We start from the raw sequence: 1,068,630 nt of genomic DNA on the forward strand, positions 1-1,068,630 counted from the left end.
CTTTGACTTTCATCAAGAGGCTTTTTAATTTCTTTTCACTTTCTGCCATACAGGTGGTCACCTGCATATCTGAGGTTATTGATATTTCTCCCAGCAATCTTGATCCCAGCTTGTGCTTCTTCCAGCGCAGCGTTTCTCATGATGTACTCTGCATATAAGTTAAACAAGCAGGGTGACAATATACAGCCTTGACGTACTCCTTTTCCTATTTGGAACCAGTCTGTTGTTCCATGTCCAGTTCTAACTGTTGCTTCCTGACCTGCATACAGGTTTCTCAAGAGGCAGGTCAGGTGGTCTGGTATTCCCATCTCTTTCAGAATTTTCCACAGTTTATTGTGATCCACACAGTCGAAGGTTTGGCATAGTCAATAAAGCAAAAATAGATGTTTTTCTGGAACTCTCTTGCTTTTTCCATGATCCAACGGATAATGGCAATTTGGTCTCTGGTTCCTCTGCCTTTTCTAAAACCAGCTTGAACATCTGGAAGTTCACGGTTCACATATTGCTGAAGCCTGGCTTGGAGAATTTACAGCATTACTTTACTAGCGTGTGAGATGAGTGCAATTGTGTTGTAGTTTGAGCATTCTTTGGGGTTGCCTTTCTTAGGGATTGGAATGAAAATGGACCTTTTCCAGTCCTGTGGCCACTGCTGAGTTTTCCAAATTTGCTGGCATATTGAGTGCAGCACTTTCACAGCATCATCTTTCAGGGTTTGAGATAGCTCAACTGGAATTCTATCACATCCACTAGCTTTGTTCGTAGTGATGCTTTCTAAGGCCCACTTGACTTCACTTTCCAGGATGTCTGGCTCTAGGTGAGTGATCACACCATTGTGATTATCTGCGTCGTGAAGATCTTTTTTGTACAGTTCTTCTGTGTATTCTTGCCACCTCTTCTTAGTATCTTCTGCTTCTGTTAGGTCCATACCATTTCTGTCCTTTATTGAGCCCATCTTTGCATGAAATGTTCCCTTGGTATGTCTAATTTTCTTGAAGAGATCTCTAGTCTTTCCCATTCTGTTGTTTTCCTCTATTTCTTTGCATTGATCACTGAGGAAGGGTTTCTTATCTCTCCTGGGTATTCTTTGGAACTGCATTCAAATGGGAATGCAGAAAAACTTTCCTTTTCTCCTTTGCTTTTCACTTCTCTTCTTTTCACAGCCATTTGTAAGGCCTCTTCAGACAACCATTTTGCCTTTTTGCATTTCTTTTCCATCGGGATGGTCTTGATCCCTGTCTCCTCTACAGTGTCACGAACCTCTCTGTCCATAGTTCATCAGGCTCTCTGTGTATCAGATATAGTCCCTTAAATCTATTTCTCACTTCCTCTGTATATTCATAAGGGATTTAATTTAGTCATACCTGAATGGTCTAGTGGTTTCCCTACTTTCTTCAGTTAAATCTGAATTTGGCAATAAGGAGTTCATGATCTGAGCCACAGTCAGCTCCTGGTCTTGTTTTTGCTGCCTGTATAGAGCTTCTCCATCTTTGGCTGCAAAGAATATAATCCATCTGATTTTGGTGTTGACCATCTGGTGATGTCCATGTGTAGAGTCTTCTCTTGTGTTGTTGGAAGAGGGTGTTTGTATGACCAGTGCATTCTCTTGGCAAAACTCTGTTATCCTTTGCCCTGCTTCATTCTGTACTCCAAGGCCAAATTTGCCTGTTACTCCATGTGTTTCTTGACTTCCTACTTTTGCATTTCAGCCCCCTATAATGAAAAGGACACTTTTTGGGGGGTGTTAGTTCTAAAAGGTCCTGTAGGTCTTCATAGAGCCGTTCAACTTCAGCTTCTTCAGCGTTACTGGTTGGGGCATAGGCTTGGATTACTGTGATATTGAATGGTTTGCCTTGGAAACGAACAGAGATCATTCTGTCGTTTTTGAGATTGCATCCAAGTACTGCATTTTGGAGTCTTTTGTTGACCATGATGGCTACTCCATTTCTTTTAAGGGATTCCTGCCCACAGTAGTAGATATAATGGTCATCTGAGTTAAATTCAGCCATTCTAGTTCATTTTAGTTCACTGATTCCTAGAACGTTGACATTCACTCTTGCCATCTCCTGTTTGACCACTTCCAATGTGCCTTGATTCATGGACCTAACATTCCAGGTTCCTGTGCAATATTGCTCTTTACAGCATTGAACATTGCTTCTATCACCAGTCGCATCCACAACTGGGTATTGTTTTTTGCTTTGGCTCTGAACCTTCATTCTTTCTGGAGTTATTTCTCCACTGATCTCCAGTAGCATATTGGGCACCACTGACCCGGGGAGTTCCTCTTTCAGTGTCCTATCTCTTTGCCTTTTCATACTGTTCATGGGGTTCTCAAGGCAAGAATACTGAAGTGGTTTGCCATTCCCTTCCCCAGTGGACCACATTCTGTCAGACCTCTCCACAATGACCTGACTGTCTTGGGTGGCCCCACACGGCATGGCTTAGTTTCACTGAGTTAGACAAGACTGTGGTCCTGTGATCAGATTGGCTAGTTTTCTGTGATTATGGTTTCAGTGTGTCTGCCCTCTGATGCCCTCTCGCAACACCTACCGTCTTACTTGGGTTTCTCCTACCTTGGACATGGGGTATCTCTTCACGGCTGCTCCAGCAAAGCGCAGCCACTGTTTCTTACCTTGGACAAGGGGTATCTCCTCACTGCCGCCCCTCCTGACCTTGATCGTGGAGTAGCTCCTCTCGGCCCTCCTGGGCCCTCACAGCAACCGCTCCTTGGAGGTGGGGTTGCTCCTCTCGACTGCGCCCTTGACCTTGGGCATGGAGTAGCTCCTCTCCCGGCAGCAGCCAAGAGGTGCCGGGGGTGAGGGGCGGCGGCCTGGTAGTCTAGTGGTTAGAATTCAGTGCTTTTACTGCTGTGGCCTGGGTTTGATCCTTAGTGGGGAAACTAAGTCCCTGCAAGTGTGGTCCCACCAAATATAAATAAATAAAAAATAAAAATAAAGTGCCACCACCAACTTTCTTTCTATTACCATCATCTCCTTTTTTTCTCTAACAATCTCTAATCTTGCTTTGCTCTCAAGATCTTTCCAGCTTCTCTTTCTCTACACAACCTTTAATGTCCATTTGCTCTCAGGAAAACTAAAACAGTTTAGGGAAGAAAAAGGTCTTACGAGTGAGGAGAAAAAGACTTCTTATAGCCCCACAAATTGCCAAAATCACTCACTTTCCTTCTGACTATACTTCTTAATCTGTTACTCTTCTCCCATATTATTTTATTTTTTCTCTTCCCCAGTTTCTACTGACTACTGTGTTCTTTGGATGTGAATTCTAAGACCCGACCTGCCCCAAACCACCCACAAAAAAAATGAATGGCCACCAGGTCAGAGGAGAGAGTAAAATTGATTTCAAATAGGGTCATGAATAGTAAGCATACTAGAAGCTTTAAAAAAAAATTTTTTTTTTCTTTCCTGATGGACCGCCGTTTCTGTGTTTCCTCTTTTGATTTTTCTTGCAGGTGATATATGAAAGTACTTGGAAAAACTTCTTTTTATAAAAAGAGGAGAAAAAGCCAAAATATAAACTAATCCCTAAACGAAGAACACTGAGGTTGTACTGAAATAAATTGCAGCAGCATTGTCCTGGTTTTACTTACACATTTTTCCAGGAAGGTATAGAAAGAAAGCAATAAAGTGGAGAGCCATTGCTTTATCCCTACTTTCTTATATCCTTCTCTCATTTTTAAAAAGTTGAAAATTTCCAAACCTGTAGAAAAATTGGAAGAATGATGTAATAGGTCCTGATATGCCCCTCCCTTATTCAACAGTTGGAATATTTTTGTAGAATACTTTTACCTGATATACTTCCACATATATTTCCTAAAAATAATTACACCCTCCTACATAGTCACAATACATCTATCACCATTGTCATTATATTGATGGTTGGTGGGAGTGGATATAGAATTAGGCTCATTTATCTATTCCACAAAAAACATGCCTTACTAAATAAGTGGTGCTTGGTGCTTACGTCTAATTAAAATTTTTTAAATATAATAGGAAATTTACGTTTCTTCATTCAGTGAATATTTTGGAATGATCTTTTCTCTGGAAATAAGATTTGAGAATATTTCCCAGGGGATTTTGATATTCATAGCTAGTTTTGAAAAATAAATGCTGTATCTTCATTTTTTTCCAGTTTCATTAATGTATAACTGATGAAAATTGTATACAGTTAGGTGTACAATGTTATAAATTGATATCCATTGTGAAATGATTACCATAATCAAGCTTAAAAACACGTGGGACATCAAACTACAAAGTTTCTACAGAGGAAATGAAATAATCGACAAAAGAAAAAGGTAATCAATGGAGCAGGAGAAACTACTTGCAATGCAATATTTATCTAGTTTTGATTCTCAGATGGCTCCAGTGTTCAAAGCATTCTGGACAGAAAGTTTCCTCTCCCCAAGCCTTAGTGATCATGAGTGGAATGACTGTAGATAAAAGAGGCTGAAATATCCCTAAAGTATGCTAATACACATTGAGAAAGAACCAAGGCTACTGAGTAGGAATTGTTCGTGAACTAGAGGGACACCAAGAAATAGTCACTCCCTAGGAAGCAAGTGAATAAAATCTAAGGGAAAGAGTAGAAAGCAATACCAAATGCTGTTGAAAGGTCAATAAAATGAAGGCTAAGGAGTTGATAGACTTTATTTGGGGGGGGGGGCTCCAAAATCACTGAAGATGGTGACTGCAGCTATGAAATTAAAAGATGCTTGCTCCCTGGAAGAAAAGTTATGACCAACCTAGACAGCATATTAAAAAGCAGAGACATTACTTTGCCAACAAAGATCAGTCTAGTCAAAGCTATGGTTTTTCCAGTGGTCATGTATGGATGTGAGAGTTGGGACTATAAAGAAACTGAGCGTCGAAGAATTGATGCTTTTGAACTGCGGTGTTGGAAGAGACTCTTGAGAGTCCCTTCGACTGCAAGGAGATCCAACCAGTCCATCCTAAAGGATATCAGTCTGAATACTCATTGGAATGATTGATACTGAAGCTGAAACTCCAATACTTTGGCCACCTGATGCAAAAAACTGACTCATTTGAACAGACTCTGATGCTGGGAAAGATTGAAGACAGGAGGAAAAAGGGACAACAGAGGATGAGATGGTTGGATGACATTACCCACTTGATGGACTTCAGTTTGAATAAGCTCCAGGAGTTGGTGATGGACAGGGAAGCCTGGCATGCTGCAGTCCATGGGGTCGCAAAGAGTCAGGCATAACTGAACTGAACTGAAGGAGTTGACTTTGGTATATTAGAGGTCTCTGGTAACCTTGACCCAAAAAGTTCTAGTTGAGTGGTGGGGGTCAATGTTTGAATGGATTTGAGACAGAGTGTAGGCAACTCTTTTGAGGAGTTCATTTATATAGAAATAAGGCATGAAAAAAATAAGGCATGCAAGAGAGAGATTGGAATAAAGGGGGCATGTGTCAAGGGAAACTGTTGTGAGGTGGGAGAAATTACAGCATACTGACATGCTGATGGGAGTGGTGGGGAGAAAAGAAAAAGTGGTAATGTAGAAACAGAAATTACTATAGTAATTTCCTCGAGTAGGAAAAAGGGCTTGGGTCTAATAAAGAGTCGGAGAAGGCAATGGCTCCTCACTCCAGTACTTTTGTCTGGAAAATCCCATGGATGGAGGAGCCTGGTGGGCTGCGGTCCATGGGGTCACACAGAGTCGGACACAACCAAAGTGACTTAGCAGCAGCAGCAGCTAATAAAGAGTGGACTTAGGAGAATTCTTACATATACATTTTTAAACCAATTTGTACCGCAGTCTGAATATATTTTCAAACTTATCTTCCTAGTCATGCATTCAACTTTCTGAAATGGAAAGGTGCATTTAAATGGGTTTATCAAAACAGTCAGGAAGCAGAAATGGATACAAGTACACATAGCCCTGTTAGACATGGTTCTGGCAAGATGCTGAAGTCCTTTTCTTATTCTTTGTATATTCTCATTAAATTGGAAATAAAGTAAAGTTCAGGGTGAGCATTAGGAGATGTAAAAGCCTTTTGAATGAGAAAATATAAGTTAATCTTCAAAGAAGGATAATGGATGAATTAGATAAATATAGTGGGAAAGGGATAGAAACATACTGAGATTTTGAATCTGGACAGCACTTTTAAAAAATCTATGACATTGCCCAGAGAGAGCAAAGCTCTGTATAAAAACTGCAGAATTATAGGGATAGGAGAAAATTAGTGAGAAATATTTCATTCTTGCAAAAAGGGTCAGTGGGGTTAGGATGATCTGAGGGGAAAATATGTATGCCGAGGGCTCCTATGCTCCTCATAGAAGCAATATTTCACCCAAAATAGAGGATATACATGTTGTGAGATCACTGAAAAGAGTAGCTCTGGAGACCTGTGTTGGAGAACGTCAGTGGGACCTCCCTGCTTGTCAGCCCTTGCTTGTTGTGTTTGGAGATGAACCCTGTTGTTAGGGTCTTCAGGTTCTTTGTGGGTGGATTTGGACTCTTTGCAACTGGGGATTGGATACCAACCTTTTAGTAGAACTGATTAGAGACTTGCTAGTCTTGTGATCTAAAGCATTTAATGTAATGAAAAACTACTGTAGCTTCAAATTAAATGTCAGTAAGATCAAAATAAAAGCCCAAATTGAATCTCTGTTATCATGAAAACTATTTAACATAACAAATTCCTCCTGAATTTGATGTATTTTCCCAAGTGAATTTGACAACCTTTCCATTTTGCTCTTCCAGGTGAACATTTCCATTCTATAATCTGTATATATTAGAATGGTCCATAATGGTGTCTTGCCAACTTGAAGATCAAAAAATAAGTAATTGTTGATTTTGATATGAAATGCATGTGAAGTTTGTTATCAAATTTTAGAAATAGAGATCTTAACCTATGAAAGACAGAGGTAATAGTCTTGGCTCAAAGAAGAGCTAACCCAAAGACAGTCCTTTAAGCTATACTAAGGAATCCTCCTCTGTGTTGTGGCTGTTCAGTTGCTAGGTCGTATCTGACTGCGACTGCATGGTCTGCAGCATGCCAGACTCTTCCATCCTTCACTATCTCCTAGAGTTTTCTCAAATTCAGGTCCATTGAGTGAGTGATGCTATCTAACCATTTCATTCTGTTTCTCTATAGGAATCTCTATTAATTAACTTATGTTAGTTGTGCTAACAGACTTCAACATCTCAATGACTTTACAGAATAGAAATATGTTTATTGCTCACTCCATAGTCCAGGGAAAATGTTTCAGTTGTGTTGGCTCTTATTCAGGTGGTCACTCAGGCACTCTCACAGTTTATATCACATGTTTCTCTTAACCTTTAAGGTCTTATAATCATTAGCTCCCCACTGGAGACACAGGAAGAGCCTAGAGGAGCCCATGAGAGGTTTTATGTGCCAGACACATTCATCATTTTTAGTCATAATCTGAGTTGTCAAGAACTCAGAAACTTGGTTGTAACTAACTTCAGGGGAACCTGGAAAACATAACTTAGTGTTATTTTGAGGAAAAAGAGGAAAATTATTTTGGTGAACTACTTAAAATCTCTACCATACTAACGAAGGAAAGAGCAAATCTGGCAAAATAAGGACTTTGCTGATGATTTTGTTTATTGGAAGTCAGTTGTAAGAGAGATGCTTGAGAGATTTCTGACTTTTAAAATATACATTTTTAAGAGGTTTATTCTTATGTGTTTTAAGCAGAAAAATGGGTAGTACAGGAAAATAGCTTTTGATGAGAAATTTATAGCTTGAGTCACTTTCACTTCTTGAATTCATCAGGAGAGGAGAGAATTTAAAAGATATTAAGAAATCAAAACCCAAGGTAGAAAAAGGGTGTCTCCAAATTATTTTTTTTATTGAGATATAATTGACATATAGCATTATATTGACTTTACATATACAACACAATGATTCCATATTTTCATGTATTATGAAATGATCACCACAGTAAGTCTGGTTAACATGTATCACTGTATATAGTTTTTTTTTTCTAGTGATAAGAACTTCTAAGATCTATTCCCTGAAATGCTCATATATGTAATACAGTATCATTAGCTAGAGTTGCCATGCTGTATATCATATCCCCATGACTTATAGCTGAAAGTTTCTGCCTTTTGACCCCCATTACCCATTTTACACCTCACCCCTTCATCTCTGGCAACCACCAATTTGTTTTCTGTACCTGTGAGCTTCTTTTTTTCATCTTCTTTTCCTTTTTTGGTTTTCACATATAAGAGAAATCATACAATATCTTTCTTTTTCTGTATAAATTATTCCACTTAGCATAATGTTCTCAAGGTCTATGTTGTAATAAATAGCAAGATCTCCATTTTTTAAATGGTTGAATATTATTCCATTGGATATATATCCCATGTATCTTTGTTCATCTTTCAATAGATACTTAGGTTGTATCTATCTATGCTTGGCTACTCTACTAGGGCTGCAATAAAAATGGGGGTGGATGTATCTTTTCGAATTAGTGCTTTTGTTCTCTTCAGGTGAAATTTCCAGAAGTGGAATTGTTGTATTATATGGGCTTCCCTGGTGCTCATATGGTAAAGAATCCACCTGCAGTGCAGGAGACCTGGGTTTGATCCTTGGGTCAGGAAGATCCCTTGGAGAAGGGCATGGCAACCCACTCCAGTATTCATGCCTGGAGAATCCCATGGACGGAGGAGCCTAGTGGGCTACAGTCCATGGGGACGCAAAGAGTCAGACACGACTGAGCGACTAACACAGCAACAGCTTATGGTAGTTTTAATTATTTGAGGAAAGTCTATATATTTTCCATAGTGGCTGTACCAATTTACATTCCCACGAACAGTTCATAAAAGTTCCCTTTTATCCATATCCTCCCTCTTCTTTTCTTTTTGGCAGATGTTTTATCTGGTGTAAGGTGGTATTTCATTGTGATTTTGATTTGCATTTCCCTGATGAGTGTGAGGTTGAATGTCTTTGTATGTAACTGTTGGTCATGTATGTGTCTCCTTTGGGAAAATGTCCAAGAGGCTTTGGAGTTTTTTTTTTCTTTAGCTATTGAGTTTCATGAGTTTTTTTAATATGTTCTGGACATTAAACCCTAACAAGATATATATTTGCCAGTGTTTCATCCCATTTGGTAGGTTGATTTTGCTGATAAGTCTCCTTTGCTGTGCAGAAGCTTTTAGTTTAATGCAGTCCTACATGCTTGTTTTGCTTTTGTTGCTTTTCCTTTTGGTGTCAATTCCAAAAAACCATCACCAAGACCAATGTCAAGGACCTTACCACCTATGTTTTCTTCTAGGAGTTAACGATTTCAGTTGTTCAAGTTTTTAATCTATTTTGAGACATTTTTTGTGTATGGTGGAAGATGGTGGTCCAGATTCATTCTTTTTCCTGTGGCTGTCCACTTTTCCTAACATTTATTGAAAAACTGTCCTTTCTCTATTGTATCTCATTGGTCTTTTGTCATAAACAAATCACTTCATGGGAAATAGACGGGGAGAGAGTGGAAACAGTGGCTGACTTTAATTTTTTGGACTCCAAAATCACTGCAGATGGTGACTGCAGCCATGAAATTAAAAGACACTTACTCCTTGAAAGGAAAGTTATGACCAACTTAGATAGCATACTAAAAAGCAGAGACATTACTTTGCCAACAAAGGTCCTTCTGGCCAAGGCTATGGTTTTTGCAGTGGTCATGTATGGATGTGAGAGTTGGACTGTTAAGAAAGCTGAGCACCGAAAAATTGATGCTTTTGAACTGTGGTGTTGGAGAAGACTCTTGAGAGTCCCTTGGACTGCAAGGAGATCCAACCAGTCCATCCTAAAGGAGATTAGTCCTGGGTGTTCATTGGAAGGACTGATGCTGAAGCTGAAACTCCAGTACTTTGGCCACCTCATGTGAAGAGTTGACTCACTGGAAAAGACCCTGATGCTTGGAGGGATTGGGGGCAGGAGGAGAAAGGGTGACAGAGGATGAGATGGCTGGATGCCATCACTGACTCGATGGGCATGAATTTGAGTAAATTCCAGGAGCTGGTGATGGACAGGGAGGCCTGGCGTGCTGTGATTCATGGGGTCACAAAGAGTCGGACATGACTGAGCGACTGAACTGAACTGAACTGAATTGATGATATAGGCATGGGTTTATTTCTGGGCCATTTTGTTCCTTTGATGTATGTGTCTATTTCTATGCCAGGACCATTCTGCTTTGATTACTATAGTTTGTAGTATATTTGTTGTTTGGTCACTCGGTCATGTGCAACTGTTTGTGACCCCATGGACTGCAGGATGCCAGGATTCTCTGTCCTTCACTATCACTTGGAGTTTGCTCAAACTCATATCCATTGAATCAAAGATGCCATCCAAAAATCTCGCCCTCTGACACCCCCTTCTCTTCCTGCCTTCAGTCTTTCCCAGCATCAGGGTCTTTTCCAGTGAGTCAGCTCTTTGAATTAGGTGGCCAGAGTATTGGAGCTTCAGCATCAGTCCTTCCAGTGAAAAATCAAGGTTGATTTCCTTTAGGATCGACTGGTTTGATCTCCTTCCTGTCCAAGGGACTCTCAAAAGTCTTCTCTAGCACCTCAGTTTGAAAGCATCAGTTCTTTGGTGCTCAGCCTTCTTTATGGTCCAACTCTCACATCCATACATGACTATTGGGAAAACCATTGCTTTGACTTTACAGACCATTGTGATATCTCTGCTTTTTAATATATCATCTAGGTTTGTCATAGCTTTTTTTCCAAGGAGCAAGCATCTTTTAATTTCATGCCTGCAGTCACCATCCATAGTGATTTTGGAGCCCAAGGAAATAAAATCTGTCACTGTTTCCATTGTTTCCCCACCTATTTGCCATGAAATGATGGGACCAGATGCCATGATTTTAGTTTTTTGAATGCTGAGTTTTAAGCCAGCTTTGTCACTCTCCTCTTTCACTTTCATCAAGATGTTCTTTAGTTCTTTTTCACTTTCTGCCATTAGAGTAGTGTCATCTACATATCCGGAAAAGGCAATGGCACCACACTCCAACTCTTGCCTGGAAAATCCCATGGACGGAGGAGCCTGGTAGGCTGCAGTCCATGGGGTCTCTAAGAGTCCGACACGACTGAGCGACTTCCCTTTCACTTTTCACTTTCATGCATTGGAGAAGGAAATGGCAACCCACTCCAGTGTTCTTGCCTGGAGAATCCCAGGGACGGAGGAGCCTGGTGGGCTGCTGTCTATGGGGTTGCACAGAGTCGGACACGACTGAAGTGACTTAGCAGCAGCAGCATCTACATATCTGAGGCTATTGATATTTCTCCCAGCAATCTTGATTCCAACTGTGCATCATCCAGCCCAGCGTCTCGCATGATGTGCTCTGTGTAGAAGTTAAATAAGCAAGGTGACAGTATACAGCTCGACGTACTCCTTTCCCAATTTTGAACTAGTCCATTGTTCCATGCCTGGTTCTAACATGTCTTGCTTCTTCACTTGCATACAGGTTTCTTGGGAGGCAGGTAAGGTGGTCTGGTATTCCTCTCTTTAAGAATCTTCCACAACTTGTTGTAATCCACAGAGTCAAAGGTTTTAACACAGTCAATGAAGCAGAAGTAGATGATTTCTGGAATTCCCTTGTTTTTTCTATGATCCAGTGGATGTTGGCAATTTGATCTCTGGTTCCTCTGTCTTTTCTAAATCCAGCTTGAATATCTGGAAGTTCTCAGTTCACTTATTCATGAAGCCTAGCTTGGAGAATTTTGAGCATTACCTTGCTAGCTTGTGCGATGAGTGCAATTGTGCAGGAGTTTGAAATTCTTTGGCACTGCTCTTCTTTGGGATTAGAATGAAAACTGACCTTTTCCAGTCCTGTGGCCACTGTTGAGTTTTCCAAATTTGTTGGCATATTGAGTGCAGCACTTTAATAGCATCATCTTTTAGGATTTGAAATAACTCAGCTGGAATTCTATCACCTCCACTAGCTTTGTTCATAGTGATGCTTTTTAAGGCCCACTTGACCTTGTACTCTAAGATGTCTAGCTCTAGGTGACTGATCACACCATCATGATTATCTAAATCATTAAGATTTTTCTGTATAGTTCTTCTGTGTAGTCTTGCCACCTCTTCTTAATATCTTCTGCTTCTGTTAGGTCCATGCCATTTCTTTCCTTTAGTGTGCCCATCCTTGCATGAAATGTTCCTTTGGTATCTCTAATTTTCCTGATAAGATCTTTAGTCTTTCCCATTCTATTGCTTTCCTCTGTTTCTATGCATTGTTCACTTGAGAATGCTTTCTTATCTCCTTGCTATATTCCCTCTCCTTATAATATATTGGGTTGGCCAAAAAGTTTATTTGGGCTTTTCTGTAAGATAGTTTGGAAGCACCCAAATGATCTTTTTGGCCAACCCAGTAGTTGATGTCAAGGAAGATGGTGGCTTAAGTTTGTACTTTCTCAGGATTGCTTTTGGATATTCAGTGTCTTTTGTGGTTCTATATAAATTTTAGGATTGGTATATTTCTGTGAGAAATGCCATTGAAATTTGGTAGGAGAAATGTTCTAATTTCAATCTACATATAAGTGTCCAGTTTTCCCAGTACTGCTTATTGAAGAGATTGTCTTTTCTCTATTGCATATTCTTGCCTCCTTTGTCATAGATCAATTGACCAAAAGGGCATAGATTTATTTCTGGGATTTCTATTCTGTGTCTCTTCTTGTGCCAGTACCATACTGTTTTCATGACTGTAGTTTTGAGTATAATGTGAAGTCAGGAAGTGTGAAACCTCCAGCTTTGTTCTTTATTCTCAAGATTGCTTTGGCAATTCAGGATCTTTTGTGCTTTAACATTTTGGCAGCATTTGTTCTAGTTCTGTGAAAAATGTTGTTCATGCATCTTTCATAGGGATTGCAGTAAATCTATAGATTGCTTTGGATGTATAGACATTTTATTTAGATAATATAGACAATCTCAGTGTTGTTGTTCAGTTGCTAAATCATGTCTGACTCTTTGTGACCCCATGGACTGCAGCCTGCCAGGCTTCCTTGTCCTTCATTATCTTCTGGAGTTTGCTCAGATTCACGTCCACTGAGTCAGTGATGCTATCTAACCATCTCATCCTCTGCTGCCCTCTTCTCCTTTTGCCTTCATTCTTTCCCAGCATCAGGGTCTTTTCCAATGAGTTGGACTCTTTGCATCAGGTGGTCAAAGTATTGGAGCTTCATCTTCAGCATCAGTCCTTCCAATGGACATTCAGGGTTGATTTCCTTTAGGATTGCCTGGTTTGATCTCCTTGTAATCCATGGGACTCTCACGAGTCTTCTCTAGCACCACAATTCAAAAGTATCAATTCTTTTTTAATCTTGGGTATCCTTTAATTATTGTGACTAATAGTTATTTTTATTAGCATTGTCTTTTAACCTTCATACTAGTTTTATAAATGATTCATCTACCACCTTTACATTAGATTATTCTGAATTTTACTATTTATTTAACTTCACTCATGAGATTTATACTTTCATGTTTTCCTGTTACTAATTAGTACCATTTCATTTTAGATTAAAGAAGTCTCTTTAACTTTTCTTGTAAAGTTGGTTTAGTGCTGATGAACTCCTTTACTTTTTGTCTGGAAAACTCTTTCCCTCTCCTTCAACAACTTTGCCAGGTAGAATATTATTGGTTGGAAGTTTTTGTTTGTTTTCTTTCAGGATTTCAAGTATACTGTGTCACATCCTTCTAGCCTACAAAGTTTCTGTTGAAAAACCTGCTAACAATCTTCCCTTGTATAACATGTTGTTTATCTCTTGCTGCTTTGATTTTCTTCTTGTCTTTACTTTTGACAGTTTAATTATAACATGTTTTGGTCTCTTTAGGTTCATCTTTTTTGGAACTTCTAGGTTTCCTGAATCTGGATGTCTGTTTCTTTTCTCAGGTTTGGAAATTTTTCAGCCATTGTTCAAATAAGTCATCTATAGGACCCCTATAATGTAAACATTGGTCTGCTTGATGTTGTCCCATAATCCCTTTCGACTATCTTCACACTTTTTCATCTTTATTCTTTTTGCTGCTCTGATTGTGTGAGTTCCACTGCGCTGCTTTCAATTCCATTGACCCTTTCATCTGTTTCATCTATCTAGTCTGCTACTGAATCCCTCTAGTGTAGTTTTCAGTTCAGTTATTGTATTTAGCTCTGTGACTTCTCTTTGCTTTACTTTCTTATATTTTCTGTCTCTTTGTGGAAGTTCTGTGGTCATTTATCCTTCTCCCATGTTTGGGGACCATCTTTATTACCACTATTTTGAAAACTTTTTTAGGTAAATTATTTATCTGTTTCATTATCAACTTTTTATCAGGTTTTATTTTGTTCTTTCATTTGGAATATATTCCTATTTCTTCATTTTCCTTGACTCTCCATGTTGGTTTCTATGCACTCAATAAAACAACCATGTCTACCAGTCTTAAAGGAGTAGCCATGTGAAGGAGATAAACCTTACTGTTCTGCTCTGCCTTAGTGCTGGTTATTTCTCAATCCTTTGTGATTGTCCCTGCAGTCTGTCTTATATCTAGTGGCTCTTGCTAGCTGAGGATGTGCCAAGACCTGTCAGTGGAGGGGAGGATTTCAGTCAGCACCTAGATTTAAGTGGTTTGGAAGCTAGGCCTTCATGCAGCAGCTTTTAAAGTATGTAAATGCATATAGTCCTGTGGGATCACAAGTGTAAATCTTACTGTCCTCCAGAGTCATGCAATCTAGAGGGGTCTCTTGTGTGGCAGTCACAAAAATCAGAGTGTCATACAAGCTTTCTTCTGGAAGATGTTGGCAACCTGGAATGAGGCAGAGGGAGAGTACAAATAAGGCACCCACCCACCTCTATCCTGGTGTCCTTATCTCAGAAGGCCCCTAGATGTGTGCCAAACCAGACCCCTGCCCTCAGACCAAAGTTCCGGGTTAAGCAAACAGGTCACTTTCCCAGAAACAGTGGTCATCTATTTTAGGCACCTATCTGTGCCTTGCCCGGGGGTGACATTCAGCCAAGAAGTGACTCTCCAAATGTTAGTTCTGTGGGACACATGAATGCTAGCACTGCTGGCCATCAGAGTCAGGTGATCAAAGAGTATCCCAAGAGTGGCAGTCACAAAAAACAAAGGCACCAGACATGTGTAAGGTTCTTCTCTGGGAGATACTGGTGCTCTGGAATGTAACAGATGGAGAGTGCCATGATAGTGCCTGCCTGCTGAGGTCTCTGGAAAGGATTACCTCTTAGATGTGTTTAGTTAGAAGCCTGCCCCTGGATCATAGCTATGAATATAAGCTAATAGGCCTCTTTCACAGAAACACTGGGCTACTGGGTCTATGACTTCTTGCTGTGCCCTGGGAGTGTGGACAGTTAATAACTCTTTCTTCTTAATATTTAGAGTGACTGATGGACTCATGAAAGTACATACTAGGTAACACAGTTATAATCTCTGCCAAGAGTTGCATCTTTGAGGAGGTAGCTTATGAGCTGAGTTGTTCAACAAGCATCACATATTAACTCTGTTGGTTATGTGCTAGATGGTTTGAGAATACAAAAGCAAATAGAAAGAGCATTTGTCTCCTGTCTTGAGATTTACAATCTTGAATTAATAGTTGGAATAGGAAGACACAGTCAGTCAATAAGGTAATAAGGCTGACAGACCGTTTGCTGAACTGTTAAAATACCAAATTCTTCCATAGCAGGATAAAGTGAAAAGTGAAAGTGAAGTTGCTCCATTGTGTATGACTCTCTGTAACCCCATGGACTATGGCCTACCAGGCTCCTCTTTCCATGGAATCTTCCAGCAAGAGTACTGGAGTGGTTTGCCATTTCCTTCTCCAGGGGATCTTCCCAACCCAGGAATTGAACTCAGGTCTCCCGCATTGCAGGCAGACACTTTACCATCTGAACCACCAGGGAAGCCATAGCAGGATAAGTAGCAGCTAATCCAGGTACCCCTTTGTTCCTTCTCTGTCTCGCTTCATTATCTCCCCCAATCCTATCTTCCATAGTCCCTGAACTTTCCTATGTTCTAGCAACTAAAGGGTTAATACTTTTATGCACTCAATATTTTACAAATAATCCTAGGGGATGCACTTTACCAAGGGAAAAAAGTTACAAGCCTTGAAATAGCAATGAGAATTTGGTAATTTGCAGTTAAAGGCCAGAGTGTGAAGCTTATGTTGGGGAAGAGAGGGAAGTGGAATAGAAGAACTCATAAGGATAATATAGATTCATCAAGAGATATTAAGCACGTCTTTTTTTTTAAAATGATAATGGTGACCAATCTTAGTGTATAAGTATTCACTGATGTGCGTTGAACTAGCTATTATGATGCTAATGAATTATTATTAGTAACATATGCTCTCAATATGCATATGTTTTTTGTGGTTGCTCTTTCTGTGTCTGCTAGCTAATAATGAGTTTGCGTCCACATTTGCAAGATGGTCAATTCTTGTCTGGCATCTTATCTGCTGATGAAACAAAAGGAAACGAGACCAGGCATGCAGCGGAGATTGATCTAGAGATGCAGTTTCCACAAGCACAAACCTCCAACCAATGGGAAGAAAAAAAAAAAAAGAAAGCCTTCATAAATGCAGACGTGCATACAGAGAATCCACCTTCTTAGCTATACAATGATAAAATCTGTCAGTATTGCCCCCCCTGTTTAGTAGGTGATTTCAGAACTATAGACAGGAGCACTGAAAAATCACTAGGAGGGGAAAAAAAAAACAATCAGACTTGGTTGAAGTGATTTTTCCATTTCACTCAGAACATTGTACCAAATAGTGGCCAAATACTGAAAGATAGGTTTACTCATCAGTGTGAATAGGCATGAGATTACTAAGAGATTTTGGATTAAAAGAGGGCCAGGAAGAAAGATTTGGTTGTGTAAAAATACTGAGAGACCTGGTTCCCCAACATTTTAATTCTTTATTTCCAAAAAGAAAGAATATATTCCTTATTAATGGACTATTACCGGTTTAATGATAAACACCCAAAACAGTACCTGAACAAATCAATGTTTTATTTTTGTGTCATAGTTTGCTGTTCTTCCTAACTGGCAGTCACTGCATTGTAGATCCTGTCAATTATAATGTTTTTCCTATCACTATGTGTATAATGTTTCTTCATGCTCCGTCTTAAGAGTAAACGAATAGTTATCTACTTTCATCAAATATTAGTTTTCATATTCTTCCAGCAGAAAGCTCCCAAATCAAAATCTAACAATGAATAGAACATGTATGCATAAAAATCCAAACTGTTTCCCCCTTGAGACATTTAGGAATAAAATTGCCATATTTCCAAAAGTCTGCATTTTGGGGACATTAAACACAGTATTACAATTTAACATAAAATCAGGTGTCATTTAACACTGTTTAATATTTTAAAACTCTAATAATACAGATCATCTTAATGAGATAGAAATATTTCTTGCAAGAAGCTTTGCCCTTTTCAGTGCTGTTCTTCACCCCACTTCGGGGACTGGCGGCCGTGGTGCCTCCCCGTGGCAGTAGCTTAGGGGGATCCTTGAAGGCAGTCCTCTTCACTCTGAACCGGCGAGCGCTCTGGAGGAAGAACAGACTCTAGTTTCTGCCAGCGCTCTGGAGGCCACAGGATATGTGTAGCATGGGCATGCAGGAGTCCTAGGGAAACCTGAACTCACGAGAGACACAAAGAAAGCAAGAAAGATATTCTTTTATAAAGGCTCATCATTAACATTTTGAAAGCAGAATTTGATCCAGGTCTGATAGTCCATGGAAAGATGATGAAGAGAATAAACACTTACTGTGATTTTTCTAGGTTCTTTATATATGTAAATACCTTCAATACAACCTTTTGAGGTAGGTACTGATATTATCCCCTTTTTTGCATAAGCGAATACTGGAGTAGGCTGCCATTTCCTTATGTCACATAGCTACCAAGCCATGGAGGCTGGCTTTAGGGCTTAATAGTCCTGCTTTAGAGGCTGCAAACCCCAGTGAGTATGAATCTGGTTTATATTCTCAGAGTTTCTGCCAGAGCTCCCAGTATCTCAGAAAGGCATTTGAGGAGGCAGGGGGTGGCAGGGGGTGGGGGAAGCAGAGATACCTTTAAAAAAAAATCCATACTTTGTTTAAAAAAGAAATACTGTCCCACCTACTGGATGAGTAGCAGGAGTTAGGTGTGAGACTGGGTAAGGTGCTTCTACAGAGTACATGGAACAATGTGAATTCAGTGCTCACGGAGAAGGTGGGAAACAAGGGGAAAATCCAGTATGTGGTCCTCAACTGATGATGGTTCGACTCAGGATTTTTTGACTTTATGATGTGTGAAAGTGAGATGTGTTCAGTAGAAACAATATTTCCAATTTTGATTTTTTCCCAGGCTAGCAATATACAATATGATACTGATACTCTCTTGGAATGCTGGGCAGTGGCTTTGGGCCAAACAATCACAAGGGTAAACAACTGATACACTTAACAAACATTCTGTTTTTCACTTTCAGTACAGTATTCAATACCTTGCAAAAGATATTCAGTACTTTATTACAACATAGGCTTTTTGTTAGGTAACTTTTCCCACTGTAGACTAATGTTTAATGTTCTGAGCACGTTTAAGATAGGTTAGATGAATTAAGTGCAGTCTTTTACCTAAAATGTTTTTAACCTTCAATGACTTCTCAGGGCATAACCCCATCATAAGTGGAGGAAAATCTATGAAGATCACTGCAGATGGTAAAAGGATGTACCAGGGTGGAAGAGGAGATAAGGGAAGGGAGCTTTCCCTAGAGGTTGTAAGACTGAGTCCTGAGAAGGAGGAGGCCCTTAAAGATGTGTCAGGGACATGAATTTCAGTGCTCAAAAGACTGTGGGAAATCTGATGAAAATGCAGATCTAGGCTCTATGCTCAGAGATTATTACCCTTCACAGGTCTGAGGGAGGGCATGGAAATCTGTATCCTTTGTTGGTGTTATCAAAAATCAAAGCCAAAGTGTTAGTTGCTCAGTCACATCCAACTCTTTGCAATCCCATGGACTGTAACCCAGCAGGTAACTCTGTCCATGGGATTTCCTAGGCAAGAATCCTGGAGTGGGTTGCCATGCCCTTCTCCATGGAATTTTCCTGACCCAGGGATCAAAGCCAGGTCTCCTGCATTGCAGGCAGATTCTTTACCACCTGAGCCACCAGGGAAGCCACAAGTATTGGAGGATAATTGCTTTACAATTTTGTGTGAGTTTCTGCTCTGCAAGGAAGTGAATCAGCTATATGTATATTTATATCTCCTCCTCTTGGCGCCCCTCCCACATTCCCTATCTACAATGGAATATTACTCAGCCGTAGAAAGGAACAAAACTGGGTCATTTGTTGAAGAGGTATGGATGAACCTAAAGTCTGTCATACAAAGTCAGAAAGAGAATAACAATTATCATATATTAATGCATGTATGTGGAATCTAGAAAAATGGTACAGATGAATCTGCTTTCAGGGCAGGGATGAGATGCAAATGTAGAGAAGGGACATTTGGATACAGGGAAAGTGAGGGTGGATGGAATTAGGAGATTAGGGTTGACATATATACACTACCACGTGTAAAACAGCTAGTGGGAATCAGCTATCAAGTAATATTTTAAGGGATGTAGAAAATTATAAAACACACTCATATTGAGTATCATCACTAAACCAGGTAACTATGTGTCCATTTTATTTTCAAATGTTTTTCCTATCAACTGGAGCTCCATAGAGATTGACATACAACATTGCTTTCATTAAAGTTCTGTTTATATGTATGTGAAGAATCATATTGCCCAGAAATTTAGATGTGAAAGTCAAGGGAGACACTTCCAAAGAGATAACCACAAACATTAAGAAAAAAGAAAACATTCACAACAACTTGAAATATAAACAAAATCAGCCCAAAGGGAAATAAGAAGCCCATGGGCCCAATAAAGGAATTTTTCTTCAAGTTGCTACTTTAAAAAATCAAACCTACAAAAAATTAGAAAATTTTAAGTAAAAACCAGTTCTAGTCACCAAAACTTATCAGTTATTTACATTTTGCTGCCTTCATTCCCCTTTCATTATGTCTGTATATGTATTTGTACACATACTTTTCCCTGAATCACTTGAAGTTGTCACCATGCTGAATTTATCCCCAAATTCTTCAACATAAACATCCTAAGAAGACTCTTTCCTACAGGAACACTTTATATGCAAGGTATTTAATATCGATATAAAATTACTCAATATACAACCCATGTACAATTTTAACTGTCCAAATAATGTCTTTTAAAGCTCTTCTATTTTTAGAATTCTTAATTGAGGATCACAAATTGAATCACGATTGTCCCTGTGATGCTTCAGTTTACATTTGGGTTAATCTTGAGGTCCTACATCTGTAATTGCCCAATTTTCCCCCTCCTGATTAGAGTCAAATGAAGTGTTCTTGGCAAGAATATCATATAACTGATATTGTACCCATCCCATTTTATCACATCAGGAGGCACAAAATACTAGTTCATCCCATTGTTGTCATGTGAAGTTTGATCATTTGATTAAGGTGATGTTGATCAGGTTTCTCTATTGTAAATCAGTCTTTTTTTTTTTTTTTTAACTAAAAAGTAACTGAGGGGGTGATATTTTGAAACATGTAAATACCACCGTATGTTAATAACATATCTCACTGCTCTCTGAAGGAAAATGGTTTCTAAAGCATCTAAAATAATTTTAACAGCCGCTGATTGGGCTGCCTGCAACAATTACTACATGGAGGATTATAAAAGAGTGGTTTTCCAATTTTTTTATTTCTTTCACATTTAATAGTTTCCATTCTTCCTTTAAAAAGTGCTGTCCCTGCCAGTCTCAAATGCTTATATTTTAACATAAGAGATTCCTTTTTAAATTAAAAATCTTACTATCTTTGGGGGCTTCCCAGGTCTCTCAGCAGTCAAGAATCTGCCTGCGAATGCAGGAGATGCAGGTTCAATCCCTGAGTCAGGAAGATCCCCCGGAGAAGGAAACAGCAACCCACTCTACCATTCTTGCCTGGGAAATCCCATGGACAGAGGAGCCTGGTAGGCTGCAGTCCATGGGGTCGCGAAGAGTTGGACATGACTTAGTGACTAAACAACAATAATCCTTCCCATTTTATCACATCAGGAGGCACAAATATCGGTTCGCCTCATTATTGTTTGATCATTTAAGGTGATATTGATCAGGTTTCTCTATTGTAAATTAATAATTTTCCTTTCGTGATTAATATAATCTCACTGCTCTCTGAAGGAAGAGGATTTAGAAACCATCTAAAATTTAACATCCATTATCCTGCCTGAAACAATTATTACATTCATGATTACAGAAAAGTGGCTTTCCAAATTTATTATTTCATTTATATTTATTAGTTTCCATTTTCTCTTAAAAAGTTCTGTCCCTCCAACCTCAAATGCCTATATTTTAACATAAAAGACTCCTTTTTAAATTCAAAATCTTACTATCTTTTGGTTTGTTTGATACTCAAATATTCTACATTGGGCCAGTGAAAGTTGTTAATTTTTGGACATGTCTCCATGGATCTTTAAGCACATCCTAACGTTTTGGTCCCACTAGGTATTGTTGGCTTTCAGTTCAGTTGCTCAGTCATGTTCAACGCTTTGTGACCCCATGAACCGCAGCATGCGAGGACTCCCTATCCATCACCAACTCCCAGAGTTTAACCAAACTCATGTCCCTTGAGTCAGTGATGCTATCTAACCATCTCATCCTCTGTCACCCCCTTCTCCTCCTGCCTTCAATCTTTCCCAACATCAGGGTCTTTTTAAAAGAGTCAGCTCTTTGCATCAGGTGGCCAAATGTTGGAGTTTGATGTTGGAGTTTCAGCTTCAACATCAGTCCTTCCAATGAACACCCAGGACTGATCTTCTTTCGGAGGGATTGGCTGGATCTCCTTGCAGTCCAAGGGACCCTCAAGAGTCTTCACCAACACCACAGTTCAAAAGTATCAATTCTTCGGCATTCAGCTTTCTTTATAGTCCTAATTTCACATCCGTACATGACTGCTGGAAAAACCATAGCCTTGACTAGATGGACCTTTGTTGGCAAAGTAATGTCTGCTTTTTAATATGCTATCTAGGTTGGTCATAATTTTCCTTCCAAGCAGTAAGCATCTTTTAATTTCATGGCTGCAGTCACCATCTGCAGTGATTTGGGAGCCCAAAAAAATAAAGTCTGACACTGTTTCCACTGTTTCCCTATCTGTTTGCCATGAAGTGATGGAACTGGATGCCATGATCTTTGTTTTCTGTATGTTGAACTTTAAGTCAACTTTTTCACTCTCCTCTTTTACTTTCATCAAGAGGCTCTTTAGTTCTTCTTCACTTTCTGCTGTTAGAGTGGTGTCATCTGCATATCTGAGGTTATTGATATTACTCCTGGCAATCTTGATTCCAGCTTGTGCTTATTCCAGCCCAGTGTTTCTCATGATGTCCTCTGCATATAAGTTAAATGAGCAGGGTGACAATATACAGCCTTGATGTACTCCTTTCCCTATTTGGAACCAGTCTGTTGTTCCACGTCCAGTTTTAAGTGTTGCTTCCTGACCTGCATACAGGTTTCTCAAAAGGCAGGTCAGCTGGTCTGGTATTCCCATCTCTTTCAGAATTTTCCACAGTTTATTGTGATCCACTCAGTCAAAGGCTTTGGCATAGTCAATAAAGCAAAAATAGAAGTTTTTCTTTTGCTTTTCTGATTGTACTTTAGTTTTTAAAACTTTATTTTATTGTTTATATATTATTTATTTGGCTGTGCTGGATCTTGATTGCAATGTGTGGACTTCAGCAATTGCAGGAGGTGGGGTTAGTTGCTGCAGGACATGTGGTATCTTAGTTCCCTGACCAGGGATTGAACCCATGTCTCCTGCATTGCAAGGCAGATTCTTAACCACTGGGCATCAGGGAAGTCCCCCCTTGTACTTTAAACCTGTTCCATCTGAAATTAGACATCTCTTTAAGGAGGCTTTGATTTCTCTTACCAATGAAAGCTGTTTAGAAACCAAGGTAGTAGATGTGCTGCTTGCTCCTGGTGGTGTCAATCTATGCCATTTCAGGGGATGGACATAAAAAGTCCCATTCCACAGGCACCCTTCTCACTTTCCTGCATTTCAAATTTCTGTCTCCCTTATTCCAAAGTGAATGCTCTGTCTCCCCATAACAACATTTACACTACCCTACAATACATACAAAAAGGTAGTTTTGAGTTCACTATAACTAATACCAACAACAAATTTATTCAGTAAAAATCGAGATTTCTTTGCAATTATTTCAGTCTTTAAAATAATTCCAGTATATTGGCAAAGTCCTGTGTTCAAAAAAGCTTGCTTGAATCTAGTCTGTTTCCTCCCCAATACAGTTATGTTTCCTTTTGACATATGGTTAAGCCCATTTGTTTCTATTTGTATTCAATTTTAGAGTTTGCTTTTGTTATCCTTTTTGATTCAGTTTTATTTTTGAATAAACATTTAAATGGTTCATAAAGTATGGCATGCAGAATAATGCTCCCACACACACCTCCAAAGACGTGCACATACCGGTCCCCCAGACATGGTGAATATGGAATATCTCAGGACAAAATGGGAATTAAGGTTACTAAGCAGTTGATCTGAGGATAAGAAGACTATCCTATATGAGCCCATGGACACATGTAATCACAAAGATCTTAAATGTAGACCAGCTAGGTAGAAGGGTCAGATTCAGAGAGAGATTTGAAGATGCAGATGTAGAACAGGGCCATGAGCCAAGGAATTCAGGTGGACTCTGCAAGCTGGCAAGGAAACAAGTTATCCCCTAGAGCTTCCACAATGAAGCCAGCCCTGCTGACACTTGAATTTTAGCCCAGTGAGACCCATTTTGGACTTCTGACCTCCAGAACTGTAAAGTTATATACTCATGTTGTCTTAAGCCACTAAATTTGTGGTCAATTACAGCAGCAATAGGAAACGAATAAACTAACAAAAATGCACACAGAGAAATTCCAGTATCTGCTATCTTACCTCTCTAGTAGGATAACTATATTCATTAATTTCTGGTTTATCCTTCTTTTCCAGTAAAAAAAACCAAATACATATATTTATCAGTTTTTATCTATCTCTGTATATCTATATCTATATATATATATGTTTTATGTGTACATATTATGTCTATATATATTATGTATATGTATTTATATATACACACACATATACATTATTTCCCTATCTTTCATACTGAAGGTAGCTACTATTATGCATTTTCCCTTTTGATGGTACTTTTATTCTTAACAGCACATCCTGGAAACCACTTCCTATCATTTCATAGAAATGGAGCCTGTAGTTTTTACCAAAGCTCTACCCCACACCCAGGCAATCCTGATTGACCCCACGAGAAATCTAGATCTGGGTTTTCCACTTGGCTTCACACCAAGAAAAGGTAAACCTAACCAACTCTAAAGACTTTTAAGTATATTTGGAACATCCTAAGTAACCATTCTAACCAAATTAACTGCAGAAGCCTAGCTCTAAATGGTCTGCCACACTGCCGTTCTTATCTATTTTTGTTCTTGTCTGGGCTCAGCTAAGCTAGAGAACAGCTGGTCTCCATCCCCTCCACAGTAACCCTTTTTAGATTTGATAGCTGCTGCTCGGTTGTTCCTCAAACCTTTATTTGCTTTTCCAACTTGTTTAACTTTTTTCCTAAGGTTTGATCTGCCCGTCTTTTAACTTGGCTGAACTCTTGCCAACATATCTGCCTGATTTCCTAGTTGTGGAGCTCAGTTTTAACATAGTGATTCAGTTTTTTTAAAATCATTCATTTTACCAAAACCTATTATAATTTTATTCCATTTATTAAAGATACTACTCTCACTTCCTGAAAAAAATGATTCATCTTCATAATTATAAATAATGGTGAAAATTCCCACAGATGGATAATGTCAGTATCATTTTAAAACATGGTATGTGAATGCAGAATGTAAGTGTTTTTTAAAGACTGTGATTAATATAGAAAGTGCCTAGTCACTCTCTTAGCTATCTTGTCATATCATCTTTTTTATTGGTATGTACATAGACATGCAAAGAACACAGTGAATTTAAAAGGGCATAAAAATCCAGAAATATATTAAACTTTAAAAATTATAAGTTCTTTTCAGGTACAGCTTCGGTGTCCACACATACTGTGTTAGGGGTGGTCCTACAGAGGAACAACCAATAAGATGTGTGTATATATAGAAACAGAATTAAGAAATTAGCTCACACAGTTATGGAGGTTGGTGAATCCAAAATCTGATGCAGAAGACCAGTAGGCTAGGGACTCAGGAAAGAGTTGAAGTTTAAGTTCAAAGGTAATCTGCTGGTAAATTCTTTCCTGGTTGAGGGAATGTCAGCCCTTGTTCTCTTCAGGCCTTCAACTGACTGATCTCCAATATGTGAGTGTGACTTATCCAACCTGCTTTCAAAGTCCACCATCTAAATGTAAACCACATCCAAAATGACTCTCATAGAAACATCCAGAATGATGTTTGACCAAACTTGGGCCCAGCCAAGTTGACACACAAAAGGAACCATTACACCTGACAAATATAGTCACCCCCGACAAACATCTCCTCTGTGCTCACTCGGGGTCACACACACAGTGCTGACTATACTCAGGGCAGAGTTCCAAGCAAATTATACATACTGACTCATTTAATTCTCTCAATAACCCTGATGCAAGTACTACTATTGTCTCTGCTTCATAGTTGAGGACACCTAGGTTCAACCACACAGATTTTGGAGCTGAGGCTCTAATACATGCCCTCTGGAACTCTACAACAGGATTACAATATAATTTATCATACAAATGAGAGACTTCTGACAGTCAGTGGGGGCACTTTTTAAATTAAGTCAGGATAAAAATTTGTTCAGGACCTTCCTGGACAAATCAAGATATGGTCACCCTAATCATACTTCCTGATATTGCTGAGTCCCACATACTTTCCTGTAATAAGTAGATTTATCAAAAAGAAATGCACATTATGCACTGAATTGTGTTCCCCCAAATTCATATATTGAAGCTCTAACCCAAACACCTCAGAATGTCACTGTATTTGGAGATAGGGCCTTGGCCCTAACCTGATATGATGGTATGCTTGTAAGAAAAGGAGATTAAGACACACAAAGAGATAACAGAGTTGCATGTGGACAAAGGAAAGACCATGTGGGGACATAGCAGAAGGATAGCCACTTGCATGCCAATGAGAGAGGCCTTGGAAGCAACCAGACTTACCAACACTATGATCTTGGACTTCTAGATTCCAGAACTATGAGAAAATTTGTTGCTTAAGCCCTGCAGTTTGTGGTATTTTGTTATGGCAGCGCTACCAAACCAATACAGGCATAAATAAAAGACACATTCCTGGAAGCCAGTTCCTGAGATATCCCAATATTCACCCAAAATAGGGGAACAAAGGAGGATGAGAAAAAGGAAAAAAAAAAAAAAAGTCTGTTATTAAGGAGAGAGAGAGAGTTTATGCATACACAATTTTTTTCAATAGCTTAAATACTCTGACCGACCAACCTAATATTTTATTGGTACCCGATGCTCCTGTCTCTTTGCTCTTTTGTGACCCTGTGTAGATGTGTCTCCTCCAATAGATTCACAATATTCTTAGGCTAGAGGAATTCACTTTTACAGTAAACTTTAAAACAGAGCACTAAAACTATATTAAATAAAACATTATAAACCCTTAGCAGATTATTGTATTTTTCATATCTACTGAATGAGAAAATAGGTCCATTTACATGCATTAAGGAGCCTTTACCAAACTCTGTTGCCTAAAGATGGGGAATCAAGGATCTAGAATAACAAACAAGTTTGACTGTGTACCCCACCAAAAATACTTGTATTCACATATTTTAAATTATCCATATAATATGTAAATATAAAATATATAAAATTATATCAAAATAATCTATACATATATTAGTATTAATACTCTATAAAAGCAATGTTAGGTAAAGCTCAAATTCTCATTTTTTAGATACAAAGTTCTACTTTATTTTGTATCCAGGGGATCATTATAAATACCCGCTGTATAGTCCTGCTCCTTCTTTAGCAATCCCTTCTCTGGGAAACACTGGGATTGCTGGTTGGAAAGTGATCAGTGTTATCAGTCAATTGGTTTGTTTGGTCCACATGATGCCAAGAAACCACATGGACTAAAATTACAGTGAACTGACTGTCTTTGATTGACTTGGCTCCACTGAGAAGTTATTTTGGCATCTAATAAACACAGCCTCCACGGGCCCCGCTTCTGATTCAAGTGCCAGGGGCACAGGTATGTTACTCTGGTTCCTTTCACCCCTTTCCACAGGCTACATTTTATAGAACACTCTGCCAGTTTTTGGCTTGAGGACACCCTCCCTTGAAGTAACAGCTTGCAAGAACAAGCTGTGAGTGTGGTGATAAAATAATAAAAACAAAATCAATTCCTTTGTACTGGTCATTGCTGACCAAGGACTAACATAAGCACATAAGTCTAGAGATAGGGCAGAAAGAAAGTGAAAGTGAAAGTCACTCAGTTGTGTCGGGATTCTTTGCAACCCCATGAACTATACAGTTCATGGAACTCTCCAGGCCAGAATAATGCAGTGGGTAGCCTGTCACTTCTCCAGTGGATCTTTCCAACCCAGGAATGCAAGCAGGGTCTCCTGCACTGCAGGCGGATCCTTTACCAGTTGAGCTGCCCTAGCAGGTAGGGCAGAGGGGAAACACAGAGAAGAAACTAAGAAAGAAAGAAAGATGACTGGTCATGCAGCTCCTTTTAAAAAAGACGTTCAGAACTAGAACCAGGGTCAGGAGAGAAACGGGAAATGAGATGAAGCACAGAACTCCCAGGGTTATTTGACAAAAAGGTTTTCTGAAAAGAGCGGTGTTTTGTCCAAGATGAGGAACTGCTTGTCAGCAACAAATACTTGCTGAGTGAGTGAATGCTCACTAAGGAGGAGGGCTTCAATCTGGAAATGCTACATTTTCTGATCTGGGCATCAAGGAGATTCCCTAATTTAAGAGAAACATCCACAGTTTGCTGGAAAACAATATTATTTAGGCATGAGAGCTTTACAGACGACGTGCCACAGTGGACTGACCATCAGCTAGTGCTATCAGATGACTGTGATACCGTTCTTCATCCAGTTCTTCAGTGCAGTCTCAAATCATGTTTTAAAGGTACAGTATGGATTTGAAAAACATATTTATATAATACATAGATTTTAAATTTGTATATTTTCTGCAGATTAAGAATTTTTAAAATATATTACACAGGCAATGAAAATTGGCTTGGCTTGCCTCTGGAGACCCCCATTTACCTCCAAAACAAATGAACAAGATTAGTAAGGAGAGAAGCTTATAATTCCCTGGTCTTCATTCTCCTGGGATAAGTACCATTGATGTTTTGAGTAATAGACCAGAATCCTGGCGGTTTGTCCTCTTCCACACATGAAAGTTTTCCTGAATACAGCATCCGCTCCAGCCTGCTCACAGTGGCAGCCAGGGAACACTACTCAGCGGTACCCTGACAGAGCACTCCAGCTGTTTCTGGGCTGGAGCACCACAAGAGAGGCTGTTGTCTCCATAACTACTGCTAAGACCAGGGATGGGACGGTACGTGGAGAGCAGGCCACAGGGAACATGGGACTGCACTCGGAGCCTGCTTTCTGGTACTACGGTTCAATCTGATGCTGCAGATGGGGAGTGTAGGGCAGAGTCCTGTGCAATGGTGATGTATCCCAAAGGAGCAGGGCATCATACACCAGGTACTAATCCCCTGGAAGGACTCTAGCTAGATGGAGGACAGCAGAGATCATCACAACGCCAGCCACCAGGAATAGACATCTGACACCTCGCTCACTGCATCTTGGTGTCAGAGTTATGAAGGAAAACACAGCACCGTCAAGCACTGGATAGAACGGTGTATTACTCATACAGATAAGAGACAGAGCAAGATCGCTGCCTTCATGGGTGTCGGGGACACTCAGCTTCACGAGAAGGATGCCCCGACTGTGCGGAGACTTGCCTTCCTCAGCCTATCTCTGCAGTCACCACTTTCTGGTAATGTCAGTATTATATAACAACATCAACACTAAAAGCAGTTACTTAAAAATAACCTACAAGATTGAGAGAAAAAGGTTGAGGAGGGCAAGATAATTCCCTTATCAGGTAGCATAAAAGTGAATTTTCTTGACTATATGAACAAAAAAGCAGACGTATGGTCTAAGTAAATCAAACAATTAGAAATAAAGACAGGCAAAAATGTATCATATAGAAAAAGCAACAACACTGTTTCAAAATATTATGAAAAAATATTTTTTAAAAAGTCTGAAGGATAGAGATGCTGCAACCTACTTGATTCTTAGACATGGATTAACATATAAAGATTTGACATTTCATTAACACTGTCTGATGCAGTAGAGAAGGGTCATAAAGAGAAGAGTAGTGGCTTGTCATCCAGCTCACATTCCCAAGATGCTTATCAGCACAGCACTGAGCAGATAAAACATAGTCCTCCAAACAAAAACATGCAGGGTGACTGCTTCCACTCTAAGCAAGCACTGACGGACATCTACTCCAAGACAGACAAACTAATAACTCAGAGCTTTGGCTGTTGAGGTGAATGAGAGGCAGGAGGGTCATGTGCCAAAGAATCATGCAGAAGACAAACAAGGAAAATATCAGTACTCCTAAGACCTAAGCTGGTAAGCAAAAAAAATATATTTAAGAATAAATGAGGGGAGAAGGAAAACTAGAAAAATGGAGAAGAACAGAGGGAAGCAGTAGCCAATAAAGTAGAAGGCACAGGAGCAGCACAATGAGAAAGCTTTATTTGTGGGGCATGAACCACTTCCACCGCCCCCTCCCACAGGGACCCAAGTACAGCACCAGTTATGAGGACACATCACCATCTAGGAAAAAACCCAGCACTGTTCTCATTTTCCTCCTTGAAATGACAAGAGGAAAGGTCCCTGTGTTGGGGAATAGTTCCCTTAGATAAGAACACTTCTCTTCCTAAAGATGCAATACAGGATGACAATACCTTATCTGCAATTCCAAAATCCAACAAGCTCCAAAAATTCACTGTTGTGTAATCTCTAGTAGCAAAAACCAGACATGACCCAAACTGTTAGAAAATTATACCCTTTATTTATCCCCTACAGTGTACTTATTCATAATTTTCGCTCCAGAAATATTAATGTGCTTGATTATAGACATTACCCCAGATTCTACTGGGGGCATTACATTACATATGGTATAGATATCATTTAGTTGCTGTTTCTACACACTGACACTACCTTCCCAACATCCAAACAATCTGATTTCTGAAGTATCTGCCCTCCGAGGTTTTAGATCTGGTATTACTGTCTTTGAATATTTGCAAAAATCAATATTTACCAGAGGATAAAAGTCACCAGAGTTTTGGCTCAGTCCTAGGTGGGATGGGACCCCCGTCTAGGATCTCAATATCTGACAAGAAAGAGAGATACTTAAACAGAGCATCAAACTACAACCCGATAGAGCAGACATAAGAAGAAGCCTGGCAGCAGAGACTGTGGTCATGCCGTGGGAAGTCTCCTCTGAGCCGATGCATCTGAACTGCCTCCCAGGGATGCTGGTGACCTCTCTCCTGAAGGTAGATCTTTACCCAATGACATCTGCTGCCAGATTTTTGTCTAGAGCATCCTCCTAATCCTCCATACCCTCCACTGAGGTGCAGATTTGAGACAATGTAATAGGTTGATACGACCCAATATTTTGCCATTCAGAAGGAAAGCCATGTGATTTACAAAAGATTCCAAGAGAGATTCTCTCATCTAAAGGCCTCATTCTAGGACAAGTGTTTTCCTTCATAACCAACAATTTTAACTTTAATCATTTCAAAGCAATTTCCCTGTTCAAGACTGAGCTTCAATCAGAATGTATTTTCAGGTCACTTCATAGCCTCTTCACAATGCTCTCTAGATAACTATAGAATCATGCATAATCATTCTAGTCCCCCCTAGACTCTTTGAGTAAGTAGTTAGTTCAATTTTTTTGTAACTATTTTATGCAGAAATAGATACAAAACAGGCCTCTAGGGGTATCTCCAGCTAATTCTCATGAATTAATTTCCCAGGATTAATGTTTATGCACCAGTCTCCTCACCACATAATCAAATCACTGGAGTTGAAGTGGTCTAACTCCTTATTTTGCAGCTTGATTAAGCAGGTGATGAAATACTTGAATATAATTTGGAGAGTTAGAAACTCACAGTATCCACAATAAACCACAGTGGAGGATGACTTACGATGTCTTGAATGTTGACTGGTGTTCTCTTTAGCAGCTCATGTTTCATAGGCTATTTTTATGTACGAGATAAAATAGTTTGCATAAATACATGAGGGGAGAGGTGTAGAAGTCTTTACTGTTGTTGACGTTATTTTAAACCAGGTTTAGACCACTGGGCAGACAGCACTCAGACGACCTAGAGGGCCATTGGCAGGAGAGGATTTGGGACAAGGAGCTGTCCAACAGCCATTGCCAGCCCTGCTGCCATGGCAGATGCAGCCACTCTTGGCCATGGTAAGCTCCGTTTAAACCTCTGTCTTTCCTGCCAGATGGTGAGATCCTAGATGGGTCCCATCCCACCGAGGACTGAGCCGAAACTCTGGTGACATTTATCCTCCTGGTAAATATTCATCTTCGCAGATCTTTAAAGACAGTAATACCAGATCTAAAACTGTGGGTGGTAGTCTGGCATCCAGCCTCTCTCTAACTATCTCTCCCTACTTCCATCCCTCTTTTATTCCTTTTTTCCAAGAGAAAATGAGGAGGCTTTCAAAACAATGAACCAAAAACAAGAGAAGGCCCATAAAAATGAAAACTCTGAGGGCCAAAATGGTTGCTGTGGAGAGCACACTTGGTATATCTTCTTCTTTGTGGAGACTCTCAGATAGCCAGCTTACACAACCCTCAAAGGATGGGAGGGAGTATCCCAATTTTTTAAAGGAAACTAAGTTTTTGTCTGAGTAAATTTCTACAAGCTCTCACATGTGGGCTCTGCCACAAGATACTTAAAGCCTCAAAATGGACAGTGTGCATGGAAGTAGGTTCCACCCAAAAGACTGTAGAACAATTCAATTTGCTGGCAATTAGTTGAATTCTGTTCTGCAAGAGATTAAGGCAACGTCATCTTGTATGTAATCTAGTTGTTCAGTCTCTAAGTCGTGTTTGACTTTTTGTGACCCTATGACCTGCAGAGTGACCGACTTCCCTGTCTTTCACAATCTCCCAGAATTTGCTCCAACTCATGTCCAGTGAGTTGGTCTAACTTATTGCAGTGGTAAGTACTTGGATTACCTGGTAGCACAGATAGATAGAATGCCCTTTAAATGGTCTTTTAGAAATATCATTTCTTTCCATTGTGTTGCTGATATAACAAGATCTGTTTAGTGTGGTTTGTGGCTGGAGATAATCCCTGACCCCCAGAATCTTGCTGTGTATCTACGAGTAAGTGATGAGTGGAATTAGTGATCTACTGAACTCTGCGCTTCTCCTCATCCCAGAACAATGTCTTAGTGGTCAGAGCTATAACTACTGTTCTTAAATTTAAGCTTACCAAAATCTAAAGAATTGAGTTGACAAGGAAAAAAATAAAGTACACAGTATGATAAAAGGTAACTGAGAGAATGGTCTAAACCATAGCAAAATGGGCTTTTCTAGGAGAAATATCTGCCAGGTGTTTGAAGTATTAAAGGTACACATAGTGAAGTAGGATCTTAATGATCAGTGAGACCATTATAGGTGTGGGCATGGTATGCAAAGGCAACCACCCATCTTAACCACCTTTGTGTGTCTGTATAAGTCTTAGTGAGAAGCAATGCATCATCCACTGCCTACTGCCCAGGTTGGAAGGTCCAGATGTTCCTTCTTTCCACTGCCAGTAGCTAAGGGAAGACACCTGAACAGGGCTCAACCATTCAGATACCCACATCCAGGACTATGAGTGTGGAGTGAGTTAAGCAAAGACACAGGAAGGGTAAGAGATTTCTGGCAGAGACAAGAGTGCCAGGAAGTGCCCAGAGATGTCAGTTGCCAAACCTATCATCCTTCTCCTATGTGTGACATAGGGCATCCTATGTTGCTAATTCCCAAGCCTTGTTTTCATCCCATTCATTCAGTGATATCAAATATCAATACCCTTCCAATGACATCTTTTCTACCTAAATTAGTCAAGATGAGTTTGTGTTATTTGCAACCAAGATACCTGATTGAAGGGAAGGTTGCAGGGAATGAAAGTGACCAGGTGAATAACACAGGCCATTGAAGGATCAAGAGGAGTAACAGGGGCGGCCACCTCTGACCACAGTCTGAGGAAAGAAAAAAAGAGCGTGGAGAACAAGAGAACAGTCAGGAGATTGTTATGATGGTGCTACCGAGAGATATGACTGTGGGTAAGAGAAATGGAAAGAAAGGAACCTTTGGGAATGAAATCCACATTTCCTAGCATGGTGGGCCTGGTTCCCTGCTCCTCAACTTGTGCTCAAATCATGCTCACAGCTCTGCACAGTTGCACAGACTGCTGCTTCTGCCTCCTGAAAGGCTTTGTTTCACCCTTTACCTGGAAAATTCTTCATCCTTCCAGACACAGCTTACATGTTGCTTTCTCCTGGAAGGCTTCCAGGTCCTCTGCCCAGTCTCCGCGTCCAGACGTACTTATGATAACTAGTGATTACCACTCTGTACAGGGAGGGTATGTTTAGCTCATTGTGTCTTACGTGGTATGAACTTCCTGAAGCAGGTATTGTCTCATATTCTATTGATAAACCCATGGCATGAAAGTAGAAAGAAACTCAAAACATGTTGATTGATTAAATAAATGAAACCCGAGAGCGTGTGGATTTAGACTGGTTACAGTTTAGACCTGGGTTAGACCTGGGAGCTGAGAAAAGAACAGGATTTGGAGATGGCTCATTTCTCACCTGCCTAGAAAGACAGTAATGCTATTAACAATAGACAGATCACAGTAGAAGGAGCAGATACGTGAAATAACAAATTCAGTTTTGGATTACCAATCTGAGGATTCTATTGAATATCATGGGAAGACAACCCAAATGCAACTGAAAATTCTGTGCAAGAGTCTAGGCAAGGGTGGGAAGTAGAACTTAGATATTCAGGACTCACCCAGTTGTACCCTAGGAATTAATGTGCTTACCTAGAGAAGAAGAAAGGACATAGCCCGGGGCGCATTGCATTTCAAAGGTAATGTTTGGAGGTTGTCAGCTACATGCAAGAATCAATACATTTTCTTGAGCAGTAACACATCCACCTCCAGACTAGAGCTTGTGAAACATTTGCACAAGTAGAGACATATTGTTCTCAGCTTGTAAAGGGGTGAGAATTGAGAAAAAAGCAAAGATTAAGGGAGGAAATACTTGTAAATCACCTTTAAAACTATAGTTAGTTTTTTTGTGTGTGACTGAGCCTAGAGAACATTTAAAGATCCAGGAAAAAAAAAACTATTAAAATTCTAAAAATGATATTCACCTGGTATGGCTATACATTTGTATATATGTGATGACTCATATGGACTAAATACATAATATAAAAACAGATCAGTGGATTGATCAAACTATATCCTCTAATGGAAAGAAATGTTTTGTTACTTTTAAACATTTTGTTTTCAGAAGGTAAGTAAAATACTTTCTAAGAATTTTAGCTGAGTTTTAAATGAGTTTCAGACTGTGTGAACTAAAAATGCTACTTAAATGGCTGTATTATTTATGAGAAATAATACTGTTTATGAGGAATAATTATAAACCTTTTAGTTTAAATACTATGATCTATTTATTTACTTTTAATCAGGTTCACTCCTATGTGAATAAAAAACAAGAAATTTATTGAACAGATTTTTTTTCCTACTTTTATTAGTTTTAAAGAATCTGTTGCCTTCTTGAGAAGACATCTTGCTAGTATAGTTTGAATCAACAAAGAAATAACGATGCTGTGATCATGTGAAAAGCAGACACACAAAGAAAAAGTTAACTATGTGATGTGATGGGTGTGTTAATTATCTTGGTCTTGGTAAACATTCCACAGTATATATGCATGTCAAACCATCCCATTGTGCACTATAATTGTATATTTGTCATGTATTAGTCAATAAATTTGGGAGGGGGAAACATATTGGCCCATCATCAATTCTAATATTGATATTAAGTCCTTAATATATAGTCTTAATTATTTTGTGCATTAGAGAGAAGTAAATTAATGGAGTCATTTCAGCTTTATATGCTTTGTATTGCTGCTATGATTTTTTGGTTATTTTGAGCTTCTACAAATAATAGTTGTCTGGCTTTCGTACTTTGATTAATTCAGAGAAATCTCTCGAGGACTACTCAACATTCAATCAATAAACATGCTAACACAATGCCAGGAGCTGGGATGCTATGTGAGACAGCAATTGCAGTACATTGAAATCAGGGTAAGAGTAAACAACATTTAGTCTTTTGATTTTTAATATGCACAGTTAGTATCTAAATAACAGACAATATTTAAAGTTGAAGTTTGTATAATGATAGATAATCCATGTCAAAGATGGTGTAGCAGCAATAAGACAAATACTGGCTGGACTACTAAGAAACAAAAGGAATCCCTAAGAGCTAACAGAAAACTTCTACATTCCAAACTATTTGCTCGGTTAGCATGAATGCTTCTAAGTCATATCTCCTTTCTTTATATTGGCTGTGTGTGTATGTACCTTGGAAAGGTGGATAATTTCAGTAGTGGCCTAAGGAAAATTTAATAAGGGCAAATTTATTTTTCCAGTGCAAAATTACAAATTATCTTTGATCTGGCACTATGCATTATACATGACTTTACTCCACTGACTCAGATAATTGAATGCTGTCTAATTTATGAATCCTCTTAATGTGTACCAAACAATTTTGTTGTCTTATATATATGTTAATGTTGACAGTGCAAAAGGCTGATATGCACTGTTAAAACTCGTGATGCTTTATATTAATAAATTCATAGATTTATGTTAAGTTGTCAGGACTTAAGCCTAAGGAGAGACTGGGCTTAGCCCGTGTGGCCCCAGAGCTAGGTGGAAACATTTGCTGCCTTGGGGTGAGGAACAGAGATTTGGCCAATAATGATGGTTTGCACATGTTGGGCGCTCTGTCTTCACGGCTGCTCTGCGCCACCTTGTCAGTGTTAAGACAGTGTCATCAATCATCACCAAAGCAGGGTGGAGTCCACAAAACACCAGGAGTCGAGCTTGCCCTGCCTCTGGATAAAGTCTTCTCATGAAGATCCTGGCCTTATTTAGCCTGTTACACATTCAGTGCTGATAGCAACAGTTCCAATTAGCTTTCCCTTTCCTTTTAGTATTCCCTCCCTGCCCTTGGCCAGCTTTTCCATGTCTTCTTAAACCGGAAAAGCCAACTGCTTCATTACTTTAAAAAGAATTTTTAACTTAAGGAGATGGAAGGGATATCTCAACCCAAACAAATCTGTGAAAGACAAGAGTCAAAAAAGATCCTCTCTAATCATCAAAAATTCTGATGATTCAGCATCAATAGTACATTGTCCATGTTGCTGGAGTAACATGATACCCGGAGGGTCCACGGGAAAAGGAGTAGAGTGAACATCAGTAGCAAAGTGCTGAGAGGAGAAGCTTTGGAGTCAAGAAATCCTACGGGGTGGGATACAGACTGGAAAAATCAATAGCTGTGCATCTTTGGTAAGTACTCCATTTCTTTCAGTATTACTTTTTCCATTGTCAAAATGGGAGCAAAAATATCCACCTTGCAAGGTTGCCATAAGAATGAAATGGCGTGAAGTACACAGGTCTAATCTAACAGAGCCTGTTACATACTACTATGCTAGCCCCATGGTAAATCAAGTGCAGAAGCAGCCTGAAGTATATAATAAAATCACAACAAAAGAGAAGAAAATGAAATTTGAAATAGCTACATTATATTGTATCCCATTGTTAACCATGAGTAGTGTCCAATTATAGGTTATGCCTTTGAGAAAAGTTGTATTTAGTAGCTTATGATATTGGTTTGTAAGTTCAAAAATGATTGCAAGGATTCTTGTCCCAATAAAGTTATTTCTTAGCAGCTCCATCAACAATAGCAATAAAACATGGTGCTATTATGCTTCATTTTTTTTGATACAGGGCTAAACTTTGTAGGAGCTTTTCTATACACTGAGATGAGCTCAATAAAATCAAAATCCTCTGGATTAAGGTAACATCCCTAAGAGACCTCTGGCGCTGGTACAGGCATTTGCAGTAATGAACAAAAGAGGAACAGAGGCCTCTGTTGTTGCTTTAAATTACATGTGTGACAGATCACAAAGAATTGCTCTTAGGTAAATGAGCAATATTTTCCTGATTTTCTCCCAGCTCTTCAATACCAGCTGAATGAAGGTCCCCAGGAAGCATGCATTTTCTTAGCAAAATAATGCTGCACTATAAATGATGCCAGTTTCTGACCACTGACTCATCCCTTAACCTTTGCTGACTTCTGTTTACACAGTTCTGTGGAATAGTGAACTTAAACATCAGTGGCTTGTCTTCAGTCTCCATCTTCCCCACCACTCTGTCAATAATATTCAAATCCCTATTTCTAGCCTTAGCCTCTCTCCTGACCTCCAGAGCTGATTCTCCCCCAACAGAGTGTCCTCATTAGGCAAACACGATATACACAACATACCAGCTCATCAGCAGTCCCCTCAAGTGAGCACCTTACCCTGGGTTCTTGATTTGGAGATCTCCTTATTGCCCAGTCTTAACTATAATATTAAAGCCATAATTAGATGTCTGACTTTGCATCACCACTGTCTTATCAAATTCCTTGCCAGATACTTCCTCACTTGAGTCTCTCTGCTCCTTTCTATTCTCACCACTGTCATCCCGGGACAGGTTCTGATTTCCTGTTTCCTGAATAAACACAGCAACCTCTATCCCAAACTCCCCAGTTCCAACTTTGTTTTATTCCAACTGCCATCCATACTGGTACCAGATTACTTTTCTAAAGCTTGGCTTCCATCAGGTAATTCCCAGGATCATCACACTTCAGTGGTTCTTCACTGCCTCCTCATATAAATAAGAGAAACACAGCATAGCATTCAAGACAACAATAGGCCCACTTAACCTACATTTCCATTCTTTTCCCTCACTCTTCCTTTACCATGTACCTCATACAAGCTCCAGATGAGTTCTTCGGGTGTCCCTCAGAGCTTGAGAACTCCTGCCCTAAATTATAACCAAACTGCAACGGTCACGACTATTGCTTGGTTCATCTGCACCTAAGCCTGTACTCTTGCCTCCTCTCAGGATCTTCATCATCACCTCCACATTCTCATTCTACCCAGCTCTTGACTTCTAGAAACATTTCCTTACAGAGTTTAAGAAAAACTCTCTTCCACTCTCAGTTCCATATATTTCTCCCTCATTACCTTATTTATAATCATATATTAGGCCTTTATCTTCCCTAGATGACTATATGGTCTTCTAAGACGGAACCTGTGTCTAATATATCTTTTCATTCCTTAAATTACTCTGTAATATTTTATCCATAATGGGCACTCAACAAATACCTTCTTTATAAACAAATAATAGAATGTCTAAAATAACCACATTCCCCTAGACAAGTCCAGTTTAGGAAAGAACCACTAACTACATACGGCTGACAACATGAGTCCGTTTACTGATTTTACCATGAAGTGCATTTCATAACATTGATTACTTTAAAATATAGATCTTTTATCAAGCATAGAAATATATCTTTAAACTTTTGAGCTTTTACTTGGCAAAACACCCAAAGCTTGTATACATAAATGATTCTAATTACTACTTTATAGAAACAAACTACCTATGGCACATCATATTTTCCAAAGATGACCACAAAAGTACCTCACTTTCCCTTTAAGAGGTGAAGTCTATTTCTTCATCTGGTTGGGAGTGAGTACCTGTGACTGCTTTGATCAATTCTGGTCAGAGCACTTAAAGTGCTCTGGCAGCTTATGCTTCTTGGAAACTATCTATCATATGAGAATTGTGACTCTGTGAGATCACCATGCTGTGAGCAGCCCAAACCACACTGAGAGGCCCTGAAGAATGAAATGTCACATGAGAGGAGAGAGGGAGGTAACACAGAACACAGAGGCACCAGACATTTCAGCAAAGATGTTCAAAGTGGGTCCTCCAGCCCTTCTCACTCTAGTTGATGTCACATGAGTCAGACACAAACCACCTAGCTGAGTCTTTTCTAAATTCCTGATGCATAAAATTGTGGGCAAAATAAAATGTTTGTTTTATACCACTAGGTTTTGGTATATCTTGTTACACAGCAATATAGAAACACTACTCATCATTGCTTTAGACATGTGTCTGTGCAAATGCAAAATTAAAATAGTATGCCAATAAAGCAGACAGCTAATCTTACAAACAACAAACTGATATGCTGTGCAGCCTAAACACTGAGAAAACCCAATCCTAGCCAGTTAGTACCAATGCCCCTCTGCTTCTCCTTAGCAAAAAAGTAATTTGAAACACAAAGTTCTTATCTCTAATATTTCCCAAGTCCAGCCTCTATTACAGAAGGTACACTAAGAAGTAAGTTAAAAAATAAGCTGTAGAATATCAAATAAACATAGCTGAAGAATATTAAAGAAACACATGATGTAAGTAAATAATTGGAAAAGTTGTCAAACGTATTCTGGTAACTCCATTCTTCAGTTCAGTTGCTCATTGTGTCCAACTCTTTGTCACCCCATGAATCTCAGCATGCCAGGCCTCCCTGTCCATCACCAACTCCCGGAGTTTACTCAAACTCATACCCATTGAGTCGGTGATGCCATCCAACCATCTCATCCTCTGTCGTCCCCTTCTCCTCCTGCCCTCAATCCCTCCCAGCATCAGGGTCTTTTCCAATGAGTCACTCTTCACATGAGGTGGCCAAAGTACTGGAGTTTCAGCTTCAACATCAGTCCTTCCAGTGAACACCCAAAACTGATCTCCTTTAGGATGGACTGGTTGGATCTCCTTGCAGTCCAAGGGACTCTCAAGAGTCTTCTCCAACACCACAGTTCAAAAGCATCAATTCTTCAGCGCTCAGCTTTCTTTAGAGTCCACCTCTCACATCTATACATGACCACTGGAAAAACCATAGCCTTGACTAGACAGACCTTTGTTGGCAAAGTAATGTCTCTGCTTTTTAATATGCTATCTAGATTGGTCGTAACCTTCCTTCCAAGGAAAGTCCATTCTTAGTTTGCATGAATTATGATGTATCCCAATACTAAAATTCTATACATAGCCATTAAAAATATTTATAGAGCTACACTGGCAGTAAAAAAGTGTTCATAATGTGTTAAATGGAAAAAGCCAAATACAAAACTGTGAAGAACACAGTTGTCTTTTTGAAAGTTATGCATTTGTCTCCTTTTCTCCTAACCCCAACACACATATTTTTTCCTGCAGGAAAAAAAAGATGAAAAGGATGCATATCAATCTGTTCCTTGAACAGCAAGGAGACCAAACCAGTCGATCCTAAAGGAAATCAACCCTGAATATTCATTGGAAGGACTGATGCTGAAGCTGAAGCTGCAATACTTTGGCCACCTGATGCGAAGAGCTGACTCATTGGAAAAGACCTTGATGCTGGGAAAGATTGAAGGCGGGAGGAGAAGGGGATGACAGAGGATGAGATGGTTGGATGGCATCACCAACTCAATGGACATGAGTTTGAGCAAGCTCTGGGAGTTGGTGATAGACAGGGAAACCTTGTTTGCTGCAGTTCATAGGGTGGCAAAGAGTCAGACACAACTTAGCAAGTAAAGAACGACAAACACATTCTCTACAGTGACAGCCTGGACCTTCTTTTGCTTTTTGTTGTTGATTTTTTGTTTGTTTGTTTGTTTGTCATTCAGAGTCCTGAGACAGAGCAGACTACCCACAGTGTTAGGAAACAACTAAACAACTAAAGTTTGCCAGTTAGCCTTTCCCTGTGGAGGTCAGGCCTTTCACGGCCCAGGCCTTCTATAGAGGTTTCTGTCTCAGTTCTCACACAGACCTCAGCTTACACAAACCACATTTCCTGCACTGAGACAGGATCTGTATATAGCTTGGTAACCACCCAGACTGCAACACCTTCACATGTTGCGTTTACTTCACTTTGTTTTCTCTACAATTTTTTTCCCCGAGGTCAACTTTGTATTATATTTGGCCTTTTTAAGTGTTTATAGAAAGAGGGAATTTAACATTCATTCAGCCTTCCATTCTGATGGCACATCCACATTTTCTTTAATTTTGTTATATTGCTCTTGCAATTAATTTAAAAAACCTGAGTTATTGAAAATGGGCTAAGCTTAACATAGTATCTTAGATTCTTATCTATAGATTATTAAACAGCATCATTGCACTTGATTTTAGGAATTGAAAATAATCTTTTTTTTTTTAAAGAAAATAAGTCTCAAACCTTGATTATATAAGATTTGTTATTTAATTTTTCTTTTGGTGTATATAATCACTGGGGGTATAAACAGATCTTTCTAGGAAAAAAATTCTGAGCAATCTGAACCAGTGTGAAAACAGCTAGAAGCAGGAAATTAAAATATTGCTTATTCCTATGAAAGGCAGGAGATTCCATTAGATAATGCCAGTGTGACCAGTTAGTGATTTATTAAACAGTATAGTAAAGAGGAACCCATACAGTTCAAGATGTAGGACAGGGAGGTGTGAACGCTAGACCTGCCTGATACTAGCCATGTGAACCTGAACAAAACTTTTAACCTAATATCAAGAATACATTATGTTAAAGTTGTGATGATCAGAAAGGCAGAAGGTGCTGAGTAACTCATTTTATTGCTTTTGTTATTGAGAGCAGTCTGGGACTTAGGAGAGATTGAGACTATAAACAGTGTTTCTCAAAATACAGCCCAAGAGATCTGCATAATACTCTGCCAGAGTCCTTATTTGAATTTCCATTCTAAACAGTCCTTACTGGTGATGTGTCTCCATGTTTCAAGCTTGAGATCAACTGGGTAAGAATATAAAAGTAACAATTTTTGTGAGAGAATACAGGGCATGTAAAAAAAGAAGTGAAGTTCCATTTGAGACAAAGAAGAACGAAAATTAAAGACACCTTTTATGAACTACAGGATGTACACTACACTAACTGGTCTGCTTCTCAAGAAGAGCAGGGGTTTTGGCGTGCTCTAATGCAAAGTGAGCTCCCAGCGGAAGAAAAATCACAGCCATCCCAACCACTCTAGTCCAAGACACCAGCATCTTTTACTAGGACTATTTCATCAGTCCCCTGGCGGTCTCAAAGGTCACCTTGTCAGAAAAGCTTTCTATGACTTCAATATTTAAAATAGCATCATCTGGTTCTCCTTATGCTATGCTACTTTTCTTCACAGCACTTATCAATGATCATATGTAATTGATAAACTACATATCATAGATTTATTTCTTTGTTCTGTAGCTACATCCACTCACTACACTATAAAACTATGAGAACAAAGAAGGACTTTGTTTGGCTAGCTGCTATATCCCTAGTGCCTGGAAGACTGCAGGGCACACATCAAGAAATACTTGTTGAATAAATGAATGAGCCTAAGGAAGCCCTCTCTTTCTTTTGGTTTATTAGAATGGGGAATTACTAGAGAGAATAGGATAAAATACTCCAGAGTTGGGCCAGAAAGGAAGATGTATTTTATTTGGTGGGCAAAGCAAACCAGTGTCATGAGTTTGATGTGAGGAGGAATCTCACACCAAAGGGAAAGAAAGATAGAACTTCTGAGCTCCTGGAACTCTTGACAGAAATCAGTTTCTTGTAAGAGAAGGTCAAACCATTCCTCTGGAATAGCAGCAGTAGCAATGATGCAAAGGAAGCTATAGAGACCCTAGCAAGTGGGAGGTCCTCTGCTCATTTATGGAAGCTTCCCTTTTGAGGGTCCACAGATGGACTATTATTTCAATCAGGTGCTATATTTCCTACCTTGGATGAGTATCCCAAATATAACAGACTTCAGACATCACTATTTCTGATGAATGGCCCTGGAAGAATAAAAATATGAAACTATCTCTCTACAGATTTGTGAAATTCTGGGATACATAAGACATTAAGCTTCTTTTTTTTCCAGTTCAAGCTCTAGCCTTTGAAAAAAAATCACATAAAAATGAATAGCTGGCTGAAAAAGAGGAATATAGTAGAATTTGTTTCTCTGGATAGTGACTTACAATTATGGAATCATTGCCTCCTAGTAGGGACAGAGCAAAATTTCAAGGATATGAGGAAGAAAGTGTTTGGCAGCTTTGCCCACTGGATAAAGATGTTCTAAACTCAGATAAAATAAGATACAAAAGAGAATAGATGTCATATAGAAAAAAAGAACCACAGTGGTAGACAGTCTAGTAAGTGTCAAGGGAATACTAAGGGGAAGGGAAATGAAGTCTAGTATTTAGGCTGATAACTGTGAATCAGAGCATAAATTCTGACACAGGGGAGTAAATGTGATCTCTTAGATATTCTTAAGGCATTATGAGACAGGTACTCAGGACTGAACACACCACTGATTAACAGAGAGTGTGTGTGTTTAGGAGTTCCTCAGAAAGTTAAATATAGAATCACTATATGACCCAGCAATGCCTATCCTCGTTATATTTCCAAAAGAATTGAAAACAGGTACTTAAACACTTGCTCATGCATGCTCATAGCAGCACTATTCACAATAGTCCAAAGTGGAAACAATTCCCAATCCACCTGAATGGACAACATACACACACACACACACACACACACACACACACACACACATACAACAAATTATTGAGTTATAAAAAGGAATGAAGTGCTGACGCATGAACATGGATAAACCTAGAAAACATTGTGCTAAGTGAAAGAAGCCAGACACAAAAGGCCGTATAGTATATGGTTCCATTTATATGAAATGTCCAGGTGAACCCATAGAGATAGAAAGTAGATCATTGCCATGGGCTTGAGAAGAGGAAAAGAGGGGATTAGTTCCTTGATGGGTATGAGATTTCCTTTCAATATCTTAAAAATGTTTTAGAATTAGCTGGAGATGTCAATTGCACAGCATTGTACATGAACTGAATACCACAGAATTGTTTACTTTAAAATAATTTCAAATTATATGAATTTCATCTCAATAAAAAATATACAATCTTTAAGGTGAAAAATATTTCTTAAAAATGTTTTTAAAAGACAGTGAGGGGTGGGGAGGGGAGGAGAGGGATGGGTAGGTGGTACATGATAGAAAGAGAGATGCTTATGGGAAGAGCCCAACTCTGGGAGCACAGCATAATGTGGGGTAGTTCACAAGACTAACAGTGTAGAGAAAGGCAGAGGCCACCAAATGATGAAAGGAAGACAGTCAACGAAGAAGACCATTAAGAACAATGCCTTCTAGTTAAGAATGCAAAACAGAGAGAAAAAATGAATGACGTATTCAGATGGTGACATATATTCTGGACACTGTGAAGGTTAGTAAGGGGCACTCTGTCTCTCTAGGCTAACACTCTAATATAGCTGTGACTTTCAGAAGAAGACCTATGCCATGATGGAGAAAGATGGAAGAATTAGCATCATTCAGAGGAAGAAGAAAACACTTTCCAAAAGTGGGAATAGCAAAAGCTTCATGAACGCTTGCACTGTCCCTTGCTGAATGATCAGAGATGGGGGTAGGAGAAGTGAACAAGCACACAGAGACACAAGCCTGTCACGCGCTCTGAAGGCTCTCTCAGCACCAAGGTCAGCAAAGAGGGCTGTCACTAGACTAGGGCCTGAGTGCCAGGCTAAAGAGTCTAAATTCTATTTATTAGTGGGGAGCCATGGAGGTTTGCGAGTGCTGAATGACATGAGCTGTGCTTCAGGAAAATTAATCTGGCAGGTATGTGTATGGCTGATTAGAGGAACCAGGGACTCAAGGCAGGGTGAGCAACAAGAAGTTGACTCTAATAGTCCAGGCAAGAGGAAATTGTACCTGCCCTGAGATAATGGCCCTGGGATCAGAGAAAAGGGATAGATAAAACAGGCAATAGAAAGCTGATTGGAAGCAGGAGACAAAAAGGGATACTCCAAGAATTTGATCCAGGGAGACCAGGACGGTAATTTGGTCATTAACTTAAAAATTTTTTTTTTTAAAGTAGTGTTGTAGGTAATTAGATAGAAGGTGGAAATGGCACAAACAAGAGTTCTATTTTGCATGTATTATGTTTGAAACGCTAGCAGAGATTCCAATAGATAGTAATAAAGCCTGGGGGAGATGAGAGGCCTGGGAAATAATCATAAAGGTGTTAAGTGTTGAAATGTGACTGAAGTTTGTTATGCAAATGGTTGGTGAGCACTTGGGGAAATGAAATTAACCAGAAGCAAGTACAAGTTTTCTGCCAACTAGTTATGCCAAATTAACCTCAATTCCTTTGTGACAGGTAGCTGGACTGTAAATCAGAGAACTGTTCTAGACATGGTATATCTTGATTGCAGCTAAGCATGTGACAAATACTTTATATCCTTGGAAGCATATCAGGGACAAAAACAGATATAGATGGATTTGTAGTGGATTGAGCAACCATACCTGAAGCACATTGATTATGACATGATTGCAAACACAGGAGAGCCTAAAAAAGCTTTAACTTTATACTAAAGTGTTCATTACCTTAAAGAAATGGCTTATTTATCTCATTTAGTGGTTGAAAGGAAACTCCAATAGGAACCTAACAAAACATTTTGTTGGTTTAAAGTGCCATTCCATGGTTTGGCATTTTAACTAAACCTGAACACAGAAAGATTTTCTAAGAATTTATCTCAAATGAGTAATATACCTGTTACTTGTGAATATTATTTGGAAAGAAACTGCTAAACACAGCATGTTGTTTTTGTACCGTGTATACATGTAAGCTTTCCTATTTCATGATTTGGAAAGCTTACACATTTTTTTGCTTCTAAAATATCATTGCCAAATGTACATGTCACTATATGTTAATCTTTGTCAAAATATTTGTTATAAAAATGTTGCCTTTCAATATTTTGAATCATCAGTAATTTCCATATGTGGAATTTATTAGTAAAATTCCTCGAGGAGTCATCAGCAGGACCTGGGTATTAAACACATGGAAGATGCAGAAATTGAGTTTCTATTCAAATTCTCCAGCATAGTCATTGACTATGAGAGCCGATATATAATTTGCAAAATACACTGAAAATAAAGTATTAGAAAAGTGCCTAACAAAGACAATATGTTCTCTGCAAAGAGAAATCCATCATCCATAACTGCTGCTTAGTGGAATAAATAGGTTTAGTCATTGAGATATTAATGTTATGTCTCAATATAAAACATAAGTTATATTATCCTTACTAATGACACAAAGCAGTTACCCCTAAATACAAGTCAACTTATTTCATTATAATTCTACTTTTAGAATCCAGAATTGTGAAGGATAAATGGATGGATGGATAAGCCATCTTTTCCCCAGTTTAGACACCACTGCAAGACTGAATTTGTAGTATGTGGCAGAGACTGCTACTTGGAAAACCAGCATGCCTCCTCTCCTTATTACAGTAACACTGACTTTCTTCCTGTGGCAATATGCCAGTAAAGACTGTGTTACCCAACCTCCTTTGTTATCAGTTTGGTCAAGGAGATGAAAATGGAAGTTAATCTCCACAAAGGCTTTTATAAAAGGGGGGCTTTTAGAGGATATCCTCTCTTACCCTTGACTGTCTTCCTCTTTCTTCCTTTCTAGAATTCAGAACTGATGGCTGGTATCAGAAGCCTTGCAGCCATAGGAAACTGACATAGAAATTTCAGCTCCCTGCCATTAGGACCTAAAGTTGTGCTAAAAGGATGGCAGGGCCAGAAGACAGAAAGAGTTCTGGATGTCTTGAGTGGGAGAAAGCCAAGTGGATTTTTCATTGTATACAGTTAACTTTAACCACAACTAACACACACTTCGTGTATCCAGCATTCATCTTCTCACCTTTTCACCCCACCTTTCCAGGCATAAGATGCTGTCTAATTCAAAGCTAGAATGTCTACAACTCATTTAAAGGTTTTCACAAATAATGAAGTATAGAAAGACACCAGCACGTGCTTGGATAATTTTTGGCCGTGTGTCCAGCTAAGTTACCTTGAGAAATACCTTGAATTCCTATCGCTTTAAGTAAATGCTAATGCATGGTAATTGTCTTTTCTATATTTACAATAAAGGGTGAAGTGCTTTGACAGCTGTCAGTGAAGTGTCGAATAGACTGTGGCAGTGAAAGGCGAGGGGATGTAAAAGCCCTTATACTTGGTGGTCCTTAACTTGCCATGATATCAAGCTGTTAAAATTGGCACCTGCTGAAGAAAGAGAGTTTACCTTTTCTCAGAGCTTCCCCCCGCTCCTGTTACTTCTCTTTGCCTCAACTTCCCCAAGCCTCTCTCATTCGTACTAAAAGACAACCACTATCGCAGAAAAGCTTCTACCCTAGACCCTGTGCCATTCCTATTTGAGTCTTGCAGTACCTCTTCTTTCCAATATCCCATTTAATGGGACCCAGAATATCAGGACTTAGGGCTTTTTACACCAAGAAACATTACTGGGCTCATTCCCTGCGATAGGAAGAATTCTGAGATGACCTCCATGATCTCTGCCCACCCAGGATGGCTCCCCTCCCCTTTAGTGCAAGTGATTTTATTCTAATCAAAAGAATATGGAAACAGTGATAGGATGTCACATCTATGATTATGTGTTATTAAGACTCTGTCTTAGCACACTGGCATGCACGGGATTCTCCTGTGGACCTTGAAGAACCAAACAGCCATGTTGCAAACTGCTGATGGGGGGTCCTTCTAGTAGGGACAGCCTCTTTGACTTAATGGGGCCTCCAACTAATAGTAAGAAGCAAGGGGCCTCATTTTTTGTGGGGAGGAGGGGCCTCTGTTTTAAAGCCACAGGGTAATAAATTCTAGGAAAAAACCTGAATGAGCTTGGAAACTGAGTCTCCCTCAGTCAAGCCTCCAGATAAAAGCACAGCCCAGACAACATTTTAATCACAGCCTTCAGAGACTTTGAGCAGACAATCCCATTAAGTCATATTTGGGATGTACATGCAATGGAATACTATTCAGTCATTAAAAAAGAACGAAACAATGCCACTTGCAGCAACATGGATGCAACTAGAGATTACCATACTTGCCAAGTCAAAAACAGAAAGACAAATACCATATGACATCACTTCTATATGGAATCTAAATTATGATGCAAGTGAACTTATCTATGAAATAGATAAGAGACTCATAGACATAAAGGACAGACTTGTTACCAAGGCGGAGGTAAGTGGAGGAGGGATGATCTGGGAGTTTGGTATTAGCAGATACAAACTATTCTATGGATGGATAAGCAACAAAGTCTTACTGCATAGCTGTGTTGTTTGATCCCTTAGTCATGTCCAACTCCTTTGCGATCTCCTGGACTATAGCCAACCAGGCTTCTCTGTCCATGTGATTCCCCAGGCAAGAATACTAGAGTGGGTTGCCATTACCTTCACCAAGAGATCATCCCAACCTAGGGATTGGACCCGTGTCTCCTGCACTGGCAGGCGGATTCTTTACCACTGAGCCATCAGAGAAGCCCCCTACTGTATAGCACAGGAAACTATATTTAACATCCTGTGATAAACCATAATGGAAAAGAATATGAAAAAGAATCTATCCATAAGTGAATCATTTGCTGTCTAGCAGAAATTAACACTGGAAATCAACTAAAATAAAATAATTTAAAAAATGTTTAATACGGGTAACATATTAGTATTCCTATGTGCTGATTTTGTATGTATAATTTTTCACAAGTTCAATTTAGGGGAAACTGGAATTGTAATGTCAAATAAGTATCTGCAAAATATCTGAATCCACTTTATAGACCTTACACCATATTTTTAAAAGAGATCCAAGTGGTTTTTAACAGATCTAAAGTATTATGAAACAGTATCATCAAGGAATCTATTTTACGAAATGTGGTACATTTTATCTTGACGTTACTTTGAACAAGAACGTAACAAACACTTATTATAAAATTCCTATGAGAAAGTTATTATCTACTTTAATCTACCATACTGTAGTTTTAATACATTAATTGTAATGATCATTGGATATTTTCTGTATTGTAGTGTATATTATGTAATGTGTAGTATATAGTGTTTACTGCCTCTAATATCAGGTCATCATCACTATAAAGAATAATAAAAACTATTGGACTTCCCTGGCAGTACAGTGGATAAAAATCCACCTGCGAATTCAGTGTACAAGGGTTCAATCCCTGTTCCGGGAAGATTCCACGCGCCGTGGAGCTTCTGAGGCCTGAGCGCCACAACTACTGAGCCCATGCTATAGACCCTACGAGCCGTAACGACTGAAGCACGGTGCCGAGAGCCGACGCCCCGCAGCAAGAGAAGCCACCGCAATGAGAAGCCCCCTCTCACTGCAACCAGAGAAAGCCCGTGTGCAGCAAAAAGACGCAGAGCAACCAAAGATAAATAAAGAATTAGCTGGAATCAAGATTGCCAGGAGAAACATCAATAACCTCAGATATTCAGATGACACCACCCTTATGGCAGAAGGTGAAGAACTAAAGAGCCTCTTGATGAAAGTGAAAGAGAGTGAAAAAGTTCCCTTAAAGCTCAACATTCAGAAAACTAAGATCATGGCATCCGGTCCCATCACTTCATGGCAGACAGATGGGGAAACAGTGGAAACAGTGTCTGACTTTATTTTTGGGGGCTCCAAAATCACTGCAGATGGTGACTGCAGCCATGAAATTAAAGACGCTTACTCCTTGAAAGAAAAGTTATGACCAACCTAGATAGCATATTAAAAAGCAGAGACATTACTTTGCCAACAAAGGTCCGTCTAGTCAAGGCTATGGTTTTTCCAGTAGTCATGTATGGATGTGACAGTTGGATTATAAAGAAAGCTGAGTGCCGAAGAATTGATGCTTTTGAACTGTGGTGTTGGAGAAGATTCTTGAAAGTCAGTTGGACTGCAAGGAGATCCAACCAGTCCATCCTAAAGGAGATCAGTCCTGGATGTTCACTGGAAGGACTGATGTTGAAGCTGAAACTCCAATACTTTGGCCACCTGATGCAAAGAGCTGACTCACTGGAAAACACCCTGATGCTGGGAGAGATAGAGAGGAGGAGGAGAAGGGGATGACAGAGGATGAGATGGTTGGATGGCATCACCGACTCAATGGACATGAGTTTGGGTGAACTCTGGGAGTTGGTGATGGACAGGGAGGCCTGGCATGCTGCGGTCCATGGGGTTGCAAAGAGGCAGACACGACTGAGCGACTGAACTGAACTGAAGTAGCAGACATTATCTTAAATGCTTTAGATACAATATCTCATTAAATCTAGGCAAAATATGATGATAAAACATTTCCCATTTTATAGATGAGAAACTAGAAGATTAAAAACACTAGATAAATTTCAAAAGATAACACCATTGCCAACCAGGATTTAAACCCAAGTTTTACTGACACCAGATTTAATCCACTACTGTGATGTACCAGCTCGAATTCTCTTCCTATACCTACATAGTCAAATAAACTGTTGCTGAAAGATTTCTAAAGTTTTATAGAAAGACAGAATATGTAGTTAATTTAGGACACAAATTTGGATTCTTTTTTGGCTCACATCTTATTTGGCTTTACTGCATGCATACCTATAAAATGTGTGTGTATACACATGTGTATGTATTCACAAAATTTTTTGGTTCAATATTTACCTATGAATAAATATATCACAGGCAATAGTTTCAGGAAAAAGCTAATGCAAATCATGAATATTAAAATTTAAGTGACTGGGATTACATTGAATCTGTAAACCAAATTATGGACATCTTAACAATATTAAGTCTTCCAATCCAAGAATATAGCATATTTTTAAAATTTATCTAGGTTTTCTTTATTTGATAAATATTTTATAATCTCCAGAATTAAAGTGTTGCATATATTCTGTTAATCTCTGAGTATCTTATGGGTTTGTTGCTATTGCAAATAGTACTATTAACACTTTAAAATTTTAATTTCCAATTGTTCATTCCTAATATTTAGAAACACAAGAGATTTTTTATATTGACCTTATATTCCTTAACCTTATTAAACTCACATCTTAGTTCTAGTAGTGTTTTCATACATTCCTTAGTATTTTTTATACATATAATCACATTATTTTCAAAACTTTTTTACATTAGGCTTTCTAATCTTTATGTCTCTTATGTTTCTTGTAGTGTTTGTAGTATCTAGGATCTCTAATAAACACTCAATAAAACTGATGAGATACGATATCCATGCCTTGTTTTCTATCTCAGAGAGAAAGAATTATAATGCATTTGATTATGAAATTCTTTATGATTTATGAAAGCATAGTTAACTATGATGTTGCAGTAGGTTTTTACAGATACCTTGTATCAGAATGAGGCAGTTCCCTTATATTCTTAGATTTCTCAGAATTTTTATTCTGAATGGATATTGAGATTTGTCAAATGCTTTTTCTGCATTGATTCAGATAATCATTTGGTTTAGCTACTTTATTATTTAATATGAAAATGTACATTTAGCTACTTTATTATTTAATATGAAAATGTACATTGATTAACTGCTAAAAGTTATACATTTCATTCCTGGGATAATCCTCACTTGGTCATAACATACTACCCCTTTTTATATTGTACTAAATTCAATCTGCTAATATTTTTAGAAGGACTTTAATGTCTATGTTTATAGAGACATTGGTCTGTAGTTTTCTTTCCTTGTAATGTCTTTGTATGGTTTTGATAAAGTAATTCTTGCCTTCTCAATCAATTTAGGAAGTATTTTTCTTCCTCCTCCTCCTTTTTTATATATTATTGTATTTAAATATAAAATTAAGGTTCAGAATTTGTTAGTTTTCTCTGCTTCACCTTCCCACATATCCATCCCCCAGAGATAATTCCTTTCACTCAGGAGTCCCAAAACCTCATTGTATAGCTCATTCACATTTTGAAATAGATCAATATACAAAATCAATTGACCTTTTAGGAACAACTTTGTAGAACTATGAGCTATGAGAAGCAGAGGGGAGAAAATAAATTATCAGAAACGATACTGAGTTCAGAAAATAAACGATGTTTTCAGATAAGGTTGTGTGTGAAGAAAGCTATACTCACATATCGACTAGGTTTTAAAATAAAATATATAATAGTTAAATCATATTGAATTCTAACTATATAGAGCAGGGCAGTTTTCTAATTGCTACCTCCTCAAATTCCTAATATTCTCCACTGGGGTTTTCATACTCTCGAAAGAAAAGAGTCAAAGTAACTATATTTGTGAAATATGTGTAGTGGGAAAATCAACAATTCAGTGTGTTAATAACAGCTTCCACATTGCTGAATAAGAAAAATCAAGTCTGAGTTACCACAGGTTAGATTATTTCTCTGAGGAGTAGCCCTCTTTCCTAACATTTCCAAATCTCTCTTACAATATTATCTCACCTATTAAAGATCACAACATTTCAATGCAATGTGCAACTATAAACTATTCCCAGTGATGTTTACAGTGCCCTTAATTGCTAAGAGACTCTATCCTAACCACTTTAATATGTGGGGAATATGGCATCTTTGAGAACCACTATTGTGGCAATGCTCCCCCGAAACTGTCCCTTCCAGAACTCAGGTGACAGCAAGGACCATTAAACCACGTGGTAAGCTATTCATTAGACTAGCAACTTTGTCTGACCCAGTTGGTCAAGTTTTTGTGTTCTAAATGTCAATTGCTATTCATTTGATTTCTTTTCACTTGATTTTTGCCAAACTAAGAATAAATTGCCTTTTTTCAAGGAAAAGAAAAGGAAATAAGACTACTAGGAAGGCTAAACTCAGAAGTCTCTCAGGGAAAAAGTCAAGAACAAGGGCGAATCCTCTTTAAGTTAATTAACCAGTTTGGGAGATTATTAAGATTCTTCCTTCATCTTGTTTATCTAACACTGCTCTTCTGCCCTGCATTTAACACTTGGGTACTCACTGCTGTTTACTTTGATTTTATAGCATATGCCAAATGTGAGAAAACTTTCCAGTAAAGCATTTGCTCAGACCAGATCAAATCACGTCCTTTTGGGGGGAAAAAAGAGTCAGCTTATTTCATAATCCAATGATAATAGTCAGTAGTTAGTTTTATATATAATCAGCTCATTATTATTATTTCCATCAGAAGTCATGATAGAGAACTGGAAAGAGATTAAACTAGACATATACTTTCTGTTGTTTATTAACAGGCATCATGAGGGATTTAGTGATAGAGGAATTTATAGGTACCTAAGAAGACAGTTTGAAATGATCTGTAAATGTCTTCCATCCATGCTGATCTATTACCTAAGACAATCAAGAGATCAAGAGAGGCTAAAATACCTCTAACACCTCATCAAACACATTATTTTCAACAGTTGGTTGGATTAGCAGAAACAGACTGTTAAATGTGTCTAGCAGTGTTCCAGGTATGAACAGAAAGTAAATATCTTGATTAAACCCCAGACTAAAAAAAAAAAAAAAAAAAAAAAACCTGCAATTTTAAACTTACTCTATGGTATTTTATCATTTACTTAAAAATCATCATACCTGCCTGCTGTGAGCTGATTTGTCTAAGCCCTAAGAGATATTCCCTCAGGTAAGTAGTGTCACTAACCTGGTATAAGTTTATAAAATGTCTTGAGACAAATGCAAAGGGCTGAAGAGGATCAAAGCATTTTCTTCCATTAATTTTCACTGTTATGCCCATGCAGCCATTTTTGGGGGGAGTCCCAATATTTCTGGTATAAATATTATCAAAGGAGGGAATGATCTCTTCTGGAAAGAATAAAGTTTTTAGAAATGTGAAAGATAAAAGATAAGTATAATCTGCAGAAGTTTTTTGACTGAGTAAGTGTGATTACAAATGGAGGAGGATGAAGGGATAACTCCCAAACTTCTGGTATAAGATGATCATACTACTCACTGAAATTGGAAACTGAAGATAAGAAGTAAGCATTTAGAAATATGGAATTATAACTCATGACGGATGTGAGAGTCATAAAGACACAAGGAACACAAGTTGGTGAAGATTTGGCTAAGTTCGTTTTACAGACTACTTGGAATGAAAAAGAAGGCAGAGGATGAAATCCCACTGGTTGGCAATATCTAAAGATTTATTTGAAAGATGAGGCAGCATCTAAATAGTCAAATAAGCACAGTCTAAAATATAAACAGCACACAGCGTAGGCTTTCAAAGGGCAGGCACCATGTCAGTACTGCTTGTCATCTAGTTGAGTAATCCACAGCACCTTATTAGACTGCCCGGAACACAATAGGAAATCACTTGTTAAGTAAATGAACAAACCAACCAAGAAACTGATGCTATGAAAACCAAACACACAGAACATTTCAAGGGGGAAGTCATTTACAGTGGTATTAAGATATGTCTGTTCTATCTGGCAAATTAGAAAGTCATTCAAAAACCTTATCAAGAACAAAGTTTGTGGAGTGTGGGGACTGTAATCCACTGAGGAGCAGATGCATAATGAAGCAGTGATGTTGAAGACGGGTTTCTCTTTCAAAAAGACTGGCAGAGAAGAGAAGGAATTATTAGTAGATAAAATGAGAGGAGGAAACATTAGTGAGAACTTTTTTAAAGAAATAAGTTGGGGAGCTCTGAGAAGGTGTATGCACTGGGAAATAAGCCAAAAGAAGGAAAAATTGAGAAGGTAAAATGAGGGCAAATGTGGTAGCTGCAACATGGAGGGGATATTTTCTACAGCAGAGATGGAAGAATCAGTCTTTGAGGAGAGGCAAATCCTCTCTATTTAAGTAGTGATTAAAAGTTGAGAGAAACGCTGGTCTGGAAGAAGCACAAGCTGAAATCAAGATTGCCAAGAGAAATATCAATACCCTCAGATGTGCAGATGACACCACCCTTATGGCTGAAGGTGAAGAGGAACTAAAAAGCCTCCTGATGAAAGTGAAGGAGGAGAGTGAAAAAGTTGGCTTAAAGCTCAACATTCAGAAAACTAAGATCATGGCATCTGGTCCCATCACTTCATGGGAAATAGCTGGGGAAAGAGTGGAAACAGTGTTAGACTTTATTTTTTTGGGCTCCAAAATCACTGCAGATGGTGACTGCAGCCATGAAATTAAAAGACGCTTACTCCTTGGAAGGAAAGTTATGAGCAACCTACATAGCATATTAAAAAGCCAGAGACATTACTTTGCCAACAAAGGTCTGCCTGGTCAAGGCTATGGTTTTTCCAGTGGTCATGTATGGATGTGAGAGTTGGACTGTGAAGAAAGCTGAGCACCAAAAAATTGATGCTTTTGAACTGTGGTGTTGGAGAAGATTCTTGAGAGTCCCTTGGACTGCAAGGAGATCCAACCAGTCCATCCTGAAGGAGACAAATCCTGGATGTTCATTGGAAGGACTGATGCTGAAGCTGAAACGCCAATACTTTGGCCACCTCATGTGAAGAGTTGACTCATTGGAAAAGACCCTGATGCTGGGAGGGACTGGGGGCAGGAGGAGAAGGGGACGACAGAGGATGAGATGGCTGGATGGCATCACTGACTCGATGGGCATGAGTTTGAGTAAATTCCGGGAGTTGGTGATGGACAGGGAGGCCTGGTGTGCTGCGATTCATGGGGTCGCAGTCGGACACGACTGAGTGACTGAACTGAACTGAAAAGTTGAGAGTGAGGGGAAAGAAGAGTCAAAGTCCACATCCAGGCTTCGGTGATCTATACCTCTTACCTCACACCTCCAATAACAAGTAAGAATAGGAGCAAATACAGGCATGTTTATTGGTGTAAAAATAGGAAATTTGAGGGCAATTGTTTCTCATATTTTTCACTGAAGAAGCAATGAAGCCATCCTTCTAGGAGGTTAAGGATAAAGCAGGGATTTTGAAGATACTTGGAGCAAACTCTGGTATTGGATTAGGGAAGATAACAGGGATACATAGAAAGGGCTGCTGCTGTGCAGCTGAAGAGGAGATGATATATTTGGGTTCACTGTACCAATCAGCTTCAACAGTTTGGTTTTCTCCAGTGGCATTCAGCAGTGCTGGGATAAGACCCAAAGGGTGAAGGGCAGGTCTGACAATCCAAGGCTGGACAATGGCAGAGAAGTATGATAGGATGGGTCGGAGCTGAAGAGTTGACAGTGCTGAAATCAACACATTTGGAAATCAGGCTGCAGAGAGGAAGGTGGCAGTATCTTAAGTTTAAAAGGAGGGGATGGAAGAGATTAAAAGACTTCAAGAATATGAAGAGGAAGAGGAATTAGAAGGAATAAAGTCTAATATCTGGGCCTGTGACTATCTCAAGGATGAGGAAGGATTATGCTCCTGAATCCTTCCCTCAAGGAGGGAGAATAAAAGGCAGACTTAACTGGGTGTGGTTCCAGACTGGGTGGGATCTTCAGTGCATGGTAGATCAGCTCAGGCTTTATAGGAAAAAGGCAGAAGCAGCAAGATAGGAGGATGGGTGTAAGCACCCTCTGTTACTCAGGACACACATTAAAAATGTTGACATTTGTCTGGCACTCTTGAATGAAAGAAGGAGGCTGCCTGAAGCTGTCAGTGACTGCTGACAAGGGGTCCTTCTGCCCAAACTCATCCCAGACACCGATAACTCACTCCCATCTATTCACTGCCTAGGCAGCAGAACACACTTGGTTTAGGAAATTTATGCCTTAGGAAACACTGAAGGTCAAAATCAGGGAAATCAAGTAACTACGACATAGTTCAGAAAGATAAGGATAAGAAGTTCAAAACAAAGATAATAGGATCTAAATCCAGGCAAACATTGAACTGGGCCTGGGAAAAGAGAGCAAGGATAGGCTACAGAGAAAGAATCTATGACTTATGTAAGTGCTCAGTCGTGTCCAAGTCTTGGCAGCCCCATGGAAAATAATTTGCCAGGCTCCTCTGTCCATGGAATTTACCACTCAAGAATACTGGAGCAGGTTGCCATTTCCTTCTGCAGGGATCTAACCAACCCAGGGATCAAACCCATGTCTCTTGAGTCTTCTGCATTGGCAGGTGGGTTTTGTTTTTTTTTTTTACCAGCTAAGCCACTGGGGAAGCCCTATGACTGTTGTACTGATGGCTTTGATATTTAGAGTCAAGGTGATATTTAGAGTCCATGTATTCAGGAATGAGTATTTCAAGGTTAAGAAGTAAGGCTTCTAGTAATTTTAATTGCTCATGTAATACGCAACCAAGTATTGTAGGCAATTAATCAGAATTTTTTGTTAAAGATAGGTAATTTAAAAGCTGTAGAGTTTTCACAAATAAAACAATAGTGCTTGGTGGCGAGGGGTGGGGTGGGGGTGGGGGACATTGTTTAAATACAAAGTTCACTTCTCAGCATGTATCCCAACATTTTTCTCTTTGGCAACAGCACAAACTAACATAAAGTTCTGTTAAGTCTGGGATCCTTATAAGAATAACCTTTTTTGTGTGTCAGGAGAATATTAGATGCTTTATTCTGCTTGAACATCTTTGAAGGAATGATCAAAGAAGCAGAATGTCATCTGCATTGTCAAATGACCTTGGTCTGTGATCTTCATAGAAAACAAACAGCTTTAAATGAAAAGAAGCTGTCAATTTGGCCATATTACAATAACGAGAGTTCATCACATGCTCTGTCCTGTGATTCTGAATTATAGCACTCTTTCATGTAGTTACCCTGTAAATCACTAACCACTATTTATGGTATTTCTGCACTTCTGGCCAAAGTATCCAGTAAATCAAGTTGGAGATGAAATATTTTTGGCTTAAACTGATTCAATATGTTCTAGCTCCTGACAGCTGTAAAACTCGAGAGTTATTTTACATCTCAGTGTTTGAAGTGTAAAAAAAATCACAATTTTGGATGACCAGATCCACTCCAACCAAAATCCTGGAAATCTCATGATGTCTGCACATTTAGCTAAAAGAGGCATGAGCAGATATTGTTACTGGATGAAACTCACAGGAGAATCATAGTAAGAGGTCATTGACTGAGAAGCCAAAAGCAAGAGATTATGAAAAACAAAATTTTAAGAGAGACCTAAACTGGAATGAAGGTGTGGCTATTACAAGATGCTAAAATACAGATGGATTGATTTATTCTAGAAAGTCAGCTAAGGTAAGAGTCAGAGCCCCAAGTGAGTCTGGCAATTATACTAACAAAACATTTATGTAGAAAGTAATCATTCTTCTTTAAGCCTTTTGTAACAATTAGTACTAAAGGATGAGCTCAAGCAAGAATATAAACACTAATGAAACAGTTCAGCACCAATGGGGAATACTGTTATGATTGTTTGAGGTTTTGTAGGTAAAAATGTCTCTGTCAGTATTATTATCTTAAAATAATTTAATGAAGCCACTGGATGATTTACACATGCACTAAAACAATTTAAATTCTGGAAAATAAGAGATAATGTAGTCTTTGCTCCACTGTTAACATCAGAGAAATATACTGACAACAACCAGAAGTGGGGGGCTGAGCCCATGGCCCTTCTGTTCATACGTGAGCAGTCTTGTATTGATGGGAATGTAACCCCTGGAAACAGAATTTGTGCTGAATCTTTCTGCAATCTTTTAAGTGCATTTCTTTTAGCAATTATGACTACTACTATAAAACAGCAGAGAAATACTTTTTGATTCTCACCACCCAGTTTTACAGCATAGGCTGAATCCAAAGGTGAACTTGCATTCACAACTACCTAGGAACCCAGATTTCTCCTTTTGACTCTGTGAAAGTTGCTCAGTGTCTGACTCTTTGCAACCCCATAGACTGTAGCCCATCAGGCTCCTCTGTCCATGGAATTCTCTAGGCAAGAACACTGCAGTGGGTTGCCATTCCCTTCTCTAGGGGATTTTCCCAACTCGGGGATTAAACCCAGGTCTCCTGCACTGTAGGCAAATTTTACCAGCTGAACCACCACAGTAGCCCATGAACTGCTTAACTAGTAAGAAAAAACCTTGTAAGATATCTTCATTTCCTATAACTTTTCATGGTTACTATTGTCAATTTTTTCCCATTGGATAAGCTATTTGCAAGGGAAAATTGAGAGAAACATGAATACAATCACTAACAATAATATTAAAAATGACTGGCCTTGACTGAGTACTTCCTACTTGCCCAAGCACTTCACAATGCGCTATTTCATGTAGTCCTTACGACTAACCTAAACAATCTTAGACTTAGGGAGGTTAGAAATTTCCCAAGGTCACACACATAGAAAGATATGGTGTCAGTGCCTTTTATCTTGTTTCTGGGATGTGTCAAAGTCCTGATGCCTAGGTCCATGTATTTGACCAGTATGCTACACTGTCACTCATTGATGACACCAGCTACAGGAATGGTCTAGGATGGTGATTCCATTGGATGTGAAGCCAGGGAACTCTTCTTGAAATGGATTTTGCTGAAAAAACACCATTTTTATGTGTTGTGTATGAATCCTGATGTTGTTGGATGGAGGAGAGCATGAGACAGCTGGGAGAAAGAAGAAAGACTAAGCCATCCCAAAGCATCACCTGATTCTACAGTTGCTGCCAATCCAAAGTCAAAGCAACTCCCTGATGGCTGAGCCGGTAAAGAATCTGCCTGCAATATAGGAAGCATGGGTTCAATCCCTGGGTCAGGAAGATCCCCTGGAGAAGGGAATGACTAACCACTCCAATATTCTTGCCTAGAGAACCCATTGGACAGAGGACCCTGGCGGGCTTACAGTCCATGGGTCGCAACGAGTCAGACACACCTGAGAGACTAATACCCTTTCTTTCAAGCAGTACCTAGTATCCCATAGGTACTTTGTATTCTATTACTCATTTTGAAAATTTCATGTGTGAGGAATCATAGTACCATAAGTTATATCAGGGGGGGAGCTAATTATCAGGAAATGAGATTTTCTGGAAAACAGAATGAGTTGTCATCTGTTATGGACTGAATTGTGTTCCTCTGAAATTTGTACAATGAAGTCCTAACAGCTAGTACCTCAGAATGTGACTATATTTTGGGGGGTGTGTGTGTATTAGTCGCTCAGTCATGTCCTACTCTTTGCAACCCGCCTGCCACACTCCTCTGTCCATGGAATTCTCCAGGTGACAATGCTGGAGTGGGTTGTCATTCCCTTCTCCAGGGGATCTTCCTGACCCAGGGATTGAACCCAGGTCTCCTGCATGCAGGCAGATTCTTTACCATCTGAGCCACCAGGGAAGCCACTGATGGCATATTGGATGTTGAGCTTTTCAAGAAGTGATTTAGTTAAAATAAGGCCCTCTGGATGATCTCTAAGCCACTCTGGCTGATGTCATTGTAAGAAGAGATTAGGACAGAGAGAAACCCAGGACGCATGAGCCCAGGACTGCCATGTAAAGCAGCAGCAAAAGGATGGTCATCTTTGAGTCAAGGAGAGAGGCTTCAGAAGAAACCAGTCCTGCAAGAACCTTGATCCTGGATTTCCAGCCTCCAGAGGGATGAGAAAACAAATTTCTGTTTAAGCCACCCCATCAGCGGTATTTTGTTAAAGCAGCCCTAGCAAATTAATACATCATCTATGGGTGACTGACTAGCAAAATAACAATATGACAAAAACCCCACAATTCTAAAACACGGCAAAGGTCATTTGATTATTTAGCAAATATTTCAGTCTCTTATATTGTTTCAGATTTATCTGTATGACCATCAACTTTCATTTTACCAGCAAAGAGTGGAAACCCTTGCTCTTAGAAAATTCTGGATAACGATTTATTTCAACAAGTATTGATTGTGTTATAACCATATGGAGAAGACTTGTGCTCATAGGAGAAGACTGTATGTAGCAGGAGCAGATAAAGATAAGAAAGTATTTCAAGTACCTTACAGTACAATGAGAAAAAGAGAGTTGTAAACAACCATAAGAACAAATTACAGTTCTGTAATAGATGTGAAGACCTAGGGATTTGAAAGCACAGCTGTGTGAAGGATTGATTTCACCGGGGCACACTGATGAAGATTTAGTTGAGAAGACACATTTGATCTGGTACTTCAAAGATGAATAAGATTACAATAGATGCGAAAGAAGAGAGAATTCCAAGAATGAATAGCAGGATAAAAGTATTCTTGAATATTTGCAAAACATAGGGCAATGGTCAAATAAGCAGAATAGAGTGGAGAGGAAGCAATGTTGAAAGTGTGAAGGGGTTTGAGTACTGGTGGACTCTTAACAAATATTAATAGAAACAGCAGTGGGAGCAGAAGCAGAAATTATATTAGTAATAACAGGACTAGTTAAGTAGTTAATGCTTGTTTAGTACTCACTGGAACTTAATAAGAGCTTCATGCTCTTTATCTCAATTATTTCTTACAAACCACTCCTTAAGACATGTACCATCTCTGTCTTTTAAAATGAGAAACCAGATTCAAGGCAGTTAAGAAACTTGCCAGAAGTAATACAGGTAAAAGTGGTAAGTTGGGTTCAAATAGATCTCACTGACTCCAACATCCATTTATTTAATTTATGTGAATATTTTCTTTGATATGAAAAATAAGACATCATATAATCCATCTTTTCCACATAGATGAATCTACTTTTTTTTTTGTGTGTGTGTAAGGGGCAGCAAATAGATGTTATATATTGTAATCAGTTTGAAAATATATTCCAACTTGTGTTTTTATGAAAAAAAAAGTTATTAAAAGTTTGAAAGCCAAACTTAAAAAAGATCCTAACTCAGTCAGTTTTTCTTAAAATTACCTACTGGGATAGTTTGAAGATGTGGTGAATGCTAAAAGAACAGAGTAGGGATTTGGAACAGAGAAATGTGTGGGCAAAACACATTCTGAAAATAAAAGCTAATAATTTTTCATTATGGTGCCTTTCAGGCATCCCTGGTTGCTCAGATGGTAAAGAATATGCCCACAAGGCTGGAGACCTGGGTTCGATCCCCTGGGTTGCATGGCAACCCACTCCAGAATTCTTGCCTAGAGAATCCCATGGACAGAGGAGCCTGGCAGGCTACAGTCCATGGGGTTGCAAAGAGTCAGACATGACTGAGTGACTAAGCACACACATGGTGCTTCTCATGCCATAAAAATCTAGAACTTGTTACAACCTGAGCAGTAAAAACTCAAGCTGGGGAGCTGGAAACCTTGGCAAACCTGTCAAAGTTCTCTTTAGCTCTGTGTCCTACTCACCAAGTCCTCCTTAGAAGGAAGATGTCCTGGTTCTAGGACACTGCAATGAATTCTCTAAAAAAAGACATGCCAACTGAAAGCTGAAAAAAACACTTTTATAATTCTCTAAAAAAAGACGTGCCAACTGAAAGCTGAAAAAAACACTTTCGTAAGTAATAAATAATAAAGTGGCCAATATACTATAGTCTGAAATTTCAGTCATCACACCACAGATGAGGATGCCAAACTGTATTACAGTGAGGATTTTGAGGTGTTCACAAATAGAGACAGAAGTTATGCATGTGTGCAAACATTCCCCTCCAGGCAAGGAAGATAGCTGGAAGTCACTGTCATACCAGCTAATGGAATGAGCCACCACCAGTAAGACCCCAAACCCTGACCCTCGTTTTTGATCCTTCAGTCTGTATGTGCCTGCCACAGGGCAGTCCTGCTCACAAGCAAACTGAAATCCACGTGCTTATGAGTGTCTGGTTTTTAATTTTTTGAGATCGATATTTTCACTGACCAAAGGGCAAAAAGTAGTGGGTAGTGACTCATTGGGGTTATTACTAATTTTTTATGCTCTTAATGAACCTTTGCTGATTAGCAACTGAAGCAGTACTGGTAGAGAAAGATACTGTCCATATGTCTGGCACTATGTTTTAATAAAATGCTTTCTGTAAAAAATATATGAAAATAAAACATTCACAGCATTGAGAGATACTAACTAGAACCTTTACTTTATAGTCTCTGGCTATGGTCATGAAAACAAATGAATTAGAAAACAGAGGTAATTATAGAGGTAAGCCATGTAACCCTCAGCTGCCATCTCCAGTGATCCCCACACCTAAGAATAGATGTTTTGGTAACAACAGGTATTTAGGAGGGAAATACTACTGAGCAAATACTTAGCACACATATTTGCAAATGCTTAGTAGAAAGGGCTTATAAATAATTTATATGAATTATAATAGTAACTAATGTGTTTATGCTAAATTTTGATATCTTACTTTGACTAACATAATTTCTAATTATTTTGTTTCTTATGCAATTTTATTAACAACTCTCAAAATACTGTAGAACACATATGATATCTGAATCGATCTGTGACTGTCAACATATCTTTTCACATTTTAAGCAAGCAAAATTGTTAGAGATTTATAACTAGAAAACAGATTTCGAATGGTCACTATTTGCTTGGTTTGGAGTTTTTGTTGGTGCAGTTTTCCATCTGAAATACAGTTATGCTTTAATAGTTTAGTAAAGTTGTAAAGTCGCTCAGTCATGTCCAACTCTTTGCAACTCCATGGACTGTAGCCTACCAGGCTCCTATGTCCATGGGATTTTCCAGGCAAGAGTACTGGAGTGGGTTGCCATTTCCTTCTCCAGGGGATCTTCCTGACCCAGGGATTAAACCGGGGTCTCCAGCATTGCAGACATACACTTTACCGTCTGAGCCAATTAGCTAGATCCTTACCACATCCATCTTTCCCAAACTAAGCTTAATGAGGGGCCAGGGACTGGGGATGGGGGAGGAAGTATAGTCAGAGTTAACACTTTAACTTCCAAACTGGATCCCATCAATGACATCCCTTGCAGAGCATTCCTATCAAAACATTTTACTGGGTTGCACTCAGGAACATTCTAGAACCAAGGTGTCTGTCTGCTACAGTGCAGGAAAGCAATAGGTACAGGGATATATAATAGTATAGATACACTGTTAAAACATCTTTTATTAGAGTCATGTTGCAAATTCCCTGAGGAATATTGATGTGGCCTCTTCAAGGTTGCTAAGGATGAGAGAAATGTCCTCCACCTTTTTTGTGTGTGTCAGAAAAGAGATACCTTAAAAATTAGATTGACAAGAAAGAATGGTATTCCAATAATTCCACTCATTTTGTAAATGTGGTTTCAAAATACGGTTCTCACCCCTCAGTTTCTTTATTAATAACTACCAAATACACAAGAACTCAACTAAGCCTCCTCCCATCAATAATGGTCTGACCCCTCCCTTTCAGCCAAGAATTACTAACATTAAAGGGATTCTATACCTGTGAGTGGCTTATCAAGACTTGGCAGTGAGATGTTAAAACTTTCACTCAAGTGAAACCTTGACTCAAGTGAGCACATTTCCAAGTGCAATTCATTTAACTGAACCATTATACTGGATGACAGGTCTGTGGCTGAGGGAGCAGGAGAATGGTAAAACTCCAAGTCCCTTGGGGTAGACAGATAAAATGAGGCAGAACCTGTTTAAACAACACATTTGTTATAAGTCTTTGGTTTGAAACTCCACTGATTATACCAGGTTTCACCTTATCATTGCTGCCACAAAAGCATCTCAGACACAGATCAGGCTTGCCTATCTCTGTTTTATACACAGAAAACCAGAGATGATGGTATGTATAATAAACAACTGAATTCAAGCTCACATTTTGCATGGACGTGTACTCAGTTACCAAAGACATTCTTTTTCTAAATATTTTGCTTTTCTACTTTTTTAAGAAGCCAATATTTGGGCAAATGTTGGCTTTTGTTACTTAATTTACATAATAGAATATTTTCTTGGTCTAATATCAATTTCAAATATTTCACAGACTTTATTAATAATTAGAAAACACCTTTCTTTTATCTCACATGGTATTTGCCTTCTATACAAACATTTTTAAAAAGAATATTCTTATTTTATAATATTCTTTAATTTCAATGTTCTAAATTAGAAATGAAACAATAGAAATGTAATAGAAAAAGTCTATAATATATATTATATATATATACATGCAATATTACAATGTATATATTTACATACACTTTTATACTTAACGTATGTTTGAGTGAGTGAGTGAAATTCTCTACATTGTGTCTGAATCTTTGTGACTTCATGGACCATAGCCTGCCAGGCTGCTCTGTCTATGGAATTCTCCAAGCAAGAATACTGGAGTGAGTAGCCATTTCCTTCTCCAGGAGACCTTCCCAGTCCAAGGATCGGACCCAGGTCTCCTACACTGGAGGAGGACTCCTTGCCATCTGAGCCCCCAGGGAAGGCTTACATATGTTTATATCACAGTAATAAAAATAAAATTCAGTAGCCGATCTTAAAGAAAAGTAACTTTGAGATTTTAAAAGTTAGATTCAACCATTCAACAAAAAGAAGAGGGGAAGGAAACTATTGCTTGCTGACCATGTCTGCTGTGTTTGAGCACTGTGTCCAGCAAGAAGCACAATGAATGACCTTGACAGGGCTGGCTAGGAGAGAAGTAACATGCTAGCCCTGACCTGGGCACCTGTGACAAGGGTGGCGACAGAGCAAAGAAAGTGCTTAGAGACCAAAGATTAAATGCTACCCTGTTCGGAGTGGGATAATCCTCAAAGAATTCCCCAAGTGGGAGACATTTAAACTGAATCTTAAAAGATGAATAGAAGGGCTACCCTGGTGGTCCGGTGGTTAAGAATCTGGCTGTCAATGCAGGGGACACGGGTTCGATCCCAAGTCTGGGAAGGTCCACACGCTGTGGTGCCACTAAGCTTGCATGCCACAACTACCGAACCTGTGCTCTGTAACAAAAAGCAGCCACCACAATCAGAAGCTTGCACACCTCAGTGAAGAGCAGCCCCCACTTGCCACAAATAGAGTAACCCCAAGCACAGCAATGAAGGCCCAGCACTGTCAAATAAGTGAATAAATACTTTAAAAAAAAAAAAAAAAAAAGACTAATGGTAGTGGTAGTAGTAATAACAATAATTACATCTACTGCTATTACCCTTACACAGTTCATGCTAAAGGCCAGACATTGTTTTAAGAGTCCTTGATATATTAACTCCTTTAATTCTCACAATAATCCTACAAGGCAGGTACTATTACCCCCATAGGTCTTCCCAGGTGGCTCAGTGGTAAAGAATTTGCCTGCCAATGCAGGAGACACAGGTTTGATCCCTGGGTCAGGAAGATACCCTGGAGGAGGAAATGGCAACCCACTCCAGTATTCTTGCCTGGGCAATCCCATGGACAGAGGAATCTGGTGGGTTACAGTCCATGGGGTCACAGAGTTGGGTACAACTGAATGAGCACTCAGTACATTATCCCTATTCTTCAGATGAGGAAAGTGAGGTTCAAAGAGATTCAATGACTTGCCCAAGGACACACAACTATTAAGTTGTGGAGCTGGGATGTGATCCAGATCATCTAGCTTCAGAGTCTGTAACTCACAACTACTATATTGAACCACCCCACCTATGAAAGTTCACCAAGAAGGAGGGTCAACAGGCCATCCTAAACCGAGAGAACAGTAACAGAGGATGAGTTATGAGATAATCTTCTGTTCCTGGGCTGCTTGAACATCTCCTTTGCTATTTGAGTAGATATGTGAAATATAGAGCAAACCCTTATTCCACTCACCGCACACTGTCAATTCAACTATCTTAATAAGAGAGAGAGAAAAGGAAGAAAATGGATGAAGAAAAGCACACAAAAGCATGGAAATCCAATTTATCTGAAAGTAAATTTTACACATATGTGTGCATGTTTAGTCACTTAGTCCTGTCCAACTCTTTGCAATCCCATGGACATAATAGAAGATTAAAAAGAAGAGTTTTGGCTGAAGCACCAAGACAATAATTAACACATTCCAAAGGAGTAATTAGACCATGTGCTGAATTCCCAAAGGAGGATTCTAAGAGCCAATTACACAATTCTTAAGTCCTACAGCCATGTCCAAATTCTAGAGCTGGAAGTTAGGGAGGAGAATTTGGGGGGAGGAAAGTTATTTTAAGCTGTGAATTTGACTCTGGAATATAGAAGATATCTCCTCCTCACCTCAGACTAGAGAGAGACTTCAATAGGACCTCTTGGAGACCTCATTATTTGTTCCCTGCAATTTGATGGGCACATGGATTGGTGTCTGACTGATGTATGAGAGTGATTGGTTAATTGCCTTAGAGCAAAGAAGAGATTGCTAAGTCAAGAACCACCAGTTCCAAGCATACACTCTGGTTCCTAATGTTTGAGAGTTTTCTTTGCAATAGATGTGGGCATTTTGGAAGAGGGAATCGGAGTGGGTCATATCAAAGAAGACCATCTGGGTAGGGGTAACAGATCTCAAAAACTGGAGAGACCACTGGCTTTCTTGGCCAGAAGAGAGATGTTTTGCCTAGTTAAAACAACTGAAGCAAGAAGAGTCTACCTAGAACCACTGAAACCTTTCACAATAAAGTTTTCTTTAACCCTCAAGTTCAGAGAGTGGCAATGCTAGACAAACATTGAAAAAAGTGAAAAGTGAATGTGTTAGTAGCTCAGCTGTGTCTGACTCTTTGCAACCCCATGGCCTATAGCCTGCCAAGGTCCTCTGTCAATGGGATTCTCCAGGCAAGAATACTGGAGTGGGTTGCCATCTCCTTCTCCAATGCATAAAAGTGAAAAGTGAAAGCGAAGTTGCTTAGTCCTGTCCAACTCCTAGCGACCCCATGGACTGCAGCCTACCAGGCTCCTCTGTCCATGGGATTTTCCAGGCAAGAGTACTGGAGTGGGGTGCCATTGCCTTAGAAAGACTACTAGTAACTCAAATTAAAGTGACTCAAATTAAAGTGATGCAACTTTCATGAAGAAGCAATCCTTCTTTAGTCATACTGAATAAGTATTTCTAGAATATATTGAACATGATGCAGCAAAATCAAACAGACTGTCCTTTAATTTCAAGTGGAAAGTTTTCACTGACGGTTTTGCCATTTAATGGGCGCGAATAAGAAGAGGTAGCAATTTAAATGAATTTAAAGCATAATATCCAATCAGGTAAATGCTTCTGAAAAGTCATTTTTATGCCATACCTTCTTTTAACTGCTTAGCCTCCAATTCCTGATATTTAAAATGGGGATTATTTAAATGAAATAAATACACACACACACACACACACACACACACACACAAAAGGAAAGTATTATATGCATATAGAGAAGTTAAAGTATATATACTTATAAAAATTAATTTTTTAGTCATAAAAGGCTGTAAAATGTAAGCATTTCTTTGTTACGAGATATTGCTATATTTTAATATACAGAATATCATCAAACATTTAAATATAAATATTTAGCTGCCCAAAGGTATACAATGCTTGACAGACAGAAAGTGTTCCAAAACGTTAATTAATAAATGCAGATGTGCTGAGCTCCTTACTAACAGCCGGAACACACCCAGCATTCAGAAATGAGGTGAGCAGTAACCTCAAATATTTGTTATGATAATGAACTCTACCTAGAGCTTCTGTAGTTCAAGGAAAACACAAGAGAGAGAAGCTTACAAAGACACACAGAATATACACTGGTCCTGAATCTGGAGTTCAAACTTATGTTTTTCCTTTTGTAGTTTTTCTTCCCCCCTAAGAGCTTTGACAAATGTACAAATACAAGCATGATAAGTGACACTAAAAATAATACCTTGCAATAATTAGGTGAAGAAATATTGACATGCTAGAATATTATGGTATTTATGTCATGAGTATGAGATCAAGAAATCCATTTATTAGAATGAGATAGATAAAAGTGCCATCACCAGTAACATATAATGTATTCACCATTCCATTGTTATTAAGTACCTACTATGTACCAGATTGGGCTTCCCTGGTAGCTCAGACGGTAAAGCGTCTGCCTACAATGCAGGAGACCCTGGTTTGATCCCTGGGTCAGGACGATCCCCTGGAGAAGGAAACGGCAACCCACTCCAGTACTCTTGCCTGGGAAATCCCATGGACAGAGGAGCCTGGTGGGCTACAGTCCATGGGGTCGCAAAGAGTCAGACACGACTGAGCGACTTCACTTCACTTATGTACCAGATACTGAATTACACGAGTGGCCCCTTTGAAGAGTTTTTAGACTAGTTAGAAACACACAAAATCAACCAGCACTTAGGAAACGGTATGATATCTGCTAGGAATGGGGAAGTAATGAAGAGGAACCCATGAGAGGGATTTTTTAGAAGAGCTCACGGTGCAAAGTGATGTCAGAGTTGCACCTTGGGGCGGGGGGCAAGGGTACTGCAGTAGAACATACAGGATGGTGAATGTTCAGGGGACTGGATAGCATGGAGAATTCAATAACCTGCGAGACTGCAAGTAGGGAGGGACAGACCATAAAATGTCTTAGGAGGTACGACTCCTCCGGAAAAACTTTAAGAATCCTGAATAAAAACAGGATTGAATACTGAATAAGAATCCTTTTTGTCCAACTTTTTCATTTCTGCTGCTATTATTACGAATAGTCAGTTGCTTCCTTAAAAACATCAGAATTTAACTAAAAAAGAAAGAGTTTAGGACCTAAAATAAGCCATTCTAAATCCTTCTCTAATCAACAATAAAGAGATCTTTAGAACTGTGTCTCCCCACTTCTGGCCATGTGTACTAGGATTTGAGAACATGGAAAATGGTTCTGATTTCACTTTCTCTTAGAAAAAATGGACACAGATTGCAGAAAGGAGACTTTTTCTTTGGCCTTACACTAGTGTGTTTTCATAAAAGTTTTATACTCTGTCCATGAACCCTAGGAACTCATGGAAAAATTAATGTTCCCAAAGCCAAATAATGGGGTTTTAGAAATATGTCAACAGTTTCAATTTACTGATAGATGATGATTTCCTAAGTACTCAAGTATCTAGATTCTCTCTACCTGATGGCTCAGGGATCTGGTGTGAGAGTTGCTAAATGGAAAGGAGAAATGCTCAAGTACAATGGACTCCAACTTCTTTAATACCTTTTCAGTTAATAGCACTGTATTAGTTAAGATCAGTTAAGTTACATACACTGGAGTGGGTAGCCTTTCCGTCTCCAGGGGATTTTCCCAACCCAGGGATCGAACCTAGGTCTCCTGCATTGCAGGTGGATTCTCTACCAGCTGAGCCACAAGGGAAGCCCAAGAATACTGGAGTGGGTAGCCTATCCTTTCTCTAGCAGATCTTCTTGACCCACGAATCAAACTAGGGTCTCCTGCATTACATGCAGATTCTTTACCAACTGAGCCAAAGAAGCCCAAGATTGGATTTGGCTGCAAGAAACAGAGCTTCCCTCCATCCCCCAAACAGTGATTTAAACAAGATGCAAGTTCTAGTTATGTTGGCAGGGGCTAGTGCAACAACTCTACAGGTTTATCAGGGACAGTCTTCTTACATGTCAACTTTTTACCATTTAGGTGCTAGTGCCCTCATAGTCCAAACTAGCTGCTGAGATGCCAGGCATCACAGCTGGAGTTTAAGATGTAAGAGAGAGGAAGAAGGAGAGGAATGGCATTCCTGCTCCCTTTGAAGGCACCTTCTGGGAAGTTGTACACAATTCTACTAAAATTTTATTTGCCAAAATTTAGTCACGAGGCTCCAGCTAACTACAAAGAGAGCCCAGGAAATACATTTCTTTTTCAGATGTGTGAAATAAGTATCCAACTGAAAAAGTGTGTTTTTCTAAGTAAGGAAGAAGGAAGGAAGGATAGATATTGGAAGGCAATTTTCAAACTCTGCCATAAGTACACATTTGTGAATTTCAAAATGTGAGCATGTAACCCAATATATGTTTGTTTATAAATTATATACATATTATACTATTATTTTATAGAATTTATAAAATCTGGACAAATAATTTTGTTAGAAACTAAAATAAAAATATAAATAAAATGTCCTATACTGTCCTTTAAACCTCAGGGGATTGTAATGTATATATCACTTTAAAAACTACTGCTCTAGGAGGCAATCAGTAAAAACATTTATATTCTACTTCTTCAGATTGGCAAGAAAATAGTCAGAGACTCAAGGAAGTCTATATGGATATGAGTTATCTCCACTGGGAAAAATGATCACTCAGACAGCTGGACTAATTGATTGGCAAGACAAGAAAAAAGTCTAAGTATCACTGTAAGAATCAGAATATTAGCATGCAAAAATACCAGTACTACAGGACAGTGTGAAAAGTAGAGACTATAAATCACTAGGTGTTAGGACACAAAGATTTTGAAGTTATTTTTGTATAATTCCTCTAAATGGGGACTTGTTTCTAAAAATATAGTTATACCAGTGTTTTTGGAAAGTACAATGACAGTATGTATCCAAAAGCCTTACAAACATTTTTACTTCATGAATAAACTTCTAAACATTAATCCTAGAGAAAGAATCTGAGATGTGGTGATATATTTAAAAATAAATGTATAAATAAAGGTATGCACTGAAAACCAGTATTTCTAATATAATAATTAGAAATAGCTTATACATCCAAAAACATAGGTGAAAATAGTTAAGTGTATCTTAGCCAAACAATTCTGCAAATACTAAAAATTATACTTTCAAAGACTATTATATAACATAAAAATGCCCATGAATATATTACTAACTAGGGAAAGCAACTTAAGAAATTAATTTACACACACACTTCTCCCCTCTTTCTCTCTCACACACACATGTATGTCCCTATCTGGATCACACAGATGAAAGCCTAAATTGAAGCCCACACGTTTTAATTTTGCCTAGGGAGTTATATTAGTGATGCTTCTTACCATTATTCATAGTTTTCTGTATTTTCTAAGCTTCCTAGCACAAATTCATGTTATATTTATATAATCAGAACTCGTTATTGAAAATCAAACTCAATGAAGATTATCATGACAGAAAATATAAGTATGTAGATTCTCAAAGTTAATAAATATTAAATGGAAATCTATAGGTTTATAGTGCTAGACAATGGAGAGACATATGGCCTCTGCGTTGAAGAAAGGGTAAAGGACAATTTAGAGAGTTAATTTTACTTCACATGGCAGGAAATATCTAAATTATAATTTAGCTATAATTATTTATATTATGGGCTTCCCTAGTAGCTCAGTTGGTAAAGAATCCTTCTGCAATGCAGGAGACCTGGGTTCGATCCCTGGGTTGGGAAGATCCCCTGGAGAAGGCAAAGGCTACCCACTCCAGTATTCTGGCCTGGAGAATTCCATGGACTGTATAGTCCATGGGGTCACAAAGAGTCAGACACAACAGACCGACTTTCACTTTCATTCATATTATAGAAACTGTATTATCAAATAATGCATTTGAATTGGAATTTGCAGAAGCCTATATTGTTACAAAGTAACTTTTGGAGTATTAAGTAAAAGTTAATCAGAATAAAGTACAGTGTTTATTTAAACTGTTATATTAAACAACTGCCATTATGCTAAACTTCAGATCAGAGCAAACCTTTTGCAACTAAGATTCAGCTCCCAGAAAGTCATAGTTATACATGGAAAAGCTGGTGGGACCAAGTGGTAACCACTTAAATATATCACTATATCACTAATATGAAAACTTTTCAACAGATAAACACAAGGATTACCTGGTTTAAGTTTCCAAGTGCAAATTCAATTTGAAATGATATTGTCAGAAATCTTTGTGGTCTAAAGGAGTTTTCTTCCTAACATCTACAAAGAGAATGTACAGTTAAAGCTTCTACTCACTGATCTGGGCTTTCAGAAACACATCAATACATGCAGTACATAAGAACCAGCTGTAAGATATTTTTTTTGTCAATACAAAGCAAGGTCGCTGCATTATAGGAAGACTCAGCACTGTTTATTTCACTTCCAAAAGGGATTGTTCAAGGGCAAATTCTCAAAGAATGATTCTGAAGAACATTGAAACCCCTGGAAGAGCAGACAACTTGGGGAATACTCTGAATATCTGTTCGGGTATTTTTGGATTATGTTTTGAATAAAAGCAAAGAGTTATTTTAAGATGTATATTTTTTGCATTTATCTTCATGTAACTAAAAGTCCTTACTACTTATTTCACAACAGTAGAAATATAAATATCATAATAAATAAATGAATGCCAATTATAGTGATTCACACTGGAAAATTTAATATAACACAAAATAAGGAAAACTTGCAACTAAATGCTGACCAAAATCTCAATTCAATTTAAAGATTCAATTCAATTCAATTTTAATTCCCTATGTTAGATACCATACTGGTTGATGAGATCCACTGTTAATGCTTCCTAAATAATGTACTTTCTCTCTACAGAGCATATTAATAGGGGATATGGCCAGTCTAGGGTGAGGACACTTACACATTTACTTCAGGTACCAAATTTAAGGGGCACGAAAACCTCATTAATCAAGATTAACATAACAAAATATTAAAAAATAAAACTAATGCAAGAAATGCATAATAAAAATATCCAAATTTTAATATAGATAAGGTCTGTCAGAAAGCATGTACCAAATACTACTTATTAAAAAAAAAATTCATGCTACAAATGTTTTCCAGTGCTAAATTTCAAGTTATAAAATAAATAAGTCATGGGGACATAATGCATAGATAGCAAGGTTGCTCTAGTTAATAATGCTGTAATTCATATTTGAAAGTTGATAAGAGAGTAGATCTTAAAAATTCTTATCACAAGGGAAAAAAATGTACTTATGTATGGTGACAAATATCAGCTAGACTTACTGTGGTGATCATTTTATAATATACACAAATGCATCATGGCTGTATGTTGTGCACTTGAAACTAATATATATATATATATATGTATACAATATAAAGTTATATGTCAACTATACCATAATTTAAAAAGAAAATTTAATATTATAGGAAAAATGTTTTTAAAACGAACAGAAGATAGACCTTTCTCATAGTGTCTTTAAGATTAAGATCTTCACATAATTCTCTCTCAAGAACATCAAGATGAAACACCACCCAGAATATTTCAGCTTTGTCCCTCATTAAGAGATGGAAAGGAAATCATGTGTAAGACATGGATCTTCAGAAGAAAGCCATTAACAGAAAATAAAACATTGGTATTTACAAAGGAAAGCTCATTCTTTATGAGGGATGGTTAAAGGGAGAGAAATTATTTTTGTAATTATTATGATACTCCTTTAGAAACATGTAGTTAATATTTGGCTAACCTCCTTTCTTTCATTGTCTAGACACTGACTTATTTCCCCAAGCCTTTTACAAACAATCTTTTTGAAAGCCAACATTCAAGCTACTCTGAGAAGCCTTGAGGAAACAAGATGAAATATACACACGAAACAAAAGTAAGAACATTGAAGAGAAAAAAGAATAGCCCCTGATAACCAGCTAGTGCTCCAGGAAATTTTCTTTGGAACACTGAACAAGATCTAGCTGTAACATAATACACTGAAATAAGGAAAAGAAAGTAACCCCAGAGCTGTGGAATATCAAATTAGTAAATAGGGAACTCTGGTATTCAGTGAACTAAAGACTAGTTTGTTTAAACCTGTGCAAATACTTTGAATGAAATTGTGACTTCCAAATAATTAAGTGATTATATGTAACATTTAAATTCTTCACTTATATTAAATGTTTGAAGATTTTTAAAAAGTAAATTAATAGTATTTTAAAATAAATGAATATAGGAATATGACTTCAGAAGATTATACATATACAAACAATTTGATTAACTTCTGAGTTGCTATATTCCACTCTAGATTCTCATAAGTTCTCATATCCTTGATGAGGTAAGATTATCAAAATATTGAAATGGCTAATTCCTAATTCCCATGTCAAATATTCTAAATCAATATTTCTAGAGTTGGGACCTGAGAAACTGCCATTTTCTTTTTTTGGCCACACCATATGGCATATGCGATCTTATTCCCTAACCAGAATCATACCCATGCCCCCTGAATTGGAAGTACAGAGTCTTAACCCCTGGATGGCCAAAGAAGTCCGAGAAACTACATTTAAACATGTATATTATCTAGGGTGAAACAGATCACCAGCCCAGGTTGGATGCATGAGACAAGTGCTCGGGCCTGGTGCACTGGGAAGACCCAGAGGAATCGGCTAGAGAGGGAGGTGGGAGGGGGGATCAGGATGGGTAATACATGTAAATCCATGGCTGATTCATGTCAATGTATGACAAAAACCACTACAATACTGTAAAGCAATTAGCCTCCAACTAATAAAAATAAAGTATCAAACTTAAAAAAAAAAAAAGCACCTGAGGCAAGGCTTATACATCTAAGTTTGAGAACTGTTGCTGAGTATAGGGCTTTACTTTGGATTTTTAAAAAAAGGAACGATGGAAATAGTTCATGGGACAAATTTTTAGGTTTAGTACTATAAAATGATCAGCTACAAAGCATTTTAGAGGATTTAAGCTCTGTTCCTTTGATTCAGTTAAACTGAGGTTGACTGATGGTAATTATAATAGCTTGCTTAGGTAATTACAACAGCATAATTGGCCACTACTACAGGGGCGCGGGGGGGGGGGGGGGGACGGACTAAAAACTGTGTTCTAGTACTTCAGTGTCTCAGTCTTAAAATATCTAAATAAAGATTTAAGAAAACACAGAACACTATAATTTGGTAGTGCCCTACATTATGAAAGCTTGTAAGAACTAACTTCTTCATTATTTGTATGTAAAATGATTCTATTTATATTTTAAAATCTTAGTTTCAATTCTGTTAACAGAAAATGACTGGACACATGCTACTATTAATATTGCTATTATTTTCAAGTCTAGTATTTCAGGACCTTTGGATTCTCAACCCTCCACTGCCATAGTGGCATGATTATTCTACCAGCATGAAGATCTTCTAACACATACTTCTCCAACACTCAAGGGAAGCAGAAGTGGAAGCTTTAGTCAATCATAGAGGTGAGTCCCATCATGAAGAGACCTGGAGAAGAGAAGGGCCAGCTTGTCTAAAGAAGAGGCTGGGCCGAGCATGCATCGCCATCCATCAGTTTGAAACAGAAGGACAACTGAATTTGTAGCAAATCAAGCATCACAGATTATAGACTGTTAATGCTGGAAGTGAGAAAGTGAAAGCAGGAAGCAGCTAAGTAAACTGCTAGGTCTTTGAAAAGAAGAGATCTTAGGGGTCACCACAGCAACACTGTTTATTATGGCCTCCATGAAGTCTCTTCAACCCATAATGGAATATGTGAACTTACTCTCCATAGTAATTATACTCTGTGGGCAATGCTTGCTCAATCTTGGGAAAGTTGAAAGTAAAGGAGCGGAAGAAAGGACTGCAACTGCTCTCTAAATTGACCATTTGTGTGTGTGCGTGTAAATCAAGCTACTTTTAAAATCTCCTTGAATCTTCCTACTTCACATAGTTGACTTAAGGAGTCAAATTAGCTTTCAGACTATCTACTCAAATGAAAGAATGCTCAAAAAAGATCATGTTAGGCAAGGAATAGAAGGGAGTATAAAATGATATAATCCATGGTGGTTTCTCCAAAGAAGACATATGGATGGCTAATAAACAACATGAAAAGATGCTCAACATCACTAATTATTAGAGAAATACAAATCAAAACTACAATGAGGTATCAGCTCATACGAGTCAGAATGGCCATCATCAAAAAATCTACAAACAATAAATGGTGGAGAGGGTGTGGAGCAAAGGGAATCCTCTTGCCCTGTTGGTGGGAATGTAAATTGATGTAGCCACTACGGAGATTCTCCACTGTGGAGAATCTCCACAGTATGGAGATTCCTTAAAAAAAAGAAAAAAAAAAAAAACTAGGAATAATCCACCATATAACCCAGCAATCCCACTACTAGGTATATATTCTAAGGAAACCAAAATTGAAAAAAGATACATGCACTCCAATGTTCACTGAAGCTCTACAATAGATGGGACACGGAAGCAATCTAGATGTCCACTGACAGATGAATGGATAAAGAAGTTGTGGTACATATACACAATGGAATATTACTCAGCCATAAAAAGGAATACATTTGAGTCAGTCCTAATGAGGTGGATGGACATAGAGCCTATTATACAGAGTGAAGCAAGTCAGAAAGAGAAAAATAAATATCATATACTAATGCATGTATATGGAATCTAGAAAGATGGTACTGATGAACCTATTTCCAGAGCAGCAATGGAGACGCAGACATAAAGAACAGACTAATGGACATGGCTGAGTGGCAGGGAGGAAGGAGAGAATGGGATGTATGGAGAGAGTAGCATGGAAACATATATTACCATATGTAAAATAGATAGCCATTGGGAATTTGCTATATGACTCAGGGAACTCAAACTAGGGCTCGGGAACAACCTAGTGTTGTTGGGTGGGATGGGGAGTGATGTTCAAGTGGGCAGGGACATGGGTTAACCTATGGTTGATTTTTGTTGATGTTTGGTAGAAACCAACACAATACTATAAAGCAATTATTCTTCAATTAAAAATAAATTTAAAAGATCTTAGATGGTAGAAAAGAAACAGAAGGAAGTATAAAATGATCCATGGTAGTTTCTTTTGATCAGAACACTTTTTTTTTTTCATTTGCTTCAGTTCAGTTCAGTCACTCAGTCGTGTCTGACTCTTTGTGACCTCATGGACTACTGCATGCCAGACTTCCCTGTCCATCACCGATTCCCGGAGCCTGCTCAAACTCATGTCCATTGAGTTGGTGATGCCATCCAACCATTTCATCCTCTGTCATCCCCTTCTCCTCCTGCCTTCAATTTTTCCCAGCATCAGGGTCTTTTCCAAGGAGTCAGTTCTTTGCATCAGGTGGCCAAAGTATTGAAGTTTCAGCTTCATTTGCTTATTCATAACCAAAGAGCTGAGCTTCAGTTTTCATTACTGATCCCTGCAAATAGGCACATACCCTCTGACATTTAACTCTTATGACAAAATCCCACACAATGTCATACGGAACTATACATAAAGCCCATGCTTCAGTGAAACACAGAATCCTAAACTATCAGAGCAACATGAAGATACCTTGTTTTCTAACAACCATTCACAGAATCATAACTTATTCATGACTGATGGTCCTTAAATGGACATTCATGCTGGGACATACCAAGCATGTGATATGTGATAGCATATCATGTTTGATTTTTCAAAGAACAGTCAAAGGAAAATGGTCATAGAGGTGAGTCTTTTGTTTGAAAATATATGTGTGTCAGTATGTGTGTCTGTGTAGGTAGAGAAACATGAAGAGAGATGAAATAGAAGAAAACATTGGCAATAGAAGAAAACTTTGTCTGAACATGAGTATAATGAAGTCTTTATTCAGGAGATCTTGAGTCACTTTACAATGGATGTAGTTAGGTAGATGGAGGCCCAGCCATCTCTACTTCCCATCATGAAAGCTTTGGGGCCCCATTCAAGCTTCCCAGTAGACTGGCACTGAATTCCTTTCTATGAGACTTGGTGCATAGAATAAAACCACGATCACAGTATTAGGGAAAGTTTTCCGGCTAGAATTTTCTCAAACCTTTCTCTAAGCTTATACATTCCCACCAAATAATGTACCTCTTTCTGAAGACTGTCTTTAAAAAATGAGGTCAAAGGGTGAAATACATCAGCATTCAATTCATAGTGCCAGAGAAGAAAAATAATGTAATGATTTTCCAGTTCTTCTTTCTATATTTTACTATGTTTTAAGTAATCATGATTCAGTTAATATAATCACTGAATATCACTGCTACCCTAAGATGAATAATATCTTATTTCAGAGATGACTGGGGTTAGCTACACTGTCTTTGTTCAGAAAGTCCAGATTTCATAGCCTGGGGATGTAGAATAGTTTTTCTATCTACAAACTGCATTTTTTGTAGAAATCTGTCAGCTTTACTCAGCAGCTATCTCTACCCAAAGGCCTATCTATTCTGGATTAAATGTCAGTCTTCTCGTCTTTTCTCCCTGCTTTTCTATGGGCACAGAAATAGTTTATAGAAAGTGAAAAGTTATTTTTGGATCTAGTGATATTAGCTTGGATTTTTAATTTTGGAAACTCAGTTTAGGAGTTTTTGCCATGTACACATCTGCTTTCTGCTCAGTATACAACTAATAATAATCAAGCTCATAGAATGTTATAAAAAACTAATATACAAAAGGAAATTTTCAGGGTACCATAACACATTTGCAGTAAGAGTCTTTTGCTGGTAATTGGAAGATTCGGCTTCACTTCACTGTTTAATTACCCACAAAACTGTTTATCGCCCTATATATTCCTCCAACAAGAACATAATCCTTTTAATGTGCCCCTCAGCAAACCAGAGAACATGGCATGGGTACAGCACAGGCTACCCTTTTCACACATCACAGCCGAAATTTAACCTGACCTTCAGACTCTGACCATGTATTCTAAAATTAGTATATGTTTGAACTGAAAGGGGTTATTATGTGAAGCTGAATGATATAACTGTGGGGTTAAGACCTAACTAATAATTATACATAAATAATGTGTCAGCCATATTACTTTTAATTAAATATAACTGATAGTTTAGTCTATACAACTTTACTTTTTAAAATTCTTGAAATATTTTGTTTGTGTGATTAAATATTGTGTGCTTGTGTATATTTATTTAGAGAGATATATTTATCTTTCTTTTTAAAGCTTATAAATAAATTGAATAATTACAAACTACTGATTTTTTGTTTAAAAGGTAACCTTTTCATAGTCATTAAAAACAAAATAAAACTAGCTTCCTTTAATACTTTCTACACAAAAATCATTAGAGAATAGTTAATAGTTATATACAATATTGTTTAAAGGACTTTAACATTTAAGTATTTTGAATTACAATTGTGCAGTTCTAGACCTGTGGTTTAAATTTATGCACACGTATGCACTTTGTGTAATAGCCAGAATCAAAATGTGGCATCTGTTCATCTCATTTATTTAGCACTGACAATAATATGTGCTGGTCACTGTGCTAGACAAGGGGCTAGGGGCTACAAAGATAAGATGTCTCTTCTCCACAGGAATTTAGAATCTAGTAGAAAGCAAGGTATCTAATCCAACTGTTACAATGTGTGATGTGAGGCTATCATGGGGTCATTTCAAGGTACTGTGGGAAGAGAGGGAGGGAGGTGGGTTTAGAAGAGAAGCAAAAATTTGCTGGGTTGGATATACTGGGGAAAGCATTCTCTGTAGGAGGAATAACACTGGGTGCTAAGGCAGGGAGAGACATTAAAGACCATGGAAAAGATTCTGCTGGATATGTGCAAGTCATTTGGGTAAGCAGGATAGGCTAGTAAGACATCGAGGGAGATAATATCTTGTAGGATTCTACTTGCCGTCTAAAGAAGCTCAGGTTTCATGTTATTGATGAAGAGAAAATACTGAAACAATTACATAGGAGACATGGGAAGATCTACATGTAAGAAGGAAAGGGTGCACTAGCAGCTTGGTAGATGACAGATTTAACAGCATGGTTAAAGGCAATAAGGCTACTCATGGTACCACTGTAAAAATGAGTGAGGTTAACACATGGGGAGATGAGAAACAGGTATTTAGGAGGTGAAAAACAATAGGCTCTGTGGATAATTATACGGTCGATGAGGAAGTGAGAGACACTCCTAGGTTTCCTGCAGGGCTCATGAGGGATGACGATGCTGTCCTCAGAGGCAAAGCAGGAAGAACAGGCTGGTGGCTGGAGTGGAGAAGGGAAAAACAGTGATATCTATTCTGAGTGGGTTTGATATATCTATGAGACTTCACAAGTAATGAAACTGTAGTAGGAGGTTGGACTAGACCATGTATATTTTGAAGCCCAGGTGAAAGATACAGGCTGGAGATAGTGTCTCAGCCTCATCTAAGTGCTATTTTGATCCAGTAGCTACAGACGAGCTTCCTGCAAAGCATGTATAGTGAGAGAAGTAGGCCAGGCACAGAACTCTGAGAAGCAGTCATTCTGGAATAGACCACAAAGAATAGTAGCTAAGTTCACACCACAGAAATAATCCTTAGAAAACTTGAAAATTATATTCACGCACACATTTCTATTCTAAATGCCAACTGTTCATTTAAGTTAGAGGTCTTATTTTGATTACTTCCTCTACATAAGAGATTATTCTGATAGATCATCTTAAATACAGAGAATTTTAAAAAATGATCCTTTCCAGTGAGAGATACTGGCCTGCAGTCAGCTTTGGGTTTTGGCTTCTGGAGAAAAGGGCTAGGGAAGGGGAAACAAGCTAAGCTAAATCAGTAAGTGTGATCCCTTTCTGGAGCCTTTCTTCTTCTCTTTTCCAGGAGTAGCTGTATATATTTACACAAGTTAATTGCATTTACTATGTATCATTGAGTGTTTGAGACAAGATTTGCCATATGTAACAAAAGCTACTAAAATCTCTGCCTGGGGAGCTCAAATTGACTGGGGCAGAGGGATGATAAATTAACCAAATAAATTAAATTATATAGCAAGTGAGGTTGGGACAGATGTAGTAGAGAAAATAAAGCATGGAAGAAAAACTGGGAATTCAGTGCTGGGGGCAAGGGTTGAAATCAAGATTGGCTCCCTGGGTATGCAGGCTATGCAGTCACACAGGGCTCCAGGTGCAGCGGGCTCCACGTGCAGCAGGCTCCATGTTGGGTGTAACGTCCCACTGCCAATGTCTTAGACTTCTTAATTTTTAAGCAAGTGGCACTTTAAATGGTCCACTCAGTCCTGGTTGTAATTGTCAATATGGTGGGTGAGAAAGCCTGCTTTTAGTGGTATCTTTCCTTTGACTCACCAGATAGATTCTCCACCTTTCACTGAACTCTTCTGTCCCAAGAGGCTGACCACATGGACCGTATCAGGAACCTCCCTTGCCCTCCGGCTGTAGATTTGGTTCCAATCATAGGGAGCCCAAGCAGAAGTTCAAGAGGTCACTGCTTCTCTCAAGAGGTCTGACTACCCACTTCTCTTGACCTAGGTTCTACAGCTGCTTCTACTCCTTGCCCATCTCAGGCCCGTCTAAGACTCTGCTAACCGAGCCTGCCATGGACATACCCCGCTGGGCTACCTATTCGCTGCCCACACCTTTAATACATCATGCTTAAACTTTTCTCATCTAGTATGACACGAGTGCAATGCCAGTACTCTGACTGAAACATACCTCATTAAGAAGGTGACACTTAGTGGATCCTGATGAGAGGGGAGGGGAAAGCAGGGGGCTATCTGGAGAAGGCAATCCTAAGTCTTGGAATCGCAGAGGGTCTTCAAACTAGTCTGTAGGACAAATCTAGCCTGCTGCCTGATAGTGTAAATAAAGCACAATTGGAACAAAGCCACATCCATTCATGTATGCATTATTTATGGCTGTTTTGTGTTACAATGCCAGAGTTGAGTAGCTGTGACAGAAAGCGCATGCCTACAAAGCCTGAATTATGTACCGTAAGAACTCCACAGTCAAACGAGTTCCTTTCAAAGACATGTGAGTCCAGTTTGTTCGTAAGTCCAACAAAGTTAGCCTAGGTACCCAACTAACACAACCAACTATATAATTCTGAACTGTAATAGGCTTCTAATGCTTTTCAGACATATAATACATAAGAAGCAAACACAAAGAATAAAACATTTTCCATCCTACAGTACAGAACCTTGCAGCAACAGCTGGCACTGAGCTGGCATCACATGAATAGACAAGAGGAGCTACTGACTGGAGACGGGAGAGGAGGCGGGAGATGGTAGAGCTGAAGGACCATCACTGACAGGAGACGGAGGGCGAGCTGCGATTTCACTCCACCTGACGCTGATGGCACAGGTTCTGGTTCCGTGCTGGAGCCAGAGGCACGTTCGTGTCTTTGAAAGTCTGCAACTTGGAGGTTTCTATGTAGGGGACTTACTGTACCATCTTTTCTGCTACAGATAGTTTGCTAACTCCCGAATCAGGTGAATAGGAAGGAGACCAAAGAGTCTGGAGTTTAGTGGGTGATGCAGAGAGTGACAGAAGACAATGTCACAGAAGAAATAGGAGGACAAGTGATTTAGGGCCTCGTGAGTCTTATGGAATGCTTTGAGGGAAATTTTACCAGGATAACTCTGGTTATTGCGTTAAGAGTAGTGTTAAGCAAGGATAAAAGTCGAGAGATGGGGTGGGGGAGGGGACACACTCTTGATAAGCCAGAAATGAAGTGATGGCAACTTCGTAGCAGTAGAGCTGCTGAGAGGTGGTCAGAGTCTATCATAGTCATGACAGAGCCAAATTAATTCACTGATGGGTCGAATGTGGAGTGTGAAAGGAGACCGAGCCACAGTTTTCGTTCACGAGCAACTACAAGTACGGAGCCATCATGAAGTGAGGTGGGAAAGTTTGTGGAAGGGGAGGGGGAGGTAGGGTAAGAGGAGAGTGACTGTGGCACAGCTCGTGAGTTCAGTGTCAGACTCTGCGAACTTTAAAGTCTGATTAAGCATATAACTAGCTCTGAGGCAGAAGGACAATGCCTTGTCCTGGGAGTTGAGGAAGAAAATGTTTCAAGAAGGAAGGCAGGCCACTCTACCACAGACAGAAAAGGATTCCGGGCACTGGCCTTTCACTGCCAAGTGCAGCTTCAGGGCCATCAGGACAAGGTTGATGAAGCGACCACTGAGGTCAGCAACTCAGAGTTCACTGCTGACCTTCACAGGAGCCATTTCTGTGGAGTGATGTGGCTACAAGCCTGCCGGGAGAGAACAGGAGGCAAGAGGAAACACAGACAGCGCGCATAGACAACTCTGTTTGGTAATGACGAAAAGATGAAAATGAGAAAAGTAGGAGGTTACTGGAGGTAGAAACCGAGATTTTTTTTTTTTTTTTAAGTAATAGAATAAAACCCAGCATGTTAGTATGCTGTTAGGAAGGATCTTATAGACAGGAAGATATTGATGATGCAGGAGAGAGGATAAGAATTGTCCTTTGTAGGTGAAAGGGGATGCGATCTAGTAAGTAAGCATCGGCCTTAGCGACCAGCAAGGAGGCAGACGTCTCGTGGCCTGTGACACTGAGCTATTCAGTAAATAATCAGTCGATCAATATTGACTTTCAGTCTTCCTACAGTTAAACCTCCTAATACTTTTCGAACAGTTTGGGCATTAGTATATAATCAAGAGCCTGAAGTTCAGTTCACGGTTTTGTCACTGATGAGCTCCGAAGACTCTCAAGCAAGACATCTAACCTTTCTTTGACTTAGTTCGCTTTTCATTAAGAAATACAGTATCTACTGATCAGCGTAGTGCCTGGCAAATTATAAGTTATCTAAATAACCTTCCCAGGCACCAAATCTGATTCTTGCTCCTACAGAATTCCATATAGAGCAAAAAAAATGAAAAATGACAGGTATTTATAAACTCAGATGTCTACACCTGAGTCAGTAAGATCCCCTGGAGAAGAGAATGGCAACCCACTCCATTATCCTTGCCTGGAGAATTCCATGGACAAAGGAGCCTGGTGGGCTACAGTCTATGGGTTCACAAAGAGTTAGACACAACGGAGTGACTAACACACTACACACTATGTCTACATAACAATAGCCACATACACGTCTTGTCATTGTGCATTATTGCCATTTGTATATCTTAAATTTCCCCCAAATGAAATATATTTACTCTCTATGTCTTAACACTCTCTATAATTAAGTTTAATTTCTGAGAAGACTTACCTTTTACACAAACAACATACATTTAATCTTCTAGTAGCTATTATTCCCACAAGGCTGTCACACGTTAAGCTTGACTAAATATTTTAAGTACACCCTGTTCATCTTTGGAGATACAGCACAAATATCACCCCCACCAGGAGGCACTCCTGGGTCTCCTTGGGGAGAGTGCCTCCTCTTCTGTCCCCACTGCAGCATATTCACACCCGTGCTCTGACACTGGCCAGCGTGTAGTCTGTTGACATTTCTGTCTCCTTTTCCAGACTATAAGCACCGTATCCTGCTCTTCCCTGTGCTGTCAGCGACTGGCACAGAGTAGACATGAGATAAATATTTGCTGAATGAATTTCAATGTATACACTTCCGAATGGAGGCTGATCAAATAAAATGGTATGATACTCAAGGAAAGAAAAGGAGTGAACGCCTGCTAAGATAGGAGGCTCGTGTAAATGTTCACTAGAAAGGCAGGCTCGTAGTACACATACTTACAATTCAGAGTATGTGATTCAAAGACTCTAGTTTTCAGGAATTGCTTGGGTAGAGTCAGGAGAGACTTTTTTGACTAGGTTATTCAGTATTAAAAACAAATTTCTGATCTATTCTACTTCCACTCTTGGGAACACTTATATTAAAAAGACTTAGGGGTTTATTTTCTTAAGAAAGTACACATGTGTCCTTGACCAACCTTTATTTTATGAGTGTATTGACAACAATGAACTACAGAAGCCATAGATCTAAGACTCTCAAGTAATAAAGTATATAAGTAGAGTTTATACTATGTGAATTTTCAGCACTGAACTTCCTGGCAGAAGGAAGCGGACTTATCACTGTTAGATTCACTCTTTCCCAACCTAGTCATTCTCTTTCACTCACTGTGAGGTCTCTGTCTGCAAATTCTCTATTAGATTTCTTAATGGACAATCTGCTTCAGCACTTTTCTGAGAAAAAAAAAAAATAGCTTCATTTCCCTCCACAATGGCAGTTAAACCTTCCATTTCATATGAAATCAAGTGGAGACATCTGTGCTTTGTCATCAAAAAAGTAAACAGTTTTATTTTTCTAATTATTATCTGCCTATCAGCCTTTGAGTAAGAATTCACTTGCCTTTGTGCCACCTTGAGAATTCAGCTTAATTCCCCACGTCCAGGCCCAAGATAGACTCATTACCTTTCTGTTAGTGTTTATGTGCATCTGCTTGGCTGTATGCTGTTTACATCCAGTATTGAACCGCCCTTCACATTAAGTTTAAATTAGAAACATTTTTTTCCCAGTAAAGATAATCTATATCCCACTAGTCTTCAGGAAATTTAATCATTCAGCAGTAGATGAAAATGTTTCAGCGCCATGAAGGGCTTTGAAGCTGATGTCTTCCATTATCAGATGCTTGTGTAAGTAAATATACTGAAAGTCAGAAATGAAATGCCCACGTCAACCACTAAGAAGTCCGAAGCTCTCATTGCTCTCAGCTTATATTGAGAGAGAGAGCTTTTGCTGTCCCCAGGTCCCAGGAGGGCAACTACTCAGAAGGAAGGAAGCGTCTGGATAACAGATCACAATGAAAGGGAGAAAAGAAAGTGCTGGTTTTGCTTCTCTCTCGACACACTGCAGAATTGGTTTTCTGGGTGTGTTTTCTTTTTGTTCTGTAATATGATTATTTGAAAATCTCTCACAGCACTCCATACCCGGGAGATCTCAAGAGGTCTGCTGACTGTTTTAACAGCTCTGACTAAACACCCATTTCTTACGACAAGTGTAGAACGTCACACGTGGCAATTGCAACCAGCGCCTCTCAGGTGTCATGCAGACCCTGAGGAAATCTGGGCCCAGCAAACCACAGGAGCTGGACCTTAAGCCAAGCCACTTTCCAAGTTACATAAATGGGCCTACTGGGGTGAAGGGAAAAGAGAGAACAAATGTTGCAATGCAATAATAGCGAGGAAACTAATGAATTAAGAACATTTGCTGGTAAATCACAGAGAAGGGGAACTGGTGGCTGCCTTAGCACTGCTCTGTCTGGACAGTTGAGATGCTAACGTAGTCCAGTGTTTAGCCAATCAGATTTTAAACTGTTGGTCTCTGCTAATACCCCTAACAATGTGAGAGTCCAGAGGGGACTAAGTGGTCCCTCCGTCTTTGGATCACTAGCACTCCACCAGAGACACAAGAGACTGCTTAACAGAAATCATGACATCTGGAGGATGAAGACGGTTAATAAATGTTATGCCCGCTGTCCGAATCCCCCAGCAGGAAAAGAGAAGACCTCCATGACAATGCAACACGCAGAGGAAGGGAAATTTATTGCTGACTCGAGCCAGGGCCCCTGCTGCAACCAACGCAGTGGTGCAAAGTCAGAGAGCCCTGAGCCCCAGTTTCCAGGCACATTTATAGGGTGCTCGATTTCAAACATAAGCAGTGGGCAGTGGGCGCAAGCGGATTGGTTACATGTTTGCGAAGCAATTTTATTGGTACAAACTTTCGCGCGCGCGGGACTTTCCAGGGGACCTTCTCGGAGGTTTATCGGGTGCGTACTGATTAGCTGGTCTCTGGTGGCCTGTTGAGGGCAGATAATTACCCTACCCTCGGGAGAAACTGAAACTTAGGCCTACTCTTAGTTCAGGGCGCCTGTCATGGTGCTAGTCTTGACAGTCTCACAATAAAAAGAAAGGAAAGGAAAGAAAAAAAGAAAAGGATAGCCATACCTTTTTATCCACTTCACACCAAGCCCTCCTGAATGATAAGTACAGGAGAAAGCTTTCAAGAAAAGTGTAGCCATTCCTTTTTATCCATCTGCTGGATAATAAGTACATAATAAAACTTTCAAGTGATCAGGGATGCCATTTCCATCCCAGAAACATTTTGAACTGTTCACCTGGATTGAGAAATAGAATTAGACCCATCTACACCAGTTGTAAGAAATCCAGAATGGTACAACAGAATCCTCCCAAATGATATCCAAAATTCAACATATTCTACCGGGAGATCCATATTGCCCTAAAGTTGAAGTAGATACTGCATCCACTAAGCACCTCTCAAGAGACTTGGAATTTTTACAAAAGTAACTCTCTTATTTATCAGATGCTTATACTCTATGCTGGGAACACACTATGTGTAAATGGCTAAACTAATTTACACATATTGTCTAATTCCATCATTACAACTACCTTATGGGGTACATACAACTATGAATCCAATTTCACAGATGAGAAACCTGAGGCTTAAAGAGTTGAAACAAACACTTAACCATTAATTGGAAGGCTGAGCTTTTAACCTCTATTCTATGTTGACGATCATTCACAAACTATTCATTTCTCTAACTTCTGACCCCCGGTGTCACAACGGCAATTGTCAGGTCTGTATAACACACCTTGTGTTGTTTTCGCTGAAGCTAAGCACTGCTCCTGGCCAGCACTGGGCCCAGCTCCCAGCACCCGACACACTCCTGAGCTTCTATCTGGACCAAGGTCTTAGAAGCAGAGACCACTTTGAATTCTTCCTACAATAAAGCTATTGTCTTTTACTTTCCAAAGGATCAGGAAACGTGACAAATATCTGAACAGCTATTTTAAGACATTTTGAAAGCTTTAATTGCAACTCATTTCATGTGCCTCCTCATGAAGTTCTAAATTTCATTTCTCCTAAATGCAAAACAAAACAAAACAAAACAAAAAAACAACTTTTTTTTGAGAGGTTTTTATCAGGGAAAGAGACTTTTGGTAAATATGCCGTTTTTTTTTTTCATCATTACTATACTTCTAAGTGCTATAAAATGGAAAAAACACTTGAAATAGAGTACAGCTGAAAATTTCTGAACTGTTAAAATTGAGGGTTTACAAAACTTACAAATCCTGATCACTCAATCCATGTAAGGAAAAGGTCACCACTGTCATGGTAGGATCATTACTGGCTGCAAAGTGACAGGGTAAGTGGGTGGTGCAGACCTTCACTTCAACAGCTGATCATATCACCTCAACATCAACTCCCCTACAGACTTGCCTTGGTGTCCAGGTTACCTTCATTTTCAAACTCACCTCAGATCTTGCACTTTTGTATCCTTCTTGACCTCTACACAAGCCCCGAATCTTATTATTTTTTCTTTTAAGCAGCTTTGTCTGGGAGGGCACAGGTCAGAGGCAGGTTGGTAAGAATGGACTAGTGGGGTCTTCTGGAGGTCTCTACGGAAATCTGATCTGCTGAATTGGGTTAATGTCCATTTGTGTTTTGGACAGATGCCCAGAAGCTAGTAGACAGCTGGGTCTTTTAAAACCAACACAATTACAAAAACAGAAAGCAAAATAAATAAATAAGTAAATAAATAAAGGCAATGTTTGGAGAGGAAGGGAGACCATAAAAATGCATTGTACTCCATCAAGTATTTGATTTAAAAAAAATGTTTTCCCATTTCTATTATTAATCAGGATTTTTTTAAAGTTTAATTGTAATCATTTCTCTTTCACGATAACACTGCATGCAATAAAGTCATCCTTCGAGCTGAGGAATAGCTCCATGGTAACAGACTCTCAAACATCAGCTCAGGATGGAGCTTTCAGTGTGTGATCACAGTTCGAAAAGGAGGAGAAGGAAATGATGAAATTCCACACTGGTTTTTTTTTTCCCTTCCTTGGGAATAATATCCTGCGAAAGAAATCTGCAATCTCAGGAGGTAATTGGAAGCAGGGCAGGGTGGAAAATAGAGTCAAGTGGCAGATCACGCTTAAAATGTCATTAAACTAGTTACGGAATTTCTAGCTTTGAAGTAAATCCTTTATTTTAGTTCCCTAGAGAGATGGAAAAAAAAGTATTTCCTACTCAATAGAGCAGAAAAGAACTCTCTACCATGATGCCACACTTTTCAGCACATATAGAAATAGATGAATTCATTCACTCACTCAAAATTCACTGGCTGCCTAGTATTTGCAAACAAATCCCCATGACAGGTGATATGCTAGAGTCCAAGCCTTGTGGGTTTTTATATGACAAGTCTTTGTGAAAAGCTATTTTACAGTACACCTAGACAATGGAGTATTATTCAGTGCTAAAAGGAAATGAGCTATTAAGCCATGTAAAGACAAGAAGGAAACTTAAATGTTATTACCAATGGAAAGAAGTCAATCTGAAAACACTACATACTACTATGATCACAACTATATGACATTCTGGAAAAGGCAAAATTATAAAGACAATAAAAAGGTCACTGGGTGTGGTGCAGGGGGTAGAAATAAATAGATAGAGCACAAAAGATTTTTAGGGCTGTAAAAATTCTCTGCATGATACTATAATGATGGATACATGCTCTTATGGGCTTCCGTGGTGACTCAGATGGTAAAGGATCCACGTGTAATGCAGGAGACCTGGGTTTGATCTCTGGTTTGGGAAGATCCCCTGGAAAAGGGCATAGCAATCCACTCCAGTATTCTTGCCTGGAGAATTCCATGGACAGAGGAGCCTGGTAGACTATAGTCCATGGGGTCACAAAGAGTCGTACATGACTGAGCGACTAAGCACATGTTCGTATAACATTTGTTCAAACTACAGAATGTAGAATGTACTGCATTAACAGTGAACCCTGAGGTAAACTACAGGCTCTGGCTAATTATAAGGGAGTAATGTAGCTTCATTCTTAGTTAAAAAAAAAGAAAAGAAAGTGACATTCTGGTGAATGATGTGGACGATGGGGGAGCCTTTCCACCTATGGAGACAGGGAGTGTGTGGAAAAGGAGACTTCTGTATCTCTTAATTTGGTTGCAAACCTAAAACTCCTGTAAAACACTGACATCTTTACAAGTTTTTAATAAACTTTTAAAAAGTACTGTACAGAGAATGATTTAAAAGTCCTCATCTCAAATGGTCAACTGTTCCAGAAGCTGGTCAGCAAAGGTCCACCTGAATGCTGCTCACTGGGAGGATTGTCTCCACTTTGGGGTCACTGTGAAACACGGACAAGCAACCTAGTCTGTACACAAACTCAACAACTTGTTGTGTGTTCAACCTAGCCTCGCAGATTTGGAATAACTGGGTTTAAAGCAGGGGAAGAGTGAATTAGGGGACTATTCCAAATAAGGGCCATTTATTTAAAATTCTCATCACTGTGGCTGAATAGTGATCCTGCTTAAAGAAACTCTGAGGATAAATTTTGAGATAGGCTTGAGATATATGGCTAGCTATATGGCTAGATATATGGCTAGGCTGAGATAGGCTTTAGGTATATGGATGCTTCAAAAGTGCTTTAGGGTGTTTAACACCATTTGTTCTTCCAGTCTTGTTTGCACTATTAATTTGGTTAATGGGTTAGTAATTCTCTCTTTTTAGATAGTAGGAAAGCAAACTTCAGTCCAGCACTTTTCTAAATTATTACATCCTCTGAACAAATGGGGTACAGATTAATGAAGTTTTACTCAAAGCTTTGAATTCACAGGAGCCTTAAATGAAGCGACACATCCTTGTTTCCATTTAATGAAAATAACAATCAAGAAATGTAAATCTGACTTGAATGCAGGGTAACAGAGCTGGATAACTACGTGCTAACATTGAAAACACCCTCAAAGTCTATCCCCTGGCAAAATGAGAGGGCTCTGATCATTCACTGAAAATTTCAACAACTGTTTGAAGAGGGACAGAAAGTCACTTGGGCTATTTCCCTTTCCTATTTGCAGTCAGGCTCACAATATCACATTGGTACTTATAACGTTACTGCATATTAACCAAAGAGGGTTTCTGATTTTCAGGATTTTAGTTCATTTAAACCAATTAAGAGTTTCTCCTCCTCTGAAATGCCAAATATTCCATTTTATTTATATCACCAAACAACAAATGAGTAGATGAGATAACAGAGTTACACAAAATATTTTTACTCACTACTATATATGAAACAGATAACTAATAAGGACCAACTGGAAACTCTTCTCAATATTCAGTAATGACCCATCTAGGACAAGAATCTAAAAGAGAGTGGATGTATGTATAACTGTACCTGATGCAAAGAACTGACAAATTTGAAAAGACCCTGATGCTGGGAAAGATTGAAAGCAGGAGAAGGGGATGAAAGAGGATGAGATGGCTGGATGGCATCACCGACTCAATGGGCATGAGTTTGAGGAAACTCTAGGAATTGGCGATGGACAAGGAGGCCTGGCGTGCTGCAGTCCATGGGGTCACAAAGAATCGGACATGACTGAGCAACTGCAATAAACTGAACTGATGTGTAATGATTCACTTTGCTGTCCAGCAGAAACTAACACATTTTAAATCAACTATATTCCAATATAAGTGAAGAAGAGCTAAAGGCCTCTTGATGAAATCGAAAGAGGAGAGTGAAAAAGTTCCCTTAAAGCTCAACATTCAGAAAACTAAGATCACGGCATCCAGTCCCATCACTTCGTGGCAGATAGATGGGGAAACAGTGGAAACAGTGACTGACTTTATTTTTCTGGGCTCCAAAATCACTGCAGATGGTGAGTGCAGCCATGAAATTAAAAGACGCTTACTCCTTGGAAGGAAAGTTATGACCAACCTAGACAGCATATTAAAAAGCCAGAGATATTACTTTGTCAACAAAGGTCCATCTAGTCAAGGTTATGGTTTTTCCAGTGGTCATGTACGGATGTGAGAGTTGGACTATAAAGAAAGCTGAGTGCAAAAAATTGATGCTTTTGAGCTGCGGTGTTGAAGACTGTAGAGAGTCCCTTGGACTGCAAGGAGATCCAAGCAGTATGTCCTAAAGGAGATCAGTTCTGGGTGTTCATTGGAAGGACTGATGTTAAAGCTGAAACTCCAATACTTTGGCCACCTGATGCAAAGAGCTGACTTATTGGAAAAGACCCTGATGCTGGGAATGATTGAGGGCAGGAGAAGGGGATGACAGAGGATGAGATTTTTGGGTGGCATGATCAACTTGATGGACATGGGTTTGGGTGGACTCTAGGAGTTGGTGACGGACAGGGAGGCCTGGCGTGCTGCAGTTCATGGGGTCACAAAGAGTCGGACAAGACTGAGTGACTGAACTGAACTGTTATTCCAATAAAATTTTTAAAAAGATAATAAAAACTATTTTCTACCATGTCAGCATATCATGTTCAAGCTTTTCAATAACTCTTTGGTACTGGGAATTCTCTGTATAAGGTGCAATTAATTTCATTTGAACAAAACTTGTGTAAAAAAATGTGAACTTATGAAACCAACTAATACATACTTTGAAATGACTGCTCATAAAGTAGCACTTAATTACAATAATAAAAAATTCAAATCCAGAAGAAATGAGTATGTCAGTAAAAGAGAGTTACAACCTCAAAGAAGGAAAACAAATATCCAGCTTCTTCTCTGTGTTACTAAATTATTTGGGGGAGAAAATGTTAAGATTTTAATTGTAGCATCTCTACCCCTGAATGTGATACTCATGAATCCATCAAACTCAGAGTAAATGCTACTATTATTTCACTTTTAATCTTCTAGCCAACCAGGATGTTATCAAAACTGGCATAATAGCTTTGTGGGTTTTTGTAATGATGCAAAGTGACAATAGGAAGGGACTGAAAACTACACTATTTCAGTAAAGGCTCAAATGTGAATTCCAAACCTTTTTTTCTTTTTTAACCTGTAAAAGGAAGAAATAGTGCTGACCTAGACATTCTACTGGTATAATCTTAGTCAGCAACCTGAAGAGGGAAAGCTTAATGTCTGCACAGCAATGCAAGATCAAGATGCCAGATATTCTGTAGATCTGAAAAGTGCATCATTGCTATGCAAAACTGGGTAGAATAGTTTCCTCTTCCCTTCATAAAGCATTATATGCCTATAATAAATCAAATCACTAAGGTTAATGATGGATAGAAGTTTCTAACCGTAAACATTATCATAGGAAATTAAATACTGATAGAGGAAAGTGATAGACCTATTTATATCCCAGAAGAGAAGGCAAGATTTCTAATGAGATCCCAAGTTTGCCAAAATTGTTGGGGAGGCTGAAACAGTTATCATAAATCTCAATATATGGCCATTAAAAAAGATGGAGGGAGACAGTATGGACACAGTTCAGTTCAGTTCAGTCGCTCAGTTGTGTCCGACTCTTTGCGACACCATGACTGCAGCACGCCAGGCCTCCCTGTCCATCACCAACTCCCGGAGTTTACTCAAACTCATCTCCATTGAGCTGGTGATGCCACCCAACCATCTCATACTCTGTCGTTGCCTTCTCCTCCCGCCTTCAATCTTTCCCAGCATCAGGGTCTTTTCAAATGAGTCAGCTCTTCACTGACTTCGTATGGACACAAGAGAAGGTCAAATAGTCTTCAAATGACTTTCCCCAAACTGACATTATCATAATTACTTTTTATTTGAGTATAGATTCAGTATTCAGTATGCTTTGTCTATACTTAGGGCTTTCCCGGTGGCTCAGATGCCTGTAATTAGGGTATGGTGTCACTAGATGGCAGTAAAGGTTTACTAAGTAAGTAAGTGAACGTCACTCGGTCGTGTCCGACTCTGTGACCCCATGGACTGTAGTCCATGGGAGGATTGTAACCTTATTCTCTAGGCCAGAATACTGGAGTGGTTTACTACCGGGGATAAAATTCATTCATGCAAGACATCTTTGAAAGTATCTACTAAAAATTCTGTTTATATTATCAGTGTATTATATAAATCTTTACATTACCACTAGGGCTGGGAAGATCCCCTGGAGAAGGGAAAGGCTACCCAGTCCAGTATTCTGGCCGAGAGAATTCCACGGACTATACAGGTCACAAAGAGTCGGACACGACTGAGCGACTTGCACTTTCACTTTATTCACACAACAAATGACACAATCCTGGAGAACATTTTTTTTTAATTTCAATATTGAGATTTATCTTATTATTGATTTAATCTAATTCCTAATCCCAGGTAGCTCAGCTGGTAAAGAAGCCACCTGCAATGCAGGAAACCCCAGTTTGATTACTGGGTTGGAAATTTTCTCTAGAGAAGGCATAGGCTACCCACTCCAGTATTCTTGGGCTTCCCTGGTAGCTCAGATGGTAAAGAATGCACCGGCAATGCGGAGGCCTGGGTTGGATCCCCGGTTGGGAAGATCCCTTGGAGGAGGGCATGCAACCCACTGCAGTATTCTTCCTGGAGAATCCCCATGGTCAGAGAAGCCTGGAGGGCTACAGTCCGTGGGGTCCCCGAGAGTTGGCCACGACTGACAGGCTAAGTGCACACACGCTCACCTTCTCTCTCTCGCACACACTCATTCTTATATGTCAATCAGAATAGCCATAACAACTATTTTGAAATTTTCTTTTGGCCCTTCCTATGACTGATTCTCAAAACTGGGAGCAGTTCTGAAACAGTATATTTTGGTGTCTAAATCTACTTCTATCAATGATATTCTATTTCTTTGAAGTATTTTTCCCTATTACCTACTGGATTCTTACACTGCTGAAGTTGTGTGTGTGCATACACACTTTAATTCATCTCACCTTTCTTATTTTTCTATGTTTTTCCTTTCTTGGTTCTTTGATTATGTCTTACAATTTCACTTTTTTTCCCCCACTGATGTGGTAGTTTCTACTTTACATGTACTCCTTTAGTAATTTAAATGGAAATTTAAATATGCCTATTTTATTGATTTCTTCCTTTCCAGTTCTTTTATTTCATTCCTTCTTCTTGCCAAAGACCTTTACTACTGAGTGAACAGAAGTGATGATATGAGATAACCCTTTCTTCCCAATTTTAAAGGGCATGTATTTAAATTTTTACCTTAGAATGATATTTGTCACTGGCTTTAGGTAGATACATCTTATTACAGCCACAGAGCCCTTTTCCATTATTAGTTTGCTTGGAGAATTTTTAAAATAATGTATCAAGGCAAAATAGTATCAACGGTTTTCTTTATCTAATGAGATGATCACATCCTTTTCTCCATTTAAAAATCTAAGATCATGGCATCCGGTTCCATCACTTCATGCCAAATGGAAGGGGGGAAAGTGGAAGCAATGACAAATTTTATTTTCTTGGGCTCCAAAATCACTGTGGATGGTGACTGCAGCCATGAAATTAAGACGCTTGCTTCTGGAAGGAAAGTTATGACCAACCTCGTTTCAGTTCAGTCGCTCAGTCGTGTACGACTCTTTGCGACCCCATGAATCGCAGCATGCCAGGCCTCCCTGTCCATCACCAACTCCCGTAGTTTCCTCAAACTCATGTCCATTAAGTTGGTGATGCCATCCAGCCATCTCATCCTCTGTTGTCCCTTTCTCCTCCTGCCCCCAATCCCTCCCAGCATCAGGGTCTTTTCCAATGAGTCAACTCTTCACATGAGGTGCCCAAAGTATTGGAGTTTCAGCTTTAGCATCAGTCCTTCCTAGACAGCATATTAAAAAGCAGAGACATCACTTTGCCAACAAAGGTCCATATAGTCAAAGTCATGGTTTTTTCAGTAGTCATGTACAGATATAAGACTTGGGACATAAGAAGGCTGAGCACCAAAATATTGATGCTTTCGAATTGTGGTGCTGGAGAAGATTCTTGAGAGTCTCTTGGACAGCAAGGAGATCAAACCAGTCAATCCTAAAGGAAATCAACCCTGAATATTCACTGGAAGGACTGATGCTGAAGCTGAAGCTCCAATACTTTGGTCACCTGATGCGAAGAGCTCACTCATTGAATAAGACCCTTTCCCCGCATCAGCAGGGAAAGATTGAAGGCAAAAAGAGAAGTGGGAGGCAGAGGATGAGATGGTTAATCACTGACTCAGTGGACATGAATTTGAGCAAACTCCAGGAGATAGTAGAGGACAGAGGAGTCTGGCATACTACAGTCCATGGGGTCGCAAAGAGTTAAATACAATTTAATGACTGAGATTTAGTGACTGAATTGCAAACTATGAATAATCTTACCCAGAGAACATTAGGCTAAGAACTTTGTAAGCTTCAGCTCTACTATACATAACACCAGTTACTCAGATGCTGGTATAGCCCCTTCAGTTACAGAATGAATTCAGAAAGTCATGGAAATGACATTGTTTTGTACCCAATTTTCTAACATTTTCCCCAGCAAGAATTAGCTGTTAAACATACTTAAGTATCATTACTGTGCAGGACACCCAGTCATCTCACTCAGTTCTTCCTAATTCATGTTGGCCACACTACCCATCAGAAGAGCTTACTCTTCACCTCTCCCACACACTGCTTCATTTTGTCTGTTTTCATGGTTGAACAGCCTCAGTATTTTCTTTTGCCTCTTACATCAAGCTACCTTCCATTTTTCTTCAACATCAAGTCCTGGATATACTATAATACTCGAGTGTTTACGAAATTGGAATTTAACAAGTCTTTTAAACTGGTATTCTTACTAGTTTTTTTTTTTAATTGCTTTTGATAGTATTCTGGTTGCAAAGTTGTAAAAGTTTGGAGTGGTCTATCTCAAATCTATTTTCCCCCGTAAATGACTATTTTCAGTGTATAGTTTTGCAGATTGTGGGTACTTTTAGGCCCACATATATCACCTTATGGTAGAAATTCTGTATTGCTTGGCTATAATTTATTTGCTATATAATTATTGGTTCCAAAAATTTTATTAAATACTAGAATTTTTTGTGACTGTATTGACTATTGAGCTACCTACAAGTGGAACAAATTAAACATTTCCAAATAACATGGAGATGACATAAGTGAATTAATTGGTGAAACACAAACTAAAGGTAGGCTTGTTCCAACCACTTTTTACTAAATGTGTTCGACTCCAGTCTTAAAGGCTTTATTTGTCAAGTATTAGCGAAACAATATATTGATAAATGTATGTGACCTAGAAAAGTAGTGTTTCATTTCTTATTTGGGAATAGAAGATTTTACAGTGGGGACAGAGAGAGGGAATAAAAAAAAAATCACACTAATTTTTAAATCCCTTCGAATTATTTTTTAATCATTATGAAAGTTGAGAATTTACATTTTATTGTTTAGTTCTTCAAGAGAACATGCTTCACACCTTGATTTCTAGTCTCCTATAAAGAAAACACAACCATAACTAATTTTCTAATTTTCTAATTTCTAATTTCTATTCTGATGAACTTGGACAGCTGTAATCAGAAACTTTAGGCAGTAACTATTCAGAGGGTAAGACCTGATGTTTGGGTTCTCAGTGCTTACGATGAAACTTCTGGCAGTTTTTGCGCTTAATTGGGCCACTGGATCCTGTCTGTGTGAGGGGAGGAAACAAGGTCTTGTTTGTTTGGCATTTAAAATGATTTGATTAATGATTACCTGGAAGTATTAACATTAGCATCATTACGATGCCATCAGCATTTCCTGTTTTTCTTGTGCTAAATATTTATTTTGCAAGATGCAACACTGACCTTTCAGTCTGTCACATAATTTATTTATCCTATTAAGCCATACTGTTGTTGCTCATGAGTCAAGGAGACTTAACTCAAGGTAACCTTACCTACTACAGGCCAGTTTACCTGCTTCAGCCAAGTTGAAAATTAACCAGAGACAAACAAGCAGACAGACCTAGAAAGAGACTTCACACAAAGGTGAAACTTCTCAAACCTAAAATTTTAAAATTACTTTCCATATGGGCTTACACTTTTTTAATTTGATTTTTGAATTTGTATGTGTACCTCAGGACTTCAATGTCAACCCTCTCAGTCTCATTCTTGCCACCCTCTCCCTCGGCATGACTGCATCCTCTTCCATCTATTTGCTGGTGACTCTCAAATCCAGATATCTCATTACATCTGTTTCTCTCTATTCAGTTATACAAGAAAAATGCCTGGATATCATCTTGACTCCTCCTCCTCCCTCCTATGCCTATCTACTTAGTCATCACATGCAGTGTAGAACTGACCCTTGAACAATGGAGGAGATGGAGTGCCAACCCTCCATATGGTAGATAAATACTGTTTGACCTCATATGTGAGATCTAAAATGCTGAACTCATTGAAACAGAGTAGAACAATGCCTTTCAGAGGCTAAAGGGTGAGGCAAATGGGAAGATGTTGGTCAAAGGGTTCAAACTTTCAATAATAAGATGAACAAATCCAGGGGATCTAATATACAGCATAGTGACCATGGTGGTTAATAGTACTGAATTGTACACTTGAAAGCTGCTATGAGATTAGAGCTTTAATGTTCTCTCCTTAAAAATGACAAAATGATAATAATTGAGGTGAAGAATGTGCTAACATTATGTGGTAAACATTTCACAGTATAAAAATGTATCAAGTCATCACATTGTATACTTTAAAATTTGACTTCCCAGGTGGTGGTGTGGTAAAGAATCCACCTGCTAATGTAGGAGATGCAGGTTCGATCCCTGGGTCAGGAAGATCCCCTGGAGAAGGGAATGGCAACCCACTCCAATATTCTTGCTTGGCTAATCTCATGGACAGAGGAGCCTGGCGGGCTAAAGTCCATAGGATCGCAAAGAGTCAGACACAATTTAGCGACTAAAGACCACCACCACCACCATCTTAAATTTACACAGTGTTCTATGTGAATTATATTTCTATAAAGCTGGGGGTGGGGGGAAACCTGAAAGAATTCCCTTCAGTTTTTTCCACTTCCTCCTCTCTCCTCAGACTGTTCTGTAGCCACTTGGTGTCACAAAGCTCCAGGGCTCGTTCCCCAGGTTTGTGCACATGCTGCTCCCTCTGCCTGGAGTATCTAACTCCATCAGCCTGGAGTATCTAACTCCATCAGTGCCACCCTTACTCTATCTCTCCCTGCTGGCTTCCCCTTAGCCCTGGTACCTCTCAACGCAGACATCCTTGCCTCGAGGAAGACTTCTGCTCCCTCCCAGACTGAGACACGCATCCCTGCTTTATGCTTTTAAGCTTCAGCTTCACAGCAGTTATTCCAACATATTGAGATTGCTTAGCAGTCTATCTCCCTCACTAGGTCATCAGCTTCTTGAAAAACTCACATTGCCTAGTCAATTTCTGTTTATTCCGCACCAGTGCAGAACCTTGATGGAGAGCAGGCATTCAAAATGTTTTCTGAATGAATAAAGCAGCTTTTTAAAGCAATAGTGGCTATTGAGTGCTTACAGGTAAAGATGGTTTTATGGAAACAAGAATACAAGTAGGTGTGCTTAAAATGTTTCAAAGAAAATAAACAGAGTATGCACCAAAACTTCTTGTAAATGTCCTGGTATCTCTTTGTCTGATACCACAATTTCTTAAGTACCTCGATATCTTTGATTCAGTCTTTTGAATTCATTTTCATTTTCTCGGCACACATTTCTTAAGTGAACACTGTATTCTCCCGCTGTTCTCTACTATTTTTCTAAATTATTTTCTTGATTACCAATGCTCTCTCCTTGCTATTTTCTTTACCTTCCTCACTCTTTCCTGGTTGCACTTTCCATTTTACATCCAGCCTCTTAAGCTCATGAACTGCCACACCGACTTCTGAGCCACTCATACTCATCTGGCGTGGCAAGAATGACCTCTTGCAGAGAACACTTGCCTGTCCCCTACCACCCTTCATTTGCATATTGGCTTGTAATTTAGTAGTGACCTCATTCCTCATTAAGATCTCCTCCTTCATTTTCCATCTTCTGGCCACAGCATGTTTGTATTTTCACTAAATAATATGCAGAGGTGAAGACAGGCAGTGAAATGCAAATGAATCCATTCTGATCATTTTTAGTGGGCTCATAATAGGATTTGGTGGAAAGCGATGAAATGATTACTTTAATGCAGAATTTTAAACTGTCAATTGATGTCACTTATCCATGCTATTTCTGGTCACCATTTAATATGGATAATTGGAAAGAAAATGGACAGAATGTGGAAATTAGAGACAAATGAAAAGAAAAGAAAGAGCAAGATGTGAGAAAGAAGTTAAAGTGCAATAGATCAAATCAAAGCTAATGTTGGTATAATTTATTAAATAAATAAATAAATAAAGTGCAATAGAGCTCAGCCAAAGACTGAGTGGAGACTGCCCTGGACTCAAAGCAGTTTCCACTGTGTTTTCTGATGGGGAAACAGTACAAACCTGTGGATAAACATCCATCTAATATTTCATGTATCTGATGTACTGAGTATGCACTACACTAAAAAGCCAACAGGTTGACTGTCTGAATTGTTTTGCTTTATAACCATTCTGGTGGAAATGAGCCACTGAAGACACCCCAGTTCACAAATACTGACACACACATACATACACAACTCAGTGGCATATAATTAGTGCCTTCCTAATACCAAAGGGACCTAGATTGCATTTTTCTTTTAAGAAAATTTAGAAGAAAAAACAAATAGTGCTATGAAGTCTCGGGCACTTAAGTAGAGCAATAACTAACTATTTTCTGTGGAGAAGTCAGGGGATGGAGGGTCTAATCCTTAATTCCAATATAGCTAATGTGAAAGCATCTGCATTTATGCAGGGTCATTCCTGCATTAATGCAATCCTCTGTGTGTGATGTGCCCCTCAATATAATGGTACTCATTAGTGAATGCACATTTCTGTGAATATATTAGAAGGTTAAAAAAATTAGCCTTTGTTTATAATTGTTAAACATCAGTGAGAATGTATTTTAATTCATGGACTTTTTTGAATACATTATAATTACAATGCAGTACCCCCTCTCCCACCTCCCCCTCAGACCCCATAAAAATTCAAGTCCTTATACTGGCACGCATTGTCTTGTCCCTGTCAAAACTTTTTGATGTGTTTGGTGGCAGTAGATGTTTCCAGTTATTTATATATATTGTGCTGTGTGCTTAGTCGCACAGTCATGTCCGAATCTTTGCAACCCCATGGACTGTAGCCCGCCAGGCTCCTCTGTCCATGGAGATTCTCCAGGCTAGAATACTGGAGTGGTTGCCATTCCCTCCTTCAGGGGATCTTCCCAACCCAGGGATCAAAGCCAGGTCTCAGGTATTGCAGGCAGACTCTTTACCATCTGAGTCACCAGGGAAGCCCACATTTACATATATATACACAATATGGTGAATGTTCCTTTTGAGCCACTTTGTATCTGCAATGGAAGGTACTGAAAATTATGCTTATTTGGGTAATTACTACCTTAGCGGTGTATAGAAAAAGACAATTGTTGGATGAAGGAGGTTTACTTGAAGGCATTATATTATTAGGTGGACAGAACATTCCTGGAATATGTGCCCCCACAGATGATATTATAGGAAAGTTTGGGACTTCTGTGCAACACACATCATTTTATGGTGAAAAGAATATCACTCTGGCAAAAACATCATGTATTAACATCTTATTAACATGTAGGATTTGTAATAACAAATGGATTATTTGTTATTACAAATTTATCATACCAAATCTTACAGAGTCAATTTGTCCTTTGTAATATTTACACACTTGCTCCATGGACCTGTGTTATACTTCTGGGCTCCATGAGGGACACCCAAAGTTGGCTTAACCATTGAGAACTGCCTAGGCAGGAGACTGAAGGCTGATGGTAAGAAGGGGAAGAAAACATGATAATGGCCAGGGAAACTTCATCTCTGGAGGATCTCAATGGTAAATAATTTTAAGTTCCCTAAAGACAGGATTGCTGTTCATGTGCTTTCAGAGCAAACTTACTTCAAGGAGGTGAAGTTAGGTCAAGAAAGCTGTGGAACTGAGATACTGGATGAGAATCTCCTTGAGCAGGATCCAGTGGAGCATCTGTTGATGCTGTTGGTAAGTTGGATGAGGGAGATGTCCAGGGCTTCCTTGCTAGGGGGCAGTACCTCCAAACAATTAGACTATACCTTTGAGAAATGAGACAAAAGCAAGGCTCATCCTAATACAGGACAATGTGTGTATGCACGTGTCTGCTAAGTTGCTGCAGTTGTGTCCAACACTATGTGACCCTATGGACTATAGCCCGCCAGGCTCCTCTGTCCATGAGATTAGCCAAGCAAGAATACTGGAGTGGGTTGCCATTCCCTTCTCCAGGGGATCTTCCTGACCCAGGGATCAAATCCACGTCTCTTATGTCTCCTGCATTGGCAGGTGGGTTCTTTACCACTATGGTGCCACCTGGGAAACCCAATAGGAGACTATAAGGCAGCTAAATACACGGAAAAGACTTGAAAGTGGAGATTCAGAACAGCAGAATGGTTAGGAAGAGGGACCACTAGACTGCCTGACACTCAGATCTGCCACTTAGCTTTGTGTCCTGAGGCGAGTTACGGAACCTATCTAGATCCCAGTTTCCTCACCTGAAACAAGGACTAAGACCAGCAGCCACCCACTTCTGTTAACCCACAGCTGTTCCACAACTTACATTTCTATCATCTCAACCCTCACTGGCCACGGCCAGCTTGACTGGGTGTCCATTCAATGCATGTGATCCTGAGGAGTCTGCAAATTCTTTCAGAAGATGCTGCTTTAACATTTATGGGTACTGTTAGAGGGGCATTTTGTTTGGGATTCCAAGCTTTAGACAAAGCTGACCAAGTTTCTATTCAATAGCCAGGGCTTCTTGGCTGCTTTGAGATAGGACCAAGTTGGTCTTGACTCCCTCGCTCCTGTTACTTGCAAGCACCACACAATCCCTAGGGTGTAGAACAATGGGAGGGAAAACTCAGACTTCAGTCATCACACTATCACTGGTAGGAGGCCTTAAGTGTTGCCTTGTACGGACTAACTGCAGTGTATTACTTGCAGAGAACTGTGTCAAGAGAAACCCTAGAACTAGAAGAATTATCTGCCATCCTTAATTCTTTTTCCCTCTGTCCTTTCAAATGTGTTGTTACTCCTGAAATAATTACAAACATAGAATCTTAAAAAAAGTAATTCAACTAACATATGTGTGTGCATATACATATATAAATGTGTGCTCAGTCATATCTGACTCTGCAATCCCATGGAACACAGCCCACCAGGCTCCTCTGTCCATGGGATTACCCAGGCAAGAATACTGGAGCATGTTGCTATTTCCTACTCCGGGGATCCTCCCAATCCAGGGATCGGACTTGCATCTCTTGCATCTCCTGCATTGGCAGACAGATTTTTTTACTACTGCGTCACTTGGAAAGCATATATATGTGTGTGTGTGTGTGTGTGTACATACACACACACAAACATGTGGACATACATATACACACACATATATGTACATGTACATGTTTTATATTAGGACTAAATTTCAAATAACAAGAGCTAAAAAATATTCTTGGTCATCTTGGAGCAAGGTTTCATAAGAGACTATCAAGCATAAAATGTGACATTATTAGTCTATCGTATGTTAGAAAATCAATGATTTTCAACTGTATAAACAATGAAAGGGTTAACCTTTCAATATTTCAAGGTCTCTATACTGACAAAGTGTTCACAACCTGCCTGAGGCTATAATCTTGCAACTGCTTTAAGCAAAGAGCACTAAATCTACCTTTTAATAGGTTGAGACACACAGAAATTTCAGGTGTTTCAGAAAACAGTAAAAATGATTCATTAGATCACTCTGAAGCTATTCTGAATGCACATCTCAACTGAATATTATGGAATACTTTACATTGGGGGTCTTGTCTACAAAATTAAACATCAGTCATTAAGTGTCAGGTGCAGAAATAGATACATTTGGAAATTTGGCCAAATGCTATCTTGTATTATAATGCTTTAAGATTTTCCTTCAAATATATTTTCAAAGATCCATAAATATAAAAATAACAATCAGTAAAAAATCTATGATAATATTATTACATCATCTAACCTAGTTGTCCAGAAAGGTATCTAGCAATCTGGCCATCCAGACTAAGAGTTGTAGGTAATAAAGGTCAACATGATTCAATCATCCATTTCACTTGGGGGTTACACCATCCTGGAGAGCAATCAGGCAATTTATTTTTTTTATTTTTTAAATTTTCTAAAGATTCTGCACTCATATTTTTAAAACTATTTTTTGCTAGAGTTTCAAATCATAACATTGGGAAAAATAATCTAAAAATCTCTATGAGTAGCCATTTCAAAAGGGTAGTATTAGAAAGAGATACATTTATTTTCTATAGCTTTAGAAATGAAATTATTTCCCTTTTGTCTTTGATAAACTGTTGTTGTTTGAGATTTTTTATATTTAACAACCCTTTGAGAGAACACCAAGTTGAAATATGGCATGTATGTCCCATAAAAATTGTGTCTAGAGTTTTGGAGTTTCACCAAGTTCAAAGACAACTAGTCTACAGAAGAGTGGAAAACAGTTTGCAAAGGAAAAGAAGATAGAAGCAGTGATTGGTAAACTTTCAGTTACTAAAAATTTGATCATACTCTTTGGTTAGCTAGAAGTAGAAATTGATAGTGACAGCATAATGGGCAAAAGTAGGTGATTACATAGTAAATCCTAGAAGGGATCATAAGTAAAGAAAATAGTATGGGAGACCCCAGGCTTGCCTAACAGCAAAACTGAGCAGACTTGCTTAGCAAAAAAACCCATGGAACAAGAGCATGAGAAATGACCCCAAACAGCAACGCAATGGTAAAGAGAGACCCATAACCTGTCCAGTGAGGTCAGTGAGTTAATAATTCCTAATATATATTCCTCTGCATTCACTAAAGACAAAATATAGGGAAAATATGATATTATAATATTAATAAAATCTGAGATGATTAACAATTTTTAGCATATCTTACCACCCTTCTGCTAATTTAAATAGCACTGTAACAGTCCTGGCTTGATCATGGCAGGACACAAAAACTCCCCCTGCCTGATGTGGAGGAGATGGTGATCATGGAAACTTGACACATGTTCAAAAATGAGGAAGAAGTTGGTTTTCCTCCTTTTCTCAATTTTCCTTTGATTGTAAAATTGTAAAAAGTTCTCCAGGAAGAACCCTCTTGCCCACCTGCTTGTAAACCTCACAAGCATCTTATTCTAATAAACCATTTCTTATCTACCACCTTGCCTCTGTTGAATTCTTTCTGCCCTGAAACATAAAGAATCAGAGTTCCTCAGAGCCTATCCCTACCCTGAGATGCATTTTTGCAGTTTCAAAACTGTTTTTCAGCAGTGCAAAGCTCACCAAGCAAAGATGGGAAAGGCAAAATTCATATGTAAATATGGTGCAAAGTAAATATCCCCAGTTGCTTTTCCACATCCCACAGCAAATGATCACCTATAAAAAATATTATTTTATCTTGAGATAAATTTTTATTACTTTTACTAAGATGTAAACAAATTAACCATCGCTACATCATAAAAAATAATTTAAATGTTTCAAAATCTTTTTTTTACATTCAGTTTAAACACACATGAATATATATGCCCACATCTTTAGAGACTAAATTTTAAATTGTAAACAAAAATTCTAAGTGTCAAGAAGAATAGACAGAGTAATAGGGGAAAGCAGGTGATTACATAGTAAATCCTACTAAGGGATCATAAATAAAGAAAAAAGTATGGGAGACCCCTGTAAGTTAATGATTATCTAGAAAGCAGGCTTGCCTAACAATAAAACTGAGAAGGGAACAAATAAATCATGGGAAATCCACAGAATAGAATATTGTGCAGCCAATAGAAACCATACTTTCATCGATTAGTGACAAAAGAAGATGCTCATAGCAGGTAAAATGAAAGACATAAAACTTTACATATTGTATTACAAACTTTGAAATAATAATGTATGCGTATAGAAAACACTAAGAGGGAACACTAGTGTTAACATCTTCTTGAGAGTGAGATCATGCATGTTTTCTTATACTTTTTTGATTTTTCCAAATTTTTTACTATGAGCATGTAATGCTTAAGTCAATCATGTGTATGTATGGTTCTGATCTAACATTAGCTTGTTTCTTGCTTAAACGTGAACAGGTTCAAATATGAAAATGACAGAGGGTTGAGTTCAATGTTAAGATTAATGTCACCTGAAACAGAAATATTCTATTTAGATTCCAGGTAAATATCTGATAGCAATTGGAAACTTGAAGAAGGCAGCAATTGTATGAAATGTCTTCTAGGCCTGAACTGGTAGAGAAAATGCTTAGTGGAGAAAAGGCCATGCAGGTTTCATTCTGTCATTCCATGATATAAAAATATATCTTGAATTTAAGCTTTCAAATAAAGACATTTGTCTCTAGTTCAAAGGCACTCCTGGAGAGACCCTCAAATACTTTCCTTTATGCTACATCTAATGCTATTCTTCTTCATTTGAAAACAAAATATTTAATGTAAAGCAAATGTACAATTAAAATAAAGCAGCCACCAGAGATGAAGGGAACTCAGTGTTTTCCTATGAGGCTGTGGTGGGGGACGGAGCGGGGGCGGATTGTGAGAGGTACTCTTGAGAAGGAAAGGTGTGTCTCCTTCAGTATGTTACATCCACACACCACTCTGGTTCTGCACAAGCCTGGGGCAACAAAGGCAACTTGCTGTTGGAAAAACAAAGACAGGGCCTACCCTGGTGGCTCAGTGGTAAAGAATCCGCCTGCCGATGCAGGAGACATGGGTTCGATCCCTGATCCGGGAGGATCCCACATGCTGCTGAGCAAATAAGACCCTACACAACTATTGAGCCTGTGGTCCAGGGCCCAGGAGCCAAAACAACTGAGTCCACATGCTGCAGCTACCGAAGCCCCCACATCCTCGAGCCTGCGCTCCGCAACAAGAGAAGCCACTGCAATGAAAAGCTCGGGTACTGCAGCTAGAGTAGTCCCCCTCACCACAACTCACAAAAACAAAACATCTGCAAAAAAATAACTTCTTGAGGAAAGAACTTATAAACCTCAAAACAGAGCTAAAGGTCAAACTCTGACAAATAAGAAATTATCTGTATTAATAATTTACAAAATAAATTTCATGATAGTGTCTGTGCATGTGTAAACTATCTTTAATCTATACCATGTGTAAGTTTAATGAGCACGTAAGTACGCCAATCAGAATTCATACCCCAGGATCTGAAGATCATTATTAAGAGTTCACATTCTAGGGATGGCTATGTCATACACTTCAAATATCACCATCTGTACCACAGGGTTGGAGTAATGGTAAAAATAATTATTCTTTAAAAAAATGAGTGGCATTTGAGAGGTGGTTTCCTAGAAAGATTACACAGTTCTCTCTGCCCTTCCACGTATGAGATAGAAGAACTCAGCAGGACAAATAACACTCAAGGTGTATAACTCCTTTTAGCTCTGTGTCCTTTAACGGAAGACCTTATCAGCTATCTGAGAAAGACACCACCTTAATATCCTTGCATCTTCTTTAGAGGGACCCTTGCATTAAAGCTAATTGTCAGGAGTTCCTAAATGAGCAAAGAGTAGACTAGTTTTGTGCTTGCATGCTGCTAAAAGGTCTGGCAGGATACAGATTAACATTGCTTTCATTTTAACATAGGGGGAAAGACCTGTATCGTCCATTTACCCTCAATTTCTAGAAATGACTGGTATTTAACACAAAAGCCTGACACCTATATAACTCAGTTCAAGGGTCACTTTCTTTTTCAAAGTTTTCCTTTTCTCCTTTATGTTTCCCACCATACAGGGTATTGTATTTATTATATATCATACTGCAAAGCATTGATTTTTTTTTTCTTTGCATGTATATCTTTTCTCATTGTGTGTTTGTTTCTTTATACTTAAAAGTTTAGAGTAGGGGACATTTTAATTTCATCCCAGGATGGTGCTTTTTAATATTTGTAGCTGTAAATTTAACAGTGGCTCTATGTTAAACTTCAGGTTAAAAAAAAAATAGTGAGGGCTTAGTATCGCTGGAAATTCCTGGGGATGTCTCAGATTCTGTTCTGTGTGCCTTCTTCTCATTAGCACACCATTCTGGGCTGTGGGTTTCTTGGATAAAATTCTGCATCCGTATGCAAACATCATAGGGGCCCATCCCAGTACATGTGCCTGACAATCAGCTGGTCAGGCCACATTTGGAAGTTAAAGACAAAAAATATATGCATGTAACTCCTCTAGGCTATTCCAACTCCATAGACTATTGTTTTCCATGAGGAGAAGAATGAGTTTGTAGCAATATTAATAAGTAAGACTCAATTATTTGGGAGAATTGGGGAGCAATGAAACCTGCCACTTACATGTATTTCCTACACTTATTTTTTTCCCTAGGAAAAATAGTTTTAAACTTGCTGCTCCAATAAGACCCCGTAAATCTCATAGTTTCTTTATCCCATTAATTTAGCGTGAACATTCTATACCAAAAATAATATTGAGGAATAATGCTGAGAAGTTGGTGATGGACAGGGAAGCCTGGCATGCTGCAGCCCATGGGGTCGCAAAGAGTTGGACACAACGGAGCTGAACTGAACTGAACGCTGAGAAAGCTGCAGAGCTAGAGAATGAATACTGTTTCTAGAAAAGGATGTCTTACATTATATAAGCTTCGTTCTATAAATACGTTTGGCAGAAGTGTCATTCTGCATTATTTTTGCTACAATATGTTATTCTGAGGATCTGTTATAGTGGTGGCTTGCAGATCCACTATACTAAAATTTCCATATTGACAGTTAGAAGAGAGAATATAATCTAAATACCAAATAAACTGTCAGAAAAGATATGGTTTGGTGGTTGTGGATACAGTCTCTTATTTTAAAATGAATAGATTATTTTAATTTTAAGAGGCAGAAAATAAGTCTTTTCTGTTCTAAGACTTTGACTTGTTTTTCATTTATTGTTCTGCTAGTCTAAAAAAGGAAGTCTAACATTTTGTAACTGATGGACAGCAATGAATTCTTTTTCACTGAAACACCCACACTTAAAACTTCTTGCAGTTTTTAAGGCAAGGCTGGGTTAGAAAGAAGATGATGAGAATATGTCAACTCAACTAAGATGAACATCTGGCTTCTAGAGCCACTGAATAAAGGCAAAAATGTAGGATGTAAAACATATTTCATCATATGAAAGTTTTCTTATGGAAAAACCTAATGGACAGAGAATCTGAAAGCTTTTGTAGATTAACAAAAATGCAGGGTTGAAATTTGTGTTTTTACATATGAGTAAATATACATCTTAAAGAAAATAGTTTTTTAAACAGAATTAACAAATAGAAGACATTGAACAACCCAGAATGTTGTCTTCTTTTCAAGAAAGACCTACTTAGCACCTGTGCCATATATTGAAAGCAGTATTGGTGATATAAAGATGAAGACAATCTCCTAGATACATATGTACATCATCACTTATTTCTGTTGTAAGTTAGTCAGCTTTTATCCTCATTGCTCTAACTTTACTCTTATTAACCCAGGGATCGACCCGAGGTCTCTTGCATTACAGGCAGATCCTTTATCATCTGAGCCACCAGGGAAACCCCCGCTCTTTTTGGAGCTACCATTTTTCAATGCAAAAATAAACTAAAACAGAGCAAAGCAAAATTATTTTTACTTTCTCCATAATTTAGAAGCCTCTATGACAAAGGCTCTTAAATTTTAGTGTAGAAAATAGCTTGCTTGGACAAAAGAACTGTATTGAGAGACAGGGGTGGAACCAAAGAGATTAGTTTTAAACAAGCCCAGGAGAGTGCTGAAACACAGGTGCTATAAAAACCATCAATTGAGATACAACCACTGCCCTAAGAACTGGAACAGCATGTATTCTTTTCCAGCATGTTAGATGACATTCCACAGGCTTACATGGCCTGCACTTGCCTAGCTTTAAGACCAAAGAAAGAGCCTGGGGACAGCAACAGAGACATCAGTGGTTTAAGAGATGGGCAAGCTTACATGTCTGAAGCAAAATCCTCGAGCAAGACCCCATCATGTGTGGTGGATGGTGGGCAGGACATGATGGAAGTCATTGCCCCCAAGTGGAAGGGGAGATTGATGACCAGTTACAGGGAAACTGACATCAGGGGGGCTCATTAGTTACCAGGAAACCAGTAGAGAGGCACACCCCTCACCACCCCTTTGATAAGAAGAATCACTAGCTGGGGCCTGAGGAAAAGTGTGTAGGAAGATCAGTCACGAGCATAGGGCAGGGATAAAGAATCAGCCTGCAGTGCAGGAGACTAGGTTCTATTCCTGGGTCGGGAAGATCCTCCAAAGAAGGAAATGGCAATCCACTCCAGTCTTCTTTCCTGGAAAATCCTATGGACAGAGGAGCCTGGTGGGCTACAGCCCACTGGGTCGCAAGGGTCAGACATGACATAGTGACTAAACCACCACCACCATAGGTGAAGCAGGCACTGGTCGAGCAGGAGATGTATGGAAAGCAAGAGAATAGCCATCCTGGGTGATCTGACCATATAAAACAAAACTCTGCTATTAAAAAAAAAAAAGGTGTGCTGGAAAATTTTCAAAAACTGGCTCTCAGGGTAGAGTGAGGCTGACTTGTAGGGTCTGCCTAGTTCCATGGTGTAAATACTCCCAGCATGGCTAATTTCAAGCCACCAACATGAAATTACTGGATGTGGAGTTGGCAAAAGATGCTTAGTGGCACATCATTATGCTCACCAGGTATAACAGTAAGCTGGAGTCAGAGAATTAGAAAATGAGGTTTGAGAATTTATTACCTTCATTTTAAATTATAGTTATTTTCCAAGTTTATAAAATTTTAACAACGGCTTTTTTAACAACCACTCACAAAATTCCTGAAATTTTTAATAATTGGCTCCCCAAAACAAGTGTAAGTCAGCTTCAGTACACTGGCTGGATGAGCCATTTTATTTTGACTCTTTTATGTGACTATTTCACATCAGTTTGATAGGCATGTAAAAATGAAGAAAAAGATTCTACCAGTTAACCTTATAGCTGCTGCTATATGCAAATAAAATCAAGTCAAAGTTAATATTTTTATACGCAGTGACTAACAAATTGTTTTTTCATTCAAACTTCCTTTACACCCAAAAGATACAGGAAGTTACCACAAAGATGGGGGCAAAGGCAATTTGAGTCACGAGGGACTATCCTTACTAAATGTGAACACTGGAGGTTCCAGGATGGAGAAGGGCATGGCTTGAAGTATGGCATGGGGAATATGGTACTTCTAACTCAAGGGCATTTTTGCTCATGTGCTACTCTACTACTTTTATTTCTATTTTTGCTCATGGTGTTAGCACTGAAACTTTCCAGCAGCCTCCAACCTCTTTAGCACCAGAAACTGGTTTCGTGGAAGACCATTTTTCTACAGACCAGGTTGCAGGGAGGATGGTTTCAGGATGATTCCAGTGTATTACATTTAATGTGCACTTTATTTCCATTATTATTACATCAGCTCCATCTCAGATCATCAGGCATTAGATTCCAGAAGCTGGGGACTACTGCTAAATAGGTATCCATGGGCTGTGGTAACAGCAATAGTTACCATTCCTCTTTCCACAGTAAGGGAAACAGGAATACATGTCCTAGGGAACTTTCTACCCAAGAAGTTAATAGCAGATCAGAACTTTGAAGTCAATGTTTTCTTAAGCCACAGCTTGGCTATAAAGGAAATATACAAAATGACTATTTTCTACAAGCTTTTTAGCATGAATACTATTAACAGCATATCCTCTAGTGCTAATTAAATAAAACTGTTGGTCATATTTTTCTGCCTTTTGTACTGTCTTTAGAGTCATCTTTAATACAGGATTTATTTTACTGCCCTAGATATGAATCTCTTTAGGAAGATCTGAGATCTCCTTGTTCCCTTTTCTACTTCATTATATTTTGAATGCCTTGCACCAAAACTTCAGAAAAAGGTTGATACAATTAGTATTCAGAAACCAAGTGTATTGCTTAATTCCTGAAATTGAATTAGAAACTGATTCTCTGGATTATTTCTCTATACAATAGATGGAAAAAGAGATATTGTGTTTAAAAACCCAACTGTTATGGTTTACACTGTAACAATTCACCATTGGCATAAAGAGGGAAGTACTACTGAAATGAAACAAAACAAAACATAACATCTTCCCTGTGTCTTTCTCTGCAAATGTAGAACTACCTCCCACATAGACATCAATAGTATAGTCAGAGGTAAACTTTTAGACTTTGACTGATCCTGTTATTTTGGACACCTCCCTCTCGATTCACAATTCAAACACACAACCCGCCTGAAAGTGACAGTGTTAGTCACTCAGTCGTGTCTGACTTTTTGCGACCGCATGGACTGTAGCCCACCAGGCTCCTCTGTCCATGGAATTTCCCAGGCAAGAGTACTGGAGTGAGTTGTCATTTCCTTTTCCAGGGGATCTTCCTGACCTAGGGCTCGGACCTAGGTCTTCCTCATTGCAGGCCGATTCTTTACCATCTGGGCCGCCAGGGAGGTGTCAACAACCTGCCTACATCCTCACAACATCTCTTCCCACCGCCATTGCCCCTTCTGCATTCCCGCTGCGGTTTGTTCCTCATTAGGAGTCAATCTACTCATTCTGTCTCCTGAGTTTAGAAGCTGCATAAGACAGTAGCTCCACTGGTGTGGGCTAACTACCTGTTAATGCAGGATTTTCATTAGGAGACTAAAATGTTCAAAGTTAGGGTTTATATGAATTTACCATTTGTTAACCTTGCAAAATGTAAGGATAATTTTGGTCATGATTTTATAAGAACTCATGGAACACTGAAGAGGCTTTTAGTTAGATATACCAGGTTTAATATTAATACAGGGCAAACCAAAAAGCTGTAAATTTTCCTCAGTAAGGTATTTGATCCTGTGCTACAAAAACTGTCCATTTACTAAATAACCAGTTGAAGAAATTAACTCCTTTCTTTTCTCTAATAATGTAGAACATTTATATTAACTACAGATTTTCACTGAGATTCACTAAGTAAAAATTCTCAGTCTAGTGCAGCCTATGTTTTATTCCACATATTGCAAATATAAACTAAAAAAAAAAAAGTACATTTTTCAAATAATTTTTAAATTAATTAAATGCATTGTTTTCCCCTTAATCTCCAGTTTCAGAGACTGGCAAAAAATAAATTACCAAATTTTAGTTTGCCATTATGGTGTTATTAGTCATCAATAATATCAAATATCAGTTCAATATATTATTTTTCTTTCTAAAATAAAGACATTTTATAATTTATTTAAAGAAACCTATGCACAAGATATGTTCCCAATATGAACTAAAATATTCATTTTCCACATTCAGATATAATTTAGGCAAGATATAAATGGAACTTATGTGATAACATGCTATGAATTGTCAAAAATCTTCATCCAAAATAAAACAGACCCATATAAAATATTAACAATAGCCTGTGCCTGAAATAAAACTTTAAAGAGATAATTATAAAGCAAGTCAGCCTATCTAATTGTACTTATTTTAATAACAAAAAGTACATATAAAGTTTCATTATAATTATATACCTAAGGTGATCTGCTATATACCCTTAAACTTCTTTGAAAAATTAATAGGCAATCAAAATCAAATTCCTTTTTCCAACAAAGGAGAATGATCACCTTATGCAATTAGTTTAAAGACACCTTCTTTGGATATGAAGTAAGAAAAGATTAGCTTGTTATCCCAGTTTCTTGCTAACCTAGTTGTGGGTGGAAGACATGAGACCTAAAGATAACTTATAGGATTGAGTCCATCCTATAAGCACCTCCACTCCACCTTATTTCTTGGCCATTTCTGGCCTTTAAATTCAAACATATGCAAAAAAAAAAAAAAAAGATTCTGAGACACTCACTAGACTTATAATTTATATCTGAAAACATACTTTAAGCCTAAGGTAGGCAGGGTACAAACTCCAATCCTCAGGAAGATTATATTTTCAAACACAGACAACATACAAGACTACTTTCAATTAGAACTAACAATAGGGGGAAAATCTACAAACAGGGTATAAGAGTCTATTCTGCCACATGATTCTAACAGTTTCGGGAGATTTTACCTTAGCATTTCCAATTTACAGCTTCCTTTCCTGACAAGTTATTTGCTTAAATATATTGATGCAACTTCAACAGGAAAAGGAAGAGATTAGCATTGGAACCATACAGGTTCTTTCCAAACTATTTTGTTTTTCCATTTATTTTTATTGGTTGGAGGCTAATTACTTTACAATATTATAGTGGTTTTTGCTATACATGGACATGAATCAGCCATGGATTTACATGTGTTTCCCATCCCAATCCCCCCTCCCACTTCCCTCCCCACCCCATCCCTCTGGGTCTTCCCAGTGCACCAGCCCTGAGCACTTGTCTCATGCATCCAACCTGGGCTGGTGATGTGTTTCACCCTTGATAATATACATGTTTCAATGCTGTTCTCTCAAAACATCCCACCCTCGCCTTCTCCCACAGAGTCCAAAAGTCTGTTCTGTACATCTGTGTCTCTTCTTCTGTTTTGCATATAGGGTTATTGTTACCATCTTTCTAAATTCCATATATATGCATTAGTATACTGTATTGGTCTTTATCTTTCTGGCTTACTTCACTCTGTATAATGAGCTCCAGTTTAATCCATCTCATTAGAACTGATTCAAATGAATTCTTCTTAATGGCTGAGTAATATTCCATGGTGTATATGTACCACAGCTTCCTTATCCATTCGTCTGCTGATGGGCATCTAGGTTGCTTCCATGTCCTGGCTATTATAAACAGTGCTGCGATGAACACTGGGGTGCACGTGTCTCTTTCAGATCTGGTTTCCTCAGTGTGTATGCCCAGAAGTGGGACTGCTGGGTCATATGGCAGTTCTATTTCCAGTTTTTTAAGAAATCTCCACACTGTTCTCCATAGCAGCTGTACTAGTGTGCATCCCCACCAACAGTGTAACATGGTTCCCATTTCTCCACACCCTTTCCAGCATTTATTGCTTGTAGACTTTTGGATAGCAGCCATCCTGACTGGCATGTAATGGTACCTCACTGTGGTTTTGATTTGCAATTCTCTGATGAGTGATGTTGAGCATCTTTTCATGTGTTTGTTAGCCATCTATATGTCTTCCTTGGAGAAATGTCTATTTAGTTCTTTGGCCCATTTTTTGATTGGGTCATTTATTTTTCTGGAATTAAGCTGCAGGAGTTGCTTGTATATTTTTTATATTAATCCTTTGTCCATTTCTTCATTTGCTATTATTTTCTCCCATTCTGAAGGGGGTCTTTTCACCTTGCTTATAGGTTCCTTTGTTGTGCAAAAGCTTTTAAGTTTCATTAGGTCCCATTTGTTTAGTTTAGCTTTTATTTCCAATATTCTGGGAGGTGAGTCATAGAGGATCCTGATGTGATTTATGTCAGAGAGTGTTTTGCCTATGTTCTCCTCTAGGAGTTTTATAGTTTCTGTTCTTACATTTAGATCTTTAATCCATTTTGAGTTTATTTTTGTGTATGGTGTTAGAGAGTGTTTATCTTTTACAAGTGATTGACCAGTTTTCCCAGCACCACTTGTTAAAGAGGTTGTCTTTTTTCCATTATATATCCTTGCCTCCTTTGTCAAAGATAAGGTGTCCATAGGTTCCTGGATTTATCTCTGGGCTTTCTATTCTGTTCCATTGATCTATATTTCTGTCTTTGTGCCAGTACCATACTGTCTTGATGACTGTGGCTTTGTAGTATAGTCTGAAGTCAGGCAGGTTGATTCCTCCAGTTCCATTCTTCTTTCTCAAGATTACTTTGGCTATTCGAGGTTTTTTGTATTTCCATACAAACTGTGAAATTATTTGTTCTAGTTCTGTGAAGAATACTGTTGGTAGTTTGATAGGGATTGCATTGAATCTATAGATTGCTTTGGGTAGTATAGTCATTTTGACAATACTGATTCTTCCAATCCATGAACACGGTATGTTTATCCATCTGTTTGTGTCTCTTTGATTTCATCAGTGTTTTATAGTTTTCTATGTATAGGTCTTTTGTTTCTTTAGGTAGATATACTCCTAAGTATTTTATTCTTTCTGTTGCAAAGGTGAATGGTATTGTTTCCTTAATTTCTCTTTCTGTTTTCTCATTGTTAGTGTATAGGAATGCAAGGGATTTCTGTGTGTTAATTTTATATTCTGCAACATTACTGTATTCATTGATTAGCTCTAGTAATTTTCTGGTAGAGTCTTTAGGGTTTTCTATGTAGAGGATCATGTCATCTGCAAACAGCGAGACTTTCACTTCTTCTTTTCCTATCTGGATTCCTTTTACTTCTTTTTCTGCCCTGATTGCTATGGCCAACACTTCCAAAACTATGTTGAATAGCAGTGGTGAGACTGGGCACCCTTGTCTTATTCCTGATTTTAGGGGAAATGCTTTCAATTTTTCACCATTGAGGGTGATGCTTGCTGTGGGTTTGTCATATATAGCTTTTATTATGTTGAGGTATGTTCCTTCTATTCCTGCTTTCTGGAGAGTTTTTATCATAAATGGATGTTGAATTTTGTCAAAGACTTTTTCTGCATCTATTGAGATAATCATATGGTTTTTATCTTTCAATTTGTTAATGTGATGTATTACATTGATTGATTTGTGGATATTAAAGAATCCTTGCATTCCTGGGATAAAGCCCACTTGGTCATGGTATATGATTTTTTTTAATATGTTGTTGGATTCTGTTTGCTAGAATTTTGCTAAGGATTTTTGCATCTATGTTCATCAGTGATATTGACCTGTAGTTTTCTTTTTTTGTGGCATCTTTGTCTGGTTTTGGAATTAGGGTGATGGTGGCCTCATAGAATGAGTTTGGAAGTTTACCTTCTTGTGCAATTTCCTGGAAGAGTTTGAGTAAGATAGGTGTTAGCTCTTCTCTAAATTTTTGGTAGAATTCAGCTGTGAAGCCATCTGGTCCTGGGCTTTTGTTTGCTGGAAGATTTCTGATTACAGTTTCAATTTCCTTGCTTGTGATGGGTCTGTTAAGATCTTCTATTTCTTCCTGGTTCAGTTTTGGAAAGTTATACTTTTCTAAGAATTTGTCCATTTCTTAAAAGTTGTCCATTTTATTGGCATAGAGCTGCTGGTAGTAGTCTTTTATGATCCTTTGTATTTCACTGTTGTCTGTTGTGATTTATCCATTTTCATTTCTAATTTTGTTAATTTGGCTCTTCTCCCTTTGTTTCTTAATGAGTCTTGCTAACGGTTTGTCAATTTTGTTTATTTTTTCAAAAAACCAGCTTTTAGCTTTGTTGATTTTTTTGCTATCGAGTATGAAAGGGGAAATTAACTGTAACACAATAATAGTGGAAGACTTTAATACCCCACTCACAACTATGGATATCAACTAAACAGAAAATTAACAAGGAAACACAAACTTTAAATGACACAATGGACCAACTACACCTAATTGATATCTATAGGACATTTCACCAGAAAACAATCAATTTCACCTTTTTCTCAAGTGCACTCGGAACCTTCTCCAGAATAGATCACATCCTTGGCCATAAACCTAGCCTTGGGAAATTCAAAAAAATTGAAATCATTCCAGTCATCTTTTCTTGACCACAGTGCAGTAAGATCAGATCTCAATTACAAGAAAAAAATTATTAAAAATTCAAACATATGGAGGCTAAATAACACGCTTCTGAATAACCAACAAATCATAGAAGAAATCAAAAAAGAAATCAAAATATGCATAAAAATGAATGAAAATGAGAACACAACAAGCCAAAACCTATGGGACACTGTAAAAGCAGTGCTAAGGGGAAGGTTCATAGCATTACAGGCTTACCTCAAGAAACAAGAAAAAAGTCAAATAAATAACCTAACTCTACACCTAAAGCAACTAGAGAAGGAAGAAATGAAGAACCCCAGGGTTAGTAGAAGGGAAGAAATCTTAAAAATTAGGGCAGAAATAAATCCAAACTCTTTAAAACGCTGTTTTGATAGTCTTTAAAGCAATTTGACCCAGTACTCCGCTTAAGGTGTGTTTATTTTAACACATAATGTCTTTCAATTTAAAAAAATGTATGAGGAAGTTCTATTTATATTGATATAAGCTTAACACTTAAGCTAACAATAGGTACTTTATATGTCCTGGGTACTCAGCTAGCTATATTTACCTAATTTGTTCTCGAGTACTAGGTCTAGGCCAGGATCCTGGAGTATTCTGTTTTCTCCAGGCCAGAATACTGGAGTGGGTATCCTTCCCCTTCTTCAGGGGATCTTCCCAACCAAGGGATCAAACCCAAGACTTGTGGATTGCAAGCAGATTCTTTACCAGCTGAGCCACAAGGGAAGTCCATAGAAGAGGAATAAATAAAAGATAATCGTGATTTTTTTCTGGGAGGATATGGACTAGGGGAGGAAGTGTTGGAAGACACTGGGGTTGGCATAGAGGATTTCATAGGAGTATATGGTAACATGCTTCCTTCTTCTCTATCTTGGGTCTAATTAGCTTAAACTCAGCTGTCAGGAGTAAGCAAAACAGGGAACACCATAAGATGCTCTAACTCTGGAACAAATAAATCTTCACTTTATAAGGACCTAATGACTCATGAGTCCAACTGAAGAATTAACTCTCCAATTTGCCTTTCCCCGGATGACTTACTTTCAGGTAATAAAAGTAAAACAGATAATAGTCCTCTTCAGTGATACAATTCTTAAGCTCATTCAGTGTTACAGTTAGTGAATAAACACTTTATAGCAAAACCTATAAGCTTCTTCAGCAATGGAAAGGTCTTGTACATTTTTAAGTATCTGTATACACAGACTTAACACTCATGATATGCAGAAACTTTCATGTTTGCCTTTTACGACCCTCTCTTCATAATCTTCCTGTTAATGGAGAACAGAAAACAAGTATGCAAAGCTCCTTTCAGGTCTCAAAACGAGCAAATGACTCCTAAAAGCATTTAGTCCAAGATGGTGGCGTAGAAGGATGTTTGCTCATCTTCTCCTGGGAGAACTCCAAAATCACAACTCACTGCTGAACAACCATCAACAGAATGTTGGATCTCACCAAAAAAGATACCCCACATCCAAGGGCAAAGGAGAAGCCCCAGCAAGACTGTAGGAGGGGCAAAATCACAATTAGAATCAAACCCCATACCCGCCAGAGATGCTCAGAGGGCTCAAACAAACCTTGTATGTTTGTATACCAGGACCCAGACACCCTGAAGAGACTGAGCCAGAACTGTAACTGCATGTCTCCTGTGGGTCAGTAGTGGGCTGCAGCAGGGACAGGGGCTCTGGGTACAGTACACCTGGGTATGACATAAGCCCTCTGGTAGGAGGTCGCCATTAAACCTACCATGGAGCCCCCAGAACTTACACGGGACTGGGGAAATAGACTCTTTGAGGGCACAAACAAAAACTTGTGTGCATCAGGACCCAGGAGAAAGGAGCAGTGACCCCACAAGAGACTGACCCAGACTTGCCTGTGAGTTAGTGTCCAGGAGTCTCTGGCAGAGGCGTGGGTCAGTGGTGGCCTGCTGCAGGGTTGGAGGCACTGTCTGCAGCAGTACCTGCATGGGAACTTTTGAAGGAGGTGGCCATGATCTTCATCACCTCCACCAGAGTTTAGCCTCAGGTCAAATAACAGAGAGGGAACACAGTCCCGCCCATCAATAGAAAATTGGATTAAAGATTTACTGAGCATGGCCCTGCCCATCAGAACAAGACCCAGTTTCCCCTTCAGTCAGTCTCTCCCATCAGGAAGCTTCCATAAGCCTCTCATCCTTATCCATCAGAGGGCAGACAGACTGAAAACCACAATCACAGAAAACTAACCAATCTGATCACAGCCTTGTCTAATTCAATGAAACTATGAGCCACGCCCTGTAGGGCCACCCAAGAAGGACAGGTCATGGTGGAGAGTTCTGACAAAACATGGTCCAATGAAGAAGGGAATGGCAATATTCTTGCCTGAGAACCCCATGAACTGTATGAAAAGGCAAAAAGATAGGACACTGAAAGATGAACTCCCCAGGTTGGTAGGTGCCCAACTGCTACTGGGGATCAGTGGAGAAATAGCTCCAGAAAGAATGAAGAGATGGAGCAAAAGCAAAAACAACACCCAGTTGTGGAAGTGACTGGTGACGGAACTCAAGTCCAACGCTGCAAAGAGCAATACTGCACAGAAACCTGGAATGTTAGGTCCACAAGTCAAGTCAAATTGGAAGCGGTCAAACAGTAGATGGCAAGAGTAAATGCTGACATTTTAGGAATCAGTGAACTAAAGTGGACTGGAATGGGAGAATTTAACTCAGATGACCATTATACTTACTACTCTGGGCAAGAATCCCTAAGAAGAAATGGAGTAGCCATCATAGTCTACAAAAGAGTCTGAAAAGCCATACTTGGATGCAGTCTCAAAAATGACAGAATGATCTCTGTTTGTTTCCAAGGCAAACCATTCAATATCACGGTAATCCAAGTCTATGCCCTGACCAGTAATGCTGAAGAAGCTGAAGTTGAATGGTTCTATGAAGACCTACAAGACTTTCTAGAACTAACACTCAAAAAAGATGTCCTTTTCATTACAGGGAACTGCAATGCAAAAGAAGGAAGTCAAGAGATAATTGTAGCAATCAGGCAAATTTGGCCTTGGAGAACAAAGCAAAGCAGGGCAAATGCTAACAGAGTTCTGCCAAGAGAAGGCACTGGTCAGAGCGAACACCCTCTTCCAACAACACAAGAGAAGACTACCCATGGGTATCACTGGGAGGTCAATACCAAAGTCAGGTTGATTATATTCTTTGCAGCCAAAGATGGAGAAGCTCTATACAGTCAGCAAAAACAAGACTGGGAGCTGACTGTGGCTCAGATCATGAACTTCTTATTGCCAAATTCAGACTCAAACTGAAGAAAGTAGGGAAAACCACTAGACTATTCAGGTGTGACCTAAATCAAATCCCTTACGATTATACAGTGGAAGTCAGAAATAGATTCAAGGGATTAGATCTAATAGACAGAGTGCCTGAAGAACTATGGATGGAGGTTTGTGACATTGTACAGCAGACAGGGATCAAGACCATCCCTAAGAAAAAGAAATGCAAAAAGGCAAAATGGTTATCTGAGGAGGCCTTACAAGTAGCTGAGAAAAGATGTAGAAGGCAAAAGAGAAAAGGAAAGATATACCCATTTGAATGCAGAGTTCCAAAGAATAGCAAGGAGAGATAAGACAACCTTCCTCAGTGATCAGTGCAAAGAAACAGAGGAAAACAAAAGAATGGGAAAGACTAGAGACCTCTTCAAGGAAATCAGAGATACCAAGGGAACATTTCTTGCAAAGATGGACATAATAAAGGACAGAAATGGTATGGACCTAACAGAAGCAGAAGATATTAAGAAGAGGTGGCAAAAATACACAGAAGAACTATATAAAAAAGATCTTCATGACCCAGACAACCACAATAGTGTGATCACTCACCTAGAGAAAGACATACTGGAATGTGAAGTCAAGTGGGCCTTAGGAACCCAGAGAACCATGATAGTGTGATCACTCACCTAGAGCCAGACATCCTGGAATGTGAAGTTAAGTGGGCCTTAGGCAGGATCACTACGAACAAAGCTAGTGGAGGTGATAGAATTCCAGTTGATTATTTCAAATTCTAAAAGATGATGCTGTGATAATGCTATACTCATTATGCCAGCAAATTTGGAAAACTCACCAGTGGCCACAGGACTGGAAAAGGTCAGTTTTCATTCCAATCCCAAAGAAAGATAATGACAAAGAATGCTCAAACTACTGCCCAATTGCACTCATCTCACACTCTAGCAAAGTAACACTCAAAATTCTCCAAGCCAGGTTTCCACAATAGGTGAACTGTGAACCTCCAGATGTTCAAGCTGAATTTAGATGGAGGCAGTGGAAACAGAGATCAAGCTGTCAACATCTGTTGGATCATCAAAAAAGCAAGAGAGTTCCAGAAAAACATCTACTTCTGTTTTACTCACTACGCCAAAGTCTTTGATTGTGTGGATCACAACAAACTGTGGAAAATTCTTCAAGAGATGGGAATACCAGACCACCTTATCTGCTTTCTGAGAAATCCGTATGCAGATCAGGAAGCAACAGTTAGAACAAGACATGAAACGACAGACTGGTTCCAAATTGGGAAAGGAGTATGTCACTCTGCTTATTTAACATATACAGAGTACATCATGAGAAATGCCAGGCTCGATGACACACAAGCTGAAATCAAGATTGCTGGGAGAAATATCAATAACCTCAGATATGCAGATGACACCACTCTTATGGCAGAAAGTGAAGAAAAACTAAACAGCCTCTTGATGAAAGTGAAAGAATAAAAAAAATTGGCTTAAAATTCAATATTCAGAAAACTAAGATCATGGCATCTGATCCCATCACTTCATGGCAAATAGATGGGGAAACAATGGAAACAGTGAGAGACTTTATTTGGGGGGGGGCTCCAAAATCACTGCAGATTGTAACTGAGCCGTGAAATTAAAAGACGCTTGCTCTTTGGAAGAAAAGCTATGACCAACTTAGAGGGCATATTAAAAAGCAGAGACATTACTTTGCCAACAAAGGTCCGCCTAGTCAAAGCTAAAGTTTTTGCAGTAGTCATGTATGGATGTGAGAATTGGACTATAAAGAAAGCTGAGTGCCAAAGAATTGATGCTTTTGAATTGTGGTGTTGGAGAAGACTCTTGAGAATCCACTGGACTGCAAGGAGATCCAACCAGTCCATCCTAAAGGAAATCAGTCCTGAATACTCATTGGAAGGACTGATGCTGAAGCTGAAGCTCCAATACTTTGGCCACTTGATGCGAAGAGCTGACTTATTGGAAAAGACCCGGATCCTGGAAAAGACTGAAGGCAGGAGGAGCAGGGGACAACAGAGGATGAGATGGTTGGATGGCATCACCAAAGTGATGGACATAAGTTTGAGTGAGCTCCAGGAGTTGGTGATGAACTGGGAAGCCTGGTGTGCTGCAGTCCATGGGGTTGCAAAGAGTCAGACATGACTGAGAGACTGAACGGAAATGATAGCATAATTTAGCTATCACAGTTTTATAAATTATGAGGAGTATTCAAGCTGTTTTTAATGTTTCCAATTAAAACTAAAAAAAGAAAAAAGAAACATAGAAACATCCTGTAACTTTTACATCTTTTTTTTGCAGCATCCTCTGTCCACAGTGAGCAGCATCTCTACCTTCCTACTCCACAGTCATCTGTAATCAGCACTCTTCATCTACTAAATTACTCTTGATTCCATCTCTGTATACCACGAAGTCATCAGCTCTGAGTTGGGCTACTTCCAAATGCTCCTAAAGATTGGCCAGCATTTATATCTACCTTATTTCCCTCACTTTTGTTCTCTGTGATTTCACCAATGTCCTTATAAAAATGTAAATACAGGCATGCCATATTCCTGTTTAAAACTCTTAAAGGTTTATCATTGTATAAAAGTAAAACATCTCAACAAGGTCTCCAATCCAAAGAGTTGTGAATCACTCAGAAAACTGTAATAAAAATCCTGATGCCAAGGCCCCACCCTCAGAGATTCTGATGTAATTAATCTGGGGGATTACACACTGCTATATTTAAGATGGATAACCAAAAAGAACCTACTGTATAGCTTAGAACCTGCTGTATAATTCCTGCTCAATGTTATTTGGCAGCCTGGATGGGAGGGAAGTCTGGGGGAGAGTAAATACGTGTACATGTATGACTGAGTCCCTTACTGCAACTGTCACAACATTGTTGATTGGCTATACTCCAATGCAAAAAAAAATTTAAAATAAAAATGTAAACACAGTCATGCCATATTTCTGTTTAAAGCTCTTTTTAAGGTTTTTCATTGTTCTAACCCCTCAACAAGGTCCCCAATCCACACACTAGTCCTCATACGTGGCTGCACATTGGAATCACTCAGAAAACTTTAATAAAAATCCTGATGCTTAGGCCCCACTCTCAAAGATTCTGATGTAAGCAGCCTAGGCTAGGCCTAGGCAACTGGGTTCTTATAAGTTCCAGTGAGAGCTCTCCTGTTACACCAGGGCGAGAACTAGTGATCCAGAGTTGCATCATCTGATGCGGTATGGTAGTTTCTTACCACCTGTGACCATTATGCCCTTTAAATGTGAGTGGTCTGAACATTGACATGCTGTGACTATAAAATATAAAGTAGATTTTAAAGACATTGTAAGGCTACCCTGGTGGATCAGTGGCAAAGAATCCACCTGCCAATGCGGAGACATAGGTTTGATCCCTGATCTGGGAAGATCTCACATGCCACAGAAAGACTAAGTCCACTTGCCACAACTACTGAAGCCCACTGGGCCCTACAGCCCATTCTCTAGAACAAGAGAAGCCACTCCAAGGGGAAGCCTGTGCACCACAGCTAGACAGCAGCCCCTGCTTGCTGCAACAAGATAAAAAGCTTGTGCAGCAATGAACACCGACAACAGCCAAAAACAAAATAAAAATATTAAAAAAATAAAGAGTATGAGAAACAATAAAATACATCACTAATTTTCAATATTGATTAAGTGCTGAAATAATATTTTGGAAATATCAGGTTATATAAAACATTATTAATATTAATTCCAAGTTCTTCCACGTTTTAAAGTGGCTGCTAACAAAAACTTAAAAATTACCTATGTGGCTTGTATTCAATTTCCATCAGACAGCACCATAAGAGCTTTATCTAGCACCACACTCCCCCTCTCCTGCTTTGGCCCTCACCTTCTCTTCATTTCTGAGATTTTCCTCCTCCTCACCACAAGGTCTTTGTATGCTCTCTGCCTGAGCTGTATTCTTCTCCTCCTTTTTCCCTGGTTAACTGCAAATTATCCTCCGGATCTCATCTGAAGGGGTAATACACCATACGCCCTTCACACAGGCATCTCTCTCTCACAAGCATGCATTTCTAAGACTATACAATGTCCATTTCTCTTATTAGTAAGCTCTGTAAACACAGGTTAATATACACTTTTGCATGATGACTTGGATTTAAATATGTGCTGAATAAATGACATAATACAAGAAACAAAAGTATAGGAACTGTCACATTAGAAATACTGAATCTGTGAAACATTCATCCATGTGCCAGAGAGTACATTGCTAACACGTAAAATAAACTTTAAACTTTGTGGACTAGGACATACATACTCTTCACCTGTCACAGTGACACCCCGAGAGTGTAAACTAATTATATAAGTTTATATGTGTATGTGTATATTAACATACATATACACATATATACACGCACACATTTCTTTACTCAAGTATACAGGTAAATATATATGTAAAGAAATGTGTGTATGTATATATTTGTATATATGTATTAATATACACATACATGCTAAGGTAATTTTGGGCTTCCCTTGTGGCTCAGCTGGTAAAGAATCCGCCTGCAATGTGGGAGACCTGGGTTCAATCCCTGTGTTGGGACGATCCCTTGGAGAAGGGAAAGGCTACCCACTCCAGTATTCTGGCCTAGAGAATTTTATGGACTGTATAGTCCATGGGGTCACAAAGAGTTGGACATGACTAAGTGACTTTCACTTTTCACTTTAAGGTAATTTCTCATATTTTGATATTGCAAAAAATCTATTCACAGGTTTAAAAACTCACTTTTAGCATGGCAACAGAAACTATATTTTTAACAGAGATATTAAAGAAAAATACTACTATCTATAGGAACAGAAGAAAATCTCTCAAAGAATGCTTCTTGATTCTTCAGAAAGTCTATAAACATTTCAAAGTGGAAAGCATGTAATTCTCCAACGTTTTAACAGATCATCCTTTTTGCCTGAGTAAAATTTACTCAAGAGTAGCCTCCTTCTGTGTTCTTTTTCAATGTATATAATTATTAAGTCTGGTAGTTTACTGTATGTATGTCCCATTTTATTTTAGTCTGAAGAGGTAATGATGATACTCAATGCAAAAAGAGACTTTAACAAGAGCTAACATGTTCCTCATACACAGTCTTACTCTACAAACCCAGCTGAGGAGTCTTAATCAGCTCCTTTGTCTACTAAAGTGAGTCTCCCCTAAGGAAAGCCAATGAGATGTAAGCCTTCTTTATTTCCTTCTTGATTTGTCAATCTGCCAAGATGCAATTTTTGCTATTTTAAGAGTGTGTAATATAACTCCCAGGAGGGTGATCAAGGCAAAGGTATCAAACTATATGGTCACTGACCTAGTTGGAAAAATAGTTTATCCTACGTAATCTCAAATAACTGAATTCAAATTCTTTTGAATATAAGAAAATTAACCTTCCAACATTCTACATTAAATGAAATCCAGCTAAATACAATGATTTAGGTCAGAGGTCAGTGAAATTTTTTCATAAAGAGGCAGATGGCAAATATGTTAGCCTGTGAGGGCCTTATGGTCTCAGTTGCACAAATTCATCTCTGTTGTCATGGCATAAAAGCTGTCACAGACGTCGTGCTGACAAATAAGCATGGCTGTGTTCCAATGTAACTTTACTGGAATATAGGTGGTGGGCCAGGTTTGGGCTGTAGGCTATTATTAGTTAATTCCAGATTCAGAAGGAAAGGAACTGGCTCTATAAAATTAACCATGGACTCATCAAAAGGAAATTATGAAGACAACTTTCCAGCTGACATTTTACTATAGTACTTTAATTCTTAGAGGTTGATGTTTTTTCTTATAACTGCATCTTGCTTTGCAGTCTACATGGTTGCATATATGTGGCCTGATGAATTCTTACAAGAACTTTGCAAGGTAGCTCTCACTGATCCAATTCAATAATTGAGGAAATTGAGGTCAGTTACATGAAATGATTCTCTTAAAATCATACCAGCATAGAAAGCAGAGCCAGAAGTCAAACACAGGTCTAACATCAAGGAGCTGGAAGAGCTCTAATATGTAAGATTTTCCACTCACCTTCGCATTTTATTACTAGACAAATAATCAGAAAATAAACGACTTCTACTATTTATAAAATAGGTAACTAATAAGAACCTAGTACATAACACAGGGAACTCTGCTTAATACTCTTGTCATGAACCATATGGGAAGAGAATCTAAAAATGAGTGGATATATGTATATGTACAACTGATTCACTTCGTTGTACAGCAGAAATAAAAACATTATAAATCGATTATACTCCAATAAAAATTAACTTAAAAAAAAGAAAAGAAATGACTTCAAAGAAAAGATAGAATCACCGTCTTCCATCCCTTATTGGTCTTTTCAAGATAATATCCTTGGACAAAAATGCAAATACACCAATGACAGAAATGCGTATTTATCAGTATAATGTAACTGTAAACTGTATAGGCTTTATTTTATTGTAGTAATGTCTTATCTGTCCAATAGACTACCACTAGGTACCTATTATAACCAAAACTTTTAACGATGGAAATCACTGCAACAAAATGTCTTTATTTTGATCTGTAATAACACCTGTTTGGTTCTGCATAATTTATCAACTGCACATTGATAGTTCTCTTTTTCCATATATTTGGATCTAGTTTTTCAAAGACAGTTTAGATTCCTTGAAAGAGAGGCTCTCATAAGTGGGTTTTTTTTTATTCCACATTTTCTACAAGGCAGCCCAGACCTCAGCACATAAGTCCTTTTAGAAATGAAAGTTATGAATTCAGAGAAGAATACTTATTAGTATGCTTTATTTACTTGTATATATTTCATTGCCAGTATATTTTATTACCATCATGCCCCAAAATAAACTCAAAATGGCTTAAAGACTTAAACGGAAGACATTACACCATAAAACCCCAAGAAGAAAACATAGGCAAAACATTCTCTGACATAAATTGTACCCATGTTTTCTTAGGTTAGTCTCTCAAGGTAATAGAGATAGAAGCAAAAATAAACAAATGGGAACTACCAAATGTATAAGATTTTGCCCAGCAAAGGAAATCATTAAAAAAAAAAACAAACCTAAAAGACAACCAATGGAATGGAAAAAAATATTAGAAAATGATGTGACACACAGGAGCTTAATCTCCAAAATATACAAACAGCTCATACAACTCAGCAAGAACAAAAACAAACAAGCCAATTGAAAAATAGACAAATACCATAATAGACATTCTCCAAAGAAGGCATACAGATGGCCAGTAGGCAAATGAAAAGATGCTCAACATCACTAAATATTAAGAAAATGCAAATCAAAATTAAAATGAAGTACCACCTCACACCAATCAGAATAGCCATCATTAAAAAGTCTACAAATAACAAATGCTGCAGACGGTGTGTAGAAAAGGGAACCCTCCTACACTGCTGATGGGAATATAAATTGGCACAGCCACTGTGGAGAACGGTATGGAGCTTTCTCAAAAAACTAAAAATAAAGCTACCATACAATCCAGCAATCCCAGTCTTAGGAATATACTCAGACAAAACTATAATTCAAAAATACACATGCACTGCTACATTTCTACGTTGTGTGCTGTTGTGAATAGCAGCACTATTCACAATAGCCAAATCATGGAAACAATCTAAATGTCTATTGGCAGATGAATGGATAAAGGAGAAAAGGTACATATACATAATAGAATGCCACTCAGCCATAGAAAAGAGTGAAATAATGTGATTATCAGCAACAGATGCAATTAACATACTTAGTGAAGTACTTCGGAGGAGGAAGTGGCAACCCAGCCCAGTAGTCGTGCCTGGAGAATCCCGTGCACAGAGGAGCCTGTTGGGCTGCTGTACATGGGGTTGCACAGGGTCGGACACAACTGAAGTGACTTAGCATCATGCATGCATTGGAGAAGGAGATGGTAACCCACCACAGTATTCTTGCCTGGAGAAGCCCAGGGACGGAAGAGCCTGGTGGGCTGCTGTCTATGGGGTCGCAGAGAGTCGGACATAACTGAAGCGAGTTAGCAATAGCAGCAGCAGCAGTGAAGTACTTAACATACCTAGCTAGAGATCAACATACTTAGTGAAGTAAGTCAGAAAGAGAAAGATAAATACCATAAGACATCACTTATACAGGTATATATGTAAATCGCTTTGGTTGTGTCTGATTCTTTGTGATCCTATGGACTATAGCCAGCTAGGCCCCTCTGTCCACGGGATTATCCAGGCAAAAATACTGGAGTGGGTTGCCATGCCCCCCTCCAGGGGCCCTTCCCGACCCACAAAATGAACCCGGGTCTCTTATGTCTCCTGCATTGGCAGGTGGGTTCTTTACTGCTGGCACCACCTGGGAAATCACTTATATGTAATCTAAAATGCGGCACAAATGAACCCAACTACAAAACAGAAAGTGGCTCACAGGCATTAGAGAACAGACTTGTGGTCAGCAAGGCAGAAGGATGACAGTTGTGGACTGGAGTTTAGGTTGGTAGACGCAAACTATTACCTTTATAATGGATAAACAACAAAGTCTTAATGTATAGCACAGAGAACTATATGTAATATTCCATGATAAATGATAGTAGAAAAGAATATTAAAAAAGAATATCTATATATATATGTGTGTATGCGTGTGTGTGTGTGTATGTGTGTGTGTATGTAACTGAGTCATTTGGCTATACAGCAGAGTTTGGTACAATATTGTAAATCAACTATACTTCAACAAAAAAATAATGCTAAATAAAAACAGAAACAACAACAACAAAAGAAATACTCCCATATTTTTTTTTACGTTATTTCTTACTAATATGTATATTTTACCTACTGTTAAGTTCTCATGCTTGCTCAAATATTGTATGAGGGAAACAGCCACATAAAAAGAAAATAATTACTTTAATCTAAACAAAATGGCAACCCACTCCAGTATTCTTGCCTGGGATATCCCATGGACAGAGGAACCTGGTGGGCTACAGTCCATGAGGTGGCAAAAATCCTAACTTAGCACCTAAATAATAACAATAATGTTTTAGTTATTTTTCTAATAAACTATGTTGAATATAATGCATGGTTACTTGAATCTAAAAGTATATCATTCAATAAAAAAATCAGGTGAATTTTTAGCTGCAACTTGGCATTTAAAAACATTTACGTGCTAGCAAAACATTATAATTTGCAGGAATATTATGCCTCTGGAAACACATAGGAGTTCAAACAGAATCTGTTCTACCTTTTTCCAGAGTGAAGTTGCTAAAAATAGAGTGGGCTTAAGCTGGGCCACAGTTTTGTGAAATTGCCATCACTTCACGGGAAAATGGAGGAAATGAAAGAAGTCTTCTTTAGTGGGGAGGAGCAGGGAGGCTGCTGTAGACGATGGATGGGCCCCTACCTGCCAGTGCTTTAGTGCTGATATACCAAAGGTCTTTTACAGCTTATAGTTAAACTTAATGCTAAGTATAATCTGAATATACAATACCTCATTGTACTTGTATTACTGTATGCAAATATAAATAAAGTTACCACAAATTGGTGAACAATTAATGAGATTCATTGCAGGGATATTTCATCACTGAACACTGTTTTCCTGCCAACTGAGACATGATGTATTTAATTCTAAATGACACCACCTGCTCCCACCTCTAAGTGAAATGAAAAAGCTGCCAAAGGGCATGTTGGGAATCCACTTGCAGACTTCCTTTTAATCAGGCATTTCTTCATAATATTGAAAGCCAAAAACATCATGAAAAATAACACAGCTTTGTAAGTCGATAGTTGAATTTGGAGTGCTCGCCAAAGAAAAGAAACTTGGTATATACATATATATATATATAGGATGATATTCCCTGACAATAGTATTCATTTCATGTTGTGAAATTACTTTCTTACTCTAAAGGGGAAAAAGAAAAAAAGATAAGTATGAAAATACAATATTATCTGACATGACAAATCAATGAGAAGTGACTTATAAGAGGAGAGTGGACTGAATGTTTTCATTTGTCATAGTTACCAAGATAACAATGCTGTGAACTTACAGATTGTCTGAGCAAAGTGTTTCCCTAACATCATTTCAAAATGTTTCAATACCCTCTTGCCCCAGTGAACTATCAACATATTATCAAGCATTTTCCTAGCAGGTAGGAGGAGTTAGAGGATGGACAGGTATTTTTTTAAGAACCTTGCAGGACCTTCTTTACAGCTTTCCTCTAGACATTCAGCCCCCTCCGCTGAGCTACTGAACTGTTATTCAACATGAGAACTGGAGGGTGTAGGAGGGTACAAAACAAGAGTAAAGATCAATTTATCTTCTAGCGTGTCTATCAAATGAGGATCCATTTTCCAAAGTCATCAAGTTGCTAAGGACAGTGTAGACAGTATAAAATCTGCTGAATTAGTTTCCCATTAACTCATGCGTTCATCCCTAGAATTTTCAAAATGATTTCCTAATTGAAAAGTGGTGTCAAATCACATTTGAACTGCTAATGTTTATAAAATAACTTTAAAAGGTCCTAAGCCAAAACAAAGACTCACATAAAAATAGTCACTCTTGCATTCATTCAGTAGTCATTCACCCTAAACACTTTTTTCTAAATATCCTCTACATGCCAGGTTCTAGGTGCTAGGAACAGGTCAACGAACGAGACAGGAAAAATCCTTGCCCTCGGAGAGTTTACATTCTGAGAGGTGATAGGAAACAAACATCCTCCCATTTGTTCCTTTTTAAAAATATAATTTTATTTATTTATTTATTTTTGGCTCTGCTGGATCTTCATTGCTGTGCAGGCTTTTTCTCTAGTTGCGGAGAATGGGGGCTACTTTCTAGTTACACTGCACGGACTTTTCATTACAGTGACTTCTCTTGTTGTAGAGCAATGTCTCCAGGGCACTTCTGCAGCTGTGGCACATGAGCTCAACAGCTGTGGTTCCCCAGCTCTAGAGCACAGGCTCAGTAGTTGTGTCGCATGGGCTTCACTGCTCTGAAGCACGTGGGACCTTCTAGGGTCAGGGATTGAACCCATGTCTCCTGCACCGGCAGGTGGCGTCTTTACCACTGAGTCACCAAGGAAGCCCCTCCCGTTTCCTCCTGAACCCGCACCAAGCTGGTTGTGACCTCCACCACTCAAAGACAGCTCTCCAGAGTCATCACTAACTTTCATATTGCCAAAGTTTAGTTTTTCTTCCCTCGGTTTTGAGCACACCACTCTGTTAGTGGGACTGGCAACCCACCTCAGTCTTCTTGGTTGGGTCCTTCTCATCTTCGTGACTTGGAACTAGGAAGTGGTTTGGGCCTCAGTCCTGGGACCTTCCATTCCCCATTTATCCCCACTCTGTCTCATCCATGTTTTTAAGTAGATGGATGACTTCCAGATATATTAGCAGCCCATAGAACCTCCTCAAATTCAGACACTCAACTGCTTTACTTGATATTTCTGCTTTGTTGTCCAATACATATCACAAATAAAATGCTGCCAATCTAATTCTCGATTTTGAGATTCACACATGCTTGCTACTCTCACAGTCGTCCCCCATTGAAACAGACAGTGCATCCCAAAGATGGCTGCCACAATATTATCCATTACATGTGCCCTTCTTGCCTTGACATAGCTTCCATTGAGTGGTAATGTGTCTGTCCTCTCTTCTTTTAATCTCGGTTTTGACTGCCTTGTCTAATAGAATATGGGGAATGTAGCATTTCTAAGACTAGGTTATGAAAGTTTCATGTACCTCCATTTGGCTCTCCTGGATCACTCACTCTTAGAACCTAGCTGCTTTGCTTTGTGGAAGCCAGAATTGCAGATTACCTACAGAGGTCATGGGTAGGTGTTCCAGCTAACAACAAAGCGGAGGCCCTAACCAAAGGCTGTACATGTGAATGAAGACACTTCCAGATAACTCTAGCTTCCCATCATTGAGTCAACTCCAGGTTTTGAGTCTTCCAAATAGAGGCACCAGATATTGTGGAACAGAGACCAGTACTTCCTCCTGGGCCATGTTTGAATTCATAACCCAATGAACCTGCGAACAAAATAATATGGCTATTTTGTGCCACTAAACTTATTACAACAATAGTAACTAGGATAGCTTTAGCAACTGCTTAGGACAAAATCCTTAGAATTGCCTTCAACTTTCCCTTTTCTCATACCCACACCCAAGCTATCAGCAGAGCCTATGATATCTAGCTCTTCCTTTGAAATATATCCAGGATCTATGACTTCACACTACTCTCTCTCATCTCAACTATTACAGTAGACTCCTAACTAGTCTTTTCTTGCTTCTATTAACACCTTCTTTCTTATACTGTCTACTCTCAACACAGTAGGAAGAATACTCTTCTGAAAGTGTAAGATCATGTCACTTCAATGCTCAGAACCTTCCGATGAGTTTCTTTGTTATACAGCTAAAAAGTCAAAGTTCTTAATGGCCTACAAAAAGCTCTTCACGAACTGGGACTCCACCACCTTGCTAACTCTGATTCTTCTACTACTCTCCCTGCCTTGATGTTTTATTTTAAGTATGTTGATCTCCTAGCTCTTTCTTGAAAATATCTGGCATATTCACATACCAGGGCCTTTGCATTTGCTGCTCTCACTGCCTGGAATATGCTTCCCTCCAAATAGCCATGTGGCCACACAGTCTCTGTTCTTCTTATACTGATTTACCATCACCCAAACTATTCTTTTCTGTCTCTCTTCTATGTGGTGAAGCTTCCTGAGGACAAAAACTTTGTCTTGTTGAAAGTTCTAGTTCCTAGGACTGTAGTAATACCTAGAGATAGCAGGAACTCAGCAAGTTCAAGACCATTCCAAGCAGAGGGAAGGTCAAGAGCAAAGATCCTGAAATAGGAACTAGTTTGACATGCTAGAGAAATAGGGTGACTATGACAGAATGAATACAGGGGACAGATGAGGTAGCAGAGAAAATCAAGGGCCAGGCAGTTCCTTATAGGCTATGACAGACTAGTGGGAAAAAACCAAAGGCAGTGATATGATCTGATTGGCATTTTAAAAATAAAACTCCTAGGAAGACTATTCCAGAGGATTTTGCAGTAATTTAGACAAATAAGAGATGACAATGCCTTGAATTATGATAGTAATGACAGAGAACTCCAAGGTGATCAGACACATTTTGAAAGCAGAGCTGAAGAGACTTGATGATTTGCACATAAGATAATGAGAACAATCAAAGATTACCCCTAGGTTTTTGCCTTGCAGGCATGCTCAGTAGCTTCAGTCATGTGCAACTCTTTGAAACCCCATGGACTGTAGCCCAGCAGGCTCCTCTTTCCATGGGATTTGCAAGTGGTTCAGCAGTGGCGTCATTTTAGTAGTACTTTTACTCTCAACAAGGGTCCTCTTTTTACAGGATGAATTCAGAGTTGGCAAGCAAGTTCCAAATCAATGCTCAACTGTATGATGGTTTATGTCAACAGAAGTTCTAAGAACCAATGCATAAATTCTTTGATTCTCAGAGAGCCCTGGACATAATACCTAAACTTGAATAAAAATATGCCAAGAGATGAATGGACACCTTCACGTAATGGAGACCAATATATTCCACTGTCTTGAAGAAGCACCCCTGACCCGTGCATGCACAGATGGCCTAACTGGACGCCCTGGAGACTGACAGGATTGATATGTGGCAGGCAAGCCATCAAGAAAATTCCACAGACAGACATCTGTCCACAGAGAGATGTCTCTTCAGAAACACTTACACTCTGGAGGGAAAAAAATCACACTAAAATCCTAATACAATAGAACCCCTCACATAAAGAATTAAGTACTCCCATGTCTTTTTCCCAACTTGTACATAAAAGAAAACAAATTTGTAGGACAGCTGCTGACCAGAGTTAAAAAGGAATGTAAAATATTGAAAGAGCATAAGAAGTACAGCTCTGTAGGGAGCATCCATTAAAATGGGCTCTGCTGACTTGGTGCTATCCAAATAGAAATAGCAAGCTTATCTGGACATCCCTTCTTTTCCATAAGCTCCTAGCTCCTTTAACATTGTCATTCAGTGTCCCTAAAATAATTTGGCAGTGCCTTTCTCTCTCCTCCAGAAGCAGAAGTGAAAATTATTGCTGTATTATCTTTAATGATAATTTAGATAAAATTTATATATAAATATATACATGTGCACTGGGCATAGTTACTTCAGTCTTGTCTGACTCTTCACGACCCTGTGGACTGAAGCCTGCTGGGCTTCTCTGTCCATGGGATTCTCCAGGCAAGAATACTGGACTGGGTTGCCATGCCCTCCTCCAGGGGATCTTCTTGACCAAGAGACTGAGCCCGTGTCTCCTGCATTGCAGATGGATTCTTTACTGCTGAGCCACCAGGGAAACCCATAAATGAATATAAAAATATATAAAACATTTTTTAAAACTATTGATCCCCTCTACTTTGTCCTGTCTATTTTTGAGGTTTCTAGCCACCAAGAGAAAAAATAATTTTATGTTCCCAGTTTGGAACTAGCCGAGAGATGGACTAAGAAGAAGATCAGAACGTCAGCTTTATTATTGATGAAGGTGATCAGAGAATGGGACTTAGAGGTGCCACTCTGGTGATTCCCACTAATACTGCCTAACAGCCCTGAACTGCACAGTTCCCAGTGATCCTGGAGATCGCCAACCACTCTCTCAGAGGAGACCCTGGGCTGAAAGCTCCTGGAGTAGGGGAGCAGAGATGTCTGTGTCACAGAGAGGAGCCAAAGGGCTGACACAGGCACAGTCATTTCTTTCTGCAAAGCTCTGCTGTGAAAAGAAGCCATTCCTCCTGTCCTGGGAGGAGCAAATGATGGGTTGAAGAGAAGAACATATCTTCTTCACATGCATTTCCCTCCTGGACAGAGGAGTGGAAGTTACCTCCCTCCATGAAAATGTAAGGAGTTAGGAATAAATGTTCCTTCATCTCACTCTCTGAAATTGGAGGAGGGAACTAAATTTTATCTTTAGTTGTGGAGCTGAATTTTTATCAACATCTACTTATACTTCTCCCTTTCATTTTTCTTCACATTCATGAATAAGACAGTGGGTTGGGCAGAGAGGCATGAAACCTACTTCTTCCATCTATAGCTTATGGAATTTAGCAAAAAAAAAAAAAGGTGGGGGGAGGTGCTAGGAAGACAGTTTAACCTGAAAAGTGGCTATACTATCTCCTAGGGCTTTGTCAGAATTAAATGGAAATAAAGTTGAAGGGCTGGGCATACGAGTACTGAATTAATTTTCCTCCTTTCCCTACCTGATTCAGTACTGAGACAAGGATTAAATTTTGTGTTAAACCAAAGTCCACAACTTTTTTCCAGACAGTGCCACTTGGTTGATCTCCATAGTCACTGGGAGTAAACCTTAGGCTTCTTCGGTCTTGTTTTCAGTGCTAAAAAAAGATTATTTTAAGAAAATACATCTTCCATTGTTTTCATCTAGTGCTTAAATTCAGTCAGCTGTTTCTTTCTTCTTTTTTTGAAAAGAAAACAGCATGAATCTTTAAAGAAAAAGTAACAGGATGAATCCTTAAAGAAAAAGTAACAACAGAAAGACAAGCCACTACCACAAAACTCACCTCCTCAGCATCCTGTGACTACCACAGTAGATGACCATTACCATTTCCACCCTGGGACAAAGTACCTTCCAGGTTTACATAGTGGGCATGTACAAAGGAGAATGTTTTGCTCATAAGATGAAGATCCTACAGAATCACACATATTGAGTTAGAAAAACTTTATTATCATTCTTACCCTTTAATTAAAAATTTATATTCATATAAAGATAGAGTTTGAATGACTTGAAATTACACAATTAGTAATTGACGACAGGACTCAGCCTTCTGACTCTCGGCTCCATGCTCTTACCTCTGGTTCAGAGACAGGGAGGAAAGCAGAGAGGATAGGTTCAGGACTCAGGGAGACAAGTACTTTGAGAACAGAGAGAATGAGAAAAGGGATGACTGCAAATAGCAGCTAGAATATTCTGAAAACAAAAGTGGCTACCTTCACAATGGGGTTCCAAACAAAACATGGTTTAGGATTATATTGTGCTCCTGAGTTTGCTGTTTGTACCTGGCCCTGCTTCTTGTCCTGACCACAGAAGCAAGCGAGTACAGTTGCCCTGGCTGTCAATTCAACATTTATCACCTGATTTCATATTCTCCTACTTACTATGATTAAAACCTAAAGCAAGCACACCATTTGTAAAAATAAGCATCCTAGGATGGGTTAAATAAGAGGTACTGAGCAAGTAGGCCAGAAACAGGCATGAGACTTCCTCTCCTGTATCAGTAAAGATGAATACTGTCATACAAGTCTCTCTTGAGGACAAGGTAGTGTGCTGACAGCGCTTTTTTCTAACAGCCCTGACAACCAACTCAAGCCTAAGCATAGCAGCCACAGAGGAACATCTGCTGAACCAGAAATAGGAAGACACACTAAATCTATGACCAAAAGAGAAGACAGCTTTGGAAATAAGGGCTCTCTGTAATTCAAGTCTATTCTGCTTTTCAGCCCCAAACTGAGGCTCTGTGCATTGAATCAGAGATCAGTCCAAGACCAGTTATATACCTGGGAATCTAATACGAATTAACTAATATTCAGAAAGTAGCGACTAAATTCCAGGGTCTGGATACAGAGGTAAGGCACCTTTCTAACCCCCAAGAACAGCACTACAAAGTACTTAGCCTTGCAGTGAGGCAGAGATGGATGAACTTAGAATTCATCCGATGTTTCCCCTAGAAGCCAAGGCATGGGAAGGTAATGAGTTCATGGCAGTGGCTGAAATTGTCAGAGCTTCAGTCTTCTGAATCCTGACTTAGCGCTGTTTTTAAAACTCAAAATGAAAACATTCTCTATTTGACCATCCTTTCTGCTCTTCACGGTCCAAGATCTTTGTTTCTGACTTTTAGAAGGAGGCTTGCTAGTCAAAACTTTTTCAGTGAATACCGTTGAAACTTGCACTCATCCTGTGATAGCTTACAACATAATTTCAACTTAAAGAGTTCCCCCCCAATACTAAAAACATACCCTATGTTATATCACAGAATACATTTAAAAGGAAGATGCTGCTGCTGCTAAGTTGCATCAGTCGTGTCCAACTCTCTGCGACCCCAAAGAGAGCAGCCACCAGGCTCCTCTGTCCCTGGCATTCTCCAGGCAAGAACACTGGAGTCGGTTGCCATTTCCTTCTCCAATGCGTGCATGCATGCATGCTAAGTCGCTTCAGTTGTGTCCGACTCTGTGCGATCCCATAGATGGCAGCCCACCAGACTCCTCTGTCCCTGGTAGGAACCCATTTAAGCTAGCTAAAAAAAAAACCTGAACAGATTCTGCATATTAACAGGAATCTGATGTCATAACCCACTGCCTTAGTTACTTCAAAAGCAAGATCACAGGTAAAAAGACAGGTTTTCTTCTTGGAATGTTTGATTAAAATTATTGATTTATAGGGTGCTACCCAAGACCTCTAGAAAATATCCCATTTGCATTATAGAGAGAGCTAAGTGCCTTAAACCACATTCTGCTCAGTCTCTCAGTCCTGTCTGACTTTGCAGCCCTGTGGACTGTAGTCCGGCAGCCTTCTCTGCGCATGGAATTTTCCAGGCAAGAATACTGCAGTGGGGTGCCATTTCCTACCCCAGGGGATCTTCCTGACCCAGGGATCGAACCTGTGTCTTCTGCAATGGCAGGCAGATTCCTTACCAGTAGCATCACCTAGCAAGCCCTAACCCACATTAGCTGCTCTCTTAATGACAATCATTAAGAGCTCAGCAAACAATAAGTTAATTCATTACAAGCCCTTCCCCCAGAAAAGTTCCCTTCAGGGTCTCATTCTCCTTGTTCCCCATAAGTAAACAACTCCAGGTAAGTGTTAACACGCAGGAATGTACAGAGCTAGGCTTCTCAATTTCAAAGGTGAAGAGCAAGGTTATCTTTCATGATCCTTTTGCTCAGGGAATTAGTTCTGTCTGCGTCAGTCTCAGTTCATGCAAAAAAAAAAAGAAAGAAAAGATGCTATGCAACTTAAATTGTCATTATCTTATTTCAACACACTGAAACATCTAAGTGGGAAAAAAAAACCCAAAAAGCCTCTAAATGGACCAAGTCAACTAATTTGAATCCTCACCAAAATCACATGATATGTCATAGGGAAAATACCAGAAGCAGCTTGAGGGGGGAAATAATAAATAATGTTAGTTTTAAGAAACTGCCATTATATAAGGATAAAAGCTAATAGGAAAAAATAGTTTAAAAGTTTAGTGTGAATTAACACAATTTTCATATCTTTCTTGTCCTTATTGTAATTCAGAAAAGCAAAATTAACCTTATTTTGAAACATTCAAGTAAATCAAGCCTGAAAAATAGTTAAAAAACAATTGGTTAGACAACACATTTCTGTTGTCCCAGAGTAACTATGTATGTGTGTGAGCTCACTAGATACTAGTCTCTCTCTCTCTCTCTATTCAGTTGCTAAGTCGTATCAGACTCTTGTGACCCCATGGACTGGAGCCTGCCAGGCTTCTCGGCCCGTGAGAAGAATACTGGAATGGGTTGCCATTTCCTTCTCCAAGGTACTAGTATAGGAATGCCTAATGTTTTACACACCTATATTTTACATTAGGAACTAATTTATTTATCTGATATTTGTTGGTTACTCAGTATTTGAAAGATGCTGTGCAAGGCCCTATCAAGTTATAAGGCAATCCTTGACCTGTTTGAAGTTGAGATCTATTAACAGAAGTAAAGTTTATATCTGAATGTTTACAATGCATCACTGTATAAGTGTCATGTTTGCCTCAAGAAGTGCCAAATTACGTAACATAGTTTATTTGTTTTGAAATGAATTCCTGCATTTGCCTGTGAAAAATTCAATAATGAAGAAGACATCTGAAGAATAACTACCATCCCTGAGAATAACAGAAGGACAAAGTATGGTTCCTTAAGCAAAAGAAATATCAAAGTAAAAAAAAAACCAACAATAAGAAAAAAGAAATATCAAAGTATAAGGTATGCTTTGCAATTAACCACAGTCTTAAGAATTCTTGGAGGTCATGGAGTTAATGGCTAATTTTATTAAGGAAAATATAAAACATTGTATTTGATTCTAATCCTACTATTACAAAATTACAGAAAAAATGCACACACATTTTAAAGTTTAGGTGCTGTAATTAACTACTCAGACATGTGAAAGTTCATCCTATTTTAAAATTCCCACAGAAAGCAAGACTGAAAGATAATTAAGAGAAGACTCAATCAGACAACACATTTCTGTTGAACACGCACCCTGTGCTTAGCTTTATGAGGCACATAGAAGGATCAGAGGGGACGCTGTTTGATGTAGGGAATATACCTCTTCACAATTCTATCCATAGTGTTTAGTGCTAGGCCGAAGGGGATCATCAGTTAGTGTTCATATTTTTAGGAAATGAACTTGGAGGAATGACCAACTGATCGACTGACTGACTGAATCCCTAACTTGGTCTCAATCTATTCTTAGAAAAATATTGTACCAACTTGCAATTGGAAAGCTAAGAGCAATGCTAAAATGATAAGAACACAAATAGAAAAGGCTGAGAAAAACCACTCAGAGCTGAGGAAAGATGGTTACATCAACTGGATATCATCTTTCTTTCTGAGATCCCTAGCAGTCAAGGAAAGAAGGAAGCAATTTTGCAGTTCTTATTGTCTGGCTAAAGGAAAACACCAGTCTTCAGAGAAAGACATTTTCTTGAACTACATTAGAGGTAAATTTTTTTTTTTCTTGTAGAAGCTTACATAGAAGGAACTCTGGGTAACTTAAAGGGCAATGATGTCAAAAGCTTCTTGGAGAAGATGAAGAAAGGCTCTTGTGGTGTTCATGTATTTTAAGTAACTTTTGATAAAAACTAAAAGAATGGTAATGAACTGTAACCCAAAAAAAAGCATTTTCATTGGTAGCTAAGCTTGTTGCTTTCTAGCGATGGTTTTAACATGAATTTGGGGGCAATGGAGAGGAGTAAGTGGTGAATATCACCAATCTCAAATGCCAGCAGTTTCTCTGAGATTCTATTGGCAAGATATTGGCAAAGAATGCTCAGAGAGAAGACTCCTGTGTTTGTTAATTCAGTGTTTACCACATGTACGTCTAAAGCTTAGAGCTAGAAAATAAAGGCCTGAATTTGAGGTTGTTAAAACCAGTTTTTAAACAGAGGACCCTCACTAAAACCAAGTGAAAAGAAACTTTACAGACAATTCAGTACATTTTAAGTGAACAACTTCCTTTTATTTCTGAAAGTCAGGCCAGAGTATATTTTTAAGACTAATTTATTGAGGATATTATACAAGAAATTCAGACTTCAGGTTTTTTAAAGATGTTAAACATTTTTTTCTACTTTTATATATCAGTGAATGTGTTTTAGAAGCACTTCATGGGATGTATGAATTATCACCCATATTGAATTGTCTATATATTTGTCTGAATACTTTAGTAAAGAGGAACATACTAGGATCATGTTTACTCAAGGAACTATGACTATATAATTTCTTGAAGAAAAAAATAAAGATGAGAATTTTCCTCTTTTTTTTTTTTACTATCAATAATTTTATTACACCAAACTAAAGGGAGAAAGTGGGCAGGCAAAGTCAAGATACCATAGGCCAAGGAGATTGGTAATACTGATGGCTTTGTCTGAATTACCAATTCTACTGGTTGATGCTTTGCTGCAGTTCATGCAAGAGTCTCTAAAATAAGCAACTTAGCAGTGATAACTGCTAGTCTAACTCCACAATACATCATCTATGACAGTGAGGGTGGATTCTGAAATTCATTTCCATAAACGTTCCCTGAAGTTGTGCCATAAATTATTTTAACACAAAATTGACCTTAAAGGTGCCCTAAAATATTAAATCATAATGTTTAAAATATTTATTGATCATATATTCTTTATTGCAAAGTCCTATCTGTTCAAAGAATTCATGCACTTGAAAGAGGAGCCTGATGGTTTCTTCTATGGTCCCTATTTTCTTTTCACTTCCAAGTTTCTAGTTCATTGTGGGTGTTGTTTTTTTCACAAACAAAGCATTTAGCTTTGAAGATCATCGTAGAGAAGATCATCAGGAAATGTGAGGAAGTATCAAACCAGTCAATCCTAATGGAAATCAACCCTGAATATTCATTGGAAGGACTACTGATGCTAAAGCTGAAGCTCCAATAATTTGGCCATCTGATGCAAAGGGCAGACTCATTGGAAAAGACCCTGATGCTGGGAAAGACTGAGGGCAGGAGGAGAAGTGGGTGACAGATGAGATGGTTGGATGGCATGACTGACTCAATGGACATGAGTTTGAACAAACTTTAGGAGACAGTGAAGGACAGGGAAGCCTGGCGTGCTGCAGTCTATGGGGTCACAAAGAGCTGGACACGACTTAGTGACGGAGCAACAACTAAGTGAGAAATCTGAAGAAACAGATACAGTTGGGGATTAGGAACAGTTTGAGAATGAATATGACATTGTTGTTGTTCAGTCATCCAGTTGTGCCCAGCTCTTTGGAACCCCACGGACTGTAGCACGCCAGACCTTTCTATCCCTCACCATCTCCCGGAATTTACCCAAGCTCATGTCCATTGCAACAGTGATGCCATCCAGCCATCTCATCCTCTAATGCCCTCTTCTCCTGCCCTTGACCTTTCCCAATATCAAGGGCTTTTCCAGTGAGCCGTCTGTTCATATCAGATGACCAAAATACTGGAGTTTCAGCTTCAGTGAATATCAGTGAATATTCAGGGCTGATCTCTCTTAAGATTGACTGGTTTGCTACGGTCACCTTATCTTCGACAAAGGAGGCAAGGATATACAATGGAAAAAAGACAACCTCTTTAACAAGTGGTGCTGGGAAAACTGGTCAACCACCTGTAAAAGAATGAAACTAGAACACTTTCTAACACCATACACAAAAATAAACTCAAAATGGATTAAAGATCTAAATGTAAGACCAGAAACTATAAAACTCCTAGAGGAGAACATAGGCAAAACACTCTCCAACATAAATCACACCAGGATCCTCTATGACCCACATCCCAGAATATTAGAAACAAAAGCAAAAATAAACAAATGGGACCTAATGAAACTTAAAAGCTTTTGCACAACAAAGGAAACTATAAGCAAGGTGAAAAGACAGCCCTCAGATTGGGAGAAAATAATAGCAAACGAAGCAACAGAACAAGGATTAATCTCAAAAATATACAAGTAACTCCTCCAGCTCAACTCCAGAAAAATAAATGACCCAATCAAAAAATGGGCCAAAGAACTAAACAGACATTTCTCCAAGGAAGACATACAGATGGCTAACAAACACATGAAAAGATGCTCAAACATCACTCATTATCAGAGAAATGCAAATCAAAACCACAATGAGGTACCATTATACGCCAGTCAGGATGGCTGCTATCCAAAAGTCTACAAGCAATAAAGGCTGGAGAGGGTGTGGAGAAAAGGGAACCCTCTTACACTGTTGGTGGGAATGCAAATTAGTACAGCCACTATGGAAAACAGTGTGGAGATTCCTTAAAGAACTGGAAATAGAACTGCCATATGACCCAGCAATCCCACTCCTGGGCATACACACTGAGGAAACCAGATCTGAAAGACACATGTGCACCCCAGTGTTCATCGCAGCACTGTTTATAATAGCCAGGACATGGAAGCAACCTAGATGCCCATCAGCAGATGAATGGATAAGGAAGCTGTGGTACATATACACCAGGGAATATTACTCAGCCATTAAGAAGAATTCATTTGAATCAGTTCTAATGAGATGGATGAAACTGGAGCCCATTATACAGAGTGAAGTAAGCCAGAAAGATAAAGACCAACACAGTATACTAACACATATATATGGAATTTAGAAAGATCGTAACGATAACCCTATATGCAAAACAGAAAAAGAGACACAGATGTATAGAGCAGACTTTTGGACTTTGTGGGAGAAGGCGAGGGTGGAATGTTTCAAGAGAACAGCATCGAAACATGTATATTATCTAGGGTGAAACAGATCACCTGCCCGGGTTGGATGCATGAGACAAGTGCTCGGGCCTGGTGCACTGGGAAGACCCAGAGGGATCAGGTGGAAAGGGAGGTGGGAGGGGGGATTGGGATGGGGAACACATGTAAAACCATGGCTGATTCATGTCAATGTATGACAAAAACCACTACAATTAAAAAAAAAAAAAAAAAAGATTGACTGGTTTGATCTCATTGCTGCCCAAAGGACTTTCAGGAATCTTCTTCAGCACCACAATTTAAAGGCATCAATTCTTTGGCGTTCTGCCTTCTTTACAGTCCAGCTCTCACAACCATATGTGACCACTGGGAAGACCACGGCCTTGACTATATGGACCTTTGTTGGCAGAGTAACGTCTCTGCTTTTCAGCACTCTGTCTAGGTTTATCATTGCTTTCCTGCCAAGAAGCAATTGTGTTCTGATTTCATGGCTGTAGTTGCCATCTGCAGTGATGGAGCCCAAGAAGAGAAAATGTGTTACTACTTCCACCCCTTTCCCTTCTATTTGCCATGCAGTGATGGGGCCAGATGCCACGACCTTAGTTTTTTTAATATTTATTCTTAAGCTGTACTCTGCTCCTTCTCTGGCATCAAGAGGCTTTTTAGTTCCTCTTCACTGTCTGCCATTAAGAGTGGTATCATCCACATATCTGAAGTTGCTGATGTTTCTCCTGTCTATCTTAATTCCGGCGTGTAACTCATCCAGCCCGGCATTTCTCATGATGTGTTCAGTGTGTAGATTAAACAAACAGGGTGACAGCAGACAGCCTTGTTGTACTCCTTTCTAGATCTTGAATCAATCAAATGTTCCATACAGGGTTCTAACTGTTGCTTCTTCATCCACATACAGGTTTCTCAGGGGACAGGTAAGATGGTCTGGTATTCCCATCTCTCTAAGAGCTTTCCACAGTTTGTCATGATCCACACAGTAAAAGCCTTTAGCGTAGTTGATGAAATAGAGATAGATGTATTTCTGAAATTCCCTTGCTTTCTCTATAATCCAGTGAATGTTGGCAATTCGATCTCTAGTTCCTCTTCCTTTTCTAAACCCAGCTTGGATATCTGGAAGTTCTTGGTTCACATAATGCTGAAGCCCAGCATGAAAAATTTTAAGCATGACCTTACTGTCAAGGAAGACAGAGAGCAAATAATCAGACTCCCTCTCATCCACAGCTGAATGGCACGTGCACCTGCTCTAATGATGTTTCTTTTCTGAGTAAACTAATTTTTAGTTTCCCATGGATCAATAGAGAATTTCTGAATGGCCTAGTAGGAATGACAACAAAACCAGAAAACATGCAGACACATCTTAAGGAACACAAAATACTAAATCTACAAAATTCATAAAGTATCTCCTGTATGTGCATACCCACCAACCCCTTGAGAAATTATAAAAGAAAGGAACGAACCATAGTTTCTGTCCCCAGAGTTGATACTCTTGTTTGAATGAAAATATATCTATATAAACCATTTTTCTCATAATAAACTTCCCTAAGATAATACTTTTAAGATTATCATGGTATTTTTAGTCATTGTTACAAAGGGCATTTGTACATTTTCTTGAAAACGATGATAGGCTGGCACCACTTGGCCCCAATTACATTACCACTACAAGTCTCATGTAGCTGGATATTAAACAATTATAACTTCTTTACATGGTGCAGTTGGTAAGGATAGAATGCCTATAATGCAGGGTGAAGAAGTGCTCCCAAGATGAACCTGATCTGCTCCACAGCTTTAGCCCACTACTTTGAAATGGGAGCCACTGGGCTTAGAGCATACCTTAATAGGGAATGTGAATCAAGTATTTTAAAAAATCCTAATAAAACCAAAGCACAAGGCTTACAGTCTATGCTTTGATAGATTCATTTTTTATATATGGATGGCTGCAGGCTATTACCTGTGATTCCTTTTAGATTATTGACTTTGCTGTACATAGTTGAAAATGATGTCAGACCTAAGTTTCCCCAGCTTTCTAGATCTGTCCAGAAAAATCAAAGCCATGCACATCCTGACATAAAGCCCACACATGTTACCTGCTATTTACATAGCTGATACAGTTGTCCTTTTAGTGTTGTCTTGCTGTCTGAATCTAATATCCTGTTCGGATCGAATTTTCCCATATGTTGCTCGTGTTAGCTTTATTCAAACTGCCCAAATTAGAAATGAATGTATGTGCTATATATCTCAGTCTTAAACGTGGATTTTTCAACTATGTGCTTGATTTGTACTTTACGCTGTTGAAATTGTTATGTGGACTAACTTGGCTGAATGAGATTCTGAATAAGGACTGGAAAAAAAAAAACAAACAGCAATGCCCTTTAATCAGATCCTAGAGCAGGGGTCCCCAACCTCTGGGATCTAATGCCTGATTATTTGAGGTGGAGCTGATGTAAGAATAATAGAAATTAAGTGCACAATAAATGTAATGTCCTTGAATCATCCTAAAACCATCATCTGGTCCCCGGTGCCAAAAAGGTTGGGGACTGCTGTCCTAGAGGATTGGGTAAGAGAATAACTGACATTTCTGCTTATCTATGCTACTTAAAATCTAGCTAGAATTAGAAACTGAATAGGACTGTAGAATGTGAAAATGGACTTCATCTTCAATTATTTCAGCTGCAAACCCTCTGAAACTAATAGAGGAGGAAGGTCAGAGTTAGACACAACCGAAGTCCCTTTATGGGTATAAATGGAAGACAGCTAGACCCTGGACACATGCATTTGTAAAGGACAATTTCCCAGGGTGGCACAGCAGGGTTGTCAAGACCTGGAACACAGGATAACAGATACTGGGCTAGTAGCAGATCCTGGATGGCTTTACTTGCTGACCGACAGAATGATTGCCTTATATGTGCTCTCTCTGGCACTGACACGCTGGGACAGATAAAAGACAGCAAGTCCATAATCTTAGGATCTCTTAGTTAACAGTAAGGTCTCATTCTATGCAGCACCCAGATCACCAAACCTCGGGTGTATCTCTTCTAAATACAAGAAGCCCTGGGGATACACGGCGACTCTGTGATATATATTCTTCATTGTGTTAGGAGTGATCATAAGTAAAATTAAATTTCAAACCAACTCCAAGTCAATGATCTTGCCTGTTTTTGAATCTAGGTAAGACTCCTTGGTCTAGCCTAGCACAGATAGAAAGTGTAATTTAGAATGAAAATTAAAGCCAGCTTACATTAGTAAAAATTAGTTTCTGAATTTGCATGAAAGTGGAAGATTTGGGATTAACTTGGTGGTATGATTACATTTAAAAGGAATTTTTATTTCAAAGATAATTTATGTATGTAGTTTCATAGGCCTAACACCAGTTTTTAATTCTATTTTTTCCACATTGTTAGGTAGAATGCTGTAGGTTACTTCAAATTAATATCCCATAGCATTATTTTGTAATTTTATATATAAGTGTATTTAAAATATTCAAATTATAAAAAGTTCATTATCTTGGGATACTGTAAGCATTAAAATATAAAGAAAAATATAATAAAATTGTAAAATATGGTCTTCTATTCAGAATACATATTATTAGCATGTTCTTTCTTATGGGCCATAAAAACCACCAACTATATACAAGGTTTCTTTATCCAGTAAGTAGTAATGGAACATCTGCTTTCTCCAAAGCACAGCACTAAGAACCATGAGAACATAAAGCTAAAAAACAAAAGCCTGTCTTTGAGAAACATGTAAAGAGAATAAAGTGCAAAGATATATAAGGAGAAATAGTAGAGAAATTACAAGGCAACATGAGCAGACTGCAGGGCCCTGTGTAACAGGACACACTTATGGATCAGTTATGTGTTCAAGGATGACTAAAGGTATGATTTTTGCCCTCAGGGAGTTCATTGTCTAGGAGGATAGACAAATGAATACTAAAAATGTTCATTTTTCAATACCACATAATGTTATAAGAAATATGCACAAGTGCAGATTATAAATATTCACTATAATTATAAATAATTACTAAGATATTCTCAAGATCAATACTATAGTGCTTTTCTAGTGAAGGCTTCTTGAAATAGGCAAGTTTGAATCTGAGCCTTGAAGGACACAAGGATTAGGACGGGTAAAGACACAGCTCTGCAGAGATATTTTGGGCTTAAGGCAGGAATCTGTAGTAGGAGCTGTGTAGGGAATGGTGAAGATCAGACAGGAGATTGGGGGTTAGAAAGTGGCTGTGGTCTCTAGAAAGGCAGACTCTGAACAGTTTGGTGTTCAGGATGTTTATTAGAAGTGTCCTTGATGTTAACACTTAGGGAGTAGGAGAAATCAGAATAAAGCCCAGGGAGAAGTCAGCTGACTCCACAAGGAGCTCTGGAGCTGAAACAGCCAGGAAGCCAGGAGAAGTGGTGTTATGTCTTTTTACTGCTGCTGCAAGGAGGCACTACCTATGGGCCATTCCAGGAAGAGAAGTGAATAGGACCACGCAGGTATCTGTCACCAGGGCAATCCCTGAAGTGGCTGACATGCTGGCCACTGGAGTAAATCCATGCAGGTGTGACTCCTGGACACAGAAACCTGTTTCTTTTTGTAGGCACTAGCTTTCAGCCTTCATGACCTTCCCTGAGTTCCAGAGTGCAGTTTCTAATCAGGGAAGAGATGAAATGCAGAGACAAGGCAAGAACAGCCAAAAAACAATAGTGCAGCCTTGGGGCAGGGTCCTAGGACTTCCCAGGTGGTGCTAGTAGTGAAGAACCCACCTGCCGAATTCAGGAGACATAAGAGACGCAGGTGCGATTCCTGGGTCAGGAAGATCCCCCGAAGAAGGGAATAGCAACCCACTCTAGTAGTCTTACCTGGAGAATCCCATGAACAGAGAAGCCGGCAGGCTACAGTCCATGGGGGTCACAAGGAGTCAGACACGACTGAAGCAACTCAGCACAGATGCATGGGGCGAGGTCCTGGTCCCACCTCAAGGGACACGTATAACAGTATCTTTGAGCTGTTTTATGAAACTAAAAGCCTCAACAAGTGAAAGGTGTCAGTATTCTTCATTTCAGAGAAGGTCACAGTTTGACAACCTCAAGAAGCTCATCAGGAGAACACCCGAGGCCACAATAATAATAAAGTCCAGGCCTGCACACACCCTGATCCTTATCAACGCTGCCCTTGAGTAGCGTGTTCGTCACTCTGTCATTTCTGACTCTGCGACCCCACCCACTGCAGCCTGCCACTGCCAGGCTCCTCTGTCCACGGGATTTCCCAGGCAGGAATACTGGAGTGGGTTGCCATTTCCTTCTCCAGGAGATCTTCCCAACCAAGGCATTGAAACCAGGTCTCCCTCATTGCAGGCAGAGTCTTTAACGTCTGAGCTAAGGAGACTCAGGCCTGCCCTTGAACTAGTGCTCAAAAATTCCTCACCAAATCCTGCAGGGTTGAGTGAGACACAAAGTTTTGAGAGGCATAAGCATGCTGTGTTCTGCTCTTCACCTGGCAAAGCAATAAAGCTGTTATTTCTACTTCACTCAAAACGCTGTCTCTGATATTCGATTTGGCACCAGTGCACAGAGGCCAACTTTGGACATCAATAGCACTTTCAGCAGCTGGGACAAATAATTCCTTGAAAGAAAATCTGAGGAGTTATGATTACCAGTTTCATTTAACAGTGCAAGGCAGTGGTTCTCAAAGTGCAGACCTAGAAGGAGCAACATGTGAAGATGGAAGCACAGCATTTAAGGAACTGGGCCTCCAAATGACCTAAAAGTGCAGAACGAAACTGTCACTCTAGGACAAAAATGTCATGTGAGAGAGAAACAAACCTCTATTATTTTTGTTTGACTGCTTAACCTTTACCCTAAATTGTACACCTACAGCTGTGTCAGAAGAAAGTACTTCTAGTTAAATAAGGAAATTAAGTCATTTATGTCCCTCAAGCTCCTGAACTGCTTGGAAAGAAGTTCAACTTAATTTTAAGTATTATCATAGATGCATATTAAAGTATTTCCTATTCATGAAGATAGTGCAAACTAAGTCAAACCAGTTTTAAGATAGGTAATTCAGATGTACTGTTGAATAAATAACAAAAGCATGCAGGAAGTGCTTTATCTATTACTGACATAATGTCAATTACCTAAAGTTGAATAGAAAACTTACTAAAAAGTTTCTGTAAGTAACATAACACCAAGCCTTACCAGCATGATATCTGATAACTTTTGGTTAATAGTATAAATCACTTCTAGAACATAAGCTTCATGAAAGTAATTAGTGGTTTATTTGCTAAATACACAGAACCTAGGAAATATTCCTAGCATGTAATAGGCATGGTATAAGACTGTAGAATGAATGATGTAATTACTTTCATGGTCTAACATTTGTTTAAAAAAAACAAAACAAAACAGAACAGATACCTACAAAGCACTGAAAGATTTTTATTTATCCTTAAACAAATCAAACCTTCTCAAAATCAACCACAATGAAGCATTTGTTTAAATTACATAAAGAAAAAAAATTCCATGATTCTATAACAAAACTTTCAGTATTAGACTCACTGATAAAATTCAAGGTTTATGAACAGTTGTGTCATGGGAAAATATAAGCTCCTAGAACTCAAGAAAAATGTAAAATATATGAAATTGTATTCTATTAAATAAGCAGTGAGTTCCCTTATAATAATGGACCAATACTGGACTCACAGTCCTGGCATGCTTTAAGCATGGCTTTTATTATCTACAGTTATGCTTTAGAAATAGTATTTTGAAACTTTTCTTAAATCTACAAATGATTGAAGTGGTATAATGCTAAACCCAGTGCACATACTTTATACCAGGTAGAAAAGATCAAAAAGACTTTAGGTTTGGCATTATCTAGTCTATCTTTAGGGCTTCAGTCAACTACTCTATTTGGATCAACCCTTGCTAAAGTGGGCAAAACTATTAATTCTATAAGTCAGTCAGTGAACCAGTTATCTTTGTTCCATTTTAAGGCCAAAGAATGCATTCTTAACTGGGAATTCTTGCCATTAGATCACAGAGGGATCCTACTGAGTACTTTGATAGATAGGTAATCTATAAAACTACCAGGAAATCAGCTCAACTCCATTGCACATGTTTAAGGCAATGAGCTCAAGTGTCAGTGTGAGTTTAAGAGAGTTGGCTCAAGTTCTGGCTCTGTGGTTCATCATTCAGGGTGAATCCCTTTAGACTTCACTTTGACATAATTTTTCAATATGTTTACTGCAGATATTATTTTCCATCCATTTAACTCATAGAAACATTAACAGAATAACATGACAAGTTGCATTAAAATAGAATAGGGAATATGGAAGAAAGATATAGTATGAACCTAAGATAGCATTAAACTTATTTTATTACTAGTGAAGATTTATACACAGTTTCAGAAGCATTTCACATCTCAGTCATTATTTGTGTGCTTTAGAAGATAATCCTCTTCATTATACATTAAGAATGAAGAATTTTTCACAAATTTTCCAAAAAGAAATGGCCTCAAGAAATAGATATCCACTGCAATGTATACTGCACACTAAAATAGCAGTTACGATAGTAAAATATTTCTTCGCTCAGACACCTGACTGCTAATTTCTGATTAATGTCCTAATACAGAAATATCTCCAATTCAAATGCTTTTTTTAAAATCCCCTCCTCAAACACTCTGGCATATTCTGAGAATGGTGATATGAAAGATGAGAAAACTTTAATCTTGCCAGAAAATATGGGAATCTTAGAAAGTAAAAAGCAGTCAGGAAAAAATGTTAAATGTTTTCTTAGGGCCAATTGTTAGGTAATCAAGTAGTCCCCACTCTCTGCATGAGTTTTAAGTCACTGTTGACAAGGCTTGTTTTGGGTCTTAGTTTTATAATTTTGCTGGTGTGTACATTAAAGCCAAGAATGTTTTAAATTTAAAATTTTTTATTTTTAATTAATTTAATTAATTTAATTTTAAATTAATTTAATATTAAATTAATTTAAATTTTGCTGGTGTATGCATTAAAGCCAAGGAAGTTTTATACATCCCTTGTAGACTCTTACTTTGGTATACCTTTTTTGAACACCTTTATTCTTTTTTTTTTTTTTCATTTATTTTTATTAGTTGGAGGCTAATTACTTTACAATATTGTAGTAGTTTTTGTCATACGTTGACATGAATCAGCCATGGATTTACATGTGTTCCCCATCCCAATCCCCCCTCCCACCTCCCTCTCTATCCAATCCCTCTGGGTCTTCCCAGTGCACCAGGCCCGAGCACTTGTCTCATGCATCCAACCTAGGCTGGTGATCTGTTTCACCCTAGATAATATACATGTTTCGATGCTATTCTCCTGGCTATTATAAATAGTGCTGCAATGAACATTGGGGTGCACGTGTCTCTTTCAGATCTGGTTTCCTTGGTGTGTATGCCCAGAAGTAGGATTGCTGGGTCATATGGCAGTTCTATTTCCAGTTTTTTAAGGAATCTCCACACTGTTCTCCATAGTGGCTGTACTAGTTTGCATTCCCACCAACAGTGTAAGAGGGTTCCCTTTTCTCCACACCCTCTCCAGCATTTATTGCTTGTAGACTTTTGGATAGCAGCCATCCTGACTGGCGTGTAATGGTACCTCATTGTGGTTTTGATTTGCATTTTTCTGATAATGAGTGATGTTTGAGCACCTTTTCATGTGTTTGTTAGCCATCTGTATGTCTTCTTTGGAGAAATGTCTGTTTAGTTCTTTGGCCCATTTTTTGATTGGGTCATTTATTTTTCTGGAATTGAGCTGCAGGAGTTGCTTGTATATTGAACACCTTTATTCTTGGAGCTGATTCTTCTAGTCATCATGGAGTTCTGCCCCATTTTAACACTGATCAGTTAGCTCCACTCTGTCTAACATGGTATCCTCTTTCTTATTCTCATCCCAGGAGGACATTTCTTTTTTTTTTTTTTACCAGGAGGACATTTCTTTGGCCATGGAAAACTCAATTTGAAGGGTATATCTGAATTTCCTGGGTATTAGAAAATCCTGTGTTTGTTTTAACTATCTCCATATCAAATAAAACAAAAAAGAAACCCCCCCACCTCTTCCTAATGACATCCCTTTGTTAGCTGCCGCTTCTTTCTTACAGTCAATCAGACACAAAGTCTAATTTCTGTCAAGTAAGTATAAGATTATTTGAAATAAATTATTTAGGACTTAGCATGAAAGCTACTCATATTCTGCAAACAGTTATTCAGGAAAATTATTATAATACATGTATACATATGTCTTAAAAATGTCTCTATGCATAGAAATCTAAATTTATCCACCTAAATTATACCACCTTATTAATCTTAGTTATTTCAGATGTCATCCTACATAGGAAAAAGCAAATTTTAAAATTTCATATGTAAGTCCTGTTGTCCTCACAAAACTGCCCCCCAGCTACACCACTGATTCATTCTTGACTTTCCTTCAAAACAGATTGAAGTCACAAGAAATGAGTGCAACTTCTGCCCCGGTTGATGATATGCATTGATGTAATATCCATGTGTTAAGACTGCAATGGTTTCTAAAGCTACACACTGCATAGAGATTTTTGCTTAAGAAAAAAGCTACAAGTGAGTTAGGTCCAGTATTTTCAAGGGGTTTTAATTTCACCTTAAAATAAAAGATTGTTGATGTAAGGATGATAAATTGTAAAAATAATGAATTTTCACGATAATAATGACATTTTACTACATGTCACTCACTCAAGTCTGCTTAAAATATATATTTCGACAGAGACAAAAGCGATCTCAAGATATAGTAAGGATGGTAAAACTTCACTTACATATGTTCCATTGAGAATAATTTCATTTTTAGGGTGTGCCAATATCCTATACACACCTAGGAATTTGGCACGGTGGCAGCAGGCTCTATAACTCAGAGCACCCACCAGGGACTCAGGATCTCACTACACTTGCTGTCATCCGACACTTCAAATCTTTAGCCTAAAATTATAATAGGGGTAAGGAATAAAGAGTTTCCTTATCTTAGGCAGCACAGTCACGAAAAGGCTAATTGTATCTTCTGAGCTATTAATTGACTTAGCTCCAGGATGACTATATAAAACATATGGCGTAAGATTTTAGCAACTGTCCAGGGCTGTGCACAGAGGGCATTTGGCTTCTTTTTGAAAAGAAGAACCGAAGGTAATCCCTTTGCAGCTGCAGTGCAGATGGTTTTCTTTACACCATTTCACTGAATACTAAACAGAAACTGGAAAAAGTTTGAAAACATAACAAACAAACAGCTGAGTGTTAGTTTAAATGCTCTTTGCATCCATCAGAGAGAAGCATTCAGAAACTCTGGATGTTTACCAGATAGTTTGAAAGGAAAACAGAGATGTGAAAACGGAATAAAATGATTTTGAAATTGTACCTAAATATGGCTCTGTGTGGTTTTCTTCAAAGTAACAATATAATTAAATCTCTCTGAGACTTCAATTATGGGTGTCATGATTCATTATCCTCCACATCATCAAAAGTTTAGGTTTCCCTAAAAATATGCTGAGATGAAAAAAGCTGAAATCACCTATTGCTAAAGAAGGTACTTGAAAATCATGTCATCTGTTAACCTTCATTGTTGCTCTCTGGTGTGGCAACCTAACATGCTGTCTTCCTTTTAAATTAAAATGTACAGTGAAGCTCGCTTACCATTTCAACTTCACATCATTTATTCTACTGTGACAGAAAGAAAATGCTACATCAAAGACTGGTCAGTAGGGGAAGAAAGCAAAGTCATGCCAATGAATGGGTTTGGCCTGTTAACATGCTAGGAAATAATAAAATAGTATATTAAGTCCACTGGAAAGTTTTATGATATTAATACACAAAAAATTCAGTTATATGAATGTCCTTAATATTCTTCTAGACATATTGGTTGTTGCAGTAACAAAATATTGTCATATGCTTAGTATTTCATAGGGTGTCAGTGGTGGCTCAGACAGTAAAGAATCTGCCTGCAGTGCAAGAGACCCTGGTTTAATCCCTGAGTGGAGAAGATTCTCTGGAAAAGCAAATGGCTACCCACTCCAGTATTCTTGCCTGGAGAATTTCACAGACAGAGGAGCCTAGTGGGCTACAGTCCATGGGGTCGCAAAGAGTCAGACATGACTGAGTGATTCATACATAACTAGAAAGAACATTGCCAAAATACTGCCACTTACAGTTTCTAATTACGGATAAGATTACAGCGAGTAATTTATGGATAATTTTTCTTAGCTAACTTGTTTTGGTCAGATGCTATCTGGACTTTCTAAAATAAACAACTTTCATATTTAAAAAGTTATTTGAAAAAATGATGTGATATTAATAATAAGCAAACTCCAATCAAAAGTTGATATTTTATGTAAAAGTAAGTTATACATTTGGTAAACAGAATAATTTCCAAACTTCCTAGAAGTCAAGCATTACAAAGCATTCAGTCTCCTCGAAACTGAAATAAACACTGCATTTCTCTAACAGAGCAACTATATGGACTTCATTAATTGGACAGTTCTGGAGTTGTAAACAGCAACATGATTCAGCCAAATTATGTTCTGAAACCCTACTATCGGATGGCACCAAACCCCATGTAACCTAAATGAAAATGAACTCTTCCTCTTCTCTACTGCTCAAGACTTCCCCATACTTGAGTTCCATAAGGCAAACAGAAATTGCCTTGTATCATGAGAAAAAAAAGCAAAGACACTGCATGCCAATGCCAGCTCTAAATGGTTGGTCGTTGGTGTGACGTCTTTTTTCCTAAATGTCTGCCATCTGGAGCAGGCATCCTCACTGCTCTGTCTTGCCAGCATCCATCTCATTCCCAACTTCGAGCTAAAACTGTTTTGCATATCCCTTGTCTAGTCCCCTGAATTCCTTTCTTCTCACTTTCTTGCCTTTTGCTTAACTTGGTGAAACACTACGATGGCTGCATTTAATTATCTTATCAACGTTCAGTTAAAAAGGACAATACCAAATTCACATATGGCTGCTGCTATCATTTGCAGCCCAATGAGTAAAAAGACGCTTTACATTTGAATCCTTCAACCAGAAAACTTGTGCTATAACACATTGAAGAAATAATTGGTTCCAACTTGATAGGCTATGTTTCCAAAGAAGCTGAGAAGACCGTCTTAATATACTTGGAGGCACTTTTTTAGATACATCAGTTACTAACCAGCCTAAAAGAAATGCTGAAGCGTTGGTATGGGAATGAATGCTTAAGTTTGTGACATACAGCTGCTTGTCAGCCCTCTGGCCCTGAAGAGGGCTTTCGTGGGCCTCAGGTGTCCTGAGGAAGTTATTGCTTCTCAGCAGCAGAGCCTGAAGCTGGAGGAGAAAGAGCCTATAGCTTGATTCAGCTTGAGAATGGGTTTGTCATGCTGAGAGATCCATGAATCCATTACATAGTACTGGGAAATTACTTGGGTCTCAGATAATACAGTTTCCCTCAAATTAATAATACAATGAAACAATTAAATCTGTCTGAAACTTCAATTATGGGTGCCATGACTCATTATTAAAAGCTTATGTTTCCCTGAAAAAGCACTGAGCTGGGCAAAGTTGAAACCATTTCCATTTCTGTGAAGACTGCAACACAGAGCATCTTCTATCCTAGGATGAGAAGAGGGGCCCACGTACAAGCACAGGAAGCAGAGCCTGGGGTGAAGGAAGGACATTTCAGACAGGTCTCTGATGACACCACACCCCGTATGTTTGGATATGTTTTACTCACTTGGCAGGTTATGATGCTTAGGTAATGAGACCAGTAAAATGCATCAGTTCTTTGTTGGATTGTTAGTCCTTTTTCCTAGGGAATGCTGTTACTTTTCAGCAATTTTCTCTATTCCTAAAACACTGCAAAATACTTTAAATGTTGCATGAAATCCAAAAGGACCATAAGGTTCAATGAGCAGAAAGACTTTTACTTTGCCAGTTCTAGAATAACCTTAGTGTCTAATAAAGACAATGCCACAGAAAATCCTAAAACTCACCTCTACACAGCCTTAATGCCAAGCATCAGTCTAGTGAGAAATTTCATAAAGGGTAATATATTCATAAACAAATAAGGGGTGACAATCTATTATAAATAGCATACTGGGCTTTTTCATCAAAGTACCTGTATAGATAAAGGGTGGGTATGCAAAATACTTTATGTTTATCCTTATGATTTGTCATAAGTATTAGTTCAACTCTATAAAAATTGAATTCAAATTGAAAATCTTCCATGTATTTTGTTTTACATATATAGTTTAATGTTTATGCTGTGTTACCTTTTGATGAATATAATGGTACATACTTGTTATAAACAAAGCAAGAAATCTGAAGGGAGTATTATCATGCAAAACTGCTGTATTTCCTGTTCAGCACCAACTATTCCATTGGAAAGAGCATCCTGGTGTTCCTCACAGAAAAACCACCCACCCCCAGCTGTTAAGACTGTGGTTTGTGTAGGTCATCTCCTGGCTTTAGGGTGAACCCATCTAATACTAGTACTCTCATCCTCGGCCACAGAGACTGGCTCACATAGAAGCCATTTCATCAAGACTCAATTTTATAACACGGCTGCTGTTTCTGATTCTATTTCCATTCTCCAGGTGTAATCACTGATATCAGTTTGGTACGTTTCCATCCAGACTTATTTCTCTGTCATATATATTTGATAATAAAATAAACCTATATAGACATATGCATGAGTGTATGTGTGTGTGTATATATATATATATATATACACACACACACACATACACACTGATATTCATGTATATACTCCTACCAATAAAGTTTCTAAATAGAGTGGTAAAGTGTATGAAACTAATTTACTTTTTTTTTTAAACTAATTTACTTTTACTCACATCTTTTCCTTCATTTTAGGGCAATAGACATACCTTACTTTGCTTAATCACAGCATAATACTCTATCACATAGAAAAGGCAAGCTTTATATCACTTAGTAGGGTATTTTATCAGTGAGCTATGATGGGAGAAAAACACTGGCTAAAACAATAATCTCTGGAGAAGGAAATGGCAACCCACTCCACTGTTCTTGCCTGGAGAATCCCAGGGACGGGGGAGCCTGGTGGGCTGCTGTCTATAGGGTCACACAGAGTTGGACACGACTGAAGCGACTTAGCAGCAAAACAATAATCTCATTTGTGACTCTCATTTGCAACTAACATTAGTTGGCACCTCAGGAATGGCATAAGATGTTGAAGTAGCCAGGTGGCGCAGTGGTAAAGAATCCACCTGCCAAAGCAGGAGACACAAGGGCAGGAAGATCCCCGGAGGAGAAAGAGCAACCCAGTCCAGTACTCTTGCCTGAAAAGTCCTATGGGCAGAGGAGCCTGACACAGTCCATGGGGTCATAAGAGCTGGACATGCCTGAGAGACTTGGAATGCATTGCTGGGGGGACAGAGTCCTTCTGAAGAAATTGAACCTATGAAAAAGGTTAAAGAGACTCAGCAGAACTCAAGGGAAAAAAAAAAGATGTCATTTGTACCCAGTCTCGCTGCTATCTTCCTCATATTCTCATCTGAGAGAGCAGATCTAACATCAGAAGGCTTTCTTTGTTTAACAGGGAAAAAAAAAAATCACGCTCTGCTTCTAGTAAAACCAGGCTTACATTAGCCTTGGAATTGAGCCCTAACTCCTGAATCAGGATTGAGAGTTTGGATTGAAATCTCAATTGACTTCAAAGGAGATGGAAGTTGGCAGTAATGAATGCAGATCTGAGGAAATTACAAGTATGCAAAGACCAAGACCCAGGGGACCACTGGCTGTTCATAGGTTCATAAGCAAAAATATGTAAATGAGTTGGCTTTATCAAAGTCCAAAACTGCATGTGTCCATTTAATTGATCATTAAATAAAAAGTTTCCATGTGTGGTCATAGCAACTAGCATATACTAAGCATTAATTCCTTAGGTCAGGAATCATATTCATTCAATATTCCATACACAAAACATGTTTTTATGTACACAGTATATTATATTCAGAGAAGTTACTGAAGATTGATATCCCTTACCCTTTATTTTTTCATACTTATTGAAAATTTAATTAACTGCAATGATTTGCTTAAAGACTTTTGTTTCTGAGATTTTAAGTTCCTTTGGAAAAGAAACCACATCTGTTTTATTTGGTGTATATCTCTGGCACACATGCCATGTGGTTGCCCTAGCCAATGCATTTTGTTCAGTGTGTTTGCGAGCAATAATAAGCAGGAGAAAAAGGAGAAGAGGGAAAGAGGAGAAGAAATGAAAAAAAAAAATGGAGATGAAGGATAAAGAAAAAGCCTAAAGAAGAAAAGAAAAAACTTATTTCTAAATCATGCATATAGTCTGCAGTATTATTCCATGAAGATGAGATCTTTTTGCAAAGTAACTAAGAACAGGATGGCTTGAAGGAAGCAGATTACAACGGCTCCCTTTTGTTTTTCATCTATTCATACCTAAAATTCTATATGTAGACTATATTTCCTTACACATTTCTCCCTTCTCAAAAAGGCAGGTCAAGCAAATGCCAAGTCTATTTTTATTATACCAAAGTACATGTATACTTACATAAGTGGCATTTCAAATGGTATTGAGTCTTTCCTATGCCAGCTAGAATACTTAATAACCCCCCAGAACACCTAAAGCTGCACAAAACTGAACGAGAGTTATGTGAGATCACTCGGCAGTTAATTGTTTTTTCCTTTATTTAGCACTATCCTCTCATTTCAGGATTAAGCACATTGTGAAAAAGTTGTAATAAAATCAAAAGATATTGAGTGAAAAGAGGTACATGAATAGTCTTCCTAACTTTTGAAATCATCTTATTTTTATATTTTACTCAATAACTAATTCTCATTCTAAATGGAAACTTCTCTCATTTGAGCAAAAGAAAACAAGGTCAAAGTTTTGTTCCTTTTCGACTGAACCATTTTATCAAGAAAAAGTACCATTTTGCAACATTTACTTCATGTCTGTACTTTGTATGGTAATTCTTAATTGTCTGTAGAGTTTGGATTATCTAAAAACATCAAGTTTAATCAAAATGGAGCTGCCAGGGAGAATGGGAGAAGAATGTATTACTATAATTAATTGTAGCTCTAACATAAGGAAGCTAAAAATTTTAATTTTGCTTAGAAAGAACAGAAATTCCAAGTGAATACTCAGGAATTTCTTCATTTCCATATAGCTATTTTCCCAAGCTAATTTAATATTTATTAAGTCTCTACTAAAAAACATTTTTAGTACTTTTTTAAAACTGAGTTTAAAATTAAAAAAAAACACTTCAAAATTATACTCATAGAGAAGTCATTTTATTGTGCTGTTTCTTCCGATAAAATAATTTGATCTACACTAACTTCCTAGACAGAAAAATATTTTCCACACTTAATTCAGAACATAAACTATATTTTATGCTTTTGAGTGTAGATTAACTAAAGGCCTTAATCCCCAAAGAACCAAATAGCACTGGATTAGATGGGCCAGACTGGGTTCTTTGTGCTTATATGATTAGCCAGGAAATTGCTACATTTCAATTTCACTTTATTCTTTTTAGAATCAGTTCTAGACAAAGAGTCAAGCAACATTCCAAATTTCATTCTGCTTTTCCTCTATGGGAAATTTTTCCAGTGTCTACAGAAATGATGGTGCATAATGCCTTTATACAAAATTCCCATTTCGGGGGAAGATAACAAAACCATTAAGGAGGGCCCGCTTGAATTTTATATTTTGATCAGAGTCTTGCATATATTAGCATCTAAGTTTATTTCATTATGTCTCAACAGAAATTAACTAACATTCACTCCCAATTTAGTCCTCTCTAAGATTAAAACATCCACAACTTTGAGAAAACAGTTCTATGTAGCCAAAACAACATTACCAGAGTATAAAATTTTAATAATTAAATAAGATAATGCTTTTGACTAAAAATGCCATCACAAACCAATAAACTATTTTGGTTGTCCTGCATTTACCAAAAAAGTCTGATTTCTTTTGCCAACAAAGAAATCTGTCAAGTATAGAACTATGTAAATTAAAATTTAATTTCATGTAGATATCCAGTAATTTATTGCTCAGAAAATTTTAATCTCATCATAAATGAGTATTGTAAATATGTAATAAACCATAAGACACAATGCAGTCACAGTACTTAACTTGCTAACATGCATTTATTATGATGTTTAATCTATCTCCTCCTCATTGAGCTGGGTTCTATGTAGGCTACAGAAATGAAACACATGGTCCTTTTCCTATAGAAGATTAAAATATAATTGAGATGATAGCAAGCCTCATAAAACCACACTGAACCATAATTGCTCAACTGTGAGGTGCCACGAAAAAGTGCTCTGGGAGGATAACACAGTAAATCAGCATAGACTGGAGGGGTCCACAGAGGGTTCACCCATTAGCTGAGATTGGTGTGGGCCCTTGCTGGAAAGTAGGGTGTGGATGAGTGAAGGAAGAGAAGCAGCTTGGTGTCTATATGAGGAGGCTCAGGGAGCTGGGGGAAATGAGGCTGAGGAGAAGCTGAGAAAGGCCTTCAAGCTGAAGCCTTTGGGGTGTGGTAAAGCGTCTGTCTATAACGTGGGCGACCCGGGTTCGATCTCTGGGTTGGGAAGATCCCCTGGAGAAGGCAATGGCACCCCACTCCAGTACTCTTGCCTGGAAAATCCCATGGACGGAGGAGCCTGGTAGGCTGCAGTCCATGGGGTCGGGAGAAGTCAGACACGACTGAGCGACTTCACTTTCATTTTCTTTGTGTGTAAATGTGTGGCATAGGTTTTGACTGACATGCGGAAGTATGTCCAACTTGGAGCAAGTGAAGAGGGCTCAGGAGGTCTGGCAGAAACATGGTAAATGCCAGGAAAGGGACCTCTTAAATGTGTTGATGACAGGAGGGTTGCTTTCATCATTTCTTTCCACTCTTTCATCCTTGGGACAAACCTAAGGCACCAAGATCAAAAGTAACAAAAGCAGGGACCACAGCCGCCAAGGTTGTTAGATATTCATTATGAACATCTTAAACTACCCAGTTTATTTTTTAAATAAGCAAGTCCTCAGTGATTTTACTAATAAAATGCCCCACTGCAAAAAAAAAAAAAAAATCCTGAGAATTTTAGAGCTAAAGGAGCTCAGAATGGGAATGAAATGAGTGATAATGCAAATTAAAAGGAAGAAGAGGATAAAACATCCAGTTAAGTAATGATAACAAACTCCATCTTCCAAGCAAAGCTGTGACTATTCATTTTCATGGTGTGCTTAAATTACACTGGATCAAAGTGTGCTCCTTAGATCAATTCCATTTTTTCTCATAATTTCTCTATATCATGTAACTAATTTAGTTTAACACTATTAATTTGTTTATATTTAATTTGCCATATTTATCTTAGTTTTTCATATTTAGGACCTGATGATTAAGCTATTGTTTGTTTTTGATGACAGAAATGTTTTATTTGGCACAATTTATTACAGACAGAAGATAAAAAGCTGTGCTCATTTTTTTTTTTTTTAATCACCACAGCCTAACTCCTAGAGTAGATTACACAAATCCAAGAAGAACCCAAATCTACTTATCTTCAGGGTATAATACAAAGCCTATCTATTTATTCAAGTCTTTGACTAACAGCATTTATATTTATAAAGTTCTCTGGGCTCTGCAGGTTGAAAATATTTTATATGAAACTCAAGTATTATTAAGTAATATTCTATGATGTTATCACAGTGTTTTCAGCATCTATGTGCAAATATTCCATAACTTTAGCCTGAGGTCTAATATTTTAAGTTTGTGAGTTTACAACACAGGAAATTTTCCTCTGAAAGTATGAGTGTACCTAATAAATCAGAAAAAAAAAAAGATAAAATTGAAGATGTATCAAGAAATTACTTTATGGTATCTTGGTGTTCTGTTTTCCATTGAATCTTGGGTAGTCTGCAAACCACTACAGAAAAACTATTATGTAAAATATTATAAATATATATGTATGATATAATGAATTTTATGAATAGTTCTTTCTAATGAATGCATACACACATGTACATAACAGTTAATGTCCAACTTGAACTAATATCCACAAACTTTGAACTTTTGGATGTTAGCAAATCATTAATAAAGAATAATATTATTATTCATATTATATTGTATATAAAACATACTATCAACTAAAATTATATGTTTTCTCAACCTTCTCATGAAGGCACAAGGTCCTACTTTAACAAAGAGTGACAAGAAGGACATGGAGCTGAGGAGGACTACATCTTCAGGCTTGTCTTTCTCTAGGTGATTCCAGGCTTCCTCTTCCCTCATGTACACTGATATGATTACCTCCAACATCCTCTCACTGACTAAAATCATGTCATTTGATGATAATAAATGATTATGATGCTGCTACTGCCTCTGATGCTGTCATTTAAACACTGTTGCCCAATTATTGGTCAGTCACTACCCTGTATACTTTATATGTGCTCAGTCCAACTCTTCATGAGCCCATGGACTGTAGCCTTCCAGGCTCCTCTGTCCATGGGATTTCTCAGGCAAGAATACTGGAGTGCCATTTACTTCTCCAATACTTTATATACACTCATTTAATTTTCATAGCAATCTGTGAGGTGGATATTCTGATTATTACCATTTTAGAAAAGAAGCTAAACAATCTGCCTGAAGTCAAAGAGGTAATAAGTGGCTGGTATTCAAATGCAAGCAGTTTGACCAGGAGCCCTCACTCCTGTTATGCTACTGCATAATAGTCGATCATGCTTTTCAATATAACTAGAGAGTCCTTATCAATGAATTTACTAATAGTTCTATTTCTGCTAATATTAGTCTAATTTAAATCTTTAACTGCTATATTTGAACTCTCTACTTATATATGCAATATTTTAAAGAGATTTCATAGAAAAAGCAAGAGAATTCCAAAAAAATATCTACTACTGCTTCACTGACTATGCTAAAGCCTTTGACTGAGTGGATCACAACAAACTAGAAAATTCTGCAAGAGATGGGAATATCAGACCACCTTTCCTGCCTCCTGATAAATCTGTATGCAGGTCAAGAAGCAACAGTTAGAACCGGACATGGAACAATGGACTGGTTCAAAATTGGCAAAGGAGTATATCAAGGCTCCCTTGATGTGACAATAGGGTACTATTGTCACCCTGCTTATTTAACTTCTATGCAGAGTACATCATGTGAAATATCAGGCTGTATGAAGCACAAGCTGGAATCAAGACTGCTGGGAGAAATATCAATAACCTCAGATATGCAGATGACACCACTCTTACGGCAGAAAGAGAAGAGGAACTAAATAAAGAGCCTCTTGATGAGAGTGAAAAAACAGAGTGAAAAAGCTGGCTTAAAACTTAACATTCAAAAAACTAAGATCATGGCATCCGGTCCCATTGCTTCATGGCAAATAAATGAGGAAACAATGGAAACAGCGACAGACCTTATTTTCTTGGGCTCCAAAATCACTGCAGATGGTGACCGCGGCCATGGAATTAAAAAACACTTACTACTTGGAAGAAAAGCACTGATAAACCTAGACAACATACTAAAAAGCAGAGATGTTGCTTTGCCAACAAAGGTCTGTCTAGTCAAAGCTATGGTTTTTCCAGTGGTCATGTATGGATGTGAGAGTTGGACTGTGAAGAAAGCTGAACATGTGTTGCAGTCCATGGGGCTGCAAAGAGTCAGATACAACTGGGCGGCTTAACTGAACTGAAAGGGATTTCAGTTACAAAAAAATGTGATTCTTAAAAAAACCCTGTGAGGAATATTGAATAGTTTTTTTTTTTACATTTGCATTTCATTTATGATAATTTTGAGCTAAGACCCAGACATTTAAAAGACCTCCAAAGTTAAGCTGCATTAAATCTCCAAGAGAACAGGGAAAGGTAAAACTAGTAGCAAAGTCAATGGATAATGCAGCCCAGTTAGAAACTTCAGATTACTGGCTTCTACTCTTGCCTAAATGTTAAGCATTCTCAAATCCTTTCTGCAATGTAGGTCTCTCTCCTGCCTAAGGAGCTAACAAATCAGGATTGATAATGAAATAAAGTTTATCGTTATCTCCTCAAACCTACTTTTTCTCCTAAATTCCTTCTTCTGATCAATGATGTCAACAATTATTAATCCAAAGCAAAATCAAGAAGTCTTTCTGTTAATCCCACATTGTCACTCAATTCCACAAATTCTACCTTGAAAATTTGCCCACATCTATTTATATATCTCATTCCCATTTCTATTGCTAAAAGTCTTGAATCATTTGCAGGCTGTGAAAGATCCTCTGTGTCTGAGGACCATAAACTCACCATTCTCATTTTTACTCTTCTGTACCCTAGGCATTGCCTCATCAAACTGTATTTAGAATTCCTTATATTTTTACCACAAGTTCAAAGCTCCTGTGCATAAAATTCTCTCTGTCTGGAATTCTCTTGGTTATGCGCACTTCCTTATTCTAAACAGCTCCTGCTCTAAGATGTTTTTCCTTACCTGTCCCCATCCCCAAATGAACCACTTTCTTTTTTGTCCATGCCCATATTATGGGGCCTTTCATATTGCAGTTTTAGGGTAATACATTCCATTTGATGAGATTTAGTTCTAGATCTTGCATTTTGAATATGTTTAATCCATAAAACAGCATGCAATGAGCATATTTTTTCATTTTACAGATGAAATCCCTGAAATACAGAGATTAGAAGGCTATATAATTCAGAAATGAAGTCCAGACTTAAATTTTTTTATTGCCAAAACTCTATGCTCTTCCTATTTACCACAGAACTTTATTATTTGCTTATATGTCTGTCTGCTTCACTGGCAACTGAACTCTTAAAATACAAGAAATATATCTTATTCATTCATCAAGGCCTCAGTACCTGGAACACAATATGGCACTCAACAAATGTGAGTAAATGAATGAGCCCATGAACTGTTTGACTCACTATATAAAATCTTGTTGTTTTATTAAATACCATTTAAATAGCAATGCCAGTTTCATAAGTGTGACTGATGGGGAAAGAAGATTTTAACAATGTTTGAGTTTTTAATGTAATTTTTATTGAGTTCCTTACATCCTAACTCATTAATAAAAGAAATAAAGAATAATATTGCTATGCTTTATCTCCCTACATTATTCAAATGCACTTTTTTCTTTCAATAAGATGTTTGGGATAAATTATTAATCTGTTCTTCCAGAAAGGTACATCCATTTTTCACACAATGACCTAAGCCCTGATTTATAAAAATATGTTTGCACATACAATCTATAGGTGCAATCGTATGTTGACTCTTCAAAAGGCAGTACTGGAAACCACTAAGTGATTTTTTTAAGAAATACAATAAAATCTGGAATTTTCTCTCTGCTCTTTGCTCTATGTTCTCTTTAGGCAAAATGTATCATTTGTTTCCGAGCTTCAACCTATTAAAAAGATAAATTCATCCTAAGAATAGGGGCATTCTACTAAATAAATTATACTTTATGGGACTGGCAATTGTGAGACAAAATTCTTGTCATAAGATCATGAAAGAGTGCTTCCTGCCATGGCGTGGTGCAAAATTAAGTGAATGCTGGCTTCTTTGTCTCAGTGGCCCTTCTGTACTTTGAGAATAAAATTGAATAGGAAAAGTAAATGCTATGAAAATGGCCAAAAATGAAATTCTGAAAAATTTTAAAGTTTCTGAGGGATATGGAAGACATTTGCTGTAGAACTTTCATTTTCAAATACTATGGCTATTCTTGCACAAAAAAAGTAGGATCAAAAGTAATCAGAATTCCACACTAGAGGTCAATTAGATAAACTCACAGAATTCTTTCTTATTTGTGATATTTTTATCAAGCTATCCTTCAGTAATTGCGTGGAGAAGGTTCTACTGATGGCACCACACAAATTCATGAAGCTGTCTTTTACTCACCCACCCCACTGCTCACAGAGCAAATTACTATAGGTCAGAAGATTTAACATTATCTCAACTAATTTTCATTACAATTCTAAGGATTATCACCTCAATTTTTTACACAAAACAGTGAATGTGGTTAAAAAATATCAAATTTGGAAAGGTGTGAAATTAAAAACTAATGCCTCCTTCCACCCTTCCTCAACTATCAATCACTTTCCCAATATAACTTTGGTTTCCAATTTCCAGGCATTTATTTCTGCAGAGATCCACTAATTATTTACAATGAAGTCATATTCAAAACATTTTCCTGCATCCTTTAAAAAATTCTTTAATATTTTAGTATCTTGCAGATATTTTCATAGTTCCACAGATATATATGAGAATGTCTGTTTCCACCACATCTGCTCAGGACCCCTTCCTATTCTTAAAAATGGAGGAACTTCAAGAGCTTGCATTATGTGAATTCTATCAATCCAAACTTCTCATATTAGAAATTAAAATTGAGAAATTAAAAATGTTTAACATTCAATTTTTTCATATTAACCATTTTTAAGTGAAGCATAATTGATGTATAATATTATATAAGCTACAAGTGTTTAATATGGCAATTCACAGTCTTTAAAGGTTGCATTCCATTTATAGTTATCATAAAATACTGTCTATATTCCCCATTTGTACAACATATCCTTGTAGCTTATTTTGTATCTAATAGTTTGTGTCTCTTAATTTCCTATCCCTGCTGCCCCTTTCCTCCTCCTTCTCCCCACTAGTAGCTTGTTCTCTACATCTGTGAGTCTGGTTCTTTTTTGTTATATTCACTAGCTTGTTGTACCTTTCAGATTCCTCATATAAGAGGTGTCATATAGTCCTCTGACTTACTTCACCTAGCATAATGCCCTCCATGTTTATCGACGTTGTAACGGCAACATTTCATTCTTTTTTATGTCTGAATAGCATGGAGTGGGTTGCCATTTCCTTCTCCAAGGGATCTTCCCAACCCAGGGATCGAGCCAGGGTCTCCTGTATTACAGGCAGATTATTCACTGACTGAGCCACCAAGAAGTCGTATAACTACACATGGTATATATACATGATACATCTGCTTTATCCATTCATCTGTTGATGGACATTTAAGTCGCTTCCATATCCTGGCAATTATAGATACTTTAAAGTACTTTAAATGTTATAAATATTTTCCATGAAATATTTTCAATTAAAATGATTATTTATGATATATGATAATATATGATATATATTATATAATGATGATTACATATTAACATGAATAACATTTTGATGATAAGTAACCATAATCTGATCTTTGTACTGAAGTTCAAAGATTAAGTAACTTACTCTAAAAACAAACAAACATACAAAAAACAGTGAGAATAATGACTTTTACATTTTTTGTAAATCTTTTAAATGTCTGTTTTAAGAAAAGACAGGTGAATTTTCATATCTTCATCCAATCTATTGCATTATGCTGTTTTGCTTCAAGTATATGAAAAAAAGTTGGCCTCACATAGCAGCAGGTATGTGGTTGAAGAGGGAGGTGCACTTCAATACTCCTTTCACATAATTGCAGATATTCTTCTTTGATAGCATACCAAAACTCAACAGTGGTTGCTTCTTAAAGAATAATTGTAACATAGAATCTCAAATCCTACCAAAGAACTTAATAATTCTTAATAAGAGAGTAATGACTCACATTAAAATCTATCTATTAGTCTTGAGGCATCCATATTATATTAACACACCTTGAAAAGATCTTTATCTTTGTATGATTTTGACCCATGATTTTGTAACATTATGTATTGGTCACTTGGAAAATCCTAGTTTACTAGATTATGCAGATGTTTCAAATATAGTCTTATTCCATTATATAATAGTTTAAAATAATTTATAATATCACTGATCTTTTCACAAAAGTCCTTAAGAACTGAACAACTCTGGAGTTTATGGTGAAAGATACTGTGTCCAACTCTTTGTGACCCCATGGACTATACAGTCTATGGAATTCTTCAGGCCAGAATACTGAGAGGGTAGCCTTTCCCTACTCCAGGCGATCTTCCCAATCCAGGGATCGAATCCAAGTCTCCCACATTGCAGGTGGATTCTACCATCTGAGCCACAAGGGAAGCTTTCCAAAATTAAAAATGGTGCTTAGAAGCATAATTCAATCATTGGAGACAAAAACTGCTGTTGTTTTCTTTGAAGAGTTAAGTTCACTTTATCAACTTTTGGGAAGATATCTGTCAAATACCAAAGTCTGGGTAACTATACTGCAATTTATCAGTGATTCGAGTAAAAATGATGTTACCATGTACAATAGTGGCTTAGTTCATTTGGCAACTCAATAATAGCACAAGTATTACTCAAGATAGCCATTATACTTCAAAATGCTGCAAAAATAGGTACTTTTAATTTTATCACACAAAATATTAAAAAGGACATTGCACTCTAAGGTTGAGACTTAATAAAACTAGTAATTCTACTCCTTCATCCAGGGCATTCATAGATGAAACTGGCATTTTTCTTTTTTTTCTAACTGTATATAATGAAGAAAACATTAATGCTAGCTTAACTTTGTGCCTTGATTCATGATAAACCAATAGTTTTCCCACCATTGCTTTTGCACCATCAATGAAACTAAGTAAAAAGGGTAAATAATGCCTTAGCATTCTTAAAACAGTTTGTCAAAGAAGTTTTGTTTGTTTGTTTAAGTTTGTTTAAGAAGTCGCACACTTCTTAAAAAGATCTTGGGGATGCTCAGTGTTCTGCCAACCATAGTTAGAAAACTGGTGCCTAAATCATCTCTATTTCAAAGTTAAGGAAACTAAGACATTAAGTAATCTACATAATGACAAACAGTAAAAACACAACAGAGAAATTCAAACCTAGGAATTCTAACCCCAAGTTCTGGTCTTTGAGGACTGCAGCACTGCTTAGGACATATTGCTGCCAATATTATCACAAAGTTCTTTTCACTGAAATTTTGCACTGGCCCTTTCTTTGCCCTCTGATATTATAATATATACTCATTCATCAAGTATTTAGATTGCTTCTACTATGAGCCAGGGACTGAGCCCCATGATGGGGATGCCAAAATGAATAAGGTTTTGTCCTCACTTTCAAGGATTTCAACATTGACTGGCAAGATAAATGAATAAACAGCTACCTGTAATGCAGTGTGATAAATGCTGTAATAGCACTCTGTCCAACATATTTTGGAGGCACAGAAGAGAGAGTGATCAATTCTATCCAAAGAAGGGGGATCAGGGGCTTAACAGAGAAAGTACATTTGAGTTGGACTTGAAGGACAAATACATCATCTAATCTCTTTATTCACAGAATAGTCCTTCACAGACTTGAATACAGCTATTGTGTGTTCTGCATAAGTTTTCACTACTTTGAATTAAGTATTTCCATTGCTTGAAGAATGTATTATGAGGATAAATATAGGAAACAAATCCCCAAATTATGGGGTATGTCTTCTGAAAATATATGCCTATTATTCTTTTGCAAATATATTTTTACATTTGTTAACATCAACTTGCAATTAATCATGAGACCCCACTGATTTTGCCTAATATCCGAATAGCTTAAGCCAAACCACAGTTGGGACAAATGAACAAACTAAAGAGACTATTCACAAAATAATGCAACCAGACTTTTTCAGTCATGTTTCCTCTAAACCAGAGGTCAGAAAACTTTCTGTAAAGAACCAGACAGCAAATATTCTATGCTCTGCAGGCCAGATGATCTCTGACATAACTATTCTGCTCTGCCTTACAATGCAAATGAATGGGTATGGCAGCATTCCAATAAAACTTCATTTATGGATCAGGCAGTGGACCACATATGCCCTCAGGAGAACTGTAGGAGACTTGGAATCAAGAGAACCAGCTTTTAATTTGACCTCACTACTAACCAGCTATGTGATCTTAGGCAAATTGCTTTACTCTGGCCCGTGTTTCTTGTATCATTTCAAGGATCTTTAGATTATATGATCACTAATGGCCCTAAATTCCAAAGAATTACCTCAAAGAAACTCTTGTACCCACAATATTCTTAATCCATTCCATCATGGAATAAACAGTGTGATTTTCGGTGATATTAATAGAAATGTTTACCTCAAATGAAAAGAGGGCAGGTCTACTTCACTCTGTAAAGTTCAATTATGAGTAAAACAATAATAAGACTGTGCAGGGACCTAAAAACTCTGGAAACTTTACCAAATCAAATATATTTGAAAGAATTGTGTTAAAGAATAGAAAGCAGAAACATAGTGGACATGATATTCTTCAAATGCTTTGTTGTTTTAGTTCACTAAGTTGTGACCGACTCATTTGCAACTCCATAGACCATAGCCTGCCAGGCTGCTGTCCATGGGATTTCCCAGGCAAAAATACTGCAGTGGGTTGCCATTTCCTTCTCCAGGAGATCTCTCCAAACCAGGAATTGAACCTGCATTTCTTGTATTGCAGGAGGATTCTTTACCACTGAGCCACCTGGGAAGCCCTTCAAATGCTTAGAATCAAACAAAGATTAGAACTTAAAATATCCTAGGTTTGAATATTTCTGAGTTCTTGGTTCTGACCAATTTTAAGTGCTGTGTCTTCTGAACCTTTGTAATATTTTAAGTCTGTAAAATTATTGCTCATAATGTTAAATTAACATCACTAACCTCTTATATTTGTACAGCCATTTAGTTTATAACTTTGTGTAGCAGATCATTTGAACTTCCTGGCCCTATGAGATTGGTAAAGGTAAATATCGTAGTCTTTTTAGAAATAAGGAAGTCCAAATTCAAAAGAATTGTTCTCCACCCAGAGATTCTTGACATATGTCATTAAAAAGTGGAGGGACTAAAGCAAAGCTCCCAAATCAGCTTTGAAAATATATACTGAACACTAAAACCAGACACCCACAAATATTTTGTAAAGCATCACCTCCTTTTTATTCTAGGAGGGAGAACTTGGGGGAGTGGGATTTTAGTTTACCAGCATCAAAGCAGTGAAAACTTGGAGATAGTTGCCAAGCATTTCACTTCAGCTTTTAGTGTTCAATTTACCTGGTTTTTCTAAGTGCTTCAAGCAAATGTAAATGCTTTATGAATACAGCTCATAAAATGTATGAGGGGGAGGAGGGGCATCCTATATTAAAACAACCTTGACTAGGAAGGATTCTAAAAGCAAAGAATATTCCTTTCAATTTGATTGGCTTCATAGATAAAAGCCATATTCTTATAAAAATAAAATACAAGCAGCTGTGAATAATTCAAATCACTAAATGGCATGAATGGATTAATATTTTAATGCTATACTTGCCTTTTATCCAGACACTGCTTTGAACATAATAAATTTGGTTTCAGAACGAAATCCTCAAAATTCTGAGTTTTTTTTTTAATATGTATAATTAAATTCAACTTTGAAGGCTCCTGAAGGTTGTAGAGGGCAGAAGAAATGTATTTTTATTCAAATAAGCCAATCTGGGGGAGGCCTCCACAGTTCCCTACACAGAAAACTACAGAGTTGAGAAAGCAGCAGCAATTTGAAGCTCAGTTATCCAAAGAGAAAGACTATCATGGATGAGGAAATTCCTCTCAATCAGCTTGTTTTCCTGGAATTTGAGGAGACCAAGAGGGGAGCAGCACTAGGCAAGTCACACGTGTGCCTGCTGCTCCTTCCTTTCACTCACCCTTCCAGTGTTCATAGATTAATCAAATTGCTTATCACTAACACCCCAGGCTACCTTCTAAGGGAAAAAAAGTGAGAAAAGAATAATTTGTGGAATCCGTGAAAAGGAGAAAGGTACATTCCACTCTCGTGGAGCAAGTTGGAGGAATCCATGGACTGACAGTGTGCATACGTGTCAAATGATTCGCAGCAATAGGGAGTGAAACTGCTCTGCTCTTTCTTGCAGGCTGCCTCTTCCTAGAAGTTCAAGTTCTCCTAAGACTGTGGCTGGGAGAGGTGGCATGCAGCACAATGGTTGCATCTTATGTGGGAATTGGTTTCTAAAATCAGTCTATCAAGCCAAAAAAAAAAAAAAAGCCTAAAATCAAAATGCCCTTGAAAATCTCTTGTATTTTCCTTGAAGTACATTAGGTATGGCTTTGGATATATAACCCACTAACTATGCATATACATAATGTACTGGATATTATACAATTTATAATCCAGAAGTCCACCTGGCAGCTGCCTCAAAAAAAACCATTCAAAAATTTAAAGACTAGGATCAGTCTTGTGAGAAACTAATATCATCAGACATGCAATAAGCCACTCAGGGGGTCACAGTCTCCCTAAAAGGAATGGAGGCAAATTATCCCTACTTTGGAATGTTAGACCCCCTTCTCTCCTCTTTCTGTTTTTATTCTCTCTCTTTCTGCATTCAGCCATCTCTCTTTCTGACTAGGTATAGATGACTTCAAGTCATCCTGGGCACTAATGCACTCCTAGGCATTCTGAGTTTTATTTGTACCGGTTCTTTACTTTATTGTTGCTATAACCAATTACACAAACTTAAAACAATTAGATCATATGCAGGCTTGAAACAACATAGATCTATTACCTCACAGGTCTGTAGGTCAGAGGGTGGGACCGGCTGCTCTAGGTCTCTGCTCTGGGTTTCCCAGTGTTGAAATCAAGGTGTCCACTGTTTCTGGGGGCAAATCCACTTGAAAGCTCACTCAGGGTGTTGGCTGAATTTACTTCCATGTGGGGCAGAGGTCATTCTCAGCTTCTAAAGGCCACACATTGGCCTCAGTCCTTTCTCCATATTTAAAGCCAGAGGCAATGGATTGAGTCTGCCTCTTGTTCCAAATCTCTTGACCTCTCCCCCCTGGCTTCTTTCTTTTCCTCTCCTTTCTTAAACTGCATCTCTCTGACTGACTCTCTTGGCCTTTCTCCTGTGATTCTCAAGGCTCATGTGATTAAACTAGATCCACCTGGAAAAACACAAGCTCCTTGTCCTCTTTTAAGACCAGCTGATGATTAACCTTAACTATCTATAAAGTCCTTCCATAGCAGTTCCTAGGTGAGGGTTTCATTGAAAATCATCCTCTTGAGAAGATACCTTTATTATTCTGCCTATACACTGTAATAACAGATTTCCAACGTCTCAAACACATCTTTATATACCCTAAATTATATTATACATTTAGCCAAAAGTCACAGGTGTCCAGGTTGGCAATTAAGATTTCACTGCAAAATGAAGAACCAAATGAAAACATATCAAAGAGGACTATTATAAGACATTACAAATATTTGAATAAAACAAAAGAGTTGAAAGAGCAGGTACAAAAATAAGCATGCACTAAAGGAAGACTGACGAAAATTCTAGAGGGAAAGAGCTTGCAGAAGCTTCATTTGTACTCTAGATATTTGGGGTCAGATATATTGAGAGGTGCCCAGATGTTACATTTTGCCAGGTGAAGTCTAAAGTGCTTACTGCTTTGAAACAAAGAGATTTGTTCAACGCCCAGGTGAAAATCCCTAATTGAATCTAAAGCTTCCAGCTGCGGGTTGAGATGCTTCCAAACAGACTTGAATTCAAAAGTACTATGTCATTCTGATTTATTTGCACCGTACTGTCTTTATCCTGACATATTCTTGGGTTTTGCTAAATGACATTTGAGCAGAGTCAGCCATCCTGAAAGTCAGGATTCCTAAGAGTTAACATGTCACTTGGGCGTCCCAGGTGGCTCAGTGGTAAAGAATTCACCTGTCAATATATTAGACATGGTTTAATCCCTGGGTCAGGAACATCCCCTGGAGAAGGGAATGGCAACCCACTGCAGTATTCTTCCCTGGGAAATCTCACAGAGGAGCCTAGCGGGCTACAGTCCATGACATCACAAAAAAGTCAGACATGATTTAGTGACTAAGCAACAACTGCAAGTTTTTCTAGGGACAATGGTCAGAGTTTTCACCGCTCTCTTCAGCTGACAAGCCAGCCTCCCTTAATTCTTTCACAGTCTAAGAGGGGACTGCTGGTGGCATGTTAACCTTGGGCAGGCATTTCACTGGTATTTGATACTGACAACGGTAAACAAGTCCCCTTCCCCTACAAAAGTACCATAAGGCAACTTAGAATTTTTCATAGGAATTTTAGAGACCAAAAATGACTGAGTAATTAGAAAATGGGGGAGAGATTAAGTTTATTCTCACCATTTAAAGAACATAACCACATATGATACAAAATGACTTCTTGACCTGAGAAGCTGACTTTGGTAACAGGTCAGTAGGAGAAAGGATTAGATCTCTTTTCTCTGCTTCTTCCAGTGCATTTTCTGATCTGTTTTCCTCTGGAAACTCTACAGATGATGCAGGCTGACTAAGGAAATAAGTACGGAGACCCAGATCACAAGCAAGGAATGATAAATCAGAGAAGAGAAACCAGGGTGGGATATATCTAAAGAAACAGAAAACTATAGGACTCCGAAGATGGTAGCAGGGAACACAGCATATTGTCCAAAAGGCCAGGGGGCCCCAGAGCCCAAATGCTTGGAAACCAAAACTCAGAGGCCCTAAGAACTGCTGCCCCTAAGGACACCAGAAAGCATGACTCACTACGAGAATAAACTCCTCGGAGTCCCAACGTGGTGGCCCTACGGGGACCTGTGATCTAAGGACACCAGTGTCCTCTTGGTTGCTTATCTATACAATGGCAGGCATCCCTGGAAACTCAGGATGAAAAGCATGTATGTCTCGAATTAGATTTGGTCCGAGGGCCATTTTATCTGGGAGAAGGGGAGGCTCCAGCTTCATATTTTCTCCCCCAAGTTACAGGAGCAGTTCTAATAACTGGACCTCACTGAGAGGTCTGGATCCACACCTCAGTCCCATCAGGGGGACCAAGTTGGATTATGAAACAGAGGCCAAAACAATACATGTTTGGTTATGTGCAGCTTCCAGGGGTCCTGGGGACACACAGTTTGGAAATGGGGTCAGACATTTCTTTATGTTTCTGCTTTCTGTGGAGTACCAAGACATAAAGCAGGGTTTGAAAACCTCAGAGGCCTTCAGGGACCAAGTAGGTAATAAAAATGTGTGACAAGGCTGGGAAGGAGCCAACAGGATGTGGTGGGGTTTGAAGAGAAATGGCAAGCATAGGCCCACCTGAAGAATCCCAAATTAGTGGGTTTTTTTTTTTTTTTTTTGGTCACACCACACAGCTTGCAGGAACTTACCCCCACCGGGGATTGAACCTGGGTCATGGCAGTGAAAGCCCAGAATCCTAACCACTAGGGCCACCAGGGAGCTCCCCCAAATTAGTTCTTTTACAACAGCTCATTGGCCATACCCCTGGAGACTGGTTTTAGGAGGTTTATGATTTCTGATAAAAGGAAAAAGGGTCACAGAATAGAAGGGGGGCATTGTATATAGCAGGGGTCCCCAACTTTCAGGATCTAATGCCTGATGATCTGAGGTGGAACTGATGTAATAATAATAGAAATAAAGTGTACAATAAATGCTTGAATCATCCCCAAACCATCCCCTCCACCCCCAGTCCATGGAAAAATTGTCTTCCACGAAACTGGTTCCTGGTGCCCAAAAGGCTGGGGACTTCTGGTATATAGGGATTTTTGCCGGCAGGTCTATGCTTGGAGGGGCTTCCCAGGAGGCGCTATTGATTATACAAAAGGCAATCAATAAACCTTGAAAGGCGTTGCTCTTACTTAACTGAAAGGTCATAGAAAAATTTTCACACTGGAACTCAAAATCATGGGAGATATTCACTCCAAAACAAAGGAAAGTGGATCTCTTAAATCAAAGTATCCTTAATTAAGCATGCCCTTCCACATATGGGCACTGTTACACCATTTATGGCATGTCTGATTTCCAGAGGATTCATAGTATATTCATTAAGGTAAAACATAACATTAAATCTCCAGCTTTTTCAGAAGTTCAGTGTTAGAATCAGTGTTAGAAAGACCTTTTATGGCAATGGGGTTTCCCTGGGGGCTTGGACAGTAAATGCAGGGGAAGCTGGCAATGCAGGGAACCAGGGGTCAACGGATAGGGAAGATCCCCTGGAGAAGGGAATGGCTACCTTCTCCAGGATTCTTGCCTGGAGAATCCCACGGACAGAGGAGGTTGGCAGGCTACAGTCCATGGGGTGGCAAAGAATCAGACACAACTGAACAATCAACACTTTATAGCAATGGCCACTTCTGTGCTCTTTTAATCAAATATTTACATTATCCATTTATTTTATATTACAGAATGCCAAATAAACATATATGATGTTTCTCCTGCATTTCAATTCTAGCTCAGGAGTTATTAATTGGTATCTATCCCTATCACCATCTCTGGTTTTATCTGGACAGCAAAGACTCTGGTTTGGTTTGGTTTTAGTTTGAATTTCTTTGGATGGGGCAAACACAAACTGTACCATTCTCCATGGCTCACACCAAGCCTCATCCTCCTTCACCTACTGGCCTGTGCACTGCAGCCCCTGAGATGAAAGCTCTCTTCAGTTCAACACGGAGAACTAGGTAAACCAAAATATCTTCTTTATTTTTTTGCTCTAGTTTTCAATAACTTGAGTTAGGTTTAGTGCTCATCTATATTAATAAACTCATTTGAAGTTGATTCTAACTTTTCCTCCTTAGAATTTCATTGCTTGTTCTGAGTTTATTTTGAATTTCTTAGCTTTTTACTGCAATTTATAGTTTCCTCAAGTCTTTTTCATAAACAATAAATCTTAATTATATTTTATAAATAGGGTCTTCCACATAAACATAACAGATATAGTTGCCTGTGTAGTACACTCAATTTATTACAGCCCTTTTCCAGCCTAGAAACAGCCACCAGACTTAAATCAGGCTTCATCTGCCATAATAACACAAAGAAGTTGCGATGGGCTTAGGCCAATATACACATTACATACTCAAGGGGGTGAGAACATGCTGCTCCAAAACATTTTGGTTTGGCTATTGAGTATTTTGAGCTGAAGGCACTTAAAAGACAGCAGATGTAGGAAGGGGTCTCCAACCTCTTCCTTTCCACTTAATAGCAGTTCATAAAAATTCCCATGGGAGAGATGAACTCCTTGTACCAGGAAGAGAACATTCTTCTCACTGGAAACTGGGAACCTAGAAATGAACCTTAGAAACAAATCAACTAAAATAACATTTGTCTTCCATTAGTTCCCCCTATATATTTCATAATCATATTCCCACAATTTACTGCCCCTATCTGAAACTCCTTTGTCTTGTTATTTCTCCACAAATTTATCATTTGTTCTAAAAAAAATTATATAAATTCTCAGTCCTAACTGCTTATTTGAGCCTCCTTTTTTCTTATAAGGACCGTCATGCGCCCATAAAGTATTTAAATGTTTTTCTCATTAATCTGTCTTATAGCAGTTTAATTCTCAGGCCCAGCCACAGAATCTAAGAGGATGGAAGAAGGATTGTCCTACCCTACCATGCATATACAAATTAGTACAAATCAATTTTGCAAGGATGTGTCTAATTGTTCTAGCAACTGGTCATAAGAGAGACCAGTGACAAAATAGCACCCAGTCACAGGAAGGAAGGAGGTTTTGCCTTCCTTCCTTCCAATTGTGTCACCATTACTGGAACAAAGAACTAAATTTTTATGTTTAAAGCTTTTGTAGTTTAGTATTTATTACATAATGAAAAACATATCACTGAATTCCAGTCAGGTTGAAGAGAAATTGACAGCATGTTGCAGCGCAGCTTATGAAAATAGACTAGGGTTGGGCTTGCTTCCTGCTACAAAGAGAATTGTACAGATTAATAAAAACAGAAAGTAATAAAGGAACTGATCGCAGTCAGCGATGGTGAACCTCTCAGAGATCCTGACTTTATGAAGCAAAACAGAACATGGTTCCACATCACAGGAGCTTTTTGCATCTGCCAGAAGTCCACTCCCTTACCATGTAACCAGTTAGCCTCAGAAGAGATGAGACATAAACACAGACAGCCATCTGCAGAGGTGGCTTCAGTGAAAGCATTCATCTGGAAATTTCTTCCTGATTATGGACCAGTCATATCAGCGCCATGTGGGCTCCTAATGTCACTGTATGAGTACCCCAAGAAAGAATAATTATGTAAAATAGACAATTAAGTCACCTCTAGTGCTCAGAGCAGGAAAAGCATTTGCTTCACCAAAGAAATAAAACATAACAAAAAAGAAAACAAATCCTTACTGCTAAAGTATCCAAAAAAATAAAGTATAGCCAAGGGACCCATCTTAGTAATGATGAGAGAGAACTTCTCTGGATAGGAGTAGTATGACTCTATTATTGTGTGCTGATGAATAAAGGCATTTATTATGTGAGACCAAAGATCTGATCCGCCAACCATATATGGGACATGACAGTACTTTTTACAATTTTTGTCCTCAAAAATCTCAGATTAGCAAGGAAAGACAGAAAAACTACCAAGAAGTCTTCCTAAACATCTATAGAGCCTAGGACCAAGGAAAATCAGAAAGTAGAGAAAATGACCAGGGGTAGCAGAGCCAGGAAAAAGAAGTTAGTTGGTTGTAAATGTCAACTTATTTCCCTGACATATTTACCTTTGTTCCCCAAAGACAGTTCTGAGCTAAACTTAGTAGCTATATTTTTGTTCCTAAATCTTTTTTCTTTCTTTGTGAATTTAACTGGGAAGAAATAAGATCTATCATCATTGCATATATGAAACTATATTCAATAAATGCTAAATAATACAAGAGTTAAAATCTTTTTATTATCCTGTGTATTATTCTCAGTGTCTGTTTTTTCTTATTCTTCTCATTTAACAAATCTTTCTTCAAATGTATCACATTAGGGGGCTGCTGTCTACTCTGATGGGTCATTGACTTTGTAGAGCATGGCATATGCGGAATTGAGCATTGTAATTACATTTAGACCCAGGGCAACACCCAATTGTTCACTCTTATTTGTAGCTGGAAGCACCTACAAATGACATGTTTTAATGAATTACAGATCCTGTGGTGAGTTAATAGGATAACAAATCTCAGTCAGTATTGCATCAGTTGGGGTGGGGAGAAGCTGATCTCTTTGTAAACATATAACCTGGTAGAAACATTTAAGAAATGATAAGGTTGAGTTAATATTAGTCCTTGTATTCTCACTGCTGTGTCAACCTACTCAGTTGGGTAGGCTGGCTGTTTCCCAGAATTTCTCTGAGGGTAAGATCTGAATTTACAAATTTATAATCTGGAGAAGAGATGTGTAAATGTGTAAAAGTTGCTCAGGTGTGTCCAACACTTTGAGACACTAAGTACTATAGCCCGCCAGGCTCCTCTGTCCTTGGGGATTCTCCAGGCAAGAATACCGGAGTGGGTTGCCATTTCTTTCTCCAGAGGATCTTCCCAGCCCAGGGATTGAACCCAGGTCTCCCACATTGCAGGCGAATTCTTTATTATCTGAGCTATCAGGGAAGATCTCCCGCATTGCAGGAGGGATTCAGGAAAGCCCTGGAGAAGGGAGACACACATATAAACACACAAAGGAAAATCCTCTCATGTCAGAGAATGCCTTTAAAATCTTCTGTGACCCTAGGCCTTCTATGTATTGCCCTTGCACTTCAGGTGGCTGGTATGGAAGAATGAAACACAAAGCATTAAAGAGATTCTATTTTAGTGTGTCCCTGGTGACTCAGTGATAAAAAATCTGCCAGCTAATGCAGGAGACTCAGGTTCAGTCCGTGGGTTGGGAAGATACCCTGGAGAAGGAAATGGAAACCTACTCTAGTATTCTTGTCTGGGAAACCCCATGGACAGACGAGTCTGGCAGGTTACAGTCTGTGAGTCACAAAAGAGTTGGACATGACTTAGCAACTAAACAATAGCAATTTTATTTTTACCCATCAAATTTGAAAAATGGAAAAGATGGATAATATCCAGTACTAGTAAGGATGCCTAGGAATGCAATGGAACTCATTCAGTGCTACTGGCCATGTTTAGAGCTATCACCTTTCTGGAAAGTAACATGCTAATGGAATCTTTCTGACCGAGTAATCAAACCCCTGGTCTCCTGCATTGCAAGCAGACTGGTAACCATCTAAGCCACCAGGGAAGCCCTAATATACATTACAACTTAAAGGTAAAGGTACCTTTTGAATCAGCAATCTAAGGTTAGGGGACTTTTTTTCATACACATTTGAAAGAGCATACATAAGGATTTCTATACAAAGTCATTTACTATAGTATTGTCATTAGTGGCACAAGACTGGAAGTAACCTGAAGTTTGATCAATAGAGGAATGATTAAAGAAAACATGTGACTTCCATATCATGGAATATTATACAACTATTAAAAAGAATGGATTGCATCTGTAAGCATTGACATCAGGGGAATGCATGCGACACATTATATAAAAAGAAACAAGTGACAGAATATATGTATAGTATCATTCCAATTTAGGAAAAGGATGGAGGGAAGAAAAGAGGGAGAAAGAAGAGAGAAGCAGGCATGAGGTAGGGGAAGAGAAAAAACAAAACAGGCAAGTTAAGGGAAAATGCAAAACTGTGTTTCTGTGAGTGCTTATCTATCTTTACAAGAGCGCGGAGAAGGAATGCTATGCTGCAGATAGCTATCTAAACAATGGTTACTCAAAGCAATGAGATGGAGGAGGTAAGGTGAAGTTGTTTACTTTTCTTTAGGTAGCTCTGAAGGGCTTTATCTGATGCATGTATATCTGACACATGGATAACTGTTGCTGACCCCACCGTTGTTTAAAAACAACAACACGATCCAAAGAAGACAGGGTGATGCAGACCATGTAGGGACCTCCAAATACTTGGTGAGAAGGAACCAACTTTTAGTTGGATGAAGCTTTGAGATAACTGAAGGGGAATTCAGGTTCAGTCAGTAGTTATTTGAATCTTTAATCCTGTCTTCCTAAAGAACCTTTGAGCATGCCTTCCTAGTAAATGTAAATTTATTTATAGCCAATATGTATATTCTACTATTAATCAACATTTGACTTAATTTTTGATGAAAAATAAATAGAAGTAGGTATATTATTATTTGTTTCTTAATGTATCCCAATGGATCATTCTTTATGTTTCTTGTGAATTGTATACTCTTTGGAATCTATGGTTTTACCGTTCCTAATGATTTATTTATTAGATGCATTTATGAGTTTCATTAGAAACACTGAGGGGCTTCTCTGATGGCTCAGCAAGTAAAGAATCCACTTGCAATGCAGGAGACACAGCAGATGCAGGTTCAATCCCTGGGTCAGGCAGGTCCCTTGGAGAAAGAAATGGCAACCCAGTCCAGTATTCTTGCCTGGGAAATCCCATGACAGAGGAGCCTACAGTCCATGGGGCAGCAAAAGAGTCAGACTTGACCGAGCAACGAAACACAGCACAGAAAAATCGAACAGCTCATTTATCTGAGTCAGAAAAAAAGCACAAGGAGAAATCCCTGTCATCAATTAATGTAGCCTTAAATGTTTTAAGATCTAGCGATTTTACTTCCCACAAATACTCTAGGTCTATCAGATGTCCTTACCAATATGACTGATTTAACAACACAATCAATGTCACATGAATTCTTCAACAATTCATTTCAGTGTTAGTATCTGTCGCTTACATCCCTTGATTTAAGGCACTTTAACATACAAACATACAAATTTAAACAAAAGATAGATTAGGAGACATTGATTCACACAATATAGGGATTATTTCATTCAGTGAGAAACAGATCTTGGAATAACTTTTAGTAACAAAGTCCATTAGTTATTTTGCAAAATTATGCTATTTATATGCATTAGTTGTAGACAGACATCAGCAGAAACATTAAGTGAACAAAGTGATATTCATTAGGACTTGTAAACAATACTTAGCCAATTGAAACAAACAAACAACAAAAGGCCTATTAGACTAATCCAGAGTGTGATAAAAGGTGTATAGATTTACCAAAAAGCCATACTTATGAGAGAAAAGATCAGTCCTTAAACCATATGTGGGGTGTGGCTCCCTGAACTGCTGCCTTCTCTCACAGCTCTCCTACCCAAACACTCAAATATATACACACCCAGATTAATGATTTGAGAGAGTTCAGTGAAGTTCAAGCCCCAGAATTTAGCAAACATATTTTAGTGTGTTGAAACATTTAAAGATTTCACCTTGTTCCCCATTGTTCCACTCATCAACTGAACATCTACTAAGATAGATATTCCCTGTTGGCACACAACCCTCCTTCCCTTGCTTCCATCTATTCTCTTCCTTTCTCCATCTTTCTCTGTGCCCGGAGATGCAGTCTTTGATGGAGTATATCAATAGGCTTCTCTAGTCCCTGGCTGTTTTGGGGGTTTAGTCAGTAATAGGTCAATGAAAAGCATTGTGAAGGCATCAAAGAATGTGGCTGTCTTTCTGCCAGGCTTCAGTTTTGCAGTAGCCTGAAGTCCTCTAAGAGGACTGTCCTCTAAGAGCTGTCCATCTCCTTTAGGATGGACAGGTTGGATCTCCTTGCAGTCTAAGTCATAGCTCTCCACTATTGCTTTGTTGTCCTCCACCCCTTATCCCTGCTCACATCTTTATAAACAGTCCCCTCATTAAACACTCCTCAGTTACACCCATGAAATGAGCCATCTCTTTCATTATGGGATCCTGACCCATACTTTGACATGTTAAGAATCTACTAAAGGAGATCAGTCCTGGGTGTCCATTGGAAGGACTGATGCTGAAGCTGAAACTCTAGTACTTTGGACACCTCATGCGAAGAGTTGACTCACTGGAAAAGACCCTGATGCTGGGAGGGGTTGGGGGCAGGAGGAGAAGGGGACGACAGAGGATGAGATGGCTGGATGGCATCACCGACTCAATGGGCATGAGTTTGAGTAAACTCTGGGAGTTGGTGATGGCCAGGGAGGCCTGGGGTGCTGGGATTCATGGGGTCACAAAGAGTTGGACATGACTGAGCGACTGAACTGAACTGAACTGAACTGAAGAGTGCTGTTAACACATAGAAATAAATTATAAATTGTTTCTGCTCTCAAACAGTATAATTTTTGAGAGCACTATCTGTTATTATTAGTTAAGGTTTGCTTAGATCGAAGTGAGAAGGTGAGTGTATTGTTACATTAATGCAGGGGAAAAAGAATGGTAGAACATTCCATGAAATGATTTATTATCTAAATGCTAGCTTGAAATAATTTAAATTTACATATGACAGAATGAAACTGTATTCAGAAACATTATATCAAGAATTTAAAAAATGTCTATCTTTCTATAATTTGTGTACACACAATGTGATATTTGTAAAAGCAATGAAAAATTATCTGCCTTTGCCCCAACGGATAATATCACATGCATACTTATGAAAAAACTTCTTGTTTATTTTCTATATACTATTTTTTTTTAAACTTTTGCATACAAGCCCACACACTAAACTTTCTCTCAGAGACTACTTAAAACTATCTGGTATTAATGGAACTGTTAATTACACATTTTAGCAATCTGGTGGGGATAAACTCAATTTTGGTAATATTTAATTATAATAAACAATTGGCTGGGTTCTAGCAGTGAGAAGGTACTAAGTATTCAAGTAAAAAAGATACTATTTAATGCCATTCATTTAATTCAGTGGCTCATTCAATAAAATAGAAAAAAGTAGCACCTTTACATGTATAGTTAGCTTTAGACTTTAAAGCCTTGGGTTTGAATAACCATGTAAGAAGGATTAACAAGAGTATAATACATGCTTCTCAACAGAATATTTACTTCAGAAATTTCAATTGACAGTTATATGTTCTCAATGTATAAACAACAGATGAAATGACTAAAAATAAAAAGAGATAGCTCTTATCCTTAAAATCCTATCATGGGAAATCTGCATGAAAATTAATGATAGATTACAAAGCAGGATCAGTTCTCTATAGGTATTTATTTTTAGATAACTGGTAAGGCTAATCTAGTATCATTTAGTTTAATTAGACTTTTGACATATTTTCCCACATGAATATGTTCATGCTACTTTATAGCTTCCTGGATTTCTTTCATCATAATAAATTTGTCATTCACATTGCATTTCAAATCAGATTTTACATGACTTCAGTAGACATATTATAAAATTAACAAATATTAGAATACTGTTGCTTGAAGTTGTCTTTTAAGAAATGGGGTTTAGGGGGAAATTAATTTATAGGTAAGAGTTACTGAATACAAGTTGGATTATATCTGGATTGGCAAAGAGAAGGTGCTTAAGCATTTGCAGAAGTAACTAGAATGAACGAGTCCATTATCAAATTATATCTAAGAAAAGAATTAAGATTTTGAAATTTGCCTCTGTCCCAATGGCCTGGTTTTCAAAAGGGTACAAACATAAATATATCTTCATTAAAATAAACACTAGGTCAGTAAATTTCAAATTCATAAAGTATACTCAACGTTTTGAACTCTAGAGTCCCAAGTGATATATTAACAGTGCAGACATATATTAAAGCACTTAGCATGAAAACCGTCCACTGTAAAATGGGGCAGAAACACATTAAATATTCTTATGCATCTCAAGTCCAAAAGGATTACAATTTAGAACATATGTGGGATCAGTTATGCAAACTGGATTCAATAGCTTCTCCAATCATTTTCTCACTATTTTGAGATTTTGTTCCCCCTATACTTTTGAATCTAATGAACAGGAAGAACAAAAAAAATATTTAAATAATTTATTTTTGTTTATTTGGCTGGAATAGCAAAACACGGAAACATGCGCTGAACATAATTAGCTCCTCTGCACTGTGATTCCAAGTCTCTCTGGATGCTGGGCCAGCTGACCAGATGGTGTGCCTTAGCATAATGCCTTTGAAATGGAGGCGTGAGTTTAGGGCCACAGGCCACAGGACAACAGAGGCAGATTGTGATGGGGAAGTGACATATTCAACTAGGAAAGCCTGGGGCTGGCAAATGCTGCTGGACTCTGAAACCAAAGGGCAAACCACAGGCCACCTTCTACATGCCCCTGCTCTATCTCAGCATGTGGTTGCTCCTGTGTTTTAACCTTAAATTGAGGTTAGAGGGACAGGTCATTTTGAGAGATCAGAGGCACAAAAGAGTGAGGAAGAAGAGGGAAGAAAATCGGTTTCCAAAATATCCATAACTGGTCATGCTGAGAAAAGGATTTGAGGACATTTGCTAAATAGTAAGTTATTCCTCTAAATTACATTGTATACAAAGGGAATTTCTCAAAAAAAAAAATATTTTGCTATTAATTAATGAGACTGATTGGCTAGCAGTCTGCCTTATGACTAAGACTGACAGAGTTTAATGGAAGAGATGCTTAATTGCAGAAAAGCAATGGAAGAAATTCATTAGAGAAGTCTTGAAACCTGAAAATTATAGACAAGGCAGGCTACCCAAATGGAAATTGAGCAATTTAAGATGTCTTAATTAGGTTTAAAACCAGAGCTTAGAAAAACTTAATTAGCTCTATCGAATCAGAGAATCAGATAAAAAAATTCTAAGATAAAATGCATAGTCATTATTGGATTACTCATGACGATCTGTACAGTGTTATGCTGGTGATGTGAAAGTCAACTTTTATGAGGAATAACCACAATGACAAAAAGACAAAGAGGATAGTGAGCACAGACTTGAAATAGTACTGCATTCATTCCTAACCTTGAAGGTTTAAGAAGATGATTTAATAACTGTCTCCTGCCAAATTATCTTAAAGAAATCCAAAAATGGTAGGCAGAGGAGAACTTAATTTCATTTTGTTGGCAAAATATTAGAAGAAAAAACAAAACAAATGTTCCAATTTATTATTCATTCGAGAGCTATAAATTTACATAAACCTGTGATTCAAAGGTGATAATAGTATGTGTATGGAGGGGGCCAGCCAAACAGTAACAGACTTCTATAATTACTAGATCAGAATGGGTCATCAGGGTTGAAAATAAAGGGCAACTAGAGGGGTAGAGCAGTATCTATAGTAACTACAATCCTAAAGCTTGTGGCTCATTCAGTCATGTTTATTGGGCAAATAAGTCTTAAGCACTGTGCTGGGGATACATCTTAGAACAAAATATACAAGGTCCCTGCCATAGTGGAGAATAAAGGCTAGGAAACAGGAGAGACTTTATAAACAAAATGACAGCGGTGAACATAAATCACACATTGAAATAAGCATCATAAAATGTATAGAGCCCCAAACTGAGATGATACTAGGGAAATGTGATTTGGGGAGGTCCTCAGGGAAGTGGTATTGACACCTAGACCTGGAGTTGGAGGAAGGGGAATAGCGAACAGCTAACTGGTGCCCAGGGAAGACTATCGCCTGCTGAGGGGGCTGGGGCAGCTGAGAATAGTTTCCAGGAAAGTGGGGGGAGGGGAGGAGAGACAGACTGGAGGAGGAGGAAGAGGCAGCAGGCCAGAAAAGATTGTGGGTTTCACACCAAGGCTTGGGACCTAAGTGAAGCATGAAGCCTTTGGATAGATTTAAGCAGAAAAGTGACATGATTAGATTTGCATTTTAAAAGATTGCTGTCACTGCCAAGACTGTCAACAGAGAGGTCTCTGGATCCTCAGAGCACACCGATTAGTGCATTCATTTAATATTCATTTGAGAAACATTTTTCAGCATCTATTGTTTGCCAGTTCCCCTGAAGAGATGGGAAATGTGAAGATCAATAAGACTTAGATTTTGCTTTCCAGAAATATAACAAATTAGTAAATAAATATGATTTATTAGAGGTAAATGTGTATTTAGAGGCATGTACAAAATGTTCAGGGAAACAAGGGGAAAGGATACAAGAGTGATAAACGTTGAACTGCATCTTATGGGGGAAAATATTCCAGCTAATAGCAATTGCAAAATAATGGAGGCACATGAGAGTATGGAATGAAATAAAGACAAAAGAAGTTCAGCAATGTTGGACTTAAGGGAAAACAAAACAAAGCAAAAAGGCTGTGAAAAAGTAAACCTGTGACAAACGGATGGGATCGATGGGGCTATTTTATGTGCTAAGGGATTTGAACTTTATCCTGAGTTCAGTGAGGACGCTTGGATGAATTTAAGTCAGACAAGATATTGTGTTTTAGAAAGATAATTACAGATCCACGCAAAATGGTAACTGGAGCAGGAAGGTACTAGTAACAGGGAGAACAGTCAAGAAAATTCTCCAGTAGTTCAGAGGAGAGATGCTGTTACAGGCTGAATTTCTGTATAGAATTTCAGCATTTCTATGTGCCCCCCAATTTGGTACCTGGAGGTGCCACTGGGAGGTAATTAGTTCATGAGGGTGGAGCCCCCATGAATAATATTCGTGCCCTTATGGGAAGAGGCATGAGAGCTGAAAAGCTCTTTCTTCCATGTAAGGACACAAAAAGTCATCAGTCTACAATGTGGAAGAGGTCTTCACCAGAATCTGACCACACTGGAACCCGTGATCTCAGATTTTCAGCCTTTAGAAATCCAGTAAATAAATTTCTGCTATCTATAAGTCAACCAGTCTATGTTAGTTTGTTATAGCAGCCCAAGATGACTAAGACATAACCTCCACAACTGAGTGTGGAGATGCCCTGGATGGATAGAGTTGCTTTCTCAATTCCTTCACACTTCTATCTTTGCTTCTCCTGAAACCACCTATGGCCAGGAATTTTACTGGAGAGCCACCAGGTTCCATTGCATGTTCACCAAAGACAACATAAGGACCTCTGGAGTCAAGCTGCAACGAAGAGGATTAGAAGAAGAGTCCCAGAAATGGAGGCTGGGGAGCCCTGGGCACAAATTTCCCTACTTTCTCATTTTGTCTAGGAAATTGGGTAGCTTGTATTTCTACCTCCCAGTTCTCAGAAGCTGAAATTTTAAAGTAATGTGTGCCATAATTTTAGTATTTCAATCTAAAATTCAAGAGAGCAGCTGATTCTGTGCTAGAGTATGCTCAGACCTCTCTCTCCCCTTCCTTTCGCCTCTCTTTTGTTCATTGGTCTTATATATTATTATTTATTTTTATATCTGTTTTCTTTAGCACCTAGCACAGTGCTTAGCAAGTAGGACACAATATCAGCTTAATGTTCATTTAGGGCTTCCCAGGTGGCACAGTGGTAAAGAATCTGACTGCCAGTGCAGGAAACACAAGAGATGCAGGTTTGATCCCTGGGTCGGGAAGATTGCCTGGAGTAGGAAAGGGCTTGTTCTGGTATTCTTGTCTGGAAAATTCCCTAGACAGAGGAGCCTGGCAGGCTACAGTCCACGGGGTCACAAAGAGTTGGACACAACAGAGCACCGCACCACCACATAATGACAGTAACTGATGAAAGATGAGAGAAAAATACATGTTCATTATTTACTTTTGTTTCAGTCTGAGAACTTTGGAAAAGTATCAGCTCTACTCCCCAACTCCCAGAATTAGAATTATTTATAGTGAGACCTGATCATTAGAATTTTTAAAAAGCTCCTAGGTAATTCTCCTCTGTAGCCAGCTTAAGATCTCTTATCCTATAAACTCCTGTTAGGTCACATTCTCAAATATTGCATTTCTATATATTTAACAACACGGACACAAAAAATGTTGCTTATCCCACAGTCAGAAATATCTGTTGAATTATGCCACTGTTTAAGAATCAAAATATGTATATTGTAACCAATTAAAATTATAGGATTGTTTCAATAAGATTTAGAAAATTTTAGCCAGCATACAGTATTTTGCTATAGAAAGAGACTCACAGACATAAAAAAGCAAACTCGTGGTTAACAAAGGGGGAAGGGAGGAATAAGGGATAAACTAGGAATTTGAGATTAACATATACACACTATTATATATATAAATAAATAACCAACTAGGGTCTACTATATATCACTATATTATATAACCTGTGTACTAGATATATATGTATAGTATGCATACTATATATATATACTATATAACTATACTCAATTCTTATAATAACCTAAAATGAAAAAGAATCTAAAAAGAATATACATATAAATATATATATAAATGGAATCATTTTGCTATACATATGAAACTACTATAATACAACATTGTAAATCAAGTATATTTTAATTTAAAAAAGGTTTGTTGTAAAACTTTAAAAAATGTACAGGATGGGTGGGGAGAATATAATATATGCAAAGCAACTGACTTTCTCCTTGTATTTTTATACTAACATTATATATTTTACTTTATATTCCTTTTAGCCTGATTATAATAAATGTAACACACACTTACTTGAAAAAATTTCAGATAAGGTAGAATATACCAAGGAAAAAAGTAAAATTTATTCTTTACTGACCACTGTAAAATATTTTGGTATATATGTTTTATAATTTTTTCTGTAATAGGGCAGTGAATGAATCTTGACCCAGAATTAGGGAGCAGGACTGAAAGCTGAGGTTAAGAGACGCTTTGTTCCCAAGGGCGTGTCAACCCCACAGCTGACAAGGCTGCACACTGCAGGATTCCGACTACAGTTGACACTTGACCAACCATGTGAACTGCACGGGTGCACCTGCAGGTGAATTTTTGCACTAAATGCATGCTACAGTGCCACATGATCCAAGATGGGCTGACTCTGCAGATGTGGAACCACAGTTAAGGAGGGCCAACCATTAATATAAGTTAGGCTAGGATTTTCAGCTGAGTTGGGCGTCAGAGCTCCTAACCCCCTTCTACCTCCCAAATGTTGTCCAAAGGTCAACTCTACATGACATTCTGGAAAAGACAAAACTATGGAGATAACTAAAGAGTCTGTGGTTGCCCGGGGTTACGAGGGGGAGAAGGGTGAATATGCAGAGCACAGATGTTCAGGGGAATGAATATATTCTGAATGTATCACAATGGTGTACAAGTGTGCATGCTCAGTGACCCAGTTGTATCTGATGCTTTGTAACCCTATGGACTGTAGCATCCACCAGGCTCCTCTGTCCATAGGATTCTTCAGGCAAGAATACTGGAGTGGGTTGCCATTTTCTTCTCAAGGTGATCTTCCAGACCTAAGGATTGAACCCGTGTCTCTTGCATCTCCTTGCACTGGCAGGCAAATTCATTACCACTGAGCCACCTGGGAAGCCCATCACAATTGCACAGTCATAATAAACATTTGTCAAAATTGATATAAAGTATACCACTAAGAACCCTAATGTAAACTATGGACTTTGGATAATAAAAATGTGTTAATGTAGGCTGAAAAATAAAATTAAAAGAGAAATGAAAACTAGAAAACATATGTGCAAACTTAAACACTACTTCTTCATTGTGTACATAGCTAAACCATCAAAAAGAAAAAGGGAATACACCCCATGAAAAAAATAGAAAAATATATGAAAAACAGCTTACTAAAGGAAAATGACAATAATAATCACATGAAAAGAAGTTCACTCTCAGAAAACAAATTAAAGGAAAACAAAAAAAAATATTTTCTGTTTATCTTTTAGATTGATAGCACTTAGGATGTGGATTTGGGATTCCCTGGTGGGTCAGTTGGTAGAGGATCTGCCTGCAAGGCAGGAGACCCAGGTTCGATCCCTAGGTTGGGAACATCCCCTGGAGAAAGAAATGGCAACCCATTCCAGTATTCTTGCCTAGAGAATTCCATGAACAGAGGAGCTTGGCAGGCTACAGTCTATGAGGTCTCAAAGATTTTGACACAACGGAGCAACTAACATACATAGGACATTAGGTCTACAAAACAAGATTAAGTTCTGTGATTCCTTGGTAGAATATACATTGCAGAGAGGGAAAACTAGTAATATTTGTCAATAGACTGCAAAAGTTAAAATGTACATGTGTGATCATTTTGAGATTTCAATCCTATAACTTATGTTAAGAATGTAATTTGGCAAGTACATATGAATTAATCTAGATAGATGATTTTCATACAAAAATTCATGACAGTAAGAAAAATATTCAACAACTCTTGTAAGCCACTTCGGATTTACTGAGTCCAAGGCAGAAGTGGCAGTACTCAAGCACGCAGTGATGCACAAAGGAAAGCATGTCCCACAAGGAGACTGAACAATGGGAAATGGGAGTCAGCAGATAAATTACTCTCCCTTCCTTCCTTGTCCTGAGACAATGTTTATGTCACCTCTTAGAATATGGTTCTGCAAGACTGAACAATCAATTGTGCTGTATACTGAGCATTGGGCAACTCAATAAATCATCCTCACTTTGTCTCTCCTGCCATCCTGTCTCACTCTCTTTTCTCTCTCACGAACCCCCTAGGACTGGACAAACCCATAATGTTACAGCACACGAGCCTTTGCCTTACTCTTTAATATCTTAGGAACCCTAAGCTAAAGGAAAGTGGAAATTCTCAGTGTCCATCAATAAGAATTTAAATTATGCACAAGTTAAATAGAATGAGATATCATCAGCTGTATTGATATACAACTTGTATTGATTAAATTGAGTCCCAGTTGTATTGATATTTTAAAAAGTGTCCCAGCAATATTTCCAGTCTCACATTTTCCTCCAGAATCCTACCACTCTCTTATTAAGAGTTGGTGTCTACTTCCTCTAAGCTTGAACTTGGACCCTTGTAAGTGATCGACCAATAAAATCCATCAAGACTGACACAGCATGGCTTCTGAAGCTATGATATTCAAGGTGATACAGCTTCCACCTGATTCTGTCTGTCTCCACACAGCTGCCTTTTGAACACAGTGACCGCTTTGGAAGGACACTGTTAAGTCAGGTAATGTGAAAGGAATGAGATTTAAACTTATTTGCAATTAAAGATTCCTAGACTGCCACAGTATGTATATATGTAGTATGTACACACATATATACATATAATATTTTGCATTTTCTTTTCCTTTCTCTCTCTCTCACACACACACCACAGAAAACATGAGGCCTCTGGATCAGAAACAAAGATAGCTTATTAGTTACAGTAGAAGCAGCAACTAGAGCAATACCTTGCTTGACTTTCCCAAACCCCAGTCCCTGCAGGGTGACATAGTGGCAGCCATCTATAATGAATCCACGCATTATAGAAGAATCCCCATTCTAGGAAACTCTGCTATAACATAGGGCTGCTGGTGACGTCCAGTCCTCCCCTGAGAGAGACTTTATTTTGGTTCTGGATAAGTACATCTTCTGAGGAAGTGAAGGACAGGATTTTACCTTTACCACCTTGGACTGGGAGGAAGATGTCCCTCAGTTTTACTATCCTTGAAAATCTCCTTATAAAAACATTCTTAAATTGGCTGTAAATGCCTTTGTTCAGAAGAACTGGACCATGTAGAAACATTAAATATTCATGGGGAAATGTCTCCCAATAGAAACCCAGGCCACATGGAGAGCACAAGCAGAAAACATTCCAAAGAACGGGTCCAGCCAAAAGCCAGCATCAATTGCCAGATACTTGAGTGAACAGGTTTCCCCATGATTCCAGCCCCCAGACTTCGAGCCATCGCTGCTGATGCCAAGTGGAACGGAGACGGGCTGTCCCCAGGGAGCCTGCCCAAGACCGGAGACCTTTTAAGTCGTTTTAAGTCGCTAAATTTTGAGATGGCCTCTTATGAAGCAATAGATTACGGAGTAAACAGGGGGAAATGTCTGTGACAAATTTAATTATACAAGTGGTCATAGAACAAAATTATAACTTGGTTTCATTTGAAGATACATCTCTGAGTACATACACGAATATAGACATAGAAATAGAAAAAAGACAAACACAGACATATGCAAACACAAAAACATGGTGATAAACCAAAATGGTTCATTCTGGTGGAACTTGAAATTTCTATTTTATACCTATATATATTAGTTGATTTGTTTTTAAAAATATTTCCACAGCTTCCCCGGTGACTCAGATAGTAAAGCGTCTGCCTACAATGCAGGAGACCTGGGTTCAATCCCTGGGTTGGGAAGATCTCCTGGAGAAGGAAATGGCATCCCACTCCAGTATTCTTGCCTGAAAAATCCCATGGAAGGAGGAGCCTGGTAGGCTACAGTCCATCGGGTCACAAACAGTCAGACACGACTGAGCGACTTCACTCTCACTAAAAAGATATGTATTAGTTTTATCACTGTGGACAGTGACTGCAGCCATGAAATTAAAAGATGCTTGCTCTTGGAAAAAAAGCTATGACAAACTTAGATAGCATATTAAAAAGCAGAGACATCACTTTACCAACAAAGGTCTGTATAGTCAAAGCTATGGTTTTTCCAGTAGTCACATATGGATATGAGAGTTGGACCCTAAAGAAGGCTGAGCATGAAGAATTGACGTTTTCAAACTGTGGTGCTAGAGATGACTCGAGAGTCCCTTGGACAGGAAGGAGATCAAACCAGCCAATCCTAGAGAAAATCAACCCTGAGTGTTCACTGGAAGGACTGAAGCTGAAGCTGAAGCTTCAATACTTCAGCAACCTGACGTGAAGAGATGACTCAGTGGAAGAGACCCTGATCCTGGGAAAGACTGAAGGCAGGAACAGAAGAGGGCGACAGAGGATGAGATGGTTGGACGGCACCACCAACTCAGTGGACATGAGTTTGAGCAAACTCTGAGACACAGTGAAGGACAGGGAAGCCTGGCATGCTGCAGTCCACGGGGTTGCAGAGTCAGCTACGACATAGTGACTGAACAACAATGATTAGTTGCTTTGTTTTTAAAAAAGATAAATATTTGTTTTATTGGGAAAAAATTGCTTTTGTAAAATAGTTAAACACTTTAACCTCTGGATTTTATGTTCATGAGTTTCTATTCTTCCTTATATTTTCTTCCATCCTCCCAAAGTTTCTATAAACAGTACGTATTGAGTGCAAATACAGTGATGTGTGGTAATTAGGATAGCAGTGGGAATGCTCTCAGATAGTAAAAGCTGGTTTCTTTTAAGGTAGAGTGGCAGGCCATTTTCTATAGTATATGAGATGATGGGATGCTCTCCTATACATGAAGATAGATAATGCCTCTTTTATCATTCTTTTGACACTTGATCTTTACTATCATGTTCCTATTTTTCTCTTCAGAAGTACCTTTATAAGATAGACTTAAGAAAATGCTAAAAATTAAAACTATAATTGTTAAAAATAAAATGATAGACATAATTTTATCTGACTTTTTCATGAAATGAAACTTCAACTAAATGGAGCTTCAAAGCAAAATAATGAATAATGGTTATTTATGTGGGTTATTTGGCTTTAATATGAAATAGCCAAAGAAACTATAACTTTCATAGTAAACAATAACCACAAAAATGGATTGACTTTAATACATTTTAAAAATGCTGTTCCCACATTAGGCAGAATAATTTTTCTGTTTTAAGGTGTGGGCTCAATATTTACTAAGAATATTATTAAATCATCTAAAAACAAGAGTATGTTTCTAATGTCTTGTGTTTAGTTGTGTCATGCAGTTCAGTCGTGTCCCACTCTTTTTGACCGCCAGGCTCCTCTGTCCATGGGGATTCTCCAGGCAAGAATACTAGAGTGGGTTGCCATGTTCTCCTTCAGAGGATCTTCACAACCCAGGGATCGAACCTAGGTCTCCTGCATTGCAGCTGGATTCTTTACCGTCTGAGCCACCAGGGAAACATATTTCTTATGATCATCAATAAATAGTACCATATTCTTAAAATAAAATAGTGTTACTCAGATACTGCATACACATTTTTTAAAATACATGCATTCTAATACTCTACAAGTTTCTAATAATACCAAAAATTTAGAAATAGCTATCTACATTTTTCATTTAGCACATTTATATTTTTCTTTTTAAAAATATTTTGACAACCATTATTATCAGCAGGAAAAATAAAGAATATTATACCTATTAGACTTTACTAAACCCTTCTGGAATGAATCCTGTGGAACACTTATTCTGAGTAAGTTTTGAAAATCCATAGGAAAGAATTATGTGGTCTTTTTATTAATATAAAATGCTGGTCTTTAAAAGTGTTCTATGTTAAAGTTTATTGTGTCAAAAATAATACAAATGTGTGTTTTTCTCGTCCATCTTAACAATGTTGTAACTTGAAACATTACTGAATAGTGTAGACCTTGACTAGCCATAGGACTAAACCTTAAATACCATGACAAATAATTAATCTAGCCAAATGAAATAATAAAAAGTAACTGATATGTGAATACACTATGATTTTAAGATTATCATTTTAAAAACATATCTAACTCACACAAACTGAAGACATTTAAGTAAAAATCAACTAAAAGGAGTTTTTACCAAATGGTCAGACCTCAAATTACATGCCATATTTTTGAAATAAAATGGTTTGCCTGAGTGTCTAGTATTGTTTGCTTACTCATATCTGTTCTCTACTGGACTTTAAAGTTCTAGAAGTCAGTGACTATCTACACATGATTTTGTATCCCAAAGTGTAGATGATGCCTGAAATATAGCAAGCATAAAACAAATTTCTCTTGAATAAAGAGAAAAGAAAGTGGGGTTTCTAGAGCTGTGTGTTTTTTCCTAAAGAATATATTCCAAAACTCATGTTAACAATAGAACCTATGAAGGGACAGTTATGTTTTTAAGGACAGCTTCATCACAATTTAAGAAAACACACCAGGATAAGACAGTTTTTAAAAAAAAGTCAGTCAATCTAAGATTACACACTAAGAAGATAACAGGCAAAAATATATAAGTGTCGTGCAGAACCAAGGTTAACTGTAATTTAGAAGAAAATCTTAAATGATTACCAAAGTTTTCCCTAGGAAGAAATAGATCATAACAGAAAAAAATAATAATAACAGGCCACTGAGGTTACTAACCTAAAGTCCTCTACAATAGACACTTCTATCTTCTCTATAAGTCTAAAATGTTCAGGATAATAGAGATCTAAAAATGGGGTGATACAGTACTGCAAGGCCGGAGAAGGCACTGGCACCCCACTCCAGTACTCTTGCCTGGAAAATCCCATGGACGGAGGAGCCTGGTAGGCTGCAGTCATGGGGTCGCTGAGAGTCGGACACGACTGAGCGACTTCACTCTCCATTTTCACTTTCATGCATTGGGGAAGGAAATGGCAGCCCACTCCAGTGTTCCTGCCTGGAGAATCCCAGGGACGGGGGAGCCTGGTAGGCTGCCGTCTATGGGGTCGTGCAGAGTCTGCAGCAGCAGCAGCAGTACTGCAAGACAACCTGCTACACTGTGTTAGAAGCTGGGCGTTCCACCTCCACCAAAGCCAGCAGTCTGGGCAGGGAGAAGTCAGATTACTTCTCAGGGCTTTGTTTCATAGGGTAAAATGTGCAACATGAATGAGACAATCTTCCCAACACCCGATTCTACGCTAAAAACCATTCTCAGCAGAAGCAGACTCTGCAAAAGAAGGAAGATAATTCTTCATGATCCTAAAGGGAACATTTGGTATCCCTTGTATCTTTAGCCATATGTCGATTTACTCAGCTTTAATGATATTTCTATTTTCCCAGTCCAAATCTGTCCCTCTTTCTTCCAAAACTCTGCCAACACTCTTCTCTAAGTTTCCTTGACAAACATCCCACCTTATTTGACCATTATAGTTCAATTAGATATGCCACTTCTTAAAGTTAAAATTAGACATGCACTTGTCAATCTATATTTTAATTAATTAATTTTTTTCATTAATTTTTATTAGTTGGAGGCTAATTACTTTACAATATTGTAGTGGTTTATGCCATACTTTGACATGAATCAGCCATGAATTTACATGCATTTACACGGGACTTCCTTGGTGGTCCAATGGCTAAGAATCTGCACTCCCAATGCAGGGGGCCTGGGTTCAATCCCTGGTCAAGGAACTAGATCCCACCTGACACAAATAAGACCCAGTGCAGCCAAATAAAATAAATATATATTTGAAAAAAATTTTTTTTAATTTATTTATGGGCACTTTCTTTACAAATTATACTCAATTATGGGAGCATTAACTAATCAATCAACTCAATGCTCATAAAATAATATGATAAATCCATCAGTGGATACCTGTGTGTTTATTGTAAGCTACATTATTTCCTAAAGTTTAGAAAAAGTTTTGACAATATGTAAAGTCTCGATTTTCTTTTGCCACATAACTCTTTTAAGTTTTGAGCCACTCATCTACTACAGCGACCATTCTTCTGATTAAATGTACTTTCTTCCAAAGCTACCAAATTTATAAAAATTTCAGTTAAAAAAAAAACAAAACAGTAAGAACTGCATCAAAACTACTACTTAAAAACACTCATCATCAAGTTTGTTAAAGTGAGATTGTAGGGGAAAGCAACCTAAGGGACTCTACCTTTTAAAGGTAAGAGTTCTTTTTGTGTCAAGTTTTTTTTTTTTCCTCTTTCTCTTTAGTTCTCAGCTAAAAAGCATGTACAGATTTTGTACATTTAGTTAAAGGCAGAGTGATGCCATTGTCAAGATAGGTGGAAAAATGATGCTAATTTCTAGAAGGGAAACCAATCACCTAGAACATGCTATCTAAAAATTAAGGCAAGACAGAAGCAGCTGTCCATAAGCCATCTGATGTGCAGTGACAGTGACATTATTTTATCTGCTACAAATTCATGTAAAGGGAAAATCAGAGTATTTTCTTATAAAAGATCAAAAATTATATGGGTCTTGAACAGCCAGCAAGACCTGACATGTCAAATCAGTCTTCTACTTAAGAGACATTGATTTGGAAAAGGGAGAATGTCCATTTTCTTTCTTTCTGGTATAAAATATAATACATATGTTAAAAGAACATTTACATGAAGATATGCTTGGAATGTTGCCAGTTAATCAACAGAGGTTTGGACCAGGGGTTTTAAATTAATAATAAAAAAGTAAAAACTCTCAATATTATCGGCCTCCTAAATGCTGATGAAATGCATAACGCTCATTAAACAGGAGTGGTCTTAAGAGACAAGGAATTCTGGGATCTGCCAGCTGTTGCAAGAATGACTCATCATTAACCTTGATGTAACAAAAACCACTGCCTCTGGCATACATTCATCTGATCGATATTAAATCGCATCATGTAACAGGTCAATGTGTTCAATTGTCTAAGGAACATTTAGCCTCTCACTCATTCTGGCAGACATATCTGGAGACCTGTACAGGGCCATATTAAGGCTTTTTGGATAGATATGGTATGACACAGGTAACACTTTCTTCAAAGATTTCTAAATAAAAACCATCTCTGACTTTGACATTTGAATTCATCAGTGACCCAAATGCTGGAGCAAACTCACAATCGTTTCTTGCAGAAAACCCAGGCTTAACTGTAAGAAACCTTTGGGTAACTGATCTGTCTAGCCTAGGGTATCCGTCTCACTCTGTAATTCTTGTAATAGAATGAAAGCCTTACCATCTGTTGCTCCCTTGTAGACCTGCCTTTAATCAGTGCTATGGAATACATGCCAACCTGGCTGTCTTCAGACAGTATAATACTGAGAAAATTGTTACTCAATTCCTATAAAAATTTTAACTCATGTAAAAGAAATCTGATAAAGAGAGTCCGAATGAGTGGTTTGCAAGAGCTAGACCAGTTGCAGTAGAATCCTATCAGGTATCTGTTAAAAACTCAGATGCCTGGATCTCATCATGTACTGCCTAAATCAGACATACCAGGAACAGAGCCAAAGAACCCATATTTTTAACAAGAACTTTATTTGAGTCTAATGGATACGCAGATTGAAAACAACTAGCCTATGGGATTCAGAATCTAGTCAGTCCTCAGGGTATTCAAGGCTCTTCTGGCTTTGGGTTAATTAAATCTCTGCAGCGATGAATGACAACTTCACTGTATGAAAAATTAGCTTGATTTACAAGTGTTTCGAGGTTATACATCATCTTTTATTTTGATCATGATCACAAAGAGCTATGTGATTTCTGTTACACTCTTTGCCATAAAAATGTTAAGAAGGACACTGCTAATACATCACTCATGGTCAACTCACTTTGTAAGAAATGGTATGAATTCATTTTCCTGACTATAAAAACTATGTTATCTACAATATCTCTCTTTTCTTCTGGGCTGTCAGGAAGCTCACCACCAAACTGATGCTTAACTGCACTTATCACACTCTTCTTCACAGCAATAATTATTGATTCCTCCCTTTTCTTCTCTGTTCCTTTTCAGTGACATCTGTAATATGTTTAGGTTTAAAAGAAAAACACTCCTAAAGTTCTCTTGGAAAAAGACAGGTATGAAAAAAAATCTCAAAAATTATAGTGGTTTTTAAATTTTTATCCTCTTTGATTTAGAATATTCATTGATATCCATTTGGGGATGGCTTTATACTATTTTTCTCCATACATTTATCTGTACAAAAATGTAGGTCTAGATTAGTCATAAGGCATCCTTAGTTCCTAAGAACTCCAGGGAGATGATTATTGCTTCCAAACTAAAGTCTTTGGAACATTTTAAAATAAATAAAATTCTTTAGAATAGCAGAGGGGGAGAGAATGAAAACCAACTATTAACCAGTCTGAAATCTATGGTCCATGACTAACCCAAATTCATGGTTCAGAATTCACCTTTATGTCTTAGAAATACCTGGAACCCACAAGATTAACTGGAATAGAACGGCTAGAAGCCTGTATCAATTTGAGAAAACTAAGAAATCACTGTTTCTGCTTTCTGATCACATCTAAGATCATTAGATCCATCATTCTGTATAGATAGTTCACAACACATAAACAACTGACTGATGTTCTTTTTCTTTATTGTTTCTTTTTCATTTAACTGGAAATGACTAGTGGGTTACTTCCTTTGATTAATATAAAAGGTAAATGTAGAATGCTTTAGGCCAAAGTGACAATTTCATAATAAAACTGAGTGTACTCATCAAAATTCTGAGAATTTCAAGGTTTTTTTTTTAAAGGCTTTTATTTGAAAGAACTGTATTATTAGAGAATTTAGAGCTTTCCAAAGACAGTCTTTTTCCAGTCTTTAACTAGGGCAGCCTCATATCTTCAACACACAGAAAAAATGAAAGTGTTAGTCACTCAGTCGTGTCCAACTCTGCAACCCCAGGGACTGTAGCCCACCAGGCTCCTCTGTCCATGGGATTCTCCAGCAAGAATACTGGAGTGGGTAGCCATGCCTTTCTCCAGGACAGCTTCCCAAACCAGGGATCGAAGCCAGGTCTCTTGCTTTGCTGGTGGATCCTTTGCTCTCTGAGCCACCAGGGAAGCCCAGAAAAACTGTATATCCATTTGCTTAAGATGAATCTAGACTCAGATCCTACACTCTCCTCAAAAATTACCGAAAAATGGACCAGAGACCTACATATAAAACACAAAACTATCAAACTCCTCGAGGATATCACAGAAGAAAATATAGATGGCCTTAGGTAGAATGAGGAATTTTTGATATAACATAAAGGCCATAGTCTATGAAAGAAATAAATCACTGATAAGATGCTTAAACTTCTGCTTTATGGGGGAAAAAAAAAACTGTCAAGAGAGTGAGAAGACAAATCACAGACTAAGAGAAAACAGTCACAAAACACATATCTTATAGAGGACTATTATCCAAAATATACAAAATACTATTAAAGCTCAACAACAAGAAAATAAATAACCAATTTTAAAAAAGGGCAAAAGACCTCACTTCTCAATGAAGACAGATGGCAAATATGCATATGAAAATATGCTCCACATCATATATCACTTAGGGAACTACAAATCAAGACAGTGAGATACCACTATACACCTATATAGCCCAAATCTGGAACACTGACAACACCAAATGCTGGACAGGACATGGAGCAATAGGAACTCTCGTACATCACTAATCAAAATAAAAAATGGTGCAGCTACTCTGGAAGATAGTCTGGCAGTTTTTTTATAAAACCAAACGTATTTTTACGGAACAGTCCAGCAATCACACACATAGGTATTTACTCATATGAGTTGAAAACTTGTGTCCCCACAAAAACCTGCACATAGATGTTTATAGCAGCTTATTCATAATCACCAGAACTCAGAAGCAACCAGGATGTCCCTCACCAAGTGAATGGATATATGGTAGTACCTCTAGAAATGGAATTTTATTTAGTGTTAAAAAGAAAGGACCTACGAAACCATGGCATGAAAGAAAAATGCATATTACTAAGTGAAAGAAGTTCATGTAAAAGGTTCCACACTGTATGATTTCAACCATATAACATTCTAGAGAAGGCAAAACCATGGAGAAGAACTGTGCTTGTCAGAAGTTAGGGAAGAGTGAGAGATCAGTTTGGTAAAGCACAAAAGATTTTTTAGGGCAGTGTGACGCTATAACGGTAAATACATGCTATGATACATTTAAACCCATAGAATGAATGTACAGCACCAGGAAGTGCACCCTAATGTGTAAAATATGGACTTTTGTGACAATGATGCAATGTGTTCATTGACTGTAGCAAATTTACTACTCTGGTATAGGATTTTGATAGTGAGGGAGGCTGTGTGTATAGGGGGACAGGGAATATAAAGGAAATATCTGTACCTTCTGCTCAATTTTGCAGAACCTAAAACTTCTCTAAAAAATAAACTCTACTAAAAAATGTGTATTTTAGGAGTAAAATGTCATGCAAATAAAATCTTAACCACCTCCTTTACCAGGGGCATAGGTTTTCAGTTTGAAACTTAGAATAAGCTTAGTATCCAAGTTATTAGAGACCATTCTTCATAATTATATAGAATTCTGCATTATAAATTTATTACTTGAACTTATTTACCATGAACTTCAATGGTTGTTACATTTTTAGCCTAAAATGTTAATATGAAGGATGTACGAACTAATCTGCAACATAAGTCACTGTTTATTTCTGCCTTTGTTATAATCAACATTTAGTCTGTTCCAAACTGATTAAGTAGAGATCACATCAATGCTTAGGTTGGGCAGAATAAACAAATCAGCTGCTGGGCAGCACCATGTTCTATTTTATAGAATAAGCAAAGTGAATAAATTGGATTGGGGAATAAAGGAAAATATAAGAGAATTAAACTGCTTAATTTATAAATAACACATTTTTCACTTTCCCTATTTCTAAAATATTCCAGTCATTTGAAATGCTTTGACTAGAGACATAAGTTGATAGTAAATACTAATAGTAATTAATTAATATAAATACATTAAAATATATTAATCATCTTCTATAGAGAGACTCTACCTATATAGTATGTCTTGGATTCCCTGAGAATCAAAATGCAATGCCATGTTGAAGGTAATAATTTTTACTGGCCAATTTAAGTTTGACACACGCACACAAATTTGAAAAACGTACTTCCTGGAAGCCAAAGAAAAAAGTTTCCTGTTACTTGAAACCATGTCTGTCACTAAGGTACTGTGTCATCATAAGTTTGGCTCTCAGATTCTTGTAACTGGCTCAGGGATGGTATCATTTCTTATAAAAATGGAGAAAAATAATGTATTCTCTCACTGATGCTACAACTGTGCTGTCAATTCACTAATATAGAGATTGCATTTATAGTATCTGCCTTTAAATCTGTCATCAACAGCTCCAAAATCATAACATGCTCTCTTTCAAACATATTTGGTAAGCGAACTCATCTACATCCTTGGCATTTCTCAGTCATTTTGGAAAAATAAAAGAAAATCTAATAAAACTAAAACAGAGGTTAACTAAATTTCCTTGCATGTTTAAAAAAAAATCAGAGTACTGCTTTCAATTTTGAAAGCTCAAATAGACACACTTGCATGTAATCAATCAAATAATATTAAGGGATAAAAGTGTATATAATGAATGCACTAAATATGCATAGATACTGATACCAATATTTTCTGATTACAAAGAGTTTACAAATTCTTTGAAGGGATTTGTTTCAAAGCCAAAAGGAAAGATGAATGACTAACATCAGAAAATTGTGTTAGGCTAATGGTTTTGGGGCTTCCCTGGTGGCTTAGAGGGTAAAGCGTCTGACTGCAATGCGGGAGACCGGGGTTCGATCCCTGAGTCAGGAAGATCCCCTGGAGAAGGAAATGGCAACTCACTCCAGTATTCTTGTCTGGAAAATCCCATGGACGGAGGAGCCTGGCCGGCCGCAGTCCATGAGGTCACAAAGAGTCAGACATGACTAAACGATGACACACACTAATGGTTTTATGATCGACAAGAAAAGGGTCTACTCCAAGAGAAAGAAAAAACAAATGAGCAAAAATCATTTTGGATAATTTAGTTCCTACCAATAGGAGGAAATCAAATGTATTTCCACCATTAAAACACATTTTGGTGATTTTCATTAAGCAGAAAAAAATCATTTTTAAAAAATTAGGAGGGGTTTATAAACTAAAACTTGGAGCTTGCATTTTGGTAATCTGAAAATACAATTCAAATGTCACCAAAAGCCTGTGCATTAACCATAGGCCAGAAAGAAAAAATAAATTGGAAATACACATTTCTTATTCCTCGACTAATTCTAGAGTTTGGCCAATTGTAAGCATATTTCTAATTTAAAAAATTAATATAATGACCAAAGTAATATAATGTGAAAATATAAGTATTTACTGTAGTATCCAAATGTCGACAGCAGATTCAGAAGACAAGAAAACTGATTATTAACTCAAGTTAACATTATTATATGGGCTTCCCCGTGGCAAAGAATCCACCTGCCAATGTAGGAGATCCAAGAGATATGGGTTTGATCCCTGGGTCAAGAAGATCCCCTGGAAAAGGAAATGGAAACCCATTACAGTATTGTTGCCTGGAAAATTTCATGGAGAGAGAAGCCTGCTGGGCCACAGTCCATCGGTTCGCAGAGTTGGACACGACTGAACACGCACACAGAGATTACAAAAATTATATCCACATGACCAGCATGATTTATTTCTAAAATGTTTTTAATGTAATAAATTTGTATATTAACTTATATTTTAGAATTTTTAAATATCTCCAGTAGACCATATGTCTTCTTAAAAAATTTTTGAATAGGTGTTGAAACAACATATATTACACATTCATATACACAAACACACAAGCATGCATATATATGTATGGATTGTAATCTACCCGCACACCCTAGGTGGGGGAAGGAATTTCTTCAGATAAGTAGACTTTTAAAGTAAAATTCAATAGAGAAAGAAAAACTTCACTCTGGATTCTCAAAAATCACTAAACCTTACCCATTATTCTAGCATGTATAAAGAACTCTGCTTTTTAAACACAGGAATTTCTTTTAGATATGTAGTCCACTTTCCAGAAAAGAATAATTCTGTTTTATAAATGTACTGAATAATAATGCAAAATAATGGCAAACACTGACTTCTTGTCAGAAGAATATGGTCATTTTGATCTAGTTTTCCTAAATTGACTAACGTGATAGTTTGTTCCATAGCCTTACTCTTAGGGATTAAGCAAGAAATATGCATGAAAGTAAGATAGCATTCCGGGAGGTGGTGATGGACAGGGAGGCCTGGCGTGCTGTGATTCATGGGGTCACAAAGAGTCGGACACGACTGAGCGACTGAACTGAACTGAACTGAACTGAAGATGGCATTCAGAATGGGGGAAAAATACAGAGAAAAAGAAAAAAAATGGATCTGATTCCAGCCTTCTGAAGCCATAAAGAAGGAAAGAAAACCGATATCATGCCTTTCCTTAAAGGGGGCAACTCATCCATCACGTCACTCTGGCATTTTGTCTGTTCTTCTTATCTACCGGTGTACCTCTTGGACCTCCCTGTTAGGATGAAAGCTCCTTGAGGGCTGGAATAGTTCTCTCTGCTCAACACATACTTGCTGCTGCAACACCATTCAACAGAATACAAGTCTAGCTCCGGTTTACAGGTTCAGATTAGTGCTAGAGGTGCGAGAAACAACTCCTCTGCTACTCACTGCAGAAAAACTGTGATGATGCTTACTCAACTTGATGACTTTCTGAAATGCAGATTTCTGTCGGGGGAAAAATGTCTATCTATGGCACACTTGCTGTATCTAATCCTCTTTAACTGTGGATAATAATTTTTAAAAATAGAATCTTATTACATTCCCTACAAAGACTAGTTTTCTTTTATAACTTCTTTTGTATGATGTGGGTTTTATTTCCTAGCATTTATTATAGTTATCATTTTATATTTATCTATGTGATTATTTATGAATGAATCTTGCCCTCTGTTAAGCTGTAAATTCTGTGAAGGCAGATACCACTTTGGCCTTGTCCACCTCCCAGCTCAGCATTTGGCTGATATGCTTCACATATATCAAAATATAAAATTTCCCCCAAAGCAGCCCAGGTTATATGAACTTGTATGAATCAGGCCCTTTGGTATGCCATATACAAACACATTGAAAGGATATACATGTGCACTCACTTGTAGGGTTATTTTGTTCTCAAATAGATTCCTAGATTGTTATAGGACTATGCTAAATATCCATTCTTTAGTTTCTTTGTCATGTATGCTAAATCGGCAACAATACTGTTCCAAGTGGATTTTCTCAATTCTAAGCCACTTTCAAAAACCCAAATTTAACTTAATAAAACACATAACAGATATGAAAATGTCCATTACAAAAACTGAGTGCATATACATCCCATTAGAAAAGAAAGCAATGATTTAAAGGACCAACTTTGTTTAATTAGAAAAAGACATGGAAACACACGCCAATCTAATTCATATCTTCTTTTGCAATAGAATTATTCCATGGCTAGGTTGAGTGGCTTGGCCAAAATCCTCTCACAGTCTCTTAAAGGCAAAATAGAACTCTGAGAGATGGATGACAATCCAGTTGGGTGGATTCATAAATGGTTAAATACACCCACAGAGTATTTATTGATGAATGGATAGATATCAGCTATGACAAGAATTTTTTCTTGACTCATTATTTGCTGACGTTTTATCATAGTGAACTAGAAGCATATGTATCTAATTTAAAATAACTAGTGGAAGGAGTGGCTTAGGGACATAGGTTTTGCTGTCTAAAACACTTGAGTTTTAATCTTAGCTTCTCAGATTAATATCACCTTGGGCAAACTATTTGACTTCTTTGGAGTTTAGTTTTTCTATTATAAACAAAATAATACTAACTGCCTTGCAGAGAGTAGTTATGTATGTTTGAGTCCCTAGTACTGTGCAATGCATGTATATAATCGATACCCAGTAATTTATTATTACTGGGCTTCCCTGGCGGCTCACCTGGTAAAGAATCTGCCTGCAATGCAGGAGACCTGGGTTTGATCCCTGGGTTGGGAAGGTCCCCTGGAGAAGGGAACAGCTACCCATTCCAGTATTCTGGCCTGGAGAATTCCATGGACTGTTTAGTCCATGGGTTCACAAAGAGTCGGACACAACTGAGCGAACTTCACTTCACAATAAATTATTGTCATTCACATGATAACTCAAAAAATTAGAGGCCTGGATAGATATGAAACAATAAAAGGTAGTGCATAACACACCGTGTATTTGGTGGCTTTTGCTAGATTTTGCTGAAATAAGAAGTATTGGGAGATAATTCTCCATAGGTCTCTTGCATTATTGCCTATCTTTTGAGCAGAGGCACAGACTGTCTTTGTTCCAGACTGTCTTTCAAGGATGTTTGCATAGTAAACAGCCTAGAAGATGAAGATAACATCCCCCTCTCTGGCAAAGGGCAGGTTTGCTTACAGCCTTAGAAGACAGAGACAGCTCCCTCAGAAGCCTTAAGCTGCCACATTTCCTCCTCTTACAAATGATTCAGATTCCCTAAACTCAGGGTTCTTCTGCTGTAACACAATACACAAAGTTTGTGCTTGTCGCCTGGGCCACTGTCACATCACCTGGTGGAAACTGGGGCTCAGGGAACAGCACAAAATCTGATAATCTGGTTCCTCATATGGCTCTGAATATTAAACTGTCCTTTGCCACTGAACCAAGTGGCAAGTCCTCTGTCAGTGTCCATGACTCTAAACTGGCTAATCTATTAGCTTGAAAGTAGGGTGAAATTTCAACCCTCCGAGGCTCTTAACAAAAACCTCCAAACCCCAGGGACTTATCATAACATAGGATTATTTCTCCTTTCCACAGACACTGCCCACTTTACATGTTGCCTGTGTGTCACTGTAGGTCAGCTTAGCTCTGCTTCAGGTACCTTTCTCTGAGACTGCAAGAACAGACCCCACCTGTCATGTCTGTTGTTAATGGCCCAGGAAAAAAAGCAATGGAGGAGCCACCTATGTAGTTTTTAAAATATTTGCTCGGTCATGGCGTATATCACTTTCACTTATACTCTATCAACCAAAGCAAGTCACGTTGACAGGCCTGGTATCAGTGGGGTGGCAAAGTACACTCTTCTCACAGGAAGAACTGAAGTATTCTCACCCCATATGGAAAAAGGCAAGGATGCATAAACTTCTTACAAGGTGGGAGAATGCATAATGGAAACAGTAATACATTCTTCCACATATATATAACACATGCTCAGTAAATGATAACTATGTTAGGATGAGTTATATTAGTACATGACAGAACGTAATTAGTTATGTTAAGACAAAATAAAAAATTTAAAACATTTTCTCCAGGTATCAAAACTGTTTTTCATAGTTCTGTATTATACCCGTGACAGTAAAGAACATACCAACATTCAAGGATTTTTGTAAAAAAAATCTTGATAGTATGAATGGGTTCAACAAGATGGCATATAAACCGGAGTAAAGAGAGTACAGTAGGTGTGCTTTTGTTCAAACATGTACAGGGACACATAAACATGCAAAACCTATTTTTCAGAGGGATTGAGAGAAATGTTTCACTACTATTAAGAGAATAAACACATATACAATGCAAAGTGTTGATCATGCTGTCATTTAACAACCAAAACCAAAGCTCTAGAAGAATTATTTCACAAATATGCTTAGCAACTTTCTATTCCCTCTTGAAATTTTCTGTTGTTTTTCTCAAAATCACCACCAAGAAATAGAGGTACATGAAGGGTTATTTGTGATTTTTCCACTGGATTGTTTCAGATATAATCATCCTTTGAGCCATCTTTCTACCACATAATCTCTTTGAGCTCATTACCTGTGCAGTGCCACATAAGCAGTCTAACTCAGCATGGAATAAACACACCTTACTTTGAGGCCAATGAACTTCAATGAATCAAAAATGACCTCTTTAGTCTATATGACTAATTTCAAATTGTAAGTCATAATTTTGGGATTCTAAGAACTATAGCAAGCAATTCCAGTCTACCAAGTCTTTTTAATCCTTTACTGTTTTCTCTTTAATAATCCCACATGCCTTGATCTATTGACTATATTCCACCTTTGTAAACTGACTATGTTCCATTCAAGGGATATTTTCTAAATTATCTAAGTGTTTAAATATGCAAATATTTAATATCTAAATATTCATGTCACCACATTATTTGCATAACATCATTTGGGATATTCAATTGTCTCACTGTTCTTCTCCATGTTTAACATAAGTGTTTTTATTTCAGCATTTGAAATTTATATACTGAAAAGTAGATTTCAGCTGCATCCTGTATTACTTATATGAGACTTTAAGGGCATGAAGTGAATAAAGGCACTCAATCGTGCATTTGAGCACACCTGTGTACCCGTGCATATACACACACACATTCTTTATTCATTGTTGGGTCCAGTAAGTATGAATTGAGTGAAAAAAAAAAAAAACAGATTAAGACAAACACTAAATCTGAACCATCTTCTGAAAGTACAAAATAAGACTGAGATTTTTCTGAAATTTTTCCAAAAAGAAATGTAAATTTACTTCCTGTCCTTTGGCATTTTCACATCTTGTCTCAACCTTCCAGTATTATTCTTCTTCTCATTCTTATCAACTACATTCAATCCACATTTACTCTAAATTCTACTTCTTAATTATAAACAATTGTTCGAAGCTCTAGCTATGGCTGATGTATTTTTACCTTACAAACGCTATTCTCTTGAACTTCCTGCTGGAAGAATGTAAGTAACAGATGGTGGAGCTTCTTGAGATATAAAATGAGACTCTGCATATCAATGCAAATCTGACAAGTGACTTAATCACAAAAGACACTCTCCTTCAGAAAAACAATCATCTAGGCAGCAGGGATGAACCCAAAGAAAAAAGTCATCTTAGATATAGACTTTTCTATATTTTTCTATTTTCTTTAATTACACAAACAGTTAAAGCAGCTTGCTATTTATAGTATTTAACTTGATTTTAGCTTCAGTTTTCATGTGGAACATAAAGCAAGAATCTTGCATTTATTCCTCAGTTTTTTTAAGGAGTATGTGGGAATCAGTGCACTTAAGTATAGCGTAAAAAATTAAGGCAGAATTACATCAAAATCATCTAGGCATGTCAAGGTGCATGAAATATTCAGTGATGAGAGTAAAGGGATACAGAGAAGGCAAAAGTATCTTTGGGAAAAAAAATAATCAAGGGATTCTGCCAAGCAGACAGATTTCTATAATCTTTGGATAATATTTTAAGAACATAATTGACACATTTTAAAAATTGCCTTTTCTTTTCCAATAGCAAAGCCTGATCACAAATCCTGATCAAAATCAGGATCACAATACTGATCAAAATCCTGATCAAAATCACAAATTTTGGTTCAGACTTAAGGCTCTTCTGGCTTCCCTGGTAGTTCAGCTGGTAAAGAATCTACTGCAATGCAAGAGACCCCAGTTCGATTCCTGGGTTGGGAAGATCCCCCGAAGAAGGGATAAGCTACCCATTCCAGTATCTTAAGACTTCCCTGGTGACGCAGACAGTAAAGAATCCATTTACAATGCGGGAGGCCTAGGTTTCATCCTTGGGTTAGGAAGATCCCCTGGAGAAGGGCACAGCAACCCACTCAGGATTCTTGCCTGGAGAATCCCCAAGGACAGGGGAGCCTGGCGGGCTACGGTCCAGGGGGTCACAAAGAGCTGGCCATGACTGAGCAGCTAAGTCCGTAAGGCTCTTTGCTATCTTTATACTTTGGGTAATTTCTTATTGCGGTAAAGAAAAGAAAAGATGAAAACCATTCATTTCAGCAAAAAGCCTAAGTGACAGAAAGGGGAATGGAGGTGGGCACAGTTTTAAGGGTCATATAAGTATCTGGAAGATGAGAGTGGGGATTAAAACAACACAAAGGCAGTGACTGGAGAATATTCGAAGTATAAAGGAGGGGCAGAGAGAAGGAAAACTCTGAGCCACAGAGCAGAGAGTGGCGTATTCCAGTCACTCACTGACGATGGGCTCTTCCTTTGTCACCTGAGCTCCCCACGGATGCTCTGCCCTCTCACACCCCATCTCTGTGGACATGTTGTGACCCATCTCCTTTGTGAAACCTCCTTATTCTTATCCCTTCTTATTCAGAGTCTTAACCATCCTTCCTAAAATAAAACTTGCCAACCTCAAAGATTATGCTGAGAAAAATATTAGTAAAGTATCAATACATTATTTTTTGAGGGATACTGACATTTGACTGAGGGTTTCCCAGAGACAAAAGCCTTAAATCTAAAGAAATGAATCTCAAATCCTGGGCATTTCACATCTATCGATTGGTTCCTGGGAGCTTCCAGTGTTCTCTAAATCAAATCACACATGCGGCTGCTGATTTTTCTGTACACTGGCCATGATGTATTTTATAAAATGTTCGAAGGACTCAAAATGAATGAAAAGAACCTCAGTCTACAATTACCAACTGCAAATAATGATACAGCATCATATACTAAAAAAAATTACACCCCTGTGTACACTGTTGGTTAAGGGAAATTTTATGTCAATGGGATTATTTTATTCATACCTCCTAAGCAGAAACCTGGGCTTTCCTGGAGGCTCAGTGGTAAAGAACCCATCTGCCAATCCAGGAGACACAGGTTCGACCCCTGGGTCAGGAGGATCCCCTGTAGGAGGGCATGGCAACCCACTCCAGCATTCTTGCCTGGGAAATCCAATGGAGAGAGGAGTCTGGCGGGCTACAGTCCATGGGGTTACAAAGAGTCAAACACAACTTAGCAACTAAACAACAATAATCTATTCCTATCATAATTAATTATTGTCATAGGCGTGCATCAGCCTGCTTAGGCTGCCATAACCAAATACATAGAGTGGCTGACTTCAATAACTGACTTGCGTTTTCCCACAGTCCTGGAGGCCAGAGGCCAGAGCTGCCATCCTGGTCAGGTTCTAAGGAGAGCTCTCTCCCTGTCTTGCCGAGGCCTGCTTTCTTGCAGTGTCCTCACATGGCAGACAGGGTGCTGGTGTGTCTTCCTCTGCTTATAAGGCAACTAATTCATTCATGAGGCCCTGACTCCCACGTGTGCTAAGTCACTTCAGTCATGTCCTACTCTTCACTGGACTGTAGCCTGCCAGGCTCTTCTGTCTAAGGGATTCTCCAGGCAAGGATACTGGAGGGGGTTGCCATTCCTTTCTCCGGCCAGCTCCCATAAATATCATCTAAAGCTAATTACATACTGAAGGCTCTATTTCTAAATATAATCATATTAGGGGCTAGGGCTTTAACACATGGATTTTGGGAAGACACAATTTAGTCCATGGCAGTGAGAGAACACTCCTTGAAATTAAAAAAAGAAAAAGTATGAACAATAAAATTATGTATACATGGGGAGATTTTTATTACCCCAAATCCTACGGTGTATTTTTTTAATAAGAACTTCCTGTGAGTTTAACTATCCCTGAGTATCTTTTCTTTGGCCTCATCTCTAGATTTCACTTCAGATCAAGCTGAATGGCAAGGCCACTTCTGAGCACATGGAAACAACCACCGCTCCAGGTTCCTCCAGGCTTTTGTTTGAAAGCTCTTTAATTTAGTAGGCAAGCCTCAGGCTCTTAAATTTCAAAAATAAGCAGGATTCCACTCAAGTGCCTTTCTCAGAAGCTGGTTGGTTTCTGAAATGCCTGGACTCATTATCCTCAAGTTGAGGTTTGCGACGCTGACATTTCTCAGCCCCACACCAGTACTCCTCCGTCAAGGGGATGTCACCCTGGGAGCTCCCCAGGGGTCTTTAGGGCTCCAGATGAAAATAATCAACATTCCACGCCAGAAAACACAGCAATTAATTAAAGGCAGCTGACCTTCAAAGAGACACAAACTTAAAGGAAAAACTATCTAACCCAAGTTCTTTCTATTTTGAATACAAGATTCTTGTGAGTTTTTATTTTTAAAAAATGTGTAACTGACTTTAAAATTCAGTGATAGAGAGAAACATGAGGTATTGGATGAGCGAGACTGTGTCAAGCTGAGAAAAAGAACACCTGGCTTATATTATGAGGTTTAAGGATTTCTTTGTTTTTTATACGCCCCCAGTCCATTTTTCTGTTTGAAACAAGAAGCATGAAATTTGTCTATTCAGTCATTATAGCAAGAGTAGCTATGTTGGATCAAGACAACCCTCGGAGCTAGTTTAGCCACATGAACCCAAATCAATCATCCCAAGTGTAACTATAGCCCAGTAGGTTATATCATTATAATTTTGATGTTAAAAGGATGAGAGGGTGTGAATCATAGTACTATGACTGCCTATTGTATTCTAGACTGCACTAGTCTAATCCAGACATGGATTAACCTTGTGAGTGTTAGGATTGGGGCTAGGCAAAGAGAAGAGACGCATAGGTTACTCAAATGTGCTTTATCTTCAGAAAATCCCTAACAGTAGAGAACATGACATATATATGGTATAGGGTAGGAACTGCTCTGTTTATGTAAGCAGTCAGTCATCCCTTGCCTCTAAATTAATAACTGTAATGCACAGAATACCCCCACTAAACTCTGTATTTGGTGCTTCTTATATATATACTTTTCCTTGAATCAACTAGTCTATCTCCATTATTCTTTCTACACTCTAACCAATTTTTGTTTTGGAAAATAGCCAAATTTTAATAGTTTCTAAACTAAATATAAAAAAGTGCAAAAAAATGAAACAATTTCTGGAAATAAATTTTAAACTAAGAAAAATTCCAATTAGCTTAATATTCTCTTGGAAGCTTTACGTTTTTCTAAGAATATTTTTCTCTACATAATGCAATCATGTTTATAATTTAAATAGTTTCTCCAGGTTTTTTGGTCATACATGAACTGCTTACACAAATAACAGTGGAATTTCTGTTCCCAGAGTTCAGGAATATCACAATTGTAATATTGTGCAATTGTGGAGTAGGAAATGGCAATCCACTGCAATATTCCTGCCTGGAGAATCCCATGGACAAAGGAACCTGGTGGGCTACAGTCCATGGGATCACAAAGAGTTGGACTTGACTGAAGTGACCTGGCATGCACACATACAGAAGCAATTGTATATGGGGCTACTAAAACTAATAAGAGAAAATACATATTAAATTAACATAGTTTCTCATTTTTCCCATCTAATGTTATAATTTAAAGTCAGATCCTATAAATTCAAATAATGTATAAGTTATCTGAAACATATTTTTCAAGACTCAACCAAAAAAGAAAAAGCAGAGTATGCATAACTGTAATAATTAAAACACCCAATTCTTAGAAAGAGACATGTATAGAGTTTCACTATGTCTAAATAACCAACAATTAAATACCAAGCAAAACTTCAAGCACTCACAACAATACTGAACTTTGTCTAAATGCTATGTGAGAATAGGCAAAACTGTGAGCTCCTCTAAACCACTGTTTATCAAGTCATGACTGACCTTGCACTAGGATGGTATTAGTTTGATTTGGGGAATACTTGCTACTTGCTAAAATACAGTTTGCTAAAACCCATACAAGTACTACTAAATCAGTATCTCACAGAGGATGGGAAAGCTCTATTTTCAGTTAAGCATCCCAGGTGATTCTGACCCACTCTAAACTTTGTAAAACAGTGCTCTAAGATTTTAGTTATGGATGACAAAGATTCAGTTTAGAGAGCTTCCAAATGGAATCAGAAGCTTTGGCTCTATTCCTCTTTCTATCTTCTCAGGGAGATTTTTTTTAACCCCTACATTTCATATGATTCTATACTAAATAAGACTCCATGGTCTTAACATCCCAGTAATACCTTGAGAGAACCAATATCTTAGAGTACTACTTCTGGCTCTCTACATATGGAAGGTAAGTTTCGGTTGTCACCACAGATTCCTACCATACCTATATATACACTCTTCCATTTTTCCAGGTTTCAGTCAGCCTGGTCCACTTACCTATCACAAAAGCCCCGCACTCTATCTGTAAGAAACCTTGGCTGTTTCTTCTTATTTTATTTGCTTTGATTGAATCACCTTCTTATTTACTTATTTTTTGATAAGTTTGTTTTATTGTTAGTATTAGAGTGTGAATATTTTAGAGCAAAAACCTACTTAGTTGAGCTTTATTTTCCCTATAATCTTTTTAATTAAAAATTATTTTCAGCTTTGAGGTATAGTTGACAATTAAAATTGTAATATATTCTAAGTGTACGATGTGATGATTTGAAATCCATACATATTGTGAAAGGATTCCACTCATCTAGTTATTAACACGTCTGTCTATATATAGACAGTTTGGGGGGTGGTTGGTGAGAACATTTAAGTTCTCCTCTTTTAGCAAATTTCAGTTACACATACAGTGTTGTTAACTGTGCTTGCCATGTTCCACGTTAGTTCTTGAGAGCTTATCCATCTTCTATGCAAAGATGTGTACCCTTCTACCAACGTCTCTCTACTGACTCAATCCTTCAGCCCATGGCAACCCTTTACAACTCTCTATTTCTATGAATTCTTTTTTCTTTAAGTTCCTCATGTAAGAGATAACGTACAATATTTGTCTTTCTTTGGCTTATTTCACTTGGCACAATGCCCTCAAGGTCCATCATGTTGCAGCAAATGGTGACATTTCCTTTTTTCTCACAGCTGAATAATAAATATACTTTTGTGTGTGTATGCATATATATATACATATAATGAATGAAGAAAATATGGTGTGTATATATATGTACATGTTTGTATGCACAATATTTTGTACATCTGTATGTACAACATGTATGTACAATATTTCTTTATTCATTTATCCTCTCATGGACACTTAGGATGTCTTCATATCTTGGCTATTATGAATAATGCTGCAATGAATATGTACATTCATGTACATGTAAAGATACCTCTTTGAGATAATGGTTTTATTTCCTTTGAATATACCCAGAAATGAGATTGCTGGATCATCACTTTTTTTTTTTAATTGCCTTGAAGTTTTTATTTTAGACTTTCAGATATACAGTCATTTTCATCACTTTGTTTTTAAGGTGGAATCCATTATCACTCTCTAGAGTCATCCAGTGCTTCCTGGAAAGTACACCATGCCATGAGCCCAATTCCAACTTCCACTGGCCTCTGCAAGCAGACAGTCTCTTTTTTTCCAAAGATGTCCTTGGATACATTCCACTAACTTATTTCTAAATCAGGAGGCACCATTAGAGCTAAGCTCATTCACAGATCAGAAAACCACTTATCCATTAAAAAAAAAAAAATGTATTAAGTGCTTGTGATGAGCCAAGCACTGTTTTATATCAGTGAACTGGAAAGACATGGTTCTTGACCTCATGAAGCTTAATTTCTATTAGAGGAGATTAAAAAAAAGAAAGTAAATAAAGAAATGAAATAAGATAGTGGTAAGTTATGAAGAAAATAGCACAGTAATAATAGTGATGGCAGAAGTGTGTGTGTATGTGTGTGTTTCACTTTAAACTGGGTACACAGCAAAATCTTCTCCAAACTGGGGAAAATAGGGAGCCAGCTACAGAAAGACCTAAGGGAAGAGAATTCAAGGAAGAGGATCCGGCCAGTACAGAAGAACTATGGCCTGTTCAGGTAACTGAAAGACCGGAGTGGTGCAGAGCATAGGGAAGACTGAGATGCGAGACCCCCCTGATGTGAGACCCCTGAAGGCGAGGTCAAGGGAGTCAGAGAAAACGCTGTGGAGAAGGTTTCTAATTTTAATAGCAACAGGAGGCCACTGAAGTGTTTCTTGTAGGAGAGAGACCTGATTTGTGGTTAAGATGACCCCAGTTGCTATCTGGATATTAGAGTTTAGAAGATGAAGAAGGAAAGCTTGTGGGCCAGTTAAGGAAGCTCTCATGGTGAGACCTCAAGATGACTTGGATGAGGGAGGCAGTAACAGAAGTGGGTGAATAAGGCAAGTTTAGGATAGGAAGCTGGCAGAATTACCAGGTTCTGATGGTAGGTTGCAGATGGGAGTGATAAAAAGTGAGACATCAAGGACTCTGTGCTTTTTGGCTTGAGTAAGTGGGTAGACGGTGATGTCATCTACCAAAATCTGGGAAATCTGAGGAAAGAAGATGGGAGTGGGAAGGAACAAAGAATTTCACTCTAGACATGTTAAATCTGAAATGCTTATTGACTATCCAAGTGTGATAAGATCAATCTGGAGATATAATTCTGAACACCAGTGCATAAAATATATCTTTTAAAGACATTAGATTCATTTTTTTCTCAGGGAGAGCTTTAAATAGGGATGAAAGAATAGGACAGAGATCAGGGGCAGGCCAAGGGAGAGAAAAATGAAAAGAGGCTGAGAAAAAAATGACTGGTTGTACAGTTTCAAGGAAGCTAAGAGAAAAAAATTCTCAATATGTTTTAAAGAGGAAGTGGTCAACTATATAGAATACTGTTGAAAGGCTAAATAAGAGGAATACATGAGAAAGATCATTGGTTTTGGCAACATGAAAGTAACCCTGACAAACCCTAAGCCAAATGAATGAATCATCTCTTCAAAGCCTAGGCATCTAGCTGGGCTGACAAAGAAAATGATTGAAGAAAGGTAGAATGGTGAAAAGGAAGAGGATGCAAAGAAAATCTTAGCACAGCTTCAGACTCAGCACCTTTTAATTTTAAACTGTCATATAAGAACAATTAACAATAAGATTTAAAACAAAATAAATATCATATACTAACTGGAACACATATTAAATCAATCTAAATATGAATCTTAGAATTTATCAGCACAGGATAAAAATGTTATTGCTCCAAGTTCAGGAGACAGGAGATTTTCTGAAAAGACTTCTAATTAATTATTGAACAAAGAATAGCCAAGCAAAGTCTACTAATACAGCGCATCTGTGTCAGTACTCCTATGAGGACTTATCCCTCCCCACTCCTTCAGGGTGAAGCTCCAAAAACCTGATGATTAATATCAATCCCCCATTTGTTAAACAGCCCAAATCACCCTTTGTCATTTAAATTGTACTGAATTTGAATCTGCATAGACTGCAAGTGGAGAAGGAATCTTGAAGCTACATAAAATAACCTCACTTCAGTCTTAAAACAGAATGTATTAATCTTTTCTGGCACTGTTCCCCCACCAAAAACCACAGAATTCAATGCTATTCCTCTGTGAGTCATGCTGTAAAATTTCCAGTTGACTTATCCACAGAGAGATGACACCACATGAAATAGAGCCCATAGAAACTTGGGAAAGAAGGCTTCATGTCTTCAACCTTCTGCTTTGGCTCTGACTTCAGATATATTACACCAAAACCAAGATGAGCAAGTTGCAAGGATGAACCAGGACTCTTTCACACTCAGATCTTAAACTGATTCTCCAGATTACATCCCAAGATCTGCATTTCTCAAAGCAGGGTCTCTTGCCACATTCATCTCGTGCTTTAAAAAAAAAAAAAAGCAAACCTCAAAAGCCCCACTTCATACTTATACACGAAAATCTGTAAGGGGCAGGTAAAGACATCTGCATTTCTAATAAGTTCCCTTTAGTGTTTTTTAGGTATGAACTCTTGGCCTAATTTGTGTACTATGGATGATTACACAGCATTTTTGCAGGGTAAGGTATTTCACCTTTTGCTTCATTCTCCAATTCATTTTACAGCACACCAGTCAGATTAGTGTTTCTAAATTGCTGTTATTATCATTTCTTGACCCTGCCCAAAAGCCTTCTGAGTGCTCCACAGCCCAAAGGATAATGTTCAGACTTCTTTGTGTTATTTCAAGGTTCTTAGTCATGGCTTCAGAATTTGCCCTTCCCACAACTGAGTTTCCATCAAAATATAAATTTGCTCAAATACCCAGTATATGTTCTATAGGCTTCTACTTCCCTGTTTCTAACTTGTCTCTACTTCTAGAAAGTTACTTTCTCATTTGCTCAGAAGCCCAAATTCTGTCTTTTCTTTGAACTCATGGAAGCCTATCCATTTCTTTCCTGTTGGAAGTTCTGTGAACATGATAGTGTTTATCTCTGTCTCTTGCTACAGGGTGTATGCTTTCTACCTTTTATTCTATGACAGTGTGGCCTATTCGCACCCTGCAGAAACTGGGAACAGAAAGTTCTTTCTCTACACTGGTATCAGCAAAATAAGATTCCCATGGGACTGTTAGGGGAAGCACACTGACAAACCGCCCACCCTGGCCAGGCACCATAGTAATCGTTTGCATGAGCTGTTTTACCACAGGAGGTCCTGGGAAGGAACACGGAACTAATAAGCCACCACCAATCGGAAGAGTTGGGAAAGGTCAAAAGGAGACACTACATGTTCAACCACCTCCCAGAATCCTCTTCGCTGGCATCCATCTTGGCTGAACAAGGTGTACACCACCAGGAAGGACTCTGAATCAGAATGATTGGCTAAAGACAACTGGAAACTAATCCCATCACCATAAAACCCCAGACTGCAAGCCATGTGGCAGAGCTGTTCTCTGGGGTTCCCTTAACTTACTGCTCTCTGCCTGGGTGCCCTTTCCCAATAAAATCTCTTGCTTTGTCAGCACGTGTCTCCTCGGACAATTCATTTCTGGGTGTTAGACAAGAGCCCAGTTTCGGGTCCTGGAAGAGGTCCCCCTTCCTGCAACAGGACTGCCACAATTTTTGTGTAATACTGCCTTCTGGCCACACTAGTTGATCTAGAAGTAGAAGCCTGATGCAAGTTATGGCTACCATGGTGTTCCATTACTTGACAAAGATTGATTGTTCCAGGATGGGCATCATAGGCCTGTCAGTCCTTTCTCATCTAGATTTTGTTCCACAGGTCATAGTTAGTTGGCTCAGGATTGGTACATGACCAACCCTCAGGATTGAGAGTCTGAGGCACCAACCATGATATATATTGTAACTTTGGGAAGCAGTGCACAGCTTTGGACACGGATTGGGCTTCCCTCATCTTCAGAAGGCCTTGGGGTGGGGCATCAACTCAGGGTAAGGCTGGGTAAGAAGGCTACTTCAAATTGTTATTCACCATTGCTCTCAGGGACAAGCAAGGGAAACTTGTGATACTTTGAGGGAGCCATCACCACACAATTAACTCCTCTGCTTGCAACCTTATTTCTACTGCTTTATTAGTTTTTCTTTATACCGGGATGTTGAGTGGAAGAGAAAGTTCATGCTACATTTATGAAAAGTTGATAGTAACACTTACAAAAGATAGTATTTATTTCTCTCCCTACCTTCCCTGATGCCCCCACCCTCTCTCTCTCTCTGTCTTAAAAGATTATTAGATCTCCTCCTTTGGGGAGGGGTGGTGGCTGTTGTTTAGTTGCTGACATGTCAGATTCTTTTACAACCCCATGGACTGTAGCCTGCCAGGCTCTGCTGTCCATGGGATTTCCCCGGCAAGAATACTAGAGTGGGTTGCTGTTTCCTTCTCCAGGGGATCTTCCTGACTCAGGGATCAAACCCTCATCTCCTGCTTGTCAGGCGGGTTCTTTACCACTGAGCTATCTGGGAAGAAAAGAATTTTGAGAGCATGTGAGAGCTGGACATGGAAGGCAGAAGGGAGGCTTCTACTGTGTCCTAAAAGAAATAGGGGCTAAGAACGTAGAATGTATAATGAGCTTTGAAGACATTATAGTTTCCTCTAGGCCAGTTTATTTTCAATTGAGCAAGAAGAATGCACAGCACATATCCCATGCATCTGTAAATGATTCTGTTTGGCATGATTCCTGGTGTTTTTGGTTAATTTATTTTTAAACTAGATTGAAGTTATAGGAAAGCACATTCAAACAGATATACTCTGCAAAAGATCATGGTAACAGTCCCTATAGCCATATTAAAGATTTTGAGGAATTAAAAAGAGAATATAGAAAATAACTGCATAAAGAAGGCACTCTTCCTGAACCTAAAGGATAATCACATATCTATTTAGGGTAATGTCCTCATACACAGGTATATCCTATTTAAACCCTTTTCAAAAGGGATATCTTATTCATATTCTTCCTTAAAACCAAATAGTAATTCTCATTTGCTAAAACAAATAAACAAAAAAGGTGCTATAGATAATGAACTCCAAAAGAATGAGTGAGACAGTTAGGGGTAGTGATAGGGTGAAGAAGCACAGAATAAAAATTCACATGGATACAATATGTTATGTGAAATACGTAAAGGCTATAGAGAGATCTCTCTGAAATCAAATAGTAGTTTCATCTAAAGAGAAAAATACATCAGCTAAAGCATGGCAGGATTTTTTTTTCCCCTCCCAAATTAAAATACAAAGTATTAGGTGACTGAAATAAAATCAAATGAAAGCTTACTCTTGAAAATTTATTTAAAGTTCTTATAAAGTATATTGTAACTCAACAGTAAATATTACTTGAAAAGATATAACAGTTAACTAGCAATGTCCACCTGTGCAAAAAGGTAATTTAAATACCATGCACTTTGATGAATGATTTTTTAAATGGCCTTGCCCATTTTGTCCCATTAGTTTTCAGTCATTTCAGGGTAATGCATGGAATATGAAGACAACAGTCCATTGAAATCATGTCTTTAGATTTAAAGAATAATTCATACATTTAATGGTGTTACCATTCCCTATGCAGTACATAAATTTTCTTTGTTTGAAAGACTGAGCAAATACCATTTTTTTTGTTTGCTTTTTGTTTTAATGTCAAAAGAAGCATAAAATAAAGTAATATTGTATTAAAAGCCTCTGTACCAAATATTTTAAGGTTAGAACTTTTCCTAGTCCAGAGACTATATAATTCCATAATGACTTGGAGAAATTACATAATTTATAATCTTATTAGGGTTTTTTTGAAGTGAAACTTAATTTATATGAACAACCTAAATATAATCATGGCTCATTTGAGAAGAATCTTTCATTTGACTGCAGCTTCTCAATAAATACTAGGCAGATAGAGTTTAAAGCCTCTGTAGGGAATAGGCAAATACATTTCACAACAAGGGAGATTTAAGTAGCCTTGAAAATGTTCAGTTAAAGCTCTTTGACTATAAATAAAATCACTGGGGGTCTACGTAAAACTTTAGCCTAATGTAGTTGTTAGTCTAAAGTAAATTCTAGTTAATAAATATTATCTTTATGAAAACAAGGTTTAGTGATTTAGAAAAAAGCAAGGCCCCAAATTCTACAACTTGATGAAGCAAAATAATTTCCCTTTTCCTTCCACTGAACAGAATATCATTATATTTATTTTAATACTAAAATTTTATTTAAAGGGATGATCAGTTAATGTAAGTGGAAATTAGTGCAAATACTCTACATCATTCCTTCATCAAAACTAATGATTTTTTCTTGCTTCCTAAAACTATTGAAATGAAGTATACCCTATATATCTACATTTCAAATAATAATATTAAATAATAACAGTGAAAAGAAAATTTTAAACCTGCTTTTCTGTCAGCCAGCAATCAAAATATTTATTTTACATAATATGTGTCCTTCTCATTAGCCTCTGCAATCTTGGATTCACCATCTCACCTTTTGAAATAGGTGAGAACTTTAGAAAAAGAGCAGAGAAGGCCTGTGAAATGGATGAGTAGTTGATCAGCTGACATGGATGCTAAATGTAAAAGAACAGAAATGGTTTTTGGGGGGGGAGAAGAGGGAGCACTCTAAATGGCATGTAGGATCCTACTTCCCTGACCAGGGGTGGAAATTGCATCTCTAGAGTAAAAGCCTGGAATCTTAACCACTAGACCACCAGGGAAGTCCTGACAACAGAATTTTGATGGAATAATACTTGTCTTTAAGTGCTAATGAGTCATAAGCAAAACTCAGTTCTCTTTCCTGAGGTCAGAACAGCAAGTCTAATCAGTATGAGCACAATTCTCACCAGGTAGCCAAGACTGCCACAACATCTCTACATACATTTTGCTAACCAAAGAAGCTTGGAGACATTGCCTTGTCACTTCCATCTTTTGTTCTTTCACACAAAGATGATCACAAAACCATCATTATGATTTAAGCTCATCATGCTCAATTTTAAGATCTGATCCCTCATAGGTGAGCATGAAGGTAGCTGAGTATTGGAGCTGGGGAACTTCCCTAACAGACATGGTAAGTTAATTCTAGTCAATGGAATCTAGCAAAACTCCAATTGATTCTTGTTTCCTAAGGACTCAAGTCAACTCACTTCTTCATATTTTTATTATTGCCACTTTATCATCTCCCACTTCAACCCATAATATCACTGAGTAATTGCATTCTCTACCTGTGGTCTATTTGCAACCCAATCATTCCTTATTTTCCCACATCAGTCTTGCTGACCTGGCTCTTCTTACTCATTACCCTCCTGAGCAAAAAATTTAAAGGCTTAAAAGTGCCTCTTGAATTTGCATAGGGCTTCCATGGTGGCTCAGGTGGTAAAGCGTCTGCCTGCAATGCAGGAGACCCAGGTTGAATATTGGAGATCCCCTGGAGAAGGAAATGGCAATCCACTCCAGTACTCTTGCCTAAAAAATTCCATGGACAGAGGAGCCTAGTGGGCTACAGTCCATGAGGTCACAAAGAGCTGGACACGACTGAGTGACTTCACACACAGATTTGCATATATGTAGTTCAGGATATGATATGCATAAAGGGTAATACAGACTCTTTTCATGGACAAATCTACCGAACTCAAACACTCAAACTGTAAATAGACATACTTTTATAAAAATATCTAAAAAGATTAAATTCTTTGAATATCTAAAACTTCAATAATTTTTATATAATTTTTATGTTCATTAGTAATCACCTTGCCTTTTGACTTTTAAGAGTTATTTTTGATATTTTCAGTTCAGTTCAGTCATTCAGTTGTTTCCAACTCTTAGCGATCCCATGGACTGCAGCACACCAGGCTTCCCTGTCCATCACCAACTCCCAGTTTTTTGATATTTTACAAAAAATTTTTAGAAAAATTTGAAAAAATTACTTTTCCATTTTTTTCATTTACTTTTCATTTACATTTTGATAAATATATATTCAAATTTTTTATACTTTAATGCAATTAAATATTTTAATCCTTTATATAATTATTAAGTAAAATGCAAATTATGTGAAAATATTATAACAATATAGTGATTTTGCTAAAATGAAAGTCAGAAAAATTTTATGAATAAACATATAATAATTTATGAATTATATGTTTTACATTACTTTTTCAAACATCCCAGGCCTTCCAGTAGAATATGTAGACTTATAATAATTAAATTCCATCATCTTTCATATGTTTGCTGGTTTTAGCCATATGCAGGTATAATTGTCAAGTTAAGAGAAAAGATCAACTTGATTTATAGCTATAAAATATTTAAATGTGTGGTATGTGGACCTCCGTACCCCATGACCAAAACATATTAAAAAGATCTGCCATGAGTTTTATGTGGCCACTGAAGCCAACTTTTAATATTTATGTAGTTATTAAAAATATTCCATTACACTTCAGACATACAAAGTATAACACATAATATAATGAACAGCTACATCATTACCAGACTGTTTAAGGTTTAAGAGAGCACCAGTAATTTGGTGTCCCTGTTCACCCATCTCCACCTACATTCACTCCATGCCTTCCAAAGCTAACCACTATTCTGCATTTTTTATTGCTATTTCAAATGACAAGTTCTTTACAGGTGCTTTATATTTGTTGATGAAGTCTAGACCTGTTTGTCACCATATATGATAGCTCTTACACAAATAAACTTGTGTACTTGTCTGAATAATTCTGCAAATTCCTTTTAGGTTTTCTAACTAGACAATAATACACGAGAACAAAAAAACTTTGGAATTTTCCTTTCCGATTGCCACATTTTCTATTTTTTTCTTGCCTTAATCTGCACTGGCAATGACCTTTAGCACAGTGTTGAACAGAGGTGGTAAGCTAGCCTTCTTGTCTTATTTCTGATTTAAGAGGGAAAGCTTCTAACATTTCTTCATTAAGCATGATAGGTGCTGTCGGCTGATGATATTATTTCAAGAAGTGAAATGATGTGATCAGAGTTCTTTTAAGAAAAACTCTTGCTGACAGGAGGATGAGTTGGAGCAGAAATACCTAGGAACTGTATTATAGGAATCAATGTTATTTTGTGAAAAAGTGATGGGGCCTGTGATGCCCCATCAGTAGAACACATGTCATGATTCTGACTCTGACACTGTAATAAAGAATTCCATTTTCACTTGCTTGATTCATCAAGTTAGACAAATGTTAACATAACACAAACCCACATGGGTCTTCCAGTGGATAATATCTAAAACTATGGTTATTTTACTTCATTACAGACTCCACATATGGCTCCATCACACAGAAAAGAATCATCTAAGTCTCTGACAATCAAACGGATCTTTTAATTCTCTTGCAAGTTTTTTCAGGAAACAGCCCAATAAGATGCTGACACAAAGCAAAGCCATTTTTTAGGACCAGCCAAGAACAGCTTTAGGAAAATTAAAAATTTCTAAAGAAAGTCATCTCTCAGAACCTCAGTAGAAAGACAGAGTCATTTACATTGTTCTGCACTTGCATATTAGGAGAGGTAGACAGGAAACACTCAGTACATATTTTATAAACAGATATCTGTTGAAATGAGGAAATTCAATCTCAAACCTTAAGCTGCAAAGTATTCAAGAGCTAATTTTTTTTCTCCTTATATTGTTTAGGCTAGTCAGTAGATTTTTCTTCTCTTTTAAACTCCTTATATTTTTCATTTTCTTTTTCTATGTAGACATGTAATATAGACACTGATTATGTCTTATAAATAATAAGGATTTTGATCCCACTTAAAATTTTTGAGACTTTGTAAAACTGCTAAGTTAATAATACTGCATATATTTCACTAATTTTTGTCTCCTGACCCACTATCAAATATAACATTTCTAGTGTAATGGACATGCTTAATTCTAACTAAATGGCCCTAAGGGACAGTATCTGCCATAGCAATGAAGTTTAATGACAATTCTGCTGACATCTCTCCTATCTGAAAATGAAATCATGTGGAAAATGATTTCTGTGCTAGCAGAATAATTAAAACAAACAAAATTTGATTGTCTCTGTTTTCATGGGGAGGAAGATGATTACTTCACCACTAGCTCTAGTTGGTATTATGTTTCCATGCTTTTTAAAAATAATCATATATATACATATATAGATATAATGTATATAGATGTTCTCATTGTATTATAACTAAATCCAACCAACAGTGATGCTGATCCTAAGGGATTTTTGTGGGGTTTTTTGTTTGTTTCTTTTTGCTGTATAAACATTTCTCTGTTTTGAATATTGCTCCAGAGAATTGATTCTTTTCTGGGACTTAGCACTTTGGATATACAGATATTTTCATTATTATGGCATTTCTTCTCATTGGCTTTGGCCTTTTATAAAATGCATGCTTTTGTCTATACCAGCCAAGTAAGAATTATACCTAAGGAAAATATGTGAGGTTGCTAGGTTCTGGCACTGTTTAAAAGAAATTGTGAAAAACAATTGAAGGAAAACACCAAAGTAAGCTTTTATGATTTTAAGAACCAAGGGATTTCTATCAGAAATTTTCTTCTATAAAGAGAGATTGCTTCAGTTCCTAACAAAAATTTTAATGAACAACAGCATGTACTACAAGGAAACTGGAAAATACAACCAATTAAAGTCTCACCAACATATTTCAAAGAAAGTGTGAATAGAACACTTTACTTGAATTCTGTCAACATAGTCTAATGACCTTTTTCTTTATTTGAAGATGGCTGATTTTAAATAAAAGTCATTCTATCTGCGGAAGAGAATTTACTCAACAAAAATGCTACACTTCAACAATACATGAAATGTCAATTCATTCTCATAAGTCCACAAGAATATTCTGTACTGTTCAAACAATGTTTTCAATGCAGCTGAAACATATTAACCACTCCAAGCATAAACCACTTCATTCACAAAACATGCAGTGTCCAGATTGTATTTTGCAGTATGAGATTGTACCAAATAATTATTATTTTCATGGATTTCAGAACACTCTGTTTCACCAAATCCTCTCAGAAGATTTTGTAGGTTTTTCTCCTCGGTTTTCAGTACACAAATGTCTACTCTTCTAAGGGGATCTGTCTCACACCTCTACTTAGACTGCTGTGCTGTTTCTGCCCTATCGTTTGTCTGCCTCCTTCCAGGCTGGGCTTATACCTCAGTCGTTTTATTTATTGACCCACGTATGCTCTTCCTAGGCATCAAGGTATCTCTTGATGATAGTGGTGAAAGCGTTGGGGTGACTCCCAAGTTCAGTGCACTCCTATCATCCACAACTTGAATCTCTGTCCTTATACTCTTTGAATCTTTCAAACATGTCCCCAAACGCCATTCCAATGCTTCCCTTTGTCAGTTGGTCTATAAAATATAATACCCCTTCTCTTTCTCTTCCTTTTAGCCTCGTTGTATCTCCAAGAACCTTATTCTGTTGCCCTAATCACATACTGTATTTCTTTTTTTTTTTTTACCAAAAATGCATAACATAGGGAGAAAATTCAAAACAGGAATGACTAATAAACCTCTTTCAAAGTTCATTTCCCACATATTACCTAATCTAGTACTCTCTTTGTAGTTAATACAATCCTCATCTCTCCTGATCCATTCCAGCCAGTGCAATCCAGGTTAAAATCAATATGGATAACTGAAAGATGTTCAAAAATGTGACTTGAAGACAGAATGAAAGACTTACATAATAGGAAAACACATACTTTACTTTTCCTCTCCTTTACTTTTTCGGTACATTTGTAAAAAGTAAAAAATGTTTTGAATTTTGCTAAGTCCAAATGGAGTTTAATGGAATTTTCATCTTCATTTCAATGCTTTCTTATAGATTATCATTTTTAGATCATCAACTCATTTAATTAAGAAAGAATATTTCTAATACTCAATTATTTAAAATCTATTATCTATTAGGCATATTTCCTTCAAGAAAACATTTTAGGGGGCTGGTATTTTATTTAATTAGGTATCTATGAAACAAGTGATTGGATTAGCTCTTTCCCAAATGACTTGGAACTAAAAAGAATTCATATTTAGTATAATTCTCTGGTTTCCACTCTCAGATAAAGGCAGTATATCATACATAGTTTCTGCACCAAATTGTTCAGTTCTGCTTCATGGTTCTTACACACAAATTGTTCACAAGGTGACACTATGAACACAAATCTAAAAGTCAAAGCACTTTCATATAGATTAGAAAGGTCATGCCACCAGAAATGTTTATACCAAAAGTTTTTTTTCTCCCTAATATTCTTTGGTGAATGAAATTAAAACACATTATTTATTTTAGATACTATAACCCAAAAATTTCAATCATGACATACATTCTGACAACAAATCTTTATACAGCAAGTAATGAATGAATTTCAGTGCCTCGTGACTTAAAACTAGATTAAACTAACTGAAAGAAATTCAAAGGTAGGGAATGTACAAGCTAAATGGAGGCCATAGAAAGGGTGAACCTATGTTTTCATCAAAAAGAATGGGTATCTATGAAACCATTTCAAATATAAGTAATACAATGAATATTTATAATAAATCAAAGAAAGAATGGCTGCCTGTCTTTGTAATCAATGAACAGTCTGCTAATCCAAAATGGTTTAAAAATCACTATTTGAAAATTCAATGCTATGTGCACACATATACAAATAAAAAGCTTGACTTTTACAAGCTTTCCTTCTAAAGCAAGCAAAAATTCAACAATATCTATAGTAATCAGTTACTTTTGGGTGGTGGTAAGGAACATACCTCAATAGAAATTATATTAATTCCATCTACACAGAAGCAAGGATGGTAAAGGGAAAGGCCGTAAAGTCTTTGACAGAGCAAAAAATTATTAAGAGAAGTGCTTTCTGAATTTTCTAAGCATTCATTGGCTATCTTTAATGCATATTCCAGTGAAATCAAGCAGCAATATGTACTGAAAAACATTTTCAGACAATAATAAAACCCTTAAAGGATACTAACAAAGTATATTTTTCACACTGGAAACCTAAGCTAAAGTCATACATTAGTGAATTCATATTATGAGAAGATTGGACACTTTCTATCATTGTACAATGATGATATATTCAAGAGGTTTGGTATAGAGATCTTCCATAGAGACATTCATAACTGAAACATTTTCTACCCAGTCACATCTGTGATATCAATATTCTTCCCTTTGGCCATGGCACTCTAAGCCGTTTTTAGAGAATTTAGAATGAAACTTAGAGGTCATTACTTTAATCACCTTTACCTTATTTTTTTGAATACTTAGTTTTCTTCTGATTATAAAGATAATAAAAACTTGCTGCAGACCTTTTACAATATAGTGAAATGCAAAGGTATAAAAAAGAATTGACCATAATCATAACTCCTGGCTCAATTAACATAACATCGCAATCCGTTTTTTAGTTTCATGTATTCACTTAAAACAATATCATGAATGTGCTGTCATTAAATTCTTCATAAATACAGATTTTTAATGACTGCATAATATTTTATCCTATCAATGAAACATACTTAAATTGTATTCCTATTTTAGGTTGCTGAAGGTGTTTTTAAAACATTTTTCTATATATATTCAAAAATACATCATTGTTTCTAGTGAACATTCTCAGCAATCTGAAATAGAAGTGCATTAAATAAATCATATGTGCTGTGGTCCATGGGGTCATGAAGAGTCGGACATGACTGAGCGACTGAACTGAACTGATGCTCATTACATTAAATATCTACTTAAGATGAATTCGGAGGAGAGGAAATTCTTCCTTTTATACATGAAGAAATGTAGACCATACAAGTTATGTGATTGATGAGGTCCAAAACTAAAGTTATCTGATTTTCCGTTTTACTATATCTATGTTCGTAAAGGAGTCTACTGGATTCTATCCATAACATCATCCTCTACAAGTTAAAAGTGCAGATGTTGGATCTCATTCTGTTGAAATGCATTCTATTACTATAACAACTTTGCTATCTTTAAATTTATAACCCATTATTCATCTTTCATCCATAAAACTATTTAATTCCTTCTTGAGCCTACACACAGTGGCAATAAACCAAATCAGAAAAGAAAATTCAAATATTAAAAAATATATAGGAAATTTTAGAACAAATGAGGGAAAAAATAGAGTAAGACATTCTTTTCTTCTTCTTTTCTAGATTACAATTATAAATTTACTTGAATATGGAAAAAGTCAACTCCATCGTGATTACCCATAGGTAACAATTTAAAATAAATTGAAGAGATGCTATGATAAAGTAGAATTACAATTCAAAAAGTTAAAGCATGTTAAACCCAGTTAGCTACAATTCTGAAGTTATTCGGGAGGGAAACAAAGGGTAAAGACTTCAGTCAATTCCTACAAAGTCAAGACAAGCACCCTAGAGCCAATTCTGGCTGATTTTAGATAGGGAGCTTACTTCCAGGAAAAGTGCATGCCCTGTTCTAAGGGGGAGAAATAAATCAACAATCCAGAAACCCTGAAACTTCCTGACCTTCCACAATCTCCAGTATTACTGATGGATAAGCCAAAAATTTCAACTGAGAATTATTGGAAAAATATAACAGCTTTCAAGTCCATATGCGTTTTAAGATTCAAGATTATTTTGCCTTTTTTTAGAATTGTAAAACTTTAGTTGTTATTTTTTAGAATTATAAAAATGTTAAAATAATTAAAATATTCAGATAACCATTAATTGATCAAAAATGTAATATGAAATCTCTGTACTCAAACATCAGAGCTTAGCTTTAAATAAAAATGGTAGGCCTTTAATTCATTTTTTTTCCCCCTCTATTCTTTTAAACTCATTTGGGAACATCATTACTAATCACTATTCCTAGTCATAAATGCTATTGGAACACAAATATGAAATCTACTGTAAGGGTAAAAATATATATACTAAAAGTCATAAATACAAATAGGTTAGTATATGATGTGACAAATGTTTTCCTTCATTCTAGTACAGGTTCTTCATCTAATTTTGACAAATAAAAACAATACAAATTAAGTGAATGGAAATTTATAGTTTATTCCAACTTGTGAACCAAAAGCCATTCTGAATCTATATATTTCTATCCATTAAAAAAAGAAGAAAAACCACTAAATTTCAAAGTGGTTCTATGTCTCTGACTCATATTACTGGTTTCAAGTTGTAAATTGAAGAATATTTAATTTAAAAACTTGATGTAAATCAATGGCATTAAGGTCCTACACAGAATATATTTGCTAATGTTTTGCATATTGTAGTTTCTTATTGTAATAAACCCAATGAGATTGTCCTTCATACAAGTTTCTCACTTTTTCTTTCTCTCTTTTTTTAAACATATAAGTAACAGAAGATATTTTCATAGCTGATATATTTTCAACTTACATAGGTCTACTTAAAGTTCAATGGTTCACAGTACTACTATGAAGTACACAGCAGGAAAGAGAACCCAGAAAGAACTACACAATAGATATAATCTTGAAGGTTGGAACTGCAATTCCCAGTATTTTGGCTATCAACTCGATTATTTTTCTCTCCCAAATAAGAAAGCTTCTGGAATATCAGTAACTGACAATAATACTAATTATATAGATAAGATTGCATTGGCTTCATTTAGTAATAAAGAAAAAGCAACTCAATTTCAAGCTTTAGTATTTATTGCTGCTGCTAAGTCGCTTCAGTCGTGTCCAACTCTGTGCGACTCCATAGATGGCAGCCCACCAGGCTCCGCTGTCCCTGGGATTTTCCAGGCAAGAACACTGGAGTGGGTTGCCATTTCCTTCTCCAATGCATGAAAGTGAAAAGTGAATTATTTACCCCACATGTGCAACTGATAACAGAAACATTTTTAACATTTCATTTCAGAGTCTCTTACCCTCACAATTAAAACCCAAACTAAAACTTACATTTTAATGTGGATTTCGCCAACATGATACACTTAATAGATTTAATTTTATTGATGAAAAAGAAATAAAACTGCTTTTAGGTGATTTATTTTCACTTTCAAGTTGCTACTAAGTTTCTGCATGACAGTCACTTACACTACACTCTCCAAGGGATCCTCTACAACAATTCCAGTCTGTTCATTTCATCTCTGATACACCTTACAATGGTTAAATTGTACTTCTTTAATAATTACTACGCAAAAGCAAGAAAGATCTTAGGTATTTTTATTATTATCATTGCAGCTAGAAAAAGAAGTAGATGTCTCTTAAAGTTCCCTTCCACTTCACAAATAAACACTTATCCAACCCCAAGTCTCTTGTACTTTTAGTCAAAGATGAGCAAACTGACCACTCCTCCAGTGATGTTAATAGTGGGTCCTCACAACAGGTGAAGAAAAATGCTTTATATAGACCACCAACCATTTAGTTTTAGACAAAAGAATGTGAATAATATTTTTGCAAACCTATGTAACGGAGCTCAACATTATCTTTTACATACATACAAGTATGGACATGTCTAGATATAGGAAAATCTAATGGGTTGAAGATCTAGGATTTTAAAGAGACACAGGTGACTAGATAACAGAACAGCAAAACTTTTAACACTTCATTTCAGAGACACTTACTCTCTCAATTAAAACCGAAACTAAAGTTTATATTTTAATGTGGACTTGGTCAACATGATACATTTAACAGATTTAATCTTATTAATAAAAGAGAAATAAGGCAGTTCCCATTAATTAAAATATTCTTTACATAATGAGTTATTGCAGGGCTTCATGGAGCACTTCCATATGCATTCAAAACTGAAAGAAATTATAAAATATGAATTCAATCACATATTTTATGGAATATAAACATGGTATAAGGAACATGAGCATTTCTGTTACAAATTAAAAGCTGAAAAATGTTACTTAGCCAATATAATTTCCATTATAAATGCCTTTTAAACTACTGACTTAGAAAATTGATGTCTATAGGTCTTTTAAGACAGTATTTCTGTTAAATACTAATTGAAAACATAAGGTACAAAACATTTATGTGAGAAAAAAACAACCATTTCTATTGAGATCATAGCAGGCTGAAAGCATCTTTTGGCACTTGACTGAGTTGTCTAATATATATGTCTCACTCACACACACACCTACACACCTACTGACAGCTTAAGTTATCTATATGATACTTAAAAGGAAATTTTCAAACATAAAGTGTTCCACTATAAAATTTGTGGACAACGTCTGTGATGTACTTTTCTTTCTATATTTGAAATCCAATCATATCAGTAATAAGATGACTTACCGGCCCAAATGAATTACTGTCAAAACTGTGCCCATGATGATCACCTTCAACCCAGATGTGACCACGGGGGACTTTGACATAGCGGTTTTTGTGTCCCATAGTTCTAAAAATAAAAAAAATAAATAACTATTGAGAAAAGATCAGTAAAGAAAGAGCTCAAATAGGGAAGCATACAAACTCAGTAAGGACAAAACTGCGATTATAAAGATGCAATGGATTATTACAGGTTAAGTGTAAGGCTACTGTAGAATTTTATTTTTAAATAAGATGTGGTTCAGTTCAGTTCAGTCGCTCAGTTGTGTCCGACTCTTTGCAACCCCATGAGTCGCAGCACGCCAGGCCTCCCTGTCCATCACCAACTCCCGGAGCTTACCCAAACTCATGTCCATTGAGTCTGTGATGCCATCCAACCATCTCATCCTCTGTCAGCCCCTTCTCCTCCTGCCCCCAACCCCTCCCAGCATCAGGGTCTTTTCCAATGAGTCAACTCTTCGCATGAGGTGGCCAAAGTATTGGAGTTTCAGCTTCAACATCAGTCCTTCCAATGAGCACTCAGGACTGATCTCCTTTAGGATGGACTGGTTGGATCTCCTTGCAGTCCAAGGGACTCTCAAGAGTCTTCTCCAACACCACAGTTCAAAAGCATCAATTTTTCGGTGCTCAGCTTTCTTCACAGTCCAACTCTCACATCCATACATGACCACTAGAAAAACCATAGCCTTGACTAGACGGACCCTTGTTGGCAAAGGAATGTCTCTGCTTTTTAATATGCTATCTGGGTTGGTCATAACTTTCTTCCAAGGAGTAAGCATCTTTTAATTTTATGGCTGCAGTCACCATCTGTAGTGATTTTGGAGCCCCCAAAAATAAAGTCTGACACTGTTAGGACCCTGTAAACCTACCCACAGTATTTTGTTTTCATATTTTTGTAGGTAGAATTTTGTGCTTAAACAAGATGCATTAACACAAGAAAATGGTTTGGTACTTAACTCATAATATCCTGTATCTTTTTTTTATAAAACCCAATAAGCCCCAACAAAATACAGATCTACTTCATTTCTGACATTTGCTTTTACCTCACTGGTCATCTTGGCCAGCTGCAGTCCACTTTTTTAGTCAAATAAATGTCTTAAACCAAATGACAGATTTTTTTTATAACCTCTTAATGCTTTAAAATTCAGAATATTTAAGAAAGAAAGCTAGATGATCTCTTCAAAGACAAGCTAACAATGTCAACCAAAAATTTTTGATTAGTGCCATTTGACTTTATAAATCATTCTTGAAAATGAGATACTCCTTAACAATTTTGAAGACAGTATTTGGAGAGCAATGATCAATGATGTACATTTAGTGGAATATTCTATCTTCTGAAGTCTGACAAGAAAACAAATAAGGAAAGGCTCTCTCACACTGTGTTGGTAGCAATGTAAAACAATACAAATTTTTTTTCCTATTTTGCCATTTGGGGTAGATTTTTGTCAAATTTATTAATAAACTAAAATATATGTGTCTTTTAGCCTAGTTATTTACTGTTAGAAATACATTCTGAAGAAATAATGAGAAATACTAATATTTATTACCAGATATGCTCAATATAGACCTTTTACAGCAATAAAAAAGTATCTTTTAAAATAATCAATAAGGGATTGGTCACATAAATTATAGTAACCAAATAAAAGGGAAGAAATTAGATTAAATATTATCCTAAACCTATAATAATTCCTTTTCAGAGACTACTTTTTTCTTCTTTCATTCCCAAAAGAATTCCAGAAAATATCTAGCTTAAAGAAACTTTGCAATAAATGATAGCTGAATGAATAAATGTCACTCCCAAGTCTATAGACTTAACTTAGCTCAGAGTCTGAGCTTTATACATGGTTCATGGAGGTGGAGTCTCAATCAGACCATTTTTGTTAGTAAATTGTATATGTGTAGAAGAATACATTAAAAAGGAAAACTATACACAAATTGGTGCTATAGAAATTGAAACTATTCATTATCTAGAATGGTTTTTAATTTTCAAGATAATTTCAGTGTTGAATTACTTTGCTATAGATCAGTAAATCATTCATGCAAGGAAGCAATGTTGTGGCCATTAGAAGCCCACAGTAAGTAAATGACTGCTATTTATTTTTAATTACTACTGGGAAGAAGAGTTTCAGCTTTTTAAAGAAAAGCAAAACCAAGTTGAGTATATTGTACTGTCATATAAATGTTCTTCAATTAAAATCAGTCAATTAGTTCTTGACATCACTACTGCTTTTATTCTGAGACTCCCTCTAAGAACTACTATCCCAACATCAAGTGTTAATGATGCGGAAAAACCCTTTTACTTACTTGTTGGCAAAGCACATTCTCCTGATAAGTCCAAATATTGGTTTACCTTATTAAATGGGCTATTTTGGATAAGGACTTAGAAAGGAAACAATTACCCATTTTTTCTACTTAAACAATCACTCAAGCAGAATTATGAAATAAAACTAATCATCTCTGCAATGATAGGGTAGGTTTTAAGTCAAGCATATTGTTCTGGAAACTGAATCTGATATAAAACTTAGACTCAGTTTCAACATCAAATAAACCAAGAGGTTAAGATATTTATGACAGAAAATCATAGTATCATAAAATTACCAGTGATAGTTGCACATTTTCTTACATTGACACTCTTATTTAAAAATTTTAAATACATGCTAAAGAATGCATGGTATAAGTGCTCAACAAACATTTGTTAAATAAATGACGAAAGGAATGTATAACTGAAGAATGAAAAATACTGTCACAAAGATTGAATAATATAGTAGAAAGTGCATAAAGTCTTGAAATAGACTAAACCAGTTTTAAACTGGATGCTATTAAAATTACTCACAAGTAATCCTGTGCAAGTTACTTAGTTTCCACCTCTATTTGTCCACTTTTAAAATGGGACAGATTAGACATACCCTAACGGAGTTGAGGGTAAGGGAAGAGGGTATCAGATGATGAGATGGCTGGATGGCATCACTGATTGAACATGAACTTGGACAAACTCAGGGAGATGGTGAGGGACAGGGAAGCCTGGCATGCTGCAGTCCATGGTGTCACAAAGAGTCAGACATGATTGGGTGACTGAACAGCAACAACAACGGGGTTGAGAGAAGGCTTAAGTAGTTAGATAACAATATAACGGAGAGTATAGTCTGCAGACAGTCTATAGAGTATAGTCTGCAGGCAGCCTATCTTGGAGTTGATATTTGACTTAACACTTTAAAGTTTATGTAACCTTGGGCAAGTTGATAAAGGTGTTAAATGTCAGTTACCATATTTGCAGAATGGGGCAAATAATAGTACCTAACTCAAAAAACTGTTCTATGGATAAAAGTAGCATGTATTAAACACTTGATAAATGGATTCTCTTAGAGTTGAGACTTTCTAAGTAAAGCACTCAATGTATTTCTAATGTAGAGTAAGAACTCAGTAAGCTCAGTAAGTGGTAGTTATTACTGCTATCATCTTCTTTGTCCACTATTTTCTTTCATTTTATAATTCAGAATGTGTTCAAGCTTCTACTGCCTATTAACATCAGTCTTTTAAAATTACCTGAGCTATGCTTCAATAATTCCTTTTCCCTACATTTGCACTAGTCTTGTAGACTATTTTTAATGGTACAGTGAATCTTATTTTTTCTTTTATTCTTATGCCCTTCTGGAACATTCTAAAACTTATATGTGAAAACACAATATATATGCTTGTGCATATTCAAACATGCAGAGGGTAGTAGGTAAAAGTACAATCTACCTATTTATGCTTTTACTTACTAATCACTTGCATATTTGAATGTTGCTATGCTAATAGAGAATGGTTTATCTAGACACTAGACAGGGTGTGAAAGAACTCTGAGCTATAGAACCCTGCTGAAATTCATCCCATATACATAGTGTATATTTTTTTCCCTCAGGTTTCAATCTAACTTTTTAAAAAATAACCCAAAGTAGCTTTGAAAAATATGATGTTAAAATATTGAGCTGGTTCTCTTTAGGACTGCCAAAGAAATATAATACTCCTAATAGAATATCTCTAGAGAAGGAATTTTAAATAGCTCTATGCTCCTGAATTCACATAAAAGAAAGACAAGATAATCTTTTAGGTGATTTAACAGTTAAGTGAGGTGTCAGCCTACAAGGTTGTATGAATCTACGGGTTGCAAATAATTTTGATTTTGACAGTCAAAAATGAATTCTGTATGGTATTCTAACTACCTACCTACAAAAAGGCATTTTTTTTTACTAGTTTTACCAAGACAAGTTACCTAGGTCTTATAAATGGAATGAAGAATGACTGCTTCCAATTTGATTTGACCTTGAAAACAATGTTTTTTAAGTCTCTGAATCTTTTGAGTCATCAGTTGAACACAAAATTGTCTATGTAATCCTTGATGTCCCAAGAAGGAAACAAATTCATATTTAAAGTATCTCATAAGCACAAACACATGTATATTCTTAATGTGGGTAATCAGTATTAATAAATAATGATTGTTTACAGTATTTTTAATTATTTTTCAATTAATTACATTAATTTATTTTATTGTGCAAAGTAGATGCTGCCTTGAGGGTGTTCACTGGACACTCCCAGGATCCTAGACCCCTGAGTTTTCATTGTCAAGAAGGAATTAGGAGTACCGAGTTCAGGACTGTGTAAGATCAAGAGCTAGAACCAGGCTGCTTTTATCATCATTAATAGACTGGAGTAGGAAAAAAGATACCTATCATCAGGAAAGGAAAATGAAAAGAACATTGCCTATCTAAGGCAGGGGTCCCCAAACTCCAGGATCTAATACCTGATAATCTGAGGTGGAACAGAAGTGAGAACAATAGAAATAAAATGCTCAATAAATGCAATGCACTTGAATCATCCTGAAACCAACCCCGCTCCCAGTCCATGGAAAAACTGTCTTCCACAAAACTGGTCCCTGGTGTCAAAAAGGTTGGGGGTTGCTGATCTAGGGTGATTTCTGGAAGGGAAAAGATTCTCCCTTGAGAATCCCCATACCACTCTCAAGGTGGGATTGGGGTTCAGATTCACAGTGCTTATGGTTTGGAACAGTTAAGAATTAATTTGAATTGACTCCAAGAATCTGGCAGAAGGAACTATAAATCTCTTCAGGGATAATCTGTCAATTCAGAGTTCGAGTTTTCAAGTTTTCTATAGGTAAGTTCCTACCAGTAGGCACTTACTATCCAAAGACAGAACTCACAAGGAAGTAGTCAGCATTAATGAGTAAGAAAGTGTGTTAGTCATTCAGTCGTGTCCATGGACTGTAGCCCTCCAGCCTCCTCTGTACATGAAATTCTCCAGGCAGGAAAACTGGAGTAGGTAGGCTTTCCTTTCTCTGGGAGATCTTCCCGACCCAGGATGACTATAAATGAAAGAAAGAAGAACTGGCATAGACTTTAGTATGGAGTGGTAAGGAAATGAAAAGTAGGAGAGATGGAGAATGTTATTAGAAAATGTAATGTCAGTGTAATTAGAGTCCCATAGGAAGAGAATAAAAAAGGAACAAGGAAGGAACATTTGAGAGATAGTAACTGAATTTTCTACAACTGATAAAAGCATGACTTACAGCTTCTGTAGTCAAAGTAAACCACAAGTAAGATAAATAAATAGAATGAAATCACACTGTGATATACTGTAATAAAACTGCAGAACACTAAGGAACTTCTTTTCCTGAAAAATTTTATAAAAGCTGCCAGACAAAAAAGAAAAGATTACTTTCAAAGGAACAATGACCTGCCAACAGTTTCCTTGTTAATACAGAAACATAATTCAGCAATTTTAAGTATAAAATTCAATGAGTTTTCAAAATCTACCCAAGCACCTAATCACTAGATCAATATATGAAACACCTGAATCATCCAAAAATGTTTCCTCATGCCTTTCCCCAAGCAAATCTGCTCCACCTCCATCCTTGGCTTCCAGTTGAGCTTTCTGTCACTATATTATTGTTCAGTTGCTCAGTCATGTCCAACTCTTTACAATCCCATGGACTGCAGCACACCAGGCTTCCCTGTTCTTCACCATCTCCTGGAGCTTGCTCAAACTCACGGCCATTAAGTCAGTGATGCCATGTAATCATTTCGTCCTGTCATCCCCTTTCTAGAATTTTATATAAATGGAATCATTCCATATGCATTCCTTTATTTGCATTCCTTTGTTTTCTAACATAGTCTATTTGCTTTTGAGATTAATCCATGTTGCTGTGTATATTAGTCATTTGTTACTTGTTTCTTAATATTATACTATTATAGAGATATGTCAATAACAATTAGTTTATCAATCAGTAGTTCATGGACACTTGGGTTACTTCCAGTTTTTGGCTATTATCAATAAAGCAGCAATGAACATAAAAATATTTGTGTGGATACATGTTTTCATTTCTCTTGGGTAAATATCTACAAGAGAAATAGCTGAGTCATATAGTAACTGAGTGTTTAACCTTACAGCAAATTTGTCAAACTGACTTTCAAAGGAACTGTACCAGTAGTATTTGAGTTCCAGTTTGAAAGGTCACACTGACTGCCCCCGCCAAAATGTCCCAGATAAGTACCAGGGACAGACATCCACCAATCAGCAGCCCGTTGCCAGGCAGACTGATGGACGCGAAGGTGCCAAGACTCCGGCCAATCAAGAAAAACCGACACGGGACAAAAGGCCAATCAGCACCCTAGAGCCTGACTCCAAGCATATTCGAAAAGGTCCCGCCGCTTCCGTATCCGCCAGGGTATATAGGTGCCGCCCCCCTTCCCGCAGGTGGCAGACTCCCTTTGTCTCTTCACTCACCCGCCCCCGGGAGTTCTGCCCGAGAGCGACCGCCCAATAAAGGCCTTCATCAACGGTCCTTAGAGGTGGCTCCTTCTTCCCGCGGCATTTTCTAACACAGTTGTTCCACAAACACTCATGATGTTGTTGTTCAGTCACTAAGTTGCGTCCTACTCTGTGACTACATGGACCACAGATCACAAAGCTTCCCTGTCCTTCATGATCTCCTGGAGTTTGTGTAAATTCATGTCCATTGAGTTGGTGATGCTATCTAACCATCTTATCCTCCGTCACTTCCTTCTCCTGCCCTCAATTTTTCCCACTATCAGGGTCTTTTGCAATGAGTCAGCTTTTTGCATCAGGTGGCTAAAGTATTGGAGCTTCAGCTTTGGCATCAGTTCTTCCAGTGAATACTCAGGGTTGATTTCCTTTAGGATTGACTGGTTTGATCTGCCTGCAGTCCATGGGACTCTCAAGACTCTTCTCTAGCATCCCAGTTCGAAAGCATCAATTCTTTGGTGCTCAGTCTTCTTTATGGTCCAACTCTCACATCTGTCCATGACTACTGGAAAAATCAGAACTTTAAATATAGGGACCTTTGTTGAGAAAATGACGTCTCTGCTTTGTTGGTCCTTTAATGGACCGGAACCTAGTGGTCCGGAGTCGACGATAAGAAAGTAAGAGAAAGAAAAGAGGCTGATATCCCCTGGTTTACGGAAAGCCAATAGAGTCCTGTTCTCAGGGCTCACGCTGCTGCACGTAGGCACCGAGCGCCCTCTCGAGTGGGTGAAGGCACGGCGCGCCTTCTCGAGAGGGGCTTAGAAGCCCCCGCAGGAAAGTGAGCTCAGCGGGCCTCCGCGCTCCAAGGAATTAGCCAGAAATAGAGAGAGACAGACAGACAGACAGACAGAAAGAAGGAATAGAAGGAAAGAAAGAAAGGCACGGGGACCAAAGCTCTGATGAGCAAAGGTGTTTTAAATCAACATGGCATGGGTATATATACTGTTTTACAAGGTGGTTATTCTCAGCAAAGATAAAGATTAAAATTCCAGACTTACAAAACATAAGATGATCCCTATCAAAGAGAAAGTTGCAGACACTCACCTTTTCATAAGAAGGAAGACAGTACTTATCACTGTAGTGAGAAATGCCTGGATTCCTCAGCCCCAGGAAAGGAGTGCCTCTCCTCTTCATTCCTGAATATTCAGGAATTAATAAGGGCCAGAGGGTTCCTGACAGATCCAAACAGCACACAGGAAGCCTTTTGTTAAATGCTTCCTGAAACTGCTTTTTAGTCACCATCCACAGTGATTTTGGGGCCCAAGAAAAGGAAATCTGTTACTGCTTCCACATTTTCTCCTTTTATTTGCCATGAAACCAGATGCCATGATCCTAGTTTTTTCAATGTTGAATTTAAAGCCAGTTTTTTTACTCTCCTCTTTCACTCTCAAGAGGGTTTTTAGTTTCTCTTTACTTTTTGCCATTAGACTGGTATCATCAGCATACTTGAGGTTGTTGATATTTCTCACCACACACTAACACTTGATAAATACCATTCTTTTAAATTTCGGTGGCTGTTGTTTAGTTGTTAAGTCATGTCCCAGGGACTGAGGCTTGCAGGCTCCTTTGTCCATGGGATTTCCTAAACTAGAATACTGGAGTGGGTTGCCATTTCCTTCTCCAGGGGATCTTCCCAACTCAGGGAGCAAGTTCGCACCTCCTGTTTGGCAGGTGGTTTCCTACAGTGAAGGTTGATATTTTAATGACTGAGCTGGCAGGGGGTGTATACTGGTTGTAATGTGCATTTCTCTAGTGATTAGTGATTTGGGGTGCTGACTTATCTTTGCTTTCGTTGTACCCGGATTGCGGAATTCCCCCAAACACGACAGGAGCCGCGGATCGATGCAAAAGCAGTGAGGAACTTTATTACAAGCTCCAGCAGGGACTCTCTTCACACAATGGTTGAAGGAGCCCCGAGTGAAAGCGGCGAGTCTTTTTTATACTGTCTAGCAAGGATGGCGGGAAGGGAAACTTTGGGGGATCGGCTAGTTTATATTGTACAGCCGGGGAAGCGGGAAGTCTTGGTGGGATGGGGGTGGGGTGAGGGACTTCTCCCGCCCTTCTAGATTGCCTAGGGGGTGGAGGGTACCTCCTCTCCTTCTGATTGGTTGGTTTGACGAAGTTTTTTTTCTCTTCTTCTCGGGAGGGTTTCTCGCTCAGAATTGTAATGCTATCTAAAATGGAGTTGTTTTAAATTTTTCTTTCACTTTCTTCATTGGTGAAATATCTATTAAATTTCTTAAAAATTAAATATTTTTTGTTTGTCTTTTTATTATTTAGTTGTGTGATTTCTTTATACAGTCTGTGTAAAACTTACCAGAGTTTTGGCAAGTATTTCTTCCTAATATGTGGCTATTTTTTTTTTTTCATTTTCTTAACAGTCTTTTTCTTCAAAGAACCAATATAGTAAATATTGATGAAGTTCACTTAGCCAATTCTTTTTGTTTCATGGTATGTGCCTTTTATACTTTAAGAAATCTTTGCCTAAACCGAAATCACAAAGATTCTCTCCGTTTTATTCCCGTGTTTTATAGTTTTAGTACTTATAAAAAATACAGTAAGAAAGTTCAAATTTATTTTTCTTTATTTCATCTTTCTTTTCTTTTCTTTTTGCATGTGGAAATCCAAATTTTCTAGCACTCTTCTTTGAAAACATTATCCTTTCTTTATTAAATTATCTTGTGCTTTGGACTGAGTTATGTGCCCTCAGAATTCATATGTTGAACTCTACCTTCCAGTGTGATGACATTTGGATATGGGGGCTTCTTCGGAGGCTTATTATGTTTAAATGAGGTCTTAAGGCTAGGCTCCTTATGATGGGATTAGTGCTTTTATTAGAAGAGACCACAGAGGTGCTCATCCCCTGCCTCCTCCTCTACTACATGAACACTTATACTAATAACATGTAGGAAAGGAGAAACATGTTTGGAAATAAATTTTCCCTGGTGGTTCAGACAGTAAAGAGTCTGCCTGTAATGTGGGAGATCCAGGTTCGATCGCTGGGTCGGAAAGATGCTCTGAAGAAGGAATGGCAATGGCACTCCAGTACTCTTGCCTGGGAAATCCCATGGACATAGGAGCCTGGCAGGCTACAGTCCATGGGATCCCAAAGAATCAGACATGACTAAGTGACCAATACTCAACTCAAGGGAAGAGTAGGCATATATTATTACCTTTAGACTTTGTTAACTGCATACTTTAAAAGTTTTAAGAGTAATAATGTTAATGCAGTGTATAACTTCCAAGTCAAATAAATAGTATTTAAAAATATCCATTAAGGCAAAAGAATGCAGGAGAAGATGAGAAAAATGGGGAAAGTAAGATCAATTGAAAGCATAAAAATCAGATGGCATATAAATACATCAGTGGTCATAATAAAAGTAAATGAACAAAAAAGAATCAAAAAAATAAAATAAAATAAAAGTAAATGAACTAATCTAGCTGTCCGGAGAAAAAAAAAGCTGTGCAACTAAGGAAAAATTCTAGTTATGTGCTGCTTATAAGAGAGATTCACAAATCAAAAGGACATAGATACATAGAGAACTTGACAATATAATAATATACTATAATTAATATTTGGCAAAATGCAAACAGATTTCTGAGATAAGACAAGTTGCAATAGAACCTGATCATGGAACACTATTGATGTCTATTTTACCCTATAGAAAGAATTTAAGCAGGAAAGTGAGCCTAGAAGTCTTTAATGAATAAAGTTAAATTGCATTCCTAAAGTCCATGGTTGGGGTACTATTCTAAAAACTACAAATAATTCTGTTACCACAACAAGACAAGCTTTTTGCTACTCAATTCTCTCTTGTTAGTATACATGTTGCCAATCATTATGCTGTTTAGCAATTAAATGCTGAAATATGGAGACTCAATACTCCTTTCTGTGGAGCTTGACTTGATTTAGAAATGAAATATATGCAATTAATAGAGGCTGAATTTAAGCAAATTAAGTGATAAAATTTCTAGGAAGTTCAATCGCATATAGCTAACTATAAGCATTATTTCTTTTAGGATCACAGTTGGAAAGACCCTAGCAGTGATCTAACATAACTCCTCTTTGCACAGACAAAATGGATGCAAAAAGCATGCAGCTGAAATCACCTATCTAGTCAGTGGCAGGGCAAAGGCAGGCAATGAAAACCAGATTCCATAATTTCCTTTCCATTGCATGGATCATAAGTACTTCAGATTTCAAAGAATATGTCTTAACATATTTTGCTGAAAAAAATTTAATGTCATTTTCTAAATAGACTATAGCCTGTTGCTAGGTAATCAGAGAAAATCTATTTAGCTCATTTAAATTAGAAATTAGATTTACACATCTTCACAATAAAGTTACAGAATTAATTTTATAAATTTAATATGAATGCTCCTACTACAGCTAAGAATTTTTTGAGTGATGGATATTCTTGATATATTTTTTCTAAATTTGAATTATAGGAGTGTGTGACAAAAATTAACTGTGACAATTTCCTTAATATATAGAATGTTTTCTCCTGTTAAACATGCATTCTGAAAATACTGTGTTCATAAAAATCAATGCAACTCTTAGTGAGAACTGGAGAAAGATACCAACAATCAGATTCCACCTGTGCTATATCAGGCACATATTTAACCCACACTGAGGCCATGTCGATTGATCCAGCAATGGGGTGGCAGTTTATGCTATGTTATTTCATGTATTATGGTTAGTTTGTGAAGATAAGGTTATGAACAGCATAAAGGTGTGGGGCAGAGCATGGAAAACAATAAGATCCTGTCCCTTCTACCAAGACTGTAACTTATACCATGATTCAAAACATAAGCTACAGTGAATTATTCCAAGTAAATAAGATAATGCATATAAAATACCTGACAATAACAACTTACGGCAGGACCACTTATTTTGATCTCTCTGTATACCAGGCACTGAGCTAAACATTTTAGGTTTTAAAATTAATTAGTTAATTAGTTTTTGGCTGTGCTGGATCTTTTTTTTTTTTTCCATTTATTTTTATTAGTTGGAGGCTAATTACTTTACATCATTACAGTAGTTTTTGTCATACATTGAGATGAATTAGCCATGGATTTACATGTATTCCCCATCCCGGTCCCCCCTCCCACCTCTCTCTCCACCCGATCCCTCTGGGTCTTCCCAGTGCACCAGGCTCGAGCACTTGTCTCATGCACCCAACCTGGGCTGGTGATCTGTTTCACCCTAGATAATATACATGTTTCAATGCTGTTCTCTTGAAACATCCCACCCTCGCCTTCTCCCAGAGTCCACAAGTCTGTTCTATACGTCTGAGTCTCTTTTTCTGTTTTGCATATAGGGTTATCGTTACCATCTTTCTAAATTCCATATATATGTGTTAGTATACTGTAATGGTCTTTATCTTTCTGGCTTACTTCGCTCTGTATAATGGGCTCCAGTTTCATCCATCTCATTAGAACTGATTCAAATGAATTCTTTTTAATGGCTGAGTAATATTCCATGGTGTATATGTACCACAGCTTCCTCATCCATTCGTCTGCTGATGGGCATCTAGGTTGCTTCGATGTCCTGGCTATTATAAACAGTGCTGCGATGAACATTGGGGTGCACGTGTCTCTTTCAGATCTTATTTACTTGGAATAATTCACTTAATGGACTCATTAATGAGAAGAGTGAAGTTTTAAAATTGAGACATACTTGTTTCTTTACAATTTTAACAAGCTATGTAGTTTTAATGTCTCTAAGTAACAGCAATAAATAAAAGGGTTGCATTCTAACATGTGATTCCAATTTTAGGGAAAAGAATGAGAAACTAATTTTTCTAAAACTTTGTCTTAAAATTATCAACTAAAAGAGACTACTTTTTTAGAATCTGAAGCTTTAAAAAATGGCATATATGTTTATTAATTAAATCTATATTTAAGTGAAGGCAGATAGTAAGTGCAGAAGACCATGGCAAACTTCAGTTTAAATAAAGAGTTAATATAAAAAAAAAAAAAAAAAACATAAGCTACAAAGTGAAAGTGAAGTTGCTCAGTCATTTCCCACTCTTTGCGACCCTATGGACTGTAGCCTACCAGGTTCCTCCATTCATGGGATTTTCCAGGCAAGAATACTGGAGTGGGTTGCCATTTCCTTCTCCAGGAGATCTTCCCAACCCAGGGATTGGACCCTGGCCTCCCGCATTGTAGGCAGACACTGTATCATCTTGAGCTACCAGGTAAGTCATAAGCCACAAAGCAGGCTATAAATAAATATATATATATATATATATATAAAGGCACATATATACATATACAGTCTAAATTACCACAAACAAAATTTCACAAGTTGGAAGCATCTGCCAGAAAATAATTGGTGAGTGAAGGATTACATAAGTGAACGAACGTCAAATGTTGCTAACTGCATAGGTGTTCAAAGTATGGTGGTGTTTTAGCCTGGAATAGTCAGAAAAGACATTGCGTCTCTTTGAATCAAGATGTGAAGAACAGATAAAAACTAAAGGTAAAGAACATAGTGTGGATTTCAAATCCCATTCACTTACAGACCAAAAAAAATGATTTCTTTTTCTTACTACAGTATTTTCTGGAGATATGTCACTGTAAAATAAGGGAGATATTTTATAAATCACTTTCTAATTAAGACATTCAGTTGTTATATAGAAAAATGAAAGGTATTTAAATTACTTTATTCTAAAAGCATATTACTGATTTTTCTCTTAAATATTCTATATGCTATTATAGTATACCCTAACTTAGATCACATTGAGTCAAGAATTTTAAGGCAAATATATTATTGAATGATAGCATAATTATAAACATTATATAAGCTATCTGAATATATAAATGATAAATCCATAAAGAAAATAATGTATCTAACTCATATATATTTAAATTTTTTTTTTGCTAAAATGATCATCAATTACATGAAATGTCAAAGGTGTAAATACCATAATCAGCAGATCTTATCACATAATAAAAATAGTGACTTAGATTGTTATTCCATGCATGGCTTCCTAGAAAACCAATTTAAATAGAACAGTGAACTTGTAATGCATAATTTTATTTTTCAGAAAAATCAATATGTATTATAAATGGTATTGCTGCACTTGTTTACAAAGTTCTCTTTTGAAATAATTTCCTGGGTGTCCACTTCATTCATCATTTAGTTTCAAGGGTTTTTCCCACATGCTAGTTTTAAAGGGGGGAGGGACACATTTCAGTGCTTTTTTAAAGTAAGGTCCAATAACACCTAGATATTAGAGAAACTATGAACAATTTTCCTTCTGTTTGTTCTAATCTGTTTTATAACTTTAACTTTTTAGTGTTAAAAGAAATGGTTACTATTTAATCCCTACAAACAAAATAATGACTCTTTGGATTAATTACCAGTAAAATAAAATATAAATGCCTCAGAGCTAAGGAGATCATAAAACAAGGGGTCTTCTTTAAAAGTATCTCTTTAGAATAGGTACAATAGATAATTTTGAAGCTGGAAAGCAGTGTGGCAGAGGGAAAATTAATGGGGGCTCCCCAGCTAAACAGGCTTTAGGTTGAACTCCAGATGTGCCACTTTCTACTTGCACGGCCTTGAGTTCACCTGTTGTAACAGAGGATAATACTATCTGCTTCATAGAAGTGTGGTGAGAGATGAGATAATGCATGTAACATTTTTAGCATAGTATCTGGCAGAATAAACTCCAATAAATGGTCATCTTTATTATCAGAATTAAGGAATAAGCTTAGCTATTCTTATGATACAGTAATTAATGCAGCTAGGAAAACAAAAAAGCTTTTCTAAATCAAATTAATTCCACATATATTTATTATGTACCCAGTGGTATCTGGAGAAGGGACTGGCAACCCACTCCAGTATTCTTTGCCTGGAGAATCCATGGACAGAGAAGCCTGGTGGGCTACAGTCCACAGGAGCGCAAAGAGTCAGACACGACTTACTGACAAACACACCCCACCCCGACCAGTAATATCAAGAAACTGTTATGCACTAGTGATGTAAACATAAATATGACACAGTCCTTCCCTGGAACAATTTGTAGCTTAGCCAGGTAAATAGACAACTTTTTAAAATGTACAATTTCAACTCAAAGTGGTAAGTCAATGTTATGGGGCAGAGAGGGCAAATTAAGGAGCTGGGCAAGAGATATCCAAGTCACCTAGGACTACTGGGTAGTTTTTCAGGAAAAGCGGACACTTTTCATACATGATACCCATAATTCTGAAATTAACTATCAACATCTATGAATCACATGATGAATATAAATTATCAGCATCCCTGAACCACTAAATTTAAATCAAGGAATAATTTTGCAACTGTGGATGAAGAACATCATCTGCCACATCAGTAAACAAAGGATTTCAAGCCACTAAGGCAGCCCCCTCCCTGACCCGACTGTGTGCCCCGAGAGGGTTCAGGATGGGAAGGCAGGACACTGGCCCTAAATAGTTAAAGTATAAATCAAAGAAGTGATTTTAATGAGCCCTGACAGACTCTGGCAATCTTCCTATATAGAGAAAAGCACTAAATTCATTAACTTGAGATGCCTGGCTTTCTTTAATTAACAGTAATCTTTTGATGTCCTGAGAATCTGGGTTTTGTTGTGAAACCCCTGTGTCTGACTCCTCCCTTACCTCTTGGGAGCAGTCGCTCAGCATTACCTGAAAGGCTGCCTCCCAGTCTTCAGAAAATCTTCGAATAAAACAAAATTCTCAACTTTCAGGTTGTGCTTTTTTTTTTTTTTCAATTTATAAAACCAATTAAAAATCATTTTAAATCATTTTAAAAAAGAATTTGAAAGCTATATGTATAAGCTAGAATTGAGAAAAGCTTTTTAAAGCAAGACTAAAGCCAAAATTATAAAATAAAATATACACATACCTGAATATTTAAGAATTAAAATCTTTTTGTATCATAAGGTTTAAAGTCAACAAATTAACACTACTTTGAAAGGAAACACTGCACAAATGACATACAAAGAGATAATACCTATACCATAAAGGAGCTCTCACAAAGTCACTTACATTAAAAAAAAAAAAAAAAAGGGGGGAAAAACCATCCAACAGAAAATGGGTACAGTATATAAATAGGCAAGTTACAGACATATGAAAAATTCACTAGCAGTCAGGAAAATACAAATTAAAGTAAACACAAGATAATATGTTACAATCAACAGGTGAAAAATTTAAAAAGAGCTTTAACATCTGCAGGTGACAGAGGCATAGGAAAAGCATACTCTTTTACTGGCAACAATATAAAGATTTATAATCTTTTTGGAAAAGAATCTGGCAACACCTATAAAATTCTAAAATTTCATTTGTCTTATGACCTAGTAATTCCACTACTGGGATTCAATGCCATAAAAATGCTTGTATAAGGACACAGGTACAGCAATGGTTATTACAACATTGTTCATGATGGCAAAAAAAAAAATTGGAAGCAAAGATAATGACTACAAACAGAGGAATGATTTAAGAAATGATGCCAGACCCCCTGTCACAGAATGCTATACAACCCAGAAAAAGAACAAAAATAAAGCTATTTATAAGCACCCGAGAGGTTTTTCCAAAAGTATCGTTGAATGATAAAGTAGACAAGTGCATGTGCTATTTCTACTTTTGTGAAAAAATGATGAGAAAATGTCACCATATATGTAAATGTGAATATAGGAAGTATTTTGTCAGAACAAAGAAAACCACATTGAGAAGAGGCTGCAGATCTGAGAGGTGGGTGGGGAAACCAATACAAAGGAGAAAGAAGGAAGAGTAAAGACAAAAAAGAACACACTCAAAAAAATCAAAGAGCATTTCTAAATAAAGCATTATGATACTACCATATGTATGCCTTCCTGTAAACTTTAAGTAGATTCATATCAAAAATAACTAAAATAGACAAAATGCAAATATATTTATATGTGTGTGTGTGTGTGTGTGTGTGTATATATATATTATATATATATATACACATATATAATGTATATATATATACATTATATATGTGTATATATATATATAATATATATATATGCAAAACATAAACATTTAGAGATGAGCTAAAAAGCATTGTTTCATAGCAGGGAAACTAGAGAAAAAATAACAATAAGGAGTAAAACAGACACTAATTTATAAAAGCCAGAAATGTTACTTGGATGTAACATTTCCAGAGGTCCTCCCACTTGGGGTCTTTCCTCTTAGGCTAAATGCATCAGCAGATAAATGTTGCAACGGGGCAGGGACAAAGGGCATACCAGTTTATGGAAATATCTTTCATTTTGCTATACATAAGGGTCTTTAAGTAGTCACTCACCATACTAAGCAAAGGATCTGTCAAACATCATTCCAGTAAGAAGTCTATTAAGATAAGTCGTTTCTATTCAAGTAGTGGTTATGAGATGCATTTGTATTTAAAAGTCAAAAAATTTAGATTTGTCCACAGATACTGAAGGTTAGGGAAGGCAAATTTTCACCTCTACCCTCTTAGAATTTTTAGTAAGGCCTGTGAAGTAAACTGTTTGGGTATTTGAGAGGGGTCCTGGAACCAATCCCCCTCTGATACTGAGGGACAACTAACTGGATACAATTTATGTAAATTTTATGGTACATAGGAACTCTCATAAGCAATGAAGACCCAAAGAAAGGCAGAACCTACCTACATGTTTTTTATAGTTGGCTAAAGTGGCTTAGAGGGTTAAGCACCTGCCCACAATGTGGGAGACCCAGGTTCGATTCCTGGGTTGAGAAGATCCCCTGGAGAAGGAAATGGCAACGCACTCCAGTACCCTTGTCTGGAAAACCCCATGAACGGAGGAGCCTGGTAGGCTACAGTCCATGGGGTTGCAAAGAGTTGGACATGACTGAGCGACTTCACTTCACTTCCAACAAAGAGAGGCAGTTATGGAGAAGTAACTGAATTATGTGCAGAGGCTAAAGGAAGATGACTTATTTTAGAAGGTCCATCTTTGTAGAAATCTCTGGGTCTCAGTTTCTTGTCCTTGATATTAAGAATGTTACTTTGCTTCTATTACAGGGAAGTCATCAATCACATGAGAATTCCACCTCCTGCTTTTAAGAAAAAGAGAACAGGATTTGCTATTTTTCAAGTCCTTTAAACTCAAAATAATCCTTTTGCCAAGATGGCATATTTTGGAGTGGCATATTCTAACGCCCCTCACAGGCAAAAACAAAAATGAAGAAAAATTGAAGCAACAAAAATTCAAACCAAATGAGAGCAACAACAAAAGAACATATTTTCTACGAGAAACTGCTCCTCATCTGTGATTAAAATTGAGAGAAAGACACAAGAGAGGGGGTACCTACTGACAGGCTGAGACTGCTCTGGGTCTTCTGACACAAAATTCATAAAGAATCAAAAGAGAGCCTCCAGCTGCAAAATCAGTAGTTTTTCCTAAGTTCATTTTACTGAAAAAACTTGGCCACAATTCTACATAGTCATTAGATTCAAACTTACTATCCTCTTTGGGGTAGAAAAGTTCTGGAAAACTTCTGCCTCTGTACCCCTGTTCAGAGTTGATGATTTAATGTTTTTAAGCCATTTTTAGGCCTTCTGGGATACAAAAGCAACTCTTTAATTGAGGCATGTGAACTGACCGGTTTTCCTTTCCCTCTGATTTTCGTGGAGGCCTGCAACTTTATTTTTTGAGAATGGGTTTCTCTGTTAACTCTACTCATTATTTATTGCCTACAACAGTTATGAAACTATTTGATCTTCAAAATGTAGCCTGATGCAGCATCTTTTGAAATAACTTATCATTTACTTTTTAGTCACTGTTTCTTTTTAAGATTTAATTAAGATCTAATTAAGATTTAATTACCTAACAATAACATTTTGATACATAGCTATATTACAAGGACCAACTGGACTTTGGTTAAATTCAAATTGAGATTCTTCTTTATACATGATCAATATCGTGAAATCATAGAACTAACTAATCAAAGTCAGCAAGGATTAGTTTAATCATCAATCATTTTCCAACCAAATATTCCTTAATATGTCTCTATTTAATAGTTTCATTCAAACAAAGTACTACAGAGAGAGAATATAATGACTTCTTAAAAGAATTACCATACTAGATTACACATTTGACAGCAATAGATTAGTCTTTATAAAATATAAATATGAAAAGAACAGGTATTGTAAAGTACCAAATAAGCAACTTGCTAATTTAAATCCAAGACTTCAGCCTACAAGAAACTGTATTATAAATCCACATTATAATGCTTAGAATGTCAGTATTATATAAATAAGTGAGTGAATTGTTTGTAGGTGACAAAGGATGATGTTTTTCTTGCCCTAGTCATAGGATTATTACACAGTTGCAGGGCCCTTACATGGGAATTTTCTGGGTTACAAAACATGGATGAAGTTATGGATCAAGTACCTGGAGGCCAAGTGGTTTGCTGTAAACATAAAGTTCACTTAAGGCTTCCTAGACTACTCTGCTTCATAATTATGTTTGGATATTTGCTACCAATGATCTAAGTTTCAGGTAAGCAGCAAGCAATTTTATCCACTTCCAAGAAATGTGCCCTGGAGTGTATATCTGACTTTTCCATTACGGAGAAGAAAATACAGAGAATGTTCAGTTCAGGTAGACAGAATAGGAAATCACTTTTAATGAGGTCTTATTAAACTTCTAATGTAACCCAGAATAATACTAAGCAGCATAAAATTGACTTCTGTATCCACTGAGTCCATATGGTAAAGACTGACCTGTAAGAAACTGAATTCAAGTGGGTAAAGTATATCTTAAGAAGATGTAATTCTCTTATTTTTGTGAAGATATAAATTGAAGTGTAAATCCTCTCTCCATAGACACATCCTCTTGATATTTTGCCATGTAGGCCAACTGCTGTCCTAAAATAAATTTTTAAGTGATATAAATCACCTTGTGAGACTTTGAAACCAGGTGGAAAAACTACAATTAAAAAGAAAAAAAAATCATTTTTAGTTATACTTGGGGGGCGGTCCAACAACTACTTCCTTTCTCCTCAGCTCCCACACTGGTCCAACCTACCAGCATCTACTTCCTGGACTCCCAGTTACCTCCTCATTTCATTGGTTTTCACATCTCTACCCGCCTCTGTATTTAGTCATTCTGTATGCAAGTCCAATCATGGCATATGTCCGCCCTGTTGAAAAATGTCCAGCGGCTTCCTCTTACACTTAGAATAAAATGAAAATTTCTTACTGTAACCTACAAGACCTTACATCTGAGATTCCGGGCCTTAGAACTATAGATATTTTGAACAAGATAATTCTTAGCCATGAGGGGCTGTCCTGTGCAATTTGAGATGTTTAGTAGTATTCCTGGCTTCCACCCACTAAAGGCTAGTCACATCCCTTTCACGGCTGTGACCACCAAAAATGTCACCAGGCATCGCCAAACATACCTCAGGAGCAAAGTCACCCCTTTCAGGAATCGCTGCTCTGCGTGACGCGGCCCCTCATGACACCTCCGTCCTCATCTTCTCTGGCTTACTGGACTTCAGTTCCGCTAGCCTCATCCATGTTCCTCCCACAAACCAAAAGCCCCCTTGACTCTGGCCTTTTTCTGTACTTGCTGCTCTCTGAATAGAATGCTCTATGTGTTCTAATGTCCCTGCTTAAATGTCCTCTCTATCTAAAACAGCTCCTCCTGCCAGACTCTGCCCCTTAGCATACTTTTCTTCACAGCACTTATCTGCTCCTTAGCTTTATAGCCTATCTCACAGTTGACTTAATTTTTGTCTATCTTCCTGACGACGAAATTCCACAATGCCAGAGACTTGAGCCGTTTTGTTCAACACTGTCTTTCTGATTTCTAAAACAGTGCTTGTCTATATTTTCAATAGTTGCTCAATATGTTGACTAAATGGATGAATAAGTATGCATTCTGATGGTAGTCCTATTTATTTATTTATTGCTGCACCATGCAGCACGTGGAGCTTCCGTGACCAGGAATTGAACCTGAAACCCCTGCACTGGAAGCACGGAGTCTTAACCACTGGACCACCAGAGAAGTCTAGTAGTCCTCACTAGATTACTATAAACATTTTGAGGTTGTTGTTTCTCTTATTTCTATAACAGTTTCATATAATGTCTTTAACCAAAGAGGTTTTTAGAAATCTTCAGGTAACACAGTCATTTAACAAGTAAGAAATTCGAGGCCTAGGGATTACTTTGTCAACAATGACATGGTTTACCATTAATTGTTTATCTTAGTTGACCTTTAAAAATAAAAATGATGAAAACCAAATTTCAGGGCTTCTCCTACAGGCTTTCTTGTGGGTATTTTACTGAGATTAATGGACATTTCAATTACAAACTAAATTTTTAGAAAATTTTAATTGAATGAGGTTATTGAGTACAAGATCATTATTTAAGAAGGCTATTACCTGAAACATACACCATAGTTCATGATAATTTTTAACAAGAGTAGTGCGATTACTATCAATTTAACTCAATTTACATTTATTAAAGTGAACACCTAAAATATACATTATTTTAGAGGGTTCAGGAGGATTAAAAACTTAAGTACTGAAAAGTCTCTGACCTCAAAATCCTTTTAGTATAATATAGTACAAGAGATGAAGTAAGTACATAGAAACCACAACACAAGCAGAATCTGATAAATGCTGGATTCAAGATATATTCATGATAATTGCTTACTATCTCCTGAGTATTTATTGTAGTAGTAACAAGTAGTGCACTAAATGATAGCAATTTAGGTTTTGTCAAGCAAAGAAAATAGTAAAGACTTCGAACACAGACACAGAAAGCTGCATACTTAATTACTTATTTTATACTCCTTTAAGAAAAGGATTAATTCTTACAGGATAAATGCAGATCTGGGAAATTAGAAAAAATACAAATATGATCATGGGTGGTACAACATGTGACAAAGGATAGGTAGATGATAAAGTGCATCAAGTGTTCATGTTAGAAAAATTCTGAATCCTTTGGTTTGGCTGGAGTGTATTGATAGTTTAATGGAAGCCAGCAAATGTAAGTTTAGGAAGCAAATGTAATGTGAGTATGGACTGTCCATAGAGAAACCTAAATATCATTCTAATGAAATCCAAACCTAAATATCATATATATATGAATAAATATGCATTCAGAATATATATATATATATTCTGTTTTGTGGGCAATGAGGAATACCTGAAGAGTATTGATCAAAAAAGTTAGAAGATCATATGGAATTATCTGCACAAGGCTACCTGAAAGGTCAGCAGCCAGTGAAAACCATCCCTCCAGATACATTCAACTAATCTCCTCAAGAGTGGAGCCCTTGCTACCTACATACACCAAGTTTCCATTGATTATAGGGACAATAATGTGCCCACTTCACTTGATGGTTGATGGTTCTGAGAGCTAACTGCATTCAGCTCATCCCCCTGATTTGGGGACTTGCTGCAGAAGGCATCAGGGAAGCAAAATATCTGAGCATGGCAGCTTTACAGTTTTTGCACCTTTTAGGTTAAATGGCTTTTTGCCAGTGAAAGTGAGTCCTAAAAAAAGCAAGTTTTCTCTCTTAAGCATCAGAACCACATAATAGACACAATCTCTGTATCTAGAGAAGGGAATGGCAACCCACTCTAGTATTCTTGCCTAGAGAACCCCATGGACAGAGGAGCCTGGCAAGCTACAGTTCATAGGGTTGCACAGAGTTGGACACGACTGAAGCGACTTAAGAGGTGGCAAGAATACACAGAAGAACATTACAAAAAATATCTTCATGACACAGATAATCACAGTGGTGTGATCACTCGCTTAGAGCCAAACATCCTGGAATGTGAAGTGAAGTGGGCCTTAGGAAGCATCACTATGAACAAAGCCAGTGGAGGTGACGGAATTCCAGTTGAGCTATTTCAAATCCTAAAAGATGATCCTGTGAAAGTGCTGCACTCACTATGCCAGCAAATTTGGAAAACTCAGCAGTGGCCACAGGACTGGAAAAGGTCAGGTGTCACTCCAATTCCAAAGAAAGGCAATCCCAAAGAATGCTCAAACTACCGCACAATTGCACTCATCTCACACGCAAGTAAAATGCTCAAAATTCTCCAAGCCAGGCTTCAACAATACATGAACCGTGAACTTCCAGATGTTCAAGCTGGTTTTAGAAAAGGCAGGGGAACCAGAGATCAAATTGCCAACATCCGCTGGATCATCAAAAAAGCAAGAGAGTTCCAGAAAAACATCTATTTTTGCTTTATTGACTATACCAAAGTCTTTGACTGTGTGGATCACAATAAAGTCTAGAAAATTCTGAAAGAGATGGGAATACCAGACCACTTGACCTACCTCCTGAGAAACCTGTATGCAGGTTAGGAAGCAACAGTTAGAACTGGACATGGAACAACAGACTGGTTCCAAATAGGAAAAGGAGTACATCAAGGCTGTGTATTGTCACCCTGCTTATTTAACTTATATGCAGAGTACATCATGAGAAACGCTGGGCTGGATGAAGCACAAGTTAGAATCAAGATTGCTGGGAGAAATATCAATAACCTCAGATATGCAGATGACACCACCCTTAAGGCAGAAAGAGAAGAAGAACTAAAGAGCCTCTTGATGAAAGTGAAAGAAGAGAGTGAAAAAGTTGGCTTAAAGCTCAACATTCAGAAAACTAAGATCATGGCATCCAGTCCCATCACTTCATGGAAAATAGATGGAGAAACACTGCCAGACTTTATTTTTGGGGCTCCAAAATCACTGCAGATGGTGACTGCAGCCATGAAATTAAAAGACACTTTCTCCTTGGAAGGAAAGTTATGACCAACCTAGATAGCATATTAAAAAGCAGAGACATTACTTTGCCAACAAAGGTCCATCTAGTCAAGGCTATGGTTTTTCCAGTAGTCATGTATGGATGTGAGAGTTGGACTACAAACAAAGCTGAGCACTGAAAAATTGATGCTTTTGAACTGTGGTGTTGGAGAAGACTCTTGAGAGTCCCTTGGACTGCAAGGAGATCCAACTATTCCATCCTAAAGGAGATCAGTCCTAGGTGTTCATTGGAAGGACTGATGTTGAAGCTGAAACTACATTACTTTGGCCACCCTAATGTGAAGAGCTGACTCATTTGAAAAGACCCTGATGCTGGGAAAGATTGAAGGTGAGGGGAGAAGGGGACAACAGAGGATGAGATGGTTGGATGGCATCACTGACTCAATGGTCATGAGTTTGAGCAAACTCCAGGAGTTGGTGATGGACAGGGAGGCCTGGCATGCTGTAGTCCATCAGGTCGCAAAGAGTCAGACACTACTGAGCAACTGAACTGAACTGAAGTGACTCAGTGTGAGCATGCACGCTCACGCGCGCACACACACACACACACACACACACACCACACTGTATGTTCTGATTGGATATCTGTCTCATCCTAATAAAAACAACTCTGTGTCACCCTTGTCAAAAATCATTCCACTTAGATAATAAATGCTTGTAATTATATTCTCTTCATGATTACAAAATACCACTTTAATTAGATAAAATAGACTTACCAGGGGAACCTCTACATCCACCTAAACCCTACTTTGCTATTTACTGTCTCAGTTATGGGTCATATTTAGTAACCTGCCTTGAACTACTAACAGTTATCCCTCCCACAAATGATCAACCTAATCATAATATTTTTTAAAAAATCAACCAAACAACAAGTTTTTGGAGCTTATTATTCTCAAATCAATATTTTACAGGATTCCCTTATCACATGAATTCTATTATTAACACAATATTATTAGTCCTTAAGTCATGGGGAAGTCGGTGATTGTCCTGTAGATTCTGGATAGGATATTAGGATAGAAATATTAGTAAATTTATTGCTTATCCTTATAATTATATTCTTTAAAACTATCCTATTACTTGTTCCCCATAAAAGAAACAAAGGCCAAAAGGATGAATGCATTCATCATTTCCTCTAAAATTTTAATTACAATATTTTTTTCAGGTAGTTGTTTCTAATAGACAGTTAGAGAATATAGCCAGTTTGGGGAGATCTGTACAGATACTGCAGAGCAAGTAATACCTAAAACTAAGAGACAAATCAAAGGTAGCAAAGAACATTAGGAAAAGGCATTCCAAGCAAAGACAGAAAATGAGGGATCAGAAAGTGCCTTATAGGTTAACCTTAGAAGAACTCTGAGTTCTGTGCTTTGGCTGGTGCTTGGACATGATGGGACATAAGGTGCCATATCTCAAAGAGATTAGAAATCCTCTCATTCAACACAGTCCTGACTGACAACTTTTCAGGTAATTCTTTTTAAGTTGGCAAGGCACAGATTATACCAATATATCATACATTCATTTTATTAATCATATCATTGTATTATAAAAAATATAATGCCCAATTACTTCACCATCATTTGAGATGTCATTCTTTTTGGGTATAAGTCCACAAATTGAAATTCTCAGAAGTGTTTTACAAACCACACTCATGCTACACTGCTTAAATTCCCAGTTTTAGCTTCTTTATTTTGGAGTGAAAACGTAAAGATTATTTGTGACAAAATCCGAATACAGAATCCTTCTAGACATTTACAAAATTTCCCCAGGCTTTCACAGTTGTCTTGCCACGTTTGACAACCATTTAAAAAAGAAAACTCATTATAAGTCAGTCTTTCAAAACATTTAACTGTTTTTTTTTCCTTTCTTGTTCACATTTCATCAATTTGTATAACATTTAATTAAATTGGATGTTTATAATAATAGGTATAGCTAGCATAAACATGCATGTTAATAACCACAACTGATGTTTTTTAGGCACACAGTTTAGCTGATGGGAACAAAAGTACACAGGATTGCGGAGGATAACCTTTTAGTGGTGAGTATCCTGGGTCACAGAGCTCAGACAACTTTACAGAAGGAATAGAGAGCGTGAGTGAATTGAGCTTGTTCAGGTGGTACTTCATTTAAGAGAGCATCTGCTTAGTTCAGTGCGGCAGATCAGCCAGACAGGAGAATGCAACGTCAAAGAAAATGGAGGTTGGAAAAAAGAGCCAGGTGAGCGCTGTGAGCTAGGCTCTAGACCTAGGGAGCTTGTTAGAGAAGGCTGTGGAGCGTCCAGGCATAATCATGACTGAATATATGTAAAGACTTTGAATATGACTAGCATGTAATAAAAATTTTTGTACTAATTCGTGTTGTTCAAGCCATTTAAATGTTTAAATGAAGAGTGATCAGGTGTGCACTTTAGAAGGAACCATACCAACATGAGAGAGGAGGGATTAAGGGTGAGGTGGGTGTCAAACCAGAAAAAATGCTTGGTCGATTACGGTGCTGAGCTAACACAGCCAGGATGGACAGAGAGGGGACACGTAGAGTCAGGACTTCCTCATGTGGCAGAACTGGGAGAGCCTGCTGCTTGACTGACACAGCTGAGGAGCAAGAGGTGGAGCTGAAGACTTTATCTGGAGCTCATCATGAGCTCACCAAACAACTATTTTTTAGAGAGCGTAGCTGATGAAGCTAGTAAGTGAGGTCAAGTAGGTATTCTTAAGAGATCACAATCTAGCTAAAAGTAGCAGGCTATGATGACTGTTCCAGATCTTAGAGAATCCAAATGGAGGTTGGAAAAAAGAGCCAGGTGAGCGCTGTGAGCTAGGCTCTAGACCTAGGGAGCTTGTTAGAGAAGGCTGTGGAGCCGTGCTGAGAACATGGATGCCAGTGTGAATGCTCTCTATTCATTAGCTGTGTATCTTTGGACAAGCTCCTTACACTATACTGCCCTTAATCATTCAGTTCCCACAATTTTAAAAGAGTCCTTATTCCTGGGATGTTGTTAGGATTACATGAGTTAATATTATAATTATGTGCTCAAAATAGAGGGGCTCAATTAACATCAATTTTATTATTACACACCAAAGTGATGACTCGTAAGGTTCTAGATATGCTGTTCCAGGGCATAATCATGACTGAATATATGTAAAGTACTTTGAATATGACCTAGCATGTAATAAAAATTTTTGTACTAATTCGCTGTTGTTACAAGCCATTTAAATGTTTTAAATGAAAGAGTGATCAGGTGTGCACTTTAGAAGGAACCATACCAACAGTGAGAGAGGGAGGGATTAAGGAGTGAGGTGGGTGTCAAACCAGGAAAAAATGCTTGGTCGATTACGGTGCTGAGCTAACACAGTCCCAGGATGGACAGAGAGGGGACACGTAGGAGTCAGGACGTCCTCATGTGGCAGGACTGGGAGAGCCTGCTGCTTGACTGGACACAGCTGAGGAGCAAGAGGGTGGAGCTGAAGACATTTATCATGGATGCCTTCTTCCATGCAGCTGCACTCAAATACTACATCTATTTTGGTTTAGGGGCGAACTCAGAGAAGTAGTAAGGAGGTCAAAGCAGGTATTTCTAAGAAATTCACAAAATCAGCTACAAAAGGAGCAAAGGCCTTATCCTCATGAACAGTCTCTCTGCATCTAGCAACCTCAGTGACCAGAATAAACGACCCCTTTCTTATTAAGTCATCAAACTTCTCTCTCCCTTTCAAAACTATTTAGAGTTTAATATCACTAAACCAGGCAGGCAGTCTTTTAAGATCCAAACATGAGAAGTCTTGTGGAATAATTCTTTGAACATCTTTCTTTTAATATGAACTTGCTGGATAACTGATTCAGTGTTCATTCTGCTGAGAAAACTCTGTACAACAAAGTCAAGTAGTAAAATCATTATGCTCCCTCTATCGAAACATGAAATCCTTTGAGGATGGTTCAGATTTTTTGGTGTATAATCTTCCCTGGAATTGGGCAAATATTTATTCTTAAAATGTATTTGTGTTTCCCAAAATCCACACAGAGGGAGAAATATACTCTAAAGAACTGCCACCATGTCCTCTTTATTATGTAAAGGACAAAAATTAATATTTGTCTAAAATAGATAACCATGTAACTACAGAAACCCTCTTTTCATCTGTTTAGGATTAGAAGCCTTTTCATACATATTCAAGTTCCTTCATGTTTCAGAGGGTTTAGGTAATAGGGTAACAACTTACACAATAAATCTGGGTTTATGGAGTAGCAAAATAACTAGATTTACAGGTGAAAATTAAGTCCTCAGTTCACTTAATTTAATAAACATTTATTGAGCACATTGTAGGTGCCATGAACTGGGATATAAAAATGACAAAGGCAAATACAGTCTATTCTTTTCAAGGAACATCAAGTCTAGTGGGAAGATAAATATTAATCAAGTAATCATTTAAAATGTAATATCATGTACAACTGACAAGAGTGTAATTTCCAAAATATACAAACAGCTGATAAAGCTCAATATAAAAAAATATCAAAAATGGGAAAAGACATAGATGTTTCTTCAAAGATATATAGCTGGCCAACAGACACACAAAAAGATGCTCAACATTGTTAATAGAGAAATGAAAGCCAAAACCACAATGAGGAATCACCTTATACCACTCAGAAAAACCATCATCAAAAAATCTACAAATAATAAATGCTGGAGAGGATGTGGAGAAAAGGGAATCCTCCAACACTATTGTTGGAAATGTAAATTGGTGCAACCACTATGGAGAACAGAATTGAGTTTCCTTTAAAAAACTAAAAACAGTTACCACATGATCCAGCAATCCCACTCCTAAGCATGTATCTGGAGAAAACTCTAATCATTAAAGATACATACACCTCAATGTCAACAGCAGCACTATTTACAATAACCAAGACATAGAAGCAACCTCGACAGATGAGTAGATAAAGAAGATATGGTGTGGTGTGAGTGTGTATAATGGAATATTACTAAGACACCAAAAATAATGAAACAATGGCATTTGCAGTTACATGGGTGGAGTTGGCAATTATCATGCTAAGTGAAGTAAGTCAGAAAAAGAAAGACAAATGTATCACTTATATATGCTAAGTCGCTTCAGTCATATCTTACGCTTTCCAACCCTATGGACTGTACCCCACCAGGCTACTCTTTCCATGGGATTCTCCAGGAAATATTACTGAGAATAGTTTGCCATGGCCTCATGCAGGGGATCTTTGCAACCCAAGGATTGAATCTGAATCTCTAGGGCTCCCGTGTTGTCAAGCAGGTCTTTTACCACTAAAGGCACCTAGGAGGCCCATATTATTTATATGCAGAATCTGTAAAAAATGGTACAAATGAAATTACAAGACAGAAATTGACTCACAGACATAGAAAACAAAGTTATGGCTACCAAAGGTGATGAGGGTGGGGCTACAGATACTATAGACAAACAACCAGGACCTGCTGCATAGCACAGAGAAAGATATCCAATCTCATCTAGTGAGATTGGAAAAGAATCTGAAAAAGAATTGCTATGCTATACCCCTAAAACTAACACAAACTTATAAATAACAAAACTTCCATTTTAAAAAAATGTAATATCATTACTATGCTAAGAATTATGAAAGAAAGGAACTTGAAGCCACAAATAATAGAGGAATCTGACCTAGTCTGGGAGAATAAAGGGGACAGTGAAGAGAAAGTGTCACACAGATTGACAGCATATGTAGAAGCACTATGTCTAAAGGAAATCCAGGACGTCTGGGAGTTGGAGAGAAGGCCAGAGGAGCAGGAAGGCCAAAGGAGTGGCAAAGCAGAAGAAAATGATGGAAGAGTGATGAGCGGGGACCAAATTGTGCTGCATTCTACCGGGAGAATTAAGAATTATAGTTCAGTGATTTTGTTTATTCAGTTGATTAGGTACCCAAATAAATAGTTTATTCATGGTAGATGAAATAATTGCATACTTAATCACAAGGAAATGAATTCATGTTTCATAGACATGCAACAACTGATGGTCCTAAAAGAAGTACCTGTGGAGACAGGACTGTGCAGGATAGAGTGTAATAAGGTCACAGGACTTTCACCTAAAGGTACTAGAGGGGATTTCTAATGCATTGACACCCAGAGAACAATGCCGTGAAATTGTTTCTACTAACCAGGACACACCACATGAGAGTCTGTAAAGGTAAAATCTTGAAGAAAGAAACATTCATCGCTCTAGCCCTTTTTGAGTGAACTTTCTTTTCTTTTAGAAAATATACTCTCTGGGTCTAACATGAACTAATCCAACCTCCAGGCACTCTTTAGCACCTCTCTGTCCTCCAAAAACAAACTCCCACTTCATCCATCCAGGCATTTCATCTTTCTCCATCCTTCACCTGCAGGCACCCAGGGCTTATAAAGTGTATCTACCACTTGCTCTATTCAATCAACTATATCTGTATTCTCCAAGGAAAGGAAAGGATGGGTTCTCACTCTCATAAGTTGGAAGAAGAAGCCTGACCTTCAAGAAAAGTAGTCATGTTAATAAACAGTGATACATTCAATCAATGAGAATGAGGAAATATTAGTATGGGCCAAAGCTAAGAGAACTTTTAAGTATGAATACTTGAGTTAAGTGTTGAGGTTAGAGAAAGAGACTGGACAGGCTGGGGCATTCTAGAGTAAGCAATTCAGGCATGAAAACATGGACTAAAGGAAAGAGGCATGTCACGCTTGGGATAAAGCATGAGATACTGAGGAAAATATAAAAACTATATACAACTATGTACAACAGAGCATTTATAGGGAGAATAGTGATAACAATAAAATAAGGAGAGCAAGATCTTAATGAACCCCAAACATGACAGTGAGGAGTTTGGTCTTTTTCTCTGTTGTTATCTGAGATCCACAGGGAGTAACTTGCTGAGAAATGTATTTTAATAAATTCCAACAATGAACCTTGTAATATTTACCTACTCATTCATCATATATTTATTCAATTCCCATAATGCCACCAAACAGAGAAATAGGTGCTAGGAGGATACACAATTAACCAGTAAGGAGGATGTTCATTAAAATAAATGTTGAAAAGTCTGATGCAGCGATAGAAAGGAGGTATCAAAAGACTGTGAAATTTTTATCACAGATTAAATCATTGAGTCAAAAGGAGGGAATTAAAGGTGACTCCACTGCTTGAACTTTCAGAAGATAAGACCATTGCATCAAGCAGAAAATTAGGTCATACTTGGGGGAAAATTGATTAATCTCATCTATGAAATTTGAGTTTCAGGTGATGAGTGATTTCATCAAGTGGGGAGGTCCCATTGACACATGTAAGGCCTGATAAGCCCCACTTTTCACTCATTATTTTTGGTTGACAACGCATAATGCTGGGATGTGGGACACGTATTACACTAATCATTGGAGGAGATACTTTCAATTTAGAGGATGACTTTATATCCATATTCTGCCTGCATGTTCATGTTAATGAGATTTAATATAGAAGATACCTAGTGAGAGGATTGCAGAATGTATGAAAATCAAAGATATTTAGGGAAGAACATTTTAAATTACCTTTAAATAAATGTTAAGGGTGTTTATATGTTTGTGAGTATATATAATCACATATATGCATATGCATAAATGTGACTATATACATACACAAAATATATGTATATTTGTGTTTGTACAAATTTCTTTCAACAGAGATGTGGATAGTAGAGCTTTTCAGAATCAAGCAGTGGAAAAGAACCAAACATCTATTCAGGATCCCATTCAAATAAACCATCAATAATTCCACATACACATTTCAAACAATATTTTTGAATATGTTTTAGTATTTAAGATGTCATAAATGTGGGTTTTTATGACCAACTAGAAATTAAAATGATAATATATACAAAGCCACAGAGGAAATGTCTCAACTAAGAATTGCAGGCTTTCTAACCATCATTTACCTAAGCTATCTTGCATAGCAAGAAATTTAAATCTAAAAAAAGTTATAAAGATGAATGAATTCAAATTCAGCCTTACAAGTCAAATTAAAAATACATTACAAAATGTAAATCAAATGGCATTAATTTATGCTAAAATTGCCTTCCCCCCCAAAGGTTTTTAAGCACTCAAAACCTTGATTTTAGCAGTCATGCTCTAATTTGTGTGGGAGTTATTCTGTCCTCATGCACATGAAAACAGAGGAATAAAGAATAAATGAGTTGTTACTGATTGAAACACTATATCAGAAACTGTACAAATAAAAGGATTCATACTTGTAAATACTAAGTACTCTTAATAAGCCAAATTGGCTAAAAGATGTTGAAAGGACAGTTTTGAAAAATCTTCTGGGGGTCAGGTATGAAATGGATGCTATGGAACAGAACTGCATATGTTTTTACTTCCCCATCTTGACAGCAATATCCCTATTCTGTCTTCTGGCAATACAAATAAAATATTTTCTCTAGTTCTACCCATATTTATTAAGGAATAAAGTGACAACTATTATTGCTATCTATTTTAACCTGTCTAATTCTTCAATTTCTATTCAGAACTTCCCAGAAAATTCATGTACTTATTTCCAGGCACTTAATGGAATAGTAAATATGTATCAAAATAATTTCCTCTACTGAAATCACAGTAAATGAAATGAGAAATTTCTCCTGGAAGGCACAAAATGTTCCTAGAAGAAGATGGTTTTGTACAGTATGTATCACTACAGTGTTACAAATATTTGTTAGATACCCACATTGCAAATGTAGGTCTAGCCTTTCCTGAAATCCAATTAAAATGCAAAAGAAGAAACAAATACACAAACCAAAGGAAACACTCTCAAGTAAACTGAAAATGAAAGAAGGCTGAATCATTCATTTTTCCCCACTTTAAAAAAAAAATATGTTATTTGGCTGCACCTATCAGATTTTAACATGTGTGAATTTTTTGACCCTGTAAATCTGAAATTCTATCTGGTGGAAGACGTATGTATGAACATGATTACTGCAAATTTCTACTGCATAAGGACACAGGTATGAACATGATCACTGAAAAATTATTTGTAAGATCAAAAAATAAAAAATAATATGTGTTCAACAATAAATAAATGGCTTAGAAACTATAATGCATTTAAACTGATAACTGTTGTGTATAGATTACACATGAGTTAGATCTGTGATAATATAAAGTTCATGATGCATCTCAGATTGAAAACATGGAGTTACAGAAAATCAAAGTTCTGGATTAAAGAAATATATACCCAGATACATACTTATGTGTTTCTATGAGAATTAAAAATTATAGATGGAAATACATTTAAATGTTAAGATTGTTCACCTCATGGGAGTGGGATAATGGGACCTTCTTTTAGGGAGAAAACTTCTTACATATTTTTTAACTCTAGGAGCAGGAAAGTTTGGAAGTTGTAGCTTTTCATGTTCTGTCACTAAGGAATATCTCGAATCTGATTTAGGATTGCTAGGGTATGTCTAGTTTTCCTCACAGTTAGATAAGAAGGAAATTGGAGCAGATGTCTCACTCCTGCCTAGAAAAATCCTGGTAGATGAATAAATACTGGGTATTGGGCAACAGGTGAGAGGCTATGCATTTACCCTGCCTTTCAGTTTAAAATCTGACGCTGAGATTCAATGAGCACTGGTGGACCCAGAACAAACTACATATCTTACAGGCTAGCAAATTCCAAACAGAGCTGAGTTACACCTTCCTCAAAAATCCATAAAACAAGTTTCCATCAGTGAAAATACTCTGTTATATAAAAGCATAACTTAGAATAAGATTTAGACAAGCTTTAAGGGTGAAAAGTTTACTAATACACTGGAAGCTATTTACTAGTGAAAACTATGTCATCTTTTAAACCATTCTTATCATATGGGCTGAGTAGTGAATTTAAAAAACTAGTAAGACATTTTTAGCCAGTATAAGGTTAACTGATTGTGATGGCCAATATTTTTTAATTCTGACAATTAATAAAATGTTTATTGAAAGGATAACATTATATACAATGCCTCTAGCATACTATTCACTTTGTGGATGTATGGAGTTACTTTAAGTTAAACAAATGTAAAAAACATTATAATTAGAATAGGATATCAGTGTATTTGTCATACAATTTGGTCATACACAAATTAAAGAATACCGCAGTCACTACGATGATACTGGTAGATGAACTGAAATTTTTATAGCATAAGTACCTCTGTTTGAATGCTTGTAATGCAAAGGTCCGTTTAGTCAAAGCTATGGTTTTTCCAGTAGTCATGTATGGATGTGAGAGTTGGACTATGAAGAAAGCTGAGTGCCGAAGAATTGCGGCTTTTGAACTGTGGTGTTGGAGAAGACCCTTGAGAGTCCCTTGGACTGCAAGGAGATCCAACCGTCCATCCTAAAGGAAATCAGTCCTGAGTGTTCACTGGAAGGACTGATGCCGAAGCTGAAACTCTAATACTTTGGCCACCTGATGCAAAGAACTGACTCATTTGAAAAGACCCTGATGCCAGGAAAGATTGAAGACAGGAGGAGAAGGGGACAACAAAGGATGAGATGGTTGGATGGTATCACTGACTCAATGGACATGAGTTTGAGTAAACTCCAGAAGTTGGCAATGGACAGAGAGGCCTGGCATGCTGCACTCCATGGGGTTGCAAAGAGTTGGACATGACTGAGCAACTGAACTGAGCTGAACTGAATGCCATAAAGAACTTTTCCCTTAGAAATGGTTATTTTTTTGAAGCAGAGTGATATGGATTTCAAATTAAAAAATTAACATTTTGGCTACTCTTTTTGTTCCAAAAGACAGAAGTACATCTGGTGCCTCGATGACTTCCACCTCTTTTGTGCCATTAATAAGAATTAATAAGCCATTCTACTAGTATATAAAGGAGGTGGTCACCATTGGGATAAGAAATTTACAACGGAGAGTAAAAGTGACTTTTTGAATATGTGACAAGCCAATTCAAGTTTCAGTTGTGGTGGGATTAAAACCTATCAATTTTTTTTAAAATTTCTATTTCCTCCCCTTTTCCCCACACAAATATACCTAAAGAATTAGAGTGTGGCAGGGAAACCAAATAATTGTAATAGCAAAAAAGAACTCATATTTTTGTTTGGGCCTGCTTTATTACTATAAATTAAATAATTTTATATTTCATAGGTTATCAGTAACTTTTAACTAGGTGTAATATTGACATAATTGTTGTTCACTCACTCAGCCATGCCTGACTCTTTGTGACCCCATGGATTATAGTCCACCAGGTTACTCTGTCCATGGAATTCTCAAAGTGAGAATACTGGAGTGGGTTGCCACTTCCTACTCTAAGGGATTTCCTGACCCAGGGATCAAACCCCAGTCTCCCACATTTCAGGCAGATTCTTTACTGTCTGAACCACTTGGGAAGCTCCCATTATCTCCCAGAGTTTGCTCAAATTCATGTCCATTGAGTCAATGATGCTAACTAACCATCTCATCCTCTGCCGCCTCCTTCTCCTCCTACCCTCAATCTTTACCAGCATCAGGGTCTTTTCCAATGGATCAGCTCTTTGCATCAGGTGGCCAAAGTATTGGAGCTTCAGCTTCAGCATCAGTCCTTCCAATGAATATTCAGGGTTGATTTCCTTTAAGATTCACTGGCTTGATCTCCTTGCGGTCCAAGTACACGACTACTAGAAAAACCATAGCTTTGACTATACATATCTTTGTCTGCAAAATGATGTCTCTGCCTTCTAATACAATGTATAGGTTTGTCATCACTTTCCTTCCAGGACCAAGCATCTTTTAATGTCATGTCTACAGACACCATCCTCAGTGATTTTGTGTCCAGGAAAATAAAATCTGCCATTGCTTTCACTTTTCCCCATTTATTTGCCACAAAGTGATGGGACCAGATGCCGTGATCTTTGCTTTTTCTAATGTTCAGTTTCAAGCCAGCTTTTTCCACTCTTCTCTTTTACCATAATCAAGAGGCTCTTTAGTTCCCCTTTACTATCCCGCTATTAGTGTGGTATTATTTGCATATCTGATGTTGTTGATATTTCTCCCAGCAATCTAGATTGCAGCTTGATATTATATTGACATAATACTGACATAAAACAAATACCAATTGATACTTCCATATTTGCCTTATAATTCACAAGACATTAATGGTCCTTGAGAATACACTTTGTATTAATAAATTAAACATCACAAAACAAATTTTAGAAGATATTTGTAGTGTGTGATTGACGTGCCCTCAAAAGATATGTCCACATTCAAATCCCCAGAACCTGTGAATGGAGCCTTATTTGGAAAAGGGTCTTTACAGATGCACACAAGTTAGGGACCTCCAGATCTCCATTATCTAGGCAGCCCTAAATCTAGTCCTTATCTAGTCCTGATAAGAGACACAAGAAAAACAACACAGAAAGAAGAGAGAAAGCCATGCAAAGGCAGTGGGAGAGACTAGAGTAATAAAGCCACAAGCCCAGGAATGCTGACAACCAGCTTTCCAGGTGGCACTCGTGGTAAAGAACCTGCCTGCCAATGCAGGAGACAAAAGAGATGTGGGTCTGATCCCTGGGTCAGGAAGATTCTCTGGAGGAGGAAATGGCAACTCTTAGCGCAGCACTCTAGCAGAGGCTGGTGGAGGCAAAGATAGAACGTCCTTTAGGGTCTCTAAAGAGAGCACAGTGCTCTAAACACCTTGATTTCAGATTTCTGGCTCCAAATTTGTGAGATGCCATTCCTGCTGTTTTAAGCCATCAAGTTTATGGTAATTTTTTCTGGCATCCCTAGGGAACTAATACAACATTTTTTTCTTTTCATGCCCCTCCTTTCATTCAAGATTATGACTCAGGATAATCATGCTTGCTGAGTATTAGCTGCATGTCAGAAATAGTGATAATTTTTTTTACAGTTTTTTTAAAAAATCATTTGACACTCTTAACAACCCTGTGAGGATTGTGCTAAGTCACTTCAGTCGTATCGAAATTTTTGTGACCCTATGGACCATAGCCCACCAGGTTTCTCTGTCCATGGGATTCTCCAGGCAAGAATACTGGAGTGGTTGCCATTTCCTTCTTTAGCTTTGAGGCTGACATTATTATTAACTCATCACAGAGGAAGAAACTGACAACTAGAATTCAGACCCAAGTCAATCTGATTTTCAGTCTATCATCCTCCACTAAAGATACTAAAGAAGAAAGGACAGTATAAAGTACATGAATACTTCCTTATCTGCACATGCATTAATAAAGTCTCTGGAAGGAGGGGAGGAAGCAGGAGATGAAAGGCAGGGTGGGAGAGTACCTTTCATTCTATTGCATATTTTAAAAAAAATTTCTAAACCCTCTTAATCTATTATGTATTAAAATAATAAATAAAGAAAATAGCAATTTCCTAGTGAAATAAAAATGGTAAAACCCCAAATGAAACACAACAAATTAATAAAATTATAAATTTATGAGCAAAGAATACAATTTCGAGACTAGAAGTAAAATCATATCAGACTTAGAAAACAAGGAGATGGGTCAAGAAAGTAGTAAGTGACTACTGGAGCTTGCTGATTGTAATTATTTAAACAAAAGTCAACCCTTTCCTACATATGTCCTACTCCAACCTTCTGTTCCACTTAGAAGCATCCATGGACAACAAGACAAGAGTGGACAGTGATAACCAAATATCCCAAGGTTCAATGTACAAGTCTCTCCCTCAGGCATTTCTCTCCCTTCCTTTAGTTGTAATTCTCAAAAGTTTAAGAGTATAGCCCGAGAGAGAATTAAACTAGCAGTCTCAAAATTGTGAAATTATTATTAAGGGACTTATAAATCTATTCTCTGGATGTTAGTTAAGAAAACTGAAATTTTCTGTCTTAAGTGATTTACATTTATACTTATAAGGGAATATTTATGATCTCTAATAGCTATTCCTGAACCTACAATTATAACATCTTAGTGCCTTTCACCATAATGTTCCATCTAAACTGGGTGAGCTACAAAAATACCAACACAAATAGGATTCTTATTATTATGTTCTTCTTCCTAGGAGTCTTCCTTATTAAGCACTCCTCTTTACATAAAAAATAATTTCTCAAATAATTTACAAAAGAACAAGAAAATAAATTTTTATCAAAATAGTGACTCATTTTTTAATTATTATCAATTAGCATTTTATCAAGTCTTATACAACTACTCAATACACCAATCGAAGCCAGTGCTTCATCTTTCCCAGAGACATATGCAAACCCCCAAAGATAACTAAGTAGATTAGAGTGTACACCAATAAAATCTAGGTCAAACTTAATAACCTTCAAAGAGCAGCAGCCACAGTGCATACTAAACACACCAACCATGAATAAGATGTTTTGATGAAGCCAAAACCAATTCAGGGCCTTCTGAGAGTGATGTATTTCCATATGGTGACTTTTTGCATGACTTTCCTTTTTCAGTATATTTACTTGCAAATATAACTCTTATTTTGCTACTTTCAATATAGTAATTAAAATGGTAAACTGGTTACTGAGCATTAATCTTTGATTGACTCACTGAAATGAACTATTAGATACAGAAACTGGCTGGGGTAGAAAATTATGCCCATGGTACATTCAACCCACCTAAACTTTCAAGTAACCAGGATTTTACTGCTAGGAATCATAAATGGAACTGAGAAACAACAGAATCAGCAAATATTAATAAACTGAGCTGACACTTCTCAAGGCGTTTCTAACAGCAGTACCACTTGTTTTCAGAATCACTGACATCTAACTCTGTGGAGCAGTGAGGGTGTGTCTTTAGCATCCTCAGGAATACAAGGGCTTCAGTGAAATGTTCATCTCAAGCCTATTCCTCCCTTGAACTCCAGGGAGGACCCTGAACTAAAGGTGCTCTTACAAAAAAAAAAATGCTTTACAGTATATATTCTTCCCACAAATTCACTGATCCTTTGGGGGGAAAAAATTCTACAAATACTTATGGACTAAGGTATTAGTGAAGTTAAACAATACTTAGGTTCTGATCTGGAGAATGGTCCCCCAGTTATGGCTGTGCTAAGTGGTGGTGATGTGTGAAGCCCAAGGTCCACAGAACACAGGGCAGCTGATTTGTTCAGGAGTTCAGAAACGTTTCATATATGTCTTTGAGACAGAAAGGCCGTGGAAGAGCTATTCTTTTAAAGATTTTAGAAGTAATTTGGTTCTTTGCTCCTTTCAGATGAAGTATCTCATAATTTACCCTGTATCATTGAAGTAGTTGCCAGCTAACAGGTAAATTTGAAAGTTGGAATGCTGGGAATTGATCCTATGCATTCCTACACTTTTGAAATAGTGTTTTAATATTTAACATGCTTTCCTAAGCTTCTCACTCTCATTGTGCTTGTAGATTTTAAAAAATAAATCATCACTGTGGGATCTATCCCACTAATTATCATAGTTCTTACTCATGCCACACCTTTCCCCCAGTAAATGGTCTGAGTTTTTGTTAAAAAAAAAGTATTTTCACCTAATTATAGACTTGGAGTGAGAAAAATAGTAGAGAGAGTGCCCATATATCCCTCACCCTAAATTCTCTAATTTTAACAGATTGCATAACAAAGGCATAATCATCAACATAATTGGTTTAATATTATTAACTAACTGCAAAATTGATTCAGATTGCAAAAGTTCTTCCACAGTTATCTTTTTTTTCCTCTTACAGCTTGACTTTGTTGTTTTTTTAATAAATAATTTAGTGAGTGACTAGTTATTTGAGAAAGAAAGAAGAACAGGAATTAGAATTGCCAGCTTCTTAAATGAGACATTCATGATTAAGAATATTTTTGACTTGGACTTGCCTTGTGGCACAATGGATAAGAATCTGCCTGTTAATGCAGAGGGCACAGGTTTGATTCCTGATGCAAGAAGATCCCGCATGCCTTGGAGCAACTGAACCCCTGTGCCAAAACCACAGCCAGCAAGCTGCAATGCCTGAGCCCAAGCGCTGCAACTACTGAAGCCCTCGCACGCCTAGAGCCTGTGCTCCACAAGAGAAGACACTGCAGTCGGAAGCGCACACACTGCTGAGAGCAGCTCCTACTCGCTGCCGGAGAAAGCCAGCACACAGCAACAAAGACCCAGCGCAGCCAAAAATAAGTAAATCAATAAAAAAGAATATTTTTGTTTTATGCTTGAAATAGCAATATAATTGTTCAATGGGATAAGCTCTGTCCAATGTTACTTTATGCATTACTTATTATATAACCTTGGTTGCACTCTGACACATGATAAATAGATGCACAAAAACATGTTTTTCACAATATCAGTCTCTACTCTCCCCTGCTATTTGAAACTAAAGGTAGTTCACTACCCTGGCAGTGGAAGGCTCAGTGCTGTCTGGTGAGGCTTCACAAGAGAGTAGCATCTAGAAGTACCCTGTCCTAGCAGGAGAGGGGCAGCTGCAGGCAGTCACACTGAGATCCACATCTGCTACAAGCACCAGGGCCTCCACTGTCCAATGCCAAGGCAAGAGGTGATTTGCTACCAGCTCCTATGTACGTTCCTCTTTTAACTCTGCATTAGCTCTTCATCCAATTAACCAATGAGCTCTGCTTCAAATTACTCTCCCTTTGAGGAACTGCAATGTCAAGGGCACATAAGAATTCTAGAAGGCCAGGCCAGGGAGAGAAAGGCCTGGGATGACAGCCCCTGCTTGTTTCTTTTTCTGTTCTCCTTCTCAGACTGGCAGCACTAGCTGAGATCACATTATATTTTCATGTATTCCGTAATGTGAAAGCTTGGATCTTGGAATAACAAATGTGCTTAACTACCCATGGCACACCACCAGGAACATTATTTTGACACATATATGAAAACTGGAAGTATAAATTGCTCTGGCACGAGGAGGATACTCCATCTCTCCTAGAAGTTAACAGCAGACGACTTCAGTACAACTGGTTGGGGAGTCGCCTTTTAGTAATTCTCAAGTCCTCGCCACTAGTCAGAAATGATCTTTTCTTGCAGTGTCATTTATAAGGGTACTGCAAGGCACTTACAGTTCTGCTGAAACCTGGAGCCTTATTATAGATTTGGTTCATTAGGTAGAAAAAAATAACATTAACAGCTACACTATTTCCTTCGGTTAAATAAGAGTAAACTTGAGTCTGTTAGTATTTTCCACCACTCCCATACAACATTCACAGTGCCCAGATGCTATGAAAATAAGAATTCCACTCTGCTCTGGAAATAGAAGTATTTATAAAATTGTGGAAATAATTGTTACTTACTTGAGAAGTGTGTTGGGAGGTCCAGAGCTTGAGAGAAAATGTATGTGCTATGTTTACAAACTGTACAAAAGTATGCAAACTTCAGTCTTAAATGCAACCCTACTCCTTCCACAGATAGTTGCATATAAAAAGTCTAAAATGTTTTGTCACTTGTCTACTGTATTTGGTCCAAAAGACCAAATAGGTAGGATGCCAAAGTTATAAACTATATTTAAATAAACACAGTAAAAATATACATATATGATATAAAACCCCCAATCAACCTAGAGCTTCCTATAATTTGATATCAAATTTAGGTTTTTTATATAATTTATGTTTACTATTTAAATCCATCTGACATATTCATACCCTTAAGATAAGATTTTAAAAATTAAATGACTCAAAACTTATAATTAATGTTTGAAGCTATAAAATGTCATTTTTCTCCTTTTCACTTACTCTATTGCTTGGGTTGGGCTTAGGGGACCACAAAACAAAAAAAAAAACTGTGATCTGAAACTGTGTCCTGTTGTATATACTTCAAGCAGGATTTGGAATTATGAAAAATTCTATGACCAACTGAGAGAATACAAGGTGGCCCTGGTACTTCAGATGCATAGTCTGAGCAAGACATGTGACTTCTCATTAAATTCTGGATGGAATGTATTTCTCATCAGATTAATAGTCAAGACTTGCATTTAATGTGTAACAAGGGAGAAGCTGGAAGCTGCTAGTTTGGATTGATTTTCTGGTTTGGCCCACAGCATGGCACAGTCAATAATTAGATTAGTTGTATCAAAGAGTTTCACCATTCTAAATCTTCACCTGGGAAGAGTAAAGCCTGGGGCAGTTGCTACGGCGAGGCCCTCAGGCATAAACACACTGCCCCACCAGTATAACCATCTCTTGAATTTTAGTTATTGGACAACAATAACAACATAAAGTTGGAGAAGGAAATGGTTACCCACTCCATTATTCTTGCCTGGGAAATCCCAGAGACAGAGGAGGCTGGCAGGCTATAGGCCATGGGTTTGTAAAGAGCTGGACATGACTGAAGTGACTAAACAGCAATAGCAGCAAGGACAAAGAATACACAAACAGTGAATCATTTATTGATCATGAATCAACTTTTCCTGATGAAGAAACGATGAATATCATGATTCTTTATAATAGATCTTAATGACCCAGATGTAAAAGATCTTAATGACCCAGATCCTCACCTAGAGCCAGACATCCTGGAGTGCAATGTCAAGCGGGGCTTAGGAAGCATCACTATGAACAAACCTAGTGGAGATGATGGAATACCAGCTGAACTATTTCAAATCTGAAAAGATGACGCTGTTAAAGTGCTGCGTTCAATATGCCAGCAAATCTGGAAAACTCAGCAGAAGCCATAGGACTGAAAAATACCAGTTTTCATCTCAATTCCAAAGAAAGGCAAGGCCAAAGAATGTTCAAAATACCACACAGTTGCACTCATCTCACACACTAACAAAGTAATGCGCAAAATTCTCCAAGCTTGGCTTCAGTAGTATGTGAACCGAGAATTACCAGATGTTCAAGCTGGACTTAGAAAAGGCAGATGAACCAGTGATGAAATTGCCAACATCCACTGGATCATAGAAAAAGCAAGAGAATTCCAGAAAAACATCTACTTCTGCTTCATTGACTATGCTAAAGCCTTTGACTGTGTGGATCACAACAAATTGTAGAAATTCTTCAAGAGATGGGAATACCAGACCCCCTTACCTGCCTCCTGAGAAACCTGTATGTAGGTCAAGAAGCAATAGTTAGAATAGGATACGGAACAATGGACTGGTTCCAAATTGGGAAAGAGGTATATCAAGCTGTATATTGTCACCCATCTTATTTAACTTATATGTAGAGTACATCACGCAGAATGCTAGACTGGATGAAGCATAAGCTGGAATCAAGATTGCAGGCAGAAATATCAATAACTTCAGATATGCAGATGACACCACCCTTATGGCAGAAAGTGAAGAGGAAATGAAGAGCCTTTTGATGAAAGTGAAAGAAGAGAGGGAAAAAACTGGCTTAATATTCAACATTCAGAAAAACTAAGATCATGGCATCCAGTCCCATCACTTAATGGCAAATAGATGGGGAAACAATGGAAACAGTAACAGACTTTATTTTCTTGGGCTCCAAAATCACTGCAGATGGTGACTGCAGCCATGAAATTAAAAGATGCTTGCTCCTTGAAAGAAAAGCTCTGAAAAACCTAGACGGCATATTAAGGCAGACTTTGCTGACAAAGGTCTGTCTAGTCAAAGCTATGGTTTTTCCAGTAGTCACATATGGATGTGAGAGTCGGACCACAAAGAAAGCTGAGTGCCACAGAACTGTTGTTTTTGAACTGTGGTTTGAAGAAGACTCTTGAGAGTCCCTTGGACTGCATGGAGATCAAACCAGTCATTCTAAGGAAATCAGTCCTGAATATTCATTGCAAGGATTAATGTTGAAACTCCAAAACTTTGGCCACCTGATGTGAAGAACTGACTCATTGGAAAAGACCCTGATACTGGGAAAGATTGAAAGCAGGAGGAGAAGGGGATGACAGAGGATGAGATGGTTGGATGGCATCACCGACTTGATGGACATGAGTTTGAGTAAGCTCCAGGAGATGGTGAAGGACAAGGAAGCCTGGAGTGCTGCAGTCCATGGGGTCGCAAAGAGTTGGACATGATTGAGCAACTGAACTAATTTTATTCTCAACATAAGTAATTCTAATTCTTGTACTAACAGAATTTTTTAAAATATCATTTTTACTGGAGTATAGTTGCTTTACAATGTTATGTTTGGAGAGAAAATGTTTACTCCCTAAGCATAAATACAAGAAAAAGATAAGTTCTTGTTATAAAGTACCATTTTAAAGGACTTTCTTGGTGGTCCAGTGGTTAAAATTCCAGCTTTCTAATGTAGGGACCTGGGTTCTATCCCTGTTCAGGGAATGAAGATCCCACATGCCTCACAACCCCCCACCCCCAACCCTAAAAAATGTAAAAAAACAAGCATTATTTTGAAAATAAAAGAAAGTATTTGATAGGGTCACTTACTCAGCAAATTACTTTTCTATATGAAGACAAACTACAAATGCATTTGGTGTCATTATTATCATGAGAAAAGAAAAAGACATAAATAGAAGGTAAACTTTCAAGAGAAAATAGAAAGTGAGTTCATAAAATATCAACCTTTAAATATAGATTTTATCTGAAAGTAGGCTTTCCTATCACTTCACTTTTAAAGAAAATGCTATACTTTTATTACTAGTGCAACCAAAGAGGACCCTACAGGGCCTTCCTGGGACAGACCCTCACCCCCCATGGCGTCTGCTGTATTCCTTCTCCAAAGGATCTAGGTGACAGCATCTGATGCACATGTCCTGAGCTGTTTTATGGATGCTAAACCCTCTACCAAATGGAAGATGTTAATCGCTTGATGACAGTGAGCACATAGCCCCCAGGCCTATCTCAGCTTAAGGACTGATGATGCTACCCACTGTGACTATCAACAAATCAGGAAAGTGTGCACAAGCTGATCACGCAGCCTGGGTCTTCCCTCCCTCACCCGACCTTTAAAAATGCTCCACTGAAACCCACAGGGAGTTCAGGTCATTTGCACACTAGCTGCTCAGGATTTCTTGCCTGTGTGCATGCGTGCTAAGTCATTTCAGTTGTGTCTGACTCTGTGCGACCTTATGGACTGCATCCAGCCAGGCTCTCTGTCCATGAGATTCTCCAGGCAAAAATCCTGGAGTGGGCTGCAGCACCTTCCTCCAGACTTCTTGTATAGGAGAGAAAGTGAAGTCGCTCAGTCATGTCCGACTCTTTGCGACCCCACTGGGCTGTAGCCTGCCAGGTTCCTCCATCCATGGGGGAGATCTTCCCAACCCAGGGATTGAACCTGGGTCTCCCATATTGTAGGCAGACGCTTTACCATCTGAGCGACCGGGGAAGCCCAAATGCTGCACTTTCCTTCACCACAACCCCTGTCAGTAGATTGGCTTTACTGCGCATGGGCGAGTAAATCCAAGTTTAGTTCTGTAACACTAGGACATTCAATAATAATTCACCAAGCACTACTTTTTCATTAAGTCTATCAAGTCAACTTCACACAAATATTTTGGCCACAGTCAATTTGGGACTCATAACTGAAATATACTGCTAACACATTGCTAATTTGATCTAAATTATGACTCAAAAGATCTCAAAAGATTTTAAGTTAGGACACTATTTCTTATCACTTGTAGTGTAACAGTCTTTATTTAAGCTATCCTTGAGGTAGACTGAAACTGATTTTACAGAACTAAGGTTAATGCGAGTGCAATATCCCAAAGTACTGGGGAGTATTTCATGCTGTAGCCTTATTTCTGCCGATGGACAACAGAAATGCAGGTCCACACTTGCCCAAGAATAGTCCCCTGAGTTTGCATGTAAAGCCTACCCTTCTCTGAGACTTTAAGGGAGCATCCAGCTCACCTCCTCACTTGGTGGCAAGTTTACCTAATTGAGTCTTGTGTGTGACAAAGTAACAGTTCACAGGATTATTTTAAATTCTGCCTTCTGTTTAAAACTTTTCTTCCTTCACTTTGTGATCTCACATGGAACACTGCTTTATTTGAACAGTCAGCCTTTATCAGCCTGAAGCCAGGTTTGGGCTGATGAAGACAGGAACAGAACTGTTTCTCTTTCTCCCCAGTGCTTCTATAATCCACTTCATTTAAGCAAAATTGAGAAGAGGCTTCAGGTGACAACATTTTTTGTTCCTTAGGCAGGTAAAATCTCGTAGGTAGGGATCAAGATTTATGTATTTTTATTTTTCCCCAAATAATTTAGAATCAACATCCAATCTCAGGGAAAAAGATCTCTGGGATGTTAGAAGGCCTCTGGAGATTCCAATTTGGCAGAATCTTTTCCAAAGGAGGCCTGCATAAGATGTCTAAGGGCACAGTCTGCCTTGTGTCACAGGGCCCTCTGGCTGCAGGTATCACATTTATGTTTCTGTCACTGTGGGAAACTGAACAGGTTGGTTTTCTTCTAAATATCAAATACTTTAACAATGTAAATAAACAGGAGATCATAAGATCCTCACCTAGAGAACAGGATTCTCTATTGAGAAAAATATAAAGATGGTTGTTGACTGTTTCACTTTTTATCCCATCTCTATGTTATAATTATTACTTCATAGCAGAACTGCTGTACAGTCAATTAACCAATTTGGAGAAATGCTCTTTTTCTAGTCTTCTGCCCCTACACTGCCCTAGAGTCTTTCATATATCATTCAACAGAAGATTGTCTTCTTAAGAGAAAGAAAACAAAAGGAACAGTCAAAAAAATTTAACTCTTATCTGCCCATTTATGGCTATACAACATAATGAAGGCAAAGAATAGGACTTGGCAGGGAAAAGTTCTTGTTAAAAATTGTATTCCTGGGGTAAACAATCAAGAGCAAAGAAAGATCGGGTTTTCTTTTCTGTACAGAGCTATTCAAACATGTAAACCATGCTGTTTTTAGTAGGTTGAATGAACAGAAAATAGGGAGTTATACATAATTTTTTATATTTGGCCTTGATCAGCAACTCTCACTTTAGGGGCATAGCTTCACACAAGGACAACAGTCTTTCCAGGCATGAAGAGTATATGAGAAGCTATCTTTAAAAATGAAAAACTCCAAAGGGTCCAGCCTCCAAATATTCCCATAGCTCCAGCTTGCTATAGATTTTTAGCATAGATGCTATATTCAATTTCCATGTAGATCTACTGACATTATGTCTGAGATAGAAATAGGTTAGGTTATTTGACAGCATTCAGAAGTTCTTTGTAATTTCCTGTTTTACTAGGTAGCAGTAGGGAAAAAAAAAACATAATAATTGAGTATGGATACTTAAATGAAAGAACATTAAAAAGCTGGTGAACTTGGCTTTCTATTAAGTATGCCATGTAATTACCTTTTATTCACTCATTCATTTCACAGTCTGTGTCCTATATTACTTAATTGCAAAGAAAAGAGTAGACCGCTCCTGTGTATACTAACTGCTAAACGTATAAGTGATTGAGTGATCCTGTTCTCAATTCTTGAGAGGAAAAAAATATATATTAATGAAGGCAATATAAAGGAGACAAAAATAATCCACAGGAATTTTTACTACCTTCTTAGAAAAATGTGAATTAAGAACAGATCGTCTAAGAACTAATTTGATTAACTTCCACATTTTTATCTTATTCATTTTATTCATAAATCTTACTGTAAATTAAAAAAAATATATTTCACATAAGATTCAAACATCTGCAAAGAAATGTTAATGATGAAAAGCCAATTACTATAACCATTTTATGTGCAAGGATGGGAGCTCAAGAGTAGCATATGGACATCTGCTAAAAGGCTGTTCCACTGAAATTTGAAAATAACCATGTTCAAGTTGATACGTATTTATCTTCCATATATTAAAAATAGTCTGTGTTGATTTCTGTCTGCAATTGGTGATTACATGAGGAGGAGCACAATTTATTGATTTCATCTGAGAACTCAACACCAAAGTAACTTAAACACCTAAAAACCTGCCATGAACTGGCCACAAAGATTGTTTTTACTTCTGGTTCTTGTCAAGAAATATAATCATGATCTCTTTGATGCCTAAGTCTTTTAAATGTTTTATCATAAAATATAATATTCATAGAGGATCAGCTGAAGGATAGTCCATTAATTTTTCTATAGTCTTTAAGTTTTTGCTTGGATTCTTTTTAGTCCATTAGAGACTTTGGAATAAAGGCTTTAGAAACTTGTACAACTTTTTTCCCCCTAAAATGTACTTTGTTACTAGCACCTGGAAATGCTATAATAAATTTCTCTATGAATTTTGTCATCATTTGTTTTGTGTGCAGACATTTGTGAGGCCATCAATTTTTACATCACATGTAGTGTCCTTTTATGAGACCCATGAAAAAAAAAATGTACTTGTTATCCTCCAGAAAAGCTGGGTCAGGGGACAGTGTAAATATTTTAAGGGGCTGTGGTAGTTTGAATACATGTGTGAAAATTCTTTGACATCCCTTCAATCTAATTCCCATCTCTTGAATTTGGCCTTGCTTCAGTGTCTCAGTTCTAGTCAACAGAGAGTGATACAAATGATGCAGCATGATTTAGGAGGCTAGGATAGGGAAGGCAACACAGCTTCTACCATTTTCTTCCTCCTTATCTCTCTTCCTCGCTCCTTCCTTCCTCATCTCCTTCCTTCCTTGTCTCCTCCTCTCCCACCCCCATACCTTGGAGACCTTAGTCAACATACAGAAGTTCAGCTACCTGGGCCTCTAGGCTGCAGAAGCCACATGGAAGGATTATATGGACAGATAGAGATGCTCAAGGAATGCCAACTGTCCCACCCTCTGCTCTTTGAGTCTTCCCAGCATCAAGTGCCAGCTATTGGAGTCAGAAAACACAGCGATGATTCCAGCCCCAACTTTCCACGCAAACTGGCTAATACCAGGTAGTACAGAAATGAAGTGATCCCGCCTCCATTAAACTGTCCACACTGCAGATGCATGAACAAAATAAATGCTGTTATTCTTGAGTGATAAGCATGGAAATGTGCCCTCTGCTGCCCAAAGATTGCCATATCCTGCCCCCTTGAGTCTACAGGTATGGTAGGTTATATAGAAAGCGGAAATTAAGGTTGCAGATGGGTTTAAGTTTGCTTGGAATTAGCTGCCCTCAAGATAGGGAAAATATTCTGAATTATCCAATGGTCAGTGTAATTACAACATCTTTAAAAGGGGAGGAGAGAGGCAGAAGAGAGGCAGAAGAAGGGTACAGAAGCATGATCAGTGAGATGCAACATCACTCCTTTGAAGATGAAGGTAAGAAACCATAAGCCAAGGAACAGGGTAACCTATAGAAACTGGAAAAGGCAAAGAAACAGACTCTCTCCCAGAGCTCTGCATAAAGAAATAGGGTCCTAGTTGCTTTTAACTTGATAAGATCTATGTGAGACTTCTTATATGCAGAACTTTAAAACAATAAATTTGTATTAAGTCATTGTTATAATTTATAACTTTAGCAATGAAGTGAAGTAGAGTGAAAGTCACTCAGTTGTGTCTGACTCTTCATGACCCCATGGACTGTAGCCCACCAGGCTCCTCTATCCATGGCAGCAATAGAAAACTATATACTCTTATTTTAAGCCTCTACGTTTGGGGGTGAGGGGCTTTTTTATCTATTAATTCTGTAATTGGAACAGAGACCTTGCTTAATTCTTACTTTTGATCTACAGGAAGCTCAAACCCAATCAATGAGCCATCTTGGACAACTCTGCAGGATCTCATATCTCCACTCTAATTTTCCCTTTCTTTTGCTCTATTTTCTCTCTGGCACTATGCTTATATTTTATATATTACTTCAAATCCTTTTGGAACCAGGCCAGAAATAAATAAGATCGACTAAAATGATACATTGATATTTATCATAACCGATCAGAAGTAGTGAAACAGACAGAATGAAAAGCATCCTCTTCTTGTCTCTAGCAAAAACCAAACCAAACCTCTAAAGCAGATCAACAGTTTTGGAGAGCATCAACCCAAGACAGAAGCAAACATTTCATTTCATTTAATATTTCCTAAAATTAGGGAAGTATTTAACTCTTCTTTTTTTCAATTTAAGACCATGAAATAAAACTTATCTAAAATACAATTAAAAACTATATATGTGTATACATGCATTTTATATAGACACATTTCAGCTTTGTATTGTCTGTTAAGAGAGAATAAAAAAGAGAAAAATATCAGGAGTTGACAGAGAAATACACAGAAAGAAAAAGGAGATGTTAAAAAAAAAAGAATGGTGGGGAGAGAGAAAGAGATCCTCACAGAGACACACAGGAGATAGTCAAACAGACATACAACAAAAACAGGTACACTCAGAAGGAAGAGAAAGGCGCTTTCATGGCATAATTAACACTCCCAGCATATTGTCTAAGTGTTACTGAGTATTTCTGATATTACACTGGGTTTTAACATGATATCTCTCTCAGCAGTTATCTATAAACCTAGTGCACCTGGCCTTTCTCAGGTCTTCCCAACCTCAGAAATCACATTCCTTGAAGGCAGCTCAGCCTCTTCTAGTTCTTGAGCCAGAGGTAACCAGGGCAGACAGTGCAGAGTAGAAGCCATCACCTGGTAACTGGGATCCTTCCAGTTGCTTTACATGACTCTTCTGTACCTGCCACCCGGCTGCAACCATCTCCATGTAGATAACATTCTTGTCACTAGGCTTCTGCCTCCCTCAGTTGTCCTTACCTGCCCTTACCCTTACCTGCATATGTGGTCTGGACAGCCTTTTAAATGTGCACCTCTGTCTCGCCTATCTATTTAATGCTACTGGCTGGAGTCCTGCTCCAAAACGTATGCGAAAGGCAAAGCCACTGCAGGAGATGACCTAGTCATAAACTCCCTCTGGAGGCAATTTTTGACTCCCTTTCAACATTATAATTCATAATTTTGGACACCTTCTTGAGATCTCTACAATTTTGCCCACAAGGGAAATGGCAGAAGATTCCTCTCACACAGAGGCAGATGTGGTTATGCTGCTTGTCAACTAAAAGTCAGGAAAAAAAAAGAAACAAAAACACTGCTGAGGTGTATTTATAGTCCCATCTCTGCAGAGACCCCTGATTGAGCAAAACTATTTGCCTATTGAGAATCAATGTGAAAAAAGAAAAGCATCTTGGAAATTCTTAAGGATTACACCTTTGACTTCTTTGTAACTCTGCCATGCTTGGTACTGAATGCCCACAGGATTTAACGGCAACTGAAATTGCTCTCATTACCAAAATTCACAACACATGGAAACTGGTGAAACAGTATATAGGATTAAGTAACACTAAGATGTTTACCTCCATTTAAGAAAGTAATATGTGGTCTGGACAACCTTTAAAATGTGTACCTCTGTCTCGCCTATCTGTTTAAAGCTACTGGCTGGAGTCCTGCTCCAAAATGTATGCAAAAGACAAAGCCACTCTATGAGATGTCTGAGCTATAGACTCCCCCTGGAGGAGAGAAAGTAAGGTCCATCTGAGAAGGTAGGGAAGTCGCTCAGTCCTGTCCAACTCTTTTGCAACCCCATGGACTGTAGCCTACCAGGCTCCTCTGTCAATGGAATTTTCCAGGCAAGAGTACTGGAGTGGGTTGCCATTTCCTTCTTCAGGGGATCTTCCGGACGCAGGGATCAAACTCAGGTCTCCTGCCTTGCAGGCAGATGCTTTACCATCTGAGCCTCCAGGGAAGCCTTTGAGAAGGTAAGGTCCTTTTTAATCCTGGATATCAATAGGAACTCCTCATTTTCCTTGAGATAGGTTCACCAGTGGTCACAGAAATGCTGCCTATCAATTCTATTTTGTATCAGTAGAGTGCTTCCCAGTTTACAAAGCACCTGTACATTAATCATATAGAATGAAGTCTCTTTCTGTTCAGGCTGTTTCTATACAAGTACAGAGTATTATGTGTAGACGATGTGCTTCACTGAGTCTGTACTGAATTGTTCATGCAACAGGTGTAAATCAAGATTGACTTTTTGAACCTAACTTTGCATAATTCAACAAGTTCCTCAACATCTTTTACCTAAGCAGGCTCATGACTTGCAAGAATCTGCAGAGCTAAATAGCTACCCATGACTGTCTCAAAACGATTCAATAAAAAAGGTTTTGCATTAACAAGTCAGGGATTAGTCACTTACTATCTGATTCTTCACTGATCAAGAAGTGACAGAGATGGTGCCACACACGAAGATAAATGTCATAGAATGACTGAACTATGGATTTATTATAGTTCTCAATAATAAGAATATGACCACAAAAAGGAGGTGGTAGATGGGGGAAGGTAACTGCTATTAAATACTAGTTTGTCAAGAGACACATTTATCAGAATCTTCGTGGTAGATTTAGTCTTAGCTCAGGAGAAGTCATCAGGTCTGTAGCTAATGAGTATACTGCGCTTTATCATTTCATTCTATTCAGGACTGAGCAGTGTAAATCAGAAACCTCATTAAGTCAATACATAGTAAATAGGTGTTTCAACATTGCAGAACAATAAAACTTCATTATCATGCCAAAACCTTTACCTCCTTTTCCTCTGTGGTATAATTACTTGGAAAGACGGTGACCAACTCCTGTACCAATGAGATTCCTTCACTGTGTCCTGCCTCTTTTGCCTTCTTCTGAAAGTGAAAGTGTTAGTCACTCAGTTGTGTCCAACTCTTTGCGAGCTCAAGGACTGTAGCCCACCAGGCTCCTCTGTCCATGGGATTTCCCAGGCAAGAATACTGGAGTGGGTTGCCATTTCCTTCTTCAGGGGATCTTCCTGACCCCGGGATCTCCTGCATCACAGACCGATTCTACCATCAGGGCAGCCCTACTTTCTTCTACAGGTCATTATCCTTCCACTGTGATCTGCCCTTGGAAGAGAGGAAACTTTTTGCTATTAACTTTTTCCCCAGCTCCAGGAATTGGCCCATCCTCAGGCAGCCAGTACCTGAAAAGGCTTTGTTGATAAGACTCATGTCATCAAAGGATTGTTACGATATCATCAGAAGGAGAAGAACAAATGTGATGAAGGAGAAGAACAAACGTGATGAAGAATGGTAGATTGACTTTACTGCACCTGGGTGAGCAGACCCAAGATTGGTTTGTTAACACTTACACCACAGTTCATACAGACTCATGAGGGTAGAGACACTTATTAATTTATCCACATTTTGCTTAGAACACCAGTTACATAACAAGACTCAATCAATAACTATTTCCAGAATAATAAAACACACACACACACACACACACACACACAGAGATACACACACACACAGGAAAAGTCTTCTGTGTTTAAGCCCTCTCTGAAACTGCTGCTTAAGAATGTACTTTTTGAGTGTGTTAAATACTTTTTTACACTCTCTGATGATAGTAGAGAAAATATTTGGTATGTTGCTGTAGCAAAAAAGGGAGGATATGTCACCTACATTTTTCTTATCCACATTTTTGAATACTGTGGTCCTCCCTATGGGAATTTAACCTCAGAATTATAATGTGAGGATGAAAGAGATAATTGAAATAGTGTAAAAAATTTCATGTTGCCTTTCTGGAGAATGTAACAGAATTTTCTAAAATGATGTATTACGACACATGCCCTTGGTAATAAGGGGAACCTGCAAAAATGTTATTTAAGAATATTACATCAGGGAAGAGCTCTAACTCTCCACTTTTGCCACAGGGTTTTTAAGATTGCTGTTACTGTGCTTACTTGAAACATAATCACAAATAAGAAGTGTGTTGAAACGACAGCTCTATTAACTTTATCATGTACAGTTAAGTATTCAACACACTTGAAAGTACTGCTCCCTCATTTTCACGGTGTGCTCCCTAAAGAAACAGACTGGGAGCAAGGGCCTGCTGGAGGAGACAGAGCTGCAGTGAACTTGAACAGCACAGCCAGATACCCACAGACTGGAGGCGGGTAACAAGGCACTGATCAAACACTGGGTTCTCTGGCCTACACCGTGGGGAGCAGAGATGAAATAGCTAGAAGCGCCCCAGGCAGATGGCCCAAGGGAAGGTATAGTTATGTCCACAAGGCTTGTCTTTGCATAATTTCCACCTCATTTAAAGCCACCCCTCACCCCACCTATTTCTCTCTCTACTCCCAGGTACTTTTCTTTGACAGCGGTAGACACAAAGGGAAGAATTCAATGAATTAAGCCTTCTTGAGATATCAGAAGGGAGAAATTATATGATGCTTTTGTAAAAGGAATGTGCTCTTTTAACACAGGATCTTGAAGGTTTTTAAAAAGCTTTCAGTCTTGCTCTATGCTTTTCATCTTTGATGCTAAAATTCCAGGCTCTATGATTATTGGTTCAGGAGATATTTTCAGTCTTTCCTTAAATCTTTCTCTATGAGATAGGCCCTTGGGCTTTGACTTGATGTAAGGTCTGCCCTGGCTCCAGCGGCTCTTTTTCAATAAGAAGAAAGTACAGATTTTCCCTCCTCAGATGTCTGTTCCTAATTAATGATGAAAACAAATAGAAAAGGAAAAGATGGAAAGTAATGGCACACTGACAAAGATCTCCTCTCCAGTATGAATGGCAGTATTGAGCAGAGTGGGCCCCTGTGCTCACAAGGAGTCCAGCTGAGTTCACATATCTGAAGACAGGTTCAGAGTACCCTAAATTCCAGGAGTGACTTATAGCCCTGAGATTTAATGGCAAGAGTCTGTTGATTGATACTATTCATTCAAACCCTGATTGCAGACAATTGCTCATATTGGATGCATCCAAATGGCAGCGTTATTTGGTTCAGCCACTCCCAACTGGAAAGCTTCACTTTCAGACTCCTTACACTTTGCAAAGCCAGGTCAGTTTTGCTCCTATCACCAGTCTCTCATTTGTGGACGTACAGATCCATATTTATTTATTATTTTATTTTTGGCTTTGCTGGGCTTTCATTGCTATGTGGGGGCTTTCTCTAGTTGCGGGGGGGGGGGGTCTACTCTCTAGTTGTGGTGCGTGGGCTTCTCCTTGCGGTGGCTTCTCTTGCTGTGGAGCACGGGCTGTAGGCATTCAGGCTTCAGGAGTTGCAGCATTTGGGCTCAGTAGTTGCAGCTACCCAGCCCTAGAGCACAGACTCAATCGTTGTGGCACATGGGCTTAGTTCCTCTGAGGCATCCAGGATCTTCCTGGACCAGGGATCGAACTCATGTCTCCTGGGTTGGCAGGAGGATTCTTTACCACTGAGTCACCAGGGAAGCCCAGTACAAAGCCATTTTATACTTTGCCCCGTGTCTCGACAGGAAAGAACTTTGATGCTCTCAGAATAACTGGGCCTCTAGATCCTCCTCAGTGATTGTTGTCTAAGTGTCAGTGGTACCAACAAGGATGCATACAAAGCCCTGGCTGGTTTCTAGAAGAAATCCACAAACACCAAGCACCTGAATTTTAAAAAGCACTATTGAAAAACTTGGGAACCTTAGGGAGTAGCCTCCTGCCATCTGAATGGTCTTCTTTATCTCACCATCCTCCACCCCCACCATTTCCTTTTACTTTTCCTGCTCCTGTGGTCTCCCTTGCAAGCCTGATCCACACCTATCTCCTTGAATAGTATCAGGTCAACTTGTCCTGGCTTCTCATCTCCCAGCATCCATGTTTTCATTTATTAGGTAGATGGCAAAACAATTCAACAGGATCTACTCTCTCAAAATGCAGTTTGGGTTATCAATGCATGGTTCAACACACCTTTATAGACTATTCATCTACTAGTCTGTGGTCAGCACCATGCTAGGTGCTAGCAGGTGGGGGGACCACATTAAGCAATAGATCCAAAATGCCTCATGGCTGAGAAATTCAGTGTGGCTGGACAGGCAGACATTTCATCAAAAAAGCAACTTGGTCAAGGGACAGAGAATAAGTGCTCTGTGATAACATTTTTCTGAGCCAGGCTGACTGAGAAAAAAATAAGACAGGAAATATGTATTTTGCTGAAAAGATGCATAGAATAAACTCCTTACTTTAAATGAAACAACAGGAAATCCAAACAGCCCCTCTAAAACGAATTCATATATACATATGCTAATTATGGCTTACACATTTGAATAAAGTAAATGCTGATAGAATTTTGGTTGAGAAAATTATTATTTTTTCTAATGGACACCTAAGATGAAAAATATCTTTAAAATGCAATACTCAGTTCCCACTAGAAGGTGAGGTAGCAGAGAGTGACATAGCAGAATGGAGACCTAAATGTTAGATGATTTTATATGTGAATCACTTTCCTTAAACCTATCAGGAAGTCTAAATATACCACTAAATTTAAGCTTCCGATGATACAGATCCTGCAACTGGCACGGAGGTTACCAAACCACTTCACTCAGGAACATACAAATGACAGGAATTCTTTTATTTGCTCCCGAAGAGCAAAGCTTATACCGCTAGATCCTCTAAGCAAAAGAAATGCTTAGAGTAGGAAGAAGGCTTAGAGTTGTTTTCCCACCCCGCCCCCCCACCATGGGTACATGTGAGAATCCCCTGGGGAGTTTTTAAAATGCTGGATCCTGGGGCATCATCTCTATCAATTTGGATCTAAATGCTTTGACATAGAATCCAGCATTTTTTTTTTTTAAGTGTCCCAGGTAAGCAAGTTCTTAAGAATTACAGATTCCTGGACTCTCTTCCTGAGTGTTTCCAATTCAGTTGATGTGAAATGACTTCTAGGAATCTTGGTTCTTAAAAGTGTTCTGAGAGCTTTTGTGCTTGGACAGGTTTTAAAAACCACTGATCTAATGCAAAACTGCAGAAACTGGAGTTAGTTGGTTCCAAAATCATAAAGCTAGTACAAGTACAGAGGCATCAAACTATAACGTACTGGAGATCCTTCTGCTGTGGGATAAAGGCTGGCCTAGGGTCCCTGAAGGCCTCATGATTCCCTGGGTTACGCAGAAAGTAATGTTCATGACACTATGAAGTATGAGTAAACCTCCCCTTCTTGAACCCTCAGCTCTAAAAAGGTAGACATCTCCATTCTCACATAAGGGAAGACAAGTCTGTCTCCCCCTCAAAAAGCATGCCCACAGTAAATAGCCAGATAAGTGAAGTGAAGTTGCTCAGTCGTGTCTGACTCTGCGCCCCCATGGACTGTAGCCTACCAGGTTCCACCATCCATGGGATTTTCCAGGCAAGAATACTGGAGTGGGTTGCTATTTCCTTCTCCAGTGGCATTCCTGACCCCAGAATTGAACATGCATCTCTTGTGTCTCTTGTATTGGCAGGCAGATTGTCATCTTTGCTTAATAAATTACTAAAATAGAGTGATATATATCTGCATAACTGGACCCAAGAATTTATGAGATCAAGTTCAGTTCACTCATGTCATAGATGAGGAAATGGAGACCTGGAAAATTCCATGGGCAGGCTTTAATCTGGCAGGCTAAAGGCCATAGGGTAGAAAAAGAGTCAGACACACGCACAAAGATGACATCTTTAGCTGCATTGACCCACTCAGCAGGTGGCCTATAGAAACCTGACATCCTGGAGGAACTCCCCAACTATCAGGAAATGTTTCTGGTGTCCTGAAAGAGAAAGAAAAACCACAAGATAGAATTGAGACTACTAGATGACTCAGGGAAAAGACAGAAGAACTTAAGTCTTTCTGACTAACATGCTTATAAGTGGGGTTTTAATCATGACCACATAATATGCTGACAGTATGCTTCATGAAGGAAGCAGATATGAAAAAAATACTTAGGGGACCAATCACCACTGTTTCCATTCATCTGGTATGACAGAGGAAACTGCTATTAAGGAGAGTTTCATTCAGCACAATCAGTGATAATACTGTCTTTAAAATGGAAATCAGAACCTAGAGTAACAGCATCCTTTTAGGTTGACTGCGTCTCTCAGAAGAGTGGTTTGCACATATCGCATCTTCAACACAAGTGAAATATTTCATTTTATCAAGAAACCTACTGGTAGAAACATCCCATCTTCAGAGATTCTATTGATGACAGTATTGTGGCTGCATACTATGTCAAACTGAAGCACCACAAGACAACATACCACACAATGTATGTTGCTCAGCATAGTTTGTTTCTAAATCTTCATTTATTTGCAGCTATTGTGACTCTCTGGAAAAACTACAGATGGTCTCAAATATCTTCTTCTTCTTTGGTGGTTTTCTGAATGAACAGTGCCTCTAATCCTTTTGCTCAACAGCAACAAAAGAAATCTTTTCAGCTATGATTAAGTAATGGTGTGAAATTCTTATGATTACATTAATGCATTTAAGTATACAGTCAAAACTTAATTTATTGGTCATAATTCTATTTACAGAATAAAACAGGACATTTAGTGTTCAATGAGAAACAACAGGTTTCAACTTGTAAATAATTGAAATAAATCCCAATTTGATTTTACTTACTGCATTCCTTCCCAGTGGGCTTAATTTAAACACCTCTATGCTTTGAAAGTTTCTCCTGTATGCCTTTTTCATTGAGAAGGTAAAATCTATATCTTAAAGTGTTCCTTCACAGAGTCTATGCATAACAGAACACAAAGGAAAATCATAAACCCAATTCAATAGTTGAATGCATCTGCAGGTTTCTTACCGTCCAACAGTGTTGTCAACAAATTCTAATTCATTAGGGTTTTTTGTTGCTGTTGTTCCTCCTCCTCCACAGATTTCTAAGTGAACTGTTGAGTTCAAATCTTCTGTTAAAATGGTATAGCTACCCTTCAGTGTTTAAAAAAAAAAATTATGTCTTGGTAAAAAGACCTAAGAATAAGTTCATAAACACCACTACTGAATATTAAGTCTGTTGTATTAGTCTTGCTTGGGGGCACAGAATCTGTTGGTGATCAAATATTTTTAAAAAAAAAAACTGATGGGTTGCTCTGGATTATTTTTGTGGCTCACATGACAAATTCTATTTCCGAAGTATAAATCCACCATTTTATTTTCATTGATGAATTACATTTCATTCAAGAGTTACGTTTCTTGCAATAAATATTAACATAATGTGGGAAAGAGCTTATAATTTTCCAACTGACTGGGAAGCCTTGACATCCAAATGCTGCACTGAAATTGTAGAATAACTCATTAGGAAATATGCAGCAGCAGTGTCGAGATTTACAACAAATACATTGGTGGTGTTCTAAAAATTAATATTAAGCTGCCATGCTTGGCTTAATTAGTTTTCTTCTTCATTTACAAAGCATATCTGTCTGGTTTTATGAACTTGGTCTCCAGTCCCCTCTCCTACAAACGTGTTTAATTAAAGTTTAACAGCTGTGTATGCTTTGGAAACAGAATAATGATTTTTCTCCTTTGAAATACTTACTCCTTTCCTAAAATATGATCCTCTTGAATATATATTTAAAAAGCAATGGATGTGGAATCATCTACCAAGAGAAACACACTGACAGCTTAGGGTATAAGCACCATGTATTCAGTGAGTAGACAAGAGAGTAATTCCCAAGCCAGAAAATGCAAGGCCCATAGCAGATCTCTTTCTTCAAAAATGAAATGAGAGCTACACAAAACAACAAAGAAGAGAAAATTAAATAAATAAGCAGAAGGTAAAAAGAATACTATAAAATAGAATATTTAATGGGTTTTACAAAATTTATGCAATGTGTATTCTATGACTCTGCACATACAACACTCAAGGATACTGACTAATAAGGTGACACCAGCTATTTTGAACTGCTATCACTTTATCACCACACATGCAAGTGTTTATGAAATAATTATATAGGTGTGTATATAACTTAAATTTCCAAAATGAGCAGAATTAAAAGACAAATAGACATGATGAACCTTTGAGCAGTACACCTTAACATGCGAGATTAAAAAATAATTATTCAAAAATTTGTTCAGCTATCAGTAGCAAATGCCTACAATTTCGCACTATCCGCTTTCTTTCCTTCGAGTGCTCCTACCAACATATGGACCTGACCACAGTCTAGGGAAGCATCACAAGTATTTTCAGGCCCTTCTAAAAGACCCTTAAAAAGAGTCTGATTTAACCCTGTGTTCAATCGCTCAGTTGTGTCTGACTCTTTGTGACCCTGTGGACTGTAGCCCGCCAGGCTCCTCTGTCCATGGGATTTCCCAGGCAAACATACTGGAGTGGCTGGCCATTTCCTCCTCCAAGGGATGTTCCCGATCCAGGGATGGAATCTGCATCTCCTGCACTAGCAGGCATATTCTTTACCATCTGAGCCACCTGACTTAACTGCAGACCCTGCTATTATGCTCTATTTGTGATGCATCTTCAATTAATGCGTGTTGAATAGGCACACTGATCAGAGCAAAGAAAATTCATTTATAAGAGAAGAACTCTAAAGGAGACTTTAGTAGAGTCTGTCATGGTGAAGAATATGCGCTGCCCACACCCGAGGAACGGCTGTATACACAGCCCTGGTAAGAACAGGCGTGGCCCTGTGACTCATTTTGGCTAATGACACGTGGGTGGAAATGCTATGTGCCTCTTCCTAACAGAAACCTTCAGGTCCCCCTATGGTTGCACCACGCTTTCTGCTCCATCTCCCCTGTGACTCTAAATACCCTGTCAGCCTGTGTCCCTAAGGGAAGGAAATATGGAACAGAGCTGCACACAGCCAATGGCAAACCAAGTGAGAAAAAAACTTCTATTACAATAAACCGTTGAGATTGGGAGGTAGCTGTGTTATCACTGAGTAAGTCAGCGTAAGATGACTGACACAGGGCCTGTGCAAGCCTTTTCAATAATGAACGGGCACATCCTCATAGCCCTTGCTAGGCAGGGACAGGCCCCTGCGGCACTGATGCTGCAGGAGAGAGTAGAGGAAAACAGATGGCTGGGATTCATGTTCCTCACCATTTGCTTTCCTTAACCTTCAGCAACATGAAAAACTAATGTTCGGCAATTTAGAGAGCTTGCATTTTTAAAGATAAGGGGTTGGGATTGATGCTAATTGGACTAAGCTGAAAAATTTCCAGAATAAATAGAATCATTTCACAGAGCAAGATGCAGGACTGAAGTTTTATAAATATTGCACAGAGCCTTCTGTAGTCATTATGTATGACAAATCTTTATTGAGAATGTGTCTTAAGGCGCTCGATTTCATAAGGCTGGACTCTGCTAGATGCTGGGCTCCAGGAATGACATGTTGCCCTTGACTTCAGGCAGCTCACAGGCAGAAAGAAACATGTTCAAATGGCTGTAATACAATTAGATGCATTTTACACCTGTCAGATCAATAAAGTACTATGGCAAGAAAGAAGAGGACAGTCATTTCTGTCAGAGAAAGGGTACAGGATTTTGTTAAATGGATCAAGGATGGAGAAGGGTTTGCTGAGCACGGGAGATTATGTGAGTATATGAAGAGAAGTATTGCATTTTTTAAAAGTTTGGAATAACACAGCTTTAGCACACAGTTTGTTGTGTATGCATATAGAGCTATCCTTTTCCTCTTAATTGTTCCAGAGTGTTTCATTTTATGACTGTACCATCACATCCTTAACTCTACTGATGTGCATGTAGAAGGCTGCAGTCTTTTGCTGTTATAAACAATGATGCCTTGGACACACTCCTTTCCACTCAAGTGCAAGTCCACCTCCAGATGAATTCCTAGAAGTGGAGTAGAAGCTACTCAGACAAAAATAAAATGAAGGGAACAAGACCAAAGGAAGGGTGCTTCCTGCAAAGGTAATGGTCTGTGAAAAGGTGCCTAACTGCCAAGAAACCTCAAACTACCAGGGTGGCTAGAACATACTGGAGAGAATGCAGCTGGAGAGACACTAAGAGATCATCAGGGCATGAAGGGGCAGTAAAGCTGTGCTCCTGAGTGTGGGAGTCATAGCAAGACTTTGTTGTTCTGTTGCTAAGTCGTGTCTGACTCCTTGCAATGCCATGGACTGCACCCCGCCTGGCTTCCCTGTCCTTCGCCATCTCCCAGAGTTTGCTCAAACTCATGTCCATTGAGTCAGTGATGCCATCCAACCATCTCATCTTCTGTCATCCCCTTCTCCTCCTGCTTTCAATCTTTCCCAGCATCAGGGTCTTTCCCAAAACTGAGTTGGCTCTTCACAAGACTAACATTTTAATAAAATCATTCTGGTGGAAGTGTGGGGGATGAATAGGCAACGCTAAAATAGGATAATCAGTTAGGATACAAGTACAGTTATCTGGCATGTGTCGGGGGACAAAGGCCTAGTAACCCATCCTTTATGCACAATGAAAGAAGTTTCTCCCTTGCTTGTCTCCTGTGCTTTCCCCTTTTGGGTGCAGCCAAGGTCAATGTCTCAGATGCCTCAGCAGAAAGCAACAGCATAGGGAATGATGAGCACTGGGATCCACCCCTCCACCCTGGAAGGGGGAAAGATTCTTCCAGTGCTAATAAGTCTACAAAAGTTAGGTATGGACTGCTTCCTTCTTTCCTATAAAAATTATCTAGTATAGAATTTAAGAGCTAGAACACATGCCAAAAATCATTTGGTCTTATATAGTCCAAGAATCTTCAAATTTATTGTAAGTCATTTTCATCTTCCTAAAGGTTGAAATCCTACAGAGAGCATTACAAATAAAGGGGGAGTGAGTTCCTAAAACCTGACACTGATGTCATCTGGAGAGCGCTCTTTGACAAGCATTCTCAAAGAAAATTGCCACTCTCCATGTGGTAACTATGTTGCCTACAGAACGTACCTAGATATATGTATGCTGTTGTTCAGTCACTAAGTCATGTCCAACTCTTTGCAACCCTATGGACTGCAACATGCCAGGCTTCTCTGGCCTCCACCATCTCTCAGAGTTTGCTCAAACTCATGTCGATTGAGTCGGTGATGCCCTCCAACTATCTCATCCTCTGTCACCCCCTTCTCCTCCTGCCATCAATCTTTCCCAGAATCAGGGTCTTTTCCAATGAGTTGGCTCTTCACATCAGGTGGCCAAAATATTGGAGCTGGAGCTTCAGCTTCAGCATCAGTCCTTCCAGTGAATATTCACTGGAATATTCCAGTGAATCCTTTAGGATTGATGGTTTGATCTTGGTGCTGTCCAAGGGACTCTAAAGGGTCTTCTCTAGCACTACAGTTCGAAAGCATTAACTTTTTGGTGCTCAGTCATTTTTATGGACCAACTCTCACATCCATACATGACTACTGGAAAAACTATAGCTTTGACTATTTGGATCTTTATTGGCAAAGTGATGTCTTTGCTTTTTAATATGTTGTCTAGGTTTGCCATAGATTTTCTTACTACTTTTTCCCATCTATTTGTCATGAAATGATGAGACCAGATGCCATGATCTTAGTTTTTTGAATGTTGAATTTTAAGTCAACTTTTTCACTCTCTTCTTTCACCTTCATCAACAAGCTCTTTAGTTCCTCTTCTTTTTCTGCCATTAAGTTCAGTTCAATTCAGTCGCTCAGTCGTGTCTGACTCATTGTGACCCCATGAACCACAGCACACAAGGCCTCCCTGACCATCACCAACTCCTGGAGTTTACCCAAACTCATGTCCATTGCGGAGAAGGCAATGGCGCCCCACTCCAGTACTCTTGCCTGGAAAATCCCATGGACAGAGGAGCTTGGTACGCTGCAGTCCATGGGGTCGCGAAGTCAGACACAACTGAGTGACTTCACTTTCACTTTTCACTTTCATGCATTGGAGAAGGAAATGGAAACCCACTCCAGTGTTCTTGCCTGGAGAATCCCAGGGATGGAGGAGCCTGGTGGGCTGCCGTCTATGGGGTCACACAGAGTCGGAAATGACTGAAGTGACTTAGCAGCAGCAGCAGCAGCAGCAGCATGTCCATTGAGTCGGTGATGCCATCCAACCATTTCATCCTCTGTCTTCCACTTCTTCTCCTGCCTTCAATCTTTCCCAGCATCAGGATCTTTTCAAATGAGTCATCCCTTCGCATCAGGTGGCCAAAGTATTGGAATTTCAACTTCAACATCAGTCCTTCCAATGAACACCCAGGACTGATCTCTCTTAGGATTGACTGGTTGGATTTCCTTGCAGTCCAAGGGACTCTCAAGAGTCTTCTCCAACACCACAGTTCAAAAGCATCAATTCTTCAGCGCTCAGCTTTCTTTATAGTCCAACTCTCATATCCATACATGTCTACTGGAAAAACCATAGCCTTGACTAGACACAACTTTGTTGACAAAGTAATGTCTCTGCCTTTTAATATGCTGTCCAGGCTGGCCATAACCTTTCTTCCAAGCAGTAAGCATCTCTTAATTTCATATCTGCAACCACCATCCACAGTGATCTTAGAGCCCCCCCAAAATAAAGTCTGTCACTGTTCCCACTGTTTCCCCATCTATTTGCTGTGAAGTGATGGGACTAGATGCCATGATCATAGTTTTCTGAATGTTGAGCTTTAAGCCAACCTTTTTACTCTCCTCTTTCACTTTCATCAAGAAGCTCTTTAGCTCTTCTTCACTTTCTGCCATAAGGGTGGTGTCATTTGTATATCTGAGGTTATTGATATTTCTCCCAGCAATCTTGATTCCAGCTTGTGCTTCCTCCAGCCCAGCATTTCTCATGATGTACTCTGCATATAAGTTAAATGAGCAGGGTGACAATATACAGCCTTGATGTATTCCTTTCCCAATTTTGAGTTAGTCCATTGTTTTATATCTGGACCTGTTGCTTCTTGATCTGAATACAGGTTTCTCAGGTTCTCTCAGGAGACAGGCAAGGTGATATAGTATTTCCATCTCTTTAAGAATTTTCCAGAGTGTGTTGTGATCTTCAGAATTAAAGGCTTTAGTGTAGACAATGAAGCAGCAGTAGATTTCTTTTTTTTTTCTTCTGGAATTCCCTTGCTTTTTACTATGATCCAACAGATGTTGGCAATTTGATCTCTGTTTTCTCTGCCTTTTCTAAACCCAGGCTGTACATCTGAAAGTTCTCAGTTCACATCCTGTTGAAGCCTAGCCTGAAGGATTTTGAGCATTACCTTGCTAACATGTGAAATAAGAACACCTGTGGTGTTGTCCGACATGTGTATGTGCTATGTGCTGTGCTAAGTTGCTTCAGGTGTGTCTGACTCTTTGCAACACCAGGTTCCCCTGTACATGGGATTCTCCAAGCAAGAATAGGGGGTTGCTGAGTCTTTCTCCAGGGGATGTTCCTGACTCAGGGATTGAACCTGCATCTCTTACGTCTCCTGCATTAGTAGGTGGTTCTTTACCACTAGCACCACCTCTTCTACAATACCATGTTTCTATATTTTTAAAACCTTAACATATTGAAGAAACATTTTGTAAACTTTAGAGTGAACAGTCATTTCTCTATATTCATTAAACTCATAGATTAGCATTATTGCACTAACTACTCACAGTAGACAAATGTGTAAAATTATTTCAGAGAATTCAATTTCTAAAGTTCTATTTTGGGACTTACAATTGTCAAAAATAAGATGAAATGATTTTAGAAAGACTTACCTCCTTAAATTATCTATGAGAATGAATTAAACTAAATGGCAAATGAAATATTTGATCTAAATATGACAAGGAGCTAACATACATAAAATCTTCAAACTGAGAAGGAAACATTTAATACCTTTGTAAAATGAACAATTCTGGTAAAGACAGCTCTTAGAAAAAGAAATTAAAGGTTAATAATCATATAAAATTATATCCTAATTAGCAGTAATAATACAAATGAAAACAGCAATAACATATTTTTCACCTTTCTTAGTAGCAAAGACTAAAATGATGTTAATACTGCTGACTCAAGACATAGTGAAATTTTCATACCTTGTTAGTGTGAAAATGTGAACAGTAAAACTTTCATACAGATTTTGTTATCATATCCTCCTTGCCTAACTCCATATTATTACTAAGGGTATTGCAAGTTTTAATAAAAAAGCATTATTTTTTGAAAGTCCTAGGAGAATACTAGAGCTCAGAAACATTATAAAGTCAGGAGTCATTTCAATTCCCATCATGCAATAAGCATTCTCTTGATTTTAATGATAGCTGAATTAGATTTAGAATTCAGGCTTGATTTACATAATCCCCCAAAGATGTCCCAGAAATCCATTAAAGGTCACCTTAGTTTCCCATATATATACCAAATTCTAATCCGCTCATTTGCTCCCACTTCTATTATCATATTCCATGCTTTTGTAAACCTTACTGCTTATTATGGTTTCATCTCAAATAGAAAATCTTTCAGTTTGGCTTTCCATCCTACTAAACTCCATTCCAGTATGTATTACTTGCTCCTCTTCATGTTAGAGTAAAAGATTAAATAGTCATTTACTTTTTGATGTATGTAAAATTGAAATTTGGACTCCAGAAATGTTCCTTGGAATCATCAATACACCTGGAGGTGCAGCAGTGTGGGACTCACTGTTTATCACTGCCTGCTCCAGGCTGCATATTAAAATCAGGTATCACATAATAGTCAGGGTGCAGAATTTATTTGTGTAATAAGCAAAGTAGAAAATCTCTTCTGTTCCCAGGTGACCAGTTGTGGAAACCTGAAGTTAATGACTTGCTATTCATCATAAACCAAACCTAAAACTTTCATCACACAATTTCCCCTTCTGAAAGAAAATATCAATTGTCAGTCCCTTAATAATGAAGAAAATTTTAATTATTTTCACTCTGATTTTCATTTGAAGCATAACAAGGATGATCAATTCCACACTCCCCTTTACTCTGCCTATTTAACTGGCCACAGCTAATAGTCTACTCAAACTTATACTCCCCAACTGTTTGTAGATTTAGGAAGAAAGGAAACTGGAATAAACTGATAATTCTGTAAGCATTAGTCTTTCTTGAGGCTTTCCAGAATATAAGACCCATTCTGAACCCTGTGTGGAAAGAGCCCAGAGCAAGGGGGAGGCCTGGTCTCCTACCTCAGAGTAGCCACTGACTTCAGGGAGATGTGGTTTTAGAGCTGAAGGAGTTAACTAGTGCCCTGACCACACCGGAGATGCAGAAAGAGATCCAGGAGCTAAAGAAGGAATGCGCTGGCTACAGAGAAAGACTGAAGAACATCAAAGAGGCCACCAACCATGTGACTCCAGAAGAGAAAGAGCAGGTGTACAAGGAGAGGCAGAGGTACCACAAGGAGTGGAGGAAGCGCAAGAGGATGGCAACAGAGCTGTCTGATGCCATCCTTGAAGGATACCCCAAGAGCAAGAAGCAGTTCTTTGAGGAAGTTGGGATAGAAACTGATGAAGATCACAACGTCAAGCTCCCAGATCCCTGAGAGGCTCCCCCAGCAGGACTGGAAACAGAGACGTCCTGGACTGGCTGCTGTGTTTAGGCCAGCTCTTTTGTTCCTGGTGCTGTCCACCTTTGAGCACACACCAGAGTACTGGGTGGAGGGAGGAAGCGCAGGTGGCCCAGAGAGGATGGGCACACTCATTTCATCAGCCACATGTCGACTGCTTAAACTCAACACTTAGATGTGGAACAACACTAAAGGACAGCATTTGGCAATATTTATTGTAATATCATTTGATATAAAAATATTTCATTTCCTCTGGATAATCACACCTCCCAAATATCAAACCTGAGGAAGGCAAAAGGGAGCTTGGGGAACAAGGGCAGAGAGAGGCTGCCATACACAGCATTCAAGAAGCCCAGGGCCTTACCCAGGATTCTCCTGGGTTCTGCAAGTCAGAAGGCCTTTAAAGAATCTCCTGTACCCACCTTCACCACACCCCAAGTCCTGGGAGAAATGTAGGAAGCACTGAGATGGTAGAGAGCCAGATACACTTGACAGAAAGGTTACAAGTAGTCTGGAGGCCAGTTAATTCTCCAAAATTGTAACTTTAGCAAAACTGCATTATTTAGAAAAATTAAACACTTTGAATGTGTAAAAAAAAAAAAAAAAAAAAAATCTTATTAGTTCTGCTAGCCTGAACCATTCAGATTCTTATGTAGGATCACTTTCCAGGAGGGAAAAAAAAAAAGAAGATTCCTTTTTATAACAAGCAATTTACAATTAATATTTATATTAACAAATATTTTTCAGTTGTATAAAACTTGTAGACTCTAGTTTCAAAATCAACATTTTAAGTATTGGAATAATTACTGCTTGTACCTAAGATGCTCTTATATACATAAATGTCTATCATAATGACTTAGATAACATTTGAATATGCTTATTAAACAATGAAATGAATTGAGGAACAAAATTACTTAAAGGAACAGAACCTCTAGGTTATATCAGCTCCTTCCTCTCTGGGCTCTCATTTTGATCCAGCATGGGAAGACTGAGCTAAAATAAAAGCTAAAAGATAACTGGACTTCTATGTTGGGCTTATAAGAGGAGACAAAAATAGGATGAGCATAATATTTGGGTATCAAATTTTTCCAACTGCAGGGCTGTTTCTCTTGTATTAAAAGAAACTATTTTGGCAATGAATTTATTCTACTCTTTTATGAGCATTTTGACTGCTCCCCACTAAAGACGGTTTGCAGGGTTCTTATAGTGTAATAACTTGGCCCCATCCAGATCAAGACAAATATCTTCATTGTCCAGGTGCACTCATGTTGCTTCTAGCAATTCAGCAAAGACCTCAGAGAAGCAGCTCAGTATTTTCTCTCCTACTGTCCTTTGATTCAACTAACATATAACCAAAGAACCCATGGCTTTTAGGCTAATTCTTCTCTTCTATTTAAAGTATTGGCCAAGACTAGAAGTAAGTTTTGTATTTTTTTAAATTGATTTCCAAGTTTTGAGAATAAAAGTAGGCAACAGAGACCAAGGATTGGCAAACTATGACCTATGGGCCAAATCTAGGCCAACATTTGTTTGTGAATAGATTTTTATGACACCATTCATTGTATCACTGAGAGTTTTTTTCTTGGTACAATATCAGTGTTGAGTACTTCTGAGAGAGACAGTGTGACTTGCAAAGCCAAAGCTATTATTGGACTTTGACAGAGAAAGCATACTGATGTACATATTGTACTACAGTACAATAAAAAACAAACATCAAAATTATGAAATATCTTGCCAATAGGTAACAGTGTGGAAAAAAAAAGCAGGTCAAGATCCTAAAGATAAGGTATAGCCAAGCTGGGAGTACTTGAATGGAAAGTTTTAGAAGTGGTTTTTCTTCCAACTCTTGGATTCACAAAATATGGAGCTATATCTTAGCCTAGCAGCACAATCAAATTATTACAACAAAGATAAAAAATGATAAATCTAAAATGGGCAAGACATTCTTCTAAGCATTGATTTCAGTTCAGTTCAGTTCAGTTTAGTCACTCAGTTGTGTCCGACTCTTTGCGACCCCATGAATTGCAGCACGCCAGGCCTCCCTATCTATCACCAGCTTCCAGGGTTTACGCAAACTCATGCCCATCGAGTCGGTGATGCCATCCAGCCATCTCATCCTCTGTTGTCCCCTTCTCCTCCTGCCCCCAATCCCTCCCAGCATCAGGGTATTTTCTAATGAGTCAACTCTTCGCATGAGGTGGCCAAAGCACTGGAGTTTCAGCTTCAGCATCAGTCCTTCCAGGGAACATCCAGGACTGATCTCCTTTAGGATGGACTGGTTGGATCTCCTTGCAATCCAACACCATAGTTCAAAAGCATCAATTTTTTACCGCTCAGCATTCTTCACAGTCCAACTCTCACATCCATACATGACCACTGGAAAAACCATAGCCTTGACTAGATGGACCTTTGTTGAAAAGGAATGTCTCTGCTTTTTAATATGCTATCTAGGTTGGTCATAACTTTCCTCCCAAGGAGTAAGTGTCTTTTAATTTCATGGCTGCAGTCACCATCTGCAGTGATTTTGGAGCCAAACAAAATAAAGTCTGACACTGTTTCCACTGTCTCCCCATCTATTTCCCATGAGGTGATAGGACCAGATGCCATGATCTTAGTTTTCTGAATGTTAAGCTTTAAGCCACCTTTTTCACTCTCCTCTTTCACTTTCATCAAGCTCTGTGCTAATCAAATTATATCTGCTATTTCATGTAGAAAGTTAAATCATACTACATTTTGATAGCATGTTAAAACTCATAAGGGAGTATTAGTACATATACTAATTTACCTTATTTGGTCTTCACAATAACCCTGGAAATAGATTTTTAAAAAAATCAAAACTCAGAGAAGTCAATAGCTTTACCAAGGTTACACAGCTTGGAAGAAAACAGAGCTGACATTGGATCTCTTATCATTTTAGTTCAAGTGTAACATTCTTTCCACTTTATCATGCTACCTCTATGATTTTTAGACATATTAAAGACATTTTGAGATGAAAAAAATTAATAAAAACTTTAGAGCATCCACAGCTAATTAAATCAATATATCAAATACATCTGCTTCCTACATGAAATTCTTCCTTCAAACATTTTAAAAGAGAAACCATGGTCAAAGTTAAGTTTAAACAAGGTTAGCTGAAATTGCACAAAAATAGAAGAATTACCCGTTCCGTAATTATTAAGTAATTATTCAGGTTGAAATATTCTTGAATCTTCCTGGCATGCTTCTTAAGCTTAGTTAAAAGGTATTTTAAGACAATCTTTTTAGTTTCCTACTGAGATAATTATACTTGTATGTCTTTTCAAAATATTTGACAGACTTACATTATTGTGAGCAGAGGAAAAAAATCAATATTTCGTTCAAAGAAGTGTACAAAAGTTAGCATTTCTCTCTATTTTAACTGGGAGTCCACAACTTCAGAAAGTAATGCTCGTAAGAAATGTAATTAAGCTGGCAGCAAAGAAGGCTAATACACTGATCACTGATACTCCAGCCAGCTTTAAATGTGACACATGTCCTGTCAGGAAGAATCAGATTTCAAAAGAGCCCTTCACATAACCTATCTGCACTGGGGGAACTGGATGAGGCTAATGGCAGAACTGAGGAGCAAAGTCCCAAAGCCAGCTCAAGTAGAGAGAATAGGAGCTTAGTCAAAGCATAGTTAGAAACTGACTACTGTCTTCGAGAAAGAAGCAAGGAGCTGTGGGCTAGGGTGGAGCCACATCGCAACATCCTGCTAGGCTCCCTGGGGCTTCCCAGGTGGCACTAGTGGGAAAGAATCTGCCTGCCAATGCAGGAGATGTAAGACACTTGGGTTCGATCCCTTGGAGGAGGGCATGGCAACCCTCTCCAGTATTCTCGCCTGGAGAATCCCATGGACAGAGAAGCCTGGAGGGCTACAGTCCATAGGGCTGCAAAGAGCCAGACACGACTAAAGCAACTTACCACAAGCTAAGCCAATGGGTTTCCTACCTGAAATACCGCAGTTATTTCAGTGCATGGACTACCTGGAGAGGACATGGTGGTGCTAATACTTCCTTTTAGATATAGTGAGTTTAATTTGAAGAATATTAAATAATGAGTGTATTAGTTAATATTTATTTTCATGTTCTTGCCTTTAATTTTCCATAAATGGTTTTCTCCAGATCATAGATCACAGCTACTGTACATTACTCCTGGGACTATTACTTATTACTTAGGCCTTACTAAATAAGCAATTCTGGAATTGTCATGTTTACAAATACCTACCCAGTGTAGACATATGAGTATACTAGTATAACATAAATATACCTGGGTATATAAACCTTGGGAAACATATATACTTACAGAGATATCTCAAGTATATATTTTTCTTTATGGAGTATTTAGGAGAAACTTCTGCTATAAGATAAATATTTCTCAAATTATTTCATTTTCCTACTGTGTAACACAGATTAGAAGGATATATACCAGATAAACCTCTGTAAGTCTAAGCAAAATGGGTACTTTTCTTTTTACTTCATATGCTCCAGTATTGCTTGAATTTTTTGTACTAACCCTGTAATACTTTCACAATTAAGGAAGAGGCTGGAAATGCCCTATTCATCTCAAACTTCAACCTGAAAGCTGTCACTAACACAGCCCAGCTCCTCAGGTCAAGCAGATGCTCTCCCTCCAATATTCCACGGGCCTTAAGCACATCTCCCTGGGGGCAATTCTTTCATTACATGGTTTTATTTTCTCTTTTTGCTGATTTTGTTGTTTTCAGACCAAACTATAAGTTTAGAAGGCAAAGACTACCTATGACTTTTTATAACCTCAGAATCCTGCAGTGTCTAGCATATTGTAAATACTCCAGGCACTCAATAAATTATCAAATCATGATACCTACTAATAATATCTGATATTTACTGAATACATACTTATGTGCCAAGCATTGTGCTAACTACATTATATTCACTACTGCATATAATCCTTAAGAAAACTCTATGGAGAATGTATTATTGTAATTTCTATTTTAAAGACATGAAAAAATTAAGTTTAGAGAATTAAGTTATTTGGCAAAGTAAAACATCAAGAGGTAAAGCTGGGATGTGAATCAAGGAAGACTGAATTCAGAGTTTGTACTCATAACCTCTACACCACAGGGAATGAACAAATGAATGACTATGCATGAATGAATAAATATGGAAGAGTTTCATGTCTAAAGAAGATTCCTATTCAAGAGACAGGACTTTTTCTAAGATAGAAAATGAAATCAGAGAATCACTGATGGGGAGTGGAGAGAATACCACAAAAATAATATTATTATGGTGTATTAGTAATAGCATAATAATACCTAGCGACTGAACAACAACAAATAATAATATAAATCTCCCTATAGTTCCTAATGGATCACAGAAGTAATCCGAACTTTAAAAAGAAAACAAGGTCAACATTTCTACATAGAAACTTAAAGTAACTACCTCTCTGATGTTTAGAAAGAGATACCTATTGCTAAGGCATAGAGTTTTTATTAGCAATTTCATTTTTATTCACGGATATACCAGTAGGGTGACAAATAATCATCTATGACTACATAAAAGAAAGAAATATTTCCAAAATGGTATGGGTTACCTATGAATCTCTAATTCTTTAATAAAGAAGACTTAAAATTCTCTAGTGAGAAGGTAAAAATGTCCAGAATATATTGACAATTTCTCTGGTTCACAGTGGAGAGAAGCTGATGATTTTTCACAAATGCCTCTAATTTAGTGGTAACTGAACTCTTGGGTAGATCTGGGACACATATTTTCATTATTCAAACTCAGCTATTAACTAACAGCACTGGTTAGACTGTACGTGCTAAGCATAGATGTGCCATGCTATTTTGCTTTGGAAAAGTTAGGGTTCAAATTGAACCAAGCTAAAGGGCCTTAGGACTTCCCTGGTGGCTCAGATGGTAAAGCGTCTGCCTGCAATGCAGGAGACCTGGGTTCAATCCCTGGGTTGGGAAGATCTCCTGGAGAAGGAAATGGCAACCCACCCCAGTACTCTTGCTTGGAAAATCCCATGGACGGAAGAATCTGGTAGGCTACAGTCTATGAGGGCCGAGAGGAGCTACTCCACATTCAAGGTCAGGAGGGGCAGCCGTGAGGAGATACCCCACGTCCAAGGTAAGAGAAACCCAAGTAACACGATAGGTGTTGCCAGAGGGCATCAGAGGGCAGACACACTGAAACCATAACCACAGAACACTAGCCAATCTGATCACACGGACCACAGCCTTGTCTAACTCAGTGAAACTAAGCCATGCCGTGTGGGGCTACCCAAGACAGATGGGTCATGGTGGAGAGGTCTGACAGAATGTGGTCCACTGGAGAAGGAAATGGCAAGCCACTTCAGTATTCTTGCCTTGAGAACCCCATGAAGGACATGAGAAGGCAAAATGATAGAATACTGAAAGAGGAACGCCCCAGGTCAGTAGGTGCCCCATATGCTTCTGGAGATCAGTGGAGAAATAACTCCAGAAAGAATGAAGGGTTGGAGCCAAAGCAAAAATAAAACGCAGTTGTGGATGGAACTGGTGATAGAAATGAGGTCCGATGCTGTAAAGAGCAATATTGCATAGGAACCTGGAATGTTAGGTCCATGAATCAAGGCAAATTGGAAGTGGTCAAACAGGAGATGGCAAGAGTGAATGTCAACATTCTAGGAATCAGCAAACTAAAATGGACTGGAATGGGTGAATTTAACTCAGATGACCATTATATCTACTACTGTGGGCAGGAATCCCTTAGAAGAAATGGAGTAGCCATCATGGCCAACAAGAGAGTACAAAATGCAGTACTTGGATGCAATCTCAAAAACGACAGAATGATCTCTGTTCATTTCCAAGGCAAACCATTCAGTATCATGGTAATCCAAGCCTATGCCCCAACCAGTAATGCTGAGGAAGCTGAAGTTGAACAGTTCTATGAAGACATACAAGACCTTTAAGAACTAACACCCCCAAAAAAATGTCCTTTTCATTATAGGGGACTGGGAAAGTAGAAAGTCAATAAACAACTGGAGTAACAGGCAAACTTGGCCTTGGAGTACAGAATGAAGCAGGGCAAAGGCTAATAGAGTTTTGCCAAGAGAACGCACTGGTCATAGCAAACACCCTCTTCCAACGACACAAGAGAAGACTCTACACATGGACATCATCAGGTGGTCAACACCAAAATCAGATTGATTATATTCTTTGCAGGCAAAGATGGAGAGACTCTACACAGTCAGCAAAAACAAGACTGGGAGGTGACTGTGGCTCAGATCATGAAGTCCTTATTGCCAAATTCAGACTTATACTGAAGAAAGTAGGGATAACCACTAGACCATTCAGGTATGATCTAAATCAAATCCCTTATGACTATACAGTGGAAGTGTGAAATATATTTAAGGGACTAGATCTGATAGACAGAGAGCCTGATGAACTATGGATGGAGGTTCGTGACATGGTACAGAGACAGGGATCAAGATCATCCCCATGGAAAAGAAATGCAAAAAGGCAAAACGGTTGTCTGAGGAGGCCTTACAAATAGATGTGAAAAGAAGAGAAGTGAAAAGCAAAGGAGAAAAGGAAAGATATTCCCATTTGAATGCAGAGTTCCAAAGAATAGCAAGGAGAGATAAGAAAGTCTTCCTCAGCGATCAATGCAAAGAAATAGAGGGAAACAACAGAATGGGAAAGACTAGAGATCTCTTCAAGAAAGTGAGAGATACCAAGGGAATATTTCATGCAAAGATGGGTTCAATAAAGGACAGAAATGGTATGGACCTAACAAAAGCAGAAGATATTAAGAACATGTGGCAAGAATACACAGAAGAACTGTACAAAAAAGATCTTCACGACCCAGATAATCACAATGGTGTGATCACTCACCTAGAGCCAGACATCCTGGAATGTGAAGTCAGGTGGGCCTTAGAAGGCATCACTACGAACAAAGCTAGTGGAGGTGATGGAATTCCAGTTGAGCTATTTCAAATCCTGAAAGATGATGCTGTGAAAGTGCTGCACTCAATATGCCAGCAAATTTGGAAAACTCAGCAGTGGCCACAGGGCTGGAAAAGGTCAGGTTTCATTCCAATCCCAAAGAAAGGCAATCCTCAAAGAATGCTCAAACTACCACACAATTGTACTCATCTCACACACTAGTAAAGTAATGATCAAAATTCTCCAAGCCAGGCTTCAACAATACATGAACCGTGAACTTCCAAGATGTTCAAGCTGGTTTTAGAAAAGGCAGAGGAACCAGAGATCAAATTGCCATTATCTGCTGGATCATGGAAAAAGCAAGAGAGTTCCAGAACAACATCCATTTCTGCTTTATTGACTATACCAAAGCCTTTGACTGTGAGGATCACAATAAAGTCTAGAAAATTCTGAAAGAGATGGGAATACCAGACCACCTGACCTGCCTCTTGAGAACCTGCATGCAGGTCAGGAAGCAACAGTTAAGAACTGGACATGGAACAACAGACTGGTTCCAAATAGGAGAAGGAGTATGTCAAGGCTGTATATTGTCACCCTGCTTATTTAACTTATATGCAGAGGACATCATGAGAAACACTCGGCTGGAAGAAGCACAAGCTGGAATCAAGATTGCCAGGAGTAATATCAATAACCTCAGAAATGCAGATGACACCACCCTTATGGCAGAAAGTGAAGAGGAACTAAAAAGCATCTTGATGAAAGTGAAAGAGGAGAGTGAAAAAGGTGGCTTAAAGCTCAACATTCAGAAAACTAAGATCATGGTATCTGGTCCCATCACTGCATGGAAAATAGATGGGGAAACAATGGAAACAGTGTCAGACTTTATTTTGGGGGGCTCCACAATCACTGCAGATGGTGATTGCAGCCATGAAATTAAAAGACACTTACTCCTTGGAAGGAAAGCTATGACCAACCTAGATACCATATTAAAAAGCAGAGACATTCCTTTGCCAACAAAGGTCCGACTAGTCAAGGCTATGGTTTTTCCATTGGTCATGTATGGACGTGAGAGTTGGACTGTGAAGAAAGCTGAGCACTGAAAAATTGATGCTTTTGAACTGTGGTGTTGGAGAAGACTCTTGAGAGTCCCTTGGACTGCAAGGAGATGCAGCCAGTCAATCCTAAAGGAGATCAGTCCTGGGTGTTCATTGGAAGGACTAATGTTGAAGCTGAAACTCCAATACTTTGGCCACCTCATGTGGAGAGTTGAGTCATTAGAAAAGACCCTGATGCTGGGAGGGATAAGGGTAAGAGGATAAGGGGATGACAGAGGATGAGATGGCTAGATGGCATCACTGACTCGATGGACATGAGTTTGAGTAAGCTCTGGGAGTTGGTGATGGACAGGGAGGCTTGGCGTGCTGCGATTCATGGTGTCGCAAAGAGTCAGACACGACTGAGCAACTGAACTGAACTGAAAGGGCCTTAGAGCTTTCTGAAAACTTTCTGTTCAATTTCCCAACAGATAGGACCCAGTGTGTAAACATGCTGCTGTCCTCAGCAGCAACCATCTATCTCATTCCCATTTGAAATTTATAAAATAAACTGTTGTTTTCTATGCTTATCAAAAACAATGCCCTCACCAATCTTTATCAGGGTTCTGGATACAAGCTTTTTTTCAAGTTCCTTTTTTATTCTATCCATCCTTTTAGGACAGATGAATTCCTCATCTACCAAAAATGCCATAAACCAATGCATGGTCTTCAAAGAGAGCCATATAGACACATCGTATGCATGCGTGCTTAGTCACTCAGTTGTGTCTGACTCTTTGTGATCCCATGGACTGTAGCATGCCAGGCTCCCTCTGGCCATGGGATTTCCCAATTAGGGATACTGGAGTGGGTTGCCATTTCCTTCTCCAGGGGATCTTCCTGGCCCAGGAGTTGAATCCAAGTCTCCTGCATTGCAGGTGGATTCTTTACCATCTGAGCCACCAAGGAAGCCCAATAGACACACTAGCGAAGTAGCTCAGTTGGGTCTGACTCTTTGCGACCCTGTGGACTGTAGCCCACCAGGCTCCTCCCTCCATGGGATTCTCCAGGCAGGAATACTGGAGTGTGTTGCCATTTCCTTCTCCTGGGGATCTTCCCGACCCAGGGACCAAACCCGGGTTTCCTGCATTGCAGGCAGATGCTTTAACATCTGAGTCACCAGCAAAGCCCAATAGACACATTAGGTTCCTATTATTCAGAATATTACACCAACCATAAAAAGAAGTTATCAAACAAACATCATTTTTCTGCTTTACTGGGGAAAACTCAATTTAGTTCTTTTTTCTTCATATAAAGCTTCATCATTTGCTGGAATATAATATGTTCCAACCATCTGTGATAGGTTAATATTGATTTTCCTATCTTCAATAGCACATTTAAGATCAACAAGCTTTACGATGTTTAAATTCCAGTGATTCAATGGATTTTTTTTTTGCTTATACCCGAAAGCTATTTTTAATAAATTAGGGTGTTTTGGCATTTTACAAAGTAAAAGTCTCCAGACTTGAAGGGGAATTATTATCTAAACATTTTGCAGAGAGAGAAGTCTCACAATTGTTTACCTCAGACTATGCTGTAGTATCAATACTTGTGAGAGAAAGTCTTACACTATACTTCACAACAGGAAAAACACTGCTGCGAACTCAACACCATTGATCCCACCATATCTAATACATCCCTGGAGCCACAGAGTGATTGTTTTCTATGAACACTTCTTGGAACTCTCCTGAACAAGGAAGGCTACAGACTAAATAAAATCAATTTGTGTGAAGTGAACTAGAAAGTAGATTACATTTTCTGGTAGGGTGACCACTTGTTGCAGTTTGGGCAGTACTGTTTAGGCTGATTACTCCAAGGTAATAATTAACATCATCCCCTTTTGCTCTAAAAAGTGTCGCAGCTTAGGTGATAAAGTATTTGATTTCCCTCTTCACTAGGGGCTACAAAGACTATTCATTTAATTCATTGAGGTTGCTGACCACATGGAAGCCCAGATTCCAAACGTCTGTAAAGTGTATTTGACCAAGGACGAGGACCATGGATGCTAGATTTCATTTCTGACTGGGCTGACAAAATCTGTGAAATAGAAATACAAATGTCCCAATAAAAAATACTGATGCTTTAGAACTTTCAATTGGTTTGATTCCTAGTGACTTGCTGGAATTTAGTGCTTTGCACTCATTTTATGCTTTTCTAAAACAGGGCTTCTCTGTGAGTCATACTAAATTAATAAGAAAAAGCAAATAACTATGAAAAATATTTTGGTGGAACTAATGAGTCTAGATATTACTTTCATTAGCTTTTGACTGTTAATGTTATAGATAAGCATCCTCATTTGGGTTAACTTTATGACAAAAATTAACATTCCTACCTAAGCTATCCAGAGAATTAAGCAATTGCTTTGTGATTTTAATCAATGTTGACATCAAGATAGAACCTTTGGACCCCTGAAAGTCTCCTCTTTTACAGTCTTAGCAACACTTGTCTGAATTTTTTGAACAAATACTTCAACTCTACTTATCATTTGTCAATATAATCATAATGACAGTGATTACAAATAATGTGACTACTTCTGTGAATCACTCTGAAATAATAAATCAAAGTAGTCATCATTCATGTCATAAATAAGGTTCCCTAACTACTGTTAGAAGAAGCTAGATGTGATTTTTCACAAGAGAAAAATACTTTGACCGGTTATTTGGGTCAGATTGCCTCCCTTTAGCCTATTCTCCTCACAGCAGGCAGAGTGATCCTCTAAAAACACCAATCAGATCATACCACTCCATGGCTCAAAGCTCTCCTCTGGCTTGCCATTCCCCTAGGATAAAATTCAAAGTCCTTACTATGACCCACAAGTCATAGTAAGGCTCTGCAAGTCTCTAAAATCTAATCTCCTACATCCATTTTCTTCCTGCATGAAAATCCATCATGCTGACATCTTGTAAACTCATCTAACATGCATCCATCTCAGATTTGCATTTGTTATTTATTCCTTTAGTCTGAACTGTCCTTTCCCAGACACTAGAATGGTTCTCTTCCTCCTCTTCCCTTAAATTTAGATATCTGCTCAAATCCCTTCTCCTTAGAGAGTTTTACGGGAAACACTCTACCTAAACTAGCAATCAGACTCCCACCATCAGTCTATACTTCGTTTCCTACTATATTTTTTTCCATAGCACTTGTGACTTGTGACATTGCATTATGCGATATGTTCATCTGTTTATTATTAGCTTCCAACCACTAGAATGGAAGCTCCATAAAGGAAGAGACTGTCTCTTTTGCTCAACTACATCTCTCTAGTGTCTACACTAGTGTTCATTAAATGAACAGTTGTAAGGACTGTACTGTCAGCGAACTGATTATGTTAAATATAACTTGATCATCTAGAACTTTTTCAAATTTTGTGAAATTTGCAGTGTTGGTGAGAGTATAAATATACACAAACCTCTTGAGAGGGGAATTTGGCTGTATATATTAGAACTGAAAGTAACAATAGCAGCAACAGCAAAGCATGTGTTGACTATTTCCACTTTATAGGTATCTATTCCACGAGAATAAACACACAAGCATTTGAAGGCCTGTGTGCAAGGTTGTTCATGACAGTACTTTACATTTTTCAAACTTGTGTTATTTCTGCAATTAAAAAAAAAATCTTTTCTAGAGAGTAAGGTCAGAGCAAGTACCAAGGAGAGCAGCTATAGTCTAAACAAAAATGAGGTTTTGAAGGGCAGTGCTAAGGACAACGACTCCTAATCTCACTGCCAGAATGTGGGAGGCTTCAGGGCATCTGCTATACAAGCTCTTTCCAAGAGGTTCCTTATAACTGCAGCATCAGTACCAGGTAAATTACCTGCCTAGACACAGCTGACTAAACCAGGCAAAGGGCACCTACTCCAAAGGCAGCTGACCAATTAGTTGACCAGTGGCCTGTAAGGAGGATGGATTCTAGATCAAAGGGGCAAACTCAGACTTCTCTCAGGTAGTTTAAGCATGGCCCACACCCAAGGAAGTCAGCAGTTGATAATGGAGCGATACCAGGGGGAACATAGACAAGATGGCAGAAGTGCTATGCCAGCAGACGGAGCACAGGCGGACAGAAACCAGAAGAGCTGCTCTGGGCTCTGTCACCCTGCGCTCACCAGGTAACTTTCAAACGAGTGCTCTGTAAGCTGTATTCTACTCAGGTTCGATCCCTGGAGACGGGAACAGCAATCCACTCCAGTATTCTTGTCTGGAAAATTCCATGGACAGAGAAGCAGTGGACTGCAGTCTGTGGGGTCTCAAAAAGTGAGACACAATCCACTTTTAGACACAACTCACTTTTAGCACCTAACACTTTTGGGCTTCCCTGGTGGTTCAGATGGTAAAGGATCTTCCTGCAGTGAAAGAGACCTGGGTTCCAAAGATTCCCTAGAGAAGGGAATAGTTACCCACTCCAGTATTCTTGCCTGGAGAATTCCATGGAGAGAGGAATCTGGCATGCCATGGTCCATGGGATCGCAAAGACTTGGACATGACTGAGTGACTAACATTTAACTTAACTGTAATCTGAAGGAGTTTAACAGAACATTAAATTGAGGGCTTGATCAAATTTTTCAAGGGCTTAACCTTTGAAAAGATGACGGTTTCCTTTATAGCCTCTAATTATGTGTAATTCAAAATAAAAATAGCATAAAATGCACAGTAAGTATAGCCAAGTCCTGATAAGTGATATTTTTTTCCCTTTGGCCATTTAGTGAAATAATACTTAAAAAAAAAGATTTTTTTTTTTTTTTCTGGAAACCTATATTAGTGCTTAGCTTGCCTACTAGGTAATCTGGTATTACCCAAGGTAAAAGTAGGAGTGGAAATTCTAGGTCTATAGCATAGATAGAAGCACCTTGCCTACTACAAGTTAGGACACTAATTGACAAATAATTTCTAGTGATAGCGTGGATACACGCATGCTCAGTCATGTCTGACTCTTTGTCATGTCATGAGCTATAGCTCACCAGCCCCTCTGCCCATGGAATTTTCCAGGCAAGAATACTTTTCTTCATTACCCATTTTAAGCATATGAGAACACATAAAATTTTTAATATGCTATGAGTGGTAGACAGATAGCATATTAATTTTTTATATTTTCTCATACACTTAAAAATGGGTAACAGAGAAAAGAAGTAACCACATTAATAAACACTATTTTATTTTCTAAATATCCCTTAATGTTTTTCAACATTGTTAGAAAATCATTACAGGAATATATTCAATTACTAATTAAAAGTTCAAGAAGGCTAGAGTATCTAGGATATGGAAGTTTCAGATGAATAAAAGTTAAATTTTTCTTTTAAAGCACCAAATAAAAAGATAATTCTCTTTTAATCAAGTAATAATCACCTTTTAGAGGCTACAGAGTAGAAAAGTCTTGAGCCTTGTTACTTTCATGCTTTATAGCATTCATTGCTGCATGATAGAAGAATAGCAAAGAGGGCAGAAAGGGATGTATGTCTCAAGTGTCAGTCTGCAGAATGGAACAAGCTAGAGGTTCAACATGTGGGCTGCTACCATGGAGAAAGAAGGTGTAGATTTACTACATTCCCATAAACCCTTTTCTCATCCTTCAGTCCTATACCATTAGCCCTTTTTCTAGCTCAGCCTCTTGTCTGTGAACAGAGTATTTATATTTACTGAGAAAGTAACAATCCTGCCTTTTTTTCAGAAAGGTCTGTTGTAGGGCTTCTGATTGCACAGGTTTTTTTGTTTTTTTGCTTGTTTATTTTTTAATGTCCAACCAAGCTTTGCAATCTCACGTTGTGGACTAGTTATTTAGTGACCAATGATATTACATCTGAATTAAAGTTGTGTTCTCTTTGAATTATACTATAAAATGAGCCCTTTGCCATTCCTAATCCTGTTAGATTACATAGATGAAAGTTTCCCTGCTTTGTTGATCAATTCTTTTGTTTTTAAAATAGCTTTATTTAGATGTAACTCATATAATTTACCCATTTAAAAAGTGAAACTCACTGATTTGAATATACTCATAGAGTTGTATGTTCATGAAATCAAACGTAATCAGTAATATGAAGGAATAAACTATAGATGCACAACATGAAGAAACCAACAAAAATGCTGTGCTGAGTGAAAGTAACCAGATACAAAGGACGACATATATTAAAATGTAAGTAGAATTTCTAGAAAAGGCTAATCGATAGAAAGCAGATCGATGGTTGTGTGGCACTAGCAGCGGGGATGTGTGGGAACCAGAGTTAAGGACAAATCTGGGAAGGGAATGTCTGAGGGTAATAGGAAGTTTCAAATCTAGATTATGGTGAGGGTTGCACAACTGTATAGATTTATGTTAAAAATTACTGCACAGTATATTTATAAAGTGGGTGAATTGCACAGCATAAGAATTATACTTCAATAAGGACATGACTGGGTGACTGAACAACAAGGATTTTAGAAGGAAAAAAAGACCAAACAAATACTCATGAATACAGACCAAGCACATCATACGCCAATAACTGAGGTCTTGAAGAACCTTTGTTTACGTGGATACTAGCTGTCAATATTTATCATATTAGAATTCATAGTGGAGAATTTTTAGATATCTTTAGTTATTCAATATAAAATAACAATAATAAGCCTGTATGTTAACAAAAAGAACAAGTTGAATGAAAAGCACGGTTGTTTTTCAAAACAAGAGAAAAAATAGTGAGAAGGGAGGCTTTTTTTTCAAACATGTTTGCCAATCTGTTTAGTATCTGGCTTAAAGAAGACAGCCACAGTCCCATATCTACTTCTGCCTTCAGTCAGCTGCGATATCATATATTATGCAACCTCTGGAAAACTCCACTGTATACTCAAGAGAAATGACAGTGAAAAAGCAAATAACATCTTAGTATTACAGGGAAAGTAGTTTTGATCTCAAAGATCCTCACAAAGGGTCTTGGAAACTCCCAGTGCCCTTTGGGCCATCCTTTGAGAACTGCTGGTCGAGATTTTACTCTAGATCATTTTAATGAGATTGCTTAAACTGTACTGTCATTAATACAAATAGCCTAGGATCAAGCTTTTTGGGAAAACAGGATCAAAAAACTTTCTAAACATAGTTTCAAAGCATAGTGAATCCCACATTGTATAGACTTGGCTGTAACATATAATAAAGTAACCAATCAATATGAGACATTGCACACTACATCAGTATTTACTTGTTTAGTCTCAAACATTATTCTATATTTATCAGCAAGCAGAATAAATAAAACATTATTACATATTGTTAAAACAGCTGATTGTTACAATGTTATTTTCTTTTCTTTTGGCCAAGTGTTCTATGGGATCTTAGCTACCTGATCAGGGTCAAACTTGTGCCCCCTGTAGAGAAGCATGGACTCTTAACCTTTGGATTGCCAGTGAAGTCCCAATGTTATGTTCTAAAGCTACTGCTTTTGTCACTGACTCAGAAGTTTCCGTTTCACATTCATTTACATCTTTCCCCATCCTTCTTATAATAAAATCTCCCCTTTTGTTTCTGTATTTGCTTCTAAAATAATAAAGTATTATTGAATTTTTCTAAAATGAAACTTGACATCATAATCTGAAAAAATGATGCTAATTTAAATATATGAAATATAGTTATTTAGTGGTCATTTGACAAAATGTGGTTAATTTCGCTTAATTAATATCTATTTAAAACGTGTCTCCCAGTAAAGGATAAGAGTACCATCAGTCAGCTTATGGACGTATTATATCCTATCAAATGATTGATGATACTCACTAAAGATGTAGTAATTCATTTAGAAAATCTTCAAAGATTTGAAGCCATCAAATACACCTCTCTAGACTGAGATATACATTCTGTGTAACATGATTTAAAACTCAACAAAAATCTAGACATTTATATCCTGAACTCAAAAACCATAGCTTAAGTACTTACTTTACAATATCTCCTTCAAGAGCAATCACTCTCTTAATGATCTTCTGTTCTGGGTTTTTAGGGGACCTAGAAAAATAAAGTTATGTAATCAGTTATGTCTGTTGTTTGAAGAAAATGGCAATAAATATTACAAGAAAATAAGCCATATTAAAGTCATAACAGGACCCTTTGCAACCATGACATGATATCAGTCCTAATTAAGTCTTAAGTGAGAAGGAATTATCAAAGTACCTGTAGGAAAGAGGATTCATGAAACAAATCATTTCAGATATAACCTCCAAATGGTAGTATTTATACTTTCAGTTTTAGTTGATCTTAGGATGATCTAATATTCTATTCATGTAAACATCATCTTAACTTTTTAAATACTTATAACACTAATAAAGGACAGAAATGGTATGGACCTAGCAGAAGCAGAAGATATTAAGAAGAGGTGGCAAGAATACACAGAAGAACTGTACAAAGAAGATATTCAAGACCCAGATAATCACGATGATGTGATCATTCACCAAGAGACAGACATCTTGGAATGTGAAGTCAGGTGGGCCTTAGAAGGCATTACTATGAACAAAGCTAGCGGAGGTGATGGAATTCCAATTGAGCTATTTCAATCCTGAAAGATGATGCTGTGCAAGTGCTGCACTCAATATGCCGGCAAATTTGGAAAACTCAGCAGTGGCCACAGGGCTGGGAAAAGGTCAGTTTTCATTCCAATCCCAAAGAAAGGCAATCCCAAAGAATGCTAAAACTACCACACAATTGTACTCATCTCACACGCTAGTAAAGTAATGCTCTAAATTCTCCAAACCAGGCTTCAGCAATACGTGAACTGTGAACTTCCAGATGTTCAAGCTGGTTTTAGAAAAGGCAGAGGAACCAGAGATCAAATTGCCATTATCCGCTGGATCATGGAAAAAGCAAGAGAGTTCCAGAACAACATCTATTTCTGCTTTATTGACTGTGCCAAAGCCTTTGACTGTGTGGATCACAATAAATTGTGGAAAATTCTGAAATAGATGGGAATACCAGACCACCTGACCTGCCTCTTGAGAAACCTGTATGCAGGTCAGGAAAGCAACAGTTAGAACTGGACATGGAACAACAGACTGGTTCCAAATAGGAGAAGGAGTATGTCAAGGCTGTATATTGTCACCCTGCTCATTTAACTTATATGCAGAGGACATCATGAGAAACACTGGGCTGGAAGAAGCACAAGCTAGAATCAAGATTGCCAGGAGTAATATCAATAACCTCACAATTGCAGATGACACCACCTTATGGCAGAAAGTGAAGAGGAACTAAAAAGCGTCTTGATGAAAGTGAAAGAGGAGAGTGAAAAAGTTGGCTTAAAGCTCAACATTCAGAAAACTAAGATCATGACATCTGGTCCCATCACTTCATGGAAAATAGATGGGGAGACAGTGGAAACAGTGTCAGACTTTATTTTGGGGGGCTCCACAATCACTGCAGATGGTGACTGCAGCTGTGAAATCAAAAGACACTTGCTCCTTGAAAGACAAGCTATGACCAACCTAGATAGCCTATTAAAAAACAGAGACATTACTTTGCCAACAAAGGTCTATCTAGTCAAGGGTATGATTTTTCCAGTGGTCATGTATGGATATGAGAGTTGGACTGTGAAGAAAGCTGAGCACCAAAAAATTGATGCTTTTGAACTGTGGTGTTGGAGAAGACTCTTGAGAGTCCCCTGGACTGCAAGGAGATCCAACCAGTCCATCCTAAAGGAGATCAGTCCTGGCTGTTCACTGGAAGGACTGATGCTGAAGCTGAAACTCCAGTACTTTGGCCACCTCATGCGAAGAGTTGACTCATTGGAAAAAGACCCTGATGCTGGGAGAGATTGGGGGCAGGAGGAAAAAGGGACGACAGAGGATGAGATGGCATCACCGCCTTGATGGACATGAGTTTGAGTAAACTCTGGGAGTTGGTGATGGACAGGGAGGCCTGGCGTGCTATGATTCATGGGGTCTCAAAGAGTCAGACACGACTGAGCAACTGAACTGAACCGACTGAACACTAATTTATTCAACTCTAAAAAAGTAAACCTCAGTTAAAAAACTAAGCTTCAACTTTGAGTCCCTTTTTGAAGTTTTAATTTTGATGGGCTGATTTTCTTCTTCAGATGTGGATTTCCTTATCTTTCAAATGGATACAGGGTTGTGCAAAGAGGATCTTGTGAGAATTACAAATTAAGATACTAATATTAAATGAGGCAATGTATATAAAGCAACTAACTAATTACATAAGAAAATAATGAGGCATTTCTTTAAAATGATAACATACTTGTTTCATTTTATTTAAAATAAACAAAGGAGTTTGATTTAAAAATGAAAACACTGAAGCTGAATTATTTTGAAAAAATGAAGAATTTGGAGTCTTTTTTGTTGTTTTATACATGTTGGTTTATTTTTAACAAAGCACTTGGTTTATTTTTAACAAAGCTCATCCAGGAGAGAGCATATCACTTCCTCAAGGACTTGAAGTTTGGGACTATTCTTAACCCCTTGGTTCCTTGCCACATTTCTCAGTTAAAGCTGCTCTGTCTCTTGTGCTAAAGGAGCAGTTGTGGAGGCGCAGAGCCCAGGCTTGCTGGAATCTTGTCATTGATACTAGCATTATTCTATTAAAGCGCAGAGACTGTGTTTGAGGTTCCTGTAAGCTCTGGGTTTTCCTTCCTCCAAGACCCTACCATCTTTTTGATATAATATTGGACACTGATGGAGGGAGAGGTAGATGGAGGGAGAACCTGGGGTCTGAGTTTTAAGAATGCTAAGGCACAAGAGGAGGAAATTCTTTGAAAGTACACTTAGGTTTAGCCATGTAAAGATTATGTAACACAGAGTGCTAAGGTAAGGCTATGAACAGTTAAAAGAAACTGATACATTCTGATATGCTTAATGTTGCAGAGAAGGCAATGGCACCCCACTCCAGTACTCTTGCCTGGAAAATCCCATGGACGGAGAAGCCTGGTAGGCTGCAGTCCATGGGGTTGCAAAGAGTTGGACATGACTGAGCGACTTCACTTTCACTTTTTACTTTCAAGCATTGGAGAAGGAAACGGCAATCCACTCCAGTGTTCTTGCCTGGAGAATCCCAGGGACGGTGGAGCCTGGTGGGCTGCCGTCTAGGGGGTCGCACAGAGTCGGACACGACTGAAGCGACCTAGCAGCAGCAGCAGCAGCAGCTTAATGTGGACATCATTTATTTTAACCTATGATTAATAGCTATGGTAAATGTTACAAGGTAATACTATTTACTCTAATAAACACTCCCCTCCCCTTCTCGTTCCTCCTCCCTGCTCTGGGATCCCTCACTCTGGGAGAAGCCATGTCTGTCCTCAGCAACCTTCCTGTGAAGGAGCTTAGAGGTAGATGCTTCAGCAGACTCATAGATACAGAGAATAAAAGAGTGGTTGCAAGGAGGGAGAGGAGTGGTGACAAATTGGGTGGAATAGATGAAGGGGATATAGGGGTAGAGATTTCCAGCATCAAAATATAAACCTCCAGGATCTAACATATAGCACAAAGAATATGGTCAATAATATTATCATACTTTTGTATGGGGACAGATAGTTACTAGACTTAATGTGATCATTTCCCAATGTATGTAAATGCTGAATCACTATGTGGTACTCCAGAAACGAACACAATATTGTACATCAAATACATTTCTTTTTTTTTTTTTTTAAGTAGATCCTTCAGCCTCAGTCAAGTCTTCAGAAAGTAGAACTGTAGCCAACAACTTCACGGCATCCTCATGTGAGAACCTGAGCCACACCACCCTCTGAATATGCTTCTGGCTTCCTGATTCCTAGAAAATGTATGAGATAGTGAGAGTTGGCTGTTTTCAGCTGGAAAACAGCTGGAGGTTGGAGCACTTTGTTACACAGCAATGGTTATCGCAATCTTAATATGTCCAAATTCCTGCCAATAACATTTTAAGTCTTTTGATCTCAAGAAACATTTCACACATCACATAAATGATCATTTAATATGGATTTGAAAATCAGCAACAAATAAAAAAATAATTCCAATTCAAGTCACATTTTCAATTGAATTACCTTTAAAAAGGAAGCTAAATGCAAAAATACTAAAAAGATTAAATACATTCAAAATTTAATGCCTCATTAAAGGAAACACGCAGCTTTAATAAGGTGTCTATTTCACATGATTTATTGCAGAGAAAAGAAAATCATCTAAATCATTTGTGGCTTAGATGTCATACTTACTGACACAACTCTTCACTAGATTGATTATTAACATTCTTTATTTTAAAATGGAAATTTGATCAAAGATTTTGAGTGATCTGTCCCCTTCATGAAATGAACTAAATATTATATTTCTACAAATTTAATGTCATTCATGTACAGCTAGAGTGAGGAATCTGGCCCATTTAAGATGATGGAATTCATATTTTCTGTGCAAGGTTACTTATTGACATTTAGGAAAATTTGCCCCCATGTCTCTCTGTTTAGATAACCAAAAATGTATAAAAAATTTTTCAGCCTCAGTGATCACCAAAGAATTGTACATTAAAACAACAGGACACTGTTTTCCTGTTATATCAACAAAGGACTAGTAATAATACCATTAATACAATTTATTATTGAGTGTTTAGGGACACGGGTACATGTCCTAAAGTATATGATCATGTAACATACTTTTCTGTAAACATGTCAAGATTTTATACTCTCCTTAACATATCACACTTTTAGAAATTTATTCTTATGAAATGGTTGTGTATATATACAAAATTTTAGCTACATGGATTCTATTTTTAAAGAGAAAAAAATCAACAAGATTGTTAAATAAATTATAGTTCATTATATAATAAAATATCATTCAAATATTTAAATGTTATAAAAGAATTTTTAATGATGTGGAAATATCAACAGAATATATAGATTAAACATGCAAGTTAGAAAAACATATGTATACCATGACCTTGCATCAGTAATTATAAAAAAGAAAATGTGCATGCAACTGTACTGGGAAAATTTAAGGATTTAAAACCAAAGTGGCAAGCATAGTTCTGTGTGTGATAAAACACATGTCCAGATTTTTGGTTCAGAGTACTGGAAAATCCATTAGAAGAGGACAAATGTTTCTATCACATGACACTACCTAAGAAGAAATGCTCTAAGACAAGAGTGAGAACTGAACTAATTACCAAGTCCCCCCATCTAATACTGTTGCAATGTTAATATTAATGAAATAATATGAAAAGCAACCTTTAACTGCATAAAACACTATTTATACTGACAAATTTTAAGCTTCTGAGATATGTGAAAAGTATTTTATATTTTAAAATAATCTATATATTAAGATCATGAGGCAAAACAGAATATACAAAGTGAGCTACCTATATAATTAAAATTTTATAAATTACCACTTCAAACATATCTATAAATTTTAATGTAATATTAATCTCATGAATCTAATCATATTATGAACATTAATCCCATTACTGCTAAATATCTATATTTTAACCATTAGGCTGCTAAATGCATTACAGGGATGTAAGTAGACTTGTTATGAGAGTTATTACAGATTTACATTGTGAAAGTCCCTGAACTTCCCTTTGTCTAAATTTTCTTGGCCACCTGCCTATCTTCTAGAAGTGTGAAGGATAACAAGTGGAGGCTTATGCCTTACTTTAGGGGCATGATGTATACTGACCAATAAAATTTGCATTTAAATTTGAAATTTAATATTTTCATAATAAACACAGTTTTATAGTATTTCTTGGAGAAGGAAATGGCAACCCACTCCCGTATTCTTGCCTGGAGAATCCCATGGACAGAGGAGCCTGGTGGGCTACAGTTCACGGGGTTGCAAAGAGTCGGACACAACTGAGCGACTTCACTTTCACTTATAGTATTTCTTTCTAGAGCCTGGATTTTAAGCATTCCACTCTATGCTGAAGATTTAATTAGGCAAGTTTCTCCAGAGGTTTGGACAAGATGCCTAGAATGGTCTCTACCATGTAGGTCTCAGCAGATTGGTTTGATGTGGCAGAATTTATCTCTATGGGAATGGTTGTGAGAAGGGGTAAAGGGTTAGCATAGTCATAATAAGATTTCTGTGACACTTAACATTCTTGAACTTCATTTCCTATCTTAAGAGAAAAGTGTCATTTTTACCCTGTGACAAGCCAACAGCGCCATGTCTTTGGCCTCATAATCTCTGTAGCTGACTTCATGTTTTTCACATTTCCAAAAGGTTGTAATTTGGATCCTGTTTGGAACACTGGGAAGGTACTCTGGAATACTCAGGATAGCACCCGTGTGTTCTTGAGAATGCGGAGCTTAGCAAGTGTACCTACCCTCTTTATTCCCAAACCCAGTGCTCATCCTGATGTCAGACCTCTAAGCATACTCACCCTTCTCCCATTTATAGTAAAATTCTTAAATCTTGCTGTGTGGGTTGTGTAGATTTTCATATTTAAAAGCATCAGGATTGCCCCAGATTATTTTAGAATTAACTTCAGGATTAGAAGTTACCATGGCATATGCCACAGAAAGATCTGAATTTTAACTCTTTGTTAATGAGGTAAAACTAAAAACTAATACCCTGGAGATGGCTTATATTTCATAGGCTTTTTTTTTCTTTTAACTGCCAAAAGAATGTGTTATTGTTTCACTGCTAAGTTGTGTCTTGACTCTTTGCGACCCCATGGACTGTAGCCTACCAGGCTTCTCTGTCTATGGGATTTCCCAGGCAAGCATACCAGAGTGGGTTGCCATTTCCTTCTCCAGATGGCCATGCATTAAATTACCTAACTTTACATCATCATAATGATAAAAAGTATTGCTGTTTTAATAATCAAAATGAGAATTAAAAGTCCACACAACAATAAAAATTATATAAAAAAATTTTAGCAAACGATAACGTCTTTTCTTTTTTTAATTTTGGAAAATGTTGCCTGAATTTGGCATGATTTTCGTAGGTTACAGTTAGAAAAGGCTTATGAATGTACCTAGTCTTTTCCTGGCAATATTCAATCTCACTCATTCTCCATGGCCTAAGAACTTCTGCTTTTGTGTCATACAAAAGCATGGACTGGTGGGCAGTAGAAATGGAGTCCATGGTCACGGTCATGGTCCACCTCTGGTACAGACAGCAGCTGCCTGCAGGCAAACTCCACAACCAATCTCAGTCTCATATTCAAGGAGATAAGGCTAGATCAAACCAGAAGCCAGACAATCAAACCTAGCTTGTAGAAATCTTTTGTTTGGTTCATACATCATTTATTTCTGTACTTTTAAATCTGGAGCTGGCCAAGCAAACGAGATCTCACATTTCTTGTTCCTCTTAGACAAATACAAAGATCTAGCACCCTAAAACCTGCATTCTGTCATGAAAGAGAGTCCATTGGATCTGAGAAGCAGATTTTGAGGATTTGCCACAGTGCCAACAGTTTGTTTCATGTGTGTCTAAGGGTCTGAGGACACGTGAGTTTGGGAACCTCTAGAAATCCTGACAATTTCTTCTACCTCTATCATCATATCACAACTGAGAAAATATGTATGAAAGCTCCATTAGAGGGTCTAACATGAATTAAAATGAAAGGAAACAAAGTGAAGTCACTGAGTCGTGTCTGACTCTTTGTGACCCCATGGACTATAGCCTACCAGGCTCCTCAGTTCATGGAATTGTCCAAACAAGACTACTGGAGTGGGTTGCTATTTCCTTCTCCAGGGGATCGTCCCAACCCAGGATTGCACCCAGGTCTCCTGCATTGCAGGCAGATGCTTTACCGTCTGAGCCGCCAGGGAAGCCCTAACATGAATTAGGTTCTCAGTAAATCTTACTGCCATCTCTTTCTAAAATAAATTTCTAAATGAGGTCAGTTAACTGAGCACAAGAAAATCATTAGAATCCTCTTTTTTTAAGACTTACACAGATTTATTTATTTATTTCAAAAACCCTCCACTGATTTCAGTCAGTTGCATTAGAGGGCAAGAAAGGCATTTTAAAGGTTTGGTCACATTTTATTACACAATTAACTAAAGAAACATGAAAACTAAATATAATTGTATTCATATTGGGAAGTCACAGGTCAGTTTTAAATTAAATGGGTATTATCTGATAAAAATGAATAATTTCCATGTTGGATTCTGTATGCTTGCTTCACTATCAGTAGTAGCATGAACTTTGTACATTCAGACCCTTTTATAATGATTCATTTTCTAAATTCAATGCAATTTTATTAATTAGTACTCTAAAAGTTTTTACTTAGGTCAGCATTTCGGCTACATTTTTGTCGCTTGCAGACTTCTCTTTGTATTATGTGAGTCTTTAAAACTTAAATAAAAGAAACTATCAAGATCTTTTTATTGCTTTTGGGGTTTATTCTTGAAATTTTCACAAGTGTGATGTCTATGACTTCAGATACAGTTTAACAAAAATGTGTGTGCGTGTGTGTGTATGTGTGTGTATAAATGCAATCCCTAATAATTACTCTTGTCTAGATACTTCTTAAAATGCTCCAATCCAAGGCATCATTATTATAAAAGTGAATTACAGATGAGGTGGCAGGAACTCAGGTTAATTCTTCAAATTTGTCTTCTATAATACCATATGGTCTTGCATAGGAAACAGGTTTTAAGGAAAAGGGAAAACCTGGGAAAGGATCATCATCAGGAAGGCACAGAGTGTTGTTATGTATAGAGAAAACCCTAGAGAAGTGAGTAGAATTTCAGAGCACTGAGGCCAGTGCTCCTGGGCAGGCTTGTTTCCTGGGTGGGGATGGAAGGAAAGGCTCATTCTCTCCAAGCAAACTCCACCCTAAATAGGCTCCTGAGCAGTAGGAATAGACTCCTTCAGAGACTCTTGAGAAAATCTGTATGCAGGTCAAGAAGCAACAGTTAGAACCAGACATGAAACAATGAACTGGTTCCAAATTGGGAAAGGAGTACATCTAGGTTGTATATTGTCACCTTGCTTGTTTAACTTATATGCAGAGGACATCATGCAAAATGCTGGGCTGGATGAAGCACAAATTAGAATCAAGATTGCAGGGAGAAATATTAATAGCCTCAGATATGCAGATGACACCATCCTTATGGCAGATAGCAAAGAGAAATTGAAGAGCCTCTTGATGAAGGTGAAAGAGGAGAGTAAAAAAGCTGGCTTAAAACTCAACATTCAAAACACTAAGATCATGGCATCTGGTCCCATCACTTCATGGCAAATAGATGGGGAAACAATGGCAACAATGACAAACTATTTTCTTGGGCTCCAAAATCACTGCAGATGGTGACTGCAGCCGTGAAATCAAAAGACACTTGCTCCTTGGAAGACAAGCTATGACCAACCTAGACAGCATATTAAAAAACAGAGACATTACTTTGCCAACAAAGGTCCATCTAGTCAAAACTGTAGTTTTTCCAGTGGTCATGTATGGATGTGAGAGTTGGACCATAAAGAAAGCTGAGCACCAAAGAGTTGATACTTTTGAACTGTGGTGTTGGAGAAGACTCTTGAGAGTCCCTTGGACTACAAGGAGATCCAACCAGTCCATCCTAAAGGGAATCAGTCCTGAATATTCATTGTAAGCACTGATGCTGAAGCTGAAACTCCAATGCTTTGGCCACCTGGTGAGAAGAACTGACTCATTGGAAAAGACCCTGATGCTGGGAAAGATTGAGGGCAGGAGGAGAAGGGGACGACAGAGGATGAGATGGCTGGATGGCATCACTGACTCAATGGACATGAGTTTGAGCAATCTCCGGGAGTTGGTGATGGACAGGGAGGCCTGGTGTGCTGCAGTCCATGGGGTTGCAAAGTCGGACGTGACTGTGCTGAACTGAGAGATCCACAGAGATTTCAGTCAGAGTTCGAATGATCCAAGAAGGTAGCAGCAGGAACAAGAAGCTTATGTTTCAGATTTATGATTAACAATTCCTTACACAAGTAAATGTATTCTTAAAGAACTTATAAAACAACAAAAGCATGAAGTTTAAACAATTAAACTGTTATTGATTAACATTTTCTTGGTTATATTTAAAAGTTGTCTGGCTGTCACTAACTACGATTAAATAAGCAAATAGTGACAACTGTTCTTAATAGTAAATCAGCCTTGATTATGTAAAATCAATTAAATGTGTATTATGACTAACTTCTGTAATTGAAAAAGCTGAAATATTTTTGTAACTGACTGTTTTGATTCTGAAAAAAAAATGTCCTTAATTAACTGTGAAAACTCTAAGAAATACAGTGTAATCATAATGAGTTAATTTCTACCAATGTTTATTAATTCAGTCATTTCAAAGCATAAAACACTGCATCTTCAGGTAGTGAACATAATTGCAATTATACTTCACTGTCTAGAATTGTATGTAAATGAATATACATAGTATATACATAAAATATATAGCACATATGTAATACACATATGTGTGTATGTGTGTGTATTCTACCATACAATATGGAATCATACTATTTAAAGAAACTCCTCTGAACTATAAAGAAACTTCTGGGCTGAAAAATACATTCCCTTATTTATTTTGTTATAAATTTGGGTTTCCACACATTGAATATGCTTCAAGTTGATGTATCTGTGGAAGTGGAGGCGATGAATAGCTAACATCAATATAAATATTGACTCTTCTTTCAGTATAGACTTTCCAAGTGCAGATGTGCACACAGAAATACTACCACTCTGTCCCCAAAGTAGAACATGCACTCAGGAGTATCTGTGTGGTCTTTTGCTATAGTCAAGACAGGTTTTGCCCCTCTAGCCATACTATCTCACTGAGCATGGCATTTTAGTACCACTTAAGGCCATAGAATAAAACAAAATAACTGATCTTCAAATGAATTAAAGCTATCTACCTAGCATCATACCCTAACATTGTGATTAAGCTAACTGGACTTATGCTTTAAGCTTTAAACAAGTAAGGAAATAGTGCCACACGTGTGTGGTAGGTTTGAAGAGGAATATAAAAACGACAAAACATGACAGTGCAAGCTACTGATATTTCCCAATACTGACCCATATCCATATGTATCAATATGACACAGAAAAAGCAGACCGACTGAAATACAAAATTAATACAGTCAGTTTTCTGCATCCCTGAGCTCTGCATCCATGACCATGAATTCAAGCAACCACAGATTGAAAATATTTGGGGGGAAAAATTCCAGAAGGCAAAACTGGAATTTGCCATGCACTGAACACTATGCTAAATCCACCGCACGGTGTGATATGAAGGCTGCTATAGCCTCCTGCCATCCCACGGATTCTCAGGCTCTGTTCAGTGCCTAGATGTATGAACATTGTTCACCTCACACCTGTACACTGGCTGCTTATGCTGTATATACTCTTTGTTTCTGTGGAGAAAACGGCTCTTAAAAAGCAATTAAGTGGTCACAGCATCCCTCAAAGGTTAAGAGAGAGCATAAAGTGCTCTCTTTAGAAGAGAAAATGAAAGTCTGAGATCTTTTGAAAAACTGGCATGCTGCTTGCCAAAGTGGGTGGAAAGGTAGGTGAGAAGGAATCAAGCATTTGCACAATGAAGCAGAAAGAAGCTACAGTTTGTGGAAGGGTTAGTGCTGCTCCTGTAGTGGCAACAGCAGTGTCTCCGGTTGGTGTCAAACTGCTCGCAAAGACTGAGAAAGCATTAAGTGTGGGGCTAGAGGAGACGTCACAGGAGCATATCCTGGCCGATGGCAAATTTTACCCTCATTTGTAGGAGCACTGCTGTGCTCTGTGAGGGAGCTGAGGAGTGTGAGAGGAAGGAGTGGAAGGCTGGTAAGTGGTGACTGGTGAGCTACATAAAGATCACAGGAGAATCAGTATTGGCTGATGCCAAGGCAGCATTAGTGTTCCCAGAAGAGCTCGGAAAACTCATGCAAGAGAAAGACTATCTTCCAGAGCAAGGTTTCATTTGTGATGAAATGTGATGAAAACCAAAAATCGCCTGCCTATGTTCTAGCAATACAACAAGGAGGTTTGGGTGGTGGCCATCTTGTTCTTGGAATAGTCCCACCAGAGCTTCATTCCTGAGTGAAAAAAATTCTCGAAAAAACAAGGCTGTCATTCAAGGGCCTCCTCATCACTGGCAATGCCCCCAGCCATCCCCTATCTTTCTGCTTCACAGACAATTATGCGGATGTAATGTCCCTGCCCTCTTGATACTATGTCAATGCTGCAGCCATTAGCTCAAGGCATCAGGTGTACTAAAACAACTTACACTTGCCTCACATCCTGGAGGACTTGTGGATTTATGGAAGAGCTTCGCAATCAGAGACCATAGATTCCCCAAGGCCCAAGACAGGAGTGCATGTTGGAAGCCATGATGGAATGAGGTTGTCTATGATTTCAGGGGCATCCCCACTACTGATGCAAAAGCCAGGCATGTGCCAAGGAATTTGGTGGGGAAAGCTTCTCAAACATGATCAAGGACAACGCTGAAGCACAGAGAAACCCTTCCCAATAGGGAACTTGAAGGTCTATTGAAATCCTCTACAGACGATGATGATAGTGATGCAGAAGACTTAGAGCAGTTTTAGACTTAGAACCATCAGTTTGGACACTTGAAAAATCTGCAGCAATTTTTCAATAGTTTCAATGTGTTAAAGGATATGAACTTCAATATGATCCTTTGATGGAATGAAGCCTCTGTATCACCTGACAGATAACAACACACCTAGAACCACTGCAAGATCTATTTGATGATGAAAAGAAGAAACAGCTTTCTATAACAATGAGTCTAACTAAAGCCCCTGACCTGTGATTGTGAAGCCTTGACTTTCAAGCTTGAAGATCTCCAGCCTTCAGTCTCCATAGACTCTGATATTAGCATCATTGAGCCTCCTCCAGAGTCTCAACAGCTGTAAGGGAAACCCAGCTGACCCTTCTAACATTCTGCCCGAAGGTTCATGTTAGCCTGATATCTCACCACTTACTACTGCAGTATCAGACATCTCATCCTCTCACCCCATGAACACTGTAACATCATAAAACAATCACCATTGTCATCATCACTACCATCATCATCATCTTATGAGGGTTATCAAGAGAGAAGAATCAGGGTTTTGGTGAGGGTTAAAGACCCTTATATGGAAAGACTGAGGGCAGGAGGAGAAGGGGGTGACAGAAAATAAGATGGTTGGATGGCATCATTGACACAATGGACATGAATTTGAGCAAACTCCAGGAAATAGTAAAAGACAGGGAAGCCTGGGGTGCTATGGTTCATTTGGTCTCACAGGGTCAGACACAACTTAGTGACTGAAAAACAACACAGTGTATGTATCTGAGAGAGAATTTATATTTTCTCTGTTTATAATTACATTTCATATATGTACTTGTATATTAAATATCCTGTTTTATTCTATGTATTTCTCTTTCAAGTCATTAAATGAAAGCAGTCTGTCAGTATTCAAAGAGAGAAAAATGTTATGTTGTTGCTGATGTAGTTAGGCCTATGATGGTTGCCATTGTACTGAATGTATACAGATGTTTCCTTGTCTTTATCCTCTAAATAATACAGTATAGCAAGTATTTACATAACATTTGCATTGTATTAGGTATTAGAAGTAATCTAGAGATGTTTTAAAGAATACAGGAGGATGTGTTTAAGTTATATGCAATACTGCACCTTTTTATATGAGGGACTTGAACATCTGTAAAGTTTGGTATCTGAAGTCCCCTGTGGATACCAGGGGACAAATGCATTAGTATGTAAGAGCTGAAATTAGGACATCTACATGGCCACTCATACAAGATAATAGTGGTATTGGCAATCAGCTGGAAACATGACTCAAGGTTATCCTGTTTCTAACTGAGCTCGCTCACCAGTTTCTCACAATGCTGATCACACTGTAAGGTATGACATGCTAAGTTCAGGACAGGGGAAATCTTGGTAAAAGTGAATAGTGTGTGTGTAGTCACTTCAGTCATGTCTGACTCTTTGCGACCCTTCCAGGGTCTTCCGTCCATGGGATTCTCCAAGCAAGAATACTGGAGTGGGTTGCCATGCCCTCCTCCAAGGGCTGTGCTCGACCCAGGGATTGAACCCATCCATGTCTCCTGCATTGCAGGTGGATTCTTTACCACTGAACCACCTGGGAAGCCCAAGTGAGCAGAGAGAGAAACAAAGACAGTCTCGACCATTTTACCTGGAGCCAACATTTAGCACCCACCCACTTTTTCGCCCAAAATTCATTTCTAACAAGGATGAATGACCAAATATCTGGGGGAAAAAAAGAGACAGAATTTTCATTCTCAGAAATACAAAAAATGATTATTTTATCTACGAATAAATTGAGCTCTTGAGGTTTGCCTAAAAGGGCCCAAAAGGTGCTTGCAGTGGACAGAAGCTGTTGAATTCTACACACCAATCTGAGGTGTGTACTCCACACAACACAGCCAGAATGTCTTCGGTGTAACTTTCTGTGTCCAGATAAAAATGTGATGTGTAAACTGATGCACCACCTCCCAGCCCTATTGTCTCATGATTTTGGCTACTATGGGATAATTTTCAGGGTCAGGCAGTAAATAAAAAAAAGAGGTGGATGGGAATGGGGGCATTTCAGTGGATGCCAGCATGAGAGTGGAGGGTGGCAGTGGTGAGGGGTTGACAACGGAAACCCAGACAGGTCAACACACATCTTAATAGATACCAGTGTGCACTGAGGTTCAGCCGCTCCTCCCCTGAGGTTATCACAATATCCTCAAAGCAAAGATGCTACTCTGACAAGATGCAGAACTATAAACAGACTTAATTTGCCTTGAATTGCCTCAGAAGTTTCTTAGGTTTACCTCAATTTGAAAACAATAGGTTTTGCTAGCAATAAAAAACCTAAATCCAGAAATGGCAAAATAAAGGTATATATTTTGCATACCTGGATTTTATGGCCTGAATATTTGCATGCATTCCATTGTATTTATTCTACTGCATATATCTGTGCATTACCATCTCTAGTTACTGTGGTGACATGCATTATTAATGTACCTACTGTGCCTTGGATTCAAACTTTCCTAGTAAAAGTGAGTTAGGTATATGTGTGACGATTCAAACTTTCCCACTAAAACTGAGGTAGGTGTATGTGGGGGGAGAGGAGAAATTCCACAGGATCATGGAAGCTATCTTAATTTCCTTAAAATACTTGCCTCTTATGGAGGATATCGACATTGCAGAAGTACAATATAAAGCTTTCTGGATCATTTCTGTCCTAACCCTGTTGGACTTACTAATTTTTAAAATACAGTACCACTGTTTTACAGAAGAGTTCTATGGCTCCAATAACCACACACAATTGGCTCCTTTGAAAGGAGCAAGTTTATGCCCCTAAGAGTTCACTGAATAATTATTTACAAACTGTCTTCAGGAAAAAAAAAAAATGCATGAGGTTTGAGATTTTACAAAATCCAACTACAACTGGTCACCACTGAAAGCAGCATTGTCATTGATATTCTCAGCTTGACAGTCACTAACACAGCTCTGACAAGAATCTGCCTGCAACACAGGAGACTCCGGTTCGATTCCTGAGTCAGGAAGATCCGCTGAAGAAGGGATAGTCTACCCACTCCAGTATTCCTGGGCTTCCCTGGTGGCTCAGCTGGTAAAGAATCTGCCTATCATGTGGGAGATGTGGGTTCGATCCTTGGGTTGGGAGGATCCCATTGAGAAGGGAAAGGTTACCCACTCCAATATCCTGGCCTGGAGAATCCTATACAGTCCATGGGGTCCAAAGAGTCGGACACCACTGAGCGACTTTCACTCACCACTATATTATCAGAAACTTCTTCAAAGTATTTTATTTCCTGCTATTTATACTACAGTAACTGATTACAATGATAGCTTATTTATAAAGTTTTAAACTAAAAAAAAAAATATTCTACTGTTAAATCAAATGTCTAATTCCTGTGTGTGTCTATATTTCCCAGTATTACCTTCTTCCTCTCTGTTGGACGGAGTACATAAGAGTTATAGAAAGGGATCAGAGCTAGAGGGCTTAAGTTTTATACGGATTTTTAGTGGCCAAGAAGAAATATCTTTGGAAAAAGGAGGCAGGGTGAGAATAGTAATTTTATGAGGGGTTAAAAGAGTTGTGAGAGACTGTAAGGGAATCTAGGGGACCATAGAAGGAAAAGAGGGGAGAATATTTCTAAGAACTAAAAGAAACTACCTTCGTAGGGTAAGCCAAGCCAAAGAGGTACAGAGCAGTGGCTAGAGAAACAGCCAAGTAAGAGGCAAGAGAGTGCAGGGCCAGTCGATTCGCCGAGGAGACCATTTAAAACAGAAGACCCTTAGAGTTGCTCCGTTTGGTTTCTAAAACTTTATCAGAGCCTCAGAATACAACAGTTATGCTGCTATTACAATGTCATGATTGTCCTTTCCCCTATTAGGTTATCTTGGGAAAGTTTTATTCTTTGTAAGAAAATTCAGAGGTCAAAATTTACCTACTTGCACCATGGCTGATTCATGTCAATGTATGACAAAAACCACTATAATATTGTAAAGTAATTAGCCTCCAATTAATAAAAAAAAAAAGAAAGAAAGAAAATTTACCTACTTGCAAGTGTTTTAGATATAGGACACCAAAGGAATTCCTTTTCAAAAACTACAACTATATCTCAACCTGTGATGCACTGTCTTGCTATTTTTAGTTGGCCGTATACAGTCAACAATAACTATAAAATGTGTTCAGGTATGTCTTTTTAAATAAAAACTGAGTATGCTGAGGCTACAATTTGCCAGATGATTTACCCTTTTCTATCATTCTTTAGTATAAATATATAGTAGAACTTTTTTTTTCTAGTCCATAAAGTTTTATTGCAAATAATGGGAAACCACTTAAAATGGAATAAACAGTGTCTACCCACATGTGTTTTTCCTTACAGGAAGGCACTTTGATTCTGGGTTAAAAGACGTTGATTAATGTGAGAAGGCTTGCCTGCTTCTGTGAGCATCGGTCCTCTAATTCTCTACACACACAGAATGGACTCTAATCTCTCCAGCTGTCATGCGGATGCTCTTCATGAGCTGTACATTTCACAGGCTCTGAAACCACTCTGTGGCTCAAACACGATCAATGGCTTTCCTCAAAACCAGAACAGCAGTGAGAGATTATTAAGTCAAAATGGAAGCAAACTCTGCTCTTCGTGTGTGCAAGAAACTCACAGGGGAACCTGGTTTCCATATGGTCCCCACAGCTGATGCTCAGTGGTTATCTTCCAACACAGGTAAAACCACACGTAAGCCTGAAATACCTCTACAATGAGGTAAAACGAGGCCAAACAGAATGAAGGGAAATAATCTCCAACCGGTCTTACATGACTACAGGTTAAAATGCATGAAGGAGGCTTTGATTTAAATAAAAGCAGATTCTCAGAAACATATGCTCACCACCCACCATTCTTCATCTGAATGGTACAAATGTATGAGTCTCATTGCATTGTAACATGGGACCTTTGCCAAGAAACAAGAACCCAAACACCAGTGATTAAGAAAGATCTCCAGTAAATAATATGTTTTCAGGTGGCTAATCTACTTTGGAGTGAGTTTAAAGGCAATGGCATCATATTTTGGATTGACCACATGAAGAGACATTTTCACTTACACACCATTATTAAACTTTGCTTTGGACTTTTAACTAATGTAAGCCTATTCCCTGAAATAAAATGTCATTCTTGAAAAGATATAACAAAATCACAAAAATACTTCTCACAAAAATCTTCTGATTCAGCTTCCTTGACAAATGTAGAGCCCCAAAGCCTTGCTGATACACACTACCATATCTCTCCCACATTTTATCAGCTCTTTCTTGCCACTGCCATCTGTCGGCTTGCTTTTCCCACCCATAGTCCATCCCTGTAGGCTGTTCACTGGCACTCAAATGCCTCCCTCTAAATTCTTTAATCACATCATCCAAGCAGTGTTCCAGGTCTTCAATTCTTCTTCCCAAAGATTTTCTTCAACATTACCCTAGTTTGGACACTATCCTCCTCAGATAACAGTTTTCAAGTAAATGCTATGTACATTTCTTCTGGCCTTCTGTTTCAAACACAATTATTTCCTGATACACTGTCTTGTGTGATACAAAGGAGGAAAACTTCCTAAATATCTCATCTTTTACAATCATGGTTCCCTAAGTCCTTATCATTTCAGGCTTTAAAGACTTCAAGACAATACTCAGCAGAGTCCTATGATGGAGATGTAGCTAATCCAAGTGTTTCTGGAAAAGTCATATTTTCTTTTTATTAACTTTTAACACATAAAAGTGTAACTGTTCATAATTACACTGATCTAATCACATAATTCAGGCTATAGTTTTTCCAGTGGTCATGTATGGATGTGAGAGTTGGACTGTGAAGAAAGCCGAGTGCTGAAAAATTGATGCTTTTGAACTGTGGTGTTGGAGAAGACGCTTGAGAGTCCCTTGGACTGCAAGGAGATCCAACCAGTCCATCCTAAAGGAGATAAGTCCTGGGTGTTCATTGGAAGGACTGATGATGAAGCTGAAATTCCAGTACTTTGGCCACCTCATGTGAAGAGTTGACTCATTGGAAAAGACCCTGATGCTGGGAGGGATTGAGGGCAGGAGGAGAAGGGTACAACAGAAGATGAGATGGCTAGATAGCATCACCGACTCAATGGACATGAGTTTGACTAAACTCCGGGAGTTGGTGATGGACAGGGAGCCCTGGAGTGCTGCAATTCATGGGGTCACAAAGAGTCGGACATGACTGAGTGAGTGACTGAACTGACTGAATCACATAATCAATATCCTAGAGTAAAGCTGGTAGTTACAAATTTAAAACAAACATGATACATGATTTAATAAAATAAAAAGGAAATGGAACTCAAAGGTCACAACTCTACATTACTAAAAAGAAGATTAAAAAGTAAGGTAAATGATCATTTGTTGAAACTCTGATAGTATCTTTCAAACTCTACCACTACCGTTCTAAATTAAAATCTCATTTTAAATGAGTTCCCAACAATCCAGCCTAATCACCTTAAGACAAAGCCACAGCTGTTTAGAATGCAGGCAGTGTGACTGCTGTGGCCCTGTGTACTTGACCTCCTGCCTGCTAACAAAGAGAGTCAATTAATTATTTGCTGTTTTGAATGGTTATTTCACTTCACCTCCACCTTTCTTTAGGTGTTAAAAGGCTCAGTTGCTTTATCACCTTAACCTTAGCTTTAGTGAATGCACGCAGAATTTCTTAACTGCCAACAAATAAGCCATTTTGACCCAAGAAAGCTAATTTTCAGGACCATAGCGCCTACACGCCTTAAGCTGGAGGCAGCAGAAGTGACATAGTAACTCAGTGGCTCATTCTCTTCCAGGAGAGCCCCCTTGTTTTGAAGGGCAGCTTGGGGTAAAGTTGTTTCCTGGATATAGGTGAGGAGACACACCAGTACTGCAATGGATTTTATGGTCACAGTTACAGTGAAACACTGGTTTCATTAGAAATTTTACCAAACACAAAAATGGAATGCTCTCAGTGTAAACTGGAAGTCTGTTGATTAACAGTGTATTGGTTTCTCCCGCATGCTGTTAGTTTTTCCTATATACTCTTCAGGTTACATTAAGTTCAGCTGTGTAATCTCATAATTAAATTCTAAAACACTAAACTAGAACAAGAAAACAGCTTGAAAATAAATATGAAAATGGTTTTTGCAATGTATGGATATAGTAAAACTGATACTATTTAAGTTTTAAATGTGAACAACTAGCCATAAAGACAAAAGTTAGTCTGGAATCTATCAAGAATATTCTCACTTCTCGTGAATTCCTTTAATATTAATACCACGAAACATTTTAGAAGTTCCCATTTGCTACTTATTTATTTTTAGTCTCCTCCAGTTGAATGGAAGATGTGAAAGTAGTGATTGTCTTAACCTTCTCAATGAATACAGTCCAAAGTCAGTTACCAGGGCTTAAAAAAAGAACAGAAAAGTACTATTCCATAGTGATTAGTTTATAAGAAACATACCAAGATGTTGCTATTAGTTAGCCCACAAAGTGAAATCATATCATATTCTTTGTGTCTGGCTTATTTTAATTAGCATAATGTCTTCAAGGTTTATCCATGCTTTACTCCTTGGAAGGAACGTTATGAGAAACCTAGATAGCATATTAAAAAGCAGAGACATTACTTTGCCAACAAAGGTCCGTCTGGTCAAGGCTGTTTTTTCTAGTGGTCATGTATGGATGTGAGAGTTGGACTGTGAAGAAAGCTGAGCACTGAAAAATTGATGCTTTTGAACTGTGGTGTTGGAGAAGACGCTTGAGAATCCCTTGGACTGCAAGGAGATCCAACCAGTCTATCCTAAAGGAGATCAGTCCTGGGTGTTCATTGGAAGGACTGATGCTGAAGCTGAAACTCCAGTACTTTGGCCACCTCATGCGAAGAGTTGACTCATTGGAAAAGACCCTGATGCTGGGAGGGACTGAGGGCAGGAGGAGAAGGGGATGACAGAGGATGAGATGGCTGGATGGCATCACCGACTCTATGGGCATGAGTTTGAGTAAACTCCGGGAGTTAGTGATGGACAGGGAGGCCTGGTGTGCTGCGATTCATGGAGTCGCAAAGAGTCAGACACGACTGAGTGACTAAATTGAACTGAACTGATCTCACGTATCTATATTCCATTTCCTAATTGTCATTTTCATGACTAACACTAGTCTTTGCTCATGAATGTGCAAAATGATTTATCAACCTAATAGCAATATCTTGGCATATTATTTATGATCTAATAAAATGGTAACTGAAATTTTGGGGGAAAAAAACTCGTAATTCCTCAATTCTTTCCAAGAGAATTTATATTGACATGAAAATGATTCTCTATAGTCTACAGATCTTAGTCTATGAATTAGTAGTTCTGAAACTTTAAAGTCTAGGGTTGAATCTTAGGATTTTAAAAAGCATCTAGATGATGCTGATGATGGTGGTCCTAGCCCACCTTTGATGGACACAACTGGAAACCCTCACATGCAAATTCTATAAACCTTAGCATATTGGATCCTCAGATATCCAATAAAGACATACGCCACAAAGAATAGTCAAAGAATAGTTCCAAAATGAACAGGACACAGAATAGTGATTTCGGAGCATGTACAAAATTCTAAACTGGTGGGAAAACACCATTTCCCATTAGCAAAAAAAAAAAAAAAAAATCCTAATAATTCCATATGTAACCCCAACCTGGAATTGGATCTACAGCTAGTATGGAACAATGCAACTCAAGTAAGAAAGAGCAAAATGTTCCTTTTCCAGGGTTCCTTAGAGTACAAAAACCTCATTCAGTGTAGACATAATGATCAGACACTATGGCATAACAGAGAGGTTATGGTATTAAATACAGATAATTTATTTTTTACAATCATTAGATCATTCAACAAATATTTGCCAAATGACAATCAGGTACCAGGCACTCTTAATGGCACTAGTTTATAAAACAGACCTTATAACAATTCATGGCACTCATGGTATTTTTAGGATTCAAGCCCATATATGAGCAGTAGCATCTTGAGCTGGAGAAGGCAATGGCACCCCACTCCAGTACTCTTGCCTGGAAAATCCCATGGATGCAGGAGCCTGGTAGGCTGCAGTCCATGGGGTTGCGAAGAGTTGGACATGACTGAGCGACTTCACTTTCACTTTTCACTTTTATTCATTGGAGAAGGAAATGGCAACCCACTCCAGTGTTCTTGCCTGGAGAATCCCAGGGATGGGGTCGCACAGAGACGGACACGACTGAAGTGACTTAGCAGTAGCAGCAGCATCTTGAGCAACTCATTTACTGCTCAGAGCATCTTTTGTGGTATGAATAAAAAGAAGGGAGGACAACTGGCACTGCTGACCCCCAAATCTTGCTTCAGAGAGCAAATGAATTCTAAACAAGAGCTTCTGAGCATCTGCTTTTTATAGAATGAACCTCAGGAAATAGTAAATTGTATTGACAGATTCCAAGGGTTCAATTCCTACTTTAGGAAAGAAGTTATAATCTCTGAAACTGAGACCACAAAGTGCACTTCTCACCACAGAGATCACCGTGTAACACTCTATGAGGTGTGTGCTCTGGTCTATTATATGAAAGGATTCGCCACCAAGGAGAAATCTCCACTCTACTTCCAAATAAATGTCAAATGGCTTCTCTCTACAGATTCCCACATCTCTCCTACCTCTCTTCTTTCTACACTCCCGCCTTCCTTTCTCTCTCTACCTCCCTTCCTTCTTAGAAACTCTTCATAAAACCTGTTAATAACTGAAGATGGTGTAGAGAGATTAAGCTATTTTTAGGACCAATAATTTGTTGATTTTTTTTTTCATTAGTTCATGAGCTGTTAAATTTGTAGCTAAATGTTTTCTTACTGGGCAATTTAATTGCTCCAGTGAAATGCAAAATTTCCATCAACCAAGTCTGTGGGGAAAGTGAAGGGAATCTAATTGTTCTGTCTGTTGTGTATTTTAATTAATTGTCCAGTGAAAAACCAGGTAACAAAAACAGTGATACTGTATTAAAAATGTTCAGGAAATTCACCAAATGGTTCACAAAGCATCCTTAGAACAGGTACAAACAGAGAAATCCAAGGCCTAAGAGATTCAGAATAAGCCACCAGAAAGTTGCCACATGACAGGTATTTGCCTACATTTTAGGCTCATGTTTACTGATTCCTCTCTAGGATAATGGACTAGGCCATTTACTGGTAGGTTTTCTAGGCTTTTATCCTGAGTATTTTAAAATGTCAAAATTGACTTAATTATGGTAATACTTTTAAAGAGAAATACAGTAAGTTCCTGACATACAAACTGCCAAGATGCAAACACGTCTTCGCATGTCCAGACACATAAGGTAGTTCACCTGTCTGCTGAACAGTGCCAGGCGAGTGCATCCTCTGCAAGGGACTGGGCTTTTATGTACTTTACTGTCAAGCATTGTGCAGTATAGAGTTCAGCACACCATCGAAATACAGTATCTTTATTTCAAACCCAGGATGCCCAGAAGCAAGTATAAGTGCAGAGGTGATATAGCTGGTACTACTGTACTTTTCAGGGTATTGTATTGTAAGATTTAAAATGTTTCCTGTTTTTTATGTAAGATTTGTGTGAAAAGATATTATAAACCTATTACATACACTACAGTATCATACAGCCAATTGTACTAATTGGGGACCTAGGGCTTCCGGATGGCTCAAGGCAATAAAGAATCCTCCTGCAGTGCAGGAGACCTGGTTTCAATCCCTGGATTGGGAAGATCTCCTGGAGAAGGGAAAGGCTACTCCAGTATTCTTGCCTGAGAATTCCATGGACAGAGGAGCCTGGAGGGCTACAATCCATGGGGTTGCAAAGAGTCGGACATGAGTGAGCGACTAACACTTTCACTCTCAAGCTAACCTTGTTGGATTTAGGAACAAACTGGACTTACGAAAGCACTCTCAGAACCGAACTTGTTTATATGCAGGGGTCTTACTGTAATGAGTACCTACATTTTACAATAAGAAAGTTATGTCATAGACAAATATTTTCCAAAAAGCACAAATCATATTGCTAGAACTGAGACTAGGACCATGTGTATAAGACTCTTCATTTATTAATCAGAACATTTTGTTATAATTTCTCATGGTAAACATTATTATTTTCATTTTTAAGAAGTCAATATAAAGAAATGTTAAGTAACACCAAAGAGAAATTGATGGTGACAGTCTAAAATTATTTTCATTCTTTCTAAAATGTATATTCACTATGAATACTGGTATGAAATAAACAGATTAAGCTGGTAATTGTTGAAAAAGACAAAATCCTACTTAAAATAAGGTTATCATTTATACTAAGCATTCCATATTTCCATAATGAAAGATAAAATTATTTAATCACAATATGTATAGATTAATTATTGATATAAAGTTCCTGTAGAACCCTCCAGTTATTTTTCTGATGCTTTGATTTCTAAAATTCTTTGATAAATGTTTCTATGGTTTATATCAAAAACACTAAACCCTCTCTTAGAAAAATCTACAATTTTGCTAAAACATTTTATAATTCGTGACTTTAAAAACAGATAACTTTAAAATGTAAATAAATGTTAAAGATACATACAGCTTTTCCAGAATACATATATGTACAACATATCCTCATGAATCCATATAGCATATGTTAATTTTTTCTGGGGCGGAAGGTACAGTGTTGTCTGGCCATCAATACAAACTGCTCCAAAGACTTTTCTATTACTTTTAGTTTCCAACTATTTTTTTAATTTTTTTTTTTCTGAAAATACCCTTTCCCTCATCACCCAGAAAAAACTACTAGTAAAATTTTGATATTTACCTTTTTCCATTTTTTCCTAATTCCACACATACTTTTTAAAAATAGAACTACTGCACACTGCATATTGTTTTGTAATATGTTCTTTTCAAAATTTAATACTTTACAATGACAAAATTTTCCAGATCTTAACTCCCACCAGAATGAGAAGTTTCAAGTGGGACTAATACAAATTAACAGTGATCTGTGATTATCTGATTAATTCTATCAATACTGGTCTTCAGTGAGATACTAGCCCAAATTAGAACTTTGAGAGAATTGAATTATTGGGTTTGGCAGCAGTCTCACTGCTAAAATTATGTGGGTAATTAACAATTCTTCCCTACATTTAGGTCTATATTTGGCAAATCAAAACAACTGGTCATGCTTTATACAGTATTTAGGAAAACCTTGCTAAACTTACAATTAAGATCAGGACTGACAATATAAACAATTAAAGCTAGTCTCCTGGGAAATAAAAAGTGTTTAAAGTAAAATTTGAGGATATCTTATTTAAATTTTTAGCAACTTTTCTTTCCCTGCATCTGGTCTTCTTCCACTCCTGCTGCCTTCCTTATTTTTGCTCCGTGGAGACAAGCATTATACAAAATCAACACCTGCCACCTTCTCAGTTAGGAGAGTTGAAACAACTCTATTCAATGTTTGGAATAATAACTACCTTCTCTTAACCTCTAATCTCTCATTTCTTGGGAAAGAAAAAGAATGGGGAAACTAAATATAAAGGGATTAATTTAAAAACTGATAGTAGGATATTTAAGGTGAAACATACATTGCAAGATCTTTTTCAAAGACTTTTGAAAATATTCCAGTGAGGATTGCTCATGCATAAAATGGTCATATCTATTAATGTGTACGTGCATGCATGCTAAGTCACTTTAGTTGTGTCTGACTCTGTGATACTATGGACTGTAGTCTGCCACACTGCTCTCTCCATGGGATTCTTCAGGCAAGAATACTGGAATCAAATGCTGTGCCCTCCTCCAGGGAATCTTCCTGACCCAAGGATCGAACTTCTGTCTCCTGTATTGGTAGGCAAGTTCTTTACCACTAGTGCCACCTGCGAAGCTCAAATCTATTAATACCTGCATCTGATTTCAATTTCCATTAAAAGACCCTAGACAACATAGTGATTTTCCCTGTGTTTTACTCTCAAGGTATCAAAAATAACACAGATATATTCAAGCTGCTGTCTTCCAAAGGCTAGACCCTGCTGCGTCATTGAGGCAAAGGAATAAACTGAATCAGGTCATGTATCCAAGTACACACTCCATGAAGGAGCCATTGATTTGGAACTCCCTATTTAGGGCAACATTTTGACCCTGGCTAGATTACTAGTTACTCAAAGTCAAGTAGTTTTTAGTTGAGTTCTTACTGCATAAGTGCTCATATAGGAGGAAAAATATATACAGAACATCAAAATTTGCACCTCTGTTGGCAGTCTCAGTAGAGAATCCTAGGACTGAATAGAGATGAAGACCTAGTAACTCTCTGATCCCTGGAGGTGGTCCCCTTAGGTCAGAAATGAAGCAAATTGATGGGCACCATGAAGGAACTAACACAACAGGGTCCATGAATTACCTACAAAGACTCTGCTGTTATTGTGCAAGTAGGCTTTGTGAGGACTAATGGGTATTTGAAAAGATCTGAGCAGTACATCCCAACTGCATTTATTTGTTCTTATAAAGCTTTCTTAATTATCATAAATTAAATAATCTAGCTGCAATGTCATCATCTAGATAAAGGTATTTTTTAAGAAGGATTTTTGCAACTCAAATCTCTTACTGAAATGGTAGTTGATGAATTTCCTTAAGTCAAACAATTTTGCTCATCTAATTTGAAAAGTCATGTGATTGAACCATTAACTGTGACCCCATAATCACAACAGAAAGCCATAGGTTAAAGATACTAATGTCTTAAAATTAACTATAACCTCTTAACATTCTCGCCTTTCAATTTAAGACCCTATTTTTAAAATCATGCTTATTATCATGAAATATCACAAAATGCATAATTTTGATTCTATTTATACTCATGCAATTATCAACAAATAAATCCTCTTTGAAGTGAAAGCATCTGATAAATTCCACACAAGTAATTTTTTAAGAAATGTAAATAAATTGGTCAGCTCTGCCATTAAATTGAAATTATTGACAGTTATTATATATGAAACAAAAAACAAAACTAAGTATTGAGAGGAATTAGCATTTGACCCCAGACTTCAAGGAAGCCCAAGAGCCTAACTGTCTAAGTAATGCAGACACAAATAAAAGATCTATCTTCCTTTCTAAAAATAATAGTCCATCTAGTCCTAATGCTAATATTTCCCATGTCTCTTGCAAATCCTGCCATAGAGATGGTCCTCTATTGCCCCCAGAGTGAAGCCTGTCCCAGTTAAGAGAATTTCAAAAAGATAAACCAAGAGGAACAAATGCAACTTCAGGGTAGGGAAACTTAGTTTTGATTCCTGGTCAAATCTCAGAGCTTCTCCAGGGCCCCGGTGGTTTATTTGTAAAACACAATCTCCTCAACACCCCATCCAGTGCTGTAACACTATGACTAGGGTAGGTTGAAAGACATTTTCATATATTTTTTTTAATGTTACACAATAACATAACACTTCCTTCAGGAAAACAACCTAGGATTTTATATAACACTCCACATATTTTATCTTTTAATTGTTTTTCCTCTTAGATTATCTACTTTTCAAAGGAGAAATAAAGAACTACATAATGTTATGATTAGGACCTCCAGATAACTTCCATGCTGAAATAGTCAAAAATTCTTCACTGAAATGACAAATATCAGAGTATGAAAAACATGTGTCAAACTAGTAGAGTGAGAAAATAAAAAATTAAAAGTATCATAAATGTTCTTTACATGATCACTCCGTCATTTTTATGCTTACTTATAATGTTTGGGTAGGTAACAAGTTAAAAGTCAAGAAAGAGACACCTTGAACAACTAACTTAACTGCATTAAATAATCTTTAATATTTATAAAGATGTCAAGAAAGAAAATAATACTTGAATTCTCACAAAACAAGTATTCTCATTTTTAAGCTCTTGACAGAGGAAAGGATAATCAGAGTTGACAGGTGTTTACCATGCACTGTATTCCACTCAATAAACCTGTTTTTCAATATACAGTGACAACTCTTATTTGAATTGGAACAGCTATCTTTTTAAAACTACACACAAAGTTTTAAATGGTTCTTTCCATTTGCTTGTTTGTTAGCCTTTTCAAAGGTTTCTTTGACTCTAATATCCTAGGGTACTGCTCACCAAACTGTGTTTCATGGAACACTAACTTTAGGGATTCAAAGATATTAACAGTACAACTTTAAGGCAAGGGTTCTATGGAAAATTAAGCTTTGGAACACGAGGTTAGAGAAGAGAGATGAGTTTCAGAGTCTTTCAAATGCTAACATGAGCTGCACATTGCAAACAGATGGGCATAGTATGCAGGTGTCTAAAATGTCTTTAAGAATAGAGTCTCTTTTTTGCCTAAGACAAGTTAACATCTCACAGATGGTATGGATAACACTTCTTTATGATTTATTTAAGAAGCATTACATTCAAAGATATTAATTAAAAATTACACTTGTTCCTGACAACGAAGGCCCCGAGTCTCCCAGAATATTTCACTAAAATAAAAATACTCTTAGGAAAGATAGAATATTAGCCCATTATCAATCTCTAACAGCTTGGTTCTAGATTAGTTTAACAGAGAGTGCCAGAAAAATAAGTGGGAGAAAGTAAAAAAAGATATACTTAAGAAGTAGAGTAAGCAGACTATGTAGGGTAAAGCAGAGCCTCAATTCTCAGTCTTTGGAGGCTTAAGAAAGAAGTTATTAGGGCTCTTATTAAGTGTAGTCTAACTGCTCTAGCAAATTGAGTGATCCCCAAAATGTATCATGGTTCAAACCAAAGTAAAGTTAACTTACGGCTCAAATAACAGTCAGCAACCTGACATGCTTTGGTTTGGCAGGAGCCATACAGTGCATGCACCTCAACTCTGTTACACTGTCAATAATAGCCCTTCCATCATCAACACATGGCTTCCAAGGTCACCTTTGGGGTTGCCTCCATTCTAGCCAGTGGAAAAGGAATAGAAATTAGAGGTGCATGCAAGAGGATAGTTTTAAACTAGAGATCTGTACTTGGTATGCATCACTCCTCATATTTCTTTGGCTAAATAGAATCACATGACCACAATAACTACAGGAGAAGCTGTGAAATGCGATCCAGCTGGTGCACAGGGAGATGAGGAAAATACACATTTAAGGAACGAATAGTAACCTTTGCTACATATGTATAAGGAAAAAAATGTAAAAATGAGATTCCACAGTAGGGAAATGTCACAAAGCACAAGGAAAAGAAGAACAAATGTGTTCCATACCATTGCCCAGTGTTAGAATTGTTTGCACCATCATAAACAAACAAACAAACAAGAACACAAAAAGTTAGTTTTGAAAAATTAAAATTAATCCAAACATCAACAATAGAACAATTAAATGAATTATGATTCCCTGGTGGCTCAGTGGTAAAGAGTCTGCCTGCAATGCAGAAGACACAGAGACTTGGATTTGATCCCTGGGTTGGGAAGATCCCCCGGAGAAGGAAATGGGAACCAACTTTAGTATTCTTGCCTAGAGAATCCCATGGACAGGGGAGCCTCATAGGCTCCTTTCCAAACACAACTCAGCAAATAAACAACAATAGATTCATAGAATATTATGTAGTCAGTAAACATCATGTTGCAGAATAACACCATAATGTCTGAAATTTTGCAAGATTTTCACAATATTAAGATGTATAAATAGAGTATGTTCAATCTAACCTAATTTTTCTAAAATATATATATATTATATATATGTATATATATATATACACACAGTTATAATCATGTGAGGAAAAAAGCTAGAAAGACAGTCATTAAGGTATTATTCCTGAGTACTATCCTTGGGTATTAAAATTATGGATATTTAATTTTTAAATTTTTATCTTCAATTTCTTATTTTTTTAAATAAACACATAGTATATTTATCATAAATATTTTAAAATAAAAATATAATGATGTAACTAAATATATATCAATTATAAAATTCTGAAGCTGTTGATAGTAAAAAGTAAAGACAAAAAACATGTATTTGATCTCTTTCCCCACATATCTGATAGGGACATTATTTTAAGACATGAGGTAAAAACTGTGTATGTGATTGCTGGTAGAGAAAAAAATTAGCTTCAACTATTGCTGCAATCTTTACTTTATAATTTTAACAAACAACAACAAACATTTCTGAGCTTTCATTATGAACCTAGATAGACAAAGGCTAATGTTATTTTGTGCCACCAATTATCTGTGTTGATCGATGGACCAGCAATTACTTTCCATCCAGAGCTTTGCTCAGTAAAAACTCATACATTATTTTCTGTTTATTGATTCTCATGAGAAGCACACAGCAACACAGAGAAAACAAAAGCTTATAAAGCAATTATTCAAATATATACATATATATCTACATAGCCACACAACTATGGAATTTTAGCAATATATATGGTGACAATATCCTGAATACTTGGTAATTATAAATTAATTTATAGTTATCTCCCACAATTGTAAAAAGATTAAATTACATTTTAAGTAAGTATATTTGCGAACTTCTTTCAGAATACTATACAATTCATGGCCACTGCCCCCACAAATAACACTAGGCAAAAATTCAAATATCCTGATATAATAGGTTCATAAGAAATATGACTAGGCCTATTAAGATCACAGAATAACTAATTTTACACCTACCTCTATCATCCATACCACACTCTGTACTCCTAGGTAGCACCATTCCTCTAAAGATTTCGTCTCAATTATTTTAGCTATATCCTAATTATATGGTTAAGTACTAAAAGGATAGAACCAATACTTATCTTTCATTGGGTCAGGATTTTGGAAAGCCTCCTTATCTTTGTCACTTTCTAAATCCAAGCCTTTATTATCTGGTACCTGCAATTCACATAAACCTCATTACCAACCCCCTTAACTCCACTGCTGATGTGCTCTTAGCTCCCAAACTACCAAGAAATGGCTTTTAAAAACATAAGCCTGGGAATGTCATCTCTTACTTGAGAACCTTGTTGGTTCTCCAGGTATGGGATATATAGAAAGTTAGATCTATTAGATCTGACCTTAATCTTCTTGGCAATATGGTCTCTTAATGGAATATTCTGATGTGTTGCTGGACAAAAATAGATGCATATTCATATGTGGCACCTTTTTCTTAATGGCACATTTTAAAGCTTTTCTTTTTTCTCTCTTGGAAAGTTTTCTAATTTTCATGCAATAAGTGGAAAATGTGTGTTTCATAATTAAAAGTAAATTTCATGAGTTACACTGGATTAGCACAAATCCTATGAACTGTTTACATAGTACTGGTATTTCAAACCACAACACTTAGGATGATCAAAGCAAAGTCTACAGAAGATTAATAATGATAATGTTTTGTACATACAAGAAAATGTTATGGCCTTGACAAAACCTCTCAGAGGTTGAAAAAAGACCAGGACTCTCATTTTTTTGAGCTTCTCAGTATATTAAAAAGATGGAGAAGGGCCAAAATATAATTGAATATAGCATGACTTGTTCTAAATGTTTATATTTAATAGATTAAAGTGTTCAACATTTAAAAATGTGATGCAATATAACTGTGCTACTCACAAATTAAGATTCATTATCATCACAATGAATATTTTGCAATTTATCAAAGGTGGTGTGGTTCAGTAATAGAAGCAAAGCTTAAAGGTTTTTGATGACCATCTTTCTGCAATCTTGTCAGTATATCTTTGTCACTACATAATAACATCAGAAAAATCCACTTAGGCCCCTTCTGAATGGAAACCTGGATCCACAGGCCACCCTGGCTCTCTTTGTCTGGTTTTTGTCCTCAGACACAGACAGTCAGACCCTGATAATTACATAGGAAGGACCTGGCTTTTAAAACAATAATAACCATGACTGCAATGGCTCCTATTATCTGTGAATTGAAATACTAGTAAGCATCTTCAGTTTAACATGGTTTCCACAGTCACCTACCTATCACACTTCATACTTACTTTTTGCACCTAGCCTATCTATACAGCTGCAAATTTAGATCTTGCTGTCCTCTTTTTCTTTTTGCGAAAGCTGTTCATTCTGCCTAGAAAACCCTTTCCATTTTTGCCACCAAAATCCCACTGGCCAAGCCTTTCCTTAAATTATCTGCTCTTTCATGAAACTGTCACTGTTTTTGAATTTTGCTTTTTTTATCCTTGATTGCATTTTACATATTTTCACTACATAAATTATATGATAATATTATATGCACATTTATTTCCCAAGCAATTATATGTCTATTCAGGGAAAAGAAAATCCTGTATGCATCTCTAAATTATCTCTGTTTCCTGGCCTAATGTATCACACATGGTAAACATTTGATAAATATATATTAATTAGAGATTACAATAGCCATAAGATTTTGGCAACATGCTTATTTGAGTAAATATTTCTGGTGGTTTCATAACATAAATACCCAACTATGTATTTAACAGCTAACTTATTAAATAACATGTATAATAATTATAGATTTACTACTCATTTCAAGTATATCAGGCATAAAGTATGTACATTATAAATATTAAACAAAGAAGAAAGTATAATGATACTGCATTAATTATGTTATCAGCCCTCAAAAGTAAGATAAATCATAATCACATTCTAGCTTAATTTTCAAAACAAAATCTCAGCCATATTTGAAATTTAAATAAAGATGTATTGCTTTTTTTTTTTAAAACTTAACTGACTTCCGAAATGTCTTGGCAAGAGCTTTATAATATACAACAGATTCATTAGGAAGTTTAATCAGATCACTGAAGCATTTGTTCATATGGAAAGTTCATCCAAATGTATCAAAACTCTTAGCCAATATCAATATAACTATAATTAAAAATATATTCAGAAATAATGCCATAATTAATGCGTATTCAAATTGCCAACTTCTTGGCAAATACATTAATGTTGTCCTTGTAGGCCACTTGTAGTCAATCCCTGGAGTTAGGACAACTTGGCTGGACCCCAATGACAAATTACTTAGGACGGAAAAATATCATTTTTTTAGTGAGAATTTATTGCATCAAAGGGGACACATACTGTAGGAAATAATAACCTATTTGTACCATCTGAGTTTTCAACCTTATCTTGTTATATCAAAAGTATACATTTTCAAAATCATAAGGAGAATAATGCAACTAATGGAGAAAGAAGTGATATTATAGTATCATATTAAATAACAAAGAAAGGAGTCAGGCTTTCCTAAGACCTTACTGCCTTTCAGCCCTTCAGCCTAGGCCAGCTCCTTACAGCTCACAGTGATAGACAGACACATGCCACGCGAATGGCTGAAATGAAGAGGAAAAGGAAATGTCGTCACAGATCCTCCTCTCCTTCCTTCTGGTGGCCAACTCTGCACATTAGTTAACTGTGCGGCCAGGACTCATGTTCCTATTATTCTACCAAAACTGGTCTCTTTAAAGTTATAATGATTTCCCGGTGAGCAAAATCAACTGGGTTCATTTCCTTGCCCTTGCTCGAAAAACTCTACCCTGATAACTGAGCCTCTCCTTCATGAAAATCTTTTCAATGTTAATGAAGATTCAGGTTTGTTTCTTTTTTTTAAGTTTCTTTTTGAGCCCTTCCTGCCAGCACCCCCAGGATACAGGACTTCCCCAAAGCTGGCCTTCTTTCTCTTTGCCTTGGTATTCTCATGTGTTCAACTACTAGATCCATAAAAATGACAGGAAGGTCTAAAATCTTTTTTCCCCAAAGTTCTAGAGTTCTCCTTACTTCCTATTGAGTAGGTTGACTTTCTTGTGAACATAGCCACCTAGGTGTCACATTGATAGCTCAAACTCAATGGTCAAAAACCAAATATACTTGCCTCTCTTCTCCCCTACTGCCCCCAAACACAAACCACAAAACCACAGAAGTGGAACCCTCCTCCTGACTTCTCTATTTCTTTGGCTGAAGACACTCTTTCTAGAGAATCGTGTTGGACAGTAGAGTCAGATTCAACTTTTCCATTCCCTCTCTGCCCATTTCAGGGGAACCTGCCTAGCCAATGTCTCTGATGTTAGTCTTGTCTCTGTCCTTCTCACTATACACACTCCAGAGCTAGTTCTCACTGGCTCTTATCTGGAATTAAAAAAAAAAAAAAAATCTCTATTTGTCCCTATGCATTCCATCCTCAAGGCCATTTTCTTAAATATGGACTATTATCCTTTCTCCAGGTCATTTTGCATGGAGAAACCACATAGCTGACTTTCTACTGACAACCCCAAGTGATCTTTGCTCAGGTCCAAAACAGTTTCCTATGATCTCACCTCTTTTGCCAAAGCCATAGGAACTCAACCTACTAGTTAACCCTGCTCTTGGGGTTATTTTCCCCTACCCCCATATTAAGCCTAAATACCAAATGAGATAAGCTGTCCTGAATGTCTACTCTCAGCTTCTTCTTTTTAGCACTAGGAAAAGTGTACTCCTCAGCTAAACACTATATTTAACAGCCTCTTTTATTGCTAGGTGTGATCATGTGACTATATTTTGGCCAATGGGATATGGGCAGAAACCACATGCACGGCTCTCAGACTGTGCCTCTAAAAGAAAGGATCAGGCACTCCACTTCTTTCTTCCTTTCCATCTTTAACCTCGCCAATGCCAGAAACACCTTAGGGGCCAGGGACTGACACAGATTCTGGGTCCTAAACAACCTCCTGGAGCAGCACCATGCCTTCCCACCCCTCTTTTCCAGATCCCTATAATTTGGATATTTATGTGTGAAAGAAACAAGCCTTTGTTATTTTATTCTGTTATTTGGTAGCTGATAAAACAGGTTGTCTAATAAATGGATACAATCTCTCCAACACCTCCTCTCCTTGTGAACAACAATGACATGTGTGACCCCAGAGATACTATAGAGCAAAGATTCAAACAGTAACAGTCCTCAGCTTCTAATGCCAACAGAAAAGTCTAATTGGTATTACACAGAAAGGAACACAGTGCAAGAAACAGAGGAACATATTTTCAGTTTGGACCCTAATAAGAAAATAAATCTTCCTAGAAAAAGGCCCACAGCTACAGGACATTTGAGGCAGATAGAAAATTAGAGAGCTGCAGCAATCACACCACGGCTATTAGAAAGAAAAGGAGACATTCCGAAGAGCACAATAGAGCGAAGTAAAACTAACAAGAACGTGTCATTGGCTCATACAAAGACTCAGAACTTGGAGATAAGGGTCAGGAGAAACAAGCTGCAACCCCAATGTAGGCTGACATGGAGTGAAAATATTCCAGGGCCTATTATGCAATTGTAAGAATCCACCTGCAATGCAGGAAACCCCAGTTCAATTCCTAGGTTGGGAAGATCTGCCGGGGAAGAGAAGGCATAGGCTCCCCACTCCAGTATTCTTGGGCTTCCCCGGTGGCTCAGCAGGTGAAGAATCTGCCTGCAATGTGGAGACCTGGGTTCCAGCCCTGAGTTGGGAAGATCCTCTGAAGAAGGGAATACCCACTCCAGTATTCTGGCCTGGAGAATTCCCTGGACTGTATAGTCCATGCACAAAGAGTTGAACACGACTGAACGACTTTCACTTTCTTAGTGGAATTGAAAGAGCACAAAAGTGTAAGGGAAATTCAGAATAGATCACAACAGATGCTAGAACTTAAGCTAAAATTTAAGACGGTCTCTGTAGAAAGGAAAAATCCTGGGTTCATACCTGAACTCCACTGAAACACATTTACACTTACCTAACTACTGATCATATTTGGATTTATATTAAAGAATAGCTGTAAGAAAACTGTTTCCCCCAGATGCTGACCAGCAAGAGGCAAACAGGTCATCAAGGACACAGTGAAATTACTCTGATTCTTCTCTGAGATAAGGAAGTGAGTTGTGGTTACTGAGTTTCGTTCAGTGACAGGGAGATTCCAACCTCCACAAACAGTCCTTGAAGTGGACGTGTCTGGTGCACAGATTTTGTATTTCAGTTCATTCTGGTTCAGGTTTCTAAGAATTAGCTGTTTTTCTAGTTCTAGAAAGACTAAATAGTCTTGCAGCATCACAAGCAGCTGTGAACCCCATTAGGGATCCTGGATAAAGGAAAACCAGCCCTACATCTCTTCCCCAGCTTTTGCCAGTCTGTGTTGCCTTGGTCAAAAGAATCACAAGCTCTCTCTCTGTGAGTGTGTGTTTCCTAGCTATCTATAAGCCACCAAAAATACTGGAGTAATAAATATAATTCTATGGGTTAGGTCATTTTCAACAAATCCTTTTGCAACATTGATAAAATGCAGAAGTAAGAAATCCCTTCAGATGTAATACTCACAGGATGCCTTAGAACATAGCATTAATTGCATGGATTTCAGTATCAGAGAGGCCTGGGGTTAAATCCTAGCTTTACCGCTGGACTTCATGTATAACTTATAAATCATCTCCAAACTTCAGTATATTCTACTGCAAAATTAAGATCAAGTAATAACACAGACAAGCATACAATTGAATGTATAAGTGCTATTACAAATCAAAATACTGCAGGGAGATATTATAGGAGGTCAGACCTAGTTTGGGAAATCAGGAAATGCTTCCCTAAAGAAGTGAATTTCCAGTAAGAGATAAAGGATGAAGAGGGCTAATTCAGGCTTAGCAAAGAGTGTCCCAGACAAGAGAAAATGCCTTCAGTTCCTAGATATCTGAACATGTCTTCAGGCTGCCTTTACAAAATGGAAGGCAAACACCACTGAATGTTGCAAAGAAGATTTTCCTTCATAATTCTGTCTTCTGATGTCCAGTGCTGGGTCTGAGAAATCAGATGCAAATCTGATCTATGTTTTTTAGGAATTTTTTTCTTTTCTTGAAACTTTTATGATATCACGCTTATCTTTGGTGTTCCAAAAATTTAATATCATAGTGTGGATTACTATATGGGAGCAATCAAATGAGAAATTTCCTTTTTCAGGTCTAGGTTATTGTCTTCTAGTATCTTCTTGCTAATTCTTTTTGTTTGCTTTTTCTACTTGTCTGAGATTCCTATACTGCACTCCCTTTATTGGGGCTACGCCTTGTTGCTTTATTTTTCATGTTTTCATCTATTTGTCCTCTTGCTCTATTTTCTCCAGGATTTTCTCAAAACTGTTTCCTAAATTTATGGATGTAAAGTTTCCACAATAATTTTTTTTTTTTATTCTTTAAGAATGTTCTCTAGTTCTCTAATGAACAGGTCCTTTATTACAGTATCCCTAATTCTTATTTTAGATACATTATATTCTCAAGCTTTTCTGAGTATATGAGATTAAATATAAAAAATAAGACTTATGCTCCCAGAATTATTATATGTTCATCTAGAATCAATTTTCTTCCTTTTTTTTTTTTTTCATCTTTTACTTTAATGTTGCTGGGTCAGAAAGTGGAGTTGCTAATATAGGTTTCATTCACTGTTGTTTAAAAAGGACTTTTTCCTAAGTCTTTTCCTTGAGTGGGAATTCTGACTGGGACATTTGTGTGGCATAGGGAGGCATCAGGGGAAGGATTTGAAGGCAAAGAGTGAAAACTTCCAACCAGTTTGGTTTGGTGTTTAGTGGCTAAGTCATGTCCAACTCTTCTGCAACACCATAGATTGCAGTCTGCCAGGCTCCTCTGTCCAAGGGATTACCCAGGCAAAAAGACTGGAGTTTGTTGCCAGGGGAACTTCCCAACGCAAGGACTGAACCTGCATCTCCTGCATTGCAGGTGGACTATTTACCACTGAGACACCAGGGAAGCCCTGCAGGTTAGGGTATTAAAAGGACAGGGAGCCACCTGGCAGATTTCAGATGGCTGGATTTCCGTTTTCAGGTTTGTTACGTCAGCTGACATAACAAGAAGACTTTACTCCTTTTAATCTGAGGTATTAATATCCATCTAGAAGCTTTAGCTTTCCCAAGTCAATTCATTCAGCTTCTTTACAGAAGAATCAGCGGTTTTGCTGTTCTCAACTGAACACCTGCCACATGACTTTGTTCTAAAAACAGAACTTAGGGAGAAGTACGGAAATTCTCTCAATTTCTGTTTATAGCCACACTTCTTATCAAAACCCCTATAGACCTTGTGAACTCAGCCTAGAGTTCCTCTCCTCTGTTAAAGTTTTATCACCACAACATTGTAAAGTAATTAGCCACCAATTAAAATTTTAAAAATAAAATAAATAAACAAAATGTTTCACTAGGTATGGAAGGCAAGCCCATACTCCTGGTCTACTACTTCTAACTAAAAGTTCTGAATAGTCTTTTATGTGTAGTCTCAATTTAGCTGGGGTAACAGCTCTTGCCTTTAGAAGAACAAAATTCAAGGGATCACCAGAAGATGATATAATAGAAAAGGCAATTAGGTGATAATGCATTTGGATGAAGGGGCACTTCATTTTGCAAACACCTTTTATTACATATCACTTACAATGTATCAGTTATTAACAAACACTCTTTAGAAAACATATGGGTGAGCCCCATGGGGCAGGCTGAAAATATGGAACTTCTCATCAATATTTTGAAACATTTTTGTTTGTTTTGTAAATATACAAAAAAGCTAGAAAAGCCAGTTAGTAGCAAGAGCACTGAACAAGAACTACTTATAAATGTTCTATGTAGACAGTGATATTGATTGGCCAATTCATCAACATGTCACAAGATGGTGGTAATGCATGAACAGAGCATTATCAATAGAACATAGATAAACTTCTGCATGTCCAATTATAGCATAAGGATTCCAGTGTCACAAAGAATATGCAAAGACATCATTTTTTGATCCCTAACACAGGTGCCAAAACACCTGTCAGTTGCTACTGTACAAAGAATTACTTTGCTTCTATAAAATAAAATAATGTAATGTTTAATTATTTCAAACATCTTTTTAAGCCAGTCTTCTATGAGGGTCCCAGTGTAATTAAAATCCATTGAAGCATAACTTCAACTTACACAGTTTTCATACCTTATATGATTGTATTCAATCATGTATGAAACCATGATAAAAATATAAAACTATTAAATATAGTGCCCTTTATAAAAACTTTTGCAATTTAGTTTCAAAGATATTAAAGAAAACTTGAGAAAACAGGTTAAAATCAGTTATTTTTATGCCAAAAAGGAGATCTTGTTTCATCATAACTAAGAATTTGAATTAAAACTATTATGAAATTTGGTAGATAGTTAATTATACCTCACATGGCTCAATTAAAGAAACATTTAGGAGAATTTCTCAATTAATATTCTAGCAAAATCCTTTATTGCTAAAATATAATGAAAATAATATTGGAGTGTTAGGCCAAGTAAAAATATGAACATTTAGGGGTAAACTAAAGTCAAACTATAATACTCAATTTGTAATAGGATTACACTTTTTCTTTATCAAAAGATTTCAGTCTAACACCACTCCCAAAATCAATAATCAAGAAAACAGACATGTAATCCACTTTGATGCTTATGAGAAAGAACCTAGCAATTAGAGGTGAATAATGTACTACAGCCAAGGGCTACAAAGTTGACCACACTCTGATTGCTCCAACATGCCAATACAATGCAAGGAATTACAATGGAACTGAGCAAAGTAAAATAGGATTTTAGTGCCCAAGGTACATAAAGCATTAAGTGAACTTCCTAATTCTATGAGAGGGAAGTGTAAGCAGAGAAGAATGAAGATGAATGAAGAGACCCTGTGAAGCACAAGCAGAATTTGGAAAATAATTTTACTAAAATCAGCATAGATAAGAACTAACATATAGGTAACAGTTACCCTAAAGTGACAGAATTCTTTGCAGGCCCAAAGAGGGAGGATTAAGGCTTACTATTATCCAATCAAAGGCATAAATACTCAGAGAAGGAATGTGTTAACTACCAATGAGGCTGGTCAGGAAAAAGAGCAAGAAAAAAACCTGAAGAAGCAATCAAATTGGCCAAAGTCTTATCCAGTGAAGTCGTCAGGGAAAGAGATGAAAAATTTGGGGCCGTTGGGCCACCTGCCAATTTCATGAAAGATACATGTCTGATTTAAGGTAGAGATATTTTGTCAAAATTCTCTAGAGCACAGATGAGTGGTTTCAAATCTCAGGCCTTGAGTTCTTGCAGCCCCTTCAGAAGCTGGAGTGATAAGGGGTGGGGTGCAGGATGAGAAGACACAAACTCCATTCTGCTTCCATCTGTTACACATTTGACCAAAGGACACGTGTCTTAAAAAATAGAAAAACTCCTGGCTTAGTTGAAATTATTTCTATTATTCTGAATGTAGGTTCAGCACACAGTATTCCAGACAGTTTTTCAGGTCCCATGCATCCTGCCTCTGGAGATAATCCCAGACAGCAGAATCAGCAAATTTGGGTCACTAGAAAGGAAGAATCCTTTAGGAAACAACACCATTGCACTCTGATAATTTTGTTTTGTTTTCATTGACTCTTGTGAGTTTGGTTAGGGTGAGTCAAGACACAAGAGGCCGAATAGCTTGGGAAAGGCAGGTAAAACCAAGTTTTCCAAGCTGCACATTCCAGGACTGCGGTAATGACACCATGCAGGTAACCCTTCCACGTATGTTCTTCTCTGAGAATTCAGAACGCTCTCTTAGTGACACTGCATCTAGAACCCTCACACCATCATTGACCTTTAGGAGGATTTCCTACTACTGTGTCCTTATTGTTGGTGGCTCCCCAGGTGGCACTAGTAGTAAAGAACCTGCTTGCCAATGCAGAAGACTTAAGAGATGCAAGTTCAATCCCTGGGTCGGGAAAATTCTCTGGAGAAGAAAACGGCAACCCACTCCAGTATTCCTGCCTGGAGAATTCCATGGACAGAGGAGACTGGTGGGCTGCAGTCCATAGGGTCACAAAAAGTTGAACACGACTGAGATGACTTAGCGCGCGCGCGTGCACACACACACACACACACACACACACATCCTTGCTGTTATTGTTTTTACCTGATATGAAGAGTTGACACATTAGAAAAGACATGCTGGGAAAGATTGAAGGCAGGAGGAGAAGGGGACTACAGAGGATGAGATGGTTGGATGGCATCACTGACTCAATGGACATGTATTTGAGCAAGCTTCGGGAGATGGTGAAGGACAGGGAAGCCTGGCTTGCTGCAGTCCATGGGGCTGCAAAGAATTGGACACAACGGAGCAACTTAACAACAACAACAGATACTTTTTCCTCTCCATCTTAGATACTTGTATGAGACAAAGGCAAATAATATATTTTTTATAATACAATATATAAAGTATAAAACTACTTATCTTCTTGTTTAATTGCTCATTCATGTCTGACTCTTCTTCTGTGACTCCATGGACTGTAGGCTCCTCTGTCCATGGGATGTCCCAGGTAAGAATACAGGAGGGAGTTGCCATTTCCTTCTCCAGGGGATCTTTCAGACCCCAAGGATTGACTCCACATCTCCTGCACTGACAGGCAGATTCTCTACCACTGAGCCATCAGGGAATCCTTTACTTAATTACATATTCATCCACTTAATCAAAATATCCCTTAGATAAAGCCAGAAGTTATAATAAAATATTTTGCTTTTGTAAACTATGAAGTCTATGTAAATAAAAAATTGTTATTGCCATAAAAATGCTACTGTTCTTAATTATTTTTAAATCTCACATAAAGTATAAAATATCAAATAAACATTAAATTTAGTGAAATAAGAAAAAAGATATTTGGGCTATTCACATAAGTATATATTCTGAAATATATATACTTAATAAATTGAGAGATGCTTCTTTGTATATTCTCAGCTAGTTGTTGTTCAATTGTCTAGTTGTGTCCAACTCTTTGTGACCCCAATGGACTACAGCAGGCCAGGCCTCCCTGTCCCTCACCATCTCCTGAAGTTTGCCCAAGTTCATGTACATTACATCGGTGATGCCATCCAGCCCTCTCATCCTCTGGTGCCCTCTTTTCCTTTGGTCCTCAATCTTTCCCAGCATCAGGGACTTTTCCAGGACTTTTCCAAAGAGTTGGCTATTCACATCAGATGACCAAAACACTAGAGCTTCAGCATCAGTCCTTCCAATGGATATTTAGGGTTGATTTCCCTTAAGATTCATAAAACACCTAGATCAGTGCTTGTCACCAAGTAAAGATCTGATAGCAATCATACTGTGTGGTGCTGTGCTCAGTCACTCTCGTGCTGACTCTTGGTGACCCTGTGGACTGTAGCCCACCAGGCTCCTCCATCCATGGGATCTCCAAGGCAAGAATACTGGACTGGGTTGCCAGTTCCTTCTACAGGAGATCTTCCCAACCCAGGGATCAAACCCACTTGTCCTGCGTCCCCTGAATTGGCAGGCAGTTTCTTTACCACTGAGCCACCTGGGAAATCAACACTTATTACATTACAGTCTCAAGTTTCTAATTCTACCTTCTTGTAAAAGGGGCATTTTAAGGTCTTCTGAGAAACAAATCATTACCCGAAGAATAAAAGCAATACCACGACCCATAAAATCTGATTAGAGCTGACAAAAATACAGAGTACTCAGGCAGCTTCCTCTTTCAAGGGATGCAAAGATCTGCAGGTTCCGCATGAAGTATATGCTTTCTGGTTATTTACTCAGCGCCTCTCAGATCTGGATATGGTTGTTCCTTCAGGATATGTTATATGAGCAGTTTATTCCCTTAGACTAGAAATAAGTCCATTAATAAAACTAGGCATTTAGCAATACAAATAAAAGTTGGATTTTGAAATCTCAAGGTAGATGTACAACGAAAAACACAACTATCCTTACTTATCACATCAAAGCTATTTAATAAGTGTAGCTCAATCTAATTCAAACTTCCCCAAATTGCAATAAGATCCAATATATGGTACAGCTACTAAGTCATGAATAGCTCGGGAGCCCACCCTAAGGGAAATTACTTTTATCATCAGAAGGGGTAGAATATATGAATTTAATATTCCAAGAACCTGTGTCCATATTCTTATTTATCTGGCTGTCACTTCAGCACTTCATTCTGTTTCTTTCTTGGTAGGTACTTACATTTAGAATCCCACCTGCCTTACAGTATGTCTGCTATTAGTCCACCCAGAATGGCTGGCATATAAATATATTCAGTCAAAATTGTTTCATCATTATGCTATCTCTCATATATGTTAAAAAAGAAGAAAACTAGATACAGTGTTTCTTATTAGCAAGAATACTTATACTGTTTCATAAGGTAGCTCTTTTCAAAATTAATGTTTGGACTTATATGCCAAGCTAAGTTAAGACTGAGATCACCCAGAGAGAACAAACATATACATATTATGAGATGATAAGTTTTGGGAAACTGTTTAAATCTAACATACACATCACCAATGTACAAAACAATTAATCACATGCAATCAGAGTACAGTTGACTCACGTAGGCAGATACTTAGTCCACACAGTTCACCTCTTACTAATGTCCCTGTACTGAGAGCCACAAGTATGAGTGGCCTGATTAGCTTCTTTTCTGAAAAGGTCTAGTCTCCTGCAATTAAACTGTTACTAAAGGACCCCTTTATTCCTTTATTCAGATTTGATAAGAAGACAACTACTCAAGAGAATGCAACTGTAGTTTTTGGAAAGAAGGTCTTCTTTTCTAGTCACTAAATGCTAAAGACTGCCCTTCAGAATAATCCTTTCTAGCTTTAGGATGCATGTGAACTAAACTAACAGATGGATCACTGCTCAGTGAACAACATAATATGAAGCAGATCATGGAAACAAATTTCAGCTTGGGCAGTGATTTTTCCAAGTTCTTAAAGTCACAGACCCCTTGGTCAAGTAACCAGTGACAGCCGCTCTCCTCCCTGCATGTACGCTTCCCCTCTCCGGACTCTCAGGGGCTCATCCAGGTCTGAGTCTGGGAGCATGCCACGCACTTGCTTTAGGGTGAGTTTTGGCTACAACTCACACGTGGTTTAGGAAAGACTTAATTGTTGCTGTCATCTTATAAATATACACTAGTGATGATACACAGATTTGACTTTGAATGCCAAAATAAATTAAAAAGTAATGACATGGAAAAGATTCTAAGGACAACTCTTGACTCAGTGAAAAAAGAAAAATAAAGTGTACAATGACATTTACAATGACGGATAAGGCTATGACAAAGGAAAAATGATGACATTTGTATCATATAGTTTGTCTTCGCATTGTGTAAAGGGCTTTCTTTTTCTATATGCTCATAGACTTTTAATATTAAAACTGAGTTTTAAAAAACAGCTTAATCCCCTAAAGCGAAAGCATATTTCCCTACAACAGCTATTTACTTTTACATTTATTCATTCACAGGACATTAAGTCAACACAAATCTGACAGATGCAATACTGGGGGAAGCATATTTTCCTGCTTTTCTATTTCTTTCAAGATCAATAGTTTTCTCCAGTGTCCCCACATTCCAAAGTCCATGCTGTCGTCAGGTGACTAAGCCACCAGTCACTTTGAGGAGCTCTGACTGCTTCAGCTGCTTTCTCCTGTAAAGTGCTTCCATTAGCCGCTCACCTTTTGAGTCTACTTTCCTCTCTCTGTCTGAAACCCTGCTGTGATCGAGTATGTTCCTTGAGATCCACCTACTGTCACTGGGGCCAGGAGATCACTCTATTGTCTCCATCCCGTGCTTCAACAACTTCTCTCCCTCTGCTGGATTATTCCTATCAACACAAAAATTGGCTCTCTTGACCCCACATCTCTACCATATTTCTGATTTCCTCACTGTCTTTTCTCTTGAAGGTAAGTCATTCAGACTCTGGTCCCTACCACTCCATCAAAACAGTTTGGGATGAGGGTCAGCTCCATTTGAAGTGGATGCTCACTCCCTGGAACGTATGCTTCATCTGGCTTCTGAAAGACAAACATTTCTTACTTCTCCTTTTGTCTCATCAGCTGTACCTTTTCAGTCTCCCTTGCTGACATGTCCTCCTCCCCCTGACCTCTAAACATTAGAGTTCCCCAGGACTTAGGCCTCATATCTCTCTTCAGCTGTGCCCACTCCACAGTTAACCCCATCCAGCGCCGTGTGTTTAAATGCCATTAACAGATATATATGTATACATGTGTCTACATATATGCACACACATTTGTCAATACATACATACATGTGTGTCTGCATGTATGCAAATACATTCATTCTCAACTTCTCTGAATTCAAATTCATACATCCCACTGTCCACTTGTTATCTCTGCTCGGATGTATCCTATGTATCAAAAACCTAATGTGTTCCTAATGAAGCCTGACTTCTCACTTTCCACCCTGTTCTTTAGTCTTCTCTTCTGGCCATGCAAACTGCAGTTAACAACTCCATCCTTCCAGACTATAAATCTTAAGGCATCATTGGCTCTTCTCTTTCTCTCTCACCAAATATAACTTATCAGCAAATTCTGTTTGCTCTCTCTTCCAGATACATCCAGAACCCAACTACTTTTCACCACCTCTCCTACCACTGGCCCCAGCCCTGATCAACTCTCTTCCAGACTACTACAAGCGTCTCCTGATTCTTTTTGCTATTTTTCCTCTTGCCTCTCTCTGTTCTCAATTCTCAGCGCAACACCAGTGTGAATCTTTCACCAGCCCAGATCTGTATATTGTTTCGCTGACATCCACCAACAGCTTTTAAGGCCCTACACATTATGACTCCCTCCCTGACACTTGCCTGAAGTCACCTTCGTCTACCTTCACCTGATCTAGTGTTGCTGTTCTCTGTGCAGAGAAAAGATTGCCCCTGTCTCAGGGGTTTGGCACCTGATGGTTCTGTCAATGACAAACATGCTTGCCAAGGGCCTCTGCCACTTGCCTCTGTGGGGACTGAATCTGTGTTCCTGAGCTGTTGACTTCTGACACACCCTGAAGAGAGTTCAGGGTGGAGACTAAGTCACTTTGTGCCCCAAGAAAACTGGTGAAACAGGTCCTTACATTGATATTTTCAGGATTTCATGAGCCCAATCCTTGCATCTCCTCATATCTAGAAAAGCACTAAATCCCTTCATGGTGACATCAGCTCCTTGTGACTAGCAGAAAATCTTCTGTAAGATGAGTATTGATTGCATGTACTCCCCCTTCACCAAAATCACATATATACTGACCTTCCCCTTGCCTCCTTGGAGCAGTCTCTCAGAGCTCTCTGAAGTGTTGTTTCCTGGGCTGTAGTCCTCATTTTGCCCCAAATAAAACTTAAGCAGAAACTCTCACATTGTGCATCTTTTTCTAAGTCAAGTCCCTTTGTCTAATCCACTCTTCCTCCAGGATGTCTGCACGATCCCTCTCTCATTTTCTGCAAGTCTCTGGTCAAAAGCCAGCATATTAGAAAAAGTCTTCCATGACACTCACATAAAAGATGCCCATTCCATGCTCCTGGGCACTTATCCCTGTTGTACCTTATTTTTCTCCATAACATCTATATATGCAGACACACACACACACAAACATTGCCATTACTGTTTATGTTTCTTCCTCCATCTCTACAAATACACAAAACAGTGTAGGTTACATGTTGGCAGAGACTTGGACCAGGTGAGTTTATGGCTGTATCCTCATAGAACGATGCCTGGCACATAGTCAGAACTCAAAACAATTCATTGAATGAGCAGAGAGTAGGAAATAAACATTTGGGAAGGTCCAGCAAAGTTACAATGGAAAGACCCAATACTGGCCTGTCTTGAGTTACAAAGAGTGAGTCAGAGTTTTCAGAAAGGAAATAGGATATGTTTTTAGAAAAGGCAGAGGAACCAGAGATCAAACTGCCAACATTTGCTGGATCATCAGAAAAGCAAGAGAGTTCCAGAAAATTCTATTTCTATTTCTCTATTTCTGCTTTATTGACTATGACAAAGACTTTGACTGTGTGGATCACAATAATAAGAGGCCACCTGACGTGCCTCTTGAGAAACCTGTATGCAGGTCAGGAAAGCAACAGTTAGAACTGGACATGGAACAACAGACTGGTTCCAAACAGAAAAAGTAGTACATCAAGGCTGTATATTGTCACCCTGCTTTTTAACATCTATGAAGAGTACATCATGAGAAATGCTGGACTGGAAGAAGCACAAGCTGTAATCAAGATTGCCGGGAGTAATATCAATAACCTCAGAAATGCATATGACACCACCCTTATGACAGAAAGTGAAGAAGAACTAAAGAGCCTCTTGATGAAAGTGAAAGAGGAGAGCAAGAAAGTTGGCTTAAAATTCAACATTCAGAAAACTAAGATCATGGCATCTGGTCCCATCATTTTATGGAAAATAGATGGGGAGACAATGGAAACAGTGGCTGATTTAATTTTGGGGGGCTCCAAAATCACAGCAGATGGTGACTGCAGCCATGAAATTAAAGATGCTTACTCCTTGGAAGGAAAGTTATGACCAACCTAGATAGCATATTAAAAAGCAGAGACATTACTTTGCCAACAAAGGTCTGTCTGGTCAAGGCTATGGCTTTTCCAGTGGTCCTGTATGGATGTGAGAATTGAGACTATAAAGAAAGCTGAGCACCAAAGAATTGATGCTTTTGAACTGTGGTGTTGGAGAAGACTCTTGAGAGTCCCTTGGATGGCAAGGAGATCCAACCAGTCCATCCTGAAGGAGATCAGTCCTAGGTGTTCATTGGAAGGACTGATGTTGAAGCTGAAAGTCCAATATTTTGGCCACCTGATGCGAAGGGCTGACTCAGTTGAAAAGACCCTGATGCTGGGAAAGATTGAGGGCAGGAGGAGAAGGGGACAACAGATGATGAGATGGTTAGATGGTATCACTGACTCAATGAACATGAGTTGGGTGGACTCCGGGAGTTGGTGATGGCCTCCCTAGGCCTTGCGTGCTGCGATTCACGGGGTCGCAAAGAGTCGGACAGGACTTACCTATTGAACTGAACTGAACTGAAAGCAGGAACATGCACTGATCTTGTGCCACTTTGGGTTGTCGTGGTGGTCAGTTATTCCTGAAGACCCCTCCCCTACCGACAAGTCTTGTTTACAGTGATTGCTCTCATATAGAAATTTCTTTAGCATATATGATCCATAACACAGAATCTAATGTTTACTTCAGTATTATTTTATGTGTTTTTCTGGTTGTCATTTTAATAAGATCAGTAAGTATTTATTGTTTATCTACTAGGTGCCTGCCATAACAACCTGCCAGGGTAAATTCTCTCTAAAAACAAAACCAAACCTTGATCATCTGGCCTTATCAAATTGTTCTAGATAAGAAGATTGTACTGTTACAAATCATGCTTTTACTTTCACCAAAACGGGTTTCCTATTTATTTGGTAAAAACTGTAATTGCAATAATTTCATTAACACTATAATAGCAAGTCAAATTAATTTCAGATTATGTAGAGCATATATATGTTTCTCAGTTTTGTTTTGTTTTTTTTTTTTCATTTTAGTTGTGATCTAGACAATTTTCCTAAGATTTTAAACTCCATGAGGGCAGTGACTTTGTGGTGCTCAGGGCACCCAACAGAGGACCTCACGCAGGGGTGTGTGTGTGTGTGTGTGTGTATGTACACACTCAGTCATGTCCGACTCTTGCGACCTCATGGACGGGAGCCCACCAGGCTCCTCTGTCCATGGAATTTTCTGGGTACGAATACTGGAGTGGGTTGCCATTTCCTTTTCCACATGATCTTCCCAACCCAGCGATCAAGTCTGCATGTCTTGTGTCTCCTGCATTGGCAGGTGGATTCTTTGCCACTGTGGCACCTGGAAAGCCAACTCACATGCAGAAGGCACTAAAAAAATGCCAGTAATGATAAATCCCGGCATGAGGCACAGATTAAAAAAAAAGTGTCTTGCAGATGAAATATTTCCAATTTAAGCTGTTACTATGTGAAACATTAAAGTTTTGATGAACTGAAAAGCTACATGTTATATTTTGCTTTAACCATACTTAATTTTGCGTCTGTGTTCAGTATGTCTCCAAAGTGAATGAAAAGAAAAAGTTGACTTTTGAATCTGAAGACTCACAAAGCCACTCCCATTCATATTCATATTCCACTCTGGAAAAGGGATTTCGGGTTCTTAGAACATCCTGAGTAGATGAAAAACAAATGCTGAGGATTTGAAAGTACTGCAAAGCGAAGAAGAGAAATTAAACAAAGTCTCTGAACCTTATTTGTGTTCTGTTAACACTGCTTCAAGGCAACATTTTTATTTATAAATGTATGCCCTCATTTACTCAGGAAATTAAGAAATGAACTCCCTGTGTCAGTGTCCCTGCTATTAAAACAACCTAGCCATGGGCTGATTTACAATGGGCTCCTAATTGAACAGTTATAGTTTTAACTATATCAGCATATCTGCAGGTTTCTTAGATAAATATTCTAAGCATTTCCCATAGATTTCACAGGGCAGAGTAAAGAGAGCCTTAGAGCAGACAAGATTTTCTAGAATACTTACCATATCATTCAGCTTATTTTTCTTAGTTATATCTCATTTCTGACACATAGTTTCAAAGACCTGCTATCCAAAATACAAATGTTTTCATTAGCACCAAATAAGAGGTTTTAGAGAAATCATGGAGTCTTATGTCTTCAGTAATGTAGCAGATATTTTAGTTTAACAATTATTTGTATGGAGACAGAGCTTTCTTCCTGTTATACTGGTTCTTTTTCCTTCTAACACAAAAAATCGTATTTGATCATTTTAGTGAGTTCTTCCTCTATATTCACATGGCAGTTTATTCACTTAGGCACCTTCAGGGTAGAAATATATGAACAGTCAAGGAGTGCATGCTCACAGATATAAGGGATCAAACATAGATACTTTTAATAGCACTATAAAGAATCTATAACTTGACTCAGCATGCTGACCTCAGAAAGACTTCCTCCTGATAAAGTTTATAAAAATTTTAGAGTTGGAAGGGTGCCTCCAGGTTTCAGCCAGACAACAATTTGACATAGAAGAAGATTGTGGTTTGTGGGCATCTGATGGATTTCTGAAGGTCACAGAGCCAGCTGGGTCTTCAACTCCAGGTACACTGAGAAAAATCAGATAACTGAAGCTCATCCTAGGTTGGGCACAGGGTAGGTTCAGTGAGTATAAGAGCAGAGTTGTGAGCACAGCCCATATTTCAAACAGACAAAGAACACTTTGGGCTCAAGACTTTAAATGGAGGGCAATTTCAACTGAAGAAAAGTTGGAGACACAGCTTCAAAGCTGATTACTTAATAAGGCTGTCAGAGTTACCAAAAAAAAAAAAGTCAAGAGGTAGGCCCAGGTGTTGAAAGTGTCCCTAGGATGAGATGTCTCAGGTGTCCCACCACCACAGAAGGCAAGAGAGTGCTCCAGAGATCAGTAGATGAGGGTTAGGGAAGGGCTGCAGGAGTGAGCGGTTTTGATGAGGGGTAGAGATGGGAAGATGGGCAGTGACTGCAGCAAGAAAGAAAAGTATCCATCAAAGAGGACTTTCAGATTCATGGGTCCAGGGACCTGTGTAAAGACAGTCAGTAGGGTGCTGGGTTAATCACATTGTGAAACTAAATTTTAAATGGACTTCCATTTGCTGATAGCAGTGTTAATTAATATGTAATTCAGTCTTGACATTTAACGACTGTTGACCAAACTGTATACCTGGAGAAATGCTCTTCCATTTTTCCTGAAGCCACGTGAACCCAAAACAGATAGGTATTTGTGCTATCATTAAAGAATAAAATATTCATAAAGACATTTGTTCAAGAAACATTTTCCTTCAGGGATGCAATATATTTGAAAAACAGTCTGCTTGTTATATCATCCCTCTGAAAGGAAACCTGAGAGGGGGAGGTAATGCAGGATGAATCTACGGGATCGTTTATTCTTCTTTTGTGGGCCAGGATCATTTCCAATGGCTCAGTAATTACACTCCTGGCCAAGATGTTTCCTTGGCATGATCTGCGAGTCTGCAACTTTGCTGCTTGGCAAGGAATGAATTTTGGCACCGTGCTGTATTAAAGACTGAAGCAGCTAAGAAAGAGTGTCAAGTGATTAAATTCTCCATAAAGAATGAATGGATGAATAAGCAAATGAACAAAAGAAGAAACTCTTCATTGCTTGTGTGATTTTGGCGGGTTATAAATTAATTCTCACCAGGAAGAAACTATGCCTTGCGTTTGGAAGAGTATGACAAAAGCTTGGGAACGCTGTGTCTGGTGAGAGAAGCAGAGCAAAAAAATTTCATGATCACTACTCCCTTTCATGCACATATCCCTCTGGGACTCTGAAGACTGGGAAGTTTATAACTAGAACTGGCTTTTCTAGTCATTTCTACTCACGTTTGGGACGGCAAGAGAGCAAGTGTGTCGATTCTTAAACCCTCCTGCCTATGCTGGTAACACAGGTACTGAGTGAGTTAGAGCAGGAAAAGATATGCAAGGAAAGAAGATTATATTAAGAAGATGGAATGCAATGTATATCAAAGGTACAGGAACAAAAGAGATGTCTATGGTTATTTCAGTTAATATTTGATCTAGCTAATTCTAACACATAACATTTCTGATGAAATGTACAAACAGGAGTTTTCAGAGTAAAGAATACAATTATTTCCATTATTATTTTGAATGCATATTATGTGCTTCCTTTAGGAAACTTCACTACCTCATACCATATGGCAATTACCCTCAGAAATATCTCACAACAGAGGTAATGGTACCTCACAATAACGCAGCTAGTAAAATAAAAGCAAATGCGTACTTCACAGAGGCATGCATATATCCATTTCCTCTATTTTACAGTCTCTCAGTTTACAGGAAAGGTATTCATTTATAGTAATATTTATATGATACTAACATTGAGACAAATCAAGCTTAAGTTGAAAAAGACATATTTGATACTGAAAAAGTTTAAACAAACCTTAATAGGGATTAAGCTTAATAGTTATTAAGTGAAAAAGTTTAAACAAGCCTTAATAGTGATTAAGAAGGTAAATATACAATTCAACTAATATATATACATAAATATTTTACAAATACTTAATAAATTTTATAAATATTTTATTATATATATACAATATATACATACACATATGTATGTATATAACATATGTGGTAGCTAACCTGATTTTAGGGAAAGTTAGGTGGCTATGTATATGTGGGGTCACAGTGTTAAGTTCGCAATAACCTGGTCCACTACCTTTTAATTACAGATTTATTTGTCAAGGCTTTATCCTTTATCTTCCAGATGAGGAAAGGGACGCTTAGAGAACTTGTTCAAGCCTACTTGGATGACAAAAAATAATAAATATACTAAATCACTGTGAGAAAATGTGCAGTTTGGAAGAGGTCAGTGCTCCCTAGGCTTACCTGCACTGCTGCTTTTATTGATTCAGCACACTTTAATTGCCTGCCTAACGAAGTATACATTGCATTCGATGGGCACAAGGGCTACAGCAGTGGGCTAGACTGACAAGATTTCTGACCTCAGGAAGCACACGGTTCACTGAGAGACACAGATAAGCAGGGAGGCAGTTAGAAGAAACTGAGATCAAGGCTATCAGAGGTGTAAGTAAATGACAGTAGATGAGATTGTTGGTGTGAACATGCGCCAGACTGCAGAAGGCTTGTGAGACATGCTAAGAGGATTAGTATTCAAGAGCAACTGAGAATCATAGAAGAATTTTAAGGATGAGATTGACATGAGTAAAGTATATTTTAGGACGATGTCTTCTAATTGAAGTAGGCAAGTCAAGGCAGGTAGAACAATAAGAAAAATGCTACTATGGTACTTAAGGACAGAACATGGCATCTTTGCCTAAGGAGAGTGATAGCTGGGATAGGGAAGTGGCTTTAGAGTTTTGGAGGTAAAACTGAAACCATCTGATGACTGGATGTGTGAGGGAGATAAAGACTGAGGAATGGTATCCAGGATCTTGTTTTAGTTAAGCAGGAGACAGTAAGCCATTCACGCACAAAAATATACACAGGAGGAGAAAGAAACATTTTTGAGATTAGGCTATGCCTCACTCCAAATTAACACTTCCCACATAATACTCACATATACACCCCTGCAGACAAATGGGGGAAATAATACATTTTACTTGCAAAGTAACCTAAATCCCTATAACTTGAGCATTATTAGAGAATTAAATCTTAATTATGCATATCTTTTATTCAAATTTAGATTGCAGCATATCTTAGCATATTAAGCATAAAATAGCTTTATATATATATTTATAAAGCAAATCACATTCACTTCTTTGTAGCTCTGCATCCTACTAAGAAAATTCTTGAAAGAAGGACATGTAAATCATTCCCTCAGGAGGTTAAGCCATGAAAATCAGACATATTTCCAGCTTTTCTTGAGTCATATATTCATGATAAAGCTTCACTATTTTGGGGCAATTACCTTTCAGAACTGTAGGCACACTCATAAGCAGATACAAACACAAATTGCATTTTAAATACAAGCATAAATGACTCTTGGGTTAATCTTTGAATTACTGATCTCAGTTTTTATAATCAAAAGTTGACTGCACACATATATATATAAATTTGTTAAAAGTTTTTGGAGTAACTTCTTGAATAGGACACTAATAACACAAGAAATAGAGTAAAAACTGACAAATCAAACTGAAAAGCTTGTGCATCAAAGGGCACAATCAACAGCTTGAAAAAAGAAAACTAAGAATGGGAGAAAATGTTTGCAAGTCATAAATCTGATAAACGGCTAATGTCTACAATTTTAAAAGAATTACTACAATGAAAAAATAATCACATAATTCTATTTAAAATGGACAAAGAATTTGAGCAGATATTTCTCCAAAGATTATATAAAATGGTCAACAAGTTTATAAAAATACATAAAAAGCTCAACATCACTAATCATTAAAGGAACGCAAGTCAAAAGAACAATGAGATATCATTTTACACCCATTAGGAAGGCTACAATAAAACCAAACAGAAAACAGGTGTTGGTGAGGATGTAGAGAAACTGGAATCCTTCTGCACTACTGGGGGCACTGTAAAATGATGCAATTGCTATGAAAGACACAGAAGTTCCTCAATAACTTAAAAATAGAGCTACTATATGATCCAGCAATTTCACTTCTGGGTATTTACACAAAATAATTGAAAGCAGGGTCTCAAAGAGACATTTGTACATTCATGTTTATAGTGCTATTCACACTAGCCAAAAGGTAGAAGCAACCAAAATGTTTACTAACAGGTAGATAAACAAAATGTGGTATATATAAACAATGGAATATTATCAGCCTTAAAATAGAAGGAAATTCTGTCACAGGCTAATACATGGATGAACCTTGAAGGCATTATGCCAAGTGAAATAAACCAGTCTTAGAAAGACAAACACTGCATAGTTCTGCACATCTTCAGTAGTCACATACAAAGAAACAGAAAGCAGATGGTGGTTTCCAGGACCTAAGGGAGGAGGGCCAAAGGAAGTTGTTATCTAATGGGCATATTTCAGATTTACAAAGTGAGGATGTTCTGGAGACCTGTCCCCCAGCACTATGAACATATTTCATGCCATTGAGCTGTACATTTAAAAATGCTAAGATTTTTTAAAACTGTCAATGTTCATTTCTCCAAAGAAGACATACAGATGGCTAACAAACACATGAAAAGATGCTGAAATGCAAATCAAAACCACAATGAGGTACCATTACATGCCAGTCAGGATGGCTGCTATCCAAAAGTCTACAAGCAATAAGTGCTGGAGAGGGTGTGGAGAAAAGGGAACCCTCTTACACTGTTGGTAGGAATGCAAACTAGTACAGCCGCTATGGAGAACAGTGGGGAGATTCCTTAGAAAACTGGAAATAGAACTGCCATATGACCCAGCAGTCCCACTTCTGGGCATACACACCGAGGAAACCAGATCTGAAAGAGACACGTGCACCCCAATGTTCATCACAGCACTGTTATTAATAGCCAGGTCATGGAAGCAACCTCGATGCCCATCAGCAGACGAATGGATAAGGAAGCTGTGGTACATATACACCATGGAATATTACTCAGCCATTAAGAAGAATTCATTTGAATCAGTTCTAATGAGATGGATGAAACTGGTGCTCATTATACAGAGTGAAATAAGCCAGAAAGATAAAGACCAATACAGTATACTAACACATATATATGGAATTTAGAAAGATGGTAACAATAACCCTATATGCAAAACAGAAAAAGAGACACAGATGTACAGAACAGAATTTTGGACTCTGTGGGAGAAGGCAAGGGTGGGATGTTTTGAGAGAACAGCATCGAAACATGTATATTATCAAGGGTGAAACAGATCACCAGCCCAGGTTGGATGCATGAGACAAGGGCTTGGGGCTGGTGCACTGGGAAGACCCAGAGGGATCGGGTGGAGAGGGAGGTGGGAGGGGGGATCAGGATGGGGAATACATGTAAATCCATGGCTGATTCATGTCAATGTATGGCAAAAATCACTACAATATTGTAAAGTAATTAGCCTCCAACTAAGAAAAAGAAATGGAAAGAAAATTACAACAACAACAACAAAACTGTCAGTGCCAAATTTTGTGCTTTTTACCACTTAAAAAAAACACACATATTGTATGATTCTAATTATATGGACTGCCCAAACAGGCAAATCTACAGAAACAGAAACCAGATTAATATTTTTAGTTGCCTAGGGTTAGGGAGATGGAAGGTCAATGGTGATGGCTGCACAGCTCTGAGTATATTAAAAACTGTTGACATGTAAAGTTTAAAACACACTTTTGATGTCTAGTGATCGACATCTCTGTCTCCTTCTTATACAGCCTCTTTTTCCTGCCAAAAAAAGACCACTCAGTAATTCCAAACCATCTGTACCCCCTTCAAACGATAAGAGATATAAAGTAGTTTTTTTCAAATACCTTATTAATTATTTTCTCTAAGTCACTGCATTCAACTCCCTAGTAATCCTAAGGCAACAAACTAGAATGTAGCATTAATAATGCTGTATTGAAAACAAAGTCATAATGCCAGAGAATTTCAAGGATAAAAATATGAAATCCTCTTGCCTGAGATTGTGCATTGCAAAAACAACTGTATGGATCAGTCAGCTTGACTAAGATACTTTGACATCTTATTTCAACATCTAAAATTAAAACTACATCTTCAATTTGCACTAAAAGCCTTGTGTTTCATCTAGGTTAAACTCAAACAAAGATTTACTATGAAGAAGATTAGTTATAAGAATATTATTTGTCTTCCCCTCTCAAATTTGAAAAAAAGTTCAGTAATTTGTAAATCTCCCAGAGTAATATGATAACTGTTTTGAGGATGTATTATGTTTACAATTTAATAACATTTTGAGCAGAAAAAAATAAAGAAGAAATTTCACTAAAATGACAGCAATCACTTCATCTCAATAGACATTTCATAATGATGATAATTGATAGAACTTCAAATTCTATTTTCTAAATATATTTGCTTATTATAACTCTATTGCTGGTACTTATTTTCCAGTAATCTCAAAAGCTCAGATTAATGTAATACCTCTTGCTTTTAACAGAAATAATTATATGGGTCAGCTGGAAGGAGGGTTAGATGTATCTCAGCCTTGTGTCTGCAATTGCAAATACCACAGATCAGTGAGCAAAAAAGGAAAAAAAAAGGAAGCTTAAACACCCCATCCTGGTTACAGAAATTGTCTTAGATCCTCTTCATTTTACACTGTCCTTTCTGTTTACTCTGCATTCAGTTTACTTTCAAATGGGTTTTATGTCTGATACAATGCCTTCCTTATCATTCCTACCACAGGTGAAGGTCTCTTTGGTTCTGACCTTTGATGTTGTGCTTATATTCTCTACACCAAGAGATCCATCTCAGACCCTGGCACAGTCCTCCGCCCCGGGCTCAGGCAGCTTTAGACAAGCCCCTTAGAAGGTAGAGAGACATAGCAGGAATCACAAGGAGAACAGACCCAATAGAAACAATGTCAAAGAAAACAACCACAGAACAGAAAGAAAGGTTCCTGACTTCACAAAAAAATTCTGAATTATACAAAGGCTTATTTTCCCAAAGCAAGAAACCCACTTAACCGTATCCTTGGGACAAACTGTTATCTTGTGAAATGAAAGAGACAAGTATCTTTAATTTAGACTCATATGGAATATCGATCACATGCAAGTTACAGCTATTCTTAAATTGTTTGCTTTTCTGTTTTTTCAAATCTGAGGCAGCATCCTTATTCTACTATTATTTGAGCTCAAGTTCTTTCTCAGAAGCAGGAAAAATCTAATAATTGTCTACAAGCACATTATGCTGAGAGGTAGCAAGACAATTTTCATTGCTGCAGAGCCAGCTTGGATGTTCATTAAAAGTACCAGGCAGAGCGTGGGACCTCGTATTAATGGGACACAGGGCTGTGAGCAGATCTCAGAAACAAGCACTGAGCCTGCATGCAAACTGAGCATGATAACATATACTGGAATCTCTAGACTGTTCACTGGCAAAGGGTGAAATTGGGTGTAAAAGATGGGTACCGAAACACAGGGCGGTTTCTAAAGAAAAGAAGTATTTAACCCCAGGCTGTTCCATTGTTAAGACCTTAAAAAGCAGACACACTTTGAGTAATGACTAACACGTACCACTTGGTATGCACCAGCCACAGCTCTAAGCACTTTGCATGTGTGTGTGTGTGTGTGTGTGTGCACACGTGTGTGTGTGTGTGCGCGCGCATGTGCGTGTGTGTGTGTGTAAGTCTCTCAATCATGTCCTACTCTTTGTGACCCCACGGATTGTAGCCCACTGGGATCCTCTGTCTATGGAATTCTCCAGGCAAGAATACTGGAGTGGTTTGCCATTTTCTTCTCCAAGTACTTTGCATGTACTTATTTAATCATCAAACAACCATTTCAACAGTCCTAGAAGGTAGGTGATATTGCTCCCATTTCACATTAAAAAGAAAAAAAAATGAGGTTCAGAGTAGCTCAATGACTTGCCTGATATTACACAGCTAGCCAATGGAGAAACTAAAATCTGAATTGCATAGTTTGGCTTCAGAGTCCATGCTTTTAATGAAGTTTTTAAAAATTGTATATTTTCCCACAAGTATTAATGTTTTTTATAAATACCCATTTCACAGTGGCATCGATTTTTTTTTAATTACATGGGTTGCACTTACACATACATGGCTCAATCTTTCCGATAAACATGCTTGGCCATTTAAGACTGTCAACTGTGTTAGTTTAACATGCTCAGACTAGCAGGGTGTAGACAAGTTAAATGATGTTGTCCACTGTGATGACTAGTTATTTTGTTCCTAGATACCACACTGATAGTTCTGCTCTTTCAAGGAGATGACTACTGTCTTTGTATTCTGATCACCTAGTATAAACACTCAGTAAATGTGCTGAATGAGCAGAGAAGGTAAATAACTCAACTCTACACAAAGGAGATGTCTGGCTGCACAGAGGGACCAGCACACTGTGGAAAGAGAAGGAAGGAGCAACTCTTAATGGAGAGTTCCTCCCTGCTGCCTTGACTTCCCCGCTCTATGAAGGACTCCAGGGTGCGGGATCTGCATCCCTGCAGGGGAGTTCAGGAACTGGGGTGGCGCCCACGGCAGGGATCAGCTGCTGCTGAGAGTCACCCCCCATCTGGGAGCAACGGCAGGAGGGACCGGGAGGAGGGTCACAGGGAGGCAGGCAACAAGGCCTCCCCCTCCTTTTCAAAGAACTAAGAAGTCAAACTGAAAGAAAAAGGATTTCACCTCTTTCACTCAGGGTCTTCAGTCTTTCTTTGAAAATGATGCTAGAAAGGAAAAGGCAGAGTTGAAAGGGAACAGCCAAGAAAGTCAGATTCTTGCCTAGAGAGTTAAAACGTTTTAAGAGCCAGTGTAAATCAGCAGTTAATGCCTTTGGAAGGAACACGCTACCACTGGGTACTGGAAATTGGCCTGCTGACACTGTTAATTATTCCCAGGGAAAAAAAAACATATTGCAAGGAAGGGCATAAATTGAAAAGAAACTCAATGACCTTCCTTCCCTCTGCTTTCCTGATTCATACCTTCACCTTTTTCTGAAACATGCCACACATCTCCAAAATGCTATCTTTCCCACGAAGCTTTTCCTGATCACTGGAATGACACACAGTCTAGGAAGCTCTTAGCTGTCACTTGTATATTCCAGTTACTTATTCGATGTACATTTATTGCATGCCTGCCATGTGCTGGGCATCTTTGCAGACACTAGTCATCAGGTGAGGGACAAAACAGACACAAATTCCTGCATCCAGGGAACTTAGATTCTACTACAGTGTAATTTGTATTAAATCATAGTTGCTATACTTTGTATTACATATTTTATAAGTCTCTTACTGGACAGTAAACTTGTAACAAGCATCTTTTATATTGCTTATACTTTTGAATTCTCACTGTGCCTACAAGGCTGTCTTACACAGAGCAAGCCTTACTTTAAAAAAAAAAGTATTGAGTTCAACCTTTTGAAATCAAAAGGAAATATGTATTTCCCTACAGTATTAGAACATGTACTTTTGATAGGTTTCCAAGAGAGTATCTCACCGGTGTATTTGGTATAGATCTCTTCAAGAAAATTAGAGATACCAAGGGAACATTTCATGCAAAGATGGGCACAATAAAGGACAATAAAGATCATAAAAAAGATCTTCATGACCCAGATAACCATGATAGAGTGATCACTCACCTAGAGTCAGACATGCCAAGTCAAGTGGGTCTTAGGAAGCATCACTATGAGCAAAGCTAGCGGAGGTGATGGAATTTGAGCTATTTCAAATCCTACAAGATGGTGAGGTAAAAGTGTTGCACTCAATATACCAGCAAATATGGAAAACTCACAAATACGTGAATGGCCACAGGACTGGAAAAGGTCAGTTTTCACTCCAATCCCAAAGAAAGACAATGTCAATGAATGTTCAAACTACCGCACAATTGCACTGATCTCACATGTGAGCAAAGTAATGCTCAAAATTCTCCAAGACAGGCTTCAACAGTACATGAACCATGAACTTCCAGATGTTCAAGCTGGTTTTAGAAAGGGCAGAGGAACCAGAGATCAAATTGCCAACATCTGCTGGATCATCGAAAAAGCAAGAGAGTTCCAGAAAAACATCTATTTCTGCTTTATTGACTATACCAAAGCCTTTAACTATGTGAATCACAACAAACCATGGAAAATTCTGAAAGAGATGGGAATACCAGACCACCTCACCTGCCTCTTGAGAAATCTGTATGCAGGTCAGGAAGCAACAGTTAGAACTGGACATGGAACAACAGACTGGTTCCAAATAGGAAAAGGACTATGTCAAAGCTGTATATTGTCACTTTGCTTATTTAACTTATATGCAGAGTACATCATGAGAAACGCTGGACTGGATGAAGCACCAGCTTGAATCAAGATTGCTGGGAGAAATATCAATAACCTCAGATATGCAGATGACACCATCCTTATGGCAGAAAGTGAAAAAGAATTAAAGAGCCTCTTGATGAAAGTGAAAGAGGAGAGTGAAAAAGTTGGCTTAAAATTCAACATTCAGAAAACTAAGATCATGGCATCCAGCCCCACAACTTCATGGCAAATAGATGGGGAAACAGTGGAAACAGTGCCAGACTTTATATTTGGGGCTCCAAAATCACTGCAGATGGTGACTGCAGCCATGAAATCAAAAGACACTTGCTCTTTGGAAGAAAAGCTATGATCAACCTGGACAGAATACTAAAAAGCAGAGACAAACTTTGCCAACAAAAGTCCATCTAGTCAAGGCTATGGTTTTTCCAGTGGTCATGTATGGATATGAGAGTTGGGACTATAAAGAAAGCTGAGCACCGAAGAATTGATGCTTTTGAACTGTGGTGTTGGAGAAGGCTCTTGAGAGTCCCTTGGACTGCAAGGAGATCCAACCAGTCCATCCTAAAGGAGATCAGTCCTGGGTGTTCATTGAAAGGACTGATGTTGAAGCTGAAACTCCAATACTTTGGCCACCTGATATGAAGAACCAACTCATTTGAAAAGACCCTGATGCTGGGAAAGATTGAAGGTGGGAGGAGAAGGGGACGACAGAGGATGAGATGGTTGGATGGCATCACTGACACAATGGACATGAGTTTGAGTAAGCTCTAGGAGTTGGTGATGGACAGGGAGGCCTAGTGTGCTGCAGTCCATGGGATAGCAAAGAGTCGGACATGACTGAGCAACTGAACTGAACTGAATGAACTGATTTGGTATAAATTTTTATAGTTTAGCACATATTGTTATTGATTTGTTGCTAAGTCGTGTCTGACTTTTTGTGACCCCATGGACTGTACCTTGCCAGGCTCCTCTGTCCATGGGATTTCCCAGGCAAGAATACTGGAGTGGGTTTCTATTTCTTTCTCCAGGGGATCTTCCCAACCCTGTGATTAAACCTGTGTCTCCTGCTTGGCAGGCAGATTGTTTACTACTGAGCCACCAGGAAAGTCCTTTACCATATATTCTAGACATTTAAAAGGAGATACACATTTAAAAAAATAAAAGTAGATACACGTATACTTGGTCAGAGGAAAGGAAAGCCTTCATTTCTCTTTTCAATGTACTAAAAATGATATGATGAAAATTTTTAAAGACATTCCTATTGAGCTATTTCCAAAAGGGGTGTTTATTAAAGTAAGTTAAAGGGAAGGGAGGGAGAAAGCAAGTTGAAACTCCGTGACTGACATAATTCAAATTGTTTTCAAAGGAAATTTAAAAAGTGTATCATGAGGTGTTTCTTAAATTCCTGTTCATTTTGAAAAAGCATGACCATCTGTAATAACAAGAATAGATGAAGTATTTCCTCATCTGACTGTAATCTCCAAAACCGTCAAGTGCATTGAGGGAAACTGCAACATAATGAATACCTCTAATACACTGAAATCACTCATAAATTACATAGCAAGTGATCACACTACTGAGAGATATACTGCTCACTACAGATGATGAGTCTACAACACACTATTATTTACACCAGGAAACCACCATCAAATGGTGGCTTGAGGCTAGAAGGTACCTACTTCCTTGAGGGAGATGAAGCTCTTTCCATGATCCAACCCATCATTTCTGCCTTCTCTTCTCTCTCTTCTCATTTCCTTTTGTATTCTATTTAGCAAATATTTTCATAAGCCTCAGAACATTCTTTCTGAAACCAAGCAGGGTATAAATAAGAACTATTCTTCGCAATTTGATTCCTCAGTCATTCTAATCCATCAAGAGTGTTTCTTAAGTAGAATGATTTGTACTAAGCACTGTGCTACTCTCTTTCCAAATGAACTAAAACTGGCCCTGTCCACCCCAAGAAAACTCCAGACTGAAGATACGGCCATTGTCTAAATCTCATTTTCCAGACTAGCACAGGTGAGACATGCCCTTAGCTTTAACATATCTAAGGAGACTAGGGTGATAGGGACAGAGATAGACTGCTTGTAGAAGAATCTACAGCTCTCTGGCATCATAATTTCAGGATTTAAGTGGCATCTTTAGCACAAAGACCCCCACTGACCCAACAAAGGAAACATCCGTCCGAGCCTAAAGCTTGGCTCACACTGCCATTATGTTCTGACAGATTCAGAGTCATGAGTCAATCTCTATACGTTTTTTTTTTTAATTCCAATCTGGGGGTGTGGAGATGAACAGGCTCTCCAGAGCACTGGGAAGGGATGGGACATTTTCCATTCTATTCTCCTCAGACATTCTGAGATGCCCTGTTCCCTTAAGAAATTAGGTGTTAGCTGCTGTTGCTTGGACTGTGTCATGCCTCTAGTGAGTGCTGGGGCAGCAGAAAAATAAGAAAACACAGATCTAAAGTCAGCAGAAACCCTCCCCTCCTCAGTAATGATCTATATCCTGTAGCTCCAGGACTCGAAACTGACATGACATCCAATTTCTGGGTCACCAAATCAACTGATTCCTTCCCCAAAGTTCTGTGTCACAGACCCAGACGTACTGGAACTCTGATCAAAAATACATTTTGTTCATTTTTAATGTTGACCACCCCTTTTTTTTCTTTAATGGGAAAATCTTGCAAAGTTATATGAGAAAGACTACAAACACACACGGGAGATCCAATCACTTCTGGGCTCTGAATTACATAACACACAATCACACTTGCTTCTCTGTATCAACTGCTCATGCCCTTGGTAAAATAGAGACACACAAAATGCAGCAGTGAAACTGTTGGCAAGGCTACATGGTCACAGAAGACCCTGCAAATCTGCTGCTGTGGACACAAGGATGTAGTGTGTGAAGCCGGGCCTGATGAAATTTCACATCTCTTTTAAAGTGTCCTGGAGGCAAGTTCTTGTTTACTTAGCATCTACAGTAATGTAAAAGTTTCCTGAAAGTAAACTCTTACGTTCATACATTTTCTATATCAGCTAAACCCATGCACACAGAATGACTTTATTTCCTTATTAAACTGATACTTAGATATTCAAGTCCTTATGGCCTTAGTTAAAAAAAAAAAATCACGTAGACTATGATATCTCAAAAGAGTCCCTTTCAAACAGAAATTTGGAACTTTATTCAAACCATAGGTTCTTAAACTTCACAACTGTTATGGGTGCTGTGGTTAACGTATGGACTTCAGAGTCTTGAAACCATCGGAAATACACATGCAGTTCTATGGGCTGAAAGTCCATGACTCTGATCAAATCTGCAAGAGGGTAAGAGACTCCAAAAAGGTTAAGAATCACTAATGTAGAGATATGGATGAAAAGTCAAGGATATTTCCAGTTGCAGAGAACTATTGCAGTTTTGGTTGCCTACAGGTAATTCTTATCAAATTATCAGATTCTCCAAATGAGAATAGAGACACTTCCGAAATCTCATTGCTATCACTTTCAGATTCATCTACGAGATTCCTTTAGCTCCTTCCACCCCACCACCCTTTGACTCCCACCACATACTCCATCTTGTGTAGCACTCTGAAATCTGTCAGTAACAGCACGTGGGGATTGTGTGATTTTCATCAAACCATTTGTCAAAACCTCAGATGCACCAGACAGGTGGTGCAAATAATCCAATTTCATTGCTTATAAGATGTGGTTAATGATACTATCGGTAAGTGAAGATTAAATGAGAAAAAAAGGTTTCCTTTGGTAAATCTCAAAGTTTTATGTCAATACTAGGTATTTTCCCTATAAGAATTACCAGAGTCAAACCAGCTACTGTTCATGGCACAACCTAGAATATTAGTGTTGAACATAACATTTGTTATCCACAAAATTCAGAATGTCTTGCCACAAATACTAACAAATATGTGCTCAATTCAATTTACATTGAATTGTTGGTACTGCCATTGTTTTGACTTTTCTCAAATGGTAAAATAGGGTCTCATTATTAGGAATAGGGCCAAGAATACAATTGATCCTTGAATAATAAAGGTTGGCACTGTGCAGGTCCATTTATATGCAGATATTTTTCAATAAACATATCAAAAAATGATTGGATATCCACATCAATTAAAAAAAAAAAACTTGTAGATGAACCACATAGCCTAGAAATACCAAAAAAAAATTAAGAAAAATGTAGGTATGTCCTGAAGGTATAAAATATATATAGAAACTGATATATTCTTACAGAGTCGTAAGATGAGTGATATTTAATAAAAAAATTATATATTAGCTTTATTACTGTTTTATAACTTTGATATCAAGGAATTATATTACTGTACATATGCATCTCTTATAACTGGAGAAACTCTATCAACCAATTATCACAGATAAGCAGTTATTTTAAAAAATGTAACAATGTTTCCAAATATTTTATGATTCATTCATTAGTGTATGGGCTAGACTACCATAAAGCAACCACAACTAGTACACTAGGCTACCATAAAGCAATTATATTGCTCCTTCTTCAGTACTAATGTATGAATTTTTATGTTGCTGTTGAACAACTAAACAGTTGCTAAGTCCTGTCTGACTCTTTTGTGACCCCATGGACTGTAGCCCACCAGACTCTTCTGTCCATGGGATTTCCCATGCAAGAATGCTGGAGTGTGTTGCCATATCCTTCTCCAGGGGATCTTCCCAACCCAGGGATCAAACCCCCATCTGGCTCCTCTGTCCGCGGAATTCTCCAGGCAAGAATACTGCAGTGGGTTGCCATTCCCTTCTCCAGGGGATCTTCCTGACTCAGGGGTCAAACCTGGGTCTCCTGCATTGCAGGCAGATTCTTTACCATCTGAGCCACCAGGGAAACCTACCTGATAGGTCTTCTGGCTAACGTTTTCCCCAATAAACACAAATAAGGAAAAACGCATAAACAGAACAACTGCTTCAGTATCAGTTACCAAAGTCTCAAGCAGAATATATTCTTAAAAATAAAATAAAAGTCAATAAAACAAAGTCTATTACAGCCAGAAAAACTGTGCAATTTTACTTTTTTTTTTCATTCTACTACCTGAAGCAAATCATTTGAATTCCTATTCCAAGTAGTTAGAAGTTAATGATATCTTTTTGCTCCCTATAAAACCTGGCAGCTCTGTCTAAGATGGTGTGTCACAGAAAAATTTCACCATTTAATCCTTAAAACAAAGTTTCCCTATCCATTCCCTTATTGCAAAGGAGAGTAATGTTGACATAAGGATCAAACTGTTTGCCCTCAAATGCCATTATGAATGTATAACAGAGGGGGGGAGGAAAAAAGGTACAACTTAGATTAGATTACTGGGCTTCTGGCAGGTTTTCTCTGTGCCAATTACAGAAGACTTTCTATTTACATATAAATAGCTCAGAAATTCCAACACAAATGTACTTGAAAACACTGAATCAAGTAGTTCAGAAAAACATGGATTAGATGCATTTCAATTTAATTTTAAGGTGTTTACAACAAGCATGCCTTCAAGTAAATAAAAGGAATCAATTTTTATTACAACAAGGAACATCTTTTTAAATTATTGAAATTATTCCCATACTGCTCTTAAGACTTTTAGTCAAGGTTTCATTTACCATGCTTTTAGGTTTTCTTTTTTTTGCTAGGAAAAAAAGTGATTGAATATTGTACAGCATTGTGAAGTTTGGGATTATATAATGCTGTTTTTTAAATTTTTCTCTCTTAGTTTTTGTTGTCTATATCAGAGATGGTTCTTGAGCTGGCTAAGGCCTTATAAGAGATACAAATGAAACAAGATGCATTTGTCCGACTTAAGTTGCTTTTATCTTTCTATATAACTTGGTTTAAATTTTCAGTCCTTGTCATGTTCTTTAGCACTGGAAGTCATTTTGTAATGAGTATAACTTCATTAGCAATCTCTAATTACTAACTCATCATGAATTAACAACTCTATTTATTGACCTGTTGCTTAAAAAGAGCCACTTCAACTTCTACTGCAGTTTCACAACTGGATTTGACCGATGGTATAAACAAACAACTCAGCATGGAAGAAAACAAACAACTCTGGATGTGGCCAATGTGTGCTGAGTTCTCATCTTCTGAATTTACTTGTAGATCTAGATTGATACACAGAGAAAAGGAGTCTACTTTTGTTAATGATTTGTACATCGAAATAACATTGGTGATGTTTTTTATACTACAAATGAGATCACAATGATTTATTTCGTGTAGATACCTGAAAATACTTAATTCACTGAATTTCACAGATAAAATGACACAAGCTAAAATGGCTAACATGTCTCCTGTTAGTAATGGGAGATATGTGGGCGTGAAGGGTAGAAGGAGAGAGAGAATGAGAACAAGAGCAAGAGCTGCTGAGCCGTCTGTAACTGAGATGGCCAAGGATGTTTAGCGGGAAACCCTTGATCCAGCGAGAGCTTCTGGGCAGTGCACAGTGCTTCTGACCCACAGACACAGTTGAAGGACCTGCAAAAACGATGACTGATAAATTTCATCTTCAACTGATAAACCACATACATCATTGAGTATCTACCACGTGCAGGGAAGTCTAATACTGTTTATCTATGAGTTCAACAGCATTCAGACACAAACACTGATATATGTATAGAAAGAACAAAAAATTCTAACTTTATATTTCATGAGGCAGAAATTTAAGATGGAATCTAAATTCACAGACTAAAGCAGACTGTTGTTATTATTATTATTAATATTACTGCAAAAGCTTCTTAGTGTGGAAAGACAGACTAGGAGGAATGATTCCTTAAAAGGCAAAGGCAAAATGAAACAGATATTTGGCTAACAGATTTGAATACATGGGGGCAAAATAAGTCTTGAGTGTTTTAGAAAATTAATCTCTTAAAGCTTATAATGGTTCCATGTTCTTAAACATTTAAGAAGCTCAAAAACACAGAGCAGACAGATCTTATAAAAAAATAATAAAAGCACATTGTTGATCAACCTCTGCTGTTTCTTTGTACAGACATCTGAAAAATTGTGAGGGGTAAAATTAACCTTTATTAATGTTTTGCAAATAAGTCACCAAATTCAGCATGAAAAATCAGGGTTTTTTTTGGTAACACTAGCCAAAGTTTGGTAAAATGAATTTGCAGTGTCAAGTCCAGTCATCATAAACTCTGCAGCTCTGCCATCAGCTTACACATCAAACAGCCTCATACTGAACACCAGGGGCAGTAACAAACTGAAAATACATTGTTTGGCATGTGTTTTTTCCTTGTACTCCACCACATTCTCTCCGTCTCTCGCTTTATAAATTATACAAATTAGATTTTGCAATCAGCATAGAGAAATCTCTGTGTCTGCCATTAGTGCGGAATATACTTAATAATCACCTTCTTTCTAAACAAAGACAAAAGCAAAAGGCTATGATGAGATTTTTATGCAATGGAAAAACTGTGCAATTTATTTGTAATGAATATGGTACAACTGCCTGTGAAGCTGCTTATTAAATATACCATCAAAAAGAGATTCTCTGGGAAAAAAATAACTATGCTGTATTTCAATACGGGCCTCATTATTTCATAACTCGTTTCTCTGATATGCACTAGATGCTGCTAACATACTAAGCTTTTTGTTAGTATTCTGTGGTTTTCATTGCTCTCTCTCATTTTCTCTTAATATCACAATGTGTTGCCAAGGAAAAACTATGTATTAAAAACATAAACAACATGTATTTGCAATCTAAAATGATTGCATTTGGAATAGGGGAAAAAATCTTATGGGTAATATTGTAGAAACTAAGTTATAAAATCAGATTTTCTTCAAGCATCCCTGGAGTCTGAACCTTCCTCTTAAGAAAACCTGAGATATACCTAATGGATTAGGATACACTGTCCATCAATTAAAACTATCTGACCTTGACATAAAATAACTTCTGCTCTTTAATATTCAAGTGAGTGAGAGAATGAGAGTCACTCAGTCATGCCTGACTCTGCAACTCCATGGACTGTAGCCCACCAGGCTCCTCTGTCCATGGGATTCTCCAGGCATGATTACTGGAGTGGGTTGCCATTTCCCTCTCCAGGTTAATATTCAAGGGGCATGCTAAAATCACTTTTTAAAGTATTTCATATAAAATTCTACCAAACAGTTTTTATCAAACTTCTGAAAATTCACTATTTAAAAGACACTAAAGAAACTATACAGAATTATTTTAAAGTAAGCAAATATGACTTTTCCAAGTAGTTAGAGCTGATCAGATGTTATTGTAAAATAATCACTTATTACATGAGTTTTCAACAGATTAAGAACTCATGGACATTGAATCAATTTCCATACAGCAGAAGCCTAAAGTGGGTGCAATACCAGAGTTTAACGACTTCCATGGGGCATAGTTCAGGGAAGGTCAAGCAGAGAATTACATCAGTGAGAGCTGTGGTTTCAGTTCACAGCTTCCTCTGGGATAGCTGACAGGAGACAGCATCTCTACATTTTGCTGAGTGTTCTGAGCAGTGAGGTTCACTGGGGAGACACTCTCTCCATTTCAGATGTGAAGAAATGAAATACAGAGAGGTCGAGTAACACGATTGGAACAAACTACCAATAAGCAGCCAAAGAAAAAGAGCTACCTGTCTCTCCATATCAAGTGGTTCTGGCCAGGCAGGAGAAAGCTTTGTAAGATCTGTTTGTCCCAAGAACCAAAGAGTATAATTAAAATCATCTAACCTCAGCAGAGAACTAACCATCCCAAAGTAACCTGTCATATCTAGAGAACACTAGCAATGCTAAACACCATATGACCCTTTAGCCATGAATCCAATTATATAAATGGCTTATATGTATAAGCCTATCACATTGGAAAAATGAAATAAAATGACTGTTATGCTTGGAAAATAAGGTATTTGGGCATTTCAATTTATTGCTCACTGCTTTCCACACCAGCTATAACCTTAGCCACTTTCAATTCAGCAATATACTTCTGACACAACTGAAAGAAAGAGAGAAGTTGATGGTCCTGATTTTTAAGAAAATCCTTGTTAGTCAAAGAGAACAGTTTTTAAAAAATATTCACCGCCTGAGAGTGGTTTCTGGCATGATTCCAGATCATTCTCAGACAATGTGAAAAGAGAACAAAAAGGCAGTCACTCTAATGGGAGAGTGACAGAATCACAGTCACAGAATTTTAAAACTTAATCTGCCAGAATCACTTCTTCTCCCAAGTTCCTGATTCCTATGGAATCTAGCTCATTCCAGCTCATTACTATTAATAAGGCTGCATCCTGCCAGGTGAGATTCTACCTCAATAGTCAAATAGTGTGAAAAACAGGTGCAGAGTTTGAGATTGAGCCTACTGTATCTGATCACTGAAAAGGAATTAGAGTTGAGGCAATTAGTTCAAAAAAAAAAAAAAATCAGCTGCATTCCTCAATTTCATCATCAAAAGTGAAGAAGTTAAAAAAAAAAAGAAAACCATAAGTATGCTGAAAATTCTGCCACTTAATTTAAAAAGTTTTTTCCTTTCATTAGACAAACTTACTATTTCCAAATTTTTCCATTTATATGTGAAAGCATATAATTATTGGTAGAATACATAATTCATTTTGTTACTAGGGAATATCTTCACTTCTCTTCATGTGAGCTTTATACATTTGGAATGATCTATAGAGCAAATATGGAGAAGTCAAACATGATGACTTGGAATAATGGTTTAGTTTTGCAGGTCCTAAAGAAATTGCCTTTTATATTGTTTATGGGGTTATCGTGGCAAGAATGCTGAAGTAGTTTGGGAGACAGTGAGGGACAGGGAGGTCGAGCATGCATCAGTCCATGGGGTCACAAAGAGTCGGGCACGACTTAGTGACTGAACAACAACAAAAAAATTGCATTAAGTTGCTGTCATTAAGACTCATGCTCAGAAAAAAAGAAAAGGAAAAAATACTGAGGGAAAATATAAATCTAATAAAATACATACAAGATCCTATATGAAGAAAATGGTAAAACCTAGATGTAAGAAATCAAAGATACAAATGATCTAAATGACAGCTATTCCGTGTAAATGAATAGGAAGACTCAACATTGTCAAGATGTCCCTGATGTAATACATACATTCAACACAATTCCAACAAAAATCACAGCAAGTTATTTTGAGGGTATCTACAAACTCAACCTACTTATATAATTTATATGCAGAGTACATCATGCAAAATGCCAGGAATCAAGACTGCCAGGAGAAATATCAGTAACCTCAGATATGCAGATGACACCACCCTTTTTGCATAAAACGAACAGGAACTAAACTAAGAGGATGAGTGAAAGAAGTGAGTTAAAAAGCTAGTTTAAAACTCAGCGTTCAAAAAACTAAGATCATGGCATCTAGTCCCATCACTTCATGGCAAACAGATGGGGAAACAGTTTAAATAGTGACAGACTTTATTTTCTTGGACTCCAAAATCACTGCAGATGGTGACTACAGCCATTAGATTAAAAGATACTTGCTCCTTGGAAGAAATGCTATAACAAACCTAGACAGCATATTAAAAAGCAGAAACATTACTTTGCCAATGAGGTCCACATAGTCAAAGCTATGGTTTTTCCAGTAGTCATGTATGGATGTTGAGAGCTGGACCATAAAGAAAGCTGAGTGCCGAAGAGTTGATGCTTTTGAACTGTGGTGTTGGAGAACACTCTTGAGAGTCCCTTGGACTGTACAGAGATCAAACCAGTCAGTCTAAGCATACTCTTTCAGTACAATTCAGCTATCGCTGTCTTTGGTATTTGCCCTCAAAAGTTAAAAAGTTACCCCTACACAAAAACCTGTAATGGATGTTTACAGAAGTTTTGTGTATAGTTGCCAAAACTTGTAGTCAATCAAGACGTCCTTCAGTGCTTTCCTGGTGGTCCAGTGGTTGAGAATTCGCCGTGCCATGCAGGGAACACCAGGTCAAGCCTTGGTTTGGAGGATCCCACATACTGTGGAGCAACTGGGCTTGTCGGCCACAACTTCAGAGCCTGTGCTCTTTAGTCTGCAAGCCACGACTACTGAACCCACGTGCCGTGACTGCTGAAGTCCATGTCCCTAGAGCCTGTGCTCCACCACAGGGCAGGCACAGCTGTGAGAATCCTGCACACCTACTAGGGAGTGGCCCACTCACCGAAACTAGAGAAGGCCCATGCACCGCAACAGAGACCCAGTGTGGTCAACAAATAAATAAAAAGATGTCCTTCAGTAGACAAAAGGATAAATAAACTGTAGTGTGTCCAAAAAATGGAATATTGGTGCTAGAAAGAAATAAGCTATCTTCTTATGAAAATACATGGAGGAATCTTAAATACATACTATCAATACTAAGTGAAAGAAGGCAGTGTGATGCTACACAATGTATGATTACAATGATATAACATTCTGAAATAAGCAAAACAGTGGAGGCAGTAAAAAGATCAATGGTTCCAGGGGCTAGGAGCAAGGGGAAAGGAAGGAGGGATAATAGGTGGAACACAGAGCATTTCCAGGGCAGCAAAACTTTTCTGTAAGACACTGTCATGGTGGATATAGACCATTATATATTTGGCAAAACCTACAGAATGTACCACTCACAGAGTGAAATCTAAACTATGAACTTTAATTAATAACAATATATCAATATTGACTCCTCGACTTTAACAAATGTACCATGTTAATAAGACATCCTGAAGAAGCAAATGGCAACCTGCTTCAATATTTTTGCCTGGGAAATCCAACGGACAGTGGAGCCTGGTGGGCTACAGTCCATGAAGTTGCAAAGAGTCAGGCATGCCTTGGTGACTAAACAATGACGAGATATTAATAACAGGGGAAATTGTGTGTGTGGATGGAGGGTAAGGATTATATGGGAACTCCATACTTACTTTAAATTTTTATGTCGATCTAAAACTCCTATACACTTAAGTCTACCAGATTAAAATTATTGCATATATGGTAACATAAGTTAAAAGACAATACCATATAAACTCTAATACATGGAGTGGTAGGGATTATAACTTGTAAGCAAATTTAGAGGTAAAAATCATTTCCAATAAGGTTGATCTGGAAGAAATTCAAGGAGCAGAAATATGAGCTAGTCCCTGATATATGGTAGTATTTTAGATTAAAAAAAATAACTCAGCAATAATTATTAACATGTAATCTGCTGAAACAAAATTAAATTACATTTTCTCTCGACATGGCTCCAATATGCTTTGAAGTCATAAGATGTTATTTTGATAGATGAGAATCATTTTACTTTATGATGCCACACTACTACTACTTTTCATCAACAGTTCAGTCTTGATATAGCAATTCATGTTATATTAGAAAAGTGATTAAGAGTTACACGTTTTCATGAGGTTATACAAAAGTATATACATATCTTAGGTCTAGCTACATACCTCCTCTCTTGCAAAGAGCAGCCATGTTATCTACATCTAACCTGTTATTTTACATATTAATTCCTATAATATATCTATTTAATTAGATTTCTTGTGCATTGTCAAGCATTGGTATATATTTATTAGTAAGAAATGGTGACTGACAAAGTTGATCTTCTTCAGAAGAAGACAGGAGGATAGTATGGGTATTTACCAAGAGAGTGTAACCTGTCACAAAGTTTAGTGAAATTCTCAACCAATGTAGGTTCTCTTTAAATATACTGAATAAAAGAGTGAACTAAGACATCTCTACCTCAGATTTTGAAGGTGGACAGTGCAATGCTGAACAGAAGAGTGTGGACATACTAATCTTAAAAGAGAAGTGCTTAAGCTTTTAGCGCTAAGCAGTACGATGTTACCTGTAGATTTTTTTTCATAGACTCTCTTTGACATTGAGGCTGCAGCATTTCTTGTCTATTCATAGTACGCTGATAGTTCTCCTTATGAATGGGTATTGAATTTGGTCAAATACTTTATCTGCATTTATTGAGATAATTGTATCTTTCTTCCTTTTTAGTTTATTAACTTGGTAGATTACATTGTTTTAATATTAGACCAATATTGCATTCCTGGAATAAACCCTACTCAGTCATATTAACAATTTTATAGATTATGGAGTTAATACCCTAAAATTTTGTTAAGGATTTTTACCCTTATGGTTCATGAAGGATACTGGTCTTAATTGTTTTCTGACAACTTCCTCTTCATCTCTAGATGTTATTTAAAAGAAATGTTTAAAGAAATTTTTCAGGTAGAAGAAAAACAATACTACATAGAAAAATGGATAAATATAGAAAAATGAAGAGTGCCATAAATAAAAATTGTAGCTAAAATAAAAAGACCTTTAACTATATGCAAAAATTATCACTCATTAAAATGAATCAGACTTAAATGGAAAACCTAATACAATAATACTTTTAGAAGAAAATATAAGAGAAAATCTTTGTCACAGTATGGCAGGTAAATATTTATTTGGTAGAACACTCAATCTATGAACCATAAAAGAAATAACTGGCTAACTGTACTTCAATTAATTACAATTCTCACTCTTTGAAAGACTATAAAGAAAATTTAAAAAATTAAAACTAGTAGAAAAGGCATAATTGATAAAGACTGGAATCCAGAAAATAAAAAAAGATCTAAAATTAAGTAGCAAGACAAAAACTGAAGTTTAAAAATGAATAAAAGATTTGAATGGATCCTATGGCAAAGAATCTATACAAATGAAAAATATATCAAAAGATGGTTAAAATCATAAGTCATTAGAGAAATGCAAAACAAAACCACAGTCAAGATACCACCACATACATACTAGAAGGACTAAAGTTTCAAGTGTTGCAAGGATGCAGAGCAAGGTGAATTCTCAAGCACTGCTGATGGAAATGCAAAATGATACAGCCATCTTGCATATTTAACAACTTCTTATAAACTTAAACATACACTTATCATTAGAGTCAGTGATTGCACTCTTGAATATTTACCTGTAGGAAATTAAAACATATGTCAAAAATGGACATGCTAATATTTCAGCTCAGTTCAGTTCAGTCACTCAGTTGTGTCCGACACTTTGTGACCCCATAGACTGCAGCACGCCCGGCCTCCCTGTCCATCACCAACTCTCAGAGTTTACTCAGACTCATATCCATTGAGTCGGTGATGCCATCCAATCATTTCATCCTGTGCCATCCCCTTCTCCTCCCACCTTCAACCTTTCCCAGCATCAGGGTCTTTTCAAATGAGTCAGTTCTTTGCATCAACTGGCCAAAGTACTAGAGTGTCAGCTTCAACATTAGTCCTTCCAATGAACACTCAGGACTGATCTTTAGGACGGACTGGTTGGATTTCCCTGCAGTCCAACGGACTCTCAAAAGTCTTCTCCAACACCATAGTTCAAAAGCATCAACTCTTTAGCGCTCACCTTTCTTTATAGTCCAACTCTCACATCCATACATGACTACTGGAAAAACCATAGCTGTGACTAGACAGACCTTTGTTGGCAAAGTAATGTCTCTGTTTTTTAATATGCTGCCTAGGTTGGTCATAACTTTCCTTTCAAGGAGTAAGCTTTATTTTTGGAACCCCCAAAAATAAAGTCAGCCACTGTTTCCACTGTTTATCCATCTATTTGCCATGAAGTGATGGGTCCCAATTTGGAACCAGTCTGTTGTTTCATGTCCACTTCCAATTGCTGCTTCCTGACCTGCATACAGATTTCTTTAGAGACAGGTCAGGTGGTCTGGTATTCCCATCTCTTTAAGAGTTTTCCACAGATTATTGTGATCCACACAGTCAAAGGCTTTGGTATAGTTAATAAAGCAGAAGTAGATGTTTTTCTGGAACTCTCTTGCTTTATCAATAATCCAGTGGATGTTGGCAATTTGATCTCTGGTTCCTCTGCCTTTTCCAAAACCAGCATGAACATCTGGAAGTTCACTGTTCACATACTGTTGAAGCCTGACTTGGAGAATTTTGAGCATTACTTTACTAGTATGTGAGATGAGTGCAATTGTGCAGTAGTTTGAGCATTCTTTGGCATTGCCTTTCTTTGGGAATACTAATATTTACAGCAGTGTTATTTAAGTCACTCACCTCAGTCATGTCTGACTCTTTAAGACACTATGGACTGTAGCCTGCCAGGCTCCTCTGTCCATGGAATTCTCCAGGCTAGAATACTGAAGTGGGTAGCAGTTCCCTTCTCCAGAGGATCTTCCCAACCCAGGGATTGGACCCATGTCTCCTGCATTGCAGGCAGATTCTTTACCACGTGAGACACCAGAAAAGCCACCAGGAGTGTTATTTATAATAACCTAAAACTGGAAATAACTAAATGTCCATTAACAAAATAACAGATAAAATGTGCTGCATCCACATAATGCAATGCTACTCAGCAATAAAATGAAACAAAATCCTGATAGAAGCCAATATGAGATAATTTTCCAAAAGTACTATGTTAATCCAAAAAAGCCAAACATATAAAAAGAAGCCAAACACATGAAATTCATATAAAAAGCTAGAAAAGGGAAAACTATGAATACATCAGCAGTTGCCAGAGGCCAGGGTGACAGAGACTGAGTAACTGCCCAGTGGCACAGTTGGACTTTTTGGGGTGATTGGAATGTTTTCATCTTGATTTTGCTGTAACTTATTGAACTGTACATTTAAAACTGGTGAATATTATTGTAGGCAAATTATGTTTAAATAAAGATTATTAAAATTGAAGGGAAAATGAATGCTCAGTTTGGCAATAACATCCTCAGTTTGTGCTTGGCACAAGGCAGTATATGGAAGGTGAAGGACAAAAAGGTATTAAGGCACAATTCTTGCTCTGCAAGGAATTCATAGTTCAGTCAGTGAAGAATATAGATATGCATACAAGAAATTCGGGCTTCCCAGGTGACTCAGTGGTAAAGAATCTGCCTATAATGCAAGAGATGTGCATTTGATCCCTGGATGGGGAAGATCCCCTGGAGGAGGGCATGGCAACCCACTCCAGTATTCTTGCCTGGAGAATCCATGGAGAAAGGAGCCTGGCGGGCTACAGCCTATAGGGTCGCAAGAGAAGGACACAACTGGGCGACTGAACACACACATATGCATAAAACAAAGTATAATACAACTATGTTAAGTCAAGTAATAAAGATATAAACAGAATTTTGTAGGCAGAGAGAAAAATGATTAACTTGCAAGATTTAGGGAAATCTTGACAAAAAGATGAGAGCTATGTTGGCCCTTAAGATGCAAGTAGGATTTTAACAGATGATGTTTCCTAACCATACAGAAGGTACATTACATAGTCATTTTCCTATATTATTTACCGATCCAACCATCCATCCATCCACCTATTCCCTCATCTTTCAATTATCTATCACTGTAGTCAGATAAATAGTAATATGCTAATATGTGCCCTTTAGCTAAATAGGTTCACACATGATATTTGGTCATTAATCACTTCATCTCTGAAATGGAGAAAATAAAATCTTCAGATTTAGATATAATTATGGTTACCAACTCTCCTGGTTGCTCAAGACTGAAGGGTTTCCTGAGATTTGAGACTGACTGCTAAAACTGGAAAAATTCCAGGCAAACAGTAAAGACTCAGTCATCCCAGATATATCAAGAAGGCAATTATAGTGACAGATACAAAATTTATGAGCACAGCAACCTCTGTATATCTGCTTACTGAACTCTCATGTGTTTTGGTATTAGCTTATAAAACATTATTGCAAACTTTGAGTATACTTTGATCATAGCAGATTTTTAGAGTTTACTCAACATGTTCTCTAGCTATTACCAAATGTTCCAAATAATGGTCTGTTTTTTCACTAGCTAGAACTAATAGAAAACCTGTTTAATTTATAGATCTAATTTAACATTTTTTCTAATGATTCTATAATAAAAAGGAAGAAAAGTAGAAAGGAGGAAGGAAGAAAAAACACAGTTATAGACAAAATTCTGCATTGCAGAATAGCAATACTTCAGACTTTGTATCATAAGAATTTATTATCTTGTGCTTTATGTCTAATAATTTCTGCAGAACAGCTAGAATAAATTTAGGCTGTATAACACCATGTATTTGCTTTACCTTGGCTGCAAAAACTTAAATCTGATCCAATGAGAAATTTATCTACTTCAATATGTATCCTTGAGTAATAACAGGATAATGGCCATAGTAGCAGCCACATGCCCCAGCACCCACAATAGTACCTAATCCCTACTGGGAGCTGAGTAAATATCACTGAATGAAAACAGAGTAGATGGATTGTTAATTAAAGTTTATCAAACTACACACAGGAAAACTCCACAGATAAATAAACTGTATTTCCATCACAGATCCTCAATAGTTATATGTATTTTCTTTTTTAACATTTTATTAGTAAAGTCGATAACAGAATATTAAAGGAAACTAGAGAACATAAAGGAATCCAATATTCATTTGAGAGGATCTGCATCAAAAGTAAAAGTGAAAGTTGCTCATTCATGTCCTACTCTTTGCAACTGTATAGTCCATGGAATTCTCCAGGCCAGAATACTGGAGTGGGTAGCCTTTCCCTTCTCCAGGGGATCTTCCCAACCCAGGGATCAAACCCAGGTCTCCCGCATTGTGGGCAGATTCTTTACCAGCTGAGGCACAAGGGAAGCCCAAGAATACTGGAATGGGTAGCCTATCCCTTCTCCAGTGGATCTTCCCAATCCAGGAATCCAACCAGGGTCTCCTGCATTGCAGGCGGATTCTTTACCATCTGAGCTATCAGGGCATCAGAAGGTATCCGCTTCTCCAAGTGTACAAAAACAGGCATTTTACTAGATGTACTACTGCTTCTTTCTTTGGTATCCTTGGCACCACTTAGACCAATAACTCTAGTTGATGCCTAGAAATGGAAAGACAGGACAAGAATAAAAACGTATCATCAGTTACTCTGTTCACATCTTCTCACATAGACAGCTGGTGTTCAATAAACTGGAATGAAAAAGCTAAATAAAATTTTCTAAAGCAAGGAAGAAATAGAAGAGATACAACTCTAAACAAAAGAGCAGAGCAATGTGAATTAGTAGTTAGCCATTTGCCATTTCAGAAATGGCATTGCTTAGTTAAAATGAGACCTTGAACCAAAGACTATAGCTCATGTCTATCAAGGACAGCCAATGAGTACCAGGTAAGTCACCTTCCATTTGGTGGCCCCAGCTTACTCATTCCTAAAACAAAGTGTTTGCAATTGAGAATTGCTAAGATTCCTTTTAGTGCTAAAATTCTGATTCAATAAATCCCTTAGAGATCTTTAATATATTCATATGCTATTATAAATTTGACATTTGACACTTTAGAATTTATCTCTAGACACTTAACTACATTATAAGCCTCAAGATCCTCTAGGACAGGATTTTTATTCTTCCTTTCTCTCCACAGCAGTTTGCTCATTTGGAAATTAAATCATTTGCCAAAAAATGTCCAAGAAGAGAAAAATAAAGGATTAATACAGCCATCAGAACTTCCAGAAGCAATCTAGAATTTTAGCGATGTTATACTTATCTTTTATTAATCCTACTGCTTATCAAAGAGCTTTTTAATTCTATCATGCAGAAGGACATTTTTATGGGTAATACACCCATATAAAAGGGTGTGCTCAAGGTATTCTACAAACCAGATAACCTTATCATTTCCATAGTTTTTGAAACAAAAACAAACATTTTTATTTATTAATGTTTCAAGTGATATAGTATTTTGCAACAGAATAAATATGCATAGAAACTAAATGTCAAGAACCAATAATAAGCAGTTGTAAATGTTTGATTAAATCCCTGACTTTCAGTAACACTGCTGTATAAGCTCACTCAGACTAAAAATGAATCTTTTTACAGAAAAAATTAACATTTTGTTGTGATGAAAATGAAAGAGGAGAGTGGAAAAGTTGGCTTAAAACTCAACATTCAAAAAAATCAGATCACAGCATCTGGTCCCATCACCTCATGGCAAACAGATGGAGAAACAATGGAAACAGTGGCAGACTTTATTTTCTTGGGCCCCAAATCCACTGCAGATGATGACTGCAGCCATGAAATTAAAAGACGCTTGCTCCTTGGAAGAAAAGTTATGACCAACCTAGACAGCATATTAAAAAGCAGAGACATTACTTTGCTGACAAAGGTCCATCTAGTCAGAGCTATGGTTTTTCCAATAGTCATGTATGGATGTGACAGTTGGACTATAAAGAAAGCTGAGTGCCAAAGAATTGATGCTTTTGAACTGTGGTGTTGGAGAAGACTTTTGAGAGTCCCTTGGACAGCAAGGAGATCCAATCAGTCCATAATAAAGGAAATCAGTCCTGAATATTCATTGAAATGACTGATGCTAAAGCTGAAGCTCCAATACTTTGGCCACCTGATGTGAAGAACTGACTCATTTGAAAAGATCCTAATGCTGGGAAAGATTGAAGGCAGGAGGAGAGGGGATGACAGAGGATGAGATGGCTGGACGGCATCACTGACTCGATAAACATGAGTTTAAGCAAACTCTGAGAGTTGATGATGGACAGGGAAGCCTGGCGTGCTGCAGTCCATGGGATCATAAAGAGTCGGACACAACTGAGTGACTGAAGTGAACTGATACCATTTCTTGTAAGATGATTTTTTCTATTAAGCTGTTAGGTGCTTATATACCTAAAAGGCTAAAATGACCTTAAGCTACCATAGTCTAGAACATTAACCTTAAGAATTAAGTGTTCAAATTTATACAGGTCTAAAGATTTTCAACGTTGCTATAAACACAGTCTTTCTGAAATGGAGGTTTCTAAAAGATCTGGAATACAACCAATATTATAAAGTCAAAGAAGAAACAGGGGAAAGGAAGCAGGAGAATTGCAAGATGTAATTGAGGCCAAAAACAGTAGTCATTATTTTCACAACTGTGTCTTGGATGAGTTAAAAGCCACTTCAGATTCATTAGCAGGATATCATTTTCTGTATCAGGAGGAGGAATATCAAACCAAGGCCGCTTCACGGTAATGAAACTTACAGCTGAATTTTGTGGAAAAGGTGTCATTTTAATTTCTGGGTCTTTATTACCAGCAAGGTAACTAACTCAACTGTGAAATAATATTTACAATATAAATAAACTCAGGCGTCTTCAAAATAAGTAGTTATTATTCAAGTATTTACTTTTGGGGTTCTCTCATGTATTAAGATTTACACAATAGAATCTTGGCCTTTTCAGTATGAGACAGAAAGTAAACTTTACAAAAGTAATTTAAGGTAATTAATTATGGATAATTTAAAATAATAAGGAGGCAATGAAAACAGACTAATCATTTGCAGAAAATACAAAAAAAATTTAAAAAGAGGTACAGAGGGGTGGCCAGTTGACACCAGTATTTCCAGTTGACAGTTTAACATGCACTGTATTTTATTAAGAAGTAAAAAGGTCATGTTGATGTGCTCTCCCTACCTAATATCTGTGACTAAAAAAGTCTATCACAGGAAAACTCTCTTCCATAGGTCAGCATGAGATTATTAACAAACTGATAAAATAGCAACCACACCATAGCTAATAAGTGTTGCAATGAAGAACCTTAACTTGAAGTTAAAATATTTTCTTATGATTGGCAGTAGGTAGTCACACTATAACCTAAATTAAAAGACTAGCTTATGTCTATTCAAAAGGACTTACAAAGTTTTAGAAGTGAAGATTACTATCCACTAATTCATTGCTCATTTTTTTCATTATCCTCATCAATAACTAACCATAAAAGGGAGGTAGGGGAAATTAGGGAGTGAACGTTCCCCTCTTTCAACCCCTGCTAAAGCCATCTGCTGGTTGGAAATAAACAAGGTAGATTCAAAGACCCTAACCAAGATTAGCAAGCTTACCAGATTCAATTATGATCCTGAATGATGCGTACCAAGCAGTCACCATGACCTAGGCACCAGCACTTAAACTAAAATGGAGAGGTAATGAGTTCTAGCTCATTCAGCAAAACGAACACGTGGGCGTTCAACTGCCCTGCTCCATCACTCCGCTCAGGGGAACTGTAATGAACAGTAAAAGCGTGTGCTGGTCCTTGGGTGTGCACAGCAGAGGGGACCATTTCTAATACTTTCCTGGAATCACTTTTTAAAATCGGAAACAAGTTGAAATGAAGCACAGTTGAAAATCAAAAGAGATCATTTCCATAGATCATGCCTTTAAAAGACAAGTGAAAAACTCTGGGGAAAAGGATATTGGGAAACTTCTCAAAGCACAGGCAATAGTTAAAGTCAACCTTGGGAATGGTAACACACTAACCACAATTAAGCTTTCACTTGTGACATAGTATAAATAAAAGGGTAACAGAAATACATTTCTAGGCCTAGGAATTCAGATAATTGTTTTGTTTTTCATCTCAAATTTAAAATATGTGGAAAAGAGGTGTCATTTCCTTTTGAATGTGATTTCTGTTCGGAACTCTGATCACTACAATGTACACAATAGGAGAGTCTGCATTAGTAATATGAATGTAACTTTGATTAAGGTTATTTATTTATTTTAATTATTTTTTTTTTTTTGGCCGTGCCATGTGGTATTCAGGATCTTAGTCCCCTAACTGGGGATCAAGCTTGTGTCCCTTGTGGTGGAAGTGTGGAGTCTTGACCACTGGACTGCCAGTGTCAACTGGGATAAAACGTATTGGGATGTTCCATTTCGGGAATCATAGAAACAGCTAATTTATTTTTTAATAAAGATAGACTATAACTCTCTAAAATATCATAAGCAAGTTTATTAACCTTTGTGATTAACATAAATGTTATACCTTGGACACTTTAAGGAAGTTATGGTTAGAGCCCCAGTTTGGCAATGCTTGTTAGAAAGTAGGCACTACCTGCACCTGCAGAATAAAATGCTATATTTAGCATCAAGTATAGTGAGCCTACTTCAAAGAAATTCATGTAAGTTCAGGTCAGTGAGCTCTCCTCTTTGCATCCCCTATTTATTTATTTATTGGCCTGTTTAAGCAAGTATTAACATGGTAATGATTTTTTTTTAATAGCAATAAAAACTATCAGTTTTTACTGCATTGATCCAAAGGTCACAAAAATATGGAAGTCAGGAAATAATATCTTTTAATGTAAAACTCTCTCTTCCTTTATTAAAAAGAGTTATTACTTCTCCTGTGTTTTCAGGATATAGTCTTCAAGAATAACATGTAACAAAGATGTACAAGACTTTAACTACAGCAATAAAGCACAGTATGATAAATCAAGTTTTAGTCACATCAGAAAATATCATAAATTAATACCAATGCCATTATCTGGCTCAAATATTGCACTGAAGGGAAATATTCAAATCGCTCCTTTTGCATACATTCGATTACAAATGCATAATGTCATCACGTAATTCTGGTTGTTTTGAATTAAGATTCACAGCTGGTATTTTGGTATGATAAATCTTCCAAAAGATAATCCTGCTTAGGGATTAGAAGCTAATTCTGATCACCACGTGCCACCTAAGGAACTTAAATTATTGTTTTCCTGAAGCTCATACATTTTTTATATTCTTTTTTTTGAAGAAATATCTAAGTGCCTACAAGGTAAAATGTGTTTAAATTAAAGTATATAAGCATGTACTTATGTTTTCTTAAGATGTGTCTATCTTCTTCACTAGAAGCATCCAACTCTAGGAAAAGGCAGCAATGACCTCTTAACTGGCAGCTATAGCATCTTTTTCAGCCTGTATTCTTTCAACATTGAGGGGTCCATGGCAAAGTTCAACCCTGTTTAAACTCTATCTTTCCTTGACTTCCAAGATACCAACTTCCTGAATTACTTCATCTTCAGTCAGTCTTTCTGATTGTTCTTTTTTCACCAATAACTTAAATGTCACTAGATCCTAGGGTCATATATTTGAGAGTCTCCTTTCTTTATTCTGTCTTCTCCTAATGGAATTTTATGTATTCTATGGCTTCAATCACCATATCTTTGCATGCAAACTCTGATCTGTTGTCATCCCAGGTCTTTCATATGAATTTCCAGATGTGTTGGATATCCCATGCATAGTTATAGAAAAATGAAGTAACCTATTGGTGTTAATGCTAAAAGCATAGGTTCTGGAGCCAGAATGCCTGAGTTTGAATCCCAGGTCCATTAGGTGTATGAACTTAAGCAAGTCACTGATCCTTCTGTGCCTCAGTTTCCTTATCAGTAAAAGAGGAGGTAATAATAATTTACCTTTTAGGGCTGCTCTAAGACTGAAATGAACTTAGAATGCGGCTTGTCATATAATAAGAGCTAAACAAAGTAATTTGTTAAATAAAAGAATTAATGCTGTAATTTAAGATTCCTAAACTCTTCCCTGTAATTCTCTTATGTACACCATGTATTTGTAAAATGATCTGTCTTGATTTTTAGTATGCCTACCATGTATAACCTTTAAATATTTTATCTCCTATAAAGATCAACCTGTTGATACTATCTAAACTTGAGCCACTCAGGAAAACAATAAACTCAAGCAAGCAGCTAGATGCTGGCAAGAGTCGTGTGGTCCATGGGGAAACAAAAAGAAAAGAGAGGAGGGCAGGCCAGGTAAGAAAATGACCTATTTATTACTCTAACAAGGATCTTAGTAATTACCATGACACCATAAACAGCATGGTCTGCCCTGTTACATCAGACAGCTACCATATAAATTGTGACTTCAGGATATGAAAGAAGCTTAGAAATCTCAACTTTCCTCTATTCCCTCAAATCCATGATAACCTTGATTCCTTCCAAGCACTGGCTTTCTAAGGCTAGGAAAACCAATAAAGAAGTGAAAGATCGCTATAAGTTTTGAATGGGGTCCATATCTTGCTCACTATTCCCCAGCACCTCGCAGGGTGCCTGGCATATAACTTGAGTTCAAAAAATATACATTTTGAATAAAAGTCAAAAGTGAATGAGGCAAAAGAAGTCAAATTCCTATTTCTAAAGCTGATTCTAATGACTATACTTGCTTCCAAAATAATCATATAACACAGTACCATTCCACCTCATTCCACCCATGTTTACCTATCTGGATTCACCCATTCCTATAATTCTTAATGGGAGCTATAGCAAGTTCCAAGGGCATTCTATTATATTCTCCTTTAATCCCTAAAAGATGGTTTCTTTAAGGTCTCTTGAATGAAATACAACCAATAAGGTGATTTTTTTAAAAGCTATGAGTAACTGACCAAAAAAAGTATTAATATAATACAACTAATTGATATAATTAGCTCTGCCAAGAAACCTAGAATTTCAAGGTTACTTAATGTCTCATCTACTTGTTCTTCCTCCCCTCAACATTAACATCTTAACAGATTAAACAGTACTCCAAAATGCCTTGTAGAAAAAACATAAACAATAAAGGAAATGCAAGTTCAAAACTTGCCAGTTCAGTCTTTTAATATTCTCCATCTTAGCGGAATTGGAGATTTTTCTTTATAAATGTTCATACAATGTTTCTTTAAAATGTTACAGGCGGAAAATTGGGTTTTTAAAAAAGAGAACAAATGAAAGTATAAAAAAGTGGTGTTTCAACCCCAGAAAATGCTAATATTATCATGTGATATAATAGTTTTAAGTCTAAAACAAACAAGAACATCTGTGGCCTTCTTCATATCATCTCTGCAGAGGCAAAATGAAGAATTTTTAGTTAATGTACTAGACAAGAAAGTTACATAGACGGAGATGCTTTAATTGATAAATATGAGACAAAAAAAGTTGTGGACAGGAATATTAAATAGAGATCATTACTCTACCTTGAAATATGAGAGAATGACTAATAATTTGTCAGATGTTCTGTCAGTGAAGGGATTTGATAGATATGTCTAAGGAAGTTCATAGTCTAAGAAGTAGTGATCCTTTAACAAAACTAATAAAACACAGAGGCATTCACCAAGTTGATTCTTGTCATTTCAGTATCAATCAAAAGATGTTAAATGTGTTCTCTGAACCACTGTTAGTAGAGTGAGACTACTTTTCCCTAGATGCCTTCTGATCTGTTTGCAAATTTCCTTACCATCATCATTAAAAGCAACATTACCATCACATCTTTACACAGCACAGAATGAAAAGAATGGACAAAACTAAACCTACAATGCCTTTGATGTCTATAGACTTAGAATCTAATATTGTAGTTTTGGATATTAAGAACAAACCAGATCAATCATTTCAATCTAGTAACATCTTATTTCTTAACTATTCAAAATTGGTTGAGGAGCAACAGAACAACAATAAATTTAGACAAGATAGATGCAGAAAGGAAAGACTAACAAACAAAAACTTAACAACTGGTCAAATATTATTTAACTTTTATGCAGAGAACATCATGAGAAGCACTGGACTGCTGGAAGCACAAGCCAGAATCAAGATTGCCAGGAGAAATATCAATAAACTCAGAAATGCAGATAACACCACCCTTATGACAGAAAGTGAAGAACTAAAGAGCCTCTTGATGAAAGTGAAAGAGGGGAGTGAAAAAGTTAGCTTAGAGCTCAACATTCAGAAAACTAAGATCATGGCATCTGGTCCCATCACTTCATGGCAAATAGATGGGGGAACAGTAGAAACAGTGGCTGACTTTATTTTTCTGGGCTCTAAAATCATTGTAGATGGTGACTGCAGCCATGAAATTAAAAGACACTTACTCCTTGGAAGCAAAGTTATGACCAACCTAGACAGCATATTAAAAAGCAGAGACACTACTTTGTCCACAAAGTTCTGTCTAGTCAAGGCTATGGTTTTTCCAGTAGTCATATATGGATGTGAGAGTTGGACTATAAAGAAAGCTGAGCACCGAAGAATTGATGCTTTTGAACTGTGGTGTTGGAGAAGACTCTTGAGAGTCCCTTGGACTGCAAGGAGTCCCAACCAGTCCATCCTAAAGGAGATCAGTCCTGAGTGTTCATTGGAGGCATTGATGTTGAAGCTGAAACTCCAATATTTTGGCCACCTGATGCGAAGAGCTGACTCATTTGAAAAGACCCTGATGCTGGGAAAGATTGAGGGCAGGAGGAGAAGGGAACGGAGATGGTTGGATGGCATCACTGAGTCAATGGACATGGGTTTAAGTAGACTCCGGCAGTTGGTGATGGACAGGGAGGCATGGTGTGCTGCAGTTCATGGGGTTGCAAAGATTTGGACACGACTGAGCAACTGAACTGAAGTGAACTGAACTGATACTTTTTTATACCATCAACAAGTTAAGGTATATGTGTGTGTATTAGATAAACTGATTAATGATGATCATTTAAAGGTTACATATATAGAGAGTTGTTTATTGAAAACTCAGGTTGCTATCTGATTGTGATTTATTTCTGTTTATAATTTATTTATACTCTGCCCTGATTTAAGGCAGCTTACAGAGATGTGAATAATGAGAAAAATAATTAAAAATTGAGAAATAGGAGGTAGAATATAACAAAGAGATAATATTGAAGTTTTCATATCAATTTCAGTAATGAAATCTTGCTAGAAAAAACGGCTAAAAGGAACTCACAAAGTTTCATTCTTGGCTTCCAGACATGAATATCACAATAGCTATAAGATAAGGCAACACTTGCTTCTTCGTACAAGCACAACTATTTAGTCAAGGAGAGAGAAAGGTGACACAGCAGAAGGACCTTGAGCTCACTTCCTCTTACTAGCAAATTGAAATCACAACTGCTGAATAACCACAGATTAAAAAAAAGACTAGAACTTAGAAGCACAACTATTTGGCTTTCTCGTTAACCTACTCAGCCAAACCAACAAGAGTCACCCCTGATTTTTCTTTTCCTCTCTCCAGATTTTTCCATCAGTAAATCCTGTAGGTTTTATTGCCAAAAATTATCTTTAACAAATGCTCACTCTTCTTCATTTCCAATGCTACCACACTAGTCCAACATAATACCTTCTCTTATCTAGATTATTCTAAACACTTCTTTTCTGGTCTCCCTACAACTTATTCTCCACATAGAAGCCAGGAGGCTCATTTCTACAACACAGATCAAATCTGTTCACTTCTCTGTACACAACTATCCATGGTTTCCTATTTTTCTTTCAGTGACTTACAGCCCTTTCCCATGACCTTTTTGATCTGCCTCTTGACTCCCCCTTAGGATGCTTCTCCTCTGACTCTCACCTTGGCCCACTATGCTCCATCAAGTACTTTTTATTTTTTCAATATATGCCACAGCCATTTCTACTTCACAACATTTGCACTTGCCCAGAACACTCAGTCTTTGAACACTTAGTAACCTCCATGTGACTAACAACTTTTTGTCAGAACTCACTTGAAATATCACTTCTTTAATAAAGTCTTTACTAGAAACCCCAAAACTGCATGCATGCAAACCACACATTCACACCTGTACAATCATATAACCTAGTTTCATTTTCCTTATGATATGTCTTAGTGAAATCTTATTAATTTCATTGACTGTTGTTGGTCTCTCTGCCTCTAAATAAAATGTATGTTTTGTGTCAGAAGAGAATCTGTCAACCCCATAATATGGAATTGAGCTCCAGACAATGAAAATTCCAGATACTTGGATCAAAAACTTCTCCAGAATAAACAGTATTTCCCTAAAACAGAGGCCAACATCGATACAATAGCATGCAATTCAGTAAGGTAACTGTAGAGGATAGGTGAACACCAGTGCATTTAATTCCTATATGTAGTTACCTGTGGTCTGACAAGTATCTCGAAGGAGCAGTAAACCACATATATCCCATAAACTTCTGTTTCCCTCAACCAAGATTCTGAAAGGAGAAGCAATGTGTTTGAGAATCTAACTTTCATTACTAGTTGAACCAAGGAACTGACAAATGTGTTTCTTAAAAGGTAATTTGAAGAAGTTTTCCAGCCAAGATCACATTGTGGCTTATACTTTAAGGCCATGCCTCTGTTAGGAACACAAGCAACAAAAGATAAATATGAGAAAAAAACTTAAAAAGAAATTGTCATTGTTGTTGTTCAGTCACTAAGTCTTTGCGACCCCATGGGCTGCAGCTGTGTGGCGCTGGAGCGACTTTAAGGAGATACCCCACATCCAAGAGGAAAGGAGAAGCCCCAGCAAGATGATAGGAGGGGCGAAACTGCATTTAGAATCAAACCCCATACTTGCCAGAGATGCTCAGAGGGCTGAAACAAGCCTTGTGTGCACCAGGACCCAGAGACCCCACAGAGGCTGAGACAGAACTGTGTTTGAGTGTCTCCTGTGGAGGTACATGTCAGCAGTGGACTGCCGCAGGGGCAGGGGCTCTGGGTGCAGCAGACCTGGGTATGGCATAAGCCATTTTGAAGGAGGTCGCCAATAACCCCACCGTAGAGTCACCAGAACTTACACAGGACTGGGAAACAGACTCTTGCAAGGCACAAACAAAATCTTGTGTGCACCAGGACCCAGGAGAAAGAATCAATGACTCCACAAGAGACTGACCCAGACTTGCCCATGAGTGTCCATCCGGGAGTCTTCAGTGGAGGGGTGGGTCAGAAGATGGCCTGCTGCAGGGTTGGGGGCACTGTGTGCAGTAGTGCATGCATGGGACCTTTTGAAGGAGGTTGCCATTATCTTCATTACCTCAACCATAGTTTGGCCTCAGGTCAAATAACAAGAAGGGAACAGTCCCACCCATCAACAGAAAATTGGATTAAAGACTTACTGAGCATGGCCCCGCCTATCAGAACAAGACCCAGTTTCCCTCTCAGTCCATCTCTCCCATCAGGAAGCTTCCATAAGCCTCTTATCCTTCTCCATCAGAGGGCAGACAGACTGAAAACCACAATCACGGAAAACTAAACAATCTAATCATACAGACCACAGCCTTGTCTAACTCAGTGAAACTATGAGCCATGCACTGCAGGGCCACCCAGGATGGACAGGTCATGGTGGAGAGTTCTGAAAAAACATGGTCAACTGGAGAAGGGAATGAAAACCACTTCAATATTCTTGCCTTGGGAACCCCATGAACAGTATGAAAAGGCAAAAAGGACACTGAAAGATGAACTCCCCAGGTCAGTAGGTGTGCAATTGCTACTGGAGATCAGTACAGATATAACTCCAGAAAGAATGAAGAGATGGAGCCAAAGCAAAAACAACACCCAGTTGTGGATGTGACGAGTGATGGAAGTAACGTCTGATGCTGTAAGGAGCAACATTGCAAAGACACCTGGAATGTTAGGTCCCTGAATCAAGGCAAACTGGAACTGGTCAAACAGGAATTGGCAAGGGTGAACATCAACAATTTAGGAATCAGTGAACTAAAATGGACTGGAATGGGTGAATTTAATTCAGATGACCATTATATCTCCTACTGTGGGCAAGAATCCCTTAGAAAAAATTGACTCATAGTCAACGAAAGAGTCCGAAATGCAGTACTTGGATGCAATCTCAAAAATGACAGAATGATCTCTGTTCATTTCCAAGGGAAACTATTCAGTATCAGCCAAGTCTATGCCCCAAGCAGTAATGCTGAAGAAGTTGAAGTTGAATAGGTCTATGAAGACCTACAAGATGTTCTAGAACTAATACCCAAAAAAGATGTCCTTTTCATTATAGGGAACTGGAATGCAAAAGTAGCTGGAGTAACAGGCACATTGGCCTTACAGTATAGAATGAAGCAGAGCAAAGGCTAATAGAGTTTTGCCAAGAGACCACACTGATCATAGCAAACACTCTCTTCCAACACAAGAGAATATTCTACACATGGATATTACCAGATGGTCAATACCAAAATCAGATTGATTATATTATTTGAAGCCAAAGCTGGAGAAGCTCTATATGCAGTCAGCAAAAACAAGACTGGGAGATGACTGTGGCTCAAATCATGAACTGCTTGTTGCCAAATTCAGAAATAAACTGAAGAAAGTAGGGAAAACCACTAGACCATTCAGGTATGACCTAAATCAAATCCCTTATGATTATACAGTGCAAGTGACAAATAGATTCAAGGGATTAGATCTGATAGAGTGCCTGAAAAACTATGGATGGAGGTTAGTGACACTGTACAGGTGGCAGTGATCAAGACCATCCCCACAGAAAAGAAATGCAAAAAGGCAAAATGGTTGTCTGAGAAGGCCTTACAAATAACTGTGAAAATAAGAGAAGTGAAAGGCAAAGGAGAAAAGGAAAGATATACCCATTTGAATGCAGAGTTCCAAAGAATAGCAAGGAGAGATAAGAAAGACTTCCTCAGTGATCAATGCAAAGAAATAGAGGAAAACAACAGAATGGGAAAGAGTAGATATCTCTTCAAGAAAATTAGAGATAACAAAGGAACATCTCATGCCAAGATGGGCACAATAAAGGACAGAAATGATATGAACCTAACAGAGGCAGAAGATACTAAGAAGAGGTGGCAAGAATAAATAGAACTATAAAAAAAGATCTTCATAACCCAGATAATAATGATGATGTGATCAATCACCTACAGCCAGACATCCTGGGATGTGAAGTCAAGTGGGTCTTGGGAAGCATCACTATGAACAAAGCTAGTGGAGGTAATAAAATTCCAGTTGAGCCATTTCAAGTCCTAAAAGATGATACTGTGAAAATGCTGCACTCAATATGCCAGCAAATTTGGAAAACTCAGCAGTGGCCACAGGACTGGAAAATGTCAGGTTTCATTCCAACCCCAAAGAAAGGCAATGCCAAAGAATGCTCAAACTACCACACAACTGCACTCATCTCACATGCTAGTAAAGTAATGCTCAAAACTCTCCAAGCCAGGCTTCAACAGTACATGAACCATGAACTTTCAGATGTTCAAGCTGGACTTAGAAAAGGCAGAGGAACCAGAGATCAAATTGCCAACATCCCTTAGATCATCGAAAAAGTGAGAGAGTTCCAGAAAAATATCTACTTCTGCTTTATTGACTATGCCAAGGACTTTGACTGGGTGGATCACAATAAACTGTGGATAATTCTCTAAGAACTTGGAATATCAGACCACCTGACCTGCCTCCTGATACATCTGTATGCAGGTCAAGAAGCAACAGTTAGAACTGCACATGGAACAACAGACTGGTTCCAAACTGGGAAATGAGTACATCAAGGCGTATATTGCCACACTGGTTATTTAACTTATATGCAGAGTACATTATGAGAAATGCTGGACTGGATGAAGCACAAGCTGGAATCAAGATTGCTGGGAGAAATATCAATAACCTCAGATACACAGATTGACACCACCCTTTGGCAGAAAGCAAAGAAGAACTAAAGAGCCTCTTGATGAAAGTGAAAGAGGAGAATAAAAAAGTTGGCTCAAAGCTCAACATTTAGAAAACTAAGATTACAGCATCTGTTCCCATCACTTCATGGCAAATAGATGGGGAAACAATGGAAACAGTGACAGCCTTTATTTTCTTGGGTTCCAAATTCACTGCAGAAGGTGACTGCAGTCACAAAATTAAAAGATGATCACTCTGTGGAAGAAAAGCTATGCCCAACCTAGACAGCATATTAAAAATCATAGTCATTACTTTGCCAACAAAATTCTGCCTATCGTTTTTCCAGTAGTCACATATGGACATGAGAATTGGACTATAAAGAAAGCTGAGTGCCAAAGAATTGATGCTTTTGAACTGTGGTGTTGGAGAAGACTCTTGAGAGTCCCTTGGGCAGCAAGGAGATCCAACCAGTCCATCCTAAAGGAAATCAGTCCTAAATATTCATTGGAAGGACTGATGCTGAAGCTGAAACTCCAGTACTTTGGCCACCTGCTTTGAAGAACTGACTCATTTGAAAAGACCCTGATGCTGAGAATGATTGAAGGCAAGAGGAGAAGGGGATAACAGAGGATGAGATGGTTAGATGGCATCACCAACTCAATGGACTTGAGTTTGAACAAGCTCTGGGATTTGGTGATGGACAGGGAAGCCCGGCGTGCTGCAGTCCATGGGGACAGAAAGAGTCCCCAGGACAGGACTGAGCAACTGAACTGAACTAGACTGTGCATGCCAGGCTTCCCTGTCCTTCACTGTCTCCCAGAGTTTGCTCAGAATCATGTCCATTGTTTTGGTGTTACTACCTAAAATAGCATCTAAAAACATAAAATTCATTTAAAAAAATAATAAAAATAACATCTCAACACTAATCAACCCTCTTAATCCTTCCACCTATATAAACATCTCTACCACCAAAAATAATAAGCTGCAGAGCTTAAATGTAAATGGTGCCCCTTTTGAATGATCTAACTAGCTTCCAGGAGAAGAAATATCAAGCAGTCAAGGAACATGAGTTAGACTGCCAGATGCAGAGGACTGGCTGGACAGACAACAAAAACAGCGGGGATTGTATAACAGACAGAATGCCCTCCATGATTTCCATGTCTTAATCTCTGGAACCTGAGAAAATGTTATGAAAGAAAGTGAAAATTATAGTCACTCAGTCGTGTCTGACTCTTTGCAACCCCATGGACTGTAGCCTCCTCTGTCCATGGAATTCTCCAGGGAAGAAAACTGGAGTGGGCAGCCATTCCCTTCTCCAGGGGATCTTCCCCACTTAGAAACCGAACCCGGGTCTCCTGAATTGCAGGCAGATTGTTTACCATCTGACCCACCAGGGAAGCCTAGAAAAAATGTTACATTCCTGGACAAAAGCTTCTTAGGTTCCACATAAAATAAAAGTTGCTAATCAGATGACCTTAAAACAGGGACACTATTCTGGATTCTCTAGTCACCCTAAATAATCATTGAGGCACTTAAGACGAAAAGCAGAAGCAAAGGAAGGTTGAGCGTCAGAGCCGTGTGATGTACGATACACTCCTCAGGCTTTGAAGATGGATAGGAGCCATGAGCCAAAAATGAAGGCACCCTCTAGAGACCAGAAAATGCAAGGAAACAAATTCTACTTGAGAGTCTCCAGAGGAATGCAGCCTTGCAGACATCCTGATTTCAGTTGAATGTAACATGTCAGATTTCTGACCTACAGAACTGTAAAATAATACACTTGTGTTGTTCAAGCCATTAAGTTTGTGGTAACTTGTTAGAGCAGCAATAGGAAAAGAATACAGATTCGTTTCATCTCCCACATGAGATAAGAACACAGTCAAAATTCCAAAATACTTTTAAAAATAATGATAAGGAAAGTAAATAAAATAAAGTTTGGGATAGGTATTCATCAGAAAAATAATAATATAGGCTAAACAGATCACCAGCCCAGATTGGGTGCATGAGACAGGTGCTTGGGCCGGGTGCACTGGGAAGATCCAGAAGGATCGGGTGGAGAGGGAGGTGGGAGGGGGGACTGGGATGGGGAATACATGTAAATCCATGGCTGATTCATTTCAATGTATGACAAAAACTACTGTAATGATGTAAAGTAATTAGCCTATTGAAAAAAAAAATAAAAAAAAATAAAATAAAAACAGAATGACCACAAGCTCTAAAAAAAAAAAAAAAAAAGAAAAATAATAATATAGTCTAAAAGGATCTGAACACAAGAATGGCTTGAAACTAAAAAATGATGAGAAAAAAATACATAAAACATAAAAAGCTTAAAACAGGTAGAAATTAAACACTGCCAAGTATATATGAAAGAGAACCAGCTAGAAATTTGAGGATGAAAATATATAGCTATTGAGATAAAAAAATAGGTGGAATAATGTGCAAAATTTCTATAGTCAAGGAGAGAATTAGTAATTAGTAAATTCCAAAGAGTATTGAGCAGGGACTCAAAATGCATCCCAGAAAGATAATGCAATAAGAAATAATGACAGAGCACTTAAGGGACATGGAGGGGAGACTGAGAAGCTCCAACATACTTCCAATAGAAGTTGTACACGATAAAGTGAGAAACAGAGAGAACAAGAGGAAAGAAGGTGGAAAAGAAGTTCTTAGAACTGAAAAAAGTTATATGGTAAACTATACACTGAAGACCCAGCAAGAAAACAAAAAATAAATCAACCTGTAAATCTACCACATGGGTAATTGTAGTATGTTATGCTACCAAAAAGAAATGACTGTCTATAGAAGAAGGCAATTAGATTTGCAGCAGATTTCTTAAAAGACTACTAAATATTATCTATAAAATGTTAGGTCAGTATGACCTAAACTATAAATCAAGAATGCGCCAACAAAGTATGTATATCAGTCAGAGGCAGACATAGTTTAAACTAATGAATCTTAGGCTGTAAACACTCCCCCAACCCATTTGCACAGGCCCCTAACCTATAATGCCGAAAGCTGTTGGAAGTTGAAGAGTATCCTAGATAGAGTGGGAAAATACATCCATGAGGCATTTCTGGAAAACTGTCTACAGAGGTTTCAAAAGGAAAGGACCTGAGTCTTCAAGCCTTCAGTAAGTATTGTGTCTTCTTCCCTGTTTAAAAAACAGACAACTCCATTCCTAACTTTGTATTTTATTAGAAGAAGGCTCTAAAGTGTATTAGTTGCATACTCTAAAAAATCAGATCTGATCTTTAGCAATAAGAGAACGGAAAGGAGTTGAATAGTAAACATAGAAATTGGTAAAATGTTTCCAGAAGCTGAAGTAATAGAGTATCAAAAATATTTAAATTTTATAGTAAAAAGACTAAATTAGAATCAAAGATTCTAATTGAGATTAACATGGATAGTTTAGATAATCAAAGGCCTTTGTTAAGGGAAAAAGTGTAAAAGTATAAAATCATTAACCTCAAATGTCTAGGCTTATAGTTTATACAGCAAAAAAATCTGACACAGTTTTAGATGGGATAGCTATTAACTGAGTCTTTTTATAATCTGGGGGTAATGAAGAGCTGACTCATTGGAAAAGACCCTGGTGCTAGGAAAGACTGGAGGCAGGAGGAAAAGGGAAGGACAGAAGACCAGATGGTTGGAAGGCATCACTGACTCAATGGACATGAGTTTGAACAAACTCCAGGAGATGATGAAAGACAGGGAAGCCTAGCGTGCTACAGTCCACGGCGTCACAAAGAGTCAGACACAACTGAGCACAGCAGGGCACAGCACAAAGGAACATTACCAAGACCTACCCGGGATGGTCTGGAATCTCTTCATGTATCATATGAAGGAAGCTCTCCACGGACAAAGCCTTACATTAGCAACTTTTCAAAGTTTATATCACTTAATAGAAAAAACACTGGACTATAAAGAATGTAACCCCATATTCTTTCCCATCTGCTACAATTTTTTATGTAGATTCATGCTATTCTTATCTAGAAAATGAAATGAAGATAACTAACTCAGAGAAAGTATTATAAATTAAATGAGAACCATAAAGTGGGCCTAGCCTTTTAGAGAATATACTTTGTCATTTTAGATGTACACAGAAAATGTGTGTGAACTGACATGCTAATAGATAACAATGTTACCGGTATTGAGATGATATTTAAGTCTCTCTCCTCAGGGGACTGCTGACCATTTTAAAGAAGAAAAGAGATACAGTAGAGTTATGCATATCTCTGCCTGAGGACAGTGAAGTAACCTGCTGAATCCAATTTCAGAGAGAAAGCAGGAGAACAAGTGTTCATGGCCTGCTGAGCCACTTTCCTAGTGGTCATATTAAAAAAAATGATCAGCATCTGTATTTACCACTATCTTAGCATTTGTCATAATGAAATAGAATAGCCTGTGAGTCCCTTGAGGCCAAGGACTATGTCTTATTCATAAATTATATTCCTAGTACCTACTACAATAGATGGTACACAGGAATTGCTAACGACCCTTGCATAATAGATGAACAAAGGGAACTGAATCTCTAGGTAGCTGAAAAAATCCTTAGTAAGGACAGGTAGTTGCTCACTACAATATATTTGGTTGCGGATGTTTCTTGAGCTGATTTGAGGGGAGGGGAATCTATAAACCTCTAGTAACTTCTATAGCCACAAGTCAGTGGCACTTCAAGAACCAACAGTGAGTCCAGTAGGAGAGGCTGTTAGAATGACTACAAACAAGATAGCTGGCAGCCAGGAAATCCACATCCGATGACTTGTCAACTGTCTTTATGAATAAGTATTACTGAGCCAACTCATACTTATTTTCTATAGGTACTTAGAGTTAGGATGGATAATGCACATTCTCAATCAATTGCATATTTATTTAGAATACTTAGTAAATTAGTTATAGACCCAACTATTTGGAAACTACTTAATAATTGACTAGAGGACTAGTTATTGGTTTTAATGAAAACCTCATTTGTAAGAAAGATATCCAATTTAAGTTTCCCTGAGACAGTGACTGGCAATCTTGTCCATACTCTAACTTGAGCCCCAATCTCAAATGATCCAATTTAACTGGTGTGAACTAGAGTTTAAACAGAAGTATTATCCAAAGTGCCCTAGATGATTCTAAAGCAGCAATCCCCAAATCATCTGCATATTGGAATTGCCGGGACCTTTTAATACCTGGTTCAAGGGAAACTCAAAACACAAACATTTGACCAGGGAGAAATTTAGTAATGTTCCATAGACTGTACAGTCCATGGGGTCACAAAGAGTTGGACATGACTAAGTGACTTTCACTTTCACTTACACTATGAGACACTAGCGAAACCCAAAAACAGGGATACTAAAACCTAATCGAAGGAGTGCTCTGTGTCAAATAAAAAAACAACCAGTGTGAAGTATCCTTATAATATCAAGAAGTGCTAAAAATGTTAGCCCACTCTCTTACCTCCTTTCTACTGATACATTCTTTCCGTAGGTGTGTTAATGTTATACAATCTGGTTTAGAGTGAGAATTTCTTTTTCTGTTTTTTGCCTGGCAGATTGCCACCCTTTTTGAAGTGATTGTGCCAGACTTGTGAATTATCTACTGTGTGTGGATTTTAGTAGCTTAAGTCTCAGTTTTACAAATGACTCAATGTTGAGCATAATTACTGCCTAACTACTGATGCAAGCCTAGAAAATATTCCCTTTTAGGTTCAACCACATTTCTGACTACTATGTACCATATTCTTTCAAAAGTTTTTTTTTTTTTTCCCTCTCATAAAGACATGCATCTGTGTATCCATGGGATATGTCTAACAGATCTAAGAAGTAGGTTAAGTTAGTTTGAAAAGCACAGGATATACTCAATCTGTTTTAGTCATCAGGCCTCTTGTCTGAAAAACCTCGATGAAAGGGGAAGTGAGCTGATGACAGGAAAAAAAAATCCATTAACAAATGAGAAAGCTGACTTAAGAGTTATGGGGAAACGATGGATAAAAGAAATATATTCAGGGTATTTTTCAGGATGGGGTATTGTTTTTTGTTTGTTTTTTCATGGTCTCAATGTTTCTACGCATCCCTCAACTCTAAAAACAAAGGCAAAGAATGTCTAGTACGTCACTGCTTATTTCTATTTTATCACCACTTTTACTAAAATGATGCTTTGTTTTTCTCCTACATCAGTAAGTTATTTTGTTTCTGAGACCACTGAATATATCCCCTGGGGAGCCTGAGAAAGTCTTCAGGCACTTTTCTGAATAAATCCATCCAGTGAATGGAACACAGGACAAAGAAACCTGAGATCAGTCTTGGATCTGTGCATTCTGAAGAGTCACATCTATTCTTATGATCATCAGGAAACATTTCTAAAGTGTTTAGGATGTTCTTAAATAAATTTTTTGCTACAAATATAAGGCTGCTGATGTCAATATAAAAACTCTCAGAGAGTCACAAAAACTCAAACTTTCACACTTTAAAATCTCCTAGGAAAAAAATATTTGAGAAATGTCTACCTTTTGAGATAGAAGTCAGCAGCAAAACTTAGAGTGAACTATATCATACTACAGAATATTAAAACCTGTAATTGCTAAACAAATTAATAATTTTGTATTGAGTATTTTAATTCAAATTAATCCAGATCTTTCTAGTGGTGCGGTAAGAGAATCTAGGAAAGCAAATCATTTTCAAAGGGAAGTTAGATTCATGTAAAGCATTACCAAGGGAAGAATCAATGAAGTGGCAACCTGTGCTAAAAAGAAAAGAAAAAATGGGTCACTAGGGAAAGAAGCAAATCAGTGCTAAAATCTTCAAAACCTCCATCTTCTTGGTGAACACATTTTTAAGACTGCACTAAAAAGAATTCTATTTGATGTATTTTAATACATAGGCATTTAGAAATTCAACTCTACATAGATAATCCAGTTTAAAAAAAATCTACACCCTAGAGACAAGATTTTCTAATCACTCTGTTGTTTTGACTTTTAACGTGTCCTTTTCTCTCTTTCAGCTATTCGTTAACCATGATAAGAGCTTCCCTATCTTAAAGACATTTAAAAATATTTCATTTTGAAGAAACCATCAAAGGGACTTCAGCTGGCACATATGCTTGGCATCAGGGCACACCAAATGGCCCAAGTAACCATTTGCAGACTTAGTAACAAGCAATTTAAATGTACCCAAGAAATGGCAAATGGTTTCTCGTGCAGAATTATCTTTACCAATGAGCTAAGTCTCGGGAACAGAGCACACGAATCCCCACAGATGTTTGCCTCAGACACACACTTTTGGGGGCGGGGTGGGTGTGTGTGTGTGTATGTGTGAGTTACCACACAAGAGAAGAGACTTTTCAAGTTGAACATGATGGTGGAAAATGCCTTCTTCTGGAGAGGTGGTGTGGCCAGAGGAAATGGCCTGCACCTCCCTCTATTATAAAGAGTGTTTCCTGCAGCAGAACCTAGAAAACAACAGTGGGGAGAAAACCTAGGTACATTTTCCTTTCTTCATCAATTCTTCAAAAATCTCAGTATGATAAACTTGAAGAAGAAAACAGTAAAGGATAGAAGAGAATTATTAGCAAAGTTACAGTCTCAATATACAGGTTCTCTATTTGAAAAAAAGAAAAAAAGGCAATAAATTGAGCAAAAACAAAATAGTTGACCTGGCTCAAAAGTAGCCACCAGGAGCAGCAATAACCACCCCCCCCATTCCTTTCTCCAGTCAAGAGCTGGCCTGTCTCTGAATGTGGTCCTAGGACCAGGACCAGATGCCCACACCTCAGAAGGCAGGGGCTCTGATTAATACCTCACCGCCCTCACTTCCTCTTCAGAAGTACCTTTCTGTTGCTAAGATACTTGTCAGAAATCCTGTATAACTTGTTTCCAAGCTATGCCTGGATCTATTCTCTCAGTTGTACTTTCTGGCTGTCTGCTGGGGGCTGGCTCCAATTCTGTTCAGGGCCCTGCCTGGTTTAGTGAAGCACTCAACCACTTTCTTGGACTGAATCCTTGAAAGACAATTCTGTACCCCTCTGCACACACTTATTGTTCATGGTCGGGAATGTATAATAATGTCCGACTGAAAAATGATCCATTAGGCTCCAGAGGATACAGTGGGCAGAGGAATGAGGAAGTTCAGGGGAGGGAGAGGATGACTTGCAAGCCTGTAAGCACCAGCAACACCAGTAGAAACCGCTATTTAGACACGACTTCTTATAATTTGGGGATAGGATGGGTAAATTTTAGAGGCTTACACATGTTAATATCAGACACTTAATAGATTGATGTTTGTGTGGGAATAACATGCTTAGGCTGGTGCTTCTGAAATTGGCACATTTACTAATAACTCCTGACATTTAACTTTTTAAAAATATTCAGGATGATTTATAGTTGGTCAATTAAAATCTAACTGATCAATAGCTGTTATTTTTTTTTTCATTTATTTTTATTAGTTGGAGGCTAATTACTTTACAACATTGCAGTGGTTTTTGTCATACATTGACATGAATTAGCCATGGATATACATGCATTCCCCATCCCGATCCCCCCTCCCACCTCCCTCTCCACCTGATCCCTTTGGCTCTTCCCAGTGCACCAGGTCCGAGCACTTGTCTCATGCATCCAACCTGGGCTGGTGATCTGTTTCACCCTAGATAATATACATGTTTCGATGCTGTTCTCTTGACACATCCCACCCTCGCCTCCTCCCAGAGTCCACAAGTCTGTTCTATACATCTGTGTCTCTTTTTCTGTTTTGCATACAGGGTTATCGTTACCATCTTTCTAAATTCCATATATATGTGTTAGTATACTGTTATGGTCTTTATCTTTCTGGCTTACTTCACTCTGTATAATGGGCTCCAGTTTCATCCATCTCATTAGAACTGATTCAAATGAATTCTTCTTAATGGCTGAGTAATATTCCATGGTGTATATGTACCACAGCTTCCTTATCCATTCGTCTGCTGATGGGCATCTAGGTTGCTTCCATGTCCTGGCTATTATAAACAGTGCTGCGATGAACATTGGGGTGCACGTGTCTCTTTCAGATCTGGTTTCCTTGGTGTGTATGCCCAGAAGTGGGATTGCTGGGTCATATGGCAGTTCTATTTCCAGTTTTTTAAGAAATGTGCACACTGTTTTCCATAGCGGCTGTACTAGTTTGCATTCCCACCAACAGTGTAAGAGGGTTCCCTTTTCTCCACACCCTCTCCAGCATTTATTGCTTGTAGACTTTTGGATAGCAGCCATCCTGACTGGTGTGTAATGGTACCTCATTGTGGTTTTGATTTGCATTTCTCTGATAATGAGTGATGTTGAGCATCTTTTCATGTGTTTGTTAGCCATCTGTATGTCTTCCTTGGAGAAGTGTCTGTTTAGTTCTTTGGCCCATTTTTTGATTGGGTCATTTATTTTTCTGGAGTTGAGCTGGAGGAGTTGCTTGTATATTTTTGAGATTAATCCTTTGTCTGTTGCTTTGTTTGAATAGCTGTTATTTTAAATCCATTTCTAATTTTATATCTAAAGATGGGTTTCAGAATGAGCTGTTTATTTTTAAAAGTAATATGTCTTTAAGTATACTCAGACCTATTTAGTACAGCAGATATTTAACATAATTAATGTTATTAATAAAAGTCTTTTAGTAAAAAAAAGGGAAATAACACTAGTGCAGGCTTTATCATCTATAGTATATGCAATTACATAAAACGTTCTGACAGATTTACATGGTTGACATTCTGCCAACCATGTAAATCTGAACCATGGCATTAATAATTTTGCTCAGTGGTATCTTCTTCCTGCCTCCTAGGCCTGGAGTCAAGATGAAGCATGAGATATGAAAGTAGAAGAAAAGGAAGCTCTCATATGCCTATATTATTTTAACCATTTATTTGGAAAGATAATCTAGGGTTAAAAATCTCTAAATATGTTGACATATCAACATTGTTCTTTGGTTATAAATTTTAGTCACTTAAAATGTTTAATATGAAATCCTTTTATATTAATTATAACAGAACTCCAAATCTACTTAATAGAGTTAATCTACTCTATATGAAATTCATATTCACATCTAGGTATACTTACCTGGAAACATATCATTTTTGCTCACGTATATAATTTTTCCAAATCGTAAATAGTACTCTTTTTTTAGCTCATAAAGAACATGACATTTTGACTTCCAGGGATAGTAACTAACTTAAGAAAGTTTGCTCACAAATCTTATCTCCCCTTCTCTGCATTTCCCAGAGCCACTTCCTAGACTTAACTCATTGGCATAGTACTTTCACCTCATATAGACTGATGGCTTCCACGAGACGGGCACCAGGCATCTACCTCTTCCACCTCCCCAGAAGATTAGAGGGACTGATAATGCTTTGGGTCAACCATTCTCAGAGCAGAAAAGGACACAAAGTTTATTTCAAAATAATCTTTCCAACTGTAATTCTTACTCATTATAGCTAAACACTAAAACAAATCTCAGTGAAGAAAAGTTTAAGAATTTAAAAAATAATGTGACAAATAAAAAGTGATCCCTTGATTAACATTCTATAGACACAGTTATTTTAAAGAACTATTTTAAAGAGGGTTTAATAATATTTACCATCCATAGGAATCTACTTACATATTAAATGGAACTGAATGAGTGGTAACCTACAAGTCAAGACTTTTCAGTGAAGTAATACTTGTCGGTGGCACTAATATGCATAAATCTAAGAAAAGTATCTTTTGGGATCATACATATTAGGCTTAACCCTTAGGTCAAAACTCTCATCAACAGAATGTTCATTAAGCATTATCTGATCCTTTCGAGCTAGGTGAAATGCTGTTTTTAATTACTCAGCATTAGAAAGAAAAAAAATCACTGTAGAACTTCCTTCTTTAACATAAAACATGTGATAATTGTAAGACACTTTTATCCATGCGAAATGGCCTCACTTTTGTAGAGCAGACATGTGTGTAAATTACATGTATTCTAAATGAAAGATTCTTTTAAAGTTTGTACTACAGGTTATTCAGTAGATTCTCTCACCATCACAAAATACAAGTGCAAAGTAACATTTCAATCTCTGCATAAGGCAGAACTTGGGAAACTGAAAACAAGCATGCCTTGAATTTCTACAAACACACATATCTCCTTTTTTCTATTAATACAAAGCCATGTAAAAGTCAACACAGATACCCCAAAGAGAGAGGAAAGCCACATTCTTTCTAACTCATGCTGTCACCTCAAAGATAACTTCCAGTTACTCTTGAGTTCAAATAAAAGACAACTAATAAATATGTATCCATAAAAAACTGTGGTGTTGGAGAAGACTCTTGAGAGTCCCTTGGACTGCAAGGAGATCCAACCAGTCTATCCTAAAGGAGATCAGTCCTGGGTGTTCATTGGAAGGACTGATGCTGAAGCTGAAACTCCAGTACTTTGGCCACCTCATGTGAAGAGTTGACTCATTGGAAAAGAGCCTGATGCTGGGAGGGATTGGGGGCAGGAGGAGAAGGGGACGACAGAGGATGAAATGGCTGGATGGCATCACCAACTCTATGGGCATGAGTTTGAGTAAACTCCGGGAGTTGGTGATGGACAGGGAGGCCTGGCGTGCTGTGATTCATGGGGTTGCAAAGAGTCGGATATCACTGAGCGACTGAATTGAACTGAACTGATAAAAAATATATACCACGACTATACAAAATTATAATGTGCATTTAAGATTTCTTTCTTTTCTAAAAAAATTTGACCTTTTTAAAATTGAAATATAGTTAAGCTACAATATAGTGTTAGTTTCAGATAAATAGCAAAGTGATTCAGTTATAAATAAACCTACTTTTTATTCTTTTTCATTGTAGATTATTGTAAGACAATGAATATAATTCCCTGTGCTATACAGTAGGTCCCTGGTATTTATCTATTTTATATATACTACAAGTTTCTATTTTTATCTATATCAGTGACTTGATTTGTTTTATAAATAAGTTCATTTTTATCATTTTTTAGATTTCACATATAAGTGATATCATATGATATTTATCATTCTCTGTTTGATTTACTTCACTCAATATGATAATCTCTAGGTCTATCCATTCAGACTTACTTTTGAAATGGGCTAGGCTATTTGAAATACTTCAAATTTCAGAAATGAAAAACAAACAGTTCTTGTAAAGAACAAGCTTAGACTAAGAAGAATTCAGTGTATTTGTAGGACAGTCTGTTCCCATTAAAAATAAACTCAGGAAGGAATCACAAATTTCATTAAAATTAAAGACAACATGATTCTTTATATTTTTATAATTAAGTTTTCAGCATCTATGAAAATGAGAAAACTAAGGGCAGAAAAGTAAATCTATATAGTTTAGTTGGTCACACTACCTTCTAACCCATTTTTTCTTCAGTGTGAAGCTTTAAGAACCCCCAAAACACATCAGCACATAGAAGTCCGGGAAGTATCACAATTATTGTCATCTTCCCTACCCTTCAGAAAATTTAACGAGTCTTAAGGAAACACCCATCTTCAAAAAATGACCCAGCATAAACTTATTAAGCCTTATTACAAAATTTCAGCTTTAAAAAAATTAAACCCTTGAAAACCAAATAACTGAAATGATAACCTTAACCTTTCTTTTAAAAAATTCATTATATTTTCTCACAAATATGCTTTCTTACTATGTTTCTTCCCTTTTTATGCCCTTTTCTCACAGTTTATCATTGGTCATTAAACAGGCATTACCTTTGCAATAGAAAATAAGATCATAAACTAAAATGAAATTAATCACATTGTTTAAAGTATTTGAATTTATACATTGAAATATAGGATTATGAAAACCCTAGGCCTTTTCTAATTGTTCTAAGGAAAATTTAAGCATATCCCCTATACATCCCACTATAATAGTCCATAGTATTCAGCTTTTAGTTAGCACCGTAAAAAATTTATTTACAGACCTATTTCCCCACTGCTGGGAGAAATAGCAATAATCTCAGATACGCAGATGACACCACCCTTATGGCAGAAAGTGAAGAAGAACTAAAGAGCCTCTTGGTCAAAGTGAAAGAGAGTGAAAAAGTTGGCGTAAAGCTCAACATTCAGAAAACTAAGATCATGGCATCCAGTCCTTTCACTTCATAGCAAATAGATGGAGAGCCAGTGGAAACGGTTGCAGGCGTTATTTTTGGGGGCTCCAAAATAACTGCAGATGGTGATTGCAGCCATGAAATTAAAAGACACTTACTCCTTGGAAGGAAAGTTATGACCAAGCCAGACAGCATATTAAAAAAAGACATTACTTTGCCAACAAAGTCCATCTAGTCAAAGTTATGGTTTTTCCAGTGGTCATGTATGGATGTGAGAGTTGGACCATAAAGAAAGCTGAGCACCAAAGAATTGATGCTTTTGAACTGTGGTGTTGGAGAAGACTCTTGAGAGTCCCTTGGACTGCAAGGAGATCCAACCAGTCCATCCTAAAGGAGATCAGTCCTGAATATTCATTGGAAGGACTGATGCTGAAGCTGAAACTCCAATACTTTGGCCACCTGATGAGAAGAGCTGAGTCATCTGCAAAGACCCTGATGCTGAGAAAGATTGAAGGCAGGGGGAGAAGGGGATGGCAGAGGATGAAATGGTTGAATGGCATCATCAACGCAATGGACATGAGTTTGAGTAAACTCCAAGAGTTGGTGATGGACAGGGAGGCCTGGCATGCTGCAGTCCATGGGGTCACAGAGTTGGACACAACTGAGTGACTGAACTGAACTTCCTCTGCTGGACTAGACACTTCATGAGGGGAAGACTCTCCCTTTGCACCTGCTCTCTTCTCTCAGGGTCTAAAATAATGGCTGTAACACAGAGGGTACTCAATTAAAGTTTCAATGAATTGATTTTACATACTTTGGTGCAGATATTTGGCATTTATATATTGTGCTGACTACATGGGACAGGCATTGAGCTATTGTTCAAAATTTTATCAAGAAATCATAGGGCAAATTCTCCCCAAGGATAAACTTAAAATTTTTGCCTTTTCCTATTGGAGATAAAAAGTCTCTAAAGTTACAGCCATCTTCACGCCATAAGATCATAAAGCCTTTTCATTTAGAGCAGGTATATATATGGGGTTCCCCGGTGGCATGCGGTAAAGAATCCATCTGCAAAAGCAGGGGACACAAGAGATGCAGGTTTGATCCCGGGGTTGGGAAGATCCTCTGGAGTAGGAAATGGCAACCCACTCCAGTATTCTTGTCCACTCCAGTATTCCATGGACAGAGGCGCCTGGAAGGCTACAGTCCATGGCGTTGCAAAGAGTTGGACACAACTGAGCAACATACACACACACACACAAACATAAATATATGTTTGGCTTTATAGCATACAGCAATAACTTTAAAATTAAATACCTAGTTGTGAAAAAAGAGCTGCTCTTGCCAGAATCCAAGTCCTTTGAAAGTAGCCAATGCTGTCTTATTAGTCAGTAAGCTCATGGAAATGTTGCCAGCATTTCTTTCACTGTCTAGAAAACAGAGTCTGTGAAGTGCCAAGTCTTTAGTGATTTATGTTTGTAAATAGCAATGTAAGAAACTCAAAGAAGCCAAAAAAGCAAATTTTTAAAAAATAAATATTCATTTGCTATCAAGATGGATATGACCTTTTTGCCCAAGCCTATTACTGACAATCCAGAAAGACTATGTGAAGTATTCATTTGTTTATCTTAACTGCATTTGCAGGTACTGCCACTACTCAAGACTTAAAATGCCCTCAATCTGCATTCCTGTGGCTTTTTCTATAAGGAATCACATTATTTTACCCACATACTCTTATTATTTTTCTGACCTTTCAGAAAATTCGATAATAAAAAATTTACAAAATGAAATAATACTCAAGAATTCTACTTTCCTCCCTCAGCATATCTAAACAAAACCTTCAGTTTCACATTCATTGTATTGCATGGGGATTCTATATAGAGGCAACTGCTGTGGGGCTCCTAATCACAGATGCTCTGAAGTCAAACTGGTTTGAGTCCCAAGATGGACAGTGGATTGGTTTTAAGACTCTTAGGCAAATTATCTCAATTTTCTAAGCCTCAGTTTTAAATCTACAAAATGGAGACAATTTAGCATCCATCTCATTGTTTTCTTCAAGTGACTAAATGAATTAATTCATGTAAAGTGCTAGGGCAATGTTTGTGACACATTAACAACTCAATAAATTTTTATTATCACTATACATCAACATGTACCATTGATTTAAATTAAGATGCTTGGGAAAATGAGAACTGAGTATATTTTCAATGGCTGCTTTCTGGTCTTGATTTAGATGCTGCCTTAAAAGCTGGCTTCCCTCATAGTTCAGTTGGTAAAGAATCCACCTGCAATGCAGGACACCTGGGTTCGATCCCTGGGTTGGAAAGATCCCCTGGAGAAGGAAAGGCTACCCACTCCAGTAATCTGCCCTGGAGAATTTCATGGACTGTATAGTCCAAGGGGTCACAAAGAGTCGGGCATGACTGAGCGACTTTCACTTTCACTTTAAAAGTTGTGGTATTACACTTAGATGCATTTCACTCTCACAAAGTTTTAAGAAACCTACAACATCAATTTTCCAGGATTTAGACTAGTCAGGATCCAATATCCTTTTATAAAAAAACTGAAATGTCTATATGCATAATACAAGATTAAAAACTTGAAATAGAATGGTGTTTGTTTTCATGTATCTGGTTGCGTTCCTAAAGTACATGCCTGTGACTGTTTATAATAAACATGTTTAATCTAGTTCTTTAATTACACAGGGATGGTTGGGTATAGGGGCAGTTTTATCCTGGATATGAAAAAACAAATAAGATTTCAATGGTAAATATGGCAGATAGTCTGAGCTAAGCCAGGTTCACAGACTGGAGAGAAGTAGGCAAGCCATTCAGAGCACAACAACTAATCAGACTGCCTAGTGAAGCATATATACTAGTGAAGAGTTGATCAATAAAGCATGAAAGACCAGGACCAAATCACAGAGGGCCCTGACTAACTGCCTGAGGTTGAAATTCATTGTCCAAGTGATGATGACTGTTGGCCTTGGATAGTTGGAACTCCAAATAGGTTTGTCAATAGACACTAGAAATGATAAAGCTCTGAATCTATGGAGAATCCCTTCTAGCTCAGGAACTGGTCAACTTCTCAAAGAGATGGGGTGAGTGTGGGTGGCTGGGAATCATGATCCATTGCTACCCCCACTCCCACAATCCTCATCTGCAAATCCTATGAAACCTACTCCCAATATATCTCAAGTCCACGGGCTTGGGACTCCCCATATTCAGTGCCACCTCAATATTCAAGCCACTCTTATCTCGTTTGCTAAAAAATAGACTTCTAAGAAGTATTTTGGGTTCCAGTTTGCACTGTTACTACCTAGTTTCCAAGACTTATCCATTCTTCACAGTGCAACCAACATAATAAAGTGCTAGCTGAATGATTTTATTTATTTGCACAAAGACCTTTTAATAATTTGCCTATGACACCTCCACTAAAATTTACATTCTTCTTCATTGCTCTTACTTCACAGTATATTCTAGCCATATATATATGTGTGTGTGTATGTATATATATATATACATACACACACACATATATACACATATGTGTTTTTTTTTTTCACTTTTCATATCAAGCTGTTTCCTGTCTTAGGAAACACTATTCCTTCTTTATGGAATGTTCTTTGACCACAGCCAAATCATATCAGGGTTGGCTCCTCTCCAGCCTTAGCATCTCAGCTTTAAGATTTTCTCCTTTCTGATTCAATGAGGTTGCACTGTTATTCTCTGGCTCAAAACCTTTTCTTCTCTGTCGAGTACTTTCTGCAGCTTAGAGCTATTCCATTTTCTGTTTATCAGTGTGGTTAAGGGCATCCCAGTGGCTCAGACAGGAAAGAATCTGCCTGTAATACCGGACACCCGTGCTTGACCCCTGGGTCAGGAAGATCCCCTGGAGAAGGTGTAGATATATGTATCTGCGTCTCTGTGTGTTTTGTATGTTTGGGTTTTTTTGTTTGTTTCCCAAGCCATAAATTCTGGGAGGGTAGAAGGCTATGGTTTTTCCAGTGGCCATGTATGGATGTGAGAGTTGGACTATAAAGAAATCTGAGCACTGAAGAATTGATGCTTTTGAACTGTGGTGTTGGAGAAGACTCTTGAGAATCCCTTGCACTGCAAGAAGATCTAACCAGTCCATCCTAAAGGAGATCAGTCCAGGGTGTTCACTGGAAGGACTGATGTTGAAGCTGAAACTCCAACACTTTGGCCACCTCATGCGAAGAGTTGACTCATTGGAAAAGACCCTGATGTTGGGAAAGATTGAGGGCAGGAAGAGAAGAGGATGACAGAGGATGACATGGTTGGATGGCATCACCAACTCAATGGGCATATGGGTTTGGGTGGACTGCGGGAGTTGGTGATGAACAGGGAGGCCTGGCGTGCTGCGGTTCATGGGGTCACAAAGAGTCGGACACAACTGAGCAACTGAACTGAACTGAAAGTAAGCACCTGGTAAATCCTTAATGAAAACAATGATGAATAATGACTAAACAAATGAATGAGAATCAAAAATATTATTAATAAATAAATGAGAAGTCACAGGAATATATGTTACTTTTGAAGTAAAAGGAGAAAAGAATCAAAGAAACTGCTTAGGAAGATAGCATTTTAAATAGACAAGGATCATGTTCTAGGTTCACTTAAAAAGGCTTTCTTATCTCTCCTTGCTATTCTTTGGAACTCTGCATTCAGATAGGTATATCATTCCTTTTCTCTTTTGCATTTCAGTTCTCTTCTTTTTTCAGCTATTTGTAAGGCCTCCTCAGACAACCATTTTGTCTTTTGGCATTTCTTTTTCTGGGGATGGTTTTGATCACTGTTTCCTGAACAATGTTATGAACCTCCATCCATAGTTCTTCAGGCACTCTATCAGATCTAATCCCTTTAATCTATTTCTCACTTTAACTGTATAATCGTAAGGGATTTGATTTAGGTCCTATGTAAATGGTCAAGTGTTTTTCCCTACATTCTTCAATTTAAGTCTGAATTTCACAATAAAGAGTTCATGATCTGAGCCACAGTCATCTCCCAGTCTTGTTTTTGCTGACTATGTATAGATCATCTCCATCTTCAGTGACAAAAAATATAATCAATCTGATTTCAGTATTGACCATTGGGTGATGTCCTTGTGTAGAGTCATCTCTTATGTTGTTGGAAGAAGCAGTTTGCTATGTATGATCAGTGTGTTCTCTCGGCAAAACTCTATTACCCTTTGTTTTGCTTTGCTTGGTACTCTAAGGCCAAACTTGCCTGTTATTCCAGCTATTTTTTCACTAACTACTTTTGCATTCCAGTTCCCTATGATGAAAAGATCATTTTTTCTTAGTGTTAGTTCTAGGTCTTATAGGTTTTCATTGAACCAGTCAACTTCAGCTTCTTCAGCATTAGTGGTTGGGACATAGTCTTGGATTACTGTGACATTGAATGGTTTGCCTTGGAAATGAACAAAGAACATTCTGTCATTTTTTGAGATTGCACTCAGGTTCTACATTTCAGACTCTTTAGTTGACTATGAGGACTACTCCATTTCCTCTAGGGGATTCTTGCCCACAGTAATAGATATAATGGTCATCTGAATTAAATTCAAACATTCCTATCCATTTTAGTTCAGTTCAGTTCAGTTGCTCAGTCATGTCTGATGCTTTACAACCCCATGGACTGCAGCACGCCAGGCCTCCGTTGTTCATCATCAACTACTGGCATTTAATCAAACTAATGAACATTGAATCGGTGATACCATCAAACAATCTCATCCTCTATCATCCCCTTCTCCACCCGCCTTCAATCTTTCCCAACATCAGGGTCTTTTCAAATGAGTCAGTTCACATCAGGTGGCCAAAGTGTTGGAGTTTCAGCTTCAACATCAGTCCCTCCAATGAATATTCAGGACTGATTTCCTTTAGGATGGACTGCTTGGATCTCCTTGCAGTCCAAGGGACTCTCAAGACTCTTATCCAACACCACAGCTCAAAAACATCAATTCTTTGGTGCTCAGCTTTCTTTATAGTCTGACTCTCACATTCATACATGACTACTGGAAAAACCACAGCTATGACTAGATGGACCTTTTCTGGCAAAGTAATATCTCTGCTTTTTAATAGTCTGTCTAGGTTGGTCACAGTTTTTCTTTCAAGGAGCAAGCACCTTTTAATTTCATGGCTGCAGTCACTATCTGCAGTGATTTTGGAGCCCCCAAAAATAAAGTCTGTCACTGTTTCCATTGCTTCCCCAACTACTTGCCATGAAGTGATGGGACCAGATGCCATGGTCTTAGTTTTCTGAATGTTGATTTTTAAGCCAACTTTTTCACTCTCCTCTTTCACTTTCATCAAGAGGCTCTTTAGTTCTTCCTCACTTTCTGCCATAAGGGTGGTGTCATTTGCGTATCTGAGGTTATTGATATTTCTCCTGGCAATTTTGATTCCAGCTTGTGCTTCATCCATCCCAGCATTTCTCATGATGTACTCTGCATATAATTTAAATAAGCAGGGTGACAATATACAGCCTTGACTTACTCCTTTTCCTATTTGGAACCAGTCTATTGTTCCATGTCCACTTCTAACTGCTGCTTCTTGACCTGCATACAGATTTCTCAGAAGGAATTCCCATCTCTTATGAATTTTCCACAGTTTGTTCTGATCCACACATTCAAAGGCTTTGGCAAAGTCAATAAAGTAAAAGTAGATGTTTTTCTGGAACTCTCTCGCTTTTTCAATGATCCAACAGATATTAGCAATTTGATCTCTGGTTCCTCTGCCTTTTCTAAACCCACCTACAACACCTGGAAGTTCATGGTTCATGTACTATTGAAGCCTCACTTGGAGAATTTTCAGCATTACTTTGCTAGTGTGTGAGAGGAGTGCAAGTGTGCGGTAGTTTGAGCATTCTTTGGCATTGCCTATCTTTGGGATTGGAATGAAAACTGACCTTTTCCAGTCCTGTGGCTACTCACTGCTGAGTTTTCCAAATTTGCTGGTATATTGAATGCAGCGTTTTTTTTTTTTTATTCATCAAAATTTTTTATTTGTAGTCATTAGGTAAATAGTAAACTGTGTTTACCTTTCCTGAGCTGTGTTTACAAAAAATGCTATTAAAACTATTGCTCATGTATTGTCTCAAAAGGAATTTATTTTTTTTTCCCATTTATTTTTATTAGTTGGAGGCTAATTACTTTACATCATTGCAGTGGTTTTTGTCATACATTGAAATGAATTAGCCATGGATTTACATGTATTCCCCATCCTGTTCCCCCCTCCCACCTCCCTCTCCACCAGATCCCTCTGGGTCTTCCCAGTGCACCTGGCCCGCGCACTTGTCTCATGCACCCAACCTGGGCTGGTGATCTGTTTCACCCTAGATAATATACATGTTTCGATGCTGTTCTCTTGAAACATCCCATCCTCACCTTCTCCCAGAGTCCACATGTCTGTTCTACACATCTGAGTCTCTTTTTCTGTTTTGCATATAGGGTTATCGTTACCATCTTTCTAAATTCCATATATATGTGTTAGTATACTGTAATGGTCTTTATCTTTCTGGCTTACTTCGCTCTGTATAATGGGCTCCAGTTTCATCCATCTCATTAGAACTGATTCAAATGAATTCTTTTTAATGGCTGAGTAATATTCCATGGTGTATATGTACCACAGCTTCCTCATCCATTCGTCTGCTGATGGGCATCTAGGTTGCTTCCATGTCCTGGCTATTATAAACAGTGCTTGAATGCAGCATTTTTATAGCATCATCTTTTAGGATTTGAAAGACATCAACTGGAATTCTATCACTTTCACTAGCCTTGTTCATAGTGATGCTTTTAGTTCATGATTCCTAAAATGTGGATGCTCACTCTTGCCATCTCAAGATCAAACATCTCGAGTGTTCGTTCACTTCCAATTTACCTTGATTCATGGACCTAGCATTCCAGGCTCCTATGCATTATTGTTTTTTTACAGCATCGAACTTTATTTTTACCACCAGACACATCCACAACTGGGTGTTGTTTCTGCTTCAACTCAGCCTCTTTATTCCTTCTGGAGTTGTTTCTGCACTCTTCTCCAGTAGCATATTGGACATCTACTGACCTGGGGGGTTCATTTTTCAATGTCATATCTTTTTGCCTTTTCATACTTTTCATGGAGTTCTAAAGGCAAGAATCCTGAAGTGGCTTGCCATTCCCTTCTCCAGTGGACAACGTTTTGTCAGAACTTTGTTCACAATGACCCATCCATCTCAGGTGGTCCCACACAGCTTGGCTCATAGTTTCATTGAGTTATGCAAGGTTGTGGTCCATGTGATCAGTTTGGTTAGTTTTCCATGACTGTGGTTTTCATTCTATCTGCCTTCTGATGGATGAGGATAACAAGCTTGTTCAAGTTTAGAATGAGGCCAAACTATGGTAGGGGTAATGGCGGTAATGTTGACCTTCTTCAAAAAGACTTATGCCAGTACACCGGGCCTCCCAGGACTGTCGTAGTCAGTGCCCCTGACCCTGTGGCAGGCCATCTGAACGCAGAGTTCCAGAGAATAGCAAGGAGATATAAGCAAGTCTTTAAGTGAACAATAAAAAGAAATAGAGGAAAGCAATAGAATGGAAAAGACTAGAGAGTTCTTCAAGAAAATTAGAGATAACAAGGGAACATTTCATGCAAATATGGGCACAATAAATGCCAGAAATGGTATGGACCTAACAAAAGCAGAAGATATTATGAAGAGCTGGAAAGAATACACAAAAGAACCATACATAAAAGATCTTAGTGACCCAGACAACCACAATGGTGTGATCACTAACCTAGAGCCAGATAACCTGGAGATAAAGTCAAGTGGGCCTTAGGAAGCATCACTGCAAACAAAGTTAGTGGAGGTGATGGAATTCGATCTTAGCTATTTCAAATCCTAAAAGATGATGCTGTTAGAGTGCTGCACTAAATATGCCAGCAAATTTGGAAAACTCAGCAGTGAACACAGGACTGGAGAAAGTCAGTTTTCATTCCAATCCCCACAAAGGGCAATGCCAAAGAATGTTCAAACCACTGCACAATTGCACTCATTTCACATGCTAGCAAAGTAATGCTCAAAATCCTTCAAGCTAGGCCTAACAGTATGTGAACTGAGAACTTCCAGATGTTCAAGTTGGATTTAGAAAAGGCAGAGAAACCAGAGATCAAATTGTCAACACCTGTTGGATCATAGAAAAAGTTAGTGAGTTCCAGAAAAACATATACTTCTGTTCCATTGACTATGCTAAAGATTTTGACTGTGTGGATCACAACAAACTGTGGAAAATTCCCAAAGAGATGGGATTTTGGTATCAAATCCATCAATCCTAAAGTACCAGACCTCCTTACCTGCCTCCTGAGAAACCTGTATGCAAGTCACGAAGCAACAGTTAGAACAGGACATGGAACAATGGATTCGGTCAAAATTGGCAAAAGAGTATCACAAGGCTGCTTATTTAACTGATATGAAGAGTACATCATGTGAAATACAGGGCTGGATGAAGCACAAACTGGAGTCAAGATTGCCAGAGGAAATATCAATAACCTCAAATATGCAGATGACACCACCCTTATGGCAGAAAGAAATGAGCCTCCTGATGAAGGTGATGTAGAAAGTGAAAAATTTGACTTAAAACTCAACATTCAAAAAAGTAAGACTGGTCTCATCACTTCATCTGGTTCCATCACTTCAAGACAAATAGATGGGGAAACAATGGAAACTGATAGACTTTATTTTCTTGGACTCCAAAATCACTGTGGACAGTGACTGTAGCCATGAAATTAAAAGACACTTGCTCCTTGGAAGAAAAGCCATGACCAACCTAGATAATGTATTAAAAAGCAGAGACACTACTTTGCCTATAAAGGTCTGCATAGTCAAAGCTATGGTTTTTCCAGTAGTTATGTACAGATATGAGAGCTGGACAGTAACAAAGATAGAGCACTGAAGATTTGATGCTTTCGAACTTTGGTGCTGGAGAAGACATTGGGAGTCTCTTGGACAGCGAGAAGATCAAACCAGTCAATCCTAAAAGAAATCAGCCCTGAATCTTCATTGCAAGGACTGATGCTGAAACTGAAGTTCTAACCTTTGGCCACCTGATGCCAGCAGCCAACTCATTGGAAAAGCCTCTGATGCTGGGAAAGATTCAAGGCAGGAGGAGAATGGAACAACAGAAGATGAGATGGTTGAATGGCATTACTGACTCAATGTTCATGAGTTTGAGTGGACTCCAGGAGATGGTGAAGGATAGGGAAGCCTGGTGTGTTGCAGTCTATGGGGTTGCAAAGAATTGGACATGACTAAGCAATTGCATAACACCAACAAAATATTCTAGGTACTACAGGAAGTGATTTACATTGGTTATTTCATTTAATCTTTGAAGTACTTCTTAAAGGCAATGTTCCTGACTGCTAACTTTTGCCCCTCTATATCCACTCTCCATTCTTCCCACTGTGTAGTAAAAATCTAACACTGGCCTTCACCCTGAACATCTGGCAAGTAATCTCTATATCCTGTAAAAGTTAAGAGTGCTTTCAATAGCCTGTGAGCCTTAGGTAATGCTGGATAGTTTAACTGTAAAACTTATGGAAGGGGTTCATCATGACAGAGAAAAACAATGTAATTTAGGGTAAGGACTTTGCATCACAGAGTGTCAGTCAACTGAGAGACTAAGATAAACCACATGGGCAATCTATCAATCTTCTTTATGTAATAGACACAATAAAACACAAAATGCCAAGGCTCAGGTGAGCTTCCATGTTAGGCAATATAACAGGCATACTGTCACACATGGATGCCAGGAAAATAATGCGTCATAATGTGACTCCACAAGGATAATAGAAGATTTGCATTTGGACTTTTTTCAGACCACGCCCCATGTGCCTTTTCTATTGGTCAATTTTAATTTGTATCCTTTCCTTATGATAAACCATAAGTGCGAGTCTAAGAGCTTTCAGTAAGTTATGTGAGTCCTTCTACCAGACTACTGAACCTGAAGGCAGTTTTGAGAACCTCCTCACCAAATGCAGTTGGAGACAGAAGTGAGGGGAACATTGAAGGTGGTTCCCTCTAATTCTGTAGTTGGCTTATACTCTGGCATCCACCATGATCTCAGACTTGGGAGCTGAACTGTATGTATTACAGAGATGAGCTCAATCCTTAACTGAAGGTTAAGTATTGTCAGCGAGGAGCCCAGATGAAGGCTAGAAAGAGGGAGGAGTGAGAAGCTGGCATTTATCCATGTGGTTCTCTCCCAGCAGGACTGCCTCAGATTGGCTATGTCCCTCTCTGATAGAAAGTCCCCGCTTCTATTAAGACAGAATGTTCTACATGATTTCAGCATTTCATTCTAGAATCCAGTTAACTCACCCCTCCCCTTTGCCCTTTGGATAGAGAAGGAAGATGCGGAAGTGAAGGTGAGTAACAGCACATTCAATGGATTCCTGAACATCCTCCCCTAGTTACTCCTCAATATCCCACATACTTTCACAATTAGTCCCATGAATAAATCCTTCTCAATTTCTCCTAAACTGAAGAGGTCTTTTCTCTCTTATCAGGAACCTCACTCATACAGGAAAGCACTATAATATTTTACAGATGAGAAAAGAGAGGCTCAAAGAGATTTAAAAAATCACTTGCTTAAAGTCACATACTAAGGGGAAAAGTGAGATTGGAACCTAGATTTGTCTAACAGCAGAGCATATGCTCTTTCCATGATGACAGGCAGAAAAAAAGCTGACAAAGGAGATAAAGGGAAAGCAAGAGACTAGGCAAGGAACCAGAAAGATGCAGCTTCTAAGGGAATTTCAGCCAGAGACTGAGGATCCGGTGGCGAGCAGTGTGAAGATGTAAAAATGTTTCAAAGAAGACTGAGTGCTCAATTAACCCAACTAACCCTGAATTAAAGTGGTGTGACACCAGGACATTTGAAGAATAAAGAAATAAATATATAAAAAATAAATATTATGTAAACACTATGCCAGTCAATTAATCATAGTGAAGCATACAGTGTATAAGAGTGTGTGTATATGTATATCAGTACATATATATGTCATACACAAATTTACCTACCTACATACACAACACACATATATAAAGAGACCATAGAGAATACAGAATAAGAGACAGTGCGTGAGAAGACAGATGGCTAAATTTGGTTCATGTATCACTAATAATTTTGAAGAAATGTTTGTGACTGATGGGGAGCATTTTTCATTGTGGAAAGGGAACATTTCACACTAAACTTTGGCAGAGAAAAGTGTATTTGGTATGAAATAATTTCTCACATTTCCAAGCTGGTATAAATTAATATGCAAAAAGCACCAAGAAAAAAAATGATTGATTTTCATATTTTCATGAAATCAATATGCCATTTAAATTTGTCATTTTATGCATATTTTGTAAAAAAGTACTACTTTCCAATTCTAGGGGGCAAAGTGACAATGCACTATGTATATGCTCTAAAATTGAGCAAAGTTTCTTAAACAGAACAAAAAAGTTAAGAAAAAACATAAAACAATAAATTATGATCTCTCCAAGTTAATATTGTTTTTATAACTTTTTAAAATAATTTTTTATAATTGTTTTTATATTTTTAAAAGCATATATATCAACTTTAGGCAATTGAAAGAAAAACCTCTTACTACTATCAAAAGCAATTAAAAAGATGCCTTTAATTTCCAACTAAAATTTAATATAGACAATAGCAATGTCGAGAGATACCTAATCATTATTCTCCAAACTTTAAACTTCCCAGAACAAACCATGAGGTCATTCTAATTTTAGAAAAGACATCTCAGAAGTCTAACTCAAATCTCCTGTTCTTTTGTTCACTGGATTAATGGGCTAATCAGGCGGTGAAGCCAGCTATCTCTCTGCCAATAACAATAAAAGAGGAATTCCTTGAGACAGCTGCTTTTTACTCAGTTTTCAGTCTGGTACACAGCCATGACTGAGGCTGGTGCGTGGATACGCTCTGGCAAAGTAGAGTGGATGCTATCCCGGGAGGCGAGAGGGGGCTGCTCAGCAAATGTTTTATTTTTGCAATCTAAGCAAAGAAACTCATTATAATTTTTCTTTAATCTCCTCTTGTTTAAACTAAGGAAATGGACCGGATTTGGGAAGGCAAAAAGATTCCTCACCTTCTAGCAACACCTTTTCACTGGTAATGATAGCTGGGCATATAAGAAAGAGGCTTTGTGCTCTGTAGGAAGGAGCGCTTGGATCTATTAGCAATGTCTGCAGAGGGGTGAGCCCTAGTGGACATGCTATTTATTTCCTAGATGACTGTTAGGTTTCCTTTGAGGATAAACATTTGGTATAATGAGGAATAATAATAAACTAGTCTATAACACTGGACTTGAGTCTTTTCATCCAAAAAAATTAGAAAATTATAATTAATAACATCTAAAATCCCATGGACAGAGGAGCCTTGTAGGCTGCAGTCCACGGAGTCGCTAAGAGTCGGACACGACTGAGCGACTTCACTTTCACTTTTCACTCTCATGCATTGGAGAAGGAAATGGCAACCCACTCCAGTGTTCTTGCCTGGAGAATCCCAGGGACGGGGGAGCCTGGTGGGCTGACGTCTATGGGGTCGCACAGAGTCAGACACAACTGACGTGACTTAGCAGCAGCAACAGCAAGGTCTCTTAAAACTAGAATATTCTGTGTTTTTAGGTAGAAAAGATTTTTTTAGAAGTGTTTTAATTGCTAAATGCAGATTAACAATTATAATGAACACTGATGATTATATTCACCAATGTTAAGTAGCACATAGATTCTAAACGTATAGATATACAAAACAATGATTCTCCTGGGACCTTTGTTGTACTTCTCACTAATCCCCAACCAATCGCCATGTAGGGCCCAGATGCCTAATGGAGATAGGGCCACCTAGAACTGGTTTCCTTCCTTCAGAGATTGCTAAGGTGGAAAGACCACACAAATTTCAAAGAAACGATCACCAGACTCTCTTCAGATCTGTCCGGAATGGATTATCAAGCCAGTTTCCGGGGCCAAAGACAGGACACTGCCCTCCCAGAAGTTATTTTTTATTTGCAAATATATCATGAAACAAGTGACACTTCCATCTCTAGTACAGTCATACTGGAACGTTTGCATCCAGGATCTCTGCCAACCCTACCCTTCTCCAAGGAAAGTTTCCTAGATAACAGAAATGAGGTAATAAATATTATCTGGAACTTCACAACACAGATTTATAGGTTGAAAGGAAAACAGTTCTTAGCAACAGTGAGTCACATTTATATGTCAGAAATATAAACCTAGATGTAAAACTAGAGTGAGAACACCTGGCAATGGGTAAAGTCCAAAGGAGCTTTGAATAAGGAGACTTAGGAATTCTATTGGAAAAAAATCATGAGCACCACAAAACTGTAAAGGGTTGCAGGCTCCACCTCAAAAGGCAGCCTCGGCTTCTGAAAATGATAGCAATTGACATGCTGCAAAACATTCCCCCAAAGTTTAAAGCAGTATGTCCCAAGGCTGCGCTGCTGATAACTGTCATGACAAATAGTGATTGGAATTCAGTTGATGGATACTAGTTTAGGGAAGTAATCATGCACGGAAATGCTAGCTAGAAAAACCTGTTGTTTTGTTGTTGTTAAACAAAAACATTATCTGATGAGAAAGGAACTGGTGATTGGAAAATTTTTACCAAGAAGATAAGAAAATTGGGTCAAAACTTGGCCAGAGTAAGTTGTTTTTGCAAACTAGACTTTACAAGTCTGCCACATTGAACCTCATTGGGTAAATACTGAGTGTAAAGTGATTTTCCCTGATGAGTTTGGACTCCTGATTCACTGGGGAGCCCAAAATTCTCTGCTGCACCATCACAGCTACACTGAAGGAGCCATGGACAGCAGGCATATCGTATAATATTTTAACTACTCCCCAGATAGAATAAACCTACATTTCATAGTTGTATATATAAATAGGCATATATTTAAATTTCAGTTAAGTAAGTAAAAAGGATTACCTATTTGCTCTTTTTCTTACACTATTGTTAATTCAACTCTCTCAACTTAAATTTCATATCAGAAAAAATCATGAGTTTAAAAACATTTGTACTTCTTAGTTTCTAAGTAAATGATGCTATGTACAGTATTACTAAAAGTTCATATCATATAAAGAACTCTTACAAATTAACAACAAAAAACCAAACAACTCATTTCAAAAATGGGCAAAGAACTTCAATAGACATTTCTTCAGAGAAGATATACAACTGGTCAAGAAGCATAGATACTTAAAATAATTGGGCTTAAAGAAATACAAATCAAAACTGTAAGATATTACTTCACACCCACTAGAATGGTGAGAATTTAAAAACTGGAAATAAGCATTGGCAAGGATGTAGAGAAACTGTAACCCTCAGCTAGTGGAAATGTAAACTAATATAGTAGCTGTGAAAAACAGTTTGGTGGTTCCTTAAGAAGTTAAATAGTGAATGACATGTAACCCTGCAATTCTGCTCCTAGGTGTATACCCTCCAAAACTGAAAATAGGTATTCAAACAAATACTTGTACATGAATGCTCACAGCAGCACTATTCACAATAGCCAAAAGTTAGAAAAAATCCAAATGCCCATTAGTGGATGAATGAATAAACAAAATGTAGATATGCATACAATAGGATGTTAAATAATATTTTATGGTTGAATAACCATACTATGGGCCCCCCCCATATTCAACTAGAGCTATTAGTGGGCTTCCTGGTAGCTCAGCTGGTAAAGAATCTGCCTGAAATGCCAAAGACCTGGGTTCGATCCCAAGGTTAGGAAGATCCCCTGGAGAAGGGAAGAGCTACCCACCCCAGTATCCTAGTATTCTGGCCTGGAGAATTCCATGGCCTGTGTAGTCCATGAAGTCGCAAAGAGTCCAACACGACTGAGAGACTTTCACTTTCACTTTTCACCTTCAGGAGAGAATCATCACTGAATGCTAAACCTACTACATGAGTTGACAGTGAATACATTATTTGACAATGAAAACGTATTACCTAATATCAAAATAAGTTAATACTACAGTGGATAAACCTAGCAGACACTGCCTTTGCTAAGGGATCACCCTTGACATCATTAAAACTGAAGCAAACTGACATTGTTTACCTCCTGATATGATGTGCTAAGGTTGTATTACTTTCAAATGCAAAACCTCAATCCAATCATGAAGAAATATTACAAAAGCCAAAATTAAGGGACATCATACAAAATTCAAAAACTGTCAGTGGCATGAAAACCAGTTCAATGAGACATAACAACTAAAGGCAATGTGTGATGCTCAATTGGATTCTTAATTAAGACAAACAAATGGCTATCAAGAACACTATTAGAACAACTGATGAAAATTGAATACAAACTATACATTTGATAATAGTACTGTGCTGTTGTCAAAAATCCTGAATTGGACAGCTGTTGTAGGATTATATAAGATAAAATTTCTTATAATTTAATACTAAAGGGTCATCATATCTACAATTAATTTTTATGTAGGTCAGTAATAATGATAGCAATAAAAATGACAATATGTGTGTTGTCTATATATACGTATGCATATATATATATAGAGAGAGAGATCAAGCAAACACACAAAGATGCTATTAATTGCTGTGAGTGTTTGGGAATTCACTGTAATATTCTTGTGACTTCTCTATGTTTGAATTTTTTTAATTAAAAACTAAATTTTTTAAAATTGTGTTTTTGAAGTTTATGTTCATTCAAGCCTATATACTTGTACCATGTTCAAAGACTATGTTCCCAGCCATACTATCACTTCATTGCCATTTTCTTCTTAGAAACATGGCAAACAGAACTGAGAAACCCTATTTATCAAGTCTATCTACTTGCCAGTGCAAGATTATTCTCCATGGCATCATTTCCACTGCTATTTGAGGTTCACTTTTAGGAGGCTCAAATTTTGGGGTTCCACCTACCCCTTGAGAGGTATTGATATCTTCTGTTAACTGTTGTTTGCTGAAATATAGGTCATCCTGAAATGCTTATTAATAATCATGTTACCAATTATATTGCAAAATTTGCCACTGAGGAAGATAATACTTATTTCCAATGGTCTGTGCACCAACCTTCTTTAATTATTAACCTTTGGCTTCTGCACAAGGAAAATAGAAAAATGCTGTTATTTGGCATACATTATTATATGTAAGGACATAAGCATTTTCTAGCCCAGCTTTGGCCTGTCCTTAGGACCCTGGATAATATCCAATCTCTGATAACCAGTCTCTCAAATGACAAGAATTTTTGTGCAGAAAACATTTCCTAGATTCTACCTAGTCACTTTGATTGTTGAACTATAGTCTCAATAAACAACAGAGCTGAAAGGGACCTCAGAGACAAACAGGTTTAATTCTCTCACTTTGGAGGTAAAGCACAGGGTACAAAAAGGTTGAATGTCCTACCAAAACTAATACAGTAAATTGAGGTCAGAGAGAGAGTTTAAGAAACCTGGTCTTTTGATTGCCTGACCTTTCATCTCTCCATCTACCATGATACCTATAAAAAAGTTCAGTCTCTCTCTTAGCTGATTACTACTTTAAATGTCTAAGAAAATTTATAGAATACTGACTTGCTTTTCATAAACACTTCATGTCCAATAATCTTTCAAAGCAAGGTTTTTTAACAAAGCTAAAAGAGCTTTATTTCTTAAGGTTCAGAGCAAAATTCAGTTAATCCTAGTCCCATGGAAAATACATGGTCCCATGAAGCATATCTTTAGCTCTCTCATTTTTGGACACAGTTCTGTCTAAATGCTTGCTCCTCTGCCAACTATCTAGAATTCTCTCAACAATACTTACACACTTTGGAAAGGGAAGTTGGCTCATGGATGTTTCATGCGTACAGACACTGCTGGGAATCAACATTCTAACGTTCTTGCTAATGAGCCTTGATTACAAAAGAAGAAGGTGACAGAGCCTTAAGTTTTCTTAAAAATACAATGTTTATTTCGCTTCCAGAAACATTTGAATGGTTATTTTTCCTTCCATTTCTGGTTCTGACCAAGACAGTAAGCACATATCAAATTTCAGTGTAACTCTGTAGTACTTTTCGCTATAATCAAAAAAATAGATGCTGAAAATCTTGAGAAAATTTACTCAGAGAATCTGTAAGAAAAAAGAAATCTGGAGGATTTCTGGGGCAAATACAAGTGACTGGTAACAATTCAATGGAAGGACCAAAATAAAAAAACAAATAGAATGGAAAGAAAGATCACAGGAAGTCAGGAAGTGAGACCATGGCTATAAGGCAATGTTTTCTAGAATTTTGATTCTAATAGGAGCAAAAAATTCTACTAGTTATATTTTTAAATAGCTTACTTTCAAACTGTTAAAAAAAATTATTGATATATATCATAAATCTCTACTTGTAGGGGCCAAATCTCATGATCAATATTTTGTTTTCATAACCCTCAAAATCACATGAGCATTAACACAGCTAGCCACTCCATTCTTCTTTGGGTTTCCCTAATACTGAGCTCTTTTGGCTTCCTTCTTGTCAGTTGTTCCTTCTCTTCCCTTAGCAACTTTCCACCTTTGGTTCACATTAAACGATAGAGGGCCTCAGGTCAGATCTCTGGATGTCTTTGTCTCTGTACACTCTTTCCCCAAGAGGTTTCATCTAAGGATATGCAGATGATTTCCAAATTTACCTCTTCAATTCTGCTCTCTCCTCTGGGCTCCAGGTTCACACATTCAAAATTGTGATGAAGATTATTATCTAGCTAAAAGATAACCCTAGTCTACCTCACTATTCTGGAATGCACAGAGAAAAAAACATATGAATACTTTGCTTTTATTTAGAGCCAATGAAATTGTTCTCCCCAGCCTTGTACCTACTGGCTATAAGAATATCAAAGGAACAAAATATGCTACCTTGTTCAAACTTGGTCTAGTCTGATAGTTTGAGAGAGCCTTCAGATAATATTTAATTTCACCCCAGGGGGAAAAAAGAACACTTCAAATATCCTGCCCTCATGACCCTGGAGGAGGGGTCCATCGGCTTTCACGATAATCCTTCTCATGTACTAGCTCCTCACTCCTCAAAGTGTGGTCTTTGTAGCAGCAGCACTGATGTCACCTGGGAGCTTGTTTGAGATGCACAGCCCCAGTCTCCACTCCAGCCCTACTGGATCGGGATCCTTAAGTGATTCACTCTGTTGATGTTCTGCGCTTCAATCAATGGTTACTACAATGTTTGTGAGATTGTGGTTGGTTAGTTTGGCTTGGTATTTTGATTTTCATCTCCATCACGTTGCTCAGAGCCTGGCAGTTCTGTGTAGCCCAATCCCCCTCAATCCAGGCTGCACTAGTGGCAAACTACAGAATGACTGGCTTGTCCTCCATACAGTGTGGAGCTCAGGTACCAGCCCAGCCTCTGTTGTGTGGGCTCCAGTCACCAGTCCACTGTCTCTTAACCCAGCTCCTGTGGCCCAGGAAAGTGAAACCTTTTGGCTGACTGAATGGTGTGGCCGGATTGTTCTGGCTCAGTGTAAGAGTGACAGGAGAGCAAACATGTGGTTCTTCATCAGAGATATTAGCAATGATTTTATTTGCTTAATGCATTCATCCATCTCTAGGAGGACATGTTGAAAGACATCTCTCCCATCACCTTACTCTCATCTCTCTCCCCTCTTTTCTTCTCACAAATCCTCAGACTGAGCCAGATAAAAAGCTTTAATTTTCCTTCCATGACATCTTATTTTTCTTCCTTCTGATTCTACAGAATAGTGGATAGTCTTTCTTCAACTTGGGGAAAATGACATGGGCTGAGAAACCTGAGCTCAGATGGAATCAGGAAAATCTTTTCTCAAAATGAAAGCCTAGCTTGTCATATTCATCTATAAATCCACACCTTAGAGCCTTTGTACTAATTGTTTCTTCTGCTCATTGCATAATTATTTATAGAAAGACAGAGATGAATATGGTACTGACTACTTTTTGGAATTCATTCTGTGAAAAATTTTAATCTTCCTTCAGGGAAGTGAATGAGTAGACTCTATGAGGGCAAAGTTTTTTTGTCTTTGTTTTCTGCCTTACATAGTCAAGCAAAATATGAAAGCATTTAAGCATTTTGTAACATTATGCTTCTATTTCCATTATACAGGCCAAACAGAGCTCTGGGGATGGGGCAACCTATTCTTCCTGCAGAATCTCACATCTCCCTTAATATCATCACCACCCGTCCACCACGACAGTGACACCACAATGTAGGAGGCTTGCATAAATCATCCTTTCCTATAGCCTTTACACACAATTAGTCAGCAGTCTTTGTCACGTGTAAATTTCAAACATCTCTGGAATCCTACCATCTCTCGCCACCTACTAAGCTATCATGGAAGTCAAGACTTAGCATCTGTTTAACCCCTTAACTCCTATTTTGCTCTAAGTGTCTGTGTAGTACTCATAAAAATGATAAATCCAGTAATATCTCTCCTCTAATAAAACCATTTAATGGCTGCCCATTACAATCCAAATCCAACTCGTTGACATGGTTTGTAAGGCCATGAATGATCTCATTTCAGCGCACCATTTGGGCATCTTGTTCTACCACTTTCTTTTTTTTCATTACACTTAGGTGCACTGGGCTTTTTCTGTCCCTAAGACACATTAGCATTCATGTCTTAGGACCTTTGCATGCACTGTTATTCTTCCTGAAGCACTGGGGCTTGATCCTTCTTCTAGCATTTAACAAATGTCACCTTCTCAGAGGGAATCACCTTTAAGAATGTATGTTAGATGTCCTTCTTTGTTATTCACCATGATATTATTGGGCTTAAACTTAAAAAATATATATATGGATACCAATCTCTGGAATCAACATGTTACATACTTGTATATTTATCATTGCCTGCTTATCATCTACCTTCTAAATCTCCCCAACAAATAAAATTTCTAAAATCAGTGACTTTATTTTTCACCTCTGTATTCCCAGCACCTAGAACAATACCTTGGTGTTCAAATATATTTCTTGAGTCAATAAATTAATGAATGCTAGCAAGGGTGTGGTAGGTAGGAGACTCACACATTGTGTGTGGTTTCAGAAAAGTGAGCTATAATACATGTCAGGAGTATTAGAATGACTAAAACCTGCAGTTGAAAAGCCACGTACAGCAATCCCATCCTATGACGTCTGTGTGTGTCTGTGCTCAGTTGCTCATTTGTGTCCGACTCCTTGTGACCCCACGGACTGCAGCGCGCCAAGATGCCCTGTCCATGGGGTTCTCTAGGCAAGAATACTAGAGTGGGTTGCCACTTCCTTCTCCCCTGTGATGTTTACCACAGCATTATTTACAATATAAAACAATGAAAAATTTAACAAATATCTAGCATCCAGGGAAGGGGTCATCTGTATGATATTAATATATGGGCATAAAATGATAAGGATTATTTTATTTTTATATAATTTTTATATAAAAGTTTTTCTATTTTTATACAGTTTTTAAAAATGGAATATTTTCTAATACATAAGAACAAAAATATGACCAAAAGTATGCCAAAGTATACACCTCCTTTGATGGCAAAGGGTTTTACCCTCTTCTTGATCCTTTCTAAATTTTCCAAATTTTCTAAAATAAACCTGAACTCTTTTGTTAATAAACAAGCTTAAACAAAGATATGTATTCAGTTAAATAATGTAAAAGGAGTAAAGAATCAATACAAGTTTCATTTGAGTTAAATATGGCATTAAGTTTTTTCTAAATTCACTCTTTCAAAAAACAACATTGTATGGATGGGTATTTACTTATACTTAAATTCACTATATTTTAATCACTCTCACAATGTTATCTGTCCTGATAAGGTAAGTTTTGACTTGGGTCTTAACACAATTTCCTAAATTATATATAAAATATTTCATGATTCAAAATGTATGGCTGAAGATGCATAGTAAAGACTATAACTTCCCTAAAAAAAAATTACAAAATGAGCTTCTAACTTTACCAAATCATAGATATTGTTAAAATCACTAGTACATAATTGTAAATTCTCCACTCTTATTCAAATTAAAATTTCTTTGATCTACTAACAAGTTTAAGTCTTCTAAAAAGAACTTTCTTCTCCAAATAAAATGATTCTTCGTATTAATTGAAATGTATGATTGTTACAACAGACTGCAAATATATTGCTGCAGGCAGAAACAGAATTATATTGAATACCTGATGATTTGCAGTACCTGGAGACATTTTGAGAATTCTCCCATTAAGAGAATGAAATACAAATGTAACTATGCAGGCTTGAAACAAAGCAAAGGCTGTGTGACAGATCTGATTCAATACTTCCAGTGAAATTCTATCACTCTTATATTCACAGAAGAAAATGTTTCAAAAAGGACTATGAGTGATTAAAGGGCCATGGAAAAATTAGACTTTATTAAGCTCAATGTTAAATCAAGTTAAACATTCGATGTTTCCATCACTTCACACTCAATTAGGCTAGGCTAAGAGTCATTTAAAACTGCTGAGTTTGCTGTATTTTTCTCATATCAGACAACTCAGTTCAGTTTCCTCTACTGGATGCTTACCATATGCCAGGCCTCATGCTGAATATCAAAAATAAGAAGACGCCTACATGCTGATCTCTGCCAAACTTTGAGGGGATAAACTATAAGGAACCTAGTGTATATTCATCTTGAAAACAAACTTCTAATAAGTCTAAGTATTAGAATTTTTCTTGTCAGTAGCCACAACAGCTAAAGTGCTAAACACACACTCCGAGTAAATACTCTATAGGCGCCTCAGATCAGAAACAGCGGCAGCTTCAGGCTGTTCATTTCAAAATGAATTGAATGCTCATAATCAGAATCAGCGAGGAGATTATTGATAGAATAAGTACTTATGTACTTTTACAAGAATAAGCTTTTTTTCAAATCTAGGGTCTTTTATGTAGTGTTGTCATGCAACTGAATTCTAGAAACAACTCAGTTTATTGGTATTTCTTAAACGTGGTCAAGCAGCAAACCTGCAAATGATATCTACTCTAAATACATGTTTAGTAAACATGCATGATCTGAGAAAAAAGAAAAGATCTTTAAAAAAAAAGACCTTTTAACAATGCTGTTGGCTTTTTGCATGATTAGTAAGCAAATAAACCTGTACATACCAATTTCTAGGTCTTGGACTTGTGAGCACCTCTTTGTCACACTGGTATTCCAAGGAGAGGCCTTACCAGCCTGTATCTACAATGCAAAATTACAACTTGAGGCTCCAAGTCCAATATCTCATTCAGCCACTGATTGTCATGCAGATATGTTATTTTACTGCTATGAGCATGAGCAAAACAGTAACATGCCAAGGAATCTATAAATATGTGTTAATTTCTGCATTTGTGGATTAGTTGATGTATTGATATACCTCTTGTTTGCTAAACAGCTTAAAGGAGCTGAAAATGAAGATAATAATGCCTCTCTTCCCTGTAGTAATGGGCTTCCTTGGTAGCTCAGTCAGTAAAGAATCTGCCTCAGTGCAGGAGACCCGGGTTCCATCCCTGGGTTGGGAAGATCCCCTGGAGAAGAAAATGGTAATCCACTGCAATATCCTTGCCTGGAAAAATTCCACGGACCCAGGAGCCTGGTGGGCTACAGTCCATGGGGTCTCAAAGAGTCGGGCATGACTGAGTGACTCTTTCTTTCCCTATAGTGATAGCTCTTGACTTTCTTTATGGGTTTAAAGGTGGCAACTTCTGATGAGGATGTCTGTACAGCACTTGACATACATTGAGAAAATCAATACCCTTTATCAAAGAATTGAGAATAGGATGATAAAGATTATACTGCAATCAAAGTCTCATAAATCCTACTTTCCAGGGTAAAGAAGAAAGAAGGCCATCTGATTTTTCAGCTGGAGCTAGTCTCTTTGCTTCTGGCGAAGCTAGAGGAGGGAGCAGGAGGACTTCTAGAATCAGTATTTTGTCACACAGACTCTGAATGGGAGGCTCATTAAAGAACACCAAGCATCAGTTTGCAGTAGCCATTCTGCATTTAGCAGTGGCAATTGGGAGGCTGCAAAGTCTGAGGTCTGACTCTGAACATGTGTTTGTTTATTGGCACAGAGATAGCACTACACCGTTTAGTTCCAAGGCACCACGGAGCAAATCTAGATTAATATGAGAATCCATATTTTGTCCTTCCTGTGCCAAATGTCACACTTCTGAGTGAGATCCTAACAAGAGCAGAGATTAAGAATAGGTCAGAAGAACATCTGCTTTGCTTATTTTGATTACGTGGGCAGGCAAAGGAATTTGCTTTTATGACACCAAAATAACTTGGAATACAGCAAACATAAATGCACCTTCTGTCTCATGGAATGTTATTACAGTATGATGCTTTGTGAATGCTTGGTGGCATTTTCAAGCATTTTTTGTCCCCCTCATTTCTTTCTCAGCTCCATAATGCAATCCCCACGGTATGAGCACTAGACTTCAAATGAGACATCTATTCAGAGCATGTTCAGACAAAACGAGTGGTTTCCTTAGTAATGGGAACTATGTGAAAGAGCTCGGCACAGCCCCTCTGGCCAGGATTCTCCCCGCCCTGCAGGCCACGCGTAGGCTCTCAGAGGGCACCATCTGGGGAGCACCCCCAAAGTCTAACACGGCTAAAACACTGAATGCTCATTCCATTTCTAATAAAACGCACCCTTCAGAGGAAGTGAAGGATGCAAGATGTGCTCATCCTGCTGCGGGTTAATATACTCACTTTTTTTCATTGTATCTACAAAATGGAAAGAAAGATAAGGGATTTCACAAAACAGACACATGTTATCCTTTCATCTGAATGTATTTTAAAACATTTTCTTACCCTAAAGCCTAAGCTTGTCTTATTATTTTTCTGTCTGTGCCTAAAGTCTGCGGCTTCTGATTTCCCAGTTTTCTGTGTAACAATCATCTTTGATCATGCTTTGAAATTCTATTGCTAGGAAAAAGTATAAATTTGGCCTTTTGATAGTCTCAAATATATTAAAAAAAAACAATAGTAGTTTTAAGATAGCAGTGTTGAACTTTTATGAAGGTGTTTCTATTTAATCATTTACTTATCCATTTTCAGACAGTAAAGAATCTGCCTGCAATGCAGGAGACCCAAGTTCAACCCTGGGTCAGGAAGATCTCCTGGAGAAGGGAATGACCATTCTCTCCAGTATTCTTGTCTGGAGAATTCCATGGACCTGGTGGGCTACAGTCCATGGGGTCACAAAGAGTTAGACACAACTGAGTGAATGATATTAACACTTTTCAGGACAACAGGACAATTAGGGAATAAAAGCTGGCTTCTCTAATAGAGTAATACAACTGTCATTCACCTCAAATATTGACTCAAAAAGGCAGGTGAATACAGACACTATCCTAAAGTAAAAACCAGCATAAAAAAAGGTTTTTTGTTTGTTTGTTTGTTTTTTAATTATCTGCATTGATATAAGGTTTACCTTTGAGGATAATTGTTTATAGTGTCACAATATGACAAAAACATCCAATTAGAAAGACAGGAATGTAGTCAAAGTGAGAAAAGTGAGGTAGAGCTAAATTACAGCTAGCATTCTCCTACGAATGTCGGTGTCAATTTTGTTATAAATAAGCAAACACAAGAAGCAAAAGCTGCTCTATAGAACACGCTAAGAAGAAGAGATGAGAGACTCGGAAGATATCTAGAGGGGAGAAAACACAGTTTTAAAAGTTTTGGCTTTGGACTTCAACTTGTATTACAACTTGTAATTTCCTCACAGCTTCTAGGATGGCAAAAGCTAACCAAGCTCTGTGAAACTCAAGTTTCCTCTTCTGTGAAAAGGGGCAGGTGTGTGAATGTCTCACAGTACTGAAAGAATAAGACTAAACATACGCACAGCAGACCACACTGCAGGGTCGTGCACACAGTTAACTCTCAACACAGGCTACCGATTATTTTCTAGGTACTTTATTTGAGCACATATCATTTCCACATGTGCAGAACAATGCATTTCAAATTCTGATCTATTTCACTGTCTTTTGTGGACAGTTCAAGGAAAACCATTTGTATTTCCCTAACCAATACCAATGGGTTTCCCTGGTGGCTCAGTGGTAAAGAATCTGCCTGCCAAGCAGGAGATAGAGGTTCAATTCCTGGGTCAGGAAGATACCCTGGAGAAGAAAACGGCAACCCACTCCAGTATTTTTGCTTGGGAAATGCCATAGACAGAGGAGTCTGGCAGGTTATAGTCCATGGAGTCGCAAAGAGTTGGACATGACTGAGCAAGTGTGCACAGCACAACAGTGAACAGTTGAATGTAGGACATAAGATAAAAGAAAATAAAAAATGCCTAGACTCCTTGAGGTAACTGCATATTTTAGTTGTAGTAACAACTAAAATAAATTAAAAAAAAAAAAAAAGAAGAAGAAAAGCCACTTTATAGAGACAAGCTTAAAAGGTCAGTTTTAGACATGGCGAGTAGGAGGTGCCTGGGCTCATACAATTAGAGATATTTATCACAGAGTCTGAGGAACATATCTAAAAAGATACAAAAAAGTAATTTTATTTCCAAAAGCAGTGGAGATGTACATTGGAGAATAATGAATATATAAAGAAGAGATTATATTTTCTAAGAGAGTGTATGAAGAAGAGTAGGCAAAAGAAGAAACCTGAGATAAATATTTAAAAGGCAGATACATCAACAGTGATAGCAAAACAAATGTGGAGGTAGCAGGAGCATGATTGGGAGACTTTGATGTACAAGGACCAAATTGGGAGGACACTGATGAGATTCCAAAGGGAAATTTCAGTAGCCTGGTTGGAACAGAACCTAGAAAAATATGAGCTGGAAAAGTAAGTAGAAAGTGATAATGAGGTAATACCAAATGTTGATAGCTCTCCTGAGAAATTTATATGATGAGGACAGATAAAGAATGATAGAATAGGACCAAAGTTTAAGAGGAATACTGTTATTATTGAGGAATAATTAAGCCTGCCTATGGATTTCATGGCAACATGTCAACTACAGGGTAGAATGGGGACAAAGGCTTCTAGAGACCAATTCCTGAGGATACATAAGTAGGTGAGTTTGAGGGGGAAAAAAGAGGGATATACTGAGAAAAAAAGCCTCATCCTTAAGACTACAAAAGAAAGATAATGATGAGTGTGGATAAAGAGTCATTCGTAGGTTGGGGGGCCATGAAATAAAGACAATTCACACCTACAGGCCTGAATTCAATGTGGCTAAAAGTGAGGGCATGTCCCTAGGAATACTCAGAGACTAACAAGGGATATAAAGAGAGCACTCAAGTTTGGTGCCATCTCTGAAGATAACTGGATAAGGAGCTGACTTAGGAGAAATATAAGGATGTGAGGGACCTGCTGAAGACCCAGAAGAAACCTGATACTCTGCACTTACTGTGATTTTCTCTAGGACCAAGTTACCTCATGGAGACAAGAGCAGAGAACAATCATGCCTTGTCCAGAAGTTCCGACTCAGCAGGTATGCTGGGAGACTATAGCAAGAGAGCCAAGGTGACTGAATAGTGAGTCGTTTAGATGACCAGTCTCAGCAGGTAGGAAAGGGAGAGAGATGAGAATGACTAAGAGAGAAACAGCCTCGGATGGATATACACACCTCAGTGTTCACCGCAGCACTATTTACAATAGCCAAACCATGGAAGTAACCTAAATGTCCACTGACAGATGAATGGATAAAGAAGACATGGTACATATATGTACAATGGAATATTACTCTACCATAAAAAGGAACGAAATAATGCCATTTGCAACAACCTGAAGATTGCCATACTAAGTGAAGTAAGTCAGAGAAAGACAAATATCATGATATTGCTTATTTGTGGAATCTTTCAAACAGTGATACAAATGAACTTATTTAAAAAATTGAAACTCAGACTTAGAGAATAAACTCATGGTTATGAGGGTGAAGGAAGAGAAAGAGGAATTGATTGGGAGTCTAGGAACAAAGAGAGAGAGAGCCAAAAAAAAAAAAAAAATCAAGAATAAGATTCAATTTCAGCTAAAGGAGAAAATAGAAGAGGCCCAGAAGACAGTTTAAAAGATGGGAAATCTGCTTACAAATGACAAATAAGAGAAGTAGCAAGAACTGGGAGGATTTATGTAGAATGAAACATATAGCAGCTAGATGCTGCTATGTGAGAGGGTGTCTTGATGTCTGATGTCTGTGGAAGAGAATACCAGGTGGAAAGAGGGGTAGAATGGGAAGAGGCTTGCCTGAAATAAGACTGAATCTGAGAGTGTGATTTGACCACAGACGGCAAAGTTTACAGAACTCTGATCTCAGTTAAAGGTTATTCATGATTCAGAGGAAGGGAAGACATGGTTAGGCCAAGCAGGGGCTCCTGGGCCCACACTGGCTGCTTCTTAACACTTCAAGACAGGATACGTGGTGGTCTTCAGGTCCTCAGCCACTGGCATGGTGGCTGCTGATGGCAAGAAGCTCAGCCTGACTGGCTATCCAACACTGCTGTGCTGAAGAAAAACATGAAGTGTGTGCACCATGGATGCCGCTCTAAGTTTCACTGGATGACCACGTGACACCCAGCATGGTGAGTGGTCCTAAACTCAAGCCTGGGAGTCAGACTGATGTGGATTCCAACCCTGGCTGAGTCATTCACAAGCCAGGCCACTGTAGGAGTGGGGTATAATCTGCCTCCTCTTTATCTGTAAAAGGAAGAAACTATCTGCTTACAAACCAACTCTATGATATCAAAGAGATGCTGTAAGGAAGTGCTTATTTAGGTCAGTATCAGGAACACAACACTCCAGAAATGATACCTAATATTATTAAGTCCTTATTGCTTACCTAATGGACATCTTTCTTTTCCCAGTGTTCTTCTCCTTGTCCCCTATCCTTTAATTTGAGCAGGGATGACAGAAAAGGGCTTTATCCAGGAATAAGCATTTGGCCTAAGTAGAGCTTCCCTCCAGATTTTTCAAACTGGAAGTAAGAGAAAGGGATAGTCTCTCTAGAGGTGAAATTGGGAGGTGAAGAATATGAGAGTTGCTGGTGCCCAAACTTTCAGACATTATAAAGAAAACTGGTCAGCAGTAAGTGAATAAACTCAACATTCCATGACAAGCAGACACAGGACAGAAAGAGAATCTCTTAGCATTTGTGAGTTCACCACCAACTTGTCTCTGAGGTCCAGTTTTCCCCCTTGCCCATATTGTTAGTGCATTTAAGACTATACCACCCTCACTATAACCCCACTTTTGCACTTGAGCTGGTCTAAACCCGAGCTAGTTTTAACCTAAGCTAGTTTAAATAGTGTTTGTCTCCCTGGCATTTAGTATGAACAACTATTTACAATTTTAAAATAGAAAAGATTGGCAGAGACCTTCTTGTGATTCCTTGAAGAATGCTCTATACACAACCAGAGGTCAACAAATGCCATTGGCAGACAGAACTCAAATTCTGTGAGGCAAAGCCTGCAAACTTATGCACCTGCATTTGACTGGATTTTAGCATTCTTATACTACTCAGAAATTCTTTTACCCTTCTAAGCTCCTAAATCAGAAACCAGCTGATAAACAGGCTGACTCCAAAGAGAGCCAGGCCTGAATAAAACATACAGAGTGATAGCTAGGACATGGAAGCAACCTAGATATCCATCAGTAAATGAACAGATAAAGAAGCTGTGGTATATATATGCAATGGAATATTGCTCAGCCATAAAAAGGAGTGAATTTGAATCAGTTGTACTGAGGTCGATGGATCTAGAGCCTGTTATAGAGAGTGAAGTAAGTCAGAAAGAGAAAAATTATCATATAGTAATGCATATGTATGCAATATAGAAAAATGGTGCTGATGAACCTATTTGTAGGGCAGCAACAGAGATAGAGACATGTAGAATGGACTTGTGGACCCAGAGGGGAAGGAGAGGGATGAACTGAGAGAGCATTGACATATATATATTACTATGTGTAAAATAGCTAGTGGTAAGCATCTGTGTAGCACAGGGAACTCAGCTTGGTGCTCTGTGATGATCTAGAGAGGTGAGATAGGGTGTGGGGGTGGGAAAGAGGCTCAAGAAGGAGGTGATACATGTACACTTAGAGTTGATTCATGTTGCTGTACAGCAGAAACTAACACAACATTGTAAAACAATTATCCTCCAATTAAAAATAGCAAACTAAAATAAATACATTTTAAAATGCAAAAACAAAATAGAGAGTTTTAAGAAATGAAGCAGTAACTGCCAAAAATAAATAAGTACTGAGTGCCTACTATCTGCTCAGAACTACCTTTACCTGACTATTTTATTAACTCATTTCTTAAAACATTCTAAAGACCAAAGATTAGAGCAGAAACCCTTGTCCCAAATAGTCCTAGTAGAATACAGTAGGGTAAGAAAGAGTCAAAAAGAATTTTAACATCTAAAACTGAGAATTCAGCAATGGCTTCAGTATAAGTAATGGCAACAAGAATCTCCCATGTTTTCTGCATCGTTGTTAGTTGTAGTAAGTGGTTCCATCCTTGAAAAGACTTTCCCTACACTACAAGGAAGGACTCTGTGAACACTCACTGAACACTCAGACAGCGAACATTAGCTCTGTGCCTCCTAGACTCCATCAACGAAGGAAGAGAACCAGATGAGAATGGTAACAGTCACCTTTGTTCTCCCATTTAGTAGATATCAAGCAAGAGAGACATAAAACATTCATGAAAATTTAAACAACTCTAACTTCTATGATGCAGTATATCTAGATGCCTAATATTTTACTGACAAATATGTTTGTTTTCTCTTGCTCAGAAATCACTGCCTTGATCTCTTGCTTAAACATAAACTTATACCTTTCATTAGTCCCTTTTACAAAAGAAAGGTAAGAAAACACCAACAGATTTTACCTAAGAATATCGTACAAAATGTTATCTCATGCCAACTTGGTTCTTAATTTGTGCCTAGAATTTTTATGAACTTACCTGCCATTTGGTTCTTGGAGTTTAATTTCTGCCTAGAACTTACATGAATCTTAGTGGCTATTTGACCCCAACTGTGTTTAATATGTACTAACTAATCAAAGAAAATCAAAAGAGGAAGTTGCCACCACCACCAACACCAACAACAAAAAAGAGCAAGATGCAGTCAAGCCAAAAGATGCACTTTATTCTTCCATAAATAAGAGCTCTTTTATGAATAACCTCAAGTGTAACTGAAGTCACTGATCTGACAAAATTGATCCCTTTGAGGGGCAGGCTTTGTTTAACTAAAAAATTCTCTGATTTTACTCAAATGCTTAGGACAAAACCAGCACACAGGAGAGAGTAGTCAGTTACTCCATCAGTCACTCAATAGGATTTAATTAATCAAACATTGATTTTTAATATGTAAATGCACTTTTGAATTTAGAAAGCAAATAAGACATATTTTCTACCTTCAAGTTGCTTACTGTCAAGGTTTCGGAAAAATTAAACTGTAAAAGATAACATGTATTGGAATAAGAGAAATACAACAATAAAAACTAAATTTAAGCTATGATAAAATAAGGAGACACTTATCTCATTGAGATGGAGGTGGAGGTTCTTTAAAAGACAGGGGTTTTGAGCAGAACCCTTGTAGAACTGATTAAGAAGAAATAAACTGCAAAGAATCCAACACACAAGATACTTTCAGGAAATGATGAGGCACTTGATGTAGCTGAGGGATAGAATGTGAACAGGAAGAGAGACAATGACTGGACAGAATATGGGAAACAGAGTTAATGCATCGCAGTGATCACAAATATCAGCCTTAGAGTCTGACAGACTTTGGTTCAATCGCTGATGCTCCTAATAAGCAACTATTGTGAGTTTCTGCACACTCAGCTCTCAGTTTTCTGATTTGTAAAATGAGAGTATTAGCTACCTGGTATTCTAATAGGGAGGACTGAAAGAGACAATTCATGAAAAACTCTTAACAGTCAACTTGGCACAGTTGCTGTGTATGCTGTGTGTGCTCAGTCACGTCTGACTTTGCAATCCCACCAACCGCAGCCTGCCAGGCTCCTCTGTCCATGGAAAATCATGGGATTTCCCAGGCAAGGATACTGGAATATGTTGCCATTTCCTCCTCCAGGGGATCTTCTGGACACAGAGATCAAACCCACGTCTCTTGCATCTCCTGCATTGGCAGGTGGATTCTTTCCAACTGCACCACCTGGGAAGCCCTCACGGAAAAGAACTCAATAAATGGCATCTACCATTATTGTCATTGTGTTGCTATTTAAATTACTATATCATAGATAGAATTGATTACCAAGTTAAGAAGGTTAGATATTTCACTAAACAAAACAGCTTCAGATATAGAAGTAAAATTTCACCCCAAAAGAACTTCCTATCTTTTTTTCAAAGAATAGCTATTATTTCTGATTGTAAAAACAAAATATTGACTTAGAAAGTCTGAGAAGCAAAGAAGGAAATAAAAATCACTCATTATCATGTGGGAAAAAAAGGAAATCTCCTAACACTGTCGGTAGGGATCTAAACTGGTACAGCCACTAAGGAGAACAGTATGAAGGTTCCTTAAAAGCTAAAAATAGAGTTACCATATGATCCAGCAAGCCCACTCCTGGGCATAGATCGAGAAAAGATGAAAACTCTAATACAAAAAGTTACATGAACCACCATGTAAATAGAAGTGATATTTACAAGAGCCAACACATGGAAACATCCTAAATGCCCATCAGCAGATGAATGGATAAAGAAGATGCAATGTGTATATATATATATATATATATATATATATATATATATATATATGTACAATGAAATATTCAGCCATAACAGAATGAAATAATGTTGTTTGTAACAACATGGATAGACGGAGCAAAAGATCATTATACTTAGTGAGACAGAGTCAAATATCATATGATATCATGTAAATGTGGAATCTTAAAAAGATAATATAAATGAATATATTTACAAAACAGAAATAGTCCTACCAACATAGAAAACAAACATATGGTTATTAAAGGCAGGGGTGAGGAGAGATAAATTAGGAATTTGGGATTCACAGATATACATTTCTATAAGTAAAATAAACTACAAGGGCCTACTGTATAGCACAAGGAACTATAGTCAATATCTTGTAATATTATATAATGGAAAACAATCTGAAAAAGAACACACACACACACACATGACTGAACCACTTCACTTTGCTGCACACCTGAAACTAACACAATATTTTAAATCAACTATGCTTCGGTTTTTAAAAAATGATGCCATATACAGGTCAGCACTTAGTCAAAAACAAAAACCAACCATTATCCCATCAAAAATAACTACTATTTAGAATCTTTTTTTTTTTGATAAATTTCTTTTCAGGTATTTCTGTGCAACCTGAAAACCACCTATCAGGCTACTTACCTATTTACCTGCTATATATTTTCTAAAAAGTGTATTTTATTCTCTCACTATTTTTCACATGTCTAGAGAAGAAGTTAAAGTCAATCCCCTGAAAGCAAAGAATAAAGGAATGAGCAAGCTCCTCTCGTTTCATCTTATTTCTAACTTAAGAGCAAATTTGCTATCAGAATCAGAGGAGGAAGGACAAGCCACTGAAGATCTCGGCTCAGTGTCAGCACCTCTTCATCAATGGCCATTCACGTGTATTTAACACATCACTTCATCTTTCCAACCAGGTGCTACATCTCTTCAGTGCTATATTTCTCAAACTGTGCCAGCAATACAATATTCTGTCATTAACACCGAACAACAGCAACTATATAAAAACATCCTCTGTCTAGTGCAGAAAATGTATTCCCTTTTAAAAACAGTATTTCTATTTTTAGCATCCCTTGTTGCTAACTACATTTAATTGTTGACTCAGTCATCAATCAAGCATTCATTTATTTTGCAAATGAATACCAAGTACCCTGTGCAGTAAAAAGAGCCTTGACTCTTTAGGCAGACCAAACTGAGTTCAAATTTTAGCTCCATTATTTAATAGTTTGGGGACACCAGGCAAGTAACCTAACTTCTTCAAGCCAATGTTTCTACACTATCAAATGAGGACAAAAATATCTTGAGATATTGTGAAGATTAAGTAACTCTTAAAATTTAAATACTATGAAAGAACAATTTTTACATGTTATGGATACTAAAGTTGAATAAGATATAGGCCATCTCTCCAGGAGAATCTTATAAACTGTAAAGGGAAATTACACAAACAATTATAATGTATTTTTAAAAAGTGATGTGATAGGAGGGATAACGAATGCTGCTGCCTGCTGCTGCTGCCAAGGCACTTCAGTCGTGTCTGACTCTGTGTGATCCCATAGACGGCAGCCCACCAGGCTCTACCGTCCCCAGGATTCTCCAGGCAAGAACACTGGAGTCGGTTGCCATTGCCTTCTCCAAATAATGAATGCTGCTGCTAAGTCACTTCAGTCGTGTCCGACTCTGTGTGATCCCACAGACTGCAGCCCACCAGGCTCCCCCGTCAATGAATGCTAGAATGGGTCAAATGAGAGATCATATCTTGTTAGAGGGTCAGAGAAGATTCCATGGGGGAAGCAGCATTTGAACTGAACTAACTTATTTCTGATAAGTGAAAGGCAGGGACTTAGAATGGAACAAGTGAAAGGCAGGGACTTAGAATAGAAGGTAGAAAGGGCACAGTGGAACAAATAATGATGACTCTGACAATGATAATACTGACAGTAATGGTGATTTCAAACATTCATTTAGACTTACTATGTTCCAGATACTATGTTCCAGTTACTAGGTTCTAAGCTTTTATATACATTAACTACTTTAATTCTCAAAACAATCCTAGGAGGAAACTGAGACACAGAGATGCTAAATTTATGCTCAAGGTCACAAACCTAGAAAGTGGCAAAGTAAGCATTCCAACCCAGGTTGTCTGTCTCCAGAAGCTGTGTCATGATTCACTACGTAAATTACTTCTCTAACAAAAGCTCATAGACAAACCCTGTCTAGGATTCCACGAAATAGCAATAAACCTTCACAAATGAGTAACTTAAATTCAACCATTAAATCAACAAATAAATATTTATTGCACCCATATATTTTCTTATTTGATGATATAGGCAGAACTCTGTCAACATAATTTAAGGGCTATAATTATTCATTTATGTTTAAAAATCATTTCAATACATGTTCATTAGAACTAAGTACTCATTCAGGAAACCCTGCATACATTTATTCTGAGGTAGCTGACATGCATATGCAAGTAATATACTGTATTTGCAATGGATTCTAAAGTGGGGGGCAAAACAAAATAAGAAAAAAAAAGAAAAGAAGAAAAAGCAGAAAATCAATCAATCATTCAGTAGATGAGAGGGTCTGGAATCAAGATTGCCAGGAGAAATATCAATAACCTCAGATACACAGATAACACCACCCTTATGGCAGAAAGCGAAGAAGAACTAAAGACCCTCTTAATGAAAGTGAAAGAGGAGAGAGAAAAAGTTGGCTTAAAGCTCAACATTCAGAAAACAAAGATCATGGCATCCGATCCCATCACTTCATGGCAAATAGATGGGGAAACAGTGACAGACTTTATTTTCTTGGACTCCAAAATTAATGCAGATGGTAACTGCAGCCATGAAATTAAAAGACTCTTACTCCTTGGAAGGAAAGTTATGACCAACCTAGACAGCATATTAAAAAGCAGAGACCTTACTTTGCTAGCAAAGGTCCGTCTAGTCAAGGCTATGGTTTTTCCAGTAGTCACGTATGGATATGAGAGTTGGACTATAAAGAAAGCTGAGCGCCAAAGAATTGATGCTTTTTAACTGTGGTGTTGGAGAAGACTCTTGAGAGTCCCTTGGACAGGAAGGAGATCCAAGCAGTACATCCTAAAGGAGATCAGTCCTGGATGATCATTGGAAGGACTGATGTTGAAGCTGAAACTCCAATACTTTGGCCACCTGCTGTGAAGAGCTGACTCATTTGAAAAGACCCTGATGCTGGGAAAGATTGAAAGTGGGAGAAGGGGATGACAGAGGATGAGATGGTTGGATGGCATCACTGACTCAATGGACATGAGTTTGAGTAAATTCCGGGAGCTGGTGATGGACAGGAAGGCCTGGTGTGCTGCAGTCCATGGGGAAATAAAGAGTCGGACGCGACTGAGCAACTGAACTGAACTGAGAGAGTGACGTAACAGAAAAATCCTGAAAGACCTGAGGAGTTCTAGTCTTGCTCTCTCTAACCAGCTGTGTATACATATTAAGTCTCTTAAACTTTAGGACTCAAAGCATTTGAGCTTAAAGGTTTTATGTTTCTCATCTGATGACCATTCACAATCCTGCTAATTCAAAAGCCCTGAAATCTTCATCCTGTCACAATTTAAAGTCTTCACATGGTACTGTATTACATAGATGTGATAATTAAATAATTTAATGTGTCTTTTCTGGGACCTCTCATTACTAATAAATGATTGATGCGGTGGAAAAGTATATCTTCTAAAACACACACTGCTTCTACTCAGCAGCTGTTCTTGTAGCAAAAAGGAAACTACAGCCAAGAAACAAAATCCTCATTCTTTTCATCCAGTTACCTTCTCTCACACTGAAACCTCATTTCTAATGTCCCATGACATCTTTTGAACTTATCGTGTACCCACATAAAAAGGACAACTGCAAGAAAAGCCATCTCATCTCCCAAATGTCAAAAAATAATCAAAGGAAGTCAAACAACTTCCTGTGATAGAGCATTAAGTGTCATTTAAATATTCCACTCTTGCTAAATTAAAGCTTGATTTTTTTATATCTGAAGGAGACTAAAATTTATAATACTTACAACTGTTGGTTTTATTTATAAACCATGAAAGTAGTTTAATCATCTATCTGCTTGATTATCACTACTCACTCTCATTATGGGAGGCCATTATACTTGGTTTGATTATTGGATTTGTCTATTATATTGTCAACACCAACAAACCAAAATGAAATGCTTAAGGAACTAATGGTATAAAACTCAAATTCCTTTTTCAAGTAATTAACACAATTTTAATATGAGTTTTCCATGCTGCTGCTAAGTCGCTTCAGTCATGTCTGACTCTCTGTGATCCCATAGACGGCAGCCCACCGGGCTCCCCCGTCCCTGGGATTCTCCAGGCAAGAACACTGGAGTGGGTTGCCATTTCCTTCTCCAATGCATGAAAGTGAAAAGTGAAAGTGAAGTCACTCAGTTGTGTCCAACTCTTAGCGACCCCATGGACTGCAGCCTACCAGGTTCCTCCATCCATGGGATTTTCCAGGCAAGAGTTCTGGAGTAGGGTGCCATTGCCTTCTCTGAAGTTTTCCATAGCTGAAAATAAAAATCTGCCAGTGGTGAAATTATTTTGAATAGGCAAGAATCTGGAGCTGGAGAGAGCAGAACTGGGGGGAGTTACTATTATCACAAGTACATTAAATTAAGTATAGACACAGTGTATCACAATATCCCCAACACTGGACTACAAATTTCTAACATTTACAGAGGAAGTGCTAGAGTGCCTAGTGTAAAGAATAAAATCTGCAGTAACATTCTGAAATAAGCACTATTAGGTTAATGGAGAAGCTACTTTTGTCTTGAACTTAGTTTTATTTAAAAGGTTAAGAATTATTTGAATACATTTTGTTAAAAGAAAAAAAAATAAAGCATTTGGAAACATTTTAAAGAAAACCACAGAGCGAAAATATTTAGTAGTTAGAAACAAAGTTGGTATTATGATTATAATAAACTGTTGGTCTATGTCATTTCAATAAATACTTAAGGAATAATTAGATGTGAGGCTTCCCCCCACCCCCATCCCCAGTAAATCCAGTAACATGAAAATGCCATTTCTTTTTACTCCACTAGAGGGTAGTCTCTCAAAACTAGGGTTGGAGTCATGAATCTAACCTGTTTTTGACCTGTTGCTAAATTAATCCTCATGTATCCGGGTTTTCAACAAAATGTTTCTCTAGTATGCTAATTAAGGTTTTAATCATGCATTTTAAAAAACTGCCATCTATTTGCTCATAGGTGTCCTTGCAGAAATATACACTGTTATGCTTTGCCGTGTTTCTTTTCTAAATTTCAGATAATTCAATGTTTCACATATGTGTACAGAGTATGTTTTTCTGGTAAATATAAGTTCAGAGTTAGCATGTCTAAGAACAAAGAGAAATCATTTTCTTGAGGATTTAAGTTTATTTCAGGAGAAATGCTTTCCCAGAATAGTAAAACATACACCCTAAACACACATACACTCCCACACATCCCTCCCGGGTCACACACACAAACACCATGGCACATGTACTCATTCACATGTGGCTGGCAAATTAACTTCATCACATAGGAGAAGTGACTGAATGTTAACTGGAAACATATATACCCCCTTAATATGCCAATGTACTGAAATATAGAGAAGCAAATGTGTGTGTTACTTTACAAAAACAAAAAAACTGGTCATTCTAGGTGAGAAAAACTATTGCCTAAAAAAAAAAAAAATTATTGAACAGCAAACGCATATCCTAAATTAAGTAGGACATACAGAAAACCAAATGCCACTCAAAACAGTTTCAAGCTGTTCTTAAATTATACTGCCTTGGTGAACTTCTCAGAGGAGTCGTTGGAGGCTCTGCATCTCTCCCAGGCGCTTTTAATATTTGGGAAATCCTTGTTAGTAATGTGTCCTGCTGTTTTCAGAGAGAAAACACAGTGTCTGAGCGACTGAGAACCCAAAAATGAGAAAACTAGTCAAAAATTCCTCCCCCTCCAAAAAAGGAAGGAAAGAAGGAAGAAAGGAAGGAAGGAAGGAAAGGAGGGAGGGAGAGAATGATACCTAAGAAAACAAGCAAGCCTGTTTCATTTATTTGTATCCTAAGCAGCAGTGTCATAGGACAGACAGGTTGTTTCAGCCAACCAGACGCGAGCAGCTGCGAGGGCTACGTCTTGGCAGTCCGAAGCGATTGGCTCCTCTCTGGGGAGTGGAGGGTGTTCAGTTATTAATGACCGCTGAGCAGGCAGCACCATGTCAGTGTGACAACTGATCGGGCGAACGACGCACCACTAACCACCATGGAAACCAGGAGAAATAAAGCCAGCTCCCAGGATCTCTCGTCACTGGATTGAAAGGCTCAGCCTGCCGCTGACTGAGAGAAAGAGTTCGGGGAAAAAGAAGCAATCCTTGTTGTAGCCTCCCGCCTTCGTTTATATTTTAGAATACAGAGATAAGCTCGCTTGCTTGTGTGAATACCTATAGTACACGTTTGTGTATACTTTGATACACACGTATGCACCAATTTCCACCCGGGCAAGAACACAACCATGTGATTACTGCAACTAAGGAATTGAGGAATCCAGCACGCAGGGACACGGAAGGGGGTGTAGCATCGAAACCGCTTTTGCAGGGTAAGTTTGAAATATACATTTCTATTTAAATATGCTCTCTTTCCAGTTCAGTTGATGCTCTTTTTTTTTTTTTTTTAAACGCGTAAATTCTCTTTTGATGTTCTCTTCTTGTGTGAATTCCGAGAGCAGTTTTCTTTCCATTTCACTTTTGAGAGGAAATTCAAATGCAAAAGCCCTCGGGCTCTGTGTATGCTTTGCTGTGTTTGTGGGATTCTCCAGCATGAATTTTACGAGCTTGAACGCCCATCAGAGGATGTGAGTGGGAGAGAAAAAGCAGTGCTGGGGGTTGGAGGGAGTAGAGAAGGGGGGGAGAGAGAGAGAGAGAGAGAGAGAGAGAGAGAGAGAGAGAGAGAGAGAGAAGGGGATAGCAAGAGAGAAGACCAGAGGAGAAAAGGAGAGGAAGAGAGGGGCTAGGGGATTTTTGCTTTTTCTTCACATTATTTGCAATGAAAAGCAGATCACAAATCCTTCTGCGTTGTGAAACCAACCCCAGAGATGGGGCATTTTTCTCCCTTTTTCACCTAGTGATTGGAGATAAAGGCAAATGCTGCTGCTAAGTCAAGAGTAAAACCACCAAGTAGAGTGGCGAAAAGAGCATATCACAAACAGTTATTGAATTTCTGCCAGGCTACATCTTACGGATTGGAGTAAATGACTTCCCTTTAATAACATCCCCTCACTGGTCGGAAGGGACAGTGCAAATGTCTGATTGCTAATGCAGCTGCCACTGACACATTCTAGGTAAAAGGATCCCATGAACCAGAAGAGTTCTCATCTTCTTTGGTAATTAACAGGATCGCAGCAGGGTGGCTTTAAAGTACATCTCCTATTTGAGAAGATTGTTTGTTCAAACCAACTGCTATGTTCCCTTTGCTCTTACTCAGCTAGCAGGCTTAATTCACCTCTAATTTATTCATTTTTAACAATATGTCCTTGTTTCCGTGCCTCTAATTTTCGTGAAAGCAAGCTATGAGAATGAGTTGAAGCTTCTTCATTTAGTGAAAAGGGGATAATGTGAAAACAACAAAAAAGGGAGAAATAAGGATTCGCAAAACCTACCCAGAACATACTGTGCCCTCACACTACAAATACTGCTTACACCCTGTATTTCTCTTTAGTTTCAGAAGCAATGCCTTTGAGACAGAATTACTCTCAGTAAACTATGAGCATCTATGCAGGGATGATTCATGGAATATAGTGTGGGTTAATTTATACTTCCAGTCATGTAAAAGGAAGCCAGCTACTTAGAACATGAGTATGTTCATGGAAACACTCACTACCCTCCTTAAGGGATCCTGTAAAGACAGTAAAAGAAACCAAGTATTTACATTTTATCTTCAGGAGCTCTCTCCTTCCTTCTTCTAGTTCAGCTAACCAAATAGTTAATGGAGACTGCTTCTTTTGAACTGCAGGTTATTTTTTTCTACCACTGTGATTTCAGAGTTATTATTGGTTTCTAGTTTATAATAAGAGCCGAAAGCAAGAGACAATAACCAGTCACTTAGATCCTGCCACTTTCCCATAAATGTGTCAAAAAATGAGTCACTTTACAATATGTAATGTAAGAAGTCAATTAATTCCAGTGACCTTTGTAAATGATGACAATAAAGCAGCTCTGACAACATGCCACGGGCTTCGATTTTCCCTCTGTAAAATGAACAAGTTTAAGAAGAGGTTTCCTGCTCAGAGTGAAAAATGAAAGATGCTGAAGAATTAGCTTGAAATATCGGCAGGCTTGCTTGCTCTGCCTCAAATGCCACACGCAATCTATAGAAAAACAAAATGATTTATTACAAAGAGGAAAAGGTGTAGCATTTGCTTTTCTGCTATTCACTAGGAGTGTGTCTTCTGCCACAGAACAGATCTGATATTTTCGAGGCACCTCCTAAGTTCCTAGCCAAGAGAGAAGCCTGAAGCTGACATTCAACCTCCAGATTTCAAACTCCTGTGTAGTGTAGCATTGCAGTATTGATTTCAGTTTTTCTCAGACCTTTTCTGGGGAAACTTTCCATACCAAACACACACATTCTTAAATCCTACCCAACCTCTTTTAAAATTACAATCAATGACACCTAAGAACAGTGGATTCACTCTTTAACCTTGGTAAAGCTCACATACATATCTTGTGGATTACGGAGATCAATAATGTGCCCACTTGAGTCTGAGAGATACAATCACTCCAGGCCCCCAGGGTTGTCACTCAGTGTGTGCCAGGGAGTTTAGTGATCTGATTGGCATCTACCAATGCCAATTGATGGACATATCAGCACGCCTGGAAGACTAAGCCACAGTCTCCCCACATCATGTAGCTATACCAAAAATAATAGCTTTCTGGCAAGACAAGCATCAAAGGACCATCTTTTCAGAGTATTGCTTGTCACAGGCAACACGCTGAGTTAGAATGCTGATGAGTAGTTGGAATTTTTATCTTTGGTTGTTGTTACTGCTGTTAATGGCTTAAAACATCATGCTATCAGTTTTTTAAGCCAGCAATTTATGAACCTATGAAAACCATAATCAACTTATAATTCACTAACTGTATTTGATTATTTTTGTTCTTTTTTACACCTGCTCTCTCTCTTTTTTTTTTTGGTCATAAAATAGGTTTGATATTTTACTTTCTTCCCCTCCTCTCTGAATTTTTCCTGGTGCAAATTGCCTTTGTAAAGTGACATTGTGATGTTTACTACAAAATAATTATGTTGAAGAGAAAGGTTTGTAATCTGAGTTACAAACTAACACTTATGTAAATTAAATAGTATTACTTAATTAGCAGCCCTTGAAGATGGTCACAGATGAGATATTTGTTGGGGAATCTGAAGGAGATCATTTAAACGGAAGCTAGTTGCATGCTAAAAAATGAGTCCCTACTTCTAGCTTCAGTGAAGATGCCCCCAAAGAATAATTTAAAATATTGTTGCTCCAGCCAATCTGGATAAACACTGGACACATCTCCAGCCATCTAAATGGGCCATGGAGACCTGGATGTGAAGGTTTAACCACTTAGGTGTCACTCCTTGGTCCCATGCAACTGAATAAAGCAGGTAAACATGAGGCAACAGATCAGCATCTTATCTGCACTGCCAAAGATAAAACTCTTTGATGCTGGCTACGCAACCAGCACTTAGGAAAGCTTCCCATTGTAGCAACTGAACACAGGTCCCGCGCAGAGCGCAGTGAACACCTCCCTGCCTCTCTCCTGATGAACTGATGTCTGGTTGGACACCTAGCAAGTAGAATGTGACAGCAATTGTTCCCTTAGCCACAAACTAAAAGGCAATCAAACTTCACATAAAGAAAGTAGGTGGTGCCAGAGGATAAAAGAAGTAACAGGGAGAAATACAAATGTTTTACGTTGATGAGAGGAGTAGAACTAAATCTCGGCAGATGCTGTTTAGAAATTGTTAAGACTGGGAAGCAGAGGTGCCAAATGCTCATCTCAAACTTTGTGAAGAAATGCAGTGCCCACTGGGCTATCTATTATTATATATTTGCATAATTGTCATATTTGCATTTAACTGAGGGCTATTTTTTAAGGTGCCATTCATAAAAGTACATTACACAACCTCGGTGTGGGGAAATGAAGATGGTGAAGAGGTTTTCATGTAATAATAGTACAACCTTCGGTAAAGGCTCTGATATGCTCACTTCACTGGTGAAGAAACTGGAGCCCAAAGGGTTTAACATCTTTACCCCAACACACTCAGCTCTTTATGGCGGTCTAGGGCAGAAGCCCTACAGTGACCCCTCCAACAGTCTGCTAAAGGTCTGCCTATCCCCTCTTCTGAAGATAATATTCTTTAAAAGGTAGAAGTAAAGGCTGATAGATATGTGCCCCCACCACCCCCCAAAAAAATCCTTAGGTAGATTTTTATCCATATAATCAAGTACTCGTAAAGTTAGAGCAGATAGTCAACAATAGAAGCAATTACTATTTATCTCAGGCTTCCCTGGTAGCTTAGATGGTAAAGAATCTGCCTGCAATGCAGGAGACCCGGCTTTGATCCCTGGGTCAGGAAGACCCCCCTGGAGAAGGGAATGGCTTCCAATATTCTTGCCTAGAGAATTCCATGGACAGAGGAGCCAGGCAGGCTACAGCACATGGGGTCACAAACAGTCGGACATGACTGAGCAACTTCACTTCGTTGAAGTATCTCACAACCAACATTTCAAATTCATAATTTGCCTTTGGGATATAGTCTACTGTATTCTGTAATGAGTCATAAAAATTAGACCCTTGCCCTGGTTTTAAAACATCTTAATAATAATACTGCTATGTTTCACCTATTCAGCTATTGGCTTCTACTATAACTCAGAGTTCCCAGGAATTCTGAAGAGACTCTCCAATCCATTTTTACTGGGTTTAACTGTAATATTTTAAGGCACTTAGAGGTGTCCTCTTTATATGCAGTGTCCATCCTCATGTTTTGCTTCTGTGCCTCACAGAGGAGATGCTCAGAATAGTTATACCTACCTTTGTCTCTCCATCTCCCCCATTCTGCCTTACCTTTCCATTTCCATCGTTAGGGTGAGAACCACTGTAGGCAATGAGCTAGAGCCTTAATTTCACAGTCCTATTTTTTTTCTTCTTAGCAAATTTCTCATTCTCAGTGTGCTCTCCAAATTTTGCTAAGATAATAGTAATGAATTGACTTTAAAACTTTGGGGAAGTAAAAAATAAATAAATAAAATAAAAAAAATAAAATAAAACTTTGGGGAAGTAAAGGAGAATACAAAAAAAAAAAAAAACCCAGTAATTGTGACACTTCTAGAGCTATCCTGTACACAGAGTAAATGACATTTCTTCCTCCCAACAACCTGCTGGGGGAGTAATGATGATGATCATTTTTCTTGTAAGACTGAAGAATGAAGCTCTGTGAGGTTAAAGACTTCCCACAGTAAGGGAACTAACACGTGGAGGACGTGGGTATCCTGACTCCAGAGATGGTGCAGCGCCAATCACAATGCCTGGCTCTTTGTAAGCTGATCAGTAAATGGTCATTCTCTTTTTTCTAAAATCACACTCTAGCCTAATCCTTTCAAGATTTGTGCCCCTTGCACCATACCACAGTATGGGTGGATAGATCATTGCAATTAAAAATCTGTACTTCTTAATTTAAATCATAGCTAATAATATGCCCAAGATAAATTAAAGAGACACACACACATACACACAACCAACCTCTATTCTTGGAGAAAAAGACTGCATGTCTTCTACCTACTCACCCATATGTTTGTCTGACAGCATTAGGACTCTGATAAACAGATACTTGGCAAAGGTCTCAAAAATTGGATAAAATGTGATGAGTAAGTTTTCAGGCATGTTCCAGATTGTTGGAAAATTATGAGCAAAGTCTTCAAAGTCATTTGAAGCACCACCAATGGATAACGTCTATTAGAAAAGCAGCCTGTTTGGCATCTCTTTTCTAATTAGTCTTGGAGAGAAAATGGCACCCTAAGAACTCAAAATGCCAGTCAATTTATCCAGATTATTCTGAGGGCCCTGAGGGAGATTTTATCTTTCAAAAGTAATGTCATCCTTGGAATAAATGAAAATTCCTAAAACACATGTTCCAAAGGTTATCTTGCCAACCTTTACTTCCAGAAAGTAAAGCATTCCACAAATAATAGCTACTCTGTTTAGGAAGGAGTATAAACATCACTACTTTTTCCCAAGTCTGCATTGAAAAGGCCCATGGACTCCCCAACGACCCACTGAATCAATTAAATGCTTAGCATCAACAAGAAATATTTTCTCTTTCCAGAGGCCTAAAACCTCTGGGATTTAATTCCCTGAGGAGAGAGAGAGGAGGCAGTTTCCTGACTTGTACAAAGCCATGACTCCAGGAATGGGAGAATGTATTCCCCTGGGATTAAGCCTGCTAATGTGCCATGGCTAAGCGATGGCCTTCAGGAAGTCTCTGGACTCATAACACTTACCAGTGGCAAAAGTAATATTGAATATTTTGATTTCAGGAAATACTTAAAGAGGCATTGTGGTAGAGAGGACTGGAATGAGCTTTATTATAATGCTCTCTAAAGTTAGGAAATTATATTAGTAAAATGACTATAAAGAAACAAGGGCAAATGTTCCAGCAAATTTATTCCACTGATAAAATCTGATTCATAATATCTTACAGTCTCGTCACATTGAAATGTCAAGGCATTTAAATTACATTGTCAGAAATTTACTTTTGTTACAAAACAAAATAAAAACTCAAAAAATGTTAACAGACATGTATTTTCTGAGATACAACTCATATTGGCCTTTATGTCATTAAACTGTTTTTCTCATAGCTTTATTCATATGCCTGAGACATACCAGTCTTATTGCTGTTTGCTAACAATGTCTCTGGGCTCCATGTTTAATTCTGTTGTCATCAAAAAACTCAGTCAGAAAATCAAAAAATCATCAAAAAATCGGAAACACCAAATAGACAATATATGGAATCATAATGGACTTTTTTGAAATTTCAATAGTGGCAGGAGGTAATTTACATCTAGACAAATGGGATTTTGATTTCCACAAAGACCGAGGGGTTAATGGCCTTATACTCCACATGCCTAAGGCACTGAGAGTAAAACGATAGAGGAGGCAAAAATGAACCCTAAATAGGCTGCAGTGCTACATCACTGAAAGGAAAATGCAAGAGAATGGAATGAGAGAAACAATGCAACCACTATATCTGAAAAAGAAATGTATTCTCAGCACTTATAAAACTTGGACACTCTTTTCCTAATAATTATTGAATGAAAAGCATGTAAAATGCCATTATAAGATAGAGCTTAGACTATCCATCCAAGTCAATTCTTTGTGTGAATAGATGAACTGATTCACTTACCAAACATATAAGTTATATTTGTTCTGCTTATTGTAGTTGATCATCCACACGTTTTTTTACACAGACACTTTAGCTGCTCAAAGAGTGTCATAAAGTGAGTTTCAGCAAACTTTTGAAAATCAGTGAGGCATTTGCCAAAGCACCATCTCCTTAACCAGTTACTTTACTTTAAATGAGCAAGCAAATTCTGTGTAAATACCAGTATCGTTTTTCATTTATACTATGAAGTGTGTTTGTCACACTCTTCTGCTATTGGACAAAATGGTCAAAGGAATGAAGAATTACATGTTTTATGACCTAAAATACTGTTAGCAGAGACCTTATGAGTTAAAATTGCATTATGTCTCTTTGACAATCATTACTGGCTAAGGAAATGATCATGATATTAGCAGAACTCATTTATTACGCTACACACAGGCATTTTCTGTGCCCAACAATCCTAAACATTTCATGTGCATTTTATCATTTACCCCTCACAATAATCATATCAAACTATTATTATTAATTTTTCTAATAGTATTAATCCCACTTTACAACTGAAAGAATAAGACTTAGTGAAGAAAAGCAACTTGCCTCACTTAATTAAAGACAGTCAGTTTGGCTGTAAAGATCATGCCTCTGTACACCAGGCAACTCTGCTTCCTTGTTGGTATTACTAAATATAACTAGTCTACACCGCCTTCCAGATCTCAGATTCTCTATCCAAATACAATGTCCCAATTTAGCATTTTACAGAATGCATTCTTCTTATACTAGGATATCTATTGGCAGCATTCACTCATATTTTCTTCTTTTATTTGTTTCTGAGAAAAAAGTGATGATTTACTTGGTTGTATTTGAGTATCACTATCCACTTGCTCAACTAAAATGATTTCTGCAGTGTGGAGCCAGATTATTTAAATGGCACCTTATGGGCTTACAGTCTTCTTCTGTCACCATTTTTCCATCAAGTAGAATTCAACATGCTTCTTTAACTGAGGTCACCCAGCACAATAACTGACATAAAGGAGAAATACAAAGCTTAGCCCATAAGTCTCAGTTTTCATTATTTATAACAAGGCTTCTGGGCTCCAGTTCCAGTCTGTGGATCCTTCCTTTCTTCATGAATTCTCATTTAAACAAAGAAGGTCAAAAGAGTCTGAACACTACTTCACGGCTAGTATGAACATCAGTTGTCAATGAAATTAATCAGTTCTCCTCATCATCAATAAGCTTCTAGCTCTGTAAAGATAGTTGATGAAAGCTGTAATCCATTTTCCAAGCAGAGCATGCTGAGCCAAACCTAAAACTTCAGCAAAACTCTTCTATCCTGGCTCTTTGCAAAACTTCAGTGTTTCTCGCTGAGTGACCTCCTCAAAGAACTATCAGGGGAGTCCTCCAATCTGACTGTCCTACATAGACAAAGCTGAATGTGAAATTAGGGCCAAATGTTACTGAGGGTTCTCCCAATGAAAAAGAATAATGTTATGTTGAGAGAGCTCATATTCAGCTGTCTTTTCTTGTCAGAGTCAACTATTTTTAAAAATTTATCATTAGGCAACTGAAAAATGAATTTAAGCTAAAGGTGATAAAAGGTAAAATATCTGTGCTTCATGAATAACCTAACACAGGTATGAAATAAAATATTTTTAGAATTTTAAATTAAATTTTTTAATTTTCTTTTCCCTGATATTTCTTACATTCATACATAACGATGAGGAGGCAGAGGAGAAAGGGAGGATGCTGGCCAACAGTTATTCAACATTAAGGTTTTTACATCCCTCATCTCACCTAATATCTCGGCTCCATGAAGGAGCAGAGGCTTAGGATGGGGAAGTATTTGCCCAATTTTCCATTGTACCAGGGTCCTGATTTGAATCCTGAATGTTTGACTCCAAAGCCCACACTTTAAAATCATGCTATTTGCCTCCCATAACATATATAAATTAGAATAAGCATAATATATTTCTCCTTTGGGAAGCATTTTACTTTTCATGCAGAAGCATTCAACAACAGTTTCTTTCTATAGTTGTAATTTTCTCAGCAAAGTTCAGAAAACATATAATAATCAGTCAAACTTCAGTTTTATCACATGTCTGACTCAATTAGTATTTCATGAACAATATAATAAGCCCTTATTATAATACAACTAATCTAAAAGAAATTGTAGATTTTCTATTTGAATATTGCCATTAATTTGTGCAATTTCAAAAGTGTAATGAAAAAAATGATTATAGTTGAATTCCAAAAGGACTTGTGAACATCTAAGATCTTTACCATTTTTTAGGGAATGGATATAAGGAACAAAACAAGGGAAGTTTTCCAGGTCATAAATACCTTGCAAACTGACCATGCACAAAAATGCTTCAACTCTATCCTTCCTCCTTCAATATAGCTCACCAGATTTGAGAACTATTTGAAACTTATTTATATTTTTCTACATTGTGTACATCCAGGAAAAATGACAAACACTTATAAATTCAAATCTGCTCCACAAAGAGTGTTTTCCTACCTAGAATAGCAACTCCTCCTCAGCCACCACATACTGCCCCCACTCTCCTTCCCACCCAACCCTGAAGGCAGTAGCATATTCAGTTCTTAACTTCACTTAAGCGTGAGGTTTTTCTTTTGAGATAATTATGTTTAATTATAAATCAATGTACCACTCTATCTACTTACTTGATAGAGAGTTCTATGAATCTTTGAAAGGAAAGATATTCTAAAATAATTTATGATTTAGTCATTTACTTAGACATGCCCCATCATGGCTATATAATCAATGACTAAGGATGCATCCAAAGTCAATGAAAAGAACCTTCAGATAATGATAAGAAATTAGGTACATCATTTATTTTCTGGTATATAATACAACAACTAGAACCATACCTATCTAAATTTTCTCATCTTAACAGGTATCATTCTATTAAAATTTTACAAGGCATATATTCCAAAAGTATTTTGAAGCATATTGCCTAGATGTAACATATACATTTATTTTTATATTTTGATTCACTTTTAACATTAAAGGAAATTTCAGTAAGGTGTAAATGTGATGACTGACATCAAATTCACAGTGTTTATTTTTAACACAGAATCTTAGAATCTCTAAAAGTGACACCTAATGATTTTTCAAAGTTTCAGAACAAGTGGTTAAAGATTCAGATCTTTTTTCATTGTCCATTTTCTGCCATTTTTATTTTAGGTTTAGAAAAATTGCTTATCATTGATGAACAATTACTTGCTTGAATGTATACAGAATGTGCATGCAGTAGTTATATTGTGTTGTATTTTTCCCAAGAAAAGACCAAGAATAGGGTAGAGCTAGATGAGACAGGGGTTTGATTGACAGGGATATGACTGAGATGGTTAAGCAGACATTCTTTGTTAATATGCCTGAGAGACTGTGGTAAGAATAGTCTCCACTCTAAAGAGGACCACTACCTATAGTCATTTCTTGGTTCTCAGATGTCTATAGGATGGTAGATCAGGTATCCTTAGGAATGTCTACCAGTAATGGACAAAACCCTTTACCCTACATGTTCATGAACTCCCGTTTTCAGATTATATCACATTCTATGTGGAACTTAACTGAGGGGTACCCAGAAGCCACCACTGGCATCATTAATGAATCAATTCTACACTCCCTTTGCATTTACCTTCAAATTCCATTGAAGAATACAAGGAGTCTGACCTGGTATAACAGAATCATGAAATTGAGAGAGATTTTACAGATATTAAGTCACTTGCTCAAAGTGACCTCACTACTTAAAAACATAACTGGAACCAGAAGCCAGGTGATTCAGTCCTTGCCTAGCAGTTATTTCACAGCACATTGACTGTGATGGCAGAGCTTCAAAAAGACTGGACCATATGCTCCCATCCAATCATTCCTTTTCTTAAGCACCATTATGACCAGAAGTTCCCAAACTCAACCTTGTAGAGAAGCCCAGCAGTTTCTTCCCTGGAAGGGCCCATATATGTCCAACTCTGCTGCTGGACTCTGGCAGAGGCCCAATATGCCATCATACAGGCACTCCTCAAGGCGCCTCTTTAGATTGACATTTTACTGACATTAATGTGTTGCTGCCGCTCTGCATCAAGCATGTTAATTACTTGGGACCCAGATTTTGAATGTGTGCTCTAAAGTGGTTTCAGCTGAAGAGTTGTTTGTTTCATTTTTAAATCAAATGAGAGAGAGAAATTATTAAATGGAAAGTCACAAATTAAAAAAATGGCAACCACACAAAAACCAAGTTTTGTCATTATCCAAAATGGAAATAGAATGATACAGTGCTTTGTGTTATTTTATTGGAAATGTCTACACCTCTTGGATATTCCATCCCAAATTTAAAAGCCTCTAGGTCATTCTGTCCTAATCCTCTTTGCTGGGAACCTAAGAAGCTTTATAACATACAAAATAATTACAGTCTTTGAAATGAAAAATCTCATTTTAAACTTTTTTTTAACTTTTTGTAAAAATCCTGTCATAGGTTTTCTTCCAAAAGAATGCATAGTATCAAATAATGAGTACTCAAGGCCCTGAGTTGCTAAATTAAAATGTTTAATTTGCTGATGATAACATGAACTTCTTTTAAAGAAGAGTGTCCATTTATCAAAATGACTTCAGATATAGTTTTTATTTTCTCTCATTTGAAAAATCCTTCTTATAAGTACTAATAAATGACATTTAAGTTTCATTTTAACAATCTCTTTAAGATTTATTTCCCCCCAAGTGTAACCATATCTTAAGAAATGACAGCTGTCTTATCCCATCATCTCAAAAAAGTTATGCTAGCATTTTTGCAGATTTATATTTAACCACTGTACTTCTAGCACTATATCAATTTCAATGCCAACTTAATACAAGCATTTAGGTGCATACGTATATCTTTGCATACACACCAACACTGGACTTCTTCTTAACATCTGTCAACTGTTAATAGTTTTTACCAGTGTCTAACTGTGTTTATTTGTACCTGGTTTCTAATAATTTTTCTTCTAAGACATGCCATAGAACTGAGGTAACAAATACTGTGTTGAATTTTAAGACTTATTCTCACAGAGATAAAAAACAAACAAACTACAAGGCAAGTAAAATTCTATAACCTCTAATGCGAATCAGCCAAATGTCATTCAAGTAGCTGTTTTGCTCTGCTGCTTCTCCTATTCTAACATCGCCACCTCCAAATTAAATTTAAGTTACAACAAATTCTAAATTAATTTGACCATTATTTTGAGTATTATTGGACTTCCCAGGTAGCATTAGTGGTAAAGAACCCTCCAGCCAGTGCAGGAGACATAAGAGACATGGGTTCCAACCCTGAGTCCAGAAGATCCCCTGGAGGAGGGCGTACCAACCCACCCCAGTATTCTTGCCTGGAGAATCCCATGGACAAAGGAGCCTGGCAGGCTATAGTCCATAGGGTCACAAAGAGTCATACATGACTGAAGCAATTTAGCATGTATGCATGACTTATTAATTTGGTACTAGTGATATTTAGTAATTACATTGTTTCCCAAGCAGTTAATATTAACATTTTTTAACTAAGAACTTTTAATGCATCATTGTATTTGCATACCATCCCCCTGAGGCAGGTACTGTTGTGCTTGTGTTTCTGCCTAGTTGCTCAGTTTGTGTCTGACTCTTTGCGACCCTTTGGACTGTAGCCTGCCTGCCAATCTCCTCCATCCATGGAATTTTTCAAGCAAGAATACTGGAGTGTGTTGCCATTCCCTCCTGCAGAGGATCTTCCTGATCCAGGGATTAAACCTGTGTCTTCTCTGTCTCATGCATTGCAGGTGGATTCTTTGCCCATTAAGCCATTAGGAAAGCCCATAGGTACTATTATCAACCACCGTTTATACAGATGAGAAATCAGTGACAGAGGAAGAAGAAGAACTAGAGCCCACGTCTGATCCCTTAGTCACTAGGCTGGCTCCTCGGAACATAGCTGAGAGTGCCAGAGACAAGAGCATATGATCAAGCATTTGCACTGGCTACTTAAGAAGTACTGGGGAGGGACTTCCTTGGAGGCCCAATGGTTAAGATTTCATCTTCCAATGCAGGGTGTGTGAGTTTGATCCCTGTTTGGGGAGCTAAGATCCAACATGCCTTGAGGTCAAAAAACCAAAACATAACAGAAGCAATATTGTAACAAATTCAATAAGGACTTTTAAAATGTTCCATATCAAAAAAAAAAGAAGAAGAAGAAGAAGTAGTAGTATTGGAGTTAAAGGTGGGCAAAGTAGGAAAAGTAAAAAGTTACAGGCCTGTAATATGGGTTTGGGGGAAAGGCTGCAATTTCACTCTCACTTCCCAAGTGTAACACTGCTCGCATCTCTGGGTTTGGGCCTATATTCAAGCAACCACTCTGAAAGCCAAACTTGCTAGAAAAATGTCTCCTGCTGTTGAAGAATTCCTTCTTTCCTTCCTTCATGCATGCGCATACACACATCCGTTTTTCACAGCTTCAGCTAGTTTTGTAGAGGGGAAATGATGAAACCCCAGGTAGGGATGAAACAGTGGTCCTACAATTATTTTCTCTCCCTTTGCGCTGTGCTTTCCCATAGATGTACAGTGCTTTATGCCACAATTCAAAATTATTCTAGACAATAAAACAATGTCTGCTGCCATCTACTTTAGATTTACCAAATGCCATCTTTAGTTCTAGAAATGTTTTCACATCTGCTGCTAATGTTCCAAGTTTATACATTTTCATGTATCCTTATGCTGTCAGTGTAGTAAGGAACACCATCACTTCAATTGCTGCTGATAGCAGTTTTAAAAGGAAGGAGGGGATATTATAAGTCAAACCAGTCTGTCTGGTTGCCAGCAATTGTTTAAAATAGTGCTAAACATCAGAAATGTCTCATCATAAATTCCCCCACCTAGTCTTTTCAGGCTGTGGCTCTTTGGAGCAAATGCTAAAGATTATTAAATGTGGGAGAAAGGAAGATTGTTATAAGGAACAGAAAAGGAACAGAAAAGGTGAAGGACTTGCCAACAGGCAGCAAGGGAAAAGATACAAGTGTATCCTAACAAGGTGTAAGCTGCACTACCTATCAAATTACTATCAGATTAAAAACTGTGCACACAAATACCCAGGCTCTCATTCCATTGGAAGCAGAGGCAAAATGTCCTTGGGATGAGAGGATCATGACTTCTGGAATATTGGGGAAGAAAGTAAAGGCAAGCAGAGGGAAGGGAAGAGCTTTATACACAAGAAAGGAGAAAAGATAAAAGGAAGGACGAGGAAGTACAAAAGCTATTAGAAATGAGTGGCCCCCAAAATGTGGGCCTACTTGCCAGGATACAGAGAGCAAAAGCAGGGCCTTAGACTTCCAACCATTCCAGCCTAAAGCAGTTGTTTCCACAGCAAAGGATTCATGGAGACAAAAGCACACCCATCTCAGTAGACTGAAATTATGGATTTCCAAGTAAAAGAGTCACAACGGCTTTTAAAATGCCCTATAAAAATTAATTTGACTCTTCTCCATGAGATAAACCAAAGAATTCATGGGTAAATATGCTGAAAAATGGCACAACTGATGTCAAATAACCTTCATTTTTCAACAGCAGCCTTCTATAATTCTGCCATCTAGGTATTCCAGTTAACATTATATATGAAACTCAGAAATTATGCAGCGAAAGAATAGAATACTAATTCCTGACAGCATGTGGAAAGGAACAGATGAGAACAAAACACCACAAAAGTTTATAAATTGACCAAATAAGACCACATATGTTACCATCTTCTATGAGAAGAGAGATTTATTGACTGACAATTTACATCTGGTTTGCTCCCGTATTCTGCAAATCACAAAAATGGGTTGCTGTGGCAACTGCCATGTGCTATTTAGCTTGTTGAGAAGGAAGAGAGAGAGAGGAAAAAAAAAAACCTCAAAGTACCTTCTAAAACACAAATACAGCATGAATTTTTATTGTTCCTTGCACCCCAAGAGAACAAATCTCCTGACAGAAGTTCTGTTCTTTCATAATTTAAAAAATGGGTTTGCTTTCTGTTGTTTGCAATTTTATTATATATACTACCAATTTATGCAAATGGGAAAGAAAAAAAATCCACTGATATATAAAAGAGATGGATACAGATTGCCTGAGTCACAGGAATGTGATCAGGCCATTGTCTTTTATAGCATCCCTGCTTTTATCATTGACAGCTCTTTTAGCCAATTTGACTCTATTGATGTATCAAATCTATGCATGATACTCCAAGGAATACACTGAGAGCTCAATACTTAAAGCATCAGCAAGGACAGGCTTATTTTTCTGGACTGAAAACAAAGGCAAGATACAAATAGGAGATGATTAATTTTCTCAGAAGCATATTCTTAACCTCACAGGAACACAAATCAGGCCCTGTTCACAGGAGGCTGTGCAGGACCCCAGAACACATCACGTTACCCACATCTGTGCACGCTGAAGAAAGCAAATTAACATCTCCACTCTGAATAAAATGAGAACACTTATCCATTACTTACATACTTACTTCTCCACTTAGACCTAAAAGCATGGACACAATCTGTAGATCCGTTAAGGTCTTGAAAATAAAAACTTGAGTTGTTGCCCTTATTCATTGGCAAGTCTGGTACTTTTTAAACTCCTGATGTTGTTTCAGACTGGGAAAGTCAACTTTTTTTTTTTAAACAATAAAGCTCAATTATCAGTCTCAGAACAATCCAAGTTTCTGGAAATTCACTGATTTTCAGAATGTTCTTTTAGAAAAATGGCCCACTTGAAAAGCAAATAAACAAAACAAAATGGTATGTCCTCTATCACAACCATGACTGCCGTGTGAAAACCCTCTCTGAGGTTTTTCACCACCCAAGTCTCAAGTTAAGGGCTGATTATTTTAAGGCAGGGGCTTAAATAGGGCAAGGATTGGTGAGGTATGGCTGCTACAAGATAGCAGTGATGTATAATATAAATAACAAGATAACAGGACTAAAGTTTCAGTGTGTGAAAACACTATATATCCAGGATGCAGATAACAAGTGTCCCTTCCAGATCTTGGAGACAAAAGTTCCTAATTGTATAGACGTGTCTTCTGTTGCTCCAGTTATTCATACAGAAGATTAAATGAAGTGAACTCACAAACAGATTTTTTTTTTCACTTTTCCTTCAGCAACAATAGAGAACAATCAATTTAAAAATAATTGGAGAAATTTGTGTTTTGTTCATAAGAGAAAAGGAGAACATTTATTCAACAGTACCACATAGAATCATTTGCTTAATAGCATTTCTAATATGTTATGCATTTATTCAATCTACTTCTTACTATATTAGAATGCAAAAACAATTACTCTGGATGTAAATCCTAGAAAAACAATCAAATTTTCTATTAAATCAGAGAAGAGACAGCTAAGCTGCAGTGTGAGTTGCAGAAGCTCATGAATAGACAATATTTAGAGTTTCTCTCCGGAGAAGGCAGTGGCACCCCACTCCAGAACTCTTGCCTGGAAAATCCCATGGATGGAGGAGCCTGGTGGGCTGCAGTCCATGGGGTCGCGAAGAGTCGGACATGACTGACTTTCACTTTTCACTTTCATGCGCTGGAGAAGGAAATGGCAACCCACTCCAGTGTTCTTGCCTGGAGAATCCCAGGGACGGGGGCTGCCGTCTATGGAGTCGCACAGAGTCGAACACAACGGAAGCGACTTAGCAGCAGCAGCAGAGTCTCTTTCACTAGAAAGTGGACAAGGAGAGTGGCAGAGACCCAGATTCTCTCATCTTTCCTTCCTTCTCTCTCTCTCTTGTCCTTCTCTCCTTCTCTTCCTTTCTTTCTTCTTGGACTCGGATTAAGGAGTCTTTATTTAAAGTCTAATAATTTAAATTCTGTAGGCATATAAAACATATTATAACACCTTACGTTATAATACCAACCCCAGAGCAGATAAAAACTTCCTTTCACATTCTATTGTAAACAGTGACTGTTCAACTGAACAATCACTGGGGAATATGGGCAGTTTCAACCTTCTAGGTCCTTTGTTACACACAAAGCAGTTCTTGGTTTGTTCTTTGTACACTTACATTATAGGCATTTCTGTTCATTAAAAACTCAGAATAAGCATGTTTAAGAAAAGGCAACTGAACATGAAGCAAAGAATAAAATGAATTTGTCCAAGTAAAACAAGCATTGTGCATTTTATTTTATTTGAAAGGAATTTTTTAAATCCACATGCTTTTAATTGGGGCTCTACTGAAGTAATCATCTCAGATATGAGATTCAATAAATGTGCTTATGCTCTGATTAAATGTCAAAGCCATAGATTTGTTATTTCAGATATAGTGAGCAATAAAAATTTTGTTGGATAATAATGAACTTCCAAAGATTTATTTGCAACACTCGATGTCCATTTCAAAGCTCTGAGTTATAATATAGAGTAATATATATATATATATAATATTATAGAATCTAGTAATACAGAGCTGACATTGAAGTAAATTTTACTCATTTTAACACGCGCTGCATGGATTCTGTGTACTTCTGCTGAAAAATTGGCACTGACAATCTTTGTCCAGTCTTGACTAACAGCAGATATTGTTATGGTTTGTATCAACATTTTTCTCTGGGTGTATATGAATCTTTACAACAAGCGTGTTTTTATGCCCCAAAGTATTTAGGGAAATACATTATTTTCTGTAAGTAACATTATTCCAACTCAGATTCTTTACTCCAATCTAGACTTCACTAAAAATGCCAACTTATCAGATTGTTGCTGTAATGAGCACTTCCCATTTGATCATTATCAGTTGGCCATGAGGAAGGTGGGCCAGCCCCTTCAAACCAGTTTTGGATAAGAGTTCTCAATACCATCTTAATGTTTATTATTATCCTTTTTATTGCCATTATAGCATTTTATATTTTTTAAAGTCTGTGACAACTCAAGATATTAGGAACATATTATGACCAAATTCACATAGCTTTCTACATTCGTCACATAGAAATGCCACAAAATTTCAGAAAATAATATTTCTACCTTACACCCTCACTATACTATACTACTACTATAGACATGACCTATAAAAATCAACTGGAAAAAAATATATCTTAAGTGAAAAGGTATGCTCATAAAACACTACTGTCATTAGTTCTCTCCAGACAGATTTATTCAACATACTATTATAAGGATGAAGACTGGATTACAGGCACTGATTAGATTGAAGCAATCTGTACTTAACTATACTTTTACACCTGCTACTATGTATAAGTGACTTTTGCTAGTTTCCTTGAAAGTGAAAGTGTTAGTTGTTCAGTCATGTCCAACTCTTTGTCATCCCATGGACTGTAGCCCGCTAGGCTTCCTCTGTCCATGGAATTCTCCAGGCAAGAATACTGGAGAGGGTGTCCATTCCCTTCTCCAGGATACCTCCCCTACCTGGGGATCAAAGCCCAGTCTCCTGCAGTGCAGGCAGATTCTTTACCATCTGAGCCACCAGGGGACAGTTTCCATAGTTGCACGAATTACAAACACACACATATTTATTTCTCAGTTTGCCAATTTTATGTTAGCACTCAATACTCCATTCATAGGAGCTGTTGTCAGGAACCCAGCATTCATCGGCAAAACCAAGGTCACAAATGAGTGTCTTATGTAGTAAATATGTCTTATAATGCTATTTTGGGAATTTACAGTTTAAATCAACTGATATTCATTCATTCATTCTTTTGGTACTTTCTTAACTAGCTAGGCACTATTCTAGCAAGACATTAGAGACATAGCCTTGAACAAAACAGGAACTGCTTTAATAAAGCTAACTTTCTAGTTGGAGGTGGTGGGAAACAGGCAATAAACAAAAAATAAACAAACAGTTTCTAGTAGTCTTGAATGCTATATAAAGAAAACAAAACAGGGGCAATGATTTGAAGCAGTACTTTGTTAAGGTGGTCTATAAACAAGGTATCACCAAATGGGATAATTAATAGCCAAATTAAAGAACAAATGTCTAAAATGCGTAAAATAATTTCAGTACAACATAACATGTTCATTGCCAACTACGTGATGAGCCATTAACTTTTCCTTCATAAGTTTTAAAAAGGACTATCATTTAATTTTATTGTACAAAAAGGAATATTCGGCTTTGTGTATGCTGAGAAAGTGAGTAAGACATAGGTACAGTAGACTAGAAAGTATTTCATTAACAACTAACAAAGGGGCAAACCAAGTACCAGTGTATCTACAACACAAAGCTTTATACAGCACAGCCTAACAGAAAGATGACTGATGATGAAGTCAGGGATCTGAGATCAAGCTCAGGAGCCATAACTTAACCAGCCCTTTCACTTACACCAACTTACTAAGTCTCTCTGAACCTCATTTCATTACCTCTTCAGCAGGTATAACAACACATGCTAATGGAATTATTCTGGGTTATATATATATATATGAAACTGAATTTAGCATGTTATGACTCCTACTACTTCCAATGCTTTTGTTATTTATTCCTACTGTTATATGATAGAAAACAAAATCTTTATGGAGATGACCAAGATCTTTAGGAAATTTTATGATCTTTACCTCCATATTTTTCATCATCCTCACATAGTTTAATTATTCTCATACACTGAGGATAACTTTCATTCACTGAAACAAAACTATACCTTTCAAGAAAACCTACACAACACCAGGAGTAATGGAAAAGATATATCTTACTAAATAGCATTATATATTACAATTTTAAGAATTCACACACACAAAAATAAGCCTATTTGAAATTTAGATCTTAAATTCCAATTTCCTACTAGTTTAATGCAAACTTTATTAGATGGCTATACTTCTGAAAACATCTAAAATGTAAGCATGATATGAAAAATATAAGTATACAAATAATAGAAAAAGACTTTTAAGCTTCAAAGAAAGTTTCTCCTTAACATCAAATTAATATTGAATAATTCTTGACTTAACAGTGTGAAATATTCCTGCAATACAAAGTAATGGTAAATTAACTTTCCTTCACAAAATAATTTTTTTGGGCACAAAGTGTTAGTTGCTCAGTTGTGTCCGACTTTTTATCACCCCATGGACCATAGCCCATCAGGCTCCTCTGTCCATGGAATTCTCCAGGCAAGAATACTGGAGTGGGTTGCTATTTCCTTCTCCAAGGGATCCTCCCAACCCAGGTCTCCCATATTGCAGGCAGGCTTTTTACTATCTGAGTTTGGGCACAAGGGAACAGTAAATTTTAGTCAATGTCGGGATCAAATTTAAAAGATTTTGAATCACCCAAATGTGTGAAGGGAAATTGTTCTTCTCCTAACTCAAATCCAGTAATCAAAAATATATAAAAACATTAAATTCTACCCTGTGAAGTAATTGTAAAATGATATAAAACTATTTGCTTTTCCAAGCCTAAAATGATAGTTTGAAATGTATTCCTGTATTTTCTGTAGAGAGTTTATTACTAAAAAATTCTCCCAAACATGAGATTTGTTACCTAGTTTTTCACCTAATCCACATATGAGATGAATACCAGCCTTTTAAGTGTAAAGTGGAGAAAAATTTACAACCCTGTTTTGAAAGAATCCTTTCTCTCAATTAAGATTTAGAATCATTTCCATGACTAGATCTCCAGCCAAAGTGGAACCTCAGAAAAACATGCTTAAGTTGGCATACTGCCCAAGCTCTTCTCGAGGTAACTGTTGTAAAAAGAAGTCATGTTAGCAAAAGCCTATGCTGCCTGTTAACATAAAGTTAAAATTTGCAAGTATTACAAGTTGTACCACTTCCCCTTTCAAAGAAACGGCCATTTGCTCTTTTTTACTTCCTCTGTTAACTTTGACCCTTTCTACTCCCCACTTAAAGGCAACACAAATTCTTTTTTTATGTCACTGTTTTTGGGCATCTCGTATCCCCCAAATGTTCACTACCCAAATGTAGTCTAGTCCTTATATGGTATAGTCATTGAATATTACTAGAAATGTATTCAAGTAGCAACCAGTGAAATCACTCAGTCATGTCCAACTCTTTGCAATCCCATGAACTCTAGCCGACCAGGTTCCTCCATCCATGGAATTTTCCAAGCAAGAGTACTGGAGTGGGTTGCCATTTCCTTCTCCAGGGGATCTTCCCAACCCAGGGATCCAACCCAAGTCTCCCACATTGCAGGCAGATGCTTTACCGTCTGAGCTACTCAAATAGAATTCATCATAAAGTCTGTTATGAACAGGTAGAATATGAATCAAATTGTGTCCCCTTTGTCAATAATAATTTTAAATGAATTCAAGGACGTTTCAGGTAACCAAATTTTGCAAGATTGTTTACTGAAGGTAGTCCACAAAATTAATTCCAAACAAAGAGTGATTGGGAGGCTCCTGGAAAGTTCAGTGGCTATAAGTTAAGTGACAAGAAGAAGAAAATTCAAAGCTTTAAGGTGCATACGGCACTTTTTATTTCCACACATGAGGTAGATAATAAAACCTCACTGACTTTGGGTGCACTGAGAACTAGCCTTGGCTGCCCCTTCAGATTTTCTCAGGGTTACCACCAGATCATCTCACAGTGATCATCTGTCAACACAAGTGTTAGAGAAGTCAGTAACAAGCTTCTTCTTACTGAAAGATGCACGAAGATGCACACAGGAGTGAAAACTACCCCTGTTCCTTGTGTAGATGGATACTTTACTTTTGAAACGCAAAAGCATAATTCAGAAAAGTTTTATCAAGATTTCAATTGACTTTGTATCATTGCTCTATCTAAACATCTTTCTTGTAGCCCCTGGGCTCAAAGAGAGCACTGCTGTCTTAAGCAGTCTGACAAGAGTATGAGGGGAAAATCACAGAGCATGAGGGAAATCAGACACACTTTTCAAATGAAAATGGACAAGCAGTTCCACGTTCATCATAAGGAACTAATAATACAGACCCTATCTGTATCACCGGCTCCCTCGGATGCAGGAACAGAGCATCACTCATCACTAACCTCATGGGCAGACGAGTGCTGCCTCACGGCACACCTGAGATGTGGTGCTATGACTTGTTCACTGCATCTGAAGAAATGGTTTGACCACAGGAGCCCATTTTGTGTCAATTCCTTTCAAAACGTGTTTTATTTTCACAATTCATAGTCAAAACACAAAACACTGATATTCATGTTGTTTTATTTAATAGCAATGAAAACATTTTTTTTAAATAATTATATGCAGAAGAGAAGCTGAACTATCCAGAGACCCTGCACTCTGAGTTCTCGTCAGAGGAACATCCCTTTCTGAAATGTAATTTTCAGTTTTCTGTAATAATATTGCCACTGAACTATTCTTCATTCTCCATCTACAGTACATCATTGGACTCTTGTTCAGAGCCTTCTTTATCTTCTTCACAAACCAATGACTTTCTGTTCTGCCAAAGTGAGCTAATGAAAGAACACAAGCATGATGAAAATCTTTTTCCTGTCATCCTTTTATGGCATGTCTCTGCTTCAAACACCCTCCTGAGATCAGTATGAAAGCATTTACTTGTACTTGTAGCAATCAATATATAATACACTTTTTTTTCCTTTTCTGTTTTTTGGCAGAGGTGTTATATATGCCTATCATGGCCTCCCATGTTTAAGGCCCGAGGGAGAGCAGTGATTGTGATCAGAAAGCTCCAGGCAGCGTGCATGCACCTGGGCCCTAGAATCAACTCAAGCTGGAATCACTCTTTCTCTTTTAACTACACCAGGGAGGTGGACAGTCCTCAGATGACTCACCTAATGGAAACTTCGAAGACTTAGTTTAGGGTATACGACTGGCTTCTAATGAAGAAGAAAATATTTAAAAATTGTTTGAATTACCTGAAAATTACCCCAAATATTTTTATCTGAAATGGAGGGAAACAAAGTAGGTCTACATGAAACCTTTTCCAAACCATTGTACTGCAATGCACCACCTAAGTATTTCCCATGTCATACACTCAGAGGAGTTTGCCAGAGAGCCTGTCTCTAAATGTAGCTGGGAATGCCTCAGAAGACAAAAGGATGGCATCATTTACAAATCATCCCACACCCTAGCTTCTCAAACAAACTGGAACTGGACAATAAGAACAAGCTTTCAGAAAACAAAAGCATCAAGGGAAAAAGGAAAGCTTATCTAGGCAGACTTTCCTCTCCACCCATGTGAAAATTTTCAAATATAAGTTGATGCCTAACTAAATCAATCACCCAAAACATCTACTGATAAGAATAAAAAATAGACCAAAATGGGAAATCTTAGTATGTAAGTTTTGTCAGTCACATTGGAAATTTTCAGAACTAAAGGATCTCACACATGTGCCTATACACACATTTTGCAAAGAGAACAATTATTTTTTACACATATATAAGTTGTTCCTGATATAAAAGTAGAAAAAATAAAAATCTCCAAATTTTCTCTGAATTGTTCAGGTCCTAAGAATCCCTTTACGACTACCTCTGATTCTAGAAAAATCCCCACCCTATCTGTATGCCATAGTTTGACACACAAGTAAATATGTGGATAGACCTCGTATAAACCTGAAAATATCATGAAATCTTCTTGTAAATTATGTCAGTACATGTTAGTAATATATTAGGTTTGTTTGGGAAATATAGTCAAACAGTTTTGACCTTATTTAAGATTATTACAAAAATTATTTAATTGTAGAGCATGGAGGACCCTCTCATTTTAGAAATCAAGTCACTAAAGGTTGTGAGTTCTTCTCCTAATTTGGGAAATCTCCTTGCTTTCACAGTATCCTGCTGCTAAACTACTATTAATCACCCAAAGAGAGATCTATAGTTTAATTATAACCTGAAGCAAAATTTCCATTATTTAGTTTTCCATATTTGGAAAATAAGATGCTTATATTAATACTTCATTCTAAGATGAGTGAATGTTAAGGATAATGCATAAATGAGAACTTTTCCTCACAAACACCTACACTTGAGACTATACAAATGTTAAATTAACAAGGGAATGATAAAAAGGAAGTTAAAGAAGCCAATTAGGCAATCAAATTCCATTGGTACTTACACAATACTGAATGAAGTACTGTTATGTTATAGAGTTCCCTAATACATGGAGTTATTCTCATAGAAGAAATAGAAGCATAAACAGACAGAACAAGTTCTGGCTTAGAAATATCGTTCATTTTGCTAATTACGTACAAAAATCAACCTCACATATAATGCTATTAATGAAGTGCTCAGTTGAGCAAAAACTATAATTAAAAATAAATACAAATCAGAATCCTTTCAAGATGAGAAATGACAGTATAACAACAAGCTATTATTTATAAGTATACAGAAATCACTACACCAATATGAAACCTTCCTGAGACTCAGATGGCATTCCCTACTCTCTAAAAGAATATTACAAATAAGGAATTTCTGCACTATGAATTATCCTTCCTGATTCTGGCTATGCTATAACAAGCTTCCACAGATCTGCTGTTTGGGGGTGCTATGTTTGTAATTATTTTTTAAAGAAAACTATCTTGATTCTTTTTTTTACTTTATTCCTATGGATTTCCCCACATAGCACAATCCCCAAATTCTGAAAACAGCAGAAGACACCAGCTAAAAAGTCCAAAGACTCTCTCAAAATCTGCCCAAAGCATATTTTAAGATTTAGAGGGGAAAAAAAAAGACTTGTGCTATTTAAGTTGTTCCTGGTTCCTCTAAAAGAAATTCATTGCAAGGATTACATTTAAATCTAAGGGAGTCAGCTGAGCCTAGTTTCATGAGGTATGAAAATAGTACATGACTTGCTTTAAGAGTTGCACTAATATTCTCGGTTCAAACAGAAGGTCCAAGATATGACAAGGACACAAAATGATATCAAATCTTCTCTTTTTTCCCTACTTTTTAGCTACAGCTATTCCTATCATAATTCAAAAGAGAATTTTAGCCAGTTTGAAAAGAGATGATTTGAGATTCTCAAAATATAAGAATCTAAGGAAATCATCCTCAAAGATAGTACCAATTAAATAATATATGGGATTCATTATATGCATTTTAGTGCATAAGTCCTAGACAATAACAAAAATAATTTTGCTCTAAAAAGGGAACTTCTTTATAACAGTGACTCCATAAGAAGCCTTTATGGGATATTTCAGAACATTATCAATTTGGAAATAGTAATGAAAACATTGTACAAAATCCACATTTTGTGGGAAACTAAGACTCAGAGAGTAATATGATTTATCTGAACCACACAGCAAAACTAGGCTTAGAAAAAAAGTTTGCTTATTCCAGTTCCCCTTCTGTACCACTCAACTGCCTTCTATATTTCATCTGAGTAAAACTTTTCTCTCAAAGGAGAAATAAACAACAACAAAAGTCAGTATGCTCATCCAGTTATAGGAAATACATTTCTGAATAGTTACTAAGATAAGTGGTGCTATATTAGTAAACATTGGGGATGAAGTAGAGTTCAGTGGTCTCCCCTGGTGGCTCAGATGATTAGGAATCTGCTTGCAATATAGGAGACCCAGGTTTGATCTCTGGGTAGTGAAGATCCATCCCTTGGAGAAGGGAACAGCTAACCTCTCCAGTATTCTTGCCTGGAGAATTCCATGGATGAGGGCTCAGTGGTAGTATAAGATTAACTGAGGAATATTGAGATTTTAAGACTTTATTTGAGCAAAAATCAATTTGAATAGAGTAGAGTAAAACTGGAAGTGGTTAGGAGGCCCCATTGGCAGGAACTCAGAGAGAGGCTTTAAGAGAGAAAATGTGGACGCAAAGAAAGCGGTGATTGGCTATAGTTTAAAGTCTGCTTAGCTATTTGCCTTGCTGTCCTTAGCAGTTTGATTTTGTAACCTTGAGGCATTTACAGGCTTAGATTTGGATTTGTTTACAAAGGCCACTGCAAAATTAGAGTCCTATCAATTAATGACCTCTGTGTTTAATTAATTTAGCAGTGGATTAGAGGCAAAATAAAGGGCCTTGAATCTGAGGGGGAATAAAATGGCAAATCATGTAACCTCTTTGGCCTTAATGCAAAAATGAAGGATGATATCAGAATCTACAAAAGGAGATGGCATGAGGAATACCTCATGAGACCTGGCATGAGACCAACACTACATGGGACATGTTTGCCATTGATGTGTTGTTACTAACTGCTCCTTCCACACCCACTCTCCTCCAGAGCACATCCTTCCTCCTTGCCCCATCCCATATGCAGCTCCTAATTACCTTGGAGACTCAGTGCTATCATAACACACTTAGGAATCCTTCCCACCTTGAAAGGAGAAAGGCCACTTAAGAGTCAGTCAAGGCCAAGGACTTCCCTTGTGGCTCAGTTGGTAAAGAATCCACCTGCAATGTGGGAGATGTGAGTTCAATACCTGGGTTGGGAGAATCCCCTGGAGAAGGGAAAGGCTACCCACTCCAGTATTCTGGCCTGGAGAATTCCATGGACTGTATAGTCCATGGGGTCGCCAAGAGTTGTACACGATTGAGAGACTTTCACTTCAAGGCCAAGGAAGAGAGACCTCACTGTGCTAGGTCCCTAGACTGAGATGACAGTGGGGGAATTTGCTTTAGAAAGAATACTCAAGTCAAAGTCAAAGTGTTAGTCGCTCAGTCATGTCTAAGAACATAGTTGTTACTGCTTAGTTGCTAAGTCATGACTTCTGCGACCCTGTGGATCACATGGCCTGTAGCCCGCCAGGCTCCTCTGTCCATAGGATTTCTCAGGCAAGAAAACTGGAGTGGGCTGTCATTTCCTTCTCCAGGGGATCTTTCCGACCCAGGGAATGAACCTGCATCTCCCGCATTACAGGCGGATTCGTTACCACTTGAGCCACTAAGGTCTCTGCAGATTTTCAACACCCTTCTAGAATGAACCACTTTGCCTGGATCATTTCACCTCTGAGGACCTTCACTACCTCATTTCTAAGAGAGGATGCAATAGATGGTTTAGAAAACTGTGGTCTTTGGAGCCTCTTCAGGATCAGATGTAAAACCAGACTGGGTGGCATTTAAATATTTCCACAAATCTGACTCTCCTCCACCATCCACCTGTCATGTTAATCAGAATAGATCTTCTTTCCTATGTTTGACATACTGTGAGCCTAGGTTAGATGTTATTTAAACAAAGGGTTTCATAACTGAGATGAGGTTAAGAATCAATAGATCTCTATGCCCATTTCTAGCTAAAAATTTCTATGACATCAAAAAAACACTAATTTAATGAAGGACTGATGCTGAAGCTGAAACTCCAATACTTTGGCCACCTCATGTGAAGAGTTGACTCACTGGAAAAGACCCTGATGCTGTGAGGGATTGGGGGCAGGAGGAGAAGGGGACAACGGAGGATGAGATGGCTGGATGGCATCACCGACTCGATGGACATGAGTTTGAGTAAACTTCGGGAGTTGGTGATGGACAGGGAGGCCTGGTGGGCTGCGATTCATGGGGTCGCAAAGAGTCGGACACGACTGAGCGACTGAACTGAACTGAACTGAACTGAATATGATGCTAAGTTTACTGAGGTGGCTGAAACTTTGATATTATTAAAAATCCATATCCTTCAAATTAGCAAAAAAAATCATCATAAGGTACATATTGTTCATATACCAATATTAATAGTTACTAGCAACTCACTTTTGCTTCATTTATTCCATCAAGGGACCTAACTCAGGTAATTTACTTACCCAGTGGTTAGTGTACCTCAATATGATGACTAAAGTAACTCTCTTCTTCATTTACTGACTAGATATAAATATAAATGAAATAGGAATAATGGCAGGTAATCAATCTGATAGCATTAAAAAAACCCATAATGACTAAAATTCAGTGATCCTAATGTGTTTAAGACATAGAACTACAGCACTGACTATAAACAAGTGATCAATTAAATACAAAGGTTAAAACTGCTTACCCACAGCTATTTTTTAGATATTTTAAAAATATTTTTCATGTTCAGAGTAGTATCATGTAAGCTTAGAGTATGAAAAAAACCTTAATGATCATACAATCATTTTCTAAATTCTAATGATCAATAACTTGGGGCATAGGAAAGTAAGATGCTGTGTCCTCAATCACACAATCACCTAGTAAACTTGATCCATATTTCATAATGCAAAGCAAATTTTCTTCCTGTTTATCAATCTTTTATTAACAGCTAAATATTTTAAGTTGACATTCATTAAACTACTCTAAATAGTCACCATTATCCACTCCCTGAATGTTGACATAGAACAATTATGTTCTGAAAAACTGGAAAATAAACATTTCTCAAGGAAAAAAACAATAACCTTTTATAAGGATGCATTTGGTGTAGTCCAACAATACCTTTGGGATACAGAACCTTCAATTAGAATTGAAGAAAGACTGAATCTTACAACAAAGGAATGTAAAGTCAGATAATGGGAGAATAGAAGTTAAGTTTTTACACAAATGAACTTAGCTAGCAATTTGCTATAGAAGAAACGGAAAAACTGGGCTTTAATGTAGCCATAGCAACCTCCTATCTTTAACAATTTTTTAACTTAAGCATCCAAATGTTTCGCTTCTTCAGACTCTGCAGTCTTTATAATACACATAATGAGGTACGGGGAAGAAGCCACACTTTGTTCTTAAGCTTTACCATTGTAAAAATTCACCTGAAAGATACTGGACATTAAATCTTCTTACCCACGTGTTTCCCCACTACTTCGGTTGAGTTTTTATAAGCATTATAAAAGAACGCAGAAGACTCAAGTTATTTGTGCTGGGTGGAGAGACCTAGGAATCCCTCCTCCTCTGTGTATCTGCAGAGCAGCGCAGATGCTACTGTAACAAGTCAGCTCTACACTGCGGCGTCCTCTGTTCTCTTCTCCTTCAGTAACTGAGAACTTGGTGAACAGACAGTTTGTCTTATTTATTGTTGACTTTGCAGTGGTTACAACAGTGTCTGCCAAAAAGGAGGTGTCTGGTCAAAGTTTCAGAAATGTAGAAAAACAGAAGAAGCTAAAGAATGAAGATCTCTTTTACCAAGGAAAAGATAGTTTTTGGTCTCAAAATTTCCATGTATAATTATAGCTAGAAACTATTTCTATTTTTATTTTAAAGAAATCTAAAGTTATAAATGTCCACAAATATTAAAAAATATCCTTAAGATATGAGAATTCTTAAAATTGCTTTCTTTTAATGGCCAAAACTGGGAGTTTTATACTGCTGGTCAGAGTCTAATTTCTACATATTATTTAATTTAAAACATATAAAACACTTTTGGGGGGATTTTTTTGTTGTTTAATCTTTTTAATATAAATTTATTTATTTTAATTGGAGGCTAATTACTTTACAATATTGTAGTGGTTTTGCCATACATTGACATGAATCCACCATGGGTGCACATGTGTTCCCCATCCAGAACGCCCCCTTCCCACCTCCCTCCCCATCCCATCCCTCTGGGTCATCCCAGTGCACTAGCCCCGAGCACCCTGTCTCATGGATCGAACCTGGACTGGGATCTGTTTCACATATGATAATATACATGTTTCAATGCCATTCTCCCAAATATCAGGCAAAAATGACATGGGGAAGCCAACAGGAAAAAAAATAAAGATGCTATGAGAAAAATTTCGTCTTAAAATGCCTTTTAAATTAAAAAATAAAAAGTCTTCTGAATTTTCCAACCCCCAAAAAGGCCTTACATACACTGCCAATTACACTTTGTCAAAGAAAAACAATTTTTAATCTTTCAATTCTTAAAAATCTTATGAAATGTAATGACTAGAAATGAAAGCACAATGACTGATACAGTAGGCTCTCAGCAAATACTGAAAGACTGAATGGAAGAATAAATGAAAAAGTAGATAGATGGTAAACCCTAATAGGATTTGCCTTTAGACTTGTATGAGTCATTCATTCAAGTCATTTAAAAGAGCCTTGATATAATACATTTCATTGAGATGTCAGTTTTCATTCCTGGTGACATTTCACTAACAATGTCTTCTGAAATTATATAATATTCAATTACAGCTTAACTTTGCTTTAATATATGGAATATTCTGTTGCCATTAAAACTAAAAGGAAGTATAAACATGACCTTACAAAAGAAGCTTTAAATGAAAAAGCAACTGAAATGAGTAATAGTTAAGTATGAATTGGTTCTTAGCTCCTAAGTATGACCACATATATGATGTATACACTAACAATAGGAAATCATTTAATGAAGATGTATCTACAATTATTAAGTTTTATTGCATATGGCTTACTTTATTTTGAAGAAGAGGACAATGTTTTATCTATACATGATGTACTTTATAAACATCCATGCATTCATACATTCATCCATCATAAAGTATTTATTTGAAGGCTTATTATATCCCAGTCTCAATACAAGGTTCCAGATCATCTTCCCAAGCAACAGTCCTAAAATCTTTAAACCTAACTTGAAATACTGATATTTTCAAGTATAATTTTCCTATTCCTTAGAAGAAAAAAAAAATCCCAGCAAATTGATGGAGTATAGGAAATTAAGTAAATATATCAATTATTGTATAATACAAGTTTTCTAAGTTTGAAAAATTTTTCAGAGAGTTTCTCTTTTTACTCCAATATATTCAAAAAGGAAAAACAGAGGAGGGAAAGATGAGGGAGAAGAAGGATAAAAGTAAGAGGATTTAGGGCACATGCATTAAAATTCTCAAAAAGAGAAGATGGGATGCTGGTCCATTTATTTTTTAATGACAAACTAGTTTGTTAATTAAAACAAAAAAATTTTACACCAATGCATATAAAAGCAATGTCACCAATATAATTGCTATCTAGCCCAAGTCTCAAAATTGCCACCAACAAACACCATTTTCTCACTGATAAAGCTAAGGTGTACCTAAAGACCTTAAAATTGGTGCTAGTAAAGTGAACCATTTTCGGTTTTCCCAATGGAACTTTTGCAATATAACTGTGATATTTCTACTTTCTAACTGTCAAACAAAAAATTCTATAAAAATTTGGGGGCATATCTTTTCCTCTTTATTTTTTTTTCCTATGTTGCTAATTGTAAGTTGAAAGTGAAAGTTGCTCTGTCATGTTCAACTCTTTGCAACGCCATGGACTATTGAGTCCATGGAATTCTCCAGGCCAGAATACTGGAGTGGGTACCCTTTTCCTTCTCCAGGGGATCTTCCCAACTCAGGGATCGAACGCAGATCTCCCGCATTGCGGGAGGATTCTCTACCAGCTGAGCCACAAGGGAAGCCTAAGTATGCTGGAGTGGGTAGCCTATCCTTTCTCCAGCAAATCTTCCTGACCCAGGAATCAAACTGGGGTCTCCTGCATTTCAGGCAATGACCCTGAAACAGATTACAGAGGGATTTTAACCACTGTTTTTGATGTTGTAAGTTACTTAAGGACAAAAAGTCATTTTAATCACTAGTCCATATGCTATATCATCTAACACAAGTTATAGAAAGACAATTGTGAATGATCATGTAGCAAACATTTATTTAATGACCTACATACTGGCCTAGGTGCTAATCAACCAATCAAATACACTAATATAATCAAATCAAAAGGAAGCTGAGCACAGTTTCCAACAATAATAATAATGACCTCATAATTTAGAAAGTAACAATCTAATAATCTTATGCCTAGTAAGGAAATAGTCTAATAATCTAATGTCTAGCAATAATCTATTGTCTAATAATTTTATGGCAAGTAAGGGGGAAAAGAAGTGTAAACAAATAATTATCACGAAACAGATGAGAAATGACCAAGAAAAACTCAGGAAAAAGTTTCCCACAATAAGCTTTTGGGGGCTGAGGCCATGCTAAAGGCCATGAGGCTCAAGAGGTTCAGTTTCCTGTGATGATATATGCTCTTTACAAAAGCAAGCATGTCACACTACCATGTCTGATGACAATAATAAGAAGTCTAACCTAAATTCCCTGCCCTGACTCTATATTCACAAACTGCAGGTTCATAATTTGTATTGCCAAGTATATTTTTTAAATGAAGCAAAAGCATTGACTGGCAGATTCAGGTATTAACATTTGTACTCTTGATAGTCATATTCCTCACTATAATGTGTTGGGATTTGGGTCTTGTCCCTTGTGAGTCTGTTTAGTGTGAATCACACCCTGCTCACTATTAGTAGACTGATAATATTAATATTCTAAATTTGAAAAGCTGAAGACAAAGGTAATGGCAGCCCATTGTAAGAAATAAATCACTGCACTACCTTTGTCAATATGATTTCATCACATGTTTACATGTGTAGGCAACATGCCTTACTAGAAAGAGCTGCAGGCCTAAAGATAAAGCCTGGATTCTAATTCCACCTCATCAATTATTAGCTGTGTGATTCCAGGCAGATAGATTGTCAATAGCCTTGTCAAAAAAAAGCAAAAACAAAAACAGTGGTTAAAATCCCTCTGTAATCTGTTCCAAAATCATTATTAACATAAAATAAACAGTGGATATCAAAGGTCTTTGAAAACTGCAAAGCACTAATATGTAAGATGTTATTACTGCCTTACTCTCCTGCAAACAATCCATGCCAAATAATCCATTAGTGAAAGTATCATCATCATTTCCAAAGACATGAAAAAAAAAATCAATATTACAATAAAGGCAAAATTTACATATCCTCTGTTGTACTTCCCATACTGACAATTTCTTCCTACAGACCTGGAAAAATAAAACTCAAATGTGTTCACTACTTTCAGAACTCTCCTTATTTTCAAAAGCTTACAGAACAAATGTAGTTCAGAATGTATTTCAAAAGAAATGTTCAGATTTGGTTGTTTTTGGCATGTGACTATGGCAAAATGATAAAATGAGGTCAGGAAAGAGTTTCTAATTAAAGATACATATAAATTTAAGAAAACACAAGAATTTTAAAACAAAAAATGGCATTAGGTTAAGATACCCCCCCAAAAGAATGTTTTACCTTGAACATTTCTAATCCTCTAGTTAACATAAAGGAGAATATAGGTTTCTCTTTGATAGAAAAACTGGATCTAACTGATTAATTGGCTGAAATTATGATTGCTCAGTTCACAACTGAGTTATTAACATTTGTGGCAACACACTGAAATATCTTTTATACTTTGTACCTAGGCTTTTTCTTCATTTTGAAAATAGAGATGCAATAGCTTTCTATTTCAAATTCTATCCTGGTACCTCTCCCTATTTACTTGTGTTACCCTTGAAATACTGAAAACTTATGAGGGGAAGAAATCATATCTAAGTCATCCTTCTATCCTCTGACTATGAACCCAAACTGACACATAATAGGTGTTCATTAAATTTTGACTGAATTAATTAAGGAATAAATTAAGATATAATATTAGATGACTTTTCTTTAAAATCTAGCTCTTTTGTGTACACTCAAATATAAAGCTTGAATTTTAGCAATAAAGTTAACACATATTCTGTATAGTAGATTTATGTGCACTAAACCAGCTAGATTTGAAATTAGGAAATTAAACCAAGCTGCTTAAATTGTATATCAAAAGATGAATATATATATTTATTAATGTAATTCATTTATCAGTTCACTGAAAACCTTTCTTGAGCATCTATTGTGTTCTAATTTCCATGCCCAGGAGCTGGGGTTGCAAAATCAGGCAGATCTCAGGCTTGCAAGGAAGTGAATGTCTGATGAGGGAGAAAATCAACGAAAAATCCTAACAGAGATGTGTGCTGGGGCCTTGGAACCACCCTGTACTAGCAGGAAGCTAAGTACAACTTGGCAGGGAGGAGTTATGTGGAAGGCTTCCTAGAGAGGTGATGCTTGAACTGAAGGTTGATAAAACAGCAAGAATTAACTTAAAACAAAGAAACAGCCAATCCAGGCAGAGAGAAGAAGTTGAGGCATCTATAGTTCTACAGGCAGAGAGAAGGCTGCATGCAGGAGAATGGCAGAAGATGACAAGAAATACAGAGAAAAACAGGAGGGACCCCAGATCATGGAAGTCTAAGGATTTATAAGGCATCTTCAGGGAAGAAGCTGTTGTATTAAATTCTTTCAAGGGGCTTAGAGCTTACTTAAAACAGATTAAGAGTAATAATATCTGAGGAGTAGTTTATAAAAAAAGGAAATCTGATCATTAAATAGGTGAAGTAATTTAAAAAAAGATACTTAATTCAGGATAACTTAGTAGTTATCTGAACTTCATGATCCAATTTTATCAAATGTCTTAGTTTATAAGAGGATAAGGTGTGACTTCGAGCTGTAAATTTTTCACAAGTTTTAAAACCAAGGAATTCTTTTAATTAAATAAAAAACAAAGGTTTATCTCTCTGTGGAAGCTATATCTCCAAATATATTTATCTCTGTCACTGAAATACCCATGTGAGCTTTAGCATCAGTCAGCAATGCCATTATGAATGTCAATACTGGGCAGAGATGAAAGAACAGTACTCACAGACTGATTATTCAGCAGAGTTACTCCTGGTAGGCACAGTCTCAGAATGAACAGGGCACCGTGCTCCAGCTGTCCTGTCCATTTGCAGGGAGAACTCACCAGCAGTCTAACAGGTGGAGTGAACATCTGAAAGTTGTGGGGTACTTTATAATACAGCACATATCAAAATTGCAACTTGATTTTACAGTTGCTTATTATTACAACAAAGACATCAGTAACCCTTTAAAAGAAGGTATAGCTAAGTGTCTGTTTTACTGATGTGATAAAGTGACTTTTTAATTGCTGTAACTAATGGAATGTAAGTTATTTTCAGGGGATAATAAAACGGTCTAACATTAATCTGAATTTCAGCTAAGCGTGACAATATACAAGTGCATCTACAGCAAGTTAGACAATCTTTTCCAAAGACTACAAAATACAAGTCACTTTATACAAAGGAGACTTTGGAAAGAAGTATGAATGAAAATGGAAAATTCAGCTAAATACCACAATTTCTACATCATTTTATAATTTTGTTTCCAAATGTCTTCTCCTGGAAACCTGAGGAATCACAGTCTAACTCATTTGATTTTTAACTGAACAGCATTAGTTATTTATTGTTTATTTATAACCTTTTAATTTTGCCTCTCTAAGAGAAAATAAAAAAGCCATCACTGAAAGGTTTTGTCCTCCCACCCAATGTAATTGTCAAATAGAACAACAAATAATAGCTTGTAATAACAAACAATCAAACAAGCAAAGATTTGAAAAACAGAGAAAAATTCTTTATGTTTAATATAACTTAAGTCTTCTAAAGATACAGTTTCTCAGCCTGTCCAATGTCTGGGCCAATTACTACTAAGGACAGTCATAACAGGAAATAAAGTCATCAAAACATATTGAACTAACTGTAAAGTAAGACTATTATATGTAAGAATCATAATTAGTTAATGGGTATTGTATTTTTTCCTTTGGACTAATTATTTTTCTTTTTTCTTTTATATTTTACTTTATTATAGTTAGCATCATGCTGCTATTCCTGCAAGTACTGAAGAAGCATGGGATGTGAATATTATACTCCTAAATAAATGAATTGCCTAATTTCCTGTGACCATCTATACATACTCCATCTTCAAAAGTTAAATCCATGTTCTGTCATAAAGGAGACAGAAGCCTCTTCTCCAATATGCATGGCATTTCTGGACAATGCAGCTGCGGCACTGGCACTTATTTCCATGAAGAAAATCTTTGCCGTTCTCTGGCATTCATCATTTGACAAAAGCAACTATTTTTTTATCAGTCAGCTCTTACTGACCCTACTAGCAGTGACCGTGGAATCCTAAGGGCCCATTAAACTCCTGAAGAAGAAAGCTAAGATGAAGGACCTGCCACTCCAAATTCATGTGCTACTGGGCCTAGTTATCACTACCCTAGTACAAGCTGTAGATAAAAAAGCAGACTGCCCACAGTTATGTACATGTGAAATCCGGCCCTGGTTTACACCTCGATCCATTTATATGGAGGCATCTACAGTGGATTGTAATGATTTAGGTCTTTCAAATTTCCCAGCCAGACTGCCCGCTGACACACAGATTCTGCTACTACAGACTAACAATATTGCAAAAATTGAATATTCCATAGACTTCCCAGTAAACCTTACTGGCCTGGACTTATCTCAAAACAATTTATCTTCAGTCACCAACATTAATGTAAAAAAGATGTCTCAGCTTCTTTCTGTATACCTAGAAGAAAACAAACTTACTGAGCTGCCTGAAAAATGTCTGTCTGGACTAAGCAACTTACAAGAACTCTATATTAATCACAACTTGCTTTCTACAATTTCACCAGGAGCCTTTATTGGCCTACATAATCTTCTTCGACTTCATCTCAATTCAAACAGATTGCAGATGATCAATAGTAAGTGGTTTGAGGCTCTTCCCAATCTGGAGATTCTGATGATTGGGGAAAATCCAATCATCAGAATCAAAGATATGAACTTTAAGCCTCTTGTCAATCTTCGAAGCCTGGTTATAGCTGGTATAAACCTCACAGAAATACCTGATAACGCCTTGGTTGGACTTGAAAACTTAGAAAGCATTTCTTTTTATGACAACAGGCTTATTAAAGTGCCCAATGTTGCTCTTCAAAAAGCAGTTAACCTCAAATTTTTGGATCTAAATAAAAATCCCATTAACAGAATACAGAGGGGAGATTTTAGCAATATGCTACACTTAAAAGAGTTGGGAATAAACAATATGCCTGAGCTGATTTCCATCGACAGTCTTGCTGTGGATAACTTACCAGATTTAAGAAAAATAGAAGCTACTAACAACCCCAGGTTGTCTTACATTCACCCAAATGCATTTTTCCGGCTGCCCAAGCTGGAATCCCTCATGCTCAACAGCAACGCCCTTAGCGCCCTGTACCAGGGTACGGTTGAGTCTCTGCCAAACCTCAAGGAAGTCAGCATACACAGCAATCCGATCAGATGTGACTGTGTCATCCGTTGGATTAATATGAACAAAACCAACATTCGATTTATGGAGCCAGAGTCACTGTTTTGTGTGGACCCGCCCGAATTCCAAGGCCAGAATGTGCGGCAGGTGCATTTTAGGGAAATGATGGAAATTTGTCTCCCTCTTATAGCTCCTGAGAGTTTTCCTTCCAACCTGGATTTAGAAGCTGGGAGTTATGTTTCCTTACACTGTAGAGCTACCGCAGAGCCGCAGCCTGAAATCTACTGGATAACACCTTCTGGTAAAAAACTCTTGCCGAACACTCTAACAGACAAGTTCTATGTCCATTCTGAAGGCACACTTGACATAAGTGGCATCACCCCAGCAGAAGGGGGTATATATACCTGCATAGCTACTAACCTGGTGGGTGCTGACTTGAAGTCTGTTATGATCAAAGTGGATGGCTATCTTCCCCAGGATAACAATGGGTCCTTGAATATTAAAATAAAAGATGTTCAAGCTAATTCAGTTCTGGTGTCTTGGAAAGCAAGTTCTAAAATTCTCAAATCCAGTATTAAGTGGACAGCCTTTGTCAAGGCTGAGAATTCCCATGCTGCCCAAAGTGCACGAATACCATCTGATGTCAAGGTGTATAATCTTACTCATTTGAACCCAGCAACTGAGTATAAGATTTGTATTGATATCCCCACCATCTATCAAAAAAGCAGAAAACAATGTGTAAATGTCACCACAAAAGGTTTGGACCCTGATCAAAAAGAGTATGAAAAGAATAACACCACAACATTTATGGCTTGCCTTGGAGGCTCTCTGGGGATTATTGGTGTGATATGTCTTTTCAGCTTCCTCTCTCAAGAAGTCAACTGTGATGGTGGGCATAACTATGTAAGGAATTACTTACAGAAACCAACTTTTGCATTCAGCGAGCTTTATCCTCCTCTGATCAACCTCTGGGAAACAGGCAAAGAAAAAGGTACAGCACTGGAAGTAAAAGCAACTGCTATAGGCGTGCCAACTAACATGTCCTAAAAACAACCAACTCAATCTACTTCAAAGAAAAACTCAAAACTGTGGTTGTACTTAAAAAAAAAAAAGGCAGAGAAATATTACTTTGTAGAAAGAAGTTTAAGCTTCACCAGTGCTGCTCCTGACCAATGGACATATGTACAAGTTCAGCATTTTAATTAACTGGCTTCAAAGGGTACTGTGGCAACCAAATCAAATAAATCCGTTTTCTAGACCTTTCATGTAACTTTTCTGTCTGGACTACAGTTAAAGTGGACAAAAACATTTCTGTATTTTTTTTAAGTATATAAGAGTAGTTGAACTGAGCAATACCTCCTCCTGTGTTGTATTACACATATTAGCCACGAGTTTTTGCAGTGACCCGATAAACTTGAATTGACACGTGGTGTAATAAAATGGACAAATTCTGTAGAGTAGACGCAGTGAATATGTGGACCTCTTTTATAAGGAAAAATACATTTTGGATTAAAATCAGTTGCTTTTGTCTTGTTTTTGTTTCTAAATAAAGAATAATTTCTGGGAAATATCATCCGACCAGATATTTAAATGACAGTGTTTTCAAAAGTGTTTTTCTATAATGAAATTTGGAAGGCTAAGAGTTAGACTTTTACTGGGTGATGTAACTACATATTTATAATGCACAAAAATGGATCTTGGAAGGCACTTTATCAATATTGCACAGCAATAATAATATTGTACTTAACCCCTTATTGATAAATACAAATCCTCTAGGAAATTATGTATTCACTTAAAGATTTTCTTAACAAGAAGCTTTTGGACTGGATTTAATTATTAGATTCACATAATATAAACCCAATATTTAAGGAACTGAAAGTCTTATTTTAATAATTGGCAGTAATTCAATATTAGGCTGCTTGCTTTGTAGAAAATATCACCAAATCTCACTAGGACTTACCTAGGTGTAATTGTCAAATCTTGTTGTGATTGTAAACAGTTAATGAGCTTCACTGCAATAACAAGCAAATAATCTAATACTCTTCTATATTGCAAATACAGTAAGAAAACAATATATTCTATGTGGCCCCCAAAGAAGCAGATTTATATAATTGTGTAACAACTTATCCAGTTGGTATGGACTTAAAGATAGTTATGATCAAAGTGGATGGTTCTTTATCCCAGGAAAACAATAGATTTTAGAATTTTAGGAGACTACAATTTTTCTGAGACTGGAGTTTTTAAATTTTATCTTAAGATATACAGAATTGATAGTAGAAGAAGTTCCAGGGTTAAACAGAAATTTTAGAGGACTGTTTTACTAATGAAAAGATTCTGTGACTAATTTAGAATAAAACAAACAAATAAAAAAGTGCAGTTCTCTATGGCTATATTTAAGGCACCTAAAGGAATGCAGCTTAAAAAATCAAGAATTATTGAAATAGTAATATTCGTAATTTAGAATCTTATACAAAAAATACAAGAGTTTTACCTGGAAAAAACTACCAAGATTTTTTAAGGTTTTTTTTTAGTCATATTTACAAACAAAAATCCATAGTTCTACCCCCAAAAAATGTATCTATGTACAAATAAAACATCCTGAAACTATTAAAAAAAAAAAACCACCAACAGTAATAAGCCTTACTTTCTACATGCAATTTTCTTATCTCTACAAGGCTTCCTTGTTAATTGCTACTTTAACTGTTCATAATCAATTGTTTAACTGTTCTTATAGAAGCTTCATTCCTATTACCAACATGTCACTGGCCTGTAAACATTTCTAGCACTGAAGTCATATCAATTTATTTGTTAATACTAGACATTTGCTTTTGTGATAGCACTAACAGTATCTAATTAAATCCAAGCTGTTAATGCAATGCTTGAAAGTAATTGTTATGAATTCTTTAACACAAAAGGACAAACTGTGTTAATTTTACCACAAACAAAATATGAAACTTACAAATTCAGTGTGTTTCCCAAACACAAATTTTACAACCTGATGAATCACTATCACAGAGAGGCTGACATTAGAATTTATCAGCAAGACATGCTCATACATCACAAGAGGTTTCAGCACCATGGACAGAGCTTTTTAAGAGCCAGGCTATTTATCAAAAATATAGGAGCTGAAATATGACCTGATAGGATGCAGGTATTGTATAGGTCAGCAAGAACTTGCTTAGGTACCTTGTATATGTCTATTTGCATGAAGGACTATAACAAACATATGGGGAAGCTGAGAATCCATTTCAAGCTACATTTTTCTTAGAGAAATTGCAGTAAATACGTATTCTGAATAGACACCTTACAGTGAGCACAGAAATTAAGTATTTCTGTTACAGCTGAATAAATACAGATGCTCAAAGCAAATCATGATCCTATTTCCTTGCTCAAATTTTAATCTAAATTTCCAGTGAGGGGGAAAAAAAAGACATTTGCTTCAACAACAGAAGGGCATTTCATACTCCCTATGTTACCTCCTAAAATTCACATAAAATTAACTAAGCACTGCACAGAGTACCCAACGTATTTAACTTAGAATTTGGTGATACCATATGAATACAAATGAAAACTTTTCCTATAATACATAAAACTCCAAAGTTTATATCTCTGTGGATGCCAAATGGCCCCCTCACTTGGCATAAAGGAAAACATTAAAAAAAAAATAATTTATAAATTACACTACAAAATAAATCCCAATTTTTGGAAAACAAGAATGCCTAGTTGAATACAAAACTGCATACAAACAATGTGGTGTAAAATGTGCAACTATCAACAAAGCCATGTAACAATATGTGACATATGACCAGTCATATGTGACCATTTTGCTTAGCAAGAAATGAAATAGATTTATGATACATAGATCAGTCCTTTAATACTTATCACAGTACTTAAATTTTATTCTAATTAGATTAAAAAATTAAGCAAAATTACATAACAGTAAGCATAATTTCAAAATTATAAATCCTTCATTTATTTAAATATATTTTATTTTGTTTATATTCAATATATATGTATCATATGGCTATTAGTCACTGGAAAAATAGAAGTGAACAGGACAAATTCACCACCATTAAGGGGCTTCTATTCGACTAGACTACATTATGATAATGTATCACTGCTTTCAAAAATACATGTTAACTGTTACCTAGTGGAGACCCAGTTTCAAACCACACCTTCACAGAATGGTTATATTCAGAAAATCAATTTTTTTCATTTGGTCTAAAATGTTTTATTTATCACATATTGATATAGGAACTTAATTCTATTATTGCTCTTAATACACACACACTAGCCTAACACCATCCTCAGACTAGTTAACATCAAGATGCTTGTCTACTTACCATAAATTATTTCAAAGCACAGAAACATAGATAACTATTATCTTTCCCCTATTCTCAACATAGATTGATTGCCCAAGAAATATGAGGAAGTTAAATTCAAGAAGGTAAATCTACCACTGCCAAAATGTTTAAGTATTTTATGGGGAAGACCAACTTACTCTGTCCACTTTTATAATATCTTATAATAGCTATGAATAGCAATTTCATAGATTAGCCTTTTACATGAAAAATTAGAAGTGATAGGTGAGTAACCAATAAAGCAAACAACTAAAATTATATATCTCCTTTAAACAATGTTCTTGACAAAAACCACTGCAATGTTGTAAGGTAATTAGCCTCCAACTAATAAAAATAAATGGAAAAAAATAAAAATAAAAAATGTTCTCACAGCTATCACAAGTAGCTGAAAAGAATTCTCATTGTACATATAACTATCAAGAACATCTTTAGGTTCACTACAATGCTGACTTTCTAGGAGATGGGGAATTATTAATAGTAATTATATTGTGGCTACATGTCCTTTGATTCATTCTCTGTCTTTCTGTATCTCTGTAAATTGCCAAAACAAATTCTAACAAATAAGTTCAAAGTTTTTTTTTCTTCAAAGAATATGGTTATCACAGGTAATTTAGAATATCAAACACCCCAAATGGTCATCTGGGAATAAATCTAAACAGAAAGACTAAAATGATTTTCTCTTTAAATGTTAAAGAGAAATTTAAATTTTCTCTTTAAATTTTCAGCCATAGTTTAGCAGTCTTTAATCATTATAATATTATTTTACCCCGACAAGTGAATTGCTAATTAGGCTGTTGCTTAGGAGTATGGCAGTATTATACTGGAAAGAAATAGCCATGAAGCAAAATCAAAAACAGCCTAGAATCAAAATGCTATAATCAGTATCATGGAGGTCTGGTAAAAGAAAGAATCTGACTCTAATTTCAATATAATAGTGACCACTTCTCTGTGTTAATTTGAAAAGAGAGAACTTTACCTATTGTTAAGGGTGACCACCAACTTGATTTATATTATTTCTCTGAGGCAGGGGAAAAATAAAACACTGTTTATCCACAGAAATACAATGGAAAAATCTGAGTTAATTTTTATTGCCATGGTCTGTATATCCACTAAAGTATCCAAAATTAAAATACAAATTTTAATTCCAACTAAAATAGTAAAGTATTAAAATACTTTAAATTCTAATAAGTATTAAAATACAAACTTTAAAGAATAATAGTCTATTAAAATATAAATTATTACCAAAACCTGGCCTAAACATTCCATTAATGATATAGCAAAGGTCCTCTTGAATTGACCAGGAAGCATTCAGCATTCTCAAGTGAGAAGACACATGAAATTTGGAACACATGAAAAGGACACATTTCCTTTTTATTCCTACTGAAAATGGACAAACCCATATAGATATGAATTCACTTACTCTAATTCAGTTACACATACATCAGAGAACGCTTAGCTTACCTTTGATAAAAGCCATATGGTCAATATCAAATAAGGGGTTAGGTATATCACACATACGTTGATATATAGCTTTCTCTTAAAAGTAAAATGAGGTATTTAAGTAAGTAATGGCTTAAAAACAAATCTATCACATATAACTTCACTATTAGTGTAATATGGTCCAGAATAACAAAGCATAAAGAAATGAATTGTGGCTGACCTCAGCAAGCCTTTCAGAAGGATGAATTGTTATGGCATTTGAAGTTTTCATAGTGCTTAGTGTGTTTATCTTTTCTAATTCTGATATATCTTCAAGAAACTAATGGAATTCTGTGACCATTTTAAGAAAAATCCAGCTTCTCACTAAAACATATGGATCAGTGTCTGAAGGTGTTGATTCAACATTCAGTTGTGATATTCATTTACAATGTTTACCAGCCTCTGGAACAAACAGTGGAGTAAACCTTGGACATAAATTGACCCTCCTAATCCTAGAATAGAGAGAATCAGACAGTAATAAAATAACCTCCCTGTCATCTGTGGTAACAGATTCAAGGTTGATAAAGACAAACAGTTCTTAAACCAACAGAGATGTCATTATTAAAGGAATATGATCAAAGAACTTACCTTACCTGCAGGTCAAGAAGCAATGGTTAGAACTGGAAATGGATCAACAGACTGGACCAAATTGGAAAAGGAGTATGTCAAGGCTTATTTACCTTATAAGCAGAGTACATCATGTGAAATACTGGGCTGGATGAAGCACAAGCTGGAATCAAGATTGTCGGGAGAAATACCAACTCAGATATGCAGATGACACCACCCTTACGGCAGAAAGTGAAGAATTAAAGAGCCTCTTGATGAAAGTGAAAGAGGAGAGTGAAAAGGCCGGCTTAAAACTGCAGTCAAAATGAAGATCGTGGCAACTGATCCCATCACTTCATGGCAAATAGATGGGGAAACAAGAAAAACAGTGACAGACTTTATTTTCTTGGGCTCAAAAATCACTGCAGATGGTGACTGCATCCATGAAATTAAAAGACGTTTGCTCCTTGGAAGAAAAGCTATGACCAACCTAGACAGCAATTAAAAAACAGAGACATTACTTAGCAAAGGTCCATATAGTCATTATGGTTTTTCTAGTAGTCATGTATGGATGTAAGAGTTGGACCGTAAAGTAAGCTGAGTGTCAAACATTTGTTGCTTTTTGAACTGTGGTGTTGGAAAAGACTTGAAAGTCCCTTCGACTGCTAGGAGATCCAACCAGTCCATCCTAAAGTAAATCATCCCTGAATATTCATTGGACTGATGCTGAAGCTGAAACTCCAATACTTTGGCCACCTGATGTGAAGAACTGATTCATTGGAAAAGACCCAGATGCTGGGAAAGATTGAAGGCTAGAGGAGAAGGGGATGACAGAGGATGAAGTGTTTGAATGGTATCACCGACTCGATGGATGTGAGTTTGAGCAAGTCCCAGGAGTTGGCAATGAACAGGAAAGCCTGACATGTTGCTGTCCACGGGATCACAAAGAGTCGGACATGACTGAGTGACTGAATTGACTGATGTTCAAAGACACAAAAAGAGTTCTTAAAAGAATACTATATACACTGAAGTTCACTATCAAAAGTGGGATTAAAGACAGATATCTCTGGTAAACATCCCTTTAATAATGATTACAGAGAGGAGTCACATGTTTAAGAAAAGAACCAAAAATCATGTCTAGAAATAACTTTTTAAGGTTTCTGGAATTCCCATCCCTGTTTCTTAGGTAGCTGCCAAACAAACCAACATTCATACATTGATAAGATTTTCATATTAAATTCTTTATTTTATTAGAGTTAATAAAACATACTTATATATAAAATGTATTAATTTATATGATTATGTGATTCTAACTAACAACCCAAACCTTTGAGTATAAAAATAAGAGCCTTTCAATAGAGAAAGGAATCCACCTGCAATGCGGGATACCTGGGTTCAATCCCTGGGTTGGGAAAATCCCCTGAAGAAAGGAAAGGCTACCCACTCCAGGATTCTGGCCTGGAGAATTCCAAGGACTGTGTAGTCCATGGTGTCACAGAGTTGGACATGACTGAGCAAACTTCACTTCACTTCACTCAATAGAGAAAAGATTAAAAGTAGGACAAAAATCATCTATTTCTTTCTTCTATCAAAATCCTTATATGCACACATTCATAGAGATTTAATAGGTTGCATTGAAAAATTCAGTTACATCAAAAACAACTGTGTCAGGGTAAGGGATGTTAGGTTTTTCAAACAACGGATTATGTGCATCTCAGTCCATTCTCAGGCCTGAAATCACAATGTGATGCTTGAGAGATTTTCCTGGCAGATATAATGTATAGCAACTAATGGAAATATCATTAATAACATTATTGCATTTGAACAGGTATACATTCATAGTTCCTTGAGTAGCAAGATAAAAACTAGAAAGGAATACCACTTACTGAATGGTGAATATGTACCATACTAAAAATGTGCTACGCTCATAATAAATACACTCTGGATCTAAAGGAGTAGCAGTGTGGGGAAAATGAACATTTACCATCTTTCTATGTATCATGCATACTGACAGATGTACAGGCTCACTCTCCTGCTGTGTCTCCATGTTTACATTCCTCTGTCTCTGTCTCTCTCTCACACACACACACACATATTTACATTAATTCAGTTTTCATGAAATACTTGTGGGTTCAGCACTAACACTCCCACTTTATAAATCATTCTCAGAGAAGTAATTTTCTCTCCCAAGATAATAACAATATAGACCAGAAAAAAATAAACAAAAGACTTAATATCATGTGAAAAAGTAACAGTCAGATCCTTTTCTGGCATGCCATAACCCACAAAAATAACTAAAAGGTGGATTTGGGCAGGGACTACATATAAATAGTATACCAGATTCATTAATTGTGCTTATCATCTAACTACCTCCATAAATATATTCATTTTCATATTCCTATCTCAGTTTTGCATGAGCAATTGGTGTAAAGGGCTCCAATTTGCCAACTGTGTTACTGCTTGCCAAAGATAGGCTGTGAGCACTGGTTTATCAACCACACATACACAAACAAAACACCAAAGACCTGTATATATTCTTATAAATTAAACTATTAAATCAGCCTATTCACTAAGTACTCACTGGCTGAAAGATACTTCTGTGGCTTTTGTTGTTGCTTAGTTGTTGTTAAGTCATGTCCTACTCTTTTGTGACCCCATCAACTGCAGCCCGCCAGGCTCCTCTGTCCATGGGATTTCCCAGGCAAGAATACTGGAGTGTGTTGCCACTTCCTTCTCCAGGGAATCTTCCTGACCCTGGGATGAAACTCACATCTACTGCACGGCAGGCGGAATATTTACCACTGAACCACCTGCAAAGCCTGAAAGGTGACTTATAAAAGGACTTATAAAAGACCTTTCTGTAATTATTTCCATGCATCCATTTCATGATCCTATGTATAGTGCTCTTTTTCTATCCCACTACAGAAAAGTGAAGAATAGTCAGTTACCTGTTTTATCTGCTTTCTGACTCTAGCTTAGGTTTGTCATGCATGATACCTCAGACAACATCACCCTTATGACAGAAAGTGAAGAACTAAAGAGCCTCTTGAGGAAAGTGAAAGAGGAGAGTGAAAAAGTTGGCTTAAAGCTCAACATTAAGAAAACTAAGATCATGGCATCTGGTCCCATCACTTCATGGAAAATAGGGAAATAGTGGAAACAGTGGCTGACTTAATTTTTTCGGGCTCCAAGATCACTGCAGATGGTGATTGCGGTCATGAAATTAAAAGGCACTTACTCCTTGGAAGGAAAGTTATGACCAACCTAGACAGCATATTAAAAAGTAGAGATATTACTTTGTCAACAAAGGTCTGTCTAGTCCAGGCTATGGTTTTTCCTGTGGTCATGTACGGATGTGAGAGTTGGATGGTGAAGAAAGCTGAGCGCCGAAGAATTGATGCTTTTGAACTGTGGTGTTGGAGAAGACTCTTGAGAGTCCCTTGGACTGCAAGGAGATCCAACCAGTCCATCCTAAAGGAGATCAGTCCTGGGTGTTCACTGGAGGGACTGATGTTGAAGCTGAAACTCCAATACTTTGGCCACCTGATGCAAAGTGCTGACTCATTTGAAAAGACCCTGATGCTGGGAAAGATTGAGGACAGGAGGGGAAGGGGATGACAGAGGATGAGATGGTTGGATGGCATCACCGACTCAATGGACATGAGTTTGAGTAAGCTCCGGCAGTTGGTGATGGATAGGGAGGCCTGGCGTGCTGAGATTCATGGGGTCGCAAAGAGTCAGACATGACTGAGCAACTGAACTGAACTGAACATGATAACTCTGACCTTGAAAGTAGGTACATATAGAATAATGCTTAAAGGGGAAATCTTTTCAACTTTCTGCCAACATGCCCATCTTCATGTATATTGATGTCATAAACATCTGCAGCTTAGGGGTTATAAGTAAATGGACCCTGACAGAGTTTAGTTTAGCTTTGCTGGACAACTTGTAGTCTATTACATACCTCTGGTTCTGAGGAGTTCTAACACATGAATTGGGATTTATGAATTGGTTCTGAGGAGTTCTAATAAAGAATTTGTTCTAGGGGATTAAAAACTACTTAACATAGATTAGGGAACATGGGTTGTTTGTTGATAAATGGGGCAGCAAAAAAATATTAAACAAAAATTTGACACTATCAATTTTAACCATGAGATTAAAATCTTCAGATGTCCATTTATGAAGTGGATCTTGTGTATGTCCCAGTGGAAGAAATAAAGTGATTCATTAAAACAAGTGAACATTTGCATAGATTAGTGAGCTTCTATGGAGTTAAATTGACATGCAGATTTTATATGTGGAGAAGTATCTCAGAAATTTAATGAGCACCAATTGTGCTTGCAAATATATCAAAGTCACTATGCTGAACCATTCCTCATTCTACAGATACCACTCCACTTTGATTTTTTTAATGAATCATGTGTATGTAAGAACTCCTTTGCTACTACAACAATAGCAAACTTTCCAAACAGAGAAGGTGTGGCCCATGCTTTCATTCATACATGAATCTTACCCATGCACTCTTCATTTATTGAGGATCTGCTATGTGCCAGACATGCTATTAACTACTAGAGATGCAATATTGCCTATGATAGACAAATTCCCTGACATTAGAAAACTTATAGCCTATAGGTAGATACCAACAAATGAATCAGTAATTGCAATATAGGTTAATAAAAATATGATAGGCATGGGGATAGCCTACACATACGCTGGGGTATGGATTATTACAAAGAAGGCAAGAAAGGGTTCTAACAACTAAAACTGCCTTTACACAATCTCCCAATTAAAGAGCGGAGGAATGTTGGGAACAGGCTAGGGACAGTTTAAGATCACAACAGGCTGAGGATTTTGAATAGCAACAGCATGCTGAGTAGCTGGGAAAAAGTTCTAAGAAGGAAAAAAGGCTGGAGCTAGCTTCAAAAAGACAGATGAAGATATGGGTTAAAAAAAAAAAAAAATCAAACCTTATTTGGTGCCAAACATGGTGGAAACTAATATTCCAGGGGAAAAGCTTTGGCCAAATTTAAAACACCAGAACTAATTTATAAAGTTACAAATGTTAGTTTTCCATGTTTCTCTCCTCTCTCCCTCTATAACAAAGCCACAGTTTCTCATCCAGTGCCCTTCTTAGTCCTCCATAGCCGGGAATATTGAGAAGATGTGGGAAACAAAAGAGAAAAGGAAACAGAGATACAGGAACACTCTCTGTACTACTCCTCAGGTCTCCCTAATCTGAAACCATACATATATACACAGTGTCTCTCTCAAGACACAAGCACACACTCAGGCACACAATATTCATGTTCAGAGTAAGTATAGTCCATTAGATGCAAGGTATCCTATTTTCAGATATTAAAAAAATACACCTTCTCTGAAATTAACAAAGAGTCAAAATGGTACTACAGATCTCCACTGTTTCCCTAAAGAGCAAATAAATGAAAGACAGTTTTGTACTCAGAAACCCATGTAATGTAAAATTAGGGTTTATGTGTTTGAATTTAAAACCAATATAGTTCTAATTCTACTATCAGTTGTATTTCTCAGATATTTCACAGATATGTTACATAGAGTTTAATAAGAATAAAAACAGATTTAGGAACACCAGGAAATAACAGTGGTCTCAATTCAATGGATTATGTTTTCTACCATATCATACACAGTTCTAACTGGATCTCATATATATCACTTTCCTCAGATAATATAAAAAAGAATTACTCTCTTATATGTTTCCAGTTGAGACCCTGAACTCAAAATAACTTAAAGAAAGTAACAGCATTGTAGGTAGAAACACTGACCTACATGAATTGGACACTCATTCTACAACTGAGCATTCTTGAGAAAATTTTATGAAGATTGTCTAATACAAGTCTAATCTATATTACTATAAAAGTGAATTATGTCAATAAATTAAAGTTCAACCTTGAAGATGTACTTAAAATTTAAGAGGAGGTAAACATTAATAGGCGTAGATATAGTAAATATAAAATATAAGCATTAGCATAAAATTTAAAAAATAGTTTTGCTATTAAATTTTGGGGAACTGTGATACAAAGACTACTAAGTTAGTTACTTTTCAATCCTTAAATATCTCTTGTTTGAAAACTTTTGGAAGTTCTTACCTGAAAATGAGGGCAATATTCCAAACATAAAATGAAATGGGTAAAAACACATCTACCTTCCCATGATATTTTAAGTATTTCTGGATATGGCCAGAAAGACTTCCAAACACTTTGAAGTGAGCTCCTAATTATGAAGAGGACAACTCACCCTGGTGAAGGTGGCTGTTTCATTTCACTCTGCTATGGATAACAGAGAAGAGTCACATAGCCTTTACAAAATGATACTAAATAAGTGTAATGACAGAGTGAGATTTGCTTGACTGATAAGAGTAAACTCTGCCCCAGTGCTAGCCTGTAGTACTCAGGCCAACTGTTTTTCAGTGTGAATACTCATGCTGGGTAATAATATGTATGTGACTCACACAAACTCTCATCTCATTCTGGAAAAAATAAGTCAAGTTTTAGTTTCACAGAAATCAGAAAGTATGAAATACTAGAAGCTTTATGAGATCAGTAGCCCCAGACGTTGGAACTAAAGTTATAATCTTAAATTTATGAAGACATCATAAACCTCTGATTACATATTTGTCAAGTACTTTTTAAGACATAAGATATTTTTTTTAAAAAGATATTTTCCTGCGTATTATGAATTATATGTATTATGTATAGTCTAGCATTTGAATATATCATCCATAGCTACTCTGATGTTATAAAAATTATGCTAGCCTACTCTGATGAATTATTGGTCCCAGCAGTGGATATATTAAATAAAATTATTATCAAATTTGCAAACCCATTGCATCTTTCCCCTGATCCCAAGTGAACACTGTTAAACACCTGTGGGTGCCTTTCACAGTGGCAATCGGCTTATCAATAAAGATTTTTGCTATAGTGGGAAAAGCCAGCCCTATGATCTTTAAATAATCTGGTGTCAGAAAAGTTTTTATAGTAAATCTCTCCTAAATATCTTCTTGATTTGAAATTCCAAACTTATCATAATGTCACATTATTCTTTAAAATACTTTAAAGTACATAATTTTATACCATTTTACCTTAATATGTTTTATTACTAAAGTAACATGTAGTTATTATATAAAATCAAAAAAATTCAGAAAAGAGAGCCCCGTATTCTTCATGTTTCCCTCTTACAAAAACCTGTCATTCTATTTTTCACGAAGGTTATAGTATCTGTGACTCTACTACCTTCACTTTTAGTACAGACCAGAGGTGCCCAGTGGAGAAGGCAATGCCACCCCACTCCAGTACTCTTGCCTGGAAAATCCCATGGACAGAGGGGCCTGGTAGGCTGCAGTCCATGGGTCACTAAGAGTCGGACACAACTGGAGTGACTTAGCGGCGGCAGCAGCAGAAGCGCCCAGACTGGAAAAGTGCCATGAACAACCTCCAGTCTCGGGATGAAAGATGACTTCACTGTTCACTCCATCATCTCCTCACCCAGCCCCCAAATCTCCCAATGATAGGACTGACAGATGTTACCATCTTCCCTATATCAGTCCCTTATATAGCAGCCTATTACATTTTTGTCAAGCTTTAGGAGTAAAAAGTTTTTATGCTCATGTTCAACTGAGAATTCCCTTCTTTCGAGTTTTTATCAGTTTTCTTTTAGGACACAAAAAAGGAATGAATATAATATATGTACTACAGGGCAGCCTGCAAAGCTGATCATGCTATCATGTCCCTATGTTCTTTGCTCCACACTGAAGAAGTCTATAACCTTAAAGCTATTCAGGTCACTCTATTATGGAGATGATACAAGTTATTAAAGTCTCTCTTCAAATATAGTACCAGAAACAGAACATGACCAGCTAGGTGTCCTAAGCTCTCTGCATTTAGTTGGGGAGAAATATTAACAAAATTCCTGCATTAGTCTCAATTGAGAGCAGTGCTGACTCTAGGTAGTCAAGGGTCATCATTTCTGATGCCAAGTCTGGTAGTTAGCAACACCACCAATACATCATCACCAGCATTTAGTAAATGCTAAGGGGTTTCCCTGATGCTGGGAGGGATTCGGGGCAGGAGAAGGGGATGACAGAGAATGAGATGGCTGGATGGCATCACTGACTCCATGGACATGAGACTGAGTAAACTCCGGGAGTTGGTGATGGACAGGGAGGCCTGGCATGCTGTGATTCATGGGGTCGAAAAGAGTCAAACACAACTGAGCGACTGAACTGAACTGTCTGAAGCCCTAGCAGACGTATAAGCTAATGAACTCCTATGAGGAAGATACTATCAGCAGCCCAATTTTGTATATACGTGGGAACATATAGGTTTAGAAAATTTAAGTGACTTACCAAGTTTTTCTAGTAAGTTTTAATGGGCAGTGGTGGGAGGGATTCAGTCTCCATGTAAAAGCAAACTGAAAGATTGTTAGTTTGCTAACACCTACTGGTTCCAAATAGGAAAAGGAGCACATCAAGGCTGTATATTGTCACCCTGCTTATTTAACTTTTATGCAGAGTACATCATGAGAAACGCTGGGCTGGAAGAACCACAAGCTGGAGTCAAGATTGCCAGGAGAAACATCAATAACCTCAGATATGCAGATGACACCACCCTTATGGCAGAAAGTGAAGAGGAACTAAAAAGCGTCTTGATGAAAGTGAAAGAGGAGAGTGAAAAAGTTGGCTTAAAGCTCAACATTCAGAAAACTAAGATCATGGCATCTGGTCCCATCCCTTCACAGGAAATAGATGGGTAAACAGTGGAAACAGTGACAGACTTTATTTTTGGGGCTCCAAAATCACTGCAGATGGTGATTGCAGCCATGAAATTAAAAGACACTTACTCCTTGGAAGGAAAGTTATGACCAACCTAGACAGCATATTAAAGAGTAGAGACATTACTTTGCCAACAAAGGTCTGTCTAGTCCAGGCTATGGTTTTTCCCATAGTCATGTATGGATGTGAGAGTAGAATGGTGAAGAAAGCTGAGCACCGAAGAATTGATGCTTTTGAACTGTGGTGTTGGAGAAGACTCTTGAGAGTCCCTTGGACTGCAAGGAGATCCAACCAGTCCATCCTAAAGGAGATCAGTCCTGGGTGTTCACTGGAAGGACTGATGTTGAAGCTGAAACTCCAGTACTTTGGCCACCTGATGCAAAGAGTTGACTCATTGGAAAAGACCCTGATGCTGGGAGAGACTGGGGGCAGGAGGGGAAGGGGATCACAGAGGATGAGATGGTTGGATGGCATCACCGACTCAATGGACATCAGTTTGAGTAAAACTCTGGGAGTTGGTGACAGACAGGGAGGCCTGGTGTGCTGAGATTCATGGGGTCGCAAAGAGTCAGAAATGACTGAGTTAGTGAACTGAACTGAACTGAACTATAAACTTTGGGATTTATCATATAAACTGATATCATCTGTTAGATAAGAGTCACAAAGGAGGTAGTAAAAGTGGGTAATATGACAACCTAATTAACATCAGCAATTATCATGTCAACTTAAAAACAGTCACAACCTAAATGTTGAGAGTTGTTTTGTTCAATAGAATTTTTAGGACATTAAGCCTGGGAGACAGCACCTCAAGTGACCCTGAGAGAACTGTTCTGAGGAGGTGGAGGAAAGGAGTCAAGTTATATAGAAGTTTGTAATAAAGGGCAAGTAGTCTGAATATCAAAAATGTTTTGTGAATTAAAGAAAACCAGATATCCCAAGTTAAGGAATTCAGCACTTTTCTATGTATGGGAAGATGTAGAAGCCTAGGCTCACTGAAATTATGCCTGTCATATATTCCTTTCACATGTATCTCAGCTGTCTGGGGCCAGCATCTTGTGTTTGTCACATCCTGTGTTCCTCAGTGCTCACCACAGGGAGTGGCTGCAGCCTGGTGGCTGCCTCGTCACAGGTATTATTCTCCTTCATGGGTGCACTTAGGACGCAGGAAGTCGCATTTGGAGGGTGAAAGTCACTGAACACTGTGACATCCTTGTTTACTGATAAGGCAGGAATACTGCTTTTCTCAATCTTAAGAGCAGAAAATGAAGAATCTCTGTAGTTAGAAATAGTATTTTATTGATAGCATACTTTTAGAAGTAGAGCCTGACACAAACTAAGAAATTGAAAACATGAACAGAGCAAGTGTACCTCCTTGATGCCACAGTCATTAGAGAAATAAGACTTTTAGTCACCACAAAAAAGACAATCCCCAAAAGAAAACTAATGAAAGGTATTCCAACACATCAATGTTATTTCACTGCTTTAACTTACTTACAGTAATCTAACCCCATCATAAGTTAAGAGGATACTGAGGAAGAAATTATAGATGAGAATAAGTAAAGTTGTTTTTGTTTAGCTATTGACTTCTAAACTTGTTTTTAACTGTGTTCCATATTAAAGTAAATATAATACATTGTGACACGCACATAAACAAAATGTAAGTTTCACGAAAAGAATTCTAACTGTGCAATTCAAACACAGTATATTTTCTATTCTAGTTCTTTTTTTAATTAAAAAATATTGAATGATCTATTAATTGATTTTATTAACTACCAGTTGGTTATAACTTGCAATTGGAAAAACATTAAACACCTACTAGTACCCATGGTTAGATATAAGTCATAAATCAAGAATTATCTATGGAATTGACATTTAGCTCCTCTTTTTATAGTTATTAGTTCTAATTTTAATTTTGTTTCTTCAGTTCAAGATAATGAGGGAAAAGGAGAAGAGAGGAAAAGATGGCAATGGCAGCTATTGAAAGGTTGCTATGCAAACGGATGGAGGAGGGAAGAGCAGGTTACATACACATTGAGGCTCAGAAAAGTTTAATAACTTGCCGGAGGAAGAGTTGGGCTTAAAACCTGAACCAAAGTTTGTAATTTTTACATGGATTAGAGAATATTCTAGAGGAATATAGTTAATATTTCTAAAATACATCTGTCAGATAATATTGTACCAAAAAACTCTTAAAGGGCAGGGAAAAAAAAATCTTAAAATAATTAAATCAGTATATCACCAGATAAACTTCATATAGATTTCTAAAAAAGAATGCATGCTAGTAGACTGCCTGGCTATCCCTGGGAATGTTTTCCTGAATTCCATTCAAGGAGGAGAAGTGCATTCATTTCCTAGGACTGCCACAAGAAAATACCACATAGCCTTCTCCTCTTTGTCTATACCCAAATCTTCCAGTTTCTCTTATAAAGTATCATTCATTGGACTAATTTGGTTACATCTGCAAAGACCTTATTTACATTTACAGGTACTGGGTTAGGATTTAAATATATCTTTTCTAGGGACACAATTCAATCCACTACAAGCAGATAGAAATGGATAAATCTAGGATGTGAACTAAGTAACTCTTGTCAAAATGCGAAAGTTGTAAACATATAGGGGGTAGGTTCAACTCTGAAGGGCAGTAGGTATGGGTAAAACACTGTAAAACTTAATCTTGGTTCTTTGATAATATTTACAACGGTATGACAAACATGCAAACCAAAATAAAGTTCAATTAATTTTCAAGAAGGATTCATTCTATGTTTAATTTATATTAATTATCATGCTGAAAGAGCCATTTAGATGCCTTATTAAATTTTTTTTTATGTTTTAAGTAAGGAATTTTAAAATCTGTTTATTCAGTTGCTGATCATCCATTTCACCATTTCCTAATCATGGCAAAAAAAAAAAAAAAAAAGATGTTAAGCTAGAATTACAATTTTCCATCATTTAAAACAAAACTTATACAAAATACTGGCACGTAGCTTTATATACTTAGGAAGATCAATTTTTTTTTCCATTTCACACTTTCAGACCACATTGCTCAAAATAAGAAAAGGCAAATGTAATCAAGCTTGATAAGCCAAGACACAGGCAAATGATAGGAAAAAAAAATTTGAGGAGTAAAGATATTAGATTACCACCTCAATGCTGCGAATAATAAAAGCACAGCATCAAAAGCAGCTCAGTTACTTAAGACCAAGAGGTATTTCAACAGCTTTCCCAAAGATCAGAAGTCAGTGTTGAAATTTTGTGAGAACGTTAATATGAATGAGTTAAGAAATTATACTTTTAAAAATCTCACTTCGAAATACAGTTGGAAAACAGATGGATTCACTGCACCTTTGTATAAACCTACTTTAAAATACAAAAATGTACTCCATTCATTCTTTTCAATGTATTTGGTGAATGTGGAAAATGTCATATTGCCTAGAGTAATCCTGATGCCTGTGTTCTGTTGGAGGAAACAAGATCCCTGTGGCTAAAGGTTTTCCTTTGCTTTTGTCTGTTCAGCACTAGCACAAGTAGGGTGACAGTCTCATAAAGAAAATACCCAAAGGCACTGACTCTGCCCAGCGACTTGGCATCTCTCCAGCACTGATACTTCATGCCCTACATTAACGGCTGGTGCCAGAGGACCAAAGAAAGAGGGAAATAGTGAGCCTCTCTGTTTATTTGTGGTAGGTACTTTTTTATTACTTGGCAATATAATTCATTGCTCTTTATATAAAATGCTAACCCATCTTAAATTTTAATAGTCATCCATAAACAAACAAATGATATCCCTTGCTCCAAGTTAGGTGTAACTTATAGACGGAAAACCCTGCAAAGTGACTTTCAGTAAATTAAAATAGTCCAGAAGGAAAAGTGGAACATAGCTAGAAAAAGATGAGAGATAAGAGATAACTTACTTGTAAAACCCTTTATGGCAAAAGAGAACTGCCTGCATCTATGTTTTAGGGGGAAAAAAAAATCTTGAAAGTTAGGATGCATTCAAGTACCACAAATATAGCAGAACATACCATTCTGCTAAATACATTTTAGCTGACATGATTTTAAAAATGGAACTCCATCGAAAGCTCTATGTAAATTTCTGTTTGGCTATTGTGAGGGGAAAAAAATGAATACGATGTTCATTTGATGTCAAGTATTTCATGAAAAGAAAGGATAAATCTGGTATTTTCATCTTTGTCCTATTTACATTGTACACTAAAGAAAATCTTGTGGAACTGAGTTAATAAAAGGCTAAATTAAGACAGAATTTTAGTGCTCTGGGAACCTCAGCAGCACTCTCACCCAGAGGCAAGAAGCCTAAATGATTCTATAAACAGGTAATAAACCACAACAATGGCCAGAGACTGGGCTAGGTTGGTATTTCTTTGTTCACTGGTATTTACTAAGAAATTAAAATGTTAAAAGCTTCAGGATATACAAAGATGAACCAGATATGTACTTGCCCTGCAAAAGTTTAGAAAATTATCTATGGTGAGAAAAACTATGCAGGAGGAAAGACAGGTAAGAAATACTACAGCAATTAAATAGCTTCCAGATATATTTGGTGAAATTTCCAAGATAACAGTAATTAAACTGATCCTGATATGCAAGATAACCATCTCCTCTTATCTGAAAACGTGTTCTTTTATAACAGAAGACACATAAAATAGTGCCTGATCTCTTTATAAAAATAGCAATAAATCTTAATTTTCTACAATACAAAAATAATTTTTCCTCTGAATTAAAGTATCCTATTTTAAGCTAGGAAAATAGAACACCTATTAAGATATATTTCACCTGCTGAAAATGCCTCATCTCACAATTTCCCAGCAAAAGGAAAAACTAAATAATTCTTTTATCTGACAAGATGGCCCTATGCTATTGATACTATTACTTCAAAAACTGAAACTCATTTATTTCTTCAGTAACCTTCTAGCTTCCTATTGTCTCATCTACTAAACACCAGGTACCATTACAATTTAATTTCCTATTTTGTGATTTTATGTAGTACAATGGGCTTCCCAAGTGGTGTAGAGGTATACAAGCTACCTGCCAATGTAAGAGACTCAAAGGACATGGGTTTGATCTCTGGGTCAGGAAGATGCCCTGGAATAGGAAATGGTAACCCACTCCAGTTTCCATGCCTGGAAAATCCCATAGACAGAGAAGCCTGGCACGCTACAGTCCATGGGGTTGGAAAGAGTCACATAACTAAGCATGCACACATGCAAGTACAATGAGCAGGAATAAAGAAAAAATAAAAGCAGAAAAAAAGGAAGAGAAACAAGAACAGAGCACATCAATGCTGAAAAAGTGAAACACAAGAGACCAAAAGGCAAGGTAAGAAAAAAGGCGCCGAAAACAGGCAGAGTTGGAGGGAGAGAAAGAGACAGGCTGAGACTTGGAACGCTGAGAGGACAAAGCCCTCTGACCACGTGATGTGTTAGCTTACTTGCCCTAATTAAATGTTGGCTTTTCTCTGTTATCACCTGCTGTCTACTGCCCTTTAGAAAATTAGTTGGCAAAAGCAGATATGACATTACGTGGCAATGACCAAAGGCTAATACGAACCTTTTGGAAAGGATCACATATTCCCCAGCCCAAGTGGGTCAATACTAGATGTTTTCTGCTTGAACATGCAATCTACAGGGTTCTGAAACATAAAAAAAATTCAAAGTCATAGCTGCGTGCCTTTCAAAGATACTAGACTTCACTTAATATTATAGATTTGCTGTTGGACAAACAAAAACTTGGAACACAGATGATGAGAAAGCTAAAATATATATAATTAATTGGGCAGGGTTGAAATAAGTTAACAGGGGCAAGGCATTCTGGCCAGATGGCATTTTGCAATTTTGGAAATATTTGAACTTCTCACAAATGTTATAGGATGTGAGAACAGAAAATATTTCCATCTGCCTAAATTAAAGGAACTATTGCTCCTCATTCATGCTAATGATGATTCCGTGCTGTTCTCCAAGTTATTAAGACTATTTGGCTGCTTGAGAAGAAAAATTGCCTATTCTTCCCATGAAAGGGTAATTTTAAAGACACTTGGGTAAATGGCTGAGTGACAAAGCAAAGCGAAATTTAGTATCACTGAAGGAACATCTAGAAATTTTCTCTTATCTACTCTGCTTACAACATAGGAATATAAGTATGACACACAGTATAGAACTTGGATGATAAAATGGAATAAGAAACATGGTGGGTAAAAAGTATGCCTTTTTATTGACATGTACACAGTACAATGGTGGCAGCATAGGACTAGCACCCAGATCTTCCAACTGTTACCCCAATAATCTCAATCCTGTGTACCAGTATCCATAAATTCTGACATATTTACTGAAAGGAAGCAAAAGAGAGAATATTAACTATTTTTTCTAGTGGTACTACCACATTCCAAACCTATACCACTAATACTAAATGTTAAAGTCTTAGATATAATTAACTGACTAGAAATAATATTTTAAAAAATGAGAATTTAGATCCCTTATATACCTCCACATCCCCAAAAAGTTTGCTCGAAATATAATTTCATCACAACTTTGCTAAATCACTTACTGAACTTTCCAGGTGGAGGTAGTGGTAAAGAACCTGTGTGCCAATGCAGGAGATGCAGGAGATACTGGTTCAATCCCTGCATTGAGAAGATGCCATGGAGAGGGCATGACAACTCACTCCACTCTTCTTGCCTGGAGAATCCCATGGCCATAGGAGCCTAGCAGGCTATGGTCCATAGGGTCATAAAGAGTTGGACACAACTGCAGCAACTTAGCACTCACACATACACAGTTTTTTTTTCCTGAGTACTTCAAGTACTTTATTTTTTTTTAGCATTTTTATTTTTTTTATTTTTATTTTTTTTCCATTTATTTTTATTAGTTGGAGGCTAATTACTTTACATCATTGCAGTGGTTTTTGTCATACATTGAAATGAATTAGCCATGGATTTACATGTATTCCCCATCCCAGTCCCCCCTCCCACCTGCCTTTCCACCCGATCCCTCTGGGTCTTCCCAGTGCACCAGGCCCGAGCACTTGTCTCATGCATCCAACCTGGGCTGGGGGTGATCTGTTTCACCCTAGATAATATACATGTTTCAATGCTGTTCTCTTGAAACATCCCACCCTCGCCTTCTCCCAGAGTCCACAAGTCTGTTCTATACATCTGAGTCTCTTTTTCTGTTTTGCATATAGGGTTATCGTTACCATCTTTCTAAAGTCCATATATATGTGTTAGTATACTGTAATGGTCTTTATCTTTCTGGCTTACTTCGCTCTGTATAATGGGCTCCAGTTTCATCCATCTCACTAGAACTGATTCAAATGAATTCTTCTTAATGGCTGAGTAATATTCCATGGTGTATATGTACCACAGCTTCCTCATCCATGCATCTGCTGATGGGCATCTAGGTTGCTTCCATGTCCCGGCTATTATAAACAGTGCTGCGATGAACATTGGGGTGCACGTGTCTCTTTCAGATCTGGTTTCCTTGGTGTGTATGCCCAGAAGTGGGATTGCTGGGTCATATGGCAGTTCTATTTCCAGCTTTTTAAGAAATCTCCACACTGTTTTCCATAGTGGCTGTACTAATTTGCATTCCCACTAACAGTGTAAGAGGGTTCCCTTTTCTCCACACCCTCTCCAGCATTTATTACTTGTAGACTTTTGGATAGCAGCCATCCTGACTGGCGTGTAATGGTACCTCATTGTGGTTTTGATTTGCATTTCTCTGATAATGAGTGATGTTGAGCATCTTTTCATGTGTTTTGTTAGCCATCTGTATGTCTTCCTTGGAGAAATGTCTGTTGAGTTCTTTGGCCCATTTTTTGATTGGGTCATTTATTTTTCTGGAGTTGAGCTGGAGGAGTTGCTTGTATATTTTTGAGATTAATCCTTTGTCTGTTGCTTCGTTTGCTATTATTTTCTCCCAATCTGAGGGCTGTCTTTTCACCTTGCTTATAGTTTCCTTTGTTGTGCAAAAGCTTTTAAGTTTCATTAGGTCCCATTTGTTTATTTTTGCTTTTATTTCTGAAATTCTGGGATGTGGGTCATAGAGGATCCTGCTGTGATTTATGTCGGAGAGTGTTTTGCCTATGTTCTCCTCTAGGAGTTTGATAGTTTCTGGTCTTACATTTAGATCTTTAATCCATTTTGAGTTTATTTTTGTGTATGGTGTTAGAAAGTGTTCTAGTTTCATTCTTTTCCAGGTGGTTGACCAGTTTTCCCAGCACCACTTGTTAAAGAGGTTGTCTTTTTTCCATTGTATATCCTTGCCTCCTTTGTCGAAGATAAGGTGACCATAGGTTTGTGGATTTATCTCTGGGCTTTCTATTCTGTTCTATTGATCTATATTTCTGTCTTTGTGCCAGTACCATACTGTCTTGATGACTGTGGCTTTGTAGTATAGTCTGAAGTCATGCAGGTTGATTCCTCCAGTTCCATTCTTCTTTCTCAAGGTTACTTTGGCTATTCGAGGTTTTTTGTATTTCCATACAAATTGTGAAATTATCTGTTCTAGTTCTGTGAAAAATACCGTTGGTAGTTTGATAGGGATTGCACTGAATCTATAGATTGCTTTGGGTAGTATAGCCATTTTGACAATATTGATTCTTCCAATCCATGAACACAGTATATTTCTCCATCTGTTTGTGTCCTCTTTGATTTCTTTCATCAGTGTTTTATAGTTTTCTATGTATAGGTCTTTTGTTTCTTTAGGTAGATATACTCCTAAGTATTTTATTCTTTTTGTTGCAATGGTGAATGGTATCGTTTCCTTAATTTCTCTTTCTGTTTTCTCATTGTTAGTGTATAGGAATGCAAGAGATTTCTGTGTGTTAATTTTATATCCTGCAACTTTACTGTATTTGTTGATTAGCTCTAATAATTTTCTGGTAGAGTCTTTAGGGTTTTCTATGTAGAGGATCATGTCTGCAAACAGAGAGAGTTTCACTTTTTCTTTTCCTATCTGGATTCCTTTTACTTCTTTTTCTGCCCTGATTGCTGTGGCCAACACTTCCAAAACTATGTTGAATAGTAGTGGTGAGAGTGGGCACCCTTGTGCACCCTTAGCACTCACACATACACATATTATAAATTTTAAGTGCTGAAGCACATCATATATTATGACTATGATTATACTGTTTCCTATACAGTTTTAGACTCCCTTCAGCTAATTACTGTCTCTCTCTTTTTTTTTTTCAATTGCTTTATTTTCAATGTACCTAGAACATTTCATTCTCAAATTCTATACAGAACAATAAATCTGCTAGCATCTCTTGCCTAATATAGTATCTATTCCATTCTCTGTATCATTGTGGGTTGATGTGTTCCTTTTATTCCTTATTGGTATTTCAGTGACATTTCAAGGAGAAAAGATAAATGCATGTGATCAATCAACCATATTTAACAAGGAGCTAGAGATTGATTTTTAATGCCTGCATGCAATACTGGGATATTAACAGATGTTAGCAAATGCCAAGAATCGTGAAAGGTAGAGTATCATTACAATAAGTAGGTGTCGAAGAATTTACTGATTACAAAAGGGTTTAGATTATTGAGGAAAATAAGAGATTAAAAAAAAAAGCCAGAATTTTCATCTTCATTTTTTTCAAGAGAACAGTTTAGATTTTAGTTTATTATAATATCTCCTTATCTCCAAATTTTAGATGAACACTTCTCAAATTTTACTGTGCTTATGACTCATCCTGGGAGCTTGTTAAACTATAGATTACATTTAAGTCTTCTTTTCTTACAATCCCTCCAGGTGATATCAATGGTTTTGGCCTAAGAACTATACCCTGAGTAGCAAGCTTTTAGAAAGTATCATTTAATCTTGTCAAAAAAAGGGTAGAAACTGGAGAAGATCTACTCAAACATGAAAATATATTCTTAGCACATATCTTAAGTTTTCCAGATCATGGTTCTGAATTCAAGTTCTTTACTAGAGAAAGCACCATGCCATCCATAGGAAGAGGGACAGACACTGCACCTCACCGCTCAGAATCCATGGTCAACTTGATTCACACCTGACCAGTTTTTTTTGCACCAATTCAGTTAACAACAAATAGATTACATGAAGTCCTGGTAAGTGGTATGGAATGTTTGTTTCAATGGTTCTATTCTGACACCAACCCCAACTGGCATTTTGCAATACATTCCAATTCTGATGCTAATCACGTAAAATTATCTCACAGACCCCGCAAGTTAAGGACTTCAGGGCTCCACCAGACTGCTGTCATTTCAGAAGCCAGCCAGAACTGGGCTCCCAGCTCACCTGCCTATCTAACCAAATAGACACAAATATGAGAATTTCTAATGACCACCCTCAGGTTGGTCACTCTCTAGAGTGATTAAAAGAACTTAGAAAAGTGCTATACTTAATATAATTGTATAATAAAGATAATACAAACCAGACCATCCAAATAAAAAGAAACATGGGGTACAGTACTAAAAGATCCCAAACAGACAGAGCTGCTCTGCTCTTTCCCCATGAAATCAGGCCACGTACCTTTCCAGCACATCAATGTGTTCACCCACCAGGAAGCTCTGCTGACCTCAGTGTCCAGGGTTTCTACCGGGTCATGTGATTTAATTCAATCTCTAGGGAAGTCAGACTAATACCACATGGCACAAAGTGTTAATTTAACATTCTCATCATGTGATTGGCCTTATCAGCTGACCAGCCCCTAACCTGATGCTATCAAGGGGTCCATCATCAGTCACTTTATCAACATAAACTTAGATAGGTACAAAGGGCTCATGAATATCAAAGACCTTCCTATATATCCATAATCCAGGACAAAAAAACAGTCAAATCACTATACAACAGCTTCTATGTATTCTATTTGATAAATTTCAGTGCATTCTCTTTTATCTGAAGATATAAATAAATTCTTATTAGAAATGAGTTAAGAGAAAAAGTGAGGTGATAAAGACAAAAGTATTTTAAAAACAGAATTCTAGTGTGGCTTTTAACTAACCTGTCAAAATGTACTTGACAAACCACCATGTCTTATTAAGTCTTAGTTTCCTCAAGATATTAGAAAGAGATTGAATTGAGTAATCTCCCTAGCACTTTCCGACTTTAATATTCTATAATCGCATGAGTTTACAAAATCTACTTTATTCCTTATGGAGTGATTTTGCTAGCTGCCAACAATATCACCTCCTAGGTTGGTCAAAATGAGAGCTACCAGAAACATCTTTGTGGTGATTATAGTGAAATGATATTCCAACAGTCATGTCAAACGATGGGGAGAAAAGGCTAGAGTATTGGCCTGCCCTGAGCTACATATTTTGCTAAAGCCTATTCCATAAATTAACTTCTTCCTTAATTTAAAAAGCTAAAATTTAACTGTCAATGAACTATGCAGATTTAGGAATGCATTTATAATTTTCTATTAATAGGATTTTGTGTGCATATCTGCCCAGTCATGTCCGACTCTGTGACCTCATGGACTGTTGACCCTCAGACTCCACTGTCCATGGAAATTTTTCAAGTCAAGAATCCTGGAGTGGGTTGCCATTTCCTACTCCAGAGGATCTTCCTGACCCAGAGATCAAACACATGTCTCCTGCGTTGGCAGGTGGATTCTTTACCAAATCATCACCTGGGAAGCTTCTAGAACCTTACTGCAAACATTGTGGATTTGAAGTTAAATCCAAATTCCATACCCACCCGTGTCAAAGATGGCAAAATAATATGAGAATATTTAATTCACTGTAAATTAAGAACACAAAATTATATAGAGTCCTGTAAACTTAATTATCAGTTTTTCTTCATCTGTCATTCTCTTTCCAACTCTAATAATTACTATTTGAACAGCAAATATCTTAATATTTGAAGTGAGAAACTCATGTATTATCTCTAATATCATAAGTATGACAAAGATGTCTGTGAAATTCCAATAAATGGAATGATTTTCTACATATATTGAAGAAATCAGAAAATGTACAACAAGCAGGGTTAATTTTGATATTTTTCCTTCCTGAACAATACAAGTAGATCACTACAGTGAATGTCTATTGCAAATTTACAGGGGTTCAGTTGGAAAATAATTCATGTTAAACAACGGTTCTCAACATCATTAACAGAGACTGAGAAAGTGGGCCAGCATGCGTGAGAGCACAAATCATAGAGGTCATGCGTGTTAATGAGAAAAAGAGCATTTATTAGTTTGCAATTTAAAATATAAAGCCCTTCTCCCTCAATGGTTTAAAATGGAACAATATTCTATACCTGATGACAGCAGAAGGCGGTGCCCTCAATTAGATGAACAACTCTCCTGGCCCCCAAACTTTTATTGTTGTCATTGAAATTTATCATTATGATTTTATTATTAGATTGTGACATTTTTGTTGCTGTGGACAGAGAGTAGAACATAACCCGTCCTATATTAGTGCCTATGCTGGCAAGTTGTATATTTTAAGTTTTAATTAGAATTTGTTAAGTTTGGCAGGAGGAGAAGGGAACAACAGAGGATGAGATGCTAGATGGCATCACCGACTTGATGGACGTGAGTTTGAGTAAACTCCGGGAGTTGGTGATGGACAGGGAGGCCTGGCATGCTGCAATTCACGGGGTCACAAAGAGTCGGACGCGACTGAGCGACTGAACTGAACTGAACTGAATTATTAAATAGCTGAAATATTGTATTTCCTAACTTTTATGTGAGCTCTGATCAATGTTTATGTTTGAATGTTTGTTCTGAGATGAAAGAAGATGGGAAAATGTTTGCTAATATAATTTCATAAAATCTGAATGTCATTAAAAAGATGTCCATTAGAAACTGCTCTTTTATTATATAAATGAGGAAAAAAGCAAAAGCACTGACTTTAAAAAGAAGTGACATTATGTAATTAGGGTACTATATAATAACTTCTTAAATTGTAGAGAAACAACTTACTTTTCTGATACATCCCACACCTATTGCCACAACCTCTTCCCAGGCTAAATAAGTAAAGTAGATGACCAAGACTGCAGACCACACAGCATTGACTCTTAAGTCAAGAACTTCAGGAATACATCCATGACATCATGGGTTACCCTTAAAACACTGAGAAGCCATTCCCTCTAAAGGCCAAGAATTGTTGAATTACATTTTTTAAAAGGAAAATAGAAATGCTCTATCCTTTCTACATTTAAAAATCTTACCTTGGATCATTTTACAAGTATTTATTTCTTTAAAATGTATTTCCTTATTTGCGTATTTCCTGTTCCACGATTTCAAATGAAAGCATTGTTTACAGATACTTCTGAGGTCAAGAGAAGGAATAATACCTTTAATGAAAATGACTCTCAGGATTGAAGGACAAAAAAGTAAGATGAAACCACACCCAATGACTCCCCAGGGCCTTTATGAGACACAGGATATCTATCTTGCCATCCTCCAAACAGTGTATATTTAAAACTACTCTTATGCACAAACTAGTGATGTAACCAAACCTTTAAAATAGCTTTATTTTATTTATTCTTTATTCTGACTTGCTTTGAAAAAATTTTTTAGAAATTATTACTTAATTTTCAGGGTCACAACTTGTACACTGCAACCTTGTCAAATGAGGAGACTTAGTTGTTGGACTAACAAAACCTCCATAATGTAAGAATTTTACTTGCAAAGCAAACTCACCATAGCTTGATTAAATCCACGACTTTTACTAGATAAAAACAGACCCAAAATTAGGAGCACAAATAACACTTCTCTATTCATCCCCACTATGAGCCTTAAGAGACAAAGTGCCAGAGAGTCTCTGAATAATTATTTGTTTCTTTTCACACAATATTTCTAACTCAATACACAATGCAGTCACATTTAAAGTTCAAGTTAGCAAATATTTATTTAGTGTCCATTTCCCAGGCACAATAATAACTATAGTCTGACATCCCTATCCATAGGTTCTCCATCTGCAGATTAAACTAACTGCAGATTCAACCAACTGCAGAACATATACTATGTTTCAGATCCATGGTTGAATCCCATGGATCAGGAAGCCAACTAAGGGACTTGGACGTCCACAAATTTTATATCCATGCAGTAGGGAGGAACAAGAACCACCACCACTCCCTCCCACCCCACACCCTATACTAAGGGGTGACTGTGCTGGTGCTGGAAGCATTGAGCAAGACAGATGACAATTTTTGCCCTCTTGCATCTTAGAGGTGAAAAACCACACAAAATGGGAGCTGGATATATTTAGAGAGTTTGCTAAGAGAAAAATCCAGTTGAGCTATTTCAAATCCTGAAAGATGATGCCGTGAAAGTGCTGCACTCAATATGCCAGCAAATTTAGAAAACTCAGCAGTGGCCACAGGACTGGAAAAGGTCAGTTTTCATTCTAATCCCAAAGGAGGCAATGCCCAAGACTGATCAAACTACTGCACACTTGCACTCATCTCACACACTAGTAAAGTAATGCTCAAAATTCTCCAAGACAGGCTTCAGCAATACGTGAACTGTGAACTTCCAGATGTTCAAGTTGGTTTCAGAAAAGGCAGAGGAGCCAGAGATCAAATTGCCAACATCTGCTTGATCATAGAAAAAGCAAGAGAGTTCCAGAAAATCATGTATTTCTGCTTTATTGACTATGGCAAAACCTTTGACTGTGTGGATCACAATAAACTGTGGAAAATTCTTAAACAGATGGGAATACCAGACCATCTGACCTGTCTCTTGAGAAACCTGTATGGAGGTCAGGAAGCAACAGTTAGAACTGGACATGGAACAACAGGCTGGTACCAAATAGGAAAAGGAATATGTCAAGGCTGTATATTGTCACCCTGCTTATTTAACTTATATGCAGAGTACATCATGAGAAATGCTGGGCTGGAAGACACACAAGCTGGAATCAAGATTGCCAGGAGAAATATCAATAAACTCAGATATGCAGATGACACCACTCTTATGGCAGAAAGTGAAGAGGAACTAAAAAGCCTCTTGATGAAAGTGAAGGAGGAGAGTGAAAAAGTTGGCTTAAAGGTCAACATTCAGAAAACTAAGATCATGGCATCCGGTCCCATCGCTTCATGGGAAATAGATGGGGAAACAGTGGAAACAGTGGCTGACTTTATTTTTTAGGCTCCAAAATCACTGCAGATGGTGATTGCAGCCATGAAATAAAAAGACACTTGCTCCTTGGAAGGAAAGTTATGACCAACCTAGATAGCATGTTTAAAAGCAGAGACATTACTTTGCCAACAAAGGTCTGTCTAGTCCAGGCTATGGTTTTTCCCGTAGTCATGTATGGATGTGAGAGTTGGATGGTGAAGAAAGCTGAGCGCCAAAGAATTGATGCTTTTGAACTGTGGTGTTGGAGAAGACTCTTGAGAGTCCCTTCGACTGCAAGGAGATCCAACCAGTCCATCCTAAAGGAGATCAGTCCTGGGTATTCATTGGAAGGACTGATGTTAAAGCTGAAACTCCAGTACTTTGGCCACCTGATGCGAAGAGTTGACTCATTGGAAAAGACCCTGATGCTGGGAGGGATTGGGGGCAGGAGGAGAAGGGGACGACAGAGAATGAGATGGCTGGATGGCATCACTGACTCGATGGACATGGGTTTGGGTAGACTCCGGGAGTTGGTGATGGACAGGGAAACCTGGTGTGCTGCGATTCTTGGGGTCGCAAAGAGCTGGACACTACTGAGCAACTGAACTGAATTGAAGAGAAAAATCACACCTTCCACAGTGAAGTAGATCTTAATGCTGACTGGTAAACTAGCTTAAATACAACTTGTCCACTCCTAGAGTCACTTTCCTTTGTGCTACCAGGGTTTTCACTCCTCTTCTTCCTTACTATCCAAAATGCTTACTGCTGTTTATTTGAGGGTTTCTTAGGTGAATAAATGCATAAAGGGTGAAAGTTGTGGAGAACCAACTGTGTGTAAAATAACTGTAGACAAGAAACAATGGGGTGCTTTGAGAGGGGTATTTCCCATAGGCAACCTAGTCCTCTCAAGTGGGCTTTTGACTATTCATGCACTAATACTGAACAGCAACATGAGCAAAACACAGCCCTCATGGGACTTAGAATCTCGCAAAGGCAAAAAAAAAAAAAAAAAAGTTAACCAAACCATCACTACATATAGAAACACAAACTGCAATCAGTACTCTGAAGGCTAAATATGAGATCCTGTTTCAGAGGGGTCTGATCTGGACTATGGGGGGGGGGGGGGGTCATGAGGATTCCCCTGGGAAAACATAGTTTACCTTGGAATATTACAGCTGAATGGGCAGCATATTGTTAAATGAAGAGAACCTTCATTTACAAAGCCTGTGTAAACAGTTTAGAGAAAGCCAGGCAGGGTCAACAACTGAAATAAAGTATGAGGCACAGTGTGGTTGGAGGGAAGGGAACTAACGAAAGTGCTGAGAAACACAGCTCAGGAAATAAATTCAGGCAAGCGTATCAAGCAAGATAGGAAAGGCAGAGTTACAGATTTAAGTCTTACTCAGAAAGAAGTTGTTTTGCTAAAATATGCACATGATGTCTGAAGGGAATACTAGCAGTGCCTCTGAAAAAAGGAACCAAAAGGCTCCAGAGGACAGAGGCAGAAAGGAGATTAGCTTTTCACTGGACAGCCTGCTGTGCCTTTTGAAATTTATCTTTGTACCTTTATTACCTGTTTAAAAGAAAACAGCGGTAAATATTTTTAAATCACTGGCTCTGTTAGGAAGAAAATGATTAGTGGGAGGGTGAAAGCTAAGAGAACAAAGAGAAGCCTACCATAGTGGCATATGTAGGGTTAGGTGCCAGCAAGAGAATAAGATCACAATGAGAACCAGCCAACAATTCTTCGTAACAGATCGCATCATCAAGGTCAAGAAATAAATCTGTCAAAAATGAATCCTAGATCTCTGACTTGTACCTGTGTGGATGGCAGTATCATTTACTCCAAGGAAGCATTAAAAGATAGATTTGAACTGAAAGTCAGCTTTTCACGTGCTTACATCTGAGATGATTTTAAGGAATCCAAACAGAAATGTCAAGTGTAGATATTGGGAGCTCAAAGAAAAAGCTGGGCTAAAGTCATACCTTTGAACTACTAATATATTAATGATTATTAAGCCATGGGAATAAATGACATCACCTAGAGCAATCCACTACTGCATGTTCTTTTAACACATTAGCCTTAAATCGAGATTATCTATTTCTTTTTTTAAAATAATTAAATTTTAATAATATAAACTCATCTTGGAAAAGTCTTATCAAAAGTAAAGTGAAGAAAAAAACAGATCTAGTTCTCTTGGGCAACACAAAATGAAACAGTGAATTGAATCAGCATGGAACTGACTTTTTGGATGGCTGAATCTAATTATAAACAAGTCACAGATGGCAAGTATCAACTTAAGTGTTCACATGAAAGGAATCGCCCAGGATGGATATATGAATCAGTTGGACCACTCAAACGAGAACTTGCCAAATAAGGAGATATCAAAGTAATGGTGTGTCTCCTGGATGAGTCATTAGGTGAACTCTTCCACTCACTCTCAGGGTGTCAACTGAGCATCAGACAAATGCTGAGGCTGGTAATCACAGACATTAAAACAATATTAAGGGACTGTAAGGATTATGAGCCATTTCTTATGAGAAAGCATAATTCTATGAAGCAAAATCTGGGGGAGCAGGAGAAACAGTGTGTAAAACTCACAGGCAATTAAAAATAAATTAATAAAAACTTAATTCCAAAGGATGGCTTTGGAAAATGTACTATTAGAACCAATGCCAATGGACAGCTGCTCTCCAGACGTGCTGCCTTTAAAGTCATTCCGAGTCAAGTCAGAGGAGTTACTGAAGAGCACGGAGCCAGGATAGTTGAGTTACTAGGAGATATTAGAGGAATATCAATCAAAAATATTTTTTATAGAAAATTCTTTAAAAAGCAGAGGAATAGAAAAATAAAATGATGAGCGATTACAATGTGATATACCCACAAATGAGTCTAATGGCTAACAATATCTTTCAGGTAACTAGAAATTTTTAAATTTTTAGCTGAAAACAAAAAGCCTTTTAATTCAAAATGAGTGGATCTGTACCATTCTGGTTACTATAAGAAAGCATTTTAAGAGAACTGGGAAAGCATGAGAACTGGAAGCATCATGTCAATGTGCATGGGAAAAATCAGAAAATGTGTTGGTAATATTTATCTGTCCCATTGAAAAGAGCTCAGTCCTACAGGTGGCTACTATGCATGCTTCCCTTAGGCCCAGTTTCTGTCTCCTCTCTTTCCTCTCCTGTTGTGAATTCTAGAGACACCTCAGTTTCAATCCTACCTTACTCTCAGGGACTGAAGTCACATTAGAGGCCTTACCCATTCCTGGGCCCATTGTTTCCGCTTTAGCAGATGCTGAGAAGCATTTATGGACCAGCAAATTAAGGACCTCTGAATACCTTCTCTTCCATAAGGGCAATCGAAATACAATCATTAAAACACTCTTTCAGAAATCTACAAATTAACCAAAGGTTTGAAATAATCTGAGAAGCACCTACTGAACAAAAATGGATGAATCTTGCTAAGAAGAGTGAATTTAGTGGCATTTTAAACTGCCATTTTGGTAAGCAATATGGTAGTTTCTGAAAAGGTTAGACACAGTCACACTATGACCCAGCAATTTCACTCCGAGGTATATACCCAGAGGGATGAAAACATAATGTCTACACGAAAACCTGACACCAGTGTTCATAGCAGCATATTCATAATAGGCAAAAGGAGAAACAACCCAAATCTCCACCAACTAACAAATGAATAAATATAGTATATCTGTACAATAGAATTTTATTTGGCAATAAAAAGAATGAAGTTCTGACACATACTTCAATATCAGGAACCTTGAAAAGCAAGCTGTGTGAAAGAAGCCAGTCAATTGGTCAAATATTATAAGATGCAATTTATATGACATGACTAGAATAGGCAAATCCATAGGAAAAACAAAAAACAAAAGTAGATTAGTCTGTGCTAGGGCTGTGGGAGAAAGGAATAAGGAACGAATGCTAAAGACTATGGGTTTCTCCTTGGGGTGATGAAAATGTTTTGAAATTACAGAGCAGTGATAACTGCCAAAGTTTGTGAATATACTAAATCCCACTGAATTACACATTTCAAAATGCTGAAATTTATAGTATAGAAATTGTATCTCAATAAAGTTATTTTTAAAAACATTTCAGTAGATGACAGCTTTCTCCTGGGGCTAAAATACCACTTAAAGAAGACATTTTAACATGAAAATGTGAAGATAATTCTGTATTTTTAGCTTAGCAGAAGTCACCTGACAGATTTATTGGCTTCCAACTTTATTCATTCTAGAATTACATCTGCGAAAATAGCCTCACAATTGGAAACAGCAGATATTGTGTGGGGGGTTGGGGGAGTGAGAGAAAGAGTGTGTAGAGTGGTATTATTACTAAATGCTTGTGTTGGTTTTATTATCAAATGCTTACACTTAGTCATCAAACACATATAGTTGGTTTAACTCTTTCATGTGGAATAACAATGAATTCTCAAAGCAACTCTAGCCAGCTGGACGATTATTAACTCTATAGGAAAACTAAAACAAGGTTAACTAGGTCAAGGTCACAGACGTAGTCAGTGATGGGGCTGAAATCTGAATCGAGACTGACTGGTTCCAGAGCCTGTGCTTTAACCTCATGCCATGCAGCTTCTGGAATAAGAACTTCTGAGCAGTATGTTAAAAGCAACACAATAAGTAGTTATATTGTAAATTTGTATCTGTATCACAAATACAAAACTCAGGGAGAATGAAAAGAAAAGAACCAAAAACAATTTCCTCAGGCTTTATAAATAGGTTCTTATAGCTCGGGGTATAATTTCCAGGTAGAACATCACGTGTAATTCAACTTTCACAGAAGGGAAGATGATGTTCTCTGAAACTGTTAATGACTTAGAGAGTGGCTCTGGTAATAAAAACACTGATGATGAAGATACATGCAAAAACTGAAACTTTCTTCATGACAGGTAACAGCAGAAAAAAAGAAATATATTTAAAATAACAAATCATTATTTATGAAATTTTAAATAACTATTGTAATAAAATTCATAAATTGTCAAATAGACATGTTAGTTGTCTACAATTGTTTCTAAGAAAAAACAGGAGATCACTTTATGCTCAAGGTTACTTTTCTCTAAAAGACTATACGGTGTAAACAACTAATTACTCTTCTATCTAAACCATCCAAACAACTCCTAGCTATTCTAATACTCCATGAAGGAACACACTGTCAGCTAACCAGTAAATTTGGGTCATGTCAGAACACCAAGCCTTAGCAGTATTTTAGTTCACTTTTTATTTTATTTTCAGAACTACTTTGCTTTTTTAATCCTATCACACCTGCCCTTGTCAAGTGGTAACTTTCAAGAAAATTTAAAATCTCATCCAGGACATGGAAAAGACACAGGACAATGAACTCTTTTCAGGGTTAAATATTACTCAATATTAAAATTGACTAATTTAATATTAAATTAAATATTAGTTAAATATTGACTATATTAGTTAAATGTTGACTAATATAGACACTTAGAGAAGGAAATGGCAACCCACTCCAATACTCTTGCCTGGAGAATTCCAAGCACAGAAGAGCCTGGTGGGCTACAGTCCATAGGATCACAAAGAGTCACACACGACTGTGCAACTAACTTCCTTTCAATATAGACACTAATATTCAAGTCTGACAAAGGCACTAATATAAACTCTCTGTTTCGCCTTTTTAAATAAGGCCTCTCATCACGTCCTCAAGTAATTCCTTAATTCCTCAAGCATGTTCAGAACACTTGGTGTATTCTCGTCCGTGAGTGGTCAGTCCACAGGCCCTTGTTCTGACAGGCTGACAAACCTCCCCTCTGTAGCTATACCCTTTTCAGCACAGGCAAATGAACTTCCTGGCATTAAAAATACATTACCTGCTGTTACCTTTAAGATCATGTAACAAACCATTCATCTTGACAGTGCCATCTTGGACCATACTTCTGACTGAGTCCTTAGGACTAGATCTGACAGACTTTTGCTTTATCTCTCTCTGCCGCTGGGGAGTCTTGGCAGGTTTTAAACAGGAAACAGAGACAAGTCAAGACAAGCAAGGTTTGGATATTTCCTATGCTTTGTTTTACTACCAAATACTCAAAATATTATTCATAATTTTGCACTCGAAGTGACAAGAATACCTATATAAATATTTATGAATGTGTGTCTATAGACATGTGTATGTATATATTCATTTTACGGCAGAAAAGCAAGTCTTATTGCTAATCTCATCTCAGAAAAATGATACTATCTATTTCAATCACTCTACTAATCTTTCTGGAGCTGAGTTTTCTCCTTGGGTCTCCTAGCAGATGACTTGAGATTACCTGTTCTTCTGCTCGGCATCTGTAGGACCAGCTGTGCCATTTCATTAGTCACACTCCGCTCCTGATGCCTGAAGAGATGATAAACACTGATGGCTTTCATGTCTTAGGAAAAGTTATTTCCCACCAGAGAGCTGCTCTGTCTGCCTATGTTTGGGTCAGGATGTTACAGAGGAAACAGTCCCAGGGAGTCTTGAGCAATCTGGCCAGCTTTGTTGCTGTATATCAGGGAATGATTATAAGCACTTGAATACAGAACTTGAATTTTATTGATTTGCAGAATGCCTAGGTCATGTGTCAGAGAACCTCAGCATAGAAAAGACTCAATCAGCATTTATTAGACTTAAATAATAATTGCAAGAGGGAAGGTCTCAGTTTTACTGACACTTACATGGGATGATGCAGGTAATTTTTCATACATTTCTCTAGATCTTTAAAATGTCTAGAAAGATCTAATTGCTAGTATAAATATAGGACACAGAGAACTAGGTTCAATAACCACACAGGGATTTAATCAGCAAAATCCAACATGTGAGAGACTTTACCTAGGACAACTAACTTGGTTTCTTCAACACGTTAATTGTAAAGAGAGAGAGAGAGAGAAGTTGACCAACCCATGGATTTTAAAGTCTATGTAAAGAACATAAACAAAATTCAAAATGTGGATCTTTTTTTCTTTTTAGGATTTTGATTTGAACAAACTAAATGAAAAAAACCTAAACAAATATCTATGAGGCAATCATGGAAACTTGAACACCATTTTTGATATTAAGGAATTATGACCAACATTTTAGAAGTGACAATGGTATGATGGCTATGTTTTAGTGACCTTATATTTTATAGCTACAGATGGAAATATTTACAAATAAAATAATTTCATATCTGGGATTTGTTTTCAAATAATCTAGGAAGAGAGGAAGCAAGTGGATTGAAGGTTAGGTATTAAGTACTGAGTACTTAATGTTACCACCCCAGTGTATTTATATTTACACCACTTGGCCTCTTAACTTCTCAGTTGAGCAACGTGTGGTGCTTGTTCCACCCATTGCATGCTCACACATTCTATTACTGCAGGCATCACACATTAGTGTGGTTTGTTTCCCACGCTGGCAACTTTTTCTGCAGAAAATATTTTGGGAAAGCCAATCTTAAATTACTTGGTCTGGAATAGTAAAAACCAATTGCTACACAGAGTCATTTCTTCATCATCCTCACTAATGAAAATAATTAGCACTTCCTTAATTTCAGCTCTGCCCCATAAAACCTTCTAGGAGAACATAGCAAACACTAGCAAAGTTCTTTATGCACACCTCAGCTCCTCCCTATTAACAGACCACTATTTCATCTTCTCTGGGGTTTAATTACAAAGTCATCTATCCCTATCTTACTTTCTTCTAGTCCCACCTCTTCAATTTCTCTCTTCAAATTATTATCCATCACTACTGGATTGTGAGCTAACAAGTTTGGAACCGATTGCTCTTCTTAGTATCCCACGCTTAGCATGGTATCAAGTAAATAGTGGATAATGACAACAATTTTTTAAAATAATTTGAATGGATGGATATCAAGCTCCAAAGAAATATTCTCTGTGTAACTTAAATGCAAAAACCTGCAGTTTTATTGTAAAGAATTCTGAAGGTCTTTACATAAACCAAAAGAGAATATGTAATATTACAATAAGAGAAAAGAATCATAACTCTTCAAAAGGAGCATTTTATGTGTTTGGGAGTACTGCCTTATGACAAATAACTAGTTTTTCAACCTTTTTTTTTTTTAAGGTCTTGTCAAAGCAATGTAACAATGTCTAAAAGTCATGATGAATCTGGGAATTTTAGAACAGATTAATTTGCAAGTACTCAGACTTCCCTGTTATTAAAATGTCAATGCAAGACATTATACCTACTAAAGGTAAATTATCTGTGTTAAGAAGTGTGACACCCTCCAACAACAAACACTATGCTACCATGTAGAATTAGTGCTGCAGTTTTATTTCCAACATAATAAATAGTCATTCTGAGGAGTAATATGAACCTTGTAACATTTTGAACTGCTAAAGGATGTCTTGATTTGCAATATGAACTAAACTGCACCTAGTCTCTCTTGCTAAGGATGGAAATCAACCAATTTATGTGTAAACTCACTCATGACTAAGAGAAAATGTGGACTCTAGAGCCTTGTTATTTCTCTTTACCTACTCTCTTCTTAGAAACATAGAAAGAATACCCAAAATTTCAAAGAAAACTGCTCAAACTTTTAAGAAATATCTATCAAATCCAGGGAAAAAATGTATTCACCTTTTAAGGAGAACTATATATTTTCTTTATGGTACTTGCACAGTAAGCATACAAATCTCCAAAAGTTACCGAGTCTAGGACACTATGAAAATCAATTTTTCATTGAATGACTGCTCATATCCATTCAGCATGAATTATTGCCTTATTAAGTACCACAGACTTTTTCTCCCTAACTGTACACCCCATTGTACCAAATCTAGTTAGATGAAGCAGAAACAAATTCATAATTCCTAACACTTATTCAAATTCTTTGGACTAGAAACTGCACTGGAGATAGTCTTCTCATTTCATCACATTTTTCTCTCAGTCAGATTCATACTAACAAGGCTCTCATGTATCATTGCTTTTTGCTTTCTATGAAAAAGAAAAGAATCCCCACTAATTTCGCAGTACAATGATTCATTCATTACTTAATCTTGTTTCTTAGTCTATTAAAGTTAAAGATGCATATGCCCTGTTGTGCTACAGTATTATATTCAATAGTTGGCTAAATAATATGAAAAATGAAATTAAAACTATTCTACAATATCTTTAACGGATATTTTTAAAACCTTGCTGCCTTATCTTTCCTGATTTATCCTGGACTGAATATCTGACTGCTTTTTCTCACTGAGATTTTAAAGTTCTGTTAGAAAGATAAATCACAGTTGAAAGCTTGGCATTAGCATTACTATCCACCATGTATATATTGCTTAGGATTTGTCCAGTGAGACTTATGAGTATCATATTAGCAAACAGAATTTTCTTTTTAAAGTACAGTAAGGAAAAAAACACCAAGAAAGTCCACACTTCAACATGAAGAAAAAAGTCCCTTTCTTATCACTCAGGTTATAAAATCAGGCTTTCAAATTAATTTCACAAAGAAGAAAAATGGTGCTGGTGGACCAACAAAGGTAACAGTATCTACAGAAAGGGATTTTAACTGGAATACAGAGCCTCATACTCTGAATGCTAATTGTTGTAAACTAGGGATAACCAATAAACTGCTTAGTAGCTGCTTTAGTTCACCATTCACTCAGGAGACTGTCCGGATGCAAATATCACTATACATCAGTCATCATTAAAATTCTGTTGGTGCAAGAGATATATTTAGAGATGTATGGGCAATAATTCTACCTTCTTCTCCAGAGTCAGGATGAATACAGTCTGTTTCTGAATCTGTTTCAAGAAATAAAAGACTCCAAAATTTGTGACAACTAACTTTCTTTGTCTCATGTAAACAGAAATACACAATATACACTTTTTGTGTCTAGGAATTACTTACATTGGCTATTCACAGACCTTTGTATCTTTCATTAGTTTGAAAAAATGTATAGCCAGTACCTCTTCAAATATTTCCTTTGTCACATTCTTTCTTTCCTCTCTTTTTGGAACTCAACTACATAATTACTAAATCTTTTCAGCATGTCCTTTTTATCTTATTTGGTCTATATTTCCCAAAGTTGTTTCCCTTTGTGCTCAAGGTAGATATTTCTTACTATATTTTTTAGTTAATATTTGCATTTGATTTTTTTTTTTTAGAGTCCAGCTTTCTGGTGACATAGTCAATATTTTCATCTATTTTCTTATCATGTTATTGATAGCTACTTTAAAGTATGTATTTGACTATTGTAATGTCAGGATCATCTTTTGCTATTGCTTTATTATTATTTGGCCATATTCCCTGGGCATTAATTGCAATTTTTCAAAGAAAGCTAGACAGTAAACATAAAAACTATACAGTATAATATCTCCCTAAAAATAAGATATGATATTTTTGCTGGCAAGTAAATAGAAGACTGAAGATTACCTTGGATCCCTTTGAAGTTAGTATATTTCTGACTTAACTTGACTCCTAAGGAAAAGTCTTTTCAGAGGATCCAATAAAAAATCTGAGATATAATTAATCAGGACTTTTCCTTGCTGGTCCTGAAATCTAATTTTCAGGTCCTATGAAGCTGCATGAGTTCTTCTCGGCGTCTGGGAGTCGCACTCTCCAAACATGCACTAAGAAGTAAGTAAATACTTCATAAAGATATTGTAAGCTAAACACTAGGCTGCTTTCCCCTGTCTTTGCTTCTTTCTCTAGGACCAGAAGGTTCTGGCTGTCTCAGAACCCTATACTTCAATGTTCGATCCCTAATTACAGTAACTTTGCTGCTATGAGCCACTGTTTCCTATTCCTCCACGCTGCTCTCTGAGACTTTCCAAATGTTCTGGGGGGGATAAAAGTGCTGAGAAGGCAGGGTTCACACATCTACCCTGATCTTTTCTCCACAACTTTGGCTATCTTGGTCTTACCACAGTGCCTTCAAATAGGCTCTTCTTGTTATTTATCCTGTTATGTTTTGGTTCCTTTAGGCAGGAAGGAGAGATTAGTATCAACTCATCATCACAGCTGATAATGAAGTTCCTTCACAATTTTATTTAATGAGAAGAAAATCTAAACTAGAAGGACTCTTAAAATTTTAAGTCTATATGAGCACTAATTGCAGTATATTTAGAGGAAAAAGTCAGATGATTCGATGCTATTCGCCCTGTGTAACTACTATTTGCTGTGTAATTATAGGCAAGAGACAACCTTTGGAGTTGAACTCACTTACATGCAAGTAAGGAGTCATCGTACTTCTTTATTATTTCATAGGATTAAGTGAGCAAATGACTTGCCTGGGTCCTATCCCTTGATGGCTTTTCACTAATAATTAACCTTAGAAACAAACTTATTTCACATCAATAAATTTTAACTATGTGTCTCACTATTTTCTTTTGTATAATCTACAAAGAGAAAAAAAAAAGAGATGGTAACAGTTCTCTGTGGTATAGTGATAATAAGTTTACCTGGAAAACAACTGCATATAGGTTGGCTATTCACTTTCAATTTTTATTATTGTTGTTGCTGTTTTTATATAAAAAAGTCTGGGACCCAAGGGTTCTGTCTTCTTTATCTTTGTGCCCTCCCAGGACATGATACAGTGTAGGGAAATAATGAATGACTCTTCAAGAGAATAGGGCATAAATGTGCTCTATGAAAAGTAAAGAGGAAGCAGAGACCTGCAATTCAAGATTCTAACCTTTAAGAAATCTACAGCAATATGAACTGGAATCTTCCTTTCACCACCAAAGGCTAAGGCCTCCCAGTTACCTAGTGACTGAAACTGAATGTAGAGGCAGCGCAGCCTGTTACAGCTTTTGGTTTTAGAAATAATACTTATGGTGACTGACTCTGACTATAGAAGTAACTCATAGTCCATCTACACATAATTTCAAGAACACTAGTAAGTCAAAACAAGAAAAATATTAAGCATACTCCCATTTTCTCAAGAAACAAGAAAAATACTAAGCACACTCCTATTGCTTCAGGATAACATATCCAATAGCAAGGCTGAATAATTAAGATATATTTGTTGCAATTTTTTTCTCATATAAAATTGATACTATTCAACACGTATTTATGGTTACCATTTTATTGCACTTAGCATTTATTTGTACCATTTGAAAAACTATCAGACAATCTTTCAAAGGATACTATTAAATAGTCATATAGTAATCCATTACATCTGCCTGCTAATGCAGGAGATGGATCCCTGGGTCTGGAAGATCCTCTGGAGAAGGAAATGGCAACCCATTCCAGTATTCTTGCCTGGAAAATCCCATGGACAGAGGAGCCTGGTGGGCTACAGTCCATGGAGTTGCAACAGGAGGACATGACAGCACAGACATCATCACCACCAATCCATTAGATTAGAAGTCCCATATAACTTTTACTTCAATCACCACATTCCTGGAAGTTACATTATTTCCAACTGATTACCACTTAGAAATAAGTGAAATGCAAATTGTCTTGTATACTAAATATTTGTACAATATTTATTTCCATAAAATAAATTTCTAGAAGTTAATATTAGTCTTAATGATATTGCTATCCCTCTGTCTAGAAAAATTGTACCTGTTTAGTCTGGAGGATGTTTCAGACTAAAAAGAAAAGCAGATTTGCAATGAAACATTATTGTTTCCAGTTTAAAAGACAAGATTATGACAAATACTTTGCACATACAGGATGTTCTATTCACAAAAAATGTTTTCTTCCTCTTGAAAGGGTTTGATCTCTTGGGTCCCAAATATACTATGGGACAAAGTATCACATCATTGTACTATACTAATTCAGCCCAGTAGCATTAAAAAAAAAAAAAATGTACAAGTAGTTTAATATTTTATAATAATTTATAAAGCAGATCACAGAAGCATGGAAACCACTTATTTTTCATTATGAGTAGTGAAACAGGTGTTTTCTTCTCCTCACACATCACTAAGTAGTATGCACATAATAAGACTTTTATCCTCTGGCAGATTTACCCTTCAATACACAAAATAAACTTGCAGTATATTTTAAAGTCCATAGAACTTTAAATGTCAAAACTCCTTACTGATAAGAACCACAAAATTTCCATCCTTAGAAATAATTAGCAGTGGTCAGAACACAGTCTGTCTTATAGGTGGATTCTCTGCTCCAGCTGAAGGAATGGACTTGGGCAGAATGCTACAATTCGAAACAATTACTCAGAAGCATCTGTATTAGCGTTCTGCCCAATCAATCCGTATCTCCTGGAGAAAATTATTTTAAATTTCTCTCTATTATGAATAATCTTAATCATTCATTAACGAAAACTGATTTTCCCCACATGATAGAACACATGTCCCAAAGGGAGAAAAAGGTAAAAGTTTATAAAGTGACATTTTATAAATGCACTTCATTTTAGAGAACATTCAATTACAGAATTTTAAGTTCCAAAAAATAAGGCAAAACAAAATAGACACACAGTATCTAGAAACTACTGGTTATTAAACGTGTATCAACTTATTCTGTTACACAGTAGGACAAGTAGGGGGAAAACCTAGCCTCCGTGATGACAACATTAAAAGACATTGTTGTCAGCACCACTTGTCAGAATATGTATGATACTTTCCAAGACTGTGAGTGTTCTCTGGTAACCTATTCTATTTACAAAATGAACATCTTATTGTGGTTTTTTAACTATTCAAGAAGCAAACGTGTTGTGGCACATAATTAGACAATTCTAAAAGCAATTTATAATTACTGCTGTTTTTCTTTTTTGTCAGTAAGAACACATTTCAGTTTTTCCAGCTCTTAAAAGAGTTCTGATGACTGATAGATAGATATAGGTACATATACACATGCACACACAATGTTGCATTCAATATAAACTCCATGCCAATGACAGATAGTCAATACACAATTCATAAAGGTGAGATTTTTTAATTGTACAATATAATCCAATAGCACTATGACTAAACACTGCTCCCTTCATACAGAAGGTAGTGGCAATTAAGCTTGGAGGTGATGATGTGCTTTTATAATTGCTAAGTGTAATTTTAGGATGAAAAACTGTTATGAAATGAAAATTCAGCTTCTATCCAAAATGCTGATTTTTCAAATCACACTGCTTTCAGTTATTCAGGGCACTGCTGTATTCACAATGCTATACAACTCTCTGTGATATTTTTTTCTAAACAGGTGAGGCGCCATAATGTGTATACATTTTCTCAAAGATCCACACATAGGTATGTTCCTCTTGGATAATGTAGATACTAAATAGAACTATCTATTCCAGATTTCTTGAATTATCCAACAGAAGAACAATGAAAAATTTATGTAGAGTAGAATCTAAACCTTCGTTTCAAACTATTCACCCTATGGATAACACAAAATCTAATGTGAAATCAGAAGTTAGTTAATCCTTTCTCCAACAGATATTTTGTAGACCCACATAAATTTATACTATCTATGAAATAAACATGACCAAAATTAAATTGAGACTGTTTTCTTTTATCAGTATATGCTTAATATCTATATTATAGATAATTTCCTCAGTGTAATAATGTAACTTTAAACATTCTAAACTCAATCACTTAAAATTATAATTATTTTTGAAATTTAAAATATTTCTGGAAGCATTCTACTAAAAAATAGTATTTTCTGTTAATATTGCTACTTGCAATGTTTATAATTTATAACTATTATCTAATTCATGTGCTTTATTTGAGGAAACAATAGCTTTTTTTGGTGATGTTTTATAACTTCTTCAAATTAAGAAAACTCCCAGTCAGCAAAAAGAAACTCAATAAACAAAAAGGAAAAGAAGAAATTGTCAAAATGCTATCGGCTTGTATTTTGTTTCTAAATTCCTTATTAGTTAGCCATGAAGGTTTACATTAAGAAGTAAACTCAGACCAGCATGGTCTAATAGAAATTAAGATGATCCACATATTAATTTTAAGTTTTCCAATAACTATATTAAAAAATCAAAATAAACAAAATTATTTTTGATAATGTATTTCATTTGTCCTGATATAAACAAAATGGTCAGGTTAACATGCAATCGGTATACAATTTATTAATGAGATGTTTTATATTCCTTTGTTCATACTAAGTTTTCAAAACCCAAAGCATATTTTAAACATGAAACATCTTAATTTGGACTAGCTGTATTTCAGATGCTCTACAGCTGGTATTATCATATTGCACAATGCAGCTTTAGACTTCTGGTTCTTTATTTACTGAATAATATGACTTATAAAGGGTCTTTAGACGCTCAGCTTTCAAAATTCTAAGTCTAGTTGAAACTCACTAATGATGAATGCAAAGTTCTTCCTCATCTCATAAATGTGCACAGACAAGATAAATCATTATTAAATATCACCAAACAAAACAGCAAATTAACTAAAGGAAAATTTTACTTACATTCATGTAATTATATGATAATTATGGTTATATTGTAGCATTCATTAAAAAATTTTTTAAAGTTAGAAACAAAATAATCAATAGAATCGTCACATGTAGGAAAAATGATAAATTTCACTAATAAATGTCTGATCAGAGTTTTTGTTGATATTTACACATATCAGTGTAGTCTGCTGAAATTTCCATATTCTACCTCTGAAATTTACCAAAAAAGCAGCTTTTATTAACACTCAAACTTAAATCATAAGACTTTTAAGGGTCCTATGGCAAGACACTTTGCTTATAAATAAGCCAAGCAAACCAGTGAAAACCTACAAACCAACTGGCTCATTATCACATACTAAGAGAACTCTCTGTCATAAATTTAAGGACATCTAATTTGTTCATTAAATCAGAAGAAAGTCTATGAATTCAAGGGCTAAATATGAGACTTTATGAAAAATAAAAATAAAGCTAGTTGAAGAAAAGTAATAATGAAGACAACAAAGTAAATAGGAAAAAAAATAATAAAAGATTGAACAGGTATCAGTAAGCCTGAAGTTAATTCTTTGGGGAAAAAAATGAAACAAACTCAGATACATTTATGGTGTGTAAAAATTAAATTGATAAAGAGAAAGAGATCAAATAAATGTTAGGATTGAAAAAGAACATAATCAGAGAAACAACAAAACTAAAGTATATTAAAGGGATTCCATGATTTTTTTTTTTTTTTTGAACATGCCATGCAGTTTATGGGATTTTAATTCCCCTACTAGGGATTGAACCTTGACCATGTCAGGGAAAGCACTGAATCCTAACCATTGGACCACTATAGAATTCCCTCTATGAATAATTTTTATTCCAGTAAATTGGAAATTTTCTATAAAATTTAAGTATCTTTATAAAAATATAATCATCTCAAGAAGAAATAATAATGAAAATCCAGATATACTTAGAACTATTAAAGAAATGGAACTACTGACTTAAAAAAAAATCTTTCCACAATAAGTATACCAGAATCAGAGATCTTTAGATGTAAGTGTTATCAGACTTTCAGTAAATAAAGCATTTCAATCATGTACTATTCAGAGAATGGGAAAAAGGGAGGGGAAAAAGGAGAGAGTGACTTATTTCCCAGCTCTATGAAACCAACATAATCTTGACAACAAAACTAAAAAATGGAAAGAGAAGAGAAAATAATATGTCCATCTCACTCACATATGAAGTTATAGATATACTGAAATAAACACTGAAAAGCAAATTCAACACATAAAAACATATCTACTATTGTCTTCTAGGAATCCTAAGAAAATTACTATTGAAAGGTCTAAAAATACCATTAATTCATCACGTCAACAGATTTAAAAGAGAAAATCATAATCATCTCAACACCTAGTCATGGTAAGAATTCTTAACAAACCAGAATGGAAAAGGTACCTACCAAGAAAACTTCAGGAATAACTGTTAATGATGAATTGCTAAATGCTCTATCATGAAATATTCAAATTGCACAAGTATTTCAGGACATATCTCTCAAGAATTCAGCAATCTGAGCAATTAGTATTCTAAACAAGTGAACAGAATGGATGAACTTTAATAAACACCAATTTGCTTAACATAGTGGTGGACAGACCTCAGGACATGCATTAGTTAAAAAGTGTGATTTTTTTTTTTTTTTTTTACTTCTATCAAATAAATTGTTTATTGTCGTTTGGTAGCGAAGAAACAATTCATGCATTTTACTTGTAAATACTTTCACTGGTCTATATTTGAGACATCTTGACAAAATAAAAGGTGTGTACTTCAAGTAAAGCACTCAACTTTTTTTTTTTTTCCAGTTTTACCTTAGGATATTGCCTTAAATAGAATTCTGAGGCTAACTCTCTATAGTGTGTGAGTATGTGCTCAAAAACTGTTAGATGTCTTACTTCAGTGTGAAGGATTGTCGAATGCTCTGGACCAGCATACTTGAACTGTTTCTATCAGCATCCTAAAATCAGTTATCACAAACCAAATGAAACCAATGATCACACACTAGTATTTTTACATTTGTTAATTACTAACAAATTGATGACTATGACTGACAGACTGAACTGAACTGAACTTTTTATAAAGTTACATCTTAAACATCTCTCTAAATGTTCATATGCACATGGTTACAAGAGGTTTTACAAATGTCCAAGACCTAAAGAATATTGGGAAAATTTTAATAAACTTTGATTTAGTTACACTTGTATTAGAATGTGTCCCAAAAATCACCTCAAGAAGCAATGAACTCAAGTAACCACATGCTCTTCATAGATTGTATGGGATAAGGAAGTATGGAATAATTAAAAAAGGAAAAGGGGGCATTTAAAAATGTTGCTGAGTACAACACAGATAAAACTTTGTAAAAGTATGTCACCAATCATGCTCAGCTAAAGAGGACACAATCTCCATGGGGATTAATTTATTATTGATGTTAAGTTGTTTCTTCTTTTACAGTAGTCTTGTCTGTGAAACTCAGAAGATTCCAGATCTTGAGTGACTCTCCTTTCTAGCACCCACAGTGGGTGCTCCCCAAGCCCCAGGGCTGGCATGTTCCCTCCTTTACCAAACCTTCATCAGGATTCTCTGAGCCCTCTTTTCAGCTATACATCAGTCTTGGCCTATAAGAACAGCACTTTTGACATAAATGCTTTTGTCTACCTCGAGCATTGCACTACATCCACCCCTCCCCTAACACACACACAGTAAAAGACTTGAACAAATATTGACATCATTTCTAACAGCTCAACGGCACATCCAAGAATGACTCCCCTCCCTTACTATGCCTGCCTTTTAGTTCAACACTGACAGGAAAATTTACTGTTACTGAAAAATAAAGTTTTGTTCTTTGTAAATTCATTTAAGAATATTTAAGAAATGTCTTTATGGTGAAATCTAAAACCTGACTTTCTGTAGGATATGTTTTCTGCAAAAATAGATTTAATTCTGAGTGCTAAATTTATGAATATAGATTTGCCAAGAAAAAAAATCTTGAAAAAGTTATTTGCATATGATACATGATCTAATTATCTGTGATTGGTTCTCACTTGTGGGCTTTAAGTTCTTCCTTCTTTTTTTTTTTTTTTCTTCCAACTGAACGTTGCTTTTTACTTGAGAATTTCAAACTCATTTATCTGGAAAACCAAATTCATTAACTACGTTGCTAAGCAAACTACCCAGGAGTTCTGGATGTAAGCCAGACTTGTAAATTGAGATTGGGTCCAACTCTTTATGACCCCATTGACTGTAATCTGCCAGGCTCCTCTGTCCATGGGGTTTTCCAGGCAAGAATACTGGAGTGGGTTGCCATTTCTTTCTCAAGGGGATCTTCCCAACCCAGGGATCGAACTCGAGTCTCCTGCATTGCAGGCAAGTTCGTTACCATCTGTGCCAACAAGGAAGGTCAGCAAACCATTAAAGAAGAAAGGAGTGTTAATGCTCAACTGGCTTATATTTCTTTCTGGCCCAATATACACACTTATTAACCTATGTTAAATTTACTTTGTGTTTGTACTCCTGCCTTTGAAACATCTTCCATAATGTTATATAGATCTGCCTTAACAAGTGCTTCCTTAATTTGAAAAACAGATCTAAAGATTACCTTAAAGATCTACCTTCTAAGCAAGGTTGTAAATGATAGTTGAAACTTCCCCTTCATTCTTTCTATAGGAAAAAATTATCATGAGGAAATAACCTAAATTCGATACCTGATAGGAAAAGTTACTACAATTTTTTTTAATGGATATTAGATCATTTGTTACTGAATTAAATCTGATTAGTCTTCTAGGGCTACTGTAACAAAGTACTACAAACTGGGTGGCTTAAACAACAGAATTTGTTTTTGTTTTTGTTTTTTGCTTCTTTATATATGCATACATTCAGGATTTGTTTCAAAAAGCAACCCAAGGATTAACAGTGAAACTGTTGAAACCGAGTCACTGTATGTATTTTGGCACTCATTATGAATTAGCATTAGGAAGGAAAAAATAAATCTAAGAAAGCTCTCCTAAAAAAGTAAAATAAGGTCTCTCTCTTTGCTAACTTGGGTCCCCCAAGCCCAGATAAAACACAAAAACTAAACTCAGAAATCAAGACATCGTCCACACCAGAGAATTTGGATATGCAACAAACAGATGGACTGGCAAAGAGTTTAAAGCCAATTTAAGAACAGAGTTGCTTGTTTCTGCAGTTTCTCCAGATGACCATGGCAGGGGCAAAAGTCCAGAATAACCGGGAGGAACAGAAAGGCCAGAAACTTGATTTTTTGAAAGAAGGCTGAGGCCTGAAAAGAAGCCCATGATGTTAGAGTTCAGGCAAGTGAATTTTAAGAACTAGAGCCTAGGACATTCATTTTCAGAAGAAATTGATCTAACTGGAAATATACATAAGAAGTAGAAAGAAGGTACAGGATAGCTCCAGCAATAACAATCCTACAAAACCACTCACTGGCTGGCATGTCTAGATAAATAGGTCTGAACTATGGAAAACAGTATGGAGGTTCCTCAAAAAACTAAAAATAGAACCACCATATGCTCCAGCTATTGCACTGCTGAGGACATAGCCAAAGAAAACGAAGACACTTAATTGGAAAAGATAGGCGCACCTCAATGTTCATAGCAGCAAGATTTACAATAGCTAAGATATGGAAGCAACCTAGGTATTCATCAAAGGACCAAAAAATAAAGATGATGCATATATATGTGCACATACATACAATGAAATACTACTCAGCCATAATGAAAAATGAAATCTTGCCAATTGCAACAATGTGGATCGATCTGGAGGGTATTATGCTCAGTGAAATAAGTTAGACAGAGAAAGACAAATACTAAATGTCATCACTTATACGCGGTCTAAAAAAATATACAATAAGCTAGTGAATATAACAAAACAGAAACAGGCTCTCAGAAATAAAGAACAAACTTGTGGTTGCCAGTGTGAAGAGGTGTAGGGGAAGAGGTAAGATAGTGTGAGGGCATTAAGAGGTACTAACTACTATGTATAAAATAAACAAGCTATAATGATATACTGTAAAGCACAGGTAATACAGCCAATATTTTACAATATCTTTAAACAGAGTACAATCTATAACTATAAAAATATTGAATCACTATGTTGTATACTGAAACTAATATAGTAAATCAACTATAATTCAATCAACAAATCAATGAATAACTGGATCTGAGATTTCCCATCATTATACTCCTAGCTACTATTCACCTATGGTATCATTTCACCTATATTGTTTTCTTGTACTTGAAAAGAGTCTTAAAACAGAAAAATGAAGCTACAGACACATGAGCACAAAACAGGAAAAGACAGTGATTTTATTGCATGATCAGGCTATTCAGAATAGTTCTGGTTGCTTCAAAAGGAAGAGGAAAGTTCCAATCATGTGTTTGACTGTATTTCATAGGTTCATTTTTACCTCTATAAAAATCTAAAACTTTTCTAAGTGTCCAGCAATGAATGCATAATTGTTTTTCACAAGAACTGCAACCAGCCCTTTTCTAACAGAAGTATATGTCTATAAGAGTGACAGACAGACACATACACATTCACTAAGGGAGAGAGGAAGGCAGAGAGAGGGAGAGAGGGAAGGAAGGAGGGGATGAAGGAATGGGAAAGAGAGAGAGCACCCTAAAACATACATTTATATTTAAAATCACCATGTATTATATTTTCCCACAAGGCAATCCTGGTCTCCCGCACTGCAGGCAGATTCTTTACCACTGAGCCACCAAGGAAGCCCCCTTCAATACTGTACCACCTCACAATCATTAGAAACTCACTAGGGTAACATCAAGTCAATGTTGGGAATCACTAATCTCAAAGGAAATAATTCTAACTCTCTACATACCACAATGAATAGATATTTGTCTTTAAATTCCAGAGAGGCAGAGAGAACCGTTCAGAGATAATCTGTAGAACAGAAATAATTTCAGCCTTTCTTGCCTTCAGTCCCAAAGTTCAAGATTCTTCTGACTCTAAAAAAACATGATCAACCATTTATGGAAATATATATTGCATAACACTGTGTTTCAAGACTATAGTCGCATAGTTTATAATAAAGAAATTTGGGGGAGGGAGGGAAGTGCCTAAATTCCTGAAGGAAACTTACCAACTTTCTGATCAAGTGAGGTTTGCTTAAGATATGTCACTGTTTATAATAGCCAGGACATGGAAGCAACCTAGATGCCCATCAGCAGACGAATCGATGAGGAAGCTGTGGTACATATACACCATGGAATACTACTCAGCCATTAAAAAGAATTCATTTGAATTAGTTCTAATGAGATGGATGAAACTGGAGCCCATTATACAGAGCGAAGTAAGCCAGAAAGATAAAGACCATTACAGTATACTAACACATATATATGGAATTTAGAAAGATGGTAACGATAACCCTATATGCAAAACAGAAAAAGAGACTCAGATGTATAGAACAGGCTTGTAGACTCTGTGGGAGAAGGCGAGGGTGGGATGTTTCAAGAGAACAGCATTGAAACATGTATATTATCTAGGGTGAAACAGATCACCAGCCCAGGTTGGATGCATGAGACAAGTGCTCGGGCCTGGTGCACTGGGAAGACCCAGAGGGATCGGGTGGAGAGGGAGGTGGGAGGGGGGACCGGGATGGGGAATACATGTAAATCCATGGCTAATTCATTTCAATGTATGACAAAAACCACTGCAATGTTGTAAAGTAATTAGCCTCCAACTAATAAAAATAAATGGAAAAAAAAATAAAAAAATTAAAAAAAAAGATGCCCATTACACTAGAAGTAACATGAACATTTCTTTCTTTTCAATTATAATCCTATTGATCCCCAAAACAACAACAACACTACCAGGTAGCTTCCACTAAAAGCAGGTGGAAATGTAACTTGAAAATATATTAAATCAAGAATTAAAAAGATAAAGACCAAGAGATAAAGTAAGGTTAGGGATGGGAAACAACAAGGAATCATAACTTGAAGGAAAGAATGAGTGAATATCATGGATTTGATGAAAAAGGGCACGGGCATTTGTTAATTTCTTTTCTGGTTTAATAGAAACCATTATTAATCACAATCAAGAAAATAATGTATGCTCAGAAGAATTTCTTCAATATTGTGAACACAAGCATTGTTAAGACTATTTTGAAGATAAACAAATCATGTATGTCACTTGCTAAATCTGTTAGCTAGATGGTATGAAATGTAAGAGACTTTCTAAATACAAGTAGCATCATGGCACAAGTTCCTAAGCAGAATCCATGTAATTTCAAGTTTTCTGGAGAAAGAAAAAAATGAAACTTCACAGCTTTATTTAGCAATGATATTAGATCCATATTAAGTTTAATCTCTAAATTTAAATACTCTAGGAGGCAATTTCTTATTCTCTGTCAACATTTCTTCAATGTGCAGTTGTGTATGTTTAAAGGTATTTTTAAAGGCAACATACCATTAAATTAATTAAAGGCAACTTGAACTTGGCAAAATGGCAGAGAATGCACAGTAAAATGCTGGAAAAACCACTGTGAGATAATCTATGTAAACAACAGAACTAGTCTTCTTTATACGGCAAAGAGGGAAATGTAATCTACTGAGGGACTGTGACGGCACCATATGCTCCAGACAAATGAACAATGCGTGAAGTCAGTAAGAACCCCAGCAGAGAATAACTGAGAGCTCCAGTCATAAAAGCCCTAGGAGATTTTCTAATCTCCTGGAAGTAGTTTTCTCACAAAGCTTTAACATCACCACCAAAGTGCCATAATCAGAAAGGGAATTTTTAATAATGGAAATTTCTTTTTCAGAATTTTATATAAACAGATAATGGCACCTGAAAACTTCTCTTTTGACAAAATACAAGTCTACCTGTCAAAAGTACCATTTTCTGATAAATTTTTAATGACTTTTTAAAAGATATTTCTACACCATTTTTCCTACATGAATAAAAGTTTATTAACACACAAAAAAATAACTGATTTGAAAAAGAAAAAACAATCCAGTATCTAAATGAGATTCATTAGGGTCACATCAGGTAAAAGTATGCTCACTAAATTTTTATTGTATTTAACCATGTTATATTTAACTGATAATTAGGCAGTATAACAGACTACAAAATGTAATATGGGCAAAATAATTCCTTCATTTTACCAACCAAGAGTCTTATGTCCACGTAACTGATTAACTTGCCAAGGCTACAATGCTCACCTCTAGGCTGTAAATTGCTCTGACATTGTATTAATCTCCATTATGTGTTCTGTGTTCGGAATAGTGCCTGACATCTAATACTACCAATGCAGGATTCAGCCAACTGTCTCATTGGTCAAGTTGCTTAATCATAGAAAGAATAGTAAAAATACCACTTACACCCACTACAAGCAACTTTCCAAACAAAAATCTGAGTTGAGAAACTAAAAAGGTACCATTATCTTGCTTCTACATGAGCTGACATTGTATTGAATACACACACTCACCAGTTGACTGGTAAACCCCATGGTCTAATTTCCCCACTGGTGACATGTAGGGTAATTCATATTTTCAAGAGAAGTATCACTTAACTTAATGAATGATTTGATGAACTGACCAGAAAGGAACATAGCATAGTAATTAAAAGCTTGGATTATAGACAGTTTAACATGCAACTCTGCTACTACCTGTATGAAAAGTTATACAACACTCTTTGCCTTAGTTTCCTCATCTATAAAATAATAAACGCATGACATGGTTAATTACAATATTAAATGAGCTATTATTGTACACTATTTCTACATTGGAATTCCCTGCCATGGAAGCACTGTGGATCAAGTGCTACAACATACATACTATCAGGGGCACGCTGGCATGTCTATTATGAACAATTTCTATAGAATAGTTTTAATAATCTATAATAATCAACAGAGGACTGACTACAAACACTCACAGGGGAGAAAACATTGCTGTTGCAAGAAGGAAACTAAGGTCACCTAAAGCATTGAATTACTCGTCCAGTCTTTGGCCTTCCATACTTATTCTCTTACATACTGCTTATGAGCTACTTAGTACACTTTCTAAAGATGCTGAAGATGACAAATCTGTGTCTGTACAATAGAAAAAAATGCACCACAGAGGCTGTGATTTTTACACATGGCTTGAAACACTGGTGACCCACAGAGTGGTATGGGGGTCCACACACGCGTTCTTTTTCTCAGGTTGGTAAATAGTGAACTAGTATGTACCCTATCAGAGAGCTAGGTGTGAGTGTATTTCTGGCATATCAGTGTAACTTTTAATCCCTAGTGGACCAGCAGAGACAGTGACCATCCTGGGATGTTTGCCACACTATCAGAAGAACAAGGCAAGACTGAAATGTAATCCATACTCTAAATGAGAGTAAGAAGAATTTCAGAATATCAATTACAGAGCTTATCTGTCAAGAAGACAGATTATTCTTCGTTGCAGCACTATTTACAGTACCTAGAACATGGAAGCAACCTAAATGTCCATCGACAGATGAATGGATAAAGAAGTTGTAGTAAATATACACAATGGAATATTCAGTTCAGTTCAGTCACTTAGTCATGTCTGACTCTTTGCGACCCCATGAACTGCAGCACGCCAGGCCTCCCTGTCCATCACCAACTCCTGGAGTTCACCCAAATCCATGTCCGTTGTGTCGGTGATGCCATCCAACGAACTCATCCTGCGTCATCCCCTTCTCCTCCTGCCCTCAATCTTTCCCAGCGTCACAGTCTTCTCAAATGAGTCAACTCTTTGCATCAGGTGGCCATAATATTGGAGTTTCAGCTTCAACATCAGCCCTTCCAATGAACACCCAGGACTGATCTCCTTTAGGATGGAATATTACTCAACCATAAAAAGGAACACATTTGAGTCAGTTTTAATGAGGTGGATGAACCTAAAACCTATGATACAGAGTGAAGTAAGTCAGAAAGAGAAAGATAAATATCATTCTAATGCATATATATGGAATCTAGAAAAATGGTACTGAAGAATTTACTTACAGGGCAACAACGGAGAAGCAGACATAAAGAATAGACTTATGGACATGGGGAGAGGGTAAGAGAGGGTGAGATGTATGGAAAGAGTACCATGTAAATGTACATTACCGTATGTAAAATAGATAGCCAGTGGGATTTGCTGTGTGGCTCAGGAAACTCAACCAGGGGCTTGCATCAACCTAGAGGGGTGGGATGGGGAGGGAGATGGGAGGGAGGTTGAAAAGGGAGAGGAAATATGTATACCTAAGGCTGATTCATGTTGAGGTTTGACAGAAAACAACAAAATTCTGTAAAGCAATTATCCTTCAATAAAAAATAAATTAATTAAAAAAAAAAAGAATTTGGCGATCAACTAGCATGAAGAGTTTCTTAGATTATGCTATCTTTTAAGAGAACAACAAGAAATAACCAACCAACCTTCCTCTGTTTTATCATTTCACGATCTTCTCGTCTCCAAAAAGAAACAAACCTAATACTTCAAACTACTCTAAAAATATCTAACTTACAATAAAGTTAAATGTATTAATGTAACAGTGCTGACTTATGTTTAAACATCTCTTAAAATGAATTCTGAACATCAACACTTCTTACAAAAACAAAAAAGTAGGAAACCCTGCGCATCCATTAGTATGAGAGAGCATCCATCAATTTTCAATATTTGAATATCATAAAGAAACATTATACACCCATATACACATTTACGTAAGGTTTTATAAATCTTGGGATCCTAGCCTTAGTCTCGTTACAATGAACTAAAATCAACAGTGAATTGGCTATAAACAACAGACTCATAACAATGCTATTTCACAATTTAACAACTCTAAAATTTCCAGTCCTTTCACATAGTAAATCTCATTGCACAGTTAAAAAATGAGATGAGGCAGGTATCAAGAACAAGAAAAAATAAGAAACTGAGGCAGGCGGGGATTAATGACTACCTACAGCTTTATAGTCTAACATCATTATCTTCCTACAGATGATGTTTATAGCTAAAGCCTTTGACTGTGTGGATCACAGCAAACTGTGGAAAATTCTGAAAGAGATGGGAATACCAGATCACCTGACCTGCCTCCTGAGAAATCTGTATGTGGTTCAAGAAGCAACAGTTAGAACTGGACATGGAACAACAGACTGGTTCCAAATAGGGAAAGGAGTATGTCAAGGCTGTATACTGTCACCCTGCTTATTTAACTTAGATGCAGAGTACATCATGCGAAATGCCGGGCTGGATGAAGCACAAACTGGAATCAAGATTGCCAGGAGAAACATCAATAACCTCAGATACACAGATGACACCACCCTTATGGCAGAAAGTGAAGAAGAACTAAAGAGTCTCTTGATGAAAGTGAGAGGAGAGTGGAAAAGTTGGCTTAAAACTCAACATTCAGAAAACTAAGATCATGGCATCTCGTCCCATCACTTCATGGCAAATAGATGGGGAAACAATGGAAACAGTGACAGACTTTATTTTGGGGGCCTCTAAAATCACCTCAGATGGTGACTGCAGCCTTGAAGTTAAAAGACGCTTGCTCCTTGGAAGAAAAGTTATGACCAACCTAGACAGCATATTAAATAGCAGAGACATTACTTTGCCAACAAAGGTCTGTCTAGTCAAAGCTATGGTTTTTCCAGTAGTCATGTATGGATGTGAGAGTTGGACTATAAAGAAAGCTGAGCACCAAAGAATTGATGCTTTTGAACTGTGGTGTTGGAGGAAACTCTTGAGAGTCCCTTGGACTGCAAGGAGATCAAACCAGTCAATCTTACAGGAAATCAGCCCTGAATATTCATTGGAAGGACTGATGCTGAAGTTTCAATACTTTGGCCACCTGATGTGAAGTATTGACTCATTTGAAAAGACCCTGATGCTGGGAAAGATTGAAGGTGGGAGGAAAAGAGGACCACAGAAGTTGAGATGGTTGGATGGCATCACCAACTCGATGGACAAGAGTTTGAGCAAGCTCCGGGAGTTGGTGATGGACAGTGAAGCCTGGTGTGCTGCAGTCCATGGGGTCACAAAGAGTTGGACATGACTGAGCAACTGAACTGAATTGAACTGAACAACTGATGAGTGAGAAAACCTACTCTTCCGAATCTTGATTCAACGCCTATTACCATGTACACACTCAAGCGTATTTATACACACACTGCCTAGAGCCATAATCTACATTTTTATTATACATTTTATTTTTGAAGCTACTACTTCACCCAATGCAAAAATATACTGCTGGTTTCAAAGGTCACAATGCTTACTAAAAATATACAGCCTGAATCTTTTGGCCCTTGTTTGCTTGTTTTTACATTTCGTGATTACATTCTCTCTCCTTCAGAAAATTCTATTACTGTATGAAAAACTATTAACCAGCCTCCTATCAACTCTGGTAAAACAATTACTGAAAAAAAAAAGAACATAGCCCCATGAACATGGCAACAAATACAATCCCTTCTTGGCACAGATGCACAAATTCAAATCACTGGGAAGGAATCTGAAAGATGTTTTGAAGTCAATACATGTGCAATAAATGGTCAGAGAGAAATACGAAAAGCAGGACAGGTAGACATATATAAATTTTAACATCAAAAGAATTACTCTAAGTACGCTGGACTTTCCAATAAAGAATAAAAAATGAAGAAATAATTAAATAGACATTTACCATATAACCCAGCAATCCCATAGCTAAGTATGTACATAAGAGAGTTGGGAATATATATCCACACAAAAACGTATACACCACTCTTCATAGCAGCATTATTCATTGTAGTCAAAAAGTAAAAACAACCCAAGTGTATGTCAATAGGTGAATGGATAAGCAAAATGTGGAATATCCATATAATAATGTATTAGTCATATAAAGGAAGTAAATTTTGGCATACACTATAACATGAATGAACCTAAAAAACATTTTGCTAAGTGAAATAAGCTGATCACAGAAGGCCACATTTATGTGACTCCATACATATAAAATGTCTGAAACAGAGGATTCTACATAGAAAAACTGTATATATGTGGTTGTTTAGGGCTGGACTGTGAGAAATGAGGGATAAGGGGAGGGGGCAAAAGCTAACAGCTCCTGGCTGTGTTTTGGAGGTGATGCGTGTGTTCTAACACACATTGCAGTGATGTTAAAACCATCTGTCACTATAAAAACCATTGAATTATACACAGTAAATATATTGCCTTGTATGTAAATTAGCCTCAATTAAATTTGTTGAAAAAAAATGGCATTAACAACTTGTATACCAAAGAAAAATCTATATGAGAAATAAGCTTCAAGAAGTATTATTGATCAGTACAAAGGGGTGTGAAAGTCACGCAGTCATGTCTGACTCTTTGCAAGCCCACTGACCTTTACAGTCCATGGAATTCTCCAGGCCAGGATACTGGAGTGGGTAGCCCATCCCTTCTCCAGGGGATCTTCCCAACCCAGGACTCGAACTGGGGTCTCCTGCATTGCAGGCAGATTCTTTACCAGCTGAGCGGGGAAGTGGATACAAAGAGGAGGTGGGCAATAAATAGCAAATTCAAGCACTTTATGGTAACCTTTTACTCACATAATGATCATCACTTCATTATTCTCAGAATTTATGCATTTGAGTTTTATTTTTTGAGGTATCTGAACTGTATGATGTAACAGTTACTTCAAATCTTTCAGAAGTTTCTTTCCCTGATGCACAGATTGTAAATCCAATAATGTTTATCTGGACTGTGTATTATTTTAATTCCTAAGTTATAAATGCACTTTTGAGTAATGATACACAATGGGGTAGGTAGGAAAGAAATTTATACAGACCATCCTAGGTTTGTTGTAAAGAGGAATCTATAACCTGTACTCCATTAGGAATCACATGATTCATAGGATCAGAAATTATCTGCAGAAATGCAACATGGATCTGCAGGATAGAACTTTAAAAGCAAAAATGCACAAGATAATTTAAATAAGAGGTGAAATATTTTAAGTGTAAGAAACATGCCTTTTTCCTTTATTAAAAGCATGATATTTTACTTTATTTAGGGAAATATATATATACACAAGTCAACAGAAGAAATGTATTTACCCCATTACAATCAAAATGTATCTTTCCTCTTTGAAGTATCATATATGCATTAATATGAGAAGAAGAATCAGAAAATTGAGTCTTGTCATATAGATGTCATTTGTCAAGTATATAGCATATTGTAAAAATACTTATAAATGTCAATGGACAAAAAATCACTATACTTCCACCTTTTTCTAATCATGAAAATTAAAATATGTTGCTTAAAAATAATGTAAAATAATTTAAAGCATAAAGAAAAATAAATGGTCCATTGCATGGACTTTTATTGCCTACAGTTTCCCAGTGATTCCTTTCCAGTTATGTCATATTGCTTAATATAGTGCATTTTCAAAACAATGAAAATTAGAAATTAAAGAATAGCATGGAGAGATAAGAAAGCCTTCCTCAGCAATCATTGAAAAGAAATAGAGAAAAACAATAGAATGGGAAAGACCAGAGATCTCTTCAAGAAAATTAGAGATACCAAGGGAACATTTCATGCAAAGATGGGCACAATAAAGGACAGAAATCGTATGGACCTAACAGAAGCAGAAGATACTAAAAAGAAGTGGCAAGAGTACAGAGAAGAACTATATTAAAAAAAGATAAAAATGATCCAGATAACCATGATGGTGCGATCACTCACCTAGAGCCAGACATCCTGGAATGTGAAGTAAAGTGGGCCTTAGAAAGCATCACTATGAACAAAGCTAGTGGAGGTGATGGAATTCCAGTTGAGCTATTTCAAACACTAAAAGATGATGCTGTGAAAGTGCTGCACTCCATATGGCAGCAAATTTGGAAAACTAAACAGTGGCCACAGTACTGGAAAAGGTCAGTTTTCATTCCAATCCCAAAGAAAGGCAATGCCAAAAAATGCTCAAACTACCGCACAATTGCTTGCATCTCACACATTAGCAAAGTAATGCTCAAAATTCTCCAAGCAAGGCTTCAACGGTACATGAATAGAGAACTTCCAGATGTTCAAGCTGGATTTAGAAAAGGCAGAGAAACCAGAGATGAAGTTCGCAATATCCACTGGATCATCAAAAAAGCAAGAGAGTTCGAGAAAAACATCTACTTCTGCTTTATTCACTGCACCAAAACCTTTGACTGTGTGGATCACAGCAAACTGTGGAAAATTCTTAAAGAGATGGGAATACCGAAAAGAGTACATCAAGCTATATATTGTCACCCTGCTTATTTAACTTAGATGCAGAGTACAACATGAGAAATGCCAGGTTCGATGAAGCACAAACTGGAATCAAGATTGCCAGGAGAAACATCAATAACCTCAGATACACAGATGACACCACCCTTATGGCAGAAAGCAAATAAGAATTAAGAGCCTCTTGATGAAAGTGAAAGAGGAGAGTGAAAAAGTTGGCTTAAAGCTCAACATTCAGAAAACTAAGATCATGGCATCTTGCCCCATCACTTCATGGCAAATAGATGGGGAAACAGTGGGAGCAGTGGTTGACTTTATTTTTGAGGGCTCCAAAATTACTGCAGATGGTGACTGCAGCCATGAAATTAAAAGACGCTTGCTCCTTGGAAGAAAAGCTATGGCCAACCTAGACAGTATATTAAAAAGCAGAGACATTGCTTTGCCAACAAAGGTCCGTCTAGTCAAAGCTATGGTTTTTCCAGTAGTCATGTATGGATGTGAGAGCTGGACTATAAAGAAAGCTGAGCACCGAAGAATTGATGCTTTTGAACTGTGGTGTTGGAGAAGACTCTTGAGAGTCCCTTGGAGTGCAAAGAGATCCAACCAGTCCATCCTAAAGGAGATCAGTCCTGAACATTCATTGGAAGGACTGATGCTGAAGCTGAAGTTTCAATACTTTGGCCACCTGATGCAAAGAATTGACTCATTGGAAAAGACTCTGATGCTAGGAAAGATTGAAGGCAGGAGGAGAAGAGGTTGAGATGGTTGGATGTCATTACTGACTCAATGGACATGAGTCTGAGCAAGCTATAGGAGTTGGTGATGGACAGGGAAGCCCGGCGTGCTGCAGTCCATGGGGTCACAACGAGGCGGACCCCACTGAGCAACTGAAGTAAACTGAACTGATCCCCTTAATATCTTTTCCTTTATTCATACAATTTTTTTCTTATAGAATATGCACTTTATCTGATGACTAGCAAGCCTCAAGTTCATTGATGATTGTGGTCAGGGAAATATATAATTTGTCACTGCAACATAAAAACTCATTTAATTACTAAGTTTCCAACTTTCTTATTTTTTGAAAGTCTGTCCTCTTTTCTTTGCCCTTCTGTTAATTATTATTTTCTGTCTTTCCACATCTCCAACTTTAAAAGGTGTAGTTGTCAAATAGAGTAATAAAGAGAATAGTAAACTGAAGATCAGTCAGTGTTGTTATGAAGTAATTGTACATCCATTAGTCCAGGAAGTAACTAAAATCATTGTTACAAGGACTTTTGGAGATGACCCAAAATTCAGTTTACCCAGATTAGTCTTAGCCATAAAACTTTCAGTGACAGTTAGGAATCTTCTGCGAGATTTCTTTTATGTACACGTGGGTGCAGCAAACATGACAGAAAGATGGGGTAGGAGGTTTCGTGTCACAAAGACTGGGAAGAGCCTGCAAGGAACTTAGAATCAGAGGGCAGAAAGTTGCATCCTAGCTTCCTCATTCCCTAAGAGTATTTGCCTGTATCTTCACTTCCTTTCAAGGTAAAAATGGGGTCCTACTGAGGATCAAATGACACGAGAAAGCATCTAATATCATGAGAGGAACACAGGACAAGATTTAGTATGCTAAATGCTTTTCATATTACTGTTTCCAACTAGTTAGCAGGTGTCTACATACTCCCAAGAACCAGCAAGCATCTTTCCCAAGAATCACAGAACAAAATAACAAAATTTTGCTGAAATGAGTGTACTAATTACTTTCAATTCAATTATGCACAGGTATTAACAAAGCCTCTACTTTTTCATCTTGGATGCTCTATATAAGATACGTGCTTCATTTTATAAACTAGGAAGAATTTTGACATACTGTTTATTAGGGCCTTATGATGGTTCCTGGATAGAAAAATGTTATTCTTTAAAGTTAAATTGAGCATAACAAAAAAACATATTATAGTGCTTAGCCAAAGCTATTGAAAAAATAAAATGATATTTAGTTTTTACAACCACCAAATACCGTATCATTATTTCTATACTACCTTTCTATTACACAATTATGACTGTATTAATTCACATCATTATCACTACATGTAGACCTATTTAAATATAATTAGGAGTACACATTACCTGATTTCCTTATTACTATACTATTTTCATTGCCAGTAGACAATTTGCACATATGTTTGAGATCCAGATAATAAGAATGTCTTAAGATCACTGAGCCCAATTTCCCCTGCTATGATTTACTGGAGGATACGTTAAAGCAGTATCTTCATGTGCTTTTCTAAAGTAGGAATGGACAACAGGTCCCCTGACCACATACTGTAAACAAGCTTCTGATGAACACTCCGCTACTTCTGTCACCCTTATCACCATGCTGATTCTTTATATGTTTGGTTACGAGAGAGTAAGCTCTGTGAACAGGGATCTTGCCTGTCCTGTTCATTGTTATATACATGCAGTCCTCTATACACTCACTGACATATCATAAGCGCTCAATACATAGATTGGATGAAGGAGTGGATCATGTGTATGAGCATCCTGAAACACTAAAATAGGTCATAGTTTGGAAGGGAGCTATGGAAGAACTAATGCACACATTCTAATGGGTGTCCCCAGCTAAACTCACAGGCTACAGCCCCACACACACAGCTAACATTTGGCAGCACAGTGAAGCCAAACCCAGGGGGTCAGTAAGAGCCACAAGGAAGCCTCGGTCACCTTAAAGCACAGTGTTGAACTTCCCAGCTTTGCAAGTGGATACTGGGGTAAATGTGAAGGTTTTATGTAATACCAAATAAATGACCAGCATTATTTAATCTAGCTGCCTGCCAAAAACAATAACAAAGAATTGCCCTTAATGTTTTTCAATAGCATGATAAAAGCTAACTCAAGAATGAAGTACACTGAGGTCTTCTTGTTGCTTCCATGCTGTTCATTACCTCTTACTGCTAAAACCTACAGCTAAAGATTTTGTAGCTGGCTAATCTGTCAGTTTAGATAGGCTCTGACCTTGCTTACATATTGAATATGATTCTTTGGATTCAAAAGCTTTAAGAATAAACATTTCAATCCACAGTCATTTCTGACTTCAATAAACTAAATAAGCAGAAAAAAAAAAAAAAAAGATTTTCAAACCTCTTCCCTCTAAGTGGCTAAAGAAGGAATGAGTATAGAATTGAAATACAGAATCTTATTTTTTCCTTCCATGAGCCATCCTCAGTATAGTCAGTTCTGTTTAAGTGTCATCCCTTTCAGGCTTTCAGGACTCAGCGTACTCAAAGGAACTCTGGGACAGATTCCCATTTACTAAGGGAATGGAACTAAATCCATTCTTCTTTCTCTACTTCTCCTACCACCAGGTGTTTACCACTTCTTTGACTCTATTAGATCTGAGGAAGCCAGACCTGTCCCATGGTTTCAACATGATTCAGGCACAGAGGAGGCAGGCTGCTTCTGCATCCAAACTCTATGATAGATTCCACTGAAAGAATCTTCAGATTCTTTGAAACTCAAGAAAGCAATCATCAGGGATTCAGGATAGAATTTCTCAGTTGATTTATCAACTGAAAGGCAAAAATAAAGGAAGATATTACGTTTGAAAAACGAGAAGTAGAAATAGACCATAAAGAAGCCCCAGGGATGAAAAAGTTAAGAAAATGACTCAAGGGGATAAGAAAAAACAGTTGATCCTGTTCCTCAGAGAAAACAGCAGGGAGTAGAGGGTAGAAATGAGAGTGTGTTGGGAGTTGAAAGCAGTCATAATTTTAAGAATAGATTTAGGTGGATATAAGAAAAAAACAAACAAACAAATAAAAAAACCTTGATCCAGTAGTTATCTTAAATGGACCTAGAGGCCAAGACAAGCACAAGAAAATTAACTCAGGCTAGTTTGTAAATAATTTGGATTCTCTCAAGTCCTTATGTATATTGTAAATTTAAATTTAAAAGTTACAGTTCGTTAATCAAATTAACTATAATTTGTACCATGACTTGAATGCTAAATCTTACACAGATTGGCAATTCTCTCTTAAATTGATGCCTTGCTAGATTACATAAACTTTTATACTATTACATCCAAAATTTAAACTATCATGTATATTAAATGCTAAGCCATTAAGTATTTATAAATGTATCTTAAATGTTTATATTGTGGCTGTATCTAAACTAAAAATTAAAACCCCTTATGTTCTGCTTAACCCCATGCAGCCTGAAAAATGAATGATGTTAAATTTCAAATAAGTAATAATGTATATAAACACTTTGCTTTTGTGAAATGCATGTTAAAATTATGCTGATAAAATATCACCATCCTGGAAGGGAAGTGAATCATTTTGATGCATGTTACTGTAAGCCTTTATAAGGGATATTAGTCACATACTCAAATTTAGTTCTGATTACAAAACAAAAATATGTTGGAAATTCCATAAAGATCAAACTAATTAAAGTACTTAATTGCCTCTGACTAATTATGGAAACTGGCAAGCTCAGTAAGGAAACAGGTTTTTTTTTTTTTAAGGAGTTTATATTTTAGGCCAAACTTCCTAGGCTTTACTTTACTGGGAGCCACTTCTATCATCTCACATCTGATATTACAAACTCTGTCCACAGAGAGTTATAAAGGGAAATGACTACATATGCATTTAGAGCTTAACTGGGACAAGCAGAAGCTATATTCTCGGACTGAGCAGCCAGAAGTTGTGTTGGCACTTTCCTTAGCAGCTATGTTGTATCTCATTTCTCATTAGCATGACCTCTCATGTCTAAGTTTGTGCTGGTGGCTGTTAAAAGAGCAATTTCTTCTGTGGGGCATATTTGGAGATCATGGTGGGTCTTTAAACTCAAAAGAACAAAGTGCCTGAATCAGGAAATTGCAAATCCCTGTGAAATATTTAACATAAAAGACAGAATTTTAGACATAAAGGAAAGAACACGGACTCTTGAGTTCAAGTGATACTGTGTTGTTTTTTTTTATTTTTTAAGCCAGCTCTGCTTCCTAATAGGTATGCCCATAAGAACTTGAGGAAGTGACTTGATTTCTCTTGGTCTCATTTTCTGCATTTATAAAATGGAAATAATAGCACCTAGTTTGCACTGCTGTCACAATAATAGGGAAAATATAAGCAGTATAACTTATTTATAAAAATTGAAAGTGCTCATGAATGGGAGTTTCTTACATTTTATATTTAATGAAAGACAATTTTTTTGTCATATGTTTTGTTCACTCTTTATTACAAGTATACAAGTAACCATGAAGAACCAGAGTGCTCTGGGGTCTTCCTGAGAGAAATTACACTTCTGCCTTAAGAATCAAACAGAAATGGGTGGAGGGGATAGTGAAAATGGAGTCAACAAGTAAATGTCCTATATTCTTTAATCTTTACTTAAAATTATTTGCAGTGCCAACTTCCATATAAAATGATGGTGCCAATTTTTAGGAAAACTATATTGCATAAAGTCAATTTTCTATAGTATTCCAAGGCAGACATGTATTGATAATTTGAAGTCAGTGACAATCACAGATACTTTCTCCTAATTCTGTTAAACAAGGATATAATCCATTCACTCTCCCAAGCACTGCAAAAGCTTCCCTTTCCTTCTCTAAAAGCCCTCTCCTTCTATAGCGCATCTGGGCTCAATACAGAGACCATGAGGAGCACTTGTCACAAGCAGGACTGGCAAGGCAGTTCTTTCCACCCTGCCTCAAGACTGCCATAAACACCCTGGTGAAGGAAGCCTCCTGTGCTAATTGTAGAACTCAGCAGTGGGACTTTTGGCGCAACCCTAGAAGGTCCCAGATACTGCCTCTTAACGACTATGCCACCGTTCAAAACGATCCCTGGCTATGTATGCATGTATGCAGGGGCGCGGAGGGGCATGTGTGTATGACAGAAAATCTGAATTTAGGAGTATTCAGTTAATGCACAGGAAACCAGTACGTCTATACCCCCATCCCCACCCCAATTACTCTACAATAGTATCTATATAAAATTTGTAAAATAAGACAATATGTGAAAAAGTTAAATCCAATAAAGACAGTGTTAACGATACTCTCTTTCAGGCCCTATTTTTAAGTATATATTAAAATAAGTCTCTTTCTAGATGGTAACTGGTTTGCTTTCTTTCAAATAGCTTTACTGCTGATCCATGCATAAATGTCATCACTGAATGGAAACAGTCCAAGGACTCATATCACTCCCACTACAAGGAGAAGCTTCAATAAATTTCAAAAGCTATGGCGGTGGTCCAGTCCCTGTGCCATATGGCATTCCACCTGCCCCAAGAAGTTTCGTTAATGTCCTTTAAAGCTCCAAATAAAAATACTGAGACAAAACCAATCGAGTTTGTTTTGCAGTTGGGTTTTTTGAGCTCTGTGTGGTAGCTGCAAAAATTCCCCATGTTGGGTGTGTTAATGAGACCCTCCATAGGCACCATTAATACATAAAAGCAATCACCCATAACTCATAGGCTTTTCCTCCTGACTATGTCTGGCTGTGTTCACTGTATTGAGCAACTAGAAATAAAATATACCAGGAAAAGTCACTCTGGATGTCAGGTAATAGGAGGAATGAAGAACTAAAAGTGACAACAAAATTTTAAAAATCTAGAGGTTCTAGGACATTACCTCCAAAGATTTATTTCTAAAAGAACTTAGCAATTAAACACAAAAATACATTACAAGTGAACAAGGGATTTCCCTGGTTGCCTAGTGGTTAGGGTTCCAGGGCCAGTGTTTGATTCTTAGCTGAATAACTGCAGGCTGAGAGGTGCAGCTAAATAGCAACTAGCAACTAGTAAACAGCAACTAGCAAAACTAAAAACCCACTATAAGTGTATTCTTATAGGTCAGAACAAAATTAGAAAATTTTCATTTCTATAATGTAATGAAAAGAATAGCAAGGAAATTGAAGCCAAATGATTGTTAGATCCCTTTGCATTACTGTCTAATGACTTTGCTCATCCAAATATTTCTTTCAGTAGTTCTAAGCACTTTGTATTAAATAGGATGAATAGTACAATCAGAAATTAGTGGGCTTGCCTAGCTTTTTTAAATGTAAGGGAATATGCTTTAATCTACAAAACTTTAATGAGAATTATATATATATATATATTTATTTACATGAATAGACAAACATAATCTAAAATTCTTTTATTATAATATTACATACTCAATGATTAAGTTAAAGATTATTAAAAAAAAAAAAAAAAAACCCTTTCATCATTTCCAACTCTTTGAGACCCCATGAACTATAGACTGTCAGGCTCCTCTGTACATGGAATTCTCCAGGCAAGAATACCTGGAGTGGATACCCATTCCCTTCTCCAAGGGAATCTTCCCAACCCAGGGATCAAACGCAGGTCTCCCGCATTGGAGACAGATTTTCTCCCATCTGAGCTACCAGAGAAGCCCCAAAAAATCATAGGTTCTATCAAGTTTACAGGTAGGTCGAGGCACTAAAATGGAAAATGAAAAGGGCCTTGACAATTTGAAGAAAAATTTATTAAAAATCATGCATTTTTTATTAAAAAATTAAAATGGAGGACAAGTTTCCCTTACCATATCAGCATACAGAATCTTCCATAGTATCTATCATTATATTCCCCACTTTGGCAGTACTGCCTTCAGTGCTGCTTCTAAACAGGAGTTCTCTAACCAGGGCTCACAAACCCAGGGGTCCACACATTGAATTCAGAGATATGCATAAACCTGGGAGGAATTTTTTTTTTTTTTTTTTTTTTGGCTAACCTCTCCCTGTAACTTAGCATTTTATTCTACAGTGAATGTAGGAAAACACCAACCACCACAGTCATATTAGCTGTCACCTATATCTTGAAATACTTTTTTTCCTTTTAAAATCACCAAGGTTATAATCATTTTTACACTCAACACTGAATCACAGCACTTAGTGTATTAAAATACATTATGAAGAAGCACATACATAGTACATCACAAACTTTAAAATATTTTGATGTTTTATATATATATGTAGAAATAAAACTGGTTTCTCTTGTAATCCTATATATTTTATTCATTTAAAAATTTATTCTAAGAAGGGGTCTATAGGTCATAGAAAATTACCACCAAAGGTATCCATGATACAAAGAAAGGGTATAAGTTATCTTTTTTAAAGGCAACCCCACACAGCAGTGATGCCCATATATAAGTTCCTGGCACAGGTCTATCACCACAACTGGAGTTACAGCCATGAGATACTCACCCCCTCATGTCTACTCAGGCCTGTATCATTCCTCTTTTCTGCCTACAATATATCTTAGTATCATTCCATTCTATCATTTTAAGCATCCAGGACCATATCTCAGCTTTTATCAGGCAGGTTGATGAGGAAATCAATAGCAATATATAATCTCAGAATGGCTCTTACTACCCAGTTCTTCAAGAATCTCTGGGATTCATATGACAAGGACAGGGTCAGACTGAGCAACACTGGGAAGAAGCCACATGTTTTTTGGAAATTGACAACTGTCTGTAATCACACCCTTTTATTTATTTCTTTTTTCAGTTTTTGTATCTTCTGTCTCCCCAGTAAATCAGTACACTTACCTCTGGGAGTAGAATTAGTAGTAGTAGGCTCTATTTTCCCCATAAATGTATGCACTATTATACACCAAAAGAAAAGACTCAAAAAGTGGGGGTAAAATGCAAGTAAACATTAATGTTGTGGGGGACCACTGAACACATATGATGTGTGACATAAAATCATTCTGGAAAAGAGGGAGTGAGGCAGGGTTGTTCCAACAGCAGGTGGGCCCCAAGGAAACTAGGTCCTTTCTTCTCTGGTTAAAGGGAGTCTTAACCCCCTTAACTCCGTGAGTCTCTGGCAGCAGAACCACCACAAACAAGGGGGAGTTCTGCTGGCTGAGGCTACAGGGCAGTGGCCCCCGGCCCTCTGGGCACCAGGGACTGGTTTCGTGGAAGACGACTTTCCCATGCACCAAGAGTGGGGGATGATTTTAGGATGATTCAAGTGTGTTACATTTATGGTGCACTTTATTTCTATTATTGCTACATCAGTGCCACCTCAATTCATCAGGCATTAGATCCCCAAAGCTGAGGACCCCTGCTCTAGGGCCACCAGGCTCTTCCTATTAATCAGCTGAATGTGATCCTGCCACTTAGCAAGAACTCTCAGACATTCAGGCCAATGTTGCTGCTGCTGAGTCGCTTCAGTCGTGTTCGACTCTGTGTGACTCCATAGACGGCAGCCCACCAGGCTCCGCTGTCCCTGGGATTCTCCAGGCAAGAACACTAGAGTGGGTTGCCATTTCCTTCTCCAATGCATGAAAGTGAAAAGTGAGAGTAAAGTCGCTCAGTCAAGTCCGACTCTTCGCGACCCCATGGACTGCAGCCTACCAGGCTCTTCCATCCATGGGATTTTCCAGGCAAGAATACTAGAGTGGGTTGCCATTGCCTTCTTCGCAGACCAATGCTACCCAAGCCCAAATTAGGCACTTCACCTTTTTAAAAGGCTAAAAAGGAATAAAAGCCACTTGCACTCTTAAATTTCACATACAATATTGGGACAGAAATTCAGACTGCTGTAATATAATTGGGTTCAGGCCATTCTCATAGACTGAAGCCTACTGGAAATGAGATAATACCATGCCTAGCGCATTGTATGCTCTTAAATATTTGTTGATGAGTGAATGAATGCTATAGTCAATAGGAGAGGATAGAAGAGAGTGCCTTAGTCTTCTTTCAAGATTACATTTAAATCATCATGATAATAGCAAACACTTAAAAAGAGCTTATCATATGGTAGATACTGTTTTAAGGGCTTTATAAATACTAACTGATTCAGCTCTCTTGATAAGGCTCATGAGTGTTATTTACAGAGGAAGAGAGTAAAGCCCAGGGATCTTAAATCATCTATCCAAAATCACTTTGTCAGTAACTACAGGTCTGGGCAGCAGATTCAGGCAGAGTCTGGGGCCTTTACCTCTCCTCTACACTGCCCAGTCAAATGCAGCTTACCACTACATTGATGACTTTGCATTGAAAAGGAAAAAAATATATATATATTTTTAAGGAGACCAGGTAGATGTATACCCATTAGAGAAGGGGAAGCTACCATAGGAAGGGTCTGTGGGGAGGGTCCCTCTGGGGAACACAAGAGCAGTTCTGCTTGCCCTCTCCCACCGCAACTATCAGCAGGATTTGCCTGAAGTTGCCAGACCCTTTAGCTCAAGGGAGATGTGCTAAGTCACTTCAGTTGTGTCTGACTCTTTGCGACGCTATGGACTGTGTAGCCCACCAGGATCCTTTGTCCGTGGGATTCTCCAGGCAAGAATAGTGGAGTGGGTTGCCACACCCTCCTCCAGGGGATCTTCCTGACCCAGGGATTTAGTCTGCATCTAATGCATTGTGGGCAGATTCTTGACTGCTGAGCCACCGGTGAGAAGGCAAGGGTCAATCTCCTAGTGAAACGGAGAGTCGGGCACATGTGAGTGATGGAAAGGGGTTCAGAGAGTGGCCACTTGATAAACTTGGCATTTCTGACAACCCCCAAAAGAGCGTGACAGTGCATTACTCCGCTAGCTAGTTATTTCGTTAATAATCCTGTAGAATAATTTATACTCATTCAATAGGAAGGTTTTCAAATTTTAAACTTATTTTGAAGCCAAACTTCATACCAAACGGCTAACTTCAAATAAGACCAGATCTATAAAAATAGCTTACAAAAAATATGAGAAAATTCACATTCTATTGTGGCCATTTCTTAAATCAAAGACTTATCTCAAGGGGGATAAAAACAGTAGAGAAACCTATATCAAGAGCAGAAACTTTGCTTCTGTGGCCCCAGAGACCTGGGATCCTCTGTTCAACTTTAACTATTGAAAGACAACAGTGCTTTCACAGAACCCACCTTTTTAATGAAAAAAAAAAAAAAAAAAAAATGAACTACTACAAGGGCCTGCCGAAAAGAAAATTAGCTAAACATTAATGACCAGAAAAACAGTGCTAATCCTTAATAAATACAGCAGAGTTATTTTCACAACAGCTTTCTTTTAATGTTTCTCACTCTACTCATGGACTATCCTTTAACTTTCCTTTCCCGTAGAACCCACATACAGAAAGTGATCAAAAGAAGAAAGATGCATTGGTCCACATTCTCGTAAACTCTACAAGTACTGAAGAAATGATGGAATCCTTCAGCAAAAAAAAAACTAGGGCAAAGATGAAGTGAAGGTAAGAAAATAAGGATGATATTTTTTTCTTTTTGTTTTTTTTTAGGATGATATTTTTAATACAGTGAAGTGTCAGAGAATTGCTATTCTTTATAGGTTATATGATATCAAACTAAAATGACTGAAGGTGATTTCTCCAACTCCAGTTCAGCCCTGTGATAGAAAGTAGACAGGCTTTGGGGTGGGAAGAGAAGGCTCACTATACCTTTCAAGATGAAAGGATGCCTTTCCAGTCTAAATGCTTGTTCAAGCCAACTGTTATCACAGATTAGCCTTCATATATCTGTTCAAGTATAAAAGAGGTTTTCTTTTTTTTAACAGGACAATCCATGTGGGGGAGGGGTGCTGAGGTATAGATTCATGAGATAATTTCAGTGGTACTAGAAGTGAAAATTAAAGTGGGTCAGTATATCAAAATAAATAGTGACACAAGAACTATAGATACACGTCTTAAAGCAGTTTCTCACACCATTTTTTTACACTAAATTAAATGTCTGGCCAACAGCTAAAATCACTGATCACTGAGCTGGTAGGTGTATGCTTTATCATTTCCTTTTATTTCCAGGGCAGCATGATGGTTATTATTTTTTATTCCTCTGAGCTTTCTAACTACTTGCTCTATTTTTCATGCTCAAGGTAAACAGTGACATCTAAGAAAAAACAAGGTTTCCACTGATTCTACTAGTCCTTCAGGCTCCAATGTAAAATTAAATCTAGCATCACCATATTACCAAACTCAAACTACAAAGCTTCTTCATTTATCATCAAATGTACTTTTTAGACCCACCAAAAGTGAAAATTATTCTCATTTTGCATAAAATGTGACATAAGTAACAAAAAGGCAGGATTTCAGGAAATATTTCACTCTTTCATGCAATTCTAGAATAAATAGAAAAAGAGGAGAGCAGTGATTGAAAGTACTTGAAAGAATGAGTGTTGGAGTCAATCACTCATAGGTCCAAATCCTTCTACTAGATATGTCACTAATGCTATGTGACCTTGGGCAGGTGAAAAGCTATGGTTTCCTCAAGTAGTCTGGCCTCAAAAGCTACACTCTTTACCACTATGAGCATACTACTTCTTTATACAGAACAAGATTATTAATCTATGTCAATAGGTAGATATATAGGTATTTGTATATATCATCATGTGATGCAAATAAATTTCATAACAATCTTAAATGGGTAGTTTGACTAAAACCTGAAGCTGAGGAAGGAGAGCTGGTGCCACAAGCATGACTGTTATCTTAGTTAATGAAAATACATGTAAAACTTCTAGTACAAAGTCTGACACATAGCAAACATCAATGATGCTTCTCCTTTTTCCTTAGAGAAGGCTTTGAAGACTAGAAGTGAACTGACCACAGCATATTTGAAATGAGAGAAAAAAACACTGAAGAGACAATGAGAGTGAGCGAGAAGCAACAAAAACATACTGCCTTGCTCACAACTTTTGCAGAGCTCACCTGGCTTACAAGTTTCCAGTTTAATATTATTCAATGACTGACATAATTTACAGTATATTATTTTGCATCTTGAATTATATTCCTTTTTAAAAAAATATTCTTTGCTATATTCCACCCCCAAACTGCAGGTAAGAAAACCAAGGCAAAAATAGAGTATTTTACTTAGCCTCTTAGAGCAATTTAAATTCCATTACTGCATGTAAAATGCATTTGTTACATCACAGTTACATTTACTAACAGGATGCTTCCAGAAATACAGTTATCATTTCCAGCTGCATAAAATGCAGCTGTTTACATACACACACACACACACACACACACACACACGCACACACACACCAGCCACCTGTATGCATTTACTTCTAAACAGTATCCTGACGAGAACTGACGTGACATGGACTCTTAAAAGCAAAAAGCAAGCACCCTAAAGGCAAGTAACTGCATATCCCTTCCTCCTGACTTGCATGTATTTTAGGTTAGCAGCACAATCCAGCTTCTTACAGTAATAAGAGTCTAGCATCTCTTACCCTTAAATGTGTCATGGGGCCAGAGAAAGTCTTTAGAAAGTGAAATCAGGCCAAGCAATAGTTGATTTGCTATATAGCTAAGCAAGAAAACCTTTTTGAAAAGGAAACCTCACATATCACGCTCTTTCTGTACACCCCCTTCCCCATCATATCACCCTAGTTCTCCACTGCGCAGCCGCAGGAGGAGGTGAGCAGGGTTGTGGACAAGAGGGAGAGGAGAGAAGTGGCCGCGTGGGCGTCTCTGTCCATCAAGATCTGTCAGAAGGCAACTGGAGCAGATAGAAGCTGCGCTTACACACAGCACCCTCACGTCTGGTGTCACCAAGAGTGTGGCTGATCAACTATGTATCTAAGTGGAAGAAGAAATTCTCTCTCAGACTTACCCAGAAGCCAAAAAATTCAGAATGCAGCAATGAACTTTCACAACACCATTCAACCATGATCAAATTAGCGTAAGCCTTAAAAACATAGATTAAGGCTTCAACATGGATTAAAACACAGATAAGGGCATTAAATCTCATGCACTTATATACCACTGGAAAAGTAAAAACACTACACCATGATGAAGGTATAAGGAACTTCAAAGTTCTTTATTTCTTCTGATGACTTTTTAAAATATCCTATGTAAATTCTTTTAAAAAGTTGAACTTTTTGTTTCCTGCTATAATACTGCCCTAACTTTGTATTTACCCTGTAAAATGAACAATCTAATATTGCCACCAACCATGATTTCTTTCCTCCTTCTTCCAATAAACTTAAATATGTCCAATATTTCATAATAATAAAATTGTGTGTATTATTTGTTTTGAAAGAGAGAAGTCTCAGTTCTGGATAACAGATACAAATCAGTGAAGGGCTGGAACATTCTAAGTTGGGAGTGCCTGGTCCCCCCAGATGGGGCTATGAGTCTAGAACTCAGGAGGAATCTGGATTGGATTTGGGAGTCATATGGGCAGTTTAATCAAAGAAAAGTGGATGAGAGCCCAAGAGAGTGCACAGGGTAAAAAGAGGAGATCAAATTCAGAGCTTAAGTGAATAGCCACATTTTAAAGCAGGATAAAGAGAGAAGAAACCACTAACCAAAAAGAAGTCACAGAGGTAAGAAAAGAAGAGTGGTAGCTGATGAGGCAAGAGAGGAATTTAGAGAGGGGATGGCTGGCCAGGTAGATGGGGCAGCGACCAATACTACGAGGAGACTTTGGCAACCTGAAGTCCATGTCAGTCTTAGTGAGCTCTCCCGAGTAAGATGGTAGGATGGTTTGGCCAGTGGATGGAGCATTAATAGGAAATGGGTAAAGAGAGACGGTGAGTGAGAACAGCAATTTAAAGATGGAAGTAGGGAAAAAAGAAAGTGTTATGAGAGGAAATAGGTATGAGGAATTTCCTTTTTTAATTTTTTTTCCTTTATTTTTTGAAGGATTTAGCACCCAGACTTTAGAATTCTCTGGAATGATTACTTGAGATGAAAGAGAAGGGTGGTGTTAAATGCAGTCCTGTGCACAGGGGGTACTCAGCAACCAGAGATCGTGACTAGAGATTTGGGGCCAGATCAGGGGTAAAAAAAAGAAAAGAAAAAGAAAAGAAAAAACTCGTTTACACTGACATTGACTTAGAAATCAATAGGGAATCTCTTTAGAAAATATGCTGACTGGTAAACTTAGTGAAGAGATGCAAGATGAGATAGGGAATAGTATCTGTAGACAGCATAATTTTGATCCCTTTTGAAAGTGCCTGTCTATACCTATTACTTCCAGACAGTTACTTTGGCCATACTGTGAGTCACCTTCTCATTATTTAAACTGTACCCCATCCATTAACTGATTTTAAGTCTTCAATACTATGGTATATATGTGTGTGTGGTTTTTTAATATATTGATTTAAAATTTCTTTCCTCATTCATGTCAGTCCAGTTTTATCTCAGTACTCAAGAGACTAAATTACTTACAAAGCATCCCTCTGGGAATTAGCAGTTATGCCCTGACCTGGTCAGGGGGCAGGAAGTTACGCAGCACACTTCCCCCACCCCCACCCTGGGGCACAGCTCCTCCTGCACACACAGCCCAGACTGTGAGCTCCCTTAGAGCAGGCTCCAGATCCTGGCAGCTTTTCTCGCCCCTTGGTAGCTAACAGAGGGACTTACCCCTTGAAGCTATTCAATTAGCATCTAATGAACTGAGTATTGTTCTCCTGCATTTAGTATTCTTTCAATACTGAAATAAACATTCACCTAATTTCCGTTTACTTATGATCACCATTATCCCATTTCACTTTTAACATTCCTATTTATCATGCTTCAAGCACAGCCTCTGAAAAGAATCCAAGATCCCCAACAGAATCAATTTCTCCTTTTTCTCCCTACATCTGTTTACCAAACACTTGTTACTGGGTATCATAATTATTTGCATTTAATGCTCTCTCCCTTTGAACAACAATGAGCTCTATCAATGCAAAAGCCTCATCTTATTTGTCACTACACCCACTCCTGCACAATGTCTAGTACACACCACACACTCAGTAAACTTTTGGGAATGAATAGTTCTTATATCCCAATCCAATAAAACCATATGGATTTGATAAAAATATTACTCAGTATTTGTTAGGGCTTCCCTGGTGGCTCAGATGGTAAAGAATCTACCTGCAATGAGGGAGACCTGGGTTCGATCCCTGGATCATGAAGATCCCTAGAGAAGGGAACGGCAACCCACTCCAATATTCTTACCTGGGAAATACCATGGACAGAGGAGCCTGGCAGGCTACAGTCCATGGGGTGGCAAAGAGTTGGACATGACTGATAGACTTCACTTTTTTTCTTCATTTTTAAATAAAAGAGTAATACCTAAAACATAGTATTTCCTTTATAAAATTTATCTTACAAATTATTATCACCAACTTTGAAAGGCAGGAGATTTACCATTATTTCCAATCTTAAATCACAAAATTATTTATATAGAACAAAATTGGTTCAGTCAGCGTCAACTTTTTATAACTATGTTTAAGTAAGGAGGCATTAAATTTTCACTTTATTCTGCCATACATGTAAATTTCCCCCCTTGCAATAAAACAGTTTTCACTAATTATTTTCAGATGCAGAAGTATATACTTCTCTACATATAATAAGCTTGAAATAATGCATTTTAGTGAATTATTTAAACAGAAAAATTCTGTAAAGCAATTATCCTTCAATAAAAAATAAATTAATTAAAAAAATAATAAATTAAAAATACAAAACTGCTGAGTATTTACAATGCCTGTTTTTAAAGATTAATAGTCATTACATGTAACTTACACTGTAAATTCTATGAAAGATACACCAAGTGATGTTTTTGGCTTTCATTTATACTTATATAGAATTATAAAGATTTTTATTAATCTGCTGAATTAACAGAATTTTTCTAATTTAAGTAATAAGGACAGTAGAAATCTAAATCCCATTAATATCTTTGGAACATGCAATAAGAAGTTAGCAACTTTTATTTTAAACTTATCAGTTCTGTATCAAGTGATGTGAGTTTGAGTTTATATGATCTCATTACAAACTGAATGGACACTATCAATTGCTTCTGAAAACTAATTTCACCAAAGCATAAAGTTGCAAGTAACAAAAATGAGACAGGTTGGAAGAACTCAGGAGGCAACAGTAGCAGAAATCATTATATTAAAAGTAAAGTGTCAAAATTCAGTGTAAAATTTCAAATGCATTACTTTACTGATTGCCACACTGCCTTTCATACTGTATTTTTACTAAGAAGGGTTTTGTTTCTAAAAAGCAGAAGCATAAAACATTTTTTATTGAAGTTCTGTTATGTGGTCAAGTTTTTCTTCAGGATTCTTACATATGCTTTCTCACTTACTTTAATTTTCACTATCCATGAGAACTTTTTACAAATACACAAGATTTCAAAATTCATATTCTTTCCAGAACAGTTATGGACATAATGTTTAGAAATTATTGGAAAAATGTGAAATAAATTAAAGTTAACACACAGCAGAGTCTGTCTGAATTTTCTCCAAATCTATAATTTTACTTTGGCAATATAAATGAAATGCTACAATGTTCAATCAAACTTAATTTTTAAAACCAAGCTTAATACTGGCCTAACAAGAACTAAATAAGATAATTAATCTTTGAGAAGGTAATAAAAGATTACATTGCTCATTCTAAAGAACAAAATGCTTTAGGGTAATGACTTTTCATGGGTTTCCCAGGCGGTACAGTGGCAAAGAATCCACCTCCCAATACAGTAGACACAAGAGATATGAATTTGACCCCTGGGTTGGGAAGATCCCCTGGATAAGGAGTATTCTTGCCTGGGAAATTCCATGGACAGAGGAGCTTGGCCGGCTACAGTTCATGCGGTCACAAAAGAGTTGGACACAGTTTAGCAACTGAACAACAAAAGTGACCTTTTATGTGACACCTTACAAGTAGAGGCATAGCCCGCTCTTTAATCTCAGAATCAAACAGTAACAGCAAATTGGGGGCGGGGGGGAGTGTCAATAAAATGAACTACTCAACACTAGAAGTTTTAAATGAAAACCAATGTGATATTTTTCCTAAAGCTTTCTTAACAATCATTGTAAATTAGAAGATAATCAATTTTCATTCAAAAAAGGTTATGGAAGACACCCAAAGAATAGTCTCCTACTCCTTGCTTACTAAGTAAATGGGCACTATTTTTCTAAAGCTTTTCTGTTTTAAAAATAATACATGCTTGTTTTTTTTTTAAAGGCATAGAAACAGAGAAAAGAAAAAAAAAAGATGAGAAAAATCAAAGCAGTGCAGAAAATAGGAAATTAATATGAAAATGTAAATCCTTCTCATTTTTCCTAGTTTCTTTCCTCAAAAGTAACTGTGATTAATAGTTAGCAGAAATCATTTAAAAATTTTCTCATATATATGTCTATTTAGGTATCTGTACATCTTTAGCTTTACATAAATACACTCATACTATTTGCATTCTACATTTTATTCATTTTGACTTAAAATATATATCTTATACATCTCTAACATTGTATACAAAGCTAGCAGATTGGTTTTCATAGCTGTGTAGTATTTCATTGAATATCTGTTTCACAATTTATTTTGTGCCTATTGAAGTAGACTTGAGCTGCTTCCACTTTCTCACTATCACAAACAAAACTACTTTAAATGTCCATGCAGTCTGTAGAATTCATAAATAAGGGCTTCCCTTGTAGTTCAGTTGGTTAAAGAATCTGCATGCAATGTAGGAGTCCCAGGTTTGATTTCTGGGTCAGGAAGATCCCCTGGAGAAGGAAATGGCACCCCACTCCAGTATTCTTGCCTGGAGAATCCCATGGACAGAGGAGCCTGACGGGCTGCAGTCCATGGGGTCCCAAGGGCAGGACATGACTTAGCAACCAAACTACCATTCTCATGTGGACACAGTCAAGATGTTTCCCTGAAATGAGATTTTTTTTTTTTAACATGACCTAAAGAATATTGAAAAGGTTGAGGAAATACAGCAGCCATCATGAAGTTTCAACAAATCAATCAATTACTCTGTAAATTAACTAAGCATTTATAGGGAAATAAATCTTAGAACAATATAGTTTATTATCTGATGAAAAAGCCTCCATACACCTTTAAAAAGGACAAAAAAAGGTAGAAGTAATTATGGAATTGGGATTCAACATACCAAAGTGAAATATGTAATCAGTTAAAAATGAAAGGAGATATTGGTTAAATATAAACCCCAATTCCAAGAAAATTTGACAGTATCAACTGGAAGGATGTGAAAAATAATCATGCTAAAAAAAAAAAGAACTAGTACACCATATAATAGCCTTCAACCTGTTTACTTAGCACCATTACTTTCTATCAAATGATAAATTGACCTAAGGCTGAAATTTAAGTTTCAAAACTTTAAAATTATTTTGCTCTCTTGAAAATGTCTGCTAAAAAAAAAAAAAAAAGAAAGAAAATGTCTGCTACCAAATCATTACTTTCAAATTAAAAGACTTCTCAAACTTTGGCATTTTCACATGTTGGAAGGGATTTAGAGACAAATATCTGCTTTATGGTAACAATGGAAATCAATATGAAGGAAAGAACATTGAATTTAGAAATCAGATGACAGTAAACAGAATAATAAATATATATATATTTTTTAGGTGAGCTAAGTTTAAGAATATTTAAGATTTAACTAAAAATTTTCTCCAAGGATTCCAATACACTTTGGGGCAAGTACTCTTCTTGTTCTCCAGGACACCAGAATGTAATTACTATTCAGAGAATAAACAAGGATTCCCTTCTGTTCGTATTAAAAAAAAAGGTTCTCTCTGCTTGGCATAAACTGGCTGAAGTTTTGGCCTGACATGAAAATTTCTCTAAATAAGGCTCCAGATCTGCTTTCAGAATCATATAATTATTTATATGTCGGAAGTGTTTTAAGAAAGGAATTAGAATAAATCCACTTTTAATTTGTCATCATCTACCAGAAACTTTGCCTTATTTTCTGAGTAAATCAATATAACCTATGTATATTAACTTAAATACTTCAATTCTCTCATTTAAATGTTTAAGTATCGCTGTTTAAAACTAGTCGACTCTAAAACTAAGAGTAACCGGACCACCTGGCAGTCACATCCTTGGGTTTCTCCTTCGCATTTTAAAAACACTGCCACTAACATAACCATGCTTCCCTGGTGGTTCAGAGGGTAAAGAAGCAGCCTGCAATGCAGAAGACCCGGTTAGATCCCTGGGTTGCGAAGATTCCTTGGAGAAGGGAACGACAACCCATTGCCGTATTCTTGCCCTGAGAATTCAATGGGCATAGGAGCCTGGTGGGCCACAGTACATGGGGTTGCAAAGAGTCACACATGGCCGAGTGATTAACACTTTCAGTTTCAACACAACCACAATCCCTTAAATAAGGAAATATGTGTATAGAATATGCAAAATAGAATGCAAAATAGAATTTCCACGAAATGTGGAAAGCATAAGTGAAAAACTTTGAAAAGAAGCCAAAGACTAAAAGAGAATGATTCTCCTGTAACACTTTAAAAACATTACTGTACCTGAAGGGAAAAAAGAGAGGCCAATGGTAACCACTGGAAAGCTATTACCCTGACACTGTTAACCTACATAATTTGACGAGTAAGAATTTTACAGTATGATAGGATGATGTAACACAGCAATTAGTAGAGGCATAAGTTTTGTCTTTAACAATTGTTCTGTTTCTTCAAGAAACTTAGAGTAGTAAGGGATTTACTGGTCATTAACCTGATCTGGGTCCATTATTATCAGAAGCTACAAACTCAGCTATAGCAAAAATTCTAATCTTTCAACATGAATGGATATCCATTAGGGATCGTGTTAAAACCACCAACCTCATTTCAGTAGACATCTTATCTCACAGAAAGTTTGTTGCTAGACATAAAGTGTCACTGGTTTACCTCTAAATGATACAGCCCCTTCAGGAAACTGGGTGTAGTTTTAATAAAATGGGACTCATAAGTTTTTATTACATTTATAATGAATGCTTTTCAGTTTTATAGGCTCTTTGAAGGAGCAATTTAGTTTCCCTATTAAAACATGACTTTATATCCTTCACAACTCTCAGGTTTTCAATTTTATGTTGCTACCACTCTAAATATAAATGAAGATACTGAAGTTTTAATAAAGGGATAGGGTTATTTTCACTGACATGTATGGGATGCAACTTTACAAAATTACAGGGAAAAGTACAGAAGATTAAAATATCTTTCTAGTCTGATTCCTTCAATATCCTTTCCATCATACAGAACCTTTCAAAACCAACCAATGACTACTTCAAAGTATATGACATACTTAGGTATTAATAAAGCAGGACTCATGATATTACCTTTTCTGAATAAAGTATAATAAAATCCTTTTAAATTGACTTACGATGCAGTGGAGAGTGTAACTATGTTTAATTTAACTTGGAGGATCTTTAATCAGTCTCTTTATGGTATCTAGAAAATCCATATAAGATCTTCAGACATAGAGGCTTTATTTACACCACTAAATTCTAATTCAGGCCCCAAAGCAGGGATTGTTACAAATGAACTCAAGGTAGACACAGGAAATTTTGTTTGTTACTTTCCCAGCAAAAGAACCTACTATATATGGGGCTTAATTAAGAAACTGACATGAAGATAGTGACTAAGGCACCATCTCTGCCCAGGAAAACTATCTTCTGGGGAAAAAAGACATAGGTAATTATAATACATTATGATATGGTTATAGTAGATATAACAGATATCTATATTTATAATGGGGCTTCCCTGGTGTCAGCCAGTAAAGCATTTCAGTTGGACACAACTGAGCAACTGACATCACATATTCATAATAGATAATTCAGAGCAGTAAAAGGACCACTGAGAAAGAGCTACCAACTCTGCTTAACAGAGAGAAAAAGACCTCATGGAGGTGATGTGCCACCTGGAACTTGAAAGATCATTAGGAGTTCACTAATTAGATAAAAGACACACAAGGTCATTGCAATCAACAGGAAGAACCCTATGTTGCATGATTGCCGATCAATGTTAATACCCTTGCACCAAGTAATACTTTAATTTATATTTACTTTAGTCAACAACAAATCTCAAAAAATATAGTATTATAGAGGGAGGGGGGGAAAACACTTCTTTCTATATGTTTTCTTCCATAAGGGCAAAATTAAATCCTAATAATGCAATACTGTTGCCACCTTAGCTTCTTCAGGTTGCTGTTTGTTGTTCAGTCACTAAGTTGTGGCCGACTCTTTGCAACCCCTTGGACTGTAGCCCGCCAGGCTTCTCTGTCCATGGAATTCTCTAGGCAAGAATACTGGAGTGGGTTGTCATTTCCTTCTGCAGGGGATCTTCTTAGGTCAGGGATCGAACCCATCTCTCCTACATTAGCAGGTGGATTCTTTACAACTGAGCCACCAGGAAAGCCCACAGCTTATTCAGGTGCTTAGAACAGTTCTTACCTACTCTTCTAAGAAATTCATATTAAAAAATCTAGTATCACATGCAGCTGGTTGGAGGGCCCAAAGACATCTTTTAAACAGCAACAGTTCATTAAAGGAATATGCAGAGCATGCCTAAGTCCTACAACCACATAATGAAAATCAATGTGTTGTCCCCAACCAACATTTATCATGTCAAATCCACAGGCAATTGCCTCAATTTCAGAAATGCAATCTCCATGCAATTTTTGGAGATTTACAGTACTCAAACTACATGAAAAACTAGATACTAATCTGAAAGCACATCTTTCGAGAAGTAGTTTCTTTACTTGACTAAACCTGTTTCACATGTGATAAATATATCACTCTTAAGAGAAAACAGAATTGTCACTGAGAAACAATCAGTCAAATAAAAGATTTCTATTTACTCTAATATCAGGTTATTAACATCCATGATCCCCACTCTTGGCAGAAAAAGTCAGTGTAATTAAAATCCATTAAGGGAACTTAAATTCATCTGAAAATGGGAGCTATTAACTGAAGTGCTGGCCCCAAAGTCCACCTGTCTGATAATTATCTGATGACAAGTTTCAAGAATTTAAAATAACTTCATTTGTCACACACTCAGAGTTTCCCATCCCATAGAATTCATTGTTAGAGAAGTGTCTTCCATTCTCCCACGGAGGCCCATCATTTAAGCTGATCTACTCCAAATATATCCAAGAGGGCAAAGATGAGTGTCCTCACAGTTAGTTTCACTCGTGAATCCAGTCAGCAATTCAATTGTCACTTCTTTGTTCTAGGTGGCTGCACTCTAATGGTCGACAGTAAAGAGGATATGTAGAACTGACTCTTCAAAGATACTAGTTGAAATATAGCTAAAAAAAAAAAAAATAGCATCAAAGGAAAACATTATCTGAGCAAGAAGCAAGTTTGGGGAAATGGACTACTTCTCTTTAAGAACTGGATAAAGAGATAATAAGCGATTTTATTTTACGAACTCTAGCTGACCTAACACTGATTGATTAGTAGGATAGAAACAGAGATGAATGTGTATGGAATGTTGTGGATTCATAGACAGCTGGACTCCTGAAATGGATTTTGGAAAGTGGTGGGTAGAAATAAGCAAACAAGTAAGCAAGCAATTCAAGAAATCTCTAAGTGCCCACAATTTTGAGAGACCAGGCAAGTACCAAAGACTTGAGAGGTGGTCTCCTGCTCTAAATTGTAAACACTGATAGTCATGGGAAGCAACCTGGCTTTCTACAAAAAGGCCCTTTGCTATCTGGAAAACAAAGAGTAAAAGTTAAAACCTCCCAAACTAGGACTACATATTCAGACACATACCAGGAAAAAGAAATGGCTAATGTTTAAAGGTATATTTCATTTAAGATTATTGAAATAAATGCTTCCATAAAAGAACTATTCAATCATGTAAATAAACAAGGCATAATTTTTCTTTTGTTTTGTTTGACTTCATTCATGCAATAAATATTTATTTCCAGCATCCTATGTGTCAGGTGCTGTTCTTGGCACTGGGATACATCAGTAAATAAAACAGATACATGGCCCTGCTCTTTCAGAGTTTTTATAACGAATGTTAGTCACTCAGTTGTGTCTGACTCTTTGCAACCAGTGGACTGTAGCCCACCAGGCTCCTCTGGTCCATGGAATTCTCCAAGCAAGAATACTGGAGTGGGTAGCCATTCCCTTCTCCAGGAGATCTTCCTGACCCAGGGATCAAACCCAGTTCTCCCACCTTGCAGGGAGATTCTTTAACATCTGAGCCATCAGGGAAGCCGTTTATAATAAAGAAGACAGATAATAACAAGAAAAATATATAGTAAGTCAGACAGCAAGAGTGTTATGTAGAAAAGTAAAGATGTCCAGAGGGATAGGGAATATTGGGGATGGTGCTATTTTCAATAAGTTGGTCAAGGAATGCAAGGCATATGTTTTTAAAGAAGAAAATTAATGATATTTGTGAAAGAATAGGCCAGGATTACATTATTAAGCATTAGTGTTTTTCTTTCGATTAAAGCTGGAAAACCAAAGAAACCCAAGAAAGTAGATTCATAGTGCTACTTCTGTCACTGTCAAACATGAGTAAAATAATTTATCTCCGGCTTCCTCTTTTTCATTTTTTGTAAGAAGCAACATGGGTTTGACACAAAGAACCATAAAAACCAAACAATTTTCAGGATATCATGAAGTATAATCAGCAGCAGGTCAATGTAATGCCTAAAATATATCTCCCAATTGTTTGAAAAACCACTAAAATCTAAAAGTTCTCTTGGAAATGATTTCTGTCTTTGAAACCACATTACATGTGCTATCCTTGTAAGAATTTGATTAGAAATGAGTTTTAAATGGTTGACTTAATAATACTGAGGATCCACATACTATAGAACTGAATAGATCAGATTCACTGATCAGTCATGCTCTTAAAGTCTAACCACTCCAATCTACACCCAGAAAGGAAATAAATCTCACTTTAGAATAACCATCTATCATGCTTTACAGGATCTGCATTTTAAAATATTATTCTAAAATAATATCATTTCTCTAGTGGATGAGAAATTACGTCCTGTCCAAGAATTTTTCAATGACTCAGACAAATTCTGCTGTGAACAGTTTTGAAAATACTTTCAAACGTCCACAGTGCTCAGTGATGCAAATGTCTTACGAGAGGCATCTCCTTTAAAATGCAGTTTCAGCCCTCTTCTATTTAAATGAATTTCAATATGAACTGCAAAGCATAAAATGAAAATTTCATTTTAGTCTTTAATAAATCCCAGAGCATATACTCACCTCTGTCATTATAATACATATTTTTAATCTGATTAAAATATAATATTCAGGACAATTTTCCATGCACACAAAGTATTCAGTGATGCTGACTGATACATGAGTATTAGCATACAAACATTAAGTAGCTATATCTATTAATATTGCAATGATGAATAAGCTCTTTTCCCATAAAAATTCTATAATACTATACTTCACTATTTAGGTTACAAAATAACAATTATTAACACACACACAAACTTCTTGGAAGCTACCTACATTCAGGTAATGTGCTGAATACGTTAATATAATAAATGATTTAGTCTTCACAGCAGCATGTGAAGTGTGTTTTGCTACCCCTGTTTTAAACTTGAAGAAACTGAGGCTCAGAGAAGTTAACTGCCCTCCCCAAGATCACAGAGTAAGAACTAGAATTCAAACCCCAGATCTTTCAGAGTCAACTACCGGAATTCTTCTAGAGAAAACAAAAACAAACCTTAAATCAGAATTATACAAATTGATGTTATTTTCTCATAGAAATAAAATTATAATATGAGACTATAATCCTTATCCGGAGAAGGCAGTGGCACCCCACTCCAGTGCTCTTGCCTGGGAAACCCCATGGATGGAGCAGCCTGGCAGGCTGAGTCCATGGGGTTGCTAAGAGTCAGACACGACTGAGCGACTTCACTTTCACTTTTCACTCTCATGCATTGGAGAAGGAAATGGCAACCCACTCCAGTGTTCTTGCCTGGAGAATCCCAGGGGCAGGGGAGCCTGGTGGGCTGCCGTCTATGGGGTCGCACAGAGTCGGACACGACTGAAGTGACTTAGCAGCAACAGCAGCATAATCCTTATCAAAGGTTTAATGTTAAAGGAATATGGAAACACAGAAGAACTATATAAATTGATGTTATTTTCCCACAAAAATAAAACCACAGTAAGAAATTATAACTCTTACCAAAGGCCTAATGGTAAAGGAATCTGGAAACATAGAAGAACATGTTTTATTCTCTATTTCACACACTATAGTTCTGAGACTTCTATAAATTAACCTAAAAATAATCTCTATGTTACTTATTTTCACCACAATACAAAACTAAATTTTAAAGTACATAAAAAGAAAATAGTAATAATCTAGATTTAATTCTATTTATTTTTCCATTCTAAGTTTCCACCAAGCTACAACAATCTTCTAAAAGTGCACCTGATCTATTTTTATAGAAACAAATAGAAAAAAAAGTAAAAGGGACCGAAAAAGAAAAAAAGGACACCATTTAGAAAGAAAGATTTTTGCAGAGAGATTTGAGGAGTCAGATATTTATTAAACACAAGTATTCTGAGCACCTCTCTGTACCAGACAAAATCCAAGGCAGGAAAAGTCAAAGAAAAAAGAGAGAGAGAGAGAGATGAAAGCAAGCTTCTTACCTTTGAAGGAGTCCTTGTTGACATAAAAAGGGCAATAAAAACAAATAACCATAATATAAACTATTAAGGACTCTGAGTTTTTAAGGACAGAGGCTTTAGAGGAGATTCTGAGTGAAACAGTAATCCCTGATGCTTGTTTTTCTTTTTAAAAAAAAGCTCCTTAAAAGTTTGGAGTCTCATTTTTCCAAGTAAATTTCTCTGGCCAAACAGCTAGTGTCCAAGAGTGTCAGAACAGCAGCACTTGAACTCACATCTTGCCCTTTGCTGACATGAAAGAATTTTATGCATGAATCAATGCTCAACTGTATCAAATTGCCCTTGCTTTAGATCTCTGTCATATGATTCCTTCACAATATAAAAACAAACCAACACAATAAACCTTTAAAGCTGTGATTTGAATAATGGCAAATACTAAAGGCACAAAATTGACACAACCCAGTCTTTCTATCCTAGCAAAAAAAAAAAAAAAATATATATATATATATATATATATATATATTATTGGTGTAGTCATTGTTTCTGGGAGGTGTACTTATATTTTTATTTGAAGGGTAGATTGGGATGTGAGGTGTGACTATAGAGCTCTGAGACTGAGTTCTTCTCATAAATACATCAAATGCAATACATACATGTAAGACATCAAGATCTCACACATCAAATGAGAACAGCCCTTCAAAGGATTTTCCTAGACAGGCTATATATTTGTTTCAAGGGCACTGTCATTGCCGCTTTTAGAACTTTCCCATGGGAACTGTCACAGAGCCAATTTACCAATTCCTCTGGGAAATCAGTCCCACTGAATGTCACAGGACACTGTAGGTCAAAAAGGTCTCTCTTGCTAGCCAAACACATTCTTCTCCCTCCTTCTATCTAATCTCTTTGATTTGACTTCATGAGTGAAATGTATACACTAACCATTTTAGTACAAACACAATAAATAACCTTAAGTTACAGAAAATAACAACAAAAATGCAAGGTTTTACACTAAACAAAAACAAAAACAAAAAAAACGATCACATCAGGAAGTGTGTGGGGACCCTGCTATTTCACTCCCCACTCCTCTCTCAGCTGCTGCTGCTGTGGAGCTGGGTTTAATCCTGTAACAGAGTTCCACCCAGGAGCCCAGGGGAACAAGCTGAGGCAGTCGATGAGGGGGCCTTACTTGATTCGCATCAGGAAGCAGACTAGCTGGGGTGAGTTCATTTGTGCCCTGCTTGCATTAAGTGCCATTACATAACAACATAGGCAAAACTGGCTGGAAGCCTTTCTGCATCATCTAGAAGCGCAATCACTCTAAGTAGAGAACTGCCTAGACAGCTCCAAACTCAAGAGCGTACAATTAAAACAAGCTACAATACACAGTGTTAAATTTCGAGACAGCCCAATGATGCTAAGTTGGTTTTCCTAATGGTATACCAGACTGCTTTAAAATCACCTCATATACTATCTTATTCTTACACCATCGTAATTTTTTTTTTTAATCTACAAACTCCTTGAGATCTCACTACCAGTAAAACCAGGAGGTTTTTCCTTATATCTTATCTTAGAACACTGGACTCCACTTGATTTAATTTAAACCTATTTCATCTGTAGTCATCCTGAGGAAACAAACAAGAACATGTTTCTTTTAATATCCCTTCATACAAGTAAGTCCCCCTTGGTGCTGCAGCTCTAAGCTACATAAGCCCAGATTTGCTAGCCAATTTTCCAGTCTTTCTGTTCAATCCCCTAAATCAGTTTCTTAAACTACAGTCAACATAGGGTCATGTTATGTTCTCTTTGCTGTACAGTAACACAATCAGCAACTCTGATCTTAAGATACTTTTTAAGTGAGAGCATAGGCTTAGAAGTTTATTTTCATCTCACAAGTAAGAGACCAATAAAACAAAAGAGAACAAAACAAATAAGCAAACAGTATGTTGGGGAGGAGACATCTTTCCTGAGGTATTAATCTTTCAGGCCAGATGTGCATAATTAAGTGAACATTTCAAGTAAATACATAAAAGATCAACAATCTAGTTCTTTAATCATTTCTGAATAAATATAGTTTTCACAAAAAAATGTTTTAAAGATTATCAAAAATCTGTTCTCTGAGCTAAGCTTTGCCATGGTGTGGGACGAAAACCTTCCTTATTATGGGATATAACGTCTAACTTTCTATAAAGTTCCTATCCAGCCACGTTGTTGTTACTTAGTCCCTCAGTCGTGTCCAACTCTTTGCCACCCCATGGATTGTAGCCCACCAGGCTTCTCTGTCCATGGGATTCTCCAGGCAAGAAAGCTGAGTTGGTTGCCAGTTCCTTCACCAAGGGATCTTTGTGACACAGGGATCAAATCTGTGTCTCCTGCACTGACAGGCAGATTCTTTACCACTGAGCCAGCAGGGAAGCCCCATCCATCCATGTAGTAATAGCCATTTTAAAAAACATCATTAGGATACAGCCCAGGCTGAACTGTTTTTAAAGCATCACTATCAATAAAATTTACCCTGGAAGGGATATACAGTGGTAGCCAAACATCCGGGCTTTGGAATTGGGCTGCCTGGGTTAAACACCTCAGCTAAATCACTAATAAAGCAACATTAGTGCCTCAGTTTCCTCGAGGGAGTCTGACCTATTTCACAAGGATATATGAAGAACTGAGTTGATAGACTAAAGCACTTAAACTGCAGCCCCTAGAACAAAGAAAATTTCAATGTTAGTGAAAATCATGTTGAGATTTAACTCATTGCTCACCCTTAACCATTCCCAGGCTTCAAATAAAGCCTTTAAGATATACAACCAATCAATTAATTCCTAGCAAAAGGTAGACCTTTTCTGTTTTGTTTTTTGTTGTTGTTGTTTGTTTTCTTTTTCTTTCTTTTATTTTTAGCCACACCACACAGCTTGAAGGATCTCAGTTCCCCCACCAGGGATCGAACCCAGGTCACAGCATGAAAGTACCAAATCCTAACCACTAGACCACCAGGGAACTCCTGAGCTTTTCCGTTTTAAAAGATTGATTTTTACTACATCAGCCTTTCAGTTTGTTCTCAAAATTTATTCTTTCCCAAACTAGTTAATCAACCTTTACCACACCTCATCATTACAGTACCCTTCACTTTACACACTCAACTTTCTCCTACTGCTCTCAGTTCAAAGAACTCCTACGGAACAAACTCTGATTAGCCTCCAAAATTCAATTTTCCGCTTTTTTTTCAAGCCTTCAATAAGGAAGAAACGGCATCCAACAGAGTCCATTACAACATTTTATACATTGCTTGTATCACTCAACCTTGCTTTTAAAGACTGATAGCAAAACAATCATTTTGACCATATCTAATTTGTTGATATTTTAACAAGAGTCTCTCAGGTGATTAATTATTCAGAAAAATAAAGTAAAAAATTTATTGACACAGTTTGATTTAGTATTTTTAATAGTCCAAGTAATGGAAATGGTGAAAGCAAGAAAGATTTTGTCCATAACAGAGCTCATTACTGATTAGAATTCCAAAATCAAAACAAGTTCTCAATTAATAACCCCTTTAAAATGATTTTGTTTTGCAAGTGAATTACCACAGTGATACTTATTTAATTATACATTAGTCCAGAGAATGGACATTTTTACTGGCAGGTTATAAAATGTTTCTTTATGCTGTGAAGTCTAATTACAAAAGCCTTCTTTCAGAGGTTCACAAAAGGTAGAAAGAGGGAGAAAATTACCTCCCTGGAGCCAAAGGAAGAGTTATAAACAAATGAAAACAAATAGAAGGAAATTAGATGAATGATGCCTAGCGTAGGAGGTTTAATGCTGATACATATGAGAGACTGGGCACAGAATACAGAGTGAAAAATGGAAAGATTGGTCTAGAGCCATTCTTTAGTTCTTTGTAGGAAATACTGCCAACTTATTTATTTATTTTTTCTTCAGTGAGGTTGGCTATGAACTATGAAGTTTCGTAGTTGCTAATATGTGATCATTACTCAAAAAACCAAACTAGGGAGCAGTAGGTTTTTTTAATTAGCCATCTCAAAGCAAGCACCATTATAATCATCTAATTATCCTTTGAGGTACTGTATGCCCAGATGCCTTAAACATTCACTAACTTATTGCCATAGGTGCTGGCTTCATGTTTATAGTTTAACACTAACAGGATTTAAGAAAATAGAGTGACAGGGAGCACAATTTATTTCTTAAGAAATTTAAAAGTTATTTTCGGAAAATAAACAATCATTAATTACATTTAAACTCCAATATTAGTATGTAATTTCAGCTATTAAAAGTGGTACAACTAATAGTCATTTTAGATTTACTCAATATCAATAAAGTCTAAAGGAAAGCCTTAGCCCAAATGCCAAATGTTCAACTATATTCAATCAACAAGGCTGTTTATCTAGATAAACAATTACCACCTTTATCAGGGTAAGATGCCCTCAAATAGTAACACAAAGTATGGTCCAATGCAGCTGAGTTGTGCAGGTGACACCACTGTTACGGCAAAAAGCAAAGAACTACTAAAGAGCCTCTTGATGACAATGAGAAAGGAGAGTGAAAAAGTTGGCTTAAAACTCAACATTCAGAAAACTAAGATCATGGCATCTGGTCCCATCACTTCATGGGAAATAGATGGGGAAACAGAGGAAACAGTGACAGACTTTATTTTTTCTGGCTCCAAAATCACTGCAGATGGTGACTGCAGCCACGAAATTAAAAGACACTTGCTCCTTGGAAGAAAAGCTATGACCAACCTAGACAGCATTAAAAAGCAGAGACATTACTTTGCCAACAAAGGTCTGTCTAGTCAAGGCTATGGTTTTTCCAGTAGTCAAGTATGGACGTGAGAGTTGGACTGTAAAGAAAGCTGAGTGCCGAAGAATTAATGCTTTTGAACTGTGGTGTTGGAGAAGACTCTTGAGAGTCCCTTGGACTGCAAGGAGATCCAGCCAGTCCATCCTAAAGGATATCAGTCCTGAACATTCATTGGAAGGACTGATGCTGAAGCTGAAAGTCCAATCCTTTGGCCACCTGATAGGAAGAAGTGACTCACTTGAAAAGACCCTGATGCTGGGAAAGATTGAGGGCAGGAGAAGGGGACAACAGAGGATGAGATGGTTGGATGGTATCACCGAATTAATGGACATGAGTTTCAGCAAACTCCGAGTGTTGGTAATGGATAGGGAGTCTGGCGTGCTGCAGTCCATGGGGTCACAAAGAGTCAGACACAACTGAGCAACTGAAACTGAAGGTCCAATGCTAGAGTGGGTTGCCATTTCCTCCTCCAGGGGATCTTCCTGACCCAGGGATCGAACCCTCATCTCCTACATCACCTGAGTAGGCAGGTGAATCCTTTATCACTGTGTCCCCCTGGAAGCCCATACTACCTGACTATCAGCCCAGCTCCAATCTGAAGAGGGAGGCTTCATAGTCTCCCTGTCCTTTCAAATTCAAAGTGAACAATCAGTCCCTCCTTCTTTTCCTCCCTTCCAAGTAATGCCTTTTGACTGAGACTTTGTTCTGTCTGTTCTTGACTCCCTGCCTCATTTTAATTAAAATTACCTCAGCTTCAGCATTTCCATAGGAAGGGACCCCTGACGTGAAGATTACCAGAGATTTCGGTGGCATAGCTGTCTTTAAAATTAAAGAGTTCTTCTTTACAGATAAAGAACACTTCCAACAAAATTAGGTGGTTATCTCTACTTTGTCAGTTTGAAGTTTTCACGCTGGGTTTGTTTTTTTCACATATAAACTGGAAAGCTGTAAAAACTTATAAAATTCATCTAATCTACTTCTCTATGTCTAGATGGAAGCCTCTTCAACCAGGCAGACTCTAAGGACTATCTGGGAACTTATCTGCAACCCTCTTAAGGTGTTTTCTTGCTGTGTAGGCAAGAAGTATTTCTCTTTTTCTATGCCTGATATGTTTAACCATCGCTCATTTTATTTTTTATTTTTTTAACCATCACTCATTTTAAAGTGTGTTTCCTCTTCTAGGTTTACCAGCTGGTGAAATACTCTTAATCCTGGTATTGCCATTTAAGGAAAAGTCAAAAACAAAAACTGCCCTTGTACTATGACAGTATTGTGAGTATTGAAGGGAGAAACTCATTTATGAAACCTTCCAATTTACTAAGAATAATGTTTTTCTTAGAATGAGAACTGTAATACTAGTCAAAATGGGAAATATCACAACTTGAAAATCTTATGATTAGTCCTCCAACTGTATAACTATGGATAGGGCCTCCGGCCTTCCATGGACCACCCTTGGATGAAAAGGGAAAGAGAAGCAGAATAAGAAATTTAACTTGGGCAGAATTTATATACTTTTTCATAAAAAGAAACAAATATTCAGTTCACACTCTTCAACAATTCATTTAAAAATATTTGTTCAGTGCATTCTTTATACAAGATCTCATGTAATACATGAAGGATAGAAAGAAGTATAAGAAAACTATAAATATTTCAAAGCAATACCAGAGAGTGAGAGTGCCATGTGTGACTGGTCTGCATAAATATGAAGGCACTTCAGATAGGCCCTACAAAAACAGCTGGATTTTAATCCAAGGAGATAAGACAGAGAACATTCCAGGGAATGCTTCAGTATGGAATTATAGGAGCAAAGATGCACAAACATGAAAGCAATGGCTTGTTCATGAAAAGAAAGAAATGAGAGAAGGAAGGAAGATACTTAAGAGTTTGAAGCATCAAGTGATTCAATGGGAATAGAGGGAAATGGGACTGGATCACAGGTTGTACCAAATCAAAGAGGTGTTGAGTATTAGTTTCAGTCCATTTTTCTATTCTCTTCTGAAAGTAATGGGCAACTTGAGAAGGCTTTTGATCAAGGGCATATGATCACAAGCTTGGCAAAGAAATATAGTTTTAAAGCATATTACATAACAAAAACAATTGGAGGATTCTTGAAACACAAATCTTAAATGAAATTAGAAAAGTTTGGAATATAGAATGATCTGGATCTTGGACAGGATAATATGTTCATGAATTTTCACTGTGTTACTATGCCTCATACACAACACACACACAATTTATACTGTGTGTATCAATCATTGTTTTGTGTTTATTACATATAGTAACACTTAACTTTAAGTTATTTGGAACATATTTCAGAATTGACATAATTAGAAAAATAAATAAACATTAAAGGGAAATAGAAAGATATGATAGCAATTCCAAAGTATTGCCCTGTGTCTGGGAGATCAGACATTAGGTAAAATGAAATAGAAGATGTTTGGTGAGGCATCAGTGAGGTGGAATAAGTGCAGTTTAAGATGCTGAGCAATACCAAAAGTAAGGAAGTTATATTAGATATAAGCAGCTAAAAATAAAGAATAGAACTTGTAAGAAAGACTAAGAATGGAAAAATAAACACTTAGCAAAAGTTCAGCAGACTATTAGTATAGAATCAATTTTTTAAAAGGGATAAGATAAAAAAGAAGAAATCAGAGGGGGGATTTAAAAGAAAAAATTTGGAAGAGCATCTAGGACATCAAATATATAGGAAATCCAAAACAGAGTCCAAGCAGAAAGATGAGCAAATAGGGTGGTGAAAAGAGAAAGGAAGTGGATCTAGAGAGCCTGAAGCCAAAGAGAGCTGAATTAGAAAATGCTGGGCAACAAAGTAAATATCACACATGAAGAAAAGTAGCAAGGAAAGACCATGAAAAGCAAGCATTTTGGTGGAGAGGTGAAGCCACATGACCAGAACGAGAGGGTGGAAGAGAAATCAATTCCCACAGCTACCTCCCTTCCCTTGAAGAAATCTGACAGTGGGTGATAAGGGTAAGATATGAAGTACTGAAATAAAGGGTAGAAATTCTGCATATTGGCTGAGTCAGAGAAAAGGAAGCAATGGGAGATACAGGAATAAGGGGAAAGCCATTTCTTAAACAAGATCATAGAAAAAGGTGAAAGGAAAAAGCTAAAAAAAGTTCCAAGGACATTTTTAAGGAAGAAAAAGAATGGTGAAAGATGTATCAAAAAGTTTAGCTGCTTTTGAGACAACTGAAGGAGTCAAGATGGTCTGCTAATGGCAAGCAGAGGGTAAAAGCTGAGAGTGAGTAGAAAGAGTTGATACTGTCTTTGTGAGACTCTAAGAATGATTTCTCAAGAAGACACATTCCAAAGAGCAAGATTTAGCGAGACATATCACAGCATCTCTGGACTAACTTTTCTGTCGTCCAATTCTTCTCTAAATGGACTATAATTGTCATGTAAGAGTTGTCACTAGTCAATATGGTGAAAGAAAATCAGCCTGCAATGGAACTTAACATTTTACATTTTAGAAACTCATATGCTCTTAGAGTAAGGTTTTGTTTTTTTTTTTTTTTTTTTTTTTGGATCCCCAGGAACATTGACAGACTTTCTCTCAAATGAGTTACTGAGAGGGACAAGAACACCAGACAGAGAAGTTTGGAAGCAGGAAAGGAAAAGCTCAGAATGCAAACAGGTAGGTAGTCGTACAATAAAACAGCAGTGGGAAAGCCCTGCTCATCTGCCAGCAGACATGGAAATAAGAAGATTGAGCAAAGAGAAGTTCCAGAAATTCAGAGTAGAAGACTGAAATCATGCTTAATGTTGCTCTTGCTTTTTCCCATCATCAAAAGAACTGGATAATCACTAAATCATCTCAACCATTCAAACCCCTATTCTTATCTTGCTGTATTGAACCAGATATTTCTCTCTCTGTCTCTCAAATTTCCAGGCAACTGTAACAGTTAGTCAGGTCTGGGAACCCTTATCTAGAAAGTTAATTCCACTGTATAGAATATATCATAGATTTTCCTTTAAAAAGCAAGCAACTTTTGTTCTCTAGTTATATATTATTCCTGCCATCACAAAATACAGGTGCTTTACTACACTCAATGGTTAAATAAAATGATGGTAAAACTCAACTGTAAAAAAATATGACTATTGCACAACTGAGGGTTCAGGTAAAGAAAGGAGAGTAATGGTGCCAAAAGTAAAAGACAATCCAATGTCAGATGTGGAAATCTCACGGGACATGTGCTGCCCAGTTTCATTTCCCATTTTCTGCTCTGTCCTTGGGGTAGACTTCCCATTCTCCCAATTCACATGCCCTGGTAGGATTCTCAAACTCTATTACTTGAATTCTGCCAAAGGCCTAGCCAATTACACAGATCTTTGAACCTTTATCCACAGTGTTTAAGCCAACGGTTGGCCGGAGGAGCAAAGCAAAGTCAATTAGAGCTGTTCCCCAGGATTCAACGAGAGAGAACAACTGTCTTCTGGGGAACTTAACTAAAACAATGTGTAGTTTAAAAAAAAAAATACAGAGAGGCATAGCTGAGAAAGATGGAACAATGAGGGAGAGCAATGTAACCGCATCATTTGAGTATCTTGATTTCTGAGGTCAGTTTCACCCCTGGACCTCCCAGTTTCAGGCATCAATGAACCATCCTCCAAAGTCCCTTAATCTGTTCCTTTTAACACTTTACTGAAGCTAGATTGATGTGTATTTCTGTCACTTGCAATCCAAAACCCCCAGACAGACAAATACAATGGCCAACCAGGAACAAATCAGTCTGTACCATCTAAATGTCATCCCCCAGTTTTTGAGAACCTTGGTGGTAGAGGGGCTATGGGGAAGAGTGTGAGGTGAGGTGGAGGGCAGGGTGAAGACTCACATCAGCTTCACTATAGAAGAGAGAAGAAATGCAGTATCTGTTAGGGGCTCCATCATCCCTACTGTAGGCCACTCCCATGTTCCAAATGCATAGGGAAATTGCAGATTGTTAGAGATGCCCTGTATTACCTCACCAAAGGCATACCTTCAAAAAATACTTAACTACACAAATTCAAACTGATCAGTGTCTCACATTCTGCACAGCACATTTCTCAAGGGTCAACTAGAAATCATATTTTGAAACTGAATTCTTCAACTTGTACTCAGCTTCACTTTTAATCTAGTCATTCAGACAATTATTATGAAACAGTCTGTTATTCCTGAGAAACACAATTAAATCGACAGGCTAAGCCATGATTTGGAAGGCATTCTCATTAATGGAAGTGATATAAGACAGAAAAGACATCAAAAGCTCAAATGGGAAAAAAAAAAAAAGCACAGATCTTCACCTTTACTCTAAGGAGCTTGAAAATTCAGTGTTAAGAAAAAAGTAGCCATCTTCACATTGAGTTTTCTTTAATGAAATTCTTAAAACTACAGAGGTGCTGAAAATTAGATTAAAATGGTTCTATGGTTATTACCTTAACACCCAAGCCCAAAATGAAGTAGGGAATGCCTTAATTTACTAATTCACTAAGTCTTTACTCAATTAAATAATTTCTATTGTTGGTGATAAGTTTCTTTATTACTTTCTTTTTGTATATTTGCTGACTTATGAAAAAGTCACTCCCATTACAACAAAATGTTTCATACATTGACAATCTATAACAACATATATTAAGCATATGGTATGTGCTAGATACTATCCTGTGTGTTTTCCATGTATTGATTCATTCAGTTTGGTCAAGAACTCTGTAATGGAAACACTAAGAATTTCCCTTTTACAGACAAGAACACAGGCAAAGAGAGATTATGTAACATCTCTAAGGCCACAAAATAAGAAGCAGAGACAGAAACTCAGCAGTTTGGCTCCGGGACCAGTCCTCGAATCACGGTGCTTAAGAATAGATAAAGTTCTATTCTATTTCCTTTTGTATGTGAGACTATATATGTGATGGAAAAACAAACAAACAAGCAAATCATGGCAGAATGGAAGAAGTACCACCTTAAAAACAGCTTTAAAATATATGGGGGTGGAGGGAGGAGGAAGGCCAGGAGATGGGGATGGAATGAACAGGGGTGCTGAGGAGGAAAAGAGTGGAAGTAGTCAATGGCTGAATTTGGTGCCCTCAGAATCCTCACAGGTGAGCATCGGTCAGAAGCGGGACAGGAGATTGGAACCTTACGTTGGTTGTTGCTTATTTGCTATGTCATGACGGCCTCATGGACATGCCAGGCTCCACTGTCTTCCAGAGTTTGCTCAAATTCATGTCCATTTAGTTGGTAATGCTATCTAGTCATCTCTTCCTCCGCTGCCCCACTCTCCTTTTGCCTTCAATCTTTCCCAGCATCAGGAAAGTATTAATTAGGCTTCCAAGTATTAATAAGGCTGCATTGATGGCTCAGTGGTAAAGAATTCACCTGCCAAACAGGAGATGTGGGTTTGGTCCCTGGGTTAGGCAGATCCTCTGGAGAAATAAATGGCAACCCACTCTAGTATTCTTGCCTGGGAAATCCCACGGACAGAGGACACTGGAGGGAAGCAGTCCATGGGGCAGCAAAGAGTCGGACATGACCGAGCACCAGACTTCCATTTTTTCACTTCCCAAGTGTTAATTACAGATTTAGTGGTAATTTTTTGAGCATCATGATATGATTTTCTCCTTTACCTTATGAAAAATGATCTGAAATTCTGGATCGGGAGAACTGCAGTTAGAAAGCTACTTTGAGGCTAAATCCCATGATTCAAATGAAAGAATGAGGATTCAACACTGGGTCAGATGGGATAGAGAAAAGGGAGGGCTTGAGGCTCTAAACATGTTTAACAGGGTATAAAGAGGGACAAACTAAGAGGTCGTGAGAAGGGCGGGGGCAAAAAGTAGAGAATCAGTTCCAGGAAGGTTTTTTAAAATACCATGGTTCTAAAAATAAATAAATAAATAAATAAAATACCATGGTTCTGGGGGTAAGGGAGGAGAAAAGGAGGGAGTCAAAGATTTCTTGGAGGAAAAGTAATCTTGAGTGAGACTTGCTGAGCCACAGAGGGAGTGGAAGACAGTAAAGGGGAGAGGGGAAGGGAAATTGGATTAATTCAAGAGGAAGGGCCAATATGAGCAAACACCTAGAGACAAGAAAAAACCTTGTGACAGAAGAACCAAGAAAGAGGCTTGACAGAAGGTGAAAAATAGATCAAGCAGTGAAAGGATGGGAGGGAGCTTAGAGCTCTCAGCCTTGAGCATTCATGGATCTTCGTCCTGGTTCTCTGCATTAATATTGCCCAGCTCTTCCTCATCTGGCTGCTCCCTGGAGCAGAAATTTTGTCTTGGACGCTTCTAGAACACCCCAGCCCCCACTTTGGCATGTTTTCATGCCTCTCATAATGTCTGCATCCTCATCCTATGCATAGCATGTTTCACTATGAATGTTGGACTTTCTATGATGCCTCATGGCCAGCTGCTACTCCCTGACATTCAGCTTGTCTCCAATGTTAACTCTTTCTCTTGATATGTCAAATCCACGTGTATTTTTCAGTCAGGTTGTACAGAGGTCCAGTGACCTACTATCTTTGAAGCAGATGCCCACTCTGAAGCCAATCACCCATAAGGGTAATTTGATTCAAACTACTGCAGCTTCCTATACTTCCAGAGTTTTATGGAAACCAAAAAGCTATCATAGGCCAAAATTCAGTTATTGTGGGAAAAATAGAATAGAATCACACAAATAATGAAGGGTTGTACTATCTATATTTTTCCAACAGAAAATATACTATCATTACTTAGCTTCGGTAACCCTGAAAACAGAGACATCTTTTTAAAATACATATACAATTTAACACTGCAGTGAGGGTTTTATTTTGAAGAGACTTTTTTATGAATATTCATCTTTCACCTCCGAGTGTCCATAGTGTCTTTCAAAGATACCTTTTCTTGATTAGAAAATTCTATAAGAAATATTGATAACAGTTTATGGTAATAACAACAAAATTAAAGAAATTGATTATCCTTTCTTCTATAATCCTTCCCACACTCCAATAACATGTGTACTGTTAGGAACCTTACTTTCAATCCTATTAAGTACTTTAAGTAAAATTTTAAACATCACCTAAGTAAAAAAATAGCCTATTAGGAATTTCTTAGAATATTGTTCAACAGTGAAAGAGAGTCTAGTATAAAGCTATGCAAATTATCATTATTTCAATAAACATCTAAGAAAACCAGAAAGGAGAAAACCTAAACTGTAGCAATAGGGCAGATCTGGCTCGAAGACTTGTTTTGCTTGACTCACACACAAGTGTCGCAAAATCGCTTTTTAATTAACTACATGTGCGTGTGTGTGTGAAATTTCACTGAAAAATGAAAATTTCAGGCTTCTAAAAATTAGAACAAAACAAAAACTGCAAATTCTGGCAAAATTGCATTCCCACATGTCAACAATCGCTTTGAGCTGAGTTAAAACCTATTATCTGGTGTTCAGATCAGTCTGTCACAGTCTCCACCAGTCTTCACAGTTTGCCATTGGTTAATAGAGTCTGTGGTTGCCTCCACACAGAGACATTGTATGTGTACAGGAAAAAAAAAGTACTATTTCTCCTGCACTGCAGACACTCTCCAGATCACATACAGGAGCCATTCCATTCCGTAGAGAGCCTTCCATCCACACATCCAAGCATACCCTCGGCTTCCAGTCATTAAGCATATCGCGCAGACTGAAAAAAGCTGCCCAATAACAAACTTACATGCTATTCTCCATGTTCAGACCCAAAATGTAGTGTTTTTTCAGCCTTGGCACAGCCAACATGGCTAGCAATAAGTGACACATTTCTCTCAAACAAGATTTAGGAAGATATTCTATTCTATTTGAATATAGCCAATTTTGCATCATCAAATAAAATTTACTACACACAACAGGCAAAATAAGAAAGATATTCATTTAGTTTAACTTCAAAATCCATATATACTCTCTCCTCTCTGAATTCTCACCTTATTTCCCTCAACAATAAAAGACATGTCAGATACAGAAACCATCAGACCGCCCACAAAAAGGCAACTATGAAAGAGAAGGGTGTCCATCGTGAGGAAAAACCTCAGAATAAACTTTGGCAAGCCATTATTTTTCTCCTTTCAGAAACTTCTCTGCTCAAATTCTACTTTCATTCTCTCTAACAGAAACCAAGCACTGGCTCTCACGTAAGGCTGTTCAAGTCATTCTTTTGTTACTCTTGCATTCCTCATCTATAAATGTGCTCATCAGCCTGTCAGCCAGGGGGGGAGAATTTATACTTAATCTTCACACTCCCTCTTGGCTGAAACTTTCTCCCAAGCCCTTAGTTATTTCCTGTCTTGATTATTATAATTTATTTGTTATTGTCCTCTTGAAATTCAAACTCTTTAAGTTATGCACAACAAGAATATGTAGCTAAAATACCATTTCTCCCCAACTGTCTTTCCTTCACAAACGTAACTTCACTTTCTCTTGGAAAATTCCAGTTCACCTCGAAATCACTCTGGAGACCTCGCTGCAATTATCTTCTCTGTCACAGAAGTGCGGCATCACACACCACCAGTTTTGTCATCTCACCTTCCAGGAGGCCCCAAGCAGATATTCTTAGAGGTATTCTCTTTTTTAAGAGCATTGTTTTTAAATGCCTATCAAGACGGAAAAACAGGAAAACGTGAAAGACTACCTATAGCTGTATTTTCTTTCTTCTGTAAGAAAAAAAGGAATGATTCAAAGTGCATCCCACATTTTACATTTGCATTGAAATTTAATTTTAAGGATATGATTTCTAATAAATTGAAATTTGCAAGTAAATGGTTTCTCAGGTTTAAACATCTTTTGGGCAAAAGATGAGAAGTCCAATTCTACCAATGTGAGGCACCAAAATATGCAAATATTAGAAAACTAACTGTATCATCAAAAGAACATCATTTCAAGCAATAAACCTTTCCACTTCAGAAGGGTTGGCTTTATGACTTTATATCCAGTCCACCACATGAGTGTTCTGAAGTCTTTCATTGAAGAAAAATAAGCATCTTTGAGGGGGAGGGGAACAGAAAAGAAGACATTTTATCAAAGGCATGCAGATGATGTGGTTTATACAGGACTTTAAAGTAGAACCGCAAATGACACATTTTAATTTTCCCTTTGTAAATTTCTGGGGGGAAAATGCAGTTGTACATTCTTATCCAGGATGTTCCTCATCTATTGATACCTCTCTCCCATCTCTCTCTCTCTCTCTCACACACACACACACACACACACACACACACACACAAATGTGCACGCGCACTCACTTGTAACTCACAGGGGAGTTACAAGGTTCTAATTGGGAAAGTTTTTCTCTGCTCTTTAACCCACTATAAATATTTATCACTAAGCTAGCTCTCCCTTTGTCTTCAGGAGGCAGCCAGTAGCCCAGCAGGGGAGAAAGAGAATCAGAGAATCAGTACTGGAAGGTCTCCAGGTGAGGATTAGGAAGATTTTTCCCAAAAGGCATCAGCAGCACTGCATTTAGCATCAGTCAGTTTAGGCATTCACCTGACCCTCTTCTCGTGAATCTGCTAGAGGTATGAAAGAGGGCATTCACTTGAGACAAAACAATCCCACTCCTGGAGCTGGGGTAAGGCTCAGCTTTTCCTGAAGCATCGGTCAGGATGCTTCGGAAAGCAGAGCAACTGCACAAGGAAAGTAGGAGTACAGAAGGGAAAGCAGCAAAGTGAAACGGATACTGAGTAGCCAACTAACCACGGTCTGCTGATCAGAATGAATTTTTGACTGAATTATTCTACTGCCTTTGCACTTCCCAGGTTGCACTAGTGGCAAAGAACCTGACTGTCAATGTAGGTAGACTTAAGAGACGCCTGTTGGATCCTTGGGTGGGGGAGATCCCCTGAAGAGGGAAATGGCAACCCACTTCAGTACTCTCACATGGAGAACCCCATGGACAGAAGAGTCTCGCAGGCTCTAGTCCATAGGGTCGCACAGAGTAGTTCACGACTGAATTGACTTAGCACACACACACTCACTCCACTTCCTTTACTTTTTCCATTTAGAAAACAACAACCAAGCCAGCTATATCTGATTAGAATTTATTATAGTAACTTCAGGAAACCCTTCACCTCAAAAATCATCAAACTGAAAAATAACCACTTGAATAAAATTCTAATATAAGGCACAAAAAGAATTAGAGATGCTATAACTGTCAATATTCCCCCATACTCTAGAAATCATGTATTTAATATAAAAGTAAATGCAATATTTTTTACAAGTTTAGATCTCAACTCTGAATTGAAGATCTTCAAGACTTCTTTTGGGGCAAGGTCTTACAATGCTGAAACTCAACAATAGTTTTCATTTTTCTCACTTTCCCTTACAAAATAATGAGCTATAGAAATGCTCTTGCCTCTGTACTTTAATAAGCAGCAAAATTCAAAGGACTGTGGTAGACAGGAAATTTGAATCATAAGCACAATAATAAGAATGTTCTCTCTTAGTCATCCTTTCCCTATGTGAAAATGGTTTCGCCTAGCATCTATGATCTTATAAATAAACAGCAAAGTATAAACACATGTTCCAAGTTGGGAATTAAGTCACTGTGTCTGTCCTAACAGTGTCTTGCACAGGTCATGAACAAGGCATGGTAAACCAATGTTTTACGAGTCCTACCATTTTCTGTACATACACTTTTAAGCTATTCAATCCTTGTTTCACATTTCTTATGAAAATAAGCATCTTCCTTTTGAAAGAGCTGCAAATCAAGGATGCATGTAGCAGTGCTATTGCATGTTATGTTTGCTACATTTAATAAAACAAAGAGGCAAAGTTTCAATATAGTTTCAGAACTTTTATCAGTTGCTTCCATTATAATGTTCAAGAGAATTGCAGCAATAAATCCCAGGCAACAAATAAAATGTCTCCCATACAGTCTTAAGAGAAATCACAGACCCATCCAAGGCTTACACATTCAGTTAGATTTAAGATATTTTTATTAACCCAACAGCCATGGTGAAAGTCTCTACTGACAGAAGATCTCCAATTAACCTACTTCATAAACTGTAAGGATGAAATTCAGTGTTACTAAAATAGTTGTTGTTTCTGATTAATTATTTCAGGCTGGCCAGTTGTAGGCCAGGGCTATGTATGTCAAAGTCATTCACTTAGTTAGCAATGACACCACTGGAAATTACTTTCCTATGAACAGTTCTTGAAATCTGGGCCCCTGGCTAAAGCCAGTTATTGCAAAAGAGTAATAAATCTTAGAATCTGGTGGCCTGTCTCTTCTAATACAAAATAATGAATTAAAAAAAAAAAGATTCTTCTTAAAAGTTGAAATAATAACACCTTTACAACTTGGAATATGTACACAAGTTAAAAAGTCATCAATGCTGAGCCACTGAAACTAATGAAGTTAATGAACTAATGAAAAACTAAGGAGGTTATAAAAATACTAAGAAGTATGGGTATTGGGCTGGAATGGAAAAAACTAGACCCCTGACTTACTAAATCAACTATTAATATATGTTCTAATGGTTCAGTTCAGCTATTAATATTTAGCTGTTTATTTACCACCCTAAGTTACTTTTAACAGGAATTTCTAAAAGTTATTATACTTTAAATATGATATTACTGGAAGAATTTTACAAGCCTCTTTATAAACTCTGGGTTTGATCCATAGGTCAGGAAGATTCCCTGGAAAAGGGAATGGCTACCCACTCCAGTATTCTTGCCTGGAGAATTCCATGAACTGAGGGGCCTGGTAAGCTATAATCCACGAGGTCACAAAGAGCTGGACATGACTGACTAACACCTTCACTTTATAAAGTCTGCAATACTGACTTGATCACAGTAAAATTACAAATTTTGTGTTTTTGTTTGAGATATTGTTTCTCAAAGTGTAATCCAAAGATCACCTGTGATGTTCCCAGGCTGTTCCTAAGAATTAATGAACCACAATCTTTGGAAATTGGGACCCGTGACCCTAAATTGTAAACAAAACTTCTAAGTAAGTCTGCACTGGTTGGAGCTATTGTTTTTACCAGTGCATAAATTTTCAATAAATAGAGCTGACTCAGCACAAAAATTAGCCCTCTTGATGTCATGCAATTAAGTTATAAGCTATTCAGATTAAGTGAGCTTCTATTCTTGCTTAAATATATTTTATTAAGCTCTTATAGGATTCTTTGTCCTATGAAACAAAGAAATCACATCTAATTCAATATGGTTGTCTCTCTGGTTTAGCTGCTGATTTTTTATGACCTGAATGCAATATTCAACTATAAAGATTAAATGGTACCACAAAGTTAATCATGATTTTTGCCTTTTTTGTCCTGTTTTATTGTGTTTAATTTAAAAAACTTTCTCTAATCCTTAATAGAAGTAAATGAGGTATAAATTAAACAATAAGTGATTTCAGAATAGTTATAGATTGATTCAGGCAATGGGAAGACCATTTTAACTTCTCTTCTCAAAAGCCAACCAATAGGAATTTCTTTTCCTGGCTAATAGGGAAAGAAATTTCACAAAATAAATCCTGAATCTAATATTTAGACTGAATGTATGCTCACAAGTATTTCTTCAAGTTTAACTAAAGAACTATGCCACTGTATATTGAAAGAACAAAGGAATAATGAGATTATAAAATCACAGTTTTCCAACTATAGTAGTAAAACCTGATTTAGGCAAGCACCATCAATGGATGCTAAATGTAAGGGGAAAGGTTTTATTACAAACAGGATATTTAAAACATCTCAAAGCATTTCCCTATAAATTACTTATTAATTTCCAGAGGAGAAAAGTAAATATGGAAGAGAAACTGAATGACTCTTGAACCAAATAATAAAATAATGTCAATAATGCCTTTAATTTTTATTAAAAATCAAAGTACAGAAGAACAATTTATATGAAACTCAACATTGTTTTAAAGTGGCTTTCCTATTCTGATTAAAGCTCTATATTTAAAATGTCTACATGATAATGTGCTTCACAGGCTTGAGACTAACAAACATTACCACAAAGGTGACTGTATTAGCAGCTGCATTGCATAATGATCCAGGTAACACTGTATATTTGTTTAGTTCAGCCTATGTCATAAAGTGCTATTCATAGGTGGGAAAGTAGAAAATGCTGGACTGAATGAGTTATAAGCTGGAATCAAGATTGGTGGGAGAAACATCAACAACCTCAGATATGTGGATGATAACAGTCTAATGGCAAAAAGCAAAGAGGAACTAAAGAACCTCTTGGTGAGGGTGAAGGAGAAGAGTGAAAAAGGTGGCTTAAGACTAAATATTAAAAAAAACCAAGATCATGGCATCCAGTCCCATCACTTCTTGGTAAACAGAAGGGAGAAAAGTGGAAGTAGTGACAGATTTCCTCTCCTTAGGCTCTAAAATCACTGTGGATGGTGACTGCAGATATGAAATTAGAAGATGATTGCTTGTTGGCAGGAAAGTTATGACAAGCCTAGACAATGTGCTGAAAAGCAGAGACATCACTTTGCCAACAAAGGTCCACACAGTCAAGGCTATGGTCTTTCCAGTATCACATATGGTTGTGAGAGCTGGACCATAAGGACAGTAGAGGGCCGAAAAATTGGTGCCTTCAAACTGGTGGAGAAGACTGCTGAGAGTCCCGTGGACTGCAAGAACATCGAACCAGCCAATCTTAAAGGGAATCAACCCTGAATATTCACTGGAAGGACTGATGCTGAAGCTCCAATATTTTGGTCACCTGATACAAACAGCTGACTCATTGGAAAAGACCCTTATGCTAGGAAAGATTGAGGGTAGAAGAAGAGGGCATCAGTGGGTTAGATAGATGGATGGAATCACTGATGCAACGGATGTGAACTTGGGCAGACTATGGGAGATGGTGAGGGACAGGGAGGCCTAGCATGCTACAGCCCATGAGGTTGTGAAGAGTTGGATATGACTGGATAACTGAACAACAACAACAAGTGTATATATATATATATATATATATATATATATATATATAAAACAGAGCTAAGAATTTTAGTCAATTAAAATATGTAAACACATTCCAAAACGATTAATGCTATCGATGCTAATAATCCTTGAGAAGGATATATCATAACCAAAATATTAGTTTTCTTTCAGCCAAAAGTGCATAATCTGAATCTAATTATGAGAAAACACTAGATAAACACAAACTGAGAAACATTTAACTTCCTCTGTTCTTTACAAACATCAATGTCACAAAAACAAAGAAAGGCTAAAGAATCATCCATATTTAAAAAGTCTAAAGAGATGTGATAGGTTAACACGATGTCATCGTTGACTCAGGGAAATAAAAACTGTTATAAGGATATTATTGGGACAACTGACAACACTACAATAAGGGCACGAGTATTTTCAGTGTTAAAGTTGAAAACTGTACTGTAGTTATGTAAGAGAACATTCTCAGTTCTAGGAAAGACATGCGTAAGTATTAAAGGGTGAAGAGATATGATCAAAGCAACCTAATTCTCAAATGGTTCTGGTGAGAAAAACAATACTTTATACACACACACAAAATAGAAAGACAAAGTGTCAAGATCTGGGCAAAAAAATAAATTACTTAAATATGTGTAAGTGGTTTCTGAGCATTCTTTGTACTACCATACAACTTTTCTATAAGTAAAAATTGCTTCAAAATAAAAAGTAAAATCTGATCTTTACAATTTAAAAACAAAGAAAGAAACTAATTTGGCAGTGGGAATTAACAAAGCTGAAGAAGCATATTGAGCAGACTACAAGGCAATTCTACTTGTACATATACATCTTAAAGAAACTCCTCATCATGTGCACAAGGAAATAAATGTAAGAATGCTTCTTGTGACTTTGTTTCTTACAGCAAGAATTGGAAGCAATCAAATTTCATCAAAAATAGAATGTAAACATGAAATCAAAAGTGTTAGTTGCTCAGTCATGTCTGACTCTAGGCGACCCCATGGACTATAGCCTGCCAGGCTCCTCTGTCCACAGGATTTCCCAAGCAAGAATACTGGAGGGGGTTGTCATCACTCCTCCAGGAGATATTCCCCACCCAGGAATTGAACCAGAGTCTTATGCATTGCAAGCAGATTCTTTACCATCTGCAGCACCAAGGGTTCATGAATTACAGCATAGCCATTAATGAACACTATGCATTGAATACTTCAATCAGAGCTACATATGTTAAGATGGATAATCCTAAAAGTAACACTGATGTGAAAAACTTTTTGTTGTCAAATGATATAAAATGATACCAAATATTGTAAAGTATTAAAACATAAAAAGTACTAGAGATTTATCAGTGCAAATATATGTATCTAAATATAAAAACAAGCATGATGAAAACTGAACAGTAAATTCTAAATAATAATTAACCTTGGGGAATGACCAATGTAACCTAGGAAGGGTACACACCAAGCTTCAATTGCCTCACAATATTTTATTTCTGTAAGAGAAGAAGCAAACCAAAATGCTAAAATGAGAAATCTTGATAGTGACTATATGGATATATATTATCATTGTCTATCACTTTCAGTGTTTCAAAAATATTACCTAACAAATTTTGTTTAAAGATTTTTAAAGTAAATGCAGAGGAGCTCAGTTCAACCCTCTTGGCCACAAAGGAGGACCTTTGGCCACAATAAAATATAATAAACTAATGTTTTGCAAACACTCTTTGCCACTGTGAACTCATCAAAACACTTTTTCATCAATGCACACCAAGTACTTCAGCCTTTTGTATTACGAATCCCATCATATGAATAGATTAGTCAGTCAACTTTATTTTCTAATGTTTAACTACCCAGCAAATCTTTGTTCTCTTATTGTTTTTGCCTCACATTGGCTGCAGGGTTTACTTAAGTTGTTTTCTACAGTTCTTCTTGAAGCTGGAAATTTCATACCTGGGTTGGCTGATATTTATTAAGGCTAAAAGGGTATTACCCTTCATGGTTACAACAGAATTCCGAGCAGCATCAGGCCTTCATTGAGATCACAGAGCCTACGGGTCGTGGTCATTTCTTCAGCTGCACAGTATTTTTATCAAAGTTAACAGCCTGTGCAGACATCATATGATATGAAATGCTAACAGAAATGTGCTGCATAGACCAGGGAAAAAAGTATGAAATGTACTTTAAATTATTACAAGAAAAGAAACAGGGCTCTACAGTGGAGGAAACTGGAGATTGAAATAGAGCACCCCAGTTTTGTTCTGCCACTCACTCCTTGCGGCCTTAAGCAACCCACATCCCCTCTCTCAACCTGGGATTACTCACACAGAGATAATGACAATGTCCTGCCAACCTCACAGTATTGGTGTGAGGCCTGAAAGAGATGACACATGCAGAAGTGCTTTGTGAACGATAAAGCATTCAAAAACCACAAAGTGTGACTGTCATTATTCTGATCCTTTCAGAACCAAAAAATATCTTCACAAAATGAATACAACAAAATTCTCAGAAACAGACAAGGAATATTAATTTGGTAGTTTCTGCAAGCTATGGTTTGTATGTAAGTGAGTAGATCTGTTACAAGAAAATCTCCAAGAAAGTATAAATAACTGTTAAAGATATCATGACAGAACTCTGTTCAGAGTAGGATTATACAAGGAAGATGAAGGAAAGTGACAGAAGTACTTCCTTCCAAAATTATTCAGAGACTGAATTAATTGGTGATTGCAATTTGTGATAAAAGTTAAAGTGGACACTAGCTGAAAGGGGGTGGCAAGATGAAAAATGCCAAGAATGTTTGCTTTCTTCAAAGCAGTGGTTTATAAAGTGTACTCAGTGGATTCCTAGGGTCCCTCAGAACCTTCTTGGAATTCACAATGGCAAAATTATTTTCATAATAACACTAAGATGCTATTTGCCTTTTTTTCTGGGTGGAAACTTGCACAGATAGTGAAAAGCACTAATAGAAGAATTGCTGGTGCCTTAGCACAAATCACAGCCAGGATACCAAACATATTAGTCATCTTTATAGTCTTCACTGCCACATACTAGCAAGCTTTATAACAAATGTTTGTCTCATTTAAGAATGTCCCTGATGAAGCAGTTAAAAAAAAAATCTTAATTCTATCTCAACCCTTGACTCAATTTTTTTTTTTATTCTGTGTGATAAAATGGCAAGTAAACAGAAAGCAATTGCTGCATACTAAACTCTGAGAGGCGTTTTAAGGAACAGTTCACATTGTGTGTGTGTGTGTGTGTGTGTGTGTGTGTGTGCTTAATTGTCAACTGAACTAGCCATTTTTCATACAGCATCATTTTTACTTGAAGGAACAACTGACAGACAAACTACAATTTTTCAGGCTTGGGTTTTGGGCAGACATTTTTGGTAAAGAATCTGCCTGCAATGAGGGAGACCCAGGTTCAATTCCTGGGTTAGGAAGATTGCCTGGATAAGGGAATGGCTACCTACTCCAGTATTCTTGCCTGGAGAATTCTATGGACAGAGGAGCCTAGTGGGCTACAGTCTGTGGGACTGCAAACAGTTGGACACAACTAAGTGACCAACAGAGAGGTAATTCTGTTGCTTCGAGGAAAACAACTGAGAATATTCATTGCCAGTAATAATATTAAGGCTTTCAAGCAGAAATTAGAAGTTTGAAAAACTTCTAATGGCCTCTGAGAGCATAATAGTGTCCCAGTGCAATTTTTTCTGATTAGATTGGCGGTGATATTAAAAAAATGGGATTTGTTTATGCTGTGTAATGAAATGCATCAACATTTGGAAAATCTACAAAACTCAGTGAATGCACATTTTTTAAATGACCAATAAATGACATTACAGTATTATGCCTGGGTAAAGTATCTGTTCTAAGTATATGATAGATCAATGGATTTTAAAACAAGGTACAAAAAGTTCGTTTAAATGTTTATGAATAATCCTTAAGAAAGTATCACTTGTTGAATTTCAGTGCAGAACTAAAGAAGAATGTCCACGTGTTATGAAAATACTCCTCTCACTTCTCCAATCAATGAAGTGGGCTAAAACCAAAACAAAGAAAATGATGGAGATTTAGAATGGAGTAGAGTGATGGAGTGGAAAGAAAGGAAATTATCCAATTCTATCACATGATTCTTCAACAAGACCTGTGCACAATACAGTACATATTGTACCTCTCACACTTCAGTGCAATTTTGCTTCCAAAAAGAGCACTCATAAATGATGTTCTGTCCTAAGGTTAACTAGAGTCCCTTTGTCCAATGGTGGCAAGCATCCACCCTCCCTTATCCTCTAGTCCTGTGGTCTCTTGTCAGGGTTTGACAGGTATAGAAGTATAAACATCCAGTTCATTTAAGTTGGGTTGAAACAGTAGCATAACTCATACTACAGAAACTCCCGTGAAATTTTAAACTTCAGTTACAATTGGAGAGACTTTGCCTGAAATTACACCTCTTCTTTCCTTTCCCTTTCCTGCCCTTCCCCATTTACTACTTCCTAACTCTTCTCTCACTTTATTATTTGTAAATAAATCCTCAGTGTAGCATTCTAGAAAATTCTAGTGTGGATTCTAGTAGAATCCACTAGTAGATTCTAGTGTAGATTCTAGTGTAGCTTCTAGAGAATCCAACATCAAACAGCTAGTTAAGAGCCATTTAATTATTTGATCAATGCTGCTCTCTGAATTCCTGGTATATGATAATCAACTTGATTACCACAGTAATAGGAAGGTTGGTGTACAACTTCATTTTCTATCAACATAATTCTAGCTAAATATAAAGTGAATAAATTAGGAAGGGAGACAGTATAACTCTGCCAACAACAACAACAAAAACAAATTCTGGTTATGGTCTTTGGTTCATTTTTCAGAAAGTGCATGATCACATGCAACATTTCTGAGTTCTCGACATTAAAACATTCTTTTAGAAAACAGACTACAAGGAAAAGGAACTACTAGAACAACCCTGTGATGGGACAGAAGGAATAGAAGTGCATAAAACGATATGAGCAAGATGTAGGTCAACATAATAATCAGTGGAAAGGAAATGACTAAAAACAATAGCAATGTCCAGCGAGAAGTTGACTGGTGAACTGATTTCCCTAATGAAATGGGAAGGATCAGGATAAAAAAGGAAGGTAATGTATAAGAAGGTGAATGAGCACCCAGAAAATATTGACATGGGAAAAAAGGCAGGGGAGGGGTTGACCAGGGAGAGGTGAGGTGAGCAGGCAACATTCAAAGGTTCCAGACATCTTTTCTCTGGCGCTGACAGCAGACAGCAGTGCTCATAAGATACTACAGCCGGTTTCACGGCATAGGCACCCACACTGCCATTTCCTTCTCAGCAGTATTCCATCTAGACCAATATGCATTTTCTCACACTCTTCTGAGTTATTCCATTAACACTGTTTTTTTATCCTCTTCCCTTTTTTCTACATTTCAATTGCTCCCTAAATCATTACATAAAGAGACCACAAACTTCGGCCTCTGGTCAACACACAATTCCCCAAACATCAATAAGCAAAGAAGAAAGTAGGTAGGATATATTACACATGTTCCACCTATTTTCTTTTACGCTTACCTTAAGAGCCAGTTTCTTTTTTTTTTAAGCACCCAAGAGAAAACACACATCATAGAAACCTGTTCTGAACAAAACTGCTATCTACCAACAATTTCCTTTTCCAGTCTCAAAGGACAATGGCAGAAAAGAGTTCCAGGCATATATGTGTCTATAAAGTCAATATCTAAAGATATAAAGTCAATATCTAAAGACAAAAGCTGGGTAGAGACCTTCAAGACTGTTCTCATAACTCTGCTTAAGTCAGGAATACATCACTTTTAATACTTCAAGCATATAACACACATCTGATCATGATTATGCATGCTTGTCATCTTATATCTCTTTATGTTTCAGTTCAGTTCAGTTGCTCAGTTGTGTCCGACTCTTTGTGACCCTATGGACTGCAGCATGCCAGGCCTCCCTGTCCATCACCAACTCCCGGAGTTTACTCAAACTCATGTCCATCGAGTTGGGGCTGCCATCCACCTATCTCATCCTCTGTCGTCCCCTTCTCCTCCTACCTTCAATCTTTCCCAGCATTGGTCTCTTCAAATGAGTCAGTACTTTGCATCAGGTGGCCACAGTACTGGAACTTCAGCTTCAGCATCAGTCCTTCAAATGAATATTCAGGATTAATTTCCTTTAGGATTGATGGTTGGATCTCCGTGCAGTCCAAGGGACTCTAAGGAATCTTCTCCAACACCACAGTTCAAAGGCATCAATTCTTCAGCACTCAGTTTTCTTTATAGTCCAGTCTTCATATATGACTACTGGAAAAACCATAGGCTTGACTAGACAGACCTTTGTTGTTAATGTCTCTGCTTTTTAATATGCTGTCTAGTTTGGTCATAGCTTTTCTTCCAAGGAGCAAGCATCTTTTAATTTCATGGCTGCAGTCACCATCTGCAGTGATTTTGGAGCCCTCAAAAATAAAGTCTGTCACTGTTTCCATTGCTTCCCCATCTATTTGCCATGAAGTGATGGGACTGGATGCCATGATCTTAGTTTTCTGAATGTTTAGTTTTAAGCCAACTTTTTCACTCTTCCCTTTCACTTTCATCAAGGAGCTCTTTAGTTCTTCTTCACTTTCTGCCATAAAGGTGGTGTCATCTGCATATCTGAGGTTATTGATATTTCTCCCAGCAATCTTGATTCCAGCTTGTGCTTAATCCAGCCCAATATTTTGAATGATGTATTCTGCATATAAGTTAAATAAGCAGGGTGACAATATACAGCCTTGACATACTCCTTTCCTGATTTGGAACCAGTCTATTGTTCCATGTCCAGATGTAACTGTTGCTTCTTGATCTGCATACAGACTTGTCAGGAGGCAGGTAAGGTGGTGTGGTATCCCCATCCCTTTAAGAATTTTCCACAGTTTGTTGTGATCCACACAGTCAAAGGATTTGATGTAGTCAATAAAGGCTTTGGCATAGTCATAAAAGCAGAAGTAGATGTTTTGCTGGAACACTCTTGCTTTTTTTATGATTTTTATGCTTAAATGTTATCAATAAAGCATTCTTATAGGCAGAACTCTAGGTCATATGAGAAAAAAAAAAAATCACATGGTAGGTAGCCCGTTTTAAAATTAACCCAGATTATTATTTATAACAGCTCAAATGAATCAATACTTTGGAATGATATTTGAAAATTTCCTTCTACTATTAATCTGTTTTATTAGTTGTATTTGTTAGAGAACCTAACATGACAAGCATAAAGTGATTTCTAAACTGCTTCTATGGAAACACAGCCCTAGGACACAGAAATCTCTCAGAAATAGCACCAGGATGGACTTCAGTAGGGCTAACCAAGAATCCTCTCATTAAGAGATGATCTGCTATTGAAATAGTTTCACCTTTGAACTTTATTTATAAAAGGTTTCTTGAACACAAAATAATTCTCTTCTCCTGAATGTAAGACTAAGTGCCAGCTGCATGATCCAGCATATAAATAAGTCACAGAACTAAAAAGTTGTCAAGGTGAGGACAGGAGCATTTGGGACTTGTGCCAGGATACAGCATGTGTCTAGCATCAGAGTACATAATGCAGTTAGCTGCAATAATCTATTTCAATCAATTTGTATCAGGAGAAGAGTAGGTTATCATTTAAAAAAAAAAATCAAACTCCAGAAAAAGAACTTTCCTTTTATGGCGAGGAAAAAAAAAAAAGGCAAAAAGGTCTTGATCTGGAAATATCTTCGAAATGCCAGGCAGCATGGAGCTCCAAGCACAAAAACCGGGGTAGCTTCCTATAATTTGGGGACTAAATGACCAAGACCAACACAGGCCCTCAGGTCAGCTCTCAAGCATGTGTTGGAAGTGCAGAGGACTCAGGAACAAGTTGAAGTTTACAGCTGATATTCATCCCCAGAAAAAGATCATATACTGGGCAAGTTCAGGGAGTTTTGTATAAGACTTCTTAACTTGAGCAAAGACAGCATTTCTGCCACTAAGATTTTGTCCAAAATGCATAAACATTTTCTATTTATGTACAAAAAGGAAGACTACAATTAAATATAACCTCTGCTCTTACTGAAATCAATTTTTAAAAAGAAATTTAACAAAGGACCTCAGCCATTTTAGGAAAGAGGCATTTTATTATATTGTAAAAATTAGCAATAAATATATGGAAGGCAAAAGGTAAAATAGTTTATACATTTCATAAATGACCAAGACATAAGAGTAAGCACTAATGTACAAACAGGTTAATCCACAAGCACTAGCAATACTGGTTTTTCTTTTAATGACCTACTATTAATACCACATGTGGGCTTCCTCACTGGCTCAGACAGCAAAGAACCCACCTGCCAATACAGGAGACCTAAGAGAAGTGGGTTCGATGCTTGGGTTGGGAAGATCCCATGGAGAAGGAAATAGCAACCCACTCCACTATTCTTGCCTTGAGAATTCCATGGACAGAGGAGCTGGCAGGCCAAGTCTATTTGGGTCACAAAGAGTCAGATATTACCGAGCACATACACACACACAAAATCACACGAAGCCCTGATTTGTCATATATCTGAAATACTAACAATTTACCAACACACCAACAGTGCACAAACCTTCAGTTCTACTTAATCACCTTTATCACAAAAAAAATTTCTCTCCAAACTGATGACAGATATACTCCAATGGAAACAAAATCAACTCTTAATAATCACATGTTTAATTCTTTAAAAACTGATTGATTTAAACAGTCCTCAACTTCTGTTTCCAAGGAAATACTGAAACATTATTTTGTAAGAATCCTTTCCCTTTTTATATTGTAGAAGACAGTTGACTTACAATATTATTCATTTTATAACTATTTATTTTATGCCTAGTAGTTTGTATACCAAACACTAAAATTATTAAAAGCATGTTATCTATGGGTTAGGATAGTGATACATATGCACCAATTATGATTTAATCAGCTCTGGGTAGGAAAATTATCATCAGGTGATCAAGAAAACTACTTTTTATTAAGAGTTGAAAGAGTTGAAATCCTCCCTGCCTTCTTATAGGGAAGATTCTGTAGAACATGATACACGTGTTCCAAATGCTCCCACACAACTTCCCTGATTCCCCTCCCAGCCATCTTCCATCTTTCTAGGTTAATATGTGTCATTCAAGTGCCTAACTTATCATGGGGAATGACCTCAACAAGGGATAAAATTAGATTTAGTGAGGAATTTCCAATGTGTTTGACTAAAAGAGACAAGGAATTATTGTATATATTAAAACACTCCATGCCATTAGGGGGTACTAGGCTTTTGCATTTTAAAGGCAAATGTTTGATAAGGTTCAATTAGATGTATTTTTTCATTTACTAATGTCTAAATGAGAAGGAAATGCTACATTGGAAAAATGCTCAGAAAAAGCCCAAGTGTACAGAACTGAAGATTATGCAAGCTTTGGTAGAAATCTCTGTGTTACACTTTTTCAGCTCTTAGATGTAATTTCAAGAAGGACCCTAGACAGTGTGGGTTGGGCTAGCATATCGTTTATTTTGACTTCTATGGAACAACAGGAATTTGCATGTTTCAATAAATTTCTAACCATAACCATAGATGATCTCTTTGGACTTCACCAAATAGAAAGCAAAAAAAAAAAAAAAAAAAAAAAGCTAAATGGGGCACCAAGACCTTTATTTTCAATGGCAAAGAAAAGAGAAAGGAGTACTGAAGGCATTTGTTTTAATGATGAAAATGTAGTAGTACCTGGTGCTCAGTATTCCTCATCACTGAATCATTCTACAACCAATTTAATACACATGAAGGATAGTTTCCTGTTTGTAAATAATTCACTTCTTCACTTTACAAGCATCTACTGATGTCTGATATCAACTTAAACATCAGCGATTTCCTCCATACTCTAGACCACATAGGGATTTGAGGAATAAAGAGATTGAAAAGGAAAAAAAAAAAAAAAACTCAGAAGGAAGGTCAGCAAGATCAAGTATTTATTTTGCCCTTATTTTAAAAAGTTTTGATAATACTGTTAATATATTCATAAAAGTGTTGTATAATTTCAAGAAATCTTAAACTTCATAGTTTATCTTCAAAGAAAATGGATGTGGGACAATGCTAGCTCTGTTTCATAGAAAACTTCAGGCTGAAGTAGTGTTACATATATTCATTGATTTCCACACTTTTTTTTCACCAAATGCTCAGAGGCCAGGCTCTGGGTTGAGACCTGAAGATACTATAATGCTATAATACCTCTTTCTCAGTTGTTAGTGGTTGAAAGAGAAAGACAGACAAATAGTAATAAAAAAGTTACTAAGTATGCAATTACAAAATAAGGCAAAATCCAAAGAAAGGAAACACAGAGCTAGCAATATCTATGACAAAGTACACTGGCTTAGGCTTGGGGTAACTGAAGATAGGGGACAAAGAAGGCTTTATTAAAAAGAAATGCTTGAGTTGAGATTAAAGAATGGCTGGACATCAACAGAAAGCAGGTGAGATCTGACAAAAGCAACAAAATGCACAGAATCCCTATCATGGGCAGGGATTGGGAGAAGGAAAAAAGAAGAGGTCGTCACCAAGAAGTAAAAATAAACAATGAACCTGGAATATAAACAGTCAAGAAAGCAGAGGAATCTGAAAAAACTCTTGAGGACACCTTCATTGGTCATACACGCAGACCCAGCAACAAGACAGTTTTAGTGTACTCTGGTAAGGGAAATCTCTAGGAAAATCAATCTCTCTCTCTGATCATACTATTTTTTTTAAGCAAAAGTATACAAAAAGAGAACCTTCAGAACAGTGTCTACATCTCAGCAGGCAGACAAAATGACAATAAAGATAGTGAAGAGGCACATACAGGGAGACGCAGTGATTCAGTTGGAGGGCAGATTCATATTTGTTCAGTTTTTGCTTTGTTTTTCTTTTGTTTGCTTGTTTTACAGAATACAGGGGTTTTGCATGCATTATTTTATTTAAAATGTTATATGAAAATGGACGGGCAAGGGTGGAGAGGAGGCAGGTAACAGACTTTGTGGGGACATTTAGGCAACATTAATAACTATGGTCTTCATTTTAAAATAAATGAAGATAATGAAGCCTATACACATGAGAGTAAAATTGAATTTTCAAAAGATCACTTTGGATGAAGTGGGACAGAAGGTTATATGAAGCTAAGTAGATGCAGAGACACTGGTTAATCAACACCTATAGTCTTCAGGACTCAGATGCTGTCACTGGAGATGGACAGCAGTGGATGAACATAAGATCAGTAGGACTCTGTGGTAGAAGCAACATGAGGAATGAGGTCGTTAAAGGTTTCAAGGACAAATTTGAGACATGGCTCTTATACAACTGGACGTGTTGTGGCTGTTCTTCACTAAGTAAACACTGGCAGAGAAGCTGGTTCAGTCTAGAGCATGCTGAGTCTGAGGTGCCCTTGAGATAGACGAGTGGAGATGTCAGACAGATAATTAAATGAAGCCTGGAGTTCAGATAAGAAAGCTGGCATAGCAATCAGATAGAATAGCAGAGTGGCAAAAATGCCATTTTTACAATAATATGTCTAGCGTAAAACAGTACTTAAGAAATAAGAATTAAGAAAAAGTTAAGAAATATGTATAGATTCTAGAGATCTTAAGTTCAATTCATAATAATATTCTATTGCATTTGTTATTCCTTTGGTTTTAAAGTAGTGAAAGCATTAATTAAGGTGCAAGACATTACATAGTAACTAGTAAATATATTCTCCTTCACCAGTTTATCAGATTAGTCAACTAGTAATATATTAGAGTATGGAAGGAATAAAGTAAAAGTGAAAGTTGCTCAGTTGTGTCCAACTCTTTGCAAACCCATGGACTATACAGTCTAAGGAATTCTCCAAGCCAGAATACTGAAGTGGGTAGCCATTCCCTTCTCCAGGTGATGTTCCCAACCCAGGGGTTGAACCAGGTCTCCCGCATTTCAGCATTTCAGATGGATTCTTTACCAACTGAGCCACAAGGGAAGTCCTTGGAAGGAATGAACAGAAAATACCAAATATATTTAAATTAAACCCAAGCAACAAAGAATTTCAAGTAATCTTGAGGGACAAAAACATTCATTCTCAAGACTACACTTGGGACCACAAAGCAGACCTTAAGAGGAGTTAGTTAAACAAATGAATGCAACTGGAATATTTTATAATAATAATAAATATCACAATAAAGCAGTTAATAATTTGGGGTAATGACATACAAAACACAATAAACAAGTTACAAAATACACTCACTTCCAGAAGCTCTTTGATTAAAATATTTAGGTTACGCTGTTCAAGGATCACACTGTCCCTGAAAGAATCACACTCATGCACACCTACAAATGCAGAGGTTAAGGTGGCTTTTGTCCTTTTGTTTTACTTTAGCAGTTTAAAACAGTAATTTGGAAGAAGACTTTGAGTTTTCATTTTGCAATATGATAACTCAATAAAGCAAAAGTGGAAATTATTTCCACCTTGCCTTTATGAAGATAATATGGTAGGTAAATAAAAATTTTAATATCTTCCTAAACACTTTAATAAATAATATAAGAAATATCTTTTTAAAAGAAAAACAGCTAAATAAGTGGTGTGGGTGTATACACATACAAAAAAAAGGAAAAATACTTATAAAACAAAACCAAAAATTGTTCATAACTCTTACAGCAATCAAAGTACTTAGTCTATCTTTCCAAGTATTTAAAAACTGATAACTAACCTAACACTAACCTGTCTCCATTTTTCAAATGGTTAAGGTAAATTATTCGGATATTTAAAAGTGAAAGTGTTAGTCGCTCAGTCATGTCTGACTTTTTTGCAACCCCACGGACTGTAGCCCAGCAGGCTCCTCTGTCCATAGGATTCTCCAGGTAAGAATACTGGAGTGGGTTGCCATGCCTCCTCCAGGGGAACTTATAGACCCAGGGATCCGACTGGTGTCTCTAATGTCTAACCTGCATTGGCAAACCTGCACTAGCACCTTCTGGGAAGCCCAAACTTTTTTAAGCTTTTTTGCATGAAAGCTTAGTAAACTTCATGCTTACAGATGAAAATCAATCAGCAAACCTTACCTTTTGTAAATTTAACCTTTACTCTTAACTGCCACACAGGTCTTTGGTTCTTCTAAAAAGTCCAGTACAGTTTAGTTCAGTTCAGTCACTCAGTCGTGTCTGACTCTTTGCGACCCCATGGAGTGCAGCACGCCAGGCCTCCCTGTCCATCACCAACTCCCAGAGTTTACTCAAACTGATGTCCATTGAGTCAGTGATGCTATCCAACCATCTCATCCTCTGTCGTCCCCTTTTCCTCCTGCCTTCAATCTTTCCTAGCATCAAGGTCTTTTCCAATGAGTCATTCTTTGCATCAGGTGGCCAAAGTATTAGAGCTTCAGCTTTAGCATCAGTCCTTCCAATGAATATCCAGGACTGATCTCCTTTAGGATGGACTGGTTGGATCTCCTTGCAGTCCAAGGGACTCTCAAGAGTCTTCTCCAACACCACAGTTCAAAAGCATCAATTCTTCGGCACCCAGCTTTCTTTATAGGCCAACTCTCACATCCATACATACCTTAGGATACAGTGCTCTGCAGTATCAGCTGCAGATTGGTTCTAGAATCTTCATGGTTAATAAAATCTGCAAATCTCAAGTCCATTACATGTATATAAAATGACACAGTACAGTTGGCCATCCTTATCCCCAGATATAAAATCTGTGAATACAGGCAGCTAACTGAATTTACACAGGCTTTGTTCCAAATCTCTATGAAGCTAAATAACTCTTAAGCATCCATCAGGTCTCTGCTCAGTTTTCTTAATATTCCCCGTGTAGGGAAATATTAAGCAAACCTTCCCTGCTTGCTGCCTCTCTCATCATGCTCTGTTCTTTTCCTCACGCCAGTTGTCATCTTTCCTGGAGTAGGAAATGTCAACCTACTCCAGTATTCTTGCCTTGAGAATCCCATGGACAGAGGAGCCTTGCTGGCTACAGTCCATGGGTCACAAAGAGTTGGACACGACTGAGCATGCATGCATGTAAAAACTGTCATCTTACTGTGCTTCTTTGTTTAATCTGTCTTCCCTAATACAATATGAGTCATAAGGGAAATATTCACGTCAATTTTCTCTTTCAAGAGCAACACATATTTTAGGGGCTTAGTAAATATTTATTAAGTGAAAACAAATGAATCGAAGATGACTGAGTAGATGAGTAAAATAAAGCCAGAGAACCACAAATAAATATGCATTACAATGTTCATTTAAAAGTTCTTTAAGTGGAGACACTTTGAAAATAAGTGAGATACTTCTCTGAGAATTTCTCCCCCAGTATCATAGGATAAAACTGTCAAGCGTGGTGATTTTTCGATAGGAATACTGCCAGATTTCAGAGTGCCCTCTAGGAAGTCAATTTGAATTTTAAAATAATTCAAAATGGAAAACAGGGGAAAAAAAAACTAAAAAATAAAATCCTCGACTAAACAAATTCATTTCCTTACACCTGAAAATTTAATATCACACATGATACAAAATAAATAATAAATGTGGAATGAACACATAAATGCCTAATATTCCTACAAGTGTTCTCCTCACAGTTTTGAGTGTAGACAGAAAAAAAGTGAATTTATATACAACACTTCAATTATTCTTACAAAATTTAGAGAAGAGTTAGGATATAGAATTTTTGCCAGTGTATTTGTTTCTGTGGACCTTGAATGAATTTAGAATGTCAGGAACAAAGTATCTTCAAATTGAAGGATTCACAAACACCAATAAAAATAACTTACAAATCTCACAGAAATGCATACATTCTTTCCTAGTTAATTCACCATACTGGCTCATTTGGGGGGCTTTTAAAAAAAGAAGAGAAAAATCACTTAGCTATATATGAACTCAGGAGCTGTCACCTGGAGAGACCTCAGCTCAGTGGGAAAGTAATATAGCACAGCACAGCAGAAGCAGACTGGAAAGGCAGGTTCTCAAGTAACCCCTGGCTGCCTCTGAAATGTTCGATTTCCAAAACCAATGAATTTTTAAACATGATTTTAAATTATTTGTTTTATATCGAAATATAGCCAATTAACAATGATGTTATAGTCTCAGGCGGAGAGCAAAGGGACTCAGCCATACATGCACATGTATGCATTCTCCCCTGAACTCGCCTGCCATCCAGGCTGCCACACAACACTGAACAGAGCTCCCTGTGCTATCAGTAGGTCTTTGTTGGTTATCCATTTTAAACACTGTTGTTTAGTTGCTAAGTCGTGACACCATGAACTGCAGCCCATCAGGCTCCACTGTCCATGGAATTTTCCAGGCAAGAATATTGGAGTGAAATGCCATTTTCTTCTCCATGGGATCTTCCTGACCCAGGGATCAAACATGTGTCTCCTGCTTGGCAGGCAGATATTTTACTACTGAGCCACCTGAGAAGCAATTTTAAATATAGCAGTTTGGTTTTGCTTTTTTTTTTTTTCCCAAAACCAACAAATTTCTTTTTTCCTTCCTTTCTTTTTCTTCTTCTTTCATGATTTATTAATACTACATATCAGTCTTACATATAGCAAACACTCAATAATTAGTATTAGAATGGCCAGGGAGATTGGAGAGGCAGGAAAGTATCATATTCCTGCTTTCAGAGACAGATAAAACAGGAGAGCACTGATTCCAGGGCCAGTCTAGAAGCAGAATTCCAGCAGTTGCTGTCTTGTAAGCCCCCACCCCGTATGACCTAAAAGAAGGATTTGACTGATAAGGATGTCTTAAAAGATAAAATATTTCTGTGAGAAAATGACTTCTATGATAAAAGCTGAACAGAGAGCTGAACCACCACTTACGAGCTGAACGACCTTGATTAAGTTCCTTATATTCTCGGAATCTTAATTTTCACACCTGTAAAAATAAGAGTAACAACTATCTTTCAGAATTATTCTGAAAATGAAGTTGGAATGTGTGCAATGTACTTGCTATAACTGCAGTTGTTGTAGCTTCCATTATCAGAGTGGAGGAGGAATACAGAAGATCAAGACGCACCCCCTCCCAATCGAGCTGAAGAAGATGAATCAGCCTTGTTGTCACTAAGCCCAAAGCAGCAGCAGCCCTTCCAGCGCCTCCGCCTTAGAACATCTTTCTCACACGCAAATCTGGACTCATTCCAGGTCTCTGCCAATTGGAACGAGAACGCCTGGCTCAAATCGCCATTACATTCAACACTATTCTATAGCCAGTTTGCTATCCAAGCTACAGCTGTGAGTAAATACTACCTGCTGTCCTGAAACCACCTCCCTCACTTATTTGCCTTACGAAAATAGACTTTATTGTGAATAGCTTTCAGTATGATCAGATCTCAAAGCCAACATTCAGTATCCTAGACCCTACTTTCCACATGACCTAATTTATGCAAATTAAACACTGTACCACTTTCCACCATTGATTTTCACACACTTATAATACAATTTGAATCCACAGTTCTGACATTTAATGACAAGACAAAGACAAGCCATGCAAGAATTACAAACACCTTCTTGGTGGAATCCACCATATTTATCAAAATCTGAAACATAAAAATAACTCTTTCTTAAGGCAAGGTTTCTAAAATTAGGTCTAGGTGATTGTAACTGAGAACAGACAAGTTATGATGCATCCTGTCATCCCAGTAAGCTCAACTCCTTTCATACTCTTTCCCTCTGATGACCCTCTATGAAATTCAGAAAACTTAATCTCCCACATTTTCAACTGCTTATTTTTTACTGCCAAGTCCCATCAATTTGGCAAGTAGATGAGAGCAGTAATCACTGGAGAAAATGTAGGAGAAAAAAAATGAGCCAAATCAACTGATTTTGTTTCAATAAAATCTGCACAATGAGTCAGCCCACGTGTTCCTACTAAAGGTAATTATGAGTATTTTGTAATTTTTGCTTTAAAAAAAAAGCTCTTGTCTATAATAAAGCACCTTGTGTCTTGTGTCCTTAAGGAAGAGGGGTAGAAATAGTTGCTAAGGTAATAGTCTGGGATTAGCATCTTATTTTCATAATAATGAATGTTTTGACTTCAGCGATGAATAGGTTTCCTTATTAGTACAATCAAAATTCAATTTGAATACAGTTTTGGTAGTGGCTTTTAAGGAAACAAAGTACATCGATAATATAGAATGTTTCCTTAAGGATACAGAGTTACTGCTATGCTTCCTTTTCTTCTAGTCAAAAATCAATGTCACACTATGCCATTATGAATGGCTGCTTGCCAGCTGCACTTAACTGACTGAAACTCATCATTCCTTTAAAATCTATTCTCCTAGCAAGAGTAATTTAATAACCTGACTTGAGTTTGTGATTTGATTCTGACATAGCATCTAACCATGGTTTGGAAAACATTAAACACATAGGGGAAAAGGCTGTCTTGATTAGTATTACAGATGTTTACAACATAGCCAATTTTTTTAAAGGAAGGACAGGAACTACAGTCAATTATTAGTACAGATTCACACCTGTTGTCTGTCATGTTTCAAACTCCTAGGTGTGAGATTTAGTCAAGGCAAATGGAAATGAAGAAGGACCAGCTGCAAAACATGATTTTGTTCTCATACAGTAATTAAAAGGAAAAACTGCACAATGTGTTGTATATATGACAATCCCATTATTTCATGTCAGGAACAGTTCTATTTTCTTTAACAGTTTTGTGTTGCTGTCAAGTCTGCTATAAAGGCTAGTACTCATAGATCTAAGCTATGGACCTAATTTATAGTATTGGTAGTCACTCCAATTAAGTTTGCTAAATTTCTCTTTCAAGCATGCTAGTTTGATGTCAGAAAAATTAAACATCATCACCCACCCCAATCCCCACTCCTAAATCTCTGCCACAATGAACTATGTATTAGATATAAGACCTACTCAGACATCATGTCTTATAAACACTAAATGCTTTTAAAATGTAAACCATAGAGCACCTAAAACACACGTGGTAAAACCATAATCCCTGAGCATATCTGGCACAAGTTAATCCTACTGTTCTATCCACACACTCTTGACCAAAAGCCCTTAATATAACAATACCTTATGTTTTTATGTTTGAATTAGACAAACATTTAACTAATATTTGCATCTTATTTTCTAAAACTATGAAATGTGCTTTTGAATATTACCAATAAGAGTATATTCATCTGTAATATCTGTTAATATACTCTAAGTTACCATGGGTGTACCTCATTTGTGGAAAATAATTCCAATGTATAAGTAGAACTTTGCAAAAAAAAAAAAGATCACCTTAAACACACTCATCATTGTTTTGTATCATGTATCAAATGGAAAATATGATCAGCTTCATCAAAACTTTATCTTTACAGAAGACAGTAAGTTGAAGGCAAAGACGAAATATGCAAGTTTTGGAGCTAGACAAACACAGATGTAAATTCTGTGTCTACAACTTACTAGCTGTGTGATTTGAGGGTTAGTCATTTTACAGTTCTAAATGTTAAATTTCTCATCTGAAACAAATGAGATAATATTTGCTTCAAGTTAAATAACACATGTAAAGCATCATTAATAAAACAATTAAAAATATTTAGTAACAATTAATGCCATTATCCAACTTACATGAAATGATTGTTACTGACAGAGTATAACTGACCACAGCATTTATGAATCAAGAAAGCAAAGTGCTAGTTATTATAGCATTTATATTAAGAACCAAGGTCTAGTCGAATGAATACTGTTTTTCACTTTTAATATCTTCATACAGAAGTACAAAGTACGTTTATACACACATATATAAATATGCTTATGCATACATATACATATATACACATATATATCCTTTCCACCAAGGAGGAAACTACCAGATTTTCTATGTCTCCAGATGATTTCTAGCATCAAATAACTTGAAACAAAATAAATATAATGGACAAAAAAAAAAATTTACAGTCAATGAAAATAGGTGTTCACAATTATTGTTTAGGTATTTGAAGCCTGTAGGGAAAACATAGTTAAATTTTAAAATGTTCTAACAGTCTATTTGTAAAATATGATCCACCTGACTCTACTATGAAAAATGCCCTTAATCAATCTGTGAAACAGGTTTCTTTCCAGATAATGAAGAAGTGTTTACTGAGAGGGTTGTGCATTGTAGAACTGTTTTGTTTTGAAGTGAAGGCTAAATTAAACAGGATAATTGAGAAACTAGAATATTTGTTTCCCTTACCATAAACTATTGCTGAATATACTTTAGTTGGGAAAGAGACAGCAAAAGACAGCAGGATGAGGACAGGCTTGTGCTGCTTAGCTATCACTCAGACTAGCAATAAATCAATCTCTTTGGGATGCTGATTTTAACACATGGCTAAAGTATACCAGCTAGGAAAGAATCCAATCTCTTCCAAGATTATTTATGACAAAGCACCCCTAACTGAAGTCCAATTTGTTTGTGGCATTGCAGTCATTCTGATTCAACTAAACAATAAATGAAGCTGCCTTTCACAGTTCCAACTCTGGAGCATAAAAGAAAACAAAAGGGAACTGCAAGACAACAATACTTCGCAATCCAGGGACCCAGATAAAGGAACAGTGGGGAAAGCAGTTACTGAAGGGGTGAAAAAAAATCTAACAGGACTCAAAGAACAATTCATTAACCTAAAGCACCCGTGTTCTTTGTGTGTCACTTATAGTTCACTGAGTGAGTAACTTGTGTCATGCAAATAAGCTAGCTGGGGCTTTTCGTTTTTTTAATTGCCCTTCCTTCTGAAGGCCTCCTGCATCACCAAATTGCCAGATACGTCGGATGATCACTCTAAATGCTCTTTCAACTCAACCGAAGACAAAAGCACAGCTAGACCATGACTACTGATAGGAGAATAGCAAATTTGAGAGCTAAGAACGGAAATATGTTAGAATTTCTCCAAAAAGCGAACGGAAATAATGTGCATGTTCCTCAGCTAATTAAGTTTGGACTCTGACATACTGTTACCTTCCCCAATAATTTAATTATTTAGAAACAACCCATCATCCTGTCTTCTATAACCATTTCTTATTTTGTTACATTTAGTAAGCTGTATTTTACTAGGGAAGAAAAAGAAGACCATATGATATTTTTTGTCCTATAACAAATCTCTTTTTGTGCACTTTTCCTGTGACTCAAGTGTCTAAAAGTGAAAAAGTGTTACAAAAAAAACCTGCCATATTCTTTTTACCTCAAGTAGATAGTAGTTTGCTTCAGAAAAACAGCGTTTTTTAAACTTGACCTTTCCTTCTTCACTTGCCATTCAATCATTCTAGAAATATTTATTCTTTTTATTATGAAATATAATTTATTAATATGCTAAATTATGAAATACTTAATATGCTGTAAATGTTCACCATCACTAGTAATCTTCAATATAAACCTCTTATAGAATTAAAACCTGTAACATAACTGAAGCACCCTGTCAGGAGTGTACTCTGCACTAGCAAATTTCCTAGCTGTCAAGGTTGATATTCTTGCATCGAGTAGTTATTTCAACAGTTCTTAAAGTCCTTAGTATATTGGGCTACAATCCTATATGAGAGGGAGCTTATATCTATTACAGAATTAAAACTTTCAACGTTAGAGAAGTAAAAACACAATTCCATACATCTGCTTCTTGTTATTAAAAATTGGCAAACTGCTTCTAAAGATAACAAACTATCCATCTGAGGGGATAGTACTATTTCTATTGAACTTCCATCTTCCATTTAAAAACATAATGCCACTCTATCAACTGCTTTCTTCGTGAGCTGTGTTCCCTAATACAAGCTCTGTTCCAAAGGCCCACCTAGTACTCTCTCTCCTAACAAAACATCTCATATCTGTAAAAAGCTGTCACAAGAACAGAAAAGAGAAACCGAATTTGCTTTAACAAAAGGAAAGGAGAACCTATCTCGGGATCTCACAAACCGTCGCTTCTTAAACTAGGTCATTCAAGAGTATGAAGAATGATCTTCCTTTCTATTCCACACTCACAGGATTCTCTTCATCATGAATGAGCTGAGCTGAAGCAATGGTTTATTCATCTGGTGGCAGGGATCATTACATATCATGAAAAAGGTAAGCATCATCAACCAACAAAGCAAATGAAGTTAAAGAGTATGCAGGTCTGCGCATGTGTGCACCCGTGTTTATGAGTGTTTATGGGATATTATAAATAAGCCGGTGAAAAAAATTCTCAGTCAAGTATAAACTCAGATTTGACAAACAGATTACAGAGATATGAAGTAGTATGACTGATGAGCAAGCATCCTAAATGTTGTCACAGGGGTATTTTAAATAGTTGTCACACAATTTGAGAAGATAAAAGTTAGTGGACCTTGCCACTGGAAAAGGGAAAAGGGGTAAGGAATAATTTGGGATGTAAGGCAGGAGAGAATAAGAATACCAGCCTCTGAAGAATCACATGAGGCTCCAATGTTGCATTAGGCTTGAAGCCAACGCTAAATTGGACATTTTAAGCATTTAAATTAAAATCCTATTTCTGAGAATTCATGAAGTATCTATTTAAGATTAGTAACACTGGCACAATATGAAGATAATTATTCAGAGATATCTTTTGATATTGTGTCTGATTCATGAAGTTTTTTAAGTCACAAGCATTAGAAAATGGTGTTTTCTATTGAGCATTATTCTAAAATCTTAGTCTTGCTGAAAATATGTTTAAAAAGTTACTAGCTTCCAAGATTGACATCATTATTTATAAGAATGAATATTTAGAATTTGTATAAAAGTGTTTTTTTAAAAGTAAAAATATAATGAGCATCAAGACCTTGCAAAACTTTTACTACTATCACCTAGGCTTCCTCTAATTTCTACAAATAATTTCAACTTTAAGTGGAAAATATGGTAAGAAAGAGAATATGGAAAATAAAAGACATTATAATCCAATAAAATTCTTTGAGATAAAAGGTCTTGCCTAAAGTATTTACAGGAAGAAAGGAAGGGCCTTTGGGGGAAGAGAAGGGGGTATGTGGTAGGGCATGGTTGGGGGAGATTTGTCATTTCCCCACTAAAATGAAACATTTCCCCAAACATAAACTACCTAAAGTTCAAAGATATGAGGGAATTATGACACATAAATGACACCAGAAAAACTTCAGAATCACTTACTTACTGAATATTCGCCTGCAGAGAGTAGGTGTAGAGTGAAACAAAGATGGCGCCTGCCGGGTCTTCACGTGGCCTCAGCCAGGCCCGGTGAGCCAGCTAAGAGGCGGCAGATGAGGAAGGCTGTCCACAGAGGAGAAGGACAATGTGAAGCCAGATAAGCAAGGGTGGGAGAGTGCTCCAGACAGGAGAACATGCAAGGCTCAGAGGTAAGAAGTCAGATGTGATTCTGTTTGGCTGTGGGGACTGCCAGAAACTAAGGCCCTTCAGAGAAAGGCAAGGCCAAGGTCATGGCAAGCAACATCAATGATATATGGATGGAATCCCTCCAAGAGCTTTTGTCAGGATGATCTAAAGATTGTGTTTCAGCAAAATCATACAAATTAACTGGGTCAAATTTACCAAGAATCACAAAGTCTGTGTCAACTTGTATTAAAGCTCTCAAAGCCTGCTACATTCAACTTTATCTAAAAGCTCACAAAAATCAAATGCTTTCAAAAAGCCAGGCAAGTAATATCAACATAAGCAAGTGAACAGGCCCAAAGGGGCCCGTAGTAAACTCAGAGGTCTATGATAACTCAGCCTCCCAAACCACTACCTGGCAGAGTTTTAGGTGCAGCATGCCCTGACTTAACATTTATTTAAAGAAAACCAGAAATCAAGATTCATAGGCAAAATACATTAATTTTTAATGGCAACTAAATAAATGTTTCTCAAAACATTAAAGTTTTAGTACTTTTTTAACATTAAAGTTAAAGTACCATACAAAAATATTTTCAGAAATTATCTAACTCCATAGACTGCAAAACCATTTAGAAGAAATTCATTAAGACACAGAATACAGGTAACAAGTTATCTCAGATTTGAGCTAACATATTTCCCCAAATACCTTCATTGGGAGAAATTTCTGAGTGATAAAAATTTGCTTTGGTGGCTATTAATGGTAGAGAAAAGTAAGGCAACCTATTGTGTTCTCATTTGGGCAGAAATCTGCCTTTGTTTGGTCTGAATTTTCTCATCTCAAAGTTGATGGTCCTAAGTATTCCTGAATGATCTTAAAAGCCTTTGAATATATGCAAATCTGCAAAGAGGAAAGCTTACAAATACAGACCATAGCCAATATGGAACATTTTTTAATTCACCTATCAATCTCTGATCTGGTAAACAGAAATGAACACAGGATCCTATTTCATGGATGAAAAACTCCTCTGAAATAGGACATTTCACCCCCCAGTACTGTACTCACAGTACTATTTTAATCCTCACAGTGGACTGCCAGCATACCTAATACTAGTTTATTGTATAATTGATGAGCTCAAAGTATTAACATTTTATATACAAAAAAAAAATCAAGTTACTTACAAATGCTTATCTAGTCTGTACATTTTATTTCTGGAAAACAATCTTCAGCTCTTATCAATACTGATTTCACATACCAGGCTTATATGCAACTCTCCAATGAAATTCTAGTAATATGATGTCAAAAATTTTAATGATCCCATACTCGGGTATAATCACTTCCTATTTTTAATCTATGTGCCTGTGTGCTATGTCACTTCAGTTGTGTCCAACTCTTTGCAACTCAATGGATGTGGAGCCTGGCAGGCTCCTCTGTCCATGGGATTCTCCAGACAAGAATACTGGACTGGGGTGCTATGCCCTTCTCTAGGGGATCTTCCCAAACCAGGGAATGAACCCACGTCTCTTAAGTCTCCTGCACTGGCAGATTGGGTTCTTTACCACTAGTGCCATCTGGGAAGCCCATTTTAAATCTATATTCCAAACTAATACATCAAGCAATTCTGGACTGATCAAACTTCTAGAGCTATAAGCAATTCTACCCGTACTCTAACAGTCCCTACTATTATAAACACCACCATAAGTACATTTTTTTTTTCCATTTCCACACACTTTTATTTTTAAAAACCCAAAATATAATAGTAACTGGATTTTTGTAAATAGGTCTACTAATATGAACAACAGGATTCTTTGTTAGAAATTTGTATTTCCCTTAAAACTGGGATTCAAAGCTTGGTTTACTTATAATCAGAGTTGATTGCAAATGTTGCAAATACCTCAGAATTCACCCAAAGTAATAAAAACCTTTGTACACACAAAAGCCTCATGAACTTTACTCACAATTGCCAATACTTGAAATCAAGCAAGATATCCTTCAGTAGGTGAATGAATAAGTATACTATGGCCCATCCAGACAATAGAATATTTTTTAGGACCAAAAAGAAATACACTTCAAGCTGTAAAAAGACATGGAGGAAACTTAAATTAAAAGCTTATTACCAGTACATTTTTAAAGGATTTGTCCCATAGTGATCAACATGGGTGCCAAAACTGAGACTAATTTCTCTTCCAAAAGTACTGCAAGTATCATAATTAAAAAAAGATAATTCAACCACACATTAAATACCATATTTTCCATGAGGTTAGAATGTTTTCTCAAACATATTACAAGTACAATATTAACAGCCACAATTTTAAACACAGTGTTTGAAAATTTCAGAGTATAACATTAGGGGAACAAAGGAATGGTGAGAGAGAAAGGAAGGTGGAGATCATTGTACAAAGAAATTCTCCACTTAAAATGATTCATTATATCTTTATAGAGTGCTGTCTAATAATATATAATAATATTACAGTATATAATTAACAAAACTTTCACATATGTGCCACTTTGCCCTAATAGAACTCTGTGGGTTATGAATTATGAACACAAGTTTTCAAGTGAAGAAAAAAATCAGCCTCAAGAAGGGTAAGCCCTAAGGTTCAGGATCTAAAAAATAAAGGAGCCACAGACAGACAAGCAAGGATTTGAAAAGAGGTCTACTAATTTCAAAGCTCAGGCTCTGGTTAACATGAGCATTTCCAGGACAATCAAAGTACAGAGAACATCCTGTAGTAATCATTGTTCAAATCAAAAGTTCTAACTAAACATTAAAATTCTTCCCAAGGAAAGGTTATCTATATGCTGTTTCTAACTAGAAAATAACTCCCACATACTAGCTTTATCTACATTCTATTCTTCAAAGCCACAATTACCAAGGATTGTTTCTGGAGACAAGAAAAGCTTTTGCCTTTTTTTTCCCCCTTGTATTTTTAGAGACATTCAATGGTTCTAACAGTGTAAAGCCTCATCACTGAAAAGAATAAAACCATGAAAAATTTTCTCTCCAAAAGAAACTAAAGCACAGTGATTTACACACAGAGATTAAATACTACTGTGATGTTTCTTTGGAAAAACAAGATTGTTTTTACTTTAAACAAAAGAGTTAGTCACTTGATTTAGATAATATTCTAGCAAGCTCATAAAAAAAAATAGCTTCTACTCTTCTTTTTGATTTAAAGTATTATGCTAATTAAGTTTTTAAATACAAAAACAGTTATTTACCAAAGTTACAGAGTAATAAAACAGCATTTGTAAAACTTCATTTTGCCTTTAAACCAGATTTAAGGTCCCACATCTCCAACTGCTGCACATGTGAACTATAATAATTTTTGAATCTGCAAAATAATGTTTGACTCTAATATTCAGTATTATATAAAAATACCATACTTACACAATTGTGTGGAATTTAGACACAGAAATATCATAACATTCCTAACACTAAAGTGGTTATAAGTATGACCTTTGGGACACATTTTGGTTCATTGTGTAAGATACTACATATTATTTCTTCTAATTCAGTTTGGAAACCAACTCCAAATGAGTAAAATATATCAAGGAAACCTCCCATTAAAGGAGGATTAAGACAGTAAAATGCACTTCACTCTCACAAATAAACGGTTTCATTTTTAAAAGATACTTGCAGCTTCTCATTATCACATAGATGTTCACTTTATGTCCATTGTTTATAGAGTCTGCCTAGAGTGAAAAGTTTTTTAATTTGAGTAAAAATGTGAAGTGTTTTTCCATATCACAGGAAACTTATAAAACTGAGTGTCCCTCAAGTGATGCAAAGCAGCCCTTCAAGAATTTAACTCTCTGCCCTGTATCGAACAAGCATATCATGGTGTAGTGAATTCACACCCCCTGAAAAAGAAGTTTTCAAAATTCCTGAACTGTGATGCCTCTAAAAGAAGGAAAACACAACGGCAAGAAGCTATTTCAGGTATTTAACTAAAAAATACCTGGGTAGACCATCAACTCCACAGTTCTGTCTAAATATGAAAGGAGTCTATCATTTTAATTTAATCACCTTCTACTGCCTATAATTAATAAAAATAGACTAGACTTACACAATTATATTCCAGACAAATACCACAAGTTTTTCCTTCAAGGGGTTTATTAGATTATGATTTTAATATAATCCAACCAGAAACACAAAGCATTGCCAGATTCTCTAAGGAAAAAAAACAAGACTTAATTTGGTTAGCAGCGCTTCACGTGGAACTTATAATTCCTCCTGAAAGATGCTGTTTCTCTTACTAAAAGAGAATAATGTGCAATGGTCTACATTACATATTAATAAGGGTGGTTATTCAGTTATTTTGTTTTAACTGAAAATTAATCCAAAGCCTGTCATTCTGTAGGACAGATTGATTCAGGTCACCCGTTACTAAATTAAACATTTTCTGCTTTCACTGCATCTCATTAAACATGCTACAGCAAGTTTAAATAACTCAGTGCTTTCATTTGCACAGTCACCCATTTTGTTATTGTTTACAGCAACCTAATTTGGCACATAATAATTCAGGCAGCATCGGTTTCATATTACACTGAAGTATTCATTTTTAATATAATTGCATTCTTTCATCCAACAAAAGCTAGTTCAGTGGGGATTTTACTCAAGTGATTCTTCAATTATTATACAAGGCAAATTCTTCTAAGACTTTGCACCTCTCTTTGCCCTACTGATTCATTTCTCTATAAATTAAAAACTCATTATGAGCTTATTTAAAGTAACTTACTTGCTTAAACAACAGAGTGAATGATTACTCTGGTACAAAATATACGCCCCTATACACCTCCAAAATACGTTTTTCCAAAGGCTATTTGAACCAATAATTAAACAAAGCATTTTTTTTTCTAGTACAATAGCATATTATTAAACCCCACCACTTTGGCATGAAGGCTACTAAATAAATTGCCAGAACATCAATAAAATAATGATAACTAATATTTGTTCTTATGTGCTTCTTTCTATCACAAATTTGAAAGAAGAAGATATTTGGAGAAATGAATTAAAGAGCAGTTCACTTGTCATCCCTTAAATGTGGGTTAATCACAAAGAAGTACAAGGTAAATACTTGAGAAGAAAAAAGGTGAATTGATTCAAAATAAGAAGATCAAGGGTAAAATACTCACAAATATGTGTTAACAAATGTTCAGAAAACAGCAGGAAGTCTTCAATTAATCACTAAGCACCCTCTCATGTTTGTGTATCTTGTATCCTCTATGCAATGGCTCATATTTATAGCAATGTCTTCAAAAATACTGGTTTTATGAAAATAAGAGCATATTTTTAAGTTAACATGTTAAAATTTCATTTTACAGTACTTAGAGTTACTAGCAGATAACTGAGGAACCAAAATATTAATTATCTAAACTGTAGCCTGAATTCTGCAATACTGAGATCAAACTCTACTGGTCCTGTGGCCAGTTCACTACAGAGCAGAATCTAGTATTAAGGTAGACTGTTTTGGACTTGGTCTAAAAAGACTATATTGAGTTCAAAGCAAAACATATTTGATATTTTGGGGGAACACCTATAAGTCAAGTGAAGATTTATATTAATAAGAATCTTTTCATAACAATCTTTTCATAACTATTTTCTACACCTTATAAACCTATTTCCCAAAACACTTTAATCATAATGCATTGCACTGTTGAAAAATAGTTATAAGAATTAGTCATTTTTATGTGAAATATATGAGAAAGGGATTGTTTTCTCTAAAGAACTATGCAATTGCAACAGGTATTACAAATTACAGGAATATAAACTATATATGTGTGCATGCTAAGTCACTTCAGTCGTGTCTGACTCTTTGAGACCCTTTAGACTGTAGCCCACCAGGCTTCTCTGTCCATAGGATGCTCCAGGCAAGAATACTGGAGTGGGTTGCCATATCCCCCTCCAGGGGATCTTCCTGACCCAGGGATCGAGTATATATCTTCTACAGCTCTTGCATTGCAGGCAGATTCTTTACTGCTGAGCCACCTAGGAAGCTGATAAATTATATATAGAAATTTTCTATTTACCCAATTGATAAAGTTTCCCATGTATATGAGTTTAATAAAACCCATATCAGCCTAAATTAGTGAATCAGTAAATAAAAATAGCAATTTAAAAATTATCACTTATTAATCTTTGATTTCAGTGTAAACATGCATGGAGATGATAAAGCATATGGTGAAATGACAGATTTGATATTTGGAATCAAGAATAAAAATTCTAAGAAGCCAAGAGTTGTGAGTCTCAGTGGAAAATGTGCCCTCTCTAGTTAACACTTGACTTGTAGTGTAATATAATAATTTCGTGGGTCAAAAGATTTCCATTAACTTCTTTAACTTGACCTATTCTATAAAACCACAAGGATTCAATAGCGGCCGATTTCTCCAGGGCCTTTAAGGATGGGGTAAAGATGAGCAAGTCTCCTGCTTAAAGTGCCCTTCTCAAAATTTAGAACTTTGAAGTAAATGCACAGCATAATATTCTCTGTGCATTATCCAACTCTCAGCAATGTCATTTCCCTCCCAGACCTGACCCGAGGAGGAGTACCTACTTAGTTGCTACTCTCTCTGACTACTGCCTTGTATATTCTACAAGACCTGATTTAAGGAGATAGTCTTCTGTGTCTTGTGTAATCAAGATAAAACTTTTTTTTTTTTTTAAGCTACTCCTTATCTAAACATCCCTTTTGCCCTTTGGTTTAGAGTTTCATATAGTCAACACATTTTGAAGGTCTATTATGAATCAAATTACCAAATGTCTTAGAGATATAAAATGAATAGAACTCAAGAAGCTTGAAGTCTAGTGAATAAGACATATACATTTAAGGACAATTATTACATAATGCATAAATGCTACAGCAAAGACAGGCGCAGTTGCTATTGGAGAAGAACGTTTAACCCAGACTAAAGGGAATAAGGTGAAACATTACAGGAAAGTGCCTTAGGCTAAATCATCAGGAACCAGTTCTTCAGCTGATTCAGACAGGCATTTCAAGCATGAAAATCTAGGGGGGAAATGAAAAGGAAAGCACGTTAAGTGTAGTGAAAGGAAGACTGCAATGAGGTTGGAGAGTTAATCAAGCCTCAGGTGTCACTCTAAGATGGAATTTCTCCTGAAAACCATGAGGAGCCACTGACGGATTTTAAGCAGGAATGAGATATGTTCACAGAGCAGCTTCAAGTTTTAGAAGAGCACGTTAGAAACAGTATGCCAGCAGTCTGTTAGGAGATGACCACAACAGTCAGCAGGAGAAGAGATGAGGTCTCCAACCATCTTAGTGGTGCAGGCAAGGAGAAACAGGAATCCTCTCGACAAGCACACAGTGAGAGCCTGCCACTGCCGGGCGCTGTCCTAGGAACGAGGGATACAGCCATAAGCATCAATCTCAGCTCTAGTGGACTTCTCTTCTCTTGACACAAATTATCTATAAATAAGATGACTAGTGAAAGAATACTATTAAACAGGAATAAGTAGAGAAGGGCAAAGGCTGGGAAACTATCTGGGAGTGGGGTTGAAATCTCATCAAGAAAGGTCAGTGTAGAAGAGGTGAAGGAAGTTAAGAGTAGCCTGTGAGAAGTCTGAGTCTAGAGCACTTCAGGAAGACATAAGATCAAGCGCCACCACCTGTAGCAGGACTGTGCTTGCCTAAGTGGGAGGAAAGAGTGGGGAGGTGGGATGGGAAGGGTTGGAAGAAGATAACAGGGAAAGCAGTTAACTCTCTAAACCTTTTGTTATTAGACTTCTGAGTAGTAGATGAATGGTGTTTATCCAGGAAGAAGAGAAAATCTCTGAAATGCCTATAGCAAGATGTACCTAGCTCAGGATTATCTAGTGAATAGAACCTTAGATGTGTGAAGGAAGTCTCCTTGAATAATACATTATTTGATATATATCTTGTCTCTATCATATACAGATATAACTCTAGAGGATAAAATGGAGATGTCTTATAATTTAAAAATTCCTCTGTCTACGATAATCTCATGAAATCCACTTGGATAGCTTATCTATTCTAAGCCAGAGGATCAGCTCCAATGTGGGGAGGACCTTGGGAGGTACCTTCACCAACTTGGACATCTCTCTAGATTGTCTAAGTCTTTTGATTGCTTATATCCAGTAGTCCTGTATGGTTGTGAGAGTTGGACTATAAAGAAAGCTGAGTGCCAAAGAACTGATGCTTTTGAAATGTGGTGTTGGAGAAAACTCTTGAGAATCCCTTGGACTGTAGGGAGATCCAGCCAGTCCCACCTAAAGTGAATCAGTCCTGAATATTCATTGGAAATACTGATGCTGAAGCTGAAACTCCAGTACTTTGGCCACCTGATGTGAAGAACCGACTCATGTGAAAAGACCCTGATGTTGGGAAAGATTGAAGATGGAAGGAGAAGGGGATGACAGAGGATGAGATGGTTGGATGGCATCACTGATTTGATGGTCATGAGTTTGAGTAAGCTTTGGGAGTTGGTGATGAACAGGGAAGCCTGGCATGCTGCAGTCCATGGGGTCACAAAGAATCAGACACAACTGAGCAACTGAACTGAACTGAGTGGGTAAGATTTCTGATTCACATTTCTCTGATTTGACAGTCTAGTCCTATTTGTTTGCTCAGAGAGTAATAGCAAGGAGGCCAGTGTGCTGAACATTATGATTGGGAAGGGAGTCATAAAATGGTGAGTTCAGAGTGGTAAATGAGAGTCTGAAAGTACAGTACCATGTAAGCCATTTTAAGACCTTTCCCAGTTACTGAGAGAGAGAGGAAGCCAAACAAGAGTTGGGAGTGAGGACAATGGCATGGTAACTGTGACTGGTGGTGTGAGAAAAGAAAAGGATCCCAAGGGTAGAAAGAGGGACAGCAGTTAGGAGGTTGGTATAAGAAGCAGGTAAAAGGTGATGGCTTGGAGAGGTAGAGGTAGTGGAAAATACTTATTTTCTGGATATCTCTTGAAGATACAACCCACAAGATTTGCTGACAGATTAGATGAGGAGTATAAGAAGAGAAGAATCAAGCATACACCCCAAGTTTCCTAGCCTAAGACCCTGGAAGGATAAAATGGCCATTTACTGAGAAGAGGAAGACTATGGGAGAAGCAGATTCCATAGGGATAATCAGGAGTTCTGCTTTGAATATTTTGACTTTATCTAGTCAGGCATCTAAATGGAGATGACAAATGGCCCACTAGATAATTGAATCTGCAGTTTAGGAGATATATCTGGAATAGAGATGTAAATTTGGGATTCATCAGCATATAGATGGTATTTAAAACCATTAGCCTGAATGAAATCACCAGGAGACTTTGTTGTTTGAGAAGAGATCCAAGCACTGAGCACTGGGGGACTCCAGTCATCAGAGATCAAAAAGAGCAAGAAGAACAAGGAAAGAACTAAGAAACTAGGGAAAAGGAGGGACACCAGAAGAATATGGCTTCCCTAGAAGCCACGTGAAGAAAGTTACTTTACCTGATAGTCCAGAAAAATGAGGATTAAGATTTGTTCCTTGTATTTAGCAACATGGAAATCATTAGTAATCTTAATAAGAAGAGATATTTAAAAGGTAGAACTCATAGATTCTATCTAAAAATCATTTCTTAGGTTCTGGCTAGCGTGATTGGGTGGATGATAGTACGTTCACAGACAGACATAGTAAATACAGCCATGATTCTCCATACACAGCTTCCAAGTTTAATTTAAAAATATTCTACTACATTTCTCACTACTAAAGTATAAACACCTAAAGTGAAATAGCTACATATTAACACAGAAAACTTGAAAAAGCTAGTTTCAAGGCAAAATAATTTATTGCCTTTTACCTATCTCTTCTTAAAATGAGACTTCTTAAAGAAATCTCATTTTAGGAAGAATGGTGCTAAATGAAGGGCAGTGAGTGAGTCTGTCATCAAAATTATGCAGGATTAAAAGCCCTCTAAGAGAAGAGATCCAGATTTGGGTCTATTAGCCCACCCAATAGAGTCTAATCCTTTAGGTATGAAAGATGCTTCCAAATCAATTCTGCTAAAGACAGCAGATGAAGATTTCATTTGTTTTCTTTTATATGTACCCTCTTGGCAAGTACACTTCTGAAAAACTTGCCCAGAAGAAACTAATCCTCTAAGCAGGAATTTTCTTTAGGTTTCTGCCCAAGAGGAATTCAGTTATGGATGCGAACTTTAGGGCTGGATACCAGCATTAGCCATGGATTAATTACAAACCAGAAAAGTGGGCCAAGTAGTTATACAGAAGATTAGACAGTAAGGTTGATATCTAAGCAAAATTCATGTGGCCACCAGGGTCATGTGTCCCCTCTACCCTAACGCCGGGGACACCGTGTATAGAAGCATCCGTCTACCCCCCTTACTCCATCCACTGGTGCAGCAGCAGCTCTTAAGCTGTGGCAAATGTAGATTGGGGAGAAAATGATAAATCTCCCAGAGGCAAGTCTTTGGTACCACAGCTGTGCAGCCTGATACTCAGGATAGGAACCAATGGGTGACGACCCAGATATCCTGAATTGACCCCATCAACTTCCAATCTTTTGTTACCCAAGTCTTTTATACAAATAAGTAAAAAGGTTAATTATTTTAAGCAAGCTCGTTTACAGATCATTGGAAACAATTATTAACTTGATGAGCTTCAGAGAGCTGTGGGATAATTTAGCACTAACCTAAAGAGATAGACAACATTTCTAAAATGTTGCTTATTTTAGCAGAAAACAGTTTAAGGCAGATTCATTTTCACATGGTTCAGCTGACAGCCAGCTTCCCACATAAATTCACGTGAATTCATTCTCTCTGCAACTGTCCCTGAACATAGAACAGACTACATTACTGAAAGCCTCTTTCTGTTTGAAATATATTCTATTAAGTGCTTTTTGGCGTGTTTTCCTTTTTTTTTTTTTTCTCCTATATCTTGGCTACATTTCCATGAGCAGTATTTTTAATCCAAATTGAAACTTCAACTTCTTGTTGAGATTTCTGATTCCCAATGAAATCTGATAAGTATCATTCAACTTGATTCAACAAACCCTTATGGAGCAGTTGCAATGTACCAAGAACTGTGCTAATGAAGAGCTGATTTAAGAGGCCAAGTCTTACACTAAAAGAGTGAACTGGAACTTTTTTGGGAGGTGGGGGTGTGGGGAGATCAGAAACTCTCTGGAAAGGGACATCATTTGGGATGGACTGTAAAAGATGGTCAGAGTTTCAACTGGTAGAAGAGCATTCAATGAGCAAAAACAGAAAAGAGGAAGAAAGCGGCCTGTCCAAACAGAAAGGAAGGTGGGCAGGAGAGGTGATCATATCACAGAGTCTGAGTCTCCTGGTGATGAGGCTATGCTGAAGGAGGAATCAGGGAAGCTTCAGAGGCAGGAGAGGGTGACAGGATTCTGGTCTGGTTTCTTGAGGCTGGATGCAGGATAATGGATGCCTTAGCTTATGAGACAAAGAGAGAATGTGTGGTCAAGTGTTCTGTTGCTATTCCGGGGAATAGGAAGAGAAATGCAGGTGTTGTAGGCATGAAGGAGCAGATGATACATGATGACTGGGGAAATGACTGATTACAGTCAGCAAGGTCCTCCCTGACCATTCTATTTAGAATGACTGCAGGACACTCACACACACAACTCCACTCTTTTCCATTTTATCTTTGTCTCATGGCACTTAACTACCATTTAACATAAACCAATTTAAAACATACTTTAAATCATATCTTACTCATTTATTTTATGGTCCAACTTCCTCAACTATAAAGTAAGATTCCTGAGAGGCAAGGACTTGGATCTGTTTTACTCATGCTACCACTGCAGGGATTTACTAAGTATTTGTTAAATTAATGAATACATGAAAAAAGGCCAAAATGACTGAAATATGATGGTGTCATTATCAGAAAATTAATGGTTTTAATGGGATCAGGGTTTTCTTTTCTGAGTCATGAGGTTATAGATGATTATGGCAGGGTCAAAAGACCTGGGTTCTGTCTCCTGCTCTGGCACTAAGGTGATCTGTCAATTTAGGCAAGTCATTTGCCTTCTATAAACTGTGTTTCCCTCATCTGTAAAACTGAGGCTTAATTAAACTTATATGTCTACTGCAGGATTAAACTAAGTCCCAATTTATTTAGCCTGGAATATAGGAACTTCCTGGCAGAACTGTGAAACAGCCAAATTCTTATCATGTCACTGCCCTTTTATACATATGGTCCAAATCATTTATCCAGAAAGAACTTATGCTGCTATAGACATGTTTCCATGTAAAGGATGTTTACAAACAGCATCTTTCCTAGTTCTTGGAACAAGCTCAGTGTGGGCAAGGTCACAGTCTCTTCCACAAGGTGAAAACAGAGCAGGGCCAGGTGTCCTTGATCCATCTCTCTGCCCTAGCTTCCCAGTGTTCCAGAAAACTTGTTTCTCCAAAGACCACCCTTAACTGATTTAACACCTTGTTATCTGAGTGGTTTTCATAATGAGTTTGGTCCAAGGAGCCCAATTACAAATTAATTTCCTCCCAACCTCCAAGATCTCTTTTAGTGTTAATATGCTATATTTCTACAAGTTTTTAATAGGACCTCATCCAGTGGTGGAGCTAGATAACCTTTCTTCCTTATAAATACAAATTTACCATCAGAATATGTATGGTCCCAGCAGATAGCTGTTTCTTTAAGCATTGAAAAGAAGAGTAGTGATTTTCAACGAGAGGAATTTCAAGTGGTTTGAAAGAGTTATAAATATAACTGTAAAGTCCTTTGGAAACAGGAAGCTATAGAGATATATTCAATGTCATGATTTTAACAGAGCCTAATTTGTTTTTATTTAACATTCCTATCTCACTTGGTTAGCATCACGGCTCATGAGCTGTAGGGTAATGGAAGAAGTGTGCCATCTGCTTCATTGCTGGGAGCACTGGTCTCCTGAGGTCACTAACTGTGATTATAAATGTGGCCTTAAAGTAAACAGTGACTCTGTGCCCTAAGAGGCCAGAAGCTCACATGTTCTCCTTGCAATTCTCTCACTGATTTACTGGGCAACTGCTTAGCAGGAGACTCTTAACCTCGAGTGATCTCTCTAACCCGATCTTTAACAGACTTGATAAGGGCAAACTTTTTTTCCACTCTCAAGCTTTCAGATTAGATTACATTTTTTCTATATACCATTCTCCAGGGATAATATTACTTATCACCCACTAAGGTGTTGACTTGAGTTAATTAAAATATGAATCCAAGATAGACCACAAATTGAAATGCTAAACAAGGATCATTCCCTCATGTCTATGAGTTCATGAGCCATGGTATAAAAATAGTCTCAATTTACTCTTTCTATCACTACAGAGTATCTTCTTCAAAGAAGAGTAGGGTAATGCCAGCCCATTCATGCCTGTATATTACCATAGTTAAGTATGATAATTCAAAGGATTCTGGAGAATCCCCTGGAGAGAGGAGCCTGGCTGGCTATAGTCCATGGGGTTGCACAGAATCAGACATGACTGAAGCGATTTAGCATGCACATGCAATCATTAATAACCCCAGCTTTACAAAAAGAGCAGAGAAAGCAGTCACTTATACACTTGCTTTAGAATTAGAAGGTCTCTGCCCCACATTTTCTGACTCATCAGCCCCCCCAACAATGATGTTTTATATTTTGCCATTAGAGGTTTACTTCTTTGTGTTACATATTACTCTCCCCAGATAGTCTCTTAAAAGCTGATATCCATGGAAGACATAGATATTAGGATGCAATCAATCACTAACACTGTGTGAAGCCCCCTAGGCAGGAGGACTTCCAGAGCATTAGGCCTTTGAGAGCTGGCAGAGTTAGAAAAGGGAGGAAGCAGATGTCTAAGACAAACTTCACCTATTTCACAGTTTTGCCCAGGGCAGGCTTCCAGTAATAGGTTTTCACTTTGTGGTATAGCAATGGGAAAATACAATGGTAATTTGCTGATTTCAAAAATTCAACCTCACAAAAAAAGAAACATGAAGAAAAGACAAAAACAAACAACAAACAAACAGAGAATGATAACTATATCCCTACGGTACTTTTGCTGATCCTTGGTAACTTTGAAGTATCTGCAAATCATGCCTATTCTTTATTGCTTCTAAAGTAGGTAGAGTAAACCAGTGACCACACAAGGCACCAAAGCCAGGACCTCAGAGGAAGAGAGTAGCCCAGCCCCGGATCCCTGGCATCAGGACTCTGCTATGTCTACATGCAAAGCTGTCAATGTCTACGATCACGCACCCGAGCATGATTTGATTACATGACAGAGCAGAGTTTGTGAAGACAAAGGAGGTTTTCATGTAATATTTATGTCAAAAAGCAGCATTTGCCCATACAAGGAACACCTTTACATGATTCATTTCCTTGTCAAAACAAATATCAGTCTTAAGTTTTTGTATTATTACATTGTCTTATCCACCAAAAACAGAACATGAACATGAAGAAATGTAATCTGTGTACAATAAACTCATTCATAGGAGAAGACTGAATAAACAACAAGATGTTTAAAACCAAAAAAGTACATATTACCTTGCAAAACACACAATTATGCCAATTGTAAAACTGAATAACAAATGTTAATACAAAAACTATAAATGTTTGATGTAAACTTTGGCCTCTCTCTTCAAAGAGTCACTTATTTCATCTTATAGGTGAATGAAAATGAATGTTGTAAATATCCTATGGTGAATACAATATTTTCTTCTCTATGTGTAAGAGGATGTTAAATACGAATTTTAATTTCTCATAGTATGTACTACAGTTTTAAAAAAACAATAACCAGTGTTGACATCATGAAAGAAAGAATTATTTTATCAAAATATGGAATAATGTGTTTAAATCCAGCTAACCCTCCATTATCTCATCTAAAACAAGACTTACAGAATTCAAACCCACCACACAGAAATGCTTTCCTAAAGAGTATAAGCCAAGTCCACTTCGAAGTTTACCTGGAGCTGCAGCTTGGCTACTTACACCTTCTCTGAGAGCAAGCACACCTGTTCTTCTCAATCACTGACTCACCACCGTGGTGCTGGATCCCATCCAATCTACTTCCCTCGAGTATGTCATCTATAGTGTTCCCTGCTCTCCTGTAAGTCTTTAGTCTCTCTCCCTCCCTCTCCTGCACTTTACCTAACACATAAACCTCCTGCAATTGAAAATCACTCCTCTCACATAATACCATTTCCTACCTATCTATGTCCCTTCTTCCTTTTCTGCTCAATTATACACCCCCAACTCTAATTCTTTAGCTTTTAATTAATCTTCAGCTCTCAAAAATTCCACTTCTGCCTACCCCCAAGAAGCTTCTCAAAACTGCACTTTCAAACTGACCAGTGACACTTCTTTTAGAGAAATTTTAGTCCTTATCCCACCACTAATATTTGACACTGTGGGTTCCCTCTTCCTCCTTCAAACTCTCCCCTCGTTTCACTTCTGAGTCACAATCCCACATCTAAAAACGTGTTCTGCTTTTCTTCTATCTGTGTGATCCAATGCTTCTCTGTGACTTTTCCTGGGTCCTTCCTCAAGTCTGTAACCTGTACAAGCAGCAAACTTTGTTTGAAAAATAAAGAAAAGGACCAAGACATAGATAGTCAAACCTATGGTTTGAAGCAAAAACCTAGGAGCTATCCGTGCCTATCTCAGGCTCTTCCCTCCTGATACACTAACAAAATATTATGCAATGATCTTTCTAAAATGCAAATTTGAGTTTATGACTTCCTACATTAAAATCCTTACATAGAAACCCAAAGCTTCAAGATCAAGGTCAGAATTCTTAGCATTGCACAGGAAGGTATTTGCCAGCAGGTACTGAGCTATTTCTCTAGCATCACTGGACTGTGACTCAAGCATCTGATGCTCTGACCATGCTATCTTGGACAACTGCACTGCTCTGAATGTGCCACGGTCTTTAATACCTCTATCCATCTTCCATTTCCACTGTATTCTGATTCTAGAATACCTTTCTTCATTGATATTTGCTTTGAATCTGTGTGATTCCTGTTCCTACCATCTGTGATTATGTGTGTATGTGTATGTATACACACTCACTCAACTGAAAATCACCAGCTTGCCTTTTCTAGCACCTACTATGTAGCTGCCCATCAAATGGGGACAGAAGGAAGCCAGCTTATCTTTTACATTAAAAAATAAAAAAGAAACTTTTTCATTCAAAGAAGTGTGTCAAGCAAATGTACTATGCATAGATTTCATTACTTGAAAGTTATCGTTACCTGCCTCCCATTATGATAAATAAACTTCAGTGCCACCTTAAAGAAACCTCTCCAACTGATCTGCTTTCCATTTTTTCATGATGTTCCATATTATTCTTAAGCATAGTGACAGAATGCAATCCCAGAACTGAGAAGTCTAAATGCATTCCGTTTGTCATGAGTATTGTATTTAGCAAGTTGAATTCTTTTTATGCAGATGTAGTCCATCAATTATCTCATATATTTATCAGAGTTCATTATAATGGGAAAAAAAATTCTCTTTTGAAAAATATGAAGCACAAGAGGAGAAACCTTATGCTATTATGTGAGCAAATTAGCTGTCAAAAGCAACTTTAAAAGACTCACCAAGTAGAATCTACCCTTTGGAAAATAGTTTCCAAGGTTTAATCTAAGTAACTTCTACATAATACCTATTTCAACAATTTACAGACTGTAAGTTTGCCTTGAGAAACCTCTATCTAATGAAAACACATTTATCCCTTATTCACTTACTAAGAGCAGTTTTTCCTCAGTCCTCCAAAAAGGTATAACAATTGAATTTCAGGTTATGCATACAAAAAAGGCATCTCTAAAAAGAGCACTTACCTCTTACCTTACATGAAAAAGCTCAAAACTCTAATGTAAAGTACAACTTCAGGACCATATAACTCCTGTTAAAACTGCTGCATTCTCCACTGACACGCCTGGGTGATTGAATGGCCAAACGTATAACATTTGAATAACATATAGTTCATCACAAACTAAACTGTCTTTGGAGTAAAATAACAAACACATAAGCCCTATATAGATGCAATTTTCCCTGCTCAGTCTACATTTCATTACCTTAGCTAGTGGTTCTTAAGCTTCCATGTACACTGGAATCATGTGAAAAGCTTATTAGTACAGGTCGTTGGGCCCTACACTCAAAGTTTCTGACATAGTCAGTGTTGGGGCCTGAAAATCGGCATGTCTAAGTTCCCCGGTGATATTAATGGTTCTGGGCTAGGGGTCACACTGTGAAAACCACTGGCCAGGCAACTGCATCCACACAGATGCCTTTCAGGAGTCATCCAATCTCTTTATCAGGCTCATTTAACCAATTACCCATATGCATGTCTTAAGGGATCCTGAATGCACCATCCCTACACTGAATCACTACTCAAAACCTATCTCAGGGAAAAAAAAAACAAACAAAAAATGGCACTACTATATATCAGGTTGTTCAACTGCAAAGCTTAGAAGTCACTATAACTATTCTTTCTCTGGCCACATCTAACCAAAAGGCCAAAACTGTCTCATCTATTCCTACACATCTTTCCAATCGATACACTTTACTTCATCCCCACTACCACCATGATCAGGGTCAGCATCATCTCAAGCTTGGAACAAGTAGCAGACTTCTAACTTCTACTTTAGTTCCTTTCTTCCCCATAGTGTAGCCAGAGCAATCATTTTATTTTTTTTTAATTTTTTTCCATTTATTTTTATTAGTTGGAGGCTAATTACTTTACAGTATTGTAGTGGGTTTTGTCATACATTGACATGAATCAGCCATGGAGTTACATGTGTTCCCCATCCCGATCCCCCCTCCCACCTCCCTCTCATTTTAAAACATAAGCATGGTGATGTTAAAACATTCCAGTGACTTCTGGACCTTTTAAAACAAGGTCCAAAGTCCTTCCTGTAGTTTCTTATAGTCTCTAAATAAGGTTTCTACTATCACTCTCCAGGCTTACCCAGTGTAAACTGTCCCACTTCACTATGCTAGCTTTCTGTCACGTCTCTCTCTATCCTACCTCAGGGCTTCTGCTTATGATGACACCTCTATACATCCTCTACATTTTTCTAGCAAACTCCTCATTCCTTGATCATCAGAATAAGTTAAATCACAACCACATTCTCCCAAGTCTCTGTGCACTGTCCCTTTAGTATGATCAATCACATTTGAAATTGTTTGTTCCTTGTAAATTGACCTCACTGGTTATCTCTACAAGGAACCATTATGTCTTGTTCACCATTTTAATCCCAAGCCCTGTTTACTGCTTATTAACAAGTAGTAACAAGTCCCAAAGTAAGCACTGATTGGTTGATAAATATGCAATTGCAAAAATTTTGTTATTTGAATAGAGATGAGGAGTGAGCAAAAGTTGAAAGTGGCTGGCCAAGCTTGCCGTAATGCCTGGCCGTAGCTTGTTCTCACAGAACAGCTCCAACTTTTTCAACAGGTCTCATTTAGCCCCCTTTTAGTTCACATACCCCAGAATCCAGACCAAGCCTTGCCACTGGCAGAAAGAAAATAAAGCCTCCGAGACAGCATCTTATTTGCTTAGTAATCCTCTTGCACTGCCTACATGTTCTAGCCCAGCTTTGCAACAGACAAGCTTCCATACGGTTGCTGTGACTGTTTCCCTCATTCTGCAACTCCCTGCCAATTCTGCAAGACTGTGCTTCAGCCTGATCCTCAGTAAGTACTTTTCTGCCTCAAAATCCAGCATACTTCTGAGCCCCAAATAAAAGAGAAAATTAGGCCATCCCTTTAAGAGCGTCCCCAACAATAGCCACCTATCTGAATCTTGAACAGTCGCCTTTTCTTCACTAAGCATCTGCCTGCCCCAAATGGACACTTAAGCAGAATCAATACAGGTCTTCCACAAGAGCTACACTGCTAGCCCTTATCTTTTCAGAGTCATCTCTTATGTTGGAAGCTATCAACAGAATCTTTGTCCTAAGACTCATGTCTTTATTTCACCAAGATTCATGCTCTTGTCTTTCATATGGCCTGTGGAGTGTTGTTAATCTCTGTTCTTCCATACATTTAAACACTTACTGGGAACTTATGTGACAAATACAATGCTAAATGTTGAGGATATACTAATAATACTAATAAATAAGATATCACATTGCCCTGTCATTTAAAGGTCACATAAAGAGGTCACTAAGATTATTACACAGAACTATCTACTGAGATGCTGCAAGAGCCCAGAGGTTAGTTAACTTCTTGGAAGAGAAGATGATGGAGTCTTGATGGATAATCAGAAATTAACTATGTTTTGAAGAATATTACAAAAAGAAGTGCTTTGAGCAAAGTTCATAATTATAAAATATCAAAGGCCTCATACTAAAATAAAAATGGCTCAGCATGGCTGGAAAATGAGGTTTGGGGCCGCAAGTAGTAGGAATTTGGATGGGACAGACAGATGGGGGTCAGTGGGGGTCAGATCATGGGTGGCCATATTCAACTTGACATACTAAGGAGGTTAGACTTTGTTCTTGTGATAAATGACACCAGTGTAAAGTCTCGTGGAGGAGACTGGCACAGTCAGATATGTCCTTGGATAGATATTTTTAGAAGAGAGTGTGGAGAAGAGGTTCGAGGGTAAAGACCAGGGATAGGCACAAAGGGGTCACTGCAGCTGTCTCAGACAGACAAGGAGGAGCTATGCCAGCAAAGCAGCAGGAGGAATGGAGAAAAAAGGCATGGGAAGAGCTGGAACTCATAGCCTAATGGGGAAGATCTGGAAAACTAAATAGACTCCAAAGTAATACGCTCTAAATACAGGACATGCTAGAGGACAGAAAAATAAGTACTTACCATGGGATCAGGGTCCACATGAACAGAATTTGAGCTTCTGCCTTGAGGATACAGGAGGTGTAGGTATCTTGTGGGACTTCACAGACAGAGGACACTCATTCTGCCTGATTAGGGGGTGCTTCCTGAGGGAGTTGGGTCCAAAGGGTTCCCAAGCTTTGCTCATTTGGAGGGTGAAGTTAGGAGCAGTCAACGCTGAGGGAAAATCACACCAAACACTTGGAGGTGCACTACGCAGTCTGAGAACTGACAATGAGGCTTGGTGGGAGCATGAGTGGAGTACAGAGAAGGGCAGAGCTCAAAGTAGGTTTGAACCCAGTGCAAGAAGGATGGATACACCTGCGTCATCAGTTAGATTTATTAATATAACCAACTCCTTTTTGCTTATATACTATAGATATTTCTGGATATTGATGAAAATTACTATCTTGTCTAGAGTTTCCTCAACCAATACCTAAATTTGAGTCTTTTCATGGAAAGAAAATGTGCTTCTCTGGTTTTTCCTTTATGTGCATGCTCAGTCACGCAGTTGTGCCTGACTCTTTGTGACCCTATGGACTGGGGCCCAAAAGGCTCCTCTGTGCATGAGATTCTCTAGGCAAGAATACCAGAGTATATAATATACTCTACCAATGCCACCCAAAATTATTACTTGTGCCTGGTTTTTACCTATACCAACTTTCCCCAAAGAAAAAAATACAGTCAAAATACAACATGGTAGGTATCTCTAAGATGGAAAATTAGTGTGAATAGCCTAGCAATTCCTACAGGAAAAATTGCCAAGTCTCTAATCGGGTAGGATAGCCTTTTAAAAAGCAAAGAAGTCATCATTATATAATATGAAACCTTAAAACTTCCATTAAAAGGAAGGTTAGAATGATTCTTAAATAAGATACACTCATACTAAGAACTTTTTTTACAGTAACTGAAAAGAATCTTAATTATTTCACTTTCTTTATTTGAGCCTCTCTTAAAACCTTATTGCCAGTTATTTGGGCTGATGAATGTAGTCAATAAAGAAGAGCCTTGATTTTAATACTCCCCCCTCAAAGTCTGTGCCTCTTGTGGTTTTCGGATAGGCTATTGTTAGATTCATTTATAGTAAAATAATTACCAGCTCTGTAAGCCAGACACATTGCAGGTTATCTATTGTCCCTTAGAGGACCGTTGGACTGTTCTTAACAAGCATTCTAAATTACAGTAGCAGCTTTATTGCAATTAACAAACAGACACGAATCACCAATCCAGTTATATCTCAAAAGAGAAGGATTTTCTGAAGTAGACTGCTATGCTTGTTTTCTGAACAACTGTTTTGCAACCCTGAAATCAAAGACCAGTCTTTAAGCAAATAGGCGCATGTCCCAAGAGCAGGGAATACAGAGAGACTGGCTGTTTTTGCTATTCCCAACAGGAAGAGTAACACTACAGCAGTTTAGAGAATTAACAGAGCACAGACTGGAACAGATACCAACATTCCCATCAGTATGTAAAGCACTCACGCATCAGTATTTACAGCCCCATCCCCTGGAGAGCTCTCAGCCTCAGACCCCATAGCAGTAGCACCAAGGCACAATGCTGTTCCCTTTACACATTCTAATCTTGACATGTGTCAAAATCAAACTTGGCAAGCTTCCAATGTACTTGAATGCCTTCATGTTCAGAAAAAATGCAACTGCTCTGCACATATTTATAAGAATCCCATAGAGGCGCTGAGAGGATCTGCTAAGAGGGACATGGGGACCACAAGTCAGTGCCTGCAAGTCAATAAACCCACATTGCCCACTAACGGAGGGGCACCCTCTAATGAGATCTGGACGCAGCCCAGATGCCTCTTCCTCTGTGATAATGGTAAAGTGCTCTGACATAAGCAGCTCTACCAACAAACTCTAATATCTCTGAGGGGAATCAGCTTGTTAAAAAGGATGGTCAGGTTCTGGAAAGAATTCTTAATGGCTTTGGACCAGAATTCTTGTCCTTCCTCCCTTAGCATGTTTAACTTGAACTACTTTCCATAACTAATCCCACACTCCACAAACACATCAGGGAGGCTGGTAAGGGAGACAACCAATTATACTGAAATTTTAATAATGAAGAGTCCACTTCTAATAAATCAGATAGACCTTAATGAGACTGGTGTGTGGGTGTGTCCATGTGTGTGTGTGTGTGCATGAGTGATTTACAAGACAACACAATTCAGTCTTAACACATACGTTATGCACTACTCCACCCTTTCTACCCTGGCACATGTGGAAAAAACTATGTTCTTTGCATGGAACATGGGCAAACATATAAACCTGCTCCTGCAGATAGAGGTCACTGGCCTGGAGGTCATAGCCACCCTCTGTCTCCCTCACCATAAACACTGTATTTGTAATGATAAAATGACATTGCTATATTTTAAAAAAAAAATTCCATCACAACTGATGATTTCAAAAATCAAAAATCGCCAGAAATCCCACTAACTCAGAGATAAGCACTGTGAATGCCTCAGTAAACATTATCCCACTTATCTCTTTAGGCATATATAGAAACATATGACTTATGCACATCGGGTGTGAGGCTCTATAACAACGCATGATTTATATGTATTTGTATTAAATCTCAACCTGAATGCTTTTTCATCTTTAAGCTATGAATTTGAACATAAGGAATGAAAACCTAATAAAATATGGTCTCTTATTCATAACACTTTTTATCATTTTCTAGCTTATATGCACTGAACTTACTCTACCTGTCTCACATGTGCCAACAATTTAGTTTTTCTGTGTGTGACCAAAACTATTTCCTGGGAACCTATGCATAACTTGCCCCCAGAAATTAGACTGCAAACTCTACCTCCAGTCCAACATTTAAGATGTTTCATTCTTCTTAACAGAAGTAGAAATATTCATTTCTAACAGTTTCTGGGGCCACTGAAACAAGTTTCCATGAGAATAAAGCATTTGTCCTGTTCATTAAGAAATAGAACATGAAGGAGGGGATCTGAACCCCCTGAATAATCAGTAAGGGCAAGGCACATAAGTAGTCTATAAAGAGCAAGTCTGCTGTACTGTTTTTATACCGATAGTCAAAAATATTTTTGTAATTGATTTTACTTGAAGAGGAGAGCAAATCACATAGAGTCGGAACTATTTTATATTTAAGCAACACAGAAAGACTTAAACCAGACTTTGCATGTGTTTAGGAGTTACTAAACATCAGAAGAAGCACAAAGCTGGTTCTCCAAGTGGTCCTGGGCAGCCGCAGTGAGCTGAATGGTGATCACCCTCCCCCAGTGGGTTGTCCATGTCCCAACCCCCCAAAACCATAAGTGTGACCCTGTTTGCAGAAAGGGTCTTTGCAATTAAGCTATCCTGAGATAAGAGCATCTTGAATTAAAATTGGTCCTAAATTCAAAGACAAATCCTTAGAAGAAAAGGGGATGCAAATAGGAACGCAAAGGGGAAAACCATGTAAAGATGGAGGCAGAGACCAGAGCTCCTTCTAGAAGTCAAAGAACTCCATTGATTGCCAACAACCACCAGAAAACTAGGAGAAGGGCAAGGAACATATTCTCCCTCTGGCAAGAACTAACCTGATGACACCTTGATTTTTTTCTTTTTATGGGCACTACATGGAGGCTACTAAATTGCCAATAAAAGCTTCATTTTTGCTAAGTCATTTAATGTTATTTTGACCATTTTAACACTTCCAAATGCACCACCAAAAGTTTCAGCATTCAAAACTGTGTCCAAAGTAGAAAACGTTTGAGAATCACTGACCTGCAATATTTCAAAATCACTGTGGTAGGTACTGGGCAAATAAACATGAATAAATCACTGCATCATGAGGCTTGTAAAACTTATCATCTGTTAAACACACACATACACAAAAATTATATAAAAAGGCATATGGATCAACTTCTTGCCTAGCAGCATGAAAAGCTCTGCTGATCTGGTCTCCAGTGAAAGTGGTAAAAAGTATTAAAAAAAGCCAAAAACATAAAGACTTTCAGGAAATGGTCCACAAGGTAAGCAGTAAACAAAAACAGTATCTATTCAAGAAAGTCTATGAAAATTCTGTAGGAAAACAGGAGTCTGTGGAATTTGAACCAAGCCTTTACCCTCTCTCCTTACTCCTAGTTCAGCTTTCTCCTAGGAAGAAAAAGAGGGACATTTTAAAGTGATAAAATAATTAATCCATCAGGGAGATATAGTGATTTTAAACATATACACATCTGACAATAGCCTGTTAAAATATATGAAGCAAAAACTAATAGAAATCAACAGAAAAATAGACAATTCAACAATAATAGTTGGAGACTTCAATACTCTACATAATGGATAGAACAAATAGCAGATCAACAATAGAAGACTCGAACAATACTTAAAACCAGCTAACCAACTAACAGATATCTACAGAACATTCCACACAACAACTAAATATGCATTTTTTTTCAGGTGCATATGGAACACTCTGCAGGACAGACCATATGGTAGGCCATAAAAGAAACCTCAATAAACGTAAAAGAATAGAAATAATACAACATATGTTCTACAAACACCATGGAATGAACTTTAAAAATCAATAAATGGGAAGTTGTGGGAAACTCTGAAATATACAGAAATTAAACAACACCCTCCTTCCTTTGAGCGGAATGTGTATGTCCCTCCAAATTTGTATGTTGAAATCATAACCTTCTATGTGATGGTATTAGAATGTGCGGTCTTCGAGAGATAATTAGAATAACCTATGAGAACCTACCATATAGTATAAAAAACCCTACTCAGGGCTCTGTGGTGACCTAAATGGGAAGGAAATTTAGAAAACTGGGGGTATGCGTAAACATAGAGCTGATTCACTTTGCTTTACAGAAGAAACTAGGACAACACTGTAAGGTGATTATCCTCTAAGAAAAACTAAAAACAAAAGAGGTTGGATCACTTGTGAATAGGATTAGTGCCCTTGAGAGAAGTGATGCAGGGAGCTTATTCCCAAACTACAAGGAGAAGATGGTCATTTTCAAGGCAGGATGAGAGTCCTCACCAGGACTCACCACCTCATGCCCCACCATGCCGGCATTCTGATCTTAAATTTCCAAATTCCAGAACCACGGCAGATTTCTGTGATTGATAACCACTCAGTTTATGGTATTTTGCCATAGCAAACCAAACTGACTAAGATACTCCTAAATAACCAAAGGGACAAAGAAGAAATCAAAAAGGCAATCAGAAAAAATAATGTGATAAACAACAGAATGGGAGTTAGCAAGTAGCTAAAAGAACACACGGAGAGTAGACACTAACTCTCCACAGGAAAATGCAAGGCATCTGCACAGGGCAAAAGAAGCACCTTTTAAGCTGGGTCTCGAAAGATGAGAATGCAAAACAAAGCAAGCAGAGGCAGCTTACCAAAAGCAGGGAGGTATTGAAGTGCATACTACATTCTGGAATGAATAAGCAGATCAATGTGAATGGAGCATAGGGCACGTCATAGGACAAATGTAGTAGAGAAAAATGAGGCTTACAAGGAAGGTTAGGGCCAGGTGGTTGATGATCAAGTACACTATTCTATGGAATATCAACTTTATTTTGGTTTTGGTTTTTTAAGGATTTTCTATTTCTTTCTTTTTTGTTTGTTTGTTTGTTTTTTTATGTGGACCAGTAGTCATGTATGGATGTGAGAGTTGGACTACAAAGAAAGCTGAGTGCCGAAGAATTGATGCTTTTGAACTGTGGTGTTGGAGAACTCTTGAGAGTCCCTTGGACTGCAAGGAGATCCAACCAGTCCATCCTTAAGGAGATCAGTCCTGGGTGTTCATTGGAAGGACTGATGATGAAGCTGAAACTCCAATACTTTGGCCACCTGATGCGAAGGGCTGACTCATTGAAAAAGACCCTGATGCAGGGAAAGATTGGGGGCAGGAGGAGAAGGGGACGACAGACGATGAGATGGTTGGATGGCATCACTGACTCAATGGACATGGGTTTGGGTGGACTCTGAGAGTTGGTGATGGACAGGGAGGCTTGGCGTGCTGCGGTTCATGCGGTCGCAAAGAGTCAGACACGACTGAGCAACTGAACTGAACTAAACTGAATTTTAAAGTCTTTATTGACTTTGCTACAATATTGCTTCTATTTTTCTACATTTTGGTTTTTTGACTGAGGCATGTGGGATCCTAACTCCCCAGTCAGGGACTGCATCAACATGTCTTGCATTAGAAGGCAGAATCTTAACCCTTGGACAGCCAGGGAAGTCTCTGAATTTTATTTTGGGTAATAGGACATCATTAACCTTTTTGTAAGAAGAAAAGTTACACGATCAGATTTGCATTTTCTATCACATTCTATATCATAGTGTTCATGTGTATATCACCAAGTTTTTGTCATCGGGTAAAATACCTTGTATAGGGCTTCCCTGGTGGCTCAGTGGTAAAGAATCCACCTGCCAGGCAGGTGATATGGATTTGATCCCTGGGTCTGGAAGATTCCCTGGAGTAGGAAATGGCAACCCACTCCAATATTCTTGCCCAAGAAATCACGTGGACAGAGGAGCCTGGGGGCTACAGTCAATGGGGTTGCAGAAGAGTTGGACACAACTTACCCACTAAACAACAATAACAAAAACCCTGTACTTCCTCTGGCTCCACCACAATTACTGGCACAGTGCTGGGGACACTGCAGCAACTTAATAAAACAGTTACTTCTTTTTTTCTTTTAACTGCACAAAGAGTGCAAAATTCCTAGAGCTATTTTTGCCCATAAACTGAAGATTGTTTCTTTTATTTTTTAATTTAGTTAGCCTTGTTGGGTATTCAATATAATTGAACAAATTATACCTGAATTGTGTTTCTTTACCCTTTAAAGCTACTAGGAAATAACGACTTAATACCCACTTGACTTTCTTATATGTAGCAATTTTAAAGCAACAGAGCTTAACAGGGAATAAGACCAATTAAGATACCAGATCTTTGTTACTGTTGTTTATATCCACAAGAAGGTAAAAGCCATCTGCATCTAAAGACCATAATAAAATCTGCAACAAAGCAATGTGCCAAATATATTAAATTTATTTTAACTGTTCCAGAAAAAAAATTGTAATGATATAAAAGCACAGCAATTTAGGCACCTACGAGCAAATTTAATCTCAAAGCATAAAGCCTTACCATCATTCACTAGTGAAAGAGTATCTCCCACCTTGCCTAAGAAACTAAAAAGATACACATGGAATTGGGGACCACGGGAAATACATAAGAAGATAGTGGGGCAGAAGCCATCCAGCTGAGGTTATAAAGCTCAAAATTTAATTTGACTCAATCATCTTGGTTTCACAGTTCTCTCAAACAAAGCTTAATAGCCTGAAAACAGAAGCAGATAAAGCAGGCAGCAGGAGGCAGTCTTTATTTATTTTTATATTAAAGGATGCAAAAGTGGAAAAGAAAGAACTGTTCAAAGATTCTTGTGAAAGCTCCATTACAAGTGCTCACTGCAGTGGTCAGGCTAAGGAGCCCAAGACATGATGAAAAGAAGAGGAGTAAGAAAGTGGCAAAGAAGGCTGCAATTTGCAGAAAGGAAACTGTAAGGGAAATTCAAGATCCTTGAAAGCGGGAAGATTTGGGGAGGTAAAAGTGGGAAAGTGGAAGTGATGAAGATGACTTAAGGTGAGCCAGAGGGAACAGGTCAGCGAAGCTGAAAATGCCACAGACAAGAAAAGTAGCAGGCCTTGAGAGAAAATATAAAGAGAAAGGAGATGCCATTGAGGAAAGAGGGGGAAAGCCCAGAAAAAGAACAAACGTCAGGAATGAGACTGGGAAAATAAGAATGGAGAAAGAAATACACACAGTGAAGTGTTATCATAGAAGAATCCGTTAATTCATTTTGCATAACAATGTTCTGGAAATCATAATGGGTAGGGGGAAAATGTGACATACCTCTCTTCTATTTTCTTGAGAGTAAGTGGGAGTAGGAGAGTCATCCACTGAAGGGTTTGGAGAGAAGTCAAGGGCAAATGTCAGAAGGTGTAAGGAAGCTGGGAAGAGTCTTTCTTTGTATGCAGAGACAATAGGCATACTAATAGAATTGGCCACATTCCAGCAAAGACTACTAAAGAGACATTTTGAAAAAAGAATAATACTGTGCATTTATTCTAAAACTAGAATTCAAGTTAAGTTAGCTTCAGGAAGATGATGCAATCTAAATCAACGCTCTTCACATTTTAACATTCATAGAAATCACCAGGGGATCTTGTTAAAATGTAAATTCCTATTCAATTGGTCAGGGATTGGACCGGAATGTCCAGATGGAAACAGAGCACAAGCTCCCAGATGACACTGATGTGATGCTATGTAGACCATAAGAGTAACAAGAACCTAGATTTCAGTACCTTCGAAATCTGTGTGATGTGTATGTATGTGCACTAGAGGACCTTTTCTCAAACTCTCCTGTGCATGGAAAGCACTTTGGAATTTTGTCAAAATACAGATTATGGTTAAGTAGGTCTAAAAAGGGACCAAATATTCCACATTTCTGAATACTTAAGCTATACAGATGCTGCTGGTTCACTGACTACACTTTGAGCAGCAAGGAATTAGAAGGCACACAAACCACAGTTCAGCTTAACATAATTCCTACTGGCTAGGCTTATTTCCTATCAACCAAAATCAACTGGATAAAGCAATATAGATTCAGAGTTTTTCTTGACATTTTTCAAAAAATCAAAATGTTTGCAAGAAAATACTGTAATCACAATAATAAAATAATTTGCTTAGTTATATAGCATATAGGGAAGACATCATAGAATAATCCCATCATAAGGCTCTGAGTCATTGCCTACCTTGTAAAAATATCAGGAGAGTACTCGGTATCTAACTATCAGGGAGAATTAAAGCCAAAGAACTATTTGTGGAAACCAGATGTAGGAATTAAAGAATTTGCAAACAGTCTTGCTTTCTAGCTTGCTGTAAATTTCCACAGCTTTACTAAGAATTTCTTCTGATCTGCAAAATAATTGAAGGCAAAATACAGAACCAGATATTAAATGAATTTGCACCCAGCTTATGGTGAACAAATACATAAGAAAAATAATTATAAAACATTTTTTCTGTTAGTATGTGATTCTCACCCAGATACCTACATACACATAAATCATGGAAGAAAAAAACTAACTTCCTGACTGCAAACAGTCGGACACAACTGAGTGACTTTCACTTCCCATAAGGAAACATGACATCTGGCCAACCTACTTGAATATCCCAAGGGGGTGTCCATAGACAGAGAAACATCAGATCAAGTTTTACACAAAAAAGATTTTTTAAATCAGATTAACATGAGGTTAGAAGTATTGGGGAGCGTACAAATAGGTGAGGGCTTTGCCTAACATTATTGAGGCTGACCAGAATATAGTTGTTGTCTTCCAAAATCAATATGATAAAACAGCCTTGGAGGAGTTGTTTTTTTTTTTAACCCAAGAAATTTCAAAAAAATAATACAATAATTCATCTAACAATATTTACCTAATGCTCTATTAATCACAAATAATTTAGGGAGAAGAAAAAAAAGGTTGTAATAAATGGGAACTTTTCTGATAAAAGTAATTTAAACTAGTGCTCCTCAGAGACGTTTTCTAATACAGTGATTGCTTAACATGTTTTTAAAGAAGTGCAGGGGGAAATTTCTAGCTCAGCCAAGACAATAAGCTCTATGAGGCAATGAAAGTTCAAGAGATTTTTCATATACTATGAGATTATGGCTAGACAAGCAACTGCAAATACAGAGAAATTCCATCTACCAAGCATTAAAGAAAGTCAAGTAAAATTCAACCCTGGCCTTCTATGAGCTCAAGTCTAACAGAGAAGTAGAAATGTAAATTATTATCTGCAGTCTGAGAACTGGAGGAGTTGTGTGTCTAAAGTCATAAGCTGCAGGGATGAAGTGACTATGTTGAGGGGTCAGGAGAGGCTTCACAGGTGAACGAGCATCATGACTGATGGAAAGAAATTGGCATAGACAGCATGAGGCAACAGCGCCTTCCAGGGAGAGACAGAAGCTGACATTATGACATGAGAAATGTTACCTATGAGGAGCACATGAAGGGACACATGGAAAGGTCATCAGGACAGAGACCACCAATGACCTTTAATACACGTAGTGACATGACCCATAGAACAATCCCCAAATCACAGGATCTTCTAAATAAGAAGCATTGTGAGGAAAGTAAAAATACAAACAAAATTACAAAAAAAGCAGAAATCATCATGTACAAAACCATGGTTTAAGAAATGTTTTCTTGAGAAAGATCTAATTAACTTGAGAAGGTACAGAGAAAGCTTTCAAATGATCAGAAAATGAAAGGAAAAGGTTAACGTATCAAAACAAACTGCAAAGACTAAGGTTCTAAAGTTTGGAACTAGAGAAGACTGAAGTCTACAAAAATCATAATATCAGTAAGAATCAGTAAATACACCATATTTTAGAACACTAGCTTAAAGGAGAATCCTTGAAGCTTAAAAGAAAAAGATCATCATTTTGAATCATAGAAGAATTACATAAATTTCCCATACAAATTCAATTTTCAGTGCTAAGAATGGACTTGTCCAAGGTAGTCTCCCCTGGTAAAATGCCACTCCATCCTTCCAGACCACTTAATGTCATCTCTAGACTAACACCATCAGAATTCATTTTTTCCTCCCCAAGATGCCTATAGCATGTAACAACTCTTAACACAATCTTCATTTTCTCTCTCTAAAATGTAAATAAATTTCCTAAGAGTAGGGACCATATTTTACTCACATTGGTATACTCAACAGCATTTAGGTTCAATAAATTCTTATTTATTTAATGCAAAAATATGCAAGGAGAGCCCTTAATGCAAAGCACTGTTCTTAATACTGCATAATCAAGAAATGTTTACCCAGAAAGATGTCACATTTGGTAAGGAGATAGGTAAGGAAGTGCACGTGTGTGCTAAGTTGCTTCAGTCTTGTCAGACTCTTTACGACCCTATGGACTATAGCCCTCCAGGCTCCTCTATCCACGAGATTCTCCAGGCAAGAATACTAGAGTAGGTTTCCATGCCCTTCTCAAGGGGATCTTCCTGACCCAGGGATTGAACACAGGTCCCTTATGTCTCCTGCATTGCAGGAGGGTTCTTTACCCCTAACACCACATGGGAAACCCTAGGTAAGGAAGTAGGTCACTATGAAACAAAATCAAGAAACAAAGTACTATCAAAGCACACATATGTGTAATTTCTTTTTCATTCATTCCCAATCTCACTTCAAAGCATTTTTTACTACTTACAGAAATATACTATAACACCAAAAAGACTGGTTATTGGGATAAGAGAAAAGTAATACTAATTTTTTAAAAAGATAATGTCAGTGTATGCATGCATGCTAGGTCACCTCAGTTGTGTCTGACTCTTTGTGACTCTATGGATTGTAGCCCGCCAGGCTTCTCTGTCCATGGGATTCTCCAGGCAAGCATACTGGAGTCGGTTGCCATGTCCTCCTCCAGGGGATCTTCCTGACGCAGGAATCGAACCCAAGTCTCTTACATCTCCTGCATTGGCAGGTGGTTTCTTTACCACTAGTGCTACCTGAGAAAGTCAGTGGCATTCACAAAAAGTTTAACAGAAGCTTAGTTAGAGGTGGGCAACAATGTCATTCGTTAGAGGAGTCTCAGCAACAGTTGCTCAAGGGAAGTTCAGTCTCTCCTAACTGATAATTTCAAGAACTTTCTTCTATGAGTGTTCATAAAGCAAATGTTGTGCATTAAATGGACCTTCTCCTTACCCACTGCACTGTGATGAGTCCAATAATGACTTTCCTGAGGATGCTTATTAATAATGACTCTCAATCTGGCCAATGACAAAGTATCACAGTATAACTCAGTATAAGCAATTCTCAAGGGAGGCAAAATGTAGCTTTATGGTGGCCTGGCTTGAATTAAGGAAAAGATCTAATTTCTAACAGAATGGATAAATTACATATTCCTCAGTGATATTCCACAAATACTATTTATCAGGACTGAGTTCTGATAAGAACAAAGCAGCACAGAGCTTGAAACTGTGGTCTCCAAAAAGAAACGGGAATCAATTAAGGGCATATTGAACTTGCTCATCAGCTAACAGGCAGGACTGCATCATCTCATGAGAACCTAACAGCTGCATGTGGATATTATCCCAATGGTAAACAGAGAAAGACTATTTCTCTCAGAAAACAGTCACCAGTCACACTCATCAATAGGGGTGCGAGGTTCCAGAGACTTAGAACCTGGCCCCAATGCTTTAGGACAACCAATCTCCAAAGGAGGCATTCCCATTCACTTTCAAAGACTTGTTAAGATACCATCTATAAAAATAATTCATGTTGAGGAATGTTTCACGATATCTTTCAAGATAGACTGGCTGCAATATGTACTCTTGAGAGATGAGTGACATAACATGTCACTCTACAGGATGGCCAGCTACAAACTAATAAAATGTTAAAGGGTATCTGCATCGATATTAGAGAAAGTTCTATGACACCACTCTTAAACTTGACAGTCATTAGATGTTAGAAACAATTTTGTTTAATGACTTCCACCTCTTGAAACTCCCTCCCACCCCTCCAACCCTCTAAGTCATTACACAGTACCAAGCTGAGTTCCCTGTGCTATACAAACAGCTGATTCACTTCGTTATTCAGCACAGACTAACAGCACTGTAAAGCAACTATACGCCAATAAAATATTTTTTTAAGTTAAAAAATATAAATACCACTACCATCAAGCACCTGCATCCTCGTTTGTGGTAATTCACAATGCCAGCATAAGAAAGAGCCTGATTTCTCTAGTTTCCAGGTGGGAAGTAAACGGAGAAGGGGTATATAGCCTACTCATGTAGAACTGTATTAAGATATAAAATGCAATTCCTAACATATCCCAGTTTTAACTGCTCGAAAGTATCTACTAAGCTGTCAGGAGAACATCTACGAATCCTGGTTTTGACTGTGGTACTAAGTACGGTGACTGTTCTGTACACACCATAACTGGGTGGAAGAGAGAGGGCACTCAAACCACAGACAGAACTGTAACGTCAGAGTCTTCTGTTCCCCAAAATCAAGCCTCCCCCGCCAAAAAATTTTAATAAACAAAAGCTGCATTGTTAAGAAGATATTTCCGTCAAGGCATGACTATGAAAACTGCAACGGCTGCTCGCTTCAAAGTTGAAATGAATTTAAAAGCTGCCATATATTCACATTTGAGTCCAGAGTTAGGAGGAAAAAGGATCATTCTTTTAAAAAGCGTACAGACTGTGTGTCCAATCATACCAGAAACGTAGGGCTGACCAGAGTGAGGTAAAGGAGCCTGCCCTTTGAAAGGGTCCTCAAGCAGTTTCACAAACCAGGCAAATTCACTGGGTCACCTTCTATAGGAGATAGTTAGAGGAAAGCAAGAAAGCTTGGCATCTAACAAGTCTGCAACATCTGACTGTCACCTGTGAAGCTGAGAAACATAAATGATCCAAATTTCAACAAAACAGAATCTAGGTTTCCATAAGCACCAATCAAATTCATTCCATAGATACACATACTGAAAACTGCCCACATTACATTTCCAAGAGTCACTTGAAGTTTTACCTGTCATTTATTTTGGACTTTTTTTCTTATTGTTTTCATCATTACTGTTGTTTCTGAAACAGTGAGATACCTACATTAAACAAAGAGTGATAGGAGTTTCAAAGAAAGGGGACATCACTTTCTATGTAAGCAAGAGTAAAGATGTGTCATTGTGGGGAACACTGAATTTTGTCAAAAGAAAGAAAGTATTCTGAAACAGGCAATTCCTACTTACCTGGACTTAGGCGATTTGTTTAAAGGTAGGGAAAAGCCTGGAAAGACAAGTTTCTGACAAACTCTAAATAGCCTTGAACTTTGAGGGATGGTTTGGGCAGTGATGATGGGTTTGAACTGAACCTGGACATGAAATTACAACATGGAGTAAGTAGCCCATGCTATTCTTTCAGAGATTTTGAAATATCCCTTTGAAGGGATATATAAACCAGAAGACCAATTCTAGAAATTTTAAGGAAAAAAGCAAACTATTTCAGAGCTTGAGAATGAAATAGAAAATATACCCACCTCTCTTATCCTTGAGTGCTAAGACTCTGCATTTAAGTGTTCTGTACCCACAGAAGAATACTGATGTTGACACAGCTACAGGTTTTACATCACTTTAAAGGCCATTTGGACAGGAATTATACTAATGAACATAAGAACTATTAGCACAGTTAGTTGTAGTAGTGTTATTTGCTCAGTCGTGTCAGACTCTGTAACCCATGGACTGTAGCCTGCCAGGTTCCTCTGCCCAGGGGAGTAGCACAGTTAAATATCTCCTAACATCCAATACCTCAAAAGTAAAGTTTTGAGTTGAATCACATCCTATTTAAACATATCCACTGAAAATTATTAATTTAGACTAGTGATTACTGCAAAGTTCTAACCTATACCTTATCTCGTAATACCTTTCCTTCCCCAACTTACCACTACACAAAAAAGCCAAGGATATACTTCAATTACGTCCCATGCTTATAGCAGTAATTCCACATCATTCTTATTTTTGTCTTAAAAGGCTTTGCTTGTAATATAAAGGTTATGCTATTGAACATCAGTGGATTATGTGGGCTTTCTGAGTGTGGCTGTTGAATCCTTTCACACTCCATTGCCAGATGACCTTTGCAAAAATCACAATTGCAAAACACAACATAAAATAAGATATAAAGTGAGGGGACATATTTCTCTAAATATACTGAAAGAGAAAAAAGAAAAAGACTGCTTTATGACTGCTAAATTCTGGCCATATTCACAGCCACTGGGATGTTTTAAATGTCTTTAGAGGTCATTTTTAAACAAAAATAGTGTTTATTAAAACATGATGGACTTCTTTTTTAGAAAACAAGTAAATAACTTAAATCTTTCATGCTCTATTTATATCAGAGGTCAGCAGTTCTGCAGAAGTGATGTGCCTAGCTTGATTCCTGTTTCTGGCAAGCAAGGGCAAGAAGGAGGTAGACCCAGAATACACAACAGAAACATCTGTGGTGCCTAGGCATGTGAGGTCTTCCTGACAAATCTGTTTCAAATTGAAATTTGGGTCCTGTATAACGACGTGTATCACCATTTATCACACTATAGATGTGATTTTTTATCCACCTCTCCAAGGCAGATAGTCTTGACTGTTGTATCCTCAATGCCTAGTATAGTACCTAGCAGCATTTCAGTCACTATTCATGGGAGGAAAGGGGGAAAGAAAGGAAATCCAAATAAAGACCCTATATTAATATTAATATTTACCTGCATTTCATAACTTTATAATGAAAGCTATGATGTCACTTTAATTAGAAACCAACCCTCCACTAAAACCTAGATGAGACTGGACAATAGAGGAAAGAATGTTCCTCCAGTTATAAAGAGGCAATGAAGAGGCAGATGGTATTCTACAGTCCATTTTCAGTGAGAAGACAGCATGTCAGTGAGAAATGAGCAGATCCTTGCAGGTGACCAGTGTCACAGCAGCTCAGAGCATCTAAACACCTTGTTCTCAAAGATCAGGACCTCCCTGGACCTTACCCCCAATCAGAGGGTGCCTAAGTGGTCCTACCAAACTGAACTAAAGCTTAAAACTGTAACATGAAGATGTCTATCATCCAGCCTTGTTTTTGACAGGTGCCCTCACACTTTTACAGAGCTCAGAGAGAAAGTATCTAAAAAAAAAAAAAAAAAAAAAGTGTGTTCACCTTTAAACCAAGAAAAAAAGCCAATGCAACGTTTTTTCCTCCTTTCAGTCTAAAATCCATTCCCTAAATTCTGACAGTGTACACGCAAAATTACAACTCTTTAAAAAACAAAGTCTTTACTGAAAGAATCTCCACCAGCTTCCAAGGATAGCTGAAAAGTTCTCAGAGTTCTCCCTAAATCACTCCTCTGGTGATTTAAGCTCTTTCTTGCTTGTCTCCCTGCAGTGAACAAAGAACAGCTGCTCATCATCACTCATACAATATCCTCTCATGCACGGTGAAAACCAAGAAAACAACCATATACGAAAGTGCCTGTCAAAAGACAAGTCTCCTGGGAAATACTCAAGGCCTCTGTGTCTATGATTTCAATGAACTTGAAGACTGTAATTAAGTCCCTATGCAGACCTCCCTTCTCTAGGCTAAATAAACCCAGTTCCTAAGACTTACATCATAGATTTCTCAAACCATCTAATAATTTCTGTTGGATTCCTCTGGATTCTCTCCAAAGTCTACATAATAAAGTCATGACCAGAGCTGCAGGAGAAAAAGAGAATTGCTGGGCAGACTCTTAAATTTCCACTCTTGTTTTCCTCCCTATGTGAATTACGCTGCGTGCATCTCTGCTTAGCTATACTCTGTTCACAGTTGCTAGTTAGTCCAATCTGCCACGGGTGTTTTCTTTTTTTAATTGTAATCCTTTTTCTGTTTTTCAGAATCCTAGCCTGGTTTGGTGATACTGACATAAAATGTGTCATTGATAAAAGTGAAAAACACAAGGGTAAGGACTGTGATCTGGAAGAACGATTCAGAAATTGCTTCCACTAACTTCTCAGGAGGAGCCTGAACTAATGTGATGAAGACACTACTGAGTTTAAATTTCAAGGCTGTCATTCACTAGTTTGGGGACAATTCGGCAAATATTGAACTACTCTGAGGTTAGAAATGCCTACTTCTCAAGGCTATCATGAGAAGTGACTTGAGTTAATAATGGAAAGAATATAGCAGAGGAAAACCTCCCTGGCAGTCCAGTGGTTAAGAATCCATGCTTCCAGTGCAAAGGGTGTAGGTTCAAACCCTGGTCAGGGAACTAAGATCTCACATGTCTCATGGTCAGAAAAAAAAAGGAAAAATGATATGATAGAATAAGAAGTACTCTGCCTTAACACTGATAAGTATTTATTACCTACCTTTGTGCAACAACCATCCAAATCATTGTGAGCTACTTTAACAGCACAATGGCCAAAGTCAAGAGGACTTATTCCTCCTCAGAATGAAACTCAAGTGGAGGAAGAAAGGCTAATCAAGCTAACAAGTCAAAGGGCTTAACTCTCCACATATACCTCACCACACCCTGGTTTTCAGGCAGGACAGCAGTAATGAGACGTAGAATGCAGACAACAATGCACAGGTAAGAAACATGGGGAAATTCAGAAAACAGTAATCTGACATGGCAAAATAAACTTAGGAGCCAAACATCTGAATTAGACCACTTACCTCAGTCATTATGGAGTATTAGCTCAAAGGCTGTTCAGATACAAATTTAACATCTCATTTTATAAATAAAGTCAATAACATTGGTTCAGTGATAATCAAAATATTAATGCTTTCACTTTACCAAAATAATTTTTGATTCTAATATTTCAAAAGGGCATCAATGCTTCAACATCAAGAGGCTACATATTATTTTAAACGCAATACAAGATGAAAGTGTTGTGAAGTAAGCCAGAAAGATAAAGACCATTACAGTATACTAACACATATATATGGACTTTAGAAAGATGGTAACGATAACCCTATATGCAAAACAGAAAAAGAGACTCAGATGTATAGAACAGACTTGTGGACTCTGGGAGAAGGCGAGGGTGGGATGTTTCAAGAGAACAGCATTGAAACATGTATATTATCTAGGGTGAAACAGATCACCAGCCCAGGTTGGGTGCATGAGACAAGTGCTCGGGCCTGGTGCACTGGGAAGACCCAGAGGGATCGGGTGGAGAGGGAGGTGAGAGGGGGGACCGGGATGGGGAATACATGTAAATCCATGGCTAATTCATTTCAATGTATGACAAAAACTACTGTAATGATGTAAAGTAATTAGCCTCCAACTAATAAAAATAAATGGAAAAAATAAATAAAATAAAATAAAAACAAAACAAAAAAAAGATGAAAGTGTTTCTATTTTTTTAAAGATATACGTGAATCATAAGCAGGATAGGGCAAGAAATACCAAAATAATGTAGTTTCACTAATGACATCCCTTACATTTGGCCTCTTGGTGGGGAACTCAACTCAGCTGGAAAGCCAAAGATTTCTTGCTGTTATAGGCACAGTGTAACAGCGTAACTACTATTTGCCCAGGCATCTCTGGATTTGCTTTATAACTGCTGATTGACAAGAACACAGTTTTATCTCTAATTTTTAAATGTCTCCCAATAATGTGGAAAAAACTTTTACTCAAACATACTCTGTGTAATATAATTTTAGAAGAGGAAAATCATGTTTATAGTATAAATAAAAAGAATAACTAACACGCAGTAAGTTCTTCCATTCACCAGACATGATATGAAGTGCTCATAGAAATGATCTTTTTAATCCTCACAACATTCTTACTGGAGATTGATGCAGAAATGGAAATTTACAGGAGGTGAGTCAGGATGACATAGCTAAGGCTAATACCTGAGAATATCTGAATCCAGATACGAATCTCAACCCAATACAGTTCTGGTTATGAAATCAAATCCATAGGTCATGACCAGCATGTCGTTTAATAGGATGTGATAGAACATGCTAGCAATAATTACATCTGGAACACAGGCATAAACCTGAACTGTCCTGAGCAACCCAGAATGCATCATATATGGCTTTAGAAACAAACTAAAATTTGTCTATCAAACATGGTGTGAAAAAAATATGTTCAGTTATAGTCATTTTTTTAAACATGGCAGAACAGTTTGAACTTACACATAAAGCTATTATATAAGCGAGTAATAGCCTCCATTATCTATGTTATGATTTTTCCCCTTTTTTCCCAATATTTACATAATTTAAACACAAAACTATCAGAGAAATAGGAAGGAAAAAAATACACACTTCATTCATAGGAAAGAAACTATCAAGACCTTGTCAAAAGTACACAAAGATTTCTCAGTATTTTCCAGTTTTGACACCAAAACTGGGAAGGACAGATTCTAACTAAATTGCTGATACTGTGAAATAATGCTCACCAGATGCAAGCAACATTTAATGCAAGTAAGTGTTTCTATAAATATAATTCAAAACTAATATTAGTACTGAAAGAACTTAGCTGAGAAAACTAAAAAAAGGAATCTTTCACTTTCACATGTAATTTTCTCAGTCAGTATTTCAGGCTGAATGTTAGTCCAGGTATTTCTTACTCCAGCTAACTGTTGTGTAGCAGTAAATGAACTTTTCCATCAGTGAGAAAACAACAAATATTTTAGCCTATAAAATAATTATGTAAATTTAACTGGTTTGTACTGGTGCCTTTAAGACGAAACATCTGTTCAATACAAGTTTTTCTTGTAATACATAAAGTTTTCAAGTGCATATTACAGCATTTCCCAGCATATTTTTAACATGATGGCTTTGTCCTTTACGTAAGAGACTTTTAAGATATGACCCATGTTAAGGTACTGAAGTTATTGTTCACATCACCATCTGCTCATAAATATTTTCACCTGAAACTCTAGAGCCTTCACAACTATATCAAAAATAATCTTCACACAACTTGGCACTTAATTATATATACTAATATCTCATATACCTGAGGTCACCAATTCAACATCATGAAAAATAAGTACCAAAGGTGAGAACCAAACAGGAGATGAAAGAGTGGTCAAGTCGGCAAAAAACCTATCATAACACCTATGCACTGAACTAATGGTACAGAACCTAAGGCCTTCACTCTCAGCCTGTGCAGTCATAATTCAGACACAACTTAGGCCAGGAAAGAGTATTGGTTTATCCTTCCCCTCCATAAAAGATTAGAATAAGTGAATTAGAAAATAGTCACAGATTGTCATCAGGAAGCATGCTGAGAAGTGCATAATATGAAATCTGAGTTTAGAAGCAAATGAAGGAAAAATCTTATAGCTATTCACAAGTCAAAATAAACAGGGACTCTCCCACCATGCTGATGGGAAGACAAACTTGTGCTACCATTCTGGATATTAATTTGCATACACTTGATTCACACACACACACACACACACACACACACCCGTGTATGTGTGTGTATATATATATATATATATATACACACACATATTTGATTAACATATATATATATATATGCCTTACCATTCAGAGATGCTTTTACACAGTCACAAGGAGCCATATGAAACAGTGTGTTGTCAATGTTTTTTATGCTAGTAAACCTAAGCAATAATTAATAGGGGATAGAATAATAAAAATATGGCACATGAACAAAAATTAACTACCAAACAGGACTTAGACCTAAATTTAAAACCTACAACTATAAAATTCCTAGGAGAAAACTTTCATGATCTTTGAGTAAGCAAAGATTTGTTAGAAAGGATGTAAAAAAGCACTAACAATAAGAAAAAATGGACAAATATAACTTCATCAAAATTTAAAACTTCTACCTCTCAAAAGAAATTTTAAAAATGAAACAGGTGAGCCATACAATGGTAGAAAATATTTGCAATACATGTATCTGACAAAGCACCGGTATCCAGTGTTCTTGTAACTCTAAAACAAATAAGCCAGCTTAAAAAAGAGCAAAACAAAGCTAAAGAGACACTTCACTGAACAAGACATAAGGTGACCAATACACATATGAAATGACGCTTAACATCTTAATTTATCAGGAAAATAAAAATCACAACCACAATGAGATGCCAATACACTCCACTAGAATGGCTTAAAATTAAAAGGATTTTAAAATCCTTAAAAGAAAGGATATACGGATGGCAAATTAAGGACATGAAAAAAATGTTCAATACCACTAGCCATTAAGGAAACGCAAATTAAAAACTAAATGAAGTAGTATTACTTAACAATTACAGTGGCTAAAATAATAATGTCAATAGCAAATGTTGGCAAGGACGGGGAGAAACTGGACAAATCATACCTTCCTGGTGCTGACAGAATTGTAAAATGGTACACCACTCTGAAATATAGTCTGGTAGTTTCTCAACATAACAAAAACAACTTAACATACACTACTGAGCATTTATCCCAGAGAAATGAAAATCTGTGTCCACATAAAAGCACATACACATTAGTTCATAGCAGTTTTTGTTTTTTTTTGCCAAAGCCTAAAAGTGGCAACAATTCAAATGTCTTTCAATAGGTAAATCGTTATATCTGTATCACTCAGCAATGAAAAGGAAAATAACTATTGACACATATTAAGTCAACACCATGGGTAGATATTAAAGGAATTATGTTGAGTAGAACCAGCCAATCTGATGGGACTATATTATTGCATCTAAGTCGCTTCAGTTTTGTCCAACTCTTTGTGACCCTATGGACTGTAGCCCACCAGACTCCTCTGTCCATGGGATGCTCCAGGCAAGAATATTGGAGTGGATTGCCGTTTCCTACTCCAGGGGATCTTCCCAGCCCAGAGACTGAATCTGCTTCTCTTATATTTCCTGCATTGGCAGGTAGGTTACTTACCACTAGAGACACCTGGGAAGACCCTGAGTATATTATTACATTTACAGTTACATAGCATTCATGAAAATCTGTAGGGATGGACAATAGGTTAGTTTTTTTTGCATGATTTCACAAATGGAGTGAGAAGAGATGGAGGGAGGGAGGAAAAAGGAATCTGTGTGACTCTAACAGACTAGCGTGAAAAATCTTAGCAGTAATGGGACAGTTCTGTACCTTGAGTGCAGTGGTAACTACACGAATCTAACCATATAAAAATCCCATAGAAATATATAGAAATTACACAGAAAGCAGCTTATGTAAAGCTGGCATACAAAGGACCTCCTGTGTTATTTTTGCAATTATAACTATAATTATTTCAAAATAAAAAGCTGAAAAAGGCTGACAATACCAAGATTCATCTAGAATGTAAAGGAAACTGAATTCTTACTCACTAGTAAAAGTGCAAAATGACACAAAAATTTTGTAAAACATTTTAACAATTTTTTATAATGTTAAATATATACCTATCACAAGACCCAGAAAGTTTGTTCTTAGGTATTTGCCTAAGAGAAATGAAAACATATATTACTACAAAGACTTATGCATACATTTTCATGCCAGCTTTACTCATTCTTGCCAAAAACTGGGATAAACCCAAATGTCCATCAACAGATGAACAGATAAACAAATTATGGTATATCTATTTAATGTAAAACTGCACTATAATAAAAAAAGCGAACTGCCAACTCAAGCAACAGTAAGAATGAATCTCAAAATATGCTGAACAACAACAAAAGCCAAAAGCAAACTGTATCTACAATATAATTCCATCTATAAAAAATGCAATATGGGAAAAATGAATGAGTTGTGACACAAAGATCCATGTTTTCTTGGGCCATGGGTAGGACTGAGTGGGAAAGGGTACCAGGGTATCTGCGAGTGAAGGAAACGCTGTATATACTGATGGTGGTGTTGGTTACAGGGATATATTCATGGGTTTAAACTCAGTAAACTATGTATTTTAAATGAATTTATTACACAGTGTATATTACCTCAGAAAACTTGATGTTTTAAATGTAGTATATGCTCGTAACAGAATATCAAGTAGCAACTAAAGGTCATGAATTTGAAGTACAAATGGCAACACGGAAAGAAACAAGTGAGATTTACAGCAGGCCTGGTAAGGCTGGAGGGGCGGGTTACTGCAGTGGCTGAAGGTGTGAACTCCAGAGCCAGATGAACCAAGCTGAAGCCCTGACCCCGCACACGTGAGTTATGTACCCGTGCGGCATTACTTAGCCTTTTGTGACAACAGGGATTAAAACATCTAACTCACAGGGTTATCGTAAACATTAAGTAAATTCATGTTGGAAGAAGATTAAGATGGTATCTGAGATAGTAAAAGTGCTATGTGTTTAACAGTAAGTAAATACAATGAAACAAAAACAGTATAATCCTTTTTCAAGGATACATATATATCAAAATAAGCTGGGGAGAGCAACCACTAAATACATGGATACTTACAGTGGAGTGTCAGGAAAGCAGGCAATAGAAAAAAGCAATTAAGATAAAATAGAGGGTATGCACTGAGCAATATAATAAGAATTGCCATGAGCAAACAAATTCTATACACTTAAAGGAATAAAGGGGGGAAAGTACAATCAAAAGGAAAAATTATTTGGACCATACTTGATTAAAGGGACAGTCTACAGATTTCCATTATTTGTCCTGAATTACCAGAGCCATAAACATCAGGTCTCTAATAATGAGAGTGAGACTTTATCAAGAGGATGAGAGACAAAGAAGAAATAGAAGGCATCAGGCTAGTGTACAATTCAATACAAACACACACATACACACATGAGTGTCAAGTAAATTTGAAAGAGCTTCCATCATATTCAACAAGTGGAATGTTCTAACAAGTTTTGAATCGTTTCCTTTTGAAGTTTATAGCATCTTTATTCATAATTGCCAAAGCTTGGAAGCAAGCAAGGTATCTTTCAATAGATAAGTGGGGAAACAATCTGTACGTCCACACAATGGAATATGAACTATCAAGCCATGAAAAGGTACGGAAGAAACTCACATGCATATTAGTAAGTGAAAGAAACCAATTTGAAAGGCTACATATTTTATGATACCAACTGTATGACATTTTGGAAAAGGTTAAACTATGAAGATGTGAAACGATCAGTATTTGTGAGTAGCTATGGGGAGAGGGGAATGAATAAGCATAGCAAAGAGACTGCAGGGCAGAGAAACTGTTCTGTATGATAATATAGTGGTGGAAACATGTCATTATGCATCTGTCAAAATCCATAGAACATCCAACTCTAACAGCAAACCCTAAGATAAACTACGGACTTTGTGTGATAACAATGTGTCAGTGTGGGTTCATTGATTGTAACGCGTACCATTCTGGTAGGGGATGTTGATAGCAGGGGAGGCTCTGGGCACCAGGGAAGGGAAGGAGAAAGTGTGTTGGTATTCTCTCTACTTTCTGCTCAATTTTGTTGTGAATCTAAACCTGTACTAGGAAATAAAGTCTATTAAAAAAAAATTAGTTGGACATATTGGTGTGGGTCTATTTGCAGGTTCTCAGCTCTGTCCCACTGATCATTTTCTACATTTATATATCTCACCACAAATTGAAAGCTCTATGCAGACAGAACTGTCTACAGAGCTGACACACAGCAGTAAGCCTTAAGGAATTATCAATCTTATTTAATAACAATCACTGGACACTTACTATGTGCTAAGCATTCTGAACTCCACATCAAATAAATCATCTTCAAAGTGCAACAGAGAATAACTGGCCAATATAAAATCAAGAGTCTGGCAAGTCCAGGAGCAAATACAAACATACTATCAGTGAGGTTTTGCCAGAATATTCTTTAAAACTGTAGCTGAAGCAAAGAAAAATGAAATGTATGCTTCTATTACTGTAAAAAGACAAGATAAAGTGGTTCTCATGAAAAAGCATAAAACTTATAAAGTAAGTTTAGTGTGGTTTCTGATCATAAGCAGCGGGCACTCAAAAGAGGAACTCCAAATTTGAATCAAATGCTGCTATTGTTTTTAAATAGATTCCTGCAACTAGCATGCAAAAAGACTTGCATGAGTTGTGTTTACACACAGGATTTTACTGCCAACCAGGGCCATATTCAAGAGAAGTGGCAACAAAAGGATGAAGAGCAATCTGCAAGTATGAATAAGCAGTTCCTGCATCCTTACTGACAAAATTACAGTAACTACAAGCTATGAAAAGACCTCAACAGGTGTTGAGGTGTCTGAAATAAAAGTTGAATGGATCCTGGAAAAAACAGTAAAATGTACATTGAAGAGTAAAATATTATGATATGTGTAGATATATATATGCCTCTTAAGTATTCTCAGAAGGTGGTCTCAGCTGAGAGAGTGACACAGGTCCCCCAGGATCAGGCCATAGACATGTACAGTCAAATTGTAGGTATCACAACCTAAAGAAGGCATGAGTAACATTCTTCATGCAAAGCCCAGGGGGATTAACATACAGCTGTGCAGAGCTTCTGCATCCTGTTTGCATATAGGATCACCTGAAAGCCTTCCTAAAAGTACAAGAAGAATATCCTGTTTCTGAGCAATTAAATCAGAATAACAGGATGAAGGCCATACATTCTCTAGTGATCAGCTGAAATAATGGGGTTTTTCTTTAATTAAACTTATTTTGAAACAACTGTAGATTCATATGCAGTTGTAAGAAATAATACAGACAGATGCCATGCACCCTCCGTCCAGTTTCTCTCAGTGGGAACGTCTTGACGAAAGTGAAAGTAAAAGTATTAGTCGCTCAGCTGTGTTTGCCCCTTTGTGACTCAGTGGACTATAGCCCTCCAGGCTCCTCTGTCCATGGAATTCTCCCGGCAAGGATGCTGGAGTGGGTTGTCATTTCCTCTTCCAGGGGTCGAACACAAGTCTCCTGCACTGCAGGTAGATACTTTACCGTCTGAGCCAGCAGGGAAGCACTTAACAAAACTGTAGCTCAAATCCACGAACTGCAGCACAAATTCACCACCAAGAAGCTCACACGGATACAGACAAGATGTGGAGGATTCCATTGCTACATGGATCCCTCCTGTTATCCATTCATAGGCATAATCACCTCCTTCCTCTTCCTGAACCCAAGCCCTGGTACTGACCCCTGGCAACCATTAATATTCTCCACTTCCTATCTCTCTTTTCAAGACTTTTCTATAAATGCAATCATTCGATGTGTGACCTTTGGGGATTGGTTTCTTTCACTCAGAATAACTGCCTGAAGACTCAGCCCAGTTGTTTCATGTGTCATTCATTTTTGTTGCTGAATGGGATTCGATGGTACACGTGTCATCATTTAACACTTCACTTTTGAAGAACACCTGGACTGTTTCCAGTTTGGGCTGAGACATTCATGTACAGGTTTCTGTATGAACATAAGTTGTCATTTTCCCTGGGATAAATGTCTAAGGGTGCTTTTGCTGGGTCATACAGTAACTGCTGTTTAGAGTCATAAGAAACCACGGCACTGTTTCCAGAGTGGCTGCAACAGTTTCTATTCCACCCCAGCAATGTGCGAGGGATGCAGCTTCCTCACATCCTCAGCGGTATTTGGTGTTCTTGTGTACTTCAGTCATTGTGACAGGTGTGCAGTGTTAACCTACTGTGGTTTTATCAATAATTTACTTTTCCCCAATGGAAAATGATGCCAGTAGAGAAAAGCACCTCTTTTAAAGTATTTATTTGCTCTGTGATGAAATGTTTCTTCAAGTTTTTTGCCCATTTCCTAATTGGACTGCTTGCTTTATAAGCTACATTTTGAGTTATTTATATATTTTAGACTCTAGTTTTTTTGTCAGGTAAGTCTCTTGTAAATATTTTCTCCTAGTCTGTAACTTATCTTTTCATTCTGTTACACAGGTCTTTCACAGAACAAATGAGATCAAATTTATTGACTTTTCCTTCTGTGGATTGTGCTTTTGGTAATATAGTCCAGTAACTCTTTACCTAGCCCTAGATCCTAAAAATCTCATCCTGTTAATTTATTTTTTCTAAAACTCTTTTACTTTATGTTTTGGATTTAAGTGCAAATGATTCTTTTGGAGTTAATTTTATTTACATTATGAGTTTCAGGTCAATTACATTATTTTATCTGAATGGCCAGTTGCTCCATCAATCACCATTTGTTGAAATGGTTATCCTTCCCCCATTGAAGTGCTTTTGCCCTTTTGTTAAGTTCAATTTGTCAAAATTCTCTGCAGGTCTTTTTCTTGGGTCCATATTCAGTACCACTTAGTTACGTGTCACTGTTCTGATTGTAGTAAGTCTTAATGAAAATAGTTATAAAAAAAATAGGTCATACCAGTCTTCTACTTAAAAATCAAATTTCCAAGAGCTCCCTGTGGCACAGAAAAATGATATCCTAAGTCCTTATCCAGACTCACAGAACCTTACAAAACCAGATCCCATACAGCTTTCCACTTTGCACCTTACATTGCTCGTGCCCAGGCTGATATTCATTTCCAACATCAGTCTGCTCTTAGAAACTTTACCAGGAAGTTCTTCCCCAAATTTTCATAATTTTTTTTTTTGGTCATCAGTTCTTATCACCTCCCTTAAAAAGTCATATGTACATATGTTCATTCAGTTCTGACAATATCCTAAAAGGTGTTATTATTGTCCTCATTTTCTAAGTGAGAAAACTAAGGCACAAACACACTGACTATCTAACCAAGGTTACCCTTCGTTTGAAACGGCGGTGCAAGGATTCAGCTCAGGCTGTTTATGTGCTTAGTCATCATACTAAAAAAAGAGGTGAATTAAAAGATTTTGTTGTTGTTGTTGTTGTTGTTTTTCTGTTTGGCTTCTCTGATAAGAGATTATGACAATTGCTGAAATCTTTATTACTTAGCACCTTTTATTTGATTACTTCTTCTAGTTCCAAGGAAAAATACTGCTATCTCAGGAAAGGGTATGACACAGAGCAAATTTTAAGAGAATTTCTTCAGTGTGACTCACCTGTGAGATAATTACAGGGCTGCCATATCTCTAGCTGTTTACTCGACTCCAGTGACCTAAACCCCAGATAAAGCATTCACTAAACTTCCCCCTCAAACTTAGTTGGATCTTAACAACCTTAAGAGAGCTGACTATACTGTCTTCTAAAGATGCCCTTATATAAACATCATTTGGAAATCTGAAACAATTCAACTTTTGAAACCAGTTTCAAAATTTGAAACAGTTTCAAAATTTGAAACCAGACATAAATTGTAAAAAGCCCAAATGCATTTCTAAGTAAACATTTTCTTTGATTGCCTTGCTCTGCTCTTTACTAAGCATCCTCAAAGTACTGCTTTTTCTCCCTTAAGCAAACTATAGAAATCTGAAAAATTAGAACATTTACTATTTACAAATTACTTCTGTAAATATTAGTAACTTGAAGTATGAATATGTCCTCAATCCTTCCTTCAACAAAAATGACACAGATTCACAGCAAAGAATCTCTGGCTGAAAAAATTAAAAAGCTCAGCCTTATAAAGCAAATCTCTATGTACTTGCACACACTCACTGTTTTGAAGCAGCCAGTATCTATTATTTATTTCTGCAATGTCTTTCCTTATCTCTAGAAAGTGCTTGGGGATTTCAATTCTATGATTGTGACTATGCAAAGTGAGGATATCCTGTATTTTATTCTATGACACGCCTTTCTAATTTGGGGAAGAAATAACTTACATTTGATTCTCCTGTTCTTTACAACTATACCTGATCCCTTTGTCAGAAATAATAATGGCACAACAAAGGCAATCTTTCAGATCTGGGTAGACAGTTTTTGAATATTAAGCTTCCCAAAGATATGGGCTTCTCAAATTTGAGAATTTTTTTAAAAAAAGAAACACACACAATATATCAATCTCAGCACCTTCCCAAGGGTTCTTCATAAATGGCTTTTGACGAGGCCTCATCATTTTCCATGCAATAAAAGAAAAAGGTGTGATAGAAGGAACAGGGTTGAGGGAATTGCTAAAAAAAACCACAATCCCCCCCAAAAGAGATTTAGTCAGAAGAGAATAAAACATTCTGTTGGATACTCTAATCAGCAGCTATGTAAGAAAAGAAAACACTAAAAAGTTAACCTCAGACATTAATGGAAAGTTTATTGCATCAGGAAGAAAATGAATTCCCATACAGTATTAACTTCATACATTAAAATGAATTGAAGAAACTTATTATTCAAAAACAAAGAATGGCCTTTGGGAAACTCTGCTGCCTAAAAGGATTTAATGGTCAAAGCTTGTCTGGATATTATCATGAATTAAACTAATGAGAGGATGAAGATATTGTTAACAGGAGAGGAGCTCTCCTGAAATGCTAACCTTGCCATTTCTGTCATATGATGAGAAATCAATGCCCAAATAAAATGTGCAGCTAGAGCTATTACAGAAAATAAATGCCACAGCATTTATGGAGATAGCTTTTTCCAAAGCAAAGACATACTCGGGGTGGTAGGGTGGAGAAACAGAAAAACACTCTGGAAAAGAGAATGACAACCCACTCCAGTATCCTTGCCTGAAGAATTCCATGGACAGAGGACATATTGTTCCACAAATGGAAATGAAATTAAGGCCCTGAGAATAAACTGGGAAGAATCAAAATATAATGTTCAGTCATTTGCATATTGTGAGCCAAAATACATATACCTTTATATACATACACATATGCATATATGCATATGTATACACATGCATATGTGTGCATAGATGTATAAATTTTAAATGCATACTTTATTCAATATTTTACATTATAATATATATTGGATATATGTATATTTTTGGAAAAAAAGATCAGGAAACAGGAGAACACACTATCTGGCCATCAATATCCAAAATCAAAATAATGCACGTGTAACTTTAAAAAGCATGAGAGAAGGACCATATGGAATATTACTCAGCCATTAAAAAGAATTCATTTGAATCAGTTCTAATGAGATGGATGAAACTGGAGCCCATTATACAGAGCGAAGTAAGCCAGAAAGATAAAGACCATTACAGTATACTAACACATATATATGGACTTTAGAAAGATGGTAACGATAACCCTATATGCAAAACAGAAAAAGAGACTCAGATGTATGGAACAGACTTGTGGACTCTGGGAGAAGGAGAGGGTGGGATGTTTCAGGAGAACAGCATTGAAACATGTATATTATCTAGGGTGAAACGGATAACCAGCTCAGGTTGGGTACATGAGACAAGTGCTCGGGCCTGGTGCACTGGGAAGACCCAGAGGGATCGGGTGGAGAGGGAGGTGGGAGGGGGGACTGGGATGGGGAATACATGTAAATCCATGGCTAATTCATATCAATGTATAACAAAAACTACTGTAATGATGTAAAGTAATTAGCCTCCAACTAATAAAAATTAAAAAAAAAAAAAAGAATACAGAAAAAAAAATTGTTATACTGTGGGAAGTTGTTTTCTTCAGTTGTGCTATGAAATGGAGTCTCCAGAGGGTGGCAAGGTGGGGGAGAAGGGGAGTGGGAAGTTGGTTATGGAAAAAAAAAAAAAAAAAAATCAGAGTATGATTAAACAAAGAAGAGGGACAGATTATTGGAAAAGAATTGGTATTTTGGCAGCAACTTAGAACAGTATAAAGGAATTTCAGGTCTTTAAAAAACTCATTTCCTTATGGTTAAACTAGAATGACAAATTAATTTTAAAATTATTAAATGCATGTTTATTAATGTATTTGGTGGATATAGCTCATAAAGACTGAAGAACTTGCAGACACTGAAGCATCAACTTTCAGGACAAAGCTGAGCACTAGGTCCTTGAAACAACAGCCTCCTGAGACTGCCACTACCTTGGATGAGGTCTCCATCCCATTGGTGTCTACCTGCAGTGTTTTATAAAAAAGGTACTTGAGAATTTATGAAGCAGCTTCTGGGGAAAAGTGGTGAAAGAAAGTGTAAGATAGGAAAGAGGATAGTAGATACCTTCTATAAGTATCAGAAATTTCAGGCATATAGATCTCTAAATATCATGACGTATAAGAAAAGAGAATGTCAATTTTCATGGATTGATATTCTTATTTAATTAATGAAACTGACTTAGATAAAAAGGGGTGTAATAATTATCTTTTTTCTTCTTCATTTTATTTAACATTCCAAAATTTTCCAAAGTGCATCTCTATAATTTGAATAAGAAACAATCATTTAAAAATTCTAGCACAGATCTGACTTGACTGGCATTAGCATGAACACATTTTCAGAAGGATTTAAAATCTTCTCATTTTTCTATAGGGAATCATACTGATGATATTGGGATGGAGTTTTTTCCTCTTTAATTCAGAGAAGAGGCTACAGATGCTATAATAATAGGCTCTTCTGATAAAATAACGTGGCAAAGCCAATCTCTGGAGTGTAACTCAATTACAGGGATCGCATACATGAAGAGGTATATATGGACAAATACTACATTTAATCTTCAGCCTAACTAATGATTTGGAAAACCTGAAAGTGTTCTATTGTTGATTCCTTTGATACTCCTAGAACTAATGTCTTTTCATAACTGACACACCTTTTAAAAATATTTTTCCCTTTACTGTTTTAAAACTAGCACCAGAAAAAAGAACTTTTTCTTTTATTCCTCTCAGTCAAAATTACAGAGATTGCTTGCTATTCTTGCTACAAAGTATCCTTCAATTTGATGCCCCCAAACTTCCTTCTATGCAAAAGGCCTGTTTCTGAAATACAGGCCTACTTTCAATGTTATAAAAAATCTAAGCAGAGGAAGCCAAATTTGGGCCTTACCAAATTCAAATCTTTTCCTTACAAAGAATAACATTACATCACCCATTCTTCGCCAGGAAAAATGTTCTTACATATTTTTCACCTCTTTTTTTAAAAGGGTGCAATGGATTTTATATAATTTTACTTCAACAATGTTGATTTTCAGTGATGAAAAGACATTTAAAATACTCATTGAGAGAAGCAAATTTACAAAAAGAAAAGGTAAGTGACCTAGAATTGCCCCACAGGACTTTGTTTCTAAGAGTGCTGCAGCACTCACCACAAGGAGGTGTGGTCTGTTTTGCATTATCTATCTTTCCCAATTCAACATGAGAGTTGGGAGAAGGCAAAAAATATACTTCACTCATCTTTGTACCCAAACTAGCAAAGGGACTGAAATGTAGTTAAAATAATTGATCTAAAATTTTCAGAGGCAATTTCAGTTACTCCATCTTCAGAGACTCCATATGACTCCATACTCCGTATGACTCTATCTTCAGAGAATCTATCAGATCACAAATTGGTATTAATCTTCTACTTAAAATTCTTTCAACATCTCTTCCACCAGTTCACATGAGGGCACATGGCTCCCTTTCCCTCTCTTCTGCATGCTGAATTCCTACACATCCTTCAAAGCCCAGGACTGTACCCTGTACATAGTACATGTTTGTGCATGTATGTGTGCATGCATGCATGTATGTTCCCCATCGTCTATGTACATGCAGACAATGAAAACCCAAGGGTTATTCATCTCTGTGTTCCTACCAGAATATCTATCACATAAATCACATAACAGACTACCAAGAAATGCTTATTGAATGAAATGATAGCTGATATCTAGCAAGTTTGCTGTTCATTGATCTTGATTAAAAAGAGCCAATTATTATCAGTTGGGGCGCCAGGTGGCGCTAGTGGTAAAGAACCTACCTGCCAATGCAGAAGACCTAAGAGTTGTGGGTTTGATCCCTGGGTCAGAAAGACCCTCTGAAGGATGGCAATGGCAACCCACTCCAGTACTCTTACCTGGAGAATCCCATGGACAGAGGAGCCTGGAAGACTGTAGTGTATAGGGTCACACAGAGTCAGAGGTGACTGAAGCGACTTAGCATGCATGCATTCTCAGTTGTTTGAAGTGATTTTGATGTGAATTTTGGGGAACTGGACAAAGCACAATTAACTGCCAAAGTCTGTTACTAATTTAGTTTTAAGGTAGCTCAATAAGATCAGAATCTACAATCTCATGAAAGCAAATGGAAAGAAAAAAGGCAAGCAAAATACAGTCTGTCACCCTTTTGCTATAAGTTTTTCATGGGTAAGTGGAACTCACAATCAGTTGCCTATTTTTTTGGACTATGCTCTTAATCAGCGGTCTCTGATTTCATAGAACACGATTTTCCATGGACTGGGGGGGTGAGCAATTTCGGGATGATTCAAGTATATTTTATTTATTGTGCACATTATTTTTATTATTATTGCATCAGCTCCACCTCAGACATCAGATCCTGGAGGCTGGGGACCCCTGTGCTAAACAATAGTCACATTGGATATTGACTGCTCCTATCTTTTATTTCAGGGAGTAATGATCAAAGCTCTGGACCAATTTACTCCACCAATTTGCTGATGTCTAACTTTTATCCCTCAGGCTGAATTAGTGAAAATAAAGTTAACAGGATTACGAGCCTGCTACCCTCAGCAAGATGGAAGAAAAAACTGTATGAATTATCAGTATACATTAGCATTATACTTTCAAAACATATGTTTATGGAATCGGTCACTCATTATTAAAAGAGTTTTTCTGGTATATAAAAGAACTGATTAACGGTAAGAAGTATTTTTTTAAAAAACATTTTTCATTTAGTTCTTAGTTTATCATTTCATTCCATTTTTCACATGTGAATAAGATGGAAAATTCCAAAAAGGAAAAGAAATAGCATATACTATCATCTTAAACTACGTAAAAACTTAATACATTATAATGTTTAACCGTAAAAAGTATTTTAGTGATATATCTCACAATTTAAAGGTTTTAATATTTTTAAACATTTGTTTATTTGGCTGAGAGCTATATCATATGTGTTACTATTTGGTGTTTTATTTTTATTTCATCAGCATTTACTTTTATTTTTGGTCACTGAGTTTTGATTTTTGGTTCCATTCTTTCTAAAGTCACTTTAGTATTTTAATCCTTAATTTTACCCAAAACATGTTCATATATGTCATATTCTGTTTAAAAAAGAGAAAAAACACTTAGGAAAAGCTTTGATTATCTACCTCACAGAAGGTCGAAATATAGAAGGTCCCATAGTAATACTCATCTTCTCAAGTTATACACACTATATATAATACATAAAGTTTAACTTGGTATGAACATTACTATAAAATATAACTATACATATAATATTGTTTATTAATTAAAAAATAACTATTAAGTCACAAGTCTCAAGTTTTACCCACTCCCATAATTTACACAGCTTACCTTTACTCTTTGACAAATTCATTTCTTACAGCTATTTTCTACATGTTCTCATTGCATTTCTAACTTCCTTTAAAAACCCATAGCAGTGCAACTTGTATTGGTATATCAGTTCTTGGGACAGTATTTCTAGCTGTTAGATCTAAATCTAGTAATAAAACAAGTGAAGAGTGAAAGTATCAGTTGCTCATTTGTGTCTGACTCTTTGCAATCCATAGACTGTAGTCTGCTAGGTTCCTCTGCCCATGGAATTCTCCAGGCAAGAATACTGAGGTGGATAGCCATTCCCTTCTCCAGGGGATTGTCCCAACCCACAGATGGAACCTGGGTCTCCTGCACTGTAGGAGGATTCTTTACTTTCCGGCAAATAAAAAAGTATACAACCAATCAAAATAAGATCTGATATCCAGAGATTCCAGAAGAAATATATAGAATATACTTGGACATTTTATGCAATATCACACATTCTAAGAAACAGAAATGCGGACTGAGTTGTTTTACTAAGTAGAACAATTACACTGGTATACATCAACACAGTCTTCTAAGTTGTAACTACATTCTGCATCTCTATTCTTCGTCTTTCCAACCTCAGTTGTGATCACTGTCTACAAGATCATATGTTTTAAGTCAGTAAATATGCAGCAAAGGGTTTCACATAAAAAGGCAGATATAAGATGTAGACATGGCACAGTGTCCTACTTTATAACAGTATACTAACACATATATATGGACTTTAGAAAGATGGTAATGATAACCCTACATGCAAAACAGAAAAAGAGACTCAGATGTATAGAACGGACTTTTGGACTCTGTGGGAGAAGGCGAGGGTGGGATGTTTCGAAAGAACAGCATCAAAACATGTGTATTATCTAGGGTGAAACAGACCACCAGCCCAGGTTGGATGCATGAGACAAGTGCTCGGGCCTGGTGCACTGGAAGACCCAGAGGGAGCGGATAGAGAGGGAGGTGGGAGGGGGGATCGGGATGGGGAATACATGTAAATCCATGGCTAATTCATTTCAATGTATAACAAAAACTACTGTAATGATGTAAAGTAATTAGCCTCCAACTAATAAAAATAAATGGAAAAAAAAAAAGATACTGCGATAAAATGGAACCATCGGAAAATATGAAACATTTCATGATAAGATGGAAGTTACATAAAAAATAAGGGCAAGCAAAATAAGAAAATCTTATGAGAAAGCCTCATTTGATACACATCATACAGATGTCAAAGGAAAGGAACTGATTTTTAGTGTTGGTGTAGTAGTTGGGGGCTGGATCCAACAAGCAGTGAGGATGAGCCAGTAGTAAAAAAAAAAAGAAAAAGAAAACAGTCACAGAAAATTATTTTAAATTTCCATCTATGTTATGCTATGTTATGCTATGTTTTGAGTCATCATTTACATCTGTATAAAAAGAGCCACAGTTTTTTCTAGACAGGAAAACATAAAATTGATAACATGAAAAGGGCACCATTACAATTTCAAAACATTGGATTCTTCCTGGCCAATCTTATTTTAATGGTATCATCATACAAAAGAAAGAAAATTACGTGGAATAATTGAAAAAAATATTCCTCTGTCATAAACTTTGAAATATAACATTATAATGAAAAAGAGTCTCAGGAGAGACTTTGGGGAAAAGATGTATTCTTCAATAATAATTTAACTTGGCCTGAATTCATAAGAATATCCCTTAGTTTTGCAAATTGCCTCCAATTTGCCAAGAGCCATTCTTTTATGCTGGCTTAAAATAAGCAAAGATTACACAAGTACCATGTGCCATCCTAAATAAGGAAAGAGGAAAAAAACAAGTACAATATGGTATTTAAACAGCTGTGTGAAGATCACTGGTTAAAACAAGAATCATTTTTTCAGCTGAGCTTGTTATGCTTCATTTTGCTAAATATAAACTAGTGCATCGTTAAATTAACCACTGATTTGTAGACCAAAGTCCAGAGCCCCACCTGCAAATAATCCAATAAACATAATAATTTTTCAAATGCTAGTTAAACTGTCATAATTTGGGACTGAAAATGTGGAGAAAGAAGGAAAAGATGCAGAAATTATTTTGTAACTATAATGAGCAAAATGCAATTGTTTTCATTTTTTGCTGTTTTATTTGCATGAGCCAACAATATACAACAAATAATACTTCTGTAAATACTCTAGTAAGGATTTCATACCAGTCAATTAGTGTAGATTACTGAAGAAACTCAATCTTTCGGAAACAAAAATTTTACATACTATGCAGTCAGTCTAGTGAGCATTGCAAGTACATGAACTTGAATCAGTTGATAACATAGAGGAAAACAGAGCGTAAGTTTAAAATAATTTTACTTCAAAAGGTCCATGAGGTACCATCTAATGTATTAGAGGAGTTAATTCACTATGTGGTAATTCATTGACAAAAAGTTAGTACTTATTCACATAGACTCATTTTAGTCTCCTCTTTCCATTATGTTAGAGGATTTTATTTCTCTATAAAGTAAATGAAGCATTGTAGTAAAATATGTGATTAAGCAAATACATTCAAAAGATAACAAATATTCATTTTTTTCAGAGCCATTGTGTCATATAAACCTATTCAAAGCAGTTCTTTAAGTGAGATTCATGTAGCCCTCTCATCTATGAAGAAGTTCAACAGAGGGAATTGGGGGAGGAGGGCCTGTGTATTTGGATGGAAAAGAAATCATAAGTTTATTTTCACACACATCTAACTAAATGTTTAAATTTCCCTCTATTAAGAAGGCAGACAAAAAATGATGACAGTATTAGACTGCTACTGCTAAGTCACTTCAGTCGAGTCTGACTGTGTGCGACCCCATAGACGGCAGTCCCACCAGGCTCCCCCATCACTGGGATTCTCCAGGCAAGAACACTGGAGTGGGTTGCCATTTCCTTCTCCAATGCATGAAAGTGAAAAATGAAAGTGAAGTCGCTCAGTCGTGTCTGACTCTTAGCGACCCCATGGACTGCAGCCTACCAGGCTCCTCCATCTGTGGGATTTTCTAGGCAAGAGTACTGGAGTGGGATGCCATTGCCTTCTCTGAGTATTAGCCTAACTGTGATCAATAGAAATCCCAGATAATTTGAAATACTGTTATACTCATCACTAACTCCAAAACGGAAATACTTATTAGTAATGCTAATTTTTATTTATCATTACTATAGATATATTACTATACTGTACTATACTGGAGATTTTAAAATATTTTGCTGACTATATTTCAACTTAATTGACTTGCATAATCCTATGCAATCTATTGGATTTGAAAACATTGTGACATCCACAGAATTCAGATTGCAAAGGAGTCTACTATGTCTCAAAAAAAAACACAAAAAACTGTTAACCACCTCTGATTTTAAATCTAACAAGTAAGAAAAGGGTAAGAAGACAAGATATTCTGGAAATTAAAATTATACTTTGTGTAAATTTTTGTTTTTGTCTAGTTTTGCTTTACTTTTTAATCCCAAGAGAACAATCATTCTAGCTGAAGCCCATCAAATAAATACTGCTTTAGGCATTAACAAACACCTTCCTCTTCCACCCCTCATTGGTTCTACGAAATGCTCTTTGGTTTAAAAGTTTACAGTAATAATGGGAAAAGTATGAATTTTTTGCCCTTACTTACTCATTTTAAAAATAACTTCAAGGTGTACTAGATTATGATAGCAGATTTCTTATAACCCTGACAGTACAGTGCTTTCCATGCCAGGTGAATGTAAACAGCTTCTTGTTATCCTGGCTGATTGATATAAGGAGGGGAAAGATTTGCAAAATCAATCACTGTATACTGAGGACTAGAGATTAGAATGACTAGTTCTCCAAAAGAGATCACATCTGGAATGGTAGTGCAGTTGGAAGCACAATCGGATTAAACTTACAATAAAACAACTTTCAAGGCCCATTCTCCTTTTGCACAAGCCAGGAAGGTGAGTAAAATGAGGATGTGATAAAAAAATCTCTGTTTTTGAATTTCTCACATACTTCATGATGGCACTAATCTCTACAACTCCTGCGACACAGTACTCTTTGATTATTCTGCTAGACGGGAGAACATTTCCAGGCCTTTCACCTGGCCCCCTCCCATAATATCCCTCATTCTATGAGTCAAAGACAATATAGCGTTCTGCAGGGTAAACACGAACAACTAGGACAAACACCATAAGGTAGATACACGGACTCCCGGGAACTACAGTGAGAGAAACTCAATCTAGAGAGGGAAGCAGGGAAACAAATCCATCATCCGTTCACCATTTTTCCAATGTCTCATTTTTCCAAGAACAATGGTAGTGTTTTGTTTCCCTCAAAAGATTAGCTTCAAGTAAGGGTTATGTCTAGTAATTCTTAAAAGAGCTGAGACCATCCCTTTCCATAATGTTCAATCAGTCTGGTAAATAACTGAGGTCCCGCTGGGAATAACCTGAGGGAAGATCTTCAGTATACATTTACAGCAATAGCAACAGCTTATTCTCAGAGGGATCTAACTCTCCCACCTTATTTAAGGATTGTGGACTTGTGAACTGGCTTAGGTCTAGAAATTTAAGAGAGCATGATGCTCCATGATGGTGAATGAATTCAGGTTTCTGGTCATGTGACCCAACAGTTTCTATGCGCTTAATATGTGCTTTAAGGGTTTAGCCACCGTAATGATAACAACCCTGGGGGTCACAAAATTCTGATTGTCATTTGGCTCTTCTGCCCATTGCAGTAACTGTACCCACTTTTCCTCTGACAGTTATACCTAGACACCCAGGCTCTGTCTCTAAAGGATTCCATGACTCCATTTAAGTGAGAGCCCATTTTGGCGGGCTTCCCTGGTAACTCAGACAGTAAAGAATCCTCCTGCAATGCAGGAGATTCAATCACAGGCTCAGAAAGATTCCCCTGGAGAAGGGAATGGCAGCCCACTCCAGTACTCTTACCTGGAGAAATCCATGGACAGGGGAGCCTGGCAGGCTACAGTTCATGGGGGTTGCAAAGAGTTGGACACTACTGAGAGACTACTAACACTTTCATTTTTTTCCATTTCAATAGTGGCACATAACATATTCCAAGGCTATCAGAGCATAGGGGAAAATTCCATAATTTTTCCAGGACTTAAGCGCTCCCTTCACTAACACATTTCCCAATGTCTCAACAAAGGAAGTATTTGTGGGTCACACAGGATACATCCACTCTTTTCCCTCGATTTTTTTCCTAGCAAGGTAGAGGCCATTATACAGTCTTCAAGCTGAGAAAAAATAATCCCATCAGAGATACAGGAGGGGCTGGCTCCACAATAAAGGATGGGTGAAACTGCAAGTGAAGCGTAGAGAGAACTCAGGTTTAAAACTCTCAGATTCATCTGAGTTTATCTAAGTATATTTATGTCAATTCTCATGATCCCATGTCTATTTAATCAATTCTTATCTTACATCACTAAGCTTGGGAAGCTGTGAATTCAACTTAATGTATAACACTACAAATCTCAGGGTCAAATTTGGGGTCTTACTTTCAGCTGCACAAGAACTGTAACAATGAGGAAGACAATCTTAGTGGACCAACATGGAGCTCTGTTTCTCTCACCATACCTGAATTGAGAGTTTAAAGCCCTCAATTCATCATTTCCTTTCTAAAATTTTTCTATACAGTCAAAAGCAACCAACTCCCCTGAGAATCCTAGGAAACATTTTTCCCACCATAATAGTCAATTAAAACTTCCATTTGATTTCCCAAAGCTTTGATTTTAGAGAATACTTTCAGTAAGAAGTCTCATAATCTGGGTAACTAACAGGGCATGCCAGAGCACTTCTCCATTGAGAGTAAGACCCTACTGTGTTTAACCCCAATCAGTTAAGTAAATTTTCATCTTTGAAATCTCTTTTCTGAGACCACTTTTGATTATTAGTCACTAGGATGGAAGTATTCTAGGTATTCCAAACATAGAGCAGGGAATTGATTATATAGATGTTGAACAGGTTAGAAGAAAAAATAGAAAAAGAAAAAAAGAAAAAATAGGAGAAGGGGGCATAACCAAATGCACACAACAAAAACTGGGGTGCCTATGAAAGTCAGGGCACTACTACCCTGGGCTGAGACCCGCAAGCCTGAGATCATTGCCCAGCGCCTGGAAACACTGCCACAGTGGCCTCGGGCTGTTCTGTTATTGTTCAGTGGAACCCATATTACTCCACAGTAGTACAGACAGAGATGCTGCATGCTGAAGTACCCCATCCAATAAAAGGAAAGAAATAGTTGCTTCTTTCCTCTCACCCTCCCATCTTTCACCACTGCCTTTCTTTGACTGTACCTGACAGAGAACTTGCTTAGCAATGGGGTCTGGCATTCATGCTTCGTATGTTTTGTATCTCTGCAATGGAGTAGAATAGGTCAGGGATGGAGTTGAGAGATGACAGCCCGAGCTGGCAGGAAACCAAACAGCAATGGTTAAAGTATAACCATTTTTATCCTTCATAAACCATACAAAAAGTAACCTGAATGGTAAATTGTACAGAAAAACAAACAGCAAAGAGGTACTCAAAATGCTGGTTTCATTCTATCTTACCTTTCCTAATATTCAACAAGTATTTACTGTGTTTATTGCACTTGACATTGTGCTAAATATGCAAAATCAATGACAGGAGTTTTACTCTACACTGAGGAAAGAAACAAAATACTATATAATACGAACTAGTCAATTTGTACCAGGGATAAAGAAGAGAAACATGACTAATGGATGAGTCCAGGAAGGCTTCAGGAAAGAAGTGACTCTTGCAAGAAAATTAGAATTTGGGCAGAATACAGCAAGAAAAAGGTATTCCAGGTCAGAAAGACAGTATGTGCAGAGGTAGACAGACAAGACAAAGCAGGCCTGGAAAGTGGAAGAATTTTATGTAGTCGCAATATCAAGTGAGGAGTTGAGGGAGTTGAAGGGGGTATGCTAGAAAAAAAGGCTGAACTGGCTACAGTGAGCAAAGTATGACTCTGTAGCTCCTACAGCTGATCAGATGGTGTTTTACAGTAGTATTGTAGTTTTACAGTAGACAGTAGTATTGTCAGATCTGTCTAATATGTCAAGGTTGTATATTGTCACCCTGCTTATTTAACTTATATGCAGAGTACATCATGAGAAATGCTGGGCTCGATGAAGCACAAGCTGGAATCAAGATTGCTGGGAGAAATATCAATAACCTCAGATATGCAAATGACACCACACCTACAGCAGAAGGTGAAAAAGAACTAAAGAGCCTCTTGATGAAAGTGAAAGAGGAGAGTAAAAAAGTTGGCTTAAAACTCAACATTCAGAAAACTAAGATCATGACATCTGGTCCCATCACTTCATGGCAAATAGATGGGGAAACAATGGCAGACTTTATTTTGGGGGGCTCCAAACTCACTGCAGATGGTGACTACAGCCATGAAATTAAAAGAGGCTTGCTTCTTGGAAGAAAAGTTGTGGCCAACCTAGATAGCATATTAAAAAGGAGACACATTACTTTGCCAACAAAGATCCATCTAGTCAAAGCTATGGTTTTCCCAGTAATCATGTATATGAGAGTTGGACTATAAAGAAAGCTGAGCACCAAAGAATTGATGCTTTTGATCGATGGTGTTGGAGAAGACTCTTAGTCCCTTGTACTGCAAAGAGATACAACCAATTCACCCTAAAGGAAATCAGTCCTGAATATTCATTGGAAGGACTGATGCTGAAGCTGAAACTCCAGTACTTTGGCCACCTGATGCAAAGAGCTGACTCATTTGCAAAGACCCTGATGTTGGGAAAGATTAAAGGTAGGAGGAGAAGGGGATGGCAGAGGATGAGATGGTTGGATTACATCACGGACTCGATGGGCATGAGTTTGAGTAAACTCCGGGAGTTGGTGATGGACAGGGAGACTGGTGTGCTGCAGTCCATGGGGTCGCAAAGAGGCAGACATGACTGAGCGACTAAATTGAAGGGAACTGAACTGATTGTCAGATCTGATTTGCATTCTAGAAAGATAACCGCCAGAGGAGTGGAGGATTAATGAAAGAAGATAACACTGAGGGGATGAAAAAGTAGTTAGCTGTTCAAGTGAAAGAAAACAGAACTAAAGGTGCCATAAACTGAATTAATCCCCACTTGTCCTACATATGCACAGCCTAAAAAAAGCTCAGCTCTTCTCATCTTTCCTTTTGTAAGTTCACCAGCTTCTAATCAATCTGTCAGTTAAGCTCATTTCAAAACTATTAATGTATTTTCACTGACCACTTAAATAATTCTATTTCTCTGTTGAGATTAATAAAATCACCCTATAGACTCTTCCAAACAAAAGATAGAGACAGGTAGAATGTAAATGTAAGGAGTAACTAGTTAAAAGAATGTGAATTAGGCTGTGATATATATTCTATCTTTTATTTACCTATTTTGTCACAATCCTCTTACAGCAAATCTAACTCTTCAAAACGCTGCTTATAAATTTTGCCATATTCTTTCATATATCATCACTAGACAAACTAGAAGTTGCCCAAAGAAAACCAAAAGGAAAATATTTTTAAGTATAGTGGCAAATCCCACCCACAGAAAAATTAAGAATCAATTGTTATTGCTTGAAAGGTCACCATCCCTCAGCACAGCACTGACTTTTTTATATAATAATAAAAGGCAATCACTTGTGACGCTATCACAGCCTGTTTTATTCTGCCAACCAGGAAAGTGGCCCTCCCCAATTGTAATTGATAGTTCTGCATGAAACCTTGTATTAACTTCTTGCTACAGAAAATTGGGGCAGTTAGGAAGAGGGAAGTCCAAACAACAGGGTAAGAAATAGAGAACTAGCCTTGACAAATGACAGGAACATAGAACATGAGTGCTTCCTTAGCATCTTGCTTCTAATTGTATTAGAGTACTTAAAATACTTGACCAAAAATTTATCTGACTTCTCCACTAGCCTATGAGAGTCCTTCACGGCAGAAACAATTATAATTCATTCTTCATTGAATAAAGCACAGGACTGATACACAATAAACATTCAATACATGCTTAAAGAAGAGAAGTGGAAAGTAGTAGTGGGAAGGGACACATACTGAAAGATAAAATAGGAAAAGGTCAAAGACAACATATGCCTACTCCTCTGCATTGCCCGGGGCAATCTGATCTCTAAATAGCCCTTTCAGGGTTATCACTCATAAATAAATATTGCTTTTCATTTCAAGTATCAAAGATTGATTTAAATTTTTTTCAGTGGGATTCTGGACATAATGCATCCCCTCCCCCCCAAAAAAAGACTTTGATTTTTAAAGTATTTCTGAGGCTCTTAGGTTTCTTAAAAGTTTACATGGACATTTCTGGGGGGCAGGGAATGTTGTCAGATTATCTGCGTACATAACGCAGTTGACTCCCCCAAATAAATCCAACCCCAGCTTCAGAGTTAAGCTCTGTTTAATCTAATCCAGGGGCTTCCCTGGTAGCTCAGCGGTAAAGAAATCACCTGCCAATGCAGGAGACATGGGTTTGATTCCTGGATCAGGAAGATCCTCTGGGGAGGGCCGGCAACGCACTCCAGTATTCTTGCCTAGAGAATCCCATGGACAGAGCAGGCTGGTGAGCTCCAGTTCACCAGGTCTTTCCTGCAAAGGGGTGGACACGACTGAGCACACATGCACACCAGGCACGCAATTGAAACAGCCAGGGTACTACCTCCTTACCACCAACCAGGGCTTCAGTAATGAACGACACCAGGTCAATTTAAGCAAATGACACACAAGAAAAGGTTTCTTAGACTCTTTTAGAGAAGGGGGGGGGGAAGCCTTCCTTACTAGTCAACTAATGAGAACATGAGTGCTAGAGCTAATCACTCCTTCCGTAGGAATGTAAGAAACAGAATAACCAGTCTGGCTAGAGTAGTCTGCAAAGACGTCGTGGAGGAGGTAAGACTCACGCCATGCCCCTTGCCTTATTGTAAGGAAAGTACCTCAAGAGTGGAAAGGAATTGTACCCAGGTGGGAAGAAAGTAAAAGCTAAAGTGAAAGTGAAGTTGCTCAGTTGTTTCCAACTCTTTGGGACCCCATGGACTGTAGCCCATGAGGTTCCTGCATCCATGGAATTTTCCAAGCAAGAATACTGGAGTGGGTTGCCGCTTCCTTCTCCTGGGGATATTCCTGACCCAGAGATTGAACCCAGGTCTCCAGGATTGCAAGCAGACAATTATACCGTCTGAGCCACCAGGAAAGCAAAGCCATAACGACAAAGCCGGGTAAGTGTTGAATATACTCAAATCACAAGCCAGACACCCTAACTGAAAGACTGATAGATGAAGGGGACATGGCAAAAAGTCAGTAGGAGCAAGAATCTAAAAAACAGTGTAAAAAAATAAATAAATAAAAAACAGTGTACACATTTCATTGTGTTAAGAGCCAACAAAATAAAATTCTTTGTTGTGATCTAAATGTACCATATAGGGACAAATACAACATTAGAGATAAAAGAAAAAATTATTCAAAAATTTTAGCAAAGAATAAAACCACGATAGTAGTTCTTAATGATTCTTTAAGACACCATTCTGAAAAAAAAAAAAAAAAAAAAGACACCATTCTGAAGGGGTACAGCTTAGAATACTCCAGCTACTAGGGACTTCAACTTAACAAAATTCTTTATAAAGGAGAAGAAAAAATAAGCAATTGTTTTCAATAGATGATGGAAGAAAGGGAAAATTAAGAAATGAAAGAGTATATCTGATAGTATTATCTCATATATTTATATGCTCAAGTAAGAAAAACTTTATCTTCATATTTATAAGCAATTATAAAGGCACATTTGTAAACGACCTCACCTATACCATCTCTATCAATTCTCCCAACTTGGTAACAGAATTGTTGCCTCCTCATCCAGGCATGAAAATTGACTCAAGGGGTTAATTGGACATGGAAAACCCAAATTCTTACTCAGGCCTCAGACCCTAAATTCTTTAGCCACTCCTGAATGTTATCTAAAAGATACATATGATATAAAATTTAACAATATCTAAAGCCACTCTGATCTAAATGATGACTAATTATCAGTGCATCATTATTGATATTTAGACCTATTGTACAAAGAAAGATTTAGCCAAGTTTAATGTGATTTGGCTGAATGTAAGATTTACGTCTTAAGATCCAACATTAAATATGCAAAGAATGTTACACAACTCCCTTGAAACTGGGGTTTATCACTCAGAGAGACCCTAAATATTTAGCATTTTGAAGACCTAAAAGTAATAAAGCAAAGGAACAAACTAGTAATAAAATATTCAAAGGTCTCAAAATTAAAAGCAAACATTCTTAGTAAAGACTGTATGAGAGTTTATGTAACTCTTTAATTTGGACATTTAAAAAAAATCACAGAAATCAACAATTTATCTTCACTCTCTTAAGTCTAATTACCATGGCCTAAAAAGACCATTATAAGGCTGCTGGGAACAACCTGTCAATCACTGATTTCACAAGGTTAGTAAAGGCTATTTATTTTTTTTGTCAAACTAAGGAAAATTTCAGTCTCTTACAATTCTTTAAACCTCTTAAAAATAAGATTTTTTATGTTTGTGAATTTAACATTTCATTACTTCCTAAACTGCTTGGAGTTAAATCAAACTAAAAATGTCAAGAAGGGCTGAATACAGTTCGTTATCAGTTCCATACATTTTGTTTCTTTTTTAAAAAAAAGATTATCAAGTAGACAGTTACACTATAAAAATATTCATTTTTTCCAACCTGCCCTTTGATGAGCACCATGTTAACTATTTATGGAATATAAATGGTATTTTTAATGCAACCCTTATAATGCTACACTTATCCAAGCTAAGGAAGACTGGAGAAATAGAAACCATGTTAGCATGTGATTCTGCAGTTGTGCTTTCCAATATTGGCCAGAAGCTAAAAAGTTAAAATGTGAAAGAGGGCCACAGGTGCCAGGAGTGGACCTTTAAGGGGCCTGAGTATCAGTGGAATTGAAAAGCAGATGGATTCTGCCCACAAAGCAGATGGCAGCCTTGCCCCAGGCTGCCTGGTTAATACAGATGTGAAAGCTGAGAGGGTACTTGGGTTCCTTACAAAGACCAACAGAGAGTTTGAGTACACAAATAAAATTTCAAATTGAGTACAAGGGAAACAGGGGTTGAAATCTGGTAGTAACAGATAGCAGCTATAGACAGATCTCTAAAGGAAGCAGAGAAAGGGAGATCTGTGAAAAGATTTCATTACAAAAGTTATCACAAGAAGCCTCAGATCAGACATGAAACAACAGCAGGCTTCAACAGGACTAAACCTCAACCAAAATATTCATTGTAGGACACATGTATGGCTCAGATCAAACCACAAATCAGTTTTCTAGTTCTGATATGTGGCAAACTTGAAGATAGCACTTAGAGACAATGATCCACAGATACTGGTTCTAGGAAGTCCCGTAGATAACATGATGCAGCACAATTAGTTCTCTGTATTCACAAATGGACCCATGGATAGGAGGACTCACTATACCTATAACACAATTAGGAAAGATTTCTCTTAGTTAACAGTGTCATTGTTGTTTAGCTGATAAGTCATGTCCAACTCTTTGTGACCCCATTGACTGAATGTAGCCTGCGAGGCTCCTCTGTTCATGGCATTTCCCAGGCAAGAATACTGGAGTGGGTTGCCATTAATTAAATAGATTCTTTTAAAAATATTTTAGTTACTAAAGTAGAACTATGAAATAACTGCTATTATTTGCATTTCAAGTGTGGAAATAATTCTTTCAAACCTATTATAGAGCAAATATATTGTCTGTTTTTCACAAGATTCAGTGTTATGCAGACTGTACTGAATAACTCTAAGATTAGTTGGCTAGTCAGTCAGAAGTTAGCCATCTATAGCAACTATTTATTTGTATCATTATCTTAAACTTTGTCCACACATTGTGGTAACTAAAGAAGAAATAATTCCTCTCCCATGCCATCATAGTAATCAAAACATCACCATGTGCCTTAAGGTAAGAGACTCCATTAGACTTCGAGAGTCTGAGCAGAAGCTACCAAATCTGTCTGTGGGAAAGTAAAGCAGAGGGCATCCTGACACTTTCAGGACTTTGTGAGGAATCATTTGTAATCATGTCATACTCAACAGGGTGCTGAGAGCATTCTTTTTTCACCCTCACAGCATCGAGAGAACTGTTCAGCAATATCAAGCCATGACCCTGATGTTTTATGGCATAAAGACCATAGTTTAAGTCCTCATAGGTGCTAAATGCCATCTCTACACAAGAAGTAGAATATTCTTCTATACTAATGTGCTACATATTATAGACTTCTCCAGCATGTTCAAAGGACTTTCCTAGGGGCTCAGTGGTAAAGAATCCGCCTGCCAAGCAGGAGATGCAGGTTCCATCCCTGAGTTGGGAAGCTCCCCTGCAGAAGGAAATGGCAACCCACTCCAGTATTCTTGCCGGAGAAATCCCATGGAGAAAGGAGCCTGGCCAGCTACAGTCCAAGGGGTTGCAAAAGAGCCGGACACAACTTAGTGACTAAGTAACAACAACATGTTCCAAATGTGATACAATGCTATTTCCCAAAGAGTAAAAAATTTACAGAAAAGCAGATACAAATAGGACTCATTTTGCCTTGTGAGACGGAATGGATTGGCGTAGGAGGTTAGGAAGCAGAGTCAGAGGAGAGCTATCAGTGAACCATTAAAATTCTCATCATCTTTCAAAGTTACATATTTGATTGCCCCAATGATCAGCCCTCAAGAATGGTCCCATAATCTGTTTCAAGGGTGACATATTCTACAGGGGTAGGTACTATTTTAAGCAAGTTTCAGTTCCAGTGCTGATCATTTAAAACCCAAGGTTGCCTAAAAAGCTGAAACAGCATATAGCATAAAAAAGGACACAGAGTAAAGAAAGGCCAGAATGCTGGCTGAAAATACACCTTCAGGACCCACTTTCAGGCAATGCCCAAGGCCCACTGGGGAGAAACTAATGGTTCATGCTGCCGGTGCAGCATTTTACAGGCAATAACAATGACTAAGAAAATCTCTAAGAAAATACTATTTTTCTCTTTCATTTATATTTTTAACTTAATTAAGCTCTTTCATTAGCTATTCATTACTGCTTATTTAGTATAAGGCCTCTTTTAAAAAGTACCCCCGTCACCGCAGCATCCTCCAGCCTGGAAAGGCATCTTCCCAGAAAGAGAGGACACGCTGTTGATCCTCAGGCATCAGACTCCTGAGGATTCACCAACAGTGCAAATCACACCTGGCCTGTGTGCTGCTGCAGAGTGGAGAATACCTGCTCAGGCTGTCATTCCAGGACAGACGCTAATTCTACACTATGAATCCAAACAAGTCCAGGCCCCCAAACCGCCTTGTCATTCATTCACCTCAGACAATGGCATCACCTTTACACATCCACCTTCTCAACCAAATCAGAAACTTAGGAGTCATCTCTGCCTCTCCTTCAACCCACAGTCAGAATTTCTGTTAGCTCTTTCGTCTCTTCACTTGCCTCCAACTGACTGTCTTAGTGTTTGCTTGAGCATTTCTATCTCAGGTAATCCTTAATCAGTTTCCTAACAGGTTTCTCTACCTCTGGTTTTATGACCCAAAAATTCATGTCCTAAAACACAGCCAGAGTAATCTTCCTAAAACTTTTAAGCAGTTCCCCATCACCTTCAGATCAAGTTCAAACTCATCAGCACAGCTTACAATGTCATTTATGATCTCTTTACTCCCAAGCCCCTTCCTTACCACTGCTACTTTCCACTCGGCGCAGTACTGAAATGTTTGAAGTACTTCAACGGGTAACATATTGAGAACGATCCATACTCTCAGCAGCAAGTCCCACATTGCTCAGTCCCTAGTTTCATCCAGTTTGTAGCCCTCCAAAAAACATTCTTAGACCTCTCACATTTGACCCATCTATGTAAAGACCCTATACTTACAATTATCACACTATATTGTACTGTTCACATTTCTTTCCTCTCATTCCCTACCCTGACTAAAAAGGAGAAATGACCTTATTCATATATGTTTGGAACACATGATACTCTCAATATTTACTGAATAAAAAAATACATAAATAAACATAGGGGTGGGAGGATAGGAAAATCTGTGCTTCCTTCAAGAAAAAAAAAAAAAAAGGCTACCAAATGTACATGAACTAGGCTAAGCTACTCCACCCAAAGAAGAAAATAACAACAAGAGCTTGTCAGAAATTCCATGACATTACCACTGATTCCACTAAAGTTTTCTGAGGGAGAAGCTATAGAAGGATGCTGGCCTTTAGGTCTGCCTTATCCTTGTTTGTCTCCTGTCACACCAAATAAGCACCTGTTCAAACTCTTAGAGTCTCAGTCAGCACACAACTGGCTCAGGGTCAACAGAGCAAAACCTCTACTGAAAGAAAGGGATTTTAACCAAAATCCTGCTTCATTACATGATTTCATCACTGCACACTGATTTAAAAAATGACAGTAATTATAAAAAATACTTTCTACCCATTCCGAGTGCTCCTTGGAAGCTCATAACTGCTCAGATCTCTGATTTGAGATAATGTAGTCAATGTCTTCAATGCAAATATTCTCAATTGGGGGAAAAAAACTTACAAAATTTTTTTTTTATTAAATGATTTGTCTTTCAGATTGAACTTCTCAGGTGTTTGTAACATATCCTGTGGGTGATATCCTTAAAAATTCTGCAAATGAAAACTGTAGTCCTCAATCTAAAGCTCAGGGTTACTATGCAACTCTGCCCTAAATCTTTAATTTCAGAAATCCTTTGATATAAACATCTGAATGTGGTTTTAATTTAAGTATCCTCTTAGACTCACTCTTCAGATTACAAGAATAAAAGGAAAACAATAACAGTTTATTTAATTAAGAGGTGTAGAAATATACAGTAATTAGTACAGAAAAATTCATCATGCCTTTTCAAAGGTTCCGTAAAACATTTCTAAGACTTTACTTTTATATTTGCCTTTGTGACTAAGTAAATTACCTTAAAATACTTCAGTTATGATGATATAAATCCCTAATCCTAAAATGCCTGTGTTAAACTGAAAGCATAATATGCCACATTCTTCATTCACTGTACTTATAGTACTTGCCTCCATTTTTGAACCTTATAATTTCTGCAACAGAAAACAATGCCCAGAAATATCCTTGTAGGAATGTAAGATAAAGGCTTCCAATTTGTAGTTCTGCCCGCATAATTAGACTTGAACATCAACACTATGACTCTAGGACTTGATATCTATCAAGCAGTTACTAATAAATAAAAAGGTGTCACAGAAATTCCTTTATGCCTAACCCACTACAATAGTACGTGACAAGATAAAAGATTCGAAATAAATATTCATTGAACTCAAATTAACCCCTAGACCCAATAGATGCAGAGTTTTAGTTTACACTGGAAGGATATTCAAAACTGAAGAAAATAGAAACATAACTTTAGCATAATTTTATAATGGATTATGCAGACAGAAATCAGTCACTTTTTCCCCCAAATGAATGAAATGCTAAGGCAGAAGGAGATAAAAAAATAATTCTGGGATATAGTCAGATTTGAAACCAAAGGAGAGAAATCTCCAGGTGCCAAAAATGAAGAAGGAACTCAAACTCTGGTTGGTAACAGGAGCTGAATCCAAAAATTAAAGCTATGGTTTTTCCAGTAGTCGTGTATGAATGTGAGAGTTGGACTATAAAGAAAGTTGAGCGCCGAAGAATTGATGCTTTAACTGTGGTATTGGAGAAGACTCTTGAGAGTCCCTTGGACAGCAAGGAGAGCCAACCAGTCTACCCTAAAGGAAATCAGTCCTGAATATTCATTGGAAGGACTGATGCTGAAGCTGAAACTCCAATATTTGGCCACCTTATGCGAAGAACTGACTCACTGGAAAAGACCCTGATGCTGGGAAAGATTGAAGGCGGGAAGATAAGGGGATGACAGAGGATGAGATGGTCAGATGGCATCACCGACTTGATGGATACGAGTTTGAGCAAGCTCCAGGAGTTGGTGAAGGACAGGGAAGCATGGTATGCTTCAGTCCATGAGGTCGCAAAGAGTTGGACATGACTGAGTGACTGAACTGAACTGACCCCAATAGAGGCTATTTTAACTTTATAAACCTTATTTTATTACACTTTGCTTTATTATGGGCTTCATTGGTTGCTCAGATGGTAAAGAATCTGCCTGCAATGCTGGAGATCTGGGTTTGATCCCTGGATTAGGACGATACCCTGGAGAAGAACATGACAACCCACTCCAGAATTCTTGCCTGGAGAATCCCCATGGACAGAGGAACCTGGGGGACTATAGTCCATAGGGCCACAAAGAGTTGGACACAACTGAGTGACTAAACACATAATCCTTTTGCTTTATTAGGCTTCCTAGACATTATGTTTTCAACAAACCGAAGGTTTGTGGCAACTCTTTTCAAGTAAGTCTATTGTTGCCACTTTTTCCAATAGAATTACATTTTTAATTAAGGTATGTACATTAGCTTTAGTCATAAGGCTATTGGACACTTAACAGACTAACAGTATAATATAAATATAACCTTTCTATGCACTGGGAAACAAAGTTTTTGTGACTTTGATTATTGCATTAGTCACTTTATTGTGGTAGTCTAAAACTTATCCACAATATCTCTAAGTACCAAATGGCTCAGGTGGTAAAGAATCTGCCTGCAATGCAGGAAACCTGGGTTTGATCCCTGGGTTGGGAAAAATCCCTGGAGAAAGGCATGGCTGACCACTCCAGTATTCTTGCCTGGAGAATTCCATGGACAAAGGAGCCTGGCAGGCTACAGTTCATGGGGTGAAAGAGTCGCAACTCAACTGAGTGACTAATAATGATATTAGTGAATTAATCCTAATACTGTATCTTAGTGTATTAATGGTAATACAAAATACTGTTTTCTTATCATCATATACTAACCAAAAAACAACCCTAATTAATAATAATATAAAACCTTTTCACCTAGAAATTAACAAAAAGCTATTAAGCAACTAGTACTATAGATCACAGAAAAAGCACTTTTCTGAAGAAAATCCATAGCATTAAATGTTTAAATACATAAGTTTTGGGGGAAAAAAAGAAAAGAAAGTGATTTAAAATTTCACACAAAATCTAGAAATAGATTAGAGCAAAACAATAGCATGAGAAAGAAACTAATGAAAATGAAAATAGAAAAGGAGAACAAGAAGGCAGAGGGGTAGGTGGATGTGGAGTACATCTCCCTCCACGGATGCATCAGGAATACATCTTCAAACACAGAAGTGCATTCAGAACACCAGCTGACAGTAGACAGGAGTACTTGACCAGAGGAAAAGAATATATAGAATCACACAAAACTTGGTAGGATGAAGAAACTAGGGGGGAAAACAGGAGTGTTAGTAGGACTGGACCTGCCCTCCGCAGGTGGGGAAACTGAAGCAGGGGTCCATTCCCACATCGAGGTCTGAGTCAGAGGAGAGACATTTAAGGCTGAGAGTGAAACAGCTGATCTGTGGCAGCCTAAATGGAATGAGAATCAGTCCTTGCTGCAGCCATACACATCCCGGTTAGGGACACAAGTCCCCTAGAAGGCACAGCGGCTGCGAGCTGGAGTTTAGGGACTGTGGAGCAATCCCAGGGCGAGGGCTGCTGTTGAGTGCAGGGACAAACTGAGGAGAAGTGAGGGAGGAGACTGTAGTGGGAAAAGTCTGTGTTGAAAAGCCGGGCAGATATGGAAGCAAGGAGATACTGCTAAGTCATGCATAGCGGGTGGAGCCATCACCATAGCCTCTCTCCCCCAACACAGCAGCATCAGCAGCTGAACAATAGAGAGGCAGGCCCATCAAATGCCTGAGGTACTGAACTACAGAGGACCCCACCCAGGGAGCTCCTTTAAGTGTCTGATGCACCGAACTACAGAGTAGGACCCCAGGCAAGGGAGCCCTCTAAGTGCCTGAGTGGGCGGAGCTACGGAGAAAGACTGGCCAAAGAGGCCTTCTGATGGCCAGCTACAAGATGCTCGGAAAATGACCCTGATGGGGTCGTCACTCCTGTGGTGGCGGTAGTCACTGTCCTGCACATTTGGCGCAGCCAGGGTCCGCAAACCAAGCGGCTGCAGCACCTTCACACACAACCCTCACTGGGCAGAGCTGCCACAGGCAAAGACGTCTTGCATCTAGGCACACAGGGTCGCTTGGGTTGGGCCCAACTCTGCAACCCTGTGAACTGTGGCCTGCCAGGCTTCTCTGTCGGCAGGGGGGTTCTCCAGGCAAGAATATTAGAGTGTATTGGCTAATACTGGTTGCCATACCCTTCTAGAGCACTATATTTCCTGCTGTCCTCTCCACCAACTCCCTGAGTATGTGGTGCTGCCAGAACCCCTGCGACCCAAACAGTTGCACCACCTCCACACCTGGCCCTCACTGGGGCAAACCCAAGTCCTTCAAGGCAACCTCAGGAGCAAATCCCAGTAGAAGACCCATATGCAGAGGTGGAAATAAAACCACAGTTGAAACCCAGGGGCAGTGTGGGTAAGGATGAAGACCCAAAACCTTCCCACCATCTGTACAAGCTGCAGATTAAATCCGCATGATCAACTAGGCAGACTCTGTGGCTATGGAATATATAAAAGGACACTGAGCGTGCCCACAAAAGAAAATGCACTAGTTCTGATAGCTGTGGACATTGGAGGCAAGAACACCCAGGAGCAGGACCAGATTAGAATCTGAGCTGCCCCCACAGCAGGTCCAGAGATCAGCACAGTGTTGGAGGGCATCCTAGGGAGGTGAGGTGGACTGTGACTCCCAGCGAGGGAAAGGACTCTGACAGCAGTGACTCAAGAAAAACATTTATTATTCTTATGTTTTGACTTGTTCTGTAGATTCTCTTGGAACTTTTTTCCCCCTTTTCTCCTCTCTGTTGTAGTTGTCGATTTTATTGGCACTATGAAATCTAATGAAGCTTTTGAGCTCTTTTTTTCCCCCTCAGTTACATTTTTTATTGTTGTCATAAACCTCTGCCTCTATGTTGTGCTTTTGCAGTTCTGTGGAGTTTTCCTTTTATTTCTTTTCTCTTTTTTTAATTTTAATTTTTAATTTTTTAAACCTATTATTATTTTTTCTACATTTATTCCTTTGTTTGCTTTTCCTACTGTTCCTTTCCCCTTACAGTTAATCTTTAATGTACATAAATCTTCTTCACCTACCTCTATTTAACTTTGCATATCTATTCTTTCTTATCTTTTCTTTCTTTCCTTTCCTCTCAACATATTTGTTAGTTTTGTTTTCATTGCTTTATTCTCCACTTGGCACCTTACTTTAGTATTGTTTTCCAGTTTGTGCTTTAGTTAGTTTTGTTCTTAACTGATAAATATAATTTTTTATTTCCTTTGTTCTCCAGGTCAATCTACTGTACTTTATTTTTGTTGGACTATTTTCATTTTGCTGATGGGTATATATGTATATGTGTATATTCCATTATTTTAATTATTATTTGCCTGATTTTGTACCTGCCATTTGTCTGGGATTCACCTTTGGTTTCTTGCTTTTGGGTATTTGTTTTAATCTCACTTAAAGACGTAACAAACCACTTGTGGAATCGTCATTCCTGAACACAGATCAAATCCTGAGCCTTTGTAGTGGAAGCACTGACTCCAAGACGCTAGACTGCCAGAGAACTAACCCTAGGGAGTATCAAACAGTGAGAACTCACACAAAGGAAACCACTTGAATACAAGACCAGGCATCACCCAACCCTCATCTAAACAACAAACAAAACAAAAATACAAACCAAATCATCAGCAGACAGGATTACCACCTCACTCAGCCTTGCCCATCAAAGGAAAAACAACCATATAAAAAAACTCAGCACAAATCTCACCATATAGGAAGCTTACACAAACCACGGGACCAACCATAGGAGGGCAGAAACCAAAAGGAAGAAAGAATTCAGCCTTGAAGCCTGGGAAAAGGAGACATCAAACACAATACATTTAAAAGAAAGTAATGAAAATGCTGAGAAATACTACACAAATGAAGGAACAAACCAAAAACACAGAAGTCCAAATAAATAAAGAGGAAATAGGCACACTACCTGAAAAAGAATTCAGAATAATGATAGTAAAGATGACCAAAAATCTTGAAAACAAAATGGAGAAAATGCAAGAATCAATTAACAAAGACTTAGAAGACTTAATAAATGTACAGAGACAAACAGCACAATTACTGAAATTAAAAATACTCTAGAAGCAATCAGTAGCAGAATATCTGAAGCAGAAGAAAGAATCAGTGAGCTGGAAGATAAAATGATGGAAATACCTTCTGAAGAGCAGAAAAAAGTAAAAACAATGGAAATAACTGAGGATAGTCTCAGAGACCTCTGGGACAATATCAAACCCACCAACATTTGAATTATACAGGTCCCAGAAGAAGAAGATAATAAAAAAGGGCATAAGAAACTTTTTGAAGAAATTATAGTTGAAAATTTCCCCAACATGGAAAAGGAAATAGTTAATCAAGTTTAAGAGGTGCAAAGAGTCCCAAACAGGATAAACCCAAGGAGAAACATGCCAAGGCACATATTAATCAAACTAACAAAGACTAAACACAAAGAAAGAACATTAAAAGCAGCAAGAGAGAAGCAACAAGTAACACAGAAGGGAAACCCCATACGCTTAACAGCTGATCTTTCAGCAGAAACTCTGCAGGCCAGAAGGGAATGGCACAATATATTTAAGTACTGAAAGGAAAAATCTACAACCAAGATTACTGTACCTGGCTAAGATCTCATTCAAAATTATGGCAAAATAAAAAGCTTTTCAGACAAGCAAAAGTTCAGAGAATTCAGTACCACCAAAGCAGCTTTACAACAAATGTTAAAGCGACTTATATAGTCAAGAAATACAAGAGAAGAAAAAAGATCTACAAAATCAACCCCAAACAATTAAGATAATGGCAATGGGAACATGTATATCAATAACTACTTTAACTGTAAATGGATTAAATGCTCCAACAAAAAGACACAGACTGGATGAGTGGATACAAAAACAAGACCCATATATATGAAGACTACAAGAAACCCATTTCAGACCTAAAGACACATATAGACTGAAAGTGCAGGGATGGAAAAATATATTCCATGCAAATGGAAACAAAAGAAAGCTGGAGTAACAATCCTCATATCACACAAAATAGAACTGAAAGAATATTACAAGAGGTAAGGAAGGGCACTACATAATGATCAAAGGATCAACCCAAGAGGAATACATAACAATTGTAAATATCTGTGCGCCCAACATAGGAAAATCTCAATACATAAGACAAATACTAACAGACAAAAAAGGAGAAATTGACAGTAACACAATTATAGTAGGAGACTTTAACACCCCACTCACACCAATGGACAGATCATCAAAACAGAAAGTTAATAAGGAAACACATGTCTTAAATGATACATTAGATGAGATGAATTGATTGATATCTTCAGGACATTCCATCCAAAGAAAGAATACACTTTCTTCTCAAGTGCACATGGAATATTCTCCAGGAAAAACCACATGTTAGTCACAAGACAAACCTCAGTAAATTTAAGAAAACTGAAATCATACCAAGCATCTTCTCTGACTACACAATTGCAACAAAAAGAATTAAATATCTAGGAATAAACTTACCTAAGGAGATAAAAGAACTGTACACAGAAAATTATAAGACACTAATGAAAAAATCAAAGATGACATAAACAGATGGAGAGATATTCCATGTTCCTGAGTAGGAAGAATCAATACTGTGAAAATGACTAAACCACCAAACACAATCTACAGATTCAATGTGATCCCAATCAAATTAGCAATGACATTTTTCACAGAACTAGAACAAAAAATTTCACAATGCATATGGAAACACAAAAGACCCCAAATAGCAAAAGCAATCTTGAGAAAGAAGAAAGCTGGAGGAATCAAACTTCCTGACTTCAGATTATACTATAAAGCCATAGTCATCAAGACAATACGGTACTGGCACAAAAACAGAAATACAGACCAACAGAACAAGATAGAAAGCCCAGAAATAAACCCATGCACCTATGGGTACTTTAATTTGACAAAGGAGGCAAGAATATATAATGGAGCAAAGACAGCCTCTTCAATAAATGGTGCTGGGAAAACTGGACATCTACATCTAAAAGAATGAAATTAGAAAACTTCCTAACCCATACACAAAGATAAACTCAAAATGGATTAAAGAACTAAATGTAAGACCAGAAACTATAAAACTCTTAGAGGAAAACAGAGGCAGAACACTCAATGACATAAATCAAAGCAAGATCCTCTATGACCCACCTCCTAGAGTAACAGAAATCAAACCAAAAGTTAACAAGTGGGACCTGATTAAACTTAAAAGCTTTTGCACAGCAAAGGAAACTATAAGCAAGGTGAAAGCACAAGCTTCAGAATGGGATAAAATAATAGTAAATGAAACAACTGACAAAGGATTAATTTCCAAATATATAAGCAGCTCATACAACTCAATACCAGAAAAACAAACAACCCAATCAAAAAGTGAGGAAAAGACCTATAACAGACATTTCTCCAAAGAAGACATACAGATGGCTAGCAAACACATGAAAAGATGCTCAACATGGCTCATTATTAGAGAAATGCAAATCAAAACTACAATGAGATATCACCTCACACCAGTTAGACTGGCCCTCATCAAAAAGCCTACAAACAAAAATGCTGGAAAGGGTATGGGGAAAAGGGAATGCTCTTGCACTGTTGCTGGGAATGCAAATGGATACAGCCACTATGGAAGACGCTATGGAGATTCCTTTAAAAACTAGGAATAAAACCACCATATGACCCAGCAATCCCACTCCTAGGCATATACCACGAGGAAACCAAAATTGAAGAAGAAACATGTATCCCATTGTCCACTGCAGGACTATTTACAATAGCTAGAACATAGAAGCACCCTAGATGTCCATGGAAAGATGAATGAATAAAGAAGTTGTGATACATATACACAATGAAATATTATTGGCCATAAAAACAAACACATTTGAGTCACTTCTGATGAGATGGATGAACCTATAACCTATTTTACAGAGTGAAGTAAGTCAGAAAGAGAAAGATAATTATCATATTCTAATGCATATGTACGGAATCTAGAAAAATGGTACTGAAGAATTTATTTACAGGGCAGCAATGGAGAAACAGACATAGAGAATAGATTTATGGACATGGGGAGAGGGGACGAAAGGGTGAGATGTATGGAAAGAGTAACGTGGAAACTTACATTACCATATGTAAAATAGAGAGCCAACGGGAATTTGCTGTCTGGCTCAAGAAACTCAAACAGTGGCTCTGTATCAACCTAGAGAGGTGGGATGGGGAGTGAGGAGAGAGGGAGGTTCAAAAGGGAAGGGATATATGTATATCTATCGCTGATTTATGTTGAAGAATGACAGAAAACAACAAAATTCAGTAAAGCAATTATCCTTCAACAAAAAATAAATTAATTTTAAAAAATTGAAAAACTATAAAACTTATCAAGCAGCTGATTCTTATTAACAGACACAATGGATTAAAAAAAAAGAAAGAAAGAAAACAAAAAATAGAGAGCCCAGAAATAAACCCATACATGTAAGATCAAGTAATTTATGACAAGATGCAAGAATATTCAGTGGGAAAAAGTCACAATAAATGGTATTGGGTAAACTGGGTAGTGACTTGCAAAAGAATGAAACTAGACCACCATCTTATACCATATAAAAAAATCAACTCAACATGGCTTAATGAGTTGAATGTAGGACCTGAAACCATAAAACTTCTAGAAGAAAGCATAGGTGGTAAGCTTCATGACATCAGTCTTGATGATTTTTTTAATCTGACTCCAAAACCAAAATCAACAAAAGCATAAATAGACAACTGGGATATCACACTAAAAGGATTCTGTGCAGCAAAGGAAATTTCCATCAACAAAATGAAAGCAACCTATTGAATTTGGAGAAAATATCTGCCACTCATATATCTGATAAGGAGTTAATACCTGAAATACATAGGAAAGTCATATTACACAGTAGGAAAAAAAATGGCAGAGGGTGTAAATAAATGTTTTTTCCCCCAAAAAAGCCACACAGCTGGCCAACAGGTTCATGAAAAGGTGCTCATCATCACTAGTCATCAGGGGAATGCAAATCAAAACCACCTTTAACATATCACCTCACACCATCATAAAATGGCCACTATCAAAGGGACAAGAAATAATGTGTTGAAGATGTGAATTAAAGGGAACCCTTGTGTGCTGTTGGTGGAATGTAACTTACTGAAGCCAGTATGAAAAACAGTGTGAAAATTCCTCAATATATTAATAATAGAACTTCTAGATGCCCCAGCATTTCTACTTCTGGGGATTTATCCAAATAAAATGAAAGCACTAATTCAAAAAGATATATGTACCCCATGTTTACTGCCACGTCATTTACAAAACATTTACAAAGATAAACAATCTAATTGTCTGTCAATGGATACATGGATAAATATGTGGTATTAATACATATACATGCAGAATACCATTCAGCCATAAAAAAGAATGAAATCCTGCATTTATGACAAACATAGATGGACCTTGATGGGATTATGCTAAGTGAAATAAACTAGAGTAACACAAATACTGTATGTTATTACTTATATGTAGAATCTATAAAACTAAACAGAGAATGAAAACAACCTCAAAGATACAGAGAATAGATCAGTAGCTGACAGAGTACTATGTGTATTTGGAGAAGCACGGGGGAGAGGGGGCCAGGGTGTATGTTGATTATTAAAAAGAATACTCAGCATCAACAATGACCTGCTTATTAACAAAATGTACTTTTAGAAAAGCAATAAAAGGTACATAAGCCAAAGTCAAATTACCAAAAAATAACATATTAAAGATATTTTTGGAATACTATGAATCTACTGGAACAACTGCTCAGCATTTGGTTGCTTCACCATCTTTTTTCTTTTTAAATCAAATGTGTCTAGAACAATCCTGTCATATAAATGAAAGTATTAATTGAAATTAATATGCAAATTATGGTGCCTGCGTGGGATGTCATTTCATTAATTTCAATTCACTGACATAATTGTGTTCTCTAAATATGAGTTTTGCAAATGCTATCCATAAAGAATGCAATATTTGGTGAATATTATTTTATTAGCATAAAATTGAACAATAGCTTAGTGAAAAGGAAAAATAATAATCTGAGATTTTAGTCATAAAATAATTTAAATGCATAGTTATAGATATATATTACTTGAGCTAATTGTAACAGTTTTTTAAAATAAATATTTATTTACTTTTAAAGGAACACCAGTTATTTTAGATTCAGGAACGTAAAATAGGAGATTCAGGAATGTAAAATAGGACCACTAAAAAATCTATTACCTTTAAATTATAAATAGTAATTCCTAACATTTTGGTACACTTCACTTCTGTAGTCTTGTATTGAAATAGATACAATTTAAAAAAATACAAATATCAAAGAAAGCAAAATAAATATAATTCTTATTCTACTTTTTCATTTAATATTATTATCAGTAATTAACCATAATTTATTTTACCAGTGAATTAATTCCAACATCATTTTAAATAAATACACACTGTTAAGCATTTGTACCTACCACAATATTTTTAACCATTCTATGATTTTTTTGGTGTTTATGTTTTTAATATTTTAGTATTAGGGAATCCTTCTGTAATAAAACACTTCATGTAATTATTTATCTAGCTCTCTGATTACTTCCATAGAAAAAATTCTTTGAGGAGGAATTACTGGATCAAAGGCTGTTAATCTTAATGCATATTCTCTAATCCCTTCTAAAAAGACTGAAGAATCTTACATCCCCACTACAAGGATATAATTTCTATTCCCTCGAACCCCTGCTCACACTAGATATTACTGTTTAGCACTGTCCATGTGATAGGTCAAAAGAGCGTATCACAGTTGATTCATTTGCATTTCTTTATTATAAAGGTTGAACTCCTTGTAAAATTTTACTGTGGTAATAATCTACTGGAATTTGAATTTAAGCTATAATGTAGTTTTGCTGATAACTGAATTGTGAGCAACAACTGCTATTTATAATTTATTATTCCTTGAAGTCACAAACAGTGTGATGTGCTGTGCTTAAATTATGTACAGTACTGTTTTTTAAAATTATATTTCAAAAAATCTCCCAAAGCAAATCAGAGTAAATGTCTTATCTCCTCACTTATTTCATTCAGGTTTATACAGATATGAAGAAAATTATACCTAAAGAGATTTTCATGTATTAGGTATTTTAAAAGCAATAAGTCCATCATTGGGCTTCCCTTGTGGCTCAACTGGTAAAGAATCTGCCTGAAATGCGGGAGACCTGGGTTCGATCCCTGAGTTGGGAAGATCCCCTGGAGAAGGGAATGGCTACCCACTCCAGTATTATGGTCAAGATAATTCCATGGACTGTACAGTCCATGGGGTCACAAAGAGTCAGACATGACTAAGCAGCTTTCATGGTCCATCATCACCCCTCAATTAAGAATATGAATTAATATTTAATAGTGAGACTATAAAAAAGTGCTTATCTAACAACTGTTAAATTTAATGAAAGTTTTAAAAATTTTTCAAAACCACAGAAAATATTTTAATGAAGACCAAAGGTAAGTAATAAAATAGCTCATTTTAGACAAAGTTAACAATAGTTCCAAAACTGTAATGCGTAATCTCCCTCCAGAAATGTTCCAAGATGGTTCAATTTTCCATTGTCTTCTCCACTGCCAAATAAAGAAATTCTCATAGCCATATTTAGTCTTCAATAATATCCTTGTTTCATGAATATGAAATGGCAGAAGTCAAAGGGCCAAGCGTAAAGGGAAACAGAAATAAAGAAGCCACATGACACCATCTCTCCAAGCTTGATTCCACTTCCATAAATACAGGAGACTAATCAAGGGCTTCAGCACTATATGTCACTATGATATTGTGGCAAACACTCCAAGCTTATTTTTTTTTTTTTAAGAGAAAGAATATTCACTACAAGAGAGTCATTTTCTTTATCATAGTCACAGATATCAAACAGAAAAAACTAGATGTATGAAGATATATAAGACATAACAACCTGGTAAACTTTCACTGGTCTCAGTATTGGGGCGGGAGGCGGGGGGACTATCAAAGAAATTTAGGGGGGAAATTGTGTACTGGATATCAAAATGACATCACAAATTACTGTTAATTTTCTTAAAAGTGAAGAGGTAGACATAGTTTTACATAGGAGAATGGCTTTACTCTTTTCTGTAAGTATGAATATGTTAAGTATTGGTCTTCAAATGTCTAATCCCAAATTGCTCTACTAAAAACCAAGATTAGTTAGGAAGAGTAATATTAATAATAATTAGAGTGGTGGAAATGAGAAAAATCATTACCTTGTGTATGTGGGGAGAGGGCTAGTATAAATATTTAAATTAGTTAATATTAACTCTAAATAACATGATCATGGCATCCAGTCCCATCACTCCACAGCAAATAGATGGGGAAACAATGGAAACAGTGACAGACTTTTTTCTTGGGCTCCAAAATCACTGAAGATGGTGAATGCAGCCATGAAATTAAAAGACACTTGCCCCTTGGAAGAAAAGCTATGATGAACCTAGACAGTATATTAAAAAGCAGAGACATTACTTTGCCAACAAAGGTCCATCTAGTCAAAGCTATGGTTTTTCCAGTGGTCATGTATGGATGTGAGAGTTGGATGATGAAGAAAGCTGAGCACAGAAGAACTGCTTTTGAACTGTGGTGTTGGAGAAGACTCTTAAGAGTCCCTTGGACTGCAAGGAGATCCAGCCAGTCCATCATAAAGGAGATCAGTCCTGGGTGTTCATTGGAGGGACTGATGTTGAAGCTGAAACTCCAATACTTTGGCCACCTGATGAGAAGAGCTGACTCATTTGAAAAGACCCTGATGCTGGGAAAGATTGAGGGCAGGAGGAGAAGGGGACGACAGAGGACAAGATGGATGAATGGCATTACCAACTCAATGGACATGAGTTTGGGTAAACTCCGGGAGTTGGTGATGGACAGGGAGGCCTGGTGTGCTGCAGTTCATGGGTTCGCAAAGAGTTGGACACAACTGAGCAACTGAACTGAACTGAAACACATATGGGAAAATTTAGTTCATCAATGCATTGTTTCTGAATAAAAGAATAAAATCTTAAACTATTTTCAGAGGTAAGTTAGAAGCTAGAAAGCAGTCCTACAGTATCTTGATAACTTAAATGCTATCATAAAGTCCTCTGGTTTACACAGATAAATGCAGAGGTAGAAGGAGAGAACCACAAATTGCCTGATGTCTGAAATGGAAGCAGAAACACAGAGTGTGTAATTGAAAAATTATGAACTCTCCAGGTGTCTATATATGAAAAACCTCCTGATCTCAGTGTAAAGAGGGATTTAACTGCATATATGATCACCTGTTTGGAGAGGAGAGGTAAATATAGTAAATATATGGAAATAAATAAAGGAATAAAGCACTATGAAGCACAAGAACTGCTCATATTTTTCCCATCTTTTCATTGCTGAACTGGAGAATATAAAAGATAACTGTGGTAGCCACTTCATGACCTCTCAGTCATATTAGAACTAATGAAAGTACAATGATCCAATCTTACTCAGAAAATGTGTATTAGTTTTAAAAAGAGGAACAATGAAAGCTCTCTCATAATATTCTCCTATAAGCTCTTAAAAGTTATTTTGAAAATTGTCAATACAACTGGGGTTCTTTTCAATTCAGCTGCAGGTTACAAAGAATACTAAAGATACTTCAAAAACTGATGTAATATCTGAAAACTTTAAACTATATTACACCAATTATGATATGGTACAATCAAAACTATGACAGCTAAAAAAGAAAAGAAGTCCACAAATGATAATTAGAAATACATTTACAAGATAATTCAGTTTTCCCCAGTAGAAAAAGTATTGTCCTTTCTTGCTTCATTATTGGTAGAAAACTTATTTCAGAGGCCACAGATTCTTAAAGCATTACAAAGTCTAAATAATACAAAAAAATTGGCCTTCAGATTTACAAGCCCCAGTGAAGCAAGATTTAGCTATATTAATTAGAGGTGTGTTACGTCTTAGAGTAGGTAACAGATGGATACCGTACACAATAAATGTGCACACCAATGGGTGAGATGTTCATAATGCTGAAGGGCAAGAGAGAGAGATGTATAGCTTGGGAAGTGATGTGGATAATTACTTGTCATTAAACAGCAGAGTAATTGCTTCAGCATATTCCCACGTAACTATTCCACATGAAATCTCAACATGTCCTTGGACTTGCTAAACATACATAGTTGTCTCAGATAATTTTAGCAAAAAGAATCAGCAGTGAATGATGCATCACACTTCAAAAGAAAATCATTGTTTTATTATTTAGTCTCACAAAACACTTTAGGGACTCTAAACATTAATAACAGAGAGATAAAAAGCCATTGATTTTTATATTAGTAAGACCTTGATAAGACCTCAGAACCCACTTTTTTCTAACCTGCACAGACTACACGCATGATAAAACTTACTATATATAAATTTAATTATTTAAAATATCTTCTCTTCTTTTGGAAAACTGTTATATATTCAACATTTGAATTTCATACTAAGCAAAATTTTAAAAATCTAAGTTGCTATAGGATGTTGTCTGAAATCAATGGCTACAGAAGATTCTGGGTAGCCAAAACAAAGGGAGTGGTGTAAATCTCAAAGTCTCAACATACCCTAGAAAAAGCAAACAAAAACAAACAATCAGGAGCAATAAATTATAGAAACTCATGACTCAGAATAGCTGGAAAACAGAAATTTTTCAACTTTAAATTACTTGCAAGTAAAAATGTAAACATTAAATTAGAGCACGCTCTCACTGGAGCTCTTGCCACTAGCTTTCACAAAGAGAATTTATAGAGAAACAAGAGGGGACTGATGGCAGATCTGAACGTGATTTACAACCACTTCTAGAAAGTCAATCCGATATGTAAAAATAGTGAAAAGTCAACAGTTTGATATGAGCACTGACATAGAGAAGGGGCTGGAAAAGATACATTGGAGATGACAAGGCAATCTCAGCAAGCTTTCATGTTGGAAAGAAAAGAGAGTTTCTTTGGAAATTATACACAGAGAAGTAAAGAAACAAAAGGAAATATAGCATCCCATAAGACAAAAGAAAATTTAAAAATCAAAGGAAACATGACTATTCCTAAGCCATGCCATCCAGTAAAGAAGCAATACTTCGCCTGCAGTAATAGAATAGAGTGCACTTCAACTAGGAACATCATAACCACCCCAGCACACTGAAAAAACAAACAGACAACAAAAAACTCCTATAAAAATAAAATTGAGAATGATAACCCAAACAATTCATCTAATAAAAATTCTACCCCATTCCCAAAATTTTTCAAAACAAAGGGAAACTGTAATGTAACACTCAAAGGTTAAATACCCTCAAACTGACATTAGGTAGATGAAAAATAAATTTAAAAATAAGAGCAAATGCATGATCAGAAAAAGAAATAAAAATTGATTGAACTCAGAAAAAATAGAACAACTGTTAGTCATACCACAGTGGACACTAAACTACAAAATAATAAACAAAAAGGTTTCAATGAAAATATAACAAGCGATAGTACAAAAATAACAGAGAAAGAACTAAGTGAATAAAATGAAATTGACACAAAAATACAAAGGGTCACAGACAAAGTGGTTGAAATAGAAGACAGGCAAAAGGTAATTCAATTTACATGGAAATCAAATTTCTAATGAATATTTTAATGGAATAGAAATAATATTTGAAATACTACTTAAATAAGGTATTCATTATGAAAGACCTAAATCTATACACTGAAAAGGACCACTTGCCATCAAGGAAAAAAGACTTTCAATGATCAAGTCCTAGTAAAACTAGTAAATATTAAAAGGAAAAAATTCTCAGGGTTTCCAGGCCAAAAAAAAAAAAAATTACTAATAATAATGTACAAAGAAAACAAAAAGAGAAACTAGCAAAGTTTATCAAATACAAAACTCAAAGCAAAATACTGATGGCATTTTCACAAAATTCCAGGAAATAAAGTTGACCCTAAAGATTTACATATAGCTAATCTACCTTTGAGTATCAAACCTACAGAAAAAACTGTTTTAAACATGTAATGGTTCAAGGAGTTCCATGTCCATAAGGCCTTGAGAAATCTATTAGAAGATGAACTTCACCCAACTAAGCAATTACTGGGGAAGTTAAGTCAAAAGTTAAGTGTGCATTTACATATTTATTTGCAGACATAAGACACAAAGACAGGTTAAACACAGGAAATAATATGCTGCATGATATACACAATATACTATGTAATGAATGTTCTCACAAAGTAGAAAGAATGCTGCTGATAAAACAATGGGATAAGAAAGAAAGGGAAAGAATAAAGTAGAATAAGCTTTTTGCATAGGAAACAGGCAGGTATACCACTAAAAGTTGACAAATCAGACATGAAAAAGTTAAAATTTTAAATTGAGAATAAACACAAAATTACAAATGTGACTGCTTAAACAAAAATAAAGAACTCAGAGAGGCCAAAGGCATAGGTGGGGCAAAACCAGTAGGAGACTTTAACATATTGCTGATAGATGAGGTAGACTAAAATTTATAAAGATTTTTAATCCTGAAAATATAATTAGTAATAAAGATTCTATGTATATTAAATTTTACATCTGCAAAATGGAAAATAAACCTTTTTCTGTATGAAACATCACAAAATGAATCATGTATTATGTCACAAGGAAAGTATCAGTAAGTTCTATAAAATAGATATAAATATCACTCTTGTTTCAGTGAAACAAAACTAGAAATCATCTAAGCAGATTTGTGGAAGGCCTCTCCTAACTGGACATTTAAAAAAAATTTTAAGCCAGTTTTGGATAAAAGGGCAAATACAAACAAAAAACTGTCTTTTAAAAATGATAATGAAAATCCTGCATATCAGATATTTTTATAGGACTGGTCAAAGGAAAACTCATAGCCTTAAACATCCCTTTCAATGAAACTGAAAGTACAAAAACAAATGAATTATCTTCAGAGCCAGAAATGGCAGCCCAAGTCTCTAACACTCTCCATCTCTCTCTTTTTCTATTCCAGCTCTGACTCAGTCAGAAAAGGTTTTGCACTTTTAAAGACTCATGTGATATATATGTATTAAAATATCAGCTCATAAAGGTGTTTGAAATAAAATTTTATATAACATGGTGATTCATACATGTGCAACTAAAGAAAGACATTGCCCAGCTATGTTGCAGGTTCTCATTGTTCTTTCTATTTGGTACAAATAAGGCAAAAGAGTTCCTGGGAATTGAACTCCCTGGAGGTATTAATATATGGCCTAGTGTCAGAGACACCAGACTACTAGACAGGTCTGATTTTTCATACTTCATTTACTTACTCCATTTTGCTTCATTTTTATTTATTCCATTCCCTCTTTTTCATCACCTCTTAATACACAGAAAAACAGAAGAAAAAAGTAGGTCAGTTTCAGGTAAAATAGGTCAGGTTCCTATGGAAACCAAAGTTTGAGACACACCTATTTTGTCTCCAGTCACATCCCTCTTGTATTTTTATTCATCCCATACAGACCTCTGACAAGCAGCTTTCCTTGGCCTTTCACCCTGTGGCAGGAGCAGGTTATCAGCCAGCTCCTATGAGCTCAGCAGAGATTCACATTTACTAATGTTCTTCTGCTATTTAAGTTTTTAACACTTGTACAAGAAGTAAAGGAGACAAAAATGGCCTTCTTACAGAAAATGAGAAAACTAGAGCAGTATTTTAGCTTCCCTTACCTTCTCTTTTTAATGGATATCTTAAATATTTAAAATATTTGATAAAATGATACACATTCTTATATAAGAACAATTTTAAGGATAAATAAGTATCTAAATTGTGATATAACCCTGGGGAGTTCTAAAAACCCAATGGACAGCAAGAAAGGCAAAATGTCTACAGAGTAGAAAAACACCAAGCTAAATGGCAAATGGACAGGAAGAAAACATTTAGAGCAGATGCAGCAGATAAAGATTAATATTTATTATATAGAACAACTCAAATAAAAACAGGTAGAGATTTATCAATATCAACTAACACAAAAACAAATTTAAAAAAAATGTCCAACATCACAAATAATTTAAGAAATATAAATAAAATCAAGATACTCTTGCCATGAAATTACAAATTGAAGAATTGTGTAATATCTGTTACTAGTGAGAGTATGGAGAAAGAATCATTCTCTTAAGATGTTGGTGAGAATGTAAAAGTTAACAACTTTACTAGAGGGCAACACAGCCAATGCCCACCAAAATTAAAGATCTACATACCATTTAATTTCCATATCTAACTTGCTTTTATTCTAAACAATCACACTTGTAAATTTTCATATAAATAGAGGAATGAAGGTCTGGAATAATACACAGCAAATGGATAGTGGTTTCCTATGGGAAAGGAACTGTGCGTGAATAAAAAGAGGAAAGAGGGACTTGCAGTTTTTCATTCAATATATTCTTACCCAACGTTTGAATTTTTATGTCAAGAATGGTTTCATGCATACTTTTATAATTTCCTAAGTTTTTTTAAAACGGCCACAGTAAATTACAAAATGAAGATACTGTGTGATTAGAATATTTCAGATACTTTTAGTTATAATGACACTTTTCAACATATTCTTTAGTCTTTTTGTTATTTTTGTCTATTTGTTTTTCTTTTTGTTATTTGTTTGTTTTTGCCTATTTGCTATTCTTTAGTCTCAGTGTTATTATACTTTCCTTTGTACTTTCCTATTTTTGTAATCTATCTTTGATTTTGGTATGGATTCCACAATAATATCTTCCAGTTCAAAAATTCTAACAGTAAATTGTCTAAAAATTTATCCTATCTATAATGGCATTTTACTTTTAGTGACAACATTTTTCATTTCCACAATTTCTAATTAGTGTTTTTTTTCTTTTTAATATCCACACATTCTTATTTGGTTCCACCTGTCTGACTACATAATTTCTCACCCTAGTCCAATGAAAGTTATTTTATCACTTACCCTATAGGGAAAAAAAGGATATTTATTTAAAAATTTTTAACAGATCCATACATTAAACTAATTTTATTAATGTATAAAGCAAATTCATGTTTGTGCAATTGATAAAGCTGTCTTTCTCAAAGGTAGATTTCTTCATGTTTTTATGTCATTTATAGTGGATATGGTAAAGTGGCCCTGCAGATACTATATCTGATGAGTTAGACCAAATAACTGAGAATGGTGCCAAAAACAGATCAGCAAGTATCATAAATGTTTAATTTTCATTGTTCCAATCTTGCTTCAACTCCATCTTTAAATTTTCATGAAGTTATTTAAAAGCATGGAAGCTGTGGTACATATACACCATGGAATATTACTCAGCCATTAAAAAGAATTCATTTGAATCAGTTCTAATGAGATGGATGAAACTGGAGCCCATTATACAGAGTGAAGTAAGCCAGAAAGATAAAGACCATTACAGTATACTAACACATATATATGGAATTTAGAAAGATGGTAACGATAACCCTATATGCAAAACAGAAAAAGAGACTCAGATGTATAGAACAGACTTTTGGACTCTGTGAGAGAAGGCGAGGGTGGGATGTTTCGAGAGAACAGCATCAAAACATGTATATTATCTAGGGTGAAACATCACCAGCCCAGGTTGGATGCATGAGACAAGTGCTCGGGCCTGGTGCACTGGGAAGACCCAGAGGGATCAGGTAGAGAGGGAGGTGGGAGGGGGGATCAGGATGGGGAATACATGTAACTCCATGGATGATTCATGTCAATGTATGACAAAACCCACTACAATATTGTAAAGTAATTAGCCTCCAACTAATAAAAATAAATGAACAACAAAAAAAAAAGCAAGCCTACATGCTTATTGCTTCCCTTGTGGCTCAGCTGGTAAAGAATCCACCTGCAATGCTGGAGACCTGGGCTCGATCCCTAGGTTGGGAAGATCCCCTGGAGAAGAGAAAGGTTACCCACTCCAGTATTACTTAAGTTTGGATATTCAGGCTTCAGAAATTCTGCAGTACTTTCTTTATTCAGTTAAGATTTTTATATTAGGATTAAAATGCTAAATAATGCAACAAGGATCAGCAGTTGTCAGTCAAGTGAAATGGGTTCTTTTTAAGCAAGGGATCATAAAGAGAAATACAAGATATTAAATAGTTCATTTTAACTTAGAAATATAAATAAACATTGATTTGTCAATCTTTTGATGTTATTTAAAGATACAAAACAACTATTTAGGAATAGCTAATACCCATTCCAGTATTCTTGCCTAGAAAATCCCATAGACAGAGGAGCCTGGTGGGTTATGGGGTCGCAAAGAGTTGGAAAGGACTTAGCCACTGAGCATGAATGCATGAATAATAAAAGTAATTAGTATAATCATCCTCTATTATTAATTTATTTCTGTTTTCCATACCTCCTAACACATACTCTGCACTATCTAAATGAAGGTCATAAATAAACTATTCAGATAGATGGATAGATAGATGGACAGATAAACAGATGAATGGAAATGAATCAACTATTCAGCAGAAAGAACCAATCTGATCTCAAATTAGTCAAACCTAGTGTGACCAAGTTATGAGCAGAGAAACGGCAAAACCAAGTGGCAACTAGGAGACAGAACGAGGTGAGAAAATGGAAGAAGTCAAGAGCGGAAGCACAGTAAAAGCACCTCGTGGAGGAGGCAAGCCTCAACTGAGGTAGAGGAGCAGGTTTTACAGTCAAACGCACAGTGGCAGAGATGAGCACCTGTGGGCCACAGTGACATCAGCTTAGAACAGGAGAGACGTGTGGAGGTTATGCATGACTAAGAACAGAAGCGAACTGTGCAAGAAAACACATGTTCTTCCGTTTAACCACATCCTTGTTCTGCTATGACTGTAAACATTTTAAATAAAAATACGAGAATAACAGTTCAACTGTCTAACCCATCCTCCTCGTTCTACCTACAGTAAATTGTTATCAGGCATAACAAACGGGAGCAGGTATTCCAAATAGTCAATTGCTGGTAAAAAGTTAATAGATATAACATGAATCAAAATATATTAAAAACAAAACCGTAAAAGGTGAGTAAGCACATCTTAAACATCTTTGATAAATTAGGCTCATTTAGGACCTTACAGCACCCATGAAGGAAAGAAAAACTGTTATTAATAATATATATTAAATGCCAATGCATGTCAGGTATTATAAGGTACGCTTCTGGTTAACACTTCACTTAACACTTACTGTGCACTCTTGTGAAGTATTATTACTCTTGTTTTATAAATAAAGAAATTCAAGTTTGTAACACTGCTTACTCATCAATGAGAGAATTAGAAATAGGTTTGATTTCATAGCCCCATTACTTTGTCATTAGCATTGTGTGTGTTATATGACTTTTAAAAATTAGTACTTGGCAACAATCTTTCCCCAAAATTGAGCCAATGTGACTGTATTTACCCAGAGTGTCGAGAATACTGTCCCAGAAGTCATGGCCCACCTTTTTCTGGATCACAGCGCACTACTAGTTGGTGAGTTCCTCTAGATTTTATTTGTACAAACAATTCTTCCTTCAAACTACATTACAGCAAAAACACTTACCACAAAGGAAATTGCTAACAAAATCATTATCTACCTCAGTACAAACTAATGCTATTACCTCCAGGAAACAGAAGCAACTGAATTACATAATAGAAATATTAGTTTAAAAGGTCACTGGATGTCAGGATGCATCATTTTACAGAAGCCTCCTGAGACACCATTCATCAGAAATTACAATGCTTGAAACACCAACTTCAATGCCATGATTCAGCAGATCTCTCTCTTTCCTGATTTATTTAGCACCAGTTATGAAGATCTGCAAGGGGGAGGACAGTTATTCTCTCCCTGAAACATTTCCTTTCACTTGTAAAGAAGAGAGAAAACCAGAGAGGCCTCTCTAAGCAACACTTTATTAAATATAAATCTAATACCCTACATAAATATATAGAGCCTGTACCCAGAAATCAGCTTAAGGAGGAGCCGGCTAACTCCCAAACCCTGATTTAATAATGAAACTAAGACTCAGTAAAGGGTTTATCCAATCAAATGATGATTGAAAGAACCACAAGTAAAGGGGGTAACAATATTACACTACTGCTCTCTGCTCGATTGGGTATAACAAAATATGTAACAAAGATAAGAAAGTTAGTGATATTTTCATCCATGTCATTTAAAAACTTCAGCTTTTTCTTCTGGATTCTACACTTGCAGAGTAAAGGAATTTGGTGAAAATTGAGTCATTAGCGTTTGCAATACATCAAAATAACTTTCCTAACTCTACACTTAATGTGAGTGAACCTGAAATAGCATTCAATAATCATGTTAAGATAAGGATGCCTGTTTTAAAATGATTGATAAGACCTGCATATATACTCCAAAATGCTAATTTGGGATTAAAAAGCAATTATAATTGCCAAAGAGCATACATTGACCACTGATCCTACCACTCTGTATACAGAATACTGTATACATAACCAACAAACTCTAGTAGAGGGAAAGAAACAGAAAGAAAAATTTATTGGATGTCACATGAACTGAAATCTGCAAATTTGTCTTTTTCTGATTTCAATGCCAAGACTCACTTTTTATAAAATACACAGGAAAAATTATTAGTACTAGGGATCAAGTACATCTCTGTTAATTTAATATGTGCCCTAGACATTAAATTTTTTAAATCCTGTTACAGACCTCTTTGTACATTAAGGTTACTATTGCAAAATAATATATTTATCAAGTCCTCTCCATATCAAATTAAAAAGCTGGAACAAGAGAGTATAAAAAACATTATTTTAATTGTTTTTTTAATTACATACTATTTACATTTCTTAAATTTTAAAACTGAGTATTTTCTGCCACTATGATTCCTATTTTATCAAAACATATCCCTAATGTTAACCATATTCTAATACATAAAATATAATACAACCACTTTAGAATAATCTTTAGCTATATCTTTGAGAGCTAGACATACATATACCCTATGTCCCAAGCAATTCTATTCTTAGATCAAAAGCCAAGAGACATTTATATATAAGAAAATGTAACCTGTATCTGTAGTTTCCAAAAAATCAGTAACAACCCAAATGTCTACTAACAGTAGAGCTGAAATATAAACTGTGCAGTAATCTTACAGAGAAACACTTCATAGCAGTAAAAATGAACTTTCCCTACACATAGTGGGGATGAAGTCATTGACATATTGTTGAGTGAAAGAATTCAGACACAAAAGAGTATGTATTAGCTAATTCAATTTACATACACCTTTAAAAACAAGCAAAACTAATCTATGGAGCTAATAATCACTTGGGTGAGATAGTGACCAGAAGGGGGCCTGAGGAAGATGACGTTCTCTGCATTCATCTGTGTGGTGGTTACCTGGCAACCACCTTGCAAAAGTTCACCAAGCAGTACTCTTACAATGCATGCTCATTTCTGCTTGCCTGTTATATTAATACTTTGACTTAATACCATCACTTCAAACATTAATCATACAGTACAATTTTCCTAAGACTGCATCCTGGTGTTAACGAATTCATCCTAGCAATAGTTATCAGAGTCATCAGCTTCTATCATGACTTTCTACTAACTAATCACATGATTTTTAATATAATTTAACCCCTCAGTGGTAATTCTAATAGTCAAACAAATATCAGATCTTCTGGAGATTTTTTTTTTTAAATATTAAATCATTTTAATTTATTTAACAAATATTTATGTGAACTTCCTGTTGGGTTGACCAAAACGGTTGTCCAGGTTTCTATAGAGATGTATGGGAAAACCTAAACAAACGTTTTGGCTCACCCAATATATATAAGACACCGTTGTAGAAACTTGTCGCTTTTACTCTAGTGGAAAGAAATTAGAAAATATGCAGAAAACATGAGAAGGGCAGAAGGAAGACATAAACTGCAATTAGTAATTGGAAAGTATGAGTTCTTAGTCCTCCTTCATGTCCTACTCTTTGTGAACCCACGGACTGTAGTCCGCCAGGCTCCCCTGAATTAGAAAAGTATAGATATACACACACCAAATGAAATTTTCAATCCAGTATAAACACATCTGAACACGCAAACACAGAAGGGAACCTTGCTTTCAGTAACTATTTCATTATGCTGTGAAGTAAATCTTCTCCTGGGTTAACACTCCAGTATAAATCCTCATAAGTCTTGATAACATATGAAATATTTAAGCATTTCCTTAAAATCACAGAGGACAGAACTGGAACCAAAGAGGCAGATTTTTCAAACAAAGAGATTAGGTCAATAATTAGGAAGGAATTTTAAACAACCAAAATATTTTAAAAAGCACTGTTAAAAGAGAAACTTGATACTGGATTGTAAAGAAGCAAGAATTTGTATTTGGGAGGGACTTGACCTACAAGACTTCTCTATGATTGAATTCAAAGAATAGAAATTATCAATGAGGAGCTTTGAAAATATATTAAAATATGACATATTTTTAAAGTTTATTGCATGTAAACAATAAAAGGCATACACAAAATTACATTCATAATAAATTGATATTTAAACTACTCTATCATAGATCTTAAAATGCTATTATAATTATACATATATGGTATAACAAAAATTAAATTTTATATTCCTTTTTTACTGAGCATATATCTAAGTATTTTTAATATGTCAATTTTTACTATAATTCTAGCTAGGTTAATAAGAATGTTTGTATCAGTAAATATACCATTCTTAAATAGCAATATATATATAAATTTCTAAAAAGGCAACATTATTTCTTAAAATCTATTTAAATAACCTTCTAGGACAAAAGTGCAAAACACAAGCAAACTAAAAAAAAAAAAAAAACTTATGTATGGGTATACTAAAATCAAATCGCCTAAAAATTCAAATAACAGAATAAAACAGCAATGAAACTCATTAAGGCTGCTCTGTTTCTGCCACTCCCTTGTGGCTGCAAATTATCTTTCATCAGTTAAACCCAACCAAGCTGAAAATCCTTGCAACTGCCTATTATACACACTAGACATTTATAGAATATTACCAACAATTACTTATTGTGTAGCTATAGCTTGTTCTAATCCATTCTCCACACTACAGTTACAACGGTCTTCCTAAAATGATAACTTTATCAAGTCACGCCCCTTCAAAAAGTCATAAATGCTTTCCCTTCTACCACAGGATCACATATTAGTTCCTGCAAAGGACTCTTTGGCTCACACACCCTGGTTACTTGTGCGACCTTACTCCATCTGGACTTAGTTTTGCAACCACATGGCTCTAATTTCAGGTTCTCTGAACTTTTTGGATTCTCATCTCTAAACATGAGCTGTCACTTCTGCCTAGAACACTATTTCCTGATCTTTCATCCTAACTTCTGCTCGGTATTCAATATTCACTTGCAAGAAGGAAAGATCTTCAAGGAGAAGACCTTCTTGGCTCCCCACATACCAGTGCTTCACCTCTCCAGCCATTTCATGGTGGGTTATAGCACTTAGTCGCCTACCTTCCTCACCATCAGCAAGACAGGGACCATTTCTCTGTCACTGCTCTGTGCCCAATGACAACTAGAAAATTCATTATCTGTTGTATGAGTGAATGATATAAATGTCAGCTGTTGATACAATATCGGTACTGGGTTCTTGGAACACTACCCAGAATAAGAATATATTTCCCACCCAAATAACTTCCTAGTTTGGGCATTTGCTTAAATTTGAAAAAGTTGAGTAGAAGAGTAGGTGACCATGACCAAATTACTTTTTCTCTTCAAGCTTTAACTCCTGCTACTGTAAACTGGGGAACATTCACCATTTCATCCTGTGGTGTAACTATCCACTCACTGATAAAACCAGAAAACCTGCCATCATACCTAATCCAATCCAAAAGTCTGTACCTACCTAAAAAGAGATATTGCAATCCATCCACTGTTCCCTATTTCTTTTCTTCTTTCCTCACAGATAATCCAACTTTTCTATTGGACTTTCAGGTATATTTTCCCATTCTTGCCACCATCCAAGTTATTTGTCACAGAGCAGTCAGAAAACCTTTATCAAACTATAAATTTAACTGTTTCTCTACTTAATCTCCCTCAATAACGCCCCACTGCCCTATTAAATAATGAGCCCTTAACAATATCTCCAAATTCATCTTATCCAACTATACCCAAACAAAATTCTAGACATACTGGCCGCCTTCCACATTTTGCATCATATCAAGCTTTGTGCTGCCTCAGAGCATTTGCATATGCTGTTCTCTCTGCCTAGCACACTGTTCCCTTCATCTGTTGTAAAGCTGGTTCCTTTACTTCCTTCAGCTTCAATGTTACTTCTCTTGAGAGACATTTTCCCTGAACATGGTATCTAAATTGGTCCCTCAGCTTGCATTCCTGTTATTCTCTATTATCATGCTTTCCTTCTTTGTATTCAGCATATTCTCATGTACAGAGGCACGCCTTGGTACACAGCAACTGACTATTTTCTTTAGATGTTACAAGGAAAAAAGAAAAGAAGGGAAGCTATACATGGGCAGAACATATGCAGTCTATTTTGATGTGAGCACAGGTTCCCTGTTTTCTCTAAAATTCACCTTCAGTCTGACATCCATTAGTTAAGCTGGATAAACGCCTTCTGTTCTGACTACTACTGTTATTGCATAAGTTACCTGAGATAAGGCAAGGGTTGATGTAATTCAGTCAATTTAAGTAGATAGCTATTACCTCAGAAAGGATGAGATATGATCATGGGGAAATGGAAAATAAAATGCTTGACAGTTTTGGTAAGAGAAACAAATCCAGAAAGTTCTGAAAATGAAGTGCCACTTAAGGGTGGTGGCATTAGGAAGCCACCTTGTGATAAGGCTTTGGAGGAAAAAAAAAAAATGAGGCAACAACAACATTTGCGTCCCAGAAACACATGACTATAAACAGGAATAATACTAATGGGGATAGACAGAGGAGCAAAGATAAACCCTGATTATTTCACATTTCACATAAGGTTTTTTTTCCTAGCATTTTCCCTGTACAGAAATACTCAGCATGAAAATTGGAAATTTCATACAGGATGACCTAGAATGCAATCCAAATTTTATGAGTCAACCAATTCTTTTATAACTCCTAGGCCAGTCTAATATTGCTGAATGTGTAATATTACTAATGTGAGGTCGGATAAAAATGCCAAGTAGATCTACTCCGAGGAAAATGTTTCCACTGTGCTTCATGAGAGCTGGATGCACTCAGGTTCATTTTACATTGGTCACCTGAGGTATAATTTTCTCCCACCACTCAGCAATAAGCAGCTGTTTGCAATAAGCCCCATGTCACAGACGACGTTAGACCATCTCCTGGGGTTTACAGAATGTTGATTCCTAAAGGCCAGATTTAACACTTCAGGGGAATATAAAAGCCAGCAAGCAACTACAGAAGGAGAAGTAATACATGGTGTTTGATTATTTGACAACTGCAACTTATTATAGGCATTGGTTACCACAGAAACTATGATCTGTAAATGGCCCTGATGGGAAATGCTGAAAAATTGTATGTTGTGCAAAAACTGAATTGACTCACTGAACAACAGAGATGAGAGGCACCAGGGGGATTACCTGGTGGCAGTTCTGGGTAATAGTTAACAGGTCTGAATGTCTAGTCAAAGCACTAATGTCCCATTTGACAACCCTGGCCTCCCTTGGAACACCTGCTACATTGGGTAGATTTTTTTTAAGGCAGCTCTGTTATAGAATTCTTTATATTAACTGAAAATCTACCTCAACTATTTGTACCCATTCAGTATAAATAATCTATAATCCCTAGAGCCAACAGAATAAATCAAAATTGTCTTCTACATTCCTACAAACATTTAGAGAAAGCTATTATTGGGTGGGCCAAAAGTCCATCTGCAACATCTTACGGAAAAACCTGAATGAACTTTTTGTTCATTTGCTCAGTGCATATGCTCATTTTCCTTATCTTCAGATTAAACTGCAGTCACTTATTCAACTGTAACCTTGATTGTAGGGCATGGTGTTGAGTCACTTTAATGATCTAACCACTATCTTCTCAGTATACTGTTATCACTATATTTCAACAATCAAAGCCAAGTGCACTAACCTAACATTAAAAGCCAACATATATACTAAGTGTTTTGCATGTCTTATGCCATCAAATCCTAATAAGGGAAGAATCATAAGCACCATTTTAGAATGAAGATATTGAGGACTACAGAAATAGAAATTCCTGCTAGAGGCTGTATAGTTAGAGACAAGTACAGGAATTTAATACATGGCTGACTGCAAAGCCTGACCCCTGTCCGAGACTACTTACAAGCTTCTGGCAAGATCTGAGCAGGGGAGGTAAGAGAAGGGGTAAGAGAAGTTTCTGAGCAACTGTTAAATCCTAATTATGTTATTTTCTATATAAACTGACTTGAGCCACCTATGTGTTCAGTGTAACAACTCTTCTCCAAGTAATTGGAAAAAAAAAAAAAAAAGGGCTAAGCCAGGCAAAGTTGAGGATGGAGTTGTCCAATATCTCAGGAAGAAGTCTCAACTTACCATAGTTACAAGACCACTGGATATTTTAAGTGATAGAATTATACATTTACTGAATTAACTTTACATTTAACTCTAATGATTGATATGTGTGGATGGATAGAAAGAAAGCCATACTGGAGACTGAGAGCAGTAAAGTAACTCTCCCAACAGTCCAAATGAACTCTTCACAAAAGTCTAAACTAGATAACATCACAAGGAGTTGGAACAAGGTATATGAGTTCAAAACATGAAGACAACCTATAGGATGGGAGAAAATTTTTCAAAAGATATAACCAGTAACATATTAATATTCAAAATAAATAGCTCATACAATTCAACATAAAAAAAATTTGCTTAGAGAAAGGGCAGAAGAACCGAATAGACATTTTTCCCAAGAAAAAATGCAGATAGCCAATAGGTCCATGAAAAAAATGCTCAACATCACTAATCAGAGAAATGCAAATCAAAACCATAATGAAATATAATCTCACATCCGCCAGAAGGAAAGTGAAAAGTGTTGGTCACTAAGTCATGTCCAACTCTTTGCGACCCCATGTACTATATAGTCTATCAGACTCCTGTTTGCATGGATTCTCCAGGCAAAAATACTGGAGTGGGTAGCCACTCCCTTCTCAAAGGGATCTTCCCAATCCAGGGATCGAAATTCCCAATTGCAGGCAGATTCTTTACCATCTGGGCCACCAGGAGAGCTGTCAGAATGGTCATCATGAAAAAGGACACAAATAAATATTTGTGAGGCCGGAGAAAAGGGATTCCACTTATACTGTTGGTGGGAATGTAAACTGGTGAAGCATGAGGGAAAGTATTATGGAGGTTCCTCAAAAAATCTAAAAACAGGAATACTGTATTAACCAGCAATTCCACTTCTGGGCATATATCTGAAGAAAATGAAAACATTAGTTTAAAAATATACATGCACTACAATGTTCATAGCAACAGTTTTTATAATAGCCAAGGTACAGAGGCAACTTAAGTGTCCATCAACAGATGAATGGATAAAGAAGACATGGTATATATATATATACCACAGAATATCACTCAGCCACTTAAAAAAAAAAGAAATTCTGCCATTTCCAACACCATTGATGAGCCTGAAGGATATTATCCTTAGTGAAATAAGGCAGAGAAAGACAAATACTCTATGCTATCACTTGTATGTGGAATCTAAAAAATAAAACAAGTGAATGAATAAAAAAACAGAAATAGACTCACAAATAGAGAGAACAAACCCCTGGTAGCAAGAGGTAAGGCAGAAGTGGCAAGGTAGTAGTTTGTATCTCTTAATCCTCTACCCTTAACATAAAAATGCTACAAGACTGTATTATATAGCACAGGGAATATAGCCAATATTTTATTAAAAAATTATAAATGGAACCTAACCTATAAAAATATTGAATCATTATGCTGTACATCTGAAACTAATATTGTAAATCAATTGTACTTTAAATATTTTTAATGTATAGAAACAGAGGTAGATATGTTTATAGTAAGAGACTGAGGAAGTTTTTTTTCCAGTTTCATATTTTATAATAATTAGATCAATTCCATGGGAGCAGAGGGTGGTGGGGGGAGTAGGAAGCTGAACTTTAGAATGCCAGCAAAGCTTTAGAATAATATTTGAAGGTAATGGAGTGAGAATGACAAGGGAAGGCATTCCTATGACAAACTTAACTTTCTGAGGCCAGTTCATTTGTTGCCTGTGATATCCCCCCACTACTTTCTTCTCAAAAATAGAACTTTTTCTCTCATACTACATTTGATCTAAAAATCCTATTAAAGCATTTATTATGATAAAATAGTTGCACATTTATTTTGAAACTAGATCATGTTTCCTTCAATGCTAAATTCCTAATCATTCTCTAAAACATAGCAGATGCTCTTTTTATGTAAAAAAGGGAGCCAGTTATTGATTCATCTAATTATACTGCAGTCCCACACTTCTCCATGTTAGAAGTCGAACAAAGTAGATTTTTTTCATAAGTAAAATACAGAATGTTTGTAAAATCTTTTTCTAATAATAGCAAATAGTTCACATGAATCTGCCCTACAAAAAGGCCATTATGTCCTTACAATTTTTTCTCCATATACCCGTATGACATCATTAGTACCATTAACAGAAACAGAATTCTGGGATAGTCTTTAGAAACTATGAAATTAGCATTAAACTATGCATCATTGGCCCTAGTTGTCCTCCTTGTAGAAACTGAGCTTCTGCCATCTACTTACTGGCTGACTTGCCTTCTAAGGGTTGTGATATCTGAAAGAAAAGAATATTTATTTTTCTGTCCTTTTTATGTATCAGTTCAGTTCAGTTCAGTTGCTCAGTTGTGTCCGACTCTTTGCGACCCCATGAATCGCAGCACGCCAGGCCTCCCTGTCCATCATCAACTCTCGGAGTTTACTCAAACTCATGTTCATCGAGTCAATGATGTCATCCAGCCATCTCATCCTCTGTCATCCCCTTCTCCTCCTGCCCCCAATCCCTCCCAGCATCAGGGTCTTTTCCAATGAGTCAACTCTTTGCATCAGGTGGCCAAAGTACTGGAGTTTCAGCTTCAGCATCAGTCCTTCCAGGGAACACCCAAGACTGATCTCCTCTAGGATGGACTGGCTGGATCTCCTTGCAGTCCAAGGGACTCTCAAGAGTCTTCTCCAACACCACAGTTCAAAAGCGTCAATTTTTCGGTGCTCAGCTTTCTTCACAGTCCAACTCTCACATCCATACATGACCACTGGAAAAACCATAGCCTTGACTAGAAGGACCTTTGTTGGCAAAGTAGTGTCTCTGCTTTTTAATATGCTGTCTAGGTTGGTCATAACTTTCCTTCCAAGGAGTAAGCGTCTTTTAATTTCATGGCTGCAGTCACCATCTGCAGTGATTTTGGAGCCCCCCAAAATAAAGTCTGACACTGTTTCCACTGTTTCCCTGTCTATTTCCCATGAAGTGATGGGACCAGATGCCATGATCTTAGTTTTCTGAATGTTGAGCTTTAAGCCAACTTTTTGCATAAATTCCTAAGGACCTGCCTAGAATTAATCTAAACTAGCAAAGAAATCTTTTCTTCATCAAAAATCCTTTCATTTATTTTCTTCCAAAGTAGACTGATTTTGGTGTGTACTAGTTAATAGCTTAATAAGCTTGGTCTTCCATGCTGAACACACCAGAGGCTTTCCCCCCTCACCCCCAGATTCAATTTTCCTGCAATTTTAGTAGTACACCATAAGGAAAAGAATGATTTTTGAGCTACAACCACATTATCAAAACAGAGGAGCCTCCTAGAGCCCTAATTACCAGAATCAGAACAGAGAATGACTATCTCCATTATAGTTTTCTCTAATATTTAAGGGGAAAAAAAGACTAACTGCTAATATTGAGAACAATGTTAGGTTAAAAATATGAATGAGCACGTATATTGGGCAGCAGCTATGTGAGGTATTGGGATGGTAACCAAGCCTCAGGAAATGTTATTCCCACCCTCCAGGAGTTGTACAGGCAAGTGGGATAGAAAGTACATGAGAGAACAAAATAGTTTAAAAAGAGTTTTGAGCAGGAAGTCAACAAATGCAGCCAGTTCATTTACAACAAGGTGTCTTCCTTTTTCAATTTCTAAAATTAAAGATCAGCTTTTCTCACTTAACTTTAGTAAAGCAAATAAATTTGTCTTGGCTTCCATAGCGCCATATGAGTCTTACACAGGTGACAAAACATTAACCGATAACCCTCTACAACAAGCTTTAACTAACAATGTATCTAGAAGGGTGGCCACGTGGTGTCGGTGAGGGGAGCAGAGGGGGGGACCTTGAGTTAAGGAGAGAGAAGCGCCAAACCGCCTCTCAGGGAAACAGAGGGAGAGGCAGACCAGGGAAACATGTGGGTCTTTCCCCAGGCAAGGCCAGACTCTTACACACTCCCAAATCCAGTCCTGGGCCTCTCCCTCCTCTCCGCCTGTCACACAGAACGTGCTCCCTGTCCAAATCAAAATGAATGCTCCTTCTTCCCTAATGCAGAAAAGTTTCTGCACCTAATTGCCCTCCAATGTCATAGTTCTCATCTACTCCATGCGAACTGATGATGTTATTTACTCAAAGATATTTCCTTCATAACAGGAAATCCTGATATCAATTGTTAAAGTAATAAAATATATTCCGTATCAGTAAATTTGCATATATAGATATATCGTTGGACTTACTACTATTTTGTACTTACTGTGCATGCTAAGTCGCCTCAGGCATGTCTGACTCTTTGTGACCCTATGTACTGTAGCCCACCAGGCTCCTCTGTCTGTGGGCTTTTCCAGGCAAGAATACTGGAGTTGGTTGCCATACCCTCCTCCAGGGGATTTTCCCAACCCAGAAGTCAAACCTGTTTCTCTTACATCTCCTGCATTGGCAGTCAGGTTCCTTACCACCAGCACCATCTGGGAAGTCATGCACTGTTAATATTATAAATTATTAGGCAATGAACTCTTGAGGGCAAGGTCATTTTAGCATTCCCACTGTCTAGAAGTACATAGCAGATTCTCAATACATTACTAAAAGACAATATTCCTCGCACAATTAGGAGGGTCAAGACTACTAATAATCTGAATTTTACTATTATTCTCCATAAGTAATCATACAACAGAAGATTCTATATGAAGTGGCTAGTTGATTAGGAGAGATTTCAGCTTCACTTTACCATGAACACTACTCTTTTACCTTCTCTCTGCAGAATATTTTATAGTAAATGGAAACAGAATTTAACACTTCTCCAAAAATAATCCAAAACATGTAACAGTTTATTCACAGTCAATATGAAGATTTTCACCTTCTACACCTTTGATCTATTTTTAATTTTGAGTCTCCACACTAGACTAATTTCCTCACATAGGTAACAGTGACTTACAACAAAATGATGAACACTGTAATTGTTCAGGATGATGAGATAGGTGAAAAATTGACTGCATTTTCAAATCATTACATTAAATATTATTAGATTAGATGGCCAACTACTACACTGTAAGAGATTAAAGTACAACATAAATTGATGAGGAAATCATAATCTTAAAATTTTCAACAACAGTCTGGTATTGATTTTGATATAAAACTAAAAAGCTTACTTAATACATTTTTTACTCAATTCACTATTGCATGTATGCTGGGGGAAAATGCTATCTTGTATTCTATACCAACCCATTAAGCTAAAATGAATAAGGGTGGCATCTATTTTTCTTCTACTGCATTGTAGATAACCCCCAATACAAGAAGATAACTAACAATGGGAGCAATTCATCAATCACCAAGATCATTTTGTCAACAAATTCTGCTTCCATTTCTAACCAAAAAAAAAAAAAAAAAAAAACCTGTTACTTTTGACATATATAGATTTTAAACAGGTACCGCAGATAAAAATTGCTAAATGAGTGGCTAGCATAACATGAAACTGCAAAAATAAAGTCATTTGCTCACTATATTTTAGCATTTATCTAGTTATTTCATAATGATATTAAGCTGTAACCTTTCCTTTTGAAATGAGTAAATGCAGACACACTGTCCATCTCAGTTTCATCCATATTGTACCACACATCCAGTGAACCTCCCTTTAGGTAGGTTCTGACTTGTGTATTTCAAGACAGCTGCTCAAAATATTTCAGAGTACCTCAAAATAGTTCATATGATTTATTAATATAAACCTGAATCTGATTAGGCTGCAGCTTTTCAGTGAAATGACATTCACTTATTTAAACATGACACTTGACTGGGAATATTTCTTTTCCAGTGTCATTTTTTTAAAGAAGCATTTTTTATCAGACTGTCTGTCATTAAGACAACAAATGTGTCCATATCACCAAGAGCAAAAGGTATAAATGCAATCAGTCAGCTAGTTGTTTGCAATCACAAGCACCAACACCTTAGTCATGACAATGCCCACGTGAATTGCAATGGTTGGCAGGCTGTGGGAGAAGAGTTTAAAAACAAGACCAAAAAAAGCATATGCACAGTGTAGAGGTGACAAAAATCTGGACATGCAGTTAGAGAAGAAAATGTAGAATAAAGAAATAAAAATACATGGCATAGGGAAACTTAACATTTGATGAATGAATGACTCAAAAATGCTGGGGTAAGATAGACATATCTGTATCTATAAATGTGCTTACTTTACCTTGGGAAAGAAAATTAATAATCTTCTCAATCTTTTTCTTAGTCTTATTCTTGAATGAATTTCAAGATAGAATAAAAGAAAAGAAAACTATAGGCTGTTTACATATAAACATCCCCAATGATATCTGTAATATAACTATCCCTTGAATCAGCCACCTATTCAAAAAGTGTTAGGCACTTAATATGGACAGAGTATTAGAGTGAACAATGTACATATGTATTGTCTCTAATCTTACATATTAAACATTATTCTGATTTTATAGCTAAGGGAAGTGAGACTCAAAATTTGATAAACATACTCAATGTTATTCAGGTATCAGACAAGTTCCAACCTCTACATTTACTTTCCAGCCTCCAAATCAGGTGCTTAGACTTAGTCTAAGTCAATAATTCTCAAACATTTTGTATTTAGGAACCCTTAACATTTTAAAATCCCATGGGCAGAGAAGCCTGGCAGTTACAGTCCATGGAGTCTCAAAAGAGTCAGACATGACTTAGTAACTAAACAGTAAACAACATTTTAAGTTCTCCCAAAGTCATTTCTTTATATGGATTGTATCCATGAAGTTATAACATATTAGAAACTAAATTTGACAACATAGAACTTTTGTTAATTCATTTGAAAATAATACCACTCATTACATGTTAACACAAATAACATGTTTTGTTTAACAATATTTTCCCAAAAATAGTTTAAAGAGTGACATTGCTTTACATTTTTGTGAATCTCAGGAGACAGCTGGATTCTCATATCTCTTAATGTTCTGATGTCTCTCATAGTTTCAGCAAAATTGCCCTGTACATTGATGTGAGAATGAGTTTTTTTTAAAAAGCAAATTCTTAGTATTATTATGCTAATTGTTTTGACCTCATAGGCCCCTCCCCCCAAAAGGATTTCAGGGATCCATCAGCATTCCCTCAAATACATTTTGAGAATCCCAGTTTCCAAAGTATATTACTGGGTAGGGAAGATCCCCTGGAAAAGCGAATGGCTACCCACTCCAGTATCTTTACCTGGAGCATGGACAGAGGAGCCTAGTGGGCTACAGTCCATGGGGACTACAGTCGCAAAGTCAGACAGGACTGAGTGACTAACACCTTCACATAGTGTAATCTGTTTTAATGTTCCTTTATATTTCAAAGATTTGTATTTAAGCTTAATTAATAGTACTTTATGTTATATTTCTATGAATAGGTCTTTAGATCATCTGAAAATACTGAATTCTGTCAGAAAACCTTACAATTCTTAAAATATTTGTTTCCATGAATATACAGTGATTATCTGAAAAACAAACTCACAAAGACAATAATTAAGCCACATGGGTTGATCACAGAATTTAGAAAATTGGACACACTACACAAATATACAAAGCCATGTATTAAACAAAGTATAATCAGCTATAAACTAAATAGACCCAGATTCCTTTTTATGATAATTAATTCAACATCTTTATGTTGATATTTGATATCAAACCCAGAATGCTCACTTTTTAAACACAGAATTGAAAATTTACAGGTCTCTCTCATGTAATACTATTTATGAGTAAATTAGTTATCTTTCTCTATTAGCTGGGGTTAAAAATCTTGACTTTAAAAAAAAAAGGAAAGATTTGACATTTTAACAGATAACTTATTTGAAAGACTTAAAAAGCAGAAACCAGAAGATTACTCTCAACTGGTACAGTACTTCATAAACTGTAAACTCATCTCTGTAAGCTCATCTATGCCATGAGATTTATCACTAATACCTCAGGAAGATGTGGACACAGACTGGCCCCGAAGTGGTACTTAAGTTTTTTGCTAAGCACACATCTATGTTTTTCTACTCAAAAACTGACTAGATATAAAACACATTTAAAATCTTTTTTAAATACTATGCGGAAACAATCCCTTTGAGGCAGCAATGTTAGATGGTACTTAAACAATGAATTCTTTTTTCTTTTTTTTCAACAGTAACAATTTTCTTTAGATTCATTTACAAAACCTCACCACACAGCATGAAGTATAATTTTCTGGTAAGCAACTATAAAGTAGAATTAACTATCCTCAAATGACTATGAAATTAAGTCAGCCATATCAGATTAAGATGACCATAAATGCAGTTTAAAACATGCTAATTTACATAGCCCCCCTAACTATGTTTAATTGCCACATTAAAAATCCGAAATGCATTCCCTTCGGATGCTGGTCTGTGCTTTTACAACTCAGAATCGTGTCAACTAAATTAACTCGCTTTGTCTAAATGTTACATTTGGTTTTTTATCTTATATTACTGGGAACATTCACTAGCTCTAGCTATTGTGTCTAAATATTTTTATTAAACAAATTAATGTAATTAAATCCATCAAACTGATTCTCCTAATGAGGTGAACGTGTTAAAAAAAAAAAAGACTCGACCTTCTACAACATGAGTCATCATGAAGAATTTATAGAAAAGATATACATAAAGCTGTTGTCCGTTTCTATATGATGGAAAAGACCCTGATGTTGGGAAAGACTGAAGGCAAAAGGAGAAGCAGGCAGCAGACGATGAGATGGTTAGATAGCATCACTGACTCAAAGCACATGAATCTGAGTGAACTCCAGGAGATGGTGAAGGACAGAGGAGTCTGGTGTGCTGCAGTCCATGGGGTTGCAAAGACTCAGACAGCTTAGTGACTGAACAGCAATCTTTAACCACGTTGGACATACTCATCTTCTTAGGAACTAGGAAACTGAAGATAAGCAAAGGCACTAGCCAGTGTTGGGAGTACTGCTTTACCATTCCACACCACACACTTCCCACCCCCATACTCACTAGTCCCCACAGCCATAAAAACCCTAAGCTTTTCACCCCAGGCAGCCCAGACCATTTAGACACCCTACCTCAGCTCTGTATACCCTTTTTCCCTGGCCTACCAACCAGTTACTATTTGATTCAGAGTACAGACCATTTTAGAGAGGGAAATGGCAACCCATCCCAGTATTTTTGCCTGGGAAATGTCATAGACAGAGGAACATGGAGGGAGTCCACGGGGTCACAAAGAGTTTGCCTGAATGATGAGCACACACAGAAACATTTGGCTTCTTGTTGTTACACCCTCTAGGGGTCTCAAACTCTAGAAAGAATCATTTGATTTGAAGACCCAGCTAGTTTGAATGTGATTTCCTTTCTGCCATTTCATCTACTACCATTTCATCTTCCCTAACTGACATCACGGGCTTCCCAAGTGGCGCTAGTGGTAAAGAACCAGCTTGCCAAAGCAGGAGATGCAAGAGATGTGGGTTTAGTCCCGGGATCAGGAAGATCCCCTGGAGGAGGGCATAGCAATCCACTCCAGCATTTTTGCCTGGAGAATCCCATGGACAGAGGAGCCTGGTGGGCTACAGTCCACAGGGTCGCAGAGTCAGACACAACTGAGTGACTGAGCACATACAGCAAAAACTACACCATAAGGCCTTACCTTATTACCCTCTATTCTCTTGTCCCTCAAAGACCAAGATACCACTCACAGTTGAGGACAGATTCTTAACTCCACAAGTTATTTGGTAACTCTCAAGCATTAATCAAAGTATCTTTTCCTATTATCTGCCATATAGAGTCTTCAACATGTGGCGGAGCAAAAGAGATAAAAGAAATTCTGACCCACTCAAGGAAAAACCACAAAGCGTAAAATCATCTTGGTTTCCTCCATGACATGATACACTTTGGTTCCCATTAATGCCCAAGCTCAGTCAGGAGTGAGAAACCCAAAGCATCCACACCAGGTAGCAAAGTGAGAATGATCTAGACGGACTCATTTTAACTCATGCAGCAGTTGCACTGAAAGGGTCAGTCAGTCAGTTCACTATGTGCTCCTATCCCCACAAGATCAATGAGAAGTTCTCAGACTCGGAGTATTCTTCTTGTAGCCACTGGAAATGACCGATTCTAACAGTTAGTCTTATGGTCTTATAGCAAGAAGGGTAGATACAGTAAAACCAGGGGAAAAGGGCAAAGTTCTTTTAAAATGTGGAAGATTAACATGCATAAGGACAGAAATCAAGACAGTAAAGGAAGGAGAAGGTGCTGTGATTTTAATAACCCAGAGATGTTTGTTGTCAATGTTTTAAAACATTTCATTTTAGTTTTTTCTTCTATGTCTTTTTCTTCTATTTATTTTAGTCTTTTCTTCTTGCAGGCTTCCCAGGTGGCACTAGCAGTAAAGAATCCTCCTGCCAATGCAGCAGATGCAAGAGACCCAGGTTCAATCCCAGGATTGGGAAGACCCCTTGAGAAGGAAATGGCAACCCACTCCACTGGGTCCCTCAACTCCAAATGTAGCTGCATTCTTTAATGAATGCCAAACAAGAAAGCCAAGCTAGGAAGCTAGAGCTCACTTCCTATACTCCCTGAGAGCTAGACTTTGGCACATAATCCAGCTCGTGCCAAGCAGATGCACTAACAGGACTTGAAGTCAGAGTCAGAACACAGCAAGGCAGAGCCCAAGCTGACTACTGTGGCTTCTGCTGTTTTTACTTGCAGAATCAGTCAGAGAGAAGTTTGATTTTTCTGCAGGATAAATCCTAATGTCTAGTTCCTATTTTCAGGAGTGTCAAGAGCCAGGTCAGTCATACATTTAACCAGTGTGAATCATGGCTGAGACCATGTGGTCCTAGAGCCAGCAGTTGTGAGACAGTTGCTAAACAGGGCACAAATTGAAGTTTCCCAGCTGACCAGCCAGCTCTTGCAATAAGCAACCCCTGTCCCAAACAGAAACACACTCCTTGGATGTAGCAACAAATAAATTTCTGAAACACTACACATTTTCACCTCTTTGATACATAAACTAATACTTATCCTAAAGTATAAAAAGTCCAACAAATATTTATTGAATGAATTTTGAAGAGGAAGTTGGAAATGAAGAGAAAACAGGGAGGAAAAGCTGGAAAGAATGGAAAAAGATGAACAGATGGATGGAGATCTAGATGATTTTAAAGGATTTACAGGATACACATTTTCCTTAGGTTTAGAAATCTTTGGTATTATTACAACCACATTAATTAAATAATATATTTGAATTTCTTTTCTACTGATTTTTCTGATTGAGATAAACACTTGTTCAAAATTTCTATCCTATAGAAACTTATATTGTAATATACCCCATAATTTTAGTTAAATGTTTTTAGGTTAAGATTATAATTTTGTCATAAATTTAATTACATATCTACAAGGGAAAAGACTTTCATAGTACATGAAGCTAAAATTAAATGCAGACAACATCAAAATAATGCATATGCAAAAACTGTACTCTTATTTTATTATGTGCATACAAATTATGAAGGTGTAATATAATGCTTATGACAATGTTTTAAAGCTGCACTTCTAATAGTGTGCTTCAAAGATCTCTGGCGGTCCTTAAGAACCTGTCACAGGTTCCACAAGGTCTCTGTTTTCCAAGTATGTATCTGTGCAAGGGTAGATTTTCTAAATACACTTCAAACAAAACTACACATTATGTCAGAATGAAGGCAAGAGCAGATGTGGGAACCCAGCTGTGTGTATTAAGCTATGCATTAAAGAGATTTACAAAAATGTAAAAAAGTTCCACTCTTCTAAGTGTTTTTGTTTTAGGAAAAAATTATGTTTCACAGAAATATTTATATTAACATGATAGGTTTAATATTTTTAATGTTTTTATTTTTAATTTTTCCAATTTTAATTTCTAATATGCTAAATATTGATAAATCTAACCCATGTAAACAAAAGCTCTTTGGGGCCCTCAATTAAAGACTCTTTTTTTAAACTGTAAACCAATTAGTAAAATCCTATAACACTGCCAGAAATTTTTATAGAAATGATACACTGTATTAAATTTAACCAGCCTTCTGCATGTATAAAATACTAGGCAGCCTTTCTAATTCCTGTAGTAGTATTGAATTCATGTAGTATTGAATACATGAGTTTAAATACCAGTTTCACAACTTATTAGCTGTGTGGACATCTGGTCCCTATCATTCTCACTTATATCATCATGACAAACTCAACAGTAAGCATATCAAAACTAAAATCACTGCATTTTGCAAGCATTCTTGAATGTTAAATTACCCAGGATTACACAGTGATTTCTATATAATCATACACATTAATTCAATTATCTGAGAGTGTATTCCACAGCTAACTCACTGTTCAGAGTTACACATTCTGCAGTGGCAGTTGCAGCATAATTAAGCAGCGCTGAAGCCATCACAAAATTTTTCCTAAAGCATCCATCTTATAGAGTCTCTACAAAATGCTTATGTGTTCAAATGTATGCTGTGATCCAAAGGTTTCTTTCTCAAGAAAATGTTTGTGTAGTCTAGGCATACTCCTACCTTTCAGTGGACAAGTGTTCATCTAAGAGAGCCGTCTAGGACACTCATCTTCGCCAGCAGAAGATCAACTTGCTCACCATCTGTTCACCAAGCATCCAAAGCCCAGAAACCTACTCTCCATTACTAACAATCTAATGTGCTCTCAGTGAATATGATCAGTTACTTTGCTACCTAAATTTTACAAAGTCTTATTAAGGAAAGTTAGTATGAGAAATGTGCTCCAAAGCGGTAGTCCTCATTTTTGCCCTCATATGTTCCCAAAAGAATTTCTCTAAAATTTTGCAGTAAGTACACTTTTCCAGTTGACATTCAAAATGTTTCACTACAAGTCTGAACAGTGGCAAAGAATGTAATTACAAATATGTTGAAAGTATTCTCTTTTTTAAACAAAACCATCACATCACTCTTAAAGAGTACCAAAGAAATCTAAATTCTACAGCTATTTGATACATACCATCATCCACTTGTAAAATACAATATTTAATAACATGAAATTTTACCTGTTTAACATTTTTGCTTGAACTCATTTATACTCCCTAGTAGCTTAGCTAGTAAGGAATCCGCCTGCAATGCATGAGACCCTGGTTCAATTCCTGGGTCAAGAACATCCCCTGAGAAGGGATAGGCTACCCACTTCAGTATTCTGGGGCTTCCCTGGTGATTCAGCTGGTAAAGAATCCACCTGCAATGTGGGAGACCTGGGTTTGATCTCTGGGTTGGAAAGATCCCCTGGAGAAGGAAATGGCTACCCACTCCAGTATTCTGGCCTAGAGAATTCCACGGATTGCATAGTCCATGGGGTTGCAGAGTCGGACACGACTGAGTGACTTTCACTTTCATTTATACTCACTTCCTCACTAAATTTTACCCTTAAGTAATACATTGTATTTCTGAATGTTTATATTGATCACCCTTCATACTTATGTTAAATATATATTATCTATAATAAAAATATCTTAAAATCTTATGCCTATTAATTTTATTTAAATTTATTTTTAATTGGAGAATAATGGCTTTACAGTATTGTGTTGGTTTCTGCCATATATCAACATGAATCAGGCACAGGACATCTATTAACTTTATTTCCTAAAACTGTTGAATTAAAACTAAAGATATATATTGGAAATGCATTTCCTAATGAAATATATGGGACTGTTTTTTTTTTCTAAAATTATTTATAGGCCTCTGGATATTAAATATTGCTAGTATGAAACAAGCTTACATATCAGTTTTCTTTCCATTTTCTCTTTATGAAAGGATGGGAAAAACCTTGTTCACTTAAATAGCGAGAAAAGGCAGCATTTTTATTATAGCAATATTAATTCTTCAAAAACACATAATCATACAAATATTTTTAAGAATATTTAAGTTACCAGCTGATAATTACATCTTCCTACAAGTTTCTTAAAAACAACAACAACAACAACAAAATAAAATGGAAACCATCTGAGCTGCAAAAGAATCTGCTACCTAGGGTTTTTAAGTCATTAATTTTCTCCATACCAATACTTCTGACTGATCCTCTGCTTGATGCAAGGGATACTTTCTACTTTGGGAAAATGCAGCAAAGTAAGAAAGGCATGTGTGAGGCCTATCCACATTTCTTCCTGCTACATTAAAGAGCAATTGTGAGAAGGTAGTTAATAAAAGAGAACATGCTAGAGAAACACTGTCCCAGGTAAACCAGTTTTAGGCAAGACTATGGAGATCTAGGATTTAGAAATGGATTTCTTCAAAATCAACTATGTGTCCCTTGCAAAATGAACATGTACCAAAGTTGAAGACCTCAAGTTGAAGGGACACATCATCCTTTCATTCATCTTAGTATCTTAAACTAACCCCCTTTTCCCCATTCTCCCCACTCCTTCCCCTTCTTTCTTGCCACTCTTCAAGGCAACCCAAAGCCAATTCATAATCACAAGAAGATCACCTCTGTATTTATTATAAAAGTACTGTCAGTGGCACAAACATCACAACACTACATAAGATCTAAATCTTTGCTACTCCAAGGATGGTCCTCAGAAAAGCAGTTGAAGTATCATCTGTGATCCTGTGAGAAATGCAAATTGGGGGGCCCCATCAGAAGCCCACTAAATCAGAATTTGATTTAATAAAATCCACCCCAATTTATATACAGATAAGCATATAAACACTGACATAAGAAGGGGGGAAATGCTTCTTTGAAATTTTTAATATATAGACACTATTTTTCTTTTGAAGAAATAATCTCCACTTCTTTCTGATCTTAAGAATTAGGTAATCCTCATGTTTCTATTTTTGTCACCTTACTAGCACCATCAGTTGATTTTCTAAGACCATAAGCCTCGAACTAAATGTTGGCAACACATTTCTTCCTCATTATCCTCGACTGCAAGAGTGTCCTTACCTCCTTCAATCTATCCTCTCCACAGCAGAGAGAGTAGAAGCTATATAACAAATCTGACAGGGCACTTTCTTGCTTAAAAACCCTTCAATTGTCTCCAACTCAATAAAAAAAAAATGTGGACACGATTATTTGGCCCCTATTTCCCTTTCTAGCCTCATCATGCAGCCACCATCCATCGCCACCATATTATTCGAGCTCCCTGCACACACCATGTGGTAACTGTCCACGGTGCTATCCCCGGCTAGAATACCCTTGCCCTATTTATTCTCTGGCTAATTCTTCACTGTCCTTCAAGGCCCAACTCAGGCACCTACTCCTCCAGGAAGCCTGCCTGTGTGCCAACACACACACACACACACACACACACACACACACACACACACACACACACAATGGGTAAAGTTTATTTGCTTTGTACTCCCACATCACTTTTCATAGTCAAATAATGTCTCCCTAAATAGACAATAACTTCCTCCAAAGACTAATAAAATTAATGGCATAAAACAGGTGGTGAAGATAGAGTCAAAATGAATAAAATGAAATTTAATTCTTAATCATAGCACTGTAATAGCTGCTGCAATTAGCATATTTGTTTTTCTCCACTCTTATGCCTCAGCATTTTTAAGGCATCTGACAGAATAAAAACCAGTACATAACAATTTTTCAAAAATAATCTACCTCAATTCCTTTTTATCAACTTGGCCGGGTTTGAATATATGTACAGAACACAGCTATGTGTCTTCAACAAAATCACATAATTTGTCTCAGTTACAGTTTCAATACCACATGGTTTCCTACCTCCTCGACCACAGATTGAACCCAGCCCCGGCAATGAAAACACTGAGTCATTCTTAACACATCAGTGCCCGGGAATTCCCAACTTTTTGTATTGATTAAACAATAATTGCAAGATCATATTAGATAGGAAGTATCAAATTAGGATGAAATGTGTATATATACATGTATCTACAGAGGAGCCTGGAGGGCTACAGTCCATGGGGTAGCACAGAGTCGGACACGACTGAAGTGAGTAAGCAGCAGCAGCAGCATGTATGTATTTAGATAAACTTTTAAAAATGTATATATTTATATAAACTATAAACATTATATACATAGCATTTATTTCTATTAAAAATCATATCCAATATACCAAATCCTACTGGTTACAATGCTAAATCAACAGGAAATTGCTCAAGAAACAGATAAACTTTAAATGAGAAGGTCCTACCTAACCTTTATACTGCTGAACTTTAAATATGTAATTTAGTATAATATTAATATCCTGGAGTGACATTTACACAATTCTTTATTTCTTTAGTTCCTTGTACTTCAAGAAGGATGTAGAGAATTAAGTGATAATGTGAGGCTATTCAGCTTCTAAAACACAATCTGCTATAATGAGTATTTCATTTGTTGAAAACACTTCACGTTCATCCTTTTCAACACCTGCCTGAGACAGGCATCAATACTAATCCAGTTCATTTCATCACACACTAGGGCAGCTACTGGATGTCCTACAACGTGGCAGCCAATCCTGACACTCATGAGGAAAAGTGTCACAAATACATGAAGGACTATAAAAAAACACAAAGAGAATGGAAATGCCATAGATTTTGAAGGATGTATCTTAAGTCAGAGAAATTCAATAAATAACCACTTGGCTTAAAGACAAAAGAAGAATTGCCAACTGACTTAAAAACCACAACCACAATTAATCAACTTACAAAGACAATAAACCTAGCACCCAGATGCCACATTCCGTTTCTCACTCAAGAACCATAGCTCCTTGGAGAAAGAGCTGATTCCAGGGATGAGCAGAGAAGGTACACGAGGAAGAGCCAGGAGCATCTTGTTACACCAGAAAGTAAAGAAATACTTAAAGAATGAGAAGGCATGTCACAGGGACTCAAGATTATAGATCACTGGGGGAGAAACAGGGAAAACATAAAGATAGAAATGGGAAAGAAAGGTTGATAGAATCTTTCAAAAGGTTGATAGAACGCTGAGAGCTGACTGACAGAAGTGGATTGCTGCTGGCATTGGAATGTTATTTTACAAGCTCAACAGTAACACTGGGTTCAGGCAAGAATTATCAACAGATGCTAAGTCAAGAGGAGAAGTTTTTTATTAAGAATAGGATATATGTATGGTCTCAGAATATGTCCCCAAAACCTACCCACCAGCAACAGGGGGAGAAACTGGAAAATACCCTGACGAGGTGAACACTGAGTGCTTCCAGATGTAATATCTGGAAAGGAAATATCACTCTAGTAATATTCTGTCTTTGACTGTGAAATCTGAAACTAAACTGTGAGGAAACATCAGACTTAAATGGGGATCATTCTATTTAAAAAAAAAAAAACAGAACTATGTATTTTTCAAATATGTCAATGATATAAAAAGACAAAAAAGAGGAAAAAGCACTAAGAATTGTTTCAGACTATAAAGAGACATGACAACCAAATGCAGTATGTGTCCCTATACTGGATCTTCTACAAGAGAAAAAAGCAAATATTTACAAAGTACATTATCAGGTGCACTAACAAAATTCAAATATAGTAAGTTAGATAAAAATTAATATTATGTTATTTTGGTCACATTAAAATACACCTCATTCTTAGGAAATGACATTAAAATAATTAACAGTAAAGGAAGGCAATGATATCACCAACTTACTCTCAAAAAATTCTGAAGAAAAACATGAACGTAAATGCCCACTCTGTATGTGTGTGTACAGTGTATACATAAGTATCATTAAACACAGATGTATTCAGATGTTCTCTGTACTACCCCTGCAACTTTGTGTAATTTAAAATGATTCCCAAATAAAAAGTTTTTTAAAAAAAACAAAAGCAGAAGAACGATAAACACAAAGTCCAAACAACATGAGAGGCAGAAGAATCAGACAGGGAAATCAGATAGGTGGATGTTAAGTGTAATATCTTCCATGACAGATGCATGACTGTTTTCTTATTACTACATTTTGTAACTACATATATGTTACTTATTCTCACATACGTAAAGTAGCATATTACAAAGCAGAATAAAGGTACAATAAAGCTCTTTAAGTTATTTTAATAATTCGTTCAAAACTACTATAAGAATAAGAGGAACAAACAAAGTCGAAGCTTAGTGCTAAATTGCTTCAGTCGTGTCCGACTCTTTGCCACCCTATCGACTGTAGGCCACCAGACTCCTCTGTCAATGGGGATTTTCCAGGCAAGAATACTGGAGAGGTTTGCCATTTCCTTCTCCAAACTTGCTAGAAGGAAGTAAAGGAAATGGAGACTACAAAGACAACAGAAAATATAAATGAAACTGATAGGTCTTTGAGAAGATAAATAAAATTGGCAAACCTTTATCTAGCGTCACCAAGAAAAAAAGAGAAGGGGCTTAAATAAACAGAATTAGAAATGAAAGAGAAGTTACAACTGATATCACAGAAATACATAGGCACTTAAGGAACTTTATAAATTGTATGCCAAAAAGTTGAACTTAGAAAAAGTAGACTAATTACTAGAAATGTATAATCTTCCCAGAATGAATATGAAGAAATAGCAAATCTGAATAGACCAATTACTAGTAAAGAGATTGAAATAGTAATCAAAAACCTCTTTCCCCTTCTCACTGCTAAAAACAAAAAATAACAACAACAAAAATCACAGGACCAGATAGTATCATGATTTCAAAATCATGTCTTTGAATTCCACCAAATATTCAAAGAAGATTTAATACCTGTCCTTCTCAAACTCTTCACAAAAATTTAAGAGAACACTTCCAAACTCATTTTAGGAGACCAGCATTACACTCATACCAAAACTAGACAAGGACACCACCAAAAAAGAAAACCTAACACAAGGACACCACTAAAAAATAACACAGATGAGCATAGATATAAAAATCCTCAACAAAATATTAGCAAACTGAATTCAACAACATTCAAAGAGTCATATATTATGATTGAGATTTCTTTCAGGAATACAAAGATGGTTCAACATAAGCACATCATTCAATCTGATAAACCACATTAAAAAACTAAAGGGTAAAAAGCATGTGGTCATCCCAATATATTCAGAAAAAGCATTTCACAAAATTCAACAAACATTTATGATTTTAAAAAAGCTCTCAACAAAGTGACCAAGAAGGGAATGTGTGTGTGTGTGTTTGTGTGTGTGCATGCACACACACTAAGTCGCTTCAGTCGTGTCTGACTCTGTGCAACCCTATGAACTGTAGTCTACCAGGCTCCTCTGTCTTGGGATTCTCCAGGCAAGGATAATGGATGTGGGTTGCCACGCCCTCCTCCAGGTTATCTTCCCAACCCAGGGATCGAACCCATGTCTCTTATGTCTGTTGCATTGGCAGGCAGGGTCTTTACCAATAGCACCACATGGGAACATACCTCAACATTCTAAAAGCTATATACGACAAGCCTACAGATAACATCAAACTCAACAGTGAAAAAAATGAAAGCTTTTCCTCTAAGATCAAGAAAAAGAAAAGAATGTCCACTCTCACCATTTATTCCACATAGTATTGGAAGTCCTAGTCAGAGCAATTAGGCCAGAAAAACAAACAAAGGCATCCAAACTGGAAAGAAAGACATGAAACTCTCACTACTTGCAGATGACACTATTTCAAATATGCAAAATCCTGAAGACTATACACACACAAATAACAACTGAGAATTAACAAATTCATTAAAGTTTCAGGGTATGAAATCAATTTTAAAAATCTGTTGGAAGGGAACAAGATGGTGGAGGAGTAGGTGGACATGGAGTACATCTCTCTCCACGGATACATCAAAAATACACCATCAGACACAGAAGTAAATGCAGAAAACCAGCTGAGAGTGGACAAGAGTACCTGACCAGCAGAAAAGAATATATGGATCCATGCAAAACTCGGTAGGATGAAGGAACTAGGGGGGAAAACAGGAGTGTTTGTAGGACTGGACTTGCCCTAGTCAGATGGGGGAACTAAAGCAGGGGTCCAATCACTAAATCAGGGCAATTGTCTGAGTCAGAGGAGAAACATTTAAGGCTGAGACTAAAATAGCTGATTTGTGGCAGCCTAAATGGAATGAGAATCAGACAGTCCTTGCGGCAGCCATACATGCTCCAGACAGGCCACAGATGCCCTGGAAGGTACAGCAGCTGGGAGCTGGAGTTTAGGGACTGTGGAGCAATCCCAGGGAGAGGGCTGCTGTTGACTATGGAGAGACGGATGGTGGGGATCTGAGAGAGGAGATTGTGGTGGGAAACGTCTATGGAGGAAAGCCTGGCAGCCATGGAAGCAAGACGACGCTGCTGAGTCACACGTAGGGGGTGGAGCCATCAGCATAGCCTCTCTCTCCCCACATGCCAGCACTGGCAGCTGAACAATAGAGAGGCTGGCCCATCAAACTCCCGACATACTGAACTACAGAGCAGGACCCCAGTAAGGGTGCCATTTTAAGTGCCTGACACGCCAGGCCACAGAGCAGGACCCCAGCCAGGGGTCCTGTGCCTGATGCACCAAACAACAGAGAAGAACACCAGACAAGGGAGCCCTCTAAGTACCTGAACAGGTGGAGATATGGAGAAAGACTGGCCAAAGAGGCCTTTTGATCACCAGCTACAAGAAGCTTGAAAAAAGACTGATAGGGCCAAAGCTCCCACGGTGGAGGCAGTCCATGTCCCTGTTCACTTGGCACTGCCAGAGTCCCTGCAAACCAAGCAGCTGTGCCACCTTCATGCCCAACTCTCACTGGGGCAGAGCAGCTACAGGCAAAAAAGAGTCTTGCATCTAGGCACACAGGGTCGCTTCGGTCATGTTCAGCTCTTTGCGACCCTGTAGACTGTTGCCTGACAGGCTTGTCTGTCATGGCAGTTCTCCAGGCAAGCATACTGCAGTGAATTGGGCCATACTGGTTACCATACTCTTCTACAGCACTATATTTTCTGCTATCCTAGCCAACAAACCCCCTGAGTACCTGGTGCTTCCAGAATCCCCGCAACACAAGCAGCTGCACGACCTCTGCAACTGGCCCTCACTGGGGCGGACCCAAGCCCTCCAGGGCAGCCTCAGGAGCAAACACCAGTGGACGACCAGCAGGCAGAGGTGGAAATAAAACCACAATTGTAACCCAGGGGCAGTGTGGCTAAGGAAGAAGATCCAAAACCTTCCCAACAGCAGTACAAGCTGCAGATTAAATCCACATGATCAACTAGGCAGATTCTGTGGCTATGGAATATAAAAGGACACTGAGAGATCCCACAAAAGAAAATGCACTAGTTTTGATAGCTGTGGACATTGGAGGCAAGAACACACAGGAGTGTAGGAGCAGATTAGAATCCGAGCTGCCCCCACAGCAGGTCCAGATCAGCACAGTGTTGGAGGGCATCCGAGGGATGTGAGGTGGACTGTGACTCCCCGTAATGGAAAGGACTCTGAGAGCAATGATTCAAGAAGAACATCTATTATTCTTATGTTTTGACTTGTTTGTAAATTCTCTTGTATTTCTTTTTCCTTTTTTCCTCCTTCTGTTATAGTTGTTGACTATACTGGCACTCTGAAATCTAAATAAGCTTTTGAGCTTTTATTTTTCTCAGTCACACTTTTTATTGTTGATATAGACCTCTGCCTCTATATTGGGCTTTTGCAATTCTGTGGAGTTTTCCTTTTTTTTTCTTTCTCTTTTTTTAATTAAAAAAATTTTAAACCTATTATTATTTTCTCTACATGTAACATTTGTTTGCTTTTCCTATTGTCCTTACCCCCTGCAGTTAATCTTAATGTATATAAACTTTCTTTACCTACCTCTACTTAACTTTGCATATCTATTCTTTCTTTCTTTCCTTTACCTTCAACATATTTGTTACAGTTATCTTTTTATTTTTTCCTTTCCTCTTCCCTCTTTTTTCTTTTCTTTTCTCTTTTTTATGATTTTAATTTTTAATTTTTTTATTATTTATTTTTTATTTATAATTTTTTTAAACCTATTATGTTTTTTCTACATTTATTCCTTTGTTTGCCTTTCCTATTGTTCTTTTCCATTGCAGTTAACCTTTAGTGTATATAAATCTTCTTCATCTATCTCTATTTAACTTTGTAATTCTATTCTTTCTTTCCTTTCCTCTCAACATATTTGTTAGTTTTGTTTTCATTGCTCTATTCCCCACTTGGCACCTTGCCTTAATTTTTTTTCCAGTTTGTGCTTTAGTTAGTTTTGTTCTTAACTGGTAAATATAATTTTTGATTTCCTTTGTTCACTGGGTCAATCTATTGTACTTTACTTTTGTTGAGCTGTTTTGACTTTCCTTATGGGTGTATAATGAATATATATATATTCCATTATTTTATTTATTATTTGCCTGATTTTGGAACTGCCACTTGCCTAACGTTCATCTTTGGTTGTTCTTGGGTATTTGTTTTAATCTCACCTAATGCCTAAACAAACCACTTGTGGACTCTTCATTCCTGAACAGAGATCAAGCCCTGAGCCTTTGGAGTGGAAGCACTGATTCCAAGACCCTAGACTACCAGAGAACTAACCCTAGAGAGTATCCAAATAGTGAGAATTCACACAAAGGAAACCACTTGAATACAAGACCTGGCATCATGCAATCACCAGTAGCATCCTGTGCAGGACGCCTCATCTAAACAACAATCAAAACAAAAATACAAACCCAGTCATCAGCAGGCAGGATTACCATCTCATTCGGCCTTGCCCATCAGAGGAAGAACAAACAACAACAACAATAATATAACACAAATCTCACTCTACACGAAGCTTTTACCACTGAACAAACCTTAGGAGGGCAGAAACCAAAAGGAAGAAAGTATTCAAACTTGAAGCCTAGGTAAAGGAGACCTCAAACACAATAAGTTTTAAAAAAAGTAATGAAAAGGCAGAGAAATACTACACAAATGAAGGAACAAGCCAGAAACACAGAAGTCCAAATAAATAAAGAGGAAATAAGCAAACTACCTGAAAAAGAATTCAGAATAATGATAGTAAAGACGACTAAAAACTTTGAAAACAGAGTGGAGAAAATGCAAGAATCATCTAACAAAGACCTAGAAGAATTAAAAAATAAACATACAGAGACAAACAGCCCAATTACTTAAATTAAAAATACTCTAGAAGATATCAATAGCAGAATATCTGAAGCAGAAGAAATAATCCATGAGCTGGAAGATAAAATGGTGGAAATACCTTCTGAAGAGCAGAATAAAGTAAAAACAATGAGAAGAACTGAGCATGGTCTCAGAGACCTCTGGGACAATATCAAACTCACCAACATTTGAATTATATGGGTCCCGGAAGAAGAAGAGAAAAAGAAAGGGTATGAGAAAATTTTTGAAGAGATTATAGTTGAAAATTTCCCCAGCATGGAAAAGGAAATAGTCAATCAAATTCAAGAGGTGCAAAGAGTCCCATACAGGATAAACCAAGGAGAAACATGCCAAGACACATATTAATCAAACTAACAAAGACTAAACACAAAGAAAGAACATTAAAAGCAGCAAGGGAAAAGCAACAAATTACACAGAAGGGAAACCCCATATGCTTAACAGCTGATATTTCAGCAGAAACTCTGCAGGCCAGAAGGGAATGGCACAATATATTTAAGTACTGAAAGGGAAAAATCTACAACCAAGATTACTGTACCTGGCTAAGATCTCATTCAAAATTATGGCAAAATAAAAAGCTTTTCAGACAAGCAAAAGTTCAGAGAATTCAGTACCACCAAAGCAGCTTTACAACAAATGTTAAAGGGACTTGTATAGTCAAGAAATACAAGAGAAGGAAAAAGATCTACAAAATCAACCCCAAACAATTAAGTAAATGTCAATAGGAACATATATATCAATAAATACTTTAAATGTAAATAAATGGATTAAATGCTCCAAACAAAAGACACAGGCTGACTGAATGGATACAAAAAGAAGACCCATATATCTGCTGTCTTACAGGAAACTCACTTCAGACCTAAAGACACATATAGACTGAAAGTGTGAGGATGGAAAAATATATTCCAGGCAAATGGTAAGCAAAAGAAAGCTGGAGTAACAATCTTCGTATCACACAAAGTAGACCTTAAAATAGAGAATATTACAAGAGATAAGGAAGGGCACTACATAATGACCAAGGGAATCAATCCAAGAGTAAGAAATAACAATTGTAAATATCTATGCACCCAACATAGGAGCACCTCAATACATAAGACACACACTAACAGACAAAAAGGAGAAATTGACAGTAACACAATTATAGTAGGAGACTTTAACACCCCACCCACACCAATGGACAGATTGCCAAAACAAAAAATTAATAAGGAAACACAAGTCTTAAATGATAATATCAGATTAACTGGATCTCATTGATATATTCAGGACATTCCATTCAAATGCAGAAGAATACACCTTCTCAAGTGCACATGGAACATTCTCCAGGATAGACCACATCTTGGGTCACAAATCAAACCTGAGTAAATTTAAGAAAACTGAAATCATATCAAGCATCTTCTTTGACCACAACGCTATGAAACTAGATATCAATTAAAAGAAAAAACTGTAAGAAACACAAACACATGGAGATTAAACAACACATTTCTAAATAACCAACAGGTCACTCAAGAAATCATAAGCAAAATCAAAATATTTCTAGAAAAAAATGACAATGAAATAAAAATGACAATGAAAACATGATAACTCAAAACCTATGGAATACAGCAAAAGAAGTTCTAAGAGGCAAGGTTATAGCAATACAATCCTACCTCAAGAAACAAAACAAGAAAAACACTGAACAGACAACCTAACTTTACACCTAAAACAACTGGAAAAAGAAGAAAAAAAAATAGTAGAAGGAAAGGAATCATAAAGATCTGAGCAGAAATAAATGAAAAAGAAAAGAAAGAAAGAATAGTAAAGATCAATAAAACTAAAAGCTGGTTCTTTGAGAAGATAAACAAAATTGACAAACCTTTAGCCAGACTCATCAAGAAAAAAAGAGAGAAGGATCAAATCAATAAAATTAGAAATGGAAAAGGAGAAGTTACAACAGACAATGTGGAAATACAAAGGATTATAAGAGACTATTATGAACAACTTATATGGCAATACAATGAAAAACCTGGAAGAAATAGACAGATACCTAGAAAAGTTTAATCTTCTAAGACTTTACCAGGAAGAAATAGAAATTATGTACAACCCAATTGCAAGCCCTGAAATTGAAGCTATGATCAAATATCTCCCAAAAAACAAAAGCCCAGGACCAGATGGCTTCACAGAAGAATTCTATCAAACATTTAGAGAAGAGTTAATGCTTATCCTTCTAAAATGCCTTCAAAAAATTGCAGAGGAAAGAACACTTCCAAACTCATTCTACAAGGCCAAAATCACCCTGATACCAAAACCAGACAAAGACAACACACACAAAAAGAAAACTACAGACCAATATCACTGATGAACATAGATGCAAAAATCCACAACAAAATTTAGCAAACAGAATTCAGCAACACTTCAAAAAGCTCATACACCATGATCAAGTTGAGTTTACTCCAGGGATGCAAGGGTTCTTCAATATACGCAAATCAATCATTGTGATACATTATATTAACAAATTGAAAGATAAAAATCATATGATAACCTCAGTAGATGCAGAAAAAGCCTTGACAAAATTCAACACCCATTTATGATTAAAACTCTTCAAAACACGGGCATAGAAGGAACCTACATCAACACAGTAAAGGCGACGTATGATAAGCCTACTGCAAACATTATTCTCAGTGGTGAAAAACTGGAAGCATTCCCCCTAAGATCAGGAATAAGACAAGGGTGTCCACTTTCACCACTATTATTCAACAAAGTTCCAGAAATCCTAGTTACAGCAATCAGAGAAAAAAAAGAAATAAAAGGAATCCAGATCAGAAAAGAAGAAGAAAAGCTCTCTCCATTTGCAGATGACATGATACTAAACATAGAAAACCCTAAAGATAGTATCAGAAAATTAGTAGAACTAATCAGTGAATTTAGCAAAGTTGCAGGATACAAAATCAATACACAGAAATCGCTTGCATTTCTATATACTAACAATGAAAAGTCAGAAAGGGAACTTAAGGAATCAATTCCATTCACCATTGTAACATGAAAGAATTAAATATCTAGGAATAAACTTACCGAAGGACACCAAAGAACTGTACACAGAAAATTATAAGACACTGATGAAAGAAATCAAAGATGACACAAACAGGTGGAGAGATATTACATGTTCCTGGGTAGGAAGAATCAATATTGTAAAAATGACTATACTACCAAATGCAATCTACAGATTTAATGTGATCCCTATCAAATTACCAATGACAGTTTTCAAAGAACTAGAACAAAAAATTTCACAATACATATGGAAACACAAAAGACCCCAAATAGCCAAAACAGTCTTGAGAAAGAAGAATGGAGCTGGAGGAATCAACCTTCCTGACTTCAGACTATACTACAAAGCCATAGTCATCAAGACAGTATGGTACTGGCACAAAAAAACAGAAATATAGACCAACAGAACAAGATAGAAAGCCCAGAAATAAACCCATGCACCTATGGGTACCTTATTTTTGACAAAGGAGGCAAGAATATACATTGGGGCAAAGACAGCCTCTTCAATAAATGGTGCTGCGAAATGTGGACAGTTACATGTAAAAGAAGGAAATTAGAACACTTCCTAACACCATACACAAAGATAAACTCAAAATGGATTAAAGAACTAAATGTAAGACCAGAAACTATAAAACTATAGGCAGAACACTCGATGACATAAATCAAAGAAAAATCTTCTATGACCCACCTCCTAGTGTAACAGAAATCAAAACAAAAGTAAACAAGTGGGACCTGATTGAAGTGGGACCTTAAAGTGGGTCCTTAAAAGCTTTTGCACAGCAAAGGAAACTCTAAGCAAGGTGAAAAGACAACCCTCAGAACGGGAGAAAATAATAGTAAATGAAACAACTGACAAAGGATTAATTTCCAAAATATACAAGCAGCTCATACAACTCAATACCAGAAAAGCAAACAACATAATCAAAAAGTGGGGAAAAGACCTATAACAGACATTTCTCCACAGAAGACATACAGATGGCTAACAAACACATAAGATGCTCAACATCACCCATTATTAGAGCAATGCAAATTAAAACCACAATGAGATATCATCTCACACTGGTCAGAATGGCCATCATCAAAAAGTCTACAAACAATAAATGCTGGAGAGGGTGTGGAGAAAAGGGAATGCTCTTGCACTGTTGGTGGGAATGCAAATTGATACAGCCACTATGATAGATGGTATGCTGCTCCTGCAGCTGCTAAGTCGCCTCAGTCATGTCCAACTCTGTTCAGCTCCATAGACAACAGCCCATCAGGCTCTGCCATCCCTGGGATTCTCCAGGCAAGAACACTGGAGTGGGTTGCTATTGCCTTCTCTGAGATGGTATGAAGATTCCATACCATCCATTCCATTCCATTCCATTCCATAAAACACTAGGAATAAAACCAGCATGCTGTTGCTGCTGCTAAGTTGCTTCAGTTGTGTCTGACTCTGTGCAACCCCATAGATGGCAGCCCACCAGGCTCCTCTGTCCCTGGGATTCTCCAGGCAAGAATACTGGAGTGGGTTGCCAGTTCCATCTCCAATGCATGAATGTGAAAAGTGAAAGTGAAGTCGCTCAGTCGTGTCCAGCTCTTCACGACCCCATGGACTGTAGGTTACCAGGATCCTCCATCCATGGGATTTTCCAGGCAAGAGTACCAGAGTGGGTTGCCATTTCCTTCTCCAAAACCACCAGATGACCCAGAAATCCCACTACTAGGTATATACCCTGAAGAAACCAAAATTGAAAAAGACACATATATCTCATTGTTCATTGCAGCACTATTTATAATAGTTAGAACATGGAAGCAACCCAGACGTCCATGGACAGATAAATGGATAAAGAAGTTATCCATTTATGGCTGAATAAAAATGAATGCATTTGAGTCAGTTCTAATGAGGTGAATGAACCTAGAACCTATTATACAGAGTAAAGTAAGACAGAAAGAGAAATATAACTATTATGTTCTAATGCATATATATGAAAACTAGAAAAATGGTACTGAAGAATTTATTTACAGGGCAGCAGTGGAGAAATAGACATAAAGAATAGACTTATGGACAAGGGGAGAAGGGAGGAGAGGGTGAGATGTATGGAAAGAGTAACATGGAAACTTACATTACCACATGTAAAATAGAGAGCCAATGGGAATTTGCTGTATGGCACAGGTAATTCAAACAGGGGCTCTGTATCAACCTAGAAGGGTGGGATGGGGAGGGAGATAGGAGGGAGGTTCAAAACGGAGGGGATATATGTATATCTATGGCTGATTCATGTTGAGGTTTGACAGAAAACAACAAAATTCTGTAAAGCAATTATCCTTCAATAATAAAATAAATTAATTAAGAATAAAATCTGTTATATGCCTATACACCAATAGCAAGCTATCAGAAATAGAGTCAGAGGATAACCCCATTTACAGTTATATGAAAAAGAATAAAATATCTAGGAATAAATTTAACTCGGGAGTTTAAAGACCTGTACAGTGAAAACTATAGACATTAATGAAAGAAACTGAAGAAGACACAAATAAATGAGAAGATACTTTGTGTTCAAGGACTGTAACAACTAACATTGCTAAAATGACCATACAATGAAAAGCAATCCACAGATTCAAGGCAATCCCTGTCAAAGTGCCAATGGCATACTTCACAGGAATAGAAAAAACAATCCTAAAATTTGTATGAAATCAAAACAGAACCCAAAGAGTCAAAGCAAGCTCGAGAAAGAAAACGTTGGATGCATCACACACCCTGATTTCAAACTACACTACATGCTATGAAAACAAAACAGTAGGCCATAGCATAAAAACAGACACACAGATCAATGGAACAGATTGCCCAGAAATAAACCCAAGCATATACCGTCAATTAATTTATATCAAAGGAAGCAAGAATATACAATGTGGAAAGACAATCTCTTCAATAACTGGTGTTGGGGAAACTAAACAGCCACATGCAAAAGAACAAAACTCAATTACATCTTAAACAATTCATAAAAATTAACTAAAAATGGGTTAAAGTTCTAATCAGAGGGAAAATAACATAATTTTCAATGGTGATGGAAACTAACTAGATTTATTGTGGTGATCATTTTACACTACAGATAAATACTGAAGCATTATGTTGTACACCTAAGACTAATGTAATATGTCAATTATACCTCAATTTTTAGAAAAAGAATATGAAAAGCCCTCACAATGAAGCACACCACAGACTAATGAATATTTTTGAAGTAATCAATTTGTTTTTATTCCACTGAGTTAAAAGCATAGTATTAATTTTAGGTCCAGTTGTTTAATTCTTCTGCTTCTTCAATTTCGTAAGTCTTTTCCACTCAACAAAAAATGTGTGTGTGTGTGTGTGTGTGTGCATGTAGTGTAATAAATAGTACAGTTAACAAGGTTTACTGTGAATCATTATATTAGTTGCTAACATTTATTGCTTACTAAGTGCCAGGCTACTAACGCTACCATGCTAGTAAGCGCTGAATATAGATTGTATCTTTTAACAATCATAATCACTCTTAGGACGTAGATCCTATTTTTTTCACCACTCTTCAGAAAGAAAAACCGGCAACAGAAAGATTAGGTAACTCACGCAAGGTCATACAGTGATCAAGAGTCAGACTCAAAATCTGAACCCAGGAAATTTCATTCTAGACCCCATACTTTTAGACACCAGGCTCCACTGTGTTTTTGCTACCTTCCTAAGCCTAAGTTTCTGACCTCAAATTTTTCTTGTGCTGAATATATTGCTAAAATGACCATCTAGTACTTTAAATCCAGTACTTTAAACCAGTAGGTAGAAAATAAATTATAGCTATTATTTCTATTCACTGTGGGCAGCAAATTCTGTATATAAAATTCAAAACCCAATGCTATTTTAGATTTGAATTTCCCTGTGTCTTCTTTTCTCTGACCCCTCATGGTGGAAAAAAAGAAAAAATTGTTGAGTAATTAAAATACTACCAGAGACAAAGTAATACAGAAAAAGTTTTAAAATAGTCTCATTCTACATACACTAGGTAACTCATATCTTAAAAATACTTAGTATGTTATTCAGAAAAGGCAGATTTTACTGGACATAGAACCAGCTTCGGAGAGAGCAATGGCACCCCACTCCAGTACTCTTGCCTGGAAAATACCATGGACGGAGCAGCCTGGTAGGCTGCAGTCCATGGGGTCACTAGGAGTCGGACACGACTGGGCGACTGCATTTTCACTTTTCATTTTCATGCACTGGAGAAGGAAATGGCAACCCACTCCAGTGTTCTTGCCTGGAGAATCCCAGGGACAGGGGAGCCTGGCAGGCTGCCATCTATGGGGTCGCAAAGAGTCGGACACGACTGAAGTGACTTAGCAGCAGCAGCAGAACAAGTTTTCCAGCATAATATGATCACTTGACAGGTGAAGTGAACATATGTCATTTAGTGGCAGCCTGGCATCCAGCCCCTTTCCTGATGTTACTTCAACTCTCTTTTAGGGAATCTTCTCCTTCACTATACCATCCTGATGGAAACATAAATCTAGATGCATGCCCTCCAATACAGAAACCAAAGGTGTCCCTCAGAGGCTGCTCTGGGATCATTTCTATATAATTCCTGTATCGGCTGGTCAGCACAAAACACAAGATTAGTCAATAAAACACAATCTCTTGGGACTTGGGTTTATTAAATAGACTATGTACATACCATGGAGAAGAGAATGGCACCCACTCCAGCATTCCTGCCTGGAGAATCCCATAGACAGAGGAGCCTGGCAGGCTACCATCCACAGGGTTACAAAGAGTTGGATACAACTGAGTTACTAACTCATGCACATACCAAAGACTAGGTCAAAATTGATCCAAGTCAGCAACAGAGCCTCGGCAATTTTGTTGACTTTTCCTGTTACCACGACCTTTAGATCTAGCTGATTCCTCCCTGTTTCAAGGAGAGGAGTTTCCCTTCAATACTGAGAGCCTCCCTCAGTCTAAAAACTTTAGGTAAATTCCTCTTTTGATTTTAAATCAGTCTGTGTCTTTTGCTGGCAAAGATGACAAAAAAGATAATAAACATACAGAATATAAAGCCATAAAGGGATGAAATTATATAATCTTATTTAGCATTTCTTTGGATGACTTTTACTCTTTTCCATTAGTTTGGTATGTATGCTAGCCAAAGAATAGGAAGATCTAGATTCTAGTCCAGACTTTCATTAGCAGGCTTTAACATTTCCAGTGTGAATTCATTCATTCTCGATTTTTTTTCTCATCTGTGAATGAAGATGGTTTGAACTGTAAGTTTTCTTGCATTCATAAAATGTTAATGTTTTGTAGAAAAGATCAGAGTATTACTGACAACTCCAATAATACAGACTTTCTTTATAGAAATTAGCATGTGGTTATAATTATTGACTTTAGTATTTTCTATTCATTTTTAAATATTGTTTTTCATATAAGTAAGATTTATAGCAGTTCTGCCATAAAGAATAGGAATAAAATAATTTCAGACTATTTCCCTAAGGGAATGACATCACATCTCAGAAGATCTACCTATAAAAAAATAAATAGGTTTGAAATACTATTACACAGTAAATACTATTATATTTTTAATATCCACAGGCAAAACAATACAGCTTCTATCAATTTTTACATTTTCTAGTATCACAATATTCTCCTAAAGTGTGCTTTCCTTCATGTTTTCAAATGTTGTATAAATACCAACGTAACCTAGAAGTTTCAAGTTCAAAAGAATAAATAATAATTCCTTTTAAAATTTGTTGATGATTTGATAGCCAAGTTCTGCTAAACGTGTATAAAATTGACTGGTGCACTTACTAAGGAATATATCCTTAGTAACTGATGGTAACAGTACCATCAGTTCAACTTTTCTAAAAATCTTCTAAAAGAGATCTAAAAATACTGGTCAGCCAAAATGTTTTAAATTGTGTTAGTATTGAAACCATTACATACATAGCAAAGTACTATTATGAATCTTATAAAAATTACAGAGTAAAGTCTTCCTCAAAAGCCATTCCAACCAAGGAGACTAGCAATCATTAAGTCATGTCTACAAGAAACATGATAATTCAATACTGACACTGATTTATCAAGGGGTAACTGTATTTGAAAGGCTATGAGATTCTGTTCCTCTCATGAAGGTTTTATCTCCTTAAACCTAATCTTAGGTATATTAATTGTTCCTAGCTCTTAACACAATTCAACAAACAAGGAACTCCAACTCAAGATAATGTCATATATAATAGAAAAGAAATGGTATTCAGTGCTATCTCTCAAGGATGCAATTAATTCTGTGTGGGGGCATAGAAAGAGCTACAGAGAAGAGGTGACAGATTAAGCCTTTATAAAAACCTCAAAAATATGAAATTGACCTCAAAATATGAATAATAAACTCCTATGTTTATAATGGACCTTGAAGCCTTTTACATCTGAGTTTCCACCCCAGTTCTACTCTCCTGTTGGCCATGTAAAATTGATCAAGTTGTTTAGAAATATAGAAAGTAGGCCTCATTCTGCCACTAACTGTGATCTTAGGCAATTCCCTTCACCTCTCTAGGCATCAATTTCCTAATCTATGAAAGAAGTCATGAAGTCATGCTTTAAGATCTTTAACTTCCCCTCTGATTCTAACATGAGTCTATATTATATATTATAGAAATTCCTATCCTCTGTTGGATGTGTTCATTTAGCAACTATTTACCCACAATATGTGGGCACAACTAAGTATCCACAATATATCAGGCAGTGTTCTAGCACATGGAAGATGCCAGTGAATATAATAGTCCAAAATCACAAGAAAATTACAGAAAATATCTACTGATTAATTTATAATTCAATAGACATTGAGTTATATTTATATAATTTATTTGCTTTGTTGTCTCCTTGTTCATAATCATTTCCCTGTAAGTATGACATGTGTATTTAAAACAGTTAACACTGGTAAACAAAAGAAAAAACACAAACATTAACACAAAAAGAGAAATTTAAATGAAGATGAAGTATAGTTAGTAACACTGCCATCAAGATGATAGTTTCTCTAAATTCACATTCAATCAGTGAGCCTTAGCAACCTGACAAAAAAAGACAGTATGTTAATGAGCTCTCTAACCAATTTAGTATACAGCCATCTTTTCTTCCTCATTTAAACTATTACATAGTTTCTTAAGAACTATGATATAACCAGGTAAGTTTTATTTAAAGATAAATAAAATCTGTACATGGCAAGAAAACACAAAAATCTACAATATCACTTTTTCAGATATTTCACGTCTATATCTGGTATTTCTGGCTTTTAGACCATCTATGTCATCATACAAGGTCTTTATTTAAGAATCATATTATCAGTTTTCAAAAATTGACTTATTCTTAGGTAAGTAATTTTAAAATTCAGGAATTATCAGGCAATTCCAGAAACTCAAGATTTTGTCAGAAGACAGGGAATTTGGATGGTGAGGTAGGTGGAGGGTGTGGATTGCTGAAAGGATACAAGATGAGATAAGAGCTGAATTGACCTGCCCTCAGAACACACAGTGACTTGAGGAGTCACAGGGCAACTCAGTTTGGACTCCTCTTCTGGGTCTGCTTCTTGCCTTTTGCAAACTATTAGTTCTTTAGTATGCCTCTTCCCGTTATCTCATGGCAATGTTGTTTCTATGGCTGCTCTAGCCTCCTGGATTCTGCAGCCTACTTTCTCTTAGAAAATCTGAGTACTCCTACATCATTCTAACTGCATCTCTCTTCTAAGGAGAAACGATCCTACAGGGGGTGTGGTCACTTTCCTGTAGACAGTACACCCTGGAACAGAGTTCTCATGCCCAGCCCCTTCCATGATGTCAGCCTCTGCCTGCCTTCCTGTAGTCAGTGGTCAGGATAATGGGGTCACATGGCAAGACACAACACCTCATGGCAAATAGATGGGGAAAAAGAGGAAACAGCAACAGATTTTTTTTTCTTGGGCTCCAAAATCACTGCAGACAGTGAATGCAGCCATGAAATTGAAAGACACTTGCTTCTTGGAAGAAACGCTATGACAAATCTAGACAGCGCATTAAAAAAGCAGACATCACTTTGCCGACAAAGGTCTGTATAGTCAAAGATGTGGTTTTTCCAATAGTCATGGACAGATGTAAGAACTGGACCATAAAGAAGGCTGAGTGCCAATGAATTGATGCTTTTGAGCTGTGGTGCTGGAGAAGACTAGAGAGTCCCTGGAACAGCAATATCAAACCAGTCAATCCTAAAGGAAATCAACCCTAAATAACCACTGGAAGGACTGATGCTGAAGCTGAAGATCTGATACTTTGGCCACCTGACGTGAAGAGCAGACTCACTGGAAAAGACCCAGATGTTGGAAAAGATTGAGGGCAGGAACAGAAGGGAGAGACAGAGGATGAGATGGTTGGATGGCATCACTGACTCAATGGCCATGAGTTTGGGCATACCCTGGGAGATACTGAAGGACAGGGAAGCCTGCTGTGTTGTGCTTCATGAGGTCACAAAGAGTCAGACATGACTTAGCAACTGAACAACAACAGTGGTGAGGCAGACAACTTGGTATTATATACATAAGGTACCCTTCAGAAGATTATGGCATAGTGGGTACCTTGAAGTTTCTAAGAAAGACACAGCGTGACTGCTAGGCACCTGCAACGGACTATTCACTACGTAAAGATACAGTCTCACCACAGAGACTCTATGTTTAGAGACTGAACAAGTCATGTTCACAAAGTAAGGCCACTTCTTTACAGGCACAGGAAACAAGTATATACACTTGAAATTTAAAATTCAAAGAAAAGCGTGACGAAGTGGGTATGTGTTTCTGAAAAAACAAACTCAGCCTGGGAAACTATTCTTTAAAGAAAAACAAAAACATAACATATAAACATAGAAAATAAACTGTAAAATCACTATTTTTAAAGATGAGCCTGTCAGCATCAAATATGCCCTGCAAAGTGGCATGTCTTAGATTTCAGCTACTCAGCCATAACTGACATCCTCCAAATTGTGCAGCTCAGAGTACATTAACAAACGGCCACCACACTGGGTGAGGGCAATCAGCCTAGCTGTTCCCCTGCTTCAGCGCTCCATTACCAGTGAGGGGCAGCCAGCACGGCACAACTCGTAGCCAGAGGGCTCCGTCCTGGCCTCAAGGATAAAAACTGCAAGCCACAATAAAGCTAAACAATGGGAACAACTATTACTATCATTTGCTTTATAATGATTATTTTAATAAAGTAACAGAGGAATATAAAAGAAAAGGACACCCATCTCTTTTCTCTTTCTGATGGAAGACAAGAAAAAACACATCTGTAAGGTGACATGCTTGGCCACAGGGAAGAAGACACCAAAGAAGGCATCGAAGAGCTACAGGAATGGGAGTTTGCAGATGTGGTTAAGGCACTGATCATGACTCACATACACCTGTCCCAGGCCTAGTCTTCTCACTTATCTGTTAAAGATCCTTGGGGCTTTCATACTTGGGATAAGACATCACTTCCCTTCTCCTGGGCCTCCACAGCACAAATCAATGGGAGGCCCAGCAATTCCAGACAGGAGCAGTCCTTCCAGGGTGTACACAGCCATTGACAGGAATGAAAACTGAGAACCTTACTCCTCCCAAGCAACATTCACATTTTTGGCAAATTTATCATCTCTGAGATCATCAAAACTAATCTTATTATGTCCTTTATTCCCTCTTTTCATCAGCTCCCAAAGATGTCTCTGATTCTCAGGTCATCTCTATTCCCAAAAGGCTCCAAGTGTAGTGAGGCAACCCCAAAGTCACCAGGGACTCCTCATCCTTTCATATCTGCTTTAATCTTTCCATGATTACTTGCAAATACAGTTGATAATAATGCATCAATATTTGCTCACCAATTACAACAAATGTTCCACACTAATTCAGGTTGTTAGTAACAGGAGAAACTGTGCAAAGTGCGCACTGGTGGGAGGCATATGGGAATTCTGTTCTTCCTGATCAATTTTCTGTAAACCTAAAACTGCTCTAAAAAATAAAGTTTATTATTTTAAAATTGAATAAAGGCATAAACAGATTGTCTACCAGCTTTCAAATGATCACTGACATCATCATGTCTTCTGATGAGGTATTTTTTGTTTTTTTATTTTTATTTTTTAATACAAGCTAATTCTGTTTCATAAAGAAAATGGTGAGGGTGGGGGCAGAGTAGCAGACAGATAAGGAAGCTGAAGCTATGTGTAATATATCTCTTCTTCACTACAAGTCTACCCAAGAGCTCATGAACGTAATATATGAGTGAGGATGGCAAGAAACATGAGTTTTACAAGACTATAAACAAATCAACAAAAATTATGAGCAGTCAGAATTCCTAATCATTTTCCTATTCAAATGTTTTGAGGTCACAAAAACAATTTCATAAATATACATATATATATGTATCTACACATGTATGTATGTAGATATCATATATCTACACACTTAAGGTGAACATCTAGTCAGGACAAAAGTGAAAAATCAAGAGTTGATTCCATCTATTTTGTTACTTAATTAGGGAAGGGGCCTACAAAACTATACAGTTTTCTCATTTTAGAGAATTAAGTGACTTACCCCAAAACACTTAAAAGTGGTATGAATGGAAAAATTAAAAAAAAAAAAACTAACTACAGAGGAAAAGAGATCAAAAGCTTCTGACAGAATAGTTTTTAAATAAGCATTTCTTAATATTAACTGAAATTATATATCAGATTTTCTATGAAAAGGAAAAACAAACCAAAGATGGTCAGAAAGGTTATTTGGATAGAGGACAGGGGGTATGGCATGCTGCAGCAAAGGCTGGCACCACCTGCCCAGCATCAGTGTTATGAGAACTAGGTGAGATATTTGTAAATATACTTGGAAAATGCCAGGTAGTAAAACTGTTAAAACTGAGGAAAATACTAAAGGAGAGAAAACTGGCTTTCCGCGCTGTCAAATAAGGCAAGGCCGACAACGAGCAATGTGGTTAGGATCCCTTCACTGGTCCCTTGGTGTTCCACATGTGGCCACATGAAAAACTGCACTGATATTTGTCCGTTTTTCTTGACCACTTTGGTTATAAGCATTGCTAAGATGCTTATAGAAGAAGGCAATGGCACCCCACTCTTTTGCCTGGAAAATCCCATGGACAGAAGAGCCTGGTGGGCTGCAGTCCATGGAGTCGCTAAGAGTCAGATACGACTGAGCAACTTCACTTTCACTTTTCACTTTCGTGCATTAGAGAAGGAAATGGCAACCCACTCCAGTGTTCTTGCCTGGAGAATACCAGGGACAGGGGAACCTGGTGGGCTGCCATCTATGGGGTCGCACAGATTCGGACACGACTGAAGCGACTTAGCAGCAGCAGGAGCAAGATGCTTATATGTTCCTCCAGGAGACAAACTGGTTAGGGAAGATTATGAACTAAAGGAAAATGCCTTCAAGGATGAGGTGATAAGGCAGAATAAATCCTTACCCTGCCCCCAAGAAAGCTAAGAGCTGATTCCACTTATTCTGTGCCAAATTAATTTCTCCTCTGCTGAGTAGTAGCTCATCAATCACCTACTTCCTAAGCATGAATGGAGATCTTGGGAAAATACATCAGATTCAAATGATCCCATTTTTAAAGTAAAAGGCACTCACATATCACAAGAATGGCTTAAACTTTGAAAAATATTGCTTCAAATAAAATCGAAGTTACAAAATGCTTTTTTTCTTTTGGTCCCCTGCTTTTTTAATCATGAAGGAAAAAAAAACATTAATACCTCTTTCTAATTCTTGGCTTGCTCTGACTATTCCTACTTAAGTCTCAGTAAAGACCTAGTTCCTGAACAAAACTAAACCCTTACCATAGTTACGTCAAACTATTTAAAGCTTTAACTAAGCACAAAGCAGATCTTTAAAAATTGCTCACACGCTAGAATTTGACAGCATTGTAAGTGCCTATAAATGAATATTGAATAATGCAAATTGGTAACCAGTTGACAATGCATCTGTGTAAATCAAATGAACATTCATGTAATAAATTCACATCTGACCTTTTTAACCTTTCCCAGTATTGATCATCCTTTGGTGGATAAGGTCCTAAATGAGGCTAATGATACTTGTTAAAAACTGGAAAGGAAACAAATGCATTCTATGGGAATGACTAAATAAAAGCGTTAAAACTTGGTGATAAGGAGCCAGTTCCCAGGAAGAAAAAAAAAAAAATCCAACACTAGAAAAAAGTGGCAGGACTTAACAACTTCACAAGATGAGCTTTACCAAGTCCATGCTAACCCCACATTATTATTGCCCTCGTATCTAACAATCATAACTCATCTGATGCACAACTTATCATCAGGCTCCTTGCATTTTTTCACAGTATTAAAGGCAAGAATGTCATTCATACAGCTCTTATCAAATTAAAACCAAAGGACAGTCCAATCCTGAGAGTCAAACAAAGTAAGGACATAAGTGAGATGGCTTTGGTCATAAATCAAAAGCTAATAGGGCCTGAACACATGAGTCTGACCCTTTAACAACATTCTCTCCCAGCTTGACAACTCAAGTGAGAAAAGGTGTAGGGGTTATTGCTTGTGCTAAGACACTGGATGCTGCACTTGATATTAGCTGAAGCTATCACACTATTCAGAAAACTTTTTACATGAAACCAGGTAAAACTGTCACCAGACTTCCCTGATGGCTCAGTGGTAAAGAATCTGCCTGCCAATGAAGGAGACACAGATTCGATCTCTGGGTCAGGAAGATCCCCTGGAGAGGGAAATGGCAACCCACTCCAGAATACTAGCCTGGGCAATCCCATGGACAAAGGAGCCTGGGGGGCTACAGTTCCCAGATTCACAAAATAGTCAGACATGACTAAGCAACTGAACAACAAAAAAATTACCATTATCACCAAGACTAGACTTTTGTTATCTAAGAAATTATGAAGTTCTTACATTAGATACATTCGAATTCGGTACCATGATCTATTACAAAGACTTCAGTATTTTTGGTTAACACTTAAAATTCCTATCACAGTTTTGCCTCTTTTATAACAAAGGTCATACATAGGAGCTGCTGTCACCCATCTACTCAGATGGTGCTGAGGAAGACATTCTTAACTCAATGATTAAATCAGCAGAACTTGCAGGGTCAAACTGCAAGACCAAATGTCCCATCTTCATGCACAACAGGACCATATTTGCCAACCATCACAAGGGAACTGGATTGTTGAATGTTGCTGCAAAGAGTCAAAACAGGCCAAATGATAAAAGTTACCAGGGAACAAATGAAGGAACATCCAACAAAATAATGGCCTTGTGAGATATTGAGATGTCTACCACCAAAAAAGTAGTTCTCCATCTACTTGCTTAAAATTTTGTCTCTTCGGCCTGTTATTCAACTGACTCATTCATGAAACTGGGGGTGAAGCCTGGAAATGTGCACTTCTAACAAACAGCAGATTCTGAAATGTAGGTAGAATGTAAATGTAGGGAAATGTAGGTAGAAAACAACATACAATCCATACTAAACAACCAGACCTTAGCAAACCTGTGGACATATTTATAATATGGTCAAAAGCAACAGCTGATGGACTATAAGGTCCTTTTGATATTTAATCTTTGTTTCTACAAGATTAGGAAGACAAGTAAAAGCACTGAGCCACCTGGAGATGTAAGAGATGCAGGTTCCATTCCTCAGTCAGGAAGATCTCCTGGAGAAGGAAATGGCAATCCACTCCAGTATTCTTGCCTGGAAAACCCCATGGATAGAGGAGCCTGGAGGGGTATAGTCTATGGGGTCGCAGAGTCAGACATGACTGAGCATGTGTGCGTGCACTTGCACACACACACACACCCACACCCCCACACACACACACACATAGCCAATAAGCAAATATAAAAATACAAACATCATTAGTCATCAAGGAAATACAAATCAAAATAACAATGAGATGCCACATCACACCCTCTAGGATAGTTCTACAGCAAGACATTTAACATGTTACAATTTGGAGAAATGTGAGTCTCCCTACTTGATGGTAATAAGGGTGCAATTTGAAAAACAGTTTGGCAGTTCCTCAAAAGCTAAAATGTAAGAATTATCATATGATCTAGTAATTTTACTCCAAGCTATAGACACAAGTCAACTGAAAACAAGTATTCAAACAAAAACTTCTACACAAATGTTTACAGCAATGTTTTTCATAAGAATCACAAGGTGGAAACAGTTCAAATGTCTATCAACTGATGAGTAGATAAACAGGATGTGGAATTATCCATACGATGGAATATAATTCAGCTGTAAATAGAAGTATTGACACAAGCTACAACCTAATGAACCTTGAAAATATTATGATAAGCAAAAGAAGTAAATCACAAAGGACAATATGCTGCTTAATTCCATTGATATAAAATGTTCAGACTATGTGAATCACAACAAACTGCAGAAAATTCTGAAACAGATGGGAATACCAGACCACCTGACCTGCCTCTTGAGAAATATGTATGCAGGTAAGGAAGCAACAGTTAGAACTGGACATGGAACAACAGACTGGTCCAAATTGGGAAAAGAGTATGTCAAGGCTGTATATTGTCACCCTGCTTATTTAACTTATATGCAGAGTACATCATGAGAAATGCTGGGTTGGATGAAGCACAAGCTGGAATCAAGATTGCCGGGAGAAATATCAATAACCTCAGATATGCGGATGACACCACCCTTATGGCAGAAAGTGAAGAAGAACTAAAGAGCCTCTTGATGAAAGTGAAAGAGGAGAGTGAAAAAGTTAGCTTAAATCTCAACGTTCAGAAAACCAAGATCATTGTATCTGGCCTCATCACTTCATGGCAAATAGATGGGTAAACAGTGGAAACAGTGGCAGACTTTATTTTGGGGGGCTCAGAAATCACTGCAGATGGTGACTGCAGTCATGAAATTAAAAGATGCTTACTCCTTGGAAGAAAAGTTATGACTAACCTAGACAGCATATTAAAAAGCAGAGACATTACTTTGCCAAAAAAGGTCCATCTAGTCAAAGCTATGGTTTTTCCAGTAGTCTTGTACGGATGTGAGAGTTGGACTATAAAGAAAGCTGAGCACAGAAGAATTGATGCTTTTGAACTGTGGTGTTGGAGAAGACTCTTGAGAGTCTCTTGGACTGCAAAGAGATCCAACCAGTCCATCCTAAAGGAGATCAGTCCTGGGTGTTCATTGGAAGGACTGATGTTGAAGCTGAAACTCCAATACTTTGGCTACCTGATGCGAAGAACTGACTCATTTGAAGAGACCATGCTGGGAAAGATTGCAGGCAGGAGAAGAAGGGGATGACAGATGGTTGGATGGCATCATTGACTCAATGGACATGAGTTTGTGTAAACTTCGGGAGTTGGTGTTGGAAGGGAGGCCTGGCATGCTGCAGTCCATGGGGTCGCAAAGAGTTGAACACAACTGAGCGACTAAACTGAACTGAAAATGTTCAGAATAGGAAAATCTATAGACAGTATATTACTGGTTTCTAGGGGCAGAAGTGGGGGTGGTGTATTGATTATGGCTGAGGGTAGTAGGGTTTCTTTCATGGGTAATACAATATTGATTATGCAGATAAATGCACAAATTCATATACTAAGTCACTGACTTATAAATTTCAAGTGGGTGAATCATATGTTTTACAGATTAAATCTCAAGCTACTCTTTAAAAAGATTTACCTAAAATAATAAGGAAAACACCCCACCATGATGACCTCCATGCCCAGCACCATTTCCTTTGGAGAACTGCCACCACCCCCATTCCCTGTCATTCTAGTGGGCTGTCAACTGCAGGACATCCCCAAACGCCACTCTAGCCACAGTAGCTGCTCACAAATTTCTGTCACTTAACTCTGGAGGTGTTTCTATTTCTATACTTCCTGAGGCTTACTTATTCAAACTGTGTTTCCAATTCTGTGATGTACTCACACTTTATCCAATAAACCCCTCAGGTTTCTAGGCTTAAATAATCTCTCATTTTAGGTTGCTTGTAATCACAACACACTATTTGGTATATACTATACATTCTTCCAGTGGTGCTAGTGGTACAGGACCCACCTGCCAACGCAGGAGACGTAAGAGACTCGGGTTCGATCCCTGGGTTGGGAAGATCCCTTGAAGGGGGGCATGGCAAACACCACCCCCCCCCCCCCGCCTCCAGTATTCTTGCTTGGCAAATCCCATGACAGAGGAGCCTGGCAGGCTATAGTCCATAGGTCACGAAGAGTTGGATATGACTGAAGCGAATGAGCACCAGCACCAGCACCTACACTCTTCCAATCCCTTCTCTAGAATTTCATAAACATGACTATACATCCTAACAACTTTTTCTATGGCTATACCATTACTTGTCCACCTACATAAATACGTCTAAACAGTGCAATAGTATGTATAGCATGATTACATGATAATTGATTTTGTCATTCTTTTACAAACAGTTCATTATCTTACTTATCCATTTTTCTTTTAACATCAAGGGGAGTAGGGAACATCCATCAAAAATATATCTGGTTAAAATCCAATAAACATTCACTGAATATATTTGGTGGATGGGGAAAAAATTTTTTTTCATACTTTTAGATGAGAGGAAAGTGAAAAATAATTTCTAATCAATTTTTGTTTACAATCTAGTTTGACAGAGACTATATAACAATTACAAAACAATTATGTATCAGGAAATAAGGAAAACTGCACAACAGTCATCTTGTACCAGTTGAAGTTATTCAAATTCAATTCAATTCTACTAAATATCAACTATGTAATATTTTTCAATGTGCTGATTATATTATCCTTCAGGGTATCCAGAAAAATAGTTCACAGTTTGGTATACTCATCCATTAGTCAATACTTTGAAACTGTCACATACACAAAGATTGATAAAATTTCCAGCAAAATTAAATATGTTTAGGACAAAAACCTTCTGATAATTATGATTATAAAAATCATCTACATTTTTTAGTACTTACTAACTCTTATTATCTCATTTATGTCTTCAATCAATCCTAGGAGGCAGGTATTGTTATTATAATCACCCAAGGGCATTATGATCACTTTAACTGGCAAATCTGAGATTCAAAGTCAAATCTTTCTATCACAAGAGTTCCTTTCTTAACAATACTTCTGTAATATCATAATGATTTTAATGACCAGCTGAAAAATTGAGCTGAAGTGTTTTTATAATATTAAATTACATTAAAACATCTCTATTTACAAAAATCCTGCAAGCAACAAATTACTTTTCTGAATCAGCCAAAAAAATTACTAAACCTGAATTCTTTACTTCTTGGCACATGAGAAGTTACAATATCATTTTCTTCAATATTATGATAAAGGCAAAATCAAAGTAATTCAAGCTACATACTCAACAGACTTGTGATCTTTATACAGAAAACAGGTTAGTATAGACTCTTAATGGTATAATTATTGTCCATGAGAAATAGGTACACAGTTCAATAAAAATACAAAATAGTATAGAACACATCATAATTACTGCATTTGTTACACAGTAAATCTTTCTATATTTATGCATATTTAATTAAAATGATATTTATCAAAAGGCTAATGACACCATTTTGAATCCCATTTACTAAAAGGCTAATGAGATAGTAGAATACAAGCTGTTTATTAACTGAAGAACAAGATATGTGACATCTGTACACAGTTAGAGAAAACTGAAATTAAAAATAAAGTATCTCATAAACCTTACAGTAAAGAAGTCGTATCAGAGATAAGAAAGACCATGTACAATGTCAGTTTCCCTTGTAAACTGATAGGTAAAGGCAAATTTATATTCTAATCAAAGAACTTATGTAAGGAGAGTGTATAAATTATATATAATGAGACTATGTAAACTATATATCCATTTTTTCAGGAATACCATTGTTACCGGTATTTAAATACAAGTCTTTTTTTTTTAATTGCAAGATAGTCCATGATGCTCACATGGTGAAATAAAATTGCATATGCTGCACTTTAAGACAACCTCATGTTAGATTACTGCACCTCAGAAGTACCCTATTGATACTTCATGAGCCAAAAAGCAGTTCCCTAATCATATGCATATAGTAGTAAGACACCATGCTGAACAGCAAATAAAGTGCAGTCACTTCCTTGAATAATGGTGATACTAACGAATATATATCTCAACACTTTTCAGCTTCAAGAACAGAAAGCTCCAGACACATCAAAATGGCACATAGGAAACTCTAAATAACAAAATTATTTAACAGGTAATTGCAAACTCTCTGCTCATCAAATAAACAGGAAATCATTTTAAGATTAAGACAAGTAGCAAGTCAGTTCAGGTCGAATTTTTAGATGAAAGAGCAATCATGAGCAACTTTCTAAGCCAAGATCTTGATTAGATTTTTCCTAACATTAACAACAAGATTCATAAATACACAGTAAGTTTAAGCAAAAAATAAAATTCACATATATTTCAAGGAGCAACTGTTTTCTATAAATAATTTATCATTACAAACTACCTGAATAAAAATCAAAAGTGAATTACCAGCAGTCAGTAAAAGTAACTCCCCAGCAAAAACTTCTGTGTATATTTCTCAACATGAAGTAACATGAAAGAATTCAGTCATGGCTAATATATTTGTCAAGAAAAAAATGGTATTTTATTACTGCACCTAAATAATTTGAAGACATATCAACTGTAATTCGTGTTTTTTTGTTATCACTTATCCAATGGTATATTTATTAGTTGTCATATCAAGGGTCTGCCAGGAGAGTTTTTAAACATTTATTAAGAAACACAGTCTATAGTCAAAATGAGATTATGCTTAATATCTTCAAAGAATCTGAAATAGCCTATTATATATTTATTGGCTTCTAGGACATGTTCCAGCCAGATAATGATCATTTGTCAAAATAAGAGCGATCCAGTAATGTGGTCCTCTCCACCCAGGCTGACAGCAACTCTCAGAAAGTAATCAAAGCAAAACTATTCGCCGAAGTGCAAGTGACAGAACTAGCTCAAACTGCTTAGATTTTTACTTTTGTTTAAAATTTTAGCCCCTTGAAATGTAAGTGGAGCTAATGCACAGCTATTAAAAAGCAGCAGACTTATAATCAATACCTTCACTAACAGCTATTCCCCAGGCTCTCTTAAATAGGAACACTAGAGTTATGCAAGGTGGAAAATACCCAATTAGGTTTTCCTGGACCAATTTAACTTGTCTAGCTATTGAATATGTTGACAATAAATACGTCCACGCTCTTGAGTATGTGAGAGAAAAATCAGCTCTTTAATCACCAGTAAGACTAGTCTAGAAACAAGCCATCTGGCTTATCTCTGATATACTTTGGGATTGTATCATTCTATCTTTTAAAATACCATGCGTAAATTGCTAACCTCAGAACAAACTTAAGTTCAGATCTCTTTCCAAAAAAGTACAAGAAACTGTTTCTTTTAAGTATCTGGGAGTGATTCTAAGAGAAAGTCATCAACTGCTCTCACTGCCAACCACTTTCCATAGTGCCAGAAACAAGAGAAATCTGAGCTCCTGGTTCAGATACAAGCCAATAAGAGAAGCATATTTTCACCCAGGTGCTTGTGAAGCAGTCAGCCAGCACTGGAACAACACTCTAAAGCTGATATAGCTAGTGGATTTGGGTGGTTTAATACTGTCTTTGAACACATGTGAACAATTCTTCTGAGCCTGAGTCATTCTCTCTCTCTCTCTTGCCTGCAGTGCAGGAGACCTGGTTTCAATCTCTGGGTTGGGAATATCGAGAAGGGAATGGCTACCCACTCCTGCATTCTTGCCTGGAGAATTCCACAGACAGAGGATCCTGGCAGGCAATGTTCCATGGGGTTGCAAAGAGTCAAACGTGACTGAGCGACTTTCACTTTCTTTCATGTTATAAAGGACTCACTGGGTTCCTCTGGTTTAATGGTAACTACAGATGTAGCTCCACAGACCCAAGTATCTGAGAATGCTTCTGTAAAGAATATGTTCTAAAGTCAAGGGCACAGAGTTATCACAAGCCAACTCAACTTCAGTCTACTCCACAGCCATTAACTTAATAGGGTCTAGTACGAGAAACCTCTGGGAAATGATTGTCCTTAAGCTCCAAGAGGATTGGAGGGACAGGGAACCCTTCTGTCCCTCTAGGGTTCCCCGCTTTGTACATGTGGAGTGGAGAGTAAGAACAAGTTCCATCCTCTACGCCTAACACACAGCAGCTCCTTCCTGGGGCAAAGTCACAGCTGCCACAGTGAGTCACACTTTAAGCCTCTGAGTGGAGTTACTGTTCCTTCAAGACAGGAACCCAGCTTCTCCCTTCCTCTACTCTCCCATTTGGGGCGTTGAAGGAGGTGCACATGCATGCCTGCTGAATCTGGACCTCCAAGACCACTCTGCCTGATCACTCTGTGTAATTTTTTTAAAAATCTGATCTGGCCTTCATCTCCCCTCTGCTCCAATTCTCCACCTACAACTGGGGAGGTAAGTGTGACTGAGGCTCCCTGGAACAGAAAACACAGTTTAGCCTTCAAATCCCTCACTGGAAAAGCCAGACAATGAGGGTTACCAAGCATTCATCCAGCTATGAAGCAGCACTTCATTCCTCTGCTGGTGGGGAAACAAGTCATTCTTCAGTCCAGAACCCCATAGAAGGGGTAAAAGTGAAAGACAAAAACGTCAAAATCCCACCTTGAAATCCCTTTATCCAAAAACCCTCAGAAACAGGCAAAGGAAAATTTGCACTAAGTTCTTCTTTCTCTTTTTTCATGTGTCTTGACCTCAGTCTGACCCTCCCGAAGTCCTCCCCCCTTCTACTAGCACATGTTCAAATCCATGAATTTTCAATATGTCATCTTCTCAAGGAAATCCTCCCGGCCTGCCCAGTTAGATTTAAGCATCACCGCCTCATCTATCCTCTCATGTACCTTATTTATATCTCTATTAAGCACTTTATTTTAATTAGTTATTTAAATATAGCTCCCCTACTAAATCAGCTGTGCATCTCTGGCCTTGAGCACATTGTCAAGGTTGGTCCATGCTATAAGGCACACCTCATCGCCTGTGAACTCCCACAGCACTTTGAGGGGCTCCTACTCGGCCCAGTAGCACTCGATCAGCATTATCCCCCCAACTCCTTTTCTTTATTTTTTTGGAAGAAATGGAGAGATTGGAAGGATTTTGTATCATGGATAAGCAATCTGAACTAATCTGACTGCCCAACCAGGAAGAGCTAAAGGAGCAACGTTCGGCCTCAGCGGATCATAACTCCATTTGGCCCAGGGCTTTGGAAATTCTTAAATCATCAGGCTGAAAGGAAGATCCACAAAGAGTAGAAACCAGTCATGACTCAATGTGAACGAGGTGCTAATGGAAAAATCAGGCAGGACAGGTGGAAGGTTGGGTTTCTGGTAGCTGAGGAAGTCCTCAGTGACAAAATGAACTTTGAGCAGAGACCTGAAAGGGGAGGAAGAGAACTAAGTGGGTTATGTCCCAGTGTAAACTGTAATTCAAATCTTAGATTTCCATTGCTTATGCTCTTTAAACTAAAGCAATTGCCTCTAGGAGAGGAAGATGTTGATGTTCAGGAAAATAGCAGGAGAAAGAGCCCTATTCTTGACACTTAGGGCACATTAGGAAAGCAGTTCCCAAACTCCCAACAAGACAGAGCACTATCCCCTGCCCACCAGGGTCCTCAACCACAGAGTCAGACGCTCCAAAAAGATGCCACATAGTCGTTTTCATTGGCAGGAGTAGCAAACCACTCCAAATTGTAAAATATTAAAATTGTAACTAGAGAATGTTTGATCTTTCATTGCTGTTTTTAAAGGCTGATGTCCTAAGTACTTTGTTATGGTTCCTATCATGCAGAAATCATTTGACTTTACTCTGAGTTACTCAGCTGTCACAAGACAGGAAATGGGCTGCAATAGAAGAGTTTATTCAGAGTGTGACAGTTGCTCAGTCAGGTCCAACTCTTTGCAACCCCATGGTCTATCCATGATTTCTCTAGACAAGAATGCTTGAGCGGGTTTCCATTCCCTTCTCCAGGGGATCTTCCCAACCCAGGTATCGAACTGGGGTGTCCTGCACTGCAGGCAGACTTTTTACCATCTGAACTACCAGGAAAAAGTACAAATACCTGGTGCCATATCATGTCTCCACCCAAGACATGGTTTACCTTTCCCAGGGAACTGTTTGTCCAGTCCAGTTAATCACTCCCTACCAATCACAAGTAAAATATCATTCAGAAAGATGACATAAAGGAGAAGATAACCTAACAAATTTTGCACACAATTACTAAGTGACTGGAAATAATCACCTCTACAACAAATAAATCTTTGTGGCGTGAATGACATCTCCACGAGACTGTCCTTTCCTTTGCCCAATTTGTGCCAGTTTTTAAAAATAACTTCTGGTTTTAGGCTCATACTTATTCACTTAATAAACTGAGCTGGATATTTACAATAAACCAAGTACTCAGAGTGATTAACTACTTAAAAATATTATATGAGTGTGTACACACATCTACACAAAAACACACCAATTATATACATAGGTCCTGTGTGACCTTCATTTGGGAATATTTTTATGCATGTCAATTATTTAGATTCAAGCCTGAAGGTATGTTATATGTGTGTGAATGACTCTGTGTCAGAGAGAGAGGCAGAAACAAAAAGAAGAGACTGGGATAAGAAGCAAGTAAAATTATACTAGATGAGGTCAGGAGAATCGAGACTCATAAGAAAATGCAAATGTGTTTAAAGTACAAGAATGAACTGAGCCTTCACTCATTTATCTTCCCTCAGCAATCATACTGACTGTGCATCAACTGCTTTGCTCACATCCTGCGTGCTCCCTATGTTCCTTACAGGTTAAACACAACCAAGATCTACCTCTAAAGCCACTTGCAAAAATATCTATCCCATCAACTTTTAGCTGACGAGTAATTATATTTTATCCTCTAAAAGAAAATCAGGCATAAAAACAATCTCAAGAAAAATAAAAACTAGTATTCTTGCTTCACAAAAGAGACAAAAAGAGAAATATTTAACCATGAGAACACCTTCAGATTCTGTCTTCAGTTCAGTTCAGCCGCTCAGTCATGTCCGAATCTTTGCGACCCCATGAATCGCAGCATGCCAGGCCTCCCTGTCCATCACCAACTCCCGGAGTTTACTCAAACTCATGCCCATCGAGTCAATGATGCCATCCAGCCATCTCATCCTCTGTCGTCCCCTTCTCCTCCTGTCCCCAATCCTTCCCAGCATCAGGGTCTTTTCCAATGAGTCAACTCTTCGCATGAGGTGGCTAAAGTATTGGAGTTTCAGGTTCATCATCAGTCCTTGCAGTGAGAGTCCCTTGGACTGCAAGGAGATTCTGTCTTACCATCTATTAATTTTAAATTTGATTTTTCTTTTTATATCACAAAACACTTATTCAAAACTAGAAGAAACCCTATATCCATATATTGCCCTGAAAAAAGAAAACACTATTATTTGTATTTTTGTTCAAACACTGTAAGAATAAAAGAACTGTTTTTAGAAGTGATGAGGTTCCTACAGATAACATTTACCCACAGGATCTGAGGCTTTTTTGTGACATAAAGTGCACAGTACTTTGAGGATGGTTACAGATGCAATGGCACAGAAAAGGCTTTTAACTTTGGCTCATTTCCTCTGACCACCATGCCTCCATTCTAAATTATAACCTCTCAAAGCTCCAGATCCTTTAAAACTAGCTTTTAAACTACCTTCTCTTGGTATCATCACAATACAAGAATGCTTTCTTACTTGAAAATAAAAGCACAAAATTATTAGGACTCAGTAACTGTTCTCATTATTGCAAACCAATAAACAAAGCTCAAACATTTTTCCTAACAGCTGCTTCTTATTGAGCTGACAAGAAATAAATCCAAAAGAAACCAAAGAAAGATCTGCCTCTGCAATATAGATGGTTTCTTATTCAGAAACTATCTTTTATATCAGAAAGCACTAGCGCAAATCCCACTGCTATCAGTATCATCCACAATAAAATTGCAAGCTAAGCACTAAAACCCCATCATTCATACTTTAGAAAAATAATTTTTAGAAAAATAACAAGGACTTACTATATAAGACAGGGAACTAGACTACATATCCTATAATAACCTGTAATGTAAAAGAATCTGGGAAAAGTACATATAGGTATGTGTACATATGTATATGTAGGTATATACATATGTATATATAGGTATGTATAGGTATACACATATAACAAATAAGTACATATTTATATACAGGTATATACATATAACCACTTCACTTTGGTCTACACTTGAAACTAACATTATAAATTATACTTCAATTAAAAAAACTAAAATTCTAGAAAATTCCATTTTTAACTTAGCAATTTCTTTTTTTTATATAACCCAAAACAAATGCTATCTGATAGGCAGACTCACATTTAGAGATCCTACAGTAACTTATACCGAAAGGCAAATATCAACAATAATAATACGGTGAGGAAACACAAAAGGCATCAGGGCCTCTTCCCCTTGTTTGAGGCAGAAGAATCAGCTGGCATGGCCAGCAAGGCCAAGACCAAATGTTCAACAGGGCTGGTTGAAGATAGTAGAGCCAAGCCAAGGAGGTGACCAATTGATATAAGACTGGTTACATTATAGGGGGAATTGAGAAATAAGTAAACATACTGAGGATGATGGGAGCCAAGGTTTTCAATACCGCAAAAGGAAACCATAAGTATAAAAATGTGGAAGAAAGAAAAAACCCTGCTGTTTGGGGTTGGAATTGGAGATATTAGTGTGAACAGATTTTTAGACAGCTCAACTTATAGATATATAGATATATACACACCTACTGTATATGGTATGTGATATATACAGGCATACATACATATATACATATACATACATACAAACAAACCTCTATTTCCTAAGTATGTTTACTAAGATCTAGGAAAAAAAGATATCTTAACAGCAATGAGCACCTCTAGAACCTTCTAGAAACACCTTGGTTTATATATGTCATTTCCACCCAAAGGAACCAGATGAGTCCTAATAATTCTGAGGCTTGAGAAGAAAAAGTATAAGATAAGCCTGGACTACATTTTAACATGATGAATTGAGAACATAGCACCAGTTCTGTGATATTTCTGCCCAAAACACATCACCTGAAACTCTTCATGACAAACTCAAATAGAGAAGCATAATCTGGTGGTATTCTTCAAAGATATAAGACAAGGAAAGACTTAGGAAGAGTTCCAGTTGAAGGAGACCAAAGCACAGGATGATAGATAGAAGGCGCGGTCCTGGGTGCTGCACCTATAAAGAACATCACTGGGGTGACTGATGAATTATGAATGGGATCCATGGGTTAGACGGTAATATTGTATCAATATGAATTTCCTATTTTGATGGTTACATTAAGGTTATGTGGGAGAATGTCCTTGCTTTCAGGAAACGCTTTCTGAATTCCTAAGGGATTTTACTAGAGCATCATGTCTGCAGCTTTTACTCTCAAGTCAAAAAAAAAAACACTTCAAAATAATGTGTGAGAGTAAAGGGATAGAGAAAAGAGAGGGAATATGATAAGACAATTGTAATCAATGTTAATACTAGGGGAACAGAAGTAAAGAACATATGAAAGTTCTTTGTCCTATTCTTGGAATGTTTTTGTAAGTTTGAAATCATTGTAAAACTAAATGTTCAAAAAAGGAACGTTTGGTCATAAATGTTCATATACTATTAAGAAAAGCCTTACCTTCCTATGAAGGGTCACAATCTGCTGTGAATTTAAAAAAAAAAAAAAAGGTATGCTGTGGCTATAGCTAGAAGAGAGCTTACATAATACTTAAAAGCCCTCAAACACAATAAGGACATTAAAATGGCCTTCGTCAACTCTAAAATCTAAAAAAACGTGAACAGCAGTTCTTATGCAAGACTTCGCTGATTAAAGGTGATATATTTTCTGGGCATTACAAATATTTTAAGGATAAAACTGCAGAAAATCCCTGATACTCATGAAATAAGATGACCTATGTAGACAAAGAAATGTGTCACCCAGATTCTGCTTCAAGGATGAACTTTTAAGGAGTATGATCAGTAGAGGGTCTTCAGGTCAGCAGATGCAATGACGTCCGCAGATGCAATGACGTCCTCAGCTGCAGACAGAGAGTGGGCAGCCCTTCCTTGGGCATTCCATATCCTTCCACAGAGCAGGGGTGACCCAAAAAATGCCAAGGTCAATACCACCTCCAGAGCCCTGCCACTGGCCTGGCTGGGGCTTTGTCCCTCTTGCATACAAGTTTCATCTCTTTTTCAGCCCAGTCCTGTATCTTCTTCCCCTTCCTTTCACAGTAGTTGATCCCTGACATATACCATGCACCCCCATTCCATCTCAAAATGATTACTTCTGGGGAATCTAATCTACAACAAGGCCCTCCTATACTGTTTGTAAAAACATAGCTTAATATGGGCACATTTTATAATTTTGTCTTCTGAGCGGGCAACCTTATTTCTGATTCATAAGACAGTTGTGATTTTCTTAAGGTGAATTCTGCCCGTAACTCCCATCCATTTACCTTCTCATGCTGTGTGACAGAATTGTACTTTCCCCTTTTCACGTTAGCCAAATATAAAAGATAATCATTGTTTAAACAACAAATTTCCCTCTTATGGTCCATTAGCTCCTGCGGCTGTTCCTGTAGTGAAATTGAAATATAACAAAATGATTTCCATGGCAATAGATAATAATCTAGTAAATGTGAATTCTGACTTAGATACAGAACAAAATACGAGAAGATTATGGGACTGTGATGGGACTAAAGTTCAATTTCTGTGTGTGTATTTCCAGTATCACATTTGAAACAAAGAAAACAGACAAATTCATACACACAAAACTAGGAAGAGTGAAACTCTAATTAAAGGGTAAGTTTAAAAAATACATCTCGATTATCAATGTATATTATCACTCCCTACCATTACTACCAGGATACATTCAACTATCACAAAAAATTTTACTTAGAAATTTGATACTTTTTATTTGAGACTCTATTATCTACTATAATTTCAGTTCCAATTACTAATATATCCCATTATGTTCATTTTTACTAATAATTACAAGTATGGTTGTGGATAATATGTAAATGAAAGATTCTCAAACACCTACAGAATCTTTTGTAAAGCAAAGGAATAGAGGAACTGTAGCATTTCTGAGCATCACAAATACAGTAGCAGATCTCTTACCAGACTCTCAGTTAGCCCCCTCTCCATTCACCCCTGTGAAACATGCAGGCTGGAGCCCTTGGGCAGCCAGTCTTTACCACATACCACTCTTCTCCCTCCCAGCCCTCTGAGTTGTACACTCAAAGGTGATTGTTTTGTTCCCACACTTATTATCAATTGTTCTTGTTGCTGTGCAAACTGCTCATAAGCTGATGAAATCAAAGTGCAAAAAGGCAAGAATTATTGCAACTAAGAAAAACAAGTACTTTGTGTCACTAAAATGTAATAAAGATGAATCACTAAAAATCACCTGGGGTTTCCCAGGTGGTGCTAACGGTAAAGAGTTTGCCTTCCAATGCAGAAGACATAAGAGACACAGGTTCGATTCCCAGGTCAGGAAAATCCCCTGGAGACAGGCATGTCAACCTAAACCAGTATTCTTGCCTACAGAATTCCATGAAGAGAGGAACCTTGTGGGCTACAGTCCATAGGGTAGCAAAAGGTTGGACACAACTGAAGTGACTTAGCACACACACACACACACACACAAAGATATTAATATAAACATAATGGGTATGAAGAAGCCTAGACTAGGTAATTAGAAATTATTCAAATCTAAAAGGATTCCACACTTAGAATGCTCTGTGTCTTAAATTTTCTTTTTTAATAAACCAAACCAATTTATTGCAGATAACACACAGTGTCTGTGCCTTACCCAAGAATGATTATGCAAAATTCCACAGTTTTTACAGGAAAGAGTTTCAGCCTTACAACAGAAACTGGCAAATAGAGATAAGAGTATGAATTCAAGGAAGCCTGGAGAAGATTCTTTAATATTTATCAATACAACCACACCTCTCTTTCATCTGACTCCACTCGTTAGATGGGATTACTGCCATCTGTTCTTAAGGATGACATTGAGCATCATCTCCTCATCCCTGATCTGCGACAGGCATTGCCTGCATCTCAGGCTAATGTTTCCTGGTCTCCAGCGAAGGCTCAGCAAGTGTTTTTTCCCTGCTTGCTTCACAGTCCTGGCCTTGTTTTGCATATACGGATCCTTCATTACCAACTAGACTTCATTTGTGTCCAGTGTATCACATCTGAAAATTGTATTTTCTCTTTGGACACCTGCTACACAAGATGTAATTCAGACAAGAACTTATTCTTGGATCCACAGTCACATTACTTAATGAGAGACATATCCAACCCTCTTGCTTATATTGGCTACCTAGGAAAAAGGGTACCTAAACCACTAAAGGCTCTTTTTATTCTTCTAGCCACATTTTAGTGGTCAATGCTTCCTGCCCACTGGAAATGCTCAAGAGCTATCATAAACAGTTTTCTGCCATGGTCCCAGCATTTGTAGCTTGAGATCCCAAAGCACCTAGTCTGACTACTTTTTACTCTGTTCCAGCCCACTGTCTCATCTTCCTGAGCTATCACTCACCTCATTTCCCGTCAATCTATTACATCCTTACCTCCCTTCTTGAATGTTTTGGCAATGAACTCAGTGCTTCTCCTATTATGCTTGAGCTATTTTTACTCTACACAACTTCTGACATCAGACAAGTGTTTCTCCCCCTGACACCAACTAATTCTAATACCTCTGGGTGTCCTATAATCCAGTCAATTGTGACACTGAGTTCCCGGGGTTAGCTTCAGACTCCCTACAACATGCTTTAACTATAAATGCCAGTCACAAGTATCAAGTCCCCAGGTTATCCACATTTCTGTCCAACTTGGCAAGGGGTTCCCACAACTGACTTTCACTGCAGGAGTCAACAATTCACCAGAATGGCTTATTCAACTCTGGAAGACACTTATATACTATTACCAGCTCGTTACAATGGACACAAATGAAGAACCAAATGAAGAGGTACACAGGATGAGATCCCCAAAGATCCCAAACATGAGAATATACATCCCCTGGGAGTTGGGGTCTGCTCCCCTCCTAGCACATGGATGCATTCAACAACTCTGAAGCTCCCTGAACCCTGTCATCTAGGGCATTTTATGGAGGTTTCATTACATAGACAATACTCATTAAATCACTGGTCATTGGTGATCTACTCCATCTCCAGTCTCTCTCCACTAGCCAGAGATTGTTGGGTGGGACTCAAAGTTATAAGTTTCCAGTCAAGGCAGGTGGTGTTTTGGTGACCAGCCCTATCCAAAGCTATCTAGGGATCCATCAAGACTTGTTACTAGAACAAAAGATGTTCATACCACTTTTACCACTGAGAAAATGTAAAGTGTTTTAGGAGCTCTGTGCCAGAAGGTGGAAACAGAGATCAAATCTCTCTCTCTCTAGGACCAAAATAAGTTAACTCTTTCTTCCTTTTTCCATAGACAACAAATAATAGCTCTCTGTGACCTAGCCTCTTTAACTGCTCCTCTCACACTACCTCTTGAGCTTCTTTTGTGGCTCAGCTGGTAAAGAATCTGCCTGCAATGTGGGAGACCTGGGTTCTATCCCTGGGTTGGGAAGATTCCCTAGAGAAGGAAAAGGCTTCCTATTCCAGTATTCTGGCCTGGAGAATTCCATGGATATAGTCCATGGGGTCACAAAGAATCAAACACAACTGAGTGACTTTCACTCACTCACTCACTCACTCACTCACTCACACTGCCTCTTAGGAGAAACTTCTCCCATTTATCCTTTCCTTCCCTCTTCCTTGCCCAAGTCTGTACCAGGTAACAGCCAAGATTTAGATTATGCATTTTTGATTAGACTTAATCTCTCATCTGCTCTGCTCAGACTATCTGCTGTGTGTATACTCTGCATGCTAGGAGGAGCTGTTTAATTTCACTTCTGACATTTTATGCAGGAAATAATTGCTTACAGGTTCAATGTCTCTAGAAACACCATTCCTCTGGGAAGAACATATCTATTGCTTAATGTTCATTGACTGTTTTACTTTTAAAATCCTCCCACAGCCATTCCCAACTGCCAACAGTACAACTTTGCAGTCTAATGTCTAATATGAGTCTAAATTAAAGATTAGTCTCTGCCTACATAAAAATGTATCCCTACTTGAAGATAAGCAGTCCCTTTAGAATCCTTTTTCTCTGATTCTATGCTCATATAAATGGGTTCTATACATGTATCTTCCCCCCCCCCCAAAAAAAAACAGGCCTAAAGACAGCCAAGAGATACAGGATAGACTACTGAACTTCATTCTGAACAGAAACACAATTTTTTTTTCCATTGCCATCTTGCCACATTTTCAAAATTTTTTCTCAGTGATGATAACCTTGTAAAAATGATCTTTGAGAGAGGGAACAGTAATTGATCAGTCTGCTAGTTCACTCTCCCATCTGCCAACCAATGTACTATGGTTATTAGGATACAATTTTTAAAATATTCTGTCATCTCTAGAATCAGCATTTATTTTACAGTCAATGACAGCATAGTTTAAGTACCTTTTTCTTTCTTGGTGGTATATAAAAATAAGAATGCATCTCAGATTTGATAAAATTTAAGTTCCTCTCCCAGCAGCCTCTGGTTGGCCACCAGAGATAACCAATGTAAAACACTTAGAATTGGATATGGAATACAGGAAAAGTACTCAAATGTTTTTTGCTGTGTTCATCATGTTTCTAAACATGAAAGAACAGAAAATTCAAAAATAAACACAGATTAAGTTAGAGATCTGATGCATTCTCCTTATTCAACTTTTTCTCTGAATGCATTTTGTGTGTTTCTGCCCTAATTTTATATATTTCTCATTTGTCCCCATGTACAAGTGACTCCAGTAAAAAATATGATGCAATTTTAAAAGGTTATGCTAAATGACCTGGCTGAGAGTATCCAAACCCAATAGATTAGCATCTTTTCATATCAAAGGTTTTTAATATCCTTTGAGATCCAATAAGATCCTTTCACTAGCTGTCAAATCAAAAGACTATTTGTATAATGGACTATAAAAAAATCTCACTGGATAACAGACTAGAAGACAATTCCGCAGTTAGGAGTCTTTGAAAATGGATCTAACCCTTTTTTTTTTTTTTTTAACTAAAAGTGAAAGTGAAAGTCACTCAGTTGTGTCCGACTCTTTGTGATTCTTTTGTGAATTTTCTAGGCCAGAATACTGGAGTGGGCAGCCATTCCCTTCTCCAGGAGATCTACCCAACTCAAGGACAGAGCCCAGGTCTCCTGCATTACAGGCGGATTCTTTACCATCAGAGCTGCCAGGAAAACTAAAAGTACCAAGTCATAATTTCAAATGATATGTTATTTTCCTTCCACATCACTCTGCTACACTGTCATTTTTTTCTGTCTCCATACACAGTCAGCTGAAATGTATTTTTAATTCAGTTAGAGAGCAGTCAAATTTTCAAATTGCAGCCCAATTTTGTTTTCCTAATTATATATTATTATTACTTCTACTTGTTTTTACTGTATACTGTATCATATAGTAACTTCAGGAAAATCATTTTACTTCTTATTAAAGGATGTGCTAGTATAAGAAATGCCACATTTTAAAATAAGCTCACAATGAAAAAAAGATAACCTCTTTAACAAGTGGTGCTGGGAAAACTGGTCAACCACCTGTAAAAGAATGAAACTAGAATACTTTCTAACACCATACACAAAAATAAACTCAAAATGGATTAAAGATCTAAATGTAAGACCAGAAACTATCAAACTCCTAGAGGAGAACATAGGCAAAACACTCTCCGACATAAATCACAGCAGGATCCTCTATGACCCACATCCCAGAATTTCAGAAATAAAAGCAAAAATAAACAAATGGGACCTAATGAAACTTAAAAGCTTTTGCACAACAAAGGAAACTATAAGCAAGGTGAAAAGACAGCCCTCAGATTGGGAGAAAATAATAGCAAACGAAGCAACAGACAAAGGATTAATCTCAAAAATATACAAGCAACTCCTCCAGCTCAACTCCAGAAAAATAAATGACCCAATCAAAAAATGGGCCAAAGAACTCAACAGACATTTCTCCAAAGAAGACATACAGATGGCTAACAAACACATGAAAAGATGCTCAACATCACTCATTATCAGAGAAATGCAAATCAAAACCACAATGAGGTACCATTATACGCCAGTCAGGATGGCTGCTATCCAAAAGTCTACAAGCAATAAATGCTGGAGAGGGTGTGGAGAAAAGGGAACCCTCTTACACTGTTGGTGGGAATGCAAACTAGTACAGCCACTATGGAAAACAGTGTGGAGATTTCTTAAAAAGCTGGAAATAGAACTGCCATATGACCCAGCAATCCCACTTCTGGGCATACACACCAAGGAAACCAGATCTGAAAGAGACACGTGCACCCCAATGTTCATTGCAGCACTGTTTATAATAGCCAGGACATGGAAGCAACCCAGATGCCCATCAGCAGACGAATGGATGAGGAAGCTGTGGTACATATACACCATGGAATATTACTCAGCCATTAAAAAGAATTCATTTGAATCAGTTCTAATGAGATGGATGAAACTGGAGCCCATTATACAGAGCGAAGTAAGCCAGAAAGATAAAGACCATTACAGTATACTAACACATATATATGGACTTTAGAAATATGGTAATGATAACCCTATATGCAAAACAGAAAAAGAGACTCAGATGTATAGAACAGACTTGTGGACTCTGGGAGAAGGCGAGGGTGGGATGTTTCAAGAGAACAGCATTGAAACATGTATATTATCTAGGGTGAAACAGATAACCAGCCCAGGTTGGGTACATGAGACAAGTGCTAGGGCCTGGTGCACTGGGAAGACCCAGAGGGATCGGGTGGAGAGGGAGGTGGGAGGGGGGACTGGGATGGGGAATACATGTAAATCCATGGCTAATTCATTTCAATGTATGACAAAAACTACTGTAATGATGTAAAGTAATTAGCCTCCAACTAATAAAAAAAAATAAAAATAATAAATAAAATAAAATAAAATAAAATAAGCTCAGCATCAGTAATTATTAGAATAATGAAAATGAAAACCACAATGAGGTATCACTTTACACCAGTCAGAATGGTTATCATCAAAAAGTCCACCAATAATAAATACTAGAGAGGTGGTTGGAGAAGGAAATGGCAACCCACTCCAGTATTTTGCCTGGGAAAGTTCATGGACAGAGGAGCCTGGTGGGCTACAGTCCATAGCGTCGCAAAGAGTTGGACATGACTGAAGCAACTTAGATGCACGTAGATAGAGTATGAAAAAAAGAATGCCTTCCTACACTGTTGGTGGGACTGTAAATGGTGAAGCCCCTATAGAAAACAGTATGGAAGTTCCTTACCTTAAAAATAGAGCTACCATATGACCCAGCAATCCCACTCCTGGGCATATACTTCGAAAAGATGAAAACTAGTTCAAAAAGTTATGTGCACCCCAATGTTCACAGTAAAAATATTTGCAATAGCCAAGACACAGACACATCCCAAATGTCCATCAATAGATGACTGGCTTCAAAAGATATGGTGTATGTATATATACCATATATGTAGATATATATATACCATATACAATGGAATATTTCTCAGCCATAAAAAATGAAATATTGTCATTTGCAGAAACATGTATGGATCTAGAAAATAACATACTAAATGAAGTAAGTCACACAGAAAAGACAAATATTACATGATACACTTATATATGGAATCTAAAAAGTAATACAGAGTAATCTATATTAAACAGAAATAGGGTCGCAGATATAGAAAACCAACATCTTGTTACCATAGGGGAAAAGGAGGCAAGAAGGGATAAACTAGGAATATGGGTTTAGGAGTATCGCGAAGAGTTGGACACAAGTGAGCAATTTTCACAAACTCACGGACTATCATATAGACAAATATTGGCTGGCAGATTACTAGTATAAAAACACTATCACTCAACATATGTTACCAGTCTACAATTGTTAATTTTCTTATAATAATGTTTAAGACTACAGAAAAAAAAAATTGTCCTTCTCTACTTCATCCCACCGTCCATTTAAAATGTTCCTACCCTGTTCTCTTTAAGGCTTTTCTATGTGATCAACTATCTATATACGTAGTCTGAATGACAACACAATTGAATGTACCTTCCTCATGCTCAGTTTATATTCAAGTACACTGCCTGGCTCAGTGGGAAGATATTAGTGGCATGGAATATTCAGACAAGGAAGGTGGGGAGGAGCTCTCAGCCTATCTGCTTACATCTTTGAAAAGCATACTGCATAAGGTATGACTGCATATCTACTGAAATATAATGTCTTCAAAGTGAAGATTATTAGTATCCTTCCAACCAGTCAATCCTAAAGGAAATCAATCCTGAATATTCATTGGAAGGACTGATGTTGAAGCTGAAGCTCCAAAACTTTGGTCACCTGATGCAAAGAACTGACTCATTGGAAAAGATACTGATGCTGGGAAAGACTGAGAGCAAGAGGAGAAGAGGACAAAAGAGGATGAGATGGTTGGATAGCATCACTGATTCAATGGACATGAGTTTAAGCAAACTCTAGGAGATAGTGAAGGCAGGGAAGCCTGATGTGCTGCAGTTCGTGGGGTCGCAAAGAGTCGGACACAACCGACCGATTGAATAATAACATAATTTTACAAATCTCATTTCTATAATAATCACCAATAAAAGTAACAGATTTTTTTAGAGTTGCACCAAAAAAAAAGATTATACTGATAAGTTTTCAAATGTATTCTGATGAGGAAAATTTTGTTTGTGGGGGAAGTTGGTTATGTTTTTATTGAGATGTAATTGACACTTAATATTATATTAGTTTCAGCTGTACGACATAATAATTCAATATTTGCATCTATTGTGAAATAATTACCATAAGTCTAGTTACTCACCCATGGTTAAAATATTTTTTCAAGTTATAAGAACTTTTAAGATCTCTCCTAGCAACTTTCAAAATAGTATATAGCATTAAGTATAGTCACCATGGCAGACATTACATCTCCAGGACTTACTCATAAGTCTAAGTTTATACCTTTTGATTACCTTCACGAGCTTCACCTACCCCCTACTCCCAGCCTCGGGCAACCACCTATCTGTTCTCTGTATCTATACTTGTTTAGTATTTTTTGTGTTTTTTTCTTTTGAGATTTCACATATAAGTGAGAGCATACACTATTTCTCTGCCCAATTTACTTCGATAAACAAATGTCCTCAAGGTCCATCCACATTGCCCCAAATATCAAAAAGAAACTGTCTTGATTTTTTGTATTTGTAGATTTTCTTGTTCTAGTCTAGTTTTTCTTAAATATTTACATAAATTTATGCAATAATTTCATTTTGGACTGGACAAATTTGCTTTTATTTTCTAAGGATTTGGTAACATGTGTTGAGATTATTTTGAGACGTAATAAAATTTAGCCTATGTTCCAAATGTAACATACCAAGGTATAACATGAGTTAAAATTAAGTCAATAAAATAAAATTCCAACTTACACTATTATACAATAGTGAATATGCATAATTATTAAGAATAGTAGAGTATGTTAAATATTTTCTGATTGCTTACCTGTGCTGAGAGTTATGGGGGACCAAGAGCAATTAAAACTAGTTTTCTGTCCTAAGTGTATACTCTGGTAAAATAGAGAGATGCATGCTCAACTAACAATAACACAAGGAAGAATAAAATGGTTCTTTAAAGAAAAGTGAATCCTGTAGCTACATAAAAGAGTTTTAGCATTTAAAGGATATATAGATAAGAGCAATGCAAGAGACCCTGGTTCGATTCCCAGGTCAGTAAGATCACCTGGAGAAGGGATAGGCGATCCACTCCAGTATTCTTGTCTGGAGAATTCCATGGACAGAGAAGCCTGGTAGGCTACAGTCCATAGGGTCGCAAAGAATTTGGCATGACAGCAACTAACACACACACATAGATTATTCATATAATGAAATGAAGTAACCCTTTTCTTTAATATGCTGCTTTGTTCACATTAGTCAAATCTTAAACTTCCATTTACTACAAATCAAATTGAAATTTCACAAGGAGACATTAAAAACCATCCATCTCTCTGAATATCCATTTCCTATTACCTTCCCAACAGGAAATTTCTGTTCTAGCCTCAATGTCCTCTTGGTTCCACAAGCACATCATCTTCATTGATGTCTACTGACATCTGTTTTTCCATGGCCATCTTAACACAGCAAATCCTCTCCCTCCTATCCAAACTTTTTCCAGCTCAACTCAAGCAGTGTTTCTTCCACAAAGTCCTCTTGGATCATCCAAATCCCTACTACTTTCTTCCTTATCATGTATCATTCATTTTGGTAACAAATCTTATTAATTTTAAATTACTATCTGCTGTTTTCATACCAACTAGGTTAACATTTTTAAAGTCTGGTGGTTTGTCATTTATTTATTTTGTACTTCCTAGGATTTGAACTGTGGTGGAGAAGACTCTTGAGAGTCCCTTGGACTGCAAGGAGATCCAACCAGTCCATCCTAAAGGAGATCAGTCCTGGGTGTTCATTGGAAGGACTGATGCTGAAGCTGAAGCTCCAATACTTTGGTCACCTGATGTGAAGAATTGACTCATTGGAAAAGACCCTGATGCTGGGAAAGATTGAAGGTGGGAGGAGAAGGGGGCACCAGAGGATGAGATGGGCGGATAGCATCATTGACTTGATGGACATGAGTTTGAATAAGTTCCAGGAATTGGTGATGGACAGGGAAGCCTGGAGTGCTGCAGTCCATGGGGTCACAAAGAGTCAGACACGACTGAGTGACTAAACTGAACTGAACTGAACTGAACTCCTAGGATACTTAGTATACCACTTGTTGGATAGTAAACATTCAAAATGTATGTGGTATTTTAAAAGGATCAAAAAAAATAAATCTAGTCTAACAAATTTCTTCACAAATGAAAAAAAAACAAAAAAAAACCCCACAAAACATTAAATAACTGCTCCAAACCACAAACAGTTTAAGAATCAAGTCCAAAAGCTAAAATTTTGTATTCTTCAGGTTGCCAAGAATCCTGTAGTGTGTCCTGAAAGGGTATGAGCAAAGATCCCTTCCTTTTCATATAATATTGTTAAAGTTGGGATCCTCTGATTTAAAAAGTACTTTGAATTCAGAATGTGAAATGACTATCATAGTAAAATTTAAAGTAATATTTGGGAAAAATTAGTTATTTTGAAGCCTCTTAAAGGGTGTGTGTTTTTTTAACCAACTTATTCTGGCAACTCCAAACACATACACTAATTAATACCAAATGACAGTGTAACACACAGGGACTTTTTACCATGGAAGCATGACCTACCCATCCTATTTTTGCCCTAGCTCACAGTACTTTATCATAAAATACCACATAATCTCACACTAATCAACTGTTTTCTCTAAAATATTTGGAATAAAGGACACAAATTTATCTAAAGATGACTAGTATACAAAAAAGTCAGGTTCATTGTGACACAATTAAAACTGGTTACCACAGTTTGAAATACCAAGAGCTGAAATATTAGGAGTGTTAGAAATTATAGAGAGCCTTAGGAGTATTAGGATTTACTGAGAGCCTTTTAGCAAAAGAAGGCTTGCCCAACCACTATTGTAATGACAATAAAAATTTTTCTTAATGATCTCATCTGTAACACATTACATTTGACAGCACATAAGTGCTATCAAATATAATAGGCACATAAGGAATACCAATTACGACCACATTCACCCACAAGTAAAAAATGACTTTTGAGCACTACTCTGTTTTTAATGCTTTTTGGAACTTTTTTTTTCCCATTTAGAAATAATCAACTACATAAAACAGTTCATAGAAAACTCAAGCACTTAACTATCTCAGTGGAGAGAGGTAGAAAGAAAATCTATATAAACTTCACTTCTGGTCCATTTGAAAAAATAAAAATTCAATTTGGAGAGAAAACTCACCTCTTCCTTAAAGTCCCTACACACTAAAAACAAATTCATTCCACACTTTCATATTTTACAAAGACAATAACATCAAAAAGCAGACCACAATTCCCTGAAGGAATCATGCCAATTGGTATTTCTAAAATTAATTCAGTGACCTATAATAATGTGAGTTCTCTACACATAATGTCTATCAGTAGGAAATGCAAAAATTTCAAAATCACTTCTGGTGTCAAAGCTCCAAAAAGATATGTCTAAGCAGTTCCTTAATTCCTACTTCACCTTGCAGCTGCAGCTGCTGCTTATAACAGTGTCAGAGAAATTAAAATTTCACCAGGAATAGCTTGTGAGAACTCAAATCCTACAAATTAAATGCGAGTTTAACCAAGATTTCTTATAATGTCTCAGTCATATTTCTAAGCTAAGCCACCACACATCTGTGAAATGCCTTTTACCAACTATAGTTTGGTGATTTCTCACCTGCTTACACAATTCATTCTTCAGTTACTTATTACGAAATGTGCAACAACATTCTCCAAGACTCCAAAGGTCTTAAAAAATTAGAAACACTCAAATTTAAAGGATTTATCTGTTATTTTCAAAGTCTCTTCCTCTAATTTCACTATTTCTGAATACATAGCTCTCCCCAACAAAAAGAATGGCTGAAAATTCAGGAACAGAAAGTTTCAACTATATCATCTTAATAATGCCACACATTAGAGTATACAAAAAAAAAATGTATTTGGAATAATGCACTAACATACATTAATTCTAATGTGATTAGAACCTCACACCCAAATATCTAAAGAATTCTGAGCATTTTACATGATACCACTCCATACATTCTAGAGCATGATTAATAAAGTATATTAAGAAAATAGTATGTCTAATACCAAAAAGTATTAGAATATTTCATATTTATGTTTTTATATTATTTGCCCAATTAAAAATGTAAGATAAGCATAAATTGTAACCTAAACACATTCTTTGAGCTTTCCTTCTACATCACTGTCTTCCAATCTCCCTGGTTCTATGTATTATACTAGTCCAGGGCCCAGTTAAGGGAAGAGCTAAGATCTCTTCTCACTGTCTATTCACTATCCAACTCAGAGATCAGCAAACTATTACCTACCTGAAGGCCAACTGCAACCAACACTAATTTTTATAAATAAAAATTTATTAGCACATAGCCACACCCACTTAATTATCATCACAGAAAATGCCAATAGAAGGGCAAAGTTTAATGGTTGCGACAAAGACAACTTGGTGCTTCTGACTTTTCAGAAAAGGTTTGCCAACCCCTGTCTAGAGGAACTCACTCAGATTCACAGCTTTTTGTCTATACTCTGAGAGCTCCCCAAATTCTATCTTCAATATGGACTCAGAATTGCCATCCAACTTTTTGGGCCCATCTACTCTCATATTTTTAGGAGGCATGCAAGTTTGATATGTCTAAAACTGGTAACTTGATTTCTACCCACCCCGACCTGCTCTTAAGCTTTTCATGTCTCAATACATCCATCAGAATTCATATAATTGTTCAGGCCAAAGTCTTCAGATACATCTTTAATTCTTTTCTTTCTCTTACATTTCTCTCATATCCTTATCCCAGCCACCAAAAAATTATATTATCAAAATATATTCAAAATCTGGCCACTTCCTGCCCACTGTAATGCTATCACTCCAACTCAAGTCACAAGCATTTCTCACCTGGACCACTGCAATAACTCCTGACCGGCTCCCTGTTGCTGCTCTCAACCCCTTACATTATATTATCACGAAGCACCTGGAATGATCACGGAATCCCACTGCTGAAAATACTTCAAAGGCCACACAGGGTGTGACCATCACAGCCCTTCAGGATCTGGCTCCTTTGCTTTCTCCATATAGACCTCCTGATTCTCAAGTATTGTCCTGCCCGGTTTCTTTGCGCTTACTGTTCTCTCTCGAAAATTCTTCCCTCCAGATACCAAGTTGCCATGCGTCTTCATTTTATTCAGGTCTCTGTTCAAATATTATGTTAAGCTAGAGGCCACCTTCCTCAATTACTCTGAGTTATTGACTCCTGTCAACTCTACAACCCAGCTATAGTCAGATTCCCTGGGAAACAGCCCAAGACTCAGATGTACATGCATTTAAGGGAGCACTTTCAGGAACGAGACCTGGAAGGGAGTGAAGGAAGCAGGACAGGTAGACAGAGAGGCTGAACTGCAGTAAGGTTATAACAGAGACTTCAGTCAATGCCACAGGAACCTTGAGTGGGAATGGCACTTCAGAATTTCCCAACTAAGCCAAGAACCTGAGTTCTTTGCATGTTATAATGCACCAATATGTGGGCTCAGAGTTCTCCCAGAGAGGGGGCATGATTTTGGATAAGACACATAAAAGCTTGCTTTAGGGAAACTATGGAAATGCAATACTGCTCTACACAGTGACAGTATAATTTAAAAGGCAAAGAATAACAAGTGTTGACAAGGATGTGGAGAAACTACAAACTCATACATTGCTGGTGGAAATGTACTACAGCTGCTTTGGAAAACAGTTAAAAGTTTCTTTAAAGGTTCAACACAAATTTATCAAACAATCCAGCAATCACACACCTAGGAATCTACCAAAGGAAACAGAAATATACATATATTGAAAGACTGGTAAAGAATATTTATAGCAGCACTCTATAATATGTAAAAAATGCAAATAAACCAAAGGTCCATCAAATGGTGAATAAATTTTAAACATGGACCACATCCATACGAGGCATACTCTTCAGCAATAAAAGTAAATGAAATACTGGTATCTGCTAGAATATGGATGAGCCTCACAAACATTATGTTCAGTAGAAGGAGCCAGACACAAAAGACAATTTATGATCCCATTTAAATGAAATGTCCATTAAAGGGAGGAAGCAGGTTGTTGGTTACCTGGAGCTGGGGGTAGAAAGGTGGAGTGTCTGCAAACATGCACAGGAAATATTTGGGAGTTCACAGAAATGTTCTAAAACTGGATTGAGGTGATGACTACACAACTCTCAAAATATCATTGCCTTTCAGTCTTAGTATGGGTGAATTTTATGAGATGTAAAGGAAAAAGACAAAAAAGATTGTTGACTGATTCTTGAATTAACTAAAGTAATATAATGACAATGATAGCTGATACTCACTGAGTTTGCTAGGGGTCAAGAATTAGTCTGGGTTTCACATGCATTAACTCATGTATTTATTAACTCATTTAATTTTTACTATAATCCCATCTTCATTTCAGAGGTGAGATAACTGAGGCTCAGGGAAATTTAAGTAACATGCTCATATAGTAGTAAAAAATATATTAAGAATATATTAATTGACTCCTACTCATAAAAATAAATCATTTTACCTTGAAATACTAATAGCCTTTCGCTAGATTACCAGTAAAACCAGAAAAATCTCAAAATAGGTACATGTGTGTATAAACATGGCAAATTTACCATAAAAAGCATACTTAAGATGGTCCAAGTGACCACCTTGCAACATATCTAATTATCTCTATTAGCCATTGAAACCAGCAATAACTATGTTATTACAGGACACTTTGGTCAGTAACTGGTGCACATTCAGTGACAGAATTACTGTAAACAAATACAAAAAAATCTATGGTTTTGTCTACTGTATCAATATGTTCATACAGATACAGAAATATCACTACAGTTTACGTAAATACAACTTTATTCTCTTAGAATCAAACATAAACATACACAAACACACAATGAGTCACATACACTCTATAATAAAAATTTTTCTAGCACATGCCACAAAAATGAAGGCATATCATTGTTCCTATAACTGAAATATATGATGAGACAAGATGAGATGACAATGTGTTTTGTCTTTTTCATATGAAAAAAAAATTAGTTATAAATTTCACATGGCAGTAAACCAATTTGAAAGGAAAACTTGGGGACAATAACTTTTTGTGCATCTTCCAGAAAAATACTCTTTAATTTAGGTATAGATTTAGATAAGAAAGCTAATAAATGAACTATCTGGTAAGTAGTTGATATTTTTTTTAAACTAAAGCACTGTGTATAAATGACCACTACGCCCATACATTTCAAAACAATTTATTTTAAACAGTCTAATAAAACACAATACCCAGACTGTGGAAGAAACAGAATGAGTAAATAAAACTAAATTCACCTTCAATACCTTTCCAACTTAAGACAAAAATCGACATCAGCACTTTCTGCCTAAATGATATATCGATGAAGGCTAGAATAAAAATGATGCTTTAAAAAATGCCATTTATAACTGAGGATAAATGTTTCTAAGCACTGACATGCTTCTGTCAGTTAAATTGTTTTTGTGTGGAAATATTTTTCCCTAAATGTTTCATCTACTATTCTTTTTAAAAAACTTTCCAATTAATTTGTATTCCAAACTAATAATTAATCAACTATTTTTATGTATTGACTATACAAATCAGTAATGTGGATATTTAAACCATCCATTTAAAGTTGAAGAAACCATTCCATAACAGAAATGTAATTCTAATCCTTAATTCTCTTAAAGTGTAACATGTCTGCCTAGAAAGCAATGCATCAATAATGAATTTATGATTCAATATGGATATCAGCCTAGACCTAAAAATTTGCAGATCTATATAACCATGCACATTTAGTAGTCCTCCTAGGTAACAAACAACCGTGAGTGACTCTCATAACTCAATGCACACTATCGTAAGAACAATTACAACAGCATGTATTCATTCTGAGTCCCAACTCAGTTTTAAAAGAACCCGTAGATACTGTCAATGTAATGAGTTAAATAACTGATGTGCAACAAGAAGAGGGAATGGATGACCTAAAGGGTATTATCCTCTATGAAAAAATCTCTGTGGATATTATTCTAAGATATTGGTCCAACTTTCATTAAATGCTCTTTTGGTCTTTATAAAACAACTCTTTGAAATCCCTGAAAATAATGTACTACAACATAAAGCTTGCTTCTGAAAGTAACCAGATTCTATATTCAGGTATAGAGCAACTACATTTAACACAATGTATTTCAGTGGAAACAGTGACTTTGCTGGACTGCTATAAGGGTGCTCTCCCAATTCTCTACATAACTACAAAATGAGTAAAATATATAAAGCTATTTAAGATACTGAACAAAGGGCAATAAGCCCTGTGAATTAAGAGAAGGGAAACAAATCAGGTCTAAGACTTCCCATATTTCATTCTAAAGGCAAAGTTCAATCTGTGGTATAGAGATTGTTTTTTAGTCACTAAATTGTGTACACTTTGCTACCCCATGGACTGACTGTAACCCACGAAGCTCCTCTGTCCACAGGATTTATCAGGCAGGAATATTGGAGTGGATTGCCACTTCCTTCTCCAGGTATAGAGAAGGGGAATCCAAAAAAAGAAACTTCACAGACTATGTAAGAAACAAAAGTTACTGTCTGGGGCAGACTAATGGTTGGGATGGGGGAAAAAAAATAGGTGGGGAGAGCTATGCAGAAAAAAAGCTGAAGGAATTGGCATAGGAATCCAGACAGGCTCTGAGTATCCATGTGTTCTGAATAGGATAAATAAAGGTTGAAAGTGAAAGTGAAGTTGCTCAGTTGTGTCCGACTCTTTGCGACCCTGTGGACTGTAGCCCACCAGCCTCCTCCATCCATGGGATTCTCCAGGCAAGAGTACTGGAGTGGGTTGCCATTTCCTTCTCCAGGGGACCTTCCTGACCCAGGGATCGAACCTGGGTCTCCCTCATTGTAGGCAGACGCTTTACCGTCTGAGCCACCAGGGAAGTCCTTAATAAAGGTTATTGATATATATAAAAAAAGGTTAAATCCTACTTAAAGGAAATAATAAAATTCAGCTAAAAAATGTACTAGGTTGGCCAAAAGATTCATTTGGATTTTTCCTTTCCTAAATGAAACTTTTGGCAAGTAAATTCTAGAGTCCAATAAATCCTAATGCTCAATGCCTAATTGAAAAAAAGAAAGAAAGAAACTGGCAAAAAAGAGGCAAGAAAAATGTTACCTATAACCCAGAGAAATATTGATCAATGAAAATAGGTCCAGAATTAAGACAGATTAAGTTAACATAAAAGGACTTTAAAAATAGGTTTGATGAAATTAAGACTTGAAGGAAAATACTTCAAGTATAATGAGAAAAGAATATAATGAGAAAACAAAGTAAAGATATCAAAAAACAACAGATAAAATGTCTAAAGATAAATATATATATATATATATATACACACACACACACACACACACACACACATATATAGTATTTAACATAAACCTTTCACTGGATGAGATTATCAGCAGATTATGCACAGAAGAAAAAAAAATCAGGGAACTGAAAACATAGCAGTTTTGAAAACATAAAACATTATGAAAACATAAATTGCCTTAACCAAAGCATAGAGGGGAAAAAAGGCAACGAAGTGAATATAGCATCAATAAAATGTAAGACAATATCAATTATCTAATATTGGTATAATTAAAGTCCTAATAGGGGAAGGAAAAGAAAACAATGTCCAAAAATGTTCTAAATTTAATTTTAAAAAAAAAATCTACCTACAAACCTAAGACATTCAACAAAGTCCAGGCAGAATAGTCTAAAGAAAACACACACACAAGACATGTTATAACCAAATTGCTCTAAGCTAGTAATAGAAAATTTTAAAAGCAGCAAGGAAAATATTAAAGTACATTATACATACATATATATATATAGGAACAAAGATAAAAATCTAGCAGATGTCTCATCAGGATTATGCAAGTCAGAGGAAATGGAATACCGTTTTTAAGAAGCTCAAAAAAAAAAAAAAAGAAAGAAAGAAACTAAAATTCTATGTCCAGCCCAAGTATCTCTCAAAAATAAACACAAAATAAAGGCAGAGACATTGTCATCAGCATACTTACATTTAGAGGAAACAATGAAGTTCTTCAAGTTAAAAGAAAAATAATACCAAGATAAAAACTTGCATCTACATAAATGAATAGAAAATAGTGTGAAGAATATGAGGAAAAAGTTATCTTTATTACAAAGTTTTTAATATCTTTAAGAAATATTGTATACAGCAAAAATAATGTATTGTGGAGTTCAAACACATGTAGATGTAAAATGTATCACCACAATAGTACAAAAGATGGAAGGGGCTACTGGAAGTACATAATTGTAAGATAATTATAAGTGTAAAGGCATAAAATGATTTGAAGATATACTATAAAGTGTTACTAATACATATTATACATAAGGTACTTGTGTACTAATATATATAAATTGCTGTTGTTTAGTAACTAAGTCACGTCCAATTCTTTTGCAACCCCATGGACTGTAGTCCACCATGCTCCTCAGTCCATAGGATTTCCTAGGGAAGAAAACTGGAGTGGACTGACATTTCCTCCTTCAGGGAATCTTTGCAACCCAGGGATTGAATCTGCATCTCCAGCACTGCAGGAGAATTCTTTACCACTAGTGTTACCTGTGAAGCCCTAATATATATAAACACAGCCAGTAAAGTCCAAAGCAACCACTGGTTGGTTGATACAAAGCAAAGTACCGACATATAACAACAGTAGAGATAAAATAGCACATAAAATACACCCAGTTATCCAAAAAGGCCGCAGCAAAAGAAGAAATTACATCAGCCACCAAAAAAGAGAAAGAAAGAAAAAACAAAGAAACAAAAAGATGACAGATTTAAGTAATTATATTACATGGAAATTCAACCCAGCCTAGTGGGGCTCCCCAAAAGAATCAAGTTCTAGTGTCTAAGGCATTTATTATACACAGTAAATTAACTTCTCCCCTAAGCACCTAGATTGAGATATGTTTAGTCCCACACTCAGAAAAATTGGGAAAATACCTATTTAAATCATTTTCTGCAGACTTATTTCTCTTGCAGAAGTCTAGCTGAGTGAGGCTAGTACATATTCAATTTGAAAGGCAGAGATTGTTTGGATTGTAAGTAAAACTAGACCAAATATATGCTAAGTAAAATCCAGATTAATTATAAAAACATTTTAAAAGTAAATTTTTTTAAGATTTATCATGCACACACTAATCATAAGAAAGCTTGAGTAGTTACATTAATAGCAACATAGATCTCAGAATAAGTAATATTACCAAAGATAAATATGGGCATTTTATTATGATAAGAGTCAATTCATCAAGAATACTTAACAACCCTTAATGTACAGGTGCCTAATAACAGAGAGTTATCAGGACACATGAAGCAACAATTAACAAAACTGAATGATGAAATAAACATCAATAAAGTGTGGAGATTAGCACACTTCTCACAGTAATTCATAGAACAAAAAGACCAAAACATACATAGGTACATAGGATACTTGACTAACACCATCAATACACCTGATCTAATACCATTTACAGAATACTCCAACCAACAATGGCAAAATACACATTAATTTCCCAGTGCACATGAAACATCAGCCAGGATTCATCACATGGCAGGCCTGAATGTTAAAAGTCCAATAAATTTTATAATGTTAAAATCACTCAATATTTACTGTGATCACAGGAAATCAGGAAAAAAGAAAGAAAAAGAAGGGAAACTGAAATATTTGAGAATCAAACAATGTGCTTCTAAATTACCAATGGAAAAAAAGAGAGAAATCACAAGGGAAATTTTTAAATATCTTGAAATGAATTAAAATGAAAACACTACCAATTTTGTGGGAGAAGCTAAATTGTGAAGTTCAGAGCAATGCTTCACAGAATGTGCTACACATCAGAATCAAGAATTTCTAAATATCCCATTGTAGCCCATGTCTACTTCCACAATTAAATCACAAGTGTCTTGTGTTGGGAAACAGTCACTAGTATATTTAAAATTTCTTAGATCATTTTCATTTGCAACAGAACTTTGGGATCACTGATTTAGAGGAAAATTTGTAGCTTTAAAAGTCAAATTTCTACCATAAAAAATTAGAGAAAGCAAAGCAACTTAAAAAAATAAGTAAATAGAAGAGAGAAAATTGTTTTTAAGAGCAAATAAGCAAAGACATTGAAAAGAGACAAGCCAAAGGTGCATTTTTTTTAATGCAAATGCTTTCATACTATGATTCAGTGACTCTCTCAGGTATAGAAAGATGAATTAGAAGTATATGAGATAGAAAAAAAGAAGTATTATAGTTCCTGATAAAATGTCAGAGTTTAATGAAAACCTCACTTTTACCATAAAGTGAATTGATTCACCTGAAACTATCACAACACTGCTAATCAGGTACACCCCAGTACAAAATTGAATTTTGAAAAATAGTATTTAACATTCAATTACATTGTATCACTTTTTCCAAAATTCTTTTCATTCATTATTCTTAACACACACACAATAATACACAGCACCATAGCTAATATCAAACCTTGAGTACTTCGTTTTCACTTGAATATAGTTTACTAACTAAAGATGCTTTAAAGAAAAAAAGAACTTAAGTGATAAACCTCTACCTAGAGACTAAGGGAATAAAATAGGGAAGGTAAAATTAACAAGTACAAGAAATAAAAACAAAGACACTCTATAGATGCTTCTAACACTAAAACAATTAGGGGACATTAAGAATAGTTTTATATCAATATCCTTGAAATTTAAATGGATAAATTGCTTGACAGATGCAAAGTATGAGTGATTCAAAATGATGAAGCTCATAATCAATCTCAAAAATTGAATTTGTAACTAAATGTATACTCACAAAGAAGTTTCCAGGACCAAAGGCTTCACTGGTAAATTCTATCAAAAATTTAAGGAAGAATTGAGACAAATCCTATATAAACTTGTTCACAAAAAGAGAGGAAGAAGGAATACTTCCCAACTTATTTTACGAAGCCACCAAACCCTCCAAAACCAAATGGTATTACAGAAAAAGAAAATCATAGACACCCTTCCACCGCAAACAGAGGAGGAGCAAGAGAGTAAAGTACATTGGAACCAGAAAGAGAAACCCCTTCCTTCTATCCCAAAGAAGGCTTCCTAGTGAGTTTCACCTCTACAGACCATTTCCCAGCAATGCTCAATAAGATCTAGAGAGCAGCCTACCAGATTAAGCAAACTGTGGTACAACTGTACAATGTAGTATTTTTCAGCAATAAAAAGGAATAAGCTATCAAGTCACAGAAACACATGAAAGAACATTAAATGCCTATTATTAATTGAAAGAAAGCAGTCTGGAAAGGCTCTATATTTTATGATCGCACCTATATGATATTCTGGCAAAGCAGTACTATTAGAGATAGTAAAAAGACCAGAAGTTGCCAAAGGCTCAGGGGAGGGAGGAGGGAAGGATGACTAGATGGAGCACAGGGGATTCTTTAGGAAAGTGATATCATTTTGTTCGATACTGTAATGGTACATATATGATATTATGCATCTGTCAAAACCCATAGAACAATATGAAGCATAAACCTAACATAAACTATGGACTTGAGTTAATAATATAGTATCAGTACTGGCTCAATTTTAACAAGCATACTGCATTAATGCAACAACAACAACAACAAAAACCCAGCAAACTGTGCAGAGGGAAAGAGTATACGGAGCTCTATACTTCACGCTCTGTTTTTCCGTGAACCTAAAGTTGCTCTTGAATATATTGCCTGTTATTTTTAAAAATATATACAGATACAATTTAAAATTATCACCTAACTTCTGTGTAGTTGACAGTATTCCCATTTGGCTTCCATCTTAGAGGATGCCTGCTCCCTGGGGTAGAGTTTCCGTAATCTCTTCCTCTTGAGTACCGCAGGACTATAAATATGATAGGGTTCATTCTCTGTATTAGATGATAGTCTATGACAGAGGTAAGAGGATTTTACAGCTGTAATTAAGGTTAAAAACTAGCTGACTTTAAGTCTGTCAAAGGAAGATTATTCTGGGCTAACCAGGGGAGCTCTCAGAAGAGACTTGGCCTTTCCTGAAGGAAGAGCCTCAGAACCTAGGAGGGATTCTCCTGCTGCCGTTAGGAAAAAGGCACAGGCCTCATAAGAGGGGCATGTAGCAAGGCCCTAAAAGGGCCTCTAGAGACTAAAAGCTGTCTCCAGTCAACAGTTAGCCAAAAAAAGAAAAAGAAAATTAGGGCCTCAATCAGACAACCTCAAGAAAATGAATTATTCCAACAACAAGACAAATATGCAAGAAGACCCCATGAGCCCTCAGTCCAGCCAAGACCTTGAACTCAGCCTGTGAGATCCTGAGCACAGAATCCAACTATTCTGATCCTGTACTCTTGACCCACAGAAACTGTAAGATCAGCTACTTATGTTGTTTTAAGCCACTATGTTTGTGGTAACTTGTTACTCAGGGATGGAAAACTAATACAGTCTGTTACTCACACACTGACAAATCACCAAAGTCAACAAATTAGACTAAAAGAAGTCATTTGAGGTTTCTGTTTATTCTGAAAAATGAGCTAAATTTCACAGTCATAAAAATGTAAATTACCTTATTTTGCATATGGCTGGCATTTGACATTTTGAAAAGCCAAATTACAACGAGCATATATGACACAACCACAGCCTGTTTTTTTTTTTTTTTTTTTTAAAGTGCACAACCAAGAAAGAATGCAAGAATAAATCCATCAGGAAGCAACTTTTTAAGATGCTACTGAGAATTTTGCAAATGGTTACCAAGTGATAATTTTTTAAAAACATAGACAGGTTCTGCTCCTCCAAAAAATACCAAGAGAAAACAAAATTTTAAAAATCTGCAAATAACACATATCATGAGTCCTGACTTTCTGAAGAGAGATTTACTATGAGCAATGTTCATATCTCTCTCTGTGTCAGTCTCTAGAAAAGTGAGGCCCAGCCCCGTGGAACAAGAGATTAAAAACAAAGAGCTCTGACAACATGATGCAATACAGCTTAGATCACAAATTCAAAATGGTGAAGCTCACCAGTTTTTAAAGAAGTCTACATTCACTGATAGGAAAGGGAATATTAAAAATTTAATATCTCAAGATTTCTTATGACTTTCCTTTTAAAAAAACTAGAGTATAGCCACTTTATAATATTGTGTTACTGTGTTAGTTTCTGCTATACAACGAAGTGAATCAGTCATATGTGTACATATATCCTCTCCCTCTTGGATCTCTCTCTCAAACATCACCACACACAATCTAGGGACCACAGAGAACCAAGCTGAGCTTCCTGTGATATACAGCAGGTTCCCACTAGCTATCTGTTTTAGACATGGTAGTGTATACATGTCAATCCCAATCTCTCAATTCATCCCACCTCCCTAACCCCTACTCCATGTCTACACATCTGTTCTCTCCATCTACATCTCTATTCCTGCCCTACAAATGACTTTCCTCAATGGATAAAAAGGATATTTGATTTTATTGTTTATTTTCTTATCAAATTATAGTTTAAAATATGAGTCTCATAGATCAAATTTTATTTTTATTTCAGCTTTATCATTCTATGATTTAGAATAAATTAGACTATATCAGGCTATCTCACTAACATTTAAAAATAATTTTAAGAGAGATTTATATAAAATGTTTAGCACAAACAGCATTAAAAAATGAGCAAATGGGAATGTGATTGAGGGTAAAAAATGAAACACTGGTCATATTTCAATAAGCTAAACCTGAAGAGTATTGAATAACTATAAACAAGAATGTTCATGGTCAATTAAGGCTTAGAAGTGATTAAGAAAAATTACTGGAGGACCTAGTTTTAATTTTATTTAAAAGCTATTCTACATAGCATTATGAATCAACTCTATTTCAACTTAAATTTTTTTTAATTTCTTAAAACTTAGTCTAATTGATGAATAGAAAAACAAAATGTGGTATATTTATATAAGAGAATATTGCTATTGTTTGTTGTTTAGTCACTAAGTCATGCCTAAATCTTTTGCAAACCTATGGACTGTAGCCCACCAGGCTCTTGTGTCCAAGAGATTCTCCAGGCAAGAAATCTAGAGTGGATTGCCATTTCCTTCTCAAGGGGATCTTCCCAATCCTGGGATTGAACACGCATTTCCTTCACTGGCAGGCAGATTCTCTACCACTGAGCCACAAGTTAAGCCTTAAAATATAATGTTCAAACTTAAAATAAAGTACTAATACAGAGATAAGTCTTGAAAAAATTATATTAAAATGTGAAAGAAGCCAAGAAACAAAGTCCATGTGCTGTATTATTTCATTTCTATGAAATATTTGCAATAGCTATATCCATTTTGAATATGGGAGATTTCTTCAGTGATGTTGAAAATGTTTCGGAACTAAACAGAGGTAAAACAACATTGTGAATGTCAATTATTATATACTTCAAAACAGTTAATTTTATATTATTTAAATTTTACCTCAATTAAAAAATTCAATCCAGTAAATCTAAATATTAATCACAATTATTACATGCAGATGTACAGAAAACATCTATTTCCAATTTCTATCAACACTCAGCTGTTCAAATAAAAATCACCAGCACATGAACAGAAAATTATTAATTATCCCATTTAAATACACACTGAAATTTTATACACAAATCTTGAAAGGTCACCTGTACACTGCATTAATAATTATGAAAATGCTTCATTCTACATGAGGCATATAATGAATAAAATTTGTAAAGTTTCAGAAAATTGTACGTAACGATAAGCCATACAAGTGGTTCCCAGAACTCTACTAAGCAATACTCATGTTTCCCCTTTTCTTTGACCAATTTAAATATTCATGAATTACTGTCAAATGCCAAGTCATAGCAAAACAAGATCTAGCCCAAATCTTGGAATCTTGTTTGGAGCACTTGAATTAGCAGACTAATCAGCCAAAAATAATATTAAACACATCAACCAAATATTACACTTGCCCCTTATCTCTGGAAATGTTCCATTAGGTTTCTAAAGAAAAAAATAAAATGCTTCATACAAAAAGGCTTTAACTCCTACTTTGAAAACACATTTCAGCCCATAATATTTTAATACTTCTGATTCAAGATAACTTTCCAGCAAGACAGTATCCCCATAAGAAGAAACACTTCTTTCAGCTAAATTTAAATAGATCTTCAAATATATATATCTTGGCTTCTTTAGTTTATGAGAATTCCCTACTTTGCTCAATAGGCAGTATCATGTAATCAAGAATGCAGGTTACAATGGAGAGTTTATATCTAAATAAAGTAAGTAAAGCCTAATATGATACATCAATACATAATATCTTTAACATGAGCACTAATTACATGAGCACTAATTTTATGTAAAATAGTAATAAAAATGCTAGACCTATACTGTCCAACACAGTACATTAGTCACAAATATCTCCTTAATTTTAAAGTATAAAATTAAAGATTCATTTCTTTAGTGGTACTAATCACATTTCAAGTATTCAACACAAGTGACTAGTGTCAACCATATTCGATAGCAGATTTCCCTCACCATAGAAACAGCACTACAGAATCCACAGAGGTGAATTTACCATAACTTTGCTTCATGAAGCTTAGGTTTCAGGGTTATTTTCTCATGTCAAATGGTGTGAGTCATAGCAGGCACTTTGAGGTTCCAACAAAGAGGAGAGGGAATTGGTGACAGTCAATTTGGGTTTAGCAGGACGTATGTATGTGGGTCTCACTCATTTCCATGTGTAATTAATTAATGCTATCTATTCCACTGTAAGACTAGCTTCTAGGAATACACCTTTTTTATCCATTGCACCAACTACCCGGAAGTCATGAAAACTTTCTGAAATGCAAGTTCAGAGACAGAGGTCTAAGGAGACATATGATGTGTCCCATGGAAACTAGAACTACAGGTATGTGGTAAGTCGGGGAGGAAGTATGAAACATACACAGCTAAAAGATAGTCTGTGGTAAATTCTTCCAATCATGATATATGAAATAGTATAAGCAGATAATTCAGTCTTTAGCCAATGCCTAGTAAATCAGGCATTTTCTTTTATTAGGAATATATTTGATAAGTCTTATATAATTATAAATGCAGCACACATTTCCCTTTTCATTTTGTAGGACTCTTGAAATAGAATTTCTCAAACTCTTCTTTTGTAGAGCACAAACATGTAGCATAATCATGCCATAGGAAGAGGCATTCAAAGACTACACATCCTATAGGTGTCAATTTTTAAATTTTAGTAGTTTAAAGTGTGATCAGGAATTTGAAAATGTCAATTTTTCAATATTCTGATGATTATGTCATTGGCCATCTTTTTAAAAACATGTCATCCATTTTCTTTTCTCATTGTAAGTATTAAACTTGTATACATTAATCTGTAGTTGCAATTTTGTATTTTTTTTTCTCAAAAAATGTCTAAATTTCAGGTCACCAACAAAGCCTTCATGCCCCTGAAACTAGGAAATTTTGTCTTGATCAAAGTATTTGCCAATTAGCAATATCTACATTTTTGTTTTTTCATTCCAGGAGTCATGTAATAACTCAGTTACATCACTGTCATTGAATCCCAGGATTTAAAAAGGTTAATTTGAAAAGCATGTGTCCCACCCACTCTGGACCTTTTCTGGTATCTCTTCAACCTTCAGTACCAAAAAAAAGCAAAGACAGAAACATCATTCTATCTCACTGGCACTCAACAAACATCATTTCTGGTAACTAGGTTACACTGAGTACCTTTAAGCTTTGTACTGCTTATACCAGTGAAATTCCTCATACAATTAGAGTTGTGGCTATTCAAATGACTAGGACTTTTCTTTTAGTAAACAATATATTGAACCAAATGCTGGCCTGAAAATACCAAATCGTTGAAAATAAAAAACAAAAATTTCAAACATCTAATTACCTCTATAAAATGTTCTAAATGAAACCAACATTAGTAAAACCACTTTTATGTATTATAAAAAAGCACTTGCAGTATAAATTTTAAAATTCCCAACAGCTAAATGCCATTTATGCAAATATTTCTAGGTTACATGTTATTTATCTTTCATTTCATACCCTTTACACTTCATTAAGCCATACTTCAAATACCCTAAGTTCTAATGTATTGCAAAGATACACAACCTGAAATCACATCAAATAAATTGTAAATCAAACTTCTCAAAGCCATAGCCATAGGTGGAAATCAAATGAAATGCCTAATATTATATAAATGGCTAGTTTAAATTATTACATTTATACAATTGCCTAGGCACATTTATTTCCAAGTGCTTTTCTTGCTGCCTCCATGGCTATAGAATAAAAATTAGAGAATATGTTAAAAAATTAAAGAACTGAATTTAGGCTTGGAATATACATATTCTAGTAGTTAACCCTCAATAATACAGTTACTAAAAAGAAAAACACTTCTTAAAACTAAGAGGAGTGGAAGGAAAGAGAAAACTTAGCCCTCTTAACCTTCTCCCCCCCCCCCAAAAAAAAAACCGTCTATATTCCTAAAGACAAAAGATATGGTGGTGTCCAGAGGTGGAAAATTTGGAAAACTCAGCAATGGCCACAGGACTGGAAAAGGTCAGTTGTCATTCCAATCCCTAAGAAAGGCAATGTTAAAGAATGCTCAAACTACCACACAATTGCACTCATCTCACACGTTGGTAAAGTGATGCTCAAAATTGTCCAAGCCAGGCTTCAACAATATGTGAATCGTGAACTTCCAGATGTTCAAGTTGGTTTTAGAAAAGGCAGAGGAACCAGAGATCAAATTGCCAACATCCGCTGGATCATCGAAAAAGCAAAAGAGTTCCAGAAAAACATCTATTTCTGCTTTATTAACTACGCCCAAGCCTCTGACTGTGTGGATCACAATAAACTGTGGAAAATTCTGAAAGAGATGGGAATACCAGACCACCTGACCTGCCTCTTGAGAAACCTGTATGCAGGTCAGGAAGCAACAGTTAGAACTGGACATGGAACAACAGACTGGTTCTAAATAGGGAAAGGAGTACGTCAAGGCTGTATATTGTCACCCTGCTTATTTAACTTAAATGCAGAGTACATCATGAGAAACGTTGGGCTGGAAGAAGCAAAAGCTGGAATCAAGACTGCTGGGAGAAATATCAATAACCTCAGATATGCAGATGACCCCACCCTTACGGCAGAAAGTGAAGAACTAAAGAGCCTCTTGATGAAAGTGAAAGAGGAGAGTGAAAAAGTTGGCTTAAAGCTCAACATTCAGAAAACTGAGATCATGGCATCTGGGCCCATCACTTCATAGCAAATAGATGGGGAAACAGTGGCTGACTTTATTTTGGGAGGCTCCAAAATCACTGCAGATGGTTATTGCAGCCATGAAATCAAAAGACGCTTACTCCTCGGAAGGAAAGTTATGACCAACCTAGACTGCATATTAAAAAGCACAGACATTCCCTTGCCAACAAAGGTCCATCTAGTCAAGACTATATTTTTTCCAGTAGTCATGTATGGATGTGAGAGTTGGACTATAAAGAAAGCTGAGTGTCAAAGAATTGATGCTTTTGAACTGTGGTGTTGGAGAAGACTCTTGAGAGTCCCTTGGACTGCAAGGAGATCTAACCAGTCCATCCTAAAGGAGATCAGTCCTGGGTGTTCATTGGAAGGACTGATGTTGAAGCTGAAACTCCAATACTTTGGCCACCTGATGCGAAGAACTGACTCATTTGAAAAGACCCTGATGATGAGTAAGATTGAAGGCAGGAGGAGAAGGGGACGACAGAGGATTAGATGGTTGGATGGCATCACCAACTCAATGGACATGAGTTTGAGTAAACTCTGGGAGTTGATGATGGACAGGGAGGCCTGGCATGCTGTAGTCCATGGGGTCGCAAAACATTGGACACAACTGAGTGACTGAACTGAACAGAACTGAACTGAGAGGCGGCAGGGAGGGAGGTATGCAGAGTCACTGAGTTACTATTCAACAGGTACAGACTTTCAGTGTGGAAAAGATGAAAAATTCTGGAGATGGATGGGGGTGATGGTGGTAGAACAAGGAGAATATGTTTAAGGTACTGAAAATGCTTAAAATAATATATTCTATGTTATGATATTTTCCTACTAAAAAAAATAGTTCTAAAGTAATTACACTTCAATTTTTGTATACATATATTTTTTCTTTTCTGAGATGCAGCCTAAATTGGAAAGTACTTCATTGTAAGTAACAGCAATTAAGCACGTAAGTTGTCCCAGGTCATAGCTAATAAAATGGAGAAAATCAGTTTCCTGACTTCTAGCTTCGTGAACTTTGTTCTCTAATACTATGCAAATTGAGAGATCACATAAGCAATTCCAGACTTCTCTAAGAACAGTTCTTTTATTTTTTTTTCATTTATTTTTATTAGCTGGAGGCTAATTCCTTTACAATATTGTAGTGGTTTTTGCCAACATTGACATGAATCAGCCATGGATTTACACGTGTTCCCCATCCGGATCCCCCCTCCCGCCTCCCTCCCCACCCCATCCCTCTGGGTCTTCCCAGTGCACCAGCCCTGAGCACTTGTCTCATGCATCTAACCTGGGCTGGTGATCTGTTTCACCCTTGATAGTATACTTGTTTCAATGCTATTCTCTCAGAACATCCCACCCTCGCCTTCTTCCACAGAGTCCAAAAGTCTGTTCTGTACATCTGTGTCTCTTTCTTTTAAAACAAATTAAAAAAACTACCTGTAGAAGCAGAGGCACAAGTGAATCTTTATTAAAGTAAAAGAGAGTTAAATATACAGATGACTACACTGAGCATGAAGAGTTGATGGGTAGAGCAGGTGTCAATGATAAACCAGGTCCAGTGTTTCAGTTGTGAAAAGAAAAGAATTATGTCCACACCACAAACATTCTATCAACTTAGATCATGTATACCACCATATTTCGTTTTCTACAAAAACTATTGACAAACTTTAAGATGCATGATGCTTTTAAAGTGAGCTCTGACTCATTAGAATTTAATGTTTACAAATCTAAGTACTAGTTTTAGAATCTGATTTACATTAAGATACTTTCTACTCACAGTATCTCCAGAATCTTATACAATGTTATATAGCCAGTGCACAATAAATACATTTTTAAGTAACAGGAAAGGAAGGAGAAAGGGAAGGAGAGAATTAAGAAAGAGAAGAAAGGTGGGTGGGGGTGGGGGTGGGGTGGTGTACATTCTAACAAACCATCAGCTAATATTCAGCCTTTATGCGAAAAGAGAGGTTAGAGACTAGAAATAGTGATAAATTGAAAATCGGTTCCCAAACTATGTTCTACTATTTCATAGATTTTAATGGTGATTTCTTTTTCTATTGGTTAAAGTTCAGGATTTAAACATATTAGTGACGGATACAAAGGACATGATTAATTCATTATACTTGCACAACCCTATATGATGTATAACTACACTATTACAACTGTATTTTTAAATACAAAGACTCTTGATACTAAGTGATTTTATACATTCCAAAATATTTTTCTCCATTGTACAATTAAAACTTTGTATTTGCATTAACATTTTACAATAGATTATTTTAAAAGCCAAGTATTAGCTAGCTCAATCACAAAAGCAAAACACTTGAAACAAATGCCATATTTCAACTTTACAACCTTTGTAAAGATATGCGTTTATTTGGGTCATAGAATTATGTCACTCTCGCTGACCACCAAACAAAAATCTGTCAAGTGACTTTCAGGTTTACATGGTCCAATACCATTATAATCTATTACAAGACTTAATGGCCGCTACCTGTGTATACTTCTGGCATTGCCCTGAATTCATGTCATAAGTCATCTCATGAAGTCATTTTAGTTTTCCTTCATCAACTGCCCTCTCAGGTTTTACAGATGTCATTCTTAAGATCATTTCACACGACAATCTGTCACCTTCCTATGTTTTCCAGCTAAACATATACATACTTTGACTTCTTAAAGATGTCATGTTTTGGCAAAACTTACCAAGGAACAGAAAAAAATCAGAAAAATTGTTTCCCATGAGGTGTGAGGGTAAAGGCTGACTGGGAATGGACATGCAGGAAATTTCTGAGGTGATGGTAATGTTATCTTGATAGAAGTTTGGGTTAACAGATACAAGCATCTGCCAAAATTAGCAAACATTCACTTAAGACTATGCATGTCCATTGTACTTCAATTTACCTCAAGAAGAAAAAAAACTGGAAACTATTACTGAAGTCTAGATGATGATGTGCATGCTAAAGCATTTACCTTTAAATGTATCATAAGATGGATGGAATAGAGGGACGAACAAATGGACCAGATAATTGACAAATGTTTGCTCCCCCAGTGGATCAGAGTAAAGAATCCACCTGCAATGCAGGAGACACAGGTTTGATCCCAGGGTCAGGAACAACCCCTGGAAGGAAATGGCAACCCACCCCTGTATGCTTGCCTGGGAAATCCCACGGACAGAGAATCCTGGTGGGCTGCAGTCCCTGGAGTCAGACACAACTGAGCAACTAAACAAAAACAACTGCTAAAATGAGTGGTAGATAAACTGGTATTCACTAAATTTCTTTCAACTTCCCTATGTATGAAAACTTCCATAATAAAATGTTTTAAAATTTAGACTGTCATTATTCATAACCCTTTTTACTTTAAAACTCACTGGGTAAAGAAAGAGGAATCAGCAAGTGTTCCCAAAGACAATGAACTATGATGGTAGTTGCTCGTTTACTTGAATGTTTCAGATGTTTATATAAATTGATCTGAAGAGCTAAAACTGGCTAAAAATTTTGTTAAATTAATTAAAAGTATAACCTATTCACCCATTCTTTCATTCATTCTGCAAATACTTGTCAATCACCTTCTATGTACCAGATGTCTCCAAGTCCTAAAGAAGGAGGACAATTTAACTGTAATACATCATAATTTTTACTGTTTCAGGAATACGGCTGGAAGGACATTTTCAGGACCATGAAGGATAAGTGAAATTTTTCCAGATAAAGGAAGCTGATTCTAAACTGTAGAAAAATGTGTACATAAGCATATAATACAAAAACTTTATTTTATAGCAAAAAGCAACACATTTATGGTAGTTGCTTCTTAAATATGTCAAACTATTTAAAATAAAAAAAATAAATAAATGTATATATATATATATATATGTTAGACTCTTATTTTACTATCTAATATACTGCTATTGAAAAACTCTTCAATCTTTTCAGTCTCCAATATAATCCAGGCATCTCTTGTTTACCATTCAACCCAAGCTGCAAATAATGAATTTTAAATAATTGAAAATATGTTGCTGTTTGTATGTCACCAAGTCAGGTCTCACTCTTTTTTATGACCTCATGGACCATAGCCTGCCAGGCTCCTGTGTCCACTGGATTTCTCAGACAAGAATACTGGAGTGGGTAGCCATTTCCTTTCCCAGGGGATTTTCCTGACCCAGGGATCAAACCTACATTTCCTGCTTGGCAGGCAGATTCTTTCACTGAGCCACTTGGGAAACCTAACTGAAAGTATATCATATCTGATTTTATTACTTTTTAGGGATTTTTTTTTTCTATTACAAATTTTACCTGGTACTCACTACATGAAACACTTGCTCTAAAGTCTTAAAATTCCAAGAGTATATATTCTGGAATTAGAAAGGTTTTCTAGACCAGGCAGCAAATAAAAACATAACTGTCTCACACAGCAACTTGGCCCACTATAAAATGCACAAAGGACAAATATCAACATCAAAGTACTGTCTAGATTATATACAATCTACTTAGGTATTTTAAATATTTTAAACCTTTTTTAAGGCATATGGATAGTCACATTAACTTTAAAGAGCAGTCTACCTCTCTAACCAACTCTGACAAAATTCTAGCATATGTGGGTTTACTTCAATGTATCATATCTACAAAATGTAGGTATCACTAAAATACTCACATGTTTGAGAATTAAATGATATTTTGTTTAAAAATAAATGCAGTTAGTGCTTACTGCTCAGTAAATAACAATTAACAATAAAAAGTGTTTATCCATACATATTCATGCAATTCCACAGACACTTTTTAATCTGGGTCATGAACTAGATTAAACGTAAACCAGAATTCATTATATCTTTTCTGTTTAGTTACAAAGTCCAAATTCTCAGTCTTACTGCATTACTGACCACTTGAGAGTCATAATAGTTTTTCATTTGCTCCCTTTCAGATCCAAACTCCTTACTTCACTGCTCAGCCAAGACTGGCACTCTACAGAGTTCACTAGCAAAGACCTTAAAATTCTTTTATCATTTATCTGTTAGTGGCCAAGAATAGAAATATCACTGGACCTTCACCTCAAATAATCCTCTAAAAAAATACTGAGTGACTGAGTTGGGCCAGAGGTTCAGACTCAAGATGCTTTATAATTTGTTTCAAACCATTTTCTATAGGTACCTTCAAATGATCCCCGGGCTGAATGAGACATTTTTGTTCTGAGGGGAAAAGTCAGGTAGGAAAAGTAATATGTGGAGAGTTCTTAAGACTGAACACTGCATTATTAACGGAGAGTCAGAATATTCAGAAAGTCTAAAGAAAAGAGATATCCAGGATAGAAAAAATGAAACAGAAAGCCTGATTTCATCCTTTAGTACATACAACAATGACTTACACTATTTAATATAAAACTACATTATCACTTGGAGACAGAAAAAGACCTTTCTATTGATGAGCTTATTAATCTCCATGCTTTATTTCCACTAGGAAAAAAATATTCTTCATATGTACCATTAAATTACAAATCTACCACAATATATCAAATATTTCAAAAGAGTTAAATTTTCCTTAATACCCTAAGAGCAAAGACAGAACCTAAGGCTTAGTTGTATTAGGCAAGTCCATAACATTGACATTTTCTTCTCATGAAATATGTTGAATTTAAGATATAGCAATGAATCTTTTTTGTTAGAATATTATATTTGTTTAAAACCTGAATGCTATCAAAGCTGATTTGTATTTTTTCATTTTTCATGATATGCTCTTGATACAACTGTTGGCTATGAGGACCCACTCAGGCTGCACTGCTCACTGGCTAAGACTCTGCAGCAGGCTGTACACATGTGAACACACTGCTTTTTCTCATGTGCAGTATGCTGAGAGTGACTCTTTCTTCCCTGATCTTACAGCTCAGTCTTCATGAAAATGATAGGGCAATGAGGACCTTATTTAGCAAATAAGTCAGTTTGCCTTCCTTGTCTACATAAAAAAATAGATGCTTGATTTCTTATCTAAATGAGAAAGACATGGGCAGTAGAAAAATGAATACTGAAAATAAACATCAAAAAGAAATAAGGTTTCAACAGTAATTTTTTAAGGTAATAAGGACTAGGAGGAAAACAATGTACTATGAAATTTTTTCATGTCTAAAATTACTTAGGTGAATCCCTACAGTCTTAAAAGTATCTTCACAAAATGATTCATATGTGAAATAAACAACTTCAAAAAGAAAAAAGAAACTTTTGGTAAAAGGAGTAAAATCTTCATTTAAAACGTTTTAAAAAATACTCTGATTGAGTACTTTTCTGAAGAAATGATCAGATGCTTAGTGATTTTATTTTTACCAAAGAAAATCTATTCTGCTTTACTGACAATGTACTTTATTTTAAAACTAGAGCAGAACAAAAGGTTCAAAGGAATACTTGCCAAAGGAGAAAAAAAAGAGATGAGGGTAAACCAAGCCAAGCTAAAATGACTATCTGTACAACCTTCCCAGAGTTATAAATGCTTCAAATTGTAGTATTATACAAAAACAAATATGTGTATATTCTCTACTTGAACAGCTTCACAGTTGCCATGAATCATTCTTCCATTTTCTGTATTTAGAAAGCAGTCTAGTTCCTGATTTAAGAAGAAAGAAAAGAAAGGAAAAGCAGAAAATAAAGTGTTTCAACAACAAAAAAAGCACCTGATAAAACATGGATAGATGGGTGGGTGGATGAACAGATGCTAAAGAATGACAGGTGATTAAATAAATAAGCTGCCTTTTACCCAGGTGTAGAGTGGGGCGGGGTGGGGTGGGGGTGGGAGGGAACAACGTCTTGCTTTCTTCCTTTTGCTTAAAACTTGTGTAAGTTCATAAACTGGAGGTTGTCAATGTACTTCAAGAGGGGATTTATGAACCTCCAGGAACTAGGAAGGATGCGGATGCATGTTGATAAGAGTATACACATGAACTGGGGTGGAGAGGTGAATGTATGTAGACATCCACTCATGCATGTATTTCTGAATTAGATTAAGAGCTTCTAAAAGGTATAGTGACCTAGAAGAAGACAAAGGGCCACAACTGCACATTGTTTTGCTTGTTTAATTAAATGGTAGGGCAATACTAGGCAGTCTTCTTTAAGCTGGGGAGCCACACTAAGAATTTCAAGCAAACAAAGCCTCAAACGCAGGGCTCTCATTAACCAGAGTTGTTGGCTACCCTAAGAGGTGGGAAATAGTATTGTTTAACATAAAAAGCACTTTTTAATAAGTGAAATTAAAAGCCTAAATGGGCAAAAACTCACTTTTAATGTTCTTGGAACTTACTTTTAATGAGACTGATGTTAGGACACAAAAGCTCTCAGGTGTCAGCACTGAGTACTCTATGCAGGGAAAATTCTCCAGTGTGGCCTGAGTTCCCACAGTGCCCCTGAACACACAGACACACGGAACCATCTCTCTAATTATTAGAGTATACACCAAAGGCCCCTTCTTCTGTCCCCAGAAACATATTAACCCACTCTTTCTTAAAAGTCTAGTTCACCAGAGTCTTTCATCTGTCACCAAAAGCAGCAAGACCTGAGTGAAGAGGCTGGCAAGGCAGCCTTTACAAGTGAAGTTTCCCTGCACAGACTAGGCAGGTCTGGTGCTCACAGATGGTGCAGGCATGGGTCCTGAATTGACAGCAGCAGGATACTGTCTACCCAATAGATAACAAAGCCACTGAAAGTCAGCCAAAAACAAAAGTAAAATTTTTTTTTAAAATTCCTGCCTTCGTATTTATCAAGCCTTTCACAATGGCCAAGAAGAATTAAGAATTTAAAGTCTCATCTAATTTAACTCCAACCCAGATGAAACAGTGTTTCTTAAATTGAAACTTCCTCCACTAAATTTTGCCTTTCAATAGCAACAGAACTTCAGAGAAATGATACCTTCTCAGGGATCTTTGCCAGCTTTTCACAAACATTTATCATTGTGGCAAATAATTTCATAAGTTTCTTTACTGGACATGTCAGCTCACAATTTGAGAAATACAGACTGAAGAATCAAATTCACAGCAGGAGAGGAAAGCATGCGGGACCAGAATTACATCAGAAGGCTTAGGGTTTTAGCTTTAAAACTAGATGGACGAGAATTCCTAGACATGAATGGTCATAATGCATCTGGCTTTAAGTAGCTACTGCCACATGTATACAAAGCAAACACAAGGTAACACACTATACACTTAAGTCACTCTACTTCCTGTCTGGCTGGCTTTATCTCATATGTAAAAAGCCCTGTTTGAGGTCCCAATTAGAACATTCTAATTGGGAGGAAAAAAAGTAAATTTTGAGAATATATAATAAGGTCAGGATACTGAAAATTAATACAATGAAAAAACATATTTAATATTTTCACAATATCTGCAATATGCCTCCTGAATAACATAAATGACATGTCTGAAAACTACTGCTATTTTATGTAAAAATAACACACACTAAAATATTGTTCCTTCTTTCATTCCTGGTAGGAAGAAGTTTTTAGGCTTCCCTGATGGTTCAGTTGGTAAAGAACCTGCCTGCAACGTAGGCGACCTGGGTTCGACCCCTGGGTCAGGAAGATCCCCTGGAGAAGGAAATGGCAACCCACTCCAGCAATCTTGCCTGGGAAGTCCCAAGGACAGAGGAGCCCAGAGGGCTCCAGTCCATGGGGTCACAAGAGTCAGACACAACTTAGCAACTAAACCACAGGCAGAAGTTTTTAAAGCACGTAAATATAAATTTTTAGGGAAAGTTAGATATCAAGCTTGCCTTTTACCTTGTCTAGTTTTTTCTTAATCTGGGTTTATAACAGATCTATAATTCTGGAGAGTATCTGTTGCTACTAGCTTATAGAACAGATGAGTAACTGAGGATAAAATTTTTGTACTTTTCACCCAATTTTCTTAATATAGCAGATAATGCATCCTCAAACCAAAAGCCTTAGTTAAGCAAACCAAATACAATGAACCTTTTCTTTTGGCCACACTGTGTTGCATAGCATGTGGGATCTTAGTTGCTGGACCACACTTCAAACCTGTGCCCCTGCGCTGGAAGGTTGGAATCTTAACCCCTGGACTTTGTTTTAAAGAATCTAAGTAGGGTAACAAAGTATTTTCCTGGATGCTGTACGCAAAAACTAAGAATATTTACCAGCTCATGAATATTTTTATTTTCTTTTTTACTCCAGGAAGTGAACAAACAATACACACTATTAAATTTAATTATTACTGTGCCCTATTTTACATTGACGACAAAAAGTGCTCGGTCTCAGTAATAGATGCTACAAGTGCAGCACTCCTATGGTATAAGGTCAGAATTTATAGTGCTTCTGTTAGATAATAAAACCCAGATAAGTAAAAGAAGAGATGCAATTCATGACAAGGTAACATCCATCAGTAATGCACTTAAGACCTTTAAGAATTCACTGGTCGATGAGGAAGGATAGTGCTGTACACTCACAAGCAAGCTGTTTGGCTACCAGATCTCCAGTTCTCATAGAGCACTTTACTTAGTTTTATTAATCCGTTAACCGATTGTTGGCAAAGACCATAGAATCCTAACAACCATCCACCCAGAAGTGGCCACAGAAACAATGCTCAGGCTGCAAACAACCAAGGTTCTCTCTAGTCTACTTAATTTTCAAAGATTTTTTAAGTCTGGTGGGAAGTCCATAAAATGTCATCAAACAAATAAGAGGACAGGAGATCCATAAAAGCATGGTAGAACTGAACTGAAGAGTGTAAGAGAAAGAAATGACCTGCACAGTTGAGGATTAGCTGAAGAATTATCTGCCTTTATCTTTTTTTGTTAACTAGAGTTTTCAGAGGATCCCAAAGACAGAAATTAAGACATGAGAAGATAAATTATATCAGTTAAACTTTAACATTGTTTTTTGAAAAATATAACTGGTGGCAAGCTTTGAATACCCACTTGAGTAAATCGTTGCCTCCATCAGACTTTACCAAAACTATACCAAATATTCTAGTTCTAAACCTTTGTTCTACAAAGTATAGTTTCTCTTTCAGATATTTTTGCTTTGTTTTTTCTATTTAAAACCTTCTTAGAATGGCTAATCATAATTTTTTTAAAACCATAAAATGAAAACTTCCTTAAATTCTATGTAAAAAAATGTTTACACTTTTTTAAAATTTTTTTTAAATTTATTTATTTTAATTGGAGGCTGATCACTTACAATATTGTAGTGGGTTTTGCCATACATTGACATGAATTACACTCTTTTAGCAACAAAGGAATTAATACTTAGAAATTCACATTTGTATAATCTCCCTTAAGATATCCAACATGCATTAAAAAATCTGTAAGCCACAGAATGTCTATCACAGAAATACTTATAACAGTGAAATTCCAGTAATAATTTTTAAAATTATAAAAAAAAGAATGAGTATATAAATAACCACATGCCTACTTTATCTTCTTTTTCTGTTTTGAAGCTATTTAAAATAACTGACATAAAATCCAAGTAGCCACATGGAAACACTTTGTGAAAAACAAAAGAGAGATAAAAAGTAGGCTGGAAAAAAATACAGTATTTCCTAAAAACTGAACATTTTTAAGCAAACAATGTAAGAACACAAAAGCTAAACTGCTCATAACATTTCATAGACATTAGAAAAGTTAAATAAAGACTCATTTTTAACTGAAGACTAACTTATCTTCTGAGTCTTTTCAAGCTTAGATATACATATCACTGAAAACTTAAATAATTTTTTTCTCATTGTATAAAACCAAAGTTACTCAAATTTTTTAAACCTCGGTTTTATACTTGGAATCTTGTCACTGAGTTAAACTCAAAGAATTTGACATTATATAGTTATTCTTTATTTATGAAAACCAGCCAAAATAAATCTTTTAAAAAATATATCCACTGCTAAAACAGTTTGAAAAAATCCAGAGTGAAACAAAGAACTGTGTCAGACTCAGTATCCTTAGCAACAAAAGTATAAAAATGACAAACTTAAAAAAGGTATATAAAATACTTTTAATTGTGCCACTTAAAGGTTTTTGCATTGTTTTTTCATTATATTATTTCTTTCTGACCACCTAATCTAAAGTAGCTATTGGGACACTATCACATCACACTTTTTTGTATAGCACTTATTTTTATCTGATATACTTGACAGAAATATCTACTTGTTTACTATCTCAGTTCAGTTCAGTCGCTCAGTAGTGTCCGACTCTTTGCGACCCCTTGGACTGCAGCATGCCAGGCCTCCCTGTCCATCACCAACTCCTGGAGTTTACCCAAACTCATGTCCATTGAGTTGGTGATGCCATCCAACCATCTCATCCTCTGTTGTCCCCTTCTCCTCCTGCCCTCAATCTGTCTCAGCATCAGGGTCTTTTCAAATGAGTCAGCTCTTCACATCAGGTGGCCAGAGTATTGGAGTTTCAGCTTCAACATCAGTCCTTCCAATGAACACCCAGGACTGATCTCCTTTAGGATGGACTGGTTGGATCTCCTGGCATACAGAAATACAGACCTCAAGAATAAAAGAGTATTTTCCATCTCATTCACCCCCAGAGTTGCATCATACAGGCTTGTAAGCTCTACATACATCTCTACAGTTATGCAATGCACAACCTGTAAAACTGAATATGACTTGCTTACAAATGATTAATTATATACATGTCATAGAGCACCACAATCTTAACAATGTCATTGTCTCTCATGATGCAACACTCTCAGCATGCATACCAGAAAAACCTGTTCCTCAAAGTTTAACTCCTAAATTTTCTTTAATATTTTTTCACATTAGCATGTATGAATTTGTTTCTTGTTAGGCCATGAAATTTATAAAAGCAAAATATTCCTGAGGCAGAAACCAATCCACAAGATTGGTGAACCAATGCCTTCACCATTAAAGGTTCATCCATAATGAGTTATGATAGCACTACATTTTTTAAAGTATCTCTCAATCAAAACTACTCAGTTTCTTACTACTGGCTACATCTCATTTTTAAAATGACCTCCAGGTAGTTTTAAAGAATACTGCTTATACATGCATACATATATACATACACACACACACACATACACCACAATCTAACCCACTTGAACTGTAAACACGTAAGGGATTTTTTACATTAAAAAGTATAGAACTACTTATAGAACTACTAAGACTAAGTAGTCTTAAATTATTATTTTATTTGGGAGCCCCATACTGCTTCCAAACATGGTTCTTTTTATAATAATGTCTGGAAAGACTCTGGAAAACAAAAACTCCAATTTTAATAAAAGGTAAAGGCTAGAACTATTTCCGGGAAAGCCTAATTAAAGGTAAACAACCTCTCCTTTACTAGACTGTTCTATTCACACAATTGTTTGGCTAGAAGAAATGATAATGGAATATAAAACCACTGTCTTCTGGGCTGCTGTTTACAACCTGGATGAAGCTGATAGCCAAAAGAAAGCACACAGAGGTCAATGTGAGAAGAATGTGCAGGCTTGATCATTCACCTTTCCTAGAAGACATGTGCTCATCAGTAAGACTTTCAGCTACTAAATAATAACTTTCTCATCTCCACACACATATAAAATATGAATTACAACCTTTACAACCCACTTAGAAAATATAAACTAAATTCAGTATTTTTTTAAAATGTGTCTACTATGTGCTAGGGAACAATAGGATAACATAAGACTAGAAAACACTATCTGCCCCCAGAGAAGCTTCACATTCATATGAAGGCATGATTTGGCAACAAAGAAGCAATGGACACAGTATCAAATCCAGCTATCAGAAGGTGGGGTCCAGCTACTAGAAGCAGCCCGGCTATGCACAGACCCAGGACAGACTCATCTCAAACCATGCACCCCAGTATCTACTCCTCTTGTAGAATTGCTTCCTTCCGGCACTTACTTCCTTGCCTACCTATTCCACCCAGATACTCCACAGCTAATGCTCTCATCTCTGTTTTTCAGAAATGGTTCTTCCCAATCACCCTTCCAGTCTCCACTCTACCACCCAGGGTCCCCATCTCAGGCACTCTGTCTGCCTCAATTATTCTCACACCTCCTCAGGACTGCACTTGCAGACTTGATGACCTGGAGAGAGCAAACGTGTCTCTGCACATATGTCAGAGAAAGTCAAGTACAGAGCTACCTAGAACACAAGGCAGGGTGAAAATGCATGAGAGCTTTGCAGGTACTGTGATCTGAGCTGGTCATCACAGGAACATCCAAACAGATGTCTGTTCACTGGACAGGTAAGTGTTCACTGGAGAGTGGAGATTCCCTTGGGAGCCACCTACCATGTTCTACAAATCAGTCCCAAGATAGTCTGACTGCACTTTTTCTACAGGAAGTTTTATCAGAAACTATTTCAAGTTTTTGCATTTTCAAAATTGGTTTCAATCACTGGAAGTAGCTTTAGAGACATACATTTGAGAACTTCATCATTTGCAGCTGACTGATTTTCTAGACTTTCCAAATGCTGGATTTTACCCCTTTAATGACCCTTTGCTCCCAATATAAACTTTCATCAAAGCCAGGATATTGGACAAAATAACCCTGAAACCAGGTGTCAGATTAAAGATGGACACAAGGATGTCTCTAGCTTTCAGTAATGGCCTGTGCTAATGAGAAGGCCCAGGTGTTCATTGAAATGTATGTGGAGCTACCTCAAAAGATTGCCAGCTACCAACCAAAAAAATCTGGTACAAATAAAGTAGGACTGGATGCAATTAATGAGGCAAAAATCACTGCAATGCTGAATGTAAATACTAACAAAATTTTCTAAAGTTACATGAGAGATGGTTCCTTGTAAATCATAGGAAGAAAACTGTTTTTAACCTTAAATTTTCCCGTATAATTAACTGCTGCTACCGAAGCAAGTCCTTTGAATCCAAAAACCAAACTGAGCTGGCTTGGTCCTAGTTATAATTACCATTTAAATACAACAGAATAAAAGCCTCTATGTTGACAAGAATATCAAAGGGGAAACACAACACAAAATCTAGAATGTCTCAATTACACAACTGCTTTAGAAATACTGAGGGTTGTTCACTCCACTTTTCTTTTTTCCCCCCAGAATATCCAACAAAACTTTTAAATCAGTCAGTGAACATACATATAATAACATAGTTGTTTTTCTTTTTAAGATGGAGACTTCAAGATTATCTCATGAATCCTCTTCCTTTTAAAAGTGAGAAAATGAAGCCTAGAAAAGATAAATCACATAATACCACACAAAATATTAAACAAAAATTCCTGTGCCCCATGACACAGCCCTTTCTTCAAATACAAGAGTGAGTTATTTTGTGAGTCTATCCAAGCACTAGGCTACCTTCAAAACAGTATTATGACTACAGTCACCAGAGGAGGAAACCTGAGAGGACTGGTAAAGAACACAAGCAAGACGTGCTCAATGGTGAGAACTTAATCCCAGGAAACCGGAAGTGTCTTGGCTCACCTAAGCACATAGAACTCAAATGTGTATCAAGGCGCCTCTGAACAGTTCTCAGTATGCGGACATTTTAGAGTGCTGCTTTACATTCCAAGGCCAAGCTTCACACAACGGAATTCTCCTCAAAATATCTAAGTGGGACTTCACAGTCTACTTTTTCAAATGCTCTGACAAAACATTGAAAAGGCTGAAATTATAAAATCGCAAAAGCTATTCTGTTGAATTCAAATGTGTTCAGCTACTACCCATTTTCCCTCTATTTTTAAATACGTGGATCACCGTAAACATTCTAAAACTTACTGTATTTTCAACTCTTTCTACAGAGGCACAGTGAAAAGAAATGGGGATGTGGTAGAAAGGGAGTACTTTTATTTTCTATCCATTATATCACACATATAATTTACATACATTATATGTGTGAAAATTTAAGTGTAAAGAATATTGTGTATATATCTTGACAGGATCCAATTTTGAAAAACAAAAATGTTTAAACAGAATTTCAAATTACTTCTCCATAAATCATACAACATTAAATGTATAGCCTTAGTTACCACGAAATTTTTAAATGCAGTATTTTTATTAAAAAAAAAAAAAACAGTTCCCTTATCCTTTGGAAGACGTAAGCTTGTTGTTTACTTCTCTGTTTCCCTATTATCAGACTCATGAATTTGTTTTTCTACATTGCTTTGTCTTAGTCACATAAGACATTTTTTCTTAAACTCTGAGTTGTTATGACAACAATCTTTAAGACTAACTTTCTTTAAGCCCAGAGCTAATGATTACACAACAAAACAACTCATCCTGCTCAAGGGTGTATTCTTCCTTAAGCTCTATACTAACAATCATATAACAACAAGTATCTTGCTCAAGGAAAAGTTTCTCCATCTTAACAGGACTCTTCTGATTAATCTGATTATCTTATACAGGAGTGGGTCTGGTAAGACCTTTCTACTGTTAGTTCTAATCTTGTTAATTTAAGATGTATGTAGTGGGAGTGGATGTGGTAAAAGTATAAAAGGCCTTGATAAGACTAGACAGTAGGACTCCCCTTCTGATGTCTGTCAGAAGTTTTCTCTGTCCCTTTTTGTGCTTCGTCGCAGTCTGTGTCCCACTGTTTGGGACCGCATGGACTGCAGTCCTCCAGCCCTCTTGTCCCTTTTTACACTTTCATAAAATGCTGCTACACAGAAACCTTTGAGTGATCAAGCCTGGTCCCTGGTCCCGAAGCTAAATCCTCGGAGATCATGAATCTGACATAGTTCACTGTAAGCTATCACTTTCTCTTATGTTTTAACACAATCTGCATGTTTATATATCTGTATTGTATACACACACATCTGTATTGTAGCTCAGCTAATGCACTGGCAAACGTGTGTGTACGTGCTCGCGCACACACACACACACACACACACACACACACACACACACACATCAGTTTAAACTCTTGTAGGCTTCAGAGGAACACCACCATACAAGGTTATGGTGAATAAAAAGAAGCACAGTTTGAAGACTGAGAATAATTTAAAGTACAAATAGAGAAAAGGAGTTCAAGTGCACTCAAGATATGAGCATTTTCAAATACTTTTTAAAGCTCAAATTAGAAGATCCTTTTTGTGGAATGTTGAAAGGGTAAAGGTTGGAAAATAGGATTAACTGAAGAAAAGGGAGGGACAAAAAAACAAAGTAGGAAAGAAAAAAGGATGAAAGGCACACAATGTAGTATTAAAGGATGAAATCTTATCAAACAGACCAACTGCACAAAGGCCAGAAATTAATAGAGCTTAATCAATGATTGAAACACCTTATTAGCAGAACAAAATGCCCAAATGCTACTTAGTCAAGAAATAAATCCTTCATTTCTTCTGGACATAGCACTCATAACATAAGAAATCAATAACTACTTTTTTTAAAAGGCAGGCTTAAGCAGAACATAAGATAAAATATATAGATCATCGGAAATATAAAACTAATAATGTCTTTCCATACAAACTTAAAACAATTTTAGTCACTAATAGAATAATAGGCAGTGGAACTGAGTTAGAGAGATACTTCTAGGAGATACTAGACTCATGTTATTCACAGGGAGGATCTCTACCCTTTTGTTCACTCACCTATCCCAAGTACCTAGAGCAGTGCCAGAAACACAACGAGAAGTGAAAAAGTGAAAAGTGAAGTCACTCAGTCATGTCCAACTCTTTGCGACCCTGTGGACTGTAGCCCACCAGGCTCCTCGGTCCATGGGATTCTCCAGGCAAGAATACTGGAGTGGGTTGCCATTTCCTTCTCCAGGGGATCTTCCCAATCCAGGGATGGAACCAGTGTCTCCCGCATTGCAGGCAGACGCTTTACCCTCTGAGCCACAACAGATCCACATAATAGGTACTCAAAAAAAAAAAAATGAAGGAAGAGACTATCAGTTTGCCTGAGGCTCTATCTATAACAAATTCCCCATCTGAGATTGCACTAACTAAATACATTCTGGTTACTTAATTTGCATTTGACTTTTCTCACTCTATTGTCATTATCATGGGTAATAGTCTAAAACAACTGGAAGTGTTCTCTGTACAGATCAGTTTTTTGTTTTTTTTTTTTGAGGGTATTACTTTTTTTTTTTTCCTTTTTTTTAAATTTTTTTTTTTTTTTTATTAGTTGGAGGCTAATTACTTTACAGTATTGTAGTGGGTTTTGTCATACATTGACATGAATCAGCCATGGATTTACATGTGTTCCCCATCCCGATCCCCCCTCCCACCTCCCTCTTTATCCAATCCCTCTGGGTCTTCCCAGTGCACCAGGCCCGAGCACTTGTCTCATGCATCCAACCTGGGCTGGTGATCTGTTTCACCCTAGATAATATACATGTTTCGATGCTGTTCTCTTGAAACATCCCACCCTCGCCTTCTCCCACAGAGTCCAAAAGTCTGTTCTATACATCTGTGTCTCTTTTTCTGTTTTGCATATAGGGGTATCGTTACCATCCTTCTAAATTCCATATATATGTGTTAGTATACTGTAATGGTCTTTATCTTTCTGGCTTACTTCACTCTGTATAATGGGCTCCAGTTTCATCCATCTCATTAGAACTGATTCAAATGAATTCTTTTTAATGGCTGAGTAATATTCCATGGTGTATATGTACCACAGCTTCCTTATCCATTCGTCTGCTGATGGGCATCTAGGTTGCTTCCATGTCCTGGCTATGATAAACAGTGCTGCGATGAATATTGGGGTGCACATGTCTCTTTCAGAACAGATCAGTTTTTATTAAAGCTTTAAGGATACTTATCTGCTGATTTCATTTCATGGCCTTAAGAAATGGAAGCATCTAATACTTTAGCTTGTTTACTTTATGCCTCCCCCAACCTTTACAATAGGTTTACTCCTCTGAGTTTTCCTTGATCAACAAAGTCCCTCAACAATCTCCATGAAAACTCATTAACATAAAAAAAAGATAGTAATGATTAAATTAAATAACTATGGTGGACCCAAATCTAATATGACCAGTATCCTTATAAGAAGAGGAAATCTGAAGAGTCTTGTGCACAGAGGAGAGACCATGTGAAGACACAAGAGGTCAACCATCTACAAGGCAAGCAGAGAGCCCTCAAAAGAAACCAACATTTGCTAACACTTGGATCTCAGACTTCTAGCCTCTTGAACTGTGAGAAAATAATGTCTGTTGTTTAAGATCAAGAAAAAAAATTTCCTTAGTAATAGATTCATAGACACATTTGTGAATCTATTTAACTTACAAATGGATGTTGTAACATGTATTACTGTAAAAGTATTCAAATTAAGTCATAGTTTTATTTGATGTCAACTTTAGCCTTAAATTAAGTACATATAGAGGTTAATGTCACCTACAGGACAGAATGAAACAAAGAGATGACCATTACTATTAATATGGACTCTACAATCTGTCCTTGAATCAGTGAAGGACAAGAAAAAAAGACTGGAGGGGAGCTGCCACTAGTGTACAGGGTGATTTTGAGCAGTGCAGCTATTAACTGACTGGCTACCAGTTATCTCTTACCGAAGTCTCAAACTGACCCTAAATCACTTCCACAAAGTTAAGCCCAATCATTCCTGTTCTTTCAGTTGTGGAAAGGAAAAAACTCCTTAAAAACTCCTTAAAATAACATGCAAGTTACAAATGATTAGTACACAGAAGGCACTCAAATGTTTGCTAAAGTAATGAGTACCTCCCTATGGTTTGGGAAATTCAGCCCAAATTGAATGCCAAATTTTTTAATGTAAAGGGTTATGTCTAAAAAATGTGTATTACCAACATATTAGCAGATGAAAAAAATGTGTCTGGATACTCAATAAGATCTTTATGCATTCATATATTCAACACAGGCAGTTTTGTAACAATAAATTGAGACACTTTTGATTTGAAGTAATTCTCAAGTGACAATTTATGCTCAGTCATACAGTTACCAGAAAATGAAATATCTGTTTCCAAAAGTAATGAGTCAAAAACAGTAAGAAACTGCTAATTTATTCTCAATTTTGAAGTAATACATATTTTGTTATAATAATTTTCATTTTGCTCTCTACAAAGCACTCTTAATTTCCTATTTTTCCATATTTAAGAAGATCACACAAAATATGGAAACATTTTATTCTCAGTTCACTAACGTATACAAGGTATTAAATACAAAGACTCATTTTCAGATATTTCTAAGTTCATTAAGAATCTGTTGTTTATATGGTTTCAAAGAAACATTTCTAGATAGTATTGCTAGAAATTCTTACTTTGGATAATTTCATTATTAATAATTATTCTTGGGACAAATATAATTGTCTTAATTTGCTGGGCTTTAACAAGGTATGCAATCAGTAAGTATTCTTTTTTCTTTTTTTTTTTTTTTGGCCACACTGTGCAGCATGTGGGATCCTAGTTCCCCCATCAGGGATCAAACTCTTTTCCCCTGTACTTGGAAGCACAGAGTTTAACCACTGAACCCAACAGGGAAGTTCCAATTCTTAATTTGTAAGTTCTTTTTTTTTTTTTTTTTAATTTTTTTCTCTACCCTAAAATATAATCTGGGCTAAATTCAATCTACTGACCCAAGATATGAGAAATTCAAAATTAGTAACATTCTGGAGTTTTCTGGTGGCCCAGTAGTTAAGTATCTGCACTCTCATTGCCAGAGCCTGGGTTCACACTCTAGTTAGGGAAATGAGATCTGGCAAGCTACATAGGGTGAGCAAAAAGAAGAAAAAAGAGAAAAGTAACGTGGAATAATGAGTGATGGAGGAAAAGGCCATAAGATAAGGTACTGATCTTTCTAGCATGGCCTAAATGCAATCCTTTCTATGAAATTCAGTAAAAGGCCAGTTGGGAAATCTTCCAAACACTAGGATTTCTCAGAAAATGTGAAAGACTTTTAAAAAATGCAAAAAAGTATTACTGGGTATCCTGTCAGTGTACCCATCTAGATTATCCAATTACAGCAGGGCTTTTAAGCCATTTGGGCTTCCCTGGTGGCTCAGATGGTAAAGAAACAGCCTGCGATGTGGGAGACCTGGGTTCGACCCGTTGGGAAGATCCCCAGGAGAAGGGGACGGCTACCCACTCTGGTACTCTGGCCTAGGAGTCGAGGAGGCTACAGTTCATACAGTCACAAGGAGTCGGACGTGACTGAGCGACTTTCACTTTTTTTAAGCACTTTAATATCTTTCAGCTGCTTCACAACTCTAAGTTATAAAATACATATTAATACGAATGACTTTTTCCCATAGAAGTGCAAACTGTGCCCAGTGTGGAGTGGGGGGAATCACTAAAGATCATGGTCCACAGGATGGAAGGTAGAGGTTGCACACGTGCTCTTTTAACTCTCCTGTGAACAAGCTGTGTTATCTTACTGGTTCACTCATTAATTAATGAACTAAATAAAATCTTTGACACATTCATTTTACATTTGAATAATACTCATGGTTTTTTTAAAAAGTAACCTTTAAGAGCGTCTATAAGTAAAAGCATGACTTTTGAAATGACATTCACTTTCCATAAACACACCTTAACATATCCTCTAGAATGTAAGTCATCTCATTTAAATTACTCAGGCTAAAATAATATAGTGAACCCAATGCTTCAGTGAACCCAAAACACTGGATTATATGATGTACCTTTATTATTCACATACCACCAAGAAAGAAAAAAAGCAATCCATGATGACACAATGCTTATCACTGAAGATTTGTTAGTTTTGTCTCTGTCATATGTTTTACTGCTCTGCTTCTATGCCTTTGTATACGTACAATTTATCTTTGCAAGGCCAAATCTTAGGATTAGGGAAATAAGTGTGCACGCGTGTGTGTGTGTGTGTGTGTACGTGTGCACATGTGTGCTCAGTTGTGTCCGACTCTTTGCAACCCCATGAACTGTACCCCACCAGGCTACTCTGACTATGGGATTTTCCAGGCAAGAAAATTGGAGTGGGTTGCCATTTCATACTCTACTGGGAAATATAGTGGTACCTAAAATACACATAACTCAATTAAAACATTGACACTATGACTACATTCATACATGCACAGACAATGATAACTCCATCAAAATCACCACCTGGCCAACAAGGAATTTAAGAAGGTATCAATTTAAAGACGTACTGAAATATGAACAAAAATGTACATTTTAGAAGTCACAAAATACTTATAAATGTAGATATACATAGCACAGTCATAAATGACAAATAGCTTACAGTCGGAAACCCAATCACTAGATGGTCATAATTTGCTTAAATATTAAAAGTTAGAATACTCCATAAAGATTGCCAGCCATGTACGAATCTTAAAATTGAGGCCAAAAATCTCAGTGAATTCGAATTATCCTTTAGAGGTAAAAATAAAAGATGGGGTCTTTGACTGAAACACAGATATTCAGTCTCTTGCTGACTCAAAGAGTTATTATAGTGCTTTGATCTCTAGTAGGAGGACAAGAAAGATGTTACAGAATAAAAGGGGGTGGTTTAAAGTAAAACAATGAAAAAAAATATTACCCCTTGCTTTCTAAGCAAATAATCTTCCTCCTCCTTTTTGATATACTGCTGACATTCCTTTTCTATCTTCGATCTAGAATTAACAGTTTGCAAAAGTGATTTATTATAACAATGACCTCCATAAACATGGGTTTTTTGCTTAAAAGATCATCTCAACTAGTTGTAATCTCCTTGAGGATAAAAGAAGACAAAGTCCTGTTCTGAAGAGTCAGGTACTTCTTCCAAGTTACAAACCTATTATTCTAAATACTTATCAATTATATCAGATTTCCTGGTAAATTTTACTTAATTTCTGGCCTTTCATAGAGTTTTACAAAAAGAATCTAATTGTCTCTTTATTACTGGGATCTGCAGTAATGTCTAGAAGGTAGTAGTTGTCATAAATATTGGTAAACGACTTTGAATCTTCCTCTCCATAGCTTGATTAATTGATTCTCACAATTAATCTATGAAGCAGATTAATCATGACTCCTATTTCATACATAAAGAAACTTGAGAGTTTAGGACTTTGCCCAAAGTCACACAATTAATGTAAGTGGCACCATCAAAACTGAACCCCAGTCCCTCTGACACCAAGCCCTGAATGTTTTTTACTATCTTGATGTTACCATCACAGACTCAACGTCCCATGCCTAGGAGCTGTCCCTCCCTCTCTCTTTTCTCACTTAACAAATGGTATTTGCTGTCTGGATCTGACTTGCTCAGTTACTGAATGAAACCACATCAATGATCTTATCATTATTTATGAAGAAATTCTCCACCTGGTTACAGGGGTATTTTAGCACTAATATTATAATAGGTACAGCAGAAACTATAGGAAATACCTAATAGCCTGACAGGTAAAGCCAGGTTCTAGTAGGACTAGATCACTTGATTTTCCTGTGCCTCAAATTCTTCATTTGCTAAAGTGAGGTAAAATGTAAATGATCTAAGTCTTACCCTAATTAAAAAACCTAATACTCTAAATCTTTTCGATGATACTAATCAGATTCTGCTAATTTTTACATCTTAATGTTTAGTCTTCCATAGTGTGATACCACTCTAATGGCAGAAAGTGAAAAGGAACTCTTGATCAAGGTGAAAGAGGAAAGTGTAAAAGCTGGCTTAAAACTCAACATTCAAAAAACTAAGATCATGGCACCCAGTCCCATCATTTCATGGCAAACAGATGGAAGAAAAGTGGAAGCAGTGACAGATTTTAATTTCTTGGGCTCCAAAATCATTACGGATGGTGCCTGTAGCCATGAAATTTAAAAAGACACTTGCTCCTTGGAAGGAAAGCTATGACAAACCTAGACAGTATATTAAAAAGTAAAGACATCACTTTGCCGACAAAGGTCCATACAGTCAAAGCTGTGGTTTTTCCAGTAGTCATGTACTGATGTGACAGTGGGCCATAAGGAAGGCTGAGCGCCGAAGAACTGATGCTACTGAATTGTGGTGCTGGAGAAGACTCTTGAGAGTCCCTTGGACAGCAAGGAAATCAAACCAGTCAATCCTAAAGAAAATCGATTCTGAATATTCATTGGAAGAACTGATGCTGAAACTCCAATACTCATGCTGGGAAAGACTGAAGGCAAAAAAAGAGGATGGCAAAAGATGGAATGATTAGACAGCATCACTGACTCAGAGGACATGAATCTGAGCCAACTCGGAGATGGGGCAGGATAGGGAAGCGTGACATGAGGCAGTCCATGGAATCACAGAGACATGGACATGACTTAGCAACTGAACAACAACAACAGTAGTGTTGAAAGGAAAGGGGGAAACTATAAAAGCCTGATTGTTATGCTCTACTGTGGGAGAAGAACATGGAATCCATCGGCAAAAACTTAAATATATACCAAACATACCACCTGACTAAGGATGCGGTACTCATTTAAAACTAGAAAATTTGGAGGATCAAAGAGATCTATATAGATTCAACTGCCTCGCAGTCCTTCTGGGTATATAGTAGCTGTTACATTTTACTAGCTTACAGTATTTTTTTGGACATGGCAAAACTACACTTTTCTCAGTGCAAATATCCTAGTTCTTTCCACAAAGTTATTGTAAAGTCTTCAAACATCACCAATTTGTCCCTTAAAGCAAACAAAGAAAATATTCTGTGACATGAAAATTGGTCACCATGTCCTCTAGTTGCTTCAAGATATAGTATATAAATCACTGAGTTGAAAAGAACCATTCTACCCAGATATTTTTTTCTAAATGATTTTTTAAATTTCCCATCTTTTCTCTTCCTCTTTTGCATCTTCAGACCACTTAATCTGCTTCAGTCTCAGAGATATAAATTTCTTTACAGTAGTGAATAAGGTTGGTATTTTTGACTACTTGGTTAGCATGTAACTTTATATGCATTTTCCTTGTATGAGTACATGCTCTTTGTATGAGCAAATTTCTATTAAGACAAATTATTTCCACTTATCACTTAAGCCTTTTACTAAAAATGGTTTTAAAATGGACCAAAAAACTTGTCAGTTTTTATGGAATGGTATTATTACCATCAATATCTATCATATGCTTCAATTTTAATAAGCTACCTATCATTGTACTAGCCTGTTCAAAAAAAACAAACTACTTTAAATAACCAATAAAATTACTCCCCCAATATCTTTCTCCTTTGCGTCTCAGTTCTATTTCAATAAAAAAATTCTTTCCTCAAAAATTTCCCCAAACTGCAAATTTTCTAGCTCTCCTGTCCCTCTCAACTTTTCATCACTTTTGCCAGGATCCTTTTCATCCTTTCTCCCACAACCACTCCTCTTTGATTTTCTGCCTGCATTCTTCTTCCTCTTAATTCACTTCTTTGAAGTTCTTCTACTTCCAAGTTCAACTAACATTTCTAGACTGACGAATCCCCAAAGAACATTTTTAACCCTCATCTCCAACCAATCTCTGATCCCTTATTTCCAGTTGTCTACAGGATCTGTCTACTTGAATGACTTGACACCCTATCAAAACTCAAAACCTCCTCTCCATCCTCCTTACCTTCCTATCCACTTAGTCATACTTGAGTGAAGTCTCTCAGTCATGTCTGACTCTTTTAAATCATACTTGGAGACATCTAACTTGTCTATGTAATCCTAAAAACTTAAAATCCTCATAATCTTGCTAGCCCCCAAGCTCAGATACAACTATTGTTACCTGCTTTATTTCATCAGAGATGCTATAATGGTCACTAAGTCACCACTACAAATGAAGCAACTGCTTTCAGTAGAAACTCATAAGTTCATAATATTCCATGAGCAAATTTATTATAGCAATTTCCCTACTGGATATTTGTTGCTAATTTTTCAGCATTACAAAATAAATTATAAAGTTTATCATTTCCCATAGTTTTGTATTTAAGAATATTGCTTTACTGTTGCAATTCAGAAGTGGAATTATGGGGGCCAGAAGATATATTCATAATGAAGATTCTTAATTAATATTGACAAGCTGATTTCCTAAAAAGTGCTATCACAAGAAGATTGGCTCCAGAAGAGCTATATACTGTTTTGTATATATGGCAGGCATGATAACACAACAATGTACAATAAAAAGGACTCAGGTTTAGTTAAACAAATTAATCAACCAATCATATCTATGAAAATACTCTCAAATACTTAACATTATTTTATATACTCACTATACTTTTCCATTTACCTTTAACAGTGACCATGTCATTTGTTTTGACTAATAAAATATGAGCAAAAGCTACCTGCCATACTTCTAGACAAAAGTTTAAGAACCATTTATCAGATTTTTCCCTCTGTTAGGGCACTGAAAATGACAGGAAAAAGTTTCTATTACTTTATTATAATGAATCATTATTATTTTCATATGGTAAAATGCAGTTTTCTTCCTTAAAACATATCCTCTTTGTTGAGCAGAAAGTCACAGGGAACTTCCTACCAAGAAGTTCAATGCAAGGAGGCCCTTTGACAGGAAGATTGCAGGTGTGCAGTCCCCTCTTCTAAGATAAAATGTGGAGCAATAAAGGAAATTGCTAAAAACTAGAAGGGTCATTGAAATCAAGCTGACTTCAAAAATTACAGAATATTTGAATTCAGAGAATTCAGATCAAATTTTGATAGATTTCAGGGAAAAAAAAATGCTTCATAGCACAGCTCTAAGAGAGTTTTACTGCAGCTCTACTGGCTCCAAAAAGGCATCTAGAAACAAGGAAAAATGCTTCATTCAGCTGTGTGGGCTGAAATGCGAGCCTAGCATAAGGACAGGGTGATAAAGGAGAGAAGGCGGGCAGAGCCTCAGATACAAAATGTAATTCAAACTCAACATGTCTGAATTGCAAAGAACAAAGCAAATGCACATATAAAGATGTGCATACAGAAATTTAGTTTTTAAAGACACTTTAGTTGCTTGCCACGTACTCAGTCATGTCTGACTCTCTGCAGCCCCATAAACAGTAGCCCACCAGGTTCCTCTGTCCATGGGATTTTCCAGGCAAGAATACTGGAGTGGGTGGCCATTTCTTCCTTCACGGGATCTTCCCAACCCAGGAATCGAACCCACCTCTCCTATGTCTCCTGCATTGCAGGCAGATTCTTAAGGAATACTTCTACAAATACAGCTAAACATTGGGATTACTGAGTTTTAGTGGAAATTTCAAGACCAGTAAGAACTTTAAAGGAAGCCCAATCAGAAATGAGAACCAAGTTTAATGCCAATCAACATTTCAAAAGTTAGAGAGAAGAATGGGGTACTTATAATTGCTTTTCTTTGTATTTCATAGGTAAAGATATTTGTGGGAGATTTTTAAGTAAATGTTTGCCTTCTTTTTTTTTTTTTTTTTTTTGAAGTGGTAATGGTAGAAAAGCTAACTAAGAAAAGGACGGAAAGAGAGCATTCAGTTGTACAATTGCAATTCAGGAAAACCCTATTATTTCTTTGATGTTATTCTTCTAAGTAGGTTCCACAATTACCATAAATGACTAGAGCCAGGTAGTATGATTATCAAAAGTCAAATACCGTGTTCCTTGTTTTTAATCATAATTCAAGTTTATTGCATTTTTCCCACCATAAAACTATATATGATATGGAACATATTGAACAGCAGACAAAAGGAAAAATAACTCACAATACTGTGATTCAAGTAAATCATTATTTCATATTTTGGTTGATTGCCTTCTCATGATTTCTCCAAGCCAAGCTTTTGTTTGCTTATTTTATTCTATACATCTTTTAAGTTCTCATTATTTAAACATAAGCTTTTACTCATGTTGCCTACAACTGTTTATAGGCTTCGGTTTAATACAGCATTCCATCAAATGGACATTTTACAAATTATATTTTGCCTTAGTGCTCGATAGTTGCTTTCAATTTCTTTTACCATTATAAATAATTCTGTAAGGAACATATTGGGTAAAAAGGTTTTCAATTATTTCAAATTCTTTCCTTGGAATATAATCCTCAAAATTGAACTATTTATCAAAAACAATAATCAAAGTTAAAGGGCAATGTGATGTCTGGGATTTGTAACAAAATTATACAGAATAGCAAAATGGATGAGAGTTACAGATGAAATAAGATTGTATATATTTAAAATTTTCCAGAACAGTATGTTCAAACAAAAATAAAAAGCAGGTAATGCCCTGAGGGAGAAAAAAATATATATATATTTATATATATATATACATACACAAACATTATATAATACTAGCAAAGATGAAAGTTAAGACTCTGCACATTGTGAAATTGCTTCCCTCAAGGACTGTAATCACTTTTACTTCCAACATATAGCTTAAGGTTTATTGTGAAGTACTCTTTAACTTTGAAATCTTTGTTTATACATTGACTTTGGCACATCTCTCCAACCTACTGAAATTTTTTTCTACTGAGATATGATGCTGAGTTTTCACTTTACTCTGGAAACTGGCAATTGCTTTTTTGATGCTTTGTTGTTTATCATGCAAACATGATCTTAAGCAGAATAAAATTAAGTTATTTATCTATAGGAATATTTATCATATGGTTTTTAAGCTACCTCATATAACAAGAAAATGCTGGTTCAAGTACAAACTAGGAACATACCAACAATTAATGCCCCCAAATTATTAACATATAAAAATCTGAAAACTTATAGTGATAAGCCTTTTCTTACCTAAAAGTTGAGCAATGCAGTGTCTATATACGTGTTTTACCTGTATGGCTCTAGCTCTGACTCTGCCATTAAAGCTCTGTGACCCTGGGAAAGGCTCTCATCTCCAAAATCAGTGTTTTACACTAGTTCTTACTTCTAAACTCTTTATGGCTCTATGATTCTATATAAGCTTAAAGTAAAATTTTAAAAACAGTTGGTCAATGAGAAACTTCATCACCATATATGGTATATCAGTTTCCTGGATCTGCTATCACAAAGTACCAAGAACTAAATGGCTGAGAGCAATGGCAATGTATTGTGTCACAGATATGGAGGTCAGAAGTGTGAATGAAGGGGTGTGCATAGCCATATTCTCTCTCAAGTGGCTAGGAAGAGATCTGCTCCAGGCATCTTGCCTAGTTTCTAGTAGATGCAATTAATACTTGGCTTGTAAACAGCCATCTTCTCCCTGTGTCAACATCATCTTCTTCTATGTATGTTCGTTCAAATTTCCCCGTTTTATAAAGACACCACTCATATTGGATTAGGGATCACCCTTATGAGCTCAGTTTATAGGATTACCTATTTCCCAAAAGATCCACATTCTGAGAAACTGAGGTTTAAAAATTCAATATGTATGAGGTTTTGGAGTGGGGGAGGGGGGCGAGTACACACAATTTGACCCACAATAAATGGCAAACTGGTTAATCCCTGTTGCCCTCTAGATCCATTCCCTGAACTGTTCTGACCTCCACTCCAGAGACCTCTACCCCAAGTCTGTGAGCTACATCACCCAAGCTTCCTTGCCTTCTAGCTTCCAGTTGGGTTCAGCAAATAGGAGATACCTGGAGGAGATCACAAGCTAATGGAAGAGAGAAGGTGGGAAATCTGTTGCCACCGCTAATCTCCCAGCAGGCTGCTGCTTTGGTAGTCACTACATTCAGTCACTCAGGGCTCTGAATCTCGTCCACTGGCCCCTCTCCTCGCGCTCTCATCAGTAAAGTCCATTCCCTCCTCCTCACCCTCCAGCACAAGGCTGTCATGACTTCCCACTGCTCCTAGTCCCTGGGTGCTTCACTATTTCTGGCTGAATCCTGTACTAGTGCCTACCCCTTTGTGAACAGCCCCATTCATTAACCTCTCTCCATCACCCTCATTCATGTACCATCTGTTTCTTACCAAGACCCTGTGTGGTACATAGGGATAAGCCACTTCTTTACTTCAGATGATCTACACGGTTTATCAAAACTCTAAACAAGAGTGTAACCTCAGGCATGGATGCCTCCAGTCGATATTTGAAACCAGTGGCAGTAAAGGTATCACTCTATATCATACATGCATTTGTTACTCTTCGCCCTCTCTCCCATGTCCATCTGGAGAATATATGAGAGAGCTTAAGAGCATGGATTGTGGAGGCAGACTGCTTCCCTTCGACTCTTGCCTCCACAACTGACCAGACGGTGTAAACTGAGCAAGTTACTTAACCTTGCTGGATATTAATAAAATGGACATTAAAGTAATAGTATATAAGTCATAGGGTTGCTATATGAGATAGACATCAAATTACTTACATTAATTTGATGTTTTTCACTTGATCTATGCTTTTAAGTCCATCAAGCCTCATCATTTCATGTGGACCCCAACTGCCCATTCAAAGGTATGCGAGAAATACATAAAAGCACAGCCAACCCTTTAACTTTTACCATCCAAACTACCTACTGAACTCAGAAGGTCAATAAGAGCTGTTACTCCTGCCACACCCAGCTCTCTGACCACTACTGCATACCTTCAATTGTCAGTTTTATTTCCTTACAATTCATTTTTGATGACTTCACATGTTGTCACACAAGCCCATGATGTTCATCAATCCCCAACCTGGGCTACTCCAGGCTACAAGTGAGACACCATGCTCCACCCACTACCCCAAGCTCTATTCAGCCTTTTAAACAACAGTTATCAAAATCCTCCTTCAGCCAGAGAGACAGCCTTTAACAGAGATTTCCATCTCAATATGTTTATGCTTGGTTTTATAATTGTGGAGATGTTACTCAAAAAAGACATAATGTATAGTCAAAACTATAGTTTTTCCAGTAGTCATGTACAGATGTGAATGTTGGACCATAAAGAAAGCTGAGTGCTGAAGAATTGATGCTTTCCACCTGTGGTGTTGGAGAAGACTCTCGAAAGTCCCTTGGATAGTAAGGAGATCAAACCAGTCAATCCTAAAGGAAATCAACCCTGAATATTCATTGGAAGGACTGATGCTGAAGCAAAAGTTCCAATACTTTTGCCACCTGATGATTTGAAGAGACCCTGATGCTGGGAAAGGTTGAGGGCAGAAGGAGAAAGGGGTGACATAGAATGAGATGGTTGAATGGCATCATCAACTCAATGGGCATGAGTTTGAGCAAACTCTGGGTGGTGATGAAGGACAGGAAAGCCTGGCATCCTGCAGTCCATGGGGTTGCAAAGAGACACAACTGAGTGACTGAACAACAGCAACAATTTGTGTTTTTATATAAGCACTTATTTATTAACACATCAAAATATTTTATTAACATCCCAAGAGAGGTTCAACTTAGAAATCAGAGTACTAGCTTTGAGTTGGCTGGTAGCTATAGAGTTCATTGTTATAAAGCCAGACTGACTGGCTGACCTTGTGAATAGTTGGTAGAAAGGCCCAGTGGCCAAGAGCACAGATCTGAGGTGAGAAAGCCCGGATCAGAGTCCTCACTCCTACACTTACTTAATGACCTTGGGCATGTTAAAGTCACCACATGCCAGAAGTTTCTCACAGTGAAATAATAGTTCTTACCTCCCATGATATTGGAAAGATTAAATGAGATGATATGTACGAAGTATTTAGGACAAATCACTAATAGAACAATTCCTGACACACAGTAAACTCTCAAACACTTTCAGTTCTAAAACTTCCAATTGTATATAATGAGTCCAAAACTACCTACAGTTCTATAAAAGATCATTTTTATAATATTCTGAATAACTCTCTTAATTATTACCTGGGAATGTGGGCCAGTTCTTTGACTTCCCTTAGCCTTGGCATCCTCATGAGTAAAACAAGCATAATATAGTTTCAAGGGCTCCTTGTGATGTTCAAATGAAACAGTGAATACCTAAAGCCCAAAACGAGTACAAGGGGCCATTCTCATTGATATACCCCAGACTCTGGACTAGGAAGAACATATGGTGGTAGTAAGGAAATAATGTGGGGTCTAAATTTCCACAACAGGAGACAAGGGTTCAATCCCTGGGTCGGGAAAATCCACTGGAGAAGAGAATAGCTACCCACTCCATTATTCTTGCCTGGAGAATCCCATGGACAGATGAGTCAGGGGGGCAATAGTCCACAGGGTCACTGAAGAGTTGAACACAACTCAGCAACTAAAGAACAAAAACATGCTTAGTAATACTCCACAGGGAACCTGGAGCACAGTCTGGGGTGTGGGGAAGCATTTTTTCTCCTTAAAAATTAACAGAAAAATGGCATGAAGAGCTTAAACTTTGGAGTTAAGTAAATTTGAGTCAAATCTGGTCTGTCACATACTAGGTAAATGGATGGAATCAAGCAAATTATTTCTCTAAGCCTCAACCTAATTATCTGTAAATGGAAAAATAACAATATCTGTTTCATGATACTGTTTGAGAAAAAAAATGTTGAAAAGATATTTAGCAGAGTATCTAGAAGATCATATGTGCCAAATAAATGGTAGTAACTGTTGTCTAAAAAAAAAAAAAAAGATTAATTTTACTTTAAAGGAAGTATTCTGTGACAGTTTGGCACTTTTTTATCCTCCTACCTACAACTCTCACTGCTCATATTCACTTTACCATTATATTGGTGATTTTAGAAAATAAGTTTTCACTGATGACCTATGTTTACATTAAAACAATATATGCTGAATCCTGAGTTCACGTTTGGACTTGCTTGGAATTATAGAGGTGAGAAGGTATCACTACCATTTTAAATATGATTATTGGCTATTATCTTGCTTTCCTTTTAAGACAAGGGCAAAACACTTTTACTATATGCAAAAGCATTCCTGTTGACAATTTATTCATTGCTGTTTATGACCTGCAGTTTTCTTTCAAATCAAGCAATTAGATTTTACACAAACTTCCATAAAATAGCAGCAAAAATGACTTCCTCAGCATATTTAGTATTTTTTTAAGGTTTCCCAGATCTAACACCCCCCAATTAATATTTATCTTCTTCCTCCCAGCATCAATGACTATGCTGCCTAAGGGAAGCTCCATGCCAGCTAAGGCACATGAGGTTAGTAATAAGATTGGGCTGGATGAGATAATACGTTGCATTATAAAGGATGAACATCTCATCCAAATGAAATACGCTAGGAGAATAAAGAGGCTAGGAGACAACTGATTGTAGTAATATTAAGAAACAGGTAACAAGTCATTCTTTCTCAATGCAACTAGATGTACTAACTGCCATAGTTACTTTCTACTTACATTCGTATTACCTCAGGGGATCTATTGTTTTTCCTATAAAAGTCAGCCAAGCTGAACAGCTTAACTAAGATATTTCTCTATATTAGTCTCCAAGTACAGAAAGTATATCTGTAAATAAAATATACATCATTCATTGCTGCCAGGATGTTATTAATTCTTGCTGCTCAGAAACTGAAATCGCTATACAGGACTTCTTTTACAGGGAAACAAAGAAATATGCTTATTAACCTAGCTTTGAGTATCACATAACCATACCATGTATTTTGCCATTTATTACGAGTGTCCAAGTGCTGTCGAGCCATACTGTCCACACTTGATGCCTAGTTTCTTCCATTAATATCAAGAAGCCTAAAATTTCATCTTTAAAATAAATTTAGGTCTTAAAAGAGTTCCAGAGGAAAGGAAAATACTGAAGAGTATGTCTAGGGTTAAAGATAGAATAGCAGTCTAGGACTTATATGCCACACAAGAGAACAAATGGAACTGGTAGAAGTTTTGACAGGAAAATAGTGTTATCCAACTGTGCTCAGAACTTTGGTAGCAATGTCAAAAATATATTAGAGGAAACAAAGGGAGACCATGTGAGATTTTAGCACGGGTGGGAGGGACATGAAGTAAAACACTGCAAAAAAAGAGAAAATAAAAATATTCAGTATGTATTTCACAGGTAAACCCCAAAATATTGAGTCTCTAATTGTATGTAGCTGGTAAAAAAAAAAAAATTTAAAAGGAAGAAGCTGAAGATTATAGTAAACTCTCTAATTTTGACTTGTGACCAAATATGGGAGGTGAAGAACCAAAATAATAACCAGGGGAAGAAAAGTTTGGTATGGAGCAAAGGCTAGGTTGGGTTGGAATAATTCACAGAGTATCATCGTACAGATATATCCAATAAATAGCTAAAAGTATAGGCTTGATTCTTAGGCAAGAAGTCAAGGACAGTGGGCAAAGGAAACAGAAAAGAGATCCAAGAGAAGAATCAGCAAAACACAGGACTCAGGGAATAAGCGAGAAAGAGGAATGCAGTATATGACAAGGGACAAGGCAGTTTCAAGGAGGAAGTATATACAGTGCCTGAGTTAGCTATGGTATAAGGAAGCGTTCACACTGTGGCCACTGTATTTAGCACCAAGAAGGTATGGGAGCTTTTTCAAGGAGTTTCTGTCCAGTATTGAACACAGAAGTCTGATTTCACTAAACTAAGGAAGTAAGTTAAGGAACTGAAGAGAACTCAGACTACTCTTTCTGGATGTTTGAAAATAAAGAGAAAATGTGCCGATTCAGCTCTAAGCTCTGTCACTACTGAATAAAAAAGGGGAGAAAACAAGAGGAATTAAAGGTGATTCTAAAGTTCCTAAATTTGATTGATGAGTAGTGATATAAAGATCCAATCATCTCAGCTGCACAGTCCAGTACAGTAGCCATGAGCCTCCATGAAGCTACCAAACACTGGAAAAGGAGTTAGTCCCAAGTTGAGATGTGCTCTTGGAAAGCCACACCAGATTTATGACTTGGCATCTCAAACATGGTAAAATATCTCATTAATAGTCCAATATTAATTACATGTGGAAATAATATTTGGGATACTACACTGAGCTAAATAATTATTAAAATTAATTTCACCTATCTCTTTGTAGTTTGGCAGTGTGCCAAGTAGACAATTTAAAATTACATATATAGCTCACATTGTATTTTATTAGATATCTCTGATCTAGAGAATGAATACTGGAATTGGAATAAGAGTACGGGTCAAAAATGTTCTGTTGAAACCAGCCCTTCTATTTCACTTTAGGGTAAAAGTTTATGATACGGTCACCCAGGACAATGTCATGACAATAAAACTTAAGAAACTTGGGTCCTAGCTGATGAGGTGGCTTACTCAGGTTCTCTGGCTAGTCAGAAGCAAAACTCAAACTAGAACTCACCCATGAGTATTACTTCTATTATCCCACCTCTTGAAATGTCAGTGAAAACTTTAAAAGCTTGAATTTTTAAAAAGGTAATAGCAGCTTGGCTGTAATATATATCCCATTCTATGCCACATCTAATAAAATCACTTACAGCAAAAAACACAACCTCGAACCATTAAAATCATGACCTCAGTAAAAACAGCATCCTATGTTCACCGCTCAATCCATACTGGAACTAATCTTTTAAGGTACCCATGCTAGGTTTTGCTTTTATTTGGGGCATATATGCACTCTGAATTTATTTCAACACAATTCCACATTAAAGACAGTATCATCCATTCAAGTATATGTCTCCTAAAAAATAGGTTTCAGAAAAAATTTGAAAAAGCTCAAATAATTTACTTCTCAATTTCTGTATTATTGTCTGCCATTCATGAGTGGTAACTCAGTAAAACATCAGGGGTTTTTAGTGCAATACTCATGAGAAGTTAAAAATTACTATGTTCAAAACATAGCTACAGTATATAGTATACTATATTTCAAATTCTTACAGAAGTCCAACTTTGTCCAATGAAACCTTAAAAGTTCATTCAATCTCTATGTTAGAGGTTAGCCACAGTTTCAGGATCACCAATAATTATAAACAACCAACAATCTCTGGTTATAATTTCTTTAATATTCCAAGCTACTATAAATCTGTTTATATTTCCCATGTAAAAATGGGTGCAATTGTATTGTTAATGACCTGTTCTTTTCAAGCTAATTTTCCATAAGAAACTGAAAAAATAAACTTACTGCTTTCAACAGTACATACTACTAAATTTTGTGGAACAGTTTAATAAGCTATTAACTGCCAAAATGATGATAGCTATTTTCATTGTAGAGTTACTGCTCCAAATGCAAAGCTGAAAAATGAAGATTATTTGATTAGGCAGGATGTTTATTTCATTTTGTATATACACACCCTGTATTTATTTTAACAAAGAAAACTACTATTGGTATTCCAAAATGACATGACTGAGAGAAATAAAGAATGCCAGCTTCCTCCTCTTGTCTACGTACTGCTCTCTCATTGCACCAGGCTGATAAAAGGCTGATACAAATCTAGCTAATGTAGTCAGGCATGCACATACCACTTGTGTTTTCCAAAGGGGCATTTTCCATTTTGATCCACATGTTTGCATTTCTTTGCTTGCTGTTCGTGACCCCTCTTCACATAACTGGAGTTGGTGTGCTCATCTATTTCAAAGATTCCAGATTCCTGTATGGCAGCCTGTCCACCGGCTCCAGATAGCACATTTAAAGCAGAGTTTCAGCACATTTTAAAAGATTTTTCCAGTTTCCCCTGCTTGTACTGGCCTCTTTCAGCTTACTACACAGAGGAGATGCTAGGTGTCCCACTGTCATCTACTCCTGCAAACCGTAACCCGGCATGGTGCTACAGAGGGGCTTGCAGAGCCAGTCACAGTGTTATATACATGCCAACCCACTGCACAGTAAGAGAAACTTGCAATTCATGGTGAGGAAATAGAGTATCTGTGATACATTCAGTATCAATATTCAGTAAAATTTTTACTGAAAGCAACATGTTACAGGCCTTCAGTTTGGCATAGAGTCTATAATCTACTGTAAAGGATTTTTATTTCCTTGACTCTCAAAGCATCACTAAGATAAAGTCAAAAAATTCAAGAATGGTCTTCCATTTTTAACTACAGTGCTAGTGAAAACCTGGCCATGTTTAGGACTTCTGATACAGCTTAACACATAATTTAGACACTGATACAGCTTAACACATGATTTAGACATTGTTATATTCCTATGAGGTGAAGCTCTGACACCTCTTCAACAAACCTACTTAACCACTTCTCCCACATAGCTATTCACTCTTTCCTCAAAATTCTTACACATGCCACCTCCTCCCCATGCCTCAAAATTGTTACACATGCCATCTCTGAAACTCTCTTGCTTCTCTGGTCAAGCATTAACCACCCCATCTTTAAAAGCAGGTTTCAAATTCACACCAACTTTTTTTCCAGTGCCTCTCCTTTTACTAACTCATTACTTTCAGTATCCATCAATAGCAGTTCCTATGGTTCTATAAACTCACATACACCTGGTGTCTCTGCTGTGGCTATTTTAATCATAAGATACATATAGATAGGAACTATGTCTGCCATTTCTGTTGCACCACCTGACAACATTTTCCACAAATGATATGCTATTAAACCAGATAATTTTAAAACCTGTAAGCCCTCATGTGGAGTGTGTACCAATTTTGATGATATAAATACTCCCACCATGGCTAATTTCAAGCAACCAACGTAGAGTCACTGAATCTTGGGATAGGAAGACATGGGCACACTGACTCTGGAACCAGAACAAAGCATTGTACCATGTTCACCATAACTCCTGAGATGTGCTGAGCACAATTTACTGAATATTAAGTTTCCCCTTCTGATAGGCCCAACCTGCTACATTTTTGACAAGTTTCAAAAATGTCTGTTTTCAATTTGGGCTCATTCAAAACACAACTATCTAGTGGAATCATAAGTTACACGAGGGAAGAGGCTTTTCTTGTCTATTTTCTTTACAGCTGTAGAAATGGCTAGTTCTGGGCCCAGAGTAAACACTTGAAAAAATAATTGCCAAATGAATTAATTGTCAATAATTTAAATATAGGAAAACACCATGTAAAATCCAGTAGGAGTTGCTATATGCCTCCCATCATAAAATAAATTTAACCTACATGTGAAAATAAAACAATCATGTAGAAAAGAACTATCAAGTTAAAAGATACCTTAGAAATTATCGGGTGTGATCCCTTCATTTTATTAAAAAGGAAAACCTTTTCACAGTAGTTAATTGACAAGTTAATTGACATGCAGTCCCACAGTGCCAGAGGAAGCCTATAACTCAGGTCTCTTGGTATCTGGTCCAAATCTTTTTTGACTAGGTAATCATTAACTGCCCCTTGGGTTATTACCTATTTGAGCTATTAAACTATTGGGAAACTGCTAACATTCTGAAAAGCAGAATTTTTCACTGTATATTGATGTTGAAAACCAACACGGAAAAGCATTTGATATAATATCTAATAAAAGAAAAGCCAAACTAATTGTATGACTATCAGTGACAAAGACAGATTATAATTACATAGTTCTGTATAAATTAAATAACATTTCCCTCAACATAGCATCATAAAAGCTGAGATTAGCCCAATTTCTATATTCATACCATCTTTAAATTTGGAATCATCTATGAACTTAATTATCTTGGTTACTATTCCCTCTAACTGATCATTAGTACAGAGGTCATATAAAATTAGTCCTTATGTTGATTCCAAAAATTACCACCAAGATCTTCCCTTAATTCAGAAGCATAAGTTACTTTAAAAATGGCCAACTAATAAAAATAAATGAAAAAAATAAAATAAAAATAATAAAAATTACATCCACTGTGGGGGAAAAAAATGGCCAAGAATCTACCATCTTTAAAAGTTTAATTTATTTATATATGTGTGTATATATAATCATACATGTTATATGTGTTATTGGGTTAATTAGAAGTGTATCTCAGTTAAGGTCTTATTAAAAACACCTAAGTAAAAATTCCAAATATTGCGTAAAGAAAGATTCTTTCTAAGAATTGTAATATTCTATACTGAATTTCTGTGAATGAGTCACGTAGGTTGATAGTCTCTAAAGTTGTTTCTACTATGAAACAGATGAGTAAAGCAGAATCCAAGTGTAAATAACCAGTAATATGTGTAGCAAAAAATTACAGTATTTTAACAAGTGACAGATGTTACATATGTTTCTCATGAGAAATCCTTTATCCATTTCATTATTTGCTACCATTTTAAAAATCCACAATAAAAGCACTAAATGTGCTATTTCCTTCTTGAAAATAACCAAAATCCCCACCATCTCCATTCCTAGACCAAAAGTGAATATTCGAAGATAACTGCAGCAGGTGAAGTTCATAAGCCAATATTCCCCTAACACCTAAGGCAGTTTTCTGATTTTTTTTTGGTATGATCTTATTACTGTCTAATTATCCATATTGCTTTTCTTCCTTTTTGTTAAACAGAAATTCACAGAAGCAGTTTAACCTTTCATTTAGAATCATTAAATACAACTCCTCTTCTTCACTGATAATTGGCCTCTTTATTAACTGATTTCTCCCATTGATTTATTACATATCTTTTTCTTTTTTTGCCAAATTTGTATGCATTCTGTTAATACATTCTTTACCTTCTTTCAACTCGATTAACACACTGTCACTGTTACCAAAGCTTTCCTATTATTTCTTCAGGTTCTTACTGCTCTTTAAAGATCCTCTAGTAGAATAATGAATTCTTAATAACCTGAAACATTTTGATGATTCATACTTAATTGTATAGTACAATTTATGTGAGACATACAACTAACACTTAAATGTTTCCTATTGTGTTGTCTTAATATTCTACAGTAATTTTGCAGCAATCCAAATACACAAATCTTTGCAATGTAACTTATGACCTCCAAAAGCACAGAGAGCCATATTACAATTATCATATTCATAGCCAAATCAAACTGAGTCAGCCTGTCAGCAGTTTCCAGACAGTTTTTAATAAAACGAAACGGATACTTGTTGTGCCTTCAGTAAATATTAATGTGACCTCTGAATGTGAGTAAACCGGTCACTAGATTATTCAATAAGTAACCTTTCATAATAATGGGTCATTGAGGCTTCTCTTTAATGGAAATAAACAATTGCCCAAAAAAAAAAAAAAAAAAAGGTATTTCTGTTCCTGGAAAGAAATGTTCTCCTGAACTCCAAAACACTGATAAAGTTTGGCTGTCACTTTAAGCCCTCTCCCTTTCTTATCAGCCACAGACACACTTCCTAGCAATGCCACCCCCTCTCATCAAAAAACAGTGCTTTTGTTTTTTTTGTAAAAGGAAAAAAAAAAAAAAAAAACAGGAAGGCAGCTATTGACCTTAGATCAAATAAGGTGATATTGAAGTTCTGAGATTTCTTCCACTTTTCCAGGACTTAAGCTATGAAATGGAATATGGGATCTAGAATCATTTTTTTTTTTTCCTAAGAACAGGTGCACAGAGTATTGACTTGTGGAAAGTGCATATGAATTTGACAAAAGAGATGGAAGCAGCCAGAACTAGATTAACCAGTGGAGCCAAAAACTCAACACCCAGGATAAATGACAAGTGATAAAGAAATAGATGTCTATAGCTTTTGTATTAATAATATGAAATCTGAATACATATCTGAATAATTTTAAACAAAAAAAGAATTTTGTGCTCATCCTCTTGTAAAATACCTGCGTACCAACTTTAGACTTTTCGATTTTCAATCATTTCAACTGAAGATGATCTTAATAAGCAAATATTCATCTGACTTCTTAGACCAAAAAAGCCCTGGTGTTCAAAATCCCCTTATCTGTTATAAAGTGTCTGTTTAATGTATCTACAGAGCTTCTCTTCTTTTAAAAATGTCATATTAATTTGACCCCAGCTTCAAAAGTTTGCAACATATTTTTCCAATGTTCTGAGAGATTGAGTCTTATGTCTAGCTCTTTTACCAATTTCATCTGGATTCCTAAAACTATTTCATGTAACTTATTTTGAATGGAAGACACCTTAAAGATCAACTAGTCTATACCTCTTACTTTGCAGGTGCTAAAACTTGACCCTAAGAGTAGTCAAGAAAACCTCTCCCAGGTCACTCAGCCACTTCGTGACTGAAAACAGCTAAAAGGAGCAATATTTTCTGAAGCTTATTCTTCTATCTGGGGCTTCCCTAGTGGCTCAGTTGGTAAAGAATTTGCCTGCAATTCAGGAGACCATGGTTCGATCCCTGGGTCAGAAAGATCCCCTAGAGAAGGAGATGGTAACCCACTTCAGTACTCTTGCCTCGAAAATCCCTTGGATAGAAGACAGAGATGCCTGGTGGGCTACAGTCCCTGGGGTCGCAAGAGTCAGATATGACTTAGCAACTAAACCACCACCACTCTTATATTCTTACATAAAGCAACTTGCAAGTAGAGGCTTACAGGTTTGTTTTATATAAAAGAAAATAATTTTTAATTACTTAGGCAAGTGCTTAATAAAATTTTTCAAATACTTAGTAAGAGTCTTCCATAAAAGTTCATCCCTTTATACATTCTAAGGGTAATATTAGAACCATTTGTATCTTTCCATTGCTAAACACAATTTTATATTGCCATTCTAACAAATTAAAACAAATGAAGGGGCTTAAAGTCAAAATAACAGCCATTTAAAATTTAAAAAGCTCACCGTCCTTCAGGACTGCAGTCTGGCAAGTTCAGTTGGGTACTCTGCTTGGAGTCTCCAAAGGCCCAAATCAAGCTGTAGGCCACTCTGGGTCCTTCTGTAGAGACTGGGGGGGAGTCCATTTCCAGGCTCACTAGCTTGTTGGCAAAATTCAATTCTGTGTATGACTGGCCTTTGGTAAGAGTTCATTTTTAGTTTCTAGAGGTAGCCTGTTTTCTTCTTCTCACAGTCCTTGAATCTTCAAAGCCAGCAAAAGTGCATGGAATACTTTCCATTCTCTGGCTCTCTCTGATTTGTTCCACTACACTTTTCCTCACTTCTGCCTCTGCCTGCTTTTAAAGACTCATGTGACTACACTGGGCCCACCTGGATAATCTAGGCTAGCTTCTGCTCTTAAGGATTCCTGAGACAACATTGATTGGGCTCACCAGGATAACCTAGGCCAGCCTCCTTGCTTTAAGGTCAACTGAAGGTCAACCTTAATTACAACCACCAAATCCCTTTGCCAGTACAAGGTAACGTATCCATGAGCACAATATCTCAACATATTCACTGTCCTAGGAATTACGTATGGAAACTTGAGGGCCAAAATTCTGCCTACTATACCTAGCACCTATTTTATTGATGTAACCTTAAAGAAATGTGACTTTTTTTAAACAGATCATATTGTTCAAACTTAACAACTCTAACAAAAATGTAAATTTTCACCCTTAATATTTAGACATCCATTTCCAGGAATGACTCAGATTGGCCCTGTTTAGATGCAGTGCCTACCAATGAACCAATCACCCATGGCCTACAAATTTCCTAACTGACCTATCACCCAGTTCATAATCCTGCCCCTAGTTGTCTCTAATTTGCATTAAACTGATCTAGCTCTTCAGTTATACTAGTTTTCATCTCTAGAATCCCTTTCAATTCTCCTTCTACATTCTGATTCTCTAATAAACTCTATCTTTTCACCAATTTTTAATATATTGATTATAATTATTTTATACATTATGTCCAATAACTCCAAAAACTAGAACACCATAAGAGTGTTTCTACTGTTTGCTGTTTTATATTTTTAAAATCTTGGACCTAGCTTGTGATACGCATGGTAATTTTATATAGAATGCAAGGTGCTGTGTATAAAACGTGTAGAGACTCTGCATGATATCTCTTGCTTCTGGCAATGAGAGATAGTTAAAGTGAAGGCAGATTACCTTAAAATCAAGATTGAGTTTATCAGAGGCTACATTGTAATTTTTGTAACTTATAGTCTATTTCTAGTTCTCCCTAACTCCTAGGACATAGCCTTTCGAGGATTTCAATTAAACGTTGAAAGCGCTTCACCAGGGTCCTGCATATGCCTGAATTCTACTTTGCAATTTCTTAGCCTTGTGACACTGCCAAAAACTATGCCCAGCATCTTCCATCTTAGCCTCACTGTTTCACTTCTCAGCCTCATGGCATGAGCTGTTTATAAAGTGACAGAAGCCCAAGGTGAGACGTGGCACTAAATACAGGGCTCACCTCAGCGTGTTTCTCTTCACTCTGGGATCTTTCCTGCCTGGTAGTACTATAATGCCTTTAGATATTCTTTATAACAATGTTTTCTCATTTTGTCAATATGGGCCTTAGTTTGAAATAAACTCGCCTATCATATTTGAAGAAATCAGACACTGATTGATCTCAGTGGTCTCTGTTTATGTGAGCATACATATCTTATTGATTCCAAAATTATTAAAGATGGGATGACATACATATGGGATAGCTGATTTTTTGTGTATTACATCTTCTATTTGAAAGCTCAACTATTTACTTCTTAAATTTTTCAGTTATTCCTCTGTTAGAATTTTTATTTAAAGCTTATATTCAAAATGCTTCTCCTTCACAGTTCAATCTGACACCTTACATATAACAAACAACAAGAATTTAGGAGTGTCTTTTTTGTAAAGGCTGTCCTGCACTTTTTTTTTTAAAGTAGGGTAACAGTGTCCTCAGAGATTGGTTTTTTCCACAATAAAAATAAAAAGTTACAAACATAAGTACCACTATTTCATGGACTGCTGCCTATATAACTTCGTTCTTTGACAACTTCTAGTCATCTCTCAGAGGATATAAGATTTATGAAAAGGGTTGAGCAGAGGCTATGGATAGCTCCTATAGTTACATTACCATAAAATCTCAATAATTCAAAATTGAAATTTATGATCACTGAAACATCTCTAAGCTATAATTTGTCTCTGAACTAAGAAAATGTTTTATTGCATAATTAAATGTATAAAAATTGTGAAGGCAGTTTATCCTACTCAAGAAAGGAAATTGCTTTTAAGGACCACCTTAAGGTTACCAACTTTCTATCCATATGCCTCTAAACAGTATTTATAAAATCAATTTAATCTAGATCAAATAATAGCAAACAAAACTTACACTATCTCATTTTTTAAGCATCATTTGTAAATATACTTAGTAATGAATACAAATTATTATGGGTAATTGGAAGTGCCAAAACCTAAATCTCTCATCAAAGTAAATTACAGCCTAGGACTTCACTCTCCAGCATTTTGAATACCAATTAATTAAAAACAATGAACAAAAGCCTAGGCACTTCCTCCTACCTATAGAACCTTTCTCTTAAAGTCATGTTCTTTCTAGATTTGTGTTCCTGAAATGTACAATATTAACTACAAACTCAAAAAAAAAAAAAATGGCTCTCAACCGAAAGAATTAGGAATAAGTACAATGGATACACTAGATAAGTATTCATGATTATATTCTCCCAGCTCAACAGATTAAATGGCTTTTAATACAATTATAAGTCATTATTTGGTATTATCATTGCCCTGGGCATTTGTTAGAAAACATGAATTTTGTGTTTTAGCAGACTGCAGTTAATTTCCCATGGTAGGTCAAGGGACCTTTAAAGATTTACAAGCACTCAAGACACAAAGGAACTAGCACCTTTCTTTTTTTTCCCAAAGGCTCTATTCTATTTCATGTATTTCCCTGGCTCACATCTTCATAACTCTTTGCATATTTATAGCTACAGAAGTAGCCATCACAGAAAGTGGCAATTAGCTTAGCATATTGCAAATCAGCTGTCAAAATTGTATGCAGATTCTATGTTTATAATAAAGTATTATTGCTATTAATGAAAAGACTACATTTCAGGAACCAGTGTATCAGAAATTTCATGGGATAATCCAATTCATGTAGAGATGCATGGGCTTGTGTGACTTCTTTGCTAAGAATGAGTAAGGATCCTCAACCAAACCATCACCTCTATATACAGAGGCTTTACAGTTTGATAGTCAAGAACACCGATTTGATGGGAAGCCCTTCAAACCTTCATTCTTCCATTTACCAGTCAGCTATATGATCTTAAACAAGTTACTTAACCTCTTTGTACCTCAGTGTTCTCACCTATAGATGGGAATAACCACATACCTACTTTACTGGGGTTTATTTTAATGAGGATTAAATAAAAATGAACATAGAATTCAGTCTGGGGACTGGAAAATGACAGTCAATAAATATTAAAACTGTTGTGAAACACATAAAAGAGATGCTCAATTATAACCATTATTGAAATATAAATCAAACATACAATGGGATATCACATCACACTGATCAGAATGGCTACCAACAAAAATTCTACAAACAATAAATGCCGGGGAGGGTGTGGAGAAAAGGGAACCCTCCTGTACTGTTGGTGGGAATTTAAACTGGTGAACCCACTATGGAAAACAATATGGAGGTTACTTAGGAAACTAAAAATAGAGCTACCATATGATACAGCAATCCCACTCCTGGACATATATCCAGAAAAGATAAAAATTCTAATTCAAAAAGATACATGCACCCCAAAGTTCACAGCAGTACTATTTACAATAACCAAGACATGGAAGCAATCCAAATGCCCATCAAGAGATGATTGGTGAGATATATATTAACATAAGATGTGAGGTCTATACACACAATGGAATATTACTTAACCATAAAAAAGCATGAAATATTGCCATTTGCAGCAACATAAATGGACCTAGAAAATATCATATGAAGTGAGGTAAGTCAGAGAAAGACAAATATATGATATCACTTTCATGTGGAATCTAAAAATAATACAAATGAATCCATAGACAAAACAGAAGCAGACTTATAGACACAGAACACAAACTTATGGTTACCAAAGGGGGGAAAGAGGTAAAAAAGAATAAATCTGGACCTTAGGATCAACAGATACAAACTGGCTACCTATAAAATAGATAAGCGAAAAAAATGTACTGTATAGCACAAGGAACTATATTCAGTATCTTATAATAGCCTATAGTGGAAAATAATCTGAAAATACATATATACGTATAACTGATCATTGTGCTGTACACTGGAACCTAATGTTGCAAATCAACTATACTTCAATAAGTAAATATTTTTTTAAAAAAAATAACGAGACTTCAGTCCTACAAGAAAAAAAATAATAAGCTATAGTGGGTACTTTTCTCTCTTTGTAAATTACGTGTCTTTTTTCCTTTGTCTCTGAACCTGGTCACCCCAACACTCACCATCACAGTGTTTACCTCTCTTTGGGGTCTACTGGACTTCATAGCAACTACATTAGTCTTTTTCCACTTCAGACTTTAGGATCTCATCTTAGTTCACCCTCAGATGAGACACCTTAGACACACTCCAGGAAAGCAACAGATACAATAGAAAAAGATTTAGACAGAGCATTTGTCCACTTAAAACGTAATGTGTCATAGCAGCACCGTTTATAATAGCCAGGACATGGAAGCAACCTAGATGCCCACCAGCAGACGAATCGGTAAGGAAGCTATGGTACATATACACCATGGAATATTACTCAGCCATTAAAAAGAATTCATTTGAATCAGTTCTAATGAGATGGATTAAACTGGAACCCATTATAGAGAGTGAAGTAAGCCAGAAAGAAAAACACCAATACAGTACACTAACGCATATATATGGAATTTAGAAAGATGGTAACGATAACCCTATACACAAGACAGAAAAAGAGACACAGATGTATAGAACAGACTTTTGGACTCTGTGGGAGAAGGCAAGGGTGGGATGATCTGAGAGAACAGCATCGAAACATGTATATTATCAAGTGTGAAACAGATCGCCAGTCCAGGTTGGATATATGAGACAAGTGCTCGGGGCTGGTGCACTGGGATGACCCAGAGGGATGGGATGGGGAGGGAGGGGGGTTCGGGATGGGGAACACATGTAAATCCATGGATGATTCATGTCAATGTATGGCAAAAACCACTACAATATTGTAAAGTAATTAGCCTCCAACTAATAAAAATAAATGGGAAAAAAAAAACGTAAGGTGTGTCACATAGTAATTTCAAACTTTCTACTAGCTACATTAAAAAAGGAAAAAGAAACAGGTGAAGTTAATTTAATAATATATTTTATTTGACTGAATATATCCAAAATATGTCTTTCCCAGTGGTTCAGTGCTAAAGAACCCACCTGCCAATGCAGGTGATACAAGAGACTCAGGTTCAAACTCTTGAGTTGGGACGATCCCCTGGAGAAGGAAATGACAGCCCATTCCAGTATCCTTCCCTGGAAAATCCCATGGACAGAGGAGCCTGGTGGGCTGCAGCCCATGGGGTCACAAAGACGTGGACATGACTGAGCACACAGGTACTGTCATGTTAGGAAGCAGCAGCCACGTTACGTAACAAGCACACCGTGGCAGCAGTAAGGAAGGCAGAGCGCTGAAGAATTGGTGCCTTTGAACTGTGGTGCTGGAGAAGACACCCAAGAGTCCCTGGGACTGCAAGGAGATCCAACCAGTCAATCCATATTCATTGGAAGGACCGATGCTGAAACTGAAACTCTAGTGTTTGATCATCTAATGCTGACTCATTAGAAAAGTCCCTGATGCTGGGAAAGATTGAGGACAGAAGAAGAGGGTGTCAGAGGATGAGATGGCTGGATGGCATCACCAATGCAACAGACATGAACTTGGGCAAACTTTGGGAGATGGTGAGGGAGAGAGAGGCCTGGTGCATCGCAGTCCATGGGGTCGCAGAGTGGGACACTCCTGGGCAACTGAATAACAACAAAAGCCACATTTAACAGCTCAGTAGCCACATATGGATACTATATGAAGCAATACAGGTTTAAATGGACCTGTATTCAAATTCTGGCTCTGCCATTTACTTGCTAAATCTTAGTTTTACCACTTTATGTCTGATAGATTTAGTGTATACAGAAGTAGAAATATAATGGTTACATATGAAACATATAATGTTATAAACCAAAGTTACCTAAATAAAAAGTACATTAAAAAATAAATTAATAATGTCTATTGCTACTGCTGCTGCTAAGTCGCTTCAGTCGTGTCCAACTCTGTGCAACCTCGTAGACGGCAGCCCACCAGGCTCCGCCGTCCCTGGGATTCTCCAGGCAAGAACACTGGAGTGGGTTGCCCTTTCCTTCTCCAATGCATGAAAATGAAAAGTCAAAGTGAAGTCACTCAGTCGTGTCTGACTCTTCGCGACCCCATGGACCGCAGCCTACCAGGCTCCTCCACCCATGGGATTTTCCAGGCGAGAGTACTGGAGTGGGGTGCCATTGCCTTCTCCAATAATGTCTACTACCCACAAAAATAATAATAACTATTTCCTGATACTGTTATGAGAATTAAAATGGCAACCCAAAGCACTTGGTGTAATGCCTGACATACAGCAGTGTTCATTAAAGGAGAATTCGCTCACCCTCACCTTCTACTGTAGAAGTGAATGCTGCCATCTCTCACCTAGCCTTAGTTTCTTCCCTTCTACCCCTACTGCAAACTGTAGCCTTCCCCACCTGCACAGGCCTCCCTCCTTCCTTCCTAGCATCTAAAGAATCGTCTGTGTGGACTTACAGAAGCCATGGGATCTATTAGTCAGGACACAAATATGTGGTTCCAACAACCTGAAAAGCTCTGTGCCTGACAGAGCTTTCCATCTCCTCCCACCCTGTCTCATCCACCTTCCCACTGTGACCACTGCTGCGGCCCCCCCAGCAACTGCCGTCAACAGCACCACCTCCTCGCTGGAGACAGACTGACCCTCACACATTCAAAGGGATCATTCTACACAATATCTGGCCAGGACCCTTCAAAAGTGTCAAGCTTAAAAAAAACAAAGAGTGACCAAGGAACTGTTGCAGATTAGAAGAGACTAGAGAGACAAGAAAAATAAAAACAAAATACAGGATCCTGGGTAGGAGTTTGGCCTAGGAAGAGGACATTAGTGGGAACACTAGTGAAATTTAAATAAGGTCTGTAGACTAGTTAACAGTATTGTATCAATGTCAATTTCCCAGTCTCCATAATTATACTATGGTTGTGTATGATGTTAATATTTGGAGGGTATAAGAAGAATAAGGTTTGAGAAGCTAATGTATAACATGGTGATGACAGTTAATAAATTGTGTTATATAACTGAAATTCACAAACAGTAGAACTTAAATATTCTCTTTCCCTGTCTAGCTTATGCCCAACCCCCTCCCCACGCCCCCCACATACAAAATGTAAATAGATGATGGGTGAGTTAATTAACTTGATGAGGGGAATTCTTTCACAATGTGTACATATATCAATTCATCCCAGTATACACTTTAAATATCTTACAATTTTGTCAATTTTATCTCAATAAAATTTAAAAAAATAAATAAGGGGATATGCAGGAACTCCCTGTACTATTTTTACAAACTTTAAGTCAATAATATCTCAAAGTGCAAAGTTAAAACACTCTTAAACGTGATTATTTGAAACTTTATTATGAAGGAAACTCTGTCCCAATGGTTCTGTTAATTGATATATCATTATAAAATAGTGCTACTTATGTTAAGTCTATGGCAGTAAGGCCATCACATAGGTTAATGAAAAGTCAATTCCGAGGTATAGAAAATCCACCTTAACCACCACTATTAGTCTGCAAATCCACCAAGAGGGTATGATGTCTCCTCCATACACTCAGTAACACTGAGGACTCAATGACAACAAATAATGTTTTGTGTGATGTTATTAAACAAAGACACTTTTCAATTTAACATTACTGAATAATGTGCTTAAACAGTTGCTGCCCTGCTACAGTCTTTTACAGAAAGAAAGTGACAGGAAAAGAGAAGGAAGAGTTGCAAAGAAGCATATTCCAATATGTACCCTTCCCTCACCCAGACCTTCCTTGCATTAGGGAATAGCATTGGTCAATAAACTCTGAACGAAACAGAAGGGACAGTCTGCTCTGCTACATACTGTCTTACTGTAACATGAATTAGTTCATAGGCAGCTGGTGAGAAAGAATGGAGAAAGAAGTAAGTATAAAGCAGAAGCTTCACTGGTTCACATCTGATTTTCTCCCAAAATCATTAATGTTGTCTCATTAATAGCAGTTGAAGGCTGAGTATACTAAAGGCAGCAAGCTAAGAAGGAATCAGTATTATACATTCAACTTTTTCCTAGAAAGCTTACTGCAAGTTTAACCGGGATCTCTGTTTAAAAAAAAAAATTTACAACAAATAAAATAACACAAAACAGTGAGCTGAACATCCATCTCTGGAATCAGTACAGTTTGTACAAAGCCTGCAATCTTTTCTCTACTTGCAAATTCTGATAATAATAACTCTGGCCCTTGAAAACATAGATAGCCTCAAACCTTCCTTATATCTTCTTCCATCAAGCTATCTTCACCTTTATTGTTTTAAGTAAATCCAACATCTACTGCAGTGTTTATTTATTAGAAACTTCAGATGTCTTTTAAATAGTGCTATTGGAATTATTGTTATTTTCATTGGTGTTCTGGTTATGAAGATGCATAAGCCCTAGTAATTTAAGAATGAATTTGCAAACCATAAAGTTCGCCAGAAAGGCATATATAATATTATAGTAGAAATGCTGCATTTCCACATACTCTGAATACATAAAATGCTGTCCAGGAATGATTTAAAATATAAGCTGTCACACTACTTTGTTACCAAATACTACTTATGTATCAATAAAATGCATAATTAACATCAATTTGTTATCTTTGTATTTTATATTTAGCCATAAATTCAAAATTTAGTCATGTGTTTCTGTATTAGTCACACATTTCTTATATTGACAGGATATTCTAATGTAAGGACATGTGTCCAGAAAGCATTTTTGCTCATAAAACTAAAAAGATACTTTAAACAGTGTCTTTTATTAGTATTGCATCATACTAAGGAAGTATAAGCCTGGTTGTTCATCAAAAGAAAGCAACAGTTACTGCTTGATGATTATTTGTTGTTAAATAATATGATACCAATCACTAAGCATTTTTATATGTAAATAGCTCCTACTAACAACAAGCATTATGAAAGAAAATTTGTGTTATTTATACCTGACAGAGATACATCACATAGTTAAATCACTTAAAATACAGTTCAACTGAAGTAGCTATCATTTAGTATGGCAACCTCAATTTAAATATACTGTTTTTGAAATTAATTTATATAATAAATATCAATCACTTTAATATTTACATAAAAGGATAACACTCTCTTTTTTTAATATAATCTAGGATATGCTAGGGTACCGTTTTGGATCCATGCAAACCTGGATTTTAAGGAGCCTTTTTTCCTCCCAAATTACCTATTCAAATTCATTTGGTTAAATATAGTCAGCATGTTTCTCACAGAAAAAATATACCGCACAATAGTCAGCTTATAAGGTGACCTCTTTCACTTGGGTGGGTATCCTCTCCATCACAGACTAAGTGAGGATGTAACCTTGTCAAACCAAAAGCAAAAGAATAATGAGCACACGACAGGCTAACCCAGCATGGGAAGGTTGTTAAGGAGGTTGCAGAAACAGTTCCCTGAATGACAAAGTAAAAGGATACTATGAAGAGTAGTAATATTAAAGAAAGCACTCAAGAATATGAGAAGCATTAATCCCCATCCTTGGATGTCTGCCATACAAAACTCCACTCAAATTTATTTCATTACTTACTGACCAGGTTTAGTTAATATGTTTTCAAATAAATCTTAGTAGAACAGGCTTGACTGAGACACATTTAGAAAACATCTCTTTCCACAAAGCAGTAACCAAAGGTAAGTAAGAACAAGTAGATAATGTTTGACTTTTACCAATTATAAATTATCACCCAATAATAAACAATTATTCTAATTCAAGAATCATACTTATAAGTTGGCAGTCTTCACCAAACAGTAGGATTTTACTATCATTAAATAACAGTAACTACTACATTAATTGCTTCCCCAATGCACTAACTGGCATAACAGGGAATCATATTAAAACATTTATATAAGTAGCTGAAAACAGTAGAAATTAGGCAAGTTCTGTAGCAGTCTTCTCAGTGTAAATTTACTTTTAAAATAAACAAACAAATCTCAAGTCTAAATCATTCAAACATTAGGAATATCATTGTGTCAGTCATGTACATTTTGACATTCCTTCTCTACACTGAGATTGGAATGAAATTCTTGTTCCTGATCAGTCGTAATACTTTAACAGAGAAACAGTGCCACCTTTTGGTCCCAAACAAAAGCCTCCAGTCTACCATCTTCCAAACTTCCTTTTTTCAGTTAAATTACTGACACACACACACACACACACACACATATATATATATATACACACATATATATATGTATGTATATGTATATATATGCCACTGAATTTCATGTCACATTTACAATGGTTTAGAAATATTTTGTAGCTACACAGCTAATAAAGCATGAGAGTAACATACAAGTTGCTTCCAAAATGCAATATTTCAAAATAACTCAAATACCAGATACATGTACTTTAGGTCATCAATATAATAATTTCCAATCAATACTTCACTAAACACATTTTGCCAAAACCAAGTATGTCAATCAATGGATAAATTTTAAGTATAATAGGAAAAAATCTTCTTTCATAGTATTGTTACATTTCAAAATAGATTTTGAAAAATGTATTACATTTTAAATTAACCTATTTATTTATTGACCGTATGGTCATTACATTAAATATTATATAAAAAACAGGGAATTACTAGCTAAATCAGAGCATTATAACTCATCTCCTATAGGAATATATTATGTTTCTGATTTACTCACACTAATGACACAACATCACCACGTTGTACTTCAAAATTCCTCACTTTCCAGTGGTTCAAAAGCACCACATCAGATGACTGGCTGCCCCCAGGATTCAAAGAAGGCTAAAAAGTAAGAAGAAAGAGACACATCTGTCATTTGTAATTTTTAATCTTCATGGTTCCTTGCACTTCATAGCTGTAAGTGCAGTGCAATAAAACATTTCTAATACAGTAGCTTTCAATAAATTGCTGTTCTAAAATAACTGCAAATGATGAGTTTTCAAAAAGGCTCATTGGGATTCTTCACAGGTAACCAGAAAAAAAAAAATTACCAATACTCATTTCAAAGGAAAATGTGCTAGATGGTCAACTCTTTACTAAACTCCCATAAAGAGGCATGGGAAATCATAAGAAGAAATAAAAGAAAAAAGTGAATCAAGCCTCCCATAGAATATTCCGATAGGACCTAATTCCATAGTAAGTACATGTGATTGCTCCATTTGGAGAGAAGAAACAACCTCAAATCAACCAGGAAAATACCACAGGAAGCAGTAAAGAGACCAGAAGTAGCAAGTGATGAAATAATCTTGGAAAATATGGGAATTTCCCACTCTGATCTCTCTTTTCTCCAGAGAGCTTGCAGGAAGGGTCCTGGCTTCAGTTTAAGCCTAGTAAGCAGCATTCACCCTAGGATTTAGACAAGTCTAGATATACCTAAGGACCTATGGGGCAGACACTGAGAAACATTTTCTGTAAGAGTTTATCTGATGGTCAGGAATCATCTAGGCATAAGAAACTGATTTAAGGAACCATAAAGCCAATACATCTGTCACCTGGACAGAACTGCTGAAAAAGTCAATGGATATGAAGTCTGAAACTTGATGGAAAAATAAGAAAAAGTAGAAGAGCTTTTTCACCACTGACTCTCCAGGGTCTCTGAGAATGTCATTGGTCTAAAAGAGCAATTGCTGTGGTGGCGGGGAAGGTGCTAAACCACAACGGAAGCTCCCCCCATTCACAGACGGTGGGGTGGCAGCAAGAGGAGACAGCCACAGAAAGCAGGGCAGCAGCGAGCAAAACAGTGCACGCCCAACAACAGGCTGTCCCTGGAGCAGTAGTGACGTGGTGATGCTTTAATCACTGTCGTGTCTCACTCTTGGGACCCATGGACTGTAACCTGCCAGTCTCTGTCTATGAGATTTCCCAGGCAAGAATATTGGAGTGGGTTGCCATTTCCTTCTCCAGGGGATCTTCTAGACACAAGCATCAAACTCCTGCATTGCAGGAGGCTTCTTTGCAGACTGAGCCACCGGGGAAGTCCCAGTAGTGACATACTCTCTTTTTAAAGATTCCTGGAATTGCTTGTAGATTTTCTAAAAAGTAGGTGTGGACAAAGGCATAGAAATGTTGTGTGGGGGCTATTATTACGGCTTTATTTTTGACTCCCCAGATTTTTTGCAACCAAAAACTTATTGGTTATCCTTGGGGATCTCAAACACTCTTAAAGCGTCTGCAACTCCTTTATGTGATAATGCCTAAACATCTCTAACTTTAGTTTTGAATTCCCTGTTAATCCTCACTTGACTATCTGACATAAAATTCAATACTATTAAATGGAATTTATCATCATTTCCTAGCATAAAAGTTTTCTCCCTTTTCTTACATCCTACTCACTATTTCCCCAGACAACCAACTTAAAATCTTACTTACCCTTTTACTTCATATCCAACCAGTCACCAAGCTAAAGGGATTTTTTTTTCATAATGTCTTTCACTTAAGACCTATTTTGTCTATTCTCTCTTCTATCGTCATATTTCAAGCACCAATCACTATATTACTCTTCACTGTAGTTTAGTTGCCAAGTCATGTCCAACTCTTCTGTAACCCCATAGACTATAGTCCACTAGACTCCTTTGTCCGTGGGATTTTCCAGGCAAGAACACTGGAGTGGGTAAATATGTACCTATGCTCATCAGTCTCTCACCTCCAACTCAAAAGTGAATGATTCTATTTCTTTCCAGCTGTAAGATTCTGAGAAAGTTACTTTGCTATCTTTGTTAAAGTATAACCTTGCTATACTTCAATTTCCTTACTAGTAAAATGGTGATATTTAGTAACTTTTCCCTAATCAGTAATTAAATAATAATATCCAATACTCACCAAGTGCTCACCATGTGCCAGACATTGTTCTAAGGGCTTAACAAATATTTACTTACTTGGTGAGATCATGCATTTAAAGTGCTTAGAATAGTTCTTGACGCCTAGTTAAGCTCTCAATAACTTTTATTAGTGATATAACTAAATCACAATTTTAATTAGAGGTAGTTTTGTACCCTTACCCCAGGTTCTTCATCCAGCTTTATCTCTAATAAGAAACAGAGCTGCCGTGGCAGGACAAATCCAAGGGGCATTGTTGGACCATGGCGCTAAGAAATGGAGCTTCGGGAGCCAGTCAGTCAGGTTAGGCCAAAAGCCAGGCTTCCATATGGGGTTTATTCTCTCTCATCCATATTTCTTATTCATACTTTCTCTTTCTTCCTCTCCTTCTCTACCCTTCAGTTCATTATCTTGCAAGCCCTTTCCCCTTATTTCTTTGTATTTTTCCTCCTTACATAACTGATGTGGTAAAGGTGGCCTGGGGGAAAGCAACTGTACAATGAAAAGAAAAATCTACTTCCTACTGCACTTTCACTGGGTCCATTTCTTTTCCTTGCCATCAGAGAAGTGAAGAACAAAAGTGATTTAATTATTTCCAACTGTTCTTCCTTAGTCTCTTCTGTTGTTTTTCAAAAGTTTGTGTTTACAATTCATAATAAAGACATTTTACACTGTACCCAAAGTACAAATGCACATATCTGAACAAAACATCACAAAACAATAATCACCTTTACCACACATACCCTGATATCATAATTTCTATTCTCTCCTAATCCATGTTTTTAAAATCCTGTCTATAATCAATCATATTAATTTCCCATTCACTATTATTGATTTTGGTAGTGGTGGTTTAGTACTAAGTCATTATTGATTTTGCAACCTAATAATCGAATATAACCCACAGTGCTAACATCATAGATTTAGACGATTCTTCTTTAACCATTATCCTGTGAAGGTTGCTTTTGTCTAGAAGTCTACCTTCAGGTCTTTCATCTCTGTTTTAAATTATTTTCTTAGAAAATCTCATGAATATTCTAGGTGTAAACACCACCCATAGACCTATGACTCTTAAATGTGCAGTCCCAAAAGACTTGCTCCTCTTCTATATGCAATGCATACCACTTCATACTGCAACACTCAGAATGCAATAATGTCATATTTATTTTCTTGCCTCACAACCAAGTAAGACGTACATTTTACCCATTATTATGTCCTTTAGTTAAATTTATACTCTACCCTCAACTGTATTTCTGAGATTCTAGAGCATGATTCCAACTGATTGTTCAGCATCAAATCTGATCAAGTCATTCTACTTAAAATCCTTTATAATAAGTTCCCCTGACTACCAACAAGACTGTCTTCAACATAGAAATCAACACACACATGACATGTAGGACCCTACCAATCCCTACTTATATTGTTCCTATAAGTGACACTCAATCACAAGCAGTACTCTATGCACAAGTTACTTCCTCACACTCCCAAGACATCATGTTGTTCTTGTTCAGTTGCTAAGTCACGTCCAACTCTTTGTGACCCCATGGACTGCAGCACACCAGGCTTCCCTGTCCTTCACTATCTCCCAGAGTTTGCTCAAACTCATGTCCATAGAGTCAGTGATGCCATCCAATCATCTTATCCTCTGTCACCACCTTCTCTTCCTGCCTTCAATCTTTCTCAGATCAAGGTCTTCTACAGTGAGTCAGCTCTTTGCATCAGGTGGCCAAAGTACTGGAGCTTCAGCTTCAGCATGAGTCCTTTCAATGAACATTCAGGATTGATTTTCCTTAGGATTGACTGGTTTGATCTCCTTGCTGCCCAAGGGACTCTCAAGAGTCTTCTCTAGCACAACACTTGGCAAGCATCAAATCTTCAATGCCCAGCCTTCTTTGTGGTCCAACTCTCACATCCATACTTGACTCACGGAAAAACCACAGCTTTGACTATATGGACCTTTGTCGGCAAAGTGACATCACTACTCTTTAATATGCTGTCTAGGTTTGTCTTAGTTTTCCTTTCAAGGAGCAAGTGTCTTAATCTCAAGGTTGCAGTCACCATCTGCAGTGATTTTGGAGCCCAAGAAAATAAAGTTCACCACTGTTTTTACTTTTCCCCATCTATTTGCCATGAAATGATGGGAGCAGATGCCATGATCTTAGTTTTTTTCTTTTTTTTTTTTTTTTTGATCTTAGTTTTTTGAATGTTGCATTGTAGGCCAGCTTTTTCACTCTCCTCTTTCACCTTCATCAAGAGCCTCTTTAGTTCCTCTTCACTTTCTACCATTAGAGTTGTATCATCTGCATATCTGAGGCTATTGATATTTCTCCTGACAATCATGATTCCAGTTTGTGATTCACCCAGCCTGGCATTTTGCATCATGTACTCTGAATATAGGTTAAATAAGCAGAGTGATAATATACGGCCCTGATATACTACTTCTTTCTCAATTTTGAACCAGTCCTCTGTTCCATGTAAGGTTCTAACTGTTGCCTCTTGACCTGCATACAGGTTTCTGAGAAGACAGGTAAGGTGGTCTGGTATTCCCATCTTTTTATGAATTTCCCAGTCTGTTGTGATCCACATAGTCAAAGACTTTCACGTAGTCAATGAAGCAGAAGTAGATTTTTTTTTAAATTCCTTTCTTTTTACCATGATCCAACAGATGTTGGCCATTTGGTCTCTGGTTTCTCTGCCATTTCTAAATCCAGTTTGTACATCTGGAAGTTCTTGGTTCACGTACTGTTGAAGCCTAGCTTGAAGGATTTTGAGCATTACCTTGCTAGCATGTAAATGAGTACAATTGTGTGGTAGTTTGAACATTCTTTGGCATTGTCTTTCTTTGGAATTGGAATGAAAACAGACTTTTTCCAGTCCTGTGGCCACTGCTGAGTTTTCCAAATTGCTGACATACTGAGTACAGTGCTTTAATAGTATCATCTTTTAGGATTTGAAATAATTCACTGGAATTCCATCACCTCCACTAGCTTTGTTCGTAGTAATGCTTCCTAAGGCCCACTTGACTGCATTCTGGCTCTAGATGAGTGTTACAGTGACTACACCATCATGGTTATCCAGGTCATTAAGACCATTTTCATATATTTCTTCTGTGTATTCTTGCTACCTCTTCTTAGTATCTTCTTCTTGTTAGATTTCTTAAGACTTCTGTCCTTTATTGTGCCCATCTCTATTCCCTTGGTATCTCCAATTTTCTTGAAGAGATCTCCAGTCTTTCTCATTCTATTGTTTTCCTTAATTTCTCTGCATTGTTCACTTAAGGTTTTCTTATATCTCCTTGCTATTCTCTGGAACTCTGCATTCAGCTGAGTGTATCTTTTCTTGTCTCCTTTGTCTTTGGCTTCTCTTCTTTTCTCAGCTATTTTTAAGGCCTCCTCAGACAACCACTTTGCCTTCTTGCATTTCTTTTTCTTTGGGGTGGTTTTGGTCACTGCCTCCTTTGCAGAGTTATGAACCTTCATCCAAAGTTCTTCGTCCACAGTTCCCAAGGCATTACATAAGCAAAATTTTTGACTGAAATGTTTCCCTCTTTCCTCTTCCCACCATTTAACTCATTCTTCAAAGAAACACTTGAATTCTGTAAGGCAATCTCCCAGGAATTCTTTCACATCACTCCTCACCTCTCCTCCTCATTCCCATCTTCAGTCTCCATTAGGTCACTCCTCACCTCTCCTCCTCATTCCCATCTTCAGTCTCCATTAGATAAACAAATGTCCCCAAGTTCCTCATCAAAACCTGTGACTCTTACTATCATAAAGGGTCTTTAATATTAATATTTATATTAATATTAATATTTATTAATATTAATATTTAGATGCATCAGGTCTTATTTATCGCATGTGGGATCCTTTTAGTTGAAGCATGCAAGATCCTTAGCTACGGCTTGGGAACTCTTGGTTTCCAAGAGTCATATGGATCTAGTTCCCCAGTAGATGGGATCTAGTTCCCCTACCAGGGATCAAACCTGAGACCCTACATTGGGAGCTCAGAGTCTTCACCACTGGACCACCAAGGATGCCCAATTAGAGTGATTTTAAGCATTTTTATAATTATCTGATTGTCTCTCTTTCCAGGAGTATAAAAGCATTTTAAGAAGAGATTAGTTCTAAGTCTGTGTTTTTGATACTTAGGCAAGTATGGATATTAATACATTTTAATAGAAAGAATTTTTTTAAAATAAACTAATGAAATTTCCAAAAACTTTACAAATTAATATACCTAATAGAGAGCCCTTTTTCCATCATAGACCCAAAGTCTACTTCTGTATTACCTTACTTAGTAAACAGTGTCACAATTCACCCAATCCCCTATTCCAGAAAATCTTGTCATTCTGAACTTCTAACTCTCTCTGAGTCAGCTATCCTCAGACTTTCCCTCTTCCCAGAATGCCTCTTCCCTACATGGAAAAGTTCTATTCATCTTCCCAAGCCCAGCTCAGTCGATGATGACTTCTCTGTGAAGCCTTAAAACAGAAGCTGAAGTTTCCTTGAGGAAATTAGCAAATTACATGCTGGTGCTCCACGGTTAGGGACAAAATAATCCCTAGAGACTCAAATCTTGACACCTGCATTCATCTTTCCCTTACAGAATCAATCATCCACCAACTTTTCTAATGTTAATTGTTAGAACCTAAAGGTAATGCCTTGTAAACTACAGATTCATGCAGGGGAAAGGAAAATCCCCAAAGCAAGCATGCCAAATTTCAAGCAGTAAAATATTAGAATCATCAGTCAACACCTGGAAGACCTTGTTTGATTTTATAAAAGAAACAATAGTTTCTTTTAACTTTCCTCCTCTGCACAAGACTAAATTAATCATCTCCCAATCTGTGCTCCTGTAGCAATTCAGGTAAACTTCAGGGATAGCCCTTAAAACCTGATTATAGGTATCCGCCTATACATATGACTCTTTCATTCACTTAACTGTAAGTTTCTCAGTTACAGGAACCATATTTCATGTTTGTATATAGCCAACCCCAGAACAGTGGCTGGAAAATAGTATGTCTGTACTTTTAAGTTGAAAGATTAAAAGTATTTGAAAACATATTTAACTAAGATATTTCCCACCGAATGTACATTATGTTAACAATGTATACATCTCTTTCAAAGAAAACACACTCTGGATAAGTAAGCTTAGTACGAAATTTTTTGCGTTGGGCCAACTAGGTAATTTAAGCCTTTAGAATAAAGTTGGACAGTATTTCACTAGTATCCATAATGAAATAATGCTAATCAGAACATGAATTTTTTTCTTTACAGTTTATTTATAATAAACAATACTTATTAATATGAATAACATTATTCACAAAGAAAAACTTTCTTTAATTGGGAAACTGTTTCTGCAACACTATAAAAACCCATAGTTGTTTATACTTCAATTAAATTTCTTTATAAAAAGAAAAAAATTTACTTCTTAAGTTTTCTAAAGCAACTTTTCAGAAGAAAAATAATGCTCTAACTTCAAAATGAAAATATTATATAAGAAATGAAAGAAACTTCATTTGGATGTTGCAATCTTAGAAAAATTAGTAAAACCATGTTATTTCTTAGAAATTTTACATCTTGTTCTTCCCCCCTGTGGGAATGGCAGTTTGCTTCAGACAGAACAAGCAGTCCTTTCAAACCAAAGAAGTTATATGTATGAAATCTAAATTAAAAGTCATAAACTTTGGGAACTTGATGTAACCAGAGAGTCTATATTTTCTTGTCATGTTTTTAATACTTTAAATCCTAGATTTCCAGAGACTACATCAAAATTACAGCCAACGGAAAATAACAGTTTTTTGAAGTAAGAAATAGCAGAGAATATTTAATTTAGGAGGTTTTTTTTTTTAATTATAGTTGATTTACAATGTTGTCTTAGTTTCTGGTATACAGCAAAATGATCCAGTTGTATATTTTTTAAATATTATTTTCCATATATATGTAACAGAATATATTCATTCTGGTTTTTTGTATTACTAGAACACTGTGCTATATAATAGGACCTTGTTATTTACCTATTTTATATACAGTAGTGTATATCTGCTATTTCCAAACTCCTAATTTACCCCTTCCCGCTCTCCCCTTTGGTAATCATAAGTTTGCTTTCTACATCTGTGGACCTCTTTCTGTTTTGTACATAAGCTCATTTGTGTCATATTTTAGAGTCCACATATAAGTGACATCATATTCTCCTTCTGACTTACTTCATTTAATATGATAACCTCTAGGTCCATCCATGTTGCTCCAAATGTTATTATGTCATTCTTTACCCATTCATCTTTTGATGGGCACTTAAGTTGCTTCCATGTCTTGGCTATCATAAATAGTGCACCTATAAACACTGGGGTGCATGTATCTTTTCAAATTAGAGTTTTCTCCAAATAGCTGCCCAGGAGTGGGGGTGCTAGATCATATAGTAACTGTATTTTTCATTTTTTAAGGAACCTCAAAAATGGTTTCCATAAGGCCAGCACCCATTTATATTCCTACCAACTATGTAGAACCATTACATTTCACCATGCCCTTTCCTATGTATAAGTTTCTACCTGTATCTCAAAATGTGTGATTGTATCAGATGTTCCTACCAGCAGTGGAGATTTCCAGTAGTAAGAGGGAAGACATCACTATTGGGATTCCTGACAAAACAAACCCAAAAGCAGTCCTGCCTTTCTTTTCTTAAATGAAGAAAAGAATTTTCTTTTCTTTCATCCTCACACAATCAATTCCTTAGCTTTTGCTGTGGAGCACTAGGATTAAAAAACAAACAACTTAGATAAGTCTTTTGGACACGTACACACTGCTAAATTTAAAACAGATAACCAACGAGGACCTACTATACAGCACAGGGAATGCTGCTCCATATTCTGTAATAACCTAAATGGGAAAAGAATTTGAAAGAGAATAGATACATGTATACCTATAACTGGAAAAAAAAGAAAAAATCAAACAACTTAGATAAATCTTTTGGATAGCCCTTACTCTAAAGAGAGAAAACTATGTTCAAATCTGGTCTCTACTTCCTTACTAGCCAGACTGTGTGTGTGTATGTGTGTGCGTGTGTGTGCTCACTCAGTCATGTTCAGTTCGTTGGACTGTAGCAAGCCAGGCTCCTTTGTCCATGGAATTTTCCAGGCTAGAATACTGGAGTGTGATGCCATTTCCTCCTCCAGGAGATCTTCCCAACCCAGGGATCAAACCCACATCTTCATCCCTTGCACTGGCAGGTGGATTCTTTACCCACCTGGGAAACCTACTAGCCAGATTATCTGACACAGATTACTTAACCTTTTTCAAACCTCATTTCCACATCTATAAAGTGGGGGTTGCAGTGCCACTTAGCTCACAGGGTTGTTATGAAAATTAAAAAAGAGGTATAGGAAATTTTTTAACAGTGCATGATACCAGTCAACAAATAACGATGATAATGATAACTATAGCAATTATAGGACAAAGGGAAACAAAATCAAGTACAATATCCTTTCCATAACATTTAAGACAAGATCAATCCTTTGCTTATTGCCTAGAATGTTTTTCCTTTTAAATATTGGCATATCTCTTCTTATTGCTCTTATTCACTTTATTATGCTTCACAGACAGATACTGTGTTTTCACAAATTGAAGGTTTGTGTCAGTCCTGGATCAAGTCTACCAGTGCTATTTTTCCAACAACATATGTTCACTTCGTGTCTCTGTGTCACATTTTGGTAATCCTGGCAACATTTTGAACTATCTCATTATTATGATACTTACTGTGGTGATCTGTGGTCAGTAATCTTTCATGTTATTATAGTTGTTTGGGGGCACCACAAACTGCATCCATGTAAGACAGCAAATTTAACTGATAAATGTCGTTTGTGGTTTGACTGCTCTACCAACTAGCCACTGCCCTGCTCTGGCCTCCCTATTCCCTGAGACACAACAATATTGAAATTAGGCCCATGAATAACCTTACAATCAACTCTGTGTTCAAGTGAAAGAAAGAGTTGCACACAAAAGCTAGAAATAATTGAGCTTCATGAGGAAAGCATGTGGAAAGCCAAGAAAAGCTGAAAGCTAGGCCTCTTAAGCCAGTTACCCTAAGTCAGCCAATTGTGAATGCAAAGGAAATGTTATCAGCAGAAATTAAATGTGCTACACTGGTAAATACCCTTATTGCTGATATCGAGAAAGTTTTAAGTCTAGAAGATCAAACTAGTCACAGCATTCCCTTTAGCCAAAGCCTAATCCACAGCAAAGGCCCTAAATTTCTTCAGTTTTATGAAGACTATGAGAGGTGAAGAAACTGCAGAAGGGAAGTTTGAAGCTGGCAGAGATGTTTCATGAGGTTAAAGGAAAGAAGCCATCTCCCTAATATCAGAGTACAAGGGGACATATCAAGTGTTGATGTAGAAGCTGTAGCAATTTATCTAGAAGATCTAGCTAAGATAATTCATGATGGTGGCTACACTAAACAACATATTTTTAATGTAGATGAAATACCCTTATACTAGAAGAAGATACCATCCAGAACTTTCATAGCTAGAGAGAAGTTAATGTCTGGTTTCAAAACCTCAAAGGACAGGCTGATGAGGGGCTAATGCAGCTGGAGACTAAGTTGAGGCAGTACTCACTTGCCATTCTGAAAATCACAGGGCCTTTAAGAATTATGCTAAACCTACTCTGCTTGTGCTCCGTAAATGGAACAAAGAGGTCTGAATTACAGCACATCTGTTTACAACATGGTTTCCTGAATAGTTTAAGGTCTGTGGAGACATAATGCTCAGGAAAAAAAAAAATTCCTTTCAAAACGGTACTGCTCATTGACAATGCACCTGGTCCTCAAAAAGCTCTGATGGCTATGCTGTTGTTTAGTCACTCAGTCATGTCTGACTCTTTTGCAACCCCATTGACTGTAGCCCACCAGGCTCCTCTGTCCATGGAATTTTCCAGGTAAGAATATTGGAGTGGGTTATCATATCCTTCTCAAAGGGATCTTCTGTAGCCCAGAGATCAAACCCAAGTCTCCTGCATTAGCATGCAGATTCTTTACTACTGAGCCACCAAGGAAGCCCTCTGATGGATATATTATACAATAAGACTAATGTTTTCATGCCTGTTAACCCAACATCCATTCTGCAGTCCATAGATCAGAGTAACTTCAACTTTCAAGTCTCATTAACTAAGAAGTACATTTTCAGACCTAATAATAAAGATCCTTGGTACTTTAAAAACACACACACACACAAACACACACACACATTTTTGTAACGCTATAGCCTTAGCTGTCAGCCTTAAGCCACCACAGTCAGTGATTTCTTGGATGGATCAGGGCAAAGTCAATTGAAAACCTACTTTATAGGGTGCACTATTCTAGATGCCATTAAAAAACCTTTGTAATTCATGGGAAGAGGTCAAAATACCAACATTAACAGAAGTTTGGGAGAAGGTGATTCCAGCCCTCATGGATGACTTTGAGGCGTTCAAGACTTCAGGGAAATAAGTCATTACAGATGTGGTAGAAAAAAAAAAGGAACTAGAATTAGAAGTAGAGCCTAAAAATGTGACTGAATTGCTACAATCTCATGAAACACTAAAGGATGAGGAGTTGCTCCTACTGAGCAAAGAAAGTGGTTTCTTGAGATGGAATCTACTTCTGGTGAGAAGATGATGAGAAGACTGCTGAAATGATAACAAGGACTCAGAATATTACACAACCTCTGTTAATAAAGCTTTGGCAGGTTTTGAGAGGACTGATTCCAATTCTGCAGAAGTTCTACTGCTATCTAATAACAGCACAAGCTATAGAGATACTCTTCATGAAAGGAAGAGTCAATCGATGCAGCAAACTCCATTTTTGTCTCATTTTGAGAAATTCCTACACCCATCCCAACTTACAGCAACCACCACCCCGATAAGTCAGCAGTCGGCAACAGTGAGACACAAACTGACACCAGCAGAAAGATTATGAAGAGCTAGTTACTTAGCTTAGAACTAAGTAATAAACTATTTTTTAATTAAGTACCGCTCAGTGATAAAGATAAAGGATCTGTTTGCCAATGAAAGAGACGTGGGTTTGATCCTTCAGTCGAGAAGATGCTCTAGAGAAGGAAATGGCAACCCACTCCAGTATTCCTCCCTGGGAAATCCCATGGACAGAGGAGCCTGGCAGGCTACAGTGCATGGTGTCGCAAAGAGTCAGACACTTAGCAACTGAACAACAACAACAACAAATACTTTATTTTTAGATATAATGCTCCTGCACTTAATAGACTACAATACAATGTAAACATAACTGTTATATGCAATGGGAAACAAACAAAAACATCATGTGAGTTGCTTTACACTATTCACTTTACTGAGGTGATCTGAAACCAAACTTTCAATATCTCTGAGGTATGCGTGAACTAATTTGGAACTCTTCAGGCTGAAATTTTTACTATCACCGCACACCTACCAGGCTTCCCTTGTGGCTCAGCTGGCAAAGAATCCGCCTGCAATGTGGGAGACCTGAGTTTGACCCCCGTGTCAGGAAGATTCCCTGGAGAAGGAAATGGCAACCCACTCCAGTACTCTTGCCTGGAGAATTCTATGGACAGAGGAGCGGGACAGGCTGCAGCCCAAGAATCACAGTTGGACATGACTGAGACTTTCTTCCACACACCCCCACTACTAAATTCTTTGTGCAGTGTTTCATTTCATTTAAGCAAATAAAGTAAGTCTACTTTTTAGATTTCAATTGTTCTGCCTCTAGGAATTAACCCAGAAAAGACTTCAGTGTGCATAACTACTGAAAAATAGCTTCTTCAGACACATTATGCTCATTATGTTTTCAAGTTTCATTTTTAAAACATACATACATATACAAATACAGGTACACATTAAAAAAAAATCTAAGTTTTTAGCTTTGGTTGACGAAATATAATTTTCTTTTCCTTTCTTTTTCTTTTGGAAAAATTTTAAGTTACATGAAAAAAGGGTTAAATGCTTTGCTCTGACCTAAGTACTATATCATTCACTCTAAGAAAGACCATATAAGTCAGCAGATTTCAACAGATGTTAGTAAATTATCCTAAAGCTTGAAACAGCAGGTATCAAACCTGCTTTAGAAACAAATATAACACAGAAGTTGAGCTTTAATGTTCTCTCTGATCAAAGATGATGTGGAAGAATTTTTATTCTTCCTACAAACAAATATTATTGTCATATTATTGTCAAGGTATCCTAAATTCTCAGCTTGTGCCTAAGTTCAAATCATATGCAGTTGGGGGAAAATTTATGTCTTGATTTAGGAAAATAAAACTCCCCTAGAGAATTAAACAGAGACATGATAGATATCTCACCTTGTAAGATTTAGCCACAGCCATCCATCAGTACATGATATTATTACAGTTTCAATTTTTTCTATAAATCTCTCATTCATTTATTTTCTCTTTCACTTTTTAATTAAAAAAAAAAAGTCCACAGCCACAATTCACTAACAATAATCTACCAACAAAGCCCAGTTTTAACCTCACTTCTTTGGGAGCTGTCCTGTCAACCTTTTCAGACCTCTATAAAGAGCACAACCCACCCTGCCTATATATACAATCTAAAATGTTTAAATAGAAGTTTATGCTTTTCTGGCTTCCCTGATAGTTCAGTTGATAAAAAAAATCTGCCTGCAATTCAGGAGATCCCAGTTCAGGGTTGGGAGGATTCCCTGGAGAAGGGAATGGCTACCCACTCCAGTATTCTGGCCTAGAGAATTCCATGGACTGTATAGTGATGGGGCTGCAAAGGGTCGGACATGACTGAGAGATTTTCACTTGTGCTTTTCAGCCATGAGGAACCAACAGTGGCCCACAGACTTCTTTTGAAGAACCATTATTTTAGGGAAATTATTGGGGTGGAGGGCAGGGGTGGAGGACTATTAAAGTAAGAGAAGAAACTGATATAGCACTCTGCTGTAAACGTTTAACATCGTAGCACTAGCCAGGAAGCAATGAAGTATAGTTATGATAAATGTATATTCTGATCATAGAATCATTATTATTATTATATGGCATACTTTTGAAAGAACATGTATAAGATGGTCCAAAATGCCAGCTTCCTTCTGTTACTATTCAGGTGTCTTACAGTTTGCATTATACAGTGGAAGTGAGAAATAGATTTAAGGGACTAGATCTGACAGACAGTGTCTGATGAACTATGGATGGAGGTTCGTGAAATTGTACAGGAAACAGGGATCAAAACAATCCCCAAGAAAAAGAAATGCAAAAAAGCAAAATGGCTGTCTTAGGAGGCCTTACAAATAGCTGTGAAAAGAAGAGAAGCAAAAAGCAAAGGAGAAAAGGAAAGATATACCCATTTGAATGCACAGTTCCAAAGAATAGCAAGGAGAGATAAGAAAGCCTTCCTCAGTGATCAGTGCAAAGACACAGAGGAAAGCAATAGAATGGGAAACACTAGAGATCTCTTCAAGATAATTAGAGATACCAAGGGAACATTTCATCCAAAGATGGGCTCAATAAAGGACAGAAATGGCAGGGACCTAACAGAAGCAGAAGATATTAAGAAGAGGTGGCAAGAATACACAGAACTGTACAAAAAGGATCTTCACGACCCAGATAATCATGATGGTGTGATCACTCACATAGAGCCAGACATCCTGGAGTGTGAAGTCAAGTGGGCCTTAGAAAGCATCACTATGAACAAAGCTAGTGGAGGTAATGGAATTCCAGTTGAGCTATTTCAAATCCTAAAAGATGATCCTGTGAAACTGCTGCACTCAATACACCATCAAACTTGGAAAACTCAGCAGTGGTCACATGACTGGGAAAGGTCAGTTTTCATTCCAATCCCTAAGAAAGGCAACGCCAAAGAATGCTCAAACTACCACACAATTACACTCATCTCACACACTAGTAGAGTAATACTCAAAATTCTCCAAGCCAGGCTTCAACAATACATGAACCGTGAACTTCTGGATGTTCCAGCTGGTTTTAGAAAAGGCAGAGGAACAAAAAATCAAATTGCAACATCCGCTGGATCATTGAAAAAGCAAGAGAGTTCCAGAAAAACATCTATTTCTGCTTTATTGGCTATGTCAAAGCCTTTGACTGTGTGGATCACAATGAACTGTGGAAAAGTCTGAAAGAGATGGGAATACCAGACCACCTGACCTGCCTCTTGAGAAATCTGTATGCAGGTCAGGAAGCAATAGTTAGAACTGGACATGGAACAATAGACTGGTTCCAAATAAGAAAAGGAGTATGGCAAGGCTGTATATTGTCACCCTGCTTATTTAACTTATATGCAGAGTACATTATGAGAAATGCTGGGCTGGATGAAGCACAAGCTAGAGGCAAGATTGCCGAGAGAAATATCAATAACCTCAGATATGCAGATGACACCACCCTTATGGAAGAAAGTGAAGAAGAACTAAAGAGCCTCTTGATGAAAGTGAAAGAGGAGAGTGAAAAAGTTAGCTTAAAGCTCAACATTCAGAAAACTAAGATCATGGCATCTGGTCCCATCACTTCATGGGAAATAGGTGGGGAAACTGGAAACGGTGGCTGACTTTATTTTGGGGGGCTCCAAAATCACTGCAGATGGTGACTGCAACCATGAAATTAAAAGAAGCTTACTCCTTTGACCAACCTAGACAGCATATTAAAAAGCAGAGACATTACTTTGCCAACAAAGGTCCGTCTAGTCAAGGCTATGGGTTTTCCTGTAATCATGTATGGATGTGAGAGTGGGACTATAAAGACAGCTGAGCACCAAAGAATTGATGCTTTTGAACTGTGGTGTTGGAGAAGACTCTTGAGAGTCCCTTGGACTGCAGGGAGATGTCCATCCTAAAGGAAATCAGTCCTGAATATTCACTGGAAGGACTGATGCTGAAGCTGAAACTCCAATACTTTTGCCACCTGATGCAAAGAGCTGAATCATTTGAAAAGATCCTGATGCTGGGTAAGACTGAAGGCAGGAGGAGAAGGGGACAACACAGGATGAGAGGGTTGGATGGGATCACTGACTCAATGGACATGAGTTTGGGTAAACTCCGGGAGTTGGTGATGGACAGGGAGGCCTAACGTGCTGTGGTCCATGGGGTGACAAATAGTCGGACAAAACTGAGCAACTGAACTGAACTGAACTGAACTGAACTGTTTGCATGGCTTCTAGAGTTACCAGATTTGTCTTACTCGGTGTGCATAATAAAATGGACTATGCTGTACCCAAGTCCGCATGAAGCTTTAAGTTAGAAGAGGAGCACTTTTTCCAGGTAAAAGGTACTTATTACCCATAGCCTTTAATACTTGACCCCCTACAGTGACCATCCATCTAATTTAAAAATTAATCAAACTTTTGACCTCAGAGCCCTTAACCTGGCAAGGTGATTAAAACCTAGAGTCACATATACATACTCAGTTACACTTGAGTGCTACAAGGAAGAAATTCAAATCATAAAGCATCTCAGGAAATTTATACTTAAGTCCTAGTTATATCTGACACTTTATTAGTAAGTATAGAATAATGGGCTCCTCACACCTGCTCCAATGTCCAGAGGCTGCCCTCAGGTGCATTTGGCGATAATCAGTAAGTCCCAGAGAGAAAGCGCCTTTCATAGAGTTATTTCAGAGCTCTGGCTTAGACCAGTTACCACACCTTGGCCAGACAATCCTGGCAGCCTCTCTCTGCTCACATGTGTAGACTTCATACAGGTTTCACATGAGCTGGAAAAGAGATATATTTTTATATGTCCAAATTAAAAGACAACAAAGGATGCCTTCATTAAGGAAATGAAGCTATAAAAATTCTTTGTGCTTTCTTTCACTCTTTCATTCCTTCATCACTGAAAAACTCCTGAATTCCAATTCTGCCAAGCATTGTGTTAGACAATGGGATTCCATACCCTTGAAAGCCCAGATATGAATCTAATCACATTTTATTCAGAGATTTAAGAGCTTTTAAAAAAATATTTACTTTAAATTGAGGTGACTATTTTCCTCACCCTTTTGATATTTCTGCATGAAATTTTACTCACATAAAAATAACTTGTATTTCTGTAGATAACTAAATTTCTCAACTTTTCTTCAAAAAGCAAGCCTTTAAAGCTATATTACTTCACTCTGTATAATGGGCTCCAGTTTCATCCATCTCATTAGAACTGATTCAAATGAATTCTTTTTAATGGCTGAGTAATATTCCATGGTGTATATGTACCACAGCTTCCTCATCCATTCGTCTGCTGATGGGCATCTGGGTTGCTTCCATGTCCTGGCTATTATAAACAGTGCTGCGATGAACATTGGGGTGCATGTGTCTCTTTCAGATCTGGTTTCCTTGGTGTGTATGCCCAGAAGTGGGATTGCTGGGTCATACGGCAGTTCTATTTCCAGCTTTTTAAGAAATCTCCACACTGTTTTCCATAGTGGCTGTACTAATTTGCATTCCCACCAACAGTGTAAGAGGGTTCCCTTTTCTCCACACCCTCTCCAGCATTTATTGCTTGTAGACTTTTGGATAGCAGCCATCCTGACTGGCGTATAATGGTACCTCATTGTGGTTTTGATTTGCATTTCTCTGATAATGAGTGATGTTGAGCATCTTTTCATGTGTTTGTTAGCCATCTGTATGTCTTCCTTGGAGAAATGTCTGTTGAGTTCTTTGGCCCATTTTTGGATTAGGTCATTTATTTTTCTGGAGTTGAGCTGGAGGAGTTGCTTGTATATTTTTGAGATTAATCCTTTGTCTGTTGCTTCGTTTGCTATTATTTTCTCCCAATCTGAGGGCTGTCTTTTCACCTTGCTTATAGTTTCCTTTGTTGTGCAAAAGCTTTTAAGTTTCATTAGGTCCCATTTGTTTATTTTTGCTTTTATTTCTGAAATTCTGGGATGTGGGTCATAGAGGATCCTGCTGTGAAACTGGAGCCCATTATACAGAGTGAAGTAAGCCAGAAAGATAAAGACCATTACAGTATACTAACACATATATATGGAATTTAGAAAGATGGTAACGATAACCCTATATGCAAAACAGAAAAAGAGACTCAGATGTATGGAACAGACTTGTGGACTCTGGGAGAAGGCGAGGGTGGGATGTTTCAGGAGAACAGCATTGAAACATGTATATTATCTAGGGTGAAACGGATAACCAGCTCAGGTTGGGTACATGAGACAAGTGCTCGGGCCTGGTGCACTGGGAAGACCCAGAGGGATCGGGTGGAGAGGGAGGTGGGAGGGGGGACTGGGATGGGGAGTACATGTAAATCCATGGCTAATTCATATCAATGTATAACAAAAACTACTCTAATGATGTAAAGTAATTAGCCTCAAAAAAAAAAAAATAAAATAAAACCAAGGCATGTGGCAAAAAAAAAGAATTTTCACACAGCAAGAATTACCACTCTTTTCTCTGAAGGAATCTATGCTTAATTACAGATAATTTGGAAAGAAGATGTAGGAGACAGATTTAAAAAAAAAAAAAAAAAAGCTATATTAATAAATTTTTTAATGGATACATACTATTTTAACTTAGAAGTAGAGTGAGTTGCTAATTTTTCATTCTCCTAAACTTAACTTATATTCTTTATATACAGAGAGTGATACATCAAAGTTTTACAGACACTCCAAACACTCCCATATATTGCTTGCACAAATAAAAATCTTTACTAACTATTCAAAAGGTGATTTGTCAAAATATATCTAAAGTCTTTAAAGTGGTCTTATCCTTAGGCCTAAAAATGTCATAGTTAGAAAGTTATCCTCAGGAAATAATCAAAAACATGTATAAGGATGCTCATCTTGCATTATTTATATAGCTTAATACTTAAGCCATTAAATACAAATAACGGAAAATTGATTAAAATAGTAATGGTTAAACCATGTGGCATATGGATACCAAAAGTAAAAGTGAAGTCGCTCAGTCATGTCCAATGCTTTGCGACCTCATGGACTGTAGACTACCAGTCTACACTAGATACTAGAAGTTATTAAAAATCACATTGCAGAGAAATATTTAAGGATATTTGGATATGTTTGGTAAAGTAAATTAGGTGAAAATGTGATAAATGGAAAAAAAATAAATTGGTGGGATCAAGTTTAGAAAGGGAAGGGAGAAAAGAAAAGGAGGGAGGCAAAGAGGGAGGGAGGAAAATTGCAGAAAGGGTAGGAGAAATTTATAATGGTTTAGAAATGCAAACTTTTAAGTCAAAAGTCTGGGTTTAAATCTTTGTAATCTTCAACAGATAAATCTCTCTACTCCTCTTTCTTCATCTGTAAAATGGATTAGTAATAGTTCCTTCATCATAGGATTTGCAGGCATTTAAACTACTTTATTTAAATTGAATACAATACTATAATGCCTGTAACACATAGATCATTCAGTATTTTTTAACTGTGAGTTTCGTACAATAACATCTTAGAGTAACTAATTTTGGAATGTGGTATAGATTATTTTTATTTTGTGTATTTTTTTATATTTTCCAAGTTTTCTTCAATCAAAATGTAATGCTTTTAAAGGAAAAATGAAGCAATTAACTTTTTAAAATGAAAAAAGAGCATTTTATTCTTATACCCTTTTATTACAAATACTTTTTAAGTTTTCTGTCTTCTTAATAAATTCTTTAGTGTTTAAGCATCCCCTTTATTCAGATCACTGTAACTAGACTGCAAGGGTACATTCTGCAAACTTTCTGGTTCAATGCAATAATTCAGTTACTACAAAACACTACTATTAAATAGGTGTACGGTGTTCCCTGCTAATAAAACAGATATTGAGATAGCTATTCAAATTAATAGTTTTAATTATGAAATAGATGATATACAATTAATGAAATATTAAATTGAGATAATAAACATGTCTACATAGTAACAAGAAGACAGATTACTATATGTAATCCAAGTCAGCTACATAGATATGTCTATGTACTGACACCAAGATACATCTATATACCAATGAATCTTCAACATCCTCATAAAACTGAATAAGGCTTTCTTATTCACTGCTATGTCTTTCCCCATTGCCCAGAAGAAATCACGTTTCCCTCTGATGCATCTTCCTGACCTAAAAAGAAGTTCATAGTAAGGTATGAAGCAACATCAAGAAGTTGGCTCAACAAATAAAAGGATTTTAGAAGGGTGCTGGAATTATTTCCTCAGGCGTACATAACTGAAAAGTCCAACCTCCCAAACAGGTACAGGGCACAGCAATCTAGTCACTTCACTTTACTATATCTGTGAACAAATCTGTGAAGATAAAACCATGGATTTTAGATCCTTTAGCTCTTCATTGCAGAACCTGATACTGCATCATATTGGGGGTGGGGGGTAGACTTCATTCTAGCAGCATGATTGGGTATCAGTAGAAATTTTGGCCCATGGAACTTCTGAATTACATAAATCAAAGCTATTAGAATGGAAGGAATCAAAAACAAAATGGAAGGGATTAGAAAACAAAGAAGCTACTGAAAGGAATCAAAACCATTGTGGCAGAGGAAAGGGACAAAAGCAAATAATCCTTAAATTACTCACCTGCTGCTACAAAACAAACTACTCCAAAACAAAACAACAATCAGTTATTTATTCTTGGTTCTGCACTTAGGCTATGCTGAATGACTAATCTGGCTGCCCCGGTGGCTCAGCCGTAAAGAATCCAACTGCCAATGTAGGAGGCTCAAGTTCAATCCCGGACCCAGGCAACGAAACGGCAACCCACTCCAGTATCCTTGCCTGGGAAATCCCATGAAGAGAGGGCCTGGCGGGCTACAGTCCATGGGGTCACAAGAGTCGGACACAACTGAGCAACCAAACCACCACCACCAATGACTAACTGAGAGGTCAGTCAGCTAGTTTGACCTGAGATTATTCAGGCAACTGCAGTCATAGAGACAGCAGTGATGTCAGAGAACAAGCCCCACTGTGCAAGCTTCTAACAAGCCTCTGTTGAGTAATGTCTGCTATCATTCCTCTGGCCAAAGGGAGTCCTATGACCAAGTCAAGAGTCAGGGTAGTGGTCTACAAAAGAGCTTGAGAACCAAAAGGCATGACTTATGGGGGTTGGGGACAGGGGAGGTGATGTTAATGTAACACTCTATCGAAGTCTTGCCCTCTGGCCCCAGTGAATCACATCCCTCCCACATGCAGACACGTGGAACCCTTTCCAGGATTCCCAAAGTCTCCTCTGACTTCTGCAAAAGGATCAAAGTCTATTACCTCATAATATGCACCAGTTCTAAATATGGATGTGAATCCTAGGGTATAACTTGAATGCAGCTCATCTTGAATCAGAGGTTTATAAAGCAAAAAGAGTAACTGTCTGTCCCCCAAATAGCCAACATACAATGGAAAGACAGGGACAGTATAACTGCAATAAATTTTAAAAGGGAAGAGGAGAAACACAGAAGCCATTCTCCACAGCAGGTCTAAAATCCAGCAGCAGGTGTTTTGAGAGCCTCACACCTCAGGGACAGGAGTGTTCCTTTTGTTAGGGCCCACTTCTGTCCTCTGGAATGGTTTACAAGTCTACTCTCCAGGGTTCTTAGCTTTCCCTCTGGACTTTGCGTGCATGCTCAGTCACTTCAGTCATGTCCAGCTCTGCGCAACTCTATGGACTGTAGCCTGCCAGGTTCCTCTATCCTTGGGAATCTCCAGACAAGAATACTGGAGTGGGTTGCCATGCCCTTCTCCAGGGGAATCTTCCCAACCAAGGGATCAAACCTACGTTCTTCCATCTCCTGCACTGGCAGGCAGGTTCTTTACCACTAGCACCATCTAGGCTTTGGGGTTCTTTTTAAACAGAAATGCTTCTATTCTTAGGAAATTGAGGCCCAGGGGCCTTTTTTTAAACTGACCTTCCCTTTTAGTATAAGCCAATTTCAACCCTTTAAAACTTTATTGACTTTCTATTCATTTAACTGAGGTTCACTCTATTCCCCCCTTAAACTATAACCATAACTCTTTTTCAAACTAGACCTCTCTCTAATTTTGAAGTGTTGGGTTGCTAGGGCACAAAACCCTTAACATTCTTATGATCGTATCATCCTTTTCATCTAGCTAAAAGGATCTACCTTAAATTTTTCTAAGGTCTTAATAAAGAATACTTGATATTTACTCCAGACCACTCCTCCCTATGAGAATCTTTTGCCTGCCAAAGACAACTAAAGACAGTTTTATTTTCCAACACAGAAATTTCTGGGCACCCTTTATTTCCTCTAATTTCTGCTTTAAGTTCAGTTCTCTCTCCCCATACCTTACACAGAGCTATCAGAAGCCAGCTGACAATTTCAATGTTCTGCCTGGATCTGCAGCCAGATCCACAAATTCATACATAGATCTTCTGTATTCTAAGTGCCTGCAGGTAATAGCTTTTAAAATTGTTTCAGTACCATAAAAATGGGTCACCACCACTCCAATCTCCAAAAATAGCTTCCTCACCACCTTTCAAGCGTCCATTGACAGTTGTTTGTCATTTTCCCAGCCTCTGCCAACAATCCCATCACCATTTTTCTAGCCCCCAACTGCCACCCAGTCCCAAAACCAATGAGACACATTTTAGGATCTTGTTATGTCAGCACCTCACTAATAACACCAGTTTTTGTTTCAGTTACCTATTGCTTCCTAACAAATCATTCCAAAACTGTGTCTTAAAAGAACAACCATTTATTTGATTGTGATGCTGCAATTTGGGCTCTAGTCAGTGGGGCAGATTCTCTGCTGCTCTCTACTGTGGCCACTCAGGTGGCCATAACCATCTGGGGCTCGAATGGAACTGAAAAGCCCAACATGGCCCTAGTCACGTGTCAGGCACCTACCTGGGGCTTGTTGGCCAGAATGTCTCTTTGGTCCTCCAATGTCCCCTCCAGCAGCATAGCCTGAGTGTCTTGCATGTTCCCAGTTCACAAGTGCTTACCAAGCTTCCACTTGGATAACATCCACTGATGCTAGCAAGGCACAAGGCCAGAGTCAATGCGTGGGTGTGGGGAGTGGGGGCAACTATATAAAGCAATGACGGAGGTATGATTCATCGAGGGGCAATTACTGTAAAATCTACAAATCTCCCATCCAAAAATTGACACTTTCAAACTGTGGTGCTCTTGAGAGTCCTTTGGATGACAAGGAGCTCAAATCAGTCAATCCTAAAGGAAATCAACCCTGACTATTCATTGGAAGGTCTGGGGCTGAAGCTTAAACTCCAGTACTTTGGCCACCTGATTCGAAGAGCTGACTCATTGGAAAAGACGCTGATGCTGGGAAAGATTAAGGACAAGAAGAGAAGGGGCAACAGAAATTGAAACGGTTGGATGTCATCACTGAATCAATGAACATGAGTTTGAGCAAACTCCAGGAGATAGTGAAGGACAGGGAAGCCTGGTGTGCTGCAGTCCATGTGGTCACAGAGAGTCAGACAGGACTTAGTGACACACGCTTTTAGACACAACTGAACAACACAGCTGGTAAAATAAATAAACTAAATTTTAAAAATTAATAGATAACTATCATTAATAGTAGTTAACTATCATTAACAGATAACTAGAAAATGTAGGTCACACATTTTTAAAGATTTAATAAAGTAGGAAGATAACATAAAAGTAAAATTAGCAAGAAGAAATAAAAACAAAGTTTAGAAATTAGAAAAATCAAAAATGAAAATATTATAAATTTATATAACAATTGCTATGAGGTTAGAAACAAAAATAAGCTAAAACTAGCCCAAGTATATGGTGAATAACTCAACAAACAAACAAAAATATTAAAAAATTACTAAGAGTTAGAATTCAAAAGCTTGACAAATCAAGGCAATCAGGATTTTTCAAGCAAAAGTAGTTCTCATTTTGGCAAATCGCCCAACAATTTGTCATACCCAAGAGCTGGGACTCTATGGAAAAAACAACAACAATTCTCAAACTTAAGTATTTACAGAGCTTGTCACGATGCAGATTCCAAGGTCGCAGCAGTGATTCTAAATCCATAGACATGAAATGGGGCTCAGGTACCCAAGTAGTGTTAATTTAAAAGATCCAAAGACAACACTAACTACTACAAGGGCTTTCTCAGACCACAGGCCTCCTTATCCTTTGTGCGTTACATTTACTGCTTGAAGTTCTTACGACAAGCCCACCTTTAAAATTTCAGCATCAAGGGCTAACATGCTCCACGTCCTTAGCTAATAGCTCAGTTTGAGCAGCTTCGCCTTTCAATCCTCCCTCTTGCAGTAAAGCAGCATTTTTCATATTACAGGTCATGACCAATGAATGAGTCATAGAATCAATTTAATGGGTTGCGACCAAAATAGAAAATATCAGAGGGCATTGCACATAATGATGGCAATTACAGTTTAAGTACTGTTACATGAAACTTTTGTTTCAGTCATGTGTCTGTGTGTACAATGAAAATCTATGATATGAGTCATGGGTAAAAAGGTTTGAAAATTTCCACTGTAAAGAATATGATGGAGGCATCAAGGAGCTAAAAGTTTTTCAGGTGAAAAGTGCAGAAACACCCTCAAATTCAAAGGGAAAAAAATTTAATGATGATAATTTCATTTTATCATTATTGCTGTAGGGTTTAATTATTCAGGCACTTCAATGCTTCAAAGAACAAATTTAATATGCAGTTATTAAGCATTCCCATGAACAGGTAGGTGAGAGGAATATGGTCCCTATCTTTTAGAAGCTTATAGTATTAACATGTGGTTAAAATAACTAGAGAACAATATTAAAAAAAAGTATAATCATAAGTTAAATTTACAGGGCTGTAGGATTTCAAACAAGTGAATGATGGGATTAGGGAAAGTTGTATAAAAACAACCAAATTCGAGTTTAGCTTTAAAGGAAGTGTAAAACAAGAAAAAGCAGAGAGGAAAAGGTATAGTATTAAGTCTTACTGTATAACCAAACTAGGCTAACTGTGAAAAGAATCTCCAAAGCTCAAGTGTATGACACAAAGGTAAGTGGATTTACTACACCCGGTCATTGAGAAACCCAGGTTCTTTCTATATGGTAGATTCACCATCTTGCCTGTTGTCTGAGTCCTCAACCAGGTCCTCTGTCTGGCCAGCAGACAGAAGATAGAGCATCAGGCCCGGAAATGGCACCTCACTTTTCTGGTCTTTTTTCACAGGGCAGAACTCATTCACATTTGACTACTAGTAAAAATAAAAAACATAGTCTAGGACCAAAATGGTGTACCTTCATTCACCACTGGTCCTCTCTCACAACTAAAACATTCCAGATGTAATTAAAAAATACAAGAAGATTCTGAAAGGTGTAAAGATATACTGGAGCCTAGGGACCTGAGGACATAAGGAATGACATGGTAGGTGAGTTCCCTGGGTGTCCCTTCTGCTTTCCATGCATCCTAGATGAAGTGCCAGAGAAACCTGCAACCAGGAAATACCAACAGGCAGGACAAAAAGGCTGAAGAAGAGCCCACTTTCTGGCCAAAAGACTGGAAAAGGATGGCCAAGGGGAACAAAAAATATTTTTATAATACCCGTCCTAATCCAGCCAAACACCAAAGGAAAACCTGGCCCAACACCAGAAATGAAAACATGTTCACAGAGTGTGCATGTCTGCTAAGCTGCTTCAGTCATTTATAACTCTGTGCGACCCTATGGACTGTAGCCTGCCAGGCTGCCACGCTCCTCTGTCCAAGGGATTCTCCTGGGAAGAATACTGGAGTGTATTGCCATGCCCTCCTCCAGGGGATCTTCTGCACCCAAGGGTAGAACATGCATCTCTTATGTCTCCTGCATTGTCAAGTGGGTTCTTTACCACTAATGCCACCTGGGGAACCTATTTATAAGACGTGTACACAAATGTCTACAGAAGCATTATTCACAATAATGAAAATGCAGAAATAATCTAAATGTTCATTGACTGGTGAACAGATAAACAAAATGCGGTATATCCATACAATTCAATACTATTCAGTAATAAAACTTTAAAAACTATTGATATATGATATGACAGAGATAGGGCTTCCCAGGTGGCTGGCTCAGTGGTAAAGAATCTGCTGCCAATGCAAGAGATGTAAGAGACACAGGTTCAATCCATGCGTAGGGAAGACACCCTGGAGGAGGGCATGGCAACCCACTCCAGTATTCTTTCCTGGAGAATCCCATGGACAGAGAAGCCTGGTGGGTCACAAAGAGCAGGAAATGACTGAAGTGACTTAGCATGTATTCACAACAGAGATAAACCTCAAAACACATTATGGTAAGTAAAAGAAGCCAGACAAAAAGATTACATACTGTTTGCTTCTATTTACAAGAAATATCCAGAAAAGGAAAATCTATAAAGCAGATCAGTGGCTGCCAAATGCAAGATGGAATCAAGAATTAACTTCAAACAGGTATGAGGGATCTTGGAAATGTTCTAAAAAGTGATGACTGTATACTTCTATAAACTTATTAAAAATCATTAAATCACTCAAAATGGGTATAAAGCCTTTTTTTAAAAAAGGAAACAGAATAGAATAATGAGCTACCATGTTATCCACCATCTAGATTCAACATTATGAACTCATGGCCAATGTTGTTTCATCTGTAACCCCATTTCACTTTTCCTCCTCCATATTAAAGTAAATCTCTGTTTTATACATATATATATATATAAAACATATTCTATTATATGGTATATATATTATATATGCTATATTATTATATAATATGTACATGTACATGTTATTATATATATATATATATTTCATTGCAAATTTTGTAAGATTCATAGTATAGAAGATAAGGATTTTTAACCTAATAACAATTCCATTCTATATCTTAAAAAATATATTAAAGCACAAGAGATTAAAAAAATGGTACTTTGCTTGACCATTTTAAATAAGCTTTTGTTGCTTTCACATTATTTTCACTTTCCTTTTTATTTCTTCAAACATGCTACATTTAACAGATGATAGTTCTAATATCGGAGAAGGCACTGGCACCCCACTCCAGTACTCTTGCCTGGAAAATCCCATGGACGGAGGAGCCTGGTGGGCTGCAGTCCATGGGGTTGCTAAGAGTTGGACATGACTGAGCAACTTCACTTTCACTTTTCACTTTCATGCATTGGAGAAGGAAATGGCAACCCACTCCAGTGTTCTTGCCTGGAGAATCCCAGGGACGGGGGAGCCGGGTGGGCTGCCGTCTATGGGATTTCACAGAGTTGGGCACGACTGAAGCGACTTAGCAGCAGCAGCAGCAGTTCTAATGTCTAAAGTCTTTAAGATCTGATTCTGCTAAAGGTTGGTACTAGCTCTAGTAGCACTCACTTCATGGTGTGACAGTTTTCACTGTGAAACCACGCTCATCAAACTCTGCACGTGCCCAGGAGGACTGGAGAGAGCTCCTGCCAGGTGACTGAGACTACCCTAAACCCCTCGCCACTAAAAATTAATATCTTTGTTTAGGGTATTTCAGTTATAGTGAAGCTGAATTTAAATCTCAATCCCACATTAGGGCTTTTCCTCTGTACTTGGAACCTAGACAATTTTTCCCTCAGAACAGATTCTGGTGTTAGTTTATTCGTTCCCTAACGATGTGTCTTTTTCATGATCCTGAATTTACTCAGAATTCCTGTTCCAACTACCTTGTATGAACCCAGGACCTTGTCTTCTGTTCTCCTGTGGCCATTAAAACCAAAACTCTAAGTTACCAGGTACTGACAAATGTCCATAGGAAAGCTGCTTATTTTAATGCATACTTACTACTCTGGAAATGCATTTCCTCTTATCTGTGGTCTGTGATCATTTCCCTTACCTTCCAGCAAGGTCACTATGCATTTTTAAAGATTCTTAATGTTTTATTTATACTTTTTAATGAGTTCTGCATGGGAAATACTTTCAATATGTCTACTGTGCCTAATTTTGTCTAATTCCTTCTTAGAGAGTCTATAGTCTTCAGTTTAAAATAGGGTATCTTTTATCAACCTGAGTTTCAAAACTTTTAAATCTTTCATCTCCCACTTATGAATGTAATTTCTATCTTTTTTAAATGCCAAATATACTATAAAACCATCCCCAAATTAAATAACTTGCTAATTATATCATTCAATAAACAAAAATCAAAATGGGACATATCTCCATGAGCAGGAATACTATCAGGAGGCACTTGTAGCACAGCGATAAAGCACAACTTTTGTGGGTTATTATTTAGTAAAATGCAAAGGATCAACAGAGTTGGTTCAAATCATTTCTCAAACTTAATGGCTCTGCCACTTTATGTAAATCATCTCCAATGTCTGGCCTCCATTTTTCAAATGTAAAATTTAGAACTTGAATCAACATCTCAATGTATCAAATGTTCTATGCATATAAATCTGAATAAAATATTAAATTTAAAATTTTAATCATTTTTTTAATTTAAAAAACATAGAAAAACAGTAATATGCAATTAGCAAACATCATGAATCTACTCAGCAGAGAATACAGAAGTACTGTATACAACCTACTCTCCACTGGCTCAGTAGCAATGTTTGTGGGTATATTTATTCATACATTCCAACTGACTCATTGCAAAAGACCCTGAAGCTGGAAAAGATTGAAAGCAGGAGGAAGAGGGGACGACAGAGGATGAGATAGTTGGACGGCATCACGGACTTGACGGACATGAGTTTGAGAAAGCTCCAAGAGTTGGTGATGGACAGGGAAGCCTGGTGTGCTGCAGTCCACGCGGTTGCAGAGTCAGACACGACTGAGCAATTGAACTAAACTTACTCATATATGTGAGTGGTAAGGAACCCGCCTGCCAGTGCAGGAGACATAAGAGACATGGGTTCAATTCCTGCGTCCAAAAGATCCCTGGAGGAGGGCATGGCAACCTACTCCAGCATTGTTGTCTTGAGAATCCCATGGACAGAGGAGTCTGGCAGGCTACAATCCAAAGGGTCGCAAAGAGTTGGAGATAACTAAAGCGACTTAACACATACACATGTGAGTATATACACATAGAAACACAAGTGCATATATTATATGTTATATATTATCTATCATATAAATTGGGGGAGGAGAGGGACGGAGAGAGAAAGAGGAAGAGAATAAAATAAATGTGGCAAAATATTGAAAGCTGGGGATCTGAGTAGAGAACACATGGGAGTTATCTGCTCTACTCTTACAACATTTCTATAAGTCTAAAAATACTTCAACCTTAAAAAAAAGAGAGTGCTATGAAGTCAGTGTTTAAATAACGGATCTAACCCTGGCTATATTGAACAGAAGCACCCTGTTATTTTATCATGGGACATGAAGAAAATCTCCAAAGGAACATTTTAAAGTCATTACTCATTCATGGTTTTAGTATCACATATGTTTCTTGCTATAAATGCAAACTGATCTATTTGAATTCTCTATTAATGACAGGTTGCAGAACTATATAAAAATGCATAATATCCTAAGGTTTAAAAACCTCAGATGAGATTTTTTGAGCCAAAAGTAATTTGAGAAGAATGCACACACGTAAGCCAATAAAAGCTTCCAACATTAACTCCTGGCTTCCCAAAGTCAGCCCTAGGCCACCAAGAGCAAGTAGGAAGAGCACAGAGCAGTCAGCTTCACAGGAAACGTGTTCCAGGCAATTCCCAGCACCTTGGAAGTGCAAATTCAGCAAGTAACGTAAAACTCCCTAACTCTACCTTAAACTGTGGCAGGTAAATCATGATACATCTCTTTCCTTGAGAGTCTGTTTATATCCAGTGTCTCAGAGTAGCAAAGAATAATTAACTACCACAACCATTGTATATTGAGCTCACTATAGGTTTAAATTTTTTCTAATAAAATGAAATAAATAATGTGACAAAAAGAGAGAAAGAGCACCAGCCTCTTTGCTTATTTTTTTGATGGAACTTTAAATTTTAAACTCAGAAGGCAACAGACAATGAGTGCAAAGAGCCAGGCAGAAGTCTAAGAGGTTTATTACAAGCCAGTTTCTTCAGGATCATTATTCTCAGGTAGCTGAAAATCGACAATTTTGGACAAATGAATGTGTGGTATTGATAAATGAAGACCTCAATGTTGATTAGACCCTATTTTCACTCAAATTTTCTAATCTACTCTGCATAAATCTTTCTCTGAAGTCTGAGCTAAAGAGATAGTATTATGCACTGTTTTCAAACATTTTCCCCTCTGGCTCTGGAAGAAGGCAAACAGCACACTGTGTAAGATTATGTGGCAACTGCAACAAGAAAAGAACAGCGACACAAAATTATTTCTTTCCGTTGTTCTTTTAGGTCTCACATCTTAATTTTGCATGTAGAATACATACACCTTTTATAAGAACCAGTGACCCTGCTTTAGGCATTCTTACTCAAATAAATTCTAAAACTTTGGCGTGAGGTCATTAAACTATTCCTAGGGCACCTTTTTATTCTAAAAGCCTTTGTAAGCGATTGAACTTCTAATTTGAATAATTGCATCTCACCAACATAAATTCCCTCTGTAGTTTCAACTGTATGCAATATCAGCCTTCGTTTCCTGAGTTAAATTAATGTTGAGTAATGTGGTGCTTCTTGGAAAAAAAAAAAAAGGTGCATCTACTTTCATGGTAACCTTTCAGCAGCCAGTGGTAGAAGTGATTCATGGGCATGAGGCGAAGAGGTGAGTATGAATAATCATTAACCAGCAATGTCTGCTAGCGCTCTGTGTGGGCAGAGCATGGCTAAAGGTACATCTCATCCAAGAAAAGAGACATGCCTATATAACTTGATAAAACAAAAAAGATCAACTATTTCATAAACTGAATCCTATTTTCCATTGAATTACATCATGTACCTTGTTTGCATTGATGACTTACCTTTAACTAGCTATGACTCCTCATGATGGACCTCCCCTATCCTTCTAGTCATACTGTAAATTAATACTGGAAAACCTAACCTCAAAAAAGAACTATTGAGTAGTATTTTAAAAATAAAGAATTATTTCTTATAAGAGAGAATCCTGAAAATGAGTTTCTCCTATTAAACCTCAAGCCAACAGAATTTTTTTTCAAGACATAAAAAGAGCTCTGGCACAAAATTTGTCACTCAAAGCAAATTTCCAGAGTTGCTATAACAGTACTTATTCAATAAACTCCAAAAGATTGGCATTATGTGTACTTTGAATGAAATTCAAACTCTCTCAATTCTTGGATTTTCTTAAATAACATGTATACAAGTTGCAGAGTGACCTTTTTAAGAAGTCACTCTAAAGATCCAATTGGCCCTGGGCTATTTCAATCCATTCCAGAATTCAGTGACTTAGAAATTCAACCTATTACAATTTTGTCAGGCTTGGACTACAAAGATTAGGGTTATTCGAGGTAGACTCAAAGGTTAATACAACTTTTTCTATTACCTCTGAAATCTAGCATGTATCTTTGGCATCCTAGAGGCTGTGGTAGATATACCTACCCTATTCACAATCCATCCTTCCCTCGTCACCTTGCCATGACTTCCCTATGGGTGGAATATACTTCCATCTAATTGCTTCGGGTTTTCATGTGACTTGCTTTGACCAAAGGAATGTAGACAGAAGAGCAGAAGTTCTGAACTGAGGCTCTAAGATGTTCTGAGCGTTTTCATTCACCCTGTGTCCTGCTATCACCCACAAGAAGGGCACACCCCAGATTGTCACTGTTCCTTCAGCAAAGGGCCCACAGTGAGAGATACAGGAAGCAGACTGATCCAAACCCTTAGTCTAGAGTGACTATAATCAATCTACAGACCCATGAGCAAGAAATAAAAATGTTATATAAACCCTAAAATTTTAGGGTTGTTTGTTGCCACAGTAAAAATAATAGTGTTGAACTACAAAAGGGCTCAAGATATTATTTTTCTGGTACCATTCTGTCTCAAATTAAAACTTCCAGGTTCATTCTCTAAAACAGTACGCTAAACCAAACAAGTTTTTTTTTCTTTTTCCATTTCCGGATGTGCTAGACACTGGCCAAATATCTGACAGCTCAATATCTTCTATATCAAATCTCATCTGAAGATACAGCAATTATCTAGGATTAATAATTCTTAAACCTCTGCTATAGCAAGACGACCTTGAATACAGAATCTGTATCTGACTCCCATACCTCAAGAGCAGTTTTGCACATACCAGCCATTTGATAAATGATTCCCTATTCCAACTCATAGTTACCAGTGTCTTTATTATTATCTGTAGTTGCAAATGTGCAAATGCCCCCTGAGTCACAAAATTATTCCTATAGTTGAAATGAGAGAAATGACTAGATATGGTCTTTTTACCTGAATACACAGGAGCACTCAGGTACTACGCAATGAATGACGCTCAAGACTGGTTGTTGCTGTTGTTGTTCGATCACTAAGTCAGGGCTGACATTTTGCAGCCCCATGGACTACAGCATGCCAGGCTCTCCTGACCTTCACTGTCACCTGGAGTTTGCTCACTCATGTCCATTGAGTCGGTGATGCCATCCAACCTCCCATCCTCTGTTGCCCCCTTCTCCTCCTGCTCTCAGTCTTTCCCAGCATCAGGGTCTTTTCTAGTGAGTCAGCTCTTCACATCAGGTGGCCAAAGTGTTGGAGCTTCAGTGTCAGCATCAATCCTTCCAATGAAGACTGATAACCTATTTCAACAGCGGTTCCCTCAAAATGGCACACAGATTCCTTCGATGAATACTGAGATTTAGAATGGATGGCTGGGTGACAAATCTCATGGTGTTATACACAAATATGCAGCAGAGATGGGTCAGCATTCAAGGGTACAATTCCAAGGAAGGTTCCACAAAAGGAGCCATGAGCGCCTTCACTGGAGCGGTTTTCTCCCTGTTCATCCCTGATCCTTTGGGCTGCTCTCATCTCCTCACTGTCTCAGGTGTTTAATTTTCTCCATCACCCAACTGACCTATGTTATTTTCCTTCCTCTTCTTCTCCACATATTTTTCTTTCTTGCTATTGTTTTATCTCCCTTCCTTTCACACTTTTAAGCCTTGATATAACAAGACATCACCACGCATCCAGAATACTCCTTCTGTTCACAACAAATCAACCAACTGCAATAATCCGGGAATAATTTTCAGGCCTCAGAGTCAGTAAAAGCAGGTGTGTTCCTTGCAGGAAGCTCAGGGATTTCCAGAGAGTACCACACACCCTGCCAACTATTTAGTACTTGCATCATTAGAGAAATTTGAAGACAAGAATTTTTTTTTTGAATTTTTTGTCAAAAATTCTGCTGAACCCCATGGCCTAAACATGTTCAGCTCATCAAAGCTGTAGCATAGCAAAGATCTCTTCAAATATGCTAAATTAATTAATAATATCTAATTACTGCACTTTCCAGTCCAAAATAATTTTAAGTGTGATTCAGTGATATCTAATGAAAGTGTAAACAAATTATCTATTATCCTCAAAAGTAATCTAAAATTCTTATAATATAGACAAAACCATAATAAACATATTTTTTTTTCCTTTCTTCTCAGAATATCCTTTACCCTTTTATTCCAAAAATAACACCTCCTCTTCTTCTGGGAAGTATCACCACTACCTCACCTTGAAAGCCCACAGAAAAATGTGATTCAAATATATGTTGTTGCTTTCTCATTCCTCCTAGCCACAGGCTAGGGGTGTGTACCTGTCCAAAGGTAGGCCAGTCATGGCACCCTAACCTTCTGGTCAAAGTTGATCTGTATTTGCATGGATCAGGGCATATGGTCCAAGTTAAGTCAATCACAGTCCTTCTTCAAGATTTTTCAAAGTGAAATTAAGGCATAAGGAGAAATCTCGCTCAGACAGTAAAGAAACTGGGCATCTAAAGGCATGAGAGCTGCCAGCAGCCATGTGCCCTGAGTCGAGACGAAAGCTGGTCTGAGAGAACTAAGCCAAGATGCTGACAGAAGCAGATGTTCAAACAGAAAAGACTGAGCACCCTGGCAGCATTCAAGTCCCTGGTTCCAGCTGTCCCTGACGACTGCCACATTCCTGCCTTCCACCAACGTACTCACAAGCCTTCCAATCAATTTCCCTGTAGATCAACGTCAATTCAAACTGCTCTTCTCTAGCCAACAACTAAGGAAATCCTACCAAACAAACCACAAGGTAATAAATTTGATTCTTGGGGTAGTGGTCCAGGAATACTGTAAGAAATTCTAATGTATCTGGAATAAACTTACTATTTAATCAACAGATCTGGCATTTAAATGACAGATCTTGGCATCTAAAGGCTTTAAAAGACAAGATCTGGCATATTCAAGACTCTTCATTGTCTTCTTCACTGGGGATAAGCTTTGTGTTTTCATAAAATGGCTAATTCCTTGTGTTTTTTCCCTCTGAGCACAAGTCATAAACATACTGGGCTATACTGGGCTAAAGCCATGAAGACGGCAATACTATGATGGCCATATGATTCTCTGGAATATCATGAGATCCAAAATTATGAGGTTTTGTGTTCTGGAAAAATTCCATCTCAGGATGGTGCAGGTTGTGTAACAAGATAGCACTAACAAAACTGGAAAAAAGTCATTACTCATGTGATCATTTGTTATCAAAAAATAATACCTGTAAATGGGTTCAAAGGGATGAAAGGGACCAAAAAGGAATTTGGATGGCTGTGGAGAAGGCAGTTTTAATCTCAAATGAGGAATCTGATTCAAAAGCTCAACAAAGAAAGCTTAATTTCCCCAAAGAACTGGGTCTAAGATGAGGCTGCTAGGAATTTAAAATTAAAGAGGAAGGAAATGTAAAACCCACCTCTGTTAAATGTATTAAACTGCATTTAGGAATAAAGCCATACACTTATAAATCCCTCTTCCTTTGTTTGCTGTACCCATGCACTACAATACTTTTGCATTCAGAGTAAGTGACCGGTTTGCTTGGAGCTGGTGACCCACTCTATAGTGAACGTGAGAGACAGGGTTTAACTCAGAAGCCCCAACCCAAGAGAAGACCCCCATCATTCTCAAATGATGGAAGCACAAGTCAATAAGTAAATATTCAGGCAGCCATGCTTTAGAACCCTAGTTTCACCCCAAAAGCACTCACCCAGGATCTCACTAAGCACCTGAACTCAGGAAGAGACCTGATTTTCAGTGCAATGGTTACAGTTTTAACAAAGCAATTTCATTCTAACTCTTCAAAGCTGATGTCTACACCCTCACCTAGTTTAAAGACTAAAAAAGGGGGGGAAAGTAAGCTGGTTACTCTCTGTATCATTTTAAACTCTTAGAAGTTTATACATTCATTTTATTTGTTTTATAGAAATATTTAGTATAATGCATAAACTTAATACACAAAATAATGGAAGAAAATAAATTATATTACAAAATGCAAATTCTTCTTAGTTGATAAACTTACTGAAACAGCTAGGTTCCAGACATCAGCATTAGAATAATCAAGTTTTCTCTGAGTTACTGGAGACTACTTGTGTTATAACTTTTGGAAATCTCCACTCCAAAATTTTTCCAATGCAAATGGCATTTAATCTTCTTAATCAGCAACATGCTTAAAGAACACACTAGAATATCTGAAATCAGTGCTGTAGACTTTTCTACCTATCAGAATTCTATGTGTGCATAAATGAGTGTGTGAGTGCATGTGTGAGAGTGTAAAACAATCAGGTAACTGAATTGGAGACAAATTCATCCTGCAATTGAACTCATAAATCTGATCTCAGTCATATATGGATAATTGAAAAAAAAAAAAAAAAAACCTTAAAATCTCAGGCCACAGCAACAGAAAGTGATATTATTTTGTAAAATTTCTTTAGAATCTCAATTTATCATTTCTAAGGTGGGGGGAACTATAGATATAGAGAACTATCAGAGAATTATTTTTATTCACCATTGCTTATAATATGACTGCATTAGAAGACCTTATAAAGACATTTAGTAATATTAAAATTTAGTTCAAGGCCCTTCAAAAACCTTTCAGTTTCTAGCATGGAGACAATATACAGAAATCTCATTTCTAGTGCTTGAGAAACAACCAAACGTGTATTTCAAAGAAAGGAGTCATATCAGTTTTACCTGCATTGATGCTCCTTCCACTCTTGCCACGCAGGCAACTCGATCCAAGAAAGTCACTGCCACAGGTACTGCCACAAAGAAGCCTTTACAAAAGGCCTTAAAGTACCTTCTCACCCAGCCTTGGGACTGTGCCATGCCTAAAAGCACAACAAAAATAATATTAGATTAGCCCCAAGAAAGGTAAAAAAGAAAACATAAAAACAGTCCAAGAAAAATAAGAGTTAAGAAAAAGCAACCTCATCTCAATATGTTTCATACTCATCCCTGCTGCTGCTGCTAAGTCATTTCAGTCATGTCCAACTCTGTGCAACCCCATAGATGGCAGCCCACCAGGCTCCTCTGTCCCTGGGATTCTCCAGGCAAGAATACTGGAGTGGGTTGCCATTTCCTTCTCCAATGCATGAAAGTGAAAAGTGAAAGTGAAGTTACTCAGTTGCATCCGACTCTTCGCGACCCCATGGACTGTAGCCTACCAGGCTCCTCCGTCCATGGGATTTTCCAGGCAAGAGTCCTGGAGTGGGTTGCCATTTCCTTCTCCAATACTCATCCCTATAACCACTGAAATATATCTGACTTAAAACTCCAAAGTCAAATACAATAACTCAGGTGAATTCTTTCCCACAGGTCAAGTAGCTTAATAATTTCAATAGAAGATTTCTCCTCACAAAGCAGTGTTAGGAAAAAAAAAAAGCATTCCAAAAGTAAATCCTTTCCTGTTGCTGACTGTGGTGCAAATGCTCCTTAGGCCCTGATACCTGTCCTCTTCTGCAATAATAGAAGTTTTAGGGAAACACATGGCTGCCCAGCTTCCCGTGAGCTAAGTATGACCATGTGGCTAGGACTGATGAATGGCATATAAGCAGAAACACTGCCTTAGAAGAATTACGTCCTCCCCTTCGTTCCCATTTGGCGACACTTGTGATGGTGTTTGTAGGAACAGGAGTAGCCATTTCCAGTTAAAGATGGCAAAGCAATAAAATAGAAGGGTCCTACATCTCCAACACCATGGAAGCACTGTAACTGTCCTGTGTTGCTTATGTTCAAGTTGTTAATTAAGAGATAAATCACTTTCCATGTTTAAACCAATGTTATGGGGCCTATGTTATGGCAGCCAAATTTATCCTAATATAACCATGAAATATATGAGAAATCAAGAAAAAATATCACTGCATGAATTCAATACAGAGAATTATCAACCCTCACTTAGCCCTGTAACCACTTGGTTAATTTTCAGATTTTCTAGGGCTAATGCAATCCTTTAATGGTCTTATGCAATGAAAAACAAAATAGTGAGAGATCAAGAGATTCTACCCTACAAGACCAAAATGAAGCTAAACACAGTCTAACAGATGAAGAACCCTCCTGGCTGGGGAAGATAAATGACCAGTTTGTTCATAAGTTTCTCAAAATAATACTGATTCATACTATGTGATAGGCTATAATTTCAGTCCATTCTATTTCTTGACTAGGACTAGATAAATACAGGAAGACCAGATTATTCTAGTGGGCTAGGGCAAGAGATGATGGTAGGATGAATTATAGTGGTGGTGGTGGTGGTGGTGGTGATGGAAATGGATCAAAATGGGCCAACTTCACATATGCATTTCGGAGGTTAAACAGACAGAAATGAAAATAGATGGGCAAGGATTGGGGAGAGGAGAAGAGATGAGAAAAGTGTTGAGGTAGTTGTGACCTATTTAAGAACTGTTATTTTATCATTTCCTTGGATTACATTCCAAAGTACTAAAAACATGTTCATAATTCAATTTCTCAAAACTCTAATAAGTACAAGGCTGGATGCTAGAGATACACAAATGAAAAGCAGACACAGTCCTCGCTCTCAAGGAGTTACAAAGTGCCACGGAAGATTGCCTTTAGACAAATATTTCCAAGGGGAAAAGGCATTGAAAACGGCCAATGTGCCTGGGGCAAGGAAGTGCATGCATTAGAAAATGATTAAGAAATGTCTTAAAGGAAAAGGCATTTGAGGTAAGACCTGGGCACTTTGGGCAAAAGCAGCAGTGTGCATGAAGACCTCAGAGCAAAATAAAACATAGTTATTTAAGAAACTATAAGAAATTCAGTTTTGTATATACACAAACTCTAATGTGCTATTTAATTCAGTAAACATTTATTTCCTGCTAAACACCAATGCTAAGTGCAGGGGATATAAAGACAGATAGATATACAGTATAAAATCATTTAAAAACTCTCATGAAACAATACTTCACATTGTTCCATGATCTGAGAACTAGATCCCACATGCTGCAAATAAAACCCCACATATGGCAGCTAAGATCCAGTGTAGCCAAAAAAAAATAGTAAGGGGTCGGATTCAATTTCTAATATTCTTTCCAGGGCTGTCACTCTCTATTCCTATATATTTTTTTATTATTTCTCCAAGTCTTTGAGAAGATACTAAAATAAAGAAATGCACTTATTATTATTATTATTATTATTATTATTGCCCAAGAAGAGAGATTATGTTGCCTTTTAGGTTTGAGAATTGTTGTTTTTGTTGTTGTTGTTGTTTTAATGTTGAAAGGAAAGAAGACTTTTATTATACAACTAGTCACAAAAGGGAAGCAGAGATAAAGTTGGAACTAGTGCAAATTATGTGAAGGGACATATTAAATACAAGTAAGACCTGAAAGCCACTGCCCTTTCCCTTCTCAGGGTCACAACTCCACCACTGACCCAAGCACTGCTGCCATCTCCTGCACAACTCAGAACGAATATTTTTCTACTGTTGTTATCACTGATAAGCCACTAAGTCATGTCTGACTCTGTGACCCGATGGACTGCAGCATGCCAGGTTTCACTGTCCTTCACCATCTCCCAGAGCTGGTTCAAACTCATGTCCATTGAATCAGTGATGCCATCCAACCATCTCATCCTCTGCTGCCCCCTTCTCCTGCTGCCTTCAATCTTTCCCAGCATCAGGGTCTTTTCCAATGAGTTGACCCTTCATAACAGGTGGCCAAAGTATTGGAGCTTCAGCTTTAGCATCAGTCCTTCCAATGAATACTCAGGGTTGACTTCCTTTAAGATTGACTGGTTTAATCTCTTTGCTGTCCAAGGGACTCTCAAGAGTCTTCTCCAGCACCACAGTTCAAAAGCATCCATCCTTCAACACTCAGCTTTCTTTATGGCCCAACTCACAACTGTACATTACTTCTGGAAAAACCACAGCTTTGACTATATGGACTTCTGTCGGTAAAGAGATGTCTTTGCTTTTTAATAGTTGTCTAAGTTTGCCATAGCTTTCCTTCCAAGGAGCAACTATCTTTTAATTCCATAGCTGCAGTCACCATCTGCAATGATTTTAGAGCCTAAGAAAACAAAATGTCACTGCTTCCATTTTTTTCCCCTTCTATTTGCCATGAAAATTATGTGGGAGGTGTGTCAATTGAGGGTATGCAGACTCTGCCCAAGCCCAGGGTAAAAATAAAAGCTCCCTTGCAGATGAGGGGCCACTATTTTCAGAGGCTCAAAGCAAAAGTCTCAGTACAGTCCTGTCCTACCTGAATTGTGAATGATATCTTTAACTCATAATAATAAAACACTCTTTGGGATTTCTACCATTAAAATACTAAAGCTATGCACAAAGGAAGAAATGAACATTACACTTCTATGTCAAGTTATATTAAATAAATGTTTAAAGTGCTATGGCATTCACATTTTGGTAAAGTTAATACATTTCCTTTTTTTATAAAGAATCATTGGGATGATCTGGTCTTTTGTTCACATCTTACATATTTAAAACTACTATACTAATAAGCACCGAGCATCTGCTTTCTCTGAGAAAATTTCCCTTAAAGCAATAATAATGTGATATCCCAAGCAAAAAAGGAATAATTTTTATCAGTAACCTCATCCTTCCAGTAACCATGCAAGGCATTTAGGTTCAAAACATTGCTCCTGAGAAAATTACTGTTTAAATAGTAGGCACACCTGATTGACTGCTGAAGTACCTAAACAGAATATTTTTAAATAAGCTTTCAGATTCCATCGAAATCATATTTGCCACTTAGTATGTAGTACCTGCAAGTAAAAGTTTTTTTGGCATTACTGACCTCAACTGCCTAATGACCTCCACTCTAAATACCTGTCTTTCCTCTCACAGCGTGTTATGGTTTGATCATGCATGAATTCATCTAAAATCATTCTTAAATTCCCATACATTTCATCTTATACAAAGTCACTAATCACTCACCCAGAGCAACCAAGTGAATAAATATACCTCAAGTCATCCTAATTATAAAAACTATTTTAAAATTGTGTGGCAGGTTTGGAGGTAAGAGAAAAACAACAAATGACAAAGCAGTATCTTATACAAAATGTAACCTTTCGATCATAGAAATCAGCCCACACATTTGGATAACCAAATCAAAATTTAATTTGTAAATTCAAACTGTATATCAAACTACAAATGTCAGAAAATACAAAAGCAGGGATCCAAACAAACCTGACACTAAATTCCTGATTCAGTCATTATATATTTTATTGATCACCTACTATGTAACTGTGCTAAGCAGCACATACAATGCACAACAAGGAAGGCATGGTCCCTGGCCATGTGGAGCTTACATTTTCATTCTTTCTTCATTAAGTGCCTACTTTGTGCTACTCACTATGCTAAGATTTTGTTGTTGTTCAGTTGCTAAGTCGTGTCGACCTCTTTGTGACCCCCATGGACTGCAGCATGCAAGGCCTCCCTATGTCTTACTAAGATACCAAGAGTAAAAAGGCACACAGAGCCACAGTTCCTTCCCAAAGGGCCTGCGACAAGATCACAAGAAATTATAGATGACCACACAAGATCAGGCCACCTCCTCCATGTATCTCTCCAGAAGCTCCTGATACCAATAACCTCACTCTGCAAACAGAGCCTAAGCATGCATGTTACGAGGCAAGAGGCATCTGAACTAAATCAGGGAAAAAATAATAACCGATAAATGAGAACAATTTTGATTTCACTAGAAGCAGATCTGGGAAAGTAATCGATGGATACTAATCTAGAAAAAAATTGGGGGGCTAACTTTCTCCTTTCAGATTATAAATAAAGAATGTATTATAAAAATAAATAATTAATGCTTAAAGTTTTCTACACAATGCTGAACAATGGTAGGGATTTCAGGCAGTTTTCTAGATAGGAATCTTGTTGACATGCACAGAACTGGCAGTGACCCCTCAATGGATAGCAACAGCACTTTAATTTTTTTGAAGGTTTTTAAAATGTTTTCTCTCCTACAAAACTGTGTTTTTCTAAAAACAATAGGAACATTTAGCCATCATCTCTAGCAATCTAATTTTTTTGGCAAACGACAATCAGGAAAATAAAGCCATTGAAGGTGACTGCAAATGCTCTGTTTTCTGTTTCCTGTGTTCTTCCAAGAATGGGAGACTTCTATCAACTCAGGAATGACAAAATGCTTCAAAGGAAAAGACATTACTTCTTAAAAGGGAAAGTAGAGACCCAAGAGTTTTCAACCCAAGGCACAAATATAGCAGATTATCTCATAGCTAGGAAATGGCAACCCACTCCAGTGCTCCTGTCTGGAAAACCCCATGAAGAGAGGAGCCTGGAATCACAAACTGTTGGACATAAGTGAGCATGCAAGCACACATCTCACAGCTAACACATTACATGAATAAGTCATAATCGTAACAAAATGGTTGGCCTTTTTGGTATTGAGTTCAGACAGATTCCTTTCAATGAACCAGAATCCCCACCAAAAGTGGAGTAACTGGGAGTCTTAAAATTGCTTGGTATTGGCTGCCCCCAGTATCTGAGTAGATGTGATTTTTAAAGGGTCAGAAAATAGATTTTCCCAGAGTAACATTTATCCCACTGTGCTCTGCCACAATGCTAAAAGTTCTTAGCATTGTAGAACAGGGCAGAGTTTCTTAAACTTAAGTGATCACAATAGTCACCTGTCTTGCTTATGGAAAACATAGACTCCTGGAACTCAACCTGATTAAGAGGAGATTCTCAAGGGTAGATGTGTGGATCATGTATATCAGAATCACCTAGGGGAGCATTTGCAAATGATATATGTGTGCTTAATCACTCAGTTGTGTCCAACTCTTTGCAACTGTATGAACTATAGTCTGCCAGGCTCCTCTGTGCATGGGATTTTTTTCAGGCTAGTATACTGGAGTGGGTATTCATTTCCTTCTCCAGGGGATCTTCCCAACCCAGGGATCGAAGCCGAGTTTCCAGTATCTCTTGCATTGCAGGAGGACTCTTTACCCACCCCTCATAATACATGGTGATATTCTGTGATCTCTAGTATTATAGGGAAGAACAAACACTTGTGTGTTAAAAAAAACTCCTAGATAATTCTAATATGCTGTCTCTGGTCTTCCTCTCTGTCCACAACCCCCATTCACCCTCGCCGGAGACCCACTAACCCAAAAAAGGAAGTCATTTTAAGGGAAATATTTTTTTAGTAGCTTCATTGAGGTATCATTTATATACCATAAAATTCACCCACTGTAAGTGTATACAGTTCAAAGACTTTTAGCAAATTTATGCTATTGTGGAATCATCACAATACATTTTTGGAGTATTCTGTCACCCCCATAAGTTCACCCATGCCTATCTGAAGGCCAGTTCCCATTCCCATCCAAGCCCCAAGCATATACTGCTCTCTTCTCTAAGAGATGTGCATTTTAAAGAAATTTTAGTAGTTTTTTTTTTTGGTCTGGCTTGTTTCATTTAACAATATTTTTGAGGTTCATCCATGTTGTTGCATTTATAAGTAGTTCATTTTTTTATTGCTAAACAACATTTCATTGTATTGATATGTCATAATTTACCTGTTCATCAGCTGATGGGACATTTGGATTATTTCCAGTTTTGAGCCATTGTGAATAAGACTGCTGTAAGTCTCTGCATACAAGTCCTTGTGTGAATTTATGCTTTCCTTTCTCTTGAGTAGTTACTTAGGAGTGGAATTGCTTGGCTATATGAAAACTGTGTTTTTAGTATTTTGAGGACTGCCAAACTGTTTTCCAAGGTGATTTTATCATTTTACATTTTCACTAGCATTATATGAAGGTTTTTAGCTTCTCCAGATCCTAGCCAACACTGGGCATTCTTAGTCCTTTAGATTATGACCATTCAAATGGGCATGCAGTGTGGTATTTAATTGTGGTTTTGATTGGCATTTCCCTAATAATTGATAATGTCAAACATCTTTTCATGAGCTTAGTAGGAAGTCTTGCCTTTATTAAAGTGTCTGCTCAAATCTTCTGCCAATTTTGTGATTGGTTTGTCTTCTTATTGAGTTGTAAGGATGTGTGTGTATATATATATGTGTGTGTGTGTGTGTGTAAATAAATATATATATATATGTGTGTGTGCTTAGTTGCTCGGTCGTGTCTGACTCTTTGTGAACCCATGGACTGTAGTCGGCCAGGCTCCTCTGTCCACAGGGATTCTCCAGGCAAGAATACTGGAGTGGGTTGCCATGCCCTCCTCCAGGGCTTCTTCCCAACCCAGGGATCGAACTCAGGTCTTCCACGTTGCAGGCAGATTCTTTACCATCTGAGCCACCAGGGAAAACCATGTGTGTACATATATATAGGTACAAGTCTTTTATCAGATACATGTTTTGCACATATTTTCTCCCTCTCTGTGTCCTGCTTTTTTATTTTCTAAAAGATATCTTTTGAAGATCAAAACAAAAAGATAATTAGTAATCTTTAGAAATGTGAACTTCAGCATCAAATTATTTATCTTTGAACCGTGTGACTTATATGCACAGTTTAAGTCAAAAATTCTCAGAAGGTACGAAATGGCAAGCAAAATTAAAGAATGAAAAACTGTCAAAAGTAATAAAGGGGAGAAATACAATGGGGTTAGACATAAAGTGAATCATGTTCTGGCAAAGAAACCAACTTTAAAAGTCTACACTGGTAGACTGATGAAGATAAAGGTCCTCTATTTTGACCTAAAACCACTTCTCTGACAGAGATAATTATAATTGTCTATTGTAGAGTGATGAACACCTGGATGCTAAGAGAAGAGAGGTGAAATTTTAAGTCAGAAATATTAGAATGCAAATGAACTCCAAGGGCATGTTGTACTACACTGATGCAGAGAGAAAACACCACCAGAAATCAATAAGAAATGCAATTTCATAAAAGCTTCCTGAGTTTGGGGAAGGACTCCTTCCACATGCAAACCTCGCATTTATCCCCACCTCTCCTCCTGCCTTTGTTGGCGCTGAGGCTGGCGGCGCTCTGCAGAGGCAGCGTCACCAAACAGGGGACTCAGCAGGAAGGTGAGTGGCTCCAACTCACCAGCTCAGCCACCCAGTCGTGTCCGACTCTTTGCGGCCCCAGGGACTGTAGCCCACCAAGCTCCTCTGTGCTTAGGATTTCCAGGCAAGAACACTGGAGTGACTTGCCATTTCCTACTCCAGGGGATCTTCCTGACCCAGGGATTTAACCTGTGTCTCTCATGTCTCCTTCATAGGCAGGCAGGTTCTTTACCACTAGTGCAACCTGGGAAACAGATCTCAGGTCAAATCATGATCCAATCATCTGAATTTGGGCAAATTACTTCATCTTTCCAAGCCACCATTTTTTCAAATAAGAAATCTTGTAGGGTGTTTCGGATATTCAAAATGTTCATATTGTGTGTGTGTGTGTTTCAGTAAGCATCTGCATGAAGAAAGGAAAACACCCAAAAAACTAGCATATTATGTGCAATGTATTAGAGATAATGAAATTAAAGGTATTTCTTCAGATAAAAGCATTAGCCATGTCCAAAGAAGAGGACTAACAATGACAAATTTAAAAAGGGCAAGAAACTTAAGAACGTCCATTACTTATAATTAAACCAATAAAGCCTATCTTCTAAATAATGGGACACCTAATATCCAGATGATAGTTTTCTTCTGCTTTGAACCTGATCTTTTTCTAAGATTTGATGGGTTAAGGATGATCATAGTTCCTGATACCAGCCAATTAATAAGAATTATGAGTGCCAACACCAGCAATGCCTTAGGTGTCTTGAGGATTATTTTTAAGCAGAATATAAAAAACACATGACTTAGCAACAAAATTGGACCACAGGAATGAATTATATATTAGATACTGGAAAAAAAGAAAAGAAAGATAAGATATGGAATTGGAAGAAAAAAATTCATGAAAGAAACTTTAAAGAAAAAAATTAATTAGAATGTAGGTGGCAGGTTTAGGAATGTTCACTATAAAATTCTCAAAACTTTTCCATATGCTCAAAAATTTTCACTGAAATGTTGAAAAATAAAAGAAGTATAAATTACACTTAGTAAATGTCTCAGGCAAGAGGAAAATGTGATTATGAGAGTAAAGGTACAAATGGGCCTACTGAGATAGTGTGAATGCTGGCCAAACCAGGGAACAAGAGATATATTAAGAGCAGTGAGGGATAAGACTGGATTTAATACTTATTTTTTATTTTGTTTTGCTTTGTTTCTTAGCAATGTGGAAATCTTCATCACTCCAATATTTTTGGAAACCACATAAAACAAAATCACAACAGTTGCCCTCTCTAAGAGCTGGCTCAGGCTATCCTAATCCTACGGATTATCCTTATCCTTTAACTCCACATAGACACCATTTGACTGCATTTACAACTAAGGCCCAATCACAAATTTCAGTTATTAAGATGCCATAAATTCTGCAAAAAACAGTTTACCCTAAAATTAACAGGACAGCAAATAGTTCTTTATGGAATGAGAAAAATCCTATTAAGTGATAACCATTAGCAAGGAGAAGCCAGGTAAGATTTAAACTCTAATAACCACAAAACTGAGATTTCAACACTGCACTCTATATATTTTTTTCCTATTTAATAGGAAAGCAGAACTGCTGTCATTAAGAAGATGCTAAAGGCAATGTGGATGTTAAGCTAACAATGTGGCAACTTAAATATATGTGTAAATGAAACAGACCAGGTACTTATCCACAACCCAAACAAAGTAATTAGAGGACTTTGGACTATTTCACCATAAGCCTATTTATTCCTAAAGCAATAAAATTTTGAATTAGCTAAAGAACTTACTTCCTGCATCAGAATACTTGCTGAACAGCTAAAAAGAAAATACCACATTATTTAGCATTTAAGCTATGAGTGCAACTGGCTCTTAAAAAGTTAAGCAAGCCTGTAAAAAGAAAAAAGCATGCCTATCAAAAGCAAAATCTCAAAACACTTCAAAAATCAAAACTAAGAAATAAAAGTGAGACAAGGGAAATAAGGAAAAAATAATGACACTGAGAATGTATAAGAAGAAGGACACAAGATAAAAAAGAAGAATATCAGAAAGTAAGTATCAGGCAATAACATGGGTGATGGGGAAATGGCCCCAGAAAGACCATGTGACACATATTCCCTAGAGCACAGCTGTCCTACTGTCCACTACTACTTCCTACTCATTTATGCTAGTTACTTTTCACAATACCTCTGTTTCTGCCCTATTTTTATATGGCACAAGGGTCTCAATGGGTTGGACAGAAAAGGCAATTTTTCAAAATAAATATGCTATTAGGGTCTCATGAAAATCCTATCCTGACCCCCTCTCTCCGCCATGCCTCAAATATGTTGCTTTCTTTAACTAGACACCAACTCAAATTCACACCAAGAGATAAGGAGCAAAAACATGGCTTTTGGGGCGGGACAAATTGGGAGATTGGGATTGACATGTATACACTCTGTTGTTGTTTAGTCGCTGTTGTGTCCAACTCTTTGCGACCACATGGACTGTAGCCCACCAGGCTCCTCTGTCCATGGGATTCTCCAGGCAAGAACAGGGAAGGTTTACCGTGTCCTTCTCTAATACATTACCATGTGCAAAACAGATAACTAGTGAAAACCTGCTGTATAGTGCAGGGAGCTCAGGTTGGTGCTCTGTGATGACCTAGAAGGGTGGGACAGGGGCTGGAGGTGGGAGGCAGGCCCAAGAGGGAAGGGACATATGTATACATGTAGCTGATTCACTTCATTGTACAGCAGGGACTAACATAACATTGTAAAGCAATTATACTCCAATTTTTTTTTAATGACTTTTCCTTTGATCAGGATTGGAAAGAGGATGTAGGCAGGTTTCTCAAGGTAGCCAAGCCCACCAGACCCCAAAGAGGCAAAGATGGGAAGAGAAGGTCACAAAAAAAAGTGAGATCAGGAAATACAAGGTAACCAGCAGACAGCCAGCCAGCCCAAGGACTTATTTTACTCTTCAGAGAATCAGAAATCTAAAAATTAGAAACACAGGCTCCCCCAGCAGGGGAAGCATATTAAGGCTCTGATTAGTCTGTCAAAAATAAAGTCTGTCCAAACCACGGTTGCAATTTTGGAAGGCTGCCACAGCTGGTCCGCGGCAGCCGCGTGTCCACGTGGAGCTACCACACTGGCAGCGCCAGCTCAGAACCAGATAAAGACGCAGCCGGATGAGAAGATTCAGGAGATTTAAAGGGAGAGCAACAGTAACCAAGGTCTTGAGAGCCAGTGGCTGTGGGCTTTTAAACTTTCAAGTGTAAGTGTACCCTCAGGCACACACACTTGTTGAAATGGCAACAAAGGCCAGGCTGACAACATGTTTTTTTAAAAAAGGCAGCCTAGAGGTCAGAATACAAAGAGGCTCCTCCTGAACAGCCTGGGGATTGAGGCAGATGGAGCACAACACTCTATGGACTCGAGGGTCTGCTGCACAGAAAGTCCAGGGATCGTGACGAGCCCCTGGTGAACATTACAGCATATGGAGCTGAGATGCTTATTTAGATTGCTCCCCGCACAGAAATGCCTTCTTTTGATTCTGCTTCCTTGCTGGTATATTAGAAGATTCTGTTTCAGATATCTGTGAAATTTCATTAACATGCAATGCCCTGAAGTTACAATGTATCTGCCAAAGTATTTAAAATTACTCATAGAAATATGGAAGGGTGTGAAAAAAAAATGGTTAAATAAGGTAAGCAGGGATCTGCAATGAACTATAATGACCCCTACTACATAATTCCAAAGAATTATCAGAAGTTGAGGGAATAAAGCAATTTAAAAAGCCCTCCATTATTATCATTATTATTTTGTGGATCTGTTTTCAAATACTTGATCAGTAAGAGTTGATGGCTGTCAAATATAGCTTAGCAGAGGATTATGGAACATTCCATCAGTTCAATATAAGACTCTTTAAATAAACTAATGTGATATTAGAGAAGGAGTCAAATATAGGGCTTCCCAGGTGGCTCAGTAGTAAAGAATTGGCCTGCCAAGAAGGTGGTATGGGTTCGATCCCTGCCCTGGAGAAGGAAATGGCAACCCACTCCAGTATTTTTGCCTGGAAAACCCCATGGTCAGAGAAACCTAGGGTCACAAGAGTCAGACACAACTTAGCAACTAAACCACAAGCCGAATACATGAATGGAACAGTCAAGGGACCTATGGAGGTCTAGATATATTCCTGCAAATTCCCTGTCAGGTCTCCCTTCAAAATGAGTAGTCTAATTCCCATCTTTTCAAGGGTGGGCTGATCTTAGAAAGAGACTTGTTTCTAGCAAGGAGAATGTGGTAGAACTGATGCTGTGTGACTTCTGAAGCTAGTATTAAAGGTAGCTTTCTCTTGCCTCTCTCTGCTTGATGACCACCTCTAGGCAAGCTAGCACCAGGTCCTGAGAACAGCCAGACCTGGCAAAAGTCCAATCAGAGAACAGTTGAGGCCCCCCTCCCTGCAAGAGCCAGCACTCTCTGGCCAGACAGGGGAGTGAGCCACCTGTAAGGCAGACCCTCCCGCCTCAGTTAAGCCCTCAGATGACAGTGGTTCCCGTTGAAATCCTAACCTCAACTTTAAAAGAAATCATGAGCTAGAACTGTAGAGCTGAGCTGCTCCCAAATTTCTCACCCATGGAAACTCTGAAAGAGAATAAATGTTTAAAGCCACTGAGTTTGGAGGTAATTTATTTTGCAGAAATAACTAACACAATAGTAAACCCAGAAATAAATACAAAGACACAAAGAAATTGGGTATATTATAGAGACTTTCACACTGGTGGAGAGGAGCTTAAATTAACAAATGATGTTAAATAATCAGGGTTTGGAGAAGGAAAAAAAAAAATAAGGTGGATATTCATTTTACTCATTATAGAAAGATAAATTTCAGATAATTCAAAGACTAAATATAAGAAATAAACACAAATGCAATAAAAGAAAATAAAGGCAGACAGTCTTTCAGGAGTGGAAATAGGCATTTTTGAACACTTTACAAATCCAAGAAACATAAAAAAGATTGATGGATTTGACTTCATAAAAATCAAAACATCCCATAAATAAGGTTATGAAATAATCAGCATATTAAAAATTGCAATATATATTAATCTCAAAGGTGTAATATCCCTAAAATCACACAATTCTTATTTTTTAAAAAGGTAAATATTCTGAGAGAAAAGTAAGTAACATGAAATACACGAAAGGCACTTCACTGAAAGCAAAATATGGGTGTTATACAGAGGTATAAAAAAATATTCAATCACATTAATAATAAAATCAATACAAATAAAAACAAAATATTGCCTCTTTAACCTATCAGACTGGCAAAGATTCAGAAAACTAAAACCATCCTGTGTAGGAACACAGACTTTCTCATGCTCTCCTGGGAGCATAAATAGGTACAATCTTTCTTGAAAGCAACATTGCAATAAGGACCAAAGTGTTATGCAAACACATACCCCTGATTAAGAGACAACACTCCCTGGGTACAAAGATACGATCTAGAATTTTCAGTACACCACTCTTTATAATAGTGAAAAACTGAAAACAGTCAAAACATCCACAAAAAAAAAAAGAAATGAACTTCGACATGCATATAGTAAAATCATTTGCAATCATTAAGAAGGACATTGTATAGCTATATTGTTTGACATTGTCCTAAAAGAAAGTTGGAAGACACTAAGTGTAATATGAATTCATTTATGTGAAATTTTATATACACACATCATCAAAAGAGGTCAGATGAAGAACAGTAGGCACACAGATGATGACAGTAGCATTTACTGGCAGTCAAGGGATTTTTACTTTCTTCTTCATTCTTTCCCATATTATTTAAATTCTCTATAATGGGTATATATTATGTTTACATACTAAAGCAAATTAACATTAGCCTCTTCTGCTACAACAGGTATTTCTTTAATGTAAATTAGTTCACATGCAGGAAAGTCTCATTTCCTGCCTTCAAGACTCTCCACTATAGTAAACTATCCAAGGAAGCTGAGAGTACAGATGAAGAAATGAAAAGTATTTCCCCCTGTGTTTAAAATAAAACTGGTAAGTCAACACTCTGGACCAAATTTTTAACTTTGATGAAAATGGTCTCTGTTAAAAGTGAGTAACTTTAAGGAGCAAAAACTCAAAGGAGGAAAATCACCACGGTGTAAGGCCAAGGACTGATGGTGATGCTGGGTATAAATGCCAGTTGAGATTTAATCATGCTGTTATTTTTATTGCAATTGTCATTTCTTGGTGCCAGTTCTGTTTACAAAATTCCACTGGTTTCAAACCATCTGTTCCCAACCCTATTTTCCCTAGAAGTTCCATCACGTTTAGCACAAGATTTTGCAGAATTAAAGATTTTCCAGGAATGCAAACACGGCAGGAAGACAGAACTGCCTCTGCAATTCTGAGTAAAACACAGAGGTAGAGAAACATTCCATAAGTAAAAAAGAAAAATGAAAAGAAACATTAAACTTCATTTTGATTCAGCAAGAGTTTCTAAGAAAAGATGTGAAATACAGGACAAAACAATCTCAATATTCTTGGTTTTGACCACACATTTATATACATATAGCTATGCAAGTCAGAAAAGTCTAAGCAAGACAGAAAATTGAACAGGCATCAATTACAGTGGATGAAGGGGCATTAATTCAATTAACGTTTTTAAGTGGCACAAACAGGGGAGAGGTTTTTTTTTTTCTGATATAAAAAATTTCTTGAAGTGGGCAGTTTAAACTAACCCTATATTGCCCACCAAGGCAGTTCACCTGTCATCTTTTTTTAACCTATTTTATTAAGCTTATCTTATGATTGATATACCAAAAGCTATACATATTTAATGTATCCAAAACTTGGTAAGTTTAGAGACAAGTATATACTCATGAAACCATCACTACAACACATATCATAAATATAGCAGACCCCTCCAAAAGTTTTCTCCCACCCGCTTTTAATCCCATTAATTTTTGAATATCATATTTAATTACATATTTAAGCTGTATTTAGAAAAAGCAGAGAAACCAGAGATCAAATAACCAACATCCATTAGATCACAGCAAAAGCAAGCGAATTCCAGAAAAACATCTACTTCTACTTCATTGGCTATGCTAAAACCTTTGATTGTGTGGATCACAACAAAAAAACATGGAAAATTCTTAGAGATGGGAATACCAGACCACCTTACCCACCTTGACCCACAGGTCAAGAAGCAACAGTTAGAACTGGACATGGAACAACAGACTGGTTCAAAATTGGGAAAGGAGTGTGTCAAGGCTGTATATTGTCACCCTGCTTATTTAACTAATACACAGAGTACATCATGCTGGACTGGATGAAGCACAAGCTGGAGTCAAGACTTCCAGAAGAAATATCAGTAACCTCAGATATGCAGATTACACCATATGGCAGAAAGCGAAGAGGAACTAAATAGCCTCTTGATGAAGGTGAACGAGGAATGAAAAAGTTGGCTTAAAACTCAACATTTAAAAAACTAAGATCATGGCCTCTGGTCCCATCACTTCATGGCCGATAGAGGAGCAAACAATGGAAACAGTGACAGACTTTATTTTCTTGGGCTCCAAAATCACTGCAGATGGTGACTGCAGCCACGAAATTAAAACACTCTTGCTCCTTGGAAGAAAAGCTATGACAAACCTAGACAGCATATTAAAAAGCAGACATTACTCTACCAACAAAGGTCTGTCTAGTCAAAGCTATGGTTTTTCCAGTAGTCATGTATGAATGTGAGAGTTGGACCATAAAGAAGGTTGAGCAGTGAAAAATTGATGGCTTTTGAACTGTGGTGTTCAGTAAGACTCTCGAGAGTCCCTTGGACTGCAAGGAGATCAAACCAGTCAATCCTAAAGGAAATCAACCCTCAATATTCATTGGAAGAACTGATACTGAAGCTGAAGCTCCAATTCTTTGGCCACCTGACGCAAAGAGCCAACTCATTAGAAAAGACCCTGATGCTAGGAAAGATTGAAGAAAGGTGGAGAAGGGGACTACAGAGAATGAGATGGTTGAATGGCATCATCAACTCAATGGACATGAGTTTGAGCAAGCTCTGGGAGATGGTGAAGGACAGGGAAGACTGGCAGTGCTGCAGTCCATGGAGTCACAGAGTTGGACAGGACTGAGAGCCTGGACAACAACAATAATTGAGGTGGGTGGAGGAGAAATCCAAACAATGAGGGCAGCAGTTATGAAACTATTTTAGATACATTGTAGAACTGAGCAAAGGAAAAATGGTGTTAGCTGGGAGTCAGGATGCTCACTATGGAAAAGAGGAGATACAAATACACAGAGGAGAACCAAGGAATAACCTTTCACACACCTAAAAGCAAAGACACCCTAGTAGCAAAGTGTATATCTAGAACTTGAATACTAGGTTCTAATATGATTTGTTACAATAAAAAACCAGGGCTCTTCAAGAAAGGATTGATTCCAGGGCTGGGCAGGGAAGGTACAGAATGGAAAGTAAAATGGAAAAGCGTATGAATCTAAACTATTTCAAATGTACAGTTTTAGTAGTTACACCAGTAGTATAAAATGATTAGACCTTTGCAGGTTTAAGAAACAGCTGATATTAACATTATCTAATCTAAAGAATATGGGACGAGGGTGGTGGGGCTGGGGGGAACTGAGTGATGATTACCAAAAAAAGAGAAATGAGTTGGCATCTCTTTCTTCAGCATTTACTCCTTTCATGTCAATAAACATTTATTGAGTACCTGTTATGTGCTAGGCATCATACCAGTGTCTTTACTGAAAGAATGAAGATATATCTATGTATCTGTATAGATACTGAATATTAAACATTGTTCTTTTGAATTACACTAGCCTTGTGATAAGGTTAAAAGGGCCATAAAAATAAGATGAAGAAAGACAGATTTCATAAAGGACAGGGGTGACTGGGGATGTTATGGAAAGACAAACTACACTGTATTCTATAATCTTTGGCCTTTCTACTCTCAGAGAATGACTTTATCACCCAAACAGCTTCCCCAAGGTCAACATGGTAGTTAACCAAAGGGATCTCTCCTGAAAAAAATACAAATGGTAACTTTTCTGGCTTGAAGTCCTTTAATATGTTTCCACTTCCTATAGCACATCATGTTCTAGCCAAACCCAGCAACACAGCATTTATCACACTTGATTTTCTCCTCCTCATCTCCAGTTAGCTGTGAGTTGTATGACGGCAGGGACACTTGTTCACTGCCATACCTCATTGTCCTGCAATGAAGTATTCAATACAGCTTTATCAATGAATAAATCATTTCCAATAACATTACTAAAAATAATTCTTCATTTAATGATTTTTGGTACGCTAGCCTCAAAATTTCCTGTCCAGGTCAACTATCTATATTAGATTCAGAATGAGATGGCTGTTGGAGATGCATGGGTTGAGAAAAGGCAATTACCCAATCACATGAAACAAACTCTGAGCTGTATGTGTGTGCACACACAGGTGAGCATGTGTGTACGTTTATCTGATTATCTTCATCTCTCATCTCATGTGTGTGTGTGTGTGTAACTTCCAGAGGTTTTTTGCTTTTTGGTTTTTTTTGGTGCTTTTTTCTTTTTTTCTTCAATAAACCATAGCACAGTATTCATGTCTAAAGGCAGTAAGGATGGGTAACAAGATCAAGTAGCTTTCACAATCCATTCAATTATCAGACAGTAAGAACTTTCTTTAAAGGCTTATTTTACAAAGTATTTAGCTTGTTTTTCCTTAAAAGCAGTGTTTTTCAAGCCATGCTCCATGGTGTCCTGAGGAATCCCTAAGGCCAAAAGAAGAAGGCACTAAGTGAGCAGAGCTCTGAGTCCCAACTCCTGGCTTCAATCAGAGCCACTCTGCTTTTATCTTTTTTTTTCTTTTAATAATAATTGAATTCCAAAAAAAAATTTCCTTGAAGAAGAGTGCACCATATTAAAATAAGAAGAAAAGAAAAAATGTTAAAAAAATCACCACCTTAAAGAATCAGTGGTAGATTGAGGCTCACACTCTATAATTCAAGCCCTTAATGTCTTTCATATTTCTTGTTTAGGGTACATTCATCTCTGTCAGGTTTACAGGCCCTTATTTGTGCTAAAATGAGAAATACCATTTGAATACAGAAATATCTAGGTAGAGAGAAAATAGCATTAGTTCTGAGAAGTGTATTTAATCTCTGATGCAGCTGTTTCTAAATTTATTTATCTTATAATGTTTAATGGCATTATTTATGTACCAATCTTCAAGTTAACGATTCATAACACAGAATACCAAAATATTCTAATTGAACAACAGAAAACCCCAATGTAAATGCCAGCTGCTGCTGTTTTCATGTACTATTGACAAATATCCCATCTCACCTTAATACTCTTAGGAAAAAGATCTTCGTAAGTGGAAAAACCCACCAAACTCACATTTAACGAGCAATTTTAGCTATTTTTGCCAAGAAACAGAAGAGGAACAAGATAACTGAAACCAGGCCCTCTAACACGCAACATTCAGAAGACCAGTGGGGAGAGTCTGATCTGCTGTTAAACACATTCATAGATGAGAAGCAGAAGTGGGATTCTCTCACATAGAAGGCTTCTTCTGCTATCTATGCACAATGGCATGGAGATTGTGGAATGGTACACCCTAGAGAACACCTGCTGTAAGTTGAAAGTGTTAGTTGCTCAGTTATGTCTGACTCTTTGTGACCCCACGGACTATAGCCCACCAGGCTCCTCTGTCCATGGGGATTCTCCAGGCAAGAATACTAGGGTGGGTTGCTACGGCCTCCTTCAGGGGGACTTCCCAAACCAGGGATCAAACCCAGGTCTCCTGCATTGCAGGCAGATTCTTTACCATCTGAGCCACCAGGGAAGCCAAGCAGTAAGTTCAGTTCAGTTCAGCTCAGTCACTCAGTCGTGTCCGACTCTGCGACCCCATGAATCACAGTAAATTAGGGGAGTCCAAAATCTTTAGAGCTGAACACATATAATTATTGCTAAGATCTAATAAGCTGAGAAAGGTTCAAAGATAAACTGAGGCATATTAAAATGCTAACAGTTTATTTGAGCAAAAATCAATTCAAACAGGTCAGTGCCAAACGAGAAGTGGTGAGAAGTGCTACACTAAGAGGAGCTCAAGGAGACATTTTTAAACCAAAAAGAAGGAACCAAAGAATGGAAATATTTGATTGGCTACAGATGAAAGTTGAGTTAGTGGCTGGTGATTTGTTGTCCTTAGGTTTCAATTTTGTAAATTTGAAGCATCTACAGACAGATTTTGACTTAAATAGGTCACTCTCATGGCATTAGAGCTACCTCGATCAAATGGCCTCCTTGTTTAATTTAACAGAAGCAACCAACCTCATTTTTACCTCTTCTGGGAAAACTTACGTGAGTATCCTGACTCACAGAGCCATCTTCCACCCCTCAACTCCTCTGGCATGCACTAGCCACACCCACGTATGCCAGCCAGTATTGTTATATTTTCATACAGTGTCTCTTCTCCCCAGCCAGATTGTGCCACCAAAAGGCAAGCACCATGTTTCACTCCTTCCTATATATCCTAAAAGTCTGAGAATTTTACTAAGCATTTGCAGGTGCTAAATAAATATTTCTTGACTCCTTGTTTAATTTTACATATGGTTTGTATTAATACCCACTTACAGTGTTGATGGAAAGACAGTTTGGCATGGTTGTGTCTGACAGTCCATTCTTTTAAATGCCTGGGAGCATAAAGGAGCAATCAGTCGGCCTGTGTTGAGATTCACCCAATCAATCTGCTAATACCTCCATGCCTGTGTCACCCCCAAAGAACCAAGTACCCAGCCTCTCCTAGAGCCAAACCTCTTCTCCTCTTCCCCTGCTCAGCACCAAATCAGAAATCAGAAAACTTGGATTCAAGACCCAATTGCGCCAAGGACTAGGCAATACATTTCATCTACCTAAGTAGACTAACTCTAAGGTTCTCTGCTCTATCTATAATTCTGTGAAACTAATTTCAAACCTTTACCTTCCACATCAGAAATTCATGGAATGGTCCCTTCCTCCCATACTAAAATTACCTGTCTTTCATGATACCTCTCATCATTATCATCATTGCACCTGTGCTCCAACACCTTTCGGCCTTCTGTAAGTTAACATACTCATGAAAGTACGTTCATTTCTAATGATGACACTGAAATTTCTCATCTGATCTTTATTTCATATCTGTGTTTATGTAACTAACACACACAAGTAACTAATTGGATAGTACAGAACACCACACACACTTGGGGAAACCTCTTAACATGTCCCTGCTTTCAGCAGCAAAGATAAGTATACCCCTATTTACAAAGAAGCACCAGCAATAATAAATAAAATTAAATTATCTTCATGTTGGTCACCAAATAAGTCCTTTTCAAACTAATCAACAGCTCAGTGGCCCTGAAAACAATACTCTGATCCTTTCAATTTTGTAAGAAACTTACTGTCTAATCAACATTAAATGATATTAGGGAATGTCACAATGTTACAGTAGATGACTTAGAAAATCCAGTAAAATTTTTGATAGGTTTGGATGAATATATAAGCTATATATATAAATATATAAGCTAGATAAAAAAAAAGACTACATGAGTCATATAGAAATTCAAAGTAATTTAAATTAATATTTTAAATAATGAATAAGTTTTGCAGAACCTAATGTATCTCTGTACTACAAAAAGACTAGGCATATCACTCAAAGACCTTTCCCTAGCCAAGTAACTTGTTAACCAATTAATTAAAAAGTAGGGTGGCAATTTCAGTTCTTCTTAGCTAGAAAAAAAGAGCCATGATAAAATCCAGACAAAAGATCCAGCTTTACAAGTGAGATAGAGGTTATCTGAATCCTCCAGGAAATATTTAAATGTTATTTTTCCTTGGTGAAAATTATACCAACACTTTGTGACATTCTTGCTCAGTAGTAAAGAATCTGCCTGCCAATGCAGGAAATGTGAGTTTGATCCCTCGATCCGGAAGATCCCCTGGAAGAGGAAATGGCAATCCACTCCAGTATTCTTGCCTGGAGAATCCCATGGACAGAGGAGCCTGGCCAGTTGCAATCTGTGAGGTCACGGAGAGTCAGACAAGATTAAGCATATTATGTTTGCGACATTTGAGGTATTAACCTCAAACACCCAATAACCTCAATATTAACAGTTGCATAAAAATTTTTGACTAACAGAACATGAGTTTTGCTTCATTTTTAACAAAGATAGAGCTATTGGCCAATCATACAAAATCAGTGAAAAGTACTCTTCCACAAATTATCAAATCCATAAACCCTGAAAGAAGCCTTAATTGGAAAAAGAAGGAAAAATCATTAAAAAAAAAAAAAAAAACCTTTGTGAAACTAATGAAATAAAAATTTTAGTCTAGTGAAGAAAGTTCATTTCGTATTGTCATAAATAGTATATCACTGTGTCAATGACAGACACTACAACAAAAATTTTTTTTATTCTTATATCAACTAATCCCTACATTAATTCTATTTTTATCCCTAAACACAGATGTAAACTGATGCTCAGAGCATTTAGTAATCTTCCTAAGGTCACAGATATTAGGCAGCAGAGTTGAATCCAGATAATCTGACCCTGTGGCCTGTACACTTATGCACTATGCTCCACTGGCTCCCAGTAAATATTCACCACTCCCGTAAACACAGATCAGGATGGGTTATTGATCTCATAGCTGCTATTATAGCATTGAGGTGCAAATTATAGGAAAAGTGTCTGAATACACAATTAGTTCAATCCACCATAACAGTTGGACCCAACTTAGTGACTGAACAACAACAAATATAAAAGACATATTCTTAAGTCTCTTTCATTTCTAATAAATGTTCAAATCAGGAAAGGATACAAGAGGAAGTATAGTACAAACATATACAGAGGATCAATTAATAGAAAGATATAATTAGAGTTGTCTTTGAACTTAACAAGTACTGAAAACCTGAAACCCGTACTACCACACTGTCCTTTCAGCTCTCTGAACTGCCTCTTAGAATTTGAAATTCTACTCTGAAACAAAGGAGAGGTGGAAGACAAGTGCATTTGCAATTTCCCTTCCACATTTACTACTCTGGATCTTTAAACACTCTATCAGAAGCTAAACCAATTCAAATGTATGTGTAAAATGTATAATTGGAAATGTCGCAAAATCAACATGACCTTTAAAGTGTAACATTTCCCATAATCATTTAGTTAATACTAGAAAAACATTTTACAGTGTTTAAAGCATAATCTTCATGTGTAATATCTGCAGCAAATATAAAAGCAAATACAGAACAAAATAGTTAAAAATCAACCACATTTTTTAAACAAAAGCTGCAATTGATTTTAAACTATGACTTCTTCTGTAGTAGTTACATTACCTTTTAAACATCCATAACCCTATTAGGGTACTCAGCTTTTCAAATACAAAGCTGATGAAACCACAGTCACCTCCTGCAAGTGGTAGGGACTACTAGTATGACTAATTTTTCCCCAATTTACCCATATTCATCTGCTTCAAAGCAAAAATATCTATCAGGCAAAAAGCCAACTGGGCCCTCTCTGACAGCCAACAAGGCCACACTTGATTAATCCCAAGGCACTGGTCTCAACAACACATTTTCTAACCAATCAGTCTCCTCAGTCAAAGATACTTTAAGCAAAGACAATAATTAGGTAGTCGATATTATCATAAAATTAAATTTTGAATGAGAGCAAATGTAGTCTTCTCACTTCAGATCCAATCATACATTTGTTAAAAGTAAAGATATGCAAATCGATGCTAATGGGATGGCAAACTTTCCCCAAGAGAGAATCACACTTGAGATAAATCGACACTCATAATTTTTTAATTTCATAATCAAGTAGCAATCCTTGAGAATCTCTCTTTCCCTTTTGACTACTTTGATTAAGTATTTTCAATAGAAGCTGATCAGAAAATACATTTTCTCAGACTCTTTTTTTTTTTCTGTACCTCCACAAGTAGGAGAGAAAAATTAGCCAGAAAAATGAAATCAGAATCCACCCCATTCCCATTTACTAAATGGTGCAGATGTGTATATCCCACTGCCTTTAACACTTGAGAATTAGGAAGAAAAAGACTTCAAGAAAACAAGCTGAGCAATCTAATATTTGGCTAAAGGACAGATGCTCTCTTTAGAATTAAATATAGTTTCTATCAACTCTAGGAATTCAGTTCATGTTTCTTTAATGCAAAGAGTGAATGAAAAAGGTTACAGCATGAAGAGATAAAACAGTGAAACATCAACAAAGAAACTAAATTAGATACCTTCACCTGTCACAGAGAAAAATCAATAACACTCAATGAATTTATATTGTACACAGACTTAGGGAAAAACTGTGAAATATAATGTCTCCATGACCTCTGGGTGGGGGGCAAATAGGACTCAAGCTATATTTTAACAGAAAAGCAAAACAAGACGGGAGAAAAGCAAAACAAGATGGGAGAAAAGCAGCTGGGGAGGGAAGGTTTACATTCAATTTATGTAAAAATCAAATATATTGGTTTTTTTTTTACAGGGAAAGGAATATAAGTGGCAACTCTAAGAATGAAACAGGCAGAATCAACTTGGCAAGAAATAAAACAGCAAGGGGATTAAGTAGCCCTGAGGGTGGTTTACACCCACAAACAAGACAAGAGTGAGGTTAACTTAAGTAGAAAAGAGACAAAATCCCCACCTCCTTGTATACTCTGAGAGACAGGAACAAAGTCTCAACCCAGAATTCAGGTGCTCTGGTTCTCTCTCTCTTTCTCCCTTCCTTCTTCCCTTCCTCACCCCTTCTATCTCTCTTTACTTCCCTCTCTCTCATACTCTCAGAGCAAAGGGATGACATATTTTACATTAAGAGAAAACCAAGAAGAAAACAGCTTTGCCTGGTTGGTCCGCTCCCCCCACAGAGGCATCCTACAAACCCCATGAACGTTCTTTTGACCACGTCTTCATTTCCCAGAGTTGGCCCTAGAATCTATCCTGATTCTTTTCAGCATCATCTCGTTCTGCTCTATGACGGTACCATTCACTCTCCCTCATTTCACTTTTACTTGTGCTACTCCTGTCCCGAATTTTTTTCTATTTTCTCTACCCTATCAATACCATACCCTAACATCAGCTCAAAGTACCACCCCTTATTATGTGAAATCATAAGCATTCTCCCTTATCTATGTCCCACCCTATGCCACCCCAAAGCTTCAATTATACCCATTTTGGACACAGATTACATTCTGAATTACAGCCATTTATTTACATATTCATCTTCTCTACCTCTACACCACAGAGTTCTTGGTGGCGGCAGCAGGGAGTTACATTATCTTTTTTCAAAGTGTGGAGTTACATTATCTTTTTTCAAAGTGTGGTATACACAGCATAAAATTTACTGTCTTCACCATTTTTTAAGTAGACAGCTCAGTAGTGATAAGTATATTTACATTGTTCCACCATCTTGTAAAACTGAAACTCTTTACCCACTAAACAACATCTCCTCCAATTCCCTCCTACCCCCAGTCCCTGGCGCTCATCTTCCTACTTTCTGCCTCTATGAATCTGACTATTCTAGGTACCTTATATAAATTGAATCATACAGTATTTGTCTTCTCATGACTGGCTTATTTTAGTTAGCATAATGTCCATCTTGTCACATGTGTCAGAATTTCCTTCCTCCTTAAGACTTAATAAAACTCTACATACATACACCACATTTTGTTTATTCATTCATCCCCCCATGGAACTTGTGTTGCTCCTATCTTTTAGTTATTATGAATACTGCCACTATGAACACGGGTCTTCAAGATCTTGCTTCCAGTTCTTTAGGGCATACACCCAAAAGTGGAATTGCTGGATCATACGGAAACATGCCAGGAAAAGTATCAATAACCTCAGATATGCAGATGACACCATCCTAATAGCAGAAAGAGAAGAGAAACTAAAGAACCTCTTGATGAAGATGAAAGAGGAGAGTTGAAAAAGCTTGTCTAAAACTCAACATTCAAAAAACTAAGATCATGGCATCCAGTATCATCACTTCACGGCAAATAGATGAAGATAAGATACAAAACAGTGAAAGACTTTATTTTTGTGGGCTCCAAAATTACTGTGGATGGTGACTGCAGCCAAGAAATTAAAACACCCTTGCTCCTTGGAAGAACAGCTATGACAAACCTAGACAGTATGTTAAAAAGCAGAGACTTTGCTGACAAAGGTCCATATAGTCAAAGCTATGGTTTTTCCATTAGTCATATATGGATATGAGAGTTGGACTATAAAGAAGACTGAGCACCAAAGAATTGATGCTTTTAAAGTGTGGTACTGGAGAAGATTCTTGAGAGTTCTTTGGACTGCAAGGAGATCAAACCAGTCAGTCCTCAAGGAAATCAACCTTGAATATTCAACGGGAGGACTGATGCTAAAGCTGAAGCTCTAATACTTTGGCCACCTGATGTAAAAAGCTGACTCACTGGAAAAGACCCTGATGCTGGGAAGGACTGAGCGTATGAGGAGAAGGGGATGACAGAGGCTGAGATGGTTGGATGCCATCATCAACTCAACAGACATAAGTTTGAGCAAATTCCAGGAGATGGCAAAGGACAAGGAAGCCTGGTGTGCTGCAATCCTTGGGGTTGCGAAGAGTCGGACACGACTGTGCAACTGAACAACAACGGAAACACTATTTTCATTTTTTCAAGGAACTGTTTTCCAAAGCAGCTGCAGCATTTCACATTCTCATTAACAGTACACGAGGTTTCCAATTTCTCCACATCCTCACCAACACCTGTTACTTTCTATTTTTAATAACAGCCATCCTAATAAGTGTGCATTTCCCTAATGATTAGTGATTTTGAGCTTTTCATGTGCCTATCAGTCACTTATCTTATCAGTCACTTATCTATCTTATTCAAGAAATGGTTCAAGTCCTTTGCTCAATTTTTAATTGTACTGTTTGCTTTTGCTGTGTTATAAGAATTTTTTCATATACTCTAGATATTAATCCCTTATCAAATATATGAATAACAACTTCTTTTTAAATTTAGTTTTCTATTCTCTAATTTTTCAGAGTTGGCTATAAGTGTTACAGAAATATATTTTGAGTTGAACACATTTCTTCTTTTTAGGATTTTTTTTTTTCTTTGTATAATACAAAATTCAGGATATCCAAAAATGGGTACACAGTGGAAAATGAAACCCCCTCCCATCCCAGTTGTCCAATATCCGAGTTTCAATCCCCAGGGGCATTTTCCATTTTGCTGTAATTCCCTCCAGAGACTTTCTGTGCATTTAGGAGAAAATATGTATCTGAATTTAGTCTCCTCCAAAATAATAACCTATTAATACCCACTGTTCTGTACCTTGCCTTTTTGACTTAATAATGATTGCATTTCAGTGTATATATGCAGCTTTATTCTTTTTAACAGCTACTAAATATTCTACTATATGTACAATAATTTATCCAGTCCCCAAAGGATGAGCATTTGTTTCAAACTGCTGCCAGGAATATCCTTAAATATATACTATTTCACACAAGTACAAGATTTATGGGTTAAATTCTAGGAGGATAAAATAATATATGCATTTTAAGTTTTGATAACTATGTCTACATTGTTCTCAACAAAAACTACAAAAATACCTACATCCATTAGCAATAATGGTATTGTCTATTTCCTCATATCCTCAGTAACTCCTCACGTTTTCAAAATTTTTTGTTAGCCAATTTGATAGGTTAAAAAAGAGTTTCTCACTGAAGTTTTATTTTGCATTTCTCTTTTATGAATTACCTATTCCTAATCTTTCATATCTTTGCCCATTTTTCCTCTGATTGTTGGTTTTTCCCCATTGAGTTGTTCGTATTTTTAATATATGTATGAAATTAGTCCTTTTTCTATGGTATGGATTGCTAATCTTCCGAGTATGTCTTTGCTTTTTGTTACAGTTTTCACTTCTTATAGTTTTTTTAATCTATTTTTGGCAATGCATAATTTTAATATAGTCAGGTTTTACTATTCTTTTCTTAATGGTTTCTGAGCATCTCTTACTTTCCATTCACACAATTATGACAATGAAAATCCTCACTACCTTGTAAGCAAATTACAGCTTCCCAAATGATCTACTTCTCATTACTTCTTCTACCTCCAACTGATTCCATACACTTGTCAGATTAATCTTCTTAAAATACTGTAAATTAGTAGGGCCACAAAAAGTTGAGATTGCAATATATTAAAGATGCCAACTGTCCCGCCAAGAAGTGACCATTACAGTTTTGTCTTGTACTAATTAAGAGCTGTCAAGCATTCTCAAACTCAGAAGTGTACAGTTTTGTATAATATCACAATATCACTGACCATACCTCTAAGTATATTAAACAAGAGGGACATTTTGATTGTAAATTAAGATTATATTAAATTTACCAGCTGCATCAGGATTTCAACTTCATGGGACTATTTTTATTCTCTCACACCAGAATCTTTCTACCAAACTCTCCGCTGCCCTAGTGGCTTCAGCCACACAGAGACTGGTCGTAAGAGCTTAAGAATCCAGCCTTTTCTCACAATAAATAAGAAATAATGTGTCTCTGACTCTGTACAGAACGTGGCACTATAACTCATGCTTTTGCAAGAAGGACTAACATTTCAAGCTGGCAGTTAGGTAATAAATATGACCAGGAGCCAAGCACACAAGCAGAATACCCCGAAGTGTATACCTTTCATAAGAAGAAACAAGCAGGCCTATCAGTAAGACAAATTCAGATAAAAAATGCAGGGTTTTTTTTCCCCTCAGGCACAGTTAAATAAGCATCTTTTCAGCAGTATTGCCTTCTTAAATCCAAATCATTATTTCCCTTGATTACTTGGGAAAAAAGAAATTAAGTTGGAAATAGTAGCGAAGTATGACTTATTAACCAAATAACTTTTCACATTTCTTTGTAATAAGTTTAAATTTACATAGGATTCTTACTAACAGCTTACATACACAGTCCTCAAAATTAACCAATGAAGTATATTTTATCTTCATTTTCCCAAAAGGAAAATGAAATTCAGAGACCAAAAGTTCATGTTCACATAGATAACAGTAGAGCTAGCATTTGAATAAAAGTCTTCATAACCTCATTCCATATTCTTTTCACTATATATCACCACTTTAATGTCTGGAAATTTACATTTAATGCCTACTTTTTAATTTCAAAATAAGACTTTGAATAAATTATTTATAGTATTAATGCCATACAGCCATATACAACAAAGATGCCTCAAACTATTAATATTCTAATGTATTTTCACAACCTATTTGTTCAGATTATAGTACTTTTCTTAGCCAGAAGAAACAGGGAGACTCATAAAAAATACAAGCTAATTAGTTTATAAAGTGCCTCAAACTACTGTTTGATAATAGCAACACTAAATAGTTATTATTTAACAAATCAAGTAATAGTTATTTAGTATCCTCATCTGACACTAATACAACTCTTATTAAAGTAACTATTAAACAAATAAGCTTTTGGAAAATTACCAAAATGCTTTGTAAACAATCAGCTATACCAGGCAAACTAAAAATTCAGGCAAATTGGCAACATACTGTATACACTGATTCCAAGTATATGATATTCTAGTAAAGGCAAAACTATGGAGATAGTAGCAAAGTCTGTGGTTGCCAGGGGTTAGGAAGAGGGATGAATGCATGGAATATAGTGGATTATTAGAGCAGTGAAACTACTCTGTGTGATGAATCCATAGTGAATCCAAGACATTGTACATTGCCCACACCCACAGAATGTATAACAAGAAGGAACCTTAATATAAGCTATGAGCATTAGGCATAATGACATGTCAACACAGGTTTATCAACTGTAATCAATATACCATTCTGGAAAGTAAGGTTGATAATGGGAGAAGTTCTGCATGCGTAGGGATTGGAAGTATATGGGAAATCTCTGTACCTTCCTCTCAATTTTGCCATAAACCTAAAACTACTCCAAAAAAAATAATAAAGTGTAGTTTAAAAATTAAGGTTAAAATATCTGCGGCAACTCTAACCTCTTCCACCAGTGCTTTAGTGGTCCACTTTTACCTATTTAGTGACAAAGTACCCTTGGCCATCAACCCTAACCTTCAGAGATATTCTGCCTTACATACCCCCTGCTCCTTCCAATACTGCTGCACCCCTCGTAAGCAGCTCACCCACCCTCATATATGACATCGGTCAACTAAGTCCAAAGACTTAATACAAACAACAGGTGGAGAAAGCAGGTAGTGACTAAGAAGATAAATAATCCCTGTAGAAAAGTTCCCGAGAGAGTAGAGAGGAGGAAACAATTCTAAGATGCTCTGAACTATACTGGTCTACATAATGCAAAAATCACGTGAAATTAAATTGTTGTTAAAATACAAAACATGATCTTACAAGCATTTCTTTTCTTTAAAAAATGTCTTTGCTGAACATGATTCCTAAACTCGACCCTGATAATGTGTTGACAATGTGTCCTTCAGTCACAGCAAGATGGTTTTTCAATAGCAAGCCATAAATACTACACTTTTCAACAGAAAGATACATCTAAAAGTGTGTGTGTCAAAGTGCCAAAGACCTAGCTCTCAGAATAAACTTTTAGATAAAACGGCAAAGATTAAATTTTGATGATTTATTATGTGGAAGAAAGATACACACTTGTATCTTCTGGGTATCCTTAATCTCAGATGTCAGAAACATGCTATGAGCTACCAAGTTGAGCAGGAGTTCAGTGAGATCTTGAAGCAGTCACACAGAAAAGACAGTGGGGGTGCCTGTTTGCCTGTTCGCTGGCTTGCTCCGTTTACCTATGAGGAGATCAGGCCGAGCACTGGAAGCACCAAACACCTGAGTCATTTGGAAGAGGCTCAGGACTCCAGGGGCAAAAACAGGGACCCATAAGACAGGCTTAAAAGTGGTTCTGGCAGGAGCCATGACCATCACCACGACCACCACCTGAGCAAAAATCAACCTTCTGTATCTCAAGTTTCAAGGGAGGCACAGTCTGGAGCTTGCCCAGCAATCCATCTCAGTTTAGGAAATACCAATTAAGCATCAACAAAGTACTGGGGTAAAGATGCAGGGAGACACCAAAGAGACCCTGGTCTCCTGTATCGCAGTCTGGGGAAGCCTGAGAAGGGACAGCCCCATGGAAAGCCAACTTCCTCGTGAAGAGAACCAACTCGCCAACACTGACTTGCCAACCCCCTGAGCAGGCCACTGTGGAAGAATCTTTTAGACCCAGGCAGGTCCTCCACTACCTGCACCCTTACCTGACATCTGATGACAACCTCACGAGACCCTGAGCAAGGAGCACCTGAATGGCAGACCCACAGAAACCATGATAAACGATTACTGCAGTTTGCAGCCACTAAATTTTTGTCACGCTACAGAGTAACAGAGAATAAACGCATCCAGATTTTACATAGGAGGCTCAGAGAGGCTAGCTCACCTCCTGTCATAGGAGTGAGCACTAAGTCACATCTGGAAGCCAGTCCCTAGGCTTCGGATTCAATTTCCTTGCCGTTAAGTGACACCACTTCTCAAGTAAAATAATTTATAATGCCACAAGAACAATCATACCCACACGATCACATGACTGGCACTAACCAGGCTTCCCACAGCACAGAGACGCAGCGCCACATCTCCGCAAACCCAACAGACATGACAGGACCTGCGATATAACTGAATGTGTGACTCTCCAAGAATCCCATGGACGGGGGAGCCTGGAGGGATAGAGTCCATTGGACTGCAAAGAGTCGGACACCACTGAAGCAACTATGCATGCACGTGGTATTTGGGGGGTTTTTACTATCTTCTAGAAGAACTGGGTTTTTTTTTCCAATGTACATATTTTTTGAATAAAAATCTAACATATTTATAGAATTTTACACTAAACAATTACATTATTGATATTGAAAATATTTATACACTCTACAATCTTAATCACAATATATATTTGTATAATTTTAAACAGAATTCATATATCACACTAAGCTCAACTGCTCATTGTTTTAAGGATTTGATTTTGTGCTTTCAGTCTCCAACTTTTAACATTACACAAACATTGTAAAATGTATAAACAAAAGGCTCATGATGGTGAAATCATAAGTCTCAATCCACCAAATGGTTACTATTTTGCAAGACATAGTGGATGGCTCTTAGCCTGTCTACCACTGGAGAAGGTGAACAGGACATTTCACTGTTACAACCGCATCTGCAAGCAATGTTCCTTTGCACAATTGCCCCTTTTGACTCACATGATCTTACAAGACAGACAGGACAGGTATACCACCACCCCCATTTTCCAAAAGATGATGGGGCTTAGGAAAGTCAAATAAGTTAAAAAAGAAAAAAAGTAACTCAAATAAGGACACATAGTTATTAAAAGGAATTGCAAGAATACAACCTACAATTTTTTAGCTCCATATCCCAGACTTTTCTTCTGCCCCATGTTTTAGCCAGTGGTTCTCTGCCTTGAATGCCTAGGGCACTCAGAAAATTACCAGTACCTGGACATCACCCCCCAGAAATTCTGATTTTATTGCTTTGGTCTGTTTTAGCCATCTAATATATTAAAAACTGGCTTCCCAGGTGGTGCTAGTGGTAAAGAACTCACCTGCCAATGCAGGTAGATGTAACAGAGTCGGATTTGATCCCTGGGTTAGGAAGATTGCCTGGAGGAGGGCATAGCAACCCATTCCAGAATTTTTTCCTGGAGAATCTCAGGGACAGAGAGCGTGGCAGGCTATGGTCTATAGGGTCACAAAGAGTCTGACATGACTGAAGCAGCTCAGAACACACACACACATACACACAAATATAATAAACCAGTGGTGATCAATTCACAGAAAGTTTATGCCACAAAGGGAGAAATTGTGGGTATCTCTCCATGTAAGCTAAAATATCCTTATCCCCTAAGACAAAAAAACTTTGCAACAAATAAAGCAGAACAAGTCCATTAGTCATGAATAGATGTGAGAGTTGGACCATAAAGAAGGCTGAGCACCGAAGAATTGATGCTTTCGAACTGTGGTGCTGGAGAAGATTTTTGAGAGTCCCTTGGACAGTAAGGAGATCAAACTAGTCAGTCCTCAAGGAAATCAACTCTGACTATTCTTTGGAAGGACTGATGCTGAAGCTGAAGCTCCAATACTTTGGCTCTTTGATGCAAAGAGCCAAATCTCTGGAAAAGACATTGATGCTGGGAAAGGTTGAAGGCAAGAGGAGAAGGGGAGAACAGAGGATTATATGATTGTTTGGCATCACCGAATCGATGGATATGAGTTTGAGCAAAGTCCAGGAGATAGTGAAGGGCAGGGAAGCCTGGCGTGCTGCAGTCCATGGGGTCGCAAAGAGTCAGACACAACTTAACGACTGAACAATTCCATGTAAGCTAAAATATCCTTATCCCCTAAGACAAAGAAATCCAGCAACAAACAGAGCAGAACAAGAAGGAAGAGGAGATGGGAAAGTCAAAACCATTCTCCAGCTTTCATGGAGTCAAGGAATATTTTATTCCCCTTATCCCACTCCCTGAACCTCACCATTCTATACCTTAACTCCACTGCAAGTTTTTACTCAAGTTATCACCTCTTCCACGAACCCTTCCAGATCACACCAAATGAAGAAACCTATTGTTTTGCATCCATCTTACCCTGAACTCTACCTCTAAACAGCACAGAGTGCACAAGGCATTCATTTACACATACATTTCACTTACTGGATTCTTTTATTCTCTTAAGGAGCTCCTAAGGGTAGGATCCCTATCTTATTCAGCTTTTCCATCTAATACATTTTGTTTATCCAGAGACTTGAAGAGAGAAGATATTAAAAAGCTGAATGGTATGATTTTTTTTAATGTTTAGTATGGTTATTTTCCCTGTGGCCTCCTAGTAGGCACTCTTCTGAAATTTTTCAACTTAAATAAAAGAAAGGGGACATGCCCCCCCATACAACTGGACTGGGTTAGAGAATAATGTATGCAAAAAGGCCGAATATGGTAAGAACAAGACAATGGTGGAACTCTAGCCCAAGAAAGAATAGGATGAATGGGATAAAATGAGATACTAAAAGTAAAATCAGTTATGATTTTTTTTTTTTAAGGGAGGATTAAGCAAACAAAGGGACAACCTGATTTTTCATTCCCAAGAAAGTGTGACAAAGAACAGTGATTGCTGGCAACTGTATCTTCAACAGAGATTTTAAAATTCTGGACTAAAGACCAGCGAAGCCAGAAGCTCTGAGGAGGAACCCAGGCCTGTTGACTCTCTCCTCACTCCCATTCTCCTGCTCACCCCTTCACCCAGGGCAGTTCAGTGTCAAGTCCATCGCTCCAACCAAGGACCTCTGACAGGCACTTTACAATCCTCGTTGTACTTGATGATTTGTAGATTTAAATTTTAACTGCATTCTACTTTATGAAACTCTGCCCTGAATCTTGAAAAGTTTTGCTTTTTCTTCTCTCCCAGCCTATCCGGTCACTCTTCTCCAGCATCCTTACACCCTTCTTTCTCTTGGCTTGTCCCTAACTTGGTTTATCCTCTAAAACTTAGGTTCAGCCCTTTCTTCTCTTTCCATGTGGTTCCTCTGAGCATTTTCATCCTTACCATGCTTCCAACTACTCTCCATAAGGCAAGCACTCAGAAACCTGTGTCTCCAGCCTCTCCCCAGCTCTCATGATGCTCCAGGACCCTATATCCAGTTGCCTTCAAGATGCCTCCAATGCACCAATGATATGCCCCACAACACAGTAAACACAATGTCTTCAAACGTGAACTTCCCCTCAGAACTGCTTCCTCTGCTCTGATCCCTCCACGACCCAGAAACCTGGCAGTCCTTCTAGCTGCTCACTTTCCCATTCCCTTGACATTCAAACAATCCCAAAGACCAGCCAGTTCTCCATCCTCCTAAATATTTTCCTAAACATTCTCACTTCTGAGCATCACCATGACTTCTGCCTTTGTCTGTGCTCACAACCTCATATTATCCACACTAATCACACTGTCCGCTCTGGCCCCCAATCTCACCACATGCCCATCACACAACACCCCAAGCTACCCAGCACTCTGTGCTCATGGTGATCTTCCACTCAGAGTTCTTCAGAGCTCATTACAAGGCATGGGATAGCAAATGTACCCAGAGTTAGCATTCCACTTGCATCTCCTTTCACTCCTGACTTTGTCCTTCACACTCTAATAGAATGACCCATGTACAGTTACAGAACACACAACGCTCTCATAATCCACATGACTATTCATGCTATTAGCTCCACCTGGAAATGCTCTGAGCTGCTTGTCACCCTGGCCAACTCTATTCAGATTTCAAGACCTAGCTCAAATACAACCACAGCTAGAGCCCTTCTCTGGCAATGCCATCAGACAGCAAGTGCTTCTGCTAGGCATGCTTTGCATGTGTACCTATCTCCACTAGAGCACATTTCACACAATGTTTCATCTATCAGTCAAGATGTCTACTGTCCTACGAGACTATAAGCTTCTTGGTCAAGGAAAGTGACTTTTCAACTTTATATCCTCAGCACTAGTTCAAGGCACACAGCATACTGAGCATAAGATAAAAGGAAAAAAGAAAGAAGAAAAGAAATTAATGAACTACAGACCAATAACAGGACAAGAAGATCAACTAGACTTTGAAGTCAAGTGAAGTGAAAGTTGCTCAGTCATGTCCGACTCTTTGCAACCCCAGGGACTATACAGTTCATGGAATTCTCTAGGCCAGAATACTGGAGTGTGTAGCCTTTCCCTTCTCCAGGGGATCTTCCCAACCCAGGGATCGAACCCAGGTCTTCCACACTGCAGGTGGATTCTTTACCAGCTGAGCAATGAGGGAAGCCCCAACAGGACTTTAAGCATTAAAAAAAAAAAAGAAATCCTGATCTTAAGGAAGTACAAACATTATTAAGTCCCATGCATTTTTTAAAAATAGAAATATATATTCATGAATTATGAAGGTGACAAAGAAAAAAATTTGTCATTGGACTAAGCAGGCAATGAGGAGCTAATCATCTCCAACGAAGCAGCTGACAAAAGATTAACAGGTCAGAGATAAAGGTGGTTCTTTCTCTGAGTCAAGCAATTCATCAACCTGAGTCCAGAGACTGAGCAAAAGACTGGCACCTTCCTCTCAGTTCCCACTCTTCCCCTTTGTCAGGATTCTCTATACCCCTTTCCCCATCCCATTAAGGCCCAGCTTCCAAGGGAAATTCCCTTCAGATGGAGCCTAAGCCTAGATATGACAGGGTGAGTCTTTGTTCTCATGGCCAGGACCTAGAGGAATGAAAAGGAACTCCTATTTGCTGAGGAACCTATTCTGTACCAGTTATTGTGTTAATTTAAGAACACTCACTAAATCTCACAGTAATAATAAGTAATGACCCCATTTTACAGATGAGGAATGTGTGTTCAAGGTCACACAGCTAAGCAATGACAGAGCTGGTCCAAGAACCTAGTAATGACAACCTCCAGTGTATTTCTACACCCCTGACCACCTCAAAATGGAGTGGGATGTGGTCCAGACATTCTAGGTTGGAACCCAGAATATATTATTCTCCAAAACACTATCATAAGCATATGTTAGAATCTTGCTGTTGTTTAGTGGCTCAGTCGTATTTGACTCTTTGTGATCCATGGACTGTAGCCCACCAGGCTCCTCCATTCAGGGGATTTTCCAGGCAAGAATACTGTAGCAGAGTGCCATTTCCTTCTCCAGGGGATTTTCTCAACCCAGAGATTCCACGGATCCTGCTTGGCAGGCAGATTCTTCATCAGTGAGCTGCCATGGAAGCCCCCAGGTTTAGAGTCTACAGTACCACTAATACATAATGGCACACAATGAGTTAACAAAGTTTTGGGACCCTGGCTTGGAAATCTACATACTCTGTTATTTTATCCCTGTAAGGACACTGTTCAAAATGACAAAAGTGGTCTTGAAATTTTATTTGGGGAGTACCAGAGGTTCTTCAGTGAGGCTTTTCCTTAAGAATATTTTCTTCCATCCAAAAAAAAAAAAAAAAAAAAAATCAGTAAGGATAGAAACCATTTTGCCCTGTTAATTTGTAAGAACAATGACACCAGAAGACACCTGTGGGAAATGTGCTTATCTGACCAGGCGCTCATTGACAGTGTGCTGTCATTTGAATAAAACATCATACTAAACCCTACAGACTAGAGCTTATGATAGAAATACCACAGACTATAGCAGTACAGCTGATATGCCTGTAATCTACTGACAAAACGCAGTCCTTAGCAAAGTGAAAGCAGATGTCTGGTCTGAAATCAGATGTCTGGGGACTTGTCTCTCTCGGCTTCCAGAGCAACATTAGCTACACTAAATACACAGCTTAGCTGTATGTTAAAACCCACAACTTGGCAAAATCATGACAGTTTGGATGTGAAGCATCAGCATTTTTATTGTAATTCTTATAAACCAAAGACATTTCTGAAATAGAAATCCTAACTTTAAGCTAAATGTGGTAGTATGTCTTTCTCCCTTTGGAAACAGTGTCAGGGCTTTTTAAACACCTGGTGGACACCTTTCCCCTTCACTTTTCAAGCTGACATTCTTTCCTCAGGGCTGTGGAATGATCTGATAGGGAGAATCAGGTGTTGGCCCTTGTCGCAGAAATTTGAGAACCAGTCAGAACAGGTACTACCTGTGAAAATGTAAATACCTGGGGAGATTAGGACCTTTAAGAAAGTAAGGACCAGACTGCTTTCTATAATCACAAGCAAGATCAAAAGAAAGTTGTGTGACCAGACAGAGAAACAGGGAGGGAAGTCAACAGTATCTGTATGCCAGGCACTGTTCTTACACTTTCTTTTTAATATACTCACTGTTGTGTTTTGATACACAAAGAGTTAAGGGGCAAAGAAGTTTACCTATCTCCTGAGAAACCAGTATGCAGTTCAGGAAGACACAGTTAGAATCGGAAATGGAACACGAGACTGGTTCAAAATTTGGAAAGGAGTACACCAGGTTGTATATTGTCACCCCACTTATTTAACATATGCAGAGTACATTATGCAAAATGCCAGACTGGATGAAGCACAAGCTGGAATCAAGATTGCGTGAAGGAATATCAACAATTTCAGATATGCAGATGATACCACTCTAATGGCAGAAAGCGAAGAAGAATTAAAGAGCCTCTTGATAAGAGTAAAAAAGGAGAGTGAAAAAGTTGGCTTAAAACTCAATATTCAAAAAACTAAGATCATGGCATCTGGTCCCATCACTTTATGGTAAATAGATGTGGAAAAGTAGAAACAGTGACAGATTTTATTTTCTTGGGCTCCAAAATCACTGCAGATGGTAACTGCAGCCAGCCACAAAATTAAATAACACGTGCTCTTTAGAAGAAAATTAAATAACACTTGGTCCGTGGAAGAAAAGCTATGACAAACCTAGACAGCATATTAAAAAGCAAAGACATAATTTTGCCCACAAAGGTCCATATAGTCAAAGCTATGGCTTTTTCCAGTAGTCATGTATGGATGTGAGGGTTGGACCATAAAGAAGGCTGAGTGCCGAAAAACTGGTGCTTTCAAACTGTGGTGTTGGAGAAGACTCTTGAGAGTCTCTGGGACAGCAAGGAGATCAAACCAGGAAATCAACCCTGAATATCCATTGAAAGGACTGATGCTAAAGCTGAAGCTCCAATACTTTGGCCACCTGACACAAATAGCAGACTTATTGGAAAAGTCAGCTGGGAAAGATTGCTGGGAAAAGATTGAGGGCAAGAGAAGGGGGTGGCAGAGGATCAGATGGTTAGATAACATCACTGACACAATGGACATGAGTTTGAGCAAACTCTGGGAGATAGTGAAGGACAGAGAAGCCTGGTGTGCTGCATTCCATGGGGCCGCAAAGAGTCGGACACAACTTAGCAACTGAACAACAGCAGCAGCAGCAGAGCTAATACATTCAGCAATAAGAATCAAGATTCACATCCATGTCTAACAGACTATATCAAAAGCATGCAACTTTTACATAGGATTTGGAGTGGAACAAAGAGCGGTGGTAAACAGCCAAGAATATAGAAGTAAAAGGCAGAAACTCAGAATTTTATCAAGCAGTGGTCCTCTGACACTGACTGAGATTAACTTTCTATTGCAACATCCCTAAGATGGCACAGAACAATCCAAATGAACTTTCTGGCCAACCCATTCCTTTTCTATTCTTGCAAGACTTAAGTAACTTTGTTTTAACTTTATAGTAACCCCCAAAAAGACACTTTCTTTCAAGTCGATGTAAAAAATGAGGTTATAGAAATTCCTTGGCATACACACCAAGGAAACCAAATCTGAAAGAGACACGTGCACCCCAATGTTCATCGCAGCACTGTTTATAATAGCCAGGACATGGAAGCAACCTAGATGCCCATCAGCAGACGAATGGATGAGGAAGCTGTGGTACATATACACCATGGAATATTACTCAGCCATTAAAAAGAATTCATTTGAATCAGTTCTAATGAGATGGATGAAACTGGAGCCCATTATACAGAGTGAAGTAAGCCAGAAAGATAAAGACCATTACAGTATACTAACACATATATATGGAATTTAGAAAGATGGTAACGATAACCCTATATGCAAAACAGAAAAAGAGACTCAGATGTATAGAACAGACTTGTGGACTCTGGGAGAAGGCGAGGGTGGGATGTTTCAAGAGAACAGCATTGAAACATGTATATTATCTAGGGTGAAACAGATCACCAGCCCAGGTTGGGTGCATGAGACAAGTGCTCGGGCCTGGTGCACTGGGAAGACCCAGAGGGATCGGGTGGAGAGGGAGGTGGGAGGGGGGACCGGGATGGGGAATACATGTAAATCCATGGCTAATTCATTTCAATGTATGACCAAAACTACTGTAATGATGTAAAGTAATTAGCCTCCAACTAATAAAAATAAATGGGAAAAAAAAAAAAAAAGAAATTCCTTGGTGGTCCAGTGCTTAGGACTCAGTGCTGCCATTGCCACAGACCTGGTTTCAACCCCTGGTTGGGGAATTAAGATCCTGCAAGTTGCACACAGGCTCAAAAAAAAAAAAAAAAAAAAAGATTGACATATACACAATACTTTATGGGCTCCCCTTGTGGCTCAGATGGTAAAGAATCTACCTGAATACAGGAGATCTAGGTTTGATCCCATGGTTTAGAAGATCCCCTGGAGAAGGAAATGGCTACCCACTCCAGTATTTCTGCCTTAAGAATTCCACATACAGAGGAGCCTAGCAGGCTACAGTCCATGAGCGTGCAAGTCAGACATGACTGAGTGACTAAGCACAGCACAGCACATTTAGAAAAGTCACAGAAAACTGGTAAAAGGTCTGACCCCAAATGGCCATCTTCTACATACTTTCCTCATTTCCCCCATCCTTACTCAAAGTGCTCAGCACTTTAATAAAAAAAGATAAATATCTATTGAATCAATAAATGAACCTATCACAAATACACAACTATTTTTTTTCATAAAGTAAATTAAGGGCCATCCGCCACTTGAGCACAAACAAATAAGAAGGCAGGTTCAGGACACAGGAAACCAATGTCAAGATGTCACAGAGGACCATTTTAGTTTTCCTGTGTAAGCATCCAAGAATGTGACTCACAAACTCCTTGCTTGTGGCTAACATGAATTTTAACTAATTCAAAACATTTCTTTACATAGGACTTCAGGGATGCCTAAGGTGTTTCCAAACTTCTGAGAGTAGTTGTGTTTCATTTCACCAATTTGAGGGGAGGAGAGAGTGGTGGATTCGGGAAGTAATGGAAAAGTCCCAGAGAAGAATCTTTTGAAGAGCCCACACTGAAAATCACAGCAAACTTTCAGAAACGTCAGTGTGCTGTTTGGCAACTTTTCAGTAGTGAAGAGAATGCTGGGGGGTGGGGGATGGGTATCAAAGTGAAAGTCAAGAGAAAAAGGCCCAGTCTGGCCACTTCTCCCTCCCAAAATACCGTTCTCTATGAGCTCGAGAGAAGATCCCAAAGGAACGTCAACACTTGTGATACTGCTATTAACTTTATCCTTGGAGTTTCCTGTTAATTATCACGGAAAGCCATGATGCTTTAATTTCACAGTCTCAGAGATTAGTCCAAGTGAGCTAAGGGGACTGAGACAGACAACTACAGAGAGGTTAAGGGTAATCGCAGTTTTCTGCCAGGTCAAGTGACTAAAGGGGACGCATGCCAGCTGTCAAACTCCCAGCTAACTCTACAGATTCCGAAAAATCTGAAATAAGCTCTGAGCTTGGAGCCTGTGACCCTTGAATGTGGCTCTCAGGTTCCTGCTGAAAAGGTAGAATTTGGCCCCAAGATTCCGCAAGGGCAGATCTAGATCTAGCCCTTCTCTTCCTGGCTCGCTCCCTCTCAGCATAAAGTCCTAGCTGCTTCCACTCTTGATCATTCCTTACTTACCCTTTCTCCCGTTCTTCCTCGGTGAGAAGGGGTAAGTGGTTATTTTGTGCCCTCTCCCAATTTGGCCAAAACCCTAAAAGTAAAAATGACAAACACGTGTTTTAAAACCCTGACGTTCAAGCCTCAGGAACTCCCACCACCTGCCCAACACGTCCAGTGTCTCCACAGCGCTCCCTCACGGCCAGACTCTGGGCCCGAGTTGTCCCCTCTGCTAGCGGGTACAAGAGAGGGCGCGATACGGGGCGCCCGCCCGGCGGAGAACGGCGGGCCGGCTCTAGGCCAGGCGTAGCTCTTTCCCGGCTCGGGTTTCCTACTGGAATTAACGGGAGGAGGAAGGGGCCGAGGGGGCCAGGTCCGCTGCCCCGCGGAGCCTCAGATAAACACGCGTACGCACACATGCCCGCGATCACAGCCAAGGACTCGCGGCCAAGCAGCCCTCTGCCTCCCAGCAAAGCCCTTCCCCTCTGGGGCTAAGTCCCCGGGAAGGGTCCCAACCCCTGGGGACCACCAAGTGGCGGCGGCAGCGGCGCGCCTGCCCACCCCCGCCAACCTCACAGCCCCCGACTCGCCTCCCGGCGCCCGCCCTCCGCACCCGCTGCGCCGCTCAGCCCAAGGGACGTCCCCGCGCGGGCCCCGCCCTCCGCCGGAGGCAAGCTCCGCCCCCGCCCCCTGCGAGCGGGAGCCACGCGAAGCTCCGCCCCGGCGGTAAAGCTGCGCTTCCGAATGCCTGCGCGGGTTAGGCCCAAAACCCGGCCTGGATCTACAGCGGATCAAAAATAACCCTTGCTTAGCGCTAGCTCTGAGGAGGACCCACTCCAGTGTTCTTGCCTGGAGAATGCCAGGGACCGGGGAGCCTGGTGGGCTGCCGTCTGTGGGGTCGCACAGAGTCGGACAAGACTGAAGCGACTTACCAGCAGCAGCAGCGCCAGCTCTGAGCTCTGAGTTCTGCATTGTACTCTCCGCTGAGAGGGCGACAAAGAGTTGAAAATGTATGAAACTGTGGCTCCATCCTCTCCCCTCCTTTACAGATGAGGAAACCGAGACCCCAGCCGTTGCTTTGAGTGCACAGCTATGGGGACAAACTATCTTATGGGGACACTCCCCTCTAGAAGCCTCATTATGGCCTTGTTTCTGCTAAAATGGGCACAGGAAAAGGATTGATCCAGAACAAGTGGTTTACTTTGGAGAAACTGGAATTTCATACCTAAGCTTTTGCCGTCAAATGACAAACTCTTAACTGGGTTTTTAAAACTTTCAAAAAAAGTGGAACTTGCAATTACGTTTTCCCTGTATTCTCTTTCTGGATACTGACGAACTGGTCTGTGCAAATCATTCAATATAAATCAAAGGACAAGACCCTCTAGTACTTAGGGTTCAAAACTAATTATAAAGGTTTAAAAACCTACTCAGAGACTTAGATGAACCTGATAGCTAGAACTTGGAGAATCTCCTGAATCTTCCCAGGTGGCTCAGAGATTAAGATTCCAATGGCCAGTGCAGGAGACTCGGGTTCAGTCTCTGGGTGGGGAAGAGCCCCTGGAGAAGGAAAGGGGCAACCCACTCAAGTATTCCTGCCTGAGAAATCCCATGGACAGAGGAGCTTGGCGGGCTAACAGTCCATAGGGCCACAAAGAGTTGGACACCACTTAGCAACTAAGCAAGAACCACAAGTTAAGTAGACGGAGTTCCTGGCAACCAGGAGCTGACAGTCTGGAATGGAATATATGCGCACCAAGAGACAGGTGTGTGATTTTTATTATAATGGAATGTAATTAAACATACACAAAGAGTTGCTAAGTCTGACCTGCCACAAAGATTCATCAAATGGACTTCCCTGGTGGCTCAGACGGTAAAGCTTACGTCTGCCTACAATGCGGGAAACCTGGGCTCGATCCCTGGGTTGGGAAGATCCCCTGGAGAAGGAAATGGCAACCCACTCCAGTACTCTTGCCTGGAAAATTCCGTGGATGGAGGAGCCTGGCAGGCTTCAGTCCATGGGGTTGCAAAGAGTCAGACACGACTGAATGGCTTCACTGAAGAAACTGAAGCAATGGTACCCACGAACCTATTTGCAGGGCAGGAATAGAGACACAGACATAGAGAACAGACTTGTAGACAAGGAGGAAGGTGAGGGTGGATGAACTGAGAATGTAGCACTGATTCATCTACACTACCATATGTAAATTAGATAGCTAGTGGGACTCTTTGTATAACACAGGGAGCTCACCTGGGTGCTCTGTGATGACCTAGAGGGGTGGTGTGGGGGTTAGGGTGGAGGTGGGGTGGGAGGGAGGATCAAGAGATTAGGGATATACATATATACTTGGCTGATTTGCATTGTCATACAGCAGAAATCAACACAACATTGTAAAGCAAATATCCTCCAATAAAATTGTATTAAAAAATAAAGTATGAATAAAAAATTCTAAAGAAGCTGAGGTAATCTGACTCCAACTATCTGACACTCTGGAAAAGGCAAAACAATGGAGACAGTCAAATGGTCTGTGGTTGACAAGGGTTATGATGGAAGAAGGTACAAATAGGCAGAGCACTAGTCAAACCCCATGGAATGGATAACACCAAGAGTGAACCTGTTGTAAACTGCAGACTGGGTGATAGTGATGTGTCAATGTGGGTTCCTCGGTTGTAACAAATGTACCGTTTGGGTGCTGAGATGTTGGTAGTTGAGGAGGCTGTGCAGGTGTGGGGTGTCTGTAGTTTCTGCTCAATTTTGCTGTGAACATAAAACTGGTCTTTAAAAAAGAAATAGACTTTTAAAGAAAAAGAAGATGGGATAAAACCTCAGAACATCCCATATTCTTCAAATTCATCAGTTAAATTCCAAACAGGATATTTGGCTTCCTGTGTGGAGTTGCCTTCCATTCAGCATTAATGACATCAGGAAGAAAATGAATCATGTATTCCTGCTGCTGCTAAGTCACTTCAGTCGTGTCCGACTCTGTGCGACCCCATAGACGGCAGCCCACCAGGCTCCCCCGTCCCTGGGATTCTCCAGGCAAGAATACTGGAGTGGGTTGCCATGCCCTCCTCCAGGGGATCTTCTTATGACTGGCATCTCTTATGTCTTCTGCATTGGCTGGCAGGTTCTTTACTGCTAGCACCACCTAGACAGCCCATTCCTATTCATACGTACTTACAATTAGTAAGCAAATAGTGCAAGATATCATAGAATAAATGTTCTTGAAATTCTTGGTTTCAAGATCTCTTTACATTCTTAAAAATAAGGGCTTTAAAGAGCTTTTGTTTGTGCTGGTTACGTATGTCCCTATTTACTGTATTAAAAATTAACAGAAAATGTAAATGTATGTTTATTAACTCATTTTTAAGATAATAAACCCATTTTGTTTACGCCAAAGAATAGTTTTTAATGGTGACTACATTAAAAAAAATTAGTGAGAAAAATGGGTTTCTTCACGTCTTTTGCAAGTTGGTTTACTCTCTGTCATGAGAGAGCTGGAAGCTCACATTTTGATTCTGCATTCAGTCTGTTGTGATATGTTGTAATAGCTAAGATATTATGGAGAAAATTGGCTCTCAATCAAATTCCTGGTTGAAAAAGGAAAGACCTTGAAAATCCTGTAAAAGTGTCTCAAAAAACCCCAAGGGTCCTCAGACCTCACTTTGAAAATTGCTGCCAGGTAGCATTTTGCATTTCATTGACTTGAATATCATGCATTCCCACACCAGAGTTTACTAACACCTGAAATTATAGCCCTTCACTTATTCCAAGTTAAAACTCTAACTTGACAGATAACATCAAACCCACCCCATTTCTGAAAGTTTTTTCAAAGCTTTTACTATAGCAACTCTGATGAAATTTATATTCTTTTTGTGTACATATAAAAACATTTGAGATTTCATTATATCCTTCATTACAAACATTTTTGAGAAATTTTTAATATAAATTGTGCCGTCTAGAAAAATGAAACATTGATATATGGTTATTAACCAATTTAGGCATACTTATAATGAACAACGCACATCTTCTTTTACATAAGTGATGTAAAAGTGAACTTAAAATAAAAATAAAACTGGCAATTACAGTATTTATTACCTAAATAAATACTAGGTTCTAAAGTTATTGCCTTGAAATAAAACTTTATATGTATAAGCTTTCATTTTTACTACAAATGAAATAACTTAAGTCATCCATTGTGGATTTTTAATACAATTTCCAACTAAAAGGCACCTGGGCCACTCAGAGGAGTGTCTGATTTCAGCTCTGTGGGGAATACATACAAAAGACAAATGTGATATCTTGTGACACAACAAAGGAATCCATTCACAATAAATAAGTGTGTCAAAAGGTGACTGAAACCAAAATCAAAGGGTCTCTTTGGCTAAAGATGGGACAATCAAAAAAAGTAATAAATACTGTTGTTTGAAACACATTCAGTATATGAAAATCTATGAATTCTTAATCATGCTTCAAAGGAGGGAGACAAAAATAAACAAACAGAAAATTCACTAGACACTATTTCAAGTAACTAGGGCACACACCCCTTATTCTAAAATTGTCAGTTAAAAGAATTAGAACTTTCACTGTCTTTCTTGATTTAATTGTATTTCAGAAAACCAAACGGTTGTTGAGGGTAAGTTTTTTTTTTTTTACAATACATGAAAGAAATTTCCAGAATTGGAAGGACCAAACAACATGGTTGTCTGCGGAGGCCTCACAAATAGCTAAGAAAAGAAGAGAAGCTAAAGGCAAAGGAGAAAAGGAAAGATATACCCATCTGAATGCATAGTTCCAAAGAACAGCAAGCACAGATAAGAAAGCCTTCCTCAGAAATCAGTGCAAACAAATAGAGGAAAACAATAGAATGGGAAAGACTAGAGATCTCTTCAAGGAAATTAGAGATGCCAAGGGAACATTTCAGGCAAAGATGGGCTCGATAAAGGACAGAAATGGTAGGGACCTAACAGAAGCAGAAGATATTAAGAAGAGGTGGCAAGAACACAGAACTATACAAAAAAGATCTTTTTGTATATCTGACCCAGATACCAAGATGGTGTGATCACTCACCTAGAGCCAGACAATCTGGAATGCGAAGTCAAGTGGGCTTTAGGAAGCATCACTACAAACAAAGCTAGTGGAAGTAACGGAATTCCAGTTGAGCTATTTCAAATCCTAAAAGATGATGCTGTGAAAGTGCTGCACTAGTATGTCAGCAAATTTGGAAAACTCAGCAGTGGCCGCAGGACTGGAAATGCTCAGTTTTCATTCCAATCCCGAAGAAAGGCAATGCCAGAGAATTTTCAAACTACCACACAATTGCACTCTTCTCACACGCTAGCAAAGTAATGCTCAAAATTCTCCAACCAGGCTTCAGCAAAATCATGAACTTCCAGATGTTCAAGATGGATTTCGAAGAGGCAGAGGAAGCAGAGATCAAATTGCTAACATCCATTGGATCACAGAAAAAGCAAGAGATTTCCAGAAAAACATCTGCTTTATTGACTATGCCAAAGCCTTTGACTATGTGGATCACAACAAACTGTGGAAAATTCTTCAGGAGATGAAAATACCAGACCACCTGACCTGCCTCCTGAGAAATCTGTATGCAGGCCAAGAAGCAACAGTTAGAACTGGACATGGAGCAACAGATTGGTTTCAAATCGGGAATGGAGTACATCACTGCTGTATATTGTCATCCTGTTTATTTAACTTATATGCAGAGTACATCATGCAAAATGCCAAGCTCAATGAAGCACAAGCTGGAATCAAGATTGACAGGAGAAATAATAACTTCAGATATGCAGATAACACCACTCTTACGGCAGAAAGCAAAAAGTAAAGAGCCTCTTGAAAGTGAAAGAGGAGAGTGAAAAAGTTGGCTTAAAACTCAGCATTCAGAAAACTAAGATCATGACATTCTGTCCCATCAGTTCATGGCAAATAGATGGGGAAACATGGAAATGGTGAGAGACGTTATTTTGGGGGGCTCCAAAATGACTGAAAATGGTTACTGCAGCCATGAAATTAAAAGACCCTTGCTCCTTGGAAGAAAAGCTATGACAAACCTGGACAGCATATTAAAAAGCAGAGATATCTTTTTGCCAACAAAGGTCCATCTAGTCAAAGCTATTGTTTTTCCAGTAGTCATGTATGGATGTGAGAATTGGACTATAAAGAAAGCTGAGCACCAAAGAATTGATGCTTTTGAACTGTGGTGTTGGAGAAGACTCTTGAGAGTCCCTTGGACTCCAGGGAGATCCAACCAGTCAATTCTAAAGAAAATCACTCTTGAATATTCATTGGAAGGACTGGTGCTGAAGCTGAAACTCCAATACTTTGGCCACCAGATGCAAAGAGCTGACTCATTGGAAAAGATGCTGATTCTGGGAAAGATTGAAGGTGGGAGGAGAATGAGACGACAGAGGATGAGATGGTTGGATGGCATCACCGACTCGATGGACATGAGTTTGAGTAAGCTCCAGGAGTTGGCGTTGGACAGGGAAGCCTGGCATGCTTCAGTCCATGGGGTCACAAAGAGTCGGACGTGACTGAGTGACTGAACTGAACAATCCTTCATGAAACAAATGATTCAGGCAACAATCATCAATGGATAGTCCAACATATAAGAAATAAATCTCATATCTTAATTATTTAAAACAATATCAATTTCCAAAATCAAAGCAAGCAGACAAAATAAAAATTAATAAAGGTGCTTATATGATGTTAATGTGCTATAATACTCAATTTCAAGATGCTTTTAGACACACTCAACAATTCAATAGGTGTCAATGGAAAATAAAATTTTCTACATCTAGAGTATTTGTTACAAAACAAAGATCAAGATCATCAGGGCAATTTATGTTTTCTGTATTTTTGTTCATTTGTTTTGAGAATGATAACTGAAATTTTCATTTTTTAGTCATCTTCACTGGGTGTTTAGTGTTAGTTTTCTCTTCTTAATTTTTTTCTATTATGAGGTAAAAATCATTGTTATATGCTATTCAAATATATACTCTTGTGCATTTTTTTTTGGCTTTTTATTAATTAATTAATTTGCTTATTTAATTTTTATCTGCACTGGGTCTTGGTTGCTGCACGCATGGTCTGTCTGGTTTTAGCAAGCAGGGCTGCTACTCTTCGAGGTGAGGGCTTCTCGCTGTAGGGGCTTCTCTTGTTGCAACTTATGGGCTCGGGTGCCTGGCTCAGTAGTTGTGCTGCATGCGCTTAGTTGCTCCTTGGCATGGGTTATCTTCCCACACCAGGGACCAAACCCATTTCCCCTGTATTGAAAGGTGGATTGTTAACCACTGGGCCATCAGGGAAGCCCCACATTTTTTCTCTTTATTTTTACAGAAAACCTCTGAAACTTTCAGAATAATCCTGTTAGTAAAAAAATGATGCACTGCTTATTATTATGGTCACTTATCATTATATAAAAACACATAAATACAATAAAAAAATTCATAATAATTTATGATTCATGGAATTCCTGTTTTTTCTTAATCATAAAATTATCTGTTGGGAGTTTGAAATCCCTGTAAAAATGTGAACACACAGCCTAATGGCCTTATTAACAAAGTCTTTTTTTTTTTCCCAATGATGTAGACCTTAATCAAAATTTTTTCTCTCTCCAACTCGTATATCCAAACAAGTTGGTCATTGTAGGCACTCTGATGGAGGGAAATCTTGACATATATTTAAACAACCTGAGAATGTTCAGCCTTTAGAAGAAAATAGCTTTGGTGAAAATTTGATAGCTATCTTCATAAACTTCAAGGCTGTCCTGAACAAGAGAAACTGCATTTATTCTGTAAGACTCAAGAGGATAGAATTAAGATAAATGAGATGGAGTTACAGGGAAGAAAATTTTGATTTTGTGTGTGTGTATATATATATATATATATATATATATATATATATATATATAAAAGTTTCTAACAACCAGAGAACTCTGAAAAGAGAACAGATTGCCTCAAGAAATAGTGGTTTCCTGTCAAGGAAAAAGGCTGGACAGCCATTTATTGGGGATATTATTAAAGGGACTCTTAAAAGTTTGTGATTCTTTCTGACTCTGTTATTTTATTCTCTTCATGAGATACATAAGTGTTAAAATTGCCACTTATGGTTAAGAATAATGAAATCCAGAGAGTTATGTTGGTTAGGATACTTGGTAAATTATAAAAGCAACTTGACCTAGCCTAAGCAAAACTGAAGAACTGTATAAGACAGAGTGCTATTTCTTAGAACGCAAGGCTGAATATTGTCACCCTGCCTGTTTAACTTCATGCGAAATGCTGGGCCGGATAAATCACAAGCTGGAATCAAGATTGCTGCAAGAAATACCAATGACCTCAGATATGCAGATGATACCACAATAATGGTAGAAAGAGGAACTAAAGAGCCTCTTGATAAGGGTGAAAGAGGAGAATGAAAAAGCTGGCTTAAAACTCAACATTCAAAAAACTAAGATGATGGCATCTGGTCCCATCACTTCATGGAAAATAGATGGGGAAAAAAATGGGAACAGTGAAAGACTTTATTTTCTTGGACTTGAAAATCACTGGAGACAGTGACTGCAGCCGTGAAATTAAAAGATTTTTGCTCCTTGGGAGAAAAGCTATGACAAATCTAGACAGCATGTTAAAAAGCAGAGATATCACCTTACTGACAAAGATCCATATAATCAAAGCTATGGTTTTTCCAATAGTCACATACAGATGTGAGAGTTGCACCATAAAGAAGGCAGAGCACTGAAGAATTGATGCTTTTGAACTGTGATGCCAAAGAAGACTCTTAAGAGTCCCTTGCACAGCAAGGAAATCAAACCAGTCAATCCTAAAGGAAATCAACCTGAATATTCATTGGAAGCACTGATGCTGAAGCTGAAGTTACAGGGTTACCTGATGCAAAGAGCTAACTCATCAGAAAAGACCCTAATGCTGGGAAAGATTGAGTACAGGAGGAGAAGAGGGTGACAGAGAACAAAATGAATGGATGACATCACGAACTCAATGGACATGAGTTTGAGCAAGCTCTGGGAGTGATGAAGAACAGGGAAGCCTGGCGTGCTGCAATCCATGGGGTCAACAAAGAGTCAAACACAACTTGGCAACTAAACAACGAGGGTAATATAATGCAGCTAGGGACCGAAGCCAACAGAACTTTCTCTATGTCTCAACTCTGAGTCTCTCTATAAATTACTTTGTTCTCTTTTTCTACAGATATATTTTCTGTGCTTCCCAGCCACATGATAGGTAGAAATTCCACGGCTCCCTAGTTTACATCTCTGTCATTCAAGAGAACAGCCCAGGATGACTGACTGCCTCAATTATTTTGAACTTTATGGTACCAATTCATCACATTGTTCTCCCTTCTGATTCCTGTGCCAATTGATAAATAACCACAGTAAAAACTGGATTGGATAATGTGACTTGAACTTGGGGCACAGATGGAGTTTTCTACAGCTTTCCTTTCAATTGAACTCACTTGGTAAAAAGCAGATCCTCCTGTCTGAAACTTTGAATTTGCAACAAGTGATACAAACATTTTGAGTTTTTTTTTTCTATGACTGTGGCACCAATGGCCCTAGTATCTAGTTCTCTGTGGCAGTAGTGCCGGTAGCAGCTTCCAATATCTGCTGTTACAGTGATGACTGCAGGGCAATGACATCAGTTACATCTTACCCAGATTCTTTCTGCAGCATGACTTTGACTGTCCTGCTATGTTCTCCTTTAGATGTTGCTCATTTTTCCCCAAGCCATTTTTCAGGTCTTCTTGGGGATTCTGTGAATATTCCTAAATTCTCACAATAATTATTTTTTATTTTTAAATATCCCAGAGTCATTTTGTGTTGCTTACAACTAAGAACTTGCCTGTCTTACAATCAGCTATACCAATTGGTCAAACTCTTGTAGAGGAGACCTGATTGTCAGAGATCCACCCCATCAATCCCCAGGAAAGAAAGGATGACCAAATACCCCCAAATAAGCATCTTTTGGCATAAATATTCAGTGAGTTGTTCAAGACGATAGAGGAGATTAATATCAGGACCCCCCCCAAAAAAAGTCTTAGCAATCACTGCTTAGTTCATTCTTTTATCCCTGTTACCCTTGACTTGTAAATTAATAATTAGTATGGGAAACTAGGGTTTTTGAGTAGAAAGACCAACATAAGCAATTTTAGAGTCTCAACAGTTTACTCTTCCACCAAACTTAGAAAACAATTTAGAAGAAGAATAGGCTGAATTCAATTCGACAACTGAATTCTTTCAAACTTGTCACTTAATTAAACTTTGTGTGCATCCATGCTAAGTCACTTCAGTCATGTCAGACTTTAAGACCCTATGGACTGTAGCCCACCAGGCTCCTCTGTTCATGGGATTCTCCAGGCAAGAATATTGGAGTGGGTTGCCATGCCCTCTTCCAGGGGATCTTCCCGACCCAGGGATCAATCCAGTATCTCTTAGGTCTCCTGCATTGGCAGAGCTTCTTTACCACCAGCTCCACTTGGGAGGCCCCACTTAAACTTTATTGTTTCTTTAAACTGTGTAAGCATAGCCTAAACTCTGCTATGCTAACATGGGAATAAAGAAATGAATTACTGATTAAACACATAGTTTAACTGAAAATTGTGTTTAAAGTATTCTAATACTTTCCATCATGTAATATAAAATAAAACTGTGTGGTCTATCTATTTTTAGTGACCTATTTGATTTCTGTGAGGGAGATAATTTTTGAAATTGAGCAAAATTAAAAAGAAAGGGAAATAATGATTTGAATAATCAGTCCCAAATAAGTAAGATTTATTATTTGTATTTTACTTATACATAACTAAGATTAGATTAAAAATTTAAAGTATGAAACACAAAGATTATCATTGAGCATAAATAATTAAAATTAATTAGAGTCTTAAACTGAGAACTCCTAGACTTCCGAGGATGTGGAAACTATTAGAAGTCTGTAAAGATTTCTCCTCTTCTTTCATTAGGAATGGCAGGAACAGATCATAAAAGTTAATGTTTAAGTGCTTAAGAATGTGGGTTTCAATATTTTTGGAAACACCAAGCGGTCCTTTCTAAATTAATTGACAAGTGATTGTGTACTTGCAATACAGACTGGCTTTTTTGTGGTGATAAGCTGCATCATATCTGTCTGAGAGACAAGCTACAAGAGAATTGTGAAAGAAACAGCAAGTATAATCAGTAACCAAGTGTAGATTCTTGAGACAGCAATTGTATGAACTTCAGTGTTGAGAATTAATAGATTTTACTCTTCACTTCATGGTTGGGAAGTGTCTGTAATTCAGCTTCCAAATAAGAGAGACAAAGAGGCGTACTACACTCTTATGGAATTATATTATGTTGGAACTGAAAGTGATCTTTGTGTATTAGTTAGCCAACGCTGAATAACAAGCCATCTTAAAACTCGCTGGCTCAAAACAACAAACACATGTTTGTTAATGGCTGTGGATTAGCTGGGAATTGACTGATCTAGTCTGGACTCAACTGAGCTAATTCCATTCCATGTGTTTCTCATTCTCCTTGGATCACAGGCAAAATAATAATAATAGTGTTTTTTAAAAAGTGCCTCTTGAAGTCTTCTTGTGCACCAAATTTTGTGCTAGAAACACTTAAAAGTGTTACCTCTTTTACTCTTCATAAAAACATTGTGAAGAAAGTTGGATTTTTTCTCACTTTTTTGGCTCTCCAGTTCTTCCAGACTACTTTGTAGCAATTTTAGGGCCTAAAGCATCACCCTCCACTGAAACCCAAAGATCTGTGAGGAGCTTCAAACTGTGACTAGACTCCCAGTAGACTCATCAAAGCTTAACCTAGCCTTGACCCTGGAGTCTCCATCAATGAAAACTCCCAGAATGTTCTAGCTGCCTCTCAACCTGTCTCTGTTAAAGAAACTTAGTAAATTGACTCCCAACCCTAATAGCAAATTGCCTTCTATTCTACCAGAATATCCACCTCGAGTGGACACAGACTTGGTGAAGGCATACTATGTAGGAGGGAAAGTGTGAGAAGGTTGTTAACTCTTCAGAAAGAAAAAAATAAGCCACTATGAAGTAGATACTTTTTTTTTTTTTAACAGGTAAGGGAACTAAAAAGAAGCTTTTTTAAGGTCATGAAATTAGTGTATGATGGACTTGGAATACACATATAGGTCTGCCTGACATCAAACTTCTTGTTCTTAACCACTCTGCTTTCTTCTGCCTTGTGAAATATATTGCTCCATTTTCAGAGAGCCCTGACAACTAAGAAGTTGCTCTTTTATATTCAGTGAAATTATTTTCCCTGTAACTTTAAGTTATAGATCTTAATTTGGCCCTTGAACACAGACTCATGCTGTGTTTCAGGCACTTTTACTGTATCATCTAATTTACAGTAGAAGTGCCTGAAAAACAGCATGTGTTCAATAAAAATTAATTTAAATCATCCCCACAATGGATATAACACTCATTGGTAAAATACTCATTGAGGCAGGGCCAGCACTAATTGTAGTCTCACACAGTTTGCACTTGTTCAGTTTATTCAGAAAGCTATAAGAAAATAATAACCTCCAGACATTTAGATATTTAACTCAGATAAACAGACAAACTGTTTCTACAATTTTCCTTAATCTACTAGCTGAGTGACCTTGTCCAAAAGAGAAATGACTCCTAGATTTGATAAGCAACAGACAATTAGAATGCTTTGGCAGAGTAGAGAGGGAAAGAAGGTGAAATGACATTAAATAATGCTTCTTAAAATTAATAAATGTTTATCTTATTAATAGGTAAATACGCAATATTGACTTTCTTTATAAATGTTGACTTTATTAGTGGAAAAAATGGAATTTGTTCAAAGGTAAAACATAGCTTACATTAAAAATTTACTTAAAGCCACAAGGGGACTAAGTACATAATCAGGATTGAAAATAAGGAGGTTGTTCAAAGATGATTTTCAAAAATGGTAAAATACAAATACAAAGTGAACATATATTCAAGATTTTATTGAACTCATTAATTAACAAGGGCGATCTTGGGTGGCCTCAGCTTGCAAAGGGCTTGAAGCAGGATTTCGGTTTCCGGCCAGAGATTGAAGTCAGGCTGCAGCAGCTAGGATGCTGAATCCTAGCTACTAGACCAGTGACCAGAGATGAGGCTCTGGCCCATCAGCTTTATAGTAACAAATTCCCACAGAGATGAAAAGTAGTGAAATGAGTGTTTATTATGAGGAAAAAGAGTATAAGTGGGTAGGCATACAAGCAGACCCAGAGAGAGCCATGCCCTCCTGGTAGTTTGAATTACTTATATGGGCATTTCTTCCAGGTTTCCTTTGGTTAGTCATCTCATTTTGCTGGTTCTGAGTCTGCATTTGGTTTATCTCCGGGTCCTCCCATATTTGCATGGACATGTCTTAGCCAAGATGGATTCTAGTGAAGAGGCCTATGGGTAAGTTGACGTCACTCCCTTTTGACCTCCAAGGAGCCTCTCTGGGAATGTATAGTTGGAAAGACCTCCTTGACCTCCAGAACGAGTAATATGTGGTCTCTTTCATCTGGGCGGGGCTCAGCTCCACTCTAGTTCCTGCTATTATCTTCCTCTTGGAATATCTACCCACAGGGAACAAATTCCAGCCGCTCAGTCTGGAGCCCATCTATCTCCTTCCTCAAAGGAACCAGTAAGCTGTTGCAGCCTGTTCAAAAAAGAATCAAAACAGACATATGGAAGGCAATCAGGAATCCTACAGTAAATTTACTAATGGATGCAAAAAATAGAGATTCTATAGGCACTAAATTAAATGCTCATCTTTTCTATAGAGAGGAAATCAGTTTGTCTCTATGACAAATTATGAACAAGAATAATTAGCATTTTACTATCAGTCAGTTTTCTATAATATCCTGACTTATAAAATAGCTAAATCAAAGACAGTTCAAAGCACAGGCCCCAAGAAGATCAGGTAACCGAAAGGGAGAACCAGGCGATGTCAAACGTTCCATTGAAAGGACATCAAGTAATCATGCCCATTTCAAAATCTTTAACAATTTTTCCTAATGGATTTTCCTAACAGGACATGAAGGAGAAAAATTGGGAAAATCTTGGGTTAAGTGAAAATTTGCATGTATGCTTGCTTAGTTGTTTAATCATATCTGACTCTTTGCAATCCCATGGATTGTAGCCTACATAGCTCCTCTGTCCATGGATTTTCTAGGCAAGAATACTGGAGTGGGTTGCCATTTCCTACTACAGGGGATCTTCCCAATTCATGTCTCCTGCATTGGCGGCAGATTCTTTACCACTGTACCAACCAGGAATCCGCAAATGAAAATTTACAATGCTTGAAATATTTTATATTTTTTAAAAAGACATATGAAAATTTATAAGAAATGGAATAATCCAGAAAAATCATAAAATTACTTTTTAGATTCTTCTTTGTCACATTCTTCAAATAAACCTAGTTACTCACTAAGGTCAGATGGGAACTGGAAAAAAGAGAAAGATAAGAAAATTAATAAATTCTATTCATGTACCTTCTCATTCTTCCGCCACAAATTATATTTAAAATTAATAATTTATAACATTTTATATGTCTAGATGATCACTGGCAAGCTGAAGCATTCCCTGATCTTGTCATTTTAAAAGATGATTGGTTGGAATTCAAAAATGGACAAAGAAAGTATTAAAATGACCAATAGGCCCATAAAAAGATGTTTAACACCCCTAGTTATTAGGGAACTACAATTCAAAACCACAATGAGATACTGTTTCATACCTATTAGAATGACTGTTAATCAAAAAGCAGAAAATAACAGATGTTGGTGTTGATGAGGTTGTTCATTTGCTCAGTTGTGTCCAGCACTTTGCAACCCCATGTCCTGCAGCACACAAGCCTGCCCTGGCCTTCACTATCTCCCAGAGTTTGCTCACACTCATGTCCATTGAGTCAGTGATGCCATCCAAACATCTCATCCTCTGTTGCCCACTTCTCCTCCTGTCCTAACTCTTTCCCAGCATCAGGTTCTTTTCTAATGAGTCAGTTCTTCACATCAGGTGGCCAAAGTATTTGAGCTTCAGCATCAGTCCTTCCAAAGAATATTCAGGGTTGATTTCCTTGAGGATTGACTGGTTGGATCTCTTTGCTGTCCAAGGCACTTTCAGGAGTCTTTCAAGGGACTTTGAAGAGTCTTCTCTATCACCACAGTTTGAAAGCATCAGTTCTTCAGTGTTCAGCCTTCTTTATGGTCAACTGTCACATCTGTACATGGAGGCTGACAAACTGGACCTTTTATGCTTTGCTGAAGGAAATAGTGATACACCATAGAAAACCATGTAGTGATTCCTCAAAATTAAACATATGATCCAGCCATTCTACTTCCAGGAGTATACCCAAAAGACTGGAAAGCGGGAGCTCAAACAAATACTTGCATACCAATATTCATAGGAACTGTCAACTAAAAGAAAAAAGCACAGTGCAAGAGTTGTTTCAGTTTTATTCAAGGACCTTACTGAGGACTATAGCCTGGGAAACAATCTCTCAGCACTGAGGTAATGATCTTAAGATTATATGTGTGTGTGTATATATATACAGGCTTCCCAAGTGGTGCTGGTGGTAAAGAGTCTGTCTGCCAATGTAAGAGACATAAGAAATGCAGGTAGTTCTAATGAGATGGATGAAACTGGAGCCCATTATACAGAGTGAAGTAAGCCAGAAATATAAAGATCAATACACTATACTAATGCATATATATGGAATTTTAAAGATGGTAATGATAACCCTATATGCAAAACAGGAAAAGAGACACAGATGTACAGAACAGATTTTTGGACTCTGTGGAAGAAGGCAAGGGTGGGATGTTCTGAGAGAATAGCATTGAAACAAGTATACTATCAAGGGTGAAACAGATCACCAGCCCAGGTTGGATGCATGAGACAAGTGCTCAGGGCTGGTGCACTGGGAAGACCCAGAGGGATGGGGTGGGGAGGGAGGTGGGAGGGGGGAGTGGGATGGGGAACACATGTAAATCCATGGCTGATTCATGTCAATGTATGGCAAAAACCACTACAATATTGTAAAGTAATTAGCCTCCAACTAATAAAAATAAATGAAAATAAAAAGAAATGCAGGCTCTATTCCTATGTTGGGAAGATCCCCTAGAGAAGGGAATGGCAAACCACTCCACTATTCTTGCCTGGAGAATCCCATGGACAGAGGACCTTTGTGGGCTACAGACCCTACCATAGTGTCACAAAGAGTTGGACACGACTAAAGCAACTTGGTATGCATGCATATATGTATTACACAGATATATGTATATATCCGGTTATATCACTTTGGTTATAGAATGCTTGCAGTCAAGCATAAATCTCAGTAAAAGCGTACTGCTAGTCACAAGGATCAGCTATCTCAGTTAATGATTTTAGTGCCATTCTGTGTATGTGAAGAGTTAAAAATCTGGGTTCACTAAAATTTTTTCCAGAGATATCTGTAACTATCTAAGGGGTCTATTTTTCCAAAGCATGGAGTGCCTTACCTGTTTTTCATCCTGAATTTCTTTTAGGGTTTACTGTCAGTCAGCTACTACAGTGACTAATGACTTGAAACTCCTATCCTCATAGAACTGGATAGTGAGCCATATTATTTGTTTTACACTGCATTATTTACAATAGTCAAAAAGTAGAAATAATCCAAGTACCCATCAACAGATGAATTAATTAACAAAATGTGGTTTATAGGGGAGGGAAATTTTCCTTTTACCTTTGTAGTCTCTGTGGCTGGGCCTATGAATTAAACTGACAGAACAGTTCAACAGAAGGGAAACATACAAATGTTATCTAATATTTTTCCATGTACTCGGAAAATAGTCAAAAGGAAAATGAAGACATTAGGTTCCAAAACTTGCATACCTTTTTAAACAAAGAATGAGAAATTGTGCAGTTGTGACAAGACATAGGGCTTTGGGTCAGGGGCAAAAAAATTATGGGACAGCAAATTGAAATATATGAGGGAAACTAATGGAAGTTGTTTTAATAGGTTTGTTTTATTTTAGCAGAATTTATACAGATCATTTCAGTATAGGTTCCCAGTTTTGTGATAAAAGCATTCTTCTCTTCCTAGTATAGAGATGGCACCCCTCTAATGGGAAATGTTATGATCCGATTTTAAGTAGAAAAAGGGAGATCAGAGATCTCTTCCTGGGACTTCCCTGGTGGTCCAGTGGTTAAGACTCCACACTTTCACTGCAGGAGACGCAGGTTCCATCCAAGGTCAGAGAACTAAGATCCTGCATGACCAGTGACACAGCCAAAAAAAAAAAAAAAAAAAGCAAAACAAAAGAGAGGGTCCTTCCTGCATGTATTGCTTTTCTCAAGTGCTTTCAGCTCAAAATAATTAATATGCCACAATGGCATATATTGTGGCATGTTCTGTACCCTTTCATTATATAGATATTACAGAGGAGGAACACTTTTCCTTCTACCCTTCTAGGGTTTTTAGCTAGTCTAATGAGCAAACTGACATAAGACAGAGTCACAGGAGAAAACCAGTTTAATTTTGTACATATAGGAGTACTTAAAAATATAAGACCCAAAATGTAGTCAGGCAATAGAGGCCTATATGCCATCCTGAGCTAAGGAATGGGATTGGGTCCTGAGTCTTCAAGGTGGAGGAAAGTGATTCACAGGACAGTAAGAAGAGTGGATGTTTGGTGATTAAATGTTTGCCCTGCTATACAGATAGTCATTCAAATAAAAGTTATCTTTGGTGATAGTGATCTCTCTGAGCCAGGGCCCCTATCTAATTTCTTACAGATATTTAATAGGAAGGTTAAAAAAATTGCTTCCTAGGTTTTTGGGGCTTTAATTATCTTCAGCTCAAAATAACCCACATACTAAAGTGACACATTTGGGGAAGGCTCTTCTTGAACCCTTTCAGTACAATGAAGTATCATTCAGCCTTAAAAAGTAATAAAATTCTGATACATGATGTAATGTGGATGAACCTTTGAAACATTATGCTAAGTAGAATAAGTGAAGTATTGTAAGATTCCATTTACATGAAGTATCTAGAATTGGCAAATGTCTAGAAAGAGAAAGAATAGAGGTTTCCAGAAACTGAAGAGTGTGCAGAATTGGGTTATTGCCTAATAATGATGGGGTTCAGGACTCACTACTCCAAAATATGGCAACTTGCCATATTGAATATGAATATTCCCTTCAAGCTGAAGGAATCTGAGGATGACATGTGCCAGAAGGACTTTCTGACCTTCCCCTGAAGCAAGTTTTAAGAGCCCTATGTGAGAGGTGCCATTCTTATATCTGGAGAAAGTCTTCTTATCTCTAAGGAGGAGGGCACTGAGAGGCATGTGAACTAACTGGCCTTGCTAGATTCCCCCAGTTTACCACACTTGGCTCACCTTTGTCCTCTGACATCTTCCCACAGCTTTCCCCTCTTCCCCACATCTGGTGTGAGAACACTCAGGATTAACCATTTCTTTGGGTCTTCATTTCCTTATGAAGGCTCCCAAGTCACATAAAACTTGCATAAACTCAATTTGTATGTTCTTCTCCTATTAATCTGTCTTTGTCAGTTTAATTTTCAGACCCATCCAGGGACCCTAAGAGAGTAGAGGAAAACTTTTTTCTCCCCTGCAATAGGCACAGAGTTTCTCTTGGGGATGATGAAAAGGTTTTAGAGAAAAACACACACAATGATATGAATGTACTTAATTCCCCTGAATTGTACATGTTTAAAAGGTTAGAATGGTAAATTTTCAATATGTATATTAGTGCATGCACACCAAAGATCACTGGTTGGAAGTCAAGTAGGTTTCAAAGCTCTCTCAAAGCTCTAGACACTCCAAATTGTCTTCCTTTTTTTCTTCTCATTAAGTTAAATAATTGTTAAGAATTTGTTGAGTACTTTTGTACTAAACACTGTGCTAGGCACAGCAGAAAATTCAAAGTAAGACATCTTTCTTTCCATGAAATCCATCACTGAGTTTTCGTAAATTGAGATTAAGGGAAAGCTGTTCAATTTTTTATACAGTTTTGTGTTCTTTGTTGGGAAAGGCTTGTTAATAGGTGTGTTCAGGGGGTAAAAAATCTTTCTTTTACAAATAAATAATTAAACAAAGTTAAATGGATTTATTTTAAACATGGGACTTCTTTAATATGCTAATGTGCATTTTTTAATCTCCTAGATGGGGACTTAGTAAATGGCCTTCCTATACTTATTTGATCAGGAATTCTTTGTTCTCTTGAAGTCCAGTTAATTAACATCTCCCTTGTACTGTGTCTACAGAAGTTGAGCTAGAGATGTACCAGCTATGTGGGGGATTCTCTTTTTACGGGGCTCAATATGTGATGCAAGCTGTAATTATGATACAGTTTACTTTATCCCTAAGTGTTCTAGCATGTGTACATGATGATTTTTAACATTTTTTTAAAATTAAAAACATAGATTAAATGTTAAATAGAGACAATAAAAGTAATTTTTGAAAGTAATTTGTTACTTCAATTGAGAATTCTCTTATCTCCTTTAGATGACTTTTAGAATTCCTTTTAAAAAATTATTTCCATTTTGGGGAGAAGGACTTGCTAATGGAAATTTTGCAGAAAATGTGATGCTGGCTTTGTGGTCTGTAACTTTTAAACATTTTTGCTTTTAAAAAAATAAAGCACCAGTTCTCATTTTTTTTCTTGATAATAGTATTTCTACTAAGCTGTATTACAATAAACAGCTATAGGACCTGTGATATTATCTATGCCTTTGGATAACTGCACTATATTTTGCAGTTCATTTAATCCATTATTTAAAATATGTCTCCTTTTCCCATTACTAGACCTGGACTTCAAGTCATAACCTGCAACAATATACTCTCTCATTTTCTACATATTCTCTATTTTTGTGCCATTTCTTCGCAATTAAACATGGTGGACCAATTTAAGTGCAATGAGTATCTGATTAAAGCCAAAGATACAGCAAATCTGAGCCCATTTCATGACTTTAATGTTGGTGCCAATTATATTTTCATTAGTAGTATCACTTTCATGTTTATAAAATATTGAGTGACTGTGATAGGATATTTAAATAATTGCATGGGGATTGCAAAGGGATCGAGATGATGAAGCTGTCAAGATCAAACATTTGGCTGTCAGGTAGAAGGCCCTTGTGATGGTATGAAATGTTTATCATTGAAGGATGAAAATCTACACTCAGCATGGGAAAGAGGAGTTAACTGTGTAAATGCACAGTAGATGGAAGTGCAAGTTATCTGAAAGTCACACACTTTAAAGCTAGGGGCTTCCTGAAATAGAGCATGACATCCTATGCAGGTTCAAGGATTAAAATCCTACTGGATGACTACAGAGGCCTTCATGGAGGAAGACACATTTGGGCTGGATTCTGAGGAATCAACAGGATTCCCCCAAATTATTCCAGATGGAAGAAAGAGGCTGAGATATGAAAATACACAGGTGACACTAGTGGTAAAGAGCCCACCTGCCAATGCAGGAGACCTAAGAGACACAGGTTCAATTCCTGGGCCTGGAAGATCCCCTGGAGGAAGGCATGGCAACGCACTCCTGTATTCTTGTCTGGAGAATCCCATGGACAGAGGAGCATAGCTACAGAGGGCTACAGTCCGTAGAGTTGCAGAGTCAGACAAGACTGAAGAGACTTATCACGCAGGCACGCACGCACTAAGAAAGTCATCTGGTGGTGCCAAGGGTAGAGCGAATGAGAGATATGGAAGTAAATGAGACTAGAAAACAATAGATTAAGCCAGATCATTAATGCTGACAATTTTAGACTTTATTCTCTAAATAATTGGGAGCTGAGGAACGTTTCTGAGCAGAGGGCACGATCTGTGTTGCAGAACAATTACCTGGTGGACCCACAGGGAACAGATGAGACTGGAATGAGGCAGAGGGGCTGGGAGGCTAATGAGGATGTTATAATTGTCTACCGAGAAATGATGAAGGCTTGATTGAATGGAAAGGAAGCAATGAATAGGAGAGAGATTTCAAAAAGAAAATTAACTGAGCTTGGTGAGCAAATCAATTAGAAATGAATTTGTGTGCAATAAACAGAATTTCTGCTGTATAGGGCTTAACACATAGGCACTTATTTTACTCAAGAAAATGCAGGTGGCTGCAGGTGTTTGTGCAGAAGCTTGCCAATATCAGGGAAATTCTCAGTTGCCTTGGTTTTTGCCCCATGCTGCTGAACGACCCTCTGTCGTTGGGCCAGAGGCTTTCTCACTTGTCAGCCTCAAACTGCAGTGGAGGCTGGAGAGGTTGAGGACTGGAGGGTCTTGGTTACCTAGGAGTGACCACGGTCCATAGCTAGGAGCTGATCACAATGTCTTTTTGGAAAAAGAAAAAATTAGCATGGAATAAATAGGCATTGGATATTAGGTGGACAATTAATAGAGTTTGCCGCAGTGACTAATTGGATATGGAGGTTTTGAGGATTGAATTGTGTTCCCCTAAAATTTCTTTTCACCAGAACCTGAGAATATAGCTTTATTTAGAAATAGATCCTTTGAAAATATAAATAAAGTAAGGATTGTGATGAGAACATACTAGATTAGGATGAGCCCTGTGTACAATGAGAGTGTCATTGTAAATGTCAGAGGTAAAGCCAGACACTAGTTAAAGTGACAAGGACAGACTTTAATCAGTAACAAACCATCACAATAGGGAAGAGGCTCCTTTGTAAACTGAATTAAACTTCAATTTGTGCAGGGGTGACTGTATTAAAGAATAAAAGAGTAGGGAAAGAGAAAGGAGAAAGGTGGGGCATTGAGCAGCAGCCAAGAAGTGGAAGTTCATGAAAAGTGGGAAGCAGGGGAAGGGAGGTTTGTCCATGTGAAATCCATCTGCATTTGTTGTTGTTCAGTCACTGAGTTGTGTCTGACTCTTTGTGACCCCATGGACTGCAGCATGCCAGGCTTCCCTGTCCTTCACCATCTCCTGGAGCTTACTGAAACTCATACCCATTGAGTGAGTGATGCCATCAACCATCTCAGCCTCTGTCACCCCCTTCTCCTGCCTTCAGTCTTTGCCAGCATTAGTGTCTTTCCTAATGAGTCAGCTCTTCAAATAAGGGGGCCAAAGTATTGGAGTGTCAGTTTCAGCAGCAGTCCCTCCAATGAATATTCAGGATTGATATCCTTCAGGATTGACTGGGTGAATCTCCTTGCAGTCCAAGGGATTCTCAAGAGTCTTCTCCAATTGATGTTCAAAAGCATCAATTCTTCAGTGCCCAGCTTTCTTTATAGTTCAACTCTCACATCCATACATGAGTACTGGAAAAACCATAGCTTTGACTAGACAGACCTTTGTTGGCAAAGTGATGTCTCTGCTTTTTAATATGCTGTCTAGGTTGTTAATAGCTTTTCTTACAAGGAGCAAGCATCTTTTAATGTCATGGCTGCAGTCACCATCTGCAGTGATTTTGGAGCCCCCCTCCCCCTCAAAAAAAAGTATCTGTTTCCATTGTTTCCCCATCATTTGCCATGAAGTTTTGGGCTTCCCTGGTGGCTCCAGGGTTAAAGCGTCTGCCTGCAATGCGGGAGACCTGGGTTGGATCCCTGGATCGGAAAGATCCCCTGGAGGAGGAAAGAGCAAACCACTCCAGAATTCTTGCCTGGAAAATCCCATGGATGGAGGATCCTGGTGGGCTACAGTCCACAGGGTCGCAAAGAGTTGGATACGACTGAGCGACTTAACTAACTTCAGGACCAGATGCCATGATCCTCATTTTATGAATCTTGAGTTTTAAGCCAGGTTTTCACTCTCTTCTCACTTTCATCAAAAGGCTCTTTACTTCCTCTTCACTTTCTGTCATAAGGATGGTGTCATCTCCATATCTGATGCTATTGGTATGTCTCCCTGCAAGCTTGATTCCAGTTCGTGATTCATCCAGTGTGGCATTTCACATGATATATACTCTGCATAAACGTTAAATAAGCAGGGTGACAGCATACAGCTTTGACATACTCCTTTCCCAACTTTGAATGAGTCCATTGTTCCCATGCCCAGTTCTAACAGTTGCTTCTTGACCTACATACAGATTTCTCAGGAGGCAAGTCAGGTGGTCTGGTATTCCCAACTCCTGAAGAATTTTCCAGTTTGTTGTGATCCATACAGTCAAAGGCTTTAGCATAGTCAATGAAGCAGAAGTAGTTGTTTTTCTGGAACTCTCTTGCCTTTTCTTTGATCCAACAGATGCTGGCAATTTGATCTCTGGTTCCCCTGCCTCTTCTAAATCCAGCTTGAACATCTGGAAGTTCTCAGTTCACATACTGTTGAACCCTAGCTTAGAGAATTTTGAGCATTACTTTGCTTGTGTGTGAGATGAGTGCAATTGTGCAGTAGTTTGAACATTCTTTGGCATTGCCTTTCTTTGGAACTGGAATGAAAACTGACCTTTCCCAGTCCTGTGGCCACTGCTGAGTTTTCCAAATCTGCTAGCGTACTGAATGCAGCACTTTCACAGAATCATCTTTTAGGATTTGAAATAGCTCAGCTGGAATTCTATCACCACCACTAGCTTTGTTTGCAGTCATGCTTCTTAAGGCCCACTTAACTTCACATTCCAGGATATCTGGCTCTAGATGAGTCATCACAACATTGAGGTTATCTGGGCCATTAAGATCTTTTTTGTATAGTTCTTCTGTGTATCCTTGCCACCTCTTCCTAATATCTTCTGCTTCTGTTAGGTCCATACCATTTCTGTCATTTATTGTGTCCATCTTTGCATGAAATATTCACTTGATATCTCTATTTTTCTTGAAGAGATCTCTAGTCTTTCCCATTCTATTGTTTTCCTCTATCTTTCTCTGGGTTTGTTAACTGTCACTTATCAGAGTTAGTCTGCTACCCTCACACAGAGACTGGGAGATAAGCCTATCAGTAGGTGCTAGCTGAAGCAAATAGGATGTCACCTAGAGCCAGACATCCAGGAATGTGAAGTCAAGTGGGCTTTAGGAAGCATCACTACGAACAAAGCTAGTGGAGGTGATGGAATTCCAGTTGAGCTATTTCAAATCCTAAAAGATGATGCTGTGAAAGTGCTGCACTCAATACGCCAGCAAACTTGGAAAACTCAGCAGTGGCCACAGGACTGGGAAAGGTCAGTTTTCATTCCAATCCCAAAGAAAGGCAATCCCAAAGAATGCTCAAACTATGGCACAATTGCACACATCTCACATGCTAGTAAAGTAATGATCAAAATTCTGCAAGCCAGGCTTCAGCAATACGTGAACTGAGAACTTGTAGATGTTCAAGCTGGTTTTAGAAAAGGCAGAGGAACCAGAGATCAAAATTGCCAATATCCACTGGATCATTGAAAAAGCAAGAGAATACCAGAAAAACAACTACTTCTGCTTTTTTGACTATGCCCAAGCCTTTGACTGTGTGGATCACAACAAACTGTGGAAAATTCTGAAAGAGATGGGAATACCAGACCACCTGACCTGCCTCTTGAGAAACCTGTATGCAGGTCAGAGAGCAACAGTTAGAACTGGACATGGAAGAACAGACTGGTTCCAAATAGGAAAAGGAGTACATCAAGGCTGTATATTGTCACCCTGCTTATTTAACTTATATGCAGAGTACATCATGAAAAACACTGGGCTGGAAGAAGCACAAGCTGGAATCAAGATTACCAGGAGAAATATCAATAACCTCAGATATGCAGATGACACCACCCTTATGGCAGAAAGTGAAGAAGAACTAAAGAGCCTCCTGATGAAAGTGAGAGGAGAGTGGAAAAGTTGGTTTAAAGCTCAACATTCAGAAAAGTATGATCATGGCATCTGGTCCCATCACTTCATGGCAAATGGATAGGGAAACAGTGGAAACAGTGGCAGACTTTATTTGGGGGGCTCCAAAATCACTCACAGATGGTGATTGCAGCCATGAAATTAAAAGACACTTACTCCTTGGAAGGAAAGTTATGACCAACCTAGACAGCACACTAAAAAGCAGAGACATTACTTTGTCAACAAAGCTCCGTCTAGTCAAGGCTATGGTTTTTTCATTAGTCATGTTTGGTTGTGAGATTTGGACTATAAGGAAGGCTGAACACAGAAGAATTGATGCTTTTGAACTGTGGTTTGGAAAAGACTCTTGAGAGTCCCTTGGACTGCAAGGAGATCCAACCAGTTCATCCTAAAGGAGATCAGTCCTGGGTGTTCATTGGAAGGACTGATGCAAAAGCTGAAACTCCAATACTTTGGCCACATGATGTGAAGAACTGACTCATTTGAAAAGACCCTGATGCTGGGAAAGATTGAGGGCAGGAGGATAAGGGGACAACAGAGGATGAGATGGTTGGATGGCATCACTGACTCAATGGACATGAGTTTGGGTAAACTCTGGGAGTTGGTGATGGACAGGGAGGCCGGGTGTGCTGCGGTTCATGGGGTCACAAAGAGTCCTACTCGACTGAGCAACTGAACTGAACTGAACTGAGCTAATGCAACCAGGAAATTCTTTGGACAGCCTTGAGTTTAAGGTCATCCTAGGAATTCGACATTGAACTGTTAGAAACCACACTAGTGTTTGTTCAAGTCTTTGTGTGTAGATGGAAAAGTGAAAGTGAAAGTCACTCAGTCATGTCCAACTCTTTGTGCCCCCATGGACTATAGAGTCCGTGGAATTCTCCAGGCCAGAACACTGGAGTGCCTAGCCTTTCCCTTCTCCATGGGATCTTCCCAACCCAGGGACGGAACCCAGGTCTCCCACGTTGCAGGCAGATTCTTTACCAGCTGAGCCACAAGGGAAACCCAAGAGTACTGGAGTGGGTAGCCTATCCCTTTTCCAGCAGATCTTCCCAACCCAGGAATCACAGCAGGGTCTCCTGCGTTTCAGATGGATTTTTTACCAGCTGAGCCATCAGGGAAGCCCAGGTGGGAAGGGAGGATGTACAAAATCCTTTGCTGACTCTGCAGTTTTAATAGACAAAGGCTAAGGCCTCATCAAGAAGAGGGCTTAGAGGGGCCTGAGTAAAGTTTGGTAAAAGGAGAGAATGGTGGTCATAAGATGTAGACAGAAAGAGGAAAAGGCCATGTGAAGATGAAGGCAGAGATTGGAGTTATGCTCCCCAAAATCAAAGAACACCAGGGGCCATCAGAAGAGACAAGAGGCAAAATAAAATCCTCCCCTAGAACATTTGGAAGGAGCATGGGTCTGCTATTTTGATTTTTAATTTCTGACCTCTTAAACTCTGAGAAAATCAGTTTCTGCTTTCTAAGAGACTTTGTGGCAAATTTTCCCAGCCGCTCGGGAAACTAATATACATGTGAAGGAGAGGGAGACACTTTGAACCATAGGAGTCTAGAAAGACATCACTACCGTGGATTTACATGTTGCCTACAAGACATCTGGGAAATATTAACAAGGGGATGAGAATATGGCAGGGTTTGGGATTATGGATTTAGGCTGAAGTCTCAAGACTTCTGGGGAAAGAAAAGTAAGTTTCATCAAACAATAGTGTATAACTTAGACCATAATTGTAGAGCTTAATTGCCCACTTCAACACAGTTGTTTCCCTCCCATTTCCAAGTTCTATTTCTGTGTGGTGGGGTGGGGAGAAAGCTAGCATCGTGGAGGGTTAATGAATTTGGCTTATAAGAACCAACAAATTTCCACAAGTTTGGAAGCAGTCATTAGCAGAGCTTTAATTTCCCATTTGCCTTAGTAGCAAATTTAGCGGCCCTTTCTAAACTTCACCTTGGATTGCTATCTCTATGAGTTTTTTTTTTTTAATAAGAAAACAACACCATAGTGTTGTTGCATCCTCAGTGTTCATAATGTAATTCGTTTATATTTCTAGTATTGTATTTATCCCAATGCATTGTAATTATCATTCTGTCTCCCCCTCTAAATTGTGAGTTTCTTGAGAGCAATGATCCATATTTGTATCTCAGTTACCTAACACAGAATTCAGCACTTAAGTAATTTGTGTAATAATTGTAGCATCTATTGCAGTAACAATAGAAGTTAAGGGCCAGGCTCTGGAGCTAGATCACCTAGGATAAATTTTGACTCTTACATATTATCTTTGTGACCTTGGGCAGATTACTAAACCTCTCTGTGCCTCAGTTTCCTCATTGTAATCTAGAATAACAATAAGACCCTCTGCATTAAAATTGTTGTGATGATTAGTAGGCACTCAGTACATGATCAATATACACAAATATGGTATTAAATTATTATGTAAAATAAAACCTTCTCACATTCCATAGTGCAACCCAAAGTAGGCCTTCCTTATTTTATTTTAGGTTTTCATATCTTCCTACTTCCTTCATGATAATATTATAATCTGTAGTTTACCTTACTTGTCTGCTAACAAGTCCCATGAAGGCAAGAACCTTGTCTGTTTAATTTCCCACCTATTCCATGCTTAACACCTCATCTGCAGAAGAAATAAAATTGATGAATGTTTTATTTCACTCAATGATCTTTGAATGATCATTGATGACTCATCTATAATGTCTAGTTGAAATCGTTCTCACATAGCTAACATTTGTCAACTGAAAAAAAATTCACAACCTTAACGTTGAGAGGTATGTTTTATTCCACGGACAAAACTGAGGACTTAAGCCTAGGACACAGTATCTCAGATAACTCTAAGGGACTGTTCTGAAGGGGCAGAAACCAGGACATGCAGAAGGTTTTGCAACAAAGACCAGGTAGTTGAAACATCAAAAGAAGGAAAGAAAGAAAGTGAAGTCGCTCAGTCGGGTCTGACTCTGTGACTTCATGAACCAGGCTTCTCTGTCCATGGGGTTTTCCAGGCAAGAATACTAGAGTGGGTTGCCATTTCCTTCTCCAGGGGATCTTCCCCACCGTAGGATTGAATCCAGGTCTCCCGCATTGCAGGAAACATCGAAAGATTGCTGTTAATTAAAGAATACCAGATATCTTGAGTTAAGGAATTGAGTCCTTTACTGTGTTTGGGAAGATGCAAAAGTCTGACCTTGGTGAAATCAACCCTTTGAAATGTACCTCAGCTCTCTGGGGTCAGTATCCTGTGCTCAGGTTGAAGACAGACTTCATCCTGAGTCTCTTTAGGGTATATCATCAGAGGTGGCTGCAGTGACTGACTGATAGGTACAGGTACAAGTCCAGTCTCCATTCTGAGCTCCCTCAGGCTTCACGATCGGGGTGACTGTAATGTGCTGGCTTGATGGTAGCAACACCCCTTGTTTCCTGATAGTTCACACACTGAAATTCCTTCTAACTTGAAATTCAAAGAAAAGTAATGTGACAACAGTAGGCCTTCAGCCAGATCTGAGAAAGAAGGACTTATTATTTCCAGGACCAACTACCTGAAAATAGGATAATATATCATTACAGGCATATACTCATTTTATCTACTATTTCTGCTCTTCAGGGCAGTTTTGACATTGGAATAACTAACAATAATGTCATGTTCTTAGAGAAAGAATGAGTTTTGACATTGGAATAACTAACAATAATATCATGTTCTTAGAGAAAGAATGATCATTCTCTTATGAGAAGATTCAAGACAGGTTCAGGGGAGCGAAAATTGCCACCCCAAAATGTCTTGTTGGCATGCAGATTATTTCCAACTGAAAACAATGCCCAGGAGACTCAGAAAGAAACTGGCCTTCTCCTGGATGCCTGAAAGAATATAGATAGAAGACTTGTTCCTGGAAGGGAGCTGTCACCATAGAAAACTATAGTGTGAACTAAGTGTGCAGACTATAGTCCTCAGTAAATCCCGAATAAAACTTAACTCACAACTCATACGTTGTACATTTTTCTATAGTTGACACTACGCAGGGTACCTCCCAAATATTGCAACTTAGCATATTAGATATTTTTAGCTGTTGAAACTTTTAAAAAGCTATATAAAGGAAGGACTTTTTTACTTCCCCTGAAGTGAAGTGGCTCAGTCGTGTCCGACTCTTTGCGACCCCATGGGCTCTAGCCCAGCAGTCTCCTCAGTCCATGGGATTTTCCAGGCATGAATACTGGAGTTGGTTGCCAGTTCCTTCTCCAGGGGATCTCCCCAACCCAGGGATCGAACTCGGGTCTCCCACATTGTAGGCAAACGCTTTACTGTCTGAGCCACCAGGAAAGCACTTCCCCTGAAGCAGGTCCTAAAACATTCAATGAGAAGTGCCCTCCCTATACCTGGAGGAAGGGAATATCCTAACCTCTAAAGATAGAGGGCCACAGGGAAGCGTCCAAGTGCACAGTCCCTATCCCACCCCCATGGTCCCTCTGACTATACAGTTCATTCATACTCTATCCCTTTGTGTCTTTCCACAACTTTCCACTCTTCATCAAATCTAGCATAAAAACACTCAGGTTTAACCATTCTTTGAGTTACTTTATGAAGTCTCTTGTGTCACATAAAACTTACATTTAATAGATTGCCATGTTTTTCTCTTGCTAATCTTCCTTGTGTTACAGGGATCCCAACAGAGAACTTGGAAAGGTAAAGGAAAAAGATATTCTTCCTCCCCTCCACTGGAATAAAGTTTATGCAAATTTCCTGTTTTTTTTTAAAAAATATGATTCATAGAGAGTAGAATTCAATGATGAAGAGTCAGCTATTTTTAAAATTGATCCCTCTGTTGGGATGCTAAAAGGATTTGGAAAATAAAAACTAATAGAATCTTTACAATATTAAAAATTTTCAAATCAAAATGCAAGCTAGTCTTATTTACCGTAAAGCCTGTCCCATTGCTTTGTTCTGCCGTCCTTCTATACATTTCCTGGAGAGGACAGCAAACGAAGGAGGAATATGGAAACATTTTAATCATTTCTAACTTGCCATCTGTGACAGTTCATGGTGCTGAAATCAGAAAGAATGGGATCACTTTTCCATTTCTTTAAGGTCACCAAGGACAGACAAGCTCAGGACATACTGTATTTGTCAGAAGCAAAAGAGATGACTAGGGAGATGGCAATGACAAATCTGTTCTAGGCTTAGCTCATTTTACTGAAGAATGTGTGTGCCCTTCTGACATTTATCAAGAGAAATTCAATTTTATAAAAAGAAGGATGTCAAATAATAGTACATAGCTAACACTCATTCTGCGTCTGTCAGAAGGCCAGATGGGGGCAAAAAGGAAAAGGGTAGATGGAATAAAAAGTCATGCTGGCCAGAAACAAAACCAAACAGGGTGAAAGGTCAGTCCTAATACACTTACAGGCTTGAATACATTTCTAATTAAGTCACATAGTTTTGAGATCCGTATTAGTGCCTACTTCACACTTTGGAATACTGTTTTTCATTTTCTACAAATAGAAGGAATGACACAAAGTAAAGGTTTTGTGTCTATGTGTGTTTTTTTGTTTTTTGTTGTTCTTGTTTTATGTTTTTTTTCTTCCACATCAGGGAAGAAAGCTAATGAAACCTGGTAAAATCCCACAACACCAGGTACAATGAAATGTACCCCATGGGCCAGCAATCTATATTTCTTACAGTGATGATGATGATTTTTCTCTGGCAGGAAAGGATATTCTGGGTCAAAGAATAAAACCAAAAGTTGAGACAGAGGTAGTAGAAAAAAAAGAAGTTAGATTAAGATCAGAGGGGATTCCATTAGGAGACTAATGATGAAGCTGACAAAATACTGTAACAAGTGAGTGTTTTTACCATACTGCATAAAAATATTGAATTAAGCTACAAATTAAATCTCTTTCTCGGTAAGGGGTTTCTGCAGGACAGAAGCAATTAGGCTGCTGTCTAGTGAAGACAGGAAACTTGATTAACAGATCCAAAAAGACAGCGTAGGGAAGATGGGTTTAACACCAGGAGGTGAAACACCAACTGTTATGCAAATTGACTTTTCTCAAAATGTTGGATAATTTCAATCAAGGACTGAAATACACTTTTTTTTTTAAACATCACTGTTCTCTGGCCTTAAACCCGTCAATGCAATTTCTTATTAAATAACTGCTACTGATGCATGTGTCACAGTCAGATTCCTGAGGTGGGTACTGAGACACTAAAGCATTTCACCATAAAACGGATTTTTGCTTCTTTTCCAAATTTTCAAATATTTAAGGTGTTCTAAGGATGTTCTAAGGCGTTCTAAGGATGGCTGAGCAGGCAGCTTGTGGGACACTAGCTGTGAAGTGTTTGTGTCTGACCTTTTTGAGTCCCGTACTCTCTGTAAGGTACCTATTTGGTGCAGTCCAAGCCAAGTTGTTCTTGTTTAGAATAGGGATTCTAGGAGTGGCTACAATTTGTTAATGACAAAATACTGTGTGTATTTCTCCCATATTGTGCTAAAGCCAGAGACAGGACAGCAGAAATCCAGGAAACATTGTAACTATTTATTCTCCATTCTCAAACTTGTACTTAATGTCCTGGAGATTTTCAAATTCAGCAAAAAAGCATTGTGCTAAAGCCAGAGACAGGACAGCAGAAATCCAGGAAACATTGTAACTATTTATTCTCCATTCTCAAATTTGTATTTAATGTCCTGGAGATTTTCAAATTCAGCAAATAAAGCATTGTGCTAAAGCCAGAGACAGGACACCAGAAATCCAGGAAACATTATAACTATTTAATATTCTCCATTCTCAAACTTGTACTTATTGTCCTGGAGATTTTCAAATTCAAAATCCTAAAAGTATGCAGAATATTTAAAAATGTATCTGTAATCGAGTATCTTTCCTTTAACAAAAATAAGTCAGGCTCCACAGCACATAAACCAGATCTTTCTACTCCTTCTTGGAAGATGTTGAGAAGAATAAAATCATGTAGATGATCTTCTACATGGAATTAATATAGTCATCTTCATACATATTATTACCAGCAAAGTTTTCAAGATTTGAACTTTTTCATGAGACTGACCATACACATTTGCATAAATCCTTTGAGTCCAGGAAATATGATCAAATCAACTAAATAAGTTAACATACAGACTTTTAACTCTTCACATCAAAGGTTGTTGAACTTTTTCTCTGAAGGACCTGATAGTCAAGGTGTTCACCTTTGCATTCCAGACAGCTTCTCACAAGTACTCAGCTTTGTTTCGTAAGGACACAAAAGCAGCCAGAGGACTCTACAGAAGCAAATGGGCTTGGCTGTGTTCCAATACAGTGTTATTTACAATAACAGGCAACGAACTTTGGCCTGCAAGCCACAGTTTGCTGACTCATGCTTTATATCCTTTTATCCCCTTCATTTCTTTTCATTTATCCTCTATCACAATGTCACAGCCTCGCACTGAAAATGCAGCAAAGCTGTGGCTGCAGACCAAACACTGTAAACAAAGATTGCAGGGGGTGGGTAGCGGGGACGTGAAAATTTGTTTAAAAAATCTGTACTAAATTAGTAATAGAATATACACTGAAAAATATTAGAGTTAACAGTCCTTTCCTCACCCTGCTGCTTGAGAGATCTTTCTAAAATGCGAATTTGATCTTGGAACTCTCTAGCTTAAAATGTTTTACCTGCAGCAGACAGCCGGCTCTTTAGCTTGTCACAATCAGCTCATCCCATGGCTGACCCTGCTTTCCTCCCAATCTCATCTCTTACTATGTCTTCTTCTCATATTCTATGCTCCAGCTACATAGAGGGAGCATAATTTCCATAGTGCTACGTGCATTCTGGCCTTCCCATACATGCACTTGTTATTCAGTGTGCTTGAAACCTATTAACAGCCCTGACCTTGCTAAGTCCTTGAGAACTGGACTCAGGTGTCTCAGGTGAATTTTACTCCCAGGCTGTGCTACCAAGAGGTGACTATTTCCTTGTCTATTGACCCTGATAAGCATTAAATTCTTGAAAGTTGAAACTGCATTTTTTAAAAGCATGATGCCTAGCAATGGAGAACCATCCATAAGTAATTATTCAATCAATCAATCAGTTAAATGAACTTTGTGGGTCCCTCCACTTCAGCCTATAAATACAATTGTTCCTAACAATGAACAATCTCTTTTCTTTAGCATACCATCTATAAATGATACACAAACAACTAATAGAGAAGTTGAAAAATTATAGCTAAAGCAATAATTTATATCCTATAAGCAGGGGCAAGTGTTAACAAAGTCAGTTTGCAGCTTGCTTCAGCAGCACATATGCTAAAATCAGAATGATACAGAGATTAGCATGGTCTCTGTGAAAGGATAACCTACATGGGAAAAGAATCTGAAAAAGAATATATATATATGTGTATATATATGTATGTATGTATGAAGTATGAAGTGTTAGTTGTTCAGTCATGTCCAACTCTTTGCGGCCTCATGGACTGTAGCCTGCTAGACTTCTCTGTCCATGGAATTCTCCAGGCAAGACTACTGGTATGGGTAGCCATTCCCTTGTCCAGGGGATCTTCCTGACCCAGGGATCAAACCTGGGTCTCCTGCATTGCAAGCAGATTCTTTACCATCTGAACCACCAGGGAAGCCCCAGATATATGTATTCATACAACTAAATCACTTTGTTGTACACCTGAAACTAATACAACATTGTAAATCAACTATAACTCAATATAAAACAAATTTTTTAAAACTGCTTTGCATTTACCACAGAAGTAGGAATCTTTTCTCAACTGCTAATCATATGAGAGCCAGGTTTTATATGAAGAGCAATTAAACATTTATGGGATCTACAGGAAACATGAACAGATGCTATATAAAGACATCTAGGAGAACAGACTATAGAAAAAATAAATTTGTGTTTCAGTGGGAAACTATGCCTTAGACTTTAGCCTTTCATAATCTTTGCACTGTTTTACAACTTTTATAAGTTGAAGCACATGCGCATTCTGTCTGGTCTGGAAGAGTTTCAGTTGACTTCCCTCCATTCCCTTTTGTGCTGTGCTGTGCTAAGTTGCTTCAGTCGTGTCCAACTCTTTATGACCCCTATGGTCAGTAGCCCGCCAGGCTCCTCTGTCCATGGGATTCTCTAGGCAAGAATACTGGAGTGGGCTGCCATGCCCTCCTCTCATTCCTTTTTACTTCATAGAAATCACTGCCTTTTGACTTCTCCTTTAAGCCTGTTACACCAACTACCTGATTCTTTCATTGAACGAGTAAAATAAAATCTTCAACACATGCTCTCTTTAAAATCCATATGAGAGTCATGATCTTACCTTTTCCAGAAAAAATTATCTTTTAAGAGTTTTGGAGGTTCCACTGAGATGCTCAATGGATTCAGGCACCAGAGCCAGGAAAACTTCATAAGGAGAGAAGTGCACTCCATGGGCAGCTTACGCCCAGGGTAGTCTTCTCTTGGCTTCCAAAGGTAAACCCAAAATGGCAATAAAACTTTGCTTCCTCTCTGCTTTTCTAATTTTAAGTTGCCTCTCTACCAGTTTTACGTTTGTGTTTGGATTTTTGGGGGTCAATATGTTCCTTCCCAGTAGTTGTTAGCAATTTGATTTTATGACCTGATCATTGATGATCTCTGTAAATGGAGTAATAGTTAATAGAGAACACAGCTGGCCAAGAGAAAGCAGAGAATCTGGCATGTGAGTCTTTTCTTGTTTGCCTGTTTTGAGACCTAATCAATTAAGAATTTTGTGTCCATTCATGAATTTTATACTTCTGTGTTTACTCTTGACCCATAGCTAAAATTTTAGAAAGGATGCTATAAGCTCTCTCCCTTTCTCTTTGTATATCTGTATGTCGCTATAATTTAGAAAGGCTTTTACCTCTTATGTGAGGAGCCTGACGGGCTATGGTCCATAGGGTTGCAAAGAGTCAGACACCACTGAAGTGATTTAGGATGCAAAATTCTCAGAAAATAGGGAAATTGAAGTTCTCTTACTTTCAGTGTGGCAGATTTAAAAAGTGTTCAGCTCAGAAGTGTTTTAAGATTTCACTTTCAAATAATTTAGTTAATGAGACAAGTTTAATATTACTGGTTTTATTTTTCAAAAGTTATATCATATGATTTGTCAATATTAAGTAAAATACATAAGTATAGATGTTTACTTGAATATGTACTACCTAATCTTAAATAGATTCAGATTAAATAAACTTACTTCTACTTAATGTTTAAGATTATGAAAACATAAATTTGATTTTACCCAGATTAAATTATTATTCCAATGAATTTATGTCAATGATAATTATGTTTTGTCATATGTCAGCTTAAAGATAATTTCTAAGAACTGTAGGTAACTTAAAACCTTGGACCAACAGTAACGAGTTAATTAATGGACATTCATTAGATAATTACTATAGCAGTATCTTAAGACAGTAAGATAAAATATTGAAATACTAATTATTAATCATAATTTCAAGTTAATATCCATTTCCTTCTTATTTTTATGAATCTTTCTCTTGCGTTGGTAATGAATGTGCTCATTTCTGCCACTTTGAGAAGCAAATATAAAGGATGTGTGTGGTTCTAGAAAGCTGCGTTAGGTGTGTTCATGGCCTCTGCAAATGTACTACAGAATGCTGGTGAGTGACAGACAATTATTCACTGCCCAATTTTTTTCTGTGAAGTAGAAGTTAGCTGCTTTAAGTAAAAGTTATAACTGCTATATGGTTTATACTATACTTAGGAGTCATAGCTTCAAAGAAATACAGCTATGTATATACTTCCATTTGGAGATAAAAAGAGTAATTCTTTCCCAAAGGGGCTGGGCCTATGTGGTCTCCAACCCTCTCTGGGGTCCTCAAGCTTCTTGAGAACCACAAATAATTAAAACTGGCTTTGAGATTTTCCAGAGGGCTCCTTGAAAATCACAAAGATTTGTTCCTTCACCTTATAAAAAGAGACATGCTAGAAAAAAAATTAGGTTTATTTGATATGTTATTGTTGATGAGTTATGTGAAAAGAGCTCTCAAATCAGAAAAGATGGTTAGCCTAATCTAGGTTAAATTTGTATATAAGCTTGTTAATACAAACACTTCAGAAATTGAAATATAAATGTGGCATTTCTGGAGATTTGCTTATTCCCTCACTGTCAATGACATATTTCCATTTATCAGAGTACTGGTGTGACTCTGCTTACTATCAGACAACAACAATGTAGAGTTATCATTATATAACTTATATAAGTTGTATATATCATTATATAACTCTACAACAATGTAGGGTTATAATTTAAGTTATCATTTTTTAATATACCAGTTTTATTGAGATATAACTCCATACAATTCAACCATTTAAAGTATGTAATTCAGTGGTTCTTGGTATATTATACAACCATCACCACAGTCCATTTAGAATAATTTTACCACCTTTAAACATTGTGTTGTTGCTGTTCAGTCACTAAGTCATGTCCAACTCTTTGTGACCCCACGGACTGCAGCACACCAGGCTTCCCTGTCCTTCACCATCTCCTGGAGTTTGCTCACATTCATGTCCATTGAGTTGGTGCTGTTATCTAACCATCTGATCCTCTGCCACCCTCTGCTTTTGCCCTCAATCTTTACCATCATCAGGGGCTTTTCCAATGAGTCAGTTATTCGCATCAGGTAATCAAAATTTCAGAGCTTCAGCTTCAGCATCAGCTCTTCCAATGAATAGCCAGGGTTGATTTCCTTTAGGATTGACTGGTTCCATCCCCTTGCTGTCCAATTAGGTCTCAAGAGTCTTCTCCAGCACCACAATTTGAAAGCCCATTAGCAATAATTCCCCATTTGCCTACAAACTCACCAACCCAGTTTTGCCTATTCTGGACGTTTCATATAAATAGAATCTTATAATATGTGATCTTTTGTAATTGATTTCTTCCCCTTAGCAAACATTTCAAGAGTCATTCATATTGTAATATGTACCAACATTTCATTCCTTGTTATTGTCAATTGTTACACTGTATGAATATAACACACTTTACTTATCCATTCATCAGTTTGTGGGCATTTGGTGTGGTTTTTTCATTTTTTGAATGCTGCTATAAATATTTATAGGCTTCCCTGATGGCTCAGGCGGTAAAGCCTCTACCTACAATGTGGGAGGCCCGGGTTTGACCCCTGGGTCAGGAAGATCCTCTGAAGAAGGAAATGGCAACCCACTCCAGTACTCTTGCCTGGAAAATCCCATGGACAGAAAAGCATGGTAGACTATAGTCCATGGGGTTACAAAGATTTGGACATGACTGAGCTACTTCACTTTCACTTTTTCATAAATATTTATAGATATTTATATATATCTATAGATAAATATTATAGATCCAAGTTTATATGTGGACATATGTTTTCACTTCTCTTGAATATATACCTTAAAGTAAAATTGCTAGGTTATATGGTAACTCTATGTTTAGCTGTTTTTATAACTGTATGTTTACCTGACAGAATGTTTTCCAGAATGGTGGCTGTACCATTTTACATTACATACAGCTGCATATGAGGAGTCCAATTTCTCTACATCTTCGCCAATACTTGCTATTTTCTGTCTTTTTTATTTCAGCCACTGCTGCTGCTGCTAGTCGCTTCAGTCGTGTCCGACTTTGTGCGACCCTACGGACTATAGCCTGTCAGGCTCCTCCGTCCATGGGATTCTGTCAGCAGGAGTACTAGAGTGGGTTGCCGTGGTCTCTTCCAGAGCATCTTCCCAACCCAGGGATTGAACCTGGGTCTCCTGCATTGCAGGCAGATTCTTTACCGCTGAGCCACCAAGGAAGAATCACTCTGTGATTTTGACTTAGTTTCCCTGATGGGTAATGATGTGCATCTTTTCGTCTGTTTATTGGCCATTCTTATATCTTTTTTTTTTTGAGAGAGACCTTTTTTTTTTTGGCTGTTCTGGGTCTTTGCTGCTGCACGTGGGCTTCTCTGGCTGCGGTGAGTGGTGCTGCTCTCTAGCTGCAGTGCTTGGGCTTCTCAAGGCAGTGGCTTCTTTAGGTTTGGAGCATGAGCTCTAGACACGCAGGCTCAGTAATTGCTCCACACTGGCTCAGGGCTTTTGGTGTACAGCTTAGTTGCTGCACAGCAGGTGAAATCTTCCTGGATCAGGGATCGAACTCACCATATCCCATGTATTAGCGGGCAGACTTGTAACCACTGGACCACCAGGGAAGTCCTTGAGAAAAATTTTTACAAATCCTTTACCCATTTAAACATTTGAGATACTTATCTTTTTATTATTGAGCTGTAACACTTCTTTGTGTAGTCTAGATACAAGTTCTTTATCAGATATACGTTTTGCTAACATTTTCTCCCATTCTGTGGGTTGTCTTTTCGTGTTCTTAATGGTGTCCTTTGAAGCACAATTGTGATGAGGTCCAACTCACCTAATTTTTTGTCACTTGTATTTTTGATGTTTTATCTAGGAAGCCTTTGCCTAACCCAAGGTTGCAAAGGTTTACCTCCTATATTTTCTTCCAAGAGTTTTATTGTTTTAGTTCTTGTATTTAGGTCTGTGTTCTATTTTTAATTAATTTTGTGTATAATATAAGAAAAGCATCCAACCTTATTGTTTTGTGTGTGGTTATTCAGTTGTTATATTTGAGAATGATGATAATTTAGTCAAGCATGACATGTACTTTTAAGCAAGTATCATTTTAGGCTTTACAAGCAAATGCTTACAAACCCTCCTGGGTACACTGGACTGGCACTTTCACAGAATCCCCAGCCTTCCAGGTAAGTATGGTAATTAACTTCCTGGTAGGCTTAAGAATCTTAGAATACTTGGGAGAACTGGAAAAGAGAGGAACTTGTCCACATTTCTAGGTAATGCAGGTGAAATCTAGTGGTGAGCTCTTACTTTGGTCTCCTAATCTCAGAATAACACGTCAAGAAGCTTTTAAAAGTCCATTCTGAGATTACTTATGAAAACTTACAATAAAGCAGATTTCAAAAGGCCTACAGGGTGAAGTAGTAGTCTTATTGCCTCTGTATAAACTACCAGGGCAAATCTACTAAGACCAATCTTATCTTATAACCAAGAATAATCTTTTGAGATCATTTTTGATCAAAAGGGAAAACACTGTAGAAAAAAATTGTGTTTCAGTGTAAAACTATATATTATATGCAAATAGCTTAGTTTTTTGTATTAACACATGCTAGCCTTTCATAGTCTTTGAGCTATTTTACAACTTTTAAAAAATTCATAGTTATGTTCTGTCTTGTTTGATAGAGTTTCAATTGACTTCCTTCTTCCCTCAGGGAAAAAAAACACTTTTCCCTTCATTTGCTATTCCATTCATTTACTCTACATAGATTGGTGCCTTTTGACTTTCCTTGCAACTAGTATAACATTTGCCAGGATTCCTCATCAGATGAGTAAAGTAAAATCTTTAACACATGTTCATTTGTATATCTGCATGGAGTCATGATTTTTACTTTTTTAAAAAATTATCTTCTAATAATATATTTCAGAATGGGATGGAGATAAAATAAAGTAAGAGAGAAAAGGACAATCAAAATGCATAGGTTTTGAATGTGTCTTATTTGAACAGTGTATAGATAGTAAGCAAAGCCTCAGGGAGGTTGACTCTTATCAAAGTGATAAAACCAGAAAATGAGGGTGACATAAAGATAAAGGATAAGCATTAATTAGAGCCTCACTGGTAGCCCAGCTGGTAAAGAATCCACCTGCAAAGCAGGAGACCCTGGTTTGATTCCTGGGTTGGGAAGATCCCCTGGAGAAGGGATAGGTTACCCACTCCCATTTTCTTGGGCTTCCCTGGTACCTCAGACAGTAAAGAATCTGCCTGTAATGCAGGATACCTGGGTTAGATCCCTGGGTTGGGAAGATCCCTGGAGGAGGGCATGGCAACCCACTCCTGTATTCTTGCCTGGATAACCCCAGGGACAGAGGAGCCTGGAGGGCTACAGTCCATAGGGTCGCCAAGAGTCAGACAAAAGTGACTAAGCGCAGCACAGCACAAACAATAAGTAAAGGAAAGGGTTTGTTTGTTTTTTACTGTGGTGCACGTATGTGGGATCTTAGTTCCCCAACCAGGATTCAAACCCATGACCCCTGCATTGGAAGTCTGGAGTCTTAACCACTGGACCGCCAGGTTGAGACCTCTGGTAAAGATATTACAATGACCAAAACCAGATGAATGAATGTTAATCCCATAGTAGTCTCAAACTTCTAAACAAAAACAAAACAAGAACTACCTTTTCTTATCTAAGAGAATGGCCAAAATTTAAAAGAGATACTGTCCAGAGCAAGTAAGGGGTAGCAGGAATAGGTTTGTTGTTGTTGTTTAGTCGCTCTGTCATGTCCGACTCTTTTGCGACTCTATGGACTGTAGCCAACCAGGCTCCTCTATCCATGGAATTCTCCAGGCAAGAATACTAGAGTGGGTTGCCATTCCCTTCTCCAAGGGAATCTTCCCAGCCCAGGGATCAAAGCCCGGGTCTCCTACATTGGCAGGAAGATTCTTTACAATTGAGCCACCTGGGAAGCCTAGTAGGAATAGGTACACTTCTGCTTTGTAAGTAAGATAAACTCTTTATGTGGCTGTTCAGTAATATTTATTAAAAGCTTGCCTGGAAAATTCCATGGACAGAGGAGCCTGGCAGGCTACAGTCCATGGGGTTGCAAAGAGCCAGACATGACTTAGAGACTCAGCATGCACACACTCACCTTTTAACCCAGCAACTCTACTTTTAAATATTTAACCAGTTAAAGACGGGCAAAAGTATATGATGATATATATTCAAGGACATTTGTTTCTAGTAATGTTCTGATAGAAAATTTTGGGAACATTCTACATTTCCATCAATAAGGGGTTACTTCAGAACAGAGTACATATAATAATGTAGTTTGTAAAAATTATATATATAGTTATCTTAGACAGCTGCAACTATGGAAGTCCACCACTACACATTTTCTGTTTATATGATTGTATTACTTTTATAACATCCAAAAATAATGTAGTGAAAATTTAACTGTAGGAGAATCCAAGCTTTTAAACTTGAGGCAGTATCTTTTCCGCTACTATGTAATGGACCATATCATACAAATTAGCTCATCTTTTCAATGCTTCATTGGAAGCTTATCAGCAGGAATGGGGAGGGTTGTACAACAGCTTTCTGAAATTGACCTACACGGAATGAAGAGAGGTCATTACTCTCAGAGGATTTTTCTGTGCCTGTGCACAATATTCAGACTAGGCTTTAATAAAGATCTGTACACCCTGCCCAAACCAGTCATACCCTTTACCTTTAACTAACCAACTCCTTGTCTTTGGGCAAATAACCATGAGAAGTTTACCTAAATGATTTTGAACAACTTATGGAGTATGGAATGTATGTATGTGTATGTGTATATACACATGTACATGTACTGTGCTTACTCAGCCGTGTCCAACTCTCTGCAACCCCATGAACTGTAGCCCACCAGGCTCCTCTGTCCATGGAATTCTCTAGGCAAGAACACTGGAGTGGGTTGTCATTTCCTACTCCACATATGTGTGTGTATGTATATATGTATATATATATGCATATTTTTAAAATTAAAAATGACTAGCTATCTTTTGACTATAGTACCCAGTGAAGAACTAAGTTGCTGGAAGATGAATTAATACCAAAAAATCTGAATATGCATCATGTAAATAATCACTTCCAAGTGAGTATAATGCAGATAGAATCAATATATCTTAAAAAGTTATTTGTGGAGTTGATTGATTTCAAACTGCATATACTCCCAATTGCAAAACAGGCTAATTTGAAGCTGACCCTTCAGTAGATGCATAACATAATATCACTTTAAGAATTTAGATCATAAGTTACACTGAAGTGCTATAGGAAATAGATTTAGTCAGGCAACCAAACCAATGTCATGGCTCAGTAACCATAAATAACGTGGCAAATAATAGTAATTAACATTTACCACAGCCTCAGTGCATTGAAATTACTTCTGTCAGTTATACGTCTGAGCAACCCAGTGACGTAGGTTATGTTTATCCTAGTTTAACAGTAGGTAACTAGGGGCATAGGATGAGAAAATGATTGATTCCGGTATGATAACCAGTATGCAGATCAATCTTCTAAAGGACAGCTCCATATGTATTGATTTTGCAAAGCCATATTTTGGAGCCTTCTATTTACTGAAAACAATTTTAGTGAAATAAATCAAACACAGACATGTATAAGTCCCTCAACAAGGCTGTATATGTAAACGAAATAACATAATAGACTCAACCAGGTTCCATTCCAAATTTATTATTTTGTTCAATATGTATAGTTTCCAGCTGCTTTCTATTTACACTAAAGCTACAACAAGAGGCAATAGGAATACTGTGAAATAAAAAGCATGCGATCAGACTGTTTAAATTTTTGGCAATGATGGTGTTTAACTTTGTCATCTGTGGTTAATTCTCAAATTGCTCAGGACTGGGCTCTGAACATAGTAAGCAGTGGACGCTACTGACAGATCGAGATTACAGTGGCTCACAAAGGGATATTGGAGACTATTTCCCAGGAGGTGCTCAACAAATATTTATCTGTTGGTGTGGAGGCCACAGAGGCTACACCAATAATAGGTGGCACTTTTAGGACAGTAATTCTTGAGGGAAAAAAAAGGTTTCTTTTTTTCCCCTTTACAGTTGGTTGTCTAAATAGTTAAATATAGCCTCTTCTGCCGTGATACTTGTCCACCACCCTCCCCCCTTAGAGAAACTGATTTCTGAATAATTTCTCTTGTACATGCATTTTAAAGGTGTGTAATTAACTGGTAACAGGTTGTTAGGTAGCTGATGAGGTGTGAACCAGTCACTAATTTGTTTTCTTTATTTACAACTTTCCTTGCACTTGAAGATGACAGCGTGGTGTTTTTCATTCCCTGCTTACTTCACCAGATTAAAAAGTGATTTGTGAAGCCATTTTTAATTCCTCAAATTCCATTAAAAAGGAATATCCAGGGGAGTCTTAATCAAGACATAATAGGCACTAAAATGTGATCACACAACAGCACTTCTAATGTGGCCCTATCAGCTAAAATGTTAAGGGATTGCCTCCAGTTAACTGAATTCAGCCCTAACATTGACCTACAACTTCTGGAATAACCCTTATGCTTTTGGCACTGGCTTTGTTGCAAATGTTTGCAGCTAACACACTTTATTGTTTTAGAATTTATCACATGATCCACAGGGACAATTTGTTACAAAAGTATTATTATTGTATTATCACTAAAATAGTTCGCTTTTCCCTTCAAATTGCCTTGCCTTCTATTCAATAATAGATTTTTAAAAATCATTTTGAGAAGAAATTAAAATAGAAACATAATGGAATGAGAACTGCTAAAAACACAAGGCTGGAATATTGAAAATACAGCTAAAAAAGAAATAGCTAAGTGTAGAGTCAGTAGGTAACCAAAAGGGGTAATTTGGGATCAGAGAGAATATTGAGTTATTAGATAAGTTTGAAAAATAAATAAGAATAAAAACTGTGTCCTGGCCTTTAAAAAAATATAACCAGAAATGCAGTTATAGAATATGTGAAAACATATGTCCAAAATACCTGTAAGCCTTGGATAGACAGTTAACCAACATGCAACAAAGCACAGGTGTTAGTTAACTGGTAACATTCTCTTTTTTACTTGTCAAAGCTACATCAATATTTCCATCTAGAACATTGTAACTTTCAGGATCTATTTCTAGATGCTGATATACCTTGGGGGGATCAACTCCAGAAGAGGCTATGGTGATCACTTCTGTATGATATCAACAGCCAGTGTTTTTTGAGATCTTGATTTATAGCAAGCATTTGTGGTTTTTTATCTGTCTTTTTTTTAAATTATAAAATATTTTATTTGACCAAAGATATTAAAAATACCATTGGTTTAATATATGCTAATATAAAATTATTAATAAGGTATTTTACATTTTTTTTCCAGCTACATCTTTGAAATCCAATATGAGTTAACACTCATATTGTTAACTGGCCTCATTTCAAGTGGAGTGTCTTAGTGGCCCCCAGCAGGAGAAGGTCCCCTGCCCAGCTACCTAAAACAACCCGGCTGCTCTTCTACCACATTATCTATTAATATTTTGTCTTCTTTACAGCCCTCACTAATACCTCTAATTATCTTATTTGCTTGTGTATTCTTTGTCCCCTAAGACAAGGACTCACCTTGAATGGTGCCCGGCACAGCGTAGGCTCTCATAAGCGCTCAATGTACACTGTCCCTTCTCCTCCAGAAGGGGACAACAGAGGATGAGATGGTTGGATGGCATCACTGACTCAACGGACGTGAGTTTGAACAAGCTCTGGGAGTTGGTGATGGACAGGGAAGCCTGGCGTGCTGCAGTCCATGGGGCTGCAGGGAGTCGGACACAACTGAGGGACTGAACTGAACTGTACACTGTCCCTGACGGAATCCATGTTCGGCCAGGCCCCTGGGGCCCCTCACCCTCCCTGGAGCTGCTCCTTGGCACATCTGGCCTGCCCCCAACCCTTCCTCCTCCAGGTCCATTTCCAGAGTATGGATCATGGAGCTCTGTGTAGTGGAGCTTTGCCAGAAGACCCACCGTGACTTCCCGTAGGCTCTGCATTAAGTTCTTTATGGTATTAATTCATTGAATCTCCCCCAGTGACCCCATGGAAAGTACCTTAGGATGCTTACTTTATAGATGCAGGAACTGGGGCACAGTTTTACAGTTAAAAGTAACTTGCCTAAGGTTACAGAGTGTTGGGGAAATATAATTAAAATGAAATCTGCCAACCAAGAAAATCTTCCCATAGAGGTTAGAAGAGAAAGAAAACAGTTTTATTATCAAACAAACATCAAACCAGAGTGTGATGCACATCACAGGCAATCCACTAACAAAGACAGAGGAAGTCTCATCTTTTTTTCTCCTTTTTTGTAGTCAAACAGATACAACCATGAATACATGTTCTCAAGATAAATGATAGCTAGTCCTCAAGTAAGAGGCCTAGATAGCTCCTTTTGTGACACATAATTCATCTTAGATGTACCTAGGGATACTTAGATGTACATTGGGATGACCATCCATATTAACTAATTGATTTTATTCAGAGGAAACACAAACCTCTTGTATTTTTATGACAGGAGAGAGTTTTGCAACTTGGAGCAAGGCACCTAAATAAGGGATGCTTGCACCTTTCACAGAATAAGGAGATAATGGTGCTCTCTTTTTTTTAAATTTCATATTATTTTTCATTTATTGCCAAATCTTTGCTCGTGATGTTATCTTATATATTTATTTTCTTAAATTTTTATTGGAGTATAGTTGCCTTACAATATTGTATTCATTTCTGCTGCGCAGCAAAGTGTATCAGCTATCCATATGCATATATCCCCTCTTTTTTGGATTTCCTTCCTGTTCAGGTCACCAGAGCACTGGTAGAGTTCCCTGTGCTATCCAGTAGGTTCTCATTAGTTAGCTATTTTATACATAGTATAAATATATATGTGAGCCCCAATTTCCTAATCCGTCCCACCCCCTCCCCAACCCCCCCTTGGTGTGCTATCACTTAATATTTACATTTCACATGGATGACTCCTGGTCCTTCAGAAAGGATTACTAGGTTGCAAAGCTGATAAAAAGCATATCTAGTTTTCAAAAAGGTTTTTATATACTTCAAATAGAGGAGAAAGTACTTATGATTAAAAGTTTTCTAAAGTAAATGCCTTAAAAAGAAGAGATGAGAGAAATTTATTATTTTTAAGTGGAAGAATTAAGTCTCTTATTTTTCATTTTTATTTGTCCTTATAATAGCTAGTATATAGTAGAATTAGAGGTCAAGCCCAGATAGTGTGGCGTTAAAGTCCTTTTTTAATAACATGTATTATACTGCCTCTACAAACTTCCTACTTGAGAGGAAATGCACTGAGAGAATTCATACATTCCATCAATGGCTTTTTATTGAGCATCTACTATGTACTAAGGATTTTGCTAGGAATTAAGAATGTAATTATGGATAAAACAGGTGAGATTTTTGTCCTCATGAAACTTACATGGATAGACCTGTATTAAACAAATAGTTTTCCAAATCAAATGAAATTATGGAAATTGAGAATAATGAAAACTACAGAGTATTTTGAGAGCATCTGACAGAGAGAATTTGGCTAGCCTAGGTGGTCTGGAAGGCTGTTTAAGTTCAAAATGGAAAGTTTGACGAAGAGGAAAGGAAGACAATAAAGAGTTGATTTGAAGTTTGAAGTATTAAATAGTTTGGGGAGAATAAAATGAACAAGTAAGTATGCCCTAATCACTGAACACTTATTCTGCCAGAGTGAAATAACTCTTGATATAAAATATCATGTCCTTGTCTTTGATTGATTACACTGTTTTACAGCTTATAGAGAAAGCAGTTAAATTGTAGAAAATGAAAAAGGATAACAACACAAATGTTTCTTGTCCATAATATTGAAAGTGATTTTTTTTTCATAAAAATCCAAATAAATTTTGTCTGGTAGAGTTACAGTTGATTTCCACCCAAAATATTACATTTTATTGCCCTGTAAAGTATTGTTTCCCAGGTGGCTCAGTGGTAAAGAATCTCCCTGGAGATTCAAGACAGGCAGGAAATGCAGATTCAGTCCCTGGGTTGGGAAGATCCCCTGGAGAAAGGAATGGCAACCCACCCCAGTATTCCTGCCTAGGAATTCCCACGGACAGAGGAGGCTGGTGGGCTATAGAGTCCATGGGGTTGCAAAAGAGTTACATACAACCCAGTGACTGAGCACACCCACACATAGAATATTAACCAATTTGCATTTGTTGACAAGTTCATTTCAGAATTTCTGGTAGCCTCTATGTATGTCTGTACTTCAAAAAAATGTTTGAGCTGGTTTTAACATCTTACTAGTTCCTTTACCAAACAATGAGTTAAAATAGTTCACATGTATTCATTGTGTATTTAGATAAGACTTATAATTCTGACTTTTTGAAAGTTATAGTTTAGCAAGTGTTGGTGTAAGGTTTAATATCATATATTCAGGCAAGGGCTCTTCCTGGTTTGACAATGAAAAAAATAACCTATGGAAACAGCCTAACTCAGATGGAATCTGAACCCAACCAAAACCCAGACTGGGGCTCGAACCCACTGTCTTTTAGTTAAAATCACACACTTGGTCTCAGAACTTAATGAAGCTCAGGTTATGTCTCACTACAGAAGGAATTCAGCTAGAGGCAAAATGATAGGAAAGGGATTTATTTAGAGAGATACGTATATCATAGACAGAATGCCATCTGTCTCAAAAGACAAGAGTGGCCCTGGAAGAAGCGCATTCCACAGACAGAGTGGGCCGTCTCAGAAGGCGTGAGGCCCTGATATATGGGATGGCTAGTTTTTTATGGGCTGGATAATTTCATAGGCTTAAATAAGTGGGACTTCCCTGGTAGCTCAACTGGTTAAAAACTCCACCTGCAATGCAGGAGATCCCCAGTTCAATTCCTGGGTCGGGAAGATCCCCTGGAGAAGGAATAGTGTACCCACTCCAGTATTCTTGGGCTTCCCTGGTAGCTCTCATGGTAAAGAATCCTCCTGCAATGTGGGAGAACTGGATTCAATCCCTGAGTTGGGAAGATGCCAAGGAGGAGGGCATGGCAACCCACTCTCAGTGTTCTTGCCTGGAGAATCCCCATGAACAGAGGAGCCTGGCAGGCTACAGTCCACAGGGTCACAAAGAGTCAGACATGAGACCCTGAGCGACTAAGTACAGCACAGCAATGAGTGGGAATATTATTCCAACTATTTTGGAGAAGGGCTGGAGATTTCCAGCAATTGGGCGACTGACCACATTTTGCACTTTTATGTTCAGACTTAGAACTGTCAAGTCGCTAGTGGGTATGTCATTTAGCATGCTAATATATTACAATGAGCATATAATGAGGCTCAAGGCCTATTGGAAGTCAAAACTTCCACCATCTTGTGCCTAATTTGTTCTAACCAGTTATGTCATATCCTCAACAGCTATGTCCTTCTTGAAAAGGTTGTGCCCTGCCTCCTTCTCTCCTGTTTCACGGTGACATATTTTCATTATACGCCTCTGCGTAGATGTCACATGAAATGTACATCGATCCTTTAACCCTCCCCCCCAAAATGCTACTCCAGGAACTTTTTCTTTAATCCTAAAGAAATTCTAAATTTGACATGACTCAAAGTGTGTGTGTGTGGTGGGGGGGGGGGGGGTGCGGGGGGGCGGAACAAATAAACCAGAAAGAAAAAAATAAGCCATAGAACAACTGAGGAACAGACATGGTACATATCAATATATTGGCTGGAATTCTCCAGGTTGTACCTCTGCTCTCTCCAGGAAAAGACATTTGTCTCAACTTTGTATTTTATACAGGAGCATAGCCAATTAACAATGCTGTGGTACTTTCCGGTGAACAGCAAAGGGACTCGGCCATACATATACGTGTATCCATTCTCCTCTGAACTACTTCTGCATCCAGACTGCCACCCTGAGCAGTCTGTGCTATACAGTAGGTCCTTGTTGGTTATCCATTTTAAACATGGCCGTGTGTACATGTCCATCCCAGTCTCCCTAATGTTGCTTCCCCTCATCCTTCCCTCCAGCAACCATAAATTCATTTTGGAAGTGTGTAAAATTTCTTTTCTGTAAATACGTTCATTTGTATCTTTTTTTTTTTTTTTTTGATTCTCCATGTAAGGGATGTCATACGATATTTCTTCTTCTCTGTCTGACTGACTTCTGACTTCATTCACTGTGTCAATCTCTAGATCCATCCAGTTCAGTTTCAGTTCAGTCACTCAGTTGTGTCCAACTCTATGCGACCCCATGAACCGCAGCACGCCAGGCCTCCTTGTCCATCACCAACTCCCAGAGTCCACCCAAACCCATGTCCATTGAGTTGGTGATGCCATCCAACCATCTCATCCTCTGTCCTCCCCTTCTCCTCCTGCCCCCAATCTTTCCCAGCATCAGGATCTTTCCATCCATGTTGTTCAAATAGCATTATTTCACTCTTTTTATGGCTAAATAATATCCCATTGCATATGTATGCCACATCTTTATCTATGCCTCTGTTGATAGACATTTAGGTTGCTTTCATGGGAAAAGACTTGCTTGGCTCTATCATCTGGAGCATATTGTTGTGTGGGTTGTGGCAAGAGTTTTGCTTATTTTTGTTCTCTGTTGTTAGGGAAGCCTAGTCTATTGGATGGGTCTGTATTCAAAGGCTAACTCCACACCTCCAGGTTGATGTGAAGGAGTAGGCATTTGCCTCTTACTAAATGGAAAGTGTACCTCAAAATGTTGGCCTGCCCATGCTATCCTAATTCTTAGCAACTAAATCAATCCTATTTTTAAAAGGTAATCTCGTTTTAAATAAAATGGATTCCATGTTGGACATACTTTAGTATAAATTCATTACTAGCCCCAGTAACTTTCTTGAGGTCACGAGGCTCTTTTTCTGCCTCCACACAAGTCCTCCACCAAGGCAATCATCATGATTCTTGTTCCCTTTGCCAATTTTCAATGGGGACCAGCAGTGGAAGCCAAAGATATCCCTCTCTTATCACACCCATGAAGATACATCTTTTAGGGTGTGTGTGTTTTGGATGTGTTTTTAAAAACTGTTGTCCCCCCAATCTGATATGTTTTGCCAGAAAGTGAATCCCACTCTTAAGAATTTCTAATCTGTGAGAATAAAACCTGAGAGAGTGGATGTATGGAACTGAGGGGGTGGGAACAGTGTGAAGAGAGGGGAGGGGTTTAAAGATGGAGTGCTGCTCAGAGAGGGTAAGCCTGGACAGGACATGCAAGCGTAGGAGGCTCGATGGTCACTGGAACCCGGGAGAGGGAGTGTATGTGGAAAGAGAAGGCGTGCCAAGCATCCATAACCTATCGAACCCACTTTACACTTTCAGCCTGAGCTGGCCGGGTTCATCCACTATTAGGAGAAGCATTTCTGTGGACTTACATGGGGAAGAAATCCATATCTTCCTGCATCTGCAAGTTTTCCTGAAAAGGAGAGTCTGTAGCCTTCTCAGACTCTCAGACTTCAGACTCTCAGACTTCTCAGCCGTCCCAGACTGCCAGTGGGGTCAGAGGCTCAAAATAGTCTCAGCCATTTTTCTCATTACTGTGTTCTTTCAATACCATTTTCTTTTCTTATCGCCTCCTCTCTAAAAACTTTTCCAATTTACTCTTCTGAGAGAACTTTATATCTTTGTGGCTATTTGATAATGTCCTTACATGCACTTCTTATGAAATCTGTCTTGGTTTGCAGGGACTTGGAAAGAATGGGATACCAGGAGAAAAATTGCCACAAACTAAGACACCGCTGAGGACAAGAGCCCTACTTCAGTTTAGAGTATGGTGGTGGACTTGTTGACAGTATCAATGATACATTTAAAATCTGCAAAACGCTTTACCAACACACCCACCAGCTTTTGTCCAAATGCCAAAGAAGAAAATAACAAAATGCCTTTCACAGAAAGATGTTATAACACGATGGTGTTCAGCCCTATTGCCATTTATTTCAGGCTGCTCAATGCTAAACCCTATTCATCTTCTTCTAGGAAGGGGCATTAGTAAATTGCATCAAAATGATTCCAGACTATCAGTCAGAATGGTCGGCCTGAACTCTCAGAGCAGTTAGACAAGCGCTCATCTGTAATGTTATGTTGGCTTCTTATTATTTAATATATCAGCCACAGGGGGAAAAGTGCGCAGAGATTTGCATTCACAGCAGTATGTGATCACATCTCTTCTTGTATGAAGAATTTCAAGAGGAAGATGATCACCTTGAAGTGCTTGATTGTAAGAAAAAGGTGCGTGTCTGTCATTAGTCGCTCATAATTGTTTTGGGCTAATTTTCTGCTGCAGGTGTTTTTAAGCATTATTCCAGATGTGTAGTTTCAGATTTTAGTGGAAACAACACAATTCAAAGCACATTCAAAGTATTTTAGTGATTAGAGAGCAATTTTAAATTTTGTTTACCTATTCCTTTTAGAAATGCTAGAAAAAAAGTAATTATTCTCTGACAGACTGTTTCACACTCTGTCAAGAATGCTCAAGAAGAAAGGACAGTTTCTTCTCATTTGTTTCTAAACAATCAAATAGCAACTGTTCACTTATTTTGTTGTCTAATTGATATATACATATTTATATACATAGTATAATGTGTGTGTGTGTATGTGTGTGTGTGTGTGTGTGCATGCTTAGTCACTTTAATTGTCTTCAGTGGCTTCTTTGTGACCCTATGGACCATAGCCTGCCAGACTCCTTTGTTCATGGGATTCTCCAGGCAAGAATACTGGAGTGAGTTCCCATGCCCTCCTCCAAGGGATCTTCCTGACCCAAGGATCGAACCAGCATCTCCTGTGTCTCCTGCATTACAGGTGGATTCTTTACCCACTGAGCCATCTGGGAAGCCCATACCCATGTGTATATGTGGCTAAAAATGTCAATGCTTTTAGATATCTACCATTTCAAATATTTAATTAACCATGTACATCATCAGATATAAATCTTACTCGTGAATATAACAAATGTCCATTATTTAGGTTCTTTAGTCTGTTGATATCTTTGCTTTATTGACAGGTTGCTACAATTTGAAGAACATTTAATGATGTAAGATACCTGTGGATGGGAGGCAATTAAGTTTCTCCTCTCTAGTATTGCATGAACTGTTTCAGGCTACAAGAATCCCATTTGCTAGATTACCTTTTCTCATAGACTTCCCAGTACCCTAGAACCAAGGTTAGTTATGTTTCAAGGAGTGAATGAGAACACTGAAGAGTATTGTTAGAAGTCTAAAAATCAATCAAGAAAGCACTCACCTGTGAGTTGACAGGTTCAAAAGACATTTGAGTTCAGCCCGAGCTTGCTGGTAAGAAGCCAGTAAATTGCTCTCTTTCAAGAAGGTTATGATTTTTTTCCCCCAGGATAATTTGATATGGTATAGTAAATTACTCTCTATTTTAAAAAGTAGAACTCTTCAACTAAAGTTCCTTTGAGTAACATTATAAAAGTGAAGTTAATGGCCTTCCAGACACCCGCTATCTACCTTCAAAGGAGGACCAGCTGTATGGACTCTGCCCAGAGTTGATGAGACTCAGAGGAAATTTCTAGTAAACTGCTACATTATTCCTTTAAACTGTCAGAAAGTGAAGTCGCTCAGTTGTGTCTGACTTTTTGCGACCCTATGGACTGTAGCCTGCCAGGCTCCTCTGTCCATGGGATTTTCCAGGCAAGAATATTGGAGTGGGCTGCCATTTCCTTCTCCAGGGGATCTTCCCAACCCAGGGATCGAACACGGGTCTTCTGCATTGTAAGCGGACGATTTTACCAGGGAAGACTCCACCAGGGACGTCCTTAAACTGTCAAAGGAATCTTAAATTAAAATTCATGAAAAACCAGAGCCTGCAGAGGGCATCCTAGGAAAACTGGCAGAGGCCAGAGAAAGTGAGGTTTCTTATCAGAGCCAGCACTCCCAAATATCTATATGTAATGTGTAACCATGAAAGGAAATAAAATTTCACATTGTCCCTCCCTTTCCAAACCAAAACCCATTGGTCATTGATCTCCTGTCCTTGGAATAGCTATTCCTTTCTTCTTGTCTTGTTTTACATTCTAAGTCCCTAGCTTTGCTATCTGCCTCCCTGGGCCATGCAAGTTGTCAGTTCTTTCTTTTGGCTGGCCTTTGGGAGCAACTCTAGATCTTGCAAAAAATAATATATTTTACACCCTTTGGGGAGATACCTCCTGAATCCAAGACACTGTTTAATATTGCCAGAAATAATCATTGCTTGTCCCAGCAGAGACCTGACTAGATGTTTGAAGAGATTTAATAACTTTATAACCATAACTTAAGCCAAATTGAAAACATATTCAGAGGCTGATAGAAAAAAAAGTTTTTTGGCCATTTCCTCTTAGCTGAATGAAACAGGAGGAAACATTCCAATAAAGGTGGCTGAGTGTGTCAGTCCTTTAGCACCAAGGCAATAACCCAGTTCTTTGCAGAATTGAGGTCAACTGTCCTTATTGGCAGCAGTAAAGAATCTGTCTGCCAATGCAGGAGGTGCAAGAGATGCAGGTTCAATCCCTGGATTAGGAAGATCCCCTGGAGGAGGGCATGGCAACCCACTCCAGTATTCTTGCCTGGAGAACTTCATGGACAGAGGAGGAGCTAGATGGGCTACAGTCCATAGGGTTGCAAAGAGTCAGACACCACTGAAGTGGCTTAGCATGCATGCACAAAGAAATCAAGATACATCCCAGGCAGAGCTGCTTGTTGAAGATGGCCTTGGGGAAGAGATCTCTGAGCGCTGTGGGGGAAATAAAGGCTGGCTACCCTGGAAAAGGGCTAGTTTGTGCCCCCCTTTTCTCTACAGCTATGACATTTGTGAAATGCCTTGAAGGACCAGCTGGATTATACGTGGCAGACTTTTCTACTTGTCCCCAGGGCTCCAAAATATGTCACCAGAGATGGAATTAAGTGGAACTAGCTGATCAGGATTTACAACTCTCTACAAATCCAGCTGCTCTTTTTGTGCTGTCGGCTGTGTTTTGCTAAGTCAGTTTTCTGGCAGATATGAAGCATGAGAATCTGACTACTATGTTTGCCAACAGATTTACTGTCTTACTTTTGACCACAGGACTTACAAGCATCCTCCAGGCCAGAAAAATGGCAAACACAGTATAAATCATAATGCACAGCATCAATGCAGGCCCTCCCCATAGTCTTGTGTATCCCACTTTACATAATAGCACGTTTTAAAAAGTCTGAAGACAGTGACACTCTTGTAAATCAGATCATACTCTGCCATTGACTTTTCTTTTCTAAGATATACTTTCCTACACAACATAAATCTTGACTTTAAAAACATTGTGAAAAATTCATATTTTTAGCTGAAAAATAAAATTTTACAATGAGAGAATAGCATTAGATAGTTAAATATGATTTAAATATAGTTGCTATAACTAATGGAAAAGTGGTTATTGTCAGTGAAGAATAGAACACTAAGCATTTTTAAAAGTTCTCAAAGAACAATTTTTCAAAGTGTACGCTTGTCTTGTTTTTAAAAATAGGTTTGTTTCCTTCCAGTAACCTTTAAACTACAAGTAATAATGGCCAACAATAAAAATCTCAAACCAAACAAAATGACAGGTAACTCCCAACCCCCAGTAGCATTTGCTGTGTGCAAAGCACCATACTAAGAGATCTAGATGGATTATCTAATTTTATTCTCACAGCAATTGACCGTTACTATTACTACTGGTGAAGATGTCCTAGACGTGCAGAGGTATGAATGTGAAGTATTAATTATTTGCTCTGCAGTTGTTCTGAGAGTATATTGCTCAGATTGCCTGTGCCAGAATCATTTGAAGTGAAGTGAAGTGAAGTTGCTCAGTCGTGTCCGAATCTTTGTGACCCCATGGACTGTAGCCTACCAGGCTACTCTGTCCATGGGATTTTCCAGGCAAGAGTATCAGAGTGGGCTGCCATTTCCTTCTCCAGGGGATCTTCCCGACCCAGAATCATTTGAAAACCTTGTTAAAATTTTATTTTTTTAGACTCCCAACTTACAGAGATTTTAATTCAGAGGTTTGAGGTGGGAGTCTGAAATTCACTTTTTAAGAAGCACTTCAGGTGATTCTGGTGCACAATAAAGTTTGAGAATCACCTGATAATATTCATTGTTTTTTATTGGTATATAATTGCTTTACAGTGTTGTGTTAGTCTCTAATGTACAGTGAAGTGAATCAGCCATATGCATATGTATATTCCCCCCCTCTTGGACTGCCCTCCCACCCTCCCCCCATCCCACCTCTCTAGGTCATCACAGACCACAGAGCTGAGCTTTCTGTACTTTAGGGCAAGCTCCCACTAGCTGTCTATTTTACACATGGTAGTGTATTTATGGGGCTTCCCTGGGAGCTCAGCTAGTAAAGAATCTGCCTGCAATGCAGGAGACCCCGGTTCAATTCTGGGTCAGGAAGATCCCCTGGAGAAGGGATAGGCTACCCACTCCAGTATTCTTGCCTGAAGAATCCCCATGGACAGAAGAGCCTGGCGAGCTACAGTCCATGAGGTCACAAAAGCACAACACAGCACAGTGTGTATATGTCAATTCCAGTCTCTCAGTTTGCTCCCATCTACCCTCCTGCCCTGCTGCTGTGTCCACACATGAACCTATTTCCAAAGCAGAAATAGAGAACATTCATTTTCAATGTAATTTTCATACCAACTTTTAATACAGGGACATATAAAAAAGGAAAAATGACACATAACACTGCTTTTGTTATAAAAATTAAAATGTACATTAAAAATTCCAGCAAAATAGAAAATTAGAGGTAATATCTCCCTCCTTGCCACACTCTTCATCACCAGCACCCCTCCAAAACACATAAATACTCCTGATTCTCCAAATAACCACTATCAAGTTTCTTATTAATCTCCAGAAAAATGTTGCCATATATATGTGTATACTTTATATTATGCCCAGAAATTGAATCATACTATGTTTACTGTTCTCCATCTTTTAAATATATAACTCAAACTCTCTCTACGGCATATAAAGTTCTACTTCATTCTTTTAAATTGCTGCACAGTATTTCATTAACTATATGCATTAAAATTTAATACATTTTATCTATCCAGTTTTTATTATTGTAAATAAAGAACATTGCCTGAATCTTATAGATGATACATATTTGTATAATATGTTGACTGCATTTTCTCTTTCAAACTGTAAATCTGGTATTAAAATTGCCCAGATAGAGAATTCTGTGTTTTCAAAAGCTTTAGATCCCTCTTTTAATCTCATTTCTGCTATAGTGAAAAGAAAGATTTTTAGCAAGGATTGTTGTTGTTCAGTCACTGAGTCCGACTCTTCACCACCCCATGGACCGCACCGCTCCAGGTTTCCCTGACTTTCACTATCAGAGTTTGCTCAAACTTGATGATACCATCCAACCATCTCATCCTCTATTGCCCCCTTCTCCTGCCCTCTGTCTTGCCCAGAATCAGAGTCTTTTCCAATGAGTCAGCTCTTCATATCAGACGACCTAAGTACTGGAGCTTCAGTTTCAGCAACAGTACTTCCTATGAATATTCAGGGTTGATTTCCTTTAGGATTGACTGCTTTGATCTCTTTGCTGTCCAAGGGGCTCTCTAGAGTCTTTAGCACCACAGTTTGAAAGCATCATTTCTTCAGTGCTCACCTTTCTTTATGGTCCAACTCTCACATCTGTACATGACTGCTGGAAAAACCTTTGCTTTGATTATATGGACCTTTGTCAGCCAAATGATATCTCTGCTTTTTAATATGCTATCTAGGTTTGTCATAGTTTTCCTCCAAGAAGCCAGTGTCTTTAATTTCATGGCTGCAGTCACCATCTGAAGCGATTTTGGAGCACAAGAAAATAAAATCTGCCACTGTTTCCATTTTCCCCCATCTATTTGGTGTGAGGTGATGGAACTGGATGACATGATCTTAGTTTTTTGAATCTTGAGTTTTAAGCCAGCTTGGTCACTCTCCTCTTTCACCTTCATCAAGAGGCTCTTTGGTTGCTCTTTGCTTTCTGCCATAAAGGTGGTGTCATCTGCCTATCTGAAGTTGTTGATATTTCATCTGCCAATGGACATATAGGTTGCTTCCATGTCCTGGCTATTGTAAACAGTGCTGTGATGAACATTGGGGAACACGTGTCTCCTTCAATTCTGGTTTCCTTGGTGTGTATGCTCAGCAGTGGGATTTCTGGGTCATATGGCAGTTCTGTTTCCAGTTTTTTAAGGACTCTCCACACTGTTCTCCATAATGGCTGTACTAGTTTGCATTCCCACCAACAGTGTAAGAGGGTTCCCTTTTCTCCACACCTTCTCCAGCATTTATTGTATGTGGACTTTTGGATAGCAGCCATTCTGACCTGTGTGAGATGGTAGCTCATTGTGGTTTTGATTTGCACTTCTCTGATAATGAGTGATGTTGAGCATCTTTTCATGTGTTTGTTAGCCATCTGTATGTCTTCTTTGGAGAAATGTCTGTTTAGTTCTTTGGCATATTTTTTGACTGGGTCATTTATTTTTCTGGAATTGAGCTGCAGGAGTTGCTTGTATTTTTTTTAGATTAATTCATTGTCAGTTGCTTCATTTGTTATTATTTTCTCCTGTTCTGAAGGCTGTCTTTTCACTTTGCTTATAGTTTCCTTTGCTGTGCAAAAGCTTTTAAGTTTAATTTGTTTATTTTTGCTTTTATTTCCATTACTCTGGGAAGTGGATCATAGAGAATCTTGCTGTGGTTTACATCAGTGAGTGTTTTGCCTATATTTTCCTCTTGAGAGTTTTATAGTTTCTGGTCTTACATTTAGATCTTTAATCCATTTTTTGATTAATAGATCTTTAATCCAATCTTTAATCTTTGAGTTTATTTTTGTGTGTGGTGTTAAAAAGTGTTCTAATTTCATTCTTCTACAGGTGGTTGACCAGTTTTTCCAGCACCACTTATTAAAGAGATTGTCTTTTCTCCATTGTATATTTTTGCCTCCTTTGTTAAAGATAAGGTGTCCATAGGTGCATGGATTTATCTCTGGGCTTTCTATTCTGTTCCATTGATCCATATTTCTGTCTTTATGCCAGTACCATACTGTCTTGATGACTGTATCTTTGTAGTATAGTCTGAAGTCAGACAGGGTGATTCCTCCATATCCATTCTTCTTCCTCGAGATTGCTTTGGCTATTTGAGGTTTTTGGTATTTCCATACAAATTGTGAAATTATTTGTTCTAGTTCTGTGAAAAATACCGTTGGTAGCTTAATAGGGATTGCATTGAATCTATAGATTGCTTTGGGTAGTATACTCGTTTTCACTACATTGGGTCTTCCAATCAGTGAACATGGTATATTTCTCCATCTATTTGTGTCATCTTTTATGTCTTTCATCAGTGTTTTATAGTTTTCTATATATAGGTCTTTTGTTTCTTTAGGTAGATATATTCCTAAGTATTTTATTCTTTTTGTCACAATGGTGAATGGGATTGTTTCCTTAATTTCTCTTTATGTTTTCTCATTGTTCGTGTATAAGAATGCAAGGGAATTCTGTGTATTAATTTTATATCCTGCAACTTTACTATATTCATTGATCAGCTCTAGTAATTTTCTGATGGTGTCCTTAGGGTTTTCTATGTAGAGGATCATGTCATGTGCAAACAATGAGAGTTTTACTTCTTTTCCGATCTGGATTCCTTTTATTTCTTTTTCTTCTTTGACTGCTGTAGCTAAAACTTCCAAAGCTATGTTGAATAGCAGTGATGAGAGTGGGCTTTCCAAAGCTTTCCCTTGTCTTGTTCCTGACTTTAGGGAAAATGCTTTCAACTTTTTACCATTGAGGATAATGTTTGCTGTGGGTTTATCATACATGGCTTTTATTATGTTGATGTATGTTCCTTCTATGCCTGCTTTCTGGAGGATTTTTATCATAAATGTGTGTTGAATTTTGTCAAAGGCTTTCTCTGCATCCATTGAGATAATCATATGGTTTTTATCTTTCAATTTGTTAATGTGCTGTATCACATTGATTAATTTGCTAATACTGAAGAATTCTTGCATCCCTGGGATAAAGCCCACTTGGTCATGATGTTTGATCTTTTCAATATGTTGTTGGATTCTGTTTGCTAGAATTTTGTTGTGGATTTTTGCATCTATGTTCATCAGTAATATTGGCCTGTAGTTTTGTTTTTTTGTGGCATCTTTGCCTGGTTTTGGTATTAGGGTGATGATGGCCTCATAGAATGAGTTTGGGAGTTTACCCTCCTCTGCAATTTTCTGAAAGAGTGTGAGTAGGATAGATGTTAGGTCTTCTCTACATTTTTGGTAGATTTCAGCTGTGAAGCCATCTGGTCCTGGGCTTTTGTTTGTTGGGAGATTTTTTATTACAGTTTCTATTTCTGTGCTTGTGATGAGTCTGTTAAGATTTTCTATTTCTTCCTGGTTCAGTTTTGAAAGGTTATACTTTTCTAAGAATTCGTCCATTTCTTCCAAGTTGTCCATTTTATTGGCATATAGTTGCTGATAGTAGTCTCTTATGATCCTTTGTATTTCTGTGTTGTCTGTTGTAATTTCTCCACTTTCACTTCAATTTTGTTGATTAGATTCTTCTCCCTTATCTTTCTTGATGAGTCTGGCTAATGGTTTGTCTAGTATTTATCTTCTCAAAGAACCAGCTTTTAGTTTTGTTGATTTTGGCTATGGTATCCTTTGTTTCTTTTTCATTTATTTCTTCCCTAATTTTTATTATTTCTTTCCTTCTACTAACCCTGGGGTGCTTCATTTCTTCTTTTTCTAGTTGCTTTAGATGTAGAGTTAGGTTATTTATTTGATTTCTCTCCTGTTTCTTAAGGTAGGCTTGTATTGCTATGAACCTTCCCCTTAGCACTGCTTTTACTGAATTCCATAGGTTTTGAGTTGTCGTGCTTTCATTTTCATTTGTTTCTATGCATATTTGATTTCCTTTTTTATTTCTTCTGTGATTTGTTGGTTATTCAGAAGTGTGTTGTTTAGCCTCCGTGTGTTTGTACTTTAAATAGTTTTTTCCTGTAGTTGACATCTAATCTTACCACACTGTGATCGGAACAGATGCTTGGAATGATTTCAATTTTTTTGAACTTACCAAGGCTAGATTTATGGCCCAGGATGTGATCTATCCTGGAGAATGTTCTGCGTGCACTTGTGAAAAAGGTGAAATTCATTCTTCTGTGGTGAAATGTCCTGTAGATATCAATTAGGTCTAACTGCTCCATTGTATCATTTAAAGTTTGTGTTTCTTTGCTAATTTTCTGCATGGTTGATCTATCCATATGTGTGAGTGGGATATTAAAGTCTCCCACTATTATTGCTTTACTGATAATTTCCCCTTTCAAACTTGTTAGCTTTTGCCTTACATATTGTGGTGCTCCTATGTTGGGTGCATATATATTTATAATTGCTATATCTTCTTCTTGGATTTATCCTTTGATCATTATGTAGTGGCCTTCATTTTCTCATTTCACAGCCTTTATTTCAGTCTATTTTATCTGATATGAGTATTGCTAATCCTGCTTTCTTTTGGTCTCCATTTGCATGAAATATCTTTTTTCAGCCCTTCACTTCCACTCTGTATGTGTCCCTTGTTTTGAGGTGGGTCTCTTGTAGACAGCATAAATAGGAGTCTTCTTTTTGTATCCGTTCAGCCAGCCTTTGTCTTTTGGTTGGGGCATTCAACTCATTTACATTTAAGGTAATTATTAATAAGTATGATCCCATTGCCATTTACTTCGTTGTTTTGGGTTTGAGTTTATAAACCTTTTCTGTGTTTCCTGTCTAGAGAAGATCCTTTAGCATTTGTTGAAGAGCTGGTTTGCTGGTGCTGAATTCTCTCAGCCTTTGCTTGTCTGTATAGCTTTTGATTTCTCCTTCATATCTGAATGAGATCCTTGCTGGATATAGTAATCTGGGTTGTAGGTTTTTCTCTTTCATCACTTTAAGTATATCCTGCCATTCCCTTCTGGCCTGAAGAGTTTCTATTGAAAGATCAACTATTATCCTTATGGGAATCCCCTTGTGTGTTATTTGCTATTTTTCCCTTGTTGATTTTAATATTTGCTCTTTGTGTTTGATCTTCATTAATTTGATTAATATGTGTCTTGGGGTGTTTTGCCTTGAGTTTATCCTGTTTGGGACTCTCTGGGTTTCTTGGACTTGGGTGACTATTTCCTTCCCCATTTTAGGGAAGTTTTCAACTATTATTTCCTCAAGTATTTTCTCATGCCCTTTCTTTTTGTCTTTTTCTTCTGGGACTCCTATGATTTGAATGTTGGGGTGTTTAACATTGTGCCAGATGTATCTGAGGTTGTCCTCATTTCTTTTAATTCTTTTTTCTTTTTTCCTGTCTGCTTCATTTATTTCCACATTATATCTTCCACCTTACTTATCCTGTCTTCTGCCTCAGTTATTCTACTGTTGGTTCCCTCCAGAGTGCTTTTGATCTCAGTTATTGCATTATTCATTATTGATTGACTCTTCTTTATCTCTTCTCAGTCCTTGTTAAGCATTTCTTGCATCTTCTCAATCCTTGTCTTTAGTCTATTTATCTGTAACTCCATTTTGTTTTTAAAAATTTGGGACGTCTTTACTATCATTATTTTGAGTTCTTTTTAAGGTAGACTACCTATCTCTTCCTCTTTGGTTTGGTTTGGTGGGCATTTATCATGTTCCTTTACCTGCTGACTATTTCTCTGCCTTTTCATTTTGTTTAGATTGCTGTGTTTGGAATGCCCTTTCTGTAGGCTGGAAGTTTGTGGTTCCTCTTTATCGTGGAACCTGCTCCCTGTGGGTGGGGTTGGACTAGTGGCTTGTCAAGGTTTTCCTGGTTAGGGGAGCTCGCATCTGTTTTCTGGTGGGTGGAGCTTTATCTCTTCTCTCTGAAGTGCAATGAATTGTCCAGTAGTGGGTTTTGGGGTGTCTATGGGTTTGGCAAGGCTTTGGGTAGCCTATCTTTTAATGCTCAGGGCTGTGTTCCTGCTTTGCTGGAGAATTATAGTGGTATGTCTTGCTCTGGAACTTGTTGGCTCTTGGGTGGAGCTTAGTTTCAGTGTAGGCATGGAGGCTTTTGGATGAGCTCTTGTCTATTAACATTCCCTGGAATCAGGAGTTCTCTGATGTTCTCAGGTTTTGAAGTTAAGCCTCCTGCCTCTGACTTTCATTCTTATTGTTACAGTAGCCTCAAGACATCTCCATCCATACAGCACAGATGATAAAACATCTAGGTTAATGGTGAAACAATTCTTCACAGCGAGGGACACTCTGAGAGGTTCACAGAGTTACATGGAGAAGGGAAGAGGGAGGAGGGAGAGAGAGATGGCCAGGAGGAGAAGAGGGGGAGTCAAAAGAGGAGAGAGCAATCTAGCCAGTAACCAGTTCCCTAAGTGTTCTCCACAGCCTGGACAGCTGGAGAGATTCACAGAGTTAAATAGAGAAGAGAAGGGGGAGGGAGAAGATAAAGGTGACCTGGGGGAGAAAGTGGAAAGCGAAAGTGAAGTCACTGAGTCATGTCCAACTCTTTGTGACCCCATGGACTATAGCCTACCAGGCTTCTCTGTCCATGGGATTTTCCAGGCAAGAGTACTAGAGTGGGTTGCCATTTCCTTCTCCAGGGGATCTTCCCAACTCAGGGATTGAACTTAGGTCTCCTGCATTGCAGGCAGATGCTTTACCCTCTGAGCCACCAGGGAATCCCTGGGGGAGAAGAGGGAGAGTCAAAAGGGGAGAGAGCAATCAAGTCAGTAACCTCACCCCTAAGTGAAAATGGGTACTGAAGATTAGACTCTTAAAGGTACACAACTGATAACATATACCAAAAAGCAAAGATTAAAAATCTAGAATAAAGGTTAGACTCTCAAAAATACAACATTAAAATACAAAACAAAATCAGTCACAAAAAATTATATATATATATATATATATATATATGAAATTTTCTTTAAAAATAAGGTCTTTCTTTTTCAAGGTAATATTAGGTTATAAAAATGAAAGTTAAAGGAGTAATAAAGAACCTAAATTTTAAAAAAATTTAAAAGTAATAATAGTAAAAATGTATCTAGGAATTTCTCTGGAGTTGTTGTGGGCAGTGTGGGATCAGTTCAGTTTCAAATATTTCCTTTTTCCAGTTTGTACTTGTTCTCAAGGTCTATAGGCCCCCCTCTAATGCTTTATGTTAACTACAGTGTTTTAATCTGTTGCACCTGTCACTTCCAGAGCGGTTCCCTCTCCATTTGTTTATTTTGGCTTCCTCTGTTTGCAAGTCTTTTCAGTGTCTAATTTCTGCCCTGACACAACGGGGCAAAGGTGGTCACTTATTTAGGCTCACTTCAGTTGTGTTGTGGGGAGGGAGGGACACTGCAAACAAATATCGCTGGCGTGTGGAGTGCTCCTGGTGTACGGCCCACAGTGGGTTTGTCCCAGCTCCCTGGTGTGTCCTTCCCGGGTCTACACTGCTCAGGCTCCAGGTCTGCAGGAGCACCATCCAAAGCGGGCCCTGCATTTCTTGCACTTCCCAGGTCTAAGCCGCTCAGGTTGAGGTTCTCAGGTCCTCCGCAGGGGCACAGACTCGGCTGGGCGTGCACTGTTTGCCCTTCCCAGGCCCGAGCAGTTCAGGTGACCAGGTGCTTGGCGACTGCACTGTCCCAGGTGGACCGTGCGTCCTAATCACCTCCTCGGTCCTGGCCACTTGGTTTCCTGGGTGTGCTGTGACAGCACCGTCTCAGGTGCGCCGTGTGTCTCCTCTGGGGAGCTGATCTCAGGCTGCGACCCTCCTGGCAGATATCAACTGTCCAGGATCCTAGGAAGATGTGATTAGCAACTGGGAGCCTGCTCACAGTTTGGTGGAGTACGCTGGTCTTGGGTTGAGATTGCAGCAACCCCTTGCCTTTAGCCTCTGGCGGTGGCTCGCCTGCCTCTCTGCCTCCGGCAGAAGGGAGGGGCCTGTAAGTAGCTGGTTAGCTCTCCTTTGGCATTCACTCAATCCTTTGTTCTGTGAGCGGGCCAGGCTGCACATTTGAGCCTTTCTCAGGAAAGTTCTCTCTCTCTCTTTTTTTCCCCTCTCTGGAGATCCCACAGCTTGGGCTGCTACCTCACCTTAGCTCCCTCAGATTGTCCTCAGGGCATTCAGACCTGGTCCTTACCCTAAGCACCAATGTTGCAGCCCGCCCCTCCCTGTCCTGCCTCCACTGGCTGGTGGCAGACGTGAGCATCTGGGCTGCTTCTCTGCTGGCAGTTGCAATCAGGTACGGATTCTGTGGGGTTGGTTTTTTTTTTTTCCTCCCAGTTATGTTGCTCTCTGAGACTCCAAAACTCCCCACAGACCCACCTGTGAGAGTGTTTCCTACTGTTTGGAAACTTCTCCTCCTTCAAGACTCCCTCCCCAGGATGGGTTTCCATCCCTAACTCTTTTTTCTCTCTTTTTGTCTTTTATATTTTGTCCTACCTCCTTTTGAAGGGAGTGGGCTGCCTTTCTGGGTGCCTGGTGTCCTTCGCGAGCGTTCAGAAGTTGTTTTGTGGAAGTTGCTCAGCATTCAGATGATCTTTTGATGAATTTGTGTGGGAGAGTGATCTCCCAACCTATTCCTCCACCATCGTGGGACTGCCCTCTGAATAGAATTTTGAAATAAATAAATAGAAGAAGAAGAAAAGAGGATTCCCAATACAGAGAAGAGTATAAAGAAGGCGTAAAAAAGGAGAATACAGGATGATCTTTGGCTTTGAAGGCTGAGTGACAACAAATTGATGCTTTCAAATTGTAGTGCTAGAGAAGACTCTTGAGAGTTCCTTGGACAGCAAGGAGGTCAAACCAGTCCATCCTAAAGGAAATCAACCCTGAATATTCATTGGAAGGACTGATACTAAAGCTGAAGCTCCAATACTTTGGTCACCTGATGCAAAGAGATGAATCACTGGAAAAGACTGTGATGTTGGGGAAAATAGAAGGCAAAAGGAGAAGGGGGCAGCAAGAGATGAGATGGTTAGATAGTATCACTGACTCAATGGACATGAGTTTGAGCAAACTCCAGGAGATAGTGAAGGACAGGGAAGCCTGACAAGCTGCAGTCCATAGGGTCACAAAGAGTTGGACACAGCTTAGCAACTGAACAAAAACAACAAATAACAGAAACTACATGGAGTTGGTTTATGAAGCTGGAGAGTATGTTCTGGTTAGTTCAAAGCATTTAGACTTTAATAATCTCAGCTGAACTTTATCTTGCTTTGGTAAGTTATTTGCATTAATCAGCAGCTTGAATAATTTTATTTTCCCATAAATATTGAATAGATCATCTTTAAGCTAGCCCTGCCCAAATGATCTCAAATTCCAAAGTGCTGAAGTACAAGTTAATGAGATTTTATTGTCCAAATTGGTAAAGTCACATTAAAGAGAGTTTGAAGGTAATGAGTGAATATAAAAATAGATTTCTTGTCTTTTCATATAATGTTGGGCTTGAGGGGATCAAACGAGGTATTTTGTACTTTTTCTTCTGTACAGTAATTTTGAGAAGTGGACATTTATGACCTCTGCTACAATGATGTCAAGAAAAGAAAACAAAAACAGTTAGGGGATAAGTAAAAGCTTGAGAGAAGAGAATGAATTCTGTTAAATTACCTCCTAAGAGGGCCCATGTTAACATTCTAGCATTTAAATCATAGTTTCCTTTTTAAAATGTAAAGATGTACTACATAATAATACCTAACAGTTCTAAGACATTTCTTAATTATCCTCACTTGAAGACAATAAAATATAAATTCCATTCAGGCAATATTCTTCTCAGAATAATTAACATCTCTCTCTCTTTTTTTTAATTATTTTATGTTATTTTCTGCCTGAAATGCCCCATTAGAGTTTCAAAGCCTTACCTACCTTCTCGTCAGACATTCATTTGTCTAAGGAGTCAGCTGACAGAAAACAGGAATAGAACCCTCAAACTGGTTCCACACATTTTAAGTCTCATAAATAATTGAGATGAAGTGAATGGTTGCTAGGCTGCAGTTGATTTCATCCTATCCCATTATAATTTAATTTAGGTTTGTTTAGGATTTTTTTTCCCTTCTTTGTATCCTTTAGGAGCAAAGATTTTGGTGATTGAACTGCTATATACGATAGTACCTATTCTAAGGCAAAGGCTTTGAGGTGTTACATGTCATTTCTTCTCATATCTCTGAAAAAAGAATGTAAAGAAATCCAGTGCTGGCCCCAGCAATGAAAAAGTGAAAGAGAATAAAAATGTTGTTGCTGTTCAGTTGCTAAATCATGTCCAACTCTTTGCAACCCCATGTATTGTGGCCTGCCAAACTCCTCTGTCCATGGGATTTCCCAGGTAAGAATACTGGAGTGTGTTGCCATTTCCCTTCTCCAGGAGATCTTCCTGATGCAGAGATCAAACCCAAGTCTCCTGCTTTGGCAGGTATTCTTTACCACTGAGCCACCAGGGAAGCCCTGAAACATTCTCTGTGGTCCCAAAGTGACTTTTAACTTCAAGACACTCAGAGTTGAGGGCCCCAAACTCAGTTAAATCAGCTCCTCAGGTGGAAATCAATTCATGAAGGGAGTAAAACCTAAAACATAATAGCATCATGTACTTCAGCCCAGGAACATCAGATAGGTTCCAATTTTAGACGGCAACTCTGACTGGTGGTAGGTATTTAAAGCAAGGGCCTGCAAACTATGTCCAACAAACCACTGGACTACAACCCATAGGCCAAATCCAGCCAGCCACTCATTGCTTGTAAATGATGTTTTGTTGGAACACAGACACATTCATTCATTCCTTATTGTCTGTGACTGTTTGCAACCTACAGGGGCAGAGCTGAGTAGTTGCAATTACTTACATTTTATTTACAGAAAATGTTTGGTTATTCCTGGTCTGGGGTATTATGTTGGGAAGACTGTTGTCTGGAATATTATGTTGGGAAGACTGTTGTCTGGAATATTATGTTGGGAAGGCCTCAACTAGTCCTAGAAGGAAGGAATGCTAAGATTTATTTTTTATGTCTGCTATGTTCATGGGAGACGAGTGCCATATATTTTATCAACCCTGTCCTGTGCCCTGCCCAGAAGGCAGAATATCATGATGGGAGGCATGAGATGGAAAAGAGTAGTGCTGTGCTAAGTCACTTCAGTCGTGTCCGACTCTTTTCGACCCTATGGACTGTAGTCCACCAGGCTCCTCTGTCCATGGGATTCTCCAGGCAAGAATACTGGAGTGGGTTGCCATGCCCTCCTCCAGGGGATGTCCCAGCCCAGGGATCAAGCCTGCCTCTCTTACGTCTCCTGCATTGGCAGGCAGGTTCTTTACCACTAGCGCCACCCAGGAAGCCCATGGAAAAGAGTAGCTTCAGCATCAAATACAGAGCCTAATGATCTCCACCTGAAATAGGAGGATATTGAATAATAAGTCAGAAGACTTGGTAGCAAGGAAGCAGGAAGTGGTGTCAGGAAAAAGAGATGACTCCTCATGGGGATGATAGAAAACTTAGAATAAATGAAGCCTATCATTCAAAATATAAGTGTACTGAGTTTAGTTTTCTATATACTGGACTGATTTATACTCATTGGTGATATAGAAAATTTGGAGGAAATCTCTCTGAGTTTATTTAAGGAAAGGAAGCAAAGCAGAGTGATAAGAAAGAATTCACCTTGCCTTGAAAAACTGTGACTGCTTCCTTCCTGTGTACCATCTTTCAGAAGCACACATACACTCACACCCTCAGTCTTCCTCATCTCACAAAGCTGACTGATTTCATTCAAATAAGGACACTTTGCCCTGAGATTCTGCAGTCAGAAGTGGAATGTAAAGACAACCATTCTCTAGTGGCGAGTACTTATTTGTTTGAAATGGCCTTAAACATAAAAAGCCTCTTTATGAAGGTGAAAGAGGAGAGTGAAGAAGCCGGCTTAAAACTCAACATTCAAAAACTAAGATCACAGCATCCAGTCCCATCACTTCATGGCAAATAGAAAGGGAAAAAGTTGAAACAGTGGCAGATTTTATTTTTGTGGGCTCCAAAATCACTGTGGATGGTGACTGCAGCCATGAAATTAAAAGAAGCTTCCTCCTTGGAAGAAAAGCCATGACAAACCTAGACAACGTATTAAAAAGCAGAGACATCACTTGGCTGACAAAGGTCCATATAGTCAAAGCTATGGTTTTTCCAGCAGTCATGTATAGATGTGAGAGTTGGACAGGACCATAAAGAAGGCTGAACGCCAAAGAATTGATGCTTTCAAACCACAGAGCCGCAGTCCATGGGGTTGCAAAGAGTTGGACATGAGTTAGTGACTAAACAACAACAAACAACAATAGGACTTGTGAATGGACAAAAGGAATCTTTTCACTACTCCTGGGTCCTAAGGGCTTATTTCTATACTGCACAGAGTCAGAATAGAAATCTAGTGAAAGACAGTCTAAAAGTGTCTGAAGATTTTTAAAACATTGTATTAGCGATGCTTGCAGTTGACGTGCAAAAGCTTCTGGTAAGATACAAACAATCCATTGATTGGCAAATTAATAAATAAGAGGTGTTGGATAGTCACCTACATATCTTTAGGAAGCAACCAGGAAAGTAAGTTTAATTTCTTTCTGTGACACATTGACAAAGGAAGAGTAATAGATATCATATATCTAGACTTCAGTGAGGCTTTTGCTACCATATCACATGACATTTCTTTTCAACAACTGGTAATACATAGCTTGGCTCACAGTGCTGTCAAGTGGCTGAAGAGTTGCAATCAAAGAGGAGCTATCAGTGACTTCTTGTCATCCTGAGAACATTTATCAAGTAGTGTCCATCTATAAGGGTTGGTTGAGGGCCAGAGTCATCCACAGGGTGATGGAAGGGAACATAAGTTCAATAAATTTGCTGATAACACCAATCTGGAGCAGCCTCTCACACCTGGCAAGAGAGGAACAGTTTTCAATGACCTTGATTAAGTCGGGCTGGTAGAGTGGAACAATCTCAAAGCCAGGATGCCAGGCCAAGACACAGTGGGCAGATTTTCTATGCAGGAGGGCTTTTGGCATGTTGCAGTAAATGGCAGCACTGTTTTGTTTCCAAAATTTTCTAAGGCACTATAATTAATTAGCAACTCTCCATGATGCCAAGTGGTTTAGAGCTACTTTTATTGTACTAGTTTTCTAATGTGCAAAATGGAAACTCAAAGACATGTCTCACCATATTCTTTATTCTTAATGTATATACTTTTAATTGAAGGATAATTGCTTTACAATATTGCATTGGCTTCTGCCATACATACATCAACATGAATCTCATCATATTCTTTTAAAATTTAATTAACTCCTGGAAAATGCCTGACAGATTTGTTCTTGTTGTCTAGTCACTAAGCTATGTCAGAGTCTTTGTGACCCCTTGGACTGTAGCCCAGCAGGCTCCTCTATCCATAGATTTCCCAGGCAAGAATACTGGAGTGGTTGCCATTTCCTTCTCCAGGGAATCTTCCTAAACCAGGGATAGAACCCACATCTCCTGCATTGTCAGGTGGATTATTTACCACTGAGCCACCAGAGAGATATTGGATGCAAGATGTTAGTTTCCCTCTTCCTCCTTGTTTTCCTATCCTTGTTATAGTGTAACCAGCAGTGGGAAGGGAAAGCCTAGAATTTGATACAGAAAAATTAAAAAGGATCTTCCTAGAAACATAAATACTGGTACTGAACCTTAAAATGCCCTCTGGTTTCCCTTTAATATTATCTTAACCATCAAGTAGAATACTTTTTCAAGGATTATTCAAAATTATGCTGTGAAAGTGCTGCACTCAATATGCCAGCAAATTTGGAAAACTCAGCAGGGGCCACAGGACTGGAAAAGGTCAGTTTTCATTCCAATCCCTAAGAAAGGCAATGCCAAGAATGCTCAAACTACCACACAATTGCACTCATCTCACATGCTAGTAAAGTAATGCTCAAAATTCTCCAAGCCAGGCTTCAGCAATACATGAACCGTGAACTTCCAGATGTCCAAAGTGGTTTTAGAAAAGGCAGAGGAACAAGAAATCAAATTGCCAACATCCGCTGGATCATCAAAAAAGCAAGAGAGTTCCAGAAAAACATCTATTTCTCCTTCATTGACTATGCCAAAGCCTTTAACTGTGTGGATCACAATAAACTGAAAAATTCTGAAAGAGATGGGAATACCAGACCACCTGACCTGCCTCTTGAGAAGCCTATATGCAGGTCAGGAAGCAACAGTTAGAACTGGACATGGAACCACAGATGGGTTCCAAATAGGAAAAGGAGGACGTCAAGGCTGTATATTGTCACCCTGCTTATTTAACTTATATGCAGAGTACATCATGAGAAACACTGGGCTGGGTGAAGCACAAGCTGGAATCAAGATTGCCGGGAGAAATATCAATAACCTGAGATATGCAGATGACACCACCCTATGTCAGAAAGTGAAGAGGAACTAAAAAGCCTCTTGAAGAAAGTGAAAGAGGGGAGTGAAAAAGTTGGCTTAAAGCTCAACATTCGGAAAACTAAGATCATGACATCTGGTCCCATCACTTCATGGGAAATAGATGGGGAAACAGTGGAAACAGTGTCAGACTTTATTTTGGGGGGCTCCAAAATCACTGAAGATGGTGATTGCAGCCATGAAATTAAAAGATGCTTACTCCTTGGAAGGAAAGTTATGACCAACCTAGACAGCATATTAAAAAGCAGAGACTGCTTTGTCAACAAAGGTGTTTCTAGTCAAGGCTATGGTTTTTCCAGTGGTCATGTATGGATGTGAGAGTTGGACTATGAGGAAAGCTGAGCACCGAAAAATTGATGCTTTTGAACTGTGCTGTTGGAAAAGACTCTGAGAGTCCCTTGGACTGCAAGGAGATCCAACCAGTCCATCCTAAAGGAGATCAGTCCTGGGTGTTCATTGGAAGGACTGGTGCTGAACCTGAAACTCCAATACTTTGGCCACCTCATGCAAAGAGTTGACTCACTGGAAAAGACCCTGATGCTGGGAGAGATTGAGGGCAGGAGGAGACGGGGATGACAGAGGATGAGATGGCTGGATGGCATCACCGACTTGATGGACATGAGTTTGGGTAAACTCTGGGAGTTGGTGATGGACAGGGAGGCCTGGCATGCTGCAATTCATGGGGTCACAAAGAGTTGGACACGACTGAGTGACTGAACTGAACTGAAGAATTTTAAGACATTTACCTTCAGCGGTTATAGGAATCAGAGAATTATTGCTTCTTTTGCTTCATGGATCTTACAAAAACTTAGTATCATGCATATAGTGGATACTCAATAGGTACTTGTTTTGTATTCCTTGTAAGTTGTCAGACAAATGATTTTTTTAAATCAGTGCTTAATAGTATTCCAAAGAAAGTGTTCTTAACACCTTTGGGGATTAGATTTTTCTATGAGAATGGAGGACTGGTAACAAGAGCCAGTGCAGTACCTAGAACACAGCTTTACTCATAAATTATTTTTTCCATTTACAGATTTATTTTATTCAAGTACAGTTGATTTACAGTGCTGTGTTAACTTCTACTGCACAGCACGTTGATATAGTTATATACACACACACTCTTTTTTAGTATTATTTTCCATTATGTTTTGTCACAGGATATTGAATATAATTACCTGTATTATATAGTGGAACTTGTTGTTTATACATTCTATATATAGTAGGTTTCATCTGCTAACCATAAACTCCCACTCCATCCCTCCCCGCAACTCTCCTCTGCCTCAACAACCACAAGTTTATTCTCTATGTTTGTGAGTCTGTTTCTAAATAACTTCATTTGTGTCATATCTCAGATTTCACATATATGTGGTATTATATGGTGCTTGTCTTTCTCTTTTTGACTTCACTTGGTATGATAATCTCTAGGTTCATCCATGTTGCTGGAAATGGCATTATTTCATTGTTTTTTATGGCTGAGCCGTATTCCATTGGATGTATGTACCACAAGTCTATCCATTCATCTGTCAACAAACATTCAGGTTGTTTCCATGCCTTGGCTATCATGAATCGTGCTGCTATATTTCAATCTTTATTGCTATAAAAAGATAGCCTGCTTGAATTTTATAAAGACATATCAGTCGCACACCACTTATATTTCCAGGGCAGAATGAACTCATCTTTGGTCAATACCTGTATTAAATGACAGTCATGCTTGAAGGCTCAGCCCTTACTAGAGCAAAAAAGTTATTAGCCATCAAGAAGGGACTGCTAACAGGACCACTCGTAAGCTCTTATCTAGGCTGAGATAGAAATTCAAGATTGTGTTCCCATTAACAATGACTCTGAACAGACCCTGGTGCCTATAGCAGTGGAAGGGCAGCAGGTTAGGCAATGAGAAATCTGGTAGATGTTCTTGCCCAAATTTTTCCCAAAATAAACTCAAAGATGTTCTCAGTTGTAAGCCCTTCTCCTTGTAGAAGATAAGATAGTCTCCTGCTCCCAATTCCTTAAATTAAACTAAAGAAAATAGAGAACCACTGTCAAAAAAGAAAGTTTCTGGCATTTAACATCTCTTCCCCTATCTTCACTCTCTCCTTATTGCTTTTATTTTATTGAAATAAACTGGCCAGTCAAAAGAGAGTCTCCCCACTCTCCAAACCTCAAAACTCTGAAGAGAGTCACCTAAGTTTTTATCTACACTCCTCCTCTAAGTCATTCTTGAATAGACTCTGATTAGTCTTCTGTTTTCTCTACTATAGTCAAGCTCCTGTTAGCAAGACTCTGATAAACCTCCATGTTGGTAAATCCAGTCACTAAGTCTCAGTCCTCATTACACTTGACCTGTCTGTTGATCATGTTCCTTTATCTGGAACACTGCCTTCACTTTTCCTCTAAGACCTCACTTTCTCTGGCTTTTTCTTCTACATCACTGGCCGCTCCTTCTTAGTGTCTTTACCATGGCACAGTTCCTCTTCTGACCTTTAAACACTGGAGCGTCCCAAGACTTTGACCTTAGACTTCTCCTCTTCAGTTTCTATGTTTACCCTCTGGGGTATTTCATCCAATCTCATGACCTTTCTAAACCACCTAAACACTAGCAATTCCTGAATACATGTCTTGGGCAGAGACCTCACCCCTGAATTCCGCACTAATGTATCTAGCTGCCTTCTTGGCCTTTCTGCTTAATTGTCTGATTAACACTTCAAGTGCACCATGTCCAAAACCAGTTCCTTAATTCACTCTCCTGTGTACACCCTCCGTTTTTCCTCTCCCAGATTTTTGCATCTGAATAAAGTCAACTCCATTCTTCTACTTGTTCAAGAGAAGAAACATGTGGTCATCCTTGACTCCCCTCTTTCTTTTTCTGTTCTTCCAGCTCCACTTTTGAAAGATATCCAACTCAACTGTCCCATTATCATCATTTCCTGGTAAGATTACTGCTCTTCCACCATTTTTCTCCCTGACCTTTGCATGTACTCTATATACACACACACTCCAGTCTCTAGAGTAGCCTAAGTTCTGTTCAGTTCAGTTCAGTTCAGTTGCTCAGTCGTGTACAACTCTTTGCAACCCCATGAATCGCAGCACGTCAGGCCTCCCTGTCCATCACCAACTCCCGGAGTTTACCCAAACTCATGTCCATCAAGTCGGTGATGCCATCCAGCCATCTCATCCTCTGTCGTCCCCTTCTCCTCCTGCCCTCAATCTCTCTCAGCATCAGGGTCTTTTCCAGTGAATCAACTCTTTGCATGAGGTGGCCAAAGTATTGGAGTTTCAGGTTCAGCACCAGTCCTTCCAATGAACACCCAGGACTGATCTCCTTTAGGATGGACTGGTTGGATCTTCTTGCAGTCCAAGGGACTCTCAAGAGTCTTTTCCAACAGCACAGTTCAAAACATCAACTTTTCGGTGCTCAGCTTTCTTCACAGCCCAACTCTCACATCCATACACGACCACTGGAAAAACCATAGCCTTGACTAGAAACACCTTTGTTGACAAAGCAGTCTCTGCTTTTTAATATGCTATCTAGGTTGGTCATAACTTTCCTTCCAAGGAGTAAGCATCTTTTAATTTCATGGCTGCAATCACCATCTTCAGTGATTTTGGAGCCCCGAAAAATAAAGTCTGACACTGTTTCCACTGTTTCCCCATCTATTTCCCATGAAGTGATGGGACCAGATGCCATGATTTTAGTTTTCCGAATGTTGAGCTTTAAGCCAACTTTTTCACTCTCCTCTTTCACTTTCATCAAGAGTAGCCTAAGGGAGACTGCTAAAGCTTAAGTTCGATTATGCAAAGCTTCTGTTCGAAACCTTCCCTTTGTTTTCCATTTCCTTCCAAACAAAATCTTCAGTCTTTATGACCTAAAAGGCCCTACATGGTCAAGTCCTGGGAATTCCTGGCTTCATCTCCTATCACACTCACCTGCTCACTCCTCCTCAGACCCACTGCCTTCCTTGTGTTTCCCTAATTCCCTGCACATATTTCTGCCCCACAGCCCTTTCCTTTGGCTCTCTCTGTGTTGGGATCTTCTCCCACTCATGACTCTCTTTCACTTCATTCAGATTTCTGCTAAAATGTCACTTACTCCAAACACTTGATATAAAATCCCACAGATGCACCTTATCTCCTCACTCTCCATCCTAAAGCAGGGTGACTATTTTAGCTTAATTCTCTGCATTTATCATCACCTGACTAGTATAAATTTGTTTCCTTCTATCTCCTTCCACTAGGATATGAACTCCATGAAAGCAAGGATTTTGGCCTCTTTTTCCTTCACTTTGTGACTTCCCGGGTGGCTCAGTGATAAAGAATCTGCCTGCCAATGCAGGAGACATGGGTTTGATCCTTGGATTGGAAAGATTCCCTGGAGAAGGAAATGGCAACCTACTTTAGTATTCTTAGCTGGAAAATCCCACAGACAGAGTAGCCTGGAGGCTACAATCCATGGAATCGCAAAGAGTTGGACACGACTTAGTGACTAAATAGTAACAGTAACATCTTCCACTTTATCCTCAATATTTAGAACAGTGCTTTGCATGAAATAGGTATTGTCACATAAGTACTGCCTAGGACAGTTGCTCATAGCTACAACCTGTGCTTCAGGAGATTGAACTGAAACTAGGACTGGTTGGGAATCTTTAAAAAAATAATTCTATAACACTCAAATTTGTCTCTAGAATAATTCTGCAAAATAAATGTGAATTCTTGGCCAAGACTTTCACTGTGGATGTTACTTCTATTAAGACATAAAAATGGCTTTAGTAGTGTCAGGAGAGTGTATGCTCCTTGGTTCTTTGTCTCATCACAACCAAGATTTGGAGTGACGGACATTAAAGCCCTCTCTGCGGGTCACAGCTCTCGGGTCTTGGACAGACCATGTTATAGCTCTCAGGTCTCGAACAGACCATGTTATAGCTCTCAGAGAAATCTGTGTTACAGCTCAGTGTTACAGCTCTATTTTATTTAGAAGATAGCAGGAAAATCCATCTTCGAGGCATGAGGGCACATCGATCCAAAGATACGAAGAGAAGAGCACCCATTGTGTGGGAGAGAGCCCTTTGGCTCCTCTTCTTATATGTTCCCCACACACCCATCCCCCCCACCCCCCTAGGCCTGTCCTGTGCAAACGGCTTAGGCAGGAGCGCTGTTCTACCTGAAGTCCTCACTCCAGTCCTCAGACCTTCCTTTGACCTTCCTCTGTTCTATTTTCCAAGGCTTTTCCCTTCCCTATCTTTTAGCCACAGCAATTTTGGACTCCTTTTCCCTATTCTAACTACCTAAACAAGACCAGGAGCTGACTGTGGGTCTGATCATGAACCCCTTATTGCCAAATTTAGACTTAAACTGAAGAAAGTAAGGAAAACCACTAGACCATTAAGGTATAAACTAAATCAAATCCCTTATGACTATACAGTGGAGGTAGGAAATAGATTTAAGGGACTAGATCTGATAGAGAGCCTGATGAACTATGGATGGAGGTTTGTGACATTGTACAGGAGACAGGGATCAAGACCATCCCCAAGGAAAAGAAATGAAAAAAGGCAAAATGGTTGTCTGAGGAGGCCTTACAAATAGCTGTGAAAAGAAGAGACGTGAAAAGCAAAGGAGAAAAGGAAAGATATTCCCATTTGAATGCAAAGTTCCAAAGAATACCCAGGAGAGATAAGAAAGCCTTCCTCAGCAATCAATGCAAAGAAATAGAGGAAAACAACAGAATGGGAAAGACTAGAGATCTCTTCAAGAAAATTAGAGATATCAAGGGAACATTTCAGGCAAAGATGGGTTCGACAAAGGACTGAAATGTTATGGACCTAACAGAAGCAGAAGATATTAAGAATAGGTGGCAAGGATACACAGAAGAACAAAAAAGATCTTCACGACCCAGATAATCACAATGGTGTGATCACTGACCTAGAGCCAGACATCCTGGAATGTGAAGTCAAGTGGGCCTTAGAAAGCATCACTATGAACAAAGCTAGTGGATGTGATGGAATTCCAGTTGAGCTATTTCAAATCCTGAAAGATGATGCTGTTAAAGTGCTGCACTCAATATGCCAGCAAATTTGGAAAACTCAGCAGTGCCCACAGGACTGGAAAAGGTCAGTTATCATTCCAATCCCAAAGAAAGGCAATGCCAAAGAATGCTCAAACTACCACACAATTGCACTCATCTCACACGCTAGTAGAGTAATGCTCAAAATTCTCCAAGCCAGGCTTCAGCAATACGTGAACAGAGAACTTCCAGATGTTCAAGGTGGTTTTAGAAAAGGCAGAGGAGCCAAAGATCAAATTGCCAACATCCGCTGGATCATTGAACAAGAAAGAAAGCTCCAGAAAAACATCTATTTCTGCTTTATTGACTACACCAAAGCCTTCGACTGTGTGGATCACAATAAACTGTGGAAAATTCTTCAGGAGATGGGAATACCAGACCACCTGACCTGCCTCTTGAGAAACCTATATGCAGGTCAGGAAGCAACAGTTAGAACTGGACTTGGAACAACAGACTGGTTCTAAACAGGAAAAGGAGGACGTCAAGGCTGTATATTGTCACCCTGCTTATTTAACTTATATGCAGGGTACATCATGAGAAATGCTGGGCTGGAAGAAGCACAAGCTGGAATCAAGATTGCTGGGAGAAATATTAATAACCTCAGATATGCAGATGACACCACCCTTATGGCAGAGAATGAAGAGGAACTAAAAATCCTCTTGATGGAAGTGAAAGAGGAGAGTGAAAAAGTTGGCTTAAAGCTTAACATTCAGAAGACTAAGATCATGGCATCTGGTCCCATCACTTCATGGGAAATAGATGGGGAGACAGTGGAAACAGTGTCAGACTTCATTTTTTGGGGCTCCAAAATCACTGTGGATGGTGACTGCAGCCATGAAATTAAAAGATGCTTACTCCTTGGAAGGAAAGTCATGACCAACCTTGATAGCATATTAAAAAGCAGAGACATTACTTTGCCAACAAAGGTCCATCTGGTCAAGGCTATGGTTTTTCCAGTGGTCATGTATGGATGTGAGAGTTGGACTGTGAAGAAAGCTGAGCACTGAAAAATTGATGCCTTTGAACTATGGTGTTGGAGGAGACTCTGAGAGTCCCTTGGACTGCAAGGAGAGCCACAGTCCATCCTAAAGGAGATCAGTCCTGAATATTCATTGGAAGGACTGATGCTGAAGCTGAAGCTCCAATACTTTGGCCACCTCGTGTGAAGAGTTGACTCATTGGAAAAGACCCTGAAGCTGGGAGGGATTGGGGGCAGGAGGAGAAGGGGGCGACAGAGGATGAGATGGCTGGATGGCATCACCGACTCGGTGGGCATGAGTTTGAGTAAACTCCGGGAGTTGGTGATGGACAGGGAGGCCTGGCGTGCTGCGATTCATGGGGTCGCAAAGAGTTGGACATGACTGAACGACTGAACTGAACTGAACTACCTAAACAGTAGTATATTCATTGCTGCTGCTGCTGCTAAGTCTCTTCAGTCGTGTCTGACTCTGTATGACCCCATAAACAGCAGCCCACCAGGCTCCCCCGTCCCTGGGATTCTCCAGGCAAGAACACTGGTGTGGGCTGCCATTTCCTTCTCCAATGTGTGAAAATAAAGTCGCTCAGTCATGTCCGACTCTTAGAGACCCCATGGACTGCAGCCTACCAGGCTCCTCCATCAATGGGATTTTCCAGGCAAGAGTACTGGAGAGGGTTTCCATTGCCTTCTCCAAGTATATTCATTAGGGTTATCCAAAAAAAACAGAAGCAACAGATTTGTGTGTGTGTGTGTGTGTGTGTGTGTGTGTGTGTGTGTGTGTGTGTAGAGAGAGAGAGAGAGATTTATTTTAAGGAATTGGCTCATATGATTGTACAGGCTTGGCAAAGTAGGCTGGAAACTGAGGGAAGAGTTGTAGTTTGTGTTTCACGGCAGTCTGCTGGCACAATTTTTTCTTCCTCAGGAGAGATCAGGCTTTATTTTATTAAGGCTCGATTTTTTGTTGAGGGACTCCCACATTACAGAGGGCAATGCGCTTTTCTCAAAGTCCACCAGCTTTATTGTTAATCCCACACCCAGACACACACACACAAAAAAAAAAACTTTCACAGAAATATTTGACCAAAATCCAGGCCCAGCAATTTGACATCACAGGTCTATGAAATTAGACCTCAGAGGTAAGTTATTAAGTTATATAAGCTCCCTAAGCACATTGATTTTCAGGACAGCAGGTGATTGATAGATGAATCAATCTATCCTAACAGATTGACACCTCCTAACAGATTGACACCAGTAGCTCCAATTTCATATTTCTATTTGTTCACTTGAATCCCTGATAAATTGTAATTAAGGGATCAGCTTTGGTCATCCTGCCCTTTCAAATTTAAATAAAACTGGTCTAAGTCTCTTTGTTCTGCCCTGTGGGAAGGCTAATGCTTTCCCTGGTATTTTCATGACGGTCTTAGAACTCACATCTGTATGGATGTGTCTGCTCTGAGTTCTCACTTCTGCTAACCTCTCGGCATCACTTTTGTCTGGCCCCCATCCTCGCCTCTTCTCCACTTTTCTCTGCTAAGTGCTGACCCAGATGTGGATGATAGCCCCATTTCCTTCTTGAGAAAAGCACATAGATGGGGAGCTAGTCTTTATTGAAGATTTGGGGAAAGGATGGTTAAACGTCAAGAAGGCAAGCAACTTTAAATTTACACAGCTCTAGCATCTAGCATCGGAGAAGGCAATGGCACCCCACTCCAGTACTCTTGCCTGGAAAATCCCGGACGGAGAAGCCTGGTAGGCTGCAGTCCATGGGGTCGCTAAGAGCTGGACACGACTGAGCGACTTCACTTTCACTTTTCACTTTCATGCATTGGAGAAGGAAATGGCAACCCACTCCAGTGTTCTTGCCTTGAGAATCCCAGCGACGGGGGAGCCTGGTGGGCTGCCAGCTATAGGGTTGCACAGGGTTGGACACGACTGAAGTGACTTAGCAGCAGCAGCATCTAGCATAACTTTTTCCTCTTTTATCTCCTATCCCCATCTTTGCTTCCTTCCATTCTCTGCTTTTCCTCACCACCAAATTTCTTTTATTTCTTATTCAGAGTAGTTTAGTCTTCTTATAGATCACACCCTCAGGGGGTCTTGTCTTCCCTCTGAGCATGATCTTTCACTGTGTATTCTTAAGTCAACAACAGCAACACTGCCTAAAGGGTCTGGTGCAGGCTGTTAAATTAGTTTTTCCATCTATATTTGAAAAGGTGACATGGAAAGTTCCAAATCCAAATCTACTTCTGTCTCTGAACTTGGATCTTCATGCACCAAAATGCTAAAGACTTTCTGAAGTTTTTTGCAATTTTATCCTTCTGCAATAAGCATTACCTTTTAAAAACTGAATGTGCTTTGCAAAATTCTAACTTTATAGTCTTATAAGCAGATCATGGTGTAGACTTTGTAACCTGAGAAGTAGTTAATGTATCTGAGCTGATTTGTAGACAGACTTTTATTACAATTGTTACCTATTCTACTGTAATAGTTCTCTGCTTACATTATTTAAATCATTCTATATCCAGAATACTAGAAAGCAGAGTCTCAGTATTGAATTAGAAAATTTCAGAAACATCAGATTATAAAGTAAAGATGCTTGAATTTAAATATCTCTCAGTAAGTAAGTGGGCACTGTTTGGGTACCTCCAGCAGTTTCACTAGCAATTGTTTATCAGTAAATCCCAAGACCTTAGTCTAATAGTTGCTCAAAATAGCTCTTTTTCATTGGTGTAAAAAGTGCATTGTGGAAAGTTAAAAATGGTGGAACATCTGAATCCAGGTGGAAATTTCAGTTCCTGAGAGAATTCATTCCCTTTATTTTGGCAAAAAAAAAAAGAAGCATTTAAGTGTTTGTTCACCAAACATTTTGTTAAGATATATATGAATTAAACAATTTAGTTGTCATTATCACTCCACAAGGTAACTATTTTTGTCTATATTTCAGATATGAAAATACTGAGGTTTGAGAAAGTTTTAGTAACTTGTCCAAGATCATGAGATGCTATCACCCTCAGGTGTATCAGACAGGGCCCTGGCCAGAGAAGCTTGGTACACCTAAACAAGATAATGGGAGCTAGTTTAATGAAGGATCTGCTTGTTGAGGTGTGGGCAGGGACAGGCAGAATCAGCGATGGGAAAAATGACCACCCCAAGGCCTCCAAGACCAAGAGCAGGAAGCACTCCCTGCAACCAGGAGAGACCTGCAGCCACAGGAGAGGGGGTACCCGATAGACATTGTCATCTTAGGGAGAGGAAAGCAGATACTGCCACATTGAGGCCCAAAAGGATGAAGACTGACAATATACTCTTTGAACTCTTCAAGCCCTCTGATCTGCTAGTCACTAGCAGATAGTGCATCCTTTTGTCCAAACTCAACCCTAAGGTAGAGGGCAAAGGCACCTGTGAGTCCATAAAGGTGAAACTTTTTTAAAAATAGAAATGTAATGAATGTAAACCCCTCTTCCTCTCGGATTGTGCATTGCGACTTTCCCAACACATGATCTAAAAATCCCCAGGTTGTACTGTTGAGAGAAGGTCTACAGCTTTGTCACCAAGGCAACAGGGCTTTCATCAGGCTGTGTGTGATTTGGAGTGTAAATCTCTAACAGTAACAGTTGATGAGAGTAGACAGCAGTCATCCTGTAAGCTCTCGATTACCTGTGTTTTCTTAAAACAGGAGCAGTAGGAGACTGCATTATGTTCTTTAAACTGAATGCTGTGTTCCCACATTCATGCTTTGAAATCTTAACCTCCAGTATGATGATAATCAGAGGTGGGGCCTTTGGGAGGTAATTAGCTATGAGGGTGAAGTCCTCACGAATGGGGTTGATAACCTTATGAAAAGAGGAAAGAGCATGCTTCTTCTATAAGAAACTGGCAGTCTGAAACCCAGGAGAGGACTCTCACTAGAATTTGTCCAAGCTGGCACAGTTATCTCAGACTTCTAGCCTTCAGATAACTGTGAAATCCTAGCCTGGCGTGCTTCTGTACAGAGGTCTGTGGTCAGCAGCATAAATGCCCTCTAAAGATGCCCATGTCTTACTCCCAAACCTGTGAATGTTTCTTTCATGGCAATAGGGACTCAGCAGGTATGATTAACGTTAAGGACTTGGAAATGTGGAGATTAGTCCAAGTTATCCAGGTGAGGCCAATGTACTCGACCAAGTCTTTAAAAGCAGAGAACCACGCTCAGCTGTGGAAAACCAGAAAAACAGCAGTAGGAGGGTATCTTGAACCCCTCTTGCTGGTTTGAAAACTGGAGGAAGGAAGCCAGGAGCTGAGGAACATGGGAAGACACTGGAAAAGGTAAGATAAGAAATTCTATTCCCGAGCCTCCTCTTGCCAGCACCTTGATTTTAGCCCAGTGACAATTATATCAGATTTATGGTCTACAGAACTGTAAGATAGTTAAGTTTGTACTGTTTTAAGTGGCTATGGTTGTTTGTTAGGCCAGAAATAGAAAAGTAATACAAGTCCGCTCATCTTTTTGTTTGGGGTTAGGAAATAAGCCTCTCGGTACATGCATTTCTGGATGTGTGATGACTGATGCCAAGGTATTCAAAAGCCCCACACACTAATCTTTAAGCATTGATTGGAAACATTCAAATTCTAGGGTAGAAGCTGTTTTCAATTGCATACCAGCACCACTTGAGAGTAGGCTGATGATTCACACTCGTTTTTTTTAAATACCTGCCTCATCATTAGAAAAAGTTTCATTTTGGGTGTAAGACAATCAGGGGAGGGTAGTGTTTGAGAAATGGTCCCAGAAATAATTGCCTAACTCCTGGCCATGTGTAAATAAAAGAACCAAACTCCAAAAAACCACCAACTGAACCACAAGGTCGTCGATATACAGCACGTCATTTGAGCACCAAAGTCATTGTTGGATTGCACACACTCATGTCTATGGGTGTTCAATCTGTGTTCACCATAGAGGTGATCATCTGATGTATGTGTGTGCTTAGTCGCTCAGTTGTATCTGACTCTTGGAGGCTCCATGGACTGTAGCACACCAGGTTCCTCTGTCCATGGAATTCTCTAGGCAAGAATACTGGAGTGGGCTGCCATTTCCTTCTCCAGGGAATCTTCCTGACCCAGGGATCGAACCCGGGTCTCCTGCATTGCAGGCAGTCTCTCACATTGCAGGCGGATTCTTTACCGCTGAACCACCAGGGAAGCCAATAAAATGCTAGTGCTCCTCAGATACCAAAATATTCTAATTGCTTTATGGAGCCACATGGGAAATGTAAAGTGAGCTGTTTAAGCCTAAGACACCTATGTCTGAGAGGTAAAACAGGTAAGAAGTTTGGGAAGGCCCAAATTATCCAGGTATGAACCTCAATTTTTCTTGTTTTGATGTATACATGAATGTAACCCTCAGACCTTCCAGTGTACTGAGAGGTAGGAGCAAGGGAAGCTCATTCTGGTGTTGCAGCAACTACAGGATCCCCAAAGCACAATTCACGCCACAGAACGAAGCTCATTTCCAGATTCTTGCCTCCATTTTGCAGGTGACACCACCTGAAAGGATGAGAGTCTGCTCTGATATTAAGCTCCCTTTGTTGTTTTTGCTTCAGACCTGATTTCTGAGTTTGAAGTCCAAGGGTTTTGGATGAAAAGAATTTTCAAGTTCATTAAGGGTGGAGTGGGGGGTGGAGGCAGGGTCACTACGCAGGAACACCTGTTTCCAATCTAACGGTGACTGCATGCTGAGGGGCTGATTAGAGGCCAGGGAAAGAAAACGAGAAAATTGGCTGTAGTGCGATGGGGGATCCAGGTTTCACTGTGGTTGACAAGTGTTTGTTTTAGGTTTGTAATCAGTTTCCCAAGGGAGAAAGGCAAACTGTTTTACTCTTCCCCCAAGATTATTGTAGACCCATCAGGGCCAAGGAGGATCCTGCAGAGAGACAGAGCAAGAACACACAAGGTCACTCTCTGTACCTTTGTATCTGGCTGTTCTTCTGTATCCTTTATCATATCCTTTAATATAAACCCGTAAATGTAAGTGTTTCCCTGAGTTCTGTGAATCATTATAGCCAATTATTGAATCTGAGAATGAAGTTGTGAGGATCACGGATTTATAGGTGAGTTGAATAGTCCGCAGGCTCGCAGGTGGCACAGTGGTAAGGAATTCACCTGGAATTCAGGAAACGCAGATTTGATCCCTGGGTTGGGAAGATCCCCTGGAGAAGGAAATGGCTATCCACTCCAGTAATCCTGCCTGGAGATCTCATGGACAGAGGAGCCTGGCAGGCTATAGTACATGGGGTTGCAAAAGAACTGGACATGATTTAGTGACTAAACAACAATCTAAATGGAATCACACAAAGTAAACCTGTTAAGATGGGCTGTTTTCTATTAGCATAGTGATCTTGATGTCCACCTAGGTTTTTGCATGTATCAGTAGCTTATGCCTTATTACTGAGTTGCATTCCATTGTATGAATCTAACATTTTGTTTGACTGTTACCTGTTGAAATTGTATTCTGAGCTATTACCATTTTGGGGCTATTAAAAATAATGTTGTGAACACTGATGTACAGGCTTTTGCATGAAATAAGTTTTTGTTAATCTGGGATAAATGCCAAGAGTGTTATTGCTGTGAAATTTACTCTTTGATTCAATTCAATGTCTAAATCACAAAAACACAGAAGTAAAAAAAGAACACTTCAGTTTCTACAAAAAGATATGATTATTTAATTTGTTTTTACAAACAAGTATTTCTCCAGGTTTATTGAGGTATATTTTGCAAGTGAAATAAGGTTTTTAAAGTGTACAATGTGAGGAATTGATGCATCTGATAAATGTATACACTGTGAAAGAATTTCACCATCAGGTCAATTAATACATCCCTCAATACACATATTTATTTTGTTGAAAATATTTAAGTTCTACTCTCTTAGCAAAGTTCAATTATATAATACAGTGTTAGTGACTGTAGTCACCATGTGATACATTACACCCTCAGACCTTATTTATTTTATAGCTATATAACTGAACATTTGTACCCGTTTACAGACCTCTGCCTGTTTCTCCCATCCACCAACCCCTGGCAGGCACTTTTATACTGTAAACTTGAGTTTGACTTTCTTTCCAGGTTTCACATGAATGTGATATCATTTGGCATTCTTTGCCTGGTCTATTTCACTTTGTGTAATACCCACCAGCTTCGTCTATGATGTCACAGATGAGAGCATTTCTTTTTATAACTGAATAATATTCAGCTATTATATATGTACACATGTGTATATTCACATATATATATATGTGCATACATATATGTGTGCCACATTTTATTTCATTTATCAGTTGTCATGCACTTAGGTCGTTTCCGTACCTTGTCTATTTTGAATAATGCTGCTATGAACATGGACGTGCAGATAGCTTTTTGAGATGATTTCACTTCCTTGGGATATATACCCAGAAATGGAATTGCTGGGATCATACAGTAGTTCTAGATAAAATTTCTTCAGGAAACTCCATACTGTTTTCCATAATGACTGTACAGGTTTACATTCCTACCAATAGTGTACAAGGCTTTCCTTTTCTCTACAGCCTTGCTTTATCACTGTTTGATAATTGACAGCCTAACAAGTATAAGGGGATGTCACCTTGGTTTTATTCTGCATTTCCCTGATAATTAGCCATGTTGAGCACTTTTTCATGTACCTATTGGCTACCTGTATGTTGTCTTTAGAAAAATGTCTATTCAGGCCCTTTGTCCATTTTAAAATTGACTTGTTTGACTTTTTGCTATTGAACTGTATTCCTTACACATTTTGGACCTTAACTCCTTATCAGATATGTGGTTTGAATTTTTTATTGAGGTATAATTGCTTTACAATATTGTGTTTGTTTCTGCTGTACAATGAAATGAATCAGCTATGTGTATACAAATATCCCCTCGCTCCTGGGTCTCCCACCTACCCCATCCCATACTGCTCATCCGGGTCACCACAGAGTATTGAGTGTCCTGTGCCATACAGCATATTACCACGAGTGTCTGTTTTAACTATTACATGCCAATCCCGATATTCCCATTCATCCCCTTCTCCCCCAACCTGTGTCCACATGTCTGTTCTCTATGTCTGCACCTCTGTTCCTGCCCTGCGAATAAATCTATCTGTGCCATTTTTTTTTAGATTACACACACATGTGCTAATATACGATATTTGTTTTTCTCCTTCTGAACTACTCCACACTGTATCACAGTCTCTAGGTCCATCCACTCTCCACAAAAGACCCAATTTCATTCCTTTTAATGGCTGAGTAATATTCCATTGTGTATATGTACCACATCTTTATACATTCATCTGTCAATGGACATTTAGATTGCTTCCATGTCCTAGCTATTGTAAACAGTGCTCCGATGAACACTGAGGTGTCTTTTTGATTTATGATTTTCTTTGGCTATATACCCACTAGAGGAATTGCTGTGTTATATGTTAGTTCTAGTTTTAGTTTTTTTAAAGGAACCTCCATACCGTTTTCCATAGAGTCTGTCAGTTTACATTCCTACCAACAGTGCGAGAGGGTCCTCTTTTCTCCATACACTCTCCAGTATTTATTGTTTGTAGATTTTTTAATGATGGCCCTTCTGACCATGCCAGGTGATACCTCTTTGTATTTTTTTCTCTTTGTAGTTTTTTTTTCTTTGTAGTTTTTTTTAAAGTTAATTTATTTTAATTGGAGGGAAATTACTTTACAACATTGTAGTGGTTTTTGCCAAACATCGACGTGAATCAGCTACGGGTGCACATGAGTTCCCCATCCAGAACCTCCCTCCCACTTCCCTCCCCATCCCATCCCCCAGGGTCATCCCAGTGCCCCAGCTCTGAGCACCCTGTCTCATGCATCGAACCTGGACCGGCGATCCGCTTCACATATGATAATATACACATTTCAATGCTACCCTCTCAGATCATCCCACCCTCGCCTTCTCCCACAGAGTCCAAGAATGTTCTTTACATCTGTGTCTCTCTTGCTGCCTCGCATATAGGGTCACGCTTACCTTGTTTCTAAATTCCATATTGCATTTCTCCAACAATTAATGATGTTGAGCATTTTTTTATGTGCTTATTGACCATCTGTATATGTCTTCTTTGGAGAAATGTCTATTTAGGTCTTCTGCCCATTTTTCATTGGGTGGTTTGTTTTTTTTGGATATTAGGTTGCATGAGCTGTTTGTATTATTTTGGAGATTAATCTTTATTATTTGCTTTGTTTGCAAATATTTTCTCCCATTCTGAGGGGTTGTCTTTTTGTCTTATTTATGGTTCCTTTTGCTGTGCAAAAACTTTTAAGTATAATTAGGTCCCATTTGTTTGTTTCTGTTTTTATTTTCTTTAGAAGGTGGGTCAAAAAAGATTTTAATGCAATTTATGTCAAAAAGTGTTTTTACTGTGTTTTCCTCTAAGAGTTTTATAGTGTCTGGTCTTACATTCAGGTCTTTAATCCATTTTGAATTTATTTTTGTGTATGGTGTTAGGGAGTTTTCTAATTTCATTCCTTTACCTTAGCTGTCAGATAACCCTTATTGAAGAGGCTGTCCTTTCTCCAATGTATATTCTCACCTTCTCTGTTATAGATTAGTTGGTCATATGTTCATAGGTTTATCTCTGGGTTTGCTATTGGAAATATTTTCTTCCATTTCTTGGTTGTCTATTCATTTTGTTGATGGTTTCCTTTGCTGGGCAGAAACTTTTAAATCTGATGTAGTCCTACTTTGGTTATTTTGCTTTTGTAGACTTTTTTTTTTTTTTAATCTTTTATTTACTTTTGGCTGTGCTGGGTCTTTTTTGTGGTGTGAGGGCTTCTCATTGCAGTGTTGTTGAGGAGCACGGGCTCTAGCACGTGGGCATGAGTTGTGGCACGCAAGCTTCAGTAGTTGTAGCATGCTGGCTCGGTAGTTGCAGCTCGTGGGCTCCAGGATGTGGGCTCAGTAGTTGCGGCACATGGGCTCAGTTGCTCCGCAGCACATGGAATATTCTTGAGCTAGGGATTGAATCTGTGCACCCTGCATTGGCATCCACTGCGCCACTAAGGAAGCTCTGACCATATATCCATGTGTTTATTTCTGGGCTCTCTATTCTATTCCATCGGTCTGTGCATCAGTTTTTATGCCAATACTATGCTGTTTTGATCACTATGTGTGTGTTAGTCACTCAGCTGTGTCTGACTCTTTGCAGCTCCATGGACTGTAACCCACCAGGTTCCTCTGTCCATAGGATTCTCCAGGCAAGTGAACTGGAGAACTGTGTAGCCATTCCCTTCTCCAGGGGATCTTCCCCACCCAGGGATGGAACCCACATCTCCCACATTACAGGCAAATTCTTTGCCATCTGAGCCACCATCACTGTAGCTTTGTAAAGTAGAAATCAAAGTGTGATACCTTTGGCTTTGTTCCTCATTCTCAGTATTCCTCCAGCTATTTTGATTCTTTTGTGATTCCATACAAGTTTTAGAATTGTTTTGTTTATTTTTCTGAAAAATACCATTGGAATTTTGATAGGAATCACATTGAATCTGTAGGTGGCTTTGAGTATATGGACATTTTAGCACTATTAATTATTCCACTCCACCAGCACAGAACATCTCTTCATTTACTTTTGTCTTCTTCAATTTCTTTCATCATTTATAATTTTCATAGCACAGATATTTTACCTCTTTGGTTAAATTTATTCATAGGTATTGTTTTTGATGCTACTGTGAATGAAATTGTTTTCTTCTCTTTCTGTTTGGTGGTGGTATATAGAAATGCAAGTGATGTTAAATTGATTTGGTATTCAGCAATTTTATTAAATTTATTAGTTCTGACAGGTTTTTTTGGTGTTGTCTTTTGAGTTTTCTGATTAAATGTCATGTAATCTGCAAATAGAGACAATTTTACTTTTTCTTTTCCCATTTGAGTGCCTTTTATTTCCTTATCTTGCCTAATTGCTCTGGCTGAGACTTCCAGTACTATATCAAATAAAAGTGATGAGAGTAGTTACCTTGATTTTGTTCCTTGTCTTAAAAGTTTTCAGCATTTTATCATTAAGTATAATGTTAGCCATGGATTTATATATCACCTTTACTATGTTGTAGTAAGTTCCTCTATACCCAGATTATTGAGAGTTTTTATCATCAATGAATGTTAATTTTTTTCAAATGCTTTTTCTGCATCTATTGAGAGGATTATATGACTTTTATCCTTTGTTATGTTGATATGATGTATCACATTTATTGATTTTCAGATGTTGAGTCCTCCTTGCATTCCTCAGAATAAATCATGGTATATGATTCTTTTAATGTATTGTTGAATTCAGTTTGCCAATATTTATCGAGGATTTTTGCATGGTCAAATATGACCAGAGCTTCCACTTGAAAACAAAGTTAGGAATAGGTGTGCATGATACATCTAGGGTAGATATGTTTAAATTTACAGTATTAATTATTTATTAAAAATTAGGCCTGACACTTTTTACATTTGTCCTAGAGTCAAGTTAGCAATGATATTTGTTTTAAAATCATGCACCACTGTAAAAAAAAAGGGGGAGGGGATGGTAAGATACTTTTTAGCTTCCCCTTTCACAATTTTTTCTATATATGTAAAACTATCTCTTTAAAACAACTCAGTTTAAGCATAATTTATAAAGCTCTAAATCACTACTATAAACTGGATAACATTGCTTGTCATGAGTAAAAGATAAATGCAAATAAAAATTGTTGTTAACTTCCAGCTGGTTACCATTACACCCCAATTTTTTTTGTTGGAGATATTATCAGAACCAGAAAGATTTTAAAGATTTAATAACACCAAACTGAGACTTGGTGAAAATTAAAAGAATTTTGAATATTAAGAAAACTGAAAAAGAATAGAAAAAACATTTCCTTATAATAGCTCAACATATACCAGTTGATCTGTTTTGCAGTATTTCTGCAAACATTTGTAGTGTGTATCCTTTGGTCCATTGACCTATATCTTACAACAGCATCTGCCTTCTTCTCTTCAAAGCTAAGCTCATCCTCTTTTGCAAAGCTTCTTTGGCTCACTAAGGACTCTAGGCACCAAGCCTGGAGCATCATCCTGGGGGTGGCAAGCAAAACCTGAGGTGGGCACTAGGTGATGTCCCCAGGATTACACATCAGCAGGAACACACCTTGACCTCAAAGGTGAGAAGAGAGTCAAACCCAGGCAGTCCTTCCCTACCACTGGCCAATGTGTCAAGCCAACAAATAGGTCCTTACAACGTGAGATGGAAATCACACGGCATCATGACAAGTGCAAAAGCTTTCAGAGGTTTGAGCAGCAGACTTTTCTGAGAATTGGTCACATAGTTGTTACCCTGCAGGGAAAGCTTGGCAGATTCGCCTCATTCCTGACGAGGCCCTCAGTTGCTCCCCAAGGTCCATTAACCAGGGCCACAGGGAGCAATCACTTGAGGACTTTTAAATGCCCACAGCCAGCCTCACTCCTAAACACTGTGTTTTAGTTGGTGTGTAGTAGTTGCAGATGTATTTACGAAGAGCTCCCCAAGTGTTTGTAAGGGGCAGTCAGGGTTGAGAGCCAAGCAGACCTCCTACTTAGCAGACAGTGTCCACCCGTGGAACTTGGGCAGCGGTCAGGTTCCCTGGACTGGATGAGGGATGGGAGGGTGAAGCAGGCACCTCCAAGATTAGATGCCGAGACCGTGCTGGTGGTTGGAGCAGGCCAGCTGTGCTGTCTGTCTGCCGGGAAATAGGCAGCCTAGACTTCCGGGCCAGAGGAGATGACTGTAATAACTGGTAAAGTAACATTAGAAAGAAAATGGCTTTTAAAAACTCCCGTGGAAAGTTTAACTTAGGTTAATAAATTAAAGATCTATTTGTTTAACTTGAAGCATCTTGATCTCTGCAGTTCACATCTCATGACTGGAGAAGAGTCAATACCATTTACTCAGTACCATCTTTTCTTTTTTTTTCAATGTGCCTAGTTTTTTTGTGATTTTTTGTTTGTTTTCTTTTTTCTTTGTTTTTTAATATATTTTAGCTGAAGTGTAGTTGATTTACAATATGTGTTAGTTTTAGGTGTACAGAGAAGAGATTCAGATATATATATCCTTTTTCAGACTTTTTTCTAGTATAGGTTATTATCTATATGTAGATTTTTGTTTAATTGCCAGTTGCTTTAAGCTAAGGTTATATGTGGACTTTGAAGGTGGAATGAAATCCATGTTATCTAGAAGCAGACACTTCTCCAGCTATACTCTGTAATTTCTCATTTTCAAATAGCTGGTTGCATAAAATGGTGCTACTCAAACAGTATTTATGAATGAAACAGGGTAGGTAGAACATGGAATTTCAGCTGATTTCAAACATTTATTTAATAAAAAAGAAGTATCATTTATTCAGAATCATAGATTAAAAATAAAGTAAAATGACTTTATAGAGTCACCCCCATCTTCCTTTGTTAGCGCCAGCAGAGACATCATAGTGTCATTTGAAATTCTGGCAGAATCCGCACATCCTCTCCTCCCACAGGTTAGAGCTCCATGTGCTGATTCTGAGTGACAGGAACAAATGTCATTCCAATCACCCTCTCTGCAGGAGGAGGACTCCTGGGTGTGATGCTGGTCTTCTCCCTTGCTGGGGTATTGCAAAGCTTAATTAATGTTTGCAAAACACTTGAAGGACCTTCTATAGAAATCACTATGTAACTGCAAAAGATTACTGTGAGGGAAAATGCTAGGAAAATTTACTGGGAGAGGAAGGGAGTTTAATTGGTAAATCTTATGCTTTACTTTGAAAAGTATGTCAGACAGAAGCAAATCGATTTTACAAGCACCCAGGAATAAAGGGAGTTATCAAGAATAGTGGTCTATAAATCCAAGGTATAAAGTGTCATGGCTCAGTTTAATTTTGTTTAAATTCATAATATTAGTACAAACATAACAACCTCCATTAAAACCATTTGTTACAGAGATTAAGATCTGCTGTGTATTTGTTATCTATCTCCTAAAAAAGCCCTTGTGCATGAGGATCTTTAGTTTTCTGTGAAGCTGAACCAGGAAACACACCCCAAACACCACGATCATAATTGGATTTACTTTGAGGTCTTCCCTTCTCCATATATCTTTTGAATGCCTGTCAGTGCTGCCTATTTGTGTTTGATTACTTCCTGGGAAACTTCAGCAACATCAGAAGTGACTAGCATTTTATTAGTTTTTTTTAAACAGAACATCTGAGCTGAACTTGTTTATCTAGTAACACAATTTCATAACCCATATAACTGGTAGTGGTTTCTCTACCTCCTGCCCCCAACACCCCCCCTGCCCCAGTCCATCTTATGGTACAAGGTTAATCTTATCTATTGATTCTCATTTCAGGGCTTATGGATTAAGTAGAATAATTATTTGAGCTAATTCATAGAAGGCAAGGTTTGCAAACCCTTGTTACTGTGTGGCTCAGGGCTTGAATGGCCAGATGCTGAGCAGCCAAATTCAGAACTGTGCTTTCTCATGGGTGCAAAGCCAAGTCAGCTTATACCCCAACCTGCAGGAGCTGGAGTCTAGATCCCAAGGGCCATCCCTTGTCCAGGCTGTGGGACAACACCCCAACTGTTGGGAGAGCAGATGGGCTGCTGCAGCAATGCAGGATTTGCCAACATCTTTCTTTGCCCAGGAAGAGGTATTGATCCAAGACATTGATAGAATGGATTGGAAACTGTGACCAGGAATGAAATGGAGGGGATTGAAAAGATAAGCTTCTCCAAGAGAACAGGTAAAATTATGGTAATGATTTAGTTAAGTCTCAGGTATGAACAAGTCCCAAGGTAAGAGGTAGGAACTAGAGACCCCTGGTCATCAAACTAAGGCATGATGCTTGGACTGGGATCCAGAGAACACAGGGATGACGTCAAAGATGAAAGTGCTGCCAAACTGAACTTCATTCTGCTTGCCTGCCTCACTGTGAAGCTGATTTACTGACACCAGGTTATAGTGGAGGAAACGACTGTGTTTGCTTCAGGAACCAAGCAAGGAGAATAGGCAGCTCATATTCAAAAGACCCAAGCTCTTTGCTGGCTTTCAAGGAAGGGTTTTTAAAGGTAACATTAGGGCTGAGGGGTACATGACTTTCTTCTGATTGGTTGGTGATGAAGCAACAGGGTGGTATTCCAGGAATCTTGATAAGCAACCTTCTGGTTCCAACCAGTCTGGGGTTTATGTTTGTGGTCAGCATGTAGCCACCTGGACCACTGTCTCAGTTTCTCAGAGCAACTCAAAGATATGAGTAGGTTGTCAAGTGTATTCCTTGAGGAAAAGCTAGGATTGTCTTATTGCTGATCTAGTAGAATTACTTCTCTTGAGAAAGAGGTTAATCATAAACTCTGCAGGGAGTTCAGTTTTAGAGGGGACTCGGGCTTCTCCTGTGGCTCAGCTGGTAAAGAATCCATCTGCAATGAGAGAGACCGGGGTTCAATCCCTGGGTTGGGAAGATCCCCCGGAGAAGGAAAAGGTCACCCACTCCAGTATTCTGGCCTGGAGAATTCCGTGGAGGGTATAGTCCATGGGGTTGCAAAAAGTCAGACATGATTTAGCGACTTTCACTTTCTTTTCAGTTTCAAAAGCAAGGAACAGGGGCCAGAGGCAAGTTTTTCTGAGAGGGCAAGTGGGGGCAGCTGGCTTGTTTATCCATCATTTTACAGCACCCATCTGATCAGGTCTCACTTCTGCTTACAAACCTTGAGTACCTCTGTTCCTGGTGAATTTGGGTTCTTGATGTCTTGTCACAGCAGTAGTTCAGTAAGAGACAAAGTTATAGGTAAGAAGTGGATTTATTTAAAGAGAAACACACACCACAGGCATAGTGTGGGCCATCTCAGAAGGTGAGAAAGAGGCCCCAAATATGGTATGGTTAATTTTTATGGGCTGGGTAATTTCACAGGCTAATTAGTGGGTGAATTATTCTAATTATTTTGGGGAAGGGGTGGAGATTTTCAGGAATTGGGCCACCATCCATTTTATGGTCTTTGGTTAGCCTTGGAACTGTCATGTTGCTTGTGGGTGAGTCAATTAGCATGCTAATGTATTACAGTTAGTGTATAATGGGCTTCAAGGTCCACCAGAAGTCAAATCTTCCACTATCTTGAACCTAATTGGTTCCAAGCAGTTTTTGTCGTGTACTATGGATATGTCATTTTTTAAAGGTTGAATCCTGCACCCTTCCCTCTTGTTTCAACTTGATTATCCTCTGTGGTCCAACCAGGACTTCAGATCTGACAATCATGAACTTTATCATGGCTTCCCAGGTGGTGCAATGGTAAAAAATCTGCCTGCCAATGCAGGAGATGTGATTCAATCCCTAGGTCAGGAAGATTCCTTAGAGAAGGAAATGGCAACCAACTCCAGTGGTCTTGGGCTTCCCTCATAGCTCAGTTGATAAAGAACCCACTTGTAATGCAGGAGATCCTGGTTAGATTCCTGGGTCAGAAAGATCCCCTGGAGAACAGAAAGGCTACCCACTCCAGTATTTTGGCCTGGAGAATTCCACGGGCTGTATAGTCCATGGGGTTGCAAAGAGTTGGGCACAACTGAGTGACTTTCACTTTCACCAGTGGTCTTGCCTGGAAAATTCCATAGACAGAGGAGCCTGGTGGGCTATAGTCCATGGGGTCACAAAGAGTTGGACATGACTGAGCATGTACATGCACACACACACACCCCATATACGCTACAAGATGCAGCAGTGGTAGAGAAACCACCCTTCACTCCTGTGATCTCTCTGTGCTCTGAGAAAACACTCACTGAGGGACCAGCCTGACCTTGCCTGTTCCCAGATAAGACCCACCTTCACCGTTCCTCAGTAACTTGCCTGTTTTATAAAACCTTCAGTTGTCTCCCTTTCTGAGACTGTCCACATTAATGAATGTTCTCTCTATTGCAGTTGCCTGAGTAAATCATTTCCTTAACTGCTGGATGCATTTTCTTTCACAAGTCCAAACTCCGTAGCAGTTCCCAGAAGGCCCTTCACAGTCCAAGTCCAGACTCTCCTTTTGCTACTCTTCCAACAAAGGCCCTAATCTCCAGCCCCACAGCCTACTTGCATCTGATTATTAGCACCATGTTCTCCTGGGTCTCTCTGCATAAGCTACACCATCTGGGCAGAACTCCTTGCCCACCTCATCTTCCAGCTAGTCCTATAGCATTGCTTAGGACTAAAATGAGCTCTTCCCTTCTTTTGAAAGTCTTCCTCGACCCCCTCTACAACTCAGCATTTTGTTTACCTACATCAGAGTACTTACCACACTATTTTGGGCATACTGTATTACAAGTCCTCCCTTTACTTATCTTAAAATGGGTAAAACACTATTAGACTCACACATGTAGTGGCTGATGAGAAAGTACTCCATAAATGTTTGCTGGAAAAAAATCTGCCTGATTAATGATCACAGGTTTAAAGTGGACTGGCTATGACAGTAACCACCTCTGTGCTGTTTATGTGAGAATGAGCATTGCTGCTGCTCTGATTTGATTGATGACTTCCTACCCAGATGAGAAGCCCTAATTAAATGTCAAAAGGGACTAAATTGCAAAGCATGAATTGTCTTTTAATTAAAGGCAGGAAACAATTGAATTAAATGACCTGATAATTGTTTAAAGTGACCATGCTGAATCCTGAGACTCATCCTCAGCTCTGGATTAGAGCTGGGGGACAGGCATTATAATGTCAAAATCAGGGTCCCATGAAGAAAACCTTGGACTACCTGAATGAGAGGGTCCTTACCTACATTCTTATCTCTTTTACCTTCCTTCTTTCTCCTTCACATTTTAGTTTACTCCTTGCCAAGTTATAGTCATTACCACAGAGGATATACTTAAAAATTTCTTCCATTCTTGTATCCCATTAATATTTTTATGTGGCTCGTGTCTTTTCTTAATGCACACAAGAGGCAAATTTGAGGCGACCACCTTAAAGAATAACCAATATTACTTGTCATGAGCCAAAAGTCACCCCCCAAATACATAACATATCCTAGGTTTCTAGCCTGCCAAGAAATCTGCTCCACCCTGACAGAGCAGGAAAATTCATGGGGCCCCTCCGTAGGGTCCTGACTACCTCTAGAGGTTTCTCCCCTTGATTATCTTCTTTGGATGTGGTGAAAGACTGTGTTTGAAATTATCATTCAGGTCCTATCTAAAGCCAGGTAGCTAACAAGTCTGGGGAAGCAGTAAAGAATCTGCCCACCAGTGCAGGAGACTCGGATTCCATCCCTGGGTTGGGAAGATCCCCTAGAGAAGGAAATGGCAACCCACTCTAATATTCTTGCCTGGGAAATCCCATGGAGAGAGGAACCTGTTGGCCCACAGTTCAAGGGGTCACAAAAAGTCAGAAATGACTTAGCAACTAAAACAACAACTAACAAGTCACCATTTTAAGGCAAGGCAAGAAAAATTTAAACATAAAATTTTTCTCTTTTGGCCTCTGCCCTCATCCCCAGTAGGCATTGTACATCTGCATTATGTGCTAACCAGACCTCCTCGGTAGTAGAAATACCTGCTTAACCATGAACATCAGTTTTTTTCTCTTTCTGGGGCCAATACCTTAGAAGATAACATTCCTTTTTCAATTCTGCAATTTCAATTCTTCAATTGCATGTGCAGACATCTTTGAACTTTATGTGCAATGCTAATATATCATTCCCCTTAAAGACAGCAATTGATTTAGAACAGACTGGTCAGATGACTTGGGGCAGGCGTGGCATGGGGGGATACTGAGTCTTATCTAATTGAAGTTCTTAGCTTAAATACTTGATTATGACTTATTTGTGTTACTAACTATATTACCCGTATTCTGCCTATTTTACTAGATTGATTGTTTCTTTTAAATTTTTGTCTGTGCTGGGTCTTCATTGCTGCGTATGCTTTTCTCTAGTTCCAGCAAGTGGGGGCTACTCTAGTTGCAGTGCGTGAGCTTCTCCTTGAAGTGGCTTCTCCCATTGCAGAACACAGGCTCTAGAGTGTGCAGGCTCCAGTAGTTGTGGCACTCGTGGCTCCCGGGCTCCAGATCACAGGCTCTATATTTGTGGAGATGGGCTTAGTTGCTCTGCAGCATGTGGAATCCTCCCAGATTAGGGATTGAACCGGTATCTCCTGCATTGGCAGGCGGATTCTTTACCACTGAGCCACCAGGGAAGCCCTAGATCATTTCTTGAATTACTAAACATGTGACTGAAACTCACATCAAATTAATGACTAGGTGACTTGAAACAGTTGACCAACTATGTAGTTCTATGAGATCAATGATTGTAATAGTGTAACTCTAGATATGAGAAGAAGTAGCTAAAGGGAACCACTTTTTGGACCATAACAGACTAGTAAGACAGTGGGTCGAAAGGCTTTTGGCTACTCTTAACAGAGCCTAGTCCAGTAATAGCTAGTTGAGGGGCCTGTCAATGAAATCCTTACCTGACCTGGGAATGAGCATTCCCAGCACTGTGGGACAAATTAGTCATGAAATGCCTCCCAACTTTTGGTTGAAATTAAAATAAAAAGGGAAAGGATTGTGGCATAATGTTGCCCACCATTCAGTTCTATGAGAACCAAGCCATTAGCCACTTAGCCACTGTAGTCATTGACCCACATCACATCCTGCAGGGAATTCAGGGCAAAGATCAGGATGACGCACTCTGTGCTCTAGGAAAATTGGAAGAATAGGGCTTCAGATAGTCAGATGTTTTCAGGAGCCACTTTTTATGAATCTGAGTTCTCATATCTTAGAAACCACTAAACCATTAGGGTATCTATTCCTAACAGCTAGCAGCAACCTTCTACTGAAACATGTGCTTCACTGACTGTCCTCTTTTGCCAAAATCACATATATACTTACCTCCCCCTTTGCCTTTTTAGTTCAGTTCTCAGAACTCTCTGAGAGATTGTCTCCCAGGTTATAACCCTTTGTTTGGCTTGAATAAGAATGCCCATTTTTTTCTTTATATCAACTATTAATTTTTTATTGACACCATTGGTCATGCACCACTGCTAATACACGTACCACACTTTGGATGACATTGCTTGAGTTCCCAGCATCAAAACAGATGAAAACCTTGTTGCTATCTGTGTTGAGTAGGAATTCCTGATTGTTTTTCATTTTTGTGCCTGAAACCGTTCTGATTAATATCTTCCGTATTTTACTTTCCAACACTTTTAACCACTTCATATGTGTTGCTCTGGCCCCTCCTCGGGTGTGCATGCTCAGTAACTTCAGCCATGTCCAACTCTGTGTGACCCCATGGACTCCTCTGTCCATGAGATACTCTAGGCAAGACCAGTGGAGCAGGTTGCCATGCCCACCTCCAGGGGATCTTCCCAACCCAGAGATCAAACCCACATCTCTGCGTCTCCTGTACTGGCAGGTGGGTTTGTTACCACTAGCACCACCTAGGAAGTGGGCCCTTCTTCATGTCCCTTTAAAGGTCATGCTGTTAGAATTTGGAGCTGACATTTGTTATTGTTGTTTAGTCGCTAAGTCCTGTCGATGAGCTAGCACCTATTTTAAGGTAATTTACATGGTTAGTCTCTATTAATCTTCATAACAAACTTGAGAAATAGGCATCATCATTGTTCTACAGATGCTGTGAAAATTCTGCTGTCCATTATAGAGATAGGGAATGCCGGGAGCCATTATGGGAGGTCCCGCCTGTGACGAGGTCATGAAGAAAATACTGGGCAGACAAGGCCATCCAGGACCCCATCTGTGACGAGGTCACGAGGACTAAACCTGACAGGCAAGACCGTCTAGGATAAGGGAGCCTCCAGGTTGGCCTCGGCCTCTACCCCACCCTGTATCCTCCCCCTTTTCTGCGGTTGTTCTTGTTCGCCCTGCTGCGGATTCTTGTGTTGCCTGCCGAGAGCTCTCCTGCTCCTCTTTCGCTGAATGAGGACCAACTTAAAACCCTAATTAGTAAATCTCCTGGACGCTGCTACCCTATGAAGGGGCCAGGGATGAAAGAAATGCTTCAGTTCAAACCCTTTTGCTGGCATTCTGGCTTGTTTGATAAATGTGTGCTCTCATTGGGAAAAATGCTCTTGATTGTTCTAAACATCCTAAGGCACAGTACGCTAACAAAAGAAACTATTAAGCATAGGGCCCCTTCACAGGGTGAGAAAAGCTCCACAAATATAATAGTCACAAATGTGCCTAATAGAAAATAGTTTAGATAGAGATTAGCTGGCGACTTCTTGCAGGTAGTTAACTTTTAGACTAAGAGCCTGTTTTGTGCCATATCTGCTGTTTTTGCAGTCCTTCTCATTTCTGTTCTGTAAAAATGTAATCCTATCTAGTTCCCATGGAAATGACGCTTATTAGAAAGAAGATAGATTAATTATAAGAAAAACAGGGTCGGCTACTGAAGTTGCTTAAGTCACACCAGGTGCAAACCATAAAATATTAGCAGGCCTGAAGGCCAAATGATAAGAAAGACTCTTGTGAACGAAAAGTATGTGGGTGACATCCTGATTCTGTTGAAGGTCAAGTTGCTGTAATGTTTTGAGATGACCTGTGTGTAAGCAATATGCACTTCCCCCAAAGATGTTGTTAAGGGTATAGAGGGGCCATGTGAAAATAAACTTCAGACTTAGCCGCTGAGCTTTGTCTCACTCTCATTCGCCGACACCATTCATCCTGAGGGTTCCCCTGGATCCTGCTGGGGCTGGACCCCGGCAAGGGATTTAACTGGCCTGTTGGTTCACCCCTACTGGTGCTGCCTCTGAGAATGAGTTGGAATATTTTCAGTAGTCACCTAATGGCTGAGGATCACAGTACCACTGCCTTGAAGTTTCTGCTTGCTATATTCCAAGTGATAAAATCAAATCAGTATGCCCCTAACTCATTTTCATTTTGGGATCACTATGACCATTTCATTCAGAGATGGCAGATAGGTTTCTTCTGAATGTCCATGTCAAAAAACAAGCAGAAGCTCTGCGTTGGGACACAGTTTCAAGGTTTCTCAGGAAAAGATAATTAATTAAAAACGTCTCCCATGGGTTCTGGAGCTGGGCGTGGCTGCACCAGTACCATGCATTTGTGATGCTTGCTGTAATCTTTTCTAGAAATAAATCTGTGCTCAGTTGTTTCCCAGTTAGCATTTGCATGCTTTCTATTTTTGCAGTTTGTTTATAATATAAAGTTGCTTTTTGGTTTCATATTATTTCTTGGGCCGCCCAAGTTTTAAAATTTAAATTCAATTTTGTGAGGGTGCTGGCAAACCTTATTATTTCTTTTCTTTACATAACCCAGAATTATCTACCTACCTAAGGTGATATAACATAAACTAATGCAAGTACATAAGAGGGCGCAGCAATATGCCACCCCAAAATGTGCCACTTTTGACATATGGACTGCTTTGAGCTAAAGGCAATTAAGACCCAGCAAACTCAAGCAAAGCCTCTCTGCCTCTCTCAACTGCCTAAAAGAATTTGTATAGAGGGCCTGGACCAGGACAAACTAGTATCAAAGATAACTTGTTATGTCAGAAGGACCCGTCTGCAGACTTCTCTGGTTGTCCAGTGGTTAAGATTCTGAGCTTCTACTGCATGGTTTGGTCCCTGGTCAGGGAACTAAGATCCTGAATGCAATAGACAAAGATTTATTTATTTATTTATTTATTTTTAAAGAAAAAGCCTCACCTGCATGGCATGTCACACAGCTGTTTCCCTCACATCTGCTCTGGACATCTGCTTGTGATTTGTCTTCCTTTCCTTTGAAGCCCCAGGCTCCTCTCCATCCTTTAGCTCAGATGAACATGAGCATCAGTTGCCTGGCTGATAACTTTGAATCTGATGTTTTGGTCAGACTCCAGTATGTTAAAATTTTGTTTTTCTTCTGTGAATCCATCTTATGTCAGTTTAATGATTAAGCCAACCAAAGAACAGAGAGGATGTTGGAAGGAAGAAATTTTCCTCTGCACTTTAAGGTTCTTGCTGATACGAATTAAACAGACGTGAGACAAATTAACAGGAAAAAAACAAACTGAAGCTTAATAACATGTTTACATGGGAGAGACTCATGATAACTAAGTAATTCAGCAAAGTAGCTAAAGCTGTCACTTTGAATATCATCCTTAGCTACAGACCAAGGGTCTCCCAAGTGGCACAGTGTTAAAGAACCCGCCTGCCAATGCAGGAGACACAAGAGATGTGGGTTTGATCCCTGAGTCAGGAAGATCCCTTGGAGTAGGAAATGGCAACCCACTACAGTATTCTTGCTTAGAAAATTTCACAGAGAAATCTGACAGGCTACAGTCCATGGTGCCTCAGAGAGTCAGACAACTGAGCAACTAACCATACACAGCTATGGACAAAAGATGTTGAACATGGGTAATCAGAGAAGTTACCAGGAAAAGCATAGTAAATGAGGGTAAATTTGTTATGCAGGTTTAAGTCCTGGCCTTCTCCAACTTTAAGTTCCTAATGAGACACCCTTACAAATGGAGATTTCTCATGTAAGTGTAATTGTTTCTTACAAAACTAACTCCTACATGGTTATCAGTTTATCCTATGTCTACTTATTTCTTAGAAAATAACCAGCTTAAAATATGCCAAAGAAACATATTTTGGAATGGCAAATTTTGCTTCCCTACAAATGGAAAAAGGGAAGGTTTTCCTGCCTTACATGCTTCATGGAAACAGCCACCAGAACTGTCTGCCTCCATGAGATTTTATAACCTGCTAAAAATAAATTTCACAAAGTATGTATTAGGTTTTGCCAATTTTTGTAATTGTGATTGCTAAATCCAAAATTGTTTACCTCTGAATGAACAAGTCTAAAATGAAATGGATTACATAATTAATTTTTGATTTCATAGATCAAATTTTTTCTGTTTGAAGACCAGTTTAAATTTTCAAAAACAACTTTGGTTGTTTAAGAGTTTTACCATTTAAATTGTTAACTTGGATTCAATAAAAGTGATTTTGAAAACTTATCTATGGTTTTTAAGGCACCAAATAATCATTTTTATTTCTTTATACACTTAAGGAGTCCTCAGATAACTAGTTGGCAAACAGATTTCCAATGAGTATCTGAGAAGGTCTGAGAAGTATCTGAGAAGTTTTCTAATATTCAGACAAAGAAAATAAAATTCTTTTCCCTGATATAATTGTTGATATAAGCAAAGAATATGTTTGGCAGAAAGGGAGGGAAAACATACACATATTATTATGGCTAAATTTAAAACTGTTAGCTAGTGTTCTAAAGTGGGGAAGGCATAGGTGATTTTTCCCTATAAAAATTCTTACTCATAATTTAAGAGAATGAAGTTCTAAGAAGTATTTCATCTTTGAGTTATTCATAATTAGAATATTCTAAGCTTACAATTTGCATACTGATTCTTAGTAAAAAAAAAAAAAAAAAGTCGGTCCTGAAAACTAAAATTACTTGCTCCATTTTAGAGTATTTTCTGGGAGAGTTTTGCTTCTCTGTTCCCCCAACCAAAGGCAGATGAAATAAGAGCAAGCAGAGTCATATGGCAGTCTCAAGAGAAAATTCATTTTAATTGCATTGATCTTATTTCATAAGGTTAAATACAATTGTTCCCCAAGTTATATATCATTTTTATTGAGGTTAATGTTGAGTCAAGATCTAATTTCAGCAGCTCCTTAAAGTTATTTGAACTGTTTCCTGCAGCTACATGATGATACTTATTGTTCATTTGAAATTCCAATTCAGGACATCTCATTCCATTCATGTGTGATTGGATACGCTTTTGTGTTTCAAAACAAGAGTATGTGCTAGTCAAGCAAAGAAACTTAAGAGGACTTCAATTTCTGAACTATGGTCAAATTGATAACATAAAATAAGTTTGTGGTTGTTTAAAAGCTTTTACAATCTGGCCTCACATTGTTTGACACTCCTCCCATTAAGAGGGGAAGTTTGTACCCCTCTCATGGAATTTGGGTAGGTTTTCAAGATTTCAACAATAGAGTTCAGCAGAAATAACACTGAATGCTTGATGAAAACCACAAAACTTGCTTGCCAGCAAACTGGTGGTTGTTGTTCATGCCCTCAATCATATTCGACCCAGCTATCCCATGGATTACAGCACACCAGGCTTCCCTGTCTTGCACCATCTCCCAGAATTTGCTCAGATCCATGTCCATTGAGTTGATGATGCCATCTAACCATCTCATCTGTCACCCCCTTCTCCTCCTGCCCTCAATTTTTCCCAGCATCAGGTCTTTTCCAGTGAGCCAGCTCTTCACATCAGGTGGTCAAAGTATTGGACTTTCAGGTTCAGTATCAGTCCTTCCAAGGTATATTCAGCACTGATTTCCTTGAGGATTGACTGGTATGATCACCTTGCTGTCCAAGGGACTCTCAACAGTCTTCGCCAGCATCACAATTCAAAAACATTAATTCATCGACGCTCAGCCTTCTTTATGGTCCAACTCTCACATCCGTACACGACTACTGGAAAAACCACAGCTTTGACTATACAGACCTTTGTCAGCCAAGTGATGTCTCTGTTTTTTAATATGCTGTCTAGGTTTGTCATAGCTTTTCTTCCAAGGAGGAAGAGTCTTAATTTCATGGCTGCAGTCACCATCCACAGTGATTTTGGAGCCCAAGAAAATAAAGTCTGTCACTGTTTCCATTTCTTCCCCCCATCTATGTGCTATGAAGTGATGGGACTGGATGCCATAATCTTAGTTTTTTGAATGTTGAGTTTTAAGCCAGCTTTTTCACTCTCACCTTCATCAAGAGGCTCTTTAACTCCTCTTAGGTTTCTGCCATTAGGGTGGTATCGCATATTTGCATATCTGAGGTTATTGATATTTCTCCCAGCAGCAGTGTTAATTCCAGCTTGATCTTCATCCAGCCCAGCATTTCACATGATGTACTCTCCATATAATTTAAATAAGCAGGGTGACAGTATACAGCCTTGGCATACTCCTTTCCCAATTTTGAACCAGTCTGTCATTCCATGTCTCATTCTAATGTTGCTTTTTGACCTGCATACAGGTTTCTCAGGATGCAGGTAAGGTAGTCTGGTATTTCCATCTCTTTAAGAATTTTCCACAGCTTGCTGTGATCCACAGTCAAAGGCTCTAGAGTAGTCAATGAAGCAGATGTTTTTTCTGGAACTCTCTTGCTTTTTCTTTGATCCAACAGACTTTGGCAATTTGATCTCTGCTTGCTCTGCCTTTTCTAAACTCAGATTGTACATCTGGAACTTCTCAGTTCACACACTGCTGAAGCCTAGCTTGAAGGATTTTGAGCATTACTTTGCTAGCATGTGAAAGGAGCACAATTGTCTGGTAGTTTGAGCATTCTTTGGCATTGCTCTTCTTTGGAATTGGCATGAAAACTGACCTTTTCCAGTCCTGTGGCGACTGCTGAATTTTCCAAATTTGCTGACATACTGAGTACAGCACTTTAACAGCATCGTCTTTTAGAATTTTGAATAGCTCATCTAGAATTCCATCACCTCCACTAGCTTTGTTTATAGTAATGCTTACTAAGGCTCACTTGACTTCACACTCCAGGATGTCTGACTATAGATGAGTGATTACACCATCCTGGTTATCCTGTTCATTAAGAACTTTTTTATACAATTCTCTGCATTCTCAACACCTCTTCTTAATCTCTTCTGCCTCTGTTAGGTCCTTTATTGTGCCCATCCTTACATGAAATGTTCGCTTGGTATCTCTCATTTCTTGGAGAGATCTCTAGTCTTTCCCATTCTCTTGTTTTCCTCTACTTCTTTGAATTTTGTTCATTGGTACTCTGAATTCTGTTGGATATATCTTCCCTTTCTCCCTTGCTTTTTGCTTCTCTTCTTTCCTCATCTGTTTGTAAAGCCTCTTCAGATAACCACTTTGACTTCTTGCATTTCTTTCTCTTCGGGATGGTTTTGGTTGCTGCCTCCCATACAGTGTTACAAACCTCTGTCCATAGTTCTTTAGGCACTCTGTCTACCATATCTAGTCCCTTGATCTATTCATCACCTCCAATGTATAATCGTAAGGGATTTGATTTAGGTCATACCTGAATGGCATAGTGGTTTTCCCTACTTTGTTCAATTTTAGCCTGAATTTTGTAGTAAGTTCATGATCTGAGCCACAGTCAACTTCCAGTCTTGTTTTTGCTGACTGTATAGAGCTTCTCCATCTTTGGCTGCAAAGAATATAATCAGTCTGATTTTGGTATTAATCATTTGGAGATGTCTATGTGTACAGTCATCTCTTGTGTTGTTGGAAAAGGGTGTTTGCTGTGACCAATGTATCCTCTTGACAAAACTGTTAGCCTTTGTCCTGCTCCATTTTGTACTCCAAGGTCAAACTTGCCTATTATTCCAGGTATCTCTTGACTTCCTACTTCTATATTATAATCCCCTATGATAAAAAGGATGTCTTTTTTTTGGTGTCTGTTTTAGAAGATACTGCAGGTCTTCTTAGAACTGTTCAACTTCGGCTTCTTTGGCATTACTGGTTGGAGCATAGACTTGGATTACTGTGATGTTGAATGATTTGTCTTGGAAAGGAAGAGAGATTACTCTGTCATTTTTGAGATTGCACCCAAGTACTGCATTTCAGACTCTTGCTGATTATGAGGGCTACTCCATTTCTCCTAAGGGATTCTTGCCCCCAGTAGTAGATATAATGGTCATTGAATTAAATTCCCCCATTCCCGTCCATGGCTATTTTAGTTCACTGATTCCTAAGATGTTGATGTTCCCTCTTGCCATCTCCTGCTTGACCATGTCCAATTTACCTTGATTCATGGAGCTAACATTTCAAGTTCCTAGGCAATATTACTCTACAGCATTGGATGTTCCTTTTACCATCAGACACATCCACAGCTTAGTGTCATTTCTGCTTTGGTCCAACTGCTTCATTATTTCTGGAGCTATTAGTCATTGCCCTCTGGTCTTCCCCAGTAGCATATTGGACACCCTCCAACCTGGGGGGCTCATCTTCTGGTGTCATATGTTTTTCTTTTCGTGTTGTTCATGGAGTTCTCTCAGCAAGAATACTATAGTGGTTTTGCCATTCCCTCCTCCAGCAGACCATGTGTTGTTAGAACTCCGCACTATGACCTGTCCATCTTGGTTGGTCCTGCATGGCAGGGCTCATAGCTTCGTCGATTTATGCAAGCCCTTGTGTCACAACAGGGTTGTAATCCATTAAATGGCTTATTTATTAGTTCCCCTCTTTTTGATCAAGAGTATCACAGTAATTCTAGACTTGTCATGCCTCGATATGTTTACTACATAGGGGGAAGTTAGCGTGTCTGTTTAGTTCACAGGTTTTTAAATCAGGAGAAATCATATCCTAGGAACTATACCCCAGGAGTCTCATCCACATCCAGACCTGATTTTGACAACTAGACCTCAAACCTAAACTTGTAAAATAATGGGACTTTTGTGAGTTCTTGATAGAGAGTGAATATGTTTTATATGTTGTAAGAATGTAAGTATATTTATGTATGTAAATATTTACATATTTATGACCACTGGGTCAATTGTGGAGGTTTGAAAACTTGGCCACAAATTCTTTGGCACTGTTCTCTTTAAAAGCTGAGGTGCTGTAGACTCCCCCAATCTATGAGCCCCATTATCTTTTCATTTATTGTGTCATCTTCAGTTTCTTTCATTAGTGTTTTAATGTTTTGGGCATATAGATCTTTCACCTAATTGGTTAAATTTATCCCTAAGTATTTTACTGTTTTTGATGCAATTATAAGTGGGGTTGCTTTTTAAAAATTTTCTTCTTTGGATAATTTATTGTTACTTAAAGAAATATAACTTATTTTTGTATACTGATTTTTTAAAACAATTTATTTGTTTTTGGCTATGTAGGCTTAGTTGCTGAGTGGCACATGGGATCTTCTGGACCAGGGATTGAACCCATGTCCTCTGCATTGACAGGTGGATTCTTAACCATTGAACCACCAGGGAATCCCTGAATATTGATTTTGAAATCTTCAAGTTTACTGAATTTGATTATTAGTTCTAACAGTTTTTTGGTGGAGGCCTTAGGATTTTCTATAAAAGATTATTTCATATGCAAATAGAGAAACTTTACTTCTTCCTGATTACTTGCATGCCTTTTCTTTCTGTTTTTGAGGGGCAGGGGTTGATTGTTCTGGCTGGAACTTCCAGCACTATTCTGAAAGCTTTTAAGATTTTGCTATTGAGCATAATGCTCTAAGCATAGAACATCTGGTATAATGTTGGCTTCTCACATTTAGCCTTTGTTATGTTGAAGTGGGCTTCCTGGTGGCTCAGATGGTAAAGAATCTGCCTGCAATGCAGGAGACCTGGATTCAGTTCCTGGGTTGGGAAGATCCCCTGGAGAAGGGAATGACTATGCACTTCTGTTGAAGTATGTTCTTTGTGGACCCAATTTGAGAGTTTTCGTCCTGAATGGATGTTTAATTTTGTTAAATGCCTTTTCTGCATCTATTGAGGCGATTGTGACTTTTATTTTTCATTCTATTAAGTGATACACCATGCTGATTGGTTTGCACATGCTGAACCATCTTTGTATCCCAGGGGTGAATCCCACTTGATCACACTATGTGATCATTTTAATGTGTTGTTGATATTGGTTTGCTAGTATTCTGTCAAGAACTTTTTTGGTCTATATTGATCAGAAATATTGGCCTATAGTTTTCTATTCTTGCAGTGTCCTTATCTGGTTTTAGTATCAGGGTAATGCCAGCCACATAAAATGAGTTTGGGAGTGTTCCCTCCTCTTTCTTTTTTTTTCTTTTTCTTTTGGAGTAATTTGGGAGAAATTGGATTTAATTCATCTATAATTGTTGGATATGATTCACCAATGAAAACATTTGTCCTGGGTGTCCTTTTATGACTTTTATTTATTTATTTTTATTATTATTATTTTTTATGGGTACAGAGACGCTTGTTTCCCAAAGAATCAGTGGGCTAAGATTCAGCAAGAAAGCCTTCGGCTCTGTCAAAGTGCCCCCAAAATTCTCAATAAGAGAATACAATGTTTCATGAGGGGGCGAGATGAGCCAGGTAGCGGCTGTGTGGCCATCTGCTAGGGGAATCATAAGAAAGTCCCTTCCTGGTCTGAAACTCATTGACTCAGTGACAACACTTATCAATTACATTAACAAATTATTCTGTGTTAAGCACTGAAGTTTCAACAAGGACTCCCTCTATTCATTCTCTACTATGTGATGAATATTAGCTGTGATTCAGAGCTTGGAAAAAAATGTCAAAACCTTCTTTAGAGACCTCTATGCACATTGACATGGTGCCCTGACACTCTGGCTTTCTGGCCTCCACAGTTGGGGCCATGTAACCTCGTGCTTGGAGAACTGGGCTCTTGTGTTTGTGAATCAAAAAAATAAAAACCATTGCAAACCAGCATAGGAACAATGTAGAATTTCTCTTAAGTTCTAGCAGAGTTGTTTCACAAAATCCAAGGAAGAAAGTATAGTCAAATCTGGGGGAATCCAGACTGGGAGAGCCATCAGGCAGCCGTTCTGTTTCTCTCCACGGCTTTGTCTGTCTCTCTGTATATCTCAATCTCTGTGGCCACATTGTTCCTTTTTTACCTGTAATCAGCCCACCAGCTTCATTCTTCTGTCTGCAGATGAGTTATCTTGGCTTTTCCATGTACAGTGCTGCCTCAAAAGTCTATATGCAGGCTTAAAGCCCTGTCCAGATTTCTAAGCTTCTGACAAAGGGTTTTGGTTGGCTGAGCTTGGTCAGGTGTCCATATCTGCTCTGGATGCTCATGAGTGTGTGGTATATATGTGGTCTCAGGGTTTGTCATTATAGATAGAAGATAGATCTTAGAAATACAACAGTTAATGAACAGAGCAGATACCTAAGTGATAGGTTTTATCACAGTACTTGGTACATAGTAATGGCTAAATAAATGATAAATTTAGATTAATTATATAGGATATAATTACAATTATAGACAACAAAAAAGTTAACCTGAGATAGGGATTCTGTAGGGAGTGAACTAGGCTCACACATTAACTATGTAACCGGAAATTTATGGAATTCAAATTTGTGTCTCAGAGAAGACATATGGTTGCCAACAGGGGGAGGGTTGGGTTGGGAGCTTGGAGTTAGCAGATACAAACTAGTATATACATGTGTGTGCTGGTGTGTATGCGCTAAGTCACTTCAGTCATGTCCACCTCTTTGCAGCCCTATGGACTGTAGCCCGCCCTCTGTCCATGGGATTCTCCAGGCAATAATACTGGAGTGGGTTGCCATGCCCTTCTTCAGGGGATTTTCCCGACCCAAGGATCGAACCCACATCACTTGTGGCTCCTGCATTGCAGGCAGATTCTTTATCACTGAGTCACTGGGGGAAGTATACACATAGGTTGGATAAACAACAAGTTCCTACTATATAGCGTAGAAAACCATATTCAATATCCTGTGATAAACTGTAATGGAAAAGAATATGAAAAAGAATGTGTGTGTGTGTGTGTATATATATATATATATATATATATAATTGAATCATTTTGTTGTACAGCAGAAGTTAGCACAACACTGTAAATCAGCTACACTTCAATTAAAGTAAACTGTCTTAGCAAAGTTCCAATTTATAATATTACAGACTTCCAAGGTCACTATTAACAAGTCAAGTTTGTGATTTTTAAACTTGGTAATGTCAGAGATCTATTATAATTTTCTCCTAATTATCCCACTTATAGAAAAGAAAAAGTCAAGATTTCAATATGCAGTTCCTAATATATAACACTGATTTTTGGTTAAATATGATAGAGCTAAGCTACTTCCTTGAACATTTCAAGTTCGTTCCCACATAATGACCAAGAAAATATAATTTAAAAGCAAGAAGAAGAATTGTTGAGTATATTATATTTTTGAAGTCATTTTTGGAAAGTATTAGATAAACTTCAATATGTTACTTAAAATCATCTATCACTTCTCAGTGAAATTTTCATTGGGAATATCAAAACTATCCCAATGGGATTAAAACAGGCCCAGAGGCTGAGAAATTTGCTTTACAAGAAAATATAATCTACAGAGCTCGAAGGTCTGAGTTGATGTGATTTTTTTTTATATGACAAAGCCAATTATAGGCATGTCTACTTCCTGCTAGCTGAGAGCTAATTTAAGCTAATATTATTTCATATAAATATTCTTTGGGAACTAAATACTTTACTTCTTAGGTAAGTAAAACTGTATTTGACTTCAAAGGGAGTTTTGCCCATCTTAGAAATGACCATGTTTCTAGGCATATTACCCTTATATGATCTCCTGTTTCTTTCTTCTTTTTAGTTCCTTGATGTCTGAAAATTCTGGTGGATGGTGTATTAATGGATAGGTGCAAATCCCATGCTAGTTTTTTGTCTCTTTACTTTGTCACAACTGCCTAGTTTTTAAGAAAAAATTTGTTGATGTACTCCTGAAAAAAATGGACATTATAATAGACATAATTTAAAGATGTACCAATATGTATTTAAAATACTGGATGTGTGTTATATAAGCAACTATAAAGTCCACAGCATTGGCAGAATGAACAGGAAAAAAAATGCCTATGTTCTGGTTTTTCTCTATCACACTAATAAATTGCTTTTGAAATGTATGTAAGAGGGTAGAGTAGCCATACCAAAGGGTTGAATTTCACCAGTTAGTTGATATCTTTAAGAACTGATGAAATACATTCCTTTGGCTCTTGGAATTCCTTTCAAATGAAAATTCTTAATCAGTCTTCCTTGCTTCTCTGAAGAGAGACCAGATATCAAGCTTTCTCTCTTAGCAAGTAAAGCTAATTTTACTCGATGGATTTAATGCAAATTGATATTTTAGGTGAAGGTATCTAAAATAAAGGTCAAGACAATGCCCCAAACTGGATTTGGTTTCAAAGGGCAAATAGGCATTCCAGACTCATTTGTTTTCATCAATATTTTGCTGTGCCCACAATGCATGTCAAAATCAAATTCAGTCCCAACAGAGAAGTTTGACCATAGCTCTCTGATTTATAATGGTACCTGGCTGTAGAATCAAAATATATCCATATGACAAGCATTTTCTGTCCCATCCCATCCCCCTCCCTGCTGTTGGTCATCACTCCTGTTGGGGGAAGTAATGCCAAGCTCTGTTATTTGAGTTGTTTTCTTAATTAATTGAGATTATGTGGTCATAACAAATATTTGGCAGCAGGGACTAGAACAGACTTATTAATAAGGATCCATTATGACCAGGTGGACTTTTTGACAGCTGATTTTTACCTGACAATGTGTATAAAGCCTTTAATTAGATAAATATAGCTAACAAGCTGACCTCACCATCTGCTGTCATTCCCCTTCCTGGGTAGAGCATTTTATCCATTGCCTATGAAATGTTAACCCTTTTCAGTGGAGGCCCTTTCAAGCAGCCCTGCAAGAGCTTACAATTAGTCTCTCAGTATAGTCCGTGGTTCCGTACCTCTCAACCTGTTTATGGCCGCCCATGCATCACCGACCCGATGGGCATGAGTTTGAGTAAACTCCGGGAGTTGGTAATGGACAGGGAGGCCTGGTGTGCTGCGATTCATGGGGTCGCAAAGAGTCGGACACGACTGAGCAACTGAACTGAATTGACCTGAACAAGAAAACAATTTTCCAAAATCAGTTGGTGGAAATCTAAACAATTCCCTTCTAGCTCCAAAACCAAGGGAGTAAATGAAGCCCCTTTCTCTTTTATCCAGTCAATAAATCACTGCACATCAAAGAATTCTGAGGCTTGAAGTGCTTTCTTTGTTGCGGAGTCTGATGATAGGGCATAATAACAGCAGTGAGATGAGTAAACAGGCAGAGCAGTGATCCTGTCATACCCAACTTGAATCCTTTCCAGGACTGAGCTGTTCCTTTCCCCAGCCACTAGGAGTTGGGGCAGGGTTGACTCACAGATCTGTTCTCTCCCTTTCCCCAGGAACTGCACTTGGTCAAAGGGAAATGCCTCGCTCTGTTACATAACCTCTGCCCCAGAGCTCCAGTGGGATTAGCTCAGGCTCTTTGGCAGGAGCATCTTCATTCAACTTCTCCATCTGTCTAATCTTGCTTTCCTTACTCCTTACAACTGTGTTCCTGAGTTCCTCAATAAAACCCTGTACCAAAATCTCTTTCTCAGAGGTTGTTTCCTGGACATTCAAGTTATGACATACAGTTAGGTCATAAGACCTTGCTTGCAGACAAATGTTGGACTTGGACCATGCTGATTGTTTGCCATAAGACTTTCTCCACATTTCTTTGTCTCTTTCCTGTGGGTAGGAGAGACTGTGTCTTTATTGTGTGCTTCATTATGGACGCAGTGTGGTGATGGCTGCAAGTTATCAGGATTCACATATACTCTCAATGCATCACTCATCCCAGATACAACTGAAGCACTCATACCTCAGTTAAGGATTTCAAGGGCACAAATTGACTTTAGAATGCCTCCTGTCTACAGCTTGCCCATTTCTATGGAGCATCCCTCTATTTCCTCCCTCAAATGATCATCCACTCGAACTCCTAGCAGCTCTCCTAAGCTATAGTTTTGCTCCCAATATAGTTTGTGTACTTTGTGTAGTTCAAGTTCAGTTTTGGGGTGAAACTAAAGCTAAGATGCTTCTAAGATATTCAAGAAGAGATTTCAAGTAAGCTATTTGATCAAGCAGTCGTGAACTTGGAGAAGGAATGATGTTAGCCTAACAGCACTATATAAAACTGTGGGGATGGGGTGAGGATTTTCTAGGGGGAGAGGAAAGACAGAGAAGAGAACTTATGATGAGCTTGAAAACTCATCCTAGAGGGCCTAGCATAGGGTGAAAGGAATGAAAAAGAGGCTGATAAAATGGAGCTACACAGAGAAAATTAGGAGGGTGTGGGATTTTGGGAGGCAGAGTACTTCAAGAGGGCTAGGGTGGTCAACTGAGGATCTTTTAAGCAACAGCTTTATTGATAAATAATTCACATACATAGAGTTTACACTTTTAAAGTATACAGTTCAGTAACTTAAGCATCTATTGTTTGTTGTTTTAGTTGCTAAGTTCTGTCCGACTCTTTTGCAACCCCATGGACCCCATCAGACTCCTCTGTCCATGGGATTTCCCAGGTAAGGATCCTGGAATGGGTTGCCATTTCCTTCTCTAGGGTATCTTTCCAATCTGAGGATCAAACTCGCACCTCCTACACACAGGCAGATTCTTTGCCACTGAGCCTCCTGGGAAACCCTAAGCATCTATTACCACTAATTCCAGAATATTTTGGTCCCCTCAAAACATGAATTGGCTTAGTCTGGATATTTTATGTCAGTGGAATCATGAAATATGTCATCATTGTGATTAGCTTCATGTACATATGTTTTCAAGATTCATCAAGTTATGTAGCATTATCAAGACCTTACTCTTGTTTATTGACAAGTAATATTTTATCATATAAATATACCACACTTTGTTTATCTGTTATGCATCAGTTGATGGACATTTAAGTTGTTTGACTTTTTGGCTATTATGAATAATGCTGCTAGGATCATTAATGTAGAAGTTTTTGTGTGCATGTATGTCTTCAGATCTCTTGCATATATTTGGAAGTGGAATTGCTAAGTCATACAGTAGCTCTAGTTTAACTCTTTGAGGAATGTCTAGAATGTTTTCCAAAATGGTTTCACTATTTTATATTTATAGTATTTTACTCTCTTCAGAAATGAATGAGGGCCCCAATTTCTCCACATCCTCATCAGCATTTATTATCGTCCATCATTTTGATTATGGCTTTTCTAGTCTATGTGAAGGTTTGATTTGCATTTCTCTGAGGCTTATGGATGTTGGGTATCTTTTTATGTGCTAATTGGTCATTTGTCAGTCGTCTTTGGAGAAATCTTGTGCTAGATTTTTTTCAAGTCTTTATTGAATTCATTACAATATTGCTTCTTTTTATGTTTTGGTTTTTTTTGGTCAAGAGGCATGTGGGATCTTACCTCCCTGATCAGGAATCGAACCCACACTCCTTGTTCAGTTCAGTTCAGTCGCTCTCATGTCCAACTCTTTGCGACCTGATGGACTGCAGCACACCAGGCTTCCCTGCCCATCACCAACTCCTGGAGCTTACTGAAACTCATGTCCATTGAGTTGGTGATGCCTTCCAACCATCTCATCCTCTGTCGTCCCATTCTCCTCCCACCTTCAATCTTTACCAGCATCAGGGTCTTTTCCAAGGAGTCAGTTCTTCACATCAGGTGGCCAAAATATTGGAGTTTCAGCTTCAGCATCAGTCCTTCCAATGAATATTCAGAACTGATTTCCTTTAGGATGGACTGGTTGGATCTCCTTGCAGTCCAAGTTACTCTCAAGAGTCTTCTCCAACACCACAGTTCAAAAGCATCAATTCTTCAGTGGTCAGCTTTCTTTATAGTCCAACTCTCACATCCATACTTGACTACTGGGAAAACCATAGCTTTGACTAGATGGACCTTTTTCGGCAAAGTAATGTCTCTGCTTTTTAATATGCTGTCTAGGTTGGTCATAACTTTTCTTCCAAGGAGCAAGAGTCTTAATTTCATGGCTGCAGTCACCATCTGCAGCGATTTTGGAGTCCAAAAAATAAAGTCTGCCACTGTTTCCCCACCTATTTACCAATAAGTGATGGGACTGGATGTCATGATCTTAGTTTTCTGAATGTTGAGTTTTAAGTCAACTTTTTCACTCTCCTCTTTCACTTTCATCAAGAGGCTCTTTAGTTCTTCATTGCTTTCTGCCATAAGGGTGGTGTTGTCTGCATATCTGAGGTTATTGATATTTCTCCCAGCATGTTGATTCCAGCTTGTGCTTTATCCAGTCCAGCATTTCCCATAATCTACTCTGCATATAAGTTAAATAAGCAGGGTGACAATATACAGCCTTGAAGTATTCCTTTCCTGATTTGGAACCACTCCTTGTACTGAAAGGCAAAGTCTTAACCATGCACCACCAGGGACGTACCCTTTGCTAGATTTTTAATTGGAGTATTTGTCTCTTATAATTGAGTTGTAAGAATTCTTTATATAGTCTGGATATAAGTCCCTTACCAAACATATGATTTGCAAATATTTTCTCTCATTCTGTGGGTTGTCTTTTCACTTTCTTAGTGATGCCCTGTGAAGCATAAAGTTTTTAATTTTGATAAAGTCCAAGTTTAATTTTAATTTAGATGCTCCCACTCTAAGTGTCATGGTCAACTGTGTTTTGCCTGCTGGGAGAGATCAGGTAAAGTGAAAACAGAGAAATATCCACAGGTTTGGCAACAAAAAAGTCATTTGTGGCCTTGGAAGGTTTGTAAAATGTGGTTGGGCTCCTGAACTAAATTGGAAGGACTATGGAGAACTCCTAAGCCAACTCAGAGTCTTGAAGTCCATGGGATATAAGAGAAAACAGTCTCTACTTGAGAGAGCTGCAACTTGCAAGGGAGATGATCTCAGAGGTGTCACTTTTCAGTTAAGACAGGGAGTTGTGGAAAAGTCCATGGACAGAGGAGCCTGGTGGGCTGCAGTCCATGGCGTTACATGACTGAGCATGTGTGCACGAGGGTGGAGGGAGATGGGTTGGTAGCAATAAAGTGGTAGAACTAAAAAAAAAAAAAAAAAAAAAAAGACAGGGATTTAAAGGAATATTCAGGAAAGAGATTAAAAACCTTGTTTATCAGTGTTGGGAAGTTAGAGGACACAGGGAGGGTTGGGGGCTGGGGTGTGATTAGTAGATTGGGCCACTTTGAGAGGAAGCCTGAACTGAATTCTAAATTGATCCTTTGTCTTTATATCATTAGAGCAAGACTCAAAATACTGAGGTGATCTATTCAGTTAAAGAGGCCTCTTTCTGCTGGGGAGCATAAACAAATAAGGTCTAGCACTCTTGGCTTATATGGTGGAAAATTGAGCACTGCCTCCTACCAATATGACCCGCAATGGAGGCATCCTCCAACTGGGAATGGAGATTGGTTTCTAGGTTGTTATTTCTCACCAAACAGAAAATAAACTACATAAACTTGTTAAATTTTTTGTGTATACTTTAAAAGAATGTTTTAGATAACATCTTCTTGACTAAGTGACAGAGATTCAATATCAAGTCAAATTCACATATAAATATCTGCTTTGCCATCACTTTTAACTATATGTTTGGTCTAGATGGTTTGAGGTATGAATTAAATCTGCCTAGATTTTGAGGGGAGAATGTAATCTTCAAAAGTATTTTTAAGGCATCATATATTCTTAGAGTTAAAGTATTTTCAAGCCATGCACACACACTTAAAGAGACTCATTGAAAATAATCTTTCCTGTATATGTAAAAATATGCTAAGCATCTGCTTTGATTTATCCCATTCTACCTATGGCTGCTCGCTGCAGTATAAAAATCCAACAGGAAGCCCTTGGCAAACACAATTTAATTTTACTGACACACTTTCATCAATTCTCTAATTTAAATTCTACATGTGTTAGTTAGGGTTTAGCCTAAGCTGCTTAAATTCTGTGGATTAAGTTTGATTCTTTTTCCCTTTCTCCCCACATAATAATCCAAATGTTTAAGGATGAGTAAATGGCTCTACTCTGTAGTTAGTAATCTTTGCTCTCAATGTGTAGTTTCCATCTCCAGGCCCAAAGCCACTGCTATAGTTCATCCCATTTCCAACTGGCAGTAAGGAGGAAAGGCTGTGGACCAGGGCAAACAACTTGTCTTTTTTCTTTTTCTTTAAGATTTATTTATTTATTTCAATTGGAGGCTAATTACTTTACAATATTGTAGTGCTTTTTGCCATACATTGACATGAATTAGCCATGGGTGAACATGTGTTCCCCATCCTGAACCCCCCTTCCACCTCTTTCCCCATCCCATCCCTCAGGATTGTCCCAGTGCACCAGCCCTGAGCGCCCTGTCTCATGTATCAGACCTGGACTGGTGATCTATTTCACATAGGGTGATATACATGTTTCAACAGTTTGTCTTTTCATTAGCGTTGCCTCAGAATTTGCATACATCATTTATGATCACATCCCGTTGGCCTGAATTTAGTCACATGGCCACTCCTGGTTGAAAAAAAGGCTGGGAAAAGTCTTTGCCATGAGTCCAGCTAAAACAAACAAGTTCTAGCCCTCAAGGAAGAAGGAAAAAATGGATACTAGTTCAGCAATGTCCACCAAATCAGGGGATAGGTAAAGTGTGAGAGTTTACCAGTTTTTTCACAGCTCAATCTTTGTTGCAATAAAGTGCAGAGAGGAATGTCTTGTTGAACAAGAAACCTCTTCCTGTCTGTTCTTTAGAGGGAAAAATCAATTAAACATGAGTCGAGAGCATGGGAACTATCTTGGTTGATAACTCAAGCTTTGTTGTGTATTTGTTTTGAGACTTTGAGTAAATAATTTCGCTCTTCTATGCTTTATTTCCTCATATGGGTAATGGTGATGAAACATGCTTGGCACAGTGTCTAGGTTATAGTAAGCATTCAGTTTATATTAGTTTGTGTTTTAGCAGCCACTAGGGGTAATTAGTTGCTTTTAAGCCAACATTTTTTGTTATTAAAATATCCTGAAATTGTTATTTGTATTAATATGCACATTTATGAACATGTATTAGGCTCCTAATAGTTGTTAAATGAATGAATAATAAGTCACTAAGGCCAGGAAACAGGTCAAAGTAATGACAGGGCTTTCTTTTCAGAGTCTTGTCTTCTGAACAGACTCAGGGAGTGTGGTCTGGTTGTAATTGATAAGGAAAATAGGAGTCTTTAATTCTTTCCAGCCGCTGCCTTGTCTGATTAACACCATGATTTATGGCTGTAGTTCCATGGGGGAAAAAATGATCTCAGCATTTAAGCTCGTAATTCCAAATGTGACACAGATGACCTGGACACCACTCATAGCAGAAAATAGGAAAGTAGCTTAATGTAAAGTCCAGTTTTTGAGGCCTTTTGTGGCTACCTCTGCTACTCAGGATCCGCCCAGGCCTGGTGGGCACCACACCTATTTTTTTTTTAAACAGTATATTTTATTTTATTTCATTCTACTTATTTATTTTTGACTGTGCTGGGTCCTCACTGCTGCACTCGGCTTTCTCCAGCTGTGACAGGCAGGCCTACTCCCTAGTTGCGGCACACGCGCTTCTCGTTTTGGTGGCTGCTCTTGTTGCACAGCGCAGGCCCTAAAGCACGGGCTCAGTAGTTGCGCTGCACAGGCTTAACTACCCTGAGGCAAGTGGAATCTTCCCGAATCAGGGATCGAACCCATGCCTCCTTCACTGGCAGGTGGACTCTTAACCACTGAACTGCCAGGCAAGTCCCCACCGCCTGGTTTTAATGCACATGTGTGGTTGAACAGATGATGTTGGAATCATTATATATGACAGTGTTCCTAAGGCACTAAAATGATTCTCTTTTTTTCATTTGTTTTAAAATAAGGAAACAAACATTTTCATCTTTTTGTTGCTATTTCTAGTAGTACATCAACATTTGGGGGAGTCATATTTGAAGTGATGACTAGCCAGTGAAAAAGTGCTGGAGCATGAATAACAACTCTAGAAAAATTGGTACAGAGAACGTCCAAATTGCCACCTAGAAGCTAAAAATAAGATGAAGGGGCTCACTTAGGACAACTTCATGAAGAACAATATCTCTAAGGTTGTATCTCCATGGGTTTGAGTCAATAAATGTTCACTTAATTCACTGTCAGTTCCTTGGAGATAGAAATGTTGGAAAACTTGGATCTTTCTACTGAAGAAGAGTTTTTGAGTAATATCAAACAAGGGTCTTGGAGTCCAAAGCTTCTTGTGATGAATCTATCGAGGTGTTATAATGAAACCTCCCAAACGTAGGTTAAAGTCTGGAGAAAGCTACTTTACAGTGTGGGTCAATGAGTGAACCAGGAGACCCCACCTCACCCCCTCCTCACACCCTTCCTTGAGCTCGCCTGCTAAATTGCTTTAGTCAAGTCGACTCCTTGTCACCCTATGGATTGTAGCCCACCAGGCTTCTCTGCCCATGGGATTCTCCAGGCAAGAATACTAGAGTGGGTTGCCATTTCCTCCTCCAGGGGATCTTTCTGAATCAGGGTTGGACCCCACATCTCTTATATCTCCTGCATTGGCAGGCAGATTCTTTACCATGAGCCATTTGGGAGCCCCCCCCTCACCCCCACCCTGAAGAAATTGAGTCTATAGAACAGGAGGAATAATTCAGTGTTTTGACTAATGGAAAATAAAACATCTCTAAAGACATTAGCTGGAATAGTAAATGGCATTTCACTCCAGTATTCTTGCCTGGAGAATTCCGTGGAGAGGAGCCTGGTAGGCTACAGTCAATGGGTTGCAAAGAGTCGGACATGACTGAGTGACTAACACTTCACAACACAAAGACATAAGCAATAGTTTATTTGGGGTAGAAATTTATATTAGCCTACAAACAATAAAACAATTAAAGTATTCCAAAGAAGAATGCACCAATGACCATTACACCAATCTACATAAACATTAGGATTATATACTGTGCTGCATTTTGATTTTTACTTTCACTTTCCTTTAACATCAACCATTCACTTCCACTGTACCCTGTGGACTACTGGTCCCCTAGAACTTCTCTGAAATAATCCCCAATACCCTACTCTTGACCCAACACTTCTCCTTTCAGCTCTCACTCCTTCCAACATCTCCTCTTTGGCTTTATCCAAACCTCCAGTCACATTCTGCCAAGTCTATTAGACTCCCACAAGTTTCACTCCCTTCTCTGTCTGACCCACCCTAGTTGATCCATTGCTTTATGTGTCTTTGGTCTTTCATGCGCCACTAATATTCAACTATGATGAACTAATATGAAGGCAACTTTCATCTGCCCTCCTGGGGGTTAGGCCTTGAGCACTAAGTATTCCTGGAGAAAGTTACAAAATTGCACCAATTGATGCCACCACAAAATCATGATTTCTAATCTCAGTGGGCCCTCCACTGCCTGATAATTCTTATATGTGTTTGGTAACACACATATAAGTGTTTAGTGATGTCTTTTTTTCTCAGCAAATAATTCTCCTGTCTACTCCATGGATAAAACAGGACCACTAGTAGTGAAGTCGCTCAGTCGTGTCCAACTCTTTGTGACCCCGTGGACTATAGCCTGCCAGGCTCCTCTGTCCATGGGATTCTCCAGGCAAGAATACTGGAGTGAGTTTCCATTTCCTTCTCCAGGGGATCTTCCCAACCCAGGGATCGAACCCGGGTCTCCCACATTGCAGACAGACGCTTCATCCTCTGAGCCACCAGGGAAGCCCATAAATTCTTACTGCATCTCTTTTAAAAAAACTGCTCTATAGTCTGAAATGAAGAGACATCCTCCTCTTTATCTACCTTCTGAATCCCTTCCTATCTTTAAAAACATCTTCACCTACCTTATGTGTGTATGTATCAGGGGCTAAGTCAAGTCCATCTCTTTGTGACCCAACAGACTATAGCCCACCAGGCTCCTCTGTCCATGGAATGTGTTGTCTCCTCTTGTCCCACTTTACCCCAGGACCCCCACTCTAAGTTTAATACCTGAACACTACCATAACAGCCTCCTCATGATTCTTTTATAATCCTTATCATGCCTTATTTTTTATTCATCATTTTAGCTAGTTATTTTTTATAGTAGTAAATTAACCATAGATAAATTGAAAATACATATAAGAAAAAAAGAAAAACCCAAACCTAAAATTCTTCTACCAAGATTTAGTCAATATTAACTTTTGGGCATATACCTAAGACTATAGTTCTAAGTGTTACATATAAATAATTATTTGATAGTGGGTTTATATTATATATAGAGTATTATACATAAAAGTTTTTTTCTATGATATAGTTTTTGAGTTAGCAGTGTTGTAAATATATTGCAATGTCAAAAATATACATACATATCATAATTTTAATAGCTGCATAGAATTAGTATATACATATTTTATTAAAGCTACTCCCTACTGTTAGCCATTTAGAATATCTCAGATTTTTTATTATGATCAGTGTTATTCATTGAATATCTCAGTATTTTTTCTTATGATCAGTGTTGTTTATAACCATAGTTTTTTATTATGATCAGTATGATTATACATAAATATTTGTGTACATTTCTGATAAGGGTATTTTCTTAAACTTTTAGAAGTTCAATTTCTGGATCAAGGAGAATTTTAGAGTGTGTTGGTAGTTATTTGTCCAATAGCAGAATCACCCTGTGTTTAAGTATTGGTCTATTTCTCTTCCTGCCCATCAGGGTAGAGACTCCTACAAGCTGGAAGCAGTATTGTTATTTTCTTTGTCCCCGGGACCACACTTGGAAGTATCACTGCCTCACATCAAACATGTCAGATTCATGTCATCAGGCTGATTACCCTTGTCTGGAATAAGGAAACACAACACAGATCAGGATCATCAGCCCCACATAAGTTTAGTTCCAGTGTTTTCATGAAAATAAATCAAACCCAACAGCAAGATGAACAGGGTGTTTGAACCTATGTTTTTTGTTTGTCCTTAACGTTTTATTTTATATTGGAGTATAGCTGATTAACAATGTTGTGACAGTTTCAGGTGCACAACAAAGTGATTTAGCCGTACATATCCATGTATCCATTCTCCAAATTCCTCTCCCATCCAGGCTGCCGCATAACACTGAGCAGAGTTCCGTGTGCCTTACTGTAGGTCCTTGCTGGTTATCCATTTTAAATATAGCAGTGTATACATGTTGATCTCAAACTCCCTAACTACCTCTTCCCCCCAGCCCGCCCCAATGGTAACCATAAGTTCTGAAGCTATGTTTTGAATGGGATGTGTGTCATGTAAAGTCTGCATTTATGGGCTGTGTCACTCATTTGGTGATTAATCACTTGTTCATGCTCTTCATGGCACCTCTTGTGATTTTTTTTTTAACTAGTTAATACAAATACCTCCATTTTTTCTTAAGAATAAATTCCTGGGAAATGGGAATGATTATTCTTTCTTGTATGTCTAGAAGTTGTGCTCTTAGTAGGTCCTCAACAAATATTTTTAATCACCCCAATAAATCTAATCTTGATCATGAAACTGCTGGGGGAAGGGAGGGACATGGGCCTCATTCTGCTAATGTTTTCCATCCCTCATAAAGGACCAAGTGAGATAATCAACTGCATTTGTGCACGGGTGTTAAGTGGCTTCAGTCATGTTCGACTCTGAGACCCTATGGACCGAAGCCCACCAGACTGCTCTGTTTATGGAATTGTCCAGGCAAGAATACTGGAGTGGGTTGCCAAGCCCTCCTCTAGGAAATCTTCCTGACCCAGGGATGAATCGAGTCTCTTACATCTCCTGCATTGGCAGGCAAGTTCTTTACCACCTGGGAAGCCCTAACTGCCTCCCACACTCATTAAATATAGCTGGCGGTGCTCCCCACTCAGTGTCATTCATGGGTGGTAATGAGTGGATGATCTTGCCTGAGACAGCTGGCATTGCCAAGGGTCATATAAGAGGTCAAGGACCATTTCAATGTTCAAATAACTGCATACCTTCTGTTTCCACCCAGCCCCCACCCTTCAGCCCACTAGTTTTTTTAGCACTATGTTTTTAATGTTTTATGCCTCTGACTTGAACAAATTTTCTGAATAACAGTCTTCCACCAATTTAAGGAATATAAGAATGCTCTTTTAAAGCCAGTAGCAGGAATATGGGAGAAAAACTAATCAGTTTCTGGCAGCCATTACCCACTCACCAGTTTACACAACTACTTTTGACTGGAATTCTATAGCAGCGAAGCACTCAGGGTTCAGAATGAACCCCAGGCTCTTAGCCTAGAAAGGCTTTGAAATCACAGCTAAGCATGATGAAATAGAGAGGAAGGGGTAAAACAGGTTGAAACTTACTACATGACAGAAAATTACTATTAAGAAGCGACATCTCATTAAATGTATGAGGCTAAAGTGATAACTACTCAGCTCATTTCTGTACATTTTGACTCTATTTTTTAATTTTTTAAATTGAAGTATAGTTGATTTACAATGTTGTGTTAGTCTCTGCTATATGATAAAGTGATTCTGTTATATATACATTCTTTATTCATTTCCATTTTGATTTATCTTAGGAAACTGAATACAGTTTTCTATGCTATACAGTAGGACCTTATTGTTTATCCACTCTATAATCAAAGCTTAAATCTGCTGACCCCATCATCTCCTTCCATCCCCTCCCTTCTCCTTGGCAACTACCAGCCTGTTCTCTGTGTCTGTGATTCTGTTTCTGTTTCACAGATAGGTTCATTTGTGTCCTATTTTATATTCCACATAAAAGTGATTATCGTATGGTATTTGTCTTTCTCTTTCTGGCTGAACTTAGAATGATAATCTCTAGTTCATCCTTTAGACTCTTGGATTAGGAGAATTAAAGGTAGTTTCTGCATCTGTCCCATCTTTTTTTCATCCAGAGTAATGGAATCTCCAGGCCCTGGTCCCCTACCCACACCCACATGATGCTCCATTTAGAGAGCTGGCTTCTAAGAGTCAATTCCTAGGCAGGCTGTTAAGAAGTCTGGGGTCCTCAAGGAGGAGAAAGGGGTCTGGAATTCTCGAGGAGGAGGAAAGGACAAACATCATTTTTTTCCCCCTCTACTCTCCTTAGTCTTAGTCACATAAAACATTTCTCTCTTTAAGCCTGGATCTGATGATTATACAGCAAGCAACTCAGTTTAAACTCTGTACTTAGGACTATATAACAACAATGTATCCTGCTTGAGGACAGTTTCACCGTCCTGAAAACCTTCTGGCTAATCCTGTTATTTTAAAATGCAAATTATGGGAGTGAGTCTAGTAAGATCTTTACCACCTTCAGACATTCTTTTGCTTTACTGTAAAAACTAATTGACTTATGTAATACACCACATTAACAAATTGAAAGATAAAAACCATATGATTATCTCAATAGATGCAGAAAAAGCCTTTGACAAAATTCAACATCCATTTATGATTAAAACTCTCCAGAAAGCAGGAATAGAAGGAACATACCTCAACATAATAAAAGCTATATATGACAAACCCACAGCAAGCATCACCCTCAATGGTGAAAAATTGAAAGCATTTCCCCTGAAATCAGGAACAAGACAAGGGTGCCCACTCTCACCACTACTATTCAACATAGTTTTGGAAGTTTTGGCCACAGCAATCAGGACAGAAAAAGAAGTAAAAGGAATCCAGATAGAAAAAGAAGAAGTGAAACTCTCTCTGTTTGCAGATGACATGATCCTCTACATAGAAAACCCTAAAGACTCTACCAGAAAGTTACTAGAGCTAATCAATGAATACAGTAAAGTTACAGGATATAAAATTAACACACAGAAATCTCTTGCATTCCTATACACTAACAATGAGAAAACAGAAAGAGAAATTAAGGAAACAATACCATCCACCATTGCAACAAAAAGAATAAAATACTTAGGAGTATATCTACCTAAAGAAACAAAAGACCTATACATAGAAAACTATAAAACACTGATGAAAGAAATCAAAGAGGACACAAACAGATGGAGAAATATACCATGTTCATGGATTGGAAGAATCAATATTGTCAAAATGGCTATACTACCCAAAGCAATCTATAGATTCAATGCAATCCCTATCAAACTACCAACGGTATTTTTCACAGAACTAGAGCAAATAATTTCACAATTTGTATGGAAATACAAAAAACCTCGAATAGCCAAAGTAATCCTGAGAAAGAAGAATGGAATTGGAGGAATCAATCTGCCTGACTTCAGACTATACTACAAAGCCACAGTCATCAAGACAGTATGGTACTGGCACAAAGACAGAAATATAGATCAATGGAACAGAATAGAAAGCCCAGAGATAAATCCACGAACCTATGGTCACCTTATCTTCGACAAAGGAGGCAAGGATATACAATGGAAAAAAGACAACCTCTTTAACAAGTGGTGCTGGGAAAACTGGTCAACCACCTGTAAAAGAATGAAACTAGAACACTTTCTAACACCATACACAAAAATAAACTCAAAATGGATTAAAGATCTAAATGTAAGACCAGAAACTATCAAACTCCTAGAGGAGAACATAGGCAAAACACTCTCCGACATAAATCACAGCAGGATCCTCTATGACCCACATCCCAGAATTTTAGAAATAAAAGCAAAAATAAACAAATGGGACCTAATGAAACTTAAAAGCTTTTGCACAACAAAGGAAACTATAAGCAAGGTGAAAAGACAGCCCTCAGATTGGGAGAAAATAATAGCAAACGAAGCAACAGACAAAGGATTAATCTCAAAAATATACAAGCAACACCTCCAGCTCAACTCCAGAAAGATAAATGACCCAATCAAAAAATGGGCCAAAGAACTCAACAGACATTTCTCCAAAGAAGACATACAGATGGCTAACAAACACATGAAAAGATGCTCAACATCACTCATTATCAGAGAAATGCAAATCAAAACCACAATGAGGTACCATTATATGCCAGTCAGGATGGGTGCTATCCAAAAGTCTACAAGCAATAAATGCTGGAGAGGATGTGGAGAAAAGGGAACCCTCTTACACTGTTGGTGGGAATGCAAATTAGTACAGCCACTATGGAAAACAGTGTGGAGATTTCTTAAAAAGCTGGAAATAGAACTGCCATATGAACCAGCAATACCACTTCTGGGCATACACACCAAGGAAACCAGATTTGAAAGAGACACGTGCACCCCAATGTTCATCGCAGCACTGTTTATAATAGCCAGGACATGGAAGCAACCTAGATGCCCATCAGCAGACGAATGGATAAGGAAGCTGTGGTACATATACACCATGGAATATTACTCAGCCATTAAGAAGAATTCATTTGAATCAGTTCTAATGAGATGGATGAAACTAGAGCCCATTATACAGAGCGAAGTAAGCCAGAAAGATAAAGACCATTACAGTATACTAACACATATATATGGAATTTAGAAAGATGGTAATGATAACCCTATATACAAAACAGAAAAAGAGACTCAGATGTATAGAACAGACTTGTGGACTCTGGGAGAAGGCGAGGGTGGGATGTTTCAAGAGAACAGCATTGAAACATGTATATTATCTAGGGTGAAACAGATCACCAGCCCAGGTTGGGTGCATGAGACAAGTGCTCGGGCCTGGTGCACTGGGAAGACCCAGAGGGATCGGGTGGAGGGGGGGGGGGGGGGGGGCACCGGGATGGGGAATACATGTAAATCCATGGCTAATTCATTTCAATGTATGACAAAAACCACTGCAATGATGTAAAGTAATTAGCCTCCAAAGGAAAAAAAAAAAAAGAATGTTAAAAAAAAAAACTGAAACAGAAAAAAAAAAAAACTAATTGAAAAAGTATATAACTCCCTTGCTAACACTAGCAAGGGGGGCACTCTCCATCCCCTTCCGATGTCTGTCAGAAGCTTTCTCTGTCCCTTTTTATACTTTCATAAAACTCTGCTATACAAAATCTCTTGAGTGATCAGGTCTGGTCTCTGGTCCTGAATTGAATCACCTTCAGAGATCATGAATCCGACACCATTCATCATAAACTATCACTTCCACCTCCATTGCTCTTATCCTGCTCCCCAGCCTTTGAGGTTTCATGATGGGAAAATGGGGAACAGTAACAAGGGTATTGACTTTTAGTTGTGCAAGTGAAGATATTGGGGAAAAACCCCTCATCTACCACCACTAACAGTTCAAAAATTGTAACACCCTAGATAAAGGTCACACAATGGAAGGTTTTTCCCAAGTTATAACAATTGGAAATTTAAGCCAGTATATCGATATCATGGGGCATCCCAGGTGGTACAGTTGTAAAGAATGTACCTGCCAATGCTGGAAATGCAGGAGATGCCAGTTTGGCCCCTGGGTCTGGAAGATCCCCTGGAGGCAGACATGGCAGCCCACTCCAGTATTCTTGCCTGGAGAATTCTATGGACAGAGGAGCCTGGTGGGCTGCAGCCCATGAGTTGCAAAGAGTCAACTGAGCACATATGTTTCGATATCATATTGTTCTTATTTTTTTTCATTTTACAAAAAATGTGTGGTAACTTTATAGTGGAAAAGCAACAGAATTTGAGAAACTGTTAGTCCACACGAGCATGCCTGCCACAATCCTCAACATGCTGTCTTTCAGTTTCCAGGCTGCAGTTCTCTCCTGCTCCCCTCCCCAGGTACTTCACCTCTTCCGCCTATACTCATCCATTTTCTTAACCCCATGGATCACTGATTCCATCGTGGGCCAGTACCCCTTTTCTTGCCTCTTACCTCTGTTTCTCCCCAGTTCTTTCCTTTAAATTACTCTGTTACACTCCGTTTCCAGGGGTCCCCAGCATTGCTAAGTAGGAGGAATCAGTCTACCCCACTCAATTCCAGGAGACTGATGAACTTGACCAGATCCAGGCCTGGGGCTGCTCCTGCTTCTCCTGGTCCAGGCAGATTTTCCCACTTCTAGATAAGTTGGTTGTTCCTTGGCCTTCTTTTCTAATTCCTTTGAAACTTTATAGATACACGTACATACACACACACATACATACATACACACACATTGTTTTGTTCAGTCACTCAATTGTGTCTGAAACTTTGCGACCCCATGGACTGCAGCTCGCCAGGCTTCCCTGTCCTTCACCATCTCCTGGAGTTTGCGCAAACTCATGTCCATTGAGTCAATGATACCATCCAACCATCTCATCCTTTGTTGTCCCCTTCTGCTGCCTTCAGTCTTTCTCAGCATCAGGGTCTTTTCCAATGAGTCAGCTCTTCGCCTCAGGTGGCCAAATTATTGGAGCTTTAGCATCTACGGTATGAATGTTCAGGGTTGATTTCCTTGAGGATTGACTGGTTTGATCTCCTGTCTGTCTAAGGGACTCTCAGAGTCTTCTCCAGCACGACAGTTGGAAGGCATCTATTCTTCAGCACTCAGCTTTTTTTATTGTCTCGCTCTCACATTTGTACGTGACTACTGGGAAAACCATAGCTTTGACTAGACAGATCTATGAGGCAAAGTAATGCCTCTGCTTTTTAATATGCTGTGTAGGTTTGTCATAGCTTTTCTTCCAAGGAGCAAGTGTCTTTTAATTTCATGGCTGCAGTGATTTTGGAGCCTAAGAAAATAAAGTCTGTCACTGTTTCCATTGTTTCCCCATCTATTTGCTATGTAGAGGTAGGACCAGATGCCCTGATCTTTGTTTTTGAATGCTGAGTTTTAAGCCAGCTTTTTCACTCTCCTCTTTTACCTTCATCAAGAGACTCTTTAATTCCTCTTCACTTTCTGCCATAAAGGTGGTATTATCTGCCTATTTTGTAAAACTATGTTCATAAATTTAAAAAATTTAAAGTAAATACGTGTTGTCACCCTTAATTTCACTTCTTAAACCAACTATTACTATTAAAACTTAATAGTAAACCAACTTAAACCAACTATTATTATTATCACTTTGGAATAGTTTTTAAAGTATGCAACTTTGAAAACACTGGTGTAATCATAGTTTGCATATACATTATATTTTTCTTGTATATTGGCATATAGTTAATTAACAATGTTGTTAGTCTTATATATACAGTAGAGTGATTCAGTTATGCATGTATCTATTCTTTTTCAAATTCTTTTCCCATTTAGGTTATTAGAGTATTGAGCAGAGTTCCCTGTGCTATACAGTAGATTCTTGTTGGTTTTCTATTTTAAATATAGTAGTGTGTACATGTCAATCCCAAACTCCCAATCTATCCCTTCCCCACAACTAATCCCTGCTGGAAACCTTAAATTCATTCACTAAGCCTGAGTCTGTTTCTGTTCATTTGTAACATTTTTTTTTTTTAAGATTCTGCTTTTAAGTGATACCATACAGTATTTGTATTCCTCTGTCTGACTTTTTTTTGGTATGATAATCCCTAGGTCTGTTCATATTTCTTGAAATAGCATTATTTCCTTCTTTTAAATTACATATTCCACTGTATATGTGTACCACATGTTCTTTATCTGTTCCTCTGTCCATGGATATTTAGGTTGTTCCCACATCTTGTCTATTTTAAACAGTAGTGCTGCAATGAACACTGGAGTTGTGCATCATTATGAATTAGAGTTTTCTCTGGATATATGCCCAGGACTAGGATTGCTGAGTTATCTGGCAGTCTATTTTTAGTTTCTTAAGGAATCTGCATACTATTATCCATAGTGGCTGTACCAGTTTACATTCCCAACAGCAGTGTAGAAGAGTTCCCTTTTCTCCAAAAAAGAATTCTCTCTTTTCCAGTTGTTGTTATTTGTAGACTTTTTGATGATAGCCACTCTGACTGATATGAGGTGATATCTCATTGTAGTTTTCATTTGCATCTCTGTAGTAATGAGAGATATTGAGCATCTTTTCATGTGATTGTTGGCCATCTGTATGACTTCGATGGAGAAATGTCTATGTAGGTCTTCTGCCCATTTTTTGATTGGGTTGTTTGGGGTTTTTTTTTTTAATATTGAGCTACTTGAACAATTTGTAAATTTTGTCAATCACATTGATTGCAAATATTTTCTCACATTCTGAGGGTTGTCTTTTCATTTTGTTTATGGTTTCCTTTGTTGTGCAAAAGCTGTTGATTTTAATTAGGTTCCATTTGTTTATTTTTCTATTTTTATTGCTCTAGGAGATGGATGGAAAAAGATAGGCTGTGATTTATGTCATAGTGTTCTGCCTATATTGTTCTCTAGAATTTTATAGTATTCAATCATACATTTAGGTCTTTAATCTATTTTGAGTTTATTTTTGCATATGGTGTTAAAGTATGTTCTAGTTTCTTCTTTTACATACAGTTGTCCAGTTATCTCAGCACCATTTATTGAAGAGACTCTCTTTTCTCTATTATATAGTCTTGCCTCCTTTGTTGTAGATTAATGGACCATAGGTGAATGAGTTTATTTCTAGGCTTTCTATCCTTTCCCATTGATCTATATTTCTGTTTTTGTGCCAGTATCATACTGCTTTGATGATTGTAGCTTTACTGTATAGTGTGATGTCATGAACCTGATTCCTCCAGTTCCATTTTCTTTGTTAAGATTACTTTGATTATTCAAGGTCTTTTGTGTCTCCATACAAATTTTAAGAATTTTTGTTGTTGTTCTCTGAAAAATGCCATTGCTAATTGATAGGAATTGCATTGAACCTGTGGATTGCCTTGGGTAGTACAGTCATTTTGACAATACTGATTCTTCAGTCCAAGAACATAGTATATCTTTCTGTTTGTGTCATCTCCAATTTCCTTCATCAGCATCTCATAGTTTTTGGAGTACAGGTCTTTTGCTTCATTAGGTAAGTTTATTCCTAAGTATTTGCCTCTTTTTGATGCAACAGTAAATGGGATTGTTTTTTTAATTTATCTTTCTGATCTTTCATTGGTATAGAACTCCAACAGACTTCTGGGTATTTATTTTGTATCCTGCAACTTTACCAAAGTCATTAATGAGGTCTAGTAGTTTTCTGGTAGCATCTTTAGGATTGTATATGTGCGTGCCAAGTCATTTCAGTCTAGTTCAACTCTTTGCGACCCTATGAACTGTAGCCCACTGGGCTTCTCTGTCTATGGGATTCTCAAGGCAAAACTACTGGAGTGGGTTGCCATGCCCTTCTCCAGGAGATCTTCCTGACCCAGGGATCAAACCCACATCTCTTACATCTCCTTCATTGGCAAGTGGGTTCATTACCACTAGCAACACCTGGGAAGCCCCTTTCTATGTATCAGTTCAGTTCAATTGCTCAGTCATGTCCAACTCTTTGTGACCCCATGAATCGCAGCACGCCAGGCCTCCCTGTCCATCACCAACTCCCAGAGTTTACTCAAACTCATGCCCATCAAGTCAGTGATGCCATCCAGCCATCTCATCCTCTGTCACCCCCTTCTCCTCCTGCCCCCAATCCCTCCCAGCTTCAGGGTCTTTTCCAATGAGTCAACTCTTCGCATGAGGTGGCCAAAGTACTGGAGCTTCAGCATCAGTCCTTCCAATGAACACCCAGGACTGATCTCCTTTAGGATGGACTGGTTGGATCTCCTTGCAGTCTAAGGGACTCTCAAGAGTCTTCTCCAACACCACAGTTCAAAAGCATCATTTCTTTGGCACTCAACTTTCTTCACAGTCCAACTCTCACGTCCATACATGACCACTGGAAAAACCATAGCCTTGACTAGACAGACCTTTGTTGGCAAAGGGATGTCTCTGCTTTTTAATATGCTATCTAGGTTGGTCATAACTTCCCTTCCAAGGAGTAAGCGTCTTTTAATTTCATGGCTGCAATCACCATCTTCAGTGATTTTGGAGCCCCCCAAAATAAAGTCAGCCAATGTTTCCACTGTTTCCCTATCTATTTCCCATGAAGTGATGGGACCAGATGCCATGATCTTAGTTTTCCGAATGTTGAGCTTTAAGCCAACTTTTTCACTCTCCTCTTTCACTTTCATCAAGAGGCTCTTTAGTTCTTCTTCACTTTCTGCCATAAGGGTGCTGTCATCTGCATATCTGAGGTTATTGATGTTTCTCCTGGCAATCTTGATTCCAGCTTGTGCTTCTTTCAGTCCAGGGTTTCTCATGATGTACTCTGCATGTAAGTTAAATAAGCAGGGTGACAATATACAGCCTTGACGTGCTCCTTTTCCTATTTGGAACCAGTCTGTTGTTTCAAGTCCCGATTTTGGAGAATTTGAGCATTTCTTTGCTAGCATGTGAAATAAGTGCAATTGTGCAGTAGTTTGAACATTCTTTGGCAGTGCCTTTCTTTGGGATTAGAATGAAAATTGACCTTTTGCAGTCCTGTGACCACTGCTGGGTTTTCCAAATTTTCTGGCTTATTGGGTGCAGCACTTTGTGATTTGGGATTTGATTTAAGTCATACCTGAATGGCCTAGTGGTTTTCCCTAATTTCTTCAATTTAAGTCTGAATTTGGCAATAAGAAGTTCATGATCTGAGCCACAGTCAGCTCCAGGTCTTGTTTTTGCTGATTGTATAGAGCTTCTCTATCTTCAGCTGCCAAAAATAAAATCAGTCTGATTTCGTTATTGATCATCTGGTGATGTCCATGTGTAGGGTCGTCTCTTATTTTGTTGGAAGAGGGTGTTTGCCATTTCCAGTGCATTCTCTCAGCAAAACTCTGTTAGCCTTTGCCTTGCTTAATTTTGTATACCACAGTTAAACTGCCTGCTACTCCAGGTATCTCTCTTGGCTTCCTACTTTTGCATCTAGTCCCCTATGATGAAAAAGCCATCTTGTTTTGATGTTCTAGAAGGTCTTGTAGATCTTCATTGAACTATTCAACTTCAGCTTCTTCAACATTACTAGTTGGGGCATAGACTTGGATTACTGTGATATTGAATGGTTTGCCTTGGAAACAAACAGAGATCATTCTGTTGTTTTTGAGATTGCATCCAAGTACTGCATTTTGGACTCTTGTTGACTATGAGGGCCACTCCATTTCTCCTAAGGGATTCTTGCCCACAGTAGTAAAAATAATGGTCATCTGAATTAAATTCCCCCATTCTTGTTCATGTCCATTTTAGTTCACTGATTCCTAAGATGTTGATGTGCACTCTTGCCATCTCCTGCTTGACCATGTCCAATTGACCTTGATTCATGGACCTAACATTCCAGGTTCCTATGCAATACTGTTCTTTATAGCATCAGACTTTACTTTCACCACCAGACACATCCACAGCTGGGTGTTGTTTCAGGTTTGGCTCAGCCTCTTCATTCCTTCTGGAGTTATTTCTCCACTCTTCTCCAGTAGCATATTGGGCACCTACCAACCAAGATGGGGAGTTCATCTTTCAGTGTCATATCTTTTTGCCTTTTCATACTGTTCATGACGTTCTCAAGGCAAGAATACTGAAGTGGTTTGACATTCTCTTCTCCAGTGGACCACATTTTGTCCAAACTCTCCACCATGACCCATCCGTCTTGGGTGCCCCCTCATGGCATGGCTCATAGCTTCATTGAGCTAGACAAGGCTATAATCCATGTGATCAGTTTGATTAGTTTTCTGTGATTTCCGTTTTCATTCTTTCTGTCCTCTGATGGATGAGGATAAGAAGCTTGTGGAAGCTTCCTGATGGGAGGGACTGACTTGGGAAAACTGGATCTTGCTCTGGTGGGTGAGGCCGTGCTCAGTAAATCTTTAATCCAATTTTCTGCTGATGGGTTGGGCTGTAATGGCTATAATGGCCACCCCTTCAAATGGACTTAGGGCAGCATGTCATGGCTCCCAGGACTGTTGTGGCCAGTGCCCCTGACCCTGCAGCAGGCCACTGTCAACTCACACCTTCACCAGAGAGTCCAGGACTCTCATAGGCAAGTCTGCTCAGTCCCTTTTGGGGTCTGAGCTCCTTTCTCCTGGGTCCTAGGGTGCACAAGTTTTGTTGTGCCCTTCAAGAGTCTGTTTTCCAAGTCCTATGGAAGTTCTACAATCAAATCCCACTGGCTTTCAAAGTCAAATTCCCTAGGGGTTCTCAGTCCCTCTGCTGGATCGCCAGGTTGGGAAATCTGTGGGCCCTAGAACTTTTACAGCACTGGGGACATATCTCGGTGAGACAGGCTGTTGGGTGGGGCCACGTTTGGTGAGAAAATAGCTGCCTCAGGAGTGCTCATGCCGATGACTACTTGCAGAACTGCCACTCCCAGTGATTTGTCCACAGAGTGAGCCACCACCGCCTCTTCCTCTGCAGGAGACCTCGCAGGACTAGCAGATATGTCTGACCCAATCTCTTGTGCGGTCACTTGCTTTCTTCCCTGGGTCCTGGTCTGCACAAGATTCTGTGTGTGTCCTCCAAGGGTGGAGTTTCTGTTTCACCCAGTCCCAAGGAATTCCTGCAATCAAACCCATTGGTCTCCAAAACTAGATTCTCTGGGCACTACTCATCTTGTTGCCTGGGAAGCCTGATGTGGGAGGCAGAACTTTCACTCCTCTGGTAGAACTTCTGTGGTATAACTGTTTTCCAGTTTTTAGGTTGCCACCTAGAATGTATGGAACTTTATTTTACTGCGAATGTGCCCTTCCTGCCTTCTCTTGTGGCTTCTTCTTGGGCTTTGGATGTAAGGTATCTTTTTTTTTTTTTTGAAGGTTCCAGTATTTTGTTGTTGGTGGTGGTGGTTGGTGGCTATTTAGCAGTTTGTTGTGATTTTAGTGTTTATGTTAGAAGAAATCACTCATGTTCTTTTACTTTGCCATCTTGTCTCTTCCACTGTACCACCAGTGTGCATATATTTTAAATTTTTTTCCCGCATGTTAAACACTATTAGTTTTACCTCTTTGTTGTGCCTTCGTGCTTATTTGCTCAGTCAGGTCCACCTCTTTGTGACCTCATGGAGTGTAGCCAAGAACAATCCTCTGTCCATGGAATTTTCTAGGCAAGAATACTTAAGCGGATAGCCATATCCTACTCCAGGGGATCTTCCCAACTCAGGGATTGAACCCAGGTCTTCTGCATTGCAGACAGATTCTTTATCTTCTGAGCCACCTGGGAAGCCTTTCCTCCTTGTTAGTGAAGTTGCTCAGCTGTGTCCGACTACTTGCGACCCCATGGACTGTAGCCTACCAGGCTCCTCTGTCCATGGGATTTTCCAGGCAAGAGTACTGGAGTGGGCTGCCATTTCCTTCTCCAGAGGATCCTCCTGACCCAGGGATCGAACCTGGGTCTCCCGCATTGTAGGCAGACGCCTTACCGTCTGAGCCACCACGGAAGTCCTGACCTCAAATACATGTTTTAAAATAGCATATACCATTCTTTTGATTGGATGTTATATTTTATGTAACCACCTCCTTTGAAGTCCCAGAAACTAACATTTCTAGGACTTAAAATTTTTGCCTGTTGCTTCTCCATATACACATATTGCATTTTGAATTATTATTTTCTCATACATTTCCAGGAATGAGTTATGGTTCAAAGGACATGACCATTTTTAAGATTTTGGATCTGTTCTGCCAAACTGCATTGCAAAAAGGTTATGCTTGGGATTTGGGGGAGAATGGATACATGTTTATGTATGGCTGAGTCTCTTCTCTGTTCAGCTGAAAGTATCACAACATTATTAATCAGCTATACCCCAATACAAAATAAAAAGTTTAAATAAATAAAATTACAAAAAAAAAGTTGTCCTAATTTAGTGCCACTAGCTGTATCATTGAGGACAACTTGTCACCACAGTCGTCCCAGAACTGGGTGCTATTATTTTATACATATAGCTAATTTCATAAGCAACAAATGTCACTTCATTGTTTCCATGTGTTTTTCTTTGATTAGTAGTTCAGTTAATTATTTTACCATATGTTTATGGTTCATCTTTTGTAAATTATCTATTTGCCTGTTGGCATATTTTCTCCCCTCCTTTCTAATACTTATACCTCTTAACAGTATGAATACTTTTAAAAATCAGTTTAGATGAATTCTTTACAAGGATATTAACACTTATATTTGGTGCGAATTTCTTTTTAGTCTGTTTGCTCTTACATCTTGGCTATATTTTTCTTTTACTTATGTAAGTTTTGACTTTTAATGCTGACTTATAAATTCTTAAGCTCGGACATTTGCCTGACCAAGGAGGGAAAAAAAAAAAGAGGGGAAAGTTATCTGAAGTTGGTAAACATTTAGTTATATTTGTTCTTATCTTCAGACCCAGTCATCAAGATCAATTGCTTTAAGTAGATCAAAGGACACAGATTCCCCTCACTTCCTCATTGATAAAGAAGGATTCCGATGGAGATGAAGTGGGATCAACTCTAGGGTAGATAACTTAATCCCAATGAAGGGGTTTCTTCTTTTTCTGGTTTTGGAACAAAGATTTGGATAAGTTGTGGGTGGTGAGGCAAGAGGTTGAGGTATAGTGAGGGAATGAACAATGGATGTGCCAGGAGACCCTCTGCCAAATTTCGTTTCAGGCTTGAAGTCCTAATGCTCACCATTTTTTTACCTTTAAAAACAAAACAAAACTAATTATTTGTTAATAAGCTAATTTTCTCCCTCTTGAAGGGAAATAACATGGGACTGCTGATTGTTGTTCCCAAGTCAGTCACACTAAGACCTGAGTGTTTTTTCGGGATGAGAAAATTCATGTTATTGACACAAAAGGAACTTGTGAGCTGTTGATGTGTGCAGTGTTCTTTTCAGACATGCCTAAAAATTTTATCTATTGGCTGCTTCATGCTGCTACTAAAAAACAAGGAGGAGCAAGCCCCTTAAAAATAACTGCAAATGACTTAGTGGACAGGATTAAGTCATGATTGGAATTAAAATGTTTGTATTACTGCTGATCACTTCTCCCAGAGGAGTTTTATATAGGTCCAAACTCCCCTTTCTCCCTATAACCTGTCGCACCCATGCTTTTGAAGTAGAAATCTGGCAAGCTCTATATGTGCTTCTCAGAGTTCCAAATCCAGGTCTGCTTTGAATTTGGAAGGGAAAAAAACAAGAGTGAAGTCAGAGTGGTGAACATTGTAGAAATCATTTTTTAAAAAATCTCTTAAAATATGCATATAGTTGCTTAAACCACTGTGAAAAACAGGAATGTCCTGTAGCCATTATTTCACTCCACAGAAGGCATTATTTCCAAGTTATTTCTTAATTTTTGCTTTTATATATAGATTTTTAAAAAATCTTAAATTGCTACTTTTTGATTGTCTTTAAATTTTAGGCATTTCTGATTGACATCCCTATATGAGAGAATTTGTTATTCTCCATATACACATCATGGCCTATTAGCTCAGTTGGTTCGAGCGTGGTGCTAACAATGCCAAGGTCGCGGGTTTGATCCCTCTGCGGGTCAGGGGAAATTTTCCTTCTTACCACTCAAGGTGGTTACACATTTGCTGCTGCTGCTACGTCGCTTCAGTTGTGTCCAACTCTGTGCGACTCCATAGACTGCAGCCTACCAGGCTCCTCCATCCATGGGATTTTCCAGGCAAGAGTACTGGAGTGGGGTGCCATTGCCTTCTCTGGGTTACACATCTAGGTTTCCCTGATAGCTCAGTTGATAAAGAATCCTCCTGCAATGCAGGAGACCTTGATTTGACTCCTGGGTAGAGAAGATCTCCTGGAGAAGGGATAGGCTACCCACTCCAGTATTCTTGGGCTTCCCTTGTGGCTCAGCTAGTAAAGAATCAGCCTGCAATGCAGGAAGAATCTGCCTGCAATGTGGGAGACCTGGGTTTGATCCCTGGGTTGGGAAGATCCCCTGGAGAGGGGAAAGGCTACCCATGCCAGTATTCTGGCCTGGAGAATTCCATGGACTGTATAGTCCATAGGGTTGCAGAGTCAGAGACGACTGAACAACTTTTGCTCACTTT

At 37.6% G+C, this 1,068,630-nt stretch overlaps 2 protein-coding genes, 1 long non-coding RNA gene and 2 pseudogenes across 7 annotated transcripts; 4 read left to right on the top strand and 1 right to left on the bottom strand.

The window, feature by feature from the left end:
• Positions 1–16,885: 16,885 nt before the first annotated feature.
• On the bottom strand, positions 16,886–933,245 carry IMMP2L (inner mitochondrial membrane peptidase subunit 2). 5 transcript variants are annotated; one of them, XM_070468515.1, is made up of 7 exons: positions 933,172–933,235; positions 932,580–932,652; positions 891,891–892,027; positions 855,836–855,939; positions 316,563–316,628; positions 233,063–233,165; positions 16,886–17,628 (listed from the first exon to the last, which is right to left on the bottom strand). In XM_070468515.1, the coding sequence occupies exons 3-7, from the start codon at positions 892,023–892,025 to the stop codon at positions 17,491–17,493; spliced, it is 546 nt and encodes a 181-aa protein (XP_070324616.1). In that variant the 5' UTR covers positions 892,026–892,027; positions 932,580–932,652; positions 933,172–933,235; the 3' UTR covers positions 16,886–17,490. The 5 variants fall into 5 exon arrangements, with proteins under 5 accessions (XP_070324616.1, XP_070324618.1, XP_070324621.1 ...); XM_070468517.1 differs by having other exon boundaries at positions 933,149–933,191; XM_070468520.1 differs by lacking the exon at positions 16,886–17,628 and adding an exon at positions 231,968–232,569 and having other exon boundaries at positions 933,172–933,245.
• On the top strand, positions 299,300–299,873 carry LOC139036351 (homologous-pairing protein 2 homolog pseudogene; annotated as a pseudogene).
• Positions 307,299–307,445, top strand: LOC139036556 (uncharacterized). Its single transcript, XR_011489351.1, has 2 exons — positions 307,299–307,370; positions 307,404–307,445. It is a non-coding gene; the product is annotated as an uncharacterized lncRNA (long non-coding RNA).
• LRRN3 (leucine rich repeat neuronal 3) lies at positions 459,162–497,718 on the top strand. Its single transcript, XM_020908694.2, has 2 exons — positions 459,162–459,627; positions 494,764–497,718. The coding sequence occupies exon 2, from the start codon at positions 495,121–495,123 to the stop codon at positions 497,245–497,247; it is 2,127 nt and encodes a 708-aa protein (XP_020764353.2). The 5' UTR covers positions 459,162–459,627; positions 494,764–495,120; the 3' UTR covers positions 497,248–497,718.
• Positions 933,246–965,611: 32,366 nt separating the features above from the next.
• LOC139036622 (U6 spliceosomal RNA) lies at positions 965,612–965,712 on the top strand (annotated as a pseudogene).
• The last annotated feature ends 102,918 nt before the right edge of the window (positions 965,713–1,068,630 follow it).

This window comes from Odocoileus virginianus, chromosome 1 (assembly GCF_023699985.2).
Source record: "Odocoileus virginianus isolate 20LAN1187 ecotype Illinois chromosome 1, Ovbor_1.2, whole genome shotgun sequence".
Lineage (NCBI taxonomy): Eukaryota > Metazoa > Chordata > Mammalia > Artiodactyla > Cervidae > Odocoileus > Odocoileus virginianus.

Excerpts from the sequence above, each read along its gene's own strand:
- LRRN3 (XM_020908694.2), top strand. The coding sequence starts at position 495,121 with ATGAAGGACCTGCCACTCCAAATTCATGTGCTACTGGGCCTAGTTATC.
- IMMP2L (XM_070468515.1), bottom strand. The coding sequence starts at position 892,025 with ATGGCACAGTCCCAAGGCTGGGTGAGAAGGTACTTTAAGGCCTTTTGT. Across the intron at positions 855,940-891,890 it reads TGGAAGGAGCATCAATGCAG|CCTTCTTTGAATCCTGGGGG; the intron begins GTAAAACTGATA and ends CTTACTTTTTAG. Across the intron at positions 316,629-855,835 it reads GGTGATGTTGTGTCATTAGT|GTCCCCTAAAAACCCAGAAC; the intron begins GTGAGTAAATCA and ends TTATTTTTCTAG.